Source organism: Heterocephalus glaber, unplaced genomic scaffold (genome assembly GCF_053883595.1).
Source record: "Heterocephalus glaber isolate CG9 unplaced genomic scaffold, H.glaber_assembly_v1.0 deba00001004, whole genome shotgun sequence".
Lineage (NCBI taxonomy): Eukaryota > Metazoa > Chordata > Mammalia > Rodentia > Bathyergidae > Heterocephalus > Heterocephalus glaber.
In genome coordinates, this window is record NW_028258179.1 from 7,573,808 (window position 1) to 8,719,998 (window position 1,146,191).

Sequence of the window (1,146,191 nt, forward strand, 5' to 3'; positions counted from 1 at the left end):
AAACTGAGATGAACAGGGAGAGGTGGCAACACCCAGAGGAGTCACTGAGGGCAGAGCAAGGCAATACAACAGAGCCAGGTCACAGAGGATGAGAACAGACAGTTCCACATTGTCCCTGGACCACCATCAACATGCCAGTTATCAATCCAAGAAGTCAAATTTCCTAGGAGACAAGGAGACCCTAGCCGTCAGTCTGTCAGTCTCTTCTCCGTCATGGTACGGAAACTCCACAGCAACTGGCCCAGGATGGATCTTCTCCCCTGTGGTGGTACATAGCCAGGTGCGATGGTGCACATCTGTAATCCCAGTACTCTGGGGGGGCTGCGGCAGGAGGATCACAAGTGTGAGCCCAGCTCGGGTAAGACCCTGTCTCCAATTAAACATAGATGGCTGAGGAAGTAGTCCAGTGGGAAGGCTCTTGGTTCAATCCTCAGGAGAGAGAGAGAGAGAGAGAGAGAGAGGAACAAGAAGGTGGAGGAGGAGGAGTTGAAGGCAGAGGAGAAGAGAGGGGAGGGGAAGAGAGGAGAGGAGAGGACAGGACAGGAGAGGAAAGGACAGGAGATGAGAAAGAAAAAAAGTGCAGTCCAATCCAGCAAGCACATCTTGACATTTTGTGAGCAGGAATTAATCCAGGCCCTTCCAGAGAGAGATGGGGGGGGTGGGGGCACGAGCGTCCCAGGACGAAACAGGAAGAGCTGCGATGTAGGTGGGAGGACCCCTGAATGAACCCCGCAGGAGCTGCCACAGACCCCCTGCCCCGTTTGCCTGGAGCTGGCTCCCCGGGAAGCTCTGAGAAACCTGTGTGTGTTTTGTTCTTAACATCACACGTGTCAGTCCTTCAGCTGCCGTCTGTGTTCCCTGCCGTCATTGTTAGTTCAGGCTAAATATCGAAGCCAGAAATAGAATGGGAACTAAGTGGGACCCAATCGCCACCTTTCACGTGGCGGCCAGCAGCGCTGTTTCTGTCTGGGCACTCACACTGACAGCCCGGGCTGGGGGCTGCTTGGAAGGCCCTGTGCTGGTGTAAAGCTCGCTGGCTGTAAGCAACGGTGCCCAGCGGTGTCCAGCTATAGACCAAACACACGGGCATCGAGCATGCGACAGTGGGGACGTTTCGAATCTAGGGGGAGAGGTGGGTCCAGTAGAAAGAATTAGAACAACTGGTTAGGCATTTGAGAGCAAGGGGAGTGATCCTTCCTGCAATCTTCATGCAGAAATAAACTCTAGGCGTGTTCTTTGTGCTAAAATAGCCACCAGTCACATGCGGCCACTTAAATTAATTCAGGAATGAAGGCTCTTTCACTCCGTGTCATTAGCCCCAGTCCAAGAGCTCAGTGTGTAGTGGCCACCACTCCGGACCACACAAGACATTTCCTCCATCACAGAAAGTTCCTCTGAACCAAGCCCCTCTGGATGGTTCATGGAAAAACTCACCTTATTAAAGGACCAGGCAAAAAAATGAACAGAGATTTTAAAGTCTTGGAATGGAGATGTCTCTAAAAATAACGCAAGAGCCTAGAAACTAGAGAAAATTGTTCAAATCATCAATAAAAAATTTTAAATATTCATTGTATGAAAAAAATTTGAATAAGCAAAATTTCAAGTAGTGAATAATCGGGGGAAATTTTACAATCTATCAGCACATAAAGAGCTAATTTTCTTAACAAAATAATAAGATTAAATGCCTTTGTGGAACCAAAGGTGTAAATGGTCAATAAACATATTAAACAATGTTTACCCTCCCTCCTAATGAAGGCAATGCAAATTAAATAATGACGGTAGCATCATTACATAATGGGTGAGGTCACTTTTCAACTATCTTTGGCGGAAACTAAAGCATTTGCACACTTAGAATGTGGGACACTTGCTAGCTTCATACACTGTTGCTAGAGGAATAAACTGAAGCAACTTCTTTAAAGGCAGTTTGTCAACAGAAGTCAAAATTTAACATGTTACCTTTGACCTAGTTTTTCAGTCATTAAGAATTTGCCCCACAAACACATTTGCAAAGTTATGTGTACAAAATGGTCACTTGATTACCAAGCAAAACAAGCACAGGAGGGAAAAGCCCAAGATGTCTATTACAGGGTCTATTTGGATAAATCACATTAGAGCCAGGCAGCAATATACTATGCACCCATTTAAAACATGTGTTCTCATGTGTAAGATCTCCAAGGTAAATAAGTGGGAAATGTAAAGCTAGAACAATGCACAACATACTCCTAATTTTGTCTTGTCTTGTTCTTAAGATTCACAGAATGTTCGTATAGATTCTGCAGATACACAGATACGGCGTGCCCAAGGGCAGCGGAGAATCTGCCAGCAATTACTCCCAGGAAGCAGCCTGATGGGTGAAGCGTAGTTTTTTTTTTCTCTTTAGATTCTGTGTGAGTGTGTGTGTGTGTGTGTGTGTGTGTGTTCTCTGGTTTTCTGCCATATGCATTCATTTGTTTACATTAAAAAGAAAACCGGTTCAAAATGAACAAAGGCTGGGCCAGGGATTTAGCTCAGTAGTTCTGCTGCCTGCCTCGAAAGTGCAAGGTCCTAAGTTCAATCCCCAGTACCACCAAAAAACCCCAAACCAACCAAAATGAACCAAGGTGCTGTATAAACAGAAAATAGTCACCCCAGCCTGCACAGGTTTAACCTCAAATGGCAGTGTGTAGCCAGGGGCCCAGTCCTGAGTTCTGGCCTGTTGCTGGGACTCAGCCTGGAGTGAAAGCAGCCAGGCAGGCAGGGCCTCACTCCAGTTCCCCGACCCTCTCCAGAGGATTCAGCTCTGTCTTGGAGAAGGATTTGCTCCCAGGAATTTCATGCCCAGCGAGAGGTACAGCTCGCCAGGGCAGCATTGTGGAGAATAGCTTTGGTCTTGGTTGCGGGCTCCACGGAGGTTTTTCTATTAACCAGAGGTGAGCTCAGGTGCGAGGTTAATGGAACGGTGCAGAGAGGCTGTCGGGCCGCTGTGCTGGTTACACAGAGGGGGAGGATGTGGCCCCTGTGACTGGCCGATGTGCTATTCTGTTAGAAAGCGAGCCCCTGGGACCGTGGCATTGAAGGCCTCCCGTGGGTCTGGAAACCACCTGGAGCAGAGAAACAGGCTGCAGAGAAAGTGCTGCTGAGGACTGGGCAACCAGCGTAGGCCTTGTTTTGTTCTTTGCAGAAGCAATGAAACTTCAACGATAAGCAGAAATGCTGAAATTTCCCCACCATCCCACCACCCTGAACCAGCTGTGTTTATTTTGACATACTCTCTCCTTGTCTTCCTTCACATAGGTTCATGTTTTGTGGATTTCTAGCTAAAATATTCGCAAAAAGTAGCATTTTCACCTTTTAAAATCATACAGTACAAACTGCATTTACCAAATCTCTATATGAACCCTTCTACAGTATTTGCAGTTTCACCATATTGTATTTCCCCACGTTAACACACTATTGCCTATTGTGGGTTGGTTCCATACTGGAACCAGTGAGCATCTTTGATGTTTACAGTCATTTCCTCCCATTAAGTTGTGTCCTAAGAATTCTCAGAATTGGAATCACAGGGCCAAAGGCATAAGTATTTTCACAACACGTTGCTACCGTGTTTCCAGGCTGGGTTATGGTCATGTTTAGTGCCTATGAGCATCTAGGAAGAAGGACGCAGAGAAAGATGGTGCAGGGAAGCTAGGAAGGTTATCTTAGCTCATGTTGCTATAACAAAACACCACAGACTTGGAGCCTTAAAAATCAGAGATGTACTTGCAGTTCTGAAAGCTGCAAATCCAAGATTGATGTGCCGGTGGTCAGATCCTGGTGGGGACTCTCCTTAGCTTGTATTCCCGTGACCTGTTGGGGTCTGTGTGAGAGAGAGAGCTCCAGTCCTATCTGATGAGGACCCCACTTAACCTGGAGTACTTCCTGTAGTGACCTCATTTAACCTTCAATACTGCCTAACAGCCCAAATCCAAATGGAGTGGCACTGAGGATTAGTTAGGGTTTTGACATTCAAATTTGAGGAGGGACATAATTCAATCCACAGCAGTAGCCCCGTGCCCAAAGGAAGCCCCTGGTCCATTTGAGCCCAGCTCCATTAGAGGACAACCCCACCACACCAGCTCCTCATCTGCAGAAAAGCCAGAGTGACCCCTGAAGAAGGAACACGAGCCCCGCACCTTTAACAGAGTCGAGAGAAAGTCAACAAGACAAGAGCTAGAGAAGGTGGGCTTCCACACTGACACCAAGAGACTGAGCCCAACCTGGCTTGAAGTGCATGACCACTAGATAGCCCTGAGCTGAAGCATACTGGAAATGAGGCAATGGCATTTAAGGCTTAAATATGCCACTCCGTGTCCTCCGTCAGGTTTCTGCTGCCTCCAGCCTGTTTGGATCTTCGGTTGACCTGAGACCACCCCCGGCACCAGCTCAGCTTCCTTGTAGCATCCTGAAGACAGGCTGTTCGCTTCTCTCTCAGAGCAGCGTTGCTGCCGGTTTCCTGTTGTCTGCAGCACCTGGAGACCTGTGTTGCAATTGCTGAGGCGAGCTCAGAGGAGCCAGCTTCACAAAGTTGGTTTGCAAGGCATCACTGGTCCCAAACTGCCCCCCAGGTCTGTCCCCAGCCGTGACCAACCAGCCCATTTCTAGCGAGGGGACCCGTATGTACCTGTATCCCCACCCATATCCCATCCTATTTTCTGTGGCACTGGACAGCCCAGGCTGGGTCTTCGCTCAGCCACAGGGTTCTTCTGGTGACTTCATGGAAAGGCAGCTCCAGCAAGCTCGGTGAGGCCAGAGCCCCGCTCCTGTCCAGACCACATACCCATACCTGTGGGCAGTGGATCCCGCCAGGGCTGCCACTTGCTCCCCACTGGTCTCCCTTCCTTCTATTCAACATAAAATTCTGCACCAAGTTCAACACATGTGCAAGGAATGTAGATTTCACTGATTTCCTATGGTAAGAAAAGAATGTCATATTTTTTCTAAAGGATCACATGCCATACAGTAAAATTTAATGAAAATTCCCCTTTTGTCATATTGCTTTTCTTTCTTGTTTCAGTGCTGGCGACACTTCACTGGTCTCCTCTCCTTTCCCTATCTCCTCACATGGAGCCTGAAAACCCTTTTTAAATCTCCCAGAGCTTTTTGGTTTTATTCTTCTGCAAACATTTATTCTCTCTCTTCCAGACAAGCCAATGTCCTTGCCATGTGCCAAAGCTTGACCAACTTCTGGTTGTTGGCACTCTGTCTGGGGCTTTAGCTCCTCACATTTATGAAGATCGAAGTTCAAATGAAGAAAAGTGCCACAGGGTAATAAATGCATGGATCCAGGAGATAGGAAAAGGAAAATCTGGCCTCGATCCTTGGGCTAGAGACACCAAAATGTGACTGTAACATAAAGTGTGACTTCACTCAAGTCCACTCGAGTGACTCTTGAAGTTAGTTAATTAGTGGTGAGAAAGTATTAACTTACTCTCTGTCTACCCTGGCAGCTCTGAGAAAAGAGTAATTCTTTCCATTTCTTTTATGATGGTGCCCTGAATCTCCAGTGCACCACATTTCGAAGAGCATGTGCTCACTAAACATATGTTCAGTGGTTGACCATTCCCATTTTTATGCTAACCTTAAGCCAGGCTATGAATGTATCCATCTTGAAAAAAGAGAATAAGATTGCAGACTGCATATTTAAACTACATTCAGTTAGATGTACTTGGTGTTTGAGAAAATAATGTAAAAAGACAACAAAGATTCAATTTCACACGTGTAAATTAAAGTGATGGTTACTGCAGGATCGGTCCCTGGAAGCATAACCATAACATTGTATAGGTTAGGCCAGAAGAGAACTGGATCTTCCTCAGCATACAACTAACCATGGCAGAGCCAGAATTTGAATTGAGAAGATTAGCAGGTGCAGGTTTCTGCATGTGGTTTGATTCAGAAGTTCCCCACAGAGGTCCCTGCTCCTACCACTGCCCTTGACCTTCGGGTGACTTGAGGCTGGAAGCCTCCAGCTCCCCACGAATACATCAGAGCCACCTGGAGCAAGTACATGACCAGCTACTCTTGCAGTGCCAGGCGTCTCAAGCATTAAGCCCGGCTGGACCAAACATCATGTCCAAGAAGCACAGTTTGGTGGAGGCTGTGCCCATGTTGTGTCCAGGCTACTGGCAAGGAGGAAGGTGGGTAACCTTGGAGTCTGGGGCAGAGAAATGGCTGGAATACCCACCTCATCCCAGTGAGGACATCTGGCCCTTTAAATCTGAGAGTGACTTCCTTGTTCTAGTAGCCAGTCAGTCGGGTGACATGGTTTGAGATGGCACAATCAAAACCTCTGGATCCCAGAGAAATGTCTTTTCCAGGAAAGAAATGGAGTGTGTTCATTTCTAAGAAGCTTCTAGAAACTGCTTTGGTTTTTATAATACAATGGGGTTCCACAAACGTGGCTGTGAGCCAAAGCATTTTAGAAAGGTTTTTTCCCCGTTACTGGGGATTGAACCCAGAGCCTCATGCATGCTAGACAAGCACCCTACCACTGAGCTAGATCCCCCACAAGAATTAGAAGGAGCTGAGCATGGTGGGGCATACCTGTAATCCCAGCATATGGGGAGGCTGAGGCAGGAGGATCGAAAGTTCTAGCCCCATCTGGGCAACTTAGCAAGACCCTGTCTCAAAATAAAAAATAAAAAAGGGCTGAGAGGCTTCTTACAGAAACAGTCTGCAAGGAACTGACATCCTGTCAGCTGGGCTTGGGACACTGCTGGCCAGGAGGCTGCATGGGACAGGGAGCCCTTGGTGGAGGAAAGGAAAATAGAACTGGAGGGAGGAGTCAAAGAGAAAACAAAGGGGCGTCTGTCTCTTTCCCTGATGCCCTCTGCCCACGCCAACCCTGGGCTCTGTCTCCTCCTGTAACTGGCACAGAGAAATGTCCCAGGAGAACGATGGCTGGGAAAAGACGAAGCAGGATCACCGGCTAGAAAACAGTGCAGGCGGCCCTCTGTATCTGTTTGTTCTGCATCTGCAGAGCCAACCAATCATGACCCCAAAATATTTTTTTTTTAATTCCCGAAAGCAAAACTTGAAATCACCACGTGCTGAGCATCCCACTAAACCCAGGTGAACGAACCGAGGTGCACGCTCGGCTCCCACAGGCTCTCTCCAGCTGGCACCCTTTGAGCGCTGCTGGCCTGGCATCTTGGTCTGGGCTATGTTGTTAACCGGTGACAGTTGCACCTGTGCCAAACATGTCATTTTTCTGGTCATTATTCCTCAACAATACAGTACAACAACTATTTACACAGCATTTCCGTGGTGCTAGTATTATAAGCAATCTAGAGATGATTGAAAGCATATGGGAGGAAGTGAGGGTTGTGTGCAGATACTACGCCTTGTATATAAGGACTCGAACAGCAGGGGTTCTGGTGTCCTTCGGGGTCTGGAGCCAGCCCCTCTTGGATGCTATGTACACAGTCAGCATGTGTGTGTGTGACAGTGTGGCAGCGTGTCCTAACGGGGCACGTGCCAGCGGGTCCTCTGCCATATGTATTCAGTCTTCACAGAACCGATCACATGGAGATTACACGGAGGTTACATGTGGACGCGTCACATGACTCAATCAAAAAAACCATTCCTTCGGGGAAGGCAGAAGCTAGGGCAGTATAAACATCCCAAACTACACAAGGTGGCTCACAGGGACCTGCGCACTGCTCAAGATGCGGTCTATGATGGGCCCATCTTCCACATCACACAGTCTTTTTGTAATGCTGATGAAATAGCCCACTGACATTTTTTTTAAATGTTGCAAGCTTTTTACTTTATGAGAATCTCAAAGTACAAACAATATATGTTATTTCTAATTTTTATTAGTCCATGTTTGCATTCCTTGTGTGAAGGTGGTACCTGTAAAGGGATCTTCGTTCCTTTTCATCCCCTCCCTCTCCCTTCCCTCTCCTTCCTCCAGCTGTCATTTCCCTTCCCATGTGAGAAAGATTATCTCCCTGTTTCCCATTATCTATCTCTTTATTTATAATTTGGGTCTCCCATATAAGAGAAACTGTGTGACATTTAAGCTTGTGTGCCCGATTTATTTCACTTAACATGATGTCTCAAGGTGTATCCATTTTCCTACAAATCAAAGTTTATCTTTATGGCAGAGTAGTACTCCACTGGGTATAAATATAATATGAGTTTTTAAAATTAGGAGAGACACTGTGGTTGGGACAAGGGCTTGTGTAGTCATGTTCAGAAAGCTGGATTTTAAATTCTTGGTGTGTCATTTCTGGCTGTGGCCTTAGACAAGTCGATGTCTTCCTGGCCTTGGGGTGGACAGCAAAAACCTCCTTGCAAGGTCTCAGAAGGTTCTGTGAGTGTGAGAGGGTGCCCAGGGTAGCACTCAGTGGCAGTTGGTAAATATTTACATTAAATCTACATTTGGAAACTACACTTGAAGTCTAATTATTTTCAAATCAAAATTGAAGAACAGAAGAGCAATCTTTTTTTGGTTGTCATTTTGCATATTCTCTATTCAGAGAGCACATCAAAAAGCAGTTTACCAAATGTATTAAATCCTCCAATTTAACAAGCCCCAAAGACACGGTAGTAGATAATCTATAAAACAAATGAAGGCTAAATTACAGAGGTGCTTACAAAAATAGATGACAAAGACTATGAGAAAAAATGAAGTTGATAAACATTACATAAATCCTCCTTTGAGCTGTCTCAATAGATCCATTCTTAAGCAGTTTCTTGGTTTTCACATGATCCTGGGAGCCGATTATATAATTTCAAAAGTGTCTGCAAACTACTCATTTGCATCTGATTTCTCAATGTCTAATTTGTTCATCAGCCAAAGCTATGTGTATAAAACCAGCTTTTTAATCAGTTTGCAGAATTTGTGTAAGCAAGTTAAGCTTCTATTTTTTGAGAGAAGAATGCATAACAGAATTATCGTGTATTTTGCACTTCACATACAGAGGGAATGATTTACATGATTGTTTTAGCACGTGTCTCTATTAATACCCACTTTAAACATTGAAGAAGAGCTGAGGTGGGTGTGCAAATTGTAGATGCATCTTAATTCCCCCGGAGCTGACATCAGCAAGGACTGGAGTAGCATGTGCAGAAGGTGGCTTGGGGTGGCAGAAGAACAAGGCCGCTTTGCCTATTACCCTCCTTGGGAAATAGAAAAAGTAGCAGCAGCTGGTTCCGTGGAAACACTGTAGCGAAACACATTCTAGGTGGCTGTATTCCTAGCAGTCAGGCAGGGCATTTCCACTCAGCAGTGGGGTTTCTGCAGGATGCCTTCCTTCCTCTTGTCACAGGGCCGCCCTCTGTTCTCTGTTACCTGACACCACAAGGCTTTGGGGGCTGTTGCCAGTTGATTTCCAACCCTGCTGGTCCAGTATCTGGTGGCTTCCCAAGCTCAGCTCTGTTTGGAGGAGCAGTAGGAGGGGAGGTGAACCACTTCACCTGGCAGCCCCAGCCCCCTCGCCCATCTGAGAAAGGGGTGCTGAAGTCCCCTCCCAGTGCCCATTCTGGGCAACTTTTCTTTTCAGCACTGAGAATTGAATCTCAGGCCTTGACATTGAACTGCATCCCCAGACCCTTTTATTGTATTTTATTTTTAAATTTTGAGACAAAGTCTTGCTAAATTGCCTGAGATGGTCTCAAACTTTCACTCCTCCTGCCTCATCCTCCCAGAGTGCTGGGGTTGCAGACATGCACCACCATGCCCGAAGAATTCCCCCTTCTACTTCTCTGCACACTTCACCCTGGCCTGTATCAGACTGAACTTGGTAAACTTGAACTTCGCCCTGATGTGACATTACCGACCTACCCAGCAGTGCCACTTCTGGATATATCCCCCAAGAACTGAAAGCAGGACCTCAGAGAGACCTTGGTGCAAATTCATGGCAGGATCACTCACAGCAGGTGGGAAGGTGGAGGCAGCCCATGCATCCTTTGGCAGAGCAATGAACAAACTTCGGCCTCTCTGCATAATGGACTACCAGTCAGCCTTCAAAAGGAAGCAAATTCTGGCGCGTGCTGCAGCGTGCGTGAGGCTGGAGGAGATGAAGCGAGTCAGACACAGAGGACAAATCCTGCAAGACTCACTTCTGAGGGCTGCCCCCAATAGTCAGGTTCACAGGAACAGAGTTGGGTGGTGGGTGCTGGGGCCAGGGCCAGCAGGGACTGGAGTGGTGCTTAATGTGGAGAGAGTCTGACAACAGGCGTACACTTAACACGACCCAAGTGTGCACACTGCCGCCTCCGATTGCACCCACATCTAAATGCAATGCAGCCTCGCCTTCCATTAGGACGGCAGGCAGCAGTGCACGGAAGTTTAGAGCCACATCTGCACCTTTGCCCTTACAGAAATAAGATGTTTGCCTGTCATATTCAAGGGTCGTAGAAATCTTAAAAGGACTTTCAGCGTCTCTGTGATTGAAAGTCATGGTGCATGGTAGACCAGCTGCTACATCTTAATTCATATGTTAATAAAGAAGCACATATATTTCTGAATCATAAACCACTAAACATATTGATAACAGCATTTCAGCCTAACTGGTTTCCTTCCTAATCCTTTGGAATTTTTTGAAAGGATTTTAACACATTAAAGTAAATCATGTGTTTCAAATGAAAATGAGGGAAGTTCACAGTGTTTGAATTTTCTGCAGACAGGCCTTTTTATCAGCTTGTCAGTAAATACTCGTTGGTGTGGCTGTATCCAGGGAATGTCCTGTGATGTAGTTAAGTGAACTAAGCAAAGCCTGTGTGTTTGTGTGTGTTCATTTATTCCCAGCATGGTGGTAGGCAGTAAAAGCTCCCCTAAAATGTCCCTGTCCCTACATCAGAACGTGTGGAAATTCACCTGATAAGGAACTTTGCAAACATCATTACATTTAGGGTCTTGCGATGAGATTGTTGGAGGGGGTCAAGGGTCCTTGTATAGTCATAGAGGTCCTTACACATGAAAGAGAGAGGTAGGAGGATCGGGAGAGATGTGAAGAGGCTCCGATGTTTTGAAGCTGGTGCTAGAAAGGCAGGGGACAGGTGCCCCCCTAGAGCCTCAAAAATGGAAGCACCCTGCAGACAGCTTAGGAGACCCATCTCAGATGTCATCACCCAGATCTGCAGGGTGATTGGTGGGCACTATTTTAAGTCACTGCTTGTGGCAATGCGTTGGGCAGCAGCAGGAAGCCGATACAACACCGGAGCTCTTGAATAGTGGTGTCAGCAAAGGCTCAGAGAGAAGGCAGGGTGGAGCCTCAGCTTCCATGCCTGTACTCTGAGAAACAGGACTTCTTCAGTCTTCACAGTAACGAAGATTGCACCAAAACAACAACAACAACATCCACAACAAACCAACCAAACAAAAACCTTACCTTGAACAGAACTGATCCCCACCACCTGTGATAACCTAATGTCTTATCCTACCCTTTCCTGTGCTACCCAATCCTGCACAATTCATTTATTGATAAACTGATTTCTGGGGCTGGGGATTTAGCTCAGTGGTGCCGCTGCCAGCCTCACAAGTGCAAGGTCCTGAGTTCGATCCCCAGTACCAAAAAAAAAAAAAGATAAACTGATTTCTCAACCTATTAAAGCATCATGATCAGTATACCATGGTGGGCTGAGACTGCGGGAGGTGCATCTGCTCTCAAGAAAGAGGAGGGGAGGGCAGAGGCAGGAGTGGGGTCCTGAAGGCAACAGTCAGGTAGGGGATGGCCATGAACAAGGACTGGGAAACTGCCCCGAAAAGTAGCATCCAGTGCTCCGTTTGTGCTCGGCCCTACCCTTTGTGAACCCCACCTTCTGGTCACCCCTAAAGTTCTCTAAGAGTTTTTAAGGGCCCCTTGAGGATCTACAAGTACCTTTATTTTAGAAAGATAAACTTGGATTTCAACTAGGAATCATTTGCAATTTCAATGAGATTTTGAAAATCTTAATAAAAGCTATTACAAATTGAAAATCCTTTATCCAGGTGGAGCAGAAGTGTTTCCTGTTTCAGATTTTGGGGCAGGGAGATTTTGGAATGTTTGTACATGCATAATGAGAAATTTTGAGGAGGGATCCACATTTAAATATAAAATTCACTTATGTTTCATACACAACTCAGACCCATACCCTGAAGGTAGGTAACTTTATACAATACTTTTTTCTTTTTTTGGTACCAGGGATCGAACTCAGGAACTCATGCTTGCGAGGCAGGGGGTGGCACCACTGAGCTAAATTCCCCACCCCTTTATACAATACTTTTAATAATTTTGTGCATGAAACTAAAGTTTCATGGTGTGGAATATTCCATTTGTGGTCTCATGTTGGTGCTCAAAAAGTTCTGGACTTTGGATTAGGGATGCTGAGTTTATATATTCCACTAAATTAGTTTAAATGATATCCAATAAATATGAAAATCTTTTTTTAAAGCCACCTTAAATAATTCTACTGCTCATTTTTCTTACATATCAGGAAGATAATCTTTAGAACTCCAAAAATAAACACTGACTTAAAAATGCAAAAGAAATAAAGACATAGATCCTGTAAGAACCAATTGTGTGCAACTTCTGTTTTAATTCAGCTAGGTTTTATTGAGCACTTACTATGTGCCTGGCATGCAGAGAGGGGAGCTTCTGCAGCTGAAGGGAAGTCTCTGTATTCCCAGGTACACTGTGGTCCTTGTCTGCATGGCAGTTACAATTTAACAGGGAAGCCACTAGTTTGGCACACACTTTGCATCAGGCACCTACTATGCGTCAGGCACTGTTATAGGGGCTGGGGTTAGAATGGAGAAAAAAACAGACAAGATCCTGGCCAATGGAACTCATGTTCTAATGGGCGGCATGGACATATTCAAGATAAGTAGGAGGTCATTTAGACATGAGTAAGTGCTAAGAAAAAAACCAAGGAAGGGTATTAGCTTCCTATTATTAGGAAAATTAGCATGGATTTAAGTGGCTTAAGCAACATGAGTTTATTATGTTGTTCCAAAGGTCAGAAGTCCAGCATAGGTCAATACAGCTGGGTTTTTTTCTGGGGTTTCTGGGAAAGAGTCTAAGTTCTTGCCTTTTCTGGCTTCCAGAGACGTCTACACTCCTTGGCTCGTGGCCCCTTCCTCTGCCTTTCAAGCTGCCACAGCAGCATCTTACCATCAGGCCCCCACCCTGCCCCGGCATCTGCCATCACATCTCTTGTCTGACTCTGACCCCTTCGATGACGCTGGAGCCGGCCCAGGATCACCTCTCCATCTCGAGGCCCTTAACGCAGGCACAGCGGCAGGGTCCCTTGTGCCATTTCAGGTAACACATTTGTGGTTCTTCTTCAGGGACCATCATTCTTTCCACCACAGCAAGGAATGGAGACACAAAGTGTCAATGAGAAGGGATGTGACTTTGGGTAAGGTGGCAAAGGTCTCGCTGAGCAAGTGGCTTGGGAGTAAGTACAGGAAGGAGTGGTGGAGCCAGAGAGGGTGCTGGGGAGGCGCTGTCCTGGCAGGGGAACCTGGCAATGTACTGAGGCGGCGTGCGTTGAAGTGCAAGAAGGCCAGGGTGACCACAAAGGTCAAGATGGGCTGGAAGCAGAGACGTCCTTCAGGAGAGGCACTGTCGTGGGCTGAGCTGTGTCCCCGAAAACTCACAAGTTGACAGCAGAATGTGACTGTGTTTGGAGACAGAGTCTTTGAAGGGTCTTGTGGCTGTGTCTAGATGCCCCCGAAAGCCTCATGAAGAACCAGATGGGGCTTTTTCAGAGGTGGCTGAATCCAGAGTGTGTGAATGATTCCTGGTGCAATGCTAGGCTCAAGGTGCTAGGATGAAAAAGTCTGGAAAAAGGGATAAAAAGACGCTGGTAAGTCCCGTGTTGCTCTTGCCATCTTCCACCGATATTAACCATTGCTCTTCTGTCATGTGCCACCCTGACTTGGAACCAACTGATTATGGATGGAAACCTCTACAAACCGTGAGTTAAATAAACCCTTTCCCCTTTAACTTCGGGTGTTAGGTGTTTTGTCTCAGCAACGAGAGAATAGTAACTAAGACAAAGGGTAATTAGGTTAAAACAAGGTCATCAGGATGGACCCTAATCCAACATGACTGGTGTCCTTAAAAGAAGGGGCACAGTTAAGACAGGGTCAGTTAGGACACAGACACATACAAAGGGACAACTGTGAAGACACAGTAAGAAAACAGCCATCTATATGCTGAGGAGAGAGGGCTCGGGAGAATCCAGTCTTGCCAACCTTGGTCTGGGACTTTCAGCCTGCAGAACTTCCGGGAAATAAGTCTCCATTGTTTGTCACAGTCTGTGCACTTTGTTATGGGAGTGAGAGCTGACTAAGGAAGGAGATGTGGGTGACCATCCTTCGTTGGTGCCTGTCACTTTGCACACCCGTGAGTGGAGCCATGGGTGCCTTTCCTCTGGACTACCTTGCCAAGGATGCTGTAGAGCAAATAACTCTGGGAGACAAATAACTCTGGGATGGTGTCTCCTGTCCATGGTCATAAAGACAGTCTCTCCCTGGAGCGACGGGCAGACACACCAACTGTCCCTATGAGAACAAGCATTCTCTAAGCTCAGGGTTCCCCTCTTCAGCTGGTCCCTTGTGTTGCCTGTGGGACCTGGAACCCAGAGACTGGTGCCCAGGGTGCCGGTACACTGGTGGCTGCTCCTGTTAGGAATGAGACCACCCTTGTTTCTGATGCAGGAGTCTCATGTTTCCTGCCAGCCTCTGGAAAACATGGCAGGCCACTCTGTTAGGTCCCAGGAAGGGGGAAAGCTGAGGGTCTGCCCCACTTTTAAAAAAAGCTCCTTTTGATAGGAGCTCGATGGAGCCTGGAAGACTTGGGAGGCCAGATGGGGATGGGAATCGTTGGGGGATTTAACCAGAGGCACAGTATCTCCTGATTTAGGATTTATAAGCTCAAAGAGGCTGCCTTCTTGAGATGGTGAGGGACGCAGGGAGTTCAACTGCTAGATCAGTTGTTTAGCGTTCATCCAGGGACTGGACGATCATAACCTTAGCAGGATGATGAGAAGTTGTGGGGTTCTGGATCTTTTGAAGGCCGAGCTGACACTTTGGGATATAAAAAAAGGAGAGCCAAAAGGGATAGCACCACGATTTTCAGCCTGGTCAACAGAGGCCTGAATTGCCTGTGACTGGGATAGAGATTTTGACGAGAAGCAGGGAAGGGGATAGAAAGAGTTGAACCTGAGCTGCAGACAAGGTGGATTCAAGCTGGCAGGTGGACATGGATTTGCTCTTCAGGGCGAGGTCTAGGCTTGAGATTCAATGACCTGCATATGATGCTCAAAGCTAAGACTGAGATCACCCAACTAGAAAAGAGGAGCTTCAGGATGTTTCAGGGCCCTCTGCATTCAGAGGGCAGAGAAGTAAAAAGCATCCACAAAAGGGACTGAGAAGCCAGAAATGTAGGGAGGCCTGGTGAGACGCTGTCCCAGCCACTTAGAGAAGGGGTTTCAAGGCAGAGGAGCTATCAATTGTTCCCAACAGTGGAAACAGGTCACAGCGTGACTGCTATTATTGTTTCTTCTAAGTGTACAGTTAGAGGTGCATCACAGATGAACCCACCCAAAGTGTTAGGGACAAGGACAGCACAGAAAGGCCCGAGTCACGGTCTAAACACGGTCAGCGCATTTGTCCGGGAAATCTTGGAAGCCAGAGCGAGAAACCAAGAGGCTGGACACCACAGTGGGTGGGACATCCCAGCCTGCGTGGGGACCAGGCAAGGCTCCAGAAGCTTCTAGCAGGGCTGGCCCGGCCTGATTGGGTTTCGGAAGGACCACTGGAGAGGGGCCTGGCGCTCCAGCAAATCTCCAAAAATCGCGTTTGTTCCAAGCCCACAGGACAAGCCCTCTGTGTGCAGGGCCCCGCTGTACTGCGCCAAGCCCGGCGGGGCCCCAGGCCTCAGTTTACCTGGGATTGGGTGGGGTGAGTGGACAGGGGTTTCGGAGCCTCGCGGCACTCGAGACCCACTGCTCAAATTAAAAAACAAAGATAGCGGAAAAGGATACCGAGGAAGCCCCCGTGGTATCTGGCCGCACCTCACATCCCCGGAAACTTCAGTTCACCGGTGCAGCCTGGCCTTCCGCCGGCGTGGGCTCAGGAAGGTCTTGGTAGCAGTTGGTCTCGGAAGCACTCGCGCCGTGTGCATATCCAGAAGAGGGAGGCAGAAAGTAACGGAAGGGGGAGTGAGGCCGCCAGCAGACAGGGGTCGTGGGAGTCGGCGGGCGCAGAGGTGCGTCGGGCCAGGCGCTCGGACACAAACAAGAGCGCTGGCAGGCTGGCGCGCCGCGTCCAGGTGCCGAGGCAGGGGACGGGGCCAGGTGGCTCGGGGACGCCGAGGGGGCCGGACCGGGGCCGGGGCCGGGACCCTGCGGGCCTCCCGCGCGCTCCGCCGTCCCACGCGCGGGCCCGGCCGCGGACTACAAGTCCCAGGGAGCCCCGAGGCGACGCGGGGCGGGGCCTGGCGCAATTCCCCGGGATCCGGCGCGCTGGGAAGCGCCGCGGAGCACGCAGCGGCGGTGGCCGGAGGGCGGTGGCGGAGCGCGGAGGGCGGGGCGGGGCCGGGCGGGGGCGGGGCCGACGTGGGCCGGGGCCCTGCGTGCGGGGAGGGGGCTGGCCGGGCGGCGGGCGGCGGGCAGCGGGCGCGCTCGGAGCGGGCTCCGCGGCTGGCTTGCGCAGCGCCTGCGGCTCGGACCGGCTAGGCGCGGGGCCCTGGCTGGCCGGGCGGCGCAGTTCGCAGCGCGGACCCTCCCCGCGGCCGGGCGCCCGGAGCGGAGCGGCGCGGCGCGGCGCGGCGCGGCGCGGCGAGGCCAGTCCCGGGCCGGCCTTCGGCCCCGGCGCTCCGAGCGCGGCGGCTGCCGGCGTTAATGGCTGCTCGGCGGGGCAGCGCCTAGCCGGGAGGCAGGAAGGCGCCGCGCGAGCCTCCTCCGGGGCCGGCCGCCGCCGCGGCGCTCCATGGGGGCGCGTTCCCCGCGGACGGCCCGCTGACCCGGGACGCCGGGGTCCGCCCGCTCGCCGGCCGCGCGTCCCGGCCATGAACTGAGCCCGCGGCCGGCCCCAGCCTGCTCCGCCCGCGCCTTTCTTCTCGCGCCTCCTCTGCCCGCCGCGAGCGGGCCGGGCTCCCCGGGGGCTGCGGGGTCCCGGGGCGCGAGGCGGCGGCGGCGGCGGCGGCGGCGCGGGGCGCGCGGCTCCGGGCGCGGCGCCTGCACCATGAACTACCAGCAGCAGCTGGCCAACTCGGCTGCCATCCGGGCCGAGATCCAGCGCTTCGAGTCGGTCCACCCCAACATCTACTCCATCTACGAGCTGCTGGAGCGCGTGGAGGAGCCGGTGCTGCAGAACCAGATCCGGGAGCACGTCATCGCCATCGAAGGTGAGGGCCCGGCCGCCCGGGGCTGGCGGAGCGCGGGGGAGCGGGCGCGCGCGTGTGCGTGCGTGTGTACACACGCGCCGGCCCGGGGCACGCGGCTGCCCCGCCGAGGGAGGGAGCACTGCAGGGCTTCCTGTCCTGCCAGGCCAGGCGCTCCACGAGCCTGCCGGGGAAGATGGGTTGTCAGCGTCGGTTGGGTAATGGACAATAGACTCTTTCTCGGGAGAAAGTCGCCCGAGTGCCCCGGCCCGGACGACGCCTGGGGGCAGCTGGTGGGGATGGCACCCTTGACAGGTTACCAGGCCCGGGCCAAGCGTCTTGCTGGACGCTGAAGACGTGTTTGGAGAGGCGCTGCTGCTGGAAGAACTGTTCTGGCCAGCGTGCTAAGGCGCTGCGGGGCTGCCCTCCAGTGTCTTTGACCAGGTGGGGCGCAGGGAAGCAGCTGGACTCAGCCCTTGCAGGGAGCCAGCGCCGGCTGCAGGCAGCACCCTGTCCAGGGCACCGTCTCCTGCCCCGTGCGCATGCTGGGCTGCACAGTCTGTTGTGTACCCGAAGTCCCTGGTTCAGTGAAAAGAGCCCTCGGAAAACAGGGCTCACTTCCACAGTCCTGGCACTCGGGGCCACCCACGTGGAGCATGCTGTGGGACGCTGTTGGAGCTGGGCAGAACACTCCTTGCCTGCTTGCAAGCGGGGCAGCATCCCTGCGGGAGCACCAAGGCAATCTGCTGTCCACCTTTCCTGGGCCTGCGTTCTCTCTGGACTGCCTGGGGCTCCCATTTCTCTGCTCTTGAGCTCCGGAATTGTTTTCCTCTCTTTGTTTATTTGGTCCCTCGAGGACCTGGGGGAGCAGGTGGTACATACGTGGGTGACGTGGAGGCATTGCTGTTGACCAGTGGTGTTAAAGGCCTGCAGAGTGGCTGGGCCATGGCAGAGTCCTGCTCAGGGTCTGGTGAGACCTCTGCTGAGGAACGCTGGCTCCATTCAGGGCTGGCAGGAGAGTGTCTGAAAGCAGCTCCAGCTGGGAGTGAGAGCCAGGAGGGCTTTGTCTTGGTACCGTGTAGTCTCAGTACCAACCCCAAAGTGTCTTGGTCGGAACTTGGCCAGCCAGGTGCAGGAGGTGGATGTCGTGTTGCTGATCCCCTTGGCGTTTGGCAGCCTTGTGGACTTGAACCGTGTCCCTGCCAGGGTGGCTGACTGGCCCACCGATCTGTAGGCGAATTGCTCATTCCAGGGGAGGATCACAGCCTCCTGCAGTGTGGGGAGGCCTGGCGCTCGAACCCAGCTGCCCTGTAGGCAGGTTAGGATGCTTCCAGTGTCATCGAGAGAGAGGGGACTCTGCCTTTGTGGCTCGCAGTGGGAGACCCTGGGACCTGCACCTGACTTCTGATAATTTAGACATTGCAGCCAGGATCTGGGTCGGGGCCGGCAGTAGTGGAAGGTGTACTGCTCACTCTTCCTAGCTCTCTGGCTGCATCTGCGGAAGTGTGATGAAACACTTTGAAAGCTGGTGCCAGGCATGGAGTGTGCCAGGCCCACAGCACCTTGCTGCAGCAGCGGGAGGGAAGAACTCTAGCTGAGTGTGACTCCCCATACCTCTTTCATTTCCCATTCCTGAAGCTGCACTCGGAGTCTCCAGTACTTCCAGGGAAGCCCGTTGACTTTCTGGCAAGAGGGTGTGGCTGCATTTTTGTTTTCTTCTTCCTTTAAATTTGTTTGGTTTGAAGGTGATGGCATTTTTTTTTTTGATAACTTCATGCCTACCTTTACAAGATGAGACTTCAGGGTCCTTGTTGGCTGGGATCTTTGTCATTTTTAATAAGATTCAGAATCAGTGGATGGATCCTGTGCCAGGCTTTGATAATGCCATTATCTTTCCTTAAACATAGGAATGTCTGTACCGTGTCATGGCTGTACTGGCTTAGGGAGGCCTAAGAAGCATTCCGATATGCCTCTGTTGGCCATTATCAGCAGTGACACCGAAGTTCATCTGTAGAGAACTTCAACACAGATGCCCGGGTACTCATAATGTCATCCATCGTGTGTTGGTGCCAGCCTTGTGAAGCAGGGTGGCGCAGCTTCATTATCTGCATAGAGCAGGGGGTGGAGCTTTGGGGAGAGACAGTGGCGCCCCAGACAGCTGATGAAGTTGCTCAAAGTCTGGCCGGAACCAAGGATCATTTGGGGCCCAAGTCTTGGCTTCCCAAAACAGTGCTCCTTCGGACCTCCCCTTCTTCCTTCTGTCGAAGTTCGGTTGCTGTCTCGAAGTGTTTTCCCGTGTGTGCCAATTCTAACACGTTGACGGGGCCTCGTCCGCTTCACGGTGCTGTGCGGGCTGAGAGAACTGCGCAGCTGTGGCCCGACGACATTGTCGGGCGAGGAGAGAACTGTGTGGAGCCTCACTCACCCTGATCCCGAGGCCTGGGGCGTTGCTGAGGGCACAGAGGCGGCCCACACCTGAGGAACCCTGGCTGAGCGTGCGCGGAGCACCCCAGTAGCTGCACTGGACTGCACTCCCAGATACGTACGTGTACAACTTTCTCAGTTTTCAAATAGAATGATTTCCAACCTGGAAGGCTTGTGCATATCATAGCAAATATTTTTAAAATCCCTTGTCCCCCATAACAGAAAACTGTCTTCATTTTAGGGGGTATCAGTTAGACTTTTCTCCTTCTGTGTATACACACACAAAATTGGGGTCCTATTCTACAAAGCTTTTTGATTTCCACAGTGTGAGCCCTTTTCAGTATTATGAAGAATCTTTCAAGATACAGTTTCTCTTCAGTATTTGGCAGTACTGTAATTTATTTAAAAGTTCCTGTTTTCTGGCATCTTCGGAGATGTCTGCTCTTGGAGGGGGGCGTGGCCTTGTCAAAGAGTGTTTTGACTAAAATGCTCATTTCAGAGTCGGTTGAAGTGGGTCAGGGTTGGAAAATCGCTTAATGATGGACTGAATTTAATATATTTTAGTTGAAAGAGCTCACCAAGATTCCCAAAGAAAAATTAGGTCAGTAATCTTGTGTGTAGGGATGGGATACATGTGAGTTTTGCACTCAGCCTTGAGAGTTGGCAGCCCTCCCCACAAAAGTGTTTTCTTTATTTTGGGGGGTGGGGGTAAAAGCACATAACTTGTATTAGTATATATACGCAAGGGGTTCACAGAAAATTGGCTTTTTAGGATTGAACAGGTTAGACTCAGGGCCGTTAGGGAGCTCACCCGTAGCTATTGTTTGTATTGACCAAGGCAGGCGCCACGTGACCAGACCGAATTGGCCGCTTTTCCAGAGCAGTACCTGAGGCAGGCTGAGAAGTCTCAGGCGAGTACGGAAATGTGTGAGGGAAGTCACAGAAGACTAAGGAGGTCGCTGAGCTTTGTGCTCCACACCCATCCTGGTGTCGCCTCTTCCCTGAGGACAGCTCCCGTCTTCAGGCCCCAGGCTAGTTTGAGCCTTCCTTCTGCTATTCTCTGGCTCCTCTGGACCAGCACCTCAAGCAAGAGAAAGGACCTGCTGCTGACTGCTCTCAGCTCATCAGGTCTCTGGGGTCCTGCAGGCAGCTGTGCAGTTCGGCCACCCCAAGCCACCACTGCCCTGTGCTCAGGGGAGTCTAGCACCTTCCTGGCCTCCAGTTGGAGCACCTTGTCCAGGTTTCCACTCAGTTCTCCTTTGAAGAGTCCGTATGGGTTGAATGGGGTAGATGATTCAGCCTGCCTTTTTGTTAAATAAAGCTTGTTGTTCTTTTAGGGCTAGAGCCTTTATTAGCAATTGCACATTGTAATTCAGCTTGCCAGCAGCAGAACCAGGATGCAAGTGATAGCCCAGCTGGCTCATTCACCCTGGGCAACACAGTTCCCAGATTCCCAGGCACTGCTGGGAAGTTCAGGCCTTGTCTGTAGTGGGGACCCCAGTTGACATTCATGCCTCTGTCCTCACCAGCGGCTGCTCTGCAGACACCCATGCTGTCCGCTGGCCTGGTGAAAACCCCACTTTTTACTCGGCTGAGGGCATTTTCACAGGCATGTTCCAGGGCTCCTTAGTAGCATCTGACTCTCACCACTGGGGGGACCTGGGAAGATGGGGTGGGGGTCCCCTGAATCCCATGGTACAGCTGTGTCCCTGAGCTTGGGGCCCACAGAGTCCCGAGTGTTAACCCTGAACCTTGGGGTGATCCTGTAACATAGATGTCAGCTCTGCAGCGCAGAAAGGGTGGGAAACGTGCACATGTGAGGTGAGTTGTGTGCATTCGACTGTGGCACTGGCTCTGGCATCTCCCGAGATGGAAATGGAGTCCTGCTGATTTGTCCCTGCCAAGGTCTGTGCCCTTGAGCCACGACCAGAAGGGCTTGTGCATGCCCCAAGTAACCGGAGCATTGTGTTCCATTAAGTTGCTTACTGCAGCAAAAGTCTGCTAAGAGTTTTTCATGTAGAGTTTTATTTAATCTGGTTGTTGCAGGCGTGTATGTTTAGTGAAACAGATTCCATCTTCCTGCCATGGGTTAAGTGCCATTTTTCTTTGTCACTAGCTACCACGTTGGTAGCATTTGATGTCTAATCAAAGGTCGCAGGTTGCAGTCTCCTCTGTAAAAATAATGCTCAGTTGGGTGGTAGTTGCTTCCAGGTGAAAAGCTCATGCCTTACCAGCATCTGAGGCCTTATGCAGTCAGGGTGTCCTTTAATAGTCTGGTTTCATACTTAGTTGTGGCACATGTGCCCCTTTTCTGAAATGCCACTCACCTGGTGAGGCCTGACCCGAGTGAGCGTGGCCCTCGCCTGGCCTCCACTCTGCCCATCCGAGTTGAGACACTGCTGCTCTCTGCTCACCTGCTTACCCCCTCCAGCCTGGAGCACGGGGAGCTCTTTGAGGACATAAGTCAGGTCTTGTTCCTTTTGTAACTCAGTGGTTCTATGGGTCAGTGTCTGGCCAGGAACTTTGTTGACCCATGTACTTGCCAGTAGGATGGTGTTTTCTCTGAAGTGTGAGTCCTTTTGCACCTCATTGGTAGTATAAACAGTGTTTATCCTCCTGCAGAAATGAGGCATTTTGAAACGTCCCCAGAGCACAGGAGTTAGGGCTTGGCACCTTTTGGATTTGGTGGATTAGCTTGGATGGGAATGATAAATCAAGTGGTGTTTGGGGTGGAAATGTAACTTTCTTTAGTGTAGTCAGGGGAAGAAAGAATTCTGCTTGTAAATCTTGGCAAATCTTTTAAACCAATGATGGATGTGCAAAAGCAGTGCTGTTTCTTTTTTATGTTTGGATGCCAGTGAATTTCAGGTGAAGTATCAGTGTCACGGAGAGGGACAAATGACAGTTGTTGGCATCATAGGAGGTGTGATCAACATATATGGCAAATATTTAAATTTCAGAAGTTGATTACAGTAAAAGATACACTGCCTGTAATCTCCCTCAGAATAGTCCCCCTTACTTCAAACACACTTATCCCACTGTGCTTGCCATTTTCTGAAGCGGTTCTGGAAGTCTTCATTCATGAATGCCTACGAGGTTTGTCAAAAATACACTGAATGCAGCAGCCGAGCGCTGTTGCAACAGAAAGGGAGGCTTGTAAAAACATCAGCAGCGTGCTTCGTCCTCCACGTGAGTCACTGGATCTGGTACCCTGTGACCTCGGGCGCTTCCCCAAGGTCAAAATGGTCATGAAAAGTCAGCGTTTTGAGTCCGTTCAGGACATCGAGGCAGCTGCAATAACGTAATTGAAGACACTCGTGAAAGAGGGCTCCAGAGCTGCTTCAGAAAATGGCAGGAACGATGGGATGAGTGTGTTCAAAGTGAGGGGGATTCACGGCAGTGTCTTTGACTGTGATCATCTTAAAGAATTAAACACTCACCTTACATTTTACTCACACCTCTTGGCACTTCATCCCTTGCTGAGAGCTGGTTGTCAGACATGCCTAGGGAGTTGCTTGTGTGGCAGAGTGTAAGCATGAGGATGAGGAACTTAAACCCAGGTCCGAATGCTTTCAGGTCCATGTCTGCATTGGCTCAGGCCGTGTGAGGGCTGAGCGTCCGGAACCACCACTGCCCCCTTTCTTTCCCAGGCTCAGGCCTGCTTCAGTAGATTGCCTTCTGGTCTTCCGAAGAGTGCTGGTGTTTACTGTAGCCGCATGCATACGTAGATGGGCTGCTTCAGTACTCAGCTGTTATGATAACGTGACGGGTGATACGTTCTGTTGCTGCTGTTCCCAGGCAAGAAGGGGAAAAGAGTGCCCTGTGAGATAGGAGCTATATGTTATTAGCAGCTTAAAAGAGCTTGGCAGAGCCTGAAGGAAGTGACTCAGGGGCGAGAGCTGCAGCTGCAGGAACCTTCAAAACAACCTGTGGCCCCAGTACTACCACCTCTGTTGTTGTCCACCCCAGGCCTTTGCTTTTGTTGGGGCTGAACTCCCTTACTTTACCTCCGGTCTTTTTCCCTGTGTACCCCTGGGTGTTTATAGTTTGTGCGCCTCTGGCTTGTTGTAACTGCATGTTTGGTTTGTCTCAGGTTTCTCTACACCCTGTAGAGCCTGTGTCCCCCACCTGCCCCCTTCCTAGTTCCCCAGAACTTTCCATCCTGAGCTTAAATGATTGAGTCTGGCAAAGCCGGATGAGGCTTAGTTATTTTTAAAATCTAGGTTTGGGGTTCTGATCTGGTGCTTAGCTACATAATTCCTTCCCTTTGTTAAGTACTTTTCTCTGAGAAACAAAATGCAGTCTACAGATGTTAATCTCTGATCTTTGCAGCATCTGTTATTTTCGGTCTGGGATTGGAGGGTAAGGCTTTGTGTGCGCCTCCCAGGGGCTGGGGGTGCTGGTTCCTGTTCCGCACTGTGAGAGGGCTCAGAGGGCACGTGCCTTTCCTGGGTCCCGGAGAGTCCCCATCCGGGCTGGCGTTAGTATTTGGGTCCAGTCCCTTCATCATCTGGTGCCGCCTGCTCAGAAGGGACCAGGGCTGGAAGGAGGCATCTGGGTTGTGTCTGAGGGTGGGGAGGAAGAGAGCCAATGCCATCCCTGGCAGAAGCGGTTGTTAATGGACCCTTTGAGTGACCAGCCAAATAGCTTGTTTGTGTGCAAGGTCGGGACATTTTCCATAGAGAGCAGACTAAATATAGGCTTGAGGGTGAGGACCCTGCGGGCCAGGAGGGGCTGTCATTCTGCTGGTATTGTTTCTTGCATTGGTAATCAGGGCGCCACCAGCCCCGAACAGGTGGCCACCCCGAGCTCTCTGGGAACAGCTTGGTGTTTTTGTTTAACCAGGGGCTCATTTGCAAATTTCACACTTCTCCCGCTGTTTGATGGGGATTGTCTTTTTCGGGCTGCAGTGTTGGAGTATTTGTACAGTGTTTCTACACAAGCAACTGTCTCAGCCTTAAAACGGCTCATGCTGGCTGGTTGTCATTAGCATCATGGTTAGAAGTTTTTTTTTCTCTCTGTCTCTCTTAAGGGTGGGAAATGCTTTTCGTGGTTCTGGGAGAAGAATTCAAATAATTACTGGCCATGTTCACAAACGGTTTATGTTTGGTCTTAGAAATGTCAACATTCAACAGGCTCAAACAGATAGAACCATGTTGATTTCCAAAGCCTCCCCAAAGCTACTGTTGCCATATCTGTTGCCTTAGTTATCTTGTCTTCCAGGGAGAGCAATCCCTTTAGGAAGAGAATTTAGTTTTAATGCTTTGACTTTTAGTTTTACTTAAAATGGACATACTGGCAGTATTGAGGATACTTGGAAGGAAGTTTAAAACAGTTTTGTGGGTTTCTTTTTTAATGAGCGCAGCAAATAACAAGACTTTAGTTTCATGGAAGAATTTTTGCTTTTTTTGCTTTCAGTGGTGCTGGGAATGAAATCTGGTACCTCACCCATGCTGGCCAGCCACTGGTGCTAAGGGTGTGGGGGTGATGGTGTTATCTGTGACTGCTGGCTGGCTGTTACAATGGAAGAGAAACCTGTTTGGGAAGCAGCCTTTGCACTGAAGGCCCTGCAGCCTGCTCTGTGAAGGGAAGGTCCTGTGTTTTCCAGGGAAGGTGTTTCCAGAAGCCGCCCTGGGTCCTGCCACTCTGGGTCCTGCCGCTCTGCACTCTGGTTCTGATGCTTGATCTTGGCCCTGGTGGTCAGGCGGGCCTGTGAAGATCCCTGCGTATCTGCGTTTGGATTTGGAATGGTGTGATTGAGCCCTCTTTCAGTTCGCATTTGGGGTCCCTTTTCTGACACGTAACATAAATAAAGATCCCTGGGGCATAGGGGGGCTTTGCAAACCCCCTTCTGAGTGGTGCTGGCTTCTAGATCCAGAGGCGGATCCTTGGGCATCGGGGCCCGGCTGTGCCATTTGCAGGTGGACACTGTGGCCCAGTGCCTGGCTGTGGGTCCCTTCTGCTGTCCTTGCCCTCCGGCAGTTGCCTGGTTTCGGCTGTCATGAATGGCACTGCCAGCCGCACTCCCTGCCGTGCCTTTTGGTGCTGTGTGCCCTCCTTTCTGTCAGGGCCTGGCTGGGGGGGGAGCGGAGGCATTGCTGTTTCTCCCCGGCTGGGCGCAGTGCTCAGGACATGGCTTCAGCCCACGGTGGCTCCTGAGGTGACAGTTGTCTTGGTGCCTCTCTCCTCCGACCTTCAGCCTTTTGCTTATTTGCCTATAAACAAAGATTAAGTGGCTTATTCTAGGGGTGATCGAAATACACAGTGAGTGTTTTAACACGTGTGAGATTCCTGTGATCCCCCACAAAACACCCTCTCACTGATCCCTTCGTACTCGCCACTTTCTGGAGCAGCTGAGTCCTCTTTTGTGAGCGTCCTTGTGAGATGTGGTCAGAAATGGGGTGAATGCTGCTGAGTGCCGTCCAGTGGAGAGGCAGGCTCATGAAACCTTATGTTGTCCTTGGCTCCTTTGTTCACCAACCGGATCTGGCACCGTATGACTTCTGGCTCTTGCACAAAGCTAGAATGACTATGAAGGGCCAGTGTTTTGAATTGACACAGCAACTAAAGACACTCAAGAAAGAGGACTTCAGAGCTGCTTCTGAAAGTGGCGAGAACCATGGGATCAGTGGGTTCAAAGTGAGGGAAAGGGTTTTGCGGGGGGTTCAGGCAGTGTGTGTTTTACTGTATTAAAATTTAAAAAGATGAGCTGGGCATTTAGCTCACTGGTTCCGCCACCTGCCTCATAAGTGCAAGGACCTGAGTTCGATTGATCCCCGGTACAAAAAAAATAAATAAATAAAAAGAAACCACACAGTCACTGTATTTTTTGATCACACCGCATCCATTTCTGACCCTATCATGGACATTAGGTTTTTAACTTTAGGATCTTCTACCAACTGTTTCTTCCTTGTTAGTGAAATAATCATGGCTCTGTGAATTTTCAAGTGAAGTTGTCACCAGGAAGTCTTGTCCTTTAAATGATGGGTTTGTGGTACCTTGGGCAGGGAATCACCTGGGAGCTCTGCTTGTTGGGGGGGTGACAGTCTGCCCGGGTCCAGCCCCAGGCCACTCTAGCTTTGCCCGGGACCTTGGGACCTCGCTAGCCACTGGGTCCCAGTTGGTGTCTAAGAAACGTACTCTGCTCTGGCCTCTACTCTTTTTTTTTTTTTTGGTACCGGTGATCGAACTCGGGTCCCTCTGCTTGCAAGGCAGGCGGCAGAACCACTGAGCTAAATCCCTGGCCCCATCTACTCTTAATAGTTATACATTAGCACTATCCAGCTTCTGTTTGTGCAATTACGGTGAAAACACAGAAGGGCAATGAGAAAAGCCAAGTGCTGGCAGCCCCGCTTCTCTGGAGGTTGTTGTCTTTGTTTGCCTCGGTGTCCTAGGAGCTGCCAGTCCCCTCACACAGCCAGGCCTGGGCTGGGCTGGGCGACCCGGAAGGCCCTGTAGGGCTGTGGTTGGAGGGCCATGTGGATTTCTCCAGTGGCTTTGCAAAGACAAATATTTGTTTTGAGGGATGGTGGTGGGAGGGCTGCATTCATGCTCACTTTGTGTGCTATGGGAAGTGGCTAATGTGACAATCAGTGGATGAGATGTTATCACAGCTGGTGGGACTGAGGCCCTGAAGCTGGTGGGGCAGGTGGGTGTGTGGGGTGCCGGCCTCTCCTTGGGGCCTTGTAACCTGGCCCTAGGAAACTACAGGGGCACTGACCAGCAGCAGTGCAGGGTCCTGGGATTGGGGTCAGCCAGTGGCTGGCCGTCAGGGCTGTCCAGGCCAGCGGTAGCAGGAGACCCCTCCAGGGGGAACTGACCAGGTGGAGGGGCTCTGCGAACTCCAGAGAGCTGGGGTGAGTGCTTCCACTGGGCAGCCTGACTGTGCTGAGAGGTTCGTGCCCAGCTATTACCATGCAGGACAGAATGGTCATAGATATACGGCCTGGGCCAAGGGAGAGTTCAAAACTGGGAATAAACTGGGCTTGGTGGTGCCTGCCAATAATCTGGCATTCTAGGAAGCAGAAGTAGGAGGATCACAAGTTTGAGTCCAGCCTGGGCAGCTTAGCAGCTTAGTGAGAGCCTGCCACAAAAATAAAAAGGGCTGGGGATATAGCTCTGCAGAGAGCCTGCCACAAAAATAAGAAGGGCTGGGGATATAGCTCTGCAGAGAGCCTGGAATCAGTCACTCGCACACTCCTCTCCTCAGAGGGCTGGGGCAACATTAGGGCTTTTGAAGGGCGGGTGAGGGACCAGGCCCTGGGAATGGGGGGGTCAGTCACCTTAGAAGGCAGCAGGAACCACAGCCCGAGGTTGATGAAAAGTCTGGTGTACGGGGTGGGGGTGGCGAGGCTTTCCCTGGGAACTCTGGAGTGAGCTGTGCAGGGTTCCACCTCTATACCTGGAGGTTTGGGCAGGGAGAGGTCTTGGGCGCACGGATGCGGTCATGCAGGCTTGGGAGGTGGCCCCTTTCTCGTGAGTGGCTTGGCTGGAGGCAGGCCCATCTGGGGTGGGGCACAGCCTGTTCCTCCCTGCACATGCTCCCTGCTGTCTGAGCTGTGCGCGCCCCTGTGGCTGTGGCTGGGCTGGGTCCTGCTCTCGCCTGTCAGAGGCCTGCCTGCAGAGCCTGAGCGGACGCCCCCGGGGTCGGGGTCCCGCTTGTAAAGCCAAGTGCAGCCCTCACCGCCCCCTGCAGCCAGTGCAGACCAGCCTGGTGCCGGCCATCTGTATTTACCGCCGCTTTCCATGCAGGGGAAAGCTGACCATTGCGGGCCTCTGGCAGGAGCGTGCTCAGCCTCCGCAGGAGACTCCAAATGCTCCCCTCTGCCCAGGGAAGCCTGCCACCGTCACCCAGAAAAAGCAGTTTCCATTTATTTCCTCTTAGAAAATTTCAGCTTACCTGTATGTCTCAGACTGTATTTAACCTCCGTGGTCATTTCATGCTGGGGAATAAGCTGTGTATCTCTTTCTGCTGCTTACAACTGCCCCTCCTCCTCAACCCCCCAGCACCGCTACTCCGCCCAGGCTCCTGGAAAGTTCCAGGGAAAAATCATTGCCTTCTCCGCATGCCTGGTGCCGGCCTGGATGGCAGCTGCACCCCCCCCCCCCCCCCGCCAACCCAGGGATGCGGCTATCGGCCCCTCTCAGGTTTTCTAGTTTGCAGATGGCCTGGTCAGAGGTTACCAGCCTAACTCATCTGGGAAGTGGGCCTTTCTGCACTTGCTAAGAAACTCTGGGATGCCGTGCACTGTTCGGGGTGTTTCCAGGGTTCGTGCAGCCTTCGACTGCCGTGGGCACCTTTGCCTATGTCTCCCCATGTCTGCCCAGATGGGTGAGTGTCTGTCCTACTAGCATGTGGCTTCAGACTTGTCGGCTCAAAACCGCTGCTGATGAAAAGAGATGAAATTCAGCTGCCTCCCCAGGGGATCTGTTTTCCTCAACTGGTTGAGATGAAAAACTGCAGACACACGGAAGAGGTGGAAAGATGTAGGGCGCGAACTCTCGCCTACCCACCCCCAGCCCGAGTCTCAGCTGCCCCTTGGATGGGGCAATGCGCAGTGTCTAGGAGGGCAGAGTTTTCTAGGACTGGTCCGGCCGTGGCTTGGGATTCCCGGGGCTCCGGGCTCAGTGCAGTTGCGGTGTTGTGTGGGGTTCTGGGCTGCTGTGGCTACAGCGCTTCAGGAAGACGGCTCTGTCCCCTTAGGGTGAACCCAAAGGCTGGCTCAGCTTTACGGCCCGAGCGTGTGTGCAATGAGCAGCCTGCAGTCGGCCTTGGGGGCTTTGGGGTGGGCACTGGGACCTGTGTCCCAGGACTTGGCTCTGAGACGTGGCCCGGAGCAGAGAGGTGTTCATGTATCACAACCGATTTCTGGGAGAATGATGTCACACGGGGTCACGCCCCACTATGGCAGAGAAGTGTGGCCTGTGGATGGAGACAGATCCACTGAGTTGCCCTTGGGCAGAGTGCTCATCCCTCTGGGTCTTCATTTTAGCATCTAAAATCTTTGCAGTTGTCTAAAGGGTCCTCCTGACTCAAAGTGACTGCCCCCACCCCATCCATTACATCTTAGTTCCTGAACTCAGGGCCCAACTGTATTCTGTGAAGTTACCTTTTCCGTAATCTCTTCCCCCGGCACACACAGAGAGTGGATTCTACACAGCAGAGCAGTGTGCAAAGAGGAAGAGAGCACGCTGTGTCTGACGAGTGCAGCTGTGGCTCATGCACGTGTGTCCTTGTCAGGCGCCACATGCGAGCCCTCGTGTGACAGGCAGGCGGTGCAGTCTGCGGGCGGAGGCTCTCGTGGTCAGCACCTCCAGGCCCTGCTCCGAGACGTGACCAGGCGGCGTGTGACTGGGGCGCTGTGCCTTCGCCCATGGTCCTGAGCGTGGGAGTCTTGCCCTGTGATCAGTGAGTGTGAGCTGTGTGTGAGCTGTGTGTGCTCAGTGTGAGCTGAGTGTGAGCTGTGTGTGCTCAGTGAGTGTGAGCTGAGTGTGGGGGGGCTGTGTCCTTCAGCTCCGTACCTCCTCTCTGGCTCCTGAGCTTAGGGAATCGGCCTCCAGAACTGGGGCCCAGCAGAGCTGGCTGTGACCGTAGAGCCTTACGGTGTGCGACCAGCAGGATCCTCTCCCACCGGAGGTCACCGTGCACTCCCCGGGACTGTAAGCCTCGTGCCGGGCTGTGCTGGCCAGTTGGACCCCAGTTTTGGACTTCAAGCCACTTTGGCTCGAAGCGCAGGCTTGGCATCTACATGTGACTTCCATTCATGTGAGCCTGGGGTCTACAGTCTCTAGCCAGGGTCTGGCTTCCAATTTGTACCCTGTTGTGATTTTCTGTTCCACGTTCAAGCTGAGTCCCCCCCCCAACACCCCCCCCCAACCCATACTGGGGATTGAACCCAGGCCTTAGCCCTGAGCTACATCTACATCCTCAATCCTTTTTACTTTTTATTTTGAAATGGGGTCTTGGTAAATCCCAGAACTGCTCAGGCTGGGTTTGAACTTGCTGTCCTCCTGCCTCAGCCTCCCGAGGTGCTGGGATTATAGGCGTGCACTTCACATCTGGCTCAAGCCAACTGCTAACTGAGGGGCATCCATGTGAAACTGCATTTCACTTGTCCTGCCTGCCATGAAAGGGGTTCATCCTTTCACCCTCGCTGTGCCTCTCACTGCCCCCACCCCCACCATAGTGAAAAGCTGGATTTCCCTGCTTTGGGGACAGGAAGTTTCATTCTTCCAGCTGCATGTGCAGAGAGGATGCTCACCCTGCTCTCGCACTCAGGGTGGAAGGAGCGACAGATGACCCGTGTGTCCTTGTCATCAGAGAAAACAGCCATGGTGCCCTCTAGCCTGGCCTCTCCTTCTCCAGGGTCTGCACTGCAGCCGCCCCACCCTATCCATTCTCATTCATCCATCCATCCATTCACGCACTCACTCACTTCCTCCATTGCTTCTCCCCACCCTCCATAGAAGCCTAGTGCACGAAGGTTCCATGTGTTAGTTAGGGGGTGTAGGGACGCACGCGTTACCAGTGCTGCATGCGTTGGCAGTGTGGATGCCTTTGCCCCGAGGGATGGGGCATCTGTCTGGTGGACCCTGCCCTCCCTGGCCGGCAGTGAGGGGTGGAGATGTGCACCGGCATCCCAGCTGGGGTCATGTCTCCTTGGGTTAGAAGGTGGCTTTCTTCACCCTCCTATAGGAAGATGCCCTGTGAAGCTAATTGCAATGAACTTTTCCAGATCCGTGTGCTGAGATCCATTTTCCATGGTTACCGTTACCTTAGCTCTTGGTTACATAACTCCTGTTAGATTCAGAAACTGAGTTTTTTAAAAGCTTGGGTTCTGGGATTTTTTTAAAAAGCTGATTTAAACTGTGATGACACATAGGTATCATCTCTTGGGGAAACTTTCTGGACAGCAAACCAGGCAGTGTCGTGAGACTTGAATTGATGGGACAGGAGCCCCCCTCTCCTGGTTGAGAACGTGTCTCCGGGAACCGTCTCGGTTAGGGCTGCGGAAGCCTCAGTCGCCTGAGCGGAGCCAGCCCAGCTTCCCGCTGCTGTCCCTCTGGGGTTTGCAGTGTGAGAAGGACTGCGGATGTGTCACATGTGTCACAGTGACCCCAGCCACTGCTCACAGGTGCTGAGCAGCTTTTGTTGTTTGCTCCATCCTCCCTGTGTTAGACCCAGGAGGAGGCTGGGAGTCCTTCCCTGATGCGGGCCAAGCCTCCCTCAGTGCGCAGGCTCACTGGGCAGGGCAGTCTGAGCGGCCACTCTTTCAGGTCCACCCTTCCCTCAAAGCCTGAGGGATGCAGCTCTTCTGAGTCTGTACCCTCACTCAGATGGGCCAGTTACCAGTGGTCCGTGTCCCTGCCTTGCCCAGGGTCGCCATCCCATGTGAGGGGTAAATTCCTTTGTGGGAAGAGAGGCTGGTGGGAGGGTTGGACCGAGGTATGGCTCTGACCCTGCAGCACTCCCAGTTTGCCTTGTAAGCTGCACTGCCACTCCCTGCAGGCATCTTTGACAGCTGCTCCTGCTCCGCATTTCAGAAATTTCTATTAAGCACTTCATGGTCCCCCTCCTCGGACATTCCTGCCCTTCTCGTCGTAAAACCCATAGTAGCACCTGCAGTCTGTTGAGTGTTTGCTGACTACAGCACCTGCGTCAGGAGCAGAAGCGTTATGTGTCACTTTGTCACCCTGGTTGCCCCAGGACAGAGGTGGTAGAAGCACTGCCTTGCAGGTCACGAGCTTTCAAGCCTTGAAAATGTACTGCTTGGCCCGAATCTACCAGCTCCCAGAAGTGGCTGAGTCAGGATCTGAACTCAGGACTGGCTGGCACCAGCCACCCATGGTTTTATGTTTTAGTAAAGTAAAAAAGGCTTATGTCTGCTGAGCCTAAGAGCCTGCAGAAGGACCTGGGAAGTGTAGTGCTTCCTGTGGCGCTCTGGCGGATTTCGATCTGTGGTTCAGAACTCACATGCACCCTTGGTCTTTTACCCACTGAGGTTGTGAAGAAAATCGCAGGCCCTGGCTCCCTGTGATGCTCCAGGGCTGAGGTCTGGTGGCGGCTGCGATGCTGATGGATGCTGAGTGACGGTTTCGATTGCATGAGGAGGAGGCACAATGGCAGGCTGGCTGCCTGCAATTACAGGTTCCACTGTGGGGAGGAGGGAGAATTTCCAAACAGCGTGCCTTTGCAGACTCGAAGATGCAGCACCTTCCACCCAGGCTGGCTGCAAATGCAGCTCTTGGCTGTAAGCCACATGAATTCCGTGGCATTTCAGTAGTGAAGACGCTAGCAAGCAGTTCAGTTTTTACGCAGAAGAGAAGCTACTTTCCCCTGAGCTGCAGTTAGCCTATGAGAGAGAAACTGATGCCCAGGAGATGCAGCGTGGAGCCTGAGGTCAGCTGTGAAGTGACGGCCGGGAAGTAGCTCAATGTCACACATTTGTGGGGAGAGCGGGAGGTAGCCTGCCACCCTGACCTCCTCACGGGCTCCTGGGCAGCCGGGCTGTGCTAGCTCCCCACGTTCCCACCTGTGGGATGCGCCCATCCCCTCCTGGGCTCTGCACTCTGCCCTCCTCCTGCCCTGTCTGCTTGCACAGCTGTGCTTTCTGTCACTCTGGATTAGTTTGCATTTTCCAGAATTAAACAGAGACGAGATTATACAGCATGGGGCTCTTTCTTTGACTTCATTCATTCAACAATTATTTTGAGCCTCATTCATGTTGTGTGTATCTGTGGGCTGTTCTTTTTCATTGCCGGGTGGTATTCCATTGCCTAGACTTACTGAAATCTGTTCATCCCGTTGGCTGATACCCTGTTGAGGGATGTTGATTGACTTGTTTCCGGTGCCTGGCTTTTGTAGGTAAAGCTATCGCGAGCTCTCAGGTCGGCAGCTGCAGTGTTCCGTAGCAGGTGCTTTCCTTTCCCTTGTGCAGATAACTGAGAGTAGGGTGCCTGGGAAATGTGCTAGGTGCGTTTCACCTCTGAGGAAACTGCCCGGCTTCTCCAGGATGGTGAGGGGTTTCACGTGCTCGCTGGCTGTCTGTTTGAGCCTCTGTTTTGGGTGTAAGCGCATTGGGCTCCCATGGGGACTGCTTGGGTGGGGCAGCACCTGTCCTGGGGAAAGGGTTTGCTGTGGGTCTCGTGGCTGCCGAGTGCTGGTGTGCACTGCTGGGTGAGCCCGAGGAAGGGAGGAGGCAGTGTGGGGAAGAGCTGAAGACACAGCTGTCCGAGGGAGAGGAGCCAGGGAGCCCCGGACCTCCTGCCTCAGTTTCCCTGCCTATAAGCTGGGTGTGCGGCCCGTGTTCAGAGCGGAGACAGGGACACAAGCTGTGTTGCACGGAAGTCTGGCGGTGTGTGCGGGTCTGGAGGGTGGAGGCCGGGCCACAGCTCAGCTCCTGCCGTGCCTGGGGCAGCCGGGGTCTCAGTGGTTGGAGGCTGGGAACCCCTGCCCCTCGCAGCCTCCAGTGTGCAGCACGAGCTGTGTGCTCACCCACAGTGACACGGTCTCCGACGGGAGCCAGGGCGGTTGTGACCAGAGAGAGGGACGCCCTTTTCTGCGAGCAGGGCTGGCCAGGGGCTGCCCAGGGCGCTGCATGAGATGCCCCTGCCCTGGGTTTTCCAGGAGCCGCCTCCCGCGTGGGGGTGGGACTGTGTCTCCCTGCACGTGCCCGAGTGGCACGTTCCACCTTGCTGGCGCCCGTGCTGGGCGTCCCTGGCAGACTCCTGTGCTTATTAACCTTTGTGTGGCTTGGGGAAATTGCTTCCTTGTTCTCTGGCCAAGAGAACGCCTCCTGGAAACATCTCGGTGTGGATCTTCGGGACAACTCCTATTCAAGACAGTGTGCCTGGTGGTTCTTGTCCTGATGGGATGGGCGGGAAACCCCTCTAATTTCCTGATTGTGGTTTTGTCCCTGCAGAGCTTTTCACAGAGGTGCTGCTAGTCAGGTTTGGGGTGTGTGTGTGCACGTGCGTGCACGTGTGCATGCATGTGTGTGTGTGCACATGCTTCAGGGGGCTAGCAGCAGTGTCAACGTCCACTTCTGTGCTCACTTTTTGGCCTGATACTGCATTAGCAGAGTGCTGGAGAGCGGACTTTGATTTTGCTTGAGAGTTGAGCATCTGGTTTTTAACTACAGGGGCGAATGCCGGGGATGGGAATTGCTGTTCTGTTGACCCAAGAGTAAGAAGATGCCCTGTGGATCTCTTCCCTCATCCCTGCCTTCTTTGGGCTGTCAGGACTCGGCCTGGTGTGCAGCTGCCAGAAGCTGGGGCCTTCCGACTCTTGTTCTGCAGTGGCTCCTTTGTTCCTTGGAGGTGTAACGCCTGGGCTGCCCTTTGTCCTCTCCCAGAAGTTGTTAGGACACGTGACTGAAAATGTTAAACTTCAAGGGTTGTGGTTGTTATCTGAAACCTCTGAAAGGTGAGCCTGCCACTCCTGGCCAGAGCCCTCTGCTGCCTCCCTGTAGGATGAGATTCCCCTTGGCCCAGGCCGTGCCTGTCTGGAGCTGGGCACCCAGGCCTGCTCAAGGTTACCCCTCGGTGTTTCATGGCAGTGCCAGTTTCTTTCAAGATGCTCTGTCGTGCAGTTTTATTGGCTCACTAATGATCTTGTAGTTCCAATGTGACTTCTCTAGCTTTTTCCAGATCCCAGATGATCTGAAGGGTGTGAGATCAGGACATTCGAAAACCTCTTCATAACGTGGCTTGTGTATGTGTCATGGCCGTGTGTGCTCACCTCAGTGTGCACTTGGCCTTCCATCTGCATGTTCTCCATCCTCAAATTGAATCAACTACAGACTGAACATATTCAGGGGAAAAAGTAGCATTGGTGCTGAATTGTAGACTTTTTTCTTATGGTTCCCTAAACAATACAATGTAACAACTACTTAGTGTTTATGTCATATCAGTTGTAAGTAACTTAGGGATGATTTGAAGTACACGGGAGGATGTGTGGGTTCCAGTACCACTTTATAGAAGGACCTTGGGCACAGGTGGATTTCAGGGTCCTCGGGTGTGCTGGGGTCAGTGCCCCCAGATCTTGGGGGAGGATTATACTGTCTTCCGTTCCCCAGTCCTGGTGACGCTGCCCCTGCTGCCTTGGGTTCCACGGTCAGGGAACCGCGGCCCTGGGTCCTCTCTGGCAGGTGGCAAGGCAGTGAGCCAGGTATGAGAACAGGGCTGAGTCCGGGATACTTCCCTGCTGGGTGGGCAGAGACCACCACAGCCTCATGCCCAATGGCAGAACAGTGTCCGTGTTGCTGGGAGTGCTGGCACGTGCCTGTCACCCCAACTCCTTAGGAGCCTGAAGCAAGAGGATCTCAAGTTGGAGGCCAGCCTGGGAAACCTAGCAAGACTGTCCTCAAATAAAGTAAAAGCCTGGGGGTGTAGCTCAGTGGTAGATGTTTGCCTAGTGTTGTGTGTGAGATCCTGGGTTCAATCCCCATGACTGGGGAAAAACATGGAAAAAGCATCTGTACCTTCAGTTTGGAGTCTTCTTTGGGCTTTTCTTAATTAGAAACCAAAGGCCCGATGACACCTGTGCACACCCCCCCACCCCAGGCCCAAACCTGGCTGGGCTCCTCCGAATAAAACTTGTAGGTCTTTTTAAGTTGTAGGTTGGGTAGCTCCAGGAATCCTGTGGGCATGTATCATGGTGGTCCTCCAGGACTAAGTTCAGGTCCCACCCCGGTGTGTGCAGTGTGTCTGCTCCTCGGAGAACATCCATCGTGTTTGGCAGCTTTGCTTAACCTGTAAATAGGTCCCAGAGCGTTAATCCAGCCAGGCCCTGCCCTGCCCTGCCCAAACCCTTCACTGGGTCACAGGGGCTTTCAGAATGAAGTCGCTGTTCCTCAGCCTCGCCCTGAAGCCTTTTGGGAATAAACAGATGGGGAAAATAAAGAAATGAAAATGAAGTTGCCTGGCTTAGCATCCAGGACCTTTGCCATGGGTCTGCTTGCTTACCAGCCTGGTCTTTCCCGTAGCCAGTGGACCGTGTGGCTGTAGGTGACACCAGCACCTATCAGAACCTGGTCCCAGTCCTTGGCTGGCCTCGGACTCCTCCCTGGGCTCTGGGTCACCTGTGCCCTCCACGTGGCGGGCTTTTTTCTTAATCTGACAGGCACCTCACAGCTCAGATCAGGGGTCCCCGCCTCCCTGACACTGTGCGCATGGCTCCTGGTGGCGGTGCCAGGGTTGGGCTGCCACACTGTGCAGTTTGTGCACTGTGCTCAAAAGTATGGGTGCACACGCCACTCCCCAGCGTGGGTTCCAAGTGCCAAGGCCAAAACCCGAGTCTCAGCGGGACTCTACTTTGAGGAGCTTGGCTGCGGGAGAGGAGAGGGAGGTCCTGGCCTCAAAAACTTCATCTCCGCATGAGTCTGCGTGCAGTGGCGGGGGACTTGTCGGGTGCTCAAGGACTCAGATCTCCCAGGGAGGAGCCCACAGCCATAAGGAGCAGGTGCCAGGGCTGTGTACCCAGCCCGTCCAGGTTGCCATGGCTGCTGTTTAGGGACGGTTTTCTTTGTGAATTTCCATGAGAACTTAGGGCGCTGAAAAAAGGGCTCTTAACTTTAGGTAATCTTTGGCGTAAGCAGGTGATCTTTGCCTTTTAGGACTGCCAGAGTTGGCCTTTCAAACTGGACACGATTTGGATCTTTGGAAATAGCAGAATCCCATTACAGATAACTCAAGCAAACATGGCATTTGTCTAAAGGGTGAGGGGTGGCTTTGCTAATGAGAAGCATTGGGGTGGACTGAACCCTGAGGCCCGGGTGCTGATGTCTCCAAGGTGCCGTTTGGGTTTTCTGTTCCTATATGGTGTCTGATTGGCTTGGATTCTGCTGTGGCTTGACTGGGGAGGTCAGAAGACCTTAATTCATAACCGCATGAGGAGAGAAGAGAGGAAAGATCCTCAAGGGAAAATTGAACTGTTTTCCCAAAGATGAGGATGGAGATACCGAGCAGGCAGGAACAGTGCTGGCCCATCTTGGAGGGGTGGTGCCTGGGCTTGGTCCCGCAGTGAGATGCTCATTATGTCATGAGTTTCACTGTGTGTGTCTCACGGGTCCAGCATTGGCTTGTCATCTGGTGTTGTTATTGAGCAGAAACCTGTTTGAAAGTTAATGGGAGCAGGCAGGCTGTATGCATGGGTGACTTTTGACACAGATGCCGATCTTTAAGCTGTGTCAATAGTGCAAGCTTGTAAGACTCTTCCAACATTTTGAGTTACCCCTGCAAATATAAAGGAAGGCAATGAAGTGGGCAGAGAGCTGGGAAAATGTTAGCAGGTGGTACTGGCTTTGGGTCCTAACAGCGATGTGACACTGTACTTTTTCGAGATGGGGCAGCTCTGGGACAAGGATGTAAGGGTCCAGCAGGAGCAGGGGACAGTGGCAGGGCTGAGTGTGTGGCCTTCATGGCCCAATCATCCTGCACACGGTGGCAGGTGGTGCCGTGCTCGGTGTGGAGTCCGGTTCCTGCCCCACAGGCTCTGCTGTTGCTGATATGGGGGTGCCAGCCGTGCCACCTTCCACTCCCCGACGTTTCCCTTACAGCCTGCTGTCTCCCCAGCCCTCCGGCACTGGGCATCCCTTTCCAAGCACGCCTGGCCATAACGACTGCCCGGTACATGCTGTGGAATGAATGCCTTTCCTGGGCGGTCTGTGGCATTCTTCTAGCCTGGAAGTAAGCGCCCAGGGCTTCCCCTGTCTTGGACCCAGGGCATTTGACTTGACTCTAGAAGAAATGAGTGTGAGTGATGGGCCCTGCACGGTGGTGCTGCCCCTGTCCCCAGCCGGCCTCTGCCCAGCTGGGCCCAGCAGGCCTGAGCCTGTGTCGCCTCTTGTCTTGAGCCCCTGGCCTCCCCTCGCACCTGTAGGGACCAGGGCAGGCATTTGTCAGGCAGATGCGTGTGGGCTCACTTGGCTCCTGTGGGTGGTGTCAGATCTCCTGGGAGGTGGTAAGGCCGCTGCCCAGCACTGGGCGCAGGGCAGGGCTCCCCTCCATCAGCACGTGCTGCTGTGGGACTGAGCCTTCATAACTTGGTCGCCCCCGAAGTGAGCCATGCAGGTGCTACTGAGGGGCTGTGAACTGTTCTTAGCCCTGCACAGTGGAAATGTGTCTCGTAGTTCTGGAGCCCGCAGTGTAACAGCAAGGTGCTGGGAGGTGTAACTGCTTCTGGGGCCTCTCTTCTGGTTTGCAGAAGGTACTGTGTATTCTGTCTCTCTCTCTGGGACACCAATCATATTGGGTCAGGGCCCCACCATTGTGACCTCCCTTAACTTAGTTACCTGACGTCCAGTTACGTTCACTCTGGAGTTAGAACTTCAGCATAGGGACTTGTCATTCCACATGTGTCCTTCCCTCCCCCGGCCACCCCCTTGTCCCTTGGATGTGGTTTTTGAGGCAGAGTTGCTGTCACACCATCAGAGGGCACTGTGTGGCTGCCCCTTGTTGCCAGTGTGGGCCAGGCAGTTGTGCCTCTGACTTCCAAAGTGGGTGGGGCCAGGGTATGGGTATTTCCGACCCCTAATAGAACTATTTATTTTCTGTCTTCAGAAAAATTTATCCTTACGTTTATGTCTTTAAAATACCTTTATATTTATATAGCAAATACATCTTATATCATATAATTTTAGTTGAGGTTGCAGAGACTAATTTTTAACTGGGAAAAAAGTAAGGTTTATTGTTTTATAAAAAAATGAAAAGAATGTTTGTTTAGATCAGGGTAATGTTGTTTTAAAAATTCTTGGTATATGGGGCCAGGGATTTGGCTCAGTGGTGCCACTGCCTGCCTCGCAAGCGCAAGGTCCCGAGTTTGATCCCTGGTACCAAAAAAAAAAAAATACTCGGTATAAAAAGATACGTAAAATTGGGTTAGATAATGAAGGGTTAGGTCAAGGGCTGCCTGGCCTCTCGCCTTTGGGGCTGTTGCTCCCTGGTACACAGAAGAGGAAGGGGAGGTGCTCCCAGGAGTCGGTCTTGTCCCGGAAGGCACAGTCTGACTCTAGAGAGTGGCCTGGACTTGGCATCCTAGAAGCAGAGCTGTCCTCTCGCCCAGTAATGGCTTTTCTATAGCTTTCCTTTCACTCCATTCGCCTCTTTTTGAAAATCTAGATGCCCCATGTGGGTGTTTACACCACTTGATTGATTGAATAGGATCCAAAGTCTCAGCACCCAGCCCTGGGCAATTGGAGGACTTTGATTTCTCTTTTTCCCACTGACAGTGATCTCTAATGCTTTAAAAAATGTTTTTTGATAAAGCCTTTAAACAGTGGTGGGAGTGAAGCTGGCCATCCACCGAATCCCCCTGCCGCATTGCCTTTCAGGACCTTTTGTGACGATGACTCCCACCCCTTGGCTTTGGCTCCCGGAAGGGACTCGGATCTCATCTTTCTGACACAAGAGCCAGGCTGGCAGTTGCAGGTCAGCTCGTGTCAGCTGTCCCCATGGTCAGCCTGGGAGCCACATTGAGCTGGGAGCTGTCTGCTCGGGCATCGTCCACTGTGGTTCGGGCAGAGGATGGGGTGTGGGAGCTGTGGGTGTTTCTTGGGAAGACCATCTCCCCCTGCACACAGACCAGGAAGAACCTGACTGCCAGGACACTTTCAGTCCTCAAATCCCTGCTGGTCGTTTGCTCTCTGTATCACAGGCCAGAGGACAGTGGCATGGCCACCTGGGACCAGTGCTCTTAGGTCAGGGGTGGGGAGCTGGGGCCCGTGCACCCTTGAGGGCCCTGGCTCTGCCCCAGGAAGCCTCGCCTGTCCTTGGGCCTCAGTAACCCTGGTGCCTCGCTGCTGTGGACAGCGGAATTGTCAGAGCAGACTTTGGCATGCTTGAAACGAGTCGTGTTAGTGACATGATTTGGTTATGTGATGAGGATCGTGTTAATTACTGCGTCGATTGGTCTGAGGTGTGCTGTGTACATGCGCCAGCGCCCCACGATGAGTGCAGGTATTACGTACTGTAAACATAGACTAGCAGCAGGTCCTGGGGTTCTCTTGACCTGACTGTGGGTGTGTCCTCACTTTCCAATGTTCCTGGCGCCTTTGATACCCTGGCTTTTTGGGGACGATGACACCAATGCTCACGTGGCTCTCAGAAGAACAGTGCCAGCAACGTGGTGGCCAGATATAGTTTAAAGGTTTTTTTTCTTTTTCCTTTTTAAAAACTTTTCATTATTAGGGTGTAAATCTATCAGGGTTGTAAATACTAATTCCTGTGCTTGAAGTATCTTGGAACTGATCTGCAGTCCCACTTGTGTGCATAGTTAGGTTCATTTCCTTAATTTATTCTCAATTTCTAGGGATTGTTTTAAATAGCTGTAAATAGATTAAATATAGGGTGCCAGTGTGACATCATCAGAACAAATCATAAGAATTCTGGCTTTCACTCTTAAGGACAAGTTTAAATTATCTTTGTCACCTTTTCACTTTATATTCTTCCCTCCACTTACAGTTAAATTTGTGTGTGTGTGTGTGTGTGTGTGTGTGTGTATGTGTGTGCACATAGAGGCTCAAACACAGGTTTTTGTGCATGTTAAGCAGTCACTGTACCGAGCTGATCCTCTAGCCTGATAATTTTTTTAAAAAGTTTTGTTTGTGCTTATGTCTTTTAAATAGAAACAACTGTGTGTGTGGGTTTTCATGCATTCTCTTTCTTGGGTAACGCTGGCTTCCGTGCCCTTTCCTCTGGCCTTTCTTTTGCTGAAGCCCACATTCAGGGTCCCTCTCCACATGGCCTCCAGTGTGTACCTGCTGCGGTTTCTTCCTCCCTGATTAACCCAGGCCTCGTGGTAGACACCGACATGTATAGTTTTGTTTTGTGCTTTGCTGTTTAGAAATGGTGTTGTCTAGTGTGCACTTACCTTTCTCTTCTTTCTTGATTTGGGGACAGGGTTCCAGGAAGCAGCACTGCCAGGTCCAAGGTTGTGGAGCCTGGCCTTGTGCTGGAGGTGCCCAGCCCGGTGTGCAGCAGATATGAATGAGTGTGTTTCCCACTGCAGGGCGTTGTGTGCAGTTGCAGAGGTGTGCACGGGCCAGTGAGTGCACAGATTTCATCCGACCTGCAGCCTTTCCGGTTCCTGAGGTGCGGAGCGGCAGGAGCTGTCCCAGCGACTGCTTCAGCCTGGGTGACCCGTCCTTTGCCCACCTTGAGCTGGCTCCCAGGCAGGGGCAGAGATGAGCTCAGAGCCCAGGGCGAGTGTGAGGATGTCAGGTAGGGGAGGCTTGGACGGGGGCACTGGCTTTGGCCAAAAGGTGGGCACTTGCTTTTTAAAAAATTGTATTTTACGGGTACTTGTTTTCATTATGTAATGATTCCACTCCTCGTGGGAAGTTGGTACATGCACATGATGTGTCTTACTTCCTCCCCTTTCCCTGTCCCCTCCCTCCATCTGTTGGTCCCCTTCCTGTTTGCCAGAGCTGTCTCTGTTTCCCAGTGTCTTTCGGCCTGCTGTTTGATTATTTATGCTTGGGTCCCGTGCCGGAGGAACCGTGTGGTGGTTGAGCCCGTGCTCCTCCGTGAGGGCAGGCTCAGTGGCTCTGGGCCGGCCCCGATAGATCATGGCCTCTCTGGACACAGGGTGCTGTGTGGCCTCGTGGAGGGAGCTGGAGCTCAGCCTCCCGGGCTGTGTCCCATGGAACTGGAGTGGGCATTGCAGCCACACACGCTCAGCGCTGTGCCGGTGACCTGTGGTCCCTGCTGGGTGGGTCGCGATGGTGGTGGCAGTGGCAGCCACAGGAGTGACCCTGATGACTCTGGAGCTGCACTGGAGAGGGAAGGCTGGGCATGAGGCTGGGGGAGATGGACCAAGGGGGCGCTCGGAGGGCAAGGGCCCCGGAGAGGGTGATTGTAGATAGGGAGGTGGGGTGTAGCCACCCTGAGGAGGCCAGAAAGAGGGTTGTGGTGGCCCCTGGAGGAGGCTGCAGGGCTGTGCACAAGGCACCGTGTGGACAGTGAGCGTGGAGGGGCCAGGAGTCATGAGTTTGTGTCTGAGCCCAGCGCAGCCCAGGCTGAGTTTCATGGCGCTGTCTGTCAGGTGCTGCCAGGGAAATTTGCGTGCATCCTGGCAGCTGGTGGGGGCTGGGGCGCTCTGGTTCTGTTGGGAGGGCGGTTGGCCTGGTGGACATGGGTGTGTCGTCCGTACTGGCTGCCGTGACGAGGCGCCAAGGACGGAGGCTTAACAGACACTTGCCCCGCCGCTCTGGGCTGGGGGGACTGTGATCAGGGTGCTGGCAGATCGGTCACTGTTGAGGGCTCTTCCTGGCCTGCTGAGGGTACATCCATGCTATGTCCTCTCGGGGTTGGGAGGACACAGTCCCATGCACGGGGCCTGGGACCTCATCTGCTCTCGGTCACCCTGTGGGCCCCACTTCTTGACGCACACTGGGTTAGGGCTTCCTTCCTCAGGTGGATTTGGGGGACACAGGTACCCACCTGTAACGGCCGAGTGTTTGTTGCCGGTGGCTTTTGCTCTCTGGGGATTGGAAGCTCGCTGGGGTCAGCATCTCAGCACAGGCTCCCTGTGCACCGCATGTAGAGCTGTCCTCTGGCCCACCGCCAGCCCTGGGTGACCCTCAGGATCAGCCACCGGGGATGGTTTGTCCCACCTCAGGGTGGACAGCAGTCTTCATCTCCTTGTAAGCAAGCAGCCTGGGAGCTGGGTGTGGTGGCACACACCTGTAACTCCAGTCCTTGGGAGGCTGAGGCAGGATCGCTTCAAGGCAGCCTGGGCCACATAGTGAGTTCAAGGCCAGGCTGGCCTTGCCTCAAAACAATCCAAATCCAACAACAGCAACAAACTATCAAAAATCCCCATTTGGGGGACCAGGTGGGTGAGCGCTGGTGGCAGTGGCCAGTGGCTTGATAGCTTTGAGCAAATGGCGCTTGACTGCGCTGTGACCTGGTCAGGATGGGGACTGTGCTGTCCCCATGCATCCTTGAGGGTGGTGGTGCCATTTGCTTGTGAGTTTGTGGGAGGGCGTGGCCCACACTGTGGACCCCACTTGCTGTCGCTGGTTGGCATTGTCACTGCTGCTGTAAGCAGCAGCGTTTTCTCCCCAGAAAATCTGGCTGAACTTGGCTCCCTGGTGCAGGAGACACTGGGCCCGTGCTGCCCGGGGGCTTTGGCTCTGGAGGGTCCTGTCCACAGCTGGCGGCTCACGCTGGGGCGAGACTGGGGTGAGGCGGGGAGCACAGGCCAGCGTCTTGGGAGTTGCAGGGTGCATTTGTGTCAGTGTCGCTGAGCCTCTGAGCTGAGAGTTCGGAGAGCTGGAGATCCTGTGCAGGTGCGACAGGGCCCCGGGCGGGGCAGGGCGGGCAGTGGCTCCTGTGTGTCAGGAACCCCATCCCCGAAGTCTCTCCCACTTCCCCGTGGGGGATATGTGGGTACACACAGCCTCACCCATCCCATGCGTGGAGTGGGGTCACCGTGTTACTCCTGCAGGGGACGCCCAGCAGGGCTGCTCCAGGAAGGAGGGAAGGGGTGGGGCCACGAATCTGAGGGACGGCAGTGGCCTGGAGCTTGTCACCCTGCCTTGTAGGGCTGGGGGACTATTTAGAGACCATTGCCTTCTTGGTTTGATTCTTCATTATTGCTGGCCAACTAGTTGCTAAATGCCAGAGAAATTTAATGCCTTGCACAGATTCTAGGTAAAATATCTCTGTTGCAAAATAGGATTTTTCGTTAAAAAAAAGCGCTTAGTATCATGTATTCTTCCTTAGTTTGCAGAATGTGAATGTCACCTTAAAATGTCAGGGTTAAATTTCTTACAGTTAGTAGAAGAGGCATGAAAGCCAAGAAAATCAAGATTGATTACTTTCATTTACTTTTCCCCTTTTGAGGTGGTCATTGTTTAATGTTAAATTCATATTTTTTATGTCAGTGCCTCTATTGGAAGTGGAGATATTGATATGATCGTAAGCACATGTCTCTTACAAGAGGCTGGCTGGGCTGACGGCCGGTATCGGGTCAGGGCCGCTTGGCCAGGTGAAGGTGTGTCTGGGGTCCCTCGGCTGATGGGGGCCTGTGGGCCAGCTATGTCCTCTCATGCGGTGGCTGTCTCTGGAGAGGGACCCAGGAAGGACTTCGGGGTACTTATTGCCTGCCCATCTCGAGACTGCCATGGCTTATAATTTACTTGGAGATTCAAATTAAATGTTTATTTTTGCAGTAGAGAAATAATTTGAAAATGTACCATGACCCTCTTGGAATCCTGATTTAACAAGCCTTTCGTGAATAAATTAGAGTGACAAGGCATGAATTCTTGGAGAAGAAGACAAAAAACCCTTATTCACACAAACAATAGGCAGTTTAGGTTATTATTTATAAATTAACTTCATAGATGAGAACTCAAGTCAGGACGTTGTGGACCAGGCGGTGGCCATCCTGAGGGTGGATACTCCTTGCTTTATTAGGTTGAGAAAAGTTACAGTTTAGCATTAGCCTACAGGTTAAGGTAATACTGCTTTTCCTGCTGTGTGATTGTGAGAGTCCTGTCCAAAACACACAGGCAAACTTACAGATACAGTGGAACTAGGGTGGTTAGTTTGGGAAAGCTCTTATCTTTCAGCTTCTGGGGGAGGGAGGGGCCCTGGCTTGTTTTCCTTTTGAAGTGGAAGCACAGTCCACCCCAGTCTCCCATGAAACTGTGTCATGCAGAAATAAGCAGGAGCTGCTCTGTGTCAAGATTCTGTTCTTGACAAGCACCAATCAAGAGGAATGGAATATTGAAACAACTCTTGGAAATGGGAAGCAGTGGGTGCTGTGTGATTGGAGGAAGATCCAGAGAGCCAAGCAAGCCCTTGTTGGTGTGGATGTGTGGCGGGTTGTACATTCAAATTGACCTAAATTAAAAACTTGTTAATAAACGGGAAAAAGCCTGAACAATAGCTCTCAATTGCTGTGGCCTGGAAGAGCCATCCTGTTAAAGACTGTTATTTTAAACACCCGTAATTTGCATTCATTGTAGGATTCTTCAAACTAGAGACAAAAAAAAAAAAAAAAAAAAGCTGTAGCCTAGCATTTGTAGCCTAACATTACCCACCACAGCGTTTAGGTTTCTGTGTCATTTTAGATATTCTTCACTTGCTTCTGCTCACATCTTAGGCTGCAGGCGCATCCAGCCTCACAGTGTTCACACGCCCCAATGCAACATCTAGACCGTCTTCCCCAGATTCCATCCTTGTCTTCCTGCCCTGAGGTTTCTTGCCCTTAGCCATACTTTGTTGGCTACTAAGTTGCTTCTGAGTTTTACTATTGTAAACAATACAGAAAGGACATTTTCCTAGTAACCTCTCCCAGCCTTATCTTTGTGATAGGCTCTGGCTAATTGGTTCTTTATCTAAGATTTTTACAAGTAAGAGTAACATTGTTGCATTCATTCCTGAAAGTTGGCACACACTTTTCAATCTCCTCCTCCCAACAAGGGCCACTTTGCTGGGAAGGAAACTGGCTGAGCGCTGCCACCCTGGGTCGCTGGCTGCCTTCATTGTTCCACCCCCGTGAGCCCGGCGGGGTCCGTGGCCAGCCACACATGCAGGGCTCTCCCTTGGCCACCACTCCTGCCACCCACCCCGGCTCTGTATTTCTTAGGCTGCATAAGGGTGTATTGATGATGCATTTTTGCCTGATTTCAGGTCTGTAATTAGTGAGATGGAAAAGTGCCAAAAGCACTGGGGAAAGTTGAAGCTCTTGTGCGTGTAGTGACTTGGTACAGAAAGAGGCGGGAGAGACTCATTTGCATTAGGTTGGTGAAGGATTGGCCTCGCAGCAGATTGTTTGACCCATCCAGTTCACGTACCCTTTGGAAGAACACACTTCTCTAGCCTTCTCCTGTGAGCTTTGATGAATGATTGATCCTTTTTAAAATCACTGTTTTGTTAAGTCACTATTTGATTGGCCTATAGTTTTTTATTTTTCTTGCCCACAGTGCCATTTGTTTCCAAAGGCCACAAAATCCTCCCAGAGGATCACCTCGATTCCCTGGCTCCCGAGCCAGCGCTCCCTGTCACCTGCTGCTTTCCGCCTTGAAACTCAGCAGTGATTCACACGTGTGTCCCCACTCCTGCGGCGTTCACAGGGGCCCCACTCAGAGAAGCAGCAGACCGGATGCCTGGCAGTCTTAGGATTTAAACCTAAGCTTTAGAATTTTAAAAAGGGAAACTAATATAAAGGGACAGTTGATCATATGACTTACTTCGAGGAATGAACTCTTCTCTTCTATATCAGTCATGTGTCAGGTGCTGATCTGGAAAAAGACGCTATCGGGAAGAAAGCAATCACCATATTTCATCTGGCTGTTACGTTGGAGGTGTTTTCTGCTCTTTGTGTTTTGTGTGTGTTGAGACTGTGTCTCGCATGCAGCAGTGTATTCAGCTTGTTTCCTACATCATCTTTGTGACAGTCACATTTTTCTGTGTCCTCACCAGTCTGATTTTTCTGTGTGATACTCAATCATATGGATGTGTAGAGACTGACCAATCCAGAACTAATTTTGTAAAAATCTTTCAGAATGCTTTCAATAGAAATTGATGAAAGTTAGTGTTTTAAAAGAAAAAGAAAACCCAGAAACCCCTGCCGCAACTTCCTCCCTAGAGCTGTGATCGGCCAGCATAACCCTCTGTGTTAGCTGTGTATGGCTGCAGTCACACGCAAGTTAGCAGTCACAGGGTTTGTTTTTGGTGGTTTGATGATGATGTTGTTAGTGCTTCAGACTAATTATGACATTGTTTGAGGGGGCAAATTCAACCAGTAATTATTAATAAATTGCTATTAATCTTTAGAAAGGGGAAAAACCCCACCGGGCACATGTGTTGCTGGGTATAGTGGGGATGAGTTGATATAAAACAAGTTACAATCACATTAAGCACATCAAGAAAGTATAGTTTTAGCCCAGCTGTGGACATTTTTGTCTTAAGAAAACAATTTTTTTAAATCTAGTAATAGTCCATTAAAAACCAGAAATGGTCAAATTGACTAAAACCACAGGGAAACACATTTTGATGAAAGATGTTTTGACTTTCTTCTTTGTAGATTTAATGACGATCCAAGTGTTTGTGGCAGGCAGGAATTCAAGTGTGTTTTAATAGGAAATTATGTAAGAAAGCTTAATGACTTAATTCTTCTGGATAAGACAAGTGGAGAGCGTTTTTAGGGAAATGTGCAGATCCACATTACTCATTACTTTACTATATTATAATCACCATTGTCTAGAAGCATGTTGAATAATTAGAAACTGAGTGGCATTTTGTGCTGAACATGACAACAAAGATTTTGCTTGGAATGTCAAGTAGAATTCCTCTCTGGCTGAGATGAAACACATGGCAGGCTTCCTACTCCAGTTTTGAGAATCATCAGACAGGCCTTATTATATACTTTTTGGTCTTTGTTCTTTCGTCTTTTGCCCTAATAAAAAAGGAGTATTTTGGCATTGGGAGGCCAGCAAGAAATCCATGTTGGCATTGTCTTACGTGTGAGGAACTGGCCGCTGCTCCTGTCCCTGGAGTCAGCCTGGACCAGCTCACAGGGCTGGACCCCACCCCACCTGCTCCTGTGTCTGCAGCATCCTTTTTGGCCTGGTAGCAGTGAGGAAAGACAGCTGGTTTGGACTGTGGGCAGGGCAGGCACTCACTGCTCGAATTCTGATGACTTTGGCTTCCTCTAAGTGGGGGAGGCTGGGGTGGGGATTGTGTGGGAAAAGACCAGAGCAGTGTTTCTACAGGGCTGCTGGGAGCCTGAGGCTCTCCCAGGCAGGCCACCGCCCACAGCGTAGCATTCCTGTGGGCTGCAGGTTCAGCTTCCCACTGGCCCCCAGTGCCTTGGGCACAGGGCTTCATAGATGTTAATGCTCTCCCTTTGCAAAATGGGGCAGAAAACATGCAAATCGTGAAGATTCAGAAAGTAAATACAGCGCTTGTTGCCCCATTCCAGGCACATCTTAAAGTGTTCAGCAAAAGGTTCCATGATGGGAGTCGGGCAAGATGCTCCTGGTGCTTCAGGTCGGCATCCATCCATGGGCCCATTTGGTTAAACACAGACCTGAAAGGTAATGTGGTGCCTGACAGTGAGCACCCCAGCTGAGGTCGTTTGAAGATGCATTTTCGGGGGATGCTTTCTCTCTAGCCCACAGGTCTCCAGGGTCTCTGCCTTCTTTGGGGGCTTTAGTCTGATTAGGAGTTTATTTAGACACCCATCCCCAGTAGAGTGCATTACTTAGTTTGACCATAACATATACCCATGGCATGTTGGGTTGCAAAACCTTGGGTTACACTGTGGCTGTTTCCTCGTTCAGTGGCACGGGGGCAGGGCGGGACTTGTGCAGAGCAGTGCTGGGCTTGGAGGCAGGAGCCCTTGCAGGTGCTGTGGACCAGTGAAAGGGGACAGAGAAGCAGGCTCTTTGTTTCCTTTGTGATCCAGGGTAGCTTCCTCCTTCAGGATCCTCTGGATGAACCATCGCTTGTAATTTTGACATTTTTCTCCAACAGTGCAGTGGAGCTCAGGTGGCCGACGGTGGGCACGGAGCGCCGGCCCGAGGGAGCAGTCCTAGACGCCTTTTCCCGCAGATGCCTTCTGCCCACTTCCCCCCTCCTCCCGGAGTTCACGCAGATGCATCTGGAGCTGGAGACGCCTGGGTCGCCTAGGGCACTGGAGAGGCCTCGCGTGCTCTGGCCACTCCGTCAGCACTGCTTTTCACCGTGTGTGCGAGAACTTCCAGGGAGAGCTGAGTCCAGGAAAATGAAGTAGCGTATGACGAGCAGGCCCATTGAAGAGGGGTGGAGGTCACCCAAGCCCGACCCTCATTATGTCACTTACTCCTAAATGAATTAGAACTTCACTGCCTGCTTCCCCCGGCGAGGAATTGAACATGGGAAGAATTGATCTCGGGATAGTATTTTGGATGTGAAAAAACACATGAAATGAAGCCTGGCCGCTTCATCCTCCCTCTCTGTGTTCTGCGCGGCAGGCAGTGAGGAGTGGCGTGGAGGCACAAGCTTCCTCAAAGACCCGGGGCGGTCGGCTGCGACACCGCCTCCAGTCGCAGCCCTTTCATGCTCTTGGCTGCTCAGCGCTCACTTTCAATTCCTAGAGGAAAGCTGTTCTGGGCTTGAACAAAACTTATTTTCATGCCTAATCAGTGCCTGCGTGACACACAATGGCCAGAGAGTCCTGGCGAGCGTAGCCTCCTGCAGCTGGCGTGGGAGCCACACTCGGGGCTGGGCTGCCCTGTGGGGTTTGGGTGGCCTTCCCACCTCTGCTTCCTCTCTGTGACTTGCTGGTCCCCAGGTGCACCTCACCTTTTCAGCTGCTGCTTCTAAGTTGCGTTTAATTTCCCCTTGCCTTTGGCATTTCTTTCTCTGCCAGCCAGTATAATCTCTGTTTCCCTGGCTGAAGTCCTAATAATCACTGGACAGATAGGATGTTACATTCTCCATGGAAGGGTCTCCTTTGGTCCGCTGGGGAGGCTGGGGCATTGGCCTTGTTTGTGGCCCTCTCCCTGTTATTATGGCACAAACGCAGGGCCCCTGGCTATGAATGTTGCACTGTGCCTAGCCCACGCCCATGCCCACAGGTCTGTTTGGGGTTCCTGCTAGTGTCCCACACTGCAAACTGGGTGTTGCTGATTGCAGGGATCAGTGAGCCCCCAACCCCCACGAGAGCGGGCTTTCACCTTAGTTGCACGTTCAGGTGGCTTTGGCCAGCAGCTGCTTACTTAGTTCATTTCTTTCTGAGCTCCCAATGGCTGTTCTTCTTGCCCTTGCCTCCTCTCTCTGCTCCCACCTGCAGCCCCCTAGACCGACAGTCCTGGATTCTCGGGTGGGAGCCAGTGCGGGACCATCGCAGTTTGTCCATTCATCCATTGCCCCTCCGGCTGGTGGATTATTCATTCATCTGTCGCAGACACAGGTTCCTGCTGAGCCGCTCCTGTGTGCGGGTCCCAGGCAGGCCTCGGGGATGCACAGTGAACACAGCACGAACCTGCCTGTGTGGAGTGTTGTGGAGGCAGATGGAGGATTCGAGTAAGAAGCGAGATCCGGTGAGATGTGTCAGACACAGGCAGGGAAGGGGAGGGACCTGGGTGTGGTGAGTGCAGGGCCAGGTTGGAAGGGACACCTGAGAACAGGCCTGGAAAAGAGGAAGGAAGGCGGGAGAGGTCTCTAGTGGGGCAGTTGCAGCTTGCGGCAGTGGGAAGAGAAAGGCAAAGGCTGCGTGATGGGCACTGCTCCGGGCCAGAGGCAGAGGAGGCCGGTGGACTCTGACCACAGGTGGGGGAGCGGGCCGCTGCATGGTGAGGTATCTCTCCTCGTGTGAGTTACCGATGTTCATCTCTTCCTACTGGTACTGTAGTGTTGCTACTGCTTAGTCTGTGGCTGCTTTCTCGTTTGCGTGGTCAAATCTGACTCCAGTCCAGTGATTATCTCAGCTACTGAGATGCCATTGGCTGTGTGTCACGCATGTTTTAAGCCTAAAGTAACTGGGTGATCTGAGACTTGGGACTGGCAGTCACGTGTGTTGGTTTCTTGTTTTCTTTTCCTCTCTCACCCTTCATTTTCTCGGTGTAGTATTAAGTCGACTCAGCCTCGTTGAAAATTATGTACTTCGGTCATCAAAAAAAAATGGGCATGGCTTCCCCTAAATAGCAGGCTTGAAGTCTTTCTTGTAATATTTTGTACCAGCCACACTGGGCAGTGTCATGTTAGCCCTTAATCCGCGTTCTCTGTGGCTGCTAACATGCCGGCAGGGTCCTGGCTGTTGCACTCAGGATAGAAGCCGAGACTCAGTTTGCAGCCTGTTCTCCCAGGAGGCACTCAGACACACTCTAAAGTCTCCTCCATGCCGTGATGTGGAAAAGAAAGTAGGCTTGTGAGCTTATCTGGAGGAAGCTGTTGCATGTTTGCAGTTGCACCGATTGGGTGTTGCTGACGTGTAAGGGAGAATCCGAATTCCCAGAGCAGGAGCAAGGTCAGCCCCTGGCTGGGGATGCTGTGCTTACGGGGCTGTGGAGAAGAAGGGCGGCTTACTTTTGTGTGAGTGGCCTGTCTGGTCACAGACCCCGTAGGCTGTGCTCTGACTTGATGTGCTTGCCTCCCCCAGGGTCCCCTCAGCCTTCGGGTGTGAGTGTGTTTGTGTACGTGCTGCACGCTTGCACACCAGGGCACAGAGGTGGGGTGCATCTGAGTCCAGGAGCCTCTGGACAGTCCTCTGCACAGGGAAACTGTGTCCTGCTGTCCCTTTTTGCTGAGGATGTGGGGCAGGGCATCCTGGTGGTCCTCTCCAGTCTTTGAGACCACGCTCCCCCCTTGTTCCAGCCCTGCCTCTGCCATCTCTGTCCTTGCTGGGCGGAGCTCCCCTTTCCGTGGGGCTTCCTCATCGAGGACCTTTCGGAAGCGCAGTGTCAGAGTAGCAGCTGAGTGTTCCAGAGCAGGGCAGGAGAGCTAGGTTACTCAGTGGAAAAAAAAATAAGAGGAAAGATGCTTTAAAAACTTGCTATTACTTTACTACAGCATTTAAAACCATTTTTCAAATAAGTGGAAAGCTGGTTTCTGAACCTGTTATTACTTTATTATACCATTTGAAACCATTTTGTTTTCCTGGTGGGAGGCAGAGAGAGAAACGTGGTCATGTCTCATTTACTCCTTTTTAGAGTGGGCGTTTTATGTTACATGCTGCTGTTCACTGCAGACTGCAGTCTCACACAGACTCCGGGTGGTTGGACAGCACTGAGCGGGTGCCCGCCTTTTCCTCACGGAAACGCTGGTCTGTGCTGGGCGGGAACCTGTGCCTCGAGGCAGCAGTCAGCGTGGCCAGGCCCACGGTGCAGCCCCTGCTAGGAAGGCTAACCAGAGGGTTGAATGGAGATCAAAGACCACGCCCAGAGGGCCCAGGGGCTCTTGCCTCTAGTGGACAAAGAGCCCTGAACGTCTGGTTCACCTTGCTTTTATTTAACTTATGCAAGGGACAATTCACCAGTTTCTCATTATTTGCAAAGTGTACCCAGGTAAGTATTTCTCTAAAGTAGATCTCAGCTGTTGTTGACTCTTCTCTGGAACTTGCCATGTGCCAGCACGCCGGCGCATCGCCAAAGGAGGATGAGCTCGCTGTTCAGCCCTCCTTTGTGTCCACAGGGATGGTCAGCTGGGTCTCGATCCTTATGTCTAGTTTCCCACACCCGTGGGCTTGGAGCGCATGAGCTCCGGGTGTCAGCATTGGGGACAGGAGACACTGGGCACTGGGGGATTGCAGTTCCTCTCCGCTGCTGTCCTAGAGGCAGCAAATTAACGGCTTTTCGCATGGGCAAGGATGTGTCCAGCACCGCGTCTGGGGTTCCCCTGGCCTTGCTTCTCTCTGTTCAGGAGGCAAGATGTGCCTCTTTCCTCAGGAATGAAGGAGCAGGCAGGAACAGAGCCAGCAGGCAGGGATACTTCTATCCCCATTGTGCCCCTGCCCTGTCCCTTTCTTTGTTCTTGTTGAGAAGGGACCATCTTTTTTGTTGTTGTTTAGTGGCACCAAAAAGAGAAGAGAGCCTGGCTATCAGAAATCACAAGGAAGAACATTTTTTAAGATGCTGGAAAGCACTGCTTGCTCCTTCAGAGGGGAAGACAGGAAGAACTGTCTCTGAGTGAAGTCTTCCTGCAGTGCTTGGGAGAGAGTGGGCGGGGGCACATGTGGGTGGAGCTGGGGTGGGCTATGGAGACCTCCCCCCCCCAGGAAGGGGGCATGTGGGTCCTCCAGGCCCTTTACCCACTTCCCCCCAGCCTGGGCGGAGGCAGAGTGAGCAGGAAGTGGCTTGGGGCTGGCGCCTGAACCCCGTGTTGGAGGAATTCATAACTCCTGGCCTTTCCAGTTCGTGGGACAGAACACCCCTGCAGTTTGCAGCCAGTTTCACCCCGAGTGGTTCTTTATGTGGTTGGTCATCCAGCAGCATGAGCCATTTATGTAGCCACAGACTTGGGGAGAATTATTTATTTTTAAGTACTTTATATTTGCTCATAGTCAAAAAAGTGTAGGTATCAAAAGTAATAGGGAGTGATTTTCTTTGGACTATTTCAGGGACGTTCTGTTTTCATGTAAGCGTGTGTCTTCTACCTTCTAATGAGTAATCATCACTGGACATGGCCTTGTATGCCCTCACACAAGAGTAGACACAGAGAACGGATGCAGACTTGGGGTACACCTCAGGCTGCCCCCCCACATCCAGCCAAAGAAGCATTTTAGGGGAACCTTCTGGCGCCTCCTATTGATTGAATTTGCTGTCTCCCTTTCCGCACCAGGGACAGCCACATCCTAATCTTCTGTCTACTAGTCCCCCTATGTTAGTTCTACCACTTAATATTTGTGTTTCTAAACTTTATATATTGCTCAGTTTTCCCTGTTTTGGTCAGCATTACATAATGTCACGAACCTGTGTGTGGTTCTAGGACTTGATTTATTGGATGACTGTTGGGCGGTCAATCATGTTAAGGCAAGTAGCTGTGGTTCATTCATTTTCACTGCCATATAGTGCTCCACTTCCTAAACTACGCAGTCTGACCACTAGATGACTCTCCCTCGTTTCCAAGGCCTGCGCTGTTATTTTTCTGTTAGCACTGGACAGTATCCGACAATCTAAATGGGTAAGGACCTCACTTGTGAATGATCACTTTGTTCCAGGAATGAAGTTGATCATTCTTTGTGGAGACAGGATGCTTGCTTTTAAGCTAGAACTGTTTGTGTGCTTTGTGCCTGCCCCTTTCATTTATTGTAGCGAGACTTCAGAGCGGGGCCCAGGCAGCAGAGCGCATTCAGACAGCGGGGCCCCGTGGGCCATCTGTCAGAGGCCCTGGGGTGCTGTGTTTGAAGCCAGCAAGTGGAGCCCCAAGAGCGCAGGGGCCAGGCCTGGGGTCTTGGGCTTGGCCTTCATGGAGCCCTTCCTTGTGTGGACAGCTGGATGGAGTCCTAAATGAAAAGGAAGCAATCAATAAACTCGTTTCCTCCCGCAGGTTCGGGCAGCGCCATCTCTAGCAGATCAAAAGAGCTCATCAGCTCTCAGCCTCCACCATCGAAACAGAAAATCTCCTACTCTTTCCGATAGAATACTCATTCAGCGTAAAAAATCAAACAATACCAGGAGAAACCCAGACCTGTCCATCCTAGCTGCCTGATACTTGCACGGGTATGTGCTAGATTTTAAAAATGCTGATACTATTATATTTTACCTTTGAAATAATTTTAACAAACGTGCTACTCTGAGAAGTTTTTCAGTGTAGTCTTAGGGAGAAAGTTTGGTTTTCTCTGAGACTTTGAAACATCATGGGTTTGCCTTTTCTGTCTCACATACCTGTGGTGTGAGTGTGGCACCCTGCAGGTGCCTGTCCTTCAGCCTCATCGGGTCCTGCCCTGTCCATCTGCTGGAAGGGGCCTTTGCCGGCACTGCTGTCATGAGCCGTGGACCCAGGGCTGCTCTCTCTTCCCTGGTCTTCCTGACTCCCCCTTGTTGGCCCAGCAGTGGCTCCCCTGGCTCCATGGGGAGCCTCCCCATGCTTTTGCCTGTGTCACCCAGAGTGCCAGAGTAGAGGGCCGGAGTGCAGTGGGGATTTTGTCCTGCGTGTCTGGGCTTGGGGGGGGGGGGGTTCCAGCAGAGTCCTTGCTGGTCCTGGTGGATGTCCCCCTTAACAAGGGCTGGTGGGCCATGAGGCCAGCTGAGCTGCGGTCCTTCCCAGGCGCACTCTGCCCTGCCCAGTGTGGAGGGCTCAGAAGCCCCTGGGGCTGCCTTCTTGCAGGAAGGAGGCTGTGGGGCGCAGGGCCAGCTGGAAGGCTGAGTGAAGGGACAGCCTGAGCTGCTCTGCGACACCTGCAGGTTCAGAGTGGCAGCTTACTGGGCCAGGAGCTCGTTGCTGAAGCTCTTGCAAGAAACATCCACAGCTGAAGTGTGGCCTTTCTTTGAGGTCCAAGGCTCCTGCTTCACTGCTATTAAGTTTGCTCTCTTAAGGGGCATGCTAGATAGGAGGTGGCTGAATCTGGTCTGGAATTTGGGGTTCTCTCCTCCCACATCTGGGCAGAATTACTGGGTTAGTCTTAGCCAGGAGGCAGAGGACTCGGTCAGAACACCCAGATAAGAACTGGGGCTGTGCCTGTCACACAGGGTGGCTCTGGGCTTCTGAGTGTTATCAGGGCCTCACCTGGCCCGCAGCTGTGCCCGGAAGCCTGTTAGCAGAGGAGTGAAGATGGGAGGTTGGAGCTTGTGCAGCCCTGTGCTGTGGGCGGGGGCTGCCTTGCCCCCACCTTTGGGGAGCAGCCTGGGCACCGCAGGGCATGGCGGTGCCAAGGAGAGGGCCCGCTGAGGGTGTGCTGGTCCGCCTAGGTGGACTCCCATGTGTCCAGGGCGGGAAGGTGTTCTGGACAAGCCCAGACACACAAGGTAACCCAGGACAGCTTCTAGGGTCAGCCCTGGGCTTGGGCCCACTGCAAACGGGAAGATGCACGTGTCTGCCGCCTGGACCCTCAGCCCACTTGGGGCTGGCTCTGTCGTTCCCCACTCCCCCACGGCTCAGACAAGGAAGCAGGTTTGGAGTCCAAGCGAATACACCCCAGTGCAGAGACAGCATTTTCCTCGTGAAGGGCCACCCGGCTTTCAGAGTGATGACAAGTTCTTAGATGTGACTTTCGCTGGTTTGAGGGAGGCGTCTGCTCCTATCCAGTGATCCAGGTGGGGTGGACCAGGCAGTATGGCAGGGTGGGACCGAGCCAGCAGACTGTGGCCTGCACGCTACACACCTTGCTTCTGGAAAAAGAGCCACCGGGGATTTATGCCACGTGGCCTGGCTTGGAAGGCCCCGAGTTGCCCTGGGCTTGCCCTTGTCCCTCTGTGGAAGTGACTGTGCTTCGCTCTCTTACTGCGCTTAGAAGGAGAGGACGCTCTTGGTAGCTGGTCCAGCACCCTTGGGGTGCACACGTGTTTCTTCCCCTCCAGGCTGGCTGTCGGGTCCTCGTGGTGTGGAGACTTCCTCCGGGGAGAGCCGTCCAGGGGGCCACCCGCGTCCCTCCTGGGTTGCTCCGCCTGTGGTAGCCGGGGTATGTTCATGCATGTGGCCTCCAGGGGCTGCCTGTGTCCTGGGCCTGGCGAGGTGGAGAGGCTTGCTGGGCAGCCCTTTGGTGGCAGGTGCCTGGACACCCAGCGTTCCTTCCTTGTCATAGGGAGCCCTCTGCCAAGGTCTTCCCGCACCGCAACTGTCAAACTTGAATTTCCAGTAGAGGGAATGGAAAAGTCTGGCTTCCTCCTGGAATGTTGACTTGAGAGAAACTTTTGTCTCAGGTTTCAGAACTGTTTTGTTTCCTTGTTGCTCAGCCCGATCCAGTGTCACACTGCAGTCTTCTCAGCAGCCCGTGTTCCGTTGTTGGAAGTTTTTAGTAGCTGAGTTTTTAAGTTGTGGCTCATGTTGAGCGAGCAATATTCTGAGAGCAGAGGTCCTTGTTTTAGGTGCCGTACTGTGCAGTTAGACTGCTGTCTGCACCTGGCCTTTCGTCCCCTGCTGGCCGGTTTGTTGCTTAGGGGAAATGTGAACCCGAGCACCTGCCATGCAGCCACTCCCTGAGCCATTCTGAGCGACCACTCGGGATCAAAGGGCTTGGTAGTAATGGCAATACTGGTTGAGTTATTTTGGCTGTCACTTCCTTATCATGTGGAAAATAGTATAAATATTCACAAATGCTGAGGGTCTTGATTCAGCCGCACAGCCTGGGGGTGGACAGACAGCCTGGCTGTTGAGAGGGAGGGGTGAGAAGTCTCGGACAGACCTGAGCCCACCTGGGTCTCTTGCTGCTTCCAGAAGGAAGCCAGGAGAGTGGTAGGTAGGGTTTCCTGCTGCTGACACACAGTTTGCTTTAGTCAACAGAGGCTATCCCTGTTTTGAAGCCATTTACTTAAGGATGCTGGTCGCTTGGTTGTGGAGACACTTGTCACTAGAGGCGTGTCCCTTGTGCCCTTGGTGTTCTAGGCCCCTGCTCTTCCTGGGGAGCTGTCTCTGGAAATTGCTGTGCTCTCTGCCCCCCTGGGTGGTTTGTTGCTGGCTTCAGGTGCTGGTCATCTCCCCATCGCCTGCAGAGATGCTCTTAGATACTTCCTCTGGCCTGTGGGTGTGCTTCCCAACACTTGCAGCAGAACTTGCTTCAGCTCCTCCGGTCCTGTGAGGCCCAGGACCACCTTTGACACACCACGTGACCTGTCCGTTACCAGCATCAGTTGGCTCTTGCTGGCGGTTGTTGGGTGAGTGCCTGCCAGGTCAGAAGTGAGGGTGGATCCTGAGGAGGTGGGATTCCATTCCTGGGTCAGGGAGGGCGAAAGATCCTGGGTATCACAGGGGCTTGTGGCCCCCAGAGGACCCAGGGCAGGAGGTGCACAGTGCACCCTTGCCGTTCACATTCCTAGGGGCAGTGACCAGGAAGAGGTCCAGAAAGGCTCCTGGGGCGGGTGGGGGTGGTAATGAGCGGTGGGTGGAGGAACACTGCTTTCCAACCCAGGTCCCCACCTGCAGGGCCCAGCCCCAGGGTGCTTGGCTGGGCCTCCTGTCCTTGGGATCTGTCCAGACTTCGCCTTTTGTGCCCAGCTCTACCGTGGACTTTGCTCACTGGCCTGGAGCCATCTGTGATGGAAGAAGTCCGAGGGGAGAAATTCAGGGACCTGGGAGCAGCTGTCACCAAAGTGGGCCAAACCAATCGGGGCTGTCTGCTGATTTCTTGTCCTTGTGAGTGAATGCCATTCATGGGAGTTGGATGGGGCTGCAGGTCCCCAGCCTGGACACCCTGAAAAACATGGCGTAGGAGTCTTTTTTCAGGAAGAAGGGATAAGTAGAAGTTGTAGTCTGGAACTAGTGGGCTCTACCTTAGCCAGACTGAATCCTGGTGGCTGGTTCCTGGCATCCTACAAGGGAGGAATTCTGGCCCCAGAGCCAGGCCTGGCACCTGTATGGCTCCAGGGCTTGGCCGGAAGTGCAGTGGGGCCCTTCCAGGATGGCACTGGTTTCCACACAGCATTGCAGTTTGTTCGAAGCCAGCGGGACCCAGGGGCATGGTGCGAGGGGACCTGGGGGTGACGATGGTGGTGGGTCCCTTTGCTAGCACTCTGTGAGTCCAGAACTAGTGCACAACCAGGCTGGGTCGGCACCAGGAACAGGGGGCCGGAGACTGCCTGCTCAGTTGCTCTTTTTTGGCTCATGTATTAGTGACTTTCCTGTTGCTGGCACAAAACACCCAACTCCCATAGCTTAAGGGCAGGGAAGTTCATTTGGCTCGCGGTTTCCAGGGGGCTTCAGCCTGTGGTTGGCTGGCTGCAACGCAGAAACAGTGGAAGGGCATGGAGGCAGGCCGCAGCGGGACAGCCTTCCAGGTCTCCACCTCCTAACAGCACGCGCAGCCATGAACTCGTGCTTGGATGGATGGCTCTGCTGATGAGCGCGCCGCCCCGTGATCCAGGCACCTTGCACACCCCTGTGGTCTTTACCTTCTTCTCTGCATAATGCAGAGGTGCTATCAAGACGCTGTTGTCGGGCCAGGATTTAGCTCAGTGCCACCACCTGCCTTGCCAAGCGCAAGGTCCTGAGTTTGATCCCCGGTACCAAAACAAAAAGACGCTGTTGTGGAACTTGAAGCGGGTTAAAAGAAGGTTCGAGAAAGTCAAGCAGTGTGTGGAAGCAGAGAGCAGTCCCATGTCAGTAGTCCATTCCCAAGCTGTCTGGGAGTGCTGCACCTGCCAGAGAGCAGTGTGAGGAGGAACCACATAAGAAAGACAGATGCTTTGCTGCAGACATCCAGGCGCTCCTGCCCCTTTAGCAGGAGAAATGTTTGTTTTCAGGATGGTGGTACAAGAGCTCTCTGTGGAAGGACGCTCTGCCCAGCGGGTGCATGTGTGTGGCGCAGATGGAGTCAGTGCAGGGGGCTTGCCAGGTGGTACCCACTTCTGGAATCACCCACTTTACTTTGTGTGACTCTCAGGGGCCTTAGGAAATCTTTCAACAAGTCTTTGCCTCATTTCAATCTATTTTCTCTCCAAGGACCTGAATACAACTCCAGGCAGTAACATGCTGCTTACCTTAAGTTTTTGGCCTTCCAAACATTTGTAGCTCCAGAGGATGTGTCTGGGCTCCTTTGCGGCTCCTGGTCCTGGTTATCGGAACATAGCTGCAAAATAAGAGAAGCCAGACTCGCTTTTCTGGCATTTTCACCAGCTCTCCTAGCAGCCCTAAATACAGGCCAGTGAGACCACAGTGTGTGTAAGGCAGAGATGTTCATCCTAGCCAGGCCAAACCCTTGGCGTTGTGTAAATCTGTTACGTGCAGGTGAGTTTGAGGCGGGAGTGGGCCTTAAATGTCCCCGTCTCCCTGTGTTCCCTTCAGTGTGATCCCCCCACTTCTTTGCAAAGCCTGTCAGTGTGCCTGGGGTTGTGCATGTGGCCTGCTCGGTGATGTCAAGGAGCACTCATCTTGTGTGTTCTGTAGCGGGAAAGCCATTTCTTCAGGAATCACACGAGTCCTCATGATACCAACCTCCCAGATAGCATCGTCTCATCTGGTGCGAGTTCCTTTCGCAGTGCGATGACCTTGTTTCTCCTTGTTCCTCTGAGGGCTCAAGTTGGTGATTTTGGGTGGCACCTGACATGAGACCGCCCTGGAAAGGTTGAGCCCCGACCCTGTGTCTGATGCTGCCTGCCTCGTCCACCCTCCTGGACGGCATTTCCAGGCACACGCCAAGGCGTGCCGGGCGTGGTTGGTCGTGTTTCCCTCTGAAGCCCTGGTGGGCTGCCGTGTTTCCTGGAGGGATTTGGGGAGCACAGCACCTGTAGGGCACGAGGGTCACCTCAGTCTCCGGTGTCTGCGGTCCCTGTGAACAGGTCCCCTGCACTGCTGGGGCTGGGAGGAGGAGACGGGCCCCTCGGTCATGCAGTGGGCACCTCTGAACCTCAGGGCTTCCGGTGATCTCAAGGGGGCCACTGCAAGGAGCAGGGGACTTTGTCCACTGCCCCTAGTGTATTTGCCCTGCTCTGGAGAGGTGCGGGGAGTTTGTGGGTTTCGGGGGAGTGGGCAGGGCTCGGCAGGGTGTCTACACTGCTGTCCCATTTTCCCCGACTCTGACTGCGTCTCCCGGGATCCGCTTGCAGTTCTGCATGTTGCTCAGTGAGAAATACAATTACTGCCGGAAGGAGAGAGGACTCAGCGCCAGGAAGCTGTGTCAGGGGAGGTTTTGTAACTGGAGATAGCTTAGGAAGCAAGGTTTGGAGTACTTCCCCAGGCGGGGCTCTTAGACTGGGGGATTTCATCGTGGGCTGAAGGCTTGCGCAGTGGCCTGGGGCCCCAGTGAGTCCAGCAGAGCAGCATGCTGGGGAGTGGACTCCAACACGGGTGGGATTCCCTCACCACGCCTTCCTTCCATCACCAGTGTCTCTGGGCAGGCGGTGGGACAGCAGGCAGGGGACATGCCTGGTGCAGAGCCATGTGGATTCAGAGAAGAGAGGAAGAGGAGGAGAAGGAGACTCAGAGGAGACTCAGAGGGGCGGAAGAACCAGCCAGGGCCAGGTCCAGAGCCATTGGAGGAACCCATCTGCAGAAGGTGGTGACAGCCAGGAGGCCCTGTTCCACTCTCCTGAGCCAGGTGCTGACTGCAGTGTCCAGGCCTTGCTGTGAGCTCAGGTAGTGCAAAGGTGCACGCTGCTTGGTCCGGTGTGCATGCACGCACACACACACACACGCGCGCACACACACACACACACACACACACACGCACAAACTCACACGAGTGTCTGATTATGCCTGTGATACCTCAGAGCTTATGGAGGCTGCTGTGTCTGGGTTTTCACTTTTCATCAGCCCTGGAGCTGAAAGCCCCTGTGAGCCTGTTTATTTTATCTGCAAGTAGCATTAATCCCTGTCTTGCCCTGTTAGGGTTAGTGTAGAAGAACTGATCTGAGGTCAATAGCACTTGGTGAGCGCTTGCTGAGTGCTGGCTGCTGCTAGGATCGCCCAGTCCTCAGCTTGAACCAGGAGAGCCGGGTCCTTGGTGAGCTGTCTTGCGCCCTGCTTGAGTATTTGGTATTTGGGGGTCCTGGTTCCCCTGTGTGAAGTGGGATCTGGTTGGTCCCTGGTGGCTCTGGTTAGCAATCTTCATTCAGAGCTGCGGCGGGACCATCAGGTGGCCCTTGGCCTCTCATGGCTTCGGATTTGGAGGGAGCCCGGGCAAAGACGCGTCACAGGTGTGGGTGAGTGCATGGGACGCCCTGAGTGAGGCTCCAGCCCTGCATCGTGCACACCTGTAATCTCAGCACTCTGATAGGCTGAGTCAGGAGGATTGCAAGGTTGAGCCCAGCCAGAGTGTGACTTGAAATAAATAAATTTTCAGCTTCAAAATAAGAAAGGACTGGGATGTAGCTCAGGGTGAAGACCTTCGGTTCAAATCCCAGTAACACACACAGTACAGCTCCCACGCTGAGCAATGGAAGTGGTGTTTCCTCTCCATAACCTCGGGATCACAGCATCCCTGCCTTCTCCACGTCCCCCACTCCTAGGGGCTTCGGGCTGAGATGAGCCCTCTGGAGCCTCTTGGTGGAGAGGGGCTTGGCCCGAGATGCTGTGTGGCTTGTTCGGAATGAATGCTGTGGCTGCAGGAGACCCGAGGAAAGGCTCCCCTCCCCTCCCAGAACACAATCTTAAGCAGTAGAAGGAGAGGCTGGGGTCGTGGGAGAGCGGCCTGTTAGACAGCATGGTAACTGGTGGGTAATTAGGGACCTGCTCCTGAGCCGCACATTTTAATTAGCGCGGGCAGGTCAGCCTGCTGTGCTCTGTGTGTGTGTGCTGAGGCAAAGCGTGTTCCTCTCCCTTTATTCAGGTTTCTTCTTTGTTTTTTGAGACAGGGTCGTCTGTATCCCAGGCTGGTTTTGAACTCACTGTGTAGCCCAGGGTGCCCTCCAATGTGTGGAAATTCTCCTGCTTCAGCCTTCCAAGTGCTGGCCTTATAGGCATGGGCCACCATGCCTGACTTATTCAGGTTTCTTACACGAAAATCATAGGGGCAGAGGACATTCATTTTGGGGCCCATCCCTGGGGTCCCTCATGTCTGGGATGCCCAGGGCCCTGAGTGCTTGATTGCAGCTCTGGGTGGGGCCTGGTAGGAGGATCTGGAGCCTTCCTGGGAGGGAAGGGCCATACTGCAGCCCTTTAGCTGAGTGCTCCCTCCTGGTCTGGGCTTCGGTTCCTGGGCCCTCCCAGGAGACCCCAGCGAGGAGAGGCCCAGGAGGGCAGAGAGAAGAGGGTGGGGTCCCAAGTGCCCCATCCCACTTGGAACTGTTCTGTCGAGAGTTCTCCTCTCCAGCCCCTGACACTGTAGGGGGGACCTTGAGGGGTGAGATCCCCAGGGGAGGTCTGTCCGGGCTGGGTGGGCACCGCCAGGCAGGGCCGTGAAGGTGGATACGGACGGCCTGGCCCAGGGCTCCCAGCGCTGCCAGCCACAGTGCCCTGGCGGAGCTGCATGATTCTGCAATGCTCTTCTGCAGATGGATGTCTCTGGGGACCGGGCTAGTGACAAAGGTATCCTCCTTAAAGGAGCCAGTGGCGTGCTACTCTGCACCACCTTTCCTGCTCTCCGCACTGTGCCTGTGAGGTGGACAGCTGCTGGCTCCTCACCCCAGCTCCTTCGTCGCTTTGGCACATCACTGTCCATGTCCTGTGTCTAAAGAAGGGCAGCCCTACCCCCCTCTGCTGGTGACACCCAGACTCCGGGCAGGTGGGTGGCGCTGAGCGCGCCAGCTGCAGGCAGATGAGGCTTGTGCATTGTAGCCTCTGTCCCGTGCCGCAGGAAGAGGGTCTGCGTGGAGCCTGTGAGTGGCTCAGTCTTGGCATCTTTCCACCACATTGCTTTTGGCAGAATGCGAGGAAATGGGCTCAAAGTTCATTTGTGACCCGCTTTGATTTCGGCTAACTCCCTCTGCGGTTCATCCCAGCCTGGGATCATCACGGGAATTAAGTAGCCACTCACTTAGGCACGTGGCCTTTGTCGGAGGGCTAGAACTGGCAGGCCTGGGAAGGAGACCAGGTGTGATGGTGATCAGTTGGTGTGAAGTGGCTGACAGCGGGACAAGGCAAAGCCACACAGGCCCCAGAAGCAGAACCTTGCACCCCCGCTGCTCCATTGTGGGCTGAGTGGGGGCGGTGAGTGAGTGGCTGCAGCTTCGCAGTCTTCCTGGAGGAGGTACAGGTGGCCTGAAGCCTGGGAGAGATTTGGGTGTGGGTGGGAGCCAGCCAGGGGCCATGCTGGCGGCAGACCAGGCCCCCGGTGACCTTGGCTGGGCACAGGGACCTCCTCCACCCAGCCTAGCGATTGGCCGAGTCTGGATCCGAGAACAGGGCTGTGATTCCCAGTCCACTCTGTCCTTGGCCTTCAGCTGCCCTTGGCTTGCTGAGCCTCAGCCACTGCTCCAGTGGCTGCAGAAGAGGGGGACGCTGACCCCAGGGCCCCTGGCAAGCTTGTTCCTGGCACCTCCACTGGGAGGGGATGGAGCCCAGGCCCATCCTACAGAGGAGCCTCGTGGGAATTGGTGACAGACCAGAGAAGGCCTTCCTGGAGAGGCCAGGACTGTGGAGGGCCCGAGCCTCACTCTGCTCAGACGGCACTGGGCCGGGCACGACCACTGCTGGGGACGGAGCCTCCGGCTCAGATCTGTGAACCGTGGTCTTGGTTCCAGGGTTTCTGTTCCTTGTGTGTGTAAATGCTGAGCTCTTCTGTGTAATCGGTGTAAGCCGTATGTGCCAGCCGTAGACATAGCCATATTTAACTGTACGTCTATATATATGTCTACCGACTGCCTTAGAGAGTACAGTTGCCTGAATATTGATGGTTCTCTCCCGGGACGTAGAGCGTAAGTTTGGAAGTCCTCTCCCACTGGGCAGCTGGGCAGTGACAGTGCCCACTCCCAGGCTTGCACGGTCGTCTGCTCTTCTTCATGGGGAGTGTAGAAGTCAGGTTTCAGCTGAGGGCTGTGTTGCTTTGGATCCTTTTCCTAGGACACGAGCTTGAGGCTGGCCCTGTTGTTGCCCAGGGCCCCCTGGGAGATGGTAGGTGAGTGTGGGAGCCCCCCCCCCCCGGCTGGCACAGTGGCCCGGGTTAGTGTGCTGGGTCTGGGGAAGAGCTTTGGCCTGGGCTGGTGCTTCTGTGCGCTTCAGAGCAGATCCCCCAGCAGCCGAGGCCCACCTGGTCCTGGCTGTGGAGCGGAGGCCGGTGGGACGAAGCCTGGGAACCTCTGCTTGGGAGGAGCAGGCAGGTGAGAGCCGCTGGGCCAGTTGTGAGGGCTCTGAGGCTCTCAGTGCAGGCCTCTCCACGTGGTCTGCAGACATCTTTCCTCTCAGGAGCTGCTGTTTGCAGGGGCTTGGTTTTATTTGGGATTGGCGCGCCGTGCAGGTTGATTCCAGTGGGGAACGCCAGCTAGGATCCCCGGAAGTCAGGAAGCCTCTCTCCAGGCGTTGGTGTTGGGAGTGCTTGGGGTCCCTGTGATTGGCAGGAGGCATGGAGTCTGAATCCATTCCATTGCCTGGCTGTGGAGTATGGGAAGTGTTGGTGGCATTGCCGGGGATGCTGATTGTCCTTTTCTCTGTTCTGAGCACTGCAAGTGCTTAACCCAAAGGAGACCCCTTCATCCTCCCTGCATCCCAACCTAGACCTTCCCTGGCTGTCGTGATAAGGAAACTGAGGCACAGGGGAACACCAGCTTGCCATGGTCACAGCAGAGTGGGCAGGGCCAGAGCCACCCAGATAGCTCGATGGGTGTGGGCACTTGGGTGCTGCTTCTCCACCTGTGCACCGCATTTTGATGTCCGCCAGGTTTTGCATTAGGAAGACAACTGACACAGGCACGTTTCAGGATGGGAAGTGCAGGCTTGCCCACTGCGGTTAACCACCGAGTGCTTTCTCATCCTTCCTCCTGGGCGGGAGGTTTCCTGGCCTGGGGGTCGTACCCGGAATTGAACTCAGGACCTTGCACTTGCAAGGCAGGCAAGGTGCCACTCAGCTAACCCCCCGGCTCATGACTTAAATGGTTTTATTTAATGACTTATTTAATGTTATCTTCATTACATGTTTATATCAAATGTCACCACTTTTCCCCCTTTAAAACAGTTTTATTCTTGCCCCTTGAAAATCCTTCCTGTCCCCTTTCTTGGTACTTGTGCACCGTCTGCCCTCTGTGCCTGACAGGCTTTTGTTCTTTGAGGGTCTCTGTTTTTCTCTTGGTATCAGTTTTCCTCTCTCCCTGTGTCTCTGATACTTATGATTGATTCTAAGAATGAAGCGTGACGAGAAAAACCACATACGCTTTGCAGTCTGACTCTTTAGCCCTTGAATGTACTCTGGGCCATTCCATAATGTTCCCGTATCTCCGTTCACTTCCTTTCCCTCCCTGCTTACCCCGGCTTCCTGTCCTCTCAGCCTCCAGGAGAAGTAAGAGGACCCCAGAGAGGCCAGCCCACTTAGCCTCACATGGACTTCCAGGAAGCCCTGCGTGGTTTTCCCATAGGAGCAGTGTTCTGAGGGACCCGGCTGCATTTCTCACCCAGGCAGGACTCAGCCTCAGAATGCTCAGTTAGAAAGATGCAACCACTTTGCCCGCCATGCCTTACAACAGCGTGACTGTGCTCACAGCTATGAATGTCCCGGACAAATTGATTTTACCAGGAGCCCCAGGGTACCCCGGGGAGAAGTAGAGCATCTAACATTTGAGGCCTGTGACATTGTTACTATAACCCTGTAGATCTGTTTTTAATACAGAAAAGAAAAAGGTCATTACACATTTTATTAGAGATTTGCCTGTAGTTTAGGCTGTGTAAGAATGAGGCAGTAGGGTGGTTCTGCTGTCCCGAGAGTGTTTGGGGAGTTGTCCTGGGAGAAGCTGGTCATGTCTTGTGTCCTGAAGTGCCTCTCTGTGCTGAGATAGCCAGGCCTTGGTGAGCAGCACACCTGCTGATGGCTGGCAGGCACAGCCTCCTGGCAGGTGGTGGATCCTGTTAGACCAGCACCTGCCTGTCTCAGAGACATTGTTCTCTGAGAGTCATGAAGATGCACTATAGGAAAAGTGAGGAAAACATACAGCAGAGGGAATGACTCAGGATAGCTCCCCAGACGTGACTCTGCTGCGTGGTTCTCTGAGACCCTCCTGGGAGTGTTCCATGCCACTGTGTTAGCCAGCGTCCCATCACTGCAGCAAAGTAACAGAGGCAAGGTGGCCAGCGTAGGAAGGTTCGTGTGGCTCACAGTTTTAGAAGTTGTGTCCACGGTGGTTGGCCCCATTACTCAGGGCATGGTGAGGCGGGACCCTGGCTGGAGGACATGGCAGAGAAAAGCCACTCTCTCCTGGCCTGGAAGCCAGAGTGAGGCCCCCCACCCACACGGAGGGACGGAGGGCCTCTCAGTGGTCCCTCACCTCCTGAGGGTTCCTCTGCCACCCCGGGGACCACATGGGCCTCTGGGGCATGTTCAAGACCTGAGCTGTGGCACCATGAACCCAGTGTGTCGTTTTTACTCTTTAAAAAGTAGCAGCTTATTGAAATACAGTTGTTACGTTATAAAGTACACCACCTGTAAAGTGTACAATTCAGCGGTTTTTAGTGTATGTGTGGAGATGTATGACCATAACTTGAGGACATTTTGGTCTGTGCCCCTCAGCAGACACTGTAAATCTCTTCCTCTCCCCAGTCCTGGTAATCTGTGATTTAGTTTCTGTCTCTGAGGATTTGCTTCTTCCGGCCATTTCCTGTAAATGGAGCCGTGTTGCGTGTGTGGGATCTTTTGACTGCTTTCTTCATGGACCATCACACCCTCAGGCTTCGTTTATGTTGCAGCATGGGTCGGGATTTCCTTTCTCCAAGGTGGGTATTTATAGCTCGCTGTGTTAATCCGCTTGTCTGTGATGGACCCTCGGGTTGTTTCTACTTGTGGTGGGCGTAAGATCCCACCAGCAAAGTACAAGGGCTCGTTTTTCCACATCCTTGCCAGGAGTTGTCATATCTGCCTTTTTTCATTATAACCATCTTGGGTGGGAAGTGTTATTTATTATGGTTTCAATTTGCATTTGCTTGATGACTAATAGAGTTGAACAGTTCTTCTTGTTTACTACAGGTGATTTGTATATCTTCCTAGGAGAATGCCTGTTCATACTTTTTGCCCCTTTTAAAATTGGGTTACTTATCTTTTTATTGATGCATTGTAGGATTCTTTGTATGTTCCGTATATAACTATACATATGTGTTCTATGTATGATTTGCAAATACATTCTTTCATTCTGGTTTGTTTTCATGTTCTTGGTAGTGTTATCTGATGTACTAAGCTTTTTAATTTTAATGAAATCCAGTTTACCTATTTTTTGTTTATTGGTTGCTTGGGCTTTTGATGTCGTATTTAAGAATTTACTGCCTAATCCAAGGTCAGGAAGGCATATTCCAATACTTTCTTCTAAGAGTGTGGCTTTTCCTCTTACATTTAGGTCTTTGATCTGTTTTTGAGTTACTCTTTGTATATAGTGAGGTTATATATAGGAGTGATTCTCCACTTTCGTTTGTTTGCTTATTTTTAAAAGAGTCCTACAAATACTGTTCTTCATTTTGGTTTTTCCCTTTCTTGGGGTTTGGCCACATCAGCTTCCTTAAATTTCCTTTAAAATAAGGTCCCACTCTATAGTTCAGACTGACTTTGAACTCACTGTATAGCCCAGGCTGGCCTTGAACTCAGGATCCTCCTGCTTCAGCCTCTGCTCCACGTGTGTCCCCCCCCCCCCCCCCCCGCCGCATAGTACCATGGCATCCAGCTAGATTTCTTTCTCTTGACAGAACCCCTGCCTCCCCATCTTTCCCAGGTACAAGCAGCACCATATACTTGTGGAGCGTTTTCAGGTGTGTGGTTAGCTGGCTTCCTCCTGCCCCTTGCTCTGGTCTGGCCCCAGGGATGCCCCACCTCGGTGCCCAGAACCTGTGATTAAGTTACCTGACGTGGCAAAGGGACTTGCAGATGGGAAGGTTAAGAACTTGGAGATCAGTGGCCTCGTGGGCCCCGTGTCACCCCAGGGCCCTTGACGGTAGAGGAGGAAAGCAGAAGGGCCCAGTTGGAGTCGGGGGCAGGATGTGCCTGCAGGAGAAGGGCCATGCGGGTGCGGTCATGATGCAGGGGCCGTGGGCCAAAGGTTGTGAGTGGCCACAAAAATCCTTTGGAAAAGATGGACAGGAGCGCAGCCCCGTGGACCTCGGATGGTGGCCTGGTAACGCCCATGTGGGACTTCTTCCCTAGGAGTGTGACAAGACAGATGCGTGTCCTCGAGGCGAGATGAAATGAGTTCACCGTCCTCCCCTTTGGGGCCTTGGGAGCTTCCGGTGTCGCGTGCCTCACAGGCCCAGGGATGCCCAGGAATTCTCAGGCTGCTCTCGGTTCCCGGTTCCACGAAAAATCATAAGCAGCTCTGACCTGACGTCAGTGCAGAGGCCATGGTGTCCTCCCGCGTGCGCTGCCCCCAGGTGCCTGGCCGCATGGAGGAAAGGGTGTCTCGAGGAGGCCGGAGTGTGGCCGCTGTGTCCTGGGACTGGTTCCATGCTGGCCGATCTGGGGCCCTTGTGTTGAGCAGCTTTTGCCGTCTGCGGGAACTTGGGATTTCTGTGCCGTTGCAGGTGAGGGGCGGCCTCTGTGATGGGCTGCGGGCCTGGCCACAGCTTCTGGTGTCAGCGTCCCAGAGTCTGACCTGCCAGGGATCAGGGGATCTTTAGAGGGCACATGCACATCTTGCACTGGGTGAGTTTTGGCTTGGAGGGCTGGGGTAGGATTCTCAGACTGTCTGAGCAGAACAAGGGACAGCTTCATCTCTTGCCTGCTTCCTCTGCTGCTGAGGGCGAGACACGGAGGAGGAGGCTGCATCCTGGCCTCTCCTCCTGGGCCGGGTCCGGCCTGGACAGTCTCCACCCACCAAGTGTCCCCGCGGCACTTGGTTACCTATCTATCTGGAGAGGATTAAATAGCTCATTCAGTCCTTGGAAAAATATCTGTGAACTTGAATAAAGGCCCATTAAGTTCCCCTTTTGGATTAGACCCATAATTGACTTAGCCTTTAAGGCAGAAACTAAGGCCTTTGATTTAAAAACTGTTGACAGACTGGATCCAGAGCCTCCTCTGTGTGGAGCAACACCATGGCTTCAGGGCGCTTGAAACATGACTTTCTTCCACCCACCGAGTTTGACTTTGGCCGTATTTTACAAAACACAAACCCTTTAACTTTAACTTACGCTTACGGCTCTTCCATGACTAGCTTGAGGCTTTTCTCCAGAGCCAAATCGCTAACACCCAGACATTGTGAAAATGAGCAGAAAATGCTAATCATGATAAACGATGACAAAATATTTGAGCTGCAGGACTATATTCAATACAGTATTAAACTTTTGCAAGTAAAAGATCATCTCGAGCAGTCTTCCTAGAGGAAATCAGGGTATGGGTAACTTTTATAGCTGTTCTCTAGGATGGAAAGCGATTCCTTTCATTCTTCTGGTGCATCAAGTGCAATTGAAACTGTATCTCTGTTTTCTCATGACATAATAAGCAAGCAGTGTAGTCGAATCATAACATATTCTGACCGTAATCAAGTGATTACAGTGTGCGAGGGGACCGCTTGCGCTGTGGGCAGAGGAGTGGGAGGGACGCCGGGCCCTGAGGACCGCCTCTGTGTGTGCAGGCAGCCTGGATGGTGCGTGCCCGATCACGGGGGTGGGGTGGGGGCTTTTCCCTCTGCCCTCCTCTGTCCCCCTCCAAGGCCACCCTTGTTCTCAGCGGTCTGGCTCCTCTGTGTGCTCCCACCTTGCTCTTCTTGTCCTCCTTGCCTGGCCTGGCCTGTTGTTACCCCTCTCAAGCCCCCTCCGCTGCCTGCTGTGGTGAACGCGCTGACTGCTCCTGGCCCTCTCGTGGGGTGTGGCTTCATTCACACTTGCTTCTTCTCTGGGCCAGAGGAAGTTGGGGGCTCCAGGAAGCTGCGTGGGTTCTCACTAGGAGGCTCGATTGCTTCCACAGGGGCAGGAGCTGGAGCTGAGAAGCTTTGGTTCCTGTTGTGGAGGAAATGACTGCATGAACTGGGTCGGGGTCTTCAGCACACACTGCTGCATTTACAGCTGGACCTTGGAGTTCCCTGGCTTTGTCCTGTGCTGGCTGGAGCCCCAGAGAGCCTCCTGTGGTTAATAAAGCCACCATCTTGTTCATGGGCAGGGTGAATTCCAGGAATTTGCCGTAATTAACTTTGCTGTGACTTGGAGAGGGGCTCCTAAGCAGGCAGAGAGGAAACCAGCGGTTCCTGGAGTGCCTGCTCTGTGTTGAGCCCCAGGGCAGGTTCTCAGTTGTGTTGTTTGCTTTAAATCCTCCTCATAGCCTCCGTGAAGCCCAAGGAAGCTGATGTTGGGTGGGTTAGCAAGCTTGACCCGGGTCCCGTGGATGTCATCCAGGAGGCAGGCGATGGCCGGGATCTCCGGTCCCCAAGCCCTGGCTCCCGGGGCCTCCTGGGGCCTTCCCTGTTGGAGAGAGTGTGGTGTTACTGTGGGAACTTGAGCCCTGCCGGAAGAAATTGTTCCTGAGCAGTCAGTAGCTCCCCTTCCTGTGGCCACCTCTCCTCAGGATGTTCCTGTTCAGCCCGCACAGCTTTTAAAAATCCGTGCATGATCATGGCCCTGACCTATCGAATCTCTAAGTGCTCCAGCTGCTGTACTGATGAGCATGAGGATTCTTTCCTTAGATGCACAAACTGGGTTTAAATTACAGCCTGGCCCTGGCTTTGGAACAGGTCCCTGGCATGACTGTTACTGAGTATTAATTCCCACAGAATCCGATTTCCACCTCAAGGTGCCTCCAGTGCAGGAATGATCTTAGCCCAAAAGCTCAAGCCAGACATCTATAAAGCATTGATGCTTCTGAGTGTACCTTCCTGTGCTGTCCTGAGCCTCAGCTCCTGCACCCCGTGGCCATGTAGCAGGTAGCCGAGGGGCTGAGCCAGACATGTCAGGTGTTGACCTGCCCCTGGGCCCTGCTGTCCGGAGCCCAGCACCCCTGGCATCTTCTCAGACCCAGGCAGAGGAGTCCACCTAGCTTTGTTGTGTCACTCTTATGGGAGTGAAGGGGAGACCTTTAAAAGTTCCGTGGACCCTTGACTTATGAACAAACTTAATTCGTTCCCGGGGGCTGGCTGTAACTCAGGTTGTTCAACTGAAGGTTCAGGCTCCTCTGCACAGCCCTCAGAGTCTCTCTCCTGTACACAGGCAGATCTCAGTGTCCTTAGAGCGACTTTGGCCCAGGATTTCTCAATGAACCCCACAGGAAAGGATGTTGTCATGTTCTGTCCAGAACTCTGTAAGGGTTAGATCTATACCTAAGACCATCTGGAAGTACAAGCAGCTGGCATTGTGGTTGTAACTCAAGACTTTGGTAGTATGCTAAAACTAAAATTCCAGTCATAACTCAAGTTGTTCGTATATCAGGCCGTCATAACTTGAGGGTCCACTGTTCATCTTTTAGTATTCTCTTCTACAGCCTTGTGTGGCAGTTTCTTAACTCAGGCCTGCCTGGCATAACAAAAGGTATGGAAAGAGATGGTTTCAAGGAACTAATCAGGGGTTCCTGTGTTTGAATGGTATTATGAAAGCACGTTTCTTGTTTATTTGTGATGAAAACATTCCTAAAAAGCCTGCCGTGAAGTGTAAATATCAAATTACATAACTTGAAGAAGGATATTTTGCTACTAAACTGTTGTTTTACAGTGCTTTATTCTAAAAAATTTCAAACACAACAAAGCAGAGAGAATTTTACAGTGACTACTGAGCTGTGTAGATAACTGCAAGTAACGCGTAACAGTTCTTGCTTTATAACTTGTCCATCTCACAACTGTTATTTTCTCAGTGCATTTTACACTCAGGGCCAGACTGAAGAGCTGCTGCTCGCATGCCATCTGGTTTTTTTACGTATCTGTTATTAACTCAGGTTCAGCGTGGGCTTGCTGGCCTGTGTTGTTCCTTTCCGGAGAGCATTCAGGAGCAGTGAAATGTACATACCAGGGATGCACCGCGAGTTCTGACTCTGAAGCAGGGCTCAGGGAGTGGCATGTCACAGGTGAGCGGGTGCCACCTTTGCCGTGTTTTCTGTTGGTGCCGCGCCCTGGTCCGCTCGCAGGAAGAGCTGATTACAGCTGAACGCAGGTGGGTGCGGAGCCAGGCAGGAGGCTGTTAGGGTTACACTCAAGGAAACCCCAGGGCCCTGCGTTCCTTTCCCATGGCTGCCAGGACACAGTGCCACAAACCGGGTGGCTGGAAACAACAGTTACTTCCTGTTCTCCTGGAAGCCAGCAGCTCACAGCCTCGCTCTGTTCCCCTCAGAGGCCCCAGGGGAACATCCGTACTCTGCTCTTCCAGCTTCTGTGGCCTTCCTGGGCCCTCAGGAGTCTCACTCCGTCTCCCAAGGCCGTGTCGCTGTCTCTTCTGGCTGGGTGTGATGGGTGACCCAGTAGGAGCGGAGCCTGGTCCCTGGCTCTGTCCTTCCTCACGGAGTGCCCAGCCCGGGCCTGAGGGCGGCTGTGGGCACAGAGAGTGCACAGCTGGGGGTGCAGGTGGAAGTCTGCCTTTCTCCTTCCTGATACACTTTGGGCTGGAGGGATGTTTCGGTGGAGTTGGAGAGGGGAGAAAGGTGGACATGGTCCGGCCTTTCAGGAGTGAGGCCTGCCTGACCAGGAGCCGGTGGCTGATGCACAGCCAGCCCCGGGCCGAGAGAGGGCGCTGGGCAGTGTTCGGCTCGAACACCTGCTCCTCGGCTCCTCTACTCCCAGTGCTGTTCTGATCCTCACTTCCTGTCACTGTTCCGAACTCACTGGCTGCTGCTTTCCCTCCTGGGTCCCTGTACAGAAGCCTGTGTGGGAACATCTTCCTGCGGGTCTGAGCTTGATGTGTCAGTCCCATCTGCAGCTGGGCTCTCAGCCCCTCGCGCACTGTGGGACCAGGGCTGTGCAGCTCTCCAAATCCGAGCGAGACCCAGGGTGGGCTGGGGTGGGGAAGAGAGGCCGAGGGAAAGGAGCACCTGGTGTTGTGCCCTGGAGCGGGGTGCAGCCGGGGGTCACTGAGGAGCGGCGTGGGGGGCAAAGCCAGGAATGGGAGAAAGGGCCCAGTGGTCCCGTGTGAGTTAGGGCTCCCAGGGTGGGTGTGTGCATTCTGTCCAGAGGTGGCCCTGGGGCTTGGGCTGTGGAATTCCCAGGAGGAGGTTTGGGAGCCAGCATCCTCGCTGGTATTCAAGAAATGCAGGCAGAGCCCTGTCCAAGGTTGGGCAGCGTGTGGCGGGGGCTGGCTCAGATTGCCAGGGCCCTGCTGTCTCCGTGCTCTGCCCCATGAGAATTCTCGGTGACCTGTGTCACTGCAGGGCGTGGGCTTCTGGCAGCCGCTGAGCAGGAGCCCTGTGGGAAAGGGGCCGAATGGACGCGGGGAGCAGTCTGGGCAGTCCCGGGTGGGGTGCAGGGGTGACTGCAGACCCGTGAGCGGTCCTGTGGAAGGTCCGGGTTGCTGCTCCTCGCCAGCTGCCTCCTGGGACTGGTGCCTCCCAGCACTTGCACCCACTCTCTTGGCTCCCGCAGCACTCAGGGAAGTGGTTTGCTTCGTGGTCCATGTTGGGTGAGTGTGGACTCAGCGTGGCAGAGCTGACTCAGACCCAGGAAGGAGAGGTTCCTTCTGCACGTGCTGGGGGAGGCTGCAGGTTCTTGTGTCACTGAGCAGATTGTGGAGGATAGCGAGGTGTGTGAGCGTCCTACTGCGGATGTGACATTGAGTGGCTTAAAACAACACGCTTATTCTCTTGGGGTTCTTAGAGTTTGGCCCGAAGTCCTTAAATGTCCCTTCTGGGGGCTGGGGAGAACCCCTTTCCTTGGCCTCTCTGGCTTCTGTAAGCTGCATGCATGCATCCCTTGGCTTGTGTGCACGCGCCTCCTTCCTCTTCAGAGCCAGGACGTGGCACTTCTGGGCTCTCTGCTCCTCTGCTTCATCGTCACATGATGCCACATGACTGCCCCCCTCAACTCTGCTGCTTCCCATACAGGGGTGCTTATGACGACATTGGAGCCACCTGGCGGAGCAGGAGACTCCAGGCTCTGGAGCTGTGGGCTTACCCACAGGTGCTGAGTCCATTTTGCCATAAGATCACACATTCTGGGAGTGCCTTGCAGCCCAGGCCCAGACCTGGTGTCGTGCCCTCCCTATATGTGGGGACATAGCCTAGGCTCAGGAGGAAAGGCCCTCGCTGGGGCCGGGGGCTCGGCTGTGCCCAGGTAGGGTGTTTGCTCATCCACTCCAGGGTCTGGCAGGTCCAGGTGCTGTGGTTTCCTGGAGCCTGGCAGTTCTGAGACAGAACCGACATGGGTCGGTGTACTTCTCAGGCTCTCCCAGGTCCAGAATTCCCATTGCTAATCATAGCTGCCCATAGAAGCCATCAGTTTTTTCAGATCAGTGAAAAAATCTCCTTAGTTCCTTAATAAAAAAAATACACATTTAAAATATTTGGAGAATTGCACATTCAAACCAGAATTGTCTATTTCAGGAAAACTGGTACGCCTCCTGATGACTAAGGCTGGTCGGAGAGTTTTCCCTCTTTTCCTTTCCTCCTTCTCTCGTTCCTTTAGATTTTTTACCTTTTTGTTTTTTTGAGGAGAAAGCCAGTGGGAAGCTCTGTTTCATTGTTTCCAGATAAGGCTCCAGGCTTTGCCTCCACTTGGCCAGTGCTTTCCGTGCTGGGCTGAGCCGGATTAGAAGAGGGGAGCGATTGTCACCTTCCTGGAGCGCTGTGCTGGGGGAGAGGGCTGCTCTGTCACCTTCACCCGCCCGGCCGCCAGTGGGAAGCTGTGTATGCACCGTGTCTGGGTGCGGGCCGGACACTCCCTGAGGAAAGGGCAGCTGTGTGAAGCCTTCTCGCCCTCTTGCTGTCTGGGAAGGTTCAGGCTGGTGCTTTAAGTGTAGAGTCCCTTCGTAAGGAGGGGCAGAGACTTAGCAGCAAGCAGCTCGGTCCCTTTAATGTGGAGGCGAGCACGGCAGCTGTCCCTCTCATCCCTTTCTCCCCGAAAAGCCTTTGAGGAGGAAGTGTGCTGGCTGACAGTGCTTTTCATCTCTTTCTGGGTGAGTGTGGTGGTAGCGAGTGCTGGTCTTTGGCCAGTCCCTCAGAAACTGTCTTTTAAAATGAGGTTTCTTTAGGCACCGTTCCGTGGTGCTGCCTCCCAGGATTGTTTAGGTGCCAGCTCCCCTGAGCCTCAGGGGTGCGTCTGCAGGGTGGAGGAAGTGACAGGCACTGAGAGCCTGAGTCCTGGCAGGACTGAGCGTCATGATGGGAGGAGGTGACCAGGACAGTCAGGAGTCCTACTTGGGAAATCTTCGGGGAGCTCTCCTTCATGGTGAGCCACTTGAATGACGGCTCTGTACTCTGGTGTGGTGGCCCCTGGCCCCCTGTGGGTGTTTAAATTAAATCAAGTTCCCTAGCGCATTGGCCACATTTTCAGGTCCAGTAGCCAGGTGTTGCTGGTGCTTTCTTACACTGCTGATAATGGAACACTCCCAGGTCGGAGTGTTAATTGCCAGCCTTCCCTGGTATCTCAAACCCTTGCCCTGGCCCTCTCCCAGGCCTTCTGTGCCTGCCTTGGCCTTCGTGTTCCAGAGAAACTGTGACTTTGTGTTTTAAAGACAACTCGTACCGAAGATTTTTGCTTAAAGAGAAGCAGCAGGCCCAGTGGCTCTTCCTCTCTGACCCAAGTGCCCGTAGGTCTGAGTTCTGGGCTCACTTCTGCTCCTGGATTTGGTGGGATTGGGTTCTGGGTTCAGATCTAAACTTGACAGCTGCGATGAAGGCAGCATGAATTGCGTAGCATCCGAGGCCTGCGGACGTGAGGGGAATGTGTCTCACCCTCTGTGTCAGCTGTCCCTTCCCGATGGCCACAGGACTTTCTATTCCCAGTCCAGGAATGGCACTCATTCGGCACAGGCAGCGTCTGCCCCCCACACCCCGGCAGCTCCTCCGAAGTCCTGTCTCAATGAAGTGCCCAGCAGTTGTCCCTAGGGGCCCCTATGGCCCCCTATTGGGCTGTTGGAGTCACTTCATTGACCTCAGCCCACTAAGGAAGACCTACTGTGTGCCCAATAAGAGAAGGCCCCACCCTGCAAACGTGCCGAGTCCAGCCTGGGCCCAGGGAGCCCCCTGGACACGGGGTCAGGGTCAGGACGGCCAGCAGACATCCTGGCTGGTGCCGTTTTCTGGACACGAATAAGTGCTTGTGAAGAAGGAGCAGAACACGGAGCAGCCGTGAGACTCCCCTTTAATCCCTATCTTTAATGTAGTTGTCTGGGCTGCCTTTCCTTTGGTAGTGTTTTTGTTTTGTTTTGTTTTGTTTTTGTTTTTTTCCAAAAACAACTTGTCTTCATTGAGTCTCCTCAAAATATTCACTTTGATTTTCTTACTGAAATTCTTACTTATCAGTGTGTGTAAGTTTCATCAAATGATGCAATTACAGGGACTCTTATTAAAGCTCATTGAGCCGATTTGCATGATGTTTCACTAAGTGATGTCCTCCCTGTCAGAACAAGTGGGTGGAGGAGCTTTGGAAAGGACACGGCTGGCCTGAGGTCTGAGGTGACCTCTGGCAGGTGTCTTAGAGGTTTGGACGCCCCGGCCAGGGGTGGCTGGGCTGACGGCTGTTACCCATGGAACCCCCTTTCTAAATCCCCACCTTCTCTCAACCCCATCCCAGAGACCAGCCCGGGGGAGGCTGGAGGCCCTGGGGGCTCCTGAGGCCAGAGGCAGCTCCAGCCCGATCTCCGGGCAGGCTGGCATTCTGCTCAGCTCTCCCCTCTGCTGGCATGGTCCCCTCACTTCGCCTGGCCCTTCCTGTGTTGGCTGGGAGCCCTCTGGCTTCCCCGGGCCTCCTGACCTAACAGCTGAACTGCACTCAGTCCACGCTGTGTTCCGGCTGGGAACGTGTCCTGAGACCCACGCCAGGGTGGATGGACTCTGAGATTCCTCTTCAGGGTAACCCATGAGTTAACCATTGGGAAAATCGTCCAGAAGGACCCGTGAAACCCTGCCGGCTCCTGGTCACCGGCGTTTGGATCTTCTGCACAGAGAAAGCTGAAGACACTGCTCAGCCTTCATGGAAAAGGGTAAAGGGGGCCAGTGAGTTGTATGCAGGAAGCGTCATTTATCTCCTCACTGCAAACACACAAGCCGTTAACACAGTGCAGTTAGCTGGGGTGCATTATCTGTTCAAGGAAACTACAGCTGCGGGTGGAGAGGCATTTATGGCAGTGCACGGGCTGGTTTTGATAGAGACGATCAGACTTTACTTACCTCTCTTTGACACTTCCCACCACTGAAAGCTGCTGGTTTTGTGCATGGGAAGGTTCTTACCAGAGGAGCCCAGCCACGGCCTTGGGCCCTGTTAGTCCCTCACCATGGTGACCAAGGGTGATGCCCTCTCCTTCTCTGCAGACCTTATCTAGAGCGGCAGTGGGGTGGGTACGCCAGGAGGGAATGACCGAGAGAAGAAAAAAAAGTAAACTAGACCCAGTAACTAGTTCTGAGTATTTTCTGAAGTCTTTGTTTGCTTCAGGGTTTTTTTTTTGGTCAGGGTCTCTCTAGCCTTGAACTAAGGCTGGCCTTGAGCTCACTATGTAAGCCAGGTGGCTTCAAATTCTCAGCAATCCTCCTGCCTCAGCCTCCCTGCTGGGATGACAGACGTGTGCCACCACACTTGGGTTGCTTTTTAAACTTTGGAGGAGTGATTCAGAGGATGTAGAAATGGCTTGGTTTGTTGTTTTTCCAACTGATTAATAGTTGTATAAGACGTGACAGTACAGTTGAGTGTTCCTGAATTGCTGCTGGATGCAGAGTTTGTCTATTTCATATGTATTGGGAAGATATCAAAGGTATGACTTGCGCATAGGTCACACATAAGATGTAAAAGAATTTAAGGCTGATGATGAAGCGGGCGCTCTTTGAATGGGACAGACACTGGGAGGTTGGTACCCCAGGCCTTAAGCTTGGGTGGCAGACCCGAGGGAACCCGAGGAAGGCGTGCCCAGGGGAGTCTGATGCCGGCCGGGAGGGCTGTCTGCAGGCGTCGCCGTGGGCGCCCAGGCCTGGGTGGCGTGGTGGGCCTCGGCCGCAGGTAGCCGGGGGTTTGATGTGAGTAAGCTGCAGACACACTCGGCTCTGGCCCTGGACCTGGAGAGGTTCGCACACAGGTTTACACATTTAAGAGATGGATTACTCTGTTGAAGATATTCTTTTCAGCTTTTGTTTAATTAGATAAACCTCAGCTTTCTTCTGTTTCTGATGTCCTTTCTGTTTCTGTAAAATAACCATGCCTTCCCTGAGACTGGAGTGGGAAGTCTGTCCTTTGAATGATGTGTAGGTAGCAGATAAAACATTCTGTTCTCATAAGAGAACATAAACAGATAAAACATTCTGTTCTCTTTTCTGAAGAGATGATGTGGATTGGGTCGATGGCTGGAACAGTGGCTTTTTTTTTTTTGGTACCGGGGATTGAACTTGGGTCCTTGCGCTTGCGAGGCAGGCAGCAGAACCACTGAGCTAAATTCCCCAGCCCGACAGTGACATTTTTTACAAGATGTGTTGCAGCCCCTGTCTAGCTTTCTGGTCCCTGTCCTCTGTCCTCGGGACCCACATTTCTCCGGTTGTCACTGTGCCCAGCCTGGGAGAAGCCACTGTCATGGAGAGACCACAGCAGCCACCTGTTCCTCCTTAGAGCCTTGCAGGTGGCGTGCTGGGCTGGGTCTGTAGCCTGTGCACCTCTGGGCCTTAGTTTCCCCATTTTCCCAGGTTGGGCTGGAGCCTCAGTCACCTGCCTGCTGGGAGTCTTTGCCTCTGTAGTCCATCTATGGAGTCATTGAGCTCCCAGTCTCTGCTATTATGGGGGCTGGGAGAAGGCGTCCCATGACTTGCATGTGCATCGTGTATGACTGTGTCCCCCTTTGCCGTTTCCCCCGAGGCTTGGAGAGCATGTGTATCCCAGCCATGGAGGTGGACAGTGCCCACATCATGTTTACTCTGAGTGACTTGGAAGGGTTGGCTCTTTTATGAGTTGACTCATTAATGAGCATCTGGTTTGAAGAACTTCGTTGGGAATGTCACTGACCACAGCATCCACCAGCAGTTGTACAACATGCCGGAAGCCACTAGAGCCAGAGGCCCAAGAGCATGGCTCAGCTACGGCAAGTGGTGAGGTGGACGCCCAGAGAGGAGAGGGCTATGTGGCCCGGCGGAAGCCATGTAGGAGAGACGCCCAGCTCGAGGGCCTTCCTTCCGGACCCTCCTCCAAGGACCGATCCTGCCAGGGCATGAAGGGGGTGGAGTCAGGCCAGTGAGGGTCGTCAGGCTGGCCTACACGTCCTGGTTCTTCCTCCTCCCACAGGATCCACCTCAGATACCACGCTCCGCCTCTGCATCTGCTTGGGGGAAAGAATCTACATCGTCATAATTGCTGGGCTTCCTTGAGGCCCCCTAGGCTGCTGTTTGGTGGAAATCCAGTTCAAGCCACTTGGTGAAAGTAATTTTAATAAAATCTGTTCGATCCAAAATATGATCCTTTGTGTTGCAGCAAGTGGCATGCATAGGTGAGCTGTTGCCTGTGTTTGGGGACCGTTTGAGGGCGATGTGAAATGCATGCTCACAGCACATCTGGATGCAACCCAGCCGCATCTCAAGTACTTGGAGCCAGGTTTGGCTGGCAGCTCCTGTGTTGGACAACAGGGACTCGGTTTTAATTTGAACCCAGTTCACCTGACCTTCTGCCCAGAGTCTCTGCCAGATGAGAGCCGGCTCTCTGGAGGACGCCTGCTGAGAGTGCGGTCTGAAGTCCCCTGGAGCTCCTGGGTCGGTGGGGCCGAGGGTTCCTCGCTGGCCAGAGCTTGTCTGTATGGCTGGTGGGTGGGAGGCGGTTTGCGCCCCTTCCTCCCCTGGTTGTTTCTGTTTGGCTGGTTAACTCGAGCATTCCGAACGTTCACCCAGTGGAGTGAGCATGTCATCCCTCTGCAGCTCTGCTAATTGGGCCCGGGAACAAAAAGCACATTCACCACAGCCCTGTGCAGCCCTCCTCCCCAGGAGAGAGGAGGTTTGCTTTTCCTGAAATCCAATCCCTCTTTCAGCACTGGACAAAAGCCCCATGTCTGCAGGCTTGGCACCTGATAGATTGCCTTTGTCCTAAGGGAAAAAAGCGAAAACAAGCCCGGCTGGGACAGGGCTGCTGGAGGTGTCCTGGTGCAGGGAAAGGAGCAGCACTCGCTGGGGCCCGGGCTCCACCTGAGGCCCTCCCGGGATGCAGCCTGTGCTGGGGACTTTGCCCAGGACAGGCCCTGGGGCTGGATTGAATGGTGCAGTGCCCTGGAGGAAGCGTGGCCCTGGGAGCTGCCTCATCGTGGGGGCTGATGGGGCTGTGGAGGAAACGTCACCCAGCAAGGACTTGGATGTCACCAGGCTGGGAACTGAGGCCGCCCAGTCTGGAAGCTGCCACCGTGGGGACCCCGTGGGGCCATGTGGTGCCCTCTGGTGTCCATCTGCTGCTGTCTGCGCCGTGTGTTGACCTTTGTGGACACAATGAACCTCTGCTTCCTGTGCCACAGCTCAGATAAGTGGCACGTGTCCCTCACCTGTCTCCAGTGACATGAGTAAGACTTTAAAAATAAAGCAGTGTTAATGTATTTAGTGTCACTAAACTGCACATCAAAAACTGGTTAAAGCGGTAAAGTTTATGTTGCATTCGCGTGATAGCCCCGTAGCTTTTCGGTGTCAAAATGACAGATGTCCTGTGCGTACCTATCCGCCTGCCTCTGTGAGACCCTGGAGCAGGCATGGATGCATCGTGTCTCTCCCCTCAGTGGCCTGCGTCCTAGAAGTCAGGGTTCTGTCACTGGCTGAGTTGGAAGGTGTCCGGGAGAGGAAGTGGGGAAGTCACCCTCCTGAGCAGAGGTGCAGGTGGCTCTTGCTGGGTGGAGCAGGTCTGTGCTGGCCATGGCAGAGCTGCCCAGGCGGGAGGCTTGGGCGCTGGCGTGAAAAGCGATCAGCCCAGGACCTGGCCCCCAGGGCCTGTGGGTTCCACTCCACCCTCCAATGCCACTGTCCTCAGTACACTGACGCACTTGCTTTTTGGTGAGTTCTTCCAAGTGAAGTGACCTTTCATTGTCCCTCTGAGTCCCTCGGCCACCCACCTCTTCATTCAGAGCACTTTGGGCATAATTGTTCACCATAGGATTCAGGACAGCCATGGGTCGGGGTCCCAGGGAGGCCTTTTGAGTTTGTCATTAAAAACATGACTTGAGGAATTCACAAAGCATAGAAGGAGCCATGTCACTGGCCTTGCAGTCTTACACAGCCTCTCTGTACTTCCCAAACAGTTCACCACCCCATTGAGGCCCATGCCCGAGAGCAGCCATCACCCGCTCCCTGCTCTGTCAGCCCAGCAGCCTGTCTGTTCCCTGTCTCTGGAGTTGTCTGCTCTGGACATTTCTTAGAAAGGGACTCATGCAGCTGGTGGGCTTTTGGGTCTGGCTTTTTTCAGTTAAGGTTTCTGAAATTCATCCAGGGTGTAGCTTGCAGCAGTACTCCGCTCTTCATGCCTGATACTCCATTGTACAGATTGACTGGCCATTGTTTATTCGTTCCTGGACATTTCCGTCTTTCGGCTGCCGTGACTAGTGCTGCCAGGGACGTGGGGATGCGCGTGTTTGCTGAACTGTAGGGCTGGTCTGTGGTAGTTTTCATTGAGCTCCTTAAGGAACTGCCACGCTGTTCTTTGCTACTTTTCAGTAGTGGCCAGGATGTGGAGATGCCAGCACAGGCCTGTGGTCTGGGAGGTCTGCTCCCCTCATTCCCTTTGTGCCCCCACAGTGGCAGTGGCTTCCCCTGCCGGTGCTGGTCAGAGAGGGCGGTTGGGTAGGGCGTACCCCCAGCTCTGCGGGTGTCTTCAGGAGGCAGAATCCAGGGAACCCAAGAGTGCTCCCATCTTGAAACAAGTGACATGTGCTTTTTTCAAAAAAGCAGATACTGTTTACTTACTTTTGAGACAGAGTCTTAATATGTAGCCCAGGCTGGCCTTGAACCTACAGTGGTCTTCCTGCCTCAGCCTCCCGAGTGCTGGGCTTACAGTGTGTGCCACCACGCATGGGAAAAAAGCAGTTACGTCCTGGAGTGCCTGTGTTGATGGGGATTGTTCTAGTCAGGGTTTGCAGGGAACAGATTTAATACAGAACACATAATTTACAGGATTATTTTATAATAATCACCCAAAAAGTCAAATACAGAGGAGTGTAAGAGATCTGTTCGCACACTAGAGCCCCCAGAGTCCAGCCGAGGGCCTGGATCCCATGGCAGCTTCCTGCACAAGTCCAGCCAGAGGCCCAGAGGGCAGGGCAGTGTCCTCCGTGAGTCCAGCCAGCACCCACTGCAATGTCTCCTGCAAGTCCGCATCGAGGATCTGCACCGTGAAGGCCCAAGGCCCGTGGTGGAAGCTGGAAAGCCTACGTCGGGGTGAAGGCTCTGTGGCACCAGGCTGAGGGAGCTGCACTGCAGCCAGGAAGCGACACTCAAGGCGAAGACCAGAGCTCCCCTGAGGAGAACAGCAGCCGTTGCCAGCGACAGCGAGGCCCTGAGCTCCTCCTTGGAGAGAGCAGCTGAGTTCGCATCAGGAAGACCACCTGCAGCAAGCTTCTCCAGGAAATCAGCAGAACACGATTCTCCCCTCCGGGTCTCTTTTTATGCCATTGGCAACAATCTTCAGGTGGGTCTTCCATGCCCAAACCATGCTGACTCCGTTCAGCTGGGTGCACCAGGTTGACCATTAGTTAACCCACCACAGACACCTTCAAGTGAGTCGTGCATCTAGGGCCGCTGTCTTTGTATTTTCATCTGCCTCTGCTGATGGTGGAGCATAGGTCACCGTTAGCACCACACAGCCCAGCGGTGGCGTGGTGGGAGACGCAGGGAGAGACTGGGATTCCACCTCTGTGTGAGAGATGGGTGGTTACTCCAGATGTATGGGCTCTTTGGTACCACCTAGCTATGTCCCCAGCCCTTTGTAAAAATTTTATTAATCTTGAGACAGGCTCTCACTAAATTGCCCAGGCTGGCCTCAAGCTTACGATCCTCCTGCCTCAGCTTCCTGAGTAGCTAGGATTACAGGCATGCAGCACTTTTGGTTTTAGTGGACTGAGTGTGAAACTGAGGGATACCGTTTGAAAAGAAAACGCACTGGTTGGAATAGATGACTGTGGTCACACGGACATCCCGAAACAGGACAACGACTGGTGTCAAAGCCCATAGCATAGAAGACAGCCGTGGATGCAGATTGTCGGAGTAGCATTCACGGGTGCCCTGCTCAACCCAGGACATCTTCAGGGTGTCTGTCAGCAAGCCAGGTTTGTGAAGCAGCTTCCGGGAGGCATGGAAGGCCTCGTCCGCCCTAGGGATGCCTGTCCCAGAGGTGGCCCCAGAGCTCCTGACTGGTCCACCCATTGTGCTGCGCTCTCTCTCTCTCTGTCTCTCTCTTTGTCTCTCTGTCTCTCTCCCTCTCTCTCTGCCTCTCTCTCTGCCTCTCTCTCTCTCTGTCTCTCTCTGTCTCTCTCTGTCTCTGTCTCTCTCTCTGTCTCTCTCCCTCTCCCTCTGTCTCTCTCTCTCTCTGCCTCTCTCTCTGTCTCTCTCTCTGTGTCTCTCTCCCTCTCCCTCTGTCTCTCTCTCTGTATCTCTCTACCTCTCCCTCTGTCTCTCCCTCTTGCTCTCTCTCACTGTTAGTGCTCCCCCCCAGCACTGTGGCCACAGGGGTAGCACTTTTGCTTGTCTCAGTGTGGCTCTTCTGTGACCGCTGGGCCTCCCCAGTGTGTGCAGAATGCTGAAGCGTCTCATCCCAAAGGCCCGCGGTGCCCTGCTGAGGACTGTGAGCGCCACCTTGGACACCACAGCAGCTTGAGGCATCCGCAAGCCCGGCAGGTTGGGTCACAGCGGGCTGGTCCCGTGCGCAGCAGCATGGTGAGGTTCCTTTGGCAGCGTTCAGATGCACAGATGCCAAATGTGAGGGTTCTCGAGTAGGAGGGAAGGTGGCTTTGGGGAGGGCCTGTGACAGAAGCCTGGGGGCTGCTTCAGTGGAGGGGTCCTGCTGCCAGGACGATGGGCTAACGGAGCCCAGAGAAGCCAGGCAGAGGCAACTCAGGGCTCCCCGCCTGTCTCCCCACTACTGCTGGCAGGATTTGGTGTCCCCGCCCTTCTGGCTTCCCAGGGTCACAGTGTCCTGTCCCAACCCCACCTCCTGAGTTGGCTTTCTGAGCCTAAGGGACCTGCAGAGGCACTCTGCGGGAGTCTCAGCCGCTGTCTGGAGTGGGTTCTGGCAGTGGGAGAAGCGCTTAGCAGACTTCCTTCCATGTTGGATTCTCCGTGGGATTTGGCGCCGTGCTTGCCCTGTCCTGGGTTTAGAAGTTGAAATGGCTCCTGGTAAAGTAGCCATCTCCAGACCCACTGGGCATTTTCCAGAGTGGCCCTCATTTGTGCCTGATTCAGAGGTGAAAGGCCAGAGCCCTGGGTGCGGGGCGAATCGCAGCGGGCCAAGGTCAGGCAGGCGCCCCAACCCGGACGTCTGACGTCCTCCCCGGGCCTCACTGGCATGGCCCTGGTTGTGGCCACCGTGGGTGAGAAATGTGTGGGTCCTGGCCGTGGGAGGTCAGCAGTTACCTGCCAGGAAGGGCACAGGGCTGCACCATGCTGATTCTGTCTGTGAAAGGGGTCTGGGGGCATCGGCCATCCCACCCCTGCCGGGGAACTGGGGGAGCTGAACATCCGCCCTTCTGCTTTTCTCGGGGCCCCTAAGTGTCTTTCCCCATCTCGGTAATCACAGTGTTGGGTTTTACGCAGGGTCAGGTTTTAATGAATTGCCGAGTTCTCCACGTCCCCTCCGAGCCCCAAGCAGTGGCGCCAGAGCTGCAGAGTAGATCACGGTGCACTTTGGACTCGGCAGTGCAGTGCTGCATTGGCAGGCCGCCTTCCAGCCCTTCGCCGTCCCCTTGTGAGCAGCAATGTGCCCCTCCGCCAGCTGCTTCTCCTGCAAAGAAGTGCAGGAGGAAATGAGAGGTCGTGCGAAGCTGGCGCCTGGGCCTGCAATTGCAAATAAGAATTAGATCAAGGAAGGCACCAACAACTTTAGCCTCCTTGTTCCTGCAGGCACAGGGTGGAGACTGAGTAGGGCAAACCGTGTCCTGACACTCGATCCCTGTGAGGTTGAGTGTGCAGGTGTAGTTAGCTGATGTGAAGGACTGCTAGATGAGGGTGGGTTTGAACCCAGGGCTTGCCATCGATGTGATCACAGTGATACAGGGATGAGGTGGCGAGGAGCCCAGGGTGCCAGTCATCCAGGGCAGTGGAAGAGGCCAGACGGGACCCCCAGCACCGTCGCAGGAGCACGGCTGGGACTGGGACTTGACTTTGGACTTCTGCCCCAGAACCTGAAAGGATGAACATCGGCCGCTGTTCTGAGCCACCTGGTTCGTGGCATTTTACACTCTGCAGCCGCCCAGCAGCGATCCCGGCCTCCGGGACGTTTCCCTGCCGCTCAGCCCTCCCTCGACCTCTGCCACTCAGTCTGTTTTTACTTTTCAGTGGAAACTCTGAGGTCACTGACTGTGGTTACCCAATCTGGCATGGCTAGGCCTGACCTTTTCTTCTTCTTGTTTTTTTTGATTTTAACTCCTTGTAGACACCCTCCCCCTCTTAACTGAAGAACTGCTCCTGTGCCCGCCAGCTTCCAGACACCTTCGTCCTGGTCCTCTGCTAGGATTTGCTCAGCACGGGCTTCTCGCCCTTTAGTTCGGGTCTTCATTTTTTCTTTGAGTTGCGCATTCCTTTCCTATTGCTGCCTTCACAAATTATCATATGCTTTGTGGCTTAAAATAGCTCAGATTTATTGAGTTAAGACCAGAAGTCCAAAATAGGTCTTTTGTTTTGTTTTGCTTTTTGAGTCAGGATCTTGCTCTGTAGTTGAGGCTGGTCTTGAACTCACTGTGGAGCCCAGGCTGGCCTTTAAGTTCACAGTGATCCCCCTGCCCCAGCCTCCCCTGTGCTGGGGTTACGGGTGTGCACCGCCATGCTTGGCTTCAGCAGGGGACTCAGAAGGGCTCAGATCAAGAACTGCAGCCTCTCCTTTCTGGCTTTAGTGGCTCCTGCGCTCCTTGGCTGGTGACCCTGCGTGGCTCTGACCCCCGCTTTGTCTAGCTCATGTCTCTTGGACCCTCCGCCGCTGCCCTCTGACAGGGTCTCTTGTGACTGCTGGCTCACGGGCACCATCCAGACTCGGAAGCCTCCAGCATAGCCTCGTGTTCCCATGGCCCGAGGTGTGTGAAGTCAGATGTTCCTGGGTGCAGGAGTTAGAGCCCAGTGCGGCCTAACACTGGCTGTCCATGGCCCCCAGGCTGAGTGGTTTTTTCCTTTCTTCCTACTTTCACTTGGGTTTTAGATCATCACCTGGAGGGAGTAGTTCAGTGACTTTTCAGTCAGTGGTTTGGAGGAGAAACTTGAAAAGGGTCCGTAGAAACTTGAGTGTATGTTTTCCTAAGTACACTTTTACGTTTCTAAGCATTTAAAGGCAGAAAGCAGCAGGTACATTTGAGCTGGCATCATGTACCAACTTCAGACGCCTGTGTCCGTCTTACTTTCTGCTGCCAAGCGGGCTCATTGTTTTGTGCAGGCCCCACATGAAGCCGATCGCATCATTCTGGTCTAACTGGGGAGGCTGGAGGTTGTAGGCAAGCTGGTAAGCGCTGCAGGGTGCCCAGAGGAATGAGTCAAGGCCTTGGCTTCCTGCATGGCCCAGTACCGTGTGTCTGACGGAGATGGGGTGTGGGGTGCGAGGAGAAGGAAGGGAGGAGCTGCCTCAGCCCGCTCTCCTGACGCAGGTTGGCTGGGGAGTGGAGGCTGCAAAAACAGCTCCTGGAGAACAGCAAGGCCAGGGTGTCACACAGGCATGCAGGTGTGCGCCTCCTGGGCACCGTACGCAGGGCAGAGCAGCCAGGCCTGTGCAGCAGCCCCTGGCTGGCAGGCGCGGCCCAGGCTGCCTGGGGGTGTGACATTGGGAGGGGATGCTGTGACCTCCCAGAACACTTGGGGTCCCTGTGAGGGGTGGGTGGAGGACAGGTGCTGGGGGACAGCTGCCTTTGAATTCACGGCAGTCAGAGCTGCCTGCTGCTGTCCCGGAGGCAGCCCCTGAAGTCCCCATGTCCTGGCCGAGCTGGGTGCCAGAGGGTGTGTGACAGGATACTAGGATGCAGAGGTATCCTGGTGGTGACCATGGGCTGCCCCAGCTCCTCCCTAAGCAGCCCTTCTTGTTCGTTGGCCAGTGTGAGCTGCACAGGACTTGCTGTGTGGAATGCATTGCCCGTATGTGGAGAAACCGACCCCGGCAGATGGAGTCCCTCAGTCCCTCAGAGACAGCGCGGCCTGAGGGTGGGTTCCCTCCTTGCCCTAGAAGGAAGCAGGGACCAAAGATCATAGGAAGAGATGGGTGGCTTTCTTGGGGGCAGGTGTTTTGGGAGCATTGTCTGCATGCGGTGCCCAGCCAGCTCCTGCATCGAACACAGGGAGCCATCAGGGTGCTGGGTTCGAGTCTCATGGAGATGGATGCATTGATCTCTTCAGCACCTAACTCTTCATTCTTGTGGAGTTTCTTGTGTGGATTTGCGTGCTGAATCCTCATTAGAATGGATGAGTCAGTGGCTTGCAGTGAATGGTTTGTAGGGAGAAGGTGGATAATAATAGAAGCACTTTAATTTCCCCTGTTCACTGAGCAAACACCTGTTATTGCCTCATGGTGCAGGGCGTGCTGGGTGGAAAAGGAGGAGCGAGGTTCTGCTGGGAGGCGGGGAGGCTTGGAGCAGGCAGAGCTGCAGACAGCTGAGGAGGACGGGCGAGCGAGTGGGCTGACTGACCTGTATTTGCCCGGCCGTCTGGGAAGGTTGGAAAAGCACCGTTTCCGTCAAGTCTGACAGCAGCCTGCACCGAGGGACATGGAGCCTTGGAGGTTGCGCAATGAGCGGACCAAGGCCACTGGGCAGTTGGGGGAGCCCATGCCTGGGCACAGGGTCCCTGGGACTGCAGAGGGCCTCTGCTGGTGGCTGGCTGTGTGGCTCATTTTGCTCCGATGGCTTGGTTCTGCCACTGCGCAGTGAAAATGGCTGTGGGAGGCAGTGTTCTTGATGGAAGCAGCGCTGGGTCTCTTCCACTGCCCTGTCTCCCTCCACGCTCCTCCCCAGTCCCGGGAAGTTGGGGTCCCCTTGAGGCCTGTGCCTCCCTGTTGCTGACCCACTGGTCGCGCCTGCCCCCGAGGTGAGTGTGATCTCTCCAGGTACTAAAATCAGCATAGAAAGGACCCTCGCCCTTCACGGAGCTAAGAGTCCTCCACCAAGGGCTGGTCAGGAAGGTGTAGTACCTCTATTTGGGTTCCTAAATTGCTCTTTGGATTTCCTTAAGTTCACAGAGTGATATAGGTATTTTCTTTTTCAAAAACTCATCCTGGACTTGGCCAGTGGTGTGAATTACAGACCAAGAACGCTGTACATGGCAGGATTGGCTGAGACTTAGCGGTGGGCTGTGAACACAGTGGGGTCTTTGTCGCACAGTACGCTGGGGGACGGTGACACCCGCGGAGACCTTACAGGCTTGCAGCAGAGAAGGGTCCCGCATGGCCTGCACTCTCTTTCTCTGGAATTAGAACCGGCTCCCAGGGTTATCAGCAGTTTGCATTTCCTACTGCTCTCCGTGCTTATGCTTAATTATTTGCTGTTCTGTTGAAACAGCCGTGTTTTCTTGACCTTGAACACATTGCTGCTGTGTTTTCCAGTGCTCCTTCCTCCCCTTGGTTCCCCTGTGGCCAGGAGGCCCTGTGGGGTGGGAAACATGTGGCCCCTCGCCCTGGCTGCTTTCTGAATTTCAGTGCAGTGGCCCCTGGCTCTTCTGGGCACACGGGCCATGCCCACACCAGGGCCTGCGCTCTTCAGGAGGCTGTGTCTTTGTCAGAACATCTCGCAGAGTGAAGATGACGGGAGGAAGCGGCGGCCAGTGCTGGTCACTGCAGCTCCAGGGAGGAGGGCATGGTGGGTATCGTCAGAGAGGAGGCAGGAGGAGAGAGCTGGAACGATCAGGAAATATCATTGTCATGTGTTGTTCTTAATCCCATATACAGTGATAAGAATTAATCTACGGTGGGCCCTCGAGTTGCAACTGGCCTGACATCCGAACAGCTTGGGTTATGACCTGAATTTTAGTTTTAACTTATAAACAAAGTCTTGAGTTATGACCTGAATGCCGGCCGCTTGTGCTTCCAGATGGTCTCAGATACAGATCTAACACTTACAGAGTTCTGGACGGAACATGACAGTGTCCTCTCCTGCGTGGGGTTCACTGAGAAATCCTGGGCCAGGGTCTGTCTAAGGACGCTGAGATCTGCCCGTGTACAGGAGAGAGACTCTGAGGGCTGTAGAGGAGCCTGAGCCCTCACTGACCAACTTGAGTTACAGACAGCTAGTTGAGTTCTCAAGTCAAGGGTCCACTGTACTCAACAGTGGGATTAAGAAGGAAGCAACATGCCCCTTGTCATGGGTCTAGAACCCAGCAGCCCAGTGTGGGGAGACAGGTCTGGCTTCCACGTTGGTGGCCACGACCCCTCTTGCGGTGCCGGCCTCCTGGAAGAGCGCAGGTGTGCATGTGCCGCTCGGTGTGTCGGGCCTCCGCCCGAGTCGGGGCTGGTGGGATGGGGCTGCTGCCGCCTGCTCAGGTTCCAGACCAGAGATGCTTGCATGGTCTTTAAGATGCTGCCCCCTGCTGGTGATGTGAAAGACTCCACTGCTGCACCGTCTGTTCTTAGGAGCAGTAGGCATTCAGGGTGTTTTTAAACGATATTTAAATGTTATTGTTAAAAATGAAGAAGAAAATAAGAACCAGAGGTGGTCTCTCTCCCTGTATTTTTCCTTTCTTCCCAGGGAAACAAGAGTAAGTTTGTGGTGTCCCGGTGCTGTACTTTTAAATGATGATTTTTCCTGACTGCTGCTTGCTAGCTTCTGCCCTTCCTTCAGCTGAGGTGCAGAGCCAGGCACCGTGCTTGGTGTTTCCTGAGATGTAGTAGTTTTTGTCTTTTAAAGAGAAATCGAGGCTATTTAAGTGATAAAACTCTGCTTATAAGAGCATGAAAACATTTTGTAAAGAAAGTTTAATCTCACCTTCTCCAGATGTGGGAGCTACATTTGGGAGCTGGGTAAACGCTGGGGTGGAGCCGGGACCAGCAGATGGGGTGACCCTGGGGGGCAGGTGTGGCCCCAGGGACCCATTTTAGGCCCACAAGCTTGCTCTGCTTTCACTGGGAAGGGAGTGGGGAGGACCTGTCAGCCAGCCGGCATGATTTATGATGCCCAGAAATAACTGCTTAGCTCATCCTTGCTTGGAGCTGGTATTAGAAAATCAGGTCTCACTGGGCAGGCCCCCCAGGGCCGGGATGGTGAAGTTAGCCCACCACACCCCTGTCCAGGACTCCCAGAAGTCCATTCTCATCACTGAAGTCTAGATGTTGCCTTTGCACACAGGCTCACTGTTGTTTCAGTGTGTCCGCGAATGTACGTTGTTTTGATTCTGATAAGTGTGGCATGTTAAATTGGGAAGGCTGAGGCAGGAGGACTGTGAGTTCAAGACCAACCTGGACTACATAACAAGACCCTGTCTCAAAGCAGTGGTACCGATCGTAACTAAGTAAAGTAACGCTGTTTAGCCCTGTCAGTGCCAGTTTTAAATTCGCAGCCCGGACTTCCCGGGGACTCATTCTCAACAGCCGCCAGTAGATGGAGGGAGTGAGACGCATAGACAGAGGGACCTGTCCTTCTGCCGGGCTGGCTCCCACCCGTGCCCATGTGTACGCATGCCCGGAGCCAGGGCGCTTATAGCTGGTGACTGGTGTGCGGTCAGCACACACCAGCTGTCGACAGCAGTATGAAGTGGCACAGGCTACGTACAAAAGTTTTAGTCCTCTTTGAAAACTAAGGTTAATTTCTACATTTGCTTGCTTTGCTAAGAATTATTTAAGAATAAATCAGCATCACCTAGGGTAGGATTTAGAAATATGATGGAGAACCACAGGTTGGGGTGTTTTCTTTTAGAAGAGGCAGTTGTATGTTGCTTTGCGCAGCTGCACAGGTGAAACTGGCATTTCTTGAGCTCTTGCAGTCATGATCTTGGAAGTGGTGGTGTGATTCTCAGTGCCACAGCACCCTGCCTTGACCCCAGGGGAGCCATGGTGCTGTCCTTCCCACATCCCAGGATGGTCGAGGTCCAGAGCTCCGTCTCCAGCTATGAGGCATGGCCAGGCTGCTCGAGAAGCAGGCATTCTGGTCCCTGGTTCCCAGGGCCTGCTGCTCACTTAGGGATGTGCTGCACACAGCTCCATCTCACTGCCTGGTACTCCCAAGGATGACTCAGCTCTGGCTTCAGATTGGCTGGATTAAGGGTCCTGGGTCGGAAAGCAGGTGCTCTGTTAGAACTGTGACAGCGATGTGTTTGCTGAACCTTGGTCCCCTGTGCAGGTGTGGGGCCCCTGCCCCATGAGACTGGAGCATGTGGGCATCCTAGGTCCACACCACCTGCTGTGGTTTATACCTTGCTGCCCCCCAAGCCTCCTGCGCTCATCGGTGGGCTTTGGGGGTGCTGGGATCCCGGGCTGTGAGTCTCAGTGCAGATGAGTGCGCCGCTGAGTTTGGAGCTGATCTGGGCGGAAGTGGCAGTTCCAGGGCCAGGGTCTGGCAGGGTCTGTCTCTGTCTGCTCGTCCTCCGCTCTCTGCTTCTCCTCTGCCGGGCCCCTCTGCCACGCCACCCTGCCTCGGAGCCAGCGACTACAGCAGGAGCCCCTACCCACGGAGCCAAAGGAAACCTCTCCTCTGCCTGGACTTGCTGTCATCCTAGACAGTGGCCACCTCTGTTGGACTCAGGGTGAAGTCTTTTTGTTCCTAATGATAATAACATTTAAAGATTTTAACAAAGCTGCAAACACATGTCCCGGGTCACTTGGCCCTGAAGGTTGCCATGCGCCAGCCTGCTGGCCGCCTTTGGAGTGGGATGCCTACCGGGCAGTACTGGTCAGATCTGGCTTTCTGTGCATCCCCCACAAACAAGGCCCCCCAGAAAGATCGGGTGCTGGGAGCTTGGGTGTGGTGATCACACAGCTTGCATCTGAGCTGAAAGAACCAGGAGAAGGAGAAGCCCTGGCCGATGACCCAGGGGTGAGATACCTGGGGAGGTGTCACCGTGTCGTCTGATAGGACCTTGGGAGGAGGTCCCTGTGGAGCTTGAGGATAAGGGGCTTTTCCTGAGAGGAAGCAGGGGTGATGTTGCAGGCCGGGGGCGGACAGGAGAGACACTGCAGTCCTCTCATGCCCCTGGACAGCACGGCCTCACTTGGCTGTGTCTCATTTATGGGCAGAGGTCCGCTTGCTATGCGTCCAGGCTCGTTATCCTGTTTAGAAAGGACCAGAAAGAAGAATCCTTCACCCATCTCAGTGTTCAGGGCTTCGGACAGTTCAGCTGCTTTGAGGGCTGTGCTGGGCTGAAAGAGGGGGCGAGCCTCCCCTTCTTGGAGGTTTCCTGAAGGGCGATACTCAGAGGTGCTTGAGGTCTTCCTGCAGCAGGTGAAGGCGCATTTACCCCTGTCCTTCGGGTGCTGGTGCACGTCGGTCTGAATCGCCTGTGTGTGACAGCTGATGCCTTCTCCGTATGCCTGGAGCCCCTACAGAGCCCTGTTTCCAGCCAGCGGAATGCCCGGGTGGGGTTCTTCCTTCCTGCACCCGTGGACCCCCTCCGTGGGAGTGGTCTGTGCCTTTTTCCTGGTGCCCCTTTCAGGTGAGGGGACAGAGACATGGGCACTGTGGGGCGAGCTGCCACGGGCCTAGGAGCCAGTGTCTGCCTGACTTCAGCTGGATGTGGAGGGTGGGGTGTGCGCTAAGGAGAATGACCCCAAAGTTGTTGCCATGACCCAAAGGTAACTTCAGGAAAAGCCTCCACTGAAGCTGCGGTCTGCACAGTGACCTCTTTGCTTTGGAAAGCTGCATGGCCTCCAATTGCCTCTCATTGTTCCTGCATCTCCAGAACCTTTCAGGAATGGCTCTCAGTGTCCTTAGACGCTGGCGGGTCACCGTGGACATCTCTCCTGCGAGGGCACACAGCCTCCAACAGCCCTCCTCTGCCCTGCCTGGTGGTCCCTCGGCTTTCCATTCAGAGTGCAGGTTCAAGTCCCTGGTCTGAGACCCAGAAAGCCTCCAAGTGGAGATCTCTGGAAGTCATTCGCAGCAGAGCTGCTGTTCACTTCTCGCCCCCAGGTGAACCTTGTTGATTCCCTGCAGAACTGGCTGGGGAGAAGCTGAAAGTCCAAGGTCAAGGCGTCCTTTCTGACAGGCCTTTCTGTGTCCTCACCTGGGCTTCCTGCCATGTGCAGGGGGAGCAGGAGGAGGCCAGTGGCAGCTGCCGTCCCCTCCTGAGGCTGTGGCTCTGATGGTCACACTGGGGCGGGGCCTTTGACACGGTTCTGCCCAGGATGGCAGGTGCGTCTCTCTCGGAGCACAGTGCTGCCTCCCCACTTCCCTCTCCCCAGCGATCCATTCTCAAAGGAGACTGCAGGGTGACTGCTAGGACCCACTTCCCCTGTGCCCACCGTGGCTCTCCAGGGCACTGAGTGAGGCCAGGTCCTCACCACGGCCCGTAGCCATCCTGCCCCGCCTGTGGCTTACATGGTTGGGGAAATAGTCAAAATAGTGTGACAACTGAAACTAGATTTCATGACATTACCCTGGGTCACACTGCTGCTTGTCAGCGCACGTGTTGTCTGCGATGCTTTCCCACCACGTTGGCAGAGTTGGTAGTTGTAAGAGACCTCTGTAATTCCCCAGTCGTCTCTCTTTGGCCGTGAAACTCAAGCTGTTCATTCTCTGGCCCCTGCCAGTAAGTTTTGCAAGCCCTTGCTCATCCTCCTGTGCTCTGCTCCAGCCTCCTCCGTGCGTCTCAGCTGCACCTCCTTCCTGCTGTTCCCCCAGCATACCAACCACAGGGCCTTTGCTCTGCCTCCTCCTGCCAAGTGCCTGTCCTCTTCACCTTTTCTGCCTCAGTCCCAGCTTCTCCGTGGGGTCCCCGTGTGGAGCAGTTTGTAGCATCTTCCTTCTGTCCCACATGCCCTCCTTTCCTTTGTCTGTTTTCCAAAGCACTTATCAAGGTCCGACACACCTTGACAATGTTTGTTTCTTCCCTGATCACCAGTGCTGGACCGGGGCCCCTGATGTGTCCCGAGCACTGAGACCCAAACGGGGTGCTTGGGTGCCCCATGTGTTTGCTAAGTGATTCAGTGCAGTTACATAGTTCAGGTACTTGGGGGAAGTGGTAAAAGTCGGAGGAATCCTTAAAAACCGCAACACAGCGGCACATGCAGTTTTTGTTAGATACCTTCTCCTTTGTATATAAAGAAACGTGTTAGGTGCTGGAAGGCTGAAACTTTCAGATACTTTAAAATATTTATTTTGTTTTCTTTTTTGAGACAGGATCTTTCTATGTATTTCAAGCTCGTCCTGAACTCAATGTGTAGCCCAGGCTGGCCTTGAACTCATGGCGATCCTCCTGCCTCAGCCTCCCGAGTGCTGAAACAGGTGTGTACCACCATGCCCAGCTCAAATTTTTTGAACTTTGAACTGATCACTAAAAGCTTATGGGGTACACTGTGCTATTTTGATACATGTACGTCATATGTAATGGTCAGGTCAGGGTAGTTCACATTTCACCAACTTGAGCATCCATTTCTGTGTGTTAGGAACATTCACAGTCTCCTGTAGCTGCGTTGAAATACAGGGCAAGTTGCTGTACACCGTGTTCACCCTGCTGTGCCGCAGAGCCTGGATGCACTCCTCCTTCCAGGCTGGAGAACTTGGTGCCTGCGGTCCAGCCCCGCTCCTTCGCCTTCCCTTCCCGTCCCCAGTGCTGCTCGCAGGAGTGGCTGGGAGTTTGCTTCCCGGGAATCAGCCCTGGCATTCCTGGCAGGTGACCAGGTCAGCTTGGTTCTGGTCTGTCAGTTGCCAGGGCATCCGGCTCTGTTTCTGAGTCTGGGTCACAGGTGGAGGGAGGCGCAGCCCCACACGGCACCCAGAGTTACCCGTTTCTTCCAGCTTTCCTGAGCTGGGTCTCAGCGCTGTGTCCAGCTCGGCTCTGCTGCTGCTTCTGGAAATCTGACTATTAACAGATCCCCGATCTTAGGAACTGAGTCCCAAGGTCTCTGGCCATGCAGTTTGGCTTATTTGTTCATTTTTGAGAGATAAATTTAATGAGTGCCTTCCAGAATCTGTCATTAGGAATAGAATTAGAAAAACATTTTTTTAGTTCAAATGTGTCATTCCTTTATTGATTAATGTGAAAAGAATGTGGCTTGCCACTTTTTCATTTCCTTTGTTTCAGGTGGCACAGTCATTTCTTTTGGCAAGATGATGATGATGATGATGATGATGATGATGATGATGATGATGATGATGATGATGATGGTGATGATGATGATGATGGTGATGATGATGATGATGATGGTGATGGTGATGATGATGATGATGATGATGGTGGTGATGGTGATGGTGGTGATGATGAAAGATGGGGATAGCCTTGAGTGCCCGCCCTGGCCCGGGTGCTGTGCTCTGTGTCTGATAGCAGCGGTTTCCATTACTGTCTTTGTTGTCCCCACGTTACAGGTGAGGAAATCCAGTTCTGGGAGCCTGTAGTTGTCCCGTCTGCCCAGCTAACCCCCAACGAAGCTTTATTTGGCAGCTTTGGGTCCCTCCCCAGAGTCTCCTCCACCTGGCTTCGTCGCTCTGGTCTGGTGTCTGGCATGGTGCCTGGGCGCCCGTTCCGTGCTCCCTGTATTCCCTCCCGGCCTTGCTGAGTGGGTAACAGGTGAACACACCAGCTTCAAGACACCCTGCAGGAGAACGTGAGAAAGCAGCATTTCAGGAATAGAAGTGCACTTACAGAATCCTCATCGTTTAGAGTTACTCTTTGTCAGAAATGGGGAAATATATGAGGATTTTGCTTTAAAAAAAATACTGCCAGCTGTAGCCGGTCAGTGCATGTTTGTTGCCTAACATTTCTTCGAAGCCAGCAATTAGTGAATGACGGCAGAATTCCCGGCGCAGATCTGAAGAGTGGAGAGGAAGCCTGGATGCCCCATTTGCCCGTGTCCCCATGGTAACGCAGGGCACCGGCTTCCTCCGGCAGCTCCAGGTTGGGGGCTCACAGAGCTGCAGTTGTTTAATGCTGTCTGCAGACTGGAGGATGTGCTGCCTTGTGGAGTTAGGATGTGCTTCTCTCTCAGCTTTAATAAGCATGCACTTTATCCTAAAAACTACAAAACATGCAAATACGTTCTGTGTCTGCAGAGAAGAGTTCTGTGGACACTGATAAATACTCCACAGCTCTGGGATTGGCCTTGTCCCCAGCCTCCTCGAGGGTGACTTGGGGTGCTGTGCTGGCTGGAGGCTCACTTGGCGTTTGTCACCCTGGTGTGACTGTCCAGATGTGCTTGCAACTGCCCAGCCAACTCTTTTTTAGGCTGTTGATGAATCTGAGGTATGAGCCAGGAGAGAGGGCTGCTCTTCATTGTTTAAGGTGAGCAGAACCTGTTTGTACAAAGTGAATGATATCAGTTCACCCTCTTGCCTTGCTGGGATGGATATGGAGGAGGGTGGTAGCCAGGATGGCCTTGGATAGCACACAGTGGTTCAGGGCCTGGGACCTGGCTCCACTGTACCACCATCGTCACTGCTATTCTGAGAGTCTGGGTCGCAGTCTGGAAGGAGCCTTTTTCCAGATTTGCCATCGTGGTGAATCCTGCACTTCACAGCTGAATCTAAGGCTGCCCTGGATATTAGAAGTAGCTGTGGGTGCCAAGGGTTAAAGCAGGAGCCAGTGCTTCTTATCTTTACGGACCTCTTCCGCACCTGTTCACCCCTCTGGCTGGCACCCTGGCAGAGAGAGGGATGCACTCAGTGATTCTGCTTCTGCCCTGTGCATGCAGAGCAGGGCCAGGCCTGTGAGGGAGGCTCCTGGATTCCCGGGGGCAGGTTTGGAGCCAGGGTGAGTTTCCGTGCGCCTCTGAGGCCAGAGCTCTCTCCCTGCTTAGACCTGGGCTCCCCTGAACCATGCAGATGGGCCTGGGTGGGACCTGTGGGTTTTATAGAAGAGCAGCCTGAGGTTTTATTATGCCTGCAGTCTGGCTAGGAATGCAGTTCCTGTCTCAGAGCCTCTTTGTCCTCCGTGAGTGCCCCCAGTAGGAAGCGAGCCACCGGCCTGTGGGGAGGAGGGCTGTTCTGGAGCCCGGAGATGATACCTACTGCCCAGGATGCAGGCTGACCCGCGTCTGCCCTCAGCCTTGCTTCCTTTGTCACCCAGGGGAGCTGGGCCAGAACCTTGTGAGGCCCCTCAGTGGGCACACTGGGGTAGGTAGTTTGGGGTTCCACCCAGGGCTCCCCGTGTGTGTGAGAAGCTGCAGGCCTGGAGGGCAGAGGAGGAGGGGAGGGCACAGCTGTGCTGCTGGAAGGCTGGAGGCCAGGCTCAGGGTCTGTGAGGATTTATTGGTATATCAGACTTACTTTTAAAGGATAGATAATAGCTGGATATGTGTTGCATCCAAATACTGCTTCCTGGAAAGCATGTTGGGCAGAAGACGCACCTAGATCTGCTCACTTTACCCTGGCAGCACCTTGAGTGGGCACCCACGGCCTTGTGGACGTGCCATTTGAGCAAGAGCATGGCGTTGGCGCACTGGCGTCATTTTCCGTGTGGGTCTTAGGCTGGCTCACCTTTGCTTTGGGTTTCACAGTTGCACCTCTCCAAGCATCCCCGGCTGGGCTTCAGCTGCCTTCCTCACCCTGCTGCCTTTCCAGGCTTATTCTCACAGGGAGACGGTGACAGCTCGCAGCGCTGGTGGCTGTCCGGTGGGAGCAGCTGGATTGGTGGCTGGAGTATGTGAAGTGCCTTGTAACCCGGCTGGGGAAGAAGCCTGCTGGCTGCAATTCCTGGGCCTGGGAGGGTGGGCAGGCCTCCTCCATGGGGCCCGCGGTGGGTGGAGCTGTCCAGACCAGGGGCTTGAAAGTGCCTGCAGGGGAGTGGCCGGGCCCGGGGCCTGTGCTGATGTCTCCTCTGCCCAGCACTGGGCTGGGCCTCCTGCTGCCTCTCCTCGGGGCCTGCCCTGCCTTCTCCGGGGATGGGAGTTGTCGGGAGCTGGTGATGGATACCCAGAGAGGAACAGGTCTCCTGAGTCTCGAGGCCCTACTGCTACTTAGCTTCTAACCCCAAATTTATTTTTGTACTTCTATTTGTTTTTTGTAGTGGGAAAGAATGGAGCAGTTTTCCATGACATGGAACTGATGGGCGGATTTGAGGTCTGTCTGTTGGAGGCCTGGGGGAAACGGGGCAAGAATCGAGCTCTGCAGCATCCGAGGAAAGGTTTGAGCTGCCACGTGGTGCCCTTGTTCCAACCTTTCATCTCCCTTACTGTCTTCACGTCCTCTAATTGGGGACTGTGCAGAGGATAGGAAGGGCAGTAGCAGTACAAGCAGCAGCAGTAGTAATAATAGCACCCATCACAATGATGAGAGGAGGACACATTTCGGAGGCTGCAGATGAACGAAGCAGTGGTTGAGAGCTACACAGAAGTGCTTTGGTGCTGAGCATAGCCATTTCGAAGGATGCTTATTATGGGGCCCTGGAGTTTTCTTTCTTTCTTGCCTTATTCTGGAAGCTTATTTTTTCACCAGGGAGGGAGACTTTGTGACCAAGTAGTAAGGTAACTCCAGTCTCTTTTTCTTGATTACTGGTTGTAATTGTCAGAGAGCTGTGGGAACCTAGGAGAGAAAATGAAAAATTAGAGCTAAAGTGACCAGTGGCACTTGGAAGGAACAGAGTGATGTAGTGTCCCACGGCGGGGAAAGCCCATGGGAATGGTGGGATAGGACCTGGGGCTGGGGCAGCTGAGGAGGGAGCAGGAAGCCCCCCACCAACAGGTAGAAAAGTAGCCTGAGCTGAGTGTGTGACAGTGAGATGTAGGGGAGTAAAATCTTAACAGGGCTGGGCACTGGTTGGGACAGGAGGACAGAAGCAGGTGAGGTGCCAGGAGGGCCAGCCAGGCTGTGCCTGTAGCAGACAGGTCCCCAGGTCTGGGTGTGAGCAGTGAGGGGCTACTCCTGCCCTGCCCCTGGCCTGCACGTGCATGGACAGTAGCCGAGTGCTTCTCCTCACCCCACAGGTGCCTGGCTGGTGGGAGGCCCTCTAACATTCCTGACTGTCCAGGGATGAGTTGCATTTGCAGTGAAATGCTCACTTGCGCCCACAGTTGCTGCTGGACTGGTGAGTGGTCCAGCACGACCTCAGGGGCCCAGGACACACCGAGGAGAGGTGTGGACAGTGCATGGCGGGATTGAAGATGCGACTCTCAGCCTTGTGTTCCCAGGCCAGTGAACCGAAGCTGGTTTGCTGGCTGGCTGCATGAGGTGCGGTGGCCAGCTGGGGACGGACATGATTGGCCAACTGACGCCTTCAGGTAACTGAGCATCTCTTCCCCAGGGACAGCTTGGGACTGTGCATAAGGAGTGACAGCACTCACTACCTGTTGGATTCGGGTTTCCTAGCACCTGGAGGCTCTGGTGGGCACCTGGCGCCCAGCTCCCGAGTCCATCTCTCCAGCGCTCCAGGCTGTGATGGTGCCGATGTCCACACGACAGATCGTTTCTTAGCTTATTGTCACCTGAAAAGTGCTAGGGAAACAAGCTTATCTCAGTCCAACATAATATTCTAGATAAACAACGCGTGAACCTACTGTGCTTTGAGTTCTTTGGTTTTATGTCACCAATCTGTGTCACTCTGGCACGAGCATCCATTCCTAGTGTTCTGCACTCGTTGGGCAGCTGCTAACGGCCCTCTGGTCATCCATTCACCCAGGATTCAAACACCGCTGCCATGAGGCTGGACCCTGAGGATGTGACAGCAGCAAGACCTGCCAAACCTGCTCCTCAGAGCTGATGGGTTGGGTTCCAGGGCAGGAGGAGTAAATGAAGACATTGTACTTCATCATAATGGCTACATCTCTGAGCTGTGGCCATTGGACCCCTTGTTTGGTTCTGTAGCCTTATAGTTCAGAGCCCACAATGGAGCTCACTGCATCAGTGATTCTTAGGAGGGTCAGATGGATTGGGCAGGGGAGGAAGAAGTAAGTGTGTACAGGGTCCTTCATGGATTTCCACTGGTCTTGTCTTTAGCCTTAAACTTTGAGATCACAGGATTCCATATGTCCACTTTCCCATGTATCTTGGTTACTTTCTTGTTGCTGGGACAAAACTACCTGATACTCACAAGTTGAAGAAAGGTCCATTTTAGCTCACAGTTTGTAGAGGTTTCAGCCCATAGTGGAATGGCTCTAAGGCAGGGTGGCATGGCACAGGGACACTCAGAGGAGAAGCAGTCCATGGCAGGGCAGGCAGGCAGGAGCAAGCAGTGAGCCTGCCTCCTTTCTCACCAGGCTGCAAGGCTATTGATTGGTGCCACCCACCCATTATCCACACCCAGAACTATGCTAAGCCAATTTAGCAATCACACATCCTTAATCTCAGCATCACACACCCACAGTCCAGCTACCTCCCAAAAGCCCCACCTATGAGTGCATGAGGCTTTGAGGGGATAGCTAGATACAAGCCACAATACCATGTAATGCATACACATTGTGTTTGTGCCTCAGTCCATTTGAGCTACTAGATCAGAAGAATACTACAGACTGGTGACTTAGAAACAAAAGACATTTACTTTTTATAGTTTTGGGGGTTGGAGTCCAAGATCTGGGTGCTAGTAGATTCTCTGTCGGGCTCATAAGCAGTGTCTCTCGCTGTGTCCTCCCCTGGTGGAGGGCGCAAAGGAACTCTTCGGGACCTTTTTTATTAGTGCACCAACCCCTTGTTACCTAGCCAGCAGTCCCTCTACCTATGCCATCACCATGGTTAGGAATTCGGAGGGGCACAGACATGCATTCTGTGGCAGTTTGTTGCATTGCCCTCATTGCATTCATCTCGTGAAAAAATGGAGGTACACTGGTTCTTTGAGAAAAGTTGGAAACAAAAAATGACTAACGGAAAAGCCATTCGAGGCCCTGGGTCAGAAGATGCTTTCTGAAGTGGGACCATCTACAGGCCTGGAAAAGGAAGTCTGAGCTCACACTCCTTTTTTGCTTTTCAGTAAAGCAGAAGAAAAAATAAGGGAGGAAAATGTCCAGGAGTCAGGCTATTCCCTTGGCAGGAAGTGGACTCTTGGCTGCAGTACATGGTCCCCACTCCTGAGGGACACGGCCTGTGGACTCCCTGTCTTCCCATGTAGGGATGCTGATCGGTAATCTGAGCAGCAACCCCTGCAGGGAAAGCATTTGAGGTCCAAACTGTGACATCTACAAATTTATATTAAAAGTAAATTGCCAATTTAGGAATGCTGGGGTAGCCTGATTTTGGATTATGCTGGAAGTTGCTTCTCCTCATTTAAAGACAGTTGCAGACCATGGACTCAGGAAGGTGCTGTTTAGTAGGAGGTGTAACTTAGGGGCTGGTTAGGAGGTGCTGCATAATTGAAGTTAAAACGTCTAGGTGGGCACACCCCTGCATTCAGCCAGGGAGGGCCATGTAGTAGCAGTGCCTTTCTGCTCTGTGAGCTCAAGGTCAGGTGGGCTGTGGTCACGGGTGACAGATCGGGCAGACAGGGTACCAGCTTGTCTCTCCCTTCTGAATAAGCTCTGACCCAGCTCCCTGCTTCTGCTCTGCATGGACCCCAGTTCTGACGGACTCTCATGGACCCTCTGTCCCTGCCTGTGTTGGTGCCATTTCCCCTTCGCTGAACATAGCCTGGGCTTCTTTCTCCATCAGATCTCCCATGCTCTGTGCCCCATCACCTCGAGCCCATCGCATCTTAGTTTGAGCAGCTGCTGCAACAAACCACCAGAGACCGGAGGCCTGAACAGCGGAAGTTTATCTTCCCACAATTCGCAAGGCTGGGAGCCAAGATCAGGGTGCCAGCATGGTCGGTCCCCACGAGGGCCTCCTCCTGGCTTCTGCTTTTGCCCGTGGGGGCAGGGAGAGGGCAGCAAGCTAGCAGTGCACGCACACTGGCTCTCTGGTGTCCTCTTACAGAGCAGCGGTCTGTGATACGGCTTCATCCCTGTGACCTCCTCTACACCCATCTTGAACACCGAGTGCTGGGCCTCCCTCCGAGTCTTAGGTGGACTTGCCTCAGTCCGAAGCAGGCCGCTTCCCCACATTCACCCAAGCGGCTGACTCCTCTGCAGCAGGGTCTGTCCTGGGCAAGGCCAGGGGAGGAGGTGGCTGCAGCAGGGCTCAGGTGTCCCCTGCGGGCCCCACCTTCGGCCTGGCCCTGCTCTCCAGAGCTCACTGGAACTGTGGCTGGTTTGTCAGAGGCCTGCTGCCCAGTGTCCCCTTCCAGCCCTCAGAAGCTCAGTGGGGCAGTGGCTGGCTCCAGCTTGGGTGACTTCCCACAGTTCTTCCTGCCTTAGCCCTGGACGTCAGGACCCCCCTGGGTTGGGTTAGTGTCGTCCCACTGCTGCCCCTGGGATAGGCTCTGCCTTTTCTCCAACCCCCACCTTTCCGTCTGAGGGCCAGATGCAGTGTTCCCACCTCCTTGGGCAGCTGTCTGGTGCACTTGGCTTGGTTCTCTTGTGACCCACGTAGCACGGCCTGGAGAGGGAGTCTGCCTTTGAGATGGGGGGACGCAGTGGAGGAGAGACCGTGGTGGAGCAGCCTGGCATCCTCATGAGCACCCTCTTGAAGAGCTGGTCTGGCCCCAGCTGCACACACGTGGGTCACGCTGTGTTTTGTGACGCTCATGTACGTGGTGCAGTGCCCACCTGCAGGGACAGACTCGGTGTAACTGGACTCCCTCGAGGTGTGCGTGCTCTGTGCAGGAGGCCAGGCGGGCCGGGGTCCCCTGTTGGGGAGCAGGAGGCTGGGCCATTGAGGAATGGCTGTGTGGACTGTGCAGCCTCTAGTTTCTGCTGACATCTAGATTTGGTGTAGATGCCTTCGTTTCTTTAAAGAGCACTCATGAATTATAAATATGATTTGCGTTTCACACCTTTGTTGGGCTTTTCGGTAAGTGTTTAGAGATGAGACCAAGAAGCCCTCCTGCCTGTCCCAGTCTCAGGACACGGCAGCTGTGTTCTGCGGCCCACGGCGTCGCCCGCACTCGGGTTTGGGGTGCAGCCTTTGAGGACCGAGGCCACGATCCAGGCTGCTGGTCAGGCATGGGCGAGCGGGCTCCCTCCTAGGCAGCCCTCTGTCAATATTGACGTTAATAATTATGCAAAATTATTCCCGTCTGCAGCCTGCAGGCTCACTGGAGAACAATCAGCCACGCTTTATTTTCTCATTGTGTTCTTAGCGCAGTTTCAGGACTTGGTCTTCCATGTCTTCCAAATTGCTTGCTGTCTCACATGCCTTTTTCCCAGCAAGGCTGGGGGGGGTGCTTCTTGGGTGTGCACCGGGTGGGTTTGCTGGCCAGAAGGAGGGCGGCACCAGTTTGACGGGGTTCTTAGGTCCCCCCGCCCCTGCACACGCGCAGGTGCTCCTTAATTGTTGTGCCCCTGTCCTGGGGCAGAGGCGGGGCCTGGGGGTGTTGGCCGGGTTACACGGGGCCCAGGTGCCCCCTCATCATAGTCAGGGGCCAGGGCTGCAGTGAATAATTCATGTCATCTGGGCTCTTGGCTCCGTAATGAGGTCTCAGGGGCAGCACCTTGCAGGCCTGGACCCTCCCAGTGATCTATACATGGGTCTCTGCCTTTGTGCTTATTCAGACTGACAGATACACACTGCCTAGCTGATCGGATTCAGGGGCCCAGCGAAAGGAGTAGGGCTCTATGCCGGTTTCCAGGGACTCTAGAATAGGCCGATGCAGGAAATTAGTATCAGAATTGCCGGATAGAAATTGGGAACCCTCAGCCAGGGCCTTGGGGGCCAGCCAGCCAGTCCTGTGAGTCTGTCCCACGCGGGTTTGTATGCTGGGACAGGTCTTGGCTCCCAGCCTGGGTTTTCCGGCCACGCTCTTGTGGACACAGTCCAGCGCCTCGTCACCCAAGTATCCCCACCCGGAGGCCGAGCTCAGGTGTCTGTCACTTCTCACCGGTCACCGTGAGGCTCCTCTGATGATGGTCAGGATGCTCTTCTGTTCTGAACTCTACTTGGTTTCCTAGGGTGAGATTGGCCAGTGAATATAAACTGCAACCAATTGATGTTTAGTACTTTTCATGTGAGATTTTTGAGGCAAACAGACCTAAGGATAGAAGGACCTTATAATTTGGCAGCTATTTTTATAAGTGGGTTCAGCCTTGTAATCTGTGTTTGTGTTCACTTAATGTTCGTGTCAGGAGCTCTGCATCCCTGAGCTTCAGGCTTCCATGTTGCCTGGAAGAGAGACTGGCTTCAGAAACCCACATAATGCCTTCTCCCCTTCGAGGAGAAAGAATTTTAGTTAAATAGTAATGCCTTTCTGCCTCCAGACATTTTCTGTTTTCTCCTGTTCTCCTTAAGTATATCTAGAAATTGAATGGAAGGGGAAAAAATATCACAGGTAAATAGAAGCAATTGCTGGCTTATTATTCTGGGTGGTTTGATCAATTAGAGGAGGAACTCAGATGCACTGGTAATTACTCTGCATGTTCCTTTGTGAGTGGCCTAATTGGCAAGTCCTCCCAGTAGCGGTAGCGGTAGCACCGGGCCCCTCCTGCAGTGCCAGGGAGAGGCGTCATTAGCAGTGAATTAGCATATGCAGCAGCGCTGTGTCCCTGCGGGTGCCCTTGTCCAGCTGCCACGCAGGGAGTGCGGTGACACCTGGCTGGCAGTGGCCTGCGAGAACCCTTTCTCCGTTGGGAGTGTCATGGAGGAGGCAGAGTCCTCGGTGTCTGTGTGTGCCCAGAGGAACCCTAAGAGCACCTAGCTTTGCTCTGTTGGTGGTGTCTGTTCCTGTCTTCTTTGATCAGAGATTCTGAGCATGTGTAAAATGTGCCAGCAGCCTTCTGGCCCTGGGGTACCTGGTGTCTAGAATGAAGGGTGACGGGCCAGATTCACCCCAGTAACCACGAAGTGTGTAGTGTGGTTAGCATCACTCAGGGGGGAGTGGCTGATGGGGATGAGGAGAGGGTGTTAGTAGGTGGGAGTTGCCTAGTGAGCGTCCTCCAGTCTCACTGGGGCAGGAATGTGTGTCATCCCAGAGGGGAACAGCATGTGCCAAGGTCCTGTGGTGGGTTGAATTTGGAAAGGAAGAAGGCTGTTGTAGCTGAGGGAGGGGAGAAGGCAAAGGGTGAGGTCTTGCCTCATTTGCTCATGGCAGTGGGATGTCACTGAAGTACTTCTGTATAAAGTCCTTTGTTGGTTTTACGTATATCCAGGTTCCAGAAGGCCCTGCAGGAGTGTGGGCTGCACCTCTCTATGCCATTGCAAGCTGGCTTGGGGTTTGGGGAGCGGCAGGCTCAGGGGAAGGGCGCCTCGTTCACATGGTTGGGAAGACGCTAGGCTGATTAGCTCAGTGCTCGCCAGCAGTCTCATGTGGGAGACAGAACATTTTTTTTGCCTTGTGGGGGTAAATCTGACTCGGTGGCTGTCACCCATTTAGCTCAGCTGTCTTCCTCTGCGCACAGTGCCACCCATGGTCTCTTAGCACGGACTTGGCCCTCTTGCCTCCAGTCATCCTAGGGTCGACTTCCGAATGGCCTCGTCCAAAAGGAAGCTTCCGCTCCGAGCCCTGTGCTCAGATAAAGACTGTCCTCGGAGGTGGGCACCGCCTTGGCCAGGAGAGGCAGAGTCCAGGGCCGCTCTGGGCCGCTCTGCCCACACGCGATGCTCGGAGCAGCTGGGTCATCCGAGGTCTCTTCTGTCCTGTGTCCACCCGGCCTCGCGCGGCCAGTGTGGGGGAGCGGCCAGTGATCCCAGTGACCCGCAGTTGGAAAGAGCCCAGCTCTGCTCCCGGCCTGAGAGTTTTCCCAAAGCATTATCTCGCTGGTGTTTCTAGGCAGAGAATTTGTCACACTCTGCCCAAATTTATCTGTAAACGTGGATTAAGTGTCCACTTGGCATTACTCTTGTCTGTGAGCCATTGCAGCCTATTTGTTGTGTCAAGAGAAAGCATTTATGGCAGCGGTCAGCTGTCTGTGCCTCCCTGACCTCATAGGACAGCTGTGTCTTCTGCCTTTGGCTGAGCTTGGTTGTCATGAAATTGGGTCACTTTATTATTTTTCTCTTTTTGCCTATGACCATTCCGAAAACAGAATCCTTACCTCAAAAAAAAAAAAGAAACTTCCTGAGTGTATGTTCTTGGGTGGATATCAAAGGTGGAACATAAATGAGAGAGGCTTGCTTTTGAAGATCACACATACTTTAAGCAAAACTAGAAGGGAAATAAAAATTATTTACAACATATGATAAAGAATGGTCCTTTACATGTAAACAGTTCTCCTGAAATAATAAGAAAAACAAATTCCTCAGCAATGCCGCGGACACAGCAATCATAGAAGGAGAGATAAAGAGGCAAATCTGTAAATATTTTGACTTCATTAATTAAAGAAGAGTGGTTAAAGTGAAGCAACTTTCTTTTTTACTTCATCCTCAAGGCCACTATTAAAAACCAAGAGCCTGCGCTAGCAACGGTATGTGGAAAGGGTTTCCCTTTTGTACCAGGGGAAGAAATGTTCACTGGCATAGTGCCCTGGAGGAAAACTGGGTAAACGAACAGAAACCTTTGAAACGTATGTGGCCTTTGACCTTGCAGCCCCGTTTCTGCCCACCTCCCCTTAGCCCTGGATTACTTCAGCCTGTTCAGTGCGACACACACGTGGCTTTGGAGGAAGCTCCGCCGTGCCCAGCTGAGTTCAACTGGAGATCATTTGGCGGCCAGCACAGAGGAGACCTTTTAAGAAACGTTTTTGGTTTAAACAGATTCAAAAAAATTAATAGTAAATAAAGAATTCTGAGTGTACGCATAAAAAAAAAAAATCCCTGTGGTTCACAAGAGCTTGGGAAAGCTGTCCTCTGCATTGCAGCGGTGTAGCGGGGGACGTGTTGTGCTAACTTCTAAATGCCACTGACTTCCCCTGAGATGCCTCTGCCATGAACAAATGTGAATATTATTTTTTTTAAACTTTGAATGAATTGAAAAGTCAAAGTCATACCAGCTCTCCAGGGATTGGGCAGGGCTCACATTTTTACCAAATTGCAGCGAAGAAGGGAAACATTTGCTTTCATTTTTTGGCACACTAGACTGGCCTTACCAGGGGATTGTAATTTTAAGGATTAATTGTAATGTAGGGGGGCAAATAGAACAGATGTGTGTGGATAGATGGGAACTGCAGTTACAATGCTAATGCTTTTTAAAAACTAGGTTAAAATGTCGAGAGAACTAGATTTTGTGGTATCCAAAGCACAGGAATTTACTCTTTCTACAAACATTTTTAAAAATATTTGACTCTAAGGATGGGCTTTAGATGTTGAGCTTGGGTTAGTGGTGCACCTGCGGCAGCTGCTGGTATTGTAAAGAAGCTTTGTTTTTGAGTTTTGATCTCTATTTCTGTGATCTGCCTAAAAAGTTAGGGTAGCAACATACCTTACCTTCTATAGGGATTGAAATTAAAAAAAAAAAACATTCTCAAATCAGATTTCTTTTATTAAGTAAATGAATGCTGATAGTGTTAGGCTGCAGATGCTGTTATTTTGAATTTAAAATGCTAAGTGACTGGCTCTGGACCGGGCTCCTGGGTGGTGCGAGGGGCCTGTGGGTGGGCAGAGGGAGGAAGAGCTGAGCTCAGTGAGGTAACCGGTATTTCCTGGGGCAGCACCCTGGAGGTTGGGACTGGTCTGGTTGTGAGGGTGTCAGCGTTTGAAAGGGGCTTTGTGTAACCACAGACATTTTCGCAGGGCTATGTGCCTTTGCTCTTCACACACCATGTTTGCTTCCTCTTTCTGTTCCTGCAGTGGTGGTTTTAAACCCATCCTACCCATCAGTGACTGAGTTTTTGGACTGCTCTGGTCGGGACTCAGAGCTCCACGTCCCTGGGATGCTAATAACTTCAGGCTTGATGTGACTGAGATGCACGGAGCTGAGAAATTCTAGTGGGTTTTTGTGGTCTCCACCCCTCCTCTGCCAGCAGCTGTGAATGGGGCTGTTGTCTTGGGGCACCTGGTCTCCGCTGGCAGTTTGAAGCCCGGATCTGTCCAATTTAATTGGCTTCCTGCCGGCCTTTTCTTTTCCTAGCCCTTACTTTCCTGTGGACCCATTTTACATTCATGCAAAGATGTACAGGCACAATGCAGGCCTGAAGCTTCAAGTAAAGGGTTTATAGTCTAAAAAAGGCTTTAATTATTTTATCTTTCTCTTCTTTAATAAGATCCATTATTATGCTTACATTTAGATAATGCACTGTAAAAGCTTAAAATCGGGAGACTTTACATTTTAATAGCGGCTGTTAATCCCTTATGAATAAGCAGCAGGTAATGATATTTAAATTGTATTGAGCATTTGCTTTGTGGCGTGTATAATCTCATTTAATTCTCAAAACGAAACCAAAATCTGGGAGGGTGATTGTGGTTGTCAGAGCCTCAGCCCCCAGGAGTGTCCTTGTGAATCCCTGGAAGCCTGGAATATGAACGTTGCAGGGCCCAAGGGGTCTTTGTGAAAGGCAGCGCAGAGCCTGCGATTCTGGGTTAGGAAGTGGAGGGTGTGAGGGTGGATGCGGTGTCTGGGGCCCAGGGGCGACAGGCCCAGGAGGGGACAGGGTAGGAAGCGGGCCAAGCGCTTGGTCTTGGTGTTGGCCGACTCCGACTTTGGGTGTGAGATAAGCAGTGGTGCTGCTGAGGCGCCCAGTGTGTGGTTGTTTGTCAGGACAGCAAGAGGAAACTGATCGAATCAGCCCACCTTTCCGGAGGACAGGGACAGCGCTCGGGGAAGTGAAGGATCCCGCGCGGTCCCACAGCCTGTGAAGCTGTGGGCCGGGGTTCAGACTGCGACGGGGACCCTCTGCTGCGGGTGGCCCAAGCCCCGGCTCGTGGGGAGGCAGTCCTTTCGTCCATGCCCACTTCCAGCTGCGCTGTGTCCAGGGTGCCATGCCGGAAGTGGATCGAGCCGCGGAGGTAAGTGGCTGCCTCAGCCCACCAGAGTGGAGCTAACTCTGCCTTGTCTCTGGCCAGCTGAGCCAGGTACCCTCCTCACCTGTGTGCCGCACCGCTGGCATGGTGACCAGGTCTGTACTTTGAGCCTGAGTCCAGTCCGCAAAGCCAGGGCTGTGTCTGCACATCCCTGTACCTGTTCCACAGAGTTGCTGGGGAGGACGGGGCGGCCCTGCACTCCTGTGGCCCCATTGCTCCCACTGTAGACCAACCGAGTCAACTTTGACTCCTGCTCACGTCATGTCCCCGGCCAGGCCAGAGCTGACGGTTCCGTGGACACCCAGCCGGGTAAGGCTTGCGGACCTCTTGGAGCACAGTAGAGACTGTGCAGTGAACACTTATGTGTGCCAGACTCTGCTCAGCACCATCACTCATCCCAAACCCTGTTCTGCCCCGACAGTGCGGTCAATGCCCATATTCGCGTCCTGCACACGCACACGGGGAGGTCTTGGTAAGAAGTAGATGGGATGCTTTTAGTCCCTACCGATAATCAGAATTGCTTCAAAGCAGGAGATAGAGGACCAGGGAAGGCACAAGGACTTGGGGACATGCGCTCCTAGCCCTCCCCACCTGTACCCCAGAGAGTCATGGGAGGGAACCGCTAGTCGGCTCATGACCATTGCATCCTGAGAGCATTTTGGGTTGAGAAAAGTGGAAGAGGCTAGAAGCAAATGTAGACATTCTATTGGGGGGAACGAATCGCCCACTCATTTTTCTGTTGATGGCCTGATGTTTTCTGGGCTGCTGCAGCGGTGCTGTTTTTAAACAAGTGGGCCTATCCTCTTTGGAACTCAGAATTCAGCTGCATAGGGAGCGTGTCCGAGGAGTCACTGCTCTGGGGACTGACGCCTGCTCTGCAGCCGACCCCACCTGTTGATGTCGCTCAGTGTTGGGCACAACAAAGGCATCTATGGGCGTCATCCTGCAAGGCCAGATCTGCTTTGCCTCCTGTGTAAGCATTAGCAAGACACATTTGGGGGATGGAAAATGACTTAATTTGGAAATAGCGGTGGTTAGGCTTGGCTTGTGCATGTGGAGGCTTTGGGATTGTCCGCTTTGGGCTCCAGAACGATGCAGGACATTTCTCTCACCATCCCTGCCCTGTTGGACCCTGTGCTGCTGGCCCTCAAAGGGTGCTGCTCGGCTGCTGCCCTGCCCTGGGTGGAGCCCGGCTGAAGGAACTGAGGCTTAGGGTGCTGCGGAGTAGTCGGGCTTCCTTTCTTCTCTCATTTTAGGCATTTTCTCAGAATGAAGATACATCTCTGTCCTTAGCCACTCCGAATCATTAGTTTCCTGTTGGATTTTTTAAAGTGCTACATTGTTTTTCCATGTTTATGGAACCCCAGGTATTTGTTAGGTAACAGACGGTCATATTTAATAAACTATAGTGCCCAGGAGGAAGATTTTGTTTCCGTTTTAAAGATAATTCCGATCGGAGCCATCTCATAGTACGTTAGATTACACCGAGTATGTCTGTGAGCAATCTTGGAGGGTCCATCACTGTTAATTAGTAACAGACAGCCCTGAAATACCCGCTCCCGGGTAGAATCCAGAGGTGCTATAGGCCAGGTCTCAGCTCTGCGGCCACCATCCAACTGAGTGTCTGCCCAAAGGAAACTCCTTACCATTGCATCCTCGCCGGTTGTTGTTTGTGTGGAGACAACCATGCCGGGGGTCATTGTGCACCTCCAGGACCTAACATTTCCCATGTTTCTTTAACTGCATGTTAAATGTGTGTGAAAGAAATCATCCTGTGCAGGGTGGCTCAGCGTTCCCTCCTCCTCCCAGCTGTGGAGGGTGGCTTGTGTCTTTGCCATCCATGTCCTTGTCCCTGGAGAATGTGCCCTTCGACATTAGGTGGCCTTCTCTCTGGGTGAGAGACGAGAAGCTGCAGTGTGGTACAGTGCTGAAGATATCCTTCCACAGTGTCAGTTCAAACAAACCATTTTGCTACATGCTTCGCTGATTCTTAGATTGTTCTCCTGGTCTAGGGTAATTCCATCCGTGTCCCTAAATATTTCATCATTTAAATGTTTTAAGGTGTGTTTTCTAGAAGCTCTGTGCATGTGTGCTCTGACGTGCATGTGTGAACGAGGCATACTTGTAATGTTTGTGTGTCCGTGTGTTGTGCAGAGGGAAGAGAAGATCAAGTCTAGCCCGAGGGACCTGGCAGCAGCCCCTCAGGTCATAGCATGTGTGATATTTCATGGGGCTCTTGGACTTGTCAGTGGTTGGCTGAGACTTTCCTGTCACTCTTCCTCCATGACCTTGACATCTCAGAAGGTGGCAGCGACCTCTACACAGACCCGACTGCACTGGGACACCAGGGGTCACCAGATCTCCTGCCCTCAAGATGGGGCCTTTATAACAGCAGGGCATGCACCGGGCCTGTGCTCCAGCTGGAGAAAGGACGAGGACCTGCCAGCCTGGGGAGTCTGTGGGGAGTGCAAAGGTCTTGTACGAGTTGGTGAGGCTGAGGTTCGTGCGCTGTGTGCTGAGGAGAAAGGAGCGCTCCTGTTGGAGGAGTGTTGGGTTCTGGTGGTCTGAAGGGAAGAGCGTGCTTTGCAACTTCACTGTTAGCAGCCCCACTAGATCACCAATTCTGCATGTACAGGTCAGCACAGTTCAGCACTGTTGTTGGGATTGAACCCAGGGCCTTTGCACTGAGCTGCATCCTCAACTCTTTTTATTCTTTCCTTTGAGACAGGGTCTTGCTAAGTTGCCCAGGTGGGGCTCAAACTTGGCATTCTACTGCCTCAGCCTCCTAGAGTGCTGGAATTACAGGTATGTACCACTGCACCTGGCTCCAGATTTTAGCTTTTAATAAACTTCCAGGGGAATTAGCAGAACACAAGCCAGGGCACGTGTGTGTTTAGGGGTCTTTGTAGGACTTGGCTCTGACAGGCGCTGCTGGAGACGCAAATGTAATCTGAAGGACAGTGCAGTTGCTTTTCGCTTCACCAAGTACTTTTCATTGCAATCATGGCTTCATGATGTGGACAGAGGGTTAAAGTGACTTAGGAAGTTGTATCCCGGTCTTGGTAGTCGCATCCGTTACCCAGCCCAGCGGAAGGACCGTGTTCTCCAAGCCTTAACAATGCTCACACGTTCAGCCCAGAAGCTCCACACTGAGGAAGGTGAGAAAGGACAGTAGAATGCAAGCAGAGTTGTTTTTCAAAAGAAGGCAGGTGGTGTTGCTGCATTTTATAAGAATAAAATATTGGAGGGCCTAGGATTTAGCTCAGTGGTTCCAGCACCTGCCGTGCAAGCGCAAGGTCCTGAGTTTGATCTGGTACCAAAAAAAAAGAAGACAATATTAGAAACATGTAAATATCCCAGTTTGTCCCCATGTTGTGCATTGGGTGACTATTTCGAGATGAGGCTTGCACATTCTGTCCGGTAATGTTTGGTGGCCGAATGAGGAGACCCTCTAAGGCCTGTAGGGCAGTGCCTGGTTTCATATGGCAAGTGTGTGTGAGTGTGTGTGTATGTGTGTGTACACATGTAAACTTTATACATACACACACATCTATCTGGGAGATTTCTTCAGTGAACACATATTACCTATAAGTAAAGTTATTTGAAAAGTAACTCCGGACTGGGGAGTAGCTCAGTAGTAAGTAACGCACTTACCTAGCTCTCTAGGTAAGGCGTTCAGTTCAATCCCCAATGGTGTAAAAACAAAGCCCAAAAATAAGTAAAAAGGAGGCAGTGAGTGACATTAAAAATTCTCTTCTCCAGTGGGAAAAAGTATATCCGAAGAGAGGGGTTCCAGTGTAGAAGTCAGAGGGGACCAGAGGGTGAGATTTTAGGCTCCAGGGATGGTGCAGGCTCGGGCCACGTCTCGGCTGTTGTACAGAAGCGGAAGGACATGAGCGTGTCAAGGAAGTTTCATCTGCAAAAGCATGGCCCCGGCTGGACACGGCCCGTGGCCCACAGCATGTCGAGCTCTTCCAGTAGGCCCATGATGGGCTTTCATATTTGAAATCCAGGAGCACTGGCCAAACCACCGGGTAATGTGTCAAATTTATTTTCATTATTCACATAAAATACACTTTCGAACCAAAGCATCCTAATTTGGAAAGTAATAAATAATGTGGATTGCTGTTTCTGTTGTCGTCATTTGAACTGACACTGGAACCCTTAAATAGAAGGCCCCTCTCTCTGGGGTGGTTGCCTCCTCTGCATGGCTGGGGCCGGGTACAGCTCCGGCAGGGGTTCGCTGATGTCCGTGGATCTGCCTGCCACTCCCTGCTGCCCCAGATGAAGGGTCTCGTGATGTGAGAAGGGGCCACACGTTGATTCTGGGGCCCAGGTGTCCCCAGGCTCCCAGGGTCGTCACAGTGAAGCGCCCTGTGCCCAGCTGCAACTTTGTCCCCTACGGAGACTCTTGTCTGCCGTTTCCATATTCCCGGTTGAGATGACTCAATCTGAAGGCTCTTGTTTATTGCTGAGCAGGGAAATAGTTTTTCTTGCTAATTTTTCTCAGTGATTTGAATGTTAGTTTTGAATTATAGCCAGAGGGAGATGGGGACACGGTCAGAACTAGAAAAATATGCCCTGCAGTCTGCTCAACTCAAGAGGAAGAGGACCACCAGGAGCATGGGCTCGGGAAAGGAAATGACATGTTTGGTGGCAGGGAGGGGCTTAGCGGGGTGGCCTGCCACCCTGGACCGGTGAGGGAAAGAGGGTCCTAGTCTGCGTCCTGCCTGCCTGCCAGGCATGTGCCACCCTGTCTGGGGCCAGCCAGGCTGCGTCCCTGTCTGTGTCCGGGGTAGAGGGACAGCCATGGCCCCAGGGAGTCCAGTGCATCGGCTGATCCGGGCAGGGGAGCTGTGAGTGCGTGGGGTGGGGTGCAGGCTCGGCCTGTATCCCTGTGTGAGGCTCGGGTTAGGCACTGGTGCTGCCCCCAGGGTCCTTCTAAAGGTGAGGGGTGGGCACCAGCCCTGCACTCGCTCTCTCAGGAGCTGTGGTCAGAGCAGGGGACACTGCCCCTGGCCGCTGCCCTGGGCTGTGCTTGTCCCCAGGGAGGAAGTGTCCAGTGGTGCTGAGCAGGGAGTCCAGACAGCCGGCGTCAGGAATGGGGACATGAGAGGAGCTCTTCATGTGGATGTTGGGGAGTGGACTTTCTGGAACAGAAGCCTGAGATCGAGGTGCTGCAGAGGAGCCATCAGGCCTTGTTAGCACCTCAGCCGCCTCTGGCAGGGAAGGTGATGACGGCAGCTGTGGAGAAATGGGGAAGCTGTGGCCTAACTCTGAGGTGGATGCAACATGGCCAGAGCTGGGGGACAGGAGGGAGGTGCGCAGCTGGGACGCTGTGGCCGTAAGCAGGTTCTCCGGACCAGGAGAGGAAGAGAACAGAGACAGTCGGGTCAGCAACTGAGGACCATGTCCGGCGTGGGGACCAAGTGTCTGCCATGGACTTTTAAGAGTAAGACATGGCTGTTGATGATCATCGACGCGAGTAGACCTGTGGACGGTGTGGAGGGCACACTGCTAAGGGCAGAGGCCTTATTAGAAGTATCATTTTCCTAGGCAGATGTTAGTTACTTCATTGCTTTATATATATATATCATTGCATTTTTAATTTTTTCCAGCAGGATGGTAACACATGAATGTTACCATCAAACCATAGATCTGTGGGAAGATTTTGTGCCAGATCAAACACATATTGGAAGAAAAATTATTTTTGGAAAACCCGGAGGCTTATCCCACGTCATTGTTATTATTTAACTGGAATTCCTCCCCAACATTTTTCTGTCCCTAAAGATGTTTGAGACAGAGCCTGTAGCTTTCGGCATAAGCATTTTTCTGTGTCACCATAAAGACAGCAAACCTTTTTTATTCAGAAACGGTATCTGATAAGGAATTAGAGGACTGGTTTGGGGAGTGTTGTGCTTTGTGCCCCAGGTTTCACACTCAGTGTTTGTGCTTATTCAGTGTTGTAGTATTCTTAAGTGCGGACGCATTCGTCCTTCGTGGAATGTGATTGCCATCCCCAGTGCCACCATGGCAACGCTGAGCCCTGCAGTCTCCTCCTAATTATTTGCACAGCAGTGTGTGCGCTGGCCCTGCCTGGCCCTGCCGAGGCGGGTCTGCATAATGTATGAGCACCGAGTGACAGCCAGCCACAGCCCCATCAAAACGAGGCCGCCTCTGCAAGATGGGCAGATTGCGGAAACATATTTTGAACACATCCTCTGGTGACTGTGAACCATGTCGTCAAACGCGTCTTTAGCCTGTCAAAAAATATTTTGACAGGTCCACAGTCATGCTCCTTCATATGCAAATACGCCCAAGATGTCCAGATGCCCCTGCAGCAAACGCAGGGAAAATCCACAGGACCGAGAGGCTGACATGCGCAGGGTTCATTACTCCTGCAAATGAACATGTTGGAAATGCTCAAGTGTTTTCCTTCCAGTGTGTAAATAAATAGCAAACTCGATGATAATTATGCTGCTAGATCCCAGGGGCAATTCCGAGTGTCCTCCCAGGACTGGGAAGGGCTGCTTTAGGAGCATTAAACAAATTCACATGTCAGGCATGGTGCAGGAAGTCACGGTACATTGGCCAGCCAAGACTGGCTGGGCTGTGTGAGATGACAGCTAGGGATGCCCAGAGGAAGGCTGGCCGCTGGCTGGTGCCCAAGGACCTACTGAGTGGTCTCGCTTGTGCCTGCCGTGCCTGGTCTGCTCACCAAAGGTCAGTCTGCCGAGGCCCCTCTTGATGAAGGTGCCTTACTGGTGGTGTCCTTCCCCTTTCCACTTATTCCAGGAGGGTCAGCAGTCCTAGGGCTCACCAGAAGCCCTCTGGATCCAGCCTCCTGGCCTCAGCTTCTGTGTGAGTCTAGACAAGTCACTTAGCCTCGCTGTGCTTTGCTGTCCTTGGCTGGGAAAGGGGTGTGGTAATACCTACCTCGCATCCTAGGTAGTGATGAAGATTCAGTGACATGATCAGGGAAGAGCCCTTAGAAATGCCTGTTGCCAGGTGGGCAGTGCTAATTAAGTTCGAGTTGTTGTCACTGCAGTCACCAGCTGGGCTGCCCAGGATAAAGACCTCCTCCACGCCACATTCCTGCTGGCACAGGTGGCCACTCCTGTGAGATCTGTGGCAGGTGTTTTTTTGGCAGCTTCTGCAAGGCCTTGTGGGCAGAGTGATGCATCCCTTTCCCCTTCCTCCCTGCTTTCTCCATCTGTTGTTTGCACGTATGTATGATGGCTGGCTCGTCTCAGCTCCGGACAAGGAACGCCATATTGGAATTGGAAGGGATCTGGTTTAATGGAATACCAACATCCTGGGACCGCCTGCCCCGTGATTTCATTCATGTGTGAGAAATAACCTTTCTGGCTTGTGGGAGCCACCATTGTCTCAGGCGTGTGATCCTGATTAATGCACAAGGTGAGAATAAGATGTATTGTCTTTAAGGACCTGCAAGCTGAGCTGACCCGACAGTTAACTCTTTTGGGGGAGACCAAGTTGGCTGTCTGAATTCAGCTGTCACCACCTGAGCAGTGTTCCCAGGCAACTGCCTGGCCAGCCACCCTCATGAAGTAAGCTCTGAATCTGAGGACCTCTGGCCGTACTCTGGGGCAGGCAGTTGCCTGGCAGAGCTCTTGGGGGACCAGGGCCCCGGCCATTGCTGTCTGGGCTGCCCTCTGTGAAGCCCGGCTTAGCCCCCGTTACAGGGATAGACCCTGTAGAGAGGTGCTGCGGCTTTCACGAGCTGGTGAATCTGGAGCAGAGCTGGGTCATGCAGTGGCCATTTGCAATGGGCATTGTTTCTGAGCTGAGGTAGAACACAGTATGCAGGCTCTGGCTGCAGCGGGGGAATCTTAGGTTGCTTCCAACTGCTTGTTCCTCCTGGCTTCTTCTGGAGGACCTGATCTCCCCCTCCTCCCAGGCCTTGAAGTGGTCACCTTTCTCGTGCAGAACAGTGCTGGATGATTTAATCCTGAGACCTGAGACCTGACCTTGCATGCTGATCTGTTCCGTTTTCCTTTTGGGGTGCCTGGTTTGTGATTTGATTTTGCTGCCTAGATTTGCATCACAGTTTTCCAGGAAGGGCTAGGAGCTAACTGCTGGAAAAAGATGACTGCCTTGACTTTGCAGGAGGAGTCTCAGCTTTCTGAAAAACCAGAAGTCTGGTGTGCAGCCTCCTGGCCCCTCACTTGGGCAAGCCTCGTGGGCTTTTGAGTTCTGCTGTGCTGGAGCCTCAAGTAACTGGGTCCATGGGGCTGGGGTGGACATCTTCACCTGTGGCTTTAAAACAAGCTGTGGGGCTTTTCATTTGATTTTTCCACGGTGGTTCCTGTCTGCCTTCTGCATTTCGTCTCTGAGTCCTGTTAATCATTTGTGGTGTGTATTCTGAACTACAAGCTTGAGTTTGTGTTGGTGCATTGATAAATGAAAGCTCTGCCTTGGAGAGCTCTGTGTATAAACAAGTTCTCCATGTGTGTTTGCATTTCCTCTGTACAACCTTTGGAGTCTTAAATGCAAACACCAGCAACATCATTGTAATAATTACATGCCTCGTGTGTGGGGCTGTTTAATTCAGGAGAACCAAGGCTCTGGAAGGTTCCCTAAGGCATTCCTGACATGACACTGTCTCCCACCCACCCCAAGCAGCTCTTTTGCAATTTCTCCTGGGAGCTGGAGCCCCAAACTCAATCAGAAAACTACATTTTGAGTCAAAACTGAGTCTCTCTGGCTTTGAATTAAGCCTGCCCCTAATCAGTCCAGCCACCTTGAATTGTGGACCCAATGTGTCTATGACACTGTGAATGGTCAGAGAAAGGCTGAGCCTCCTGGGGGATTGGAGACATCAACAAGCTATTCCGTAGTGTTGTATTTCAGAGTGAGGCTTGTGTGTTATATTTTTGCATCTTTTTCCTCATGGATTTTCCACATTCCCAGAAGCTGTCCAGGTTGAAACTGAAAATGCTGGCTTTTATTTTAGTCAAAATAAAACAATATTTTCCAAGTGTTGAAAAGTTTAATTTTCAGAGAGAATGGAGTTTATATACCACAAAGGAAATGTACTGTTCCAACACACCTGGCTGGCTGGCGTCCAGCACGCTTTGTTGGGTGAATGAGGACCCGTAGTGGAGCACAGGGTCCCCTTGTCGCCCCATTCTCACTCTGGACCACACTCTCCCGTCTTGTAGGCCAACCACCCGTACGTCATCAGATCTGTGTGGATCTTGTTCCCTGGCACAACTCTGGGACTAGTTCTCTGCAAGCATGATCTCCTTGTAGTGAGAAATTCAGCTAAGGAGGAGCTGGTGGTCCTGGGGCCCCTGAGCATGAGTCTAGCGCTGGACCTGGAGACAGGTGTCCTGAGTTTTGGTCCCTGAAACTCTTGGCCTCAGCTTCCTGTCTGCAGATGGGAGTAGAATGTCTGCTCAAGAGGACAGGAGGAAGGAGGCCATGCAAGTCCATGAGTGAGCCCTGCCTGCCACCATGCTCCTGGTAAATGGGGTGCTGTTTCTCCTCCTCTGCCTCAAAGGATGGACTTGCACCCTGCTTGGTAATAGGGCTGTGTGGAAAACAAGTTACTTCAAAAATGTGTTAGTCTTTAGGTACAAAAATGAATCTGTGCTTCTTTCTAGCCATCATTCAAGCAGTTATAATATCTGAGGTCAAGAAACATGATTTGACAATCAGGAGTTGAGTGTCAAAGACAGAAGAAAGAATACACTTTGGTTTTATTTGGGAAAAAAATCTACTGAATCAATGATTTTTCTAGAAAAAGAATCAGAGTCATGCATGGCCTCCCAGAGGTCCTTCCCCACCTTTCTCTAAAGCTGTGCGGCGGGGAGCCCCCAGTTACCTAGATGTGTACTTCATGTACGTGGATGGGAAGGCTGGAGAACGTCGCCTGTGGAGGTTGACCAGCAAGTGGAGCCGGGTAGGATGGACATCTTCCAAGAAAGCCAGGGAGCAAAGGATTCTGAAGAATGAGGTTGGCCTTAGATTTTCATCCCCCTCAGTGCTTTTTTTGTCTCTTTAGCAAGGGCAGTGAGTCTCTTTTCTTGGGCTCAATTCTCTAGGACTTCTCGGGACATGTGCAGGGGCCAGGTGGTGTCCCCTGTACTGTGACGTTGGATGCACTGCCTGCCTCAAAGAAGGGAATGCAGAGGGAAAAGTGCCGCATTCGTGGGAATGGTCAGGACCATGGTGAGGAAGTTGAAAACTGCAGAAATGTTGGAGATGGCAGAAGACTCAGGAATGAGGGCCGTGGAGGTGCCATCCCCTAGCTCTGGTCTGGCACACTCCACATAGAAGGCATTTCATGAACATGGATGGCAACAGGGATGGAAGTTGGAGTATGTTTCAAGAAAAAGTTGTCAATAGAGCCATTAAAAATAAATGTCTAAATGATGAGAAAAGACATTATTTTAAGACAAGTTACCAAACAGACGGAATATGATCTGTTTTGTAAAAAGAAAACAAAAACCAAGAAACAAAAACAACCAATACCTCCTCCCTTAAGTATGTAAATGTACAGAAAAAAGAGAAAAAAAAATACCATAGTATTAGTGCTGTCTGCCAATGAGTAGGGACATTATAAGCCATTGGCTTTGCGCTCCAGAATCTGGGTAGGGTTAACATGGCATCCGGAAGTCAGATGGTTATCTGGCTTCTGGTAGAGAACAGATTAAGAAAGCAGAGACTTGGAGAGAAGAAAACTGGCAAGGTGCTGTTGCTCATCCTAGACACCAGTGCTGCTCTCAGATCTCCACCTTCAGTGAGACTGACGTTCTGGTCCAGACAGTTCTTTTTTGAGGGCTCTCCTGTGCATGGTAGAGTGTCAGGCAGCATCCTTGGCCTCAGCCCGTTGATGCCGAGAGCACCCCCTTTCTCTGTGATGACCAAGCACGACCTCAGACATCAGATCCAGGTTTGGTCTGAGGTAATGGCAGCCCGGGTGGAGGCCAGGGAACCCTGTAGGCGTGGGCAGCTGATTGGCTTTCTTAGAGGCAAAACTGGAGGGTGGTGAGGCTAGGAACTGGATGGATAAAGGGCCTGGAGTTATGGGAAGGACTGAGGAGGGGTTAGCTTGGCTGTGCATGTGTTGGGAGTTCTGTGGGGTGCTGAGTGGGTGTGCGGGGCGCCCTGTGAAGGTCATGGGAAGCCTGGAAGCAGCCATAGGAGTGGGTGAGCTCCCCCAGGGTGATTGTGTGGCTTGAGAGCTGCCCACTTGGGACAGAACCTGGGAAATCCCAGTGTTTCCAGGATGGGCAAAGGAAGAGGCTAGGAAGGGAGTTTATTTCTCCAGCCGGTGTTGCTGGGCAACTGCTGGCCTGGAGGCTGGGGAGGCTCTGGAGCAGATGTGGAAACAAAGCAGGTGACCTCATGGTGGGTGGGGCTTGTTCCCATCACTGCCGGCACTCTCCACCTTCATTGGTCAGGCTGTGTGCTGTTTCTGCTGTCTGAGAGGCACCGCCTGCTTGACAAGTGGCACAGAGTCTCTTGCTCCTGCGAGGTGGCAGAGCTCAGCTTGCTGTGTTGCAGTTGGTTGGGTGTGAATCAGTAAGATCCAGCCACCAGCTAGGCCGTCCTCTCTGTGCTTCTCGGAGCTTGGGAAAAGCCCCTGAGGGCAGGTTAAGCTGAGCTAGAACGACCTTTTTGGATTACTTTCAAGGTCTTGAGGAATCCAGGAATTGATGTCATCAGGAAAAGATCTTTTCCCTTTTGGGAAATCAGCATGTTTAGAATTGTGATCTGTCTGTTACGGGGTTCAGAGACCCACGGTTGCTCAGAAACTGTTTGTTTTGCCTGCAGGCTGCATCCCCGCTGGTTTTTGGTTTCCCCTTAGTAGCCCCTCAGTCTCCAGGGCAGCTTCATCCTGTTTAACCTCATCCCTGTCCCTCTCGGGTGCCTGGGACACTCACACTGCTGCATTCCCGGATAGAGACTGCCAGGGCGCTGTACAGTTCCAACCCTCTGTTGATTCCAGCTGGCTCTGTTCCCTGGATCCTGGCTGCTCTACTTGGTGGTTAGGGAAGGAAAATGACTGCTAATGGCCATGATGGCCCCAGGCCAGGAGGGAAGGTGCTGCTCTCTTCCCTCAAAGTTCAAGGTTCCACAGAGGCCGGCCCAATGCAGGGCAGAAGAATTTTGTTCCAGAAAAGGAATAATTGTGCATTTCCTCCCAAAGCACAAGCCCTCATCTAGGAACTCAGGAAGAAGGAAATCCTAAACTCACCAAATACCATTTTCCCCCACCAGCAGCCCCAGCTTAATTAGAGACCCGGATGGAGTTGCATTTCCTGGTTGGTTGCTGGCTGCTCTAGTCCATAAACAGCTGAAGTCTGTAATTAAGCTGTCTAATTGGGAATGACTGCAGGAGAAACCGTGAATGGGAAAGGCTGGCCTCCTCCTCTGTAACCCATTTGTCTGCTGCCTGTTACCTGCAGCCTTTCTTACTCTTTTATTCTACTGTCATCTTTTAAGAATGGCTTGGGGGCAAATTCTAAAGCATAGTGGTAGGCAAACCCTTTGAACTTCACTTTGGGAAACCTGCCCGGCCTAGTGAGTCTGGGAGGCGGAGCTTTTTTCTTTCCCCTTGAAGGAGCAGTGTGTTGCAGGTTTGGTGGGTTGGAATAATTGGAGAGAGGAGTCTAGCAGTCCTGATCTATTTGGCTGGGTTGAGGCGGGCTACCCAGTAATTCTGTCTGCCTCCAGTGTTTTCCCTCCTGATAACCACGTCCTGCACTCTGCCTCATTGGAAGGCCCAGCCTTAGGCTTTTACCTGCAGTAGTTCCTTTCTCCCTTGGGAGTACCATTCAGGTCAAGATTAGATGGTCTTTTGCATAAATTGCCCCCAACACCTGTCCTTTCCTCCAACCAGCAAAAGAAATGCAGATGGGCACACCTCCAGAGCGTATGGAAGGCTGTAAGAGGGGAGTTTTGAACTCTTAAAAAAATGCTCGTCTTGCAGTCAGGCAAGTTGAATTTTGAGGAAGCGTGTGTCCCAGCACAGGCAGTTCATCTTCAGACTGCGTGTTGGTTGTGTCTCAGGGAAACTTTGAGGTTAGCAAAAAACCGTCCCCACCCACCCCACCCCACCCCGTGTTTTGGGTAGAATGCCTTCCTTGCATTCCAGGGCATAATTCAAGCAGCACTTTGGTAAATGTCAAAAAGTTGGAGCCCCAAGCAAAGTTGTTTGTTTCCCTGTCTCCCTGTGCCTGTGGAGCTTTTCTTCTGCCCACAGCTGATCCAAAACCTGCTTCTCCTGTCTCATCTCCTGAATACTTTCAGGGACAATGTCTCCTCAATTGAAAAAAAAATATTGGTGTCACAAATAGTGACAGTCATATATGTGATTATGCCATGGAAAATCATCATAAAAAATGGCTCTTCTGATCTCTACTGACCAAGCGGGTTATCTGCATTCCTTATTTTCAGTCCTTACCAACCTTGTTCTTCCACTGTCTGGCCAACCTTAATATAGGGCTTGTTAAAAATTGTCATTAGCATTTTCCACATTGCTGCTTAGCCTGTGCAGTGATTATTTTATTAGAAGTACAAGGTTCCCTAAATTGTTCTTTTGTCTGTCCATGCCCTTTGAGGGGCATCTAGGTTGTTTACTCTGGGCTGTCCATTTTTTCCCAGGTCTCTTTGCAGCTTGCTTTTTTAATCAGCATGGAGCCCCATAGTAGATTCCTGGGTCCAAGGGGATGCACATTCTGGTTTTTACAATACCTCCTGGAGGAGGGCTGTCCAAAGTGTGCCCGTCCGTGGCATGGGTCTCACCCACTGCAAATGGCCTTCCTGGCACTAAGGATTCAGCCTCTGAATGTGTCTTGTTGCACGTGCACCGCTGAGGATGGGGCGTTCAGTGGGAAGGATGTACAAAGAGGCTGGAGGCTCTGCGCCTTCTGCGCCCACCTCTCGGACCATGAGCGTTACCAGGGAGTGCAAGAGTGACCCAAGACTGAGGCAAGCCTGGCCTCAGAGGGCCTGGAGAGCCGCTGCGCTTGTCTGCATGGACTGTCCCTGCAGGTCCAGGACAGCCTTGCCACAGGAGCAGAGATCTGGATGAGCATTTGGGTCTTGGCTTTGCTGAGACTCCAACAGACAGTGGATCCTAGGCTGGTCCTCCCCACCTCCCCTTGTTGTGACAGCTGCCACAAGGTATCCACAGGGGCCAGCTGTCCAGAGGCAGACCTATCCTGGATGGTGGCCAGCCTCGGGCCTCCAAACAAGCCTGGGAGAGTCAGCAGGCCCTGACTGCTGCTTTCCCAGCTCCTTCCATTTCCAGAAGTGACAACAGCAGTAGGAGACGCAGGCTCTGAGAAACGCATAGACATATCCTCGCTTTCGGAAGGCAGAAGAGCCCGGGAAGCCCTTGGAGACATGGCCACATCACAGTCTGGAAAGGTCAGCTTGTTTTGCAAATCCCAGGTGCAGCCCAGGCCTCTGGTCTTCGTGATGACATCTCTTGTGCCTGTCATGCGCGCTAGACAGGGCGAAGCCTGGACGGCCTGGAGACCCGGGGAGGTACCGCTTGTGGGAGGGGCACTCAGGTTTGGTCTCAGCTTTGCAGCAGCGCCCTGGCGATGTGGAGAGACACAGCTGGACCAGACGTAAGAAAGCAGCTTCTTCCTGCCGCAGAGGAGGAAAATGATGCCCAAGGAGCACGGATGACCATGGATGTGAGGGTTCCCTGGAGTTTCAAGGGCCCCACAGTTTCCCACATTTTCCTTGTTGTTTGGTGTGGGGAGTGAATAAGAGCCTTGCACATGCGAAGCATGTGGTCTGCCACTGAGCTGCAGCTGCACTCTGTGTCTTTTAATGTGTCGCTGCAGGCTCAGCTATCTCAGTGGGCTTGTGGAGATGGAAGAGACTGAAAACACTCTTGATGTGACGTTAGATCTGACCCTTCAGTTCTCCCAAGCAAGACCCAAAGCATCTCCACTGGGCTCTGCCGTACCCTTCCATGGGAGCTAGAGATAAGATCATCTTGGATGTCCATCTGAACATAGCCCTGTTCGCTTTCCTTTCAAAAGGCCAGAAACCAAGCATCTCGCTGATGAAACATAGCTTGCGAACACTCTGTGTGGAAATGCTTATCTTTCCCACTGTGCCATCATAATAGGGTCCCTGGTGTCTGAGCCTGCACACACATGTGGTTCTTCTCTGTCCTCCAATCTAGAGCCTCGGAGGGAAACCCAATTATCTAATCAAAGGAAGTAGATGGCAGAGCCCACCACGTGGGCTGCCCTTTTCTTGTGGCTCTGTTGTAGAGGAGCTCGGGAGTGAGAGAAAAGATGGCCATAAAGGGGCCACTGTGTTGCAGAGCAGCTTTCACAGTGAAATAGGGGTGGTTTTGAGTGTCACGAGGTCAGACTCGCAGATGTCACTGGATGATTGGAGCTGCTTCCACTGCAGGTGGTGGGGGAGCACTGGACGCAGTCCTTGGAGGCAAGGGAGGAGGATGGAGAGGAGCCTGGAAGAACAGTTACATTTCTTCCTGCTTAGATAATGGGAGGAAGAGTGGGAAGGAGGGAAGAGAGCACGCTGCCAGCGCAGCCTGGTCATGGACGCGTGTTTGTCCGTGGGGACTTCTTCCGAGAGTCCGAGGCTGGTGTTTATTCCTTGGATATGCTGGTGCTTACACATTGGTTTCCAAGGCATCTACGGCCTGAACCCACAGAGGAGCGCCCCTGTTTACCCGAGAGTAGCTTGTCATCATTCTCTGCTCTGGCATAAACAATCTGCAGGCGAGATCTTAATCCCTGGAGTCCGAGCACAGCTCCACTTGGAGGGACTTGTTCATCTGTCCACGTTGAATTAGTGCAAGGAAGTGCTGAGTCAGACCCTCGGGCCTGGGAGAGCCTGGCTCTGGGGCTGTGGGACTCTAGACTTAGTGTGGGCCCAGCACGGCCCCCTGTACTCGGGTGTCACCTCCGTGTGACACTGAGGTCTTCTATGTGGAAACCCCTTAGCAGCTTTGGTGCTTTCAGAGGTGACTCACACAGAACACAGTGTGACAGGGCACCTCCCATGACAGGGGAAGACCCTGACCTTAGACCTGTGTCCTACCAGAAAGCAAGCCAAGAACTAAAGTTGAAAACTAACCAACCCTGCATAAAATAAAAGGCTGGGCTGACATAACTGGCCCAGAGTTGCCCAGGAACATAGACTTTGCCAGCGTGAAGGGGTCAGCATTCACCAGAGGTGCAGCCTCTAGCACACGTTCATTGGGATGCAGTTGTGAGATAGTAACACAAAAGCCCCAAACCTCAGACCTTTATCGCCCTCACTTTAGGTTCCAGAGAGAGGTCCCTGTGCCATACAGGTCTTTCCTGCTTGGGCTGAGCGGTCCAAGGTCACAGCGAGTGAAGAGCAACCCTGAGGGTCGAAGGAGCTCCATGCCTTGGAGGGTTTTGTGACCAGGCCTGGACGGGGACACACTTGTCCCTGTCTGTGTTCATGCCATCCATTAGAACTCGGTTGGGCAACCAGCTTCCTTTCAGAGGGAGGATGGGAAGGACGGGAAACTGGTCCGGGGAGTCTCTCAGGGCTAAGGCAGCTGGTGTCAGACCAGCTGCCTGCCTGTCAGATATCTGAAGAAGATGAGTTTTCTTCTCTTTCCTTGTGTGTGCGTGTGCTGGGGATGGGACCTAGGGCCTCACAACTGTTAGGCAAGCTACACTTCCAACTCCAAGGTGGTATTCCACTGCCCTTGAGAGATTTCATCATTTTTTTTTTTTTTGGTACGGGGCGGGGTGGGGGCGTTGCTTGAACTCCGGTCCTTGCGCTTGCGCAGCAGTCAGCAAAACCACTGAGCTAAATCCCCAGCCCCAGATTTCATCATTTTTGCTTGCAGTTCTCATCTAAAAATGACTATTCCGGTTAAGGACAGGACTTTTAGAGTCAACAGTTGTCCCCTCCGTTGCTACAGTTTCCGTAAACCGGAAGTGATGACATCAGGGCTGCCGAGCTTCTGGATTGACATCATGAAGGATATTCTGCTGGACAAGCAGAAGAGGATCTATCACGAGATAATGAATTTTTGTGTTGTTTTTGGAGATGGGGTCTGGCCTTGAGCTTGTGCTGATCCTCCTGCCTCAGCCTCTGGGTGCTGGGATTACAGGCGTGTACTACCATACCTGGCTTCAAGATAATGAATTCTGTTTAACAATGGTGAATAGAAGCTCTCATGATCTAAGATTAATCTGTTAAGAGAACCCGAAGTCTTTGCTACACCAGCCATAGTAGAGAGCTTGAAATGCCGGTGGGTGGGAGGAATGTCGCGGGCTTCAAGATGTGCCTTGGGAGTCACTGGCCTGATGCTAGACTCGCTCTTCTGCACCTCCGTGTTGGCCACCACCCACAGCTTTCTTCCTGCCCAGACTTCTCTGTCTTTCATACCCTGAGCAACGGAGAGCCGTGTTAAAGGTCCAGGCTGCAACTGAGCCCAGACAGCCCACTCGGGTCCCCTCTGGGCCGTTCCAAAGGTCCTGGGCTCCGGGGAGGCCATGACAACAGGAAGGTCACTGTGGAGAGCCCAGAGTCCCGACAGCCCTTCTGCCTCCTCCTCACAGGAAGAGCAGCCATTAGCGTGGGAAGGGCCCGTGAGGTATCTGGTCACAACTGCATGCAAATGAGGTGGATGATTCCGTCTGCAGCACCCAGAACCGGGCACTGCCTACCCTGCTGTTGAGGTGTTCCTGTGATCTGCTGAGCCTTGAGTCGGGTGAGCCTGGATCTGAGAGCAGCCAGTGAACTTGCTCCGCGGAGCTTTTCAGTACAGGGAGTCACCGGTTAGCCCGCCAAGAGGCGCGGTATTCACGCTGTAGATTTTTAGGTCCTGTACGAACTTCCGTGATGGTCCTAGTCTAATCTTACCTTTATTTTATTTCTCAATTTCCTTTTTTTTCATTGCTGAGGATGACACACAGGGGCCTGGCGTGTGTTAGGCCGGCGCTCTACACTGTGCTACAGCCCAGCCCTGACCCCGTCACCGTGTTACCATCCAGGCTCATGACAGGCCAGTGCAGAGAGCCCTGTGAGGGGAGCGCTGGGAATCCGCCACGGTCTGCTCTGGTCCGCCGCACCACTGCTCCCTTCCCTTAAGCCTGGATTGGAGCACACTTGGTGCCCTTTCAGGCAGATTTAGGCCTTTACTTAATGTACCTCCCTCCCCAAGCCCAGAAAGGGAGGTCAGGATTGCTGGGTGACGGACTGGCGCACTTCCTATCTTGACTAGACTCCGTTATTCTTGGAAGACCACACACAGGCCAGGAAGCTGTGGGCTAGCCCTGAAGTCTTATGCTTCCAGTGACCACGGAATGGGAGAGACCATGGCGTGGGGTGCCGGTGGTGCATGAGTGCCGGTCCTGGTAGCACCTCACCATGGCTATCTCTTTTCTCCTCTCTAGGGCAGCTTCCAGGTCACCCCAGCCACCTGCCGTCCCCCTCTGGCCCTGGGTGGGTATCAGGTGTCTCTTCTGTGCTGCTGTTGTTTAGGGTCTTAAAGCCCTGATGTTGCACCTCATGCCTGCACCCGGCTCCTTGACGGGCTGGCTTAGTCTGAGTTCCCTTCCTCACTTCTTAGAGACCGTAGTAAGGTCTGCAAGGAGGCTGCAGACGGCAGTTCAGAAGTTACCAAGTCTCGGGGGCCTTTGTCAGGTCCCCAGAGTAGGAGTTGTGCTTCCCTTCCGTTTGTGATTCTTGGCTTGGAGAGAGCAGTTTCTAGCTGCACTGCATGTTCAGCCATGGCCTGAAATGGATGCGATACATACGAGTGACCTCGGTCCCCAGGATGTGAGAAGCAGGGCACCTTCTCTCTCTCTCGTACTAAGGCCGGCAGGGTGGCGCCTGCTAGTTCCTCTTGAAGGACACAGAGCAGTGGTTACCCCAAGCATGTGGCTTTCATGAGGGTCCAGTGAGGTGGTTAGGCATTTGTAGAAGGCTCATTTATAGCCACGGAAGGGGCCTCCTGTGGGATGTGAGTTGTGTTCCTCAGTCAGGTTGGGCGCCTGGGGAGGAGGTGGCGCAGGAGTCCCCAGGCAGGAAGACTGGATGAGTGGGCACAGCAGTGCTCCTGTCCTCAGAGTGAATCTGCAGCAGGAGCGCATGTTTCTATCCGGGGCAGGCCTGCTCCTCCGTCAGAAGGTTTCCATGTTCTGTTACTCCCTGTTGGCTCTGCCACACTCTGAAAAGCCCTCACGCTTGCATGGGTCTGTGTGAAGCATTACCACAGTGAGCCTTTGAATGGTGACCTATCCTTCCAAAGCTTTGGGAGGAACGGGGGACATTTGGCTCTTTGCTAAAACCCAGTAATTTTGAGACACTTGAGAAACATGTTTATCCAAAATGTGGGTGTGACATCCGAAATGTCAGAAGGTTTACAGAAACTCTGCACATTGTGTAGGTGCCCGAGAAGCGTCTGGAGGCTGGTACAAGAGAGCGCTGGCAGAGCCCCTCCTGGGGCCTCTGGGGACTGCATTTGTGACACTCATGGGTCCCACCATGCTGCTAGCCTGGTTGCTTTGGGCCCTGCTGTCCCGCAGAGCCCACAGTTGTCAAGCTCTGTGACGCATGGCACCGGGTATCACTGATGGAAAGGCCTGGGCATGTGCGGTATCTGGGCATCAAAATAGGGGTGTTTAATGTCCAGCTCAGGTTTAGCTGCAGGATTTCCAAGGCAAGAATTCAACAAATCCAAGTGGATAGCCATGCCTCGGGATCAGAAACCTGTCTTTGATCTGAAGGCAGTCATTGGCTGGACAAGATTCAAGTAAAGTTGATCAGACCCACGAAGCATAAAAAGATGGTGAGGTATTCCCTCGCCGCTCTGGTGGTTGGGTTTGCTGGGCTGTCCTGTGGCCTCTCCCTGCGGCCCTGCCTCCCCTTCCCCATGCATCCCTTCTGTGTTAGTTGAGGATGTTCTCCGTGTCGGTACTAGAGACAGTGGAGGAGAAAGACCAAGACCCCAGTGCTCTGCACTCTCGCACCCTGGCTGGCAGTGGCCGTGCCTGGGAGTTCCAGGGGCTTGTTGTCCTCCACCCTGCTCCTCTGGAGGACCCTTGGCAGCAGGGCCCAGAAAACTCAACTTAAAAAAGAGTACCAGTTTGCAGAGTGGGAAAGTGTGGCTTTTGCAAATCACCAGCTTGTGAGCTTAGCTTCAGCCCGGTGAAATGCCTAGAGAGACTTATTCAAGGCAGGTGTCTGGTAAGAGCCAGCCGCGCTCCCAGCGCACCGGGTGCAGCAGATCAGCCTCTGCGTGGGGCTGCATGGGGCTGCATGGTGGAGACGGCCCAGATAGGGGCGCCCTGTGCGTGGTGGCCGGCTGAGGTGGGAGGTGCTCTGTGGATGACACCGAGTGGGAGGAGATCCGAGGAAGTGTGCTCTGGGTGTCTGCATCAGCAGTATGTTCTTCAGGCACTCTCATCCCCACTCTGATAAGTTTCAGGGAAGCATATTTCAGCGAACATTATGGACAAATGGCTCTTCCTGCTGCTTCAAGAGCTCATTTGAATAGATTACAAAAACTTGAAGATTCCCACAGGCGAATGGACAAAAGCCAGCTACTCTGAGACGCTGTCATTACAGAAATAAGCAAAGATTAAAGGCAGTGACAAGGATGACACAGAAACCCAGGCCTTGGCTGTAGTGTGGGGTGGGGTTTGCTATTGCCAGAAGCAGCCCGGGTGCTGGCAGGCAGCATGGGGTTGGGCACTGGTGACCCCAAAATGATGGTCTCAGTGGAGAAGGTTTACCTGTGCTGAAAGTCAGCTGGAAATGTAGATGTGTAAGAGGTTTTAACCCAGAAATTATGTTCCTAGGAGTCTAAGCTAATGAGATTTCCCAGTGATCGACAGATTGGTTTATGTTCCAGAAAAGATGTGAGCCAGCAACAGGGGTAGACAGGTAGATGAGGCAAGATGCCATCCACGAGAACGCCTTCTCCTGATGGAAAGTAGCCTTATGTCACACTAAGGTCTTCAGTGTGAAATTCTTAGGGCTTGGTGGCGTTGCTTCTGGAAGGTTGCCGGCATGGACCCTTGTGAGGGACCTAAAATGTTTTGTAGACATTGCTGGAATTCTTGGGAAGAGCACTGACTGCTAGAGGTGAGCAGAGGTGGACCCACCAGTGTGGAGGGAAGAGGGCTCTCGCCCTTTGCCAGCCCTGTGGTGGCCTCCAGCGTGGTCATCACCTGACCTCCTAGACCGTTCCTCCCCGTGGAAAGGAGGAAGCGTTCACTGGTGCGAGTGGGCCACCCTGGCCTCTGTACCAGAGGAAGAGGAGTACAGACTCACTGGTGGCCACCGGCTTCTTCCACCTGGTTCTCCACAACCCCGTTCCTGGGCGGATGAAGTAGTAAAAGGAAAACACTTCCAAAGTGGATTTAAAAATGGTTTTTCTAAGCAACCCACAGAGCTAGATGGAAAGATAGGTTGAAAGTCACTTACGTTCTGCCCAGAGTATAAACCAGGCTGCATCCAAGTTTAGAAATTAAAAGTAGCCTTTCTTAGTCAAAGCCACACATGTTAATTTCAGGAAATACAAAGACTAGGAAGAAAGCTCTTTAACAGTCACTCAGAGCAAATTCAGGTCCTTCAGGCTCATAGATCGCTCGTTTTGGTCCAGATGGTGATTAGTGACAGAGGTGGTGGAGGGGTCCTATTTACAGGGCAGAATTTTATGTCCTGTGGGTGCCCCCCACCCTCAGCATGGGAAATCTTTGACAGGAGCCTCAATGGATTCTTCCATGCTCTGTAATGTGTCACTGCCCTGGCATTTCCTGGACAGCTGGGGCTGCTGAATGGCACAAATACAATAGCAAGCTGAAGGAAACAGGTTTTCCAGTTTAACATTTTAATAAGCGATGGGTTGAAAAACGGCCCAGGAGTCTACGTCACACATGCCGCTGTCGAAAGGACAAGAAGAACTTCTAACAGGTGTACCACAGTGCCGACATGGAGGGCGAGGAAGGGGAGGGTCACCACGTGGAGCGAAGCTCAGCTGTAGGCATCTGTGGGGTCACTGGAGAGAGATCTCAAGGCGCCGACACACGGGGAGTGATGGGAACTAGATCCTGGTAGTTACTAGCAGTCAGCAGTCCCCTGGCCGCTCCTAAAGTTGACAGGCTTCTCATTAAGCCTCGGGATTTCTAGGAGTCCTCTTTTCTCTTCCCAGATGGTTCTGCCCCATGATAATTTCATCAGAAAGGGCTCCATTTTGGATCTCTCCTCTGTTTTCATGTAGGCAGATTATCTTGAGAAACTTAGAATAAAAATACCTCAAGTAGTCTATTAGAATCTCTGAACTGTTCCTCCCAGCTATGTCTGGGCCAGAATTAAACAATTATAAGGAATAAGCAATGTGTTTTCAGTCCCTGTGTTGTCTTTGTCCCTATGATTTGCATGCATATAGGAAACCCACCACACTTGGAAAGAAAATGACTTTCTGATTGAATCGTGTGATTTCAAACAAAGCTCTTTCATGAATAAAGAATATTAATTACTATATCCAGAGAGAGTCCCCCTGCCCCTCCTTTTTTCAGTTGTGTGTTAATAGCAACATTTGTGCATTTGGTACAAGGTCAGCATAGACTTAAAAGCAGACATAAGCTTTGAAAATTTATTCATGCTGGAATTGAGAACATGGAATTAATTAAGTGTACAGAAGCTGGAAGAAGACGGGTCGCTGCTTCTGGTTTTGTTCTTTAAAGTGCTGTGTTTCTCTGGGAGGTCAGCATTTGGTGCCCTGGTATGTGTGTTCTTTGTCGAGTGTTAATAGGGTGAATAGTTGAAAAAGATAACAGATACAAGGCTGGAAAGTGATGTGGCTGGACTTCGGTGATAGGTCACTGAAGACCAGTGCAGTTCAGGGATTTCTTTCAGGCAGATTCTTGCCTGGCTGTCTGTCACCCAGTCCCCACATCCTTTCGCTCCTGTTACTTTTGATCCTTTTTCTAGTATTACTGTTCCCACCCTCGTCGGTTTCCAAAGCGGATGTTGATGGGGATATCAGACCGGTGTGGAGTGCTTTCAACCTGATCAATCAGAGCAATTAAATCCTTCTCTGGCAGGGCTGTGTGTGATTAGGGCCGGAGCAGAGTAGTTGCTTTGTGTGTTGTTCTGTGAGGAGGAGTCCTTATTTTGTGAGAAAATAATCTATAGTGCCACGTATATGTTTTTAACACATTTCAAAAGGCATGCTTCAATTTGTTCAGAGGAGCTGTCCCCTTGCGCCCCGAAAGGTGCTGGTCCGGCCGCTGAGGAGTGGGGGTAGGGATGGGTCCTGGTTTCGATGAGGAGGTTCACAGGACAGGAAGGGGGGCTGGGCGGGGCACAGCCAGGCGTTGTCTGCAGCTTTGACGCTTCCACTGAGTGACTTGCAGGGCTGCCTGGTCTCCAAAGCAAGACAGTGTCGAGTCCCGGAAAGACAGGTCACTGTGTCGTGTCTCTTCCTCCTGCAAGGCCACTGGGCCTGTCCTTCCTGCGACCACAGCCCCCTTTCCCTGGCCTGCGGCACTTCGGCTGCTGCAGATTGCTAATGAGAGCACGCAAAGGTAGAGAATATTGCTTTCATGTATCTTGAAGGCTTTACCACATCAGAGGCCGACACCTCGCTTCTGGGAATCACAGCTCCTTGGCAGCCAGGCTCTGTGTGCTTGTTTTTGGAGCTACAAGAAACAAAAGTTTCGAGCCCAAGACCTCGATTTGTATGAAAGTTAAGATGCAGCTGGAAAGGAAAGGAGGAGGCTTTCCCTTCAGCTTCACACTGGGGTCTTTAGTTGACCCCCTTGCTTGGATTATGGTTTGGATTAAGCAAGACACGCACAGTTCCGGGTGCATCCACTGTCGTACGCCCTGGGGAGTGGCAGAGCTCACACCTGTGCAGTTCCTCTTCCTCGCTTGCCAGGAGCTCCTGGGGAGCCTGAGCCATGGGGACTCCGTGTCTTCTTCCAGTTGGATGAGGTCGGACTCCATCCTCAGTCCCCGGCAGGGCCAGTGACTGCAGTTTCAGCATTGGGTCTCGGTTGCAGGGTACTGAGTTCCAGTTTCAAGGTGCTGGGTCTCAGTGCTGAGATCACTCAAAGGTGCAGGGTGGAAGGGTCTAGGCAACATCACCAAATTCTAGTTGCAGGGTTCTGAGGAGCCCAGGAATCCTGCTGTGCCCTGCATGGCCTTGGCTTTGTTTGGTTTGGTTTTGCAGGGCCTCGTCCATGCCATCGTGCCATTGAGTCTACTCAGAAAAGGCCTTTGTGAACCCACATGTGACAGGTGCACACTGGAGGCTCCGATCACTGGGAGCCTATTCCTTGTCCCATTGCCGGGTCCCCGCCCTGGTGCCTGCTGGGTTGAGTTGTGTCTCCCAGACTCTACCTGTTGACTTCCTGATGCCTGGATCCTCAGACTGTGACAGGGTCTGGAGGTGGCCTTGAAGGGGTGAGTCAGCTCAAATGAGGGCGGGAAGCCAGTGTCCCTGTGAGGAGACGAGGCAGGACCCTGCTCACACCTTGGTCGCAGCGGTGGGCCAGCAGATTTCTGTGTGATGCTCCCAGCCTGTTGCACTTTATCATGGCAGATGAGTACAAGGATGGCTTCAACCACTGATAAGCACACACACATGCTGGGCTGTCCAGGTCCTTAAAGCCTTGGTGGCCAGCTAAGTATTTGTGGAAGGGTTTCGCTTACCTGTTCTTTTTCTCTTCCGGGCAGTGTGATTGTGTCTCTGTCACCTTTCTCTGTTGGCCAGCTGCCTTCTGTTACAAAGAGACGTGCTCCTGATCAGCCCCTCCGGCTACTCTGGGAGGGCCTAGACCTGCGACCTGGGCAAGTCCGGGTGTTGTCTGAGGCATTAGCAGTTTCTCTCACATCCAGGCCTTTGCATGGATTTAATTATATCCAGAGTGCCTCTGATGCTCAGAATTTATGGCTTTCTAAGCAACTGACTGTTTCCGTTCTAGGGAAGAGAAGTCTGCAATTGAAAGACTTTTGTGCGTCTCTCCGGGGTCTCGGTCTGGGGCTGGGAGGAGGTGTGGAGGAGAGGAGCCTGGGGAGGGCGCTGCTGGGCTGCAGTACTCGTCCCCATCTGCCTTTGCAGAGACCCCAGGGCAGGTGGGAGCCCCTCTAGGAAGCTCCGGAGAGGACAGGAGGCCGAGTGGGGAGGTGGGGCTGGGGACAGCGCGCCCTCAGGACCCAGCCCTCTGAGCCCGGCCGCGGTCAGGCTTCGTTGGACTCAGTTCTGGCGATAGCCCTTCTGTTTCTGCTTTTGATGTTTCCTCCTCTTTATTCACCACTTCTGCCAACTTGCTGTTAGGACTCTTCTGTCGCACTGGCTTCCTCCCACCACCACTCCACCCCGCTTTCTCTCTTTTTCCCCTCTCCTCCTTCCGGTTGCTACTTGCAGGAGCAGAGCAAAATGACTTACAATCCCTCCACCTCCATGGACTCTGCCTTCAAGAATTCGGCTAACTACAGAGCAAAATATTTGAAAAAAATGTTAATCTGTACCAAGCATGTACAGGCATTTTTTTTTTCTCATCACCATTTCCTACAAACTACAACAGCTATTTACATAGCGTTTACATCGTATGAGGGTCACGAATATTCCGGAGATGCCGTAGAGTATACAGGATGGAGGAAGGTGCCCAGGTAGCCGGAAACTCGACACCATTTTCCCTGAAGGACCAGGCATCTTCACATTCTGGCGCAGCTGTGGGGCAGCCCTGGAGCTGTCCACAGGAAGGAGACTGCATTCTTACTCCCTTCCAGAGCCCTGCGTTGCTTCTCCTGACCCGACTCCTCTCTGCCAGCTCTGCACATCTCCTGGGCTCCAGTCCAGCTGCACTGTGTGCTGGGATCTGGGGCACCACTGTCACCAGCGACAGCTTTTCTGTATTTGCAAAACAGGGATAATAATAGTACCACCTTCTGGGCACTTGGGGATGGGACAGCTTCGCTGAGCTGACATCCGACGCGTCTCCCACTCCACCGGGCCATGGCACATCCCCTAGCACAAGGTCACCTGGGAAGCCTGGCTGAGTCTGTGGGCGGGCAGGGCTGGGCCACAGCACAGTCTCGGGAGCTGGCTCCTTGGGAGATGGCAGAGGTATGCGAAGAGGCGGCCTGTCACCCTGCCGACCTCTGGCAGGCGGTGGCCCTGTGTGGCAGAGGCGAATTGTTTTGCTGTGGGCCATACAGCTTGGTGTTGGCAGCCTGGGCGGTCTTCATTCAGTCGCACTTGTCTTTCTGTGTCAGATTTGAGGTGGGACAGATGAACAGCTCCGTGTCCAGCTTAAACGAATGGCTGTGTGCTGCCTCTCCTTGGGGTCAGTCCCTGGGAGCTGCAGGAGTGTGGGCTCACCCAGCCGACAGTGTCAGGAGCAGGCGGGCCCTCGGTTTCCCGGTTTCCCCTTGAGTTGGCGTTTGATGACAGCCCTGGGACGTTGGAAAGTTCCAGAGGAGTGGGGAGTTTCTGAAGCTTGCTTTCTCAGATGAAGTATGTTCCCTGGGCTGTTTCTCAGGGAGCCTGTGTCAAGTATTAGGTTTCCTGCGACGTGAACTCTTAATTCCCCAGAGCACTCTCGCTGAGAAAAGGCCTCTGAACAAGCATTCAGTTTCCTAGTGTCAGCTCTCTCAAGCCTGCAAATTTCTGATGACAGCTTTTGCTTCTCTGGAAATCCTTGGATGGCTGGGGCACCGTGGGGGTGTCATCCCCTCTCTGTGGGCTGCTTTGAGGGTCTCAGCCCAGCTGTTGGCCTTGAAGGTGCCCTGCCCGCTGAGAAGTGACGACTGTTACGTAGAGGATTTCTGCTGTACCACTGCCAAAGTAACGGGTGGGTCTAGGCCACGGGTGAACCTCCTCTTACATGGTCCAGGCTATCCCAGATACCCTGTCTCTTGTGGACTGTCCAGGCCCCTGGCCCAGGGTCCATTTCCTTGTTTTCCACTCCAGCCTCTCTTTGTGCAGGGAGCCCTGAGGTGCCTCACTTGGTGGACCAGCCCACCACATTCAGCGACTCAGCCCCTGCTGCCTCCACACAGTGGGCCCGGCACAGGCCCCGCCTGGGCAGCCGAGGTCAGCAGCCCCTGGGGACCCCTCCATACAGGGCTTTCTGGGGGCTCAGGGAGGGCTCCTCCCCCAGCACACACAGTCGGTGCATTTTTGGGTTTTCTACAGAGAGAAGGCTGGGCTTTCTGAGGGCGGCCACCCAAGATCAGCTGCGGCTGAGGATTCCTGTGGTCAGGGGAAGAAATGAATCACCCTCTTCTCCATGTCTCTCGCTAACCACTGGAGACTTCGTGGATAAACTTGTGTGGGGGGGTGCTGTGGTGACGGGGTGTAAACAGGCGTGCCCTGGGGGTGCCTTAGCGCGAGCCAGCTGCCCTGTCATTGGCAGTGTGCCTGAGGCAGGACTGCTCCTTCCAGAACCATTTGACTACCACCTGGATGGGTGGGGCCGGGCAGCCGGCAGCATTGCTGAGCGGGATGCTGGAAAAGGCTGGGGATGCAGAGATACAGTCCATCAGGGAGGTGACCGGAAGCATCAGGGCAGGGGGGTGGAGGCCAGGTGTGCCCAGTGTGTGGGGAGGAAGTGGCCGAGGGCAGCAGGGCAGTCACATGGTTGGGGTCTCCGGGTGACCCCAGTGGAGCTGGACACCACATGGCCAGGAACTGTAAAGCAGGCTGGTGTGTTCGAGATGGGGATCTTGAGCTGTGGCAGACACCACATGCTTGCATTAAGCACCGGAACAAGCGCTTCATGCTGATGCTCACAGCTGCTGTTATTTTCTTATTGCAGAAGTGAAAGCCGGATGCAGAGACTGGAGGTCCCTTTCCTAGGGTCACACGTAAGCTGCATCATTCTGGCCCTGAGATCTAGCTTCTTAGCCACTGCATGCCGCCAGGGCTCGAGTGCCAGCTAAGGAGTGAGCACTTTGTTTCTCAGGTGACACAGGGAGTCCATGAGGGGCCTGAGCAGAGCTGTCCCCTGAAACTCCAGTTGCAGGGGCGGGGCTTCCTGAGCACAGGCCGAGTCCCCGAGTGGCGCAGCCAGGGTGCAGTAGCTAGCAGTCCAGAGGGAAGGTGGGGGCAGGAATTGGGCTGATGCGCAGGTGGGAGCAGCCTGGCGGGCTGGGAGGCAGGCAGCTGGGGGCGGGGCTTCTCTGGAAGAGGGGTGGTTGTGACTGGTGGCTGCCTAGCGGGGAGGGGACAGGGACCACAAGGATGAGGCCCAGGCCCTGACAGCTCCAAGAGAAGCTCTGGGCAGTTGGAGTGGGAGAGGGTGCGGCTGGGGCTGCGGCGAGGGCCCTCGGGATGCTGGAGCCAATCGTCTGTGAGCATGGAGGGGCTCAGTGACACAGACCGGATGCTGCCGCACATGTCCCGGCGTCTTCCAGACGTGCAGTGTCAGGGTGGCCGCGTCCCAGGTGATGCCCGCGCCCTCATCCAAGCACCATGTCTGAGGAGCCCTGGTCTGGGGCTTGGGTTGGGTGGGAGCCCCCTCCCTCTTTGGGGTGTGCCCAGGTTGGTGTGGAGTAGACCGCGATGGCCCACGGAGAAGCGGAAGAGCCAGGAGGCGGCCCTGAAAGGTGGAGATGGAAATGGTGCCCAGAAATGAGCTGCCCAGTACTGCGGGAAGTTTGGGAAGGAAGGGCCTGCCGGCGGCCAGCAAGGGAGGAGGAGGACAGGAGGGCCCAGGCGAGGCTGAGGCGGAGTCAGCCCGGGGCAAGGCTCGAGCTTGTGGCTGGGGGTCCGGGACGTGTGGGAAGGGGAAACCACAGCTCAGGCACCAGCGGGAACTCTCCTGGTTGCCTCCTTCGGTGTGGAGTGGCCTTGGGAAGTGACCAGGAGGAAGGGACCTGGGAAGGCAGCCCAGGGGCCCCACTCTGTAGCCCTCATCGCTAGGCGAAGTGGCGACGTCTTAGGCTGCGAGTGGCTTCCGCGTTCCGAGCGCCTTCGTGGGCTGCTCATCCCCGCAGAGGCAGGAGCTGCAGACCTCCTTTTCCAGATGTGGGAAGCTCAGACTGGGGTGTCGCCAGCCCGCCTCTGTCTCCAGCAGCGCCCCTAGGCATGGAGTGTGGCATTGGTGGGGAGAGTCTGTGAAGATTTGGGGGTGCTGTAAGCTGCGCGGGCATCAGCATTTAGTTTCTCATCCCCTCTCTCGGTCTGTCAGTGTTCTTTCTGGACGATTCTGGAGTTAGTGGTGGTTTTGGAAAGAGGCAAATAGAGCCACACATTGTTCCCTGGTGAAGGAGCCCTGCAGCTGCGGAGTCCTGGGCTTCCCTTGGGGCCCTGTGTCCCTCCCCTGCCCCGGCCCCCCATGACACCCCACACTGTCCCCCCCAGCCCGCAGGAACACGGCCTTTGTATCTGACACTGGCTGCTGGTAGACGGCGAGACGCAGATGTTCTCTTTCCTGTCAGTGTTCAGACCCATCCTGGGGACCTGGTTCTTTCCCAGGAGCATGAATGCAAATTGCAGCCACTGAGGGAGATGGAGCCTGCCCCCGGCTGTCCCCGCTCGCTTATGGGCTAAGCCTGGGAAGCCGTGTCCCTCTGCCTGGTGCTAGGGGTTGGAGTGTTGGGCTTTGAAAAGGCATCTTAGACATTTCCGGCTATCTCTGTGCTCACATCCCACCTGGGACACAGAAGCACGGTGTAAAAGTGTCTGTCCCCTTAAGAAGCTGTGCTTAGCCAGGCGTGGTTGGGATTTGTAATCCCAGCACTCTGGGAGATTAAGGCAGGAGGGTCAGAAATTCAAGCCTGGCCTGGGCAACTTAGTGACTTACTGAGACCCTGTTTCAAAGTAAAAATTAAAAAGGTCTAGGGATGTAGAAGTGTGAAGGCCCTGGGTTCAGTTTCTAGGATTGGGGAGGGGGGGCTGGGCTCTGTACCAGGGCCAATTAAAACCCAGAGGCTTGTTTGTGGCTTTGAGTTTGATTTTCATGTAAGTCCTGGGTTTTCTAAATCTTTGGGGTCATTGGATCTGAAGGAAAGCTTGGATACCCATATGTCGTGAGAACATATTCAGGTCATCGTCTTTGTGTAGCTTGGATCGTGAGGTCTGTTTCTCCTCGAGGCAACTGTTAGGAGAACCCCGAATCCCACCCGTGTCTGCACTTGAAGACATTTCCAGGCTTGGTCCCCTTGCACTTGAAGACAAGGAGGGTTAGGTACTTGGTAGGGATTTCCTTGCTTTTCCACCCGTATACTCCAGAGCCACTTCACAGCTTTTGAAGGGAGAGGTGAACAGTTCTGTGTCCCTTCCACTCCCTTGTCCTCGTGTTCACAGGGCTGAAATCAGGGGCTGGAGGGACAGGAGCATCCTTTGGGATCGCCCTGGCTGTGGCATGCCTGGCACCTAGGCAGTCAGTCACCCTCGGTAGGCGCTGCTGTGGTTTTTGTACCGAGTGCTGGTTGTGTTTGTGTCCATCACGTGATGTGTAGTAGATCTGATATTCTATCTCAAATCCTCTTTGCCTGAAACCTAGCAAGAAAAACTGCCAAGAAATCGCTGACGTTTCCCTGCATTGGGAGGGATGCTTAGGCATACTGTAAAGCCAGGATGGCCTCTTGACTGCCAGCCTAGGAGGATGCGAACTTTTAGCTTGGCTTGGGTACTTGCTTTGGGCTCACAGTGTCCCAGGGTGTGTGGAGAAAGAGGTCCTGACCTGAGCCCCCCACTGCTGATGCCGAGCAAATGGGGTCTCTTCCTGTCACTTAATGCTTCCCAGGCACAGGGGGTTGGGGGGGGCGTGGAAGGCAGCATGGTCTCCGGGCTTGTCACTGTCCTCCCTCCTAGCTCCTGGCTGGTGCCTTCGCAGTCCTTCCTTAGGGCGACTTCTCAGCGACCCCGCACAGCACTGCTTAGATGTGGGCCTTTTATCTTTTAACCGTTCCAGCATTTTAATCATGCCCATGATGTCTTGCTTATCTTAGGATGGGGGCTCATGGGCAGCCACATCTATAACTTGCCACTCTTCTTCCTATTTTGGGAAGCATTACTGGAAATAGTCTCTCCTCTTTTTATAGAGACCTTCTGGAGCTTTCCGCTAATATATGCAGAGACGAGAAGGAATGGTTGAATTTTTTTAAAAAAACGGAAAAGTAAAGGTTGGAACATGTCACTTGATTGTATCTGGCCTGTGCTCTTGCAGCAGTGGTTCACTCCCTGTGGCAGTTTTGCCCCCTCAGGACAGTTGGCAGTGTCTGGGGACAGTTTTGGCCAGCAGCCTGGGGAGAGACCTACTGGCATACCGTGAGGAGGCCGGGGACGGTGGCCCTCATCCTGCAGCACCCAGGATGTCCTACGGTGAACGGAACAGGCCAGGTCAGCAGTGCCCAGCGTCTGAGGGTGAGACCCCTACCCTGGGTGAAGGTTCCAGACCACCTCTCTTTTGAAGCCTTGATTGCTTCAGCTGTACATAGTCATTTTCTGCCTTTCTGTTATCTGCTTTTTTCTTGCCACCTGAAACCCTTCCTTCTGGTGTTGGTATTTATGACATGTGGCAACTCCAGACACACTCGCGCACACACGTGCTCACACACACACACACACACACACACGCCCTGTCTCCCTGCTTTCTGCACAGCACTGGGCATGGAGATGTCCCACACAGCCAGTTACCTGGCAGGCAGCACAGACAGTAAATGCAGGTGTGCTCCTGCAGAACCCTTGAAGTGCACCACCTGCAGGGGTGCCTGACGCTCCTGTGCCCCCTCTCTGGTGGGAGCACCCTGCCCTTGGCCCCACACAGGTGCGTTTGCTGCTGTCCACCCCCCTGTGGTACTCATGTGTCACCCTGGAGGAGCCCTAGGAGGGCAGGACACTGAGCTGGACTCAGGACGCCTCCACCTGGCCTCTGCCCTTTCCATCCACATGGGTACGAAGCCAGCCACCCCTTCCAGGTCCGCAGATGCCCCTGGCCAGAAGTGGGCTGGGGATACCTTTTCTTCTGGAGTCAAGCCAAATTGGGGTTTGAGAAACGGGCTCTGTCCTGTTCTGTTCCCCCTTGTTAAATGTGAAATGTGATGTTTCTGTCCTTGGGGTGACATTGAGGAGCCCCTCTTACAGTTAGTGCCCCTGATGGTATTGAAGTCACACAGTTGCCCTAGCCCCCTTGGCAGAGGTGGCTTTTGTGGTTGGTCCTTGAGGAACAGTGTGAGGATGCAGGCACCCAGAGGACCTCCAGGGACTCCTTTTCCTCCTGGGTCAGGGAGGGTCCCCACCTGAAGGCCAGCACGTACTTGTCCTTCCTCGAAGGCTGGCAGACCAGCGTTGGGACCTCTTTGACTGTTGCACTTTTCACCTTCCCCTTATACCGTGAGGAAATTGGGGACCCTGAAGAGTTTGAATACAGTGTCCCCGGTTGGGGACAACACCCAGAGTTGTCGGTCTGTAGAGGCAGAGTGCAGTGATGAGTCCTAGAAACCGCTGCCACCTTACCACATGATTTGAGACTCATGCTGAAAGGTGAAATAGCAAAGTGTTAGGTGCATGTGTCTGCCTGATCCCCAGCCGTGGAAGGTAGTGGAAGGTAGCTGTGGAAGGTAGCAGTTGGAGCCCCCACTGAGCAGAACTTCCCTGTTGGCCCTGGTGTGTGCGTGCTGAGGCCGGGGTAAGAGCCCCCCTGGTTGGCTGGCTGCTGCCGCCAGCAGACCCTGTTCTGCAGAGAGGCTGAGAACATGATTACTAGCTGTCAAGTTGTGTTATTTGGAAAGTCAGCTTGCGAAGCAGATGGCTCTGCTGCAGACTACCGGAGGTTTCCTTTAAATAAGGCTTATCAGCTCTCCTAACGCTTGTGAAATAATAATATTCACAGGGAGGATGTTTATAGGGTGGCCAAAGGAGCTCGTAAACTTGGACCTGGGAGAGAAGCCAGCTGCTGCAGGAAGGCAGGGGGGAGATATGTCAGGCTGTCTTGGACCTTCCCCTCCTTCCCCCTGCAGTAGAAGTCCCTGCTGCGAGGAGCTCGAGACCACTACCTTTGCCGTGGATGTAGCCTGAGATCATCTGCACACCTTTCACTGCAAAGCCAGAATGGTGATGTGCTGCACCGCATGGAAAAGTAAAGGAATGTTGTCCTGGGGGATCAGTTTAGAGAGCCGCAGGAAAGTAAAGCAGAAAGCCAGGAGAATATGCGTGGTATGGTGGCCCTTTGGGCTTTGGGAGAGGGGATTTAGATTTCCAGTGCATTGCAGGCTGGAGCAAGTGCTCTGCATATCATATTGGGAGAGCTCATGTCTGGGGTGGTAGGGAGAGGCAATTCTCTGCCACTGGGGTTTTCAGCCCTCATTGTTGGGGCAGGCATGGAGCCCTCATGACTGAGTGGACAATCAGCACTTCCTTCTGGGGCAGAAAGTGCTGAAAGCGATTGAATACACTGACTGGGTGAAGGAGGCTGCCTGGAAGATTCAGTGTCATCTAAGGTAGATCAAATGGATTCTTCTACTCTGCAGCCTGCATCCTAGTATGGCAAAGCACAAAACCTGGTGTGGATTTAAGACAAGGTACAGGAACTGGGTGACATTAATAGCCCTGTATTGGAGCTCTAATGGAATGAGATTTAATGTTTCCCCTTTGGGGTTTATGAATAGCTCTGGAAGCAAGCACAATATATTTATTCATCTTACTGATGGAGCAGATGCTTTCATTTTAAAGTTCATCTCCATATCTGAAAGTTGCACTGTCTCCTCAGTGGTGGGACCAAGCCCTCAGCTAAGTGAGGAGCCCTGGCTTCTGCTGACTGTTGCCCTGTACAGCAGTCTCTCCGTCCACAGGGCTGAGCTCCTGGTTCTCAGCTTCCACCCCGTGGCCCAAAGGGCACTGCAGTGTAACGTTGAGACTTCTACCAAGTCTTAACGGAGTCGGTTCGAGCCGACTTGTGAATGCTTGGAAGGCAGAGACCCTGTCCTGTCACTGGGTAGCATTGCAGTAGTCAGATGACCCATAGAAACAAGAATACATAAATGAAAACTCACTAAGACGGCTTCTGGGTAACGTAGGACAGAGTGTGCTTTGGGTTAGTGTCCAGTCTGCTAATATTCATGTTTGTTCTGCTCTTCATTATCCACAGAGCAGAATGCTAATGCTTGCTAGGACCAAAGAAATGGCATTGCTGCGGGAGTGGGCCTGGGCACCGAGACCCCAGAGCTCCAGGTTCCACTCTCAGCCTTGGGGGAAGTGTCCACCTGAGCTTGGCACCCCCACCGCATGGGCTTTAGAAATGGGGTCCTGAAAGATGCTTCCTGCCCAGCTCCCACTCCAGAAGCTGGTATTCTTGGGGTTATTAAAGAGGGCTGCTCTACTGAAATGCAGAAGTTGACCTGGGTCTGCCTGGCAGCTTCACCTTTCAGAGTTCACCTCCAGAGTCCAGGAGAGTGGACTGTGGTGGTGGAAACTTATTGTCAAGGTAGAGGCTGCTCACAGTGGTTTGATGTGTTTCCCAGTACATTTAGGAAATAAAAAAACAGTGAATCACCTACTAGTCTTTCTCATTTATCTCATTAAACCTGAAAATACAATTTCACACCAAGGCTGAAAAAATCTAGATTTTCTACGACTGCACCTTGTTTGTACAAGACCTCATCTGATTCATCCTTATGTCACCATCAGTGCTTTGAACCCAGTAGAAATCCACAAAATGTTCGTTAGAAGATTCGGGTAGGGAAAAGTGGCACCTGACTGTGTGTGCCCACAATCAGCGAGTCTCCTCTGACACCAGTCGCTGGCATTTCTAGACCATCCGATTTGATCAGTGGACGTGGACTTTTCCACCTGGAACTTTGACACAAGCGGAGTCTGAAGCAGTACGCCTGTGTCAGGCCAGCGGGAGCGCCGACGGGCTGATCGCAACCCAGAAGTCTGGTGATGCTGAAGGCCGGCCTCTGGGGGCCAGAGAGGACAGGCTGGCCGGGCAGCGAGCCTGCTGGTTCCCTCTGAATTCTCCTGCCTGTTGTCACCCCTCGGGAAGTCTCCCCGAACAGGGGGAGAATGACCCTTTCTGAGACACTGGTCCGTCCACGGGAGCCACTGTCCTGCTCTTTGTTCTCTTCCCAGAGCACACTTGCTCCTATGTAAAGGTGGGGAAGGTAGCAGGTACCAAAGAAGGCTTGGTTTTTAAACAAGTGTGAGTGCCAGCTTCTGCCCAGCTGCATGGTTAGGAGAAGTTCCTTAAGCCTGCAGCAAGTGAGATTTTGCCACCCAAGCCCTGGAGTGTGTGAGTGGCTTTAGCCAGAGCAGGCTGGCAGCCCCGGCGGCTCCGGTCCGCGCGGCCGCGATCCACCCCGGCGCTTGGGCCTGCCGCGCTCGCCTCCGCTGCCGCCGCGCTCCCGGGACTCCGGCGGGGCTGGGCGCGCGGCCCCCGGTCGCTGCTCGTCGCCCGCCCCGCCCCGGCGCGCATTTCCATTTTAAACCTCCGCCCGCCCCTGGACCGCGGCCGGCGCTGCTGCCCGCGCGGCCCAAGCCTAGGGAGTGACGGAGGCTGCGGGGCCGTGGGGCTGTGCCGAAAACCCTCGGCGATGCGCACGGGGCCCGCGCCGCAGACAATGAAGCTGCGGGCGCCGCCGCCCGCCTCGGGCCCCGCGCGTTGCGACAGCACCTGCCGGCGAGGCCGTCCCCGCGTCTGAGCGCCGCGCGCCCCCGGCCCATGGCTCGGCTCCCCGGGCCCCGACCCCGGCACACGGGCGGCGCAGCGCACGGGCGGGCGCGCCCCAGGGCCGCCTTCTCCGCAGCCTGAGCGCCCCTCTCCGCTCCCCGGGAAGCATGTACCTGCTGGACGGCGGCGGGGAGCCCGCCTCGCCACCCGCGGACGCGATGCCCCGCGGGGCGCCACCCAGGAAGACTGTCTACCGCATCTCAGTGACCATGGTCCGGAAGGAGCAGCTGGCGGCGCCGAGCTCCGACGGGCCCGACCCGCGCCCTGCCCGGGGGCCCCGGCCCTCGCGCTCCCCGGACGCGCCCGAGCGGCTGCTGGAGGAGGCCGAGGAGAACGCGGAGGGTGCCCCGGCCCAAGCCTGGGACGTGCGCACTTTCCGCGCCCGTAGCACCGGGCAGCTGGAGCTCGGGCGCCTCCGGCCGTGCGCGCGCGGCCCAGAGCCTGCGGACGTGGCCCGCAGCCCCCTGGCCCTGGAGGGGCGTAACTCGCCCGCGCCCTGCAGCCCGGAGGTGGAGGCGGCGCGGGCCCAGACCCTGCGGCGGAGCCTCAGCTTCAGGCACTGGAGCGCGCCCGAGGCGCCACAGAGCCCCGGCCCGGACGGCGGCAGGCACCGCAGCAGCTCGGAGAGCCTGGCCTGGGCGCCCAGCGAGGAGCCGGAGGCGCGCCCTGAGGCCGCCGCAGCCGCCTTGCAGCCCCCTTCGGAGAAGCGCAACACCTTGGACGTGGGCGAGATGCTCAGCAAGAACGACGCGCTCTCGGAGCTGGAGCGCTGGGAGCGTAGCAAGAGCAAGAACCGCACTCTGGACAACAGCGACCTGCAGCGGCTGGAGCGTGCGCGGGCCGCGGCCTCGGAGCACCGGCTGCTGCGCTTCTTCAGTGGCATCTTCGCGCGCAGGGACGGCGCGGCCTCCCCGCGGAGGGGCGCCCCGCGGACGCGCGGCTACTTCAGCCTGCGGCGGGTCCCGGCCGACGCTCACTCGTCCAGCGCCGAGAGCATCGACGGGTCCCCGCGCAGAGGTGGGCTCCGGGGCGGAGAGGGGAGTGGGGGAGCCGGCCCGGCGCCCCAGCAGCCTGGCCCGCGGTGCACGCTGGGACTGGGCAGTGCGCTCCGGGACCTGTGCGCCCAGGTCAGCAGCTGGCCCGCCTGTGGCCGCGCCGGATGTGAACTCCAGTACTGCGGACTTGGCCAGCAGTATTGCAGCAGCCTGGCCCTGCCCTGGCTTTGTGTGCTCCTGCCTTTCCGGGTCTGTCGCCTCGGCCTTGGTGAGCTTGGCGGGAAAGATCCCTTGCCAGAGCGCTGCAGGTCCCCAGTAGGTGCTGGCTCAGCTGCCTCCATTAGCAGGCTGGGAGCGCGCCGCTGCGTGCCTGCCTGCCACCGCGAGCCCTGTGGATCGCGCCCAGGCCACACGCACAGTTGCAGCTCTGGCCGGGAGAAGCCGGCGTGCCTCTGGGGTTGCCCCTCCCCTCCCGTTGCGTCTCGCCCGTGGGCCCTCCTATGTGGGAGTACTGTGTCCTGGGTGATCTGGTGTTCCCACCTATAGAGCTGGTGGTGAAGCCGGTTCACAGCTGAGGATGAGGGGTACAGAGGGGCAGGGATTCAAGTCCCCTCTCCACAGCGCTAGGGAGTGGGAGCTCGATGGGGGAAGGCAAGTCTGGAATAGGATTCTGTTTCCTGGGGGATGTGCGCTGGCCAACTGGCAGGAAAGCCTCAGCTCCGAAGCCTGTTTTGAAACCTCAGTTTTCTCTTGTCTTGTAGGGGTCCTGCAGCAGAGGTTCTGGAGGCGGGGATGGTAGTAGCCTTCTGTAGAAGTCAGTTAACCTTGTTGTAGCATTTGTGGCTCAGAAGCTCCAGAAACTGCAAAATAGACCCCACCTGTGTATGCTTTAAAGGAAAAAGGCTGGGGCCTGAGGGAGATCAGATGCCTCCCCTTTACTCCTGGGAGGGGAGGTAGAATGCCTAAAAGCTGTTGTACCCACTGGCAGGTGTACTGCATGCACAGGAAAATCCTTAATCTTACCTTTAACCTGATTGCCAAGTAGCTGAAGGTAGTGGGTTGTGGGCTTTGGCTAGCTGATTTCACCTGTTATACAGCCAGCCCTGGAGAGAGCTTTCCTCCTCCCAAGTGGACTTCACAAGTTAACTGACTGATCCTGGGTTCATATGAAAAATCAACCTGGCAAAAGAAGTGCTGCCCTTGCTTAAATATCAAGGCAAACTGCAGGCCAAATGGTCATGTTCTTATAGTCATTGGATGTTCTCAGGAGGGAGTAGAGGATGCTTGAAACTAAGCAGCTGGGTGTGGAGTGGGGCTCACCTCTGAGGGCTTCATTAGAGAGGATTAGCATATGAGGTTCCTGTGGTGAGGCTGGTTGCTTCCATTTGCCACACACATCTTGCTTTAAGGTGCTTTGGTGTGTTGACCTTGGGAAGGGGGGAGTTCGATCCCAGCCCTTATCCCTTCCCTCCTTACGTCCCCTTAAAACATTAGAAAATGGCATGGGGTCCTGTGTTGGGAAGCGCTGGCTAGCGTGGAGTTTTGCTGTCATTTGTGTTTACAGGAAGTTGAAGTCGGAAGGGCCCAGCTCTCCCTCTAATAGCAGACTTACCTTCTCGTGGACTTCATAGAGAATAGTAATTAGCTGCCTGGGTTCCAGACAGTACCTGTCTTGCTTGGTGGGAAGGGGGGAGGAAGATGCATAGACCTGATTTAGAGCGAACATACGCCGTCAGGTATAGAAGTGAAAAGCATTGAGGTTTTGGTGTTTCCTTTTGGGACAGTAGATTTGCAATAGTAAGGGTGTGAAGTGTGTTGGAATTTTTCCCCATAGGGCAGTATAAGTTAATAATAGTAATAATTACAGTAATGCTCAGTTTATTTGTCCTTTGTGGGCAGATCTTAGGATGGAATTATGTTGGTTTGAGACATAACAGCATGGCTGGCATCTGTGGGCTGTGCAGAAAAACAGTGCTTTAATGAGCTAGGTGACAGCACCCACGCTGAGAGCTCTCTAGGCCCTCATTTAAAGCTCTAGATAATCATTTTATTTTTTAGAAAGTTGCACTGTTCACCTGGGTAAAAATCTTTGCTTTTGGCAAAAATAATGTGAACCCTTTTGGTGAGGCCAGCAATGATGTATGTGCCGGTTACAGGCAAAATTTGCACTACCCACAGCTTTCAGAGCTTCTCATTTTATTAGATTTCTCCAGTTTTTATACATTTGTTTCCTATAACAGAGTATTCAGAATTTAGGTGAATTTAGGTGCAAGGCCCCCTGCAGATTTCCCTGTGCGTGCTTTGAAGGGGCTGAGCGGGTTTGCAGGCTTAGACATTTTGGGTTTAGGAAAATAAAACAGTGTGTGTTACGGAACACCATCTGTGAGGCCACCTAGCCCCCTCTCCCATCACATGGTATTTTGCAGCAAAGCCTCATGTCAGTTCACGTCTGTTTTTGTCACTCAAACATCTATGAAGAAATGTTCCACTCTCAGACCTTTTTGGGTTCATAATTGCAGGTAAGGTACTGTAGATCTGGAACATGATAGCATCAGGAGGGCTGTCCCCTGGCTGCCTTTTAAGTCTTGGCCATACTGTTTTAAGGTTTGTAGTTCATGAAAATGTAAAGGAAATGAGAGGTGACATCACCCACGGCATATTTTCCTTTGGTTTAAATCTTTGTGTTTCTCAAAAAAAAAAAAAAAAAAAGTACATAGCTGGGGCCGGGGATTTAGCTCAGTGGTTCCACCTCCTGCCTCACAAGCACAAGGTCCCGAGTTCGATTCCCAATACCACCCCCCCAGATACATAGCTGTTAACTTTTGAAGGTGGTCATAGAAAAAGTAACTTTAAAGACTATCACATTGGGGTTGGGGATCTAGCTCAGTGGTTTCACCGCCTGCCTCACAAGCAGAAGGAACAGAGTTTGATCCCTGGTACCAAAAAAAAAAAGTAAAGACTGTCACATTAAGTAGTCTTACTGGCTTCTTGGAATTAAGTGCTCTGTTGCTATCTCTCTGCCTCTCTCTCATGGGCCACCCTGCCCAGCCAAGTGCTCTGTCTTAATAAGGTGTCTGTCTCATCAGGAGAACTAATGGCTAGAGTCTCACTTTAAAGGGCACATGGTTTCATTTCCTGTATTCCTGAGGCATTTAGGGTGAATGGGAGGAAGCATCTACCTTCGTGGGACCATTCCCTTGTTCGTTCTAATCCTGTTTTGCTCCTCTGTGCAGGCTTTTCCCTGTTCTCCTGTTGTCCCCGCTCATGTGTGACAGGTGCCTCCCCAAGTTCCAGAGTCCACCCCAGCACAGCTTGGAGCTTTCAAATGCCAGCAAACATTTCAGAAGGACCCTGTGTTCAATTGAGGACAGCTTCCTGTTACCTGATACACGTGAATTAGGGTAGATTCTGTTGACAAAGGTGTAAAGAAGAAATGATAAATGATCCATTACACTGTAGCATGTCAGTCTCAAACGCATGCTCCCTGCATCCCAGAGAATGCCGTCCCATCTGACCGGCTCCTGGGAGCCAGCCACCATCCCAGAGCTGTCTTAAGGGTGTTCTTTTGCTGTCTGGGAGGATTGATTACAGCAATAAAGTGATTCATTGATGGCTCTGGCTGAGGTTAGCCTTTTAGTAATTTACAACCGATTTTTGACGGGCCATTTTATCAGTGGCTTTGTTCTGTAATTTCTGATTCCCTTGATTTGTGTCACTCAATTACTGTAGGGCCAGGACTGTTACAGTGTAAAGCAAACAAACCAAAAACCCCCAACAAAACCTTCAGTGGAGAAGAGAATGAACTAAGTGAAATTTAAATTATAACTTGATACATTGTTTTAAGCTTGACTCATCACTTCTGGGTTTATAATGAAACTATGTTATTCAGTGTTCTTCATTGAAACATTTTGAGCTGGTTGCATACATTCTCAGTTTTGTTACTAAAGGGAAAGTTCATAGTTAGTTGCTTTTCTATAAAGGGTCCAAATAGTAGTTGAAAAGCTGCCATCATTTTTGTTGTAAGGATTGAATTGCTCTCAGGCGACGGCAGCTGGCCTGGGGTATGAGGAACAAGATGTGTCCATCCCCAAGTTGGAGCCCAGGTTCAGCATAGGTCACCTGCTAGCATCTATCCTTGTCACAGCCTGGGCTGGGGTATCCTGCCACCAAGGGAATAGTCAAAAATGCACCTGTTACAGAGGTTTCCCTTTCAACACAGACCTGTTGCAGTAAACTGGTTATTCAGTTAACAGATACCCTTTGTTTGCATGCATTGGTGGTATTTTAAAAAATTTTAGTTGTCTCCTTTTTCTTTTTTTTTTTTTTTGGCGATACCAGGGATAGAACTCAGGACCTTGTGCTTGGGAGGCAGGCATGGTGCCACTGAGCTAGCTGTCTGGCCCACTTCTCTCATTTTTCTGACATATGCTCAAACCTGTATTGAGCTGCTTCTGCAGTTACCAGGCAGCAGGGCCCTAGAGCTAAGGAAAGCATGGTTCCTGTCTCCAGAGATCAGCAGCGAATTGCTGGGGGAGATCAAGGCGTTCTGGTGAATCACCTCCACAGGGTCCTTAAGGGACGGTGTGGCTGCTCCCTGCACAGTGCTCCCCACTAGAGACTTGGTGTGCAGTGGTCACCTCCTTCGCCTGTCCCCTAGCCCACCCCTCCTGGGCACAGAGCCTCGAATCCTGCTTTCTGCCACAGAGTGAAGGCACTGTGTGGCACGTGGACTCTTGATAGGAGGAACTGATGAGTGAGTGAGGGCACACAAGATGAATGGGCGAAGGCGTTGGTGGGGCCCTTACAGAGAGGGAAATGGAGCTGCACCTTGCAGGGTGGGCAGTTCACCTGGTGGAGCGAGGACTGTGTCAGCAAGACAGCTGAGATTTCTCTAGTCATGCCTGTCCCCAGATCTGTGTGACCAGTACCAACACCAAGCATAAAAGGACGTTACTGTTTGTACAGTCTTTTTTTTTTCAAATTTTTAGCATGAGATTTTTGTTTCTGATAAGAATTTTCCTACAGGCAGAGATGGCTCCTCCCCCCCTTCCCCTCCCCTGTCCTCCCCCCTCCTTCCTCTCCCCTCCTCTGTGGCTTCAAAGCAGTGCCAGGGATACAAGCCAGGGCCTTGCAATATTATTTCTTTCTGTAATGATTTGAAAGGATTGTATTAACTTAACATGCCATGATGAGTAAAATACGGACAACAAGGGAAAATGTTTTCTTTGTTGAAGGTAACCGCATGATTGAGATGGAGGAGGTACAGCTGGAGTTGGTATCGCCGGGTGATTAAGAACAGAACTGGTATTAAGGTCGGCAGCTTAGCGAAAAGAGGGGAGGTTATTTGTCTTCTCATTATTTTGAGAGAAAGACCATCTGCCTGTGACGTGACCGGTGTGGTACTCCAGGAGGTTTTGTCCGGCCTAAATTGGAGCCTGCTGAGGTACTGATGTTTTCCTTCTTTGTGGGCGGCCGCCCTCGAATCCTGCTCCTTATGTAGTCAGTGCGTGCAGGGACCCACCGAGTTAGCTCCCTGTCTCCTGCTGATTTACTTAAGACATTAATACAGATGTGCCTTGCATTGAAAAGTGGTTGGTGCACATCTGTCTATCCGTGTGGCTGGTTTTAGGTCAGAGATGGGCCCTGCCCTTGTTTTCTTGTATTCTCTTGCTGCTTACATTTTCCCTAGGTTTTCAATCCTCTCATCACTCATAGATCTAAGGAAACACTCAGAAAACTTAGCCCAAAGTAAGCCGTGCTGGCCCGGGACATGGGAATGCTCCCTTGCCCCTCAGTGCCAGGGCATGCCAGGGAGAGCTTTGGAAAAAGGACCCTTTTGGGTTCTCTGGCAAATGGGGATAATTTTCTGGGGCCCATTCTGTCGGTGAGAGAAGAGGCGGAAGCAGGGTTGCTTGGCTACACTGTCCTTTGTTGGGGATCACAAAGAAGTGCTGAATTCGCCTCTGGGGTGACTCCTAGGTGCCACATTTTACCTGTCATATTGGTCAACACCAAGACCTCCTTTACTCAGGGGACTGCCCTCGGGGGCCAGGGGTACACGTGTATTTGAAGGGAAGTCCATGTTGGAGACGGTTGTCAAAGAGAATCTTGTGTTCCCGCGTGCCCTCTGTGCCTGGCATCGCAAGGGCTTCTTGGAGCTGGTCTGCTGACTGTCAGACACTTGAGAATTGACTCTAAACAATGCCACCAGCCTTTCTGGTGCAGCCCCTGCCATCCCGAGTCCTCCCATCAGAGTGTCACTACTCAGATGCCACTTACTCTGTTGGGGGAGGGGGGAGGGATATTTATCTAGTTTGCCTTTGTGCTCCAGTGAGCTATTAAAAAGCAAACAGGGCTGAGGATTCAGCTCAGTGGTGCTATGCCTGCCTGGCAAGTGCAGGGTTCTGAGTTCGATCCCTGGTAGGGGGAGGAAGTGGGACAAAGGTACTCTACCTCGGTTTCCTGCTGCTTCAGAAACAGGTGTGGGTGCTGGCTCCTCCTCGTCTGGTACCAGGCAGCTCTAGAACACTTGCATAGCTCATTCTTCTGGTTATTTCAGTTCCCAAACCAGACCCCAGGCTTTCCTGAGTCCGCTGTCTGGAATTTACATGTGGGTGTCAGCTCTGCTTTCCTGATCTGTTGGTGCAGGACTGGAAAAGGCAGAATCGCTGAAGACTGAGCATCTGTAATTTGGAAGAGAAGACTAGGAACATGGAGGCTTCCCCCAGTATTGGAGACGCAGATGTGAATGGAGCACAGTAGTGGCCACAGATTAGGGAAACCGAGAAGGGTGTTGACTCAGAACTAGGAAGACACTGTGAGAAGCTCAGCTTCGCGCTCTGGAGGAGGCCACCTTCATGCGTGGCCAGGACTCAGTTACTGGGGTCTCCACAGGCACACAGGCGTCAGGGAACTTGGGAGGGCTGCAGGGTTTGTTCTCGGGAGTTGACCCGATTTTCTAGAGTCCTCCCAGGACCTGGGACTTTGATGATGTTTATACTCGGTCCTCTGTCCCAAACATAAAGGAAGTTATGTTTGTCTAGAATTTCTTTTCACTGTGCTTCTGCCCAGTCCCCTCCGAGCCTGCCTTTTGCACCTGTTCACTTCTACAGGTGGAGCTGAGACTCAGAGTTCCACACGCCCACCGAAGGAGCTGGGGGATTGCTCTGCTCCCACCTGCCCTGCATCAGGGGCAGCGCTTCTGGGCTCAGGGCTTCTGGGCTGGGGCCAGGCAGTGAGACCCCTCTCTGCCCTGATCCACTGCCCTTTTGGCATGCAGGTGGTGGGTGACAGCCAAGCATGGCCTTCAGAACCTCTTACAGCTTCTCTGTGTTGCTTTCTGGCACATTGGCTGCTCAGTTTCTGCTGGCTGGAACCTTCAGAGGCCCCAGAGCCTGGAGAGCTGGGTCTGCAGCCTGCAGTTTTGCTGAGACTGGGTGGGCTGGTTGTAGAGCCCTGATGTCAGGATCCCCCTTTGCCCATCTCTGGGGAGCATGTGCCTTGGGAGAGGGCCTGTCTTTGCCTAACAAAAAGTCACTAAGAAAAAATCACAGTCCCCCTCCTGGTTATGTTTGGCCATTGCCTGTCTTGCCTGAGAATGTCCTTCGTCCATCTGTCCATCCATCCATCCATCCATCTGATGTTCTTCAGTACTTCCCTCATTTCAGATGCCCAGCAGGATGAGGTTCTCATCCCTTTGGGTCACACTGAGCCCTGTTAACCCCTCTTGTGTGGCTGTCCCTTAGATGCCCAAAATGCCTCCTGCTGATTCCCATGGGAAAACATGAGGCCCCTGATCACCCCAGATGTCCTTTTTGTGGTTTTCCTCTGGTTTCCAGTGGCCCCCAGAAGGGGCTACAGTGCTCCCCTGTGCCCTCAAAGAACAGGACAGTAGTGAGGATGGTAGGGAATCCGGAGTTTGAATCTGGACAGTCGAGGACACTTGAGCATCTTGTTTTTGTTCTGGAAAAAGTGACCAGGCATACATTCTGGTAGTACCACTTGCTCTTTTTTATTGGAAAAATACAATGATTTAGCACCAGAGCTCTTTTCCAGAATTTAGAGATGTTTCGATCTGTTACAGCAGAAGTTTCCAAGTTGCCACGGACACCGACAGCTCCTGCTGGGCTGGGGCCAGGCAGGAAGGAAGAGCTGCTGTCTGAGGTGAGCAGAAGGTCAGGTGGGCAGTGGAGCCAAGATCCTCTGCCTTGGCAGGTGCGGCTCCATGGTGGGTTTTGCTCAGGTGTTTATCAGGCAAAGCTTCGATACTGTAACCTTGCTTTGCTTCCCAGAATAGACATTCTGTCACCTGTTTGATGTCATGGACGAAGTAGTATGCTTGAGTGTGGGCTTGGTCACGAGGACCAGCAGATGCAGATTCTACTTCTGAGTTCTAGTTCCAAGGAAAGCAGCTTGATCTCCATCTTCCCCACTGTCTCTCCCCTCTCTACCCTAGCCCTCCTCATTCTGATTCTGGTGGACTTCATTCCCTTCGAGACTGCTGGTCGGTCTGCAGTTTGGAGATAGGGTGGGTGGAGCTGACACAGCCTCTCACGGCCTCAGTGTCCTCCTGTGTCCAGGGAAGGGCTGAACCCCAGCTCAGAAGGCCACGTTATTCTTAGCAGAAAAGTTACAGACGTACTTCCTTAAGGCAGTTAGTTTTCCACACTGCAGGGGACTTCGGTGGCATTTCCTTTTCTTTAAAGACAAAGATTGATACTAATCCCTTGGAAAGAGACAAAGCTCTTAGGTAGAACAGCTTCATTTTTCCCATTTCTAGGTGGCCAGTGTGAACCTGTACATTTTGAATCTAGGAATTTCTCCCCTCATGCAGGCCTTCAAAACTTGATTTTGCACTTGTGTGAGCCGCACCTGTGGGGTGATGATTCGATTTGTGCGTATAATGCCCAGTGAATCATGAAAAGGTCACTCAGATACTAGTGTAAAGTCCATGTTAGGTGCGTTTCTTGGATGTATCAATTTAATCTAGTAAGTTGTGAAGCCCAAGTTCATTATATGATAAGGCAGAGCGTTCTGGGGGCTGGAGTCTGCAAGGCCTGCCAGCTTCTCCTGTCATCAGAGATGCCCTCTTCATTCAGATCAGTTAGCTCATTCTCAGCACTCAGCCAGAGGTTTATTTTGAGATGCTGGCAGACACGAAGGGCTGAATGATTTAGGTCATTGCACATCTCTTTCGAGGGAGGGCAGGCTTTCCAGGGAGTTGGGGCTCTGGTGGGAGAATGCTTCTGGGACTTTTATCATCTGTTTCTGACCTTGGGCAATCAGGCCGAGCCTTTCCTCACTCATCCTGGCCTGTGCCTGGTGGGAGGATCACTACTTTAGGTGCCAGCCTGTCACTTGGCTTCTGAGCTTTGAGGTCCTGTGTGTTTGCTCGTGAGCCCGTCTGTGTGGGGATAGTTCTGCTTGCCGCTGTTCCTGTCTCCTCCTCCCACTGTGGCCCCGCTCTTGCCTGAGCTTTCTGCCTCTCTGGGGGCCCTGACCACGACCCCTGCAAGTGCAAGCTGCTTCCAGAACAGCCGTGCCCCTGCTTGAAGCTGTCACTCGTAGTTTTTTGTTTCCGTGTGAGTGGGAAAGTGGGAGTTGGGTGTCTTCCGACTGATGTGACATTGAATGTGCCCACTGGGACTTGGACAGGGCACAGCCGCTGCAGAGGAGAAACTGCTGTCCATTCCTTCTGCACAAAGGACGGAGCCTTGGAATCCTTGGGGACAGCTGGGGGAGTGGTGGCCAATGGCAGACCCAGGCCTGGGCGCCTCATCCTGCTCCTCAGTCTGGTCCTCCTGCCGCCACACCGTGCCTGTGAGGACATTTAAGGCGCCCATTTTTAGTCTGGCTTTGGTGCTGTGTCACATGACACACTCACGTGGCAGCAGCCATGGCTCTGTGGTGGTGACTGGGCCTGGCGTGTTGGAAGCCCTGTCCGAGGTCAGTGTGTCAGTTCTAGCAGCGGCCCAGTGCACTGATCATTATCCCATAGGTTAGTGGGTTACCACGCCATCTGCAGAGGTGCACAGGTGTGCCTGTGTATGGGGAGATTAAGGAGAGGCCCGCTCCCTGTCAGGCAGGGGCACCAGGGCTCTGCCTGCGGCGTGTGCACGGCCCACTACGCCTGGGAAGCCCTGTCTTCCCTGGCGCTGAAGTGTGTGGAGCTATGGCGTCCACACAGCCCTGCACAGTCCTTCCTGGGCTGAGAAGCTCCGTGCGGGGTGGAGCACCTTCCTCAGTGAGCCTGAGTCAGTGGGCTGATGAGTTTCTGGAGAGATGCAGAGGAGAAGGTTTCGGACCAGACAGAAGCAGGCGGGCAGAGTGGTGTGTGTAAACACAGCGCTGCATCTGTGAGCCAGGCAGGGAAGCTCTGCAGGTGAAGTCCTCTTGCATGGAAGGAGAGCCCAAATAGGAGCACTTGATATGCCTTCAAAACTTTCATTGTATTTTTATGGTGCTGGAGATCGAGCCCAGGGCCTTTGCACTGAGCTGCATCTTCAGGGCTTTTTTATACCTTTATTTCCAGACAGGGCCTCACCAAGTCACGGAGTGGCCGAGGCTGGGCCTCAGCTTTCCGTCCTCCTGCCTCAGCCTCCCAGGGTGCTAAGGCCACAGTGTATGCCCCCATGCCTGAGTGCATTTGAAGCTTTTAGATTCAGCTTTTAACATGGAGTAAAAGTGATGCCTGAGTCAGACAGCATGGCTAATTTTAGCTCTTCCATGAGGCAGTCACCCAGGCCTCCCCAGCCCCAGAGGAAAGGCCTGAGCCAGGTCTGAGCCAGGTCTGAGCTGAAGTTCGGAGCTGCCCTAGGTGCTGTGGCTGGCACTACACTACTGTGGCTGGCGTGTGCTCACCTGGGAGAGGTGCGGGCCTCCCAGCCCTGGAAGACTCCTGTCTGCGGGTGCCCTGGTCTTAGATTTTTGTTGCTTTTCCCCTATTTCTGAGTGGAGTTGTTATTTCTCCTTTGTGTTTCGTTATTTTTCTCAAGTCTTGTACTATTGGTTTTGAGAAGTTGAAATCAATGGTTTTATTTTCGGAGTTCTAAATGTAGCAGAACAAACACTCCAGGTCTGGCCTGAGGGCTTGGCAGACTCGGGCTGCTATTTTAGGTTCTCCAGAAAGCTTCTTGGAAATTGCTCGCCACCGACTCTTCTCCAATTAGGCTCCACGTTTGGGCTCTCAGAGTGCTTAGGTGGGGGTGTGCTGGGCATTCCCAAGATTCTTGTCCCCACCCCAGTTCTGGAGTCAAGGCCTGGACAGTGCCCAGGGAAGAGTCTGCCCAGCTGGCTCCCAGTTTCTGGGTGCAGGGGACCTTCCTGCCCACCAGCATCTGTGTTTAGTGCCATCTGCCTGGCTACTGGGCCGTCGCTTCTAGGGAAAGGCCTGCCGGTGGATGTGGCCACCCTTTATCAAGCTAAGGGAAAGGGGCCTTTTAAAAGTCCCTTGGTTGCCTGCCGCGTGCTCTTGGAGGTGGGCACTGTTCACATTTCCACGGCACTAAGCAAGAGGAGATGGCATACCTTATTCCAGTCTGGAGATGATAACCCCAGGGGTACCCCATCCGCTCAGGCTCCAAGGAGCCCGGGACTGGCTTGTCCCCTCTTTCTCCTCTACAGAGCCACACGGGGTCTGTCGTGACCAGAGAGCCATGGTCCTCCGTGCAGGTGACCCGGTCATGTCTGGAGTAGGTTCTGAACGGATGTAAACCAGCGCTGCACCACAGACCCAGGTGGCTGGTTACCCGTTCATCCAAGCTGCAGGAGGAGGAGCCTGGGGACCCTGCCCTGAGGACTTGCGTCTCTCCCTTCTCTCCCGAATGTAGCCTTCATCATGTCCACCCCCCGACCCGAAGGAGGAAGCACAGGGATACACTTGGGGACAGGGCTGGTGACAGGCAGCAGACACAAACATCCGGTTTGTTACGAAACTTTAGAAAGTAATAAGCACAATCATGGCTGCTCCTGCAGTTGCTGGTGAGTTGTTGCAAGTTGCCAAGAATCAGAGCTTTCTTAAGAGGGCGTAAGTGAAGGGAGGGGCGTAAGCTCAGAGCCCGGAGCGCTTGCTGAGCTAGGTTTTGCAAATCTATCCAAGAGGCTTTGTGTTTCCTGGCTCCAAAGCCAGAACTTAGGGGGGCCTCTGGTGGATGCCCACGGCAGGACCCTGCGTGCACCTGCCTGGTGGGCCCCAGGCGTAAGTGGTGCCTCCCAGCAGGTGGGCGGGGACTCCTCTGTCCCTGCCCTCTCCTCTGGCCTTGTCCCTGTAGCACAGCAGGTCCTAAGGCCAGGTCCCACCTGCCCTGCTGTGTCCACCAGCACTCCGCCCGCACCTGGCCCACCCAGGCCCCCATCCACACCTGTGCACTGTCTTTCCCCCCTCCACCCCTCCATGTGACTCACCCCTCCTCCTGTCCTTCCGAGCCCACAGGTGCCTCCCTCTGCCATTCTAACAAAATCAGATCCCTCCAGCCCCAGCCCGCCCTCCTTTCCTGCGGACCCCTCGCCCCTGAGGCACCTTCCCAGGTGGTCCCTCCCATCCTGTACCTGGCCATCTTCCTCACTGCTTCGCCCCTGGGCTGGCTCCACACCCCAGGCCAGTGTCTCAATACTAGCGCGCCAGCCGCTCCCACTCGCGCGGCCTTGTCAGTTGCAAGGCATTTGCCACAGTCCGGGGTGACACGTCTCTTGCTTACTGCCGTTCCAAAGGCAGCGTCTGTTTGGCGTCGGCCGTGGGTGTCTCCGTAGTAAGAGGGAGGGGCCTGCCTCGGGAAACACTGAGCGTGAGTCAGCCAGTAGTAGCTGGGACGGTGGGCGGGACCATCAGCGGAGTTGTGAATGGGAGCATGAAGGTCCCCTCTGGCCTACCCGCCAGTGGCTGGGTTGAAGTGCGCCGTGGTTCACGCTTTGGTTGGGCTTCCCGGCCCAGGAGTCTTCCCATGGGCTCCATAAACGCTCTGCCAGAGTCGTCCTTGTCAGGTCAGCTGCTTAGGGAGCAGCTGGGGAGGAGAAGCTGGAGGCTCTGGAGGGAGGGAAGCGTGCAGGGCATCTCCCGAGGAGCCCTTTCCAGCCCCCACCTGTGGGTTTAGTGGCAGGGATGGGAGGAGGGTAGCATTGGGCTGTAACACAAACTTCCCACCACGCAGCTGGGGTTCAGACACTGTTGTGGGTGGGCAGGTGTCTTAGTTACTTATCTTTCCTTGCTGAGACAAAATACCTGACACCCAGAGTTAAAGGGGAAAGGGTTTATTTAGCTCACAGTTTGCAGAGGTTTCCGTCCATATCGGCTTGCTCCAAGGCAGGGTGGCACATGAAACAGGGAATCGCAGAGGAGAAAGTTCATGGTGCCCACATGGTAGCAAAAGCAACAAAGGGGAAGACAAGCCTTTTCGTGTCCCTTATAGTGTATCCAGGCTACCAGGGTTAGGGCAGTGCCAAAGCAGTCAGTGCACAGCATGAGCTCTCGCCCTCCCTTCATCCCAGCGTCACACACTAGATCCGGCCACCTCTGAAGAAGCCCCACCTGTGACCACGTGAGGCTTTGGAGGACCTCTAGACACAGCCATGACAGCTGGGAGTGGGCTCAGCACCGGAGTTGTTTCAGTGAGACAGGGCCTGGGCCTTTTGTTCATCACTGGCTTACTCTCCGCTGGTCCCCCCAACCCTGCTCTGCTGTGTTTACTCAGGAAGCAGCAGGCCCAACCTGGATGGTCCCCACCAGACCTGTAGCCAGCCCCTGATGGTGTCAGCCCTCCCACTGCTGTCACCTGAAGGTGTCCAAAGCCCTCATTTTGAGCAGGAGGAGGAGCAGGCCTTGATCTTGCAGTAGGAAGGTGTCAGCACTAACTGGAAGTTAACCGTGAATTGATTTAAATAGCTTTGATCACACATAGAAAGTCGTATATCTGCCCAAAATAAAATTGATTCTTTCCACATAAATGCAGGGTGAATTGTCCCTACGCTTGGCAGTTAATGGCTTTCCTAATCAAAACACACAGCAGCTTCGATGTCCACTAGTTTTATAAAAAGTAGCAAAGCCGAGTGTGGTGGTCCACGTCTATATCCTAGCACTCTGGGAAGCTGAGGCAGAACCATTGCAAGTTTGAGCCCAGCTGGGACAATTTAGCGAGACCTTGCCAGAATGAAAAGGGGGCAGTCAGAGATGTAATCCAGTGAAGGCCCTGGGTTCAGTCCCCACAAAAAAAGCTCAGAAATCACCACCTTGCTGTGGAAGCCACTTAGGAAACTGCCCATTTGTCCTGAAGTTCAGTGCCATAAAGGAAAGGCCAGGAACCTCCCTTTGTGTAACTGCTGCTCCCAGCGTCCGTCTGTCCCTGTGTCACTCCGTGGCACCTCTGGAACGAGCCCTGGGACCCGCCCCAGTGTGAGCAGAGCCACGGGGCGCTCTTCTTCCCCCTGAGAAGTGGTGTGAGAAGCTGGCTCAGAGCGAAACCAGAGCTCAGGTGGGCGCGGGGCTGCGTGTGCACTCGGGTTCCTTCCTCCCAGTTGCTGGGCGACGCTGCACAGGGCCTGATGGGCACCAGACACCTCCCCGAAGCTGGGAGTGTGTGTGTTTAAGACATCCTCGTCTGTTGTTTTTCTCTTAAACAGATCTCGTAATCTCAAAAGCAGTCTCTGATATTCGTGCTGTGGGATGAGAAGTAGAAAGATAATGAGGACCTCCCCGTGTTTCTCCTTAACTAAGTGTGGCAGTGTTTAGACACTGAGGCTGACCTTTTCTGTCCCTGACCTCCCACCCCAAAGACACAGCCACTGTGGTTTCCTTTGCAGTTGTTCACGTGCCATCTGGTGAATTCCTCGGCACCTACATGTGAGTGCAGCTTACACGTGGCCTGTGGCCCAGTTTGTATGCCCAGTGTACTATGCCTAATGTGTGGTGGAGTTTTTTCCATGAAAAGCCTGATTTTGTTCAGGGTGTGGTGCTTTGTGGGCGAGGTCTACACCTGAGCACATGACTGTGCCCGTCCATGAGCGCCCAGCAGGGTGGGGCAGGTGAGGCCGGGGCACCTTGCTGGGAGCAGAAGGTGACAGGTGTGAGGAGCGCAGGTGGCCTGGAGAGACCATGTGTGCATGGGAGGCCGTGGAGCGCCAGGCCCTGGGAGACAGGTTGAGCACAGTGACCACCCACACTCAGGAGTGGACACCTAGTGGCATCGTCGGGCAGGTGCTGATGGTGCCTCTGACTGCTGGCAGCCTCTCCGTGGAGGTCCTCATGTTTAGTTCCTCTCCGGCATAGCATCCGCTGTCCCATGCTGAGACCTGGGGCATCCAAAGGGCACCCATATGGCTGACACTTGGGGTGTGTGCTGGCATGGCACTGCTGTCCCTGGCATCCTGGTGGTGGCTTTGTCTGCTCGTTTTCAGACCATTGCTTCAAACCTTTACTTACCCAGAACATCAGTGACCGATATAATCAGACAAGCCTGTGGAGTGTCTTGAGGACGTTATAGCGTGAGTGGTGGAAGCCAGGGGCGTGCGTGTGCATATGCCTGTGTGTGTGTGTGTGTGTGTGTGTGCGCACGCACGCATGCATATGCACTTGCCCGCATCGTGGTGTCTTGGGCCAGAGGCTGTGCTCCACGCCGTGGTGGGAGAGGTGGACTGTGGTTGTCAACTGCTCCATGGCAGCCTTTCACCAGGAGCTGGTCAGCTCGGCCGGGTGTTTCTAGCCGATGGGCAGGACTTAGGTGCTGCTGGGACCGTGGACTCGCTGTCTGTTTCCTGTGTCCGGGCTGCAGACAGAAGAAACCCTTCCTGCCCAGTCCTGTCCCCAGCCTGTGAAGAGGAATGGGCCCACTCTGTTTGCGGTGATGTGCTTCTGTCTCCGTGGTTCCAGACCCAGGCTGCTGTAAGACCGTGTGGAGGATCCAGGTTTCCGAGCCTCCCCCTGGTAGTCTCGGCCAGGAAACCTGCCAAAGCGGCCGAGGGTGTGCGTGCGAGGATGCCCTTTGTCAGAAGAATAGATTCTAGCATGTGAGAGCTGGAAGGAACCGAAGGCAGCGTCCCCCGTCCAGATGAAGACACTGAGGCCCAGAGACGAGTGATTGCTGGAGCTGGCTGAATGTCCTGTGTGGGCTCGAGCAAGCCCTGGGAGGTGCCGATTTGCATGTTAAGTTTCCTGCTGGGGACTTCGGAGGCAGTGTGCTTCCACCAGTGCCCGCCTGCCTGCTGCCTCTGATGACAGCCACTGAGACCCAGTGTCTTTGCCACTGCAGCTGACATGACTGACCCATGTGTCGCACCCTCACACACTTCTTCATCTCGGTTTGGGGCCAGAATTCAGGAGCAGTAGGGAAGGGGTTCATGCTGATGGCTGATCCGTGGTGATCCGGGTTCATTTTCACCTTCCTCCCTGCAGCGGCTGCACCATTCTCTCTCTGTGACTTCGGTCGGTGGCTGAGGCTCCGTGGGGACCCTGTGTCCTCTGCCACCTTGGGTGGCGGTGGTCTGCTCTTGTCACATAGTCACGGTTTGGGAATCAGGGCTGGAAAGGAGGCCTGTGCAGTGAGCGGCGGCAGCAGGTGTTTCGCGGGCCTCGCGTGGATTGTCCTTCTGCACACCCAGCTTAAGGAGACGGGGTGTGTGGGGTGTGGAGGTGCGAGGTGAAACCATTGTCACTGACACCCAGGCTTATGGCAGAAGGGTAGGACGGGCTTCAGGACTGTGAAGTCACCCTTTGTGCGGTCATGGAGCACACGTCCTTCCCAAGGAAACGTGGCTCCCAGACTCAGCCCAGCCGGACGAGGCCCCGGCCACCTGTCCTTGCTCCCCCAGGGCTGTGGGATGGCCTCTGATGCTACATTTTAAGAAGAAAAGAAATTTTCTTCCTTTCCATTCTTGTTCTTGAACCCTTGTGTTTGCTGTGTGTCCTTTAGGCCATTCTTGGCTGCTCAGCAGGGCAGGCTGTGCTCCAAGAGCATCCTTATCTGGAGCCAGCGGTGTTGTGGAGAAAAACAGTAGAAAGGTATCACACACCCTCCAGTTACCTCCTTGAAAGTCCCCCATGAGGGGCCTGGGGCCTCGAAGCATTTCGCCTTGGGGAGAGGAGAGAAGCCCCTGGAGTTTACTATCCTTGGGAAGGTCTGGGGTCACATGAGGGCTCAGGGAGAGATGGCTGGCACTGCCCCTGGGGCGTGGCCACATCCGCCGTGTGGGCACAGTGCCATCTCAGTGGCCTGGGCTTGCTCCCCGTGCACCAAGAAGGCCTAGTGTGTGGGGAGGAGCTGTGTGGATCTGCCGCCTTTTCTCCATTGTTGTTTTGTGTTTTATTTTAGGTCTTTATGAATGCTTCAGTGTAAAAATAAATTTTATTTCATTTCTGTTGCTAAAAAGAATAGGTTTGGAAATTTAAAAAAAAAATCCTTGTGAAGTTTAAGGTTTTCCAAGAAGAATCCCAGTCCCTGAGATAGTCATTGTTTGCTTTTTAAAAATAAATCGCCTGCAATTCCAGGGCCCTTTTTTGCCCTGTGTATGTCCATGAGTCCTGACTGGAAGTTGTGTTTGTTGTCACCGGAGTCAAACGGGACGGGGTGGGAGTGAATGAGCAGCACAGGTGAGAGCGCAAAGTCCCTCTGATTGTGGCCCCGCACTGGGCTGCTGATTCATAAATCAGAGGAGGAAGGAAGAGTTCATGAGTCACCCGGCCAAACGAGCCGCTCTATAGTGGGAAGGAGGTTTCTGCTCCCCTGGTGAGCTGTTGAAGCCGGTGCTGGGCCTGGAGAAGGGCCCGAGGAGCTGTGCAGCTGGTGGCCTCGTTAGAAACGGGCCAGCCCCTGGGCCCTGCAAAGCCAGGTTCCTCCAGGGGAGGCCTCTCCATCCCCATTCAAGTCCTTTGAAGGCTGTCTTCCTTCATCCGTCCTTCATTGCAGAGCGGCTGCTCTGTCCTCGTATTCTGCTGTGTTTTGCTGAGCTGGGCCCCTGGAGGAGCTTTGCGGATGAGCTCAGGACCCTGCGGAATTTCTGATGCATGGTAGCAGTCACACCCTTATTGCTGTAGCCTGAGTCCTGTGACATGGTCACAGTGCGACCCTTTTGACCATGTGGCCCTGGCACGGGTTGAGTGTAATAGAATTGGGCCCAGGCTGAAAACTCCAGCAGCTCCTTTCAGCTCGCTTCGCCCCTTTTGCAGCCTGTGGGCCCCGGTGAACCAGCTTTCCCTGTGCCGTGCTGAGACTGCAGTGTCAGGCTCCGTCTGCTGTGTTAATTTACGTCCCCTGTGTCTCGCTGTAACCAGGGCCTCCGCAGGGCAGGGGGTTCGGGGAGCACACACCCGCGTCCTCGAGGGGCAGCAGGGCCCAGGAATGGGGCATTAGGAGCCTTGCCCTTTAATTGTGCCCCGGAGTCAGTAGGCTGGCTTGCGCAGGGGCGGGTGGATCCTTTCCTAGCCCCGTGGCTGCCCTGACTATTTCCAAACCTCAAAAACCTCCAGGAGAGATGTACGTCAAAAAAATCCCAGTGTCCGTGACACCGGTGACCCATGGCCAAGCCTGTGCCTCCTGGCTCCCCTCTGCCTCCCTTTGGTCCTCCGTCGGGTTGGTGAGGCCAGGCGGGAGAAACAGGGCTCTCACCAGGTTTCAGGCTCTCAGCCCCAGCAGTTGCTGTGCTGTCTGCTGGGCCCACCTGCTGCTCCTCTCCGAACTCCTGAGAGATTGCTGACGTCAGTTAAAGGTGTATCATCATGAGGTGTGAGCTGAGGAGCCCGGGCCTTGTTAGAAATGCAGACTCCAGACTCTGAGTCCCAGGGAAGCCCACCTGGGGCCCTGGGGCCCGTGTCCCAGTTACCCAGGTGAGTCCAGGCAAGTGCAGGGAGGGACTCAGGACCTGGCACTGCTGCTGAGCCTTTCCCAGGTGGCCTGCCCTGTGCCCCAGAGCCACAGGGGTGGCTGCTGTGGGTCTCGTGGTCCTGGCACAAGAGTGCTCTCGGGGAATGGTCGCCAGGGTGCCCCTACTGAGCCACTGTCTGCTGTCTGTCCACGTGCCCACTCGGGGTTGGCACGGCCCCCATCTCTCTCCCTGTGCCCTGAGAGTCCTACATATGGTGCCCGGTTTTCCTTCTCAGGTGCTCGTGGGCCTTGCTTTGAAATTAATTACTGAGGCCATTCGTCCACGAACCAAGTTAACAGCAATGGAAGAGTTGCATTGTTTGCCTGAATTGCAGAGAGGTGTGATTGTGTTTTTAGTCTTTGTACTTTGTGTTCTTGGAAAGCCTCTCACACTCTCTCTTGGTAATCCGTGTCCTTGGGGGACTTAGGGGAAGGCAAGAGGACCAGAGGGAGGTGACACACATCGCCCCAAGTGCTAGTAACATTGTCCCTGATAAACTAACTGTGGTTTATTATCCCTGTAGATTCCTGTTCATTTCTCTGTAATTCTTATTTTTGGCTTGAAGTGAGCAAGAAAGTAGTCACAGTACAGCTGACCTAGGCAAGGGGATTGCTCAGTGCAGGCTCACCGGAAAACAGGGCCACTGCACAGGATCCCACCGTGGGTTTTAACCCCTTGTTCCTGAGTATTCCTGGAACCAGAGCTCAGCAGAATCCACAGCCACCTTTGTGTCCCACTGAGCAAGCAAACTCTGTGCTATCAGAAGGAGGTGCTGGGGAACATGATAGAATTTTTCACACTCTGCAAAACCTTAACCAGTTTCAAGGCTTGATTGTTTTTTTTTTTTTTTTTAGCCTGCCTGGGGATTGCACCCTGGGCCTTTCCATTGAACTACTATATCCCTAGTTGCTAAATTTCCTGGGTTGGACTTGAACTTGTGATCCTCGAGCCTCACCCTCTCAAAGTGATGGGATGACAGGTGTGGGCCAGTGTTGGCTTTGGGGACATCTAGTACAGGAAGTGGAAGAGGTGCTGTGAGACACAGGGACAGGGAGGGCGGGCTCTCTGCCAGTGCCATGCTGGGCTGCCCTGTCCGTCTGTGCAGAACCAGTTCTGGTCACGCACACCCAGTGCGCAGGAGTTGGGCACCATCTGGCTTGCCTGCTGGGCCACAAGGAGGTGGTGAAGCAGCTGGGCCCGGGCATGTGTCCCCACTGGATTCACCATGCTTCTCTCTTGTCCAGAGAGGGTTTTCCAAAAGAGGAACATGTCTGTGTTTTTCAAATCGGAGCACATATTTTCTCTGCACTGTAATGAAGTCCTTAAATTTCCTGGAAAAATGCGTGGTTCTGCATATGTGCAGTTTTGGAAGTAGCGAGGTTAGGTAGGAGCCTAGAGGCCCACTGGGTCTTAGGCCGTTCATCGGGACCAGGGGGATGTTGATGGTGTCAGCAGAGAATGACGGGAACTGAGGAGTGTTAAGGAAGTCCAGGCCACGAAAACAAAAGGCTCTCCTGGGAGTGAAAAAACCCCTGGCTCCTTTGTATTTGTTTTTGTTTTGCTTCGGTTCTTGGCCTTGGTCCAGGGTCTGTTCTCTCTGTCAGTGTCAGTGTGTATCTGTGTTCCATTGGTCTTGTCCCCAAGACATGTTCGGCAGGAGGTGGCCCTGGCAGCTGGAAGCTCCGTTGGCTGCCTGTGCCCGCTCTGCCTCCTCGGCGGCCAAGAGAGCAGCTGTGCTCCTGAGAGGACAGGGCCGGGACTTCGGGGTGCCCAAGGCCTGTGCGTGAGGACACTGTCCTGAGACACCACCAGCTCAGCTGCCTCTGCCCACCAGTAGGAGGGGCCGGTGTGGCGTCCTGGCGCGGTGCAGCGGGAGGTCAGGCAGTGCAGCTGGACCCGGCATGCCTCGTGTTGGCCTGTGCTGTTTTCCCGGGGTCTGGTTTTTCCGCCTCTGTCAGATCTGTTTGCCGGCCCGCTGCCAGAGAAAGGTTCAGGAAGGTTCGGGCCGCTGGCTTCCTTTGTCGCAGAGTTGGGTGGGGGCCGGTAGGAAGTGGGAGGAGGGCCCAGGTGGGGTGTCGGGCGGAGTCGTCGTGCTGCAGTTCTAGAGTGGGCGCCCTTGTGGCAGCGCCTGGCATCCCCTGCAGGGCCTGGTACCTCGGAGGCAGCTGCTGGCCCGCGGCCTGCTCACCTGGAGTGCAGCAGCCCTCGTGTCCTTGTACCCCTACCCACGGCCATCGTGCTCTACACCCACCCTGGAGTTCAGGGCACAGCACTCCCTCTCCAACTGAAAGTCTGAAAAGCCCTTAAGGCCTGGGGCGGAGCTTGGTGACAGCACTGGCCCAGCGTGCGTGGGCACTGGGCTCTCCTACCCAGCATCATGACCAGACCGTCCGTCAGCTCCAGCACCTCGATAAATAAGGAAGCTTCACTGTAGTAAAATACAGCGTGGACAGCAGAACCCTGCTAGACACCCGTGAGGCTTGTGCCTGCGGTTTTCTCTTCCCTTCCCTGCTGCTGAGCACACAAGGCCTCTGGCCCCAGTCCCGTTGTTAGGCAAGGGACGGTTCTGGGGTTCGGGCCCCCCGGACTCACTTTCTTAAATTCTGCATGGTAATGTGCTGCGCCTGTGTCAGGTGCCCCAGGTTGGGTCTGACAGTGGGGCCTCGGTGTTTTCCTTCAACGTCTGGTGTTTTGGTCGCTTTTGTCTGTAAACCAGAGCTGAGTGTTTGTTTATTTTCAGTGGAGAAAGTGCCCTCCAGTGTTCAGTGTCTGATTTTCCAGCCCTTTCTGTCCTTGTCTTCCCATCACTTCATGCCTCCTAATCTAGGCTTCTTCGAGAGCCTAGTGGTCTGATAGGCGGGGTCTCGGGTGGGGCCCTTGCGTGGCACGGCCAGCACCATACATAGACAAGCGTAGCCGGGAGCAGCAGGGCCGTGTTAGTGAGAAATGATGCAGCGCGTTCGCCTGCCTCGCCCTGGGGATCCCCATGGCTCTGAGTGTCCGGCAGCCGCGCAGGAAGTTTCCATTTGATCCTCGGGCTGGAGGCAGTCAATCGACCGACAGCGTTTACGGCATCATCTTCCCCTCTTTCTTCCCAGGTGGGGATTTGAGGGGACCCGGGGTGCTTTCTGTACCTGAGGGCTGCCACCTGTGGCTTTGGAGTCGGCCGGCCATGTGCAGCTGTCCCGATGTTTCGCAGGGCTGTCCCTGTTCCTCGGGCAAGGTGACCCTGTACGTGTTGCTGTACCTGAGTTCAGAGTGAGGCAGGTGGGCCAGCCAGCCCGGACTGGGCTCTGCCCCTCACTGTGTGACGCAGTCTCCGAGGAAAGAGGCACCACACACTATTCCAGTATTTATATAATACGTCTTTGTTTAACGGAGCCTTGCTTAATTCATAGTGAGTATATTTGTCGAGATAAATTTAATCCTATGGTGTGGTGCATGTCTAACAATCAGCTGTGCAGTAAGGAAGTGAGCTTTTGCATCCTTGTTTTACTATTAAGGGTCAGTTAAAACACTATGTAAACGTTTACCTTTCCAAAAGTATAAAATATAAAGGCTACCAAAAGGAAAACAGCAAAATGAAAGTTGCCACTTGGGCCCCAAACCTAAGTCAGCAACTGGTAGGTTCTTAAACTTATAGAAAGTCTCAGCCTGGACACGCACGTGTGTATTTTCCACGTGTGCACACACATCGCACACCGCCGTGCAGTAGGACCCTGTGTGTCTCCGTTGTGTACCTCGCTCTCACCATGTCTGAGAGCTTTGGGTACTGGGGTGCTTTCTGTGTGTTGAGGCCCCAGTCATTTTCATTGGCTGGTTAGTGCTGACTGTGAATGTACCTGTTCACTTAACCAGGGTTGGGGTTTGCTAGAAGTGCAGCCTCGGGGAAGCGGAGCAGCTAGATGCTAGGCATGCGCGCTGGGGAAAACCCTGGTCATTTACCTTACGTTGTCTTGTGCCGTCCCGTACCACTGCGGGTTTACGTTCTCATTGTCTGAAAGGGCAGACATTGGCTTTGCCACCTCAACAGTGGTGTGGTTAAGCAGCAGGGTTAGTTGGCATCTGTTTCCGCCAACTGGGTGTCAGGCTGGGCTCCCGCGGTCCAGGCCCCGCAGCTTAGTGTGAGTGAGGTACTGCGTGGCTGGCTGAAGGCTGGACGTCCCGTTGCTTGAGAATAGCACCCGATGTCAGCCTCCACCGTGTCTGCGTCAGCGTGGGAGAGTCCTGGGTGTCTCTGAGGCCGCCCTAGGGACCCGTCGCCCACCCCAACACTTCCTCAGGGCTCTGCTCCGAGCTCCTGCAGGCCAGCCTCTGCCAACCCGTCTGCCCGCCAGGCAGGTGCTTTATTCCCCAGAGCCAAGTGTCTCTGATGTCAGACACAGTCCTGCTGGCTGCCCTCGAGCTTTCTCGCCAGCCTTGCAAGAGTCTTCGTGGCTCCTTACTGCCAGCCAGTTCCTCCCAAGCCTCCCAGCAGCCCTTCCCTCCCACGAGGTCTCCTTCCCCACAGCACAGGCCCAGCAGCACCTGCTCCATAGTGTGGCTGCTCACCTGGCCTGCCTGGCTGCTCAGACGTGCCTCTTCCGGGTGGGACACTTCCAGTTTCAGGACACTGGCAATTTTAGCACACTGAAAAAGAAAACGAAAGTTGACTGATTCAGAGACAGTTCCAAGAGAGCCAGGAGCCTCCTGGAGTGTCACGCCTGGGGCGGGCCGTCAGGGTGGTCTTGGTTTCTGCTCTGGACACTAGGAAGACCTACCTGCAGCTGAGGGGGAGATGGGAAGGTGCCAGAGCCCGCAGAGTAGCTGGCCCTGGGCTGTGTTACAGACCACAGGTGTGGGCCCCAGTGCCTTCTGCCTCCTGGCTGAGCCACTCAAACTTGTGCGAGTCGGGGCCTCCCTCGAGGGTGTGGAGTAACCCAGAAGGGCCAGGCTGCACCACCTTCTGTGTGCCTCCCATTGACAATGGCTCGGTGGGGCATTGAATTTGCTCTCGAGTGAGTCATAATGTGTAACTTTGCTTTCTCTCTCCTCTTTTGCAGATGCTTTCGTGAACAGCCAGGAATGGACGTTGAGTCGATCGGTGCCAGAGCTCAAAGTGGTGAGTGGCTCCTTCTGGCCTCGGGGCTTTATCCCCGACCGTGGAAAGAAAGGGGCTCCACAGGGTGGCATGGAGCCCACCCAGGGTGAGCTCCAACCCTGGGGCCCAGAGGTGGGGCGTGCATTGGGGTGTGTCCCGGGAAGGGCCAGGTGGCCCTGGTGATGGGAGGCTGGAGCCCTGAGTGTACCTGCCACAACCCCAACAGCTGTCACTCATGTTCTGGGTGCAGCGCAGGGCCATTAGCACCTCCTCTCTCCTGTCCCTGCTCTCACATGTGCGCACACCGTGGTAGATTTATCTGTCCTCGGCAGGGTATCCTGAGGATTTCTGTAATGAGCCTGCAAGCTTTGCTATTCATAGCTCTTAAAACTCGACTTTATTATGAAATATTGGCATAAAATTAAAGAGTTCTGTGTTTTTATGTAAACTTTACCCCTTCATTACAGTTAAAGGTTAGATTGCTGCGATGAAATACCTGAGAATGTTAACTTAGATGAGGAAGGGTTTATGTTGGCTGATGGTTTCAGGGGTATCAGTCCATGGTCACCTGGTTCTGTTGCTGTGGCCTGAGGAGAAGCAGGACATGGTACTATGAGCAAAGCCTCAAAGGAGAAAGAGAAAGAGAAGAAGGGGCTGGGGACCAGATATAGTGTCCAACTATGTAGTGTCCTGTGATCCACTCCTTTCCATGAGGCCCTGTCTCTCCAACACCTACCAATAATGCCATCAGATTCTGATCCCATTGGCAGATTGATCCAGTGATGAAGTGAGATCTGTCTCTAGAAGCATCCACAGGCATACCCAGAAGTGTGCTTGACTGATTTCCTAGGCATTTCTCTACCCAATCAAGTTGACAGTCAAGATGAGCCAGCATGGTTGGCTTACATGGAAGAGACCTGAGACGGTCACCTCCTGGAGCCTGCCCCGCCTACGTCCCACGCCTCAGAATAGAAGGAAGGGCCAAGTCCGCTTTTTAAATAATTGTTATGGCTTGTGTCCAGATGTCCCCCAAAGCCTCATGCAGTCATAGATGGGGCTTTTCAGAGGTGGCTGGATCTAGAGCATGTGGTGCTGGGATCAAGGGTGTGTGATTGCTAAATCAGTCCACTGATGGTTTGGCACCGCCCCAATCCCAGTAGCCCAGGTAGAATATAAAAAAGGCAGAAAAAAGCTGCTAAAGCCCCTTGCTTGCTTTTGCCTGTCTGCTTACCACTGACTCTTTCTCCTCTGTGATGCCCCTCTGCCATTCCACCTTGCCTCGGAGCCAGCCAGCTGTGGAGTGAAACCTCTGAGAACTGTGACCCAATAGGCCTTTCCTCCTTTCACTTTGGGTGTCGGGTATTTTGTCTCTGATGAGAAAAGTAACTAAGAGATGCAGGGCCCGTGGGTTTGCATGTGTACACACGCATACCACAACCTGTCCAGGGTGAGTTCTGACCTCGGAGGGAGGGCTGCTAGGTTCTTGCTGGACAGCGGACTATGGTGGGCTGAGTCACTGATGTGGCTCCGGCTGTGCCTTCTCTGTCTGCTGCATTTGCTGTTCCTCCCAAGCCCCTGGCCTTTCTTCTCACTGACCACAACTGCAGTGGGTGGGGCAGGGTTGGGACAGGGCCCTTCAGGGTGCTTGGTCTCAAAAAGGGATCGCAGCGATAGACTTCCAGGGCTTGGAGGAGAGCCTCTAGGAGTTGTTGGCAGGAAAAATGCATGCTTTCAAACTGAAGAAATAAAGACCAGTGCGTAGGAGATGCCTGAGCCTAGAAGCTGTGTGTCCTTCTCCTGACCCCCTGCTGTCCCTGGGTGGGATCCTTGTGGTTCTTCTCCTCTTCCCTTCCTACCTTTTTCTGTAGCACCTGCCAGTGGGTGTCTTTCCTCACAAGAGACACTGTCCTTGATGAAGGGTCTGAGTTAGAAACCTGGGTTTGATAGAACTGGCTTCCAAACATCCACATGCTCTGTCATCTGTGTGCTTTGTCACTGCCATCCCTGGCACAGTATTAAACCATGGGGTTTCCCAAATACCTGTCCAGTGATGGACGTGAGATTGGTGATGATACTCTCAGGAACTTACAGAGACATGGGCCGGTTTCAGATACACCCTGTTAGGACAGCCCAAGTATGCAAGGGGCCGGACACAGCGAGTTACTGACCATGGCAGTGTTTCTAAAGCGCTGGCTCTGCAGGCCACATTCTAACATGCTTCTCGGAATTATCTTCCTTAGTCCTGATAGCTGCCCGTGATGGGAACATACTGCTGTTGTCCCCATTTCATGGACAAGGAAAGTGAGGCTTGGGGCATGAGGAACTGGCTCGGGAAACTGCAGGCAGCAAGCAGTAGTACTGGGATTTAAGGCTGGAATCACTGCTTCTCCCTGGCCCTGCCCTATAGGAAGTCTCTGTGTCTACCCTGACTGACACTGTAGCCTCAGTCAGCCCCATGTGGCTGCTGAGGACTGAAATGTCCCTATTGTGACCGAGAACCTGAGTTTTAAGTTTTTCAGTTGAAACAACACAGGGGCCATGCTGTTATAGGCTGCTAGTCAGTTTCCCATTGCTGGACATCACATGCTCACAATTTAGGGGAGGCAAGTTCATTTAGGGTTTTGAGGGATTCAGCCTGTGGGGGGCTGGCTCCAAGCCCGGAACATCATGGTGGTTGGGCGTGATGGAGCAAAGCTACGTATTGTTTATGGTAGCCAAGGAGACGAGCAAGGGAACAGTTGCAGGAGAAGAACAGGCAAGGGACCAGCCTTAGACCCCAAGCCCATGTCTCCATGACCCCCATACAGGATTAATCATCATGCAGTCTGACTGTGACCATCAGGAAGGCACCGTCCTCCTGGAGCCCACCCAAGAGACCCATGTGTTCCCTTGGCAGTCCATGATTGAGAGCATTGGCTACCAAGACCCTGGTTTTCTGCTGGGCTTTCCAGAGCCTGTGACTGTCAAGAGAATGGGCCCTGGGCACAGGGGAGGGTGCACAGGGCGTGCTCAGCGTGGGGCCGAGTTCATCTCCAGGGTTCAGCTTTCTCAGGACTCGAGTTCACTATCTGTCTGGACCACGTACTTATCCATGGTTGCAGGAGGAGTCCCAGCCCCTGATTCCCTGGCAGGACACTGGCTCTGCCATGGCCTCGGGCCTCCGTGGTGACATGAGCAGGCTGCACACCCTGCTGGGTCCCTCCCTGCACAGATCCCTCGTGTGCTGGAAAGACATGCCCTAGGAAGTGCTCTTTGTTCTGTCAGGCAGCCTCTGAGTACCCTCAGGGCTGCCACTGTCTGTTGCCCTTGAGCAGCACCGAGACAGGTGGCTCCTACATCAACGCCTTCGGGACCCTGGCCCTGTTCCTCAGGCACAGCCATGAGATGATGTAAAGCAGCTCCCAGTGGGCTTTTTGTGTCATATTTTGTTGCGAATCTCCGGGACTCCGTCAGAGAACACAATTCAGTGCGTGTTTTCTTTCGAACAGCGATAGTACCGTCCCTGTGGGTTTCTGAAGTTGTGTTGTGGTCAGAACATCAGCGATCAGTTGGTTCTGGGGCCGCAGACCTGTGCCAGGCAGCACCGGCTTCATGCTTCTACCTGAGCAGAAAGCATGTGTAGACTGTAGCCCTCTTCCTGCAGAGGGGCCTTGGTCAGCAGCCTGCCAACTCCTGTTTGTGTGTTTCCCTTGAGCTCCCACCTGGGAGCTGGGTGAAAAGGCTCCATTTCCTTTTCAGCAAACTCGTGGTTACCAGGTAAGCGGGGAAGCGGGGAGCATCAGGGCCTTGCTTTTCCTTCCTGTGATGCAAGGGTGCCAAGCACATGGCTCGGACCATTCGGATCCTGCACATACAATGTGGGGTCAGAGCTGGTGACCTCCTTCCGCCTGGCACACAGCTCTGCCATTGCGAAGATACCGCAGTCCTCCCCACGAAGCTCTTTGGCCCAGGTGGGATTGGTTCCCTGCTCCGGCTAACGTCCAGCAGCAGGGCCTCAGCTTCCCCGTGGAGCCTCAGAGCCTAATGAGCATTTCCCCCCACTCCTGTTTCCTCCTCACAGTCAGCTGTGGCTTTCTACTAGTTTCTAGTGAGAGTCGAACTGTAATGTCTGCGAGATGGCCACACCACCAAATACCACCACCCTTGAGGGATTAGCGTTGTCCTGCCGTAGGATGAGCCGGATCCTTGCCCATCAGCCCACAAAACAGTGGAGATCCTGCTCTTCCCAGAAAGCCAGGCTGAGCAGTGCTTGACTTGGAGCATTTTCTTCCTCAGGGTAGAGAAGCTAATCTTAATTAAAAATTTAATTCCGCGGCATATTGTTTCGGATTTCTCAGCATGAAGCTGACAAGGAGCATGTGCCCTTGAGCAGGAGAGTAATTGTTAGGTGGGTATACTCAAGTTACAGAGGGCACAGGTAAAAAGACAGAAGTTGAGTCTGGACGGGAACAGCTTTCATAGGCTCTGTCTTTGCTGTCTGGCTTTGCGCCTGCCTCTTGGCTGTGGAGCCGGGTGAGCTCTGCTCATTCCTTCACTTAGCCTGTGCTGTGGGCTGCAGAGTGAACGAGATGCAGACCTTGACCACAAGGAGTTGGCGACACAGCCATAGGAGCCAGCAGCTGAGGGAGTGTGGAGGGTCCCCGCTGTGGCTGTGGCATTAGGCAGGTGTTCTCGTCCATGTGGGCTGCTATAACGAGAGACCGTAAACTGGGAGGCTTACGAACAGCAAACTGTTTTCGCACGGTTCTGGAGGGTGATGAGTGGCGAGTTGAGAGTGTTGGATTCCTTCTCACCCCACAGGAGGATTACTAAGCTCATTGTTGGCCACACAGCGAACATGTGGTTTTGGTGATGTTTGGAATTACCGGATATTGTCACCTTTCTGTTTGCAGAATGCCAGACAGAGTGATTTCATGACCCTTAACGTTTGTCCATTTCTTTGCTGCAGGGGATTGTGGGTAACTTGGCCAGTGGCAAGTCGGCCCTGGTGCATCGATACCTGACGGGCACGTATGTCCAGGAGGAGTCTCCGGAAGGTAAGCTGCATGACAGGCAGTGAGGTGCAGCTTAGGAGAGTTCAGGCTTTTAAATTTTTCATTAGCATATTCTGAATCATTGCTTTGATGTATCATATGCCAAGAAAGTAATGAAACATACCAAGCAGTAAAAATCCGTAAGTGTATTGTTCTTCTGTAGGAATTTTAGCAAACCAGTTATATTCGCCCTGGCATTTGGAACGATACAGTGGAACCATGAAGTGCTATTGAATTTATTTCCTGTCTAATGGTTCTGTCCTTTCCAATGTTAGTCCACTGTTCCTCCTAAATATTGGTTGGATGTTTCCCTGATTGCATATTGAGTTTATACACAATGTTTCTTAGCCACAGATAGCAGCTATTTTAGACAAGACTATCAGATTATCACCACCATATGTTTGAGTGTGTTTCCCTTTTATATTGTATTATGAACATTTAATAATCATTTTGCATGTGAGTTAGGTATTTCTTTTGCCATTAGACATTTGCTTCTTCCGTTAACATATCCACGCTTTATTTTTTGCTTTAAATATAATTATAATAATGGTAGGAAGCCATGTAGCTCCTTAGTCAAGGTGTAGTTCACAGGCAGTTTTCTAAATTATATTTTCTCTCCATGTAACCTTTTCAATCCAACTCTGAGACACTGAATTTCTGGTTCCTTCCTTTTCTTACTGGCTGTTCCATTCTTTGCAGATATGGATGCAGGTAACTATACATTTTCTTCATGGCAGCGCTTGTCTTGTTTTGGAGAGAGAGGAGAGACACAACTCTGTACCGTAGCATTCCCTTCCCTCCCTGTTCTGTGTCTCATCCTGTTTTGTTTCATTTTTACCTTTTTTTTTAAGTTCACCATTCCACCCTGTTTTGTCCCTTAGATGTCTTTTGAGCAGTAGTTGTTAGTAGTTTCATGTGTCCCCTGTAACACATGTTCTAGTACTTAACGCTTGCCCTCGCGACTGTGGAACCATTCATAGAGAAGAGAATTCCGAGGGGCTCTGCCCAGGGCCCCCACATGCTGCAGAATTTGACAGTCGTGTGATGCCAGCTCATGGCAGTCGCATCAGGGAAAGGCCCACTTTTTAAATTCTCCTCGTGGAAGATGGCTTAGGTAGGCGAGAGAGTGGGAACAAAGTCTCGCATGTGGGGCAACAGGGAAAGCTAGGCTGCCGACGAGAATAGAAGCGGGATATGCAGAAGCCTTCCAGACCTGTCCCTGGGCCGGGAACGTGTGTTTATTTGTCCCTTGTGTCTCAGTGTGAGTGGTAGCCAGCCAACTTGATCATACCTGCACGCACGCTCTTGTCCAGCTGTTGCCTGAGGTTTTCACTGCTTCTTGGGGCTCACAGTTGGGCATGAAATGAAATCAACCCCTGAGGGTCTGCAGCTAAACCTACCGTGGGGAAAATGATACCTTTTCCAAGGAAATCTGCCTCCAATGCCCCGCACATCCCCTCCAGCTGCCACCTGGGGCTGCCGGAAGTTCCAGGTCTGGCCCTGCGTTTGTTGCTCTGGCCCAGGCCTCGGAGGCCTGGTAGGGGTCCCACTTGGAGGAAGAGCCAGGACCGCATCTTCCTTGGGAGCCCTTGCCTTGAGTTGCCTCTGGGCTGCTCTTGTGGCTTCTGCTCTTTCCCTTTGGGCATTGTGTTTCTCCCATCATATTTGTGTCACGCTGTGATTTCTCAGCTCTACATAATGGGCCCTTGTATTTTGTTTAACAAGGGGGCATTGATCTTGAGTATTTACACAAAACAGGAAAAACTGTACCCAGTAGGGTGACCTATGATCACTGACCACCCCACTTCTTCAATTTTTTTTTAAGTGACACCTTTCCCTGAGCTGGAATTTCAAAGTGTCACACACGGTTTTAAAAAATGCTTTTCTTCATCTACAGGCCGGGGTCTCATGCTGTCCAGGGGCCCGTGGCTACGGCCTCAGGGGTCTGGGAAGGGGTTGTCTGGGTTCTCTCCTTACTTACCCTGGCCATCTGACCTTTACTTCTTGACCCAGAGTTGTTTTGTGGGAGATTAAAACAGCACCATGTCTAGCTGCGCCCCAAGGGTTGCGTCAGGGCCTCAGGTACCCACGAGCCCTCAGCCCCTTGAACCTCCGATTTTCTGTAGCTGCCACCCATTCCTGTCTGGATGTAGGCAGGCAGCGACTGCCTTTGCTCCTCTTACTGCCAGCAGGAAGCTGACTTTCACTCCCTCTGAGTGTGACTCTGAGTCCTGTCACATGGCAGAGGGAGCTGGGGCTGGCCGTTTGAAAAGGAGATGAATGAGGAAAGCTGTGATTCTCTGTGCCTTCCTCTCATTATCCTGAGTCTCTCTGCTCAGGGAGTCGCCAGTGGGATGGGCTTCCAGTTCTCATCCCATGAGTTAACATAACGTCGCCTGTGCCTGCTTGAATTGACGTGTATGTTAGAATGTTCTGGGGTTGGGGTGTAGGTTACAGTGTTGTCACCCAGGTGTGCAGAGATGATGTCTTGGGTGCCGTCAGTCACGTTGGGTGTCCAGCAGCTAGTAGTCGAAGCTGATGACAGCTGACTGGGGGTGTGGCCAGGGTCTGCTGGAGCGCTAGACTTTGAATGAGCTGTCTGACCCCTCTGTTTCCTGGTATTACTTCTGGTTTGTCCTCTGTGTTGGGCGGTTTTCAGTTACTCTACCAAAACACCCGAGGCTGGAAACTTAGATCTATTTGGTTCACACAGTTTTGCAACTGAAAGTTCAAGGTCAGGTGGCCTCATTTGTTTGGTACCTGGTGGGGGCCTCATGTTGGATGCCATCAAGGCAGGAACACATGAAAGAGGGGTCACATGGTAAGACAGGAAGCCAGAGGGCTGGGTGGGGACTGTCCTGTTCTTTTACAGCAACCCTCAAGAGACCTAACTAGGGTCTTGGGATGGTGACATTAATCCCTTCTGAGGGTGCACTGCCAGCACCTAATTACATGCACTGAGCCCCACCTGGCAAAGATTCGGGGGGCAAGCTTCATGTACATGAACCTGTTGGGGACCCCTCAGACCACATCCACCCGCACCGTCCCCTGTGCTGCTTTAGGTATTCTGCTGAGTGCTTGCTAACCGTGCGTCTGATTGAACTGATGGGTAGACACCCTGCGTCCTGATTCTGACCCCTCCAGGGTGTTTGGCATGCTGGGGGCTGATGAGGTGGGGAAGAGCCATCACCTTGTAGGAACGCAGTGTGCAGAGCCTGCCACAGTCCCAGTGTCCTTTTCTCAGATGCATCCCAGCCTGCTCCCCCTGGGACCCCGCCTGGTAACTTCCTGGTGAAACTTTCTTCTTACAGGGAAGAGAGCTGATTCATAAGATTGTGACAATTTTAACAGCACTGTTCAAATGAGGGAAGGCTTTCAGGATTATGTTGCATATCATTTGTAATTAATTACTTAGTGCAGAAATGGGTATCTCAGCAGGGAATTTGTGATTCTGTGAAAGCAGGTCAAAGAGTGCTGTTTTGTATACAGGCAGCTATGTGTAGAGTGCGTGTGTGTGTGTGTGTGTGTGTGTGTGTCCACACGTGTAATGTATGATTGTGTTTCAGAGTCCATGGCCTTTGGGCTACCTCAGACTGGATGGTTTACAATAGTTTATTCTCTCCCACTTCTAGAGGCCAGAAATCCAAAATGAAGTTCTCACCAGGATCGGTCGCTTCTGGCGGCCCTGGGAGGAGAATCTGGTGCTGGTGCTCCAGGCCTCTGACGGCCCCTGCCGTCCTTGATGTCCTTGAGTTGTAAACTCAAACCCCCAGCCCTGCCTCAGGCCGCACTGTGCTTTTCCTTGCGTCTCTGCAGCCACCAACCTCCCTTTTCTTAGGGACGCGAGTCGTGGGAGCTGCAGCCCACCCTGTGCCAGTGTGACTTCCTTTGCAGCAGTCACAGCTCTGAAGAGCCTGTTTCGAAATGAGGTCACACCTCAGGTGCCAGGGCCAGGGTCTGAGTGTGTCTGTTCAGGGACACAGGTCAGCCCGGGCAGTGCCCTGTTCCGTGATGTTGTTTCAGGTGAGCAGGAGTCTGCTCAGAACCCTCTTGGCTGGCCCAGCCCCACCCAGTCCTGCTCTCCCTGGCCATGGGTTTCCCAGCACTGCTGACTGCAGACCCTCACAAGAACAGCACAGCTTCCCTGTGACCTTCCCAGCTCCGAGGGAAATTTCACAGCTGCCATTCACATCCCAGAAGGAGAATGGGGTGAAAACCGTGCTGTTACCAGGAGGGCTCTGGTCAGAGCTGCTCATTAGGGTTGTGATGACACCTTGGCGGAGTTACCCTGGCTTCCCCGCCGTGTGTAACGAGGGTGCACCTAGGCCACCTGCCCCGGCAGCACCCACCCCCCAGCCCCGTGCCACCTCTTGGTCTTTAACTCTCGCCTCAGAAAGGAAGTCAGAAGTGTCACATGGGAGCGCTGGGATGCAGCCTGCCCTGAGATGGCTGGCTTCTTGAAACTGGGGTGACACCCCCCGAGGTGGTGAGACCATCTTCCCCAGGACATCTCCCTGGGCCGGTCATGACCCCTGGCTCTGTGTGCCATGAGCTGTGTGGTTTATATCGGATGCTACCCCAGGGCCTCATCGCTCATATCCAAGCCCTTTGGGGTGGATCGTGGTTATCCACTACTGAGTTTATGGCTAGATGAGCCTGGCTGAAGGAGGGGGTCACTGAGGCGTGGCCTGAAAGGGCCTATTTCCCTAACTAGGTCCTTCCTTGACTCTGTGCTTCCTCTCCACCGTGCCATGAGCAGCCATGCCATCCTGCCTCGGAGCCAGCCAACCATGGACTAAACATGAGCCAGAATAAACCTTTCTGCCTTTAACATGTTCCTGTGGGCTTGAGCCACTAGTGTTACACTCATGGCTGTTCCATTGCGCGGCTTGTGCCACACAAGAGGACTGTCGCAGGCCACCTGAAGGGACAGTCAAGCATGTACCCCTGTGGTTCCGAGCCGCCTGGCAGTGAGACATATGAGTGACAGCCATTGTGAAGATGTTAATTTGCAGGTGTTGGGTATTGTGTCACAGTGGCCAGAAAAATGACTAAGACATGGGTCTCTACTTGGTTCTCCTGCGTGTCAGTGATTGAATCTTTAGTTTCTTGTTGGCTCTTAACCAGCTGTGAGATATTTGGACAGTAAACTGCAAGGCCATTGCAATGCTGAATCTGTCTAGGCCGATGGCCAGTGAGTGCCTGGCGAGAAGCCTGGTGGTGGGGACATGCCCCGGGAAGTCTGCACTGGGCCTGCTGCTCTCTGGTGGCCCATGCTCCAACCCGTTTCTGCTCTACCCATCTTCCACACATGTGCAGCGGCAGCCTGGAGCTCTGCCGGCCCCTGGTTTTCCTTCCCAGAAGTAGAAAGCAGTGCCTGATCTCTAGAAGTCTGGCCCTGTGCCATTTGTTTTTCCAATGGTACAGACTTAAAGGAAGGCTTGGAAGGATATAGGCAAAGAATCAGTGGCAGACCTACCATGGGGGGGGGGCGCTTGCTAGAGTGTGGAGCGGGAGACAGCGTGCTTCCCAGGTGGAGGAGATACCTGGGTATTCTCCCATGGGAAGAGAGGAGTGTGGAACAGATGAGGGCAAATGAAGGAACTTGAATGTCCTGCAGGAAGGGCAAGTTAGGAACAAGTGTTAGGTGCTAAGAGTAATGACAGTTGCCAGGTAAGCATGGGTTGAGGACAGTCATCTCGTGTCCCCCTGGGATTGGTCCAGGACCGCCTCGGGTCCCTGGCCTGCAGATGCTCCTGTCCCTTGATAAAGGGGCCTGGTGTCTGCACCTCACCTACATCCTGCAGCACACTTTCCCCCCTTCCTGGATGACTTAGGGTACCTAGTACAGGGTGAGCGCTGTGTGAAAAGTGTTTAGGGCACAGTGACGAGAAAAACGCCTGTACATGTGCGGTGTGGGTGCAGTTCCTGGAATATTTTTGATCCTTGTTTGGTCTGTGGAAGTGGAATTGGCAGATACGGGAAGCTGGCTATGAAGAAAATGAGTGGGGGGACCCCGGAGGCGGTGCCGGTAACTCACAGCGTAAGAGAGGACGTTTCTGAGCGTAAGTCAGAGAAAGTCCTAAAATGCCCTTTGTTTTGTGCCCAGGGAGCCAGAAAGGGCCCCGGATGAACCTCACCTCTCACACCTCTGAGAGCGGCAGGGCTTGTTTGGTTGAGTTGGTTTTCGGAGCGTCTGATAAGGACTTGGCAGCTCAGTGGGGAGGAGCACACTGCTCCTCATCCAGAGGGAGATCCAGAACGTGTGACTCACGTCGCCTTGAGCATGAGCTGTAACACACTGGGGCAGTGGGGCACTGCCGAGAGGGCGCACAGTGGTACCCGGTGACCTGGAAGTGTACTCCCGTGCAGGAGGCTGGAGCTGGAGGGCACCTTCCCGAGCTGCCACCAAGTTGGGTTCTGCCTACACCACCAGGGTCCCGCTGACAGTGGCCCTGCTTGCCTGGGCCTGGGCTCCCAGCCTATAACAGGCGCTCATGGGTCCTGTGATGCTGAACCGTCACCTCCCTGGTGCATCCCACTGCACTGAGGGCGGAAGGACCCCCAGTATGTGTGTGAGGCGTGGTGCTAGCCAGGTAGTCAGCCCCAGTGAATAGCAGCTTTGTCCAGCCCTTTGTCCCTGTGGAGGAAGGAATGTTCTCCTCCCCGGGTAGGTTTGTCACATGTGTCACCAGGTCCCTGCTCTGGTCTTTCTCAGTCCGCTGCTTCAGCAGCCCTGCCTCATCTGCTGTTCTCCAAGTGTGGCCTCCGTGCCAGTCCGGCCTCTGATCACACTCCAGGGGTCAGGTCCCGGGTCCTTGTAGGGGAAGGATCCACCCTCGTGAGGCCCGCATGTGCCCTTGGTCAACGCGATAACCCACTTCCCAGTGTGAAGCCAGGTCCTGGGCCTCATCTGCCACATGGAACCTACAGCAAAGCATAGGCTGTGAAGTGGGTCAGCGCTGCAGGCCCCCGGTACAGGGCTGGTGAGGGGTCTCTGGCCAGGAAGGACGCCGGGTACAGGATTGGCAGAGCAAGTGCCCACGGTGACAGGCAGCATCTGCCTCCTCCTTTCCGGCGCTGGAGAGGTGGGACTGCACACACACACACACACACACACACACACACACACACACACACACACACACACACACACACACACACACACACACACACACACACACACGCACACACACGCACACACACACACACACGCACACACGGCAGGGCCCTGGGCTTCGCAATGAGGTTGGTTTTTGTTGCTGTTTTTGCAGCTGCTGAAGTCACATGCTGCAGGCGAGTGTTGTGTGGTCACTTGATTCTGATCCCGAGGGCCTGCGGGCTGCTGTCCCCAGGGTCAGTCTCGCCACCTCCTCGCTGCAGGACTCGGCCAGAATTGCTTCTACAGATGTGTCCAGCGCTCCCAGAAGCACATGGATCTCAGACATCTTGTTAATGAATGTTTCCTTGGTCTCTTAGAAACCGGCCGTGAAGTAAACACCCAACACCCAGCCTGGTTTTTTTGAGGCTGAAGTACATTTAAGCTGCCAGCTTCAGAAACCGTTTCCAAATCCAATAAACTTTAAAAAAAACTTTTGTCAGCTACCCATGCTCCGCAGATGTTAGGGCTTATTTCTAAAATTGTTCTTGGGTCCGGGTTGAATCTCCAGAGGGGGAGGGGGAGGTCTGTACAACACTAATAAAAAATTTGAGTTGTTTTGAAATCTAGCCATGTAAATTTTTCGACATGAAGTTTACCATGTTACTTGCAACCAGGTGATTGTAAGGCCACGATAGCCTTTGAGTGTGGATTGCCTGTAATTCAGAGGATGAGGAGCTTGCCAGTCAGTTGATCTGGTAGATACAGCAGCAGTCAGTGACTGCGACTTCTAACCCCATCCCTGGCCTGGGCATATCATCTCCTTTGTCTCTGTCTTCACTTGCGGGCTACTCTGCATGCTGCCCCATGCTGCCCCATGCCTCAGGAGCTGTATGAGGACCGGGTCACATTGTCTAAAACAGAGGCTGGATACTCAAGTTATTACTAGGACTTCAAAGAAATGATGAAGAAAAGCATGCTCTGCTTCATTCTGAACAAGAAACAAAGGCTATAAAACCAGAATAAAGAGGTCGAGTTGTCATGTTTTTGGCATTGACAAACCTGGCAGGACAAAATGTGTCTTTCACTTGGTTGTTTGGAACTCAGAACACATTGTCTCATATTTTTATCATTTATTCAACAAGAAATGAGGGCTTACCGAAAGCTGGGCACTGGGCACTGGGCACTGGGCCTGCTGCTGGTGCGTGAATCCCCAGGAGAAGTTTCTGCATAAGTAACTAAGTCAGGACATGGCTTACCACTGGCCAGATGAGAGTCTGAGCTCTCCACTCGCCCGCCGTGGGCAGGCCTGCTGGGGTCGTCGAGGTCCCCTGCTAGCCACAGTGCCCTTTTATGCCACTCTCCCTTCAGCCCAGAAATAGCACAGGGCCCACTGTCAACACAACTGTTGATTCCCTGCAAAACCTCATAGCATCAGAAGTTTTAACAAAACCAGTATTCAACAGGGAAAAGGAGACTCAGCCTAGAAAGTTGCACAGTTGCAATCACAAGTCATTCTTTCTAGAGAAATTTTACTTCGGACCCACTCAGGTTCATGAGCCTCTCTCCCATCTCTTGCCTTTGATGGGCATACTGCTCAGCTGTCCTCCCCGCTTGGTGGTGACACTTCATTGGTGCCTCTGACCATGGGATGCTTGGTGCTCAAACCTGATGAAGAGAAGTTGAATATTTTTTTCAGTGGTTCTCATTGGGCAGCTTTGATTGGCCCAATTTGCATCACATGCTTTTCTGTGGCCCAATTAACATTGTCTGGGTCTCATGGGAATACTCTGATTGGCTGGTCTCCTGGGGAGGGGCAATGAGCTGAGCTTTGTTGAACTATTAGCTTGAGCAGGAGCATCAGAAAAGGAATGGAGTGAAGGTGGACCCCAGAAGGGGCTGGAGGGAGATCAGAATGCTGTGTCTGCAGTCTGACAAGTTTCCCTTGGTATCCAGTGTGCGGACCTGGGTGCTGCTTAAAATCACCTCAGAGCCTTCTTCGGCAAGTGTCTCTGTGACCTTTAGGGTCTTACTTAGGCTCTTCCCTCTGACTTTTCAGGCAGTATTTTCCTTCTTGGCCCAGGAGAGCAGAGCCTTGGACAGTTGAGCATCGTTTGGATCATCAGGTGTCAGTTCCTAGAACCATTTTCCTGTGCCCCCCGCCCCACTGTTTTCAGTGACCACCACTCCTGCCCTTGTGGAGGGGGAGAGATCGTTCCCCAGAAAACATGTGTTCTCCGTGATGTACCCGCACCCGTCTCTCAGTCAGGCAGCCACTCTGGGCTGAGAGTTTCTGTGGTAATTAGGTAATTAGTGTGGAAAGCAGGAAGTGCAGAGTGAGGCGGCTGGCCGTGGGGAAGAAGACGGAGGGTGGGGTGGGTGTGTCTAGTCCAGAGAGGTGGGAGGCTCTTCCTAGGGGCAGAGAGATAGCCTTTAGGAGGAGGCGAGGAGTTAATCTGACTAGAAAGGGATAAGGATGACCTGCCTGTGCAGTGGGTGTGTGAGCCCAGTCACTTCCATTTTTGCTCTTGGAAATTGAGGACCAGGCGCAGTGGTGCCTGTGAGAAGGAGAGGAGGAGCATCTGAGGTAGGGCTGAAGTACAAGCCCTCCTCCTTCTCCACGTGTTCCTGCCAAGCTGGCTGCCACTGGCCTCAGCGCTGAGGCTCCGGTGGGTGCCAGCTCCAGAGCTGAGACGGACTCGGCCCGTTCTGGGTTCGTGCGCGTGCCTGTGCATGTGCGTGCTGTGGTCTTGGTGCGGATTAAGCCACACGCAGCTGCTCATAATGTACAGAACATGACAGTGTGAAAAGGTCCAAGTGTTCCACCTGTGCTTGACACAGACCAGCAATGGAAACCAGATGCAACTCGAGATGTCGCCCTTTCTCCACCCACGGAGACTTCAGGGCTGTACTGTGTAAGAAGGATTCTGAGGTGGGACCTGGGCTCCGGAAGAGCACTGGTGGTGTGTGACAGCCCTGAGGCCCGTGTCACTCCATTCCTGTACCTTTGGGGCAGTGTGTGTGGTCAGCAGTTGCTGTTTTCTGAGCCCTGTGTTTCATTGTTCTGGTTAGTTAAATAAAAAGCTAACAACACCTCAAACAGAAAAGGTGCGAACTCAGCGGCAGCTTTTTGGGTGCCAAATAAGCGGCCAGCTTTGTTGAGATGATAGCTTACATGGTTATGAGGATGGCACTTGCTGACAGAAAGCAGCCCAGCCTGTATCTTTGCTTCTAGGCACCGAGAGCAAGGGTGGGCTTGGGTTGCATGGAGAAGGGAGGTTTGGGGCCTAGACAGGTATGGCAGAAGCATGAAGAACTCAGCCTAGGCTTGGGGGAACAGCATCCTCAGAAATGGTCCGGGCTGGCTGATGTGCCAGTTGTTAATGCAGCCAAGGACCCAGCAGACGCCATGTGGGCACGGCCAGGGGAGAAGGATTATTTGGACAGGCAGGAAGCTAGGCTCAAGGCTCCCCAGGGTCATTAGCATGAGTACTGGCTGTGGAGAGGGACTTCCGAGGGCTAACAGGAGGAACTAACTGCACACCACCCCTAAGCTTTGGAATGGACTCAGGTGATGGTAGGGGTGAGCTGCCGGAGTCCAGCTCCCCTAAACCTTCTCTACTCAACTCTTGGGCCACATCGGGAGTGCTGTTGGCTTCCCTGGTCCGAGGTATGCTAGCCAGGGTCTGTTTAGCTGTCCAAACACACCACCTTGGGCAGGCATCTTGGACTGCCAGCATGTCAGCATTGGTGGCAGATGACACTTGGTCCAAGGTGTTTTGGGTGCAGGAGGGTCCTAGAGGAAGCACTGGGCCTGGCAGGGTCAAGCTGAGCCAGGAGCAGGGAGCTCCTGCCCCCATGGCAGTGCTGCTGGGGTCTCATCTCCACCAGCTGTGGGTGGGAGAGCAGATGGGACTTGGAGCGCCCCCACAGGAGCCCCTCATGTGTTCCGGGGGCCAGTGTCTCTCCAGTAATCACGCTGTTACTGGCGGATTGTAACGCAAGTCCCTGAAGCATTGTAGGATGGAAAAGCTGTGTGGGATTCCTTGCTTTCTCCATGCCGTCTAATAGCAAGCCCCCTTTCTTAAGTTTCCTGAAACAAACATTTTCTTATAGTCAGAGAATTACATGTGAACAAGCATGTAAGCCCGTCCTACCTAATTCATTTCCAGAATTGCACACTCAGAGGCGAAGTTTCTGTAATAGCCTAATTTTTAATACAAATTTCTTTTCTTTAGGAAAGCCCTGGATTAGAACAGTGTATTTATTATAAGGTCCTAAGGGCCTATTTGCCCATATATTGGAACTGGATAAGTGCTTAAAAGAAATGTGCAAAATACTAAAAATAAAACAAGCAAATAACCCTCAGTACATGTTCCCTAAAGAGCCAAATGTACATGAGTAAATATATTTAGGTCACCGCGCAAGCTGTTTCAGAAATAGCTGCTGGTGCAGTTTTTGTGCCCCCCGAGGTGGCGGAGCTGTGAGGCTTTCCGCCCAGCTTGCTTGTTTGCAAGGTAGATTTTATGGGCTGAGGGCCATCGTTACGGGACTGTTTCTTCAGCGGATGGTGACTGCCCTGTGGTTTGGGGACGCAGGCTGCGCTGTCTACCCTCCCAGCCCCCCTCAGCCCCACCTGCCTGGCTCCTGCTCTTCAGTGACCATTTCCTGTCCCCCCTTGCTTTGGACAGCGAGCCATGCTAGGGCAGAGTCCCCGCCCTGGTCACTGCTGCCAGGATGCCACTGCCTGGCACAGTGAAGTCTTGTGAGATACTGGTTGACGGATGATTCAGGCCACCAAGACCTTATTAACCAGTGCAAGGTGGAGGCGAGGATAGAAAGCCCCTCAGCGCCTTTATGCTAGGGTGGAGACCGAGTCCTGTGGGAGCACTCTTGCAAATTGAGCAGATTATCCGCTTTTGCTATGTTGTCTTGCTGGTCTGGAAGCTGTGGGCAGAGGTCAGAAACTTGCCCTACACTTGGATAAATGCTGTGCTGAGGCGGTCAGCAGAGGCTTCTTCCAGAATCTTCTCCCTGGAGCCAGGGTGGGAAGCGCCCATTGCTGATTTCCTAAGCTGTTTTGACGTGGAGGAAAAGAGGAAGCACCCTGGAACTTCCAGGAAGCGAGGAATGGGGCCGCCCTGGGGAAGGCTCTGGTTTCCTGGCGGGAATTTGAGAACAAAGCAAGCACCTTTCATTCGTGCAAGGCCCTTGTAACCCTTCTTCCTTCATTGCGTTTGTGTTTGGATAGCTGTCCCCTGGTGCTTGTTTTTTTTGCTTTTCTGTTTTTTGATACTCTATTGATTTATTTTTAGTTTTTTATTGCTACATTTTAGATAAACGTAGTGATAAGGGAATTTGTACCTGTACGTGGTATATTTTGCTTCTTTTTTTCCCCATTCCCCTCCGCTCCCTTCAACCCCTCTTCCCCTCCTTATTTACAAAAGCTTTGTTTCCATTTTTTCCTTCTATTCTTTTTTTTCATTTTCCCTTTCTTCCTTTCCACCTCCTCCCTCCTTTGTTCTCCTTCCCATTTGAACATTTTCTTCCCATTTCCCAATATCTATTATATATTTTGGTCCTCATTTCCACTTTGTGTCTCACACGAGAGAAACAAAGTATTATTTAAACACGTGTGTGTGATTTGTTTCACTTAAGAGTGTAGTCTCAAGGTGCATCCATTCAGCTATAAATGTCTGAAGCTCATCCTGTGCATGGTAGAGTAATACTCCATTGTGTTAAAAAAACTCCATTCATCAGTTGACGGGCACTTGGGCTGTTTCCAAGATTTAGCTATTACAAACTGTGCTGCTATTAACATGGGTGTGCATATATCGCTGTGGTAGGATGCTTTTAATTCTTTCAGGAAAACACCAAGAAGGGGAATGGCTGGGTCATATGGAACTTCTAGTTTTAGTTTTTTGAGGAATCTCCACACTGATTTCCACAGTGGTAGCACCAGTCTGCACTCCCACCGAGAGTGGAGAAAGGTTCCTTTTCTCACAGTCCTGCCAGCATTTGTTATTGGTTGATTTCTGGATAGCAGCCATTCTTTCTGGGGTGAGGTGGAATCTCAGCGTTGTTTCAATTTGCATCTCTCAAATGACCAGTGATGTTGAACATTTTTTCATATATTTATTTGCAGTTTCCACTTCTTCATCTGAGAAGTATCTATTCATTTCAGATGCCTGATTTTGGACGGGATCTTTAAATTTGGCAGATCTGATTTTTTTGAGTTCTTTATTGTCCTTTGTCTGAGGAACAGCTGGCAAAAAAATTTTCCCACACTGTGGGTTGTCTCTTGACTCTGTTGGTGGTTTCTTTTGCTGTGCAGAAGCTTTTTAATAAGACGAGGTCCCCGTTGATTCTTCGTGATATTTCCTATGCAATCAGGGCTTTGTTCATAAAGTCTTTGCTACACCAATGTCTATCTTCCACCAGATTTAGGGTTTTAATATTTAGATCTTTGATCCATTTCAATTTTAGTTTAGTGCATGGCTGTCTTAGTTACTTTTCTCTCGTTGCTGAGACAAAATACCCAATGCCCAAAGTTAAAGAGGGGAAAGGTTTATTTAACTCACAGTTTGTAGAGGTTTCGGTCCATAGTTGGCTGGCTCCAAAGCAAGGTGGCACATGGCAGAGGGGCAACAGCTCATAGTTGGAGGACCACAAAAGCAAGCAAGCCAAGGTCCTTGTCTTTCTGCCCCTTTTATCAGACTGCCAGGATTAGGGCTGTGCCAAACCAATTAGTGGACTGATATACTAATCACACACCCTTAATCCCAGCATCACACACTCTATTCAGTCACCTCTGAAAATGCCCTATGCCCGCAGTAAGGCTTTGGAGGGACATCTAGACCCAAACCATAATAGTGATGAAAGATATGGATCTAGTTTTAATCTTCAGTATGTGGAAAGCCAGGTTTTCCAGCACCACTTATTAAAGAGGCTGTCTTTCTTCCAGTGAAGGTGGTTGGCTACTTTTGTCAAACATAAGGTGGTTGAGTGTGTCTGGAGTTGTTTCTGCATCTTCTAATCTGTTCCACTGATCCTTGGGTCTGTTTTTTTGCCAGTTTGTATTACAATTTCAAGTCGGGGATTGTGATGCTCCTTGCCATGCCTCTGTTGCCCAGAATTGCCTTTGCTATCTAGGTCTCTTCTGGTTCCAAATGAATTTTAGAATTGTGTTCTCTAATTCTGTGAGATACGCTGTTGAAATTTTGATTGGGATTGCATTAAATCTGTATAACATTTTGGAAATACGGTCATTTTCACTATATTGGTTCTTCCTATCCAAGAACAAGGGATATCTTTCCATTTTCTGATATCTTCTTTGATCTCCTTTTTCAGAATACTGTTGTTTTCAATGTAAAGGTCTTTTACTTCCTTCATTAGATCGGATTCCTACGTATTTCATTTTTGGGAGGTGTTATTGTGGAAGGTGTTGTTTTCCTAATTTTTTTCTCAGTGAGTTTATTTGTGTACAGGAATGGTATTGATTTTTGAATATTGCCTTTGTATCCAGCTATGCCGCTGGATTTGGTAATTAAATCTAGAAGTCTTTAGGTGGAGTTTTTGGGGTCTTCTATGTAGAGTATCATGTCATCCGCAAATAATGATAATTTAACTTCCTTCTTTCCTATCCTTATTCCTTTTATTTCTTTCTCTTGTCCCAGCAAGCCAGCCGTAGATTTCAGCAGAGTAGTGGATAATCCCAGTAAGCCTCCACCTTTAGTTCCACTGAAGATAAGGGTGGTTTCTGGCTGTGAGGCTGGAGCCCAGTTTGTTTGGCCTGCAACACTGTGTGCTACCTACAGGCTTGAACTCAGCTCCTCAGTCTGCTGGTTTGAACTCCGTTCTCACTGGGAGCCACTAGATGGAGTCAGCCCATAGCTGTTCTGAGTTCGGAGCTCAGTTGGCCACTCTCCACATGGCTACCAGCCGATTGCCCTCTCCTGGGGGTCGTCTGAACCTGAATAGCTCACCAGCTACTGCAGTCCGCTGTACCCACTGCTTCATTCTACTTCGTTTCTTTGTGGAGGTCTCTGGGGTTGTCAGAAGTCACTGTGCATCTGCAGGATCAGCCCCCCACCCCTACACACACACAGTGAGTCAGGGCTCAGGGAGCAAGCACCTCTTGCCATTTCCTTTGCAATGAGGTCTGTCTTTACTCTCCCTGTGGGTTTCAGTCCTCGCTTCAGATCCGTGCTAGGTCCTATAGACCCACTTCCCTCCTCCTTCTCTTCCTCACCTCACTATATTCCAGTGTTTGGACTCCACATCTTGGAGAGGCTGCTTCTCTGCTGTTCATCACTCCTCCATCTTCCCAGAAGTTCCCTGGTGTGTTTTTATTTGGAAATGATAAACTCTTCATCTGTAGAGTAGCTATGATTAGTTGACTTTTATGACTGTGAGCTTGCATCAGACCCACCAGTGGCCAGATGAGCCAGGTGCTATTAGTACCTGTGCCTTCACCTAAGGAAACTGGGGCTCCAGAGGCCACCATGGCTGCTCAGTATCACTGACCTGCAGGTGTGGGTCTGAGGTTGATCCTGGAAAGGCTACTATGCCCAGTCCTCTGCCCTGTTGCCCTGGAAGGGCCACCACACATTTTAGGGATCAGTGAACACATTTTAGGGATCAGTGAATGGAGCCAGTGGGCTGAGAAGCACATTAGACAGCTGTGTGGACCAGGGCTGAGCTGGCTGCTGCTGGCTGCTGAGTTCTTGGGATAAGCAATAGTTATATGAAACCCTAATATGTGGGCTTTGGGAATTTGGGGTCTCCCTTCCAAGGGGAGCTTTGCAGAAAGCTTCTAGTGTGAAGCAGGCCCAGAAGCTCCCAGGCTTAGGCTTTCTGCCCAGGACCCTGTGGAGGGCAGCAGGCTGGGTCCCAGGACAGGGAGGAGAGAGGTGATTCTCACACACTTTTCCCTCCAGAGAGAATCCCTTTGTGGTTCTCTCTTGGTTTCAAAGCCATGTCCTTGGGCTGTCACCAGAACTTCATGCTCTGGATTCCCCCGCGTCCCAGGGGCCTGGTGTGTTTCATTCTTCACGGTAGCAGAGATTCTGTGACATGAAGCAGGACTTGGTTGAGAGGCTGCTGTCTTATAGTAGCATTAGTGGCTTTTAGGGGGAAAGCTAAGGAGACACGGAGAAGTTGAAGTTGATTCTGTTGGGCATTGATGGTGGACATTGGCCTGCAGAATCCAATCCGAACCACCTGGCCAAAGTTTTTAAATTTTTATTTTACTTTTTAAAATATTATTTGGAAGAGAGAGCTCTTAATAGATTTTTTTGTATCAAATTGCTAACTTCTCTTTCCCCCAAAGCTCTTGGAAGTTAAGATGGAAGGAAATTGAATTAACTACTGGCCGAGAATCTTCCCCTCAAACCTGAGTTTCCCAGCTTCTTTTGAGCGGCAGTGTATTTTCCAAATGTAGTTTAACTCTCTCTGACTTGACATTATTTCATTAATGATGTCTTTATTACAACTGGTAAATTTCTGACAACTCATTTATTGAAGACAGTAGTGAAAGTATTTTGACAAACACAAAGTCAAACCCACGGGTCTCCAAGTCTCAGTTTTAAATCTGCTTTTTCATCCAGTTAATTTTCACTTTGCCCAGCTGGTGTCAGGAATACCTGAAGTACTCAAGTGGCCTCTGTTTCCTTCTCAAATCAACCTACTTGTAACTTCAGAGTACTCTTCAATGAAATCGATCCCAAAGGTTGAAGCATCAGGAATAGTAGGACTTGTAAACATTCCAGGCTGAGTCAGTGAATGCAGCTTGCCTCATTCCTCAGGTTTTGGATACAAGGCTCTTGCATCATGCTAAGCACGGACTCTGCTATAGCGTGCTCCGCGGGTTCAGCCAGGACCGTGTTCTCTATGCTGTCCCTACTACCGGCTGACTCAGGTCACAGCCTTGGAGTCTGGATGCCTTCAACACACGTGCTTGTCTGGGTAACTTTCAGGTGCACAGATAGGCAGGGCAGGGGCTTTCGCAGGTGCACTCTGCTTTGTCCCGTGATCGTCAGCACAGCACAACCCCGTGTTCCTGGCCTCTTGTTCAGCGCAAAGCGTGCTTGAGAATGTGCGTTGGTTATTATTGCAAGACAGTTTCAGAAATAGTTGTGCATATGTGAAAGTACTTAGAGCTCCTTTTCCTTCCCCTGAAGCCTGCCTGGAAAAGCGGCCCTGCTGCACACATTGAAACCTATGGCCCGGAAGCCGTGTAGCTGCTAAGAATCCCCATCTCTGCCCACATTACCTCCGAGTAGGCTTTTACCCCTTCATGCACTTGCACAGATTTAAGGTTGAGAATCTGCATTGTATTTTTCTAGGATATCACAGGCTCTTCTGATCTATACGTTCAGATCTTTCACATTTCTGGAAAAACACCTTTCTTGCATCTCTATGGTCTTTTAGTTCTTTTGTCAGGGATTAGTTGTCAGAGGCCCCACTTACCCTTTTGCTAGGTCCATTTGTCTGTCTTCTGCGGATTAAATTCTCCCCAGACGCTTTCTGTCTTTCTCATCTTGTTCAGCTGAACTGCCTCTCTCGGCCTCCAGCCTGGCCCCTTCTGCTCCGCTCTTTTTCTAATTCTATCTCGGCTCCCAGGCGTCATCGTTTGGGTCTCCTGTTCTCACCAAATGCCCAGTTCTTAGTCGTGTTGGAGTGGGAAGCGCGTGTAAGGATTTCCATCTGCTTTTTGAGTTTTGCTTTCCCCTCCATTGGCTCTGTGTTTGTCTGCTCTTTTCCTGTCCCCCCTCCCTTGGGACCATTGTTAACTTCCAGCCTTACCACCTGCCTTGTGCTTTTGTCCTTGAGCATCTCTACCTAGACATCCGTTACCGAGGCGGGGACCGTCTTCACTCCCTCTTGGGTGTCATACTAGGGGAATGTTTCCTTCTCCCCCTTCAGAGGCAGACCTGTGCTGCTTGGTGCTCGTGCCACTGCACCTCCTGTGGTGGGAGAGGGCTGGAGGAGATGCCCTCACCGCGGATGCCCTGGCCGGAGGGTTGGACCAGTCACCTGCGTTTTCATTGGCAGGCTGCAGCACGAGCATGACGCTTGGCGGAACACAGCCCTGGGGCACTGGTGATTCTCACGGTCCTGGCCAGAGGACCTCGGGTGGATGTCAGCGGCCCAAGGAGTGCAGTGTCAAGCAGGGGTACTGAGCCTGGCCCATCCCTGCTTGTTGCCTGCAAGTGAAAGTAGCTGTCTCTGCTAGGGTCCAGGGCCCCGCTCCTCCTGGGAGTTTGCTGCCTGTCCTTCCCTTCCAGAGGTCTGTACCATGGTGCCCCTGGGTGTCCCAGCCAGAGACACGGTCCTCACTCACCCTTAGGACACTGTTAGCATGACTTTTTATTTCCCAATGTAAGTTTTAAAAAAAATAGCTGAAGAAATAAAATCTGATCCTGTTAAATTGTGTAAAGTAATAATGTTACCAATAAAACCTTTTACCCAGTGTAAAAATAATATATAGTCCAGAATTCCTTTTAAATGTCACAAAAGTTTTCCAGAGCCTTAATAGTCTTAAATTACTGACTGTAATTTTTTGTCAGTGTTTAAAAAGCCAAATTAGTGAGGGGAAAAATTGTCGCTTTTATGGTTAAATTTGTTTTATGTTCTCTCAGGGAGAAACAAAAAAGGTGCATAGCCTTTTTCCGTGCACCCGCTCAGTCCGCTCTGCTTAAATAATCAGAAGAAAATAACATTTACAGATACACTTTCTGTGTAATCACCGTGCTGAGCAGCGAAGGAGAAGACTTCTGGAGAATTTTGAAAGGTCTGCGTGGAAGAGACTAAACCATGGCCTGAGGAGACCCGTGCCTGTCTTCCATGCTCTGCTCCCTCGTCCCAGTGACAGTGTGCAGGGCCAGCAGCACAGGCCGAGAGGGTCCGAGGCTGAACTGCAGCCAGGCCTGCTGGCACATACCTGTCAACCCAGCACCCTGGGACACCAAGGCAGTAGGATGGCCAGTTTAGCCCAGCAGAGGCACTTAGCAGTCTAGCCTGACAGGTCTCAAAATAGAAATGAAAAAGAGGGCTGTGGATGGAGCTCAGCATGAAGGCCCTGGGTTCAACCCCCAGGTCTCTCAGTCAGTCAGCTGACTGAGCAACCCCCACCTCATCCCAGTTCTCATAGGGAAGGAAATGCTGTGCCAGAAATGCAGAGTGGTTTTCATGTTTCCTATGCCGGGTAGGTCTGAAGCGGCAGCATCTTTGGTGAGGCTGCCGGGCTCGTCTCCAGGCGGGGTGGTCTTGTGGGTTCCTGGGACCCCCTCGCAGCTGAAGTTCACCTGGAAGCGAGAAGGGGTCAGCGGAGCTGGAACTTCTGCATTCCAGTCTCCATCCTGCAGCTGCTGCCAGGGTGGTGGCTTCGCCTGCTCACCGGGCGTCTGCAGTGGGGTTTGTGTAGAAGGGTGTTGTGAGGAAGAACAGAGAGGTTGCAGGGAGAAGAGGGCTGGGTCACCTCCAGTGCTGGGCGGAAGGCTCAGTGTCATTGGCGCCGCTTCCTGTTGTTTGGAGAACTGTTAATGACACGTTAATGACTTTCTTTCGGTGCAATTAGCGAAAATGATGGGAACAGAGATGTCAAACATCTGTGGCTGTGTTTACTCCCAGCACAGCTCTTTTGTGGACTGGGAAAATTTAGTTTGCTCTTTTTTCCATCTGCTTGAAGCCGAGCTGGCCAAGTAGACAAGATACTCCCTGCGCCCCTTGCAATGTAGGCTCACCTGGCTGGGCCAGGGGCGATGGCACCACACCGGGCTCCTTCTTGCATTAGCTCAGTACCTGAAGGACTCGAGCACCCGGCCTCCTGCAGCATCCTGGGCTCAGAAGTGGCTGGCTTCTGAGAGGCTCAAAAGAGTGACCTTGAAATTGGCTGACAGCAAGGGCCGGGGAAGGGGATGTAAGAAGAATTAAGATGTGTTTTGTCCATGTCCCAGCTCCCCACGATGAAGGTAATCTTCATTGTGTTCTCCAATCATGTACTACAGTGAAAATGGGAAAAGAATTGGCTTTGGTCAGATGGTGAAGGACACGTTAAGACCTTAGAAAAGATGTCTTTAACAGAAACCCTGCACCTGCCTCCTTTTCTTCCTGATGTGCCAGTCATGCACACAGGAAGAACACAGCTGCTTTGTGTCTTGGGCATCATGGGACTCAGCGGTCACACGCTTGTGGCTACAGGGGAAATTAAGATGCAGACTCGCGTAAGAGTCAGGCACACAGGGCAGAGGCCCAGTCTCTCCGCTTTTTCTGGGAGCCCTGACAACTTGCCATTGCGGTGAGCCAGAAGCCTGACACCTACCTTGAGTGAAGTCCGTCAGGAAGCTGCTCCAGTGTGCGCTAAGTCTCAAATGCAGCTGAGCATGCTCAGAGTTGCTGGCTGGAGAAGCTCCGTCTAGCAGGCGGGCCCAGCCTTGCACTGTGAGCTCCATGTGCCTGGGCCCTTGCTGGAGCTTGGAGAGGGGCAGGTGGAAGCCAGGGCGGGACTCTGTCTCCATCTCCTGGAGGTGTCATCAGGGCTGTGCACCACCCGGCAGGGCTCAGCTGTGCCCACTCCAGGTCCCTGGGTGGTCAGCTGTGTGGGGCTTTGCAGCTCCGTCTGCTCACCTGCCGACACCTGCACCAGGTGTGCTGGGCAGGTGTGTATCAGGGGCCTCTATGATGGAGGTCAGACTTGGGGAGACTACAGGGACTTTTTGGAAATAAACCAACCCTGGTGCCATCTGTATCCCGTAATAGTAATCGGTGGGCGAAGAGCTGGGCACCGTGCTCGGTAACCTTCACAGCAGTAGCTGCAGGCAGGCCTCTGCATTACCAGTCGGGACTGCAGGGTTGGAAAATGCACTGCAGGAAGATAATTGCTTGTTAAGTCCTCTAAATTTTAGGTAGGAGAAAAGATCTAATGACTGGGATAAGATAGCAGATTTGAATTTAAAATGCAGATTGAGCATTCCGAAAATGAAAATGTGAAATCTAAAATCCAAAGCATTTTGAGAACCAACATGATCCTGCAAGTTTATAATTTGGGAGCCTTTTAGATTTTCAGAATTCGGATGCTCAACTGGTGAAGTCTATGCAAATTTTCCCAAACTGGAAAAACTGAAATATCTCTGGTCCCCAGAATTTCCGTAAGGGTCCCTCGTGAGGTCCATGGTGCCTGCCGTTGCCAGCGAGGCCTCAGCCCATGGTTCTTTCCTTTGTGTTTGAAGTGGTTAGGGTCAGGGTTAGGGTAACCCTAAGTGGTTCGAGGAATTGTAGAAAACACATTTAGGCAGTTCCTTCGCTCACCTGCCGGGCCTGGTCTGTCAGGGCCGCAGTCCTGCCGTGAGGCCTGCAGCTCCGGAGCGTCCCGCTTAGTCATGGTCCTTCCTCTGCCGCAGCCTGCATGCCGCCACTGCGGGCTGACCTTTATTGAATTATTAAGGCTTTGGGTTGATGACAAATAGCTGTATTTGCTTTTCATGTTCTGATTGTCATGTAAGTCCAGAGAAATCCTACAAGCCAGTTGCTAGTGGGGGTGATGTTTAGAACGATAAAATACTGCAGAGAAATCGTAATTCTGCGGCGTGTCTCCGGGTGGGGAGCCCAGTGGCCCGAGAAGGGAAGAGCCCCCACTCTCACTAGGAGGCGGTGCGGAGCTGAGACCAGAAGAGCAAAGGTCAGGAGCGAGCCAGCTGCATTCCTGGGCGCCTTTCCCACCTGCAGCGTTGGCGCTCAGAGCCCTGGCAGCATCTCTCCTGGTGACTCTACCAAAACGTTAGAGGGCGCAAACGAGCAAGTAGCTGTGCGGTTCCCTCTTTGGTGGGTGGGGGCCCACTCAGGAGAGCGGGGGCGCTGATCCCCACAGGTCCAGCTCCTCGGGAGGTGGAAGGCCTGGGACAGCCAGGGCTGCTGCTTCTGTGGGAGCTTGAGGGGCCGGACAGGCTCCATTTCTTCCCCTTGCTCTAGAGGAGACCCAGTCTAGTGAGGGCGCAGGTGTGAATCCAGGGTGCCTGGGTCCACATGGCCAAGCCTCGCGAGGCCAAACCCAGAGTCTGGCCCACGCCCAGGGCCCTGGCCTGGGTCCTGTGGGGGCACAGCTGAGAACTGCAGCCCGTGCGGTGACGTTTTCAGATGTTCCTGAGCGAGGATGAGTTGGGAAGGCCGGGGCAGGATGGGCCTCTGTCCCCGGCAGGGTTCTCGGCATGTTTATTAACCCAGGAGCACAAGCCCTGCTTATTTCTGTCATCTTCCGGACAGGAAGCGGAGGCAGGGACAGTTCAGCAGCTTGCTGGGGCCTCCTGGACAGTCAAGGCTGCATGGGGCGGGGATTGGAACCTGGGGCCGACTCTACCCACTGATTGCTCATGCCAGTGAGTGGGTGTCAATGACGCGCCCTGTCTGTGCCCTCCCTGCCCCCTGCCGAGGGCACCGCAGACTCCCCTTGGGACTTTGTTGGGGACCAGCAGAGCTTTCCCTGGCACCAGCAGTGGCTTGCACACAGCAGGCGCGCCCTGAGGGAGGAGGCGGGCGTGCAGGGCTGGTGTGGGCCTCTGGGGTGGAGCCCAGATCACTCCTGGCTCCCGAGTCCGATGCAGCCGTCCAGGTGGGTCCCCTGCACTGGAGCCCTGGTGCCGGGTCAGCCTGCTATGCTGACTGCAGGCCAGGGGCACGCATGGGTCTGGCACTCGCACATGTGTGTGAGATACATGTTCACACTTGGCAGCCATGTAGAGTAAAGCAGTAGCCTGTCGCTGGGGTTATGCTAGTCTGCAGGAAGAGACCACACACGGGGTGGCTGAAACCATAGCAGTTGGATGGCTCAGTCCTGACAGCTCGAGAAGTCTAAGGTCAGTGTGTAGCAGTAGGGTCGGTTCCTCCTGCCGCAGAGAGACCCTGTCCCCCGGCCCTCCAGGCCCTGGCAGCTTCCTGGCCCTCGGTGTTGCAGATCTGTGCCCTAGTCTTCATGCGGCACACTGTGTGTGTGTGTGTGTGTGTGTGTGTCCCACACTAGTTACACCCACAGGGGCCTTATTTCCAAGGAACATCAGTCACGTTCCAAGGCAGTGGGACTACAACATCAATGTGGGTGTTGGGAGGGACAGAGGTCGCCATGGAGGTGAGGACGGCTGCCGCGTGAGGTCAGGTTGCTCCCTCAGGTGAGCGTGAGGAGCAGGTGCGTGTGCACCACTCAGGATTTCTCAGCCTCTGGAGCACCAAAGACAGGCCTTCCTTTGAGAAATGCACCTACCTCAGTCCCCCCTAACTGCTCGGGAGAGTCTACTGCAGAAAGATGTGGGCTGCTCAGGCCGGCCCCGCCCCAGCCCAGTCCTGAAGGTGTGGGAACAACTTGGAAACTGCAGCCAGCTCCTAGCCCAGGAGTCTTCCCGGATTAGCCAGGTCTCAGAGCACATGGCTTCCTGTGGCATCGCAGTGACGTCGCCCGGGTGCGACCCCCCTCTCGTCAGAGGCTGGGGAATCACAGGAGAGGCTTTTAAATGTGTGCACACTTCACAGCTCCTTCTCCTTGACCCCGACCAGGGTGCGAAGGAAAAGGCCTTCCCAGGGTCAAGAGTAACAGATTTGCTTTTCAGATGTTATTTTTCTTGAAAAGTTGAATTCTGTTCCTCTTCCCCCAAAATGGCAAGTTTCCAGGATCTCTTTTTAAAAACTTAAGAATAGGAAGATCATATCGATGGCTGTCTGGACTTCACATTTTTCTCCCGTGAGCAGTTTTATTACACATTAGGCTCTTTCATCAATCAAGCTGTGACCCTCGGCAGAACTTGGGAGCGACACGAATGACGCTGTCAGGGCCGCTGCCGTGGGCTGGGCACTGCTCAGAGGGCTCTGTGTGAACCCGGCACCTCTTGTCCTTGGGATGTCACAGTCGTCTTAGGGTTGGGGGCACTGAGGTGGCCAGAGGGGGAATTGGCAAGGTGAGGCCCCGGGTTCAGAGCTGGTTCAGTGTTGGAGCCTGTGGGCCTGCCAGTCGCTGGGTGTCTCACTTGGGGGGGTGTCGGATGCAGTGACAGGCCTGCAGGGGAAGGGGTGGCATCCCTTTTCTTTCCCAGCTTGGGGACCTGGCGTCACCTTTGATCCGTCCCACAGGAAGTGCAGATGCAGCTGTACCTCGGCTGGCAGGGGTGCCGTGTCCTAGCTGTCCCTGCCGTGTCCTCCAGGTGCCTTTCTGCCTGACCCTGTTCTGTGACCTCACCCCTCTTCCCAGGGACGGGGGCACCAACCCAAGAGTGAATCTGCTTTATTGTCATACTGGGCGATTTTCTTTGTGTTTTATTATTCAGCAAACCAATGCTCAACAAACCAAGCGTGGTTCCCTGTTACAGAGTAGGCATGGCCTGAGTGCCTGTGTGTGTCTGTGTGTGGCTCTGTGTGTGCGTGTGTGTGTGTGCGCATGCACACACACACGCGCTAGCTGGCCCACTCTAGCCAGCCCCTCTGGAGCGCCCTGGACACTTCTTTGGGGGTGGGGAGGAGATTGTAGCCGGTCAGCGTCTTGGTCACTAAGTTCTGTGCTCTGGACAGGAAGATCCCGGCCTGGCGCCACCTTGGGCAGTTCTGGGGAGCAGGGGCCCTGTGTGCAGCCTCTGGCAGTGTTGTTCTCTGGAGTTGTCACTTGGGGTCAGAAAGTACCTTCCCCAAGTAGCGGGAAGTGAGAGCCAGGAATGGACGCGTGGGGATCGAGACTCCCGTGAGGCCGACCTAGGGCGGACGCAGAGCCGCAGCCTTGGGTGCTTTGTCCCCGCAGATGGGGAGGAAACCAGAGCAGTGGCCTCTCCCACTGGGCGTGCGGCCGGGCCTGCTCCTCGCCTCCATCTTTGTCCCCGCAGTCCAGCAGGGTCCCTGTTTCCTTGCTAACCCACGTGGCTGCTAACGCCTCTTGGTCAGCGCTGCACCCTGGGTCAGCCTGTGCGGAGCCCCAGCCGGTAGCTTTGTCTAACACCTGTGTTGTGGTCGGCATCCTCCCCTAACCGCCCTGTAACCGTAACCGTAACCGTGCCGCGGAGCCCCGCTCATGGTGTCTGTGTCTCCCCTGCAGAACTGGGTTTCCCTTGAGGAGAATACAGGGCTGAGCCCGGGCCGCAGACTAGGGAGCCGTTGAGCACGGAGATGTGTCTGTGGTTCGTGGCCCCGAGCAGAGCATGACAGTGTCATTGTCCCTGTGTCCCCGCCAGGGAGAGCCTCGGAATTGACGTAAAAAGGCTGCGCGAGAACCCCGCGCTCCTCACGCCAGGCGAGGCGCGCCAGCCTTGTCCCGGACGCTGTGCCTCCTCCCCAGAAGCCGCCACGGGCTCCGAGACGAGCATTTCGCTCTGAGCTCAGTTGTCCTCAAATTCAGTGGTCGCAGGAGCCATCTCAAATCACTCCCAAGTGCTCAGAGTCAGTGGCCCCAGGGCGGCCACCCAGGGTGTATTTTTCCACAAGCGAAGCCCAAGTCTGTCTGCCCTCCTCCCGCCGCCCTGCCTTTCCTCCATAACCAGGTGTTTTGTGTATGGCAGGTGGCAGGTTCAAGAAGGAAATCGTGGTGGACGGACAGAGCTATCTGCTGCTGATTAGAGATGAAGGGGGCCCCCCGGAGGCGCAGGTGAGTACTGCATGCAGACGGCCCTCCTGAGGCTCTGCCAACGGCTTTCAGAGGGGCGGCGGAGACCACCGAAGGGGTCGGCTTGGCTGGGCTTTTTTCTTTTTTCTTTTAAGAGCAAAGCAAGCTGAATTTGCACGTATGTGAAAACTCCATTGAAATGGCATCTAGAATTTTTGCAAGTTTTTTGTTTGTTTTTCCCCTTTAATTGGCCTGATCTCGCAGAAGGACGACGAGTCCGCTGCGTGGCATGTGGACTCTGACCTTCCCTCTGCTCTGTGGCTGGCAGGCTTGGCGTCCCCGTGAGCCTGCTGCCCTCCTCAGCAGAGCTGTCGCCACGGAAAATGGACAGCGGCCGACCATGCTTTCTTTGAAAAGACCTAGAAAGAGCTTGGCGTGCTGGTGCATACCTGAAACCCCAGCTCTCTGGGAGGCTGAGGCAGGAGAATCATCAGTTTGAGTCCTGCCTGGGCAAACTAGTGAGATCCTTTGTGAAAATAAACGACTGGGGATGCAGCTCAGCTCGAAGAGAGAGAGAGAGAGACAGGCGGACAGACAGATCTTGGAAGTAATGTGAGAGTTTGGGAAACTTCTTTCATTTATTCATCCAACTCATTATTTCACTTACATCATACTTTCCTAACTAAATACTTGAAGGGCTCCCAAGGGCTGGTAACAGCGCATGACCCACCAGTGCAAACTCATTTCTGCACCTTCTCGGCATTCACCCTGAGCACCTCTTCGTGTGAGGTGGGAAACACAAGGGGGTGGGATGGGGGGCTGCTGAAGGCTCTGTGCTCCGTACACTGGGAGGTCGTCCGGGTATTCTGTGAATGGCGTGTTTCCACCGAGTTCCCGGATGTAGCGCCACTGATGATCAGGCGTGCCCGTGTTCCAGTGTCCGAGCACACTCTGGACTGTTGGCGAGATAAGGTGCAGACGCCCTCAGAGGTGCTGAGGTGGAGATTTTCCTTCCTCGAGCTGAGGGTGCTGCACACTTGACTGTGATCGGGGAAACTCCCAGAGATGCTAGGAAGTAGAGAGTGGGGAACCAAGCAGTTCGAGTGCCTGTCTGGACCCCCGGGTGCCTGTCCGTCAAGTGGGTCATGGTTTGGCTTCGGGTGGTGCGACCGGAAGCTTGCAGTGGTGAAAGCCAAGCAGTCCTGCTCGGCTGGCTTAGCATGGCGGCCGAGTCTCCTGCCACAGGAAGGGCTCTTGGGACAGGCTCCTCAGAGGCGGCTGGGACTTGGGAGAGTGTGGCGGTAAAGTGTGAGGTCAGTAAAGTGTGAGGTCGCCTGGTTCAAGGCCCACCTTCCCCAGGACGCACTTGTTCTGGAGCGAGCAGGGACGGAGCAGCGGGAGGTGGAGCCTCAGCAGGACATGCTGGGATGGCAGGACAGCAATCTGCAGAACCGCTGCTCTGGAGAGGCTTCGCCTCCCGCCCTGCAGCGCGTCCGGAGAGACCAAGGGCCGGACGCAGACCTCTGTGCTGCCAGAGGGGACTCGCCAGCATGGCCGCCTTGGGTCGGGACTGACCATAACCAGGGTGTTGTGTGTTCAGAGCAGCTGTGGGGCCCGGGGACAGGACAGGAAAGCTCAGCCAGGGCGTGGGGCCGCAAGCCCTGGCTCTGTGAGGCTGTGTTGGGTGTGGGGTTAACCCTGCAGTGAACGCGCTGGGCTGCCTCTTTGTTTAGACACCTTTGGGGGTGCTGGGGGCCTAGCTCCGTGACAGAGCACATGCTTAGCATCAGTGGGGGCCTGGGTTCCACCCCCAGGTTCAAAAAGTTAAATAAAAACTAAAAACCTGCTTATCATAAAGCCCGTGACTTGCTGTTTCCACGGCCACACAACCAGCGGACAGAACCCGAGTATTGTGTCGCAAGTGGAAGTTTGCCTCTGAGAAAGATCTTTCCTCTGATGCCCACGGGAACATACATCTCCGCATAGCGTAAAACGCCTAGCACATGTAATATAATTTGGTGAAGTGACGTTTTCCTTTCTTTCAGCCACTATGATTATTAAAGGTGTTGCTGTAAGAGAGAAACGGTCCAGGCTTGCGGCAGGCAGTCCTGGTTTGCTCCTCTCCCTGCTTTCCGGGGAGCGCCCGTGCAGCGCACCACACCCGGCCCACCTCCTGCCAGCCTGCAGGCAGGTGGGGATGCTGACACCCCGAGGTCTCGCCCCAAGGACATGGGGGCAGGGGCAGGATCTGCCAGCACCCTTTCCAGCTCTGGAGCAGAGCCGGGACCCTCAGGTCTCTCTCATCTGAGCACGAGAAGGGCTGACTCGGTTTCCACTCCTTCCCGGAGTGCTCAGCCTCCCCCTCACCCCCTCTCTCCACAGTTTGCCATGTGGGTGGACGCTGTCATATTTGTCTTCAGCTTGGAGGACGAGATCAGCTTCCAGACCGTCTACCACTACTACAGTCGAATGGCCAACTACCGGAACACGAGCGAGATCCCTCTCGTGCTGGTGGGGACCCAGGGTAAGTGGCCTCCAGGGCAGGGCTTCGGGGCGGGCCGACTCTGGTGCGCGATTCACTGCAGGGGTCTGGCTTCCTCCGCCAAGGGCTCTCGTTCTGCTGGGAGAACCTGTGCAGCTGGCTCACCTGCCCTTTCTTAGTTCAGTTCCATGGAAGACACCTAGAGCAGCTTCAAAACAAAACAGGCAGACAGCTGTAGACGCACGCGCAGGAACAGATATGCATGGACGTGTGATTCTGTTGGTCAGTGTCACGATTTCCTTTTTCACGTGCAGGGGTTTCTGGGTGTATCACACTGGGCACAGTGCTTGTGTTCGTCCCAGTCACTTGAGGCTTGCTGTCTTAGTAGAGTGACCAGCACACAGAATTGGACCCAGCACCCTTGTTTCTGACTGTGGATTCCTGTTTGTGCTGCTGTTTACCATTGGATTCTTTTGTTTCCCCTATCATTGAATTCTGACCAGTATCAGATTGTTCTAAATATTAGATGCAAGTCACATTTTAAGATGGCTTTGGGGCTTTTATGTTTTTTTAATTAGTACATTTTTGCCACACATATTATATTGATGGTGGGGAGTTGGGATGTGTACACAGTGCATCTTAATCCTTTTTATTTCCCCTTTCCCTCCCTTCGTCCCTTCTCCTTCCATCTCTAGATCTCCTCCCATCCTCAAAAAGATGGATTTGTCAGCAATATGGGCAACTTAAAAAAGAATCATGTCAGGAAAAATTGTATCACCCCTCATCTTCGTTGTTGTTGTTAATGTGCTGCCCTCGGTCCAGCCTTTAGAGTTCACAGATGTGCGGTGCCTGCGGTGACCCATGTTACACCCACCACTTAGGAAGTTAGCCGTGCGGACGGAGCCCTAGGAAGGGCTAGGGTGAAGAATGAGAGCATGCTCCGCCAAGGGTGGCTGCCAGGGTGGGTATGTGTGCTGAGAGAAGTGAAGAGCTGAGGAATGAAGAAAGCATCCTCGCAGTGCTCTGGGTGGAAAAGTTGGGTTTCCATGGAGAGCATGACCCCTTTTGGCCTTGATGGCTAGGGCAGCTCTCTTTACTGAAACCTTCCGGGTCAGGCAGGTTTAGGAAAAACCAGAGGAAGGTCTTTGTGCCTGCAGCGCCCTCTAGTGGTCACCAGGAGACAAGGGCACTCAAAACAACCTTGGTTCTTACACCAAGTGCAGTCGCCCCTTTGTGTTGTAGGTTCCAAATCTGAAGATTCAACCAAGTTAAAGAAAAAAATTCATCCAGGGCTGGGGATTTAGCTCAGTGGTTCTGGCACCTGCCTCACAAGCGCAAGGTCCCGAGTTCAATCCCTGGTACCCGCCCCCCGCCCAAAAATTTATCCATACTGAACATGCACAGGCTTTTTTCTTGTTATTCCCTAAGCAATATCAGGTAACAGTTATTAGGATTTGCACTGCATTAGGAGTCAGAAGTAATGCAGAGGTGGTTTAGGGATTATGGGAGATGCTAGGGTTATATGCAGATTCTGTGCCATTTTCTGTGAGGACCGGAGTCCTGGACCCGTCCCCTGTGGACACCCCAGTGAAGGCGTTGGTATAGCTGAGGCGCTGACCTGGGAATTCCTCATGAGTGTTTGAAAGTGGGTAACACCCCCAGCAGAGTCTCCTCACTGCTGTCTCAAAGGCGAAGAGAGCTTACACGTGCCTGTCTGGCGGCCTGGCCCAGCTGTGTTCAGGTAGCCAATGGTGAACGCACGTGTGGGGGCTTAGGCCCCGAGCTGCATGGCCAGCCCAGCCTGCCCTCCTGCTGGGGACTCACGGTGATGGGGCACAGGGCTCCCAGTCTGTGCGGGCAGATCAGATTTGATGAGTTCGCCCTCCTAGTGCCACCCTAGAGCTTCTGCTGAGAGGGGGTCGACTGAGGCCAGGCCCGGGCAGTGGCCCACGTACAGCTAAGTGGCCCTGCCGGGGTAAACGGGAACTCGAGTGATACGTGTCTGGTAGTAGTTGCCTTGGGTCTCTATAGCTCAGCATATGGCCGTTCCCCTGAGGTTCTGCTTGGGCTAGCAGAAGCAGGTCCCTCATCTGGGCTGCCCCATCCCTGCACATAAGCCCATCCCTCTGAGTCGTCTGTCTGCAGAGGAGCCCATGCTCAGCCACTTGGTGACTCCGGAACCCTTAGGAAGTTGGGGTCCCGAGCTAACAGCTGCTGGTGGAAGGCAGCACAACAGGGAGGCCATGGTGGGTGTGCGAATCAGGGAGCCACATGCAAGGCTGATCCTCTGGAGGGCAGCCTGGGAGCTGTCCTCTCCCAGCTCGCAGGCTCTGGCCACACTTGAGGTGTGGTTGTCAGCCCAGCCCCCGGCGTACAGGACAGCAGGGTTTCTGTCAGGGACGCTTCTGGAGGGAGTGACAGCCTCTCTGTCCTCAACCAGCTTCCCCCAGTGCCAGAGTGCCCTGGGCAGGGGTGGGGTGGCCTCCCGGGTGCACGGGGGCTGCCTGCGATCTCCATGCTCACAGCTCTTCTTTCTGGGTCACTCGGGCTGTGGGACAGGCAGGGTGGGGAGGCTGCGATGGGACCTGAAGTTGCCTCCCGCTGTGGAGTGGTGGCGTGGAGCTCAGGACTTGGGTGGGGAGAACCACAGGAGGCTTGGCCCCTTCCTCCGCACCAGGGGCAGCGCAGGGGCCGGACGCAGCTGAGGGACAGTACATGAGCATTTCCCCAGCCAGGATCTGTCTTGCACACTGAGAGTTAGATTGACTGACGAAGGGCAAGGTTTACAAAGATGCAGAGTTAGAAGTGGAGTGAAAAGAGCCAGTAGAACTGCGCTGTGGTGTGCATGGTGCACTCGGGCGGGCGGGCGGGCGACGGGAAGGCAGAGCAGGGGCTCTGCTCAGGACGGAGCGGCTGCAGGATTGTGGGGCCCAGGCCCAGGTGAAACTTAGGCTGCCTGGGTGCCCTGTGGCCTGTGTTTTCCAAACTGTACTAAAGCTTCCGGAAGTTAGGGAATGCAACGGGGTGCGGTGGCGCACAAGTGTAATCCCAGCACTCAGGAGGCAGAGGCAGGAGGATTGATACTAGTTTGAGGCCCGTGTGGGCTTCATAGCAAGACCCTGTCTCAACAAGCCAAAAAAAAAAATTAGGGATTTCTTTGTTGATGCTACTTTCTTATGAAATATTTACACCTTTGAAAAATACTTCTTTTCCATATATGTTGCAAAATGCAAGTGAGATTTAGTGATGTGCAAGACAGAACAGGTGGAAGTTTCTCCATCTGGGTCCCTGGCAGTGGACGGGCCCCATTCAGCAGATTCCTGGCTCACACTGGATCACCTTGGGGCAAACAGCACTTAGACCTAGGGCATAGGGCTGAAAAGTAAGATGAATAAAAGGAATGAGAAAGAAGGAAAGTGACTAAAGTGTTCCTTGAGATGTCTTTTTGTAATGCATTAAAAGCCTGGTGCCAGACACCCTTCCTATGCAACAATGGACGAGATTTACACAGCCCCAGTGGCTGGTGTGGCTTGTGCCGCTGCCGCCCTGACGGGTGGAGAAACGCTCCTGGAGCTTCTCAGAGATGCAGGTTAGAAAATCGCCTCTGCTTGTCCTGTTAGGTCACGTGCGCACACAGGGGCCCAGACCCCGCCCTTCTCTGTTCCTGTGTTCCTGGCAGGACTCGGAGCCTCTGCAGGGTGGGGCACTGTGGCTGCCTGGCTGTGGAAATAGGCACTGTCTCTGGTGGGGGAGGAGTAGCTGGTGCCGACCCCTGCCACGCCTCACAGGTGCCCCCATCAGTGCACCCCCATCCTGAAGGCCACCGTGACCCCGAGTCGGTGTGCGCCAGTTCACAGTGGGGGTCCTGCCTGCAGCCTGAAGCCAGCCCTTCATGTGGCCAGCAAGGCCCTGCTCACATCCGTGTCCCTGCCCCCTTTAAAAACATCCCCTAAAGCTGCAGCTCCCCCTGCCCGCCTCCTCTCTGTCCCCGCCATTAGTGCTCTGGCCTTCGTATATTCACCAGGAGCGGTCCCTCACTCCCCTTCTGGGCCAGCCTGGATGTTGAGTCTGTGGAGCTGCAGAGCTTCGTTTGTCTTGTCCCCTGTGGCATCCATGCGTGTGGACCAGGCCCAGGGACCTCAGCCAGGCACAGTGGGCACTTACGAGGGTCGGTGGGTGGGTGCGACCCCTGCAGGCTGGCGCCAGGCTACGGAATGTGTCTGGCAGAGCGCTGGACAGGAGGTGACGGTGGACAGGAGGTGACGGTGGCCGTGTCTGGGTTTCCATTCTCCGTGTTTTCCCTACAGCTGTATTTACTCTCTGGCTGCTCTGGACATTTAGCCTCAAGTTCTCCTTTAGGACACGGGCTGAAGCGTATTCTGGAGCTGGAGACTATTATTTTGAGGGTAAACTGTTGAGAGGACTCCAGATTCTCGAAGGGCCGACACCTCTGCTGGCTGAGGTGCAGTTGTGAGCAGCTGGCCCGGCACCCGGATTCCCGGAAGGATGCAGCTGCCGGGGTGTGTCGTCACCCAGCCCTTACCTCTTGGTCTTCTGTTGCAGATGCCATAAGTTCCACGAACCCGCGGGTCATTGATGATGCCAGGGCCCGGAAGCTGTCCAACGACCTGAAGCGGTGCACGTACTACGAGACGTGTGCCACGTACGGGCTCAACGTGGAGCGGGTCTTTCAGGACGGTAAATACTCGCGGCTCGGCATCTGCCAGCTTAGGGACAAGGGGTGCGGCACTGGGGAGAATGGCCTTGCCCGCATGCGGTGGCAGGGGCCTGTCACGTGGTATGTGGGCCTTGGCCTGGGGACAGGAGGCGACTTGGTTCTGCTCCACTTCCAGTGGTGTGTTTAGAAGAGGCTGTGAGATACCTACTTGCTTTTTATACGCCCACTTCGAAGTACATGATCACATTCATTGCGGGGAACTCACACATCTTAAATCTCTTTCCCACTACTTGTTCCCCTCCCTCTAGCCCTCGGGCCCTATCCTTTTTGAGAAACCACACAGCTGCTTTAACACATTCCCTGCGTAGATTATCTGCCCACGCCCCTCCCCGGCTCACCAGGGGAAACATTCTTCATTTACTCACACATCCCCTCGACCCTCCGCATGTGCCTTCTTTTTAATTATTGTAACTGCTCCTTCCAAATCCAGTCTGTTCTCTGAGAAAGGGTGAAAATATTTAATGTCAGGCTTTGAGGAAAATAAGCTAAAAGAATAGAGAAGCCAGGTCTGGACTCCCCTCCCCTTAAAAACCCACAAAACCAAAAACCCATACTAGGATTCGAGGCCAAGGTTAAGGGCTCAGCATTTAGGCATTGCTTTACATCACTGCACTCGTTATTGATCTGCCACCTCTGGGAGCTGCTGTGAATGGGGCGGGGGTTCTCCAGGAAGAGCGTCAGGATCCAGGGTCTCCCTTAGGCAGGCAAGGCCAGATGTGGGCCATGAGGGGGCCGTGAGCAGGGGTGGAGAGAAGCGGGTCTCCAGCCTCATCTCTGAAAGGCCGGGAAAGCCTTAGCTTTAGTCAGAGTCTGAAGTCTTGGGAAATCACTCCCAGACCCCTCCCCTCTGGGTTACATCCACAGTGCAGATCCCCTGCTGCCCTGCCCTGGGGCTGAGGGGGCTGTGGGCAGCAGAGTGGTGCTGCCAGGCATGGGCCCTCCAGTGGCTGCCTGGGCCATGCACTGCCCCTGAAGAACAGTGGCCAGTGCTGGTTGAAACAGTGCCTCTCGGGCTGCTCCTGCCCTTGCCCTGTCCCAGGCAACCCTTGTAGCTCTCCAGCTGAGTTTGCAGATGAGGCTGAAGGGATTTCATACTTGTTTCTAGTGGATTTCAGGACTGTGTCAGGTTTCCAGCTTTGCATTTGTTCCCTCTCCTTTTGCAGCCGAGCACCTTTCTGAGCTTTGAAATTTCTTTCTTCTCTGCTTCACGGAAAATTTAGTTTTTCTGCACTTTTGTCCCATTAACTCCTCCCTGGCTCGTGTTATTTATCACCTTTACCAATACCAATGCCAGAGGAGCCCAGGACTCCCCAGGGAAGCAGCACAGTGCGAGGTCCCCAGGGGCCCACTGCCCCTTCCTCCCTCTGCCATGTGTCCCGGACCTCCTTGGGCAGGCTCCACTGGGAACACATCCTGTTAGCAGCCACCTGCCTGGATTAGTCAGCTTTCTCATTGCTGGGATAAAGTACTGTACCTGACCCTTCACTTTAAAGGAAGAGATGGTTAATGTGGCTCACGGTTTTGGGGGGTTCAGTCCATGGTTAGCTGGCTCCAAGGTAGAAACATGGTGGAAGGGCCTGGAGGAAGAAAGCTGCTCTCCCTATGGCAGCCAGGAAGCAGAGAGAAGGGAGACGCTTGGGAGGAAGAGACACCCTGCAAGGGCACAGTGGCTAGTGATCTGCCTTTCAACCAGCCCCACCTCCTAACAGCACATCTGGCCATGAACTCATCAGTGCATGAACCCACCAGTGAGTACAGTGCCCCCATGATCCAGTCACCTTCCAAAGGCCACACCTCTGACCACATGAACCTTTGGGGAGGCATTTGAGGTCTAAACCATAACACCACCTGGGAATGCCTGGTGGGCACGTGTCATGCAGGGGACTGCAGCTCCAGGAAGACTGGGGACACTGAAGGGACGAATGGCATGGAGGCACTTGGGGTCCTTCTGGGAGGTGGCTCCCACAGGGCGAGGTCGGAGTACTGTACACGAAGGCCCTGCAGCAGGGCCACAGCCAGCCTCGGTGGTTGATGTGCAGCCATGCCTGTGTCTCGGATCCAGCTGCACCCCAGCTGTGGCAGAGGCTGCATGGCTGCAGAGCCTGAGGCCTGGGTTCCATCCCTCTGCAGGGTTGCTCATCCCTGGTGGAGGTAACCGATGCTCAGGTGTGGGTGAACTGACTCTCCCCCAGTTTGCTTTGTTTCCTAAGTGATTGTGGTCTGCAAACATGAATTTTCCACAAATAAATGAAGTCATAAAAGAAATTCCAAGCAACGACAAAACTGGTGTTTTCCTGCCAAACGCTGCACTTTAATGCGTTGTGTTGAGCCCGTGCTGGAACAAACCCCGTGGGCTGAGAGCATGAAGGGCTCTCATTCATTTCTCGGCTCTGGAAGAATTGGCTGGGGTGGAGTCTGAGGCCCACTTCCTGTTCGCAAATGACCACGTGGCAGTGAGCAGAGAGGAAGCCAGGCCCGCCCTGTCCCGCCCCTTGCTGTAAGGGCCCCAATCCCATCCACGAGGCTCCATCTTCATGAGCCAGTCCTCTCCCAGAGGCCCCGCCCCCTGACACCATCAGCACGGAGGAAGGGTTTCAACACACGGATCTGGGCGGCACGCCCATAATCCCAGCATTCTGGGAGGCTGAGGCAGGAGGATTGTAAGGCTAGGCAATTTAGCAAGATCCTGATTTAAGATAGAAAATACATTTTACCAAAAGCATTTTATCGCCCTCCTCGGGGCGGGATGTTGGCAAGAGGGGAGGAGCATTCTTCCAAAGCTCGATGTTTCAAGTACTGAGGGCCAGGTGTCCCTGCCCCCGTGGCCATGTGACCCCCAACCTACGCTTAGTGCCTATTTTCAGGGCTTGAGCACCTGCAGTTCATTTTATTTTAGAAATAATACATTAGATATTTGTATTTCCCAGAATATGAAAAGGTGCTACAATGTCTGACCACCGTGGAGTGTTTTGGTCCTTAAAATATTTTTAGTTATGTAAAGATAAATTTTAAAATAAAGTAGGGGTCCCTGCCTATTTTATATTGCAGTCGTGTGTTACATACCCATTATTTGCTTCATCATGAGCTTCTCTCGCTGGGAGTGATACGGGTCGTTGCTGAGTAGGGACGGTACTCAGTGCTCGGCTCCTGAAAAGTTACAGCCCATTTAATTCCCAAGGGAAAAATCACTCCTGAGATTTAGGGTTGGAGAAACTGAGGCTCAGAAAAGCTGGGTAACTTCACCAGAGGCCCAGAGCTGGATCAGACCTGTCTCCTGGACCCCGCAAGCCTGGAGCCGTGCCCGGACGCAAGGCTGCTTAGTTGTGCAGCCGCAGCAGCGGTGGCCCTGCCACACTCCCGGGAAGGGGAAGGCTGGGGGGGCTCCCGGCCCACACGCCCTCCACAGGGTGCTCTTTCCACCTTCCGCCTGCCTGTATTCCCTGGGGCTTTGTTACTTACGTTTTAGGCCATTGCTTTGTAGAGAAAGAAAACAGTGTATACTTTCTGTGCAGTATTTCGCTTGTGAAAAGAACCAAGAGCATCCACCGCCAACACCAGCTTCCTCCTCTGCTGCCATAATTTGGCTTCTTAGTGTCCTGAACCAGAAATATAGCTGTATTGGCCTTTCTTTCCAGCCTGTCACGAAGCAGCGGCCAGCAAGTGGCATTTAGGCAGCTGAGCAGGGAGGTTCTCAGCTCGGTTCTGGCCCTGTCTTAGCTTTGGAGATGGAGGCAGTCACTGGCTGGTCTGCAGGGCTTGCCGGGAAGGTGGGCAGGCTCCACAAGGGGGCGCTCTAAATAAGCTTTGGCACCGTACTTCCTGTTTCTGCCAGGCCTGGCGTGTGCTGCTGGGATTACAGTGGCCCGCTCAGGCCGGGTCTGAGGGCTTGGGCAGCTGCTGACTGCAAAGGGCCCTCCTTGTCCTGGTCCACCGCAGCCCACGCCTCCATCTCAGATTCTAGGTGCTTCTGTTGGCTGCTTGTGGAGTCTGAGGGATGAGCTTTGTATTTTTAAGGTTAAAATGATAATTTCTGTGTTGGTATTAATTTTTTTAAAAACAGTACTTTGCTCTGTAGTTCAGGCTGGGCTGGAACTTATTAAGTAGCACAGGCAGGCCTTAAAACTCACAGTGATCTTTCTGCCTCAGCCTCCCAAGTGCTGGGATTCCAGGCATGCACCACTACACCCAGCTAGCATTAAATGTTTTGAAAGCTCCTGGTCATTTCTTCTCCTAGGGCCTGGATGCATGAGCTGAAGGGTTATAGAGAGATTCAGAAAAACAGTTCATTGTCTGCAGACTTCATTTCTTTTGCTGTAATTTTTTTAAGAGAAATTTCTTTTCTCACGGTTTATTAAAGAACAGCTCTCTGGGTGGTAGAATCTCTTGCTGGGAGCCCCTGTCGGCCGTGGCCTTGTGCCCAGCTGCAGGATGGTGAAGGGTAGCAGTGGTGAGGGTCTGCCCAGCCTGTGACCTGGCATAGTTCCAACGTAGCAGCAGAAGTAGATTCTTAAGGACTGGGCAGTAGGCAAGGTCACAAAAGCCACGTGTGTGTAGGGAGTCACAGGACCCCTTTGAACGCGCCATACACCATCTTGAGAGGCTTGGTGCTTGCACATGATAGCTACAGGTTAGCTTCTTGCTGGCGGGGTTCAGTGACTATGAAGTTCAGTCTCCTTTTCAGAACCTTTGTGATTGCTCTGTGTACACCGAGTGTCCCTCTTGGGAACCTATTTTGCTTCAGGTGACAGGGGTCCACCGTGCCACCTGCACACGGTGATTTATGTCACAGTATCTTACCTGACAGGCAGAACCAGCTGTGTGTTTCAATGGTTTACAAGGTAGACCAAAAACCGAGGATCCCAAGTTTTATGGAGCATATTTTATGATTTTTAAATTGTGTACTGGCTTGTTCGTGGTATTTTAAAGTCTCTCATTCCTACAGAAGGGTGGTTCCCCTTTGGACAGAGTGTCAAATAGAGCCAGGTAGCAAATGCAAAGAACTGTTCTCAGCTTGCCTTGTGTAAGCTCCTTGATACACACATACACACACACACACACGCCTGCACGCGCACGCACACACTGCACCCTGGGATGATACAGGTTTATGTGAGTTGTAAGCAATGTTGCTTACATTGCCTATGTTACATTGGGTTGTTCACTTGTATCAGTTATTTTGTTATGAAGTTTAATCTCTACTCATTTGTGAAATCTCAGTACAAAGGAACATATTGCCCATATCACAGAGACTGTGCTAAGGAATTCCATGCACTAAGCCCATCTTACCTTCTTCAGCTTACATTCTAGGCCAGGAGGAAAAGCTGCCTGCAGCATTCTACTGCAGCAGCGGTGGCCAGGCTAGTTGGGGTGCTCCTATGGAAGATACATTGTGAATTGTCGCCGGTTTAGTGACCCCATCTAGTTAGGAGGCTTTCATCCTAGGACAGGCTGTCACTCAGCCAGAAGAAAGAGTTCCGTTTACCTAGTACACGCAGTTGGGAGAGCTGGCCCATGGCACCAGAAGGGTGGTGTCCTGTGTCCGCTGCTGGCACAGGCACGGCCTCCATGCCCACACCAGCCTGTGATGCACACTCGTGCACACCACCCCTGTGCATGGCACGGTCTGGCAGAGAGGCCCGTGCTCTGGGAATGCCTGTCTGTCCTTCAGCCCCGCTGCCCGGCTGACTGCATGTGTGTTGCAGTCAGGGTCCCCCATAGCTCTTTCCTGGCAGCCATTCCTCTGGCTTTTGCCTCTGCCCAGTGACAGCTCACTGGGTGTTGATCCATCTGTGATCCAGGAGCCTGAGCTGGGGAGTCACCTCCTTTCCAGGAGCATGGGGCCGAGTTGGAGAGCCTCGGTTTACTTTTCCATCCTCTGCTCCCAGAGGATGAGATCCGGGTATACAAAGAATCCCGTTTCCCACTGAACATCTGCAGCTGCTCGGCCGTAATTATAGGAGTGTCCAGACCAAGGGTGGCAGTATTAATGAGCCTGTTTGTGCACCCTAATTGCCTGTGCTGGAGCATCATTAAATGCAGGCAGTCTTCTGGGGCTTTCTTCCGAGCGCAGTGTCATCTTGTACCGTTCTGTTCTGCTGACACCGAGGCCCTTGCACTGTTAAAGGATGTGTCAATTAGGCCTGCTCCCTTCGTTCCGGGGCCCATGTAATTCTCCTTCTTGGGTGGCCTGTGGTATTATTTGTTTTTGTTGCTGTTGTTTTTCTCCTTTTTTATGTGAGAAATTACATTAGAGCCACGGGGGGGAGGGTGGTAAAAGGGTATTTTCAAAAATAAGATCTGTCACCCTTGAAAACAAAGCCGTGTGTGTGTGTGTGTTTTGCATAATGAGTCGTCGAGTGTCTGCTAATACAGTTGTGCTGCCTGACATTTATGTAGAGGTTCAGGGCTCTGTTGTACAGGTAGGACAGTAGGCCGTATTAGGACCAGTTTACAGCTGGTAGACATGGATTGTCATACAGCACAGCTGGCATTAGTTGTCTTGGTCACTTGTGCTACGACGAAATACCTGACAGCTGCAGATTAAGCTTTATTTTGGCATGTTTACAGTCCATGGTGGGCGGGCTCCAAGGCAGGAAGCCCGGGCAGAGGAGCATAGCAGACCGGAAGCAGACGGAGTGGAAGGAGGAGCTGGAGGGAGATGGACCCCTCCAGGCCCCGCCCACAGTGACCCGCTTGCAACCAGGCTCCACCCCCACCCCACCCCACCCCCAGTGGCATGTTTGGCTGTAGGCAGCTCCTGGCATCTCTGGGATCCAGTCGCCTTCCAAAGCGCCAGCGATGAGCACCTGAGACTTCAGAGGCGCATCTAGGTATAAACCATAACCCCGGCGAAGCTGTTTCCGGTTTCTGCCTGCAGGGGCGCCCACCGTGGCCGTGTCTGCTCTCCCCACACACGTTCACTGCGCCCTGGCCTTGAGGTGGTGTATTTCCAAAAGCCCCGGGGACGGGTGGGTGGGTGGGTGGCTTGTATTAGGACAGGGTGAGAGAGAGTGAGCTGCTTCAGTTACACTTTGCAGACGAGGATTCATATTCTAAAATTCCTAACAAAGGTGATCTGAGAACAGTGTCTTACCCGCGTTAGGCTGGCTAGCGCTCATGCCTTGCTAAAGGGGAAAAGAAAACACACTTCGGGTTCCCCGAAAGCCCATTGGTTAAGTCTCCCGAGGCGGTCATGGTCCTTGCCCGGCCTCTGCCTTCCTCTTACATTAACCACAAGCATCGCTGGCCGTGAGACCCTGTGTGAATTTGGATCTCCAGGGAAACCACGCCTGGCCCAGGACACCCGACCTCCCTAGACTGAAGAGATCCTGGTCTGGTGTTGACCTTGCGTGGACTTTGTCTTCAGCCAGTGGTTGCAGTGCTGGCGTGAGAAGGAGTCCGGGGGCCTGCCTGGGGCACTGTCTCTTGGAGCGCAGCCCTCTTTTATGTTTAAGTGGGAAAGTAAGCATTTTTTATAAAACACGACATTGCCAGTATCCCTTGTGTGTACATTTTCAAATTTAGTTTTTAATCAAAGCTTTCTCACGTAACAGGGTTTAGTCACAAATTGAAATAATACCTAATACAAAAAGTAAAACACAAGCTTCATATGTAAACCTTATATTCAGAGGTTTTAAAAAACAGAACTTAGTATTTTTTTAAAAAAACACTCTTGCCAAAAATTCTCACGGTTGTGTTGCTGTAAAAGCACATTTTGTAGATGAGCTAAGCCTCTGGCATGAAAGTGGGGGCCGAATCCTTCAAACATCCTCAGTAAATCTGGACTATATTAGGACGAAGTTAGTTACTAAGCTACACCAACCATTTTCAGTACTAATTTGAGAATGGGAGGTGATTTTCCTTGAGTAATCCAAGTGTTTTTGAACATTATTATTTCAGTTATTTCACGTTACAAATGCAAGGACTGCTGCTGTGTTCAGAGTTGCCCTTTTTTACCCTGCTCCGTTGAACTGTGCAGTGGAGCCAGAGGCCTGGCTTTTTTTTTATTATTATTATTACATTCTTTTATTGGTACATTGTAGGAATACAACACAATTGCATTTCTCACTGGGAATTGTACCTTTACATGATGCATCTTGGTTCTTATTTTTCCCCATTCCTAGCCCTCCCTTCACGCCCTCCACCCTTCCCTATTTACAAAGACTTTATTTCCATTTTTTCCATTTCTCAGCATTTTTCCTTTCCCTTCTTTCCTTTCCCCTGCCCCTCCCACTACCCCTACCCCTTTGGACCTTTTCTTCCTATTTTGCATTATCGATTATTCATTCTAATCATTGGTACATTTTAGGTATACAATATAATGACATTCATCATTGGAAATTGGCACCTTTACATAGTCTCTCTTGGTTCTTATTTTTCACCCTTGCCCAGCCCTCCCTTCAACCCCTCCATTCCTCCCTATTTACAAAGATTTTGTTCCTATTTTTCCATTTTCTCATATTAATCACATTCCCTTCTATCCTTTCCTCTAGCCCTCCCACTTCCTTCCCCTTTGCCCCTTTTCTTCCTATTTCACATGACCTATTATACATTTAGTCCTTATGTACACTTTCAGTTTCTCACGCCAGAGAAACTATTCGGAATTTATTCATGTGTGTCCTATTTATTTCACTTAAGAGTATCGCCTCAATGTGCATCCACTTAGCTATAAATGTCTCTAGTTTCTCATTTTTTATGGCTGAGTAGTACTCCATTTAATTTAAAAAAACACATTTTCTTTATCCAGTCTCCAGTTGATGGGCATTTGGGCTGTTTCCAAACTTTAGCTATCACAAACTGTGCTGCTAGGTACATGGGCGCACATATATCACTGTGGTATGATTCTTTTAATTCTTTGGGGAAGATCCCCAGCAGTGGAATAGCGGGGTCAAATGGGACTTCCAGTCCTAGTTCTTTGAGGTATCTCCATACTGATTTCCACAGTGCTTGCCCCAGTCTACACTCCCACCAGCAGTGGAGCAGGGTTCCTCTTTCCCCACAGCCCCGCCAGCATTTGTTATTGGTTGATTTCATGATAGCAGCCATTCTTTCTGGAGTGAAGTGGAATCTCAGCATTGTTTTCATTTGCATCTCTCGAATGACCAGTGATGTTGAACATTTTTTCATGTATTTATTTGCTATTTCTACTTCTTTGTCTGAGAAATGTCTGTTCATTTCAGATGCCCATTTTTGGATTGGGTCTTTACATTTGGGAGGTCTGATCTTTTTAAGTTCTCTATAGATTGGAGATAGTAGACCTTTGTCTGAGGAAGAGCAGGTGAAGATTTTTTCCCACATTGTGGGTTGTCTCTTCACACTGCTGGTGGTTTCTCTTGCTGTGCAGAAGCCCTTTAATAAGAAGAGATCCCACTTGTTGATTGTGCTAGTTCACGGGCAACTGAGGTTTTGTTCATCAAATCTTTTCCTACACCGATGTCTTCAAGGGTTCTACCTAACCTCTGTTCCAACTGGTTCAGAGTTTCCATTTTAATATTTAGATCTTTAATCCATTTTGATTTTAGCTTAGTGCATGGTGAGAGATACACAGAGGCCTGGCTTTTAAGGGGAAATTCTCTCCTTAACTTAGCCGTTGATTTGCTTAAAATTACCCATCCAAGATGAATATGTTTTGGTGGGGACTTTCCTGATCATCACTGAGGTCCACATCCCACAGCTGCTGCCCCAACAAGCTGACTCAGTTATGAAGCTTGTTGAGACGTTTTGATTTTTTTTGCCCCCCTCCCCCAGTGGGCCCAGTGCTGGAATCTTGGTTCCCAGCTTGGCAGTCTTGAGAAGTGGTGGAGCCATGAAGAGGCAGGACTTCATGGGAGGTCTTCAGGTCATTGGGGTGTGGCCTGGGAGGGTAGAGTGGAACCCCACCCCTTCTTCTTCCCTGAATCTTGGCCATGAAGCAAGCAGCTGTGCTGTGCCCTATGCACCCACTGTAGTGTGTTCCTTTGCCACACACCCAAAAGCAGCACGACCAGTCAACCATGGACTTGAACCTCTGAAACCGTGAGCCAAGCAGAAGCTTTTCTCCTTATAAATTGATTGTCTCAGGTATTTGTTACAGAGACAGAAAGCTACCAGCACAAGTCTTTTCAGAAATAACAGAAAGATCTCACTGTCAACTCCTTATCAAGGTTGATATTATTTCAAGCCCCTGGAGACAGTAGGTAATCTGTGATTTTGTGGTGTTATGGAAAAGTGAGGAAATACAGGCTCTGATCTTTTCTGGCAATTTTTTACTCTCAGTCTTGCTATTTTCATACTGTGTTTCTCTCCTGGGAAACATGCCGTGTACATCAACACACATATATGTGCACAGAAATGCCTGAATTAACTCTCACATCGCCAGGGTTAGATCATTAAACACACTATTAGTGAATGCTCTCTGTTTTGATTTTCATGTTAAGACCCATCTCTGGCTCATGGAATTAATTTTATCAATGACATAGAAAATGGTTGTTTTAATACTTTTCTGCACTGCGGCATCGTAGCTGTGTTTTGCCCCAGGATTCCTCTTAATGACTTTAGCCAGCTTGAATTAGCTTGATGTATCATTAATGCATACAAATGGCTTTTATTTTTGTTCATAATCTGTTCATAATGCCATGGCGTTCTGCTCTTCCTAATGTTTTTAAAATGATTAAACAGTGATGTACTTTTTGACCTATTTAGCCTTCTGCAGACTCTGATCAAGAGAATAAGAAAGTGTTACTTAACGAGGAGAGTCAGAGGTTATTGCAGTCTGTAGCTCACATCAAGCAGCTATCTCAAAGTCTAGTAGTTGGTAACAAGTTTTGTCCCCTTATGGGGCATTGAACCTAGGGCCTTTGCACTGAGCTATGTGCCAGCCCTTTTTTATTTTTTATTTTGAGACAGGGTCTCACCACCTTACCTAGGCCAGGCTCAAACTTGCAGTCCTCCTGCCTCAGCCTCACAGAGTGCTGGGTTCCAGGCATGTGCCATTATGCCCAACTCCTCACCCTCTTTGGAGTCTCCTTCAGTCACTGAGGATAGAGCCGCATTGGTTAGCAGCACTGAACTTGTTCAGCTCGTGAGAGAAGCAAACATGATCCTCAGAAAAGATGGTCCTTGTAACTCGAGGTTCCCCCCAGGGTTCTTAGCGGGGAGCCTGGCCAGTGTGCAGGGTCAGACTGTTGACACCCCGTGAAGGACAGCCTTGGAATCTGGGGTGGGTTCCAAGGGTTTAGTGCAGAGCTGTTGGAGCACTCTGACGGGAGTGCAAGGCCGCTGGCCTCCAGCTCACTGGCTGTGTCAGAGGGGAGCTGTGAAGGGGGCTGTGAATCTGTCTAAAGAAAGAACAGTGTCGTTGAGGAGTGCGTTGGATTCTGTGAGATTTGCCAAAGCAAAAAGAAGGATGATTTTTAAAGGATATGAAATTTGCTACTAAAATACCGCCCATAGCACTACCACCCGGGGCAATTACTGTTAAGGCCGTGTGTGTGTGTGTGTGTGTGTGTGTGTGTGTGTGTGTGTGTTTGTGTGTGTACGTGTGTTGTTGCATGTTTGGGGAAATGATTGTGTGCTGAGGTGCTTCGCAGCCTCCTCTTGTACATAAACCCTTTTCCTACCTTGTGATTAGTGAGTTTTGCATTACATTCTATGGAGTGAGTTTAGCAACTTTTTGGCCCGATCCCCTTTTAGCATTTAGTTATTGTTTTCCTATTTTATTTCTTTAGGATTAACACCTCTGTGCGTGGCTGTCGTCATCCAAAAGCTCATCTCGCTCCCTGGTCATTTCCTAGCACCCAGCTCTGGAAGTGAGGTGGAGACCTGGGACTTCTCCTTTGAGGCTTTGACCTTGTTGTCCAGTGGCCTCCCAGTTTAAGTCCCTCCTGCCGCTGTCTTTTTCCACACCCAGCCACACCACATATTTTCATTTTACAAATCTCTATTGGTTTATAGATGGAAAGCAATCAAATCCTATTTTAAATAGGTCTCCCCCTTCATAGGAAAATCAGGTTGCCTCCTGCAGACCGTTGTTTTGCTAAGAGAGGGGAGCCCATGTCTCCAGTGTCCTAGCTGGGCTGTCGAGTGGTGCTTGGGGACCAAGCAGGTGCCGCTGTGCCCACAGATGTGCTCTCTCAGCTTCACCAGGCAGTCTGCCGAGGCTGGCACTGCCCAGTGCCCACCTCGGTGTGGTGTGTGGCAGCAGGGAGCTGTGGGGGTGGCTCGGACACCGGCAGGCCTGCTCTGGCTCTTCCCACTCCCAGCTGTGTGCTTTTACCAGCATGTCGTTCTGAGTGTCACATCAGAGACACACGTCGGGGTGAAGACCATTCCAAGATGGGGCGTGGGATGTGAAAATGCCTGGTTCCTGGGCTTTGCCCCCCATTTCCTTACCCCTACTTTGTATCCTCTCGGCTCCGAGGGGCTCAGGGCCCCCGGAACCCACCTGGCTCGTATTGAATTTTGTGCATCAGCAGTAAGGAAATACTGAGTATCAGGGCTGGGCAAGGGTGAAAAATAAGAACCAAGAGAGACTATGTAAAGGTGCAAATTTCCAATGATGAATGTCATTATATTGTATACCTAAAATGTACCAATTATTAGAATGAATAGTTGATAATGTAAAATAGGAATAAAAGGTCCAAAGGGGTAGGGGTAGTGGGAGGCACAGGGGAAAGGAAAGAAGGGAAAGGAAAAATGATGAGAAATGGGAAAAATGGAAATAAAGTCTTTGTAAACAGGGAAGGGTGGAGGGCGTGAAGGGAGGGCTAGGAATGGGGACAAAATAAGAACCAAGATGCATTATATAAAGGTACAATTCCCAGTGAGAAATGTAATTGTGTTGTATACCTACAATGTACCAATAAAAGAATTTAATACAAAAAAAAAAAAAAAGAACACTGCTGTAATTCAATAAACTGCCACTAGGGGACATCAAAAGCTCACGTTCAGATTTTTTTCTTTTCTGTCACCATGGAGAAAACCGACATAATGAAACTAACGCTGGTTTAAGAGACCATTTGGACCCGTAATAAGATACACTCCATAAAATGTGCAGAGGCACCGGATCGGCAGCCCACGAGTGCACGAGTTTCATTCATTGGAGTGAGCAGGAGAACAAAATAGAGATGAAATTATGTGTTCTACAGCTAAAGGAATCCAAATTCCTTCTTTTGTGCTGTGCTTAACTTTGCAGAAGAATGAAACAAAATTCAGCTGAAAGCTATTTCTTCCTAGAGTCAGAATGCATGGATCTATTAGCCCATCATTCTCTTCATAGAACCCAGCCAGACTCCCCAGCCTGAGCACAGTACCCGTGTCCAGTTAGTGTCTGAGGCCGCAGGGCCGGGGTCCCTGCCACCAGCCTCCACCCGCCTGGCCTCTTCCTGTCCGGGGGCAGCAGCCTTGCCTCCTTGCAATGTGATGATTAGACAGAGACGACGACAACAACAGAACCCTAATGCCCCCAGCAGGTGGAAGGGAGCCCTGGACTTGGGGAGAGCAGCTTTGCCCTGAGGCCAGCACGGAAGGCAGTGGTGACCCTTTCAGAGAACCCGCTGCAGTTGGCATTGCCAAGAGATTGGCAGTGGGAGTGGTAGAAACAAATCTGGCCTGTACTCTGTTAGTGCTGGAGAGTCTTCTGACTTCTTGAGGTGTTTTTTGTATGCAGCATATTATTAGGTTTTGCTTCTTGACCCATTCTGCCAGTCTATTTCTTTTGATTGGTGAATTGAGACTATTAACATTGATGGTTATAACTGATATGTATTGACTTATCATTGTCATGACTTTTTCTTTTTGTTGGATTCTCCCCCTTTACATTTAATTTCTTGTCATGCCAAATGGATTCATTCTGCTGGGCTTCCTGGGGTTGTGACTCTCATTGTCTGTTCCTAGGATATTGTCTAAAATTTTTTGGAGTGCTGGTTTGGTATTCATGAAATTCCTAAGGTGCTCTTCATCATGAAAGTGTCTTATTTCTCCATCAATTTTGAAAGATAATTTTGCAGGGTATATCAGTCTGAGTTGGAGGCTGTTTTCCTTTAGGGCTTGCATTGAGAAGTCTGCTGTGATTCTGATAGGCTTTCCTTTGCATATGATTTGTTTCTTTTCTCTAACTGCTTGTAGAACTTTGTTCTTCTGTTGAGTTTCTGGAATCTTAACAATTATATGCCTATGTGTAGATTTTTTTTGATCAAGGCTATTTGGAGTCCTATATGCCTCACTTATCTGTACGTCAAGTTCTTTTCCCCTGCTTGGGAAGTTTTCTGCCATCACTTCTGTGAACAGTTTTTTTATGTCATCTGCCATCTCTCCTGTTTCTTCATTGACTCCAATCAGTCTTATGTTATTCTTCTTTGCATTGTCTAGCAGCTACTGGATTGATTTCTTGTGGTCCCTTACAATTTTGAAGCAGTTTTTCTTTTCCTGGTCACTAATTGCAGTCTTATGTTCTATATCTGAAATTCTGTCCTCACATTGGCTCATTCTGGTGTGTAGAATTTCAGTGGAGTTTTTAATCTCCTGGAAATCTGTTTACATCTGTTTTATGGATTCCATTTGTTTCCTGTGTTGGGAAACCATCATGTTCCTCAGCTCCTCTATTTTTTTAATCTGTGTCCTCTCTAGATTTATTAATCATGTCTTGCACTATAAGCACAATCTCTGCTGTTATCTGAGAAATTATTTCTGATTTCACTTTTACCAGATTCTCTTTTGTTGCCAGTTCAGGGAGTCCAGGTGGTTGAGTATCAGATTGTTCCATCTCATTTCCCTTTGGGGTTGCTGTAGGTGATCTGAAGTCTGGTTTTGAGACTTGTTTACGTGTCTCCTCATTTTGACAGGGGGTGGGGGGGTGGGAGCAGGGTGCTGGTGGTGCCCACGAGGCTCACCTCCTCTGAGCTCAGAGTGGTGGAACGGCAGCCCAGAAGCCCCTTCCTTTGTGCTGGGTGCCATGGAACAGTTCTTTAAGCTTTTTTTTTCTCTTGTTTTTCTACCTCCTAAGATAGAGGGTTCCCCCACCACTACTTACTATTTGCTTATTTTTCCTTCTGCTCTCTTCTCCTGTATAAATGCCATTAGAATTTTAGAAATCCTGGCATCTCTGATCAGAAAAATTTCAGTTTCTTTATTTGTAAAATGAAATTCATGAAACATTCGTTTCCTCAAATGAGAAATATATCCAATCATAAATTAAATATTCCTCACTAATTAGGTTCCTTTTATCTGAGTACTTAGATATTGACTCTCTGAAACTTGAAAATGAGCAAATACAGGTCCAGGATTTAGCTCAGTAGTTCTACCTCCTGCCTCGCAAGTGCAAGTTCCCGAGTTCGATTCCCTGTACCAAAAAAAGTGGGGGGGAGCAAACACGTATATTTTGGAGAGATCTGTCATTTTCAGCTTTTGGAGTAGTAAAAAAAATGCCAGAATATCATGGGAAAGAAACATTTTAAGTAAAAGGAATGATTTTGTTAGATTGGAAAGTTAGATTTTTCAGCCCCCGAGAATTAGGGTGGTGTCTTCAGCGTCTGGCGTGGATGCAGCAGGGCCCTCGTTGTGTGGCATTTGGAGCAAATGCAATGATCGCAACGTGGGGTGCGTTCTGGGGCCTGTGGAGGGGAGTTGGACTCTGTTGTGATGTTGAGATGCACACAGGCTCCGGGCCTGTGGCAGTTGGCTTTGTTGCCCAATGTACTCGGCCTGGTGGTCCAGTGCCCATTTCAGCCTTTGCAGCCAGCTCTGTCTCCATCTCTTTTATTAACCAGAGTCCATGATTAATTTCTGAGGGAAGAAGACAAGCCTGCTGCTGCTCAAATGCAGTTTAAAAAACATCGATCTTGTAAATAATGATCCCCGATTACAGACCTCGGCAAATTTCCTACCGACTCAAGTAATTCCAATTAAACTCAAGTGAAATGATTATAGGATCGGATTAGAAATCGATAGCACTGGGTCCGTGCCTGGGCAGTTTCCCTCCTTTGTTCCCAGGGTGAGGGACCTTGAAGCTCCCTCCACACCATCTTGCCACAGCTACATCAGGGACACAAGGGCAGTATGTTGGCCCCAGTGCCACGCACAGCACCCGCAAGAGCAGCCCAGGCATCAGGGATGGGCACTCAGGACAGCCAGCCCGGGCCAGCGCAGGGCCCGCATCGCACACCCGGTCCTTCCCCTCCTTTAACTGCAGGGTTTGTGGTATCTTCTCTCCTTTGTGTTGTTTGCATTGAGTCACTGGTTCGTGCTACTACATGATCTTTTTTAAAAATTAGACATGGGCAAGAGAGATTGTGACAGGCCTCCCTTGGTCCTCCGTTCTCTACCCGCTTCCTTGGCAGGCTCTTTCCCCAAAGGGTTATTAGAGAAACTCAGCTGTTCTGGTTCACGCCATTGTGTGGTATGAGGACAATTAAGGTGTTGAAGAAATTAAGTAATGTAGGAAGACCCCTTTCAGCATAATGTATAATTCACTTAGCTGCTCTAAAACATGATGGTGGGGATGAGGGAGGGGCATAGAAAGCCATTTGGGTGATAGAGGGCAGCATCCTGTACCACTTCCCACCTGGCCAGCACTTCGTCCCCAGCTCAGGGCGACCGAGCGGGGCCTGTGCAAACAATCTGATTAATATAACCTGTTGGGAAAATACAGAAGTCAATAAAAATTACCTATTATCCCACCTGCTATCATTTTATTGTTAATGTGCGTGTAGTCAATTTTCAATACTTTTGAAGTACACTTGGGACTTTGTCCTTTTTAATTTGCTTTTAGAAGACCTGAGGCTCGTTACTGTATCATGTGATTTCCTCTGAAAGCTCTATTTCTGTGACCTTGTGGCATTCCTACCTCCCACTGCCTGCTGTAGATTGAGCAGCCCCGAAGACGCAGCCTGGGCTCTGGGTTCATGGTTGTGGGCGTTTGAGAGCCTGAGGTCCCTGAGATCCACCTCCCGGTCCAGCATCTGCTCACAGCAGTGTGGGTTCCTTGAACTTGGGTCAGGCGTGCTCGGCTTGGAGGCTCGGCCAGAGCCAAGGTGCAGGGATGGATGGGTCCTGAGAGCGTTAGCCTGACACGGTCCCCTCTCCTGCATTCTGCTCACAGGGAACCATGCGGTTAGGGGAAGCCAGCAGCCACAGGTGAGAGGAGCCCCTCCTCGCTAAGTCAGATTCTCATTGCAAGTAGCAGAATGGATATCACAGGGATCATCCAGTAGGTGAAAATTACAAATGGCCTTGAGGCTCTTTGTGACCCCTTTTTGCTGACAGATTACAAAGCTAAGTCAGGTTTTATAAAGATCTGTCCCTAAGTTCCTCGTAAGTCTAGTGTGAGGATTGAAGGTCGAGTCTGGCACACTGGGAGTCTTCCCAGACAGGTATGAAAGTGACCTAGAGGAGCTGATGGCTGTGGAAGAAACATGGTGGCCAGTGGGTGGTTGGAGTCAGTGACGGACTCAGGAATATCCAGTCCCAGTCCCAATCCCAGGGTGGTGAGGTGAGTGGGCAGATGGGCTGAGAGGCGCCACACCCTAGTGCCCGGAGTCGTCTTTGAGCAGCCTCTGACAAGCTGGGCGCAGGCTTCTGCAGATGGACGAGGCAGGTGTGGAATGGGCAGTTCTTGGACCTTCCGCTGGGACCCTGGATGCATCCCCCTTGTAAGTGGGAGGCAGAAGAGCAGAGTGGGGGAAGAGAGACAGCATGCAGATAGCGAGAGGGTCCAGTGCGCCAGGACTGCGGCAGGAGACCATAGGCTTGGGTGGACACGCGGGAACACAAGGGCCTTTTCCCGCCAAGGCCTAGAGACCCGCCGGCGCATGGGACGGGAGGCGCAAGAAGAGCTCCTTCAGGCCTCGAATCTTCCCTAGGGCTGATCCCAGCCTGGAAGGGCCGCCTAGGAGGCTCACGGGATGGAGCAGAGGGCCCGAGGCCACTAGCTCCTTCTGCAGTGCTGGTTGCTCCCCTCACCAGGGCTACAGTCAAGGGAGCCGCTGACCTGAGCTCCTACTCCCCCCTTCCTCCCTCCAGCCCCAGCCGGCCCCAGCACCCCAGTCCCAAAAGCCGCATCACACACAGCTCTGCCTCCTGCTCCTTCGAATCCCGAATCCCGGTGCAGCTGCTGTCTCCCCTGGTGGGTCCTCCTCTGCCCCGCCCTTCCTCCATGGTTCCTCCAGCCCCAGCCCCAGCCCCCTTGTCTTCCCCGTCATGGCCTCTGTTGTTTCCTAGACCCGGCGCATGCATTCCGTGCTTCTGCGTCCAGCAGGGAGGAACACGGTGGGCAGAACAGGCCGTGGCTCCTGCTGACCAGGCGTCACGCAGTGTGCATGCCGGGGGTGTGCCCCGGGGTGCTGAGTACCAAGCACGCTCTTCAGGGCGCTGGCTCCGGAGCCCAGGAGCAGCCATCAATTCCCTAACCCTGCACTGGCTGCAGACGATGCTTGCAGCCTTACCAGTGCCCCCAAGGCGAGGCAAAGCAGCTCAAGATTGAAGGGCAGCTGGTCAGCTCACGAACCTGGTGACACTGCAGCCGTCGAAGTTTGTGCGAGTCCACTTTGCCGTTCCCACAAGGGCAAAGCCCCTGACGCAGCCCCCCGGCCCTCTTTCAGCAGCGCGTGACTACTTGTTCCAGAAAAGGGCCTCGAAGGCTGAAATGGGTCCATCACAGCTGCCGCAGCCCAAACCCAGGTGGAATTAGTGACTCGATGAGGAGGATGCTGGCAGTAAATGAAACCTCCCGCAGCCCAGCTGTGCCCATAACTTCATTAATGGCGGGACACCCTGAGAAACTCCATTTCGCCTGACCAACTTGCTGTTTAATTCCTCAAAGCTGTTATCGAGTAGCTCCTTGTGGATAAGCTGTGAATTCAAAAGATACTTGAATCTTCCTCTCAGGTGTTGCTTGGTTACCATGAAAAGAGCACTCAAGGATTATAGCCCATGAAGGTCAAGCTCAGCTGAATAGTAGAATCTTCTACACCATGGTTTGGCATCGTGCTGCCTCAGTTTACCCACTGTGAGATGGAGATATCTTCCTTATTACCCTCTTCTGAGAATGCCTCCAACTGAAATGCACCTGTAGGTTGCTCATGGATATTTTGCAATAAAATCCCTACCTGTCGTAAAAGTAGCAGGAGGCCCAGGAAGATGACATGACAGAGAAGCGCATCCTCACTAGCCACTGCTGCAGTGGAGGCCAGTACCATGGCCAGCCCATGGCGGGGCCCCTCTGCCCTTCGGGAGCCTTCTGCCACCTCTGGGTTGGGCCTGTTTCTTCACCTGCCCATCCTAGCTGCTGTAATGGCTCTGTCCATGCTGTAGGGCTATAGGACAAAAAAGCACTGAGTCCTTTGTACCCATTCTTTTTGTCTCCATTTTGGAAACAGGTTAATTCACTGAATTCTGATCCTTTTAAGTAATAACGCGGACTCCTTCATCACAGCCGCTGGGCCTGTTGAGGGGACTGAGTGACTAATCACTTTCTCCCTGTGACGGTTCTCTGAGCTGGCAGGTGCAGGGCCCACTTTGGATAACTACAGTTTATTCACTAATTAACGGGCTGCCCTTTGTTTCCTTTCTTGTGCTCACACGTAAAATAGTAAGTCCCGCCTGTAAATATTGCTGACATTCATGGAAGAGATTTGTTTTTCCTGCTTGAAGAGAGATATTTTCTCTTTGAAGATGAGCATCTCCATATCTCGCTTGCAAGTCAGTTCAGTCTGTCTTTTTAAAAGATGCTTAGCAAAACTAAGCAGGCCCAATACAAAAGTTATTACTATGAGCCCAATACAAAAGTTATTACTATGAGCGAATCTAAATTTCTTAATCTCACTCATCTTGATATACTGTCCTATAGTTAAGTATTAGCATGGGTGAACCAACCACTAGTGTGAAATCTTAGATGATTCAAACAATAGATGTCTGGACCCTGGGTGTCAGGCACATTTTCCCCTGAACGTGGGATGTGAATCCAAGAAGCCACATTAAGAAAGTCCAAGAAGCAGAAATGCCAGCTGCCTGGCCGCACACAGCCACATTCCAGACCCTGTGTCATTTCCTCTGTCTGGGGCTGGGAAACAGGCATGTGCAGAGCCCACCAACCGCTGCTCTTCAGTGGGCCGAGGCTGGGGTGGAGCCCTCCTTCCATCTCAGTGGGCAGTGTCTCCGAGCCAGCATGGATTTGGGCGCGTCAGGCAAGCTAGTGAGAAACTCAGGATCAGACATCAAAACCTCTGAGCTTAGTCGCCTAGAAATTGCTCATAGGAAAGCCTTTGAGGACTGAGAAAAGCAACACGAAGATGGAGTGAAGCGCAGTATCCAGATGGAAGCTGGGTCTAGATGCAGTGATTAAAGTAACTGTTGGGCTGCTCCCAATTATGTGGCCCCAGCGGACTTCCGGTGACCCGAGGTGGTATTGTCGGTAAGTCTAGTGGGGATCCCTGGCTGGCCTCCCTCCTGTGAGAGATAGTTCGGGAGAGGGGAGAGAGCAAGCCCCACCGCTGAGCCCACAGGACTGCTCATGCTCCTCTGACGCTCCACACTGGACTCCAGAATCAGGTCACGAGGTGTGGGGCATCCCTGCTCATGTGTGACAGTGTCCCTGTGGGGAGATGCAGGACTTCCTTCTCAAGTCACATCTGTCATGGATAGCCTCCCCTTGTGGGTGAGCATGTTCCGGAGGAGTGATAGTAATGAGAAGTCCGCTGGCTGCAGTGGCAGGGCTGCCCTATGTGCCAGCAGCCTGGTGGGGTGCAGAGGTCAGGCCCATGTGGACAGAGAGGGCCACAGCACAGGGTCCTGCTGGTGCCCCAGAACCAGCCAGGGATGCACGGCCCTGGCCCAAGCGGTAATTGTGCCCAGTCTGGGGCAGGACCGTTGAGTGCTCCCTGCAGTTGTGGCTCTGCAGACTTCCTCTCCACTGGCTAAGGATCTTCAGGGCTGGGTGCAGAGCAGGTGAGGGCCGTGAGAGCTGCACGTGCATGAGCACTCTGTGTTCTCTGGGTGTCTGGAGTCCAGAGCTTGCTGACCGTCGGCCGAGGAGTATCTGGTCCCCTCCTGCCCGCCTGCCTCCAGCATTGAGCCTGCTGGGTTCCTGGGTGTGCTCCACATTCCTGATGGTTGCCCAACGCTGTTCTGCGTTTGCTCTTCGGATGTGAGGGACAGAGGAGCCTTTTCTTGTCTTCAAATCAAAGTGCACGCAATGAACCAAGACCATAGCCTCCTGGAAGTAATTCAGACTGAAACATGTTGGGAAAGTGTCAGGAACTTGTGACAAACTTTTCAAAGATACCCTGTGCTATGCAAGGGCCCTGGGGCTCTCACTTGAAGGTGCCCTTGGGATTCTTGGAAGCCTGGAGGTTCTCTCACCTGGGCTGCTGGGCTGCGCTGTGTTGCCATTGGCTCCCGCCTGAGGCTTTTCCTCCAGTATTTTCCTGGTTTCCTTGAAAAATGCACACATGGGACCTAGTACAACTTAGAAATTGTGTTGTGTCCTCTTTTGAATGCATACCAGACACAAGCTCCTTCCTCTTAAGAAATGATTCTACCTGGTGAGAGCTGCAGGATCCGAAAGTGCCCGTTTCACTTTGTGGTCCTAGTGCGTGGCACCTGGCCAGTTCTCCATACAGGTGGTTTAGGGAGTGACAGGAGAATGCCTCCTGTCCATCAGCCTCTCCCCAACACCCCAGTTCAGTTTTAGACGTCCAGGTCTCCTTGGGTCTCCCTGGGCCATTTATCAGCCGCCCACCTTCTGTAACGCAGCGGCCGATCCACTTCCGGATCTCCATGGCCGTGGCCTCATGCTGGTCTGACACGGAGTCCAGCTGTGGTTCCTCCCTGCTGTGAAGCCGTTGAAGGTTTCCAGACTTGTTTCTGGCTTGGGCCCCTGTCCCCCAGAGTTTCCCCAAGGCCAGCATGTAGGGCAGATGGCATCGTGGGGCCAGGACTGCTGGCCTCTGGAGGGCCTCATCCACTCCCTGGGCAGCCACGCAGGGAGGGTCTCCCCGTGCCAGACACCATGCCCGAGTGTGCCCACTTCATCCTGTGTGCACCTCACGCTCCATGCACCTGCAGCTGCTGTGCCCTTGCTTAGCCTAGATGTGGGGGGCGGAGTCCTGTCCGCTTCTCAGACAGCAGCCCCTGTCGGAGCCCTTCCCAGAGCTCTCCGGTCCCCTGCTACCTGCCCAGGCCTCTGTCTTCTCTGCTTCTGGACCCGGCTTCAGGGAGGTGAGGCCTTCCTCATCTGTGCTTGCCCTGCCCCAGCCCAGGGGCCTTCTCAGCACATTTTATTATTCGAGGGTCAGCCCTGCGTGGGAGCCTTTCCAGGGCAGCAGCAGATGTGGGGACATCCCACACACACCATTTGTACTGTACCTCCCCAGCCACCACTCATACTGCTGCTGGCTCTTGGTGCTCTTCCGTGTGTCACCAGAGCTCGCTTGGACCTCCGCCACATAAGCTCGACATGTATACCCTTCCTGAGCATTGCAAGGGACCTAGTGGCCATGCTGGGAATGCCCCAAAGGTGCTGAAATGAGGTGACATCCCATTAGCACATAAAGAGCTGAAACAAATATGGGCAGCATTGTATTTGCTGGCCCTCCGTGGTACGTTTGTAGGTGTTCATTTCCCTTACATCTTCCCAAGCTTTAGTGTTCTAGAGAACTGGGTGGGGCAGGGCTTCCTGTACCCCTCCCTGCCTTGACCCTGATCGGCACCATCTGTGGGTGTCTGGGTGATTGGATTTCCACCAGGTGCAATCCCTGTACTGAGCCGGAGGCCTGGGATCAGCTGTCTGCCTGGCTGCACGTGGGTGTCCCAGAGGCCCCATGTGCTTGGACCGTGTGAGGAATGACCGCTCCCCGACCCAGACTCAGGCTGGACCCATGGCAGCTCTGACTCTGCTCTCTCTGTTCCTCCAAGTTCCGCTGGGAAACAGAGCACCTGCCAAGGCTTAGGACAGGGCGAGGGCGATGAGGGGACCTGCCCGATGTCCCTTCGGCGTCCCCGCTCTCTGGAGCCATCACCACCTCCCCGTGTGAGGCTGGCTGTGCTGTGCGCTTCATGCCATCAGCAGGTTCGCTCCTGACCACCACCCCGAGGCATGTGCTGTGTGTCCACTTTGTGGATGAGGAAACGGAGGCACAGAGCGGCCAGTGAGAGTCCACGAAGTATTCCCCAGAGTGTCAGTCAAGAGTCCTCAACCTTGAGAAGAGGTAACCAGGGGACTTGAGCTGGAAGATCCTTTGAGAAACAGTGGATTGGAGCGCTTTGTATTTTTCACTAAGCTAAAATTCACATGCTGTCGAACACAGCCCTTTGGTAACTTTTTCCTTTGTGTTTTTGTTTTTATTACTATGTGTGCTGTGCCCAGTAATTCCATTCCATTCATCTTGGGGGACGGATGGGATCAGGATCACATCCTGAGCATTTTTTCCCCTATCCTCCCTCTCCCTCCTTTCCCAGATCCCCTGTTTCCTACCATGACCCTTTTAGTTTGCTCTTCATTTATAGTATTTGCACTTTGAGTCTCATGTTAGAGAGAACGTGAGACACTTAACCTTCATCCTCGCTTTTCACTCAGTCTTAGGTCTCAAGATAATTTTTGTTTTGGATTGACTTTTTGCCTCCAATTCCCTTGGGTTCTTTGTGGTCTGAAAGTGATTTGGTGAATTTTGTGTGCTTTTCATATCGCATGCAGTGCAGAGCTCTCCTCCCAGCTCACTCCCCTGGAACTTCCTGTGTCCCATGGGGCTGCTCTGAACATGGCAGACCTCCTGTGCTGGGGTTGTCACAGCTCCAGGCCCAAGCTGCTCTTCCAGAGTCGGGTAAACCCAGCGGAGGCCACTAGGTGGCAGCGTGGTCCTGGCTAGAGACGCCCTTGGGTTCCGGTCTCGCTCAGCCAGGCGGTGGTTTCCTGCAGGTGTAATGACTATCGCTAACCTACAGTCTTTGCGGGCTGAAGGTGCTAGCGAGTTAATGTGCTGCATCCATTTTAATTTGAAGGATACAATTAATTAAATTAGGCAGAAAGAGGATGAGACAGGAAGCCGGGAGCTCCTGGCTGATGCTGGAGCAGAGCTCTGACTCCCTGTGCTGTAAGGGCTCAGCACCCGACTCTGAGTGTGCACTGCTGGGAAAGGTTTTGCAGTCCGCACTTTGTTAGAGGATGGGGTGCGCGAAATTTGATGAAGCCATTCCGACGAGGCTCAGAGCAACAGTGTTCACACGCTGGCCCAGAAATTACTTGGAATAGCAGGCATCATTCCTTGAGCATCCCCCCATTTCCACCATCTCTGCGTCTATACAGCTGTGCTCAACTTTATTTCAAAAAAATAGTTTGTTGGTTTTTTTAAATCCTTTAAAAATAAGTTGAGGAATCTAGGATTGAAAAAAAATTAATCGCTACAGGTAACTGCAAAGCATATTATTGGCAGATGCAGCAGAAATATATTTCCACAGAAAATTGGATTTTGCACATAAAACTTAGTAATACTAATAAAGACAGGTCATTACCAGTTTTAAGCCAAATAAACAAACTCAAAGAGATCCGCTGTCAGTGTGATTCTCGGTGGCTTTTTATTTTTTTGAGAAGTGTAAATCAGCCTTAGTGTAGCGAGCGCAGCCCAGAGTTGCTCCAGTCATCTCTGCCTCTTCTGACGCGGGGCTCCAAGTAATTTACAGCCCTGTGCCAAGGTATGTTTATATTTAAGCTGTGTGATGGTGTAGCTAATGAGAAAGATAAGAAATTTATAGTCCTCGGTGATTGATAGGATTACTGCCTGGGCTTTAATTGAAATCTGAGAGATCACAGCTGTGGGCCTAACTTGGGGGGAAAAATTACTTCGAGTCAAGGAAAACTTTTAGATTTGCTTCTTAGCATTTTCAAGGTAGTTTTCCTGCTGACAGTGTGGTTGGTGGTAGAAGCAGTTGACCCTTACCAAGGCTTGGGTAATTACACTGAGACAATTATGGTATTTGCTCTGCGACTTCCTCCAGTAGGTGGTTTATAAGTGTGGAAAAAATTAAATACTGTGGGGGTTTTCAGTGGCTTTAAATTTTTACATGTATAATAATAAAAGCCTCCACGGCTACTCTGCTAAATATTCTCTGGACTATTATTTAAGACAATAAAAAATGAAACTCTAATAATGATAGAGGCAAGCCTGTGGTATGAGTCATCGCCTTAAATTCCCACTGATTGCATTTAATCCAGGTATGTCCAAAGTAATCTCGTAGACCTCTCTCTACCTGTCATTTTTTAAATGTACCATTCCTGCTGAAGCTCACTCTTGTGAAAATGTCTAAATTTCCCCATTAAGTGCTTAAAAAGTAATAAAAGTAAAGTCATTAGACTTCACTCATCAGAGCTGTATCAGGAGAAATATTCTTCGGTGCAATAAATCCGACCAAGAGTTCGACATTCATATCCCGTGGATTCATTCCCTGGCAATGGACGTTCGAAGGTAAATTGCTTCAGTAGGACAGTTTAAATTTTTAATACAATCTTATTGTAACTGTTAGCAAATGATTAAAGTGCAAAGGGGCCTTATATGTTTTGTAAGATTTATAATAAATGATCTGTGATGCCTGTTCTATGCTGAATTATGGATGTTATGACAGCTAAATGCTTAGAAAGGCCAGGAAGGCACAAATGAGGAGTTGAGACTTCATGGGAAACTAGATCATGCTTCCCCGATGTAGCTGCTTTCCACTGGACACCTGTGCCCTCCCGGAGCACCATCTCCCAGCACCGAGAAGCTTTAGCAAGCCAGGTCCTAAGCAGACAGGGGGCCTCGAACTGCCAGGCCTGTGCCCCGCTGGGCCACCGGAGCCGCTTTAGGAAGTACACAGGACGTTCTTTCCACCTGTGGTTTGCTTTGGGGATTGCGAACCAGGCTTTTGTAGATGCCTCTTCCTACGGGTCGCCTCCGGGTTCCGAGGGGTGTGGGCGTTGTTGTGTAGGATCCACACAGCACGCAGTCTACCTAGTAGGCCGCCCGCCTCTTTCCCACCCGACCCCGCAGTGCACTGCTGCCTCCCACTGTGCCGGTGGCTGCATCAGTGGGGATGGGGGTGTCCAGGCCTGTAGCCGAATGGCCACCCTTGCTCTGCCTGGGGACAGAGCCTGCCCACGGGAGGGGCTCAGGCAGAATGGGTGGAGCGCCCCTCGGAGGGTGGCACACAACAATCAGAGCACACAGCACTGTCGACTGCATCCCGGGCCTCCATTCAGAGCGTGGCAGGTGGGTTTTGAATACAGTTGAAGGTAGCGTTTGCTACTGTACAGTATATTCTCTTCCATTTTAATACTTTTGCCATCCAAAGGGAAACCTGTTTTGATACAAAAATGTAATCGATACCTTTATCATCTTTTCCAGCTCATTTTCTTTTGAATAAGGAAATAAATACCATACGTTCTAAACTGTTTTGACAATGTTATCGCCTGCCATGTTGACTTTCCCAGCTGTAATTTGCCCTTTATTTACATATCACATCCACAGGAGTATTTTGAATGTCCTCCATGAAGTGACAGGAATGCTTTGAAATTATTTTCCCCACGTCTGGAGCTAAGCTCCAGTGATTTGCTGTAATAACTAGCACACATTCAGATTCTTTTTATTCACCCACATTGTTTTGTCACCTCAAAATGAATTCCCAAAAAGCACCAGAAAAGTTCATACGGAAACATTTGTTGTTAGCAGGTAAAACCAGTGGGAGAACTCCAAATGCAGAAGAACAAGCAACCTTACTTGAACAACTTCCTCGAAGTCATAGTTACTCCTCTCTCTTCAGTACACCCCGAATGGTGTCAGTTCCTGGGGTTCAACACTGGGGCACCCTAGGGTGCACAGAAGCCCGGGTGCCCCTTTTGCCTCTGAGGAGCTGCGCAGCCAGCAGCGAGAGGACGAACTGCAGCAGGCAGCTGTTGGCAGCTGCATGTGCTACACATGGCACGATTTGGTTTATTTTTCAGTTTTTCACTTTTTTAAAACTATTAAGACACAATGATACTTTTTTCTGACCTGGGTGTGTGCAAGGCAGTATAAAGATCCAGACTGATTCTATAACCTGGTTTCAAATGTCACTGTGGATTATTTTTCAAAACCATTTTTCTCAGTGAATTTGAACCATGATATCACGAAGGACATTGTTCCTCTTGTTTTTCATTTTTGATTTTGTTGATGAGGAATATTTTCTTAGGGTGGGTCATAGAGCAAGACTCTTTGAAAAGGATTCTGAGTTTATAATCTGAAGAGTCATCCTAATCTCTTATTCTTTAGTGCAAATAGCACTTGCATCCCCCAGGTCAAATGGGTTTAGCAGTCAGCTCAGTGTTCTGAAAATAGGAGCACTTTGCTCCTTCCTCGGCTTTGGCAGGACTGGGGAAGTTACTGGCAGTTAGGTCTTTCTCTCTTCTTGGGCAGAGTCACCCCTTCCCCAGGAGCCCTGTAAGCCGGAAGTGAAGGCTGTGAGTGCCGTGGTATTCCGGGGACCGTGTGTTCGTGGGTGACTTGCCGTGAGTGGTGCTGGGTGCAGAGACACGGTGTGGTCTCCCTGGAGTGGTGGACGTGCTCGTGATTGTGGGGGCTTGGATTACATGGCATTTGTCAGAACTCATGGAATGGTACCACTTGCATTTCGTAGTCTGTACATTTAATCTTAAATAAAAGAACCGTAAATTTAATGGACTCTGGTAAATGCTGTGCTTGCCGAAATGTGTAGGAGTGAGCTAATGCCCTTACCATGTTTGAAACTCATGGAAAGGTGAGATGGGGGGCGGTGGATGGATGGATGCAAAGTGCTGCAGTTATAAAATCTGGGTGTAGTAGTAATGTGTGTCCACTGTCAGTTTTTTTGTGTATTCTTTAAATTGTTCATTATAAAAAATTAGGGGAAACTCCAAATAGTTGTTACTGTGTTTAAATTACCATTGTAGGTATCTAAGGTGGGGCCAGATAAACAGTTTAATGTGCAGCACTCACAGGTAGAAGTGCATAGTTTCATTATGAGACGCTTTTAAATGACTTTCCAGGATTCAAAGGCATGTATGATTCTTTGATGAATTTCAGCAGAAACTGCTACATCTCAGAAGAAGATACTTTGATTTCCATCCTATTGCTAAATCACAGCAAATTACAGATTCAGAATCAATCCGTATTCTCCACTGAACTCTAATTAACACTTAAACATTATTAGTCACAAATGTGAAGTCTTGATCGGAGATGACCTCAGGTATTCTAAATGTAAATAAAATTAGATTTAGAGCCCTTTTAATTACCCGAGGTGCTGTGAGTAATTACAATGGCAATTGATAAACTTAATTCCTTATTAAAGGAGAGGGGAAAAAAACTTACGAAAAGTTTTTCTCCACTATGTGCTAAACTCTTCAGTTACAGCCTCTGTGGGAGTTATCTAGATTTTTCTGTTAATTATATGGAATTTTACATCATTTATTTTATTCAGGCCCTCAAATTCATCATAACTTAAGTGGCCGATGTTACTGTTATCCCACAAAAGGCACAGCGTACCCCGAAGGATTCTGTATGCCGGGAAAGGTGGGGCTCTGGTGGGAGTGCCAGTTAAATAATAATAATTGATGGGTAGTGCGGAGAGTATTACAGTGACTTAACGCACAGAGCCCTGTTGAGGACCAAGTGGAAATCTGTTTTGTCACCTCATCCTTCTTCCTAATTGCATCACAATACGTTGTATAATTCACCCTGTGTGTCACTGTCACTTCTACTGAGGCCTCCCGTGCAAGGGGCCACGCCGCCGCTGGCTCATTATCGACGGAGCCGGGGAGGAGAGGAATAATTTCCCCAGGTTCCAACCGAGAAGTCTTCTCCCCCACTTTATGAAGAAAATGTCTTTTTTATGGAGGTTGTTGTAAACGATAATTATTTCCAGAAATAGGAAAACAGACTCGGCTGTGATAGATAAATCCATTTTTCTTGAAAGTTAAAAGGCACCTGAAAGAGAAAGAGCTTGTGACAGACAAGGAGGTTGGAGAAGTTGTGAAGCCTGTGTTTTTCCTGTTAGCGTGTACATCTTAAAACAGGAAGCAGATGAGACCTGATAAATTCAGTGAAGCTGTCTGCAGAGGATCTCAATGATGTACGGAGACAGCGACTTGTGCTTAACCGTGTTTGTCTCCCGGTTCCTGGGGTTGCCCTGTACTTGGAGCCGTGGGGTCCCATGTACTCCCTCGTTTAGGGACCTGGGTATCACCTAAGCTTCACTGATCTGGATTTCCTCGTCCATTTTTCCTTAAAACTTTGGGCGATTTCTTCAACTTGAATAATTTAACATGATCAGTTGTATACACGCATTTTCACGGGTTTTTTCCTTTTTTGCCTCTTGATGTTTATAGTACAGTGTATTCCTCTGGTAGTTTCTTTGCATTTATCTTAGGACTGTCTGTCTTTTTTTCCACTGGTAAATTGTGTCAATACACTTCATAACCTGCACTCCCGCCTTTTAAAGCATAGCAGATGGAAAACGTAGGCCCCATCCCCTTCCCCGGTGCAGGGGGCTTGGTGAGTGGCCTCTCCACACGCATTAACGAATTGCTGCACCTTCTTGGGTGTCAGAAACATTTCTGCTCCAGAATCATCAGCTTCCTCCGCCAGACAGCTTGACGAGTTGGGAAGAAGTGACAGGTTCATTTTTCCCCTCTTTGTTTAAGCCATTTATCTTTCAGATCCTTCCCTGCCATCTGAATTGTATTGCCAATTTATTGGGTATTCACTTGCCTCGGCTGGGAAAGCATCTCATTTGCATCCAACTTGAGAGTAAGTGAGAGAGAAAGTTAATCATCTCCTGGCCTTTTGAACAGATGATCTGCTCTGGGTTTAATTGTAGCGTTTGAAATGTTACATGTTTTCTAATCAGTGTCTTTGAATAGGCGGCTCCCTGTTCGAGGCTTTCAGTGGGAACAGGATGCTTTTCTCTTTGAAGGAGTTTAGTTTATGCTTCTTGCATCTCCTTCTCTCTTTTAGATTAACCTGAGTTCCATTAGCTGCCTTTAACACGTTCCTGGTAGTTTGACCCTGGTGTACACACAGCGTTCCACTGGATGGCGCGTACACTGTTGGTAAAACACGTCTAATCACTTTCGGTTTTTTCTAATAAAAGTAAAAACCCAGGGGTTCAAGCCGCCTAGCATGGAGACACAGGAATCAGCACCCTGTCACGAACGCTTCAAGCACCGCCCCCACTCGTTTTGGTGGTTGTTCGATTAACTAGAGTAATGCAGTGAGAGCTGGCTGGACGTGGAGTGAGATGCGTGGTGCCCGGCCTTCCCCTTGATGTTGCAGGTGGACACGGGAGCCCTTGTGCTCCTGGGCAGGCGAGAGCCTGAAGGACCCCTGTGTCTAAGGCCACGAGCCCCACCCAGCCCGCGGGAGGAGTGCAGGGCTCTGTACCTGCTTTCCTCCTGGGCTTGACACCAAGCACACTGCAGCTGCCCTGCTAGTGCGTTGCCCGGTTCTCTTGGACATCTTTTCCCAGGGTGCGCTGATTTCGTCAGGCACTTCCTGCCCCCTGGGCACACGCTTGGGTGCTGCCTGTGAGCAGCGGCCAGCAGCAGCTTTCTTGCTCGCTTTTGAGCTCTCCGATTTCTCACAGTTTAGAAGCAGGCACTGTAGCCACACGCACCAGTGTCCCATGTTGTTCATCATCGTGTGCTGGTTATTGCTGGCTCTGCAGGTGTAGCACTTTTCCCATATTTCATTCATCCATGTGAATGTTTCCTGCTTTAAATTCTTCTAGCTTTCCAATGTCTGTAACTTCTCAATAGTCCCCTCTGGCTTCCTCTATTTATTTGTTTAGTTATTTATTTGGGGATGTGTGGCATGGAACCCAGGGTCACACACGTGCTAGGAAGCCCGCTACCGCCCAGCCCTGGCTCCACCTCCCTGTGCTTTTCTTTGTAGCACTCTACTCCCACAGTTGGAAAGTGTCTGACACACTGGACAGGGAAGGAGCCAGAATGAGCTGGAGAATTCTGAAACAGGTGAAGAGAGGGAGAGGGGTTTGTTTTGGTGTTGGTTTGGGTTTTGGTCGTGCTTCTGGGACAAAACTGGTGAGTGCTGCTTCCTGAGGCCTTAGTAACAAAGTCCCGGAGAGCCACGTGGAAGGCGTCTTCCGTCGGACGCTGTGACAAGAAGGCTGTGAGGCGTCCTGAGCATTGTGGTCAGCCAGAGTCCTCAGGATTTCATGATCTCGATGTCCCGTAAGTCACCTGGCATGTACTAGGTGCTCGGGTACACAGTGAGAGGACCAGTGAACGAGTGAGGGATGCTGCACAACGAAGCACAGTGGGGAAAAAGGTGAAAGGCGCCAACTCTGTGTGTATTAAACATAGAATGGATAGGTGCTCGCCTGGTCTCTTTGGAGGCTTGCTCAACTATTCGGGCACAGACCAAGAGCAACCAAGAATATTCTGGGGCCAAGTATCAGTGTTCAGAGTATTTCAGGACTAAGAGCATGACCAAGAGCATTCTGGGACTGAGAACATTCTGGGACTGAGAATGACCAAGAGCATTCTGGGACCAGCTGCATGACCAAGAGCATTCTGGAGCCACCAGCACTCTAAACGTAGCATTTGGCCCAATAAATGCCTAGAGAGATAGAGCCAGAGATACAGGGTTTCAGTCATACGACTGGTGCATCAGGCTAGAGTTGTGCTTGAATGAATGAAGTCCTTGCCCCCAAGGATGGTAGAAGACCTAGAAGATATAACCATTTTCCACCAGGGAAATACGCTGACAAGAAAGCCAGTTAAACTGCACAGGGATGCATGGTGAGGGTTGTGTTAACCAGTGAGGAGTGTGTGTGTGTGTGTGTGTGTGTGTGTGTGTGTGTGTGGTGCCTTCAGCCTTCATTGCCATTGGAATATCCAGTCTGACCATGTAGCAGGTGTCCTTTTGGTGTGGAAGACAGGCTGGGGCCTGAGATCCGAAGTTGGAGGTGACTCCAGAGGGTATCAGTGGGAACAGTGCCTTCCTCCTTCCCCAGGAGGAGTTTGGGGTTCGTGCCGCTGTGGGGCAGGAGCCCCACATGCTGACTGGCCATGGACAAAGCCAGCTGAAGAGCAATCCCAAATCAGGGAGTGCTGACCCTTACTTTTTAGAGGAGTGAAAGTCCGTGGTCCTGGGGGTCAGGACATAGGATCTGAGTCATTCGGGGCCGTGGAACCCTGGCGGACAATCAGCACTGTGGTTCTGCTGCCCACTGACCTAGTGCTGGGCTGACTGGGGCAATCCACAGCCCCACATTTTGGCAGCCCGATCTAGGGACTGAATTTTAATGAACTGTTGTGCTGTGAAGATGTGAGAGAGAGGAGTGTGCTTTTCCTACAGCATGGTTTGATGTCCCCCTTGCCACAAATAATAACTGTATATCAGAGATATATGTACACATACAAAAAATATCACATAAGCCATATTTGTTTCAGTGCAAGTTTCTTTTCAAAATAAATTTTATGTTCTTATGCTTTTTGTCTGAAATGGAAAAGGAAATCCAGCTGCCTTGGACACTGTAGAAATTTCCCCTCATTCTAAAATTCTGAAATTAATGTTAGCAGCCTTGACTTTGCTCTTCCTGAAGGTAACTGTTTATTACAGTCGGCATTTAAATCCCCCGATTAATAGGAGCAATTAAACAATAGCTTCATTTCCAGTAAATTAACAACCCTAATAGGTAATTGCGACATAAATGAAGATAAATTTGTTTTAATACAATGAGATAAAAAGAATACAGACAAGAACTGAATCTCGGATTAAGAATTCACTCCATTACTTTGGGAAAAACATGAAGGTTTCGCGAAAGCTTGCCTTTTTCACCGCAGCCTGTCCTGGCTTAAAGATTGGGTATTTGAAAAACCACGACAGAAATATTGGTGAGACTGGGGGAATACCTCAGGGGTAGAGCATTTGCCTAGCATGCACAAGGCCCTTGGTTTGATCCCCAGCAAAAAAAGGAAGGAGGGTGGGGGGGATACACACAGCTGATCAATCGATCACAGTCAATCATCGTTTGTGCTTTGATTACCGGGTAGCGGGCTATTACAGCTGTTCTCTTAATGACCTGGTGATGTGTTCAGTTGTGAATGCCTTACCTTTTTCATTTGTGTTTGTTCTCCCTGGAAAATTATTCTAATGATTTATAGCTTGTTCGATGTAACACGGACGTGGCTGGGCACCCCAGTTTTGAGACAGTAAAAGTGGTCTCTGCAAAAGGTGACTTGGGTTGCAACCAGACAAACCAGGGAAATACGCTGACAAACCCAGGGAGAACAAACAGCCAGGAGCTGTTTGTTGGTTTTCTTAGTCCTGGGGGTAGAACTCGAGTCCCTTCACGTGTGTTAGGCAAGTGCTCCATTGCTGCTCTGTACCCCCAGCCTCCCCCAAAAGCTGTTCCTTTTTTGCTACAGGGGATTGAATTCAGGACCTTGTGCTTGCCAGGCAGGAATGGTGCCACTGAGCTACATCCCCGGCATGCCCCAAAAGCTGATTTTAAAGTTGGTGGCCAAAAAAAAAAAAATGAGAGCTAATTCTAGAACAATGATAGTGTTCCCCTCACCTTGGGAGAGGGGGTCACTGTGACCATGGGAGACCCCATTGGGGTTTAGCTAAAACTACCTCTGAGCTTGTTACCCCTTAAGAGCTCCTTTGGGTAACTCCGATCATCAGATGATGTGAAATCAGCCTTGAATTCTGTACTCTGCCCAACATTGGTGCTATGGAAGGATAGATCAGTACCAATTTTAGATATGGAAGTCTCAAAACAAAATACCTGCCCGCCGCTGTGGCACATGCCTATACTCCCAGGACTCTGGAAGCTGAGGCCAGAGGACCACAGATTCAGGCCCAGCCTTGGCAACTTAGTGAGACCCTGTCTGAAAATAAATGAATTTTTGAAGGGCTGGGATATGGCTCTGTGTGAAGGCCCCGGGCTCAATCCTCAGTACCCAGGAAGGGTCAGGGAGTGTTTCCTGGGGCCCTTTCAGCGCTTTCTCTCCCTACCTTCTCATGACCCTTCATTGCATCTGTCTTCAGCTCACCCTTCCTCTGCCTGTTGGTATGCGCCCAGTGAGGGTCAGGCACACAATGCCCTTACAGGAGGATGGCAGTGATCCGCGGGTCCATGGTATCGGCCCACTGCCCTGGCTCCCACGCTGACTGTGTTTTCCAGGGGCCACACAGCTGGGCAGGATCTCCGCCAGGGAGCGGTGCTGGGCCCTGCAGCGAGTCCTGGCTCTGCAGGCCCCATGGAGCAGCGTGTTGTGTAGCCTGACGGCCTGAATCCTGGAGAACATGGCCTCGCTGCCCCCTCCTGCTTGGGCTCTGATTTTACTTATTTTTTAACAGCTTCCTCAGATTTCTTTTTCACTCCTGAGTCACACATTCCAAACTACATAGATAATTTGGTAATTAATTTCTTCTTAGTTAATAAGCACATTTAATGATCACTCTGCTATAATTTAAAACTGAGTGGGGACACCGGGGGCCTCTATTTATTCCTGGAAGATTTACAGTCCTGGGCAGCCCCCGCCCTTCACAGGGTTCCTGCAGGTGAGCACTGGTGATCCCAGGAGGGCACTGCTCTGGCCTTGGGGTCCGGGGTGCAGGGACTCCCGGCTCCGTGCACTGTGCCTTTACAATATTTTTGTGGGACACATGAGGGTTGAGCTGAGGCCAGTTGGTTTTGACAAGTCCATCTGCTGTAAGCACTTACAGGATTAGTTTGCTAGACTTACCTCGAGACTCTGATCTGACAGTGCTCCTGGCCCTTTGCCAGAGGTGCTGGCATCCTCCGCTTTGGCCTGCCGGGTGCCAGCCATGTCTCTGCATTGATCCGACTGTGGCCCTTCGGTGGTGCCCTTCCTAGTCAAAGTCACAGCAGTAGGGATGGACTTGGGGGAGTTCTGGTGGCAGAACCAGCATCTGCTAGGCCTCCCCTGCCCATGCCTAGAAATGGGGCAGGGTGTGCATCACTGAGCTGGAGTGTGGAGGAGAAGCAGCTTTGAGAGACATGCAGCCCAGGTGAGGCAGCATGGACTCCCATGCCTCTGGGAGCAGTTGATGGCCGTTGGAGGCACAGTTCTAGAATTCAGGAGGCCCCAGGGGTGTGCACAACCCAACTGTTTCCCTCAGGGGCTATTGGCATGGAGGTGGCGATGAACCCTGAGCATGGAGAAGCTTCCCTGGGGAGGAGAAGGGGCTGAGTTGCAGTCCCACAAGGCACTCAGTTTAGAAAAGCCCACAAAGGAGGGCCAGGAGTTTCCAGTAGAGGGAACCCCAGGGAAGCCTGAGGACAGACACGAGAGGAGGGAGAGACCAGCCATGCTGGGGGGTGCCCAGAGCCCAGGTAGGAGCATGGGACCCAGCCTCCTGGTGGCCACCCGTGACCCCAGGCTCCTTATGAGCAGGCTCAGCCAGGGGCAGGGGATGGAAGGTTCCCTCGGGAGGCGGGCACACACCTGCTGAAGGCCTGGCGCAGTTAGATAAGGGAGCACTGGACAGCAGCTCCCCTGTGCCAGGTGCCAAGCTCAGCCCCTTCTGTCCCTGTGTAAGTAAAAGGGAAGGTGTGGGCAGAAGGGTCCATGGTCCTTGACCTGGAAGCTGGGTGATTGCTGCTGTGTGCTGGGGTCCTGAGCAATCACAGGGCCAGGCTGCTGTCCTGCCTGCCTTGTTGTTCTTATTTGTGAAATGGATTTCGAGGCTGAAATGAGCTCACAGACCACCCGCCCCAGCCAGTCTTTGATCCTCAGGGGAGAGGAGCAGGGCCCTAGATGGAGAAGCTGCCAACCCTAAAACAGTATGATAATAGAAACCAGATGTTGCTCAGGATGTAGTATTTTTACCCCTAAGTAAAGGGTAAGTTACTGTCTTAGTTACTTTTCAATTGCTGAGTCAAAATACTCGACACCAGAGTTAAAGGAGGAAAGGTTTATTTAGCTCAGTTTGTAGAGGTTTCAGTTCATAGTTGGGCTCCAGGGCAGGGTGGCAGGGCAGAGGGGCATCGCAAAGGAGCAAGTTCTTGGCAAAGCAGCTGGCAAATACCAGGCAACAAGCCACAGCCACAGCTCTTTCTGACCCATATTTCTTAGCCAGGCTCCCTGCCCGTAGGGTAGGCAGCACTCACACCTGGATCCCAGCCTTGCCCAGTGAATCAGTCCCAGTGTCACACACCCTAGATCCATCCTCTTCCAACAAGGCCCGCCTGTGACAGCGTGAGGCTTTAGGGGGACATCGAGACACAGCCCTAAGAGTGCTGCTTGAAGTACATACGTAACTCCTTTCCAGGTTAAGGTCCCACTCTTTAGTTCAAGAAGGGAAATATGTGCACAAAAGCTTTCCCCGGCTTTAAACAGTCCAAAGTATCACAGGTCAGGCAGGATCCATGAGCCGTGCTGCTTCCTGGGGCACGAGGCTCTGCCTCCCACCCTGCCCATGGCTGCCTGCTGTGAGCCACCTGCAGTGCGATCATGCGCAGGACCCAGGCAGACTTGAAGTGGCTTTAAACAACCCTGAGCAGCACCTCTGGGGAGGTGAGGAAAGGGCCGTAGATGGCAAAGGGCCCCTTGCCTTTCATCCCTGCTGATGATGCTGCTGCTGCAGAGGGGGCTACGCTTGTGGCAAATCATACAAAGTTTTTTATACACACGTTTCCATGAGACACGTAAGTGATGTATCAGTCAGTACGTCACAGATGAGCTGGGCCTGGTGGTGCACGCCTGTAATTCCAGCACTAGAAGGCTGAGGCAGGAGGATCACAAGTTGTAGCCCAGCCTGGGTAACTTAGCAAAACCCTATGTCAAAATTTAAAAAATAAGGCATGGCCGGGGATTTAGCTCAGTGGTTCCGCTGCCTGCCTCCCAAGCGCAAGGACCAGAGTTCGATCCCCGGTACCAATCAATCAATCAATCAAATAAGGCAAAGGGCCAGCGTTGTGGCTCAGTCTGAAGTCCTCGGGTTCAGTCCCTACTCCTAGTACTGAGAAAAAAGGCACACATGTATTGATATAAGATATGAGGCACTCGTTTATTGATGAACCAAATACAGACAAAAACTCAGTGGTTATTACTATGGGCCAGCTTTAGTACCCTGAGATGATATTCATGGTTTCACCCTACCATCATTTAAATAAATGTGAACACTGCGAGCTCCGGGTGATTCCCCCATGCCATCTCCTCACAGCTGGCCTTGGGGGCCCTTCTACAGGCCTGTGAGGTGTGGACCTGTGCCTGCTCGGGTGGCAGTTGTCCCTTTGGCCTTTGTGCACCCGAACAGTGCTTTAGGGACATCTCAGCAAGGGCCCCTCGTGCTGCGCCTGCCCGGGAACAAAGCAGTTACAGCAGCAGCAGCACAGGGCAACCGTGTGGGCCTTGCTCGGTGCAGCTGCCTGGAGAGCCAGCTTCCGCCTGCTCAGAGGAGGCCCAGCTCCCCTCTCCTTCTGGCTGACCTCTTCCCCCTTCCCTGATCTTCAGGGAATCCATTCTCCCCTGTTCTTCTGCATTGGCCCATGTAGTTCTGAAGCAGCCTCTACATTTAGAGCAAAATAGCTGTGAATCAGTTTTTCGCTTGCGTAACAGGGCTTTAAAATAATGGAGAAATAGGACAAATACAAGAAAGAATTGGAAAAGTTTTTTTAAAATGCTACCACTAGGGCCAGGGATGTAGCTCAGTGTGGTGCTAGCACCTGCCTCAAAGCACAAGGTCCTGAGTTCGATCCCCATCCCCAGTCCTGAAAAAAAAATGCTACCACTTACTAATGCTGTGACTTCATTTGTGTGTGTGTGCATGTGTGTGTGTGTGTGTGTGTATGAGATTAATGTGCTAGAGCAGTGAATATAAGGACAATATTGTAGTACTTAGCATGTGGCTTGTGCCGTGTTCACGGGAGTCCAGAGGTTTGGCTGGGAAAATTCTGTGCTCAAGGACAGCATTTCTTTGCACTTGGAATTTTATAAAAGGCTTAAATAATGTATCTGACTTGTCTTAGAAAGTTTCTCAGCTCTTAGCTGTGTATGGAGTGCATGTGTAGGAAATGTTCATGTAGCTCTCCAGTCCCGCACCCTGTTCTTTGTGATTTGGGCATTTATGTGTTTCTGAACTGTAGTTGGCAGCACAAGCAAAATGCAGAGTGGTTGATAATCAAAAACCCTTTTTGTTGTTTTTCTAAAAAAGAAAGAAATTAGCAACGCAGGTAATGGTGATTTTAACCTAATTTACTTTTAGTGTTTGGGATTTCAGTACACCTGTAGGACATGTTTTGCAGCTCTTGGAATCTGATCTTAGATTTTATTTTTGAGTTCATGTAATGATTTTTAAAATATTCTAATATATGTCTTCAAAGACCCCCAATCGATATGCCAATGGTTGTGAAATGACAGAGTGCCGCAATATTCGTCTGTAATTTAAACATGATTAGCTGATGAAGGTTATGATCAATACTCTACGAGAAGATACATTAATTGATATCATCCTTTCAGGATGATAAGGAGCCTATTGGAGGTGGGATGTAACTAATGAAGCTGCTTCTTCATCTCTGGGAGCCATTTTTTATATATTGCATTTTCACTTAATCATATCTACACTATCATTCATTTACATGAGAACCATAAGCTGTGGACACATCAGTTCCTTATTAAAATTGTATTCATTTGGAAAAGAAATTATCCGAGCACCATGGGCTCCCTCTGCATTACAACCTCTGGTCAGGGAGAGGTGATGGGCCCTTCTCCTGGCCATCTCTGGAAGCAGCGACACCCTGGACAAAGACGAGATCGAATATCTCCGAACTTCATTACAGCTACTCCCCAAAGACACGCATCCATTCCAGTAAAAGCTGTAGCTATTCTCCTGTAGTGACTCCTACTGGTGTAGGAAGAGTTTTCTAATCGTTGACTTTCTTCCCAATTAAATTCAGTATGCTTTATCAGGGAGCCTATTTGCCAGGAGAAGTTATGGCTGGTTGAATTTAGATTTGTATTGATTAAGATAAACTTCCGGTGTGTGTGGTAATATGTTTAAATAACAAAAAGCTCTTTGATATAATTACTTGTGCTTGAGTATAATTCTGCACCATAGCTTGTAAAGAATAATTTTTTAGGCAGTGCATAAGTAAATAAATGAATGAATAAATAAATAAAAGGATTTTGGCTTTCACAGGGGTTTAAATTTCCCTGTTGTAGTTAGGGTTGTTTGTGCTCCATGTAACTGGAAAACGTACTTTTCTAAGGACCATGTGCAGGGTGTTGGGTGTGGTCCTCCCAAACCTATTCCTTCTGTGTCCTGCTTCACCACGTGTGACTTCCACTCCCCATGTCACCTCACTGTCCCAGATGGCTCCTGGGGCAACAGACACGTTTATGCATTTTGGGCAGGTGCCGGGAAGAAACCAGGAAGAAAGGGGCAGGAGACAGCTTGCCCTGGAGGAAGAGTCCAGGCTGCCGCGTGGCCTTTCCATCTAGTCTTGTCCCATAGACCAGAGCACCTTGCAGAGCCACATGTAGCTGGGGACGAGAGGCACTCTGGGGAATGTGACAGGTATTCAGGTGCCCACTAAAACTCATTGCGGAGGAAGGAAAGAGTGATCTCAGGGATCACTTCCGGTTCCGTGATTTATCCTTCCATCATCAGGAAACCGGCTTCACGTTGATTTCCTTTGTCTCTGTCACCAGTGGCCCAGAAGATCGTAGCCACGAGGAAGAAGCAGCAGCTGTCCATAGGCCCCTGCAAGTCCCTGCCGAACTCTCCCAGCCACTCCTCAGTCTGCTCTGCACAGGTGTCGGCGGTGCACATGAGCCAGGTAGGTCCGGCCACCTGAGGGGCGGGCACAAGGACCCTAGGACCTCCGAGAGCCAGGCGGTGCTCTCTGCCAGTGCTCACGCTGGTTTATTTTTTTTTTTCGACTTTATAAATAACAGCATGTTTGTAATTGACTTCACATGTCCTTCAGAAACTTCGGTGGCCAAGTGGTTTTCATGGGTATTGTTCTTTAATGTTTTCTGTCTCCGCGCTGCCTGTGCTGTGATGCATGCTGGTTCAGGGGCAGGGCCAGGTGTGTGCCGCTGTCTCTGCTCTTGATTGAAATCACCTGCTCTGGTCTGCTTGTAGGTTGAACAGTTGTGAGTAAATCTTAATGGTGAAGCCCATTTTATGCTTAAATTCGGTAGCAGCATTCATTTATAATTACCATCTCCCTTAGGCCCTGTAGAAACCATGATCTTTCCATAGCAACATTTTGCTAAATTATTTACTCAGAAGCAAATGATATAATTGTCACTTTGTAGAGCCCAACCAGAAGCTATTGAGGAAACTGCTGGCTTTGTTTTGCCTGTCCTTGTTTGTTGACTGATGTTCTCAGGCGAGTACTCTGTCGGCACTTTGTCCCCGAAGGGTGCGGGGAGAAGGCTGGCTCTCACACCTGTGTGCGCCCTGGAAGGCGTTGTGTGGCTGCGTTTGTCCCCAGGCCCTGCCACCACAGTCACCAGCGTGGGCAGCTTCACTGCTGGCATCTTTAACTTTTCTGTGAAACGTGACCATTTTTTTTCACCGCAGCACACACTTTCTTTGATTTCCAGAGAAAGTTTTCAGAATTAGTTGTGGTTCTGGCCGGATGAAGCTGTCAGGCCTGGGTCTGTTGTAGAATAGTGAAGGAACCACAGAACCATAAGAACTAAAGCAACCGTTTTGTTTTGCAGAGGAAAAAAAAAATAGCTGTATGTTTAACCCTTAGAACATTTAAGTGGCAGAGACTTTTCCCCACTAGGTCCTTGTTCTCAGACAAAACACTGCTATGAGATGGTGCTGTACTGGGATAAGACCGCTGATAGCCACGCACAGAGCCAGAGAAGCCACCCCGCTGTCCCACATTCCTCCCCTCCCCGTCGTGTGACCTGCTAACTTGTTGGTTGTCACCCCACTTGGGGCTGACTCTGGACTCCAGGCAGGGGTGTGTCATTAATAAAACTGTGGTTTGCATCATTATAGACGAGCAATGGAGGCGGGAGTTTAAGCGACTACTCCTCCTCTGTCCCATCCACTCCGAGCACCAGCCAGAAGGAACTCCGCATCGATGTCCCCGCCACTGCCAACACCCCGACGCCCGTGCGGAAACAGTCCAAGCGCCGGTCCAACCTTTTCACGGTGAGTGTCAGCCCTGGGAAGGCATGCGAGCGAGAGCCTGAAGGATTCCGCTTCCACTTGATGCGGTCCTGAGATAGCCCAGGGATAGCTGTACAATCCAACCTAAATGAAGGAGAATTGCCTTGATTTCCAGGGAAGTCGCAGAAAATGAGGAGGACCAAGGATGTAGCTGCTAAGTGGAACTGCTCAGGGTGGGGAGTGGTGATGAGGGTGTCAGAGGCGGAGCGCACACGATCTGAGTAAAGGTGCTGCTCCTCCTCTGACCTTCCTGCTGTCCACCTCAGCGACTCTGCATGGGCTATAAAGATACAACATGGGGCTGGGGATGGGCTCAGTGGGGGCCCGCCTGCCTGGCAATGCAAGGTCTTGAGTTCAGTTCCTGGTACCAAAAAAGAGAGAGAGAGACAGAGATGGCAAACTGCACACCCCACTTCAGACGGAATAGGAGCTCTTGGTTCTGTTCAGCAGCTGGTGGTGGGGCTGGGTGGCCCTGCCTGGTGGCACCACAGCCCCGGTTCCTAGGGGCTTCACTGGCATGGATTCCCCTCTGCGGCTTTCTCCAGAGTTACCTGGAGAACATTTTCAAATTGACAATCAGACGTCTGGGCTAAAATTGAGACGCTCAACTCTGCCCCTGGGGCCCCGGCATGTGTAGTTGTTAAGAGCTCCCACGGCGATTGAGATGCAGAAATCCCCGAGCTACAGAAGAGGTCCAAGAGCTGTTCCCCTGTGCCTTCCTCCTGCACAGAGCAGACATCACCAATCGTGCATGGAAGGCTTTGCAGTTGAGCCCAGAACGCCAAGCGGAAGTGCTGTCCTGTGATGTGGACAGTTCTCCCTCTACTGGTGCTGCACATTGCACACTTTGAGGCCTGTGTTTCTCTGCCAGCATGGTTTTGCTCCCCAGGAACATTTGGGGTTGTCACACTGTGGTCAGGGGTAAGGTACCATGGGCATGCAGTGATGGGCAGTGGCCAGAGCTACTGCAAGCTTCCTGGAGCACACAGCCACAAAGAACACTCCAGCCCAGATGCCAGGGGTGCCTGCTCAGAACCTTCAGGCCTCTCCTTCTGGTGGACTGCAGCTGACTTAGACACAGGGAAATGTGGTATTTCCTCTTGTGAATGAAGGATGACCTGCCAGGGGTAGCTTGAAATCCCCTCTCTGGTCTGCCCTGGTTGAGGACGGCTGTCTCCATGCTGAGGGTCCCACCAGGTCTGGCAGATGCCCCACCCTCCCGTGCTGTGTTTGTGGCAGCTCCACCTGACAGGTGGTTGCTGCTGCCAGGGCCTACTGCCAACGGCACATCCCCTCCTGCCCCTCCCCTTGCTCTGCCAGTAGCCTGTGCCATCCAGCTCTGGCAGATGCTGCTGCTGGGGCCAAGTGTGGACCAGTCAGACAGACCAGGCCCAGACCCTGCCTCTGCTGCTGGTGGCTGCTCCACCTCCAGCACCGACTGCCCCTTGCTGAGCAGGGGACAGGAGCATCTCTGCAGGAGGTGTCAGAGCAGCCTTTGCAGGCTTGCTTTTATTTCTCACCGCCAGTAACATTGCAAATGTCACTTCTGGGAGTGTTGAGCACAAGCAGGTGTAGGACCATCAGGTAGATGGGAGGGAGGTGTTTTGGCAGCATGATTCAGATGTGTATCTAATCTGCTTAAATGGTACGTGATGAAGATGCTTTACGGTAAAATTCCTTCAGACATGTGGATTGCAGAAGCCACCTACACAGCTACCTCTAGGTCCGTCAGACACCTGAAAGGCTGCTGTATACCCTAGGTGGGGCCCGTGGTGCAGAAGGCCCCCCCCACGCGCACCCGTGCACACACACACGCACGCACTCGCACATGCACACTTGCTCTGACCCAGTGGGCCTAGGAAGCCAGCTGTTGAAGCTGCAGCTGGGCCCCAGAAGGCAGCCTTGAGGGGGCGCTAGCACAGTGGGCAGTGGAGGGCTCAGCAACAGCTTCTGCGCTTGTCATGCAAGGGAGAGGCCAGCCGCCTCCGGCACCTGCCCAGAGCCAGTTTTGCTGCTCATTGGCTGGTTTCTAGTCTATGAAGGAAATAAAGAACAAATGGGAATTATCTTTTTAGATAGGCTCTTTATAAGAAGACCACCGCCACCTCCCCCCACCCACCCCCTGCTGCAAGGGCAGCTTGGGAGTCGAAATGTGCCACAAGATCATGTCCTGGAGCCTGACACCAGATAACCGCCCACCCGGATGGCCGGTGTTGAACACTTCCTTTGCAGGCAGGAAGCATGAGAATAATAACTCCGAGAATAAATATTTACTTAACATCTGCTCGCTGCAGAGCGCTGGTTTTGCACAGTGAGGAGGAGGAATGTTGGTGGCCAGAGTCAGCCATAATGACGAGAAAGTGGGTGGCACCAAAGTGAGGGGTTCTGCAGAGTGCACGGGGAGGGGACTGTGAGGGCAGAGCCACTTCCAGCTGCTTGAAGCCTCTTGGGCAAGCTCACACATGCGTGCACACAGAGGTATCCAGGAAGCCAGTGACAGGCAGGTGGGGCAGGTGCAGGAGCTGATGAAAACCCACTGTTCCAGCGACTATCACCGTTAATTATGCCCTAGTCCATGCAGCAGCGGCCTGTGAATCTGCGTTACCAGCGCTTGCTCTTCCACTGATGGCAGAAAAGAGTTTGAGAATAAACCGTTTTAAACATTGAATACAGCTGCCCAACTGTTAGCAGTGGGAACAGAAATCTGGGCTGAGGAAAGAAGGTAATGGACCAGTGGGCCTGAACAGGAAAGGTCAGCTGAAATCCCAGGCCCGGGGCTCGCAGGTCGCTGCTGGATGCTGCTGGTGGCGGTGGTGAAGGTGATGTGTGAGCCGTGTGTTCCGAGGTGAGGATCCTGGGCTGTTAGCTCCACTAGATGTCAGTGTCATCCACGGGATGAAAAGAAGGCAAATTAATTTTGAAATTGAAGCAATTAAGAAACTCAATTCTTATTGTTACCAGTGTGCTTCTATTCTCAAATAGGTAAAATTCCTTCGAGTCCTGTTCCCCGGGGTGGTCAGTGATCTTGGGCTTCAGTTGCCAGAGCGTGTATTTATTCCACAGTGTCCAGCAGGAGGGGGCGAGATATCTGTACGGGAGCAGTCTCAGCGGGTAATGACACATCCAGCCAGGGTCTATAACACACAAGGGGAGGAGAGCTGTCCACCTCGTTTATTAGGGTGTGACGCAGGGGCCATAGTTAGTTGAGTAGTACACACACCATTTCTCAGTACCATTCCTGCACATTTTATAAACTAGACCTGTAACGATAATGTACCACTCCGGGCTAACATTTTCTCCCAGATGTTGCCATTTGCATATACACGTATTTTTATTTTTTATTTTTATTTTTTATTTTTTGGTACTGGGGATCGAACTCGGGTCCTTGCGCTTGCGCAGCAGGCGGCGAAACCACTGAGCTAAATCCCCAGCCCATATACACGTATTTTTAAACAAATAGATCGTATGTACTTTATGTGAAATTCTATAAACTTAAAATTTTTCTAATAGTGGCAAATTATGTGTCACCCTCACAGTAGGAATTACACTTCCCTGATGAAACATTAAAGTCTATCTTATTCTGCTTCTTTGGGGAAAAAAAACAGTGTTTTGAGAAAACAAACATTAGAAGACTGTGCATTTAATCCCTGGTTTTGTGATACTGATTCTTACAACAGTTTAGTAGCGCCGATTTACATGTTAGTTGAGCTATGTTATTGGAAAATATTTTCAAACATAAAGGAAACAAAAATCATGTGTACTCACCACACAGCTCCTCAAATACAGACCTTTTTCTGCTGCCACTGCCGCTGCCCTTCCAAGAAATAAGCAAATCAGAAGCAGAAATGGAAGCTGTCTCAGAGGTCCTCTCCTGCCTGTCTCTTCCAGGCGTGGACGTCCCTCTGGGCTTCGTGCATATTATCTGTGTTCCCGCCTTCAGCGCATACATCCTTACCTCGTATGCTGCGTTGTTTTGCCTGTCTGCAAGCTGGTCAGCAGTGGTGTCACTGACATGATGTTTTCAAAGCTTGCCATTCATGCTGAGGCCATTAAGTGGAGTGAAGCATACCAGTACCTATACATTGCGCCAAGCATTGACTGACTCATAGAAACTCCCTGGAAAAAAGAAGACAGTGAAGTTGGTAGTATAAATAGAATTGCCTGAATGAGAGAGCCTGGATGTGGTAGGTTCTGCTGGCCCTTGCCTTGCTGGGAAAGGAGAAAGCAGGTTTCTGCTGGGTCTGGAGGGCTCTTGCCAGCGATGCTGCTGTCCTGGGTGCAGGTACCGATGGAAGTCTCTCTTCACGGCTTCTTCCACCTTGTGGAGGGAAGGTGAGCATTTCTGTAAAGCAGCAGGTGACGTTAGATTTCCTCAGCCTTCCTTTCCTCTGTACTGGTGTTCCTGGAGGCTGAGCAGTCTCGCTAGCATGGGTTTAAGTCTCCGGGCCTGTGAGACAGGTGAGATAACCCCACCTGTTTTCTGGGAGTGGGCACTAGGCTGAACGCAGGTCATGGTCACTCCTGATACACAAGTGGGCACCAGCAATGTGTAGTCTCAAAACTGGACAGGAAAATAAGGAGACCTCACCGGGGATTTACGTGTGCTGTGGTGTTGTATGTCCCTGGACTTAGTTTAGTTGTTGGCTTTCAGTTGTATCCAGGCAACTTGAGGGCAGAGCAGTTGTAGAGCCAAGTTACAGCAAATCTTTCCTCTTTGCCTCTGCTCTCACTCAAAACTTTATTTTCGTGACTCTTTCCATCAGGATGTTATAGTTGGGAAATTTTGTTTTATTTTTGCAAAGAAGTCTCACCTCAGTTTCACTTTCATTCATTGCTTAATTCGTGATTGGATAATGAGTTAACCTTTTGTTTTCTTTTTCTTTCCAGCACTAGGGATCGAACCCAGGGCCCTTGCACTGAGCTATGTCCCCAGCCCATTCATTTATTTGTTATTATCAGGCAGGGTCTCACTCAGCTGCCCAGGCTGGGCTTGAACTTGGATCCTCCTGCCTCAGCCTCCCAGAGCGCTGGGTTATGGGCCTGCATCCTGTGCCTGGTTTGAGTCTTCACAGTTTACATTCTGAGTTGTATGCAGGAGTGCCATTGGCCTTTTCTTCCTGCTTCTGGTGGAATCCGAATCCTGCTCTGAGAACAGGGCGGCTGTGGGGACAGATGTGCTGCCTTGGGGAAGATGTTAACTTTTAAAAATATTTGTTTTGTTAATTATTCTGGTTAATAGAGAATAATGAAGATGGATCTCCAGATGTAGAAAGTTAGAATTCATGAAATTCCCAGGGTATTATTGATGGTCTTTATTGATTTAATTTTTTTTTTAACTGTATCCCTGTGAGCTGACGTTTATTTTACAGCTGAAAACCTCAAGTGCCAACTTTCCGAGGAACTATGGCACAGGAGAATTTAAGGCTATACACAGCTCTGGCTGTATGTTAGTAAGAATTAATTAAAGAGAAAAGCAAATCCCCAGACTGAAGCCAAAATTCAGGATGAAGAATTGGTAAATATCTCTACTTGCCTCCTAGCTCAAAGGGATACACTTTTTGTTTTATACGGTAGCAACTTCCCATTGGTTCCTTGTTCCATTTCCTGTCATCTTCTTCCAAGTTTTTATCACCCTAAGTACAGAAGGTACGTGGTGCCTGCCACATAGCAGATGATCTGAAATTGTGAGTGCTTATCATCACCTAAGAAACCCGGTTCCTAACTGGCAGCAGCCCACGGGAGCCTTCCCTGGCCTCCGTCCTCTTTTGGACTGTGACTGCCCGGAATCCCAAGCCTGTCCATGAGTCCTTGCTTCCTCCCATCCTGTGACATCGTCCCTTCCCAGTAGTGTCTTTAAAAACCAGCTGCTCCATCCCACATTGCTTTGAAACTGGATTTCATCAGCCGTTCTCTGCAGCCCTGGACACCACCAAATCTATCCATTTCATATATCATCTCAGATTTGAAAAGCACATGAAAATGTTTCTCCATTTTCAATATTGCGTGAGTAATGTTCCCATTGAAAAGTAATGGAGTGAAGTTGTCACTTGTCAGCACCGTTATTAAGGAGGACGAGTCTCAGATCTTTCTCTCATAATAAAATAAATCTGTCAGAAAATCATCCTGCTCACACTTGCTCACGCCATCAGGAGATGGGGACTTGCACTGTGGCACGCTGCGGCCAGGTCCAGGTGTGCCTCGGGTTGGCTTCGCTGGGTCACGCACGGGCCCCTCTCGGGCCCTCCAGCCACCAGCCCGAGTGGTTCTCTTGATACCCTTGAAGAGAATTGGCTTGTGAACTTGGCACAGAAACAGAGCTGCTCACGGTGCCCCGAACACTGACGTTCTGTTGAAGGAGATTTTTAGTATTTTTCCCCTCGGTTACTCGTGGCATGCTACACTAACTTACCTCTGAAATCGCTGTGTTCCAACCATCCAGAAGCAATAAAAAGAAACATTACCCACACCTTGATAGTATTCAGGGGTGTGCCATGAGCCCACACAGTTGACTAGTAATAGAATTTTTTAAATCATTCAGACATTAATTAAATATATATACATTTATGTAGTCGGTTTTTGAAACAAGCAGCGAGGCCCTTTCCTTCTCATCTCTGCTAACTGCTGCTTTCCAGCGTGTGATCTTGTTGGGTGTTACTTCCTTAGATGGTCCATTGGTTTCTAGTAATTGAATTTTGAACTCTTTAAAAAGGGATTAAAAGATAATTTTGCAGTGGGAAAGTCTAGAGGAAAGTTTAGAACATTCTCTGTAGATCAATGTGTCCGTGCGGATGAGCGGCCTGGGGTCTGAGTGTGCGTGCGCGCACACACAACACACACACGTACCAGGCGTGGCGCCTACATCCGGGTCCATGGGGAGCATGCAGAAGGGAAAAGCACATCCATTAGCTCGGCCCTTCCCCAAATGCTAACTTTGCTTTGCTTTGCAGTCTCGGAAAGGGAGTGACCCAGACAAAGAGAAGAAAGGCCTGGAGAGCCGTGCGGACAGCATCGGGAGCGGCCGAGCCATCCCAATTAAACAGGTACACGGTCCCCTCCCTGCCCGGCGCTGGCCACACACCTCGGGTCGGCTGAGAAGATGCTCTCTCCTCCGGCGCCAGGGTTTGTTTGATGTGCTCTGTTGATGAATGTAGAAGTCACTCACTTGACATCAATTAGAAGAGGTTCCTATGAGTATTAAAATAGGATCATTAGAATAAGAAGAGGAAATGTGACAAACAGACCTAATGAAGTGCAGTCTGCCCGCTTGCGTATGGAGTGTGCTTCCAGGCAGCGCTGGCTTCAAAGGCTGCCTTTGGAGCGCAGCTTTGATTGGGCTGCTGGCCGCCAGGCGACAGGGGTAAATCAGATCGCTGTACAAGAGCCCCTTGTGATCACGGGGATGGCCCGGCGTGGCCCTAATTTGCTCTCGCAGACGGACATCTGAACACTGTTTCAGGCTGGTCTGCGACAACGAGGCAATTAGTTGTGATAATCATAGCCCGCGTGTCAGCTGCTCGCTCTTGTTTGTAATTTGCTAATGAAGGAATTGTAACTTTGATTAGGTTCAGTTTCATTTAGACCTTATTATATAAAGGAACATTTACAGCGGTAATGTGGGGCCTTAATTAAACTTCCTCATTACACAACAGGACTTGAATTCAAGCATTTGTTTTGGCCTATGTTGCTAGCCTGAAATAGGATTTCATTAGCCCAGAGACCGGATGCTGAATGACTTCATGTCTGCAGGAAAAAAACAAAACTGGCATTCACACGTGACGTGTTCAGCTGTTTATTTCCGAGGAGAAGCAAGAATAAAGAGTGCAACCCTTCACCGAGGCTCCGGGAACATCATCTTTTAGTTTGTTAAAGAAAGCCAGTTGATTTAGAGTACATTCTGTTTGAGGAAAAAAGGGGGGAAAGCCTGTGGGCACGGCTGGGGAGCGATCTGTGCCCGGATCTCCAGGCACCTAGCGGAACGTGCATGGGCACTGGCTGCCCGAAGAGGGGGCAGAGTCCTCCTGCAACTCCAGCTGAGTGGTTGCAGCATCAGCGATTTCACCCATCAGAAACGAACATGGCTGCAGCTTTAGCAAGGGGCTGGGCAGTTTCAGCCAGAGCTGTGGGGTGAAAGGGCTTAGTTAGGTGGGGGCCCAGGCTCTTGGCTGAGACCAGAGTTGGAGCCGGATGGAGCTCTTGCAATCCCCTCAGCAGCTGCAGGACTGAGCGGGTCTGCAAGCTCCTCAGCACCCCCTCCCCCCGACATAATGAGGGGACGGGGCCTGGAGGTGCTCAGCAGGGCCCTGGGGCCTCTGTACGTGTTCCGATACCAGGGGGCAGATGTGTGGGAGAGCATGGGCCAGCGCGGGACTCCTCCCTCGCATGCATCTAAAAACAAAGCACCTTCCCCCTTGCCAGTAGTGCATGGTTTTTATCATCAAGCAAGTTCTTTAGAGGTCTGAGCACATAGTTCTTTTTTGCTCATTTTTTTAAACCCAGTTCTTTGCTTGAGATAACTTTAAAGTACCGTTTTTATGTCCTAGATGTTACATCACCTAGAATCAGGAAAACTATGTAGCTGGCTTATTTCCCCGTCCATAGAACTAGTGCTGGGCCTTTGACCTGGGAGAAGATTAAAACTCGGTGTAGACTGTTCCCCTGTCTCTCACTCGATGGGGACTCGGGGAGGGTGTTCACCAGCTTGGCAGGAGCGCCCGTGTGGCAGGGGCCCCTGCGGTTGGCATCCTCCCATGCTCCGTGCCCTCACCTGTCTTTGCAGGGAGACTTGGAGTACCTACACAGATAAGAGCTGACCACCTAGTATAAAAGAGTGTTATCCGGGCCTGGATGCCTTTGGCTGTGAACAAGTCTGCTGGTCCTGAGAGCGACTGGGGACGGGGAGACCCTTGTCCCTCCAAAGTGCCCCCAGTATGCAGCAGGGGCCAGCACCTTCCTGGGGTCCATCCTGGCCCCACGCTGGCCCACTGGGGCAGGTGCTCTGGGCCTCAAGCGCCTCATCTGTGAAGTGGGAACCACAGGTCGTCCAAACCCCTGGAGACACTCAGATGTGGAGGTTCTGCAGAGAAGGTTTCCATTCTAGCAAAATGGTTTCAAACTTGTGTTGTTCAGGATGCACTTGGGAGAGCCTTCCTGCACGTCCCGTGGTCGGAGGTGGGTCCTTAGGTGGTCGTATGGACGTACCTCCGTGCCCTTGTTTCTAGAAGCATAGGTCATCCGAGAGCAGCTGAATTGCTTCCCCTTCGTGTGTGACTCCAACATGAACAGGCAGGGCAGGACCTGCCCGGCATATTCTAGGAACCCAGCAGACGTGTGTGCCGAGTGATTGAACACGCGAGGGTGTGCTTGTTATTTCAGTGCCGTCTACACAGTGTCCACCTCAGTGTGGCCCCATGGAGGTGGTTATACTGTCATTACCTCAGTACAACCAGGAAAGAGAAGCTGCGTGTTCTAGGCCAGACAGCTGGCCCAGGTCCCTCCGCCCACGTCTGTGCCCTCTCCCTGCCCAGTCACAGAAAGCTCGCACAAGGCTTTGGAACCAAAGTTCCGTGCTATAGATCTTGTGAACCTTGACCTCAGGCCGAAATATCTGCCGCCCTTTCGGAAGAAACCTGTTAAGAGGGCGCCTGCAGCAGCGCGCTTCCCCAGAACAGCAGCCCCCTCGCCTGCTCTCGGGCCACCGAGCACTCTGCTCATCCGGGCTGGCAGGAGAGTATTTGTCCCAATATCAGCCTGCACTCAAGAGTTGGTCCATGTTGGAGTCATGCACTAGCTACTGCGGCCTTCACTGCTGGGCAGAGGAATCGCTATAGAAACTCGTAGGCCGACTCATGCAGTTGCTTTGATCGTGGCTGACTCTTCTCCCCAACCCCCTCTCTGTACCCCCACACCGCTTGGACCGGACGCTGATGTTCAAGACTCAGATGTGGGGGTCCTTGCTCCCCATTATTAACTCATGCTCATACAGATCGTACAGTGACCGTGGATCATTTTGACCATTTCCCCCGACATTCTACAGCTCATTTCTTTGAGAACCAGGGTTTTTACCCGCAGTATGGGACCTAGCGGAATCATGGTTGTCCATGACTTCATTTCTTTTTCTCCCCCAATTAGAGATTTCTCACTGAGAATATGACTTGTGTCCCAGAGCACAAGTTCATGTCTTATGGACCTGTGTCTGCCTCACATTTTTCTTCCCTCCCAGGGTCCTGGGTGCAATTGGTTCGGAGAGTTCTGTGTCTCTTCTTACTAACAAGATAAGGTCTATTCAAATAAAAATTAAAAAGCAGAGCAAGAAAAATAAAAGCAAGAGGCCCGGCTCAGCGGCAAGTGGGCTTGCTGTGGAGAGTTGTACATGCATAATCACTTGATTGCAGTGGGAGTTAGGGAGCTCCTGCGGTGTCATTTGCATAAATCTTGTTAAGTCAATGGCAGTTAATGAAGTACAAATGAGCCCCGAGAAGGTGACATGCAAATCGTGGGCGGCAGATGGGAGGTCTGTTTGGGGGACAGACAGCAGCTGTGTGCGCTTCTTTCTTTCTTTCTTTCTCTCTTTCTCTTTCTCTTTCTCTTTCTCTTTCTCTTTCTCTCTCTCTCTCTTTCTCTCTCTTTCTTTCTCTCTCTGTTTCTTTCTCTCTTTCTCTTGCTCTCTTGCTCTTTCTCTCTTTCTCTTTCTCTCTTGCTTTCTTTCTCTCTTGCTCTCTCTTTCTCTCTCGCTTTCTTGCTCTCCTTCTCTCTCTCTCTCGCTCTTTCTCTGTAGCATGTTTTAATCTCCATATTGGAGTGCGGCCACATAGCCATAAGCCTTCGCCTCTTCCCCTCCACTGACTGCTGCCCAGAGCCCGGCCAGCTCCTGCTGCCTCTGGTGCTCACTCTGTGTGACAGAAGCTGCAGGGTCTCACCTCACACTCAGAAGTGTGCATCTGAATTTCTTAAAAACCTGATCAGTTGTCAAGCTCGGATGTGTGGTTGGTGGAAAGAAACAGAAAGACAGCCTTCCGCACAGAATCATTAGAGGCAGTGCATTGTCTCGGGATGCTCCAGATAGTAGCAATGCTGTCTTCACTCTGCTCTGCCTCTCTGGGGGTCTCTCCTTCAATCTTGGATGGACCAGCTGTGTTAGCTGTTACTCCCATCCGGGCTAAGAGTTGGGCCCCGTGGAGGTGACAGTCCCAAGCGTGGTTAGCAACCGAAATTCGGAAAGTGTTAGGAGCTCGCTGTGTGCATCAGGTTGGCGAAGACCCCGTGCCGGCAGCGTGGGCCCCATGGCCTGGCTCAGCGGAGGCGGACACTGAGTGTCCTGCCCGCCGGAGGTGCTGTTTGAGATTTAGGAGCCAGCAGGACTCGCCCTGTGCTGCTGGAGATTGCAGGCAGAGCGCTGCACCCACCTGTCACTTTGGGAAGCCTCGGACTTGCCCTTCACCCCATTGTTTGATACTTTGAGAGGAACAGGTCTTTATACTGAAAACTGTAGGCAAAGGGGTGTAGGGAGCCATGAGCCCCAAAGGTGGCTGCAGTGCCAGCGTGCGGAGGGCCCCCACTCAGGAGCCTCCTGCACAGCCTTGGGGTCTTGAAGGCAGAGTCTGGGCTTCTGGGGGGGCGTGGGGCTGCTGCAGACCCTTGATCAGGCATCTCGCCTTTGTGATGCGTGAAGGGGGCAGCAAGGGTCCAAAGTCTCTTTGTAAAACTTTCTTAAAGTGTGAAATTTGACCTTAAACCCAGGAGTCATGGCCACCCTCAGGGCACAGTCAGCTTCTAGGAGCAGCTGTCGCATGGCAGCCACCAGAAGCCATTGTACGGAGCACGGCAGGCCACGGCTCTGTGTTTTCCGGTACCTGGGTCAGCTGGCTGCATGGGCCGGGGGGGCTGTCATTGTGTGGTGGCATTGGCAGCACAAAGGGCGCTAATGACGAGCCTTTGACATCGCCAGAGTCAGGCACCGCCAGAGTCAGGCACCGCCAGCGCTGGGCCCATTGCTCGGCTGCCACAGGCTGCCTCCTCCAAGGAAGCAAACTGGAAGCCAGGCCTGGAGCTTCCCGCGATCTGGAGAGAAGCGAGCCATGGCAGGCTCTTCCTGCCAGCAACACGCAGAGAGCGACTCTGCTAGGGCCGCCCCTCCCCGATTGGCCTCTGCAGAGGCTGCTGCTACTGGCTCTTGACTCAGCCTGACCCTAGAGAGCCCAGGCCATGCAGATCCGCACTGCCAGGCCCAGAGGTGAGAGCGGGTGAGGGGAGGCGGCAGGGTGCCCGTGTGCTTCCAGCGGAGGCCAGGTGAGGAGGGGCTGGCACAGCAAGCGGCAAGCACTGGCTTGGCCCAGTGCTGGCTTCCTGCACAGGTGCCGACATCCCCGTCAATGTTGGGGCCCTGCAGAGTTTCCCACAGAGCCCTGCTCTCTTGCCTGGACGCCCGGCACAGAGGGTCCTGGGGGGCCAGCATGGCTCCTCCTCCTCTGGTGTGACCTTTCCCCTCATTGCAGGGCTCCCCTCTTTTCTGGTGGTATTGGGGTTTGGATTGGGGCCTTTGCTCCGAGCTGCATCCTTAGCCTTGAATTTATTATTTATTTGATCTTAGGGTAGGGTCTGGCTGAATTGCTAAGTTACCCAGGCTGGCTTCGAACTTGCGATCGTCCCGCCTGCCCTTCCCCGAGTGCTGGATTACAGTCGCGCACCACCTCACTCTTAGTTGTCTGGTGGGTGATGATGACCTGTCCAGGTACTGATGGTGGCCAGGGCTCACGGGCCCCGACCCGCCCGCTGGCAGCTCTGCTTGTGCTAGACACCACTGTCCTCTTACCTGTGGAGCTCCAGGTGCTGCAGACCCTGTAATCTGCCCTGCAGCAGCAGTGTGGGCGAGCTCCTGTAACACGCACGGTGACCTGGTGCAGATTTGTCCCTCACAGCTCTAAAGACCCCAGTCCCGAAACTGGGGCCCAGGTGGGGCTGGACTCGGTGAGGCCTCTCTCCAGGGTTTGAGACCAGTTGCTTTCCCGCCATGTACCCCTGTGTGTGACCTCTGCTCCGCATGCTTCCCTGGTGCCTCTTCCTCCTCATAGGAAGGTCAGGAGTCCCTTTGGGTGGGGCTGGGCCCTTAGGAGCCTGAACTTCCGCGTGTCCTTAAGGAGCTGCCTCCAGACACAGGCACGCTGGAGATGGCACCAGCTGGTCAGCCTTGGAGGGGCGGGGTGCAGGCCCAGGGGACCTGAGGGCCTGCCGGTGCTGGACAGGAGACACACACGATGCAACCATCGGATGGGGCACTCCCCTAGCACATTCTACCTTGCCCCCGCCCAAGTAACACTTCAGGCAGCCCTGGCCACGTGTGCAGAGGAGCCTCCCAAGGTTACTGCGCCACCTAGTGAAGTCGTCCCGACCCAGAATGTGCGGGGAGCTCTGTGTGCACAGCAGCGACCAGCGCCTCGATTGCATTTCTCAGACCTGCTCGCCTCGGAGCAACCCTGACAGTGCCCCTGTTGGAATGAGACTGATGCATGTAGGGCCCTCCGTGCACAGCGCGCCCATCACTGTTCAGAGAGCTCAGTCTTGTTAAAACGCTTAGGTTGGATTTGAAACCAGCTCTCCTGGACAGACTTGGTGGCCAACACCTGTAATCCCACCACTCAGGAGACTGAGACAGGAGGAGTTCAAGGCCATCCTGACTGCATAGCAAGACCCTGTCTCAAAAAACAAGAAAGAAACAAAAAAGGAGGGAGGGGGAAGCAGAGAAGCAGGCAGGCAACTCTTTGCCCAGGGCGGTGACCCCTCAGGGCACAGGTCAGACCTGTGGTGGAGAAGGTCCAGGAAAGGGCCCTCTGTTCTGCAGGTGCTCACAATCATAGGGTTCATCTGAGTCTTCTGTCTGTTTATTTTTTGCTTGTTTGTTTTGCCATATTGTGGATTGAACTCAGGGCATTTGAACTGAGCCTTTTTTTTATTTTTCGAGGTAAGGTTTTGCTATGTTGCCAATCCTCCTGCCTCAGCCTCCAAGAGTGCTAGGGATATAGATGTGTGCCACCATGCCCAGCAGCAGAGTTTATCTTAAACATGGCTTCCCTTTTGGCAGAGAGAGAGAGAGAGAGGAATAGCTATAGTGCCATATGCTTTTATTAATGTGTCGTAGGCATAAAAGGTGATGCCCAGACAGACCTGTACCTCACCCCTGAAGGAAAGCTGTGCCAGGCTCGTGGACGCCTACACTTGGAACTGCAGCGCTCACCAGACTTCGAACACATTGCAGATTCTGCACGGAAACAGAGGTCTCCAGGGACTCCCGAGCAAGCCACATAATTAAATCTCACTTCATTTCTGCATCCCTCGCCACTTCCCGGCTGAGACCCTGTTAAGAACACACTGCAGGCTTTGTGAACAGGTGTGAGCCAGGGAGAGAAGCCCAGAAACACCTGACCGCTGGCATCTTGAACTTGGACTCCCTTTGGCTTCCAGGGCTGTGACAAAATCAGTTTCTGTTGCTCATGCCACCCAGCCCTGAAGCGTCAGACACAGGCTAGGCTCTGCTAGTCTGTCTCTGAGAACTAGCACAGGAAAAGAACTGGACCAGTTTGAATATCCAGCTACTTCCCAGAGGTTCCTGGGTTCGATTCAGTTCTTCACAGAGGAAGTACAAGAACACCTTCAGTTTCAAGTAACTCCTTCCTTGAGTGTTCTGCAATACGGGCAAACATTTCTAATAAATTTTAACTTGATAAGTGAGCAGTGTCTTGCAATATGGGTAGTATATGATGCTGAATGTCACATGATTACAGCTGAGCCAATGGTTTCTCTGTCTCTCTGTGCAGGATTATGAGTGATAGTCTCCTCTACTCAGGTCCTCGGTCTCAGGCCACGGCTTTTGACAGGAATCAGTGATATTTTCAGAATGTTGAAAAGTACCCACAGCTTGTGCTAGTGTATTTTTTGTCACTTCAAACCACCTATGGGCAGCCCTTTGCTTTTCCATACAAGAGTAAGTTCAGGAATGGTTTGCTTCATTCTAGGTCAGGCTGCCTGCAGACATTGCCACCCTATTGCCAGTTACATTAGGTACATGCCATATATGGCCAGAGTTTATTAGTACTGTACTGTAGGCAGCACCCATGCGGTTGTACACAGTGGCCCCCATGCAGGCATAAGTTGAAGGGAAAGGCACTAAAAAGGGGATGATTACGGTGGAAGTTAAGAGGGAAATCATCAAGAATTACGAATGAGCTACGAATTGGAAGATGTTGTAAGAAGTCTATGTCAACCATTTGTAAATATTAAAGAAGAAATAAGGGGGCTAGATGCAGCAGCAGAAGTCAGAAGAATATCAAAGCAATGGCCAGGTGTTCTGGAAGACTTCAAAAAGTTGCTTCTGGTTTGGATAAATGAGAAGCAACTAGAGAGTGACAGTGTGATGAAGAATGTGATCTGGGGGAAGACAAAGGCCTTGTTCACTGACCGGTACAGAAAACGAAGAAGGCTTCTGGGCAAACTGGATGGCTTGACAACTTTTAAGAGGAGAAGCAGCATCCACAGTGTTCTGAGACACAGAGAGCTGCAGAATTGGACACTGAGGCAGTGGAGGCCTTCACTACTGCGTTCCAGAAGCTTGTGGTTTCCAGGTGTTACCTGCCGGACCAAGTTTTTAATTGCAATCAGACAGGGCTTTTTTGGAAAAAGATGCCAAAGAGAACCTGCATTACAGAAGAAGAGAATGCAGTGAAAGACCATCTCACCCTCTTGTTTTGTGCTAATGCGAGCAGGTATTTCAAAGTCAAGCCCCTGATCCTGTATCGTTCCGAGAATCCATGAGCCTTCCAGAATGCAAGGTGCAGAAGAGCCAGTTGAACGTTATGTGGAGGTCCAGCAGCAGGGCGTGGGTCACTGCTATCTTGTTTGTTGAGGAGATCGACAAGGTCTTTGGTCCTACAGTGAAGAAACACCTTTTAGAAAAGAGTCTGCCACTCAAAACCTTGCTGGTCATGGGAGATGCTCATCCTCCAGGCTTTGAGAACGGGTCACTGGAGGAATTCACATTCATAAAAGTCGAGTGCCTTCCTGCCAACCCCACTCCAATCTTCCAGCCCATGGATCAGCAGGAAACCTTGAACTTTCAAAAGCTTTACAGCAAAGCACTCTTTCAGCAATACTTCAAGGTGACCAAAGGAGCAGACCTCACCCTCTGAGAGTTTTGAAAATGTCATTTCCACTTTGTGAAGCACCTCAAGATCATCAGTAAAGCATGAGATGGGGTCACCAAGGGGACCCTCAGTTCTGCTCAGAGGAAACTGTGACCTGAATGTGCTCTTGGACACAACTTAGAGGAGTTATCGATGAAATTGTGTCCTCGGGGAAAACCATGAGGCTGGAGGTGAATGAGAGGACATTCATGAGCTGGTGGAGGAGCGTGGCCAGGCGCTGACACCCATGGACTGATGGGTCTGCATCGAGAGCCACAGCAAGAGGCTTTGGAGGAGATCTCGCCCCCAGAGGAAGAGGAGAAAAAGGCGGAGGAATCCCTCACTTCATATGAGATTAGAGATGTGTAGAATGTGGGAAACACTAAAACTCTGTAGAAAAGTGCCACCTGAATAGGGGAGCAATGACTGTTTAAGGACAATGCAGTGTCACATTTCTGCAAAACCCTCAAGAGGCAAAAGCAAGTATCACTGGACAGGTTCCTTGTCAAAGTCGCATGAAAAGAAAGTGATTCCATCGAGCCAATAGACAGCAGTGATTGTTAGTGACAGTGAAAGTCGTCCTGCACAGTGACCCTCCTCTCTCTTGTCTCCCTCAAACCAGCCACAAAGGTTTTCAAAGGTAAATGCAGGTTAATTTTTTTATTTTTCTTTATATTTTGTATTTTTTTTATTATTTTGTATTATATTACAATATTATAATTATTTTCATAGGAATATTTTTGGGTTATGGAGTGAATCATCTGAGTTTCCATTATTTCTTATAGGGTAGTTCGCTTTGACATACAAGTGCTTTGGATTGCAGGCATGTTTCTGGAACAAATTATGCTCGTGAACCAAGGTTTTACTGTACTTAAGTTCTTACACCTCTGTACTTGCATTGTTATAGTTGTACCATCATCTTATTTAACCCTTCTAAGATTAAACTTCATTGTTTATAAATTTGGACTGGTACCTTCCTGTAATGTTTTTAGGCTGGTAAAACTGAAAGCCATTAAAAGTACTGTTAGCAGGCCCGGGATTTAGCTCAGTGGTTCCGCTGCCTGCCTCGCAAGCGCAAGGTCCTGAGTTTGATCCCTGGTACCAAAAAGAAAAAGTACTGTTAGCATCTTAGGGCTGTTGCACATCCCATCTCCCCATGCCAGCCAGCGCTGCTTCTGGTATGTTTGCTCCCCAAGCTTTCCCTCCACCTAAAACACTGTCAGAGTCCACCACCCTGTAGCTGCGGGCGCTGGCATTGAGGGGCTTGGTACCCTCCGTGCAGACCCTGCCGGCTTCCGTCCGAGGCCACCTTTACTTCTCCACTGCGCTCTCGGCATAGCTGGCTGTCCTGTTCCATGTGGCATCTGAGGCTCCGGGAGGAAAGGGCTGAGGCCCAGGTTGCAGACCCAAGAAGTAGAGGAGCTGGGACTGAAGTCTAGCAGAGTCTGGGAGACTTCTGTAGTGGGCTAGGGCGGTCGTCCCAGTTGCTTTCCCCCATATTCAGTTGGTGCTGACATGACTGTCTTCTGTGTCAGATCAGACACGAGGAACGATCAAACTACGGTGAATGTTTAGATTTTTTAAAAAAATTATTACAGTAAAAGACACATTGCTATGAATTCCCCTCAGAATACCCCGCCTCACTCCAAACACACTCATTCTATCATTCCTGGCACTTTCTGAAGCAGTTCTGGAAGTCCCCTTTCCTGAGTGTTTTTTGCTACGGCACTATGACTGCCTCAGTATCCTGTATCAGCTCAGAACGTTTACCCTGTGACTTTCTCCTTTTGACTTTTGAATAGCCGGCAGTCACACGGTGAACAAGGCGGACAGAGACCACTGATGTTTTCACGATCCTGCCTTTCTATTGGTTGGCCCTTGGCACTGGCATTCACTGTGTTTTTGATCAAACCTCCTAATGACAAGAGGACTCTGGAGCTGCTTCAGAAAGTGGCCAGGATGATGGGATGAGTGTGTTTGAAGTGAGTGGGATTCATGGCAAGGCGTCTTCACTATGATAAGTGAAAACTGTCAGACCTCCGCTATTGAGATCACACCTTCATGTCCTCTCCTTGGGGTGCAGGAGGACACTGTTCTGGGCTGTGACCCCAGTGCCTGGCTGGCCACCACCTGGACCACAGGAAGTTCGGAGCTTCATGCTGGGTGCATTTGCATGCTGGGGATGTTCCTTGGTGTGAAGGGCCTGGATTTACTCCCAAGTCCTCCCCGCAAATATACGTTATTAGAGAAGTTTGATACTGCATAGAAGTATACTTTAAGAAGCAGTACACTTTTTAATTCATTCTCTAGATTTAACTGTTTCACGTGTCTAGGATGCTGTATTTAGATTACTCAAAAGTGGTTACTCTTTTTTTTTAATTTCAAAGAATAAAACTTTCATCAGTGATTCCAAATCATTTCAGAGTACTGATTTCTTCTAAAAATTCTTTACTTCTCAATATCCTTATGGAAGAAAATTCATACAAATCAGTGTCTCCATGCTCATAATTTTGTTTATAGGTAATATTTTATGGTTAAATTTATGAACCTGAGTAACACTGGACTGTTTGTAATTGCCAAGTTTTTGCCCCTCATTCCATCTGCATCAACCACTGATGGAAACAGTCCTAAAAAACAAGAGTATGTTCATTGAAATTAAGTTCATAAATTTTGGACCAGCTACACAGAAATACTAGTAGAGAAAAGAGCAACATGGAAAGAGATGATTTGAAAAAAGTATAGATATTTGGCCTCTTTTTGCTTGTATCCAAAGTAACAGAAATATAAGGCTGTGAGACATCTTTTCAGGCTCATTTATCATACATAAGATGATAAAATCCAAGTCTAAAAAAGAAGAGAAATGCAGTTTTACAAATTCATTGCTATGGAACTGAAAACCGGCCCAGTCTTCTTGGAAGGTAATGTGGTAGTAAGACTTTTATAAAGAAGATAAAAATTTGATTCATTTTGCCCTGGCATCTCTCTTCTAGAAATCTGTCTCAAAGAAATAATTCAATAAGGGGAAGGAAAGAAAGCCTTGAGTATAAAAACATAAAGTTCATAATGAGCTGTTTTTAATAGTAAAATTCTGGGAGCTACAAATGTCCAACAAATAAGGAGCTAAATTAGTGGTTGCTAACTGGACCATACTGGGAGGCCCAGCTGGTAGCATGGTCAATTTGAAGACTCAGAGACATGAAAAGTGTTTATGAAATAATAATTGAAAGCATAAAACTATTTTATTTGCATATGAAAATATATGTGGACTTGGTTTAAAATGGGATAGATGAGAACATAAACACTTGGCCCAGGGTGGGAACTTTAAAAATTTTAACTTTTAGTTTTGAAATAATTTTAGATTCAAAAGTTACAAAAAATAGGACATCCTCAGGTCCTTATCTACCTTTCAGCCACCTTCCTCTTTGGGAACGCTTTGATACAACCCTCATACAGTTGCAAGACCAGGCAATTACTGTTGGTCCAATCTGGTAATGCATCCAGATTTCTCCAGTTTGAATCTCAAAGGTCTTTTTTAATCTCATGAGCCAGTTCACCTTCCTCCTCCATTTAGTTGCTTTATGTGTCTACTCACCTCCACTCTGAAATTACTCCTGTCTTTCTTACCTTTCATGATCTGGACACTAATTTAGGAAAGTAGCTCAGTGTTTTGTTTTTTACTTATGGGACAAGGTCTCACCATGTAGCCCAGGCTGGCCTCAAACTTGCAGCGATCCTCCTGTCTCAGCCTCCCAACTGCTGGGACTACAGGTGTGCACCACCACAGCTGGCCTCGGTTTTGTTTGCTGATGCCTTTCCATCGGCTGGTGTTTTGTCATGAACAAATGAAGGATGTGCTTTTCTGGCGGGAACTCCGTTTCTGGCAAGGTGTGGTCCATGTTACCCACGTTTCCTACTTTGGGTGGCCTTAACCTTGCTCATTTGGATCGTGTGATGTCGGTCAGATTTCTCCTTGGAAAGTTATTACTTTGCCTTTTGACGCAGATAGAGGTGAGCGTCTGTGATTTAAATTGTATTTAATGATAAGAAGATTTAAAAACATGAAAATGATTTCCTTATGATAAAGTCTCTTAAGTAAATATTCTGTGTGTGTGTGTGTGTGTGTGTTTGTCTTTGATAGAACTGATTTCCCCTTTTTCTGTTGTTTATTTTGGGTTTTTTTGGTACTGGGGATTGAACTCAGATCCTTGTGCTTGCGCAGCAGGCAGCAAAACTACTGAGCTAAATCCCTGGCCCTGATTTCCCCTTTTTTATACAGGGAATTTAGTAACTGTTGCACATAAAACTAGTATTTAAAAAAAATTGATCAGGTAGTAAAAGCCTTTTAATGTAGTTAGAGATGCAACTCAAAAATACCTCAAAACCCAGTTGTGGCAGTGTTTTTTGTTTCGTCCTTGTTTTCGATTTCGATCGATGTGATCTCACCTCGATTTCCTGTCAGCAAACTGGCTCTCCTGTAGTGCAGAGAAGGCTGGGGCTGTAGGGGAGAAGTAACTGGTAAAGCCCAGGGTGGGGACTGCTGGAGGCTTCCGGGTCGGTCAGGTGGGAAGAGTTCCAGAGCCCCCGGGGTGCCAGAGCCCTGTTTACCAAGCAGCAGGTTCTGCTTGGGCACCACTGGGGCCCAGGGTTGGGGTTCCCCTCCGAGCAGGGAGCTGCTTCTCCAAGGAGCTGCCCCAGCCCAGTGTGTCCGTTAGGATCTGGCTCATATAGTTTGCATTGGAACTGAAAACTCTACCACTTAGAATGAGACATTTTTCATAAGGAATTTCCCAGAGAATAAAGAATAGATGAAGTATGATTAAAAAAAACATGGTGAGTGTTTACATTTTTAAAAATTTTATTACAGTAAGGCACTGCCATGAATCCCCCTGAGGATCCACTTCTTGCTTTGAACACACTCATCCCATGGGCCTCACCGCCTTCTGAAGCAGCTCTGGAGTCCATTCTCATGAGTGTCTTCAGTTGTGCTGTCATGGTTACCTCAGTGTCCTGAATCATTTCAAAACATTTCCCTCTCACGGTCACTTTGACCTTAGGGGAGAGCCAGCAGCCGCACAGCGCCAGATCCAGTGACTAAGGTGGATGAGGACACAGTGCCATGTTTTTTCGATCCGCCTCTCTGTTGGATGGAGCTTGGTAGTGGCATTCACTATTATTTTTTTATCACACTTCATAAAGACCTGAAAGAGGACCCAGAGCTGCACCCAAAAGTGGCAAGAATGGTGGGATGAGAGTGTTCAGAGCGGGGTGGGGGTGGGGATTCTGTGGCAGATTCTTGACAACATGGCTTTTACTGTAACTTTAAAAAATTTAAACATTCACTGTCTATTTTGACCATACCTCATATACATAGGCATGCATTTATGTGTGTGTGTGTGTGTGTGTGTGTGTGTGTGTGTGTGTGTTATATAGCTATGCTAATGTATGGTAATGAACGCAAATTCCATAGATTAACCATAAGGTTTCTTCTCCCTCCGCTCCTCCCATTTATGTCCAAATGACCTAATGTTCCTCTCTGCATCTCCGTTGGAATTACAGTGTCCAGTCACAGCAACCGGCCCTTTTCCAAGCCCGATAGGACCCTCCCTTGCCATCTGGGGAAACTGAGCCCAGGAGGAGGCAGATCCTTGCCAGGTGGTAGGCCTCAGCAGCACCTCCTAGCGCCCTTCCGCTGCGATCACCGGTGGGCCAGCGAGCGGGTGGGGGCGGCCGCCTTCACTTCTCCCTGTGCTCCCCCTTTTTAAAGCAGAAGCAGCAGTGTTTGTTACTGTTTCTCAGCGTGTTTTGATTGAGCTGTGGCTGGTGAGCTTTTTTTCTAAGTTGAGTCCAGAAGCTCCACACTATCTGCGGAAGGGGAAACATCCAACGCATTGCTGCTGCCAGATCTGGCTCCTAAGAGACTGTCTTTGGCGTGCGTTTAGCTGGCAGCCTCATGGGTCCGCGGGAGCCCTGTAAGGTGAGGGCATTGTTCGGCACATTTTCTCATGAGAACACTGGGGATGACAGCTCAACACCAGGTCTTATTCCCCAAACCTGCGGTCTTCGCACTGAATGGCTTCATGTACTGCTGAGACCCGTGCGCAACACCCAGGGACAGCTGTGGAAGCGCCTCCCCCACAGCGCCGGTGCACAGGGGTCTGCGGTGGGCAGCTTTCCTGTTCCGGCTGCAGCCAGGCCTTCTGCAGAGACCCCCTCCCACTAATGCAGAAATCCTCTAAGCACATTCAACAGCAGTTGTTTGTAATTGGAGTAGCTGGAATTCACTACGGTTTTAATTAGTTGATTACTAGTTCTTTAAAATGTACTGTACTCACTGTGGGTCTTGCAAATTGGTAACTGGTAGCTACCAGTATAATTAAATATTTCAGAGCACTTGGCTACAGTAGCATTGAACTGTGAAGAAATAATGTTGTATAGCCAATCAAAAAGAGATACTTGTAAACTCATTTACAGCGCCAGTGTGTGTTAGGACCATCACGGAGATGCTTATTGCAGGAGAAATTAAAGACACAATTTTGTGCTAAGAGGCAATACAGAAATTAGTTCCTGAATTACTTGTTAATTGATTTGGTAATTCCCTCGGGTCTGCATGCTCTTTTCGCCCCTTTTTGTTGTTGCATTCAGTTAACAGTGACTATCCCAGAGCAATAAAAATATTTTTACACTTAGATTAGATATGTCCTTACATCCAACTGCCCACATTCATATTTGCAGGCCCGAAGAACGCCTGCCTTGAATATAGCTGTTTTTCCTAGGCGCATTGCTGTGTGATGTATTCCCATCCAGGTAGGCAGCGCACTCCGGGGTTGAGTAATTTCAGCAGAAGGAAGCATGTTTCTGTGTCCCCCGTGTACAGGCGCTTTTTCCCCCTAATGGGAACCCTCCTTTTTATCAACAGTAGAGGAGATTCAGTAGGCTTGATTTATGGAAGTCTTGTCTTATTGTTTGCAATTCAGCAAGAGTAACTATACAGACGACCATTTGTCAGAAAGTGCAGATTGCCCTGGAAATGGGCATCTGAAGGGAGCAAGACCTGTTTACCGGCCCTGTGGAATGGAATGTGCACACAGGAAGTGCTCAGGGCCTCTCGGGCCATCCTCGGAGCCACTCTGACGTGGCCTCTGCGTCTCGGCTGGCCTTCCTCCTCCTGCTGAGAGACACGGGAGTGACATCAGAGCTTGCACGTGGTGTTGCAGGGGTGGAGGAGTTAGAAACAGTCACCCTTTTCAGTTCTTGGTGAAGGAAACGCTACCCTTGGGACGGTCGCCAGTTTGGTGGCCGTGGCTTCATCTCGAGGAAGGCATTCTTAATATTTTGTTGGCTGTGTGTTTGGCCCAGAAAGCAATGTAAAAGACTTGTTTAGAAATATCATTACATTAATTTTTAGGCCAGCCTGTTATTTTTTTTTCTATTGTCTTCCCTAGCATCATTAACACACATAAATATCATTGTGCTTTTGCTTAATTAGGGAAGTCAGTGTGCTTTATCCCACTTAGTATATGTGCTGCTGAAGCGAGCACTTTATCCCACTTAAATATACACGATCATAGCTTATTTGCAGTTAGGAAAAGCAGAAAATGTTTGCACTTAGCAATTTCTTCTTGTAAAAGTATAAGGCTGTGGCTAGAGCCGTGCCGTATAAAATTTGACACAGTTATTTCCTCATTGATCAAGGAAATGCACTTGTATGTCTGTCGGTACATACAGCAAGAAATAACGGTTGGTCCGAAAGCTGTTGCCTATATAGCTGAACCCAGGGAGGAAGCAGCCCTTGGGGTTGTGCTAGCGTAGACCCTGATAGGTCTCCCACCACCTCAGCAGCTATTATGTACAGTAGCTGCCCTCTTCCTATCGTGCCTTGCCCCCTCCCCTGTGTGACATCACGCCAAGATGGTTGCTCCCACCAAAGAATAAACCCTTCTTCCCAGCATGCCCCTGGTCCCACCCAGAGAGTAACCTAATACTCGCTCACCTCCTGCCACCTAGTGATGTCATAGGCTCCTCCATTCCCTAGTCACTCCCTCACTCAACCCCACCTCAGCCCCTACAAACCCCACCCCAGTCTCTATAAAAAACTCTCCCTGCCCCAGCCATATTGCTTTTGTCTCTCCTTTGTTCAGAGACAGCCCGGCAGATCTATTCCCCTAATAAAGGCTTGTTGTGGCCTGGTCTGTTCTTGGTTTTCGGCCCTTTTACCTGACAGACCCCGGCCCTTTGCTGAGACGTGGCCAGTGCGGGCCCCTGTGGAAGGTGAGGGCAGACTGCTGGCTGTTGCGTGGTGAGCTTTGGCCATGGTCTTTATTCCAGACAAGACCCCCCTTCACCTCCCCAGCTGGGCTTGTCACATTGTCCCCACTTACGTGCTTATCAAGGGCCCCTAGTGCAGGAGATGCTGCGGGCAGATGAGATGTCTGTGTGGCCTAGGATAAAGGAAAGGTTAGCTCTGAGCCTCTTCGTGTTAGGTGATTTCTTACTCCTGATTCCAAGCCTTTGTTCCACCTCCCCATAGCTTTTAAATGTTTCTTCACAAATCCTGCTGTCCTGAAATTCACTCACCCAAGGACTGTAAAGGAACCTGAGTCCATCGCTTTCCTCTACCAGATGAAAGTCAAAATTTAGCCAGACAGCCCCCCAAAACAGTGGTTTTACCCCTGCTTCTGCTACCCTTGATGACTTGGGTCGGGCCACTTTCGATTGTCAGATGGCATGGGTGGCCTGGTTGGAGGAATCAGATCCTATGGGGTGGGGAGGAGGGGTGCCTCTGTAGGGTTCAGGCTTCTCGCCAAGTTGCAGAGGAGAGGAAATTCATCTCTTCTTTGTAATTTAAATTTTTATTTTTATGAGTATGTGTTTGCAGTACACAGACCCTGCATTCATCATGGGGGATCCGGTACACGTTCCCCACACATCGTAGTTCTTCTCTCAACCCCTTCCCTCTGCCCGCCCTCCATATGCAGAAGATGTATCCTATTATATTTCCTGTTATCAGTCTGTTTTGCAGAGTAGAGGGACACAGCTGACAACATTTTTACAAATACATGAGACTCTGCCTTCTGCCCCTGAAGGTCTCCTGTACAGGAATTCCCCTTCCACTGCCTGTCCTTAGGTTGGTGGTGTTTTTCTCCAAACGTTTGAGTGGACTGGCTCTGCACCAAGCCCCGCCTTGCACGAGCTGTGGTCTCAGGTCTTGGACCTGAGTGTGGACCAGAGGGCCCAGCTGCCACCCATGGCCGAGGGGCTTGGAGCGGGTGTCGAGGGCACCAGGAAGCGCCAAGGTGATGGATCCTTATGCTTGGTATTTCTCATGATATTTCTGCACTTTAATGACGATTCTACTAATACTTGTACTAATAACTTTTAATGGTTCACAGTGAGTAGGTGACATTTTGATACATTAATGAGCCTTATCGATGACTTTTAAAAGTTCTTTAGTGTTCCAGGGTACTTTGCCATGGCGCCTGAACAAGGGGAAGAGGTTTTGACTGTGTCCCCTCCCCCTGCACCCTCTGAGCAGTAAGTCACGAGCGTCCCAGGAGGACAGTGTCTGTCCGTCTCCTGTCACATTGGATGCCCTCCCTAGGGGTGGCACGGAGGGTTCGCTCTCCAAGTGGTTTGCCTGTACACGGAGAGCTGCCCGAGCATTTGGAAATGTGAGCCTGGCAGAAGGAACATTGCCCAGCTCTCCAACCTGGGCCTGGGGTTGAACCCACACCTTCGCCCCGAGCTACACACGCCCCCCAGCCCTTTGTTGTTTTTCATTTTGAGGGACGCTGTCACTAATTTGCCCAGCTGAGCTGATCCTCCAGCCTCAGCCTCTCAGAGTGCTGGGATTTCAGGCGTGCACCACCATGCCTGCTGTTTTTAGGGTTTTAGGCTCCTTTGGCCTTTCTGAGCGCTGGAAATCTTTGCACTGCAGGATGGTTTGGTCTCAGCCTCTTAGACCTGGCTATATGGAGCAGGGGGACAAGAAGTGCACGGGACCCCCGAGGAGCTCAGAGTGAGGTGTGTGGAGGGGATGGGAGAGCCGCAGATGTGTAGAGAGCCACCTGTGCCCTGTTCCGTGGGCAGGGGTCACCCGGCTCCCCCGGGGCTCCGGCCAGTGTGAAGATCTCACCTGGGCAGGGCGGGAGGAGCTTCTGGAGATGAGGACCAGGCTCTCCTGACTTCACAGAAAGGTCGATGGGCAGAGCCTCAAGGCATGCAGTCTCATCTTTTAAGGTGTTTTTGCAGGGGCAGTCCAGGTGGATGCCTCTTGGCTTAAAATGGGGTGTCTCCCCATAACCCTGTTGTGTGCTGAAAACCCCTTAAGTGGAAAGTGCAGGTAGTGCCCCGACCTACGGGGTGTCCTGACTCAGCCGCTGGGCACTTCGAAGTGTGTGGGCCCCTCTTGTGATCGCGGGGTTGACAGAGCTGCCCTCCCTGCTGCTGGCTGGCACCTGGGAGCAGATCAGACCGCTCATGGCCAGCCAGGAGAAGGTCGGCACGCCAAGGCTAAGGTCGGTGTCTACTAGGTGTTGGAGTTGAAGATCCTACACTGAGCCACTGCAGCTTGAGACCGTCTGTCATTTGCAGTGGAAGAAGCCATGAAAATCCGCAGGTGAGGGTTTCTTCAGGTGCACTGCCCCCGAGCCCCTGCACCGTGGCGCGTTGGAGGGCTGAGTAAATTAGTTGTATTATAAAAAGCCATTATTGATTTAAGAGACAGCCTTTGTCTTTGCATGCTCGTGACCTCCACGAAGAAATGCTTGCTGCCTGTTGCTACTGCACAGGCCCAGCCGGCCCAGAGCAAGCCTGGGAGTCTCTGAGGGCTGCGCTGGGATGCCGCCCCTACCCCCTTGCTTTTCCTGCAAACTGTCATTTGACTTCCGGTCGCTCAGCCACTCTGTGTGACCTTTCCTGGGGGTAACGCGTCCGGGACTGTGCAGTGCCGAAGCTGTTGTGTGCCCAGAGCATTCTGTCGGGCCCCCGGGGGAGTACAGGGCTCTGCAGGCAAGGAAGGGCAGGCGGGTCCCGAGTGCACCTTACCGTGGGCTGAAGAGCCTTTCCGGCTAGCGGGAAGTGGAGCGGAAGGGGCGGGGATTTCCCTCGCTCCCTGCCGCCCACACCCGTACCGAGCGCCCCTCTTAGAAGGCAGGGACCTAACTGTGCCCGGACTCGAGTTTACACGATGGAGAGATGTGTCACGCACGCGTCCACCGCGTGTCTGCTGCTCCTCCCTCCTTCGAGCCCGGCCTGCTTCCGGTCTCCCTCACTGAGCCTTTTGTTGAGCTTCTGATCGTGGGAGTCACATGGCGTGGCACCCACTCAGGTCGGCGTCCTTCACCAATAGGGTTCTCACGTGTCCTCCCACAGTGAGATGATTCTTTGCTTTGCTTTGCCTTTCAGCACCAAACACAGTGTTCTTGTAGGAATGACCATGATTTCATCGGTCACCTATGGAAGGGTAACTTGGCTACTGGTAGATTTTGGCAGTTAGGATTAAAGCGACTGTAAATGTGTCGAGTGCAGGTTCTTGTGTAGGCCTGAACTTTCAGCTCATTTGTGTAAGTACTAAAGGATACGATTGTTCGATTGAATGGCAGTAATATTTTTCTTTCTTTATTGGTACATGTGTGCAGTACACAGTGGTTACGTTCCTTGCAAGGAGCTGGGACATGGACACAGTGCATCTCTGTTCTTTTTCCCTCCCCTCCCTCTGTCTCATTTCAGAAAGATCTATCTCCCTACTTCCTATTATCTGTCTTTTGTTTGTCTCTGTTTATATTTCGGGTTTCTCATACTGTATAAGAGAAACCATCTGATATTGAAGCATGTGTGTCTTGATTTATTTCCCAATTGATTTTTTTTTCTTTTTTTTTTTTTTCTTGGCACCAGGGATCAAACTCGGGACCTTGTGCTTGTGAGGCAGGTGGCGGCACCACTGAGCTAAATCCCGGCTCCTTGTCTTGATTTATTTCACTTAGCATTAGCTATGCCCCTTCTAGATATCTTCCAGAAAGAGTTAACGATATTATATTGCAGTGATCCAAGCAAAGCCATGTTTATAGCAGCACAGTTCATAATAGCTAAATCTTGGAAGTAGCCTGTGTGTCCATCAACAGATGAATGGATAAAGAAAATGTGGCGTTTACACACAATGGAGTACTACTCTGCCATAAAGATGGATGAACTCGAGGCACTGGAAGGCAAGTAAGTGGATGCAGAAGAATATTTTCAGTTTGTAAGAAACTTCCCAGTTCCCTTCCAAGTAGCTGTACCACCTCACACTGCCACCAGCAATGACTGGGAGTTCCCATTGCCCCACACCTTGTCAGCATTTGATGTTGTCACCATGGAGTTTGGTCATCCTAGGAGGTGTACAGTGGTGTTTCTGGCTGCATTCATGTGTGTTCCCTTCAGGTCGGGTAGTGCCTCCCATCTGTTCATGCACGGCTTATCTGCATCTGTGCATCTTCCTTGGGGAGGGCACGGTTCAGATCTTCTGCTCATTTTGTAATCCGCTGGTTGGTTTTCTTAGCGTGGGTTCTGAGATCTTTTTTTGTACGATTTGGGGAATGTTCCCTTCCCAGAGGTGCCTTTTGCAAATCTTTCCTCCCAGTGTGTGGCTTGTGCAATCCCTCCGTCACCTCCCTTCTGGGAGCTTCCTGCACCGCATTTATCGATGGCTGATCATGTTCGTCTTGGGTCTGTTTGGCATGGCCTGTGATATTTCAGTACCATTTCTTCTACACTTTAGTAGCAATAGTTATAGCCATTTCTTTTTCTATCGGTATATATTTGCAGTACATAAGATTTACATTCATTTGGGGGGAATCATACACACACAACATATCTTGATCACCCTGGATACCTCCTTTCCCCCTTCTACCCTCCCCCTTCCCCCAGGCCCCATCTACTCCAAAAAGTCTGCCTTCTCCACTGTTTAAAAACCTCTTGAGTGAATCCATCCTCAGCTCCTAGGATGAAATAACTGCTCAGGAGCTCGGAATGGGTGGTTCATCTTCTAAGTCTGTATTGTAGGGATTCTAAACTTAATTCCAATTAGTGAGCGTTCAGGATCGTGTGACGTCCTTTTGAATAATTGTTCTCCCTGTCCACATCTGTGATGAGCAGCAGAGGGAGTGACCACCTGCCTTAGTGCATCTGTGCGTGCTGGCTGCGGTGCCCATGTGCAGACCAGCCGGTGGTGCCCGGGGGTGGAGGCCAGGTGGGCAGCAAGGCTGGCTTGCCAGGCGAGGCCGGCTGTGCTCCCCCTTCCTGGGCACAGCCGGGGCTGCCCAGCTCCTCTTCCCCTGGTGCTGGTGGGGCCAGGGCCTTGGTCTCTGAGCCACACCTGTCTCCCAGGGCACGGGCTGCGTCTGGAGGAGAGGGAGGCCACTGGGCTTTGCAGGGGCGGGGTAGAAGAGTGAGGGCTGCTGGAGCAGGAAGCGGCCAGCTGCAGAAGCCTCACTTGCTCAGAACAAGCAATAGGTGTGCACTGCGGCATGATCAGAAAGCATGCAGGGGCAGGGACACTACTGCCATGCCCTCCAGTGCCACCCTGGGTCCAGAGCCTGTTCACCTTCCGAGCCGTCACCTGCTTGGTCCCTGTGTCCCCTGGATCCAGGAGGGAAGCATCCGCGACTCCTTGTCACAGGGAGTGACACACCAGCCGCTCACTAAGTTTCTTGTGTGAATGAGCAGGGCTGTAGTGTGTCTCAGCCCCTAACGGCACCACCATACAGGTGCAGCAGCTGCGTGCGTGGCGCATTTCTGTGGAGTAACACTGAGCTCGCTGCGGGCCAGCCTCCCCTCTTCTGCTCTGCCTTCTAAGAAGCACTGCTCAAAGCCTCTCCTGGTGTCGCTCTCGTGTCATCACAACCCTCTGGGAGGCTGAGGCAGGAGGATCGTGAGTGAGAGCCCAGCCTAGTCGATTTGGCAACTTAGTGAGACCCTCCTTCTCTCAAAATAACTAAAAGGGAGTGGGGAGCAGGGATGTAGCTCAGTGCCAGGAAACTGGGTTCCTTTTCCCCAGTAGGGAAAAGGAAAAATAAGTGCTGTTTACGGCCGCTGCAGTGCCTGCACAGTGTGCCCCGGGGCCACGACCCCGGGTCTTGGAAGTTCTGGCCGGAGTGTGCTATCAGTTCTCAGCCCAGATGGGCCCTCCACTTTAAAAGAGCCTGGGCCAGTGCAGTGAGGGGTCTCCCTGGTCCAGCCACTGTCACGGTGACTTGCGTTTCACCCCAGGGGGACGTGCACTGTTTGTTAGCACTGAAAGCTCTAAGAGGTTCACCCCCGCTGCCTCAGGCCTCAGGGCCTAGCATGTCTGGAGGAGGAGGATTTCCGTGGCTGTCCTTCTCACATCCCGGGGATGAGGGAAACACTGGGCACAGGCGCCTGTGTTCATGTCCTTTCAGCTAGGGTTAGGAGGCACAAGGTTTTACTTCCCGGGACAGCAGGGTCGAGCAGAGCATGGGATGGGGCTGTCACCATTGCGGGTTCGAATCCGCCTCTGCTCCTCCCAGCCCTGTCCTGGCCCCTGGAGAAGTCCTGCATCGCCCCCTGCTGGGCACACACACCCATGTCCTGGCTGGGTCCCCTGCTCAGTGCGCCGAGTTGATGAGCCACAAGGCCAGAGTTCCCACATTCTCTGCAGCCGAACCCATAATTACGGCTCTTTATTCACATATCGGGGCCTGCCTTGTGAAAATATTTTATCTGGAGTGTCAATTTTTTTGGCACCTTCCACCAGAGTTCGCATTCATTTTCGCCAATTACTCATTTAGCAGACTATTACGAAGGAGGTCCCCGTGAGAGGATAGGAAAATGCCATTTAAATAAAAGGTCACCCAGGAAAGAGAGGCCCTGTGATGACACTGGCTGCTGTGAGAGGAGGCATCGCTTCGTGGGGACTTGTGCGGAACACTGAGGCTGGCTCGTTGGGCGCTGGGGGACAGGGACTGTTGGCCACCGGGAGCCCTCTTGTCCCACTCAGCAGGAAGGGCGCGTGCCTTCGGGGAGCTTCAGACTTGATTACGGCCCGGCCCGAGGGCATTTGATTCACAAGCTGAGGTGGACACCGGTGACCAGCAGGAAGAGTGTCTGCCTCACTGAGGGCCCCTCCCATGCCACACGCTCCCCTCCTCTCTGCTTTCTGCTGAACAGCAGCCCCAAGATGGGCGGGTTGCTCTCCCGCGACCTGCTTGATCTCTCCATGTCTGCTCTCTGCTTGGAGGTGTCCAGAGCTCTTGGTAACGTCCCCACCTGGAGGCCGAGCTGCTCCCATACCTCCCGGCCGGCCCATACCATTTGCCCAGTTTCCAACCACGCTGTGTCCTGTCTCCCCCCTCGAGGTCCCACAGCCTCCACCACGTGCTGCGCAGCCCTTCTGGTCGTCTCGGGTCCTCTCAGCGCTGTGCCCATCACTGTGTTACGTTATGGGCACTTTGTCGGGGAGGTGCCCACATCTGGCTCTGCCCGAGGACAGTGACTTTCTGGAGAACCCCAGGTCCTTGGCATCCAGCCCTTTGCTAGGCACCGCGAAACGAGCTCACGTCTCAGTGCAGGAAGTTTGCCTCCTGCTCAGCTTGGCTGATTTGGCTTCCTAGTCAGTATGGGTAGAAGCTTAAGGTAGCAAGCAGGCAATGACTCTGGCTCATCTCAGTGAGGCGAAGGAGGTGGCTGGAGAGGCACAGGCTGTCACTGTGAGTATTAATAGGTTGTAAAGACATTTTGGGGATTCCGCCATATTTTGTATGGTTGCCAACAAAATGTTGACAGTTGTATTGTGCTTAATAAATTCATTTAGATTTATAAGCATTGTTTACAGAACCTGTTCGCCTGCTGAAACTCTAACAGCATCTGTTCCTTCTTACTAATTAACTGCTAATTACGAATGAGCTTTGTGTGTTTGTCAGTATAACTGGCTCATGCATTTTGTAAGGAACATTAACAAATTGATTTACATAGCGGCAAAGCAATCAAAAGAGTAAACTGAACAGCAAGCATCTAAAGCCCTTTAGCCGGTTCTTGAATGAAGCAAACTTTGGATGCCATACATGGCCGCAAACTTCCCAATACCTTAATGCTTTGGTAAAGGTGCAGTGATCAGAAGCGATGGGGCTGAGGACTCCAGGAACCTCCGGGCAGGTAACCCAGGTGCAGTGGGGGCGCCTCCTGGGAGTGGTGGAGGACCCCGGGACACCGACCCTGGTGGGAACACTGCTGAACTTCTTTAAAAATTATTTTGGCAAAGATTGTAACAGCAGCAACTGGGGTTGCTTTGGAACTCCACCACTGAGAGGCTGGCCCGCATTTTAACGTTGCAGGTGCTCGACCAGCAGTGTGATGCTCTGGGTCTGTCACACTTCTCTCCCTGATGTCCCCTTCCCCCAGCCAGGTGCTCAGACTGGAAACACAGCTGGTGTGGGGCTTGCTTTTTAAGGAGAAGGGTGATTCTAAAGGGCCTGGGCTTACCGGTCACCCAGGCGGCCTGGGCCTGTTTGCAGGCGTCGGTCCCTGGGGTGTCCTCTGCAGTTGCCTCCTGCACTAGAGCAGAGGCGTGGAGGAGTCTAACCAGGCAAGAGCTTGTGAGGGAGGCAGGGAGGGAGGGAGGGAAGGAGGATCCGGGCTGCTCTTGTGAATGTTCCTCTTCCTGGTTACCGCCCGCCACTGCCTGGTGCAGGTGTAAAGCCAGAGGTCACTGCCCAGGTAGTGCAGAGGCTTTAGAAGGACTCGAGTTCAACACAGCTGAGAGCAGCTACGTGGAGCAAAGAGCGCCGCACCCCGAGATGGGGCGTTCTCTGTGAGGCTCAGAATGCACGACGTCGGCGTGAGTGTTGGTGCTGGTGTCCAGGGTCAGCACTGCTTGGAAGGCGGGGAGGGTGCCGGGCGCAAAGACCCAAGCCCCGCCTCCCAGCTGTGAGCCTTGGGCAGACCCCAGACCTCCCTGTGGGCTGAGCATGCTGCACAGCAGCCCTCTTCTCCAGGGTTTGGCGATGGATGAAGGCAACAGCACATGGGTGTGAAGCTCAGTAAACAGCACTGAGTGTCGTCCTCCTCCCGTACTGACGCAGGCGTGAGTGTACGTGGCACTGCTTCCACCTTTACAGTAATCATGGTGGGAGGCGAGTCTCTTTTCTCATCAGTACATTTATTACTCTCAATTCCAGATAGATGTAAAAAACTTAAGCCGGCATAAAAATGGGACAGATAGGGAGCATACGTGAAAAGGAAATGTTTGGAGAGAATGTCAGAGTTATCTCACAAAGCTCTGACGTCTGCTTAAGACATGACAGTTGAGCATCTTGATGGATGTACTCACGGCACCATTAGTGGGAAACGGGCTAGTGTTGGTGCATAGTTGCCCTCAGAATAATTTTTTTTTTTTTGGTACCAGGGATCGAACTCGAGACCTTGCACTTTCGAGGCAGATGCCAGAACCCCTGAGCTAAATCCCCGGCCCTAGAATAATTCTGTTTATGCTAAATTTTTATTTGCTGTAACATTCCCTGTAGTAGGAGGAAGGGTAGGAGCCACACTTCCTCATGTCTCCGTTCTTCTTTGGAATAGTACCAGGAGTAAGTGGTAAGAAAGCTTAGAGAATCAAGTGGTTCACTGCAAATCACTTCAGCTAGCAGCTGACCGTCATCTCAGGGTTCAGAAAAGACGCTGTCTGCCCTTCAGAACAGACAGCCTAGGGAGAAAGTCAGGGACTTGTCCTGGGAACTTCAGCCTGTGTCAGATTCCAGTAGGGGTGCCACAGGAAGTGTGGGGGACCCTGGAGGAGAATTCACTTTATGCAAATAGCCGCTTTCTCCAGCCTGTGGGTGTTTTTTGCAAATGACAGGTCTCAAATTGAAAGGATTTCTTTTGGCACCTAAATGATTAAGACTGCTTTAACAAAACGTGAATTAGAAATGCATATGGTTCTGTCAGACTTAGCGTGAAACCCAGTTTCTGTGACTCTGCTGGTTGCAACTTTACCACTCAGGAATTCAGGTTTGAAACATAAAGCCATTATTTAAGGTAGCTTGGACAAGCGTGGGATTTATTCATGTGACACAGCATTGACGAGTCATTATTTAGCAAATTTGCTCTGTTGGTTATTTGTTGTGACAGTGGTCTAGGTGTCTGAAGACAAGCCCATGGTATTCTGTCCCCAGGGACTCTTCTCACTGTTTACTTAGAGATCTTTAATGGAAAAATCTTAAGAACAATACGGTAAGATTGACATAAAGTGTCTGAGAAGCCGGGCTGGGCTTTTCTACTTAAATATTATACAAGAGACTCAACAAAAGCCTTTGGATGGTGGATTTCAGCTTCAGTGTACAGGTGTGTGTGTGTGTGTGTGTGTGCACGCACGCGCGTGCGTGTGTGCACACACACAGATACACACTCCATCATGGAGTTCAGCTCCCTTTTTTTTTTTGGTACCGGGGATTGAACTCGGGACCTTGTGCCTGCGAGGCAGGCGATGGAACCACTGAGCTAAATCTCCAGCCTGAGTTCAGCTCCCTTTGACCTGGGTGTTTCTCAGTGATGCTCACAGAGCCACCTGGGGAGCTTAAAGCACAAAACCAAAACATCAGGTTGGAGGAGCCGGACCAGAGGCTTTGCAATTCACACTGCGAGGGAGGGAGGTTTGTTTAGAATCCACTTCCACAGTGGGTCCATTTCTACCTGTTCAGAACCATCTACTGCAGGTGGATGTGCAAGGGCGACTGTCGAATTTCATCTGGGACTTTTAAGAAAAGAAGGACTGTGAAATGGTTCCCTCTTTGTAGATTATCATCATTGAGAGACGTTTTTGTAGCTGATTTCCACTCAGAAATGGATGTCACCAGCACAGGATGAGAGAAACTTGGAAAGAATTATGAACTTCTTTTAAAATGAGAAAGTCAATGAAGGGAGGCGGCATAACCAGAAAAGGGGAAAATTAAAATCTGAAATAATTTATGGGCAAAATAATTTTCCAGCTAAGAGTATATTAGCTGTGTATTCTAAACATTGGAGAGGAATGTTTGCAATCAGGTCATATTGTGGCTGGGGGCAGCGCATGGTACCCCGCAGCCCAGGGCTCGTCTTCCCTCTGGCACGCACTGCTTCGGAAGTATCAGGCAGGTTCCCTGGCTGGGGCTCAGTGTCGCGCAGCCGTTCCGGTGGCTTCTGCCATGGCCAGGAAGGCTAGGAAATGGCCAGGAGACTTTCGGTGGGAGGAAAGGGAGTGGTGGGTCCTCAAGTTTTCACTTTGGACCCCGACTCCACTCCAGTGTCTTCCTCCACCTCGTTTTCTGACTTCCACAGAGGCTTCAGTGTGCTGCATCATGGGCTGTGGTGCCCGGAGGTGCACTGCACAGCGGCCCTGCTGGCTGCAGGAGGCGGGCAGGTAGAGCAGCCCCTGACGGGAGCCTGCCGGGCTCCTGCAGGTGCTTGCTACAAGACTAGAGGGGGAACACATCTGGGGGCTTAAAGGAGTAGCGTGCACTGGTCGAGTAGATGTGGAGGATGAGGGAGAAAGAGGAAGACAGGGTGACACTGCAGGTTTTGGCTTGGTCACCTTCATCGATGTTGGTTTAGGCCACGAGGGAAGCAGAGCAGGCTGTCGGGACCACAGGAGTGGCGCATGTGGTCATAGCCATCCCGCCGAAGGGCCCGTGGAATCACCAAAGCAAACGCTCTGGGGACTTTTGTGGTTGAAGGAGAGCTGTGAAGGCAGGTGTTGGAGTCACTAATTTGGAAGTGCGCTGAGGACTGAGGGCCTGGGAGCTCTGGGACCTGAGGGAATGAGCAGAGGACTAGGGCAGGAGCTGAAGGACAGGAGGGTCTGAGACTGGGAAGAAAGGAAGCACCAGGAATCAGAGTAAGGGACCAGGGTGGCAGGTGGGAAACCCAGAGCCTGCTGTCACAGGAAGAAAGAAAACAGCGTGCCTTTGTACGGAGGGAGACGAAAGAGGAAAAGGGGAGGGAAGCCACTGGCCTGTGGGCAGTGAGGCCATGGGTGCTCGTCACGGGTCATGGAGCAGAGAGGGATCGCAGGCTGTGGACTCATGAGCAGAAGGTGTGGTGCAGGCGACACTTCCGAAAAGCCCGACTGTGATGCCCGAGGGAACCGCACGTAGGGGCGCTGATTGATACGCAGTAATAAACGTTGCGGTAACGAACCAGGGGAGCCCTTGTTCTGGAGTTACCAGTACTCTGACTCATTAGGAAACCCTTGAGTGGACACGCGTTTATTTTAAAATTAGTAACTTGCTTATCATTTAACAATGTATAAAGAATTACCTATATTTATCAAGGAGTTTCTACATGGTAGCATTGTAATTTGGCTTTATGTTGATGAATCTATTTAATTTTCACTGAGGGCCGATTGCTTCCAGACAGCTCAGAATGCCTGCTGTCCTCTGTTGGTATTGACATGGCGAATCATCTCAGACACCCAGTCCTTCTAGATGCACTCAGGGGCCATTTCCTTGGAATTCCCAGTTTCTGTCCCTATGTCCCCGCTGCTGTCTTCCCTCCTGCAAGCTCTCGGGAGTCTTCCCCACGCACATGAATGTATCAAGGAACCTGGAGCATGGATTTAGGAAGTGTCTCCATGTTTGAAGTAAGTCTTGTGGTCACCTCCACTGCTGTCATGATCACCACATTTACCTATTTATACAAGCTGTCGCTCGTGTGGAGGAGACCCTTCGTTTGCAAGCGCAAGCTCGCTCCATGGCTGCCCCTCTCCCAACCTGCTGGCCTTGGGCTTTGCTCCTCCTCTGGGTTTCCTGGCTCCAGAGCATAGCATGTATGTTCTACACAGGGGACCCTGCTGGATGGCATACCTCTGTTTGCTTAGTCTGGGACGATTGCTTAGTTCCAGAGCATGCACTGCACCTTCTAGATCTTAGTTCAGTGCATAGACCATGCCTTCTAGATCAGGAGCTCCTCACGAGGGCCCACGGTGGAGTTTAGGGAGCCGTGAACTGGCTGGGGGGATCTACTTGCTTTCCACTGTCCTCTACTGAAATTTGACATTGCAATCCACAGCAGTGTTAGCAGAGCCTGTGACTTTGTCACCCACAGAAATGACAGCCTCATTCTCCTGACATCATCACAGCCCCATCACAGGCTGCTTTCGCTTGTCATATTTGCAATATGGTAGGTATCAGATCTTCCCGTAATGTGTTAAGGAAGAAGTGTGTTTATTGCTCTCCCACCAATATTTCTATCTTGAGCCCTGTATTTCAGTATAGTCCATTCCTTTGCAGTCTTTGAATATAAAGGCATTATTCTGAGAAGAGTTGTTTTGGGATGTGCCAAGAAAGATCCTAGGCATCTGCTGCCGTATCAGTCCTATAAATTGAGCATGTCTTTATCTGTTATAAAACTTTATATAAAATTAGGGTTACCTGTCTTCAGAACAGAATAGAAGTGCTTATAGCCCTGTTGCTGCCTCTCTCAGATGTAACCTCACAGCCCCTCAAGGCCAGGCAGCCCCACCCCGTCCCCTTGCCGTCAGCCCCTCACCAGCTCCTGTCCCAGAGTCCATGCGCTCAGCGTCCTGGGGCTGTCTGCACCAACCCCTCCCGGCATGGCCCCTCTGTGGACCCTGATCCCCCAAGTCCAGTTCCCTGCAGGGCCGCCTCAGCAGGCAGCATGGCTGGCAGCGAGACCACTCTGCCGCTCCCTCTCCGTTTGCGCACACACTCGGCCCCAAGTCCTGCCCAGGCACAGCCAGGCAGACAGCACCGGTTGTTGTGGAGTTGGCAGAGGAGAGGGCGCCGCTTGGGTGTCTGTCTCTTCAGAAGCTCGTACATTTGAGGAGACGTCCTGTTGTTCCGCAGACTGTTGGCTGCTGGGTCTGGGGCTCAGGAGTCAGGCGCCCTTTAGGAGGGCCACATGTAAGGTCAGAGCCTGAAGTTCACACGCCCCGGCAGCCCTTAATGGGATGCGTGTGTGTCCATCTCCGAAGAGAGCTTGGGGTCTCCCCAAGCCCATCTCGAGAGGTGGAGAAGCAGGGTTTGCTGACGCTGCCCAGGCGGAACACGAGAGGAAATTGCCAGTCACACAGGTGGAGCAGACACAGCAGCTGATTAGATGTGAGGGGTTAACAAGCATCCACTAAAACTTCCAGGTTCGAGAACAGATGCCTTGAAGAGCCATGCTTCTGAGCTGCGTGTGTCGGGGCACAGCGATAATCCAGCCCTCGGAGGCTGAGGCAGAAGGATTGCTCCAAGTTGGAGCCCGGCCTGGGTAACTGCCTCTGAGAGCCTGTCACAAAATAACAAATAAAAAAGGAGCTGGGCACGTAGTGCAGTCAGGGGCTAAAACTTACAGTGTCTCTGTTAACAGAATGGGAAACTGAGGAAGAAAAGATTATTTGGTTCAGAAAAAATACTGCTTTAGGAAGGAAAGCAGAACAGGAAATGCCTCGTGGTTTGTTTTTCTCTGAAGCCCGGCCCTGCTGGCCTTTCATGGCCTCCCCAAAACACAGTCCGCCCTAGCCGTTCTCATGACTCTTGCTTTTACGTTTGTTGAAAAGAAAAATGATTGCCAGTGAAAATGATGTTGTTGCACAGTGTACATACTCTATATGAAATTCATAAGTAATGTGAACCACTTCATAAATTATTTAGCTTGAAGTTCATTTTGTATAGAAAATTACATCTTTGAAAAGATATGACAGGGTTAAAATGAATCAAGTTTATCGTAAAACTGTTCTAGTCATAGTAATTTAATCTGTGTCATTTTATCAAACAAGAAAAATTTTCCATATTTTGAGTCCTCATCACTCAAGGAATGCGGCGGCGGGGACTCCTGGAGAGATGGTGTCTGCCTCTCCAGCTGTGCTCCTGGGCCCACGCACGCACGCACGTACGCACGCACGCGTGCCTTCCCACGCACATTGGCCTTGGCAGTGACAGTTGTGTGCTACGCCCGACCTGTGTGGCCTGGGAGCCGCTGCCACCAGCACCCTGAAGGGTGATCGAGAGGCCCCGCCCCTGCCGCGGCCGGGTCCCCAGCGTGTGTGTTCCACAGCAGACATCAGCAGGCGGCCCTCAGCCTCGCTCCCTCATCCGAGCTCATCGTCTCCTACATTCTCACAGCCTGCCCCGTGCAGTGAGGAAAACATTAAAACCTTTGGCGCAAAGTGGTTTGGGGTCGGTGCTGTGACTGACTCACCTCCACTGTCTCTGCAGTGGGCTCTGGGCCTTGGCTGCTTCTCCTGTTGCCCGTGCATGCCCCTGGCGAGGCCTGCTCTTCACTCGCTGCACGGGCGCATGCACCTGTCCAAGCTGCCCTTGGTGGCAGCCTCTAGGGAATGCCCTGCCATTGTGTCCCTGTCCGGGGCACAGTGCCTGGCACCAGGTTCTTGCATGGCGGTGAGCAGTGAATGGAGTCCTACAAGGCAGCAAATGGCTTCTAATGCTGGGAGGTGCTAAGCTGCCTATGCCCAGTCAGAGATCGGCAGAGAGAAGGAGGGAAATCCTTACTACCCTGGGAAGGGCTTGGGTTTAGCAAACAGGGAAAATCGCCCACCATGGTACTGACCCCATGGCAGTGGTGTCCGTGGTCAGGTTCTTACTGTCAGGTAGCACTGGTGAGTTAGTGCACTCGGAAGGTGCTGGTTTCAGTGTGCATTTGTGTTTTCCAAATGCACAGTCACACATAGCAGACAGATAAGGTTCTCCTGGTCCTCTGAATAGAACAACAAGGGAACACACAGTTTACCCTGAACTGTTCACCCCTTAACTGTTTCCCCAGCCCATGCTATTCGGGAGTTCCTCGCATTTGGACTCTGCTTTGCAGCACTGGGGTGGGCATTAGGAGCTGTACCCTCAGCCGCCTCCTCCTCAGCCCTTCTCCTCCCTCTCAGTGTTCAGGTCTCCCCTACTGTGGACGGATTTCCTTTTCTTCCGCATGCCTTAAGGGTATCTTGGCTGTGTTGTTCCTTAAAGCTCCAAGTAAAAACGACTTTGTTCCATGGCGCTATGTTAAATTGGCTGGTTAATTCTGGTGTTATTTACCCTGTAATTCATTAGTTTCACCCCACCATTGGCAGCTGACAGGCTGTAATTTCACGCCTTGCAATAAAAGATGTCTCATAATCTGCTTCATTTAGCAGCAAGAGAATTTAATGAAATTAACTGCAGTCCTAATTATGCCAGTGAATACTAAAGACCGCCATCAAGTTTTCGAAGAAAAGGACAAGGTCCATCTCATGAAGGAGTCGGAATATAATTTCCCGGGAAAAGTTGCAAATGCCTTCCTCCTACTGGCAACGAGAGCTGATGACGCTCCCAAGTATTCATACTTTCAAATTAAAGTCAAATTTGATTTTCTAGGTGAGTGACACTGCCCGTGTCTACAGGTGAACCTGAGCTGGCAGTCGGTGCCCTGTAACCCTGGTGGCCCGTGATGTAGCTTTGCATCAGCTCTCAGCTAGGCCAGGTGTGGCCCCGGGAGGTTTCCCAGGCAAGCCGAGCGGAAGCCTGCTCTTCCCCCTCCTATGCTGAGAGCTCGTCTCTGGCTGTCACCTGCCCTTGCTGTGAGGATGCTAACACTATGGGAAACCACTCAGCTGCAGGTCGTGCCTGGCGGGCAGGGGTGCCTACCTTGCCCAGCACTGCCCCATCCCCTCGGCCATGGGCCAGGCCGCCCCCAGGACACATCTGTGCTGAACGCGTGTCTGGCACCCGGCATGCCCCTCCTCAGCCTCTCGATGTCATGCGGGGTCTTGTCTGTCTCAGCCACCCTCCCTAGCCAGCCCTTCTCGTCCCCGGGGCTGCCTGTCTTCCCTGCTCCCCAGCCCCCCCCGGAGAGTGCTGGGTGCAGGGTTCGGTGGTGCACCGGGTCAGTGGCAGTGTGTGGAAGGACAAGGCGTAGAGCCTCAGAGGGAGAAGCATGTGTTCTCACCCTGTACCAGAAGTCAGAAGCCATCTCTGTTTCGTGTCAGCATGATAGCAATGTCAAGAGTCACAGGTTAGGCACTGCTTCCTCGCTTCCTAATCTGGTGTCACAAATGAGTGGCCTCTCTCAGGTCCTAACAATAGTCACCTCCCAGAACAGTGCCTGGCCTGGTTTCCCGGGGCCCCAGCAGCTGTGTGTTGTGGACCCCGTGCAGAGCATGAGCCTCCTGACTCTGCCACGCCCACGTTAGCTGGCGCATGCTGCCTGGAACTCGGTCTGAGTCTGGGACCCTGAAGGCCTGACCTGAGGCTTCCGGGGGTGGGGCTCTGGGAAGAACCCTGTGGGCCAGTGCGGATGGCTGCTCCACATCCTCACTGAATAGCTGCTTGGCAAGGGGTGCTCTGCTCCTGGCCGCCCCTCTCCTTCCTGCTCTCCACACATTTCAGACGTGAAACTGGGGGTTCCATGACCAAGCCCAGCCCACTCTTTTGAGTCTGGGGGAGCGATGGGTTCACAGGTCCCAGCCCATTTGGGGGCCACGCTTGCTGTGGCCAGGGGTTATGGCCCGTGCTGGGGCTTCAGCTGGTAATGGCAGTGCGGGACCCTGCTCTGCGCCTTTCCTCTGGACGCAGCTGCCCTGTGGGACCTCAGGAGCTGTTTGCCAGCCCTTTCCAGAGCATCGTGTCCAGGAGCATCGCAGGGGCAGGTGCTGGCCCAGCCGAGTGGGTGCCTGGGTTCTGGGCTCCGCACGGGCTGCTCCCCGCTGTATCTCTGGCCACACCCCCCAGTCCCCCCGGGGCCTCTGTGCTGGGAGCCCGTGGCCCACAGAAGCCTGGCCTGTCCGTGTGGCTCCGTGTGGCTCCGTGCAGTGGATGTCCTCCAGTGCTCCCGACCTCCCAGCCCCAGGAGGGCAGAGAGGCTCCCGGCTGAGGGTGCACAGCTTCCCTGTGCAGGGTGATGCGGCAGCAGGAGCAGCAGAAGCAGCTCAGCCCCCGCTCACACACCCAGGAGTTCTCTCACCACCCCCTGGCTGTCAGCCTCGCCCCCACAATGCAACATGGGAAGCCGCTGGCTGGGGGCCGTTTCTGAGGGAAGGGCACTGAACGTTCTTGCAGTCACCTTGCCACCTTGGGGTGTTGGCAGGCAGAGCCAGAGTCCTGGGAGCAGTGCATGCGTGGGTCCTTTCCATGCGAGTGGCTCTGGCCCCGGAAGGTCAGCCCCGGTGCCACCACATGGGGCAGGAGCCCGTGAGCAGAGTGGGGAAGGGGATGGGGAGGCAGCTCCTGAGCGCTCGCCATAAAAATAATTGAGCTGACATTAAATCTGGGGGTCCGGGTAGCCTCCTGTTAGGAAAAGAAATAAACCTGGGTGTTTTGATGCATGGCCCGCACATCTCATCTGCAGTGCGCCAGAGGTAATTTTGGCGACGAGCAGTAAGGAAACCTGAAGTATTTTTCTCCCAGACCCTCCCAGCTTATTAAAAGAACTTATAGACATGAAAATACATTAAAGTGGGCAAAGCGGAGAGAGGGTGAGAGAGATTAACAGCCTGCACTGAATAGAGCCTATTGATGAAACGGGCCTGTGGCTGCCGCCGCCTGTGAAACCGGGTGCCGGAACTGACGGGCAGGTCAGGCCATCCAGAATTTAGGGGGGTGGGGATCGGTGTTTAAAAATAATGTATGCCTGAGCACTCAGCTCTTGCCTTCCCCTGGTGGAAAGAGGAGACGAGGGTCTGTAGCGGATCGCCCAGTCTTCGCGCCCAAATTAAAAGATCCTCTTAAAATGCAGGGTCGTGCGCAGCAGCAAGGGGCACGCGTGTGCGTAATGCCTTTTGTCTCGAGTCTGGGGTTTCTTTTTCATGCCAAGGCCCAGCATGGGAGCCGGGCCCTCCTGGCGCGCAGCGGAAGGGCTGAGGTGGGGAGGCGGGACCCCCGAAGCGGCCCGCCTTTTGAGCCTGACAGGTGTGGGTGCCCGTGGAGCTCTTCTCAGAAATGGGGTGTGGGTGAGTGTCATGGAAGGCAGCCCGCTCTGTGTGTGTGTGTGACAGAAAGTTGCCGTCAGTCAAGTTTTATCTCTTAATGAATAGAGACTGCTGAAGTAAGGGTTAGGTAATTGAGTTTATAATTAATTAGCCATAACCCTCATCAGATAAAGCAGTTGTGGAGAATTTTTTTATCTCCTTTCTTTCCCCAGGGCCTGCCCTTCTTTGTCCTTGCGCTGACAGCCAGCACTTATCTCGGCTGCTGAGCCCGTGCCAGTCAGCCCTCCCCCCGGCCGGGCCGAGGGGTGGCCGGCCGAGCCCTGCATTGTGCCGGGAGGCCCTCAATCAGCGCAGCTGTCCGGGCCATGATGAATTAGCGGTGGGAGTGGACAGAGGTGAGCCGCAGATCGGCGGTGATAGCTGGCCCTGGCCGAGCTATTTGTCCCGACTTCAGTGCATCTCTGACAGACCTTTGACACCTTCCAACAAAGAGGTCAAGGAGCCAGAGAAGGAGGCTCCTGCAGAACTTGGGCAGCTTACAAAGGAACCCTTAATTTCTATAGTGGGCAATTCGCCCATCAAAGGAAGAAATCAATGAGAGTGCACACTCTTTCTGTGAGGAACCTTTTTAAAAATCCCATTTTCTGGGAGCTTTGTATGTTTAGGGGACATGCAACAGTGAAGAAAAGTAAGGATTACTTAGGAAATTAAAGATGATTCGAGAAGATGCATCTTCACTGTGTTTCGTAGACTAACTGAGGAAAACAGGCTCCCCACTGTAGGGATTGAAAGTCGATTCAGGCAGGCTAGGTGAAGAGGGCTATGTAGGAGAAAGGTTCCGTGTGGCTTTCTAACCGCAGACGATACTGAATCGACAATTCCAGCCTTGTCGTGCCAGGTCCATGTGATTTTCCTTGTTTCTTTCTAATTAGCCCCAGGCAGGTACAGCCAAATCCCTCTGCTCCCCAGGGATGTGGTGAGCAGGGAGGGCCTCCCCTCCCCTCTTCCATCTTCCACAGTCACTATCTGTTTTACATCATTTCCACCGAAATGTTTTCTTTGTTAGCAAGATTAGGTATCACTTTTCCAGACCCCATGGTAATTATTTAGGGCCTCAAAAGCCAGGATATTTTATCAGACAGTATGGCCCGAATAATGATTTTGCATGCTAATGAAAATTGAAGACAGAATATGTTCTTCAGCCTCATGGAGGGAGGAAAGTACGGTAGGTGCATTTGCTCTGAAGTGTGGAAATTTACGGAGTTGTCTTTTGCGGGGAATGAGATTTGAGACCAGCAGACGGATGTGCCGTGCTGGGAGAAGACGGTCATCAGTTGTGGTTTGGGCTCTGCTCCGAACTCACTTGGGAAGCGCGGTTGTTAGCAGAAAGCCCTGGTAAATGCAGACTCCCTAGGTCAGCTCCCGCTGTAGCTGTACAGGCTGCTGTAATTGAGCCACACCTAAATACGTAGACTCCAGGCTTTTTCTGAAGCAAATAGCAGGAAGTGCGTGCGTTCTGGCTTTCTCCTCTTCCCCGCCAGGAGAAGGAATGAGGTGTGTGGGCTCATGCAATGATCCAGCCCCGGCTAGAATCCGAGTGGCTGGTGTGGAGATGTCGCTCCGCCCCCTCAGCCTTCCCCTGTCTTCCAGGGTTCCCAGGGTCGCCTCTGGCAAACCCAATTTGAAAACCAGCAATCAAGGGTTGTCGGCTCCTGGCACGGTTAAGAAAATTTAGGCCCAGTTCTGGTTCAGGGCCACACAGAAGTACTGCAGGGAGGCTACAGGACACCTTGCTCCTCCTGGCTCTGACTGAAGCCTTCCGTCTAGCACAGGCAGGGCCTGCTGCACTCTCTCCCTTGGGTGCGAGGCCCCTCCCGAGCTCCAGGTGGTGTCTGTCGGGCCACCCTCCTGGCTTCACTGTCCAGCTGCTTATTTTGCCCTGTCGAAGCCCTCTCCTGGCTGCCAGAGGGGCCAGCTCCATGGCACCCAACTCAGACCCAGAACCCACGCCAGCCCGGCGCCTACTGAGCCAGTCTCATAGCCTCTCCAAGTGCACTTCCTTCACTGGCTAAGCTGTAGGCTGGTGATCCTTGCTGGAATGATAGTAGTTCCCTGGTCCTGGTGGGATCTCCCTTGCCTTACTTTCCTTAACCTTGTGTTCTCCACATCAGAGTTAAAACAGCCAATTATGGAAACCAGTCCTTCATCCACCCTCATTTCAGGAGCCAGGATTCTGTAAAATGCATCCGAGGCTTGCATCATATCCTCCCCTTCCCCAGGGTGTCCAGCCAGCACTCCCTGGGGCCACAGCCGGGCCGGATGCATAGAGGAGCTTGGACCACTGGCTTTACTTTTTATATCGGTTACTTCTACTTTAAACTAGGAAGGAAGGAGCGATAGATCCCAACTTTGTGAAGGAAAAGAAAAATAGACAAAGCTTAAAGGAAGAAAAAGGTAAAAAAAATTCACCCATGACATTTGACAAATGAGTTTGTTGAGTCCCTGGGGAGGACCCGGACGCTGCTGGCACATGAGCCCTCAGTATCCCGTGGGTGGTGTGGGGATGAGAGAGAGGGAGGGCTTCTCAACTGGTAGGCAGCAGAAGTCCACCTGGAAAGTGGTTCCCTCAATTTGGGGGGAGTGATTAGTGTAATAGCCATTTCAAAATCAATCATCAATAGATTATTCAAAATTAAATGTCAGCTAAAATTTTAACTTCCCTTTGCAATAGTATTATTTAAATATTGCTGTGATTTTTTTTTTTTAGGCATGGTTATTAAATCAGTTACAGGTTTATCATTTTTCAAACCCAATTCTAAAAATATTTCTCTCCGGCTATATTTTTGAAGTCCTAAAAGATGAGTTATATTAAGTGAAAAACAGTTATTCCTGTTTGGAAGATAAATATCAGTCTCTGTTTTCTTTAAATCCATTGCCCTAAACTTTTGGTTTTTATGTTGTAAATGCACATCTACCTGCGTCCCATTCTTTTCCAGCCACAGTGCTGCAAGGCCTGGAGACCCGAGCTTCTCCACTTAATTCAAGGCAGAGAATAACTTGGAAACAGAGCCCAGTTTCAAGAAATGGTTTAAGACACCTAAGGAGGAAGGAGACATCCTTGCTCTTCAAGCCTTAGCAAAAATGTCTAATTTACCCATTAGGGTCACTAGAGGCTGCCACATCCCCTGAGGGTCAGCCTTGTCTCAGAAGTACCAAGAATCATTTTTAAATTTCATCTTAATTTGGCATCGCTGAGGCTGTAACTCTTCCTCCTCCGTTTGCTCTGATACCTTGTGGTCCAGCCAGAGTTTGGAGACATGAGGGGTATCCAAGAAAATGCTCCTCGCCTGGTGTCAGCCGGGAAGGAATTCTCTGGCTCACAGAAGCAGGGCTGGCTGAGCAGCAGGCCTGGGAGACACCCCTTGACTCTCCTCTCTTCAGGCGGGGCCGTGCTCTGACCCTGCACCTGCTCATAGTCAATGCACTCAACCTGGGTGCTCAGAGTTTGAGACCTTTCCACATCCAGGCCAGCAGGAGACCCAAAGCAGTCCCAGAAGTGCTTCTGCTTTGCTGAGAGCAGCCCCTGGTGGGCCACCTGCCTGCGCCACAGTGAAGCCATCACTGTGGCTGGGGGTAAGATGGGCCCGGGCCTTGGCTCAGCCATGGACGGCCCTGGAGTTCACACGAGCATCCTGTGCAAAGTTAGAAACCCATGTCACCTTCGAGACGGCTGTCACTAAGACCCCCTGCCCAGCGTACCAGTTAAATTTCAGAGCGTAAGGCCTGCTGCCTGTTTGTTGTAAGCCCTGCAGACCCCGGTGTGGACTGACGCAGCCTCCGCCACGAGCTCAGCTGTCTGTGGCACACTCGGTCCCTGTCGTGTGAGCAGTGCCCGAGGGACCCTGCTGAGGGAGGTGGAGGTGCAGGACGCCCGTGCCATGTGCATGTCCTCCTGGACACCCCCCCCACCAAGTCTGTGTTGTGGTGACCTGTCTCTGCAGGCTTGTGGGAGCATCCTCTGCACCCCGGCACTGTCGCTGTGCATGGTGGAGGGTGGAGGGCATTCTCCGGACCTCACTGCGGCTCTTCCCAAGCAGAAACTGCAGAAGTGGAGGCCCACACAACATGGTGCCTTACGCATTGCTCATATGGCGTCCATTTCCACACCTGTACTCGCTGCTCAGGACAAGGCAGAGCTCCGGGCAGGGCAGCCACACTGCTGTGGACAAGGACAGACTCAAGCCCAGCGAGTGGTGATAGAAGCAGCCAGCGGACAAGCATCCCTGTGTACCGCTCGAGTGACCCCAGGGGTGCACGGCAGTCTTTTGGGAATTAATGGGTGTGATCCCGTTTCCTGGTGCATTTGAAGAACCGGGTCTGTGGCACAGAGCCGTGGATTTTGCTGGACTGTCAGTGTTTGGTGCCTGTAGCGACACAGCACTGCTGCTGGCTGTCCTGGGGGCATTTTCACCATGCCATTGGGCTGGACAGTTTACAAGACAGCGTGACCACACAGCTCTTACTTTAGTATCACTCCTTTGCAAAGATGTGTATCTTAATAGCTGTAACCAATAACTTCGTATCAACTCAAACCATCTGCGGTACCACAGAGAGGGAGGTTAGCCTGGGTGTGTAACAGTGCAATTCACTAAATTTTTTAGTGAATAAGCAGATTACTGTTCATTCTTTGCTAGATGCTTTTTATCATGGTTTTTTGGTAGCATTAGTTCAAAAATGTAAAGATAATATAGACTATGACCACATTTACAGAGAAATATACATCTCAAAATTATGAAGGGCTTATCAATGATTAAAAATATTTTTCCTTCTAAAAGGTAAGGCATACATTTTGTTTTGTTTGAGACAAGGTCTCCCTGTGTAGTTCAGGCTGACCTCAAACTCGGAACAATTCTCCTGCCTCAGCTTCCTGGGTGCTGGGATTATAGACATGCGCTACCATGCCCAGTTTAGGCTTATCATTTTAAAATAATACGTGAAGCTTTTCATTTGGCAAGTTTGACATGCAAAACATACACACATGTATATAATCCTACCTGAATTTACAATGCAGTAGTAGCTTAGGGGGGAAGTTTTGTTTCACATTGTTTTTTGTGCTGAGCAGTGAACTCAGGACCTAACATATACGAGGCCAGCATTCCAATACTGGGCTACATCTCTAGCCCTGGGGAATTTTAAAACTACAAAATTTAAGTGGCAGACCTCTTAAGTAGTTCTCATGGCTTTTATGCAGGGATGGTGAAAAATAGCTACTGTGAACTAGATGCCAATGAATCCCAATCCGTGAGCGGGGTTGTCTGTAATCACCAGGTGACGCGTGCGTCCTCTTTGTCACTGGGTGTGATGTATCCATCGCCCATGAAGGGTCTGCGCACGCGAAAGGTGGCTTTCCCGCGCCTATGAAATTGATGAGCTGATGAGCTGGGAGAGACTCCCTCATATTTTAATGCCAGCAGCCACAGGGCTCCCACCCAGCGGACAGGGGCATCAAAGTTGGTGGTAGCAAGCAGTATTTGCTGCCGTAATTGACAAATAATACCCCTCATAAATACTGCCAGTCTTTTCAATTAGTTTTCATCTAAAATTCGGGCTACAAAATGATGGCCTGTCAACTGACAATGAATGGCAAAAATTAATAAATTGTCTTCTAAATAGAATGGACACTTAAGAAAAATTGGGCAGCCAATTTAGCACAGCGTGAAGCGAGGGGAACCTTTTGTACTGGTGCCGGCACTAATGTTGTCTCGATCTTTATTAATGGTGCTCGGCAGCGGTGACAGTCTTGTTGCCACTGGCAACTTTCTTCATTAAAATTAAAGCCAGCATCAAATTCCATTAGCCGTGCTCTGGGCACCTTACTTTTTTTATACATATTGTTTCTTTTATTAACTCCCTCTCTACCCATAAGAAGTTTTTGGAAAAAGTGAAATAGGGTGTGGGGATTATTTGCTAGCACCCTGGACTGTTCTCTGGTCGGGACAGTGGCTGTTCCATGTCCTAAAGTCTGCAGATACCAGTTCTTCCTCTCCTACCCTTTCCAGGACCGAAGCTTGTTGCCTCTACAATCTGCACACTATTTCGGGACTGCCAGGGTGCAGGTAGAAACAGCTCGCTGGCGTCAGGCCTCCTGGATTCTTATTTTTTCCGCGCAGTTTCTTTAGCCGTCCTGGCATCTCCTTCCCCACGGTTGTCACCGTGGCTGACTGCCTTCTGCCCGTGATAGTCACTTACTCCCCAAGGCGTTACTTTCATCTGTAGATCAGACTTCAGCCTTTGGGGGTGGGATCCAACCAAGCTTTGCTGGTAAGCTCCGAACTACTGTGTTGGAGGGCTGTCACCCGCCCCTCCAGCACTGAGAGCTGGCGCTTCAAGAGACAGACGCCCCCTCGCAGGCCCCGGACCACTCTCCCGCTACCAGCAGAGCTCCCAGGGGGCTGAGGGCACCCGTAAGGCACCAGGCTGGGAGTGGACCCTATGCTCAGGTCCTCTGTGATGCTGAGTCTCCTCCTCCTACCCCTGACAACCTGTGTCTTTAAACCTAATACTCATGAAGACAATAAAAGGCTAAGGGTCAAGCAGCAGAGGAAAGGGCCGGAACACATACATTCAGAAATTTAACTTACAGCTTATCTCTGAGCATCCTGGCAGTCAAGGGAAGAAGGAAAATACAATTGTGACCTGCGCTGGAAGTCATCCCCTCAGTACTTCCCTGGAGGACTTCAGCCATGGTTTGTGAATACTTTTGTATTCTTGTTTCTGCTTGCCTTGGGGAGATTTATACAAGCGTGGCCTTTTTCTAATTGCTTGTGTTTCTGGTCACCACTATTTCTCCAAGCCTTCTGCTTTCACATGACAGATAAACATTTTATTAATAGTATCTGGAGGGCTGGGGATGGAACTCAGTGGCACCGTGCCTGCAAGGTCCTGAGTTTGATTCCCCAGTACCAAAACAAAAAAAAATTAAAAATAAAATAGTATCTGGGACATATGAAGTAAAAGGAAATCCAACAAGTGAGATATCCTCCTCATCCATCTGCTTCTCAATTTTGAGATTTTTCTTTTTTAATATAACAAGTACCTGGGATTTCAAACACTTCCTACTTGTAGGTTGTACAGTTCATTTTAGGGTGGAGGTATTTGGTTTTGCTTTGCAGAGAACTTCTGGTAGTATAGGAGCTGGTGTTTCTTCTAATAAATATTTCCAACATCTTAATAGTGAAATGAAATCAATCCCGTAAGTACAGGAAACTCTACTGTCCAGCCGTCTGTCTCGGTAATCTTAAATACATAAAGAACAGCACACCCAGTGTGGGTTCATTCGACTCGTCCTATGTAAAGGGTATTTCCTAAGACTGCAGCGCTTGCGAAGGTGTGGATGCATGACAGCCCAACACTGTCAACAGCCCACAGACCAAGTGTGCCCAGTCCCTGTCCTGGGGTACACGTGGACCCTTCACACACCCTCCCTCCGCCCCTCCAAGTGTCTGAACCAGGCAAGAGAGAGATTGTTACTTGATGAACCCACTAATATGTTACAGCAAATGGGCCATGAAATGCGATACTTTATATATAGTATGAATTAAGTGATTCTCACCCTGAAACAACTAGGCCATTTTTAACTTGCTGACACAATATTTGCTGTGTTTCATCCTGAAATTGTACTGATTAACAATCAACTTCTATGGAGCGACCCTTCCAGTACTTTTTTTTTTTTTTATGTGATGAATCAGAGTGTTTGTCAAATGCCACTTCATCCTCTTTTATAAATGGTCACTGGCATTTGAGGACTTCGGAGTGTGGTCTATTGCCGGGGGGTCCATTTTCAGATGTGCGGTTTGGGCTGCTGCTGGGTACCTGACCCAGTCCTGTTGAGATTAGTGAGGTGTTGCGGGCCCCCTTGCAGTTCACTCCAGAAGTGGGAAGCACATTTCGTGTGATCGCCACAGTGTTCGTCTCAAAGCCTCCACACTGGAACCCGGGAGGCTTCCCTAGGGACCTTTGGACGAAACAAAGCACATCGTGGCTGGCCTGTGTCAGCTTGTCACACGTGCCCCATCTGGTGCCTCTTTTGGGCGGGCAGCCTCCACCCGTGGCTGACTTCCCTTGCCTCAGTTCCAGGTGGTTTCAGACACTTGACCTGACCGCTTGTCTACAGGAAACCCACTCATGTCCCTGCTGGGCAGTGCAGGATAGCAAGGCACCTGGTTCCTGCTCATCAGGCCTGATGGATGTAAGGATGACCCTGCGCATACACTGCAGACTGGCATTTCCTGGGGAGGACCTTGGCATCTGTGGAAAGAAGTCTCGCACAGTTTAGAAAGAACCATGTGGGAGGAGGAGAGCTATGGAGGTCCCTGCCCCATTACTCCAGAGCCTCTGCTGCTTGCACTTCAAGAGAGACCGAGAGCGGATGCCCTCCTCAGCTTGGACTACCCGAAGGTGTACCGCAGTGGTGGCGAACCTATGGTACATGTGCCACAGCAGGCTGTTTGTCAGCACTGAAAGCTCTAAAAGGTTCACTATCGCTGGCATAGCACCTGCCAGGTGCCCATCTCCTAGAGAAAGCGTGAGACAGCTCAGAGACTCCATCCTGCCCTCCATGGGTGGCTTGCGGATGCATGGCCCTGGAGCATGACACTGATCCAACTCATCGTGTTTTCCAGAAACCTAACTGTCTCCTTCCTTCTGATCGGTTCATGATGATATTCAGATTTCCAAAATACACAGACTCTTTCTGGAGGCCAGGGCTTAGTGCCCTTGGGCCAGTGGAGGGTTCATCCTGGGCCAGTTCTGGCACACAGCAGGGCTCCCTGGGGTGCTGTGTCACCAGGGCCTCTGTGGCTCGGCCGTGGCCAGTGCCGTGTGCTGTCACTGCGTGGAGAAGGGGACCCCACTGCTGAGAAGCACCCCAAGCCCTTCCCAGCCATCCCTGGTTAAAAATGACATGTGGAGCGGTTGGGCTACCTAGACCTTTCTCTTTTTCCTTTCTTTTAAAAACCTTTTTCTTTGTGACTGGGAGGAAGGCAAATACCTTCCTTCCCTGGATCTCTCCATTCGAACCCTGGTGCAGGTGTGAGCTGCTTCATCGGGCTGTGTGTGCTCTTCTTTTGTGCAGACATCAGGATCCATGGGGCCGCTCGGTGCCCGAGATCGTGGAGTGCATTTGCGTGTCTGTGCTTTTCCTAGTCAGCCTTGCGTGTAGTGCAGGCCACGTGTCGGGTACCGTGATGGGACAGCGTGGACGCAGCTCAGACTGCTAGCAGCCCTACTGCCTCGCCCAGTTCTTTCCTCTCCGTTGTGGTAAAGGTGATAATCAGTTATTCGTCAAGGACTTGATGAACTTTTTTGATTTTTTTTTTTTGGGCCTTGAACCCACTATGTAGCCCAGAAACTCGAGGTGATCCTCCTGCCCCACCTAGCCCCTGGGGTTACGGGCATGTGACACCGTTTCCAACTTGCATTTGCTAGTTGGCCAGTTCTGGGAGTGCAGAACGAGCGAGGTGGGAAGGCTCCCTCTCATCATCCAGGAGCTCGCAACCTAGAAGCCAAGCCCAAGCCACAGGCGCCCGGGTGGTCTGCACGGCACTGGCAGTAGAACTGGATGCAAACCACACATGCCATCTCCTTTGTTTTTTTGGTAGCCATGGTGGGAAAGAGTAAAGAGAAACAAGTGAAATTAATTTTAATAATGTGCCTTATTTACCCCAGAATCTGTACCTCATATCTGATCATTTCAGCGTAAAATCAGTATAAAGTTATCTTTTCTCCTGCTAAGCTTTTTGGTGGTCCTGGAGATTGAACCCAGGACCTCTCTGCTGAGCTACCTCCCAGACTTTTTTGTTCATTTGTGTTTTGTTTATTTGTTTTATTGTTTTTGAGACAGAGTCTTGCTAAGTAGTCTGGGCTGGGCTTTAACTTTTGGTCCTCCTGCTTCAGCCTCCCAAAGTGCTGAGTGTGACCTACTAAGCCTTAAAGCTGGTGTATAGTTTGCGGTGTAGCACATCTCAGTCAGGATAAACCGGACTCCTCGGTTGACGTGCGCAGCTGTGGTTCCCCTGCTGGACAGCATAGGCCCAGGAGGAGCCTCCCCTTCAGGAGCCGGGTTTAGGCAGAAGAGGTGGAGGTACAGTGTGCAGGGGTCTCCGGGCTGCTGGAGGTAAGGGTGCCGTGGTCAGGGCAGGGACGGAGAGCTGCCTGTGGGGCACCAGGCACTGATGTGACAGAGGGAGAGAGACCTTCCAGGGACAAGTGAGACGTGAGCGGGAGCAGACTGACAGCCATGGGTTCCAGGGACACTGGAAATCAGGCAGGTGACAGAGGCCAGAAATGAACGTGAGAAACGGGGGAGGCGAGAATAGGGTGCACCCCAAGAACACGCTTAGGAGTATGTGTTGGGAGCTGGCGTGGTGATGCACACCTGTGATCCCAGCACTCGGGAGGCTGAGGCAGGAGGACCACCATGAGTTTGAGCCCAGCCTGGGCAACGTAGTGAGTTCAAGACCTGTCTGAACTAAATAGACAGATGCTGTCTCAAAAATAAAAGAGGAGGAAGAAGAAGGGGAAGAGGAAAAGAAGTGTGCGTTAGAGACTGGGGATGAACGACACATCTGATGCAGACTTCTAAATATTTTATGCAGCTATAAACCTACTTCATAGCTTGCCTGACCTGGCCCCCCGGGTGTGCTTCCCGTCAGGCAGCAGCGCACAGTTTAATTTGATTTTGCTCCAGGAGAGGTGGAGTCCATTTCCAGGGCACAGTGAGTGCCTGTGGCTGTTTGTGGCCGTGGCCTGCGGGGCGGGCAGGAGGAGGGGACAGAGGGTTCTGCTCCAGCGCTTCCTGTGGAGGCCCAGACCGGGCGGCAGCAACACGGGGCTCTGCAGAGCTGTCACCAGGAGGCAGCGCTGATATTGTCATCCCCTGTGCTGGAAGCCAGTGATGGAAGGGACAGGGCAGGGGAAGAAAAACGCGGGGACCGAGAGGGAATATTAACTAGAGAGGTGGGGAGGAGAGCGGTCAGGCCGGTGGGAAAGTGTGTTTTTCTTAGTTTAAGTAGTGGAGGGTTTTGCGTTTGTTGTTTGTTTGTTGTTTTTTGTTTTGGGGGGGCTGTGTTCTGTTGTGGACCCCACCATACAGTGGCTTCATTGCTAATTTTGGGCCTATATTTAAGGGGGCTTTGACTGGGATCCAGGCCTGCTCTGCGCTTCTCAGTGTGCCCCAGCCCTGACGCGAACCACTGTCTCTCCGGCGTTACCTTACGCGCCGTCAGTGTGGTTTCTAAAAGCGGGTGAGGAACGCAACAAACTTTGTTCCCCTTCTTCCCTGTCCTTGTCCCCCATCTTGTTATTCCGTTGACACTGTGTTAAATTGGATTCTCTGTCCATCATTATTAAAATGTGAAGTGTGTCGGTCACAAAGCATACATTTCGGGGCAGTTAGCTGAATAATTCTTTTCTTTATTATCCCAAATTACTGCTGTGCTCTGGAGAGGGGAGCAGTTTAGCCAATTATTGCCATTTGAGCTGGATTTGTGGGTGATTAGCTCCTGGTCGAATCCAGTCCCGGGCGGTGCTTTGAAGCCGTGGCTGTGTGATTTTCTCAGCGGTGAGGTAGGAATAGACGCGGCTAATGACAGGAAGGTCGCACGGGTGAGCTGACCTGTGTGTGGCTCAGGTTTGGGATCCGCAAATAGGGCGTCCACAGTAACCGGAGTGTCACCAACCCCACCGCGCATAATCGGGCTTTGTGGGGTTGTTGGAGATGCTGACAGCTCAATTAAAGTGTAACCCTTTGTACCCGGCAACCCGGCAGAACGACAGAAATATTACTAGCCAGAAAGGGGAGGGGTCCCCAGGGAGCTGGTAAAGATCCAGAGTCGTGGGCTCCTCGTCCCTGCATCCTCCTCCTCCAGGTGGGGTGCAGCAGTGGGGCCGGCGGGAGGGGTGGGTGGCCGCTGAGGAGAGGAGCCCGGTGATCCAGTTCCCGCCGTTTCTATGGAAACACTTGCAGCCAGATAAAGTTCAAATGACCCTGCTGTGGTGAGGCCCCTGCCTGCCACTCAGATCACCTGGCCCGCCTCCTCTCGCCAAAACTTCTGTTCCGGCATCACAGATGCGATTTGATCTTTCATCTAGGGGAGGTCGGGGGCGCCAGCTAATTGGGGTGATTTTCTTGCACGCAGCAAATGATTTCTGTGTTATCGATTGACTCTGTTCCGTGAGGGGCATGTTCTGCTCCTTGGATGGCAAGCTGCCCGGGTCCCTGGTCTGTCCCAGGCCTTGTTACTTTTTGTCAGCTCCTCTTTTCTGTTAATGCCTACACCCTGTAGGATGTGAGCCACCCATCGGCACTTGCCCAATGTCACCGTAAAGGGCGGCATGTTATTTTAATTGCAGTACTAGATTATGGATGTGATGCTCTGATGTTTTGGAGAGCTAAGAATATCTATAAATAAGCACGATTCTAATTTTAGGACGAACCCCAGGGCAACTACTGAGATAGGAATCTGGGAGCCAGCACCAGCTCAGGCAGTCCTGGCCCCCGTCCCCAGTGAGTGGGAGGCGAGGTCTGTGTCTGTTTGGGACGCGCTGAGTGCGAGGTGCATGGGGTAAGGATGAGGGCACTTCAGGGAGAAAAGACAGAGTTTGCCGACTTCAGAGGAAACGGCTGACGGTTGCTTCCACTCAGCTTTCAGCCCGGAGCAGGCTCTCTAAAGGGCCGCGGAGAAGGCGTTGCAGGCCGTGAGGTTGGTCTTCCTGAGCCACCTGCCTGTGTGGTGTAGGTCAGAGGCAGAGGAGCTCGGCTGATGGGTCCCACCAGAGGTGGAGGTCAGACGTGGCCTGAGATGGGAGTGTGCGCTCTGGTGCCCTAGGTGTCCCGCATCACCGGTCTGCACGAGGCCAGGCCATCGCCTGCTGAGAGAACTATGTTCCAGACCCAGCGTCACACATCACTGCTGGGGTACAGCACGCAGAGCTGCCGAGGCCCCTGGTGACAAGCACAGGGGCCAGGAGCCAGGCCTGCATGGGTGCCGTGGATTTAGCTTCACACAGCAGGGAGGCTGCCTGTCCGTCCTGGAGGTCGGGCATGAGGAGGGCTCGGCAGCACGGGCACAGCAGGAGGCACATCCTCCAGCACCTCCGCCACCTGCGTCTCTGCAGGCGAAGTTACATCCCCTTGCCACCCCCTCACGTGCTCTCTTTAGGGCTTCTGTGAAGTCAGTTTGGCACAAGTCAGCCACAGTTTTAATACATGTGCTGTGGCGTGGGTTGGTGCCCCCCAGGCCCCCATGTTGAAGGCTTGTTCCCCACCCATGGTGCCCTGTAAGAGGATAAGGGAGTAAGTTCATGGGGCTGTGGTCTTGCAGGAGACACGGGGACCCTGACCACTTCCTGTCTCAGGTTTCCTCGGCCACACGCACCACCATCATGTACGGTGCTGCCGTGGCCAGAGCCACTTGGCCCAGTGGCCATGGACTGCCGCCTCAGAAACTGTGAGCCAAGACAAGACCTCCTCCTGACAAGTTGGTTCCTGCAGGCATTTTTGTCACCATGACAGAAAGCTGATTTACCTGTCAAGGTAAAATCTTTGGGGGTTTCTTGGTCTGGTGTGCTTTGGTTTGGTTTTTGTGGTGCTGGGGATCAAAACCTGGGGGCCCCCCACCCCAGGCAGGCAGGCAGGAAGGCAGGCATCCACTCCCGAGCTACGTCCGCAGTCTGGAAAAGTCGTAATCAGAATAAAAGTGTTCAACACAAATATGAAAATTGAGTGAGTGACGGCCCTACCCTTTTGAGTCTCAGTTAAAGATGTCAGCTTTTCTCTGAGACATTTTAGAAATTCATAGAAACCTTTAACTGTGTTATAATGAAAATCCTTATAGAAGTATTGTTTGTTTTTGTAGTACTAGGGATCAAAACTACAGGTACTCTACCACTGAGCTACAGTCCCAGCCCTTTTTCTTTTATTTTTTAAATTTAGAAACAGGGTTTCACTAAGTTGCCCTGGTGGGATTTGAACTTGTAATCCTCTTGCCCCAGCCTACCCCAGTGCCGGGGAAAAAAATAGTTTAAATGTGAATCATAAAACACTAAGGGAGCTAGGGACAGGTATTCACCGTAGGGCTACCCAAAACCCAGAGACACTTTTTGTTTTGTTTGTTTTTGAAATGAGGTCTCCCTGTGTTATTCGGGTTGTCCTTGAACTCTTTAGCTCAAGCGATCATCCTGCCTCAGCCTCCCAAGCAACTGGGACTACAGGCATCCAGCTAAATGCCGATATGATGCTATGATAATGATACAAATAAATATTGAACATTCCTGAACGTGTGTGGATATTTTTAAGCCATGGCAAATTATTGTCTCTTTAAACTTGAGCAACTTTGGGGTGCAGGATAATTCCATCTCTAGCACTGCTAAAGCACATCTGCATGCTGTCCCTCCCTTCCATGTGATGCCTCCCCAGGCCCAGTGTGGGTTGGCCTCGAAGGTGAGAAACACCACCTCCCGGGAGAAGCCTGTGGCTGGCCGAGCTTTCCGTGGGGCCTTGCACCCAGTGCTGCGGAGGAGCCAGGCCATGCAATGTGCCCTACGTGTCAGGGGTCCCTGTGTGAGCAGAGCCCAGCGCCATTCAGCCCCTCAGACTCAAAACAAAGACTAGTTCACCCTGGTCAGACCCCCAGTCTTTAATGCCGTCAATAAATCTTTGTTGGTAAATAATTGCTATTGAGCAGAGTTTTAATATAAATTTATGAGTGGTGTTTTATCACAGCTCGGGGCTGCAGCAAACACAGAGTGATGGATTTCAGATAGCACTTGCGTTCATTACATTAACTCTGTAAGTTGTGTAAAGCTTGTACACTTAACATTGCTTTTGGCTTTCAGTGACCTCTTGGGACGAGACAAAGAATACACATGACAGATAAAGAGATCGAAGCCGCAGGGCAATTCTGCTCTTTGCTCTACCGCAGAGAAGGTTCTTGAGCGAAAAGCAAGACGGCCGATCTGGGGATCCTGATATTTTGGTTGAAGATCATTAAAATCACCGTCCCTCTGCAGCATCAGTACATTATGGAGGTGGTAGCGATTAAAACAGCATCGGCCATTTCCGTGGAAGATAAGAGGAATACTCTGAGGTGTCACGAGGCCTTTAATTTCTCGCTGTGCGAGCAGTAAATGATGTGACCGCTGCGCACGCGGTCTGGTGGGTGACTCGCAGGGAAGCGGAGTGGCCAGGCGCCCGGTTCTGCCCCTTGCTGTTGTTTTGGTTATCCATCGCCAGGTCATTAACCCAAGTCACAGTGGTGTGAGACGCCCCCAGCTTATTATTTACCATGATTTCCTGGGTCAGGGATTCGGGCTGCACGAGGGTCCTTCCAGGGCCGGATCCTCACCATCAGTCATTCCCGAGCTCCTGTATCTGGGGCTTCAACCAAAGTGGCTGCAGCGCCCGGGGGTTGGCGTGGGGAAGCAGTGGCATTGATCTGTCGGGTGCCTGGTTCCCCCCCAGTCTCAGGAGCATTCGCTATGGCTTCCTATGAGGCCGCTCGGGGCCATAACGGCAGGAGCAGCCTTGCCTCCTTCAGAGCTGGGCTTGAGCAGGCACCAAGTTGCTTCACCATGTTCCACCAGTGAAATTGAACCCAGGACTGCTCAGGCATGACCACCAGGCACTGGGTTTTGTGTCCTCTTTGGAGACTAGTGAGGTCCTGGGAACCCCCATGCTGGCTACACACGGCCCATCCCAAGGCCTCCACGCACCAGCCGCAGGCTCCAGGCACACGATCGCCTTGTCTACACTGAACCCACAAGTGAATGAGGCTCCCTGGGTCTGGGCCTCACTATCTGAACACCAGGACACTTAGCACACCCGTTAATACGCACCCACACTGTGCGGGGGCCCGGGCCATGCAGGGGACCCAGGCAGGGGCATGACAGCATCAGCCCGTCCTCACAGCAGTCACTGGTCAGTGGCAGTTCCACGGCCCAGTCTGCACAAGTCCTGCTGGGCCCTACCTGGGGCCCAGGAGACGGAGTTCTGCTCTGGGAAGACATGCTGGGCGCTGGACGCTGCTCTCCCACCTGCTGCGGGAAGTGGCCCGTATTTGCCACTCTCACCCCTACTTCCTGCTGGCCTGAGGGTCAGGGTCCGGGACCACGTCCATTCTGAGCCTTCTCCGTACATTTTGTTCAAGACGGTATTCAAATTCCTTAAAACTCTGTGAGTGTCTTTCATCCAGTGCGATCCATGCCCTGAGACGGGAGCCAGCCCACAGATCTCCTCTCATTGAAAGGGTCTGACTGACCTCCCCCCCGAAGGGACCCCGTTCTGAGCTCCAGGCTCCCACAGGCCCTGGATTTGGCCTCAGTTCCCAGGCCCATTCTTGCTCTGAGAGTCTCTGTTGGCAGGGGTGCAGGGGATGGGAAAGCACAGGGGATCAGGGCGGCAGGGTTTGGCACTGGGAGTATCTCCGGTCACTCTGTGTGGGAACCGGAGGCCCCTTTGCCCGGCCCTTCTCACGGCCTCCACTGACATCCTCTACCAGCTGCTTTCTCCAGAGTCTGCTGTGTGCTTCTTGCTTTCCTTACAGCAGAACAGGACCCTGGTTCAATAGCTGCACAAGAATCCACCCCGAAACCAAATGAACTGAGAAAACAGTCATCGTAGTATTTCTCCTCACTTGGGTTGAGAACCATGGACAGAGCCCCGAAGAGCTGCCTGGGCTCTCAGCACTCTGCAGGGCCAAGCTCCCAGCCTTAAGGTTGAAGTGAGTGCAGACAGCGAACCTTCCACAGGGGCTAAGGGTTAGAGAGAGCTTGGGGCAGCTGTGAAAAGCGGCTCACTGGAGCTGTCTTTGGCAGACGTTGCCACAAGGCTGTGCAGGGTAGACCAGTTACACGACCTCCCTGCGCCTCGCCGTCCTTGTGTATAACATGGGATAATCAGAGTCACTCCGTTATGGTGGCTGTGCGCTCTCCGTGGGCTGTCAGAGGACACTGGTTGGCTCCAGGCCTGTGTCCTAGCCAGGCGAGTACACAGTCCTCAGCAGAGACTGTCTTCACATGTTCCGAAGTGATGTCTGAGAGATGGACAGCAGATGCGTGTTGACATGCCACCACCGTGCGGTTTTGCCCTGGGTCACGGGGATTCGAAGAGACCGAATTGTGAGGGCCATTCGCACCCCTGATGGGAGCCACCGCCTGATCGGTGCTAGACAGCCGAGGCCTTGCAGCCTCGCTCTGTCATCTTCTGGCTAGTGGGAGGGCCGCTTCACGTCCTCTAAAAGTTTCAAAGGCGCGACTTCCAGGGCTCCCCACTGTCTTGCTACATGGAGTAGAGACAGATAAGCGTTCAGGCCGGCGAGCCCAGTGCAGGAAGCTGGGGTTGCCGAAGTCAGAGGAGACAAGGGCTGCTCTTCCCCGGCCGGTTTCCCTCTGGGAGGCTGCACATGTTCGCAGGCCCCCACTTGTGCCTGAGAGGTGCCCCATGGTGGCAGAGTGACTGCAGTGTTTGCTGTAGGAAGAGTTTGTGCCTAAGAAGGGCCTGAGCTGGGGGAGCCACACGGCAAGACTGCTCCCCAGGGCCTGGTGGCAGCTCCCGCTCCCCGTGGTCCCGGAAGTACAGTCGCATGGAGGAGAATCTCGTACCCAGTGCAGCTCTGGAGGTAGGAACCAAGCCTGCCCCGGGCAGGACACAGCAGCGCATCCCAGCAGCTCGCCGTCAGGGCCCGCGGCCTGTCTGTGGGACGCTCCGTTAGGGTTCGGGGACCCTGGGCAGGGGTCAGGCAGAAGATCTTGAGGGTGGATTCGGGGTTTAGCCGCTTAGCTTCTGCTGACCCTTTAAATCTGAATCTCGGTGGTCTCTTTCTTTCCTTTTGAGACAAGATCTTGCTGAATCGCCAGTGCTGGGCTCGGTCTCTCAACCCTCCTGCCTCACCCCCAGAGTGTTGGGATTAGAGGCGTGTGCCACTGTGCCAGGCAAGGCTAACCTCTGAGTACAGTTTGAGTGTCGGTGCAGAAGTGGGCCTTGTGGCTCAAGCCCATGGCTGCCTGATGTCTGAAATGAGGTGGAGGTAGAAGCAGCCCACTGTGGGAGGCCCCTGTCCTTGCCCTGCCGCTGCTGTCTTCAGTGCTAGGACCCTTGATGGGTGGCCCAGAACCACCATGTGGACCCGTGCCCCTGGGTTGCTTGGTGATGGAGGAGGAAGGTGGCTCCCCTGGGGCTCCCCAAGGCCCCTCTGCAGGGACAAAGTGGGCTGCAGTTGCACCTCCTCACTCCAGCTGCTTCCCTAAACAGAGGGACTGCAGTGCCCTGGCCAGGGTCTCAGAGGCCGTAGCAGCCTGCACAGCAGGAGGGTGGGCCTGTGTGGGCCAGGGTAGGCAGCAGACTCCAGTGCTCGGATCAGGACTGCATGAGTCCTATGGCCGTCTTTACCTACTCTGGAAATCTCACAAGAACTTGATAATGTATATATGGAGAGAAAGGAACTGAAGTCTAGAACTCATTGCAAAGACAGCATTACTCCAGGAATGGAGATGGGGGAATCCATCTGCCTGGATGGTGGATCCTACCAGACTGGATGGGTTTGCATAGAGGTTAGTACTACAGTACCCATTTACCAGGGTAAATGTCAGCATCATAGCCTCGAGTTTCTGTCAGGTGAGCAGTAGCCTTATCAAATCGCAGAAGTCTTTGGGGACAGTACTCGCCAACCCAGGGCAAAATAGGATGCTAAAATTTGTTGAAGGAGAAGCCCAGAGGCCAGGGGTGTGCATTCTGGTGCCCCTGGGATGGAGGGAGACAGGCCAGCTCCTCCTCTGGGGACCCTGGCTGCCGAGAAGGAAGTGGGTCACCCTATGTTTTCAGGCTGCTTGACAGGGCTACTCTTCAGCTTCACTCCATTGTGGTCCTGCTCTGCCTCTGGGACTGCAAGCTCAGCTCGCTGCTTTTCTGCTCCTCTTCAGAATTCCCAGGACTACTCACACTCACAGTAGAAACAGCTGGTATGTTCACTGCTCGGGGTGCACTAGCACTTTCTGTGCATGAGACCTTAGTGTGGAAGTGAGTGAGGTGTGGGCACCACTGAAGAACATCCACAGCTGTTTGCTAGGGCTCTGTGCCCCAGGAGCCCGGCTCTGCAAGGTTGGAAGTCGTGCAGTATGGCGCCTGTGGTGGAAGCCACCGGGTCCCCAGCGCATTGCGGTGTTTCCTTTTCACAGCCCACGGCTACTATCCAGTGGTGCTGCCCTCCCGAGCTCTCCGGGGCTGTGTTGTCGGTCTCAGGGCAGACAGACAACATTGGCTGACAGGTTCCAAGAAACCAACGCATGGAGCCACCTGTAGACAGATACACACACACATATCTCTTAGCCCAACCCTTGATGCAGTTATTTTTACAGCTTTCTGACTATCCTGACTAATCAGACAAAGCTGCCTTCTGAAACACGTTTTAAGTTCCACTAGGGACTTGGTAAATGTCTTTTTATTTCATTTCAAAAACTTAATATATTGTTTGTGTGTGTTTACCAGTGATTCATTTAATGAGAATTATGTTTTAACATATTGCAGAACAAATGTTCGTTTTTTCAAAAATTAGTTGCTGCCCGACCCATGAGCCAGGCAGGCCGTGTCACTGTGATTGTTTTTAAGTAATTTTAGAAATAGTCTAAGCAGCGTGATTCATTTGTAGAGAAAGTGAAATAGTCAACCTAGTTGATTTCAATGATCCTCAAGAAAATTTTTGCTAACCCGTAGAGAAGAAGTCTTTAAAATGGGATTCTAATTCTGGGTGGTCATTTTTCCCCTTGAGCTTCTCCCCCTGTCCGTTGGCCCCCTGAGCCACACTTCCATCCCTGGTTTCCCCCCTGAGCCTGAGACCCCTTATTCTACTGCCCTGCATCCCCTACACACATTTCTGTCACCACGTCCCGTGTACCCCTAGCTCAGTCACATCACTGGGCTGCGCTAAGAGCAGTCAGGCTGGTCACACTGCCTCCTCTCTCCCATCTCCCTTGCCATTTTGCCAACACTTTCTCCCTACTTAACCTCCTGCATACTTCTCACTTCCACCTCTTCCCGCTTATCTTTCCTACTTCTCTTGCCCCAGAAGACTATATTCCTAATTGTTTCGACTCTAGACCAGCATATTAGTCGCTTTCCCTTTGGTGGGGACACTACCTGACACCGGCAACTTAGAGAAAGAGGGGTTTATTTGACACATGGTTTCAGGGGGTTCAGTCCACGTGTGGTCAGCTGCCTTTCTCCACGGCAGAAACAGCATGGTGGAAGGACCTGGTGGAGGACAGCTGCTCTCCCAGGAAGCAGAGAGGGAGGGGAGGAGCTGGGAGCAGGAATCCACCCTTCCTTCCAGGCCATGCAGCCAGTGATCCACGCCTTTGACAGCACATTCAGGAGGCCCCACTTCCTAACAACACACTCAGCCATGAACTCACCCATGACGAATCCACTGATGATATGGCACCCCCATGATCCATCACCTTCCAGAAATCTCACCTCTGAACACAGGAGACTTTTAGGGGAAATCTAGAACTAATCCATGACAACCAGTCCTTCCCAAATACTGTATTGTGTCAACAGTTTAGAACCCTTTAAAAGAACAACAACAACAAAAACCTGATGGGTACCCCCAGCATTGATTTCAACCATTTCTCATAATCAGACATTTATGTCCAAGCATAAAACTAATTTTGTCTATATTGATTGCTCTTAAATAAATGTAAAGCCCAAAATAACTCAGCATGACTGCAACTGACATTTAAAAAAAAGAAACACATTTAAATTGGCAGCATTTGTTTACCATGGAGGATGATGTGGTTTTGCCAAAGCAGAAGCACCACAGGGCCTGAAAGGGCCTCACTGCCACAGCGTAGACGCCTCTGGCTTCCTCTGTGTGGCCATGTTGAGCCTTGACCCCATGCTTCATGTTTCCACAGCCACAGGAGAAGTCACTTTGTCCCGTATGGTATGCAGTGCCACCCTGTGCGGTGTCAGCTCTACCAGAAAGTGAATTGTTCCCATACCAAGTCTCCCTCTGCACTGTCCTCGTCAGCGCCACTTGGCACCTGTGACCTCATCAATGCCAGGCTGGGCAGTGGAAGCCAGGGGCTATTCCTGCGTCACTTTTATGTAGCCATTAAACACTTAGGATTTAAAGTAGAGAAGGTGGGCCGGGGACTTAGCTCAGTGGTGCTGCCGCCTGCCTCGCAAGCGCAAGGTCCCGAGTTCGATCCCCAGTACCAAATAAATAAATAAATAAATAAATAAATAAATAAATAAATAAAATAGAGAAGCTGTTGCTCCTGAGAATAATAGGCCTGGTTTCCAGCGCTGTGCAGACTCGAATGTCTGCTCAGCTCCTCTGGGGGTCTAGAGACCCTCGAAGCTGGGGCCAGCCATTCGGGAGCCCTCGGGTGAGGCTGATGCTGCTGCTCCGAGAGGCCCACACAGCGTAGGCAAGCTTGACACTGGCTTCCGTCTGTCCATCTCTAATCCCCCCGTCACCTGTGGCAAGTCGAGACTTTGAGATACCTTCAAGCCCAGGCAGGAAGCACGGGTGGGGTGGGGAAGGCAGGTGGCTTGAGATGGAGAGGAAGTGCTGTGACCATGGTCCCAGGAAGGCTGGCTCTGCACAGGCTGCCTGACGGGTAGGCGGCATGCCCGACAGACCTCAAGACCTGCTGCCGCCAGAACCCGAGCTCCCTGAGGGCAGGGCTACCCCAAGCAATGGCGAGACTCTTGGCCAGAAGCCTCAGACACCAAGCCTTCATGGGCCAGCCAGCGGTGTATCTGGATTGGCCTCTGTTCACTGCAAACAAAATGTGCTCTGTTGCTACTGTTTTCTTCCCTTTTTTTGGTACCAGGGATGGAACTCTGGACCTTGCGCTTGCAAGGCAGGCAGCGCCGCCACTGAGCTAAATCCCCAGCCCCCATTTTTATTTTTGATTAGTCCATGTTTGCAGTGTTAGTGATTCCATTCCTCGCGGGGAGTTGACACATGGACACATGGACATCACACATCTTGATTCTTTCCTGCCCTCCATCTCCAGGTCCTCTTCCCTTTTGCAAAAGATTTCTCTCCCTGTTTCCTATTCTCCATCTTTTATTTTACTCTTTGTTTATATTTTGGGTGTAACGTAGGAGCTGTCACCTACAGATCCAGTTTTTCCTGCCCACAGCTGCACTCGGGACAGCGGGCAGCCCTGGAGGCCTCCTCCAGCCGCAGCTCTATCCTCCAGCATCACCCCGGCCACCTATTCCTGAGATCCACCACTAAGACCGAGATTTGCTCCCTGCGCCCCCACCACGTTCACCCCTGCCTCTGAGACAGAGTTTAGAGCATTTCCAGGCCCCGCTGGGGTTTAGAAACAGGAGTCCTGTCCTCCGGAGCTGTGTGCATTGCATTCGAAGGATGCCTCTGCATTTTCTTTGAGTGGCTCCTGTCATTCGTGTGTTGTATTTCAGTGGGAGTGGGGAGCACCAGATGGGCTCCCCAGGCCTGCCTGGAAGGGATGTCCTGTCCAGCCACATTCCCCAGGAGTTGGAGAAGCTCTCTGTGCACCAAGTGGTGCGGCCTGCTCTCCCTGCAGGCCTGAAGTCTTACTTCCCTTGCAGAGAGGACCTAGATTACGGACAGAGGTGCTTTCGGAGGGAGCCTGAGTTCCAGCCCTTGTGTCTGCTTTGGGAGGGCGGCCAGTGGTTCCAGACCTCCTGTGCTGAGCCAGGTGATGGCTGGGACCCTCAGAGGTTCTACCCAGGTACACAGGAAGTGCGAATTGCAGCTGCAAAGAAAGGGCAGTGGAGACTTGCCACTTCCCGTTAATAACAATCCTTTTGCCTCTGTGGCTCAGTCTTCTCTGAAACCAGGGAGCCATAGGTTCCGCCACTTGTGACCTACTGCCAAGGGAGAGTGAACGTGACCGTCCTCAGCAAGACACAGGCAGGATGGTGCTCGGGCCCATAAGGAAAAGTACACCTGGCCTGCCCTGCTCAGCTCCAGCTGCCAGGTGGTGGGCAGGGCAGCGGGTGGCTCTCAGTCTCCTGGAATCTTTGGGGACAGGATCACATCATAAATCCATGAGGGGCCTGCGGGAGCCTGGGGCTGGAGAACGTGGTTCCAGATGCAGGGGATTGCAGACCTGCTGACTTCCGCAGCACTGGTGTCTACATGGAATCCTGAGATATTCTCCAGGTGAACCACTGCACTTATTTAGAATTGTGAACATTTGGATCTTCCTTCAGCAAGACGTTTTCTTAGCATCAAAGTAAATCAGCCTAACTTAGTTCCCCGGAAAATCATGGACTCATCTCCTTACCTGCCTCCTAATTGGACCGTTATCCCTCCCCACTTTTTTCCTTAATAAATAAGTCCTTGTAGCCTCCATTGGTGGAAGGGCAATGATGAGTGTGGGATTTGCTCACGAAAGCGCCCCCAGGCCAGCCAGCGGGAGGAGCTATGCTGGTCCACCTGCAGCGCCCTGGGGTGTGCGCTGCAGCTGACGGACGCCTGTCTGAGTGGGAAGGAACAAAGCCTTGTGAAGCCTGCAGAAGCTCTAATCTTCCGGTGACACCACAGTGACCCCCAGCCCCTGGTATTGTTGGAATTCCATCTGCAATGGAGGATGGAAAAATGTGAGCCCACAGGAGAACTTGGGCGAGGTTTTGTTATGCTAAGTTTCAGAATCGTAGGAATCCCACTGGGGAGGGAAATTTAATGATTTGAAGAATTGCTTATTTATTATTGTGTCTCTAGTGGTGACTGCTTCTCCCACTAATTGGTGCCATGCAATGCAGCCTCCTTTGCCTCGGTTTGCCAACTTATTAACACGCTTCTCTGGGCTTGGCTCATTGGGCTATTCTCGGTACCCTGTGTGGTTTATATTGGTGTCAATTTCAAGAAATCAAAACACCCCACATTTTGCCACATTATTTTCTTTACATAATAAGAACTTGCAGAGAAGGCATCTTCCAAAGATTCGTTTGTGACTCGGTTCAAATCTTCAAATATTTTCCCCCCGAAACAGTGTTTTTCATAGAGCTGGCTCTTCATCCATTATATCTGTGAAGCTCGGTTCTGGTCTGAGTAAATAAAAAGCAGTGTTGTGGCAATGTAACTGAAACTTGAACTCAGTCATACCGCCAGAGAATTCTTACCTCTTGTTCTCTCTTGCTGTCATTCTTGAGAGACAGCAGACTGGGAGGTCAGGGGAAGCTGACTCTGGGGCCCCTGCTTTCTCAAGTCATCCGAGTAGATCTCAAAACATGCAACTTTCCTTCCCCATAGGTCTGGGTGAATTGACCAGCATCAGTTGTAAGCTTTCTCGGTCATTATTGCGGTCGTGTCAGCTTATAAACAGACAGGAAGAACGGGTGGATTCTTCCATTTTCCCTGTTGTGTGGACAGGAATTAAAAGATGATAGTTCTAGAGGGTGGACAGAGAACCATGCTGTGAATGCTGGAGTTGAATTGAACCAAGCCAGGCGGGTGGGAAGCCCAGGCTTGGAAAGAGGCTGGAAGTCCTGGCTGGGGCCTGATCCTGCTCAGAGTTGACAGTTTTCTTCATGTAGGAAAGAAAGCCAGGGAACGAAGGTGGAACAGCCCAGGAATCGCTGCTTAAAACAAGAACATGTTCGCATTAGCTGTTCAAGGAGCAGGGCTGAGAGTGGCTTCAGAAACGTGCCGATTTCTGATTGTGGACGCTTTTCCAGGGGAACTACTGTAATTCCATCCAAAACAGATCGAAGTACACAGAGGTTATTTATCAAATATTATTACAAAAGTTTGTAAGAGGAATTTCTGCTTTCATGAATTAAAATATGAAATGAAGCAAACAGTAAAATGAATTATCTGTTATAGGGTCAGAGTATGATTAATGTGTTGCTCTTAGAAAGGGAAGCTTAGTGTTCTTTCTTTAAAACATTATTCCTTTAGGTGTTTCCTCTGTGAATGACTTCGTGGTATGAGAGGTACCAAGTAGCACATCAGGAGACCTGGTGTTAGGTGTGTGGTACTGCTGGTAGATCCTCAGCATTCGCTGGCACCGCAGAGCTAAGTCCTGTACTGAGACACTTGAGACCGTATGCCCAATGCCACATGTGTGTTGTATATAAAAGTCAAGCAAAAGCCAAGCTAACGGACAAAAATAATTGCAGTTTCCCTTTTAAGATGGCAAAAAGAAAAAAAATTTTAAAAGATGGCAAAGAGCCAGAGAAAGATTAAAGATGTTTTAAGTGACATTCACACCTGCTGCTTCCGTCCCTGTTTACCTGAGACTTTCTGTCTGCCTCCCCTTTCCTCGTAGGGCATGCTGTTGAAGCGAAGTGGAAAGTCGTTGAACAAAGAGTGGAAGAAGAAATACGTCACCTTGTGTGACAATGGCGTGCTGACCTATCATCCAAGTTTGCATGTGAGTACAGCCGCTGCGACAGTCACCCTCCAGCCCTCCATGAAACCCTAGGGGCAGCGGATGCGAGCAGCAGTTGGGCCTCTTGCCTGTGTTTGAAGTGAAAGTAGGGTTTGGTCTCCTGTTCAGTCGTGAAATTAATAATCCTGCCCCTCACACTCAGTTGGACCGTACGTCTTGCTCTCTCCTTTCCCCTCCCTAACAGTTGATCTACAGCTCTGTAAATCCACAGAGAATTACAATAAAAGACACAGATGAAGTAAAATTTTTAATGAGAGTTGAAAGACAGGAGCAAATAGCAAAAGCGAAGGAGGAAAGAGCACACCTCTCTGAAAATCTAGACTGAAAGAGACAATTACATCTGAACCCAGGGCTCAGCTCTGAGCAGAAATGAGAAGTTCCGTGGGACTCATACTCAGTTTCTGTTGTCAGATAAGATGCCAGTTCCTAATATCGAATGACCATCAGAATCACCCCCCAGATAAAACCCCACTGGCGAACCTTGTGGCTTGAGTTGTGGAGTTCACACCCCGGCCACTTCTGTGTCAGGCCTTGTGTTCCCTCAGGCTTGGGTGCTGGCTGCAGCCTGCAGTCCTCGCTAACACTAGACCACACCACCTTTCCAGGTTAGCAAACATACTGCACTCCACTGTTCTGACACTTACCTAATACTCCACTGGGCAGATATGCCCTCCGTGACTCACCGATATCTCAAAACCTGACATTTAACAAACACGTTTACTTTAGGTTTTTTCACTGTTAGAAAGAACTTTAAATCCATGCCCTTCTCTCTCTATCTCTGTGTCTTGTCCATTTCCCTAGAATAAATTCCCAGTAATCAGATTCCTGACCTGAAGAGCATGTGTGCTCTTATGGCTTTTGGTATATGTTATCAAATTCCTAGGGGGATTGTATCAGTTTATCTCCTGGCAGTACACAAAAGACCTTTTCCCTGTGTTCTAAATAGCATTTAGCTTTTATCTAAAATAAAAAGTCTTTTCAACATGCCAGGTGACAAGTGGTCCCCTTGTTTAATTTGCTTGCTGGGATGAACGGCACTTTCCCGCCTTGTCTCACAGCAATAGCCACACCTTTCAGATGCATGTCCAAAAGGCAGGTGTGCCATTAGGCGTCCCGGGCTTGCGTCTGCTGGTAAGGGCAATGCATGGGAGGCAATCCCTGACTTGTTTGTTCTCCTTAGGATATTTGCTGCCCATAGAGCCATCCTGCTTTTTTACTTTCAGTGCAGAATCCAATAAGTTACACAAGCTCTTCAATACTTTCAAACAAAGCAGGCTTTGCGTTGGATGATCTTGCCCAAGTGTAAACTAATGTCAACTGAAGTAGACTAGGCTAATTGTATAATCTGAGGATGTTCAGTGGGGTAGGTGTGTTCAATGGATTTTCTACCTGCATTTTCCACTTAATGATGGTTTTTAGGGATATAAACCCATCCTGAGTCAAGGAGCATCTGCATATATATGTAACATACATATTATATATTATATATATAGAAATGTGTCTCTATACAAGATCTGTAGGTGTAGTCTTACGCAGGTACAAATATTTTTACTCTTACCTACATACAGGGAGAGATGTTTGTCTGTAGAGAAATATGATTCCTTGACTGTGCTGCCAGTTTACTTTGGAGTAGAGTTGGTTCATCAGGTGGCCTCCAGATCAGAGATGGAATCGTGTTCCTAAGCCCTCCCCCACCCCCGTGACCAAGCTGCCTCTTGGCCAGGCTCTTACTGGTCCTGTAGCCCCTTCCGTTACTGGCTTCCATCCACCGGGGCTCAGGCAGGGCCAGGTCTCCACTGCTCCTCTCCCCAGAGCTGCCCTATCAGCAGGGGAGGCTGGTATGTTGGGGGCTTTGTTCTCCTTAAGACCCTGTCGGGGCAAAGATCTAATTATCCAGTGCTTTCTGTGGACCTTAGAAAGGGAAGCGTCATCCACATATTCTTGCTAGGACTCCGTGACCAGTAAAAAGTGAAACCTGCCTAATCACTGCATATTACCCCAAGCCCAGATCAGCCAAAGGGATGTTTGTTTCTTGCCTTGGGGGAAAGAGGTCACAACAGCACGCACCAGAAAATTCCTGCACCAGAAAATTCCTGCAGCGGGGCAAATGCCACTCGCTTTCACTGCAAGCTCTTGATTTACAGAATCACAGTGCATTCTTCAGAAGTTTACCTGTGTACCGACTTTTGGCCAGTTCCATCTTTTCTCTTCTCCCTAATTCAGCGTGAGCACCCTCGGAGTACAGAAGAGGGTTCTGCAAGCCCCAAGGACACATGCATAGTCCAGGGGGAGTGGCTCGGCCCAGGGATGCATTTGAGTTCCTAGGGCCTGGAGAGATGGCTTGAGCTTCCATGAAGTACTTCGTTGATTTGGTTTCTACCACCTCATTCTAGATGGAGGTGCACTGGTTGCCCGATGTCTGGAATGGGCTCAGTTCTATTCTGAAGCGTGGGAAGCTGCAGGTGCAGAACACCGGAGCTCATCTGGCACTCCCCGTTCAGATAAGAAGGGGGACTGGATGAGATGCCTCTGGGAGTAGTCCAGACTTTCCTCAGTAAGAAACTTGGGGGCTATGCAGAAGTGTGGCTAGTTCAAGTCTTAAAACTCTGTACCGTTTATTTCAGTGTGGAAAGTTTCAAAAGCTGATGGACCCAGGTGGTCTCTGCAAACCCTTGCCGCATTGTAACACCTGCTTCCCAGGTGCCCTCCAAGATAGAATGGCAGTCACTGAGATGATTGCAGCCATGGACCACGTGTGAGAGTGGCTCAGTGGTTAAGTGTCAGGGAGAGCTGGCAAAATTGATGGCTTTATGATCGGTTGGTCCCAACCCTGTCACTGACCATGCTGTGGGGTGGATCTCTGCCAGCTCACCCTGGTGACACAACCTTATCTGACCCCTGGAAGCTGCTCGATGCTCAGGGTTTGGGGCTGGTGTCCAGCCTCTAGACCTAGACGCCATCACTAAACGTAGGCATCTACCTGTTAGTGGACCTCCTTGTGCCACAGGAAAATGTTACCTGATTTGCAAGAGCGCTCTTCCCCTCTCCCTTTTCTCTCAAAAGCAGTTCGGGGTCCAGGTTCCTCGGGAACCCCCAGAGTAGGGGTCTGTGTTAATCGCCCACACTGTACCTTACAGCCTGTTCCTTTCCCTGGAGCTGAGGAAAAGGACTGGGCTCAACGATCTAATACAGAGTTTGCTGCAAAGACCTAAGTGCCCAGTAGTGCTGGATGACTGCTGGCTTTTTCAGAGGGCGCCAGCACTCGTCTTGGGGTGGGATTCTCACCGGCTGATGTTTCTGGGATGAGCACACCAGGCTGGAGTGTGCGTGTGAGCTGCTCATGGTCGTCATCAGGCTGGACCCTGTGCTGTCGCTGCCCACCTTGCACTTGGTTATCCGGTTCAGCGTGGGAGCCAAGGGAGGGTCTAGTACAAAGGCAAGGCTGGAGGGACAGTGGAGAACCGAGCCAAGTGTATGTGGACATCGGCCCGCCCGGTGAAGGCTCCGAGATGTGATCACCCCCTCTTCCCTGAGGCCCTTCACTAGAAGTTCATGGCTGTCTCAGAGTCATCTGTCCTCCAGGCCCAAATGCAGGAAGTGGAGTCGGGCCATTGCACCCTTGCCCTCTGCCACACTATGTGCCCACTAGTGTGGGTGTTGGAGAGCTAGGTCCAAGGGGCTCTGTGGCCCTCTCAGGGTGATCTAGATGGCACTTGCATCCTTAGCCAGGTACACTCCCGCATGAGCACCCACCATGCACCCCCCGGACAGACAGGCATGCGAAGGCCTGGGGTGTGTGAGGCAGATACGGACTTTGGGGTAACACTGCCACCCGAAGCCACACCCTGTGCCACTCTTCCCTGTCACCTCCTTGCCTGTCATCTATCCCCAGCAATGCTAGTCTCCTCTGTTCCTGTGTGGCAAAGAGCCCTCCGCAGCAGGGCGCCCGAGTTTGACCAGTCTGGGCCATTTCAGTAACATGCCGAACACTGGCGAGGATTTGAGAATGTGCTCCCTGGAGGCTCTGGGAAAAGGACCTTGTGGAGGAAGTGAGTGTAGGAGATCCGTAGGTAACAGGCACTGTTGGCTTATTACACAGTATCCCTGGAAGTGTTTGTGTACAAGGTGACATCCTTGGGACGCGAAGCCCAAGTTTCAGCCTCAAACAGTTATTTTCCACACATAAGTGTGGCAGAAAGCAAACCCAGCCTTGTGGCAAAACAGACAGTCGGGGCGCAGCCCTGGCTGTGCTCTGAGCACCTGGAGTCCCAGTGGATTGCATGCCATCCAGAGCTATGCCTGCAGAAATGAGCGGCCAGCTGTGAAACTGGGGGCCCCTGCCGTGGTGGGCGACACCCAAGGGGCTTGGCACGAGGCTAGAAAGCTCAGCAGCCAAAAGCACCTTGATGCTCATCCCAAGGCTGGAGGCCTCACTGGAACCTGGGCCAGTTTGTACAAGCAGAAGATTATGGCAGGACCCAGGACCTCTGCTGGGCCAGGGCGTCAGAGCTCACTTCCCACCCACTGATGTTTTCAGTTCTCCTCTTTATCATCCTTCTTGCTGCCACACCTGCTTTCTGTGGCCTCAGTTGGCCCCCTTTTGTGGCATCATGCCCTGAAAGCATCACTGTGTTTGAACCCTCAGCCCAGGCTGCAATCCTGCAAAGATAGTCTAGAAGACCCGTGATGCTGGGATCCTTCCAGGGGGCTCAGCCTCTCTGTCCTTTGTGGAGTCTGGGATACACCTCTGCCCTCCCTGCCCTGCTCATGGAAGATATGGAAGGAAACATTTCTCCCAGCGCTGTTTACCTGGTCCTGTCTCAGGGAGGAGACCGCTTGTGTGTACAGACTGGGACGTGGAGCAGGCTGTGAAGGCCGGCTCCTGGGAAGCGACAGCTCCTCGGAATCAGAGGGAAAGTGAGCAGCACGCAGCCACCTCGGACAGACGCAGCACACTCCCTGGAGGCTTCGCAACAATCCGTGCTTTGCAGTTTGCCACCTGGGTCCTGGGACAACCTCCCCCACCCTTCACGCCTGCCACCTCTCCTGTTTCCCCCGAGGCCTGGAGGCTGGCGGTGGCTGCCTCCCAGAAAGCACCGGCCCTGGGAGGAAATGATGGTGGCCTTGGGCTCCAGATGCTCTTAAAGCCCAGGGCTTACCAGACTGGGTGCGCTGTGGTCATGGGGTCTAGAAGGGAGGGGGTGAATGGCAGAGACAGTGCCCAGAGTGGGGCACTGCATCACGAGGGCCTCTGACTGCCTGGCCTGGCCAAGGCAAGAACCTTTGTGCCCACCTTCCAGAGCCCACGTCCTAGGTGTCTCTTCCAGGAACCTAGAGAAAGAATTTGTTCACTGGATTGGAAGTTTGATCACATTTTTTTCTAGGTCGCTTCATACTCTTTAAGAGTGTGGACTGATGGGCTGGGGATTTAGCTCAGTGCTTTCGCTGCCTGCTGTGCAAGTGCAAGGACCCGAGTTCGATCCCCGGTACCAAAAATAATAATAGTAATAATAATAATAATAATAATAATAATAATAAGAGTGTGGACTGAAATTTTCACCGAAAATTCTTAACCAACTCAAGCTAATGAAGTCAGTTGGACTTCTAAGGAAGAACATGTCCGGACATGAAAGCTGCCTCGTGGGACCAGACACCTGCTGGGACTAAGGCTGGGCCAGAAAGGCCCCATCCAGTTGACCCGTCTTTATGTCTTTCTCAGGATGCTGTTCTTAAGGTCAACAGAGAACTCGGTTTAGAGAAGAGATAGGAAGTCCAGCCAGCTAAGACGGAAGCTGCTTCGGCAGGGGGACCAGCTGCCCTGGTTTACCCCAGAGTGAGTGCGTTCCTGGGATCTGGGACTTGGCTGCTTGAACCATGGAAGTCCGCGGCAGGCTGGACAAGGTGGCTGCCCGTGCTCCAGGACTGACCACTTTAACTTGTTCCTTCCTTGCACAGATGGTCCCAAGCGTTTAAATGAAATGGGAATACTACAAAGCAAGTATGTTGGCTTCTGCAGCTTGCTGCTTTCCCATTTTTGTTGCTCTGAACAATTGTACATCTCTAAGACCTTTAAAAGCCCTACCTGCTCGGCTTTCCTGCGGGAGATACATATGAGTATCTCGTGCTTCAAAGACACATCGCTGGATCATAGTTGGAGTTGGCACAGGGCAGCCTGCTCTGGGATCTGCAGATTCCCTTTTTGTGGACTTAAATATGAGCCTTAGGGGGCACCATGATAGAAAAATGGAGGGGATAATGAGAAAGAACTTGGACCTCAGGGCTTCACAGTTCAGTGTAGCCACCGATTCATCTTCCATGTCGGGGAGCGGCCATCGGGCACACAGCTGAAATTCCAGCCGGATTCCTAAGTGGCCCTGTAAGAATGAGCTCAGCAGCCACCCAGGCGAGCTGAGGACAGAGAGGGGCCCTGCTGGAGAAAGCTTGTGCCCACTTCCGGCCCTGGTTGTTGGGGCTTCCTCCTGAGGACCTTGGGCGGCTGTGAACAGCCCTCCACTGTGGGACCCACCCGGCTAACATGTGCGTGGACTGACAGACTTTTTAGAAACCTCCTTAGCCATGCAGATGCACACCTGTCATCCCAGCACCAGAGGCTGAGGCAGGAGGATCACCACAACCTGGAGGCCAGCCTCAGCTACATAGTGAGTCTTTGTTGCAAAAAAGCAAAATAAGAACAAAGCAAAAACGTCTTAGGTGAGTTTCCTCTCCTGCCTGTTGCCCAGGGTGAACGCGGCCGTGGTTTTGTCTTTTCTCCCTGACATGCAGAGCTGGGACTTTCCCCCTAAAGGACATTCGCTGCTAGGCAGTTCCACTGTGCTCCAGAGGCATAGACTCTCCTGCCACATGCAAAGCCTTGGGTTCCATGTGCTGCTGGGTTTGGCTTTGTTTTTTCCAAGTTAACAGATTTCAGTAAGTTCCTCCTCAGAGAATCAGATGGAAAATCCACTTCTGTACTGATGGTAACATAACAGGAGGATGGGAGATGATTTCTAAGTAGGGTTCTCCTTCAAGGAAATCATGGGAGGGAAAACAAGCCGAGCCTATACCAGAAGTGCAGCTGCTCCCGCGGCCCTCACCGCCGGCTACTGCCACTTTAGATGCACACAGTCCTCACATCAAATGGGGACACTGGAGCCCAGGCTGGAGGATGCGCCAGGAGTCTGTGATTGGTGCCTGCACCCGCTTCCTACGCTGGCCCAGAGGGACCTCCGGCCTTCAAGGTGAGGAGCGCTCAGTTGTGTTCAGATGAGCCATTCATGGCCCCTGGAATATTGCCGAAGTCAGAGGAGCTCCTGTGTAGGAGGCAGGAGGACGGATTCAGAGCCCAAGTCCCCAGGTGTAAAGCCGGCTGCACTGTGGAGTGACTGGAAACCCTGAGAAGACAGGAGGAGCGTACTCACGTGTGGTGTGTGTGGTGCCTGCTGCAGGGAGCATCATTTGCTGTGTATTAATTATTTCATCTGCTCCCCGTCCAGTGCGGGAAGCTGTCCTCCGGTCTGCCTGTTTCTTCTGTCCGTCTGTCCCTTCCCAGGCTGACATTGTGTGTTTGTAGCCTGGTACTGAACCTGTCCCAGGAGTGCTTCTCATGGCCCTTCCTCCACTGTGGCCGTCTAGTCCACCGAATGGAGCCCAGGCTTGTGCCGTGTGCCTCTCTGTCTGCTCGGTGTCTGGCATGTGCTTGGCAGGTGGGCATTGCTCAGTCTTACGGGCCATGTCACCCCAAATGTGGCCACCCCAGAGGTTGGGCCTTGGGGTCCCTCCAGCATCTCTGCTACAAGATGGCCTGAGGCCCTGACCGCACCATGGATGGTCCTGTCCCTGCCTTGAAGATTCCTGTGAGATTGGGATCCATGTCCCTCACTACATTACACAACTTGACCCCCCTCAAGTATGGATCTGCCCAGGGGAGTTGGGGAGAGAACACACACACACACACACACGCACACGGTAACACAAATGCCATGACATCTAAGACACTACTGGGCTCCCAAAAAAATTTCATTTAAAGATAGATTAGGAAATTATATAGGTATGGCAAAAGACCAGGAACTGGAAGGCAACAGCTGCACATTTCTGTTCCAGTCTGAACTGCCTATTTCCAGGGCAAATGGGAGCAGGTTCGTAATGGTAGGGCAGTTGCACCAGTATTTCTGTGAGAGAGTCTGAGAGGCAGGAGGTAGCTTAGGGAAGCAGGAAGAATCTGGAGTTCGTCAGCCGTTACGGGAACTGAAGAGATCACCCTCATGGTGCAGGGCTTCGTCCATGTCCGTGAGTCTGCAGGAGTCCTCTGTTTCCCCAGAAACCCAGGGGTGCACACAGGTCCGTTTCTTGGATACCTGGCCACCAGCAAGTGGTGTATGGGTCACCTGGTGCCTCTTCCTACACTTAGACCCTGAGACCCCCACAGACCCACCTTCGAAAGCTTGGTCCCCACCCCATAGTGCTGTTGGGAAGAGGGGGACATTTAGGAGGTAGGAGGAAGTTGATCATTGGGAGCGAATCTTGAAGGTGATGTGGATACCCAGTCTCTTCCTGTCCATCCTTCCCAATTCCGGCTGCTGTAAGGTGAGCCAGTTCCCCTTCCACATGCTCTCCTGCCATGATCTTCTGCCTGGCCACAGGCAGCCATGCACTGAAGCCTCTGACCTTTCCTCTTTTTAAATTGATTTCTCTCAGGTACTTGTTACAGTGATGGAAAACTAGACACACCATGATAGGATTTCAGGCAGCTTCGAACAGGTAGTTGGTGAGAAAGTAAACTGTGAGCACACACATGGAGCCAGACACTCACATGCACATGTAGTTCCAGGCCCAGCTTTGTCCCCTTCGGTTTTAGGTAGAGAAGGAAGTTGCGGTGTGCTGGATCTCTGGGGCTGCCAGAACTTCCCCGCCGCCTCCAGCATGGCGCTCCTTCCTCCCCTCCTTGGTTCTCCGGGCCCTGTCTCCACTCCTCTCCTGGACTGTCTGTCTGGTGTATAGGTTGGAGGCACACCGGACTGGGACCTGCAGCTGTGATTCCAGGTCCTGCGCGGTGGCCCGCCAGGTGATTTGGTGAAGGCCTGGGGCTCTGGTGTGTGTGCTCTCCCTCTCGCCTTCCAAGGCCGGTCTCACCAGGATTGCTCGGCCGGCCCTGCTCCCTCCAGCCTTGGTCTTGGCCTTCCCTTTCCCCCTCCCGGGGATTCATCAGGAAGAGTCCCCAGCCCTCCCTCACAGGCCTGACTGAGAGACCTGTGCCCCTGCTTGGTCCCACTGGAACGGCCCGCTGCAGTACAGCTCTGTGGCTCTTCACTTTCACATGGACTTTGCTCATGTTTTCACTTTATTTCCCTCCATGTGCTTCTTTTGAGTCCTCCCATGGCAGAGAGGATTCCCACTGCCCTTAGGATGGTGTCCTTGCTCTTTGATGTGATGTAGCAGGCCTGCTATCCCTACCCCAACCTGCTTCTCCTGTCTCCCTTTAACCCTCCCCAGCATTCTGAGTTTCCTATGAGTTTCTTGCACTTGTTCTTCTTTGCAAATGCAGTTGCCAGCAATGCTCCTCCCTGGCCCACCTCCTTGCCAGACCAACTGCTGACTGTCTTTGCAATCTAGCCTTAAATGTCCCCTCTTCTGGGAAGTGTCCTCCGCTAGCCCTGCTTGGGCACCTTGGGCTCACTTCTCGGGGTTTTCTCGGCTTTTTTAAAGACTCGATTCTCTACAAGATTGGGGGCTCCTGAACCAGAGACCTTGTGGGTCCTGCATCAGTAGATCCATGGCATCTAGCACTGTCTGGATGGATGGATGGATGGAGATGGATGGGTGGGTGGGTGGGTGGAGACATACGTGGCCTGTCCTCCAGTCTGTAGGGCTAGTGTTGTTGAAGCCATGTGCTAGAAGTCCACCCTGTGATGCTTTTAAGCAATAGAATAATGTCGCAGCCATATCCGGGCTCCATTTGCTCCAAGTGAGGAAAGGGTCTGTAGTGGGAGAGGAGCTTGAAGGATTTATTTGTTTTTGCCTTTTAATCATGGTAAAATACACAACAAAATCTGCCATCTTACTTTTGTAAATACACAGTTCAGTGGTGTTATGTGTACATTCACACTGCTGTGCAGCCCACGTGGGGAATGTTTTTTATTTTGCAAAACAGAGACTCTGTACCCATTAAAATCGAATTCCCCACCACCCTCCCCTCAGACCCATTCTACTTTCTTGTCTCTACACGTTGGACCTTCTAGGGACCTCATTTAAGTGGAATCATGACATGTTTGTCAGTTTATGATGGCAGTTTCACTGCGCATAACGTCACCCAGGCTCATCAATGGGGTAGCATGCATCAGCTTTCTTCCTTCAAGTGGCTGCCCCATTCTGTGGATGGACCACAGTTTGCCTGTCCATTCGCTCTTGAGTGGACAGTTGGGTGCCTCCCCTCTTGGCTGTTCTGAGTGATGCTGCAGTGGACATGAGTGTACAAGTATCTCCTTGGCGCTTGAGGCTTTAAATTAAAATCTATAACATGGGAGAATAGAAGTTGGATGGATTTTAAAACCATTCAACCTTACCAGAACCCTGCTCGGGGTAAAACAGTAGGACATTCTCTGGGCCCAGTCACGGAGATACTAAGTTGTAGAGGTTTAAGAACCTGAATGATGATGCAGTAACAACCACCCAGCACCCACATGGTCATGTGGGCTCTTCTGGAGTCAGGGAAGCACCTCCTATCTTTGTGTTGGAAGCATTTCCTGTCTTTGTGTTAGAAGCACTTCCTGTCTGTTGGAATCACTTCCTGTCTTTGCATTGGGTGACCTCAGAAATATTTTTGTCATTTATCCACTTCATTTGAGACAGTATATAAATTGTTTCCTCCAACACTTCCAGACCTCTGGAATGATGCGGCCATGATAGCATAAATATTTTCAGGAAGTATCTCTTAACTTTTGCTAGGAAAAATGAATACAGTACTGAAAAGCTCAATCCTGCTACACATACACACAAAAAGTTCGTTTCTTTTTCCCAATTCTTAGTTTTTGGCCAATGAATTCTTGGTTTATGTTTTGTGGCCCCTAGGTTTAGAGAATGCTTAAAAGGGGTTTTAAAATAAAATGGCCAAAATCTGTCCACCCTCCATTTCAAATTGTCTTGCTGTTGGCAACATAGTAAATTAAGTAAGAGTAGGCAAAATAAAGTCTTTGTATTTCTATGCAAATTAAACCACGGAGAATCTGGATTGGACCAATTTTCTACTTTTGAGAACCTGTGCATTCTTGCTTTTCTATGTAAAGTGCAGAAATAGAGTCTGTGTGCTCCTGTAAATACACACATTTGACAGCGCGGCTATGGGTTTGAGTCTCCGGGCTTGCAGCCGGGTCTGTGAGACACTGTCACATCAATACCCAGTGTGACACTTCCCGTGGTCCTGGCCATCCTTTGTACCCAATTTGTCTCATTTTGTTCCCCAGCACCAGCCTTTTAGTGTTACAAATTGCGGCCAGAAATTCTTGCAAAAGGTAAATAAATCAAAACCTTCTGTTTTCCCCTGTGACAGTGAGTCACCATGGATGCTCTGTAGGCGAGGATGGCTGTGGGGGGTAGCAAGGAAATGTTCTTCCACTTCTCCAAGAAATTGAATTTCATTACTATATTTTATAAATATTTTCTTCTATGCCTCATAACCTGATTGCTGGCTTGTTGCAAGGGTCTTGCAAGGTAGGCAGAGGCGGGGCTGGCGAGCCTGTTTCTTCTCAGGTGTGCCTGTGGCCCCAAATGGAAACCAATCAAGGTGCGATTTATGTTCATTAAGTGCTTGTCAAAACTGAAAAATTTTCTAATCAACAGCAATCTAGCAGCAGCCCCCTCAGTGGCTGGGAGGGCCGCCTCTGCAGCGGCTATTTGCCTGTTACAACTCTAGGCTAAGAATCCGCTGATGATTACATTAGGCTAAGCTGCGAAGTAAATGAACCATGTCTTATTTAGGTGCCACTAGCTTCAGAGTAGTCCTGCCCCGCAGGGCACTTGATAGCGTTTTATGGCTTTAAAATTAGTGTAGCTTCCCATTTGCTGCAGGGTGCTGCATGTTATGCCTTTGAACTCAATAAGCAAAGGGAAGGGGGCCTTTTGTTTTTCCCCCTTTAGTTTTTTTCCCCTTGCATTTTAGCAATTTTGTTTTGCATCTTTTCCAGACGCCGTTTTGCAATAAAAATGTCTGACTACCACATACAGGCCTCCCCGACGGAAAAAAAAAAAAAAAAAAAGGAAGGGGAGGAAAAGTAGAAAATACCAGTGCGTTTACAGAGGAGAACTGTTCCCCCTGTGCTGCAAAGTGAAGAACTGCCTCGCAGGGCACCCCTTGTGGCTTACCGTAGCACAGTTACACTGTTGCTACCTCAAGTTGGGAACAACACCTTTAGCCCAGGAAATAGCCATATAAAGGCAGAGAGAAAATAGTTCGTGTTTTTATTGGACAAGACTGGTACTAGAGCTGATATTTATTGAGGGCCTTGGTATTTTTTTGAAGCGCCTCGTGTATCATCTCAGCTGATCCTCACAACAATCGCATGAGGCAGGGACTGCTGTTGTCCCTGTTTCTTATGTAAGACAAAATGCTTACATAATGTATCCCGAGTCTGCACCTAATGGAGAAGCAGAGATTAGGTCCCAGGCGCTCTGGCTTGGAAGCTTCTGTTTCCACCAGGAAGAAGCCCAGGGTTCTTTTCTGAAGCCACCCTCAGTTTAGGAAATTAGAGGATTATGGTAATCAGCCAACTGATTGCTGTTCACTTGAGTGGAATCTGGTACGAGGTGCTGTACACCAACTTAGCAGCCAGTAGAGTTAGGAAGACAATAATTTCTGTAAAAGCAGTGCATGGAAATATATAAATAATGACTTCTAAACTGGTCTATTTGAGAGTTTAAATATTAAAATTACAGTGGACCGTTAACTTATGAACTCGATCAGTTCCCAGGGGCTGGTTGTAACTTAAATTGGTTATAAGTCAGTACAGCTGAGATCTGGATGTTTACCTACTCACAGACTATAGATAACAAGAGGCAGATAAATCTTCCATTAATCTAATTAAACCAAGTTGTTCTTATACCAGGCCAGTCATAACTTGAGGGTCCACAGTATTTAAAATTTGTGATGGAAAGGAGTGGGAGTTCTCGATGCAACCTTAGGTCAAATGGCAGGAGACAGGCATAGGAGTCCTTAGCGCCCCCTAATGGCAGAGTATGTGCTCAGCTGTCTTAAAAGTCTATTGTTGCTTTTAGTAGTTTCCCAGAAAATTTATCCCAAGAAATCCGAGGTTTTTCAAGACATCCAGTCTTGTCTAATATCATCATGGTGAGTGTTTCCATATAACTTAGTGATGTAGTTGTTTCAAGCCTTTTTTTTTTTTTTTTTTTTTTTGATACTGGGATCAAACCCAGGACCTTGTGCTTGCAAGGCAGGCGCAGCACCACTGAGCTAAATCTCCAGCCCTCAAGCCATATTTAAATACAGTGTGTAGTCTTAGGGGGCCACAGGAACAGAGCTGGCTCCTAGAAGTTCATCGCAGTGGAATTTCACTGCGCCTGCCTTTGGCAGAGCCCCATGGTAACTGCAGAGATGGCAGCCATTCCCATATCCAGTGCAGCCATTTGTACAGGCCAAGTTTGAGCATGCATGGGTTACAACTGGGTAATATTCAATTTAACCTAAAATGAGAAAATTCCTTCTTGCAGTGTGAAGTTCAATCTAGTAGGTCAGTCAAGACAGATACAATCACAGAGCACAAGGTATATTCATAATTCAATTTGGAATTTTCTGCTATTTTGATTTATATGATGATAACCTATCCCCCTGGGCTGATGTTGGACTTTAGCCCACAAATGCTGGATGCCAGCTGCAGCAGCCAATGGATCCGTGAGATTTGCTCTCACTGAAGTAGAGAGATCTCCACTGTACGTGAAAAATGCCACCCCTGAGCCCCAGCAACGTATCGCCAACCTTCTCCTTTACCATGTCACATAATTAGCCAGGGCCAATAAAACATTTATTAAGTGCAGAGCAAAGTCTCCTATCGGTTGCCTTTGCCTGGGTCACAGGTAGATGCCCGATCTCCCAGGTCCCTTCCCACGTGGGCCGCAGGTCTCATCCATGCGTACTTCCAAGCGTTTGTCTCCATGAAGGCAGTTCTGAAAGTGCAGCACCAGAATTCTGTTGGCTGTCTTAGGAAACAAAATTATTTCTCATAGAATTTTTTTCTCTTTGAAGCTGCCTCCTACCTTGCTATTGTGTCTGGGATCCTTTGGAGAGAAGGAGAAATTGTCTTTTTTGAGTTATGTGATCTGAAAGGATGTGGCCAGAAGATTCCTCATAGTTTTACAATATTTTCATGGTATTTTTAGGAGGGTGACTTTTCTCTGTACCTGTGACTGTGTATGAGGCTATTGTTTATTATTCATTCATGTGAGACTTGAACATTTGCTTGATCTCTTTGAATGGACGGTACTATATATGTCTTTCTGGATTAGTTTCCTTTGAAAATAATATTAAATGGCATTTAGAAATAGCAGCACATCTAACAATGGCTTCTCTTACGGACTTTTTTTTTTTTTAGCCCAGAAGTGAAACTTTTTAAAAATAGAACTTAATGAAACACTCCTTCATTTTTGAACCCAGACATTCATGAGATGTAATGAAAATGGAGAATAATGAGTTGGTTTTTTCCCCTCTAGGAAAAGACAAACAACTGTGGAATGCAGTTACATTGTCTTTGCAAGGACCCAGCCGTGTGCATCAAGTCACACACAAAGCCACTGGCAGGTGTCTGAATATTAACCTAGCTTTCTGGTTCCCAAACCTCCGGGCTCAGGCCACCTTTATCTTCTTCAACATTATGGAGGAACCCCAAAGAACTTCTGTTTATGGGATTCTGTCTGTTAATATTTTTCATATTAGAAATTCAAACTGAACCAAATTTAAAATGCTGATATAATTCATTGAACACAAGTAGCCACCCACTGTATGTCAGTGTGCGTATTTTTATGAAAAGTATGGTTTACAAAGCAAAAGAAAATTATGACAAAACTTGTATTATTGTACATTTTTTTAGTTTTGTTTGATACCAAGCTTGCAATGAGCACTGGATTCTCATATCTGCTTGAGTCTGTTACAGTACATGTTTTGATTCAAGTATGTGAAGAAAATCTCTACTTACACAGATCTACATTGTAGAAGAAGGAGAAGTATTTCAGTAGCCATTTCAGATAATTGTGACTATTCCTCTTGCATTCTACTCCAAGGCCCAGCATGTGTCCGAAAACACAAGAACGCATTGTGGACTCTGAAACCGTATCACTACATTTTTCCTTCTATTCTGCATTAAAGCCCATAGTTTAGTAAAGAACTGGTTTGCACTTTACTCTTCCCTGCATGTTTTCTCCACGCATGCCCAGCCACATGTGTCCAAGCATGTGACATCATGCATAGGCCACTTCTTCAAAAAACAAAATTTTTTAAATGAGCTGTGCAGATTTCCAGATGGGAGCACTTTTCATCATATAATATCCAAATATTACATTTATTCATATCACCACCAATCTTTTCAGGAAAGTTGCCAAGTATTTGGAAGGTGTCGAGCTCATAGCTACAAGACACACAAGTTAATAAAATTCTCATTTTTGTGAGAAAGCTCAAATTTCATCATTGGCCAATAAAACTGTTAGCTGTTTTCTTTTTAGGGCTTACTTTGTTCATCTTTCAAGAATACATTTACCAATTACTCCCAGTAAGTCTGTGTGTAGCATATCAATTCATTCAAGTGAAAACATTGTTCTACCAAGAGTGGATAGTTGAGCTGGCAACTCAGACAATCCCAACGTGCCCCTCAGCAACTTGCCTCCAGCTTCCAGGCCCCAGAAGAAAGGCTTCCTGCACACTTCCTGTGTTGGCACTCAGAAAATTAAAAGGACGTGCATTCAAGGGCTGAAATTTTGAAAATCAAGTAGCTTTTGTTGTTCTTCATTAAGAACGTATGAGTGCAACTGTTTCAGTTTATTTTTACTTAAAGAGCATTACAGTGAATAATGCAGTGATGACGAGGGTTAATTTGGGTCTACACCCTGATCCATGCTGGGGCACCAGCATTTCTGCCATGCCCATCACTTTTTAAACATCAAAATAAAATTCAACGTAGTGCTACCAAGGCCAAGAATGTCTTAAAATGGTTGCGAAAATGGCTTTTACTTCATAAATTCCCTGATAGGGTGTTGACAATCCTGCTTTGAAGATTGCTAAACTAAATTATGAAAAGACAAAAAACTCAGATTGGCTATGGCACAAAATAAATTACAGCATGTCTGAAGAGTTATCTAACATAAAACATCACATATTTCAACACTGTGGGCCAGCTTGGGCCAAAAGTGATTACCCCATGTTTTAGTCCCAGCTTACTAACTTTACTACCTTCTTGCATCTGAAGCACCTGCCTCTTTTTTGGGGTTTTCCTTCATGTTTGAACTTTTTTATCTTGATGTGAAATGCACTGAATCATCGATTCTTTTTTTTTTTTTCTTTTTCTTTTTATTCTGAGTAGCCTCACTGAGCAAGTGGTTGCTCGTGGTTCAAGCCCCATGTTTGGGTGCCAGTTGCCAGAGACTCCTGCAGTAAGTCTCTAGTCCACACCTGCCCAGTATGCAGATGCAGGCCTAAGAAATAAATACCCTAAGAGAAAGAACTAGGAGAAAAAGCAGGTTGCCAGGATGACCAATGCCAGTGCAACCAACAAAGGCCCTGACCAGTCCCAGGCACTGACTTTTGTTGGCCGTCAATTAGAGTAAAGGCAAGATAGTTTCTATGGAAATTAATGTAAACAAGGGTCATAAAGGGCAAGACAAAACGTTCTCAAATTAGGAACAAAATAGACAAAATATATGGTCAGAACATTCTCCTTCTAGTCAGAAGGTTTTAGTTGTGGGAACAAAATTTGGGTGTGAGTTACTCTGACTTTTGCATGTAGGCTTTGGCCAGTCTCACTTCTCAAACCAAGCCAACCATGGGGTTAACTCTTTACAGCCTGCTTTGGGCATAATATATTAGAATCCTCTGCAGATGTAATTTTTTTTTTTTTTGTACCGGGGATCGAACTCAGGACCTTAAGCTTGCAAGCCAGGAGGCGGCACCACTGAGCTAAATCCTCACCCCTGCAGATATAAATATTAAAGTTATCAAACATATATTAGAAAGCAGAATGTATTTGGATAACTTGATTGGCACAAAGTCTTTCATATTTTGTAAAGCATTTAATCATAAATCCCAGCACTCAGGCAGGCCTGCCTGGGCAAATTAGTGAAACTCTGTCTCAAAATTTAAAAGTTTAAAAAGGGCTACAGATGTAGCTCAGTGATAAATGCCCCAGGTTCTTTCCCCTAGTACTGCAAAACAATAAAAAAGGAAAGAAAAAAGGAAAGCTCTTAATTCTTTTTAAAATTACAGTATATGGGGCTGGGGATTTAACTCAGTGATTCCACACCTGCCTGGCAAGCCAAGGTCCTGTGTTCAATTCCCAGTGCTGAAAGAAAAAAAGTACAGTATATGTAAAACTGGAGTATGTTAATTACATGGTATCCATTTGAAGAGTAGATTTTAAGAGCTGTGATTTCCAAAGCCTTGTGTAGTTTTCTGAAGATCCAGTTTTGAGATGCCAATCATAGAGTCTGTGCATTTCAGTTTAGCTTGAAGATCTTGTTAACTGCTTTTGATCCCCCTACAAACACATCAGCACACCATCTTTCACCAGACAGCCAAAGGTAACCTCTGGATGCAAGGCTGTGAGAATCAATATAGTAAGAGTATTTTTAGGGACTATTGATGGATGGCTGTGTTTGGAGCTTAACTCCAGTGCCAGAGGCCCCAGAGCTGACGAAGATGAACTCCCCATTTACTGAGACCCATCCAGGCCATCACGCACACGGAGGGCTCCAGGATGGCCACGGTTGCTCCACAGTTTTGGGGAGAATTCTTGTTTGTTTCTCAGTAACCTAGCAGACATTGATGAGGACTCCGTAGTGCTCTTCTTTCTGGAGCGAAGTGTTACCCAGTTGCTAACCTTCCAGTCCTGGGAACCCATAACTGTGAAGTTTTGAGACAGCGCTGTGCAGCAGCAAAGAAATTAATTCTCCACGTCAGGATGCCCGGGTATGGTACCGCACGGCGCTAATGGCTGCCTGTCCCTCTCCTAAGGCAGCCCGAAGAAGGCGGGAGCTCAGTTAAGCTGTGCTTCTGTCAGCAAGCTGAAAGCCCTGGGTCTCTGACACGGCTCTCAATTGCTAGCAGGTTTCTCTCATTGCACCTCATTTGCATCTGGGACATCAATTAGCATGTTTGTTGAGGCTAATTGAATGAAACTCAATCATAGCTCTTAATTGCTTGACTATGTGAAAAGAAATCACATTAATGCAGCTAATTAAGTGTACGGCAATAGATGCAACATAATTAGGAGCGAAATGTAAAAAACAAGGGATGGCAAAGGTGCAGGAGCCGGGGTGCAGGGGGACGGGGAGGCGCGGTTACCGAGCTGTTGGCGCATTCGGAACGGGTCCCTTTGCACCGGCGCCTGCTTGGAAAAACTAATCCACGTGATGAGCGTGGACAACTTGACAAGAAAAATGCAAATAGGTTTGCAATTACTACTTTTTCAAGCTGTTGAGGGGCAGGAGATGGCACCTCTGGGGGGCCTGGCTCTTGAGTGGGCCCCAGGGACTTGTTAAGTGCTGTTTAAAAGTACTTGGCTTTGAATTACCCTCACGCCTTGTTAAAGGGTTTTTTCCTCTTTTATCTTTGATCAGCATTTTCTACAACTAACACTGAGAAGGGTAGTATCTGTGGTATTTGCATATCAAAATCAAGCTTGCTGTCTTTCTTTTACCCAGGGAGGTCCCTACCTCAGACCCATGGGGTCCACACATCCCACTTCTGAGGACCGGACATTGTTTAGTGGCTGCAGCTTTCATTCCTGGAGTACCAAGCTGGGGGAGAGATGAAAAGGATGAGTCCTTTCCAAAGCAGGCCACTCGGTGCGCGCGGTTTCTCTTGGGAGAAACTAGAAGCCATGGGCCCATGTGTCTCCCTGTTCCACCTGTTTATGAAGCGCCAGGTTGGAGGGCTTTTATGCCTTGGGAATCACACTTTGTAAGCGTCTAGCATTTTTTTTTTAGTGGCTAGAAGTATAGAAGTCCCAGATTGATATTCGGGCTCTTTAGAGGCAGCTCTTCAGAACTTTCAGCACCTAATTCGGCAGGAAAACAGTCGCCCAGCCCATGCTGAGCTCAAGATGAATGTCTTCCCTTGGTGTGTGCAGATCCAGGGAGCAGACACTCAGTACATTTCTATAATAATGTTAAATAAAATATCCTGGTATTGTACGTTAAAACACGCCTATTAAAAGAGCCCACGCTGAGGCTTAGTCACTCTCTGATTAGCCTCATTTTAGAGCTCATAAGCAATAAATGCTCAATTACACTCCTGTTATTGTATTTTAATTTGTTAAGAATTGGCATTAAAGGAGAAAGTTATAGCAAGTTGATATTTTTAAAGGAGTAACTATCCAAGGAGGGATTCATTATTTACAAGCATTAACTTTGGTTTTGAAACTTGGGGTTGCATATTTCGGGTGGATATTAGTGGAAGTAAATTAAAGAGGCTTAAGAGCAATCTTTCTTTTAAATAACCTGCACTGACCGAAGTTGATTTCTTCTCTTCCGTGGAGTTCACTTGCTGTCCCCAGTGCTGAGCTTGGTCCTGAGGGCCCCTGCATTTCTCCACCCTCCCTTATCCTGCAGTCTGGTGTAGTGATCACCTTCCTCTTTCCCATCTTTGGTCCACATCCTGTCAAAACCAGCCTTTCCCTAGGCGATTACATTTTGTGGAGACAGACGTCTATCTTGTCACAGGTGCCGATTCTACCCTCAGGAGCTTTTCCATCCCATTTGCTGTTCCCACCCCAGAGACCTTCTGCTTCCCCACATTCAGGTGGACTCTCCGCCACATGGTGGTGGCCAGCCCCAGCTGGCTCCCCTGTGGACATAGGGAGGCTCTGTGCCTTGCTACAGACCCCACCCTGCAGGTCTCAGCTGAGCACAGGTCAATCCCTTCTCCCCCATGGAGGCTCCTCTTCCTGGCTCCAACCTTGGCTTTTTGAGCTTTGGTTCAACACCGAGTTGGCTATTTGGGGTCTGTCCTCAGGAAGTCCCCAGGACCCTGGGCCACCTTCTCCCAACACAGTGCCTGGTGGCCCTCCCAGGGCTCTGTATTCCCGTCTCCCACATGGCTGTGCCCTACCTTGCCAGGTCCCTCCCTGCCTTCCTCCGCTGATGGGTCCCGCTCCACTGGCATGCAGTCTGGCACATTTCCTTCTTTGCTGGGCTGTAAGGCGAGGCCTGAGCCCTTGCTCCAGGCTGCACCAGAAATGCCATGAACCACGCCTGGGGACCTTTCCCCTGAATTGGAATCTTGGCCTGGGGGATCCTATTGAGCCGTTTCTGCTGTTAGCAAACATCCTGAATGTTGATGAAGAGCAGCCTTCTCCTAACTCCCTTTACTGGTGGGAACCTGAAAACTGTCCCGCATTGAGTTAAGAAATGATCACCTTGTTCCCTGGAGCCAGCGGAGCCTTCACTTGACCTCCCTGCCTGGACCCCTACAGCCTTCTCAGTACTTTGTCCGACTTTCCTCATCCTGCAGACTGGGGCCTCCACCCTTGCCCTGAGCTCAGGTCTAGTTCTCTCTGCATCGTTTTACCACACTCACTTCTCCAGCATGCCTGGGCCCCTCACACCCAGCACCTACACTCACCTTAATCTTCTACAGCAAATACAGACTTCTGGGTTTTAGAACCTAAAAGAAATCCACCAAGAATCTGCCTGGAACTAAAGCCCTTGAAATGTTCTTTACCCAAAGAGTGATTTAGAATACATCCTTTTTGTCCCGTGTCGTATCAGTTAATTTGGCCAGTGTGCATAAAATATTGTGTCCACAGACCAGAAGGCTCAATACAAAAAACTGACACTTTAAAGGGTCAGTAGCTCCAGATTTACCAACAGTCCCTTCACTCTGGCTCTCAGTTGCTGTATTAGTCAGCTTTCTGTCACTATGGCAAAATGTACCTGAGATAATCAACTTAATAAATAAGAAAGGTTTATTGTGGTTCATGGTTTCAGAGGTGTCAGACCATGGTCCCTTGGGGCTGTTGCTTTCATCTCTCACCTCTCCCTACCATCAGCCAGTTCTCAGGGAGTGTTTTGCTCCCTGCTGAGTTAGAAGACCTGCATTTCTGCCTACCTGGGCTTCCCTCTGATAAGTCACTCGCCTCCTAGGCACGGGCAAGGAATCTTTGGGAATACAGTGTGTGAACTGCTTGGAGAAGCATAGTGCTCAAGAGCCACAGAGTGCACATTCTTTTCAACCTCCCGCTTTCACAAATCCTCCCGTGGATGTGCTGCGTTTCCTGTACTGCACCACACGTCCCTGGCACGCTCGTTCATTGCACAATGGACCTTTGCGTGTGGTTGTATCTGAATCCCCACCCACAGCTTCAGCCTGACCTAGAGGTTTAATGGCCTGCCCAGCTGAGACGGGAAGGTGATGATGACATGGTTTTGCACTCCATGGAATATTATACAGGATCCACAGGAAGAGCTCAGCTTTGGACGTGCCATCTAAAAAGCAAGAATTCAAAAAGTAGGATTTTATGTGTGCACATACAGTGGACCCTCGAGTTACAACTGGCCTGATATACAAACAACTTGGGTTAAGACTGGAATTTTAGTTTTAACTTAGGAACAGAGTCTTGAGTTACGACCCAAATGCTGGCCACTTGTGCTTCCAGATGGTCTCAGATACAGATCTAACCCTTACAGAGTTCTGGACGGAACATGACAGCATCCTCTCCTGTGTGGGGTTCACTGAGAAATCCTGGGCCAGGGTCTCTGTAAGGACACTGAGATCTGCCCGTGTACAGGAAAGAGACTCTGAGGGCTGTAGAGGAGCCTGAGCCCTCACTGAACAACTTGAGTTACAGCCAGCCCTTGGGAACGAATTGAGTGTGTAAGTCAAGGGTCCATTGTATTTTCTAACCCTCATAAGTGAATCCTCTGCCACAACCCCCTGTGTTTCCAGTCCCGGGTTAGCCTGGGACATAGTCACGAAACTTTACTTAAACATAATGGTGATGCCCCCCCACGCCGTGCAGATACAAACCTCATCATTTCCCAAGTGCTCTCCACAGTGGAAGGGTCACAGGATTACAGCCCATGCCATCTGATAGAAACTTTCGTCCTGGGTTGTAGAGGTCCTCTTTTTAATCTGTCTTGGATGTTTAACATTTTGAACAGGATTACATGCAGAATGTTCACGGTAAAGAGATTGACCTCCTGAGAACCACTGTGAAAGTCCCAGGGAAGAGGCCACCCCGAGCCACGTCGGCCTGCGCGCCCATCTCCAGTCCCAAAACCAATGGCTTGTCCAAGGACGTGAGCAGTTTACACATCTCACCAAATTCAGGTAAGCTGGCAGCGGACGCCCGAGGAGTCGAGTACAGCAGCGGCAGTAGATGGTATGGCTTGGCGACAGGCTCAAAATGTGGAGGCTCTGTGGAGACCACAGCCACCAGCCATAGATGAAGGCCTGGGAACCTCACCCTTCTGTGGCCGGTGTCTCCTCTATGTCCCCGGGTCCCGTGAGTGCCAGCAAGCGAAGGGTGGAGCTTTGAGTCACAGCTACACAGACCTCACTTTCCCAGGCTGGGGCGGGAGAGAGCAGAGTTTTACACGTGGGCTGGGTATCTGTGGGCCTTCAGAGAAATAGGAATTCGTTTTTAAAGTACCGAGGATTTGCCTGTTTCCGGTAACTAGGAAAGTGGGGAAACTACTTAGAGCAAGATTTAAAGACAGCCCTGTGACCTCTGAGATTTAAATACCGTCGGTTTTGTATTTTAACTGCCGTTTGTCATCTCTAATGCAGCTTTGTAGGATGGCTTTCCACGCAGGGTTAAGAGAGTGTTTTTTCAGAGCGTGGTGTGTGTAGACGTCCCTGGCCTCTGCAAAGTTGCCGGCCACTCAGTGTCACCGTTAATTCTCATCTAAGTATCTGTGCAGCGGTGTGTGTGGCATTGGCTCGGAGTGACTCTGTGCGGGGGCGGAGGTGCAGGCCCGGGCGAGCCCCCACGAGCATGCTGAGGCTCCTTCAGCCATGGGAGCCCTTCCAGAATTCTCATTACTTCTCCAGCAGAAAGTCCTTTGCTTCTCTCCCGCCTTCCTTCCAGGAATTGTTTGTTCTGTGGCCATGGAAACCCTGACCTCCAGGATTCCTGAGTGTAGCGGGCACCTTAGAGCCTCCCTGTAACTCATCACTCACCCCCTCCTAATCCATTACGTCACTGCTATCCATTTATTCATTAGAGTCAACAAACGTTCATTGAGTTTCCTTTTTATTTAAAAAAAAACATAGCTAAGCGTGGTGGCACACACCTGTAATCCTAGCACTCTGGGAGGCTGTGGCAGGGGGATCCAAAGTTCAAGCCCCACCTAGGCAGCGTAGCAAGAACCCGTCTCAAAATGGAAAAATAAAGAAAGGCCTGGGACTGTAGCTCAGTGTGAAGGCCCTGAGTTCAATCCTCAGTACCCTTAAAAAAGTTACTTGCAAAATCCAGAAATCCTGGGACACAGTAAGGAACTGTAACACCATTGCGTTTATTTTTTAACTTTTAAAATATTATGTATTCATCACGTGCAGCGTGATGTTTTGAAGTGCGTATGCACTGTGGAACGGTAAATGGAGCCGTGTGTTGAGTTTCTAATGTGTCCCCGCCACTGTCCTGAGCCGCGGGGCCACAGATCCCAAAGAGACAGTCCCTCCCGGCCACAGGCGACTCAGCCTCCTGTGGGGAGAGCAACAGCCGGGCAGGTGCAGCCCAGGGCAGCAGGAGGGAGGCCACCAGGGCTTCGCCTGCGCTGAGTGTGAAGAAAGAGTAGAAATTTGTTGGGCCTGGAGCTAAAGGAGCAGCACTGAAGAGTTGAAGAAGCATTGAATGCTTAAGCATAGGACTTTGAATTTCTTGATCTTGAGGTTCTTGTGTTTCCCTGAGGAAAATGAAAGGTTTCATTACAATCAGAAAATACAAAACCCTGTGTACCCCATACCGTATCCATGGTGGGGCATCTGTCAAAGACCTCTCTCAAGGAAGTGAGCTTCAGCCTCTACCAGACCCTTGGTATTGGGTGAAGGAAAGGGTTTGGGATGTGATTAAAATCCCTTTTTCCTGGCCAGACCTTCAGTTTGCCAGGGAATCTTTCCACCTCTCAACCAAATTACTCTTGAATAAAAAGCCTGGTTGCCTCCCTCTACTCTTTGGGTGTCAAGTAGGGACAGAGAAGAGGGGGTGACGTTCTAGCACGGTCCACTGCGGGAAAGGAAAGACCTTGTGGCCCTATGCTAGGGAAGTGGCCTCTTCCCTTGGCCAACTGAGGCAGTCAACTGGTGCGTCCCAAAGAATGGGTGGAGCCTCAGGCGGTAGCTCGCACCTGAGTGGTCAGTCCACTCCTCAGCTTGCAAGCCCAAGGCAGGGGTGGGACACTAAATGCTGTGAAATTGGGAAAATTGAATTTCCTGTGTTCGAAATCATTATGCATAAATGCATCTCTTGTGAGGAATTCCACCCAACACCACAAATTTAATGTCAAATAAATTGATACTATGTTTAAGTGATAGACGTTTAACTAGAAACAGATAATAGTTATTTCAGAGCTCCTTTCTCCAAAATTTAATATCTTACTTAACCTTGTTCTTTGCTCTCGACTCTTGAATTCTGCTATTTTGGGGGAGTTTTGTTTTGATAGGGTTCTAGGTTAACTGGAGATGTTTGTTTCTCTTTATGCTCGCTTTTGTAAAAATTCCTTTTCTTATCTAAATGTTATTGAATCAAGTCTACGTTTCACGTCTTCCCTTATGGTAAATGTACCTAAATCTTGGTGCATAACACCTACTGTCGCTATAGAGGAAGTCTCCATAGAGTGACCTAGTGTAAGTGAACCATTCTAAGGTTCTGAACACATAACTCTAAGTATACTTCTAGAAAGATGTTAATAAAATACCCATCCATCCATACTGTGAGTACCCATTTCATCCTACACCCTCGCTGGCTCTGCTTTTAGGTATCATGCTTAGAAGCTGTGCTAATCTGATAAAAATTCCACATGCTTTGTCTGCTAGGATTTCTTTAATCAGTGGTGAGGGTGAGCATCTCATATGCTGTCATGACTTGTATGTCGCGATCATGAACATGTATTCTTTGCCCACTGTATCACTCAGCACTTGTCTTTTTCTTTTTGATATGTAAGGGCCGGGAATTTAGCTCACTGGTTCCAGCGCCTGCTTCGCAAGCACAAGGTCCTGAGCTTGACCCCTGGTACCAAAAATAAAAAGATTGTCTTTTTGATATGTAAAAACTTTTTGTATATTTAGAATATAAATGTTTTTTCAAATATTTCCCTAATTTATTATTTGCTTTTTAAACATGACATAGTTTTTTTCCCCTTTTTCATATATAATCAAATCATAAGTCTTATACTTTTATTTCTGTGCTTTCTTAAGCTCTTTGGAAAGCCTTTAATTCCAAGGTCAGATTAGTACATGTATATGTCTAGGTTTTACAGTTTTATTATTGGTACCTCCTCTCTTTTCAATATAATTAACCTCTAATCCACCTTTAATTGCCTTGAGTTTGGTGTGTGTGACAGCAAATATAAGAAAACTGCCAGTTGTCCCTTCTCTGTCAACCTCTGTTTTCCTCTGTTAATTCTGTGTGTTTCCTTTACTGCACAATCAAATTGTTTAATCCAATTGGCTGTGTTTCTGGGCTTGTGACTGTTCCATTGCTGTCTCCACACAGTCTTGCCTGTTGTAGATGTACGATGGCCTGCCATCTCCACAGTGTCTACCCTTCCCTAGATTTACCGCACTGTCTTAGAGTCATGATTCAGTTTATATCTGGTAGCATAGCAGTTTAATTTTTCTTTTGCCACTCAGTTTCTCTTGGCTACTGCTCTTTTTTTAAATAAATTTCAGAATAACAACCAAATAATCTCATTTTGACCTTAATTGGCAATTGCTTTTAAGCTATCTATTATGAAGGAACTGACATCTTTACTAGGTTGAGTTTCTTCCCCAATGTGTAGATTTATTTTATAATCCTCAGTAAAGTTTAGTGTTTTCTTTTGTTTAGACCATACATGTATCTTATTAATCTCTTCTGGTAGTTTACAATTTTGGGTGTATTATGAGGCTAATATTGGGTGGGGGTCTATTATATCATCTAAGTGGCACCATGTAAGAAAGCTCCTAGTTTTGTATTTTGTGTATCCTGCCATCTCACTAAACTCCTGTTAGTTGGAATAGCTATTTGGATGCTTCTTTCATGTTTTCAAGCATACAGTCATTCCAAACAAATATTATAACGCCTGACTATATGTCAGTGTTGAGTTTTCATTTCTACCAACCAGTTTAATGATTTGGATACCTTATTGCTTTGCCTCCTCCATCATTCATTTCCCATTATTACTGAGTCTCCTGTGTGTCGACCCTTGATTAATGCTCTGTGGATTGGGGGGCAGGAGTAGCACAAGACTGTCCTCGGGGAGCCTGCCTCTCCCAGGGGAGGGAGAGCCCAGAGGTAAGCACACCAGGGCCATCACTCTGGCTGGTGGTGTTAAGGAGACGAAGGAGCATTGGATGGAAGATTACTGGTGGGAGGGAGGGGGTGTCGTGTTATTCATAGTATTGGGACATGGTTTGACAGTCTTGAAATAATGACTGTGTGTCACACACTGGAATGCTAGAAATGTGGTGATCTTGATGTCATTTTTTGCCATGACCTTGGGAAAGAGGAAGAAAAACACATTGTCAAAATAACAGCCTTCTCTAATGATAACTGAGCCCAGGGCTGGCTTTGGGTCAGAGCAGAGAGGCTGCAGTGCGGGTGGGGAGCCCCAGGCTTCATTCAGGAGGTGTGAAGGGGTAGATTGTGTCACCAAGGCCAAGGGACCCTGCAGGAAGATAAGGCCAAGGGCATCCCTGCCACCGGGCCCAGAAAGAGAGCAGGCCTCTGCACTCAGGGTGAGCCCCGAGAGGGAAAGGGACGGGCCCGGGAGCAACAGAGCCCCTGCTGCGGGTGCCGATGCTTGAAGGGAAAATAGAGACTGGGAGGCTCAAGCCTCTGCACTGTGCAGTGGAAAGCAGGACAGCTCCGCCATGAGCTGCGTGACTGAAACATGCAGCCTGCCCAGAGACCCACGCTCTTCAGCAGCCACACACCTGCTCAGAGCCACAGCCAGCCTTCTCCTTGGGGCGCGGTTCCAAGAGAAAACCCCTCCATCTGCCCTGTTGACCCGCGAGCTCCTACCCATGAATACTAGTGGACAGCCAGCATGTTTGCTGGGACCCACTGTAGAAATGTGAAAGATCAACAGAAAACCTGGTCCTGGGAGAAAAAAAAAACAATTTAGGGGAGGCAAACTTTAAAGGAAATTACAGTGGTTATCATCAGAAAGAATTAAGTGGTTAATCGTTGTATACATAAAATGAAACAAAGATTATATGAATAAACTGTAGGAGAAAGAATTCTTGGAAATTAAAAAGCAAAAATTTTTAAATTCAGTAGATTAAATAATGTAAAGAACATAGGTAAAGATACTGTTGGTAATCAAAGATATAACAGAAGAAAATATACTAAAGGTGGATCTGAAGAGTCAGATACTAAGTTGATGGGAGAGGAAGGTCTGAAATCCTAAAAACCATTCAGAATTGAAGAACAGTATTACTTACAAAGGAAGAGGATTCTGGCAGACCATAGACTTCCAAAAGCAACATGAAATGCTAGGTGACAATGCAAGTTTTCCTTTTTAAGGGCAGGTAATTTTGAAGTAGAAGCCTATGAAAAGCCTAATTATTCCCAGTCAAATGAAGGTAGAGAAAAAACATAATTAGGTGAATTCAGCGATATATTTCCTCTTAAAGGGTTTTTGAAAAAATTACTTAAGGATGCACTCCAGCAAAATTTAAAAAGAAGAAGAATCCAAAAGATACTTATGTCTTCATTCCTCGCCAAATCCCCTTCCCCCATCACATCTTCCTTCAGAGGCCACTTCCTCCTCAGGAACCATAATTTCCATTCCTTTGGCATGGATCTTGTGTTGTCTTAAGTTCCTGTACTAGTGGGGATTCACTGGAAGCCACATTTTGGAGAAACAACCTAACATCAATTTCAAGCATATGTGCAGAGAAAGAGGTAAAATGCCCACAGGTATGTTCCAACATGAGTTTGGGGCCAGGCCAGCTTGGTAAAAATGTATTCACACGTGACAGAATATCGAGTTATATTAACTCCAACAGTGATTCTGACATTTGAGTAAAGAGCAAGAATACATAGTGGTAGCTTTGGAGTAGAAGCTTTGGAGTGAGAAGCACTGAGAGGAACCTGGCACTGCACACCATAGGACCTCCTAGGGTCTCTCTCAATCTGGGCCTCCTTGTCTCTGCACCGGGCAAGTGGTATGTCTCTCTGTTCCTGTGGCCCTGGCACACTGTGGACCTTCCAGAGCTTGGAATCTTATCATTAACGCATCACAGTACTGTTAAAAGGAAGGAAGTGGCGGCTGGATTTTTACAATAACGTGTCAGATGCCAGTGAGTAGAGACCACAGGCTGTGAGTGGACTGAGCGGACCTCGTCCCCACTGAGCGCACCCCAGCCTCACAGCAATGAGAGTGGCAGAGAAATGCTCTTGGGGCTGGCGAGGGTCTCCATGGAGCCCTCCGCCAGTTCCATCTCCCAGAATTGTCACTTTTCCTCATTTTTCCTGCCCATAACACTTTTGTTCTAGTACCACGGATGTCCTCCTGTCCCCAGAGTGTTCTTTGTTGGGTTTCTGCAGCTAGGGATGCTTCTGCCCGAGCCCAATTGGCGCCTACACCTCTGTGCAGGAGCCTTGCCCCTTCGCTGTGCCCTCCCTGCTCTGGGCCGTGCTTGGGAAGTATCCCTGCCTTCGGTGGGGGTGGGGGTGCAAATGCGTTTTGCGTGTTGAGCTGCCTTTGACATCTAAGTCTCAACCATGCTGTTTTCTCCACACTTCAGCAATCAGGACATCCAGCAAACCCATAAAAAACCAAACTAATAGCATGAATATTCAGTGACCTAGAATACTAATTATTGTCATGAATATTAATGTGATCGGACTTGCTCTCTCCTCTGCTCTTCCTCTCCCGTCCTCTTCCTCCCTCTCTCCCTCTCTCTCTTTTTCCACTTAGCCGGCTCTAAAGATGGGTCATAATGAGAGCATTTAAGAGGGAGCGCTCTCCGCCGTGACAGGGACCGGGGCAATAAGGAGAGCTTGATTAACGCGTGCACTTGGGGGAGAGATGAGAGGCTTCACGTGGGCCTGTTCGGGGGAGGCAATGAGGCACCGGCGGCTCTGTTGCTGCTCCCGGAGATTAATGAGGCCTAAGAGTGCATTAGGAACACTGACAAAGGTTTGATCTAATGGGCTCAGTCATTTTTCCTTTGAGTGACAGACGCACAGAAGTAATTGGCTGTACAGAATGGCAGCTCATTGGCGGTACTTAAGGATACATTATCCCCGTTGTGTGGCCCGCAGAGGCTGTTTATCAAAACTGCTCACACTGCAGACGCGGAGTCGCTAAGCTGCTGTTACAGTGGTAATAGCTATTAAAAAAAAAAAAATAACGCAGCATCAAAATGAGATCCGTTGTTGTCTCTGAGAAACAAAGTTTTTCTTTGTTTAGTTTCAAATGGTCTAGAAAACATTTTAATAACTCTGGAGTCTGCTCCCTGTGCAGGGCCAGCAGTGCCTGTCCTCGTGTGTGCGTGCGCGTGCGCGTGTGAGTGCAGCGACACGAGGCTGGCCAGGGCCTCAGCGCCTCGCCTCCCACCGCCTTCCTTGCTCACTGGGAATTTGTCACACTGGGGACTTCAATCACAATGTCCCACCCCTCTGAGGCAGATTGTGTGCTTCCGCTAAACACCCGCCCAGCAACTCAGAAGAACTCCTGCAAACAGAAGCCCTTTTGGTTGAGAATTATTTTCTTTAAAAAATACCCCAAGTCAGTATTGTTTTATATCTGTTTCCAGAAAACCAGGTTTGATTGAAGTAGGTTTTGATGGCGAGTTAATTAATCTCAGGGGCAAAAAATGTTTGTGAGGGTTCTCTTAGCCTGGAATGTCAGGCAGTTACGTAAATCTGAAATGAAAACACTGAAGTTAGTATTTTATTCTTCACAAGAGCCGTGCATCTGCAGCTTTTGTGAGAAATGCATTTTTACTGTTTTTGGTTCTGTGTTTATACATTTCTCCCTCTGAGGTTTCGGCAGATTTGTGTTCTGTTTTTTCCATCATTAAATTGTAAACTCGCAGAGGCATAGATCATTGTTTCCTCTTTCTTCCTTATCCCCTGTCAGTTTTGTCGCCTGCCAAGTGTCTTTCTGCTAAGTAAATGTGACTTCCCTGCCATGTGGAAGGCGAGGGGAAGGCCTACGGACAGCTGTCTGCTCTCCCACGGCTAACACGTCCTACCTGGTGGGGTTCTGTGGGCAAGGCCTTTGCGGGGCAGTTCAGAAGTAAGTGAGAATCACACTTCCAATCTAAGGAAACCTTCCTCAATTATTTGAACTATAAATGGAGTGTTCTTTTCTGTAAGAACTGACAAAAGCAACTTGATTCTGAATGATTTCAGTTGAAGACATGAGAGGGATGTTGGAGACACTGAGCCGTGCGTCTCTATGGTAACCAGTGGACCTATAAGTAAATAAAAGTTGCTTTAGAAACTTTTTTCAGCTCAGAAGTGTGGGTCTGGTGGAGAACGGTGCTTCCACTGATGAAATGATGCTTTCAAGACCAGTGGGGAGGCCAGCAGGGAACGAGCTGCAGGAAGGCAAGGGCATCGGAAGATCTTGGTAATGGTCTCCACAGCCTTCCAGGAGCTGGTGCTGGCCCTGGGCATCGGGAGCATCCTGCGCCTGCCGGAGTGTTCAGCCCTGTGGGGCTGGTCTTGAGCCTGCAACTTGCCTACTTTCTGCCATCTCTTTCTGGCAGAAGAGAATTTTTCAGAGCAGTCTTGACATCTTGCCATCCCCAAACCTTCTGTCCTTCTGGTTCCGCAGTTACAGGTCACCCAGAGAACATGGTCTTTTCTGGAGTGTCTCCTGAGCAGGGAAACCCAGAAGCATCACAGTCCACATCCAGTAGCCCACTTCATGTCCTCGTTCTGGACATGGGTATTCCCTAGTGCTCTCTGGTCCCTAACATCATTCTGTTCATGGTAAGAGCTGTTGTACAAGAACTGGAAGAGAAAGCAAGTCGTGCAGGTAACCACTGAGAGGGAGGAGCCATGTGACCATCATGTGTCTTTTCTGGGAGGAACAGTGACCAAAGAGCTCCAGTCCACAGCCCTATCAGTTTGCAATGAATTTCATGCAAAACATACCTGTAGTATTCACCATATGAAGGAGAAACAATAATTTAAAGCTCGAATCATGTGATTGAACATCTGTTATTGTTAGTTGAACCAAGTACATTCATGGAAGACAAGATATGGACATCATAGGCTTTCTGTTTTATAAGATTTAATATCTGAATGATCTCACCATAAGCTTTAAAAATCCTAAGTTTTGGGGCCGGGGATTTAGCTCTGGTTTCACCACCTGCTGCACAAGCACAAGGACCCAAGTTTGATCCTCGGTACCGAAAACAAAAATCCTAAGTTTTGCTCTCCTTTCTTATAATGTTGTCACACCTCATTATCACTGTACTACAAACAAACTTGAACTCATACCAAGAAAGCAGTTGTGGTTAGGCAAGCATGCTGATGGTTCTCCATAAACCTCTTCAGGATCTTAGCAGTAAGCATTCCTTAAGCAGATAGAAATGGCAAGATGACAAAGGCAGCCAGCATTTGCAGTAATGAGTTTTGAGCTAGACAAAAAGCAGACCCTGTGTTGGTAAGACAGATTGAGACTTGTTTCTAGGTATAATCACTTAAATGAGAACTTACTTTGTGATGTGCTTACTATTTCCTCTTGAATTGTGCCCATTGCCACATTGTATCCATCTCAAGGAAGAGTAATAATCCAGGAGCGGAATGGGAGCATGTCCCTGGTTGTCTGGCCTGCTTTGCCGTCTGCGGATAGTGGTCTACATCTGCTGCTCACATCACATCCCAAGCACTTGCTTTCTTTCCCTTCTCCCCTTCTCTCCTCCTGTGAACTGCAGCTCTGACAGCCCTAGCATAATCAATCACCTGACCTTTGGGGCCTTCGATAGACTAGGAACAGTATCACTGCCCTTGGTAGTGGTGGGTAGATGGGCAAGCTCTTGTAATGTGATGTCAGCTATAGAACTAAAAAACAAACATACGCACACGGCACGTGACAGGAGGAGACCCTGTCACAGAGAAATGTGAGGGAAATACCCAGTTTGTAGATTTTCAACACAGACAGAATTAACTGTATCACCACTTTAAGCTCCTGCTAAAAAGTAAACTACAGTGAAAAGGAAAACCCACTGTCGATGAAATTAAAAACAAGCAATAATATGTTCAGAGGCTCTGCCGTTTACAGAGTGCTTTACATAATTTGATCATTATATTAACCACATGAGGCATATTATTATGATCATCATTATCAGTACTTCATTATTATTATCCATTTTGCAAATTATGGACTGAATTGTTTTAATGTTGCCCAGGTTCCATCTTCTTTTAGCCACTGCTCATTAAGAAAATTAATCAGCAACACATATTGAGTCAGAAAGATGGATGCTGTTTGTACCGGTAATTACTTTTCTGAGAATTTGTCCCAAGGAAAATCTGAAAGTAGAAGATGTCCTTCGCAGTGTTGTTTATAATCATGAGAAATTAGAAACACCCAAAGCTAGCCAGAAGCTTTAAAAAGTAGTATGAATTATCTACATTAAATCAGTGAGATGCTGGTACACATCTAAAATTATTATGGAGATTATGTAACATGAGAAAATGGATAGTCATATCAAAGAGGGAGAATATCAAATCATCTTTTCTGTGATTATACTGAAAAAATGTATGTAGATGTTCAGCAAAAACTTTGATCTATTTAATAGGATATTGGTGGACTTAACTAACATTATTTGTACATCTGTATAATTTTGCAAAATAAGTTTTAAGAAATTTGTACAACAAAATAGGCTCCCATTTTTTGTGGTAGCATAATTAGAACAGAGAAAAATCAACAAAATTTGCTAATCTCACATTTGAGGAAATGACCATAAGCTAATTACAGGATTTTGACTTGCGAGTGTGGTCACTCTGATGTAGTTAGTAGTTATTACATGTATCGCTGCAAATGGGTCTAGACTCTGCGTTCTCTTTTCTCTGATAAACATAATATGTATGGAAAACACAAAAACCGAAAAAAGAAAAAAATATATACAGTAGTCTGAGCAAGCCCAGATTCCTATCTCAGTAGTAGACGTGTTGAATTGCATTTGTCTCCAAAACAAGAACCACAGGATGCAAAGCCTAAGGCCCCTGCATCTTTAAGAAAAGATACCAAATGTGTCCTTGGAAGAAGATCCTCCGGGTCTGAAGTTGGGGTTGCCGCCGGAGGAGAGCAGATTTCCATTGCAAATACTGCAGGAAGGGGCCCTGCTCACAGGCACTTAAACCATTTGTATCTCACTTTTTCTGCGAGTGCTGTGAATTACATTCTTTCCAGGGTTATAATGAGAGGACAGATGGCGAAGGCCTAGTTTGAAGCGACGTGACCGTTCACGTGGCCACCACACTGGAGGGAACTGCTGTTCCCACGCGTGCTCCTCAGGCCAGCCAGCTGGAGGTTCGGAGACTGCGCGCCCCAAGTTCTGATCTTCCCTGGACAAGGCTGCACCTGCGGAGCGGGCTCTAGATGTTTCTCAGGGCGAGGCCTCCCGAGGAGAGGCTGGACAGTTCCTTTCAGTCATGTTCCTATAGTTCCAGGGCTTTTTTTAAATTACATAATTCCACAAGGAGAATGAATGCCCGTTTTCCACACAGTGCTCATAGAATTCTTTCTGAGTTTGTTTCCCCCTCTCTCAGTGTACAGGAAAATTCAGTATTACCTGTTTGCTTTTTTGTGTGTTTGTTTTCAGGCCTATTTAACCAGCAAGTCAGTTGCCACCTATCGTTTTCCTAGTTAAACCGTTTGGTAAAGTTAAGTCTTGTTGCCAAAGATAAACCTGACTTGGAAGGTGCCATGAACAAAATTGTGTATTTCAAAGGAAATGATTGTTGATGAATCTTTATTTGAATGCCATGAAAAGCTGTCATTTCAGAGTATACTTTTAAAAATCAGAACAGGCTATTTTTAATGTAATAAGCCTATGGCTTAAAAGAGGAACTCTGTCTTTGATGTCATTTGGTGGATGGAAACATTCTTGTTCAATAGAAAACCAGCATCCTTTGAATGCTCATTTGAGATCAGTTCAGGCAACATACTGATATTCATTCAGCTATAAATGCCGTGTTCACTTTGAAATGCAAATTGTTTAAAGAAAAATAGCATATGGTGGAGGTAAGTACCCTTTCGAATCAACTCTTACACTTTAGGGATGTAAGCACAGTGAAAATTATTCTCTGGAGAGAATCTGGCGCTACTGACGCACGGGGCCTGCACTAATCACGGCAGGCCTCTGAGCACACGCCGTATCCCCATCAAGGGAGTGGTGCTCTGGAGACAGGGAGTAGGATGGCAGGGCAGGCGCCCTGCTAACCGGGGAGCGCCAGCCGATCCAGGTGCGGCTATCCAGGGGAGGGCCGGCAGTCAGCCCTGTTGGCGGAAATGCTGGGGGAGACTGCAGCGACACCTTCTCGTGGATGCCAGCGTCTGCGCCAGGGAGGGCCGCGCCCCTCTGTAAAGGTGAGGTGCTGGTAAAGCCCCTTCTCTGCCTAACCAGCTTCTGCGTGCACTTCCTGACCCAATGTCTGCATCCTCAGCCCCTTTGTAGGGCTGGAGGGGAAGTAAATTTGATAGCTGTAACATGCGTGACAAAGTGAAAAATGGAAAGCTAAAGCTAAGTATACAGACGGCCAGTGCTCAGATCTGGAGCAGCAGGTATGCTGAGTGTGGTGACGCACACCTGTAGTCCCAGCACTTGGGAGGCTGAGGGAGGAGGATCACCTTGAGTTCAAGACCAGCCTGGGCTACATAATGAGACTCTCTGTCTCGAAAAAAACAAAACAAACAACAACAACAAATCCAGAAGCAGCAGGTGCCCTGTGGGCCCCTCCCACCACTGCCTGCCCCCCACACCAGAGTGGGCACCCTCGGACTTCTCACTCCGTGGCTGGGGTGTGCCTGTTGCTCTTATACCACTGACCAGACCCACAACAGCCCACGCTCTCCTGCTTGCTGCCTTCTCCCCTCTCTGTCTCCACCTGCATAACTAGGCTTCCCCTCCTCTCCCCCTGGTGCCGTCTGTGCCACCATGTGCCCATAGCGGGTGGGCACTGTGGTCATTTCCAGCGTGCTGCCGTGAATGTCTTGTGTGTGCCTTTTGGTGGGCATAGTTGTACAAATCTGCACATGTGATTTTAATCTGGACAGATTTGAAGAGAAGAGGGATCTTGAAGGAGAAAATGATGAGTTGGACCTGAGATGATGTATGGAAGTCTTTCGTTTGTGGGTCCATGGGGGGAGCAGCTGGGCTTGTCCTGGGAGAGTAAGGGGTCTCCCCTCTCCATGTCGCCGCCTGTCTTACTCCAGAGCCTTGACTAACAACCCACAGGGTTCCTCAGAGTCCTTCCTGGACCTTCCAGCAGGGGCTCCTCCTGCCCCTAGCACTTCCGGTGGCTCTGTGGTCACCCTGCCTTCAATCTGGGCCACTTCTGCACTTCTGTGATCCCGTTCCATGGACAAGATTGTAGGTTTTCTAAAGGCAAAGGACTATCCCTTTCCTGGATCACAGGCCCTCAGCAGTGAGACAAGGAAGTGTGGGTCAGCACTGCGGTGGGGACAAGGACAGTGAAGCGTTCCCTGTCACCCTCTTTGGGACCTGACGAGCCGGCCTCATCATGGCTGCTGAGACCTACGGCCCAAGACAAGTGACAGTGCATCACTGGCAGAAGTAGCCATAGCCAGAGTGTCAGCAGCACCATACCGAAAACCCTGATTCCCACAGAGTGGCACTACACACCCGGGCTGCCTGCCGGAGCACGTGTTGGCCAGCTTTGCATCACTGTGACAGAATGCCCGAGAAAGATGGCACAGGGGAGCAAAGGGTTTTTGAGCTCCTGGCTTCAGAGCTTTCAGTCCGTGGCTCCATTGGCTCCATTGTCTGTGGGCCTGGGATGAGGCAAAAATCACCCCGGCAGGGTGTGGCAGAGCAGAGCTGCTCACCTCATGGCAACTGGCACACAGACAGAGCCCAAGAGAAGGTGCCAGGCACAAGTGTAGTCCCCAAGGTCCTGCCTGTGGCCCACTCCATCTAACGAGGCCTACCTTCTACTAGCCCAGTGGACTACAAGCTCATCCGTGCTTTAGGGTTGGGTTAGAGTGCCCTTGGGATCCGATCACTTCCCAAAAGCCCATCCGCTGGCCTTTGGGGGACATTTTAGATCCAGACCACAACAGAGAGGAGCCCCAAGGTTGGGATACCCAATCTTTTACAATGGGGTACGAGCCAGCCTACCCAGCCTCTGCCATGGAAAGTGACATCATTCTTCCAGCGGATGGACAGATCCTACTCTGAAGAGATACTGTCTGTCCTTGAAGAAACTGAGGCCCATGGTGAGCTGTCTGCAGCAGTGGGGTGCAGGGGTTCACTGCCAGGCCTCCGGCAAGGAGAGGAGGAAAAGGGAAGGCCAGAACCCATCCTGCAGGACCTCCAGCCTGGGGGCGCCAGTGTCCCTGGCTCTGGTGAGAAGCTTCCTCTTGAGGCTTCCTGGAGTTGGTAGGAACCAGAGGTTAGTCCCACTTCCTCCGTGCCAGGAAAGAGACCACCCCGGTCTGGCTGTAGATTCCCCTCGGGGGAGCAGAGCACAGGCTTCCTTGTGTGCAGAGGCCCCAGCTCTGTGTCCTGTTCCTCCAGCACAGAATTCTAGAGCAAAGCACGGGTGTGGTCACCTGCTGGGGAAGGAAGGCCCGGGGCTCTCGCCGGGCCCTGAGCACCATGGCTCGCTCACACCTCAAATCAGCTCTCCCGGTGTCTGGTTTGTGGCTCTAGTCCTACTGACCCTCTTGTGATTCTAGCGCTGGGGAACTAGAGCTCCCATATTTTCTTAAAGAAATCCTCTTAGCCGCTGGGTGTGGCTGTGGATGGGGGTCTGTACTACTCAGCCCATGACCACCAGAGCCACGAGTCTCTCGTCAGCATGGATTTGGGGTGGGTGTGAGGCGCGAGGCACTTCAGGCTGACCTTGGTGGCCGGTGGAGGAACACTGTTGAGGCCCACTTGTGTTGTGGGTGGTCCGGAGGTCAAGGTCCTTCCCTCTCAGCCAGTCAGATAAAGTCATCAGCTTCTTCACAAACGAGAACCTCAGCTCCTCAGCCTTAATTAATAACTCGTTAACGTGCATCGAATTACCATTCGAGGAGAAATGCAGCCCTCGAGTCCGTAGAGAGTAAAGTGATTTTAAACATTGCATCTCCTTTTGTGCTCCAGGTATTTTCAGAAGCATTGAGGACTCCCTGCACCAAAACCCAGGGTAGATGCTGGGCACTCACATAGCGAAACGGGACACAGGGACGGTGTGACTTGGCCGAGTGATGCATTTGAGTCACTCAGGCGCAAAAGTGAAACGGCACATTCGACTTTGTTGGTGTGTGTGTTGTGTAAAAAATAAGCATTAGAAAAGATGACCCGTCAGTTAGTCTTGAAATGTATTACCAGAAATACTAAGCATTAGAGGGTTGTTTGGCTCTTTGGCTGATGGTTTCCTCAAAACAGAGAAGTGGTTCAGTATGACCACGGACACGTGGCTGGAGGCATCACCGCCCGCTGAGCCAGGGTGGCTGCTTCCTGCCTCCCTGGTGCTGTGAGTGGGACCTGGGTGCCTCAGAGTTTCACGTCTGTCTGTCTGTATTCGTCTGCACTGCAAGGCAAGTTCTCGGAGGCCCTGGAGCAGAGGTGGGGGCACAGGTGTGGCGAGTGTCAGGACTGTGGATTCTGATCAGATTCAGATGGAGGTGGTCAGCTCATCATTTCCAAGAACAAACGCAGATCTGCCACACAGTCTCATTTTCCAAGGGATGCTAGGAACTATGGATCTTCAGGTGGCATCTCTCAGATCAATTCTCCTTGGTGGGAGGGGGCAAACTGTTACTGAACAAAGACCCATCTGTGAACTCAAGCTAGACTCCAGGCTGCAGATACATGTATCTGGCTTAAAATGTTACTTTAATAATGCTGTTTCCTTATGCAGACATTGATTTGACCGGGGTTTGTCCTTGCTGCTTCTGTGCATTCCCACAGTTGGGATTTGGAGTGGGTGGGTAAGGAGACCTTCACGAGTCTCTGCCCTCCACAGGACCCGACCAGCTGACTTGAATTCTTCCAGCAGGGGGTGAGGAGCCTGGGAGCCTGCCAGGAGCTTCCCTGCCCCGTCAGGAGACAGAAGGCACGCAATGAGCCTCACCCAGAGCTGCATCCCCAGCATCCTAGTGTGTCAGCGTGTGTGCTTCAGCTTCACTTCACAGACAGAAGTGTACAAACCAGTGGGCTTTTGTGTGTGCCCTGTAAGAACCTCACCCTGGCATCTCAGCAGTGTGATGTCTTGTTTCAGACCAAGACCTTGGACACATAAGACCATTTCTGTCCCAGATACCTGCGCATTTTGTGCCCTTCCTGTCTAGAGTTCAGATTGACTTGCTGTCCTTCCATACCTGCTGATCCTTCTTTGTGAGTTTCTTTTCGTAGTTACTGACACAGTCAGATCATTTCTTCTGCCTGTTAAGTAATAGTTTTAGAAGGTCATTGGACTGGGTGTCCTGGGGAACCACTCTCAGGCGGGAATGAGCAAGGGAAGTGGCAGCGGCAGGTATTAAGTGTCATGTTGTCACCAGGGACCAGGAGGTGGCACACAGACAGGCAGTGAATTTATTCTGGCCTTTTTGGGTGTTTGGCTTTTCCATCAACCTAAAGCTGGTGACAAACACCTGTAATTCCAGCTCTTGGGAAGCTAAGGCAGGAGAATCATGAGTTTGAAGCTAGCCTGGGCAACTTTGCAACTTAGAAAGACCCTGTCCCAAAATAAAATATTTTTTAAAGGGCGGGGATGCAGCTCAGTGTGAAGACCCTGGGTTGAAGCCTCAGTGTCGCTAGAGAGAGAGAAAGTGGAGCTATCTGTGGTCAGAGTCCACACTTCTTGTTGGGCTGTCGGGGTCCAGGCGGGTGTTAGAGTTAGGAAGGGATCCTCTCCTTGACATTCTACCCACATGGCAAATGTCCCCGCAGGCAGGGTGGGGCACAGGGGAGGCTAGCACAGCCACTGTAAAGAAAAATCACCTTCCTGCTGGCGTGTAGCTTCTTGCACTCTTTTATTCTTTTTCCATCTTTCCCTTCTCCTTGAACCCATCGTAAAACATCAGCAGTGTCCTGCAGCCTCTGCCTGCTGAGAAGTCATGTAACGGAAGAAGAGCCGGCCCAAGGGAGGCCAGGAGCCACTTTTGGGAACTACCTGGTACCCAGGCGCAGCCCTAATGGGTGGATGTGTGCAGTTGCTGCTGACCCAATAGGAAAGAGAAGCGCAGGGCGAATGCAGCCACTGGGGCTGGCAGGAATTGGCCGGAACGGAAGCGCACAGCCAGCCGAAGGGGACTTCCAGGGAGAGAGGCTGGGCTAGACACCCCGGTCTCATGGTCCCCAGGTGGATACAGCCCATTTGGTGCCCCGGGTGGAGAGTGGGCAGAGGACGCAGCACGACCCCAGCAAGCATAGCACCCCAGTCACGAGCACTGCACCCACTCCCCGGGATGCTGCTGCTGTGGGTGCAGAACACCACAGCCGGAGGGCAGCTCTGTGGTGGCACCAGGGGCACAGGAGCAGCTAGTAGTGCCCCTTCCGGGAACACCCAGGTGCACCCTTGATGGTGGGGCACCAAAGGGGAGGGGCCAGACCGAGGCCTCTGACTGCAGCCCGGGCTCTGCCCTCCTGAGCACCTCTGCAGTGGGGAAGAGTTGCTCTTACAGCTGTTGTTTCTTGTTAGTAACTATTTCCCGAGCTGTGTAGCAGGTCCATGCAAACTGTAGTGTGCACCGGGATCCCCGGGGAGGCTTAGGAAGCAGGTGCCAGGGTACTGAGGTTCTGACAAACTCCCGGGCAGCTTTGCTCCTGTGGGTCCCTGGACCATGCAGTGAGCAGAGGGTCTGTAGCCTTCAATTCAAGTCTTCCCTTCCTTGTGTCACTTGGCGGCTTTTTTTCTGGAATTGGGTAGACCTACCGATGACTGGTTTCCCTGGGACATTCAAAGCATACCTGGTTCCGACAATGGCGTGGAACAGGCATCTCTTTTTTCCAGGGTAGAAATACGTTTTTTGTAGTGAGACCCTTTATGTTAACCACGTGATTGTGCCGTCTATCACCTTGAACCAACTAGCTTTTCACTGAGGGGCTTGTTTGTGGGGGAGCTCTGGTTCCTCCCCCTGGCTGCTCATTTGGACCTCTGGAGTGCTTTTGAAAATGCATATTCTCCCAAGCCCCATCTCCATATCTTCTGAATCAAAATCAGAAGCCTGAGTTTCAAACCTCTATTTTCACAAATCTCCACGGGAAATTCTGGTAATTGGCCAGATTTGGGAACCACTAATGGGCTATGCATTTAAACTTGGTACTCTGAAAACCTTCCATTGGAACAGTTTATAACTTAATTGGTTCTGAACTAAAACAATTGGAGAAAAGTTTTATTAAAAAAAAAACAAACCAGTTCCTCTCAATCCTTGCGTATAGATCCAAGACTGATTCCCAAGCAGCAAGTGTGATTGGCTGAGCATTAGAGGAAAGCTCTTCATTATATTTTGGAGTCTAAAATTAGTGCAACGAGATAATAATTCATGTTGATGTTGAGCAACTGATTCAAATCATTAGGTATACAATGGAATCATTTTTCATCACAGAGCGTGTGCGCTAGAAGTCACTAAGGTGATTTTTCTTCTGCTCAATCTTTGTAAGGTTAAGCATAAAGTCCACTGGCCAGAGTCTGTGCTTCCACATGACCCATCGGGGACTGTGGTGGTTATTGGTCATAAAGCCCAGCTGTAGGGCCGGGAATTTAGCTCAGTGGTTCCGCCACCTGCCCCGCAAGCGCAAGGACCCAAGTTCGATCCCCAGTACCAAAAAAATAAATAAATAAAAGACAAAATAAAGCCTAGCTGTGCCATGAACGTCTGGCACCAGACAGCGGAGTCCCCGTGGGTGAGCCTGTCCCATCCCGTGGACCCGTTGGTGCAGCCAGGCTCCCGTACCCACTCCCGCCCTACGGTGGTGCTCTGCCCAGGGCTGTCTGGGTCTCTCATCTTTAGAGATGGTGATGGGGTCACGCATCTTTGGGATTGCTTTGTTCCTTGACACGACTCAGTCAAGCACCACCATGATTCGCGTCACCGTTTTACTCCTCTGGATCCCGTCCGTGCCATGTGATGATTCTGTTTGTGTGTAGGCAGGACGACAGTGGCTTGCGGTGGCCGGATGCGTCACGTGCCAGCCTGAGGCCCTGTCGACGTACCTCTGTGTGGGGCTTCTGTGCTCTGCAGATCGCCGTGGTGTTCACCCGACTTGTTTATTCCTAGGGAATGTCACTAGTGCGCCGGGGTCTCAGATGGCAAGCGGCATCGGCCTGGTCTCCTTCAGCAGCCGACCGGACGGCATGCACCAGCGCTCCTACTCCGTCTCCAGTGCCGACCAGTGGAGCGAGGCTGCAGTCATTGCAAACTTGGCCATCAGCAGTGGTAAGAGGGGGCGCAGCCCCACAGACCGCGGCCACTTCCAGGTCCTCCGCGCAGCCAGGGGCTGGGCGTGGCGGCCGAGCTGTCCATGTGGAGCATGCTGTGACAGCAGCACACGTCTCGCCTGTCGCCTGTGGAGCATTTTGTCCGTGATGGGCTGTCTCGCCCGCTCCATCTCAGCTGTTCCTGTGTGGCCGGGGAGTAGACGCCGTCCCCAGTGGACGGATCTGGAAACCGAGGCTCACGGCTTACTCGGAGTCACATAACGAGGAGGTGGAGGGGCTGAGGATCGGCGTCAGATACTGTGTCCCCGTCACGCTGCCCTGCACGGTGTGACCCACATGCTACCAGTAGTGCACACCGTATGGTGTGAGGGCTAATTCCTTCCGCTTGTCAGGTTCCTGAAGTTCCTAGTGCACCCTCTGAATTCCGGGGACCCCCTCTAACCCCCCACTCGTACACGTCTTCCCACATTCTTGGACAAGTGGGTCCTGTTTCTTGGGGGACAGATGTGTACACTGGAAACCGCCGTGACGCGTGCGTGCGAGCGTGAATTATGAATTATGGAGGCCCCACCGCCTGGCTGCAGCTGGCTTTGCCCGTGGCATTCTGTCTCTGGCCTGTTCGCCGGTATTTAAAGGAATTCCCACTGTTGTATGTAATCTATCAGACAGGGTCTTAGAGCAATTTTAGCATAATTTGTTCTAATTAAAAGATTCGGCATCAGGTCTTCCCTGTAGACCCACCAGCTGCTGCGGCAGGACTTGCGCGTCGGTAAACATCGTCCCCGTTTCTAGTTGCTCCCCGGTGCTCCCCCACGGTGGCCACCGGGGGCCCTAAGGGAAGACAGCTCAAGGCCAGGGAGGAGGCGAGGCCAGTCCGTAACTGCGGCTCCGGAAGACTCTGAACAGTGCAGATCTGAAGAGCCTGCGAATCGAGGTGGAGCATTGCCCGGTGTCCCAGCCCAGCACGCTCCTACTTCCAGCCAGGGCAAGCACCTGCCACCCTTCCCTTCTGGCCTTCCTCCCTTCCCTGCGGAATCCAGAGACACCTTGGGCGCCTGGTTGAGCAGGTTTAAATCGTTATCAGTTACCCACCTGCAGTGCCTTCCCTCCCCAGCCCGTGGCCCGTGCGTGTCTCTTCGTCCCGAGCCTCGGTGTCCTTGTGTGCTCAGTAGTCATTAGCAGGGGGCCCAGCACGTGGCACCTGGCTTCCCTCGTTGAGCAGTGATTACTTTTTACCACGGTTGCTGTGTTTAGAAGGAGCAGCTCGTTCGCATACCTCATCGTTTCGTTTTCAAGTACTTCCGCTCAATGAGCATTACTGTTCAGTGAGCTTCTGTTTTGCCACTGCCTTCCTCAGTAGAGCCCCACGTGCTGGTGGGTGACAAGAGCTCGAGCAGGACCCCCAGACCCCAGGACACATGCAGTGTCCTTAAGGCACCAGTCCACTGAGCAGAGCAGTAGCTCCAAGGTTCTTATCCACACAGGAGCCGTCTTGGGGAAGAAGAGTGGCCTCGAAGAGTGAGGTCCTGAAAGAGACCAACGTCCTGAGCCTGTCGCCCCTGCATCCCCAGTCTCTGCTGTACAGCTTTTGAGATAACATGTTGATCTGCCCCAAGTCCCTTCTGTACAGATTTTCCTCTGCACAGTGACCTGGTAGACACTCGCTGGGTGGCTTCCCCTCCTGCTGGAGCTGTTCATAGCTACCCAAGAGTGTGTTGTGTTGCCGTACCCAAGACCCTGCTCTTTCCAGGCCCTTAGCGTGGTTGGAAGTCACCCTCCATGGAAGTTGTTTGCACGGATGTGTGTGCATATGTTCAGAGGGTTCCTCTACAAGACTGGAGTCACCTAAGTGTGAAGGCTGTTTTTAGATTGCAAAGCGGTACACGAACACATGTGGGCATCCTTTAGAGACCTGTGTGCTCCCTGACCTTACAAAACCAGAGCCCCAAACACAGGAAAACCAAAACACGAGCCACTGCCCTGGCACCAGCCCGCCAAGGGATGAGGAGGAAAAGCTAGGCCCCGTCCAAAGGTAGTCTGAGGATTGCTGGTTCACAAAGGAAATCTTTCCAAAGAGGATCTCACTTGAGTGGTGCTTAAAGAACCAGGTGAATTTTCTCCTGTGAGACAGCAGGAGGAAGTTGTTATAAGCATTGGGGCGATTTGGGCAAAGACACAAAAGAATAAAAGGGAAAATGGAACAGCCAAGAAGCTACCATGAGGTGAAAGGCATGAGTCGGGTGTAACCAAAAGGAGACAGAAGAGGAGAGAGGAGAAATAAGAGGCCAGAGCCGCCAGGTCCACTTGCATCTAATTTCAAACACTTTGAAGAGCAAAGATCCAGAAAGACCGTGGACATACTACCCTGGAGTATGTTTCCTGCAACCATTACAGGGATCTTCCTGGTGCCTGGATTTTCTAAAGATTGATAGTGTGTCTGTCGTACACGATGTATTTTTGAAAAGAGCAATAACAGTGTAATAGTACAAGCTGGTAGTGACGGAGGGCTCACGTGGATTATCTCTCTTCTTCTCCCAGAGTACTGTTCTTCTCTCCATCTTACCGATGGGAGACTGATACAGAAAGGTAGATATCACTTGTGAGTGTCCAGTAAGAGCCAGGACTCAGACTCAGGCCTCAGATTTCCCTTTTCATCAGCTGCCCCTTGGAAATGCACAGAAATGCACATTCCCGGGCCTGGTTCCAGCCAGACCCACTGAATCGGATGGGCATGAGCCTGTGTATCAATAAGCCCTACATGGGACCATTTGAGAGCCACTGCTTCATAAAGTCTTGCCTCTCAAAGTATGGTCCACAGGCCAAGCGGCATCCAGCATCTACTGACTAGAAATGGAGGTGCCTGGGCTCCACCCACACCCTCTGGCCACCCCGCTGTCTGCCTGTTTCCCAGTGTCCCTGCCTTTAGCCCCTTCATTTGAAGTGGCCAGACCCCAGCCATCTTCAGTGACTGCCGTGTCACAGGATCCCATGGAGAACGTCAATAAAATGTACCTGTGCATGGATTCCAAGACCTCACCTTCGCATACACATATCCTGCCGTGCTTGGAAAATAATCGCCAAGGACACAAATAGGAATAGTACCTTTCTACCAAGCTGCTTTTTACAATCATTTTGCCTCCCCTTCCATCCTCGCCCATCTTTGGATTTCACAGACAGAAGGAGCTCACTCTGCTGGCAGGTGGAGGGGGAAGCTACGCAGCTTGGGAACGTACTCATCCGTCCCTACCTTGGTGACTATGCCTGCCATTGTCACCCAGTTTTATTATGAAGCGTAATACTAACAGCAGCATTGTGATTCCATTTCTCTCTGCCCCCACATCCACCCTAAATTAAGACTAGAGAACTTTGCTGTCCCCCCTCCCCCTGTGACACACAGGTGCCCCCCAGCCAGCGGCCTTCAGCAGCTGTGGGCGACTCCTAATTAGAGAGATGGCTTTGTAGTGGGTGTTTGCCCAGGAAATGGGTGGTGCTGGCTAAATTAAGAGGAGAGGGAAATAGGAATCCATTCTGTGAAATGGAATGCCCCACTGCTTTATGACTATTACTGCTGTAAGGTTTTACATTTAACTACCTGAGGTTTAAAATTAAACGTCTAATATAATTTGGCATCGCTAACATGAGCCCCGCATCTGCCCTTAGAGAAAATCCGACAGCTCCGTTCAGGGTTTCAAATTGCTGTCTGCTGGCTTTCGAGCAACACGGAGGATTGGATCCCACTTGCACTAAGTGCCACATGCTGCTCGGCGTAATTTTTTAAATGCAGAACATATTCATCTTGCGCTTCTGCATTGAAAAGGGCTGCTCCCATAGTACATGAAAAATTAATTTTTTTACATTTTTCCTCACTCTCCTAAGTGTTTGACAGAAGTAATTTTTGCAGCAAGAGAGAATAAAAACTGGTGGCTGTAAATTCCTGTCCTAGAACCTCTTGTGTAGATTCTTTATGGACCCAGAATTGATCTACATGTCAAATCCTGTTGTGGTTTAAACTGTTTATCACCGTAATGGCAGCAGTGAGCCCAGGAACACCAACTTATAATCCTGGGTGAAAGGAATTGGTGTTTGCGGTCAATGGAGGAGCAGCTTAGCTTTATTGATAGATTCAGAACAATTATCTCTGCAACAGCTATTGGCTGAGGGTTTTCTTGAATCTTATTGGAGGCCTGTAATTTTTTTCCTGGTTAATCTTTTTCTGTACAGGTAATTCTCTCCAGAAGTGGTAGCCAAGAGTTAACGATCCTGGGGGTCGCAGGGGGCCCTGGGGGGTCATTTGTAGCACACTAGGTTGTCATAGTGCACTTTGAGGCAAGATGTGTTTTAGATGCATCACACCCGTGCGGAGGGCCATAGCCGATGCTGGGACCACAGCATTTGTCTGCCGGCCTTCCTGAGTGTCTGGGTGAAGCAGGCCACTGCCCCCACCCTCCCCAGCCCTCCGCAAATGCCAGCCTTGGCTGATGGCCTCAGCCGTTGTTGTTGCCATGGCAGCCACACTTCCCCGCCTCTCGACTGTCAGGTTGCTCTGATAGCTCCACCCCATCTCCGATTGCTTCAGTCCAACAGTTTATCTTCTGCCTCGCTTAATACTGCATTTCTTCACATGATTCTTCAGCATTGCCTCTCAGCCTTGCTCCCTGCTGCCCCCACCAGGCCACCTGCCACCTCGTCAGCATCGAGCCAGACGCCTTGCCGCTTCCCCCCACGGAAGCAGTGCTGCCCGCCTGCACATGTGTGTACCCATGTAGGTGCGCTTGTTTCCTTCTGAATCATGTATGTTCCTGCTACAGTCTAATTAGTAGACAGCAGATCCTGAATGGAAAGCATTTGAGTTCCTGATAACTTTCAAACATTTTTTTTCCCCGTGATGGAAATGATTTGCGTGGCTGTTTTAACGATGGGAATTGGAAACATGAGTCTCAGCTTTGGGAGCATTCTCTCCTGTGCTTCTTTTTGCTTCTCCCTTCCCATAGAGCCAATCCAGGAAAGGTCAGCGACCCTACATTTGAGACCAAGTTACAACAAGTATGCCCTAGGTGGGGTTCAAGGACATGGACTGCCCATTCTGTTCCTCAGTTTTAATTTGTGTAGTTGGAGCACTTCTCATCAGAGATTATACTGACAATTTTAGTGCCTGACCAGCAGGTGGTGGTAGTGTGACGCTACCAATCCCTGACCAGGTGGCCGATTTTAATGGGGGGAGGGGGGGTGGCATGGCGGGGAAGTGACATTTGTGACACTGCCTTCCAAACACATCTCACATTCATCCCCTGGGAATCATTATCCCTGTCACGTTTCCCAAAGGCTGAGAAACTAAGACCGCACTTCATAACTCGGTTGGTTCCCGAAGGCTGGTTGTCACATAAGTTGGTTGTGAGTCAATACAGCTGAGATCTGGATGTTTACCTGGGTACATGTTATAGATAGCAAGAGGCAGTTGAATCTTCCATTAACCTAATCAACCCAGGTGTTTGTATGTCAGGGCGGTCGTAACTTGAGGGTCCATTGATGCCAAAATTCAGGTCTGACTCCAGAGCTTGTGCTGTTTTCCCTCGGCTCTTGTTACTGAAGAAGGAAGGAATGCTTAGATCTCACACACAGCATCGTGGGAATTCTTTGTCTTTTTATAGTGCTCACTTTCAAGGACATGCATCATCTTCTAGATACACATTTTCTCTTCTCTCGCCTATCCGAAGTTCCCTTTATCCATCCCTCCCCAGCCCCTGGGGTTCGTCATCAACCTTCTGCTTGGCCTGGTGTTTCAGGGCCCGGGCTCTCATCTCTTGGAGCTGGGCCCTCCTGTCTCAGCCGCTGGGGGCCCGCCCGGCTCATGGGCCTAATTAAAAGGCTGACCCGGCTCCTCTTCTGCAGGGCCTGCCTTTCCTTCTCGGCATGTGGCCTAGGAGAAATCAGAAGCTTCCCAGGGTGACTGGCCACTGGGGGGAAAGGTGATTTTTCTTTCCCATCCTGATCAGAATGTTGAAACTTTGTACTTCGTCTCCTTAGTTCCTTCCTATCTATCAGCTATTTCCAGCAGTGGCTGCTGACCCAGGAAAGCAGGACAGTCAGATGCCTGATTCCCAGCACAGGAGGCAGTGGCTTTCATGCCTGAAGGCCTTGGCCGGACAGAAACCTAGAAATGGTTTGAAACGAATGGTGGCAAGGGTGCCGGGCGTGGCATGAGCACCAGGCGCTCAGCATCTGCATTAGACCAGTGGCTCTCAATCAGGGAAGACTTTGAACCCCGGGCGACACCTGGAGATGATTTTGGCTGTCCCTGCAGTGGGGGTCATCATGCTTCTGGGATCTAGAGGGAAGTCAGGGATGTTGGTAAACATCATTCCTTGAACAGCATTGTCTGGCCCGGGACTGGAGCAGTGAAGGTCAGGAAACCCTGCCCTGCCCCTGCTACCTCCATCCCTCCCTCGGTGAGCTCTGTCAGAGGAGGCCAGCTGCCTCTGTGAGACTGGACTGCAGCTGGCCCACGGCAGTGTCTTGTCTGCAGTGAGCTTCTCAGCGATGGGGCGTGACATTCATTGAACACGCGCCACTTCCAGGCAGTGGACCTTGCAGCAAGGGCAGGACCCGTGAGACCCTGCAGGGCGGGGAGGGAGCGGTACCGGTGCCTGTAGTAGAGGGCAGTTAGCTTAGCGCTGCCTGAGGGCGGCTGTCACACCGGCCATCATTAAGCTGTTCCAAGCCACTCTGCTCGGGCTCCTCTGGGAGCGCCTCCTGAGGCAGGGACCCTGCAGCCAGGGCCAGGTGCCCAGAATGCTCCGTGTGTCTGCCGCTGCCCGTGCGAGGGCAAAGATGGCCAGCCTGCGACATGGACAGCACACACCGAGAGAACCACTGGACCTCATTCCCACACTTATGAGGCTGCAAAATGGGTTGAAACGTGAAGTCCTGATTCAGGTTTAAAAGCCAGCCGTGCGGTAATGGAGGGCGCTCCATGTGAACCGGAAGGGGAAGACCTGGACACAGTGTGCTGCACAAGTGCTGCGAAGCTCATGCTTGCTTCTGGCCAGGCCAGGCCAGCCTCATCGGACTCTTCTTGGGAGGAAGGGATGTCTCATGCCGAGAAAGGCAAGTCAGAGAGACATCCACAGTGCAGAACCAGGGTGTGGGGAAGGGTCTGCAGGAGCCATCCGGAGTGATGGAGAATCTCCATGGGGCGGGACGGGTGCTGGAGGGTCCTCACACCGCCTGCACATTACACTCTCGAGGATGTTTTGCTCAAACACCGATTTCCGAGGCTGACTTGAGATTGCTTCACGTGGCCAGGGTGGAGCCTGGCGCTGGAACGTCCCCTGGGATTTTGGTGGGGACCCACTCTTCTGGAGAGGTGAGGGTATGGAGTGGGAATGGTCCCCACGGGGTGAAATACCAGCTTTACTCTGTGGCCATGCAGGGCCACTAGGAGAAGCTGCAATAAGGACATTTTTTTTTTAGAAATATTTCTTAACAGTGCTGGTGTCCCTTGTGTAGAACAGAACATATTGTCACCGTGCACACAGTTTCTGGCAGAAAGAAGCTCATAGTGATGGATCCTCAGTGGCACAGTTTTAAAATTAGTAGTAGCTAAAGTTAAAACTACCTTAGTTGATTTCAACCCATTTCTGACTTGTTAAAACCGGAGCCAAATCGACAGGGATCATACAGATTGGGTGATTTCATTTCCTATGTGAAGACACGTGTACCACGAGTGTTAATTGACCACTTCCTGTGTGCCACCCGCTGCCCTGGCCCTGGGAGGACAGCAGCAGCCACACAGAGTTCCCAAGTCCGTCCAGGACCAGAAGGAGACATAATCAATCAACAAACCAAAGTGTACTTGGTCAAGAGGGTGAAGAAAGATGAGAGTGAGGGTGCCTAGGGACCCCTTGTGGTTACCTAAGCATGTTTTCAACTGAGACTGACACAGTGATGCATGCATTCATTCCACAAATACAGTCGGCCCTCTACATTGGTGGGTTTTGCATCCATGGATTCAACCAACTGTGGATTGAAACTATTTGGGGGAAATCGCCTCTGTGCTGTATGTGTAGAGACGTCATTATTCTCTAGACGAAACGGCGTAACATGTACATTGTGTTAGGTATTACCTGTAATCTAGTCGATGATTTAAAGTACATACGCAAAGACTGCAACGTAGGTCATCTGACTTTGTCTTGTACATCTTGAAGCAACACAGGACAGTCTGGTCCTGGTTTGATTCCACTCCGAGGCCAGGAAGATACTCACTTTGTGTGTCTGTGGTTTGCCTAGAAATTCAGGAGTTGCATTCAGAAACTCACTCACGTCTCCCTGGGTACTCTGTCACCTTGCACCATAAAGTTGGTCACATCTTTTTCAACCACCTCTTGCTTCCTATCTTAGATTCACAAATACACGCAAAAGGGGAAAGACCTAAAGGACTTTAGAAAGAAATGAAGGTACCAAGATGAAAGGAAGGAGTGGAAGTAAGCATTAGGGAGAGTCATTTAAAAAAGAAAAGACAGCGGGCCGGGGACTCAGCTCAGTGGTGCCGCCGCCTGCCTCCAAAGTGCAAGGTCCCGAGTTCGATCCCCCGTACCAAAAGAAAAAAAAGTCTAAAAAAAGAAAAGACAAGCCATTGTAAGACCTCGAGGAGGAGACAGACTGGTGACAGCTGTGTGGCTGATCAGGGTCAGCCTCATACCCACTGCACGTTTTCTTCGTCACTATTTGTGTCTTTTGTTGTGCACCCCTAAACTTATTTCGGTGAACATATCATGTGATACACCCTTGGTTTATTATCTGACAGATAGGATTATTAACAGAAAGTGGTATTAATATTAATTACACAATGATACTAAAAATTTTATATGGCACGGAGGCAGATGGTTATTTAAAATGACTTAAAATTTTATCTTTTTCTGTGAAGAAGCATTTTAAACATATTTAGTTATAAATGCTGTTTTAATTGCTACATTATTTCTGCAGTGGGATTTTAAAAATCTTTTTACATTTGCAGGGAAATGTTTCTATATATATTCCGGAGTCTCTTAAACTGTGTACTTATTTGCAGGAATGCAATTATAATTACATTTAACGTACAGAATTGTGGAGGGCTTAAGCTTACTAATAAGTGCATCCTGTAGTTCTCACACCTGATGTTTTCGTCTAGCTGTAGTTGAAGAATCCAGCTCCCACATGAAAGCTACTGTCTGGGGCATTTGTAAGTGAATGGGCTTACCTGTTATCTTTTCAGGTGGACACTGTTTTTTCACAGTGTTTGTAAGGAAGTAGTCCTTTGCTGGACTCTGAAATTGTAACTGAGATGAGCATAGTCCTTGAGGAATACTACCTATATGTAAGGGATAATTTTAAGCGGGGCTTCTCAAAACCGAAAGGTGCTGCCTCCTTCTCCACTGTGTATGGAGCTTTGCATTAATGCAGAAAGTGAAATCAGTGCCTCTGATCCCCAGAGTCACTGCCTGGCTGCTGCTTCCCTTTAACATCCAAACATCCAGGGACCCTGTGTCCAGCTCCCCAAGCGCAACGCCTTTATGGTGGCAGCACGAGGGGAATTGAAGTCCAGGGCCGCATCAGGCCCCCATCAATCAGGAGGTGACAGCGAGACAGGCGGATCAGGCCCTCAGATGAGATTTGTAAGGCTGCAGCATCCATTCGGGCCACAAATTGGGGAAAAATTATCATCGCCTGCTACCATCTAAGGGAGTCAAGGTTTGTCTGCAACTCAGGTGGTGCCTACCTTTCTTCCGGGGGAACGGAGGCTTTAGCAATTGAGTCATCCAGATTAAAGTTCCCAAGCAATTCATTATTTTTTTAAAAAACTGTTTGCCCTTTCAGTGGTTTTCTTTAAAATTATCTTAAATATGATACATTTTGTATTGTTAAGATTAGTTCATTTTTATGAGCATGGGAAATCCACTTCCGGGGGCCCAAGTCCTGCCAGTGGCATGGACAGCCATGCCAGCCAGTGGCAAGAGGGGCCTGGGGGTCGTGTGTCCACCCCTGCAGTGGCTCTGCCCCTTCCTCCTGGGCAGGGGGCTGACTCCTCTTTCTCTTTGCTAATTTTCACCGTGTCTTTGATTTCCTCCTAATAATAAAGCGTCTTGCCTAAGGCTGTTAATGGGGGGCTTCCCGTGTGTGGTTATGTTCTGATTTCCACAAATGGGCTTTTTCCAGCTAAATGTAGTCCATTGCAACTTTCCATGTCATAGACTATTGTCCCGGGTGCTTATAACATCATTTAAAAGAAAAGCATGACGATGGTAAATCTCCACACTATCTAAAATCAGTTCTGAGGCTAAAAAGCAGCTGTGCAGCCACCGGAAGGGCACTGGCTGCCGACCCTTCCAAGGGGACATCGTGGGTCCATTGCTCCTATGTCACCTGGAAAGGAAAGGCGTCTGGGCCAAACACGAGACGCCCTTGTGCTGTGACCCCGCTTCAGCAGTGCCACTGTACGATGCCTGGACTCCGCCTCGCCAGGCCTGCGTCTCACGCCCAGGTCGCTGTCTCCTGCTGCACATGCCCTGTCTGTTGCATCACCCATCGGTCACTCCGCAAGATAGCTGCTATAAGGAGGGAAGGTACTTCAGCCTCGGCAGCAGAGGCTTCCCTTCGTGGCCCTTTGGGCCTGTGGCAGGGCAGACTTCACCCTGCATTGGGCCTGAAGGAAAAAGTGAAAGTGGCGGAGGTCCTGATCGCCCCATCGTAGGGCAGGGTACACCCAGGGACCTAACGTACTTCCTTCCCCTGGGCCCCGCCTCCTAGAGCATCCCACTTCCCCCGGGCTCCGAGTTCCAAAACCAGGCGTTTATTTAGCATGTGAGCCCTCAGGGGGCGTCAAAGATGCAAACCCTAGCGCTGTTCCTCTGGCCCTCGTACCCATCAGATGCCCCCTTCTCAGAGGAGCCCCGCTGAGCCCGTTTAAACTGCCACCTGCTCCAGGGACGTCAGTCCGGGACACCCCAGTGCCCCTGACCACAGCCTCAGGAACAGACTCGCCCACTCCCCTCTGCCCTCACTCTCTGCACTTCCAACCACCACCCGGCACCCCGTGTCGCTGCCGTGTAGCTGCCGTGTTGCTGCCCACCTCCCCCACCGGAGTCCAAGCTTCCTGAAGGCAGGGACTCTGTCCCGTTCAACCCTCTGTTCTCAGGGCCCTAACAGTGTTTGCTTAGTTAGGGCCTAGTCAGTGTCGGCCAGCATTTCCCGTGTGTGGCCGATGGCTGCCGGTTACTGATCATTGTCCATTTGCGGAGCCCTGGATGAAGTAGTTTAGCTGTGTGGCTTGTTAGAGCTACGCTACTGTGTGGCGTCGTTTTTCTTTTTCCTTTTCTTTTTCCTTTTGAGACCGGGTCTTGCTGTGTAGTCCAAAACAGGCCTTGAACCCACTGTGTGGCCCAGGCTGGCCTCCCTCCAGCCACAGCCTCCCACATACTGACACTGCAGGCGTGCACCACCATGCCCGCCTTGTTTCCCTTTATGTGAGAACACTGAGTCCTGGAGAATTAGAATTCCCTCCCCAAGGTCTCACAGTGGCTGAGGATCGGGTGTGAGTGCCACGCCTGGGTGGAGCCGGGCTGCCCCTGGGCCCGCGTGTTCACATCCCTGTGGGAGGGCAGGGTGCCCTGTGTCCCAGCGCTTGGCCCTCACTGGTGAGTTCACACTCATGCAAGTGAAGTGATTTTCAGCCATGCATTTTGTAGCTAGAACACAGACCAGGAGGGGACTTGAGGACTTGTGCTCGCTTTCGCTCGAGATCCTCGGTGTCAGACTCACTTCTCAGAAGAGCAGGCACAACGAGGCCTGCTGTGTGTTGATAGGAAGTGGCCCTGACTGGCGATGGCAGAGCAGGGCAGCATCTGCGACCACAACAGGACAGTGGCAGGGGCGGCAGACAGAAGGGGACTGAGTGCAGGACACCGGGGTCCCCGCAGCCGGCAGGAGTCACAGTGCAGGTGTGCAGCACACCCATCTCACGCACGAGAAGCCATCAACCTGCCAGTCTCGTGTGGCATTACTTACACACGTGGGTCACAACTCAGAGCTTACTTAGATTGTGCGCAACGTGTGCCATTTTCCTGGAAGCGTGTATTCAAGCGGAGCTGGTCAGAAGTGTAGCTGCAGCACAGCAGAGAGGGAGGCAGCAGGTCTGGGTTCTGCCTGAGGAGCTGGAAGACGCCGCACAGTTCCTGACATGCCTGTCCCCCGCACCGTTTCCGTCTCCTCAGCTCCTTTCTGCTCTTCCCAGGCAAACAGTTTGCTCGGGTCCCTGGAAATCCAAAGTGAGGCTCCATCCGGTGTACACTTTTCGTGTTAGCATGAGCACCATCTCCCTTCACCAATAGTGGCATCTTCTTTTCTCCCATTTTCCTCTGGTCTTCACAAAATAAGAGCTACACTAGGCTGTTCAGCCGAGCTCAGCCTGCCACGCTTTGGCTTCTGGGCCCTGGGATGCCTGTCCCTCAACCATCAGTGTCACTGAAGGTCAGAGCCTGGGTGTGTGCAAGGAACACTTCTGCTACAAAAGACAGAGGTTTCTTTGCCTAGGAGAAAGTGTCTTTAGATCTAGAATTAGAACACTCTTGAATTCCACAGAAGCGCACACCTATTCCTTCCTTTTCTGTACCCAGGAGGGCACTAAAAACATCAGAGAAGCTGCTTCCAGAAGCTCTTACCTGCTAGGCAATGGAGAGGGCAGAGCTGTTTGCTGGAGCTGGCGAATACGGGAAATGGGGAGTCTGAGTGTCCGACCTGGGCCCGGCCCCAGTGCACCTGGATTATACCTAATCGAAAACTCCTAGGCTCAGGCCTCGATTACCTTGGGAAGCCCTCCCTCCTGGCTGTGAGTCAGTGGTTCCCCCAACCCAGGCAAAGCCTGAGCTGGTAAGCCATAGGACCCCAAAGATGAGCAGGAGGACATCACAGGGTGTGGGCAGGGGCAGATGACGAGGGCAGGACAGGAAAAGACACAGATGCTTGGCAGCCTTCCTTCCACAGGAGCAGGGGACGAAGAGGACTGAGCAGGACGGGAGGGGGCCCTGGGCCACTGGGGAGGCCTGGGGAGTCACTGCTCTAAACCGCACCCCAGTGGCCAGAGGCAGTGGCGGAGAAGAGGAGAGAGAAAGAGCTGAGTGTTGATGGATGTCGATTGCAGACCGCACTCCGGCACCCACGGCTGACCCTTCCCCACCCACAGGGGCCGGGCTGTGCTTAAGGAAAAAGAGAAAAATGTCAGTTATTATGTCGGAGAACACAATCTTATCTTTCTTTTTATTTTAAAGCAGTTTTCCCCAAAGATCAACCAGTAGGATCAGACTGAAGTGTATTGACAGAATTTTAGCCAGGATCAAGAATATGCTTTAAACTTCACACAAATACAATCCAGGATCTCCAATACTTTTATTTTTCCCCCCTAGGATAAAATCCAAATTCCAAAACAAATAATATGATAAACTTCGGTGGAGCAAATTAAGTCCTTTTTTTAAATGCAATTTTGAGTATTAGTGCTGAATTATTCATTGCTCTTTGCCCAAAATAAATGTAATGGGGGGGGGGGGGTTGCGGGGGGGAGGTTGGTTTTGGTTTTATGTTTTTGCTGTTTGGTTGGTTTTGTTGTTTGTTTGTTTTACGCTGCATTGAGGATTGAACCCAGGGCCTTTGCACTGAACTACATCCCCAACCCTTTTAATTTGCATTTTGAAATAGGAGCGCACTAAGACTCAGTGTTGCCCAGGCTGGGTTCAAACTTGTGATCCTCCTGCCTAAGCCTTCTGGGCTGCTGGATTATCAGTACGCACCGCACCTTCTGTTTTGGTTTCTTTTCTCTGCAGTGCTAGGAGCTGAATCTGGAGCTTCTTACATACTCTCTGTACCAGCCTTCTGTCACCAAGCCACTCCCTTGCCCTTAACCCTAGTTGTTAAATATCTTTCTTATAGATTATACTCTGGTTTTTCATTTGGGTGGAAATGAGAAAATAAGAAATAAGAAAGACACATCTGTCTGTAATTATCAAACTTTTGCTTTGTGTTTTGGCCGGCCTTGAACTCACCCTGTGGCCCAGCCTGGCCTTGAACATTTGGCCATCCTCCTGCCTCAGCCTCCTGAGTGCTGACCTTTCAGGCGTGCCCACCGTGCCCAGTAATAATTATTAAACTATTTTAACCACTTCCCAGTCCAATTATTTAAATACAGGATGACCAAAAATTACATTTGTTCGTTAACTTTATAAGATAACAGGAAATACAGAAACGACAATTTTACCAAATCTGTTCAATGCAAGAATCTACTGGCTGAAATGGTACCTGCCTGGCGACGCTCAGGCTGCTCAGTACATGCACCATCGCGCCATCGCCCTTGCTGGTTCGCATGGGCTGTGAGGCTGCTAACAGCCCTCGATGGAACAGCTCCTCAGGAGTGAAAGGGCCAGGCCCTCGCCTGTCCGAGGCCCTGAAGGAGACTGCACAGAGGAGCTGGTGGAGCCGGTTGGCCCACCTGTGATGCCTGGAACAGTCTCCAGCCAGCTTTGAGCTCACCGGCTGAGCCGGTGCTTTGTGGGTGCGGCGGGTCACCGCCAGACTGGGTGCTGGCCACACATTCAGGGCAGGCAAGCAGAGGGCCATTTCCACGTCCCACCAAACCTCGTCCTTGTGCAAAGCTTAGGTAGTCAAAATTATTAGCTTTCCTTTGGACTCGGCTTTTCTCATCATTCTTGGAAGAGATTTCAGATAGGATGAAGATTGCAGTGACCACCTGTTAATAATTGTGATGGGAAGCTGGGGCGAACTGGGTTGTCCCAGGCGGACACAGTGATTGGCACCCTGGAGCCCTTGTTTGTCCCCAGTGCCGTCCGCACTTACACAGGTCCCTCGCTTGATCCGACGTGGGCCCCACACACCTGCTGGTCCCCCGGGACAGCACTCTCGCCAGCAGACTTGGTGGCCTGAGAGGTGTACAGAGCGGTCAGGCACTTTGGCACGGCCAAGTCCCAGCTGCAGAGTTTGGTGGAAACGAGTGGCCGCCATCTGGCTTCGAGCCCCTCTGCCATCCTCCCTGGTTGTGCGTAAGTGACCTGGTGAATTGTTCCAAACGTAGTTTTGAACCAGTGTGGCCCACAGTGAACAGCCTCTAGCTTCATCTTCTCATTAACACCTCACAAGATGGATCCCAGTGTCCCACCCGGGGCGCTACTCGAGGGAATGTGCTGCCTCAGTTGGAGACACTCATGGGTTGGCAACACCGGCACCCCTTTCCAGGCAGAGGAAGCTACAAGTTTGCCCCCGCCTCGCCCCTGCATGAAACCCGCAGCGCCGTCATTAGTCATCAGCAGCAGGTGAGCAAAATTCCAAAGCAGCAGGAGACGTACGCTCCTCTCGGGGCTAGCAAGGAAATCATCTCACGCCTTTTTAAAACTCAGAGCAAATCCTCAAATCTAAATGTGGAAGCTTTTTTAAAAATCCACTTAATCAAAAATATTTACACTGCTAAAAGGTTACACGGGTACAAGCCAGGTCCCCGAGGCGTAGGTGTGGGTGCAGATTTGGGCGGATGCACTCTGGGCCCCTCTGCTTGGGCCTCTGTCTGGAGCAGTAAACAGTTGGGACCAGGGGCCCGGGATTTAGCTCAGTGGTTCCAGAACCTGCCTTGCAAGTGCAAGGTCCCAAGTTTGATCTGTGGTACCACAAAAAAGACAAAAATTGAGACTGGATTCTTCTCAAGGTTTTTGTGCTACAAGTTGTTTTCTGTGTTTTTAAAACCATAATACTCTGCTTGTTCCACTGTTTCCCCAGGGCCCCGAATGATGCCTCCCCCTGAATAGGCACGGGTGTTGTCAAATCAGTGAATCTCAGGTGTTTTTAACGCTCAGGCACAGGCATGCGGAGTCCCTGGGCATCATCAAGGTCGTGGGCTGCTGCACGGCCCCTTCCCGGTGGCCCTGGGTGGTGGAAGCGGCCGGCATCTCTGTCCCGGGTCACTGGTGAGTTACCAGTGGAACCCCGCCTGTCCGAGCAGCCCCCGGAGTGGGTGGCCCGAGGGGCAGGGTCATCCTACACTCATGACTAGGGTGATTGTCCAAGCCCAGGTGTGGCAGAGGGGCTGGGGGCCTCTCTTTCAAGTGGCTGGGCTTCCATCCGAGGCACCCGACACCGAGATATTATCGCTGTCCTCGCCGCCCACCCTCAGCGGCGGCTGGGGAACCACAAGGCCCCTCACAGGCTCAGCCCTCCCACCCGCTGCAGGGCGGGTGCGTGACCTCCCAGAATGGAGTCTTTCGGATATTATTTTAGATATTGCAAGATATGGTTTCTGTGAGGACAGACACAAAAGGATGGTTGACTTTGCACATTAGCATTTAATTTCATCAAAAGATACTCTGGTGTTTTCTACATTTGAATTCAGACATGACAAAAGGTTACATGCGATGCCCCAGGGAAAATGAGATATAATTTATCATCATAATATATTGATCATTTATTCTCCGAAGTGCTCAAACTGTAAGAATCTATAGGCAGAGTTTTCAGCTGATAGTTACATAGCATTTAAAACCCGTAGGTCTTGCATATACAGCCGTCGGTGGATCTAACTTCTGTTTCTCCTCCATTCAAAGGCTTTCCTCAAATTTAATTCTTCGAGCTGCAGTGACCTTCTGTGGCATAATCTTTTTTTTTAAACTGGGCACCTATTCTGTGCCTGGCACACCTGTACACTGGGCACAGCTAAAGTTGTTGTTAAAAACCCAAGGGAACACTGCATCAGGGAATCGGCCTTAGAACCAGACCATAGCTCACAGAAGGCCATGAAGGGAGCAAAGAGGGAGTGGACCCCACCATGGTTCACCCAGATCTGGTCGTGGCAGATGTGAAAGTAAAATTCCCAAGTCCCTCAGTAGCACTTCGCAGAGCTTCCCTCTTAAGTACCTGCTCCTCTTTGGGTGTCAGTATTGTGGGGAGTCTTTAGTGTTAACTACGTTGGGTGACTGTTTGGGAAAACTGGCTCACCCCCCTACAGATGTTTGGGGGGTTTTGGGGGCAAAGGGAGGCCCCAGCCTGCCAGGACCCTCTGTGTCTTGCCAGGGCTCCTTGCCACCCTGGGCTTTAGTGTTGTCCACAGCAGTCCCTAGCATCCCCCGGTAGAGGCCTCCGTGTGTGGAGCGGATTCTCCCTAGGCCAGGGCTGTGTCTGTTTGCCCCTGCTCTGCACTGCCTGACTGGGGGTGAGTCTGTCTGTCCAGCCGTCCTCCTGGCCCCACACTGAGTACGTGGCGGGGACCCAGGTGGCAGCCAGGTGGCCTCTGCTTCAGGCTCTGGGGGAGGAGAACAGGCATGGGCCGGAGGCAGTGTTCAGGGCCTCCGCTCCCGTCTCACAGGTGAGGAAATTAAGGTTGAAAGGGTGGGGGTTCACACATACCGGTTTGGACGTCCTCACTCACCAAACCAAAGTGCATTCTGCTCTTCATATTCAAAAAGGAAATGGATCCCCTTCCTGCTCTTTTTATGACATTTAACCCTGCATTGATGGAATAATAAGTCACAACCAAATGAGCCTCCTTTGCGGTCTGGGTTTCTGTCTCTCACGTTTACTTAAAGCTAAGGACACTGGCGGTCAACCGTGTGATGTCAGCAGATGGCCAGCCCAGGTCTGCAGAAGTCGCTAGTTCGGATGAATCTGACTCTGCTTCATACAGAAGGAATCCCCAACATCTCGAGGACCCGGGACAAAGCCCTGACTAATGTCTGCTGAGACAGGACACCTGCTTCAGCGACAATTGGTAATTCAACTCCATGCGACTTTTAGTGGAAACAGCTAAGTTTCCCAAGATGGGAAATTTATGTTATCAAAGAAAGATCATCCATCCAATTAGCTTCTTGATTTAATTGAGTTTTCTACTACGCACGTGCTTCATCTCTCCCCAGCTGGCTCTGCCAGTATAGCCCTCCACAAGAAGCAGAACCTCCGTAATTTAGCAGCTAGAAGCACCAAACTTGAGAAATGGTTGTGGCTGATTATGTAAAAAGAGATGAGGCTGGAGAGAAATGGGAATCTCTTGAAATGATTTCATTTCCACCTAACAGTTCTGCTTGACGTCCCTTTACGCTCTTCGGAGTGCACCAGATTAATTTAAACTTTGTGCAGCTTGCATTTCACAAAAAATCAGCTGGAGAACAATCTGATTTTTGACCTTTAAATATCTAATCCTGACTTGCATTCCCGAGCGTGCTCCTTCCTGATGTATCCCTACCTGGGCCTCCTCGGGCGTTCTCTATCCCTTGACCTCTCCACAGGCTTCCTGTTGTCCCCTTAAATGAAGTGATGGCTAGGCAGGAGGAAAGCTTCAGAGGACTGAGGGCACCCTTCTGAAGCCTGTGGTAGTGGACGAGAAGGAAGGGAGACCCAGAGACCCAGCGATGCATGGCATTGAAAGGAACAGGAGGAGCCCGGAGGAGTGGACTTGGGGACGATGCCTGGGACGGGTCCCCCGTGCGTCCTCTGCCCTGCAGGGAGGAAGAAGGGTTAGGGAGAGGGGCCATTGTTGCCCGCTCTCAGATCAGCGCATTACACGCAGGACGTGGGGTCACGTGGGTCTGCCATGTGGCTGGTGCACAGCAACTACATCAGTCCCCAGCCCCCAACCCAGCTGCAGGGCCCGGGTCTCATGCCTCCCACTTCAGTTTCTGGGTCCCCCGCAGCCCCATCCTGACTCCCAGCCCTTCCCTCATTAGCCAGACTGCCCAGTGGACTTTTTAGTCTTCTTTATTCAGTTGTTCTGTAGTGCTGAACACAGTAACCTTCCCCTTTTCCCCTTTTGTGTTGTGAAAACTGGCTCTTTGGAGGCCAGGTTGCATAAATACACTTCGCCCACGTGAAGTATGCAAGCCAGCAGTCGTTGGCCTATTCACAGATCTGTACACCCAGCCCCGCCATCGGTTCCAGGACATTTTCATTTCCTCGAGAAAGAAGCCCTATACCACATTTCACATTCAGAACTTGTGCTCTTTCTGCAGGAGTTTATAAACATTATTTCATTAATTCAGGACTTCATCTGAATGAAGATCAGATTTCTTAAATTCCAGCTTATTTGGCTGAATCGATAGAGCTCTCGGTGTCGTTGAAATGGCCCAAGAAGGAAACCCTTCTCCCTCTATTTCCTCTTCACTCTCCCCCTGTGAATGCCTTTCCTCCCCGTTTTTGTAACTCAGTGTAATGCTCTGTTGTATTTTCCTTTCCCCCGACACCTGTCATCTTCCCGGGCCCCCCGCCGTGTCCCCCCTGCCCCCTCTGACACTGTGTACCCCTGCTCTCTCGCGGCAAAGGGAAGCGCACAATAATGCCAGTCTCTGAAACGTCTTCAGAGGTGGGAATAAGTCAGCCTCCCCCCGCTGCAAGCTCCGTCAAAGCACGAGAGCGGGGCGAGGGTTTGAACTGCACTTCACACTTCCCTTTCAACGGAGACCCGGGATGTTGTGATTTCCTCGGGTGCCAAAGGTGGCCCGTTCTTTATTTACCGGCCTGCACATCTCTCTGAGCTTCAGAAAGGACAGGGCCCTTATTAAAGCTCCAAATTAGCTTCTTCTTGTTAGCCAGGGAGCAAAGCAAGTGGGCTTTCATTCACTAGTTCCCACAATGACCTCTCCTCGAGTTTAGGGAAGGCCTTGGCCCTCCACTGATTGCCCCTCGGCACTGACGAATGACTGTCTTTGATAAATCAGGATTCTTTTCATACCAGAAAAAGAAAGATTTTAGTAATGTATTGTACCTAACACTGCCAAAGAGGCAAGTCAAGGCATGTGTGGAAGCAGAAGAGGATGGGGCTAAGTGTACAAGCCATCCTGTCTCTTTGCTTTCCTATTGTTCATGTAGATGCATGCTATGTGAACATGTTGTTCTTCTTTTCTTGTTGTTCATATAGATGCATGCTGTTTAGGAACACATGGTTTGAAGTGTTCTGCATCTTTAATAAACACCCAGAAAATCAGCAGTCAGCCCACCTTTCAGGAATCATCTACGCTTCCCTGGCATGCGGGGGCTTCTGGTAGCAAGTTCCTGGTGTCCCCACTTTACAACGGGCCCACTGAGGAAGGGTGGCCGGGGGTGACCATGCGGACGGCCCGTGTCTCACTGGAATACAGGCTCCCAGGCCAGAGGAGGCCCCGTGCTCTCAGAGTAGCAGGAGCCACGGCACCCCCGACTCTCCCCAAGTTGGAGGACCCCAGCTCCCAGCACTTCCCCTCGGACACGTCCAGAGCCCCCAGGAGCCACGGGGCCATGGGAATCCCAAGCTGGAGCCCTGTATGGGAATCCCGCCCTGACCCTGCAAACCCCAGGCACACCCAGCTGCTCTCACCGAGGCAAGCCCTGCAGTTCATCAGAAGCGGGCCAGCTAATGATCGGCTGGGCAGATAATCGGAGGAGAGTTAATTGTAAGGTTCGATATGGCATCTTGTCAGCAGAGATAAGTTGTCACGTTTTCCACTTGAGCTGAAACTAAATGATTGTAAAATAAGTTATGAGTGTCCTTGGGCCTGTCTGCCGGAATGATAGCTAAGAATACATTCCTGGCCCATCAGTCTGGAGCAGGCTGCTGGATATTTATGCGCGCAGAATGTTATTTTATTCTCCCTCTGGTCATGCTTGTCAGCTCTGCGAGTGAAGAGTGAAGCTGCTCTCTGACTGTACTTCACATCCCGGAGCTCACAGGGCCTGCAGATTGCGACCATTATTGCTCACATTATATATTTTGGGGGTGTGTGTTGAGCACTGGCGCCCGATTGGGAAGAACTAATGGCCAGCACTGAATGCACCAGACATCCCGGCCCAGCACCCTGCATCTTGGGACCCCGAATCCCTGCATCAAATCCCTGCGACGTGGAGTAATGAGGCACTTGCTGTTTTAATCCGGCATGGCCTGCTTCTCCCAGCGTCTCCACGCCTGCACTTAATGCTGCCAACAGTCCTCGCCCTAGTCTCGATGCCCAGTAATTGATACAAAATGAAATGCATTCTTCTCATGCAGTCAGGAGGAGCGAGCGTCTCTGTGGCCCCTGCCGGCTCTCACAGCGTCTCAGGCAGGGTGGAGGCCACTTTGCCAGGCTGGAGGAGCAGCTCAAGTTGGAAGAGCAGTGTGGAAGCTTTGGATGCCGTGAGTGCTCATGTTTTAGGCATGGGCTCCTTCCCTACAGCTGTCTTTCCTCCCGAGTGTCCCCCTCCGAGTGACCCTCTCTGGGAGCATTTGGTCCCCAGGCACTTGTGTGCCCACTCCCCACCCCCAGTGAAGCAAAAGTGGCAGCCTGTGAAGTAGTCACAGCGCCCTGATTGTCCCCCTCAGATGGGGGCAGCTTCGCAGGGCGGTGCGGGGCAGAATTGGGTCCCTGCCTCTCCTGGGGCCTGACCTTGAAAGTCGCTTCCTACTTCCTCAGTTTGTCTCTAAACTGGAGCAGGGCTGGTCCCCCTGGGTCTGCCTTCAGGCCCCAGCCCTGGGGCCTGCAGACAGGGTGGGGACAGGGACAGGTGCTTCCTAGATCCCAGGGCGCTGAGCGCACCTCGGCGACTGATGCACACTCCTCTCCTCTGACAACAAATGTCAGGGGCTTTCGCAGGCCAGCTCTGCTGTCTGTGTTGGGGTGGAGACTGCCATGTTTGCATTGCCCCGGGGCTGACCCTATGCCATCCTGGAAGTGCACCTCTGTGGCCCCTCCCACAGCCAGCACAAGCGCGCTGTGCCCCTGTTCTCACCCCCCACCCAGTGCCACGCCTGGGCCTTCTCCCGACTCAGGGACACCTTCAGCTCCCCATCAGCCTCCCTCTCTGGGCCCCGTGGGTCCCTGGCCAGCGTCACAGTCCTCCTCTGTGGATGTGGAGCCGGTCTCCGCCTTACTTCCCCCTCGATCTGTGCATCCACACAAACGGAGCATTTGCTGTGGGAAGACCCCTGTCCTTTCTTGTCCCAAAGACACAGCCCAAGAAAAACAGTCTTTTAGTGAAGGTGTGGAGCAGGAAATAAGATAGGCATTCTTTGCAGCCCTTCACAGTCGGCTCTGTGGGGACAGGAGCTTTGCCGTTTATTATTTGTTTCTTTGGTTTTTCTTTTGGTACCGGGATCGAACGTGGGACCTTGCGCTTTCGAGGCAGGTGGCAGAAGCGCTGAACTAAATCCCCAACCCTGCCCTTTATTATTTGACAGCAACTGACTTGCGGTACAGGCTCAGGAAGTGTGGGGGTGAGCGTGGGGAGAGCCTTTCTCACTGTCAAGAGACTTCATTTGTGGCCTTGGCTGCTCACCTGAAAATAGGTCCCCAGCCGTTCAAAGCTCACAGGACAGTGTCTCACACAATACCGTGCTTGCGGTTAGTTCTACAACTAACTCCCAAAGTTGCTAGCACTTCCCTGTTGCACTCCAGAAGCAGTTCCCCGCCTGCGCAGGCCCTCTTGGACAGAGCCCAGTGCCCTCATAAAGCTCGTCTGGACGAATAGGCTCAGGTTCCCACTGTTGACCCCAAACCTGTCACAGGTGGCATGCCGGGGCAGGGGGGAATGGGGCCCTGGGTCTGCCGAGCTCCTGTAATGGGCACTCAACACAGAAAGGGGTGCGTGGGGAGGGCCAGGCAGGAGCGACCTCTCACGGGCTCCCTCTTTGCCTCCTGGGACCCAGAACCCCTGGTTTCCTTTACTATGTGCCTCTCGTGAAACCTCACATGGTTCCCTGTCACAGGAGGGAGGGGTGAGCCGTGTGGGGTACACCACAGAGCGATGCAGCACCATGGAGCTTGTCCCTTGCTGAGGTCCTGCCAGAGGGACACTAATGGCCACAGCCAGGACATGTCGCTGGCTGGAGTGAGGACATGGACAGCAGCGAGGAGGGACAGACTTTGGAGCATCTTTGCCCTGAAGAGGGGCAGAACCACATACTAGTGGGGTGGCTGCCTGGGGTTCAGGGAGGGTTTTGTTAGAAGCGGGAGCTAAGCCGGTCAGTACTGCATAAGGGGAAGTGGAGACGCAGAGCCCGCAGGGACTGGGAGAATGGGCCGTGTGCTTGCTTCAGGGTGATGCTCTCTGCTCAGTACAGTGGAAAGTGACATCCTAGGGAGAGGCGTGGACCATGGAAGAAGCAGAGATGACAGCGGCCTCCAGGAAGTGGGGAAGGGGTCTCCTGCCGGAGTGTGCCCAGGGTGCAGGGCTAGAGGCCAGGTCTCGGAGGGCGAGGAGCACAGGTCTGTGTGCTGCTGTGCCATGCGGGCCCAGTCAGGGAAGATGGACAGGAAGGGAGCAGAGGGGAGCTTGCAGCATGAGTGTCAGGCCTGCCCCACTGGGTAAGGACAGAAGGTGGAGGTGCATGGGTGACCAAAGCTCAGGAGGGTCGCTAGTGAGACACCAAGCGGGAGCCAGTGGAGGCAGCTGGGGACTCCGCCGGCGGCAGCCCTGGGGAACAACTGTGAGCAAGGGTGGCTGAGGTGTAGGGAGGAAGCACGTGGCAAGGGACAGTAGGGGCAGGAGCCAGCAAAGAGGACTGGGAGGCCACACAGGTGAGGGCAGGAGGAGCTGTGGGCTCTGGGGTGGGCAGTGTGGTCCCAGGGGCAGCCTCCTGTAAGGAGGAGTGGTCTGCAGGTAGTGAGCACTGGGCAGGGCACAGAGGAGGCCGGGTTTGGCGTTCATAACACCCCTCTTGGAAAGGGTGCTAAGGGAGAGTGGGCTTCATTCAGCACACTGTGTCTCCAGCCTTCCGAAAAAGAGACACTGGCATGGGGGAATTTGTACCACATGGTGAGAATTCCAAAGGCATCCATGCCAAGGGTGTGGGAGGCGGAAGAACAGAAGAGCCGGCCACATCCCCAGGGGTCCTGATGTCCGCTGAGGGCAGAGGGTTCCGTGTGTGGGGACGATTCTCAGAGTCTCGGGATTCAACCACCTGGTGCCTGGAGCACCTCCACCTCTAGAAGCCTGATAACTGGACGTGTCCTCAGTCATGGCCAGGTGGCCCCGGGCAGGCGTGCCTAGCTCAGACCCAGTGGAAACACAGAGGCACTGCTGTAGAGGGTGCCGAGGAGAGCCAAGTAAGTGCTGTGGGGCGGAGTGCTGTCTCCCAAGGCAAGGCAAGGCGTTACTTCCGAGCGTAGACAGCTTCTTCCACGTGAGCCGGAAGCTTCTTTCTGAACCCTGAATGTTGGGTGTGCATCTGCTGGCCTAGCGAGGTGCTGGGCGAGATTGTGCCTTGGTTTCTTTCTAGGCAAATTCAAGGCACGTGAGCCGGTGCTGAGACTACAGTGTGTTTCACCTGAGTGCCCTGGTGATTCGCAGAAGCCTCCAGGTGCAGACTGATGCACCTGACTGTGTGAGGCTCCTTCTCGACCCTGCCTTGTGGAGTCTTCTTCATCGACTAGGATGGACAGACAGGGAATGCCAAGAAGGCCGAGACCAAGTGCTGCTCGAACACAGACAGAATAAGAGTAGAATGAAAGCCTTCTCTGCGGCACAGAGTTTAGGTTATGAGCACCTCTTGTTTGCCTGGAGTGCAGGACAGGCAAGGGACAGGGAGAACAGGGAGCAGCCCTTCAGCTGTCCCGGGGAGCAGGAGTGCTAGTTAGGTTCTGAGAGACAACAGCAGAGGCCCAGCTGCAGGTCTGCAGTTCAGAGAGGTGGCATGTTAGCTTGGAAACAAGTGTCACTGACTCCAGGTGCCAGAAGGAAGACGAGGGAAGGACAGATGCAAACAGACGCAGCCTGTCCCCTGGTGAGGGTACCCGAGGGACAAGGTGGACAGATGGAACTGTGGCCCCAGGCAGCAGGGACAGCTGGATTTGCCTGTCTTGCTCTTCAGCCTCCACTGTCAGAGCTGAGCCCTCCCAGGATGGCACAGGCATGGTGACCCTTTCTTTCCCGTGGCCTGGTACCAGGCCTAGCATAGAGAGGACAGGTCAGAGGCTGATGGCTTGAAATCAGGGCAGAAAATATTGAAAATAAACAAAAATATTTGCTGTAGGGCTTGAGCACTGAATAACACACAGAAGAGTTGTTTCTGGATAAAGTAATGATCTTGGGGTCTCAGACCAGACCCCAGGGTCAGCCTGTGGTTTCTGCACACTGAAATGGCACAGAAAAATTACACAGCCACACCCCCAATGTCTGTATGGAGGGTGATGGAAAAATACGGTGAATGTGTAACTTAACAACCTTATTCCAGTAAAAGACACATTACCAAGAATAATCAGTTAAGTGTGTTCACAGTGAGAGGGAGTATTTTCAGGGTTCATGGTATCGTGTCTTTTACTGTAATAAATATTTTCATTTAAACCTTCACCTTGTTAATCAACCATTTATAACAGCGCCTGTCAAATTAAAATGTAAGGTCTGCCCTCATCCACCTGACTCACTGGGCCTGGCCCCCTGCGACTGCTGGCGCATCCCCAAAGCCAAAATGACATGAAAGGCCAGTGTTTTTACGGATTCAGAACATGGTGCCCTGAAGACACGGAAGGGCCTGCAGAGCTGCTTCAGAGGTGAGGGGAGTATCTTGGAGGAGGTGAATAGCGATGTGTCTCTTACTGTGATTTTTAAATGTAAACATTTACCATATTTTTTTATTAAGTTTATTGGTACATTTTAGGCATACAATACAACTACATTTGAGAAAGGGGAAAAATGGATACCATGTTTTTAATCATAGATCTCGTCCAGTGTGGTATTTAAATTTTTGGGTACATGACCAGGGATTTAGCTCAGTGGTGCCGCTGCCTGCCTCGAAAGCACAAGGTCCCGAGTTTGATCCCTGGTACCCAAAATAAATAAATAAATTAATTAATTAATTAATTATTGGGTGCAAACCAAGACTTCAGGAAGCTTAGCATTATGAAGCCTGGGATGACCTAGAGCTGGAGGGGAAACAGCCGTGCATGGTCCAGCTGGGCAGCAGAGCCCAGTCAAGGGCAGGTCTGGCTTACATGGGAGCAGGGCAAGTGGAGAGGCTGAGCCTGTGAAGAAATGGTGCCTTCAGGGAACATCTTGAACTAGGGGGATTCGGGACAGCTTGCTGGACGTTGGGTGAATGCGCCAAGGGGGTAGACCAGATGTCTGGTGTGGAAAGCCAGGAGTTGGGCAGAAGTGGAAAGGAGCCAACTTTGGAGGAGGGAGCATGAGGGAAATGGTTGGTGCCCAGCCACTGTTGCAGCGCCCTGAGGCCCAGCTGTGGCTCTGGTTTTCTCAAGGATGATCCTGCAGCGTTTAGAGAGTACCTGATGTGCACTCAGTGCTCGGAAAGTAGCACTGGGCAAATGCAGTGCAGTGCTGCACCGAGCTTTTAGAGTCGTGAATCAAGATGGCTCCAGAATCGGAGGCACACGCTGCCGGGCTCCTCCACTTAGCTCCATGACCTTCTCTTTTGTAAAGAAAAATAATAAATGGAGTTTGGCTCACAGTGAGTTAGTATATTTGTGCACTGGTTTTTAAAAAAATCTTTCTAAGTAGCTTCAGTGAATCGAAATGGGCAGGTCTACTTTATCAACTTCCAGACACTGTTACAGGACATTAGCGAAAGAACCAGCATTTATGAAGGGATGTAATGGTCATGTGCAGTGTTTGGGATGAAAAACAAAGACTCAGAAACACCTCCTCTCCTGTGCACCCACAGAAGCAAAATGGTTTATTTAAGATGATGCTTTCCTATGAATTCCTGAGTGTCTTTATTTCATTCCTGACGTGTCAGGCTAATTACGGGGAAAGAAAAATAAACAACTACAAAGCATAAGCTCACCACTTCGGTGTTCCGGAGATCTTGGGTTCTGAACGTGACTGTCTAGGACTCGAGCCATGCAGAGTAGAGAATTTTCAGTCTCCCTAGGGTCAAATGGTGCCAACAAGTGCCTGCTTCTGGATAGCAGGTGTCGCATGCCAAGGAGCTCCCTGATCTTCACAGACCAAAGGCCCCAGGCCTCCAACCCAGTGGTCTGGTGATGGGGATCATGTGCGGGGCCGCGCATGATGTCAGAAGAGCATTGCTTGACTGTTGTTGCAGGCCTTCTTTCTCCCGTGCTTACCTTTGCATTCTTTTACCTTTTCCGGTCCGGTGGCAGACACAGGGCTGGGTGACTCCGTGTGCTCCAGCCCAAGTATCTCCAGCTCCACCAGCCCCAAGCTCGACCCGCCACCCTCCCCCCACGCCAACAGAAAGAAGCACCGGAGGAAGAAAAGTACCAGCAACTTCAAAGCCGACGGGCTCTCAGGCACAGCTGAAGGTAAGGAGTCCCGGGAGGCCAGGGGTGAGCGTCCGCACTCATGAATGTTCCTCGTTGTTCCAGTTTGTAAAGTCATATCCCTCAGGGCCACCGGTGAGCAGACGCATGGCTCACCTCGTGTGCCGCCCGTTTGTGGGGGCACAAGAGGGCCCTGGGATCTCCTTCTCTTCCCTGGCTGACTCTATGACTCAGCCAAGGCTGTGGTCTCACTCCTGTCCCTGGGCGCTGGTAGATGGAATTGCTGGCTCCCACAGTGTCCTGTTCAAGTTCTGTAGCCTCACCCCACCTGGTACCCTGGGCCAGAGCATCCACTCCTAGTGAGGGGTCTGTGTGATGCATCAGCCTCCTTTAGGGCTCCCTGCCACTGGCTGGACTTAGTTCTCAATAAGACAGCTGTCTGCACTCTGGCTTTCGGCAACACGTTATGGCAAACGCCCCTTCTGCTAGTGCCTTTTCACTTTTTGCTCCGTCGGTGCTGTAGCATTGTAGCTATGAGTTTGTTTGTCTCCATTCTCCTTTGACTTGTTGAGTCCTTTGTGTCCATGATCACAGAATGTGATCTTTCTGAAGCGGCTCCTTCAAATGCATTTATACTTTTTTCCCACAGATGCAAATGGAGAAGATATATGCATGTGCATACACACACACACACACACACACACACACGCCCACATGAGGAGAGGTAAAATTAATGCAGCTGTAATAAACAAGGTACAGAAACACTTCAAAGGAAGATTAAAATTTCGAAACAGTTTTGTAACGTGAATTAGTGTTTGTGAGAGTCTGTCTTCAGCAAGCATTCCCTGTCCTCAGGCGCTAGCTTTGTTATGTCCTTCCTCTTTCTCTGTTTTCACTGTGCTTTTCCTGAGAACTGGGTAGTGTGTCCCAAACTCCAAGGTGTAAGATGCTGGCCCTGTCCAGGGAAGTGGCCTGTTCCCTCCTGCATCTGGAGGCAACACTGAGTGGTGTCCCAACCTGTGTGAGGAGCCTGTGGACCAGAGCCCCCTGGCTTACCGTCTTCATGGGCCAGAGGCCTTCTTGCTCCTTCACCATAGTCCTTCCTGCCCCTCCAAGCCTCCTGCTAAGAAGGCTGACCGCTGAAACCCGAGTTCTCAGGTCATGCTGCTTGAGGGCGATTCTCCTGTACAGTGGCCCTTGGTGCTTGTCATTAATTGGTTCTGAGAAGCAAGGTGAGCACCAGAAATAACAAGCACCAATCCAGTTGTTTTGGCTGGGAAGGTTAGCAAGGCACAAGGCAGTCGACACTGACAACTTCCAGCCTGCGTGCAGAGCACAAAGCCGATGACAAGAACTGAGACAGAATTCTCAGAGCAGAGCGTCTGGAGCCCAGGCTTGATGCACCTGAATTTTGACATCCGATTGTAACGGCAAGAGTAGAAGATCATTCAAGGCCAGCCGGGGCTGCACAGTGAGTTTGAGGCCAGCCTGCTACCAAGCAAGACCCTATCTCAAAACCAAAAACAAAAAAACGTAGAAAACCATGATTATGGGTCGGAGCACCCACCAGACACCAAAGCCCTTCCTGCTGGACAGGATTCTTCGGCTCAGATGCCGCGCCCTGATGAGACCCTCACCCAGCGCACCCGCAGACCCGGCACACGCGACCGCAGGGCGCAGGAGGTTTGGGGTCCAGCGTGGCCTCCTCCTGGGCGGCCATGTTGCCAGCACTCCCGCTCTCCGGCACGTGCAGGGCACAGAGGGGGACTTCCTGCCTGTCCTCACAGATCAGTCTCTCCCAGTGTATGCCACGGTTTGCAGGTGGTCTGTGGCTGTGTTTTAAAGTCACAACCTGGTGGAAGCTAATGTCCAGGCCTACCTCTAACAGGTTATGTACCTTTAAATCTTAGCCCGCTCACGCACTGGCTGTGGGTGAGACGGAACCCTACTGCACGTTAGGAGGAGTGTGTTCAGCCAGCCATGAGTTTGAAGGAAGTTGGAAGGGTGGCCGTGAGCCTGTTGGACCCCTGGGATACCCTGAGTTTACTTCCTGAGCTCATAAAGCTGCCCAGTGTGCACCGGGATAGCATGTGACCAGGTTGGGACAGAGGACCCGGCTGTCACAGGCCCCCGTTCATTAAAGGTGCCACTGCTAAGATGGGGACACAGCAGAAAGGCAGGCACCAGGGAAACAACCGAATTAGAAAACCACTCCAGGGCCCCCGCATGGAGGAGCGAACGGGTGACGGGTTCAGAAGTTGCAGCCTGGGGCCCAAGGGGGACCCTCCCTTGCTTTTCCTAGTCACGTCTTTCCAATCAAAAAGAAGTGGTAAGTTCTTCATGCAAAAGTGTCATTTTTCCCTGAGGAAAGTTGACGAATGAGGCATGAGTCAGCTGCCGAGCACCCTGTTTCATCTCTCTAAGGCAAATTTTCCCCCACATTTTAACATTTCTAAGATCAGGTTGTCGCCCTACCATTGAACTCATTTTAGATTCAATAATGTACAAGATTTTTCCTAATCTTAATCACTCTCGGCTCCTTAAAGTGCACTGTGTAAATCACCCAACTCAAGGTGTTCTTGAAATCGAAGAGGGCTGTGTGTATTTTGCCTTTGGAGGATGCAGTTGAGCTCTGTGAAGGGATTTCTGTTTCTCGCTTGCTCACCGGTGGCTCCTGGTGTGGTCTCTGTCACCTGGCCTCGTGCTGAAATCCCACAGTTGGAGACGGCAGCAGCTCTACAGAGGGTGGGTGCAGTTGAATTTTGTGGATTTGATCTGCCCTGTTGGAACAAATGACTAGATTCAAATCTCTGACGAGTGGAAGAAAAATGAAGTCTTGTCGGCTGTCAGCTGATGCACTCAGGGTCCTGGGGACACTGATGGTGGCCTGGAGCTGCCACTGTACTGCGGAGTTCCCCGGGGCTGTGTGCCCGGGTGTAGGGAGAGGGCAGGTCTGGGGTGGAAGTAGGAGGAGAGTGAGAATCTCCGTCAGGAGGGTGTGACCTGCAATGGAGGGACGTGTCCAGCTGGTGACCCAGAGGCCAAGGGAACCCCAGGGGATGCTCTGGCCCTATGCTCCTCCTCTCCCCATTCCTGTGCCCTCCCTTGACCAGGTCCAACACAAGCCAAAGGGCCCAGGGGGTGGGGGCCGTACAAGGGCCCTGGGGCCGGTCACCCGTGCCTGGGGAAATACGGACTGCTGCTTGTCCTTCACAAGAACTGTGGACATTCTGGCCCTCTGGGCAGGGGTGTGTACTGTCCGCGGCTGCCTCTTCTGGGGTCCCCAGGGCTTCCTGCGTGGGCCTCAGTGCCATCCCTGGGGCCCGGAAAGCAGGCGAGCCCAGGAGCCAGCCCTGCTGTGGAGGGGCTGGGGGGGTGGTGGTTGTGACGAAGGATGGCCCCAGGTGTGCTCAGGTGTGCATCCAGGGGAGGGGAGACCCACGGAGTGCCCGGCGGTCCCGACTTGTCCTGGAGGCCCCCAAGGTGACTGGGGCCCATGGGCGGGAGCTCCAACATGATGCAGATGGGTGTTTAAAGGACACTCTGGGAGCCCAGGCGTGGCAGAGGCGGTGACCTCCATCCTGCAGGGGACACAGCTCTGGCCGCCACTGTGGAGCAGCTGGGGCCCTGGGACCAAGCTGGCACCACGGCCATGCTCCTGGCCAGACCCGAGTGTCAGGGTGTGCAAGGGAAGCTCCTGGGCAGTGAGGAATTTCTCCACCTGTAACGACCTGGCATCAGTGGGCATGTCTTTGACTCACATCACCGGCCGGGTGTCCTGTTGTCTAGTGTCCAGCGGAGAGGTTGTCATTGCCAAGACGAAGCTGTAGTCGCTGCTGTCCCATTCCGTGGCTCCGCGCCTGTGATCCTCAGTAGTTTTAGGACATTCGTGCATGTTTGCCTCCGGTGCTCATCTCCCTGCTTCCCCAGTGCAGGGCGGAAGTGGATAGAGGTTAAGTGCCTTTCCTGTCCAGGGCCGGGTTGCAGGTAGGCAGCAGAGCTGTCTCTTGATTCTCTGCCTCACACTCTTTCCACCAGACAAAAACCAAGTCTTTGAGGTATGTGGAGTGGCTTTTGGATCCAGGAGTGGAGCAGACTGAAAAGCTTCCTTGATATTTCTCGGATTCCATGTAAAGACACTGACTTTTATATGGGTCCTAACAGCTAGAAATTGTGTAGCAAAGATCTTCCTTTTAAAATGCAGGGCCTTTCTGGATGGATGCACCCAGTCCTGTCATAGGAGGGGTATGCAGAAATCCTGGCATTCCCTCACCCTCGGGGTCACCCTGGTGCTTTGTCCCAGAGGTTTCAGAAGCAAATTTGTTGCATCCTTCCCATCCCATTCCTTTCATGGTTCCTTCTGGATCTTTCCTGAACCGTTGAATGGTTGATCCTGGATGGGTATGGAAGGGTTACCTTGGACAGTTGCAAACAGGCCTCCCTGATGCGGTGGAAAATGATTGGTCACCATGGCTGCGCTTGCTAAGCAATCAGAGGTGAGGCCCTGAGGTGCTGACAAACTTTCATCAACCCCGGGTTGGCAGAGGTCATTTTGGACTGTTTTCCTTTGCTCTTTCGAAGGAGACCCTTGGATTGTGGATCATTTTATTCTTTCATCAGCTACAGAGCAGCCATCACAGGGGACACACATGTTTGGCTTCTGAGAATAAAACTTAGTTCCTTTCTCTCCCTGCTGAATTCAGAGCTTTAATGTGGAGATAAAACACTCCAGCAACTGTGCCTAGGTCCTGGGACATCATGTGTGGATTTCCAGAAGACAGAGATGTGCTCAGCTCGCAGAGTCAGGGACAGCTAACCTGTTGTAAAACTTAATTTTATATTCTGCAGACTTAGTACATAATGGCTCTTCCCTTGAATGGGATTCTGCAGAAAGCATCCCTTTTGCATTAAATGCTATCTGTTTTCAGCCTAAATACCCATGCTGGTGATGGAATTAGTCATGAGATGGGGTTTTGTTTTCACGTAGATTCTGAGAAACAGATGGTGCTACTCTTGATCAGTTAGCTTTTACCTTTGGAAACTTTATTTTATTAATTACTTGATGATCTGGAAAGCACTTTAGGAGAAAAGAAAGAATCACACGTGAACGGTGTACAGCTGTTTTTTGGTTTTTGTTTTTTGTTTTTTTCCCCGTGCACACTCATTATTCCAGGAAAGCTGGGCGTGGGTACTGGTTGTGTTCATAGCTGTGTACTCTGGGCTGATGTTGAGTAATTTGGGGATTTGGGGCATGATGACTGGGAGGGCAATTTCTTTCTTTCTTTCTTTCTTTCTTTCTTTCTTTCTTTCTTTCTTTCTTTCTTAGTATATAATAAGTTCCTAAGTGTCTTCTTAGCATGGCATTCTCATCTTTCCTCGCTCTTTGGATGCAGGTAAGACTCGTGCAGGGGTGAACATAAGGGAGAAGTTGGGGCCCGGCCTGCTTCCTGTCTACCTGAGCTCTCCCCGGCTGGGTGGAGGGGGAGGGAAGGGAGATCCCTGAGGACTGGTTGTTCGAGTCTTACTGTCAGTCTGCCGTCCCCTTTGTCTCCTGTCTGTGAACCTCCCAGCAGCACTCCCTGTGTGTACCCCTTGTTTAAATTTTGGCAGCCACCCCGATGAGAAGTCTGCCTTGCCAACTCCATAAAAACTCCAAAGCCAACAGTAATTTTTCTTACAATAGGATCTCCTTAAACTTCCTCATTGAACAGTGTGTTTGTTAGTGCATCAGAATCATCTCGTTGAGCAGCTAATTACAGTGCATGTGGAAAACCACCCTTAGACTCAGGACAGCTTCCTGGCTGCCTCTGCGGGCCTTGGGCTAGTAGCACAAGAGACACAGGACAGCCTGAAGGACTTGCCTCCTCGCCACAAACTGAGGACAAACTTGCTGTAACTGAATAGATTGGGTTTACTGGCGACATTGACATTGGAGATGTGGTACTGTTGACTCAAAAGGCATCCTGCCGGGTACAGTGCGGCTGCCACAAACACCCACAGGCTGTAAGCACTCTCGGGTCCTTTGTGGAAGTCGGCAGGTTGGAAATAAACAAAGATGAGTCGATCACAGCAGGAGGAAGCACAACAGAGGATTCGCGTCTTGATAAACTGGCAGCCGGGAGTGGATTTGTGGTACTTTTTATGTTTAAGTCTATACAAACTGAAGGCATTAGCTTGAAGTCCACAACTGCACATTGAGCACCCACTGCATGGAGGGTGCTGTGCCTGGTACTGCAGGTGAAGTGACCAAAGTGCCCTGCCCTCAGCGGGTACAGCAGTGGAGACGGCTGCAGTGGGGGTCACTGGCACCCAAGCGTCTGGGTTGCCTGGGAGACGCCAGGGCACTGTGCAGAGGAGCACACGTTCACTTGGCATTTTACAGAGGGTGAAATATCTCCCATCGCGAGGAAAGGAAATCTGAAGAGTGACCATGGATCCGTTTTACAAGGTGGCTGAGGATCCGTGCTGCGTCCTTTGGAAACTCCAAGGGCAATGGGACAGATCAATCTCCAGGCTCCCACTCCCCACCAAGCCGCCTTGCCCTGCCAAGTGCAGACTGCGTACACAGTTCCGCTGCAGTGCAGGTGTGCAGCGAAGCTCCGCGCCTGTCTTCCGCCTGGACTCAGAGGGCTCTTTCCGCCTGTGGGGCTCGGTCCGGCCACTGTCCTTCTGCGGAGAGCACATTTCTTCTGGGCCACCTGGGAGGGAAGCTCACCCAGCTCCGAGCCCCTGGATCGGCTGGCTTTCAGGACACCCAGGGAAAGGACTCTGAAGTCCTCCTCTTGGTCTCAGAATATCTGCTCTCCAGGGCTCTGTCACTTAGCAGTGACAATGTGACCTCGGGGACCAAGGTCCCAGCAGGCAAAGAAGCAGGGCCAGCTCTGGCGTGTGACATCACCCCGCTAGAGTGCTCTTCATGGTGCAGATGCCTCACCTGCTTCCACATGACACCCTCTCCCTATAAGAGAAAGTACAGGGTTCCGGGGGGAGCACAGTGTTCTGAGGAGGTGCCACGCATGTCCACGGCTCAGGCACAAGGCCGTTGTGTCCCAGCCTCATGCAGCTGTCCTGGGCTCCTGGGCTGTGCCTGACATGCACAGCCAGGCTTCCGGACATGCCAACACCAGCCACGCTCAGTTGTCCAGCCGAGCCTGCTCCATGTTCCCTGCCCTGTGATAGTGAGACACCCCTGCCATGTAGCAGAGGCTTCCTTCCTCCTCCTGGGGATGCCAGCTGGGCAGTGGACCCCGCCGGTGCGAAAGCACTTGGTAAGTGGGATGGACTCAGTCAAGTGCCTTGAACCCTTCATTTTAGCTCAGGATGCCGCACCAGAGTACTGCAGACCAGGTGACCCAAAAACAGCAGATATGGGTCGGGGCATGGTGGTGCACCCCTGTAATCCCAGCACTGTGGAGCCTGAGGCAGGAGAATCACTAAGTTCAAGGCCAACCCGAGCTACATAGTGAAACCCTGTATCAAAAAACAAAAACAAACAAAGGCACGGGTTTGCTCCTTGCACATTGGAGGCTCAAGTCCAAGATGAAGGACTGGCTCCTGTGAAGGCACACTTCCCGGCTGCAGACAGCCACCTTGCTGTGGCCCAGGGGCCTTCCTTCACGTGTGCACGCAGAGGGAAGGGACCGAGGGACAGAGCAAGTGCCACCTCTCCCAGGAGACCTCTGACCCCATTCTGAGGGCCCCAGCTGACCCTGATCACCTCCCAGAGACCCAGTCTCCAGCCGCCGTTGCGTGTGGATGTTGGCAGGTGACACTGATTCCATAAACCAGGCAGCTTTCCACACCCATCCGCGGGAGTCAATGTCCCCATGCCTGCCCTGAGCCAGCCACCCTGTGCCATTGAAGGAACCTGCTGCACAGTCTACACTGCCCTCCCCGCTCCCCTCTCCTGGGCCCTGTGATGGGAGGTTAGGAGTCATGAGATGGAAAGGAAGGTGGCCGCCCCTCAACACATGCTATCTGTGTCATCTCACGGCGTCCCTCAGACTGCCCTGCAGTGTGGACGGGGCAGGGCGTCTGTCTTCCCAGCTGAGGGCAGGGTTGACTGAAGGCAGGTACTTTGCCCAAGCCCAGCAGGGGAGTGCTGCCTTGGGCTCTGCACCTGCACCCTCCACCTGGGCATGGAACAGAGCCTCCTGCGGGCCCCAGAGGCAGCCCAGGGACACCAGAAGGTGTTCCTTGCTGTGTACTTCCGTTTCCTCACCACACAGCTCAGCAGGGCCCTCCCTCCACTGCTCACCACTGCCCTTGAGAAGTCAGGAGCTGTCCTTCCTCTGCTGGTTTTGATCCTGCGTGGCCTCTTCCTCCGGACCCCTGTTGTGTGGCTAGGGAATGGCCTCTTGGCAAGCAGACTTCTTTTCTCTCTTGTGTGCATGTGCACGCCAGTACTTTCTGATGACAGATGCACCTCACTGCGGCTGCTGTGCAGACACTTGAGACATGGGGCCAGCCTCTTGGAGTCGTTCTGGACTCATGGACATTTAACTCGGATGCGTGAACCAGTTTTCGTGTCCATTCTAAGGGTAATGTGCTTTTTCTTCTTTGGATGAGCAAAGTGAGGCTGTTTAAGTGCAGTTTGAAGCAGAGGCAGGAGAGGAGTGATCCAGTGAGAGTCCCCATCATCCCATCATTCATTTGAGCCCCGAGTCACTGATGTGAGTGCTAATGAAGTGCCCCCCATGGCTCCTGGCTCACATTTCACTGAGATGTGTTAATAACGTTCGGGAGAAGACAGGGCTCGGGATAAGCTGTTTATTTAGTAATCTCTACTAATGCCTTCCTCCCTTTCAACTCTACCTCTTTGCGTATAAGACAAATAATAGGCACCAGGTACCAAGCCCTGGGTGTACCACTGATGAAAGAAGCAGGTACAGTGGAAACTTTAGCAGATATCGCCCCATGAGTGCGCGTGTGCGCGCGTGCACACACACACACACGCAACTTAACTAGGGCTTCTTTTGTACGCAGGACATGGGGAAAATTGGCCATTTGTGTGTGGGGTAATGGGCTTTGCTGCAATATGAAAATCTATCAAATGGTTAGACTCAATGACATTAAATCAGAATTCATGAAAAGCGCCTACTGCACACAGTTTAATTCTATTTAATTTCTTTAAGGGCGAAAAAAGCAAAAGGAAAATGTTTTAGTTTCTCTTAAGCTGATTTCTCTCTGCTTTTCCTTAAAAGTGCCTTTCTAGTCACCACACAGTGATGTGATCATTATCTGCCACCTCGTCGCCCTGCTGCCTCTGCATGCAGTAAAATGAAAAAGAAGGAGAGAGGAGCCAGGGGAGCCTGTGAAGTATGACTCCCTACCCCAAGACTCATTGCCCGCGATTCGTACCGCTTGACAGTAATGATCTTATTACAGTACTGCGGACCTTGAAGAGATTTCATGAGGAGAGGGAAAGGACGAGCCTCGTGTAACCAAGTGGCGCTGCATATTCCACGCGTTTTTGATCACACACTGATTGGGCACAGTTTTAGCCCATCTTCTACTCAATTATGCATGGCCCCTGTGCTCCTCAGCTAGTCAGAAACACTGATGGCCACGGCCTGGGCTTTGGCAGGCAGCCAGGGGTTTGAAGTGCCTCGCACACCGTCATCCGGGGTAAGTGCTTTTTAGTTGGAATTGATTACCTTTCTTTGGGTTTTGCTTAATAGCAAAACTACATTTGGAGAGGGCTTCAGGTGAAAAATGGACATATTAGCCATTTAGAGCATCCCAACTCCTAGTCAATTTTTAGGCTTCCCTTGTTTCCGTCTAATTCCTATGTAATGATATAATTCTTGGTGCTGTTTCCCGCATTTGCTGCCAAGCACACGTGTTGAGCATGGAGGACCAGTGCAGTTGCATGGCCACCGATTTCAGGTTCTCAGATTAATCCCAGGAGGACCCCAGGTTTGAGGAGATCTGTCATTAGTTTCTATCTTGGCAGAAAAGCATTAATTACCTAAAGGCATTTTCATCCGCAGGAAGATAGGTAATGACTTCTTCTATACTCAGTGAAGCAAATGTCAATGTGTCTGGGTCTGAGGACGTGGTGCTGCCCCGTGCTCAAAGGGGCTGTCACCTCACAGCTGACCCGTGGCTTCTGTCCCATTTCTGGTCTCTGACCTGGGGATATTTGAAAGGATGGGACATTTTTGTACCAGAGTTATCATAACATTGCCCATGATGAAGAACACGTAATTAAGCAAATAGTAAGAAAAAAACTATTAGAAACGAAGAGTTTTGCTTCTTCATGTTACCCTTAATTCTGATTCTTGACATTGTTCTAGAATTATTAGGAAAACTTCAGGCTTCCTTTTCATGTGTTTTTGCACAAGGCCACAGAAGCAGACACCCAGAGTAAGTGGTCATGGTGAGAGGCTCCTGGAAGTGTCTCAGGTTCACTAAGAACATGGTGTCCGGGGGCCCGGTCGCCCAGCAGGGATGAGAATCCGAGCATTTCTCCACTGGGCATTTCAATAACTTGATTTGACTCTTCCTAATGAAATAAATAGGTAGCTTTGTTCTTTTACTTGATTTTCATTTGGGGCTGTCATGCTTTCTGGAGGTGGGAATAATTTTTCCCTTCAGTTGGTTCTCTGTGATACATGGTAGGCATGGTTACCAAAGTAGCCCCGAGAGAACTTACCAGAGTCCTAACTTAAGGTTACACACAGGATTATTATTTTCCCTTTCTCAATTTCAAATAATTTCTATCAAAATGTAGAGTTGAGACTGCCTCTTTAAAAGAAAATCCATCACAAAATAGGACATCAGACTTGACCATTAGCAATAATATTGCAGCCAATTCCATATTCACCCTTTGCTTCATGGCAGGAGCTGCCATGAACCTTTTACCTGCATCCCCTGGCAGCCGTTGAGTCCCCTGGGAGATGAGTGCCATTATCCGCATTTTCACAGCTGAGGGCCCGAGGGTCATAAAGTTTAACTCACTTGCTCAAGGCCACAGACATGGGAAGCTGCGAGGCTCAGACGCAGGCGGAGCGGCCCCACCCGCGGTCTGCTCTGGGCTTCTCAGGCCTAATGACCTCCCTCCCTATGGAAGGTTCCGTGTGTCTCTTCACGCTGAGTCTCACCTTATCTGGGACTTTACCTATGGATTAAGTTGGCATTTTTAAAAGGATTTTATACTAGGTTGTCAAAAGAATATTTCTCAAATGTACAGTATTAGGTTAATTCAACCCATAAAATCCTATGTCTTTTTACCCATGGCTATGCACCAACTAACTGACTGACAGAATGTATCTTTATGACACTTGGAAGATAGCAAATCTGCAAGTCGCCAGTGATCAAAGTTTTAAAAGCTGTCGTTTTAGGCAGTTGGGTCTATTGGGAAAACTGTTTACAGCAATGTGGGTTCACCTGGACAGGTGAATCCATTTTTCACAATTACAGAAAAGCAGAGAGGTTGTACTTGCAGCTGGTGTCATTATTGTTTCATTGACCTGGGAGGCCCAGTGAGCCACATTGAGATCCACAGCTACATTTTCTACCCCCCAAACCCCCAAAGAAAACTCCTTCGTGTGGAAGTCAGCTAGGGATGGGAGGCAGGAAGATGAGGAGGACCCACCTCGCAGGAAGCCCGATCACGGACCCATACCCTTGGGCCGGGAGAGCCCCTGCTCTGGTGTGGTTTGGGGCAGTGTCCACCCATCTTGTCGCCAGCTCTCAGGAGTACTGAAGACAGGTGTTTCCGGCCTCCCCAGCCTGCCTGCTCTTGTAGGCTCAGGGACAGGGCAGAGGGGGCTTGTCCCTGTTTCTCATGGGACAGCACAGGAGCACCAGCCCCTGCCCAGGCCAGTGCTGGGGCAGGAGACAAGCCCACCCCACTGCCTGACCTGGCCCTGTCACCACCGACGGCGTAGACTCACTGCTGGACACTTGTGGCTGTGTGACTGTCCTCGGCGACTCGTTCCTTTCCACCTCTGACTCAGCTGCCCTTCCCCTCAGTCAGACTCCAAGAATACATCCTGCAGCCTTGTTGGCACACTCCGCCACCCAGAAGGCCACCACGCCTGCACAGGCCCTCCGCAGGTGGCCAGGCTGCCTCCCCGCCTGGGCAAGTGTCACAGGAAAGAAGCACAAAAGCAGAGGAAAGCTGCCCCTCTGGGCCCAAGCTGCCCCTCTGGGCCCAGTCTCGGGGGACAGTGGGGTTCTAGCATTCGTGGCCAGTGGTCGGGTCCCTCATGGGCAGTGCATCGGCCGTGCCCCTTGAGAATGAGTATAAAGGTCCCAGGCGAGCATGGGCCCGAGAGACTGCTGTGGCCATTCTTGGAAAGCGTCCTGTGCCACATGCAATAAGTGTGACCAAGGCAGTGAGTGGGACAGCGTGAAGCAGCATAAGAGGACCTGGCACCGAGGGCCCGGGCAGGGCTCACCACGAAGCTCTGGACCAGAGGCCCGTGGAGGAGGCTGGTGCCCTCCCGAAAAGCTCTGTGTCCAATGTCAGGGAGGTGGCCGCACTGGCTAAGTGCTGGTGCAGAGTCGGGCAGTGTGCTGTGTGCATGTTCACATTTGCTTGGCAGTGTTCTTTAGAATGGGCTCGCTTTCCCTTCAGTTCAGCGTCCTGGCTCTAGAGAATGTCACTCGTTTCATATTTCTGCATCCTTCAATTTAGAAAGGTCAGTATAAAAATATTTGCATATTCTCTAGGTTCCTAACCCCATACTGTTATATGCTGGTATTTAGAGGACTCACTGTATCCAAGCCACAAGGTAAAGCAGTTTTGAAACATCAAACAACATTAAGGGGCTAAAGGGAAACAGATCTGTTTTTACCTTTATCCGTTGGGTGATTTAAAGAGGGGAGATATACAGAAAACTCCTACACAGGACAGTCTTTAGGGATCGATGTGTATCCGCATACCTCTCCAACAACTGGAAAAGTCCTAAGCATTTACCACGGGGCACCCCCCCTTTCTAGGGCTCCTGGAACGAAGGCAGTGGCATGAGGCGATCTTGTTTCATGGGTAATTACGGCATTTCATTCTGCAATTCCTTATTCTAATGAAGAAGAAGAAATTTCTCTTTTGCTGAAACATTTCTTTTAAGGCTTTTATTTCTTCTCATTGCTCTGACTTTGGAAATGTTCTTTCTGCCTCTTGATTGTCTCCTGTAAGGTCCTCTTGAATGGTGAGTCGGGAAATTGTGACTGAAAGGGAGTCAGCCAGCATTGCAGTGGCCGGGCATCCGCTGGGTACCTGTCGGTCTGCTCGGCAGTGGGGCTCCGTGTTCCCCGGACAAGGCCAGCCCACACAGGCAGGGACCGTGCATGGACCGGGGCATGACAGTAGCAAGAAGGATGCCAGGCAGATGCCCACGGCAGCTGGGACTCACCTGAGGGGCCAGGCTCTGGGGCTTCCCTCTGGCAGGGTGGCCAGGCACGCTCCTCGTCCTCCTGTCTCAGTGATCTCACCTGTAAAGCAGGGATGCTGTCCTTGGCCCTCCAGGACTGTCATCTGGATTCACTGAGTATATCTGTTTTGAGCACAAAAAACAGGGCCCAGCGCTCAGGACAGCAGACTCCCCATATCGGGACAGGGTCTACCAGCATTCCTTTCTTGGCATTCAGTTTACACTACCAAAACATTCCTCTTGGAAGCCAAATTATATGCATTGTGTTTACCGATTTTATTGGTTCACCCAAGAAAGACTCGTGGAGAGCACTACATTCTGACATTCTGTGCTTCTCAAATGTCAGAGACAGTCATCATCAGAGATTGTGCGTTCTGTAGCCCTGGCCCACATTTTTAGTGCTGTTCTTCACATCACCGAGATGGCAAGCTGCTGATGCCCTTCACACCTGTGGATGAGTCAGCAAACATGAGCAATTCGTGGAGCTCCTTTCCCTAAGAACCGACAGCAGGGTGTGTAGCACACTGTGATGTACAACCGCAGAGAAAAATGCTTGACCCTTCACTGGGGAGAGCACAGTGGCCCTTGTCCCTTCAGCCTCTCCAAATGGGCTACACGCGTGCTTGGTAGTCCGCCTTTGCCTTGGGGCAGCATTGCCTCGCATACACATCACAGTTGTTTAAAACGTTTCCGAGGGTTACAGCCCCTTCAGCTTAGTCTGGTACTTGCTGGAATCTGGGGAGATCGACCATGGGTGACCCCGACTTTCGAAGGAGAGGAAGCAGAGTTCTTCCTGGGCCTCCATGGAGGGGCTGAATATTTCCTTTCTCCAAGTATGGTTTCGTGTGATACAAGCCACTGCTGCCCAGAGTTTCATTGCAGAAACAGAATCCCCACAAGACCCTCTGAAAGAAAAAGTTTGGGGAGTGTTGTCTTCTCTTAGAATTGGAGATGCTCACTACCAAATGAAAGGCTCTGTCTAAGAAAAAGCGTTAACTTACCTGAGCCCTTTGAAACCAGCTTTGGCCTCAACCCTACCCATGGGCACCTTCTGTCTTCTCAGACACACTTGGAAGATGCTGGGGCAGCCAAGAAAGAGCACTGTGTTTCTGTTGTTCACCTAGCAGCACCCAGGAAGTCCTGATGTCTCCCCACTGCTCCTCTAGGAGTCGGTGAGCTGAGGGGGTTTCACTAACAGAAAACCCCGGACACCCTGCGGGACAGCAGGCCCTAGTGTTTTAAGCTTTAAGCAGCTCCAGTGCTGGAAACGGCCCCCAGGGCTGCTGCCTGCTGGTGGCCGCCAATGCCCCACCAGATGCGCCCCAACCTCCAGGTCCTCTGAAGCCCCCTTCCAGGTCACCCAGAGTTAAACAGTGTAACGTCCGTGTCCCTTTTAGTAACCTCGCGGTTCCGTTGTCTCATCAGCCTGACACAGTCTCAGGGCCGGAATCCACCAGTGCGTGAGGCCCATTGCCTTCAGTGTGTTTTCCAAGCTGGGGCTTCATGCGTTCCTGATGGTTGGTGACACAGAGTGACTTTCCTTGTCATTTTCACACAGCGTGATGGTTAAAGATGATGTCCTTTATCAGGCACACCTTGGGATTCATTTCCTTGCATGCAGCTGAAGACGTCAGTGCTTACACACACAGAGCTGTGCATTGACCTGCTGGTAGGGCAGTGGGGTAAGAAGTGTGTCCTTTCTCTCCTGGGTTTGAGAAGCTCGTCGTCATCGTTCGTCATCGTCATCCTCAGCATCATCATCCTCAGACCTGGTATATACTGAGGCCCCGATTCAGCCGCAGCCCGGTGACACAGGCCCCAGACAGGAGAGAGAGCACACAATGTTCCAGGCTGCAAAAACTTCTCAGGAAAGCATGATGAATTTATTTGGCCTTTTTTTAAAAACCAAATCAAGAATAAGATGCAACACATAGCACCACAGAAGTAAATGTGCTCTTTAGAGCTTTGCTTGTAAATATATCTTCAGTTCACTTAAAGGTGCACTAACCACTACTGTTCGTATTATTAAAGTCCGCTTAAAGAAGAAATGGCCTGTGTGTGTCTCGGGTGGAAGGGGGTTATGCGGTGCAGTGAAGGGCCCTCCTCGCAGTGTCACAGTCCTGACGGTCCCTCTGCTGCTGGGGCTGCCCCGGCCATCGAGCAGATTCATAAGCTGCACAGAGCCCATTGGAAGTCATCCCCGCTGTGACCCCATTGCGACTCTTTCTCCTCCTTGCGACTCTCTCCTCCTTGCAAGCGTATTTTCCATGCCTGACTTCAGGCTGCAGCTCACACATCTCTGGTGTTGCTCTTCCTTCTTTCTTACCTCTGTCCCTACTCCCTCCCACCCAACCCTCGAAAAAATCTATTGTGCAAATTGGTTTGGAGATCAGCCTTGATAAAATACCAGTCTTTGCCCTCCCAGCCCTGTGCGGTGTTATTAGCCATTCCTGATGATCTGGATATGCATGCCGAAGACACCACAGCGGGCTGGAAGGTGTGCGCAGATTAACTGGGGGCTCTCCGACCATTTGTCATGCAAATAGCGGTGCCAGTAAACTGATAAATCATTTTTCTCAAGATTGAAACCTTTTATCAGTTGTGTCAGTTTCATTATTCAATAAACGATTAGTAGCAGCATTGTCTTTTAGTCATCCGTGGTTAACAACAGAGCTGCTGCCGGCAGAGTGGCCACTTGACACCAGCACCCGGAGTGGAGACCCTGCGATCGCCCACCACTCCGCCGGAAAGGGTGCTGGCCTCCCACCCGCTGCCACGTGGCAGATTGGAGTCGAGTAGCAGACAGGCATCTTCTGATTTTTCACTTCTCCTCTGACACACAGATCATTTCTGCTGTAGTTGGGAGAATACTAAATGGGTGGGCATTTTTCTTTTACCTCCTGCTGGGCCTTTTTTGCACTTCAATTTAAATGCCAGCCATCTTGATTAGAGAAGTGGTGGTGTTCCAGCACAGACCTAAGTCACTGGCCTCCAGCTGGGGCTGCAGCCCTCCCCTGCCAACCTTTTAGCTACCTTTTGGGGGTGCTCTTCAGCTGGGGAAAGAGAAGATGCAGCCACAGCTCCCCTCCTGCAGGTAAAGCCCTCTGGTGATACCCAGGCATACATTTGAGTAGCAGCAGTATCAAGTGATGATGCTCTGATTCATGGAAACAGTCATTTCAGAACCCCACCAAATCAAGGTCGTCAAAAGGCACCTGGGTGTTTTTTATAAATTGGGAGCCACCAAGAAAGATTGATCTTTGCCAGCATTTACTTTTTTACCCAAGCCTAATTTATCAGAAAAAAAAACATGCTACCACTAGCTAAGTGGAGGAGAGAAAAAGAAATCACTTGAGTGTATGTGTCATCACTGCTCTACCATCTTACCAGAGTTCCCTGATTCGGCCACTAGTGGAGAAGATGGTGGGCTGGGTGTCCATACATACAGGCGTGTGTGTGTGTCTATACATTTGTACAGTGCTCCCTCTTCATCTATGATTTTCCCTTCTGGGGCTTCAAAAGTACTCAATAGAAAATTCTAGGTGTAAACCATTCATGAGTTTTACATTGCACACTCTTCTGAGTAGCACAGTGAAATCTCATACCTTCCCTTTCTATCCCATCCCAGCTAAGAATCATCCCTATGTTCAGTGTATCCACCCCATGTATAGCACCTGCCCGTTAATTACTATGTAGTCTCGATTATCAGACCACCTGCTGGAGTGTCCAGAGCTTGTCTTTGAGCAACCTCTGTTTTACTTAATAATGGCCTCAGTGTGCAAGAGTAGTGATGGTGGTGATTTTATTCTAGTGTATTTTTAGAAGTATTTATTGTGCTAGCCACTGTTCTTGATATCTTACTGTGCCTAATTTATAAGCGTAAGTTCTGTCATGGGTGTGTACATGAAAGAGAAAACATAGTGTAGATAGTGTTTAGTATTATCCATGGCTTTGGGTATCCACAGGGGCCTTGAACTATGTCCCTGCAAATAAGCACACCTACTGTCTATGCATACTATCTGTAATAAAAACCAATAATACAGTTTTAGAAATTATTCTGAATTGTATCCTGATACTTTCAAAAGCTTTGCTATTTTCACACTCGGGTAATTTCTCAGCATGGCGTACATTTCTGGGAACACAGCCTCTGCAGCGCCTGTGCCGAGCACGTGGTGACTGCCCAGGGCATCAGGCTGACCCTGTCAAGGTGTTTGTTCATTGTCTAACAAGGAACGGTCTCCAGTGCTCCTCAACCGCTTCAGCTCTCCAGGGCAGACGGTCGCCAGGAGCCCTAATAAAAAACTATTTTCTTGCTAACTGAGAAGTTCTGAGTCCCCTCAAATGGAAAGTTCTAGTCTCCCCTTTTAATTAGAGTAGTTTGGTCCCTTCCATAGGAAGCGGACTTATTAAGGGAGCATCAGGTGCCTGTGCTAATGGGACGTTCTCTAAAGTGTGAGCTTTTGGGCTCTTTCGCCTTTAGCCTTCGGGGTCCCTGGGCCCAGTGTTATACGTGAGGGACCAGCAGTTTGGGTGCGGTTCGTTCACTGGTGCCTGTTCTTGTATACTGAAATGGACCCTGACCTTATTCGGTTCAGGGATTAACTAAATCTTGTCAATAACTTGGAGGACTGATGGGATATGGACCGACTTTGAGTTTTGCCCAGCGAGGGTGTTTACACCGATGACCACTGTCACCATCACTTTGTAAAAAGAAGACTGGAGCAGCAGCAGAGGAGGCACAAAAGCACAGGCTGAGTGCTGGTCACAGACCTGCACCACCAGAAGTCACGTCCCTCTTTCTAATTGTACTGGAGATGAGTGGAAATGTCTTTGTGTATTTAGGAAGCCATGTGCCATGACAGCTGTGGGAAATCTGGGAGAAAAAGCTGCAAGTGACTAAGGCGTGGGTAGAGGACTTGCTGGCTCCAAGGACAGGACTGAGAATACAGGCATGAGTGGTGAGCCCACGCCGAGTCCTTTCATCCCTCAAGTGGAGGTGAAAGAGTTCTTTACTCTCGGGACCGGTATGAAAACCAGGAGAAAACTGGGAGGTTCCCAGCACAGTGTCCGGTCAGCCCGTTAGGTGATGATGCATGGTGATGATGCTCATGGCAGTGATGGCCGTGATGGCAGGTAGAGATGACGGTGGTGATCTGGGAGCAGTGGTGGTGATGGTGACCATGGTGATGGTGACCATGGCGATGGTGACCATGGTGGTGGTGAAGGACGTGGAGACAGTGGCCATGGTTGTATGGTGCGTGTGGTGAGCCACGGTGTTATGAGATGGTAACGGGCAGCTAAGGAGCCTACTGACTGTGCTCTCACGGTTGGGGTCAGGTCTGAGTTGTGTACGGCAGGGCCGTGCTCTGCCTTTCATGGAGTGGTCTGAAACCATTTTTTCAGTAATCTGGATGCATGTCCAATTTAAACCTTCTACACCAAGAACATGGCATGGATTAAGAGTAGTCTTACTTTAAAAGAACAGAAAATGAATAGTCTCGTAGAAAATAGATCTGCTTCTAATTGCTGTCAGAAATCGTGCCTTCAGGCCAATCGTCAGAATTACCAAGTTTGCAGATATCCTCCAAAAGATTGGTTCTGCCTGCAGAGTCCCAGCACCTTGGGAGGATATGCCTCCCTGCAGGCTAGTTTCTGTCTCTAGATCACTGGAGAGCTGCAGACTATGTTCTCATTTTTGTCTTTCCAATTACAAAAATAATACTGCTTGTGTGAACTCCAGTAATAAAAAGTTGTTTGGGAAAAACAGCACTGGGATCCCCCTCATCCATTCAAGGCCCTGGTCACTGAGCATTGATTGCTGCGCCCCCTCCGAGCCTTTTCCCAGAAAGTTGCACCCTCAATGACGGAAGGAGTCAGCTGTGACAACCTGTGGGAAGGGGCTTCCGAGGCAGCGAGTGGCTGAGAACAAAGGTCCTGAGCTGAGAGGACCAGGCCAGGTGAGCAAGGCACACAGCATGTGGGACTGGGACAGAGCCTGCGTCACCAGAGGATTGCACCTCTGCCGCGGAGATGCACGGAAGTCCTAACCCCCGGTACCTGGGCATGTGACCTTACCTGGAGGCAGGGTCAGTGCAGATGTGATTAGTCACAGTGACCTCAGGTGGACCCTTAGAGGTGAGGCAGACTCACACGAAGATGGAGACAGCGATGGAAGTGACAGCCACAGAGCAAGCAGTGTCAGGATGTGGCCACTGTCAGCAGCCAAGAGAGAGACAGACAGACAGACAGACCCTCTCCTGGACCTCTGCCCCCAGAGCCATGAGAGACCAAGTATCTGTTGTTTGTTTGTTTTTATTTTGTGTGTGTTTGTTTTGTTTTTGAGACCAATGTAATTCAAGCTGGCCTTGAACTTGAAGCAATCCTCCTGCCTCAGCCTCCCGAGTGCTGGAATTACAGGCATTTGGCACCATGTCTGGCTAAGTGTCTGTTGTTTTAAGCCCTCTGGTTTGTACCGCTTTGTCACAACAGCCACAGGATACAAGTGCGTGGTGCTCTGCTTTCTGAGTTGTACCAAGCACAGTGGGAAGTCAGTAGAGGGTGTGTAGGAGAGTGACGTGGCCCGGGGACACTCTGAAGGTGTCCTTCCTTCCGGTGGTCATGCGGGGAGCACTGCAGAGGGCCAGGAGTGGAAGCCAGGGCTGGCGCGGACGGTGGGAACAATGGTCAGCCTCCTCATGGGCACAGCGGTGACTGAGATGCAGGCTGTCACTGAGAAACAAGCTGGTGGGATTTGCTGATGGAATTGATGTGGGGAAGAGGAGAGGAGAAAAGAGAGGGGGAGACCAGGTGGGAGAGAACTACAGAGTTGGAGAGGCGGAGAATGCACCTTTTATTCTATTTGTGTATCAATTGTTGATAGGCGATAGACAGATACATTTTACTTTCCTAAGGTAATGGTGTTCATGTCCAAAAGGCACCAACAACTGCTTGCAGCCACATGGAAAGGACGTTCTGTTACAGCTTGCGTGGCGACTTCTGGTTGGGCATTGAAATGGTCACGGCAGTGTTTCAGTTACCACCAGACTGCTGGGAAGTCCCTGCATGTATATCCCCACATGCTCCCGAGTCACTTCAATGGAGCATCTCTCTGCCTTAGCGGCAGCTGGACTTACACATTTAGACTGTGCTTTGACAGCCAGACTGTCCTGGAATTTGGGGCAGGGACTCCATGAGAACCAGGCAGATGTGGAGGAATCCCTGTCCAGAGCCCACAGGAGAAAACAGTAAGTTTCTCTCAGCCACGTGCCAGGAGGAGTCAGCTTCCCCTGGGCAAGCAGTGGCTGCAGAGTAAGAGAGTGACTCTCACATGCCAATTTTGTAACAAGAGAGACACAGAGAGAATGGTAAAAAGTGCCATCAGCCCTCCTCATAAGTGGGGATTGGCTTTTGCTATGGGATTCCTGGTAAAAAGTATGTCTGTCTCCCCACGTGGGCTTTGAGGGTGGCACTCCTCACCTGTCCCTGTCCCTCCTTGGTGAATGCAGGACACTTAAATATTGAAAGGCAGGGACAGGCTCGGGGATGGACAGCTGCGTGACAGCTGTGTGAGCCCTGAAAATCTAGGTGCCATGAAACTACCCGCCTTTCCCAACAGCTACAGAAGTGAATTCATAACGCCCTTCAGTTTCATTTATGCTCGTTTTTGCCTTGAGTTCAGTATGATCTCAGAGTAAGTGCACCTTAAGCTTCCTCTGTAGGTGTGAATGGGAGCCAAGGAGCTGGACACGAGGCACACAGCATGGGACACCTGCCCTGTGTCCACTCCTCTTTTGCTTTGCTCCCGGAAAGAATGGCACCTGGTGGTCCCAGGACTCCACAGACTTAAGTGCAAAATTGCCCACATTGCACTGACCGACAGCACCTCCCTCACTCCTGTCTCTTGTTGTCTTCCTTCTTTGGATGGCCCTGTGCCCCTCTCAGTGTGTTGCCTCATTAGGATGAGGGGTCCCCATGCACTGGTGAGGGTTCCACTGCACAGAGCCCTGAGTCAGAACTAAAAAGGAAGGATAGGCATGGTGGCATAGCCCTGAATCCCAGCTACTCGGGAGGCTGAAGCAAAAGGATTACCAAGGTCAAGGTCAGCCGGGGCAACCTATAAGACCCTGTCTCAAAATAAAAAACAAGAAGGGATGGAGATGTTGCTGAGTGGTGGAGTGCTTGCCTAGCATCTACAGGCCCTGGGTTCAGTCCCCAGTACTGGAGGGAAGAAAGGAGGGGAAGAAAGGAGGGAGGAAAAAGAAGAGGAAGAGGAGGATGAATAAAGGTAGTAATATATGAAAACTACACCAGTGGTACACATGTGGTGTAGATTCATGTGTTGAAACTGACTATGATCTCAGTAGTTCTATGGAATAAGGCAATTCATATTTCTGTTTCTTGCAGTTTATGGATTATGATGAAAGTGGGCAGTAGGCAAGTTAAAATTTCTATTGTGGACAGTATTTTCTCCATGCATTACACTTTCTTTCTGTATGGATTTATCGTCATTCCTCTGTCCCCTGGGCTGTAGCACCGGGGGGCCTGAGGCCATTCCCAAGTTCCGACCTTCCTGGAGGCCTCATTAACCGAGTCTCGGTGGATTCCATGAAGCCTGCCTAGCATGGCTCAAGTCTTCCTTTTGGTTCAACTCTGTCACTGTTGTTAGAAGACCACTGCACTGTGCTGATTAGATGCTGGGGTTTGATTCTGCTCACCATCTCTGTAGTTATCTGGGAGATCATTTCTGCTTTTAATTTTTCTAGAGCCTCATTCATCTGTTTTGTTACTTCCTGTGCTATCAGTTCAGGGTGTCCAGGTGGTTGATTATCAGACTTTTCCACCTCATTTCCCCCAGAATTTGCCTTTGGTGAGCTGGAAGTCTGGGATTGTGCCTTGCTTAGATGTCTTCTCATTTCTATTTTTTGTTATTGGTACTGTCCTTGGTTAAATTTCTGGGTTGATACTTCAGTAATCCTTATTGTAAGTATCTTTGTTGCTTGTATTTAGAATTCTTATGGAATGATTGCTTCTCAGAAATGTCTTCCAGATATAGCTGGTCTTCAGATTTTTGAGTCTCTAGTGACTCTGGGGCAATCTCATTTTTGTTATACCAGGAAGGACAACTGATTAGATCAATCACAACAGCTTAGCCCAAGTGATACAATCAGCAACACCATTGCATCAAGTACAGCTTAGAAGATGACAATTTGTGGTAGTTATTACTCTATCACCTTTAACCATGTGAATTAAAGAAAAATCGAGGACAGCCCAACATCTGTTTATAGTGAATAAACTCTTCAATATAGCAACTTTACCCTTCAGGATAGGGAGTTAGGAGTTGGGGATGGAGGGATAGATAGGTAGAAGGATAGGGGAAGGTTAGCAGTGAGGCCAGAGGACACAGGAAGATCACACAAACTCCAGGGAGCTGTTGCAGACAAGAGGAAAAGACAGAGTGAAAGAACAAAGACAAGAACAGAACAACCTAACAGCAATAGGGAAGCTAGAAACTGTAACAAAAAGGGAGATGAAGAACAATGTGGGAGAGCAAGAGTGAGAGGAAGAGAGAAAGAAAAGTAAAAAAAAAAAAAAAAAAAAAAAAAAAGAAGAAGACAAAAAATTGAAATGGAGAAAAAATGAAAAATTAAAATTAAAAATAAGAGAAAAAAATAATTTTGAAAATAAATAAAAATGAAGGTCCTCCTTCAGGGTATGTCTCTGCTGTCACAATAGACAATGTGGGCAGCAGTTGTGCAGATGTAAGTCAGCGAGTCTCAGCAAGCCATTAGCAGACTCGTGAGATTCAGGCAGATTTCTGGCTGCAAGTCCCAAGCTGAGCTCCCTGTCCTCCTGCAGGGTTGAACTCTGCAAGGTTCTACTGCAGGTTCCAGCTGCCCTTCCCCTGAAGGTAGTCCTGGTCCTGATGGGAGGCGGTGATCCCTCCAACTTACCAAGCACAGTGGTCTGGTGTGCCTTTATTGCAGAGATTCTCTCTGCGATGTGGATCCAGGCACAGGCGCAACCAGGAGGCCCGGGGGAGTGGGCGGGGGGTTGTTGTGGGCGCCCCAGCAGCTCAGCTCCTCCCTGGACCACTCCTGGCTGGGAGGAGCGTGTGGGGGCGGGGCGGCGCCCATGGCTCCACGAGGCTCCGCTCCTCACCGCTAGATGCTGGGGTTTGAATTCACCATGAGCAATTTTTCTCAATGAGGCAAAGCTCAATTCTAATCCTTAAAAGCCGGTGCTACAAGTAGCCAAAACATTGCTCAAACAAGGTGCATTTTGGGCAGACAGGCATTGTAATCTGTTAAAGGAGAAAAATTAATTGCAAGGTGAGCAATTCCCAATGAAATACAAGGTGACAACACAGGATCCAGAAAAAAACTGGTGTTGATACATTGTTGCCTCCAAACAATATTAGCCAACAAATATAAAAGCCTGTCTCACAATCTTAGCATTTAGCATAGCATTCAAGTGGTTAACACGTTCCTGCAGGCTTGACCCACCCAATTGGACTGTCCCATGGCTGCCCTGTGGGACAGGCATGCATGTACCACTGGTGGTTCGTGTTAAGCGGCTCAGTAGCACACTGGCTATGGGCTGTGTATGCCACAGTGAGTGCTCAATTTGTCTTTAATTTGTAAAATTTAGTGAGTAGAAGAAATGATATATTGTGACTAGGCAGTAGTTCCCTCTCTGTTTGTATTCCAAGCTATAAAATATTCCTAGCCCTTAATTTGGCAGTATTCCTCCCAGCATTTTACACTATGGAAACAATTTAAATGAATGGGGAAAAATACCATGTTCTTGTCCAATGTGCTTGTTCCAGTGTTTTTAATAGCCTTTATTTTCTGGAAAAGTCTTAGACTTACAGAAAAATTGAGGAAATAGTAGAGTTCTTGTATGTTCATACATATGCAATATCTCCCCTTATTTACATCTTTCCTTAGTCAGGTACATATCTTATAATTAATGAAATAATTTTGATACATTATGAGTAAAGTCTGTACTTTAATCAGATTTCTTGAGGGGTTTTTTTTAGTTGCACTGTTTTGTTAGCACATGCTTTAAGGACATAATGATTATGTTCCTTATGTGGGGCTGGTACATGGGCATAACACATCCGTTCTCTTTTTAAATCCCCTCCCCCCGCACCCAGCCCTCCCTGTCTCTGCTCCCTGTTATCTGGGTTTAACCCGTTGCCTTTTTTCTGTCCCAGGACCCACATGACAGTCGGTTTGCCACATCTCCAGGCTCGGCTTGCCTGGCCTGTTGTCTCAGACCTCTGCAGTTTGGGTGACCCTGACAGCCTTGGGGACCACTCGCCAGGCCTCGTAATGGCTCCCCCTTGTGGAATCTGTCTGATCTCTTTCTCAGGATTCGCTGTGGATGAGGAGTTTGGGGGAAGCTGGCAGCCTGTCCAGGGCGTGCGCACTGTCACTGTGACCTGGGGCAGGGGGTGTTGGCCTCAGTCATCCAGTCTGCACTGCAGAGTATTCTGCCCACCCTGTCCTGAACTCTGTGGCTGGAAGTTGCATGAGAGCAGGGCATGTACAACTGGTCCTTGGGCAGAGTATCTTCATGGTTATTAGGAATTCCTCTGCAGAAGAGACTTTTCTCCACTTACTGATCTGCAGGGGCATGGGCGTTTACCTTATCCTGTAGGTTATGAGGCAACGCCACCGTGTTTTGTTGCCTGACTCCTCCACCTGTGGCCCCTGGCAGCCCCTCCTGCAGCTCTGTCTCCTCTGGACCTGTCCCATCTGTGTGGGTTTTCTCTGTTTCCTACTTCCTCATCTTCTAGTTCTCCAAGATCCTCCAGGCTGATATTGCGTCTTTCCTACCTCAGTCCAAGAGGCAGCCATTCCTCCAGGGACTGTTGGCTGTTTTTCTCTGAAAATGGTGTTCGCAGCCACAGTCTGGGGGCTGGGTGTGCACATGGCACTGGGTGTCATTGTTTCTGGGCAGGCAGAGCAAAGAAGTGTGTGTGTGTGTGTGTGTGTGTGTGTACACTATGCCTGTACACACACACATCTATTAAGTACTTTGGATAGCTAAGTATCTATGTAGGAAACAGATGATAGTATTCTTACTAGGATAAAATTAGAAATAATTAAATGGGGTTTTTTTGGTAACGGGGATAACTAAATGTTTTTAAATGGCCACAATTATGCTATACCACTCCACTGTAGAGGAACACTTGGAAACTGTAGTGACACAGCCCCTTACATTAAAAACCGTAGTACCAAAAAAAAAACCAAAAACCTGGGCATGGTAGCACATGCCTATAATCCCAGCACTTGGGAGGCTGAAGCAGGAAGATCGCTGTGAGTTTGAGGCCAGCCTGGGCTACATAGTGAGTTCAGGGCCAGCCTGAACTACATAGTGAGACCCTGTCTGGAAAAAATAAAATAAAAATAAAAAGTAGAACAAATGTATATCAGAGCTACATTTATAATGTGATAAATACGTATGGATATGCATAAAAGCTTTAAAGGGAAATGAAAATGATAGATTAGCCACAGTTTATTCCTAAGGTTAAGCTAATATGAAGTTAGCTTTGCTTCTGCAATAATATTGAATTAGTCTTCCAGTGTATCTTGCTTAACCCTGAGAGAAATTGGTGTATTTTACACTTGAATGTGTGAAATGATACATTTCTTATCATTTTGTGTCTCAGCACTACATGACCATTCCAGGCCCTCTGAGGATAGTAATGACCCTGTCTGATCATTGGCAGTAATGACAGAGCATGCTAAAGGGTTATGAAGTTCTGGTCAGAGCAGTTGTATGAGAAGAAACCTGTGTTTAAAGGAACACATTTCATTAACAGCAAGAAGAGCCGAAAGTTTAGAATTCTTCTCTTATTTTCCCTCTCTGATCTTTGCACTTAACTGACTGAATACCCTATATGTTATGGGTTCCATGGTTTCTCAGTCCACAAATGAGGATTCTTTGGGGAGTTTCTGGAGAAGTCCTTACATGGAAAAGGCAAAACTGCCTCTGGTGGACATCATGGCCGGCGAGAGGGGCCGTGACTGAGGGCACAGCCTGGGTGTATCATGTCACCCGCTGCTGGGGTCCTGGCCAGCTGCAAAGATGGCAGATCAAATGCTTCAACAAGGCGGTTGTTCTGCATCCAGTGATCACAGCCCCTCAATTACACCCCTGTGCCAGAGAGCGAGCAGCCGTCGTTAAATAATTACGCCTTTGATTAGTTGCTTTAACTGGCCCTTGCCTTTGAAATATGATAACACAATTTGGACTTTTATTAAAAAAGAGTTTTTATCTGGAATTGTTTTAAAAAGATTCTATTTTTAAGAAAATTTCAGAGAAAACCTGCAGTATATTCTGTTGGAGGAGATTGAGGAGAGAAAAAAGAAGAAAGGGAAGTGGGGGATGGAAGAAGAGATGAATGTTTCCCATTATCAGTCATTTCTGTGTCGGAAGGGGAGGTGTTCCCGGCTGGTCTCTCCCCCAGCCCCTCAGTGCCCCTGCCCCCCGCCAGCTGGATGACACGCAGAGCAACCAGCCCCGTGGCACAGGGGGCCTCCGGCTGCCCCAGACCCTGCTCCTGCTGGGTTGTGTGATCACAAGTCTCATATAGGGGATATTTTACCTATGTTCTTCAGCTTGGGAAGGCTGGCTTGCACTTCATTTGTTTTTCAAGTAGAATTCTGTTTGGGGTGTGTGTGGGGGTGTGGGGGTGTATTCAAGTTTGAATGCCAAGCATTCTATTCTGTAACGTGAAATGATTAGGGAACCTGTAGTAACACTGCATTCAGTTGAATACTTAGACCTGAAAGAGGCTGAGGATTCCTCCCAGTGCTCGTGGCCCCGGGATCATGATCCAGTTTCCATCCCACTCTTCTCATGGGCCCAGAATAGTGCAGCCAAGAGGTCACGGAGCCCCCGTTTCAGTCTCTGATAAGCCACGTTCCCAGAGAGCTCTTCCTTCTCAAAATGCACTGCTGTCCCAGATAAACAGGAGAGAAAAATTTCTGTGGTTTGCGGTTGTGTTTCTAATCTCTGAGAATGTGCCAGACTAAAAATCTACATTATGAACGCATCACAAAGGTAGATTTTGCTTAATCAGGCATCTTACTGTGAGCCCTGTCCACACTGTACTCGTGCTGCTGCTCTGAAATACCTGACCCTTTTGGGGTACACTTGAAACCTCCATCTTCAGCTCACTAAGTGTGTTTCTTGGCCGAAAAGCAAAGCAGCTCACTCCCTAATTGGAACTTCCGGTTTTACAGACACCCCAGAGTTTTTGCTTAGTTTGTATTTTCACTGTTTTCCGAGGTTAATGGCATTTCTTGTGCACTTGTTTTTTGGTTTTTGGGTTTTGGTTTTTAGGGTTTTTTTGGTGCCGAGGATCAAACTCGGGACCTTGTGCTTGCGAGGCCGGCCCCAGAACCACTGAGCTCAATCCCCGGCCCATCTTGTGCACTTGTATATGAGCCGCTGTGTAGAGGTGGTGGCAGTTTTCAGACCATGAGAACTCTCGAGGAGCAACCAATATTGGAACTGTATTTGTTGCCATGAGAGCCATTCTCAGTTCTGGCTGAAATCCTACAGTTCTCAGCAAAGTTAAAATCTTAAAATTTAGGATACTTACTTCACAAGTTTGCTTTAGTGGGATATTTTACATTCCATTTTTCTTGGGGAGGAGGGACTTCCAATTAGGAAGACTACTAGCCTTGAGACAGACTGATAAAGGGCAAGATATTTTGCTTCCTGAACATATATGCTTATATTTGCTTGGCCTCAGGCTTTGTTTAATCCTTTCAGAGGCCCTTTTGAGGGACGTTTCATCACGAGTCCTTCTCAGCAAGGTGTCATCTAGGAAGCAACTGTTGTGTCAGGCCCCTTCACAGCTGAAGCAGTGAGTTCACATAGAGTAAGAATCTTCTGGTTTGCATCTTATGAGGAAAAAATCCACCACCTTTTTATAAGAGAACAGAACATTTACAAAGTCCCGTTGGGCAAATGAACATTCAAGTGGCCAGCACAAAAGAAATCCCCGACCTCTAGCCTCACAATGCAATCGCCATGGACAAAAGATCATGGGACACCGGTCACACTGAACTGGAAACACAAACCCACAGTGGCATCGGCTCGGCCCACAGATCCTCCTGGGGATGAGCTTCCTGTGAAAAGTCCTAGTGCCGTGCTCAGCCACAGCCCGCTGAGGAGCCAAGCTGCTCCCCTCTGCACTCCTGGCATTTACACCGCTGCCATCCTTAAAAAGATGGGTGCACCCCTGAGGGGGTCCAGGACTCGCGCTATCTGACGAGGTGATCGCTTGACTTTTCCTAGAGGTACAGGTTTCCACCGCCTGTGTGAAGGGAGAGGGTTATTTGTTCCATCCTGAGATGAGACATTGTTAGAAATGAGTGACACACCCTTCAACCCAGCCCTGCCTCCGAGTAGGTACAAGGAGCCTCTTAGTCCTCATAATTGATTCTCAGGCCTGTAGCAGTCTCATGCAGCGGTTGCTGAGTCCACACCAAGGGTGTGATTCTAGCACACTCGCACAGCCAACACAGGGCCAGCCTCAGACACATGATGGTGGCATCGTTTTTTAATCAGCTATCTGAGGAACGTTTATCTAATCAGCAAAGAGTGCTGTCAAAAGAGGACCAGAGGTAACATTAATAAGCCTGTGGTTTCCTGGTACAGTGACAGAGCAAGAGCTTAGGATAAAGCCTGCTCGCTTGAGCATGCCAGTGGACTAAGGAATCTTTTTATTCCATGTGTAAGAAGCCAGTCGAAAGAGTCTTGCGTTGGAGATCTGCTCTCTGATAGGTTTTCCGGCATTCATATGCTGAAGTAAAATAAATTTTGCTTCATTTTAGAGAAACCAGTTTTCCAAAAAAAAGAGATTTTTTTCCTTTAGAAAGAAATGTCCCCATGTTGGCGCCAGAGTGTGAACTTTGGACTGAGGTTAAACACAAGACTCCCTTACAGATATTGCGCGCCCTCGTGGTTGCCCTAACCCATATGAAAAACTGTGGCTTCCAGAAACAAGGAGATGTGTAATCATTGGAAGTTGTTAACTCTAAATGATTCCAGCTACTCTAACTTGGTAGAAAGCCATAATTTGCACATTTTTTTTCCCTTTTCTCTCTGTCTTTCGAAAGATTGCGACTGTCTGTTAGTAATTATGAAAGTTGAGCATATTTGGCATACCTCGCTTGGCCACGCAGACAGAGTTCCTCGTTTGTCACCGTCAGGTGCCCTTGAGAAAGGGCCTGTGAGTTCAAGTTTGTGCCAGTCCTCTTCAGTAGACGGCTGACCCAGGGTGCTGTCCACCCTATCTGCCAACCTGGAGGCCCACGGTACAAAAATAACTGAATGACCAAACGTGAGCATTGCCACGCTTCCCCACACCAGTATGTAGGGTACCAGAGGGATTGCCTTAAAGATTCAGTGAGCCAGTACCTCGAGTGCCTGCAAGCAAGTACCAAGGGTCTGTAAGGAAAATCAACAATTCCATTCTTACATTACATAGCGGTACACTTTTGTCGTCCTAATTTGGGGGCTGCGTGTCTGTACTCTTTTTTTTTTTTTTTGGTACTGGGGATCGAACTCGGGTCCTTGTGCTTGCGAGGGCAGCAGCAGAACCACTGAGCTGAATCCCCGGCCTGCGTGTCTGTACTCTTAACCTAAGTTTTTCACAGTTTTGCTGCTCGTCATCCCTAGACGAGACATTCTGAGCAGTGCAGTGAGGGTTTTGTATCTCTCCACTTCAACTCCCGCCCTCTGCATTCGCTTGTCCCACCTCTCACTGCGATAACCCTGTAGCAGCCTTTTGCTTAACCCCGGTGCCCATTTCGGCACTGTGATGGGGCCCGTGTTGTCCTGCTCTGCTCCCTTTCCCCAAGCCCGCTGACTTCTCTGCTGACCCAGGTTAAAGTTGAGAAAGTTCGGTTTAGTTTGCAAGCTGGAGTGAAAAGAGATGGAGCCCACAGCTTTGCACCTGGGCTGGCAGTTTTAGTTTGCACCAGACCTGAAGTGCAGGTCATGGTCGTGGGATTTCATGTCTGTCAAGGTTCGGATCTGAGGGTTCAAATGTTGGAAGTGGTGCTGAACTGCAGCTGTTTAAGCAGAGTGAGGACCTGTGTACAGAAGAGGCTGCTGCTCACTCAGTAAGCAAAACTGTAGGATGGAAACACTAACAGAAAGCTCACACCCAGCTGCCTTTTCATTCCTTAGCAGGTGGGATTTTGATGTTAAAATAGTGTTTTTGTGGGATATAACATTAATGACAAGATCAAAATGTTACTCTGTATTCCTGAAAGTTTAAAAAAAACTTTAATTAAAATCACGGTTGCCCAGGAAGGTCTTTTGAGCTAGTCCCCTTGAGGTCCAAAGATGTCACAAACTGCCAAGGCCTGAGGCCAGGGGACAGTGCCATGGTGTGTAGTGGTCGGTGGCACAAGGCACCATCAGATGGGAGCGCTCCGGGTTCTGTTTGACAGAGTGTCCCTGGTTCCCCTGGAAGTGAAACCAGACAGAAGCATCAGACGTACCCTGAGATGTTATCGATGATAATATGATTGTATTTTCTCGCTGAGAAGCTTCCAAACAAGGCGACTTAGAGCAATCAATGCCCCAGGAGACAAATGCACATATCAGGACCTTGGTATCAGCCAGAAAATGGCCATTTGTTTAAGAAGAAGGAAAAGGCATGACATTTTACACATTAAAATTGATTATTTCATCAATAGGTTAATAGAAAACCAGGCTGCAAGTTCACTTCCTGCTTATACATCCCTACAGTAATGGGAGATCAGAGTATGAAAAATGCTAGGGATAAAGCAACCAGGGAAAGAGGTTTCCTGCATGTGAACACCCCTCCCTTCCAGAGGGGTACCCAGCCGGATTCTGCCTATTTATATGTAAATGTTTTAGAAAGAGGCAGAGGGGATCGCAGCCTGTGCTCAAACTGGAGGTAAAATCTGAAAACTCCGGAGCTTCAGCTGTTGGAAAGTCAAGCACATCCTTAATTCTACAGACACTCGATCACACACACCTGGAGAGCCTGGTGACGTTTCTAAAGAATTTGAAAACTGACCAGCCTGCTTTCCTTCATTATTAACAAACTGGATTTGCTCTGGACGGTACCCAAAGATCCTTTTGCCAGTGTGGTGTGTCCTGAGACAGACCAGACCCTCAGGTAGGACTTCACAGGTAGTTAGGAGACCGTGCAGATCCAGAAATGCAGGAAGCTTCTCCACTCTGGAACATCCAGTGCACGTCCATATATGGTGAAAGGAAGGCTTCCATCACCGGTAGGGATTACATTTCCTTATAAAGTGTCTGTTGATACTCAAACCATCAGGTAATTCTTGGGTGTTCAGTTATGACAACTTTTTATCATTTTTAAATCAAGAAACTAAGTCCCAGTTCATTTTTCCTCTGGTGGTTAATATAAGATTTGCATCCTGAGTATACAGTACTATATTTCAGAATTGTATTTGTTCTTTTTACAGGTAGGGTTTCTTGCATGTACTGTTTTCTGTTGTGGCTCCAAGGAAATCTAATGTGCACAAAGAAGCCCAGTGAGATTTGCTTTGGCAGCAGAACTTATCAGAGAGTCCTGGTCATCCCCCCAGTCACTTTCTGGCCACCAGAACTTGGTACAAACACAGAGCCTGAAACCAGGCTCTAAACCACACTTCTCAAGGTTGAGAATTTGTGCCACTGCAGCAGGCAAGGAAGAGTTAGCCGTCCTGAGGGACTGCGGTGGAGTTGGAGAGCCGACCATCGGCCAGGGCGCACCTCGCGGTGCCGAAGGGTCACCCTGGCTGCCAGTTCTGAGCATCACCAGCCCTGTGAGGTGTGAAGGGCTGCAGGGCCAGGTGACCACTTCTTCACTTCTCCCTTACATTAGTTATCCAAACAGAGCTCGATGGATGCTCCAACTGATTTCTCTTCCTGGATGTGAATGTTCAGAGACAGATGGCCCCGTGGTACCTTTCTGCAGGAGTGTGAGTGATTGTCACCGCTGCTGAGCCTGTCCATGTGTCTCCTGCGTGATGGGCCCATCCGTCCAGTCTTTTGATGTGTGGCTGCATCTTCAGCCCCTCAGGGGCCACTCTGTTTCCCTGTTTAGCTCTCCACAGTGTCTCCTGAAGGACTGAAGGAAATCCTTGTGTTGGCCTCTTCTGGGCCACAGGTGTTGGCATCCCTGAGCTGATGGTTGGGAGGGTGGAGGCCAGGCAGGGTGGAAAATGTGTCCCTGGAGACTGAGGTTCCATGTCACCCCAGCAGGTCACTGCTGCCAGCCTGAGGGGCCAGTGTCCTGTCCCCCTAGGTAACTAGGCTCCCTGCAGAGAGCCTGTGAAGCCATTTGTTCTTTGGGCTCCTAGGAGCTCCTTTCACAGCCTGCCATCCTCCCAGGGATGAAGGGTAGAGGCCTCCACCCGTTTACCACCCCAAGTTCTCCTGGGGCTTTGCTGCTGTGGGTACCACCCAGCTTGGAGTCTGCCTGGTGAAAACTGCTTCCTTTCCCGAGATAGCTCTCAGTTTTAGAGCCCTACCTTCTGCAAACCAAACTGCTACTGGCCAGTCTCTGGATTTGACATGCTCCTAATATTCTGCCTCGTGAAGAGCTCATGGCTCCTGGATCATAGCTCATTCAAAGGAGCCCACGGCCCCCAGGAAAAGGCCAGCGTTTGCCCTGCTTTGAGTAGCCACTGTTTGCAGAGGAGGCGCATGCATTTCTTTGCCTGGACACTTCTGTGATTTTGTGCAGACCCAGAGCACCACTGCCTTTCCGAGCCCCTCAGTATGGATGACAGGGGAGAGGCAGGCCAGGCCTGAGAGCCCCGCAGATGCCACCAGCTTCACGCGAACCCGAGGCTCGGAGATGACTTCATGTGCTACTTTGACATTTCTTTTCTCCCCTTTTTCATTTGTTTTCTTTTCCTTTTTGTTTTCTCTCTTCTCCCCCTTTCCCCTCTCTGCTGTCGGGATGCAGCCAAACGCAAAGCATGGAAACTAAACCGTGTTGGTAGCCTGCGAAATATATACAGCAGCAGCACCAACCCTGAAGGTAACGCCTCGCGCCTCACCACCTCCCTCCGTCCTCCGCTGCAGACGCAGAAAAGCGCCCGCCCGCCGCATGCTCCGCTATTGTGTTTGCAGACTCATGTTTGTGGTCTCCTCATCCTTCTGTTTGTGTGTTTTATTTTACCATTCATGTTCCTTTCAGCTTACTTAAATTTTGACCTTTCTCTCCCATCGTAGAGTAGTGATGTTTAAATTACTTCAGAAACCTATTTTCTCCTCTTTTTTCTTTTCCTTTATACATGTGGGCACTCAATGTAATATTTCCCAAGTTATTACAGTTTTTAAGAGTGTTAGTATCAGGTGTAATGATCTGTAGCCAAATACAATCGTGTGCCGTGACATTTAAGTAACAGTCTTAATTTGTTTTGTGGAAGCATTCTCTATAATGCTGGCTGCAGCTCTAATCCAGAGGCAGGCAGGCCCGGACCATTTGCATGGGCTGCTATTGCTTGTAAATTCAGTATATTGTTGTGTTTCTAAAGGTCGTCTGGTGCCAAAGTTCACAAATTGACTTGCAGTGCTGTTTTCACCGAAGACAGCCGTCATTGCTTTTGTATAATAGCAGATTGAATTTTTCCCCCACCTTCATTTGAACAACACAATTATAAATTGCCTTTTTTTATGATTACAAATGTCAAGGGTCAGAATTATTTTGATGCCAGGCAAGGGAAAAACCAGCACCATCAGCCAGAGTACATGGAAGGGAGGCTGGTGCATAGTGTGTGTGATGCAAAATAGGTCACAATCCAGCGAGCTCGGGATAATAGGGGGAAGTTTTTTTTCACTTAAGTGCAAGCCAAATGGGTCAAGTAATCGCGAGCTCATGCCCTAACACTAATTGACTTATTTGGGGATGATTATAACTGTAATATTTTTCTTAATGTCACTGTTTTCTGGGCTGTTGGTTTTAGCGATTGCCAAGCGGTGGCATTAAATCTCTTGTAAATTTTAAATTGCACACTATTTCTGTAAACAAGTCCCTTCTTCACATCCCAGTCATTAACCTTTGCTGATTTATATCACCGTCCTCTTTTTCTTCCTTTCACAATTATTCCTGTCTCGCTGCTGAAAACCCTGCTCTCAGCCAGGAAAAAAAAAATGAATTTGGAAAACAAAACTACATTTGCACGATGGCTTGTTAAAGAACTGTTTTCTGATCATAATTTTTTGTTGTTGTTCCTTAAGGGAAAATTGTCTGTTAAGATACCAGTGGAGCTTGACCCGTTGGTGTCTTTTCTCCAGCACAGAGAGAGAGAGAGAGAGAGAGAGAGAGACAGAGAGAGAGAGAGAGAGAGAGAGAGAGAGAGAGAGAGAGAGAGAGAAAGAAATAGGATTCAAGAAACAGTTCCATTCAGTATCATCGCATTCTGGAGGGTGTTAATGTACTCTGCTATTTTTTAAATGTTACTCTTTCAGCCCAGGGTGCATATCATTTCTCTTCCCTGTGTCCTTATCAAGTATGTGTTGCTTTTGTATGCGTGTGGATTTGTCACAACCAATTTATTTATTGACTTCTAGCCTTTAAAAACAAAGTTGTGAGGTCTGGTTTTAAATGCCGTTGAATACCAACCTGGGGGACAGTAGATGCAGGTTAGCCCCTCAGCCCGAGGGCAGGTAGCCCCCACCTGAGACCTGCTGGGGCCCTTCCGGAAGACACGGTGGGGCTGGCACAGGACTCCTAGCGCACAGCGTGACGTTTCTCAGGAGTGTTGGCTCCACAGCCTCACTGATCAGGTAACTCGCTGTGTCCCTCACTTGCTCTGCCTGCTCTGTAACCACTGGGCAGCTTGGGAAGCTGGAGCTTCCTTATCAGCAGCTACCACAAGGCAATCGTGCAGTTTCCAAAGTAAATAATAACTACAGAGCCAATTCCCCCTCATACATTCTCCCATTTTTCTCAGTCATAGTAAGTTTCTGTTCTGTGTTCATTTACATTTATAATTTTTCAGTTAAGCGACCTGATCATTCTTCATGTACTCTGGGTCTCTTTTAAGAGTAATATCTTTACACATACAATCTCATTTCATACAACTTTTAATAGCATATTACAGAATTCATATAATTACATACCTCATCGAAATCCCTTTCTGACTTCTAGCCTTGTGATGTAAGATGTTATCCCTTATTCACTGTCTATAAAAGAGTTCTTTATGAACATTTGTTTGCTGAGCATTCAGATTTGTGTTAGAACCTGAGGCCTGGAGTCAGCACTAAATATTCCCTTCCTGAAATACAGTATTTTTATAAATACTTCACTTGAATAATTTATTCAAAGGAACCCAGTAAACACCATGGAAATCAGGTTGACACCAGAGTTAAGTTCCCTGTAGATTGTTAGAACTGAGCCTCAGTAATAAGGAAGTGAGGAAGGCCATAGAAGCCAGAATGTGGCTCAGATGTTCCCGACCCTCCAGGGGACATGGGATCCCAAGTGACAGGGCCATGAGACCAAGTGAGGCCCATGGTCTCTCTGAAGCTCCCTTTCTTGTGTCTCCACTTTGTTCTGCCTGTAGACTAAGTTCTCTCATTTAATCATCACAGTCCCCTGCCAGGTGGGGATTGTGTCACAAACAGGAAGTCCGGTGGTTTTTTACAAAACCTGCTAACACATCCTGGACACAGGACCTACGCCCAGATCTCTGTTCTGGGACCTGCTCCCAGATCCCCATGGGAGGGGAGATGGCTGGGCATCAGAAATGGCTGAAAACAAACCAATGTCACGAGGAAATTACACATAAAGATTAGGAAACAATCATTGTCTCAAATCTTCATTGTCTTTTGAAAATTGAGCTCTTTCTCAAAATGGGTGAAATTTAATTTCCCTCAATAGGAATAGGACTTTAGTCTGCATCTCAGAAGCCTGTGCTGTGGGATGGAGGTACTCATGATGGGAATCTCCACTTAGCAGCTCCCTCCCCACCCAAGAAGAACAAAGATCTGTCTGTCGGGTGCCTGGGGCTAGACCTGGGAATGTTCCTCTCTGTGGTAAATTTTTTTTCTGGACGAGTACCAAGAGAACCGTGTAAGAGTGGGAACCATGGTACAGAAGAGGAGTCTCAGGGTGGCCTACTGGGTTACATCAGCATCTTCCCTCCAGGGCAGGATTACATCTGGGGAGGACTCATCCTCTCTCGAGCTCCCACAAGCAGCCAGAACACCAGCTACTGGGGTGGAGTGGGTGGATGGGCTCTCCCAAGGGAACTTGAAATCATTTTGGTGGGAGAAAAGCACTTCCCTGGATAAAGAATGAGGTAGAGGGGATACTGGGTATTGGGGAGCAAGCCTACCAGACCTGTCCCCACCTCTTACAGTGAAGTGAATACATGACCACAGGCCACTCCCACTCCTACTGTAGCCTCTACCCTCAACCCAAGGACCAGCCAAGCTGAGTGTTGGCCTGATGTCCCACGCTGACCTCCTTGCCCTCCTCTATCTGAAAAGTGCCGTTTCTGTGGGTTCAGGCTTTGCCCGGGGCACAGCCCTGGGGAGCCCCTGCTCTGGGAACTGTTTACCCTACATGCGCCCTCCCCGCAAAGGCGGCAGGTCTGTGGGACACTCTGGTTCCCAGCAGCCCCTGGTGGGGTCAGGCAATCTCCCTTTGGAGGACATCACACCACAGATTGAGCTCTAGGCCTCAGTTCTGTGTCAGAGCCCCACACCCACCTCCTCCCTGGAGCAGCTGAGAAGGTCTCAGCTCCTCTGAGCAAGGCTGAGGAGGCCTGTCCTGCCTGTGCCTGCCACCATCAGCCTGAGACTTCACAGAGCTCTGTCACACCGGTGTCACATGCACACCCAAGGGCTGGTGTCCACCAAGGCTAAGCAGTCTCCTCATAGCAGTCCACCCCTGCTGGGATCCCCATCCTCTGGGCTTGTCCCTGAGCACATGCAAGGGGAGGTTGCCCACACTCGCTGCCCACAGAGCATGCTGGGAGATGAGGGAGATGCATTCTGAAAAAGGTCCTGCATGCTCCAGGGATTCAGTGGCGTGCAGAACTGCCTTTGATTCAGGGGTCAGAAAAGATGTCACATCTATGGGTGTATTAGACTAATTACTAGTCACCCCCAGTTTAGAGGAAAGAGGTTTATTTGGCTCACGGTTATAGAGGATGCAGTCCATGGTCAAGGTGGGAACATCATGGTGGAAAGCATGCCGGACCAAAGCTGCTTGGTTCATGGTGGCCCAGAAGCAGAGCAGGGGAGCAGTGCCAGAGACGAAGGGACCAGGGACCAGACATGGACCCTAAAGTCACAGCTCCATGGCCCACCCAGAAACACCCAGAAGAGAGCTTTCCTGACCTCCTGAGCTGCTCCCAGGCCAATCGAATGGACCATCAAGCTTAACAGTCACAGTGGGGCTTGACAGGAGCCATGGCCCCTGCAGCACCAGCATGAAGCGATTCCCGGAATCCTGTCATGGAACCATCCAGCACCATGGGTGTATCCCCTACATTTTATAAGAAAAAGCTGTGGCCAGAAGAAGGGTCACTGTGGGTCCCAGGGTCATGTTGGCACACGGAGATTGGCCTGGCATCATGCATTCCACGTGGGAGCAGCAGTCTAAACCCGGGCTGCTTGGTAAAGAGTGAGGATGGATCGAGAGGTGCAAATGCCTCTTCGGGGTCCAGTGGAGGGACCAGGTGATCTGCAGACAGCTGTCATCACCACGGAGGAGGAAGGCTGCCTGCCCCCCACCACCGCCGCCACCTTTGCATTCGTGAGCGCTGGGCCTGCCCGGCAAAGTGGGGCTCGCTTCTCCCTGTTCCTGGGCACCCAAGGCGGCCCCATGCTTGGGTCCTTTTCCCAAGGACCCCCTGCACCATCTGAATGGAGCCCCCAGCATTTTCCCTGGCGAGTTCCCATCGGCCGGTGCGTGGCCTGCCCTCTGAAACCGCCTTCCAGGACAAAGTCTCACAGGGACCTTTCGTCAGACTCAGATGGGTTTCACTGCACCCACCATTGACTCAAACACTTGGAGTTGAGCTTTCGCTCTGGGTTAGAAATTTTGCAAATGGCGTGTTGGTAAGAGGTGGTGGCCAGTGGTTTCCATCGTGGGCTCTTGAGCCAGGTGGTCCCCCTGGGGTCCCACTTCAGCACTTTCTAACTCTAACCTTTGGACCATTGATGTGCACGCTGTGTGCCTCGGTTTCCCTGCTTGTGCATGAGGGCAATGGGATTTGGGGTCAGCGGGTTGATTCACCTGGAAACGTGTAGTGCCCACAGGGTGCTCTCGGCACACACTCGCCTGTCTGGGCCCTGCCAGGTGTCAGGAGTGCTTCTCCCCAGAACCCCAGATCCACTGCTCTTCAAAGAAAATTCAAATGTCTCAGCCTCATTTACATGCATCGTGAGGAGCAGAAATGGGAAAAGAAACGTGGTCACTGAAAAATGTAAATGAAGACGTAAAACTCAGACTTACTCTTTCTTCCCTAAACCTGCCCTTCCCAGTTTTACTTAGTCACCTTGCAAAGAATCATCACTTTTAGAAACTTGGGGGAAAGCCAGAGGTTTGGAGTCAGGTACCTGGCTGGGGCCTCGCTCTGCCCCTTCCCAGTAGGTTTGGATGCTGCGGTATCTGTCCTTCCCCATCTGCTTCTTGCTCTAGCATAGAGACGGTCAGGCCTGGCAGGAGAGGTCACGGAAGAAGGTCGGAGGGGAGGCTGGACACCTGGAGAAGGTAACAACGATGGTTGCTATTGAACTGCGATATAGACTTAGCTACTAGGAAAAGAACTCAAAGACTCCCCGAGAATATCTGGGACCGTTTTGCAGCCTGTGTAATGGGTCAGCCAGGGTGGAATCTGCCAAAGCCAGCACTTCCGGGTGGTGAACGGCGCTGATGTGGATCAATCCTGAGACAGAAAACCCTTAAATGGGAACCAGCTCCAGAATTGAGTTTCAGGGGAGAGAAGCAAGAGTGGTTCTTCAGCCCCGGCTTCTGGAAGAAGGTGATGTTGAGGGTTGCCTGGCACAAGCGCACCTGGGAAGTAGCTGCAGGGCTCGGACAGCAGGTGCCTGGATGCCCACATGGGAGCCACCTTGGTCACCTGTCCCTGCAGCTGACACCCAGGGGACCCCCTGCAGAGTGAACGTGTGTCAGCCTGAGGACGAGCACTGCGTAGTCACCCGGAAAGTGACAGCGTGTGCCTCTAGATTTCTCCTCCAAACCACAGCTGGGGCCTGAATCTTTCCTGGGAGCCTGCTGCACCTCAGGATGTTGCCAGTTACAGATAGTAGATTTCTTCTGGATCCTTGCTTTAGACACTGTCCTTGCTTTCAGCACTGCGAGGCAGCCTCAGGGTCCAGAAACCAAAGCTTCAGGCTGTTCTCCGAGCTCTTTATAAAGTTTTTGGAAAATAAAGCCCTCACTGGGGATTTGCTTCCTCATAGACTAAATCACGTCCTTCTCCCCAGTTAAACCACAGCACAACACCTCAGTTAGACTCTGTTGGCTAAAACACGGTATTCTCTAAAAGCAGACTTTCCAGGGCGGGGATGTGGCTCAGTGGCACCGCGCCTGCCTGGCAAGGACAAGGTCCTGAGTTCAATCCCCAGTTCAGAAAAAAGCAGAGTTTCCAAAATTATTTGCCCAAGAGCCTCGAGCTGTATGTATGATGGACACAAACAATAATCTTTCTGCTTAAATTTAATAACCTCTTGAGGAAGGTCTTGATTCTGTGTAGCTCTGGACCATTCTTACCAGGCTTTCTCTCATATGGATCTTTTCCTATGAAGAAATTAAAAGTTGACTTTGTAAAAAAAAAATTTTGTGTGTCATACTGGGGATCGAATCTAGGGGCCTCTACCACGGAGCTACACACGCAGCTTTTTTTTTTTTTTTAAGACAGGGTCTCACTAAGTTGCTCAAACTTGGAATCCTGTCTAAGTTCTTTGATTACTAGCATAAGCCACTGTGCCCAGCAACTTTTTTATTGTGTGGGTTTGAGCTGCTATCTTAACCGTGTGTGGTTTTCCTCATAATTGTGCAAAATGTCTAAAGCACATGCCTGTTTAATGTATGCTTTTAAAGCAGAAATATTGAAGTATTTTACAAAATGTGTAGCTTAAAAAATTAGCATAAAAGCCTGGGGCTGTGTGTGACTTGACCTCACATAGTCTCAGAAGGCACAGGAGGGAAGAGACCACGAAATAGCAAACACATTCCATTTTCCTTTCCAGCTCAGAGCAAGAGCAGTAGCCACAGAGAATTGTGTGAGGGGGATTCTGCAGCTGGACTGTGTTCAGGAACACCGAGGAAGGTCTTACCTTAGAGAAGAAAGAGGGACAGAATGCCCTGGGCATCCCCGGCCCAGCCTGGGGCCTCTCTCAAAGATCAGGCTGAGCTCAAGAAGATAGCCTGGCCGCTCATGGGCACCAGCCATTAGGCAGCAGAGCAGGACAGGGACCCCCAAGTAGGTGCCCTCAGTTCAGGGAGAAGCTGAGAGAATCCCATTGCTAATATTCAGTGATGAAGCTTTTTAAAAACTACTTGGCCACAGGTAGTGTCCATGTATTAATCAGGGTTGTCATGTTCCCTCAGATACAAGGCCCGGTTCTCCTAGGATGGAAGTCATTGTGGACAGGGCCGTCCTTTATGTTGTGGGTCTTGGCCATTTTGTTGCTGGCTCATCCTTCAATCATGCCCGTCCATCTAGAGGTCTCCGAGCTGGCCAGGTCCAGGGCCTGTCTTGGCTCCATCTGCCATGGACATATGCGTCCTCCACACAGAACATTGTCATCTTCGTGGGCTTGACAGCACATTTCATTTTCACCTGTGTTCATCATGAAAGGTGTCAGGAAGGACGCTCAGCCTTGTTGAGGGAACACTGGCTGGGCCTCGGGTGGGGGTCCAGGCTGCAGGGGACCTGGAGAAGCACCTCTTTCTGCAGGACAAGGCCGGCATCCAACCCTCTGTGCCCAGGGGACCCGTGGGTGCAGGAGAGGAGCAGGCACACAGCTTGGAGCCACTTTACATAGCAGTGTGGGACCAGAATGAAAATCACCTTGGCCTTGGCAAAAGCCCCAGCCATCACCCCCTTCTTGGGTCCCTCTCAGAGACACGCACGGGTCTCTATCCGTCCATCTCTCTGCCCCTTGCCTTTGCCCCAAGCTCCTCCTCCTCTGTGCCCCTATTGGAAATAACCCCACATGGAGAACCATTTTCAGCCACTTCAGCCCTTTAACCCTTTGCCTGCTAGGATTCCACAAAAATAATTGATGACTGATTGGCCCATTAACCTTTAAGAAAAAAAAAAAGTTTGACAGCCTGACTTGTGTAATGAGGAAGGATTCCTTGTGAAATCAGTCTGGTGGCGGAGATGCCTGCCCCTGAGGAGGCAGAATTAGCCCCCCGGGGCCTCGTCTGCATAGAAACTGGACGCAATTAGTGTAATATCCGGTGTTATTAATGTCGTTGGGAATAATTGGGCAGGTTGGTTTCGACAGGTTCATGGTGCTAAAATACTATTATAGTGGACCTTTCCACAGCCAACTGTTAAACACAGAAAATTGCTTAAGTCCCTGTGAGCCCAATCACAAGACTTTATTAAACAGCCGAGCTCTGGAATGTCACACCAAGGAACAACACACCAACTGGCAGTTCCGGCTTGGGGCGCTGGTCTGACTTCACGATTGGAGGACGCACTCAGCTGCCTGTGTGTGTATCTCAAACCAAGAGCGCACTTTTCACTTGTATGCCATCGGGAACTTCTACCACCTGAGTTCTGTTTCTGCAGTGAATTAAATAGAAGCTACTGCAGCCGCCACCAGTGCTGGGCTTGGATCAGTGAGATGATGCCACTCGAAACAAGACAAGACAGAGGAACCGAGCATTCTCGCTGTTGACCGCTCGTTCTTCACCTTGTCCAAGAGGGTGACAGGGATATTATGCTCAGCTCTGTCTACCTGACCGATCAGCCTCATGCTGCAGACTGTAGTAGCTCTTGTTTTTTATCCAGTTGCTGATGGCTCAGACATCATCCCAGTGTCACCTCACACCATGATGTCAGCCTTCAGGGCCATGAGGGAGCTGAATCAACCTGCTGCCTGGCAAAGGACATTAGGAGGAATGTGGGTCCGAAGATCTCTTCACTGTTTACTTTTTTTGTTTGTTTGTTTGTTCTTTGTGTTTTTTTGGTACCTAGGAATCGAACTCGGGTCCTTGCGCCTGCACAGCAGGCGGCGAAACCACTGAGCTAAATCCCTGGCCCGTCTTCACTGTTTACTTAATGAGTGCATAGTCACTGTTGTGCTATGGAAGTATGAACGTGGATTGAACCAGAGCCGTAGACGGGTTGGATGAGCACAGCACCTGGCTGGCACCTGCCAGCATGAGCCTTGCTCAGGAGCAGGGTGTCCCAGCTCTCCCGGAACTGTTGCTGGGTCCCAAAGGGACAAAACAGGACCATCTTCTGTCTCTGCAGGGCTAGGCTGGACCATTCAACTAAAAGTCCCCAACGAGCTGTTCAGTATTTTATTCACAGTGGTCAGACCTGTCCTGTATCCACAGGGCCTTTGTGCCAGCTTCATACACACCCACACCAGCCCCACACAGTGACGCCTAAACTGGCTGTTGTGGCATGCTTTAGCCCAGGTGTGTTGCAGCTGTGGATTCTGTGCAGCTGCTGTCCTTGTTTGTATCTTCATTATTTCTCTAATTTTGATTTTTCTAGCTCTACCGTCTATTGAAGGTTTCCCCTCAATAAGAAGGTGGTCTCGAATGAGTCCAGTCCTGAGGGTTTGCACAGTGGGGTCTTACCTGGATTGTAAACCTTAGTTGTGCACTGTAGGGCCATCTGGGCCACTACTTGCTGACCTTTCTTTGTCAGCAGGGCTCTGGCATCCCTCAGCCCCTTCCTTACAGGCATCGCACTGCGTGGTTCAGTGTCTTTATCTGACTTGCTGGAGACGAAGCGTTTCGGGTTTGGGGTTTTTGGATTTGGGAATATTTGCATAGACTTTAGTGGTTGCAGTTCTGAAATGCCCTGAAGCACAAAGATTTCGGATTTCAGAACCTTTCAGGTTTTGGGTTTTCAGATTCGGACTGTCAGCCTTTCGTCCCCCACAGTGGTCCATGTGTGGAGTCTCCATCCTGTCTTCCTCCTTGGTTGATTCCTGGGCCCCAAGCAAATACACATAGAATTTGAGTCTTTGTGGGTGTCCCAGCCCCGTACTGCCCAGGAGCAAGGGCAGGGCCACTGGGAGCTTCACAGTGTGGATTAGCTCACTTTGAGCTTGCTACCCACCCAGAATTCCACCTTTTAAGTTGGATAAGAGACTTTGTGTCTCCATCCAAAACATTGGGAAGAATGTTGAACACGGCAGGATTCAGAAGTCCCTCAGTGGGCACTGTGAGCTTCCTTCTCGGTGACAATCCTGGGACCCTTCCCATGGAATCTCCCAGTGTGTTGTCCAGCCCTGCAGCTCAGCCACCATCCCTTTGTTGACCCCAACACATGCCACCTGCACATCCAAGTGAGCATTCGAGGTGGTGGAGCATTGCAGAAGACCAACGAGGCAGAGATTGCAAGGCATTGGTTCTCCTCGGCAGTGTCGGGGGCAGTGAGGAGGAACACCAAGTGCAGGGTGGCCCCAGCTGGTCATTCATCTGTGATCTGAAAAAGCGGGGTTTCAGTAGGACAACTGGGAACTGGGCAGGGAGAGAGCACTGGAGAGCCGTGTGGTCAGGTGGGTGATACAGCTCTGTGCCAGAGACGAGGAGGGCCCTCTAGAAGGCAGAGTGAGAGAGGCAGCTGGCCACCTGCAAGGGTGGGTGTCCCAGGCAGAGTCCATCCATAAGAGGGGCCATCCAGTTTGGGGCAGAGTGAGGAAATCATTGCTGAATCCAGGTCCCCAGGAAGGTACAGGGGACCCAGTAAAGGAAGCAGGAAGTATAGGGGAGGAAGTGGACCAGAGACTTCCAGGACAGACAGAAATGTTTAGTGACACAGAGAAGACTAAAAAGGAAACTGTCCAGGGTCAGTAGAAGAAGAGCAGTGGTGGGATAGATTTGTAAGGCAAGTTGGAGCAATAGGATAGGACAAGTACTGCAGGGAGCATGTTTAGAAACTTGCAAGAAATAGATCCTGATGTTCCTGTGAACACTTAGCTTTGTTTCCTGAGTAAATTTTGCATGCATAGGTACATTTTGTTTACATAATTAATGGGGCAAAGCTAAACTGTAGTGTAGCAGTTTTGTCTGAAAGTTTTGTCTTCAAGTGAGGTATTAAAGGGTATTAATGTGGAAGTAGCCGCTGTTTTAGCATGAGGCAAACAATATAGATGTTTCCATGGCATCTTGCTAGCTCTCTACTGTCCTCATCACATGGTGTTTTGTCATCTGTGTGTGTGTGAGTGTCCCCTGTGTAGAGAGCCCACTCTGTCTTCTGCCCCTACTTCCAACCTGGCACCCGGAACGCAGCAGGGGCAGCTGGGAGCCAGTGCCCAAAGCCACACCCATATCCACCTGTCCAGCTCTTTGCTTCCATATCCAGGGAATGTAGCTCTTGCTTCTGGCTAGAAACTCAAAACACGGGCGCTGTGTGGCTGGTCAGTGTGCAGATATCTAACTGGGAAGCTAATGGTTGTAATTTTTTCACATGACAGCCCAATAAATCCTGATCACAGGGAGCTTTTATGTGAGCATTTGAATTTCACAGATTTAAGAAGATACCAGGCTGTTCAGTAGGTCTCCTAATGAACAATTGCTACAGTCCACCCACGAATTACCAAGTTTTCCTTATGGCCTGTGAATTATGCGGCTCTTTCCTCACCCTACCTGTCAGTTCACTGGGAGAGTTTTGCATAATATATATGAATTGGGGCACTGTCATGCCAGAATCTGTGTGGAAAAGGTTGTAATTCATAGGATTAGGACATAAAAATCCATGGATCAAGAGGCCACACCTTTTAAAACCCACAGATGTTGTGATCTGGCCAACAACTGCAAGGTGTAATACAGGTCAGCCATGGAGAAACATGTTTGGAAATCACAGAAGGTTTCTTTTTCTTAATGCACACACACGCACACACACACGTCCCCCAGTGTCCAAGGGGGTGGGGGGTTGCAGGTCTCCCCGCCCACCCCCCTGTACAGCAGTTGGAGTGATCTCCCTCTGCATAAACACACAGGTCGCTTGTTTTCCAAATTCAAGGGTAATAAGTGGGAATGAAGTTCCTGTTAAGTTTCTTACTTCTGAACTCTGGTCACTAGGTCTGCAGAAATCGAGAAACTAAGAGATTGAGAGCAGGGACACTTGCACGTGGTTCCCTAAGGGAGCCAAGGACTCCCCAAGTCTCCTGTCTCCTGCTGAGCTCCCACTCACAAGTCCCACCTGCCGGAGCCCAGGCCTGGCCCCACCACCCCAGACCTTGCCCCTGCTGCAGCAGCTTTTAACCTGTGGAGGAGCCATGCATGGGCATTTGAGAGCTAGGGAAGGCCAAGGACCAGGAGGACAGCGTCTCAGCCACAGGAAGGTATCTGCCTATTGTTTCCTGAGACTCAAGGGAACAAGGAAGGAATGGCTGCTGTGGCTCCGAAGACAGGAAGCGGGAGATAGCATCAGGTCCTGACTGAATCCAAAGCTGTAGGGCACATGGTGAAGCAGGCTAAGAGTGGGGAACTGGGCTTGGCAGTGGGGCCAGAGGGGCAGAGAGCCTGGAGGTTGGAGATACTGCAGTCACAAGCAGCAGCCGAGTGGCAGGGTGCAGGTGACCGAGAAAGTAGTTGTATAAGATGGCAGTAGGTACCTAGATCGCTGGCATCAGTAATAACACCTGCTGTGGGTCTACACCCAGAGAACTCAGACCGTACCCCAAGATTCGCAGGACTAGCTTACCTTTCCTCTCACAGATGCACGCGTCAGCAGTGACTTACAAACCTGTTTCCCTCAGTTGCTTGTTCTGTGCCCAACACAGACACACTGACATCGCCTGCTGGTCTTTATTTCTCCCTGTCCCCTGAGCATCGATTGAAACCCAGCTGAGCCCGCTGGCTTCAGGAAGCAAGTCTTGACTGCTTGGAGGTGTGTGGATTCAGATCTCCGCCGCCGTAGTGGCCGGGTCCTGTATGTGCCACCGCCCCCTGCAGGTGCCATTGAATCCAGAGGCACTGTCATGACAGAGGACCGGCAGAGGCGCTGCCGGCTCATGAAAGTAAACTCTTCATCCCCACCACTCTGTTTCAGAACAAGAAGAAAACTTTGAGTTCATCATTGTGTCCCTCACTGGCCAGACGTGGCACTTTGAAGCCACCACGTATGAAGAGCGAGATGCGTGGGTCCAAGCCATCGAGAGCCAGATCCTCGCCAGCCTGCAGTCCTGCGAGAGCAGCAAGAATAAGGTAAGGGCCTCAGCAGGCTGCCCCCGAAATAAAGGCCAGTGATCATTAAAGGAGAATGAAGACCCAGAGTGACTGCCCAGGGAGAACGAAAGTGTCAAATGGCATGCGCAGACGGCAAGACTAGGTACTCTGCAAGCAGAAAACCCACTAATTGAAAAAATCAAAGCACCCCGTGTCTGTCTTCATCACGCACCATTCATTGGTGTCCTCACTTGACCACGTTGTGTGGCAGGGTGTCCAGTGTTAAGTCTTTATCCGCTAAATCCCAGATAGCAAGCACTAACATTTTATTACAGGTGGCGGACGTACGGCTTCTGTGTCCACAGTTATTTTTGTTGTTGTTGTTGTTCAGGGCAGAATGAATCAGACAAGGAGAGATAGGGACTTGAAAGATGCACCATTCTATTCTCATCAGTGCCAAAAATGCAAGCCCAAGCCAACTTAGAAAAGCCACTCCAGTTCAGAGATAGAAATGAAAAGGGGCTGCACAGACAGCAGCATGCAGGGAGTCCGGGCAGAGAAGAATTTCTGCTTTCTAAGCTGTTGAGAAAGCAGATGTGTGTGTCATTCCGTAACTGAAGGTAATTAAATGTTTTAGGGTTGTTTAACAGAAATTATATCTATCAGCCTGTATTTTCTAGGCTACTGCTTAGTTGGGTGATATTCTTTCTATTGAAGTTATTTTTTCCATAGAGTTCCTTCACTTTGACTGTTTTAATGCTTGAATGTTTTAAACCCCTTTGCTGGGACATTTTAGAGTCTTGGCGAGCATTTTGAATTGTTTAGACCGATCAACTAGAAACTGAGAGAAAGGACATTGCCCACCACCCTGCGATTGTCTGTAACCATTTAAAGAAATTTCCACTGGTGATTTATGATCAGCTTTGTCATTAAGAAGGGAGTCTGTCTTTCAGAAAGAAAGAGTGCCTTATTTTATTACCCTCTTTACCCAGGGTAAACCAGACCAGTCATTATTATAATGTAATTGCTTCCTTTTGGAAGACGTTTTACACCCAAGGTGTGAAGAACCGCTGTCTTTTATTCCGAGCGCCTGACTCCCTGGGCCGCACCCACATGTAGCCCCGCAATCACCCCTGAAGGGAACGCAGGAAGCTTTTGATGTCTTGTCAGTGGGGAGCTGCCAGACAGGTCCTGCACCAGGCTCGGGGACCTAACTGTGGAGTAGGAGGCGGGCGTGTGCCGGTGGACACTTCAGAGTTGACATAGGCAGATGGACGGGCCAACTGTGGAAGTTACACAGCCACAAAGAGAAAACCAGCAGGGCATTTACTGTTCCACAGCGAGCCATTCATTGTTTTACATCCAAGAGTTTGACTTGAGATGGTCGAACTTCTGAAGAATTCCTACCCCAGAAATCTAGTTTATTCTATGTGTCTCCCTGAAGTTGGTCAATTTTCCTTTAACTGGAATATCAAAGGCATATTTAATAAATCAGCCTTAAAAATCACACATGTCCTTTGTACCTAACACCTCCCCTTCCAGGACTTCATCCCTAGCAAATAATCATGAAGGTGCCTGAAGATGTGGCTGTAAGCATGGTTTTTACAGCACTGTTTAGGACACAGGAAAATCGGGGCAACTGAAATATCTACCAGAGAGAACTTGATAAAAAGTCCTCAGTAAGTGGAATTCTGTGCAGCCATTGAAAATGGTGATGTCCAAGATTATGTCAAGGCATCAAGTGACAAACAGATAGCATTAGGCTAAACATAAAAAGTCAGGTTCCAAAGCAGTAGATACTGTGCTAGCTCTCTCAGGGTACACACCTGTATGCAGGTGTGCTCAGAAGAAAGCTCAGAGGAGCAGATATCAAAATGTCAGTCCTTACGTCTGGTGACCATGTCTTTCTCCCTCTGTGCATCTTCTAACCTTACTGCAGTGAGTGTGTATTTTTAAGATCCATTCCAAAGAGAAGCATAAGGTACTTTAGAAGTATAAGAGCAAATGCCCCCCAATCCACTGGCATGCTTCTCTGCCCAGACCGGGGGTAGTGACTTTTTTACTGTTACCACGGAGAACTCCTCCCGTGGACAGTGACCTCCCCACGGTGGCGTGCTGTGGCTGGGCCTTTCCCTTATTCTCCTGTTGGGCAGAGACCATCTCAGCGATAAATCCTGTATGTGATGCTTCTCCCTACGCACATCCAAAGAGGAGCAGTGGCTTGAAGACTGACCCTGTCCTATCCCTGTCCACCACCTCTCCTGTTGCCCCAACATGATCAGAAGGGGAGTTCGTTCCTCCCGGGCCGCTCACTTGTCTCCTTGTGTTCTCCCTCTGTGCCCAGTCCCGGCTGACCAGCCAGAGTGAGGCCATGGCCCTGCAGTCCATCCGGAACATCCGCGGGAACTCCCACTGCGTGGACTGCGACACCCAAAGTGAGTGTGGGGATGGGCGTGGACCCACCTCTGTTGACTGGCAGAGAAGGGTTCAGGGAGTTGAGATATTTCTGTTCGGGTTTTACTTAGCACAGTGCCCGCGCACAGCCTGGCTGACAGAGGTCTGCCTTTGACGTGAGCGCTGTCCAAGCCTTGTTAATGCCTGGGCATCACACCCTGGGCCAGGGCCTCTGCCCTGTGCCCATGTCTTGGGTCATATCTGGGAAGCAACCTCTGCTTAATCAGGAACTGCTGGTTTGATTTTCCTTTAGAGTAGAGTACAGTTGGCTTATTCCTGCCCAGAGATTTCTGTGTTGTTCTTGTTATTTAATTTCAAAATCATATCTTCTGGCTTTTGCTACCAAATGATTTTTTTATTTAAAATTTGTTATACCCTGAAGCATTTGATTGAACCAGTAGAATATGTAATCAATGCTTCATGCCTTAGAGTAACCCAATCTTACATTGTACTTTCTGTTGTCCCAAAGTGGTAATTCCCTTGGAGCAAATCACTTAGTTGTTTATACAGACAATTCCTCTCTTCACAGCCGTGTTCAGTTCCTAAGACTAGGTCAGTAGCTGAACTGGTTGCTAAATGAAGGATTGTACTATATATAGTATGCCCATCACAATATTCAGAGCAAAGAAGTAGTCAAAGGAAACTCCAGCTTGATGACTCTGCTTTTATTTGCGTAACTCTTACACGCAGTACTGGGATGTATAACAGACTATAGAACTACAGGACTGCACTGTACAGTACAGTCAGAAATCACAGTGCTGTGTAAACAAGGGGTACTTAACAAAGAAAAAGACATCAAAGCTGTATAAACAAGAGGTATAGAACTATACCCAAAAAAAGACCACTTGTAAGTCCAAGTGGCAGGTCATAAGTCCAAACACCTATTACCCAGGTAGGTTGTTAAATGAAGAATATCTGTACTCTTGAGGGTAGAATTTTCAATCTTTAAATCTTAGCCCTGAGAAGTGACATTCAGTCAACTCTTTCCATTCAGATTTTTTAGCATTGTGAGAGAAGGGAAATCCAGCTGAAACAAGGTCCCAGCACCAGGCTAGGTGCTGCCTGGGAACCAGGCACACTGACCTGGGTGAGCATGGCCATCCCAGAGCCCAGGGACAAGGCCTAGAGCACACAGCAGGGTGCCATGGGGGAGGACCAGGCGGGTCGCTCACCTCAGACTTCCTACCGGAGGTGGCCCTGGGGCCCTGGAGACAGAAAGGCCTTATGTAAGTGGGGGTGGCTGCAGAGCAGAGGATCTCCCAGCTGCATTTAGGAAAAGAGCAGCCACGCAGGCTGGACGGGGTTTGGGACAGGACAGCGTGTCAGGAGGAGGTATCTAAGCCTTTGTCCTTGGTCGTCAGCTGAGGGAAGTAGGGTTTCAGAGCAGGAAGAGGTAGGTCCTGAGCTGACCTGTGCAGACGACCAGCTGTCCATTTCCGGTGCCCTGGAGAGAGCACAGTGAGGAGGAGGCCAGCGGGGTGGGTAGTGGTCACCTGGAGGGGTGAGGAGCACCACTGGCCGCTCCTGACAGATGGGAAGGGAGGGGCCACCTGAGAGGCACTGATGGGCAGGCCTGGGAGGGCACAGCGGGCGGCCGCGGCCTCCACAGGAGTCTCCTCCGAGTGGAAAGGGCCTTCTTCAGGCTCCTTCAGCTGCGTCTTTTAAATGTCTTGTTTGGTTTGGATTTTTAAATTTTAGTTTCAAAACATGTGCTGCAATGGAGTTAGAAAAGAGGCAGTTATTTGAAGTGTTTTTATCAGAAAGCTTTCGAAGTAGGAGCTTTTAGGACAGCACAAGCCCTGAGACACTAGGCCATCCATGAAGGAAACTGCCATTGCTTCTCACATGCCGCTGAAGGTCCCTTACAGGGATGAGTCTGCGGGTCACAGGGACACGGCATGTGCACACTGGAGTCACCAGTCCTCTCAGGGCACGGCAGGCATGGGGTTTGGGGATGGGCGGGAAGGGGAGGCCAAGGCAGTGGGGGGCAGTTTGTGTCGATCGAGGCCACCGAGCGGGTAGACAGGGACGGGGCAAAGGCAGAGTGAGACAGTTGGAGCAAAAGAGACTCGCAGGGCTCCTGTTACACCTTCACAGCCTGCTGTGCTCTCCCAAAGGCCCTGAGAGTTCTGGCTCTGAGGTCCAGCACGGGAGGAGACAGTGCCTCAGCCAGGAGGGGACTTGGGGCATTGTGGGGGCCTTGGTTTTCTGAGACAGTCGCCCTGCTCGCTCCAGGCCATCCTTGGGCTCTGAGACATTGCACCTCAGCTCCCTGGGCACCAGGGTCAGCGGCGTGCACCACCATGCCAGCTCCCACAAGGGCTTTCTCGTTTTTAATGAAAACCCTACTTAGGTGCAAGTGCGGGAAGCCTGGGTGGCCAAACTGGTGGTGAAATGTGGTGGCCTTGGAAAAGTGGGTGTCGGACTACAGCCGCCCACCTCATCAGGCCCGGAACCGGCTTCGGTGATGTTTCTCAGGGCTGTTTCTGGGACCCCAAGTCAGAAACAGCCCAGGGGTCTACAGCTGCCTGGCAGTGGGGACGTCTGCTGGTGCAGGGGTGACGCCCGCGTCCCCCGGGGATCCTAAGTGGCGCCTCTTAGGCTTGGGGACCTTTGTGTGATGCAGGATTTAGAGCTATGAAAACACTCCCCACCCCCACCCACCGGCTTCCTGCTGAGTTCATTCCAGACCTGCAGGAGATGCCTCTGTCTGTACTCCTGTCCCAGAGCAGACACTGGGTCTCCTCTGCTTTGGGAGTGCCCGTCTATAAGGGGAGTCTTCAAGCCAGTGAATTGGGAGACAACCCCATCCGCCTCCTGGGGGCCCTCAGCCTTGGCAGAAGCAGCGCTACGCAGAGGTGGTGAACGAGGCGTGGTCTCGGGGAGCCAGGTGGGTTCTGAGTTGTGGTGTGACCAGGTCTGCCACCTCTCATGGCTGTGACTGGAGAGTGGGCTGCACAGTGGAGGGCAAAACTGCAAGCAGAAGCTGCAGCTCTCACTTGATGGTGGCGAGGCTGTGGATGTGGACGGTGGGTCCAAGAAGCAAGGGTTGGGCAGGCATGGTGGGGCACACCTGTAATCCCAGCACTCTGGGAGGCTGAGGCAGGTGGGTGGAAAGTTGAAACCTGGCCTGGGCAACTTAGCAACTCAGCAAAAATGCAACAAGGGCTCAGGATGTAGTTCAGTGTGCAGGCCCTGGGTTCAGTCTCCAGAACTGGAAAGAAAGAGAAGAAAGAGTTGGATTCAAGAGTGCTTAGGAGCCCTGTGATCAGCCGTGTGTAAGGCGAAGATCAGGGATGACCCCCAGGGTCCTGCTGCAATGGCTGGGCCAGTCCTGGGCACTTGCTGGGGTAGAGAGGACACTGTTGGCAGAGAGGCACCTGCAGGATGTCCTGGGACTGAGATCCTGGTGTCCTGAGGATGTCGGCCAGTTCTAGGCACTGATTGGTCACCTCTGCACTGGTGCATTGTCCAGGGAGCAGAACTGCAGCTTAGAGCACCCCCTTCCTTTTACAAGTCCCCGTGGTGGAGCTGGCCAGAACATAGGACCCTGTCCCAGCGCGGCCACAGGGAAGCATGGCGTGCCGTGGGTTGCTGCTGTGGTCCCCTTAAATGAGACCCCACATCGCATCTTCTCATCGCCCGCTTTCATGTCAGAAATCTGCACACACTCGCATCACAGGCCTGAGGGAAACCCTGAGTAGCAGAAAGGGTTTTGAGGGGCGCGGTGGCTTCAGGAACAACCTGTGCATGCTGTCAGCAGCTGCCCCTTGCTCCGCCTTCTCGTGGTCTCTGTTCGTTTCTCAGGTTCCCAGGCCACTGGAAAAGTGGACCGGTCTAACCGTGTGACCCCTTTCCCTCTTCCCCTAGACCCTAACTGGGCCAGCTTGAACTTGGGCGCCCTCATGTGCATCGAGTGCTCGGGGATCCACCGGAACCTGGGCACCCACCTGTCCCGGGTGCGCTCCCTGGACCTGGACGACTGGCCCATCGAGCTCATCCAGGTGATGTCATCCATCGGCAACGAGTTGGCCAACAGCGTGTGGGAGGAGAGCAGCCGGGGCCGGTCCAAGCCCTCCCTGGACTCCCCCAGGTAGGACCCGGGACGCCCGGCATGGCCCAACCTGCACGGTGCCACCTGCCACGCGGGTGTCTATGTCTGTGGCTGGTCCTCCGAAGACTGGGTGGTTCAAATGCCTTAGCACGTTATGTTTCTCTTTAGGCCTTGGGGATCTCTCTCCCCCTCTTAGAAACATATTAAGCTTCTAACCTTATGAATATATTACTTTAATTAATACATTTCCAATAGGCATAAGCTGTGCTAACACTAATTATGCGTTTTCGATCCTTCCGTTTTGTTATTCTTGTATCTTTGGTAAGCATCTGCTCTGTTGGTAAATGTTCCCCCCCCCTGCCAACAAGTGAGTTCATGGTAAGAAAACGTGTTTTATTTTGCAAACTGTATTTCCAACACATTGAGAAACTCCTCGTTAATGCTCATTGTTACCCGGGGTACAAAAACTCCATGTATTTTGAGGCCATTTAGCTTCTCATTTTTTATTTCCAGCTATTATAAATGGGTTTAGAGAACACATGTGCATCTTTAATGCTGGGGGGGTGGGGGGAGTGGAGGTTGGGAGGCCACCCCCTCACCACGGAGTGGAAGGTTGCTCTGCTCACTGGCCACTCCAGGGCTCTGTGTTTTGGGTCCCACTCACGGAGCAGGGCTTTGAGGTTTTCATCTAGTGGCCTCTCCTCGGGTGTGTGACAGGCTGAAGGGAGAGGAGACGACTCCCGTGATTAGCACATGTTAGATTTCTTTGATTATTTTTGCTGGTGATCAGACAGAAAGCCAAATGATAATCAATCCTCTGTTGAACTGCAGAAAACGGTTTCCACCACTGAGCAGTAATCACTGGAGAAGAGCCCAGGGGCCTTGATTCCGTGCATGCTGCAGAATGAGTGCCTGGGCCACCTTGGGTGGATGGGGAGAAGGAAGCTGGCGTGTTCTCCATCCTGCTCTTTGGGGTGTCTGTGGGGTGCGGGAAGTGTGTTTGTTAAAAATAGCTTGCCCTTCATGAGTCATACTCTACAGCGCAGGCATGAGTGACTTTCTTACAAACCAAAGGAAAACTCGTCCTGATTTGAACATTAGCATAGAAATCAGATGCAGAATTCTTTAAAAAACATATCATATTAGAGTATCAACTTCGTTCATAGATATAGTATCATGGAGAGAATTTCAGTCTGAAAATACAAGATGATTGGAAACTAGAGTGAGGTTAGTGTGTGAATGAAGAAAATATTGAAATAAGTTTGAAAAATTAATTTTATGCACCTCATGATTTAGGTTCAAAAGGAACATATACTATTTTTAATATCAAAAGGTTTTTTTCTAACCATTAAAATCAGAAACTATCCGGAGTAGTGGGTATAGCTCAATAATAGAGGATTTGCCTAGCATGGTCAAGGCCCTGGGTTTGATCGCCAGGAAAAGAAAATAAAAATTAGAATGATTAAAAACAAATTTGTGGGTTAATTCTTAAACTTAGGGCCGGGGATTTAGCTCAGTGGTTTTGCCACCTGCTGTTCAGGCGCAAGGACCAGCGTTCGATCCCTGGTACCAAAAAAAAAAACCAAAAAAACTTACATGTTCATTTCATCTTCATTCATAAGTGAACGCTGTACAGGTATTTTACAGTTTTAACCTGCATATTTAAGCTCTTGAGCTTGTAACTGTCTGTTCCACCTACTATTACACAGGTCATAGCTTGACAGTTTAGGGACGGTTTGGGGTCTTCCTCTCTCACAAAGGGGGTAACTGCGGTCGAATCCCCTCCTGTTGCGGTCACACTGGCAGCCCACAGCTGCAATTCCCCTTCCCTGGTGTTTCCAAAGGTAACCTTTGAATTGCTAACTTCCATCCACCTTCAGGCAAACAGGCATGTGTGAGAATTGAATGTTTCTCTGGGCCTTGAATAATTGCCTCGGGGAGTTTTGGTTTTGATTAGATTTAGCAGATCTTCATGGAACACTTTCTCATAGAAGAGAAGCAGTGAATGAAAAGTCTGACTCTGTCTGCTGTGAGAGGTGGACATTCTTAGGGCCCACGGAGGATGCCCAGGCTTACAGAATTCAGAGTGCAGGGAGTCTTTCCTACAGCCAGTGTGCTCTGGGCAGTTGCACTGGACAAAGGGCATCTGAGCTGGTCTCTGAACTGAGGAGTGTTGTGAAGGACCGGGTGGGGCAGTGAGATGTGGGCCTAGGGAGGCTGGAGTGGTCCAGGCAAAGGAAGGAACACACAGCGGCAAGGCTCGGCCCGCGAATATCTGTGCTCCTCAGCCAGCTGGGTGGTTGGAAGGTTCCCAGACGAGGCCACTGTGATCCTGGGGACACAGAGGAAGCCTTAGAATCAGGTCCCAAGCGAACAGCAGCCCGGCCTGACAGCACAGGGATGAACAATGCAAACACCCGCTGCCCTCACCACCTGCGCTTCCCCGAGATAGAAATGAAGCCCTGCGGTGTGGCCACCACCCAGAGGCATGAGAGTGGAGATCTCGCCTGGGTCCTTCCCTTGGAGATACCCCCCGCCTCCCCACCCTGCCTTCGTTCTGCAGAACCTAGGAGTGCTGGCAGAAGCAGCCCAGGGATCTTTTAGTGTGGCCCACAGGTAACACCCAAGAGGAAGCTTTTCATCGATGTTTGTGTCTACTCAAGGAAAAGCCACATCCAGTTCTTTACAAAGGGCGCAGATGTTTTTACAGGGAGCTCTGGTTTGTCCCATCTTGTTCAGAAGATTTATTCTGACAGTGGAATAAAACTAGAAATGTGCCGTGTGCGCATGCGCGCACGCACACGCACACACGCACGCACACACACACACACACACACACACAGAGCAGATCTTTCTCCGATGAAACAACCCGTCCCGGAAACACTGCACATTGGCATCACCCAGGCTCGCGGGCAGCTGAGGAGACAGGCACCCGGCACAGCTGGCTGGCCTTCTGCCTGTTGTCCTCGCACCCCCATTAGGGCAGCTCCGGAGGGCTTATAATTGGTTCCAGGGATTCTCAGCTGCTCTGAGAACTGCCGTTCAAACTTGAGCAGCATTGTGATCAATCGAAGCTGACGGCAGCTGAAGCACTATTGACTTCCCCTTCCTAAACAGGGGAATCATTAGTCAAGGAAAGCATCTTTTAATTACTCCCAGGAAAGGGAAAAAAAAATCTTTTTGGATGGATTCTGCAGCAGCTGACACTTTTTTCCAGCACATTCGATATTAAATTTATTGTCGCAGGAGGGGAAAAGATGTCCTTCATCCCCCTCTGTAATGGGGGTTTAATTTGGAGAGAGAATCATGCTGGAGGAGAGATCGATGAGATAACAATTAACTACATCTGGGGTGGAATCAGAATTCCCCTCTCTAATTGCTATTGATACCATTTAAGCACACACTTAAAAGATTGATTTTAATGGGAACGGTTAAGTGGTGTAGAGGTAGGGAGAGTGGGCAGAATCAACTGGATTTTAGGGTTAAGGAGGGAGCTTACTTGTTGGAGCATGATGGAGTATGGGGCAGAGCCGAACCCGGAGGCACCAGGCAGGCAGGGCCCTGGGTTCTGGTGTGCGGGCCAGGTAACTGTTGCCTACAGGGAGAGGTCTCAGAGCTCCTTGATGACCTTTCCAAATGCAAGAATAATAAACCCAGAGGTAGAGGCGTCACAGGCACCTTCCTCCGGCGAATGAACGAGAGGGAGGGAGGGAGGTGGTCATCATGTCACACGTGTCAGGTGCCCTAGTCATAGCAGGGCCTCGGGATTCCTTGTAGGTTCACAGAATGGTGTCATAAACAAAGCCACTGGGGGCCACTCGGCAGCACCGTGACCCCAAGGCATTTGTTGTCACCCTGCTTCCAGGCGGGGCCCTTTGGACTGAGCGTAGTGACTGTCATTTCCTCCCAGGCCCGAAGCGCCCTCTGCTTGGCTGCCTGGGCTCCCTGCCTCCCTCTCTGTCCCAGCCTCCCGGCCTCTGGCGGGGAGGGTCTGCAGGGACCTCGCTGCCTGCATTTTGCCTATTGACGTGGTGCGTGGGAGCCTGCTGAGGTGGGCTAGGAAATCAAAGCAACCTGGAAGTGCAGGACTGTGTTCCCATGTCCATGAAAGAGCTCTTGAGAGAAGTTCAGAAATCACCATCGCCTCTTTGATGCCGCTTGGAGGGAACGAGTTGGCGGATTTAGTACACATTCGGCCCCTTTTTTAGCACCCTTTTTGCCTTTTTTTTTATTATTTGTAAGTTCACCTCCCTGCCTAAACTCCCTTCTTGTCCCTAACCTATGAAAAGATGTCGCCTTCGATAGGAAGATGCGGGCCCACATCAGAAACCCGCGTGGGAGAGACTGGCCGCACACTTCCAGATGGAGGCAGTCCGCCCAGCGCGGGGAGTGCCGTCTCCTTTTGATTCTGAAAGACCACTTTCATCTTATTTATGCACATGGAGATATTGATAAAGGGGAAATGTAACCAAACTGAAAATAATTGGATCCCTGCAGCCGACTCTGAGATATTAAAAGCAGCACCACTTGGCTGCGTCTTTGTCTTGTTAGGTTTGATCATAAGATCACAATATCATAATCTGAGGCTTAAATTTCTGGCATAAAGATGCACTGTTCCAAATGTGGCCTCAGGGAACATCACTGCCCACGCAGCCCCAGGATTGTCTCATCTGATTATTTTTCAACAGTTCTTGGCCCGCCGAGGTCAGTGTTTTGTCTCTTTTGAGTGTCCCTCTATGCTTGACACCTTTTCCTGTTCTCTTTCTTTAAAAAAAAAATGGGGAGGGGGAGAACTGGGAGGAACAGAAAAAAGGACTTTGCTGTGATGACCAGAGTCCATCTGCAGTTGGGTGGCATCTGCTCCCCACATGTCACTTCCCTCATTAACAAGCAATTGAATTAATTAAATGCTACTCAGAACACGCATAACAAGCTACCGGCAGTGTCCAAATTAGCACTGATAATCAGGATGATTTCCTTTATTATCCTGCTAAGTGGTGTGCAGACTCTGATCCCCTGTCTGCCCTCATCTATTTACATAGCCCAGCTTCTGCCTTTGGAAGCGGAGGTCATCTTACCTAGTTAATTTGCCACGATCCCTGAGCACGGCGGATTGATGCCCGCCCCGCCCCGCAGCCACTCGGCACTCGGGTGCGCGGCCCCTCCCCGCCTGCCCTCCCCCGGCCCCAGCCTTTGTATCTCAAGCTCCCTGATAAATTAAAGGCCACCCCTGTGGTCTCTCAAGTGAGTAATAGAGGCAGAAATTTCATTTTGCAACTGGCTGATTTAATGATCCAAAGGGTAATTAATGGCCTGATTATCTTAATGTTAAATATGTCCGGCAGCAATTACTGTGACCTCCCGCTTGTCAAGGTCCGGGCTGTGCTCTTCTTTCAATTAAGTTCTCTGGGGCTTAATGGTATGAATAAACTCCTCTGATTCTATCATCCCGGACGCGGAGGGTTCAGGGAGCTGGGGGCTCGATTGGAGTTTTAATCAGCCTGTCTTCTACTCCGGCGATCAGAGTTAACAGTTGCAACAAGGGCGCTTTCACTTTCTTCCCTGTGCAGACCCCGCACACGCGTGTGCGCTCGCTCTTTGGTGGGCTTTTCTGTGAGTTATGTGCTCTGTTTATTTCAGCTCTCTGAGGGAGATTTGTGCTAGCGGAGGGGGCTTCTGTGCTCATGCAGCTCGTCTCTTCCAATATAAATTATCATGTGAACGCTGCAGTTTTCCTGTTTGACAGGCTTAATTAATTGGCAGGGGCTCCCGAAAATGACAGCACCGCTAATTGCAACTCAAAGTGAATTTCTGTCACCGCAGCGCGCCTGTCGGCAGCCATGCCCCAGCCCCAGCCGCAGAGCAGGGCCGCCCTCCTGGCTCCCCAAGCATCCAGACCAGGCCTGTGCCCTGCACACGCCCTGCATGGGAGACAGACTCCACTGAGGAGCCATGGCTTCGCAGGAGTGACATTTACTGCCAATAGTTTATATGTCCTTGGCTCTGCAAACCCAGCAGCTAGTCTGGGACCTGAGCTTTTGCTTAAGATATTTTAGCAAGTTCCTTGTAGCAAGCCGCTGAGCTGGAATCAGTCTGGGAGAGTCATAACTCACAGAGCGACACCATGACTGGATGGGCCTCATTAGCACATTGCTAAATATGCTCCAGTTTACTAGAGCTCTGGGCCCAGATCAGATATATTCTACTATAAATATTAAGCCAATTAGGAAAATGTACAAATGAGAAGTACATTAGCACTGCCTTAAAAATAATACCTATAGATTACAGTGACAACAGATGCAGCACTTCATCCAGCAAGCCACCGTTAGGGCTTTCTGATGAAGCTGCCAGAATAGACGGGCTCGAATTCGAAGAAAGGTGATTTTGCAGAGATTCTCCATCAGGTTAAGTATAATGGGGCCCAACTTTTAAAGGGTGACCGAACTCACATCTGCCTTTGAGCCAGATGGACCAAAATGGTGCTATCGGTACCTGTGCTGCCTGCTGCCCATGGACCCTGTTATTTATTTGATCCTGCGGGAAAATGACATGTGCCAGCAGGGCACTATCTTGCGTTGAAAATCCATGTCGTCCGCTCTGCGATGCAGCCATAGAGACAGTTGAGGAGTTTGTGGTTTTTTAAGATTTTCCGTCATCCCTGGTTGGCGAGAGGGCAAGAGCAGCACGCAACAGCTGTCACAAGGTGCCTCGGCCAAGGTGGAGCCTGGGTCTACTTGGCAGAGCCAGGGAAGGAGTGGAATGGGAAGGTGAGCTTGTTCAGGGTTATGACCTGTGCCGGCCCTATGGGTGCTGTCTGCAGCCACCGCCACTATTGCGCCCCTCCGAAGGAGGGCGTCTTCTGTGCCGTATTCATGCTTTTGCGGTGGAAACTCTTCCCAGGAACCTTTGCCTCTTCTTCATGATGAAGGGAAGGAGAAATAAACCTGCCCCGCCTGGAGTTCCCAGGGCCTTGGGTGCTTTTCTGTTCTTAGCACAAAACCCTCCTGCAGCTCCGATAAGCTTCGTCCTCCAAATGAGGGGAACGCAGGGTTGAGCGTCGCCGGTCACTTGCCCAGGGTCACAGAGGTCACTCGAGCCAGGATCAGACTCCTGACACCCATTCTTGGTTCTCCTCTGCCTGTCCCATTTCCGCTCAGGATCTCACAGCAGACTTCAGGTCAGCTCAGCATCTGGAGAAGCCCTGGTCTCAGCGGGACCCCTTCCCTCACCTCCCAGCACACCTCCTGGGTTGGTCTCATCAGCCATCGTGTGTTTGGGTGTGGATGTTAGTGTAACCAACCATATGACTGCTTACAGGACCCAGCAGCTTCACTGTAGCAAAGCATCAGCCACTGTAGTTTGCATTCACATGGCAACCCTGAGCTTTTAGGTCACACAGTCCTAATCCTGAAGGCCTCACTCTCTGCAGTGGGTGCTGAACCTAAGAACTTCTACAGAAAACGGTGGTGTGCACCCTGACTGTCTGCATCGGTTGACAAAGGCATGAGCTCCAGGCCAGCTTCTGCATAACCACATCCGCTCCTGCCCAAGAGGCTGAGGTCTCTGACCCGGTGCTGTTTGTTGAAAATGTGGAGCCTGCACTTCAGAGCCTGTACCATCATAGTATTTTTCATCTGCTCAATGAAGTCTGGAACCAGGCCACAGGGTTTCTAGTTCTGATTCCATGGCCAACATCTTCTGTGATTTTGATTTTCATAACCAAGTATTTACTCATGTGTAAGGTAAAACTAGTCATTAACCCCACCAACTTAATCATAGAGAGTTAATGTAAAAGAAAATAATATTCATGAAGTTTCCTGGGCTCCTTTTTTTCTGGAAAATACAGTCAGCTTTGTGCTGGGGTCCTATATGCTACCAGTGAGAGGGACAAGTGGCGTGTGCCCAGCCAGGACAGCGAGAGCATGCTGATGTACGAAGACGAGGGTGGGGCCATATTTGCTCAACTTCGCATCTGTGCACTGGTTCCCTACAGCATCAGCAGCACCGGGAAATGTGTCTCCTCAGGCCCACCCCCAGGCCTGTCCAGTCAGCATCCCCGAGTGGGGCCCTTGGGTTTGTTTAAGCCTCCAGGTGATTCTGCTGCACATTAATTTGAAGGAGCTTTGATCTACACCAAGCAGTATGTCCACCACCCTCTGCCTGTGGATTTTCTGCCTCAGCCCAACCCCCCTGTACCTCATTCCTCACTGTTTGAACTCTGAGATCATTTGTTTCTCTTTTCCTGTACCAGACTGCAGTCTGGCCTGGCATATCCAGAATGCCATCCCAGCCAGATAGCACCTCTTTGACCCCAGCAGAAGAGGATTATATGCTGTTATCAAGTAGCATTTTCCCTAGGAATGCAAGGTTGGTTCAACAAAGAAAAACCAATCAGCATCATACACTACATTAATATAATAAAGGCAGTAACCAATATGATCATCTCAAGAGATAGGAAAGTACACTTGACACAGTCTGACACCCTTTCATGATACAAACTAGGAGTAGAGGGACAATTCTTGAGCTGGATAAAGAACTCTGATGAGAACTCCACAGCTAACATCGTACTTAATGGTGAAATGGTGTAAGCTTTCCCCCTAAGATCAGGAACAAAAAGAATGTCATCACTTCAATTCAACACTGTACTTCAAACCAGAGAATTAGGCAAGACAAAGAAAATAGACATACAGATTCAGAGAGAAAAAGTAAATCATTTGGGTTTTCAGGTGACATGTTCTTGGATGTAGAAAATCATAAGGAACCCACAAAAAACTACTAAAACTAATGAATGAATTCTGCAAGATTGATGAATACAAGATCAATAGGCACAACTCAGTTGTGTTCCTGTGTATTAGTAACTAATGACCGAAATAAAATGAAGGTTAGTTATATTTACAGTACCATCTAAAAGAATAATATACTCAGGAATAAGCTTAACATGTGATTAAACACAGTCCCCTTCGAAATGGACACACTGGTCCAAAAATTCATATAGAAATCTAAGATCCTCAAATAGACAAAACCATCTTAAAAACAATAACAAAGTTGGAAGAAGACTCAGACCTTCTGATTTCAAAACTTGGTTCAAAACCTCAGCAATCCAGGACCAGTGGTGCTGGCGTAAGAATAGACATACAGATCGGTGAGACTGAACTGACCAGAAATAAACCCAGCCAGTTGATCAGCAGAGATGCCATGATAATTTCACTAGGAAGGAAAAATCTCCAGTGTTTCCGGGACAGCTAGATATCCACATGCAAAAGAATGAAGTTAGATCCCCATCTCATCCCATACACAAAATTAACTCCAAATAGATGGAAGACCCAAGGACAAAAAGTAAAACTGTAAAACATACAAGTAAATTTTTGTGATGCTGGATTAGGCAAAGTTGTGTTGTTATTTGTTTTGTTTTGTTTTGTTGGGGATTTTCCTGGTATTTCTAGATTGAACTCAAACCCTTTACACTGAGCTATATCCCCAACCTTTGTTCTTTTTAATTTTTTGACACAGGTGACTAAGTTACCCAGGCTGGGCTGGAACATCTGATCTTCCTGCCTCAGCCTCCCGGAGTGCTGGAATTACAGGCATGTGCCACCTGGCCCTGTTTAGGCAGCGGTTTCTTAGATATGATACCTAAAGCATAAGCAATACAAAAAAAGTAAAGAAATCAGACTTTGTTAAAATGAAAAATTTCAGGGCCGGGGATTTAGCTCAGTGGTTTCAGCTGCCTGCTGCGCAAGCGCAAGGACCCGAGTTCGATCCCTGGTAGCAAAAACACACACACACACACACACACACACACAAAATTAAAAATTTCAGTGTTTCAGTGAACGGTATGGGCAAAACTATCTGAAAATCATATATCTGCTAGGGGTCTAGTATACATAATGTATGAAGACTGCTTACAGGAGCCGGCAATTCAGCTCAGTGGTTCCGCCGCCTGCCTCACAAGCGCAAGGTCCCAAGTTCGATCCCCAGTACCAAAAGAAAGAATGCTTACACCTCGGCAACAGAAAACAGATAATCCAGTTTAAAATGGACAAAGAATTTAAGCGGACATTTCTTCAAAGAAGATATATAAATGGTCACCAAGCCCATGGGAAGGTACCGACACCACGACTTGTTAGGGAAGTGCAGATGGAAAACACATGGAGACACCACTTCACACCCTGTGGGCAGCCTGGCCAGTGCCAGCCAGGACTGGGGACACTGGAACCTCAGACGTTAAATAGAGCAGCTGCTTTGGAAAACAGCCTGTCACTTCCTGAAAAAAGTAATATAATCCAGGAGTTCATCTCCTAAGTCCCTACCTAAGAGAAATGAAAACACAAATCCGCATGAACATTCATAGCAGCATTATTTGTCACAGTGGTGTCATGGTCTCAGGCTTAAGACAAGAGACCTTCCCAGCTAAAGATCCCACCAGTGCTCCTAGGCATGTGACCGCAGGGCGAAGCACCTCTGCCTTGGCCCGGGCTGCCCTAACAAAGCTCAGGCTGGGCAGCTTCAGTGCTCACAGTGAAGAAGGCTGGAAGTCCAACACCACGGAGCCAGCTGTCTCAGATCCTGATGAGGGCTCTGCTCCTGGTTCTCACGGTGCCCTCACCTACCCAAGAGAGCTGTGGTGTCTTCCTTCCTCTTTTATAAAGACACCAGGCCTATCAGACCAAGGCCTGGTCTCCAGATACCGCTGCAGTGGAGCTTTGGGCTGAACATGAGTCTGGGGCACACCCAGTCTGAAGCATCTTGCCTTGGCCTCTTTGGCACCATGTCTTGCAGTGCAAGTCCCTATGTATGCTTGGCAGTGATGACATCAAGGTCAGAAGCAGGCTGCACCAGCCCCAAGGTCTTGAGGCCAAGGGAGTAGTCACTTAAATGTGCTGACAAGGCTGTGCTCAGGGCGACCTGGAAGACAGTATGTCCATGCCCAGGCCAGCATATCTTACAGCTCCTCCACTTCCTGTAGCATGTACTTGGGACTATGCAGCCCTGTCGGCATCATCCTGCACCTAGGCCATAGCAGCACCTAACCTCTCTGTACACCCACAAAACAGAACTGTGTGTTATGTTTAAATGTGGAGGGCCCCCCAAAGACTCGTGTGTCCAGGGCTTGATCCCCCAGTACAGCAGTGTGTGGCAGTGGGGCCTGCAGAGTTGCCTGGATCAGGAAGGCACTGGCCTCATCATGGGCGTGATCTACTCATGGGATCGTAACTCAGTGGCATGGGAGGTGAGGCCAGTTGAACAGAATAGGTCATGGGAAGTGACTCGGGGACTATATATGGTTGCCAGACCCTTGTTCTCTGGCTCTCACACCCTCTGCTTCTCAGCCACCATGAGGTGAGCAGCTTTGCTCTGCCATGCCCTTCCACCATCGTGCTCTGCCTCACCACAAACGAGAGCCCTGGAGCCAACCATGGACTGACTCCTCTGAACCGAGAGCCCGAATAGACCTTCCTGCTCTAAGTGTGTGTCAGGTTTGGTCACAGGGATGAAAAGCTGGCTGACACCACGCCTCACTCTTTACATGGGGCCCAGCGCCTGAGTCTTACAGGGACTCTTTTGGAAACTCCTGCAGTCATTGTCCCCATGTCACTGCTGAGTACATAGAGGTCACTTGGCAGGCTAGTGGTGATGTCCCTGGGAGCCTGTCCCCACTGCCCACACTCTGAGCCTCAGCGCTTGGTTTACTGTTGGGCCCCTGAAGGGTCTGTAATGGGAGGATCACCAAGTGACATCAGACGGCAGGACCAGCAGGTGGTAGGATTGCTGGTGGCAGAGGCCCGTGTCTTTGTACCCTGCGTCTCACCCTGTCCATGCCCGCCTCCAGCCCCGTGCCACACTATCATCTTCCAGATGCTTGGTGACCATGTGGCATCTGAGAGCTGTGGGAAAACAGTGGTCAAAAACATTGTAGCCAAAGTCTTCATTTTGTATCCTGGGAAGACAGCTGGTCCATCTCCTGAGTCCCTGTCTGCCTTGTGGAGTTCACTTTCCTCTTAGGTAGGACACTCTGGCCAGTTGCAGAGGTCAGGGCTGGGCTCATGGGGGAGTGTGGATGGGGCCTTGTGGCACTTCCTGGAGATACACTTGCACTCAGACCCACAGGGCAGGCTGGAGATTTTCCTTCCGGTGAGAACGGGTCTTCCCGTGGGCAGGGGAAGTGGAGTCCAAGGCTGCTCGAGAACGTGGGGCACTGGCAGAGAGCAAACGCTGGCAGGGTCGGAAGGCGAGGGGTGGACCCGTATCTGGACAGTAGTGGGACCGTCACTTCAGCGTCCTAACAGGGTCAGGTTTCCCAAGCATTCTGGGATCAGGAGAGGTACCTTCTGAATTCTCCTTTAAAGATAAAACCAGGAAAACAAGCATAAGGGTTTTCTCCCTGGCTGTTTTAAAAGGCAGCTCAGGAAGTGGCCCACACTGATGAGGAGCCTCTCTCAGGGGTCCTCCCACCACCCCCAAAAGCCCAGCCTTTGTCATCTGAAACGGGAACCACGGCACCTACTTCCTGCGGGAAAGCACATAGGCATGCTGCCCACCTTCTCATTATGTCACAAAACACCCCAGTGATGGGGATTTCAGTGACAGGGCCATAGGGGCAGACAACCCTGGGGACCTAGATCGGCAGTGCCCAGTGGGGGCGAGGGGGTGGCTCCAGCAAGGTCAGCAGGTCCTTCTGCTGTCACGCTGGACAGGTGTGCCTCTGGCTTCCCATGGGTGGAGGCTATGCATACAGCGCCTGCCGCACGCAGGAGAGGCCTCCTTGAACATCTGCCAGCACTATGTCAGGAGGGACAAGGGGCACAGCTGTGTGCTGAGGGACAGCCAGCCTGGCGGGGCTGTGCTGGCATTGCAAAGGCAGCTCATCCTCAAGCCCCTGAGTGAATCCTCGTCTGCCCGACCTCTGGAGCGGGTTTCCCACCAGGGGATGAGTGTGGGCAGCCCAAGGCTCAGCGTGGTACCTGCCCACCCTGTCTCTTCCTTGCCTCTTCCTTCTTCTTTCCTCGGGCTCTCAGGGTGGCACCTTTCAGGATGATGTCACTTCCTGCTTCTCTGCCTGGAGCCCCTCCCCCGCCCCCACCGGGGCCCGAGCCCCTGCTGCCCTGTGGTCTCAGGCTCCTCCTCCGGGATGCCAGGCAATCTGGAGGCTCTGGACGGGGTCACCGGAGGAAGGTGGGCCCTGCACATGGCCTGTGTCTCAAGGTCCAGCTGTTAGCCGCCCCACAGGGTCTACGGGGTTCAGGGGCCCCGGAACCAGAGGAGCCCACTCCTCGGTCAGCACTTGAGCTGGGGAGAGCCCATGCACCTGGGTGTGGGTGAGGGAAGAGGGTGCACTGTCAGGTTAGGTGAAAGCCAGACTTTCCCCAAAGTCATTTTCTGCCCTCCTTAAAAAGCCCTGTTGGACTGGCAGCCATGCCGTGGAGTGGGCCACAGCTGAGCGATGTTCTTGATTCCCCTCGAGGCCCATGAGCCCCCTGCTTTCCTCTCCTGCATCCCCACGGGCACCAAGAGCCTCCAGCGCTGTCCTGGGGGCCCACACAGACCACGGTTGCCCCAGGCACAGCAGAGAACTTCTGCCCCACCCGTCAGGAGCAGCTGCCTGGGGGCTGTGTGCAGCTGTGACCAGGACAGGTGTGGCACGCTCTGGTGGCCAGGGGACCTGACCTCTGACCATGCTCACCCTGGGCTGCAGATGCTAATTACATCTCGTTCCTGGGTCCCTTCAGACACTGAGGCCCTTGTCCTCACCTGAAACCCACTGAGCATGTCGGCTGCCTGAGGAGACTCAGGTGAAACCAGGTGTGTCCATCCCGGCAGTCTTCAAAGTGACCCTGGAGCCTGCTGTAGGAAATGCTCAGGGGAGGGACGAAAGCGGCTGCTGCCCAAGACCCCAGGCAGGTGGGAGGAGCAGAGCCTCGGCAGTGGCTTCTTCTGGGTCCTCTCTGAGCTCTGAAGTCACCTGCACCAAGTGCCAGTGCAGGTGGGCCAGGTGTGGACTCGGAGCCACCACTCCAGCTTCACCAGGGGCCGCCTGGTTTCAGTGCTGTGTTAAAAGGGCACTGCCCCCGTGTCCCACTTGGGGTTGGGGTTCTGAAACTGCCAGGCTGTGGGGTGGTGGCGAGTGACTCGCTCACACGCGGGGAGTGCATCCCTCAACTTTGAGTTAGAAGGGGCGGCAGCGGCTTCTTCAGCCCTCTCCCCGCATTGTTGCCGCCTGCTTGCTACTCCACGTGCAGAGGATGCATTTTATTTTTGAAATGTGCCCAGCCAGGGCTGGTTTTCATCCAGCTGTGAAGCGGCCACCAAAGACGAGCTACCCTCAATGCTCCATCCTGGGGCAGCCCAGAACCCTTTGCTGACACAAGTCTAGAGCCACACCAGGCGCTGCAAAAGGGAAAGGCGTACAGGGGCATTACTGGAAAGGATCCTCACAGGGCCAGAGGCCACCGGAAGTAAAACACCTCTCTCTCAGTGTGCATGTTTACAAGGAAGTCCTGCTTGCCAGAGCAAGGGTGCAGGGCTGATTGTTGCTGGAATGGTCCTTTAAAAAATGGCCCTTTAGCTGATTGCTTCCTGTGGAGTTTAAGCGAGAGCCAGTGGGACCACACATTAAATGAAAGGCCAGGGACCCAGTTCCGGCCCTGCGGTTGCATGGCCTTCCGAAGCCCTTGACGCTGTTCCTCAAGGCCTCATCCACTGGGCAACACCATGGAGGCTCCACGGAGCAGCTCTCGGGTGGCCAGGGTGGCACTGTGACCGGTCCTTCTGGCCATGGGGGTGTGCTCTCTGGGCCTGTAGGGACCGGACAGCCTGAAAACCCCTCTCCCTGCTGCTTGGCGGCTTGGTTCCATAGCATTGTCCTCCCGGGGCCTCCCGCCCCGGCTGTGATAGAGCCACTCCCTCTGCACCCCCTCCTACTGAAAGGTGGGCCTCCAGACACTGTGCCTCACCAGTAGCTACATAACTGGTCTTCCAAATAAAGGTCTGAATTCTACATAAAGGTCACCTGTTCACCACCACACCCAGCTACCAAGCTTTCAAAGGGAGAAAATTTCTAAGAGTCACTTTGGTGAAGTCCAGGAGAAACCTCACTTACAAATCACAGTGAAAGGGAACACCCATAACCCCAGCACTCGAGAGCCTGGGGCAAGAGGGTCACGTGGAATTTGAAGCCAACCTGGGCTACGTGGTGAGACTCTGGCTCACAAAAACGAAAAAGGACAGTGAAGGGGCTGGTGGTATAGCTCAGTGGTGGAGCATTTAGCTCCCAAGCTTGATTCCCTAGGTTTGATTACCCAGCACTCCAAAAAAATAAATTATAACCCAAAAATCCAGTGGAAAAAAAGTGTCGTGTGTACAAGGCATATTTGCCCTAAAGTCCTAAATCAAGTGATCGGCACATCTCATCAGTAGCTATGGTAACACCTAGTCCTGAGCCAGCCCCTTTGGGAAGGACAGGAATGATGTTTCTGGAAAGACAATTCAATTATTTTCTAATCAAATAGTGTGAAATAACATACGTTACTTATGCACCAAGTTACGTGGCAAAGCCTGGGAGTAGCACATACCCGAAGAGGAGAGTGAGGTCATAGTTCTTCCTGGTTCTGGGGAGGAAGTGTCAGGTCTCCACAGCAGCAACATCCATGCAGCCTGGCCCCGTTTGCGCCCTGTTTGTAGAGGTGAAGTTAGCGGCTGCACAGCTCTTCCAGCTGCGCCTCGTGAGGACCAGGAAGAGCACGTGTGTGGCCACCGCACTGTCGAAGGTCACAGCCTGCAGGGCTCCGGGTCAGCGGTGGCTCATCTCCAGGGAGCGGGGTGTGCTGTGCACCTGGTGGTGAGTACAGTCACTGTGCCCATCTGACCGGCCAGAAACAAAAATAAGCAGCTGTGTTTCTTCAACGTAATAATCCTTAGAGCTGGCAGGGGCACCTGGAAATGTGCCTGTCTCCCATGCCCTTGGCCCTAACTCTGCTGGTAAGAGGAAAACCTGAGAGAGCCTGTCTGGAGAACTTGGCAGTATGGATCCACAGCCTTCGAAATGACATGGTTTTGGCCCAGCAGTTCTTCCCTTAACATTTATCCCCAAAATGAAGGATGTGTGCAGAAATGCTTATCTTCAAAACCCCTGAATTGCATCAGCGTTTATCTGAGTCAAACATTTTAAACGAAGCAAAAATCTAAAGTAGGTTATCAAATAACCGTTTATTTTAGTATATAAATATTGTAAAAACGTTTATAAAATGTGTATGTGTTCATATATGATCGAGTATATACACATCAGAAAATCATCTATTTATATGTAGGTAAATATATAATCACGTATGCATTTTATATGGTGTAAGCGTAGACAGTTTTTAGGTATGGTTATAATCCTTCGCAGATACAGTGCACAGTGTGACATTTTGGTCATTAAATCTCACACGGCTGCAAATGTAATAAATGGACAGATGGTCACGGTACAGTAGCTGGGAAGGTCTTATAAATCAGAATGCATCCCAAGTTGTCCGCTGTGACTGTTTCTTGGGCAGAGGGTTCTGATTCATTCTTACTGCTTGCATATTCTCATTTCCTAATTTTCTGCCATTTTAAATTTTTACTAAGGTTTTTATAAGAATTCTGTGAGATTGAAGGCTTAGAGGGGCGAGGAGGTCACTGGCATGAGCGGAGGGCCTGCCCTGGGAATGGGGCGGCGAGGGGCGGGGGGTCCGTGAGCCCTGTACTGCCACGCAAGAGTCACCTTCTGCAGCCCTCAGTTTCCCCATTTCTAAGAGGCACCGGTGTCCTTGTGTTGCCACGGGCTGGGTTTGACAGGGCACAGCAAGTGCTTAGGGGCAGGAGCAGAATACTCTCTTTGTTTGTTTGTTTGTTTGGTGCCAGGGATTGAACTCGGGTCCTTGCGCTTATTCAGCAGGCGGCGAAACCACTGAGCTAAATCCCTGGCCCCAGAATACTCTCTTTACCCACCCGTACAAATGACGACGACAGTGAGCTGCATTTAAATCATCAGACTGATTCTGAAGGGCTTTTGGCAAGTGAGAGCATCTGTAGAATTACAAATTCCTCAAAAAGTTAAATATAATTATAGAGTTACTATATGACCCAGAAAGCCCACTCCTAGCTGTATCCACAAAGAGACATAAAAAAGTATATATCTGCAGCAAACCTTGTACATCACAGCAGCATTACTGATAGTAGCTGAAAGCCAAAGACATCAGTGAGTGGATAAACCAAATGTGGTCTATGCATACGCTAGAATATTCTTCAACACTACAAATGAATGGCATGGTGATGCATGACACATGCTACATGAGTGAACCTTCAGTGTTATGCTCAGGAAAGAAGCCAGTCACAAAATACCTCATGTTCCTTCATTCTTCTTGTAGGGAATGTCCAGAATTGGCAGTCCCGTAGACCGAGGTGGATTTAGTGGTTGCCAGGAGCAGCATAGGGGCGGCATCAGGGAGAGGGAGAGTGACTGCTAATGGGTATGGGATTTCTTTTGGGGGTGATGAAAATGTTCTAGATAAATGTCATTAAAAATACTAAAACTAGGGCTGGGGATTTAGCTCAGTGGTTCTGGCTCCTTCCTCGAAAGCGCAAGGTCCTCAGTTCAATCCCAGGTCACCCCCCCCGCAAAAAAAATACTAAAACTAGAGTGTTGTAGACTCTCAATGAGTGGGGATGGGTTATGTAAATTACAAGAAAAAGAAAGATATGCCGTGTATTTTAAGTGATGAGAAATAGCAAAGACAGCATGTTCTGATGTTTTAAAGGAAGCTGGAGGAAAGCATGTTTCCGGGACAAGTTGTAACCCAGTGAAGAATAGTGACTCTCAGTACTAAAGAACCCAGGGCTTCTCCAGCTTAGACAGAAGAAAGGGACGCCTGTGTCCTGGTCAGGCTCGGAGGCAGGGCAGTCTCACTTCTCCTTCGCCAGTGGCCTTGTCCTGGCAGAATTGTTCCAGAAGATCAAAGGATTACTGGAGCCAGACATGCAGCTTCCAGAGGGCCCCCAGGCTTGATTTGAGACAGCAGGAGGGCTTGCAGATGGTGTGGGCCATCACTGCCCAGTCATATCCTGCATCTCGCTCCTGGCCTCTCTAGGGTGGATCGGGTGTCCCGGTGTAGAGGACACGTAAGGCTGCCCACTCAAATGTGAGCAGCTGTGTGCAGGGGGACAGAAGTCTTATTCAACAGCAGGCCTCCCAGAACTGCACTGGGGCTGCTGTCAGCAGCCCTCGTGTTGGGACGCAGGGTAACTAGGTCCACTGACAGGTGGACAAGGCAGGACATGCCACCTTGTCTGCAGCTGCTGGCCTCCAGCCTCCTAGGGAAGCCCACGGCTTCTTGTCTTGCAGAGCTCCATCGCTGCAAGAGCTTTGGTTCAGCAATGGGGAAGAGCGAGTGGCCGGTGGAGGGGGACCCTGCGCACCTCTGGAGTTCTGCTCTCAGCCCCCTTGGGGGTCTCCTGGAGCTCCCCGCAGCCTCTGAGGCTGAGCAAGGTTGGGGCACTGCAGGGTACCCAGCTGGCACCCCGGGTCATGACTGCTCTGGGTTTGAGAGCAGCCCTCTGAACGATCCACCATTGTTGAGAACAGACAGTTGTCCTTAGATGTGGTGAGCCTCTTTCCGCGGTGTCCCTGGAATAGGACAGATTTGTTTAAAAACCGAAATGTCCTGTGGTTTCCATTGATCAGAAACATTTCCTCCTCTCCCAGAAGAGTCGTTCCTCCATTTTTCTTCTGTTTCTTACCTACTGTCCCTGCTGTCAGCCCCAGGCCTGTCCAACCATGCTGGACTATGTCACTGTCACATGTAGAAAGAATCTGATGGAAGTACATTTATTACTCCAGTATCATTAAAGTTATGTTATTTCAACATAATAACCAATTTTTTTTTGGTACCGGGGATCAAACTCAGGACCTTGCACCTTCAAGGCAGGCACCGGAACCACTGAGCTAAATCCCCGGCCCAATAACCAATATTTTACAAAGTATTGGAAATATTTCTATTCTTCTTTTGTACTGAGCCTTTGCACACAGTGTGTTATGTCACACGGCACACCTCAGTTGGGACTGGCCAGATCTGGAGTGTCAGATAGCCACTGTGGCACTGCCCAGGGCCGTGTGGGCATTGCAGGTCTGGACGGTTTGTCGGGACACAGTGGCTCTCAGCCTGCAAACATGCAGAACAGCTAGAGAAGTGGGGTGTCAGGTTAGGAGTCTTGCTTTATTCCCCAGAGGTAATGTGTCCTGAGTTCGTCCTTCACAAGGACTTTATAATGATGTTCATGTGGCCAAGTCTCACTCAGGAAATAACCTGGGAGTGGTCACTAGGCAACCTGGCCTCACTGCCAGTGTCCAGCAGGGCAGCTTTGCACCTGGAAGCCTCACCTTTTGGAATTTGTCTTTCTCTGTGACAAGTGGACAGGCGATGCTTTCCACCTGGGCCTCAGGTGGCTTTGCTGCTCCGTCACCGAAGGACCTTCTTAAACTGTAGCACACGGCTTCTCAGCCCCCACTGCAGGTAGGCACCTGTGGGGGCCTGCAGCCTGGCCCTGCCCCTCCCCTGGGCATGGCTGGCACATCCCCACGTAGAAGGCCACTGCCCTGTGCACTGGGGCCTCGGCACAGCCTGCCCCGACGGGACACTTGGCAATGTCGGCAGGCATTTGAGGTTGTCGCAACTTGGGGTGAAGAGCTGTTGCTGGCATCTGCTGGATAGAGGCCAGGGATATTTCTAAACAGCCCACAACGCACACAGGGCAGAAAGTTGTCCTGCACAAAATGTCAGGATCTCTGAGGCTGAGAAACCCTCCTGAAGGCAGAGGGTCTCAGCAGAGTCACCTGGAGGCCTTGTTTCCAGCCCATGCTTGGGCCCCACCCCAGAGGTCCCTCCTCGCTAGGCTGGGGGACGGTGAGGAATTCGCCTGTCTACCAGGTTGGCCTGGGGCTCATGCCTGTGAGAATGGCCGCTCCCTGGAGTCCGCTGGCAGCTCCACCCCAGAGACCAAGGTGGCAGGGGTGAGGCTTGGCTGACAGTGTCAAGTCCTTGGGTGACTTGGGTCTGAGCCAGGGCGGAGCCTCTGCCTGGCCCAGGCTGAATTCAGGCAGGAGGGGTGGGTCCCACACCTGGCTGAGAGACAGTGAGGACATGCTGGAAGGGGCCCCCCCGTCTCCCTAGAAAAGCAGCCTGCACTGTTGGGAGCGGACAGAGGGGTGCAAGCGATAAGGCCAGGTGAGTGAGTTAGGGTGGGCTGGGCTTCCCGATCTGTCGCCTCCGCCCTGCCAGCCTCCTGCCCCTGCGAGTTCCGACTCCCCTGTGGCTGCCTGCAGGTCTGGACAGGGTCTTTAGCCTCTCAGGACCTTGGTGTCCTCCCATTGCCATGCAGAGGTGAAGCTCTGCCTCCTCCAGCTGCTCTGCACTCGACATGTATGAGGCCCTGCTGTCAAGCCATGGTCATAAGTGGTGTGTGACGTTACTGCTTCCCGTGCTCAGATTCCACTGGATTCTTTCCTCAGTAAAACGCCTGGGGAAATTTTTGCTAAAATGCTATCTTTGTTTTCTGTTGCTGTAACAGTATGCCCAAGGCTAGGAACTTTTGTAAAGAAAAGAGCTTCACTTAGCTCACGATTCAGGAGGTGTAAAAGGAGGGCACCACCATCTGCTCAGCTTCTGGTGAGGGATTTGTGCTGCATCAGCTCTCTTAGTGGAGAGGCAGAAGGGATGTGGGGGTGCAGAGACAACGCACAACAGCTGCTCTCGTGGGTAAACTAATCCAGTCTCAAGAGAGTCTAACCCATTCACAAGGGCAGTGCCTGACGCATCCCCCATCTCCCTCAAGGCCCTGCCCCTTGACAGCCCCGCATTGAGAACCACATGCACAGCACTGGGAGCACAACCTAGCCAAACCACAGCACCCACCTTGAACCACGACGGCCTTCCCAGGGCCTGGGTCCTGCCTCACTCCTAGCCTTGGATTGGCTCACTGGGCCCTGTCAGCGTGTCTCTGGGTGCAGCTTCCCGTTCCTCACTCACCTGTGGCTTCCTGCCCCCTGCCTGGGCCACACGCCCTGTCCTAGGCCGACAGAGCCCTCCTCCTCCAGGCCGCCCACCCCACCTGCTGCATCAATCTGCCCCAGGGCTGCCCAGGTGCTTCGAACCTCCTGGGCCCCGTCCCATCCCGTGTGCAGGGCCCTTCACACAAAGGCTCTGCTGCCACGCTTCTGAGAGCCACAGGCACTGGCCACGGAGAGAGCAGGGAAGTAGTGAGAAGGTTATCAGCTGCTGACTTCCAGACAGTCCTTTCAAGTAGACAGCCTCCTCCTCCTTAAAGATGTGGTGACAGTTTTCATTAGAGTTTGTCCACACTCCCTTGATGGGGAGTCCTTTCTAGGCCCACGTTACGTGTGGCTTTGCATTACACCCGGCTGAGAGAGGGCGGCTACTGAGGAGGCAGCTGGCGAGGGCCCTGGGTGTGACCACAGGGCCACAAGTCAGCCCCGCACCCTCTGGAGACAGGAGAGGCTGCGACTCCCTCCGCGCTTACCCACGCACCTGGATAATCAGCTGGGAAAGGTTGAGACGTTTCTTTGGTGTGAGTTAGACTGAGTGTAGACAAAAGACATGGTGTGAAAGGGGTACCCCTGGGTCTTTGTTTCAGCCCCGAACAGTCTCCTCAGATCCGACAGCTCCTCATCAGGGTCCGGGCCCGGAGAGGCCAGACCGAGAACGCACACAACGCCCTCCTGGAGCTAATGAGCGGCCTGGACCTGGATCTGGCCGGGCACAGGCTGTTCTTATCTTCCTGAGCTTAACTCAGCAATTTCAAGTTCACTGTGAACAGCAAAAGAGTTCGTTCACTCTTACTACTGATTAAGAGTCCACACAAAACCTGCCACCTGAACACAGTGGGTGTTTCTGAGCCAGGAGATGTGTAGAAATGTAATGAAATGTTTTGAATTAATTAAGCAGTGACCAAAAAGCTCCTTCTATCCAAAGCACTCTCAGATTTGTTATTTTTACATCCAATTCCTATTTTCATTTACTTAACACTACAAGAAATATGGTGAATGTTTAAATTTTTAAAAATTCATTACAGGAAAAGACACATTGCCGTCAGTCTCCCTCAAAATACACCCCCACTTCTAAGATCCCTACCCCAGTGTTCCTGGCTGTGTGTCTTTTGTAGTAACGAGATTTTTAATTTAAACATTCGCCGCAGTTTCTGATCACCCCTTGCCTGTGGACCAGCTGCTGGAAGTGGGTTCTTTGTGAAAGGAGCCGCTAGGGCCAGCTGTGTGCTAGGGCTCTCTTTTCGGCACGTCCAAGCCAGGCAAATCTAGACACAAGCAGACCACATGGTGCCCAGTGTAGAAGTGGGCATTTCAAATAGGGATGTGGAATCTTTTTGGGTGATGGAGACTCCAAAGCCAGATTCTACCAACGGTGGCCCAGCTCTGTGGATTTACTAAAAACTGTCCAATGTTCTAACTAAAACAGGTGAATTTTATAGCAGGTAAATTGTTCCTCAATAAAGCTGTTAAGGGCCAGGGATTTAGCTCAGTGGTTCCTCCGCCTGCCGCGCAAGCGCAAAGACCCAAGTTCCATCCCGGTAGCGACGTGGGTGCCGCGGGCTTGGGGGGCGCCTCCTGGTCGCCGCCACCGCCCTGGCCAGAGGGTGACCCACGGGGAACCTCATGTGGCCTGCTGCCTCGGCCGGCAGCGGGAACTCCGGCTGCCACAGAGGTGGCCCCGACCGTGGACGCCGAGGCGGAGATGTAGAAGACAGAAGTAGCTCCGGGTCCTGGAGGAATGGAGGACATCCAAGCTCATTCAGGAACTAGAGAGAATGGGACTCCCCATGACCACATGACCAGCAGGGACCTTGGGTCACATGACAGTCTCTCCACCTTTTGTCAGTTCCAGAATACAAAGTAAGACAACTCTTATATTAACTTGCACTCTGAATGTTTATGTTTTACCATGGAAGGAGAAATTGCCTCAAAGCAAGCTTCGGTGTTTAGGAACTTGGATATTTAGCCAGTTTACTATAGAAATCTTCAGTTGCAGAAAAATATAACAATCTATGCTTGTTAAAAGCATATAAAGGACTAAGTTTTACAGTTATGTAAAACTCCATGATTCTGAATCTCTTTGGAAATGTCGACGTCCTTAGCAAAACAGTTATCCCAATGACAGTGTTGCAATGCTAATTTTCTTGGACAAGGAAGAGGGAGTCAAAGTGGTGAATATTTAGGATAATATCATTGAGCTTGTTGGTTGGCAAGGACATATAGTGTTAGCTGTGAGTTTTCATTTTTGGAGTTACGGAAATAAAATACTATCAGTGGGTTTAGTTTGCTTAAATCAAAATAGTGCATAAACTAAGATCGAAGTGGATTAAAGATCTACATATTAAAACAGAAACACTAAACTTGGCTGGAAGTAAGTTAGGTAGAACTCTTGAAGACATTGGCATAGGAAAAGACTTTATGAACAAAACCTCAGTAGCACGGGAACTTGCACAAAGAATCAACAACTGGGATCTCATCTTATTAAAAAGCTTCTGCACTGCAAGAGAAACCACCAACAGAGCTAAGAGACAATCTACAATGTGGGAAAAAATTTTTAGCAGCTGTACCTCAGACAAAGAACTGCTATCTAGAATATATAAATAACTTTTAAAAAATCAGACCCCCCCCCAAATTTAAAGACCCAATTCAAAAATGGACATCTGAAATGAACAGACATTTCTCAGACGAGAAGAAAAAACAGCAAGTAAACATATGAAAAAATGTTCAGCATCACCGGTCATCGAGAGATGCAGATGAAAACAACACTGAGATTCCACCTCACCCCACAAAGAATGGCTGCTATCATGAAATCAACCAATAACAAATGCTGGCGGGGGTGTGGGGAGACAGGAACTCTTCTCCATTGTTGGTGGGAGTGCAGACTGGTGCAAGCACTGTGGAAATCAGTGTGGAGATACCTCAAAGAACTAGGGCTAGAGGTCCCATTTGACCCCGCTATTCCCCTGCTGGAGATCTTCGCAAAAGAATTAAAAGAATCATACCACAGTGATATATGTGCACCCATGTTTATAGCAGCACAGTTAGTAATAGCTAAGGTTTGGAAACAGCCCAAGTGCCCATCAACTGGAAACTGGATAAAGAAGATGTGGTTCTTTTATAAAATGGAGTACTACTCAGCCATAAAGAACAAAAAACTAGAGTCATAGCTAAATGGATGCATATCGAGGCCATACTCTTAAGTGAAATAAATAGGACACACACGTGTAAATACCGAATAGTTACTCTGGTGTGAGAAACTGAAAGTGTAAATAAGGATGAAAATGATTAAAATGAATAATTGATCATTTGAAATAGGAAGAAAAGGTCCAAAGGGGGAGGGGTGGTGCAAGGGGGAGGGGCAGGGGAAAGGAAAGAAGGGAAAGGAGAAACTATGAGAAAAGGAAAAAATGGAAACAAAGTCTTTGTAAATAGGGAGGGGCAGAGGGGTGAAGGGTGCACAGGTAATGGGGAAAAAATAACCAAGATACATCGTGTACAGGTACCAGCTCCTAATGACAAATGTAAATGTGTTGTATACCTAGAATGTACCGATAAAAGAATTTAAGCAAAAAAAAAGAAAATCCAGAAGAAGCAGAGGCAGCTGGAGGGCCCCTGTGTCCTCCTGTGAGCCCTCATGATAGTGAGCCAGGCAGGGTGCCAGGCCCAGAGCTGTCCTCCTGGGGCCTCAAAGCCTGCTGGGTAAATTCGGGATCTGGAGGCCCTGTAGTCCTGGAACTACCCAAGGACTCCCGGAGTCCCACACACAGGAGCCTTATCCTCAGCTGCCCTAGTGTGCTGGTCACCTTCATGCTGTTCTCAGACCTGAGTGGCTTTACACATCCCTGACACATCCCACGGGGGCCTCTGACGCACGACGGGGAGTATTCTCTGGTGTCACCAGTCCCACCACTGAGCCTGGGTTTGCAGTCTGTGCAGGGGTGAGTGGCTGGGAATCTGACGTCTATCAGGAAGAGCAAAGCATTCCAAGGAAGCAGTAGGAGTTGGTCAGAGCCAGGGAAAGCCCAGCAGGGCAAAGCCGGAGGGAGGAGGCCCCGGCAGCACCAGTGAACAGGCCAGTGGATGCGGGGGCTCGGCCCCTTGCCAGGGCCCGTCCAGGCCAGCAGGACCCCTTCACAGAAACTGCTTCCAGTAAGACCTGGAGAGCCACGCAAGATGGGTTTCCCAATCAGGAGGGTTCTGTGGTATCTTAAAGTCTTGAGAACATCACTTTCCAGCTGCTCCTAAGCCGTCTTTACCTCGGCGTACAAAGCAGGCTGCCGTGTCCACGTTGTGACTCCCAGAGTGTGCTCCTGTAAATCCTAACCCTGGCAAATGGTCACAGATGCTTCTGGGGAAAGGAGTGTTTGCAAACCGAAGGAAAAGAATTGAAGATGTGCACAGCTCCCCATGTTGCCAGCACCCAGTGTTCCCCAAACACACTTACCACGGAGCCCTTCTCAAATCCCTCCCAGAGGTCAGGGGCCACGTTTCGGGAGGTGACTGTCCTGTAGAGAGCAGGGCTGGGGACCAGCATTCTGCCCCAAACATAACAGCATCTGCTGATGATGTACAGCAGCAGCGGTCCTCAACCATTTGGGCACCAGGAAGCATCTCGGGCAACACCCCAACTCCATGGGGTGGGAAGGAGGGCTGGTGTGGGGAGGATTGAAAGGAGCCACAACCTAGGTCCCTTGCATGCGGGATTCACAGTAGGGTCCGCACTCCCAGGAGTCTAATGACGTGGCTGATCTGACAGGGAGTGTAGCACAGGCACTAACCCAGGCAGTGGGGCCAAGCCATAAACACAGACGAACTTTTGCACCCTTACCCACCACTCATCACCTGCTGTGTGGGCCAGGACCTCCGATAGTAATGCAGTCTTGGGCCAGGGGTTTAGCTCAGTGGTTCTGCCGCCTGCCTTGCAAGTGCAAGGACCCAAGTTCAATCCCTGGTACAAAAAAAATATAATAATTATGCAGTCTTCCTTTGCCCAATGTTTTAAAAAGAAAAATGTGTTAAAAACCATTTTAAACCTTTTTTCAGGCTGACATAAGCATCTTTCCCTGTCAGTGTGTAGGACTTCTAAGGCATTAGTTTTAGAGTTGGGGATGCAGCTCAGTGGTGGAGCACTTGCCTCACATAGCATGGGCCTGGCTTGATACAAAGCACTGCTTCTAACAGTGTCACCCAGGTCATCAGTGGTCAACCTGTCGTTCAGTCATTCACCCCTGGACTCTGACAACATTTGCAGTGCATTAAAGCTGGAATGAGCACATTTTCATATGCATCTCATTCGGGTTCTGTTTCTTTGCTTCTCCTGAAGACTAACATTCGAGGCAAGGGGTGAGAAATTATAAAGGGTCTGAAGTTGTCCCCAGCTGGCAAGGTGTCCTGGCATAGTGTCATGGAGCTGTTGACACATGAGACCCTTGGGTCAGAGGCCAAGTTTGTTGCAGCAGCAGCAGCAGCAGCCAGAGTAATAACTGCGTCCACTCCACGGCCCAGTGGTGCAGGACCCTGCGGCATCTCCACGCATAGTGGGGTGCACATGCTGGAGAGGAGCCCCGAGCTTGGGGATCCCAGATCGTTTGTAGCAGGCACGGCTGCCCTGTGCTATGGGTGAAGACACCGACTCTGTCATCTACAGCTGTTCACGGTGCACCTGCTCGGGAAGGTTCTCAGGAACAAAGGCAGGCAGAGCCCCCTGCTGGAAGGATGCAGGGACGTGAGAGACACTAACCAGCTCTTCCTCACCTTGGCAAGTTTGGGGGCCCGTGGACCTCCCAGGCCAAGCAAGGAGGTTTCATAGAGACTGTGTCCCCAGGAGGGGCTGATGCCGCCACGACGAGGCCCCTGCAGTGTCAAGTGTGTCACCCATCCCACTTGTGCCTGCTCGCTCCTCTTCCTCATCCTCATAGGCTGTGTGTGATTCCTTTTGGTGTGGTGGCAGGCTATACGCTGAGGGTCTAAAGTAGCACGGGTTTATTCTCCAGCAGACCTGGACGTCAGAAGTCCCAAACTGGGTCACCAGGCTGTTTCCTTCTCGAGACTCTGAGTGCTGTGTGACCCCGACTCTGACCCTCCTGCCTCCCTCTTGTGAGAGCCCAGTCGATTACACGGGCCACCTGGGTGATCCAAGATCACGTGTCCCTCAAGGTCCTTGACAGTCACGTCTGCAGTTCCATGCCCACGTCAGGTCCCAGTAGCCCCGGGTTCTGGGATGAGGACGTGGACATCTTAGGGAGCCAGCATCCCGCCTGCCACGTTTTTCTGACCCCTCTGGGCTCTGTAGACCCCATCGTCACCCCCCAGCCCACTTAGTCCTTCTCACCCAGGTTTGTGTACCTGAGAGCACATCTCCGTCCAGGCTGCACACAGAGCCCTGGGCTGGAAGCAGGACCACATAGGCTAGAAGGGGAATCCTGGCCCAGGACACTGGGGTGCCACCCAGAGCCTCAGCTCTCCTACTTAAAGAAAATGAGAGTAACAAGATGTGCCTTGCCTGCCTGAGTCTGGTTCCTCTGATTCTCTAGAAAGGGTTGTGCAGCTCTATGGAGAGAGGCCCAGCGTGCATCTGGGCACAGTCCAACCCAGTCGGGGCACTCTGTCACGTTTCAGTGGCTGCAGTATTTCCTCTACTTGACCGAGAGCCTCGGGTGTCAGGAGCGGGGCAGATTGTTATTGACCAGTTGCAGACAGAAGCCACACCTCCTGGTCCAAAGCGCCAAGTCATTACTTTCAGAGCTTCTCCAGCAGAGATGCATGGCTTTGGCCTTGAAACAACTCACCAGTGAAAATATGGGGCCGGGAGCAAAAGAAATATTTCCGTCTGCCGAAAGTTCTGCAGGGGTTTTGGTTTTTTTTTTGGCAAGGCAATTATCTGTATAAACTACTTTTTTCTTTTAAGTATACTCCTATTGCTAATGAAACCGTATTTTGGACATGAAATTGTTATGAAGAAAAAAATGTCATTATCTAGAAGAGCAGCAATATAGTGCACGCATTTGATGGTCCAAACAGAACCTTCTTCTCGGGGAGATGAAAGCAGTCCCCTCCTATTAGCCTATGAAATTATTTTAGAATTGGGTTTTAATCCCTGGAAGGAGAGAGGGGAAGGGACCCCAGCATAGGCTCTGTGCATGGCGGAGATGGGGTGTATAGGATAGCATGCATTGTCGCTAATCCAAAAGAAATACGAAGAAAGGGTTGTTTTAATGTTGGAAAAAGGCGGTATGAAAGGTAAGGCTTCGTCCCTGCAGTTTCCTCTGGTGCCCTTTTCCCCTGATCCCATTTGCTGGATGTCCATTTCTGGAAGTTTTCCCTCTAGAACAAACCTATCATTTTTCACCACAGGATATTTACAGCTTCAATCAGTGCCAGATTCAATTGGCTTCTGATCTCATCACTGGAAGTTATAGATGCAGATATTATTTGCACTGCGGTTAATTATGGAGCAATCAAACTTTGGCTTTTCCACTGTAATTTCCTCTGCCAGCTAATTTAATTAATCACCCCCAGCTCAGCTCTTCCAGCTGCGACCAGCAGGGTCATTAATTAGGCATGTGGTGGGAGCTGAGGACCAGGTCCTGCCACGAGGCTGCTGCCCAGTGGGTCCCACGAAGCCAGAGCTGTCCCTCGCTCGAGGTGACTCCTCCAGAAAGGAAGGTGATTCCCCAGGGGCTGCCAAGGGTGGGTGGGGGGCTCATGACGCTCACCTGCTCAGAGAAGAGAGGCCTCACTCTCCTTCCGTGTAGAGGGTGCGGCCATTGTCAGTGTCGGCTTGGTCTCGGGTTACTGGACGGCCTGTGTGTCCCCAGCAACATGACTGCCAGTGTGAGGAGCTCAGTGGGTTACAAGCCTGCTGTTATACGGAAGCTCCGTCTGCCTTAAGGGCTCCTGTTGACACCATGACTTCGAAAGCTGAGCTTTCTCTGAAGAAAAGATCTCAGAAAAATCTTCCTTTTGTCATAAGGAGGTGATTTGGGGGGGCTGAAGCCATCAAAATTGATACAGAAAGGCTGTGAGGGATTCTCCCATTGCTTTAAATCCAGAGGCCATTTGTTTTCACGCATTTACCAGCTTTTCTCTCCCTTGTTGAGACCATCCGTTAGTAAGAAAGCACCTTGGAGGGCCAGGGATTTTGCAGGTGCCAGGACCTAAGTTTGATCCCCAGTACCAAAAAAAAAATGTCCCCATGGAGGTGCATGACAGTGTAGGTGCTGCACGCACACACGAAGAGGAGGGAAGTGATCACCCCGAATGTAAGAGGCTTTCTTAGGATTATTCTTAGGTAGGGATTCTGTTCTTTTAATAAAGCAGGGGTTTTGTTACTGTTTTTACGTAATGTATTACATAGGAAACTGAATGTTAAGTCTGCATTTTTTTTTAATGAATGGGTAAGTTGATGAACAGGTGTTTTTAAGAGCCACAATAAATCATCCCAGAACAAGGAATGCATCTTCTGAGATCCCATAGAGTGCCCTGCCCTCAATTAAAGGAATCAAAGAGATAGATGTGGATGCGTGCCCGTGCACACACACAGGCACACACAAAGGTCCTAGTGGGCTGTTAGTAAGCAGTCCGGCTCCGTGCGTAATTAAAGGGTAATAAGGAGGCATTGTGTGCCAGGTGGGAGAAAATGTGCAGGAGGGCTCCCAAAGTCTGCAGAGTCGGCGCCCTCTGTTCAGCGGGGCAGGAAGCACCCCCATCATAAAACCCCTGTGGCCTCCAAACGCCAGGGTCCCCTCCTCCCTGGAATGGACTGGGGAGGCCCCTGTGGGTAACAGCTCAAATGCTGTTCGCCTTGGGTATGCATCATGAGGAGGAGGGGTCTCAGCAGCCCCCTTACACAAGTATATCCAGTCTTGCCGACGAGCCCGTGATCTGCTGGCATATTAAAATTTAAATGCATGGTACATTCATTGCACACCATAAGGATCATTCTGGGATGAATTACAAGTGGCGGTTTTCCCCTAACATTCCTACTCTACTGTTGGAAATGTGGGAGATTCCTGAGACTTGCAAAATAGCTGTAACGCAAAGGGCTTCTGCATATTTCTATTCCCTAAAGAAAATGTAGCACACAAAAGAAAAAAGAGGAAGATTCCTTTTTCAGCCTTTTCTTTCTGAAAAATCTGTTTAATTTAAATCATTGAAACCTTGAAAAAAGTCTATAGCCCATATACCAATTAAGAGTTTGTGTTTACCTAAACAGAGAAAGGGAGAAAACTCACACTCAGTTCTCCCAGGAGAACCTGCCTCTTTGGGTCACTGGGGAGAAAATTAGAAAATTCATGTTCTAATGAAAATGCCCCACCTCCCACCCAACTGTCGGCATGGGTGTTTGGGACAGGGACACTCTTCAAGGCCAAGAGGAACTTTGTCGTGCTCACCTCCCCTCCCAAGCCTCAGTGTCCCCACTCGGAAGGCAGCAGACAGCGTCCACCTCCCATGGGCCAGTGGCTCCTGCCCTCTGCTGTTTTCTCATTCTCTCTCCAGACAGCCTTTGGTGCCTTAAAAAGCAGTGCAGCCTTCGAGAGAGCAGGCACCTGGCAGAGGGAAGGGCAGGGTCCTGCTGGCAATGCCCGCCAGGGCGCCTGTGGTAGCCACTGTGCACCCTGCAGGTTTCAGGCCCACGAGCTGCCCAGGCCACGGCCAGCTGACCTCCTTTGCGACAGCGGCATGCCAGCTCGGCGGACAGGTCTCCAGGGGATGGCGTGGGTTCCTGGCAGGGGCACTGGCTGTCCATCAGGGATCACGAAGCCGAGCGTCCTGGGACCCGTGGGGTGGGCTGGCGTGATGGCACAGCCTGGGAGCCGAGAGGGTCCACTCCATGCTCCGCATCTTTAAAAGGCGCCCTCATCTTCCTCTTCCCCTCTTCCTGCTCCCATGCAGGCTCTGACAGTCCGAATGTTGGAAATAATTGGATTCTAAATTCTAATTCATCTGTAAAGTATTCGGTGATTAAATTAGCCTAATAGATATTATTTCTTACATGGCTGCATAATTTTATCGTGATTGGATCTCAGTGGCACTCGCATGCCCCCCAATTTACTATTGACTTGAAATTCTCCGAAGGCAGGACATAACTGCGCTGCTGCAGACTGTTTTCCCAGGTTAAAAGTTAAGCTGATTTATGCTTAAAGGATCTCGCCTTCCCACTCAGGTGCAGGTGCTCAGCGTCCATTATTCTTGGAGAAGGGCAGCAGAAGGAAAATATTATTTTATGTAATCTTGAGTCCTCTTTTTCAGTTCAGAAGCCAAAAGATATACTGATCTTTCCAACTGTCTGGGCAGCCCTGTCGTTTAGGTGACATCAGTATTTCAAATAGCTGGGGATTTTAGCAGAGCAAAACTTGAGTTCTCATCAACGTGGATCTCGTAAGTTTCAGGAATACAGTAAAAAAACATTTATTGTTCATAGGGTGAAGTTTTAGCGGGGGGTCCTGTGCCGCTTTTTACAGAGCAGTTAGCGTAGTGGAGAACGGGACTGAGGAAGGAGGAGGTGGCCTTTGGCAGGGACACATAGATGTAGACACAGATAAGGAAGGTATGGCCTGGCATCCACTCCCTGTCTCTCTCCCTCCCTTCCTTCCTGTCTGTCTCTCTCTCTTTCTATCTGTCTGCCTTTCTGTCTTTCATTTAATTTCTTCCAGTATATGCCTCTCCCCTCCCCCCCTCCCTGCCCTGCCACCCTCCAAAAATCTGCAAATAAAACCTCTCCGCTCCCTCCCTGGTTCAGTAGCTGGAAACAGCTGGTGGGTTTTGTGCAGCAGCTGAGCAGTAGAGGAAGAAAGTTTTGGCAAACACTGGGGAAACCCAGGACAGAGGAGGTAGGTAAACTCAGGAAACTGTTTCCATGAGTAAATGAAGGAAACAAAGGCCGCCCAGCAGGGACAGAAGGGACACACACTCCCTCTGAATAGCTCCCTAAAAACAGAGCTGAAAAGGAAGAAGGCCCATTTGCTTCTGGGAATCCAATAAATTGTTTCAGGAAGTGAAAGTCTGTCCAGGCTAATGGAGCTGTGATTGACAGCACTTCTCATTATGGAGCCCATCAGGGGACAGGGCATTCCAGCGCTGTTTAGGGGGGAGGTGAGAACGAGAGGAAGCCGGAGCCCAGTGGGGACCGGGGTGGGGACAGCCTTCTTCGTTCCTTGAAAGAGTCCTGTCCCCAGCCCCCTCCGGTAAAGGGGATCTCATCTGTCGGAGCGGTTACCTCCTACGTTACACCCATCAGTCTCTTGGAACCTTACCGCAGCACCTCCCATCCGCCCTCGGCCCCCTTGAGTGGTGGCTGTTCTGGGGACCATGGTGGACTCTCCCCCAGAGTGGCCGCTTTCATGGCTTGCACCACCTGTGGCCCATGCGATCAGGGGGATGTTCTGAACGGCGATCCTTCTGGAAGCATGACAGCACGACCACCCAGCACTCTTGTCGTGGACATTGTTGCGTGTTTTGTTTTGCTGTGGTTATTAGGAGTGCTGGGAGCTTCATGCGCGCTAGGCAAGCACTTTCACATGAGGTTATGTCCTCAGCCTGTTTATGCTTTGAAACTGGGTCTCACTACATTGCCCAGTCTGGCCTAGAACTTGCGATCTTCCTGCCTCAGCCTCCTGAGTGCCTGTGATTACCAGCATGTGCCGCTATACCTCACTTCACCCAGCATTTTAACAGTCGTGCTGTGGGCAATCTGTTAAGGCCACGAACAGCGTGGCATTTGCTATTAGATGATGACCAAGGACATGTCCATTTCCTTTGTCTGTGAAGGAGCAGACTGGAGGACATTGTCTGCAGTGAAACCAGACTTGTCACAGGGCTGCAGGAGGGTCTTCAGTGGAGGGGGCGGGCCAGAGACCTTTGGCAGGGGACATCCTGCGTGTCCGCTGTGGCTCAGACCCACCAGCGAGCAGGTAGGTGAGGCCCTTTCGGGCTGTCCTGTCCTGCCGGGCACAGGGAGACAGTGCCATCGTGGCCAGCCAGATGGAACTCCAGCTCCAGCAAGCCAGGAGTGGGGAGGGCAGACAAGACCTGCCCGGTGCCCCTGCTGCCTGGCCTGTGACATGCGGACTGGGCCCGCCCCTCTGGACTAGAAGACGGACCTCGGGTCCATGATGATCATTTCCGGAAGGATGGGGTCCTCTGCCCGTGCACCTGTTGTCTGGAGCCGCCCCAGCCGACTCCAGCGTCAGTTTCCAGCTCCACTAGGTCCCCAAGGGCACCACTGCCCGGGCAGCCTTCCTCAGGCAGGCAGGCCCTCCGGCAGCATCTGTGCTCCAGACTTGGCCCATGAAGCGTCTCCCTGAGCAGCACTTGGAGGGGCGGGCGAGCTGGCCCGGCTCTGCCGGGAGGCGGAAAGACAGCGCTGGGCGCCTGAGTTCGCGCATGAGGAGCCTTCCCTGTGGGCCGGTGCACGGCAGCTGTCTTCAGGGGATGAGGCCTGCAGATCTGTAGACGCTGCAGTGGATTTCTGGTGCCCCCGTGAATGTTCTTAAGCTGAGGACGCTGTGTTGTCTGGATCTGGATCTAAGGACACTTTAATTTTTGGAAACTAAATCCCGGGCTGTCTGCACAGGAAAAACCAGAACATGGTCTGTCTTGGTTCAGGGCTTTATTCCCATGAACTACAGCATTGATCCCACAAATAAATGTACCCCTTTCCATGTTGCTGTGCCTCTGCCCCTTCCTGGGTCTTAGGACCTGTCGCAGTGCCCCTGGTTCCCACTGTGAAGATGCGCAGGGCAGGACTCACTGCACCTAAGCGGAGGAGAAAGGAAAGAACTGGCTTGTGCGTTTGAAAGCATAGAAGGCAGGAGGGAGGTGGCTGTGCACCACTTGGAAGAGCAGAGGGATGGGGCGAGCACCCGAAAGTGTCCTCGTGCCAGACTGCTCCCTCGTGTGGCAGTGTCCAAGGCCACTCTGTGTATTCAGACAAACAAGTTAGAGTCAATCGATCGCTGTAACATGGAGAGCAAACTTACTTGCTGCCGGCGCAGGCAGCTCGGAATGTTTTCTCACCCTCCGGAAGGGCCACAGTCGGTCTGTGCCTCGGTCTCCTGCTGCTCCGAGGTAACCGTGCTAGAGATAAAGCACCTCTGGCTCCCACGTGCCAGCAGAAGAGTGTGGTGTTGGGCTGAACACAGGACGTCAGCAAACCGGGACAGTTGCCCTTGGCTTGTGCCGGCTGGTGGCACCCAGAGTCTGGAATGACCCCGGCCCTGTACAGACTCCAAACACCTCTCAACGTCCTTGTCTCCCACCAAAGAACAAAGAGGAGTCTGGACGCCAGGAAGAGGAGGTTGCTTCACCAGAACGGCCCTCTCCCACTCTCGCTTCCTGTGCAGTCAGCATTAATATGCTGCTTTTCAAACATATAAATGAGGGATTGGCCTGCAGGAGTGTAGGCAATAAAGTGCGTCTGCGGAATGGTAACCCGGATGGCGTCCCTGCCTCTGGAATGGCTCACGAGCTCTAATTGGCATATAACGCCCTATAAATTTATTAGCGCGCCTCACTTCTCATTGGACAGACCTTCTACTGTTAAGCACCAAGAAATTACCAATTTTCAGGAGTTAGTCACTCAAGTCGCACTATAACTAGGTTTGCAAAAAAGAAACACAGCTTCTGTTATAAATCAGGCTTATGCCTACATCGGGCTCCTAGAGGCACGTGAGTCCCCGGACAGGGAGTTTGGGGTGAGTGGAGCTGCACCCCACTGGGCCCCTCTGGCGCTGCAGAGCCGAGGGTGAGTTCACGGCTAGGGCTTTGATGTCCTGAGGGATGCATTCAACCCTTGGGCGCTTGGTGCACGGGCAGACCCACCCTCTTATTTCAAGAGCATAATAGAAATATTCAGGAGCAGGCGTAATTATTTCAATTACTTCTCTCTGGTTTCTGAGACACACGCGCACACGCACACACACACTCAAGAGCCACAAATTAGAAAATAATATTCACATGTTTCTTCTAATTGGTAACAGATTAGAGGCATTTCATCTTCTTAAATAATTTCCAAATGTGCCCCCAAAGAGCTGGGGACAGGAGGGAGAGGTGTGCGAGAGCAGGCAAGGGGCCAGGGCACCGTGTGACCGAGACCTTGGCGGGCACCCTGGGGACCCCACTGCTGCCTGCCTTCTCCCTCTCAGGTCTCTGCTGTTAGGTTCATCACATTCTCCCACTGCAAGCTGGCAGCGGTGAGGCTTCGCAGGCACGCTGACCGGCATGGAAACTTCCTCTCCTTTTTGTATGTTTCTGAACACAGCTATATATCTACACTCACTTTTCAAGTCCCATCTACTGCCAGAAACAGATCCGAAGCCATCTCTGCCTCTCCAGCTGCCCAGGGACTTGGGAGACGGCAGTGGCCGTCAGCCCGGGACTCCTCGATTGCTGAGCTATTTCCGTGCGGGAGGTCATGTTCCTCCTCTAGCTCATCCTCTTTCATAGTGGAATTTGGTTTTTATCAAATAGTACTTTTACAACTTGGCTGCATCTATTCTGGAAAACAATTTGACAGTTTTTATAAATCTAAACACGCAGCTCCCATATGACCTAGCCATTGCACTCTTGGGCATTTATCCTAGAGAGGTCAAAATTTAAGATCACACGACAACACATCTGGAAGCTCCATGCAGAGCAGCTGGAACTGGGGACAATGCAGATGTCCTCCAATGGAGGCCCAGTTACAGGAGCTGGGGCACGTCCATGCTCTGGAATATCACACAGCAACGAAAAGGAGTGAAAGTCGATCCACACAGCAGCTTGGATGAACCTACAGGGGGTTATGATGAGAGAATAAAGTCAGTCTCAAAGGTTACCTGCTAGCTCTGCAATTCCAGTTTTATTATTCTTTACACAATTATAGAGCACAGTAAAACCTGCCCGTAGTCCCAGCTACTCATGAGGCTGAGCCTGGAGGATTGCTTGAGCCCGAGTTCAAGACCAGCCTGGGCAACACAGCGAGAGCCCTGCTCACAAAATAAAAGAGTAGAGATGGAGAAGACACCAGTGGTTTGGGGTGTTAGGGATGGAGAGGCCAGCAGCAGGGTGGTGGGTGTGGCTATGAAAGAGTCAAAAGAGGAACCCATGTTGGGAGACTCCAGATCCGGACTGGGATGATAGATACAGGAACTGACTTGTGACGATGTTGCATGTAACTAAATCCACAGATGCACAAACGCAGATGACCACAGCTAAAGTGGGGGAGTCGAAGCGAGATGTGCAGCTTGTGTCCCTGTCCCGATGGTTAGAGTGCACCGAGGAGCTGTGGGTTGTACCCTCACCTCATCTCCCCAATTCGGGTACTTCGGCTCTCCACACAATTTCTCTGACTACATGTGAATCTACAGTCATATGAGAAAGTTTGCTAAAAAGTTCTTTAAAGCTTTCTTTTAAAATAAGGCCAAAATAAGTTTTTTTTAAAAATGTTTTCTAGACCAAAACAAAAACTGGCTTCAGTAAACAGAATCAGAGCACCTTGGGGAAATGGCTCATTCTGGATGCAGCCAGAGAAGGGCAGGAGGGCCCTAGAGCATCTGGCTGAGCCACAGCACAAGCACCAAGAAAACTGGCAAGGACTCAGGGTGAGTCCCCATTGGCCAAGCCTGGAACAATGTAAACGGCAAAAAGAACCTCGTTGGTCATAGCAGCACAGTTAATTTCTAAACATCATGGGACCAGAGTGATACTGCATGCAGGTAGTAGTGGTAAGCTCTTCCTTACAGAATTTCAGCCAGCTATCATCAGCCACTGCTGGCACTGTTGGGAAGGGTTTGGAGGGACTGCTAGGCAAAAGGAAATAAGAAGGAGACAGGATTGCACCATATCTTCATGGACTCAATCCTAGAGTGGACAGAAACCTCAGCTCTGAGACGTATGTCTGGATCGTTTGAAGAAAACAATATGGACCACATAGTACCGATAATATTTTACTTGAATTTAAGTTCTCTTGCTATCCTAATGTGGGCCACCAAAATGTTGACGTGACCATAGTGAATTGCAGAGTAGTATCTGTTTAAGAGAACAAGAGGATACTCAGACTCTGGGTGTTAGAAGAAGCTGTAGTAAAATATACACACCATAACATTCACCACCTTAACTATTTTAAAGAATTCGGCGGAATTCAGTACATTCACATTGTTGGACACCACCACCACAATCCGTCCCCAGGCCTCATGGCTCCTGAAACTCTCGCCCATGGAGCACAAACTCCCCCATCCCCTGGCACCCCCCGTTCTGCATTCCGTTTCTGGGAATGTGATGCTCCAGATGAGTGAGGTGGCAGTGCTGTTTGGTTCAGCACAGTTTCCTCAGTGTGATCGTAGTCTCCTCCACGTAGCATGGGCCAGGGCAGGTGATCTTCCACGGTACGTGTACATGACATTTTCCTCATCCTGCCTCTGTCATGGACACGTAGGTGGCTTCCATACTTAGTCCTGTGAATAGTGCTGCTGGAAACGTATTGCAGTCCCTCCTGTCAGCTCTTTGGGGTACACACCCAGAAAGGGAATCGGGCTCCTATGGTAACTCCAGTTGCAATTACTGTCTGCTCAGATTCTGGATTCCTGACACATGTAGATGGCACGTAGTGACTGTCACAATGAAGTCGTTTCTTCTGGAAGCCTTCTTTAAACTTCAGACATCATGCCCGAGGATGGAGAGGAGGAACCCAGGAGCAAGGGCGTGGGCAACATGGTCCCTGGCCCCAGCTCTAGCAGCCTGCACTTGGGTGGCACAGGCGAGGCTGCCTCTGCAGGGAGACGAGAGGGTGCGGGGATTACAGCACATTTCTCACATCTTCACTGTAGGGTTTGTGCTTGGCCATTGCACAGTGGACTGGGACATCTTTGCCACCAACTGACAGCCGAAAACACCTAGGCTGTCTAGGACCAATCAAGAATCCGTGGGCCTCGGTTCGGTAATTATCAAAGACTCAAGATGACGACCATGCTGTCCTGAGCACAGGGCAACCTCAGGGGCTGCATCCCCCCAGGGGCCTCCCGGACCACTCCCTGGGGTGCCCTTTCCACCAGAAAGCTCAGCAGGCAGAGACATAGGCATATGTGATCAGGCACACTGGGCAAGTCAGGCTTGTGTCCACTGTGGCAAGTAAAACCCTAGCAGTGCCTGCCTCCCGATCCCGTTAGAGCTTTGATGATGTTCATGGAAAAAAACTTCATTCCAGCTTGTTAAGGACCACTTACTTACGAAATACTCAGCTTGCGGCTCTAGAGTATCATGTACGCGTCATCCTTGTGGTGAACCATTCCCATGAGCAGCACCACTCCCCGGCCGCCCTTAGGGACAGTTACCCAGCGCGTGTGGGTTTGAGCTCTGCTGACAGGAGAGTATTGAGAAAGAGAAACCAACCAGCTGCAATTCCTCAGTCGGGCTTTCTCTGCAACAGGTCATGGTCTGGGGTACAGTCTCGGCCATCAGTGCACTGGCCCGGACTCCATGCTGGCCAGTGGGGATGGCTCCCCCCAAGCCAGTCTCCAAAAGAATGAGAGCGGCATTCAAGGCTCCAGGGGGACCAGCAGGCCCAGGACCACGAATTCCACTAGCATCCTGTGGCATTTCCCTTGTCTTCATATTTTGGGGAAAGTTAAAATGCACATTACAGCCAGGAACATAGCAAAGCGGCACAGTGACTGCCTGGCAAGCACAAGGCCCTGAGTTTGATTCCCAGTGCAAAAAAAAGAAAAAGAAAAATGCAAATTAATTTGTGTGTTTGTTTCTTTGAGGCAGGGTCTTCCTATGTATTCTGGGCTGTCCTTGAGCCCACTGTGTAGCCCAGGCTGGCCTTGAACTCTCAGGATCCTCTCAAGTGCTGGGGTTACAGGCGTGCACCACCGCAGCAAGCAAAATGCAAATTAAATTTAAATGTCCTCTCATTTGCATGTTCTTCATTCCTTTTCTCTCTTACAGTCTTTCTTTGCCAGGCATAGTGGTATACCTCTTTAATCCCGCCACTCAGGAGGCTGAGGCAGGAGGATCATTACAAGTTTGAGGCTAGCCTGGGCTACACAGCAAGACTCTGTGTCAACCAAAAGGAAAAAAACACTGTTTCTTTATTTTTACTGTCTCTGGCAGTTACGACTTTTCTAATCTCTTCCCATTCCCAGATTCAAAGAACTACATTAAGAACACTTTTTATAGGGCTGGGGATTTAGCTCAGTGGTTTCGCCACCTGCTGAACAAGTGCAAGGACCCGAGTTCAATCTCCAGTACAAAATAAAAAAGAACGTCTTTTATCTTTCAAAATCAAGTAGCCTTTAGTCTGTAAAAAATAACGGACATTCTTAAAGCCAGCTGACAGTTTTTGCCACCATACTTCTGGGGAGTTTTCTTGGCTTTTCTTTCTTTTTTTTTTTTTTTTTGTGGTACCAGGGATCGAACTTGGGACCTTGCGCTTGTGCGGCAGGCGCTGGAACCATTGAGCTAAATCCCTGGCCCCTCTTGGCTTTTCTAAATGTGCTGTCACTTAGTAATCTGCAACCTTCCTGAGAGACGCTTAGCGAAGCCCCCCGTTGTGTGTGGCGCTCCACAGTCACCCCACTCTGTCCCCTGCTCTCCCACGGGGAAGGGGCCTCGGGTTCTCGGGGTCTGGTGTTTAAAGGGCACCACTGCGCATGTGTGCGGCGAGGGCTTACGCCCCTTTCACAGTGCTCCGAGCCCATCCCTGGACACTGCTGTGGTGAACTTCATCCACTCTGATGGGGCCTCACTGCCAGGCCGGCCGGGATGCCACGGGCATTCCAGGATGGTCCTTCACTGGCCCGGATGCACTGGGATTCACACGTTCAAACAGTTCTGCACATTGTTTCCCTCAGCGAAGTCCAGAAACAACCCTGCACGTGGCTATCCCTGCTCCACAGTGCCCTTCCCGGGAAGGCACTTTTGATCTGCGTAGCAGCCCCCAGAACTGGCTCTGAGAAGGGATAGAGTGGGTGGGTCAGCCTCTCGGAGGGCTCGGCAGGAGCGCTGTCGGGTGCTGGGCTGTGGGCAGAGGGTGAGGAGGCCCGCTTTGCTTTGGACACCTCCTCCCGGCACCTCGTGGGCCAGCACCTGGGCTGCCTGCCCGCTCGTCCTGGTCCGCCACCTGCGCCCGTGCGCCTCTGCGTCCGGGGCCCAGAGCAGTGTGGCTGGGCCCAGGGTCAGAAGCCACACTACTCTGGCCACTTACCAAATGGGACTTCGGTGACAAAGACCGGCGTCCCCTCTGAGGCCGGCACAGGGCCCTTGGGGGTGGACAGCCCTCGCCCTGTCCCCTGCCCCTGGTCAGCTCTCCACAGCCAGGGCCGAGTCACATGGGAGCATGGCTCTGCTGTGGGGCTGAGCCTTTAAGCCCCAGGCCAGCAAGTGTCACCAAGGCCGTGGGCACGGAGAGCACTCGGAGTCACCGAGCGTGGGTCAGCTCGGTGAACACAGAAGCTCCAACAGCCTGTACCTGTTCAGAACAGAGCGCACACTTGGGTTTGGCCATGACGGCCAGGTGAAGGGTGGGTGGGTTGGGCAGTGACCAAGGATGTGAGGAGGTCGAAGGCCCCTTGAGCTCTGCACTCCCTCTTGCTCCTTGTCAGTCCCTTCTGCCTGCCGTCACCAGATCCTGTGGCCTGGTGGCTTACACGGCAGAGTATTCCGGGCACTTCTGAGAGCCCCAGGACGGGAGAGGCCCGGCCCTCACACCCTGAGCGCTGGGCGCTTATGCTGCCTCTCTTTGTCCAGGAGCGGTGGTGCTGGGAGGGGTTCTGTGGGTCATGCAGAACCAGGCCACAGTGGCCAGCCGAGGCCTGGCTCGGCAGTGGGGACCCCAGACGGGGGGTCCCAAGGGTCCCTGACTGCTGCTGCCATTGAGAGCGTGCTGGGCACCACAGGTGGCTACAGACCAGTGGCAGCCGCTCCACTGTGGAAGACGCTTTGTAGATTCTTTCGTCAAAACTGAAACCTCAGGTGCTGGGGATTTAGCTCAGTGGTTCCCCGACCTGGCTTAAAAGTCCAAGGTCCTGAGTTCGATCCCAGGTACAAAAAACAAAACAAAACAGAACAGAGAGCCCCGCTGAGGCCCAGGGAGGAGCTGGGTATGGTGTCCCACACCTATGATCATAGCTCTCTGGGAGGCTGAGGAAGAGGATCCCATGTTTGGGCCCAGCCTGGGCAATTTAGCAACTGAAAAATTTTTAAAGGTTGGGAATTTAGCACAGTGTGAAGTTCCCAGGTTCAATCCCCAGTACCAGGAAAAACATACCACTGGGGGAGGAAGGTTGGGTGACCTCACCCCATAGCCCAGGCCTCTTTGGCCACAGCCCTCCTGTCCCCGAGGGACAGCCAGCACCGTCTACCATGCTGCCTCCTGAACAGAGCCCCTGGGGTCTCCCCCTTCAGAGGCAGTGGCCCTGGAGCCACCCCACGCCCCTAGCAGGGAAGCTGAGGCCCACGGCCAGCAGTCCCAGTTTCTTCCTCCCTGTCCCCAGGGCTTGGTGAGCCCTGGGCCCAGTGTAGACACGGAACAGGTTTGTAGGCTGAGCTGGCCTTTGTCCCCTCACTCCCAGGCAGGGTGGGCCTCTGCTCCTTTCTGCCTGCCTTGGCACCATGCAGAGTCCTGCATGTCACCTCTAAACTTGAAATGGAAGCTCGGGCGTTTGCACTGTCGCTTGCCACCATGCCCAGAGCGTTTTTCACCCGGCCAGGTCCCCGACAGGCAGGTGTCAGGTGCCTGATGGTGTCAAAGACAGCAAGGCCAGCGGCCAGGTCCCACCTAAGTGCAGACAGGCACGGGCTGAGACCAAGGCCTGCCCCCAGGAACCGCTCTTCTTCCTCTACGCCTTCTGGGACAGCGCAGCCCACACCAGGCCAGGCCGCCCAGGCCGGCGAGGAGCTTCGGGAAAACCCAGGTGGACTGAGGATGCTTGAGCTCACCATCCTGACCCCCAGGGCTGCCTGACCCCACACCATGGCCCGGCACATGTAACTGTGGTCGCACAAGTAATAAGCCTAATACAGTTGACTTTATTTAATTAATAATGATCCTGTTCTGTTCTCCGCGCTCATAAAACACCCTGCAGGTTGGCAAAAACACTCATAATATCGATCAGAAGTCAGGTGGGATATTTATTTTGTCTTTGCCCCATGAGCATAAATCCTCGTCCGTTGCCTCCTGCTCTCTGCTTGTGGGATTTACAGTGGCCAGTTTCCTAAAAGCTTTCCATAATTAAGGAATAAATATCCATTGCTCTTTGTTGGCCGGCCTGGACCTGCAGGCTGACCCCTAGCAACGCGGCTCTGGGAGAAGGCATGCGTGCGAGGGGGGGTCGGGCACAGCGCTCGGCCTGCGGAGGGCCGGGGCTTCCCCTGCAGGGAGGGAGCCCCCCTTTCCCTAAGATATTGTTCCGGCCCCCTCTTCCATGCCTCCCTCCCGGTTCCTGTTTTGCTGGAGGCAGGAAGCACTTTGGAATTCCTTGCTGCTAGCCCTTTCTTCTCTCTTCTTCCTCCATCCTTCCTCCCCTGCTCTGTCACCAGTTCAGGACCCTGCGTCTCCTCCAGTGTGGCCTCCCCAACCCCAAGGACCAGGCTTCCTCCCCTGGCTTCGCCTCAGACTCCCCTTACATCAGGGTTGACAAACCTCCTGCACCGGGAGGAGAAGGATTCCAAAAGGGGCAGTGTGATAAGCACAGGCACTCACTCTCGTGTGCACCCGCGCACACCCCCCACACACACACACTTTTTTCTGCAAAGCCTCATGTGTAGAGGTGGAAAGGCTGAGGAACAAGTCCTGAGCGACAGCTCTTCACCTTACCCTGAGGCCGCCGCCCCCGTCTGCGCCTGACACCACATCTCCTAGACAGTGTTGAGACCGTCACAGGCTTTGTGATTATTTGTTAAAAACTCCGTTTCTGGGAATCCAGGCATTAACCTTATTACCCCCAGCAGTGTGCTGAGCTGTCCCTGCCAGACCTAAAACACAGCTGATGGCGGTTAACAGCAGCTGTGTCTCTGCAGCTCTCACGTGCATGAGGGACAAAGAGAACACGGCCTGGAGACAGCCTTTCTGCGGGGAGGGGGGCCCAGGTCTGGCTGTGACTCCTGCTCCCCACTCAGGTGTCCCACAGGTCTCTGAGCTTTGCCCTGCACTTCACTCGTCACTGACCGTAAGGACTTGCTGGCGCCCAGGTGACAATGCCCACGGCCACCAGTGACTGCCCGATGAGCCTCAGACCTGGGGTCTCACACTGTACCATTCGAGTCCCAGGCGCTGATGTCTGCACTGTTCTCCTTCCCCTTTAACTCGTCCTCATGCCCATCATTTCCTTTCTCTTCCTTCTAAAATTATTCAATAAATTGTTATTACTATAATTATTCTATAAATAATTTTGCTAAGGAAGAAAATTAGGAGAGAAAATGGACAGACTGTCCACATCAGTTTATCCTCTGCAATGGCAAAGATGTTCTAGACCCGCAGTGGTGGAAGGGCCCTGGTGTGCAGTAATGGGAATGTTCTCCATCTTCCATCGAGACCAGATCTGCAATGAGGGGAGCATCCTAGGCCTGTAGCAGTGTCCATGCTGTGGCTTTGCCGTTGTGGAAATGCTCTAGATCTATGGTGATGGAGGCGTGGGGTCTGCAGCAACCGAAGTGTTCTAGACCTTCCATGTGAGCTGCTCTGGATCAGTGGTGGTGGAGGCCTTGTAGGTGGGTAGCAGCGTCACTGTTCTAGATCTGCCATAGTGAAAATGTTCTAGGGACGAGTGTGGAAGTGTTCTAGACCGGCCGTGATGTCACCGTTCTAGATCTGCTGAGGCGGAAATGTTCTAGATCCATGCTGCTCATTCAGGGTGACAGCCACTACCCACATGTGGCTGTTGAACACTGAAATGTGTGGGATACGTCTAAAGGAGCTGAATTTCTTAAATTAATTCATACTTTGACACCTCTGTGCTGCGTGTGGCTCCTCCTTCCGGCCGCCCAGCAATGGCTTTGCACTCTGAAGCAATTCACACCTAACCTTTTACCAGAGACAAGATCAGGTATTGAAATGTCCAAAAGCAGAGGGCGTGCAGGAGAGTGTGAAGGTGGGAGTCGGACAGTTGTCAGTGGGTTTCCCTCGGGAGGCAGCAGAGTCCTAAGGAAGGGTTGGGGCAGAGCCACGGGCCTAGCCAGGGGCTGACAGCTGGGGCCTGGGCAGTCCTCACCTCTGTGCCACTCTTTCTCCGCTAAAAAGGGCACTGGTAGCATCCACCCCACCAGACACTGTCAGAACTAAGCCAGGTAACTGTGCAAAAGCCCTGGTGCCTGGTGCATCACCTGTATTGAACGAGCATCAACAAGAGCCCAGTGCAACCGTCAGCGCTCCGGAGACACAGAAGTCTGAGCTCGAGGAGCCCATAGCTTCTGTGTCTGGTGAGGGCTCAGCCTCTGCTTCAGAGATGGCAGCTCGCGCGTGCATCGTGACACAGTGGAAGGGACCTCTCTCATGAGGCACTGATCTGCTTTGTTGCTTTACCACTTCTCACTCTTTCTTTTTTAGGGAGTGGGTTTTCTGGTGTTGTCATTGCTTTGAGACACAGTCTTGCTTAGCAGTCCATGCTGGCCCGGACTCGTGATGATCCTCCTGCCTCAGGCTCCCAGGCACTCGGATTACAGGCATGCGCCACCGTGCCCAGCATGGCCCTACCTCTTAATTCCATCATCTTGAGGGTTTGGATTTCAACAATGAATTTGAGGGGACACAAGCACTGTGAGCATGACAGTTCAGAAGCAACAGACGTCTGAGAACTGGGAAGGCACCGAATGCAGCATTTCCACTGCATGGGAACGAGCCAGTCCCAGCTTCCTGTGCTGCTTCCTGGGACACCCTGTCAGCTGAGGGTAGATAAACCATCATTGTCGGTTGCTGGTTAGTCATCATAGCTGTCTACAGTGTTGTCACATGGCTGGTCTTGCCCTGCCACCTTCTCCAAGCTCTGCAGTGAGGGCTCGTGCTGGGGTCTTCCAGCACACGGTATGGGGACCTCATCAAGAACCAGGCTCCATGACCCAGGACAGAGCCCCACGAAGCCTGCACACAGTGACTGGGCCATCCCAGTCCTCACCACAGAGCTGGTAGAATGCTCTCTCCCCATTGTCCTGACCTTGCCCATTTTCCTTCGCAAGCGTAAATGCGCACATCCATCCTCTCTCTGCTGGGGACTCTGAAGGCCACCCTCAGCTGTCGCTGCTAAGGTAGCTGTGCTGCACCCGGCAACACCTGGTTTCTACCCTCAGGCCTGAATGTCACTGGTGTGACGCCAGGCAGGCTGGGAGAAGTCGCATCCCAGCTCCCTGCACACACAGACCCAGGACTCAGCCTTCCTCACTCTCGCCCACAGGAGGGTGAGGGAGGCCTCCTGCTTCTCCCTCCAGGCAAGTGGAAGGGGACCTGGTACCCATCTTTTCCCCCAAAGGGAGCCTCAGCTCACCTGGGCTTCTGGCTGCCCTAGTGTCTCCAGCCCCTCTTTCCGGCCAGGCCAGGGACTGGGGTGCTGGGCGGGAGACCACATGCTGAGCACCCGGGGTTCCTGGTTCCAGTATACAGCCTGCAGCCTGGCTTCCTGTGCTGCCCAGCCCTGTCAGTGTGGCCAGGAGAGAGGGAGAGAGAGAGAGAGAGAGAGAGAGAGAGAGAGAGAGAGAGAGAGAGCGAGCACGTGCACCACGCAGGGGTTCCTTATGCCAGCAGTGACCCTGTTCGGCAGGTTCGAACCCTGCAGGTCTCCGGTGGAACGCGGTCGAGCTGATGGTCTTTGGGGTGGGCAGGTGGGCCTTGGAGGGGTCACCACTCCTGAAGGCCAGGGTGGCACAGGCCATGAGGCAGCAGAGAAGAGTGTCCACGTCCCAGCCTGGTGCCTCCCTAGATACCCAAGGGCACCTGGCCCTACACCCTGTGCCCAGACCCCGGCTGCTCCCAGCCATGGCCCTGAGGGAGGCAGAGGGCCATCCTCAAGGGGACTCACTTGAGGCAGGATGACAAGAAAAGACCTACCTTGGTCCTTGGAAGGTGTCTTCTCTTTTCATCTCTGGGGTCGGGTCAGAGGCCTCCGATGCATTGCTGCCCCTCCCCCGTGCTCTCCCGTGGCTGATTTATCTAAAGGTGTGTCAGCACCATGGTCTGATGAGGAGCTGGCCCCTCCTCTCTGCTGACGGCAGCCGCACCAATAATTCATTTTTTAGCTCATTAGCTAACAGAGGCTGTGAGCAGCAGCCCTCCAGGGCACTGGAACGGGAGGTGATCTACTGCCAGCTCGCTGCTCTTGGACTGGCCTTCCTTGGGGAGAATGAGAGGCATGGTCAGGCCAGCTGGGATCCCAGAAGTGAACTTGGGACATCAGGGTAACAGCTGGAGTATTTATGCCTCCAGGTCATGGCGTCCCAGGGCAGTGGTGTTCAACAGAATATTCTTTTTTTTTTTTTTTCGGTACCGGGGATTGAACTCGGGTCCTTGTGCTTGCACAGCAGGCGGCAGAACCACTGAGCTAAATCCCCGGCCCTCAACAGAATACTCTTACAAAAAGCAAACCACTATCTCCGCCTGTCGTTCCTGTCTTGACTGCAGGGCGTGACGGGAATGAGGGCTGGGGCTGCCAGGACACTCCTCGCACTGGGTGCCTTCAGCAGGGCGCTTGCATCGCTTGTGTTTCTGGAGGCTGCATGTCTACCATCAGGGTGCCAGCAGGGCTGGTTTCTGGCATGGCAGCTCTTCCTGGCTTGCAGTGGTGCCTTCTCACTACGTCCTGGCGTCACCCTCCTCCTCCGCACATGGGGAGAGGGGCCTGGCGTCTCTTCCTCTTGTGTGGACACTGCCCTTGTGGATAGGACCCATCCCTATTTGATCATAATTATCTCCCTAAAGACCTTCTCTCCAAACCGAGTCCCCTTAGAGATTAAGGCTTCAGTATATGAATCCGGGTGAGGAGCAGTGGTCAGGCACAATATCCCAGAACAGGCCTCACAGCTGTGGCACTGGCCCAGCAACTGTGCAGCCTGGAACACCCTTGGCCCCAGTGTCTCCAGGCCCTCTGTACCCTCAAGGGGGCCGATTGGTCACCAGTGGGCTTATCAAGACCCCTGGCCAGGAGCAACCCAGCTCCCCACACTGACCACGCTGGGACCTGGGACCTCATGTCCACAGACACCCAAGCACCCAGCAGGCATCTCAGCACCTTGGCCCGACAGCGGTATGGAGGCTTAGAATCGAATGCTGCTGCATCAGGGTGCCAACGCTTATCTGCAGAATGGCCATCGCGTGGTCCGGATGTGCGATCTCAGATCCCAAAAGAGCGCTGACTCAGGCACTTGCCTCTGGGCCTATTTTATGATGAGGAAAGGAGGGTCTTGGATGCTTCTTGCAGTTATGGGAAAGGCCAACTGTGCACATGAAGGGGAGAGAACACACTGAAAACCCAGCCTCTTAGCCCGGCAGCATAGGGAGATTTCCTTTTTTCTTCCTTTGCCACTGGAGAAGGGGCAGAGAGCTCAGCGTCACCCCTCATTGGTAAGTGAGCAATGGCCCCAGGGGATAGATGGCTTCCAGGAGGAGTAAGGGCTTGACTGGATGAAGGAGCATCCCGAACCCCTCCTCTGGGCCCTGTTTGCACACTAGCTGGACTTGGATGCAGGCCTGAGGCCAGTGGCCTCCCTTAGCCTTCTGGTCACCTCCTGATGATGAAAAATACTGAAGTACTGCAGTCCCAAAGGGCCCGGCAGTCGGCACTGCAGGCTTCGGTTTTGGGAAAGCACTGAGTTTCTGGCAGGAGTGATTCCACCCAGTGGCAAAAGCCACACACGGAGCAGATCTGGGGGCCATCCCCAGTGGAGAACACAGGTCCTCCTGACTCAGAGGAGTCTGCTGAGGCCTGGCACTTGTTCCATTGCCTGGCAGTCTCCCCAGCAGCTGTGTGTGAGGGAGAGGTTTCTAAGCCTCGTCAGCACTTTGTTCTGTCATGGCTCTTACAGTCACCACAGAGCTGGGGCCTTTCCTGGCATGGTCCACTTTCTGCCCCTTCTTCCCAATTTCAGGTGTGTAATACCAGAACCTTACTTTTAAAGACAGCTCCCAGGCCAGGGATTTAGCTTAGTGGTTTTGCCATCTGCTGTGTAAGCGCAAGGACCCGAGTTCGATCCCTGGTACCAAAAAATTTAAAAAATTAAAAAATAAAAAATAAAGACAGCTCCCAAAATGGTAGAGATTTTGAGCCCTATAAAACCTGGACCCACCTTTATTCTGTGTCCTAAACAGGTGCTGATTTTTTCAAAAGCAAAGAGTGGCTCATTCCTCTGTGTGTAGGTGTCCCTGAATTCCAGTGAGCCTCCTGTGGGGCGACTGTATTCAAGGACAGGTCACCCACAGTGTCTGGCCAAGGGACCACAGCAGAGGGCTCAGAGCCAAGGCGTCACACTGCTTTTATTAAGAAGAAAATGTAATAATTGCAGCCAAGACTAGGGATCCTGTGTTAAATTCTCTGCTTTATCCCTGGATGATTTGGCAATGACTATTAAAATCAATCGGAGCAGATAAGACAGCCTGATTTTAATGTCTACCCAAAAAATGAGTTAGCGAACTGGAACTTGGAAATCTGGACATAGCCTACACCATTATCCTTTTTCATTTAATTCACATTTTTGCTTTTTCTTTCATGATTTATGAAATGCATCAACAAACGTTTACCATATTATAAATAGGTTTTCTTAAACAGTATCCAAGTCTCCCGGGTTTCTTGTCTTTCTCCTTAGCGGCATTTCTGATGTCCCACTGTGTGCCTGTGTTTTTGCCAAGCGGAGCAGTGTGTGGGACGCATTTGTGGGTGCTGCTCAGCCCTCAGCTACGAGTGTTTGTCCTGGAAATCACTGAATGAAAAGCGGCAGGGTCACTCTGGGGTCACTCACAGGTACCAGGAAGCGAAGCAAAACTAATCCAGATTTACTCCTGGAAGAATCTGTTTGCCTAAGTATTTAAAAACAGATTAGGGCTCACCCGACACCAGATCCCCTGGCGCAGTGTAAACATGGGTAAAAGGTGTAAACAGGGTCTGGCCTCTGTACTTCGGAAGCAGAAATGTCATGGGTAATGAGTTTCCTTTCTAGACTGTGGCGGAAGGCCTAAGTGGCTCTTAGCGTGGCTGGTAGCTATGTACCCTGATTGTCCCCCTGGAGGGAATTCTGGGTTTTAGGAGAGGCCACTTGTGAATCAGCATCTTCCAGAGCTTCTGTAATTACAGCTTCTCAGCACATGTTGGGCTTTTCTTCATCGTCCTCATCAAAAAGGTCGCGTCCAGCCCTCACAGAACACACCCCAGGCTACTTGTAAGATTTCAAGAGCTACTTGTAAAATCTCTAGTTGTTCTTTTTAAATTTTTAGCCTCCCACTCCCCACCCCACCCCGCCATCCCTGGCAGCGCTGCAGAATCCAGAGCAGTGGCAGTGAACCTGTGGCATGAGAGCCAGGCCACCCTGGCAGCCGAGCACCAGATAACTGTTTTTTCTAAACTGAAACCTCCGTATCCAGGTTTAATTGCAGTGTTGGCACTTTGCAAAAAATAAGTGGGTTTGGGGTTGCAGTTTGGGCACTCGGTCTCCTAACGGCTCTGCTCTAGAGCCATCACCACTCTAGAGGACCGCCAAGTTTAGGATCTCTTTTGGATGCTTTTTTTTTTTCTTTTGGGGAAACCAGAAACACCCCCCCTCCCCCGCCCAACTGCTCTCCCCATCCGTCCTCTCCTCTTTTTCTCAGCCTTCTTTCCAGATCCTCTTTAGACCCCAGGGTAGGAGCAGTTGTCACACTGAGCCACCTTCACCCTGTCCTCTGTCTGCCCCCAGGGCCATCCCCTTGTTCCCTAGGCTGAGCCCTGGAACCCGTCCCCTCAGAAAACCCAGGTGTTCTTTGTCACTAAGGGACTCTTAGCCTTCTGCCACCTTTCCCAAGCATCCAAAGAGATTAGGGAATTGTCCACAGTCACCAAGCTCAGCTGCTGGAATCCCTGCCATTCCCTCCTGCAAGGTTCCTTCAACCCAGGGAAACTGCACACGTCTCACCCCTCCCCGGTGGCAGAGGAGTCGAAGGCAGGAGCACACAGCCACCTGCAGGCGGGGAACCCACCCTCTGTCCTCCCTGGGCTCCGGCCCCACTCCTTCTGTCCTGGCTCACAGCCAGGGAGGGTGCCACTCTAGGAACCTCGGCGATGACCTTAACCCCAGAGGGCTTCCTCCTGCCATGTGGGACCCCTGTCCCTGCCACTTGGCTTCTTCTAAATGTCTCCTGACCACTGGGCCTATGGCAGAGGGCTGCGGCCAGGACCCTCGTGCCCTGTGGTGACCACACCTGTCTGCCAACCCTTGCAGGGAAGAGAAGGAGCGATGGATCCGGGCAAAGTACGAGCAGAAGCTCTTCCTGGCCCCACTGCCATGCACAGAGCTGTCCCTGGGCCAGCACCTGCTGCGTGCCACCGCCGATGAGGACCTGAGGACAGTCATCCTGCTGCTGGCGCACGGCTCCCGGGACGAGGTGAACGAGACTTGCGGAGAGAGCGACGGCCGCACAGCTCTGCACTTGGCCTGCCGCAAGGGCAACGTGGTACTGGCCCAGCTGCTCATCTGGGTAGGTGGCCGAGCCCAAGCAGGCTGGGGGGTGGGGCCAGCAGGCAAGTCCTGAGGATGGCTGGGGCGTGGCCTGTAAGGCTGTGACTGCCCAGGGTCTCAGAGGGCGGGGCCTGCAGTGGCAATGTCAGTGCTACTGGCTTGCAGCGCTCTTTCCCTGGTTGTAGGCCACTGGTACCTGTCTGAAAATGGGAACAATTCCTAGTAGGGAGTAGAGACTCAAGCAATGAACGTTTCTGCTGTTTTTAATCTCCTTTTGCAATGAGCAGCATGGGAAAACTAGATTAGATGCACACAGTGAGTCAAAACCACTCAACTTTCTAGCCTCACTTGCACACAGTAGTAACAGAGGTGACTGAAGACAAATTAAGTAACAGTTCCGTCCAGTTGGCTCGGGCCGCAGTGACAATACCAGAGGCTGGGCATTGTTTTCCCCGAGGCTCTGCAGGCTGTGCAGCCAAGGTAGGCAGGCCAGTTTCTCCAAGGCCTCCCTCCCTGGCGAGCGGATGACTCCTGCTGTGTCAGGGCTGTGCCCTCGTGGTGTCTTCTCCATGCCATGCATTCCTGCCATTGCTTCCGCATCCCATAAGGACATCAGTCCAATTGGAGTGGGGCAGAGACAGTCACATCCCAAGGTCTGGGGGCTAGGATTTCAGCATAGCAATTTGGGGGGACACAATGCCACCCATGAGAAATTGCAGGCAGTGTCCTCAGGGTGTCCAAGAGTCCCTCAGTGGCAGTGGTCCATGCTCACACGAGTGTGCAAAGACCCACACACACACTGAGTGGCAGAGGTGGGAGTGAACCCACCCTTTTTCATGAGCAAGAAGCTTTAAAATGTTACATGCTTCCAGCTGGTATTTCCCCTTCTACCCTTCACTTGCACTCCATCAGAAATCCTGCAGAAGATTAAAACATCACAGCACTGTTCCTGCCAGAGACAGTTTTTGAGCAAAATGTGCAACAATTAAACACAGAGTGGCTGGATCTTGTTCATTTGGTGGAATACTAGATGAATATGATGAGCTGTACCTTTAAGGACTTTTTAATGATGTAAGGAGTGATCACAGTCCAGTGTTCAGTAAAAGAAAATTTTACAGTCTTATCTTTTATACATTTATACATTTAGATTGAAAGAAAACCATTAGATGGAAATATTCTAAACTATTCACGAAGGCCTTATCTCTGGTGGGATTATAGGTGGGGATTTTTTCTCTTACAGTCCTCCATGTTACTTACGTTTTTTCTTTTATGAAAATGAATTGTCTCTGGGATTTTTTAAAGGTGGGTTATTTTTTCTTTTTATAACTGGAAAGTCAAAATAGAAACAGCAAAACCTGAAGTTATCCTTGATTCATTTCTGGTGCCTGACCCCAGGCTGTGGTGGGCAAGGGCACCTTCAAGGCCCAGTGGCCACCAGCACTTGACAGTCACTGCTCCCAACCCAGCTCCTCTGCCCTAGTCCCCGTGGCCCTGCCCCTTCCCACCTTGTGACATCCCCTCTGTCACCTCTGCAGTACGGGGTGGATGTCATGACCCGAGATGCACAAGGGAACACGGCACTGGCCTATGCCCGGCAGGCATCCAGCCAGGAGTGCATCGACGTGCTGCTGCAGTACGGCTGCCCTGACGAGCGCTTTGTGCTCATGGCCACCCCCAACCTATCCCGGAAGAACAACAACCGGAACAACAGCAGTGGCAGGGTGCCCAGCATCATCTGACAGTGGCCTTTCCACTGCACCCAGGACGCCCAGCCTTACTGCGCTGCAGCCCTCGGAAGTCACAGCACGTGAGTCCTGTCATGTCCCTTCCCTTTCTGGTGGTCATCTCCTGTCCACCCGCCCATTCACCCCAAATGAAATCTCCAAACCTGGACATCCTTGAGGGGTGAAGAGGACACCAGGAGGCTGCAGAACCAATTCCTTTTCACAAACTGGCAACAGTGCACAGGAGAGACCACCAGGCCTTGGTTGTTTGATGATAGCACACAGCACGGGACCCCTATCCTGGAGCCAAAGTGGGGAACAAGGGCCAGGCCCCAAGGGGGAGGGGCTCGGGCGAGGAGCACGCAGAAGGGGCAGCTCTCCTTAACTGGCAGTTAAGCACATGAATACGTTTCACCTCTACCAAACGGAGCACTTGGATTTCATCTCTTCTCCGAGGAGCTTGACGGCATAAATCAGAAGCAAGCACAGAGTTTGTCAGGTTTGAAGCCCCTATGATGGTATGTGTCAAATCAGTTGTAGCTAATCTGTCCGGGGAGAATACTGGCTTCATTACACTTGTATAGTTGAGTTCTTCCAGCATTACCGCTGTTTAATAGAACATGATTAGTCATCACCGAGAAGAAAGCATATTAGCCGAGGAGCTAGTTACGCGGCACGCTCCGGTGATTGCCGTGATGTGATTGCAGTACTCTTAGAGGCATCGTATTAGCCCGGACGTGTTCTTTCGAGCCCTTGGAGCCCTCCTTTCTAAATTCGCTGTCATAATTTAGTATCTGTTTAATTTTTCAGTCCAAAGAGAGGAAATCAGTTGCCGAGTATTATTTGACTGCAGTCTCCTTGGTGCAAAAACAAAATGGAAAAAATAAATAAGAATAACTTGGAAATTCAGAAGGAAATCGCAAATTCAGCTGGTAACAGCTTCTCCAGTGCAGTTTGTAAAGGAAGTGAACACACAGAAGGCTATTTTTTCTGAACGTAAGAGAGATGTTCTGTCCTTTGGTCAAAGTGGGGGTGTTAGGCCTCAGTCACTCTGGGGCCACACGGCCCAAGTTACCAGGCTTCTGAAAGTCTGTTTGAATAAAAGAAGTTCATAAATATGCATTGATTTTTGTACAGACAAATGGCACCTCTGTTAATTTATAAATTCAACTGGATGTGAACTAATAATGTGCAACTAGTTGAGATAAGAGGGTTACAGATGATTGTACATGGAAAATATTCCCAGCAGTAAACACTTCCATTAATGTGATATACAGCTTTTACAAGGAACGTAGCAGAGTAAGATGGTGGTACGATTTGCTTATTAAAATGGAGAAAGAAAAAAGAAAGACATTGAAGCATTTTGGAAAGGGGGGAAAGGAGCATGGGAATTTTCATTCTTGAAGGCATGATTTAGAATGGAAACCATTTTGCTAACCAAGAGTGAGGGGCTCGGGCAGGATGGGGAGATTTTGTGAAAACTGGAACCAGGCGCCTATGCCTGCAGGCACAGCCTGCCTATGGTACCTATGACACCTGGTCCACCATCATCAGGGCCACCTTCAGCCAGGTGAGCAAACAGAGAAAACCCAATTGCATGCCCCTTAGATCAAAAAGGGAAGGAGGCTGGGGATGTAGCTCAGTGGCGCCATGCCTGCCTGGCAAATGCAAGGTCCTAAGTTCCATCCCCAGTACCAGGAAAAAAAAAAAAGGAAAGAGGCAGCTTTGCCCAGAGCCTGTGGCAGTATGACGAGGGAAGAAGGGTTGTCATGGTGCAGCCCAAGGACACGGGGCTGACGTGGCACAGGGACACAAAGCCACATTGCCCAGCAGCCTCCTGAGACCTTCCTTGCTCATATATTGAACCTTATATTTTGTAAGAGTTTTTCTTCTTCTTTCACTTTTTAGAAAAAAAAAATTTTAAGGAGATGGGGAAAAAATAAAGCTTTACACAGAATTTATATGTGGGTAAGTGTCTGATGGAGATTTCTAATCTTAAGTAAGCTCAGCGGAACGGACCCATATGCAGAAGCCCTCGTCTGAGGACCTGGGCCACACTTTCATAGCCCTGCCATTTGGTTTTTTAATTCTGCTTTTTGTCACTATGTAGTTATTTTAAATGTGCATAGAGAAAAAAAGTCATTGCCTATTTTTGAAGAATACATTAGCATCTAATCTCACCCTACACATTCCCCTCCACAGCCTTTACTGTAGACTTTGTGTAGAGAACACAGATAGAGTATAAATGAAATTCTTAAATTATTTCATTGTAGTTAATTCCCACTATAGGAATGCTTTATCGTAGTGGAGCCTTCCTTTGAAAAGAAATGGAATTCCTCGTGAGGCTTCGCTTTGAGATGTATATGAGTGTGTACAGATTATTATATGTGTTTATAATATAATATTTTCCCAAATGACTTCTTACTCCACTTCGCCTTCCACAGCCTGAATGCTAGATCGGTGTTTCCCCTCCCTTCCCTCCCGCACAGGACGGCATCGACCCCACCCCAGGGACCAGGGCCCCTCCCCTGCCCTCTGTAGTGACCTTGATTTGCGCCAAGAGCCCACCCACTTTCTTGAGCCGAAGTTTTAGCAAGAGGTGGAAAAGCAGTAGCGGGGTGCAAAAAAGGGGAGCAAGGGGCGGCCCATGTGTATCTCCGCGTGAGGCCCGGCCCTTGGCGGAGGGCGCTCTTGCTTTAAAGCTTGCTGACACAAGGCTGGGCAAAGCAGGACGAGGCCGGCGACAGGCGTGAGCAGCGTGGGACGCAGGTGAGCTCTCACAAACCCTTTCCGTGTTCAGCCCCGCGAGGGGCCGGCGACACGGGAAACCACCACTACAGAATCTGCAGGCCCTGTTCTGTCCATGAAGCAAATCCTCTCACAGTGAGAAACTGCCCACTAGGAGGGCACGCGAGCACCACACGCACAGGGACCGCCTCCCGGTGTCCAGGCAGCACCCGTTCCGCTTCTGGGCCACTAAACCGCAAGTGGGGGGCACAGAGGCGGCTGGGTCTCCAGTCGCCAAGAAAGCCCTGCAGAGGGAAGGGTGCTGTGGTTCTGACCCCAGTCCCACGAGTGCAGACCTCACAAATGGCGTGGGCAGGTGGTTCCAGGGCAGTAAGCCAGTGACAGGTTCCTAGGTCTTTGGTCCCGAAAACGTGCAGTGCTGCGTCTCCACGAGGTAACACAAGGTCTGTATAGCCCAGAAACACAGAAGAGGGTGGACTGCGAGTCACCCTGGAGGGCGGGATGAACCCAGGGCCCTGGACATGGTGCCCAAGCCCTCTACTACGGAGCTGGAGCTCCAGTCCCAGCCCAAGTCACTCTTCCCTGTGGGCCTCTGAAATGGACTCCACAGCACATGCGCAGGGCATCTAGCAAGATTTTCCCCGGGCCAGTGAGGTAGTTTTGGGTCCATCCTGGGCCATGCAGTGTAGACACCAGTGTTCCCAGTCTTGTACCGTCTGTACTTTAGTGTCATTCCCTGGATCTGCATGGATCTGTCGCTGCTTTCTTAGGGAACAACGTGGTCGGGTAAGGAAGAAACCTGGCAGCCAGAGTCCCCCAGCTCCACTGTCCACCTGAGGATGTGTCTGCAGCATCCTCAACTGTGAAGCTTGCAGTGAGTTCCAAACCAGAGAGATAAAATGCCAGCCTCACACCTGGCTAGGAGACAGATGCAGGGAACCAGGATGTTTATCAAGAATAGAGTACACACCCAGGGACCTGCCCCTACCTGACACCAGGTCCTCACCACCTGGGCAGGCAGTGACAGCTCGGCATGGTTAAGCCTGTGCCCTCCTCTCTGCTAAGCCCCTGGTGCCTTTTCTCAAGCCCCTGTGTGCAGGCAGTAGAGTCAGAGGATGATGGAGGCCCCATTCAAAGCTGCCCACTTCCTGCTGTCTCAGCCCTCTGCTCTCAGAATGTCCCTCTGCTTTTCCAGAGGTAGAGAAGGGGGTGAGGACGGCTCTCCTGCCTTTTGCTAGTGTTGCCTGGGGACTAGGGTGACCCTGCTCTCCCGCACCTCAGGTAACCACGAGGCTGCTGGAACATTCCTATTGCTGTCCTCTTCCTCCTGCCCAGCACGTCAGAGCTCCCTGGAGAGTACTGGGCTGGCTGTAGCCTTAGGCTCCTCTGCCTCTGTCTCCCTCAGTGAGCTTGTGCTCATCTGGCTACTGGGGTGACCACCATCCCTGTCATTTAGGATGCTCTGAGAATGAGGAGGACTCCCCACATCCCGTCTGAGGAAGTTGAAGCCCACCATAGCTTCTTCTGAGAAGAGGTAGCATCAGGGCCCAAGAGCTCAGGACACAAAGGTGTTTGGAAAGCAAACCGTTGCCTCTCGATGGGCTTTCTTCCACCACTCCTCCCCACCCTTGCTGTTTCCATGCCTCACACAAGGTCACAGAGAATTTTCTAGAACTCTCCTGGGTTCTTCATGGCCTTCAAGCAAATTGAAAAGCAGGAAGGAATTTGAGTACAAATGTTCCAGAGATGCACATTTTTCCTTCAGAGGAAAAGAATTTATCTCCCACTGCCTCCATAGTCTGGTTTCTGGTGTTATGGAGTCGCATCCGGAAGTAGCTTTCGACTCATACCCACCAGAAAGCTCAGTAAGGGCCTCAGGTATCCGCCATGCTTCCTCCCTTGGAGTGGGTCTCTTCTGGGCCCCTGAGTGTCCTCTCTTGGCCAGCATGCCCAGCTGTGGTACTGGGCATGGTGACCTGCATGGCCTTGCTGACCCTCCAATATGCCCTCTCCTCTGCTTAGTGCCCTGCCTGGGTGAATTCTTGTCATTCAGCATCTAAATTAGACCATTTTTCAAGCCAAAATACCAAATCCCTTGCAGTTAAGCAGAAGAGAGAAGGGCATGGGCCAAGCTACTTGGAGATGAATTACTAAGCTTCAGTCTTCAGATTTCATTTCCATCGCTGTCCAGGAAGGAAGTGCTAGGCCTGAGACATGTAATGTCCCTGACTCTCAGACCAGTACCAGGCAGCCCGGTCACAGTAACTTGGACCTTAGTGTTTCCAAACAAATGCTCTTCCCTTTAAGGAAGAAGTACTGTCTGAAAATAGATCTTCAAATGTGAGTGGAGTCCCTGTTTAATTTGTATGTCCACTGCTTTTGAAACTTGGATTTGCATTCTGCGTCACAGTTAAAATTAGAATCATCCATGGAAGATTCTGGAAAGGAATTCTAAACAACCAACCAGTCTTCTTTTTCCTTCTGGAGTTTTTACAAGCCCAGGTTTTAGGAGTATTTAAGTGCTATGACCACCCACCCAAAGCAGTCATAGAAAAGGTAATTGTAAACTATCCTCCTCCTTTCAAAGAAGCATCAGCAGTTGGGCTGGGGTTTGCTCCTGCCTAGTACAAATGCTCTGTGTGAGGCCCCGTGTCCCGCACAGCAGGCTCAAGCCTGGAGGTGGGCACCCCGTGCTCCTGTGTCCGAGGCAAGATGCCCACGTGAGAGAGAGAGAGAGTGAGAGAGAGCGCGAGCGAGCGAGGTTGGCTCAGGGCTTGTTTTTTATTTTGGCCTGGTGTGCTGCATCTGCAGGGGATCCCCCAGAGGGTCGTGAATCAAGCCATACGATAGACTCGCCTGCCAACGTCTGGACTGACCTGGAATTCCGAGCTGGAGGGGTTCACGGCCTTAGTCTTGACACAGGTGAAAGAAACGAACCAAGGAGTGCGAGAGTGTTGGGAAGTCTCCCCGTGGAGCAGAGCCCCAGGCCACGCTAGACTCCCGACCTCCCCATTCCTAGCCGGTGTGCACAGTGGCCCAGGAAGCGCCTGCTACAGCTGGCTCTGGAACTGGAAAGGCCGCCTTGCAGCAGCCGGTCCACCGTGAAGAGGGAAGGGGTGTGGGGCCTAAGGGGCCCCCTGGGCCACCACTCTCCTCTGGGGACCAGCAAGAATGTGTCTTCCTGGCCTGTGAGGCCAGGGGGACAGAGGAGGGACCACGGGTGCCGTGAGCTAGGGCCAGTGAGGACTTCGCTCTCTCACTTCCTGCTCACGTGAGCTCACCACATGGCCACGCGCCCCCCAGTCCCAGTAGTTTTGTCCCCAGAATGGAGTTGAGTCGGGATCAGGTAAGAAAGGGTGTGTTTAGAAACTGCTTCCTGTGGTGCAGAGGAGGGAAGCACCCCCTGATACCCCAGCTCCGCACAACCCCTGGGCTGAGCCCCAGCATGGGCATGGGAGGCGCCCACCGCTCCCTTCTCCAGCATTCCTTGGCGTCCCCAACCCCTGGGAGCAGCCGGCGGGGACAGCCGCATTTCTGGGTGGCAGCAGGGGAATCCAGGGGCCACCTTTTAGCACCCTGTCCTGTTTCTGTAAATAGCCATGTATAGAAGAGGAAGAGCAGCCGGGGGTTTATGTAGAGATGGGGTGGGTTTTGGTTTTTTAGGTTGTTTTTTATATTACCTCATTCAGCAACTTCATGTTTCACAATGACTCGATGATGCTTTATTTATATTGTTTGTACTGTAATTAAAACCATTGACAGACATTTCACTTTGCTTGTTACTTCATATGATCTTGTTTGGATTAAATATGCCAGTTTGTGTTTTCCTGCCTTGGGATTTCTGTGTCAGCTGTACAGTATTCTAGGGGGAAAGAAAAAGGAAACTGTAAGGTAACGGAGAGAGGTGGCTGTAGTGTAGAGACCTCTTTCCAATAAAGAAACGAAAATATGTCTACGCCGCTTCTGGGAGTTGTGTTGGTGTTTTGTTTTGTTTTGTTTTGTTTTGTTTTGTTTTGTTTTGTTTTGTGGCGGTGCTCGTCTGTCTCAAGGTAGGGGTTTCTTTGCTTTATTCACAGGGACAGGACTCGCAGCGGGCGCTGTCCCCAAACAGGGACAGAAACATCAAGCACTTGAGACCACAGGCCAGCGACTGTCCCGCGCCCTGGGCCCCTGAGGGCTCCGTCCTCCAGCAAAGGCTGGGTTCAGAGATCCCAGGGGCTCTGCGTGTGTCTTAGCCCTGTCCTCCCTGCCCTAGTGAATGGCAGGGACACAGCAGGCAGCTAGGAAAGGAAGCAGAGGCCAGAGGAATCGGTGCATTTCCACCTTTGCTGGGTGGGGCCTCTGGGAACGTGAACAGAGCAGCTGCAAAGGGTAAGGAATGACTTTCTCCAGGAACGCCGGGGCGGGCAGCCAGGGGCTAGCTGTGCAGCTGGATGCCATGCAGGTCCAGGCCCTCCCGACCCTGGTCAGCCGGGGTCTGCGGTGCTGCTTTCCGGAAGGAAGCAGAGAAGGGAAGGAAGGGGTGTCTGAGTAGGCCCCTCCAGTGGGCGAGTGGCTGCCCATACCGATGGTCACTCTGGCCACAAGGGCATCTAGGAAATGTGCTGCTGTGCGGCCAGGCTCTGGTGACCTCCGGCCTCTTGGTGGCTCTTCGTGCACAGGCCACACACTGCATTTCAGCAATGGACACTCCCTTCCCGGAGGGCCAGGTGGGCAGGCTTCCCCAGCCCTGCTGCTCCTCAGCGGCCTGTCCACCCCCGTCCACCCTGGGCTTTGTCCCCACCGCCATGCCGGAATCTGACCACACCTCGGAGTGTCCTCTGGGACCCAGCCATCTTCCCAGGCCGTGGCGTTTGCACCACACGCTCTGGGGAGCACTCTTGGCTGGATACCGAAGTTAACACTGAGTGCATGATCAGAAGGCGATCCTGCTGGGGCTGGCCAGGCCACCTTGGGGTTGCCAGACGGGGTGGTCCATGGCCCCCAGAATGTCGTCCTCAGATCCCAGAAGCCTTTCCCACAACAGGGTCCCTACAAGTGTCCTTGGCCCTAGTGGACCCATGCCCAGGGTCCGGCCAAGGTCCAGTGTGAAGATGTGCACCACAGCGGTGTTTACACCAAACCGGGAAACCAGTTTAAACTCCAGCAATAGGGAGATGGTGACATAAACTGCGGTTCCTCTCTAACGGGGAAGCATAATCACTTCATGCCATGTTTATCACCTGAGAAAATGATATGAATTTTAAAATGAGGATACAGCAGTACCTATAAAACTGATCCCTATTATTTTTATATCCAGGAAGAAAATCCGAACTGTGAACAGTACTGTGTCTCTGTGGGGTGGTTTTTATTTACTTCTTTAAACTTTACATTTCTGTATGTATGATATATAACAGATTTTATACTATACTACTTTTGTCCAGACGCTTTCTTTTGAGGCAAGTTCTTGCTATATAGTCCAAGCTGGCCTTGAACTCTATCTAGCCCAAGCTAGACTCAAATTGAAGGCCGTCTTCCTGCCTCACCCTCACCAAGTGCTGGGAATAAAGGCCTGCGGTCACCACACCCAGCCTGGGAATCCAGGAGTATGTTGAAGTTCATTCACAGTTGGCCGTTGACTTTGAAGAAAGTAGTTGGGTTGTTTATTAATCTATTGCCCGCTCAGGCTCAAATTGGTGAGACAATTGGTTAATTGATTCATAAACTACTTTGATGCTGAAACGAATTGATTAAAAATTAGGAGGCATTCAGCTAAGGAGGGAACCTGAACTTACAGGTCACACCGGCCCCCAGGCAGTCTGCACACCAGATGGCCTTTGGTCCCACGCCCTCTCCTCCGCATCACCCTCCCGGGGGCTGACCTGGCTGCCCCAGCTCTCTGTTATTCTGAACGCACCATCCAGACCGCCAAGGGGACCCCTCCCTCCCCCCAGCATCAGGGTCCCCAGCACCCCCAGCTTGAGCCCCGCTGCTCAGCTTCAGAGCTCTGCCTGGGAGAGCCCACTGTGTGGGCCAGTTCTCTCTGCCCCTGGGGTCTCGGGAGCATGCCCCTCCTCACGGTGGCCTTCCCGCACCTCCCGGCTCTGCCAAGTCTCCTGCTCCTGTGTGTCACCTCCAGGATGCTCCTCTGAGATGCTCCTGCCCTGCTCTCTCTCTTCTGCTGCACCTCCCATGAGCTCCTGGCCATGGGTCTGTCCAGGTACCCAGAGCCCAGCTCAGCATCCCTGGAGTGACCAGTGCTGGGGCCACACTGGCCTTGCCCTCCCTGACTAGGGCCTGAGTCCCAGGTCCCAGGGCTCCACCCCAGGCCCCACTGCTCTCAGGCCACCTTGGGTCCCCAGCCCGGGCTCACACAGGTCCCTGCTGCACCCTGACCAGTGTGTGCAGTGACGGGGCAGATCCCTGCACAGCTGCACAGCAAAGAAAAGGCTGCCCCCCACACCCTAGGCTGCTGCCTGCTGAGTGGGGGAGTTCCTGCTGGCCCGCCGTCTGCAGCACATTCTAAGAAGCCGCTAAGCCACAATTTATCACCACTAAAGTCCGGTAAGGCACCTAATTGGCCCATAAATGTGGTCCAATAACTGCACCTGACACCCAAAGACACTGTGGGCAATTAGCACTTATTTATTTGCATATGGTATTGACCAATCTCTAGCAACTCACTTTCAAGATCTGTTTATTTTTAACACTGGAGGGGGAAAGACTCATTTACTGCACTGTGAGAGGAACTAGCACAAACACACACGTGCACACATAGAAACACTAGCAGGATGGATGGGAACTTGGCCTGGCACTGCTCCCACCTAAGGAACTCAGTGATTAATGGGGAAGGGGTTCTTGGAAAAATGCTCTGTAGATGCCACCACCTCTCCCAGGTGACCACAGGGCAGCCAGGAGGCCAAGACAGAACGGCATAGGCAGTGCCCAGCTGTGTGGGCTTTGGAAGGTCCCATGAACATGACTGTGCCAGCCACACTCGGGATAAAGCTCCCCTCAGGAGAAGTCATGGTCCCGGACGTTGAGTTCTTCAGAGAGCCAGGGCAGCGGTTTCCCCGGCACTGAGTGACTCGGTATGGAAGACTGCAGTGTTTTGGAACCAGCTTGGGCTGTCTGGATCCTCCGAATGCTTGTCTGCAGAACAGGAGCAGTCCTCCTGTCCGTGTGGGTGTAGATGGAAGGGGTTTAACATGTAGAAAGAATTTAGAACAGCACTTAGCCCCAGTGAACTCACTGGAGGTACCGGGAGAGTCATCCTTATCACAGGAAGGGCCAGCCGGCCAAGTAGGTAGTGCTGTAGATAGTGCTGCGAGCGACATGGACCACCCAGCCCAAGGGTGCATGGTCAGGGGTAAGCTGCGCTCTGCGCAAGACAGGAAGCTGCTCCTGCAGTGTGACTGGGGGGTCCAATTGGGGCAGAAAGAAGCAGAGTCCTTTAGAAGCCTGGCAACACTCCAAGGAACACAGCAAACTCAAATACCTGCCTCTCTGTGAGATCAATCTTGATTTCCATTTGTTCTTTTTGCTTATTTGAATTTGCTGATTCATCTGAATATTTATTATTTCCTTTACTGTTTCTAAAAGAAGGAAAGAAAACGAAATGAATAATTACCAATGCCGAGGATAGGCACTCTATCTGAATATGGTCCTTCCAGCCTTTTTTAAAAAATGTGTGTATCCAAAAACAGTGTGTATCTTTTTTTTTTTCTTTTTGAGACAGGGTCCAGCTATATAGTTCAGGCTGGCCTTGATCTTCCCATGTAGATGAGCTGGCCTCGAACTCATGGCAATCTTCATGCCTCAGCCTCCTGAGTGCTGGGATTCCACCGCACCCTGCTCTTCTACCTTTTAGAAATAAAATACCATTCTTCAGCCTGGCATGGTGGTGTGCATCTGCAGCTACTCTGGATAGAGGATCTTTTGAGTCCACAAGTTCCAAGCCAACCCGCGTAAGAGAAGGAAACTTCCCAAAAGTAAATAAATTAAATACACCACCATGGATCAAACTAATCTCATAGCTTACACTTGCTTTCAAATTTTTGTTTCGAAAATTTCCAAAGCCCCTGGGAAGTTGAAAAATAGACCATTCAGTGAAAACCCAAAGATGCTCCATCTATATTTGCAGACTGTCCCTGGGCTGGGAGAAGAGATAGAGGCTCTGCCCCATAATATTTGAATGTAAATTGCCAACTCATGATTTTGCACCCTTAAATAAATAACCAAACACAAGGACTGCAGGGCCGTTGTCATTCCCCAGATAGCTTCCATTGATATGATATAATGTGCAGTCTGTATTCAAATGGCCTCAATTGTCCCAATAAAGTCTTTTATAGCTGATTTTCCCCTTATCCGGATCCAATCAATAATCACACGGAGCCCTTAATTGTCATGATAACCCACTTCTTTAAACTTAAATGAGCTTGAACAACTTTTCCTGTTAAAAAAATAAAAGCTAACTAAATGCCCCCCACCCGCTCCAGAACAAGGCTTCCTGGTTTCCAGCCTTTCCCATCAGGATCCTCATACATTTTTTTCCAATTTAAAAAGCAAAAAATAGTCTTTCTTTAAAAAAAATAGCCTTGGGGCTGGGGATTTAGCTCAGTGGTTTCGCTACCTGCTGCGCAAAGCACTAGGACCGAGTTCAATACCCCACCCCACCCCTACCAAAAATAAATAAATAAATAAATAAATAGCCTTTCTTAGTCTAATGTTATCACGACTGAGTTTGAAAATTTCTGTGTAATGACAACTTGTGTCTCTTTGTTGCTGTCCTTAACCCTTCTATGTTGTTTACTAATTTTTCATTTGGACTATTTACTTTAAAAACATTTTTTTGACGGGATGGCAGTTTGAGACAGGGTCTCACTGTGTAGTTCAGGCTGACCTTGAATTCACTATGTAGCCCAGGCTGGCCTTGAACTCACCAGGATCCTCCTGTCTCAGCCTCCCAAGCACTAGAATCATAGGAGTGCACCACCACGACCGGCTGGACTATTTATGTTTTTTTAAACTGATGTGTAAACTTACAGGATAGCAACTATTTATCTATTATAACCTGTTATAATTTTTTTCTCTTTTGGTCCCTTTTTAACTTTTGATTTTTTAATGTCTAGAACTTTCTCAGTATGTCCTCCAATCAGTCTTCAGTCTTTACCCGCGACTCTCGCCTGGATGGCCAGACAAAAGTCTTTCCACATCGAGATTACACAGAACTCATTTGCTCTCTAGTTCACTTCTGCTATTTTATGGTACGTGCAGATTCTGCACTCACCACCCATTTGTGAGCACTTTGGTTTTTCTACATGGTTAGCTCCAGTGCCAGTTAAACCACAGGAAGACTTTTTCAATGCATGGCAGTAAGTCTCGGGGCAGAGAGAACAGACGCTGCTGGGGCTCAGAGAAGAGCCAGGCGGGCCTGAGGGGGGTCCAGAAAGATGGCCAGGCACTTGCCACTCAGAGATGCTGAGTTGCAGGAGGCTGAGCCCTCGAGCAGAGTGGTGTGCGCCTGACCCTCCAGTGCCCATTGCACGTGCGCTCTGCCCTGCGTGGCCTCCTTTCCGGCTACTCTTCATCCGCTCCTGACTTCCAGAAAGAATGGACTTTCTAGGAGACTTCAACTAGTGCCAGGGTTTGTAGTGTCTGCTGCTTCCATCCTTGCACCTCCTCTGAAGTTTCAGATTCGTCTCCACTGAGGAGTACACCACACTTAGGATGTTGTATAGTTAAGAATGCTTTCGAGTACCAGGCATGGTGGCGCACGCCTGTAATCCAATGCTTGGGAAGCTGAGGCAGGAGGATCCCTTTCAGTGCAAGGCCAGCCTGAACTACAAAGGGAGACTCTGTCTCAAAAAAAAAAAGAGAGTCAGGGATTTAGCTCAGTGGCACCACGCCTGCCTTGCAAGCTCAAGGTCCTGAGTTTGGTCCCTGGTATTGGGGAAAAAAAGGGAGGGGGAGAAGAAAGGTTTTTTGTTGTTGTTGTTGTTGTTGTTGTTTTGGTTGTTTTTGTTTTTGTTTTGAGACAGACTCTCACTTGGTACCCCAGGCTGGCCTTGAACTTGCAGTGATCCTCCTGCCTCAGCCACCCAAGAGTGCTGGAATTACAGGCGTGCACCACCACATCCGGCTTCCATTTTTAAAAATTTATGTAGCTCACTCTTTCCCAGCTGTAACTGATCATTAGAACCCCCAGGGGAGCTTTGAAAAACACAAATGCTGGTCCCATCCTGGAAGATTCTGACTATGTGGTCTTTGGACCGCTGGGGTGGGATGGGCCCATCTTGGACACGGCCTGCTAGGTATATCTCAGATAGGCTGCTGGAAACGGTGAACCACAAAATCACCCTAGTGGTTCCAACACAACAGAAACTTAATGACAGTGCAGTTATTTATCATGAAAATTCCAGAGCGAGCCCTGTCACCACAGTGTGACTCTCATTCTTAGGTCCCAAGGCTGGAGAAGGTAACGTGTGGGTTCTCAGATGCTGTCTCCAAGACACGGGTCCGCAGGTCCCAGCAGGTGGCCACATTGGTCTGCAGAGGAGCTGAGTGCATTCTATGATCGCAGATCAGACATCCAGATGCTCACAGAGCTGGCGGTGGATTCAGGAGGCAGGAGGTCAGTCAGGAGGCACAAGGACGCTCCCTGTCCCCGTCCCCATGCCCCCTGCCCAGTCAGGGAGCTCCAGTTGGGTGTCTGTCCCTTATGCACTCAGCAAAGCATGGAGTTCCACAGGGTCAACAGGAAGGAGGCCTTCCAAAGCTCCCCACACTGCACCCGTCTTCCAACCCTGTCAGAACCTGCATTTCTCTCCCCTGTATGACCCTCGGGGTGACAAGAAGGTCTGGCTCAGCAACCTGAGATCTTCAGAAGCAGCTGCCTCCCCTGGGGTAGAGGCTCTCAGCTTGCTGGGGGCTCCACACAGTGGCTCCTGGACATGTCCTTGCTGCCTCCCTCAGAGCATCTGGGTCCTGTCGATAGCCACACAGAAGCATGTCTTGGGCCTAAGCAGAGCTGGCCCTCTGTGTAACAGTGGCATCCAGCCCAGCCACAGAGTGGGGCTTGACCCCTCCATCCTGGCCACTCTTTCAGCTCATTGTTTCCAAATGATCGGGCAGCCCCCACTGAGGGACACTGTTGCCCGCCGCAAAAGGGGCTCTGGTGGCCTGCCCTACCTGTCCCTGGCTTACTGGTAGATGCCTCCCTAGAGGCCAGCTCCACACCACCCTGATGGACTCCCCAGGCTGGCAAACAGCTGGGCCAGCCACATGGAGCCTGGGTGGGATCCAGACATGGAGACATGGAGATGGATTTGGCAAAGCCTCCAAGATCTGGTCCTACCTTGAGACCTCAGGAGTTTCCACCCCTGATATACACAGCTCAAAGGAGGAAACCATCTCCTTGACTCACGGTTTCCGAGGTTTCGGTCCATGGTAAGCTGGCTCCAAGGCAGGAACATCGTGGCGGAGGAAAGCTGCTTACTCCATGGTAGCTGGAAGCAGAGAGGGCAGGAGTCGCCGTGAAAGACACAGCCTCCAGAGGCTGTCCCAGTCCCACCCCCTCTGACCAGGCTCCAATGGATTAAGCCGTTGATGAAGTTAGCACTTCTCCACGCATGGGTCTTTGTGAGACTCTTCCTATTGAAACCATAACATACGTACAGAGAATGCTGGACAAGGAACCCCAAGTCCCTTGGGAGCCAAAGGCTTTCCATTAGTGTGGTAAAACCTCCCAGAAGGGATGGAGCAAGGAGATCTAATTCAGCTGATTTTCATGTGATACATCATTCGTCACTGGCATCCAAGGACATTGTAAGGGAAACTTCTTGAGGGAGCAACTTTAGTCATATACTAAGTTCCATTTTAAGCATAAACTGTGGCAATGGCTTCAGCTGCCTGCAGATTTTCCCAGGACTATTCTGGGCCCTGGGAGTAAGAGTGAAGACCTCAGCATCAAGAAAAAGTGACGCACAGGTGGGGCCTGACTAGCAGCTCGGCCAGCTTCATGCCTGTCTGCAGATGTTTCTTTCCACGTAGGCTCCTTCCACACAGCTCAGGAGCACTGTGCCTTCCAAGTATGGTTCCAGGCCTAAGGCATGTAGCCATTCAGAGAAGGGGGGACTGGGGTGGCATGCGTGTCCATCCCCTTGCTAGGAGCTTCGTAACGGTCTCCTAGAGAGGCAGGCATCTGCACCCGTATCCCACAGAAGGGCAGGGCACCTACTTGAGGCTGCACAACTTTGTACACAGAGGCACACTGGGCTCAAACTTTGCACTCCTTGGAAGGTCATTGCCTGCATCCCCGGGTGAGCAACCTACACTCCAGCTTTAAGGCATGCATGTGTGTTCACATTCTTGACTTAAGCCAATGCAGGGGTACATGTAACAAAAGCAAAGTGAAAAAAAAAAAGAAAAAGAAAAAAAAAAGAAAAGCAAAGGGAAGCATCTTCCTAAACGAGGGAGAAATCAGAGATACGCGTATCACCACAGCTGCATATTGTATTGGCAGGTCTATCCTGTGCAGTAAGACTAGAATCTAAGCCAGGCATGGCACTTGAGAGGCTGAGGCAGGAGAATTGGTGCAAATTTGAGGCCAGCTTGGGTTATGTAGTGAGTTCCAGGACAGCAGGAAATACATAGCAAGACCATCTCAAAAAAATTTTTTTAAAAGAATGAAAACAAGTATGAATATTGAAAAAGGAGAGATGAATCCCACCTGAAATCAGTTGCATTCTGATTATAACATCACTGAATGGTTTGGGCTGGGGATGCAGCTCAAAAGTAGAATAAACTCATGCTTAGCACACACTCAGGGCTGGGTTCAATTCCCAGCACCAAACCCCCTTCCCTAAAATAAAAAAAAAATTCATGTAAAAAAAAGTTGCCATTTTTAAGAACAATTTAAAATACCTAGGAATAAACCTATGAAGGTCTGAATGAGGTGTATATGAGGAAAATTCTAAATCTTTAGGAGAGAACCCAGAGAGGTAAGAGGCCCATGAGTGACAACTTAGCACATAAAAAAATTACCTCTCTCCCCAAAAAGCCTATGATTGATTGTGTCTTAGTTACTTTTCTCATTGCTGAGACAAAAATACCTGACATCGAAAGTTAAAGGAGGAAAGGATTATTTCGGCTCACAGTTTGTAGAGGTTTCAGATCATTGTCAGCTGGCTCCAAGGCAGGGTGGCATGGCAGAGGAGAAACAGTTCATGGTGGGCAGAAGGCAGGAGGGCAGCAAAGTATTGGAGAAACAGCACCAGCCACAGCAACTGTCTTTCTGTCCCTTATATTCTATCCAGGCTACATGCCCTTGGGTGGGTGGCACTCACACCCAGGATGGCCTTCCCATTATCCACACCCAGAACTGTGCCAAACCATATGGACTAATTTAGCTATCACACACCCTTAATCCCAGCATCACACACTCTAGATCCAGCCACCTCTGAAAAGCCCAACCTATGACTGCATGAGGGTTTGGTGGGGACATCTGGACACGAGCTATGAGAGAGTACATTTGCAATGGAAAATCCACAAGAGTTTTTCAAAATAGCTTAAACAGGTGATTGTAGCAAAGTGTGGTTCTATGTGCCTGTAATCCCAAGCACTTGAGAGGCTGAGGCAGGAGGGTCTCCATAAGTTCCTGAACAGCCTGAACTGCATAGTGAACCAGCCTGAACTGCATAGTGAGAACTTATCTCAAAAAAAAAAAAAAAGAGAGAGATGGGGGAGGGGGGACTTCTGAAATTCCTTTGGAAGAGAAAATGTAAAAAACAATAGCTAAGGAAAAAATAAAAATAAATAATGAGGGAGAACATATCATACAAGATATTCAAATAACTATAGGCATTAAAGTGACAGGATTGATGTGGGAGTCCAAACAAATAGATCAGAGCTTGATCTAGTTGCTAGAAAATGAATTTTAGATGTAGGAGAATTTAGAATACAATCAAAGCAGCACTTCATATCAGTGACTAATAAATGGGGAGGGACAGCTGTCCAACCACTTGGGGACACATATACTTCAGTTTCTTCTCGCACACATGCAAAACTCAAGCCTAGGGCTGGGGGGTAGCTCATTGCTCCATCCCCAAAACTGAAAAAAACTCAAATAAAGTATAATGGAAAGCATAGATAGGAAAATACTAGAAAATGTGGAATATTTTTATAATCCTGAGCTGAAAAAGGCTTGCCTCATCAAATTATAAAAATCAAAAGCTTAGAAAAATGGACAGATTTGACTACATAAAAATTATTCAATAAAATGCACCATTTGTCTTTTCTTACAGGCTTTTCCCCCTCAGCACTTTAATCAAGGAATGAAACCTAGCATCACCAATAGGGAGCACAAAGTCAAGAAGATGAACAATACCCGGCCTGGTCTAGTCTGGAGAGGGTTCTAAGTGTCCACATGCAGCCCTTGGCAAGTCTACAGGACTCACACCTTGCCTGGTATGCTCCAGGACCTGGGTGCCATTCTTACTACTAGAAAAAAATCCATGCCATATAAAAGGAGGGGGGTGATTACTCTATAATAACAGAGACTAAAATTCATAATAACCAAATGGGAAATTTATGAAACTTGATGGAATGGTGTTGTGGTTTTTATCTAGATGTCCCCCAAAGCCTCATGCACTCAAAGGTGGGGCTTTGGGGAGGTGATTGAATCATGGGGTTGTGATACTCATAGGTGGATTAGTCCAATGATGAGCGTATAGCTAAACGTGATGTTTGGAGGTGGAGCCTGGTTGGAGGAGGTGGGTCACTGGGGGTGTGGCCTGGGCCTATCGCCCTCCTCCTCCCTTGATTTCTCTCTGCCTCCTGCCTGCCCTGCCATGGACTGTTTCTCCTCGCCAGACTCATGCTGTTCTGCCTTGCCTTGGAGCCAGCAACTATGGACTGAATCCTTTATAAAATGTGGATCAAAATAAACCTTTCCTCCTTTAACTTGTGGATGTTGGGTATTTGTTTCAGTAGCAAGAAAGTAACTAAGACTTATTATTATTATTTTTTAAAGGGAATAAAGGACCAGGTGTGGTAGTGCATGCCTATAATCCTAGGACTTGGGAGGCTGAGGCAGGAGGATTGCCTTGAGTTTGAGGGCAGCCTGGGCTGTATAGTGAGTTTAAGTCCAGCCTGAACTACAGTGAGACCCTATCTCAAAAAAACAAAAGCAAAAAATTTTAAAAAGGCATAAAGTACAAGACAAGTGAATAAATGCAAATATAAAGTGAATATGAGGTGCCATTCAAAAAGTACTGTTTCAGAGCAATATAGCCTCATGCCTTGAGTCTCAAAAGATTCACAAAGGAGTTATAACAACAAATAATAAAATAATAACCATCAAATGCAAGTGCAGTGCATACTAATGTTTACTTGCTATTCTTTTTTTCTATGTGCTCAAACATTTTCTCAGTAAAAATTAGGGAAATATATTTAATTAGACAAGATGCAATATCTGAAAGCAAATCATTAAGCTCACTGTCTCATCAAGAGCTGGAAGGTCACCAGTGTCCCTCTTTGTTCCTCCTTGTAGAGGTAACCACTATCTTGAATTTGGTAGCAATTGTTTTCTTGCTTTTCTGGTACTGGGGATGAGACTCAGGGCCTTGGACATAACATGCTTGATAAGTGTTCTACCACTGAGCTACACCCCATCCTTGAAACTCTAATCTTCTTTTTTGTTTGTTTGTTTGTGGTTTTTTTGGTACTGGGGATCGAACTTGGGTCCTTGTGCTTGTGAGGCAGGCAGCGGAACCACTGAGCTAAATCCCCAGGCCTGAAACTCTAATCTTCTAAGCTCAACAGATTTCTCAAGACTTAACCACATTGTGTCTCTAAAGCTCTTCCACATGCATGATTCTGGAATGTGGGTTAATTTATTCATTCTCCTCTTAGTTTGAGTTTTCAGTTTCTGCCTTACCTGCTTGGCTGCCAGGAATGTTCTCATCCATTTTTGTAGAGTGCAAGAGCTGACCCAGGTCCCCATCTTCCAACTTTTTCTGCACATATCTCTAAAAAACATGTGAAAAACTAGGATCCAAGGGTCAGGGATTTAGCTCAGTGGTTCCGGCACCTGCCTTAAAAGTGCAAGGTTCTGAGTTCAATCCCTGGTACCAAAACAAAAAACAAACAAACAAAAAACTAGGATCTACTTGCATATTTTAAAGTTGAAGACTCAATTTTTAAATTATAAGGTTAATAATTAAAAAGAATATGCCAGGCTTGGTGGCAAACACTGGTAAATCCAAGCACTCCAGAGGCTGAGGCAAGAGGATCATTGTCAGTTTTGAGTTTTTATTGGGATTGTGTTAAATCTGTGTATTAGTTTTGACTGTATTGGTTCTGTCTATTCAGCCACATGGGATATCTTTCCATTTTCCTATTTCTTCTTTGATCTCCTTTTTCAGAGTACTATAGTTTTTGTTTGTAGAGATCTTTCACTTCCTTGGTTAGGATAATTCCTAAGTATTTAATTTTTCTTGATCCTGTTATGAATGATATTAATTTCCTAATTTCTTTCTCAAAGAGTCCATTATTGGTGTACAGGAATGCTCTTGATTTCTGTGTTAATTTTGTATCCTGCTACATTGCTGAGTTTGGTTATTAATTCTGGGAATCTTCCGGTGAAATTTTTTGGATCTTCTTCGTAGAGGATCATGTTGTCTGCAAATAATGATAATTTGACTTCTTTCCTTCCTATATGGATCTCCCCCCTTTTTTTTGTACCTAGGATTGAACTTGGGTCCTTCTGCTTGTGAGGCAGGTGGCAGAACCACTGAGCTATATCCCTGGCCCAGATCCCCCCTTTTTTTTTCTTCTCTTTCATGATTACTATGGCTAATGTTTTGAGCACTATATCGAGCAGGACTGGTGATAGTGGACATCTTTGTTTTGTTCCTGATTTTAGAGGGAAAGCTTTCAGGTTTTTTTCCCATTTAATATGATGTTGGCAGCAGGTTTGTCATTAATGGCTTTTATCAGAATGTGATAAGGTCCTTCTATACCCACTTTCTTAAGGTTTTTTTAAAAATATGGATAGGTGTTAGATTTTGTCAAATGCTTTTTCTAAGTTTATTGAGATGATCATGTGATTTTTGTCCTTACTTCTGTTTATCTGATGTATTACATTTATTGATTTGCGTATTTTTTTTTGAAACAGGATCTTACTGTGTAGTTCAGCTGGCCTTGAATTCACTCTGTACTCCAGGCTGGCCTTGAATTCATGGTAATTCTACTGCCTCAGCCTCCCAAGTGCTGGGATTGCAGTCATGTGCCACCACATCCAGCTTGACTTGTGTATGTTGAACCATCCTTGCTTTCCTGGTATGAAACCTACTTGGTTATGATGTATGATCTTGCTGATGTTTTCTTGCACTCTATTTGTCAGAATCCTGTTGAGAATTTTTGCATCCATGTTCATTCAAGAAATTGGCCTATAGTTCTCTCTTTTTTTTTTTAAATTGGATTTTTTGGTCTGGTGTTGCAGTCATGGTCATGCTAGTTTCCACAAATGACTTTGGAAGTAGCCCTTCCCTTTCAATTTCATTAAAGAGTTTCAGGAGTTTTGGAGATAGAATTCCCAGAAATTCTTGTAGGATTCAGCAGTGAATCCACTAGGACCTTGGATTTTCTTATTGGTAGTTTCTTTTCTTTTTTCATTACTACTTCAATTTCGTTGCCTGTTATTAGATTAGTCCAAATTTTTTTAATAGCTCCTTGATTTAGGTTTGGTAATTCATGTGTATCTAGAAATCTATCTATTTCTTCTGAATTCTCCAATTTATTGGAGTACAGGTTTTCAAAGTAGTTGCTGATTATCTTTTGGTAAGATTGGCTAAAAGTTTGTCTACTCTGTTTATTCTTTCAAAGAACCAGGTCTTGGATTTATTGATTCTTTTTATCAATTTTGTTAATTTCTACTCTGATTTCCTTCCTTGTATAGCTTTCAGTTTGGATTGTTCATGTTTTTCTAGGACCATGAGGTGCATCATTAGGTTTTTATTTGGGGTCACTCTGTTTTTCTGACTTGGGCATTCACAGCTATAAACTTCCCTCTTAGAATTGCTTCCACTGTGTCTCATAAGTTCTGGTATGTTGTGCCTGGTATGTTGTGCCACATTATCATTTGGTTTAACTCCAATATTTCTTTGTTGACATTGGACTATCAAGTCCCCCACTAAAATTCTGTTGATGTTTATCTGATCTTTTATGTCTAGTAGTGTTTATTTTATAAAGTTGGATGTGCCAGTGTTTGGTACATATATGTTTATAATTACTCACTGCCTGTTCAATTGTTTCCTTGACCAATATGCAGTGACCTTCTTTGCTTAGTTTTGGCTTGAAGCCCACTTTGTCTGAAAATAGGATAGCTACTCCTGCTTGTTTTCAGTTTCCCAATACATGGAATATTTTTTTCCCATCATTTTATTTTTACTCTATGAATTTCTTTTTTATTTAAATCTGTTTCTTGCATACAGCATACTGTTGAATTTTGTTTCTTGATCCATTCTGCCAATCTGTATTTTCTTTCCAGTGCCGAGAATCAAACTCAGGACCTTGCACTTGCCAGGCAGGCATGGCACCAATGAACTACATCCCTGGCCCTGCCAATCTGTATCTTGACTGGGGAATTGAGACCATTTACATTGAGAGCTATTACTGAAAGCTATTGACTTATTCCTTTCATTACATTATTTTCCTGTTGCAGATTCCTCCCACCCTCTTCTAAACTGCTCACCCTGTCTGGTGTAGTCACTCTATTAGACCTTTTGCATTGTTGGTTTCATTGTTGCTCTCTAGGATTTCCTGGGCTTTCTCTCTTCTTTATTTAATTTATCTAGTCTCATGTTTATACTTCCTTAAATACCAGAACTCTACGAGACTTGATACCTAGTGGGATATGTTATCCATTCATCTTATCTTCCCCTTCACATATGTCAAAACTATTTTTAACCCAAAGTCTTCAAATATCGCAATGGCACTCTTATTAAAATCACACTGAACTTTTTAAACCAGTTTGGGAATAACTGAAAGTTCATCACATTGAATCTTTCTAACCTGAAGCATGGTATCTGTGTCTGTTGAGTTTGATGTTCTTTAATTTCTCTGAAAGAAACTGTATATTTTTCCTAGATAACTTATTTATTTTTATTCTAAATGCATCTTTTGTAATATGCTTTCATTTTCCCCCCTCTCTATACGTAGGCCCTTTATTTTTCTTATCTTACTGCTTTGGCTAGGACTTGTAGTTACAATGCTGAATAAAGTGGTAGCAGTAGATTTATTTCTGTTTTTGCTAGTAAAAACAACTGTTTAACAACTAGCAAGCAGACTGCAAGAACATTTTGCCCTGCCTCCTGAATGTGGAGCCCTTGCGTCTTTGGTTCACCCCAAGCCCCTCAAAGACATCCAGTGTGTGATGGGTCTCCATGAGTATTTATTAGCAGATGTACTTTCTGTGGTCATGGATGAATGCCCACCCAACTATACTATGTTAGCATCTTCTGCTACAAATTTTTGGTACCTTTTCATTTGAATTTGTTTCAAAATCTTTAAAGCTTTAATGTATTTATTAGCAAATAAAAGATATGCACTCTTCTACTGTAACCCCTCCAATGGCTTTCTGCATTGCTTGAAATAAAATCCAGGAATTTTTCCAGAGCCTCCTAGACTCTGCAAGGTAAAGTGCCCAGCTGCCACTGCGAACTCATGATGATCATTCTCCTCTTGCCCAGTGTATACTAGCCACAGCCCCAGGCCTGAGAGGCTCATCCCCCCAGACCTCTGCATTTCTGACTCCCTCACTTTTTCCAGGGAGCTGAACAATAGTCACCTCCCAGAAAGGTGCTTGCTGCCCCTTCCCCTACCCTTCTCCTTCCTTCCACTGCCTTATTTTCCTTCCTGTCCTCTACATGGCTTCATGACACCTGGCATAATGTGCCATTTGTTGACTTATTGGTGTCACTCTCATCCTAGAGATTGCAAGCTCCATCCCAAGACCTGACCAGTGTCTGCAAGAACAAGTGCCCCATAGATATCTGTGGATTCAGGGAGTTCACTTTTTGCCTGCCTCGAGCTACCCCTGTTCTCTTTCACAGCATCCTTGCCCCTTCATGCTAGCTCCAGGTGTGGAAGCATATTCCTGCACCTGCCCATGTTTTTGACAAGTATTTCTCCCAGTTGTTCTCGCATGTATTAACCCGTTTCTGATGTTTCTAATGAGCAGAAGCTTCTGTTTTCATGTGGACAGCTTTGCTGCTCTCCTGCCCTCCCCACTCAGCAGATAATGATCCAGCTAATCCCCTTGCAAGGGTTTTGAAGATTTCCTGGACACAGTGAACTCTTTAATCCATCTGTAATTGGTCTGGGGTTAAGGTGGGATGAGGAGATGTGTTCCGTCTTTCCCCCAATTAGCCAGTTTCTCCAAATACCTTAACTCCAATAATTCTTCCTTTCCCACAAACTATTGCAGATTAAATTTTCATATAGTCCAGAGTATTTGAGTAATTTAAGTTGGCATTTACACAACATCATCTTACAAGCACAAGCTTCAGTTTAACACTTGCACAGTTGTGTTTTGTTTTTGTTTTTTCTTTCTTTTTCTTTTTTGGTGGTACTGGGGATTGAACCCAGGCCCTTTACAATGAGCTGTGTCCCCAGCCCTTTTTAAAAATTTTTTAAATTTTGAGACAGGCTCTTGTGAAATTGCTAAGTTGTCCAGGCTGGCCTGGAGCTTGTGATCCCCCTGCGTCAGCCTCCCACAGTGCCGGGAAGACAGCACTTCTTCATCACACCTGGCTAAAGCTTGTCTGGGTTTGAGTCCTGGGCCTACCAGTGGCCAGCTCTGTGCCCTTGGCCAGCACTCAGTGTCTCTGTGCCACTCTTTTCTCATCTATAAAGTGAGGTAGACAATAATACAAAACTTTTAGTAGGTCCCCAAGTCATCCAGTCATCAAGTACCAGCAGAGTCAGATGCATTACTGGCCTCCTTGGGTTGAGGGGGATTCCATCCCTTAGTAAGTGTGCAGGGCTCAGAAGGGCAGCTGTTGCCCATGGACGCATGGTGTTTACTCCTATGAAACCAAGTGCTCCTCGTTATGCTTCTCTTTAAAAATTCCTGGCTATATTCATCGGATCGAGGCACCGCAGAACCATCTGGTCACATTCAAAGGTAACTCCACTGGGCTTCTGTTCGGGACTGCACTGACATAAATTGTCATTTGGGGATCAAAGACATCTATGCAGTCCTGGGCCTCAGGCCCAGTGCACGCTGGTCTGGGGGGCTGCAGCCTCCCCGGGGCTCAGTGGAGTTGCACTTATCTGCCCCAGAGAGGGAAAGGGAGAGCCAGGGAGGACAGAGCCCAGCATGTGTCTGGAAAAGGGGATCCAGGGCTGGGTGGGGGAAAGGGCTCACCTTATTAAATCAGGAGCTGCGCAACAGCCCAGGTATCAAGACCCAGATAGCCCTGCCAAAAAGAAATCGCATCAGTGAGAAACTTTCCAGGGAGCTTTATATAAACGCCAGGTACGGTGATGCACACCTGTAAGCCCAGCACTCTGGGAGGCTAAGGCAGGAGTGTTGCAAGTTTGAATCCCATCTGGGGAGCTTAGTAAGACCCTATCTCAAATTGTCAGCAGCAGCATCATCATCATCATCATCATCATCATCATCATCATCATCATCAAGTAAAAAGCGCAGGGATGTAGCTTAACACAAAGTCCCTGAGTTCAATCCACAGTATTGGAATATAAAAGCATCCTCTAATTCCACTGCCTGAAGCAATGGAAGGGGCAGAGTATGGGCTTGTGTGTTAATTCCTAGGGAGTGTGGACTCTGATCTCACCAAGGACTTGGCCCATGACTCCAGACTAGATTGTAAACCCCTTCCTTTTCTTGGCTGTTAGGTGTTGGGGCTGGGTACGGTGGGGTGGAAGGATTCTGATAATGACCTGCCATTCACTGGCTCCTCTTGAGAAGGCATCCCAGGCAGCTAGGTGGAGAGAGGACCAATTTCATCCCCTCAAGTGCTCTGCCCTCTCAGGCAAATGGGCACGAAGGCCCTCATGCTCCCTAGATGTGCAGGGGGTGGGATCTTGGGCCACTTAAGGGCTGCCATTAACTTTTGGGGAGAGGAGCAGGGTGGGAAGAGAGAGCTCAGGAATTGCCTGGGTCTGCTGTCCAATCTTGGATGCCTGGGAGCTTGGAGGGCTGGCTGTGATCCCTGAGCAGCTATGCCTGCTCTGCCCAGCTGTACTTGCTGAGCCCAGTGGGTGAAATGGTCCCGTGGCCTCAGAGGCAAGAGGAGGCTCACAGGAGGAGAGGTGGTCTGCGTGAGGACTGGATATGACCTTGTGTTGACTCAAGGCCACAGGGGCCTGGAGGGGCTTCCTTGGCAGTTACCCCTGGGGCCTGGTGGTGCTGACACCTGCCCCTCCCTCGGCCTCACCGGGTTCCCTGCTCTTGCTCATGCTGGCTGGGGACAGGGAGCTCTGTGGGATTCACTAGTCCCAGACAGAGGCTGCATGCGCTGGAGGGGTGCACCGGCCCGGGCACCTGCGGATCCCCGAGGCCCAGCACATGCTGGCAGAGGTGTGCTCGGCTGGGAACGGTCCTGCTTTCCAGGGAGGCAGAACTTTTGACTGTCATGAGCCTGGCTGCGCCTCTGGGATGCACAGACTGGTGCATGTCCTGCCACCAGAGCCCTCAGCCCCAGTGGAGAAGTTCCATGAGCTAGTGGCACTGGGGTTACTGTAGCACATCTTCCAGAGCAGCCGTCTGATGCCACTGTCCTGGGAACCAAGGGCACCACCACAGCCCATCAGTTCGACCCTGGGTGGCTTCCACGGCACGGCAGACCTGCCCTCCAGAAGGACAGTAATTACAGGGAAGGGCGGAAATCTCCTGACTTAACAAATGTCACTTTGCAAAATGAGTCAGGGAGTAGTGAAGACAGTGAAGACAAATCTGTCTTCACTACTATTCAATAAGGAAAGTCCTTTGTAAAACCCAAATTAACAATTTCTCATTTAAAGATGGGCAATGATCATCCTTTTTGGTAATTTATAGCTTTCAAAATGCTGAAATATGAAAATTATTGGGGATAGGGGGACATCCTAGCTGTGGTTGTGGAAAATAGGAATCCATTTCAACACTATTGGTGAACATATTTAAAATGACCAATAATCTAAAGTTCAAGATATAGCAATCACATACAGATAGGTTAAATGACTGCTTTGGTACCACATCGAGATGGACACTGAATCCAGCTGGCACAGTGCCCCATATTCCTGGAAAACCAAATGATTTTACCCAGCTTGGAAATTCTTTGACTAAGGATACTGACAACATAGTTAAAAAAAAACTTTTTTTTGAGACACATGCTTGCTGAATTACAATTACCACTGCAATTCAGGTGGGCGCTCAATTCCCTATGTAGCCCAGCTTGGCCTCAAATTCACAGTGATCCTCCTGCTTTAGCCTCCCAAGTGCCGGGATTACAGGTGTGCACCACATGCTCACACTCTTGCCAGCCCTCTAACTAATGCCACAGCTCTGCAGGGAGACACATGAGTGAGTGTGTGCGAAGGAGGAGCTGTGTAAATATAAGGGATGAGGAAGGGCTTTCTGAAATGGGGCTTCACTCCATTATTCACACTTTACACACTCACTGAGTCCTCCTGCCCGGTACTGGGGGGAAGACTGAGAACACGACAGAGCACACTTCCTGGCTCTACACCATGCCAACCCCAGGGCCTCCAGCTCGAGGCCGGGCCACCAGAGCAGGTCAGATGAGGCAGACACGTGGCTGAGTGAAGCTGCTTAGTCTCATGGGAAAACCTGGGTTGAGAAGGTCATGGAGGGCTGAAGAGCAAGTAGCCATCCTAGTGCGGCTGACCGTCCTCTTCCCATCTCGGGCAGGACCTGGGGACAGACCCACGGCGTGACCTTACAAGGTAGCAGACAAGCCCGGGCTGAGCAGGCAGGGGCTCTCGTTGGCGACCTTGAACGACCCACACAGTGGGCCTTGGCCAAGGAAGAGAAAGCTGTGGCGGGACTGCACCCAGAGCGGGCTCCTGCTCAGCCGCCGCCCCCGCTGATGTGAACGGGCACTCCCTGACTACCCAGTCTGCACCGCGTCCTTCGCTTGTGTCAGTCCCTTGGGAGCTGGGGGAAACTGAGGCTCCGAGAGCTAACTACCCAGGGATGGGAAGGCAGAAGTTCTGTCCCTGGGTCCCAGCAGTCTGCTTCTTCCGCCCCGATGGCACCACGCGCTTTATCTCGAATACATCATTAACCCCCAAGTGAGACCAGGTGCCACACACGCCCGAGGTCAAGAAGCCCGCGTCCACGCCGGCGAATGGCTGGGTCAAGGGTTGGCTGGGCGGAGCCTCTATCAGGACGGTCTCTTTCCAGAGCTCTCCAGCGCTCTAGGCCCCTCTCCTGCCAATCTACCCAATTCTAAATAGAGATGATGGGCTCCGCCCACAAGGAAAACCTGAAACAAGGGCCCAGAGTCCCAGGCCTCTCTGCCATCCGGGACTCCAACCTGTCTCCCAGGCCTCTCCCACCACCGACCTCCCTCTCTACCCCCTTCCCCAAAAGGCCAGGGGCAGGAAGTTGATGCCAATGAAAGCGGAGGAGGAGCTGGCAGGCTCTGGGGAACCCAGGCCTGTCCGTGCTTCCTGTGCCCCGCCTCCACGCTACATCTTCGGAGAGGGTCAGCCCTGCTTCTCCACGAGGGAGAGATAGGAGTGGGCAGGTGCGGGGCTTGGCACAGGGAGGCCCCTTTCCTGTTCTACTGGAGCCCTATACCCAGCTGTCAGGCCGGAACAGTGCCTGGATGCCCCGGAAGATGCACTGCGGAAGCCCAGAGTGGCTTCCACAACCTGGACCGCACCCCGCTCCGGGCGCCCAGGCCTCGTCCAGGCTGGGGTGGGGCCGCCCCTCTCGGCCGCCCCTCCCCTCTTTCCTTCCTCGAAGGCCAGGCCTGGCTTTTGTTATTCAGAGCCCGGGCCCCGCTGCCTTCCTGGGGTCAGGCGGCCACTTCCAAACCCCCGTAGCGGTCAGCTCTCCGCTGGGTCCCGGCCGAGCCAGGTGCGCCCGCGGAAGTCGCCTGGGAGCTGGCCGAGGGGGAAGGGGAGCGGCCTGGCGGGCGGGGGCTCGGGCTCGGCCGCGGCCGGGTGGGCTCAGTAGGGTGAGGTCGGTGTAATCCCATTTCAACCATTGTCATGCGGGCGGGCAGCCCGAGCCGAGCCGGGGGCCGGGCCCTTTAAGACAACGCGCGAGGCGCAGCCGCATGACAAAGGCGCTCGGGGTCCAGTGGCGGGAAATAAAGAGATGAAGGCCCGGGGTGGGCTCCTGCCCGGCCCGCGGGCGTCCCCGCCTCCCGGAGCTCGGGGCGCGCGGGGCGCGGGACGGTCTGGGCTCCTCCCGGCGTCGCCCAGCCTGTGCTCTCCGAGCCCGGCGTGTCGCTGGGCCTGCACAGGGCCGGGCCGCGGGGGACCAGGGCGGAGGAGGCGGGAACCGGGCGCGACCCCCGGGTCGGGGAGCGGCGCTGGCGGTGTGGGTGTCGGCGGGGGCCAGGTGGACAGGAGCAGCCCCAGGGCCGGACACGGGAGGGGCAAAGGCCAGTTCGGGGAGGGGCCGTGGGACGCGGAAGGGGCCACCCCGGAGGCCCGGGCTGCGCGCAGCGGCGGGCAGAGCCCAGAGCCGAGCCGAGGGCGGCGCGGGCTGGGGGCTGAGAGCGGAGCTCGGGCCTCACCGCAGAGGGGTCTGCAGGGCCCCCGTGGGGAGGGAACACTCAGCTCGGCAGGGCCTCGGGGCTCCGCCAGTGGGAGCCAATTCTTGGCTCCCGCGGATCCGGGAGCGTGGGGAGACTCGTCACAGGGGGAAGGGACCCGCGTGCCACGCGCGCTCACACGCCTTCGCGCGCACGTGCAGGAGCGCTTGCACCCCGCCTCCCCTGCTCATCACCTAGCCGACTCTGGGGAGGAGGGCGCTCCCTGGGACCTCTCGTCCCGCAGCAGGCCGCGCAGCAGCACCCTGCTGTGGCCACAGGGGCGGGACGAGGGCCTGGGCCAGCCGTGGTGCGGCAGCCCCTGCGCCCTTGGGACCCAAGGTGAACGCAAATCACATAGACGGAACAACACTGCCGGGAGCCCCAGAAGAGAGACCCAGGTCCCCACCGCTTCCACGCCTGCCGGCCTCCCCTGGCTCCAGCCTGGCTCGCACCAACCAGGCAGGCCAGCAGCGCTGGCCAGAGCCTGGGCCCAGGTACTCCTGCCACACCTGTCAGGGGCCAGGTACCGTCTGACCTTTCCCCAAAGCCACAAAGGGTGCAAGAGTCGGCTTAGGTCTCCCCCTTCCAAACTGTTCAAATAGGCAATCAATTTTTATGATGTAATTTATAATTTATGCAGGTTGTCTTCATACATATGGTGTTGCTTTTGTGTGTCGGGGTTTCAGGTGCTTTATTACTGATGGTGTGATTTGCATTCACATTGGGTTACCAAGATCATATTTCTCCTGTTTACACCATAAGGGGCTGAAATGAAGATTAATGCTGACTCCCTTTGTCCAGGCCATCCCAGTAAACCTGGGCTAGGGCTCCTCCCAAACCCCAAAGCCTGGCTAACCCAGAACTTTCTGGAGCTGTGGAAATGGGAGCCCTGGCCTACCCAAGATCCGGGCAGGACACCTGCTCTGCGGTGTGCACCTGGGCGGAAGCCTGGGGTCTCGGGCAGAAAGAGGTTCCGGTGCGTGGGAGCCTCCTCTTCCCCAAGGCCACAGCTGAGGCGAGCAAGCTGCTCAGCCACATAGTAGCCTAAGCCTAGCAGGTAAAAGGCCCGGGGCAGAGGCCAGGTTGGCTGCCAGAGCTTCCAAGTGTGCACCCTACAGCCACTTAGGACAGGCGCAGGGAGCACCGAGGGGAGGAGCAAGGGATCAGCTGGTCACTGCCAGGCCGCAGGAGAGTCCCCAGGCCGGGGAGCCAAGAGGATGTCACACAGCTTTGGACCAAGCAGGCCACCAGGCGGGGGCCGGAGGGAGCAGCCTCAGAGGCCACGTTCGAGGCTTCCAAACCCAGCTGAAATGATTAAGCCAATTAAGCTCAAACAGAAACGAAGGAGCAAGTGCTGCCCCCACAGAAAGGGGATGGGGAAGTCCACAACCAGACTCAGGACAGCCCCTCGTGGCAAATTCCAGCTGGGCTCCCCACCCCATCCCCATTTAGCTGGAAAGGCACCTTCGAAAGAACCACCCTGGGAGGGCTGAAGACTCGGAGAGGCAGGCTGAGTCCAGAAGTAGAAGCCATACTCAGTCTTGAGCATTCCAGCCCTGCATGGGGTTGGACAAGACCCCGGCCCAGGTAGCCTAGGCCTCTTTGCTTGGAGGGTGCGTCCAGCCTCAGTGAGCAGCTTAGGGGAGCAGGCTGCTTGAGGCCGGGGACCACCATCTGGCTACGAGGGTTCAAAGTATGCTGGTCTTTCCAAAGGGGTGTGGGCACCCAGTCCCCTCCCAGGGGAATAAGGACGGGGTCACACGGGGTCAGATGGCTCTTCCGGTGGCCCCCCTTGGACTTGTGCCTGGGTGAGTGGATCTGGGGTGCAGGCAGTCCCCAAGCATCCCACTGCGAGGCTGGGGGCTCAGGTCCGAGGTGCTGAGTGTAATTATTTGATCTGCAGATGTAAGTGGAATTTATTGTAACAACAAATATAGTGATGTCAAAACCCAACCTTGGATTAAAGCCAGCAGCTGAAGGGGAAGCGTATTAATTTCCAACAGCATCTCAGGCCAGAGCCTATTAGAACAAGCTATTCTTCAGGCCCCCCCATCAGAATTAATCATTGGGAGTTAATTTGAAGCTCAGACAAGTTGCTGTTAATTTAGTGCAGGGAGGACGGGATGGAATAAAAAGCTGAGGTGCTGGCCGAGCCTCGTGGGTCTCATTAATCAGCCAGCTGAGACGGCCTGGCTTGATTACAATTTGCAAAAAAATTCATTAGGGCCCGGGCGATTGACAATTTTTCTCTCTGCCTGTGATGTGACTCATTAGGCAGCCAAATGAAAGCCATGATGACGGCCATGATGACAGAGGCCATCAAGCGCTGCTTGTTTATCTTCCTCCCCTCGGCCTGTCTCCCGGGCCTGGACTCTGCCGGCGCCATCATGCTCAAGGCTTGGGGAGCGAAGGCAGCATTGTCCCTCCCCGAGAAGGCTGGACGGCTGGTCGCCCGGCCCTCTCCTCCGGGGTTTCCCAAGGGCCTGGGTGGGAGGGCTGGGGCGCTTGGACCTGGGAATGGGGCTTCCGGAAGGTGGCCTCTCCTTCCTAGGGAGCGTCACTGTCCCGCCGGGCTGCCCAGCCCGTCCTGGGTTTCGGAAGCGGGCTGCAGGATCACACCCCTTACTGTGGAAGGGGCACATGGGGGTCACCCTAGGACTCTCAGTGCTCAGAGCCTCTCCCGCGACTGCAGCGCCACTAGAGGCAGAGGCCGAAGGTTCTTGTGCTCAGGCTGGACTCTGCGCCAATAGCCAAGTCCCACCGGGGTGCATCTGCAGCCCAAGGTCGGACTGGTCCAGATGGGGGAGGAGGGACGGCGTCCCCGCAGGTCTCAGTGCCGCAGTACCGGGTGGCCTGCCCGGAGCAGAGGGCTCCCGCCTGCCATAGGGGCCGGGATCTGCAGAGAGGCGAGGCCTTGCGGCCCAGGCTTCAGGGCGGACAGCAAGGAGCCGCCGCAACTCCTCGCAGAACTGGCTAACAGAACAGGCTGAAGCCCTCGGAGGACCGGCCGCTCCATTTTACTGTTTAAGAAACCCAAGGCCGGCTATTTTCCGCCACCGGAAATGGTCAGAAGGCGGCGGATATCGGTGACTCTGACTCGGGCCGTGCTCCGGTCTTCCCCCTGCCCTTGAAGTCGGAGCGCAGGCCTCGGTCCCCAGGCCCCTCTGCGGTGGGGAGGTGCGAGCTGCAAGCCGTGTAAATCAAGGCAGTGTTGGCACCGACCCACGGCGCCCGTCCCCATCCTTGGGCTGAGACTGCTGCGAACGCCACGCCGGGGCTTTGGAGCCAGCCCCCCAGCCTCCGTTCACTGGCCAGGCCCGGCCAGGCCCAGTCGGCGACGCCACCGGCTTCTCTTGCTCTTGGGGCTGCTGGTTCGGTGGCCAGAAAGGGTCCGGCGCCCGGGACACCGTCACGCAAGAGCCCCACGTTCCCGGGACACCAGTGGCGAGCGCCGGGCCGGTCGCATCCCGTGGGACCCAGGGGTCGGACTCTCCCCGGCTGCGTCCTGCGCCGCGCCCAGCTCCCGGCGCCCTCGGGGTGGGGCGGTGGCTTGGGCCCGCCCTCGACCCCGCCCGCGGGAGCTCGCGGCCCGTCCCCCGCTTCCCGCCTCCCGGCCGGGGGCTGCCGGGAAGTCGGCCCGCTCGCCCGGTTCCTGCGCCTGTCGGAAGATGACGCCGGGCCCTGATTTATGGATCCTCGGCCCTGAGGGCGGGCGGGCGAGCCCCATGCTTTCCGGTCCGGGCTGTGGGTGAGGAAAAGCCTTCCTTCCCCGCTGAAGTCCACCGGGAGCTTAGGCGGAGTTCACCTTCGCCCACCCTCACCTTCCCTCCCCGGCGCCCTCTCCCCTGGCCGAAGTTTGCCAGCTCCCTAGCTGTGCAAAAGGGGGACGTGCTGGAGTCCCCAGATGAAAACTAGGTTTTCTTAAATCCACGGCCCCACTGGCGCTCTTGTCCTCCAATTCAAAACCTGCCAAAGTGCCGTCCCCAAGGTCAGCTGGCCCGAGGGCGGGGGTGTCCCAGACCAGTCGCCAGGCCACACCCCGCTACAGCGCTGGGAAGAAATTCTGGACACACCTAGGAGGCCCGCTGCGGACTGATCTGTTTTTTTTCTTCTCTCCTTTTTATTATTCACAAGACTGAGATTGTTTAAATGCCATAACTTATAAGAAAATAAGCTACATTGAAATAAATTAAACACAATGGAGACGTGCCTCAGATAGGACAGGCAAGCCCAGGAAAGAAAGCCAGGCAAAAGCAACAACGCAAAGCAAAGTAAATTTCCAGGCTGCCCAATCATCTGCTCTGCAGTCAACCCAAAAAGCCAAAAGCAGAAACAAAAGTGAAGTTTAAACCCCAGTTTGTTCTGTGTTTCATGTTTACCTTTGGAAAAGTATGGAAAGGTAGCGGCTGCTAAGCACGGCAGGGCAGGGCAGGGCACAGCAGGTTGTTTCCTTCTGGAATGTAAGTGGAGAATCTGGCTAGGTAACTTTGTCCTCTAACTTTCAGACTCCAGTGTGTATAGATTATCTATATACGAAGTAGGGAGTATAATAAATATTTAGTGTATCTTCAAGTGTGGCCGCAGCCCTTGCAAGAGCAGTCTTTAAGCCTGTTTCATGAGTATCTTCTCAACTTGCTCGGGATGTCCACCTTTGGAATGTGACTGAGTTCTGCTGAACCTAGGAGACCACCACTCGTTCCCTTGGGGCTGGGGCTTCTCCACGTGGGGCCAGGCCTGGCCGGCCCTGGCTGGGCCCTCAGGGCCGGGCCTGTTCCAGCTGCTGATGCTGACTTCTAATAGCGAATCTGCTGACGTGCACGGGGATGGGGACCACAATCTTGGGGTTCCGGGAGGGCTCCCCCGTCTTGGAGTTGGCATTGCCCGCCTTCACGCGTTTCCACTTGGCCCGGCGGTTCTGGAACCAGATTTTCACCTGCACCTCGCTGAGTTTGAGGGCGTGGGCGATCTGCGAGCGCTCGGTCAGGGAAAGGTACTTTTTGCAGTGGAACTCCTTCTCCAGCTCCAGCAGCTGCTCGCTGGTAAAGGCAGTCCGCCGCCGCCGGTTCTTCCCGGTGGATGTCGTGCTGCCTGCCGCGCCGCCATTCGGCGGGGTCTCCTCCAGCGCGTGGCTGGGGTCTTCCTCCTTGTGAGCCGCCTGGCCCGTCAGATTGTCATCCGAGCTGTAGTCCACATCGCTCTCCAGCGAGAAACTCTCCTCCTTGCTCTTCGGGTCATCTTCCACCTTTGACTCCTCTTTCCCTTGGCCTCGGACAGCCCCGACTGAAAGCAAAACCAAACGGCGTTTTATTACATTTCGCACACTGGCCTTCCCTTCGCCTCCCCACCGCCGGCGCTTGCACTCCTACCCCCACTCGGTGGATTGTCTTTCTGTGACATTAACACATTGTGATTTCCTGGCCTTTGAAGGGAGGGGAGGAGGGGGAGCGTGAGAAAGCTCACAGGAGAGGAGGAGACGGCACAGGCGACGGCCCTTTGCCCGGAACCATCACTCAAGGGGCCGCCAGGCCTCTGCCCGCTCAGCCTCTGGCGGCTGAAGGAGAAGCGGCGGGACTCGCGCGACGCCGGAGCACGGCGCCTTCGTCCCCGGGGGTCGGGGCTGGGTGAGGACTGAGGGGTCGCTCCCGATCCCTCCTGGCCCCTCTGCAGGCCCTTGCACAGGGAAAATTCAGGGAACCTCAATTTCATTGCAGGCAGAGAGGGAGCGCAGGGACGCGCAGATGCCAGGCGGTTATCTTTCTAGAGACAGATAATGTTGGTCACAGGGATGTCTCATAGCTCTGGAAGTCCCCACCAGACAGCTCAACACGCACAGACACACACGCACACTCTCGCAGGGAGGCAGACGCGGCGTCCCTGGAATCCAGTTCTCCCGCGCAAGCAGCAAGCCCAGAAGGGGCTTCATAAGTGTGGGCGCCGCTGGGAGTAAACACAGCTGAGGCGCACGGCCCAACCGCGCACCCTTAAGGCTGCAATCGGCCCGGGGCGCCAGGTCGGGTGGGCGTGGGTGGACACGCCGGACGCGCCCCCAGCAGCAGCTGGCTGAGGGAGCGGGCGCCAAGTGTCCCCCACCCCCGCCCCGCTCGGCGTGCGGGGGCCTCCTGGGGCTGCCCAGGGCGGGCGCGCGGTCTCGCCCCCGGGGTATCCGCGGGACCCGAGCTGGCCCGCCCCCGAGTCCCGGGCGCGCGCAGTCGACTCACCCAGCGACGCCTGCACGGCCTCGGCCGCGGGGAAGGAGAGCAGCGAGCCCTCCTTGGCCAGGAAGCCCTTGCCGTCCTCCGCGTCGGCTTGCAGCGCCTCCGCCTTGTCGAAGTTGCCGGCGCCGGGCAGCGGCTGCGGCGCGAACTTGCGGGCGGCCGCCGCCTCCTGGTGCTGAGGCGACGCGGAGAAGCCGCCGGGCAGCGTGGCCATGAGCGTGGAGGTGAGCGCCATGCCCTGCGCCAGGCCCGAGCAGAAGCCGGGGGGCAGGCTGGGGATCTGGTGGTGTGGGTGCGCGGGCGGCAGCGCGGGCTGCAGCGCGGGCGGCGGCGGAGGCGGCGGCGGCAGGACCACGGGCCGGTAGGGCATGAACATGGGGTAGCCGGTGTAGACGAAGTGGCCGGGGCTGGGCTGCGGCGGGCTGCCGATCAGCGAGTCAATGCTGAAGGCGGTGCTGCTCCCCAGCGGGCGCTGCATCATCATCAGCGACGGCGGGAGCGCCGCGCTCATAGACGCGTTCGGCGGAGGCCGGGGAGAGGCGAAAGGTCCCCACGCCGCGCAGCGCCAGGAAGCCCGCCGGCCGCCGGGAGCACCCCCGGGATCGCCGGGCCGCGGCCGGGCGGGATCCGGGGAGCGGAAGCCGCCGCCGCTCAGTCCTGGGTCCGCCGCATCCCCGGGGGCCCGGGTGCGTGCGGGGCGCGGCCGTGCGCCCCGAAGTGGAGAGGGCGCCCGGGCCCCGCGCACCCGTCCGAGCGCCGCCCGCCGCCGGCCCGTCGGAGCCCGTGCGCTTCGCGTCTGCGGCTCTCGCCCCGGCCCGCGGCCGTGCGCGCGTCGGTCTGTCCGTCCCGCAGTCCGTCGCCCGCCGCGGGCCGCGGGGGAGCGTGCGAAGCCGGCGCACTGGTCTCGGGCGGCCGCTGCCGGCACCTTTAAATCGCGCTCCTCTTTCTCATTCACATTTTGCCTGCCGCCTGGGCGAGCTCGCCTCACGTGGGGCCGGGCGCCACCGCCCATTGGCTGCGAGGGCGGGGGTGGGGCGACCCGGAGGCCCCGCCCCTCCGCCCCTCCGCCCTGACTCGCCGCGAGCCGGCTGCGGGCGCCACCGCCGGAGAGCGCGGGGCTGGGAGCTGGGACCCGGGCTCCGGCCCCGCGCCGAGCAAACTTGAGAAGGGCCGTGGGCGCCTCTCGGCTCAGACCCCAGGGCCCGACGTCCCCAAAGGGCAGCTTCCAGGCCCGCATCCGGCGCTCGTGGCCGGGAGCGCGGCAGCACCTTTCTGTTTGCCCGCGCTCACCTGGGCGCGGGGCTCCGCAGGGTCCCGGAGCGGGCGGCGGGACCCCGCCCTTGCAGGTCCGCCCGGCCGGGTTCGGGCCGGGGTCGAGAGCCCTGCGGGCGGCTCCGGGACCCTCAGAGGGGCTCGCCCGCTCCGTTCCGGGCTGGCCACTCCCGTGGGCGATCCCTGCTCATTTTTCATGGCATTCTTAATCAGAGCACCTATTTACACACTTTGCCAGCGCGCACCAAAATAACAGCCGCGGTAATTATGATAATAAAGCGAGTCCTTTATCCGCTCCATTCTCCGGGAGGAAGGGGGAGTTGTCTGCCTGCGGATTGTATAACGCGAGATTATCCTGATGAAAGCTTTATGATGTTTGCTCAAATAAAAGCTGCGTTTTGTAAATAGGCGCTAATTAAGCACGTTGGGGACGGAGGGAGCGCTCACCCGTTGCCGCCGCCCGGTTTCCAGCGCGAGGAATCGAGGGCGCGCGGTCCCCCTTTGCCGACTGCTGGATGCAGCCGATTCCCACAAGATATTTCCCCTGTGCTCGACGACGGTAAAGACCCCAGGATGGGGGAGCAAGGGTATTTGGGGGTGGGTGGGGTGAAAGTAGGGTTGGTCTTCTACCCTGAGCCCTGTGTTTACAAACTTCCAGCTCCTGAGTTCCCTTGAACGTGGAACAGTTTCGTGGCTCCGGTGGACGATGCAAAGCTCACCAGCGCGCGCTGGGCTTCCGCACGCCTCCAGGGCCTTGGCTTCAACTCCCTGTGTGTAGACGTCCTCCCCGAACCGCCGGCAGCACCCGGCCCAGGAAAAGGAGCGGAGGACATTGTCACGTCGGTCATTAAAAATCAGCTCACGCGGAGGAGCTAGTGGTTGGGGAGTTGGCCCGTGTTGGACGTGTGTTATGTATCACTTACAAGCACATTTAATTGGGAGATAAAGATAAATCGATCTTTATGAATTTATCGACCCAATTCTTTGAAGTCCTTCTTTCCCATTCTTTATCTTTCTCTCGATCTAACCCCAGGCCCCCCACCTCCAGGGGATGTCTTAATCTCGGACCGCCTCCTCCCAGAGGAGTCTGGCCAGACACCCACTGCCCACCCAGCGGGCTCGGAGGGGAGGGAGGGTGCGTCCTGGGCGCCCCGGGGCGCTGAGAAAACTCGGGCGGGCTGGCAGCGCCCTCCCCCCCCCCATCATCCGGACAAAGACGTCTCCTGCGCGTTCCCCCACTCCAGGCCGCAGTAATAGATGGCTTCGGCAGCAGGCGGTTTGAAAGGAATTCATTAGGGCGCTGCCTGTGTTGCCTGCGCTCACTTGAAGCCCAGACTTCGAGGTGGCTTTGGCAGTGTGAGGAGAAATTTATTCCCCTGCGATCTGCGAGGAAGGAGGTATCCGTGGGGTCTCGGAGCTCTATCTCCCTGCTCGCACACCCGCAAAAAAAGAAAAAGGAGAAAAATCGAAGCTCAGGGCAAAGGGCTGATCTCTTCATGAGAAGAATAAATACTCTCTCTCATTAGGAGATTAGTTGCAGTAACATGTCACAGTCCACTACCTTATTTTTTTCTGATACTAAGAATAAATGCTTCCTTGATTTACATTGCTACAATGGGGCTCCTGCCCTAAGCGGTTACTCATTTTACCTGGGCAGGTTTGCTGTCCACTTTGCTATTTCTCCACAAAAATATTGTTCTAGTGACTTCCATTTTTTGATTACCCTGAGAGAGACAGGGATTCCTTTGATTATTTTGATGATGATTCTACCTCTTAAAGTTCAGCAAAAAGATTTAGGTCTGTTGAATTATAGCTACAGTTGAAATAATTTGATGGCATATTATTCGCATCCATAAATTGCCCTGGAAAGTATTGACTGCAGGGGTTATTATACTAATCTTCTTTTATTAGTGAGTTCAGATAATTCTCATCAATATGAATTTTATTTACTAGTGTGCTTTTCTCGAGTGCAAGGCAGTAATATTTTCTCATCTAATGTTTAACTGCTTAGAAAACGACTGTTCCCATCATACAAGGACCCTCGTGTTTTAGTGTGATTAACAAAACCCATTCGGGGCACCTCTGCTACCTGCAAAAGGTTCAGAATATGGGGACTTCGGGTAACAAACGCCTCTAGAGTCCTTGGTCCTCGGACAGCTTTATGGGCAGGGAGCGACAGGTGCATGGCTTGTCCATCTTTCGGATTCCTACCTGCTTGGCTCCATCCGCAGAGTCCTGAGTGACTGAGCTGCCTCAGGCTTCGAGGGAAAACCACGCCGAACACCTCTGGGCAACTGTGCCAGAAGAGCCCCCCCCCCTCCAAGTAGGAAAAAGGCAGATGGGCCCAAAGGGAGAAGAAGCGTCCTCCGACTTCAGTTCACTTCTGCCAACTTTTCTCTTGAAGCTTCTCTCCCACTGAAGACAGCTTAGCCCTAGCACACTTCACTCGACTGATGGTGCCAGGCGAGTGCTAGGATACAGTTAAGCCACTTAACGTGGCTTAGATGTTCCATAAAAGTGCCGGCGCTTGAGTGGGCTCTACACTTCCTGGCTGACCCGGGCAATGTCTGCAAGCAGGTGTATTTAAGCTGCGTGTAAAAATGTAAAACGCACGAGTAAATGAATATTCATGAGGCAAACTTTCTGTGATTGCCAAGCCCAGCCCGCTGGAGGAGGTGCAGGCACCTTACAAGTGGAGAGGGTGGCATGGGCCCCGATCTCCAGCCGACTCTGAAACCTTCAGGCCTCGTGGACTGCTTTCCCACCAGCGACAGGCGACAGGCTGGTTTCTCGGGCAACTGGGTTGTTTTTATTTATGGGGATTTTGAGTGGCCTGATCATTCGGTCATTGCCGAAGCTCTTGCTCCTGGCAATAGTTGGGAAATAACTTGGGATGGGTTTTATTTATGGAAGGGCAATTGGGATTCACACCCAGCTCACCCAGAATAGTGCCTCCCCCAGCCCAAGATGAGCTTACAAAGGGGCGCTTGTGTAAAATTCCCCATCAGACACACCAATTTGCAAGTAGCAGAAAGCATTGAAGCCTCATCTTTTTTAACTATTTTATTCAGCTTTTTTTTTTTTTTTTTAAATCTGAAAGCCCAAAATAGACTCCATGTGGTTCTAAGTGAAGTCAGCCCTCGGCTGGCTTTGAAATAGCTCCTGCAATTATGTAAAAGAGCCATTCACCAACAGGACGGAATTAAAAGGGATCTCGCCTGCTTGGCTTTCATAGTCAACCTCTCATGTTTGGCTTTTCAAAGCACTTCCAACACGATGTCTTTCTCTAGGACAAAAGGCAGAACAAAAAAAGTCCCCAAACTTGTAAATTGAACGTCAAGGGAACTTTAAACAATTTAAAGCCCATAAATAATGATAAAGGGGACTGGCCAAAAAGGCAAACCCATTCAATTAATAGAGTTTCCCAAGCAAAGATCAAGTGGTGTATAAAATAAAAGTCTTTGGTTTCTTTATTCTGCTCCTTGACCATGCAGAAAGCAGAACAGGGGGTTTTTCTAAAGCTCCCAGAAGAAGAAACACTTTGCGGGGACCCTGTGTGCTGCCACATTCTTGTGTGGAAAGTTTGCTTTCCCCCCACCCTCCAAGTAGCAGAAGCGAAACAATCACCATCCAGAAATGTGACATTTTCCTGCCCTTGGGCGTCCCCCCCCCCCAGTTGGAAAATGCTCTCCTGCGCCTGAAGGCCCAGAGATGTGACCCTTCACACCTGTGCCGCTGCCCCACTCCAGCGCCAGGGACCACAAACCCCAGCCACATGGTCCGCGCACAGGGCGAGCTTCGTGGGCCCCGCGGCGCGGGCAGTTGTGCGATCTGCAAGAGTGGGAGCCTGCAGGCTGCGAGTGGGCCCACAGGCTGAGGACGCGTTGCAAGCTCTCGGAGCCGGGCTTCCCTGCATCCACGCGGGGCCGGGCTCCCGGGGCTGGGCTCGGGCTGGAGTCTTTGTCGGAGCAGCTCTGGCAGCCGGGGCTGGGGAGTTTGGGACCGCCAAGGGTGCGGGTCGTCTACCGCCTTCGCCCGGGAAGCCCCGAGCCTGCACCCGGCCGGCACCTCCCGGGAGGAGGGCGCGCGCCCTGCAGCTCCCGGCCAAACGGGGGGCAGCGGGCGGAGGCCGTGCGGGTGGGGGGGCTCGACCCCAGGGCTGGGGCTGGGAGGGTGCGGGCTGTGGCAGGCGCTGATTTCTGCCCACCGGCTCTGCCTCTGGCCGGGACGCTGGGTCGCTTCTCACCTGGCTTTATCCCCTCCCCTCCGCACCACGGGATTCCAGCGGCCCCACCTTTGCGGGACTTCAAAAGCCCCGGCCACCAGGCTCCGAGCTTTCATCTCCCGCACAGCAGGCATTGTTTGCGGGACTTCACAGGCATGCAAATCCCGGGCCAGGCAGCCTGCGTCCGCAGAGGCCAGGAGGGGCGGGAAGGGGCGCTGGCCGGCCTTGGGGACCCCCGCACTGGCGGTCCTCCGGGGAGCTGAGTCTGCTCCGGGCTGGGCACCTCAGCCTGCCTGCGTCCTCCTGGAAAGTGGCTGGCGCTCGGTGCTCGGGCTGCAGCCCCGGGGGAGCCCGAGACGCTTTCAGCTCTCCCGGAGACCGGTGGAAAAGAGGCGGGCCGAGGACCCTGGCGCTTCTGTCCCTCTGGGATCTCTGGACCCGCAGGCCAGGGCTCCGCGGCCACCCCTGGGGCGCGGACCCTTACCCGTGCGCTGTGCTTTAAAGAGGACGACGCGCCTGGAGCGCGTCCATTTAACTCTTTAGAAACTCGGGGGAGGGAAGGAGAGGCCGCTGGGATCCGCAGTGACCCACAGCAGGCGCGCGGTAGGACTTCCACTTCTGCAGAACTAAGAAGCAGTGATTGCTGTTAGTGACCACTCTGTTTCTCTTTTCTTGAGAAATATCTGCAAAGTAAGGTCCCAGTTTCCTCTGGTGATTGTTCCCTCATCCTAAGACTGGGGCAGGGCCTTGGGTATGCAGAGAAAGGAGAGACGCTGGCTGCGTGGCGAGGGGGACTTGGAATGGTCTTTCTCCCAACAGATGCCCCCAACCCTTCCGCCCAGGGAAAGGTCCCGGTGGAGAGTTTGCCTGGAAGTCCGGTTGTCTGGACCGCATGGTGGGCTGGTTATGTCTGGAACTAACCAACCTAGACTCTCGGAGGCTGCCTGGAGGACAGCTGTGACCATCTGGGAATGGTCCTGGGGGAACCACATTAAGCGACAGACCCTTCCAAGGAGACAAGGAGCTGTGTGGGTGTTAATGGGGTCCCATGCTACTGATCAGCAAGCAAATGGAGCCAGAACAGATGCCAGCCTGCTTTGCAAGAACCCCTCACTTAAAATAGAGCACCCCATTGCAGAATCAGGGGCTGGAAGGGTACCTGTGTCAAAAGCGCTGACGGTGGGACATCTCCATGCCACAGGAGACCCCAGGGGAGATCTTTACTCTTCTTTGAGAGGCTTGAAAGCTACGCTACTGGAGAACCATGGCCAGTGAGCCTCAGAGCTGCAGTGGGGTCAGGCGGCCACAGGACTCACCCTGCCCGCCCCTTCAGACTCCAGGGACCATCACCCAGCCCAGCTCCCAGGGTGAGTGGCGGTCACGGTCACACAAGGCCAAGCCAGTGAGACAGTGTGAAGCAGGATTAGGGTTAAACCTGACACACCGTGTGTCCTCCCAGCCCCTGCCAGAGAAGGCCGTGCTGCGGCACAGGAAGGAACCCTCCTCGCTTGGAGTTCTGCAACAGGTTCCTGAAATGCACAGCCCCTTCTTGGGGGTGGTCTTGGCAACCACTGGCAGCTGTGACCTCCTCAGCCTGTGGAGCAGAGAACCTCAGCCTTTTCTCTATGACCTGAGAAGATACGGAGTATGATGAACATGGCCTGTAGTCCCCCAACTTGGGGGAAAGAAAGAACCAGGATCCAGGCCAGAGAGCAGGCTAAGATCTCAAGGTAAGTTCAGCCAGTGCCCATCCTGCCAGGGTAGAGGTGGGTCACAAAGGAACTGTGGGTGTGAAGGGGAGCAGGGGTCCCCGAGTTACAGTGGGAAGGAAAGCACCACAAAGCTGTACCTCATACATTGCTAAGAGTTGGGAAGAGCCCAGGGCTTTATGTTCACTAGGTGAGGGCTCTACCACTGAGCTCTATCCCAGCGCAGGGAGTGCTATCTTTTCTCTCCAAATGATGCACAAAGAAAAGGTTGGGGCTCTGCTGGGTGGTATTTGTTCTGTACCTGACTTTTGCTCACCCTGCCGGGGAAATTGCTCCCGTGGACTGTGCCCCGTTTCCCCGCAGCTACTTCCCACTTCACATTGAGCACACTCAGCCACTGTAGGCAAGTGCTACATGCAGGGGACACAGCCACTGTCACTAGCAGAGGGGCACAAGCTGGTCCTGGGGACCCATGGTGTCAGGTGCCTGGTGTGATTAGGCAGTGGGGGACACACAGCAGGGCCCAGGACAAGAGCTTTGTGCAGGGGCTGCTTCCTGTCTGTCCGCTTCTGCTGTCCTCCTTGGGGTAAGAGAAAAGAACCAGAGCCAGAAGCAGTCCAGCTGTCCCCACCTGGACCAGGCCAGCTGTCCCCACCTGGACAGACCTCTGGTCCCTGGAGATGTTGACAGTAATGAGCAAGAAGCTTTGGAAGGAGGAGAAATTGAACATGACGTCTTCAAAAGCAAGGGTGATAGGCTATCCTGTGGCCAAATTGTAAGGCGCACTGGATTCAGAGACTGCCTGCCACTCAGCCCTCCGCAGCCTGCCTCCCTGCTTTCAGGCATACCAGTGTTGTGGAGTCTGTCGCTGTGATACTCATGGCTATTATAATTTCTTGAGTTTCACAAACAACACAACAGGAGAACCCACAAACCTTAAGAAATGAGGTACTTCTTAAAGTTAAACTTCATGCTAACTAAAAAACAAAGCTTCAACTTCGGTTCCTTCAGTATATTGTAAATTATTTGGAAATTTATACTGTAGGACGGAATGATTAAATAATTTATTGGTCAAGCCAACTTTTACGTCATGTATTTTTATTTTAATCACCTAACAAGGTTATCTCAAACCTGTGAACAGAATTCAAATAAATATTATAGATTTTGGTGAACTATGGAAGGAATGGCCGGAAACGGCCTTATTTAAGGCTTCAGGATTTCTAAACGTTAGGCCTAGAGCACCGGGGTCGTGCAGAGCGCCCTCTAGGGCCCATGTGAGTAACGGCGTCTCCTCCAGGGCCAGCTCTCGTTCTGCGCCTCCAGGAAGCCGATGGACGCGGGGCTGCGGTCTCCGGGGTCAGAAGGGCTGGGGGGGGGGGGGTGTCTGTCTTTTTCATGTCTACTATTGGACAAGGGAAAAAGGACTGCCGATTTATTTTTATTTTAAACGTCTAGGCCCCAAGAGCAGCCTTGTCCCAAACCCCCATGATCCTAGGGTAAGGTGCGAGAAATGGGGGTGCTAGGAGAAAATCCTCTCTGACGCCCTTAGAATCCGCTCCTGGAGCTGAGGGCTCCGTGCACCCTGGCAGGTCCTGGCGCGCCCTCTGCCTAGGGCCGGACCCCTGCTGTCCCCCCAGCCGCAGGACAGCACGGCGAGCGGTCGCGAGTGGCCGTGGGGTCCGGAGCAAGGGGGACGCCTCGGGGGCGCCGCCGCAGAGGAGCCTCGAGCACTTCACCGCGCTCGGATCAGCAAGAGGGCCGGGGCGTGCTCCCCCGGGAGCGGCTCGCGGGTCCCCGCACGGCTTTTGAGGTGGCGACCTGCAAACTCCGTGTGGGCCTGGGGACTGCAGGAGCTTCCACCTCGGCGTCCTTCCCCTACGGCAACCTCGGGGCTCCAACCCGAGGCGCTGGGGGGGGGGGGGGCGGTGCGCGCAGCTGGGGGCGGGGCTCGCGCTGGGCCGCCCCAGGCCGACTCCGCCTCAGCCCCTCCCCACTCCACGCCCGCCGCGCGACCCTGGCTCGAGCGCTCCCCCTGCCGGCCGTGGCGGGGCGAGGGCGCAGGGCCCGAGCGGGGAACCCACCCCGCGCGCCTGGATCTCGGGCTCTGGGCAGCCCGGCGTGGTTTCCATGCGCGCCTTGACGGCTCCTTTTTCGTCTGGATTTTCCTTTTTTTAAAAAGGCTCCAGCATCCCGTTTTAATGCAGTCCAATTATCTCGTTTGTGCAACTTAAAATGTTTCCCTAACTCATTGCAATCTAGTAAATATGCTCCAGCAAGTAGCTAATTTCTCAAGGATCGTTTGGCCTTGCCTTTCGCGTATCAAGCTCGCTGCGGCCCGGCGCCTCCGGGGTGCAGTCAGCGGCCCCTCTGGGCAGGGCGCCGGGGCTGGGGTGCGGAGGTGGCCGGGGTTTGCGACAGGCCCGGGCGGTGCCCGAGGAGGGGACCCGGCACGGGCCCGCAGCGCCCGGGGTCCGGGAGGCACAGTCATCGATGATCAAATCGCGCCCGGAGATGGATGGCCGTGGGTCCAGGGGAGGAAATGACGGGGCTCAGTTGAGGAATCTCCCGGCTTTAAATTCCGAATAAAAGTCTCAAATATTCCCGGGTCAGGGGGGCACAGTCTCATTAAAACCACTCTCGTCCTGAAACTGCAATGCAGACATTAAAGTGCAGTATTTTTCAATTAGAGCTGACGAATTCAATCAAAATTCCATAGATTAGGATGAAATGAGGCATGGGTCATTTACAGGGGAATTTAATTGCCGAGCCATTAGACAAATAGTATATTTGCCATTCCCGCGGTATCCATCATTTTCGACATCAATACCGGGCCGCATCTCCGCGTCCCACGGCCGCCCGGCGTCGGCCGTAAACACTCCCTTCCCCATCTCTCCTGATTATATCTGATTTCATTTAGGGCCATGGGGGATTATAAATGTTCACGCAATCAAGTTCATTAGGACTTCAAATCGCATTTCTGATTGGGATCGCTCCGCCGCCGTCCTCGGCGCGCCTTTCAGCCCCCCGCGCCCGCAAGACCGTCCTTCTGAGCCGCAGCTCCTGGCCTTTTGTCTTCCGACGCCCCGCCCGCCTCCTTCAAGGAGGGAGCAGCCCCGACCCCCCCAAGCGCCCTCCCGCTCTGATCCCGTGCTGGTCCGCGCAGCCCCGACCCTAGGCCCGAGCCTGCACGCAGAGCCACGCGCGTTCGCGGACCGCGAGTGGGCGCCGGTTCTTCGTCCCCGCCCCCAGCCCTGAGCCGCTGGAGCTGGGCCTGGGAGTCCCAGCGACTGCGCCCTGCGGACCGACACGGGGGGGGGGGCTTCCCTGGCTGGCCTCTCACCCCAGGACACGGGTAGGGGCGACACCCAGCCTCGTCTGGCCTCCTCCTGTTAAACCCCAGAAGAGCTCGATGGGAAAGGCGCAAGACATCCCTTCCAGCGCAGTTGAAAAATAATAGCTTAATATTAACTGCTTCTCATAAAAATATACTTTCACAGAGACATAGTTGCAAGAAGAAAACCCTCATTTTATCCTGGTACTCTGTGCTCATCGCTGTTAGCTGCCTCAGTAATTTAATTGGAATAGAACGTGAGAAATGTGTCATTTTTGAAGAATTTATGCTTCACTTCCTAGAAATCTCATTGTGTTAACTAGGAGCCTACTGCGTTCTGTTTAGAACCCATAATCACATTTTTATGTGTCTGTATTATGCGTTAATGTGACCTCCTGTCTTTAGCAGATTAAAAAAAATGTTCTCTTTCCACAACATCTGCATGGAGCTCGGGCCCACACAGCACACACGGAAGCCCAGGCTGGCCCAGGGTTCTGTAAATTTACCAACTTTCTTCGGAGCAGGAAAAGCAAATGTGAAGGGAAAAGTGCCTACCAAATGAATAATTACACACCAAATTAAAACCCTGCATTAAATATAGTCGACAGCAAAGACTGCGTTCTCAATCATGTTTATTGCTTACAAATTGCATTACAAAGAAATCTACTCTTTTTATTGGAGTGATTAAGCCCAGAGTGTCAGGACTGCAGAAATGCCATTCTGGAAGATTAGATGAAAGCCACAAGCTGGCTGAGCTGCCTTGCAATGGCAAACGTATAATTTTGTTAAAGAACGGTTTAACGCGGAGCTGAGGGCTGGGTTGTCATTATGGCGCCGTAAAAGAGTCAACTGAAAATTATATTTATTTATAAACGCGTTGTCTATAAAATGCACGTATTTAATACGAAAGGAAGCAAGCAATTCCATAATCAATATTTTAATTACTGAATTTTTAGAAACTGTGGCAGCACAGTTCTATAGGATACTTTGCAAGCCCGCAGCTTGCCTGTGCATCCTGGGAACTGGGAAAACCTTCCTGACTTCCTCCTCTCCTTTCTGGACAGGAGGCTGCGGGGCTAGGAGGCAGCGTTTGCTTATGGCGCCACCTGCAGGGCTCCAGGGGAAGGAGCTTCCACTCCTCGGCCGTGTCCGCAGGCCTCTCTGCGTTCCCGCCACAGGCTTTTTTCAAACGCAGCGAAATTCATTTCTGTTCCAACACTGGACAACGTTAATCCCAAAACAAGTCCAGGAGTTTGGAAAGCAGTTTGACGTTGCCGAACTGTGCCACAATCCCAGCAATCAGGTGCACAGTGGTCACAGCTGCAGCCTTGGGCTTCGAAAAATCCCGGCTGCACATAGAAAATTCGAGGAAAGGAATGACTTGTCCTTGAAATAAGGGAATCGGAGATGCGATGACCTGGGCCTGTCACTGCGCCCTGGGGCAGCCTGCAGAGACCTCCGAATGGCGCCAATGAAGTGTGCCCGCCGCTCGCTCAGGCCTGGCGGTCTCTGCCCAGCCCAGCCGGCCGCAGAGGGCTGAGTGTTCCCCGCTGACTTCAGCCCCGGGCCACCAAGCGCTGAGGGTTATTTCAGAGACCGGAAACCGGAATGATTATACACTCACCGAGGTGAGCAAGTCCTCCTCGGACCAAGAGAGTCGGCGCCTCTGATTTCCTTCCGCATGTGCTGAACAGCTGATTACCAAGTAACCTGGAAGTTAAACTGACACAAATACACCTAGAAGACAGGCCCAGGACCGCACCCGAAATTTTAAGCCTCACACGCACCACAGCATCCAGCCCGTGCACTAGTTGCCCGTGGGCTGTGAACCGTGCCTAGGGGTCCAGTTAGGGTCTTTCATCCCGTCCTGGGGGTGGGACACCAGCAGAACCCCCTTCCCTAGGGCAGTCGCTGGTGGAAAATCTTGCTTATGTAATTTGCATTCTCTGCTGTCAGTTGATAATAATCACCAGAGATGCTTGATATACCAGGCGTGGTAGCGCACACCTATGATCCCAGCGCTTCTTCCCTATTCTTCCCTCTCCTCCTCCTCTTTCTTTCCTGTCTATGTGGATTTATGTAATTCTCTGCATTTTAGAACTTCTCAACACACGGAGCATGGAGTATCGCTGGACGCAGTCATCAAAACAGTTTCTCGTCAGTTATTTACTTATTTACTTTTTTGGTACCGGAGATCGAACTCGGGTCTTTGCGCTTGCGTAGCAGGCAGTGAAACCACTGAGCTAAATCCCTGGCCCTCTTGTCAGTTATTTTATTTCTCACTACACGAAGCAGGTCATCGGTGGTAACTACAGTCCGCTGAACTATGAGTGGGTGGTTCAGCCTCACCTGTCAGCCACAGGCCAGGGTCACAACCCGGGAACAGACTGAGTGCCCCTGACAGCTAGGAGCCAGGAGACTCAGAGCCATGTCCCAAGGCGGACTCATCCCCTGGTCACTTTCTTGCAGTGTGACACTGTGGTCCTGAAGGGCGGCCAGGGTGAAGGACTCTGCCTCGTCAGGAGGGTCCACGGCACGTTACCATTGCATGTTGGCAGAGGATGGACACCACGTCACGTATGGTGTGGTGCAGGGACACAGAGGTCACATGACTGACTGTCTGTAGGACAACGTGATCAGAAAGGTGACTGAGGAGCCACGAGTGAGCAACAGCCACTCGTGTGGGATACAACAGCCACAGCAGACCTCATGTACAACCTTGCTCCCTGCATGCTCACATTCTGCAGCAGCCTGAGGACACGCTGTCCCATCTCACTTGGCCGTGAGCTCTCAGGACGGATGCTGGATGACTGGGGCCCCAGTCCCAGCCGACTCTCAGGAAGGGTCAGTTAGATGGATGAACAAATGTCTAAACAGGAAACTCCAAGCCTTGGAGAGGACATGGAGAAATGGGAACCCTTGCACTCGCTGGTAGTAGGGATGGGAATGGCACAGCAGTTATGGAAAGGTACAGAGAGTTCTCAACAAAGTGAAACTAGAAATACCGTGGGACCCTGCAACCCCACTGTTGGGTGCAGCCAAAGGAGCTGGAAGCAAGATCTTGAAGAGATATTGGCACAGCCACTGATGTATTCCGCTGCCTGTTGGTATAACAAGATACTCCAGGTTGAGTACTTTATAAAGAAGAGAGGTTTATTGAGGTCGCAGTTTGGAAGCTGCAGCTCCAATCTGGGCATCCCTATCAGTTCAGGTCTCTCAAGGGCTCCCTCAGGCTATGTCACAACATAGCAGGGGCCATCACGGAGGGGTTGAATGCAGAAGAAACCACATTGCAAGGCTGGAAGCCCAGAAATCTAGGGGCCGGCTCACTCCTGTACAAGAACCCACTCTCACTGCGACTCACCAGGGCTCCCAGAGACCCGCACTAGTGCCTTCCAAGGACGTCACCCGGCCTAAAGCTTCCGGCACCTCAGATTCCCATTTCTAGGCCTTGGGGAGGACTGGGCTCCTTAAGTGTAGCAAAGGCTGTATTTTCTTACTGTTTTTACCACTGTTACTTGTTCTTAGAAATAACTTTGCTACTCTTTCCCACTTTTTATACTCTTTCCCCAATACTGGGATATTTACTTCTAATAACAAAACAAGCTGAATATGACAAGGGATCATTTATGGAATTCCTTTTCCGGGCTGGATTCTGGGCCTTGGCTCTGGAGTCTTTCCACACAGTGCAGGGTGACACCTCACACCAGGGCAGGGTGACATCCAAGGTCACGAGGCCCTGGAGTGAAACATCCAAGTGTGCAACCTGCAGAATCTGGGGTCCCCCAGCCCTGATTGCCAGGGTCTGAATCCACATTTCAACCAGACCCCTTTGGAGCTAGAAAAGACTGACTTACGGGAGTCACCCTGCGGGTCCCGAACCTCAGGACAGAGGTGTTCATACTCTCACTTTCCAGGTGTCTTAGTTACTTTCCCTTGTTGCTGAGACAAAATATCTGACTGGACTTAAAGGTTTCTTTGGCTTACAGTTCGTGGAGGTTTCAGTCCATAGTCTGCTGGCTCCAAGGCAAGTGGCAGAGGGGCAACAGTTCATGGGGGCAGAAGACAGCAAAACAACAAGGGACCTAAACAGTGTCTTTCTGCCCCTTTTATCTTATTCAGACTACTTAGGGTGGGCAGCACGCACACCCTTGATCTAGTCCCCTTGGGCCTAGCATTGCACCATGAATCAATCACACTATAGATTCCACCGTCTCTGAAAAAGCATGAGGCTTTAGGAGACATCTAGACACAGCTGTAACACCAGGTAAGCAAATGGTGGGTCATTTCACTTGGGCAGCTGTGGTTGTTGCTCTGTGGAGGAGCCTGGCTCTGAATCCATCTCCTGGCTGTTACCCTGGGCTGCCACTCACCATCCAGTGTACTGCATTGTCTTTCAGGACAAAGCAATCTTCTGAGGTCCCCGGTAACCACAAATGCTCCCCTTCTCTCTGCTGCTCATGGCTTTCCAGTGACATTCAGAATCCTTAGTTTGGAGGCCAAAGCCCTTTTGATCTGTCCTTGATCCTGTCCAGCCCTGCCTCCTCCCAGCTTGTCAGAGTATGGGGTGGGGAAGGGACCTGCACTTCTGGGAGGATAAAAACTTGTCCCTCCACTGTGCCCTGCATTTTCTGGCATCCCTGTTCTTACTCAAGTTTTCCTTTGGATACACTGGTGACTCCTGGGAGTCCATGTGGGAGGGGAGTGGGGACAGCCATCTGCCTGCCACGGGGGTTTGAAGGGGTATGAAGCTGCATTTGCACTTGTGTTTCTGTAGAACAGGTCAATTTTCTGTCTCAGAGGGTGGGATGGGGATGGATCTTCTGTAGCAGCTGGAAGATGCTGCCCCATCCTCCCTTGGCAGTTTACCTACCAAGGCTCAGCCTGGCCACCTCCTTCATGACGGTCACCCTCCGTGTGTGGGCCCTGCCTGGTGGGCTTCACTTCCACAGTAGGCTTCACTCATGGTGTACACCCATCCCATCTTATGCAGTAGCTATTCACAAACTCCCTTTCCAGTCTGTGATAATGGGTGGACGGACACCTCCTCACCGGCCAGGTTCATCCTTGTTCTGGCTCTAACTGGAAAGAAAGAAACCAGCACTTATCCTTGGAAGATGACCATAAAGAGTCCTCGCTTTAAATTTCATACTGGGCTGGGGTGTAGCTCAGTAGTAGAGCACCTGCCTCGCAGGTGTGAGGCCATGGGTTCAATCCCTAGCACTGCCAAAGTGCCTTGAAAGAAAATTTCAGGTATAGTAAAGTCAACAGATCAGGAGATGCGCTTCACTGAGCAGACTGTTTATTATTCACTGTTTTCAGAAACAGGGGGCTCAACATGCCTGGGGGTCACACAGGGAAGCACCAGGGTTGTTCAGGAGGAGGTGGGGAAGAGTGCAAAGGCAGGGCAGGCAGGCGTAGGGTTGGCTGGTCTGCATACTGTCTGGCTCTGGGGCAAAGGAGTTGTCTAGCACCTGGCCTGGAGAGATCAGGGAAGGAGGGTAGCTATTGAGTCAGACAGCCGAGTACAGGGGTGGCTAAGTGTGGGCTCTGCACTGGTGGGTTTGCTCCGGTGAGCTGGTTATTGCTTCTAGGGACTGGCTGGTCTGGGACGAGCTGTCCCTCAGGGCCAGCAAGGCCCCAGATATCAAAGTATCAGCACAGAGAAGACAAAGTGAACTCTGCCCTGGATGTGAGGGGATTTCTCTTACTGTGTGGTGCTCAGGGTGAGCCCAGGCATCCTCATTAACCCTCCGCACTCCTGGCACCTGCCTCAAAGGGCTGTTCTCTGGAATGGGGTCGGGGGGGGGATTGGATGAGTGTATTAGTCAGTTTCCCATCATTGGGGCACCATACCGAACACCTGCAACTTAAAGGAGGAGAGAGTTAATCTGGCTCACAGTATCAGGGGATTCAGTCCAAGGCAGGAACATCATGGTGGAAAGTCCTGCAGGAACTCAGCCACATAGTTCATGGTGGCTGGAGGCAGAGCTGGGAAATCATGCGTGAGAGGAAGGGACCTGGGAACATAAACGGTACCTCCATGACCCGCCCAGACACACTGAGGAGTGTGCTTTGCTAATATGCCAGGTGGTTCTTAGTCCAGCCAGGCTGACACATTAGAAGAACAGTCACGGTGAGGATGTCAGAAAGTCTGGCTCGGCATCCGTTTGGTGTGCTGGCCGGAGGGTGGGAGTGTCCTGTGATTACAGGCCCCATGGGCCCTGGCAAGTCTGCCCCTCCTGGAAGCAGAGATCCTTGCTCAGCACGAGGTTCTGGTAGTCCTGGGCACAGACCCTCTCTGGGTGGCCAAGCTCCAGAAGGGTGGGTGTCCTTTCCTGTGAGCTGACGGGTGGTCCAGAGTCCAGAGGGCAGCACACGTGCTGCTAAGCCACCTCGGGAGAACTGTGTGTCTTAGCTGGACTTTCACTGCTGCCAGCACAGGCAGTGTCACAGTCACAAATTCACACGATCCTCACATGTGAGCCTGAGAGCAGAGAGGAGTTTGATCACCAGTCCCATTTCAAGGTGAGTCCGAGGCTTCTGCCTGGCACACAGTCAGCAGGGGAGGCAGGATGCCCGTACAGCTGTGCCCCTCTTGGCCAGGCGCTGTCCTCCACACGCGACAGGAGGGCAAGAGCTTGGTGGCACAAGGTGCTCTGGTTCTCAGTGCAAAACACCCTCTGGCTCCAACAGCAGGTAGTTTTGCAAGGGCTTGGGCAGGGGTAGCAGGGGCACGAGGTGCAAGCACTTTCTGCCAAAGAGTTTTCGGAGGGTGCAGCGGCAGAGGTGCTGCAGGCAGCGAGGGGTGTGGGCCAGGGCGAAGAGAGACTGGTAGAAAGGCTGGTGCATCTGGAAAGGAAGGATTGTAACTCAGGTCACGGAACCACAAGGGGCTCTTCCTAGCCAGGCTGCTGATGGGACAGGTCGTCCTTCTGCCGCTCACTGATACCAGGCAGCCACCATGGAGTGACAGGGATGCTGCCCGTGTAGGGTTTGTGCTCCTTTCTGCAGCACAGCTCACCAAGTCAGGGAGACTCAGGCTGGACCCGAGTCCAGGGGTGACTGTTAACTGGAAGCTGCCTGCTGGGCCCTTCCCTTTGTCCAGAAGTGGCACAGGAGCCCGGGCCTCAGCGCTCAGCTGCGTGCACTGATGCAGGCCAGGGGTGTTCAGAGACAGGGTCTTGCTATGTAGCCCAGGCTGGCCTTGAACTCTCAGCAATCCTCCTACCTCAGCCTCCTGAGAGCTGAGATCACAGGCATGTGCCACCTGCCCAGGTCGATCTCGCTCTGTGGTCACCTGTGGTTTTGTATGCACGTAATGCCCGCTGCTGTGTGGCCATATCTGAGCCGTCAGCAGATGATGCCCACACACAAGGCCACACTGGTGCATCCAGCAAAGGAGCCGGAGTCTGTGTGTCAGGGCAGCTGCAAGGCTTCCCTCCTCGGGTCAGGTTGCCTGAGTCCTGACACTCCTCGTAATTTAGGGAATAATGACAAGGAAGAAAGGTCTGTCTGTGTTCAGTGCACACGCCATTTCCCCCAGTATTTCTGATCTATGGATGGTGTGATCCACGGATGCATGATCCATGGATGCCGGGGGCTAACAGTTCGGAAACTCACTCCTGAGTGTGTGATGCCTGAGCCCCGGGGGAAATGGAAACAGATGCAAATACATCCCCAGCTTCCCCCGCTCCTTCCTTCTCCAGATGTTTTATAGCTCCTGGATATCAGTGCAAAACTCCACACTGAAAAGCCAAGGAGACCAAGCTTGCACCAGAGAGGAAATCGAGGCAGGTCCGTACCTGATAGACTTCTTCAGGGATCACCTCCTTCCAGGCCTCAGACACATGCAGCTGAGTGTAGGAGTTGAAAAGGACCTCAATGACAGCAGGGACCTGAGCACAAGTCCTCAGCACCTGGTGGGAAGAGAGGGAGACCTGCTGTAGGGTGACAGGGTGGGACAAGGGTGGAGGATGAGGGATGTGTCTGGATTCCATGTCCACCCCTCACCCTGGCTGGGTCATCTCTGTCCCCAGGTCATCAAGGGAGAGCAAAGGTTTCAGCAGAGCAGGGTTGCTGCAGGGGTAGTGACAGATCTACAGACAAACACAAGGCTGCAGCTCTGCCAGGGCCTCGCACCCTCAGGCCAGTGCCTGGGGGACAGCTGGGCATGGGCCGAAGCCATCAGGTGCCCAGGAGCTGCTGCTGGCTCAGCAGGCTCTGGCTTCCTTCGGCAGAGCCACTCGGAGAAAAGGAAGACAGTTCCGCTGGAAGCCCAGGACCAGGATGATCTCCCAAATTTGTACCTCAATTCTCTAATGTCGGGAAAGTGAGGACAGCAGTGGGGTGAGGTGGGGAGATTTGTCTTGGTGTTGAGTTTCCTCTTGGCTTGGCTCTTCCATTTTATTCCCACAGCCCCCACCCCCACCCTGGCAAAGGTTCCTATTTTCTTATTTGCAAATTTATAAATTAAGTCCATCAGCTTCATCATAAAGATGGAAACACTATTTGCTTTCAAAAAATAAGGTTTTACATCATGGGGCAATTTGAACATATACAAAAGTGGATCAAACATGATAAACTCCCACGCACTCACCATCCACCCAGGGTCAATCCTGCCCCACCCACTTCCCCACTTCAAGCAGATCCCGTGTGTTACGGCTTATATCACGATATCACCCCAAAGCCTCATGAGGTCATAGGTGGGGGGTTTTTGGAGGTGGCTGGATCTAGGGTGTGTGGCACTGGATTCGTCCACTAATTGGTTTATCATAGTTCTGGGTGTGGATAATGGGAAGGCCCACTGTGGGTGTGGGTGGCACTACCTGAAAGGCTCATGGCCTTGTTGGCATAAAAGGGAAAGGGAGGCTTGTTGCTGTTGGTTGACGCCCTGCCATGGACTGTTTCTCCTCTTCGATGCCCGTCTCCCATACTGCCCTGCCTTGAACCAGCTGACTACGAACTGAAACCTCTACAAACTGTGAGCCAAAATTAACCTCTCCTTCTTTAACTTGTCAGGTATCTTGTCTCAGCAATGTGAAAATAACTAAGACATGATGTATCCTATCATTCATTTGTAATTCTTTCAGTGTGTCTCTTTAAAGGCCTTTTAGAAGAAGCATAAGCGTGATTACTTATTATAACACCTAAGAAATTAACAATCACTTAATGTCATTTATATTTAGTCAGCATTTATATTCACAGATTTCTCTTCAATGCCATTATATTAACAAAATAATTTGTTTGCTGTGTTGTCAGGTTGCACATTTAGGTCTTTTTCTTGCTTCATGGGTTGATTCGCAGCAGACAGTGGGCTCACTGTCCTGTGGGCTCACAGTGGGGTTCTGCTGATTGTTTGCCTGTGGGGTTCGGGAACCTGCTGCTCCTCCTCTGTCTCCTGCAAATTGGTCATTGGATTTAGCAGCTTGACAAAATTCAGATTTGATCTTGGAGAGGGGCCAGGCCTCTTCATAGTTCCTTTTTTGAGGTGTAAGGTTTACCAAATGTTGCGAGATGGCTCTTCCTCTTTCTCGAGTGAGAAAGCTGAGGTTATGTGGCTTTTCTGAGGCCAGGCACCGTGTATGGACAGACAACGACCAGAGCCATAGCTACACTGGGTCTGCATCTGTGCTGGGCATCCCCAAGTCTGCCAAGGTAGCGGGAAGCACTACTTAGGGCTGCTCTCCTCGAATCTTCACAACTGTACATCTAAGACCCCTTTGAAACACAAAGCGTCAGAAGAAAGAAAACACTCATAGTTCTTTGTTCAGATATAGCTACTATTAACCTGTTGTGTATGCTAATGTTTGTGGATTTACACAAAAATAATATATACATGGGTGGTTCTAACTAAGAAAGGTCCTACTTAAATGATTTTTTGCTTCACAACAGTGAGAAAGCAGTGTCTATTGGGCAGGAGCCATACTTGAATTCTGCATCTGGATCCCTCCCTGGGCTGCTGGTAGGGAGTCCCTTCCCAGGCTCCCAGGCAGCTCCAAGGTCATGAGGAGACACAGCGGCACCTTACAGTGTGCTGTGTTGTTAAGTGCAGGGGCTCAGTAGGGTTTGGGGCATTCAGTGCATCCTTGACATATAATCTTTTCAACTTAGGATGACTGTATGGGGATGTACTCCCCATTGTAAGTTGAGGTGCATTTGTTTGTATAACAAAAGGATGGCTGCTTTGCATATCATTTTGAAACTTGATTTTTTTCCACTTAAAATGGATTGTGGACAGCTGGGCATGGTGGTGCATGCTTGTAATCCCAGCACTCAGGAGGCTGAGGCAGGAGGATTGACAAACCCTGTCTCCAAAAAAAAAGATGAACAATTCAAACAGTATAAATGACCACTTCAGTATAATTTTTGTGACCCATATGTTTTATTTTTTGAATTTATCATAATTAACTATGAACTTGTCTTAATAGTCCTGATATAATAATGAATATCCTTCAATATCCTTCTACCTGTTCTATCTTCTTCTGTCCCAACTCTTATTTTGTTTGTTTGGTACTGCGGATCAAACTCTGGGCCTCTGTACTGAGCTAATTCTCAGCTGTTTAAAAAATTTTTGAGGCAGGGTCTCCCTAAGTTGCTAAGCTGCCCAGGCTGGGCTCAAACTTGTGATCCTCCTGTCTCAGCCTCCTAGAGTTCTGGGATAATAGGTGTGCACCACTACACCTGGCTTTTATCTTAAAACACTTAAATTCAGTTCCTAGAAGTAGAACTGCAGTGTTAAATGACACATAGATTGTAAAGCCTTTAAAGCACACTGCCAAACTGATGTGCTAAATTGGTCCAGTGTTTGAAGAACTGGATACCAGAGCTCTGCTCCCCCCACAAAGTGTCTGAGCACTTACATCTGATAGATGCAGCAGGGGTTATTTACTTTTGTTTTGGGGAGCCACTTGTCTTTCTTCTTTTATGAGTTGCTAAATAACATCTTTTGCTCATTTTTTTACTGGTGTGTTCATTTTTTCACTGATTTGTAAGTACACTTTATTTTCTAGCTATGTAAACATTTTTGCAAATAGTGGTACTTTTTCTTCCTTGATATTAATATTTCTTATTCATCTTTCTATTATACTGTCTTATTAGAGCTTTTTATATTCAGTGTTAACCAACAACAATGGTAGCATATCTTATTTCTAATTTTAATAGGATCATCTCTAATGTTTCATCATAACCATGATCTTGGATATTAGTTTCAGATAAATACCATGTTCTGAGCTCAGGAAATACCTTTCTAGTGCTTAATACTACAAAGTTTGAGATTTAATTCTTTCTTTTTACATTTAGTATTATTATTTTTTTGGTACTGGGGATTGAACTCGGGACCTTGTACTTGAGAGGCAAGTGCCAGAACCACTGAGCTAAATCCCTGGCCCTACGTTTATTTTTCTGTGGTATATATTATTAGTTTGATCAGTAAATATTTAGTACATGACTTTTTACATTTATTGAAAAGATTTCCCAATATTGACCCATTTTTGGATTTGTAAAACAGATCCTCTTTGGCTGTTCTTCTCTACATTATACATCAAATAGATTATATATCACAGGTATTTACATACTATACAACTATATATAAATATAGACTTTATTGGCTAAATTGATAATCATTACCCTGGTGACCCCTTGTTTCAATTTTTTATTGAACTGAACATCAAAGTGCAGATACTGAGCAGGGACAGACACATTTCTGCAAGATGACCGAGATCAAAAGGGACCAGAAAATAAGTCTGTAATACATTTTCTAATAAATCAATAGTGTAGGGGCTTTTTACCTCATTGTTAACCACACTGTTTTCAATCTTTTAAAATTTTAAACTCAAATGCTGCATGAACATTCACCTCGTGGTTGAGATCATTAGGGTCAGCTTGAGTCTCTATTGGAACACACATGGGTGCTTCAAATGCCTCTCCCCAGGCTGCCTCCTGTTGTAATACCCTGTGGTAATGGGTAACAGCGGTGTTAGATTGTAACAGCTGTGGTGAGGGTGGGCCTTAGCAATGCAGGCGGAGAGGGAGGAAGTTTAGCCTCTTCCAGGAGAGGAGCCCTGGGATTTGCCTGTGATGATGTCATATTCCCTGAGAAGGGTGAGTCCACTGTGTGAGAAACAGCAGGTTTGGGATAGCTTGAGGGGCTCCTGGGCTTGATTTTAAGGGCCCTAAAATAGAGCACAGAAGCCTCCAGGTTGTAAAGGTTTGTGGGGAGAGAGCTTCTCCTCTCTGTTGAGCTATCTGAAGGTTATTTTCAGCATGCTCCCAAAGTTCCATGTCCAAGGTTCCCACCTGCAGAAACCAAAGATTATACTTAACTAAGCATTTTTTGGATACTATTGGCTGACACTGTGTAGTTTGCTTAAGAAGGGTGTGGAAGGGTCAGGGATTTAGCTCAGTCAGTGGCACCACACCTGTTTTGAAAGCACAAGGTCCTGAGTTCAAACCCTGGTACAAAAAAAAAAAAAAGGGGTGTGGAACAACTGGATATAATGTTGCTCTTTAGCTGAAAGTGACTGCCCCTGTTTCAATCCCAGCTGATTCCTACTTCCATTGGATGCATTTACTTTGCTTCCTTTTTGGATATCCCTAACTCATCATGTAAGGGCCAAGCGCTGTCTATACACCACATCCACCGTGAGTGGCCTTCACTGAGCAGGCGGTACCTTGGGGGTTCCAGTCCCACATTGGGCACCAAAGACCCTTGTGGTGGGTCCTGATCTCCTGCTCAGGGCTATGATGCAAGGTGAGAAGAAAGACTCAGAGACAGAATTGAAGAGAGACATACGGGGAGCCAGGATGGCCAATGCTGAGCAAGCAGCAAAACACTTCGGGCTAGCCAAAGCTGCTGATATTTATTGGTGACACAATCATAGTTAAGTTGAGATAAAGGACTCTGTGGAGTTGCTATGGATATATTGCTGATGCAGGCAAGGCTTGTAAAGGAAGAGACAAAGCGTTCTTGAATTAGGAACAGGACAGACAAAATTTAGGTTGTGATCAATAATTAAGCTGGTCATTTTAGTAAAGAAGGTTTTAATTTTGGGAATGGAATTTGGGTGCAAGTTACTCTGACCTTGGCTGCTACATTATCTCACAAGCCCCATAGCTTCACAGGCTGTCTCTCTGGTCTCTGCCGTGGCCCTTGGTGCAGAGCTTGTGCTAACTTGTATGCCATCTGCAATGCTCCTGTGAGTCGTGCAGGCTTTGGTTGGACTCACTTCTTAAAATAAGCCAATTGCGAGGTACTCTTTCCAATCTGCACTGCTTATAGCCACTTTGGGCATAACCAATAGGGCAGTCCCCCACATATCATAGTATATATACGTATGATTATTATATACAACATAATGGTAGATTTAGTTTGCTAATTTTATATCTCTTTTAGTAATTGAATTTATTTTGTACTTTTATTTCTTGAGTATTTTTTAATCAGGTTTGAATATCACTTTATGTTTACTGTGCATGGTAAAAGTACCTGAGAAGTTTCAATCTTTTTAATATTTGGGAAGATTTAAAAAACTGGACAATTATTGGATTAAGAAAAAACAAGAGATTTTTTTTGGTGGTGTCGGGGATGGAACCCAGGGCCCCATGTATGCTAGGCAAGTATTCTACCACTGAGTTACACCCCCCAGCTTATGACAGTGGTTGCATTTAGTTGTGAGTAATAATTTGATACTTTTGATACATTTAGGTCAAATAAATATTTTAATTTCTTTCTTTTTTAAAAAGTTTTTTGAGTGAGGGTCTCACTATGTAGTACAAGCTAGTCTCTTCTGCTTCAGTCTCCCCAATGTGGGGATTACAGGCATGCACCACCATGGCTGGCTATCTTGATTTCTTCTGGAATCAAAACCATCTGTTTTTCTGGGAAATGATCTTCATTTTAAAGAAATTTAACACTGTGTATGTGTCATTCAGGGCCCAGTGGGAAGCACACTGACATTTGATGTAAGATCATTACAGAAGTGTTTACTGATACAGGGGCTGACTTTTTAACCAGGCTGGTGAGTGACAGGGACAGCATTAACTGGTAACTGAGCATTACCAGCTCTGGGCCTGGAGTGAGTTGGCCCTACAGCGAAGTAAGGTGCATTTGCAGCAGCAAGTGGTATGCTTGTCCCAGCTCTGAAACCATTTCTCCCTCAGGTACTTATCAAGCTCCTACCAGAAGCCACGAATTGTGTTATGTCTGCATAACCCAATGGCAAGGGCCACTTCCATAGAACCTTAGGTCCCAGACCATGACAAGGACACAGGCACTCTGGTGACACGGTAGGGGGACTGCAGGGTGTTAGAAATGGCACCTGACTCCGAGCTGGGCTTTCCACGGGTGATGTTTTTCTGCAGGACACCACACTGAGACTGGGCTGTGGGCCACCAGGGAATGGAGAATTCTGGGGACCAGCCTGTGCTGTCTCACCTTGCCACGTCTGGGAGGTGAAATATGTTGGTTGGGCATGAAATCTGACACAGAAAGCGGTGAGAAGGAACACTGGAGAGGAAGGCAGCCAGATCACGAGAAGCTTTGTCAGCCACAAGGGGGCCAGACTGTACCTTGAGGACATGGGGACACTTGAGACACCAACGTGGGGGAGCACTGAAGAGGCAGAAACTCAATGGCCTAAACTCAGTGCTGCAGTCAGGATGGAGAGGAGGAGGACTTTGACAGAGCTTTAGGGGACAGGGCTGGGAAGACCTGGGCTTTGACCTCCTTGTTCCTGGGCCCTCTGATGCCACTGCATGGTGAGTTGGCGAACATCTGCCCTGATCAGTGAAGGGTCCCTACCCCTCCCAAACCACCCTTGCCCGAGCTCCGGAGCCTGCAGTCTCACTGGCTACTGCAGCCCGCTGGACACCGTGAGTGGGGGCCTCCTCCTGGTATATTCTTTCTTACCTGGGCTTCCACAAGGCTCTTGTTTCTTCTCCTACCTCACTAGCTGTATCTCATTGATCTCAGCTTCTCTCTCTTTGAGACAGTCCCACTGAGATGCCCAGGTTGGCCCCAACTCATGAACTTCCTGCCTCAGCCTCCAGAGTAGCTGCTACTCCAGGCATGTACTGGGCTGCCTCCTCATCTCTCTCTTTTCTGAGTTGGAATGGTGCTGCCTTCAGTCTGATCCGAATCTCTTTCCTGTCTACTTTCATGCCCTGGCGACCTAGCCAGCTCCCTGCCACCCATCTGCCACCAGCTTTGAGCAGGTCACACTTGTCTCTCGAGCTCTGGGTTGGACAATCGCCTGCTCACTCCACCTTCCACACAGCTCTAGCTCACCCTCAACACATCAGAAGTAGAGCTCAGTCACCAGGTCATGGTTTCAACAGGTTCAGTCCATGGTCAGCTGGCTCCAAGGCAGAAATGGCATAGTGGAAGGGCACAGCAGCCAGGAAGCAGAGAGAGAAGGAGGAGCCGGGCAAGAACACACCCTTCCAGGTCACGCCCCCAGTGACCACCTCCAACCTGCTTCACCTCCTAACAGCACATTCAGCCCCAAATTCATAAACAGAGGAATCCACTGATGAGTACAGGATCCAGTCACCTTCCTAAAGCCCCACCACTGAACACATGAGACTTCTGGGGGACATCCCAGATCTAAACCATCACAGTGGAGAGCAGCAAAACAGAAAGCTGCTGCCGCCCTTCAAGCTGGATGGACAGAGACAAAGTGATGTTAACAGGGCACCGAGACCAGGGCCATCCAGCAGAGGCCGCAAGAATGATCATCTCAGGTCCTTTCCCCCCTCTTCCCCTCAATCTGTCACTGCCACCGAGTCAGGCTTCAGCAGACTGCAGAGAAAGCAAGCCCAAGGGACACAGAGGCTGGGCTGCAGACAGCCCGCGGGCCTGGGACGCATCTTCCGAGCTTGCCAGCCCACCGTGTGCCCTGGACACCCACAGCCTCACTAACGTGCCATCTCCCCTCATTCCAGACGCCCCTCTTTGCTGGGGGAGGATCACACGGTGGGGGGGGGTGTCCCAGTCTGGTCCCGTTTAGCTCTTGTCCTGGGCATTTTCTGCCTCCTTGGGCCTCACTAACCTCGACCCGCCAGGGACCCTGACTGGCCCTGTGACTTCTCTGCAAGATGTCAAGTGGCTCAGGGACCACATGCAGTACAGATGTCCCCCGCCCGTCCCCCGCTTGGGCAGGGCTGCCTTCCCCTGGCACTGAAGCCCGGGCGCTACCTCCTCCCCGCCCCCACCCTGGGTCACAGAGTGTGACAAAGCCTTATTGCCTGTCTCTGGGAATTCATTTTCTGTCTCCTCTGTTCTACCTCTCTGGGGCTCCCGCCCCTCCCCGGCCCCTCTGCTTCGTGCCCCTCATGTTTGCCAGGCAGCTGGCTGCCTTCATTATTTTTACGCCAACACAGTTTAAAAATCTCTACTGCCTCCGCGCTGTCTGCAGAGAGGCGGCTGCCACATTACTCTGACATGCTGATGTCATTAGTGTCCGCGCGCCCTCTCTTCAGCTAATGAGGCGGCAGAAAGAAAATTAAGGGGAAAACCACACGGGCACACTGCTTTATATGTAGATGGAGGAATCAAACAAGGGCAAGAAAAGAGGCATGCGCTTCCCACGGCGCCTCTCCTGGGGAAGCCCAGCGCAGGAGATGGAGGCCTGGCTTTTGACTACCACTCCCCAGGACTCCGAACCGGAAACCGTGAGACTGGGGTAATGGTGAAGTCACGTTGCCTTGTTCTGGGTTAGGCGAAAAAGAAATGAGGACAACTGAGCTTCCTGTGTTTGTTTCTTGAGACGGGGTCTCGCTGTGTAGCCAGCCCAGGCTGGCCTTGAACTCACTACACAGCCGAGGCTAGCCTTGAATTTGTGGCAGTCCTCCTGCCTCAGCCTGAGTGCTGGGATAACAGGTGTGCACCAGCAGGTATTATTTTTGTTAGAATCATCAGTGTCCAGAGGGGAGGCCAGGCCAAGGTATGCTGGTGTGTCTAGAGTCCGTTCCTTTTGCCACCAACCTCCACCCTCACTGTTCAAGCCCTTGCCGGATTTCCTCCCTGCCTGTGGCCTTTCTTCTCCGGTGTGTCTCGTGAGCAGAGAAATCATGTGCAAACCCAAATTTGATGACGACGCTACCTCCTCCACCTAAAACGACACAGCAGATTCGCTCTGTCCTTAAGGCGAAGCCCAAGGGCCTTAACAAAGCCCTTCCCTGTCTGCCAGTCACACCTGCTCCCTCTTCCTGGTTCCTCCCCAGCTGCTGGGCCTCCTTCTGTCTGGACACATTGCAGAGCATGTTCTGCCCCAGGACATTGGCTTGTGCTGTTCCTTCTCCTCACACAGCCACATTTTCAGCCTTGGGAGCTGGGCTCAATCATCATGTGCTTGGGGAGCCGCTCAGCTCCCAGCCAAGTCTGGGCCCACGTGGCACTTCCAAGATGCTGCGGTCCTTGGCCTCGCAGTGCTTCTCACCGTGGCAGCTTCACACATGTGTGTGTATGTGTACGTGTGTACGTGTGTCCAACTGCCAGACAGGCAGCACCACATGTTCCCTATCGTAATTCCAGCACAGGAGTTTCCAAGAAACGTTTGTTGAATGAATAAGTAAATAAGCACTTCAGAGATGGCCCTGGGAGGGCGGTGTCCCTGCTGGTTTGGGGAAATCATTCACGGCTGGTGCTGTGCCCCAGACCACCTGCAGGTGCGATCCACCGGCCAAGACTCTCAGGTCAGGGAAGGCTTGGGAAGGAGCACACCTGGGATCGGGGTTGGTCATGCAGGTTGGATGCAAATGACAGCTGTGGTTGAGTGCAGGGAACAAATGGAGCAGGCTGCTCGGTCTGAGCGCCCCCTGGAGGCGGCCCCACCTGAACACAAGAGGGGAGGCAGAGAGGGCAGAGGTTTGCACCAGGGGACCTGGGGCCAGGTGCCACTGCCGCTTCCAGCTCTGTGACTTTGAGAGGCTGTGTACCTGGTGGGGGGACTGGATGTGAGCATCTCCGAGTCTCTGCGGCTCCAACCTTCTCTTCCAGGCTGGAACCAGAGATCCGCTTTTGAAACAGCTGGGAGGAGTGAAGGCAGGGACCTGCGGCTTCTCTACTGTGTCTCAGCTTCCTCTTCCAGGCAGGAAGGGGCAGGAAGAGAGACCAGAGGCCTTTATTCCACATCAAGCAGGAAATGCACAAGGTCAGCTGGCGGCAGGTGCCTGGCACGCTGGCACCACATCCTCGGCTGTCTCTCTGCCTCCCAGGTGCTGGGTTCACCCTGACAGCTTGTGGAATTCAAACCCGGCTGCAGCAGCTACCTGTGCCAGCTCCAGCCGTCTCTGCCTCTGGGAGGAGCCAGTGGGCAGCCGGGCAGACTGGCCTGGCGCCGTCAATGCACTGGCTTCGGAAGCTGGGCCACCCTTTGATTCTGGAGGCCCAGGCCTGTGTCAGGCTCGGAGGAGGCTCTGCGGGGGGATGGTGGCTTTGTCCGGGCATGAACTGTGATTTATGTCATAGTCACTGTGAAACCTTTTGCCTCAGTAATTCTGAGCTCCACAGGTGTCTCCTTACATCTATGTAAAGCATGGCTGCTGCCCACAGGCCAGTGCTCTGCGACACCCTGCAGCTCGGCGCTCTCCTTGCTGTGGCCCTGAGTCCTGGACTCAGAGCGTGCATGCTGGGCCCCACAGGGCTGCTGAGCCTGCACGCTGTCCTTTTGATGCCTGGCTGGGGGGTCGGACCCCTTTTCGGGGGAAACTCACAGGGAGCCTGAGCAGAGGAAGATGCTGTCTCCAGCTCTCCACAGCATCCTGTCTGGCAGTCTGGGGGAGGACAAGGTTAGAACTGCACTTCTCTAAGGATCCTCGAAGTGGTACAGGCATCCTGGTCAGGCATCGGGGCGCCCCCTAGAGGCACAGGGATGTCTGTGCAAGGAGGCGAGACCGTGCACGTCCAGAGCTCTAACGCAGGGCGGTGGTCTGGAGCTGGAGGAATCCCTTGCATTCGCTCAGCACTGACTGAAGGTCTGCCTATACTAAGCGCAAGGCAGGTAACGGTGGCCAATAAACTTTTCGGTGAAAGCATCCAGGTAATCAGATTTCTCAAAGAAAGTCCAATTCTTTCCTCACTGGCGCGGCATTGATAGAGATTCTCACCCCCTGGTCTACCACTGTCCCGTAAGCCCACATACATACATGCCCGACCTGGACAGTGAGTGGTAGCTGACTACACCCCACTCACGCGTGGCTCACACAGCACTGGGGACCTCAGAACAGAGCTCTGGGAGCCTCAGAGGGGGCCTAGTTCTTGCCTCTCCAGGTCACGGCGGAATTCCTACAGCCCTGGGGACAGTTCAGGCCACCAGATCTGGATGCTAGGATGCAAACTACGAACGGCAATGGACGTGCAGAATATGATTGCTGGCATCACCCCCACCCCAATCTGGAGTCTGACACCTGGAGATGTTGGCAGAGCCTCACAGGAGAATTATGTGAGGACCGGGCAAGGCAGCATCAGAAGAGGGTCATTGTGTTTGTCAAGTGAGGAAACTCGGGGATTTGTCCCAGTGGAGTTTCTACTTTTCACCTTCTGTGTGTAGACACACTCTTCGCTCTTAACACAGCTGTAATGCCCAGCGAGCATTTGAAAGAAGTGTGGGAATCCCATTACTTCAAACTGTCTGGAACGGTGTTTTTTTGGATAGTAGCTTTTCAGGTATCTGTTCAAAACTTACCGGGCCAAAATATGTCTTTTGCATGTGACTAGTATGCTTTGGGTGACAGCAGTGATATTTAAATTAAGTACACCAAAATTTTACACCCAAGGGAATGATTTCCTTCAACGAAATCTTTGGGGGAAGACAATCTCTTCTCCCAACCAATATTTAGGGGACTTTTGGAAACACATTCAGTCTTTTGGCTATTTTTTCTGATGGGTAGTCTTTGTTCATTATTATTATTTCAGAGTAAATGTGGCAGGTGGAAAAAGTGACAAGATGCTCAGAGTCAAGCCTGCAAGGGCAAAAAGCTGGCATACAGAGTTGAGATCTCCATGAGATGATGACCTGAACAGGGCGCATCACGCGGGTTTATCCTGGGTGGATGGAAACAGCGTCTGCCAGGCAGATTTCACAGCAGTGTGGTGTGGACGGAATGGGAGAAGCGTGCGAAGGTGTGAAGTGCTATCATTTTTTTCTTTCTTTTCTTTAGTTTTTTTTGAGACAGCGTCTCGCTATGTACTTCAGGCTGGCCTTGAACTCACTGTGTACCCCAGGCTGGCCTCAAACCTTCAGCAATCCTCCTGCCTCAGCCTCCTGAGTGCTAGGATTATAGGCATGCACCACCACACCCAATTGAAGTGCTATCATTAACAAAGTGGCTGGTCAGGTTGGACAATTTCATTTCAGATCAGATGCCAGATGCAACAGGCTGACTTTCCTCATCCTGAAAATTACATCAAAAGATGAGCTGACAAAATATTTTGGGGGCATCATTGAAAAGCTGGTGGCTCTGGTCTGCTCATGGTCATTCCAACCTCTTACTTTTCCGGTGACCCAGCCAGTGGGAGGTTCCCAAACCCCTGCTCCTCAAAGTGGGGTTCCCCAAACCTGCAGCATTGCCTTCACCTTGGAGCTGGTAGAAATGCAAACTCCCTCTCCAGGAGAGGTCTGGGGCCGTGAAAGTTTGATGCGCAGCATGCTGCCCCCTTTCTGGCCCGGGAGCTGCGTGGCAAATCCCCAAGGGTGCCCCTCGACCAGTCGTGGTGCATGCCAGCCCCGCGGGGCCCGCCTTACCTTGGGGAGCGCGTCGGGCCACACGGTGGGGGATCCATGGTTGAGCAGCGCCTGCACTGTGCGCTGTGCCGTGGCCGGGGGCGCGCAGGCCGCAGTCTGCAGCGCGCGGGACAGCGGCGAGGCGCCTCCGTAGTCCAGCGCGCCCGCGTCGGCGCCGTGCTGCAGCAGGAGGCGCGCCAGGACGTGGTGCGCGTGGCCGCAGGCCTTGTGCAGCGGGCTGCGCTCGTCCTCGTCGCGCGTGTCCGGGGCCGCGCCGTGCTGCAGCAGCAGCGCGCACAGGCGCAGGCAGCGCGGTTGATCCTCGGGTCTCCGCGCCGCGCCGCAAGCCGCGCTCAGCGCCGTCTCGCCGCGGCCGTTCCTCGCGTCCACGCGCGCCCCGCGGCCCAGGTAGAGGCGCGCGTGCTCGTCCAGGCCGCGCTGAGCCGCCACGTGCAGCGGGGTGTCCTGGCCCGCGCCCCCAACTTGCTGCACTGAGGCGCCGTGCTCCAGCAGCGCCTGCGCGCACCTGTGGGGAGGCCGAGGCGGGCACCGAAGTGGGCGTGGGCGGAGCTGCAGCCCCCGGGCCCTGTGCCCACGCTCTGTACCCCTGCCCCACTGCCCCATGGCTGGCGTTTACGGGGAGAGTTATCCCTCGTAAAAGTCGAGGGGGACCTCGAGATAAAGGGCGTGCACTTGGCGCGCTGGTGCCAAGGCCTCAGGAGTTCAGACTGAGCTGGAAGAGGTAAGATTTGGCAAACACCAGGCGTTCGAGCTCTACAGCTACCAAGTGGCAGAGAATGCCGGGGACGCCTCATGAGAGCGCAGAGTTACAAGGCAGGACGGATTCGGAACTGCTGGGTGCCACTTGGGCAGGTAATGTGGGCCAAACAGTGCCGGATGAGCCGGATTCGGGGCCCTTTGCCACACTCAGAAGCTCTGGCAGTCTTAGAGAGCCATGCTTTTCTCGGGCAGCCCGTGGTTCTGGAAATGGCTTGGCTTTGGGGATTGTGCAAGGGAGCTGGCCTTGTTCCCATGGGAGGAATCAATCAGTCCCTTAACCACGAACTCACACCAGGAACCCTCAGGCAGCTCTAAAAGCACTGGGGGACACAGCCATCCCTAACTGGGGACCCCTTTGTTCCAACCAGACTCTTCTTGATCAAACTTGATTTCGGCAGGGCTCAAATCCTCCATCAGTATTTTTTTTTTGTACAGAGGATCGAGTTTGGGTCCTTGCACTTTCGAGGCAGGCAGCAGAACCACTGAGCTAAATCCCTGGTCCCTCCACTAGTCTTTTAAGGGGCTTCCAGGTTCCTGTAGGAGATCGCTCTCCCCTTTGGTGTGGGTATCTTTTGGTGCCTCCAGTTTCACTGTCCCTGGTTTCAGGCACCAGTGCTTCTTCTGGGACAGCCGCCTCTCCAGTACCTCGTCCAGTGCTCAGGGTGGCAGCTGGCCAGGCAGGCCCATGCTGGACCTCATGGCCAGGCTCCCCAGTGGGCAGCTCTGTCTGTCCCAGCCTGAGAATGGGGCCAATCACAGACCCTCCTCCAGTGCAGAGGCCCCTGTCCTCCCTCTGTGGACACTTCAGCCACCTGCTTCTGGGTCACGTCCTACACAGTGCCATCCCGGGGCTGCTCCAGGTTCGGCGTCTGCCGCTCCAGCTGCTGACTTCAGACCACAGTCCATGGCCCCTCTCGCTTGCTCGTGCTTGCTGCCACAACCGATCACCGCTGCTTTAGTGGCCCTGTGTCCTTGTTCCTGTGTCTCTCTCAGCCGGTCCTGGGTTCCCTTTCTTCCTGGGCAGCTCTGTGATCACTCTTACTCTCAACAGTGTCCTTCCTGTTGCTGCTGTCATCGTCCTGTGTAAGACTGAGTCATTTCTTGCTGGAGTGTTACAAGTTTCCTGCTGGAATTGAGGGGAGCATGGCCAGATCTTCATGTCAGAGCCATTCTCTACCTGTCCTTTACCTGTCCACTGAGCCCCAAGGGAGGGAGCTGCTGTCCTGGACTCTGGCCTCTGTCTCAGCTGGCCTCAGGGGCCTTCAGTTAATTACTGATTTTCACTGTCGAAGGCCCTCACTGTATTAGGCACTTTCCCCTTGTTGGAACAAAATACCTGACCTCCACAACTGAATGGAGGAGAGGTTTAACTGGGCTCACAGTCTCAGTGGGTTCAGTCCATGGTCAGCTGGCTCCAAGGCAGAAGCCCATGGTGGAGAGATGTGGTGAGCATCCTTGCTCCTTGTTACAGCGCTGAAACTGGGCTCTGTCCTGGAGCCCCACCTCCTGCCTTGCTGCCTCCTTCTCAGCTGCCTCCTCCTGTTCCACATGGAGTGGGCTCCTGGGGACTCCCTCGCTTGCCTGTCTCCTGCAGATGAGTCTGTGGCAGCACGACTGGAATCTGTTCTACCCGCACTGTTCTCTCGTCTGCCCTGTGTCTACAGAAGGGGCTCCTGCTCCATCACCTGCCCCACATGGCAGCCTCCTCAGCATCCCTGGGGGCTTTGTTTTGCCAGCGACTTGCTCTTTGCTGTTCTCTGTCCTCCTGTCTCCCCCAGCCCATGGCAACTGGCCACTCAGCCCTGTTGGTGCCATCTCTTCAGTAATCCCTCGAACGGCTCTCTTTCTCCACTGCCACTGTCAGTGTCCTTTGTGAGGCCAGATTCCTTCTTGCTGCAGTGTTACAAGACTCCTCATTTGTCTGCAGCTCCAGTCTGGCCAACTCCCTGTCTCCTGAAACAGCCGCGCTAGTGCGAATTGCCGCCAGCTTATAACCCAGCAGCTCCTCCTGTGCCGCATAAAGCCCCTCCTTCCCAGGATGCCACCCCCAGCCTTGCACCAGCTTCTCCTCCTGAGTCTGCACCCTCCCGCTCGGTGCTACCTGGCCAGGGGTGGCTCCCAGGACCATTTCCTGCCCCGGACTCTGTGTGTAGAATGCTTTCTTCCCGGGACACCTGCCCCCCTCCATGGCCCTACACCCCCTCCTTTCCCTTGGAAGCCTCCCCAGTACTGGCGGGCAGTGGGGCCACACCTGTGCATGTGCCTTGCCCACATGTGCCCGGCCTGACACTCATCACACTGTGTCTCCCAAGTTATTGGCATCTTGTGGCCTTCCCCTGCTGGCGCCCGTGTGTGGAAGTAGGGCTTCTTTCATGTCTGATTCTTGATGCCTGTGGTGAATCCCCTAAAAAGCACATTGAACAAACATGCTTCATTAATTAACAACGCTTGGCTTTTCCTCTTGTTGCTGCGTTTCCCCATTATTTACCTAACTGGGGCTCTGAACCAGATGCTACATGAAGGGTTCCAGGGCTGACAGTGGCCACCCTTAAATCCATTATAGTTCCTCCCAGGACTTCAGTATTTTTCATGCCCCTTCTGTGTTTTTCTAGCCTCCACATCAGCAGCATCTTGAGAAGTGGTTTGTCTTGGGCGAAAGATCTTTAGAGACAAGCAGAGTATAATGTGAAATGTCCTTTGGGACAATAACCAGCCAGAAGAGGATGCAAATCTTACAATCAGAGTGCTTCAGTTTGCTTCCTGCTTGCCTCTCTGGGAGGAATTTTGAACTTGCAGCAGGAGGTAAGAAATCAAGGGCTCCATCTTATTTTGCCACTGAGCCTCACAAACAATTACAAAACCTTTTCTTCTATTATTTTTTTAAAAGCATCTCCGCCCCCGAAGACATCCACCGGGGATGTCCTCTTTTCCATGTCCGCAATCCAACTGGCTAATGGCCAGGTTGCTATCTCAGAAGGATGGGGACTGTGCCCCCGCCCCACCAGAGGGCTGTGGACGCTCTGCTCATTTTTAATGAAGAGCTTCTAATTGCCTAAACCTTTGTACTTTCTTGCAATGAGCAGTGGTTTACATCGTGGAATCAGAGGCAGGGGGAAAAACCAGGACAAATTGACAAGAACATGTCTGTGTCGGCATACACTGGGCGGTCATTAAAAGCAAAGGAGCAAGAGCCTGTGCACTGGCACGGAAAGATCTCTGTGTGGTATGTGGAGCCAGCAGGCTACAAAACAGGACCGTGCGGTCTGAGTAAGAAGCCATCCGTGTGCGTGTGTGCGCACGTGTGTGCACCGGTGGTGTGTTCATCTCCCCATGATGGGGTCATGGACGCTTTGACTTCCTTTTTGCCAGCCTGCATTTTCAAATTTTCCAAAACAAGTCGGAGTAAGTTTGAAATGAGGACGGCAGATATTATTCATCACAAAGCATCCCCCGCCAGCCCCAGAACCGCTCATGATTCTAAGGGAGTCGTCCTGGCTCTCCAGGCTTCCAGAACATTCTAGATTTTCCATGAATGGGTTCAGGCATCAGCAGCGGCCCTGGGCACAGGGGTGGTGATGCTGTGGGAGGAAGTGCAGGTGAAGGCTGGCTGGGGTGCTCAGTGGCTAGCAGAGAAGTGGGGACCCCTGGACCTCATCTGGGGCCTGGTCCTTCCTTAAACACGTCGTTGCAGTGCTGCATCTGTGTGAGGAACCCCCCAGGGCCTGAGCCTGCACTGCACGCTGGCATAGGTGAGCAGGTGTCCTGGCGCTCTGACAGACAGGTGGAGTCAGAACGGCCTGGAGGGCACCAAAGGCAGCGGCGGGGCTGGCACAGCCGCGCATCTCCACCTCACAGAGATTTGGGAGACATGTGCTCTCAGCAGCCTCTGCTGGGAAGCGCTCAGCGGACGTAGCCCTGCCCCTCCATGCCTCATCCCTGTCTTTGATAATGCATGTGGTGACAGTGGTTACAGAGAAAGGGCCTGACCTAAAGGCAGGGGTGAGCAGACGGGCCTTCGAGGCCGTGGGCTCAGTGTCGCTTTCATGCTTTCCTAAGAGGAGGCGACTCAGAGCCACTGGCCACACTCAGCGCCTCCACCCCTCGCAGTGACTGTGGTAGGAGGGATTTGCACTCAGGGAAACCGAGCCCTGGAAGAAGCCCAGTGACTCGCATAAGGCCACGCAGCCAGGAGCCGTGAAGCAGAGGCCTGGACCGCCCACGGCTTCTGTGTCGGTTACACTGGCCCTGTTGCCTCCTCCTGAGGGCACAGGCATGCGGCCCATAACCTTGCTGTGGCCACGCGGGTACAACGGAGCCGGATGCTGCATCTTTTCTGGTAGCTGTGTCTACACACAGGGCGTTCCCGTAAGTTATCACTAGGGTTTTCACTCCCGAGTTCACTCGTTCATGCACTCTGCACAGAGCACGCACGCCGCGCCTTCTGCAGGGCCAAGTGCTCGCCTGCTAGCACTCCCAAGGGTTCTGGGACAGATGCCCAGACCGGATAAGGAAATCCTGCTCCGGGCCGGGCGTGGGAATTGCCCCACCAGTCCTCCCAGCAGGGTGCACGACGGATTCGTGCTCTGCAGCGTTGGTGTGGATTCAGTTTCTTTCCTTCTTTTTTGGGTTTTTTGAGATAGGGTCTCTCTGTGCAGTTCAGGCTGGCCTTGAACTCACTGTGTAGCCCAGGCTGGCCTCCAGCTCACGGTGATTCTCCTGCCTCGGCCTCCAGAGTGCTGAGATTACAGGCGTGCACCACCATACTGGCAGATTCCAGGTTTGAGCAGTGGTCAAAGGGTAGGGACGTGGGACATGATGGTGGCCTCACAGCACTTCCAGCATGGGATGTGAACTCCAGCCACTGCTGGATAATAGACTGACTCCACAACTGCTGAAGAAACCACATGACAGTGACGACAAAGAATTAAAACCAAGGCTAAGTTCAAGATGAAAACTTCACTTCAGTTTTTTTTCTTGGAGGGGAAAAAGACATTGCTTATAAGGACCTTGTGGGAAGTACTGAGGCAGCTCTGGCTCTGGGCTGCTTTTTTGGGCCCCAGGTCCCTGGAGTCTGGGCAGCCAGGCCTGCCCCACTCTGCATGGGAAAGGAGCCTTCTGCCACGCTGAGGAGGGTGCACCGAGCAGTGAGTCCTCGCCATGCTGAGGGTCTCAGGAGCTGGTCCTGCTGAATCACTGCCACAGCTCCTCTGAGATGGCACAGGGAAGGGGGCCTCGGGGCTGGGCTAGAGGCAGAAGTGACCGTCTGGATGGCACACACGTGTCAGCCTGGGGAGGGGCTTGGAAGGAAAGTGCAGCCGTTTCCTAATGAAGCCCTTGGAAGCCGGTTTCCTCCAGTGGGTTGATTGCCCAGCTGGCTTGAAATGAAGGACGGGGAAGCCACAGCCCTGAGACTTTGATGGAGGAGCGGTTCCACGTTATTTCCCTGGGCCTTCTGTGAGGCTCTCCTTTGGGGACCTGCCACCTCTCCTCTTGCTGTCTGGTATTTGCTTCTCTCTCCTTTTCTCCTGGAATGCTAAGCCGTGAGACTGCCAAGAGAAGTGTGTGCAGTGGAAATGGCTGATGTGAAGGGACACATCCTTTGGGGTGGGGGAAGCTGACAGAGAAGCGGATTAGTCACTTCCAGCAGCCTAGGCTCCAGCTCCAGCGGCTGCCATTTAATGTCTTCCTGACATGTTGGACAGTTTGGTGGAGGATGATATTTTGGGCAAATTATCCCCAGATTGCAGAACGGAACCCTGCACCTCGGCCAACCAGGACATGATTTAGTGATCAAGATTTCAGAAATCTGCTCTGCTGTTCCTCCCACATGCCACCAAGCAGCAGCCGGCCTTCTGGAAGCTTCGTGTCCTTTCCTCAACAAGTGACAGCAGCTTTTCTCCCCTTTCTGGTCCAACATAGTGGATGCAGAGAGAGACCCAGAATGAGAGGGGAGAAAGAGAAGGAAAAGGGCAGGGTTTGCAGGGGAGCTTTGCATTGGAGAAGAGAAAGGTGGTATGTGTTTTCAAAATAAAGTAAAGTTTTATACAGGGAAAGGCATAGGTCTTAAACAGTACAGCTGAGTGGATTCTGCCGAGGGAATCACTGCGTAACCAACATGTCAATCAAGACGTAAAATATTTCCCTTCTGTTTGGCACTCAGTGAAACACGGAAGTTATTTACAGGGACTCTTCCAGTGGAGAATTGAGAAAGAGGCTACAAACAGAAGAAAAGAAAAACCAGCCCAACCCCATCCCTGCAAACCTAATGTGAGTTGTTAGAAGTTTGAGACATTTGTGTTACCGCCAAGATCTAACCGAACGCCCCTCGGTTTGTCCCTGTGAGTGGTAATCAGCTTAATTTAGGGCCCTCAAACCTGCGGTGGTGGAGGTCACCTGAATGCCGTGTGGGAGAAGAGCTACCCTCAGAATGGACCCGACAGCATCTAACCAACGCTTTCCCCTTACTCTGTGCCTGTGGTATGGCCGGCAGCGACACCATTGGGTGTGGCTGGTCCGTCTGAATCTGAGAGACAAGACCTGAGCAGCAGACAGCTTTGCTGTATTGGTGGCTGGCAGGCTCCAGGGTGGTTTCCTAGGTTATGGGCAGTGCAGTCACCAGAAAACCCAAGATGGCAGAGAGAAGGCAAAACCACTCTGCCTGCAAGACCAGTGTTGGGGCTGAAGGCTTCCCTCAGCAGGGTTTCCAGAAATTTGGAAAGGGTGGAAAGCAGCAAGACAAGCACCAGCTCTTGAAGACCAGGGTGAAATGGAGCCAGGGGACCCCTGCAGATGACAGAGGAGACTGAGAAGGGAGACCTTCCCAGGTGCCAGCTGGGACACGTGCCTCAAGATGTAGGACATTTCCATCTCGCCAAGGGGCCCTGCTGTATTCACTGCCACTCAGTCCCCCCCCGCCCCCGCCCCGCAGCAACCACTGCTCTGATTTCTCTCGCCATAGAGCAATTTTGTCTTTTTTTAGAATTTTTTGATTTGGTATTTGGCTTCTCTTGCTCAACACGATGTTTCTGACACTTGTCCCTATGGCTGCATGCTCAGAGACAGTCGTTTCTTGCTTCTTTTTTATTGCTAGGTCATATTCCATTGTATAGACAGACCTTGCCTTTTAATCCATTTTTCCTGTTAATACCGATGGGCATTTGGTGTTTCTACTGTCTGACTTTTAGAATAGATCAGCTGTGGACACTTTTGTATAGTTCTTCTTGTGCATCTTCATTCTCATTTTTCTCAGGTAACTACTTAGAAGTGGACTGCAGGGAGTCACCTCTTTATAAGAAACTGCCAAAATGTTTCCCAAGTAGATGACATCATTTACAACCCCCGCAAAATGTGTGAGAGATCTGGTTGTCTCATGTTCTTGCTAGTACCTAGTGTTGTCAGATTTTTATAGTTTATTTTGTGCCATTGTAATGAGGATGACATGGCCAATCTTTCACTGTGGGTATGTACGTATGTATGTATGTATTTATTTATTTTGAGCCAGGGTCTTGCTTTGTAGCTCAGGCTGGCCCTGAACTCACTATGTAGCCCAGGCTGGCCTCGAACTCTTGGTGATCCTCCTGCCTCAGCCTCCCAAGTGCTGGGATCACAGGGGTGCGCCACCACGCCCACCTCTTTGACTGCGGTTTTGACTTGTGTTTTCCTGATGAGTGATGATGCTGAGCACCCTCTCATTAGCTTCTTGGCCCACTGTGCATCTCTCACCATTTCTAGTCAAAGCTCTCTCCATCCATGGCCTTGGTCCTGGCTGGCCATGCCTGCTGTGTGCCATCTACCTGGCAGGGCACTGGCCTCTCTGAACCTCAGTTTTTCAGTCTGTTGCGAGTGGATGACCAGGTTGTATGGCCTGGGAAAACTGTGGTAGATAAGACACAAATGCTCAGGAACTCACTCCGTTCTGTCAGAACTGCCTCCTGCAATGTGGTTGCCCTCTGTGACAGTTTTTTGGTCAGTATTCTCCCAGCACTCAGCATGCCTGCTGAACAAGACTATGTCTGCCTGCTTTCCACTTGTTTTCTAACCAGCGCTGTGAGCCTGGCCTCTCAGGCAGGTAAACCCCCTGCTGGCTGGCGGAGGCTCATGGGGTTGGGGTGATGGAATGGAACAGTTACCCCTGCTCAAATAGTGAGCAGGAGCAGCCTCCCTTTTTTGCCTCAGAGAACGTAACAGCAGATTCTCCACATCCATGATTCTGCACCCACAGGTTCGGCACCTTGATTAAGATAGTCACAACCAGCCGGGATTTAGCTCAGTGGTGCCACCGCCTGCCTTGCATGCGCAAGGTCCCCAGTTTGATCCCTGGTACCAAAAACCAGAAAGATATTCGCAACAATTGCATCTGAACGGAACCCATGCTGGCTTCTTCCCTAGCGATTCCCCAGACAAGGTGGGATAAAAACTGTTTGCATCGCAGTTACCTCGCATTAGGAGCGATCAGTATCCAGAGAGGACTTCAGGTGTGTGAGAGGGTGTGGGTAGATTATGTGTGAACACCACCCCATCTTACGGAACGGACCTATGCACCACAGATTGGGTGCCCGGGACCCCAGAACCGACCACTGTGGACACCAGGAGACAGCTGCACCTCATTTGTCTCTGCCTAGATTTCAACCTGTTGGGTCAGATCTAGAAAAGAATGGTCCATTGGTTTTCTTCAGGGATGTTTATTTCCCCTAAGGTAATTAGTGGCCTTCACAGCCCCCGCAAGGGGAAGAATTATCTTCCAATTCGATTCGTTGAATCAACAGTACTGGTCCTGACAATAAAGCCGCTGTGTCTTCTGAATATGCCCACGAGGGAGGCGAGCATCCTGACTTTTGTTTAAATCAAGACAGCTACATCAAGACAGCTATGGACAAGCAAAAAGAATCGGGACTCAACAGATTCTTTTCTCATTTTAATTATGTCAGAATGGGGAAAAAAAAGGTCAAGGAGAGGATTGTGATAATAAATAGGGCGAGGCTGGCATGCAGGCTACCAATGTGAACAGAGTAACTTCACTGAACTTTTCTTTTTGGGAAAATCTGTTCAAAAGCTCCTAGATTAAAGCTCTGATATTCCTTTTTGTGTGTTGAATTCTGAATTCTGAAGCTTGCTGGCTGGAAGGAAGCACAGATAATTTTTTTTTTTAATCCCAGGAACTCGGAGACTCAAAGGTTGAAAAGTCCTGTCCCCACGGAGAATTGCCAACTGAAAGGGGCCGGAGCGGAGCTGGTCCCTTAGGTGTGGAGACATTGTCATCAGAGTGCGAAAATGAAATGACTCTGTATGTAGGTCACCGACCCCCTCTCTACTGTGAAGTAAAAAAATTAAGGATGACCTAAAATCTACTTTGTATAAAAAGATCTCTGAGAAAGTAGCTCTTTCTTGTCAAAGTGATAATGTTTATACTCTCGAAGCCAGACCTCCTCAGAGTGTAACTTTAGGGGACTCTTAGAGCTGAAAAGCCCAGTGAACCCTCAAGTCCTCTCTGACATCTATTAACTTTTCATCCTTCAAAGCAGTTGGCTGTGTTATTGTGGAGGTGTTCAATGGAAGCCAAGGGCTCTCTCCATTATAATCATTGATACGTGAGGGGTTCTAAGTCAACTGTCGCACAATCCTGCCTGTTCTTCTGGTTTATTCATCACTTGACTTAAACTTTTCCACAATCGCAGGGTTTAAATGAGTGAAGATTCCCAAATGAAACAAAGGGAAACATTCAGAGGAACACAGAAAGGAAATGAGACAAAAGGAAGAAAGAGGAGGAGCAAGAGGAAGACAGGATAAGGGATTAAAAATCCCACTGGAATACGAAGACATTTTCAAAGTTCTTATTAAACAATGTCCTAGACCTCCATGAGTTCTGAAGACCCAACTGAAGCTTGGAAATTGAGTTTCTACAGTGTGGCACATACACTAGTGGCTCTAAGGGCCTGCGGTGGTCTCAGCTCCTTGTGATGCCCGAGGCAAGCTTGCTGGATTATTTTAAGATATGTGGTAAGGAGCCACAGTATTCTGTGTTTGTTTTGCGCTCTGAGTAGGTGCTACATTCTCATTCTTTACTAAAAAGCAGTATCTTTCTGATAAAAAATAAATAAAACTCTTTCCTACTTAAAAGTTATTTCAGATTTATAGAAGAGGTGTGAAGATAGTGCAGAGTTTTCCAATACCCTTTATCCAGCTTCCCCTCAAGTTAACGTCTTATGTTATTACAACTCATTTGTCAAAATTAAGAAATTAACATTGATGGCGTACAGTGACCTAAACTGCAGGCGTTATTTGGATTTTAGCAGTTCTGCTAATGTCCATGTTCTGTCCCAGGGCCACTCCAGGATACCATGTTGCCTTCACGTTTTCTGAACTTAATTGGGCTGGCTTTGGGGCCATAGGCACGGTGTATACTTAGATGTGGAATGTCATCAAACAGGCTGTATTTTCTGCAGGAACGTGCTATGGTCATCAGTTATGTTCTTGACTAAGGACATTACACCAAATAAATCATAAATCATAAATGTCCCACAAAGATGGAGATAACAGGAGGGAAACAAGGTCTACAGTTAAATAGTGAAATACTGCTGCAGACCCCACAAAACAAATATAGATTTCAGGAGTCACCCGTCAACACCCACATAATTTTTACCATGTGCCAAGTGCTTTACTAAGCATTTTACCTGCAATATTTCATTTAATCCTCAAAACATCCTATTGGGTTGGCACCATTATTGCTCCTATTTTACAAAGAGAACACTGAGATGCAGAAAAACTAAGAAGTTTGTCCACAGTGGCACAGCTAGCAAGCGCGGGGATTGTGGCTCACATGTGGTTCGAAGGGGGGTCTACTTCAAAAGGGATAAGACAGGCACTTGTGGACATTACATCATATGATACAAAAACATGCTCAAATGGAACACAACCAATATTCCATTGACTAATAGTTTTGCCTGCTCTCTTAGTATGTTGAGAGACTTCTGTAATTTATTTGGGTGACTTATATCCTTTAATAAAGGTGATACGCCTTTGTGTCTTAGAAATTTCCAGTAGAAATCCAGCAGCCCACACCTCTGCCCACTAGGCACGTGTATATTCTGCAGATTCCTGGCCCTGCGTGTGGCACTCCGCTGTGTGGTGACCTTCCTCTCCCCTGAACCTGAAAGTTGTTTTTTTTTTCTTTTGGTACTGGGGATTGAACTTGGGACCTTGCGCTTTCGAGGCAGGCAGCGGCACCACTGAGCCAAATCCCCGGCATGAAACTGCAAGTATTTGAGGGTAAAGGCAAGGTCTGGTGCAGCACAACTCATAGGAAAGTGCAAATGCAACTGAGTGAAGAAGGGATTTTTGACAAACGTCATTGGAATAGCTGAAATCCATCTGCAGCAATAAAAATAACAATGACAAACCAAAGAGCCTTAAATAAGAAATCCAAGTGCTTTGACCAGACCTGGGGGCTAAGTGGTTGGTGTTTACTGCGGCTGTGGTGAGGGTCGGGGGCTCTGGTTTGAATGTTTGTGTTCCTCCACAGTTTACACTGAAACTTAATACTCAGTGCAGTAGTATTGCATGTGTGCGTGTGAGTCTAGGAAGTAATTAGGCCATAAGTGTTCTTCCCTTACAGACTGAATTGGTGTCCTTATAAAACGGCTTGAGGGAGTAGGTCCACCCCTGCCATCACCTCCTCTGCATGTGAAGAGGCAGCAGTAAGGCACCATCTTGGAAGCAGTGAACAAGCCCCAGCCAGACTCTGTGTCTGCTGGTGCCCTCATCTTGGATACCTCAGCCTCTAGGACTGTGAGAAATAAATTTCTGTTATTTATACACTGCCCATATAAAAAGAGTTTTGGGATAGCAACCAGAACAGACTGAGACAACAAGGAGGTGAAGAGTACCCAGCAAGAAACAGATGCTCAGCCCAACAGTCCCCAAGGAACTGAATTCTGCCAATAACCATAAGAGCTTGACAGCAGATTCTTGCCCTGTGGCCTTTCAAGTGATACCCTCGGCCTGTTATCACCTGAGAAGCAGTCTTGAGAGAGAAACTCTTGACCCACAGAAATTGTGAGATAATAAATATGTGTTGTTTTTCATTTTTTTTTGTCTGTGTTGAGACAGAGTTTCACTATGTACTTTGAGCTGGCCTTGAGCTCACTTTGTAGCCCAGGCTGGCCTTGAACTTGTGGTGATCTTGCCTCAGTCTTCTGAGGGCTGAGATTACAGGCATGTGCCACCATGCCTGGAAATATGTGTTATTTCAATTCTCTAAATTTTTGCAAATTTTTTACACAGCAATAAGTAACTAATGCAGATGGAAAAAAGCAAACCACTAATGCCAATCCAAAGAAATCTATGTTAGTATCACACTGGTTCTTTTAATATCAAAGTAGATTTTATACCAAAGAATATTCTCGGGGACAAAGAATATGATTTCAAATGATAGAGGTCAGTTCCTCAAGAGAACATAACAATGGCAAACATTTATGTACCTAATAACAAAGCTTCAAAATACTGGAAGCAAAACCACAAAGATGAATAACCACAAAATTCATAAAACCACAAAGAGAAATAGACAAATCCACAATTATAGTCAGAGAGCTTAATATTCTTTTTTCAGTAATGTGTGAAATAAGTATAAATAAAGTCAGGAAGGATATAGAAGTCTTAAATAACACTACTAGGAATCTTGGTTTAGTTGACTTTTATAGAGTAACCTACCCAACAGTTGTAGAATAGACCTTCTTTTCTATTGAATATGGAACATTTCCCTAGGCAGAACATATTTTGCATCATAAAATGCCTCAATAAATTTATAAGGAATAAAGCAATAGAAAGTAAGTTCTCTAAACATAATGATTAAATTAGAAATAAAAAAGGGTGTCTGAGCCGGGTGTGGTGGCACACACCTGGAATCCCACTCTGAAAGGCCGACACTGAAGCAGGAGGACTGCAAGTTCCAGCCCAGCTTGGGAACTTAGTGACTTAGTGAGACCCTGTTTCAAAATAAAAAATAAAAAGGGCCGGGGATGGAGCTCAGTGCAAGAGCCCTGGGTTTCAGTCCCAGCACCCCATGCCACCTCAAAAATGTTTGGAAAGAAGTCCAAAAGATACAGTATCTGGAAAATCTCCAAATATCTGGAAACCAAACAACATACTTTAATGCATGATTGAAAGAAAAATTCAAAAGAGAAATTCAGAAGTATTTTAAACCACAATAGATGAATACTTGTGGGATTTAGCTAAAGTAGCATGCAAGGGACATGCTTAGCCCTAAAAGCCTGTATTCAAAAGTATGAAAATCCTCAAATATAGTAACAGTGGCTTCCACATTAACAAATTAGAAAAAGATGAGAAAATGAAACTGAATGTAAACAAAGAAAGGAAAATAATAGAGACCACAATGGAAATCAGTGAAACAGAAAACAGAAAAACAATAGAGGAAAACCACAAAACTAAAAGCAAGACTGGGGGCCAAGTTCCAAATATCATGAACCAGAGAGGTGACAGTATTATAGATTCTACAGCTATTCAAAGGACAACGATTGGCTTTGTGACAATAAATTTAACAACTTAGCTGAAATAAATACAGATACAGACTATGAAATCTCACTCAAAAAGAGACAATGTGAGGATCTCTGTATCTAGTAAAGAAATAGAATTTGTAGTTAAAAACAACTCACAAATTAAATTCTACACCCAGGCAGCTTCCAAACATTTAGGAACAGTTTAAGGTCTTCTAGAAAATAGAATAGGAGGGAACATTTTTCAAATCATTATTGAGGCCAGCATTACTCCGATAGCAAAACCAGACAAAAAGAAATCATGAGAAAATATAGACCAATATATGTCACGAGAATAAATACAGATATTTAAAAATCACAGCAAACCAAACACAACATTATATAAAGAAGATAATACTTCATGACTAAGTCTCATTTATCCCAGGAATGCAAAGTTTGTTTAACATTTTTAAAATCAGTCGGTGTAAGCCATTCTATTAAAACACCCCACAAACACATCATATGATCATCTCCATATATGTAGAAAAAGCATTTAAGAGAATTAAATATCTGTTCATAATACACCTGTCAACAAAGTAGGAATATAAAGAAGCTCTCTGTCTTTGAGAAAGGGACTCTACAAAACTGCTACATCTTATTTCATACTTAATGGTGAAAGACTCAATGGTTTCCTCCAAGGTCAGGGACAAGGACAACTGTCTGCTCTGAGGACTTCTGTTCAGTGTGACACTGGAGGTTGTAGTCAGTGCAGCAAGGCAAGAGAAAGTGAAAAGGGGCATATCCAGATTGCAGCAGAAGTAGGACTGGTTTTATTTTCAGAAGCTCTGATTGCCTACATAGAAATCCTATTGCTTTTATGAAAAGCTACTGGAATAATTCGTGAGTTTGCAAGGTTTCAGGATACAAGATTAATACACAATAAGTATCAATTTTATATAGTACACAGCATCAGAAATTGAAATGTAAACAGTACTATTTATAACAGCATAAACATAAAACCATTAGAGATAGATCTTACAAAATATATGTAAACTCTGAGCACCAAAAACTATAGAAAATAACAGAGAAATGAAAGAGGAGCTGAATAAATGGACTAGTATAATATATTCATGGGTTGGAAGTCTCAGTTTTTTGTTTTTTGAGACAAGGTCTTGCTATGTAGCCCAGGCTGGCCTTGAACTTGTGGCGATCCTCCTGCCTCCGTCTCCCAAGTGCTGGGATTACGAGCATGCACCACCATGCCTGGCTCAAGTCTCAGTATTTTTACAATGTCAGTTCTCTTCAAATTGATTTATAGATTCATGGCAACCCCAAAATGCAGTAAGCTGTTTTATAGAAACTGACCTAGTGAATCTAAAATGCATACGGAAATGCACATGAGCTGGAATAGCCAAAACAACTCTGAAAATAAGAACAATGCTTGAGTGCTTACACCGCCTGACCTCAGATTTGTTATAGAGAATCCAAGACAGCATGGTGTTGGTGTGGAAACACTCATGGGGGATGGCTCTTCCATGGCACTCTGCCACCGTGCATGCATCCACGGAGGCCACCCAGCACAGCTGTGAGCCCTGGGGACCTGGGCCTTGGCTGAGCTCCCTGTTTCCTCCTGAATGTAGGCACCACCACAAAGCCACTGCCCACTCGCCTCCCTGACAGCTTCCTGTTACCATGGGGCTTCCTGCCTCACCCCCCTCAAGATAGCTGCGGGCCATGAACTGCTCAGCGGAACTCTAGATTTAGCTGCCCAGTACTAGGGTGGCCTTCCACTCCCATTGTCACCCTCCAGCCTCTTTTGTTTGGATGTCATCCTTGGTGTGTGGACAAGGATCATGGGGAGCTGGACCTCTGGCCATTCTTCTTTCCAGTGTTTAGGTAAGAAAGCGGCTCACTCTGTCCTTACCAGTTGAATCAGTAAGACCTTGTTTTGTCTTATGTGTACTTGATAAGAGTCCAGAAGTAAACCCGCACTGTGTGATAGTTTGGAGAGTAAACCTAGAGCATTCACACTGAACTACATCTCCAGTCTTTTTCAAAATGTTAAAAAAATTTTGAGACAAGGTCTCACTAAGTTGCCCAGACTGGGCTGTGATCCTCCTGCCTCAGTCTCCCAGAGTCAGCTGATTTTTGACAAATGCAACTGTGTGACAAAAGGAAAGGATTTTTGACAAACAGCTGGAATTGCTGTAATCCATCTGCATCATCGACAACAACAACAACAACAACAACCCAAATACTTCAATCATATCCTACACCATATCATAGAAAGTAACTAAAAATGGACCATAGTATTTGTCCTGGAACATCCCAGTCTTGGTGTATGAGGACTAGCCCAAGGCCTGTGACACCAAAGAGAGGCTGACGGATCTAGGGCTGCAGAGTGCAGTTTCCTGGAGGGCTTAACTGATACAAGCCCGGTCCTGGTGGCAGCAGGGCCAGTTGGACCCTTGAGATTTGGGTCAGAAAGGGCTATTTTTATGTGTTAACTAGAATGTGCCTGCTTTATCATAGCCTCACTGCAGAATCAGACACATCTCTGCTGCTGGGGCAGCACAAATCACTGCAGTGGTTTTGTGTATTTACAGTTTTCTGGGAAACCAGCAGAAAAAACTGGGCAGGGTTATTCTGGGCCATCCCTGGTGACTGGGGTGGCTGAATCCGTACGGATTTACATGTAAAAACCTAAAACTATAAGCTTGGGATGTAGATATGAGAACCCAACACAATCTGTAAGAGAAAAAACTTGATAAATTGGACTCCATCAACTTCTGTTCTTCAACAGATGCTGTTAAGAGAAGAACATAAAAGCCAGAGGTTGGGAGGTAATAGTTGTTAGTCACACAGGTGACAAGGAACTTGTACCTAGAACATACAAAGAAATATAAAAATTTAATAAAAACCCCAACTTTTAAAAGGTCTGAACAGACAATTCCAAGAAGATACACGGGTGACAAAGGAGTTCGAGGAAAGATGCTGTCATCACAGAAATGCAGATCAAAGCTACAGTGAGCCTCTTCTACACACCTGTTGGACGTCCACAATTAAAATCTGGGGATGTGAACCAAGAAGAACAATGGGGCATGGCTGGTGGGAATGTAAAATGGTACAACTTTGGCAGGTCCTTAGAAGCTACCGTTTTCATCTGTCATATGATCTAGCCATCCCAATCCTAGGTATTTATTTTTCCCCAAGAAATAAAAGCATAGCTCATACACAGTTCTAGACTGTTCACAGCAGTTTTCTCTGTAATAGGCCCAGACTGGACTGGAAACGAATCAGATGTTGTTCAACTGGGTGGGCATACTATGGTATGTCCACACCATGGAATATTACTCAGCAATAAAAAGGATAGACTATGGATACAACGGCACAGCCCAGGCTGAGAATAATTACACTGGGAGAAGAAGCAGACAAAAGAGAGTAAATCGGGCTGGGGATGGAGCTCAGCACTAGAGAGCGGCCGACTCTGAGTTCCAGCCTCGGCAGGAGGTGGTGGAACGGAGTACATCCCATGGACATAAAATTTTAGAGACTGGTGAAAAATGGTCCAACCAGGTGCAGCTGGTAACCCTATGCCATTCACGCCTCGGTAAAGCTTCTTTGAAACAGTGTCGCAGACCCTTCTTCCATCAGTCTTCTCGAGACTGGTGGGGGGGTCTGCGTGCCCTCGGGTCCCCACTCGGGGACCCACTCTGGGGTGAAGGCCCTGCCTGCCCTGGCCCTGGGGCTCAGGAGACTCGGGCAACTCCGGGCAGTTGCTGAGGGAACAGCAGGGGTGACGCCCACCGGTCCAGAGCTTTTTCGAAACCAAAGCCTTAGGGGAAGGAGGCGGCGGTTACACCCCAAGGCAGGACTGGAAGCGAGGTCAGGGAGGCAGCCAGGGAGGCAACGGACCTAAGGCGAGGCCCGCCCGCTTCCCGAGCCGAAGCCCCGCCCGAGGCGCCAGCCATTTAGGTCACACTGCGACAATTATTCTGCATAAAATGATCATTAAAGCCCTAATTTTTCAGCCTCCAACCCCGCCAGTGGCCTTTTAGCATTCTCCGGCGGCGCGGCTGCGGGTGATGAGCGCTCATTACCCGGCCGGGCCCCCCGCGCGCAATCAGCGCTCATTAAGGCGGCGGGCGGGGCGGGGCGGGGCGCCGGCCGGAGTCGGGGTCCCCGCCCACTCGGGTCCCAGGCCCGGCGTCACCTCCTTACCCGAGTGAGGCCGTGGTCCAGCACAGGTGCAGGGGCGCCAGGCCCTCGGCGCTGGGCAGGTCCGGGTCTGCGCGGTGCTGCAGCAGCAGGTGGGCGCAGGCCGTGTGGCCCCCCAGGCAGGCCTCATGCAGGGCCCCGCGGCCCCCCGGGCTGGCGTTGGGGTTGGCGCCGCGGCGCAGCAGGTCTCGCACGCAGGCCGCATGGCCGTGGGCTGCTGCGACGCGCAGGGGCGAGGTGAGCTCGCGCTTATACTCCAGGGTCCAGAGGCCTGCGAGGGGAGGTGGGCAGGTGTGAGGCGAATGGAGCAGGCGGGACCACGGGGCGGGGAGGGGAACCGTTCTCTTAGGTGGGCATGCAGGGGACACCCGAGAGTGGTCAGCAGAGAGAAACAGTGAGCGGAGCCGGAGACGAGACAGGAGGAGGAAGGAGTCGGAGAAGGATGGCTGAGCCGGAGAGGTGGGGTGTGGGCTCAGCATGTGAGGGGTTTTGTCAAATACAGGGCGACTGGGAGACGGGGTGGGATTTACAGACATAAGCTGAAGGACCGGATGGACAGCGGGGTGAATCTAAGCACAGAACCCAACATTTCCCAAGATTTGGGTTGGGGGTGGCTCGAGGGCACAGGGTGGGCTGTGGAACTTGGGCTGAGGCCCAAGCTTACCATGTATCACGAAAAGACACAAACAGACAAAACAGGTGACCCACGGCACAACAAGGTTGCTCAGGAGAGGGACTAGGAGGAAGTTCAGCCTGCCTGGAGGTGGCCCGGGTTAGGAGGCTGCTTTGTTAAGCCGTCCTCATTCAGTGCGGACCTGGCTTATTTCTTTGCGCTTCTTAGGGGTGTGTGTGTGTGTGTGTGTGTGTGTGTGTGTGTGTGTGTGTGTGTAGGGTTGCTCTTTCTTGAGGGATGAATGGAGCAGGTGCTGTACATTTCACTTCTCTGAAAAGTTTGGCGCTTTCACAAAGCCTGTGGAAGGTTGTTAGCGGCAGGAGCACCCGTGGGCGTGGGCGGGTGGTTGTGGTCTGAACACACATCAAGGGCAGATGCAGCCAGGCAGGCCTCTGGTAATGATGGAAGGATCGATATAGAGCCCTAACGAGCTGGCGAGGAGACCCTTTCAGAGGCCACCTCCTTCCCGGGACCCATGCTGAGCAGACTTGAAAGGCCACCCATTAATTACCTACCCGACAGTGGCCAGAATCCCAGCCTGCCCCTGTCCCGAAGGCCCCGCCCGGAGCTCACTGCCCCTGTGGCTGGGGAGGTGGGGGTCTTTGTCCTTGTGTGGAGTGTGGTGGCCTGGGCTCGGGGTGCATGGGCTCAGGCTGCCCTTCCTGGTGAAGCTGGGCCTTAGGATGACGGTGACCACATTCCTTTCTTTTTGGTACCCGGGATCGAACTCAGGACCTTGCGCTTGCAAGGCAGGCAGAGGCACCACTGAGCTAAATCCCCAGCTCAGTGACCACATTCCTGCAGGGCCAACTCTTGGCGATTCCATTCTGCTTACTTTCCTGAGAAATGAAGTCTATTTACTGCCTTCTCCACAGCCTGCTAAGTTCCCAACCGCACCTGCCCTCTTCCAGCAGCTGTGTTTGTGCTTTGCAGATTCCCGAGTCTCCTGCAGGCCCATGGGAAGGGCTGGATGGGCACATGGCTCACCACAGCATAGGGCCAGCCCCTGCCCCCAGATCCTGGCAGGTTGGCTTCTTGCAGGCCAGAGAACCAGTTTTTGGAGGCCATTGTCTGTCAGAGGGCCCAAGTCAGCTGCATGTGAGCCCCGCCCCGCTCCCAGTTCTTCCTGGAGGAACATGGTGTGAGCCTTCTCCTCCATGGGGTGCATCCTCCTGCATACCAGCTGCTCCATGGCAGCTGTGAGCTGCACGGGACAGCGCCGGGTGCACGCAGAGCACTCTGCCCATGCTCCCTACTGGGCAGGGTGGAACCAGCCCACAGCAAGCCTTGGGCCAGTACTGTACGACCTCTCTGGGCTGCTGTTTCCGAGTCTCTCTGTTCTTGGTGTGCTCTCACTTCCTGTTGTGCTGCCTTCACTTCCTGTTTTGCTGGTGTGGGGGGGGGTAGCAGGCGATAAGGTGGGCAGATGACCAAGGAAAGAGGAGCCAGACTTTGGATTTGGACGTGAAGAAGATGGGCTAAAATTAGTCTGTTTGACATTGCAACTCTGGAGCATGTGTGTGTTCGGAGCTGGAAGGCATGTGATTGAGAAATAAACACGGCTGGGGTGTTCAAATCATGGGGCTTCTTGTCTGGGGCAGGTGAAGGAGAGGAGGCCCAGCAGGGCTTGCCTGGGAGATGGTGCAGCCCCTAGGGGCACCAACACCTGCCCGAACAGCCCCTGTTAGCTCAGGGCATGGCAGGAGCTGCTCAGCCTGGGGTCAGTGTCTTGGGTTTATTCTGCCCACCCCAGGGGAGGTCAGGGACACGAGATGCTGGCAGCAGATCCTCAGTTCCTACCATCTGACGTGGGTGCTCAGCAGTGCAGTGCCTGCCTGGCAAGCACAAGGGCCTGAGTTTGATTTCTGGTACCTGTGGTCCTCCTGCTGTGGATGCCAGCAACGCGCCCTCCACCCCGTAGCTGTGGCACTCACAGATTCATAGAAGGCTTAGAGCTGCGTGCCAAGGCCTGACTTTCCTCCTCCAGCTCCAGCCTCCTCACTGCCAAGCGTAGGTGCTGGCAGATCAGCACCCAATCCTGGCTCCTTTTTAGAGGCCAGAGGCCTGCCTAGCATCATCAGAAGGACGTTTCTTGCCAATCATTTTGCCTTTCCAAATGCATCTCTCATGCACCATCACCAAAAATCCACACCTTAAAGCCCAGGATGGTCAGATTTCACTCACGGATGTCCTGTCCCGACAGATGCCCCTGAAATGCACTTCAAACAAGCCCAAGCTATGGTGCGAGCGTGTTGGCAGTTCCCCGAAAAGTGCATACTGAGCTTTGAAGGAGCCAGGGTACCTGACAGCCCAAACGCGGCTGGGGACTTCACCCGCCACTCCACCTCGTCCGTGCTGATCTCAAACACCACGTTGGGGTCTTGGAAGAACCGGTCCATGAGGGGTTGAAGGTGAGCAAGGTCCCCGGCAGTCAGTGCAGCGTGGTACTCGAGCTCTGGGGACCCTGCTCTGAACTGAGCCTCTCTCTCCATCTTCTGAAAGATTTGAAGTTTTCCTCTGACTGCCTCTGGGCTTCTGTCCATTGCAAAGCAGTGGATTTCAGAACAATTCCTCGGGAGAGGAAAGATGGTCTTCTGGTGTGAGCTATTTCTATTGTCATTGCTCAATTGGTGTGTGAGCTATTTCTATTGTCATCATTGCTCAATCGGGACCCAGTGGCTGTGTATTTATAGCTCCTGTGTGCTCTGATGTGATAAGGTCACTTGGTAGGACCAGGGTCATGTGACCACAGATGCCACAGTGCACTGCCACCCCTGTGATTACATAGATGCTCGCTCTGAGAAAGACACACGTGTCCGTCTCAACACTGCTCTCCACACGCTGAGGGCAGACACCGCACACGCATTAGTTGTGACAGCTTCTTCTCTTTTACCTGGTGTTTGGGCAGAGGACTCTCACCTTGAGATGGCATTGGAGGCAGCTATTCGTGCAGGTGAGGACACTAACTTGTAAACATGATGTCAGTAACCAAAATACCACGCAAATAAGTGATATCCCGTTAGGTTTAAGGAAATGTACTAAATTCAGAATTTGGGTATGAAAGTCTGAAGCTCAGAGGAAAGAAGCAAACACTGATGAATACCAGTTGCTATTTACATATTATAACATCTCCTCCTATAACGTCCTTGAGGAGGAAGTGGGGAGGCCAGGGCTGCTCTGCCATGGCCGAGGTCTGATCCAGCCCCCACTTCTCAGAATCCATGCTCTGTTCATCCTGCCTTGCTGCTGGATGTCAGAGGTGCCCGGCGGGACCTGCTCAGACCGGGCACACAAGTGTCTGCAGCCACTTTCCAGAGAGGGCTCCCTGGTGTTCAGAATCCCATCTCTCTCCTAGGGAAGGGGGTCCTGGTTAGTGCTACCCCTCTTAGGAGGCCAGAGCTGAAAACCCACCTGCTGTCACCAATGTGTTTATATGGCTCAGACCTAAGAAATGTTTCTACACTGACAAACACTTGAAAGAAGTCAACAGCAGAATCGTATTTCATGACAGTTGAAAATGACAGGCATTCAAATATTGGTGCCCATAAATACAGTTTCCTGCTCGTCGATTTACATACTGTCTCCTGGTGCCTTCCAGCTCAGCATGGCAGAGGGCAGTGGCTTCCACAGCGACCTCACTGTTGGAAATGCTTATTACCCAGCTCCTCGCAGGGAAACATGAGCCCTGGTCTAGAAGTTAGGAGACATGGCCATACACGCCCAGCAAATTCTGATTCATCATTTTTATTCACAAAGCTTACTAATCTTCTTGCTTTCTGTCCCATTGCTTTCTCTGCTGCTGCGACCTCTAGGAACGGATGTGTGCTCTAAGGGCACAGCAGCCCCGAGGAGTGTGCCCTGCTGGAGGCTGAGTGATGGGGTTCTGCACAGTGTTCCCGAGTGGGAGGCTCTGTGGGACAGACCGGGGTCCCCAGAGGCACCGTCAGAGTTTGCTCACAATGAGAAATGCAGCAATGAAAAAATAATGTAGCAGTTTTTTTATTAGTAACTTACTACATGTTGAATATCAGTAATCTAAAAATCTAAAGTTTGAAATGCTCCAAAATCTGAAAATATTTGAGTGTGATGCTCACAATACTTAGATTATGGAGCATTTAAGACTTCAGATTTTTGGATTAGAGATGTTCAACCAGTAAAGTCTAGGCAAATATTCCAAAATACAGAAAACAAGCTGGGCGTGGTGGTGCATGCCTGTAATCCCAGCACTCAGGAGGCTGAGGCAGGAGGATTGTTTTGAGTTCAAGGCCAGCCTGGGCTACATAGTGAGTTCAAGGCCAGTCTGAACTACATAGCAAGACCCTGTCTCAAAAACAAAACAAAATAAAACAAAACCCCCCAGAAAACTGAAATCTGAAACACTTCTGGTCCTAAACATTTTGGATAAAGGATATTCAACCTCTAATTATTTAGTACAGTTTAGTTCAGGGGTTTTATTACAAAAAAACTCAGCTCTTTTTTGTTTGTAACAAATAACATATATTATACACACACACTTTACAGTTCTTTTCTTCCCTCTCCAGGATGCTGCTATGGGCCAGTGAAGTTTCACTCCAGGATCCTTTGATCAGTCCACACAAGTGACAGTGCAAGAATAAGAGACCAGAGGTGAAGGAGGAGCAGAGGGTCCACAACGCGGCAGCAGGAGGAAGAGATCCGAAGTCAGGCCTCCCTGGTCACAGCTGAACTTTGTTCACATCCTCTTAGCCGGTGTCTACAATTTCCTGTATTTCTGAGAGCAACCCTGCCTCTGGGCTGCCCTCTGCCCCTACATTTTCTACAACAAAGGGGAGCTCGGCAAAGGAAGACCTCTGCTCTTCCGGAATGAGAAAGGATGGAGCGGAAGTCACACACATTTGTAGTTGCGTACAGACATGTGTTTACCCTCGCTGTGGTCTGAGGCACAGGCCTCAGTGGGTGTTACAGGCTGACCCAAGGCCTGCAGGTCTCCCTGTGTTGTCAGACCTGGCCCTGCTCTGTCCCGGGAGCCTTCATTCAGGCAAACAGATTCCAGCCATAAAGGCCGAGGGCTCACACTGGTGAGGGACATCTCTGGCTGGGGTCGAGTCCACTTGGTCAGGAGCCCTAGCTGTCCATTTACCACAGCTATGGTAAGCTCTTTGGCCATTTCATGTCTCCAGGCATAGGCCTTGTGCCATTTTTCTCTGATGGATTCTTTGTAATTAGATACATTTCTGAAGAACTTATTCAAGCATGATGACAATGTGATACAAGGGACATTTGCATTTCAATCTAAATGGAGGATGTTTTGTATCTGATATAATTTGCCATTGGCTATTTTTAAAAGGGGTGGGACTCTGGAGGCCAGTCCAGGGATAAAAGCCATTCCATACTGCCGTTCAACACTAAATTTAGCTTCCCACGTGTTTTTGTCAACAGCTCCCTAAATATCCAAGCCTGATTTCAGTAGTAGGGAGTAGTAGTCAAGAGCAGACTTGGTGCTTTGTGAGACCTTTAAAAATAGCTCGTGGTGGCCAGCATTGCCTTTGTAAATGGGACACATGGATGACTTCACAGGTGTGGCGGACAGCTGTCTTTGTTTTCGAGCGAGAATAAACACACGATGGACTATTACATTAAATACATCTGAAGACCAACACAGTCATTCACTTACTCATCCCATAAACATCATGCCGTCTTTATTGTGTTTTAGGGTGTGTTGTAAGATTTCGGATATTCAGAGTTAGAAACTACCCCATCTATAAGGGTCACACATGAAAATGCAGAGGCCAGAGGACTGCGGCGGACAGGTGTTGCTCCATCTTCCTTCCTGCCTGCAGAACAATGTCTCCAGCACTGTCTTCTGGCCCAGCGGTCCAGGCTGGGCTCCTGCTGCGTGCAGGTTTGGGCCACCTAACCTGGCTCAGCTCAAGCCATTTTTGTCATCCTCACCTCTCTGACTTAGTCAAAAACCCAAGAAGCTCAGGTTGCATCTTCTCTACCAACTTTAGTCCACACAAAAACTCAACTTCTTTGAAGAGCAAATTGGGATATGAAGTTGCTGAGCAACTGTCAAAATCTTTGAGGAGTTGTGATAAAACAGAAGGACCAGGAGACTAGAACTTTAGTTTTCAAATGGGAAAAGCATTTGTATTCTTCAGACCCACGAATGTCACATTAGCCCTGGGAAAGATTGCTAAGTGGATTAGGAAAAAGACGGCTTGGGAATATTTAGAAAAAGCTCAGGAGGTCATTAGGAATAAGTCAAGGTGGACTAGAAGAATTCTTTTGTGGCTGGTTATTCATTAATACGTGGAGGGGCAGGCAACACATATCTATATTTCGACCTGCAGTGGAAAGAGTTATGAAAACTTTTTGGAGAAGATGGAAAAACTATGGTTCTTTCTTTGGCAAAATCTGGTTAAATAACTCAAACCAAATAGTGACTTGATGTCTTGAGAGCAGTAGGGGCCTGGATTCATGGAAGACAATTTTTCCACAGACCCAGGATAGGGTCGGGGCTGGCTCTGGGATTAGTCTCACGGGGAATGTGCAACCCGGACCTCTCGTGTGCACTGCTCATGCCGGGGTTCGCACTCCTCTGAGAACCCACTGCTTGCTGATCTGACGGAGGCGGAGCGCAGGTGGTGACTGACGTGACTGATGGACAGCGGCTGTAATCAGATGAAGCTTTCTTTGATAGCGTGCTGCTCACCTCTGGCTGTGCAGCCCTGTTCTGTACCAGTCCCTGGGCCTAGGGACTGGGGATCCTGCCCTGCGACAGTGGTTAATACCTTGGCTGCAAAATGGAATCACCCGAGGAGCACTGATGCCTGGATCCCAGCCTGAGAGACTCTGGTCAGAAAGCTTCTTGAAGCCGGAGGAGTGGGCCGATTTACCTGATGCCCAGGTGCTTGGGATCCTGCTTTCTTGTGATCCTGCGACTTGCTGCTGTGCGTCCTCTTGTTTCTGGCCCTGGAGGTTTCTCTGTCTTGTTTGTAAGCTCAGAGCTTGCTGGTGCTCCAGGTGAGTGGGTGTTTGTACACTAACTCAGGTGGCACAAATCAGCTCATCATGTGAAGGTGTTTTAGACATTCGAAGCATGTGTGTACAGAGGAGTAGATTGGCAGTCAGGAGCCATAAAGTCCCCCTACTCACTGGACTCCTGGCTCGGTAGGACCCAACACCCTCCCTGCAGTCCCTGAGGCACCTGTGTCTCAACTCCTGGCTTTCCTTGACTTCTGTGTTTGTTCCAGTTGTGTACATCCTGCCCCACATCACACTGGCACACACAATTAGGTCACACATAGTGAGTCTGGCAGTCAAACTGAAGGTGGGGTGGCTTTGCACATCCTTGTCCAACCTCCCCTCTGGTTCTGCTTCCTCTCTTTGGTGCCACCATTAAAATCCTCCCCTTTTCCCTTGCAGTGTGGTTCCATGCATTCTTGGGCCCTATGGGTTTTGGTAGCTGGTCAAAGAAACGTTTCTGAACAAATACAATGCCCTCCCGGAAAGAAAGGGATTCTCATTTATATACTTTTCTCCAACTCAGTACATTTAATATTTTTAGTTCTTCAGATGAACTGTCAAAGTGGTATCTATTTGGTGGAAGAACCGCATTTGTATGGTGGACCATGGCAGAGCAGTAAACAAATGTAATTGCTGTGGGCTTCTATTGCTGAGTATGGAGTGAATTTAGGTAAAGGAAGCCAAAAATCAAAGCAGGAGAGGAGGCCCAGATTTTGTCCAGATGAATGAGTGAAGGGACTGAGCTTCCCCAGAAATGAGCCAGGTAGTAAGCAGATTTGAGTATAACGTGGCAAAGAATATTTTGGAAATTAAACAATAAGCATCATGTTTTGTCTGTAAGAGGCACAGAAACTAGTTCTGCATTCCTGAGCCTTGTAGTGTAGGCAGCTAAGGAGAAAAGACTTTTGCCTCAGGACCAAATGAGATGAAAAAGGTAAAAATCTACCTTGAAATTATAATGAGATGCACAAATGGTAGTGTTTGAATGGTAATTATTATTTTCCTGTGACACGGAGATCTTGCCTTCTTGTCATTGAGCTGACAAACGACTGTTCCCTGAGCAGCCTCTGAGGACTAGCACCCTCGTGCTCCGTGGGATGACCCTGCTGAACCTGACGTGGGGCATCCAGCTCTCTCCACAGCCCAACTTTCCATGCCTTCTGGCCAAGACGGAGAGTTTCCGAGGTGGCAGGGTGTCCCTGTCATTTCCTTCCGTTGCTGGAGCAGGACCAAGGTTCCGGATCTTTCCTGGGCCACTGACGAGTATCGGGCCTCCTCCTGAGGCCACTGTCCTAGTGATGGACTCATGGACACAGAGTCCAAGACGTCTGGGCATCCTGAGGCTCTGCACACACTCCCTTAAATGCACCATGAATGCTTTGGCTGGGTCAGTTTCGTCCATCCTAGACGCAGTGTTTCTATTTGGGTTTTTTTTTTTTTCTGGTACTGGGGATCGAACTCAGGACCTTGCACTTGTGAGGCAGGCGGTGCCACTGAGCTAAATCCCTGGTGCCATACGAAGCTTTTGTGTGGATGACCAAACACCAACCTGAGCCGGGTCCCAGGGTGACCCAGTGGATTTATTTCCACACTCTTATTACCCTATTTAATGTCTACAGGCCACACTTTCTTTATTCCTCCTCCTTATGGAGGTTCCTTTTTAACCCTCTTAATTACAGAAAATTCTTAAAAATAAGAAGCTGGGCAGGAGCACAAGGCTGTTTTTACCACTTCAGGACCCATCCAGCAGAATCAGCCACACAGACATTAATATCAAAAATGTTAAAGTGTCTTAACCTCCCCTCTGAATAACAATGTTAGCGCAGCACACCTCATTTAACAAAACATTAAAACATTTTATTACCTCAGATCAAGTGTATCTATTAATAATGACTTAAATTGTCTGTACTGATTTCACATGATTAAGAAACCTCATTCCCATCATGTGGAAGAACACAATATGTGGGGCACCAACCACATTATCACTTGTTTTCCTGACGCTGCTGCCAAGCCCAGCACAGCTAAAACAAAACAACGTAGCCACTTCCTCCCTCAACGTGGTCTTACCCAGAGGCCAAGGGCTGCTTTTGTTGGCAGCCGGGGAGGCCTCTTTTGGAAGCCCAGAAAACAAGGTGCCCCCCAGTGCTGCCTATCCACTGTGGCCAAGTGTAAAACAGAGCCACCAAATCCTCAGCACTCAGAACCACGAGTAAATGGCCTTGGGAGGACATTTACAGACTCTGGGAACACTGCCGGGAAGCCCAGCATTGGAGCTTTCCCTGATAAAGGTGCCGAAGTTTCTCTACAACTGTCATGGGGATTTAATTACATGATGAAATTGCAGCTTCTGCCTCTTGAGACAAATTGCATGTTCAGACTGATTGTTTCTTATGAGTCTCACACCGGGAGCAAAATACTTCTCTCTTGAAGTTGGTTTGGTCTGATTGTTATGCTGATCATTCTCTGGTCCCTGTAGAAAGGTCAGATTCACTGTCTTGCTGTGGAGAGACAGGTCCCCCCTGGTCGCTTTCTGTCCCTTTGAAACTCTGGAAAGGGCCAAGCCAGGTGTGTTTTATCTGAAAGATTGAAAGTTTATTGGACTTATTTTTTTTTGGCAAAAATTAGAACTTTAAACTTTTAACAGAAAAATAGGGAAATAATTACGAGTAGAAATGAAAATTAAAATTATACAATGTTCAATTTTACTGATTTAAAAATGTAAGTTAATATTTTTGCTTATTAAATTGTAGCTTTTTAAAAATCAATTTTAGAAATTCATTGAGTCTGATGCTCTCATAGCTTGCAGGTAGGAATGAAATTTTCTGTTCAGGTTGGAAATACTATATATAGCATCTCAACCTACAAAACATTTTTCAGGTTCTAGAAGCATGAAGAAAGAAAGAGTGGAAATTATTTCTTTAAGAGTGTTAAGTGTAGCAGGTGTCTTAGTTACTTTTCTCTTTGCTGAGACAAAATATAATCAGCTGGCTGCAAGGCAGGGTGGTGTGGCAGACAGGCATCAAAGAGGAGAAACAGTTCATGGAGGGCAGAAGGCAGCAAAGCAACAAGGGACGACCACAGCTCTTTCTGTCCTTTGTATCTTGTCCAGGCTACTTAGGGCAGGTAGCACTCACATTCTTGATCCTAGTGCCCTTGATCCTACAGTGCACCATGAATCAATCCCAGCATCACACACTCTAGATCCAGCCACCTTTGAAAAATCCCCACCTATGACTGCAGGAGGCTTTGGGGGGATATCTGCACACAAACCATAACAGCAGGGGTGTAGCTTAGTGGAAGAGCTCTTGCTTAGGATGTGCAAGGCCCTGGATTCAATCCCCAGCACCTCAATGTTAAATTCAGCAGGAGACACAGACACAGTTACCATTGGCTTGCAAATGGGATCAGATTCCCCTTCATAGAGGCTCAGGAGGCATGATGAGGATGCAGCCAACACAGTGCCACTATGGCGGAGCCCGCTGGGACAGGCTTCCTTTACAGGGGCACCGGGGCAGAGCACAGAGGGAAGCAGAGGGTGGGACTGTGTGTGTTTCCCCAGGTGCCTCTTCCTCTTCTTGTGCTGTTGTGAGGAGCCCAGTTTCATCATTCTGGGCTCAGCAAGTGGCAGATGTTACTGGCCACAGTGCCAGTGCATGGGGACAAGGGTGCATTACAGAAACCAGGCAGAGGGGTCAGGCAGAGGGGACCTGGGTAGAAAGGTAACCATGGGGACAGTGGGTCTGAGGCTGCAGCTGAGGTAGTGGCAGGGGCTGGACCTTTGGTGGACACAGACCCCACCTTTAGGGGAGACTTGTCACCCCCATGTTGCACCTGTAGTATCTGACACAGCTGTGGAGATATCTCACCCAGAGAACCAGCAATGCCAGGCCCAGGTGCAGGTAGCAAGGTCCTGCTCTTTTGACCCAGTTCAGGACAACAGTGACAAGTCACATAGGCTCCAAAGCTGCCCTTGGAGGCAGCCACCACATGCTCAGGCTGGGGTCCCACAGCACCTTCTCCCTTTCCCAGCCAGAATTTCTGGTGTTGATCCTAAAAAATATCCTGTGAGGCAGACTATGCCCAGGGTCCACCTGTGAAGCCCAGGGTTTGTGAGCCACCTGGAAGGATAGTGGGTGGGTAGTCAGCAGGCACAAGGACAGGAAGGAGATGGCCTGGAAGAGGATGGGACTGATGGTACCTCTGAGGCTTGGTTTATGGCAGTTTCTCAACCACCGGAAATGAAGGGCCAGGGGTTTCCCGGATGATGATGATGATGACAGTGATGACCATGATGATGACGAGTCCCGGTTTATTACAGACCAATTCTCTTTCAAGATTTGATGAAAAATAATTACTGGAAAAAACCAAGTGGAAAGTGGACACACAATCACAAGTCCACGAATCACATTGGTGGATGTTGTGTTACTGTCACATTGCTGTAAACAGCCAAATGCTTGCTTTCGCCTTCAGGGCCACACACTTCCCAGGGTGACGCTGGCCTGCACGAGGCCCAGAGTGGCCTTTGGAGAGGGGGGACAGACAGGGGCCTGCTGTGAGACTTCACTGTGCATGGGATGGGACTCGCCAGACCTTTTGGATATCTCGCCGCATAGTAAATATTTTAAGTTTTACGGGCCATGTACTCTCTGTGGCAACTGCCACCTCTGCCACTGTGGCACAAAAGCAGCTAGAGGGGATGTGCATGGATGACTGTGGCTCTGCTGCAGAGGGACTTTGCTCATGAAAGCAGGCTGCCAGGTAGTCGGCCAACATGGCTATGGGCAGCAGGGAACCACTGCAGGGTTGCGGGGTGTGTGTGTGGGAGCTACATGCCATGGCCTCAGATGTCAGACAGGGACTGCAGCCTTCTGTCTGCACAGCCTCACCTGCTCCTCTCATGGAACCTGCCTTCTTCTCAGTGGAATCGTGACCGAGCAGGGGCCGCGCGGTGTCCAGGTGCCCAGGCACACGTCTGACTCCTTTCTCAAACCTGCCCTGCTTGCGGTTGGCTGAACTTGAATCTGCAAACTTATGTCTTTCACTTCCAGGTCTGGGAGATGGTTGGTAGTTATTTCTTCAGCCAGTTTTCTGCCCCTTCCTCTCAGTGCCCTCCTTCATGGACTCCAGGTGAGTATGTCAGACCTCTGCTATTTCCACACAACCCGATGATTTTATTTTCAATCACTTTACTCCTGTTCCTCAGATTGGGAACTTTCTCTCTCTCTCTTTGTGTGTGTGTGTGTGTGTGTGTGTGTGTGTGTGTGTTAATGGGTTTGTTTGTTTGTTTGTTTGGTTTTGGTGCCGGGGATCGAACTCAGGTTCTTGCTCTTGCACAGCAGGCGGCAAAACCACTGAGCTAAATCCTCGGCCTGCTGGTAATGAGTTTGAATCTACATCTTTCTACTGAGGTACGTCCTCACCCCTTTCTATTTTTCATTTCTGAGACAGGGTCTGGCTAAGTCACTAAGATGCCCTAGTTGGGCTTGAACTTGAACCTGCAATCCTCCTGCCTCTGCCTCCCAGAGTGCTGAGAGTACAGGTGTGCGCCACCACGCCTGACTCCTATTGATGTGTTTTCGGATTTGCTAGCCCTTTATCTTTCCTGGCACCTTCCAGCTGCTGTTCAGCCCAGTGACAATAGAAGGAGACCAGCCCTGTGGTCAAAGGAGGTGGCACACGCCTGCTCCCATGAGGACGCGCCGTGTTGCCATGGGGATTCTGTTAATAAAGGCGGCAGCAGCTGGCCCCGTTGTCATACTCATTCTCTTAACATGCCATGTTAAGAGTTTTACATTTTCTCCCAAGTTACAGGATCTCCTTCCTCTGCTGAGCGGCTCCCTATTGCCTTTCTAAGTAAGTATGAACACGATGTCTCAAGCTCACACCCTCAGTAAGCCTCACAGCTGCACTGAGGATCCAAGCCCAGCTCCCCCCTGGTGCTGCGTGCACTCCACGCTGGCTGCTCTGTTCCCCATCTTTGGGGTCTCTTCCTTTCCCTCACTGCCTCCTAGGAGCCGCTCACCTTTCCAGGGTCCACCTGTGGGGCGCTACAGTGTTCTCCATGTGCTTTTCGGTCCACTGATATTTACATGAGCCCCACTGTCTGTAGGATGTGGTGAGGGAGCTCAGCCCCACCCCCTTAACGTCCAGGTGCCGATGCTGGGATTAGGGAGAAGGGATCAGTCGGCAGAGCAAGGCTTCCACGAGCAGGCGTCAGTCCCCGCTCGGTCCTGGGGATGTTTGTTTGCAACCGTCCAGCCCCAGTGCAGGAAACCGCTGTCATCTAGGAAAGGCAGAAGAGCCTCTTTCCTATTATCCTTGGTCCTTTTTGTTCTGTCGAATCTCTCCAGTGCACTTGGGAGTGATGCTAATAGAACGATGTCATCAGCATACATTATTGCTTTATTAGCCTGTTTCTCAATTTTGATTCTGAAAATATCCTGATTTAGTCTAATTGCAATTTTGTCGTGTTCCACAGGCAGTGATGGCTCATCCTGGAGGGGGAGCAGAAACGTGACCCTGTAGGATTTCTCTCACTGCCCATATGCCTTTGAAGCTGCACCATTAGGTCTGAGGCATGCATCTCATCTCGTCACAGTGTGATTCAGCCTGCTTCTGGGAAATATAAGCGCCTAGGGTGTGTGTCTTGTAGAAAGCAAAGAAATATCCTCATGCTAGGTGGTGAAAGGTATTTTTCTGTATCTAAAGCAGGGGCTATGGCTACAGCCATTTTATTTCTAAATAATTTAACTATATTCAAAGATAATCTGATGTTATTGTAGGAAAGTGTATTTCTAATAAATTCCACTTGATCTGGGTGAATCAATTCAGGCAGCGCATAATTGAGTCTGTTAGCAAGGACTTTAGCAAGAATTTTGCAATCAGCGTTAATTAAGAAGATGGGACAATAATTTGTGCATAATTCCGGATCTTTTCCTGGCTTGTGAATCAAAGTAATAAGAGCAGTGTTCAGGCTGGTGGTGGGATAGTGTCATTAGGTGCTGATTTATAAGTACTTAGAAAGGTTTAATTTCATTTTGCTTCAAGCAGGGCCTCCCTGCCCCCACACACTGGCCGCGTGGGCAGCCAGTCAGCCGCCAGACAGCTTCTTCCTTCCCCGCCTGGGGTCACCTCCCGCTTCCATCCACTTTCTGCTTTTATTCTCCATTCTTTCGTCCATGCTTTTTCCTGAAGAATTTTGCTGAATTATTCGAAGCCAGGCGCTTTAGGCTGTTAATACTGTGCACACACACACACACGCATGAGTGTGAGCACGGTGTGTGTGCGAGCAATGCTAATTCAGAGAGGTGGCCAGGGCTTCGGTGAAGAATGGGTTTTTCATGGCTGTTGCTGCATGATGCTGCTGGGTGGGCAGGCTGCGGAAGCCCCTGACTGCAAGACAGGAACCACACCCACTCGACCTCTGCTCCTAACTGGTACTGACCAGTAAGTGGGCGCTGCTGAGGCTCAGTGTGGAATGCAGCCATACGATGAACTGCCGGAGACCCCTGCAGGCAGGTTCCAGTCCCCACCTGGCCAGTATATGACGCCGGCCTGAGAAAAAAATGCACTAAGAGACAGAACTAGGAGAGAAAGCAGGGGCCAGGATGACCAATGCTGGTGCAACTGGCAAAGGTGCTGGCCAGTCCTAGGCACTGACTTCTATTGGTAATCAATTGGGGTAAAGGCAATGTGTGGTTTCTATGGAAATTAATGTAAACAAGGCTCATAAAGGACAAGACAAAGCGAACTCAAATTAGGAACAGAATAGACAAAATATATGATTGTAATTAGAACAGTGTCCTTCTAGTCTGAAGGTTTTAGTTGTGGGAATGGAATTTGGGTGTGAATTACCCTGATCTCAGCACGTAGGCTTCAGCCAGACTCGCTTCTCAAAGCAAGCCAATTGTGAGGTTAACTCTTCACAGCCTGCCTTGGGCATAGTCGATATTAGGGTCCTCTGCAATGAACTGCAGGAATCATGGGACACTGGGCACCTTGTGGGGTTCACCCTGTGCATTGGCTGTGCGTGCGTAACCAGACTTCTCTGAGCTTTGGTTTCCTCTGCTGGAGGAGTGGGGAAATGATAGCTCTTGGGAAAGGCATGGGGATTAGCAGGCTCTTCTGGCACTGAGATTCTTCTCTCTCTGCCTCAGGGTGAGGTGCTAAGGGGTCTAGCTCTGACTGCTCTGGGCTGGAAACTAACTGTCCCTGAGCCCCATGCTAGGCCTGACTCCTAGGCCTCCCTGGGGATTCCTGCAGTGCTCACGGGCCCAAACCCAGTGCTGCTGGAGCCCTGCTGTAGAAGGCGGGGTATGGTCTACATGGGCTGGTTAGGACGAGCCACTTCTGGGAGGACAACGGGGTAGGAAGGAGTCTGTCTGAGAACCCCATCAGTCCGATTTGTGAAGACCCTTAGAGTGAATCTAGACAAATCCCACTTTTTAAAAAGAGGACAGTAAGGCTCAGAGAGGTGGCTAACACACTCAAGGTCACACAGGGCACTGTGGTGCTCAGGTGGCAGGCTGGGTCACCTCGTGGCTGGGCCCTGCCCTCCCCGTGACACCACATGCAGGCTGGCCTTGCCCTGCTCGACATGGCTCCTCTACACAGGACCGAGCTCACTTTGCCTCCAGCTGGCCATCTTCCCGTGTGACGGTCCTCACCGCTCACTCAGGGAAGGGGGGCAGCTTGCCCAGTGCCAGGCTGCGGTGAGAAGCCTAGCTGTGCAGACGGACCCAGTTTTCACGTGTGTGCACAGGTCCATTGCATGTTCTCACACACTCATTCCCCACCTGTACATGCTGGTGGTGAGATCGCTTAATAAACACCCAATTAGTGGTTCTTTAACTTTCCTTTGGATGCTTAAATACCGTCACCCCAAACACAACATAATGCCTCTATTTTTCTGTTTCAATCAAGAATTCAAGTGCCATCTTGACTTGTATATAATATATCAGCAGCAAAATCATACAATGCTGACATCCTTAATAATAGCAATTAGTAATCAGTTGTTCCTTAAGTAGTTTGATTACGCCAGTTACCAGATTGTGCAGTTGATGCGTTTGGGGGTGAACTGGGTCTCACCACCCCTCCCCAGCCGCCCTTTCTCCCTTCGTGTGTTCTTGGAGGCTGGCAAGCCAACGCGGGTGGAAGAGTGGCAAGGACAGACAATACAACCAAAGCTGACAGCAAAGCAGGGGCTTGGCTTTGGCCAGAAGGAGAATTAAACGCTTCTTTGCAGAAAAACCAAACACAGTGGAGCAGAGGGGCCTGGCCAGGCCACACCAGGCATTGTGCCCTGCCTCCCCGAGGCCATGCGAGGCCCTGCTAGAAAGGAGGGGCGGGAAGGGCCTCGGCCCCTGGGTTTGGGACACCTGGTCCATGCGTAAAACACCGGAGGCCTTGCTGCGGTTCAGACGCAGTCTTCGTGTGACCTCACAGGTCCATTCTGGAATCTCAGTCCCCATTGTGGAGACGTTGCAAGGTGGTAGCACCTGCCAGAGGTGAGGTGTGGTGCATGGTCATGGGGTTGGAAGGGACTGATGAGGCTGTCCTGGGGCAGAGCTGGAATCCCGCGAGGCGGACTGTTGTAAAGAGCAAGCATGGCCCTCCTGGTCTCTTCCTCCTGAGTGAGCTCCCCCGTGATACAGGCTGGGGCGGAACAGGTAGGGCCTCAGCGCCCAACCTGTGGGAGACACAAACCTCTTTTCTTTATAAAGCACCCAGTGTCAGGTGTTTGGTCACAGTCACAGAGAATGGCTGAAGCCAGGCTTCAGGAACACTGGGAGACTAAGGTCGCTTCTGTGCAGGGAGGAGGTGTGGGTGCCTTCCCACAAGGGTGACCCTCCCAGACAGATGACCTTCCCTGAGGGGACTGGAAGGAAGCAGCAGCACAGGTGAGCTGAGGAGGTATAGCTCCGGCTGGAGGTTCCGGTTGGGATGGGGAAGTGGCTGTGTGTGCGGGGACCTCATCCCTGCTCTGCAGCTGGGTTCCAGCCCTGGTCACAGGATCACAGGTGTTATTTTGAGTGCTTTCTTGACACTCCAGAGTCTTTTCCATATTGCTACATGGGCCTCCTGATTTCAATCACCTGTGGAAGTGATTGGTCATAAAACACTTAAGCCAAATGTCTATGGGAAGAGATGGTCGTGTTCATCACCCAATGTGGAATTGGGGGCCTCCCGCTGAGGCCTCTGCCACCCCACTGGCTCTCCTAACCAGCTGCCCCCACCTGTGGTCATGCTGCCTGTTTTCTGCTGGACTCTGCTGGGGCAAGTGTCCTCTCCACATGTCCTCCTTTGGACACCTCCCTAGACGGCTGAAGATCTGTATTTGGACAGCTCAGTTCCAAATGTCTTTGCTTTTCATATTACTAATTGCCCTACAAAATCTTCTCCATGCACATCACTTTACTGATGCTTGAAATCAGCTCTTCACTCAGTGGACTTTGAGTAAGGGTTATGTGGGTGGGCCTTGTCCAATCGGGTGATGGTCAGTCCAGCACAAAGCCATGCAGGAAGGGAGTCTGCCAGCAGGTGGCCTTTGGACTCCAGCTGCAGTCCTTCCTCGGGCTCCTAGGGGCTGGCCCCCCTACAGATTTGGGACTTAGCAAGTCTGCATGATCCCTAACTTCTCTGCCTGCCTGCCCTCCCTCTCCACATCTGCTGGATCTGCAGAGCCGGGACTGATTGCCCCTCTCTCCCCTACTCAGCTCCCTTGCGTGGCTTTGCAAGCTCTGTTCCATCTGCCTTTGAGATCCTAGATGCTACAGTTCCTCCCCAACCTTCACTCTTCTCCACACCTGACAAAGCTGGATTTTCCTGGCTGTGGTACCCTACCAGGCTCCTGGGGTGAAATGTGTTGGTTTGAGCTGCTAATATCAGACCAGGTCTGGCCCAAGGAGGCAGGTATGGTGTCTAAAGTCACTTACTGTCCAACTCATAGGGACTAAGGCTGCTGCTTCCTTCTGCCTTTCTTCTTTCTTTAAACATAAACTAGATGTCTGGAGCTGTGGCAGTACCTTTGCAGCCAAGAGGCAATAGACATGAGCTGAACAATCAACATGTTAAGGAGAATGGAGCAGAAAGAGGGAAACGGTACAGTTTCTGATGACATTTCTGAACTTCCACCCCTGTTCTGGGCCACCAACTCAGGTTTCCTGTCTTTATTTCTTGAGTGCTGTTTGTGTAGAGAGTCACTGGCCTCTGCTTCGTTGTGGGGCTAAAGAACGAGGGTTTTGAGCTTGAATTTCAAGTGCAAATGCTTTACAGCATCAGATGCTTTGAGTTTTGGGGGGAAATTCAGCACATTTGTGTAAACACAAGGAGAGGGAGGGTTACGGCCACAGGAAAATAAGCAGAATCGGGGCAAAGTGATTGAAAGAAATAAAGGGAGCGCTATCAGGCACAACTATCAATCTCCAAATCAGAAGGGAGGCAAAGACGGAGCACTTGTTAGGCAGATAATAAGATGACAAAGCCTCAGATTCGGCACTGATCTTAATTATCAAGCTATCTGCTGGGTGTTTAATCAGCGGCACATATACTATGCTAATTATTTGGGCTAATTTTGTTATAATGTAATTCTTTATCAACCCTGCTATGTATAAATTAGGAATTGAAATGTAACTAACACAAATTATATTTAAGGCAACATGAATTTCTTTATTTCAGTATGAAATCTCCCAATCTCTGTTTCTTTCTCTTTCTCTTCCGGATCAGCTCATAGGACCCCCTTCCCCCAACTCCAGGTCCCCCAGTCTGAACCACGGTTGAGGAGAAAGAAATCCTGCGGGGATGCTTCCCCCTTCGCATCTTGGAAGTCATGTATTTGACTTTCTCCTTCAGGACTTGTCCTTGAAAGGGACACAATATATTTAGGCAATCAATGCAGACGAATGCTGCTTTCTCTGAATCCGATGAAGGTCAGCGCCTTGTTGCATTTTCATTTTTAAGAGATCACTGGCAGGTACAGTAAGCCAGGCACTGCCGGGGCCACGTTGCGCTGACTTCCCATGAGTCGCGTTTACTGATGTGTTTGGAGGAGGAGTACAGATCCTAGGGCCTCCGGGAGAAGCAGCCATGTTGGGTGGGATTCGTCGTCAGCGGGGCTGGAGGGGAAGTTTGGTGTTGGGGGGTCAGAGCTCTTAGGACTGCCAGTCCGAAACCTTTTCTCTGCCCATGCTGTGGTTTCTAACAATTTTGCACAAGCTAACCAGCAGCTAGGGGTCTAATTTCGGGATGGAGCATCGGTTGAGTTGCAGAGGGGAGCAGCCTGGGAGATAGGGCTGGTCTCACACAGCGGCCCCATCTGACCTCAGAGTGACACAGGTGTGAGCTGTGTGTGGACTGACTAGAGTGCTCGGGAGGCAGGCCCCATCTTTGTCTGCTCTCTCCTGGGAGTCTGGAGCATTGTCCCCAGCCCCGCGCCCCGGCCCCCATGAGCAGCCCCTGATCCTACGGGACCACCTCTCATCCAGCCCTGCTGCGCGACCTCCCAAGGTCAAAGTCAAACAGTGTAGCCATCGTCCATCCGGCCTCCCTCTTTCCCTGTCCGTCTCCTGCTCCCACAGTCTGATGTGTAGCTGCTGCAGCACATGTGTAGTTTGTCTTCTTGAACTTATGGTGACATTTAATCCTTGCCCTGCATTAGTAGGAAGGTGGCAGTGTGATACCACTATGGGCTTTTGGGAAGCGATTAAAGCTGTCAGAATGGAGCTCGTGTGGGATCCTGGTGGCTCCATAAGAAGAGGGACCAGGCAGACATACACCACCGCCTGCTGTCTGTCCCTTGTCATGTGATGCTCCGTGCTGCCTTGGGATTCCGCCAGCAGGAAGGCCATTGCCACAGGAGACCTTTTGACCTTGCACCTCCAGGACTGCAAGCCGACATAAACCTTTCTTCTTTACGAAGTAGTCTGCCTCAGCAATTTGATTATAGCAACAAAAATGGACTTTCGTAATTCTCAGCCCCAGTGCTGTAGTCACTCCATCCTCACAGGTGTTCTGGAAGGTTGGGAACGACGGGGTGGGATGCAGCACTAAGTTTGATGGAAGTCAATGACAATGCTTGAAAAACCTTCTTCCCCTGTATCGGGGCATGATCTGTGCAGGCACAGGGGTAGGGTTGTGCAGTTGGAGATGTGGCTATTTCCATTATTAGAATCACCAAAGGCAAGATAACAAGCAAAAGGGTCCATTCAGAGATGCTGTCTGAGCCCCAACATAGGCCGGCCGCTTCTCGATGTGCTGGGAATGCAGGCGTGGTACACGATTAGCTGGCTATGGTTCCTAGTGTGTGACGGGCACCTTGTAAAGGAGCTGTGAACATAAACACACGTTGTCCTCTTAACAGCCCCGGACACCCAAAACCTGAAACTAAAACGGTGGGGTGAGGGGAGTGAAGGGGGTGATCGCAGTGTGTTATGTGGTGGTAGTTAGTGGTGATGTGGACTGGACTAAGGGACACCTCGTGATCGGGTTGGCACAGTTCTGGCCATGTCTGGGTGACGGACCTCCTGGAGACGGAAGCCCCAGCCCGGAGCTCTGGTCTTTGCCACTGCTTTTGGATGGCCACTGGTGACAACTGCTGGGGATGTCCACCTGCAGGTTTCCAGCGAAGACCCTTCAGCTTCCTGGTACAGACTCGCACGGGACTCTGCAGGGAGCCCCAGGCCTCTACTCTGGCCGGGTCCTCTGGCTCTCCAGCCCAGATGGCCCTTTTGCTCTCTTCCACCCCTGACTGCAGGTGGCCATTGTAAGCCCACCTTGTAATCCCATATATGTCTGCCCGAAGGAAATCCGTTGATCTGTATAACCAATATGCCCTATTTTTTTTTTCAGCAGCAGGATCAATGCTTTATTTATTTATTTATTATTTATTTATTTATTTATTTATTTGGTACAAGGGATTGAACTTGGGACCTTATGCTTGTGAGGCAGGCGCCGGAACCACTGAGCTAAATCCCTGGCCCAATATACCCTAATTTTAACAGTGAGAAAAATAACAGCAAGGACTCGTCTGCCGTCACATGGTGGGCGAGGAAGCCGGATGGGGACCTGGTCGCCTGAGGTCACCCTGCTGTTCAGCGGCAGAGTCACCGGGGCAGACGGACCAGGCCCCACGGAGGGGTCCAACGCGCCCTCGGGCCCAGGTCGGCCCCCTTGGAGTCAGCGCCGCTCTCTCCCTTCCTCTGTGTTCCTCTGATCTTTTCGGAGATGTAGTGCTGTGAGCAAAGGGGAGGAAGGATCCAAGGGAAGGGGAGAAGTGCCAGGCGAAGGTGGCGGGGAGCGGGAGCACTGAGGGGACTTGCGGGAGGGGCCAGGGCGGGACCAGCTGCGGGCCTGGGTAAGGGAGGGGAATTCCGCCCATGCGGGCTTTTGGTCTCTGGGGGGCGTTTTCCTAAGCAGGACACTGCTTGGAGACCGGCAGTCCCAGGCCTCAGCTTTTGAAGAGGTACAGTCAACCGTGTGTCGCTCTTAGGGTTTAGATCTACAGTGACCCCGCAGGACTGCTGGGGTCAGAGGCTGGGCTGGAAGAGGACTGGATCACGGGCTGCTGTACTCGGCAGCGGATTCGTCACTGAAGTTTGGAGCTGCAGGGGCTGTCAGGAGGCGGGTCTGGTGGGAGGAGGCGGACCCTGCGGGCGGCCGGAAGGAGGGCCCTGGCTCCCTGTCTGCCCCCCGTCTTTGCTCTCTCCACTTCCTACCTGCCGCGAGGCCAGCAGCTTTTCATCCCTCTACCGTCGGGGTTCTGCGACTGTGGACTGAAACTGAGCCAAAATGAGCCTTCCTTCCTTTCCGTTGTTGCAGGTGTCCCAGCGATGAGAAGGTGGCTGGGAGCAGTGGCTGTCGCTAAGCGGGCAGCAGGGAGCCGTCCTCAAGCAGTGAGGGAGGGAAGAGCATTGGAATCACCCTTCCAGTCAAAAGAGCCCCATACAAAGTCACTTATAAGAGCCAGAAAGAAGTAAAATTTGAAAACTTTTTACCTTCCTCCATCTCAAATAATCTTCATTGTAGATGCAAATAGAAAAATGGTGAGATTCTCTGTCAGTGACTGAACTTAGGGCAGAGCTCAGCTGTGACCAAAACCGTGAGACATTTCTTTGAGAAATCGGGCAGATAAGGTGGAGGGGAGCTAACCAGCTCCCCGAAGCGGGGTAAGAGGGAAGCAGAGCAGGCCCTGGGCTCAGTCTGGGCAGGTCCTGTGTCACCCACAGGTTCGAGCAGATCCCGAGTCCCGCATTGCACCCCAACTTCACTGGGTCATGTCAGGGTCGGCCCTGGTGCCCGGGGTTTGGTTGGTGGCGGGTGACAGACACAGTTGAGACCAGTGGGCTTCCAGGGCCTCCTGGGCTTTAGAAATGGCCCTGTACTGGCTACTCCAGATGCTTATATGTAAAACCCAAAAGGGAAAGAAGCTCCCTGTCCATCCCGGCTGTCTCTGTGGCCAATTCTTTTCGATTCTTACACCTTTGTTACAGAAAAATGAAATGTCTGGAAGGTTAAACTCTGCCTTCTTCATACATTTGACCGCAGACACAGTCCGGATTTAACTGCCCACGGCGGACAGCCTTTGGGGCGGCCCTGGGCATGTGTGCTGTCTCTCTCAGGGAGGGTGGTGACTCACCCCTCTAGCAGGCCCAGCCCACGCAGAAGGGAGATGTGGACACCTGCTCGTGAGGTTACAAAGGGACTGGCTCCTATCCTGCCTTCTCTTCAGCTCTCCTTGACTTTTCACCCGGGGGAAGCCAGCGCCCTGCAGAAGGCTCTGGTGCCCTTCTACGGCTGCCAGCGGTCACCGCAGGGGACTGGGCAGTGCAGTCTCAGCCCCCTCCAGCCTTGAGTCTCCACGGGAGACTCTGAGCCAGGACCCTACCCAAGCCAGGCCTGGTTTGCATGAATTACAAATATCATGCTATAGATGCTTCTTGTTTTAAGCATTAGCGTTTGGGACTCCTTGCTGTGCAACAATGGGTAATTAACATAGGACCCTAGCTACAGCTGAAGAAAGCACAAGACCTTGTTCTTCCCTCTCCTACTCCACCTTCCCAATCGAGGATGCACCGAACGAGGGAGCAGAGCTCTGGCCTCACAAGGCTGAAGACTGGATTGTTTGCAGTCATCAGGACAAATGTCTTTTTATGAAACAGAGTTGCTGCAAAAGATAAAAAAGCAAAAACCTTGGGAAAATTTCTAATTTATACTGTCACGGAGAATCTAGATGAACACAGCATCAGTGAAAAAAGATGCAGGAGAGCAAGCTTGAATTCTCTGCGAAGAAGACCCGCATTTTGAATTTTTAAAATGCAGTCAACTGCCTTGCAAGCGCAAGGACCCGAGTTCGATCCCCCGTACCAAAAAAAAAAAAAAAAAAAAGTGCAATCAACAGTGATCAGAGATGACACAAAATCAAATTGGTGATTTAAAATAACAGACAGAAATTCTCTCCAACTTTGAGTATAAAAGGGATGAAATGATGCACATAAAGAAAAGTAACGTTGTAGGCAGATTCAGGAAATGTGTATATATCTCAGGAGAAGGAAAGCAGAGAGAATCTAGTAAGTAAAGAAATAATGCAGAGAGTATTTTTCTGTGGATTGGATTGTGCCATCCCTAATCCTACCGGATCCCATGTTGAAGCCCTAGGCCCACACCACTGTATCGGAGACAGGGTTTTTAAGGAAGGGACTAAGAGTACCTGCGGTCATGAGAGTGACTGGACAGCAGGTCTCAGCCTCACTGATGCCCGGGTTCTTTGTATCCTGAACAGAGAATGGAGAAGTGGTAAGAAAGGCAGAGCTTTATTAAAGTGTCCTCTGCAGAGCAGAGCCTGCTGAGGAGCAAGCTCAGAGGTGAGTAGTCCGGGCTAGGTTGGAGGCTGCAGTCTACCTGGAGAGCTCCAGGCAGGCAGAGCTCAGAGGTGGCCACTGCCAGCAGTGAGAGTCCACCCTCAGAGCGGAGGGTGGGCAGAGGCAGAGGTGGCAACCGCGGTGAGTTCCAGGGTTGGGTCTCTGTTTTCCTTGGATCTGGAGCGTGATCAGAGGTGGTAACTATGGGACTTTCTCCAAGTCATTGTGAGTCTCCGGCTTCGTGTGGGGAGGAAGTGCTTTTGAGTTTATGTGGGCTTTTGCAGAGCCAGCTTGGCTGCCAAAGCCCACCAGGGGGATCAAAACCACCATGCTAATTATATAATGATGACCCAGGCTCACCCCATTACTCTTCAGTGGCTCTAGCGCATGCTCCTCCCGCTCATGTCAGAGGTCAGGGGAGGGTGATAAGGGTAAGAACATAGTTCTTAGCTCATGTCAGGATGTTAAGGAACCATGTTGAGAGCAGGACCCTTTGGTGGTCTCCAAGAGTCAAGAGGCATCCTAGCCACTGTGAGCCTGAGGCCAGGCTGTGTCGTGCACAGTCTATCTCATGACTCAAGGGTGGCGTTCTGATCTTGTAGAACTGGTGTCCTCATAAAGTGGGAAAGACACCAGAGATCCTGCTCTGTGTGCCAAAGAAGAGTTCGTGTGAGTGCACAGTGTGGTGGTGACAATGCAAGCCAAGAGAAGAGGCGCTGGAGAGGGACCTGCCCAGATCCTGGCCCTCCCAGTGTGGAGAACGTGAGCCCTCCCTGTCTGCTGCTGAAGCCCCGTGTGTGGTTCTTTGCTGGGCTGCCCGAGTGGACTGAGACAAGTTCTCCAAGTTGAAGACTGTCATTGCCCTAAATCAAAACTCCCTTCAAGTTCTAGTAGAAACTAAAACCTCTCTTTACATTAAAACTATTCTGAAAAGCATAGGGAAATATGATCATATGTATTAGTCAGCTTTCTGTTGCTAGGACAGAATAGTAGGAAAGTCAATTTAAAGGAGGAAAGCTTCATGTTAGTTCATGGCTTCAGAAGATTCAGTCCATGGTTACTAGTTCAATTGCTGTGAGCCTCAGATGAGGTACAACATCATGGCAGATAGGTGTGGTAGAACATAACTGCTCATCTCATGTCAGATGAGAAATGGCGAGGGTGAGGGTGAGAGAGTCAGAGAAAAGACAGGGGACCCAATATATTCTTAAGGTCATGCTTCCATGATCTACTCCCTTCACCTAGGCCTTACCTACTTTTCCCGTCACCTTCCAATAATGCCTTCAGATTATGATCTCATCAATAGATTAACCCACTGATGAATTTAGAACACTCAAGATCCAATTTAAAAAAAAAAGATCCAATCGTCTCTGAATACTGCTGCACTGTGGACCAAGCCTTCTATACATGAGTTTTTGAAGAACATTTCAGATCCAAATCACAACATCACATTAAACCAATTTTTATAAATTCCTTAACTTTGTAGATCTAAGAACACACTAAGCCCTGTAGTTTACTGACAGATCTTATTTTCCATAAGAAACTTTTCATCTTACCTTTAAGTTCTTTTGTTTTAGTTGTCTTTGTGATTTTTTTCAGTTTGGTTACATAAAGTGAAACATGACTCTATTCTTATTTTGCAGATAAAACATAAAATGCATAAATCTTAAAGGTACAGCTCAATGAATTCATATATATATTTATACACACACACACACACACACACACACACACACGTAATCATCACACAAATGAAGTTAAAGCTTTCAGTACCCCAGAAAGTTCCTAACTCTTATGCAGTTAGTCTACAATTTAGAGTGTATCTTTCAGATTACAAGGATTGGAAATATTCTAACTGATATTTACTATTGGCTAAAAGTTTCTGTTTCATCTGTCCTTAAACTTTGTATAAAGTTACACAGTAAATACTTTTTTGTATCTTGTTTCACTCAAGATTATGTCTGAGAGATTCATCAATGTCTTTCCATTCATGATGTTTATTGTTGCCTGTTATTTCAAAATCTGTACATACCACGATGCGTACAACCTTTACACTGTTGATGAACATTTGAATTATTTCCAGATTTGAGTCTTACAAGTAAAGGTCTTAGGAAAATAATTTTGTGTATCTTTTGGCGGAACATGAATAAACTCTAATCATACAAATTTACAAAGAGCAGAATTTCTACTTGACAGCCATTTTCTTTCCTTCTGCTCCCTAAATGTATCACTATTTTCAATTTGGCATGTGTCTTTCCATATTACCATTTACTTTTTAATTCTTTTTTAATCCTTCCTTTTTATTTTATTAAAGAAGTAAACAGATAACATTATACAGCATGATGTTTTCAAGTATACAAACACCATTGAATGGTTAATATAATTAATTAATAAATGTGTCACCTCACATAGTTATTTTTATGACTTAACCATGTCTGAGATTCTATTGTATTTTAACATAAAATTATCATGTAAAATATATCATAAACCTTATTAAAATATGTGTTGAAGGTTATTTTACATTTGCATATAAAGCTCTAGAACATTGTTTTTATTTGCTGCATTGTATTCTATTTTATAATGGTTTGGTGGAATTCTTATTTCATTCACCCATAGAGCTCAACTCTCAAAGCAGATTTGAGTATATCTCATAAGTTTGAAACATGGTATGACCTTGATTTTATCTTCTAAATAGTTTGTTATTCAATTTTACATGTACTTTTTTATTCATTGAGTTTATTGGTACATTTTAGATATACATTATTATCTTATTCATCATTGGGAATTTGTATCTGTACATGATGTAGCTTGGTTTTGTTTTTTCCCATTCTCCTTCCCTTTCTTCTATCCCTTCACTCCTCCCTATTTACAAACGCATTGTTTTCTGTGAACTGAAATTTCTTTAGCATGTTGTTGCTTTATTTTAACTTTCCAGTTTTTGAGGGGAGTGGGATGGGAAGAACTGATTAATTTCAAGCAATTAATTGTGATGTTTAATGCATTCCAAACAAAAAGTAGCCTATAAAATTTCTTCTGTGAGAAATTTTTAGAGAAATGTATCCTGATATACTATAGAACAATTACTGTTGTAGAGAGAGGTATTCTGTATGGGACAGCAAAATTATATATGGCCAGAGTTGCAGCTACATAGCATATGTACACTGTACAAATTGTCTCTGCACTTTTCTCTTGTCGTTTATATGGTCTGTTTTTGCTAAGGTACACTTATATGACTTCTAGATATATGAATTCTTTTTTTAAGTGCTAGACATCTAACTCAAGGCCTCATCTATGATAGGCAATTTACCATTGAGCCATGTCCACAGCCCACTGATCCTTTCTACAAGTTCTTTCTTTGGTCATTATAAAATGACTCCTTTTTTGTTAACTGCGTATTGAATTGGATCTTAGTTTGCCTGAAATTAATTTATCATGTCATTTTTGCTATTGTTGTACTTTCGTGTTTTTCTCTGAAATTGTCCTAATCCTTCTCTCTCTCTATTTGTAATTATCAAGTTATATTCTTGAAAGAAACATATAATTAAGATTAAGAAATTTTAACAAAATCACTTTACTTTTCATTTATTTTATCAGTACATATTTTCAGTACATTCCTTGTGTGGAGTTGGCACATGTACATGATACACCTTAATTCCTTTTTTCATGCCCTTCCCTCCCTTCTCATCCCTCTCCCTCCATCCTTTGATCTTCTCATTTGACAAAAGATCTATCTCCCTACTTCCTTCTATCTTTCCTTTTGCTCTTCATTTATTTATTTAGTAATATTTTAAACATTTATATTCGTTATATCAGAAGTTGATCATACTTCTGTCATTCTATTTTATTCCTGATTGCTTCCTATTCTTTCAGCTTCTATTTTTCTTACACAAACCTTTGCTTACTTTTATCAAATCATGTAATTTGAAGTTATTCTTACTGTTTGCACTTGTCAAAATATTACCTTTCATTTTTGTCCAAAAATGTTATTTAAAGTATAACTCATCATGGTATTAATGTTGATTTTGCCAGTTACCACATATAACCATATTTATTTATTGTCTGAACTAGAACACTAGGCAGAAAAGGAGCATACTATTATTTTACAGCTGTATCTAGGATGATGAAGTCACTGGACCTATGAAATAATTGTAGCGTGCTCTCATATCTCTTTTCATCCAAATCTTTTATTTAGCCTGAATGATATTATTTAAATAGCCTTATTTATGTATGTTCATAGGCAGATTAAATGGTCTTATAATCATGCTGTTTTATATGTATGTCTTTGTTCATTACAAAAATTTTTCTTTTTTCTATAATATACCTCATTCCTTTATTAGCTTTGATGTATTTTGCAAAAAAAATTAAACATTGAGAACTGGATCTTTATTACCTCACCCCCCCAAAAAAAACTATTCTGAAAAATAGTTGTTGAAAGATAGAAACATACCTGAATATATTCAAATGCCATTTCAGTACTTCAAGGAGAAAGGAACAATTCCTAAATTTTACAATGGAAAAATACCTACAGCAACTGGCAGGAGGTTTCTTCCCATCACGAAGTGGTACAAAGTAACGGAGAAAACGCCTGCAGAGCTTGGAGGGCAAAATATTGTAACCCGAGAACTCCATTCTCAGCCGGCCTAGCATTCGCCTGTAAGGGCATCAGAAAGAGAGTCTCAGACACGTAAGGTCTCGTGGAGTATTTCAAACATATCACCTCCTCAAAAAATTATTTTAAGAATTATTTTAGTTGTCTGAAAAAAACTGAAATTAAGAATTCAAAAATTGAGATGTGGTTTAAAGAAAAGTCAGAGAAACCATCTGAATATGTTTCCCAAATTCTTCTGTGGAAATTTAATTACTGGTGTGCCAGTACTAAGCAGTGAGGCATTTGGGGGGTCATAAGTGCAAAGTCCTTACGATTGGGCTAGGTGACCTTACAGAGAGCCAATGTGGACCAGCTAGGTTTCTTTGCCTTTGTACTTTTCTTCATGTGAGGATGCAGCGAGGCACCATCTTGAAAGTAGAGACTCGGCCTTCACCAGGCTCCAAATGTGCTACCATATTGAGCTTTCCACTCTCAAGAACTGAGGAAACAAATCTCTGTGGTTTGTAGATTACCCAGTCTGGTATTTTGTTATACCACCACACATGGGCTAGACAGTAAGTAAAAAAATGTTGGGAAATAATGAACAGTGCATTGACAAAAGAAGGGATCTGAGTAACTCTGGAGCCCCAACTAAAAACAAAAGCATGGAGCATCCCGAGTTCAAGGTTCAGAGGGCTGCCAGGTGCAGGAGCCGGCCTCTTCCTGCCAGGAAGCGTTCAGAGCTACACATCTGGTCCTAAGACTCTCTCTTAAGAGGAGAGCAGAAGTCGGCTTTTCCTGAAGCTTGGAGTTCAGGAGAAGGCTGCCCTCTTTGCTTCCTGTGGAGAAGGAGGTAGATGGATGGATAGGGGTCCCAAAGCCAGGGGAGGGTTTTTGAGAGAATCACTCAAAGATGATGGGGCCACAACAGGTCAGGGCAGACTCTTGCTCCCTAGGTAGATATCATTTTGTCCAGATACTTGCTGACCTGCCCTTGTATCACCTCAGAGGAAGCAAGGGAGTTGCAGAGTGATAGTGGCACAAAGTGGGCAGAGAAGCAGCACCCACATCCCATCCTCAGCTTGGCAGCAGTGGTGAACATCCTCCAAGTGAAGGAACGGATGGGTAGTATGGATGGAGCCGGGCTGGGGCCAGGACCGCCTGGAGGCCGCTCTGTGTGCAGGTGTTGATGGCATGAGACAGTGGCCAGTGCTTCATGGGAGATGCATGCAGATAGTACATGTAATATCTGCAACAGTATAATCCATGTGCACACATAAACATTTGTACATTCTCTCTTTCTCTCCCAGAGTGACTTGTAGACTTAATAGAACCCCATCCAATCCAAATGAGGTTTATTTTGAAATGAAACTTGGTAAGCTAATTATAAGCATCAAGAATAAGAATAAGAACAAAAATAACAGAGTCATAGTTGATGGAAAACAAATTGAGATAATTTAATGAAAAGTTTGACTTACTATAAAGTCACAGTCATTAAGAGCATGTGGTACTGGCACAAGAATAGTAAATAGATGAGTAGACCCAAATCACACTTACACATATGTGGTGGCATTCTAGAAGGAAGAGAGCATTCTGGAGATAATGTATCCTTATGTTAAAAACAGACAAATAAAACAAAAATGTTTTTCAGGTGGATTACAGTGAGAAGCAAAAAACAAAAACAACAACTGAGTGTGAGGAAAGACATCTGCGAAACATAAAACAATGCACTCATATTCAGATTATGTAAAGGATTATAAGTCAATCAGTAAGAGGGAGGAAATACAGCAGATAAATGGGCAAGAGACCTGAGTGGATACCACACAAAGACAATATCCATGTAGTGATAAACCAACGGAAGGTGCTTAATCTCATTAGCCATGAGAGAAATTCAAATTCAAGCCATGGTGCACTTCCACCACGCAGCTGCTTGCAAGGTTCCACGGAAAGGCCAATGTTTTAGACTATTCGGAGCAACATGGGCTTCCACATGCTGCTAAAGAATAAATTTTGGAACACCGGGATTACCTATTCAGGTTGAAGATATGCACATTCAGTTATCCCAAAATTTTACTCCCTGGAACACGTCCAAGACACATACAAGAATGTTCGTAGTAATCTTGCTCCCAATAGCCCCAATCTGGAAATTACTCAAATACCATCAGTGGTAGGGGAAGTAGGTGTGCTATGCACCTATGAAGGAAGATATGCACTTTGCAGTTATTTTTTTTTAGGTGGGGGTGGTACCGAGGATCGAACTCAGGTCCTTGCAGTTGCACAACAGGCAGTGAAACCACTGAGCTAAATCCCTGGCCCTGCAGTTACTTGTAACAGGTGGGTGGCTTTCATGAGCACTTGAATAAACACACACAGTACTGGACACAAAAGAACAGGCCACGGTACCATTTATAATAAGGTTAAAAAACAACTCAAGCGACTAAAGCACAGTGATGGAAGGCAGCGCAGTGGTTGCCTTTGCGGGAGAGAGATGTGGCAGGCGGGGAGGGAGGGCAGAGGAGGGTCTGGTGGTGTTTGACTTCTTGATCAGGGTGGAGGTTCCAGGGTATTTGTGATCATTGATTACCGGTTATTTGGTGGGGGCAAGGGAATTTTCTGTACACATCTTCTGCTTCGTAACCCTAAAAGAGACTCTCTAAAGGAAAGGCAGTTGTGATAGGTACCAGACAGAAGCATGCAGAGGATTTTTGTTGAGAGTTTCTCCATATTTTGAAACCAAAAAGACTGGGGTTGGGGGAGGCCGAGATGTTAGGGGAGGTCTCCCCCGGACAGATTAGGAAGAAAGAACCTTCCACTGTGAAGATGGAGGGCCTTGATGGCGTGGGACAGAGCACTGGCTGCCTTGGCTCTTCCAGACCTCATGGGGCAGAGGCCCCTCTGTCGGCCACTGAGTGGCTGGGACTCCCTCTCCTGCCTCCCCTAAATGCAGCTTATTGTAAGATTGCAAGATCTGTTTAGCTTTAAGCAATTTACTAATACATTTTATCTCATAAATGTTAAAGAAGACAGTACTATCATCTCAATAGACGCTAAAGCAACATTTGATATCCATTTCTTATTACAACTTCCAGTAAGTTAGATAAAACATTCTTGCATCAATGACAGGGATTATCTTTTTGAAGTAACAACTGGGTGCTGCAGCGGAGATATTCTTACTTTGGTCCAGAAGGAAACAAGCAAGCTCTCTGTCATCAGTCGCTCTGACTCATTCCAGAAAGAGTTGAGAGGAGACATCAGGCCCGGGGTGAAAATGTTAACTTCGTTACTGATAAAACCCAACGCAGAGCTCGGCTTTAGATCTAAGTCAGAGGAGCTCGCTAGCAGTCCCTGAATCAGAGCCCTTCACAGCTGCAGCTCTGTGCCTCTTCCTCCACCCACGCCCAGGCAGGACTGGCTCTCCCAGGAAGCCGAGACCAGAGAATACCTCTCCTCTGCAGCAAACCCAAAGAGAATCCAGAAGCTCTAAGCCATGCAAATGAATTCTTTCTCCCAAAGAAACCAATAAAATTCCCTAAAGTGGGGAATGGGTGAGAGATTAGATGCAGACCAGGAGGATCACAGAAATGCGACTTTGTACACACAGAGCATGAGGTCAAAGGGACCCCCCAGCAGCATTCTGCGCTTTGTGAGACATTGTAGCCATTTTGACAGGACAGGGAAAAGACACAGGAACAATAAATATCTTTAAAAATAAAACCAAATCAGTTGATTGTTACCTGCAGACGAACCAGCTATTTAGAAAATCCAAGCAAATCAATTGAATAAGACATTAAGTAGAACTTATAAAAATGTTCAGTAACGGGTTGGGGATTTAGCTCAGTGGCACTGCGCCTGCCTTGCCAGTGCAAGATCCTGAGTTCGATCCCCAGTACCAAAAAAAAAGTTCAGTAAGCTAGGCTCTTACTCTTCCAAAAGACAAGATTAATAAGCTTTTCTATAGAACAGAAAATTGGGCAAGGGGTGGAGGAAGGAATAAAAAAAAATAGAATCACACCAATGTTCAGGAAATTGAGTAAAAGAAGAATGTTGGAAGAAAACCTGCTTTAATAAGTGGCAAGGTATATTACGGAGCTAGAATAATTCTTTTTTTTTACTTTCATCATTGGGATCTTGTACCTTTACATGATGCATTTTGGTTCTTATTTTTTCCCCATTCCCCTGCCCTCCCTTCACCCCCTCCACCCTCCCTATTTGCAAAGACTTTGTTTCCATTTTTTTCCTTTTCTCATATTTTTTCTTTCCTTTCTTTCCTATCCCCTACCCCTCCTACTTCCCCTGCTCCTTTAGACCTTTTCTTCCTATTACACAACATCAATTATACATTTATTTTTGGTGCCAGGGATCGAACTCAGGTCCTTGTGCTTGCGTGGCAGGTGGCAAAACCACTGAGCTAAATCCCCAGCCCTCAATTATACATTTTTAAAATTACAATATCAAGATCTAGAAGACATTGCCACAGATTTTACAGAATTTAAAAGGTTATAGAAAGCATATGACAAAAATCTTTTTTGAAATAAATTGGACAACTTCTAAGAAGTACCTTGGAAGAAAAATTAAGGAAACTGACTCTGGAGGAAATATAAAATTTGAATAGCACCTATTAAAGAAAGTATATTCCTAGCTTAAAAACCTACCTATATGACAACAGGCTCATATACATTTTTTTTTAGGCTCATATACATTTTAACTGATAAATTATATAAAACATTTAAAGCAGAAAGAAAAAGCCATATGATCCTGTCAGTAGTTGGAGAAAAAGTATTGGACTAAATTCTACAGCTGTTCATGGTAAAAGCTATCAGGAGACTAGAAGTAGAACAGAAACTTCTCAACAGATAAAAGACATGTACTCCATACTTTCAGTGAGAATGCCTTATATGAGTGGAGTAGATACAATGCTTTCTCCCTAAGGTGGGGAACAAGGGCAGATATGCTTACACTTTATCTGTCCATTAAACTTTGAAACCTAGTCCCCACCAAAATAGTCTGGCAATAAAATGACACAACTAGGATAGGATTGGCAAGGTAGAAGTAAAATCTTTATACGTAGATGAAATGATCATCTACAGAGAAAATACTAAGAAATCTCAAGGAGCCCCTAGAACTTGTACTTGAATTTAGCAGGATTAGAAAACACAAGGTATATATAAAAATTCGGGTCTGTGTATACTTGCTATAAATGAAGAACTGGATATTGAAATTAAAAAGTTATGTAGGAGTACAAAGGACCTGGAAAAATAAAAAGAAAAAGGAAAAAAAACAGTGTTGGAAGACATTTAGTACCTTATTTTAAGACTTCCTCTAAAGCTACAGCAATCAAGGCAGTATTGGTGTAAGGAAAGACATATAGATCATTGGAATAAAACAGAGAATCTAGAAATAGAACCACACATATATGGTCCACTGAATGTTGAAAGATTATTTAACATTAACATTTTATAGAACATAAACTCAATTCAAAAGCGGAAGAAAAGATAGTGTTTTCAGCAAATGGCACTAGAACACCTGGTATCCGTATATAAAAAATTAACCTCAACCCTTTATTTCCATATATGAAAATAACTTGAAGGGATCTATGAACCTAAATATGAAAGTCTAAAAGTATAAAACTTTAAGAAGAAATTATAAGGGAAAATGTTTATGAATTTAGGGTAGGCAAGAATTTCCTAGGATATAAAAAACATGATGTATAAAAGAAATAAATTGATAAATGAGATTCCATCAAAATTTAGAACTTTAAATGACATCATTAAGAAAATGATAAGTAGTCCTTAAACACACCATATTTATAATTCATATAACCTATGACCAGAATATATAAAGAACTCTTATAGCTCATTAATAGACAACCCAATTAAAAAGTAGACACAAGAAGATGATAAATAGCCAGTACAGCACAAGGAAAGATGTGCAACACTAGAATCAGAAAAATACTAATCAGTACAATAACAAGATTGAATTATATACTCATTAGGGAGATGAAGTTCATGACTCTTTCTTTTTGTTGGATTCTCCCCCTTTACATTTAATTTCTTGTCATGCCTGATGGATTCATTCTGCTGTGCTTCCTGGGGTTGTGATCCTCATTGTCTTTCCCTAGGATATTGTCTAAAATTTTTTGGAGTGCTGGTTTGGTATTCATGAAATTCCTAAGGTGCTCTTTGTCATGAAAGTATCTTATTTCTCCATCAATTTTGAAAGATAGTTTTGCAGGGTACATCAATCTGGGTTGGAGGCTATTTTCCTTTAGGGCTTGGAATACATCACTCCAAGCTCTTCTTGCCTTGAGGGTTTGTGTTGAGAAGTCTGCTGTGATTCTGATAGCCTTTCCTTTGTATGTGATTTGCTTCTTTTCTCTAACTGCTTATAGAATTTTGTTCTTCTGTTGGGTTTCTGGAATCTTAACAATTATATGCCTATGTGTAGATGTTTTTTGATCAAGGCTAGTTGGAGTCCTATATGCCTCCCTTATCTGTATGTCAAGTTCTTTTCCCCTCCTTGGGAAGTTTTCTGCCATTACTTCTGTGAACAGTTTTTTTTATGTCATCTGCACTCTCTCCTGTTTCTTTGTGGACTCCAATCAGTCTTATGTCATTCTCCTTTGCATTGTCTAGCAGCTGCTGGATTGATTTCTCATGGTCCCTTACAATTTTGAAGCAATTTTTCTTTTCCTGGTCACTAATTGAAATCTTATCTTCTATATCTGAAAATCTGTCCTCACATTGGCTCATTCTGCGGTGTAGACTTTGAATGGAGTTTTTAATTCCTGGAAATCTGTTTGCTTCTGTTTAATGGATTCCATTTGTTTCCTATGTTGGGGTTCCATCATGTTCCTCAGCTCCTCTATTTTTTTAATCTGTGCCCTCTCTAGATTTATTAATCATGTCTTGTACTATGGGGACAATCTCTGGTGTCATCAGAGGAATTATTTCTGATTTCATTTTTTCTAGATCCTCTTTTGTTGCCAGTTCAGGGGTCCAGGTGTTTGAGTATCAGAGTGTTCCATCTCATTTCCCTTTGGGGTTGCTGTAGGTGATCTGGAAGTCTGATTTTGAGACTTGTTTCCGTGTCTTCTCATTTTGACGGGGGGCGGGGGTGCTGTTGGTGCCTGTGCAGCTCACCTGCTCTGTGCTGGGAGTGGTGGAACAGCGGCCTGGAAGCCCCTTCCTCTGGCCTATAGAATAATTCTTAAAATATGGGAATGGCAAGAGAACTCTGGACAGGGCTGGAGATTTAGCTCCGTGGTTCCACCATCTGCTTCACAAGCACAAGGTCCTGAGTTTGATCCCTGGTACAAAAAAAAAAAGAGAGAGAGAGAACTCTGGACAAAAAGGGCCAAAGACATGTATAGCCAATTCATAAAAAAAGCATTAAAATGCTATAAAGCTCTTAAAGTACCATTACATCTCACTATTATGTTAAAAATAATCTCATGAACATAAAAAATCACTTTATTAAAATACAAATTAAAAGAAGACATCAAATTGACAAAACTTTAAAATATGTGTGTATTCGTGTGCTGAGTGACTCCAGGGAAAGAGGTATTTACATCCATTTTTGGTGGTATAAAATATCTAGAGAGCAAAACATACAGCATGATTTTATTTTTGGTCATATATATGTGAAATTATGCTTACAGAAAGGTGAGAAGGGCAGATTCCAAAAATTAGCAGTGATTATCACCTAAATAAGTGTCTTTTGGCAATTTTCTACAGGAAGATGGCATTTGTTTTGTGATCAAGCTATGTGTAAAAGACATTTAAAAAAGAATACATCTGTGAAGAAAGTGTAGAAAACTTGGAGAAAGTGAGGGAAAGTCAGAAGTTTCCTTGAAGGTGCAGCACAATGTAGTTGGAAGTGTGGAGTGGGGTGGGAATTAAACCAGCTAATAGCACAGGGGAGATGGTCTAGAACAGTCCTCGGTGGGGCTGGGGTCTTAAAATTGTTGGAGCTGAAACACTGTCATTTGGAGGATTGTGAGCCCTTTCTCTGGTGGTATTTTTCACTGGGAAGGGTCTTGATGAGCCCTGAAAATGGAACCAACCCAAATCCCCAACAAGAGGGAATTGGCTAAATAAATTATGGTACATTGATTCAAGGCGATTCTACATAGTCATGGAAATCCCATGGCTGTAGAATATTTAATGGCATGGAAATTTGTTTACAGTTTATTGTTAAGTGAAACATCTGCTTTTAAAAATCGAATGCATATTTTATAAAAGAAAGTAAGTATTTTTTTAGGGAAAAGACATGAAGGTTGTATTTTATTGTATTCTGTTCATTTACCTGCATTCCCTATTCTTGCCACTTTCTGATGCAGTTGTGGAAGTCCTCTTCCAATTCTTTAAGAGGTGTGATTAAAAAATATGGTGAATGCTGCTGCCAAGTGCCATCCAATGGAGAGGCAGCTCATGAAACATGGCGCTGTGCCCTCATCCATCTTATTCTCTGGAGCTGGCTCTGTGAAACTTCTGGCTCTTCCTCAAAGTCAAAATGACTATGAAAGGTCAATGTTTTTATTTGATTCAGGACATCGAGGCAGCCAGACCTCACAAGATCTTCACAAGAGAAGATTTCCAGAGTGGCTTCAGAAAGTGGCAAGAACGATGGGATAAGTGTGTATGAAGTATTTTGAGGGGAATTAATGGCAGTGTCTTTTACTGTAGTATATTTTAATTTAAACATTCATTGTATTTTCAATTATACCTCATTGATCTAACATTTATGGCAATTTCTATCAAATAAGAATTCTACAGGGTATCCTCATCTACCTTATTCACCAGGTGTATCACCATGCAATTTCTGATTCTTCCTCCAAATCAAAATGACCATGAAAGGCAAACATTTTGAATAGATTCAGGACATCAAGTCAGCCAAGAGAACACAATGAGACACCAGGAAAGAGGACTCCAGAACCACTTCAGAAAGTGGCAAGAATGGTGTGATAAGTATGTTCAAAGCCAAACAGAGTATTTTGAAACAGATTAATGACAATGTGTCTTTTACTGCAGTAAGTTAAAAAAAGTAGTATTCACTATACTTTTCAATCACATCACATATCACAAAGGGCTAAGGAGACGTGGTCCACATTTGCTCATGTTTCAGCCTTGCCCTTCATCCAAAGGCATCATCTCAGGGGCCCCCAGCTGCAGGCTGCAAGGGTCCTGGTGGACAGGGGCATCTACCTGAGCAAGGGGAGAGAAGAATGAATAAGAAGGAACTTGGACAGCCTGAGTCCAAGACATCTTGCTATAGTAGCCAGAAAATTGGTGGGCAGCTGGCTGTGGAATTGGGTCTTAAGGAATGGGGAGAATTTTGGCAAGTAGATTTTTTTTGTCCAGAAGGAGGGAAGAGCATGAACAAGGGGATGCGGAAGAAGGACAGATGTGCAGATCGCTCTGGTAGGAGTGACAGTTTGGGTATGGTCGTGGTGCCGTGGGCAGGGGAAATGGGGCAGGCTGGTCCTGAATGCCAGGCGTTGGCTGTCACTGAGAGCTATTCAACTTTTTGGAGGAAGTTGTGCAGTGAGCAGAGGGTGGTTACAGGAAGGTTTATCTGGCATTATTTGTAGGCAGGAGAAGAAAGGGGAACCTGGGAACATCCAGTGCTGCACACATTGAGAAAGAGCTCGGTTAGTGAGCGGCAGAACAATGAGATTACACAGTCCATGTGATTACGCATTGAAACTTCTAATTTTAAATCCAGCTCCTTAATTAAGCATAAATTATTTTGCCATTCAAATGTATTCTGGCTCACAGCTTCCTCTCTGTTGGTGGTGAGAAGGGAGGAGGGTACGGGGAAGGAACCACAAGTCAACAGCCAGGATGATGTGCATTTTCTACCCGCGTGTCCCCCGGGCCCTGCAGCCACATCCCTGGAACCTCACCTTCCAAACCCGCCGTGTGCTGTTCTGCCTCAGCTCCCCCTTCTCGGCAGGTGGCCATTCCTCGAGGGGACTGGGTTGTAGGCTGTGGGCACGGGGGACCCGCATGTGTGTTTGAGAACATGCGGCTCTGCAGAGCTGTGGCTGCCTGTGATGGATGGGCCACAGGACTGGTCCATCACACCACGGTGATCCCACTGCCTCACCGTCTCCCTGCCAGACAAAGCCGTTGCCCAGTACTGGCCAGATGGCCTGAGGCTTGGTCTTGGGCTCCCACTGCTGCGACAACTGTCCCTGAGGTCCCATCAGCCTTGAATTTGGGACTCTCCAGGGCGGAAGTTGGGGAAAACAGTTATCACTTTTGCCAATGTGTGCTCAGCACCTTTTTGGTTCTGGATCTTTTACGAAGGTGGAGAGTAGACAGAGGAACCACACAATCCACCCCCATTTCGGGCTTAATTATATAGTTGACTGCAACCAGACAACTACCTCTAGAGCATCTTTAATGCGCTGTCAGAGGCAAAAGGTGTAGAGATGATGTGTAAGTGATGAAGGAGTCATGCAAGGGTATCGTGAGTTGGGATTAATTCTGAAGGCTCCCTGGAAAAGGGGGGGTTGAACTGGACTAGAGCAGTGTATGGTTCAGAGAGGTGGAGGGTAGAGCTCTCCAGAAGCCAGCAGAAGCAGGGCAAGGGGGAAGTCGGGGCCCAGAGCCCAGAGCACACGATGACTGATTTAGGAACTCAGTAACCTCATTTCAGGCACCAGGGTCACAGCAGTGGACAAGAGGCAAGGTCTCCACACTCATGGATTGTGCCCACCAGTGTGGGAGGTGTGGACATGAACATACCAGAGGGTGTGGAGTGGAAGAAATGGAAGAAGGGAATGGAGATGCGGGAATGAGGGTGGTTTGGGTTTGATGTGGCCCCACCAGGAAGCCTCCTTTGATAAGGTGACATTTGCGTGAACACTGAGGCAAGAAAGGGGATGAGCCATGCAGACACGGGGAGGACATACTGGACTGAGAGAGCAGCAGGTTGAAGGCCCCTGAGCAGCGAATGTGCTGGAGTCTTTGAGGGACAGCTGGAGGTCACAGGACTGCAGCACAGTGACACAGTCTTCACAGGGGTGGCTGCACGGAGGGGCTTCAAGGGCACTGCAAACACGCTGGCTCCTCTGGAGAAGCCTGGAGGCACTGGAGAGCCTGGAGCGGAGGGTGACGCACCAGCTTGTGTCCCTGAAAGGGTCTGGGTTGGATGGGGGGAGGGTGGACCAGGGAGACATCTAGGGAGTGAGCTGGTGGTCTGGGCCAGGGCAGTAGCGGTGGATGGGATGGCAGGAATTTGGGATCTGGGTGTGTTTGGAAGGCTGAGGAGCGGGTTCCTGACAGATCAGAGCCGCGCATGTGGGAGCTAGGAAAGTCAAGTGACTCCTGGGTTTCTGCCCTGAGCAAATGGAGCACGTGGTTTCTGCTGACAGGTGGGGAAACTGTGGGAGAAACAGTCTTTCAGGGGCAGAATCAGGAGTCTGACTTTGGACCTTTGAAGTCTGAGTTGCCCACCATGTGTCCAAGGGAGGTACCGAGCAGGTGGCTGGAAACATAGCTGCCATCGTCAGCTGGAGAGAAACCTCGGGGAGGGAGCTGGGAATCCGGGCGACACCAGCATTTAGATGGGACCGAGCCCTTCAGATGGGATGACATTCGCCAGGGGGAGAGAATACCCAGGGCTAAGAAGACCAGGATCGGGCAGCTGGGAAAAGGTGGTGAGATGTGAGCACTGGAAGAAAGTAGGGAGGCCAGGCTGATTGATACGAAAGCCACCTTCAGGAGCAGTGGGGAAGAAGAGGTGCCTGCTGGTGGCCAGCTATGTGCCCCACAGCCTCTGGGGCACTTCCCACCGAGAAGCCACCCAGGGAGTGCCAGTCCGTGGAGGTGGCCAGGTCACCCCCGGAAGGAATCGCAAATGGTATCAGTTACCCCAGGCTCCTCCATGAGGAGTCACACAGGACCAGAGAAGGTGATTGGGGAGCCTCCCACAAGAGGGGAATCTGCCCTCAAGTAGACTTAAAAAAAAGTCTTTGACTGAGGTGTACTTTAGGTATAGTTAGAGCTCATCTTAAGTGCAGTTTGAGTTTTTTATCAGTATACTTTTTCAGCACATAATGATTACATTTATCATCGGGAGTTGGTACAGGTGCACAACACATCTTAATTCCACTTTTCCTTTCTCCCTTTCCTCCTCCCTTTCCAGCTCCTCCTCTTCCTCCTCCTTCTTTTTCATCCCCCGCTTCTTCCAAATCTTGGTCCCTTTTCTATTTTCAAAAGCTTCATTTTCATTATTTTCCCCCTTTCAATTCTTTTTTTTGTCATTCCCCTTTCCTCCTCTCCCTCTATCTCTCCTTCCCCTACCCATTTGAAAATATCTCCCTACCTCTTATTTATCTATCTTTTACTTTGCTCTTTGAGTTTTGACAAATGTATGCAGTCAGGAAATCACCAATGATTCCATGAATGTTTTCATGGCCCCAAAGACTCAAGTGGAAATTAAAAAATATTCATCCCCAGCTCTGACCCTTTACCGTAGTCCTCACAATTATTTGTAATTGCTTGTGCAGCCTGTAAGCCACTAAGACAAGGCAAAAGGGTGAGGGACACTCTCAGGCAGAGGGAAGCTCCCAATACAGTGACACCATCATCACTGGACACAGAGCCAATCAGAAAATTGCTCTTTGGGGCCAATTAGAAATATGCTCTTTTCAATCCTTCATTTGAATGTGATGCCATTCACGGGACCAATCAGAAGATGCTCTTTTAAATCCTTCATTTACATGTGGGCACAACCAATCAAAAGGCAGTGTTCTTGATGCCTCATTTACATGTAATAGGAAGCAAAATGAGTTCTAGATGGGACAGTTTATACATGGTGTGACCTGTGAGTGTTAGAGAGAGAGAGAGAGAGAGAGAGGGAGAACACGTGGGAATTTTAGACACAAAAGACCCCTCTCCCTTATCCTCAGGGTCTCTGTGAGCCTTTTCACTGGCTGGCTTTTATTCTGTGGAGGGCACTTCTTTTCCACCTTCAATAAATGTACACTTTCACTGCCTTCTCTGTGTGTCATGTCCAATTTGTTTGGGACACCAAGAACCTGGAAATAAGCCCCCCAGGACCCTCCATCCAGTAACACTATGGGCCATGACACGGGCCAGCTGACTGGTGACTGAACTGAGCAGGCAGTGAACAAAAATCCTGAATTTAATGCATGCAGAAACAAGAGACTTTGAACTAAATCTTCAATGGTTAATCTCACTTCCCAAGCCTGGTTCAGGAGACCTCCCTGATTGTAAATGTAAAGAGACAGACAGTTTTTATGAAAGGACAAGTTTATTCTTTTTGCAGACAAATACCCTCCAGACCAGTACAGTTAAAGGCATACTGATTCAGGAGAGTGCAGTTTACTGGTTGCTCAGGCACTCAGCTCCGTTTCGGATGAGCCTCAGCTCCCTCCCTGCCAGAAGACAGGCCATGGAGGCTCTCCACTGGATGGAGGAGAGAGCGCCAGGGGGCCTAGGTCCATGTGGGTGACATGGAAAGCTGAGTGAGGTTGTCTTCAGGGACTGAATACTTCACCTGGCCTCCCAGGACGCTGACCAGCAGTGAGAGAGGAACTAGTTTAGAGAGAGACTTGCTCTCTCACAGTAGACCAGAAGGCTGCCGAAGGAGCTCTCTCTCCAGTGCAGGCCTGGGTAAATGACCACTGGTTGAGGCCAGGTGAACCTGAGGCTGCTCACAGACCAGCTAGCAGGGGGCAGCAGTGCCTAGATGTCCCTCTAATGGGGGGCTTGCCTCTGCTATCCCAGGCTTGGCAGAGGTGTAGCTAAGTCTTGGAGAGAAGAGGCTCCTTCAGGTGGGGCCCTCAGCATACTGTGTGTCCCTCTCTTGAACTGTAAGAGTTGGGGCTGATGATGTGGAATTTAAATGTAACCAGCGTGTGGCCGGGCAAGATCCCTTGCTGCAGTAGTCTGTGGAGCTAGTCTGGGCTAACATCTCGCCAGCCATGTGCCATGGTGGAGTGTAGACTGTTCTTTCTGGGCCTCGGTCGTCTCATCTGTAAGATGGGAGGAACATGACCCTTCTGTGAGTCAGTACCGGAACACTGCTGGACCACCACGAGGACTGACTCAAAGCTCCTTTACGGTTACATGGATGGGGCTCAGTGAGGCACGCAGGTGCACCTGGGGTTACAGTAGTACAGTCTGGGCCCTGTGACTGTGAGCATGAGCTTTGTGAGGACAGACTTTCTGTGACTGGATCTGCTCATCGGAAAGGCTCATGTTGCATGGTGTCCCTGGGACTCCTGTAAGATGAGGTATTTTCCTAGCAGGGGTGCCTGATTGTGAGAACCACCTCACAGGAGCCTGGGTGGCGTGCAGGGCAAAGCATGAAAAGCCCGAGGCTGGGGACTGGACAAGAGCAAGGCCCTGGCCCTGTCTCTGCTGCGTCATGGGTAGTTTCAGTTTCCCCACATGGACAATGTTGGGCCTAGATTTTATGCAGTGTGATGAAAAATACAGCGAATGTTTAAATTAAAAGTTTTATTACCGTAAAAGACACATTGCCATGAATTCCCCTCAAAACACCCATCATGCTTTGAATACACTCATCCGATCCTTCCCGCCACATTCTGAGGGAGCTCTGTAAATCCTCTTTTGTGAGAGTCAAGGCTACCTTATACCCTGAATCAATTGAAAATGTTGATCTTTTATGGTCATTTTGACTTGGGGAAGAGCCAGAAGTTACCTGGTTCCCGATCCGGTGAACAAGGCGGACGAGGACACATTGTAATGTTTTTATTTGATGGAAATTGCTGTAAATGTTTTGAACCCACTCAGGACATTGAGGCAGCCACAAAAAGACATTCACTAAAGAGGACTCCAGAACCGCTTCAGAAAGTGGTAAGAACAATGGGATAAGTGTTCAAAGGGCTGGGAGGTATTTTGATAATAGCAATGTATCTTTTACTATAACACATTTTTTATTTACACATTCACTGTATGTTTCATTCGTATCTGCAGAGTCCATTCCAGCTCTGAAGCCACTGATCTCAGACAAGGCATGATCACTAAATGTGACAAAGAGGAAAAGTTAAAAAGGATTTCCTCTACCAACAGGGCTTGGATTTCTCCAAATGCCTGTGTGGGGGTTAAGCTTGCCAGTCTCAACTTGATTGGCTTTGGGGTCTGCCCCAGGCATTAGTGCAGCACACTTGGAGTGCCTGGGAGGGTCACAGAGGCAAGGCCTTGGGCTCTATGTCTGGTCCCTCCCGCCTTCCTGTGGCACTGTTTACTCCCCTCCCCTGCTTCTCAGCCACCATGAACTAAGCATCTTTGCTCCATGCCCTTCTACCCTGATGCTCCTGCTTTGGAGCCAGCTGGCCATAGACTGAGTCCCCTAAAAATGTGAGCCAAATTAAACCTCTCCTCCTTTAGTTGGTGTCAGCTGTTACCTCCCGAGAAGGAAAAGCTGACCACACAGCCTGCTCCAAGGCCATTTCTGCTACTCTGAAGGGCCTGGCACAGTGCAGGGGGCCTGATTGGGCTGCATGTTATTGCTGGCCAGTGGGACAACAGTCTTTGCTTCTCCAGGTAATGAGAGTGAGATGCCAGGCTTTTAACTTTGCTCTTCCCCGGAGCTTGGGAAGTCAAGATGGGTCTGCTTCCAGGAAGTGACCAGGAAGCCAGATCAGGGAGTCTGAAGGTAAATAACTACCTTTTTTTTTTTTTAAGTTATGGTGAGATCCACCTAACATAATATTTTCCATTTTAGTCACTTCTAAGTGACTGAGCCAGTGGCTTACATTATTGTGCAACAGTGACCACTCTAGAACGTCTTTCATCTTTCCAACATGCAACTCCATCCCATTAAACACTGACTCCCAGGCCGGGGATTTAGGTCAGTGGTTCTACCACCTGCCTTGCAAGTGCAAGGACCTGAGTTTGATCCCCAATACCAAAAAACCCCCCAAAACCAAAAAAACTCCACCACTGACTGCCACTGCCTTCTCTCCCAGCCCTGAGTACCCAGCCCTCCCTCATGCCTCTGAGATCCTGATTGCTCTGGGGACATCACAGAAGCATTGCCCAACAACAGTTGTCTTTTCCTGTCTTACTTCACTGAGCATAATGTCATCAGGTGCTTGCACCTTGGAGCCATGTCAAGATTTCCTTCCTTTTGAAGCTGAATGGTACTCCATTGCATGTGTACGTCTGGCGCCTCCACCGATACCCTACTTTTACCTGTGGTGAGTGCTCTGCTGGGAGCCCGGTGTCCACCCAGGCAGAAACAGCTTGTGCCTTGTATTCATCATGACCACGTAGTCCTGCTCAGAGGGCTATGGCAGCTCCTCTCCCCGGAGCTGGGACTTCTCCCAAACTGCTTATTTTCTCCATTCCTCAAGTGTCTCCCATGAGACACTTGTAACACATGTAACACAGAGCAGAGCAGAAACAACTGTGGCCTGGGAAACTGGAACCCAGGGATTCCTTAATGCCCATCTCTACCAAAACCGAGCTTTAAGATGATGCTCACAGTGCGGTGAGTCAGGATTAGGATGGCATCACATGGAGCCTCCTGGACGCCCTCCAGGGAGTGCAGATTTTAACCTGTGAACAGCAGGTGCAGAAATATTCTTTTGCAGCCTTCAGAGGCTCTGGCAGGAAGAGTTGAGGCTCTGGCTTGAGTTGCTTTGGTACTCTTCATAACAACAGTTGCTCAAGAAATCCACGCTTCCTCTGGCTGTTTCTGCACATCATGTTGAGAATTTGAGGACACGCATCTCCAATTTTTTCTGCCAAGGATGCATGCTTCCTATTTCTCTAAAAGTGGTGCTGGATTTTTTAAGTTAATTACATTTAGCTAAAGGAGGGGAAGTGAGCAAAAGACACGAAGAGACATTTCACAGAAGAGGATGTACAGATGGCGAATGTGCACATGAAAAGATGTTCAACATCATTAGCCATCACGCAAATGAAAAGGACAGGGAGATATCACCGCAAGGGGATCTGAAAGGCTAAAATACAGAATGGTGACAACGCTGAATGCTGGCGCAGATGTGGGAGACTGGTCACTCACCCCCTGCTGGTGAGTGTGTCAGAGAATGTGGCCACTCTGGAGAAGCGGGTTCTAACTTCTCATAACCCACCACATCCTTTCCGTCTGCCCAGCAATTCACTCCTGGGCATTTATCCCAGAGAATGAAAACTAAGTTCCCACAAAAACCTGTACCCGAATAGTCATAGCAGCTTTAAAAAAATAATCATGCCTCATGGAAAATAACTCAAATGTCCTTTAACTGGTGAATGGTTAAGCAGACTATGTGTGGCACATCTGCGTCATGGGACACTACTCAGCAATAAAAACAGATCGTTGCTAAGTGCAATAATGTGTGGACTCGAACTCATTATGCCGAGTGAGAGCAGTGAAAATGCAAGGCCAGTAACCGTACACTTCCTTGCACATCACATGCTTTCTTTGCAGTACTGGAGATTGCGCCCAGAGCCTTTTGTTCACACCTAGCCTTTTATTTTTACTTTCCCTTTCCAGGTAGAGCTCCTCTAAGTTGATAAATTGCCCAGGCTGGGCTCAAACTTGGATCCTCCTCCCAGGCTGCTGGGATTACAGGTGTGCTCCTCTGTGCCTGGTTTATACAGCATTCTCAAAGTATCAGGATTATAGAGATGGAGGACAGAGAGTGGCCGCCAGGGCTGAGGGATGGATGGGCAGGGTTGGGTGCACGTACAGAAGAGCCACAAGAAGGAGCCTTCTGAAATGTCCCGAATCTTGCTTGTGGTGGTGGGTACAGGAACCTGCTCATGTCAGAGCTGCATAGGACTCAGGACTCGGACTTTGTGTGCACCCACACATGGACACAAGTGGCACTGGGCCAGTCTGCATGAGACGGGCGTGTTGTATCTGTCAATGTCCCTGTGACACTGCAGCATGGCTTTGCAAGATGCTACTGTTGGGAGAAATTGGGCAGAGGGTGAAAGGGGGCTCTTTCGTATTATTTCCCAAACTACATGTCAATGTATAATGATCTCAATTTTAAAAAGCGAGGGGGCCTGAGCCTCCAGATTCTCTATGTGGCAGTGCCCCACCCACCCTGGGTGTCACAGTGCCGCCAAGTCCTGAGAGAACTGGGACTAGTGTGGTCCTGAGCCAAGGATCGCTGGTGGGCAGCTTGGGCCGAAGGGCTTGGGAGCAGCGCCTTCTCTCTAACCTCATACACTGATGCGGAGCCAGACGTGTCAGGGGCTGGGAAGAGCTGAAAAGGGCTGATGTGTAGACAGGGGTCTGGAGAACTCATATATGTCCTCCTTGTGGAAACTGAGAATCACACAACATCCAGGCTCCCCTTTCCCTGTGTCTCTGCAGGAGGCCCAGTGCCGCATGTGTGACTCATCTTCCACGTGTGTGAGGCCCTGGAGTCTTCAGAGCGACATCCTGAGCATCCTCTTCAGCTGCAAATTAGTAATTTCCTTGTCAAGGTGATGTATATTTTCCTGTCTGCATTCTTGCAAAGTACTGCAATCTTTCTTGAAAGAGGGGAAAGAGAAATGAATTAACAAATGAACAGAATAAGGCATAGTTGTAGGGCACAGCAAGCCCCAGCCTGGGGTGTGGCTCGCCTCAAAGTCCCGTCTGCGACGTGTGACTGTGTGTGCTTAGACCCTCAACTGTCCTGGCCCTGGCCTCTGCACTGTCAGCGGGAGAGCATTACCGCTTCCCAGGCTGCCGAGAGCCCCATGGTATTGGAAAGTGCTTGGGATGGGGCCTGGTTGTAACCATAGCATGATACTTGTGGGCTATCACTATTCGCTGCCCTTCTGTCTTAGTCCTTTATTCATCACGGAGACATGACACCTGATACCCACAACTCTAAGGAAAGGTTTTTTGTTTTCTTTTTAGCAAAAAGTAGACTTTATCACAGCAGCACCTGAGGTGAACTGAGTGGCTACCCAGGGCCACCATGGCAGCACCACCTTCCTCTCCCGCTTGTCTGCCCCAGCGGGGTTGTGGGATGCAGCTCCCGGAACACCCACGGGGCTCCTGTCCACACAGGCTGGGTGGGAGCTGAAGGTCAGATACTAGCCCCCCCCCCCCCCCCCCCCCCCCCGGCTAGAAGGCAGCTGCTGAGAAGGTCCAGGCCTTTACTTGTTAGGCAAAACAAGTAAATGATTGTATTTGGGCTAGTTCACGGGCAACTGAGGTTTTGTTCATAAAATCTTTTCCTACACCAATGTCTTCAAGAGTTCTACCTAACCTCTGTTTCAGCCAGTTCAGTGTTTGTTTTAATATTTAGATTTTTAATCCATTTTGATTTTAGTTTAGTGCATGGTGATAGATATGGGTCTAGTTTTAATCTTTGGCAAGTTGAAACCCAATTTTTCCAGCACCATTTATTAAAGAGGCTATCTTTCCTCCAGCAAGGATGTTTGGCCCCTTTGTCGAAGATGAGATGGCTGAGTGTGTCTGGAGTTGTTTCTGCATCTTCTAATCTGTTCCACTGGTCCTCAGGTCTGTTTCTTTGCCAGTACCACACTGTTTTTATCACAGTAGCTTTGTAGTATAGTTGCAGGTTGGGGGTTGTGATACCCCCTGCCATGTCTTTGTTACCTAGAATTGTTTTCACTATTCTGGGTCTCTTCTTGTTTCAAATGAATTTTTGGATTGTTTTCTCCAGGTCTATGAAGTATGCTGCTGGGATTTCAATTGGGACTGCATTGAACCTATATAGCAGTTTTGGAAGTATGGCCATTTTCACTATGTTGATCCTTCCTACCCAGGAGCAAGGGACGCCTTTCCATTTTCTCCCCCCCCGCCATTAAATTTATTGGTACATTTTAGTTATAAAATACAGTTACATTCATCATTGGGATCTTGTACCATTACACGAGTCTCTTAGTTTTTATTTTTTTCCCCTTCCCTTGCCCTCCTTTCACCCCCTCCACACTTCCCTATTTGCAAAGACCTTGTTTCCATTTTTTTTCCTCTTCTCATATTTTTTCCTTTCCCTTTTTTCCCTTCCCCTACCCCTCCCAATTCCCCTGTTCTTTTAGACCTTTCCTTCCTGTTACACAATATCAGTTATACATTTTTAAAATTACAATATTAAGATCTAGGAGACATTACCACAGATTTTACAGAATTTAAAATGATATAGAAAGCATATTACAAAACTCTGTTTTGAAATAAATTTGACAACTTCTAAGAAGTACCTTGGAAGACAAATTAATGAAACTAACTCTGGAGGAAATATAAAATTTGAATAGCACCTATTAAAGAAAGTATATTCCTAGCTTGAAAACCTACCTATATGACAACAGCAGGCTCATAAACATTTTAACTGATAAATTGTATCAAACAATTAAAGCAGAAAAAAGAAGGAACACTTCTCCCCTCATTTTAGGAACTCAACATTGTGCTAATCCTAAAACTGGATAAAGATAATAGAAGAAAAAGGTATGAACATAGATAGAAAATTGTTTAACAAAACTATTAGAAGTCAGATCTGGCAGTATGTAGAAAGTGGTTTTGCTATAGGGATGGCAGTGTTGGTTCAGCACTGGAAGATCCATCCCCAAAAGTCATCATTTTAACAGAGGAAAGGAAAAAGCCATATGATCCTGTCACTAGTTGGGGAAAATGTATTGGACTAAATTCTACAGCTGTTCATGGTAAAAGCTATCAGGAGACTAGAAGTAGAACAGAAACTTCTCAACAGATTAAAGACATGTGCTCCATACTTTCAGTGAGAATGCCTTATATGAGTGGAGAAGATACAATGCTTTCTCCCTAAGGTGGGGAACAAGGGCAGATATGCTTACACTTTATCTGTCCATTAAACTTTGAAACCTAGTCCCCACCAAAATAGTCTGGCAATAAAATGATACAACTAGGATAGGATTGGCATGGCAGAAGCAAAATCTTTATATGTACATGAAATGATCATCTACAGAGAAAATAATAAGAAATCTCTAGGAGCCCCTAGAACTTGTACTTGAATTTAGCAGGATTAGAAAACACAAGGTATATGTAAAAATTCAGGTCTGTGTATACTTGCTATAAATGGAGAATTGGATATTGAAATTTAAAAGTTATGTAGGAGTACAAAGGACCTAGAAAAGTTAAAAACAAAAACAAAAACAAAAACAGTGTTGGAAGACATTTAGTACCTAATTTTAAAACTTCTTCTAAAGCTACAGTAATCAAGGCAGTATTGGAGTAAGGAAAGACATATAGATCATTGGAATAAAATAGAGAATCTAGAAATAGAACCACACATATGTGGTCCACTGAGTTTTGAAAAATTACTTAACATTAGCATTTTATAGAACATAAACTCAATTCAAGAGACGAGGAAGAGATAGTGTTTTCAGCAAATGGCACTAGAACACCTGGTATCTGTATATAAAAAATTAACCTCAACCCTTTTTTTCCATATATGAAAATAACTTGAAGGGATCTATGAACCTATATATGAAAGCCTAAAAGTATAAAACTTTAAGAAGAAATTATAAGGGAAAATGTTTATGAATTCAGGATAGGCAAGAACTACCTAGGATAAAGAAGACATGATGTATAAAAGAAAAAAATGGATAAATAAGATTCCATCAAAATTTAGAACTTTAAATGACATCATTAAAATGAAAAGTGGTCCTTAAACAGACTATATATGCAATGCATATAACCTATGACCAGAATATATAAAGAACTCTTACAGCTCATTAATAGACAACCCAATTAAAAAGTAGACATAAGAAGATGATAAATAGCCAGTATAGCATAAGGAAAGGTGTGCAACTCTAGAATCAGAAAAATACTAATCAGTAAAATAATCAGATTGAATTATGCACTCATTAGGGAGATGAAGTTAAAAGTTTAAAAAGCCTTGTCATGACTTTTTCTTTTTGTTGGATTCTCCCCCTTTGCATTTAATTTGTCACGCCCAATGGATTCATTCTGCTGGGTTTCCTGGGGTTGTGATCCTCATTGTCTTTTCCTAGGCTATTGTGTAAAGTTTTTTGGAGTGCTGGTTTGATATTCATGAAGTTCCTGAGGTGCTCTTTATCATGAAAGTATCTTATTTTTCCATCAATTTTGAAAGATAGTTTTGCAATGTATATCAATCTGGGTTGGAGGCTGTTTTCCTTTAGGGCTTGAAATACATCACTCCAAGCTCTTCTTTCCTTGAGGGTTTGCATTGAGAAGTCTGCTGTGATTCTGATGGGCTTTCCTTTGTATGTGATTTGTTTTTTTCTCTCACTGCTTGGAGAATTTTGTTCTTCTGTTGGATTTCTGGAATCCTAACTATTATATGCCTATATGTAGATTTTTTTTGATTAAGGCTAGCTGGAGTCCTATATGCCTCACTTACCTGTATGTCAAGTTCTTTTCCCCTCCTTGGGAAGTTTTCTGCCATCACTTCTGTGAACAGTTTTTTTATGTCATCTGCACTCTCTCCTGTTTCTTCATTGACTCCAATCAGTCTTATGTTATTCTTCTTTGCATCATCTAGCAGCTGCTGGATTGATTTCTTGTATTCTCTTACAATTTTAAGGCAATTTTTCTTTTCCTCCTCACTAATTGCAATCTTATTTTCTATATGTGAAATTCTATCCTCACATTGGTTCATTCTTCTACACAGACTTTCAATGGAGTTTTTAATCTCTTGGAAATCTGTTTCCATCTGTTTTATGGATTCCATTTGTTTCCTATGTTGGGGTTCCATCATGTTCCTCAGATCCTCTATTTTTTTAATCTGTGTCCTCTCTAGATTTATTAATCATGTTTTGCACCATGAGCAAAATCTTTGCTGCTATCTGAGTAATTATTTCTGATTTCATTTTCCCCAGATCCTCTTTTGTTGCCAGTTCAGAGAGTCCAGGTGGTTGAGTATCAGATTGTTCCATCTTGTTTCCCTTTGGGGTTGCTGTAGGTGATCTGGAAGTCTGTTTTTGAGGCTTGTTTATGTGTCTTCTCATTTCCATGGTGGGGGGATGCTTCTGGCACCCACACAGCTCACCTTCTGCACCCTAGGAGCTTGGGATAGCAGCCAGAGAGCTTCCTTCTGGGTTCTGGGACTGTCTCAGCTTCTCTGCCCTAGGAGCCTGGGATGGAGGCAGGGAGCTTCCTTCCAGGTCCTGGGACCGGCTCACCTTCTCTGCCCTAGTAGCCTGGGATGGAGGTGGGGAGCTTCCTTCCAGGTGCTGGGACTGGCTCACCCTCTCTCTCCATTTTCTGATATCATCTTCAATCTCTCTTTTCAGAGTGCTATAGTTTTCAGAGAAGAGGGCTTTGATTTCTTTTGTTAGGTTGATTCCTAGGTATTTCAGTTTTTTGGATGCTATTGCGAAAGGAATTGTTTGCCCTACTTCTGTCTCAGTCAGTCTGTTGTTCATGTAGAGGAAAGCTATTGATTTTTGTGTGTTGATCTTGTAACCAGCTACTTGACTGAATTTGGTTATTAAGTCCAGAAGACTTTTGGTGATGTTCTTGGGGTCTTCTATATAGAGTATCATGTCACCTGCAAATAATGACAATTTGACTTCTTCATTTCCTATCTTTATTCCTTTCATTTCTTTCTCTTGTCTAATTCCTGTGGCTAATGTTTCCAAAACTATATTGAACAAGAGTGGTGATAGTGGACATCCTTGTCTTGTTCCTGATTTTAATGTGAAGGATTTCAGTTTTTGACCATTTAGTATGATATTGGCTGTTGGTTTTTCATGGATGGCTTTTATCAGATTGAGGTAGAGGCTGTCTATTCCAATTTTTTGCAGGGTTTTTATCATGAATGTGTGTTGGATTTTGTCAAATGGTTTTTCTGCATCTATTGCTATGATCATATGGTTTTTGTCCTTGGCTCTATTGATATAGTGTATTACATTGATTGATTTGCGTGTGTTGAACCATCCCTGCATCCCTGGGATGAATCCCACTTGGTCAGATTGTATGATCTTCTTGATGATCTTCTGCACAAACAATCAACAAGTGGGATCTCTTCTTATTAAAAAGCTTCTGCACAGCAAGAGAAACCACCAATAGTATGAAGAGACAACCCACAATGTGGGAAAAAATTTTCACCTGCTGTTCTTCAGACAAAGGTCTACTATCTAGAATCTATAAAGAACTTAAAAAGATCAGACCTCCCAAATTTAAAGACCCAATCCAAAAATGGGCATCTGAAATGAACAGACATTTCTCACACAAAGAAGTAGAAATAACAAATAAACATGAAACGATGTTCAACATTACTGGTCATTCGAGAGATGCAAATGAAAACAATACTGAGATTCCACATCACCCCACAAAGAATGGCTGCTATCATGAAATCAACTAATAACAAATGCTGGCGGGGCTGTGGGGAAAGAGGAACCCTGCTCCACTGCCGGTAGGAGTGTAGACTGGTGCAACCACTGTGGAAATCAGTATGGAGATACCTCAAAGAATTAGGACTGGAAGTCCTGTTTGACCCAGCTATTCTCCTGCTGGGTATATTCTCCAAAGAATTAAAAGAATCATACCACAGTGATAGATGTGCACCCATGTTCATAGCAGCACAATTTGTTATAGCTAAAACTTTGAAGGAGCCCAATTGCCCCAAACTGGAGACTAGATAAAGAAAGTGTGGGTTTTTTTTATAGAGTGGAGTACTGCTGAGCCATAAAAAATGAGAAATTAGAGACATTTATAGCTAAATGGATGGACATTGAGGTGATACTCTTAAGTGAAATAAATAGGACACATATGTGTAAATATTGAATAGTTTCTCTGGTGTGAGAAACTGAAAGTGTAAATAAGGACTAAAAGGTATAATAGATAATGTGAAATAGGAAGAAAAGGTCCAAAAGGGAAGGGGAAGTAGGAGGGATTTGGGAAAGGAAAGAAGGGAATGGAATTAATATGAGAAAATTAAAAAATGGAAACAAAGTCTTTGTAAATAGGGAGGGATGGAGGGGTTGAAGGGAGGGCAGGGGAAGGGGGAAAAATAAGAACCAAGAGAGACTATGTAAAGGTGCAAACTTCCAATGATGAATGTCATTATATTGTCTACCTAAAATGTACTAATAAAATTAATAAACCCAAGTAAACGAAGTGCAGAGGGGAGGGAGAAGGGAGGGGTGGGATGACGCTCAGGACTGGGAGCCCCCAAAGCCCTCCTGAATGATAACGGAGAGAAGGGGCTTCACAGGGGCTTCACTGACGGGGGAAGGAGCAGGAGGGCTGCAGCACATCAGGACCGCCGCAGCTCAGATATGGGCCTGGCCCGAGTGAACTCTAGGAGGAGACAGTGCCAGCGGCCGAGTTGAGGGTGCTGTTCCTAGCAAAACTGAACTTGTTCAGGGTCTCCTCCAGCAGGGAAGTGAGCCGACTCTGCTCAGCCTGGGGGGAGAAGCTCAATGAGACAGGAGCTGAGAGAACCGAGGGAGGGCGGCACCCAGGGCAGGGGAAGCTGGAAGCTCACCTCATTTATGAAGCCTAGCTGCAGCTGCACCAGCTCTGTTGCCAGCTCAGGGATGTTCTCACTTGGCATCAGGTCACAGTTCAGTGATGGTTCAGTTTGTCCTCCAGCTTCAGCAGACGTGTCAGGCGCTGTTCGACCCCTTCCTCTACCGACTCATGTTGCACTGCATCAGCACCACCTTGCAGGTTTCCACCTCAGCTGGCTCAGGTGCTGGCGTCTTGACAGAAGCAGGCACAACTGGTGATGTCACCTCTTCCTGCTGTGGCTGCAGGGGCCAAGGCAGGCCAAGGCTGTCAGGGTAGATCCCATTCCTGACATCTTCCAGGAATTTGTCCAATTCCCGAGCCGGTGACTGGAGTACAAAGTCTGAACTGGTTCTCTTCCTGGTCCAGCAGGGATTTCGGCCAGTACAGTGCTGGTATCCATGTTTTTGGTGATTTCCTCCAGAGCTTTCTCTGGGATCATGTGCCGGTGTCCCACAATACCCTGAGCAGCAAGGAGTTGGCCCGAGGGCACTTCAAACAGGGCTGAGTGGAACAGAAATTCTCTGCTGTAGGTCTTCGAGCAGGCGCAGGTTGGAGGACTTCTGAATGAACTCCCTCTGCAATGAATCTTCTAGAAGCTGGATGTCATTGCTGATGGCTTCCTGTGGCACATACGGGGACTCTCCATTGCCCTGAATCTCTAGCACTGCCATCTCCCGTGCACATATGCCAAAGGAGTAGATGTCCACTGCTGTTGTCACATTAGTGATTTCTCCATACTCTGGTGCAAAGCAGTGTAGATTCTTCTGCTCTTGCCTACAAGCCTTCACATGATTGTTGATAGTGTCAGGAGATGCAGAGATGATCTTGATGAGTCTGTTGTGCTGGATGAAGATGGTGTCACAGGTCAGATTCCCATGGACGATGGGCAGTGTCACAGGAGTGCAGGTAGCTTAGGGCAGAGAGGATCTGTGTGTACCAGCGCTTCCAAGCCTTTTCATTCATAGTCTTGTGGTTCTTTTTGGTCTTTTTCAGAAATTGCATAAGACTCCCAAATGACATGTACTCTGTGATAAAAATGCCCCTGGCCTTGTTCTCTTTAAGCTCAGCCCAATACTTGTGAAACTTAACGATGTTGAGATGTTCCAATCGAATCAGATTACCAAACACAGCACGGACCTTTTCCTCCTGCAACTTGAAGTTCTTGTGCTCAGAGAACTGCACCTCGTTTCATGCAACCTCTACACCCTCCTCCGTGTCCATGGCCAGGCCTGCTCTGTCAATACCTGGTGCATTCCGCTGATTCACCTCTTCTCGCCTCTTCTGCCAGCACCCATAGGATGCCTCTCCCAAGATCTCAGATTCATCTTCACTCTCTTCTCCTTCCTCTGGGGAAGCAGTTGAGGTGGTGGAGGTCACAGGAGGTGACACTGATGTCAGGCCAGGAGCTGAAGATGACGATTCTACCTTTGGATCTGAGCCACTGCTAAGTGCTGTCTGGGACCCCCCCTCTGACATGCTGGAAGGAACACTCAGGCCTCCTGACCCTGAGCTTCAGCTCCAGACTGGGCTCTGGGACCCCGGATCACAGGACTCCTTCACAGCTGCACTCCACAGCGCAAGCGAACTGTGGGCCCTGCCCTCGCCGGAAAGGTTTATTTTGGGGCACGCTTTAGACGTTTCAGTCCAGGTTCTGCTGGCCCCAAGGCACTGTGGGCAGTGCTGAAGAGAGCTGCTCACCCCATGGCAGCCTGGAAGCAGAGGGAGAAGTGAGGAGCCCAGAGGAAGATGAACCCTCCCAGACCACCCCAGCGCCACCTCTTCCCGTGAGGCTCTGCCTCCTAACAGCAAGCCCCTCTGAGCCCTGCAATCTGATCACATTTCCAAAGCCCCACGGCTGATGTGTGAGGCTTTGGGGACATCTAGGTAGAAGCCAGATTCAGAGACAGAAACGGGTTTGGGTAGCTTGAGTCTTAGGGCTGATACATAGCTGTTAGGGCAGAGCTGGGCTTCCCTGCTCTTTGACTTCACTCTTTCCTGTCTTTTGTTTTGTTGGTTTGCCTGAGTCACATGTCCACTTTCACTCCTTCCTAATTTAAGGGATTCTCTTTTGCTAAAGATCTTTAGGGTTTTATTCAAGTTGACCAGTAGGAAGATTTGACTGATTTTCTACATCTATTTCTACATCTGCATTCCTCCGCTCCACTACGCAAAGACATGCTTCCTGCAGTGTGTAAAGTCAGAGCCTCCTCAAATCTTTAAGCCTTTTTAGCGCCTTCCTGTGTCTTCACATAAACACAGGTGAATTTGGCTCATTGGCATAAATACCTGGAACTTAGTGTCACCGTGTTCTGGCGCGCCTATGTTTTAGCAAAAGGGCTTCTGAGTTCTTGCCTTTTTTGTTTGCTCATTAATTTTCTATGCGGCCAGGAGGAATCAGGAAAGCTTGTCTACTAGACCCCTGACTGGCTTCAGCCGGGCTATGATAGAGCACAGCGGATCCTCTGGCCTTGGCCTGGACACCTGTTCCGATGTCCAGTGCCTGAACTTTGCCTGGAAATGTGGGAAGGGTGAGCACCCACCTCCTGCACCAGATACACTGCGGTCCCTGTGCCTAACGCGCGACCCCAGTGTGGCGCCGACATTTTACACTAAGTATTCAGAGAAATGGGGTCGTACAACCTGGAAAAACACAGGGTTGTGCTGGTGGAAACAAAACGATAATGTTGGGATGGATAGAGAAGCAGACTTGTACACACGTGGAGTTATTCAATAAAGTGGGCTCAAGTCCACAAATAGGGCCACCGATCGCACATGGCCGTGTAGGACAGAAGCCTCTGACGGTTCTGAATTCTGAATTCGCCACAGTTTGCTTGCAGCCCCATGGCCTGCGCCTTTACTCACTTCTGCAGATGCAAACTGTACCCGCAAACTCATGCGGCTCCCCTGCCTGAACATCTGCTCAGCATCAGGATGCCCATGAGAAAGCACATGGGTGCACCAGTTCAAACCTAATCCTGGTTTGCAACACTGCTTTGAAGCAGTGGCCAGAGGGGTTTGTACACTGAGGCAAGTCCAGGCGTTTGATTGTGTGGGTAGAGGTGTTCGTGTGTACGTGTGTGCAAACACACATATACATCCCGGTGTTACTGCAGTTTGGAGGTGTTAAATACAAATTTGAACGTACTAACAGTTCAAAGTAGAGAATCATAAAATACATAGAAACAAAATTATAAAATCACTAACAATCCTTCCATCCCCCAAACAACCATATTAGTCTTTTTTATTTGTGATCTTTTCACAGGTAGCAGCCTAGTCAATATGCTTCATAACACTTGTTTTCATTGAATAATATGTCCTGGAATTAAAGTGGGAGAAAGAGTAGATAATTTGGTAACCAGTATTGAGATGGATGACTCTTCATTGAGAAAAAAGTACAGTTCGTTTTTTTTCTTTTAATAGCTCCTCATTCTCTCTCTAATTTTCCAGCTTCCTTTTCGTTTTGTTTTTGAGACAGGGTCTTGTTATACAGTTCAGGCTGGCCTTGAGCTCACAGTGATCCTCTTGCCTCAGCCTCCCAAGTACAAGGACCAGAGTCTTTATTAATAACATGTATAGCAATACATCCCAAATGTGTTAACTACATCTAAACGAAACTATAAAAGTAATAAAGTAAAATAAAGGAGAATTCTTCTCAATTTATAGTGTGGATGCCTTCCAAAGCCCCTGAGGAAAATGAAGAAATTTGGTTAGGTGAAAATGACAGAAGTTTACATAGTGAAATAAACCACACATGGAGTCAGAGAGAAAAGAGGGACTGGAAAAGTATATATGCAGTCAGCCAGAAGGGGTAATAATTTTAACATACAAAGAGTTATGTCAAACCAACAAGAAAAAGAAAACAGAAAAATAGACAAGGATATGCACAGAATATTTCCAGAACATAGGAAAAATACACAATCTCAATGATGATAAACAAGAAACAAAATAAAACACATTAAATTCTTGCTGTTTCATTATCTTTTTCAGTTGAGTAGACCCTTGACTTGTGAACTCAATTCGTTCCCGAGGGCTGGCTGTCACTCAGGTTGGTCAGTGAGGGCTCAGGCTCCTCTACAGCCCTCAAAGTCTCTCCGGCACTTGGGCAGATCTCAGCGTCCTTAGAGAGACCCTGGCCCAGGATTTCTCAGTGAACCCCACACCGGAGAGGATGCTGTCATGTTCCATCCAGAACTCTGTAAGGGTTAGATCTGTACTGAGACCATCTGGAAGCACAAGCAGCCGGCATTCGGGTCGTAACTCAAGACTTTGGTTGTAAGTTAAAACTAAAATTCTGGTCATCACCCAAGTTGCTGGGATGTCAGGCCGATTGTAACTCGAGGGTCAACTGTATGAGAGCCGCTAAGGCGGAAGTGACGTCCCCCCGGTCCCAAAGTCTCCTGTGTTGCATTAGTCAGAAGCCAGTTTTCGGAGCAGCGATGGACGGAAGCTGCAGCCTTGGGGGGCTGTTCAGAGCACTGTCCTTGCAAGTCAGCTTCCAGGCAGGACTCTGCTGCCTCTGATCCGCCGCTGGGAAATATGTTTCAGGTGCCAGGCGCTGCTCAGCTTTGGGGAGCCCACTCCCCTCAGCCACTGTCTCTGACCCATCGCTGTTGGGTTCAGGTATTGTCCGCAGTCTGGCAAAGGCCTGTGCACTCACCAGTCAGTGCCCTTGAAGTGAGAGAACTAAGGGCCCCGGAGAGCTGTCGCCATGGACTTTCTGTTCTCGGAGCAAATCCATCCACTGTAAGTGCGGCCAGGCCCGCAGCCATGCTCTCAGTCCATGCCTGAGGCTGGGTGATTTGTAATTCATGGAAATTTAGAAGCCCATGGTCAAGACAAGGGTGTCTGGTGTCTGGTGCTGGCCTTCTTGCTGTGTCACCACAAGGTGGAAGGCAGAGGGAGAGAGAGGAACTCTCCAACAAGCACTTTTATGAGGCAGCCAATCCCACTCCCAGGGTGGAGTCCTCTCGACTAATTCAATCGGTTCTGAACTCCCAGCCCCCCAGTGCTATTACCCTGGCATCACAGGGTTTGGGGAGGTCACACTGAGGCCACCTGAGCTCGCCACCCAAGGGTGAGGTGTTCAGTCACGAGGTGTCCCAGCTGTCCCTAGGCCTAGGGCCTCTGCGCACTTGTCTGGTGCCAAGAAAGCCCACGGTATTCTTCAGCTCCCCCCTCTTGATTTCCGGTGTGTGAGGCTGTGTGTTTGCAATGGAGCTTCTACACTTGATCTTAGCCGAAAGGCTGAGAAGCGATTACAGTGGAGCTTCTGATCTGTCCCTTGCACCTGAGCCACCTGGGACATAACATGCTGCAGCTCGTGGGTGACTCATTTCTGGTGGAGCTGAGCCCTGTATTTCTACAACCAGGGCCACAGGGACCAGCAGCCCAGTAACACTGAGCAAGGGCTTGCTGGAAATGCAGGAGCTCAGGCTTCGCTCCCTCCATGGGTAAAGATCTGCTTGTTATGAACAAGATCATTAGTGCACATCCACATGAAGGGGCACCGCTCACCTCATTGCAGCCCTGCAGCCCATGCGGGAGCCTGGAACTGCAGCTGACATCCCAAGGGTGACCTGTGCCCAGGTGCTGCCTCACAGGTGTTAGGCCCAGGCAGGTGAAGACCAATCTGCATCCTTCATTCTTTGTGTTTCCGGGGGGCATGGTTGACCTGCTGCTCCATCCCCTTGGCCCACGTCCTGGTGGCATCTGCAGGGGTCTGCTGTGACCTCTTTCTAGGTGATGGCTGCCGTGTGTCCTCTCTGTGCTCCTAGGAACCCCAGACAGACAGGGAGTCTGGTGGGCAGGGTCTGAGGGGATTTTATTGCCCTCCATCTGCCTGAAGATGCTGGGAGGCGGCAATGTGTCATCGTCTCCTGCGTTCCTCCCCTCCATGGTGTTCATGCCTGAGCTGCTGGGCACTGTGCGGGGAGACAGCCTCTTGGGATGGTTTATTGACCTAATAATGCCAGCAGGACACATTGGGAGGAAGCAGTGTGATGTTTCCAATGAGCATCCGTCCAAGAAACCAACCTTTGAGAAGGTTTTATTGGCCCCAATAAACTCCCTGCTCCTGGTTTGGCTTCCCTGTTATCACTCAGACAATCTCCATTCCCAGGGGTGCACCTGGCAACAGGAGGGAGGGTGTGGATGATCATTGCAGGCTGTTAGGGTCCTGCATTTCTGAATTCTTATTGTGATGGCTTAGGTCTGGATGTCCTCAAAAGGCTCCTGTGTCAGAGGCTTGGTTCCCACTTCAGCTGTCAGAGGTGGGGCCTGTGGAAGATGATTGGTTCATGAGGGCTGGGACCTCATCAATGGCTTAGTCCATTGGTGAATCCATAATCCAATGGGCTACTGGGAGGTAATGGCAATTTAGGAGGCGGGACCTAGTTGAAAGGAGTGAATCCTTGGGGTCATGCCCGTGAGGACTATATTGCTTGCTCTCTCTCTGTCTCTCTCTATGTCTTGACTGCCACCAAATGGGTGGTCTCCACCACACTCTCCCACTGCCATCATATTCTGTGTCACCCCAGGCCCAAGGCATGGAGCCAGCCAACCCCAGACTGAACCTGTGAGCTGAAGTAAATGTTACCACTTTTAAGTTGATTTTTTTTTCAAGTGATGGTAGTTTGATAAGGTGAATGTTGCTGTCTTATTATAATTGTCTAAGACAAAAAAGAGATTGAATCCAGATTTATTTAGCTTTGGGGAAGGCTTGTCAGACCCCTGGTGCTGAGAAGGACAGCGAGATAAGGAGTGGGTGTCATCTTGTCTGTTCTTCAGCATGCCCTCCAAATCTGTTTGGGTAGTAAGCATTTCTAGTTCATATCATACCTGTTGAGGTCTCAGCTCTCTGTTTTGCCTTAACTTGCAAATATTAACCTGTGTGTAAATTATAACTGAGGCTACTATGGGTTTACCCTCCCCGGCATACACACTGCAGAGCCTGCCATTCTGCCACCGTTACAGCCTGCACCCCATAATGAAGTGGGTCACCAGTGGAGTGGTCATCACTGACCCCCAGGGCTGTCCCAGGGATGGGAACTCCCTCACAGGCCAGTCCTCCCCTCTAGCACAGGTAGGACTCCCTTGAGCAGCCCAGGCCTTACGGTGTCGTGAACTCAAGGAGGAGACATCCAGAGGGATTTCCTCATTCCTGGAGTCTCGTTTTGTGCCGAGAAGTTGCCTCTCCAGAACCCTGCACCACCCGAGCCCCATGCAGAGGATGTTTCTCCACCTGTCCCACAGGATGGGTGCTCCAGAACAAGACTTTCTGGGAGACAGGCTGCAAACAGATCCACCAAGGAGACAGGGTGGGAGATGGAAGGATACGGGAGCTCTCTGCTCCTTGGGACAGTTCCGTTTGATTGTGATGCTACTTCAGAGCTCATTTTTAAGCCCCACAGTGAACTGTGGAGAGGGTGATTTCCCAACTTCCTTGTGATTAGAGCACTTCCAGTGAGCGTTTAATTAAAATGACTGTCTAGTGAGAATTTCCTCCAGCCAGTCCTAGTCAGCCTTCCCCTTGTCTGCCTGTCTTAACCCCCTCCAGGTGCTCCACGGCCCCAGCAAAGAGACAGCCCATTTTCTTACAGTGACTGACATGGCCCAGGGCAAGTGAAGAATGGACAGAAGGCAGAGACAGGAGGAGGCATGGAGTGCCCCAGCAGGCTGGCACCCAACATCCTTTAAATGTTAGCTCAACATTTCCTATTGGAGATGGCGAGTAGCTTACTTTCTAGTACTAAGTGATCGTCCTTAGCCACAAAACGAAAAGCTGCCATCTTGACATTTGGGAGAGATATCTGACATGCGCAGTCCCTGAAGAGCGTGCTCCTACCTGGAAGGGCGGAAGTGTAGGTTCTAAACTTGGCCACCAGAGGGCACTGTGATGCAGGTGGTGGTTGGTGTCCCCCTGAGCTGGACCCCAGGGCAGCGGCTTGGCTGTCCACCTCAGTGGCCAGCTCTCCCCTTGTTCCTAGAGTGACGAGGGAGGTGGTGCCATTCTCTGCAGGGGCAGTGAGCTCCCCGGTGCTTCCCATGCATGGGCGCCTGTCCTCAGCTTGATCTGCTGCTGGCTGGGGATACGCTGGGACCCCTTCTCCCTCGGCCCTATGGCTGGGCATCCTGGCCAGCAGAGGACTCACCACAGAGTTTAGGAAGCCAGGCCCGTGAGGAGGCAGCAGAGCCCTCCGCTACCAGCTTGCTATCCTAGCATGAGTTGGCCTCTGAGAGAACCACCATTCCCCCTTTCCTGGGCTCAGGAGAAAAGGCAGGAACCAACCTCACCATGGCCCACAGCAGCCCCAGGCTGGATCCCAGCAGTGGTTGGTTGCTGTGGGAGCAAGCTGAGCCCCAGCAGTCCTGAAGTTCCTCCTGACTGGACTGGACGCCACCGCGCTCCAGGCCCAGACACAGAAAGAAACTCAATGATTCCATTTCACCAGCTCATTACTACAAGCGTTATCTAATCCTGGTTGTGCAATAATCCTTTTCCCGGTGTATGGGTGAGTATGTATTATGCAAGATTCAAAGTCCCTTGATGACATGAGGAAAGTAAAAAGACTCTCTGCATAGGGCTGAAATAATTTGCAAGACCGACTTGGGCTAGAGTGTTCTCAAATGAACTCCAGTGGTCCCTCGGCTTTCAGAGGGCCAGGCGGGCACCGCCGTTGAAGGGCTGCGTAACAAAAGGGCCTGGCTGGGTGCATTATAATTTGCTCTAGCCAGTCCTGAAGTACTCATATTTCTAACAATGTGGAGAGAAATATTGATGTCACAGGGCGTGGGCATTGTGCTTAAGATAAATACACACACAAAGGCAAAGCGAGCCTATTTTGGATGTCTTGTTGGGGAGAATGTAATTAAATGCACTTTAGAGAGCCTTTGAAGTCTAGGGCTAACCGTTTTCTATAAAGGTAGCGGTCCCATCAGTGACTCCGGCAGTTGTAGGATGCTGGCAAATTGGAAAAGCGGCAGAGGTAGAATCAATTAGTTTTCACCAGGAGGCAATGCCATCCCGGGGAGGAAGGGGGTTGGTCATCTCTGTGTTGGTGGCTCAAGTCTGCTCCTGCTTTACGCATGGGCCACCTGCTGTGCTCACTGAGCCTTGGGCCTTGGCCCCTGTGCCTAGAGCAGTCCTGGGCTGGTCACCGAGTCCCCAGTGTGTGGCCTGGAGAGGCCTTGGGTCTGGTTGTGATCAGCCCAGGTCTAGCCGTGAGTATCTCACTGCCGATCCCAGATCTCCATGCCCCGTCTGAGCCCCAGGAGCATTGGAGCCTGCAGGGGCAAAGTGTCATGTCTCAGCACAAGGATGGCTTTGGAAGTGGCCATCTGCGTGCCACACCTGGGTGGAAGTGGTGGAAGTGGCCAGCTGCTCTCAAACACATGGTGAATGTGGAACAGGAGAAGGCTCTCAAGCTCTCAAGCAGGCTGGCACCCAACATCCAGTGTCTGGGGAAAGGCAGGCCCACCACTGTCTCCCATCCCAGCACAGAGGCCTTGGCAGGGGCCTGCCCACCCCCAGCTCCTGCTGCCTCTCCCATCTGGCCCTCGTGGCCATGGTGAGCCTCGTCCTGCATCTGCTTGGCCTCATTGGCCTGATTCAGCCTGCTCTGCACCCAGGGTTCCTGCTCTGCTGGGGCCAGGAGGCTGGGGGCTGCTGTGGTAGGCGAGGGTGCCACAGTAGAGCTGGTAGCACCATTCTGGGCTCCAAGTCAAGGGAGCACAGAGGACACGAGGAATAAGCCTACAAGCGGAGCTCGATTTGGCGGCTGAGTTGATGTGAGAGGTGGAGTAGGAGGACTTCCTGGATTTGATCTTTGAGGCAAGCTTGTGCCTGGATGCCTGGTCAGGGCCTTGAAGCACGGCTGACCTAACACTAAGCCAGGCCTGGAGGGTTGTGGCTGTTAGCTGAGGCTGCAGCTGGAGGTTCCAGGGCAACTACACTGTGCAGCCCCCTTTCTCCTATTTCTTGTCTTCTGATGTTTCTGCTCTGGAAAACTGAAGGTGACCGTGCCCTTTCGGTGCTGAGGCCATTGTTTAGCTAAGTAAATATGTGTTTCCTATGTATTTCATCATCAATTAAATCCTTAAAACTCACATTTTCTATTATTTGACAGGTTATCCCATTTTAAAAAAAACACCACAGGATCGTGCATGTGTCCTCCATGGACATAGAGGGACATAATTTTAGTACAGAAATTACAGATGAGAACAGGGCTGAGACCCTGCTAAACCGTTTTTCTTACATCCATTAAATTTATGGCACTTTAAAAGCCATCCTTTTTACTTTGCCCTGTGTTAACACGTAACATTATTGTGGCCCAAACTTGTATTTTTATTTTATAATCTTATTTCTTTCAATTTATACTTGTACATCACAGTTCTTAAAATATATACATTTTATTCCAACTGCATATGTACTATATACTACATAGAAAGGGCCAAACACAAATCAGAAAGTGAATAAATAGGCATTTCCATAACCCAATTAAATAGAGATCACTGCTGATTTTGATATATACCTTTCTAATTCTGAAGGTGCATATGTATACCATGAAATGCATTACCTTGATCATATTTCATACTTGGAGCCATTTTCTCAGTTTGATAAATATTAGGAAACAGATTTTCAGAGGGAAATTTATAGGTTTTAATGAATATGTTGAAAAGAAAAAAGGCTAAAATTCAATGAACCATCTATTCTCAGGAAATTAGAAAAAGAAGACCAGATTAAATCATAGAACATATAGAAGAAATGATAAAGAGCAGAAATTAAAATAAAAATTATAATAGAGACAGCCATCAACTCCAGGAGTTATCTCCTTGAAAACTGTTTTTAAAAAGATAAGGCCTGAGGAAACCAGTCAAGAAAAAGAGAAAAGGCACAAGTGTTTTCATCAGGACTTAAAAATGGGACACCATGTCAGATCTCACAGACACTGAAGATCGTAAAAGCATATGGTAAAAAACCTTTACAATAAAAGATTTGAAATTCTACGTTAAGTAGTGAAATTCCTTTTTAAAAAACTGATTTAAACAAAACTGACACTGGAAGAAATAGAAAATCTAAAGTCTTGTAATGCATTAAGAAATTAAATTGAAAATTAGAATTTTTTCCACAAAAACTCCAGATACATTCACTTGTGACTGCTACCAAACCTTTAAAGAAATGTAATTTTAATCTTTCCAAATCTTTGAAGAAACAGAAAAACAAAGGATAATTTGGTACTGATTTTATGAGGTAAAAATTTAGTAAAGATAGTATAAGAGAAGAAAGCTATGTAACAGTTTCATGTAAGAATATATGCAAAATATAATATTCTAAGCAAAATATTACCAAATTAAATAAAATTATGCATAAAGAGATGATAGATTACAAACATAACCTTCTACTTAAAAATGAGAGACCAACCTAACCTTTAAAAATAAATTATTACATAATTATTAAAATGACTAAAATAACAATGATAACAATAATAATAACCACGCCAAAAATGTTGAGGAAGGTGTGGAGAAACTGGATTACCCATACATATACTATTGGAAATGTAAAATGGGATTGTCATTCTGGAAAACAATTTGACAGTCTTGAGAGGTTCTTGTAAAGTTAAACATACACAGGCATAATAATTGTACTTGTCCCAATTTTTTACCGGAAAATTTATGTTCATACAAAAATCTGTATATGAACACTTATTTTGTCACAGATAAAATTTCAATCAGTCACATATATTCATCAGGAGAAAGGATGAATAAATGTGGTGCACCCATCCTACAAAATACTATTGTACAATAAAAAGTAATGAACCATGGATCATGAATAATCAGGGAGTAGTCCCATGGAGCTAAGTTGAGTGAAGAAAGCCAATCCCAAAAGGTACATCCATCTGTGTTAGCCCAGTTCTGTAGCATCCTGGATGTGACAACATTTTAGAAATGTGGGACAGATCAGTGGTTACCAGGGGTTAAAGGAGGAACAGTGGGAGGGAAGTGATGTGGTTATAAAAGGGATCCTTGTAATATTGGAATTATTCTATATCATGGTGGTGATCATAGATACAAAAACACAGACAGGTGATAAAGTTGCATAAAACAACACACATAAATATGAGTGCAAATAAAACAGGAAATGAGGATAAAATCAGCATGTTATCAATGATATAATACTATATCATGCAAAATGTTACTATAGAGGGGGAGGCAAATGGGCAGAGTGTGCAAGGGATCTCTCTATTATTTATTACAAGTATATGAATAAATAATTATCTCAGTGAGAATTCAACTGAAAATCAATTCAATCAACCATAGTGACAACATGAAGTAGAAAGTCATGTGATCACCTTAATAGGTGCAGAAATATTATTTAGGTCCATAGCCAAGCATAAGAAAAATTCTTAGCACACTGAATCTGATAAAGTACGATTTAATATGATAAGGCATGTCTTAAGAACACTTACATCACACTTTGTACTTAATAGTGACATGTTGAGTGTTTTCCCTGCTGAGATCTGAAATAATGATGTCTTCTGTTATTATTTCTAGTCAACAATGTAACTAAATCCAGTGCAATAAAGCAAGAAAAATAAATAAATTATGATTGAAAATAATCTGTTATTATTTAAAGAATATAATATAGACACAAAAATCCAAAAGGCTACATATAAATAATTAATATTAGTAAGTTAACATGCTGCTGGATATAAAACCAATATTACAATTTAAACTTATTGGGGCTGGGGATTTAGCTCAGTGGTTTCACCACCTGCCCCACAAGCTCAAGGACAAAAAAAAAAATTTAAACTTATTTCTGTCCCAGCAACAAACAAGTATAAAACAAAGTTTCAAAATATAATTTATAATAACAACTTATGAAATACCTAGAAGTAAATCTAAAGAAAGATATGTAAGCTTCTTATACATGAAATTCTAAAACATCATTGAGAAAATGTAAAAGACTAAAATAAATGTTAGGAAATGACTTTCAGGGGCTGAAACCAATAATGTGAAGATGTCAGTTCTTGCTAAATTAATCTGTTGATACCATAAAATGTTTCAGTGTTGCACATTAAAACATCAGGGTTTTCTTGGTGAGAATGAATAAGCTGATTCTGAAGTCATTTAGAAATGAAAAGGGCCAAACTCTAAGACATTTTAGAACAAACTAAGGTGGAGTGAGTTACTGTGTAGACATAAAGAATCTTCACAGCCTACAGTGGCCAAGCCAGGGCCATAGTGGCAGAATGACAGGCAACTAGAAGCAGGGGACCGGAATGGAGGACTCATGAGCAAATCGTGTTTACGTGAACATGTATCTTTCTTTTCCTTTTGAACATTTGCTTTAATATCCCAGAGGACAATGCAGAGCAGTAGACAAAAGATAGTCTTTTCACTAAATGGTGCTGGGTCACTGGATTGACTGTACATTCACATGGATATGCAAGGAAAATAAGCCACAAACAGAAATCACTTCCAGATGAGCTGACAGATACAAATTTGCTAAGTAAAATAACAAGACCCCTAAAGGCTATTAACAGTGACAGCTTCAAGATGTTGAGGTAAGCAAAGGGTTCTTACAAGGACACAAAAAAGGCTGAATCCCACAAGGAAACACCTGACCACTAAGTGTCCTTAACGATAAGAACCTGTATTCATCAAATGATGCCACTGAGAAGATGAAAAGAGGGCTGGGGGGGTAGCTCAGTGGCACAGCACCTGCCTGGCAGGCGCAAGATCCTGAGTTCGATCCCTGGTAGCAAAAAAGGGAAAGAAAGTTAGAAAATTGGAGATTATATTTACAACACCCATATCTGCAAACAGCTCCTATCTAAAATATGCAAAGAAGCCTAAAATTGGTGAAAGACTGCATCCAAATGCAGCCTCCGTAGTCATGAAGGAGAAAGAAATTAAAGCCATCGTGCAATGCCAAATGCCACTACTCGGCCTCAGGGTGGGGCAGTGACAGTGGCTGTCCACAGGTGGGCTGGTGGGAGTCCTCACGCATTGCTGGTGTGGGTGACCTGGGTCAGCGTGGCGGAAAGCCACGTGGCACCGCCCACCGCCTGTACGGATGCTGCAGGTGAGCAGTGGTTCTCCCAGGCGTGTCCCAGGACAGCACATGTGCCTGTGTTCGCAGCAGCACCACTCATACTGGCCCCAAATGCAGAAAAAGACAGGTGTTCCCCAGCAGTAACATAAGAACCCCGGTTGTGGTGTCTATAATGAAATTCTGTTCCACGCTGGAAATGAAGTGCAGTTACCTCCGATTCACAATTATACTGCTAACGAGAGGAGGCCAGACCCCAAAGAACACATGCTCCTTCATTTCCACAATTTCCAAACCAGGCCCACATCTCCTGGGTTGCTGAGGCAGGTCGACAGCTCCCTTCAGGAAACAGAGGGGACGAGCTGGGCTTGTAAGGAGCCGGCCATGCATCCACTTCCCACCCTGCCTGCTGAGCCCTTCTCCACCCTCCTGTGTGGCTCAGGAGAGGCAGGAGTGGGCACACCCCTCTCGGGGATATCTGCATCTCTCTCTGTTTTTTTTTTTTTGGTACCAGGAATTGAACTCAGGACCTTGCACTTTCGAGGCAGGCATGGTGCGCCTGAGCTAAATCCCCAGCCCAGGAATATCTGCATCTTGATAAAACAGTATAAAAAAGTTTTATGTCCAAAGAATAAGTCTTCAATGGTGTTTCAGGCATGGTAAGAGTGACACTAAAGGCCTGTCAGAAGGGAATCTCTCATTTATCTGATCTATCTATCTAATCTCTCCTATCTATCATCTATCTACCTACCTACCCAGCTATCTGACTATCCTTCAGCTACCTATCTTTAGAGGTTTTGCTTGGAATTCCTAGAATTCCTTGCATTTGAACCTAAAAATCACTGATTGTTTTTCTTTGTTATGTTTCCATGTGCGTAGAGGTTGGGTGCACACCCAGCCTGTTTTTCCCTTCTCTTGCATGTGGGTGCAGCGTGTGTTGTGTGCTAGAAAAGGAAATGGAGACGTGACCTGCACACTCTGTGGGCCTGGCCCACAAAGCCTTCCTGGCTTTAACATGCTCTCTCCTCCCTCATCTCAGGCTGGATTTTGGTGCCTGGTGTGACCTGGGAAGGCCGCTGAGTCTGGGGGCCTGAATGAATCCATGGAGCAGCCCCCACCCACCCAGCTGGTGGGGAAGTTTCTGTCCTAAGCCCTTGAGTATGTACCAGCAACAACAGCTAGAGCTGTTCTTAGAAGCAGTTTGCCTCATGCTTACTGGGCACTGGCTCCCACTGGCCTGTTCCAGGCCCTGGGGATGCAGCAGCCAGCATGATGGCCAGCAATCCTGCTCCGGGGCTGGTCTCACATTGTAGCTGGGAAGCAGCAATGGATCCCACACAGGCGGTGGCACAAGGCAGGGCTCTGGAGGTGGATCTGACTGTGGGTGCTCTGGCAGAGCTGCTGGCTTGGGACCCATGAACTGGCAGCTGTCTCCTGGGGCAGGGCGGCCTCCCGAGGGCACAGATGCAGCGGTGTGGGAAGCTGGCAAAGATCAAAGGCAAATATCGTCCCTGCTCTCTGACAGCAAGGTGACCTCTGACTTGAGAGCTCCAGCTCCAGCTCTGTAACTCTGCACTTGGAATAAGCAGGGTCTAGAGGGTCACAGGTCCAAGCTCTCACCTTCAGCTCTGCTTGTTTTCCTCAGTGCTGGTTCCTATGGAAGCTCCAGCACTCCAACGCCCTTTGCTGTGTACGCGCGCCTTGTCATGGATGGCCTCAGTGACCATCCACCATGGGCTAAGGCTCTACAGAGACCTCATATTTGGGACGCTTCTGACCTCAGGACGATAGGGACTTAGAGCTAGGAGCTTCACGGACTTCACCCAGGTCTCTCAAGCATGGGAAGGAGATGCAGCGTCCTGGGGTCCCCAGGCCTGGTCCCCATATGCCCCTCCCCACAGACTCGATGTGGGGAGGGAGCACAGTGGGGCTGGGAAAGCCCTTCCACCTCTCCAGGCCCTGGTGTAGGTAAGGTGCACTTCCGGTGTGGCCACATCCACGTGCTTTCCTGGGGAGCAGCAGTGGGCCCTTCTTGACCCTCAGGTGCTTGGGGTGCAGCTGGGAGCCGGGTGTCCTCGTCACATTCCTGCAGCTGCGGTATCCTCTGGCTCCTGTGAGGAGCAGGGTGTTTTTGTGGAATGTGTGTACTAAGCAGTCAGCCTGCCTGGAGTACCTGCCTGGGCGTCTTCTACATTTATGGCTGTGCCCTGAGGCTCAGGGTTGTGCGGGCATGGGCACCTGCCATTAGCTGCATGCATGTGTGCGTGTTTGTCTGGGATGTGTATATACGTGTGTATCTGTGTTTTCTGTATCATGTGTGTGTATATGTGTGGAGATGCCTGTAGAGTACTAGGTGCACGTGTCTCCTTGTGTCTTGTATGTACATGTGAAGGTGTGTGTGCGCATGTGTTTATGGATGTCACACATCACTTGTATGCATGCATGGGCACTGTGTGGGCTGTCTGTTGTGTGATGTGCATGGTGTACATGTCTGTGTGTGGTTGGACCAGCTCAAGGTCACCCGAGTGGCTGAAGGTCGCCCAGCCCAGAACACTAGTGGGGATGTGGGTGAGGGAGAGTTGGGGTGAGGCCTTCGGAGATGGAGCCAAGGGAGTCCCAGAGGTGGTGTGCCGAGATGCACTGCACCCCATGTGACCCCAACTAGGGAGAAAGGGCTTGAAACAGGGTGGGTGGGGGACATAGGCAGGGGCCCCAGCTTTTACAGAGCTCCCAGGACCATGGACTCTTCCCAGGATGCCTTTGCCCTGGGCCTGAGGAGGCAGGGAGCTGCCCCCCATGCTGTCCTCCATCATAGTGCTGTGTGTTCGTTTCATGGAGGTGGAGGTCTCCCAGTCGCGCCTGCTCTGCTGGGTGGGCCACCTGGGCACTGTCTCAAGTGCACTGCTTGTCCTAGGTCAGTTCACTCCTCCCAGTGCCCAGTGTGCTGAGGCTGTGGCATGCCCATGCCTCATGTACACAGTGCTTGCCTGGCATGCACAAGGCTCTAGGTTTGATCCCCAGAACTGCAAAAAATCAAATCCCTCTCCCTGCCCCGCCGCCATGCTACATGTGCAGAGCCACCAGGGCTGGAACTGGGATGGGTTCTGAGTTGAGACTGGTGAGGGCCCTTCCCTCACACCACTGGAATCGACTGCAGACTGTTTCTAAGACGCTCAATCCACTGGCCAACAGAAAGAGTAAGGCACTGGGTTTGCCATATGGAGGAACTGGTCAGCTGCCTTAGGCAACATATCAATCATTGGGTAACAAAACCAGTGTGGCCAGAAGGGCCATGACTCCCCCAGACTCCGGGGTTCCCGCTCCCTCCCAGAGCCCAACACGAGGGACAGTCTTAGGTGACGACGGAGGCACTGTGCACAGCACTCGGAAGAGCTATCAAGTCATCTGGGCTAGCACTTCATCACAGAGCCTCAAATTCCCTATCGGAAGGCTTCTTGTGGGGATAAAGCCAGGCGGTGGTGAGCCTGGTCCCTCAGACCAGGTGTGAGCTGCTGCGGCCTTGCACGCTCCTCTCATGAGCATTTTATCGACGTCTCCCAGACCATCAGACCCAGGGTAGCTCACCCTCCGCGCTGCGCCTGCCTCACAGATGCTGACGAACTGTCCTGCAGGAGCAGCCGCAGGCAGTGAGGCTGCAGCCTGAATTCTAAGGAAAGCTAATCGTCAAGGAGACCTGCGTCAGGGAACCGGTGATTATGAGGGTAGAGACTTCAGGTGCTTTGCATTGCGGATTCTGAACCAGGGTGCAAGCCCCACAACCCAGGAAGCTGCCAGCTTGGTTTCAAGTCCACAGTCTTTCACAGTTTCCTCTGCTTTTATTAGCACCGTCCCGGCCTCTCTTAAACCAACATCTTAAGAATTTCAGGGACATTGGAAGCCACTTATCTTGGGGGTTTGGGTCCCTTTGTGTCATTAGTAGCTAAAACTAGTGTCACTCTTATGAATCAGCCTTGTGATTCCTCTTCCCCCTAAATGTCCTCCGTGGTGGTAAATGTGGAGGTAAGTTGAGCAAGAGTCTCAAAGGTAGAGACGAGAGTGTCTTAAGCTTGCTCTTTCCCAAGGTGTTTGCTGAAGACCTGACGGTCACTGGAGCTTTTGAAGGAGCACTGTGGTATCAGGCAGTTGGTCTGGGATCCAGGAGCTGCTTACTCCTAGGTGCAGGGGGAGTGTGGAGCCGCCCAAGAGCTGTAATTCTACTCTAATCAGATTCTATTCTACGGAAAGCTCCCTTAATGAGGGTTAATGACATTAATTACTGTCCCCTTCACTTAAGAACATGCTCAAGAGCAGCTAATTGCCACATAATGGCGCAGGAATAGCTCAGGCGCCAGCAGAGCTCCAGAGGAGAGATCCCCTTCTTCCCCCTGCCACTCCACCCTCGGCCCCATGCAGTCACCCAGTCTCGCTTTCTCCCAGGAAGGTTGTCGCGTCTCGCAGCCCCACAGTCAGAAACAGTGTGCAGCACAGGGCTGTATCCCTTCCTTGTTTGGCAGAACAGCTATGTACAGAGCACCTACACTGTGTGAGGTTACACGTCCTCCAGAGAGGACCTGGGAGGACAGGGGTAGGCTCTGTGCCATCCCGCACCGTTTGTCTAAGGGCCCTGGGCCCTGTGGGTTTCGGGACCCCTGGCGGGTGGAGGGTAGGCTGGTGCCACAAGGATGCCGAGGAGCTGTGAGCGCAGGACGTGGCCAAGACACAGGGCAGCGAGGGCCTTTCCCACCCAGGTGCAGGGGGCCGTGCTGGTGCCCAGGCCACACAGGAAACCGCATCTTCTTGGGCGCCTCAAGCCAGGCAGCTGGGTCCTGAGGTGTGGAGACCTGGCCTGCTCTCTGGTGTACCTCAAACTGTCAGACGGGGTGTGTTCAGCATGCAATTCCAACCGTCCCATCTGTTTATGTCTTTTTCCTCTCGTCGTGTTCTTGCCACAGTTGAGAGGTGGGTGACTTGCTGTCTCCTACCAAATAACCTTCTTACAAAATGCAAATTTCTTTTGACGCCTTTTCTATCCTTTAATATTTTTCTTATTTACCATTTTTCATTTCTTCATTTAGTTTTTTTGTCTGGATTTATCCCATTTTTATACTGAGCTTTCATTTGATCTTTGGCTTGCCCATATCTGAGGCCTAGACTGGATGATGACCTCAGTCCCATGTTCTAATGATTGTGCTGTTACCCTGGACTTACCTCATCTGCAAAATCAGGAAATTGACACAGTGCATTGTTAAGATCTTGTTTAGTTCCAGCTCCTAAATGGTTGAGTCAGTTCAAGGACAGCAGCTTTATTCCAGCATATAAAATACATTACTAGAGCAGAGAATTAATAAAAATATGTGCAAGATAATATACAGTATGTATGGGTTAGTAAACAACTGATAACACACTTCCGCTTACTAGTTGTTAAATGAGAATATTTTTCATCAGATTTTAAATTTGACTCTAGTACTGACAAGGATTCAACTTGAAAAGGGTATGGAGTATGTGAAAAGTGAATTTCAGTCATAGGCACAGTGTAGGTAGATTAAGGAACAGTTATATCCAAAAGAGGCTCGGGAATGGCTCCTCAGAAAGGCATTACTTTCTCTTTTTCTCCTTTTTTCCTTTCTTCTTCCCTTTGTCCTTCTCCTTTTCTTTGGCACCAATTGTTAATGACAAGGCTCGCCTTTTACCCAGAGGGGTTTTGGCATACCAGTCCTGAAATAAAACAGGCAGTCAGGCAAAGATCAGAATGGGATGAATTCTCTGGAGCACTCTTCCAAATGAGGACAAGCCTGCTGGGTAGGAAGGGGCAAGTGGCCATTACACTTTGGTCATTCTCCTACACTTGTTTAATATATGTTTAATATAGACTCTTCACACTGGGGTTCCTAGTCTGTATTTCTATCTGATTTGAAATGTCTACCCAATGGGTTAGCAATTGCTGAGAACCGCAGACTAAGTTTCACCAACTACTCTGGTTGCAAGGCGCCTGGTTCCCTAGCATGGTACTGTGTCTTGTGGTTGTGGGTTCTCTGGGTAATGTCCCCCTGGTTTATACATGGCCACCAGAGACATGACTGGCAGAACAATGGAGCCAAATAACCAAAAATGCCCTTCATGATAGAAACTGGCCCTGCAATGGCATTTTATCTGAACTCTAAGAAACATTTTGGTTTATACACTTTACAGTAATAATATTTCATTAAGTGATTATATCACACATTATTTATCAGTTCCATCAGTGGACATATGAGTCATTTTTCATTATTAGGAACAAGGCTGCAGTTCATAGTTTTTACTCATCTCCTTGTATACATGTGAGAGAACTTCTCTAGGGCATGTATTCAGAAATTAAATTCCTTGGTTACATTTTCTGAGCACATTTAATTTGACTCGATATTTCCAGATTGCTCTCTGACCTGTGGTGAGTAAACTATCTTGGTCATTTGTTTTAAAACGTCTGTTTTGTCCTGTTTCCTGGGTGTTAGTTTAGCTGGGTATAAATATTAAGTAGACAATGATTTTCCCTCAGCACTTTACAAATATAATCTCACCATTTGCTGACATCTATTGTTGTCAAAGAGACATCTGATTGGAGAACTGTTGTTTCTTTGTATATAATCTGGTAGCTTTTAAGATTATTTGCTATATGGTTCTTGGACAAGGGCATGGATTTGTTTCTATTTGCCTTATTGGCTCTTTGCAGTTTATTTTTTAATTTGGGAACTCATGTCTCTAATTCAGGAAAATTCTCAGCATATATATATTTTTAAAAAATTGTCTGACACTTCTTGCATTCTTTTCTTCTTGAATTTTATTAGTTGGATGTTAATGTCTTTTAATTTTACCCTCTATGGACCTTAAATTTGTTTTTATAGATTTTATCTTTCTGTTTCTGTGTGCTACCTTCTGAGAGAACTTCCTAGAGCAACCTTGCTGTCCATCAATTTGCTTGTAGAGCCTGTGTGGCCTAGAGTCCATAACTCTCTAATATATATATATATATATATATATTTTTTTGTGGTACTGGAGATTAAACTCAGGACCTTCCACTTGCCAGGCAGGTGCAGCACCACTGAGCAACATCCCAGGCCCAACTCTCTAATTTTTTAACCATTTTATGATAACCACCATATTTTCATTTGTATGCTTTTTTTTCACAATTTTCCATAATTATATTTTATTCATTTCTTGCCTATCTTTGTTTTAAAACTTTGCATATATTTCTAGTGGAAGTCATATTTTCATGAACATCTTAATTATTCACTTAAACATTTTCATAAGATTGTGCTTAGCACTAAATTTCCTAAAATATTTTGGAATCTTGATTTTCTGATTCACTCTGAGTAGGGGGCTTTATTTTGGTCTCTGTCTCCCACCCTGACAGATGATCTGTAGTTGCTTTTGCAAAATCTTCTAAATCCAAATACAGAACAAAATCTTATGTCTGTGCTTTGAAGTTAATGCTCCTTGGTGATTTGGGGAATCAAAGGTCCAATCACAAAAGCAGGAGGTGTTATCATTTTATGTTCCATGACTCTTAACTAACCTCTTCTTGTTTTTCGTTGTTTAGTTTTCTCTGTACTACATGCTAGGCAAATTTCTTAATCCCCTTTTCAGTTCCTTCATTTTCTCTTCAGTTGTGTCTAATCCATAGATAGCCCACTCATTGAGTTTCTAATTGTAATGACTATATATATATTTTTCATTATCAGAAGTTCTCTTTGGTTCTTTTTCAAGTTTTCCTGTTTTATCCCCTATAATGCTTCTGGCTTTTAATGAGTTAAACAAAGTTAATACGTAGTCTCTTCCAGAATGCTCTCTTATCCCAGGTCCTTGGTAGTGTTCATTCTGTTACCTGTACCTGCTGATTTTCCTCGTGGTAGATTGCTTTCTGTGGGTCACATTTTTTTATTATTATTAAGATTTTGTCTTTAGCAAGGGTAGTATTTCACATAGGACTTGAAAGTTTTTTGATTGAATAAGTTTCCGTAAGTTACATTTGCTTTGGATGTGATGCCAGGGGTTTTAATTATACAAAATAACTTTTTGGAATGTGTTAAGATTCCAAAACCTAACAAAAATGATTAGAGAATGGCCTTTATATTTTCTTTATTAATATCTACTTGTATTATATTAAAAACAAAAAATTTTTTTTAAAAAGGATAAAAAATTCCAAAACCTATGATGAATTCTAGTACGAGGAAGATGGTGTGGATCTGGAACCTGGAATGCAAGGTGCAGGCATGGATTTTGCCTAGCAAATGTGTTCTCCCCTTTGCCACTGAAGATGACACATTTACAGGCTGCAGGGACTGGGATGCTGACACCTTCGAGGGGGCATTTTTCTCCCTAATACCTCTCTATGTAGTCAGGCTCCTCACTTGCAAAATAGGGGGCTGTGAAGTCTAAATGGGTTAATACAGTGCCTGGTACACAATAAGCAGTCAATAAATATTAGCTAACGTTTATGATTAGGTCTTCATTATCATTATCATTAAATATTTTTTCTATCAACTCCATGGAACAGAATAGAGTATGTTTAGAAAAACTGCACAATTTTAGTCGGGTACAACTTTAGAAACACAGTAAAGTTTGTCAGGCCAATCTGATGGCCCAACTATAAGCCACTATAGCAGTGGTACCACACACTTCAGGAATGTGACAGTGTCATTCCATCTACGCATCTGCTCAGTCAAGGTGCTACTCATCAGAGTGCGGCACATCAGCTCAGGACCTGGTGCCACAGTGGAAGCAGATGTGGAGAGGGTTGAAGAGAGTAATTGTGGGGAAACAATTCAGTTTCCTTAAAAATGGATAAAGTCATCAAATACACATGCATTTGCCTTTGTCATCTCAGGTAAGAAAATGGTAATTTCTCTCTCTCTCTCTCTCTCTTTTTTTTTGGTACTGGGGATCGAACTCAGGTCCTTGTGCTTGCAAAGCAGGCAGCAGAACCACTGAGCTAAATCCCCGGCCCAGGTTTTCTCTTTCTTGAATGGTACAGTCACCTTCAAACTCTGCCACAGAAAGAAAACACCTAGAGATTGATGTCTTCAAAAAGTTACAAACCTGGCTTTAGGTTTTAACACCTTAAGCCCATCTTCTTAAAGGAGGAAAGTCAGGACTTTAGATAGGAGAAAATATAGAGAAGTTCAGAAGAATACGATGCAAAATTCAAAGAGGCTAAGTATTAGAGATTGATAGGAATAAAATTTAAACAGTTAAATTCAGCAGAATACTAACTTAAACAGTTAAAATAACAGAGCATTAATTTAAATGTTTGGCAAATACCTGGTGAGAGTTGAGAAAAAAATTGTTTTTTCAGTTTTTCTAGAGCTGGGGTAGCAAAATATGGCTGATTGGTCAAATAGGACCCATTTTCTGTTATTGCAAATAAAGTTTTATTGGGACCCAGTCATACTCACTTGTTTGCATAATGTGTAAGGATGCTTTGGTGCTATGCTGCAGAGCTGAAGAGTTGAGACAGATGCTGTATGGCTTTCAAAGCCTAAAGTACTCAGAGAAAGTATTACAGAGAAAGCCAACTACATTATTATTGCTGAGGGCATCATTGTGACTTTTTTAGGAAACACTGGGGGAAAATCAGCAAAGAAATAAATATAAGCTTTAAACTTGGCAAAAAGTGGTATGAGGTGTGATCAAATATACAGTGAATGTTTAAATTTGAAAAATTATTACAGTAAAAGTCATATTGTCATAAATCCCCCTAGAATGCTACCCCTTGGTTCCAACACACTTATCCCATTGTTCTGGCCACTTTCTGGAGCAGTGCTGGAAGTCCTCTTTCATGAGTATCTATGAGATATGATTAAAACTATGATGAGTGCTGCCGCTGATGGAAAGGCAGGCTCCTAAAAAATGATGGGTGTGTCCCTGTCCACCTTATTCACTGGATCTGACATCTTGAGCCTTCTGGCTCTTTCCCAAAGTCAAAATGACCTTGAAAGGCCAATGTTTTGAATCAATTCAGGACCCCGAGACAGTCATGACAACACACCTAAAGAGAACTCTCAGAGCTGCTTCAGAAAATTGAAAGAGTGAAGGGAGAAATGTGTCAGAAGTGAGAGAGAATATTCTGAGGGGGATTCATAGCCCTGTATCTTTTATTGCAATAAAAAATTTAAACATTCACTGAGGTTCTCATTCACACTTTGTCTACTTTAGTGGGAAAATGTCCCAATCTTAACCAGCCTTCCAGAAACGAGAGACTTCACCGAGAATTTCAATTCTCCTTTTGGTATGACAATATTGTAGTGACCTTCAATCATATTTTCTTCCCTTTCCTTCCCAGTTGAGCAAGGAAACAACCTTAGATGCAGAAAGCAATAGCACTATGTTCATTTTGACTTAAAGGAGAGCAAGTGGAGTCCGAGCAGTGCCCTCTGTGGGCATCAGGGGCTGGGCTGTACCCTTATTGTGCCTTTGCCAGCTACCTCAGGGGACAAAGCATGCAACTCTCAACAACGTTGTGTCCTCCTATAAAAGAGGGAGCTGGGAGAGAGATCTCAACATTTCCTCTGAAATTAAAAAAAAAATTCTGTGAACATGTCAAGAGATTCTCAAAAATTGGAAAACTAAATTTTGCTGAGTTCTCTTGTAGTTTCCTAGTGCAAGCTCATACAGAACTGAAAAATGAAGTGTCCAATGTCAAGTATGTGACAAAATAGCATGAGCTTGAAATATACTCTACAAGGGATAATTTTCCCTATGTAAATTAAAGGAAGGAGGGAGAGAGATAGTGGTTTTGAAATTACCACTCAGTTCTGTGATTTGGCTGTTAATTTATAAAGCCATAGATTATGATTTTCTTAAAATTTGGAAAGCATGCTTTATTGCTAAGGCTCAAAAGATTTTTTTGTGTGTCTGTGCTGGGAACGGAACCCAGGATCACCTACATGCTAAGCAGGTACTCTACCACTGAGCTCCATCCCCAGCTCTGAAAAGATTTTGTGATCCAAAGATGTTGAGTTCCTAAATTTCACTATATGTGACAGTGTTCAAATCCATGAAACCTAGGGAACCCGCGGGAGGCATATGACAAGTGTTTGCTGCTGAGACTTGGTTCTCAGGGCATCCAGTTTACCTTAAAGCAATCTTCTTCCTCTTTGTACACTGGGCTCATGCTGGTTATGGCTGTGATGAACTCCCCTGCGGTGAGTGGTTTACGAGCTTGCTGCCGAATTCGCCCCTCTGTGAGCACATCTTTGACCACTTCCACTATATGTCCTTGGGTGAAACCATCGGTGACCTTGGCCAGGCAACTGATATTCAGGGCTTTTGTAAGGAGCCCTCCTTTGCGCTGAATGATCTGTTTCCACAAAACTGTGGGATCCAAGATGGCAAAAAGACACAGGCCAAGAGTTATCACAGAGCAAGCAATGTTAGCCTGGTGCCCTGCCCCAAATCACAGTTCATAAGGAAAGGAATACAAGAGGAGTCAACTCCCAACTTCTTTGTAGTTCAGATGAGCAGAAAGCTGAGTAACTAAAGCTTTCCTCAGGGGAATTTTCTACCCTGTGACGTACAAAATGGCAACCCTAAGGTCTTAAAAAAATGAACCCAATAGAGATTTAATGTTTAGAAAATTTCAAAATTGGAAATTCACATACAGTGTATATGGATGGCAACCCTGCTTATCAGAATTTTATATTATCAAAAGAATTTAGATAAGCAGGAGTATAACTGTTTTTAGTTATAATGTTCATTTCTTATATTATTTTAATAACGAGTTAGAATGCAGACTCCAATTCTCATTAACCACTGCCAGTCTCTGTGCACTACCTTATATTGGATTTCATAGAACAATTGGACCCTTATCTTCTCCCTCAACAACTGTTAGTGAATCTACAGTAAATGAGAGAGTTCAATCTGAACACAGGAATGTTGTGAAAATGAATTACAAAAATAATTCCTGATGCTAAATTTAGATATAAATGAACTCCTGTACAACATGTAAGATAAGATGACATCTGGAGAACTATGTCCAGCCTGTTTGGAGAGACTGGGGAAACCCATGGGATCTGCTGTGTCCAGGCAAGGACAGGCGAGGGGCATTCACGGGCCTATCCGTCCCAGCACCAGTGATCTGTCTCTGCATTCAGGTGATCTGGCCAGACAGTTCTAAAGCACTTCATTCTTTGAGGAATATTGATGCTGTTCTTCAAAAATGGCCATTACTACATGATCTGAGGATTGTCAGGTCTGGTCCAAGCTCAGTTCTGGGTCTGTTCAGCGATTCCACCATCCAGATCCATCGATCCAAAGATGGTTGTAGGATGTAAGGCTCCACCTACTCCCATAAAGGAACAAAATGGCTCATAATGTACCTACAAACCATGTCACAGAAGGCTGCTTTAGGGCCAGGATTATTCCAACAATTCACCTCCATTGTTCTCCTGGTGAGCTGTTTGCCCCTGTGGGTGAGCTGAGTGGTCGGCAAAGGGTGGATGTCACCACGGGGCTTGGCTGTCTCTCCAGGTTAGACATCAAGGGTTTGGAAACCTGCACTGAGATCGACCTCACATCGGCCCAATCCACCCTCTCAGCCCCTGGAACCACTCTGCTACTTCCTTGGTGAGCTTATTTGAGCTTAAGCCCTAGTCTTAGCTGTAGATCAGGAAAGCAGAAAGATTTGCTTCTCAGTGCTGCTGTGAGAAGTCATATGACAGTGCATATAAAGCACTCAGAAGAGTCCCATTCTAGCAGGTGTGTGTGTGTGTGTGTTACTTCCTGTGGCTGTATTACTGATATCACAATTATTATTATTAGTCATTGCATCGTGCACCAAAATTTCCTCTCATTAAAATAACTATAAAAGATAACACCAAATAAGCTACATAATATTTCAAAGCATGTTTGTGTAAAGACAGGTTATATAGCAGGTGAGGGTAATCCTTATCCAAATGTAACTGCTACGGAGTTAGAAATCAGAACATACAACCCATGGAGAAAATGAGAAGCAGTGGAGAAACTAGACAACACCACTGCTTGAGACTGGTGTCTGCTGTCCAGACCTGCAACTCCCACACATCGGCAGCCCTGGAAGCGGCAGTGAGAGTGTGGGTGAAGGCCCAGGCCAGGGGTGCAGGAGACAGTAGAAGGGATCTTGAGGCTAAGTGCTGTACCTTGTTTCCTCTCTTAGATACAAACGCTTCCTCATCTTTTCAGACTAATCCACACCCCTTTCCCTCCTTCCTCCCCCTTGCTCTCCCCTTCTTTTCTGTTTTTTGACACAGGGTCTCACTGTGTATCCCAGGCTGGCCTTGAACTCACTATGTAGCCTAGGTTGGCCTTGAGCTCCCAGCAATCCTCCTGCCTCAACCTCTGGAATGCTGGCATTATAGGTGTGCACTGTCATGCCTGGCTCTCTTCCCATTCTTCAGAGTGAAAAGAATCTGGTCTTGCTCTTCCCTTTATCTGCTTTTGCCATCCTCAGTCATTCCATCCTGGCTAGTGCTTGACATATGACAGAGTATTTTAAAGCTCATTTTATTCGGATTTCTGCAAGAGCAGAATAGGATTTGGGTGAGCTCTCAACTCTCTGAGCCTTGAGTTCCAGACAAATCCAAAGATACCACGGACTCCTCCCTCCAGATTGTGGGCTTCAGTTGGGCCCATGAGGAACTGGGCCATTACTGAGATGGACCCTGGGACAGGAGGGAGGTGTTGGGAGTGTGTGGGGAGGGGTCCACGTGGGCTTCTGGGGATCAGATGAGGCATCCAGCAACAGGGGTGGACTTTCTTTGCAGAGACAGCTGATTCATGGGGCAAGGGGGCAGGAGCTGAGTGATACTCGGTAAACCTAAGGACCGTGAGTCTCGACACTGGGGCTTCCCCAGGGCAGTCCCAAGGAGCTTCGCCAGCATGGTGAGTGTTGCCCAACCCTTCTGGAGCTGGGCTGCTGGTAGACAGACAGCCAAGCAGCAGCTGCTGAGGATCTGTGGCCCATGCTTGATGGGTGCTAAGAGACCACTTGTGATCCTAGCTGTGGCAGAGGCGGTCATTCTTGAAGACGGAAGCCCTGGACATGGGGCTCTGAAAGCCTTACAATTACTGCAGGAAATGCCAGGCAGTGTTTATGACATTGCCAAGAATGGCAGCCAGAAGGAATCGCCCACCAAGAAAGAAATATGTGAGAAGCACGTGGTACACTGGACATAGACTGAGCCGTGAGACAAGCTTTCTGCAGGTTCGTCGCCTGCCCATGGGGGAAGGGACACCTTCTCCTTGCTCTTCCTCGGTGACACTGTGAGGAGGTTCAGGTTGAAATCTGTGATGTGATCCAGGTTCTTAGAGATGCCTGTCACTTTGTCCAAAAACAAAATTGCCCATGTTGTGCATCAAGGGCTCCATTTCTAAAAGGCTGACAGTTTTGTCAAGCAATAGAAAACACTGGATCCAAAGTTGAGAACAAGACCGTGGCCCCTTAATGAATAACACTCTACCTTATTTCATTAAGATAGCTTGCAATATTTACAGTGAAAAGAGAGAAAAGGAAAAAGAAGAGAGAACAAGAGAAGAGCGTGGGGAGGGAAGCACTGCTACAGCCTGCAGCACAGCATCTGTGGCACCAACCTCAGTGGCTGTGGCCAAGGCTGTGGCTGCTCCCTGTCCCTGCCTTTTGTCCTGAGCTGGGTGGGGGCCACAGGACTCATTCTGGGCAATGTGATACAGGCCCAGAGAAGTGTTGCCCTCCCAGGTTAAGCCCTAAGTCCTGTGCGGCATCCTCCAAATGTGTCCCTTTTTCTCCTGATGCTGGAGTGCATCTCGTGTGGCCCTAAAAGATGGAGAAGCAAGTAGAGCGATGGAGAAACGTTGGGTCTCAAAGTGCTCCTGTGGTCTGTGTGTGACACTGAAGTGCAAAGCAAGGGTCAGAATTTATCAAGAGAAAAATAAACACAGATGACAACTAGAGTGGCTAATAAGCTAGCCATTTGTAATACATAGGGAAGACAAGGGCTGCTCTTTTAGAAAATACAATTGAGCAGAAATTGAAGAACAATCAGATTGGAACATGTGTCTTCTCTACTTGGGTGGTGCCACTGATCGGAGGATTAGTGTTATTAGCTGTGTCTAGATGTTTCCCCAAAGCCTCATGCAGTCTTAGGTGGGGCTTAGGTGGCTGAATCTACAGTGTGTGACACTGGGATCAAGAAGCAATGCTAGGATTAAGGGTATGAGTGCTACCTGCCTTAAGGGTGGATAGCCTGGATAAAATATAAGGGACAGAAAGAAGGTTGTTGCTTGTTGCTTGTTGCTTGTAGCTTGCTACATTGCTCCTTTGCTGCCTGCTGCCCACCATGAACTGTTTCTCCTCTGCAATGCCCCTCTGCCATGTCACCTGCTTTGGAGACAGTTGATTATGGACTGAAACCTCTACAAACTGTGAGCCAAAATAAACCTTTCCTCCTTTAACTTTGGGTGTTGGGTATTTTGTCTCAGCAATGAGAAATTAACTAAGACAATTAGTAAAACCAAGCCTGACCTAATTGTTTGTATTGCGGCCACCAGTGGTAACCACTACTGCCACATCACCACAGTCACATCCCGATGCCACTGCTGCCACCTGACTACCATAATCTCTCTGGTCACCACGTGACCACCACAACCTCTAGTGCCCTGGCTCCCAAGGACACCCAAGCTCACCCTCCTGGCCTTGTACACCTGCAGGCAGACCCAGCTGATCCCTGGGGCTTAGGATACTTGCCGTATCTGGAAGCGTAGTCTGGTCTGGGAACCAAAATAATTTTTTCATAAACTTTGCAAAACGACTGAAGTTCGGCATCAAAAGGACGCTGCGTTGTCCCTATGATCAGAATCCTGTCATCTGGCTGCAAGAGTTTCAGGATTTTGGGAAGCTGTTTTTTCAGCCGTTTCGGTTCATTCTGGGAGAAAGAGGAGGGGGCAAATATTAGGCCACATAAGAACAAAGAATGGATGGAGAACTCAAGAAAGTGGATGCTCAGAAACAGAAGGGGTGGCAGCACATATTTGTGAAGTGATTTCATACCTCTGGTAAACACAGTTCCTTCAAGTGTGTCTCAGAGCACTTCCTAGTCTGGGTGATTTTTAATTGTTGGCCTTTCCTTTCCTGAATCTCTGGAATTCAGATGTGGGTCAGGGGAAGGAAGGAAGCGCCTGACTCACCAGAGGGGCGCCTGACCCTCAGATGGGAAATGGCGGCTGATCTCCAGGTGAAGGAGGCTCATGTTTCCCCCGAGCTGTCTGGTAGAAGAGCTCAGATATCCTCTGCTGATGGCAGAGGACCTGGGTCCTGGATCTCACTTCAGACAAACACTGGGTCACGTAAGGTTCTGAAGCCTGGCAGTTCAGAAGTACTTTGAGCCTGTAGGACTTCAGCACCATCTTGGCACTGTCAAGGGAGGGGAGCCAGCTCCGATGGGCCCTCTCTTCTGTGTCCCAGGGAGGGCAAGGGCAGCTTCCGGAACCAGGAGTTGATCAGGGTGTGTTGCCATGGGCAACACTGTGGGTGCAAATTAAGCAGCCCTTGTGCAGACAGGAGAAGAGGAAGTGGGCAGGCAGGAGAATACGGGTGGGCAGCTCTGGCCCTTTTCACTCCCATTTGGCTGATGGCTGAGGATGCTCTGCATCTTTCTCTGAGCTCATATGTTTTGTTTGGAAAAAGGCACATTTAGATCCTTGGGCCACTTAAAAAATTGGGTGGTTATATGTCCTTATTATAGAGTTGTAGGTGTTGCTCAAGCGCTAGATACAAGTCTTTTCATCAGTGTATGTAAATATTTTCTCCCATTCTGTAGGTTGTCTTTTCACTTTCTTTTGTTAATCTTCTGGAGCTCATAAGCTTGGAAGAGCCTTTCGGACGGCCATCCCTGCCTGAGGCCATCCGTGGGCGCTGGGCCTCTGGTGTACAGATGGTGCTCAGTCAGTGGTTGTTGAATGACTGAGTCTCCCCAAGCTCTGCGTCTTCATCCTTTACTTCTGTTACCCTTTCTGAGGCAAACTCCTCCTATCCCCGAACTTTACCTCCCAATCTACCAGCAGCTTCTACACCACTCCACCCCTCTCTTCCTCAGAGTCCCTAGACGAAGAGCTGGCCTGTGAGCAGCCTTTGGAAAAGGCTTGGGGCCATTTTCTGAAGAGGGCCAGGCTGAAATGCAAGCCTAAAGTTATTCCCCAGGTCACTCTGCAGGGCCTTGGCCTTCGGACACCTCTATCTCTCACACGCTGCTTAAGCTGCCAGTTTCTGAACCCAGGGGCTGGTATTTAGCTGCTCTGTGACTGGGGGCGGTGGGTTGAACTCACTTGGGTCTCAGTCTCCTCATCTGGAAAATGGAGCTCAGTGCTTTCCTTTAGATAGTTTCACACAGTGCTCTTTCAGCGGGATTACAACAGTCCTTCCGCTTTTCTGCAAAGAGCTTCTCCGTGTGTTCATGTTTAAATGTAGATGGAGCTGTGACCCCATGCGGATCCATCAGTGGACACAAATCCAGGGATCTTAAAATGTTTATGGAAATTCAGAGGACCCAGCAAAAACCATCTTCAAAAGAAAAAGTTGGCGGGAAGGCTCCCACACAGATGCTTGTCCTTGTGGAATTGACATTTCAGCAGGGAGGCAAAAAATAAGTCTATAGGCTGACAGTTGGTGATGTGTTAGGGAACAAGTGCTGTGAAGGAGAATACAGCAGGGTAAAGCAGAAGGTGGTGGGAAGGAGGGGCCTGGTGGGCCAGGCGGAGAGCGGCAGGGACACACTTGGCTAAGATGCCACCTGCTCAGAGACTGGACGAGGGAGGAGACAGCCACGCAGACTGGGGAGAGACCTCCAGGCAGAGGAGACAGGAAGAGCAAAGACCGGAAGTAGAGATGTGCTGGCCAGTTCCAGGAACACTAGAGAGATCAGAGGCCAGAGAGGCAGGGAGGGGATGAACGGGGCTGGGGAAGGGGTAGAGGCAGCGGCCAGCGACAGAAGTGTCTCTTATTTTATTAAGACAGGAATCAAGGTCTCTTCCTTTAGCTTCTGAGCACTGGCTGATTTCAGAGTCTACTCCAGTTCCTGCACTGGCTCCGCCTCCCTCTCTGCAGCTGAGACTCAGTTTGAGTCTGGCCTTTCAGTACCAGCCCTCTACCTTCTCTTTCTTTTCTTTTCTTTTTTCTTTTTTGGTACCAGGGATTGAACTCGGGTCCTTGTGCTTGCGCAGCAGGCGTTGAAACCACTGAGCTAAATCCCGGGCCCCTACTTTCTATTTCTTGATAATCTCCTTTCTGGTGAAACATTTTTCATTTTGATGAAGTTCAATTTAAAATCTTTTGTTGCTTGTGCTTTTGGTGTCACATCTGAGAAGCCATTGCCTAACCCAAGGTCACACAGATTCATGGCTACATTTTCTTCTAAGAGTTTTTAAATTTTAGCTCTTACTTGCAGGTCTTGATTTACTATGGGTTGATGTTTGCATGTGACACGAGGTACGGCTCCAACGTCACTCTTTTGTTGGTGGCTCTCCAGCTGTCCCAGCACCATTTGTTGAAAAGATTATTTCTGCACTGAGCTGTCCTAGCACTTCAGCCAGAAGTTAACTGCCCTTCAATGTAAGGGCTTGTTTCTGGACCTCAGTTCTATTCCATTGATTTGTTTCTCTCCGTAGGCCAGAACCATGCTGTCTTGATTGCTACAATGTCCTACTAAGATGGGAAATGACTTTCCCAACTTTTTTTTAAAGATTGTTTTGGTTGGGTCCCTTGAATTTCCATATGCATTTTAAGGTCAGCATATTAATTTCTGCACATAAGCCAGTTGGAGCTTTTATGAGAACTGCATCAAATCTGTGGATCAATTTGGGGAAGATCATCTTCTTAGCAACATTAAGTCATGTGCAACCCGTGAACATGAAATGTCTTCCCATGTATTTAGGTCTTCTCTAAGACTTCTCCACATTGCTTTTGTAGTTTTCAGAGAAGTCTTACATTTCTCTTGTGTCAAATAGCTTTATGAGAACAATTTCTATGGTGCAGTGAGGGCAGCCAGCTGTCGGCGGTGGTTTGAGATGGTGATGGGTAGGTAACAGACTGGTCTTTTAAGAAACTTGGCGGGGTTGAACTGGGAGGTGTAGGGTGCACATTGAGCTGCCCAAAGACTGTTGGAAGGACTGACCTGAGGTCCCAGAGAGGCAGGACTGACACTCCATGGGGCAGCACACACCTAAGGGGTCTGAGCCTGTCCCCCGAAGCCCCACTGCATGGTGACAGTGTGGTCTCTACCCTTTCTGAGGCAGGAGTTGATACTGCTCCATGCATGTCCTGAATGCATTTCAAGGATGCTTGAAATTAATTAGTCTATTTGGATGACAAATGTTGATCCTGGGCAGTGTCCAGAGTGACATCCTTGCTATTGGTGAGGTGCAGCCCCACGAGTACGGAATGGAAACAGGAGGTGTGTCCACTGTGACAGCAGCTCTCTGCCACTTGGGCCACTATTCCAGTTCAGAGCTGTCCCTACTGCAGCTCTTCCATCACACCAGGACGTCCTCAGGGTCACTTGGCAACTGGGTCTGCCAGCCCCTCACAACTGTATCACTGTGGGCAGTTTCAAATTCGTGCCCAGCACCCACACAGCAATTTCAACTTGCTTTCCTGCAGTTAATGCCACAAAACAACCGCTGCAGCCAGCACCAACAAAGCCCGAGACTTTGAGGAGGCACCACAGTGATGTCGGGGAAGGCTCCTGCCAGACAGCTAAGGTCAGACAGGTAATGGTGCAGAAAATGCAGGTGCAGGCTGCTCTGCCCTGCTCTTTACTGCCTTCCTCTCAGACACAACAGCTGACTGGCTACATACTAGCAGCTCAGCCAGGAGCAGAGCTTCTCTTAGGGGCCAGGAAGGGAGGCAGGGCATGCCCGGGGCCAGCCAGGGGCAGACCTGGGCCAGCTTCTCTAGGCCTGATGGGAGGAGAGAGGAAGTAGGAGGTGGGCAGGAGGACAGAGGTTCCAGAGCAGTGAAACTCTGGCTGGAAGCCCTCCTGAAAGGCCACTCTCAAGAGAGGCTCTGAGGGCACCCGGGGTCGAAGGAGTGAACCAGGAGGGCTGAGCCTGTGGGCAAGGTGGGAAACCAAGTTGCATTCAGGATCCTCCAGCCTGGCTCTGGCTTCACAGTTCTGAGTCCCCAGCATGCCCCCTACTGGCTACGCACCCTGGGGGGTGGGGGGGGCTATGCCTTCTTTTATAACTGGAGCAGGGCCTGGCTCCCAGGGTGCCCTGCAGTGTGCGCACTGCCTCTGCTCCCTGCTGCAGCTGTCCCAGGTGTCAGGGCCTCCTGTCCCCACAGGGAGGGCTCCTGCTCAGGAGCCACCATGGACAGTGGGCCTCCTCCATCGCCTCGCTGATTATGACTGGACGAGCACCCCTTGTGTCACCTGGAAGGGGCTCAATTCAGGGGCCCTGGAGCTAGAGTCCTGCACTGTGACTGAGATTCCTCTCTCAAGGGATGCTTCTGGGATCCTGGAAATCCAGGCGGTCTGGGTATTGCGGCCGTGACTGGTGGGCCATCCCAGCTTCCTGGTTTCTTTGCAGATGGACTCGCTTCTCGGGGCCTCGGTGTTTGGGGGGACCATGGGGACTTTTGGGACAGCACCAGGGGTGGGTGGGAGGAAGGACACTATGTTCTGTGTAGCAAGCCATGCAGCTGAGGCATTGGCAACACTGTCCCACAGGGTCCTCTCGCTGCCTCTGACTCGCTGCTGCTCTTGGGTGCCCCTGTTGGCTGAGGAGCTTGGGTCAGACTCAGGAGACCCTGAGGGCCAGGAGGAGGACAGAGCCCGGGGCCCCCACTCTGGAGTTGCAGGAAGGCAGTGGGAACTGGTTCTGCACCCTGGGCCGGTCCAATGATGCCATCCCGCAGTATGGCTGATAGAACCCCCTGCCCTCTCCTGCAGGGCAGTGCTGGCTGGGCTGCTGGGCAGGACCTGTGCAGCTCTTGCAGCTGTCCCAGTTGGGATGGCTCAGGCCTTTGGGCCTTGGGGATGTTTGGGCTTGGGAAGCTTTCATCTGGCAAGGCACAGTGTCTTGGCTGTGCCTAGCACGATTCCCATTGCCAGTCACATGCAGTGGACTCCAGGACAGCCATGGATCTCCTGATGCGGAAGTAACCAGAGAAAATGTTCGATTTGCCTCTAGTGAGAACTGGGTCCCCGGAAGGCCTCGATGTCCCCCAGGAATAAGCCAGAGAGGGTCTGCATTTGTGGGGACGAGAGAGATCAGCACGAGGGACCTGGGGATGTGGGCCTGTCTTCGCCACCCTGGTCCCCTCCCTCCTGCACCCCTGCCTGCCAGCGAGCCAAACGTGCAAAAGCTTCACGTGTTGACCGCTTGGTTGTGCCCAGCCCTGATGGCTCTCTGGACTTGGGATCTGGGTCAAGGTGATTCTTGCCCGTCAGTTTTTCGACTTTTTCCCTTCTTCCTCAATGCAGCGGCTTGTCCAGCAGAGGGAGCTAACTGCTAGAGTCCCAGATTAAATAACAAATGAGTCCTCCTAAGAGTTTCTGAAATGACAGAGCAATCAACACTCATTTGGAGAAGAAAAGATTGAGCTTTCATTCTCTATCCAAATCATCTCTACCTGCTAAAAATGATGTATAATACATAAGGATCAAAAGTGATTAAAATCCTTACGAACTTAATCAGAAATTCACAGTTAACCACTATTTGCTTTGGTCCAAATTGATGTGGAATAACAATCATGTGTATCTGCAATTTTTTTTAACTTGTGAGAAATTTGCTGGTGATTTGCGGGGGAAGTGCGGGGGATGGGGCCATTGAAATGCGGGAAGAGAAGGAAGGGACCTAAAGCTGCACTTAGCAGTTCTGTTGATGCTCTTTGTTCATAAATTTCAGGCCTTTTGCTCTTTATTATTATGAACAATAGGGTCTCCTAATAATAACTCCTATGTGTGTCATTGGCCGTAACTGAGCAGAGTTCTTTAAATGATTTCTTCCCTCTGAATCATGTTTGGGCTGAAAAAAAAATCTCCCTCCTCTTTTCTTCCCGTTTTCTTTCATTTTTTTCTAAATTATGCCTTCTAAGATCAGACCCCTGGATCCTTTCAAATGCAGACAAGTACTTAGGAGGGAGGGAGAGGGAGAGAGAGAGAGAGAGAGAGAGGGAGAGAGAGAGAGAGAGAGAGAGAGAGAGGGAGACCACTGCAGGAGATTTGAAAGCCCACGTCTCCTTTTTGCATTGAAAAGATCAGATTTTCTCAAAAAAGTGGGGGTGGTGCCTCGTACGGGCCCCCTCAGAGGAAGGAGAGGTCAAGGAAAGAGGCGATGGAGAAGCCCTCACCAGCTTTTCAGCGTTGGGCACTTTTTTGTAGAAGGTTTTCTCTGTGTCTCCAATCCACACCACGGAGGGCTGAAGCTGTCGAGCCACCTGCAGAGGAGAAGGTGCAGCCTAGGTGATGAACGTCTGAGCCCCGTGAACAGCAGGGGTACCTGGGACGCGGCGGACGGCAGGGCTTCGAGGGTGCCCAGGCCACGTGCCTGCCCCAGGTCCCCTTGGCACACCCGCGTTCCTTCCTCTGTGGTCTCCCCTCCATCCCTTGGCCCTGTCTTGACGCACACACATTCTGCTCTCAGACTGTGAGCCTTCTTGGCTTGAAATAAACCAATCATTTTCTGCCGAAAATGAACGGGAACTGGGCCATGAGTTTTAATCACAGCCTACTTGCTGTTCCCAGGTTTATTCAAGTTTGCTGCCAGGAGAAAGCCTGTTTCAGCACAAGGGCCCCTGCCATGCTATTTGTTCCACTGTGCTTTTGTGGCCAAGGCTCCCCAGGGAAGACAGCTCTGAGCCCCTCCGGGGCAAGCAGGGCTTTGCGACAGAGTCGGGCAGGGCCTTAGTGTGGCCCATGAATAATTGCCACCCACCTAACAATCTCTTCAAAGCACCTCCGTGACAGCAAAGTTCAGGTATTTTTGCAACAATTTGTGCTTTGTGAAAAATTGTGACAGATAAAAGCTGTTTCGGCCACAGCAAATACAGTGTTGTGTATTCCTCTTTATGCATTTCTTAAAACATCATTAAGGCAGCAGGTACGATTTTACACCAAGATAGTCATTCAGTGAGTGATGAGAAAATCGCTAGAGATGCCGGGTTGCGTCTTTTTCTCCAGCATTATGTACCAAGTGGCAGTCGGGGCTGGAAAACAGACTGTGCATCTTCAAGTTCCGAGTGGATCTTGCCCGAACTCGATCCTTGGGCAGCCTAACACCCGGGCCACTGCAGTCCCGGTCCCCAGCGGGCTGGGACCCTCAGAGAGAAGATAGCACCAGCCAGACATCACTGGGGAGCTGTGAAGTTTTTAAATCCAGAGCCACAGAGTCTAAGAATTCAGAACCCTAAATTTTAGTCTCCAGCACAGTTGGGCGATACCTACAGGGAGCTCCAGCAGTGAGTGACAGGGCAGGGATGCCAGGCATCAGGTGCCAGTGTGTGCATTAGAGCTGCCAGGGACTGGCACTGCGGGCATGCGATACCTCATCCACTCAGCACACACCAGATGTGACCCAGAGGCCTCACGCACGGTCCCCTCTACTCTTTTCCAAGAACACAGACAGCGGCAGCCTCGGGGCCTCTGCCCCAATGGAACCCAGGCCCTCAAGGTGTGAATCAGTGGGGCTCAGACCCAAGCCCCTCGCTGCTGATCCCACTCCCTGCTCCTTCCTTTCAAGGGATAGCGCTTCTCCTGCTTAGACCAAGCCCCAGCGTGTCCACCCCTCTGCCTGCTGAATTAGGGGTGGCCTGCAATGTGGCCTGGCCACGGCGAGTTTATTTTTGGCACCAGAGTCTGATAGCTATTGATTCTTTCCTGGTTTGAGAAAAAGACCACCACAAGTTCCATCAGGGAGCTAAGGGAGCAAACCATTTGTGCACGCCTGTGTGTGGGGTCTCTGCTCTCCAACTCCAGGCCAGGGCTGTGGCCAGCACTACCCGGCGCTGTCCCCAGGGAGCTGTGTGCACAGTTTCCCAGGGGAAAGTGATGCCGCCAAGCAGCAAACTCACCATCTCAAACCAGCCAGCTGCAGGGGCTTTCACAGAATAAGATGGAAAAGGCTGCAGGACGGAGGAGCTGCTCCCGCCTTCGCTCTCCCTCCTCTACGAGCCCTTATTTAATAACATCAGCTCTCTGAGATGTCAAAGCAACTTGTTAAGTGAATTTCTAGCTTAAACACACTACGATTCTCCAAGGAAGGCTGTGAGGGAAATGCAGATCGAGGGGAGCCTCTGGGTGGGAGATCTGAGTTCCGGTCCTGACGCAGGCCCGAGGTGCACTGGAGGGAACACGGGTCTGCCCAGCACGCCGAGCCCACCTCCAGGAACCATGCGTGGGCACTGGGCTGTCCATCAGTGCCCAGAGGAAGGAAGAGGCACAGGACAGGGGTCCTGCCTGAGCACAGCAGCGTCGCCCCCTATAGGGAAGCCTTGCCATGGATGTCCCAGTCAGAGGTGGCAGCTCCAGGGAGTGAGTGTGAGCCAGACGAGCACAAGGCTCTGTCCTCTGCCCTGCACTCCAGGGGCTGTCACTGGGACCAGCCCCGCACCCCGGAGCAAGGGGGCTGCTGCCCAGCACCAGCAGTGCTCAGCTCCCTCCCTGGTGCGGCAGGGTGGCCAAGGCCAGAATCTACAGCCTCAGTACTCGGGTCTTCCAGGGCTCACTCGGACCCACGGCTTGGCCTCCATGGTCCTGGCTCCCTACCCCATCTCCTGCTGCCTCCAGGGCTCATCTCTGGCCCTCCAGGGGCTTCCATTGGCTTCTTGCGATAATGATGCCAAACTCACGCCAGAAGCTCAGGCCCCACCCCCCCCCAGTGTCACGTCCCAATGTGGTGCCTGCCGTCTAGAAGCTTCTGGATTCCACACGGGCCAAACTTGACCTCTCCTCTCTCCAACTGGAAGTCCTGCCTCCTGTTGGTTCCCCTCGTCTGGCATCCAAGTGTTAGACGTGGTGTCCACCTTGGGCCCCCAACAATCCCAAAGGCCATCGTCGTGTCTCCTGGCTCCTCTCAACCCCATCAGCTCTTCCACTACCTCTCAGCCCCCATCTTCCTTCCAGTAAGGGGCCTGTGGCAGTCAGAGGGACCTTCCCAAAGTGGGCTCCAAGGATCCCCTGCTCGCTAAGAGCTACTTTGGCTTAAAGTCAAAAGCCTCTCTACTTCCAGTCCTAAAAGTAAATAAGACAATGACATGCTATATGCAAAAGGTTTAAGCTTCTTAGGAGAAAGACAATTTAGAATAACACAGGCAAACATCTTAATTCTTTTCAGTCCCTCTTAAGTATCTTACTTTACACGGAGACCACTGGAAAAGCCATTCTCACAGCAACAATGGCTGTGTCTTAGGCCGTGTTGTATCCTTGCCAAAGCAGGGGCCATTCCTCTCCTGTCCAGTTAGCAAGAGTGGGAAATCCTCTGTGGCCTCTGGTCTCTCAGTGGGCTTTTCTTAATGGGAACTGCAGACATGAGCGCTGGTGTGTTAGTGTTGCCCTTCTTGTCCTGCTGTGAACTAAGCAAAATGCACACGGACTTGAAACACAAGAGGTTTGTGAGCTTGGGGCTGTGCGGAGACCGGCAGGCCCACTTCTGGCTTCTGAGCCGTGGTTGTGTGGACACTCAGCTGTACCATTCCGTCGGACGTGGAAGTTAACTCAGTCCCTTTAACTTGCCTGCTCCTGCAGGGCCAACAGGGGCTTCCACACTTTCTGCATCTCTTAGCACCCACCTGCTAAGGGATCCCTTTCCCAGGCCATTCACCTGCACTGGGGACACAGGCTGTGTACAGGGCCTTGCTTTGGAAGGGTGTAACTGCTTTGGAAAGAAACAGAAACATTTCCCAAGAGAGGCCTCAACAGTGACAGCCAAGTGGTTTCACATGCAGGACAACACCTCTTGTCTCCCTGGCCATGGGCCCCCTTGTACGGGTGAGGGCACTGAGGCAGGGTGACACGAGGGCTGGATGTGGGGCCTAAGTGACACCAGTGTCTGCCCGACCTGAGCTGTTATGTAGCGGGGCACTGTGGCGCTGCCTCAGGACACAGATGCCTGCTCCAAAGCATCCTGACCTTGTCCCATGTCATCCTCGATCATCTTTTCCCAACAGGACGGTCACAAAAGTTGTAACCATCTTGTCCTCCAGAGCATTAATCTCCGATTGTCCTGCCCTTCTGCTGGGGGCACTGAGTGGCCAGAGGATCCTGGTGACCGCACTTGGTCCTGGGAGGAGAAGAAAGGTGTGTGAAACTGCTTCCAGGAGGAAGGACCCAGGAGCTGAGCTACTTTCCTTGGAGGATGGACTCTCAGGGTGAGCTGGCCACTACTAAGAGACTCTCACGGGGAGGGAAGAGGGCCTTGGACACTTAGAATGCGGAGTGAAGGCTGTTCTTCCACTCTTCCTGCAGAAAACAAGGACAGAGGAGCGTGGAGGTGCCAGGGATGAGGGCCCGAAAAAGCAGTAACACAGGGCCTGAACTCAAGGAGCTCAGGGGTGGGCAGGAAGGGGCCCAAGGGACGAGTACAGCAGAGAATGCCAGTGGCGGAGAGGGAGGCATGGGGAGGGGGTGACCAGGACAGAGACTGGAGGGAGGTGTTGTGGCTTGGGTCTAGATATCCCCCCACAGCCTCACAAGGTCATAGGTGTGCGATGCTGGGATCAAGGGTGTGTGATTTCTAGATTAGTCCACTGATTGGTTTGGCACAGTTCTGGGTAGGATTAAGGGTGCCCACCCTGGGTGTGAGTGCTACCAGCCCTAAGGGTGTACAGCCTGGATAAGATCTAAGGGATGGAAAGAGGGCTGCTGGGGTCACTGCTTGCTGCTTTGCTGCCTTGTCCTCCTCCTCCTTACTCCTCTGCCACCGTGCCTTGGAGCCAGCTATGGACTGAAACCTCTGCAAGCCATGAGACACAATGAACCTTTCCTCCTTTAACTTTGGGGGTCGGATATTTTGTCTCAGCAATAAGAAAAGTAACTAAGACAGGAGGATACATCAAGCCGACCTCCAGGGTCTCCAGAAGGTCCTGGCTGGAGTGGGGCGTGTCACATGCTGGAGACAGGAGGGAGTGGGGTACCTGGCTCATGGGGCGCATCTGGAAAGGGCCAGAGAGGCTACAGCTATGCTGTAGTATCCCAGAATCGGGAAGAATCTGGGAAGACTTTAATCAGAAATTTTGATCCTCTCTGTGGTACAAAAACCTGTCCAGTGACCGTGAAAGGCCTGCTATGGATGCAGGGGCAGGGGGCAGCCAGAAGCTTCTGACGGGGACACAAGAGCCTGAGCAGGGGGTGCTGGGAGGGCAGGGAGTGGAGTGAGGGCAGAATTGGCCAGGCTTGGCAGGAACTGGTGTGGCTGGGGAGGGGGATGGTAGCTCAAAGAGGGAAGTGGGTGGGGGGAAAAGGCGAGGTCCGCCTGAACCCCCGCGAGCCGAAGGGCAGAGAGCTGGCAGAGCATGGAGGGGTCTAGGAGAGGCAGGGATGGAAGAGCAGTGGGAGTCTGAGGAGGAGACAGGGGAGGTGGGACGAGGCTGCAGGAGGGCTGTGGACCTGGTGGCTGCACAGGAAGACATGAGGAGGAGAGAATCCAGGTCACAGGACAGTGCCGTCCTTAACACTAGGAGCAGATGTAGGTGAAGGATGGGAGTGGGTGGCAGTGGACAGTGCTGCGGGGAGCTTGGTAATGAGGGGTTGCTGGTGGTTGTGACAGAAACAGGGGCAAAGCCAGGCACAGGCTGCTGAGGGACGGTTGGGACAGAGGTGGAAGGGATAGGAGGGTTTTCTCAGATGGGATGGGTGGGGAGGGGAGCTAGTCCTCCGCACCCTGGCACCTGGGGGCAGGTAAGGCCCACTCCAGGTGGGGCGGGGACCTGACAGATGTTCCAGGCAGGTGCCCGTGCTGGGAAATGGTCTTTCCCTTCCGGTAGTGTCATAGTGGCTCCCATTCATCAGCAAAAGCTTCACAGTGCACGGACTGCCACAGGCAATGCCTTCTCTCCCTCCGTCTGCACCGCTCCCTGCCCACATGTAGAGCAGTGGGATTGCTCCTCCCACGCTGCCATGCAGACTGCGTTGTCCACTTTGTACGAAGCGCGTCCTCTCCCACCATGTTAACTTGAGCCACCCCGGTTAGGGTTCTAACTTCTTGTTTCTGAATATCTAGATGGTTTCTGCCCTTTCCCCAAATCTAACGTTGCTTTGAGGGGCATTTCAGCCCGTGGCCCGTCGTTTCCGTAGACGGGAATCCGTCAGGTGGAACGGACACGCCGCCCTGCGGGGATCAGCCTGTCCACACTGGAGCAGGCCTGTCTACATCCCTGCACAATACAGGAGTACCTGCCTGGCCGCCCGTGCCCTCTGCTTCCTGAGAATTCACCATACAGAGCTCTGCCAATTTGCTAATGAAAAATGGTATCCTTTGCTCTTTCAATTTTCATTTAGCTATGCAAAGGGCTCTCTTAAATTACCCGCAGATAGTTTGAGGCCATGGGCAATTAAATGTAATTAATTCCTAACCGGACTGCTCCGAAGCTGTGTGGGACAGTTCACCACATCAGCCAGCAGAGGGCTCTTCAATCCCATGAAATGTCGCGGTGGGCTCTGCGTTCTGTGCCAGTTGCGGAATTAGACGAATTTCCACTAAGTGTGCTTTTCCATCCTGCCCTTCCATCCGTGCGGGTTTTGCGGGTTTGACCTTTTGCACCCTCCGAGGGACATCACGGAACATTTGCCACCGGGATCAGTGCCTCGGATAAGGCGGCCTAGCACTGAATGCTCATTGTGCTTTGGCGCTTGAGTTACTGAGCTGCTCCCGGAGGTCTGAGGCTCCCAGACCGGGGTCTGTTCTGCTTGCTGTAGGAACAGAAGGAACAAACCAGCTTCAGTTTTTCTAGGCACCGTGCCTCAGTTTACCAGACTGGAAAGGAACACATTCCTTCACCCCACACCTCTGATGGAGCCTCTGCGAGGTGTCAGGCTCTGAGGCAGGAGGCAGGGGGCACTTGGGAGGAGGGGACACCTTGCCTGTGTGGCCTCCTGGGTCTGGGTGCCCAGGTGCTGCTGAGCTGGAGGGACAGGAGTGGGTGTGGGTTATCGGGGGCTCACATTCCCGTACTGTGGCCCCTGGAGCCTTTTAAACACTTAATACATAAAGTCCTTCTGTTCTGCCTCCCAGTATTTAAAAATCATGCTGTGAATTTCTCTTTCCATGTAACACCTTCCAATGGCATCATGGATGTTATTTCAAGTCTTCGCTGGAGGTTAGCTCAATTGATTAATCTATAAACTATAAATGGCACCCAAGAGAGGAACAGATGTGTCCTAGAGTTGGGAGCCTGGCTGGGCTGACCCTGGGTGGAAAGGAAGGTAAACTGAGGCAGAGGAGAGGAACAGAGGGAGCTGGGCATGCAGGGGTTCAGGGACAGGGTGGGCAGTTGCTCCGACAGGCAGCGTGTTGGGCAGCAGGTCAGAGCGAGCTGCAGGCAACCACGGGTGCTGTACCGATGATCCCGGCGTATTCAAGGGCAGGAGTCAGGACAGCAGCGCCAGGCCCACCATTCACCTCACCACACGGGGAAGCCACCCCTGCCGGTGCTCACAGGCCTCATCAGGGCTTCCCCGGGCCCGGCCAGCCCGGGAAGCACAGGGCTCTGCCTGCATGCACAGCCCCGTTGCCTCCCTGGGAACCTCCCAGGCTCCCCCTGCTCTTCTAGGTGGGACTGAAATTCTTTTCCATCCGTGACATCCGGCCTGGCCCACAGGAGCCTCTGTGTGCCCTGACTGATGGCCTCGGGGCACATTCTCAGACACCAACCTGCAGGCAGCAGCACCCGTCCTGTGCCCTCCCTGCTGAGCAGGTAAAGCTGTCCCCAGGGCACGCCGAAACTGGCCCTCGCTTCCTTTCTCCCCAGGCCCTTTTCCGGTGACAGCCTGCCACCCACTGTGCCCACTACCTGGCCCTCAGTCCAGGGGCTTTGTTCTTTCTTTCTTCCTTTTTCTGTCTTTGCGGGTGAAGGTGTCCCAGATTTTGAGAACTGTTCCTGCATGACTTGGTTTAGATCCCTTCACCCACTCGGGCTCCCTGCCGCTGTCCCCCCAGGAACAAGTGCTGGACTAGTGAAAGCCAGGGCAGAGGCCTCGCTGGCCACCCTGAGGCCTGCAGCCCACCCCGGAGACATTGATGGGGTACGGTCTTTGGGCGAAGATGCTGTGTCCATCCTGTCCTTATGTGGGGTCAGGATGACCAGGTGTGATAAAAAGCATGGTGAAAGGAACGAAAGACATGGAAAAGGACTTCCAGAACTGCTTCCAAAAGTGCCAGGAATAGTGCAATGTGTGTTGGAAGCAAGGGGAAATACTCTGAAGGAGATCAGTGGCTACTTGTCTTTGACCACAATAAAAATTTAAAATTTAAGCATTCATCATATTTTTTTATCACACCTTATGTATGGGAAATCTGTTCTTTCAGCTCAATTTTGCCATGAATATAAAATCACTCTAAAAATAAATTCTGTAGCCAGGTGTGGTGGGGCGTGCCTGTAACCCAGCACTCTGGGAGGCTGAGCCAGGAGGATTGCAATTATGAGCCCAATCTGGGCAAATCAGTGAGACCTTGTCTTAAAAAATGAAAAAGGGGGTCGGGGATTTAGCTCAGTGGTTTCGTTGCATGCTGCACAAGCCCAAGGACTCGAGTTCGATCCCCGGTACCAAAAAAAAAAAATAATAAAAATAAAAAATGAAAAAAGGTGGGGTGCTGGGAATGTAGCTCAGTGAAAAGTTCTGGGTTCAGTCTCCAGTACTGCCAAAACCTTTTTTGTGTGTGTTAAAAAAGAAAAGGTTCAGGCTGGGGATTTAGCTCAGTGGTTCCGGCGCCTGCCTCGCAAGTGCAAGGTCCCGAGCTCGATTCCTGGTACCAAAAAAAAAGAAAGAAAAGGTTCTGACGCCTGTCTGCACCCTCACCCTCCATGGAACTGCCTCCCCGGGGAAGATGGCCTTGGGCTTCTCCAAGCAGGCCTATGAAGGACTTAGGTCACGAGCCCCTCCCATTTCACATCTGCTGCTGCACCTCAGGCCTGGGCCCTCCCCCTGTCCCTCCTTCTCCTTGTTCCCCTCTTGATGGCTCTGCTTTGGGCCCTTACTGACCTGCCCTGAGTGGAGAAAGGACTCACATTCTTACTACAGCCATCCTGACCTTGGCAGAACCACTCAGCCCTGTGCTCCTGGGCTGCTCTCTAATGCTGGCCCTGGGTGGTCAGGTGCCTGGGCAGGAGGAGGAAGAGGAGGCCAGGACCCCAGGGAGGAGGGAGTGTCTCTCCCCTGCCCCTGAGCGCAGGCTGATGAGTTCTCTGCTGGGCTCCCCTGCTCTCCAGTGAGGGCCTGAGGGTCAGAGCCGCTACAGTGGAGAAAGCGACTGTGGAGACAGGAATCAGGAGTGGAGCCCTGCAGGAGAGGAGGTCCCCAAGGGACCCAAGAGCTGCTTTTTCCAGCTGACCTTTGGCCCTGGAGCTCTCCCAGGCAGGGCAGGGAGCCCACCCTTGCCCAAAGGCCAAGTGGGGCAAATGTGATGGCTTTGGAGTCAGGCTAGGCTTCAATCCAGATTCCAGCCCTCTGATTCTTTTGTATTTTTGGTCAAATTCAGCACTCTGAGTCGTGATTTTCTCGTTTGTAAAGTGGGGATGCTAATTCCTGTCTCATCAGGGTGTTAGCACAATTCAAAGGGAAAGTAGGTGTAACACACTCCTAGGCATGGGCCTCACTCCTGGCTGAAGGTCGACAAAAGCCCCTTCTACTCCTCTGTCCCCTGATTTACTGCTATAAAAATCCAGGAGAAGAGATCGCAAGTTCAAGGTCAACCTGAGCAACTTAGCGAGACCTTGTCTCAGACAGGCTTGGCATACAGCTCAGCCTTCCCCAGGCTTAGCCCCCAGTACCAGAACAAGCAAACAAAATGACCACATCAAAAAACAAAACAAAAATCCCCCCAAACCCCCAACCCAGAGGAGGCTGGTGCCAGTGCAGTGGTCATTGGTAATGGTTCTGCTTCATGACTCCTTTAGTCCATGAAACACTTATTAGTTAGTCCTCATTTTTACCGTACGTATTCATTGGTTAGATGAATATATTTCTAATTTTCCAAGATCCTTGTCTCCTTTTCCACACATAGCTTTGGTCTTACAGATAATGTGAAATGGCAGCTGCTTACTTGTGCAATAAACACATTTCTTAAAGGAAACACTCTTTCCTCACTTGGCATCCTGTTAAGTATTTTCTGTAAAATAAAGGAAGCCTCTACAGAATGATGGTAACAAAAGGGACCTGAATTTGGGGTGTGGAGCAAATCAGTGACTGCCTCCCTGGTATGTTTTCAGGGATGTCACCAGGATTCCCTCAATAAACCCTCAACCCTCTGCAGTTGAGTTCTTCACTCTCCGGAGACTAAGTCAGTAGTGGGGATTCTTTATGAGCAGAGGCAAAGAGCAATATGGCCCTGCTGTTTTCCCACCTTCTCTAGCAAATCCCACAGGTCCCTGCTTTGCGGTCCTCCCACCCTGGCCTGCGCCTTCCGGTTCCCACACAGTGACAAACTCTAGCTTCTGCTCTTCACTACCAACACCACACAACACCCCACACCCCTTCCGTTAATTAAAAGCAAATACCTCTTTGCAATGCAGATAGCTTCTCTGTCAGTCACAGGGCACAGTGGCCTCACTGAGATGCTCGATTTTTAATTGAATGCCCCACTCCTGAGGCCTCGGGGTCTCTCATTAATCAGTTACACACACAGGAAAGGTGACGGTTAATGAGGTGTGTGTCAGGCATGCTGACATGAGGCTGCCTGGCTCGATAAATGTGTGGCTCCACATTTTAATTATTTGACATTCAGCATTTTGCGGTCCGCATAATGTCAGTTCATGATAATTCTAATAAGTACAAAGATAGCTCATCTGATATCAAGACAAAGGCTCTCAGCAGTGGGAATGAGTAACCTCTTACAGTGAGCATGCAGTGGTCACATCCAGGAGAGGGAAAAGAGACTCAGAGTGCAGCCCATCACCAGGTGGAGGCTGCCGAACGAAGTTACAGGACCACAGGCTGTGGAGTTGGTCTGTGGGGGGGTCACAACCCAGGAAAGCTCTGTGCTTCTGCTTTCTTATCAGTAAAATGTGGATGAACAGTGACAGGGCCTGCCTCACAGGACTGTGAGAGTCGAGTGTGTTACTACATAGTGGACTGTACTACACTGTCTGGGACATTTAGGTGCTTACAAAATGCTGATGTTTTCACATTTATGGGCTCCTGTCTGTTACTTGACAGTGTCAAATGTCAACAAAACCTAACATTTGGGAGGAACAAATTCAGGTGTTCTTTTTGGCAAAAGGATGGGTTTCTTTTACTTTTCCTCTGAAGACCTTAGTGCTAAGAGCTTGGTGGCTTCAAAGTCCAGCTCATCTCTAAACCATCAGCTGGTCTCTGAAGTGTGTGCACAGAGCGGAGGACTTCCATGATCTCAGTGAAGAGCAGTAGTGGGAAAACTGAAATAACAGCCCAAACCTTGCTGCTGCCAAGTCAGAGGAGCTTGGTAAACAGGGTTTCCCTTGCAACCTCAAAGGAAAGACCACATCCCAGGACTAAGGCAGTTGCCTGGGACCAGGGCAAAATCAAAATGGACTGACATGAATGACATGGGAGACCAAGCCTCTCCAAATTCAAGTTGATCAGCCAGGAATTTAACTGCCTGCTAGAGTGAAGCTCAGCTTGCTTTGGAGCTTCTGCACAATGTCTAATATATATTAATCATATGAGGAGTGGAAAAATGTGAAATATACTCAAGGAAAAATCAGTCAAACAGTGAACTCCATGATGCTCCCTATTGAAATAATCAGATAAGGACCACAGGGCAACTTTAAGATCAAAGACTTAAAGGCAAAGATGGTCATATTGAACACATGGAGAACTGCAGCAGAGAAATGAAAACCAATCATAAGAAAATGCAAGTTCTAGAACTGGAAAGTAAAATATCAGAAATAAAAAATCCACAAGATGAGTTTACCAACAGATTGGAAATGGTAGAAGAAAGGGTAGGTCAACTTAAACATGGATTAATAGAAATTATTCAGTGTGGGGACTAGAGATAACAGATGCTGTCTGACTTGTGGAGTACTAATAAGTAAATAGTATACAACAGGAAAAAGAGCATAGGATACAAGATTTTTTTTTTTTTTTAAATAATGGTCCCAATTCCCTAAATTTGGTTTAAAACATATTTTTAGGCTCAATGCATATAGCAAGCCACAAGCAGAGCAAATACAACAAACAACAGGCAAGAATGCCTAGACACATCATAGTTGAACAGGTAAAAAGCAAAATAAACACTGAAGGCCAACATTCTAAAAGGAGAGAGACTACCGCACCCACGTAAGATAAATAGGATAAATAGCAGTGATCAATATTCTAAATAGGTATCAATCATCTGGGTGGGGAACCAAGATCTTTCAGGAAAGATCCCCAACCCACCCCTTACCGCTGAAAATCCTTGCTCATTCCTTGTACACTTGCTACATGACTTGTTTTCCCATTGGATCCCCATTTAATCAATATTACCTAAGCAACTATACTTGCAATCTTACTAGTTGACTACAGCTTTGTTCCATCTTGAATCCACCTCACCTCATGGCTTTGTCTCATAAAACACCTTTGAAAAGTTGGGTGAGTGGGCAACCCATTTCCCAATCCCTCTTCCGTCTCTCTTAGACAGAAGCTATCTTTCTCTCAATAAATTTTTCCTACTCTTAAAAAAAAAAGCAAAATAAAGAGAAAACCTTAGAAGCATTCAGGGAATAATGACACATTACAGGTAGGAGATAATGTCTGGGAACATTTCATCAGAAATAATGGAAGTCAGAAGACAATGGAATGATACTGAGGATATAATATGCCACCTCTGAATTCCTTACTATCAAAAATAACCTTAAAAAGTAAAGGGAATGTAAAGATAATTTAAGATAAATGAATTGAAGCTGAGGAAATTTGCTATCATCAAATGTGCACTAGAAGAAATGCTTGTTTGTTTGTTTTGTTTTTGATACCGGGGATCGAACTTGGGTCCTTGTGCTTGCACAGCAGGCGGCAAAACCACTGAGCTAAATCCCTGGCCCCAAGTTTTTTTTTTTTTTTTTTTTTTTTTTTGGTACCGAGGATTGAACTCAGGTCCTTGCACTTGTGGGGCAGGCAGAAGAACCACTGAGCTAAATCCTAGAAGAAATGCTAAAGGAAGTCCTTCAGTTGAAAGGGAAAGGACATTAGGTGGAGAGGTGGATTGGCTGAGAGGGATGGAGAGTTCTAAAATACTAAACCATGGATGCTCATGAAAGAGAACATTCTACTGTGGTATTTGTAACACTTCTAGATAGAAAATATGTGATAATGAAAACTTAAAGGACAGGAATAAGAAATGCATTATATTGTTGCCAGCTTCTCACACTTTATGTAAAATGGTACAACACTGATGCTACAGAACCATCAAGTTAAGAATGACTCTCAAAATTGATAGGACAACCACTGAAAAATAAAGCACGAAGTATTGCTAAAAAGACAAAGGATATATTTACATGAAATACTTCAAATAGCTGAATTAAAGGAAGGCAGGAAAAGCGAAATAGAATAAAGAAGCTAATAGATTATAAATAGCAAAATGATGGCATAATTATATGAATGATTGCATTTAATATAAACAGAGCAAACACTCCAATTAAATGGCATATGTTATCAGACTGAATAAGAAAAAACCCAACTACATGCTCTCTATAAGAAAGGTACTTTATAAAGACACAGATAGATTTAAAATAAGAGTATAAAAATATATGATAGTAAGCCTAAAGAAAGCTAATGTGGGTACATTAACTTCAGACCAGGTAAATTTCAAGATGAGGATTATTATCCAGAGACAAAAATGGACATTTTATTATGGAAAAATGATCAGGAAGGCAGCATCCTAGATGTGGATGCATCTCATAAAGGTGCCTCAACACATAAGGCAAAATTGACAGATAGAAAAACACACATCCACACAGCTGAGGTTTTGGCACTGTCAGTAATTGACAGAGCAATTACAAAAGGAAATCGTCAGTAAGAAAACAAAAACAAAAACAAGCCACAGAATGAGAGAATGCACTTGCAATATGTCTGACAAAGATTTGCATCCAGAGGATACAAAGAGCTCACACAAATCACACCACCTGTGATCCCATCAAAAGTAGGCAAATGACTTAGAAGTTATGCAAGGGCCCAAAGCACATGAAAATGGTGGTCATGAATGAAAATGGTATGCTTGCGAGTTCCCCCTGGGTTTGAATCCTTCATGATAATCAAGGGACGAAAAGAGAGTGGGAATGTACCAGGTGCTGCAGCGAGAGGACCATGTGCTAAGGGCAGAAACCCCGTTGTGGTCACTTGTTTTGATACTCTGCATTAGCTTGCAGGAGAAGCATCCATTCTTATCAGTGTATCACACCCATAAACTACTGTTCCATTTATCACCACACTCTTCCCATGAGACCTCAGGAAGGAGACCCTGTGTGAACTTCCGGTGCTTAATCTTGTGCTCTGCTTAGCCTCCTGCAGTCCACCACCATCCCCAAAGGTATGTAGCTCTGCAATTTGTGCCAATGAGAAATATAAAAAACTGCAAATATCTGATGCCAGCTATTACAACGAGGTGAGCTGAAGAAAGAAACTGTGGATTTAGTTTTCAATAAGACATACCCTTGCTACAAAGATTCCTGCGGCCAGAGTGGGCAGGTCTGGATGGCATGGAAGGATGTTTATGCAAATAAAAAGAAGCTGTTTCTGACTGCAGAATGCTCAGCCAGATGGGATGAGGAATTCATTTACAGGAGGACCCAATGGGGAAGTTTAAGTGCTTCCTGGCCTTACAAAAATATTTGCAGGAACTGAAAATGTAATGTGAAAGCCGGAGGAGAATGGAAAACCAGGAAACACAGTGAGTACCTTGAAGACAACATGCAGCATCATCTGGAGCCCACTCTTGCCAGGGTACTTCCCGGCGAGGTTGGCAGCGGACAGGTTGAAGAGGTTGGCTCCTGTTTCGGTGCAGATGGCATGGACCAGCATTTTCTTCCCCACGCCGGATGGCCCGGCCAGCAGCAGTGATTTCACCAAGGGAGCTTTCTCGTGCACTGCTGCAGAGCCTGAAAGGCAGAGGTAGAGGCTGTAAGATCCTGCACATCCCACCCTGGGACACCTCAGGCCATGAGTGCATCATGGGACCCCAGTGTTGCCAATGATGAAGGCATGGAGGGCACGTCCAGCCATGGCACATATAGCACCCCCATGGGCTCCGATACTCTGATTTGTGAGTCAGGGCTCATGGTGGAGCTCTAAGGTATCTGGGATCCCTCAATACATTCTCCTCTCCCACTCCTTCTTTGCACTTCCTTCGAACTTGTAATTTTAAAGAGCATTCCTGCAATAACTACCCACCTCTAGCTTTTTCTTTTTTTGACAGCAACATTAAATCCTCTGAAATTTTCAGAAAGGAATGGAGACACACCAATGATAAGGGGCTAGGCAGTGTTTATTTCCAGAACCCTCTTTCCTAGCATGTAGGGATGCTCATGAGATAAGGGGAAGACCACAATCCAGGTGGAGGATGGCCTGGCCTTTGCTCCCCTGGCCTGGCTTCCTGACTGTCACAGCAGAGCTGGTCTGACTCTTGCTGATAAGGTCAGCTGAACTGGAGTCATCCGGAGGTCCCGCCTCTCGATCTCAAGTGCATGGTTCTCAACTCATGTCTTTAGTCTCCGTAGCAGAGAACACAGGCAGAACTCTTTTGGGCACTAGGTAATCATTAGCTAGGCTAAATTTGGTCCTGGCCAGCGTCACGAAGGAAACATCTACCATCATGTCAATTTGCTTCTGATTGACTTCTGGGCTTTCTGTGATTAGCTGTTAAAAATGCCAATATAATTGTTATCATTCTTTTCCTTTCTTTCCTGTATAACTGAAAAGATATAGGAAATTTACAGTGGTGCCTTGGTTCACGAACTTCCTTTGTTCCACAATGCTGGGGCAGATGGCTGTGTTCATGTTTGTGTGGGGAAGGTGGCCACAGTTGTGCTCGGCATCCGATTCCCAGAAGCAAAATTCTGAGGAATGCTTCTGTTTGCGAACCAAATTGTTTGCTAACAGAGGTGCTTGTAAACTGAGGCATTATGGTACTTGATAGTTGGAAATTGAATTTTTACAGTTACAAATCGTGCTCCATATAAACTTCGAAAACAGTTTTGAACCAGTTCTTTTTAGAGTGCGATCCAGTAAGCGTGCTTTATTTGTGGTCAGTGAGGACCACTGTGACAGCCTACAGGGAGGGAGGAGACACAAGGAGCTAGGAGAGTGACACCACTCATCTGTCACCCACTGGACAAAGTCGCCCCATCTCACCCTTTCCCTTGTACTGTGGTGTCCCAGAGTCTGGCCACACTCACGCAGGATTTGTTTCGTGTTTGGTGTGTGGTTTGACTAGTGAACGTGCCCAGGGCTTCCGTGAGGAGCCCGGTGTCATCAGGGCTGACCCGGGAGGCCAGTTACTGCCTGTCCTCACCCTCCGTCACGTCCCTTGCCCCTGGCCAGCTGGGCCAGGCAGGGGTCCCTGCTGCCGGCAGTGACCCTGTTCGGCAGGCTCAAACCCTGCAGGTCTCCGGTGGGACGCGGTTGAGCGAATGGTCTTTGGGGTGGGCAGGCGGGGCTCGGCGGAGTCACCACACCTGGAGGCCGGGGTGGCACAGTGCATGAGGCTGCAGAGAAGAGTATCCATGTCCCAGCCTGGTGGGCCCTGAGGCACCCAAGGGCTCCTGGCTCTGCAGCCTGGGCCCTGCCCTCCCGCCAATCCCTGGTATGGAAGGCTGCTTGTGTATGGCCCTGACTGAGGGCTGTGTGTGCATGACAGTGTGAGAGAGAGAGTGTGTGTGTGTGTGTGTGTGTGTGCCTGCACAAACATGAAAAAGATCTGATATTTGCTGCCAAAAGTTTACAGCCAGAGGGGAGCCGAGACCCTGCTACAGGAGGCAAATGGTGCTCAGCTCAGTGCGCCACACGACCTCACAGGAGGACTGGAGTCCAGCTGGGGCTGCCCGCGCTGGCCTCACTGGGAGTGAGGGAGGTGTGTGGCAGGGACACAGCCACGCTGGCCTGCAGCGGGCAGTCAGCTGGTCCTGGAGCAGCAGTGGTGGCTGAGGGAGGCAGAAGGCACAGAGGGCGCTGGTGCTGGCTCTCAGGGCTCCTGGACTTCAGCTGAGGTTGCAACTTTGCCCGGGTGCTGGCTGTGATCAGTCAGGGCTGGGAGAGACGAAGCGGGAGACCCAGAAGAAGGCATGGCAGCCGGGAGGGATGCCACCTCCTAGAGCAGAGGGTCACCACGGTCGCTCAGAGGTGAAGAGGGTGGTCCAGGTGCTGCACCCGGCACCCAGCTGACCTGGGGAAGCCCTGGGTGGGCGGGAAGGTCCCGGAGTCGTGGGGCACAGGTATGCAGCACTTGCAGCTCTTCCTGAGGTTCTCTTGGAGAGATGGGAATGGCTCTTGGCATCCGTCTTCTCCAGCTTTCAGAGGACAGCAGAGTAGGAGGAGCCACGTTCTGGGGCTGAGCCCAGGTTTGCCCCTTCCCGGTCCTCACTGTCTCGGAGATACTTACCAATCCATAAGAGCTGGACAGCATCCACCTGCCCAGCTCTGGTGAGGAATGGGACCATGGGTGTGAGTCTCTGAGGAGGAGCCTGAAGATTTGCTGCCAAGAGTTCAAAGCCAGGACGCCATCCCTCTCTGAAGCTGGCCCTTCTGCCTGCCTTCCTGATGCCGGCCCAGATGGACTCAGCCCGGGCCTTCTCTGCCTGCCACAGAGCACTGGGACCTCCAGCCTGGCCCTGGGAGCCTGAGGTCCCGGGTGGGGCTGTTTCCCGGCCAGGTGTGGAAAATGACCATGTGGGCCTCTGCGAATGCTCAGGTTTGTCAGATCCCCTGAAGAAAGCCACACTCCTTTCTGCGCTGGACACCACTCTAGCAGGGAGGGCAGGCGACAGCGCAGGGACCGTGCCCAGGGCTGCCATCATCCTCCAGGTCACTCTCTCGTGGCTAGGCACCTGCAGGCTCACCTGTGTGCAAGGTGCCCCTCCGGCTTCTTTCTGCATTGGGGACACAGAGCCTTGGCTGGAGAACGGGCACCCGCAGCCTTGGGAGCCAGCAGGTTCGGTGACAGAGGCAGCGCCCCAGAGGCTCCCAGGAGGCTCTCAGGCCAGGTGGAAAGCCACACAGCACCGCGGAAATGCGGCCGAGTGTGGCCAGAGCCACAGAAGCCAGAGCCACAGAAGCCATCCCCCGAGAGAGGCTGCGGCCCCTCCTTAGCTTCATCACAGTGACTCCCCCAGTATTAGGTATTTGTTTCGCCGATACCAAGTTGTTTTGTCCCCAACTGTGACATGCTTATTTGTATTCTGCAGCGTGCTATCTGTCTATCGGTCCCTCCCGAGCCCCACCTACCGTTTCTGACACGAGGTTGGAAGGGGACTCCAGCATTTCCTGCCAACAGCTTTCGGTTGAGGTGGAAGTGGAACAGTGCTGCAAGGGCTGATCGTGCCCCATCGCATTGGGAAGCACGCAGAGTGCGGCGGCCTTGGCTCACCTTCTCCCTCCCTCTCCCTCCCTCCCCCCTCCCCCCCCTCTGTCTCTCTCTCTCTCTGTCTCTCTCTCCCTCCCCCCCCTCTGTCTCTCTCTCTCTCTCTTTCATTTTTTTGCTTTCAGCACCAGGGATTGAGCCCAGGGCCTTTGCACTGAACTACATTCCCATCCCTTCCCTATTTTTTATTTTAAGACAGGGCCTTGTTAAATTCTTAATTTTCCCAGGCTGGGCTCAAACTTCTGATCCTCCTGCCTCAGCCTCCCAAGTGCTGGGACTGCAGGTGTGCTCCACCACGCCTGGCTCAAGTGGCCATTTCTTTTCACGGTGACCATGGAGCACTGTGACAGCGGTGGAGTGCTGTCCCTGCCTCAGGTGGTTCTGGTCACACAGGGACTAAAGACACAGAGCGAAGAGCAGCCAGCACCCCGGGGGCAGAGCCAGCTTTCCCACATCGCTGGGCACACGGCTGGGCTCGGTCTGAACCATGGGAGCCTTAGTCAACAGTGACAGTGGACTGCAGGAAGACAGCAGAGCCTCCTAGTGAGCACCGGGACCTGGGACCTGGGACCCGGGACCCAGCCGCAGAGGCCACATTTAGAGGCGTGTGGTTCCATGTGGTGACTGACTTTAACTGGCCTGGGCCCGAAGACGTCGCAGACGCTGCCCTACCGTCCCCTTCTGCGCTGGGCACACACGACCCAGGGGAAGATAGGCTGGCTCAGAATTCTCAGTAGGAAAAGTGAAGCTGATGACCAACGGGAGCCCCCTGTGAAAGGCAGCAGGCAGCACCAGCCCTGCGTGGGCTCAGGGCCATAGGCTCACCTAGTGGCAGGATCCCGTACAGGGTGATGAGCTGCCGCACGTCCAGGAGCGAGGGCATGGGTTCTATGGACAGGTGGCGCAGCGTGGTCCCCAGGTAGCTGTATTCACCTGGGGAGGAAGGAGACCCAGGGTCAGTGGACGGGAAACCACACCACAGAGTGGAGACAGCATTCCTGAGCACCTGGGGCTGGGTATGAAGAGCCACTGTGAAGAACGCATCTTTTCTCAGGAAAAGGTGTGAAGAAAACTCAGGCGAGAAAGTGTGGCTGTACTAGCTATAGAGCCTGGGAATTATGTTGACTCTTATGCTAGCCTAATTGTTTTGCTTTGTTTTTCTGGTACGGGGAATTGAACTCCGGACCTTGTGCTTGCCAGGCAGGTGAAGAACCTCGAGCCACATCCCCAGCCCTAGCTGAATTTTTTTTTTTAGAGATAACATTTGCATATTGGGTTACATAAAATGGGGGACATATAAATAAGGTTAAAATATTGCAGGGATTTGCTTTACTTATATTCTAAGAGATTATATATGTGTTTTTACACATTTTAAAAGTAAGTTATTTAAGATCCATGTGGAATTTGCATTCGAGCAGTGAAAATCTGAATTGAAAATGTAGTCGCTGAAAGGAAAGGTATGAGTCTAATTTGGGATAAATAGAAACATCTCCTTTTGAGGGGAGTGTTAATTTACATTTTTATCATTTTTAAAGGGTTACTGGAGGAATAATACAGAAATAAATCTCTACAGGTTTAATTAGAAGACATCAAAGGGCTTAATTGTAACCGGCCATAAATCTGAAGCGTTATTTCCTAACTAATTTAGATAAGGTCACCAAGAAAATTAGTTTGGCTGTCTCCATTCATCAGGAGGACGGACCTTTATGTGCTCGCGTGATTCTCTGGGTTTCTAACTGAATCTGGAGTAAAAACATTCAGTGAAGGTGTCTCAATTGTGGTTTCCTGATACTCTCTTCCTGCAGCAAGTGCTGACCTGGCAGAGCTCTGGATATGACGTACACACGACAGATAAAGCACACATGTGCTTGTGTATATGAAATACTGAGAGTATCAACAGCTTGTAAGCATCTTCAAATGCTAAGAAAATTAGTTGAAATCCAGATAGTGGCCCCTGTTTTGCTGTGGAGGGCTGTCTTCTAAAGTCTCTGCAGGAAGGAAAAAATTAAGTCCTTGGCAAGGACAATGGTCTTGGTTGGGGGATGAATGATAATGAAAGCTTCCATTACGGCCTCGGTACCTTGCTTTTTAATGTGCAGGTAATAAACAGGAGAGTAGTTAATTTAGTCTCCACTAGGGTAGAAAGAGATCCTATAGCAACCATTAAATCGAGCGCTTATTGCCAGTAAACATGACATTAGAAGGGATACGAAAGTGACCTCAATTTTCCTGCTTAGATAAACCCATATTAATATCCATACACACCATATTTTCTAAGACCTAACATATTTTATTCAGACAAATTATATTAAGTTGAATTAGCAGTCTTGGTTCTGATAGGGGGAGATCCAAGTAGCCTGGGGTGTCTGCCAGGTACAAGGCCCACTCTAAAAGGAAGTTATTATGTTCTGCATGTGCCCAGAATAGGAGCCAGAATCCCTTTCCACCTACCCACTGGGTGCTCAAGAAGTTCCACATCTGCTGTGTGGACATCAGAGCTCCCATAGGAGGAAAGATGGAAAATACTAGAAAAGGTATTTGAGATAGAGAACAGGGAAAAGGCCCAGGAAACATAGGACAGTGGAAAGCAAAGAAGAGAGGGACATGACAGGGGTTGAATTGTTCCCTTATGAGTCCATACCCAGTATCTCGGCCTGTGATCATTCGTGGAAGTAGGGTCATCTGCGGATGTGTTTAGTTAGGATGAGATCAGTAGAATAGGTTCTAAATCCAATAGAACTGGTGTCTTTATAAAAAGGGAAATCTGGACACAGAAAAAGACATGAAGGGGGAGAATGCTCTGCAGAGATGAGGCCTAGGCCAAAGACCGCCAGCTGCCACCAGGAGCAGGAGGGACCTGGAACAGGTCCCCCCACTGCCCCGGAAGGAATCCACCCTGCCCATCCCCAGAGCTCGGACTCCAGAACTGTGAGCCAGTAAATTTCCACTGCCAAAACCACCTCACTGCTTGTATTTACTGTGGTTACCACCCTGATACAGAAAGAGCAAAATAACTGAAGATAAACAGGAAATTTGAGCACAGTTAAAAGAGTAATGAGAAATATCTGCAAAATACAACTGCAGTCAGCCTTGTATTTCTTTCTATCCCATCCAGCACAGCATTAGGAAAGGAATGAAGAGTGGAGGCATCTATTTAAAAATGACAGCCGCTTAGGTAAATTCTCCAAAGACAAGGAGTGAAGAACAAGGTGCGGGCCTCTGGAAAGCAGCCTGCTGTTTGGCCGCCATGTTTGGCCAGGGACCCACCCAGCTCCCCTGACGCAGCAGGGACTGCACGAGGTGACCTGCTGTGGAGGAGTCAGGGCCACAAGCTGGACAAAGTCCAGGAAGACAGGCTCGTGCACAGTTTTCCGGTGACATGGAAGGGCCATGGTCACGCAGGTCTTGGTGACTCAGCACAGAGCCCACTCCAGGTGACACTTCTGCAGCAGCAGCTCGGCCAAGATGGTGCCGTGAGGTGTCAGTTCCAATGCTTCTGACATTTTCCACGTGCATATATGGAAATCACAGCTTCTGGGATTGGACTGTGACTTGCTGAGTCTTCTACTCTTGGGCAGGTGACGAACACAGGCGAAGGTAAAGAACAGTAACTGGACTTGGGTCCATTTTCAACCAAGGGAAGGAGGCATGACTGGGATTCAAGTGGTGCTGAAGGGAGGGCAGGACTGCAAATCATAAGACTCTAAACCTATTTCCTGTCCCAGCAGTGCCCAGTGTGGCTGGGTCTGGAGAGTGTTCCCTAGTCTGCTGGGAATGTGCAGGCCACAGGCAAGAGCTGTGTGTCTGAGGTCCCTCCTCCTCCCTCTGGAGGACCACCCACACTTATGTGATCCCATCTCCCCCATTGTGGGAAGTCTGCATGGCCTGCTGGCAAAGATGACTGCATGCTGAGGCCCTCAGTCTGTTCCAAAATCAGAAATGGGTGGGAGGAGCCAGCTATGGACAACTGAAGCAAAGCCCTCTGCAGCTGGCCAGCTCCTCCTCATCTAACCTGAGGGTAGAGGAGTGATGGATAGGATTGTAAAGTAGCCTTCTTCCTGGCCAGTCCTACCAAGAGGGCTGAGCCAAGATTGAGGAAATTGAGGTCACAAGTCCCCACACCCCCGCCAAAGAAAGGGTTGAATGGGGCTTTCTTACAATCTGCCAGATGAGTAGTCAAACTAGCAGCTGGGCTCGGCACTTGAACAGGTTAATCTCAGCGCCTTTGGCCAGACTATAGGATGTGCTGTGTCCCATCAAGAGGCACGGGACACCACCTTTCTTGCTTTTTGTGACTTGAGCAGCCACTGGGACCACTGCCTGTGTTCAACACAGGTACCAAGATGGCCATGTCTTACTTCTGTTTGTTTTTTTTTTTCTTTTGGTACCGGGGATTGAACTCGGGACCTTGCGCTTGTGAGGCAGGCGCTGGAACCACTGAGCTAAATTCCCGGCCCCTACTTCTGTTCTTTTGTTTTCACTCACCAATTGAGATGATTCGCAACAGAAAACATCCCTCACTTACTACTTGGTTACCTGGTATATCATTTATACATGAAATGCAGAACAAATCGTTCATTCTTTTTATTTACCAGTTTTCAAGAGAGCACACTGGTTTCTGGTGAACCTCAGAAGCTGATTCATTAGTTTCTTTAATGCCATTATGAACTTGTGAATAACATCATATTTCATGGATTTCAAGCCACTGTATTTCTTACCCTTACTGCAGCTCACAAAATCCCATTTTTGGGCAGAGGGAGTTTCTCCAACTTGGCTCCTGAGGGTTTTTGCTATGAATTTAGTTCTTTCTGACAGTTCTTTGCCATCTAATATGAGATGATGCTTCAGGCTCTTCTCTGTGTCTTGTGTCCCTGTCTGAAACAAGCCATTTCTCCAAGAAATGTTGGCTTCTTGGGTAAGAAATGCTGTTTTAAGACTATAATCTGAAAAAAAGTGTTCTCCTGGCTAATGAGGTGATCACTCATGCCAGGCACTGCCACTAGACAGCGCTGGTGCCTTATGTCCCTGGTAGGCATCAGAGTTGCCCACAAAGTTCCTAAGAAGTCAACGATCTAGGCCACCCCGTGTGTGTGTGTGTGTGTGTGTGTGAGAGAGAGACACACACACACACACAGACACAGAGACAGAGACAAGCTACAATATGAGTCAAAGCTGCTATTTCCAGTTTGAATTCAGGATTATAAGTTTTTACCTAACCCTTTCTTTCTATAGTGCATGTAGGCCCCCTTTCTTCCCTGCAGAGGATCTTAGTCTTCAAGGACACAGGGACAGTAGACTACCATGATTTCTCATGCGCTTTATCCCATGTGACATGACATGCACATGTGTACCCAATCACACAGGAACAAAACCACCAGCAGTTATGCTACCTGGAAGTGGGGAAGCTCTCTGTGGGAGCCGGGTCTACATCTCATGTCCTGTGGTTGCTCTCTAGCCGCTGTCTGAGCACATAGCCATCCCGCCTGGCCTTGCGCTCTCCCGACTGCCCTGGTCCCTCTCGGGTTTATTTGAGGCCATGCACTGATGCTCAGCAGCAGCCTTGTGCCGAGGCCTCGCTACTCAGTAGGTTGGGCGCATGGAAAATATTCAGAGACCTTGCACACTATAAGTTTGTGTTCTGTACTGCTGAAAATAAATTTGGCTGGGTGCAAAGATGCTTGGGTCCTACTTATTTTCCTTGAATACTCAACAGGTGCCACTCTCTTTAGCTCCAATATGAAGTGCGGCTGTTGAAAAATCTGGTGATAACCTGATTTTCCTTCCTCTATAAGTCTCATGATCTTTCTGTACAGATGCCCAAAGACACTTGTACTAGAACCTGTCTCGGTGTTGTAAACCTGCATCAACACTCTTGGGTACATACCTTGCTTTATGTGGATTTAATGTCTTTACAGAAACACTCATGTGGCTTGGCTCTCGTGTTTGTTCTGTTCCTTTGCCTTGATTTTCTTTTCTTTTTTTTTGTGGTACCAGGGATCGAACTCAGGACCTTGCACTTTGAAGGCAGGTGTGGTGCCACTGAGCTAAATCCCTGGCCCTGCCTTGGTTTTTTTCTTCAGGGTCTTGTATAATGTAATTGGCTCTTTGTCTTCCATACTTCACATATATTTCAAATCTTTTATTGTTTTATTTCTAGTTTTACTTTAAAATGACTTTTCATCTATTATTTCTTTTAAAAGTATAGTTTGTGGTCTTTAGTCATTATGATTTAGTTTTAAAAATATTTCCCTTTATTTGTAATATTTCTTAAGCTCTGTCATCTCACTTCTGAGTTTTTCTAATTCTAACTTGTGCTGTTCTTACAGGTCGTCTATAATTTTCTTAAAAATCTGCTTCATGAGGTTGACATTTTGAGGTGTGAAATTCTCATTATTTTTTTCTTATGCTGATTTTATGTGGGCTTTGGCCTTGGGCTCTTCCATTGCCTGAGCTCCTGAGAGTGAACATTCTATGCCTGCAGAAGGAGGTGCAACGCGGGTGGCCCTTTCTGGCTGCACAGAGCTGCCTCTTCTGCTGCTTCCATATATGTTAAAAACATGGCAGCTTGTTTTTCCAGATGTCCTGACTCTGTTCTCCTCCCCCAACTTCTTCGATGGCCTTTCCCTGTTTCATCTTTATGTTGTCTTGGACAATTTCGAGTCCGCTCTCAGAGTCTGCGCGCTGCAGGCTGCTGGGCCCCATGCTGCCTGTTGCTCTCGACGCTCCCCTGCTGTGGACCTGGGCGAATCCTCTCCTGATTGGGCTCCAGCTCTCCTGGGCCGTCATGCCCCTGTCCTGTGAATGTGTGTTGCTCATGAGAGGCTCTGGGCTGGAACTCTGGGGCTCAAGAGTGAACCGAGCCATTGAGTTTTGGCGCTCAGGGTGAGGTTTGGGTTTTGCTGTCTGGCTGTGCTATCCTCTGTGTGGCTGTCTGGGAAGATACACTGCCGCCTTTGGAGCCAAGGATCTTAACTGGAAGAAATGGTCAAAGTGTGCCAGCCTTTGGGGAAATTTGATTTCTTGGGGGTGGTTCTTGGGATTGAACTCAGGGCCTCAGCACTGAGGTATATTCCCAGTGTTTTATTTTTGATTTTAGGACAGGGTCTCAGTAAGTCACTGAGGTTTCCGGGCTGGGCTTGAACTTGCAATCCGCCTGCTTCAGCCTCCCAGAGTGCTGCGATTACAGGCCTGTACCACCATGCTCATTGAGGAATTTCACTAGTTTTGTTAGATTAGTTCATTTTCATTTAGAGTCATTGTAGGTGGCTGATCTCTCCCTTTTGACCTGGTTCTGATGCTGCTACCTGCAAAATGAGAGGTGACGGGAAAAGTGTGGGAGGGGTAAGACACTAATAAGGGGTCCAGAAACTAGTTCACATGGAGTTGTTGAGAGTCCATCACAGCACAGGCCCTGTACTAAGCACGAGACCCTTCTGTTTGGAGAATAAAACCACAAGCAACAGACAGCTCTGTTAAAAACGGTCATTTAAAGCCATTAACAGAATTAACAGAACAGAATCAAGAGACTACAAGAGAAAATTCCCCAGCGCATGAGTAAGAAACACAGAATACGGCTGGGGGGGCATAGTTTAGGGGCAGCATGCTGCCCACTATGCACAAGGGTTCCATCCCCAGCACTGCAGAAGTAGATAAGAAACACCTAAATATTCAGGAACCCCAGATACAGCCTGGCAGGACTCTACTAGGGGGAGCTGTAGAGGCTCCTCCAAGCCCCTGCGCTGGAAACGTGGGCCTCCTCGAAGGGATCACAGTAATTACCCCTGGCCGAAGGTGCTGGTCTCTCAGACTCAAGCAGGGCCAGCGGGAACACTGCCGTGAATCACCACAGGGACAACATAGAATGCATCAACTCAAAAGAGAATCCATATGTCTAGCTTGGTGCCAGCACAGCTTCTCAAAAGGTCCTGAGCTTCCTTACAGGAGAAGACGCTCTCTCTCCCACATGGAAGAGCTGGGGAGAGAAGCTGCATTTCCCCACTACCCTAGCGATCGCAGGTGTGGGCTCACGGTATCAGCGCGCACAAAAACGTTTGTGTGAAGGCGGCTGGGGCAGAGCCTCGGAGACCCCAGTGGCTCTTTGTGGGTGATTCACCGATTGTAAAGGGAAAGGCCAACCTTGCCAGGGGAGGAATCTGGGGACAGCCCCAGGCCGCGTGGCCCACTTTCCACTGACATGACAAAGTTCTGTCACGGAGGGGAGCACTGAGAAGGGGACCTTCTCACAATGGCGCCTTCAAAACATCTACTCCGAATCAGATAGTGGGGAAACCATCAAGCAAACTCCGCGGGGCCAGTCTGTAAATCAGCTCGGATTCCTCCATGGTGGCAATGCGGTGAGGGGTGGGGAAAGGCCGGGAAATGGTTCTAGACGCAAAGGGTTAAGGGAGAAGAAAGAGACACAAGCACATGGTATGTCCTTGCTGGGAATCTTGACTGAGGAAGGCTGGCTGTCTTGAGGGACACTGGTGAAACTGAATATCAGCTGTGGATTAGGTGACCGTGTTTGTATTAATGTTAGATTTTCTGAGCGCGACCATCTTCTTGTAGGAGATATTTTCTTCATGAGATTGGGCAAAATATCTACATTAGGATGGTAGAGTTTGGAGACATTTTATGCTTTAAGTGTGCTTCCAGGTTGTCGTATTGTTTTCATTTTAAGTCAACAGAAATACATTTGTGAAGACAGTGATAACAACCATTCTCTCTGTCCTCCTGCTACTTCCGTCCCCACTGAAAGGTCCTCTTAGAAGGAATTGCTCCCTTAAGCGTTATGTATTGTGGAGTTGCGGCAAATAATTCTTCATTTCCTCCAGTTAGATTAGGCCGGAAAGAATGCACCATGAGTTGGCATGGGGGTGCACGCCTATAATCCCAGCTTTCTGGGAAGCTAAAACAGGAGGATCTCATGTTTGAGCCCAGCCTGGGCAACTTAGCAAGATCCTGTGTGAAAACTAAAAAACTATAAAGGGCTAGGGATGTAGCTCAGTGTGGGTGAAGGCCCTGCATTCAATGTCCAATAGCGCAAGAAATAAAACAAAACAAAACAACAACAAGCCGAACGCATCAAGGAGATTGCTAGCAGGTAAAAAACCTGCTTCTCCCACATAAGAGGAGAGAACTGGACCATCACTGTGAAGAGAACCTATTAGTTCACAGCAGCATACTCGAGTGAACCAAGTTATTTCGAGCTCACCAACATTCACCAGCAGACACCACGGGGCCAGGCCGTGGTTTTGACCAAGACACAAATGAAACATATTTCCAGCTGTTGGGGCTCAGGACCCAGAGCGCCATGTGACACACACACACACACACTGTCCTTGGTGTACCTTACCAATGTAATCGGACATGTTGACCTTCAGGGGCTGGATCAGCAGCCCTTCCTCCACCAGCTCCTTGTACAGAGATTCGATGGTCCTGGGGATGAAACAGAGCATCGAACTCCGTCACACACGAGATCTGCAACCGTCGCCTATGCAAAGACCACACCCATTTCAAAGTGTGTATGCAAATTAGCATGGTGCAGGCCTGCCAGTCCTCCAAAGCCTCATGTTCTCCTAGGAGGGCTTTGGGGAGGTGGCTGGATCACGGGGCTGAGATACTCAGAGAGGAGGCGGTCACTGGGGCCGTGGCCCTGAAGGGTCCGTCTCCCTCCCCGCTCCCCGCTTGCCTCTCTCTGCTTCCTGTCTACCACACTGTGAGCGGCCCCTCTCTGCCAAGCTGCCCTGCCTTCGAGCCAGTGGACTATAGACTGAAACTTCTACACACCGTGAGCCAAAATAAATCCCTCCTTTAATTTATGGGTGCTGGATATTTTGTCCCAGCAATAAGAAAAGTGACTAAGACACAAACAAATGGATTTTTGAAGTGTTTCTACAACTTGAGGAGAAATTAGGCTTTAAAAAAACATATTTCCACTGACCCATGTACATATTGGATGTTTCCTATTAATGAGAATTATATCTCTGGGTGTTTGAGAGTAGCTGTAACTCTATAACTCTTCACACTGGTACAAATATGAATTAGAAATTACCCAATAATGGTAATGCAGTGGGTCTACAATTGTATATTCAGTTAGCATGTGCTGGCCATAGTAGATCATTAATCCTTTGTGAAATTTATGTTTCCTTTTAATATAATGGTAGAAAGGTTTAAAAGAAATATCTACAAGGAACAAAAGCTTACATTTGAGATAATTCTTATGTGGAAGATAAAACGTCTAAAGCTGTGTGTGATGTTTTGGGAGGGCGATGACTTTTTCGCAGTGTTTACAGAAGTCAGAGCCACTTTTCCAGGAGGGGCTTGAGCATCTAGCCGGCATGCTGGTAATTTATACTGACTGGAAATAGTACGGAGTATCCCACTTAAGGATGAAATCCCCAGTGGGACAGACTGGAGTGTGGCCTGTGGGAATTTGGATGAAGAAAGCTCAAATATCATACAGTGTGGTCCTTGGAGATATTTTGTCTTTATTTTTAAGGCTTAATCGTAGTGCAACGTGGGACAACAGTACCTGATCACGAGCAAGGAAACACCACCTACAGTGTTTTAACTTGAATCATTATTTAATACAGAGAACATGGGCAGGAAGTAACATAAAATTGAAGACCATTCCCTAAAGTTATCTGAACAAAATATATTAGGAAGCCCCTACCACAAACCTCTACTTGGCTTTTTTTTCCAGTGAAATAAACTTTTGTTATGGAATAAAGCGTCTTCAACTCTAAAATTGCTTTCAACTAGGGTAGAAACTCTGGGTTAAGGGTTAGTTTGGTGAGAGAAACAGAAGTTGTCTAACAGTGCCACGGCTGAGCTAGCCCGAGTGGGGAGATACAGGGTCTTTAACATTGAAATGCAAAGTCTTCCAGGAATGAGGTGCCAGGGGTTTCTGGACACAAAAATGAGCCCAAAGCACGGCCCTATGTGGAGGCATAAGAGGGCTGCCCGCGTGCGTCATCTGTGATCGCTGCCATAGAAGGAAGCTCACACCAGAGCACAGTCATGCTCTGCCTTCGTTAACGCTGAGTCATGCCTGTGGTTTATGCTGTTCAGCAGCGTTTGATGCAGCAAAGCAATACTTTCAGTGCAAGAGAGTCCAAGTGAATCATTTAACTCTGGGGCCGGAGATGCGGTGTCAGCTTTGCTTTGCCCTCACTTCACTCTTTTTCGAGAGGCATGAGAGAACAAAGGAACAAAGTGGGCTTAAACACCTGCTCCAGGACACCTCACCGTGTGTGAGGGGCGAGACCCTCCTCCAGGGACGGAACTGTGATCTCCATGTCCCCAGGAGCTGCCCTGAAGCCATCGGGTTGGCATGCGGATAGATGCTTGTCCCGAGGATTGAGACCCTGGGTCCCAACCTGAACCTGTCCCTAGACAGGGCAACCTCAGCTAGGAGCCTCGCCCCCACGCAAGTCCTCAAGGCTGCCCAGGGGCTCCCTGAGGTGCACAAATGGGACCCGCCCCTACCCCGGAGAATATTATTTATTTTTGGCAATAGTGGGGACTGAACCCGGAACTCTTGCACTGAGTTACATGCCCAGCTCCCTCCTTCTCTTTTTAAAAATTTCAAGACAGGGTCTCACTAAGTCAGTAAAGTGTCCAGGCTGGGCTACAACTTACAATCCTCCTGCCTCAGCCTCCCAGAGTGCTGGGATTACAAAAAAGCATGTGCCAATAGGCCCGGCTGCAATTTATTTTCAGTATCACAGCACGAAAGATGAGCCCTGAAAGTCACAGATTCAGACTGCGGCTGAGGAAACTCAAGGAGGGACAGTCCTTCAGGGGACTCTCCTCAAGGCGGGCACCTGCTCCCTCAACAGGGGACGGGCTCAGGACCTCAGCCTCAAAAATCCCACCTGGGTGTTATTTCCTAAGCAACTTTCAAAGAACACTGCCCCCTCCCACTCTGGCATAAATTCCAAAACTTTTTTTTTTTTTGGTACCGGGGATCGAACTTGGGTCCTTGCACTTGCGAGGCAGGTGGCGGAACCAGTGAGCTAAATCCCCAGCTGAATTCCAAAACTTACGAAGTTCCAGGAACTCAGAGGCGACGGGCACCGAGGTGTCCTGGGCCTGGGTTCTCGCCGGGCATCTCCTGACGCCGACGCCGATCCCAGGCATCGCTCGGCGCTCGTTCCCTGCTCCCGGTTTCCCATCGACTTCCTGGCCCTCCGCCCCCCCCCCCCAACAGAGACAGCAAGGCCCTCACCTGTCAACCGTCAGGTCCTTATCCTTCTTCCCCCTTTTCCCTTTCTTGGCTTTCTTCCCTTTCTTCAGCGGAAAGAAAATGGAAAAAAATAACAATTTAGTAAAAACAAGCGAACGAACCACCCCTAAAGCGAGCTGAGCAGACTGTCTGTGGGGGTGGGGTGGGAGCGTGAACCGGGTCACCCGAACTTGGGCTGCGGTGCTTTTACAGCCGTAGCTCTTGGAGACAGAGGGAGTCTCCGTGGGGGAACCCGCCTGGGCCAGATTCCCTACAGGCCCTGGGCATTCTGCCCCCTCTCCTGGGCTCTGGCACAAGCGGAGAACTGAGCTGTGCTCGGCTCTGACACTGCCATGGCCATGAACTGTGAGCTCCACAATTCACATGTTCACGCCTGACCCCGAGGTGACGGCGTGCAGAGGTGGGGTTTGGGGGTGGTGAGGTCACAAGGGCTTTGACGGCATGAATGGGATTCGTGTGCTTCCAAAGAGGACAGGAAAACCTTGCTCAGCCTTCCTCCACTGAAAGACAGCGGGAAAGGGGACCATCCTTGAAGCAGAGGGATCCCTCCCCAGACACGGAACCGCTCAGCCCTTGCTCTGGGGCTTCCCAGCTCTGGACCGTGAGCAGCAACTTTCTGTTCTTTATAAACTACGCTGTCTAAGATATTTTGCTACAGCAGCACAAAAGGACTATGGCAGTGCCCAGCTACTTCTCTCTGTTAGCACCTGGCCCGGAATCAGGCAGCCTCGGGGCTAGGCAACTGTGCCCCTCCAGTTCTCAAAGGGCACTTGTGAGAGCCAGAGGGGTGTGTCCCAACTGCCATCTTTTATAATTCTATTAAAATATCCATCAATAGCTCCCTGGGACCCACAGGAAGAGGTTAAAATTCTGCCGCATTCAATTTTCACAGCCTGGTTTCTAATCTACTTTATCTACATCCTCTTCTATCCCAGGGTCAAGGGTGGCTGCTTGGCCCTGATTCTGGTCTGAGAAAGTTGATCTTACATGCAGAATAGAAGCCAGGGCAACATAAACGTGAAGAAATCACTGTAGGGATCAGGAAATGCCCATGGGTTCAATGGCTCGGTCCTATGATATTTGGATGTTTATTCTTTTTAATAAAAACCTGTTTAGCAGTGTGGCTACACCATGTTGCATTCCCACCAATACCATGTGAGGGATCCAGCCTCTTGCATCCTTTATTTTACTTTTATTTATAATTGGGTTTCTCATATGAGGGAAACCATGCAATATTTAACCTTTTGTGTCTGACTTATTTCATTTAACATTATTTATAGATTTATCCATTTTTCTACAATTGAGTCAGATTTATCCTTCTTTATGACTAAATAAAATTCCACTGTGAATACATACTACATTTTCTTTATTCATCTATCCATCGATGAGCATCTAAGCTATTTCTAGAGATTAGAACTGCTGTGAACACTGGTATCACATATCACTGGAGTACGACTTTAACTCTGGGGGAACACACCAAGAGAGGTACAGGTGAGTAAGTGGAATTTCTAATTTCAGTTTTTTGAGGACTCTTCATACTGATTCCATAGTGATTGTACTAATTTACATTCCCACCAACAATGTAGAGGTTTCCTTTGCCCACAATCTCACCAGCATTTAAAAGTTTTGATGACGGATATGTTCTGGATACTAGCTCTTTGTCAGATATGAAGTTTGCCAGTACTTCCTCCCAGTCTGTAGCCTGTTTTTTATTTCTCAGCAGGTCTTTCACAGGGCAAAAGTTTGTAATTTTGATGAAGTCCAATATTTTCTTTTATAAATTATGTCTCTAGTATTAATTCTAAGAGCTCCTTGTTGAGCCTTAGGTTGCAAACATTTTAAATATATTTTTATGAAGAAATTTATAGTTTTACATTGTATATTTAAATCTGTGGCCTATTTTGAATTAATTTTTGCATACTGTGTGAGACTTTGGTCAATGTCCCTTTATTTTTCTTGTGGTTGTTCAATTACACCAACCTCATGTATTCAAAAAGGTATCTCCTTTCCTGAAATTGCTTTTGCATCTTTACTAAAAATCAATCAGGCGTATTTGTGCAGGCTTATATCTAAGTTCTCTGTCATATTTCATTTCTTTTTTCCTCCCTCCCTAAACCAATAGCATAGTCTTGATTACTGTGGCTATGTTGAGATAAATTTCTTCTATGCCTAATTTGTTGAATTTTTATTGTGAAATAATGGTGAATTTTGTCAAATACTTTTCAGCATCTATTGAAATGGCATAGAATATCAGCACAATCCATCATAGCAATATGATTGGCATATGTTGAACCATCCTTGCATTCCAGATCATGACATATAACTTTTTTTGTTCTGTCAAATTCAGTTTGGCAACCTTTTGTTGAGGATATTTGCAACCATATTCATTAGGGATATTGGTAAATAGTTTTCTTTTACAGTAGTATTTTTATCTGACTATTTTCAGAGTGCTGCTGGACTCTCTTTTTCTGTTTTGGAAGAAGCTGAGAAAGATTGTGTTAATTTTTCTTTATATGTTTTGTAGAATTCACCTTGTGATAAAATACAAGGAAGGCATAGCCCATGTTTATGCAGAGAAATGAGACCCACTCTGGAGGTCCCAGAAGGCCCCGCTGGGGAAGGAGGCCTGGGCTGAGTCCAGTGAGATGAATGAGAGTTAACTAGGCCTGAGTTTGGAGACAGGAGAGTAGAGTAGGGAGAGAACTGCATGGGCAAAGGTCCTGGGGTAGGCGGGGCCACAGTGCCTCTGAGAGACAGTGAGGCAGGTCAGTGGATGAGTTGCAGGAGAGGGCAGCAGTCAGTTGGGAATGATCCCTGCAGGCCCAGCTGAAGACTGTAGTCTTGATTCTCAGGGGACTGGGGTTCAGGGCAGAGCTGGCATGGGGAGTGGGAAGATCAGATCAGTGTTTGGGAAAGACCTCTCTGGGTCGGGGGTAAGCTCTGGTCTAGTCCTCTTCTTTGGATGGTGCTGCCAAATTCTGTCCCTTGGACTCCCTTTGCTCCCTCTCTCCTGCATTTGTTCCCCTGTGACTAGTGGTCTTTCTCCAGAGGGGACTTGGTGTAGTCAGTGAGTTTTAGCCTGTGCGGTTCCACCCCACTCCCATCATGTCTTGCAGGTTCACCCTCAGGGGATGGGATGGAGACCTGGGTGCACAAACTCTCAGTGATGCCTTTAGCAGCGATTCCTCAGAGTGCCCTGGTGCCCACTCTGGCAGAGAGTGACTGCATGAGGGCGAGGAAGCCTGCTCTGACCCGGGCAAGGCTCACGCTGGGTTTGTGGGGGAAGAAAAGCTGGTTTTCAGCCAGAGGGGCACAGCTACTTCCTGTTTTCATTTCCCATTTTGTGCAGCCCAGTTTTCATGCTCGGTCACTAAGACATAGCTTTTTTGGAGAAAAAGATCCATGTATGGAGCCCATGGTGGCATCAACAGATGCCCTGGAAAAGGGTCAGAACATCGGGAGAGGGACATCAGTGACACATGTCAGAACAGGGCCTCTGGGAGCTCAGTTGACTTCAGAATTCAACCCTAAAATCTGTACACGATGGATGAGGATGGTCACCTAAGGCTATGTGGCCCTGAGCTGGCAAAACCAGTCACGGGTGCAGCTGAACATGTGAAGAACTGTAAGAGGTGACATGTGGGTCCTAGGAGGAATGTCCTGGTTGTGGGACCTGGACGAAGCCCTGCAGAAGCACAGGAAGCCCAAACACAAGCCAGTGCCAGCAGGGAGAGGGGCTGGGCTTTCTCCTCTGAGCATCCCAGCCCTGATGACAGTGCTGTCCCTGGGATGAAGGTGGAATGGGAGACTGAAGAAAGGGATCTGAACACCGGATGCAGCTGGCTGACCCCCACACTGCTGTGACATGGGCTGGGACCCACAGAACTTGATTCAGCTGGCTCCTTTTGCTGCGACCCCACTCAAACCTGCTCACTGCTGTTGGCCTCCCCTGCAGAGCGACCCACAGGAGAGACAAGGGACATTCGGGGCACGTGCTCCAGCTGCCCCGTGGGGCTTGGGTGACAGAACCTACAGCTGTGTGGGGCGGGGGCGGCCAGCTGAGGGGAGTGGGGCTCATCCCACTACAAGCCCACAGCCCTGCAGGCCGAGTGGTGGACCAACAAAGGCGCAAGGGAAGCCATGCTTTCCTGTGAGGCGTCCTGAGGACAGCCAGGCGGGCTTGCAGGTGGCCCTCGTGGACCCACTCTGCCTGGCCAGGGGCTCCTTTCCGTTACTGGGACCCCGCCCCCATTCACGCCTTACCTTCTTCCCTCTCTTCCTGCCTTCTTTGACCGGAAGTTCCTTTTCTTTGTTCACAGCTAGTTTTAAGTTTTTTAGTTCCTGTCTCATCAACTCATCAACCTAGGTGGGTACAAAACATAGGACTTTTAAGTGACTTTTCTTTTCTTGGGTTTTCTTGGAGAAATTTGCAAATCATTTTAAATCCTGGGGTAGGTCATCAGTAGGAAACTGTGAAAAAGCACAATCACTGGTGTAAACAACTTCTTCATTTTGAGACAGGGTCTCGCTATGTAGTTCAGGCTCGCCTTGAACTCACTACGTAGCTCAGGCTGGCCTTGAACTTGTAACAATTTTCCTGCTTCAGCCTCCTGAGTGCTAGGATTACAGGTGTGCACTACAGTAACAACTTATTCCTACCACAGGATAAAGGTAGCTATACCTGCACTCTTATCTCTGAATCTAATTCTTTCCGCATCTCCTGTCTGATCAGTTCCGGATCATAATCCTGAAGGAAATTCCAAGATTCATCTTTATTCATCCACATGTCTGTATTCCAGAAGGAAAAAGAACACAGAAAATAATCAAACATATAGGTTCATGAAAGCGGTTACTGTGACACAAGCATAAGTTTAATCTTCTTATCCTGTTGCATAGAATAAAAGTTTGAGTACAGTAAGCTGGAGAGTGAGGGGATTCACAGATATGCCTGTACAACACCTTGTAAAAAAGAAGAAACTGTCAATGTGAAAACATTAGGTAAAAAGGTCCGATGCAATCAGTATCCTATTATACAACTATAACCACGGGAAAGCAGTATGTTAATGGCGGGATTATATACAATTATGTCTCTGTTTTATACTATATTTATTACTTTTATTATTCATATGACCCACTGAGAGGTGAGAGATTCTGTTAGCTGTTGAATGTCAGCAACTCACACAACAGGCAACACTAAATACACAGAAATCTGGGACTGTCCCCAGTTCAACAGCTGGTTTTTTTTTTTTTTTTTTTTGGTTCTAGGAATCAAACTCAGGACCTCGTGCTTGCTGGGCAGGCGCCGTGCCGCTGAGCTACAACCCCGGCCCAACAGCTCTGATTTTGAATTTCTGTTGGGATGTTTTTGAAGTCACATGTGTTTTAAGTTTCTCTTTTGTCTTATTCTGGTGGTTAGAGGGTTGGACCTAGAGAAACGTGACCTGAGAAGAGATAAGGGTAAGTTTGTATCATTTCAGTTAAGTTGGAATAGAGCTCGTCTGTCAGAGGGGGACACAAATGCATGCAGAAGCGTGGGCAGCGGGGTCTGAGGTGCGGGACTCGCAGGGTCTCCAGCCAGAAGAGGCTCCTAGGCACTCTGGGAAGTGAGACCTCTGCCTGGAGTCTATGTCATGTGATCAGAATACGGTCGATGTTTAAATTTTTAGAAATCGTAGTAAAAGGCGCATTGCCATTATCTCCCCACCCTAGTTTTCTCTCTCCCTTCAAGCACTCCGTTCCCACCATTCTGGCCACTGTCTGCAGCAGCTCTGGAGCCCTCTTTCCTGAGTGTCTGTATGAGGTGTGATCAAAAATAGGTAAATGCTGCAGCCGAGTGCCCTCCTGTGGAAAGACATCTTGTGAAACACTGTGGTGTCTTCACCCACTTTATTCACGCGATCTGGCACTCTGACTTCTGGCTCTTCCCCACAGCACAATGGCCATGAAAGGTCACTGAATGGATTCAGGACATCAAGCCAGCCACGACAATGCAACTAAAGACATTTGGGGAAGAGGACTTCAGAGCTGCTGCAGAATATGATAAGAGTGATGGGATGAGTGTGTCTGAAGCCAGGGGAGGATTGTGAGGGAGATCAGTGGCAATGTGTCTTGCTGCAGTAAAAATGTAAGCATTCACTGTATTTTCTTTATTGTACCACATAGCTCCTTCAGTCCCATCTCACTCTAGTGGCTTGGGGGCGGAGATGTTTTCACTCCTCTCAAGGAGACAGGCTCAGCAAGGCTGTTGCCCACTACCAGCTACTCAGAGCTCTCAGCTCTTGCACCAGACTGACTGCCTGGGGGCACTCAGGTGGCTGTGGTTGATCTTTGTGCCCACTGGCCAGGGCTGGGATGGGTGTCAGAATCTTAGGGCCATTTCTTCGGTCTCTTCAGGGAACTTAGCTTTCCTGGGCCGTCAGCGCCCCAACTGCCCCTGCCACAGAAACAAGGGAGCTGGGCAGGCGGGGCTTTGGGCGTTGAAGGTTGACCAAGGACTCTGCCACCCAGAGAGGCAGAGGAGCCTCTGGGGACCTGAGGGTTGGGAGAGGCATCTTCTGAGAACCATGATGCAGAAAGGACCCACACTTCTCCTAGAAAGGTCGCCGTGGACTTAGAAGAAGTAAGCAAGAACGCAATCACAAAGGTGGTAAATTTGTCATCAAAGCAATTCACCAATGTGTCCTTCCCCAGACAGGGTGGCCACGTGAGCCAGGGGCCAGAGCACAGGAGGCACTGAAGTCCAGAGGGCGTCACACCCTGTGGGGCAGGGAGCAGGACCCAGAGGACCGGGAGCCCCTCACAGCAGACAGGTAGGGTGGACGAGCAGGGAGCACCTGGGTCCAGGAAACACACACTGCACAAGCTGTCTTCAGTATCCCACTCATGCAAAAAACACACAACCCCAGCGTCATTTCAAAGCGTACTCCTTGCCCAGAACCCCGCAGAAGGTGGCGTAGCTTGTGGATTTGTGAGCAGCAAAAATGCAGCCAAGGTCTGCTGCTTTCATTTGAAGGTAATCATTTTTTTGGAACATGTTTTCTGAAATCCATGTAAGCTTAAACTGTGGATCACTTTAAAATGCAGGAATAACAGGTACTTCTTTTTATGTGTTCACAATGGTACTCTTTCCCCTTGCAAATAGTAGAAAAAGCTTTGGTGTGTCGTAAGGTGTTGTTTACCAACAATACCTCTTTCAAACAGATTCTCCCCTTGCAGGACTACAGCAAAGCCTACCTCTTAGTTACACAAAGGCACTTTAAACCAAAGAGCTCTGTTAGGTACAGGGGGCTACTTTTCTCTTTGACTGCAAAATTTTCCCTCAAATGGGGAACAACTTATTCTGTAATAAAAGGAGTGCAGACTCCTTAACAGGAAGGAAACCATGAGATGATTATTTATGGAAAAACAGTCCCAAGTAGCACACTCCCAAGCTGGAGCTGCAGATTCCTTGCAAAATAAAGCAACACAAGCAGCTTTTCTCCGGCTTCTCCTCTAGAGGTTTCAGCAGATTGAGTTCTCTGAGGAAACTTTGCTTTTCTCATGACACTTTCGCACAGGGCACTTTTCAATCCCTTTAAGAATTTCATGGGCATTTATAAATGCAGGAAGCTGTTCCCGATCCTCAAAGGGCAGCAAGTGCCCCGCTCCCTCCTGGAGCCAGAATGAGCTTTTATCCCAAGAATGTGAAAAGTAGGCCAGCCAGTTCACACATAGGGGAGGTGGCTGGGGAGGGGCTGGGGGGTTAATCAGAGTGATTAAAATGCTAATGTCTTATTTGAAAACGAAAACCTTTGATTTGAAAGAAAGGAACTCTAAAATGAAGAGATCTGGCTCCTGTAAGGTAAGGAAGACCTGGCAGATACCACCTCCAGTGTCACCGCACTCTGCACTCCACCAGGGAAGCCACGCTTCATGCTTCCTTTCTCAGCCTTTGGGGACAGGATGTTCCACAAAAGGTGGATGGTTTCCAGAATCTTCCTTGGAGGGTTGGCAGATTGCATGAGTTGGCTTCCCACTGGGAACGTCCGATTTTTCTCAAAAATTTCCCCCAAATTTTTACTTTTTGTCAAAACAAGGCATGCATATTGTGTGCAACAAATCCAGAGTGCTAAAAGGATAATAAATAAGCCCCCCTCTCACCCTGCTGGATGGCATTGGTTCTCACTTCCATGCACTCACCTCAGAAGACAGGGAACAGTGAGCTGTTGAATCCTGACTTTCTGGAGCCCTGAGGAGGTCCAGCCCTTGGAGGGCACTCGGGACTGTAGGAGGTCACAGAGAACAGTGGCCTCCACCCAAATCCAGCCGTATGAACACAACTGGCAGCTGGCTGGGGAGGTGCAGGCCTGCAGGGACTAGCATCCTGAGCAAGAGTACAGACCCGGTATGCTGGTCTGGCTTTGCTGAGCTCCCTCAGCTGGTGCTTGGCTCTTCTCCCCTGTGCACCACAGGCTCCTGTGGCCCTTCTTGATGTATTCACTTCAGACACAGCCCCTGGCATCCGATGATGGGAGAAGAGGCTTTTGCTGACACTTAGTGTCAGTTGACCCCTGTGACCTCCTGCCTCCCCGGGAACAGCAGATGCCAAACCCTGCCCATGTCACAGTTCCCTCTGGGCTAAGCCTCGGCTCAGCATCTCCTGCCCCGTGGTGTCCTCCCTGCCACCAGTAGTCTGTAAGAGAGCTTAGGGTGCCACATGGACATTTTTCTTGTTTATAATTAGCACATCAAATCTACAACTGTACTGATATTGCTCAGGATGGAGACTCGATGTATTGGGGTAAAAGCTGAGTCCACTTAAGTTCAGTAACAGTACCAGTGCTGTCCAGAAAAGACCAGAACGGGAAGGAGGGACATGATGGGCTGATGTTGGGAATCTGCTCTTTCATGTCCTCACTGCAATTTCCAGGAATCTCTATAGTAGTGTGAATGACCGGGGGCGTGTGGACCGATCATTCTGTGTTGGGATTTGTCTTGAGAGTGGAGTGGAAGTAGAGGAACTGGAGAATAGTTCCAGCAAATTATAATGGAACTGTCTGAATTCATACACTTGTAGTTCTGGCCAGGTCATGGTCATGGTGACCATGCTCAACACCTGATGACAGAGCTGTGCGTCTTAGTCTAACAGGGTTAGGACATTTTACTGTGCAGATGGTATTGACTTTCGTTGTGTAAACAGTCTAGGAAATACTTCCCTTCCTTGCCACTCAGCAAGCAAATGGTCAGCTGAAGTCTCAGGCATTCAAAACACAGGATAGAAATTTCCAATATGTTCTCATCCTGTGTGTGTCTTGCTCTTTTACCAATTATATGTTAAACCACCAAAAGGAGTCAGCGACACAGAGTTAGCTCTGAGGTGAGCACCCATGCCCTCTCTCGACCAGGAACCCAAGTCCTCCTGATACTTGGGCATCAGGGCCAGCGCATTAGGCTCGGTGGACAGAGGGATGGCTTGGTCACTCCGAGTACTCTCCTGGACTGACCTTTGTATAAGCTGTTTCCTTCCTGGAGTGACTGAAGGAAAACACTTGGTGACATTTTCCACTCTTCATCTTCTTCCTGTCAGAGGAGAACAATGCTCCTGTTAATTACAGGCACAGTTTATCTGCCAAGGCCAGACAACAGAATATACACACACACTGTAGTTGCCGGGACTGTGGCTGGTGTCACGAAGGTCCCTCCCTGTCCTCCCTGGGGCAGCAGGGCGTGACAGTCAGGCTCCCTGAGATGGCCCTGCCTATGCTGCTCTCTGCCCTCAGTGCCCTCCACAGCTCAGGTTTGGTCCTGTCTTGTCTGGCTCTTTCCTTGTCTGAAGAGACTGAGTTCCCAGCCTGAATCCTGTCTGTCCTGTCACCCTGCTTGGAGCTGCTCTCCATCCTGCTGTGTCACTTGCCAATTCCAGGCTTCTCCGTGCTCTGCAGTGTCCCCTCCCCTTGCTCACCTGTCCCCTCACTGAACCCAGAAGCCAGTTCTGAATCACAGCCTGGTGTTGGTGGCCGGGCTCCCATGTGGAGCTCTGGGCCACAGTGCAGTGAGCCCGGTCACACGGGTGTGCACAGGGATTTTCAGATGGCGTCCCACACGTGCCTACACAGGGGGAGCTCCGCTCAGAGCCCCAGGCAAACGCCTTCCATCTCCACCCTCCGTGTCTCTCTGCTCCCTGCTGTGAGACTCCCTAGAGGAACAGGGAAAAGGGCCCCCCCCACGCCAGGCGATGTGGACGACTTCGTCTAGATGGAGGTGATGCTTGTGCAACCGCGTGGACACACCAGTGCCACGGAACTGTTCACTTTAGAATGGCTCATTTTGTGTTATGTGAAATTCATCTCAATCAAAAATTATCACAGGGCTGGGGGTAAGCTCAGTGGCTGAGTGCCTGGAAGCACTGCCAAAAAAAAAAACCAAACTCACACGATCATCCTGAGGATTGCTCACGCACGGCCCGATTCTCAGCCTTGGTATCTGGAATGGAGTCTTGTAGTCGTTTGAGATCCATCCAGTTTGAGAGTCAATCATTTTCCCACAAAGTCTCCCTATTCTTGTTTCTTCAGCACTGGGAATTGGACTCAGGGCCTTGGTACTGAGCTACATCTCCATCTCTTAGAAATGTTTAAAACAGTTTTGAGGCAGGGTCTTGTGCAGTGGCTAAGGCGCCCAGGCTGGGCTCAGGCCTGCGTCCTCCTGCATCAGCCTCACCTCCACTGTTCTGCACCATTTCACAGCCTCTCTGCCGACTCACGCCTGTGCTCGTATTCTCCCCAGAGTGAAGCTCGCTGCTGAGCTGGCGACAGCTTCCTAACACACTCAGGACTAAGAAGAGGCTCCCGAGGCACCATCTGCTGGTGCATGGCAGTGCCAGCAGCCCTGGGGTGGCTGGTACTCAGCCCGGGCTGGGATTGTCCACCACACAGCCTGGCAGCTGGAAAGGCCACCACAGGGACACCGGGGGCAGGAGTCCTTGGGCTCCACCCACATGTCCAGTTCAGGGCTGCCCACACTCACTGTCTTGGGCAACGCTGCCTCCTATATGAGCTAATCCGCTGTGGTGCCACTGGCTACCAGCTACTTCAGACCAGGAGCAGCTCTGGTCAAGTCACAGTGAGGCTCAGGCACCTCCAGGGCTCCCTGGGCCCCTGTAATCCAGTGCTTCCCATGGCATGGTCAGTGACCAGCTGGCCTCCAGGGCTGCGCCTGCCCTGTACCCCAATGTCCATCTGTGCTCAGCTGCCCAGACCCTGTCAAACTCTGCTCTCGGAGGGCCTCTGAGCTCCAAGACTCCTCCAACAAGGGTTTGCCAGGCTGGAAGTGTCCAGATGTCCCTGCCCTCTTGAGGTTTCCAGAGAAGAAGGCGGATGTGTGAAACCAGAGGGCCCAGGCTATTTGCGCTCCTGGGGCTTATGGGGTCTATGAGACCTGTCGGGTGGGGGGAACCCACCCCAAGACACCATGGCTAAGGCAGCTCCCTGGTGAAGCGCCTCCCCAGCCTCCAGGACACAGGCTCAGCGGCCGTCCCGCTCTTGCTATGAGACCCAGTTGTGTGAGAAAACCCTGCAGGAAAAGCGTGGAAAACACCAGCAGTAGAAAAGTCACTTCCTGGAGGAGGCAGGTAATTCATGGACAGAAGAGAAATTCAGATTGACCCTATCAGTCTCCTCCGAGACAGTATTTCTCCTCTCCTTTCTCATTTCCCTCCCTCCTCCTCTTTGTTTTGCACCTCTCTGGTCTCACTACGGACTCAGCAGACTTTACTGCTTTTTAGCCAATGTGCTGTCATCATTGTTGGCATTTTTGTTTTGGGTACTTAGATTGTCTCAGACTGGCCACTGGGGCCCTGCAGGTGGGGTTGATGCTTCCATGCATGGATGAAGAAGAGGAAGAGTGAGATGGCCCAGACAGAGCGACAGTGAGGAGGCAGGGAGAGCGGGTGGGTCTGGGAGACCCGGAGCCATGTTGGAGAGAGCGGGGCCTTGGGGACTGCGATGGCTGGGTTGGGAGCAGGTGGGGCGAGGCCCGGAGTCCTTCCCCGTCTGTGTGCCTTTCTTCACCACTCTTGGGCTGTGGGACCCTGGTCCCCCCAGGACCCCATCTGGTCCACCATCCTGGCTCCATGCAGAGCCAGCACCCACTCATGTGTGACAGGCACTTCAGCACGTCCGTAAACATTCCCCTCAGAGCTCTGCTTGTACAACTTCATTTATATAATACATGTCAGCTTCTCAAGGGGGAAAAACACTGTTGGGCCAGTTTTGGAAACAACTCATTCTGATAGTTTAGAATGGCAAATGCTAGACATTCCCATGACTTAATAGGGTACAGATTTCCAGGCAATAATGATGTAAGTGCTAGTGACACTAGACTGTTTTTTAAAAAGTATGTTTACATTAGTGCCTATTAATTTTACAAAATATTGGGTTTCAGTGCATATATTTCCATATATCCATCTGGCTTATACCCCTCTCTTCCCTCTCGTTCTGTTCCTTTTGTCTAATAAGAGTCTCCCTTCTACATTCATGTTATCTTTTTAAGATTCCATGTATTAGGGGGGACACAGGGTGCTTGTCTTTCTGGCCCTGGCTTATTTCACTCAACACGATGTCACCACCTCCATCCATCTTCCTGAAAGTGACATGATTTCATTCTCCTTTACAGCTGAATGACAATCCCTGGATAGAGACACTTTTTACTGAGAGGAGAAAGGGCCACGGGAAGTTTCCACTTTCTTTTTAAACAATATTTCTGTTTTTCATAGATAGCCTTAATCAAGTTGAGATAAAGACCTTCTATTCCAATTTTATGTAGGGTTTTTATCGTGAATGGGTGTTGATTTTGTCGAATGCCTTTTCTGCATCTATTGAGATGATCATATGCTTTTTGTCCTTGACTCTGTTGATATAGTATATTACGTTTATTGATTTACGAATGTCGAACCATCCTTGCATCCCTGGGATAAATCTGACTTGGTCAGGGTGTATGATCTTCTTGATGATCCTTTGTATTCTATTTGCCAGTAACTTGTTGAGGATTTTTGCATCTATGTTTGTTAGGGAGATTGGCCTGTAGCTCTCTTTTTGGGTTGGGACTTTCCCTGGTTTTGGAATCAAAGTAATACTTGCTTCCAGGAATGAATTTGGAAGCCTTGCTTCCCTTTCAATTTCCTTGATGAGTTTAAAGAATAATGGTGATAGTTCTTCTTTAAATGTCTTGTAGAATTCAGCAGTGAAGCCATCAGGACCTGGGCTTTTCTTTGTTGGTAAATTTTTTATTACATTTTCAGTTTCACTCATTGTAATTGGGGTGTTTAGAATTTCTATATCTTCTTCATTTAACTTTGGCAATTCATATGTATCTAGGAATCTGTCCATTTCTTCTGTGCTTTCCATTTTATTAGAGTACAGATTCTCCAAGTAGATATTGAAGATCCTCTGGTTTTCTGCTGGGTCTGTTGTGACTTCACCTTTTTTGTTCTTAATTCCATGGATTTGAGCCTTTTCTTTCCTTTTTTTTGATAAGGTTGGCTAAAGGTTTATTGATTTTATTTATTCGTTTGAAAAACTCTTTGATTCATTGATTTTTTGGTATCATTCTCTTAGTCTCCATTGCATTGATTTCTGCTCTGATCTTTATAATTTCCTCTCTTGTACAAGCTTTGGGTTTGTTATGCTCTTCTTTTTGTAGGAGCTTGAGGTTCTGCATTAGGTTATTTGAGTTTTCTTTGTTTTCCTAATATAAGCATTCACTGCTATGCATTTCCCGCTTAGAACTGCTTTCATTGTGTCCCCTAGATTCCTGTATGTTGTATTGGCATTAACATTTACTTGTAGAAACTGTCTAATTTCTTCTTTAATTTCCTCTGTGACCCACTGGTTTTTCAGGAGGGTGTTATTTAATTTTCATGTGTTTGTGGGAGTTTTGTGGTTTCTTATGTCATTGATCTCCAATTTTATTGTACTATGGTCTGATAATATACAGGGAGTAACTTCAGTTCTTTTACATTTACTTAGACATGTCTTATGAGCTAGCATGTGGTGTATTTTGGAGAATGACCTGTGTGCAGCCGAAAAGAATGTGTATTCTGATTTTGTGGGGTGGAACGCTCTGTAAACATCTACTAAGTCCATTTGTTCAATACTTTGGTTCAGTTCTAGAATTTCATTAATTTTTTGTCTAGATGATCTGTCTATTTGTGATAGTGGGGTATTGAGGTCCTCCACTACAATTGTATTAATGCTTATTTGGTTTTTCATGTCCATTAATATTTGTTTTGTATAGTTGGGGTCATTTGTATTTGGGGCATATATATTTATGATTGTCATCTCTTCCTCTTGGATTGTTCTCTTCACAAGGATGTAGTGACCATCTTTATCTCTCTTAATTAGTTTTGGTTTGAAATCTACTTTGTCTGCAAATAATATTGCTACCCCTGCCTTTTTCTGGGTTCCTGTGACATGGAGAATTGTTTTCCATCGTTTTACTTTCAGTCTATAAATTTCTCTTTGAGTTAGGTGTGTTTCTTGTATACAGCATATTGTTGGATTTTGCTTCTTAATCCATTCTGCCAGTCTATTTCTTTTGATTGGTGAATTGAGGCCATTAACATTGATAGTTATAATTGATAGGTATTGACTCATCCTTGTTATGATGTTTTACTATTGTTGGCTCTTTTATTTCTTATTTTTTCCCCCTTTCACTTTAGTTTCTTACCTTGCCTGGTGGCTTCCCCCTGTTGGGCCTCATGGAGTTGGGACCTTCATTGTCTTTTTCTAGGATATTGCTTAGAATTGTTTGGAGTGCTGGTTTGGTGTTCATGAAATACCTCAGGTGTTCTTTGTTGTAGAAGTTTCTAATTTCCCTATCAATTTTGAAAGATTATTTTGCAGGATGCAACAGTCTAGGTTGGAAGTTATTTTCTTTTAGGGCTTGAAATACTTCTCTCCAGGCTCTCCTTGATTTGAGGTTTTGTGTTGAGAAGTCTGCTGTGATTCTAATGGGCTTTCCTTTGTAGGTGATTTGTTTCTTTTCTCTAACTGCCTGTAGAATTTTGTTCTTCTGTTGGGTTTCTGGGATCTTGACTATTATATGTCTAGGTGTAGATTTTTTTTGATCGTGGCTGGGTGGAGTTCTATATGCCTCACTTATCTGTATGTCCACTTCTCCACCTCTGTCTGGGATGTTTTCTACTATTACTTCTGTGAATGGTTTTTTAATGTCAATTGTACTTTCTTCTGTTTTTTTTTGTGGACTCCTATCAGTCTTATGTTATTCTTCTTTGCATTGTCTAGCAGCTGCTGGATTGATTTCTCGTGATTCCTTACTATTTCTAAGAAATCTCTGTTTTCATGGTCCTTAACCACAATCCTGTCTTCTATATTGATATTGTATCTTCAGATTCTGTTAATCTGTTGTGCATACTTTCGATGGAGTTTTTAATCTCCTGAATATCTGCTTGAATATGTTTCATGGATTCCATTTCTTTCTTATGTTGGTTGATCATGCTTTCTATTTCTTTCTTATGCTGCACATTCATGGCTTCCAGCATATTTCTGAGCTCATCCATTTTTTTTATCTGTTTCTGTTCTAGAGCCTCTAATCATGTCTTTCACTGTGCTCACCATCTCTGTAGTTATCTAGGAGATTATTTCTGCTTTGAATTTCTCTAGAGCCTCATTCATCTGTTTTGTTACTTCCTGTGCTATCAGTTCGGGGTGTCCAGGTGGTTGATTATCAGACTTTTCCACCTCATTTCCCCCAGAATTTGCCTTTTGGGGGGTGGAAGCCTGAGTTTGTGCCTTGCTTAAATGTCTTTTCATTTTTGTTTTTGGCACTGTCCTTGGTTTAGTTCCTGGGTTGATACTTTGAAGTTGCTTATTGTAAGTATCTTTGTTGATGTATTTAGAACCCTTATGGAATGATTGCTTCTCAGAGATGTCTTCCAGGTATAGCAGGTCTTTAGGTTTTGAGTCTCTAATGGCTCTGAGGCTATCTTATTTTCATTATACCAGGAAGGACAACTGATTAGATCAATCACAGCATCTTAGCCCAAGTGATACAATCAGCAACACCACAGCATCAAATACCTCTCAGAAAATGACAATTTGTGGTAGTTATTAATCTATCACCTTTAACAGTATAAATTAAATCAAAATCAAGGACCAACCCAACAAATGTTTATAGTGAATAAACTCTTCAATATAGCAAGTTTATCCTTTGGGATAGGGAGTTAGAAGGAGTTGGGGAGGGAGGGATAGATAGGTAGAAGGATAAGGGAAGGTTAGCAGTGAGGCCAGAGGGCACAGTTGAGAGAAGGAAAGAGAAGAAAAGAAGAATAAAGAAGAAATATGAATTAGGGCCAGGAAAGGGACACAAAGGGGAGATGAAGAACAATGTGGGACAGCAAGGGAGTGAAGGAGTGGGAGAAAGAAAGAAAAGAGAAAAGAAAGAAAAAAGAGAAAAATAAAAATTTGAAAAGAGTAGAAAAAGAAGAAAAAAATTAAAAATAAGAGCAAAAGAAATAGTGGTAATTTTCAAAATAACAAATAAAAGATAAAAATGAAGGGCCCCCTTCAGGGTATGTCTCTGCTGTCACAATAGACAATGGGGGTAGCAGTGTGCAGATATAAGTCAATGAGTCTTAGCGAGCCAGTAGCAGACCTGTGAAATTCAGGCAGATTTCTGGCTGCAAGTCCCAAGTTGAGGTCGCTGTCCTTGTGCAGGGTTTAACTCTGCAAGGTTGTATTGCAGGTTCCAGCTGCCTTTCCCTTGAAGATAGTCCAGTTTCTGATGGGAGGTGATGATCCCTCTAACTTACCAAGTATGGTAGTCTGGTGTGCCTTTATTGGAGAGATTCTCTTCACTTTTCCAGTGGGCTTCAGTTTTCCTCAGGGAGCCTGAGAGAGGCCCTCTATCTGTTGTTCAGTTCTGCAGCTCAGGACAATGGCCTTTATGTCCCCCTGTGCCTCTGTATTGAGGAACCAGGTAGCTGCACAGCCAAGAGGCCAGAGGCAAGGGGGAGGTGTGTTGTTGCAGGTGCCAATGTGGCTACACTGGCAGCTGGTGGGTGTGCCCGGGGATCCTCACTGTCTCCTGGTTGCAGGTGGGTGCGGCAAGCCAGGTGGAGTGGGGCTCCAGTCAGCTCGGGACCAGGAGCCTATTTTCTATTCAAACAGGTGAGTTGAAGAGATTATCCCATCACTTTTCAATATGAAGTCTTTCCAAGCTTTCAGACTAGCCATTGATAAGTAGTGAATATTAAGATTACCTGGAGAATAGTCTGAGCTGGCCACGGGGAGACAGCTCAGGTGGGGAAGTTGGTACGTGTGTAAGGTGAGTGGGTTCCTTTTCCTCTTCCCCTACTTTCCCTCTAACCATGGTGGGCATGTGTTTCCTGCAGGTCAATATATGAATTCTCACTCAGGGATCTGAATGTCTCAGGAACGATTCTAGATGTGCTAGGTTGATTCTGGTGTAGGATTTTAAAGTGTCTATTGGAAAGATAGTCTGATCTCCAGAGAGCATGCAGTAACATAATTTAAATACATTATATCAATTTTATTAGCGATTATCACTTCTTTTAATAATCATGCTTTCACTTTGTAGATCTGTACTTTTCATGAATAAATTAATTTTTAAGTAATTCTGAAGGATTTCTTTTTCATTCGTAAGCACTTCATAAATGCTGATGTTCTTAAATTTTGCTTTTTCTCCCATACTGTTCATCATTAAGTGGTTCTTTAATAACTAATTAATAAAATACCCTCATCCAACAATAACCAGATTGTGTAGTTGATAATTTCAGATTTATATGGAACAAGCTCCTAACAGTGAATTTTTAATTTGCAAGTGTAAGACTCCCTCATGCATATTTAGAGGAAGAGATGCTTACAATAAAATTGAAATTCTTTCAATTCTCCTTATTTATAGTTTCTTCAAAATTATTTTGCAGAGTGAGGCAAGGATTTGAAAAATTAACTGTATGGGCTAGCTGTCTTTTTTCTTCCAGGAACAGGTCAGATAGGACTCCTCGATGCAGAGAGGACACTGGGCGGGCTCGGGGGCTGGCGTCCCTGGAAACTCTGGGACAGAGACTAGGGTGGTGGGAGGGGTGGGAAGCATCCCTGGGGAGAGAGAGAAGCTCAGCATCAGCCAATGCTGCAGGGAGCCGGGCACTCCTGTCAGAGTCATCCATGTGGCAGGGACAGGCTGGCCTGGAACTGTCACACACCCATTGTTGGATGCAGGCTGCCCCAGCAGGGTGTGCGTTCACTAGGGCAGGGTCTTCCTGAGACTGGAGTGACTCCTGACGAGCTGTGAGGAGCTGGTCCTGCCATTCTGGGCAGCTGTGGGGTCTACTGCCGTGGTTCCTAGGAGTCATCGGAGAAGCTCATTGCCACATCTGCCAGCAGTGTGGGTTGTGGCCCACGTGGGCAGGGAGGGGTCTCTTTTCTTCTGTTCTTGCAGGGAACAACAATGGGGCATGGCTAAACAGGAAACTGAGGCAAATGGGAGAGCTTTGCTGCTTCTCCCAGGTCAGGAGATGAGCAATGTAAAAGCAACACTCAGGTCCAGAGGTGCCACGGGTGTGGGTGCAACAAGATGCTGCCTTCATCGCCTCAGCCAGACCTGGTGTTCATGCAGACCTCACCACTGTCACCTTCTGCCCCTGCTCACGGCGTCTGATGTCCTCCCACAGCACACAGTGTCCTCTTCCCTCTCTTTGTAAGAGTTCACTGCAGTTCCCAAGCATACTTGCCAGGCCCCTTTGTGTGGCTTTGTCCACAGAGAAATCCAGAGGTCTGAGCGCTGGCTGGAGCCACACGTTGGGCTGTGAGGAGCAAGGCTGCTGCCACCTGAGCTTCTACAGCTGTCTCTGCCCCCAGACTGGGCATGTGGGGACCTGCTCTTGAGAACTGATGCAAATTAGAATCGCAGTGAATAGGGACATTTTGGGATCCAGTATTGTGAAATGATTCAGATTAGGGTCACAGAGGGACCAAATCTTCGGGATCTACTCCTGGAGGTCACTGAGATCACACTTCTGGTCAGCTGTGGGGCTGTTTCTGGCCACTCAGCATTATCCACTTTAAGTGTGACACCCACCTCAAGCCCAAGCTCCACATCCCACAGAAGGAGCCTGCACTTCTCCTACGAGCCTGGCGAAGACCCTGCAATTACTGCACCAAGGTATAACAGCACCTGGGAAGGCCACCCCCGCCTCCAGAAGGGAACCAACCTCTCCAAGGGAAGGCCTCTGATTTCCTTTGGATAGCAAGGAAAACTATGTCTGTTAAAATATATCCAAGATGCCAATGTCAGTGACAAATCTGAATGAACACACTTGGGTTAAATTAGATAAAATTACTTTCCCGGAGTCACCTTCTCGGGTACTTTTCCTTCTCTTTACCCTTGAGGAAAGACAATGGAATAATTTACTGTGAGGAATGAGAATTCAAAGCTACAAAAAGTGCATGAGTTGTTGAAGCCACCACTTATCCTAAGAGATATTTTCAAGTCGTGGAAAAGACAGCAACTGAATGTCAGTCATAAAACAATGAAAAACTGTCCGAAGACAGAATGGTTTGCTAGGAAACGAGTGGTTGCAGTTTCAGCAGATGTGAGATGATTCTGTTGGTTGAAAGCCAAAAAGAGGGTGCTACAAAGAAAATAAATCAAATTTCTAAAGTTACAAACAAATTCTTTACCTTAGGTTTTTCCTTTGCTCCTTTCTTTTCCTTCTCTTTTTTGGTTTTCTTCTTTTTCTTTTTGTTCTTTTCTTCATCATCTTGGTTTGTGAGGATATCATCAATAACCTAGAAAAAATCCCCAAATAATCATAGATCCCTGTCACCAAGAGGACTGTTTTTCCTGCTTGCGAGGAGGTACTTTCGCTGGCTGGCATCCCTTTCTTTGCCCTGTGCTGGACTCTGGAGGCTGACTCTTCCTGGGGGGACCATGGAGTTCCCTGGATTTGTCAGAATGAGGCAGCTACTGGGTCTCAGAGGCCAGAAGAGAGATCAGCTCTTTCTGAGTTCATCTCCCCCTCCGGTTCAGAGGTACTCTGGCTCTCAGGGGTTGCACAGAACACTAGAGCAGGCCACAACTTCCTCCCTACCTCAGCAGTAGCTAGCTAGGTGTGAGAACCCTGCCACACTGCTTCAGATTCCATACCTGTTTCCCACCTGACTTTCCATCTCAATAGTTGTTCTCATAATAACTTCCTTTTCCCTGAATGATTATATATCTCTTCTTTCACCCATGGTTTAAATTATATTTCCTACAGTGACAAAAAAGCCACTTTAACTACTAAACTTTAATTCATTTTTTTAAATTTTTCATACCGGGGATTGAACTCGGGTCCTTGCGCTTGGGTAGCAGGTGGTGAAACCACTGAGCTAAATCCCTGGCCCTAAACTTTAATTCTTGATTTAAAAAAAAGTTCCTTGTTTACATAGGACCGGCACTACTGGAGAATTAGTATAGGTTTATTAAAAAAATCATATAATTCAGTTCAATATAACATATGTTTACTGAACAATTACTGTTATTGAGAGCTATGAATTCTGGGACACACCAGAGCACCAATGGAAGGGCTCACTTCCTGTTTGGTCCTCGGGGCTCTGCTCATCACAGTTCAATGACTGAGACAGGCTGCATCAACTCTCTGAGACTCACTTTCTGCAGCTCTAAAATAAGCCAGCATTCCACTCATAACACTTGTGATGTGCCAAGCACAGTTCTGAGTGCTCCACAAAACAGAACTCAATTCCTGTTGAGCAGTCCCATGGGTGGGTGCTGTTCATGCCATTTTACAGATGAGACAACTGGGATGCAAAGGGTCCAATAACTTGGCCAAGGATGCACAGCTAGTGAGTAGCTAAGCTGCAGTCTGAACAGGAGCTACCTGGGATGAACTTCATGATGTAGAAAACAGGCAAGACACAGAGGCGTACAGATCCATTTACATCATAGTATCAAATGCATATAGTGAAAGATTCATACTCTACAGCTTCTGGCACATATGTACGTAACCCATGCATAAAGAAATAATACAGGCATAGCAAATTCTAAGTTCAGTACAGTGGTTTCATCTGAAGACAGAGCAAGGAATATAGTTTTAAAAGATAGGCATGGGGGAGATGAGACAAAGGATTTTACTTTCAGTATATTGGACCAATCCATCTTCCTGGGGGTAAACTGTACTCACTTATGTCCTATTAGCGATTTCCTAAAGAGCTGAAATTTATTTTCTAGGGTTATTTTCTGATATCTGTACTAATGTTGTTCTTAGGATCTTTGCTTTTAATGTTGAAAGTGTAAAAATATAACTTTGCCATTGTATTAGGCAGCTTTCTGTTACTCTAACAAGTACCTGAGATAACTTAAAAAGAGGAAAGGTTTACTTTGGCCCACAGCATGTTCAGCTGACACCACTGTTTCTGGAAATGTGATGAGGCAGCTCATCATGGTGGGAGGAGAGAAAGCTGTTCACCTCACATAGCCAGGAAGCAAAGAGAGAGGAGGGAAGCTGTGGTCCCAATAACCCCTTGAAGGGCATAGCTCCAGGGAGCTAACTTCCTCCCTTTAGGCCCTACTTCTCAAAATTTTCTTTATTAGTCTATATTTGCAATTCATAATGAATATAATCACCGTGGGGTATCGGTACATGTAAATATCACATCTTGATCTTTTACCTTCCTTCTTAAAGGTTCTACCCTCTCCTAATCTAATAGTGCTATAGGTTGGCAACCAAAACTTTAACATGGGCCTTTGAGCACCATTTATTCAAATAACAGCAATCATGGACACAGCTAGGAATTCTGGCACCATCTGGACACAAACAAACAAATGTTATATGGCAGTTCTATTTTAGTATTTTGAGGGGTCTCCTTACTGTTTTCCATAGTAATAATTTATATTCACATCAACAATGTACAAGAAAGGTTCCCTTTTCTCCACATTCCTGCCAACACTTGTTACCTTCCCTCTTTTTGATAACAGCCATCCTAACAAATGTGAGGTGATATCTTATTGTATTTTTAATTTCCATCTTTGCATGATGTTGGGCACTTTTCATATGTTTGTTGGCCATTTTTGTACATCTTCTTTTGAGAAATGTCTATTTAGATTTTATTTTTTTACCCATTTCAAATTGGGTTTTTTTTTGTATTAGTCTCCTTTTATATTTTAGATTGTAACCTCTTATCAGATGCATGGTGTGCCAATATTCTCTCCCAATTCATAGGTTGTCTCTTTATTTTTTTCTTTTCTGTGGAGAAGCTTTTTAGTTGACACAATTCCATTTCTCCATTTTTACTTTTGTTCACTGTACTTTTGGGGTCATATCCAGAAATCCATTGACTAGACCCACATGATGGAACTTCCCCCCTATGTTTTCTTCTAGTAGATTTACAGTTTCAGGTCTTATGTTCAAATCTTTAATACATTTTCATTTGGTTTTCTAAAAGGTGTGAAGCAAGGGTCTAATTTCATTCTTTTGCATGTGGATATCCAATTTTCCCTATTCTATTTACTGAAGAAACTGTCTTTTTTGCACTATGTGTTCTTAGCACTTTTGTCAAAAATCAACTGACCATAGTGTGTGGGTTTACTTCTAGGCTTTCTATTTGTTCCATTGGTTTAAGTGTCTGTTGTAAGCTAAGCTTTTTTGATTATCATAGCGTTGTAATTAATTTTGAGATCAGGCCATGTGATGTCTCCAGCTTCGTTCTCTTTGCTTGTTTTGGAAATTTGTGGTCTAATGGTTCCATAACATTTTAGAGCTTTTTTATTTCTGTAAAAAATGTTATTGGACTTTTATTAGGGACTACTTTGAATGTGTAGATCATCTGGACAGTACACATATATTAACAACATCAGTGTTTCCAATACACAAACATAGTCATTTCCCCTTGTGCTTGTTTCTTCTTGAATTTCTTTTGTCAATGTTTTATAGTTTTTAATGTCCAGATCTTTTACCTCTTTGGTTAAATTTATTCCTAAATTTCATTTTCAATGCTACTTTAAATAGGGCCATTTCCTTGATTTCTTTCTTCTTCTTTTCTTTTTTTGCAAAAGAGAAAGAGGTAGCCACATGTGGAAATGGGAGAGCACATCTTAGATGCACTTGCCCATGGACAGGGTTTGGGCTATTTATGGGATGTGGCACAGGACACTGTGACTGGAGGTTAGAGGTAATCAGTGGTTTGCTAGCATACAACCAGGCTTCATCTGTGGTTACCATCATGACTCACACATCTCAGGTCCGATCTGCATCTCTAAACTCTGTGATTGTAAAGTTAACTAAAACTATGTAACTAAGGCCTGGTGACTCTGGTTATGTCTGGAGGGTGGTTATTCAGGTTTTCCCTGTTTCAAGACCACTATAGATGAGAAAGTCCCCTGAGCAACTTGGAGGCAAAATGCTGTTCTGTTCTCCCTATTCCCAGCAGCTAGCACATGAAAAATATCCCCAAAGGTTAAGGAATGTCTATTTTCACTTGGCCCCAGTGGCTGTATGCCTTGGACAATCTGCTTTCCCTGTCTGGGCCCAGTTTTTTGTCTGGGATGGACATGAGGTCGTCTAAGCTCCCACTTTAAAATCAGGCCCCAAGGGACCAATGGGTCACAACAGGGTCCGCCGCAGGCAGAACTGGCCTGGTGTGACCATTTGCCCCAACACTAAACTGTGTCACTTAAGGGAATTATTTTTAACTAAATCTCAGTTTCCTTATCTGTAAAATGGGTCCATATTCTCCTTGTGTCTCAGTCAGGTAACAAGAATCTGGTAACATGCAGATTCTTCAGTTGTTCATCAGTATGGAATGTTCCAGAACATCCTGTCTCAGTTTCTCCCTCACAGTTCTCAGGATGGAAAGCTGCCTGTTCAGTGTGGCTCCATCTGGCTTCCTTTGCCCATATACCTTCTCCTGCTAGACATCCTGGGAATTCTTTCCTGCTGGGCAGGATCTGATCCTGTTTCCTGATATTGTGCAAGCGAGCCCTCCAGCCCAGCAATTCCCTGCCAAGGTATTTCCCCTGGACTCTGATTCTTGGTCCCCCATCCATCCTCCCAGAGTAGCCAAAGGGAACATTTGGAAGGCTATCAGGACCATGCCGCATCCTGATCTTCTCAAACTGGCTGTCTTCTTATTTAATATGCAGATTTAAAAAATGGAAGCTTGGTAGCCTGCCATTTCTCCCAGCTTTCAGGAGAAGTATTCTTGGTTGGCCTGCTTTTCTTTCATCAATTTGAATATATCACCCCCCTCTTCCATGGCCTGCAAAAATTGTGCTGAAAAAAGTCTGCTGATAACAGTTTTGAGCTCCCTTGTATGTAATATGCTTCTTTACTCTTGCTACTTTCAGAATTTTTTTCATTGTCTTTGATTTTTCGTAGTTTGACTATAATGTATCTTGGTGAACTTTTCATGTATTTGGGGATTTCTGAGCCTCCTATATTCATATGTTTGTATCTTTAGATTTGGGAAGTTTTCAGCTGTTATTTTTTAAAATAAACTTTCTGTCACTTTCCCTCTTCTCCTTAACTACTATGCAAATATTATCTCTCTTTATGTTGTACCATAGATCCCATAGGCTTTCTTTGGGTCCTGGGTCAGAGCACCCATGGAGGCAGCAGCTGGAATGCTTTGGGGGACGAGGGAACCTGGACAATGTGAAGGTCAGCGGGAGGGGTTGCGAGGCTGTAACCACAGCGGCAGATGCAGTCATGTGGCTCTGGGTGGCACTTGAGACAGGGCTGCTGGAGGCATCTGGAGGCTGTAAAGGTGCAAGGAAAGGCAGGGTCCTCGGTGGTGAAAGCTGCTGGTTATTTTCAATCTTGTGCTACTTCTGTCGTTGTTGCCATGCAAAAATAAATGCAAATATCATTTTTAAGGTACAAGCATATGGAATTTATTCTGCAGGTAAATTCCTAACAGTGAAATGCTGGATCATGAGTGTGTGCATCTGTACCACTGTTCTGGGTTGGGCCAGTTTGCACTTGCACCAGCAGTTCAGGAGAGTGCTGTTTCTCCACATGCTTGCTGTCAGAACGTGCTGTGCTTGCCAGTCACAGGGGTGAAAAATGGTACACCACTGTAGCTTCATTTTTTTTTTTTTTGGTACTGGGGATCAAACTCGGGACCTTGCGCTTGCGTGGCAGGCGCCGGAACCACTGAACTAAATCCCTGGCCACTGTGGCTTTTTTTTGACATGTCAATATTGAATTAATTCTTCTCATGCTCTTTAACTATAGCAAAATCTTTCACAATTAGATATGCACATCACTACCTAGTAAGTTAGCTGCCAGCCTTTTTTTTTGGCGTGATGTCCAAATCTGCTCTGTTTGTTTATTTTTAAAAGTAAGTTTATTGAGGCCCATTTTACACACCACCCAATAAACCATTCCGAGTACACAATTCACTAGTTTGCTAGCAAGTTCATCAAGTTGTGTAACCACCACCATAAATCAGTTTCAGAACCTTTCCATCATCCCAGTAAGATCCCCTCATGTCCATTAATGGTGGATCTCTCCTCTCCTCCTCCTCACCTTCTCTGTAGGCACTAACCTAATTTCTGTTTCTACGGGTTTGAGTTTTCTGGACAGTTCATAGAAATCAAATCATATAATATACAGTCTTCTGTGTCTGGTTTCTTTCACTAGGCTTAGTGTTTTTAAGGTTCATCTATATTGCAATGTATTATCAGCAGTTTATGCTTTTTTATTACTAAATAATATTTCATTACATGGGTACACCACAATTTGCCTATCCATTCATTCATAGCTATTTGGATTGGCTCAAATTTTGAGTATTATGAGTAATACTGTTATGAATATTTATGTTCAATTTTTTTATGTGGATATGTTTTCATTTTTCTTGTACTTTTTTTTTTTGGTACTGGGGATCCAACTTGGGACCTTGTGCTTGCGAGGAAGGCGGCAGAACCATGGAGCTAAATCCTCTACTGTTTTTATTTCTCTTGGATAGAGTCCAAAGAGTGGAACTGTTTATCTTTTGGTAAATTTATGCTTAACTTTTTTCTTTTTTGGTACCTAGGATCGAACTCCAGTACTTGCACTTGCTCAGCAGGTGGTGAAACCACTGAGCTAAATCCCCAGCCTTTTATGCTTAGCTTTTTAGAAACTACCAAACTGTTTTCCAAAGCAGCCATACCATTTTACACTCCCAGCAGCAGTGTAGGAGGGAGCTCTCTCCTCCAATCCTCACCATTTGTTATTTTCTGTGTTTTTGAGGCTGTCATCTTACTAAGAGTGAAACGGCACCCCACTGTGGTTTGAATTTTCATTTCGCTAATGACTAACGGTGTTGACCTCCAATATGTCTTCCTGCTTGGTGTGGAGGAATGACCTTTCGGCCATTTCTGTTCAGATTGTGTATCCTCTTATTGAAGTGTAGGCATACTTTGTATATTCTGAGTTGAAGTCCATTAGCAAATACATATCTTGTGTATATCTTCTCCCAGCCTGTTGCTTCTCTCTTTCCTGCTCTGAATGCTGTCCTTTGAAGTGCACAAAGTTTTTTTTTTTTTTTGAAGTGCACAAAGTTTTGAACATTGGTGGCATTCAATTTATCAACTTTGTCTGTCATGTGATTTTAACGTGCATTTCTTTCACATATGTGAGGTTGATTGTCTTTTAACATGTTGAGTCTCTTCTGTTATGTTTAAAATACGTTTGGATCTTCTTTTCTAAGAATAGTCTGTTGATATCTTTTTGCTGTCTTCTGTATCAGGGATTGATCTTTCTCTTGTGCAGCTACAGGAGTTCTTTATGTATCAGAAAAGTGATCTCTTGTGATACTCATTGAAAGTAATTCTTCCAATGGGCTATGTGTCACCTTACTTGGGGACATTTTTTCCTTGCAGGTTAAAGAACATCTGTGTAGTTGCATTTATCAACTGTTTAATCATAAGATTCCTGGGTTTGCACCATAGTTAAGAAGTTCTTTCTCATTCTGAGGCCATGATGTATTCCTTCCTGGCATCTTCTAGTCCTTTGGGGTTTTGGTTTTGTATTACATTTAAACCTCTGGTCTGTCTGGAGTTATTCTGGAGTGATAAAGAGATAGGAATTTAATTTTCTTTTTCAAGTGACAACTGGGCTATTTTAATACCATTTATTTCCTTTTATTTTCACACATGTAATATATTTCCAGTGTCCATATGTACTTGAGTATATTTCTTGATTTGCTATTCTTTTTCACTGATGCATCTTTTTATCCATTTGCCTGCATCAGTAGGCTTTTAATAAGTCATGTTTTCATATATGGCTGAGCTGGCTAGTTCCTCCTTGACATTCTTCACCTTCAGCATTTTATGGTTATCCTTGGTTATCTGCTTTCTACCCAAAGTTTAGGGTGACCACCTGTCCTGTTTGTCCTCCCACAGGGCTCCGACATAATATTGTTGGTATTTTTATTTGGCTCCTGTTACATTTATAGATGCTGCTGTGATCTTGAGTATTCCAACCTAAGAACGTGTTTACTCTTGCATTTCTTTGTCTATATCCCTCAGAATTTTTAAACTTTTCTGCACACAGGATACAAATTTATGATAGTTTATTTCTGGGTGCTGTGTGTTTGTGTTGTTGTTTCAAGTGGATTTTTATTGTATTTCTATCCAGCTGCTGCTTGTATATACAAACCTCACAGCAGTCTGGATAGTAATTTTATACCTCCCCATCTTCTCACGTGATTCAGTTGTTCAGTTTGTTCTCTTTGCCTCTCTATGTACAGAACATACCTGAAAAAAAGGATCATTTGCCTCCTCCATCCCACTTTCTTTGGCTTCTTTCTCTTGTCTAGCAGTGCTCAATATTTTGTGTGGGATGATGTTTAACGATAGTGGTGACAGTGGGCTTTTGTGTATTTTTTCTGCCATTAATGGAAATGTTTCTAGTGAATTTAATTAAGCATGACATTGGGTTTTGAACTAAGATAGAAATAATTTTGTTATGCTAAGAAGCACCAGTGCATCTCAATTTTATTTGATCTTATTTTTAATATCAGAATGGATGCTGAGTTTGTAAAATGCCTTTTAACATGCATGGTGATAACTTTTAGTGTTTTCATTTTGATCACCTTCCATGATGCAGGGCCTCCACACATACCCGAACCCCAGTGTTCTTGCATTTCAGAACAATCACTGTCTGACCGTGGTATTTCACTTATGTAGGGGGCCGCGGGTATTGTTGTGCTGCTTCCTGTTTATCCTGAGAATATTCGCCAGCAGTGCTTGCGGCTGCAGTTACTCTGAGATAACTGGCCAATTAATCCTGAACAGACTCCCAAAGTTTACCATAAAATAATCTTGTTTTTATTATTTTCTCGTCGCCCTAACATAGTGATAGTCTTTGGAAACAAAAGGCATCCCAGTTTTTATTAGTGGTCTCTCCACTTATAAAATATAGTAATTCTTGATCGGTGAAAATTAAATGAATAAGCTGCATTTTAAAAAATGGAAAATGGGTTAAATTTTTGCATAAATCCTTGTAAGGGAGATTGATGTATGGTTTTATGCATTTGCATTCCATCTTTTTTGGGTTTGGTGTCCACGTGATGCTGATTGTATCAGAAAGCGTTTGTATTCTTTCTGTGTTAGAACCACTTAAATTCAGCTTCAGACATACACCGTTATAGACTGTGCTCGGTCCACTGTCTCTGCCTGGTCCTGGGACAGCCAGTCCCACCGTTACTTCTAACACTACCAACAACTGCTGAGGCTTCCTGAGGAGCGGCAGTGCCCTCCTGTCCCCCGAGGATGGCGACCCTCGGGAACGGAGGTGCCTGCTGCTGTCTCTGCAGGGCGGGTGAGAGAGCCCTGCAGGCGGGAAGTCGCTGTCCGGCTGCAGACCTAGCATGTGGAGGAACGTGATTTGTGACCCCCGCTTTTCATCTGCCTTTTAAAATTAAGTTACTCTGTGGTCCCCTCGGCTTTCTTGCAATATATTAACCAGATGACGGCAGTTTTCTTTCTAGTTTGACTAGAAAGTAATTTTACTTTTTTAAGGTTTCTCATGGACAATTTAGACATTCCACTAACATTCTTAATCCTATAATCACTACCTTTCTAAACCAACATGAAGCATGTTTGGCTGCCTGCCCTGGACCGGCAAGACACGGCTTGTGACTGGTGATTTAGCTGCAGGGGCCAGGACCTAAATACATACCAAAGTGAAATAATATCACGCTAAAACGACAGTCCCTCAGGGCAGGGCTACCAGACAACGAGGTTGCCACAAGAGGTGATTGAAAAATACAGTGACTATTTAAATTAAAAAAATTATTACAATAGAAGACACATTGCCACAAATCCTCTCCAAATCTCCCCCTTGCTTTGAGCACCCTTAGCCTGTCATTCTTCCTGCTTTCTGCAGCAGCTCTGGGGAGCTCTCGTGAGTGTCTTTAGTTTTGTAGCCATGGCTGCCTCAATGTCCTGAATTGATTCAGAGTGTTGACCTTTCACGGTCATTTTGACTTTGGGAGGAGCCAGAATTGCATGGTGTCAGATGCCGGTGAACAGGTGCGTGAGGACTCAGGGTCATGATTTACAGCCTGCCTTGCCATTGGATGGCGCTCAGCTGCCGTCCCTGGATTTTTGATCACACCTTCTAAACTAGAGTTCTGGGAGAAGGCAGGTGGCAGGAATGTCTGGAGGCTGAGGGGCGGCTCTGGGCTTCTCCCAGGGAAGTGGAGGAAGACCGCTGGGGGCTCAGGGACACACAGGGACTGGGAGAGGCTGCATGGGGCAGTGATGCCAGACCTGCAGCTTGGGTGCTTTGTGTCACTAATTTTCCTACGAAAGAATTGAGGCTGTTTCTTTGTCCATGCTACCAGCAAGGCAGACAGGAACAGCTTCTACAGCTGACCGTGGCAGGGGCAGTGAGCTACGGCACAGGGGTCAGATCTGGTCTGCTGCCCTTTTATTGAAGTAGAGCTGCAAGAGCTTCTACACACTGCCTTTGCTGCTTCTAGGCTGTAATGCAGAGCTGAGGCAGTGAATACTGAGGTGCAATTTTTAAAAAGGCAAATGTTTAAACTTAAAAAATTATTAAAACACTGCCATTAATCCCCAGACAATACCTCTCTCAACTTTGAACACACTTATACCATCATTCTTGTCACTTTGTGAAGCAGTTCCAGGCCCTCTTTCCTGAGTGTGCTCACGAGATGTGATAAAAACATGGTGATCACTGCTGCCGAGCATCCTCCAACACAAAGGCAGCTCCGTAAAATATCGTGGTGTCTTCATCCACCTTATTCACCAGATCTGGCAACTTGTGACTTCTAGCTCTTCACTCAAAGTCCAAATGACCATGAAAGGTCAATGCTTTGAATCGATCCAGGACACTGAAGCAGCCACAACAGCGCAACTAAAGACATTTAGGAAAGAGGACTCCAGAGTCGCTCCAGAAAGTGGCAAGAATGAGGGGATAAGTGTACTTGAAGGGAGGGAGGATTTTGAGGGGGGCTGGTTGATGACAACGTGTCTATGTGTGCACCTTATATATTCCCCAGGGCCCAGAATATTACTATGCAGCCCTTCATGGAAGAAGGTTTTGACCTCTTACTTAAGGCAACTTAAAAATGTAAGTTGAATTCTATCTATGACATAAGATCCCCTTTACTGTATAGCTGCTTTTTAAAAACCTCTTTAGATATTTTCATGAATTCTTCCAGATAAACTTGACAATACATTTGTCAGTGCAAAACGTACGTTGGCCTTGACTGAAACTCTATCAGCTGCACAGAATAATGGAGAGATGAGGTGTGCTTGTGTGTTAGTGAGTGTTTATGTCCAGGGAAATGATCCTTATTGATTCAAAAGTCTTTCATTTTCTTCAATAAAGTTGTCAGTATAATTCTGTATAGCTCTGCTTAATTTGTCAATATAATTTCATGTGAAGTTTATTGTGTTTTCTAGGAAGATAACTCATAATCTGAAAACTGGTAAAATTATTGCTTTAAAATATTTAGAATTCTTCTTAAAAAATTTATTGCATTTGCTAGAATTTCCAAGGAAATACTCCCAGCTCTGGTGGGGACACTTGGAGCTCTGGGAGCTCACCACGTGCAGTCACGGAAGTTTCCAGAGGTGTGAGGGGACCACAGGGTGGACACTGGGGCCCACGGCCGGTGATGGGGAGGGAGGGAGATGAGATGGGACTGCGAGATGGGCAGGGACTCAAGCACTGGGGACTCCTGAAAGCGAGCTGCTTGGAATTCATCAAGCAAACGAGCTCCATGTCTGCTCGCACTGCTTTCAAAGATCAGACAGAAAAAGGACGAATTCATTTTGAAATAAAGCGGGAAGGAAATACAACATTGATGTACGCCCCCCAGCACATCCATGCAAATACCTGTGGGAAGTAACCAAGACCCAGTGACACTTTGCACCCACCACCTTTGAAGCCAGAGGAAACGTGATTATGATATATTTCCATCCTATTTCTCAAGCATATTTGTACCTGTTCTGGGGTCTTGTTGGAAAAAATAACAGCCGACCCTCCGTCTTCTGCCTTGGGGTAGTTAGGAAACGTGCCAGTCAAGTTCCTGCCAGTGGAAAGAAGTCAAATTAAAATAGAAATTAGATCTCCATTAACTGGCTTGCTTCTGCTCACTGAAGTGAGCGGTGTTATTAAGTGTGGGCTCCCCGGGGATTAGGGCCAAATGCGGCATCGTGGAGAAGCCGAGGCACAGGGACTGTGGGGGGCAGCTCCCTTCCCCTGGGGCTTGTTAGTCTGAGACCAGCATCTCTAAGACAGATTACACTTCGCTTCCTCCCTTCCCTTTTTAAAACACTGAGATGCTCTGTGCTTGAGTTAAGAATGAAGACAGAAGCACAAATCATTTCTTCCTGTTTAAAATGTAGGACAAACACGGGGTTTTGAAACTAAACAGAAGGACGGAATGGTGCAAATGGCACATTTATTTAGTGATGTCTGAAGTACATGTACGGGATTTAGGGTTTAGGAAGTCTGAGGCCCTGTGCATCTGAACAGTAATTTTTTTTTTTTCTGTAACCAAGTAATTTCTGCATTGAAAAAGCAGGCGCTGAGATTTAATGTTGGGAATTGCAAAGGGACATGTGGTTAATATATCTAAGCCAAATTGACTTTAGATGATGTTATATTTGCTGTAGATACAGGAAAAAAAGATTACCTGACTCATTCCATTAATTCATCAATGTGTAGAACCTGCGATTTGGAAGAGACCACCGTGTTTAGACCAACTCTACAACAGCGGTTCTCAAAATTTGGTCTTAAGGAGCCTTTTACATGCGATATTTTCTGAGGGTCCCAAAGAGCTTTCATTTATGTGAGTTACAACTATTGATACTTTGATATTTATTAGGTATTAAAACTTAAAAATTTCCCTCCTTCCTTCTCTCCCTCCTCTTCCTCCTCCTCCTCCTTCCTCTCTCTCTCTTTTCTCTTGTTTGAGGCAAGGTCTCCTTATGTTCCAGGCTGGCCTTGAATCTGTCAAGTAAACCAGGCTAACCTCAAATGTGCCATCCTCCTGACTCAGCCTCCCAGAATGCTGTGATTACAAGCATGTGTCACTATACCTGGCTAGAAATTCTGAAAATATATGTTTAATTCATTTAAATAAACACACTATTTGGTGGCATAAATAACATTTTTATAAATAATATATTTTCCAAAGGGTGTAAGTGTTTTTCATTTTTCCCCAAGTCTATTGGTGCCTGGCGGGTTGCTCATCTTTGCTCCTGGATTCCAGTCTGTTGAAGTCTGTAGTTCTGATTGGAGCACAGGCGGAAAAGCCAGCCTCACACAGCTGTGTGAGTGGAAGAGAAAGGGATAGTCTAACAGCCTTTTAGATCAGCGTGCAGAATGGTGTTGATTTGATCCTGCGACGTGGCACTTGGTGGCTTCCGACAGCCTGGCGGTGGTGTGGAGTCTGAAGCAGTAGCAGTGACCTTCGTCTCCCTGTGGAGTGGAATCAACCTGTCTTCTGGTTGTTGCGGAGAGCTCTCAGCCAGGCGTGAGTTTGTAACATTGAGGAAAGTAATGGTCCTGCGCATGGTGAGGTCTTCCTGGTGCCTGTGTGTTTCATCCCTGGAAAGTCACTTTTGTCACTACTGATGGCTCTGCTGAGCTCACTGAGGGACGGAAGGCAAGGCCCAGCTCACACTGCCAGCCCTGGCTCCCTCTGACTGCGCTGTCTCAGATCTGGGCCTCGCCCGTTGAGCCAGGTTTGGGTAAAAACCTCCAAGACTTACACTCAGCGCGACGCCATCTCTTCACATGCCTCACACCACTCCCTCAAATGCACTTTACAGCAACTCGGTCACCCAACTTCATTTTCATATTTTCAAGCTTGAGTGTTTTTGAGGACTTGAAACAGACTCAGTGACATCTATGTATTTTAAGAAACTCAGCATTTACATATGCCATTCAGAACTAGCTTGGCTGGTAATCCCTTTTTTCCTTAATTATGGGACACATTCATCGTCAGTCTAAGATTTAGTGCTATTACATTTCCACCATCATTTTGGCAACATGATCTGAAATGTACTTTAAATAGATAAATGAATACCCTTGGTTGTTCTTGGTTGTGTAAGTTTAAGCTGAAACTGAATTAAAGAATTACAAAACTGTTGTAGAAAACACATCTAAAAATTTGTATCTAGAAACAGAGAGCCCAGCCAGGCAGCTCTTTATCACACACACCCGTGTCTGTGGGAACACACGCGTGTGCACTGTCGCTCTCTTGTGCTCACACGGCTCCATCTGTCCCGACCTGTGCTGCCCAGGGACCTCTGTCCCCCAGAGTCCCTTCCCTGTGAGCTGTCCTTGGAGCATGCTGAGAGGCTTCCAGCCGGGTTTCTGACTCCCCTCTGTGGCTGTTGGACTGTCTTCAGGGGGAGGTGGCAGCCTGCTGCTCCCATGTCCCTCTCTGTATAGCGGGGACCTGGCATGGAGGGATCAGGCTTGGGGCTCAGCTCCCTGCAGGACAGGACGTGTAGGAGCTGCAGGGGAGAGATGCTGGTAATCGGGGATGGGGACGAGGGAATCAAAAATGTTACCCTGGCTCCCGGCACAGCTGCTGCAGGACAGCCTTGTCTGCAGGTGACGCCCACCTGGGGCTTCCCCAGGAGAAGCCCAGGACCCAAATTACAGGGTGTCAGGGAGACAGCGCTTTTAATGAAAAGTGGAAGCCAAAATATCTGCTTTCTGTGGAATCCGCTCCCTTCAAGCCACCCTGTCCTCCAATGGGTGCTCGCTCACCCCCCACCCTCATCTTCCCCGCAGCCCAGGGTCACCAGGCAGGGCCACCTGGATGCACGGGTGCAGTCTGGAACCCAAGGGCCGAGTGCCCAGACAACCCACGCTGTGCCCGGGGCCGCTCATTGCATGGGCATCGGGCTCTCCACACAACAGCAGTGGCTAAATTGCAAGTGGGCCAGCGCTGGGCCCTGGGAAGTCTGCAACCACGTTCGGGGCCCAGCCTCCTCCGCCAGATCACGTCCCAGGGCCGGCAGGAGACTGCTGCCTTCTGAGACTTCCTCCCTGCCACCCTTGGCCATCTCTCGCGGCCTGGCTTGGGGTGTCCTGGGCTCTGGCTTCACCAGCCTCGCTCTCTTGGGGGCCTCTTTTCCTGAGCTTCCATCCCCTTCCACAGTCCGCCAGTTGGCCACGGCCACTGCCCCATGGGGACAGTGCTCACAAGAGCACTGTGTTTGTGTGCCGGGTCCTGATCCCAGCACCGCGGGTGAGCTGTGACCTTGTTTGGAAAGAGGGTCCCTGCAGATGAACTCAGTTAAGATGAGAGCATACAGTGTAGCGTGGCCTTGATCCAGTACAACTGGGGTCCCGGTAAGGAGTGGGACTTTGGACATGGGGTGGGCTGGTGCGGCAGGGAGACAGCCACCCACCAGTCAAGGAGAGTGCCCCTCAGAAGGCACCAGCCGGGGTCGGGGCTCCAGACTCCAGCATGGAACTAGTTCCTGCTGCTCCGCTCACCCTGGGCTGCAGGACTAACTCACAGCCACCCAGCACCAGCACTCAGTTTAGGGAGGTCCCTGCCTCTGGGTGTGTGGCACTGCAGGGCATGTGGCCTCTGAGGACAGCTGTCCTCACAGGCCACCCTGGCTCTGCTCCCTGGCCACCTCCTGCCTCTCTGGCCCTGCCTTCTCTGTCCTCTTCAAGCAGCTGCTGCTCTACTTCTGTCCAGGGAGCTCACACGGCGGGCGGGGTCTGGAGGCAGCCTCTGAGGTGTCCATGCACCTTCCTGGTGACATGGTGGGCTGCTGCTCCCCCCCCCCCCCGTTCAGGCCTCCCCTGCCCACGCTGGCCCTCGCTGCTCACTCTCCTCGTCTCCCCACCTGTGCGGTGGGGGCTCAGGGCCAGGTCTCAGGCGCCTTCCCCTTCTCGTCTGCCCCCTCATCAGGGTGGCCTTGGCCAGCACATGGCTTTGTGTACCACCGACGCGCTTCGGCTCTGCTGAGCACTCTCTTGGCCCCACCACTCCCCTAACCTGCAGGCTCGTACTCACTGTCCGCCTGACTTCTGGGAGCAAAGCCAAAGTGTCTCAGCTGGGTGTGGGCTGCACCTCTGTGATCCCAGCGCCATGGGAGGCTGAGGCAGGAGGATCACAAGTTGAGCCCAGCCTGGACAACTTAGTGACTCACTGAGATTCTGTCTCAAAATAAAACCTTAAAAGGGCTGAGGACACAGCACAGTGCAAAGCCCTGGGTTCACCCCCAGGGGGAAGAAGGTGCCTCCAGCTCAGGTGTCCCAGACTCAACTCTTAGCTCTGCACCCAACTCCCGCCCCTTCTCCCCTTGCACTCTCCCATCCCAGAAAATGGAAACCCCTTGTCCCAGCCACTCCGAACCCCAGACCTGGCGGCACCTGTGTCCGCCTCTCTCTCACAAGGATGCCTTCAGTCTGCAAGCCCTGCCGCTCCATCTCCCTGGCCTATGTCGAGTGTACGCGCTCAGCACCGCCTGCAGGGATCAGGACACTGCAAGTGCCGTGTGCTGTGTACCCGGATGACCAGGTCTCTGATGCTCCGGTTGGCACTGGGGCCACAGTGGTCTTGGAGAGCATGTGTCACCTCACGCCGAGACTCTGTGCAGAGCTCGCCAGTTCTCTCACTCAGAATGAAACCTCCGTCCATATACTCAGGCTACTGGGGACAAGACCAGCTTAGGTGATGTCAGTGACATGTGCCCTTCCGTTCTCGTTCTCGATGGTGTCCTGGTTTGGACATTAAGTTGTGTGGTTCCTGCACTTAGCACAGCCAGTGTGATGTTTCCTCTGTCACCTCCCTGGCCCCGTCACCCACCCCTGTCACCCTGCATGTCCTGATCCAGCGGCTCTGACCTCCTCCTGCTCCGCAGTCCACCTCAGCCCCTCCTCAGAGGCCCCACTGTGACTGACAAGCACACCGGGTGGGTGCCTGATTCCTGCATGTGCTTTAAGGTCTTGTTTGATTGCTCGATAGCATCTAGAGGTCCTTCCTAACCATCTGTATACAACACAGTTTTTAACCCAACAGCATAGCCTCTCTGGTCTTTACAGCCACAGATCTTGCTGGGCTGTGTACCTCTGGGGTGCACAAGGGGGAGCGTTGGGTTGCTTGGGGGGAAGATGATCTCGGTTTCTCTTTTCAGTCTGGAAAGTACTTTAATAGATGCAGAGATCTTTTCTACTTAAAACAAATTTTAACACCAAATTCCCCACACAGTTATTAAGTGTTAAATATGCTGCCTTTGTGCATGATAATTATTTAAATGACACAGCTTCCCTCAATTATAATTCGAAAGCTGCTGATTATCTTCAAACTTGCCTCATTTTGCTGATTTACATCATGCACTAGGATGGCATTACGAATTCCTGCCCCCCCCCAGCACCCACCCTACTTCCCTTTGCCCTCAGTGGCTGCATCTGCAAGGTCAAAGCAGGTTCTGCAGCTGGGCATCCCGACCACCAAATGGAAGAAGCCATGCAGAAAATAGAACTCGCCACATCGCTGCGTGAAAAATAACCTGAGCTCTGTGTGCAAGGGCTCTCACGTCCACCCAGGGCCACAGAACAAAGCCCGAGAAGAGTCAGGAACACAGAGTTTAGGAAGCACATGCCGCCTTGATAGGACTGTCAACAGATCAGCTACTTATCAGACATACTTCCTCACGCTGTCACCTACGAGCAAAGCTGGCACACGGCACAGCGATGACAGTTTTTCATAGTAAGAATTCGGCTTTTTGGAACAATAGTTAATCTGCATTAAACCAAGTACTGATTTCTAAAAAAAAAAGGCTTTAAATTATTCATTAACACTTCCTAAAGTGTTGAGGAAATGTGTTTTGTCAATCAAACTTTAGATTCAGGTTTTTTCAAACATAAATGTACTATGAAATCCAGATCATCCCTAGAATATTTTTAAAAAAGGAAAAAGAAAAAAGAAAGGAAAGAAAGAAAGAAGGAAGAAAGGAAGGAAAGGAGGAAGGGAGGAAGGAAGGAAGGAAGGAAGGGAGGGAGGGAGGAGCCATGAGAGGCCGGGTCCCTGCCAGTGAGCTGGTTCCCTAAGCAACGCTGAGCTCGCACTGTGCCCAGGAGGGATGGCTCCCGGGGGCTGACATTTGCTTTGCTGCTCGCTCCCTCGGTCCCAGGATTGGACTCGGAATGAAGGCCCCCCTTCCAGACTGCAATGTCTCCTGAGCCAGGCCTGCACCCTACCACAACCTGCTTTTCTGTGGGTTCAGAGGGGCACCGCCTCGCTGTGAATCATGGCCATTGCAGGTCCCTGTTTGACCCCAGCCTGTCCCTGCTTGGTTGTCCTTACTCTTCCGCATCCCAGTCTGTGGCCCTATATCCTGTCCTGAGTCTGCTTTGCCTCAGCTAAGAGCCTCTGCCAGGCACCATGGCACCAGGGCCAGCACCCTGACCCATACCCTCAGTCCCAAATGAGGATTTCATTTGTATGAGTAGCACTTTTGTGGCATTTGGGTAACTTGGGCAATACTGTCGCTCTTATGTGCCTGCAAGTATTTCCAGCCAGCTCCACACTCTGGGGGCTGAGGCTGGGACTCTGCACACCCCAGGCGGACAGCAGGGTGGACCTGGCCTGTCCTGTCCAGACCTGTCGTGCTCTGCCACTCGATTAATTTCAGCCTCTCCAGTTCATACCTTGCAGGCATCCCTGCTAACAGCAGCAATCTGTTCTTGAAAAGCAGATGCTCTATGCAAGAAGCATGTTCCAGGAGCTATTTTCTCATTATTTTCAATGGGAAGAATTAAGATGTGTTATATGTTAGCTCTGTTCCTCCAAGCAATTTCTTGTGGGATGATGGAAGTACCTGGGAAAATGCTGGCCGGTTCCTGAAATAATGGCATAAGGCTTAAAGGGAAAGACCAGGCTGCGGAGAGACATGATTATCACGCTGCTTTTGCTGGAGAGAAGGGAAGGGAGAGATGCTCATGTGTGTGTCTGTGTCTGCAGGCGCTTGGGACTGGTGAGAATCATCCGCCTGGGTTAGAGTGGGGGCGCAGGACAGGAGGAAACCTGCTAATTTCTCTTTTTACCCATTCTAATATTGTTTCCCTTGCTACAGCAACTAGAAATCATGTCACTAATTAAATAAGGTAAAATAATGCACGATAAAAATTTTGTATTTGGGAAATTTCATGTTGCTTTCCTCTTCTGTCTTAGAGATTTAGAGACTGATTATTAAATAGACCTTGTAATTTTTACAGTGGATTCAATCCAATTTTCTTCTAAAATATTTTTGTTTCTTTAGTTAGAAAACTGTGACCTCTCTTTAGGGGAATTAAATTCCCAATTCTGCTTTCTGCTACTTGTTGACTTTAATAATTACAGCAATATAGTTACTTCAACCGTATTTTTAAAATTCTCATTACATTTTTTTACTTTGTTTATCACACATGGTTAACTAGGTCTATTGCTGCCAGCTATCTATTTTCTTTCCTTGATCTACATTTATGCTTTCACATTAGTATAATGCATTTACATCTTTTCTGTATAATATACTTAAAAATACAGTGCCATTTGTCCTCCCTTATTGTTCTTATTTTCTTATGTTAATCCTAATGAGTTTAATAATTATATTTTCTAGTTCAATAAATAATCCTGTTGGGATTTTAATTGAAATTGCATTATCTCTATAAATTATCTACAGCAGATCTATCATCTTTCCATTTAGCCAGAAACAGAGCATGTCTCACCATCATTCAAGTCGTTTTTTTGTTTTTTCCTTTTAACATTCATGGATTTAATTTTTCATATAGGTCTTACATTTTCCTTTCATAGTCTATTATTGATTTTAAAAATACATTTCCCTCTTTAAAAAACTCTTTATTCCTGTTATTTCCTTTTCATATCATTATTTTAACATTAATTAATATTTTGGCACTGAGTATTACTAAGGGCCACACCATTTCTTCCCTTCCTAGGGAAGAGTTTTTTCCCAAGGGTGTGGCTGTCTTGTTTTAAAGAATCCTGATGCTTCATTCATTCATTCCCCATTTGCTGAGTGTGTACTTCCATATGTGCCAGACACTTTTAGGCCCCGTGGGCAAAGCATTTAACTGAAGATATAAAAACTCTCTTTAGCTTATATTTTATTATGGTAAAATTACATTTTATTACAGTATATTTTCCTCTTGTTTTTAAACTTTAAAACAGGAAGAGAGTATTTGATTTTGTGAAATGCCCTTTCTTCACAAACCCAAGTGATGGTCTTGCTCTCACAGATGCATAGAATGTTCACTTTTCCTAACGTTCACTGTGTTTGTGAGGATGAACACTTCTGGTCTCATCTGGAGCCACTTGGATGCGTAAAATGTACTTGACAAAATAACAACCGAGTCAGAAAAAAAACCCAAAGTGTGAAAATTAGACATGAATGACTAAAACGTTTTACGGTGTAATTTTCGTGTATCCTGCAGGAGGACTCAGTGTGGGGGCTCAGCACTCTGCTCCACACAGGCCCTGCAGTGAGGACGCTTGGGGAAGCGAAGCACCTCTCCACTGGCAGGAGGCCCCATGGAGCTGGGGTGGCGTCCCAGGTCCCGGCCGCAGAGTGAGCCCTGTCTCACCCTCCTGTGGTCTCCAGCAGAACGCTGTCCTCACCTGCTATGGGTTTTGAAAGGAAGATCCCAGCTGTCTGGGGCAGTGGACTCCAAGGGGACCCCAAGGGCTCCTGCCTCTTGGGGTCACATCATTGTGTATGTTCTTCCCTTTGAGCGTGGGCAGGGCTTGTGACCTGCTTCTACCCATGGACCACAGCCAGGGTGACTGGCGGGACGCCCCTTCCATGATTATGTTACCTAAAACTGCAGCTTCTGCCTACCTGCCGGGGTCTCCCCCTTCCTGGCTTCCATCACACAAGCTGCCGTGCTGGGCAGCCCACTGGGTAAGGAGCTGGGGTGACCTCCGCCACCTCCCGGCATGCAACTGAGGCCCTCAGTCTGACAACCTGCAAGGAACTCAGTGCTGCGATGACCTGGGAGCTTAGAAGCAGGTGAGACCCGGGCCCCAGTGTCACCTGAGTGCAGACTGGAGAGACCCTAAGTGGAGGACCCAGACTCCTGACCCCCTGACACTGCAAGGTAACATGCGTGTCCTGTAGAGCTGCCAAGTGCATGGTCATACTGTGCTGGAGGGACAGAAGGCACATGCTGTTCTGCAGAGCACAGATTGCAGGGAGCAAGGAGAGGGGCGAGAGGTCAGTTAATAGGCCGTGGGCATCCAGGCTGGCCCGAGCCAGGAGGCAGCCAGGGAGAAGGGGTGGAGGGGTAGCTAGTGGGATGGGGGACACTGCTGCATTGTAATGGCTGAGCCAATGCATGCTGGGTTGGGAGGAGGAAAGGAGTCAGGATGACGACTAGAAAAATGGATTCTCTACCAGCTGTGTTGGGAAATGCTGCGAGGAGGCGGTTGGGGTGAGATCACAGCTCAGGCTGGGATGTGCTCAGACATCTGCTGCACACTGAATGGGGACGCTGAGCTACACAAGTGGAGCGAGAGACTGAGTGCCCAGGGTGGGATCTGCACTGGGGCATCGACAAGACACGATGGAGCCTGCAGCTGTGTAACAGGGAGAGCAGCTGGGACAGGGAGGAGAGGCCAAGGGGCAGAGGCCTCTGGAGTGAGGAGCAGGAGAAAAGAGAGAGCTGAAGAGCTTCCCCTTTGTTTGCAGCTCAGCGCAGGCTGCTCATTGGAGGCATGAAGGTCAGCGCAAGGACGGGGTTGCTGGCCAAGGCTGCGGAGGTCATGGACAAGCTAGGGGTGACTCCGGGTCAGATGTCAGGACCATGCCCTTGTCCCCAGGGCAGTGGCTCTAGCTTCCTCCTGGACACTGAATGGTGCTTAAGCCACATGACCTGGGGGCCTTTGAAGTACAATTTTATTTTTGTTAGCTTGCTTTAGTAATCTCCGTTGAATAATTTCCAAAATATTCCTTTTATAATCACATCTTCACTTATTATTCAGAAGTTGATATAATCGTCTCATATAATCCCCCCCCCCCATTAATTGTCATCACCAGATTTTGGATGGGGATGGCTTGGCTTGTGTCCAGAGGTCCCCTCAAAGCCTCATGCAGTCATAGGTGACTTGTTCAGAGGTGGCTGAATCTAGACTGGGATTAAGGGCGTGTGATGACTCAACAGTCCACTGACTGGTTTGGCACTGCACTCATCCCAGTAATCTGGAGAAGATAAAGGGTCAGAGAGATGTTGTTAAGGTCCCTTGTTGCTTTTGCTACTGTACGGGTGCCATGAGCTGTTTCTCCTCTGTGGCGCCCCTCTGCCCTGTGCCACTCTGCCTTGGAGCCAGCTGATATGGACTGAAATCTCTGCAGACGGTGAGCTAAATTAGCCCTTTCCCCTTTATCTTTGGGCATCAGGTATTTTGTCTCAGCAAGGAGAGAAAGGGAACCAACACAGGGACTGAGGCTGAGCAGGTCTGGCCTGGGCAGGTCCAGCCTTGGACCAGGAAGAGCATCTCTAGACTGCCCAGGGCCCCAGCTCTGGCTCCTCCCACAGAGCCCGGGAGGGCCCAGCCGGATGGTCAAGGGAAGCCAACTGTCCGTGGAGGCGCCAATAAATAAGGCTTTAGACCCGATTAAAGGAGCAGTTGGGAGACTAGATGGATAAAAACATACTTTACTGGAACCGAAGATACCCAGGCAGCTGCCACAAGTTATCCGTGTGGGTCAAAGGACTACATCTTCATGGGAACCTGGACGGTTTCCTTTTCTGCAAATTGGTGCCATTGAGCTAGGTTTACTCATTAAATTATTAAAAAATAAGTATATGTGCCTGTTAAATTTTACATTTCCTTCCAGTGTGAGAAAATCTATGATTTATGTGTGACAAAGGCCAGGTGGGAGGGCGATGTTAATTCTTACAGAATTCAATGACTACTATTACCTTCTTAATAAAAATACATCCAACAGAGTGAGCTGTCTTTCTATCCTTTTCTTTGAAGAAGCTGGTAAGGAAAAACACCCATGCCTTATATTTTTTACTACCAAATGGGAGGTATGGAACAGTTGGTAAAATTGGGGCCTATTCAAAATTTATGCATATTGTCAAAAATTCTTGCACAACTGTGAAAATGGCCAGCTCTTGAGTTTGAGGTGATTTAGAGAGCAGAATTACTCAAATGATAAATTTCCCCCCTGAGGTCTAACACTGAGCTTCCACAGGTCCCACCATTTCAGACTCACCGGACAGAGATTTATCTGTGTTTCACCAAGTATGAAAAATATATGGGTGGAGGGGTTTCCGGCGGGTTCCTCCAAGTCATCCAACCACCTCCATTAATGTCAGCGGGCCCATAAATTCTCCTGCCTTCTGAAGGAACCAGCGTATGCCACCGCACGGAAGCTTCCTGAGGTGTCACTTTGCTGCCTATAAATTCACTTACACTCAATAAAGGTGATTGACTGCACATGGACTTAATTACTCGGCCTCCTTGGGAAACTGAGGGGCACCCAGGTTCTTCGAGGAGAGGGGAACGCAGCGTACAAGCAAGGCAGTCGCTTAGTGTACATTACAAAACCTGATTTATTCACTGATGTTTCTACTTATTAGTGGGAGATTATAGCGGTTATCATTCGACATCAAAGCTTCTTTCTTGACCTTAAAGTATTAGCTCATATTCTCCTCATTTTCCAGTGTTACCGGATCCTCCCTATCCAACCTTTCTTTTCAAACTTTTATTAAAAGAAACAATGTATTACAGAGTAGACGATGGGCTACTTTGGTTTTGATTACTCTTCTTTTGAGAGAATGATATAAGCGCTTTATTTTCACCTTTTGCAAATATTCATTTGTGGGGCAAAATTAATCCCCAGGCACGCACAAACCACTTTAGGGAGGCAGGACAGTTTTTCCCAGCAAGAGACATTGCCATCTGCATGTTTCTCTTTGCTAACCTATGCTCCCAACCCCACCTGGCCTTCCTCCGGCATCCCCATGTCGTTTAGGGGAGCACAGTACCCCCTTTTCCAACTCATGAGTCCAGAAAGCCTAGGAAAATGGTCAAGGGGAAGAAAAGAGGAAATCAGCGAGGCCTTCATTTAGGTTTTAAACTCTGTATGTGCTGCTTTTGAAAACAGGGACTCTTACAAGCAGCAGCAAGAGGGAGTCGCAAAGAAGGGCAGCTCCAGGGTCTAAGGGGGAATTTCAAAGCTCCTCCGCCCCAGCTGACTGGCTTTCCCTGAGTGACTGTCATATTTATTCAGTCTAGGTGGCGGGTGGTTCTGTCCGGAGTAACCCCTGTGACACAGAAAGAACTCCAACAAACTGCAAGGCTCAGGTGCCAGAGACAGGGCATCCTTGGCCACAGCCCTGTTCTGTACAGTCAAGGTCAAGGAGATGGCATTAGGATCACCCTGCTTCCTGTGATGGTGACTGCAGCAGTAACGCAGGAGGGCGAGGTGCTCCACAGTCCTGGAACAATATCGATTTTCATTTTTAAAGGTGATGTTCAGTCACTCTTCAGGGTGATTCCCTAGGCTGCAAGGCATAGAGGACTCCAGTCCATGGCCACGCAAGGTCACAAGTGGGACAGATGGAGAGGCCCACGGAGGGTGAGGGTGCCCAAGGCTTCAGCCCGAAGCGGCCTCTGGGCTCACAGAAAGGACTCTGCCCGGAGCCCTGCGTCTGTTCTTCATCAGCGCTTGGCGCCTGGGTGGACGCTGAGAGCTGCTGGCTGCTGGGTGTTCTTAATTTGATTTACTGTGACGACATCAAAACACGAGATTTCACGCGGCCGTGCACCTGTCCCCAGGCCTCTGAGTAATGCCCGAGCCCTCGGCTCTGAGCCACCTCTGCTGTCCCTGCTCAAGCAGTGTATTTTCCACCAAAACAGTGGCAGGGAGACATGATTTGCTGTCTGGGGCGCGGGTATGCACATGGGTCTGCAAAGCCTTCACTCGATGCAGCTGCTTTTGGGAATTTACAAAAGTATAATTCCAGGAGGAATTTTGCAGAAGTAAGCCCTAACTCACTTCTCTGCCTGACCATCCCCTCCTTTCTGCAGCTCTTTTTTTTCATGCCAGAAGTAATTCATGCTTTCTGCAGAAAACCTGGAATAGAGAGGAAAAGCGAAAATAGCCCGGTCTCACTACCCAGAAGGTATCCACTGTGAGCACACTGGTGGCTTCTCTGATGTCCTCCGAAGTCCTCAGCAATGGTAATTTGGAGCTTTCCCTGAAGTCATAATTGTGGTTTTACGCAATGCGCACGTTTCGGAAAGTCTTTCCCCAGCGAGGTCTTAGTCCCAGGCTTCTTTCTGGTTACCGTGTTGGGTACTCGCGAGCTTCCCGCCTTCTCTGTGTCTTTAACGGCCACAGCCAGCACCCGAGAGGCCCATGGGTCTCTGCCACTCCTCCCTCTCTCCCTTCCCTTCCTCTCTCTCCCCTCTACCTGAACGGAGCCACTGCAGTGCACTGCATGAAGAAGCTAAGAAGTTGGGGAGAGAGAAGGAATCAGGAGCTAGGAAAGACCTGGGCTGCCAGCTGCCACCCAATAGACCTTGTTGCCTTGGGCACCCGCCATCAGTGGCCCTGAGCACTTATCACTTATGCGCCACGGGGCTGAGTACTCAGAGGAGGAGATCCGCTGGATGTGTGGGATTCGGAACTGAGTGTAAACTTCAGTCCTGCCTCTTAGGAGCCACAAACCCCGAGAAAAGCACTCACGGCTCCCCAGCCTGGGGGCAGAGAGAGGGTGACTGGCTCAAGGTCCCACACCCCGCCAGTGGCACAGCTGGGATTTGAACTCAGCAGCCCAGCACCAGGACCCCACCCCATGTGTGTGTGCATGTGTGTGTGTGTGAGTGTGTGTGTGTTGATTTTCAGGTATCTGTTTGTTGTAGATACATGGGCCACACCATCACACCAGGAGATTAAAGGCAGCCAGGCCACCCTGGCCAGATTATGTGAAAATCGGAATAAGGCCACCCAGTTTATGGTGCTTTCAGATTCCTTAGGCTCAGGAACAAAAGGAGTCCACTGGGACCTGGTTCAAAAGGCATCCAGGCCAGTCCTTGGGCAGTGACCATCCCCAGGGGAGGCTTCTTCCTGCCTCCAGGATGCAGCTAATTCAGGGAGATTCCAACCAAGCGGGCCAGGAAGTGGAGGAGGCAGGGGAATGGCCTTCCACTTGGAAAGACCCCCGGGCCCGGAACAGGTTCCTGTTTCCAGCTGCGACAGCACTCTGGGGCTCTGATGCCTGTGAGGGGTCCAGGAAAGGCCAGGGCACCTTTGCTACCAAAGACCAGGCTCCTCAGACTGGGTGGGTGAGGTATCAGCTCTAAAATGAAGCTCACTGATGAGTCCTGGAGTGTGGATGGCAGTTTAGGGCAGGTCTCAGTCTACAGACAGCAGGTACAGCAAGGTGCTTCTGAACACCAGTGTCCCTGAGCTGTGGGTTCAACCTGGTGGCCACTAAGGACAAGCGGCTGCCTAAACTTAGCCTCCTGAAGGTCAAGTACATAGATGCTCCTCAATTTATGGTGGGGAAACATCCCACAAACAGCTGTAAGCTGGGAACAGAAGTGGCGTGTGGTGTGATATCCCACTCTCCCACACATGAGCCCCCTGGCTTAGGCAGGCAGCCTTCTGGAGGGTGCTGCACCTGGCATGGCCAGGATGACGGGAAGTCCTAGCTGGAGGGAGCAAGTGGAATCACATCCTTCCAGCCTGAGCGAAGAGTGGCAGTCAAAAACTCTGAAGTACAGTTTTTATTGAATAGAGGTTCCATTTGCACCAATTGTAAAGATGAAAGATTAGTAAGGTGAAACTTCATAAACTAAGGACCACCTGTAATTCAAAATTCACGCAGACACAACAGCCATCTTTGAGACGCTCAGAAGCTGCATGGGACTAGTGGTCACCATACTGGGCAGTGTCAGCCATTGGTCCGGATCCCCCAGCTCCTGTTGTGCTGTGTGGCCTCCCAAACGGTGTCGCTGAAGGAAGGATGGACATGCTCCTCCCACAGAGTCCCTGAGGTGTGCTGGGGAGCAGTGAACGGTGGACCCCAATGATACCATGTCCCTGCCAGCTCTGGGGCTGTGCACCTGACATCCCAACACTGTGAAGCTGAAGCTGAGGATCACAAGTTCAAGTCCAGCCTGGGCAATTTAGAGACATAGCAAGAGAGCCTCTCTCAAAACAAAAAAGTAAAAAGGGCTGGGGATGTAGCACAGTGCAAAGGCCCTGGGTTCAATTCCCAGTACAAAAAATAAAACAGATACCGAGTCCTAGTCCCTGGAGCCTGTGCGTGGTATCTCCATGGAAAGATGGTCTCGGCAGCAGCAAAGGAGACTGCCCTGGATTGCCTGGTGCGCCCTCAATGCTATCTGAAGTGTCCTTTGAGAGAAATGCAGGGGAGCTCACAGGCACACACAGCGGGCCAAGGTGGTGTAACCGCCAAGGCAGACCAGACCGGTGCAGGGTCACAGCCAAGGGATGCTGGCAGCCACCGGGGCTGCCAGAGGCGGGGACAGGGTCTCCTCCAGAGCTCCTGGGGGAGCACAGCCTGCTGACACCTTGATTTCAGACTTCTGACTTCCAGAAGAGAATTCGCTTTAAGCTGCCAAGTTTGTGGCAGTTTATTTCCTAGCAAGCTAATGCAGGGGCCGGGTCAGAGGCTGTGTAAAACCCTTAGAAATCTTGGTAGAGACCGTGTTCCATAAACTTTAGTTTCGTCATTTTGATTACCAAATACACACTGTGCCCATCATGTTCTAACTGCAGGGTGGCGAGGCTGGGACAGGAGTCACGACTCGGGGCAGGAGCGGGACAAAGGTGAAGTCAAGGATGGCAGTGATGCTGGATGAGGAACTGAAGCACTTACCACAGACACCATATTTCTGAAATTACAATCACTGACCAAAGTTCCTCCTGTGCTAGAAGAATGCGCGCCACCGCCACACCCCCCGGGGGATTCCAGGCCCCCAGGGTACTCATGCAAGGTGAGGGGCCACAGAGGGCCCAGGGCCTCCCTGGGCTGCAGGCAGCAGGGAGCCAGGAGGCCGGGACAGTCAGCATGGTGTTGAAGTCTCCCCGCACGCACCCCTGGACCAGACGCAGTCAAGCAAACCCCGGAGACGGCCCGGAGAACTCTGGGAACCAACTCCAGAGCTTACTGTGTGAAGGCACGAATTATGTAACAGTATATAACTGCTCGTGATGGAAAATATCTGGAGAAAATGTCACTCAAAATAGGAAAAATAGCTACAAAATTCAAAAACTCAACAAGAACCTTGCAGGCCCAGGCACGGTATTTGCATCATTTCATTTAATCTCTACTGCCACTGTGGGCAGCTGATATTGTACTGTCTGCCTCTCACAGATGAAGACAGGGTGAGGCTCAGAGAGGTGACACCCATGGGAGGCACCAAGCAGGGGTGCACAGGGGTGGGGGTGGGGTAGAAGTGGGAGGGGGGCTCCTGGGGCGACCTGGTTTCCCTCGCTGCCTCCCTTTCTCTTATCCCACAGGCCAGTTAGTAAAATGATAGCCTGGGATGCCCTTCTTGCCATAATATGTCAGAGAGCTTTAGGATCTATTCTGCATTACATAGTATACATCTACATTTCAGAGCGCACGTAAAGAAGTCACAAAACACCACAAAACAAATAAATGCCAGAGTAGCTCACAGACAGTCCATTTAACACAAAACAAAATTCAAAATGATTCTTCACCCCCATTAATAAAATTAATGTGAATTAAAAGATCACTGAGATAGCATTTTTCTTTTATCAACCTGGCAAAATATTTAAAAGACTATAGCCAATTATCTAGCACATCCATGTAACTGAATGCCAAGTAATCACTAAAAACATCTTCTGGAAAACACTTTCAGGACATGGGAAAGTTCAGTGTCCAAGTTTTAAAGATCAGAGGAAGGATTCATAAAACTGTGACTGAAAGTATATATGAGAGAAAAGGCCTAGAAGGAAATTTATCACAACCTTTGACAGTAGCTATCTGATGTGTTGAAAAGTGTAGGTAATTTAATTTTTTTCTTTATATTTTGTCTTGCGAATTCTCTACTTTCAGGATGTATTACTTCTAACACTGGGAAAAATACTGCATCTAAAAATAACTTAAAATTTGACATAGGCCCTTCTGGTGATGATGCACACCCATAAAATGATTTGGGAACAAGTATTCTGCGTTGGGGCACACATATTACTTGTGCCTTCTCACGGTTTGTGGCGCAGTCTTTGTGTGTCTGATTGGAATTTATCCTGAGGACTGATCACGTTTCACGTTCCAAAAGACAATATTTGCTTTTTATTTGGCTTTGACTTAAAAAAGCAAGGAGAAGGATTTTTTTTATGAAAGTCAATCAGATAAATGTAATCCAATTATGAAAATAAATTAGTCCTCGACCTTATGAGTTACTTCAAAAAGAGGAATTTTTAGGGCTGGTTACATAGCTCAATGGCGCCGCGCTTACTGGTACCACACAAGCGAATTTTGTGAATTCCACACAGCGCACCCACGAGGACGCCTTTGATCCGTCTCCAGACTGTGGGGTTGGGGACACCAGGACGTGTGCCCCAGGGACTGGCCAGTCATGTCTTCTAGAGACCACAGGTTTCCTGCAACCCCCCAGCACCTCAGGCGGGGGTCCACTCACTCTGACGCCAGCCCCATCTGCCGTGTCCTGGACCACAAGCCACGTCCCAGAGGGTGATGGAGGGATCACCTTCAACTACTGCCCTGAGATCAGGGTGAAGGAAAAATTTAAAACGGACCCAAACTGATCACCTTTCTTTCGTTTTCCTTGAATAGATTTTTAATTGAGGTTTTCATTATAAAAATAACACTTACTGAAACAAGAGACTTCCCGAGGGATGTAAAGTAAACCGTAAGCCTGCCCCTCCTGCCCCAGGATGGCCATGCTCCTGGCTCCCAGTGCCTAACCCAAACGTGTGCACACACGTTGAATAGGTTAGATGTGCTTGTGCAGGCAATGCCCCTCCTTTACCTGCTGTTCTCTTTTCTGTGGTTTTAGCTTTACTTACTTGCTGTCAACTGCGGTCTGAAAACTTTAGTGCAGAATTCCAGAAATGAACAGTTTCACACTGTGTGCAACTGGGAAGAGTGGGGAGAAATCCCGAGCTGTGTTCCAGCCTGCTGGGATCCGTTCACCCACACTGCACACACTACCTGCCCATTCCTTGTGTGGTAGCTGTCAGTGTTATCAGACTAATTTTCTCAGTACGGAAGTGCTTATGTTCAGTACCCTTTACCTTACCTAATAATGTCCCCAAAGCTCAAGGGTAGTGACACTGGTAATTTTATTGCAATACAGTACTGTGCTTATTCTATCTTCTTCTTGTTGTTACTCTCTTTCTGCCCCTAACTTACATATTATGCTTTGTTCTGTAGGTCTATAGGTACAGGGAAAAAACTTATTATGACAGGGTCCAGTACTATCTGTGGTTTCAGGCAAATACTAGGGGTTGGGAAATGTACTCCCCAGACAAGGGGTCTGCTGTACACGTATATTTTAACTTATTTGGGGCTATAATTGAACACGGTGTTTCAGCCTTGTTTTGTCACTTAATGACATATTGGACTTAAAAATGTCCATATAAAAGTAAAGAACCATTTCATTTATAGAAAACATATTTTCAAATACCTCTTCTCTGACACATGAGCAAAGAGGGGAGGTTTCTGGTATCAGAGATTCATGGCCACAGTGTATATGATCCCCATTAACTGCCAAAGTGAAGGTTTGTGTGATGTTAACATGCACTGATCCGAGGATGCAGTTCTAATGCCTTCCTCCCTAAGTCTCTGTGATCGCAGTTGCACAAAGCCATCCTGGGACTGTTTTCTCCAGAGCTAATTACAGAGTTGGTTAAGTATGAAAACCACGCCTCTGCTTGCACCTCGCGCTGGATTTGCGCAGCACCAGCTCCTCAGTGCCAAGCAAGGCACTGACAGGGCCGAGGTACCCAGGCAGAGGCCCAGGCACACACCTCCTCTGGACACCCCACAAAATCGGGGTGATTCCTGCCCTCAGTCACAGGTGAGAAAGCTGACATACAGAGAGGTGAAATGGGCCGTCTCTCAGGGCCACAATCAGTGTCCAGCAGGGAAGACCAGTGGGCAGGATCCTCTGCCCAGCCCACGAATACGGTGTAGATAGGGCTTAAAGCTGGAAGGAGATAAGAGGCCATCACTTCCCCCAGATTCTCCTCTGTATAAGTGAGTGACCAGGTGGGGTCACACCTGAGGACGGGGGTCTGTGGAAGCAGCTCAGAGCCCTACCCACCCCAGACATAAAATCTTTCACTTCTGAGAACAAGTCTGATTTCTCTGTTGCTGACATTAAATTTCCTGCTCTGATGAGCTGGCCAGCATTGGTTAGCTTGGGGCCTGTGGCGACACACAATACCCACTGGACAGCAGGCCACGTGTCCTTCGTCTCCCTTGGGACTGATCAGGTCAAGCCGCCCTCTGCCCTTCACTCCTGAAGTAAGACAGACTTGGAAGTGGTGCTACCCAGGGGACCCAGAAGTGCTGCTGCTAAGGTGTGGCCCGTGAAGAGCACCTCTCCACACCAGCCCTTGCAGCAAAGCTTGTGTCACTTAGCACTTCACTTAGGAGTGGTAAAGAAGGCCCTGGATACACGAGTGGCCTGGGCTTTGTCACCAGAATTCCCATCATCTCAGGGGATTGGGGCCGGGTGTCCAGCCCTGGGAGTCTGCAGCCACCTCCAGGGTGAGGACAGAGGGCCCAGCGCTGAGCACTCCTGGCAGCAGCCTGCAGGTCTGGGGGCGGGAGGGTGGTGTGACCTGGTTGCTGCCCTCCCTGCGCTTTCAGACAGACCTGTCTGTGGTGCTCTTCCACTCTGTGGCTGTGGCCACACCCACTCTGTGTGGATCACACGGACCCTATCTTTCAACAACAGGTCAAGAAAATGCTTCACTAAAAACTCCATTTCTGAATCCTTAGCCTTGGTGTTTCACATTTCTAAAATGGAGCTAAGAAACCTCATGGTTCTACTCTGGGTGCTTCTGTGCTTCAACCGAAGGACAAGCTGGGCCAGGGAAGAGGACACCAAGGACCCGCTCCACCCCACCTGCCATGTGGCTCAAGGTCACCTGCACTCTATGAACCAGTGCCGGATCTGGTCCTGAAGGTTCTCCTTGATGTCTGGGCCTTCGATCAGCCTCAGGTCGTCCTTGATCATAACCAGGGCTTCCCGGTAGCGCTCCTCATGCTTCATCTGCACCTCACTCCGTAGACGGTCCACCCTTTCAGCCTGCTTTATTGCAGGGCTCACATCATCAAAGCCAGGAGGGGGGTTCTGAAAACATCAACAGGAAGTCTGAGATGAGAAGAGTTACAGAGCGGGTGAAAACCGTCAGCAGGGAACCGAGTATGATCGTATTTTCTCTGGTAGTGAGAAGGACATGCGGAACACAAGATCAGATCTGGCAGCAGCGTTTGAAGAATGGACTCGCCACTGTGGCAAGGGAAGATTTCCCAGACTCAGGGGGTGCTTGGCCTGGAAAACACATATTCAAGGCTATAGTTTGGATCTTGAATGTCCCTAGAAGCCCCTGTGTTAAAGGACTGATCCTCAACGTGGTGCCCTTAGGCAGTGGTTGAATCTTCGAGAGGTGGGCCCTAGTGGGAGGTCTTTAGGTCACTGCGGGCATGGCCCTGAAGGGGCTTGTGGGACCTGAGCCCCGTCTCAGCCTTGTTTTGCTCCCTGGCCGGGAGGTAAGTGGTTGTGCTGCAACACGTGCTCCTGCCACCGTGAGCCGCCTTGCCAAAAGTCAGCATGGCCAGTCGACCGTGGACTGGAACTCCAAATCTTAGTTTTTTCATCAAGAAATAAACCTTTTACTTTTAAAAGTCGATTCTCTTCTGTGTTTCCTTATAGTGACAGAAAGCTAACTGACACATCCCATAAGCCTTAAAAAGTTCCTTCACATTGCAGAAGGCAAAGCTTTTCTAAATCTTCTTGGTCAGTGAGAAGACAGAACACAGGAGGGAAGCATTTGGAGCAAAACCTGGTGAAAAGAGTTGGGATGCTCTGATTTTGAGAAAATGACACCAAAATCCACTCGAAACCATCTGTCTACTGCTGCAGATGTCCAAAGAGGAAAATTCTACAGCCAAGTCCAGGCATCTCCTCTGCTATTTCTTCTCCCTCAAAACCCAGTGGCCAGCAAGTCAACAAGTGGTTGGCTACAAAGTATCCGCTCCACATGCCGATCCATGGCTCAGTGTGGTAAGAGAAAATACAAAGTCCTTCAGACATAAATCCTATTCTCCAAATCACCAAAGAAACGAAATTGGTGGATAATGGTAGGGAGCAAGGTAATCAATCACAGTGCCGAGGGCATGGATAGACAGAGGGAAAGGGCTTGGAGAAGGAAGAGAAGCCTTGGTTTATGGTGCCTGGTATCACGGCTCCGAGCTGGAGGACAGTTCTCCTCTCAGACGGAACCCTGAGCTCTGGGAGTAACTGCCATGATGGCTGCCATTGTGCCAGGCTGTGGCAGCGACCCGGGGGTGACACCCAGGGAGGCGGGGGGCTGTGGTGTACAGAGGCTTTGGGATATGAGAACAAAAGTAAAGTCCACTCCAGAAGCCTTGAAACGAGAATGTGGCAACTTTCAAGACTTAACCAAAGATGTGAGCAAAACTACAAATTTAAATCAATCACTCAGAAAGAAGACGAAAGAGTCAATGCGGGTTGTGTGCTGACATGAATTCCAAGCAGACCAGATGAGGATCAGAGTGAGCTCGTACTCAGACACGTGCACCGACTCGGGGCCTGCAGCCCGTGGGGAAGGAGGGTGGCACTGCACAGATGCAATGAGAATTCGGAGTCCACCCCAGGCAAAGGCCAAGTCAAAAAGAAAAGAAAGCCACACGCATAGCACTTTATAAACACACAGTAGACAATTTAAGAACATGAGACGATTTTCTAGGTTCAGTATGAGGGGAGAGGAAAACTTCATATACTGGAAAAGTGAATACTGAGTGAGGGTTGTAAGATCACTTTCAAGAACAGTGTTAGGACAAAATGGCATAAATAACCTCACTATTCCGGTGCTCAAAGACATGACTTTGTTTTTTTTTTTTGAGACAGGGTCTTGCTACGTGGTCCAGGGTGGCCTCGGACTCACTATGTGGTCCAGGCTGGTTTTGAACTCGTGGCAATCCTCCTGCCTCAGCCTCCTGAGTGTTGAGATGACAGGCCTGTGCCACCATGGCTGGCTTCTGTGTGTTTTGTGTCAAAATCAGGAGAAGAAATTTCTCTCATTTCATCACTTAGATAAAAATCCAATCCTTATATCTTCCAGTAATGGCTTTCATTCTCAGTGTTTACATTTCAAATGTATGAAATAGAAATCGGGAATTCAGACTTTGTTGGACGCTCCCAAGGGCTATTTTAAACTCGACTGCTTTTATGAAGATATTAAGATGGATCTGTGCCCCAAATGCCCCAAATTTGTCTGCCTGTGAAGAGAAGGTGTATTATTGTTTGGAAGTCTCACACAGAGTTCATGATTCTCTGCCATTCCTACGCATTCCGTGGGCCCCACTAACTCCCCCAGCAACATGCTCCTGGTGCCATCTGTAAATTCCCTTCAGAGGCATGCACAGCTGTACCTGAGCTGGGTCTTTCTCCTTCCATCCCCCAAATGAAAGAAGAGTGGGCGACTCATCTGTGTCCTGACCATAGCTCTAGAAGAGGTGTCCAGCAGACTCTGTAACACTTCCATGACGTATGTGTGGAGGAGGAAATATTCAGCTCTCCAAGGAGTTTCCTGTTCGACATGGGGATGGCTCTGGGGATGGTGTGAGTTCGAATCCCAGATCTCCTTGTTGATGTTCACACCCTTCTCTGAAGGTAGCAACAAGGGCGTGAGGATCCCGCTGAACAGAAGCAGGAAGGGAGGTTCAGAATGGAAGTCCTTCCCTAGCCATTCTGTGTTCATAAGGCTTCTGGTTCCATGGGTCCCCTGCGCACTGTGTCACCACGCTGTGCCACTGATAGCATGCACTCAGCCACGCTTCTGGATGTAGACCTTCTCTGGCAGAACCACACTTGGGTCGTTTGTCTTTCTTCTCTAGTTGTTTTTGAATATAAAGGTTACAGCATATGTAAGCCCTATGTTAATGAGCAGTGTTTCCTTCCGGCTAACACATCTTTTCCTCTTTAGCAACTCTGGTCATGTGGAATTTATATTTGTTAACTCACCACATACACAGCAACTCATTTAAAATTGCGAATATTAAAGGCAGCTAGAGAACACAAAAATATACTATGCACTGCAGTACATCAGCTGTAGAATAATGCATCTTAATGAAGGCTTCCCATGTGAATAAACCATTATATTTACAAGCTTTCCACCGTTAATGACCCAGAACAGGATAACGAAACCTACATTTGCAGCAAGGTCCTCTGTCAGCAAAAATATACATATTAATAATTGATGTTGCTGCGAAAATAGGACATCAGATGACAGTCCCTGAGTTTGTGGGCAAATAGGACGACACGACCCATTAACTTAAAATGCTTATCTAATGTTTGATGGGCTTTGTCTTTAAAAATCTTTGTTCAAATTAGTAAGGGAAAATGGACGTCCGTCCAAATGGGAGCCCATTCCGTGTGCCAGTCTCAAATATACGTGCACAGAAGTGGTGGGATGCTGGCAGCTCTCGGGAGGAGCAGCTTGTCTGCGTGGGTGGGTTGTCACCCCACGAAGCCTCAGCATGCAGGGAGGGGAAGGGTGGATCCCAGCAGGGCCCACCTCCTGCCATCTCTGCTTGCACGGCTGCAGAATTAGTGAGCTCGAAGCCGGGAGCGCGGTGTCCGGTGCTCGTCGGCAGGCAAGAGAGCCACTGCGTGCTGTTTCTGGCCCAGTTCTGCACACCGGGCTCCTCCTGCTACTGCACACGGGCCATGCCTCCGCCGGTCCCTTTCAAGACTGCACCGAGGGCCGTGTTGCTCGGTTTATGGGAACCAGCCGCTCTGTTTCAGCGCTGCATGTCAGAGTCCCACACCTGGCTTTAGACGACCTTGTCCGCCTGGCCAGAGCTGCGCGGTTCCCTTTGCCTCCGCTGACAGAAAGGCCAAATCTTTTAGGATCACAATTTTAGCAAGTATAAACTATCAAAGAATAAAAGTTGCTCTAGCCCGGGAGGCCTCATTCCTTAAAAATCCTTTTAGTACTTAAAAAATTGGCTTACATAGGAAGCGTAACAGACCAGAGCCTGGTTGAGCCATGACTTCCTAGTGGTGGAGGCTTTATCTGCTACCTTGGGGGCTGCTTTCTTTAAAAACGTTTTGACATAAACACTTGGAGGACACTGACGGTTTGCCAGGCACAGTTTTAAGCGATTACAAGGACTAGCTCACTTTCTCTATGAGGACACCGAAGTGCAGCGAGATCAGGGGGCTTTCCTGGAGTCACCAGCCAGGTGGTAACAGGCTGGGGCTGGGACCGAGGCATCGTTTTCTGGTGGCTCTGTGCTTTGCTGCCTCTTCGCGCTAGCTGATGGTTTTGTCTGGCTTAAAATATTTCGTTTGAAAATGATTTCTCATGGGTGCCCTGATCACGCCTTCTCATAGAGTGCGGTTGTAATTTGTGCAGCCGTTGTTGAGGTGCGACTGCACCTGTGTGTTGCATACACAGCACGGAAATCGCACAGCAAGGAGGAGGCAGCATCCAGGTCCACAGCCTGTCTACAGGACCCAAGTCTGGACCCAGGTACGCTGGCCCCAGGGTCATGGGCCCAGGCGCCTCTGCTTGCTGCATGCGGGGACTTCGCACAGGGCCCTCAGGGAGATAAACTGAGGCAGGCACAGGCGTCCCACGGTTGGGGACAAAGGGGGAGCGCCAGGAAGAGAACCCTTTGTCCTTCAGTCTCCCACCGCCTACAGATGAGGGCAAGAATGAAGCAGAAAAACAATAACAAGAAGATATAAAAAAAAATACGAAAAAGGACTGAAGTCAAAGCGCAGGTTTCCAGGGAAGCAGATGTAAAATTGCATTTAGTAGCACAGAAAATGGCGCCTCCCTTTAATCTCATCGAAGCCTCTCTAAGTGGAGCTCTGAGCATTCTGGGAGCCTCTCCCGGATTCCAACCCCTGCCCAGGGTGTCTGCCACCTTCCACAGCATCTGTGTCAGGACGGGACGCTTGTCGTGCCTGCAGATGTTTTCCCGGTGCAAGCTCGTGGTGCATCTGTCACCTCGGGCATCTCCAGGCGTCCCTGCCGCTGGGTAAGGTGACTGCAGACCAGACTCACTGTCCTGGGCTTCTCCACACCCTGCTTTCAGCAGACGCGTTTCCGGCCCATGGCTTTAGCAGTGTATAACGAGCAATGCCATAGGGTTTATATTTTGAAATCGGTTGTACACATATTTTTATGCAAGACCTTATTTTGAAACAGTTGTGTTTTGTTACATGCAAAAGATATACTACCCGATATTTTCCCAGTATATAAGTCACGATCATTGTGAAAATGAATTATAATCTTCCAAGGTAATGCTAGCCACTGATCTGGGAAGGTGCATCCTGTCTCAGGCTCTAGGCTTGGCCTTTACCTACAATCTCGTCTGAAGTCCACCTAACAGCTTTGCGACAGGGGCTGCACTGCCCACCTCCCACGAGAGGAAACCGAGGCTCACAGGAGCAGCACGTGTGTCCTCAGGTCCCTCCACTGGCACACTGAGGAGCAGGGCTTGGACCAGCGTCTGCCTGTCTCTAAGTGCACACACCCAACTGCCTGGCCCAGGTCCCAGATGGACGCCTCAGGTGCCAGGTTCTCGGCAGCACCCACTGGGGGAACCCCTGCAGGGTGGGTGCTGGGAGCTCTGTGCTCACCTCGGCCTGCTGCCCTCCCCAGGACCCGCAGGGCTGCCCTTCTGCCTGGGAAGGAAGGGCCATGCCAGTGATCCCAGCACTCTGGAGGCTAAGACAGGAGGATGGAAACATAGTGATTTAGTGACACACTATCTCAAAAAATAGAGAGGGACGTAGCTCTGGGTTCAGTCGCCCGAAAAGAATAAAAGAGTGGAAAGAAGGACAGAGGGATGAAGGATGGAAAGGAAAGGAAAGTCATTTATAGCCAAACATGAAGAAGGGAAGGCGTGGCCTGGGTTGCAAGATTGTGGTTGAAATCCAAGTGTGAGCATGAAAGAGACTTCATTTAGATTCTCTGCCCGTGTGGCATTGACAGCCGTCCCCGAGGAGGATCCCAAGGACACCAGGGCCCCCACGCATGGAGCTCCCCATGCAGATCTGGGGTGGGGGTGCTCTGCCACTGGGCTCCCCCCGCCTGTACTGGAGGTTCCATGTTAATGAGGAAGAAGGCGAATTTATTGGCCAAAAAGTAATCTAGAATATAGCTTGTTTCATGGCAAATTCTGACAGTGAGCAGGGTTTTATGGCGCTTTCAGGCTTCTGCGGACGTGTGTACGAGTGACAGGTCTTCCTCTTTAATAAGTGTCCCCCCAGTGTTCTTCATTGTAATGCAAACACTGATCGCTTCGGAGGAACATAAAATACATGATGGTCATGACTGCCGGACAAATTGCTTCCAAGTGGTCCAGAGAATGAAATGTATTACATTCATTAAATTCCCTTCTTCCCGATCCACTCCATTGGCTCTGCCAATTAAAATAACTGCATACGAATTTTTAGAGTGCTATTTATTTCTCTTTGTAGATTTTAGAATATAAATATTTAAAATGGCAGTACCCAAAAAAGTCATTTATATGACAATGGTAAAAGAAACATTAGGTCAGGAATTGAAGGCATAATATGACGATGTCTCTTGCTCTAATTCTGGTTTCTGTTACTAAGGAGGCCCTCCTGAGAATGTGCCAAGAGGCTCATAGAGATACGAGTACAGTTTTGATCAGATAAGTCGATGGTTTTCACATTGGTATAATGGAATAAAATGAACTAATGGAAAAACGAAATTTTAAAATGAGCAGGCATTATCTTAATCAGTGATATAGTGGAAAATCTATTCAATTGAACACATGTCTTAGATTAAGGGTAATGGATTTTTTATGGTCAACAGAGAGTGAACAGCAGATAAAATTCTTCTAAAAATTGAATCCATATATTTCTTAACGGTGTAAAATTTCGATAGAACATGTAATATGTAGAGGACACACACTTTGGGAAAAATCATATTGAAGAGAGTCACATGGATATACAATAGACAAGCTATTCATTCCCTTTATACCACTCCAGCTACACTGCTGAGAAACTGCAACAACTTTCACTTCAGCTGAGCACATATAAACGACCAAGTCAAACTGAAAAATTAAAAGCATGAAAACAGGTCATTTTATCTTTACACGGTGTTGGTTATCAACACTTCAGTACAGGAACAACAGCCTTCACCAGTGCTGAGTCCCTGGCTGGTGGTTTCTGGGGGCTGCTGGGTAAATGGAGCATGAGTTGCAGTAGGTAGAAGTTTACTCAGGTAAGTGGGGTTGAGTCAAAACTGCTGTGCATTGCTAATGTCACGTTCAGTTTGGAACACCCAGGGCTGAATCTTTAGATGCCAATTTAACTTTTGAAGTAGAAAATGAGACAGAGACCTGTTTTTGCCACTGCACTCTTTACATGTACCTCTCAAGGGTGTTGGACAGGGAAATAATGTCATATCATTACTTATCTGCCTCTTCATATAGATCAAGCAATTGAGAGATTTTAGAGGAAAACTGATAATATTTTGTTGCCATTTGCCTTTACTTTTTTTTTTTTTTGGTACCAGGGATCGAACTCAGGTCCTTGCGCTTGTGCAGCAGGCGAAACCACTGAGCCAAATCCCCGGCCCTGCCTTTACTTTTAAAAGAGTATATTTCTAATTAACAAAGTAACATTTGACCATTATAGAAAATACCAACAACAAAAAAAATCTTTCAAAGTTCACCCATGAAGACATGAGCTCTAGTCAAGCTTGGCAGCTTTCTTTTTTGAACATACTTCGTTGGATTCACTCACTTAGTGAAAATACGTAATACATATGTTATTTTGACCACTATTTTGACCATTCCATTATGTAAGTCCACCATAAATTATTTAACTACATGCCCACTACAGCAATGGGATTGGTCATCTTCATTTTCTTATCATTAATTCTATTTAGTGCACAGACTTTGAGAACTTCTACGCACATGGATTTCTGTTTCTGATGATTCACCAAGATGGAAGCAGAAGTCGAGGGTTCAGGTCATAAATATTTTGGGATCTTGCTACATCTTGCTGACTGGCTTTCAGAGAGGCTGAGTCAATTTAGTTCATCTCCTGTGAGAATGTGAATCAGACTCTGTCAATAATTATATATATATATATATTTTTTTTGGTACGGGGAATCAAACTCAGGACCTTGAGCTTGTCAGGCAGGCGTGGTGCCACTAAGCTAAATCCTCGGCCTAATAAATATAATTTTTCAGCCTTCTTAGTTTTGCTAATGACAAATACAACTTACCCTATTTCACCAATTTTAAGACACACATTTCTCAGTGTAAAGTACCCGAAATAGGGATGGATGTGTATTACAATCAAGGGCGTGCTTTCATTTACTTAGAAGCATCTTTCTTCCTAATGTCTCTTAACAATAATGATGCATCTCACAATGAATGGCATCTTAGGAGTCCATGAAAGACTGTAGCCTCTTACTTAACTTTCAGTTTGTACTTTTTGACCAGTAGCAAATAGCCCAGATTTATACAGAACCCCGCCAACACACATTTTAATGTCCTAATAAAACTTAAGAAATTTAATAAGCCACATAACATAAAATTTGCTATCTTGGGGGGGGGATTTAGCTCAGTGGTTAGCAAGTGCAAGGACCCGAGTTCGATCCCTGGTACCAAAAAAAAAAATTCGTTATCTTAACCATTTTTCAGTACACAGTTAACTAGTGTTTACTACCTTGGCATCGCCCTGCAACTGGTCTCTAGAACTCCACCCCCTGCTAACTGAGACTGTTTCCAGGGAACAGCAACTCCCACTTCTCCCTCCCTCAGCCCCGGCAACCACCACCGCTTCCTGCTTCCATGGGGTGAACTAGCACACGAAAAAATGTCGAACATCTCTGGCCATTAGAGAAATGCAAATTAAAACAGCACTGAGACTCATCTTCCTCCAGAAAGAATGGCCATCGTTGAGAAATCAGATAATAACAAATGCTGGTCAGGCTCCAGGGGAAAAGGAGCCCTTCTACATCAGTGAGAATGTAAGCTAGCACAGCCACTATGGAAGTCTGTATGGAGATTCTGAAAGAACTAAAACTAGAAGCTCCATTTAACCCAGCTACTCTCCTTCTACACGTCTTCCCCAGAGAGTTAAAGACATCATCTTACAGGGATCCATGCATACTCATGTTTATAGCAGCACAGTTCATAATAGCCAAATCTTGGAAGCAGCCTGTGCGTCCATCAACAGATGAATGGATAAAGGTGGTATTTACACACAGTGGAGTACTACTCTGTCTTAAAGAAAGATAAACTTGAGGCATTTGTAGAAATGCAACTTGGGACCATCATGTTAAGTGAAATAAACCAGACCCACATGTTTAAATAGCACATGGTTTCTCTCATGTGAGACACCCAAAGGATAAATAATTTAAAGAGCAAAATAAAAGATAGCTAATAGGACAAAGGGAGATAGATTCTCTGCAGGAAGGAAGGAGAATAGGAGATGGAGAGGGGAGGGACAGGAGGGGACAAGGATGTGAGAAGAATTGAGATGTGTTATGTACAAGTGCCAACTCCCCATGATAGAAATAATCATTATGTACTACAAATAGGTGGTTAAAAGTGTAAAAAAAGTTTCTACAAGAGTTGGCTTACGGGGTCATAAGAGCTGCCACCAAATCCAGGCAGGGCTGTCCTGTGAAAATGTATAGGACACATTTTGAGCTGCTGCAGGGATAGAGCCAAGACTGGCAGCAGCGTCTTCGGGGAGGCGGGACTCGGGTACAGGAGAGCTAACCTTGGGGCTGCCCTGCGGCAGGGCCCTGTGCTCCAGGATATGCGCCACGTGGGGGAATCCTCTGCTGCAGACAGACCCTGGGGTTTTCCTGTGTGTCCTGCCTCCTGGTCCCCACCCACTGTGTAGTTCCCTCCCCCGAGTGCGAGTGGCCCCTCTAACCTCCTTCCAACCCACACAACAGGGCAGAGGAGACCGACGGCACTTCCAGGCTGGTGAGCAAGACTGCAAGTGCTCCGCTGTCCCTGCCCCGGCCATGCAGAGGGGACCACTCACTCCATCAGCCAACAGCTGGCAAAGAAATGAGGCCCGGTCTGACAGCCCATGGGGAACTGAATCCTGCCAGCAGCCACACAAGCTTGGACGAAGACACTGTACCTCCCAGCCCAGTCTCAGGTGAGATCAGCCCGGCCCACATGGCCATGGTGGCCTTGTGAGACCCAGAAAGAGGACCCGGCCAGCCACAGACTGTGACAAGACTGATGGGTATGCCACAAGCTGCTGTCTGCAGTTACACTGATGTATGGCAATAGATAACTAATACACCCTTCCTGCTCTGTGACTTAGTAATCACCATGCAGACTTCCACATGCCCCACCCTGAGCTAGCTGTACCGATGCAACCCACTCCCAAGACCCTGAACCCTAATAAAGCAGAGTTTGCTCTTGGCATGCAGCCTGGGAAGGGTGTGGCGCTGCCTCTCCAAACCCCTCCACCGTGGGCTTCTCTCCACTCAAGGCCTCCATGACTGTAAGTCGCCCAGTTTGCTTTCCTTTCTTCCCCCAAACGCTCCTGAGAAGACATGAGCCTTATGGCATCTACTGTCTCTTTTTTTCTTCCTTAAATTCTTTTATTGGTACATTGTAGGTATACAACACAATTACATTTCTCATTGGGAATTGTACCTTTACATGATACATCTTGGTTCTTATTTTCTCCCCATCCCTAGCCCTCCCTTCACCCCCTCTACCCTTCTCTATTTACAAAGACTTTATTTCCATTTTTTCCATTTCTCATCCTGGATTCCTCTTTTTTTTTTTTTTCTTCCCATTAAGTTTATTGGTACATTTTCAGTATAAAATACAGTTACATTCATCTTTGGGATCTTGTACCTTTACATGAGTATCTTGGTTCTTTTTTTCTTTTTTTTTCCCCTTCCCTTGCCCTCCCTGCACCCCCTCCACCCTTCGCTATTTGCAAAGACTTTGTTTCCATTTTTTCCTTTTCTCATATTTTTGCTTTTCCCTTTTTTCCTTTCCCCTACCCCTCCCACTTCCCTTGCTCCTTTAGACCTCTACTTCCTGTTACACAATATCAATTATACATTTTTTAAATTACAATATCAAGATGTAGGAGACATTACCACAGATTTTACAGAATTTAAAAGGATATAGAAAGCATATTTCAAAACTGTTCACAGAAGTGATGGCAGAAAACTTCCCAAGGAGGGGAAAAGAACTTGACATACAGATGAGTGAGGCAAATAGGACTCCAAATAGCCTTGATCAAAAAAAAATCTACACATAGGCATGTAATAGTTAGGTTTCCAGAAATCCAACAGAGGAACAAAATTCTACAAGCAGTGAAAGAAAAGAAACAAATCACATACAAAGGAAAGCCCATCAGAATCACAGCAGACTTCTCAATGCAAACCCTCAAAGCAAGAAGAGCTTGGAGTGCGGTATCCCAAGCCCTAAAGGAAAACAGCCTCCAATCCAGATTGATGTACCCTATAAAACTATCTTTCAAAATGGATGGAGAAATAAGATACTTTCATGACAAAGAGCACCTTAGGAACTTCATGAATACCAAACCAGCACTCCAAAAAATTTTAGACAATACCCTAGGAAAAGACAATGAGGATCACAACCCCAGGAAACCTAGCAGAATGAATCCATTGGGCGTGACAAATTAAACGCAAAGGGGGAGAATCCAACAAAAAGAAAAAGTCATGACAAGGCATCTACTGTCTTGAAGAAGCCAGATCCTGCTGGCAGGGAACTCACCATTCCCAGGAACACCATCTCCTCCTCTCTCTCTCTATCCGTCTTCTTGTACTGATGGAAACCTCGCCAAACCTGAAATCAAATGCAGGGCTGTTTGTTAGCTGCACAACAGGAACAGAACTGATGTGGTCACACAGCTTCCCCCACATAAACGGCATGAGCCACCTGCCCTGATGACTATAAACTCCAGGCTGGGCGCAAATGTGTTGATTTGTTTTGTGCTGTGATCACAGGAAAAAAAAATTTTTAAAAAAGGATAAATCACAGAACTGAGCTATTCCTCTCATTCAGGGAGTTCCCCACCTAGTTTTCCTCAAGAGAAACTTCAGAGGGTAAGACAGAGAGAGAGAGAGAGAGGGAGAGAGAGGCGCTAGATCTAAGGGTGCCTCTTCATGGTTTTAAGAGAAAAATTTCCAACGTAAAGTGGGGAAACATTCTAAGAATTATGCATCACAAGCTTTTAAGTCAGATGCTAAAACTTTATATCCCCATGGAAACTTGAAAGAAATTATCTTTCATCTGTCTTTCCTACCTCTCTCTCCCACTCCCAATCAGACATAATTAGGGACAGAATTCTGATCTTCCAGCTCCATTGTATGTCCTTAGTCTTACTTTCTCTCAATCCTAATTCTAATTTGCATCACATCACATCTCCTTTGTTTCCCCCGAAGCAACCCTGGCCTCCTTTTGCAAAAAGATGGGGTAAAATCTGGGGTGTTCCTCTGACAAGGAGAAGCGCCACTTCAAGAAGGGATATTGGTGCTCTGTCCATCAGTTATGGTTGCTGCAATTTTTTAAATGATTGTCAGCTTTTCTGCAAGCTGTCAGCTATGAATTCTTGCTCTTCCCCTCTGTAATCATATGTCTGTGCCTGCGTGCATTTAAAAAAATCCTCATTAAGGATTTACTTCCTCATTGAATTTTAGCAACATTCTGTCCAACAAATATCAATGGTCTTTAAAAATATTTGAATAAAATGCCTGTGTTTAATAGCTACTTGAGATAAAAATTTTAAACATGACCCAGTTTAGCTAGTGGTTTCTCCAGGATGACTTAATAAATATTTCTGGAATTTACTGACTAAACCACCTCCACTGAAGTGAACTTGGACTCTGCTTCTCCACCTGGAATGCATCTCAGGCCATGCAGGAAACTCTGTCCCCCAGCGAGCCCCAGGTGCCTGCCTTTTGAATACGGAGTGCAGCAGCCCCAGCATCTGCTACTTGTTCGCCAAGGATCCTGGCTTGCTTCGCTCTGTACTCTTGAAGATAGATTTGCTTCATGAATAGAGCTCGTAGGCGACCTTGACGTGCCCTCTCAGTAATCTGGATTAATTTAACAGCCTCTTCCAAGGGTATTGCCTTCACAGTGGTTTTCTGCAAGACACAGGATAAATCTGTATGTAAACATCCTATGAAATGTGATCAAAACATATAGTAACTGTTTAAATAAAAAATTTAATACTGCAAATGATACATTCTCCTTAAATGTCATCAAAATACTCCCATCTTGCTTTGAACACACATATCCCATGTTCTTGCCACTTTCTGAAGCAGCTCTGGAGTCCTCTCTCCTGAGTGTCTTTAGTTGTGCTGTCATGGCTGCCTTGATGTCCTGAATCCATGCAAAACATTGACCTTTCCTGGTCATTTTGACTTGGGGAAGAACCAGAGGTCACAGGGTGCTAAATGAGGTGGATAAGGACACCGTTGTGTTTTTATGACCCTGCCTTTCTATTTCATTGGATAGCACTCAGCAGCAGCATTCACTATATTTTTGATTATATCTCCTGAGGCCACTCAAAAAAAGACTTCCAGAAACTGCTTCAGAAAGTGGCAAGAATGCAGGCACGTGTTCGAAGTAAGGGGAATGATTTAGAGGGGGACTAAAGGTAATGTCTCTTTTATAGGTAATAAATTAAAAACAAAACATTCACCACAGTTTTTGATCACACTTTATGTACCCACCAATCACTTCCATCTGGCACCCCCTGCCAGGAGTCACCACATGATTCACATTCGCTTCCCGGTTAATTACGCGTATTTTGATACTATATCCTGTTCACGAGTGATCTGAAATTTAAGGGCCAGTAGCTTCCTTCTTTTCTTCCAAACAAAATACTAATTAGGGCCACAATCTTTCATCCTGGTGGCAATTCATACCAAAAATGTCAATAAAGTGGATTCAGTACAATTTGAAATTGCTGCCAATATTTCGTTGACTTCACAGTAGGATCAGAAACTAAAAGCACCTCTCTAATATGAGAATTAAACACTAAAAATATATGTCAAATAAAATGTTGAGTTTAAAATCAAGTACAGTCTGACTTAGTGAATACAACTAATGCTAAAATCATTTTTGGAACCACTAGGTTTCCTTATGAAGTATCTCCCATTGTCTGTAAATCTGTGTCTTAGAGACATCCAAAAGGGATGAATGGCACTAAAACAGCTCAGCGGCTTGAGCAGTGGATGGTGGGGACCTAAGGTCAGGTATGGGGTGACAGTCAGCTGAGGGGCTGCTCTGGTTTGGGGAAAAGAGCAACACAAGTGAGGTTCTGGGAGCACCAGAGGCCTGAGAGAGCCAGGAGAGGGCTTGGGTGAGGACCCACTGCTGTCCCCGAGAAGGGGGACACTGTGCATGGCCTGTCCTGGGGACGTCCATCCATGGGTGGAGGCAGTGGGGAGGCTACAGAGCCAGAAATGGCCGAGCCAGGCTCAGGCCCCATCCGGGCTCCAAGGGAACCCACGGCCGCCATGTTGAAGCTAGGCGCAGGGGCCTGGGGTCGTCAGTCATCACCCAGGACACTGCTCCCAGGACGACTCCTTCCTTCCCTGTTACCAGGCGGGCAGCGTGTGGCGGCAGGGGCACAGGAAGGGGAGAGGAGGAGAGGCAGAGGCATCTGCTGAGGTCCCACACATGCCGGATGCTTTGCATCCAGTTCACAAGGGCAACCTCCCGGGCCACAGTGACCCCAAAGGAGTTAAGAACACCGAGGCTCACAAGATTAGCGTCACCCACACAAGTCCCCACTAAACCACCCCCTGCCCCTCTGCAGCCTCTCAGTAAGGCATGAGGAACGAGGCTGAGATGAGGAAGCTTGTTCGCGTGCAACTCTCCTCAGCATGGTTTACGGTGAGATTCCATCGCTTCAAATGCACGGGGACACACATTTTAATAATGTGCTTCGCGTGCCAGAAGGAAGATGCACGTTACTCTGTTAGATCAGTGATGTATGCAGGAGCAGTTATGCACATGGCAGACACCTAGCACCTGACAGTATTGTGCTTATTTGCATAAATTCCACACTGTCATTCTGACACTATCAGCCAAGTCTGAATCACTCTATCCAAGGAATTTTGGGTAGTCCAGTCAGCTTAAAAAAGAGTTTTAGGCACCTCAATAGTGGGTATGCAGGCTGGGGTGGAGCTCAGAGGTAGAGTGCTTGCCTAACATCCAAGGGGCTATGGGTTCGATCCCCGGCACAGTCCACACCAAACAACCAACCAACCAGTGGATGTTAAGCATCCAAATTAGAGGAATTTGAATAGTGAAATTACAGTAATTTTCAATGATCAAACTTCTTCTTGGGGGTGTGTAATGCACACGCACTGGAGAAATTAGCAGCTTAAAGGGAGAGGTGGCTCAGGAAGGGAGAAAGGCTCAGGGGAAGCCTTGTGCCTGTTGGGGTCTGGCACCTCTGACATGGCCGAGGCAGGGATGAGCACTCTTCCCAGCTCAATGAGAGGCTGGACTTTGGGCGAGGAAGGGAGAGAGAAACCTCCCTCATGGCTACTTGGTGCAAAGGAAGAGAGATGGTGGGAGGAGACCAGCAGGGAGGCATCTTGGGGCTGTACTGCCTTGTGTGTGATGTAATCTCCCTTCTCCATTTGTCCCATAAAATCTTCAGGGATTCTGCACTGGCCTCACTGCTTAGCACAAAGGGTTCCTTCAGGGGATTAAAGGACATCCAGCAGGTTCTCGGACAGAAAGCACAGGTGAGGGGAGGGCTGGACCCAAGCATCCAGCCAGGGAACGGACTCCAAGGGATCCATAATGTAGCTGGGGGCCAGGGCTTTGTGGAGGGCACAGGAAAGAGCGCTCAGCTTGGGTTCGGTGGTCAGGAAAGGTTTCCAGAAGGATGCTGTATCAGGTAGAAAGAGCCCCACTTTGACAGGTGTGTACAGAAGAGCAGCACTGAGCCCACTGGTGCAGAGATGGTGCTCAGCTGGCTACAACTCGAGTCCTTCCCTGTGGCCCTGCACTTCTGTCCCCACCACCCCTGCCGTGAGCTTCAGTTTTCCTCAGCACTGTGACCCAGGCCAGCACTACCTGCAGGGCCTGTCTGCAGGAAGAATGCACATGCTGGTTGTCACCGGCATGCTGCTCTGTCCCTGCAGGCTCTGCACAGCCACTCTGTGCCCCTTGCTCTGCAGGGCCCGATGTGCAGAGCCAACTGCTGCTGGGCACAGGGATCACTCACTCCACAGGCCGCAAGTCTCTGAATGCAGGAGCAGGCCTTCCAGGTGCAAGAAATGACTGTGCTGGAGGCTGCCTGCCTGGGAGTCACCGTGAGAGGTGGGGATCAGGTCTAAGGCAGCTGAGGAGAAGGGAGGAGGGCAGCTGGAGGACAGAGGTGCTCTTCCAGGATTTCTCTTTCTCATCCCCATAGACTCTGCTTTCCAGTGACCCAAGTGTCCCTCAACTAGAAGTCTGCAAAGGCCGGTGAGCACCTGAGAAAACACAGTCATCTTCAAGTTCCTACTATGATAGGGTGGCACTTAATTATTTTATGTGAAGAGTATTTAGCTTTTAACTTTAGCTAAGTGAGCAGGACATGAAAGATTAAACTGCGTTTCTAAGCCACCTATCTTTGAAATCCCAATTTAACCAACCCATTACACTGTGATCTCTATTTTTAAACTCTTGAAAAATAATGATTATGAGTCACCAAGAACACATCTAAAAGTTATATAACTTCTTACATACTATACATGACCGCAAGGGCAGAGTGATTCCCTCCTCAAGTAGTGAATAATGTCATTGTTTCTCCTACACTCAAGAGCATCAGGAAAAGGAAGTTATACAGATTTTGAAAAACCACTTATCAAAATGATACGAACCATGTCGGGCACATCTAATCCACTCTCTGCTAATATCTGCGCCAGGATCTTCTCTCTTCCTCTTATCACTTCTAACTTCTCCTTCAAAAAGTACTTGGGTATGGGAATATCTAATTGTTGCTAGAGAAGAGAGAGGGCAAACAGAAGAACATTTTTGTTATGATTCCAGAAAATCCACCTAAAATGCAGAGCAAGACTGAGCATATCCCAAACCCTGGGTTCACTGCCCCTTCTCAGTCAGGCCCAGGGAGCGGGGGAATTCACTACCACCAAGGAGACACAACACGGCAAAAGGAAAATCACACTGTGTCCTTCCTTTACTCATTACACTGAAACCTCTGGGTTCTGTATCTATATATCGCCTCAAAGAACTAATCTTATTTCATGAATTTCTTTCAAGAAATATAATATTATCTCAGCTATCTAAAACAATGGCTCAAATCAGGGTAGCAGTATATTGGGTTACAGAGATCTCTGAGTTAATGTGAGTAATTTATCATCAGCACCATCACCTTGATGTAAATGGTCACACTTTTTTTTCCTAATAATTTGGTTTTATTTTCAACCTAAATTGCTGTATTACAAAAATTTGTCACAAAATTAATTTGGTTTATTAGGAAACTGGATTTTTTGATGCAATAAATACAAATGTACGCTCTTTGCTTCTGTGTACTGCCACATATTTCAAGTTGGAGGAGGTTGAAAGAGTATTTTCCAACAATCCAGAGTACAGAGATGCTCCTTGCCCCATGGAGAAGTATCATCCCCGACGCCATCAGCCATACTGGCTGCTTCCTGGTGGAAGAGCTGCCACAGGACTCCAAGGTTTGGGTCTTTGAGGTTGTTTCCCCTTTTTTCCGATTCAAGGTGTGACTCCCAGTGGGTCAGCTTCAGGACTGAGAGGGACAGGGCTCCTGGGAGGTGACAGTAGCTTTGGAACATCAATCATTTTCTAGGCTAGTGAGGCGTTGGGGTGACCTGAGAGTGTGCTGCCAGGGTCTCAGGTGAGTGTGGCTTGTGGGTATGGAGAACCAGGGAGGAATGATTATACTCTTATCTGATGCTGTGATGTTATTTATTAAACAGTGTGTTCAAGTGTTGTACTTTTCCAACTTTTATGACAAAAGTTTCTTGACCTGCACAACGGTCCCCAGAAGACCCAGCCAGATAGAACATCAGAAGACATCTCAGGTGGGCATCAGGCAGCCACAGTCAGAAGGGCAGTGGGAAGGGCTGACTGCCCATAGAAGGCTGCCCAGGTTACCAGGTGCCAGCTGGGAGAGGTCCATGGGGAGGGAGGCCAAGCAGAGGTCCAAATATAACACAGTGAAGCTGCCGGCTCAAAGCACAGGAGAAGTGGTATCCACCGGGGAATAAAGACCCAGCATCCAACCGGCTTCCCATCCAGGAGAAGAGGATAAGGAAAATAAAGTCCAGAGAGACTTCCCCAGGACACAGAGAGAAGGGGACTTGCTCTGGGGGCTGGGAGGGTTTGTGCTACAGAATATTATGACAGGTCAACCCACTCCAGTGCAAAAGTCCTGGGCAGAAACCATGGGGTTTGGTGAGACCAGACCTCTGTACTAACTGAGCCCGGGACTGTGCAAGATTTGCCTGCATCCAAAACAAAGGGAACCTAAACCTGGTTCATGATAGTATGGTGTGACTGAAGATAAATGTTTAGGCTTTTAATACCATAATTAAGCCATAGGTAAATGTGTCTAGAAAGTCTATAAGAGTATTGGGTACAGGCCTACATATCTTACTTACAAAAAATAAAAAAATAATACTCTGCTGTACTTACGGGAGTCAACTTTAGGTCCTGTAAGATATCATCAAAATAATGGAACTCGCTTAATTCCAATTCAACCATTTCATTCTTCAGTTCCAGGATGCGGCCCATCACTCCATCCAGTATCTTCCGGATCAGTATTCGTTTCTGCGGATGGACCATCTGGTCATAGATGTTCTCCAGGTTTCTGAAGATCTGCACATATTTTATGTAGAATGTAGCCAACATCTGGAAGATGAAAACTTGATTTCTTTGTGGTTCTATCACGTGCTGAGATTCTTTATCAAGCAAAGAATTGAGGGCTTCTTGGGTCTGGTGCCACACTTTATTATACATTCTAAGGGAAGACATAGAATTTAGACAATTTAACAAATTAAAATGATTTTGACAGGGATATATCCAGGAAGTCCCTGACTTACGAACGAGTTTCATTCCAGGAGAATGTTCTTGCTAAGTTGGGTTTGCTCGTAATGCGACAAAGTGAGTCTTAAACAGAACACCTGTGAATCTTATACAGTGTACCTGTGACAGTTCACAACTTGAGTGTTCATAAGTCGAGGACTTACTGTATTGGTTATCTAGTACTACAAAATGTAATGTGCAATGAAGTAAGAACTCAAGGAAGTACTGCACGTGGCTGCAAGGCTTTTTAGGCAATTTATATTTTGATAAGCATGTGGATTTGGGTACAGCCACTGCTATAATTACCAAATGAATAGTTCAGGAAATTACAGCAGGCATCATTCAAACCCACAGGGTTATCAGAAATTATTTTGCAAACTTATATTCCAATAAATTGGAGAATCCAGAAGAAATACATAAATTTGTAGAAATGTATAAATTGGAAATAAATAAATTCATAAATTGAATCAATAAGCTCTAATAAATCTAAACCGATCAATAACAAGCAATGAGACTGATGCAGTAATTAAAACTCTTCCAATTACCAAAATCCCAGGGCCTGACTGATTTATTGCTGAATTTTATCACATCTTAAGAGAAGAATTATCACTAATGCTCCTCAAAATTCTCCATGTAATAGAAAGGGAAGAAATGCTTCCAAATTCATTCTGTGTAGCCAGCATTATCCTAATGCCAAAACAGAAACACACACACAAAAAGAAGACTACAGACTAGTATCATTAATGAACACAGATGCAAAAATCCTCATTAAGATCTTTACAAATATAATTCAACAACACATCAAAGAGATCGTACACTATGACGAAGTTGGTTTCATCCCTGGGAGGCAAGGATGCTTCCACATATGTAAATCAATAAATGAATTACACCACATAAATAGAATCAAGGATAAAAACTACATTATCATCTCAGTAAGTGCAGAAAAGGCTTTTGAAAAAACCCGACATCCCTTCATGATAAAAAAAATCTTAATGAAAACAGGCATAGAAGGATCTAGACCTGAAATTGATAGAAGCTGTATATGACACACCCACTGCCAGCATCATATGGAATGGGGGAAAATGGAAAGCATTTTCTGTGAAACCAGGAATAGGCAAGAGTATTCACTCTCACTACTCCTGTTCAATAGTGGACTTGTAGCCATAACCAGGGCAATTAGGAAAGAGAAAGAAACATAAGACACATGAGTAGGGAAGGAAGAGGTCAAATAATCACTATTTGCAGATGATAGGTATCTTTACATGGAAGATCTGAAAAACTCTACCAGAAGACTTTTAGACCTGATAAATTCATCAAAGTAGCAGGATACAAAATCAACAGGGAAATCAATAGTGTTCCTGTGCATTAAAGAAATCAAGAAATTAAAATCATTTTCAATAGCTTGAAACATTAAGTATCTAGGGCCTGGGAATTAGCTCAGTGGTTTTGCCACCTGCTGTGCAAGTGCAAGGACGCGAGTTCGATCCCCAGTACCAAAAAAACCCAAAAATCATTAAGTATCTAGGAATCAACCTGACCAAGGAGGTGCAAAACCTCTGTAATGAAAGTTACAGAGCACCAAAGACAGAAATTGAAGAAGATGAGAAAAATGGAAAGACCTCCCTTGCTCTAGATTGGAAAAATTAATTTTGTGAAAATGGCCAAATTACCCAAAGCAATTTAAGATTCACTGCAATGTCTATTAAAATATCAACAACATTCTTTACAGAACTAGGAAAAAAAATCCTAAAACTCACACGGAAACAAAAAAAGACCCAGAATAGACAAAGTAATGCTGAGCAAGAAAAGATTCTACAGGTATCATAAGCTCCAGATTTCAAGGTGCACCACAAGGCCATAAGCAACAAAAGCAACATGGTACTGGCACAAAAAACAGACAATAGATTAACAGAATAGAACAGAAGTCATAGATACAAACCCATGCACCTATAGTCATCTGAGCTTTTGACAATGGGCCAAAAACCTATGCTGGAGAAAAGGCAGCCTCTTTAAGAAATAGTTCTGGCCGGGGATTTAGCTCAGTGGTGCCACCGCTGCCTGCCTGCCTTGCAAGCGCAAGGTCCTGAGTTCAATCCCCAGTACCAAAAACAAACAAACAAACAAAGAAATAGTTCTGATGTAGATCCTTAACTCTCACCTATAGCAACATGAGGTCAAAATGGATCAATGACCTAAATATAAGACTTGAGTCCTCGAACCTTTTGAAGAAAACATAGGGGAAACACTTCAGCACAAACGCATAGGCCAAAACTTCCAAAATAGGGCTCCAAAGGCACAGAATTAATATAAAATATCAACAAATGGGATCATATCAAATTAAGAAGCTTCTATAAAGCACAGGAGAGTAAAAACATGGAGTAAACACGGAGTAAAGAGACAACCCAGTGAATGTGAGAAAAAGATTTACTGGTTATTTTTCTGGTAGAGGATTAATATTAAGAATACATAAATAAGTCAAAAAATGAACCCTGAAAGCAAATAATCATATCAAAAAGTGGGCAAATGAACTGAACAGATACTTCTCAAAAGAAGTATGAAAGGCTGATAAGTATATGAAAAAATGGTGGAGGGGAAGAGAGAAAGAATTGATATGTGTTATGTACATGAATCAACTCCCTACAATGAATGTAATCATTGTGTAGTGCAAACACGTACAAATGAAAATAAAAAATTTAATTAAAAATAAATAAAAATACAAAAAATGTGAAATAGCTGGCAGCTTTTTATACAAGCTTTAAATCATATGCTGATATGAGATGTGATGAAAATACCATGGATGTTTAAATTTTAAAAGTTACTACAGTAAAAGACACAAGGCCATTAATCCTCAGAATACTTTCCCTTGCTTTGAACATATTTGTCCTATCATTCCTGCCACTTTCTGAAGCAGCTCTGGAGTCCTCTATTGTGAATGTCTTTAATTGCACTGTCCTGGCTGCCTCGATGTCCTGAATCACTCGAAACATTTGTCTATGATCATTTTGACTTTGGGAAAGATCCGGTGAACAAGGTGGATGAGGACACACTATACCATCTCTATAAGCCTGCCTTTCTGCTGGGTGGGACTCAGCAGCAGCACTGAATTTTATCGGACCTGGTAAAGACTTTAAAGAGGACTCCGGAGCTGCTTCAGAAAGTGGCAAGAATAATGAATTATGTGTGTTTGAAGTGAAGGGGAGGATTTTGAGGGGATTCACAGCAATGCGTCTTTTACTGTAACAAATATTCTTTATTTAAAAGCTCAGTACATTTTCTGATCGCCCTTGCCTTGTATATGGTTGGTTCCCCAGATGCCGATATTTCTAGTAGTTGCTTTCTCCTTGGAATGCAGAGAAAGCGAGGGAACTCAGTACTCTGAGCAGGATGAGCTGAGTGCTCTCATGCTGAGACATGCTGATAATACCTCACAAAGAGAAAGTCATTCACTGGAAAAGACTCCACTCAATCAAGGTTGAGATAGCCATCCAAACTGCTCTGTAAGCTTCAACGCAAAAACACAAAATTCACGAGAGATCAAAGCAACAAGATTACAAAAAAAGTTGCAACTTCCCCAAAATTGATCCCACAGATACAGAAGTGGATAAAAATGCTAATGAATTAAAAACCTCTTAAGATAATCAATGAGATCAAAGAAGAAACAAATAAGCAGCTGAATGAATCAATCATTAAAGTGATCAATGAAGAGACAAATAAACAGTTGAAGGAATTAAGAAAGACAACACAGATACGAAAGACTGCCAGTAAAATGATGGAGGTTCTGGAAAAGAACCAAAAAGACACCCTGGATATGAAATCCTTACTCAGTCAAGTTTACAGATGAGGAAACTGAGGCACAGGTATTGTCTAACATCATGGGATTTGAATGTCTGATTTGCACCTGGGCAGTCCGCTCCAGAGTTCACACTCTGACCACTGAACCCTGCCACTGTTCATCAGGAAGAAAGCAGGTGAGGGGCAGACACGGAGTCATGGGGCGCAGGCTTGGTGCCACCACAGGAGGACAAAAATGGCCTGACTCAAAGGAACTGAACTCTCACTTCCCCAACACCGCCCTAGTTAGGATGCTGAACTCTGCCTCTGGCGTCCCCTCCCCAGGGTGTTCAGGTACCAGATTTCTCAAAATTTAGCAATATTTTAAAAGCTACTACTAGTGGCCAGGGCATGGGACGCAGGCCTGTAATCCCAGCACTCTGGGAGGCTGAGGCAGGAGGATCACAAGTTCAGGCCCAGCCTGGGCAGCTGAGTGAGACCCTGCCTCAAAATAAAAAATGAAAAAGGGCTTGGGATGTAGCTTAGTGCAAGGACCCTGGGTTCGATCCCCAGTACTGCAATGAAAAAAGGGGAAAAACATATTACCAATGAAATAGCACTCTACTAGACAACTTTATCGTAAAAGAGACCATTATCAGAAACTCAGAATTCTCTTCCACTCAGGAGGCTCACTCCGTGCATCAGTAGTAGTTAGTAACCACAGTTACCGACCAGCAACACTAGCAACAGCTGTGCTGCAAAAGAACAACAAAAGCACCGTGTGGCACCTGGCATATTCCAGCATCCGTGGGCCAAGCCTGAGAAAGTCAAGCAGTTGGGAAAGGACATGAGGAAGGAAAAAGTCAAGTCAAAGAGGAACTGCACCTTCATTCAGCAGTAACAGCCACGTATCAGCTGTCTCCCGGAGAGCACGATGTCGGGAAGTGGGGAAAACAGTGAGCGCAGAGTCCGTTCACCAAAGCCCGGGCTGGGCACGCTCATAGGCTCCACACCACCCATGGGCGGCAGAAAAGGGCTCGATTCACTTTCTGGACCGAGTAGGGTTTGGGGCCTACGTGGGGCAGGAAAACACTGGGGAGGCTGATTCTGTTTAGAATCTGGAGCAGAAATCCGATTGAGCAAGCAGAACACAGCGTCAGGTCAAAAGCACTGCTTCCAAGCCGGGAAGGGTGGCCGAGGATGCCACACTCAACATCCGGGAATAACCACGCGCAGGAAGACAGCCCCAGACCCGCAGGTCACGGCTGCAGACACCTGACAGACTGCCAGCCGCCACCTGAGAGAGACCCCGTCCACACTCCAAGACATGGACAGTGAAGACTTCCTCACACGTGAGGCGGAAACCAGAAACCAAACAGAAAACTTGGAGTGAACAAGGACAAAGGAGCTAAGGTGAGAAGAATACAAGAGATTTTTATCACCACTGTTTATAAATGGCAAATCCACGGAAACCAGCAGCAAAAACAGTGAGTCCGTTAGTACTGCAGAGGTACAAGACTTAGATAAGACACACAGGTAAAGAGTGAAGAGAAGGAAATGAAAAAAGATATCCCATTCCCAGTACCAAGAAAGAACACTCAAAATTGGGGAATTATTGTGGTGGGAGTCACACAAGACCTAGCTGAAGAAAATTAGAATGCAGACCGTTAAAGTAAGTGGCAGGCTCCTATGTCAAGAGTCAAGACAGGTTCCTCACCACCAAGAAACTGGGAATAATAAGCTGAAGGCTGTGAGTAAGTGTAGCCATGATTTTTAAGTGCAGGGGCGGAACAGACAGCAGGAGATAAAAGGCACCTCATGCTTCATGACATTTAACTCTGCACCGATGGTGGTCGGCACCCTGTGAGGGCTGCACACACCATGGTGCAGGTGGGGTGGCTTGGCGCCCACGGAAGAGACCCCAGCAGTCAGGAGCAAGCCCACCGCCTTACTGGGATGGAACCCCAGGACGCCCGGCACCGAGTCGGTCCTGGCGGCTTGAACCTTCCAGGTCCTGCCGTTTGGGCTGCAGCCTCTCCCTTGCTCGCCTGCTATCTTTTTCTTTTTTTTCTTAAGATCTTTATTTCCAAGACAAGTCACAAGTCTAAGCTTTCAGCCCATGCTGCCGCTGCACAAGCTACAAACGCTTGCTTGGCAGTTGTGGGCCCTCTTTAGTAGCATGTGTGAAAGTGAATAAAAATCCATATAAAACAAATATTCAAATAGTTTCCATAGGAGCACAGATAAGTGTGACCCTTCTTTCTTTCTTTTTTTTTGTTAAATTCTTTCATTGGTACATAGTAGGTATACAACACAATTGCATTTCTCACTGGGAATTGTACCTTGACATAATGCATCTTGGTTCTTATTTTTCCCCATTCCTAGCCCTCCCCTCATGCCCTCCACCCTTCCCTATTTACAAAGACTTTATTTCCATTTTTTCCATTTCTCATCATTTTTCCTTTCCCTTCTTTCCTTCCCCTGCCCCTCCCTCTATCCCTACCCTTTTGGACCTTCTCTTCCTATTTTGCATTATCGATTATTCATTCTAATCCTTGGTACATTTTAGGTATACAATATAATGACATTCATCATTGGAAATTTGCACCTTTACATAGTCTCTCTCGGTTCTTATTTTTCACCCTTGCCCAGGACCCTTCTTCTCCTGGTCTCCTGGCTGTGCCTGTGCCGACCCGACTCTTACAAACGTCCAGAACTAGCAGCAGTTAAGTTAATGGGCCCAGCCCGCAGCCAAGCTACCCTCGGGCCCACAGCTATAGCAGGCGGCGTCTACGCGTGCACGCTGGCGGAGGCGCGCGCCGCCGGGTGCCGCTTTATCTCGCTCTCCCAGGCGCAGGGCCGCACCTGTCCTGCACCACCTGCTACTGTCCGAGGTTCTCAACTTTCAGTACCTAAGCTTCCTCTGTCGAGCGGAAATAACAGCAACAGCTGCTGCAGCACGGGGTGGCTGGGAGGCTTCAACAGCTGCTGCAGTTCCGGGACCTGGAGCCGTGCACCCGAAGCGGGCACGCATCATGTGTTGGAAGTTAGGGCTCAGAAGAGCAAAGGGTAACTGCTGGGAGGCGCTTCGTGCCTGGCTCCCTGCCTTGGGTCCCTGTCGGACAGCAGAGTGAAGACGCCTCCTCAGGCTGTGGGCTGAGGGAAGTTTTGGAACCTGGGAGTTTTCTCAAGCGACTTACTGATTACTGAGGAAGGCGACCGGAAGCTTCCTCAGCAACACACCAGCAAGGGCGCAGTGGGCACAGCGAAGAGGGGAGACCTAACTGTGGAATATCCTTGCCCACAAGAGCGGATACTCCAGCCCGGGACATACCGAATCTGCTGAGTTATGAAGAAAGAGAGGCGAGGAGAGCCGCCGGGAGGAGAGGGGCGAGAGGAGAGGGGCGAGAGGAGAGGAGCAAGAGGAGAGGACCGAGGAGTCCACCCATGGCGATGCCCAAGAGCCCATCGCTTACGAGTTCGACATGGCTGGCTACTTGCCCGCTTCCTCTCGCCCGCCAGGAATCTCCTCCTTTGCCCTAGGAAGGCTGGCCAGCTGTGGAGGGCGCGAAGGCACTGAGTGGAGTTCACTCACTGGCAGGCATAGCTAAGCGGCGGCGGCGCCTCTCCTTGGCCACTCTGCAGGGGTAGGCGGCCCTAGCAACGGGGACGCCGCGCCTGCGCAGTGCTGCTCCGAGGCCCGCGCTTCAGCCCCGCGCGTTGCGCGCCTGCACCTCGGCCCCTTGTTGCCCGGGCAACCGCTGGAAGGACAGGGGGCGACCACTGTGGGTGCTTGGCAGGTGGACGGCGTGGGTCCCTCAGCTTCCCGGGAGTAGGGTGAGGGGCTCATTTCTCGGTCGCCGGGGAGGTCGCCGGGGCCGGTCATTTTCTAGGACCCCGCATGAAATGAAGCAAAAATTCAAAGCCAAAGGGCACTTTGTCGCAGACGAGTGCACTGGTCTCCTGACAAGGCAGGGTGCTGGCGTTGCACAGACGAAGGGAGGCAGGGCCCATCCTCACTGGGTGCCCAGGCTGTGCAAAAGTGGGTAACTGCAGTAACTCACACGGTGGCAAGGGGGTCAAAGAGAAACCACCCGCATTATACTCGGGCAAACCGAAGATTCGTCCAGAGCAACGCATGCTAACTACGAATAAGATACAGGGAAACAGCGTGCCCCAATCCAAGACCGTAATGAAAATGAAAGAAAAAAAAAGGCGTGGGCAAAGTGTGTGAAGAATCAAAGAAGTAAAAGAAAACAATTTTTTTACATGTGTCCATATTAGAGAATAAGCCAATGAGAACACCCATTTAATAAAACAAGAACTAACAGAGACTATAATGCAACAAAATGAGAAGGGAAAAAAGATTACACAGCTAAGGAAGTCGAATGAAAATCAGAAATAATCCAGTATAGGAAATTAGAAGAACCAAGAACTAGACCAGGTACAACTCAGCTAAGTCAAGGACTTAGAGGACGGCTTTGATTCAGTTATCACAAGTGTGCAGAAGAAAGATGCACATATTTAAGCAACTAAAAAAGTTAATGCTCCTGAAAAAGAGAACTACGCTATTAGATTTTTTTCACATATACAAGAAAACATTTCCAAAATAAAAGGAATTAATCTGCAGATCAATCCTAATATTCCAGAAACAAGTGATATAGAACAAGCCAGGTCAAGATGTGCTGGATACATTATTGGATTTCCCACAGAAGTGGTAGACAAATGTGCATAGTGTCAGATTCTGTCGCCTTAGCTTTCAGAATCAGGCAGAGAAGGAAGCGATATTTACAGAATTCTTGGGAGAAAGTGCAACCCAAGAATATTTCTACTCACTGAAGTTAATATTCCCAATTTTAGAGCCTCCAGAACTATACCATTCATGTAAACTTAGCACGTTACCATGCAAATAATAAATTAGCACCTTACCAAGCAAACAGTAGAAAACCCCATGTCCGGTGTCTTAAATAAGAGGACCCTGACCTCCCAGATCTGAGACTACGGGGGAGGATGTGTCTGCTGATGAGCACAGTGGCTTAGTGGTGACAGCATGGGGATCAAACAGCCTAGTCTTTCCCCTTGTGGACTCCGGCAACAGGGATGCTGAACGACTCTCCTTGTGGTCATAAAATGTCTCTAGCAGCTCTAGGCTTTCCATGCTAATGCTGCAACATCTGGAGGTCAAAAGAGGACTGGCTGGGGATTACCTGCAATAGGAGACAGAGAGGCAGATGAAAGAAGCCAGTCAGGACTGGGCCAGCACAGAGAAAGTCCCACCTGTGGTGTAGACAGCATGGAATGGTGAGCCCAAACCATTGAGCTCAGCTAGAAAACAAATTACTTGAGGAGGGAATCCAGACAGTAACAAGACACATGTCTTTTCGGTTTGTTGTTTTTTGAGACAGGGTCTCCCTATGTATTCCAGGCAACTCACTATGTAGCTTGGGCTGGCTTCAAACTCTTGGTGATCCTCCTGCTTCAGCCTCCTGGTGCCGGGATGATAGGCATGCACCACCACACCTGGCTGTAAAACACATGTCCTGTTGAAGACACCAGGACAGGTTTCAAGGTGAGAAGACAAAGGAGCAAGATCAGCGGAACTCCACATAGCAGAACTGACACAGTTCCTCTTCATGTCCAGTGAGCTTTGCTGGTTGCTTCACTGACTGGCCATTTATTCCATGCCAGGGCCACTTAGAACCGGACATATATCCATTCATCAGCCTTTTCATTAATGTGATGAGGTGGGTAGTACTTCCATTCTCATTTACACCTATGGATGCGGAGATCCAGAGAGGGTGAGCGACCTGTGTCCAAGGCCAGCCTCAAACTGATCAGAGTTGAATTCAAACCACCTGGGGGTGTGGCTTCAGGCACTGTGTACTCTTTTAAAAAGTTTTTATTGAGTTTATTGGTACATTTAGGTATACCTTATGATCACATTCATCATTGAAAATTTGTACCTCTTCATGATATGTCTTCTTATTTTTTCCTATTCCCCTGCCCTCCCTTCAACCCCTCCACGGCCCCATATACATAAGCTTTGTTTCCGCTTTTCCTTATTTTCAATTTTTGTCTTTCCTTTCCCCTGCCCCTCCTTCTTAGTTCCCCTTTCTTTTTAAACATTTTCTTCCTATTTCACAATATCTATTATACATTTTGGTCCTCATTTACACCTTCAATTTCTCATACCAGAGAAATGATTCGGTATTTACATGCGTGTCCTATTTATTTCACTTATGAGTATGGCCTCCAGGTGCATCCATTTAGCTATATCTAAATATATCTCAAGTTTACCTTTCTTTATAGTGGAGTAGCACTCCATTTTATTAAAAAAAACCCCACATCTTCTTTATCCACTCACTAGTTGATGGGCTTTTGGGCTGTTTCCAAGATTTAGCTATTACAAACTGTGTTGCTATAAACATGAGTGCGCATATGTCACTGTGGTAAGATGCTTTTAATTCTTTTGGGAACATACTCAGCAGGTGAATAGCAGGGTCAACTGGGACCTCTAATCCTAATTCTTTGAGGAATCTCCACAGTGATTTCCACAGCAGATGCACCAGTCTGCACTCCTACCAACAATGGAGAAGGGTTCCTTTCTCCCCACACCCCCGCCAGCATTTGTTATTGGTTGATTTCTTGATAGCAGCCATTCTTTCTGGGGTGAGGTGGAATCTCAGTGTTGTTTTCATCTGCATCTCTTGAATGACCAGTGATGTTGAACATTAATGTTTATTTGCTGTTTCTACTTCTTTGTCTGAGAAATGTCTGTTCATTTCAGATGCCCATTTTTGAATTGGGTCTTTAAATTTGGGGGGGTCTGTTATTTTTATGTTCTTTATATATTCTAGATAGCAGTCCTTTGTCTGAGGAACAACTGGTAAAATTTTTTTCCCACATTGTAGGTTATCTCTTAGCTTTGTTTGTGGTTTCTCTTGCGGTGCAGAAGCTTTTTAATAAGATGAGATACCAGTTGTTGATTCTTTGTGCTAGTTCATGTGCTTCTGAGGTTGTGTTCATAAAGTCTTTTCCTACACCAAAGTCTTTTAGAGTTCTACCTCACTTATCTTCCAGCAAGTTCAGTGTTTCTATTTTAATATTTAGATCTTTAATCCACTTTGATTTTAGTTTACTGCATGGTGAAAGATAAAGGTCTAGTTTTAATCTTTGGCAGGTTGAAATCCAGTTTTTCCAGCACCATTTATTAAATAGGCTATCTTTCCTCCAATGAGGGTTTTTGGTTCCTTTATCAAAGATGAGGTGGCCGAGTGTGTCTGGAGTTGTTTCTGCATCTTCTAATATGTTCCATTGTCCTCAGGTCTGTCTCTTTGTCAGTACCATGCTGTTTTTATCACAGTAGCTTTGTAGTATAGTTTCATGTTGGGGATTGTGATACCCCCTACCTTCTCTTTGTTGCCTAGAACTGCTTTTGTATTCTAGGTCTCTTCTGATTCCAAATGAATTTTTGGATTGTTTTCTCCAGTTCTGTGGAATATACTATTGGGATTTCAATCAGGATTGTGTTGAATCTATACAGCAGTTTTAGAAGTATGGCCATTATCACTCTATTGGTTCTTCCTACCCAGGAACAACAGGTGTCTTTCTATTTTTTAAAAAATATCCTCTTCAATCTCTTTTTTCAGAGTGCTGTAGCTTTCAAGGTAGAGGCCTTTCACTTCCTTCATTAGACTGATTCCTAGATATTTCATTTTTTGGAATGCTATTGTGAAAGGAATTGTTTTCCCAATTTCTCTCTCAGTGAGTTTGTTATTTGTGTATGAGAAGGCTATTGATTTTTGAGTGTTGACCTGGTATTGAACTACTCTGCTGAATCTGGCAATCAAGTCTAGAAGTCTTTTGGCAGAGTTTTTGGGGTCTTCTATGTAGAGTATCATGTCATTAGCAAATAATCACAGCTTAACTTTTTCTTTTCCTATCTTTATTCCTTTTATTTCTTTTTCTTGTCTAATTGCTCTGGCTAATGTTTCCAGAACTATTTTGAACAGGAGTGGTGATAGTGGACATCCTTGTCTTGTTCCTGATTTTAGTGTGAAGGATTTCAGTTTTTGACCGTTTAGTATGATGTTGGCTGTTGGTTTTTCACAGATGACTTTTATCAGATTGAGGTAGAGGCCGTCTATTCCAATTTTCTGTAGAGTTTTTATCATGAATGGGTGTTGGATTTTGTCAAATGCTTTTTCTGCATCAATTGCGAGGATCATATAGTTTTTGTTCTGGGCTTTGTTAATATAGTGTATTGCATTTATTGATTTATGTATGCTGAACCATCCCTGCATCCCTGGGATGAATCTGACTTGGTCAGGGTGCATGATCTTCTTGATGATCCTTTGTATTCTATTTGCCAGTACCTTATTGAGGATTTTTGCATCTATGTTCATTAGTGAGATTGGCCTGTAGTTCTGTTTTTTGGTTGGGTCTTTTTCTGCTTTCAGGGTCAAGGTGATGCTTGCTTCCAGAAATGAATTTGGGAGTATTGCTTCCCCTTCAATTTCATTAAAGAGTTTGAGAAGTAGTGGCATTAGCTCTTCACTAAATTTCTTGTAGAATTCAGCAGTGAAGACATCGGGACCTGAGCTTTTCTTTGTTTGTAAGTTTTTAATTATGTTTTCAATTTCACTGATTGATATTGGGGTGTTTAGAATTTTTATATCTTCTTTGTTCAACTTTGGTAATTCATATGTATCTAGGAATCTGTCCCTTTCTTCTGTGTTTTCCATTTTATTTGGTGTACAGGTTTTCAAAGAAGGTATTGATGATCCTTTGGATTTCTGCTAGATCTGTTGTGATTTCACCCTTTTCACTCTTAATTGTATGAATTTGAGCCTTTTCTTGATGTGGTTGGATAAGGGTTTGTCGATTTTATTTAGTCATTCAAAGAACCAAGTCTTCTATTTGTTGATTTTTTTGTATCATTCTCTTAGTCTCCATTGCATTGATTTTTGCTCTGATCTTTATAATTTCCTCCCTTGTATGAGCTTTGGGATTATCTTGGTCTTTTTCTAGGAGCTTGAGGCTCAGTATCAGGTTGTTTGATTGGGCTCTCTCTGTTTTCCTAATATGAGTATTCACTGCTATGAATTTCCCTCATAGAATTGCTTTCATTGTGTCCCATAGGTTCCTGTATATTGTATGGGCATTATCATTTAATTGTAGAAACTGTCTAATTTCTTCTTAAATTTCCTCTGTGACCCCTTGATTGTTCAGAAGTGTTATTCAATTTCCATGTGTTTGTGAAGTTCTTGCAGTTTCTTTTGCTATTGATTTCCAATTTAATTGCACTCTGGTCTGATAATGTACAGGGGATAATTTCAATTCCTTTGCAATTTCTTAAATATATTTTATGAGCTAGCATGTGTTCTATTTTGGAAAATGACCTGTGTACAGCTGAGAAGAATGTGTATTCTAATTTTGTGGGGTAGAACACTCTGTAGACATCTATTAAGACCATTTATTCAAAAGTTTGGTTCAATTCTAGTATTTCGTTACTTATTTTATCTAGAAGATCTGTCTATTTGTGATAGTGGGGCATTAAGGTCCCCCACTACTAATGTATTAGTGCTTATTTGTTTTTCCATGTCCATTAATATTTGTTTTATATAGTTGGGTATACTAGTATTTGGTGCATATATATTTATGATTGTCATCTCTTCTTCTTTTTTTTTTTTTTTTGTACCAGGGATCGAACTCAGGTCCTTGCACTTGCACAGCAGGCGGGGAAACCACTGAACTAATCCCCAGCCCCATCTCTTCCTCTTGGATTATTCCCTTTACAAGGATTAGTGACCTTCTTTGTATCTCTTAATTAATTTTGGTTTGAAATCTACTTTGTCTGCAAATAAGATTGCTACTCCTGCTTTTTTCCAGGTTCCCGTCACATGGAGAATTGTTTTCCATCCTTTTACTTTCAGTCTATGAATTTCTTTTTGAGTTGTGTGTTTCTTGTACACAGCATATTGTTGGATCTTGCTCCTTAATCCATTCTGCCAGTCTATTTCTTTTGATTGGTGAATTGAGGCCATTAACATTGATGGTTATAACTGATATGTGTTGATTTATCCATGTCATGATATTTTCCTGTTGTTGGCTCTTTTATTTTTTTTCCCCCCCTTTCCATTTAATTTCTTGCCTTGCCTGGTGGCTTCCCTCTGCTGGGCCTCATGGAGTTGTGATCTTCATTGTGTTTTCCTAGGATATTGCTTAGGATTGTTTGGAGGGCTGGTTTGGTATTCACGATTATTTTCAGGTGTTCTTTGTCATGGAAATATCTTATTTATAGTTTTTCAGAATACATCAATCTAGGTTAGAGGTTGTTTTCTTTCAGGGCTTGAAATGCTTCACTCCAGGCTCTCCTTGACTTGAGGATTTGTGTTGAAAAGTCTGCTGTGATTCTGATGGGCTTTCCTTTGTATGTGACTTCTTTCTTTTCTCTAACTACTTGAAATATTTTGTTGTTCTGTTAGGTTTCTGGGATCTTGATTATTATATGTCTAGGTGTAGATTTTTTTTTGATCATGGCTAGTTGGAGTCTTTTTATGCCTCACTTATCTGTATGTCAAATTCTTTTCCTCTGCTTGGGAAGTTTTCTGCCATTTCTTCTGTGAACAGTTTTTTAATGTCATTTGTACTTTCTCCTGCTTTTTCGTCGACTCCTGTCACTCTCATGCTGTTCTTCTTTGTGTCATCTAGCAGCTGTGGAATCGATTTCTCATGGTCCCTTACTATTTTAAAGAAATTTCTCTTTTCATGGTCACTAACCACAACCCTGTCTTCCATATCTGATAGTCTATCTTAATATTAGCTCATTCTGCTGTGAATACTTTCAATAGAGTTTTTAATCTCCTGAATATCTGTTTGAATCTGTTTCATGGATTCCATTTCTTTCCTATGCTGGGCATTCATGGCTTCCATCATGGTCCTGAGCTCATCTATAATTTTTTTTTTTTTTACCTGTTTCTGTTCTAGAGTCTTTAATCATATCTTTCATTCTGCTCACCATCTCTGTGTTATCTGGGAAATTATTTCTGTTTTGAACTTTTCTAGAGCCTCTTTCATCTGTTTTGTTACTTCCTGTGTTATCAGCTCAGGGTGTCCAGGTGGTTGATTATCCGATTTTTCCACCTCATTGCTACCAGGATTTGCTTTTGGTGAGATGGAAGTCTGGGTTTGTGCCTTATTTAAGTGTCTTCTCAATTCTATTTTTTGTTTTTAATCTTTTTGGTTTAATTCCTGGGTTGATACTTCTATATTACTTATTGTGAGTATCTTTATTGCTAGTATTTATTTATTTGTTTATTTTAAATTTTTTAGGTACCGGGGATCGAACTCAGGACCTTGTGCTTGTGAGACAGGCAATAGAACTATGGAGCTAAATCCCTGGCTCAATATTGCTAGTATTTAGAACCCTTAAAGAATGATTACTTCTCAGAGGTGTATTCTAGGTATAGCTGGTCTTTAGATTTTGGGTCTCTAATGACTCTTAGGCAATCTCATTTTCAGTATACCCAGAAGGACAACTGATTAGAACAATCGTGACACCTTGGCCCAAGTAATACACTCAGCATGAACAATAGCATCAAACACAGCTTAGAAAATGATAAATTGTGGTAACTATTAATCTGTCACCTTTAACCACGTGAACTAGATCAAAATCAAGGACCAGAAATTTGTTTGTTGTGCTTCGGGATGAGGACTTAGAAGGAGTTGGAGAGGAAGGGATAGAGACAGAAGGAGAGGGAAAGGTTAGAAGTGAGGCCAGAGGGCACAGGAAGATCATGCAAACTTTGGGAAACTGGTGAAGACAAGAGGAAAAGACAGAAGGGAGGAACAAAGACAAGAACAGAACAAACTAACAGCACCAGGGAAGCTAGAAACTGTATTCACTTTCTTACAAAAATAAGGACAATAGAGAGAAGGAAAGAGAAGAAAATAATCTGATATAGAAGAAGAACAGGAACAAGAAAGGAGAGAAATGAAGAAGCGAGAGAGAGAAAATTTTTTTTTTAATTTTCAAAAAATTTAAAAATTTAAAAAAAGGACCTCCTTCAGGGTATGTCTCTGCTGTCATAATAGACAACAGTGTGCAGATCTAAGTTGATTAGTCTCAGCAAGCCAGCCGTATTTCACTGAGATTCAGGGTGATTTCTGGCTGCAAGGCCCAAGCTGAGCTCCCTGACATTCTGCCAGATTGAACTCTGCCAGGTTCTACTGCAGGTTCCAGCTGCCCTTCCCTGGAATTGAGTCTGGGTTCCAGTGGGAGGTACTGATCCCACTGATGTACCAACTACTGTAGATCGGTGTGCCTTTAATGCAGGGACTTTCTTCACTTTCCCAGTGGGCTTCAATTTTCATCAAGGAGACTGGGAGAAGACCTCTCTCTCTTGTGCACGTGCTCTATCTTCTGGAGCTCATAACAGTGGCCTTTATGGCCCCAGGTGCCTCTGCCCGAGGATCCAGATCCCACTGTGTCCCATGGCAGTCTGGGGGTGCAGTCCTGGGCCTCCAGGAGAAGGTGCCAGGGTAGCAGGGGTGGTACTATGTACTCTTAACTGTTATCTTTCTGTAGGGAGCAGCACTTACCTTCTTTGTTTTAAAACTCATGTTGATAGCAGCAGTTCCCCTGGTTGTTTAAAAACTAGTTTTCTGTGAGATAAATGCTACCAAAATCAGTAGTTCTCAAACCATAACCTACCCTTTAGGGAAAACCCTTGCCACCTAGCTGAGTAGATATGTAGAAAAGGGAACTTTATCCCGGGTGTTTAATCAGCTTCCTCTTTGGACTTCTGGTCTTTCAAGATGAGACTTCCGGTCTCTGAATATGTATGAAGTCACTCAGGCACAAATTTGCTGATGCCTGGTCCATGAGATGCACAAGAGGCCAGCACGTATGACAGAGCCAGCTCGCTGGGACAAGAGCAAGTTCTGCCATCAAGGAGTGGAGGATGGAGTTGATCTTCCAGGAAACACAGGCTGCATCGGCAGGACAGGTCCTCGAGACTTACTGGGCCCACAGAAGCCCTCAGAGTCCTGTGTCAGATGCTCCAGGGCCTCAGGAGCTCTGGAGAATCCTCTGCCCACATGCTGCTGGTGGGAGAGATGGTCTGGTGCTCAGGAAGTCACTGCGGTTTGGACAACTGGCTAGTGCTCTGACTTAGATTGGGTTCAGAGTAAAGCACACATCGCACTCTGTGCAGGAGCTGTCTTTTGAGCTTTTCATTTCAAGCACGCCCCTCCCTCATGTCTTCTTGGTGGATGACAGGCCGCACTGTCATTTGCTGCATGCTCTTCCTTGTCCTCAACAATTCCATGTGCTAAGGACAGCGTTCTTTGCCTAGCTCACCTGTAGCTGGGTTGTGTCACGTCATTGTCTTTGTCTGCAAGGCGGAAGGGCAGGCATTGCAAGTGAGACTGCTCAGGTGAACTGTTGAGAACCCAAGAGGGCAGCATGTACCCACACATCATCTTAACGATCTGGCCATTTCCTGGAGTCACATGAAGATGCTTGTTGTTCGAGTGGTCAGGCACTCAAGATCTGCAGTTCTCTGCCGATTGTTTCCATCACACCATGATAATCCAGCCAGAGCAGGGGACTTGGTTCCCTGTGCACATCTGAGACTCTGAAGGCCAGAGCTGGAGCTCAAACATCCAGAAGCAGCTGTCTATCTCTATTCTGCCTGAGGCAAGCCTGGCTGCAAAGACAAGCAGAGCCTTTTCCTGCCACAAGGTGGCAGTCACTCCCCCACCCAATCAAAAGGGGCCCCGTTACAGGGCAGTCCCCTGCACCTTCTGCAAGGGCCAGCCTCCTCCCTCTCCTCTTTAAGCCCTGTTTCCCCAGTAACAGAAAGAGTAAAACCCAGGACAAGAAGACCCCACCAGAAGGCCCAGCTGCAAATGCCAGTCATAGCTGGGCCAAGGGGAGGGCACTGCCAGCAACCTTGATCCGAGAGGAGACTCCCCAAGGACAGAGAGTGGCCCCTACCCTCCAAGGGGACCTGTGCTCTGCCCTGTGCTGCTGGACCTGGTCCCGAGTTCATCCTGCGAGTCCCAGTGGTGTTAAGAATGTCGCTCTGCTTTCTACATGAAAATATTAACTTTTTTTTGTTTAGTAACCATGCTCTGTGCTTTGCTAGACATCAGAGACCCAAGTCATTCTGATTCCCCTCTCAGTTAATTTCTTCTCCGTCGATCAGTATCTCTTCCTCAGTGCTGAATTTAGTCATAAATAATTGGATTTATTTCTTGCAAAATGTAAATGTCTCTTTGTACAGCCTCAAATTCAGACTGCCAGGCCTGACACCTCTTCCTGTCCTCTTGATGTGTATGAAGCCTGCTGGACAGATACTTCCTGGGCTCTGTCTGTACAGAATACACAGTCCACTCCTTGATAGAAGATGCCTGAAGGAAATGAGCCTTCTTGGAGATGAACAGGTGCGCTAACAGGGTAAGATGAGTAGATGCCACAGTACAGCATCCTCTGGGAACTTGGAAAAGTGAGGTCACTTTGCCCATGGGGAAGAAGCTGGTGTAATGCAGCGGTGGAATTGGAGCTGGCTGTGTAAAGAATGGGTGGGCCTGGACCTGAGGAAGCAGCAGAACCTTCTGGTGAAGGAGACAACGTGAGCAACGGTAGAGATGCAGGAGAAGGTACAGTGGACGCTTGACTTGCACACTCAATTCATCTCAAGGGCTGGTTGTAACTCAAGTTGTTCAGTGAGGGCTCAGGCTCCTCTGCACAGCCCTCAAAGTCTCTCTCCTGTACATGGGCAGATCTCAGTGTCCTTAGAGAGATCCTGGCCCAGGATTTCTCAGTGAACCCCACACAGGAGAGGACGCTGTCATGTTCCGTCCAGAACTCTGTAAGGGTTAGATCTGTATCTGAGACCATCTGGAAGCACAAGTGGCCAGCATTTGGGTCGTAACTCAGACTTTGTTCATAAGTTAAAATGAAAATTCCGGTCATAGCCTAAGTTGTTTGTATGTTAGACTGGTCATAACTTGAGGGCCCACTGTAGAGCCTGTTGCATTCAGAAGTCAGTATTTCTGTTTGACCTAGGAATAGGCTTGTCAGTAAGGACTGCCACCTGGTCTGTGTACCCAATGCCAGGCAGAGAACTATGGAGGCTTATGAGCAGAACTGGCATGATTGTGAGGCAGGGGCCATATTAGAAGATGAGAAGTGCAGGTGGGTGGATAAACAAAATGTGACCGTGACGTCCCAGAGGATGACATGCCACCATGGGAAGGAATGAAGCTCCGATGCTGGCTGCAGCATGGGGGGAGTGCGAGGACATCATACCAATTGAAATCAGCCAGACACACAAGATCAGACGTCGCATGATTCCACTGAGTAGGAACATCCAGAACAGGCAGATTCATAGAGAAGGAAAACAGATTTGAGATTACCAGGGCTGGGGGAAGGAGAGAGTAGGAGTTATCGCTGAGCAGGTACAGTTTCTGTTCGAGCCGATGAAATATTTTGGAAATGCATCGAGAATGGTGGCACACCACTGTAAATGTAGTTAATGTCACAGAATTGTGCACTTATTATGGTTCAAATGGCAAATTGTGTGTTCACTATGTAATATACACATATGTATAAAAGGTGTGACAAAAAACTAAGGTGAATGAAGCAGTTCTGAAAGTCCCCTTCCATGTCGGTAGTCACATGATTGCAGCTGCCTTGATGTCCCCAAATGGTTTAATGCATAAAGCTCTCTCGCTCCTTTTGACTTTGGGGAAGACCTAGAAGTCACACAGTGCCAGGTCTGGTGAATAAGGTAGATAAGGACACACTGCGATGTTTTTACGCATCTGCCTTTCTATTGGACAGCCCTTGGCAGCAGCATTCACCAGATTGTTTTAATCACATGTCATAGAGACTCTCAGGAAAAGCCCTTCTGCCACTGCTCCAGAAAATGGCAGTAATGATGGGCTAAGTGTGTTCAAAGTGAGGGGAGTACTTTGAGGGGGGCTCATGGCAATGTGTCTTGCTGTAACACATTTTTAAAAATTTAAATGTTCTCCATATACATTTAGCAGCACATATAATACATGTGCGGAAAGAGAGCACAGGAGTAGGAGGGGGAGCATGGGTAAAACTAGGGCCTGGCTTTTTGAACAACAGGCTGAGGATGGACGAGGAAGCATCAAGTGGGAGAAAGTCAGACTCTTACGTGGTGGTGCAGCTCAGACAGGGCGGAGTCGCAGCAGATGCTGGATTGCGGTGCCAGGCAGCCGGAGGGAGGCTGCAATCAGGCCGCAGCCAGATGCGGTGCCAGGGACCAGGCTGCTGAGGACTACAGGAACTGCAGCAAGGAAGCAGAGACCTCTGGGAGCCTGGAGGAGAAGAGGCAGGGCGGTGTCGGGAGGGTGCGGGTCGTGCAAGTGTGCTCTCTGCGAGAGGCACGAGCTGACTTCAGGGTCCATGGAGAGGAGGATTGGAGGCTGAGCACCTGAGTTTTAGGCCGTGATCCACGAGCACTGTTTCCACATGTGATTTGTGTTGATGTCTCAGCTTCCTCACTGCCCTGCTTCTCTTTCCTGGAGCCCCAGCGCTCTGCCTGTGTCCTCACAGCATGGCATGCAGAGGTGCTCCTGGCAGGTCTGGTGCCCCAACCCGGGATGACCATGCGCCAGCCTCGGTGGGTTTTCTGCAACCCCTAGATGCAGGCCAGGGAGTCACCGAGGCTCCACCCATGGCAGGAGTTGCCCGGCATCCTCTATGTCCCTTCCTTCCTTAGTGCAATTATAGATTTCCTAATGTCCTGCCTGTGTGGGTCCTGCTTGTGAGTCTGCAGGGTGAGGGATGCTGCTCACTCTCCTGTAGTACTTTGATTGCTCCCCTGGTATTTGAAAATAGGTTACACAGTCCTCGGGCGAATTATAAGGCAGGTTCACTTGAAAATAAGAGCTAGATGTTTAACTAGGGTGATGAGTGAAGTTGTGGTCAGCTGGGACAACTAGTCATTACTCAGGCTCTTTCCCTCTCTTCTGCCCTCTCTCTCTCTCTCTCTCTCTCTCTCTCTCTCTCTCTCCTTCACTGTGCTACAGATTGAATCCAGGGCCTTTGCACTGAGCTACATCCCCAGCCAGTTTTTATTTTGAGACAGGGTTTTGCTAATTTGCCATGTTGCCCAGCCTGGGCTTGAACCTATGATCCTGTAGCTTCAACCTCTCAGAGTGCTGGGATGACAGGTATGCACATCACATCAGGCTTTTGCCATGTTCTTGAATCAACTTCAGCAACATCTACACAATGAGAAGACCCCACTTCCACCATGCCACTCAGTATGTGAGATGGTGCCTTGGATGGTTTTTAAATTGTCAGGTGCTGGAAAAACTAGGTAGTGTGGCTACTAGCACCACAATGACCATTGACTGCCACGGTTTACATTCAGGAGATCCAGCTCTGGTAGACTTGTGTGAACACTTGATGCTTGGACATCACTGGCGGTGTTGCTCGTCTTCCTCACGGAGGAATGGAGCCTTCCCAGGGTGAGTTCCTGAACCCAACGTGAGTCTGGAGTGCTGCAGTCGAGAGCAGAGACTACCTGGGCCCTCCCTCATTTGATGGACACCTCAAGGCATCGAGAAGGAAGGGAGCCTCCAGGGCTTTGATTCCGCTGCAGCGAGCCGCTCAGGTGGGCCTTCGGGAGGAGAAGCAGCCAGGAAAGATGAAAGTGGAAAGGTGGGGGAAGTTCACTGGAATTGGAAAGCCTTCTCTTTTAGACCAGACGGGAGAAGCACTTTCCGTGCTTCGGAGTCACTCCACACACAAGGAGCATTTAAACTGCCAGCTATTGCGCTGTCCGCTGAAACCTGCCTCTGTTTAGGTCTGACGTTACATCTGTTCAGCAAGAAATCGGTGGCACTCTAGCCTTGTTACATACGCGTGTGTAAGTGGAATAGAGTTGAGCATGAGCTTCGTTAATCCAGAATCATGGAGGAAAAGTCTGGTGGGGCCTCGGCGGAGACCCCAAGATCTAACAGTCACAGTTTTGATTCTTCCTAAGCAACCCCGAGTTTGGGAGTGTGCTACAATTGGTGGTAGGCGTGGTTCTACTCATGTTGGAGGATTCTGTGAATAATGTATGAACAGCATGGGCCACAAATCCCAGCCAACCTGCTGTTGTATGGAGCCAGAGGTCCCCGAACTTTATCACCAGGGACCAGCTTCATGGGAGACAATTTTCCCACAAGTGGGGAGTGGAGGGTCACTCAGGATGATTCAAAGGAGCTTGCAACCTGGATCCCTTGCATGCACAGTTCACAGTAGGTTCATGCTCCTCTGGGAATCTAATGTTCCCCATCCGCCTGGAGGATCAGCTCAGGTGGTGACACTAGAGATGGGGAGTGGCCGGAATTACAAGGCCTTGCTTGCCCACTCATCCCCCACCCACCTTCTACTGTGTGGCCTCAGTCACAATGGGACAGGGACCAGTATGGGTCCATGCCCCAGGAGCTTGGGGACCCTGCCCTAAGCTACACAGGGATCCCCTCAAAATCCACATCACAATGCACAGTATTCCTAATTTTAGTTGGCAGAAATCTTGGGATGTATCCCAAGTTGTTCCTTCCAGGGTCAGAATACAGGCATTGTTGGGAACAGAGTCACTTCAAAGCCTGCCACTGCCGCATCCATGTTCCCAGAGAGCAGGCAGGTTCGCCTGTGAACCTTGGGTTCCCTCAAGCTGTTCCCATAACATCCCAAAGCCTATTTTGGACTGGAAATGAATCTGATCTGGTAGATTTGGCTGAGAATTTGCTAGTAAACCAATTTAAAAGGGATATGAGCAATCTGCAAGTTACACTGCATGGTGTTCTGAAAAGAATAGATCATGCAAACACCAGGGCCATTTTACGTCAATAAGCATCACTTCCCCTGGGAAATGAGTGTAAATGTGTGTGTGTGTGTGCATGTGTGTGTGTTTCTTATAAGCTGCCTCTATTCTCTATAAATAAAACTGCCCAGTGTGAGAAAAAAATGAAAAGAAACTAGACAGAGGCAGGATGTTGTTTTTTTTAAATTATTATCCTGTTTTTTCACAAATATTGAGGCAGCTTTTGTAACCCAGATGTGAAGGAGGTCATTTCTCATTGTTTTAACACCTGCTGTCTTTCGAAAGGAACACAGCTTCCATAACATAAGCCATTGATAAATTTGGTCTCAAACGTATCTAAAAAAATAATGGTCTTCTGTATTTTGACACTTCCGAGTAAATAACATATGTCTGTCCCTTTCTGTTTTGTTCTGCACTTGTCCTTCACATGCCCTCTCTTGTTATTTCGTTTTCACAAGGCTTATAATAAAACAATAGCTTCTGGTACCCAGGGTAGAAAGCTAATTACAAATAGCAGGAACGTTCATAAAGCAAAAGTGATACATTTAGTCTTTAATGAGGCTTCTTTAGGGACCTGAATTGGCTCTTAACAGCTTTATGTTCTCTGCTCTTTGACTCATTTGCAACATGCAGCAAAGAGCAGAGAAAACACCTACATAATTTATTTCTCCTCAGACAACATTGCAAGCCTTATAATTATAGAAATGTAAAATTTCAGCTTATGTTAGAAATATAAGCTTGGTTTTAAGAAAATTGGACAGGAGGCTAGGGAGAATTTGCACACGTTTTCCCCTCCATCTTCCAGGCTTCTGTCGCTTTGTCTTCTGGTCCTATTTCTACCTACAAGTGTGGCACTGCCTTAGATGTGACTTTGCCCTGCACCAGGGTGAGGCTGGTTGTGGCCCTCAAGGCCCTCAGGCTGGTGCCCAGCCTCAACTCCCAGACTCTTGGGGGCAACTCAGTGGCTTAGGTAACCTGCATGGTCTGTGAAGTTTTTTCCGAGAGTCTCTGCTTATCTCTTCTATGTGGGGACTATTAATCATTTCAGACTTCTCAGTTGAACTTGGCTTACAGTTTTGAGAGGATTCAGTCCATGGTCAGTTGCCTCCAGGGCAGAAACACCAGAGCAGAAGGACTTGATGGAGCAAGGCTGCTCCCTACTTGGCCACCAGGAAGCGGAGAGAGAAAGGAGGAGCTGGAGACAAGAACACGGCCTTCTGGGTCTCACTCCAGTGACCACCTCCAACCAGGCCCACCTCCTCCAGCACACTCAGCCACGAACTCATCGATGGATGGACCACTGGTGAGTACAGTGCTCACGTGATCCAGGCTCCTTCCACATGCAAGACGTCTGGGGGACATTGTAGATCTAAACCATAGCAGTTGACATCATAAAGTAGATTGGAAAATGTTTCTTTTTCATGTATTCTCTGAGAGTTTGTGTAAGCTTGGTATGGTGTCTTTTAAAATGTTTGATAGAAATCATGGGATGCTGAAATTTTTTCTTTTTCGAAAGGATCTTCAATTAAGATAACTCAACCAATTTATAATTTAGCACTTTTTGGATCTCCCATTTCTTTTTAGTTTAATAAGGTGTATATTTTATCAGATAATTTGACCATTTCCTATAAAGCATGGAATTTAAGCGTTCACAGTATGCCATGTTATCTTTTTAACATCTGTTGAATCTATAGTTGCAGCCCCTTGTCATTCCTGATAGCTGTCGTTTATACTCTTTCCCTTTATTAAACTTTATGGGGATTTATAATTTTTATTAATAGTTTCAAAGAGGCAGCTCTTGGTCTGATTAATTTGCTTGTCTCCCACAGTAGTTATCCATCAGTGTTTAACCATTTCCCTCTACTCATTGGTTTAACCCAACACACACTGTGCCTGATGCTGTGGTCAGGAGTGTGTGCGTCACTCTGTGGGTGCCCAGCTTAGAGCTCTTACAGACTGCAGCCAGAGGGCACTTGGTGCCGGGACCTGGGGGTGCCACTTCCTAGCTGAGTCGGGTGGCTCGTAGCAGTTTTCTGCTCCTGCGAACTGGTGCCTGGGGAATCACTTTCTTTGTAGGTGCCAGCTGCAGGCTTCCCTTGTCCTCCTCTCTGCCTGGTCCTCCCCATGGGACAGTTCACCTGGGGCAGCTGACTCTGTATCAGAGTGGCCAAGCAGGAGACAGCCAGGGTGAGGGCCAGAGGAAGTGGAGACTCTGCAGCCAAGCTTAGGAGGTGTGATTGATGGTGAGCATTTAGGTTTTAAAAACTGTATCACAGTAGAAGATACATTGTCATCAGTCCCCCTCAAAACATCCCACCTCGCTCCAAACACGTTTATCCACTAACATTGCCTTTTCCAGAAGTGGTTCTGGAAGTCCTCTTTTGTGAGTGTCTTCAGTTTTGCTGTTGTGGCTGCCTCGATGCCCTGCATGGATTCAGAATGTTGACCTCTCATGGTCATTTTGACTTGGAGGAAGAGCTGGAAGTCGGAAGGTGCCAGAGCCAGTGAGGAGGTGGATGATGACGCACTGCTGGGTTTTTACGAGCCTTTCTGTTGGATGGGCTCAGCAGCCACACTCACTGTATTTCTGATCAGACCTTGTAAAGACACTAACAAAAGAGGACTCCAGAGCCGCCTTGGCAAATGGCAAGAACAGCGGGAAAAGTGAGTTTTGAGGAGGGTTAATGGCAATGTATCTTGTAATATTTTTTAAAAATTTGAACATTCACTGATCATGCCTTGATCTCCCATCATGCCTGCTTGCCTCTTCTCTTGGATTCTGCACCGCTTATTATCTGACTATGCTTGAAAAACAGGCGATTCCCAAATATGACCCAGCTATACACTGTTTATGATGGGAGGGCTGGACCAACACCAGCTAATCCATCAGGACCAGACAGAACTGTTACTAACAATATTATTATTATTGTAAGCAATAGCCTTTACCTCTTAGGCTCTGTATCACTGATAGATTGCTTCTTCGGCCAAGAGTCTTTCTTTACACTTTCTGCCACAGCACTGTTTTCTTAACATCTGTCTTTTTATGCCTTAGCAACATCTAGACTTAATGCTGCAGGCAATGTTGCAGCAGACATTAATAATCTACACGGCTCCTCCATCTGTCCCTCTGATGATTTTCCTGTGACCGTCACTGATGGAATTTTAAAGTTATCCCATAAAAGCAATGGGTCACAAGATGTTGTGGAGTCAGAATTTAATGATATGCACTAAAAACTCTGATTAATTGAGCTCTTAAATGTTTTCTGCACTGTAACTGCTCCTACTCAAGAATACTTCTTCCAGTTTTGCAGACCTTGAAGTTACCTGAGTGTGTGTCTGTCCCTGGTTTCCTTGTGTGGGAAGACTTGGCATTGGAGTGTCTAAACTCTGACCTCCGGGTACGCACAGTGATGGCTTCCTGGAACTGGGGTCATCACTGATAATCTTTGAAGAAGGCCCTAGAGTTAGGCATGGTGGAACATTCTGTAATCCAGCACTTAGGAAGCTGAAACAGAAGGATGTCCAGGAGTTTGAGGCCAGACTGCCCTATGTAGTGAGTTTCAGTTCAGCCTAAACTACATGGTGAGGCCCATAGATCTCCTGGGATGAGCAAGAGTGTGTGACCATGCTCCAAGGCCCAAGACAAGGACAAGTTCAGGAGCATGGTGAGCTGGAGGTCAGTGAGGTGAGGATGATCTTGATTTCTGCTTCTTCAAGGTTTCTTCTGAGAGCAGCCGAGCTGGACTCCCTGAGCTTTTGGCATCGGTGGTTTGCAGGCTCTGTTGCATGGATACGCTGCTGAGGCAGAGGCAGCTGGAGGCAGTAAGTGGCCAGATGTAAAGAACAAGCCAAAGAGAAGAGAGGAGATGTAGCGAAACAGCCATACAAGATGTGCTCAGTGTTAGTTTTCTGTGGCAGTGTAGCTGATTTCTGCATAGGACAGCACCCGTGGCAGCTCGCAACCTCTGTGGTCAGAAGTCCAGGTCCTGCAGGCTGCAGCTGAGAGCTGGCTGGCTGCGCTCCTCTGGGAGCTCTGGGAGTCTTGGAGTTCCTGGCGTTGACAGAATCCAGGTCCCTGCTGTGCTTTCCTTGGCCTTGCCTATGGGTGGGACCATGCGTCCTTTTCCCACATGGCAACTTGCTCCTCCAAAGCCTGGACCCCTTTTCAGGCAGTTATAATAAGGTCTTCTCCTGGGAGTGACTGTCCCATCCCGGTCCGGGGCCTGCCACACTCAGGGTGAGGGGGTGCCACAAGTGATTCATCCTGGGGCTCATAGAATTCCTCGTGCCACACACTATAAAACACTGCGGCTTCCAGTGGACTCTCTGGCTACTAATAACTGATTAACAGACATTATTTGGGAGCTCGGTCTCTCAGAGGTCCATGCAATCCTACATGACACCTGGATCCCACATGGGGCCGTGGCCAAGTTGATAGGGTCATGCGTGTAGAGAGCCCCTGCACAGTGGGCAAGAATTAGGATATGCGTATAAGCATGTGCCTAGTGTACGCAGTGCACGGTGCATGCACGGATGTGCAGGCGTGTGCAGGTGTGCACGTCTATGCTGCTAACTCTCCCACATTCCATACCTCCCTCTGTGTGCCTCTGCCTTCCCCACCCAGAGCCGGTCCACACCTTTCCACAAGTCCCCTGGAACAGCTGTTGCTTTTAGGTGCTTTACACTGCCTTGCTGCCCCAGCCCTATGTCTTACAATTTATTTTGTACTCAATACCGATTCCTCACCAGTCTGTAGCCTTTCCAGCTGCACAGTTTGCACCTGAATCATTTATGGTGCATTCAGTTTTGAACACCTGGAGAAACGAATGCACTGGGGGAGCGGTCATGGTGTGGTGGGGAGGGGGCTGCTACTGTCCTGGAAGATCCTTAAGAGCAGATTCCACTGGACTGAAAAATAGAGGCACTACACGGATTACTTTCCAAACCCGCAAGAGTGACCAGTGGCCCTTGCAGGGTCCCCAGCGGAGACAAACCTGGCTTAGGGTGTGCATCTTCAACGGGACCAAGTGGACAGAAGCCCCATCCGCATACCAGTGGCTCTTAGCCTGGCTAGTTGAGAGCTAGCAAGCTGCTTGTAGCATCAAATAAATACCAACAGTGGGGCAGCATCAATCTCTGGGTGAAGGAATTATTAGTGGCACCTTGACCCCGGACGCACTTGTAACAAGTTAAGAGGCATTATTGATAGCACCCCTCTCGCTCCTGGCTCGGCTCCGGGTGGGATCCTTTTCCTGCAGTGTAAATACTCCAGGCCTGCTTTCTATAACCACTGTCAACCGTGCCCCAGCTCAGACTAAAAGCTCCCTCTGCTTCGGAGGGCTTTTCTGACACTGCACTTAAGACCAGCCCTGCACCATGAATTCCAATAATGCAGAGCACTTGGAATCTCATGCTGTTTATCAGAGCAGGGCTGTTTCTTATCTCTGCGGTGAAAGATGAACCAGAACACACAGCAGCGCCATCACATGGCCTTGTCTCCTGGGACTGGGGCCGTCTTCCTCCAGAGTGAAATTTCACTTCCATTTCTTCTTTGTCAAGCTGAGACCTTGCACTTAACACAGAGGTGCAAGGGTCGTGAGCGAGCTCTGTCCGTCCTGCAGCTGGAGACAGCACCCTTTTCTCCTCCTGCACCCTCTTCCCGCAAGCATCTCACTCCTCCCTGCAGTTCCCAGACCCCGAATCCCACCTTTGCTGTGGGCCTCTCCCACCACCTCGCCCACGGCCAGCTCCCCTTCATCTAAATGGACGGTGGTTTGCTTATTTATTTGTTTAGGTTGCAGATACCAAAAGCTAATCCAGGAAAAGCGTAGCCGGAAGAGCTGTTTCCTGGCCAGAGGCCCTGAGAGGCTGGGGTGGGTGCTGCCCCGTAGAGAGGGGCACCCAGGCTCCTGTCCTTTCTTGCATGCACTGAAGTCTCATTCTGTGACCCATCCCCAGTCTGGGTAGGGCCCAGTAGGCTTCCTCTAGTTTCCTGCCCAAATCAGATAATATAAGGAGTTACAGGGTCTGTAATACTTTCATTTGGATCACTGAAAACCAACCAACCAACCAACTATTTTGTGTGTGGATGGACAGATCTGCCTCATGCGTGATGAGGCCTGAGCACTGGGCTGTCTCTGGTTTTGGGGGGCTCTGGGCAGGTGCTCTACCTTATAATATCTGAAATAAAACTAACTGATGGACAGTTAGCACTTTTCTTATTGATGGCAAGTGAATACGTTTTACTTTAAAATAATTACCACTTTTCTCGGAAGAACCCGTACTAGAATGAGAATAGAAAGGGTGATCTAAACAAAACAAAATGAAAAAACTTATTACAGTAAAAAAACACACGGCCAGAATGATGGCATAAGTGTGTGTGAAGGGAAGAGAGCATCTGGAATATTTTGAGGGGGTTATGGCAATTTGTCTTTTACTGCAATAAAATTTTTAATTGAAACAGGTCACATGTGCACAGTGTAGGGTGACGACCCAGCAGTGCTTGAGTGGTAAAGTCGTCTTACCCAGTTTATTCGAAACCTACGATGTGTGCTGACGGCCGCCTGTCTTTTTCCAGTGTATGCGAAGGCAATGATTCATTGTGCTCAATTTTTACAAATATCTAGTTTGATGAATGAGACCAAGACTCACAGCACTTACCAAAATATTATCTTTCCATGGAACCAGAAAAATGGAACTGACATCCACAATGCAAATGAATAAAACTATTCTTTTTACTAAGCTGAAAAACACGTCTTTTTAACTTTATCAACTAAGCTCACAGTGCCAAAGGACACAAAGGCATTCCGTGTTTTCTTTGAGTCCTAGGAGTCAGATGGCCCACCAACCTGTCACCCCAGGAGAGACGGGGCCTCCTTTCTACGGCACCTCCACACTGGAGCCCAGCTGGCCCCGACCTAGGATCTCGTCCAAGAGGGACAAGGGAGCAGAGAGGAGGCAGAGAAGATGGAAGACAAAGGGGAGGACGGCAGGCGGGTGGATAATGGACTCAATGCCGGCGATCTAGCTTCAGGGGGAGCAGGGCCGGGTGCCGGGTGCTGGCGTGGAGTCTGCCTAGTGGGGGTGGGGAGTCTGTGCCCCCCAGCCTGCTCCTTTCAGTTCTGTTTTCTCCAGAAGGAACAGCCCTGTGTCACCTCAGATGCACCAACTGTCTTTGCTGCAACCCGACCCCTCTGGCAGGGACCTCTAGGGACTGCTTTGACCTGGGCCCTCTGTGGACGTCGCCCTGACTCTGCCACCCAGCCACCCACCTACCAGCTCTGCTGAGCCCCCTGCTCCCAGTCACTCCAGAAAACAGCTGGGGTGGCGGTTTCCTCAGGGTTGTTTTGGGGACAAAAGGAGATCAAATGGCGAAGATACAGGCAGTCATTTATGAAACACTTTCTGTATCTATCTCACTTAGTCCTCATGCCAGTGAGGAAATTTTATTATTATTGTACAAGCTTGAAAAGAAGGTCAAGTTATGTTATCAAGGTCACACGGCTCTGGGAGCAGGGGTGGGACTAGCGGGGGACTGTCATAGTCTAGAATCTCTCTTGACAAGAGACAGAGAGAGCTTGGAAGAGCAAAGAACCACATGACAAAAGCAAAAGACACCTACATAAACCAACTTCCACTAAAAGAGGATTTGTGGAGAAGACTCAAGGGCACATCCATAGCCCGAGGTCAGCTACACCTTATAAGGACCAGGGCTCTAGAAAACTCCATGGATCAAAGACCAGTGGCTCCAAGCCCTACATCTCACTTCCCAAAACAGGCCTGTCCTGGCCACCCGTCTCCTTTGCCAGCCTTCAAAGTTCAAACCCTGGGCCTCTCGGTCCGTGGTGTTCATACATAGTAAGTACATTCTAGATAAAATACAATGCATGCTCTAATACATAAGAGTACTAAAGGAAAACACAAGGCTGCATGAAAGGGAAATATATGTCATGTTTAAACTGCTAATCATTTTTAACAAGATGAAATTATTTTTATGCATCACTTCATACGAAATTTCATACACACTTTGCCATCTGTTATTACTCGAAGCATTTCACTGCTTTCATTTTTCTAATAGAATCTTCTCTAAAGGATTTCTATTATATAGAATAATTACTGATCCTCAGCACTGAATATTAAATTAAACCCACAAATCAAAAACAGATGCTTTTTTCATCAGAGGAAATATAATTAGTAAATAAAAACTAGGCTATAAAACAATAATGATACTGTGTAGAAAGTTCCAAAATAATTATCTGCAAAGACAGTGGAACAGACAGCAGTGGTTGGAGTCTCCAGAATTCTTCTGAGGTGTGCAAGAAAATTTGAACTCATGGAAGAAATGAGTTGGAGTTGGTTTGGGTTGGGGAAGATGTTCTCAGAGATCCACCTGGATCTGTAAATGGCTCTCAGAGCCTGAAGCCAGGCTGGTGAAGTATTCGTAACTTATATTAGGGGAAAGAGAACATCGAAAAATCCCATACTAGCCTGGCATGATGGCGCACGCCTGTAATCCCAGCACTTGGGATGCTGAGGCAGGAGGATCGCTATGAGTTTGAGACCAGCCTGGGTTACATAGTGAGTTCAAGGCCAGTCTGAACTACGTAGTGAGATCCTGTCTCAAAAAATAAAACAGAATATGGGCCAGGGATTTAGCTCAGTGTTTCTGCTGCCTGCTTCGCAAGCACAAGGACCCAAGTTTGATCCCCGGTACCAAAAAAAAATAAATAAAACAAAATAAACAAACACCCCAGAAAAACCTCATACTACATCAACATCCACACTAATGGATTAGAAATATATAAGTTGTCAAGTTACCAGTCTATAAATGGGCAGGATTCTGAGTAAACATTTCACAAGAATAAATATAATTAGAAAATAAGATGGGAAAAAACCCTTCAGCCCCATGAGTAATCAGAGGAAATAATTACCCCTCTCTCCAGGGGAAGTGATTTAGAATATTATGATCTCTACTTCTGGGAATTTCTCCAAAGGGGGGAATCTATCTATACCAATTCATCTTTAGGAAAGAACAACATTCAGCATCAGGACAACATTCATGAAGAATTTGCAGTGGAAAGACCAAAGGCCACCAGCAAGTCAGAGCTGGACAGGTGCTGGGGTGCTGGAAACACACTGGACCTTGCAGAGAAGAAAGCAAGAGGCTCGCAGAGCCAGACGGGGTCTGGGTGCACAGAGGCCCAGCACAGCGAGGGGCTGTTCCTTAGTTGGGGGGGGGCTGCACAGAGGTGTGCCAATCCCGTGTGTGTCATCTCCCAACACACACGCATTTCTTCCAAGAGCAGAAGCAGGACAGATGGTTTCCTTGTGGGACCTGCTCCCCCTCTGACTTCAGGGCCAGGTGTCTGCGCCCAGCTCTGGTGACATCTGAAGGGCTGACATCAGACAGGGCCGGGGCTGCTGCCCCCAGGCTAGGCTATGACATCACCTGTCAGCCCTGGAGTCATGATACTGTTGCTGCCTCCCTCTCTGTCACGGTGGCCCCCTCAGCACCTTCACAGGGCCCGCCAGGGTCTTGGGTCCAGGTTGAGCAGATTCTGCAGCTGGGCCACTAGGTTCGCTCCACAAGGAGGGCCCCACGCTGACACAGCCCCTGGAGGAGACTCCCACACCAGAACAGCTTCCATGCAGCTGGGCTGTCAGTCCGCAAGCCGAGCGCCGATTCCCTTTGGGGCATTGATCCGGGAGCTCTTCTTGTACTTCCAGGCTGTGGGTGGCACCAGGACTGGAGGCCCTAGTTTTTCTCTTCTGTCATTGCTGCTGGAGAATGGTGGGCTCCGAGTCCATGTAAATGTTCTGCTGTGATCTGTCTCAGACTGGGCTCCTGAAGTAAACCCTACAATGAGGAGTTGAGTCCATGACTACTGGGGAAATCATCCCAGATAGCAATGGTAAGGGACTGGGAAAGAGACAGGAGAGAGAAAGACATGGACAAAGGTGTTTTCCAGCAGTTCCCACTGTGGCAGCTGGAGCTCATTTCCATTGCGGGTGCCCAGGATCACAGACTTAACCCAGCTGGGCGTCAAGAGGTCTGAAGGATTTGTCCTCTGACATCTGCCCGTCACTGGCTGGGACTATACCAGTGGCTTCCCCCGCATGGTGCTCCCAGCCCACCCCAGCCACGCACACGGGGCAACTTTCAGCGGAGGGTGACAGGTGCTTGCCATGGGCCATCCCCGGGTGACCGAGAGAAGCCCCCACCACGGGGCAGCTTAGGGAGCCAGGGTGAGGCTCAGTGAAGAAAATGTAGAACGCATGAGAGGGGACCAGGGGCAAGGGACATGAGTGGGCAAATCACAAAAAGTGCAAATGAAAATAACGTTTATTGCTCTAGACAGTGGTTTTCAGCTATAAAGTGCTGATGACTGGGAAGAAGGGGACTTGGAACTGAAGAGGAGTCTGGAGAACCGCTCAGTTACACACTGCTGGTCAGAATATAAATCCGCATACAAGTGAGAGGCATTTTAGCAGTATATATTCATGGCGGACTCTCATTAACAAAGGACGCCTGGACATACCCCTTCCTGCCAGCCTCAAGTAGTCCGATACAACACAGAATAGATCCAGGATTGCTCTGCCCCATGGGTATGGAAATGGAGGCATTACGAAAAACCAGAGACTGACAATTGACACTGTTTAACAGTCCTCCCAGTCTCCCGCCAGCATTTCCTAACATCTTTTTCCAGCGGTTACCATCACTCGAAATTATGCCATCTGCGTTTCTGACTTTTTCACCGTCCGCTTCCTCATCATGGTGGGGACTGGCCTGGCTTATGATTGCCTAGACTCGAGCCTGGGTAACGCTTGGTGCCTGGTGTTATGGTTTAGATCTAAAACCGCCTCCCAATTCTCATGTGTGTGGAAGGGGATTGGATCACCGGTGCTACACTCATTAGTTTATAGCTGAATGCCCAGTTAGGAGGGGCGCCCGGACAGAAGAGGCGTCACCGGGACTGCAGCCTGGAAGGGTGCTTCTTCCTCCCATGTTCCACCTTTGCTCTCAACTTCCTGGCCTCCTGGGATAAGCCGCTGTTCTCCACTCTTCCCTTCCACCATGCTGCTTCTGCCTGAAGCCAGGAGATAGTGCAAAGAAAGTGACTAGGATGCTCCGTGAGTGACTGCAAGGTTGAGTATATGGATGGCAGATGGATAGGTGGATGGACAGTTGGACATGTGGTAGATGGATATTTGCAACTTTGCTGCTTGTTCTCTAAAGAGGAAGAGGAAGCCGCACCAGAATGGGCTTTGGCTTTGGTGGAGCAAAGTCAAATCCTCTATTGGTGTAGGGTGTGGACACACTCTCCAGTCCCATCCTCCCCAGCAGACCTCACACTCATCCCCTGCTTGGCTGAGAACCCACCTGATACCTCACACATTTTCCCAGTAATCGGACAACCCATTCTGAGAGGCCAACACTCATCAACAATAATATCCCACTTCCTCCAGGAGCAGGGTCATTTCCTCTAGGAGCAATGGGGTTTCCTCATCAGCTGTTTCTGCAGTGAGAACCTGCCTGGCCAGGAAACCTGGAAGAAGCTCGTCCATCTCCGAGTGTCTGGAGGCTTTGCCAAGTCTCATCCTGTCCCAGGGAGAGCAGGGACAAGGCCAGCTGGGACTGAGCACCAGCTTTAGGAACACAGGACCCTGAAGGAAACAGCTTCCTGCTCCGTCCTGGTGCAGTCCCTAAGGTCTCCTCTTGCCGTGTGTGGTTTGTGAGAATGAAACATAAAGACCCCAACCCCAGAACAGCCATGCCGTGGCCAATCACTGAGAAGGGCTGACTTTTAGGAAAGGACCTCCTGGTGTATGAGTCTTCTACATCCTTTGCTTTCCTCATCAGGTGACAAAGTGATTAGCGACAATGGCTGTGGCTACCTTCACAAAAGTGATTTCAGAAAGTTTCTTCCATGTAGTGCGTTCACTAAGAATTGTATAAAAATAGCCTACTTTATAAAAGTTAGCAGTGGCCAAACAGACCTTGAAGTTCACCTTTCTTGGACTGAGGACTTCTGGGTTTAGTTTATGTCACCTGGCCCTGCCAGGAAGGAGAGTCTCAGGCAGTGCTTGCTGGCTGGAACTGCTGGAAGGGCTGGGCCGTGGAGGGTCCCCAGCTCATTCTGTATTGATGTGGGTGATTTACTTTGTTTCCCCACAAGTCACTTGGCCTCAGGAAGCCCTGAGAACTCAGCAACTTGAGACAAGATCTCGGAACTCTTTTCCGTGGGCGTCTGACTCTGGCTCTGTTGGTTTTCTCTGCTGGTGGCTGGAACACGGAGGCGGACAGGAAGGCTGTGGTTGGCCTTGGTTTCATTCCTCCCGTTGCTGGGGCTGAGGGTTTGCAGGGGGTGGTAGACACAGACGTGTGAGGATTTGCGGGTGAAGGCTGAGGCTCCCCTGTAGACCTGTTTGTGTGGCTGTACTGGGGCTCTCCATCCTTGCAGGCTGGGCTTGGGATTGCCTCGTGCCTTCCACAAATAGGCTACACTTAGAAGTTAAGGTTCCTAGCTCTTAAAGATGGCAGCAGCCTAGGCACCCTCCTGGGAAGGAGCTAGGACCCTAACTAAGGTGACAGGAGACAGGGCGTTCAGAAGTCTCACCTCACATCTCCTTCCTGGGGGACCCACTAATGCTTGTTGGGACTTAGTTGAGGATTTCCTGTCACTGTTATTCATGGACTTTCATCCACTCGGGTGGAAGGATAATCCATTTCTGGTTAGCCTGAATTCCCTGAGATTTCAGGCTCTTCTGGATCTAGAGAGGAACCTTCCAGCAAATCTGGGTGCTCATTCCCAGGGCTGTGATTCTGTGCTGTCGCACTCACTGAGGGGTGAGGAAGAGAGACAAAGCCTCGGCAGGAAACTGGGCTGGGATCTAGAATAGAGACTGTCTGGAGCCAGGCCAGGAGTGTCACAGTTGTCATTCGCTACACCATTGGCTCCTTAGACAAAGCCCAGCAGTGTGCTTGCTGCGAACAGGGCAGCTGAGGCCCAGCAGTAGGACAGTGGGCCAGGACCAGGCAGGCCCAAGGTGGGAGGCAGGTGACATTGTGTGGAACCAACCCAAACTGGGCCCTCTAAGAAGACTGTGCCCCAGGATTCAGCTCTCCTGCCTGATTCCAGCCGAGAGTCGGCACCAGGTCATCCAGGCTGGGGTGTCAGGCATGGCATGAATGGTCAGGCGCAGATGGAAGGAGTCCTTAGGGAGTTGATGGTGGCCACTGGCTTCTCCAGTCCTCTTCTTGTGTTGTAAGACCAAGGGCCCTGGGATGGGGCTTAGGAGAATTGCTTCTGTCCCTAGAGTTTCACTGGCCATGACCAAGGGGAAGCAGAGGGCTGGCAGTGCCATCTCAGGCATCACCATGGAGCCTTGACAGCAGGGCCCAGCCCCTTCCTTCTAACTCCCACATCACAGCAGCTTTCATTGAACAGGCTTGTTTAGTGGCCAGCAGGCACCTTAGCTGGGCCAGCAAGAGAGGTGGGCACAGAGGCATGTGGGAGGGAGGGCAGGGGAGGAAATGGGTGCTGATGAGAAAGGGGCTGGCCTGGCCCGGGGCCTCGCCTCCTACTTGCAGCCTGTCTGGTGTCTGGAGTCGGGGGCCAGGCGCCTCCTGTGCTGTCCACGAGCTTGACTGGCGGCCTGTGGAAAACCCCTGCCTTTTATCTTGGCGGGGCACTGGGGACCTTCACTTCCTGCATTTCTGCCTAGTGCCCTGGTTCTGGAGGGATGGACTAAGTTTGGGTGTTAAGAAGAGCAGCTTACTTAATGTATCTGAGACCCAGTCTTCCTTCCTGTAAACTGGGGGTAAGAATCCATACTTCCTCCGTCTCCCGGGTATTTCCAGGTAAGCACAAATTACCGATAATGGGAAATGCTTGCACCTTGAAAAGCCCTTTGCAGGTGTGTAGTAAACTCATAACGAAGGAGACAACAGCATGTCTGAACTGCTTGGCAGCAGCAAGAGATGGCCTTGAGCGTCCCAGAGAGCCTGCTGTAAGTCTGGCATCTTCACACACACAGTGCCGCTGCATCCAAACCCCAGCTCCCGATGAGGTTACCGCTGTTACCCTCATTTACAGATGAGACCAAGGCCTTCGTCATGGGCTCTCTACTGAGTGGCCTCTCTCTCCTCGCCAGAGGGCTCTGCCCTCTCCTGCTCCAGATCCCTCGCCACAGCTTGGGCCAAGCACAGGGCCACCTGGCCATGCACCATCTTGGGAAGAACAGATTCTGAGAATATCAGAAATGGGGTCCCCCACTACCTGCTGGCAGTATTGAATCTGTAGATCACTTCTGAAATATGGCTATTTGAATAGCAGCGACAAAGGCCAACCCCACTGGCAGCCCGCCTCGGTGCTCAGTACCATGGTCAGTGGAGACTAGGTTTGCAAAGCACGAGGTGCAAACCTGAAGGAACAGGCCAGGCAGTGTCTGAGCCTCCTGAAGGGCCCATCAGTCTGTGTGCCCTTGCTGCTGTGCTCACTTAATTAGACTCTCAGTGTATGACTCAAAGGGGTTTTTACTGGAAAAATTAATGCCTAATTTTATAAATGAATAGGCTTCACTGTACATGGCCATACATGCATATATCATGCTTTGTTTCCACCCTCCCCGGTAGGCTTTCTTGTCCTACTCTATCCCCTCTCAGCGGTTCCTTTTCCCTTCCTTAATTAGCCCTCATCTACTTTTAGATCATCTTTTTATTATTTTTTAAAATTTCTACAAATGAGAGAAAGCATGTGGTACTTATCTTTCTGAGTCTGGCTTATTTCATTTAATATGATGATTTCCAGTTCCATCTATTTTCTTGCAAATGAGATGATTTCATTTTTCGTCTCCCCTGAATAAAATTTCATTGTGTGTATATACCATACTTTCTTTATCCATTGATCTGTTAATGGGCACCTCAGCTGATTCCATGACTCAGCTCTTGTGAATACTGCCGAAATAAAGATAGAAATGCATGTATCTCTTTTTTTGTGTGGACATCATAGGGTCACTGGCTATTTTTAGTTTTTTGAGGAACTTCCATACTGTTTTCCATAGTGGCTGTACTGATTTATGTTTTCACCAATACCATATAATGTTCCTTTTTTCTTCACATCCTTGCCAATATTTGTCATTTTTTGTTTATTTGATAATAGCCATTCAGACTAATGTAAGGTAGAATCTCAGTGTAATTTTGATGAGCATTTCCCTGATGGCTAAAGATGTTGAACTTTTAAATAAATTTATTGGCCATTTGTACTTATTTTGAGAAGTGACTGTTCAATAAATATATAAAATTGCCCATGTATCGATTTTTTGGGTTTTTTGGTGGTGAGTTTTTTGAGTTCTTTAAATATTCTGTGTATTAATCCTCTGTCAGATAAATAGTGAAGATTTTCTCCATTTCTGTAGGTTTTCTCTCCATCTGTTAATTGTTTCCTTTCCATGCAGAAGCTTTTTAATTTGAGGTAGTCCAATACGTTAATTATTTACTGAGGTATTAGAATCCTATTGAGGAATCGTTGCCTGTGGCTATGTCTTCGTTTCCCTTATGGTTTCTTCTAGCAATGGCAAAGTTTCAGGTTTTACTTTACAGTCTTTGATTCATTTTCAGTTGATTTTTGTACCGGGTGAAAGACGGGTCTAGTTTCAGTTTTCAACAAGTGGATATCCAGTTTCCCAGCACCATTTGTTGTAGAGGCTGTCTTTTCTCTGACGTATGTTTTTGACTCTTTTGTCAAAAATCAGATGGCTATAGATGTGTAGTTTATTTCTGGGTCTTCTGTTCTATTCCATTGGTCTACACGTCTGTTTTTCTGCCAACGCCATGCTGCCTCTGTTACTGTGGCTCTGTAGCTTATTTTGAAATCAGGTATTGTGATGCTTTTAGTATGGCTCATTTTCCTCACAATTGCTTTGGCTATTTGTTCTATATGAATTTCAAGATTCTATTTTTCTGGTTCTGTGAAGAATGTCATTGCTTTGAATCTATAGATTGCTTTCCATAATATGACCATTTTAATAATGTTAATAACCCAGTCCAGGATCATGGGTGATCTTTCCATCTTCTAGTACCTTCTTTAGTTTCTTTCTTCAGTGTTTTATAATTTTAATCATAAATATTTTTCATCTCCTTGGTTAGGTTTATTCCTAGGAATTTTTTTTAAGCTATTGTGGATGGAATTTTTTTCCCAATATTTTCTTAGCAAGTTGTTTACCAGTACATAGAAAAGTCATTGATTTTTTTTTGAATCCTGCTACTTTACTGAATTTGTTTATCAGATCTAAAAGTCTTTTATGGCATCTTTAGAGTCTTCTAAGTACAGGATTATATCATCTGAAGATAAGGATAATTTGACTTCTTCCTATGCTATATGTACATCTTTTATTTCTTTCTCTTGCCTGATTGTTATGGATAAAATTTGTTTTATTTTACTTGTACATGTTTGCATTACATGAAGTTTATATTCATCTTAGGGAGTAGATGCATGTATATAATATAGCTTGATTCTAACTTCCCGGTTCTATACTGAATAAGACTGGTGAGAGTGAACATCTTTGTCTCATTCCTGATTTGAAAGGAACTGGTTTCAGTATTCTCTCCTCTACTATGATCACGACTATGGGTTTATTGTATACCATCTTTTTTTTTTTTTTTTTTTGGTACCAGGGATTGAACTCCGGTCTTTGCGCTTGAGTAGCTGGCAGCGAAACCACTGAGCTAAATCCCCAGCCCGATATCTGTTCTTATATCTCCCTTTTTGTCTCTATTTGGGTCCTATTTGTCTTTATCTGTGTCTTCTCTCCTTTTCTTTTGATTAATTTGGCTAAGGATTTATCAATCTTGTCTGTATTTTCAAGAATCAGCTCAGCTTCATTTATTCTGTGTATTATTATTTTAGTTTCTATTTATTTCGGCTTGGATCTGTACATTTCTTTCCTTCTACTGATTCTGAGTTTGACTTGTTTAGGTTTTTCTAAGACATTGAGGCACATCATTAGGTTTTTTATTTGGGATCTTTCTGATTTTTTAATATTGGCACTCATACAATTCTCTATTTAGAATACATGTATTTTCTCTGCTACCTGTGTAGTTTCTTGTAACTTATTTAAATAGCTGATCTACACTCTCAAAAATGATTCTTCTTAGAACTTTGCTATCTGTACCTCACAGATTCTGATATGCTGTGCTTCCATTTTCATTTGATTCTAGAAATTTTTTGATCTCTTCAATGATCTGTTTGCTGAAAAATGTATTGTTCAATATCCATATGTTTGCATATTCTGTTGCTATTGATTTCTAGTTTCATACCATTTATGATATGATTAAATGTGATAAATTATTTCAAGATTTGGTAATACTTGCTTCAGGACCTAAAATATGATCTACTTTGGAGAAAATTGTGTCAGCTTGTAAAAAGAATGCGATTCTGCAGTTGTTGTATAGAATAGTGTGTAAATGTCTCAAGTCTATTTATTTTATAGTGTAGTTTGATGTTTCTTGTTTGATTTTTTATCTGGATATCCTATCTACTGATGAGACTGAACTTTGAAGTCACTCATTATTGTTATATTGGAACCTATCTCTCCCTGTATTATCTAGCAGTGTTGGTTTTATGAAATAAAGTTTGCCTACATTCTGTGCATATATATTTAAAACTGTTATATGCTCTTAATGAAATCCTTTTTTCAATATATAATGGCCTTCATTGTCTCTTCTTGAATTCTATTTTGTCAAGTATGACTATAGCTACTTCTTGCTTTTGGATTCTGTCATTTTCCATTCTTTTTATTTCAACGTGTATATATCTTTGCAGGTGAAATGAGTTTCTTGCAGACAGCAAACTGTTGGGTCTTGTTTTAATCCAATCAGTCAGTCTATAGCTTTTAACTGGAGAATTAAGAATTTAAATTCAGGGTTATTCAATCACATTGGAAAATGAGAAGCAATGTGTACAAGACTTCAGTTATTTCAGTACACATCATAAACATTAAAAAAGGGGAAAGAAAATTAGCTGTCAATATATAAAATGCCTTACACTAACATGAAAGGACTTGTAGTGAACAGAAGCCCCTTTTCCCTGAGCAATGTAAAAAGTCTCAGTATACACAGATATATAATATATATATGAAAGAATGCATAGTGAACCAGCATCTGAACATATGTGAGCAATGTGAGGAATGTTTTATTTATCTCAATACATTCTAGTATATAAAAGAATTCACATGGGAGCAAAGTAATCAAATGTGGCAAATTGCTCAATTCGTCTATTTACCTTGAGGTACCTTAAAGAACTCATTCTAAAGGAAACACTATGTAGACAAGGTGAAGAAGCATTTTATGAGTCCCATAACCTCAGAGCACATACTGAAACTCTCAATGAGAGTTAATACAAATACAGAATGTCACTGCTGTCCCTCCCTGGTGTGCTGTTGGTGGGCACATGCTCCACTCCCAGCCACTCCCATTGGCTCTGTAGGCTTTTGGTTGGGTGTGTCTGAATAAAATGCCTCTTAAACAACAACAACAAAAAATAAATTCAGGGTTATTATTTAAAGTATATAGTTATTCCTGTCATTTTGTTATTTTTTTTCTGTTTTTTTCTTGTAATCTATGTTTTTTTTTCTTCCTTATTCATCTTAGAAGTTTGATCATTTACTGAACTAATAATGATTAATTCTTTTTTGGTATTCATTTGCTTATCTATTCTTTTAGTAAGATTTATTCTTTCTTGTGCTCTTATGATTGTGTTATCTGTCTTTCTCTTCTGTGTGTAGGATTTGTTTAAGTATTTTCTTTCTTTTAAGTAATACATTTACAAGATTTTAAATATTCATCCTATATTTTGGTCAATCACCCTTTTTATACATGTTGAATCTGGCTCCGCTGCCCTCACTGGATAGTCATTGAGAGTTGTTCAGTACTTTTCCTTGCATTGCCTTCCTAATTTTCTGTGCTGTTTTGATTTCCTGTCACTTCTTTATTAGTTCCCAAAGTTTTATCTCAGTTAATCTCCATGAAATATAATCTCCCCTTTGTTGCCCTAAATCCTGTCACTGCAGAGTCCTGCAAAGTCTGCTTCTATTCCACCATTCTGCCCTGACCCTGACCCTGAGGTTTCAGCATCTCTTACCCACATAGCCCACCCTAGCACAAAGCCAGCAGGTCAACGACACGTCTCTGGACACAACGAGACCTGTAACCCATTCTTCCCTGCTTTTCATTTTGCATTTTTATCTTTTTTGCTGCTATTGCTTATGAATCAAAGCTAGTAATTTTCTGCAGAGAACTGGAAGGAGGCAAAATGCATAATAACTTATATCAAAGTGCTTACAACATTATTTTCTGCACTTTCCCCAGAAAGGTATAATTTCCTTATCAAACTTAGTTTTCTTTCTTTTCTAATGCATATTCATGGTCTTTTAAGCAAACAGATGTCTTCTTTTAGGCAATCAGCTCTTGCACCTCATACCTTTTATAGTTGCTAGGCTAGAAAAATAAAAATGACCTATTAAGGCAGCATTTACATTGAAAGATAATCTAAGAATTTTTATTTTAAAAACAACTCTTAGCAGATTTTGATTTAGAAGATTCCCTTTTGGTTTTTTTCTCCTAGTGTGAAGAGTGCTATAAACTTTCCTTCCCTTATGCAAGGCAGTGAATATCAGGGCATGTCACACCTGGTATTGACTCTTGGAAATGTGCTAAGAATCTTATGCAGCTCTAATCCCTAACTTGATTAACTGTGTTCTGCAGTGTAACAGGAGCTTTAGATGTCTTCTGAAAAGAAAAGCAGAGCAGACACAAGTTTCCAAAATGAAAAGCAGCACAATGATGACATCTTTTCACAATCTGAAATGCCAAAAATGTGGTCAAAGGGATTCGTCATGCCAGAGACTGAGCTCTGGCTGTAGCCACAGGGAGACCCATGTGCCCTTCCTGGGTGTGGGTCCACCTCCCCAATCTTAGAGGAACAGCAAGGCTTGCACCCAACCCCTGTCCTACAGAGTGGGTCCTCTTGGCCTCAGGAACAGAGCTGAAACAGACGTGGAGAGGATCTGGGTGCTGGAGCTGAGCTGGGCAGGGTTTGTTCTGCCTTCTGAGAGGTGTCAGGGGAGGCCAGGCTGAGGGGCTCTGGACCAGTGGGTGCCCTGGCTGTAGAAAGCCAGTGGGAAACCACAGCACAGCTCAGGGCAAGGCAGGAACATGCAGACCACTCATTGCATTTTGATCAGATGAGAGATGTTGTACGGGACATCTTTATCCTACAAAATTATTTGTGCTTTATCTGAAGCAGAAATTTAACTGAGCAAGGTATGTTTTTGTTTGATAACCCTGGCTGCTAAGGGTGAGGGCAGAGGAGTTGTAGACAGGCTGTGCCATAGAATCCTTCTTGAGCTCTCAGACTAGGTTTTCAGGGAAATAGAATCCTGCACATGCCTTCTTTTATCTCAGCACCATTTTTGAGACTTTGTTGCTGCCTATACTGTAGCTTGCTCCTTTTTAACATTGAATAGTATTTGTTTATGTGCAAATACCGGTTTATCCACTCACACTTGAACCATTTCTAAACCAGAGCAAATTTTATTTTTTAAACAGGACCATCCAAATGTTTCCAATTCCATGTACTGAATGACCCTTTCCCCACTAATTACACTGGAGTCTTTGCTGAAAATCAATTCTGCATGAATTTATTCTGCTCTGTGGCATTTTTCTGCCTTTGCACACCATCTAATGGTGGCACACTCACTGCAGGTAACCAAGTCACTGGGGCCCAAGTGTCTCTCATAGATGACCCTACACCTTTGGGTGGAATCCAAGCTAGGACAACTGGGGAAGTGCTACTGCACAGTTGTTTGTTGGTGTTGCCATCTATGTCCACACTTGTATCCATATTGAGCACCTCTGTCTCTGTCTTTATTGACCTTGACCATTTGCTAAGTCTCTCCCTGAACTGATGTGTAAAAAGCATTCACACTGTATATCTTTACATGGTATCACTATAGAAAGTGCGTATTTCCCCTCTTCCTCTCTGTATTAATTTTTTTTTCTCTTTTGGGGGCATAAAATTTGTTGAAAATTTTTAAAAGTAAGTTTACTTTACATTTTAAAACTTCTTAGCTTTTGGGCTTTTTCTACTTTTGCTGCAAAAATGTTACCACAATAGACAAATGCCAGAGTTATGCGTTAATCCCAGCAGTTTTCAGCCTGTTTTCTTCCCACAAACCATATGGCAAGTGAAACATCTCTTGTTTGATATACTCCCAGAACTCTATTTAGATTTCTGAAAAATTTTAAGTAATAAATAGCTAGGATTCCACTCTTTTTCTCCTGCTTAGAAATGTGAATCTAAATCAAAATGATTGAGTTACCTAGTCACAGGGGAAACTCTGTTTACATTGAAATGTTCACAACTTCTGGGCTTGGTCCTCAGCTGTGAGTCAGATGGCTGTGTCCCAGGCCTCAGAAGAGATGTGCTGCTCTACATTCGGCGTGACTCCGCACACTACCTTGTACACAGCAGGGCTTAGTGCTCGTGGAGTGGATATACAAGTAAGCAACAGGATCCTCCTTGGTATCTCTTGGTGATGAAAATCAGAGTCCAACAAATGGTACACCTGAGCCAGTGCACAATGGCCTGTGACAGTGGATGGCACTGCATTCATCCCAATTCCACCTCGGTGACACCAGAACTAGTGTTCTGTCAGCTGCGTTGGGAATATTTAGAAGGTATGATTGACAAAAATGGTGAGTGTTTAAATTAATAAAAATTATTACAGTAAAAGACATATTGCCATGAACCCTCCCTCAAAATACTTCTGTGGTTTCAAACACACTCATCCCATCTTTCTTGCCACTTTCCGAAGCAGTTCTGGAAGATCTCTTTCATGAGTGTCTTTAGTTGCACTGTTGTGGCAGCTTCGATGTCCTGAATCAATTTAAAACATTGACCTTTCATGGTCATTTTGACTTTGGGGAAGAGTCTCATGGTACCAGATATGGTGATTAAGGTAGATGAGGACACACAGTGATGTTTTTACAAGCTGCCTTTCTGTTGGATGGCACCCAGCAGCAGCATTCAGTGCAGTTTTTGATCACATTTCTTCTGTACACTAAAGAAATTGACCAGAGTTGTGGACTAGGGCTTTATTCCCCAGCCCACCTGCCAACAAGGAGCAGCTGCTGAACACTTACCAGTGAGTACTGAACATATTACCAGTGAGTACTGAACACAAAGCAGTCCTGCGGATGAGAAGATGTGGTACCAGTTGAGTTCCCATTGAGTGCTATTGCTGAGTGGATGGAGGAAGGGAGCAAGACACAGCGAGATGGTCATGTCAGGCACTGCCACAGATGCCATAGACAACTTTGCCTGAGCACCCTGTACTAACCTGCAGGACCATGTGGAAGAGCGTGAGGAAATCTAGTGGGAGGACAGCCTTGCAGCCTGGTGAGAGGGCTCCTGGAGACATGGTGTCATCAGTGTGCCTGGCCTGTGGTGGCCATCTGGGGTCACCTTCACACTGTCATTCATTCCTGGAGTTGTGGCAGAGAACTGCTGGACATCTTTATGCAGAGACACACTGCCTAAAGAAAAGTTGGGAAATTTCCCAACAAGCTTTTGCTCAGGAATTACCCTGTGGCGTTTGGACTATCTCTGGGGTCCTTTACACCATCAGACCAAATTGGCTCCAAGAAACTTGCAGTCCTATTTCCACGTGTTTTAGGTTAGAAAGCAGTGGTGCAGATTTTATGCTAAATGAGATGGTGATGTTCAAGAGAAGTTGCATTTCAGTTTGAATTAAGTTTACATGTGACTAAAAGGTAGATGACATTTCTTATAAACAGTGTGAACCTTAAGGGAAGGCAGTATCAATCTGCGACAGTGCTTGTGGATGAGAACTGAGGATGGAATTTTCCCCTTTGTGGCGAGAGGGTCGTGTAGAGCCTTAGTGTTCCAGAACTCTGATTATACAATGCCTTCGCCTCTCTCTGGGGCTGGGCAGAATTGCATTAGTAACTATTGGTTTGGTGTGTGCAGGGTCTGAGATAAGCATCGAGAGTACCGGAATAGGGTTCCTATTCCTGGGAGTACATCTCCTTTGTGGGAGATAGAGAAATAAAACAATTACACTATAGTGTAATTAATGCTTTACTGAACCTCAAAAGAAACCAGGAAATCTTTCTGGAGTAGGTGTTGTGTGGAGTGTGGAGTTACTCAGAGTTTGAGTTTCTCTACTGGAGGAAGATGAGGAGGCTGCTCCAGGGCGAGGGAAGAGAAGAAGCACAGCAGAGCCCTGGCCCCAGGGTACTCGCTGGGCTCACTGGCTGTGTGGAGTGGTAGCGGGTGCCCATCCAGGAGGACAGAAGGGTGAGGTCCATGTCTTGTGGATTCTCTGAATAGCTGTGGAACAGGGTGTGAAAGTGGGACATTTTATTCCGTTACTGCTGATACCCAGGAAAGTGGACCCAGGCTCCAAAGTGAAGGTTGAGGCCCTGTGCAGGAGGAAAATAAGAACTGGCTTTATGACTCTCAAGCCTGCACCCACACTGAGGTTACAGAACTGGGCTTGGAGCTGTGGGTCCAATCTCACCTCAAAAGAGAGGCTGGATTGATGGCACCCCGCCTACAGGAGGCATGGGCTGGCAGGGGGGTGGGACTCAAGGGAAATGGCTCATTGCCATTAATAATTTCCCTAAATACTACAAATCTAGTTATTTTAAGTCCTTAGATAATAAAAAATTGTACAAGGCAGGTGTGGTGGTGCTTGCCTGTAATCCCAACAATCTAGGAAGGCGAGGCAGGAGAATCAAAGTTTGAGCCCAGCTTGGGCAACTCAGTGAGTTAGGGAGACCCTGTCTCAAAACAAAACAAAAAATAAAAAGGTCTAGAGATGTGGCTTAGTACAAAGGCCCTGAGTTCAATCCTCAGCACCATGGGGAAAAACAAGAAAAATTGTACATATTTGTAGAATATCATGTAATGTCCTGATATGATATACATTGCGTAATGTTCAAATCAAAGTAAGTGTATTTATTTCTTCAAACATTTATCATTTCTTTGTTGTGAACAGGTTGGAATTTTATGTAGAGACTCAGATGGGGACTTTTATTAGCTGAAGGTGACCAGATAGATCGGGGCCTTGATCCCAGGTTCAAACAGGAGCAGAAGACTCCACCCCCCTGTGCTGAGATACAGGGGTGGCGGGATCACAGTGGTACCACTGTATTGTTACTTCCACGAACTGAGCTTGTTCAGTGTAATGGCCACAGATGTGCACTTTCTGTCTTTGGGAAGGGCGTGTATCTCTAGAGACATAAAGGGCCCAGAAGACAGGATTTTGCCACTGCTGTAGACAGGCAAGGCCTTATGGTTGTTTGCTGGCTCATCACACCAGCAACTCTGCAGTTTCTGGCTTTGGTGGCTGGAGGCCATGTGGATTATCCCTGGACATTCTTCATTCTTAGAAGCTTTGGTTGAGAGGGCTTCTGTTTCTAGCAGATGAGGGACATGAGACCAATGCCATGATCTCCCAGTCTGTCACCCACCAAGTCTAAGGATTCATGCCTGATGGTGTCATCCACACTCTGAGGGGTCAGCTCTACTGGGGACCCACAGCCCTGCCTCCTGTCACCCTGCCTTAGAATATAGACGACCTTCACGCTTTCTTTCGAGTCAGTCTGCAAGTCACATCGGCACTCAGTGTTCCCATGTGACATTCCTTTGGATCTGTGCAGATGCGTGTAGGTGCTTGTTCCCCCTCCCAACCATATTGAAGAGAGAAGATGGTTATTTAGTAATACACTTTACACCCCATCGTGGAGGAGCCAAAGCCTATTGGCATATAACAGATACTTAGAGGATGTTGTTCAAGGTCTAGCAATAAGAGTAGACAAAGTATTAGGGCTCCAGGGAGCGAACGGTGTGAACAACTTGCCAATAAAAACGTGGAAGCAGACACAGCCGATCTGTCTTTTAACTGTAGCTCAACCAGATGAAGGTCAGGGGTTCAGCTGAGCCAATACCCACTTCCCCTTCCCCAGAGGCCTTTGTGCTTCTACAATGGTCAGGGGAGGGGAGATTCAGTACAGACTTTAAGTCTCTGTACAACTTTTTAATGGTGCACTTTACAACACAGTAATAAAACATCAAGATTTCATGGTATGTAATATGGGATCTTTTCTCTGTGGGGATGTAAAATAAAACCCCTGGGAATAGACTTCACAGTTATTATGGGAGGAGGTCATATGTTTTCCAAGCCAAGGACTTTTATATTACTGGAAAGAGAAGCCATGTTTATTTATTAAATTATCTGCATGGCTTGGTCCATCACTGTTGAATTTCACATGCCCAACACAGCCAGCATGGGGGGACCTGAGAAGCTTGAGCTCACGGTGTGTGAGAAAGGAAATGAAGCCACGGGCCAGCTGCTCTCTGGGTTATTTTGCACCCTGGCTATAAAGAAGGGGCCATGCTCTGACCACAGTGAGTTCTGCTTCCTTTTCAGAGATTTGTGATGTGTACGACTGAAGAAAACACAGGACTAGGTTTTGTGAACTGGGAAGTCATGTTATATTATTATACCAGAATTCTCCTTCTGACTATTCTTGGTCTCATGGGAAACTAGATAACCAGCTAAGTTTGTTGAATTTGTGAGAGGAAGATTGATTTTTACCTAGTTGTAGACAACATGGGTCCTTTGGTGACTGGCAGGCTCACAAGGGAAGTGGGCATCTTCTAGAGCTCCCTCTGAAGGGTGGCTCCTGAGGGCCAGCCATGTGTCCTTGTTTCCTTGCTACCTCTCCCATCTCGCTGTTTCTCTCTCCCTCTCTCCCTCTCTCCCTCTCCCACCCCCCAACCCCAGGGCAGAGCTCCTCTACAGCTCCTATGTTTTGGAGCTGGACTGTCCTCCAAAGACTTGTCTAGTTAAGGCACAGTCCCTGCAGCTCATGATGATGCCACTGGGAGGTGGGGAACACTCAGGAGGTAGGCTCTTGGGAGGCAGTAGGTCAGCGGGACCCTGGCTCCCTCTTTCTGCCTCCTTTCTACGACAAGATGAGAAGCTTTGCTCTCCCCTAAGCTCCCCACCAAGATGTTCTCCCTCACCTCAGACCTAAAAGCATGGAGCCAGCCAACACTGGATTAAAACCAGGAGCCAAAATGAACCTTTCCCCCTTTCAGTTGATTTCTCTCAAGCATTTTATCACAGTGACAGAAAGCTGACTAATACCAAGATATTTTTTCACTACAAATGTAATAAATCACATTGCTACTTCTTGAGTGTTACAGTGAGCAGTTAGGTTTAAGGGGTTCAGAGTGTCCTCCAGGATTTAGATAGATTATGAAATTCATAGGGGAGCAGGTGTCCAGTTACCTGTGAGACCCAGCTCCTCCTGACTGAAGGTTTAGCCACTAAGGAGGAGGGCTCAGGCAGCCAGGATGCAGGATAGCACACAGAGTCCCAGACGCCAGCACCACCCAGCCCTCCTGGGACTGGAAGGCAGGCTGCTGTGTTTAACCTGGGAGCCCATTTGAATCAAGTCCCTTTGCTTCGAGTCTACCCCAGGGAAGCCACCTTCTCCTTCCTATTCGATTTCTTCCTGAGAGTTCCTGGAGGGAGAGAAAGGGGTGTTCCTATTGCCCGCTGGCCTCTTCCTTGGGGGTCTGGCTGTGAGGGGCCCACGCTTGGGGGTTTGGAGGCATGGTGGGGGCTGGGGAGACTTCTTGTTCTGCTTTTCTTAGATGACAGCCCCCCCCCCCCAGCCACAGCCACCCACTGTCAGGTCATGATCGTGATGACAGGCAGTGTCAGACCTCAGCAGCAGTGACTAGAAAACGCAGAACACATCTGAAAGAAGGAAGTACACATGGCCTAGAGCTTTGCCACGTAGAAATAATGATGGCTAAAAAATATTATTTTTATTTCTTTTTCTTTTTCACCGACTTCAAACCATACTGTATCAGAGTCTCAGAGCAGTTACTGAAGTTCAGGTCCTAAATGAGAGATGCTCTTTGGAGAGGCAAATTTTGTTCCTAGGTTATCTATAAAAGAATATACATTCCTTATATGAAATGAGAGTGCTCTCCTTCGGGAAGCAGCGCATTTGCTTCTGTGTGGCTTCGGCATGAAACTCCCCTGTAAACCAGTAGTCACCACCCTTTTATTTCGGCCCAAGGGACTGGCCCCATGGAAGACAATTTTTCCATGTATCAGGGTGGGGTGTGTGTGATGGTTTTGGAATGATTCGAGCATGTTCCATTTATTGCATTCTTTATTTCTGTTGTTATTATATTGTAATATATAACGAAAAAATTATACGACTCACCATAATGAAGAATCAGTGGGAGCCCTGAGCTTGTTTTCCTGCAGCCAGACTGTCCCTTGTGTGTGTGATGGGAGAGAGTGACACTGAAGCGTGTTCTTATGTTCAGCTACTCCGTAATCTCCTTGTGTTTGGTGTCACTGTGGAAAACCTGCTTCATAAATATAGGATGCTGCAGAGGGAAGTAGGCTTTTCAGTGCTTTTGTGGCAATCTCAGGATATTCCACCTTGACTTTAATCCAGAACACATGGAGATTTGAAGTTGTCGTAAACATACTTTTAGGCCACTAGCATTTACGATCTCATACAGTTGATCCTCTTCTAGCATAGCTTATTTATACAAGGGTCATGGATTCATTCCTTCCCAGTCTGGGGATCTTTTGTGATGGGGAAGTAATGGGCAAACTCTTTTGAGACCTGAGATAGGTGGTCATGTACCTCCTGGGATAAAGAAGGCCCAGGCTCAGTGTCTTCCACAATCTCTGCTAATGTTTAAAACTTGTCATAAATCCCAGTGTGCACTTGTCACCCCCATAATTCCAGTTTGGCTTTGAATGCATCCACTTTATCTGCCGACTTAAACACAGTTGTGATCCTCCCCTGAAGTGACAGATTGAGTTCATTGAATAGGTTGAATACATTATACGAGTAAGCACATTTTTCCACCCATTCTGTATCACTGAATTGTGTTACCAGTGGTGACTTTTTTTCTAACAGAATTCTCTGAAGCAGCCCTCGTAACTCAAAAACTCTGGCCAGTGGTCTACGTTTAGAAAGCTGTCTATCTCACTTCTGTGTAGAACAAAAGTGTGTGCTCTGCGTCCATCTCCTCGCAGAGCTACACAAACAGATGTGAGCTAAGGATGTGTACTCTAACATGGTCGATAATTTCAATCACATCCTGCAATTGTTATTAAGTGCAGGTGACATTTTTGGCTGGCCAGCCTTTCTCTATGGATGCCACAGTGGGGGGACTCACATTCAGAAGCGACCTCTTTGACCAGAGGAGTGAAACTAGAAAGCTGTCCACTCACTCATGGCAGCCTCTATGTCCATGCACACACTGACCCACAACGACCAATTCAGTCTTTTGATATGTGATCATTACAACCCTTGAATAGTTCTGCAGCTGGGGAGTTCCTTGGCAACAAAAGTGCACACACATAGCCTCACACACATCCTCTTGAAAAGTACATGGCACAAAAACAAGCATTGTTGCCTTGTTGTCAATATAGACTCATAGACCTGGATTGTGTACTGCAGTGACTCATGAATCCTATCGAACCATTGTGCCTCAACATCCTCTGCTATTTTGCCCATGTGTCTAGTCATGATGCTAGCCCGAAGAAGAACACAAGCCACCTTTTGAACAGCAGTCTCTCCTAAAAGTTCACAACAAGCATCCTCAGTAGCAGGGAGGACCAACTCTTACAGTAAAGGCTCTTAGCTTTAGCAATGGGCTTAGCCACTATGAATGACACTCCCAGAGGCTCCCATTGATGAAACAGTGTTCTTCAGTGATTGATTTGTTCTTCATGCTTGTACTTTTTCCTTTTGAAACATCCCAAAGGCCTGTCTTTTAATGCAGGATGCCTGGCCTCCATGTGACAGAGAAGTTTCAAAGTTCTGATGGCTTCACTGGACAGCCGATTGCCACACAGTATACGAAGCAAGGTTGGAGACTGTGAGTCACCTGTTGCAAGGAGCCCATAGTTTAAGTAGGACTGTGGTATTTTCTTTTAAATGCAGCTTTCTTGTTGTTGACATCTTAGAGTTTTCTGCTGTCTTACCCTTGGGTCTTTGCCACTTTTCCAAGATGCTCTTGAATGATCTTTGTTTTTGCTCATTTTAGCTAAGGTTAGCTTGTGGATTTACTGAAACTGACTGAGACAAGTGTGCAGCATGGGAAAGAGGCCTGAATGGAAGTGGGCAGGGCATGCATGGGCTAACATAAGTGCTGGATTCTGACTAATGCCTGCCACCAGACACAGCTCCGTTGACACTTTATGCTCACCAGCTGGGCTCAGACCTGAGTCTGCGAGCAACTGACTTGTTCAGGGCTCTATGCAGTCGACTTGGCTGCTAATGTTACTCTGTATCTGCAGCTGCGCCCCAGAGCCATGGCTCCACTTCAGGTCATTAGGAATTAGATTCTCAGGAGGAGTCCACAGCCCGGGTCCCTTGTGCACACAGCTCACAGTGGGGTTTGAGCTCCTATGAGAACCGAGAGTGCTTCTGACGGGAGCTGGAGCTCAGGCATTAATGGGAGCCATGAGGCAGCTGCAAACACAGGAGAAGCTGCTTTGTCTTCTGCCACTCATCTCCTGCCATGCAGTCTGGTTCCTAACCGGTCACAGACTGTGGGATTGGGGACCCCTGCTCTCAACCAAATTCTCGGCCTGAATTGTTTTGGATCTTAAAGGTTTGAAATCAGGCCCTGAATCCACGTAAGGTCCAGTCTGCTATTCTGAATTCACAGAGAATAGTTTCCTACCTCCCAACCGGAACAAGGTGGGTACGGCCGATCCCGTGTTTCCCCAGCAAGTCTCGACATGCGGGTGTGGCAATGTGCACGGTGCCCTCTCCCTGAACCCCCGGGCTTTGTCTGCTTGCAGGAGGAGCAGGGTTGAGAGAGGACGCCAGGCCTGATGGCCCGGAGTTTCTGCTCAACCTGGGAGGAGAGGAGACTGCTCCGGGCAGCTCAGCAATGGCAGGCACCAGGCAGTATTGTTTGAATAGAGTTTCGCACTGACTCTCTGACATAACTGCCAATGAGAGCTCACACTGGCCAACTTCACATTTATTCAATTCTCACTGACACTCGCTGGATGAGTTTCCAGCCAACTAGCTTGTTAGAAGCTGATTTGCGTGTATGTACATTCTGTCAAATGTTGGAGTCGTTCAATTAAGATCCTCAATTATTTCACTTTAACTTTGGAAGAGACCTGAGGCTGCATTCCTGTGACCCTAACAACCTGTGGTAAATGTTGCTTGTCTAAAACAAAAAGCTCCTCTCTAGCAATAAAGCTGAGCTAAGACACTGTGCCCTGCACTCGCCCTGCCCATGGAGGTGTGGCAGCGCCTGCTCCCCACCACAGCACACCTGCACATCCCCAGCCCCCAGCTCCAGCCCTGAAGCTCCATGTCCAGGCCTCAAGCTCTGATCCCTCAGGACTGGGTGCAGGGAGCAGGAAGCAGGTGGCCCCTGCCGAGGCTGGTCCAAGGCTGTTTCCCAATCCCCTCCTGTTCTGTAGTCCTGCCCATTGTCTGTGAATGGGACCCCTTCCGTTGTTCCTGCTGAGCACTCTGTCTGATCCCTGCCCAGCGGGTGGGTGACCCTGTGGACCGAAGGCTCACATCTTCTGGGCCATGCACATGGTGTGCTCCTGTGTCCGTATCACAAGACAGCTCCCTCCATGAGGCGTCCTGACCAACTGGTGAGGCTAGTATCTTGGCAGTATCTTGCCGGTGGGTTTTCAAGCAATTTAATTTTCTACTAAATTACAGAGAGTGAGGTGCTCATCACCCTCCTCCCTGGCTGTACCTCTGGGTGTGAGAATAGCATCGGGGTCATAGCTGGTGGTGGGAGTTTTGTGCCTGGCCCATAGGCCACCCAACCCGTGCTGCAGCTAGAAGGGCCGGGCCACAGCCAGCATAGCCTCAAAGGTGTGGCGCGTGCAAATGGCCGTGGTGCCGGGGCATCTGGGGCGACACTCGAATGTGCATGTGGCCTAGCTGTCTGTGAGCCACCTCTCAACCCCCTTACTTGCAGGGGTCAATTGAGCAGATAGCATTTGTGAATCATCAGTTTCTCTAGGGAAGGAGGAAGTTCCCATCTCTCCAGTGTCCCTGGCGTCACCATTCACGCAGAGTGACCGCAGGCACAGGCTGTCTGCGGTTGTCAGGGCACTGTCTGCCTGTTAGGGGAGGGCCCCAGCTCTGCTGACGGCAGCCACACCTCAGCACTGGGAATCTTGATTGGGATCCTGTTTTTTTCTGTCACCATGGTCAGGACAGGGCTGGCTGTGTCTGGCCAGTCTACACAGTTGTTATGGTTTACATCTGGGTGTTCTCCCTGCAGCCTCCTCGCTCAGAGACTGGGCTTATGGAAGGTGGTTAGAGTATGGTGGAGCTTTATTGGGTTTGTGTCAGGAGGTAGGTCTGGTTAGAAAAGACAGGTCACTGGGAGCATGACCCGGAAGAGCGAATCTCCCTCCCTGGCTCCTCCTTCCCCCTCTGAGTCCTGGCTGCCATGATATGAGCAGCTCTCTTCTGCTCAGGCCCTTGCACCATGCTGTTGACCACGTAAGGACTGAGCTTTCTGAAGCTGAGCAAAATTCACCTCTGTTCCTTTAAGTTTTGGGTGTTGAATAGTGTGTCCCAGCAAGAAGAGAGTGACTGAGACAGCAGAGAAGATGGTGACATCCGTCTTTGCGCCTGCCCCTGGAGTCCAGTGGGCCTGGGAGGCCGGGCATTGCTCTGCCACCTGGAGATGCTGGGAGTCGAGCAGGGTACTGGGCCAGGGATCTCCCCCAACATGGCTACAGAAAGGGTCTCGTTCCCCAGCAGCGCCATCACCAGCAAGTTCCACCCTGGGGTGCCTGGGAGGCTGGGTGAGCGGGTGGCCTGGGACCCGGGTCCAGGCAAGGCCTGAGATGAGCTGGACATTCGGGAGCCAAGCCGAGCTCCAGAAAAAGTATGGGGCATGCGGAGCCTCAGGTTCCATCCTCTGCTGTTTCCATCCTCTGCTAGGTTGCTTCCAGAGCTCATGCCTAACACACCTTTACATCGCTGGCCTCAGTTCTGTATTAGCAAAATGGTTTCCTATGTCATGAGCGTTCCCATCCAGGGGGTCCCCCAGGACACTCACACTGCTCTACTGACAGCGCTGGGAAGCCAGGCCTTCCCTCCTGGGTTTTTTTCTTTTTTTGAATTCAAGCCAGGGTCTTCACGTTGAGCTTCAACTCCAGTTTTTTCTATTTTTTTTTTTTTAAGACTCGGTCTCACTAAGTTGCTAAGCTGCAATTTAGCCTGGGCTTGAACTTGCAGTCCTCTTGGTTCACCCTCCCGGAGTGTTGGGATTACAGGCGTGTGCTACCATGCCTGGCTCCTTCCAGTTTTTATTACTGAGCCTCTGCCTTGCATGTAGATCCTTGTTGCAGGGCAGTCTCCTCCTCCACACTGGGGTCTCCCTGCCCCAGGAGCCCTGCCTCTGGTGTCACCATAGGTGACCCGCTTCTCCCCTGAGCCTGACACAGGGCAGGGTGACCATTATGCCACCCACGCCTTCAGCCACCTGGCGCACAGGGTCTGCACACCCCTCATGCCTCCTGGACCCCATCCTCTCCATCCAGAGCCTCGCTCTGGCCTCGGGAAGCCCTCTGGGGAACCCAAGCTGGAAGGGGCTGCCTCAAGGCCAGCCTGAGGCCCCAGGGCGAACTCAGAAAACAGTTCTTTGTGACACTCTGGGTGTGCCTTGGCACTGCAGTGCCCGGATCCTGTGGGTAAGCTGGCATCACAGGTCCCCCCACAACCAGCCTCTAAATGTGCATGGTCCCTTGGAAAGGGGATCCTGGAAGCAGTTGCTGCCCAGGCTACCTGGCCCCTGCGTGCAAACAGGCTGTGTCCTGACTTTTCTTCTCTCCCCTCTTCCTGCCCCCAGCCTGCAGAATGGCAGGGTCTGAAAGGCAGAGAGGAGTGGCAGCAAGCAGATGTGCCTTGGGCTGCGGAGGGTGACATCTTCTCCTTGTTAGTGTCAACTGCACCGATTTATATTTCAGCCCAAACCTTCAAGACCGTGGTCTCCCAGTTCTGCGTCCTTAGTTCTCTGACCTAGCAGCTGGGACCCTTACCAGTGGCTGGAGGGGGCTGGAGCCACTAGGGCTCCAGGGGAGGCAGCTCTGCCCCATCCGGGCAGATCACAGAGCCCAGGGCCTCAGTGCAAGGCCAGCCTGCAGCCTGGCTGTTGGTCCCACCTTGACCGGGCACTGCCACCCTCGTCTGTCCTCTGGCTTTGCCTCTTCTCTTCTTACATCTGCATTTTAGTCATTGAAATGTGGCCTCTGCCCCTGCGCAGCTCACTGCCCAGGTTTCTTGTCTAATCCTCCAATTCAGAGCCTGGACATTTTTGCATGGGAGACGGGAGCACTTTCCAGGGCAGAATGAGGGCTGCCTTTTGGGATGGAAATTCGTATTGTGAGATCCTGAAAGGAGACTGGAAAGGGAGGAGACTTCCCCGAGAGGTCACTGGCCTGGGGACTTGCCGTGTGTCCTTGGGAGGGAGGCAGAGGGGACAGCTGTTCTATCATCTGTCTACAGCTCATGAATTCATTTCTATTATGCATGGGGAAAATGTAAGAAAATTAATAAAATCAGGGCATAACTCCCCAAAGAAGACCACCTTTAGGGTTTGGGTGCCCTTGCTGCTGGCTTTCTCCCTGCCGGTACATTTTATTCTCCACATAGCAGTGGTCCTATGAGCCGCGATGATCTACAACAATTCTCTCTCTTGGGGAGGGTATTTCATTGGGAAAGAATGGTGAGCACCTGCCGTGCTATTGCTGACACCTAGAAAATGCTGGTGGGCTGTGAGGCTCCCATGGAAATAGGGCGGTTTGAGGAGCATTTGCTTACAAAGCTGTGCTGTTTACCGCAGCGTGCGTGGTCAGAGCGCAGGGCGACAGAGCGTGTGGCCACCCGGGGACCCGAGGAGGGCTGACCACCCCAGCTGAGAAGGAGGCTGCACAGTGACACGTAGGAGGCCTCATTCCAGCTGCAGTGACAGCTGGGGCGTGTGTGCTCATGGTCCTCCAAGAGGGACGCTTTACTCTTCCCCGAGGCCGAGAAGATCAAGACAGGGAGCAGCCGGCAGTGCCCCAGGTGCCCCTGAGGAAGGAGAGTGGGGTCGGTCCATCTGCTAACTGGCCAGGGGACCGATGGAAGGGGCGACTCCTCATCTGTGCCCGAATTGGACCTTTCAAACTGGGCTAGGAACGGTCTCTTTTCAAGACAGGCAGTGACGCTGAGGAGGTCTGAGCCTTGAGTGCTGTCTGCAGCCTGACTCCAGCCTGGGAGGATGCGTTTGAGATGGGAGAGAAGCAGGGAGGGGACAGGGGGACATCATGGTGGAAGAGGGCAGTGGAGGAAAGCAGCTCCCTTCCTGGCAGCCAGTCCCGAGGAGCCCGATCATGCTGCCCCTGGGGCCAGCTCCACCCCCTCTTTTCGTTGGTGTGACTGTATAGGCCAATAAGTTCCTCTTTTTTGCTTAAACTAGTCCAAGTTGTGTTTCTGTAAATTACCAACAAATCATACCAACCTGTGTAGCCTTCTTCCTTTAAAAAGAAGAAAAGAGGCCACAGTGCTATGGGTTCACTTCTTTGATTCAGGGTTTCTGTAGAAGGTAATATAACTTTGAGGGGAGATTGGGAATCTGTTCTTATTGATTTTTAGAGAAAAGGAATCTAGAAAGAAAGATCTTTGAGTTTGAGTGGGAAGAGGAGGAGGAAACAATTCTCAGAGAGGACAGCCAGGGTGGGATCCCTCCCACCTCACAGAGCCCAGACAGGAAGGGAGCAGTGTGTGCACAGTTAGTGTGTGGCTTTCTTCAGAGGCCAGAAGTTAGTTACTGTGGGAGACTGAGTAAGGGTCCAAAGATGTCCCTTAATCCCCCGACAGTGCACATCACCTGTGCTGTCAGCTTTCTGTTGCTGTGACAAAATATCTGAGAGAAATCACTTGAAGGAGAAAAGGCTGACTTGACTCCTAGTTTCAGAGGGTTCAGTTCATGGTCAGCTGGCTTCATGGCCTTTAGGCCTGTGGTGAGGCAGAAACATCATGGCAGAGGGTGTAGTGGAGGAAAAGTGCTCATCTCATGGCAGATGGGAAGCAGAGACAGGAGGAATGAGCTGAGGACAAGATATAGTCTTCCAGGTTGGGCCCCCTAGTGACCTGTGTCCTCCCACTAGGCCCTAGCTTCTTACAGCGCATTTAGCTATGAACTCATCAATGATGAATCCACCGTGAAGTTAGAGCCCTCAGGACCCAATCACCTTCCAAATGCCCATCAGCCATCAATCTAGCCTTCAGCACATGGCTCTGAGGGCCCCTTAGATCCAAATCATAGCATCACCTTAGATAGGAAAGGGATGTTGCAGATGTGAGTCTTGAGATGAGATGATCCTAAATTGTCTAGGTAAGTCCTTGTGACCTCAGAGCCTTCAATGTGGGAGGCAGGGCATCAGTAGTGGGAGATGTAGAGATGAAAGAAGGGGGCGGGTGATGTGAGGAAGTGCCCCAGCCCCACAGTGCAGGTGCGTCTGAAGCTGGAAGAGAGGAGAAAACAGACAGTGTCCTGAAGCTCTGGAAGGAAACCAGTCCTTCCAGCTGACACATTGATTTTAACCTTGGGATACTCAGACTGTAAGAGCACAAACTTGTGTAGGTTTAAACCACTAAATTTATGGTAAACTATCACAGGAGCAACAGCAAACTAATAAAGGCTACATCCAAGGAGACTGGTGACATAGATAATCGTAGGGAGGATAATGGAGACCAAGTCTTTCACAATGGAGGAGGGAACTACCAAATATGGAAAAGGAGAAAATTTGAGCGAACCTTGACTACTGGATTGGACTTGGAAGTATGGGTGTGAAGCAATCATTATATATCAAAACAGTGTGTGTGTGTGTGTGTGTGTTGTCCCATGTTCCATTGCTAGGATGAAATACTCAACGCATACGACGTAAAGGAGGAGAAGTTTAATTTGAGTCATGGTTTCAGTGGGTTCAGTCCAGGGTCTTCTTGTTCCAAGGCAGAAATAGCATAGGAGAGGAGCATGGTAGAAAAAGGAGCTTAATTCATGGGGACAGAGAAGCAGAGCCGAGAGGAAGACTGCTGGCAAGAAATCTGCCATCCAAAGGTGCCCTGGTGGGGCTGGGGATTTAGCTCAGTGGCTCTGTCTCGTGCCTCGCAAAGGTGTCCTGGTGACCCACCTCCAAACGGGCCCCAGCTCTCAGCAGTGCACTCTGCTGGATTAATCCATGGATGAGCACTGTTTCCCCAGATGCAGCCGTCTCTACAGCAGTCTCTTAATTCAGTCACATGGGCAGCCTAGCACTCACAGGTACAGTGCTCGTGTGTGGCCATCAAAAGTCTAAGAATTGCAACATCTCATTACCAACGAGCACATTTTGCACCTAGATCTTGGCATTTAGATTCCTTTATCCACTGCTCCTTGGACAGACAAATTCCAGGATGGGTCAGGGAAAGTGGAAAATGAAGCTAGACGAACTTCTTGCACCAGAGAACAAGAAGGAGCTGAACCAGATGGGGATATTACAGGAGGTGGAAGGCAGCTCCCTCTGGCCAAATCAGGAATAATCTGAGCTGCCAAATAAACATCCAGAGTAATGTATTACAATTCATTAAAGAAATCAGGAAACCACAAGTTAATATAAATATAAATAAGTGAAGATACTGAAAGTTGGAGAAAGAGCGAGATATTCTTACAGGTTTAAAATATCCTGGCTCAAAATACTCATTAATGATGTAGTAGAAAAGAGAAAGAGTGGAGAAATCTGACAGGTCCTTCAGTCAGAGATCAACAAGAATGGCACACCCGATGGGTTTCAAAGAGGACGCCCTCCCTTCTATGACACAGAAGCCGAAAACATGAAGCCCAGATCTACTCCTAAGGGACCATCAGACACATCCACGTGGGCAAGTCTGCGACCTAACCAGCCTGTTACGTCCAGGTGCATTCAGGCTGTGGAGGGCGAGGAGAGACTGGGAAACTGCCCAACTCCAGGGAACTAAGGCACAGGCCAAGGGACGTGATGTGTGTGTGACTACAGGAGCCTGTCTGAAACCTGAGGGTTTCTGGGAACGCGAAGGTGGGAAGGCATTGAGGTCCACCTCCGAGCTGACTGGCTGGGTCAGACAGAGCACAGCTATGTTCTCCAGAGGGCTTTAGGGTGGGGGCATCAGGTTGCAACTTGCTGTCAGGTGATCTAGGAAAAGGCCTATGTTCTCTGGGAGTTTATGATCATTGCAAAATACAAAGGAAGAAAAGAAGAAAGTAAGGAAGAAAAGAAGGGGGAAAAAGGAAAGAGAGGAAATGTCTCCTTGACTAATTCTAGCCTACGTGCAGTTTCAAACTTTTTAAAGGTATTTCATACATGAGTGAAAATGAAAATATGTAACTCTACAACCTACACAAAATTTGAAACCTTAAAACCTCGATTAGCTCAATAATTTTATTAGATATACTCAGATATTTGTTCTTTGATTGCCTTCAGGGTTTAGATATTTTTGAGCTGAATGCTTTTTTATTTGGGGTTTGAAGTTAAAAATCCCTATACTGCAGCCTGAGCAGGGTAGAATCATAATACTTTACAATGTTGCCAAAGTTTCAGAAAGATGAGACTTGGGTCTGACCCAGTAGCTCATTAGGTCCTCTGTGCTTTGATAGATTCTCACAGCAGAAGTTTCCTGGCTTCACTGTGAGGTGAGAACACATTCTTTTCTGTCGTACTTTACAAGGAAGTAAAAGTAGAGAAAGCAGTGCTTCACTCCGAACTTGCTATTCAAGATTTTCCCCTTTTCTTAAAAAAAGGAAAAGCGAAGAGTGAACATTTTCAAACACAAGGAACAGCAAGTATATAAATTATGTCCACGTACCAGGAATAAGATCTAACAAATGTGAATATTTTGCTTACAGAAATGAGTATGACAGAGATGCTGTAATCCTCCTGGGTGTCCCAGTCCGTCCGACTTCTCTCTCCCTGCATAGAGGTGGCCACAGTCCCCAAGCTCGAGTAGCATTCCTGGCAGCTGTGACTTTTTGTATATTTCTACAAACAATATGTACATGGCTTTGGGCATTTTAAAATTGACGTGAAGAGTGTAACTTTATATCTACAGCTTGCAGCTTGCTCTTTTAGTCAGGCAAAATTTATTGAAAAGTACCAGTGTTTCCCATACTTTTTCTTCTAGGAATTTCCTAGTTCCAGGCCTTACACACAATCTTTAATTCATTTAGAGCCGATTTTTATAGCTGGTGAGAAATGAGGTTGATGACTCTTTGATTCCTGTTACCGTGGATTGCCACACTAAATGCTAAATACTACAGTGCTTTTGTCAAACATCAGTTGGCTGTATGTGTGAGTCCATCTTCAGTCTATTTGTTCCCTTGCTCTGTCTATCTTAACGCCTGTTCCACATGAGGTCCATTACTGTAGCTTTTGGTTAAGTCATAAGATCACAAAATGTGAGTCTTCCAACATTCTTCCCTTTGAAGATAGTTTGAGCTATATTTAGGCCCTTTGTATTTCCATGAAAATTTGAAAGTCACCTTGCCCATTTCAAAAGAAACATCTGGGATTTCAATTGGGCTACATTGAATTTATAGACCAATTTGGGAGAAAGCTAAGATCTTTCAATGTTGAGTTCAAATCTGTTGGAACAATACCCCACCCGCCAGTTTGCTGGATCATATGACAGCTCTCTTTGGAAGATTTTTAAGAGCCTTCATACTGTTTTCCACTTCCACTGAGAATGTACAAGAAAGAACCCCACACTTTTTCTCATACTTCTGACTTTTTTGCTTTGTTTTGAGAATGGCCCTGCTGACAGATATGAGATGTTATTTCATTTGGTTTTGATTTGCACTTCCTGGGTGAAGTGACACTGAACTGTTATTCATGGGTGACTTTTCTTTTCCATGTACCCACTGGCTCTTTGCATGAGTTCTTTGGAGAAATGTCTGTTCAAGTCCTCGGTCTATTTTACAACTGGGATTGTTTTTTGGCTATTAAATTCTGGAAGTTTCATTTCCATTCTGGAGAACATCTTCTGTCTGATATACAGGTTGCAAATACTTCCTCCCATTCAGCAGGTTGCCTTTCTACTTCGTGGAGTCTTTCTTTCGCTATGCAGAAGCTTCTCAGTTTGGTGCAATCTCCCTCACTTTGGCTTTTGTGGCCGGTGCTTCCGCTGCTGTATCCATCATTGCCAAGACGTCCAAAGTGAAATGTTCCCCCTGTGTTCTCTCTTTGAGATTTTTACAGTTTCAGGTCTGAGTATTTATCTAAAAGAATGGAAATCGGGATTCTGAAGAGCTACTGACGCTCGAAGTTCACAGTGTCACTATTTACTCTGGCCAAGATTTGGAGGCAACCGAGACGGCATTTGACTGATGTCTGGGTAAAGAAAATGTGGTGCAAGCCAGACGAGGGGTGCACACCTGTGATCTCAGTGTTCTACCAGGAGCAGGCGGGAGGAGCACAAGTTCAAACCTAGACCAGGCAACTTGGTGACTTGATGAGACTCTGTCAAAATAAAAAAATTTAAAAAGGGCTGAGGATGTAGCTCAGTAGCGTGGTAGCCCTGGGTTCCACCTCCATCCTGAGTAACACACACACACACACACACACACACACGCACACAGAAGAAAGCAAAGAAAGAATAAAAACAAAGTGTGTTGTGTGTGTACAATGGAATATTACTCTGTCCCAAACAAGAAGAAAATCCTGCAATATTCACCAACATATAGCTGAACCTTGACAATCTTATGCCAAGTGAAATAACTCTGTCCCAGAAAGACAAGTACTTCATGAAGCCACTAGTCTGAGGTGTCTACCATGGAAGATGGTTATCGGAGTCACCGATAGTGACTCCCTGGGTGCCAGGGAGTCACTAGTCAATGGGCATACAATTTGTCAAGCAACTGGATCAAGCTCTGGAAATCTGATATACAACATTGTACCTAGCCAGGAATCAGGTATTGTGCACATAAAAATTTAAGAGCGTAGCCTAATGTTAAGTGTTCTTACCACAATAAAATGAAATGAAGTAAAATTAAAAGATTATAAAGAGAAAAACTCAGCAGTGCAGTAACACTGAGTCTCCCAATTAATCCACTGAGCATGAAATATCTGTTTATTTATTTGGTCTTTAATTTAGCTCCGGGCTGTTTCATTGTTTTCCATTGTAGAGATCTCTGGTAGCTTTTGTTAAATTTATTCCTATGCATTTTACATGTTTTGATGCTAATATAAAGGAATTTAAAAATTTTACTTTCTAATTGTTGCTGGCATGTAGAAATACAGTTGACTTTTTCTACTTTGTATTCTGTGGCCTTTCCAAATTCACATACTAATTCTTAAAGTATTGGTGTAGATTCATCAGGATTTTCTGCATATATAACCTGTCAGCTGCTAATAAAAGTGGTTTCACATATTGCCAGTCCACATGTATGCCTCTTCTTCCTTCTTCCTTACTGTGCTAGCTGGGACTTCCAACGTAGTGAGGAGAGGGATTGGTGTAATGGGGATGCTTGCTTTGTCCTGAATTTTAAAGAGTTCAGTTTTTCACCACTAACCATGGGCGCTCTGAGTCTTCTTTTGTGGCTTATCTCCCATTCATACCTGTCCTACAACAGACTGAGGAAATAAATCAAAATCAGTTTGGTGCTGTTATAAATAGTCCTGCTGGAAATGTTTTTGAATATTTCTTTTGGTGCAATGTGTACCCCTAAGTTGGGTAACTTCAACTTGCGGTGAAATTTCTAGGTCATAGGGTAGATGCATGCTGAGCTTAGTGAGACATTACTCATTTAATGGCCCAGATCTGTTCCTGCAACTAGGCCATTAAATGAATTGGTCGCTGAATGAGGAATTGTAAATTACAATATTCAGAACAAAGAAATGGTCAAAGGAGAGCCCAGCTTGATGATTTTGCTTTCACTGCATAACGCTTACATGCAGTAGTGTAATGTATAACAGAACATAAAATTAGTATTGTAATGTACAGTGCAATCAGCAAAAATTACAGTACCATATAAACAAGAGGTACTGTACAAAAAAACCCCACTGAGGCTCTAGAAACAAGATGTACAGAACTGTACTAAAAAAAAAGGTTGTAAGTCCCAGCGGTGGGGTGTAAACACAAACAGCGCCCCTGGATTGGTTGTAAGTCCAAGCAGTCGTTAAGCAGATGGTCATTAAACGGGCAATATCTGCACTGTCAAAGTGGTTGTGGCTATTCACACCTCCACTGCCAGGTACCTCAGTTCACCGAGGTGTGAGCTGTTACTCATTACAAGCTCCGAGCTTCTGCTAGGCCCATGCAGGGAAACCGTGTTTTGGACCATAAGGAACTGGGGATTTAAAAAGGAAACGCAGTGGTTGTCTTTCGCCACACACAGCTCGAGAGCACTGGAGTCCCGGAGTCCGGCAGCCCCCTTTCTTTGCTGACCTTCAGCGCTGTCACTGCCTCTTTCTGGAGGGTGTGGGGGGGTGTAGCCTTGGGACCCGTGTTTTGCTGACGGCTAAGGAGGGTGGCGCCTGCTCATGTGTGTATTCGCCATCTGACCAGCCCTCTGTGTGAAGTATTTTGCACATTTTCAACGTGGGTGTTTAAAGTTTTCCTAAAATATTTACTTCAAGCCCGCTCTTAACTGTCCCCTGGCCCATTTCCAGGATGAAGATCCCGGGAGAACGGTGGGGTTTGGGGAACCTGATTCAGAAGCGAGGTTTGTCTCAGTTGACTCCTTGAGATCGAATTTACTTGGCCGGCACAGTGTGCACCCGGGTACTGCACTGAACACGGTAGCAGTGCTCGGCCTGCATCGATTCACCGCAAGTGGGGAGAAGCCAGATCGATGACAGCTCTGGATGCTGATAAGCACGGAGCAGAGAACAGAATAGTGACAGCGGGGCTGGGAGGGGAAGGCACTGTGGCCAGGGTGTTAAGTCATTTTTCCTAAAGAGATTATATTTCAGGCTGCATCGGAATAAGGGGAAGGCAGCCGCACAGCAGTCAGTGGGAGGGGCGCTCCAGGGTGAGAGAGCGTGAGGAGCAGAGGGCCTGTGGTGGGAAGGCACTGGTCTGCGCATCGGAGGTCTCTTCTTTGGGTCAACATGGAGACACTTGACGCCACAGAAGCCTGGCGCCGGCACACCAGGGCTGCTGCTCTCGGGGGCCTTGGGTTGACCTAGGTTCCCGAAGTGCCTTGCACACTGCGTTGAGATCATGCAGCAGGTGAGGGGAGAGCCAAGGCAGAGCCGGCTGGGCCCAGACCTCACCAGACAGCGCACTCTGGATTGCGTTCTCTCCCCTCCTCACCCCCTTTCCAGGAGCCCACCCTTCATCAACCAGCTGCCCTGAATTCTTACCCTAGGGTCTGCTTTTAGGGAAGCAACCTAAGACACACGAGCATAAAGTTGCATGTAAACACGCAGAGCTTTCCTTCGACCGGTAACCTGCTCTCTTCATGTCCTAGTTACAAAAGTGGGTCAAAAATAGTGCCGCCTGTTAAGGCTGCCGTGAAGATTAAATGATAGAACGCAGGCTTAACAGAGAGGCTAGCAGTGAGTGCTCACACAGCCATGGTTTCTCTGTGGTCCTCTCTGAAGGACACCAGAGTTCCTAAAACGTTGCAAGCCGCAGCTTAAGTTCTCCTGTGTCCCTTAAAAAGTGCTGTTGTCACGAGCTGGGACCCAGAGGTGGAAGACTGAGCTGCTCAGGGTGCCTTAGAGGTGCTCTTCCTGCGCACCCTCTCCTGTGATCCCGAGGGACACTAGCCAAGAATGGGGTCCTGCTGGGATTGTTAGAGACAGGAAGCTAATACTCTCAAGAGCTGAGCTGCCTGAGGAGACACCGTACACGCCGTTGAGCCCGATCACTTCCGGGTAGGCTCAGGCCTCACGTCTAGGTCCCTTCTCCCGGAAGGGGCACAGGGTCGGACCACTGGGGGACACCGCCCGCCTAGGTGCAGGGGCTCCGGCCCTGCGCACTGGACCATGAGGCTGCCTAGCGCAGTGGGCCTGCAGGGAGGTTTCTAACCCCTCCTCTCATTTCTCCCCAGGACTACTTTCTGGGGAATGGGGAGGCCCAGGGCAGGGCGCCCAGCCCCTCCCCCGGGAGCAGCCCCAGCCCAGGGGTCCAGCAGGGCTGGTGGGGGCCCTCCGCAACGCTGCTGTGTGCCCACCTGTGAGGGGGCGGGCGCGGGGCAGCTGGAGGGTGAGGACCCTCAGATGGAATCGTGAGGCGGGTAGGGTGAAGGCTGGCCCGATGGGGGCTGGGCTGGGGCAGGGGCGGGGGCAGGGGCTGGGGCGGGGCGGGGCGGGGCAGGGTGTGCTGCAGGGCAGGGTTGGGTTAGGGTTAGGGTTAGGGTCACCTGGCAGCCGAGGCAGGGCTGGTGTGAGGCGGCCAGGCCTGGGGCTGCAGGTTGGGTGAGGGCCAGGGCTGGGTGCTGGGTTCTGGGTGCAGGGGGAGCCCGGGTGGAGGGCGGGGGGGGGGGTGCGGGCTGCAGACACCCTAAGTGAAGTGAGATTTTTCTATTTTTAAACTGCTTTGCGGTTTCCCTTCCTCCACACTAGCAACTGCAGCCCGGCACAGATTTCTCTTGGGTGCAGCTTTTCATTAGGGGTAGCGCATCTCTCTTTCGGAGCCGAATCAGGCCCCCGGGGGAGTTCCGACCTTGCGCCCCCGCGGCCCGGTGCGAAGAGCAGGCCTGAGCCCCGGCACAGCCAGCCAGACCCGGGCAGGCTTGGTGCTGAACTCCCCGCACTTCCCAGCTCAGAAGCCCCGTCCCTGGGATAAAAGCACGGGGAGCCTTCGGGTGCTTGGCGACGTGGCCGGGCCTGCGGTGCCTGCGAGCGGCCTCGAGAACCGGGGGCAAGGCCGGCCGCGGACCCCATTGGTGGCCCCGGGAAGCAGGTGTCTTTCATCGCCGCCGCCGTCCCCGCGCGGATTCTGCTCGGGGCCTGGAGAAAACTCCAAAGCTTTTACTAAACAAAATATTTCTTTTGTTAAGGACCGTTCTCCACCAGCCTCGTGAGGCTCTGACCCCGCAGCCTCCCAATTCAGCGCTCCCCTGTCCCCTGTTAGGGTAACCAGAGACCCCAAAAGCTCAGGGCAGGAGAAAGTGTGCACGCCTCCGCAGCCGCTTGGAATATCCTGAAATCCAGGAGGACCAGGCAGCAAAAGGAAAGCCGGCGCTGCACCGCGCTGGGGTCAATACTTGGGGGTGAAAAGTGAGGGAGTGGGTCAGGTTTTACGGCTCATTTTACTAGGGGGAGCCTTAGGGATGGATATGACATTAAGGCTGAGTTTCCTACTGAACAGACCTTTGGCAATGTGCTCCCAGATAAGCGTGTAGACAACAACAACAACAACAACAACAACAATGATAATGATAATAAATAGAGTGTTTGCTAAACGCACCCCGGAGGGTATAATCAAGACACTGATTGGCCCTGACCCTGTCTGGCCTGGCACCGGGCACCGCTTCGAACACCATCTGGATAGATTCTCAAGGGTTTTGTACCTAAGACCTTTGCAAATAAAAGTATTCAGATAAAATCTATTAGCATCTATTATAAAGACGATTTCCCCCATTTCTGAGTTATATGGTGCGGTGCAGATTAATTGCTTGTACCAAAACAGTAACTTCTGCTTTGGAGGAATTAGGAAAGAAGATGCAGGTTTAATAAATCCACACCGACGTTCTGAAGCTCAGGGTAATTTGTCTTGGGAGCAAAGTCTTCCCCAGAGCTAGAGACATTCAAAGGAACTCCTGGTGTTAATGGGATTATTAAAGATATACCTGAGACCAGATAAATATTTGATGATTTTCCAAAGCACTGGGATTTCTTTCAGTTTTTATCCTGCCGACATTTCCCCCATGGGGTCTAGACCTCGTGGTCCTCATTAGACTGCGCAGGACGGGAGACCGCGTTTCCCTGGAGCGCGCCCTGCGCGCGGGGAGGCGGAGGCTGCAGCCGGGGGCGTGCGTGCGCGTGGGCGCGTCCCCGCGGCGTGTGGGGGAAGGGCGTGCAGGGGAGGAGAGATGAGAGGGGGACAAAGCTGCCACCTAGTGGCGACTTCCTGCAGTGTATATAACGCGAGTCTGCAGCTGGGGCGCTCAGTCGCTGCAAACCGCTCTGCGCTCAGGGAGCGAGCTCCCAGCTGGGAAGGCACTGCAGCCGCTCCTCCGCTCGCCCGAGGTAAGCACAGGCGGCCGAAGGGCTCCGGCGCCTGCTCCGACCCCTTCCCATCCAACGCTGGGTTGGCTGCATGGTGCCTTGCCTGTCCTTGCAAAACGCTTCTGCTGACCTGGGGCTTCACTCCTCTCTGCAGAAAGCAAAGGCAAAGTTTTCTTAAGTCACTCGCGGAGTGCGATTTCTACGTGATCTGTTGGATTTTAGAGTCTGGTGTGAGTCCTGCTGTGGGTTCTCGGGCTGTCCAGAAAGTGGGGCAACTGCGAGAACTGCTTGAGCAGACTGTGTTCTGCCCACCCCGCGTGGGCACAGGGGCGACCTCGGCCCTGCCATTTACCTGTGCTGCTTAGGGTATCAGCTGGGAAACTGATAGAACTGACTGTGCATGGCTAATTCCAGAGGCATCTTTAAGTCCAGAAAACTGGTCTGAGACTCTCTGTGAATCCAGTATGTACTTGAAGTCGGCACTTGGGGGATTATCGGAGCCTGTAGCAGGGAAGCTATAAATGTGAATGTTAAATACAAACCCAGCCTTTGGTCCCCTGATTGCATCCTCGAGAGACCAATTTGAGTATTAATTGTTCTCTTAGAAAGTGTTAGGTCCAACTTCAGTCGGTGGGAGGAAAGCACACTCTGGTGTTTTGGAATTTGAGTATACTGAAGTGAACTCTTCAGGTAAAACGAGAACTTTGGTCAGTTTTGTCAGCAGGCAGGAGGAGTCAGAGGGTGGCTGGGACTAACAGTGAGGTCAGGGGTGGGTGGATTCCAGGACTTGGAACTTCCAGGGAGAAGAGAAGCTGTAAAAGTCAGACTGGCTGTCTCTCTCCCTGTCCCTTGTTCCTTTCCTCTCTCCTCCCTCCCTTCCTCTTTCTTTCCCCACTCTCTCTCTCTCTCTCTCTCTCTCTCTCTCTCTCTCTCTCTCTCTCTCTCTCTCTCTCTCTCTCCTTTCATTTGTCCACAACAGGATTAATTAGTTTTCCCGAAGCAGGAGCAAGTCTCCTGCAGTGGTTTACAGCCCTTTGAAGGTAGCTGGGGCCGTGTCATCCTCTGAAACTTCAGTCTGCAGGGCCACAGTGTGACGACTTTCTTCTTTTCCCTGAAAACACAGATGCCGCCTTTGTGTCCCTTTATTTGGTCCAGGAAAATGCGGAGTGCGCCTAGCAAGGCAAGCGGGGCTGCTGGTTTTGTGCCTGGCCTTTCTGTGGGTCTGAATGGAGGCGGCGGGTCTTCCTTCCCTCGGAGTGCTGCTCAGCTCAAGGCAAAGCCTTGCTCCAGGGCCAAGCTGCGCTGGGGGCTCCGGCCTGAGCACTTTGCTCTTTTCCTGGCTGTGCCATAAACACCTGAATGCCCACAGCCCTACCCAGCTCAGCTGCGGCCCCAGGAGCTGCCAGGGAGGAAGGGGAGATGCTGTGTTTTGCTGCCCATCAGACTTTTTTTTGTAGAGGAGCGAGGATTGCAGTCATCATTTTTCAGAAGTTCCAAAAACTTTAAGCACATGCTTAACTGAGCGAGGGCTTTGGAAGCGAGCTTATCCTGTATGAACAGCAAGTCCTTGGAGAGTTGAGAAGGTATTATGATTTCTAATCAGGCCCAGAACAGCCCAAGTATAGGCTTTCTGGATGAAAGAAAAAAAACACACATAAAACCCCTACTTAATTAGAACAGTGGCTTTTTTGTGTGGTGGGTTTGGGCAGGGAGCTCCTGTTTTCAAGTCAACACTGGGGAAGTTGGTGGAAGTTACTCAGACCCGAGGCTCTTGGGCCAGCATTTTGTGAACCTTAAGAGTAGCCCAGGAGAGAGAAAAAGCCCTGGAAGGTTTCAGATCTTTAGATTTTCAGCAGAGATTTTATAGAACATGAATGGAATTTGGGGCCTGAAGGCATTTGTGCTTTTAAATCAGGCAACTGAGATGCGTACTTTTACTCCAAAGAACAGGAATAGTATTAAGGTGGCTTATATGCGTGTAGGTGTAATTTAGAAGGAAACCAAAGACTGTCTCATGACAAGTAGTTTAAAAGTCCACAAAAGGGAAGAATAGTGCCGGTCTCTATTCTAATGAACATAAGCACCCTAAAGAAAGAAAAAGGGACAGGTCAGGACTGGGAGGTGCGTCCCGGATTTTGAATACTTCATGCTTTTCTGCAGGGAATATTTGATGCTTTTCTTACTACTACTGATTTGGAATGGAAAAAAAAAAAGACACCCAAACCAACCATTGCGGCTTGGTTACCAAAGTCACCCGGGGTGGAGTGATTTCACCATGACAAGTCTATAGGTTCGGAAGCTGTGTATGTTCTGTCCCAGATGCTCCTGCGTCTGTCTTAGGTGGCCTTGAACCCTTGTGGGGGAAGGGACAGATAAGGAGCCCTGGGCAGTGTGGGAGATTGCGATTTGAATGAAGGCCGCCTCACCCAGATAGACAGCTTGCGTCTTCTTGTCCCAGACAGCTTCCAGGATTCGCCCCTCAGTTTTGTGGGAGGGGCCTGAGTCTGCAGCGCGCTCATGTAGAAACCACATCGTGTCTCCCTGAGCGAAAATGTGAAGAGCTCTCCTTGCTGGCTGATCTCCTGCCTCACCCCAGTCCTAAGCTGGGTGGGAATGGGCTCTGATTACACTGGGCCGCCCCAGACAGCCGCCTTTGTGACCAGGAGTCCTGGATCCGCTCTGCTGGGCACAGCCTTGCTCCTGCAGGCAGCTGAGCACAATGGGGCGGATCAGGTTTCTGGAGGTGCCTTCAGTTCACCCTGCCAGGCCGTGGGAATGGGTGGCCTGGTTCAGCATCGGGGTGTGCATTCTCCTCTCTCTATGTTCTCATTATGCTTTAAGTTCTCAGATAATTCAAAAGTGTCCCTAACATGCATAAAATAAGCCTATATTGTTTTCCTTTCGCCTGGCACCGGGGCACAGCTTGCTGCTCCGAGGTCACGCTGAGCAGTGGCCCCAGAGAGCCTGCCCAGTATGTCTTTGGGCTCCTCACCACGTTGGCTGGGACCCAAGTAGATCGAATGCAGAACTGATTAAACATCCACAAACAGCAGAAAACTTCACGATGTGCCCTTGTCCCGTCTTGGTGGTCATGAAGGAACCAGAGTGTGGGCTCTGCCAGCCAAGGTCTCCGGAGAAGGTAAAGATGCAGAGGGCTCCGTCCTAGCCACTGGACCCATAACCGCCCTGCCCTGGTTTCCAGGTGTGCAGCAGGGACAGTGACTGCCACGGCAGGCAGCCTGCTCTTGTCTCAGGACAGCGCTGCGTCTCCCTGGGAAGTTCTGCTGTGGGACACAGGAGACAAAGCTGCAGACGCTGGTACAGGACTGGAGGGCCCCCGGCTTCAGAGCTGGTTCCAGCACCCCAGGCCTGGCTGTTATCTTATCTGTGTCCCTGGAGCAGCAGTCAGGTCTCCTCCTGGCCCAGAGCCCCTGGCCAGGCCTTCTGGGTGTCTGCATCACCTCTGTCCTCAGAGTGCCCTCTGCCCCAGAGCCGCAGCCTCATCGATCCCCATGGCTCCCACAGACAGGGCCAGGCTGCCTCCCTGCCCTGCCACACCCAGCCTTCCCTCCAGCTGGGTGGGGATCTCCTCTCAGCCAGACTGGGGGGCTCTCCTGTGAGGGAGCATCCTTCCGGATACCCCTCTGAAGGGGGCCCTGGGCCACCTCGGTGGAAGTCCCTGCCCTGCACCACCTTGGAGGCCCGGCAGGCTGTGGGCCTTTGTGGACCCTGATTCCTAGCCTGGTGACCCCGGTTGGTCACTGTTGCCTTCCCCAGAGCTGGGCCCCCAAACACCAGCTGGGGGGAATCCCTAAGAGTTTCTTCCAGGCATCAGACCCTCCATGGCTGAGTCCCTGGCTTCGATGAACCACAGATTTCATCCAGCAGCTCCTTTGTGCCAGGTCCCTTTGCTGGGCTGGGTTCACGAGGATGAGCAGGAGCCGACTGTCCTGGGGGTACCTGTAACCTCAGCTACTGGGGAGGCTAAGGCAGGAGGATCCTACATTTGAGGGCTGCCTGGGCTACACTGTGAGATGCTATCTCAACGTCAAGTGGAAAGGTGTAGGACGTGGCTCGGTGGCAGAGCACTTGCCTGGCATACTTGAGACCCTAGGTCCAATCCCCAGGACTTCAAAATACATACATAAGTGAGACATAGGCAGTGGGAGGTGCAGGTTGAGTAGCAGCAGAGTGGAGACGGGAGAGGCTACAGAGACCTGCGGAGTGGGGTTCAGGGCACACCTAGGGCCGCAGGTGGCCAAGCGGGAGCATGGGAGCACGTAGCGGGAGCCTCCTCCTCTGAGATGGGAGGCGGCGGCAGTGCTGGTGAATGGGACCTGGACACCCGGCCCGAAGCCTCTCGAAGGAGCGGAACAGGCGGGCACTTGGGGACTGCAGGCCAGGCTGCTGCCCGCGGAGCCTCTGCTCTGGGAGGCTTCGGACCTCAGTGCTGCTCCCCAGGCACTGTAAGCTCAGCCGGACCCTGCGGGTGCAGCTGAATTTCACAGGCAGCTGAGTCCTCAGCCGCTAAAGAGGCTCTGTCTCTGCATGGGAGTCTCAGGAGTGGAGGCACACTCCCAGAGTCCTCTGCGGGACACCAGGGGCCTGGGCACCGTTGGGCCAGGGAGTGGCAGATGAGGCCTTTTCCAGATGAGGGCCACGGGAGGGCTGGACAGTGGCTACGGATACCCCAGGCCATGGCAGCATCGCCTCTTGTCACCGCAGACGTGGATGGAGGGTGAGGTCATTTAAAAAGTGAGTCCTGAGTCGAGCATGGTGGTGCACACCTGTGATCCTGCACTCTGGGAGGCAGAGGCAGGAGGATTTCAAGTTTGAGCCCAACCTGGGCAACTCAGCAATTTAGGGAGACCCTGTCTCAAAATAAACAATTTAAAAAAGAGCTGAGGGTGCAGCTCCGTGTGAAGGCCCCGAGTCCAATCCCCAGCAATGCAACAACAATAACAAGGAAACAAGTGGCTCTGTCAGACAGGACTTGAGGGGCCAGACAGTAAGGGAAGGGGCGAGGGAGACAAACCGGCCTCCACTGAGTTCTGTTCTCAGAAAACAGAGCATGAAGTTTTATTGTTTTGCGGGTCATTCCGCCCTCTTAAAATTTACGTAACTCTTGATGTCAAACTCCAAACACCTCAGGCATTTATGGAGTCAAGACCGCAGCTCTCCCTGTGCACCCTTGTTCTACTCCCCTGCCCACACTGTTGCAGTCAGTTATTGCAGGTCTTTTTCTGTGTCTCATGCATGAGTCTCTGCATAGAAAACTGCACAGAGTTTTGCTTTTTATCCTGTGTCAGTGGGGTTGGATTGTGTGTGTGTCTGCAGTGCTGTTCACATCATAGTGTGTCCTGAATTTCCTTGTTCACAAAAGCGGTTCTCCCCCTCTCCTTACCTCTGTGTAATATTCCAGACAGCGGATATACCCACCGTACTTTATTGAGCCATTCCTCTGTCCATGGGCATTTGTGTTCTTGGCAATTTTTGATCCTCATAAATACTGCTTCAGTAAATACCTTGCATGTATATTTGGACACATGCGAGTTCGAGAGGGGAAATGTGTGGACTTGTAAACTCCCAGAACTAGAAAAATCCTTTATTCTGAGCCTCTTTTGCCTCCTCCCGGAATCCCTTATGCAAAGGCCTTCTACCTTGAGTGGTGTCTTCTCCTCGAGGTACACGATTGTGCACGGGGTTACATCTGACCTCTCCTATGGCTGGGAGCAACAGGGCTAGATGGAGCTGGGGTTGGTCCAGGCAGCGGGTGAGCGATATCCTTGGTGATCGGAAGTGGCCCTGTCATCCAGCCTAGGGCGCTGTCTGTACACCTGGAGGGGAGCGCGGGGCAGATGTGGGGAGCGGCGGCTGTCAGAGAGCCCAGACCTGGGTGGATCCCCTGGTTACCCAGTCACACTTTTGTTTCTGCCAGGAACTCAGATGCATCCAAGCAGTGGGTTGGGGACAGTCTTTGCTCCAGTGCTGGACTGGGAGCCGGAGTGGCCTTAGGTGACAGAAGCCCCTGGTGCCCACAGCCATAGGACAGGGCACCTCCCGAGCTGAGCCAGGACGGGCGGTCCAGTAGCGCTCTCCTTTCTGGAAAGAGCCCTCGTTCCTCTCCACAGTGTGGTGCGTGAAAAGTACCCAGATAACCACAGGCTGGGCCGCGTGCAGTGTCCTTGGTTTTTTGCTTTCCTGAGCTCCCCACAGGGTGGAGGTCAGGGCACCGCTGAGTCTGCTTTCTCTTGAGCATCTGGTCCGCCTCTGCCTGTGGATGCCATCCTCGGGGTGCAGGGAGTGATCCACGCAGGCCTGGGAAGGGGGCGAAGGCCAGGGTGTGGCTGCTGGCCTCATCCACTGACTGGTGCATGGGGTCAGTGACCACACAGGGCCTCCTGGCTCTGGCCTTCCTGCAGCTGTGGGCAGGAGCAGCTGCACCCCTGCCGGGCATTTCCCAGGGTGCCTCCCATGGGAGAGAAGGACGTGGGGACCAGTGGCTGTCTGCTTGTGACTCTGGGGACAGGAGTCAGGAAATTAAACGTTCTTTGTCCAGAGCACAGAGACAGAGGCCCAGGGACCGAGTCAGGGTCCCCAAGCCCTCCCTGCTGCCCACTTTGGCCCGGCAGCCTGCGTGGTGTAAGATTCAGGGTTGGTTCTGTGGAGACAGTGGAGGACCTAGCAGGTGCTCTGTCACCGTGAGAGGCAGTGTCCACTCACTCTGTACCCCTGCATGGGGTCGTCCTTCCTACACACGGAGACATAGTGGGTCTGGGGTTTCCCAGGTGTGGCGAGTGTGGTGGGCAGGATTTGAACCCAAGTCCAGGCTGTTGAAGAATCAGTTCTGGCTTTTGGGCCCAGGACCTATGGCCACCTCTGTCCCTATCACAGACCTCGGCTGCTGGGCTGAGGGGCAGTGACTTGACTCCCATTTGAGTTCCTCTGCTGTCCAGTGGGTTAAGTTTCCATGGGTCATGAGCAGAAAGTGCTCTGTACACTGAGCTGCGTCCCACACAGCAGGATCCACGGAGCAGGGCAGAGGCCAAGGCAGAGTACCCGATGCGGGGTGCAGAGCAGTGCCAGGCTGCTTGGTGACCAAGGAGGTGGCAGTGGCAACTTCCAGGCAGCCTGGGCCGTCAGGGAAGCTGAGTGCTGGAAGGCGTCCCCGGCAGCCTGTCAGACCTGTGTCCTTCAGAGCCCTCAGAGCTGTGTGTTAGGCCGGGTCAGCGTCTGCTGCTTGGAGCTTGCTTCCTCCCCACACTCCAGCCTGCCGCTCCCTGGTGCCCTCCTGGGCTGCTGGGTGAGGTGGCACAGGTCTCGGCCGTGTGTTTGGAGTCCTCTGGCCGGGTGACTGCGCAGGGCCAGGCTTCCTGGCTCCGTGGTCAGCAGCCCCACCACTGAGGGCTTTCCAAGCCCGAGGGGAGGTGGCACCATGGAGGGCTGGGGCTTTCCTCAGCCCCAGCAGACACCAAAGCCAGTAGGGCACAGGAGGGCCCCTCGGCCTGGCCTGCCCCGAGGGAGATTCTGTCCGAGTTGTCCCAGAGGAGAAACCGACCCGGCTCCCAGTCCTGTGAGCCCCAAGAGCCTCACCTCTGCTGGGATGCTTGTTACTCAGCCATTGTGCAATGTGGCAGATTCCTGGGAGGCTGTGCCTTTTTGCCGAAGGGGAAAACTGATCATTTCCGGCTGGAGAATGCCCAGCATTCTCTGGGCTTGGCAGGTGAAGTTTCACTGAGTGTCTACTGTCTGCCGGCAGATTCTGTGTTGTGCCCTTTGTTCTGAGGCAAGTCTGAGAGGTACTGCTGTCCCGGGCAGCAGACCCCGAGCGTTAACTAGTTAGTCTCAAGTTAAACACTAACGAGTAGAGGAGCCAGGATTCTGACCTGAGAATGTCTGAGCTTGCGACTGCTGTTTTTCCTGCTGTGGCTTCTCCCACTGTTGGCATGGCTGTCGGGCTCTGACCCAGGGGCCTCCAAAGCGTTCTGTAAGAAGAAGCTGGTGTCTGCTTTTGGGGACCTCGGCTATTAAGCTGGACTCTGCATCAGCTGTCACTGTGACGTGAGAGGTGGAGGACCACCAGCTAACTGGATCCCCGACAATGGCTGTCACAGTCGTGCAGGGGGCTCTGGCCAGGGGTGGCAGCTGACACAGGACTGCAGGGACTTCAGGGCCATCTAGTGGACTAGGGACAGTGGGAGACAGGTCCTGGCAACTCCTGAGTGTCTGTGGAGAAGTTGCCCCCCTGTCCCATGGCACCTGCAACTGAACCCTGGCTGGATGTGAATTGGTGAGAGCCGAGTGTGTGGGCCTCATGTCAGGTCTGCAGAGAAGAGAGTCGGCAGACGTGTGAGCCCTCCGGAAATGCAGCAGGTGGTGGTTTCTTCTGTGCTTTGGGTCTTGGCACTCATTATTCTTGAGCAAATAAAGGAACGGAAGACTAGGTGAGCACCTGGAGCTTGAGGCAGCTGGCTGGTTAGCTTCAGCAGAAAATCACATTCAAATCCCAAGTCTGCAGGTTTGGGGTGCAGTCGGGCAGAAGGGCCTTCCACACTCGATGGCCCTATTTTGAGGGGCCTCGTGACCACAAGCTGAGGTCAGCAGAAGACTCAGCTCTGCGAGTGAATCCCGTGGAAAGGTAGAAGGTGCAGAGTCATATTTTAAATGCAGATTTGAAGAAGGGCTGAGATGCTCTGGTTAAGGCACTGCAGCAGGACACTGGTGCACGCATGTACTAGGCGTAGACCTGCCCTCATGCTGGGGAAGTTGTGAAATGACCCCCTGGGCCCTGCTGAGAACCGGCAGCCCAGCAGCCTTGCTCCAGCCCAGGCTGCGCTGTCTGACGTTTCTTTGGCTTGAGTGCTGTGTTGATTTCACACCCAGGGCACAGCCGGGCTGTCGATGTGTTGAGAACACAGCCATGAAAAGATGCAGAAAACAAACACCGCTTCTCTCGGTGGCCAGCACCAAGTGGATTAGGCTCTGGGTGGGTTTAATTTTGTACCACACAGTTCTGTTTGGCCTGTTTTCTCACCCCTTTCTTTGTGAAGACACCACAGAGCTAAAGCGAAACAGCTGAGCCCTGGCAGGGCCTTGGAGGAGCATTCTGGCTGGAACTTTTTCTGATGAAGTGCCTTTTCTCTTCCAGCTTTCCTGTGTGGTTTTGCTGTAGGTCGCTCAGCCGCCCCTTCCAGACCATGGATCTGCATCTCTTTGACGACTCGGAGCCAGGGAACTACTCGGACATCAGCTGGCCGTGCAACAGCAGCGACTGCATCATGGTGGACACGCTGCAGTGCCCCGTCATGCCCAACAAGAGCATGCTGCTCTACACGCTCTCTTTCCTCTACATCTTCATCTTCGTCGTCGGCATGATCGCCAACTCCGTGGTGGTCTGGGCGAACATCCAGGCCAAGACCACAGGCTACGACGCGCACTGCTACCTCTTGAACCTGGCCATCGCGGACCTGTGGGTGGTCATCACCATCCCGGTCTGGGTGGTCAGCCTCGTGCAGCACAACCAGTGGCCCATGGGCGAGCTCACGTGCAAGGTCGCGCACCTTATCTTCTCCATCAACCTCTTCGGCAGCATCTTCTTCCTCACGTGCATGAGCGTGGACCGCTACCTCTCCATCACCTACTTCACCAACACCCCGAGCTGCAAGAAGAAGATGCTGCGGCGCATCGTCTGCATCCTGGTGTGGCTGCTGGCCTTCTGCGTGTCCCTGCCCGACACCTACTACCTGAAGACCGTCACGTCTGCTTCCAACAACGAGACTTACTGCCGGTCCTTCTACCCCGAGCACAGCATCAAGGAATGGCTCATTGGCATGGAGCTGGTCTCTGTCATCCTGGGCTTTGCCGTTCCATTCTCCATCATCGCTGTCTTCTACTTCCTGCTCGCCAGAGCCATCTCGGCGTCCGGCGACCAGGAGAAGCACAGCAGCCGGAAGATCATCTTCTCCTACGTGCTGGTCTTCCTCGTGTGCTGGCTGCCCTACCACATTGTGGTGCTGCTGGACATCTTCTCCATCTTACACTACATCCCCTTCACCTGCCAGCTGGAGAACGCGCTCTTCACGGCCCTGCACATCACACAGTGCCTGTCGCTGGTGCACTGCTGCGTCAACCCCGTGCTCTACAGCTTCATCAACCGCAACTACAGGTATGAGCTGATGAAGGCCTTCATTTTCAAGTACTCGGCCAAGACTGGCCTCACCAAGCTCATCGACGCCTCCCGAGTGTCAGAGACGGAGTACTCCGCATTGGAGCAAAGCACCAAGTGAGCTGCCCTGCAGAGGCTTGGGGACGTGTGTGCTTGTTGTGACTGGGGCATCGGGCTGCCTGGTTTCTTGAGGAGAGCAAAGTTGCTTTGGGTTTGATGCTTGAGTGACGCAGAGAGAAGAGGCATGACATTGCGTATCCTCTCTCGCCAACGCAGCTGTCGCCCGGCTGAGCGCTTTGACAGTTTTGCAGTGAGCGGGAAACAAACAGCGCTGTGCTGTGCATGAAGCCAGCTTCAAGACGGGCTCAGCTGGGCCTCTGTACAGCAGAGCCGTCTGCGTCCTGTTGGGTTTTATATAGTGACTTGTATTTAAGTTTTCAGACTTTATTTTCTCACTATTGGTGTACCTTATAAGTGTATTTGAAAAGTTAAAATATATTTTAAATATTGTATGGGAGGTTATAATGCTGACATATCCAGATCGCTGTAGTTTTAGGGTTAGTTTGACTTCAGTCTTGACTAAGGGTGACAACATTTATTGTTAGCAGATCTGAAAAGATATATAAATATATATATAAGTACATGCCAGTGTTGGTGCGAATGTTCTATTTACAGTAGTTTAATATCTGTGTGGTGCTTTGCACCAACACAGGATGTGGAAGGAAAACTGCCCACAGTGCAGTTTGTAACATTAATAGTATTCTAAAGTTACCTTTAAACAAGACTGTTCCAGACTGCAAATCTGTGCCCAAGACAAATAGAGAGTTCTCTCAATTTGTAAGTTATTTTTTTTAATAAAGATTGTTTTGTTTCCTAAAACGGTGTCCGTCCTGTTTTGAAAGCGTGCTTGGCAGGCATGGTGGTAACAGGCAGATACACGGGCATGCGCAGGCTGGGGATGGATCCCTGTGCAGAAAAGCATGACGAGAAAGAGAATCCCAAGGGCTCAGCGAGGACAGAACCGTGGGAGCGGGAACGGTGGCTCCTTTGTTTCACACGGAGAGGTCCAGGCGCTGATGTGTCTGGGGACAGCGATGGAGCCAGGTACAGGTGCGGCAGCGTGGCCGTCCGGGGGAGTCTGCGTCACCCCAGCGATTCCAGGAGCCCGCACGGCAGCCTTGGAAGCCGAGGGCCTGTGGTTTGCCGGCTCTCCCTCTCTTTCTCCAGGACTTCTGAGGCAACTCTTCCTGTGCAGACTTCTCAATTAGGCACTTAGAGTGGTTACCACTTGTCCTGTCCCAAGGCCTCCAGTGGATGCCTGGAGCCTTGGGAAGAACTGACCCTTAGGCACAATTTGTCCTGTGTAGAGGTATTAGTTTATAAACTAGGCCCAGTGAGAAATCAGTGATAGCTAATACTGCAGAACACATGATATTATTTAAAATTTATGAACTATTTCTAGAATTGTCCAGGTAGTATTTTCAGACTGGGTAACCGAAGACACAGAAAATGAAGCTGTGGACACAAGAGGCCACTAGAACCCTCTCCAGGCCATACAGTGACAGCTGGCCCCTGCGTGGGCTCTGAGGCTTCGGGTGGTCCAAGGTCAGACAGAAACATGCCCCCCGACAGTCCCCACAAGTAGGGCAACTTTCCAGGCCCCAGTGTGCAGCAGATGCATCTTCCTGTTCCGAGGGCCCTGTGCAGTCAGTGTGGGTCCCCTCATCCCCTGGGCTTCTGGGTGAGTTGCCCACAGTGCAGGGGTGAGGGGTCCGTGGTGGTCGTCTGTCCACGCTGACGCTGCGATGTCTGCTGCCTGCTGGTCCTCACCCAGGCCTCCCAAGTCAGCGTGTTCATGCGGCTCCTTCTGCCCTCCCTGGGCATGGGACTGTGGGTGCCGGCTCCAGCCCTTTCTGCTTTCACACCACTGTCGCCATGGTGGGCCCTCAGCTGTTTCCTCCCACACTGGGGTGCAGACGGTGCAGGGGAGCATGAACACTGCACAGAATCTAGGGTCCCCAGCCCGAATCCTTTGGGGGGCTTTTCCAGTCTCCTCACAGGCTCAGGGCACAGAGTCTCCACTGCCCCAGCCCCCTGAGGCACCTCTGGAGTCTGCTGTCTCTGGGCGGAGCCTCTTGTCCTCACACCTCAGATGTCCTAGCAACCAAGAGCTCTCTGCTGCTTCCAGAATCCCCTTCCTCGTCCGCCTGGAGTGTCAGACCTGCTGACTGGCCCCTGGTGATCTGCAGCCCGAGCCTTTCCTCTGATTTTGGCTGAAGTGTCCTGTCCTGGAGCAACGGGGGGAACAGAGGCCCAAGCCGGGGCTGCAGAATACGCAGCAGGGAGAGAGTGCACCGCTTAGTAGGGAAAGCTGCTGTCCTGTACTGTGGACGTGGACGTGGAGCGGGCGGAAGGAGTCGAGTGCAGGTGTATATCTGGGGCAGGGCTGGGAGGAAGGACTGAGCGGTGCAAGGCCCCTGCTCCTCCTGGAGTCCCGAAACCAGAAGGCCCAAGTTCTCCCATTCCAGGCCCATTTCTTTGGCATGGTTTTGGGGGACAGAACTTTAACAGCACCTGCCTCCCAAGGCCGAAAGAAATCCCGTAGTGCAGTGCGTTAGCAGCCGATGGTGTCTGGGCCGCCAGGAGGGGCAGCTGAAGCCCGAGTGCGGGGAAGGGCCTTGAAGCTACGCTTTAGCTTGCTTTATGCAGCTTCCTGGAGCCTCGCCCCGCCCTGAGCCCTGGAGTCCTGGTCGGGTGAGGCATCCAAGCCAAGGAGGCCAGTGTGACGATGTTTTCCGTCTGGCTTGATGTGTTAACAATGCATTCTCTTACACCCTGGTGTCCTGCAAGTGAGGAAGGACAGTGTCCTCACTGGGAGTTCCAGATGCGGGGTCCTCTGAGCACCATGGAATCCAATCCACCAGCTGCTGCACGGCCTTCGGGCCTCTGGCAGCCTCCTCGGGGCACCCATTGGCACCCAGGGGCCGGACCCTGGGACATGAGTGCTCACATCTGGCAGAGCAGCAGGAAACCTCACATCACTGCACCTTGTTCTGGCTTCTCGGGGTCACTCTGGTGCTGGCTGCCCAAGGTTGTGGGCTGGGTTTCAAGAACAGGGAGTTCCGCCCTGCTGGGCTGCTCCCCTGAGGATGAGGAGGCCTGCTGTGGTTAATGGGCCTGGGAGACTTCCAGTCCGGGCATCTGTTATCTCAAAGCACAGGGGAAACACATGGAGCTGTAAACCGGCTGGAAAGAGCCACAGCGAGATCAGGGAGGCTCCATGGCACCTCCTGGAGGGTGAAGCCACGCTTAGCTTCAGACCCGAGGTGTCTATGGATCCTTTGACAGGGATTCAGACTGGCTTGCGCAGGGCCTTGAGGAGGGGAATCCACCTCCTGCTCACAGTCGGCATCTGTGCCCATTGTCTGCTGCGGGCAGGGCTGAGGTGCCGGCTTCTGTGCCACCCTTTCCAGCTGTTTGTTGTCTTTGGCTGCTCGCACGCATCACACCCATGCACGGACCTGCACACTCCCAGACTTGCTACCACTGCAGAGCTAACACACCCAGATGGAGGTCACGTCTGGGACAGTCCTGGCACAGCCTGGGCCACCTTCTAGACAGCCCGGGCCTTGGGGATGTGGGCAGCAGGGGTCCTGCCCTGTCCTGGGTAGCGGAAAGGCTCTGGCTGTGCCACGCCTCAGCTTTTGACAGCTGTTGGTCTGTAGAATTACCAGAAGGGGTGAATCCCGCCATGCCAGCAAAGGGCTCTTCTCACGCCTGGGGCTCACTTTGTGCTGCCCAAGGCCGGCAGCTGTGGCTCGCTGAACTCTCGAGCAGAGTCTGCATTCTTCAGAACAAACAGTGCATTCCGGAGCAACAGGGCGGGAGTAGGTGTTCCTGCCTCTGGGTGGTGAGTAATAAGGCTTGCTCTGCCCAGACAGAGGCCCTCGCCTGGGGCAACCTGGGCCCATGAGCTTGGCCTGCCTGGAGGGGGGCATTTATGGTTGTCACCACTGGGGTGGGAGTGGCTGTGACTGGCATCTAGTGCACAGGGCAGTCCATGTCCGAAGGTGTCAACATAGGGAGGTGGAGACACCTTGACCCGGGATAAACCCACAAGACCAGGCATGGTGGTGCACACCTGTGATCTCAGCACTCTGGAAGGCTGAGGCAGGAGGATTACAGGTTAGAGCACAGCCTGGGTCATGGAATGACTTGGCAAAGCCTGTCTCAAATAAAAAGTAAAAAAGGACTGGGGATGCAGCTCAGTGTAAAGGGCCCGGGTTCAGTGCTTGGTAACACACACACACACACACACACACACACACACACATGCCCCTTCAAGGATTCTGGATGCCAGTCATTGCCTGAGCAGGGGCTTCTGGCAATCCCAGGGCACCTGGGAACAGCACCCCATGTCCCAGTGCTCCTTGGGGCTCTGCAGGGCTCAGCTAGCAGGCTGGGGCATTGTATTCAGTGGGTCCATGTGCAGGGTCATGTTACATTTCCATTGTGCCCGAAGATATTTCAATACCATGAATTTGATGCAACTGTAGTTTATATAAAAGTACTTGTTGAAAAGGAGCAGAAAACTTGTGAACCTGTGAAACTCATGAAAAACTGGTGGAAAAGGAATTTGCACACACATCAAATGATAGTAGACACTTTATGTGTGCTTCGGAGGTTTGAAATGTCATGTTAATATTTAAAATATTACATTGAGTAGGCCCTGGAAGGGGCAGGACAGAGCTGCAGGCAGGACAGCAGCAGACCAGGGTGAGAGATCCACTTTGACTCATATTAGCTCAGTGAGGTTGGCGATATTTCTCCCATGAATCTCTGCCTCCTCACCCTTAAAATGACTTCTCCACCTTCGTGGAGATCAAGAAAGAACTAACGTGTGAATACATGTAGCTGAGTGAACAGACAGAAGAATGGCCGTGACATGCCGTGAAACCCAAATATAGGGCACATAAATAATTACAAGGATCTGCGGTGACCCCCTCTCCCATTGCTCCACGCGTAACTGACCAGCTGTTGGTTACACCTTCGTCATTTCCAGGTTTGTTGCTGTCTCCGAGTGGTGTCTGTCTGCCCGGCTGTGGCCACAGGACACCGAACTCGTGGCCTTGCCTACTTTTGCCAAGGGCATGCTCCTCGAGCTCCGAATCCACAGGCGCAGGGTCAGGGTTCTGAAAGAAGGAAGATGCAGTTCTCTGCATGGCAGTGAGGAGGCGGGCTCAAGTCCGGAGTTTTCTCATTTTCACAGCTTTGCTTTTGTGGGCTTTTCACATGCTTATGCCTCAGACACAGCCGGCCATGAGGCACTTGGAGTGGCTGCCAATCACGCCATTTCTCCCCAATGGGTGGCTGGGGAAAGGCGGAGACTTCAGAAGCCGTCTGTCTGTCAGAGTGTACCATGCGGCAGAGGGGAAGCATCCGAATTTCCATAGTTATTTCCGGAACGAAACTGATTAAAATCATTTCTTAGGTAGGTCAGAATCTTCCCTTTAACAATTTCACAAGCAAAGGCAAAGAGAAGGTCGTGGTGGCGATGGCATTAAATCTGCTTGGGTGACTCAGAATGTGTGTTGGCAGGGCAACACGCCATGTGGCAGGCAGCAGACACGTCGTGGCGGTGGCAGTGCCATGTCTGAAAGGCTTGGCTTCAGCAAGCCGTGCAGAATTTGCTTCCTTTTAGCCTTTCACAGGAAAGCGTTTGAAGCTAATCTTTTCAGCCCCTTTCGCAGGGCGCTGATCAATAGGAAGAGGGGGACACATTCAAGGTCTCCCCAGCATCGCATTCCTCCGACCCTCGTTAGAAGCGCGGGTTGTGTTCCGCGCTGTACTGTAATGAGAATTTGAATTTCGTGCGGAGTCTGAAGTGTAAATGAAAGTCGCCAGTTGCCCAGCTGTGCAGCAATGAATGTCTTTCTCAGCAATTTGTTCTGCACTTGTTCCTGTTAATTTATTCATCCATCCACACATCACTCATTCAATCACCGATCGGACAGGGTTAGGGAGCACCCACCGTGTACCATGCTTGTCATTAAAGCCTCGGGGATGGCCAGGCCTTGGTGTTTTCCTTTTCGGATGCTCCTCGCCTGGAAGGCGAGGTGGGCAATGAGATGGGGAGAGATTGCAGTGGGCAGTGAGGAGAAGGATGCTGGACAGTAGGGCTCAGAGGAAGGAGAGGGCCCTGGGGCGAGGGACTGGGAAGGCTTTCAAAGAGGGGTCCTCCTGTCATGGCCAGGCTGGGCAGGACCCCAAGGCACGCCCAGGGGACAAAGCATGAGACCACACAGGCCTCCACTACTGGGACGTGGTCCCGTTTAAAAGCAGGTGCCATAAGGAAAAGCGAAATGTCTGAGAGTTGCCTGGAAGTTACTGAACCCCAGCGTGGTTAACCAGCGTGTGACGGGAGGTCATCCACACCTGGGACTCCAAGGTGTCATGACAGCCCCGCTCTGGGACAGGACACGAGGCTCAGGACGAGGACGTTGGGGCGTGTGGAGTGGACAGAGCAGCCTCGGCGACTTTTGGCTCAGCCCGGGACGTTGTCCCCTGCTCTCCCCAATGAAGGAAGCTTCCCCGAAGCTCTCTGGTCCCAGTGAACCCTGCTCACCTGCAGGGGGCAGTGGTCAGGTTGGTTTTCTTTTTTCCCTTGAGGGTTGACAAAGCCCTGATCGTTTATGAGGACCCGGGCACCAGCCAGACCTTCGGCCACACCTCTTCTCTAGGCAGAGCTCAGGTGCAGCTTCTGGGCCAGCATCTGGGAAGCAGCATGGCCTGGGACTTCAGCGACACCCAGGCCACCGAGCGCCTTTCTGGAGTCCCTTCTCTCTCTCCTCTCTCTCTCCCTTTCTTTCTTTTTTCTTTCTCTCTTTTGCATGTTTTTTCAATTTTTATTAGTCCAAGTTGGCGTTACAGCTCAGTGCAAAGGCCTTGAGTTCAATCCCCAGTACCACAATATCTTTAGTGTTGTCTGGTGGGGTCCAGGAAAATATTTAGCAATTGGCTCTGTGGAGGAAAATGGGAAGCCCTGGCTTGTAGAGTTTGGTGCTCCCCGTGGTGTAAATATCCACAGCAGGGCTGCTTCCCATGGGGTGTCACTGAATACAGGGCTGGGCGGCAGCACAGAGGTCCCCTGTTGTCTGGTGTCCCTACCATGCAATTACTGTGGATGCAAATTATCTCAGGAGCATAGGTGATGGGAAAGTGGACTAACAAAATCACAAAGTGTTGAGTCTGTGTACTCATCTTTGCTCTTAAGATCTTTGTTTAACCATGTTTATATGATTTAAGTCTTAATAAAGGTGGTGTGTGGTGGTTAAGCTTAATTATGTCAAGTTCATTGGCTTGGAAGTGGCCCGGGGAGTTCTGTAGGGCACAGTTCTGGGTGTGTCAGGGAGTCACGGTGGTGCGGCCTTTGGAAGTCTATCTGGTCCATGGTTCCTTTGTCTCTGGCTCTGTTCCCCTGCTCTGCTTTACTGCCACCATGCGCTACGCAGCTCTGTCACACCCTTCTGCCATGATGTTCCTGACTTGGAGCCAGTCAACCATGGACCAACCCCCCGAAATTGAACTTCTCCTTCGTAGGTGTTGGGTATTGTGTCCCAGTGACAGAAAGCTGACTAATACACTGCGTTTCACAACTGACTGACGAAAGTCCTGAAAAGGCAGCCAGCAGCCCTGGCAGGAGCTGCCTCTGGCACACACGCATGGACCACATCTCATTCCCTCGCTGATACCTGCAGGTTGGAGTGCGAGGACTCTTCGGCTTCCACGGCCTGAATAGGTCTGCTTCATGTTGGCTTCTCCCTCTGCTGGCCTTCAGGTTTCATGACAGTTTGGAAGATGGAAAGCAAAGGATGAGGAGGAAGGAGAGTGCATGCACATGCACACGCATATGTACACGCACATACACGCACACATATCTGTGTGCATGCATTTCTATTTTTGTACAGTTCTCTCCACTGCCCTCTCATGGGACAGGGGAAAGGTGAGCCCATCACTCCCGGGCACACTTCCTAACCCTTCCTGTCTCCTGCGTGGCCCTGCCTGACTCAGCCGTGGGGGCTGCGTGGCGAGTTCCTCCTTGTCTAACGGAGGCCCCAGTGGGTGTCTTGTGATTGGTTCATCTGCCCTATGCTGCTCACCGCCACCTCCCAGCCCCGGCCCGCTTCCCTGGGCCCTCTCCCGTGCTCCTCGGTCCTCCTGTCCCCATGCTGTCTCTGTGCCTGCGACTCCTCCTCCCCAGACTCAGGAGTCCCCAAAGGTGCCCTGCTCCCACCCGGCTGGGCTCCTCACAGCTCTGCCAGGTTGTTCTCCTGCCAGGGAGCTTCCGCCGGCACCTGGAGGGCTGTGCAGTGTCCGGGAGTCACGGCGATGCCAGGGATGAAGCTTTCCAGAGGGACCTGCTGGGCTCCTCAGGCTGTCTCACCTGTGCATGTGCCCATGCGTGTGGTGTGTGTCATGCACGTGTGAGGCCTGGCCTGTGAATGTGTGTGGTGTGTCACACATGTGTGGTACGTAGGTGTGTGTGGTGTGTAGTGTGTATGTATGGTGTGTATGTGCTACTTTGTGTAGGGTGTGTATTTGGTGTGTGCTGTGTATATTTGTGTGGTGGACTATGTGTGTGATATGTTATAGGGTACACCTGCATGTGCACAAATGTGGTGTGTGTGTGTAGGATATGGTGTGTGTGTGTACAGTGTGTTGTGTGTGTATGGGGATGGTGTGTGGTGTAATGTATGCATAGCATGTGTGGTGTGTTTATGTAGAAAGTGTGTGCTGTTTGTGTTTTGTGTGGTATGTTATGTGTGGCGTCTACATGCAGTATGCACAGCGTGTTGTTTGTATGCAGTGTATATGTGGTATATTGTGTGTGATGTGTATGTATAATGTGTTATATGTGGTATGTGTTATTTGTAGGAGGCGTGTGTGGTGTGTGCAGTGTGTACGTGGTCTGTGCTGCACAGGGGTAGGTTTGTGAAGTATGTAGAATGTGTTGCATGTGGTGTGTGTATAGTAGGTGTTGTTTGTATGCTGTATGTGCTGCGTATGTTGCGTAGCATGTGTGAGGGATGTGTAGAATGTGCATGTAGTGTGTGGTATAGAATGTGCTGTGTGCAATGTGTAGTTCCTGTATTGCACAGTGCTGCTTGTGCTGCGTGTCTGGCACGTGACGTGGCCCGAGAGTCCTGGCTCTCTCCAGCTGTGGCAAGGACAGGCCTTCATGTCCCTGTGGCTCCTCTTTCCCCGCAGCTGATCCCTGGTGGTCTCTGTTCTGAGCAGCTTCCAGAGCCCTGGCACTGTCACCGGGGTCCCCACCCTCCCTCTCTCCCCGTCATGTCGGCCTGGACTTGCATCTGACCAGCGCCTCGCTGAGCTCCATGAGCAGGCGGCCAGGGGAATTCTCCATTCCTGCTCCTCAGCCCATCTTTGCCACTTGACATTTTCCTTTCTCCTTTGCTTTTTGATAAATTCCAATGCTCCACCTAGTGTGGGCAAACTCCCCGTTATTTCTACTGCTCCCTAGGGCCATCTTGTACCCCAACCTCCCCTCCTAGTGGTGCTCAGAGGGAACAGCCCACAGGAGGCACAGAGTCCCAGAGGAGGCGACACCCCAGCAGCTGGGGAGGGCAGGGACTCGCAGGTGTGGAACCCACGGTCAGGTGCCGAGTCATTAGGCGTGGTTGCTCGGGCCCACCTCATGGCTGGCTCCGTCCATGCATCAAGTCTGCATAGCTCAGGCTCAGCTTGCAGTGTAGACATTGCACATTTATCTTCCTGGGCAGAGTCTGGCTAGGACCTCCCACTCATCACGTTCCTTCACAACCAGACCTGGAAGCCCAGGCTCCTCGCCCCCAAATCCCTGTTCCAGACTTGTTCCCAGATGCCCAGCTCTTGGGGCGTAGGCCAGCACCCGTTTAATGGCCCAGAAACAGATGCACAGGGTGAATGGCTTGGCTGAGGTTGGCCAGCGAGAGGCTTGGGTGGCCTGGGGAAGAGATTATTTCAGCTGAGTTTGGCTCTGAGCAGCACTCCTTGGACAAGCGTGCTCCATAGCCAGATGCACTTAGGCAACGCTGAACTGCATTGTGGGAAATTCCCACTGCATCCCGAGCAGGAGCCAGGCTGTAAGCTCTCTGGAGGACCTGCCTGTGTAGATGCTGAAGCACTGGCCTGCAGAGCTAGTTCAGTCTGCAGTTCCAGTGCAAAGCTCAGAGCATTTCCCAGCAAGAAGACACAATTGGGAAGGTTTTGAAACAAAAGCGGTTCTTGGGGTGCATCATGAGTATTTTGGCTTAAGAGTTTCAGGGTGGGCCCCATAATCCACACTCCTTACAAATTCTGCAGTTGTCTCTGCTGCAATCATCACTCAGCTCAGAATGTGAACATGGGCACCATGGGGCCCCAAGAGCCTCTCCTCACTGTGTTCTGAGTCTGAGCCTCTCACAGGCAAACGGAGCAGAGGCCACGGGTGGGGACAATCTGCTGTAACCCACCCTGTGGGGAGACAGCTCCATGAGGCAATCTTGCCTCTCGCGGGTTGGAAAGGTGGCGGGGGGAAGCAGCCTCATAAAAGAGGCTTGTGTCAGTCCTGGGAGTGGGAGGGAAGACATTCAGGAGTGTCTTATAGGCACTGCTAAACAAGCAGATCTTCCTTGGGGGAAAGGGAGGAGACAGTCTACTCTGTGCATGCTTATTTGTCCCCAGCTTGGGTGGTATCCAGGCAAATGCTTTTAGTGCATTTCCACCCATCCTGAGAAATGTATTTGACCTTACACGGAAAATCAAGTCCCTGAGCCATGCGAGATGTGTGTGGGCCCTGGCACAGTACCGCAGGAAGGGCCTGAGATGGATCAGCACTGACTTGCGAGGCGCTGCTGGGACTGCAGGCAGGGAGGCCTGCACACGTGGCTCCACCTCAGTGTGAGAGGTGGGGACCTGTTCCCATGGGGTAGCTGGGCTTGGCTGGCTCCCACTGCCACGCAGGACAGCGGGAACTGCAGAAACCGGATGTCCACTTCTGTATGAGTGTCACCCAGGGTCCAGTGCCCTGTGGACATCCTCTATAGACACTGCCCTGTGCCAAATACTCAGTGCACAGTTGTTGAATGAATAAATGAGTGAATGAACAAATCCAGAGCTTCTACCTTCCAGCCCTGGGCTCTCTGCACCACTTCTGCTGTCTTTAGGGCGAACATGGTGCTGAGAAACTCTATGCAAGGGGTACGTGACTGATGGAAACCAATGAAACAATTGTTTCTCGGCCAATAGGCTCCGAGGTCACCGCAGAGAAGGAGCGGTCTGCCAGCGCTGTCTCACCAGCACAAGTCCTTGACTTGTCTTCCCAATGTGTCAAACGCTTTCCTGTGCGTTTTCTTCTCTCTGTATGAAGAAACAAGAAGCCCCTCTCTGGGATCAAGCTTAGAAAGTGGAGTCCAGCCCATGGAGTGTACAGAAGGAACAAAAATCTACTGTGCTCTTGGGGTACAAAAGCAGGCATGCCTGGCATTTTGGCTCAAGCTAGGGTGTTTTGCCAGCTCCAGCAACACCGTGAATGTGGCCCATGGAAACGCCCGACTGGGAGTCCCCGATTTGAACCCAAGGCCGGCTGTTTCTGGGGCCACTCCCCCACCCCCTCCAGAAGGAGGAAGTGGGCGAGGCTGGTGCCAACATCAGGAGACCAGCAGCCTTGGAGATGGTGACTCCAGCTGCCCAGAGCAGACACAGCCCTGTCAGAAACCCAAGTCCAACACACAGAGCAGAGATTTTATTTTTCCTTCCTCTTTTCCAAGATGCAGGTTTGGGCACAAGTCCCCGAGCTGTTGGTTCAGGAGTGGATATACCTGGTGAGATACAGATTTATTTTGCAGAGTTCTCTAAAAACAGAAGTCATCCAAAGGCCAAACAAGATTGCATGCCCGAAGCATTGTGTGGAAATAGAAAATGGTGTTGCATTTAATGTGAAGGGGATATGAAAAAAATGGGTTTAAAATTGAGGCAGACACTAACTTTTAGCTTCGGGGTTCATTCTCCCTTCCTTTGTTTCTTTCTTCTTTTTGGTACTGGGCATTGAACTCTGGTCCTTGTGCTTTCAAGGCAAGCGGCAGAACCACTGAGCTAAATCCCTGGCCCTTCCTTTGTTTCTGATCGCTGTTTTTGGTCTCATTAGATTACTTGGAGGTTGTCAAACTGACAGTTTATTCTTTCTCATGACAGGACATAAAATATTATGGAAAAAAGGCTTGATCTCAGAAGCTGGATCCCAGGCTAAAGACCCCGTAGGCTAGGAGGGCTGGAAAATCCAAATCATGTGGCTGGCTTTGGGTGCGAAATCCTGAAATGTTGGAAACTGGCTGTTGTTTTCGAGCCTGTGCAGCCTTGGGGAGGTCTTTCGTAGAGGAGGCCAAGCTTTGTGCTGCATTTCTGATCTCCAAGTGCTGCTCTGCCTTTTAAAAAGGGGGTCCTTTCTGAACAGAGTTATTCTCCAGGTGCAATTGCTGCTTTTGGTTATTTGATCTAGAAGATGTTCCTGGATCTGAACACTCAGCACACAGAGAGTTCTGTATGCATCTCATTCATTCCCACCCTGGCGGAAGGGCTCCCAGGGAGCCGCCTTCCACATCCCGTAGCTCTGGGGTCTAGCATGGGCCTGGCTGCACGACAGGCTGAGCAGAGCCTCATTAACTTAACAAGCTAGGAATGCAAGGACTGACTGCTCTTTCTGACAGCTCTTCCTTCAGTCAGAAAACAGACAGATGGAGCAGACCCATTTGGGTTTTAATTTGGCTCTAAGAACTGGCTAAGTCAGGCTTTGGGCTCTGGATAAAGTGCCTCGCGCCACCTGGGGACCTCTCCCCGCTGCCCCTGGCTGGATCATGGCGGGGATACCACCAACAGGGCCATACTCGCTGCAGCCTGCCAGCTCAGAACTGCAGCCAGGACCTCACTGGGCCCAGACTTCATTCGAGACTTCCTCAGGGTGACTGACTTCCCAGGGCCCAGCCCGGTGCTGGAAGAAGCACTGCGGGTCCCAGAAAGCTGGGTTGCTCTGCCTGCCAAGGACGGGCCACTTTACATCCCAGCAAAGAGATGGGGAGCTGCTTGGAAGTCAGACCCAACTAGCCTCAGATTCTTGCTCTGAACAAATGGCCTAGCCTCTCTGTGCCTCAGTTCTGTCCTCTAAACCATGGGCTCTGTCCTGGGGTCCCTCTCAAAGGATGCTGCAGAAGTCATCGGGACCAGGGTGGGCCCCACCATGCCACGGTGCACAGGCACCTGCCCATCAGCCCTCGCTCCCTGACTCCTCCTGAAGCTGCCTTTTTCTCCCTGCCTCTCTGCGGTGTTTGATGTTTTGGTAAAAAGGCATTTGAGAAGACGTGTGAAAACATCTCCGTTACCTGCATTGGTGAGTGCCTTCTGCCAACCACAGCCCGAGCCCACCAGGAGGCTTGGAGGAGACCACAAATGAATCAGTTGGCTAGCTCAGCTCACCATCCACAGAGCTGTGGATTCAGTTCCCTCCAGAAGCAGTCCTGTGTGGCGGTCCTCATGATCATCTTACACTATGCCTTCTGGTCCTACAGACTTGCTATAGGGCTCATTCTTACCTGTCCAAGGTGAAGCTCTATGCTATTTTACTAGCCCTCTGCGATGAGTTTCTAATGCCTCATCCTGCAGCTACTTGAGGAATTTACGTATTTCTAAAAATTGGTAACAGTGGAGAAAATAACAAAACAAGTTTCTGGCCTCACCTGCAGGGACTCAGACCACCCCTCCCAGCCAGGGCTGAGTCAGGGATTAAGCAGCAGTCCCTGGGGCCAGCTGACTCAGGGAGCAGACCTCCAACTTCCTTGGCTCCCAAGGGCTGCCTGCAGGACGAGGGATTCCTGCAAGCCCACTCCAGATGCTCCCCCTGTGGCCCCTGAGCTGAGCCCCTAAGCCTCAGTGGTCTGGAGGGCCCCTGCTTGTTTGCCTTTCGAGGTGAGGCTGGCAAGGGATGGGAAGATTAGAGCTCCTGCCTCCCTCCGTGAGCACCCACACGTGAAAGAATGGCTGGGGTTTGCCTCACTTGTGTCTCCGCCAGCCTCCATTTACAGATGGCTAACTTCTGTGTTTTTATTTGTACTGTGGTAGGAAAGCGATGTCACTAGAAACTGTACCTTGAACTTTGCATGTGGGTTGTTTCCCTGGCTAATAACATGTGCTATGGTTTCCTGTCCTTTCCTTTTGCTTTCCTCTTTCCTTTCTTTTTTGCGGTACTGGGGATTGGACCCAGGGCCTTCGTCCTGAGCTACATCCCCAGACATTTTTTATTTTTAATTTTGAGACAAGGTTAGCTAAGTTTCCCAGGCTGGGCTTGAGTTTGCAATCCTCCTCCTGCCTTAGTTCCCAGGGTGCTGGGATTACAGCCAGGAGCCACCACACCCAGCTTTTTAGATCTTTTCAAGATGCTGGGTGGCAGCTGAAGGCCGGGAGGTCCCAAGGGTGAACACAGAGGCACTGCCAAGCTGTGACACTTGAGAGCACAGAGTATAAAATGCACTTTCAGCTTAGGGTATTCTTAGTTTCTGAAGGGTTTCTCAGGTTGTCGTAGCCATGTCGTAAGTGAGGGAACGTCGTGCTTTTCCCCTGAAAGGATCGGGGACAGCAGGCAGCAGACCCAGTAACGAAGAGGCTATGTCCCAACACCTCGTGCCCTCGGGTCCCCTGGAGATCCAGAGCCGGGGGATCCCTGCACCCTGCTGAATTAAGGAACAAAAGAATGAGACTTTGTGGCCACAAAGGGACTTCACTCACCCGGCTCAGCTGATCAATGCTTGCGCTTTCACAGAACTTCGGAAATGGCCAGGACTCACCACATCTTTCCTTAGGGCCGGCCGGGTTTTTGAAAGAACTATCTGCGGGTTTCTTTAATGAAAACCAAACAACATAAATCGCGCCAAGACTCACAGCGACAGCCCCAGGGAAGCGAGGCTCCTCTGTATTTACCGGGGTGCGCAGGGCCGGCCTGGCGCTGAGTGCGGGTAGAAGTGTAAATAGTATCAGTCTTTGTGAGGTGCACATGCTGTCATGGCGGGCCTTCCTGTGTCCTGGGAGTCAAGGGGACAACAGGGTCGCCTCCAGAGCACTCACCCCACCTCCACCCTGTACCCTCGAGAACAAACAGCTTGCTGACTTTCAGAACGCTTAAACACAAGACATTACTTGCAATGATTGTTTAGTTCTTGTTGCACACTGAGAACAAAGCTCACAGGTCCAAATTAGTTTTGTTTGTCTGGCCCTGCAGCTCTCGAAGGACTTTCGCTAGGTTCCCAAATTCTCGGTGCCAAATGACCTCATTCTTCATTCAACCTGCTCTCCATGCTGTTGCTGTAATTGACTTTTAGCAGCATGAGCCAACATCAGGCTTCGGATGCTGCTTTAGTTCAGTGAAACCTTTCGTGATGTTTGGCTGGAGAGAACCATTGCTGTTTTGGTCAGCTTTGCGTCGGTGGTCAGCTCCTCCCCTCCAAGGACATGGTCTGGGAATGCTCATTTTCCTGGGATAACACGCAGAGGTGAAGCTAACTGCATACATTTAGGGAAAAAGGTTGTTTTTCAGAGTTTCCAAGTGCCATCCTAACTGGGATATTCAAATGCAAACTCTTCCTCAATGACACTATTTAATAAGGTTTCGCTGTGGGACTGTTTGGTCGGTCAGGTTGGAATAAAAGAGAAAAATTAAAACTCAAACAACAAGGGATGATGCATGAAAACTCCCAGGGGCCGGTTGTCATCGGCTGGAGGGGGGTGGCTCCCCCCAGGCCACAGCTGGCCCAGCTGGAGTGGAACCACGAGGCCCCGCCATGGCAGCCTGAGCTGGCGCTGGCAGGCACCACAACCAGCTGAAACACAAAGTTTTTGTCAGCCCAGGAAAAACATTGTGCAAGGTAGGTCTCATTAATCCTGTTACCATGGCTATTCAGAAATGTGGCAGGCCACCTGGGCTCCTTGCACATGGAGATTTGTGATGACTGGTGGCCCCTGCGTTTGGGAGCAGAGCAGCCCTCTGCCTAGTGGGGACCGCAGCTCCCAGACCATGTGGCCAAGCTTCCATGGCTCTCTACAGGACGGAGCAGATCCTTCGATTGCTACCAGAAGCACAATGTCCAGTGTTGCTTTGTCTCTATCCTTCAAGCTCATTTGCATGGCTACTTAGAGACAATCTTTTGCCCCACTCGGCATCTGAACGTGTACCTCTGAAGGAGATGCCACAGAACTTTAAGAAGCAGGCTTAGTTCAAAATATTTGTTTTGTTCTGGATCAAAGATATTTGTAAGATACATGAGACACCTGAGAGAGAAAACCAAGACTTGGGGTCTGGGCTGGGTCCCCCTGTCTGGGCTCAGGTGTGTGACCACATTCCAATTTGCTGCCCCACCAAAGATCCCAAGGTTCAGCAGAGATGGGGTTCATCCTGGGCATAGAGGAGACCCACCAAGTGTCCAAAAATGCATTTGTCTCGAAAACTCAGGATGATGCTGATATAATTGAATACCTTCCTGCAGAGGGTTTCCTTTACAGAAAATCTGAAGCGTAATAAACCCCCGGAGAGGGCAAATGGCTTGTTACCGATTTAATTAATCAACAGGCATCTTATCCCCGCCAAGGGATTTCTTTAAAACATGGGAAGGAGGCTCCAATGATGTGATAAAACACCATGAAAGTACCACATCTGCACTCTCTCCAGGATGCATCTGGGATGCTTTTAAAGGCTTCAGGAAGCTGCTTGCTCCTAATAGAGCACAAGAAACTTGGAGAGCACAGTGACCTCTGCCAGCAGAGAAAGGAAACATAAAGTTAGAAACTAACCGTACCTTCTAGGGTGTGTGCCTCAATACGGCTTGCACCCTGAAGATGCCTGGAGTCTCACTCACCGACTGTAGGCGAGAGGCCAGTTTCCCTCTCGCGTCGATAAGTGTAGCAAAGGGAGAATTTAATGATCTTAGACGGGCCCTTGGCCCAGATAACCTTGCGTCTCATTGCTCCCAGTACCCCAGTGTGTGTGCCTTGGCTCAAACTGGCCTCGTTTTGCCTCATCTTTATTGCATGTCAAATCCAATATGGTAGCCAAGAGCCACCTGTTGTTACCTAATTAGAAATCAGATCCTCGGTTTTACACGTCCTATCAGGCCAGTAGTCCTGTTGTTGGATCGGGGCCACCCTCCTCCAGAATGACCTCATCTTAACTGATGGCATTTGTAAGGTTTCTGTTTTCAAGTAAGGAAACATTCTGAGGTACTGGGGTTTGGGGCTTCAACATACCTTTCTTCAGGGGTGGGGAAACACAGTTCCACCCCTAAGACTCCCCAGATCCGTGACTCCCTCTGCTGTGTGCCCCAGGACAGGGACCATGGGTGTCACTCCTGTGGCCCATGATGGGTCTTGGCCATGGGAGCATCCTGGAGTTCTGAAGGTGGCAGGACAAGCACAGGCTGATTCTCTCCATCTCTCTGTGCATCGTGCTGCAGCCCTGTGCGCTGGTGAAGGGCTTCTGCCGGGCACCTTCCTCCCCATGATTCCCATTCATATTAATGACCTTGTCCTTGGCCATCTTGCTTCCTTTGGTTCAACTACTGCTGCCCGCGATTTTCTCCATAATCCCACTGAGTGCTGCCCACCACCTCAGCCAAGTGTGGAGACCTCACGGGATGCGTGTATTGCTGCCATGCTCCTCCATCCGGGAAGCCTGTGTTTTGGGTATAACACGTGGCTTTCACCAAACGTGAAAACAAGCAAAACACGTGGGTCTTCCGTGGACCCTCATCCCTCTCACTCTGCTGCCACCAGTGGTTCTTGCCCTTTACTCCAAGCCTCAGAAGGACCCCGCGCTCTTGCTCTGTCCACGGTTTGACCTCTCATCAGCTCTTCTAGCTGCTCAAACTGGCTTTGTCCCAGTCACTCCATAGAAACAGCCCTTGCGTCTGCTTGTGAATGCCAGGCCCCATGCCCTCCCTGGGAGCAGCTCCTTGCCAAGGTGCTCTGTGGATGTTGCTTTTGCTCCCTTGCTTCCCCACCACCCATCCCTTCTCTGTGGTCTTGATTTGCACCATCTGCTCTCTCCCTGCATGCTGTGTTTCCTGGCCCATTTCCTTGGTTGTCTTGGGTTAGTACTTTGCTGGAGCTGCTCTAACAAAGTATCACGGACCGAGAGCTTAAACCAGACAAATTTCTTTCTCGCTGCGCCAGAGGCTGGAGGTCCAAGGCCAAGGTTAGGCCTTTCTCCTTGGATATAGACGGCAGCCTCGCCTTTAGGACCTTATTTGACAATCATCTCTGTAAAGGCCCTCTCTCCACTGACACTTGTGTCCTGAGGACCTGGGGATCAAGGCTTCAACACATGATTTTGAGGGTTGCCATTCAGCCCGTATTAGGAGATCTTATCAGCGTGGTCCCCCGACTAATGGACTCCAGATTGCTTGCCTGAGCTGCAGCTCCAGCAGTCCCACCAGCTATCTGGACAGCTTTATGGTGGCTTCTCGGGAGCCCAAGCAAACCAGCCCGCCCATGCTAACCTCCTCTCCCCACCTGTTGCTGTATTATCTGCTCCATCATCCTGAGTTGCCCAAGCAGGAACTGGGGGCCGGGGGTCCTCTCCTTCATCCTGCATGTTGCCCAACAACAGGTGCCTATTGCCAGTCCTTCCTCCATCTCCACCCCTGCGCTGTGCCTCAGGGCCTACTGTATTGGGCTTCCAGCAACTCCCACCATACCCTGGGGCCTGTCCCCTCTGGTGTCATCAACAGGTCCTGCCATATAGTCTGTTCGCAGCAGATGTCTGGTAAAACATGGCCCACCTTGTCCCATCAGACAGGACCTTCCATCCCGACTCTGGATCCACAGGGCCTTGGCCTTGTCTTGGACCCCAGGTGCCACCCTCCTTTGCCGCCTGCCATGGAGTTGAAATCTTTCTCTTGGACTTCCTCCTTGCACTGGTTGGAAGAAGAGGAATGGAAACTTCTGGTACCGAGGACATTTTTTCTAGGACTGGCTGACCAGGGTATCAGCCTGTCCTCATGTGTGTCCCTTCCAGGGCTGCTTCAGATCTTCACTGGGCTCTGGGCAAGCTCAGCATCAAGCCCCTGGGTAAGTCCCGGGACCTCTAGCATGCCTCTTCCTTGGGCAGAAATGGGAGCTCACGGCCTGTGTCCTTGCCTGGGCACCCTTCAGTGAGTCCCTCAGCCCCTACCTGGGATGCGTGCACTCACCTGCTCTTACTGCAGCAGCTGCTCCGCGGAGTGGTGAGCAGACTCACTTCATCCCTGTCCCGAGGCCTCAAAGTCTGCCTGCCTCTTTTGCTCTCTTTCTCAGAAAATGGCCCCAAAACCTTGCTTCCTGGACCTTTTCCTATGGAAGATTCTTTTAGTAGCTCTCTAAGATCTTCAGCTCTCTAAAGAGACTGCCTCAGCCAGCCCAGGCTGCCTAATACCATACCACAGCCCCGGGCTCACACAGCAAGGATGGTTTTCCTCCCAGCCTGGAGGCTGGATGTCCATGATCAAGGTGCTGGCTTCTGGCGAGGGCCTCGTCCTGACTGCACCCGGCCACCTTCCTGCTGTGTCCGCACGTGGGAGGGGTTTGGTGTTCTGCCCCCTTCTCATAAGGCCACTAGTCCTGTCCTTTACTGAGCTCACCTTTGTGCCTACATTTAACTTTAGTTCCCTGCAGGCCTAGTCTCCAAATGCCATTCCTTTGGAGGTTAGGGCTGCAACAAGTGACATTTGAGGTGGCGTTGGGTGCTCAGGGATCTTGGGGAATACAGGGCAGTGCACTGCAGTGGGAGTCTGGGGAGCTCAGAGATGCTGACCTTGGCCAAGGCCCGGGCCCGTGTGACCTCCTGCACGGCGGCCTGCTGACCTCACAGGCTGGGGTCACGGGGAAGGAGACGAGGTTTTAGTGAGCAGTAAGTACCGTGTCCTGCCCGAGGGAAGAACTGCCACATATCTTGCATCACTTTTGAAAGGAGCTTTGATGACAACAATATGGAAATGGGGCGCAAGCACCAGGAAAGCAGATTTGTTGCTGCAATAATATTTCTTTGGAGAAAACTTTGTCCCTAGAGGAGGGGCCTGGTTGCTGACATTCAGATACTTTCCCATTTCCAGTGAACACCGTTCTGCTTTCCTATGTGACTAGATGCTGAATCATGTCCCCTGTAATGAATACCAGGTGAGCACTACGCAGTGCTAGGCCGTGCATCTGCACAAACTTCCCAGGAGACAAAAGCCCAGGTCTTAACCTCTGTGTGAGGGGCATCCTAGCTTCCACTAACATGTTACTGGCCTTCCTGGTTTCTGACACACTTTGCCAAGTTTTCTTGTGGCAACAGTGAGCCCGTGCATCTTGAGGGCTATTCTGTAGCCTTGCGCTCACTTGTCTTGCATTTTGCCTTCTGGAGTAACCTCAGAAGATGCACTATCTCCATTTCTCATCCACTCCTATGGGGAAAATATCAGGTCTGCAATGCATAATTCTGCCATATATTGTGTATGATAAAAATACCCGGTCCTTAGAGTAAGGTTGACACTACGCATAAGACGATGATGAATAGACTAACGGGAATCACAGACACGTGAGGAAGCTTGCATTTGTGGTGGTTTTTTGACACTATACTAAGAATCCCTGGGGAGGTGTGGGTCCCAGGCTCAGCAGAGAGCTTGAGGTAGGTTTGTTCGGGAGCCCTTCTGACCCCTGGTCTGGAAACAGTAGGCCATCAAAGCAGCTGTGGCAGTTTCTGGATGCTTTGAGCTTTTATTTGGGTGAAAGTAAACACAGCAAAAATGGAAGAATGGAGGCTCCTGTGGCTCAGGTAGATATCAGCTGAGTGAAGTAGCCGCATTTTTCTCCACCTGCACTCAGGGAAGCCCAAGCGCTGCTCTAGGCCACGGGACAGTGTGGTGGCGGGGCTCTCGTCCCTCTTGCTGTGACAGCACGGCCGGGTGGGCTTCTTTCCTGGACTCCAGGATGAGTCAGAGGGGAGGGTGGAGACCAGCGGATGAAGGCAAAGGCTGATGAGCATTCACCACAGCCTGGCCCTCTTCTAAGTGCTCTGTATACTACATGCACTGCCACCAAAGAGAGCCCATGTAACCCATGTGGCTTCAATCAGGGCTTGGAGGTCAGCCGCACGCCCTAGAGACTTTTAAACAGAAACGAGTGCCCAGGGCCAGACTCAGGTCCTGGTGGACAGACCATGCCTGAAGAGGACTCCGCTGGCCACCCACAGGAGGCAGATTGAGGGCAGCTGTGGGAAGGGGCGGTCAGGGGGTCCCTTTGGGTCAGCACAGCTGCAGTGGCACTTGGGGAAAGGAGCCGAGTGACGGTACAGAGACAGGAGGACAGCCAAGCTCCAGGGGTGGCAGAGAAGGGGAGCAGCAGGGACAGCTGGGCAGAGCACCTCACGGGGCGGGCAGGGGCCCAGCTGCCATGAATGTGCCAGCAGGAACAGGTGCTGCGGGGTTTCTCAGGAAAGGGCTCCTCCATAATGCTCCGTGTTGATTCTTTTAGAGCAGTGTGGTGTTGACATGGAAGGAACCCTGCACCAGACCGTTCAAACCCAAAAGGTACACAAGGCATGCAGACCCACCCGCCAGCCTTTCCAGAGCATCCGGGCCAAAGCTTCGGGCTTGTGATGTCAGCCCAGAGGAATTAGAGTTCCACTGCTGGGAACTACGTAACTAATTGCGGTAACAATTCTCAATCAGCCCAGACTGAGCCTGCTCCTTGATGCTGGATGGTTGAGTGAACTAATCAAGCCCAAGTTTATTTTGGTAAGAATCTCAGACCTCAGAGGGTCTGTGTGCTGGGACCACGTAGGCTTCCCAGGGCGAGCTCAGACCCAGAGCACGGCTGGAGGGATGGAGGTCACATAGGGAAGTCATGAAGCAACGAGACCATGACTTAGAAGAGCTCTTGAGAAGCTGGCTCATCTGTGGAGTGAAGCCAGCTGAGCAGACCTTTCTCTGGGCCAAGGATGAAAGTGTGTGGGATCCCTAACATCAGCGGTGGCCTTGGTGGGCGTGGCTCTAATGCCACGGTCCTCTTCCCAGCAGCAGGGTTGGCTCAAAGTCCTGCATATCCACTGCTCACAGGACCACTGCCAGTCGGCTGGGGTTGGCCGAGCAGGGGCACTCAAGCCAGCTTGGTTCACAGCTGCAGCCGTGGGCTCCGCTGGGTCAGATGTGGGGGTGGGGCCCAGGAGCAGACGAGCTCTGACCCAAAGCTTCCCAGAGGCCTCCAGGTCCTGCGTCAGCTAACAGATGCAAAGCCCTCAGAGCGCTACTCCTCTGAGTCTTCCCTTTCCCCAAGTGTCAGGCGGAGCTCGTGTCTGTCCCACCAGGACTCGCATGGGAGGCCCAGGGCCTGCATTCGGCCCTGCTGTCACCCTCCCTGGACCTGCTCCTTGACCTCTGTCAGGCTGATATGTTTGGCCCCGAAGATCACTGGCTGATGCTCGTCCCTGTCCGTTCTCTGTCGTCTCTGGCCACCTCTCCTCCCATGGCTGCCCCAGATCCCGCAGGCTACAAAGCATCTGTCCCAGCTTTCAGGCCTTGGGACAGAGGGCTGACTCCTCCCCACTCCACTCCGTGTGCAGGGCAGGAGACACACGTGGGCTCTGGCTCTCTGGCTGTTGCTGGTCTCACAGGCTATGTGGCACCTGGCTGCCTGTCCACTGTCGAGTCCCATGCGGCCGGGCCTGCCTGCAGGTGTCTCTGGGCAGCTCCAGCAGGGGCAGCTGCCTCCCTGTCCTCCGTGCTGGCGCCCATGGGACAGTGGGACAATGGGACAGTGGGACGCAAGCCAGAGTGGTTGACCCAAGGTCATGGATGGCTTCCCTCAAGCACCACGTCTCCTTGCTTTTGCTTCACAGAACTGGGATTGCACCGTGACCTTCACGCTGAACTATGTCCCAAGCCCTTGAAGAAAGCAATCCAGACAGGCTCTTACTTAACGCTGAGTTGCCCAGCCTAGACTCAAAGTTTTGATCCTCCTGCCTCGGCTTCCTGGAGTGCTGGGATTCCACACACACAGCACCACAGCTGACTGATGGGGCGCTGAGTTAAAGTCACCCACACCTGGAGGGCAGCCGCTCCCTCCACCCCCTGGCCCGGGATCACTGAGCATCAAGAGCCTGAGCCAGGGGAGTTGCCCTCGAAGAGCTTTCTGTTAATCCGTCCCCCACCCGAGGGCCTAGAACACCTGCAGGATGGCTATGTGCAGGTGAGCGTATGGGCCGTGCTGGGCCAGCCGAGCTGGGGGCGGAAAGCAGCAGCATCTTGGAGGTCTGCTCCCAGAGCAGCGCTGGGTCCTTTCTTGCTGGGTCCCTTAGTTTTCTTCACCGGTCGCCCTGTTGTCAGATTCGGAGGCTGAGGCACCCAAGGGCGCATGCGGGTCCCTGGTGGCTTGGGCAGGCCCAGCTTGGAGGTGGAGCGGCAGGCACTCCCTTCCCTGCCTCTGGGGGCCTCCCCCAGCCACCCCAAGGTCTTCACGCCAGCGGACAGGCTCTGTCGCCAGTGTCCCGTCCCGCCTGCTCTGCTCCCAGGCTTCTCTGGGCTGGGCTGCGAGGTCTGGGCTCCACCCTGCCATCTGCTCTGCTTGATTTTTCTCTGGAAGTCTCTCCAGGGTTGGCATTTGCCAAGGCCACCAAAATGAACATCTCGCTGCCAAAGGCACAGTTTACTTGGCAGTAGCAGTGATCTGTGAGACACACATGCTTCTCTTCCAAATGAAAGTAAGCAATGGTGCTGTTTAGGAAGGAGAATGTCACTCCGACAGCATTAACCATCCGGGTGACTCAGGGTGTGTTTCTCTGCACGGAGGTGGTGTACGAGGCGTGACCGGAACACACGGTGAGTGTTTGAAGTCACTCTGTAAACATCCCTGGACCCAAGCCCGTGAGACAGCAAACAACCCTTCCCTGCATGGCACCTCCAGGGACAGGCTTCGGGAGAGAACAGAAACCTTTTGAACAAGGAAGCCTATGTTTCCCTTGTGCCCTGGGCTCAGCAAACCATGCAGCAGACGGTGGGCCTGGCAGTCTTTCCAGGGGGCTTCAGGGCCTGTGTGTGCCTCAGTCTCATGAGAGGAGGAGTTTGTGTGGCCCAGAGCCCGGTGAGGGACAGGACGAAGGGTGAGGTACTTGTGCTTAGAGCCGAGTGGTGGCCGACGTGACTCAGGAAGTAGGGTGGCCCCAGGAGTCTGCAGCAGTGTGGGAACCTGCCTGGGGGGCCACGGCTGCAGGAGGGACCCACACTTGCCAGCAGTGTGGTTCATTCTTGCATCCGTTCAAAGGACTGGAGCTCCTGCTGTGCTCCAGGCAGTGCTAGGTGCTGGGTGCAAATTGAGTCTGAGAAAGCCGGAAGTACCCCAAGGGCAGAAGCAGCAAGCTCTGCCTGTCTGGGGTCCCAGCAGCATCCATAGCAGGTCAAGGTAGCAGAATGGGAGGTAGAGGAGGCACTTCCGGGGGAAGCTGAGAGGCTGTGCAGAGCCACCCCAAGAGACCACTTTGGGGCCACATCAAGGAGGTGAGCACCTCAGGCTCCAGGTGTGGCCCATAGTTCTGCCTGTGGGTACACAGGGGAGGTGAATCACCGAGAGCAGCAGGACCCCAGAGGAATCCCGGTAACAAAGCCTTCAGGAAGCGCTCTTAGCAACAGAAAAAAGTGGTAACCGACCAAACCATGCACCACAAAGAGCGTGATTGCCACGTGGAGTGTCCACACAACAAAACGAAAGAATAAAGTACCATGTCCGCATGTGCAGATGGAAAAGGAAATCCACCTCGTATTGTGGACCGGAATAAGCCAGTTCGAAAGCAGTGCATGACATGTGAGACACATGCATGCAGAGGAGAAACACCAGGAGCTGTTTAAAGCTATCTGTGTGCAGGTAATTTCCATCGTAGCTTTATGAGGACGTGCTCAGGAAAAGAGCTAGACGGAGGAAGCACAAACTGCTAACAGGTAACTGTTAACACAAAGATCCCAGGTATCTCTATTCCTTAGCTGAAAGCAGAGTGTGAGAGAGTGGTATGAGCTCAGGGAGGGAGGCTGCTTCTCTGGGGTATTTGGGGGGTGGAAGGGTTCAGACCAGAGTGCGAATGCCCAGCCCCTGCCGGTCGTGAGCCCCAGTGCATACTGATTGTGCTCCTCCAAGGCTTCCGTGCTTATCTTTCTCCTCATACTGTTCTTTGTCTCTGTGAATGCCAGGTCCCTAATTACTGGTATCTGGTCTCTGCTGGGAGGATTAGCGTGTGCTCTGGGCAGCAGCTGCGGTTCCCTGGACCAATGAGGGAGGCCCCAGCCATCTCCGAGGAGGCCAGGGTCCTGATTCAGGGTCCTGCCCCAGGCATCCCAGTGGGATCCTCTGTGAGCATTTCTCCTGGTACCCTAAAGCCAGCAGAATGTGCGCACCCCGCGCCTGTCCGGGCTCAGAGGGAAGACGCCAAGGACCGCCTTAACCTCTTCTTGCCCCGCCAGAAGCTTTGCTGCCTGGAAAGCAAGGCCCACGAAGTGGCTCCCCAGCCTTTGATTGCAGGACCTGGGGCCTGCGGGTCAGAGACACAGCAGGGACCTGTGTAGGATCATGTGGGAACTTGTATTTCTGCCAAAGAGTAGGAGGAATGCTTGAGTGCAGACAGAAACCCGGGAAGTCTGTGGCCTCGAGGGATGATAGGCAGGAGTAGCAGGTCCTGGGCCTCACTTTTCCTCTCCGGGCAGTTCACTCTCTCAGAACTTGTCGGAAAAAGTCATTTCCAAGGATTCCTGTTCTAGGAAGTTGCTAACAGCCGGTGCTGTTTGAGATGCAGGCTCCTGGATCTGAGTGAGCTATCTATCACCAACATGAATGGCAACCTCCACAATATAGGGCGGGCTCCACATACGGCTGGGCCTGCCCTTCCAACACCAGTCCCAGCAGCAGCAGCAGCAGCACATGTGGGACTCAGAGAGGAGCTCCATACTTACTGTTTACCCAAGCTGTGAATGCATGAATATTACAAATTTGGAGAAAAGTCAGAGCCCCGAATCTCCCTGCCTGGTCTGGACTCTGTGGGGCCCGAGGTCCTCACCTGAGAGGGTGCTGAGTTCCTCCAACAAACAACCGCAAGCTCAATGGGGTAGAGCAACTCACACTTCCTCTCTTCCAGCCAGAAGTCTGAAATCAGTTGTGCTGGGCTGAAGTCAGGCTACTGGCAGGGCTGGTTCCTGCTGGTGCCTTCAAGAGGAGAATCTCTTTCCTTGTCTTCTTCACCATCTAGAGGCCTTCAGTATTCCTCGGTCTGTGGCCCCTTCCTCTGTCTTCCCAGGGCATCCCCCAGCCTCTCCCACTCATCACCATCTCCTCCTCCATGGTCAGGATGGGGCAGTAGGGAGAGGGACAGTCCCAATGCAGTGACACCCTCGCTGCTGGACACAGAGCCAATCAGAAAAACATGGTTTTGGACCAATTAGAAATTGGCTATTTTCAGTCCTTCATTTGAATTTGACTGTTCACAGGACCAATCAGAAGATGTTCTTTTCAATTCTTCATTTGCATGAGGGTACAGCCAATCAAAAGACACCATTTCTGATCCCTCATTTCCATGTAAGAGGAAGGCAAATGAGTTTCTTGATAGGAGTTTATACCCGGTGTGACCGGAGCGTGTTTCACAGGAGGACTTTCCCAATGCCTTGTTGGCATGAAAGAGAGTGATAACCTGGGAGTTTTAGATGCAAAGGACCCCTCTTCCTCATCCTCAGGGCCACCGCGAGCCTTTCCACCCACCCGCTCTCACTGAGGAATATACTTCTTTCCTACCTTCAGTAAGTGCACATCTTTGCTTCCCTTCCTGTGTGTCTTGTCCAGTGCTTTGCTTGGGACACCAGGAACATGGGAAAAACCCCATGGGACTGTCTGTCCAGGACATAGCCATCTGTCTCTTTGCCTCTGTTATGAGGACACGTACACCTAGACCATCCAAGATCATTGCTCTGCCTTGAAACACTTCCCTGAATCACATCTGCAAAGTCCCTGTGCCAGGAAAGGAAATGTTGACGAATTCTAGGGATTGGGATGTGGACATGTTCTGCTTGGTGCAGGACTGGGTGTTATTTAGCTTAACTCAGAGCAGGAGAGAGTAAGACTAGAAAGATGGAGGTGGAGTCTCCGCCACGCTGCGGAAGAGAAAGGAAGGAACTGTGAAGGAGGAAGAAGAAAAGAAGCACAGAGCCCAGAGGATGCCTGCCCACGAGGTGCCCAGCTACCCTGCGTGAAGAGCTGGGAGAGGAGGTGACCAGCGTGGAGAAAGTCAAGGCTTGGCCTGTCCTCAGTGCCCAGGACAGTGCCTGGCATCCAGCAAGTGCTCAGTAAGTACTTGCTGAGCAAATCTGTAGAGGAATGGACATAAGAGAATGATGTTATTTGCTGTGACAGTGGCATTGGTCCATGGTGAGCGTCCTCCCAGGTGGGCCTTTTAAAGCCCTGAGGGAAACTGAGGCACAGGCTGGCATGGCTGTTCGAAGGAGAACTGGGATCAGATGGGGTAGTGTCTCTACCTGCTCCACCTCCATGTGAGGCTGCATTGACCCCAGACAACAGTGTAGGCACTGGAGTGGAGCGCTGCTGAGTGTGCGCAGAGTGAGGACCCTGTGGGTCTGAGGCTCTAGATTTGGTGCTTTTGGGGGAGATGCAGTAGGACTCAGAGAACATGGAGCATCATTTCCATAAGCCGGGGGTGCCAATTCCACTCCAACGAGCAAACTGTTTAAGATTCAGGAACTTTCCCACTCCTGCTCTTTCCAGCTTCCGAAGCAGAACCAAGCTATGCATGCTTTCCAGCTGTAACCCAGTCCTCGCAGCTGATTAAAGGGCAGGCAGAGAAACTCACATGCTGAGTTATTTTCCAAACCATCTCCCCCTCTCCCTCCACCCAGCAGACAGCGGATGGCTCTCCTGGCTGCGTGTTCCCGAGGCTGCTGGAGCCTTCACGTTTAATTACGTCCGCCTGCAGCGTGACTGTACAGTGGAACCGCAGCAGCCACGAGCTGATGCTCTGGCAGGCAGGATGGAGACACGGCTGTCTCTGCAGAAGATTCTGGCCTTAAGATGTGCATAGAGCAAGGGACAGTGTGAAGCCCAGAGCTGCTTCGGTGCTCTGGTCGCTGGTCACATGCGTATGTTGGTTTCCCACAAAAAGCTTTGATCCTGGATTTCTTAGAATCCAGAGAAAGTTATTTACTTTTCAGAATTTACAAGTCAGTGCAGAATGAAGGCTCTGTCAGGCTCTGTGTTTATTCTTCGTCACAGAGACCCCAGGCTGCCGGCTGGCTCAATCCATCATTCATTCGTTTATGCAGGACCGGGGCATCTGCTGTGTGCCAGGCACTGTGAATTCAAAGATGAAAAGGGCCCAGCCTCTGGCAGCTTCCAAGGAGTGCCCAGGCTGGCAGGCCAGTGGGTGCTGGGCATGCAAACAGCCGCCTTCAGCCCCTGGGCGCAGTGCAGGAAATCAGGTCTGCATGGGGCGAGTGACCAGCAAGCTGGGGGGTGTGCGCGAGGAACGACATTTGTGGGGTTTGGAAGGAAGAGGAGCAGGGACAGATGTGGGGTGCAGTGAGGGGTGGAGCTGCAGCCACGCCCTGCCGGATAATCAGTTGGCACAGATGGGGAAGAGTCTTATTTCTTGCGAGTAAGAGGGTGACAGCAAAGACATTCAAATAAAAGAGCAGCTTGGCTGGCAGGGGCAGCAGGGAGCTGAGTGCCCAGAGAGGCTGGTAGGCAGCAGGAGGGTGGCCCAGTGGCTGGCCGGGAGGTGTGAGGGTCCCAGATTCACTGAGGCTCAGTAGAGGGGACAGAGGAGGGGACAGCCTCTCCAGAGGCCCATTTGGGAGGCCAGAGGAGGAAACTGGGGTGACCCGCTGGAGACTTCCTGTCCATTCATTCAGACAGGTGACAGGTGACAGCGCTCCTTTATCTCAGGCCCACTGGGAGTGGGGAGCAGCCGGGGAGGGGATCCAGGTTGTTGGTGGGAGGTCTAAGACATGGATCCCCAAGGAAAATCCCAAGATGCTGGGAAGAGGGCAGAGAACAGGCCAAGGCAGAGGACAGGAAGTGTGTGTGGGGGGGGAGGGGGGCAAGGACAGAGCTGTCTCTCTCCACCCCGATGGGGTGCCAGGACAGGGGGGAGGCCACAGGTGCCGGAGTGGGCATGCAGCCTCCTTTCCCCAAGAAGAGACGGGGCCAGAGCTCTGGAGGCAGCAGGTGGAGGACAGAGCCTGCTCAAAGGTGGAGCCTTGGCCACCCACAGGCCAGCCCACAGCTGTGCACCCCCCTGAGGCGTCTCTTCCTTCCTCCCAAGTGTGAGACCATGGTGAGTCCACTTCCGTCTCCAACCCCTTCTCGTCCGTCCCAACCCAATGCTGTTTTCAGTTTTTTGGGCATCATTTATTAATGACCCCGTCTCCAGCACTTTGTGACACCAGCAGGAATAGGCTGAGGCAGACACCGTGTCTGCATCTTCTTGTCAAGGTCTAGGAGAAGCGCGAGGTGCCGAGCCCCGCTCAGTGCTGCTGTCTTCTGTCTCGCCGCTTGTAGAACAGGTCGTCAGATGATGTGAGAGAGCTCAACGTGTAGCTCTCTGCAAACAATTCTGGACCCATGGAAAAGGGGCGCCATGGGCTAATCACGCGGTATGCCTGATGTCCTGCAGCGGGGTCACCACAGAGCTGTCTGCTCCCCAGAAAGAGAGCCGAATGGGCCCCCAGCACTGCTGGAGAAACTCCAAGCCAAGAGCCGTGCAGTGGCTCTGTTTCCCTATTGTGTTACTGGTGCCACCTGCACAAGGACACATGAGAACGTGTTCCTTTGTGGGCTTCTGCTGGGCACAGCCGACCTTGACCAGATGCCCTCTCTGCCCTTTGACCTATCTGTGCAAGCTGTCATGCACCTCTTTGCACCATCTTCCTGCGCCTTGTGTGAAAACTTGCTCACGTCAATGACCTCGCGTCCTGTGTCAGGGGACAGGAGGGCTCTGCTCCGCCCTCCAGTGTAGGCTGCACCTTGCTCTGCTGTGGTGGTGGTGGTGGGTGTGTGAATAGGGACTCAGATACCTTTACAAAGAGACAACAGGGGCGTTTCCAAGTCTGGTCCTCAGGTCTGGGGAGCCTGGCGGGTGCAGCCCAGCAGGTGGTAGAGGGTTGAGGTAGCAAGAGGACGTCTGGAATCGAATCGACCGGCTGTAAATATAGAGGACCGTGAGGGGGCTGCGCCGGCGTCCCGGGATCTGGGACGGAAACAGCTGATCTCGTCCAGGCCCGGGAAGGTGCTGGCTCCAGGTGGGTCACACAGGGAGCACGACCCAGGGTCCGAGGCTGCACTTCAGGAGGGCAGGGACAGCCAGGTGTTCAGGCTGGTGCCCAGCATGGGAAGGACTGGCGGGGGAGGGTTCATTTCTGCAGGGGCCGAGTAGCCGTGGCTTAGACACCTTCTGTTCACTTCCAGATGCGGGTGTCTGGGGCGAAGCAAGGGAGGCTGTTCCGGGGTGCGGATTCCCAGTGATCTGCAGAGCATTCAGCACTTTGCGGGGCTGAGATGAGCGGTTTTATGCAGGAGGCGTGGCGGAGCGTCTGTGACACCACAGCCTAGTGAGGGGACTTCTCAGCAGGTCACACAGGCACTTAATGATCCCCAGGTGCAGAGGAAGGCCCTGGTGTCCGGGCACATGCCCTCCTCTCCGCCTTTCCGGGAACCCACACGGTGCCCTGGGGCCTGCTGCTCATCTCTCTGGAGGAGGACGCAGGCGGGAGGCCCAGGATGGACAGAGGCCTCTGGGGAGGAAGGCTGTGTTAGTGCCTTTTTCTGAAGCCGAGGCCCCCTTGTTGTGGCAGTCACACCTGCCGGCAGCGTGGCCCTGGAGCAGTCTTCCACCGTTCCTCACGCCTGTCCCTAGTTTTCTTTCAGATGGCCTTGGCCTCGGAAAGGCCCCTGTTTTCATCACGTGTTGGCCCACGTTGGTGACTTTGCTTCCTGGCTGCTATGTTTGGGGTGAGGAGGGGTGTGGGGTGCTGAAGCCGAGATCAGCGCTGAGCACTCAGAGCTGGGGTGCAGCCCAGGAGTCTTCCGGGCTTTCAACAATTCCGCTTCACAGATGTTGCTTGAGCTCTTAAAATTCAAAGCCCAGGAAGCCACAGACCACGAGCTAAGGAAGCCCTGCATCCTTGTCCTCGGGAGGCAGGGTCTCTGAGGGGGGCAGTAATGTGGGAGGAGAGTTCCACAGTGGAGACCTCGGGTGGGGTGTAAGGACGGGGCGAGACAGCCTGAGCGCCCGTCGTGTGAGAAGCCAGGCAGGCGCAGGGTTGCAAAGGTGGTCAAGGCTCTATGGTGCTAGGAGCCAAGATGCAGGGCTTGGGGCACTGCCGGAAGCAAACACTACTGGGGACGTGTAAGGCAGCCTGTGAGCAGCAGACTGGCACCTGAGGACCACCAAGCCAGACAGGAAGGGTGCCCCGGAGCGGGGCCACAGAAGCCCCCGTGGTTGGGGAACTGGGGTGTTTGGAACAAAGATCTAGGGGATGCAGTGAGGACTGTGAACTGCATGGAGTGTCAAAGAGGAGGCCATGCTCCGGTCCACCAGGTGGGAGATGAGAACAGCCAGCCGCGGGCACCAGGATCCACTCTGCTGGCAGCGAGACAGGAAGTCATTTCCTGTGTTTTGTTTCCTTCCTGGTCCTGAGTCCTGTCAACAGTGTTCCAGCCATTTGTTAAGGACGGAGAGACTGGTTACAAATGGGGCCAGGCCTCCTCGATGTTGATTTCCCTTTAATAATTTCCAGCTTTTTAATCCAATTTGCCAGCCATCCTGGAGTGAGGGTTTAATGAGGTGCAAGGAGAGAGCTAGCAACGTCACACAGATGAGAGGGAGGATGGAGGACAAACATGTGGGGGGGTCCTCCAAGGACGAAGGACAGACTGAGCAGGCACAGCTGGAGGCACAGGCGAGGCCCGGGCGGGTCTGGGCCACTTCCTGGTGAGAGGGAGGACTGGAGGAGAGGGTGTGCCTGGCTTCTGGCTGAGCCCCCGGCCCCTGCAGCTGCACCCTGCTTCGTATTCCACTCCACACCTCAGGCTTGAGACCTTTCTAGAATCAAAGACTGGTTCCCCAGTGAGCCAGCTGTCTCCTCTGCAGAAAACAGGCTCGCCCACCTCGTCTGGACCCCGAGGCCACTGTGGAAGGAGCCTGGACATGGGAATAAAGGCCCTGGGAAGGGCGCCTGGCTGGCCCCCTTTTCTCAGGACCCCACTAATGCAGCGTGGCCCGGGGCTCCCACAGTGCACAGCTGAGCCATTTGTCACCGTCGTGGGATCCCAGTAAAGCACCCTCAAAGGGGTTCCTCCCTCGAAGCCCAGCCAAGTTCTCAGCATCTCCCACCACGATGGGCCTCCAGGGAGGTGAGCACCAGCCCCTGGTGTCAGTGGTGAATCTGGTGTTTCCCTCCCGTGGCAGGTCTGGGCCCTGGCAGCCGCTGGCTCAGCCTGGCCAGGCTCTGAGAAGCATTCAAGGCTCCGAGAGAGAGGGAGGGAGGGAGGGAGGGAGAGAGAGAGAGAAACAGCTGGCAAGGCAGGGCCCATTGGAGGGGAGTCTGGATGTTTCTCTGAAAGCACTAAGTTCCCCCTGGGGTCCACAGCCTGGAAGTTGTACAGGTGGGAGAGGAGTGGGGTGCAAGGACCCCAGGAGGCCCCCTCCTTTTCACGTCAAACTGATGGATCTCCTGGTCAGCTGTCCGAGTTGCAACTGAATGTAAGACTGCGGGCAAGGAAAGGGCTGCCACTGCTTAGGGCGCGGGAGACCTTGTAGCCCGCGGTGCCTAAGGCTGCCTCTGTCTTCGCCTGCCCTTTGCGCTGCGTCGCTGCCTGGGGCTGCTGTGTTCCACCTTTTGGGGTGTCCGTCCACTGCCTGTCCTCCCCCAGGACGGCAGCCAAGGGCAGGTGCTTCTGCTCGTTTCCTTTGCTCGGTGCCCCACCCAAAGCTGTGCCTGGCTCGGGTCGATGCTGAAAAATATTTGCTCACCGCGTGAGCCAAGCGAGGGAGTGGGAGTTAGGAGGCCCAGGAGCAAACCCAGCTCCCTGTGTGATTTTGAGAATATGATTTCTTGTCTTCGAGCACAGCTTTCTTTGCAAAATGGGCAAAGTAGCAGGGAGCATGGCCTGGTGCTCCAGGAGCCCCAAATGGTGCAAAGGTGGTTTTCTCCTGAAGTTTTCGCTGATGACACAAGAAGGGGCTGTGTGACTAACTGCTCGTCCATCCCGGGCAACTCAGCTGTGCCTTTCTCCTTTCCCCACCCCCGGGCTTCCCAGGACACCTTCAGGAGCGGGGTCCCTCCCTGCTGGGCAAGGCTGGGGCCACATGGGGTCAGGATCAGTGACAAGCCAGCCCGTGGGCCACAGTGGCTCCCACTGCCAGGCACAGACGAAGGCTTCAGAAAAACGGCAGCAGCTTCCTTCTTGTAGATCAGCAGAGGCATGCAGGGGTTCCAGATGGGGCGTGCCTTGGGGGCCAGCATCACACCCACTGCTCAGCCTCAGAGAGGTCAGTGCCTCGGAGCAGTGCCCAGAGGGAGGCAATGGTCCCGCCTTTCTCCTCTGCAGTCCGCTGGGTGGGACCCCGTTGTCCCCACAGCCTGCCCAGCTGCGGGGTGCCTGGCGACTGAGTCTCCCATGGGAGTCAGCACAGCGAGACCCGGAGCAGGCTGACTTTGGGCTCTCGATGTCCTCAGCCACCAACTTCCTGTGCAGGCAGGGGCACCGGGCAGGAGGGACATGTGGGCCTCGCCTCGGGGCTCAGAGGGCAGGCGGGGTGGGTCCCGATGGGCCAGAGCCTGTCTGTATGTCGGGAGGGGCAGCAACGGCCTAGAGGGGGCAGGGACCCCTGGATGTCTCTTTATCGCTCTCGGTCCACCCATCCGTCCATCAAGGACCCCGACTCACCCGCACAGAGTGTGCGCCCCGTCTCTGCGGCAGGGCACTTCCGTGCCTCCTGTTGGGGGCAAATATCTGTGTGATTCCATCTGATTCCCGGCATAGCTGTGCCAGGCCCGGAGTGCTAGTCGAGCCCTCACCACAGCAGTCCGTGGTTGGGGTTTCTGTCTTTCTTCGCCATGACGTATTTTGTTTCCCTTGAAGGACGTTTGTCTTGACTGCAGTGAATCTCCCTTTTCACCGTTTTGTCTCACTGAGTGTTGTATCACTGAGAAGGGAATTTTTTTCTAATTTGAGCAGAGAAGATGGGGGTGAGAGCCGAGTTCCCCCGTTACTTTCTCTCTTTCGTTTTCCTCCTCAGAGTTGTCTCCATCACCTCTCCTTAGTCTTCCGCTGACTGGAGCACAAGCACGCAGGCCCTGAGACCCCGTCCTTCACCTCCAGGTGGAGTTCCACAACTGACCTCAGCCTGTAATCCCAGGCTGCCGGGGGCTGAGAGGAGAGCATCAAAGTTCAAGCCCAGCTGGGGCAACAGAGTAATGCAGGAGACCTGTCTCAGGGAATAAGTAAAGAAGGCCTGGGGATGGAGCTCCGTGCAAGGCCCTGGGTTCAACTCCAGTCCTAGATTCCTTTTTGAATTCACCTTTTATTCTCTGTGAGCTGAAGAAGAATGGGCTGCTTGACAGCAGTATCATAATCCCCTTGGAATTCCGGACCCAGGGAAGGCGGAGGTGGCTTTGTGCAGCAGGTGGAGTCCCTTTGGCGGTGTGCAGGAGTCATAGCCATGGGGCAGGGCTTGGAAGGATGGAAATGGCACATGCATGCCGTCAGTTTGGTCATGTCTGGAGAAAATGAGGGGGTAATGAGCATCAGCTCCGTGCCAGAGGCTGCTCAGGGCCCCCAAATGCACCGTCTCACTTAACCCTTGTGGCCCCAAGGGGCTGCTGCTTTCTGCAGCGCAGCTGCCTTCTGAGCCCAGAGGTCTGGCAGCAGAGTCTGTGCAGCCTTCCTGTGCTGCTGATCTGTGGCCGGAATCTTCCATTAGCTCCTCACCCACTTGGCAAGTGCTAAGGGTGCCTGCCATGTACACAGGGCACGCTCGGTTCCTCAGGGGGCTGCAGGGAGGCAGGCGGGAAGCAAGAAGTCATACAAGGGCAAGAGAAGTACTGCTTGGGACAAGCAGCTGGAGACTGGGCTGGGATGCATACTTCAGGGAGTGTTGTTACTTGCGTCTGGATGTCCCCCAAAGCCTCATACACTCATTGGTGGGGCTTTTTGGAGGTGTTTGGACCATGGGTGTGCAAATGCGGATTAAGGGTGTGTGATCACTAAAGTAGTCCACTGATTGGTTTAGCGCCGTTCTGGGCATGGATAATGGAAGCCCCAGCCTGGGTGTGGGTGGCAACAACCAATAGTCTTACAGCCTAATGGAATAAAAAGGGAAAGAAGGAAGGGAGGCTCAGTGCTGCTGCCTCCTGCCTGCCCTGCCATGGACTGTTTCTCCTCTACAATGCCCCTCTGCCATGCCACCCCGCCTTGGAACCAGCTGACTATGAACTGAAACTTCTACAAACTGAGCTGAAAAAAACTTTCCTCCTTTAACTTGTGAGTGTTAGGTATTTTGTCCCAGCAACGAGAAAGTAACTAAGACAGGGAGACTTGCAGGGTCCAAGGGAGCAGGGCATGGAGGGAGTGGGGGAGAGGAGACCCAGCACAAGGGGAGTGTGTAGGGACAGAAAGGTCGCTCCAGCGAGGCTGAGCTGTGTGGCAGGAGAGGAAGAGAAGGAGGCTGGAGACAGGCAGCTCTGGGCTTGGCAGGGTGAAAGCACTGTGCTTCCTTTCAGGTCAAGGCTGGGAAAGGCCCTGGGGAGTTTTAGGCAGGGGACAGGCTCGCTGAGTCGCTGTTGACCAGGCCATTGAGCCCCAGAGTCAGTTGGTGGGGCCTGAGGAGGAGTTGCTACCCTCTTTATCCCCAGGATGAGTCACCGTGGCTGGCCGAGTCCTGGCAGGCTTCCTGGACAGCACAGAAACACATGGGCCTGTGGCTGAGGGCTTGGGCTGTTGTGAGGTCCCTACTGCTTTCCCTGGGTGGGGTCTTAAGGACTCCACCAGGGGTGTCCTCTGCTGTTCCCTGGGGTGGCCACAGCTGGGGGATTTAGGGATGAAGTGCCCCCTCCTAACCACTCACCAAGGGCATTGCTCCCAGCACAACATGTCCTGAGCTGAGGGGGGCCTTTGGCACCCCAAGTCTGTGCTGAGGTCATCAGGTGCCAAGGGAGAGGCACAAGGTCAGAAGGCTTCCCTGTGGGGCAGGGAGTGTTCAGAGAAGATGCCTATGAGGGGTTTCGAGGGATGAGGAGAATTTGGCTGGGCAGGAGTGAGGGCAGTGCGAACTGAAGGCTGAACAGGTCAGTGGGGTTGGGGCTCACATGGGGGTGAGCCTGCGGCCCAGAGGGTTGACAGCCTCCTGCCTCCAGGGGACCTGGAAGAAGGGTGCATTGTTCCCATTGGGAAGTACAGCTGGGGAGCGGACTCCTTGAGGAGAGGCAGGCGAGGATGGGCAGGAGGACAGAGCGGGCATGCGTTCCAGGTCCACACGGTGTACACAGTGTAGGGCTTTCCCCAGCAGGAGCACGGGAGCCAGTCAGAACCGAGACCCAGGAAGCGTCAGGAATCTAGAAGCGCACAACCCCCTCAGCGACTCTCGGCTGTTCTGCCTAAACCCCATCACTACGTCCTGAACATCTCAGCACCCACTGAACTGGCTTCGAAGTCGGCCAACACCCACTGAGACCCGGATGGAAGCACTCGGGGACCTGGTTGGAGGGACCATGGTGACCCTCTCTGGGACCTGCCAGTGGGAGTCAGCGGCTCGGAGGAGGGTGAGCGGGTGACTCTGGGGACGTGTCCAGGCCTCAGGTCTCATGTCCGTCCTCCTGTCCAGCTCAGGGTGGGAGAGACGCTGCTCAGTGCTTCCGGACCCCAGGAGTTCGTCTCTTTCTTTGTTTCTCTGTCATTCTCTTCCCAGCTCTGAAACACAGGAGAAGGAGTACAAATTTGGCAGGTTAATTAACTTTCCGTATTTTCTTTTCTCTTCCACTTCCCTCTCTCTCTCAGTAGATGACAATTGCCTATGATTTTTCTGTCCTTCGCGTGTCACATTCTCTACTGCAATTCCTTCAGTCTTGAGCCAGTGGTGCGGGGATCTCCATGTCTCTTCCTGGGCTCCCGTAATTTTTCCGGAGGTTGGATCCTGTGTCTTCCCTCTAAGCATCTGGCTCAACTTGCAGAGGCGGCGAAGCGCAGCCCCTGGGTGCTGTGACAGCTGACATATTCCACAGGAGCCTGGAGTGATTTGCACTAAATGAGGATTTATGATCAGTCCTCATAAATTAGGGCTGCCTCCTACTCCCAGGGGAGGCCGGCGCCGGTGTGTCGTCCTCAATTAGCACAAGGAGCATCCTGGCTTCCCCCAGGCAGGAGGTGAGTGTGGCGTGGAGACTTTCTCTTGGTGTCCTCTTGCTGGGGACCCTGGTTGTGGGGACAGCTGCCACCATGGATGGGTGCTGGTGTGGACAGGTGGCCCACATTCCTGGGTGCCCACAGTTGACTCAAGAAGCAACACCAACTCGGTGTATGAAATCTTGCTTTGGGGTAAGGCGGTGTCAGAAATCTATGACTGCTCCTCTGTGTTTCTGTTTCTCCCTGAATCTCCAACACACACACACACACACACACACACACACACACGCACACACGTTTGCATCACAGCTCTGTGCTTGGCTTTGGCCAGTTACATACCCCTTCTCCCCATCAGTAACTGAACCTTTCCCCATGTGTCTTCATTCTTGAAACAGAAATATGATAACACCCTCAGGTGTTAGATAGTGTCCCCCAGCCCAGAAAGAAGAGATATCCGTATCCCAGCCACTGGTATCCAAATAAGATCTTACTTGGAAATTGGCCTTTGCAGACGGAATTAGCTGTGGGTCTTAGACTGGCTCCTCCTGGACTCGGTTGGGCTCTAAATCCAGTGAGCAGAAGAGGAGAGGACACTGAGAAACACAAGGAGGGTGGCCCCATGACAAGGGAGGCAGAGATGCGAGTATGTGGCTACACATCAAGGGACGCAGCGGTCACCGGGGACATTCTGCCCTGGAGCCCTGGGGTATGGCCACGGCCTGCCCTTGGCTGGCTCCTGCCGTCAGCCGGGCTTTCTGACAGAAGAGTGAGCCCTGGTCTGTGGCCCCGAGGCAGCTGCCCTGGAAGTGCATTCCCACTCTCCTGGCAGAGGGATGGCCTGAGGAGAAGGGGGCCCTGCCTGGATGCCCAGCCACGGCCAGTGTCCTGTCCTGTGACCGTTCCTCCTTCTGGCCCTCACCACCCCAGACAGTGCCAGCTTCTTCCTCGGTGCTAGAGACAGGGGCCGGACTGGGCCTTCCTGGCATCTGCCCAGGAAACTTGCTCCTCCAGACTCTGTAACAGGTCCATTCAGCTGCAGATCCTCCCAGGCAGGAAGGAGAACACTATTTTCAATGCCTGATTGTTTATCATCTTGGAAGCTGCGATAAGCTATGCCAACTCTGAGGCTGCCCAAGACCAGAGTCCAGGTGTGGTTACCCGCCAGGCCCCCTTGGAGGGGCATGGGCCTTCTCAGCTTGGCTTCAAGGCCCCTGGTTCATCCTTCCCCTTCCCCTCATGGACCACTTAGGCCCCACTGCTCTGAACACGCAGTTGTTCCTGACCGGCGTTTTGCAGGGCGCCCTTCTGTGTGGGTCCATCTGCCTCTTGGTAAACTTCTAATCATCCATGAAGACCCCATTCTGGTGATCCCATGATCTCTGCCTTGAGAAGCTTTTCTGAGGCCCTGCAGAACACAAGACGCCCTGTCTCTGCCTGGGGATCTCCTACTCCTCTCCAGATTCTCCTCCTGTAGGCGGTGTCAGCCTAGGGCACAGGGACCCATGCTCACCCCTGCCTTCTCACCCCAGAGCCCAGGAGGCTGGGCTGGGCCCATCTTGCTGCCGCTGGGTAAATGCTACTGGAGCAGGGCATCAGGCCAGCAAGGGTAGTGACAAGGGCTCTTGTCACGCTCGCTGGGCCACCATACCTCCTTGTGTATCTCTCTCCAGTGGCATTGTCTCCTCTCCCTCCACCTGAGTCTGGGCAAAGGGGAAGAGGTCAGGGCCGGGGCTGGGTGTGTGCATGTGTGCATTGTGTGTGTATGCGTGCATGTGCATATGCATGTGTGCATGTGTGTGTAAACTGGAACATGAGAAGGAGTGAGAATTTTTGCTTTCCTTGTTAACTTTTTAATAAATTCAAGGTACAGCTCACATTTTGTAAAATTACCAATTCCATCATCTTCCATATGCTCAAAATTGTGCAAAACCACCACTTTGATCACCACCAGAACATTCTCACCCCCTCAGCCCACGTGCAGTCTCTTCTCACTGATCCCTCTCCACCCCACTATCTTTTCATCATAGCATGGTAGACGTCATGCTTTGGTCGAGGGTAACGTGCTAAAAACAGTCCTTTCCTTCTTGCAGATTTTAGGTAATATGGCAAAGCCTAGTGTGACAGGGGGAGCAGGGATGTTCCCGTGCATGATGGGCTCAAGCAAAAGCAGCACCCCAGGGCGACAGTCTCCACGTGGAAGACGAGCTTGGCATGCAGTGAGCGCTGCAGACATGCTCAATAATGAACTCAGTGGCAGCATTATCGGCAGAGGTAGGATTTCAGGATTGATTACAGACACACAGAATCCAAGTTTTCTCTAAAAGGACCTAATGGAAAATCCCATCTGTTCATTTGAAGCCAAGCACCAGATTTGAAACACAAGGATGTCCTTAAGAAGGGGATGATTCCTTATTAAATGCTGGAAAATATTCCTAGCCTTCCTCCAGAGAGAAGCCATGGACAGAGCCCAATTGCATAAAAGTACAGTCAAATGAAAGCCGGATCACAACGTTTTGCTACAACAATTTTAAATAAGCGGATTCTTTCCATTCATTCTTAATTATATTCCCACTGGACACTTTAGTATCAATGGGATTTTTTTGCCAACTAGCATGGACAGGAGAGGCTCTGAGCCTGCTGGGCAGCTCTGCAGTGCCCAGGATGCCAGTCTGTCTGTGCTGGGCAGGATGGCGGAATCATAACAACACGGGGTCACTGAGAAGTTTATAGCCTGCGCATTACAATGCAGATCCAAATTGGCTTTCGGAATCACTGTCTTGATGATGACCATGGAGCATTTCTGTAAGAACAGCTCACTTTGCAGCCTTTGCGGAAGATGTTTCCAGTGGGGGACACATTCGCAGCTGCTATGGGAACCAGGAGATACAGCTGGTGGCTCTGAGAGGAACGGCCACCTGGAAGAGGGCGCGATGGGTCCAGAGGGCAGGGTGGTCTGGCACAGTCAGCTGGAGGGAGAGCACACATGACCCGCTGGGAACCAGGGTAGGTGGTGGAGAAGCCAGAAGCAGCTTCCTGGAAGTGAGCACATCCAGGTGGACTCCAGAGAGAAGAAGGGCAGGTGAGAGAAAAGAACAGACCCAGGCTCCAGAAATGAAGAGGCGGCGATGCGGCCGCAGGGGGAACCAGAGCCAGGCTGGTCAGAGAGGAGCTGCAGGAGCTGCAGGAGGGGTGCCCTGCACTGACAGGGCTGCAGCGGCAACGGCCCTCACCGCTGATGGAGAGCTAGAAAGAGAGGACAGGGGACAGCTGTCCTCTGCGAGAGGAGCGTGCAAGTCCTGGCTTGGTGGCCTTGGCCACTCAGCCCTGGGCTGTCCCCGAAGATGGGACTGGTGACTGCAGGAGAGGCATTGGCTCTCGGTGAGGAGCTGAGGGGTGCCAGGCTGCAGCACGAAGCCTCTGGAGTGAGACTGGTGGGTTTCAACTCCAGTCTCCCCACCAACCAACACTGTGGCCCTGGAGCTGCTGCTTCCCACCCCACCCCAAAAGCGATGGTGCAAGGGAGCCTTGAGGGTGCAGAGCCACCTCCTCATGGCCTCGCGGGACACACACAGTGACACAGAGTGGCCAGAAGAGGCTGCCAACAGGCAAACTGTCCACCAAAACGAGGACTTTTGTGCTGATCATGACCACCTGCCCAGGGCTCCCCGCCCCCGGAGTATTAATGGAGGGAAGCACTTGAGCAAACCCAGACTGCGGGATGCTTTACATGACAGCTGGCCTAGGCTCTGCCCAAGGCCACGAGAAACAGACAGAGTGTGCGTGGGGAGCTGTTATAAAATAAAACAAGTTAAAAATTAAAGGTAGCCAAATGCTATGAGAGAAGCTTAGATGGATCCTGGGTCAGAACCTGAAGTGGTTATAAAGGCACCATGGGACAGCTGGACAGATGTCACCTTCTAGGACAGTAGAGGGGGCGGGACCAAGGAACTCACCTATACTCTCACTGCACTGCGGCCACCTCTAGTTCTCAGGGTGGTGCTGTCAGTGTTGTCCCTCCATGCCACTGGAGGCCTGTGGCTTCCTTGTTCCCCCCTAGCTGTGAGGTCCTGGGACAGTGAAGAGGGACCCTACCACGAGGAGCCTGGAACTCACAGCATTTGCAAGCTGGCCTGTTTCTGACACGCAGCTCATGTGAGGAAGAGTGACAGGAGTGGTCACATTGGAAGGGTCCATTGCTCAATTCCATTTCCCTTCAGCTTGCACCCCTCAAATCCCCCATTTCTATGGACAAGGACTCAATTTCTTCTAGAAGAAGTGGAGGGTGTCTCTGAGCCCTCCTGGCCAGGCCACAACTACCTTCTGAGCTGGTGGCTTGCAGCTTGTGAATGACCTTGACGTACACATGGGCCATATTTTCCTCACTACCATCTCGAGGCTGTCTTGACCGGCACTGGACAGGGTGAACCAGGTTGGGGCGTTCTGAATTGGGTTGATCTGCCCCTCAAAGGCTTGGGGATGTAAGAGGAGCAAACCCTGGGCAGTGACTAGGCTGGGCTCTCTCTGGAACCTTGCATTTGACCTCCGGGGGCCTCTGTGTCCTTGACAGTCATCTGAGGTCAGTGAACTCAGTGAGTGGCAAACACCCGAGTCACCCATGGGACATGAAAACAGGACAGAAACCCAAACTCCAGACATATGCCCAGTGGCTCTTACTCAGCAGTCTGGGTGGGGTGCACCCCTGGGCTTTTGCAGAGTCCACAGATGGTTCTGACGCACTTGTTGGTTGGAGAACCACAGCCCCAAATGACGTCCCACGGGCCTCTTTCCAGAGGAGGGGCCCTTAGGTGGCTTCCAAACAACTTTGAGCTTCAGGAAAACAACTGACGCAGCTGACTCATCTCTGGGTCAGACACATTTTTCCTGTTGAGGCTGAGCAGCAGCAGCCCTGCCCTGACCGGGGAAGGGAGGCTTTCATATTCGAGGGCTGGGCCTGTGAATTCCCAGGGGTCATCCGAACCCGAGCAAGGCTGTGAAGGGGAAGCAACCAGGGGAATGACCAAGGAGCTGGGTCTCAAAGAAGCCTGATTGCAGAAGGAGGAAGGGCCGCGTGCCGCCCTCTGGCGCTCTGGCACTGAGTCACGGGTCTGGCCACCCGCATTTCCTCACCACGCTGTGGGTTTGCCTGAATCACACGCTTTGCAAGAAGCAGCCCAGGCTGGACCTGGCAACATCCTTCAAACACAAAGCCGATTCTGCTCAATAAGTGAGCATTGATAGACTTATGGGGTCCCAGGCTGGTTTTCCGAAGCATTCTTTAGATTTTGGACGCTGTTCTTTCTACGGTTCACCATGGCTCAGACAGTTTACGGCCACAGAACAGCCAGAGTCCCAGTGTGAGCCCCATATCGCCTCTCTGGAGGAGTCCAAGGGAAGGGGCACAGGAGGCTCTGTTGGGAGGGACAGGATATTGACGAAGGTCCCCAGTGGGATACAGCTTTCCTGCTGCTTTGACCGTTCCTGACCATTGCTGGCTGTCCCAGCTCCTGCAGGGGTGTCTGTCTGGCCATTTTGTCTGCTGACTGACACCAGCAGCCCCTGGTCCCCAAGCGCCGTCTTTCCCCACTGCATGTCCTGACCCGCCCTCCCCTGCAGCATGCACCATGTGCACCTCTAGGGTCAAATAGAGCCAAACATTTCACTGAAACGGTGACCATGCTTGTGCAGTGGGAGAGCTGGTGGCTGCCTAAGACACGTCCATGTCCTCGTCCCTGGGTCCTGTGACTATTACTTGATTCAGATAAAAGGTGGATGTAGGGATAATTAATAATAATGACAAGTGTCCCCCTCAGGGACACACAGAAGAGGACACAGACAGTGAGACCATGTGACCACAGGGTGCAGATTAGCCTGACGAGACTGCAGTGAAGGGATGCCTGGAGCTCTCAGAAGCCAAAGAGGCGGGAAGGGGTCGCCAGTGCTTTCCCGGGGCACATTCCTGCAGACACCTGGACGACAGACATCCGGCCTCTAAGACTATGGACTTCATTGTGTTATGGTTTCAGTATGAAGACTCATGGACCGAGGGCTTGATTCCTCAGGCAGCAATATTCAAAGGTGGGAGGGGATGGGATTGTGAGTGTCCTGATGTCATCCATGCCTTGCTTTATGGATGAGCTCACTGGTGGGTGGGCTGATAGGGGGTGGGGCCCAGTCCAGGAAGTGGGTCACCAGGAGGGGTCTCTGGCCCCTTTCTTTTGCTTTCTTTTGGCTTCTGGCCACCATGAGCCTTAGAACTTTGCTCAGCTACACGCCTCTGCCGCCATGATGTTTCTGCCTCGTACGGACTCATAGTCATGGAGCCAGGGACCTGCGGACCGAAACCTCTGACACCGTGATCCAAAATGAGTCTTTCCTCCTTTAAGCTCATTTTCTCAGGTGTTTTGTCACAATGACAAAAGCTAATGCACCAGTTGTGTTGCCAACACACATATGCGTGCATACACACACACACACACACACACACACACACACACGGACGCCCCCTTGCCCAGGATGGTGCTGTAAGCAGAGGCTGGTCTCTCGAGGGAGGCAGAGGGAAGCCATGGAGTGGGGTTCTGCCAACTGCAGCACAGACCTCAGGACTCCAGGATTCATGTTCACCTTGTGGACCCACACGATGGCCACCCAGGCCCTGAGTCTCTGGCCAGCAGCTCTCCACCATCCAGGCCCGGCCACCAGCCCATGCCCTGAGCTCTGCTGCTCTTAGCTCTGTACCCGAAGACCTGCACTGAACAGGGCTGTCAGCCGATGTCCCCAACGTCATCCCTCTACCTAGCCCTCCGTCCCCAGATAGCCGCGTTCTGTGGCCCCTGCAGACCACGGGGTCACATGTCTGGCTCCTGTGGTGACGCTCTCCTTCCCCGTGGCTGCAGGCCACTCTGCTCCTGCTGTCTGCCCCGTGTCATCCCAGGCTGCCTGAGCTGTCCAGCCTACCCCATCCCACTCCTGGGTGCACCTCTGAGTCGACCACACCTCCTGTCACAAGCGCCAGAGCTAGGACTTCTTATTTCCCCTCCTTGAAAGACTCTGTGTCTGTGAACCCAGTCGTCACCACTGGATATTGAAGATGACTGGAGCTATTCTGGACTCTCACCCTCCTTCCTCGTGTGAGCAGGAGTGAACCTGGAGTCTGACTAAGGAGGATGTGGAGCGGCATCTCCTTCCTCACACGAAGGCTTTTGGTGCACCAACCCTGCTAGCGATACAATATTCACATCGCTCTGGGGTAAAAACTCAAAATTCATTCTGTGTAAATTTTCACAGTGACTATCAACGCATCTGGTATATAGTTATACTCTTCAGAAATACACAGTTCATGTATTCTGTCACTATTTTATGTGTTGACCTACAGACACTTCCTAAAATGGCATTTTCTTTTTATTTAGTGTTTAATAACAGACCCACATGAAACAAACATTTCTAAAGACATTTAAAGAGGCAAGTCATGCACGACTTCCCAAGAGGCAGATGACCCATGGTTACCTCTTTTATTTTTTAATTTCCACGTGAATGTTATCATGACCTTTCCTGGAGAGAGAAGTCTGGAGTTCCCACTCTTTCTGTGTCTTTGTGATGCTGTGTGGAGTCATGTTTGCGGCAGGATAAATCAGCACTGGCCTCGTTATGCCCTTACTGTCCACAGGGCAGTGGGGATTCTTTTCATTCCAGCTAGAAATTTATCTTCTGGCTTTGTGAATCCTCTTCATCTCCCTGCCCATCCATCATGGTGGAATGCTCCATCGACGAGCCCTGATGCAGGAGGTCAGATGGGACACCTGTTGGACATACCTCTTCTGTCAAAAAATAACTAGGGAGAAACTAATTGAAAGAAGGCAGATGGCAACCCCTTCCTAATTATAGAGTAGGGCCATCTTGGCTTCAGATGTGGAGTTCAAGCTAAGTCTATTTGGAAGTGAAGCAATATTTTTAAACAGGAAGGTTTGTGCTTATGTGTTAGATACAGTTCACATGTTCTATTAGGGTTCAGGATTGTGGGCTGCCAAGGAGATGTGAAGCCCAAATAACTTGTAAGAGCCCAAAATAATTTGACTTTGCATCATGGGAAGTGTCATTCTCAAAATAAAATCTTCTCAGCCATGATGTCATTTAATTACTAATTAAAGCAATTATACCCTCATCTTGCAATGTTCTAAAGACGTTATTATTGGAACCCTAAAGCTGATGGAATTCCGTGGATTACTCTGGTGACAGCATGTTCTGGTGGATACTCAAATTTGCCGTCAGAGACAGAGGGCCGTCAACAATGGCGGATTCCCCTGGGGTGGCTGAGGCGGGTGTGTCCGCTGCCTGTCTGCTGTGGACAACAGAAAAGCACTCCCTGCCTCTCCTCCAGCCCCTTCCCCCATTCTTAGCCTCACTCTTCCTTCACACTCAGGGTATTTTCTAATATTCATACTTGAGATTTGATTATTAATTTAACTCTCTGGCTTTTAGGAAACTCAGCCAAATTTGGGGTTTGTGGGTAGTGATTCTTTCACATCGGCTTCCCTCGCTGGATTAAGATGGTGTTTCTTCTGCTGTGATCTTCAATGGCAGCTCCTGGGGACACCAGGGCCAGCTAGGACTTGGCCTTTATTCTCCAAAGGAGTGAAGCAGGGGAAGTTTGGAGGAAGAGCGGGCTTCCAGGGAGAGATCTAGAAGATAGAAGCCATTCTGCAGTGGGTGGTGCGGATGGATGTCCCCCAAGTACCTCAAGATCTTCTCTTGGACGTGCTCTCCCCTCCACCCACCCTTCAGGATCACAAATGAAGGCAACCACCAGCTCCTCACAGAGGGGCGCCGACTGTCTCGCCAATGAACCCTGGCTGGGCTGGACTGGGGTGGAAACTAGAATAATGTGTGGTTTTATTACCAACCTCTGCAATGGGAGATAAGGTGAGTAAAATAACCCCTTGTCCATAATTCTCCTGAAGTATCTGTTCTCCAAATATTGTTTTACCCAGAGGGTGCTGCCTTCAAATACTTGAAGCAACCTCTAAAGGGACCAGGCTGTCAAACTACAGTTGAATGCATGAATTGTAGTTCAGTGCTGCAAACAAAATCCACTCACTTGTGAGTCTTTGCCCTACCGCCTGCCTTTCTGGGATGGTTCTTCCCAAGTGTGAGCCAGCACGGTTGACTTTGGGATCACCAAGGAATTTGCAGACTTTTGGCCTGTTCCACACTTACCCCATTAGAAGCTTTTAGGGCAGAGCATGACTTTAATAGTCTCTGCAAAGATATTTGGGAAAAATGAAGTTTGACACTCACAGTAGGGATTGGCAATGATTTTCTGTAAAGTGCCAGATAGTAAATGTGTTAGATTTTGGGCCATAAAGGCTCTGTGACAACTCAAGTCTAGGGGGATAGGCCTGGCTGTGTCCCAGTAAAATCTTGTGGGAAAAATAGGTTCCAGGCAGGACAAGGGCTTTGCCAATGAGGAGACTGGAGAGGGCGTTTGGAGAGTGGAGATCAAGTCCATTGTATCACTGCACAGAGTCCACAGTCTGTGTCGTCAAACAGCCCCTCGGTGAGCACTGATGGAACACATAAGCAAACGGACACTTCCAATGGATGTAGGTGTTTAGGCAGAGGTCCAGAATGCTTGCAGCTTTATTACCAGGTTCTCAGAACGTTTTATGTGTGTTCAGGAAGGGAGATGAAAGGAGTTAGGTAATCGCTGGTGCCGAATTCCCCCACGGCGTCTGCTCTTGGAATATATTGCTTTACCCAGAGGGCGCCGTCTACAAATGGTGGAAGCAACATTGGAAAGGGCCGGGCTGACAAGAGCTATTCTCTAGTTTATATAAACAAGTTCAGCATTTTTGGTGTGGAGTTCTGTGTGCCTTGATAGATATGGAAACCCATGTAGCTGCTACTGCAAGCAGGAGATGAGTGGCCCATCTCACCGTGGATTCCTTCCCAAAGCCCTTGGCGTCGTATCAATCTGTCCCTGCCCTGCAGTGTGGACTTTGCTGGACTATCAAATGCGTGGAACTGCACAGTCTGGAGTGCACTGGGTCTGACTTCTTTCACTGAGCGTGATATGTTTGCCATCCGTCTGTGTTGCTCACGTGTCAATAGTTTGCTCTTTCCACTGCTGAGCATCGTCCCACAGCCTGGATTGACCAGTTTGTTCAGTCTTCAGCAATGAGAATTTTGAGTCCTCCCACACCCCAGTTTTTGGTGATTATGAATAAAGCTGCTATAAACCCTCATTCTCTACCACAGAATAAACGTTTTTAAATTTTGATGATGCCCATTTATCAGTTGATCAATTTTTTATTTTATGAATTGTGCTTTCATTGTACTATCTAAAACAAATTTTGCCCAACACAAAGCTTGATAGTGTTACTTGTTAGATTCGGGTCTATGATCCATTTTGAGTTACTTTTCTGTATGGTGTAAAGTAGAAGCGGAGGTTTATTTTTTTCATGTAGATGCCCAATTTTACAATACCATTTGTTGAAAAGATTATCTTTTCTTCTTCAAATCTGTTGAAGGTTCACGGACTGCATTCGCCTGGGTCTATTTCTGAAGTCTGTTCTGCTCCGTTGGTCCATATGTCCATCTATCCCCCGATAACCACTCTGTCTTCACAACTGTTACATTACAGTACCTCTTGAAATCAGGTAGGTGAATCCTCCAAATTTGTTCTTTCTCTAAATCATTTTCGCTACTCTAATTCTCTTGCTTTTAGAATTCGCTTGTCACTGTCTACAAGGAAACCTTGCTGATGTTTTGTCGGGGTTTCACCAAGTCTACCAATGAAAATGGGAAGAATTGACACCTCCACCACACCGAGTCTTCCAATCTGTGGACACAGAATGTCTCTCTAATTATTTAGGACTTTTTAAATTTCTCTCATCAGTGCTTTATAGTTTTCTATATACTTACCCTGGCATTTTTTTGTTAGATTCATACCCAAGTACTTATTTTTTGGGGAGGTAAAGGAAGGGAAGCTATCATAAATGGTATTGTTTTCTTACCTTGGGGTTCCAATTGTTCATTTTTGGTATCTAGGAAATCAATTTGCTTTTTATAGTGACCTTGTGTCTTGTGACCTTATGCAATTTGTATTTCTTTTCATCCTTTTTCTTAAGTCACTGAACTAGTTAGGACCAGAAGTATGATATTGAAGAGAAGTGATGGGAGGGAATATCCCTATCTAGGATTTCAGGGAGGGAGCATTTAGTACCTGATCATTAAGTTTGATGATAGTGGTGACTGCTTCATATATATATATATATATATATATATATATATATATATGCACATATATATATATATAAAATGAAATTCCTAGGTGTTGAATTCTGGCGAATTTTTTTCCTGCATTCATTGCTATGGTCATAGGAGTTTTTTTAACTATCATGTCAGTATGATTAATTACATTATTAACAAATACTGAACCAGCCTTGCATTTGTGAATAGACTCCACTTAGCCTTGATATATTTATTCATTTTTACATATCGTTAGACTTGGTTTGCTAAATTGTTAAGGTTTTTAGATTGTGAGAATCAAAGGGTTTGTTAAGGGTTTTTGATTGTACTCTTCAATTTGTTGTAATGTATTTGTGTGGCTTTGATATTAAGATAATGCTGGCCTCATAAAAGAATTGGGAATTGTTTGCTTTTCCTCTATTTACAGGAAGAGTTTGTGGAGAATTGGTGTTATTTTTTTCTTCAAATGGCTGATAAAATTCGGCAGTGAAACCATCTGACTCTGGCACTTTCTTTTTTGGAAGTAACCCTATATCTATTTTTATTTTTAAAAGTCTACCTATTTCTCCTAGAGAGAGTGTTAATATGTTATATGTTTTTTCAAGGAATTGGTCTATTTCATTTGAATCACCAGCTGTCTGAGTGTGGAGTCTCTCACAGTAACTCTCCTTAGCCCTTCAGTGTCCTTGGGATCAGTAGTAATTACTGCTTTCATTCCCAATACTGATAATTTGTATCTTTTCTCTTTTTTCTTGATTAGATCTTTAACAATTTTGGAATCTTTTCCTAGCTCTTGCTTTCATTGATTTTCTTCATTTTCATACTTTACATTTCACTGGTTTCTGTGCCAATTGTTATTTCCTTTGGCTGGTGCTTTAGGTTTAATTTTTCCTTCTTCCTTTACTTCCCTATAGTGAAAGCTGAGAGTATCAATTTTCAATATATTTCTTTTTTACCATACACACTTACAGCTGTAAATTTCCTCTTAGCTTGGCTCTCACTTCGCCCCGCAACATGTGAACACTCTAACACTCATAATGAGTACTGAAGCAAGGGCTCTTTGGACATATCTGATGTTTGCAAAAATACATTTTTTGAAATTAAAATTCATTTGGTTAATCTTATATCTTGAGTAAATTCTGCGTATGGCAAGTGAAAATAAACCTTGAGTTTCAGATATTTCCAATTGTGCCATAGCTCACATGACATTCTCATCCGAGTGCATGCTCTGGGGCTTTGGAAAAAGCAGGACTGGAATGTGATTCTCACACCAGCTAGAAGCAGGAGAGAAAGTGGCATCCTCAGGAAATCTGCTTTCAAATAAGCTATACTTATAGAACACTACCCTGAGGATTACAATTCTACTGAGCCTCCACTGGAGTGACTGAATAATCACTCAACTATAGCATTGAAATCAAACGAGAGAAAACTCAAAATTACTTCTGAAGAGAGAAAGATGTACTTTTCTTTGGCCCATAGAAAGCACTCTTAAGCAATGACAACAAAACTGGGATTACACTGTTTGGAAGTCAGATAAGAGAGACAACCGACCTTCAAGTTTCACATTTCCGGAACATCCACCTGTAAGGTGCTGCCCTGAAGTTTTCATCTAATCAAATCTCCACTTAGAGTGTCGTGTAACTATGTAAATAATATCAGTAAAACCAAAAATTAAAATTTCACAAGTATTTTAGAAGGAAGATGAGTAAATTTCATGTTGTGGTTTTAGATTGATTTAGTGGGTTTGTTAAGGACAATAAAGACACTGTAATTGCTTTATGTACAAACAAATCAATTGGTTTGTATGAGTCACATTCACTATTACTTTACGACGAGTTATAAAACAGGAATAAGGAAAGCCCATCAAGTTTCCATCAGCACCAATAAAAATTAACAGCAAGAAAACTGAGAAGCAAAATCAGAATTATTTTAGTAGACAGAAAGTGTCTTCCTGTGGTCCAGAATGCAGAGTGGGCTCACTGGTAGGTGGCTCGGTGATTCCTGCAGGGGTCAGGTGTGTGGACAGCAGTTGGCGTAGATGGAAGCCTTAGTGCCTCAGTGGTGGGCAGGGCCCTTGGGGAGAATCCGGGGTGGTGTCTGCCTCCTCACCTGGGATCAGAAGACAGACAGGATCTCTCGTGTCCCAGGTCCCTTGCGGTTGCTCTGGCATCTGGCAGGACGAGGAGAAGATGGAGCCAGACCAGACCGGGTCAAAGTGGCCTCAGTAGCATCACAATCCTGTGGTGTGGTTGTGTCACAGTGGCCCTGGTGTCACTGTGATCCTGTAGGAGTATTGGGTCAGGGTGGCCTGACCTGTGGAAGAGCCAGGAATGGTCTGTGTTTTGGTGCAGCCCCTGTGCTGGGCTGGGGGACCAAGGAGACCCTCACTGCTGGCTCTGAGTGTCTCAGACCCTGGACCCCACCTTCTCAGTGCTCCCGGCATCCTGCTGGCCACTGCCAAGTGCCCACGTGAGCAGCAGGGCATCAGCACACACTGGAGGCCCTTGCTCTGCTCCCCCACAGTGCATCTCTGTGTGTGTTCTCTCTCTGAGCTGGGCAGGGGGTTCAGGCGAAAGCTCTTCCAGTCCCCTCCCAGGCGCTTTGCCCCAGGGAAATATGAGGCCTTCCATGCCAGCCAGGCCCCTTCTCAGCCCCTGGAGGGACTCGGGCTTGTGTTCCTCAGTGTCCTGCTCTGCACTGTTGTGCTGTTCTTCCTCTGCCTTGGCAGGGCCCACGCCCAGATCAGGGTTCTGCTGGACATTCTTCCGGCTCCGTGGTGCAGGCTAAGGACATGACAGACCCCAGGGCCATGGCCTCCCAGTCTTGCTGGTGCTTGTGGGACTGTGCAAAGCCTTCCCAGCGTGAGGTTCTCCTATAAGCTTGGGCACAAATTCCACCTCCTGTAGTTGGTCTTCCTTCTCCAGGAGTGTGCAAGTGGGTACCTACCTCGGTTGCACCAGTCTGTTCTCGGAGCACTCTTGATTTTCTTCCATGAGGTCTGTTTCCGACTGAGCTCCTCCCCCTCCCGCGTGGTCTCCAACCCGTGTCCTCTGCAGGGTCCCTAGTGACTGGCTCCCCCTTTCTTTAGAGATGCCCAGTGTCTTCACCGCCTAAAAATGAATTTGCTCTCTCTCTCCCACTCCTTCAGTTTCAGTTGTGAGGGTCTTGCAGGCAGGAAAGGGATTTTGGATTTTATCCAAAGGGCAGCAGGAAGTCGTGAAAGGGTGAGGTGGAGAGATGACCTGAGTGAGGAGGAATTTAAACAGATCATCCTGACTGTCCCACAGGGGATGGAGCAGAGTGGGGCAGAATGGGGGAGAGAGAGCCAGCGCAGGATGATGGCAGAGGCCTGGGCTAGGGGACAGCCGAGGACGTGTCCAGCTATCAGCTGCTGGTGGCTGGCTAGTAAAGAGGGAAGAGAATGGAGGACCAGGAGGAAGCTTGCGGGGGGGAGGGGAGGGAAACTCCTGAATGTCCCATTTTATGAAAAAGTACTAAAGTACTATCTGTGAAGCTGCAGAGAGGAAGGGGAAGGAGCTTGTACTTCTCCGGGAGAGCACGGATGTGTGCACGAACTGGTGTCCTGTCAGTTGCCCATTGGTGGCTGTCCACTGTGAGGAGGGTAGGTGTTCTCTGTCCCCTTCGACCCAAGACGAGTCCACATGGTGGCAGGAGGTGGGCAGGCACTGGCTGGGTCCTGTGGAACCCTCATTTCTTTCCCTTCTTGATGTGAGGCCCTGTATCTTGCAGTAGGAGGCAGCACTTCAGCTGAGCTCTGCAGTGACCGCCATGTGGCTGTGATATTTGGTGGGAGGCTGCCTTTTCCTTGGTGGCACGGCAGGATGACCAGAGTCCCATCTGCAGGTGATTCCAGTCTGAACCTTGCCAAGGCTGCAGAAGAGGTGTGAGGAACAGGGTGTGGCAGAGCTGTCCTCTCCTGCGATGCAGAGATCTCCGGGTCAGGAAGGCGCAGGGAGTTGAAGGATGCCGCAGCCGGGAGCATTGCACGGAGGGGACCACATGGCGCTCAGCCAGCGACATTAGTTGGATAAGCATCTGCTTCTATGAGGCTCTGTCTTCAGTTTCACTCAGAGAGCTTTCCTAACCTAATTACATGTGTCAACTCCGCAGTGGTAATCACTGCTCTCCACTTAACCTTTGTAAACAGCCCCATTTTCAGGGCTTTATGGGCTGTCGTGGGGAGTCTGGGTTACGCGAGACGTGACCGATCACGGTGCAGTGCAGCTGAACTGTGCAGCCCGCGATCTTCCCGTGTGCACTACGGCGACTGAGTCTTGGCACCGCCTGGCTGTCTTGGCTCTGGCATCGCCTTCGTGCATCAAGCTATGGATAATAGCAGACACTTCTAGCAAATCTCAGTGACCTGAATGGGTTCCAAGTTCTGAGAACTCGGTGAGGTTGCTGGAGAGGGAGTCCACCAATCAGCTCTGAAGTCATCCGTTGCCTGGCCCTCACCAGCCGACCCCGAGTCCTGGGTTAAGTGAACAGATTAAAACCTAACCCAGCTCTGCTCTGCTGGCCGTCAAGACAAAGCCGTGTGCGTGGTCTTCTCGGAAGCCCTGGAGAATGGATGGACAATTCTCTCTCTCTTTTTACTCTCTCTCCAGCTGTTTCTCATCTGGACTAAGCATCAGGGTGGAACATGAATGAGATGGAGGCTGAGCTGATTTGGATGTTTGTATTAAGCTATTTGATGTGTTACACTGAAGATTGTTGCCGAGCCTTCTGCGGTTATTGCTGAGTTTCTTTTATGTTTATTAAGCCATTGTTCTTCCTGATGATTAGTCCTGGGTTTTCCATTTGCTCAGTTTCTCTCTTTGCCCTGGGGAATTCTCCTGGATCATACACTGCAAATGTGTGACCATAATTTCATCAAAGTAGCCATTTTTTAAAATGCTAGGGAAGCAGAGATCCTAATGTTTCCAGGCAAGCTACAAGGCTACTTATTATTTTTGTCCTTCTTGTCACTAAAGATAAATTTAAACATATAAAAGCATTTCATGAAGGCAGGTATAGTAGAATCAGTTTTTTTTTTTTGAGGAACATTATCAATATTCAACTATAATAAAAAATTAATGGGTAAAAGCAACCCTGATAAGTAATAAAGATTAGACTCATTTTATGAGGCAGGACATTCTCTGGTTGAGAAAAGTTGAAGAAAAATAAATCATCAATCTCTCCTCTGGGAGATAAAAATCTAGCGATGTCTGATGTTGGGCACAGTGTGTATTCTTCACCGTTGACAGCATTTGAGTTTCCTGTACCATTTTTCAGTTTCCGTTTCCCTTTCTCTTATTAAAAAAAAAACTTCAAATTTACTCAACCCCTCTTTGTTTTTTTACAGAGCCAGTTTGTCTGGTTCTCAGGCCAAAAATGTTTTTAACTGTTCGGCATTTATGAGACAAGGGTAAATAAGGTATGACAGAAGAAGGTGGTGTAGGAGAGAGTCCGAGACCCTGCAGTTGGCCAGAGCTGGTTTTCACCACTGGCGAGAGCTGATCAGCACGTTCTCAGGGCAGGAGGGCTGCTTGACTTCTCACTGACGGCTTGGCGGCAGTATTTTCACCATGGAAATTGGCGACTGCTGCCCATCAGGGCTCCTCCCCAGCCATGCATGAGGCAGTTACCCTGGCACTCGGCAGCCTGGCTGGAGGAGACCACAATCTCCATCCAGAGCCCTTCCCTGAGTCATTTCTGAGGAAATGCTCTGGAGAACACTGCTTGGAGGGGCAGATCCAGGGCTGCTGGGGGCTGCTTGGTCATTGCATTTGGACCCAGGATCCTGCTGAGTTCTGGGACCAGAGACACCTCTGGGCCCCCAGTGACTTTTGTGTGCTCAGTGTCACCCAGCATTTGGAACCGAGACCGAGAAGTGCCCCAGGACGACTGGAAGTCCCAGGAGGCCCAGGTGCAGAACTCGGCTTGCATCCATTCTTGCTGCCCAGACTAGTACAGCCCTTGCCTTGAGGTCCTGGTAGGAAGATGTAAAGAATCAAAGCAGCTCAGGAGCTTGTTTTAAAGCTTGAGTTTTGCAGAACGATTTCAAGTTTGAGCCCAGCTAGGGCAACTTGGAGACTTAGCAAGACCCTGTCTCAAAATGAAAAAAGGCTTTGGACAGAGCTCACATGAAGGCCCTGGGTTTAATCCCCAGTACTGCAGGGGAAAAAAAAAAAGACTCACATTTTAATCCTAGCACTGACCTTACCTACCTAAAAGAAAATCAAGCTGAAGGGATGTTTTTGAGAGGCCTCCAATGGGCAGGAGGAAAGTGAATCATCTCCTTGGGTTTATAGCCACACTGAACTCCAAGAATAAAATTTCACAAAGCATGAGACATGGGTTTGTGGTGTGTGTGGTGTTTCTTTTGTGGATTTCTGAGTCAATTGCAAATCAGAGTCAGATGCTTGGAAATCCCAGGGCCGGCTTTCCCCCCCTGCGCCCTTTATCAGCTCGTAGTTCTGGCCGCATTATGACCCATTACGGGGAGTCAGAAGGCTGGTTCTGAGGTTTTTACAAACCTTGTGTTGCTTCAGCCAGCTAGCTATTTATCTGGTGCCTCTAAGCACCAAATATCCTATTGCATTTCATTTAAATATTGGCTCTTACTTTTTCTCTTTTTGCCAGCTGCAATTATAGGAAATCATCATTTGCAGGTGGAAAGAACATTTTGTAAAGTTCATTTACTAAGCCGTCTGGTAAGAACAGTCCTGGCCAAAAAGGGAACTCCACAAGGAATTACTACCCTTTGGTAATCCTCCCCACCTGTGTACCCTCCAACTCCACCATTTCAAAGGGCACCTTTGGAATTTCATCTTTGCCATCCTGACCCTTTTATTTACTCACAGGGGACTTTCCAAATTCCAAGTCTTTTACTTTTAAACTGGTTCTTTGATCTTAGTGGTTTCACATTCTGAATTTAGCCACTGATTTGGGAAAAGTCGGGAAATTCACAGAATCATCAAGAGTCAGAACTTCCCAATACAGGGGACCTTAGTCGTGTATCCATCCCGGTGTTTTCTTCCCAGGGGACAGTTGGCAATGACCGGAGACATTCCAGTCATTGCTAGGAGGGGGTTCTCCTGTCATCTTGCGGAGGGAAGTAAAACATCCTATGAGGCAAAAAGATCAATTCATAGTGGTAGAGCTCAGGTGGTGGTTGTCAGAGGTGGATGGGTTGGGGTGGAGGCTGCTGGTTACACTTCAGCTGGACAGGAAGAGCAAGTGTTGATCCCTGCTGTACAGCGTCAGCCCAGGAGACTACAGTCAGTAATGACAGGCACCTCCAGCGATCTAAGAGTAAATCTCAAATGTCTCAGCACCAAAACTGATGAGTGAGGTAATGGATGTGTCCACTAGCTTCATTTAATCATTCCACATTTACACATACAGCAAAACACCACTTCTACCCCATAAATACATAGTCATTTCTTGTCTAATACAAATACTGTAATATCAGTCATAAAGTAACATGAAACACACCCATAATCCCACATTCATAATTTTTGTGTTGATTATATGTCAAAATGATAATATTTTGGACATACTGAATTAAATAAAATATATTATTAGAATTTTTAAAAAGAGGCTTCGTTTGTACACCTTCTTCTCTTCTCTCTGTCTCCAGCTTCCTGCTTACTCCTCAGCACTGGGGGTGGTGAGGGAGCAGGCCCTCTAGGCCCGCAAGCCCAAGACCTCGGCCTCCCTGGCTCGGCTCCTAGCTGCTCAACCTTAGGCCTGGCCAGGGAACAAGTGACTGCAGCCAAACCACTGAAGCTTCCTGATTGGGGAAGGAGCAGGCCATTAAGTAGAAATTTAGGACAGTGCCTGTGGGAAGGATTGGAGGATATCCCTCTCTCTCTCGGAAACTCTGGGTCACCCTGCAACAAAAACACCACGCATCCTGTGCTGCGCCCAGCAGGGTCCGGGCCTGTCTCCCGGGGAGTCCTTGACAGGCTGCCCAAACCACAGCCCTAATCACTGAGGCGCGTGGCTGACGTTTCGCAAGCCGCCTGCGCTGTGAGCTCTCTGCAGCCGGAAACTCTTGAGCAGCTTCGCTCTGGAGGGCTGGAGGACTTCTCTCCTTTGCCCCCTCCCCATCCTGTCTGCACAGCAGGGTCCAGGGCGCTGAGTAGCAAGGACAGAGCCGGTGCTGTCTTCCAAGGGGTGGGACTCTGGAATTTTGGCACGATCAGAGCTGTTGCTGTAATAATAATGTTTAACATTAATAACTGTTTTCATCAAGATGGATTCTGATGCACCCTCACGTTCTTCAGTAATTATAGCAAGTTCTAACAGTTTAATTTGTCTAACATGAAGCGTAGTCTTCCTGTGAGTCATGAGGGGCTGGCACACAGGGATCTAGGATCCCTGATGGATCAGGGCGAGGGGGACCTGGGCCCAGCTCCCAGCAGAAGCCGGGATGGGTCTGAGCTGCAGAAGTGCACAGGCATCAGTCCTGGGGCGTCGAGTGAATGATGTCCCCACAGCAGTGACCATGGGGCTGAGGTCGAGGAAGCAGTTTACATGGGTGTGGATTTCTATTTCCTAAAATATCGTCTCCAAAGCCACGCGTGATCTGAAGTTAAAAGTGGGAGGAAACCCGAGCAGACTGGGAGGCTAAGGGGCTGCCAGGTGCTCTGGGTGGGTAGGAGCCACAGGGCGAGGCAGAGGTCCTGCCACCTGCTTCTACCCGGTTTCCACACCCGATCTCCGTGTAGTATTTCAGCAGGAGAGGAGGTCCCACTGCTGTAGGAAAGAAAGATGGAGTTTGCAGACCTGACCTGTCCAGTGTCTGACGTGAGGTGGTGACCAGAGAGGATATGGGTGGCTTGAGGCCGCACAGCTATTAACTTGCCAAGCTGAACTAGATCTGAACTCCCTGTGCTGCAGGCCCAAGGGCCTCCTAAGTACAGTGCTGACTCCAGAGCATGCTCTCCTCCCAGAGCTGCAGGTCCAGCTCCCCGCAGCTTCCACGGAAGAGTGGTGCCAGCAGACTGGCGAGTCCTGAGCACAGGGTGGGGCACTTGTCGCTGATGCAGCCATACGGGGACAGAGCCGAGGCCAGAGGCAGGGACGGACTGACTTGCTCTCGTGGGGCTGCTGCAGAGCCCCACACAGCAGGCTGGCTCCAGGGGTAGATCCCATCCTCAGCACCCTGTCCGGTGCGGGGACCACCCTCCTCTCCACTTGCTGCCGAATGCGTGGAGTTTAAGAACACTGAGTAATTTGCACAGAGACGCATGGCGCTGAAATCTTTGCTCTCTCCGCTGCCCACACCACTCCGGCCACACACGGGGCATCGGTGTGCTTGGCCCCGGCTGCTGGGAACGCTTCCCACTGTCCCAAGAGCTCCCAGGGGCAGCTGTGTCCTGGTTATCCTCTTGCTCCCAGAGCCTGGCATCACCCCTCACCAGTGTGACTCCTCCATGGAGGGTCTTGGAGCTGAACTGACTGCAGCTCGGTCCTGAAGACTGCAGCTGGCTGGGTCCCGGGGGTGCTCATCTAATGTAGCTGTGGGTGTTTTCTGGGCTGTCTGTGCCAGCATGGAATTCCTACAGGCTGACTCCCGAATCCTCTAGGAGTCCTAGGAAGGAGACTATGGTAGTGGGATAAGAGCCCCCCTGAAGAGGTCCCCAACTGTGTTAGTCATTTCCTGTCATGGGGACACAATTTCCAACTCCTCTAACTTAAAGGGGAAGAGGTTTATTTTGTCTCATGGTTTTCAGAAGGTTCAGTCCATGGTCAGCTGGCTCTAAGGCAGAAACAGCTCAGTGGAAAGGGTTGGGGGAGGAAAATTGATCGACCCATGGCGGCCAGGAAGCAGAGGGAGAAGAGAAGACCCTTCCAAGCCTCACCCCAGTGACCACCTCTAAGCGGCCCTGCCTCCTGCAGCACATGGCCATGAAGTCATCAGTCGGTGAAACCACTGGTAAGCACAGCACCCCATGACCTGATCATCTTCCAAAAGCCCAACTCCTGAACACGAGACTTTCGGGGGGCCTTTCGGACCTAAGCCACAACACCAATCTAAGCTCAGGTCATTGACTAAGCCAGGTCACCCCGCTCAGAGGAGTTACAGGTGCAGGTGGAAGTGAGGTTTTGAATCAGCTGACACCCCACAGGGACGTTCTCCCGAGTCTCCCAGGAGGCCCAGGGTTGTCACAGAGGCCTTAGAATGTGAAGGGAGAAGAGAAGAGTAGGTCAGAAGGAGACTCAAGGTGGAGGCAGAAGCCAGAGCGATGCTGCTATTGGGTGTGGAGATGGGAGGGGCCAAAAGCCAAGGAATGCAGGGAGCTTCCGGAAGCTGGGCAAGGCCGGGGCCGTGGTCTCCCCAGAGTCCCCAAGAGGGAGCCCGCGCTATGACTTCTGTCCAGTGGGACCCATGCAGACTTCCAGCTCCAAAACTGTAGAAGAATAAATCTGTGTCATCTCAGTCCCTTTGTGATAACGTGTTATAGCAGCAACATGACCCTGATACTGACACGATGCTCCAGTCCTGTGCGTGAATGGGTTGCTGAGTCCTTCCAGTTGATGGAGGGGTTAAGTGAGGGGACTCCTGCTGCTTGTGACAAGGAGTTCTGTCTGTGGTGCCCACCTGCACGCAGGGGAATAGATCAGCACAGGGCCCTCATGCTGCTGGGTCCAAGGATGGGCCGGATTGGATGCGGTGGTCCACACTGTAATCCTAGCACTCCAGAGTCAGAGGCAGAAGGACCATGAGTTCAAGCCCAGCCTGGGTAGCTTAGTGACTTAGAGAGAACTTGTCTCAAAATAAAAAGGATAAAAGGGCTGGGTGGTAGCTCAATGCAAAGGCCCTGGGTTCAATCCTCAATACTGTAAAAAAAAATAAAATAAAAAAGGAAAGGCTGAGATGGAGGGGGAACCGGCTGTTTATCTGAGCAGCAAGATGGTGGGAAAGATGCTGGGCTCTGCTGGGCTGTCAGAGCCGTCACAGCTGGGTGATGAGCCACACTCCCAACACACCTGTGCATATCTCTGCACACAGATGGCCCCGTCCAGGGAGCCCGGCTCCCGACACATGGCCTGGTGGGTGTGCTCACCAACAGGCAGCCCTGAGGTGCCCATGGTACTGGTGTCAGGGCGGGGACCCTGTGGCCGGGCTGCATGGCCACATCTTGCAGCACACAGCCTCTGAGCCAGGAGCTGCAACCCTGGCTGTCCCGGGCCGGGCCGGTGGCAGGAAGGCGTGGGTAGTGGAGGAGGAAACTAGGGCTGGGCACAGGTGAGCAGGCTCCTTCCTGCGGCCCCATCCCACTGTCGCCTGCAGGGACGCGGGCCCAGCGTCTTGGTTTTTCAGGGGAAGCCAGACATAGGGATTTTTAAAAATCTGAGGCACTTTAAAATGTTTCATATTAATATTTATTTTAAAATACTAGCAACTAATTCAAGTTTTAAACATTGTGGAAATTAGACATGGTTGGGAGCTGGATTCAGGCTGCCGGTGCCCAGCTTGGAGCCTTCAGAGAGGTCACGTGGTGCTGTGAAAAGTGACCACGGGCGCTCGTGCTGGGAGGGAGGAACATGGTAACTGCAGTGACTCCAGGCCTCTGGCCCCTGGCTGCTGGGACAGCTGTTGGCAGCCCCTCTGGGTGGGACGCCTTCGGCCACAGGACCTTGGCCACACACGCTGACTAAGCCTGTGGCTGGACTTAGCCGAAAGAGAGAAGCAATAATGCAAGGTGAAGGCCACTGTCTCCCAGTCTGCGTTTAAGTGCTCCTCCTGGAGAAAATCAGACTGATCATCATCTCTTCAGCTGGAGTCAGAGCAGAGGTCGGGTGGCCCGGGGCTGACAGTGTGCACACCCCAGTCACCCCACTGTGTGGACGTGCAGCCCCAGGGCTGGTTGGTGCGTGTTCAGCGCGGGGTCAGCCAGCCCCGAGGTGGCCGGTGTCCAGCTCACTGGGCTTTTGGCAGAGCCCACAGTCTGCCCTCCTGGGGACACTGCCCTGGCCTTGGGGGTGGAGAGGGGCACCCACTTCTCAGGCTGCGAGGGAAGGGAGGAGGGGAAGAGATGACATTGCCAGCGGGCAGAGCCTTGAGGGACCCGGGAAGGGCGTCAGGGCCATTAGCAGCGACGCTGCTTGGTAACCGCGACAGACATAGAGAGAAGATGATGTAAAGAGACATGGAGACGCCGGCCTGTTGCTGGCCTGACAATCTCCTGGGCTTTAGAGGACCCAATGCCACCATCAGCAGGACCCGGACTTCCGGCTTCTAGCACAGTGAGCGAATTGCTTTCTGTTTTCAGCTCCAGCTGGAGGTACTTGGCCACAGCAGCCATAGCTAGCAAACTAGCTCAGGCATTCGCATCTATTTTTTGCTCTTGTAAATAGTTTTGTGAGAACAGAAGTGTGCGTGAGCGTGTTGTGCTCCCCGCCTGTTGGAATTCAGCTCCCATGGCCCCTCCACCCCAAGGGCCTTTCGCTGAGTCCATTTTCTGTTGCTGTAGCAAAACACCACAGACCAGGTAATTTATAAAGAAAAGAGGTTTGTTTTGGCCCCTGGTGCTGGAGACTCGGAAGACAAATGGTGGCAAAGCAGAAGAAAAGGCAGCACATGTGGGAGGGAGAAAACACGGCACTGGGCTTGGTTCACAGCAACCCACTCCTATGATAACTAACCCAGCCCCGTGAGAACAGCGTTCATCCCTCCTAAGGACCCGATCGCCTCTGAAAGGGAGCCTGGCCCCTCCTTGCTGGACGGCCTCGCTGACCGGGACACACACACACACAGCCCAGGGCCACCGAGAGAGAAGGCGCAGCCTTGGGCACAGCAAGGCTGGAAGAGCTGCCTCAAGTGTGAGGGCACCATCTTGGGACAGAAGTTGCCTTTTTTTCTTTTTTGACAAGGAACACACGAGTGGTCTACTGGTGCCAGCAAAGTGCAACCCATAAGCATCGTTGAGATGCTAAAAATCTGCTGCTGGAAATTGTGTAGTGTAAATTTCTGAAATAGAAATGTCACAGTTGCATAAATAATGGAAGTGAAGGATGCTCACGGTGCTGCCAAGTTTCATTTTAACCAAATAAAAGAGGTGCAGCGAGCAGCAGGGAGTTTGGCTCCTCTTTGTGGACCGGAGCTTGACGAGGCCCCAGGGGCTGGTGGGGACTCTGCCCAAGGTGGAGCAGGTCCTCTGGGCTGCGCTGCAAGGTGGGGCAGGCAGAGCTGCGGGAGGCTGGTGTTCCTACAACCACATGGGGTCCGAGGGGTAAAGAGAATAAATGCAGGGAGGCAGGGGCCGGCTTCTTGTCCCGTAGACCTGAGTGCTGCAGGCTGAGGCATCTGTGAAGCGAGCTCCTTTGCTTCTCTGTCTCGGAGCCACCTCCCACATCAGGTACTTGGGCAGTAGCCCCATGTTGTCCGCATGTGGTTAAAAGCTGCCTCTGCGGGTGTGTGTGTGTGTGTGTGTGTGTGTGTGTGTGTGTGTGTGTGTGTATGAGCATTGCAGCACACACGTGTGCCTTTGTATGCATGCTTGGTGTGTGCATGAGTGTGCATGGCTTGTTGGAGTGCGCCAGTGGGGTGGCTGTTCACTGCAATTCCTGCCTTGTGCCGCCTGCTTCTGCAAGGAGGAGGTTTCCTGCTTTTATTCTCTGAACCTTCTGAGTTCAGGGCAGGCCGGGGCTCAGTGTTCCTTGGCCCTGAAATGAGGCCCAGGAGATGGGAAGGGGTGACAGGCATTTACCCTGCCATTGGCCTGGCCCAGGAAGATGGGAACAATGGGGTCGATGCCCAAGGAAATTCAGAGGACTCAGCTCACACTGGGAACTGGAAGTCGGTGCCCTGTTCTCCTCAGTGGTTTGTGATGATTAGCACTGGGCATTGAGCAATTCTGGGAAGGGGCTCTGCCTGGTGCTGCAGCCTGACGCTTGCTGGGATGAGGAGCTGATGTGCTGATGGCCGTGCTGACCTGCAGGGCTTCCTCTATGTACTGGGCATCTGTTTGGAGAGGTCACAGAAGCCACATTGGAGGCCACCATGGGAAGAGCTCCAGATGGCAGCGCCAGGGGAAGGACAGACGCATCCTCAATGACAATAACAGGAGCGGTCACCCTCTGCCCTGCAGCCTGTGGAAGTGCTTTGGCTGGAGTGTCCCATGTGGTTCCACAGTGACCTGTGTTTAAGGTGGGATTGCTGCTCGGACAGCAGCAGGATCAGGACCTGGGGGCTGCTCCCACCCTGAGGCAGGCCAGCCACACTTGGGGCAGGTGTGGGCACCCCAGGCCTCCTGCTCTCTGTCATGCACCGTGGGGAACTCAATTCTGTCTCACCGGTCCTGCAGGAGGGAGGGTGATGCCTGGAGAGATTCAACGTCACCCTCAGCCAACAGCTCACAGGTACCAGGAGCTCCCCCAGGGCAGACACCCCACTTTTTGTTTTCTCTAGGACTGTGCGAGTTTGCATCTCTCCCTCTGAACTCCGAAGAGGTTTCCTTGGAGCCTCATAGCCTGATGCATGCGCAGGCCCCGGCTAACACCCAGTCTCGCTGTGCCCGGCCTCTCTCCGGCAGCTTGAGGTCAGGGCATGTACAGAGCTGATGGGCTCCGTGCCAGCCAGCTTTGATTTTCCATCCTGGGACTAGATAGAGAATCCAGATGATCTCATTTGCCGAAAGCATAAGATTTGAGATAAACACCCAGAGTTTACTACTTTATTGAAATAATCATTTGGAACTTTTATTTTCCCTCCATTTAGGTATCCATGATATGTGTGATTCTGTTAGTCTAAAAGTCTCTCTCAGGTAATCTCAGTTGTCCATCATCAGAGAATGTAATCTCTCGGTGAACGTGTCTGGAACAAAGCTCTAAGTTTATTTTGATGCAAGAATGAAGAAGATATGCTGAATCTAAACTCTGGTGCACAGGCACTAAGCTTTGCAGGTGAAAATACCAGGTAGCATCTTGCCAGCATTCAATCTTCCTTTTCCTAGAAACAGGTGGTAGACAAACGCGCAGGCCTCCAGGCTGATTAAAGAACACCATTCCCAAGTATTTATTCCTGGGCCTGAGTGAGACTGTGAGCATCAATTGTGGCCAGTTTCCTTCCTGGAATGCATTATTTTGTCTGTGTTCTTACTTGTCATGCTTTTGAGAAAGTGGCTATTTGGAGAAGAGAGCTCACAGAATGTGTGCCTTCATTTTACAGAGAAGGAAACTGAGGGACAGGGAAGGCGTTTGACGCTCCCGTGCAATTATTCAGCACAGAGATGAGATCAGATCTGGAAATGTGACCCATAAGTCTTGGGAATTTTCTCTGTACCCCACTACTCCCTTGATTGATTTCCTGACACTGGCTGAATATCTGCTTTTTAGCGATGGCAATTGCCTCGTGTTGTGTCTTTATAAAAATCCCCAATCTGAGCACACACTTTGAAGCAGTACAAAAGTTTTGAGTTTGCGATTCTATACTTCCATCCAACGTAAGGAAAATCATGATTTCTTATTGTAGATGTTTCACTCTACAATACATTTAGTTTGATCGTAGGCGTAGCTTTTTCTGATCAACTCAGAGGAGGAGATACTATTGCTGCGGACAGACAGTGTGAGTACTGCTGCAGTCTGCGCCACTCAGACTTAGGCAGGAGAATCTTGGTTTCTGTCCATCTTAGTCAGTCAACATGGGGGCTGACTTGATGATCATTAAGCCAATTTACAGCCACTCATATTAACTGTCAGAAAATGCAAGCAGCCTCATGGTCCTTCATGTTTATCTTGTGTTTTTGCTTTCCTCTCTAATGCAGCGATTTAAAGAACAGAACAAATAAATGGAAGATATGGAAATTAGCTAAGCAGTTGGCTGGAAATAGGCTCTTTTCAAGTTCTCTCCAGAGATCTCTATTCATGTATCATGGTGCCAAGTTTTGGTAAATAAGCCAAGTTTGGATTAAGTTACAGCCAACCATGTTTGCCTCTACCCATTCAATTTATTCTTGGCAAACTTCAGAGAGTATTTATAATAAAGTCCCATTTCGAACATTCTAGGGCCCCGGTGGAGTTCTAATAACATTGGGTATTTATTTAAAGTCTAACTCTGGGAGTTCAAAGCACTTTGCTGACATCCTTTGACTGATCTTAATATCCCCGCCAGATTTTACAGATTGGAAAAGTCAACTGAGGCAGGGAAGCTTGCTTGAGATCACCCAGGAAGATTATGGAATACCCTAAATTAATCACCCTTCCCCACATGTTGAAGTTTGTGTACCACCAGTGGTGACGCATTCCCGAGCTCTTACCTCAGCCTCACCGAACAGGGAGTATTTGTTTCCTTCTCCATGGAGAACTTTAATTAAGGAAAGCAAAACCCTCGCAAACACCTCTGTTTGTATGTCATAGCATTAATTGGGCAAAGTAGCTCTTGAATATTTGGATTCTTTGGCAACAAAGTTAGCGCACTGGTCGTTAGAGAGGAGACGGCTGGGGCGGGAGTGTGTCCCGTCTGGACGCAAGTGGTGGGAGGGATTTTTCCATGGCGTTCAGAGCAGACCCACACTAGTTCTGTGAATGTGTGGGGTGGCGGGGAGGTGATGGCAGTGCCATGAAAGGGCAGTGGGACCTTCAGCCACCCGAGAGGCATCCACCTGGCTGTGACTGGCGTTCTCGAGCCCTGCCTACCAGAGAGCTACTTGGCACTTGGTGGGCGCTGTTTGTGTTCAGCAGGTTCTCCTTCTGTTAAACTTCACACTGTCCCCGAGATGGAGAATGTGTCAAGTCTAACTTGCAGTACAGGGGAAAGAAGGGCCTGGGTTTGGAGTCCATGGTGGTCTCTGCCCTTGTTGGAGGGTTTCCTATGTGTCTCCTACAGCAAACTTGAGATTACTTTGCAGTTTATCGTGTTGACAGTGGAAAGCCCACTGCACAAAGTTCTGGCCACTGCAGAGCTTGCATCTGCTCAAACAGCCCTGGTGGGGGTCTTGGGGAGCCCATAACAGACGCTTTCTTCTACAACCTGTTTATTTTACAGCTCACCTGGGGTCTGAGGGTCCTTTCAAAGGTTGTTTGTAGGAGCCAGAATTTAAGCTTGCTCTGCCATTCCCCAAGTCCCTCCTGCTCTGGAACTCTAGAACTCCAAGCTAAACACATACACAACAGCCTGGGCCAATGGCGTGTGGGGGACTCAAGGGTGTCTGGGGGCAACCGATGCTGACTCTGGGGCCAGACTGATTCACTGGTGGAGCCCTGTAGTGGACAGGTGGCTGGGGATGAGCACCTGTGTGCCTCAGTTTCTTCATCTGTAAAATGATGTACCTGCTTCACGGAGAGTGATCAGCTTGATGTATGTCATACTCTCAAGACTGGTCTTGGCGGATAAGTACTATTTTGTTAGTTTATTGGCTTACTATTCTTATTCTTATGAATTTTCCAGATTCTTTTTCTCTCTTTGAAGCTAATGGTTGGACAAAAGCAATGGGGACAAATGATCTCAGCCAGGCTCCAGGCTGAGTGCAGTGGGGAGTTCTGGATGCCACAGAGGCCACGGAAGGCTCCACATCCTTCCTCCCCCTGAGATCAGGAACCAGGTTGCAGGCCTTAGAAGGGGGTCCAGGGAACTTCACAAAACCCAGCCCGGGGAGGAGAGCCAGGTGAGGGTGGGCCATCATGGAGCTCCTCCTGGCTTTGCTTGGCCTGGCACAGCAGTGATGTCAGGGTAGGGGACCAGTCAGTCAGTGGGTCTGCAGAGCCACACAGAGCTGGGGCCTCCTGATGACAGCAGCGGCTTCGGGCTCCCCCCTCACTTTCCTGACCCACAAGTTTCTCCACTGGGGCTACTGCTTGGGCTCTGAGGAGGGGCCAGTCTTGTCCCCACCTCCCGAGCAGAGAAAAGGATGAGGGAGGAGCTCTCCACCTTCGAAGGTGGCAGGTGGTGGCAGGGTGGGGTCAGCCGGAGTCCTGAGGGGGCTGCAGTGGTGGCCTGGCTGGACAAATGGGCCTCACGGGAGGGTGTCACTCCTCTTTGAAAACGTCAGCAGCAGAGACCAAGGGACCAACGAAGGCCCCACTCCCAATTAGAGAGCTGAGAGCTGGTGTGAATCCACATCTGCTGGCTCAGTTGCAAGAGAGGAGGACACGGCCATTGGCCCCACTGTTCTGGCATTGAGCACCCGAGGCCCAGCTGAGACCAACACACTGAGCCATGGCAGCTTCTGCTGCACAAGGAGTGAGCTCACTGCAGTCCCCAGGGAGAAAGGACTTCAGTAATCTGAAGTATAGGGTGCAGGAAGAAAACCGAGATTCTTTCTTCTTTCCTCCTTGCAGATTCCGTACACCTGGGTAGGACTATGAGATGATAAAACAGATTAGAAAGGACATGAGAGGCTTGTGCAAACTTAGGTGGAGAAAAGCAAGCGATGCCAGAATCTAACATGGGATTGGAAAAGGTAAAACTCAACTGAAATTCAGGAAACTGAAGCAGCTGAGCTTTAGAAGCGCTTTCAGGAGGAAATAAAAATGGGAGGAGATAAAGAATGCTGGGAAAATCTGTAATAACTCTTGATGAGAGGCAGTGGTGTTGCAATGTACTGGTTAAGTTTTGTTCCTATGGAAAAATACCTAATAAATGAAAGGCTACAATTCAAAGAGATTACAGAAGCGAGCTGCCCTGGGCTTTAAAGTTACAACCAAAGGGCAACAGTGAACCATTCTGAACTGACATTGATAAAAAGTGACATGTCAGAAATAAATGGAAGTGGGAGATAATTCCTTAAGAAATCACTTAGAAAAAAATACATAGCGTGAGGAGGTGAATGATATTCAAACTGAGAGCTACAAGCCCTTTGGCATGACATGCAAAGGAAGAATCCAGAGTTTTCTAGTTTTCCTGTGGGACATCTACAAAGACTGTATATTTAACTGCTTTTGAAAACTCAAGAAATTTCTAAGAGCAGAAATAGTACCATCCACATTCTTTGACCACAGTGCAATAAAACCAGAGCTAAATAAATGAAGATATAAACAGGAAACTGCAGCCACTGGAAAATTAAAACAAAGCAAGACAAAACAAAACATTTCTAAATAGCTATAGGGTCAGAGATGAAATCTAAACCACAATTATAAACAATTTAAATAGATTTAAGCAAAAACTCATTCTCTGGGTGGTGGGTGTGTTTTACAGCACTGGCTGCAACAGGGAAAATGTGGAAGGCCCTAAACATCTAAGAAGGAAGGGGAAGAGTCTAAGGAACAGCACAGTGCACCCCTGCAGGGAACATGGTGTGGCCACTCAGCATCTTTATGGAGGTAGAGGGATGCCTCAAAGTGTTCTAAGTAAAAAAGCTAGATACATGGGGTCACCCCACTTTCTGAATTGTGGTTGTTTTATTTGGAAGGTATTAGCTTATGGCAACTATCTACTTTGTCTTGATGGAGATTAATTATGTACCAAAACAAATATATATATGGGGGGGGGAGAGAGAGAGAGAGAGAGAGAGAGAGAGGGAGGGAGGGGAGAGGATAGAATGGAGATGTGACATATAGTAGCTCAGGAAATTATCCGGCAACTTCATGTGGATTCCTAAGGGTGCTGAATTCCCCACTGAGTAGGGCTTTTCTTGCAGGCAATCTAGAAAAATTCATACCTATATATACTCATTTAGACACATTCTCATCCCTAGCAACATCATGACTGGCCGCTGAATGGACCTTAGCCAACAATTTCTACTGTTTGCACTGAGGTTGTGACCACCTAAGGACTGGTAATTGCTTGGGATCCTGAGGTGAGTTGCATGTTTAATGCTGATGCAGAAATCCAGTGGTGTATGTGAACAGGATGAAGGCTGGGGGGTGGGTGCAGGGCACACTCACTTGGGACACCCCAAAACATGCCTTGGTCGGGATCCTGAGTGGTGGATGGGAAGGTGCAGGTATATGGAGCCGAGTTCCATCCTCGTAGTAGCAATCCTTGTATCGGGCTGGAAATGCAGCCAGGGCCCTTGCTGATGGCACATCAGTGAGTTCACCCATCGTAGAGCGCCAGCTCCCAAAAGGGCCGGCCCAGGGCTGGCCCCACCACTGGGCTGGGTAAAATCTCTCCCATGCTTTGTACCTGTGTCCCATGCATGTCATTAGTTTCTGCTGCACACCTTGGCAGAGAAATGATGTAAATGTGGACCTGGGTGAGCCGGAAGGTCATTGCAGAGGCACTCCCTGGGCTGCAGGGAGGTCATTCCACAGAGGGTCGGTGATGGGGGACACGGGGTTTGGGGGATGGGAGCAGACAGCTTGGGCAGAGAGCTGCCAAGCCTCCCTGGGGCTCCTGTGCTCCTCCTGTCTTGGGTTCCAAGAGGCAGACCTTTCCCCTTCCGAAACCCTCCATCCAGGGCAGGTGGGCCTCTGTTACTGCCAACTGGGTAATTTAAGAGCCACAACAAATATATTCTGCTTGAAACGGAAGAAACTCAATTTCCACGTTTGGATACAAACAGCAACATGAGACAGCTTTAAAACGCAAGCTGCATTAAAACCATATTCAAGCTTTCTTCTTTGAAATGTAACAGCATGCAAGGAAATGGAAAAACACTTCTAGCAAAGAAAAGAGACAATAATATGGATTTACATGATTTAAAAATTATTTACAGGACTTGATCGCTGTGAATATTGAGTTAACAAAACATGATCATGAACCAAAAATGTAGGACAATAATGGAAGTATCTAATAAGGACCTCAGCACATTCCGCACAAATGAAAGTGAGGGACCACACCTAAGAAGCGAGGAGACAGAGACTGAGTGGGGGAGGGACATTGCTCTGGGTGCTCTGCCAGTGCCAACATCTCGTGTCGCCAGACTTAGCAAGCCACGCATCCAGCTAAGTGTGAATTTCAGATAAACATTGACTACGTTTTTGAGTGTGAGCTTATCCCAAATATTGTAGAAAATAAACTTAAAAATTGTTGTTACTGATTTGAAATTCAAATTTAACTAGATGCTCCATATTTTATCGGGCAACCTTCCTCTCATCTCAAGCATGCCTTAATTAGTTTTCAAAAGTAATATTCATGCATTACCTTTGGCTCTCTGTTAAGGAATTCTTGCCTCCATAACTCGGGCTCATCCAATCCTTTTCTATCAAAAGGTGTCCTTGGCTGTGTTCTTAAAACCCCAACTTTATTCATGCATTGAGACTTCACAGTACACTTTCCATGGCTACATTGCATGCAAAACACTTGCAATCCAGTTTCTAAATGGAACTAAGAAATGTTCTGTGTTGCCTATAAATTTCTTTAGCAAGCAGGATGTAAAGCCTTCATGGGAGGCAAAGCAGAAACCCTGGAAATACTCTCCCATCCTTAAACCAAGCAAATACCAGCTTCAAATCTAAAAGCCCCCTCCAAGAACTCTTGTTAATGTACGAATTAAAAACATTGTCTAAGCCATTTCCAAGTTCTCTCTGGCTTCTTGTCCTGCATAGTAAGGACCTGTCACCCTAGCACAGGTTCCTTCCAGAGATGTTTAGGAACCACTGAAGACCCATGAGTGTGGCTTTTCTATGGGAACTTTGGCCCTGGGCAGCTGTGTGTTAGAAAGCTTATTAACATTTATAAAATGGCCTAGGATCGTTTTACGCAAAGACCTTGTTTTGCTTTACTGCTCCTTAATTTCTTGACTTAGCCTGAGCCCGGGTACTGAGACGTGGCCGGCCGCCCAGACTTGGCTGAGGGGCTGAGCCAGTGCTGGGCACATGCTCCACAAAGCAGACGGGAAAGGAGTCCTTAGCTTGGGGGTTGGGACATGTCAGGTCCCTGCTGAGCCTCCTCTCCTGTCCAACTGTGTGACCTGGGAGGGACATTCAGCTCCCTGGCCTCACGCTGCTCACTCACGCAGGCCTGAGGTGACAGCTTGGCTCTCAGCCAGCCCGCCCAAGCCTCGCCCAAGCTGCAGCCAGCAGCTCTCCAAGCCCCTCCTTGCCATCTGAGGTCATCCTTGTCACCCCTTGCATCCAAGCAAAACAAAGAGGGAATTAGTCCCAAAGTGAAATTCGAGCCCTAGCTCCCTCATTGGGGACTCAGCCACTGCTGCCTCAGGCTGATGAGGGGGGCACAGGAGGGGGACAGGCATGGGAGTGGCCGACCCTGGGCAGTGAGGGGCTGATCCAAGCAGATGCCCCTCCCAGGAGCCCAGTTTGTCCTGCACTTGGACTACAGAGGGTAAAGGGCACATGGCCTCTCAGTGTCAGAGCTGGGGTCAGAAACCCACCTCCTGGTTCATGGGCTGAGGTTGCTTCTGAAGGCCGGGAAACAGGTTCAGAGGGAGGAAGGAGGCTCTCCGCAGAGCTAGGTTCTCTGTCTCTGCCTCTCTCGGTGTCTGACACACACACACACACACACACACACACACGCACACACACGTAGGGAACAGGGGAAGGGAACGTTACCAGAACCTCTGCTAAGAAAGCTTTGGAGTTTCCACCAGACAGCCCTGCTTGGAGGGATGTCAGGTTGGAGTACCTGGATTTGTTCCCAAAACTCTGCATTGACCCTCCACAAGTGTCTGGATCAGGAATTTTTGAACTACCTGCTTCCTTATGGGATAAGGAGGAGTTGGAGATTTAAATGTGTGTTTCCCATGCAGTTTGCAGTGAAGAAAATAGAGGGCTCTGAGCTGCAGATCCCACTGTGTAAGCTCCATAGTGGTCGGAGGTGGAGAGACGCTGGGAGACACCCTGTTCCCCCTGATGGTCCTATCCTCTGCTAACTCTGTGGAGCCTTTTGCCTGATTTTGTGGGTGAGGACCCAGAGGAGATGGACCAATCGGGTCTCACTGTTGGTGAGAAGATTCTAACCCAGATCTCTCTGACTCTCTGACCAAGCCCCACTTCTATGGGCATCCAGGGGAGCCCCAGGAACCCGCTGACGATGACTTCTGTGATTGGGGCATTTTCTTTTCTTTTTTAAAATTTATATATTAATTGGTACAGTTTAGGTATACAATACATTTACATTTATCATTGGGTGTTGCACCTGAACATGATGTATCTTAGTTCTTAGTTTTTCTCCCATTCTCTGTGCACCCTTCACCCCCTCCACCCTTCCCTATTTACATAGATTTTGTTTCCATTCTTTTCTCTTTCTCATAGTTTTTCCCTTCCCTTCTTCCCTTTCCTCTTCCCCTCCCACCACCCCTCCACCTTTGGACCTTTTCCTATTTCAAATTATCAATTATTCATTTTAATCATTTTCATCCTTATTTACACTTTGTTTCTCACACTAGAGAAGCTATTTGGTATTTACACATGTGTGTCCTATTTATTTCACTTAAGAGGATGGCCTCAATATGCATCCATTTAGCGATAAATGTCTTTAATTTCTCATTTTTTATGGCTGAGTAGTACTCCATTTTATAAAAAAAACCCGCATCTTCTTTATCCAGTCTCCAGTTGATGGGCACTCGGGCTGTTTCCAAGTTTTAGCTATTACAAACTGTGCTGTTATAAACATGGGTGCACATATATCTCTGTGGTATGATTCTTTTAATTCTTTTGGGAAGATCCCCAGCAGGGGAATAGCTGGTTCAGATAGGACCTCCAGGCCTAGTTCTTTGAGTTATCTCCATACTGATTTCCACAGTGGTTGCACCAGTCTGTACTCCCACCAACTATGGAGAAGGGCTCCTTTCTCTCCACACCCCCGCCAGCATTTGCTATTGGTTGATTTTCTTGATAGCAGCCATTCTTTCTGGGGTGAGGTGGAATCTCAGGGTTGTTTTCATTTGCATCTCTCAAATGACCACTGATGTTGAACATTTTTTCATATATTTGTTTGCTGCTTTTACTTCCTTGTCTGAGAAATGTCTGTTTATTTCAGATGCCCATTTTTGAATTGGGTCTTTGAATTGGGGGGGGGTCTGATTTTTTCAATTCTTTATATATTCTCGATAGTAGTCCTTTGTCTGAGGTACAGCTGCTAAAAATTTCTTCCCACATTGTAGGTTGTCTTTTAGCTCTGTGGGTAGTTTCTCTTGCAGTGCAGAAGCTTTTTAATACGATGAGATCCCAGTTGTTGTTGATTCTTTGTGCTAGCTCCCATGCTACTGAAGATTTGTTCATAAAGTCTTTTCCTATGCCAATGTCATGAAGAGTTCTACCTAACTTATCTTCCAGCAAGTTTAGTGTTTCTGTCTTAATATTTAGCTCTTTAATCCACTTCGATCTTAGTTTAGTGCACGGTGATAGGTATGGGTCTAGTTTTAATCTTTGGCAGGTTGAAATCCAGTTTTTCCAGCACCATTTATTAAATAGGCTATCTTTCCTCCAATGAGGGTGCTTGGCTCCTTTGTCAAAGATGAGGTGGCTGAGTATGTCTGGAGTTGTTTCTGGATCTTCTAATCTATTCCACTGATCTTCAGATCTATTTCTTTACCAGTACCATGCTGTTTCTATCACAGTAGCTTTGTAGTATAGTTTTAAGTTGGGGATTGTGATACCCCCAGCCATGCCTCTGTTGCCTAGAATTGCTTTTGCTATTTTAGGTTTCTTCTGCTTCCAAATGTATTTTTGGATTGTTTTCTCTAGTTCTGTGAAGTATATTGTTGGAATTTCAATTGGCATTGCATTAAATCTATATAGTAGTTTTGGAAGTATGGCCATTTTCACTATATTGGTTCTTCCTACCCAGGAACAAGGGATATATTTCAATTTTCTTATATCCTCTTCCATCTCCTTCTTCAGACTGCTGAAGTTTTCAATGTAGAGGTCTTTTGCTTCCTTTGTTAGGTTGATTCCTAGATATTTCATTTTTTCAGATGCTATTGTAAAAGGAATTATTTCCCGAATTTCTGTCTCAATGGGACTGCTGTTTGTGCATAAGAAGGCTATTGTTTTTTTGAGTGTTAACCTTGTATCCAGCTACTCTACTGAATCTGTTAATTAAGTCTAGAAGTCTTTTGGTGGAGTTTTTTGGGTCTTCTATGTAAAGTATCATATTGTCAGCAAATGACAGTTTAACTTCTTCCTTTCCTATCTTTATTCCTTTTATTTTTTTTCTCTTTTCTAATTGCTGTGGCTAATGTTTCCAGAACTATATTGAACAGGAGTGGTGATAGTGGGTATCCTTGTCTTGTTCCTGATTTTAGCATGAAAGTTTTCAGGTTTTGACCATTTAGTATGACGTCTCGGCTGTTGGTTTTTCATAGATAACCTTAATCAGGTTGAGATAAAGACCTTCTATTCCAAATTTCTGTAGGGTTTTTATCATGAATGGGTCTTGGATTTTGTTGAATGCTTTTTCTGCATGTATTGAGATGATCATATGGTTTTTGTCCTTGACTCTGTTAATATAGTGTATTACATTTATTGATTTACGAATGTTGAAACACCCTCGCATCCCTGGGATAAATCCGACTTGGTCAGGATGTATGATCTTCTTGATGACCCTCTGTATTCTGTTTGCCAGTGTCTTGTTGAGGATTTTTGCATCTATGTTCATTAGGGAGATTGGCCTGTAGTTCTCTTTTTGGGTTGGGACTTTCCCTGGTTTTGGAATCAAAGTAACACCTGCTTCCTGGAATGAATCTGCAAGCCTTGCTTCCCTTTCAATTTCCTTGATGAGTTTAAAGAGTAATGGCATTAGTTCTTCTTTAACTGTCTTGTAGAATTCAGCAGTGAAGCCATCAGGACCTGGGCTTTTCTTTGTTGGTAAATTTTTTATTACATTTTCAGTTTCACTCATTGTAATTGGAGTGTTTAGAATTTCTGTATCTTCTTCATTTAACTTTGGTAATTCCTAGGTATCTAGGAATCTGTGCATTTCTTCTGTTTTCCATTTTATTAGAGTACAGGTTCTCAAAGTAGGTATTGATGATCCTCTGGATTTCTGCTGGATCTGTTGTGGCTTCCCCTTTTTCATTCTTAATTGCATGGATTTGAGCCTTTTCTTTCCTTTTTTTGATAAGGTTGGCTAAAGGTTATCGATTTTATTTATTCTTTCAAAAAACCAACTCTGAGTCATTTATTTTTTTATATCATTCTCTTAGTCTCCATTGCATTGATTTCTGCTCTGATCTTTATAATTTCCTTTCTTGTATGAGCTTTGGGTTTGTTATGCTTTTCTTTTTCTAGGAGCTTGAGGTTCTGCATTAGGTTATTTAACTGAGTTCTCTCTGTTGTCCTAATTATGGGCATTCACTGCTATAAATTTCCCTGGTAGAACTGCTTTCATTGTGTCCCTTAGATTCCTGTATGTTGTACTGGCATCATCATTTACTTGTAGAAACTGTCTAATTTCTTCTTTAATTTTCTCTGTGACCCATTGGTTGTTCAGGAGGGTGTTATTTAATTTCTACGTGTTTGTGGGTGTTTTGTGGTTTCTTATGTTATTGATCTCCAATTTTATTACACTATTGTCAATATACAGGGGATAACTTCAATTCTTTTACATTTGCTTAGATATGTCCTATGAGCTAGCATGTGATCTATTTTGGAGAATGACCCATGTGCAGCTGAAAAGAATGTGTATCCTGATTTTGTGGGGTGGAACACTCTGTAAACATCTATTAAGTCCATTTGTTCAATAGCTTGGTTCAGTTCTAGAATTTCATTGTTAATTTTTTTCTAGATGATCTGTCTATTTGTGATAGAGGGGTGTTCAGGTCCAATTGGGTGCATTTTCTGAACAAATAGCTGGAACACATCAGCAAGAGAGAAACAATTGCATGGAAGACCTTAATGCTTTGGGTAGTATTACTATATGGTTTTGATTTGCTGGAATTCACTAAGAATAAAAGAGAGTGTGGATCCTTTTTGGAGGGGAATTTTATTCTTGTCTCCATAGACTTGAGGAAAAAAAGTTTGGAGACACCTTGATCTGCCAATTTCTGGGAAGCGGCAGTCCGTAAAACTACCTTGGCCTTGCTTCAAAAATGATACAAAGCAATGCCCAAGGCCTGGAACTTGGGGCTGAGGCTTTTGTAGAAGGAGCCTTGCTGTTCCTTCTAAAGCACGCAGTGAGCCAGGACCTTCATCTGACAGTCTGTCAGCCTGAGGCCTGGGGCAGAGCTGATGATCAAGGGTAGAGGAGGAGAGGTGACCCCACCTGCCCAAAGTCGCACTTGCTAGCTGACGGCAGGGCTGGGATTTAGCTATCACAATGTCTATCTCCTAAATAGTCCACGGGTACAAATATGTATACCAATGTATGCGGGGTGATGAAAATATACTGTGGATGTTGATACTGAAAAGGATTTATTGCTGTAAAAGACACAGTGCCATTAAATTCCCTCAAAGTAGTCCCTCTCTTCCAGCACACTTATCCCATTGATCTGGACACTTTCTGAAACAGTTTTAGAAGTCCTTTTTCTGGTCTTTATGAGATATGATAAAAAAAACATGGCGAATTCTGCTGCCGAGTGCCAGGCAATGGAAAGGCGGCTCCTGGAAACATCTACCTTATTCCCCCGGGATCTGGTACCATGCCACTTCTGGCTCTTCCCGAAGTCAAAATGACTGTGAAAGGGCCACATTTTTCATCAGTTCTGGACATCGAGGCAGCCCTGACAGTGTAACTAAAGACACTCAGAAAAGAGGACTCCAGAGCTGCTTCAGAAAGTGGCAGGAACGACTGGGTAAGTGTGTTCAAAGTGAGGGGGAGGATTTTGCAGAGGATTAATGGCAATATGTCTTTTACTGTAATAAATTTAAAAAATTTAAACATCCACCACAGTTTTCCATTACAGCTTCTCTGTTCCAGCCTCTAGTTTCGGCATCTTTCTCTCTATCGATTCCGTCTCCTTGAGGACCCAGGGACCCTCTGTGTACAAATTCCACACATCACAAGCAGGTATGACTGGGGGGACCCGCGTGGCTCTATTAATAAGGCTAGGCCCACTGTGGTAGTGGATTGGCTGACCTGGTCCCTCCACTGTCCCCGTACTGCACTGTTGGTAGGTGCTAGCAGTCACACTGTTCTCGAATGTTCTAGCTGGGGAAAAGCTGGCCAGGCCCGAGAGTCAGCATGAAGGAGAGCCCTGGGCCTCCTGTACGAGGCAGGACAGTGCTTTCTCTAGTTGACCCAAATCTTCTTCCTTTCCTTGAAGGAACCTTCACTAAGTCCAACCTCTCCTGCAAGAAAGACATTAGGGCAGGTGAAACGTGGCCTACAGGTCTAGTTAGTGGCTGTTGATTTTCCACAGAGAGATCATTTTTCCAGTGTTCCTAAAGTTGCACTTTGGCCCCTGTGGGCTTCCTGGACCCAGTAAAAGTTTCCTTGGAAACAGACTGCATCCTGCCTTTGATGTTCAGAACACACTGATGAGTGCTTCTACTCCCAAACAGAAGTCAGCGCCAGACCCAATCTTGAGTGCTCAGGACAGGAGGGGCAGGTCCTTCCATCCAAGTCCAGCCAGGGGAAGTGCGGCCAGCTCCAGTGCTCCTGCCCTTGGCTAGGAGACCACCGGTCCCCCAGAGGTGCAGGAAGGCTGCCGTCCTCACAGAGCCTCCCTGCTCCCCTGGGAGTTATGTGGCCTCCCGCCCTTTGGTCCTGGGATTCTGTGCACGCCAGTGGCCCCTTCTCTCCCTCCTCTTCTGCTCCCGGAAACTCCGGGACTGTGGAATTCTGGCCGAGGCCTCCTGCCCAGTTCCCTGTGGCCCTCCTCAGCCCCATCCACCCAGCTGCTCCAGCTCTGTGACGCCCTCTGTGGCCCCTGCAGCTCCTACCTGTGTCCACCCCAGGTGGACCTGACATTCCCCCAGCTTTTTCCCTGGAGGAGTCTACTCTCCTGCCCATCCCCTCTCGGTCCTGTCTCCCCACACCAGCAAGTGATGCTTTTCCACAGAATCTCGCCATGTGCAGCCCACTGAAGATCCTTAAAACCTCGACAGTGCACTGAGGCTAGACTCTCAGCTCTCCTCACAGCTAAGCCTGCCCTCACCCTTACCACCTCAGGCGTTTAACACCCAGTGGGGGCCTCTTGCTATCCTTGCAAGACCTGATGTGGCTCAGACCTGATGGCTTTCTTTTTATGTGTTGTGGTTTATATCTAGATGGACCCCCAAGCCTTATGTGCTAAGAAGTGGGGCTCATGGAAGGTGACTGGATATCAGCTGGCTTCGTGTTAGGAAGGGGGCCTGGTGGAAGAGGCAGGTCACCAGGGGGGTGACCTGGAAGGGTGCATCTTGTCCCCAGCTCCTCCCTTCCCTCCCTGCTTCCTGGCTGCCAGATCCTTCCACCATGCCCTTCCTGCCCTGGAGCCAGCCAACCATGGACTGAAGCCTCTAAAATCATGAGCAGAGATAAACCTCTCCTCCTCTAAGTTGTCGGTGCTGGGTATTGTGACTCAGTGACAAGAAAGTGACTAAACGGCATGTCAAGCTCTTCCTTTCCCAGGACCTTGGCGCAGGAGGCAGGGGCTCTGCCCACATCCCTTTGCCCCTCTGACAGCCAGACTTACCTCTTGGCTGGTCTGCTGCCTCTCATGTGGCCACTGGGCTCCCGAGACCAGGTATTGTCATGCCTGGGCTTTCCATCTCCTCACTCCTGCCTTCCTTCGTGGCACTTAGTAGGTTGGCCAGTTCCGTTCCCATGAGCCTGGAGGGCCAGGACAGCAGGTCTGACAGCACTGCGCCCCTGGCCTGCATGCATGTGCACACGTAAACATATTTATGCAAGTGGGTTTGCTTGTGTGCCTGTGTGGACTTGTGTGTGCATGTGCAGTGTTTCCACATATGTGCTTGTGTGCACATGTATGCCTTGTGTGGGTGTACATCACTTTCAGCTCTGTAACTTCCACCTGGACTCCACTTTTTAAATAATATCTTGCCAACCAGATCTTGCATTTTGCCCTCAGAGCAGGGCTAATGCCAGCCAACCTGGGAGGAGCCAGGGCATGTGCGTAGTAGGTGCACAGGAAGGCTGGGTTCTGAACCCGGACTGCAGCCCCTCCGTCCCTGTCTACACAGAATCTCCTTCATTCTCTTGAGGTGCAGATGAGAGCATTCCCAGCAGGAAGGGGAGAAGGTGAAAGTTGCCCATCATGTTGGGTTTCTCTGGGCATGGGGGGCTTGTCGCACGTGGACTCAGCCCCGCACCCGAGGCATCCTCACCAGGAGCTGACAGCCACAGGGTGCTGCTGGAGCTGGAGGTCAGGGCAGAGGGCACAGAGCCAGCTCCCACAGGCCTTGCCGGAAGTCTGTGGCCCAAGTGGCTCCCAGATGTGGGCGTCTGGCCACACACAGAGGCCTCGGACGGGCCATGGCACGGACTCACGGAGTCCAGGACCTGAGGTCTCACTGGACTGGCGAAGGCAGCAGGTCTCTGCCAGAATGCCCCAGTCTGCTGAGCCTCCACGGTGTGGGGAAGGGGGCCTCCCCCAGGCTTGGGGAAGCTGGTGGCACCTGCTGCGCAAGGACACCCAGCTTCTGAGTCGCCAGGAGCACATCGGGGCGGGCACTTGGGAGAAAGTGGCAGAGCTTGCCCCAGATTACGTCACCTTCTCTGGGGGCCTTCCGTCAGTGAGGCGCCAGTCCCACGTTGAGTTTAGAGTAAACGCGAAGGTAGCTGGTGTGTTCTTGTTTCTTTCTCACAGCCGGGCTCCAGGGCTCAGGACTGTGTGTTTATCTGGACCTTCCTGGCTTTTCCGGCAGCTGGTATCAGACAGGAACATCTGCCAGCCGAGGCCGCCTCCTCCCCTTCCCCACCTGGCCTGTCCACTGGCACCTGTCCCTCAGCATCCTCATGTCAGGGGCTGTGGGTGTGTCCCCGAGGGCCTGGAGGCTGAGCTTGTGCCCTTCCTGGGCTGGAAGAGATGCAGCCACTGGCAGGCGTTTTGCACGGTGCCTAGGAAGCCCTAGCAGCTCTGTCCTGGGGGCCAGGCCGTCCCTCCGTGGTCTGTGTGAAGGAGCCACGGCCCTTATGGAGGCCACTGCAGGCAGTGCACTGAACCGTTCTCGCGCCCAGTTTCCTTACCTGTGCAGACAACCACAGTCGTGCCCTGGAGTCTCTGAGGAGAGTTCCACGGGAACTGCTGGCTCCAAGGTAGGAAGGGCGTGGTGGAAGGGCCCGGGCAGAGGACCGCTCATCCCCGCAGCCAGGAAGCAGAGAGAACAGGCAGGAGCTGGGAACAAGAACGCACCTGGGGACCCCCTCCAACCAGCCCCGCCCCCTGACAGCACCATCCACTGTGTGCTCATCCATGGCCGAATCCACTGATGAGCACAGCCGAGGATCCAGGCACACCCTCCACTCACGAGGACTCAGGGACACTTCAGACCCAAACCATGGCGTGACAATACACAGTCCCCTTCTCCCCACTTGACCTCCACGCGGGGAGCCGGGGAGCTGTTTAGAACACTCTGCTATGAAAGTATTCTTCACAAGCAGAAAGGGATTGCCTGTGCTCTTTCCAACTGCCCTGTCAGAGCGCCAGCCCATGCATTTCCACTTCCGTGCTGCCTTCAGGCTCCTCCAGGGAGGAATTGGGCTCCCCTGCCAGTCCTCCCACCCTCCCTTCCTTCTTTCCTTCCACCAATCTTTAAAAGAAAAATCAGATAGAGATTCTCCAAAACATAATGATCTTCATTTAGAAACAGCAGAGCGTTTCAATAGGAATACTCACACCATATATGGGTGAATGATGGGAATTCTTAAAGACACTGAAGAAGGGAGAAGCTTTTAAAGACCTGGATGAGGAGGGTCACATTAGATGATTGGTTAAATGGGATGTAGCCGAGGTCTTTGGCTACAGAGATCGGTACCAAGGGTGACAGCCCGGGGGGGAAGCACAGTTGCTGGGCGGATGTTCCTGCAGAAGTGCATCTTGCACAAGGGCGTGGTAGCCTTTGAGCAGGCTTGGGGCCCTGCCGGGGTCTCCTGTGATGGCCTCCCTGGCTTCACCTCTTTTTGGGGTTGTGATTGACACAAGTGACTCCATTTTTATTCAACAACTTGCCCTTTCCTTTCGAACTTGACGCTTCCCCCTGGGGATTCACCCCTGAGGGGCCCTTGGGAGGACCCATCTTGGGCCTGAATGCTGCATCCTGGCCTCGACCACAGAGTGAGCTGAGTGGTGCCACCTGCTGAATGTAACTCTTCCTGGCTGCCACTGGCTGGTCCCACTTCCTCCAACACAAGGAAGCACTGGGCCTCTGTGGACACTGTCTTCACTCAGGGGCCAGGGGTCCCTGTTACTGCTGCTTCCGCCTGGCGCTCCCCAAGCTCCCCTGGGCGCTCCCCTTTTCTCTCCCTGGCCTCCACCTGGCTCTTTTGCATCTATTTAGTTTGGAATTTGAGATCTTGGTGCTTCGGTGAAAACTTCCAGTTATACCTGCTTCTCCTCTGGATTATTAGCAATCCATAGAGGTTCAAGGACATTTCGGGAAAGTCACTGGTCTGGGGAGTAAGCGTTTGAGGGTGGGGTTTGCTTCTGCCCGGGCAAAGCCTGAGGAGAAGTCCTGTCCAGCCCTGGTGTGCTGGGGGAGGACAGTGGGGTCTGGACGGAGAATGCAGAGGTGGCTTTCTGCTGCAAAATGACCTCAGGACAGGCTGAGGGCTGTGATAGGCAGAGCTGGTAGGAAACGGAGGAGCCAGTGGCTGGAACACAGCCTTGGGAGAGAAATGTGGTCTCAGACACGGGCACTTGATAAAAGCAGAAGACATCCCGGGTTTGGTGATTGTGGGGCTTCCGGAGAGGACGCTGTTATAATTTGTTTGAGAAGAGGTTCCCTTCAGTGAGCTTTGATTTTGTTTTCTAAAACTCGAATTTTTGGAAGGTTGCTAGGAAAATGAGCCTTAGATGAAGGAGCAAGTCCAAGGCCATGCAGCTCCATGGTGCAGGGCAGGGACGTCTTGGTGGAGCCTGGTGGAGCCTGGGACGGGCCCTCGCCACCAACGCTTCCATCTGCGTGTTTCATGTCATCTGGTTGGCAGAGCCGCACACCCACATCTGGGCTGAATGTCCCTGACACCTTGGCCTGCCTCTAAGTGGGACGCCTTCTCCCTGGCCAGCCCTGCTGGCCTTTGGTCTGGCTTCCCTTGACTAATCACCTGCATCTGCATGTCCTGTCCCCAGAGGGAAGCACAGGGGCTTTTCAGGTCAGGGAACTGAGTGCAATGGAATAGGAGAGTTTGGTTTGTTTGTTTTGAGATGGAGTTGCTCTATGTAGTTCACTGTCTTGAACTAGCAGCAATCCTGCCTCAGCCTCCCCTGGATGGGAGATTTGCACACCCTTCAGAGCTGTCTGCTCACTCCATGTGTCAATATCATGGTACGACAATCAGGGAAGTCCTTGTTTGCCTTTTCTATTCCAACTCTCACAGGAACATTCTGCCTCCTTTATCAGATGCATGGTTAGAGAAATAGACTTTACATTTCCCCTCAAATTTTGAATCTACTCATCCTGGGATGGTTAGAAGACCCGCCCTGAGGATTTATTTAAGATAAACAGCACATGGAGGGGTAGGAACCTGAGACCTGCACCATAACTTCAGATCGCCAGTGGAGAGAGCAGATTTCCTCTCCGGATGTCCCGCCTGCCTGCCCAGGTCCTTTCTTCCACTCCCGTCACAGGGGCTCCGGGGCTGCAGCTTGGTGCTTCTCCTCCGTTAGCAGGGAGCTGCTGTTTCCAAGGGCTGGGGTTCAGAAGGCTGATGCCTGCGTTCTGTGTTCCAGAAGGGTGAGTGATGGCAGAGGGTGTGTTCTCTTACCTTGGGTTTGAGCCCAGATCAGGAAACACAGCCCTAATGCTGTGGCTTGTGTGGAGTCGGCCCCTCCCACCGACCACCGAGCCCAGCAGCCTCTGTGAGGCTCCCAGGAGAAGGTCAGCAGGAGGAAGTCTGGCTTCTCTCATCCCAGCAAACAGCACCGGCGTTTTACAACAGACCCAAGGCCAGGGAGGTGGAGTGACCTGCCCCAGTGGAAACTAGTGAGCGAGGACTGCAGTGCGGGTGGGCACTGCCTCCCTCCCTCCTCCTTTCACTCCTCATATGGTCATCAGGCTCCCCCTGGGCAGGTGAGGCAGGAGCCATGCAGCCTGGGCTCTGTTCTCCCCGAGGAGATAGACGGACGGACAGACAGACAGGCAGCTTCTTTTGTCCGCAGAGCCCAGGCTCCAGGTTTTCCCTTCTTGCTCTACACCTGCGTTGAGGGTGTCTGTCCCAGTGACGCGGGTCTCAGCACAACACAGAAGTTGCCTGCTGGACATAACCACTCTCACGTCCCCTGCATGGCTCCCCGCAGTGTGCGGGCACCGACCTCGTTACTGTCCTCCCAAGTACCCAAACTGGTGCTGAGCCGTTAGCAGCCGCCCACTCTGTCCCTGTGTCCACCAGAGGCAGTGGGGTCTCCCCTCACTGGCCTTCCCAGACTCCTCTCCTTCTTTCTTTGCGGTGAATCCCATTGATTCTAGCTCAGAAGTGTCCCCAGCCCAACTTGTGGCTGCCCTTAGGGCACCCCGGGAAGTCCTTGACCAGGGGCCACTGCAGCTTCCTGGATGGGGCGGGAGCCCCTCAGTCTTCTGTGGGGATAGTGACGCTGGGCCTGGATACCTGAGAGGCCGGCCGGCAAAAAGTGTCTCTCCGGCTGCCTGCCTGCCTGCCTCTCTGTCTCTCTCTCTCCCTGATTAGTGGCTTCTGAGATTTCTGCAGCAATGTGCATAATGCATGAGCTGAAAATGCAAAGCACCTTGCAGAACCCTGGCAGGGCAAGGTGCGGACAGCTCCATGTTCCTGCCCTCCTGACTCCCTCCCTTCCTTTGTGCCTCTGCGGGTCCTCCATAGATGACTTTGATGCCTCTTCTCAAACCAGGGCTCCCCAGCACGGCCTTGGCCCAGTCTGACCACTGCCTGTTTCTGTAAATAATGTTTTACTTGAACACAGCCACGCATGTCCACTTACACCCCGCCCATGCTGGTTCCCTGCCACCGTGACAGAATCGAGCGGTTGGAGCACAGTCTGAAATATTTATTCTATAGCCATAGTGAGAAAGTTTGCTGAGCCCTGCTCTAAACCCTGGACATTCGGACATTCCCACGTTCACCTCATCCCGTACTCATTTATTTCACCTGCTCTTTCACATGATATCCACTTTTTACCATGTTAATTGGTCCCAAATCTAAACATGGGCTCTTCCCCAAAGTCTAGCTATATGCTTACGAGGACTTACTGACTAAATGTGGCTACACTCAAACTCTTTATTGTCTTCCCTAAGTCTGTGTCTCTTCTGGATTATCTGTATTTCGCTGTTGCAGCTGTCTCCCTGGAGCACCACCTCTGCAGTCCGCTTTGCTGAGTCACTCATTGGTTATGCGTTGTCCCTCTCACCTTTCTGGTGAAGTACTGGCCACTGACTGCTCCCCTGGGAGAGGGGAAATGTCCTTCCTGTAGTGTAAAACACACAGCTCTGGAGTGGCACCAAGAAGGCTCTGCAGTGTACCTAGGTGGACAGATAGGTACAGTAGATGGATGCGTATGGGTTGCAGGCCTAAATGAGAGGATGAGTGGATGGATGGATGGGTGTGTGGATGAAGGGTGACTAGGCTGAAGGAAAGATGGGGAGGTTTGGATGGGGGGGGTGAGTGGATGGGTGAATGTATCGTTGGATCCTTGAATAAGTGGGTAGATAGAAGGAAAGGAAGGATAGGGATGTGTCGGTGGGTAGATGAGTGGATGGATGGATTGCAAATGGATATGACATGTCCCAGTGGCTATAAAGTTAGGTGAGGGCAGTGCTATGATGAAGACTCCCATTTGGGAAACTAAGTATGGCAGAATTGGGTAAAATGGTTTTGAGGGAGACAAACTACAGGGAGGACCAGTCAGATGAACACATCTGTATCTAGGTTAGCAATGACCTACGTGCCACGCAAGATGACAGTAGTTGGAATGGAAAGAAGGGAACAAGCCAGGAAGATGCTGGAGGAATGGACAGCAACCAGTACTGTGTCAGGCAGCTGGAGGGACAAAGTATAGAGAGTATGAGGAAGTCAGCAAAGGTGACTACAGGGCCCTAGCTCTGGGGACAGGAGTGGCATTAACGGAACAGACTAACCCAGAAGAGATGCCAATTTGGGAAACACCATACAGAGTTGGAGCTGAGGCATGCTGAGCCCAGTAAACAGGTTCTTGTAAAGGTATCATATGTCCCAAAGTGTCTGAAGGCACCTCACACAAATGTGTGCTACCCAAGTAAAAGAAGTCAGGAAACTGGGCGTGGGGAAACAAGCTGAAGCTTGTGCAGCCATCGTGAGGATTCTGCTTAGCCTCCCAATGGCCCAGACAAAAGGAGGACCACCCACTTCCCAGGGCTGGGGGAGGCCACTGGCACGGGCTGATGCTTGCCAGCCATTGGGCCCTGGGCAGGCACAGAAGAGGGCTCTGTCACTGTCCACTGCCCCTTGCTGTTACCGTGACCATCTTGGGCGTTATCACCTGGCTGAGTGTTAAGATCCTGCAGGGCCCAAGGGGACACGACAGCTCCTGCCTCTCCTCACTGAATGGAATAGTTCAGGCTGGAGAAGAGTGAGCTCTGCCCAGTGCCACCTGGGGCTGGCTTATTCTGCACCTCCAACTCCTCTGGCAGGCAGTCAGCGGAGCTCCTACCGGGACACGACCCCAGCAACAGCTCAGCTCCCGCTAGGCTCCGTGCTCATTCGTCTTCCTGCCTGAAGTTCGTCTCACGCAGGGCTTGGCATGCGTGACAGATGGAGGCAGGCTGTTGGGAACATGAATGACATTTCTGAAGGCTGGGAGAGATTTAGAAAGTCTGTCGAAGGTTTTATTTAGTGTGAAATAGTTTCTCACTTTATTTACTTGGTATTTGTCTCAGCAGTAAGCACCCAAAACTATGTTTAATTTAATAATGCGTGTGTTTATTACATGTGACGCTTTCCAGCCATCGAATCTCCTAGAATCGGTACTGAAAGCTGGCAGATATACGCACACCACATGCGTTTCTAAACTAGCTGCATTGGAAGGCAAAAATGTGTACTGTCATACGTATTTCATTATGGTAACTTTTGTATTCCACTTGGGTATTTATTTTACCATTGAAATTTAGTATAACTTAGAATTTTAAAAGATTTTCAGGTCCTTAAAAATGCACCCAGTTCTACATTTGGGTTACTTGAAGCTTTAATTTCCGGATAGGATGTACCTGCAACAATTGCTCATTCCTTTCCAAAGCCTTTGGGGTCCACTTGTGCCCTTGCTGGGGAGTCTGGGAATCGTCTTCATTTCTGGTGTAGATGAAGGGATGCAGCTGTCTGTCGTGCCGGAAAGGAGGCCTCTGTACTGCTCCTTGCTTTGCCGTGTCTCGTAAGTCTTTCATCTGTACAGCCCTTGTTAATTTTATGATTAGCACAATTCAAAGTGTCGGGCAGCTGTGAAGCGCCTGCTTGGGAAAGAAAACCAGAGCAGGCCCAGTGGCCACACTCTGGGCTCTTTGACAGGCCCCTCCAGGGACGATTCTCAGGCACATATTTGCAGCCGAATTGCATTTTCTAAGTAAAATTCTCCTTCCAAGTGCCCGAGAGACGTGTGCATCCCGGCTTCCTGCCCGGTAGGCGGAAGTGTTGGCTCTCCTTGGTCTTGAGTTGCTCTGTAGTCACCTCAGTGAATGCATAGGAATTTCCTCAGTGCCATACCCAGCACAGGGGCCTGTGTATTCATGAGAGATTTTGGAGAATGTCTCCAGGGATGTTTGTTGCCAACATACTCTTTGTGTTGTGGTGCAGGGCAGGGAGGGGATCCTCTGACTGGCCCCTTCCGCTTGGGCCCACATTTGCTGAATGCTCAGTCTCAAGAAGGAGGAAGGGGTGAATCAGTTTCAGGATCCTGGAGGTGGCTGCATCACCCTGCGTGGGCCAGTGGGACCTGGTGTTGATGCGGCTGTTGTTATTATTCTTTCAACTTCCTGTTTAAGGGAGGAAGATGGCGTGAGTGACAGGCTTCTGGGAACAGATGAGCGTGCAAGGACCTAGAATAAGCACCACTGGAAAAAGATGAGAAAGGCACAGGGACTCGCCCCAGGTACGGCCTCATCCTGTTCTTCTGGGTTCCCTCTGGGGACACAGTGAGCAGGTCACAGGATGCCTGTTTGACCCACTCTGCTCTCACATAGCGCTGGGGTAGGGGCAGAGCAGGAAGTGGTTCGGCCTCTTGTGCAGACCTTGGAGGGGGCTGACGGACAGTGCAGAAGCATTTCTGAAGCTCACTCCCCTCCAGAGCCAAGCAGACCCGGGAGAAGAGAAGGGAGGGAGGGGCACCCGGGCTGCTGAGGCTGAGTACTGTAGCTTGTTCATTCTTCAGAGTAATCCTTTGTGGCGAGTGACTTGGCTCCCGTTCACTTTCTGACTGAGGAAACTGAGGCAGGGAAGTTAAACAACTTGGCCAGACTAGACAGCCTGCACATAATAAAGCTCCAATTTAATGCAGGCTGAATCCACAGCCATCTGATTTCAAGACCTCCCTGTGTGGGGCTGGGACTCAGGGAAAGACACACAGGGACTTGATTTGGGGGTGGGGATTAGAGAGAAATGGAGTCACATTTGATGAGCACCCACTGTGTACCTAAATGAATGTAGCCTCTGACTTGATTTCTAGACCTTCAAGAGCTAGAGTGTTCCCGGCTTGCTGGAGGCACCAAGATTGACACGTGGCCTCGGGTCACGTGACTGGCAGGCAGTAGAGCCAGGAACACCCGATTCTAGAGTCTGTTTCTTCACAGTGGCACTGCATGGCTGTGAATTTCCTTAATTATCACACAACAGGAGCCCACTCTAGGGGCAGGTGCCTGTCTCCCAGCTCAGGATGGTGCATGTACAGAAACTGGATCCTTGGATGGGTTCTGCTATTCTTCGTCTTTCTAAAAGTTCTATCAGTTCGTGACCTGAACATGAATTCTTTTCAGGAAAATAGAACCCAGGGTCATCCTGACACCCTGTACTCGGGGCTGGGCCCGGAGACGGGGTTGGGAGGTCTGTATAGAGGCCTCAAGTCAAGGGGAGCCATTGACCTTGATGGAACCTGTACATCTGTCCCAGAGGTCACTCCTAGAGGACAATGTGGGGTGTTGTGAGGGGTGGGAAAGCTGTGGGTGTGAGCATCAAAGGAAGGCTCCATTCCTGGTGGTATTGGTGCTGGGCTCTCAGGTTTGCTTTAGGACGCAAATGCCACCATGGTCCACAGAACTCCACGAAGGCACCTCGAGGGAAGGATTTCTGCTCAAGCAACAGAGCCGGGGACCACAAGCTCTGTTCAGGCCAACAGGTGCTTGGGCTGTGGAACTTCATTCATGGGAGCTTAGGCCTCAAGGACAAGCCCCCAGAGGAGCTTGGAGAGCCATGTTGTACTTTGGAGAGGGCCGTGTAGGAATTGCAGGTCAAGGGGGTGGTGCAGGGGAAGGACAGCATGCTAGGCCAGAGTGGAGGTCGTGTGCCTAGGCCAGGCATGCACTCTCAGGGGACTCTAGCCCTGCACTGGTGCAGAGGGTCCATGAGTGGCCCAAGGAGGGGCATTAAGATGGACTCTTGAGCCCAGGGAAGGCACAGCCACTGGGGCACTGGGGCTCAGGTGCCAGGAAGATGATGGCAAGGGTAGCCATCACACGCACTGAGAATGACAGCCTGTTAGTGAGGGCTCCCAGTCCTCTGCTCACCGAGTCACTGTATCTGGGGCTGCTCAGCAGTGGGCACAGGGAAACCCTGTAGTCTGATCCTCAGGTGCTCCTGTCCTTTTCAGATCTCTTGAGCAGGAGACCTGGAGAACACGAGAGAGTTGTCTTCTGAGTTGGACGTTAACAGCAACATGATCTGCAGATCCTAGTGATGGAGACCAGAGATACGTTTGCTCCCTAGAGCTGAGGTATTTCCTCCTACACTTGAGAGCTGCCTCCTGCTCTGGTTGGAATATCCCCTCCAAACCTCGTGTTCCAATTCAGTGGCCACTGTGATGGTGTCGGGAGGGGGCCTTGAAGGGGTGACTTGTCATGGGGATGCCACCCTTATGAGTGATTGGTGCCATCATCAGGGGAATGGGACAGTTATTCCGGGAGGGGCTGTCTTACAGAGTGAGCCCCCCTCCCATGCTCTCTGCCATGATGTGATGCAGCAGCAAGGCCCTCACTGAGTGCATGTTCCTATTGCAGTTCACAGGCCATTTCTGTGAGAAATACATTTCTTTTCTTTACAAATTCAGATTCCCATACATCCGGGACCAGCTTATTTTTAAAACTGCACAAAACACACTGTGGTATTTTCTATCATTTTCTATTCTACACCAGGCCAGTTTGTTCCATTTCTATTTTAGAACTTTGGTCATGGCCCTCAAGCTTTGTTAGTGAGACCGTCCATTTGCAAAACAATGTCTGAAGCAGCACCCATAGAGATTTGCGGCATGGAGTTTAAGGCCCTCGCTCTGAGCCTGGTTAGCCTGTGAGTAGTTCTCCATATCTGATACCCAAGGCAATTTTCTCCCCTCATGGAGCCCAGCACATGAATCATTCCATTCTTCAGATGAGAACTGTATTACTCAGCTTTTTGTTACTGTGATCAAATACCTGAGACAAACACCTTAAAGGAGGAAAGATTTATTTTGGCTCACAGTTTCAGAGGTTTCAGTCCGTGGTCAGCTGGCTCCATTGCTTTTAAGCCTGTGGCAAGGCAGAAACATCATGGCAGAGAGTGTGGTGGAGGAAAACTGCTCGCTTCCTGGCAGGCAGGAAGGAGACAAAGTGGGAAAGAGCCAAGGACTGAAAATAGTGCCCAAGGTTGGACCCACTCCCTTCAACCAGGCTCCAACTCTTATTTTATCCCTGCCCAACAATGCCATCGAATGATCATTTCATGGTGGATTTGTCTACTGATGGAGTTAGAGCCCTCATGACCCAATCACCTTCCAAAATTACTACTGTTCAACACATGAGGATTTTGAGGGGACATTTTCAATCTAAACCATGAAGAACCTTGTTATCAAGGGGACAAAGACTGTGACCAAGGCCACGGGGCCAAGGCGGGATCTGGCTGACCTGAGCCAGAGCTGCTTCCCAGATATTGCACAACCTCCACCCAGCTGTGTGAGGTACATGGGTTTGGGAGACGGGCACCCCGATGTCACTGGAGCAGCCTGGGGGACCCAATGACACACTGAGGAATGGCTGGCCTCAAAACAAGGCCATGGCACACAATGCGGAATCCCGGTAGAGGAGGCCTGGGGTTTCTAGGACAGAACTGCTTGGTCAGGTGGTTTCTTAAATTGCACACCATCCTCCAGAGGCTCCAGGCTGGACCAGCTTAGCCCCTTGCACTTGTTAACCAAGCCATTCCACCTGCCAAGACCTGCAATGTGGTGGGCAGAGGAGCACAGAGTCTGCAGGGAGATGGAGTGGCTGTCCATGGAGGAAGCTTCAGAATGAAACCAGACCCACAGGCCCAGCTTGCCCTGCTTGCCCATGGCCAGCTTGTCCATGCTCTGTTGCACAAGTTAGCACCTCCTAGACTAGAGAGGAAGTGTCATGCAGACAGCATCCAGGTCAGCCCTTCCTGGAGCCTCCCCTCTTGCCCACGGGGACCTCCTCATATCCTCCCCTACATGTCTTCCTCCCCTCCAGGTTCTCCTGCTCCTACTTTGATTCCACTATGCTTCTGGACTTCCCATCTCAGTCCAGCTTCTCTTCGATACTAGGGTACTCCAGCTGCACAGCTGGGGTGCTGTGGTTCCTCTGGGATCTAGCTGGAGCCCTGCCTGGAGACAGGGGTGCTAGTTTGGTTCAAAGAGCTTGAGCTTAGCTGGTGGATTGAGATGAGCCCACATGGGAATCAGGTCTCTAAGACATGAAGACACGGGGTCTTCATCTAGCCCTCCAGCCCCAAGGGTTCAAACCTGGGAAAGGTGAGGCATATTGAATCCCTCCTCCAGCTCCCAGGAAGCCACATTTCTATGGAACACAGGCATGGAAGAATAATGGTTGAATTGGTAAGAAGCCATGTCAAGAAAGTAGAGCCCAGGTAAGAAAATGCAGGGGAATGTTGGGGAAGGTGTTTCCCAGAAGTAAAGTGGAGCAACTTAGGAACAGGATCCAGGGTAGAGGGCTGTGATCCTCTGGGAAAGTTGGAGTGGCCTGAACCTAGAACCAGCTCCTGGCCGTGATGCTTTGAGCAATTCACTGCACCTTGTGACCTTTACTTTCTCTCCAGTGAGGTCCTTATGGACCTCCAAGGTGTATGTCTTAGCCAGCTGTCCCATTATTTCCCATATTGCATGATACCCACAACTTAAAGGAGGAGAGGCATAACTGGGCTCATCACTTCATGGGATTTGGTCCATGGTTGGCTGGCTCCAAGGCAAGAATGTCATGGCAGAAAGGTGTGGCAGAGCAGAGATACTTTATTCATGGCAGCCAGGAAGCTGAGCAGGGAACCAGTGCCAGAGAGGAAGGCGTGAAGGACTAGACACAGTCACTAAGGCCACGCCTCCATGACTCACCTAGACACACCAAAAATAGCGTTGCTAATCCCCTCGGTGGCTCCCAACCCAGTCAAGCAACACTTCGCCTTAACCTTCCCATCTTGCTTTAGGGTTGAATGAGATGGTGAGTGTGAAACTCAGCCTTGATAAGGACACCAGGTCTACCAGGTGCTAGATCTGAAACTAGGCTGGTTCTAAAACTTGTGCTGTCAGCAAGGCAGCCAGGAGGAGGGTGCTTCAGAAACCAGGCAGTGGGCTGTGCACCAGTGTCCTGACTCTGCCTGGCAGTCCAGGACCAAATTGTCGGGTGGCCATGGTAGCAGCAGTCTTGGCGTGGCTGGTCTTCCACAGTCCCAGGTGAGGAGTGCTGTACCAGGGAGCCCTCTAAGCTCACGGTTGTCTCCCAGCCTGGGACGAGGGGATTTGGCGCTGATACTTCATCTGGAGAGCCATAAATGACAGTCAGACAAACCTCCTCTGCCTGACCCCCAAGGTCATATCTGCTCAGGGTAGAAAACGAAGAGAATACAGGAAAGTGGTCATGCATACAGATGCCCTCGTGTCTAGATAAAGACACACACATCCGTCATCCTTTCACTAGTGAGAGGAAGGCATATTTCATGTTTTGTTTTATTACACGCTGTGTTTTACATTTTCCTTATGCAAATGAGATTTCTATATGGATAATTTCCAATCTGTCTTGACAATTTGCTATTTAAGGTTAGAACATAAGCATTTTCCAGGTCTTAAAGATGTTTCTCAAAGCATTTATTGGTTGCATTCATCATAATCTACTTATTCAGGTCCCTGATTTTGGATATAGATTGCTTCAAGTTCTTTTCTATGATGATCACCACCGTGGTAGATATTGAGAATATGTTATTTTATCAAATTCTGCCAATGTTTTTCCAGACAAGCATTTATAAGTAGCTCTGATGTTGCCCGTAAGAAGGGAGAAACCAACCAGAGGTTTGCACTTTTTCCATAGGAAGTGCGAGTGCACTGATTGACCTTTGTCATCAAAGGTGTTGGTGGCTTTCTGGGACTTTGGTTCTTACAGTGCCTGCTGGAGATTTGCCATGCAGAAGGGAGGAGGGATGAACAGCTGCTCTCATCCTCACAGCAGCCCTGGGAGATGAGCAGACAGAAGGGCCCAAAACGGGCAACTCACCCAGATCTCCAGGCTGGTGAGTGGAAGGAGATCTCAGACAGAGCTGCTCCCCTGCTCCCCAGGGAGAGCACAGCAAGGACAAGCAAGCAAGGCCCATTGCACCCTTCCGGCTGCCTTGTCTGATGCTGGTGGCTGAGAAGGAAACAAATAAGGACTTATTTGTGCTCTCACTTCTCAGACTGAGTTAGACCAGGGGTGCAATTGCTCACTAGCTTTCTGCATCCATTCTTTCCTTCAACAACTGGCTTACTTACTAGTTTGGTTGACAGACATTAATTGAGACTCCTCTGGGTGCCACGCTAAGCCTGTAAGCACTGAGCAAGGCAGGTTGTCTTCAGCGACTCTGGGGAGGACCCAAACCATCGCACCTACACACACTTTAATTACACTTCTGCTCTAAGGGACCAAATTTTGCTTAAGAGTCAGAGAAGAGTCCCTGGGAGAGGACTATTTGCTGAGTCCTACTGGATGAACAGGAGATAGCCAGCCAAGGAAAAGGAGGGTCCACAGGGGCAGGAGGGGTGTGTAGTTGGCCTAGAGTTTGCAGAGCAGGGACAACAAACTGGCCTGTGGGCCCAAACCAGCCCACTGTCTCTTTTTATTAATAAAGATTTATTGGAACACAGCCACATCTGCATGGTTATGTCCTGTGTGTGGTTGTTTTTGTGCCACAGTGGCAGAGTCAGTCAGTTGTGATAGAGACTGGATGGATCTGAGCCTAAAATGTTTATTATCTGGTTCTTCAGAGAAAAAAGTCAATAGTCCCAGCTCAAAAGAAATCAAACAATGTGGCTGGGGCATGGTGAATGTGGGGCTTCTCATTGTACAAGAGAGGGAGGGTGGGTGGTATGAGCCTAGGAGAACAAAGGAGGGAGTTTGTGCCTTTCCTGAGAGGCAAGGGGGGAGCCATAGAAGGGGACCTGCAGGAGAAAATCGGGTCTGGATGGGGACACCTGCTTACTAGGAATGACTGGTAAATAACCGTTATAGGTAGAACAAAGACATTAGTTGCCTTCTTAAACCAGGCTGCCCCAGTCTGGCCATCTGGTCAACCTGGAACAGAATCTTTCCTGCTAGGGCAAGCCCTGGGCACTAAGGATCTTCATTCTGCCCACAGGTGTGGACATGAGTGCGCGCACGCGCGCACACACACACACACTCTTACACTTAGTCCTTATTGTTTGTGTTGTACTGGTCAATGTCATGGTCAATGTTATGTGTTAATTTGACTGAGCCATGGAGGGCTCCGGGATCTGGGAAAACACTATTCCGGGTGCATCAGCGGGGAGTTTCTTGATGAAGTTTGAATCAGCAGACTGAGAAGAGTAGACTGGCCTTCCCAATGTGCGTGGGCCTCATCTGATCAGTTGAAGACCCAGAGGGAGTGAAAGACTAAGAAGGAACTCCATGTGCCTGACTGCCTCAGCTGGGGGATCAGTCTACCCTGGACTTTGGACTCAGTCTGAGACATCAGCTTTCCTTGGGTCTCAAGCCTGCCAACTTTTGGACTAGAATGACCCATGACCCATGTGCACTCCTGAGGATCCAGCTTCCTCACTGCTTGCTGAGCTTGGGCCTTCATGACCTCCATAATTACATGTACCAGTTCTCTAGCTCTGGCGCTCTCTCTCTCTCTCTCTCTCTCTCCTGTTTCTCTGGAGAAACCTGAATAATCTAATTCAATGCATTAAAGTTCTCCAAAGAGACAGAGCCAATTGGGTGTAGACATACACAGCTACACAGGAGTCCATGACCTATGAGGAATGGCTTGTGAGACTATTCAGGCTGGAATAGTCCCACGGTAGGCTTTCTGCACACCTGAGGAGCAGGGAAGCTGGTGGTACAGTAGCTTAGGCCAGCTCTGGAGGCTGAGACCCCAGGGAGCTGGCGGTGCCACTCAGTTGTGAGGCCAGAGGCCTGAAACCAGTCCTGGAGTCTGAAGGCCAAGGAGGCTGGAGTTCTGATGCCCTTGGGCAGGGCAGGATCTGTGCCCAGTTGGAGAAGAGAGAGTGCATTTACCTTTGATCTGTCTTTTTTTTTTTTTTCTACCCAGACCCTCAACCAATGGGATGTGACCATGATGGGATACAGCAAACCTTTTCTACTCAGTCCACTGGCTTCTCCCCTCCCGAAACACTTCCACACACATCACCCAGAATAACGCTGTCCCTGCTATCTGGGAACCCCTTTACCCATCAAGCTGGCTCCTAAATTTATCCATCACAGCTAGTCAGGATTTCCCAAGTGGGGCTCACCAGCATCCACTTTCCAGGTTAGTGTGCTCTCTCACTCTCGGTCTTATTATGCTCTTCATGCTATCCTTCTCACTGACTTACTTCTTTTTATAATACATTATGATAAAAAGGAACTTAGTGTCACTGCTTAAAATTGAAGGCCAGTGTCACTGGCCATGATTAAAAGCCCCAACAATGTCGCCCTTCCATGGCCGCATCGGCCATCCCCATCTCAGGCCCACTGTGGGGCCTGCTCTGTTTCTCTGTTGGACAGGGACAGCAGCCAGGGCTGGGAGCTGCAGATGAGCCACAAAGAGCAATGCATGAGCTGTAAAGTCCTCGCCGTGTGATTGATGCTTGGATGTCTTGCACTTGTGCCCTTTCAGAGCCAGCGCTGGTCCCTGGAGTAGCCTCGCCCCAGTCCCTATGAGCTGACCCATGGCCTCGGTGTTGTTTAATGATGGAGGTCAGGAGGGGTCAGGGAGTGGCTCTCAAACTTCCTTTGCTGAAAATCCCTAGGGGCGCCTGGTAGCAGCACAGTGCCTCGGGCTCCCCTCTGATCTGGGGACAGGTGTTCAGGTCATTCTCCTGCCCATGGCTGAGCCCTGCACTCTGGGAAACAGCACAGGGCTTGAAGGATAAAGGGCCTTCAACCAAACAATAAATAGCTCTTAACCACCCGGGACCACTCTGGCTTTGTTCTTCTGAGTGTGGTTCACAAGAGAAATCTACACACTATAATTATGCATGTGATTCAATCTACTTATACAAATGGTTTTGGCGTGAGACACTCTATGGCTGAATTCCTGGGATGAGAAACTGTCAGATATTTACTCGGAACACATAAGAAGTCTGTAAAATGTAAAATGCCCTGACCTAATTCCAGGTGAGAGGGCCTGGGCATCCAACTTCGGCCCTCAGGTTGCATTTCAGAGAGTGAGAATGTGGAAGTTCCCGGCAGAGCCTGGGTCCTGAGTGCTCCTTCACTTCACCTCCTGTAGCAGGCCGGTCCAAGAACATTGTTCATGTCCTAGTTCCTGGAATCCGTGATCCAGTTGGAGACTGTGGGACTTGAGTCCAATGCCAAGTGTTCTTGCAAGAATGACGTAGAGGGAGACACAGGAGAAGGAGGCAAAGGGACCGTGGAGCCAGGGCCTGGGGTGCTGCTGTCACATGTCAACAGACACCTTTGGCCAGAAGCTAGCAAGGAAGAATTCTCCCCACACCCTTCAGTCAGAGTGAGCCTCCAAATGCCTTGATTCTGCCTTCTGGCCTCCAGAAGAGTGAGAGAAGAACAGTCCGTTCTTTTAAGGCACCAAGCAGTGGTGGTAATTTGTTCCAGACAGCAGCCTTGGGAAAGGAACGCCCCTCCTAGTCAGGACTCTGGAATGAAAACGAAGGGGCTTTGTTTCAGCTCTCTGCACCACACAGATGTCCCATGCTCTTCCTTGGGCAGGTGTGGCTGACCAGGCAGTGCCGCCGTGAGCTGAGAGCCCAGCCTACAGCTCTTCCTGGGGACAGCTGTAGGCAACCCTCCCATGCCCCAGAGAGCCTGCAGCCCTGCATGCTGTGGTTAAGGGCTGAGAGCCATCTGGGGCCAGGATTCTCAGGTAAGGTCTAGAGCAGCACTACCTAGGAGAAATTCTGTATGAGCTAGGCCTGTGGACTTAAATTTTCAAGAATCTATATTTTTAAAAAATAAGGGGAAATCAACTCTAATAATATATTTCGTTGAACTTAGTATATACAAAATATTATCACTGCTACTTTCACCCTATATACAAATTATTTGTGAAATATTTTATATTTTTTTCCTGTGTTTTCCAAATTCAGCCCTTTGCACACAGCACAATTTGCACTCACCACAGGTCAGGTACTCATGAGCCACCCACCAGTGGCTCCTGGGTTGGACAAATGAGCATGCAAGGGACGGCACAGTGCCATGCTGGGCTCAGCAACCAGCTTGCTCTCTGTTACGTCCTCCAACCCTGATACTTCCTCCAGTGGTCCCTGAGACAGTGACCCTTCACAAGCGTCCCAAGGAGCTGGTCTGGCACACACTGAGGTGTGGTGTGGTTGATCCAGGCTGTGCATAGGCAGAGGAAGCTCTTGAGAAGCAGTGGCCTGAAGGTGGAGAGAAGCAGATGCCGAAAATGATGGCCGGGGTTGCGGGCCAGAGCACTAAAAATCTTCCCATCCCTTCCGAGGGGATTCCTGAGGGCTTGGGAGTGCATCTGGGCTTTGGGCCTGAGTTCTTGCCATGGAATCTTCTAGAACAAAACTCCCCTACATTGCTTCAGCTAGTGGAAGCGCTGGATATTCCAGACCGGGAAGGGTCTTTAAGGAGAGGATGGCAGGAGAAGCTGGCTAACTTTGTTTCAAATGGAAAGTTCACTGCTTTCTGGAAAGTCTTTTTCAGCCAGACAAGGACCACACAGGGGAAAGAAACACTGCCCACGACGGGAGTGTGGCCAACAGTGACAATGCCTGCCCACTTCCCTGAGAGTGATGGACGTAGAGGGCAGCCCAAGGCAGCACCATTGTTTATACTGACAGTTTAACAGCAGGCTTGAAGGCAGACGCGGCTGTGGTGGCAGTGGGAAGCTGTAAACACTTCATCTGTCACAGGGACTTTGAGGGAATCAGGCGCCGCGGAGCCAGACGGACCAAACCCTTAACTGTCGGGCAGTTCCCAGTGTCGGCTGCCCTGGTCCACACTCCTTAGCTGCCAGCACAGAGGGGAAGGTTCAGGCAAGGCTGTTCAGCACTGGAGGGACAACTTCGGGCAGTGACATCGGCCCCCTGGAGATGGGAGACATACGATGGATTTTCACCTGTCCACAGTGCTGGTGTCCTTCCTCAAATGAACCAGAGCTGGAGGGAAATGCATCTGGACTCAGACAAAGACAAGTTACTATAAGAACGCCAGCTTACACTCAAGGCACTGATATAAGCAGGCCCCGGGACTTTTATTAGCTAAGCATGGCTGTGATATTGGGCTTCGGAAAATGATGGCTTCATTGGATTTTCACCTTGGATCCACTGAAGCTCACTGGGACACTGATTAGTGACATAGGGAGGGAGGAACGGAGCTGTAATGAGCTGTTTAACACCCTTTTCTATTCTGACTATTTTGTTTTGTCGTTCAAGTACCACAGATGTCATGACACTGGCGCTGGTTAAAGTCATAGCATTAGACCTGAAGTCCCAAGCCACCACCCAAGACCATGGCCAAGTATTACCCAGATTTCTTGAGATGGTGAACGTTCTCCCAGCAGGTATTATGATGATGCTCTTGCGAGCCTGGACAGTGAGTCCCAGGCTATGGAAGGAAACACTGGGCTGTGAACTTGAGAAGCTCTTGCAGCTACTGCCAGTATCCTGGTCTTGTGAACTCCCTGAATTGCTGGTGTTTGGCTTTTTTCTCTTGCTCCATGACCACAGACTCTGAGTATTTCATCCTTGCTGTACGTGCAGTATCAGAACTGACCCTAACTCCCATGCCCTTGTGTCTCCAGGGAAGACATTACCTGTCTTAACTGTTCAGCCTGCACTACTTGGCCTACATCTTTTGATTTCAGCAAGGGGCCATCAAATTGAACCCCACAGGTTCTGTTTATCAGAGAGCCCTACACAGGAAGTGGTTCATGTTCTGCCTAGGGCTTCCCTAGTGGGCACATGTAGCCAAAGGTCTGCCATCTTGCTAGGAGTGCACCCCTCCACCAAGGCGGGAAGGAAGCAGTGGAGAAACCCTTTTCCTGGAACCCTGGAGGGCAATCCCAAGGGGTATTCTACCTACTCTTTGGAGGCTCCTAGATAGGATCCAGTCCCCATTTTTCTTGATGGGAGCCATGATTTGTATATGGTTAATCCTCCCCCAAACTTGTGTTGGCATTTAATTGCTAGTGTAATGATTTTCAGAGGTGGTGGAGCCTTTAAGAGGGCATTAGATGTGGGTTCCACCCACATGAATGGATTAATGCAGTTCTTGTAGGACTAGGTTAGTTCTCTTGAGAATGGGTTGTTATAAAGTAGATTGGTTCTTCTGCCCTTTTCCCTTTTGCAGACATCTGCTTGTCCTTCTGCTTTCCACCATATATTGAAGCAACACAAGGCCCTTGCTGAGACTTTGCTCTTGAACTTCCAGCCTCTAGATCAGTGAGTCCAGATCAGCCTCTCCTCTCTAAATTGTCCAGTTCTAGGTACTTCATTACAGAATAGAGAACAGACCGAGACAGAGGGTATCTTGATGCTACACCCTTATGTTGGCTTCTTTTCCTCCTCTGTGACTCTGCCCTTCACTGTCACTCCTTGGAGTCACCATGAGAATCTAGCTGCTCATAAATGCTTTTCTCAGTTGCTTTTTTGGGGCAGTCTGGGGCCGGGAAACGCAAAATCCTGCCTTTGCTAATTCCCAAGTCTCACCACGGGGACAGAAACTGATGCTGGCCTATAACTATGGCACACTCCCACAAGGCCAGGTACTCCGCCAAGTGCTTTGCATATGTTACGTTCCTCAGGGGTCTCTTGCAGGGTAAATACTGTCTTCTCCCCATTTTACAGTTAGAAGACTGAATCCCAGAAAGGTGCAGAATTTTCCCAACCAAGTTCCACAGTTCAGAGTTGGTGAAACAGAGGTGGTGATATAGGGAGGTGGGAGTGGGCTCAGCTACACAAGGGCCCCCTTGGTGATTAATTAACTCTTTAAGATAAAGAAAACTGCTTTGTGGTTCGTGAACCTAGGAGTGTGTGGTCGTGAAATTCTGAGCGGTGCTGTAAGACTCCAGAGCGCTCTGCCTGCAGAGGGACAGACCCGAAGACAAGAGCGGCGGTAGACCTAAATTACTATATAGGAAGGCCTGGCCCACTCAGTGCCCTTAGCCTGGTCATTTTTTAGGATCATTAGAAAGGAACTGAAACGCAGAGATCCTGGACTCCTGCAGGAGTGCGCCTGCTCTTAGGCGGCACATTATAGGTTCCTGCATTCCTTCCATGTAATCTGATAACGCTGATAAAATAATTTATCATCTTCGAGCTGCGCTGATGATCTTTATATTAGAGAATGTAACTGCAGGCTCTGAAGGTGGCTGATCCTGACATGCTTTAATTAGGGATTTAAAAATCTGGCAAAGGCTTCTCCTACGAGGCAGGAGTGACTCAGGGAGGTTTAACTCCTCCGTCCCCTGCCCAGAACTATGATCAAAGAAACATGAAAAAAGGAAAAAAAAAACCCTGCTCCTTCCCTGGAAAATAGAAAGGCTGCCATCCACAGGCTGGAAATGAGGAGGATATCTGCAGACTGCAGGTCAGGGGACCCTTGACTTACCAACTCAATTCGTTCCCAAGGGCTGGTTATAACCCAAGTTGGTCAGTTGAGGCTCAGGCTCCTCTACACAGCCCCCAAAGTCTCTCTCCTGTACATGGGCAGATCTCAGTGTCCTTAGACCCTGGCCCAGGATTTCTCAGTGAACCCCACACAGGAGAGGATGCTGTCATGTTCCAGTCCAGAACTCTGTAAGGGTTAGATCTGTATCTGAGACCATCTGGAAGAACAAGCAGCCGGTATTCAGGTCATAACTCGAGACTGTTCATAAGTTAAAACTGAAATTCTGGTCATACTCCAAGTTGTTTGTATGTCAGGCCAGTCGTAACTTGAGGGTCCACTGTACAAGCTGAGTATGATGTAAGACCATGACATTTCCACCACACCTGTCCCACAGCTGACTCTAGCCTAGTCAAAGGGTCCATGTCCTGTGTTGGAACCTGCATTGTCCCCAGTGCCCAAGGGTCCCGGGCACCCAGGACAGCCTGGTAATGTGGGTGTGCAGATTTCCTTTCCCTACAGTGGAGTGAAATGCTTGTGTATGAAGAATCAGGATTTCCAGAGGCCAAAGCCAAGCCTCTTGGGCTCTTCCGTTGTAGTCTCATAGCAGTGTGGTGATTTCAAAGCTGTCTACCCTCCCCTGTCTTCATGTTCCTGGCTGTGCTGCCGGGACCCAGCCTAGCTCACCACCATTGGCCTCTGTTTTTTTCCAAAACCCCAAACCCAAAAGCTGGACGTGGGTGGCACATGCCTTTAATCTCAGCACTCTGGGAGGCTGAGGCAGGAGAATGGCAAGTTCAAGCCCAGCCTGCATGGCTTAGGGAGACCCTGTCTCCAAATAAAAAGCAAAAAAGGGCTGGGGAATTAGCTCAGTGTGGAAGCCCTGGTTTAATTCCCAGTATGGCAAAACAAAAATAAGATCGAACCCCCAAATCCTGCAAACCAGCTCTGAGTAGGCTGGAAGTCAGAGAGCCAGGCAGGCTCCTGTGTGGAGCCTGAGGTGCTGAGCTCCACAAGCCTGAAAGGTTGGGTTTAAAGTGGGAGGAAAAGGTCTTCAGTCCCAAAGTGCCTTAGCCTGGGTGGGACCCTGGTCAGGTCAAGGCCATGAGTGCCATGGCTGACAACCACAAGGCTGCAGGGAGGAGGCCCGAGCAGCTCAAGTCTCACCTGGAGGCCAAGGCTTGGGGCAATTGGATGCAGGGCAGGGGCAGGGACAGACACCTAGACAGGGCAGACACCACGGGCCCAGCAGGGGCTTGGGAGGTACAGGCCACCCACATCCTGTGCACTTTGACTGCGGGACTGCAAGAAAGAAACCCAGCTGGAGGCTGCTGAACGAGGAGAGCTGCCCTTTCTCTGAGGACTGAGGGGTCTCAGGCCCCGGGGACACACCAGGCCTTGGCAGAAGGGGAAAGAGCAAGAAGGCTGTCTCTTCAGGCTCTGGGTGCCTCTGCCTGCCTCTGTCCTTCAGCTGCATCTCTGGGCTCCTGTGAGCTGCCTCCACTTGTCTGGCCTGCACAGTGCCACCTGAACACCTGTCTGCAGGAGCTGCCCCTCGTGCTCACCCAGCCAGGTGTCTGTACCTGTCCCAGTGCCCTGTGGTGGTGGCACAGGTGTGGTGCCAGGCCCGAGGCTGTAGGATGGGTTGGCACAGTGTGAGCTGTGAAGAGACCAGCTCTCCTGGCCCAAGGAGTGGGCTGCACGGCAGGCTAGGGACTCCCTGCCTCCTGGAGGGACAGTTTCTGTCATCCCCAGGGAAGCTTTGGGGTACTGTGCAAGGGAGAGGGAGGCCTTCTTTTGCATGGACCCCAAGCAGGACACTTTATACTGTTGAACATTTTCATGACTCTTCTCTTCCCTGGAGCATTTTGGAAAAGGTTTGTCCCACCAAGAGGATGCAAGGCTGCCAGTGGGTTGAGGTAGATTAGGTCACTGTCGGGATTTACAGGGCGGCCTGATTCCTCTCACCCTGCAGGGCAGCTGAGCAGAGGGTGCTGTGGCAGGGCCTGCAGTCTGCTTCCTATCCCATGGGTTGCAGGACACACACCTCAGTAGGTTTTAGATAAACCCTACAACCTGGAAACCACTGGGAAGCGCCATGTCTGTTAGACAGAGAGCACAGCCCTGTCAGGCCCTTCTCGGCGTCAAGGGGGACCTGGTGTGGTAGGTGAGGGCCATGCGGGGAGAGGCGCTGCTGCCCTTAGGAGCCCTGATCAGAGCTTGGAGCCAAGAACACTGGGGGAGACTGGAAACAGCCCCAAAGAGGCTGGGTTCAAGTGCCCCAGAGCTGTGGAGCTGGACGCGAGCTCACCAGCAGAAGATGTCCCCTGACCAGCAGACTTTCCCATGCTGGCCAAGCACAAGCCTGGGTCTGGGACCAGAAGGCATTGGTGTTTGTGGTCAAAACTTGCCAGCTGCCCTTTCTGGTTTTCTTTAGGCAGAAAAAAAAGGAAGGAGGGAGCAAGGAAAGGAAAGGAGAGAGGGAGGGAGGAGGGAAGGAAGGAAGGAAGGAAGGAAGGAAGGAAGAAAGGAAGGAAGGGTGCGGAGGGCTATGAGGAAAGAAGCTAGGGTGATTAAGTGTGAAGGGAAATTTGATTCGGGAGCATTGAACTGTATTCTCTCTGTAAAGATCTAAGATCTTCATTGGGGTCAAGGTTTTAAGTTTTTAAGACATTGTTTTTACGTTATTTTACTCTGTATTAGCTCTCATGTATGAAGAGACATACGATTTTTCTTAGTCATCTACTCATTTATTCATTCTACAAGTATTCATTGGGGTAAACGTCTAGTGCTCGTATGACTTAACTGAAGAAACTGGCATTAATCATTGAGCGAGGCTGGCTTTGGTTTGAATTGTACCAGGCTTTTTCTGTAGAATAAAGATCAGAATAAGAGTGATCTATAGTGCCCATAAATCATCAACAAAGAAGTGATTTTGAAAGAGTGGCTTTTATAGTAACACAAGAAATTTTCTTATTGTTTTATCATTGCTTTAGTTCTTTAAAAAGCACAAAGTGCCACCTTTCTCCCTTGTAGTTTATTAACGTTAAGAACATTTTCCCAGTATATATGTCTTCCTCATCTATGTAGCCATCCATCCATCTCTGTCTCAATTGCTTATCCTCATATTTATATACACGAACCTTGTTCTTCTACATTCTGCATAAAATATTCACACACATTTCCATCATTCATTCTCTAAACAGAGAATACTATGTTTCTGTGTGTAAAGAGTAGGAATAGAGTATACCCCATACGTGTCTGGCATTGTTCGTGTGTGAGTAATGAGATTTTATTAATTAATCAGTCCTGATGATTGTGGATATGGATCACCTCTACTGGGTGTAATGAGCTCACGCTCAATTCCACACAGAGACGGTGCCCTTGGCCAGTTCGTGGCTTTGTCAGATGCCTCATCAAGCCCGTCTGACCTGGAGCTGCAGAAAGCGCCCTCTGCTGCCTGACAGCCTTGCCGTGACTTGCCGGGATGTGTGGAGGTGCCGGGGCTTGTTATGTCACTGCTGTTGTTAATTCTGCATAATTAATGTGATGACATCTGATGCAGCAGCAGGTTAGACATTCAAGACATAAAAAGTTGTCCATGCCCCACGGAGCACATCTGTTTAATGGCATAACTCAAATTAATTTCCAGCAATTCCTCTAGGGCTCCCTGCACACTTCCGCCATCTGCCTGGCGCCCCTGCCACTCCCAGGAGGCTCTGTAGGATCACTCTGTCTGGTGGCTCTTGAGTCTGTTCCCATGAAGCACATTTTTCTTAAACTCTTTAAATAATTTTAGACCTGCAAGAACACTGTGAAAAGACTACATGGGGTTTCCAAATCCCTTTTCCCAACAGCCCAAATGTTAAGATGATCCCACTGCTATATGATCCAAACCAGGAACTTCTGTGCTATTGACCCAACCCTGCTGACCGGACCTGACCCATTTGTCCTCTGAGATCCTCTTCCTACTCCAGGCTCCCTCGTGGTCTTTAGGGCCCCTGTTCCCTTCTGATCTTTAATGTGAAACAGTTCCTTAGTCGTTGTGTTTCATGACCTCAATGGTATTTTTCACTGTATTGGCCTGATTTTTGTTTGTTTATTTTTAATAGACTGTGCCTCATTTTGGGTTTTTCTATATGTTTTCTCGTTAGGTTAAGGTTACGTATTTGGGGCAAGAATTCCACAAAAGTGCTATCTACTGTGCAGGACCAGGAGGTCCAGGTGCGGCTGTCTCGTGCCTGGTGCTGTCCGCCCCGATTGCTCGGTTAGGGTGGCATCTGCCAGCTTCCTCCTCTACCTCCGCCTTTCCTCTGTACCTACCTGCTCTCTTGTGGGAGATAACTCAAGACCAAGCCCACCACCGGTTGCTCACTCCCTTTGGCCCCCAGCATTAGGATCCACCGGCGACTCTTTCCTGCAGCAACTGTGACTGTGGCTTGCAAAACAGCAGCTTCCCATTTCTGCCTTCTGGTCATTCTGCGTTTATCAACCACAACTCCACTAGAAGGTAGAGTTCAGGATGCATTCAATGACTTCTTTATCTCGGTATGAACTGATGATGTGTGGTGTATTCTGTTGGGTATAATTCACTGGCACCAGTGTTTTGTTTCTCAGACTGTCTCAGATTTGGGTACAGGAGGTGTCTTTGAGATGGATGATGTTTTGGTTTATCTTTTGGTTTGTTTCTTAGGTTGTTTCTCCCACTCCTCCTCCCCCTGGTCCTTCCCCTCCTTTCTTGTTCCTCCTCCTCTTCCTGTTCCTCCTCCTTCTCCAAAGCTCTGTCACTATTTTAGCATTCACATGAAGCATCTGTGACAATTCCAGAATCTGTGACAGGCGCTGCTTTGGTCTGAAGCAAATTATCACGAGGCTGTCTGGCATTTTCCTTGGAGTTTAAATTAAAGTCAGCGTCTCCCTGGAAGTTGCCCAGGATCTTGTTCCATGAAGACCTGACTCAGTGAGTCTCCATGGGCCCCGGACTCTGAATTTCCTACTAATGCTCAGGAGACGCAGATTCCGCTGGCTGAGAGCCCCACAGTGAGTGGCCAGATGCCGGGCTCCGGACCTGACCACATAGGCCACCTGCTGACCAGGCAGCTTGCCTGAGTCACAGGGCCTCACTCAACCTTCCTGTCATCATCTGTGAAGTGGGGATGACCATCACGTCACTCCCTCCGGAGGCTCAGAAACAAGGGTGGTGCACAGGCTCGGCATTTGGTGAGGTGACTGGCACTTACCAATACCCTTTAGCCACAGCTAGCAAGGGTTATTTCTGTGTATCCTCTGAAGCCACACCTGCCAAGCTTGCCTGGGAGTAGCAAATCCAGCGTCACCAGGTGCCCAGGCCCGCCTTTTCCACCACACCTGTTGCTCCCCACAGCCTGGGCGCCATCACACCTGACTGCAGGTGCCTGAAGATGGGATGGGCCGAGGCCCAGATCCCGCTCAGCCGAGCCAACACCGGAGGTGGGGTCGCATCACCACCACCAGCCACAGCTCCTGTCCTCAGGGCCTGAGCTCGTCCCTGCCAGCATGGCCACCTCCCTGGTGTCCTCCTTTAAGTGCTGAGTCCCCGGGACTGGGACATCATGGAGGGGTGGGATGCAGTCTGAGCAGCGCTGCTGCTGCTGGGGGCCCAAGGACCACAGGGTCTCAGATGGTACCCGAAAGGCTCCCAGGTGTAGCGGCCAGCAGGGGAGAGATGAATATCCCCCTTCTTCCTTCAGACAAATGGCTAAGTTCCTGTGTCCAGAGACTACCTGGTGTAAAGGGGCAGATGAGGAGGTCACAGGGTTATGCTGCAGGGCTGGTCAGACAATTATTAAATAGAGACGCAGCTGCAACGAGCAGGTGCTGTGAGGTAGAAGTTGGAGGAATTCAACGGGGATCTTTTAGACGTGACCTTTGGCCCTGACCGGGTGCCTAAGGAGCAGCTGCTTCCATGGAGACTGAAGCGCCTTCTGCCTGCCCTCACTCTTGGGCTGTGTGCTCACCTGGCTTCTGACCACAGGGAATACTGACCCTACCTGAGGGAAAGGGGCCAGTAACAAGGACACAGCCCGTGGACCTCAGACACCTGGCTTGCTCTCTGCCCCGATCACCAAGTTTTTGGGTGAACTAGGACCAGTTCCTTACTTGTCCCAATTCACTCAGAGCCTCGATTCTCTCATCTATAAAGTGGGGCGAGTGTCATCTTGTAGGACAGTGCTGAAACACGATATCACACACACTCTGTCACCATGCACAGCCCACCCTGCATGCTACATGAATGGAGCATGTGTGTCCTTGTGTTCATGGGCTGCTTACTGTGTGTGTGTATGGTAAACACACACGGCTATCTGTGCATTTATGTGCACGCTCATCTGTGCATCCGATCCACTTCTTGAACCACAGATTCAATTAGAATTTATGAAGGAAACAAGGCAAAGGAAACAAACATTCATTAAAATCTGATCCTTTCTTGTTTCCACTGAATGCTGTTTTCCCTGGCCATCTGGGAACAATTTATTGAAACCATAAATGTGCATTAAATATTGCGATTTGTTCCAGACTCCATCAATGAAGTAAACAGCACAGCAATTTATTGTGGAGTTGCACATCGGGCAGTGCTGCAGCTCTCCTCCGGAGACAATGTTCATCCATTGTCCCCACGTAAACCCTCGTCACTTCCGGTCACAGGGGATGAAAAGTAGATGCTGGGCTGCATCACCGGAAGGAGGAGACAGAGGGCGTGGCAGAGACGGCTGCGGGTCTGCAGAGAAAAGAGCTCTGTCTTTATTTGGGCTGAGGACCTCTGGGCCCCAGAGCATGCTGCACCTTCTGCTGGGGAGGGACAAGGTGTACAAGAGCCTGGATTTCATCCCGACTGTGTGCCTGAGTGTGTGCCTGCGTGTGTGTGTGTGTGTGTGTGTGTGTGTGTGTCCCTGCTGTCAGAGGCCTGACCTGTGGTGTCTCGGCTTCTAGGGCGCAGGTGGTGGCTGCTGCTCTATGCGCCCAGCATAGAGGTGGGGGAGGGGAAGCTGGGCCCTGCCCTGCTGTGGCCTCTGGCCAGGCTGGTTGCCCTGTGTCCGGGTTTCCATGGAGAGAGCTGCTTCTCAGCCCTGAGCCAGGAGCTAAGCAAGGAGCAGAGGGAGGAGCTGGCTGAAGAAGGGAGGATTCAGCCTCGGAGTGCAGAGATGGGTGTTCCATCGGCTGGGACCTGCCCCGTGCGAGGGCTCTGAGTTCCAGGTCGCCGAGTGCAAGCAGCCCACTGTCAGGCCTCGTAGGTCTTGGTCCGCATCGGCAGGTCCGGTCTGGCCACGCACTCAATCCCCAGACCGTTTCTGCTCCTCGGGGGTGTTTTTCCCTCCCCTCTCCTGTGCCCTCATTTGTCCTGGCGTCTGCCTTCTGTTGTTGCCAGCCATGGTGCATCAGGAATGAAAGGTGAGGGCTCATGGGAATCGGGCCCTTCTCTGTTTCCCGGCACAAGGCCGGAGCAGTGGCCTGGTCATGACCTCTGCCCCAAGGCAGCTCGTGTGGCCTTTGTGTTCAGCGGGTGCTGGCTGAATGTGAGCCTTTCTTTTCCAGTCACTGCCGTGGAGTCCCCTGGGCCCCGAGACAGCGAATAGCTCTGTCCTGAGGTCCGGCTAAAGGTGGCCAGTGCCCCGCTCCAGGTCTGAGAAGAGGCCGGGCTGGAGGACAGCAAAGCCCTGGACAGGAGCGGGCAGCAGCAGGAGAGGGATGTTGGCCTCCAGGACCTGGGCAGGCCACAGGCCAGCGCTGCCACGGAGCCTGGCTCCCTCTGTGTCCACAGGCTGCCTGGGTCTCAGACTCACAGCCTGGGACACCGAGGGACGCTGCTGGGGCCTCAGTGCTGCACCTTGGCTGAGTCCTGGGCACCGTCTGGACAGCCTTGCAGCACAGAGCAGCCAGGGGCCACTGAGGGAGAGCAGCGGCCTTCACAGGAGCACGGGCATAGCTCGAGGCCTGGGCGGGGCTCAACTTTGTTAAAGACATATATTTAACAAGGATTTTCTCTTTCAGTTTTTCTTTCTTTTCCTCCCTTCTTGATACTAGAGATTGAACTCAGCTTTTACACTGAGCCACATCCCCATAGCTTTTTATTTTGAGATGAGGCTTTGTAAGCTGCCCAGGCAGGACTTGAACTTGCAGCCCTCCTGCCTCAGTCTCCCATAGTTGGTGGGATTACAGGTGTGCACCGTGTTGCCCTGTGGGGAGCTTTCATACACATGCATACATTTTTGTTTATTAATATTCTGTCCCTGGTAAACACTAGAAAGTAATAACACACCAGAAATAAAAAGTTATTGTACTTGGTAGTTCTTTCTCTTTATTTTATATTTTTAATTTTTCTATAACAAAAATAAGCAAACACCAGGCTGGAGAGCGTAGCTCAGTGGTATAATGCTTGCTGGATCTGTAGTACTGAAAAAGAAAAAAGCAAAATTCATGGTCAAAGCCAACTATCAGAAAGAGGCTCTTAGCTGCTTTAAGCAGGCTGGGGGTGACATCCGGTGTCACAGTCCTTGAGCTCCAGGCCTGCCATCCTGCACGTGTCCACCTGTGGGTGACGTTTACTTCCCCAGTACCTCAGTCTCCCTAAGAGAATTGGAGCAGCACCCACTCCACAGTATCATTCTAATTGTTTAAAAGTTGCTTTTTATCCCCAAGATAACACCATTTTATATTGGGTGCTGTTTGGTACTATGTTTGCATTCCACCAGGGGGTAGTTATTAAGTCTCCCATGACCACAGCCCGGGCGGTGAAGTGACCAAGCGGACGGGATGCAGAGGTGTGGGAAAGGCAGGCACAGCTGTGGGTCTTTTTCCAAGCGGAAAAGCACGTGCAGGGGGCCGTTGCTTCCTGAGATCGCAGCCTCTGCCCCGGTAGCTGCCGCTGGACTGTGTGGTGGGCAGGGGTGTGGGCAGGGGTGGGCAGGGGTGGGCCAACCTGTGCTCCTGTCTGAGGCTCCCGGGGTCATCTGAGGCCACCGGCTCCGTATGCGGCCTGGCCTGGCTGGCCTCCCGGGCACTGTCCCTCGAAGTCACCAGAGCGGCGACCCTACCCCCTCTCCCACGGCGATCTTCCTCCTCCCCATTTTTATCCCAGCTAAATCTGTGCCGGGCCCTGGGACAGAGCGAATCCCTCTGGTCCCGGGGCTGGCTGAATCCAGGATGGTGCCAGGCGCAAGCTTCCCAAGCCAAGGTCACAGGCACCTGGGGCCTGGTGGAGTCACACACACACACACACACACACACACACACACGCACACATACACACACAGAGATAAAGCACCCAGTTAAACCTGAACTCAAGTTTTGGTATAAGGGAGATACTTGAGTTTTGAATTTTAAATCAATTGCCTGGTTCTCCAAAAATTAGCTTTAACTGGGTGATTGCTGTATTTTATTTGGGAGCCCCACGTGCACCTGGAAGCAATGTCTCCCCTAAGTGTGTGTTTAGATGGCACTGCCAGGCTGTAGTTGGAAAGGGAAGGGGGAAATGTCCACCTCAGGAAGAAGTCCAGATTTAACTTAAAGCAGGGCTTGGCAAAGCACGATTCATGTTCCAAATGGCCACTGCCTGTTTTTGTTGTTGTGTGTTTTTGGTACCGGGGATCAAACTCATGACCTTGACCTTGCAAGGCAGGCATGATGCCACTGACCTAAATCCCTGGCCCACCCACTGCTTGTTTTTATAAATAAAGTTTTATCAGAATGTCGGCTGCTTTCTCATCACAAAGGAAAGTTGGGTAGTCGAGACCTGTGAATCCGACATACGTAATACCTTGCACTTATCAGAGAGGCCTGCTGACCCCTGATCGAGGGTGCTGACAGACTGGCCCTCAGGACAGCTAACCTGGGCCAGCCCTGAGGGTGCTCAGCACCGATGCTGCCTGGAAGGTGCTTTGCTTTGCTGTCTTTGTTTGCACTGACCTTAAGAAAGAAAGAGAAATGGCTGGGGATTTAGCTCAGTGGTTCCAGTGCCTGCCTCACAAGTGCAAGGTCCTGAGTTCGATCCCTGGCACCAAAAAAAAAAAAAAGAAAGAAAGAAAGAAACTGATTCAGCATCCAGGACTCCCAGGCCAGGGGCCACAGGCAGGGCCTGGGGCTAGGAGGGGAGGCTATGTGGGGAAGCTGATTCAAGGGTCCAGGACAGCCGTGCAGCTGGCGGGCGACCTTGAGGTGCTGCAGAGTCCAGGCTTGAAGTGTTTATCCCTGATCAAGGTAATGAAGGAGCACTTGGTAGTCTGCTCACTGACATGCTTCTGGTGGAGAGGAACTGGAAGTGTGAGTCGAGGTTCTGGCAGTCTAGCAGTGAATCCTGCATAACCTCAGTAGAAACGGCAGCGGGCTATATGGGACTGACATCACAGTGTGTCCCTTTTCCGGGAAGGGCTCCTGAAGGTCACATCACAAGAGTCAGGTTACAAGGACACAGGGCCTGAGTGCTTAGGGCCAAGGCACATGGCCTGCTGCAAAGCAGCACCTTTAGTGAGCACCTCAGTCAGTGCTGGTCTGTTTCCCAATACCCCAGGGTCAGGGGATGCTCTTTCCTTCTTGTCTAAGCCACAAGCAAGATAAATATGAGCCAGGCTGGGGGCCAAGCCAAGCGCTGCCCACTGCACCATTGTCCTAGAGCCCTCGGCAGCCGTGAGCAGCTCAGTGGTGACTACGACCCACGCTCTGCCTCCTGCGGGACACAGAAGCCCAGGTGCTTCAGTCTGTAAGAGATGCCTGGGAATGGGAAGCCAGGCGTGGTGCACGTGCCTGTAATCCCACCTTGGGAGGCAGGAGGATTGTTTCAAGTTCAAGGCCAGCTCGAACTACGTAGTGAGACCCTGTCTCAAAACACACACACACACACACACACACACACACACGCAGAGATAGAGAGAGACAGAGAGAGAGAGACCTGGAAAAGGGTGGATTTTTTTTTTTAAAAGGACAATACACAAAAGTCAACTTCCTGCCTTAAACACCTGATGCTTAGCCCTGGATGTCCTGCTCGAGGCTTGAGGTGGCCAGCTGCCTCCTGGGGTTGCCTGGGCTCCCTCCCTCTGACTCTGTGCCTCTAAGCCAGAGTTCACAGCAAGAGCTCCTGCCCTCCAGGGTGCTTCTTCTTTTTTTATTTTTTTTATTCTTAAATTCTTTTATTGGTACATTTTAGGAATAAAATACGTTCACATTTATCATTGAGTGCTTGTACCTGAACATGATGGATCTTAGTTCTTATTCTTTCCCCATTACCTATGTGCCCTTCACCCCCTCCACCCTTCCCTATTTACATAGACTTCCTTTCCATTCTCATAGTTTTTCTTTTCCCTTCTTTCTTTCCCCTTATCCTCCCACCGCTCATCAAGGATGGATGGATAGAAGCCTCACCTGTGCTTCCTCGCAGATACCAGGAACATCCATTTCTCCTGCTTCCTGGCTCACTGGGATCTCATCCTGTCACTTGTGCAGATGAAAAGGTTTGTTCCTCTTTGCTGGTGAGCATGTCTGTGCCAGGGTGGGGTGCTATGGAGCTGACTGTGTGTCAGTGGTCTCCTCCATGTCGGGACTAATGGAGCAAAGCACAAAAGGTTTCAAAAGAAGGAAGCCTTCGAGTATGAATTGGGATCCAAGGGAAGAAGACAAGATAAGGTAAAAAATGAGGGCAGGTGGAATAGGGCAAGGGCTGGTGATTTCTCAAGAGGGGATGGATGTACAGTGGAAGCCTGGTGTTTTATCTATCACCTAAATACAGCCGTGTTGGATTCCCCAAAAGGTGAAAGATTAAGGGGAGAGATGACTACCATAGTGTCGACACTCACTCTTATATCCTGTGGAGTCTGCCAACCTTAGGAATCCCTCAATATCATGCAAACATGTGCACATCGGGCAATAACGCATCTGGGGAGGAGGATGGGAGGAAGAGGATGGGAGAAACTGGAGCCCTCCTTGTACTCTGCTGGAGGGATGCAAAATGGCACAACCCCTTTGGCAAGTGGTCTGGCACTTCCTCTAGGGATCAACCATAGAATTAGCAGTTCTGCTTCTGGCACATGCTCAAGAGACATGAAAACAGGCCACACAAAGCTTGTACATAAATTCTATAACATTATTACCCACGATGGCCAGAAGGTGTAAAAACCCAAATGTTGATCGATGACTAAACGGATAAATAAGACGGGGTATATTTGTCTACACCATGGGATACTATTCAGCCATAAAGATTCAAGTACTGACCCATGTTATAGCATGGGCGAAGCTTAAACACACCCTAAGTAAAGAGAATGAAGGCCACCATTAGACCATATACCATGATTCCATCTATACCAAGTATCTAGAGTAGGCAAATCTGTAAAGAAAGTAGATCAGTGGTCCCTTGGGAGGAGAGGGACTTCATGGCTAAAAAGTATGGGATTTCTTTCTGAGGCACGAAAATTAATTATATGATGATGTTTGCAGGTATCTATCAATACGCTACAACCCCTTGAGTTGTACATTTTAGGTGCATAGCTGTTGTGTGAGTTGCAAGGATGTATTCTCACTGAGCTGTCATGTGGGTATAATTTATCAGGTAAGAAGGTGGGAGAATGGACTGATGAATAAATGGAGCTGTGTGCCTCTCACATCGGGTGTCACCACAAGGAGAGTGGTCTCTATGAAGCTGTTTTTAGAAAAAAGCACGCTCCTCTTCACAGCCTGTCTTCTAAGGCCTCAGTGTGTTAGGCCCAGGGGACCCAAGAGAAAGACGTCAGGACCTCAGACCTCTACATTTGAGCTGTAAGGAACATAGCCAATTGCATGCTCTAGTAAAATCTATTGCCTCTGCTTGAATGAAAGAGGTGGGGTGTCTTGTTGAACCTGTGTGAGCTTTCAGGGGCCCATGAGGGTAACCTGGTGAGGAGTCGAAGCAAGGAAGGCCTCTAGATGACCAGCAAGCCTGCTGCGGCCCAGGGCTCAGAGTGGACGCTGGGCTCTGGGGGCAGCACCAGGAGTCTGGGACAGAGCCCTTGGGTGCCAGGCTAGGCTCTGCTTAGATGCATGAGGTGAGCATAGATGCCCGTCCTCCTGTGCCCTGGCTTTGAGGACTGAGACTTCTGCTGTGGCAACTCCCGGGCTCCTACCCCTGCCGCTATGGATTGTGAGGACTGGCAGGGAGCTGAGTTTTCAGCTCTGAATGACCAACAAAGTTGTGCCTTCAGGTGGCTCCTCTCCAAGTTGGAGATTCCTCCTGTCTAAAAAGATCCAGACTGGCTCCCTCTCCCAACTTTCCTGATCTGTAAACTTCTCCCCCCACCCCGGATGCCTGGAGCATTTCTTCCCACGCCTCCCTGCCACCCTTCCATACCAACAAATGCGTTTTATCTCCTCGGCAAGAACTGAGCTCTGGACGGGGACTATGTGCCCTTCACTCCGTGGGGCCCCACAGCGAGGGTGGTCACAAGCACTGGAACTGCACTTGCCCTTGTAGAGGATCCCGTGAGTTTTCCTTTTCCTTTTCTACTGCATTTTGTGTGGGTTTTGTCAAGCTGATTTTGAACTAAAAATATTCACACACTGAATACCTTTGAAGGCACAGCCAGTTCCGACACTGTCTGTACTGGAAAATGTGTTACTGTGCCCCCTTCTCCTCCCTCCACCAAATGTTAGCTCTCACGTTTCTTGTCAGATTGAATTTCATGTTTGTTTGTTTGTTTGCTTGCTTGCTTTCTCTGGTCATTTTTCTGTCATCTTATTCCAAGCTATTGGTGTAGCTAACAGAGTCCCGATGTGCTGTTCTTTTCACAAAAAAATGTCACCAATGACTGACTGCCAGTAAGGCCCACACCATGAGGGGCTACTCTGTCTGAGAGGGTGCCTTTACCCTGAGTTATCCATGCATATGCAGCCCTTCGGCCGGGAAGGTAAGAGAGTGGGCTGATGGGTGGATGGGTCAATGGATGGATGGACGGATGGACAGATGGGTGATGGATGCGTGCATGGACGGATGGACACATGGATGGGTGGGTGAGTGAATGAGTGGACAGGTAGGTCAATGGGTTGCTGGATGAGTGAGCAGAGAAAAATTCTTAGAGGTGGAAGGATGTATTTGAACTGAGTTACCACACGTATATAATTTATCAGGTAAGAAGGTGAGGGTGAATTTATCAATGGGTGGATGGATGGGCAGTCAGAAACTTTTCGACCTGGAAGGGACAATGGAAGGGACATAAAGTCAAATGCTTCCTTTCCCTGGGAATCACCTTAGGTAGGAGTGATGGAGTGGACACCGAACTGTGACTTCCTGTGCTTGCACCTCGGCGTGGCTGTGGCAGCGCTATAGCTCCTGGTTAAAGGACCGTCTCTGAGAATTCACCTCTTCATCTGTAAAGTCACCACACCACCGCCCTCCACCTCCTGGCTGTCCTGCCGTGATCTCAGTGGACCATTAACACAGTGTGTGACGTATCAGCAAGTGCTCAACAGTGAGAGCTGTTATACATTTTTATAAATGATTGCGATTTACAGTTGGTTGAGGGATTGTCCAGAGAAGTCTCAGGGATTACCTGCATCTCACACAGTCAGTGAGATCATGGGAAATGAGGCCCCTCTCATTCCAGGTGGCGATTCACCACTCAGGATGGGCTCTCTGGGTCAAGAATATTCAGTGGCCAAGAACCAAGGAAAACAGCCAGAGACCCAGCGGCCAATGCTTCAATAGTAAGGATGGCCCATACATCTGGGGGCCACAGCGAGCTTCTTCCCCCACTCAACAAGTATTTCTGGAGACAACCATGAGCCCAGCACTGCTCTGGATGCTGGAATGCAACAACAGGGAGAAGCCAGAGCCCGGCAGTGATCCGTTCTTCATGAGATTTGGGGGAGAGGACAAGTTAACAAATAAAACCTGAGAAATGTTGAATCATGTTAAATGTGGAGGAAAATAAAGAAGGCAAAGAGGAAATATATAGTGTGTGTTCGTGTGTGTGTGTGTGTGTGTGTGTGCACTCGTGTGCGCTAATGCAGTGCCAACAGTGTGATGGAGAAAGCATTCGAAGTGTTGTTCTCAGATTCCGTGGGGCTTCTTTCCAGGTTCTTGGTGTCCTGAACAAGGATTTGGACAAGACATATGGAAAAGGCAGTGAATGCGTACACTTATTGAAGGTGGAAAAGAGGTTTGCCCTACAGGACAAGAGTGGCTGCTAAAAGGCTCACTAGGACCCTGAGGATGAGGAAAAACCATGCCAGGTAGAAACTGTACTACTGAAAAACTTGCTTGCTACCCGGCCATATGTGAATGAAGGATCAGGATGAGGAGCAGAGTCTTTTGATTGGCTGTGCCTCCATGCAAATGAAGGATGGGAAATAGCAACTTCTGATTGGTCCTTCCGCCAGTGCCAGGTGCAAATGAAGGATTGAAAATAGCAGTTTTCTGATTGGTCCACAGTTTTCAGCTGTAAGCCTGGGTCATTTTGAATCCTGTGTTCTGGGTTTTATTACCTTTGACACATTCTGCCAGGTTTGTTGTCTGTTTTGCCCCAGCCCTAATCTCCTACCTCAGTGGGGTTGGAGAAAAAGAGGATGGGGGAGATAGGACTGTCAGATGGGAGCAGGAGCTGGGAGCTTTGGCTCTGAGTGGGGAGGGAAGCTATAGAACAGCTGTAGTGTTCAGCAGGATATTTGATCTCTATGGTCGTAGTAAATGCTATTTGAATGTTCCATTAGTTGTATTGTCATTCTTTCCTTTTCTTTTCTCTTCTTTATAAAACACCTTTGATGCTGGGGGTATAGCTCAGTGGCAGAGTACTGGCCTAGCATGCATGAGGCCCTAGGTTCCATCCCTAGTGCCGTAATAAACAAATAGATAAATAAATACATAAATAAATGAATGTAATCAAATCATTTTGCATTAGCATGGGTATTTGGATACCAAAGGTGGCAAAAAGTTGCACTCATTTTTGAGAAAAGACAGCAAATCAGTTTCATATGATTGTAACTAGAATCACAAACCTTGGTGCTTTACCCAACGTCCCCGACTAGTACCTGGGGTTGAACTCTGCCAGGGGACTTGATGTCTGAGACCCTCACTTTCTCCCCTCCCCCTCACTTTCTATCTCCCTCTCAGGAAGGTCTGGGTGCTCCTCTGATGAGCCTTCTGATGGGTGGATGCCTCGGACGGTGGGTGAAGGCAGCAAGGACTTTGCAGAGCTGGGGGGCTCAGGATGCACCCAAGAACTGTGGGATACTAAGAGTGGATTAGGCCTGGGGTAGCTGACCCCAAGAGGGCGCTCAGAACCCTCACTCCCAGGCCCTTTCTCTTCAGTTGCTCACCAAGGGAAGGCCAGCTTTCCTAGGGCTTTGACTTTTGCTCCAGAGCTGTAATTCCTTCTAAAACCTCACTCCGCCCCTTCCGTGTGAATGCGCCTAAGCTGTGGAGCCTTGGGGTTGCCTTAGCTGGGACAGTGGGGAAAGCAGGGTGCCTGCCCCACCTGAGGCCGTGTGCTTGCATGAGGGAGCCTTCATTCTCCTTGCAATCTTACATCACTTGTCCCCTCGTCTCTCAGCAAATGAGCATGGCAGGATAAGATCTGTCAGCTGTATGAGATGTGAACATAAAATACAGTGAATGTTCCAACACAGTGAAAGACACATTGCCATGAATTCCCCTCAAAATTCTCCCCCTTGGTTTGAACACGTGCATCCCCTCATTCTCGCCACTTTCTGCAGCAGCTCTGGAGTCCTCTTTCCTGAGTGTCTTTAGTTGTGCTGTTGTGGCTGCCGCCTGGATCCATTCAAAAGATTCACCTTTTCAGGTCTTTCTGAGTCTGGGGACGAGTCAGAAGTCTGACAGTAGCAGATCTGGTGAACAAGCTGGATGAGGACATGTTTTTGCAAGCCTTTCTGTTGGATGGCCCTCAGCAGCAGCATGCAGTGTATTTTTGATCACACCTCATAAAGACACCCACAAAAGAAGACTTCCGAGCTGCTGCAGAAAGGGACGAGAATGACAGCACAGGTACACGTGAAACAAGGAGGGTTAAAGGGAATGTCTTTTACTGTAATGAATGCCTTGATCGAAACACACACCAGAGGCTTCATCAGCCCTTGTATGTCTCTTGCTTCTTGTTCTTTTAACAGACTTTGCTTCCTGTAATTCAGTGCTATGACATGCTGAGGTGAAGTCCATGGCTGCAGTGACATCATTATGGGTTATGTTATTACATGAAATTGGTTCCTAAGCAATTACATTGCCATCTCTTCTTTCATTTTGCTTCAATAACTGATACATGTTTTTGCTCTTCTGTCTTCCCAAGTCATTTTGTTCAATGAGTCTCTTAGAGCCAGCACTGGCCAGTTCACTGTAGAACCAAGCATCTGAGATACCTTCATACTGGTACAGAGGGGAGGAGAAACTGAGCAGCTGGAAGCATTTTTGATACTACAATGCAGTTTTCTTTTTAGTAAGGTTATAAATTTTCTTTTTCTCCCTTTTTCCTGAGCTCTCCTCCTCTGTGCCCTCCCAGGGGAGCCTCTATTCATCATTCCATGGAGTGTTAGCAGAGATCCTATTAGGAGCTAATTCCATTTTCCTCCGGATTTTCTTTGAAAGAGACTGGAATAATACACCTTGGAGATTTTTCATAATGTGCTGAGAATGCAATCATCATGATACAATATGCTAATGGTAAAATTTGAGGGATAAGAATGTTTGGTGTCTTACAGAATGGCAGTGGCCTCCACAGTCTGGCCTAGGACCTGCAGGCCTGGACAGATCACTGCATCTGAGGGGTGCTCCAGCCAGAAAGCCCCAGCAAAACCTGTCCTTCCCCAAAGACCTGTGAATCCCTGGGAAGGACACAGAAGCAGCCACGGGCTCAGGAGGCTGAGGAAGCAGCATAGGTCTGTGTTCTACCAGCAGGACCTCAGCTCAAGGGACAAACATGATGTGCTGTGGGCACATGAAGGAGAGACTGGCTGGAAGTAGGAGGCCCTGAAGAGCAGGAGTGACAGTTATCCCCTCCAGTTAAACAGAGAACATGCACCCTGCAGGAAGAAAAGGAATAGGGAGCCCTTCCGGGGATCTGGCTCTTTCTCAACACTAGTGATGCCAATCAAGAAGTTACTGCAGGGCCGGGGATTTAGCTCAGTGGTTCTGACGCCTGCCTCACAAGCACAAGGACCGGAGTTGGATCCCCAGTACCAAAAAAAAAAAAAAAAAAAGAAGAAGTTATTGTTCATGAGTGCTTTGAAGAACATATTATCTATTTGCAAAAACAGCTGTGATGTATGCCCTGTTCCCCAAAAGGCTAACATTAGAATTTAGAAAACAAGATCCTAGAAAGAGAAAGAGAAATAAGCATTTTAGAAGACAGAAAAAACAATGAGAAAAGTTATATGTTATGGCTTCTGTTATCAGGAAACAGGGGGCTTTGAAGTTCCCTGGGGCTGGTTAAATGATTTCTGGCAGTGAATTATTAAAATAAAAATGCACACTGGCTTCAGTGGTGGGTCACTGAGTCATATAATCAGAAAAGGCCTGAAAAATGGTTTCACTAGAAATCTAAGACCTGTTTCCTTATGACAGTCTTTTTATAATAAACCTTGATGAAAGGCCAGGGCATAGCATGAAAGAGTAATTTAGTAAATAGGATTCTGGATGAGGTTATACTTCCATGGTCCAAATGTATTGCCTCTGATATTCTAACATGATCCAAAGATGAAGTCTGAGTCCAGCAGGAGCAATGCAGGGGCAGCAGTGCCTGGGACAAATTATCACTTCTCTCAGCTGGACCCCTTTGGCATCTATCTGCCTGCAAGGGCCTGAGAGCCGCGGTTCCACATGTTGGCTCTGGCCTGTCACCGTGGGACTCCAGAGACACCGGAAGGACTGAGCTACTCTTTCTGAGGTAGAAGAAGTACAGTGGACCCTTAAGTTATGTCCTGCCTCACATACAAACAACTTAGGTTATGACCAGAATTTTAGTTTTAACTTACGACCAAAGTCTTGAGTATTGAGTACCCCAATGCTGGCCACTTGTGTGGTTGTAAACAAAGACTCATGATGCCAGAAAAGTGTATGTAAGTGAACCTAAGTGTCATTCTAAGCCCAGGTGCACATGTTTGTGCATGTGATTTGGGTCAATGCTTTATATAATTGCTATAATTACTGCTATCAAAATGACCCAGAAAGCTAAAAAAGAAGCTAAGGTAGGAGGGGAAGATAAAGAAAGTAATCACAATAAAAAAAGAAGAAGGAAATTGTGGAGAAATATGAGAGTGTTGTTCTTGTGACTGATCTCGCTAATATGTACAGCATGGAGAAATCTATCATTTTGACAGTCTTGCAGAGAAAACATTTGTACAAGAAAGCTAGTGTTGCTAAAGGTATTATTCAAATTAGTAAGTCATGCTCAACAGTGTTAGACAAGGTAGAAAGGCTGTTATTAGTGGGAAAGAATGAAAGGCAGATGGCAATTTATAGCTTGAGCCCATAATTTGTGAAAAAGCTAAGGCTATAAATGCAGATCTCATAAAGGATAATCCATCAATGAGTGATAATGGTGAAACATTTCATGCCAGTAAGGGGTAGTTTCACAATTTGAAAGCAAGAACTGGGTGGGGTTCATAGCATAACTATGCATGGTGAAGCAGCCAGTGCTGATAAAAGGGCTGCTGAAAATTACATACACCACTTCAAAACAATGACACAGAAATGGCTTTTGCTCTCATCAAGTTTTCAACTGTGATGAAACTGACCTTTTCTGGGATAAAATGCCCAGGAGAACATACATTACCCAGGAAGAGAAGAAGATGCCGGGCCACAAGCCTATGAAGGACAGGCTAACCTCATTGTTATGTACCAATGTGAGTGGTGACCTCAAGATAAATTCTCTCTTGGTTTTTCACTCTGAGACTCCTAGAGTGTTCAGAAAACATAAAGTCATGAAGAATAGGCTAGGGGTCATGTAGAGCTCTAACACAAAAGCCTGGGTAACAAGAGTACTTTTTTTGAGTGGATCAGAGAGGCTTTCTGCCCTACTGTTAAAAAATATCTAGAAGACAAAGATTTACCACTCAAGGCTCTCTGCATTGTAGACAATGCTCCTGCTCACCTATGAGATTTGGAAGAAGAACTGGCTGAAAAATCCCCATGGCTCTCAGTCGAGTTCCTCCTACCTAATATAATTCCTCTACTGCAGCCTATGGACCAGCAGGTTATAGCTAACTTTAAGAAGCTACACATCAAGGAACTGTTACTGAAGTGATTTCAGATGGTCTCAGATACAGATTTAACCATTAAAGAGTTCTGGAAGGAACATGACAACATCCTTTCCTGTGTGGGGTTCGTTGACAAATCCTGGCCCAGTGTCTCTCTAAGGACACTGAGATCTGCCTGGAAGAAAGTGTGGCCTAAAATTATACAGGAGAGAGACTTTGAAGGCTGTGTAGAGGAGCCTGGGCCTTCAATTGACCCTGTGATTGTTGACACTGTCACTCTAGCAGAGTCCACAGGCTTGCAGGTAGACAGTGGTGATGTTGAGGAACTGGTAGAGGAACACTCAGAGGAAGTGTCTACAGAGGAACTTCAGCAACTTCTGGGTGAGCAACAGAGAATGGCAGCTGAGGAGCTTTCTGAAGAGGAGAGGGTGTATCAACAATCAGTGTGACAATTTTCTTCTGAAATAAAGGAAATCTTGAAAAATGGACAGAGCTACAAACATTTGTAGAAAAGACCCACCCAGGCAGAGAAAAAGCCAATTGTTGCGTTCATTTACTTGATGACAATGTCATGTCATACTACAGAACAGTGTTCAAGAACAGACAGAAACAGACAACTGAGACCAGTTTTCAGTTCTGAAAAGGTTGAGACCTAGTGAGCCAGAAGCAGGTCCTAGTGGGCTACAGGCTGTCCCAAGGAGAGAAAGGACACGAGAGAATGAGACTCCTGAATGGAAAGGGACTCTCCTGCCAAACTATCACCACCTTCCATTTCATCCTCCCTTCCTGCAAGCAAAGATGTTCACTTGAATGGTGAGTACAGCATGAAATTCTTGTTTCTGCTAAACTAGGCATATCTTATAACTTGTTGGTGAATACACTAGGAAAATTATTGGTATTTCTGGTAAATTACGCTTGTTATGTAACCCTTTTTTTTAATGAGTGCTTTGGGAGGTTTGGGCGCACTATGGTTTGGCACTTCCATTATTTCTTATGGGAAAAATAGTCTTGACTTACAACCAAGTTGAGTTACAACCAGTCCTTGGGAACGAATTGAGTTTGTAAGTCAAGGGTCCACTGTAAAAGATAGAAGGAAAAATCAGAATCTTAAAATTGTACTTCTAAGAAAATCTACAGCTTTGGAAAACAAGCTCAGTTCAATTTTTTTTCTCTCTTCTCCCAGGATGCAGTAACCCTAGGCAACCCCCTTTCACCCGCAAACTGGCCTTTGCTGCCTGTGAATGGACCCTCTCTCTCTCACTGTCAATTGGGCTTCCTCCTTCCTGCAGAAGCAGCAATATTGGTGGGCAGTGGATTTCAGTTTCAACCACATGTCAAGGGTGTGCATTCTGACAGCCAGCTAGATGCTTGGGACAGACATAGGAACACGCATCCTTGATCACCCACCTTGAAGACCCCTTCCCAAGTCCCATAAATATACCCAGCTCTGGACCATAATGCATCCTATTCCTCTAAATGTCTCCACTCCATTCTTCAGTGTATACTTAAATTTCTGCCTACTGATGTGTCCTGCCATCAGGGAACCTGCAAACCTACTCTGTGGGTAGGGTGGGTTAGGTTCCTATCTCAGCTTTCAAAACCTTCCTGTCCAGTGACACTGGAAGTATCTCTGGAACTGGCATAGCTTTGAATCTGGCCTTCAGTGAGACCTCAGAGTTCACTGCTGTAGCCTCCAGCAGACACTGTGGGCTTCAGGTGCCTTCAGGTGAGTGTTATCAGTTGTCACTGAGTATCCACGAAGCTCCTGGAGATTCTTCCTGCGCTTGTGTGCGTGCATCTGTGCGTGTGTGCATGTGTGTAGCTGAGGGTTCTAGAATTCCTGGCAGAATAGCCAGGCTTTGTACCCTGAATTCCTCATGAACTTGTTGTGGGGACCCCTGGAGTTTGGGGAGCATTTGCAGTGATGACACAAGTCAGCCTGAGTTACCCTTTCCGGTTACCACTGGATCTCCTGAGCTTGCTCCTGGTTCATGACAATAAAGCTGTGTCGCCAACAGAAGAGAGATTTACTTTCCTCCCTGCCATGGCAGGGACACACAGGCAGCTCTTTATGAACTCTGTTAGGCTGTAAGGTTCACATCATGGATAGGGTGGGAGGAGAAGACCCAACGCACCCAGGTGTGCCGTGGTCGGGGGGGTCCCCATGCCACTCTCATCTCGTTTGTGTCAGTTTTTAAGTGGAGGTCTTGCCCAGGCCCTCTGAGCTGAGGAATCTTGTAGTTGCTTTCTTGTTCTTGTCCTTCGTACCTTTGTTTATTCATGAGCTTCAGACTGCTAAACAACAGCACCTCGACTTCCTCCTTTGCTAGCAATATGGAAAGAATCTCATGCTGCTGAATTCCAGTTTGCTTCCAGGGCTGGCACAAAGAGCATGGAGTGAAGGTAATGGGCATGCATGTCACAAAGGCAAAATGCCTGGAGAGAATCCCCAATAGGGCCCATTCACCACTGTGCCTGCATGTCAGCTGCAGTTCATTAGCTGGAGCCATTTCTTATGTGATCCGTTGTGACCACAAATATGAAGCCGTTGACCATCTACTGTCGGAGAGAGTTCCTGCGCACGCTGCTGACTCAGCACCCAGACCTCAGCACACAGCCCTTGGCTGGGAGACAGAAGAGAAAGGGTGTGCATTTATCAGAGCTCTACTGAGGCTTTTGGAGTCTTATTTCTTTGCCAAAAAGAGAATAAAACAAAATGCAGTGTGGTGAGAGATGCAAAAGAGGGGAAATCCCTTCATTCAGGAAAAACAAACTATGCTAGCTTCTAGCCACAGAAGGGTGCAGCTTGCATTAGCATTCTGAGTTTATTGCTTTTAAATATATTCTTTTGGTGCTTGCCCCAGATTCCTACTTGTCCCTGGACTTTGGCTAATTGCCTTGAAGAATAAGAATGAGCAGACATTCACACCAGCCTAGAGGCAGCTCAGTGTCACAGCCAGGATTCCCCGGTACCAGCCCTCTGCTGTCCGGAACTCCATCCCCACCCTCAGGTGCCCACACTTCTCAGGGAGGTGATTCTCAGTGCTGAGCTTCTGGACTGGAACTTAGCTTCTAAACCATAACTGGTATTTCTCCTCCAGCTCAAAATTTCTATTCATCAACCTGGGTGGGCTTTTTCAGCATGATAGCCACGAGAATGTGAATGATTTGCAGAAATTCATAGGCATTGTCACCGAAGGAGTAAAGCAACATTCACTTCAATTTAAGGCATAGATGTTTATTGTTACAAGATTACTCCTAAGTACCATTCTTAGGTGGCTGGATAACATCTTAAAAGGTTGTAGATAATTTCAGGAAATACAACACTGTGATTTTTTTTTTTTCTACCAGTTTTTTTTTGTGACTTTCCTTTCTTCTGTTCCCAGGAAGGCTTTATAAAACTTTCTGAATAGTCTTCCTCGGGAAGATGCTGGAAAATAGACCCACATGTTTACAGTGTCACTGGCTGAGGGTCCCGTGGGGATTCTTTGTAGGTTCTCAGTGCCCGAACAAAGAATTGGACGGGATACATGGAAAAGGCAGTGAAGGTGTGTGTTTACTGCAGGCGGTAAAGAAGTGCACTCTGCAGGGTATAAGAGTGGACCATGACCAGTGCCCTCGAAGACGAGGGAAAGGGGCCTGTTGTGTCCAAGATCCCTGGATTGGCTTCCCCTCATGCAAATAATGCATTGGGACGGTCGTCCTATCAAAAACTCACTTGGCCTGGTTCCAGGTTTAAACTGCCCTATTGAAAGACTCACTTGACTTCCTAAATATAAATAAAGGATCGAAAACAGCACTTTTCTGATTTGTCCTGCACACAGCACCAGATTCAAAGGAGAGGTGGAGAAACTCCGCTTTCTGATTGGTTCTGTGTACAGCACTCTGGGGCTGTGGAGTTATTTGGGGTCTCATATTCTGCTCATGTCCTCTGAGTTTTTATGACCTCTGACACATTCCCCTCAGTTGTTTGTTTGGTTTGTCCAGCCCTAATCTCCTACCTCAATATGAATGTGCCATTTCATAGGTGTGGATTTTGGGGGCAAGAGCAGTCATTCTGCTTCTGTTAGTGTCGGTGGATTTGGGGAACACACCACTCTTCTAGAATAGCTAATATGCCTTCCCCTCTTGGTGTCTGGTTGAATAGCTAAGATGCCCTGGTAGGGGCAATAACAAGAAACTAACATGTTCTAACTAACAAGGAAGACTATGTGCAGAAGTAGTGATCGATGTCCAGGAGACCTTGAGATCCAGGGATGCACTTCCTGGTGTTCCCCAAGTGTGCGGATGGCATTGCCACTCAGGGAAGTGTTACCAGCGTGCAGAACTGTTGAAAGCCCATCAGACTGGAAGCCAACAGTATGTTCCTGTGGACCTAAAAAGGCACTTCAAAATTTATAAAAGCTATGCCAGGACTTTATGTCTCTTACATAAATTCATTCCAGTCTCTCCTCCAAACCCTTATCTGCCGTGAAAGGATTAGGCACAGTCAGTAGCGTTTCTGTATATCTTGAATGGAGATAAGCACGTCTAGTCCCTGCCCCAGGTCTAATGGGGTGCTGGGTGCTGGACCTGCCAGCCCCGGGACGGTGCGGGGGTGGCCCTGCCTGGCAGATCTTCAAACAAGCAGGCCAGCTCCTTTGCTAGAGATGGCTGATGTTTTGAATATTGTTTTCACGATTCTTTTATTCAAGTCAGCTGCCTTGAGCTCCCCGCAACTACCTCAGTCCACAGACTGAGAGACATCATATAGCAAAAGTGTGACTTTGAATTACAAAACGGAGAGGTGAGCTCTGGTTTTATATCTTGTAAAGAAGAAAGAAGGGGCCAGGCAGGGACTTGTTTCTCTCAAGGTACAACTGGGCAATGAGCCATCAGATAGAGGGGGATGTGGCCAGGAGAGCTGAGCAGGGAAGGAAGAGCTCAGAAGGGCTGGCAACTGTGCGAGAACTGAGAGTCCACAAAAGGCCCTTGGTTTCCTAGACAAGGCAACGGGAAGCAAAGAAGTGGGACCAGCTTCCCTTTGGGATGGCGCTGACTCTAGAACCACCAAATCTCGACTCTTAGGGATTACATCTTTGAACCACAGCATAGTGAAGTGAAATGTTTGGCTGAAAAAGGAAAGACCCAACCCTCACCCACATTTCCATCTTCTGAGACAGACCCTGGCTGGCGGCCCCATGGGCACCAGGCACTGTGGCAGGATGTGAAATCCCCGGAGGCTGAAAGATCACAGCAGCTGTTCCCCTGCAGGGTGGGTGGTTGTGGCACAAATATAGCCCGATGCTGAGAGTCCTGATGTTCTTATTTTACCTGATACGGGACATCCTGGCACAAGATGAGCTGAAACGTGGCATGCTAACCAGTTGTCAGCACCAGACCCTCGGTGCCTCCAGACCGTGCATGGAATGTGCTGGATACAACATCAAACCCTCAGTAACTGGCAGTGGGTCTGTAATTGATTTCAGATGCTCCTTTCTTGGAATTCTCTAACCTTATTATTTTCATGCAATCCTCAAAAGCAGCTATTATCCCGGGGAGGCCGGAGTTCGCTGCGGTGACCTCTAAGGGACTTTGGTTTTCACCTTGAAGTTGCGACACTGCAGGCTCCGGTGGTCAGGCTCCCGACGGTCACAGTCCAGCCCTGGGTTGTCCTGTGACCTCTCTGCCCCTCTGTCGCTCGGGTGACACTGCTCTGTGGGGCTCTTCTGGCTGATGGCTTTCGTAGCTGCTGTTCTTTATTCCTTTTACTATCATTTCTTCTTTAGATCTCCATTCAGTCAGCTCAACAGTAAACCCCCCCATATCTCGGTTTCATCAAATATAGAAAAAAATCAATTCTTTTTAAAAGAAGTTAGTTAAAAATTATTTTTTTAAAGCTTGTGTTATTTATGGAAATGGAACATGAGTGACTATGTCCCTTCTTGCTGTTTTGCCCTAGCGGGTGCGGACACAACCCCTCCTGTAAATTATGTCTGTGGACGGCAGTGGTGCTGAAGTACTGGCTCACCTCACAGGGAAGAGGGATGGAGGGTCTCACAGCCGTGATCTGTACCCTGGGCGAGAGAGGCAGGGCTGGCCTCCTCCGGAGGGGACAGTGGCTCTGCAGGGTGAGCACGTGGCACTGCAGGGCCTGGGATCCCAGGCTTTGCACCTTCCAAAGCCCTCCCTGGACCCATAAGACAGTGAGGGTCTTTGTCAGTGAGGAAATATTGGTGAATTGCATTGTGCTCCAGGCAGGAGCAGCTCACCAGCAGGTCCCGCCACACTAGAGTCAGCACTGGGTGGGGCCTGGAGAGGGCGGGGCTTTATGGTGGGTGTGGTCTGGGGTGGACAGGGCGGTGTGTGGGCAGGGCCTTGGGAGGGGCAGGGCCTTGGGAGGGGCGGGGCTCTGGAAGGCGGGGCCCCTGAAGGGAAGGGAAAGGCTTTGCAAAAGGACGGTTGCTTCCTGCCTTCTAAAATTCTGTCTTCTGACATCCAGGCTGCCGCTCCACTGCTGGGAAGTATTTCCCATTCTTTTGGTTAAAAAAAACCTTCCAAAATCCCTTGCCCACCCAGTCAGTGGTACATTGTCGAACCACGACAGTCAGCTGACACCCTTGTGGTGTGTGTGTGTGTGTGTTCAGATCCTCTAAATACCTGGACTGGCCCCTAGTGGAACTTACTTTGCCCACCTACCTGGTGTCCTCTCTAAACTGAACAGGTTGCATTAGGTTATTTTTAGCATCTTTTTAAAATCAGAAAATCAAGGAGTGGACATAAATTAGGGCTGTGGATGAGAATGAGAGAAGAAAGTCTGGCACAGGGCTGCCGGGAGAGAGGGGAGCCCATGATCACAGGCTGAGGGCCTTGCGCGGTGAGTGAGGGTGACAGAAGGCCAGAGCAGTCGGACCCTGTGGAGAGAAAGAGCCTGAAAGCAGCCTCGGACCAGACAACACCTAAGTAACTCAGCTTTTCCTCTGCAGTACCTGAGCGAAGGTGGCCCTGATGTTTTCTAAAGAACGTTCCTTGGGGCACAGTCAGGGATACCCCCAAATAGTCTCCGTGTCTTTAGTCACACCCCTCAGGTCCTAGGGGAGCTTTGCATTGCCTCTGGCCCACAGAGCCTCCCGGAAGTGGACTTTTGGCCACTTCCTCCTGGGTAGGAGACTGGGGGTGGGGCCTGCGGTATCTCCTACCCCAGGACCTGGTGGGACCCCAAGTGGGGCCCCTTGACTCTGATGCTGCTGGGCACAGAGGGCTCTGGGGGTGCTGATGACCCTCTGGTGTCACCCGAGTACAGCAGGTGCCTCAGTGCTGGACTCCTGGGGGCACCCTGGGGACTCTGGGCCACCTGCTGACTGTCTGCTCCAGAGGACACTCAGTGTGGGAAGTATAGGCTCTTGGGGACAGATGGTCTTTGGGTCTATGGAGCTCTGCTCACTGCTGCTGGGGCTGGCAGTCCCCTCCGTGGGCAGAGAGGGTCATCAAGTCCCAGGATGCCCGGAAATGCATCGGATCCCAGGCTCCCTGCTCTGTCCTGCAGGCCACCGGCGGAGGCACCTGGCGGGCTCAGGGTTCCCGAGGAGCCATCTGTCTTCTGGCCTGCCCAGGCTCAACCTGTGGAGTTTGCTCTTTGGAAGGTGGCCAGGTGAGCCCCAGAGAAGGGACCAGGGGACATGCCTCTGAAATGTCGCCTGAGGCAGAGCAGCCACTGCAGCCGTGGTCTCTCCACCATGTGCTTTTCCTCAGTGCTGAATGAGGCCATGATTTTGGGCCATGGGGGATTTCAAAGGAGCACAGAGTTATGATTAGGAAATGCTGGTGTTAAATAACTTCCCTTGGTCTCATTTCCTCTTACGACTGACTCCCAGCAGGGCCAGGCCATCTCCCAAACCTTCTCTCCAGTGGGCCAGGCCGCCTCCAACCCCATCCCACTCCCTCCAGCCCCTCCTGGGGTCCCTCAGCCTGGAAGCTGCCAAAGCAACCTTCAGTGTCTCCTCAGCTGTTTTGCCTGAGTGGAGCCAGAAAGTGGCTGAGGGCCTTGCAGCTCCTGCACACACTCATCCCGGGTGGCTCCTTTGGTGATAGCTCCCTCCCTGCCGCTGGCTAGGCCCCCTGAAGTCAGGCCTGCCACCACTGGAGTGCCCAGGGAGACCTCGTCTGTCGGCTCTGCACACCACGCAAGGGTGAATGAGATGAGGCAGGAAGCTCAGAAAGATGGGAGCTGCCCTCCAGTGTGGCACCCTGCTCTCCTCACGCTGACATCTCCTGGCGCCAGCTGACTTTCTGTTGTGTGGTCCAATGCTATGTTTTGCACATGATTTCTTTTCAATGCTATTGCGATTAATTGTTTAATTCCTCTGGTGTTTCAAGACAATGTTGTTTTCTGAGCCAGGCAGTAGAAACATTCCAGGTCCACGTGGTGCTGACAGTCCAGCAGGAGGACAAACAGCCCCACCACACACGCTGGTGCTGGTTATAGCTGTGGGAGGTGATTTGAGGAGGGGAAGGCTAGTGGCCAAGCAATAACAGGGCAGGAAGGGCCTCCCAAGGAAGGGGTATTCAAGCTGGGACCGCAAGGATTGTTAGTGTCATCAGGAAGGAAGAGGGCTTCCCAGGACAGGGAAGAGCTGGGGCAGGGCCCAGCAGCCCAGAGGCCCATTGTTTGAGCACAGGAGAGTTGTGGAGGAAGAGATGGGGCCAGAGCGTGCAGGGGTAGGTAAAGACCAGGCAAGGACTGGGGTCTTCGTCCTAGAAGAAAGGGGAAATCTCTGGAAGCCCTAATCTGGATTTAACCATTTGCATGAGCCTTTGAAAGGGCTGTATTTTGTATGGGGGGTTCAGCGTGGGAGGTGAGCAGTGAAAATGGGCTTCAGTAGGACCCCCGACAGCGGGAGGGAGGGGAGTGGGCAGATGCCAGGCTCTGAGGTGGTCAGGGGCCTGGGACCAGGTGACAAGTGGCCTACCAGCCTGAAGAGTGTGAAGGAGGAATCTGAGCTCTGAAAAGCAAGAAAGATGGCGGGGGGGGGGGCAGGGAAGCAGGGCTCCCCTGGGATGCTGCCTGCAATGCTGAGACCTGATTAGTCCTTTCTGGCTGCTAGCACAGAGTCCCTGACACCAGGTGTCTCATAAATGACGGGCATTCGTGTCTCACAGTTCTGGAGGCTGCAAGGTGCTGGAAGGTTGGGTTTCGGTAGAGGCTCTGTCTCTCATAGACAGCCTTCTTGCTGTGTCCTCACACAGTGGGAGGGATAAGGCAACATTCTGGTGGGGGTTTTTATATAAAGGGACAGAAATCTCATGCATTAGGAGCCCACTATCATGACCTGATCACCCCCAGAAAGATCCACTTCCTCAAAACGCCATGCTGACGTTAGGACTTACAAACAAATTGTAGGGAGAAATGAATACGTGGATCACAGTGCCATCCAAGCAGGGCCTCGGGGAGATTTGGGTGCCCTTAGCACACCCACAGAAGGGAGGTCAGGGGAGATGGTGGATATGCTAATTTGCCTGCTATAATGACCGTTTGACTGTGTGTATCAGTGCATCATGCCACGCACCTTAAAGGCACACACTTAAAAAAAGGATTGGAGGAGGAGGCCTGACCCAGGATATGGAGAAATAGCAGTGACCAGAGAGGCAGGGGTTCTGGGCCCTCATAGGCTGACAGCAAAGGGTGTGTCCACCCCTTTGTGGTTGACTTTTCTCTCCCCACACAAGTCATTCCTAGCCACGAGTAGCCACTTGCCTTCCCGCTTATTGTCAGGCATCTGAATTTACTTCCTGTTTTCTTTGTGCAGCCCTCCATTCATTCTGGAGACGCGGCCAGTGCCCAGGGTCCAGGACTGGTCCACCGGCCCCGTGGTGTAAGGCACAGTGGGTAAGGCTCAGGGACCCGTGCTCTGCAGGTGGTGACCCTGTGGGCTTCACACCCCAGGAAGGGCTGCTTTCAATAACTGCACATGTTGAGTATTTGCTCCATTTCATATAACACTTGAATTTGGCATGTTTTCCCCTGAAATTTATGTCAGTTGAGACTGCTGAGCTTTTCTCCCTGCAGCCAGCAGCAGTTATGCAGCGGACACTCAGGGGGGCCCTTCCTCTGTAGTCATTTCATCCCTGCCTCCTAATCTCCTTGGCTTCCAAGCCCCTTAACCTGCCTGCACTCTGGGCAGGTGAGTTTGAGACCTTGCCTGAAAACTCAGCACACCAGACACTGCCCGAAGCCCTCCTCACTAGCAGAGACCTAGGAGGAAGGGTGAGTTCAGGTGAGTGAGCAGCAGACACACGAGTCATTCCTAGCCACGAGTTTGTCGTTTGTCTTTTGTTTTTTTGTTGTTTGTTTTTTCAGTGTTGGGGACTGAGCCCAGAGCTCCACACGAGCTATACTCCCAATCCTCTTTCCTTTCTGATTTTGATACAGCGTCTCACTAAGTTGCTAAGTTGCCCAGGCTGGGCTCAGACTGGTGATTCTCCTGCCTCAGCCTCCCAGAGTACCTGGATTACAGGTGCGGGGTCCTGCCTCATGTCCCTGAACTGTGGTCCCTGGGTTCTGGGGCTGCTCAAGTGGCAGATTTGAAGGGTGATCTTCTGGGTCCTTCCCCTGTTCTTGGACCCCATCTTCTCAGGTCTGTGTCTCCAACCTGGGGAAGGAAATCCAGCCAAGCTGAGCCTTCCCGAGAGCAGCAGTAATCCCCTCACTGCACCCCCTGAAACAGCAAGAGTGATGAGGCGTGCCGGGGCTCCCTTCTCTCCAGAGCCCCGTTTGCTCTCTGTAGGCCGTGACCCCCATTTGTCCCATCTCCCTGTAGCTCAGGCTTGGGGTTAGGGCTCAACTGCACCCCGGTGGTTTCTGGGCTTGGATTGTCACAGGCAGGGCTGGGCTTCTCCTCCCCAGCAGTGCCAGCCTAGCCAGCTCTTCCTGACAGCCTCCTTTTCCCTCTCCTGCTCCCTCCTCTGGCTTCCCTTACCTGTCACCAGGATCTACATGATGCCCTTTCTCAGGGACCCCAGTGGAGACTGAACCACTGATAAAATCTCAACAGCCAGCATCTTTGGGTTGGATGAGTAAATTGTGTGTAGCAGACTCTGCTGAAGCCAACACAAATGACATCTGTCACTTGCCCTTAATCCATCAGCCAAGAGGGAAGGGCACTGGATTGATTAGACCCTTACAGTGCTGGCCAGCTGGGACTGTGGCCCTCTTCCTTCCTGTGCCCTGGTGATGGGAAGTAACGTGTCCTCACCTCTTGCTCCTGTTGGAAGGAACAGGGTTCGAGGTCACGGTGTGATTCTTTTCTCTTTTAGATGCACATATGTGCACTTTATGACCTCTAACACTAGTATGTCTGTCACCCTTGAAACCAAACCTTCTTGTTTCTTTTCAAGTGTGCCCACTGCAAGTTTCTAGAAGCTTCCACAGACACTGAGTGATGTTGCTAAAGCCAAGCTCTCTTTGATTGGAAAGAAAGGCATCTACCTGGGTAGGGTGTCTCCAGAGCTCTGTGGTTAATCCATTTTAATTAGGTGGCACACTGATGTCTGTCCCTATGCCTCCCCTGGCCAGCCCGGGGTGAGGATGCTGTGCAGTCCAAATGAGCTTCTTCTAGCCATGGCCGCTTGTCTTGGGTGGCACTCGTGTGACTCTGAGCATCCCGTGCCTCCCCAGCCATGGCCATTCGTGACCTCAGGGACCAGCTTGCTGCCCTGGGTCTTGACTTTGAGACAGAATGGTGCATTCAAGTTTTTTTGCCTGTATTCTGTCACAGCGTGGATTTGTTTATTGAGTTGCAGGAGTGGTTGATATGTTCTGGATGCAGTTTCTTTGTTGGATGCATTATGAAGACTTCCTGTATGAATTTTCAGTTGCTTCCAGGACAAAGGACAAAACTCACAGCAGCCAGGAGCAGAGCCTGCTCATTACTGTACAGTTCCATGGGTCACAGGTCAGCCAGGGCTCCCCGGGTAAGAGGCAAGTCATGGCTGCCTGCTTGTGTTCCTGGGACCTAGATCTCTATCTCCCCGGTGCATGGTCCCCTCCATCTCCAAACCAATTCCACAGGCACACCAATTCCTTCTCAGGCCCTGGATCTTTCTGATTGCCTCTTCTGTCGCCTGCCAAAGAAAGGCCTCTGCTTGTGGGGGCTCGTGTGTCTGGATTTAGGCCTACCCACATAATTGAGGATAATCTTCTTATTTTAAAATCAGCTGATTCGTAGTCTTAATTACATCTGCAAAGTCCTTTCGCCATGTAACACAACATGTTCATAGAAGTTGCTGGGGAGTGAAGGTCAGGGGGTGAGGATTTTGCCCACCATCCTTCCTGTTCCAGAATCTGTAATTAACAGAGGAAACGAAATCCTCTTACAATCACATACATCTATCTTTTCAGTCCTAGTTAGTCAAGTGAGGGGATAATTAAATAGAGACAACAATTTTCTTAATCCTTGCCCCCAGGGCTCCCTCTCTCCCTGTGACCACCCCAGAGAAATATCAGGGAAAGCCTTGGTGACCAGGTCCTGAGCCGCCCAGGAGGCCTGCAGCCACTGGCCCCTTTTTCTTGGCAACGGAGGAGGCCAGCTACTCACAGAAATTGCGGGCTTGCTCTGTTCCCAGCTCTGCACCGAGCGCAGGCTGCATATCCTCCCGTCAGCCTCAGAAAGCCCTCGAGGTTGGCCTTGTCAGGAAGCTGTAGGACACCCCCTGTTGTCACAGGAACATGTCCCAGCATCACTCTGGCCCCTCCCATTGATTTATGAAAGGGTTCCCTGCAGCCACGCATGGAGAGGTCTTTGGAGAAGGACAGAGGAGATACCGAGCCCACCGTTGAGTTGATGACTGCACGCCTCAGCTTCTACTGGGTCCATGTAGGACACACATACGGCCCAGGCCACCCCATTGACTGTGGTTTCAAACCTGTTTAGGTTAGAGTGTCCTAAGAACTTCTCATCCCAGATAATGATTTGCTGGCTGTAGTGGGAGAAGCCAGCCCCACCTGAGCCCAGCTGCCTCAGCAGCTTCCTGGGGTCTCCTACCCTGAAAGACAGTGCCCACCTGGAATAAAGAGATGTCTCTAGGGCTCCCTCCTTCCTCAAACCCTTCCCAAGGCCCCCAGGCTTTCTACAGGATGTTCTGGTTCTCACACTTGATTACTGATTTAGAAAACCACAACTGTATTTGAAAAATTGTATGTGGTAAGTTACAAAGGCACAGAGTGGATCTTTGTCCATATAAAGATATATGAGATATGACCACAACCTATGGGGAGTGTTTAAATTAAAAAGAATTTATTGCAATAAAAAGACACATTGCCATTAATCTCCCTCAAAATCCTCCCCCTCACTTCGAACACACTTATTCCATCATTCTTGCCACTTTCTGAAGGAGTCTGGAAGTCCTCTTTTCTGAGTGTCTTTTTTGTGGCTGCCTTGATCTCCTGAATCAGTTCTGAAATGTTTACAGCAATTTCTGTCAAATAAAAACATTACTCTGTGTCCTCACCCACCTTATTCACCGGATCTGGTACTATGGGACCTTTGGCTCTTCCCCCGCATCAAATGACCATGGAAGGGAAACATTCGGAATGGATCCAGGGCCTGGAGGCAGCCAGGACAGCGCAGCTAAAGGCACTCAGGAAAGGGCTCCAGACTGCTGCAGAAAGTGGCGAGAATGGTAATTGTGTTCAAAGCACAGGAAAGTATCTTGAGAGTGATCAGCTACAAAGTGTTTTTCCTGTGATAAATTAAAAAAAGTAAACATTCACCCTATTTTTCCATCACACTTTGTATGTTTGGGAAATAAATCCTGTTTGTATCCCAGCTTGGAGATGTAGGGTGTGTGTTGGCAAGTGAGGGCTCCGGGCTTCCTTGTGGCAAAGAATGCAGTTAATTGCTCTCCATATGACTCATACACATGCTCGGACACGTACACACACACATGGATGCGTACACACACACATGGATGCACACGCACATGCACACAAGCACACATGCAGGATGCTTGTCCTGCTGTTTCAGTAATGGGAGGAACTGTGTATACTGTTTTCAGACCTGTGTTCTCCACTCACCATGTACCCTAAACGTTTTCCCAAGCCATTAATGATTATTTCAAACATTTTTCTTATTAGCTGTCTTAATCTTTCATTTCATGGCTATGCCATCATTTATGTTCCCATATCCTATTAGAGTATTTTTTAGGTTGCTTCTCATTTTTTAAACTTATAAATAACCCTAGATGAGCAGTTCAAAGCTAAATCTTTGTAGGCATTCGTGATTATGTCCTCAGGGTATGTTGTTTATAGTGGCACTTCTGGGTCAAAAGAGACACAGAATTTGAGTCTTTCAATGCACATTGACATTGTTGAGTTGCTGCAATCATCGAAGCTTATTCTTTTATCTCAACCTGATTATAAACAAACAGAAAGCTCACAAGAACAGCATGAGAACTTCCCCTGAGCCCAGAGAAGTCGTGTAGCACTGGACCCCTTTACCGTGTTTCTGGCCCACAAGGTGCCTCTCCGGCCCCTCCTTAGCTTGGCCAAGGTGGCAGGGAATTGAAGGGACACCTCATGGTTCTTTGATTCCCAGGCTGTCTTCTGTCTTCCCCGGTCATCCCAGAAAGTTCTATAGATTATAATGACTCAGCCTGCGTTCATGGCTTGGACTTGCTTGTCTGTCTTTCTTCAGTGCCTATTCTGAGACAATTTCTGACTCTTCCTGAATTTCATGCACTTGACTTTTGAAGATTGAGATATTCTATAGCCCTCGATTTGGTTTTGTTTGGTGCTTCCTTGGGATGAGATTCATGCTTCTCTTTGGAAGGAACACCATAGGTACGATCCGTGGTGCCACCGTTACATCCCAGTAGCTGCTGAATGATTTCCTGCCTTTGGGTTGTTGGTGATGTTGACATTGACCGCTAGGCCAAGATGGCATCTACCAGGCTTCTCCACTGCGGTGAAGCTACTTGGAACCCGGATGTGACCAGTCTCTCAACTCCACACCTGGGTCCGCAGCAACCCCAGGTGAGCTGGAACTGCCACCACACTACACATCTGCCCCACACAGCTCCCTGGCGGGGACCGAGACTTGACTTGCTGCCCCACCTGCAGCTCTCATGCTGGACTTCAAAGAAGAAAGGAAGAAGGGGACAAAGGAGGGAGGAAAAAGGTGTTCTGATTATTCTAAAGGAAGGTTATGGTGTCAGTGAGGAGAAGGAGACAGTGGTCTTTGAGTTTTTTTCTTGAATGAATATGCATATATTTTGAAGTAGGAAAAATACTTAATTTCAGATATGACTAAGATGCAATGTAAAAGAAAAACTTGTGTTGTTGAGAAATGAGAAAAGTGATATCACAAGTTCAGTTCTGATGGCCAAACCTACAAAACAGGGCCCAGAAAATGACTCTGACATCTCACCTATGAAATGATTCTAAAACACTAAGTAAAAGGTTCGGGCAACAAGTACAGAGGCTCAGTGATAACAAATGAAATATAACTGGTATATTTTAATTATGCTACATCAGGGCCGGGGATTTAGCTCAGTGGTTACACCACCTGCTTCTCAAGTACAAAGGTCCCAAGTTTGATCCACGGTGCCAAAAAAATAATTAGGTTATTAAAAAAAAAATTCTGATACATCAAAACTGTGGTTTGACTCTGGGAAGGTACAGTTGATTCAACATCAAACAATCTATTCATCTAGTTCATCAAGTTTAGAAGTGCAGGAGAAAAGCCATATGATTATCCTCATTCATGGCCTAATGCTTTAGGTTAAGTTGAAAATATAGTTATCCAGGGCCGGGGATTTAGCTCAGTGGTTTCGTCGCCTGCTGCGCAAGCGCAAGGACCCGAGTTCGATCTCCAGTACCAAAAAAAAAAAAAGAAAAAAGAAAAGAAAATATAGTTATCCAGAGGCTTGGGACCAAGACAGGCTTGGGACCAACACAGGGTGAGGAGGATGCCCCAGGCAGGCCCACCAGCCCCAACTTGGCTGAGCAGGGCCTGGCTAGGCCAAGCAGGGCTGAGTGGGGCTGAGCAGTTGCAACTTGACTGGGACCTGCTTCCTCCAGCTTGCTCCACCAGCCTGTGACCAGGACAGGCTTGGGCCCAAGACAGGAGGCACAGGGGGACATAACAGTCATTGTCCTAAGCTGCGGAAGTGAGCAGCACAGAGAGGGCCTCTCTCAAGCTCCAGGATGAAAACAAGCCCACTGGAAAAGTGAAGAGAATCTCTGCAATAAAGGCACACCAGACCACCGTGATTGGTAAGTTGGAGGGATCACTGCCTCCCATCAGAACCTGGACTATCTTCTGGGGAAGGGCGGCTGGAACCTGCAGTAGAACCTTGCAGAGTTCAACCCTGCAGGTGGACAGGGAGCTCAACTTGGGATTTGCAGCCAGAAATCTGCCTGAATCTCACAGGTCTGGGACTAGCTTACTGAGACCCATTGACTTATAACTGCACATTGCTGTCCACATTATCTATTGTGACAACAGAGACATACCCTGCAGGAGGCCCTTCATTTTTAAAGGTGATAGATTAATAACTACCACAAATTGTCATTCCCTAATGATGTATTTGATGCTACGGCCTTGCTGATTGTATCACTTGGGCTAAAGTGTTGTGATTGATCTAATCAGTTGTCCTTCCTGGTATAATGAAAATAAGATAGCCTCAGAGTCATTAGAGACTCAAAACCTAAGGACCAGATATATCTGGAAGATACCTCTGAGAAGCAATCATTCCATAAGGGTTCTAACTACAAGCAACAAAGATACTTACAATAAGCAATTTTGAAGAATCAACCCAGGAATTAAACCAAGGACAGTACCAAAAAAAAATGAGAAGACATTTAAGCAAGGCACAAACTAGACTTCCACCCCCCAAAAGGCAAATTCTGGGGGTAATGAGGTGGAAAAGTCTGATAAACAACCACTTGGACATCCTGAACTGATAGCACAGGAAGTAACAAAACAGATGAATGAGGCTCTAGAAAAATTCAAAGCAGAAATAATCTCCCAGATAACTACAGAGATGGTGAGCAGAGTGAAAGACATGATTAGAGGCTCCAGAAAAGAAACTGATAAAAAAAATAGATGAGCTTAGAATCATGCTGAAAGCCATGAATGCTCACCATAAGAAAGAAATGGAAACCATGATCGCCCAATATAAAAAAGAAATGGAATCCATGAAACAGATTCAAACAGATATTCAGGAGATTAAAAACTCCATTGAAAGCATGCAGAACGGATTAAGGGAATCTGAAGATAGAATATCAGATATAGAAGACAGGATCGTGGTTAAGCATCATGAAAATAGAGATTTCTTAAAAATAGTAAAGGACCATGAGAAATCAATTCAGCAGCTGCTAGATGATGCAAAGACTGATAGGAGTCCACGAAAAAATAGGAGAAAGTACAATTGACATAAAAAAATCTGTCCACAGAAGAAATAGTGGAAAACATCCTAGACAGAGGTGGACAATTGGACACACAGATAAGTGAGGCATATAGAACTTCACCCGGCCATGATCAAAGAAAAATCTACACCTAGACATATAATAGTCAAGATCCCAGAAACCCAACAGAAGAACAAAATCCTACAGGTAGTTAGAGAAAAGAAACAAATCACCTATAAAGGAAAGCCCATCAGAATCATGTCAGACTTCTCAACACAAACCCTCAACTCAAGGAGAGACTGGAGTCAAGTATTTTGAGCCCCAAAAGAAAAACAAACTTCCAACCTATACTGTTGTATTTGGCAAAATAATCTTTCAAAATTGATGGGGAAAGTAGATACTTGCATGACAAAGAACACCTGAGAAATTTCATGAACACCAAACTAGCACTCCAAACAATTCTAAACAATATCCTAGAAAAAGGCAACGAAGGTCACAACTCCATGAGGCTCAACAGAGGGAAGCCACCAGACAAGGTAAGAAACTAAAGGGAAAGGGGGGAAAAGAAATAAGAGCCAACAACAGTAAAACATCATGACAAGGATGAGTCAATGTCTATCAATTATAACTATCAATGTTAATGGCCTCAATTCACCAATCATAAGAAGTAGACTGACAGAATGGATTAAGAAGCAAAATCCAGCAATATGCTGTATACAAGAAACCTAACTCAAAAAGAAATTCATAGACTGAAAGTAAAAGGATGGAAAATGGCTCTCCAAATGACAGGAACCCAGGAAAAAGCAGGGGTAGCAATATTATTTGCAGACAAAGTAGATTTCAAACCAAAACTAATTAAGAGAGACAAAGGAGGTCACTACATCCTTGTGAAGGGAACAATCCAAGAGGAAGAGATGACAATCCTAAATATTTATGCACCAAATACGAATGCCCCCAACTATACAAAACAAATATTAATGGACATGAAAAACCAAATAAGCACTAATACAATTGTATTGGGGGACCTCAATACCCCACTATCACAAATAGACAGATCATCTAGACAAAAAATTAACAACGAAATTCAAGAACTGAACCAAGCTATTGAACAAAAGGAGTTAATAGATATTTACAGAGTCTTCCACCCCACAAAATTAGAATACACATTCTTTTCAGCTGCGCATGTGTCATTCTCCTAAACAGACCACATGCTAGCTCACAGGACATGTCTAAGTCAATGTAAAAGAAATGAAGTTACGCCCTGTATATTATCAGGCCATAGTGCAATAAAATTGGAGATCATTAACATGAGAAACTGCAAAACACCGACAAACACATGGAAATTGAAAAACACCCTCCTGAACAACCAATGGGTCAGGAGGAAATTAAAGAAGAAATTAGACAGTTTCTACAAGTAAGTGATAATGGCAGTATAACATACAGGAATCTATGGGACACAATGAAAGCAGTTCTAAGTGGGAAATGTATAGCAGTGAATGCCCATAATTAGGACAACAGAGAGAACTCAAATAAATAACCTAATGCAGAACCTCAAGCACCTAGAAAAAGAAGAGAATAACAAACCCAAAGCTTGCACAAGAGAGGAAATTATAAAGATCAGAGCACAAACCAATGCAATGGAGACTAACAATGATACAAAAATTAATGAATCAAGGAGTTGGTTTTTTGAAAGAACAAATAAAATCAATAAACCTTTAGCCAACTTTATCAAAAAAAGGAAAGAAAAGCCTCAAATCCATGCAATTAAGAATGAAAAAGGTGAAGTCACAACAGATCCAGCAGAAATCCAGAGGATCATCAATACCTACTTTGAGAACCTGTACTCTAATAAAATGGAAAACAGAAGAAATGGACAGATTCCTAGATACCTATGAATTACCAAAGTTAAATGAAGAAGATACAGAAATTCTAAACACTCCAATTACAATGAGTGAAACTGAAAATGTAATAAAAAATTTACCAACAAAGAAAAGGTCAGGTACTGATGGCTTCACTGCTGAATTCTACAAGACATTTAAAGAAGAACTAATGCTATTACTCTTTAAACTCATCAAGGAAATTGAAAGGGAAGCAAGGCTTCCAGATTCATTCCTGGAAGCAGGTGTTACTTTGATTCCAAAACCAGGGAAAGTCCCAACCCAAAAAGAGAACTACAGGCCAATCTCCCTAATGAACATAGATGCAAAAATCCTCAACAAGATACTGGCAAACAGAATACAGAGGGTCATCAAGAAGATCATACACCCTGACCAAGTCGGATTTATCCCAGGGATGCGAGAATGTTTCAACATTCGTAAATCAATAAATGTAATACACTATATTAACAGAGTCAAGGACAAAAACCATATGATCATCTCAATACATGCAGAAAAAGCATTCAACAAAATCCAAGACCCATTCATGATAAAACCCTACAGAAATTTGGAATAGAAGGTCTTTATCTCAACCTGATTAAGGTTATCTATGAAAAACCAACAGCCAACATCATACTAAATGGTCAAAACCTGAAAATTTTCATGCTAAAATCAGGAACAAGACAAGGATACCCACTATCACCACTCCTGTTCAATATAGTTCTGGAAACATTAGCCACAGCAATTAGAAAAGAGAAAAAAAATAAAAGGAATAAAGATAGGAAAGGAAGAAGTTAAACTGTCATTTGCTGACGATATGATACTTTACATAGAAGACCCAAAAAACTCCACCAAAAGACTTCTAGACTTAATTGACAGATTCAGTAGAGTAGCTGGATACAAGGTCAACACTCAAAAAACAATAGCCTTCTTATACACAAATAGCAGACTCACTGAGAGAGAAACTAGGGAAACAATTCCTTTTACAATAGCATCCAAAGAAATGAAATATCTAGGAATCAGTCTAACAAAGGAAGCAAAAGACCTCTACACCGAAAACTATAGCACCCTGAAAAAGGAGATGGAGGAGGATATAAGAAAATGGAAAGATGTCCCTTGCTCCTGGGTAGGAAGAACCAATATAGTGAAAATGGCCATATTTCCAAGACTACTATATAGATTTAATGCAATGCCAATGGAAATTCCAACAATATACTTCACAGAACTAGAGAAAACAATCCAAAAATTCATTTGGAACCAGAAGAGACCTAGAATAGCAAAAGCAATTCTGGGCAACAGAGACATGGCTGGGGGTATCACAATATCCATCTTGAAACTATACTACAAAGCTACTGTGATAATAACAGAATGGTACTGGCAAAGAAACAGACCCGAGGATCAGTGGAATAGATTAGAAGATGCAGAAACAACTCCAGACATACTCAGCCACCTCATCTTTGACAAAGGAGCCAACCACCCTCGTTGAAGGAAAGATAGCCTATTTAATAAATGGTGTTGGAAAAACTGGATTTCAACCTGCCAGAGATTAAAACTAGACCCATATCTATCACCATGCAGTAAACTAAGATCGAAGTGGATTAAAGATCTAAATATTGAGACAAAAACACTAAACTTGCTGGAAGATAAGTTTGGTAGAACTCTTGAAGATATTGGCATAGGAAAAGACTTTATGAACAAAACCTCAATAGCATGGGAACTAGCAGAAAGAATCAACAACTGCGATTTCATCTTATTAAAAAGTTTCTGCACTGCAAGAGAAACCACCAACAGAGCTAAGAGACAACCTACAATTTGGGAAAAAATTTTAGCAGCTATAACTCAGACAAAGGTCTACTATCTAGAATATATAAAGAACTGAAAAAAATCAGACCCTCCAAATTCAAAATCCCAATTCAAAAATGGGCATCTGAATGAACAGACATTTCTCAGAAAAAGAAGTAAAAGCAGCAAATAAACATATGAAAAAATGTTCAACATCACTGGTCATTCGAGAGATGCAGATGAAAACAACCCTGAGATTCCACCTCACCCCAGAAAGAATGGCTGCTATCAAGAAATCAACCAATAACAAATGCTGGCGGGGGTGTGAGGAGAAAGGAGCCCTGCTCCATTGCTGGTGGGAGTGCAGACTGGTCCAGCCACTGTGGAAGTCAGTATGGAGATACCTCAAAGAACTAGGACTAGAGGTCCCATTTGACCCAGCTATTCCCCTGTTGGGGATCTTCCCCAAAGAATTAAAAGAATCATACCACAGAGATATATGTGCACCCATGCTTATAGCGGCACAGTTTGTCATAGCTAAAGCTTGGAAACAGCCCAAGTGCCGATCAACTGGAGACTGGATAAATAAGATGTGTTGTTTTTTTTTTATAAAATGGAGTACTACTCAGCCATAAAGAACGAGAAACTAGAGTCATTTATAGCTAAGTGGATGCATATTGAGGCCATCCTCTTAAGTCAAATAAATAGGACACACATGTGTAAATACTGAATAGTTTCTCTAGTGTGAGAAACTGAGGGTGTAAATAAGAATTAAAAGGATTAATAACTAATAATTGATAATTTGAAATAGGAAAAGGTCCAAAGGGGTAGGGGAGGTGGGAGGAGATGGGGAAAGGGAAGAATGGAAAGGAAAAATTATGAGAAAGAAAAAAAAGTGGAAACAAAGTCTTTGTAAATAGGGAAGGACGGAGGGGGTGAAAGTCACACAGGTAATGGGGAAAAAAATAAGAACTAAGATACATCATGTTCAGGTACAAGCACCCAATGATAAATGTAAATGTATTGTATACCTAAAATGTACCGATAAAAGAATTTAAGAAAAAAAAAGGAAAATGTAGTTATTCAGAGCTTATAAACTGTGAATGGAAAAATACTTCCCATAGTCAGCACTGGAGAGGAGGCATGTAGTATTTTGTCTACAAAAGCAAAACCACATCTACATTTCTACATGTCAACAATATAGAGGACAGCCCACCTTGTTCTGAAACACTTCAAAAGTCAATAAAAGGTACAATTAAAGCAAAGCATGGTGGTACATGCTCCCAGAATTTGGAAGGCCAATGCAGGAGGACCACAAATTCAAGGCCAACCTGGGGCTCATAGTGAGGTCCTGACTGAAAAAAAAATTTAAATATAAAATAAACTAGACAAATAGGAGCAGTTGGAGGAAATGAGTAACATTATTTGTACACCATGTTACTTATCAGGAAAAACCTAGTAGTGAATAAATGTAATATAGCAACCACATAGAAAACATCTACAAAATCTGACACCTGTACTATATTGTAAGATAGAAAAGGTTAATTCCCTAAAAGTGTAATTACTTAGAAACCAGCTGTTCAAGAATGTTCATGAGTTGTAGGCAAACAAGAAGCTTCACTGCCATGTGCTGTCACTAGGATTATGACTTTGTGGTGGACAGTAAGCAAGCCATGTCAATACAATCTCACAAACCTACTTCCAACCTTTCAGCAGAGACCAGCGGTAGTAAAGCTATGGATGCATGCTACAGTGGGCACATAGAGCCCTCTCTGTTGGCAGGTGGGCTGAATTGCCCTACCATTGAGCATTGGATAGTCAGGTTTCATTGCTACGTTGCTGGCCTCTAAAAGGTTCACCATCACTGGCCTAAACTCCAGGGCTGTAGTTATCTTACAGCATTCAGCTTTCAGCTGTCCAATTTCCATACACTTTCATGTTAGAGAAGTTCCCTAATTATATCTTTAAGTCAGATTTATTATAATTTTCATGCAGTGACATTTATCTTTTTTTGGGTACGGTACGATAGGTTTTGACAACACACATCGCAGTGTAACTGCCCACAGCACTTTGCCTTTGTGTGTATCCGTAGTTCATTCTCAGTTGCTGTTCAGTGGACTTGCGCTGTGTGGATAGACACAACTTGTCCAGTTCCCAGCTGAGGGACTTTTGTGCTGTTCCCAGTCGTTGACAATTGCAATAGAGCTGTTGTAAGCTTTGTGTGTAGATTGTGAGGAAGACACATATCTCATTTCTCTTGGGTGAGTATTGAGCAGTGGGATTGCTTGGTTCTAAGAGAAACCTGTGTTGGTTATTCTTATTCGTGGCAAATCTCTCTCGCCTCAATTAGCTCTTCATACTGACTTTACTTACCCTTTCAGCCCCTTCACGCTGATCTTCAGATTTTGAATAAAAAGGTCTCTTTTCATGGTCCTCAACTCCGGTTGCGCCTCAGAATCATTTCTACAACATAAAAATCTCATTCCAGAAGCTGGGGTGGTTTAGTTGATCCCAGGAGGGAGGGAGAGACCTTTCATCTGGATTTTAAACCTGCTCCATGTGCCATTTAGGTTATCAGTCAAGTTTGAGAACATCCATCTGACATGTCTCACTTAAAACTGCAAAGGCTGAGTAAGAGAAACACGAAGGATGCCTCAACATAGCGAGACTTTTCAGAATGGGGGTGGTCAGGGTGCTTGCGCGGTGCCTTTCAAGGTTTGGAACAGAGAAAGAAATAGCGGTGCTGCTGCACATGGTGACATGCCTGGAAACAGATGTGCAGGCACATGGCATTCCGTGCATCCACAGCACAGGGGTAACCGAGCCAGAGCTCAGGCGGGGGTTGGCTGTGACACTGGGATGGGGAAGACGGGCACACACAGAGAGCTTTCTGCTCTTCACTTTACATCTTTCCGCAATGCATGAAATATTGTTTTCTATGCTCACGCAGTGTATGTTTGAGGACTGTTATGGCTGTGTCCAGATGTCTCCCCAAAGCTTCATGCAGTCACAGGTGGGGCTTTTGCAGAGGTGGCTGGATCCAGAGTGTGTGACTCTGGGATTGATTCATGGTGCAGTGCTAGGCTCAAGGGCACTAGGATTCAGGGTGTGAGTGCTGCCTGCCCTAAGTAGTCTGGATGGGATAAAAGGGGCAGAAAGACACTGTTAAGGTCTCTTGTTGCTTTTGCTGTCTTCTGAGTCCAATGAACTGTTTCTCCTGCGATGCCCTCTGCATGTGGCACCCTGCCTTGGGGCCAGCTGACTGTGGACTGAAACCTCTACACACTGTGAGCTAAATAAACCTTTCCCTCTTTAACTGTGGGTGTTGGGTATTTTGTCTCAGCATCAAGAGAAAAGTAACTAAGGTAAGGGGGAACTGGCAGAGAGCGGTGGGGTGAGATTTGTAGGAATGGCTTCACCAGGAGTGTTGGCAAGGGATGAACCCCAGCTTCCGGGGAGAGAGGCTGGCTTTAGCTGGCAGAGTGGGGCCCACATGGCAGAGAGAAGGTGCTTTCAACTCTCCCTTCTCGAGTGGGTGTGGATTGGTGGTTTATGGAGAAAGGGCTGGTTGTGGGGTAACAGTCCTGCAGCCGGAGCACTAGGCGAGGACCCTGGGAAGTAGCAATAAGGGTGGCCAGTTGCCCAGTCCTTGTCCTGATGACCTCGGTGAAGGCTGATGCTGAAGACCGTGAAGGACGGCTTCCAAAGACACTCAGTGCTCATCGCTGTGCAAACCGAACTGCAGGCCCCTGCGGTCCTGAAGACGAGAGAGGAAGGTGGGGCAGGTTTTCTTATATCAGGACCACACAGGGTTAGGCCTGGGATTGGAAGGGCGGGCCCCACCTGTCCCCCGAAGACCTCCCCTTCCTTTTCTGGTCCTGGAATCAGCGGGGTCATCACGGGAGACTGCCAGTTGTCTCCAGGGCACCCAACATCCTCCCTGTGCCCCTGCTCATGGTGGTGTTGTGGCCTGCGCCTCCAGCAGGCTGATCTAATCGCACAACTCCACAAGTGAGCGCACTCCAGGGTTCTCACTCAGCCCACTCTGCCCACCCAGGGCGAGGCACTGCTCACTGTCCTGCAGCTCTGAATGGCAGGCAGAGGGAGACTTCGGTCTGTGCTTCTCCTCTGCGTCTTCTCCACGTAACTATGGCTTCAATCCGGGCAGGGGTGAATAAAGCCTGAATCCATGTCTGAGCTCTTTTTCTTGCCATGGGAGCATTTTGTTCTTCTATACATGTATTTTGGATATCTATAGTAAGTAGAATACTTGGAAGTTTTGAGAAAAAGGATGAAAATAATGTACTTATCTGGATTTTAAAAAACCTGAGTAAAATGTTTTGACCCAGCTAGATGTGGCCATGCATGACCCTCACCATGGTCAGAAGGACTCAGTTCCCAAGTACCTGGCCACTTTTTTTGGTACCAGGGATCGAACTCGGGACCTTGCACTTGTGAAGCAGGTGCTAAAACCACTGAGCTAAATCCTCGGCCCATACCTGGCCACATTTTTAAGAGAAAAGCCTAAATTTCAGAGGGAATAGGTGACATATAATTACCACATTTTTTCAAAATAGTGTAAGAAATGCAAAACAAGCATGTGGCACCATTCATTAGATATCTGTGCAAGATCAGCTGATCATTACATATCAAAATATCCAAAACCTCATCAACTTTTCTAAATTTCCATAATAATGTACACAGACAATTTTTCAGAATTTCTGATTTGTAGTTACTCTGCAGGGTTCCTTTCATCTTACTCGGTCACTCTTGCTGGAAACATTAAGATCTCATCAGCAGCTGAGTGAGTGGCAGCCCTCGCATCTGCCCCATTGCCAACCTGGAGGTGGCTGAGCTTTGGGCGTTACTGGAAAAGGTGTGTGCGGGGTACAGCTCTCTTCAGAGCATGTGCACTTGGCCTCGTGATGGCTGGTGTTTCCTCTTAAATCCCAGACATGGCATCTTCTGCACATTCACGTACAGTAAATAACGAGGGTGGACTGGCCAGCCACATCTGGCCCCGTGTGCACGCTCCTCTGCTCAGGGGTGCGAGGACAAGGGTAGACATTGGTGTGCGTGGGGCACGCTGTTCCTTAACCTCTGAGCCCTTCCACCCCTGCTCTAGGAGCCAAGGTGGCACATTCGGGCCACACATGGGGGAGGTGTACGTGACCTTAGCCCTTCTGGATCCAAAGCCTGGCCTCCACTGGAGCAGGGTGGCAGCTGAGCCGACGGCGGTGAGTGACAGAGGCTGGGGCGCGTGGGTGCAGTGTGCGCTCCCACGTGGCGGTTTACTGTGGGGATGGTTATGGGCTCGCTCAGGCTCCGCCCCACACCATCTCCCAGACGACGCTGACCTTTGGCAGGGGGCCTCTGGGTACCCACGACAGGTGCCTCGATGACCACCTTTTGGACTAATTGCCTTCTCTGCTTCCCCTGTACCAAGGCTCAGAAATTCACAGGGAAAAGCCTGTTCCCCCTCCACAGTGCCAAGGGTCTCTGCACCTTGGGCCTCCCTGAGCTAACTGTGAGGGCACAACCACTCTTTCCATGTCCCTGCACCTTGGGGCCTTCCCTGTGCCGTGACAGATCCCAAGACACAGAGGGCAGCTGCATCTCCTGTCCTTGGAAGCCTCATGGAGACCACGTTCCCCGGGTTCACCAGCCGAGACATGGTGGAGGTGTCCTTCAGGTTGCAGGATGACATCTGCTTCCCATCCACTCCCTTTAAAAAAATTCAGCATTTCTAGAATTTTCAGAGTCTCTGTCATTTTCCTTAGATTGTTTTTAAAGGAGAGAGAAGAACCCAGCTTCTTGGCCAGCCTGGTAGAGAAAGCACCAGGCCAGGAAGGAGCCTTGTGCACTGGCTCAGCCTCACTGCCACGTGGACCTGCTGGCAGTGACACGGAGGATCTTCCCTGGCGCCTTCATGCCAAGAAGGAACCAGCAGCTGGTGGACTTTTGAGCTTAAAACACCCAGAGCTGGTGGTCCAGCCAGCCCTAGTTTATCATGCACTGGGCATGCAGATGCTCTTGCCTGAACCCTTGGTTGGTCACGTTTTTATTGTTCCACTCAGTACACAACTGCTGATTTCAGGAGCATAACCTCAGATACCAGCCCCTGGCCCTGCTCAGACACTTCTTTACCTTTCCTATGGGCCTTTGTTCTCTGACAGACTGGGTCATTTGATCCTCCTGCAGCCCGACTTTGGACTCCTAACCCTTCTTGTTTACAGTGAGCTTAATCTCTGCCATATTTAGCCTTTCGCTGGGCAGATCCCCTCCTCCCTGGGCCGGGCTACGTGACACATGCATTAGCCCCCGTGACAGGGCCTTTGAGTGTGTCTGTATCTTGAAAGAACAGTCCCCAAAGCCTTAAACCTACTCCCATAAATAGCCTTTGAAGGGCATCTAAAGGCAAACTTGATGAACAGGATCAGAGGGAGGACTGGCCGGGGACCACCCTGGTATAGCATAAGCCAGGTTTTGAAGCAGAAAATCAGTCGATTTCTCCATGCAGTGTGTGCCTATGAAAAGACTCGGATCACTTTATAGCAGTGCTGACACGACAAAAGCAAGAGAAATTCTGTCCTTGTGCTTCCTGGGTCAATATTCCCACTCCCAGCCCCTTGAGTTCTCTGTCCCTGTTTGGGAAAATCCAGGTCCCTGGGCACCTGGAGCCATCTGCAGAGGCCTGGGGCGGTGGGTGGAAGGAGGTCAGCCCATACCCAGCACCAGCGTGTCTGGCCTGGCTGGGGACACAGTGTCACCCTGTAGTGTCCAGGCTGGGTCCCTGAGGCCAGGGTCCACTTCCCATGGGACGTGACAGTTGGATTATGGGATGGATGAAGGAACAGAAAGTGTAAACAGAGTCATTGCCCTCAGAGGGGCCAGTAACTCCTCGGCTCATCGGTTCAGAAACAAAACTTTAATGTTGATTCCTTGACTTTAACTCAACCCATTCACATTTTAAAATTATGGTAAAAGATGCATAACATAAAATTGACTGTTTTAACCCTTTTTAAGTGTAAGCTTTGAGGCATGGAGCGATACTTATGTTTTTGTGTTACAGTCACCACCATCCGCCTCCAGGACGTTCTTGTCCTGAAACTCTGCCCCCATTGAACCCTGACTCCTTGACCCACTCCCCCAGCCTGAGCAGTCCCCATTCTCCTTCCTGTCCCAATGAGACAGGTACCTTATTAACAGGAGTCCCACAGTATTTGTCCTTTTGTGCCTGGTTTATTTAGCATAATGTCGTCGAGATTCATCATGTTGTAGCATGGGTCAATATGCCCTTCTCTGCACACTGAATTCCACTCCATTGCACGGACAGACACATTTATATGGGTGACGGGGGGGCGGCACTTGGGTTGCTGCTAATGTGTTTCCCTGAAAATAAGACCGACCTGGAGAACAAGTTCCAGAAGTGACATTCCCTAAAAATGAACCCTATTGTGTAACAACCACAAAAAGATGCAATAGAGCTCATTTTCAGGGGGTGTCCCTTCTAAAGTCATGCTAGAACCTGTTTTCCATGCAGGAATTACTTTCCCAGAAATGGTATGTTTGAACTGTGGTGAGTAATGCTGCTACAAATATGGGTGGATAAATGTTTGAGTCCTTGCTTCCTCTTCTTTTGGTATTATTGCTCAATGTGGAACAGCTGAATTATGCAGCATTCTTATTTTTAAAAGCTTTATTTTAAAGGAATATCCATACTATTTGCCATAGTAGCTATATTTTGCATTCCCAATGGTTCACAAGTTCCCCAATTTCTCCAAATCCCCAAATACTTATTTTCTGTTTTTTAAAAAATAATTGCTATTGTAATGGGCATGGAGAGGCAGCGCATCATAGTTTTGATTTGCATTTTTTATGGTTAGTGACGCTGAGCATCGTTTCACGTACTTATTCACCTTTTGTATTTCTTCCTTGGAGAAAAGTCTAGTCAAGTCCTTTGTCTTTTTATAAATTGTTCCTTTTCTTGCTTAGTTTCAGGCATTCTTTATTATTCTGGGTGTCAGTGCCTTACTGGAGACATGACTGGCAAACGTTTCCCCTATTGCCAGGGTCACCTGTACTGTGAGTGGTGCCCCTTCCTGCACGTGCTTTGGATTTGGATGACCCTCCAGCTTTCAGCTGAGATGTTCAGGGTGCAGCTGGTCAGTCTGGATCACAAGTGCTTCTGAGGTGTCAGGAGACAGTGACCTGGGTCCCCAGCCCACTGCAGAGGGGAGCAGGGGGTGCAGTGTGAGACACCAGGTCTCTCAGGACAACAAAAGGGAACCCGGTTCTTAAGTCCCAGAAATTTTAAAATAATCCTGTGCCCCTAGGCTGCCTTCCCTTCTGGGCTGGGGCTCCCTATACCATCTGGGAAGCCCCGTGTCCCCCACAGATGCATCTCTCAGCTCTGTGCAGTGAGTGAACGGATGGAACCTGCGTTGCATGACTAAATGACCATGATACATGCACTCGCCAGCCGCTGGCCTGTGACCTCATGTCCATGCCTGCCCTGGCCATTGGCCCCACGGACCCTGGCTGCAGCCAGCCTCCTCCTGCAGAGAAGGCTACACAATGCTCACACAGAAATTAGAGGACCTAAGCGCACAGGTGAGCCAGGAAAGAGCCCATTGAGTGACGCCATCAGACATCTCTGCCCTCCTGTGCTTTGGACCCCACCGGCCAGCTCTGACCTGGGGCGTCCCAGCCCAGCTGCCTGGTCCACCTTGGGCTTCAGAGCCACACGTGCTGTCTGTGGGGCACTGCCCCCAAAGCCCTGGGTGTGCACCAACCCCAGCTCTGGCACTTGGAGTGTCCCCTCCCCTCTTTCTGACCTTCAAGCTGATGCCAGAGCTCAGAGTCTAGAGCTGAACATCCAGGCCGCAGAGCCCATGCTCAGTGATGACGCAGAGATTCCTCGTTTACCCACCAGCACAGAACTTTCCCCTCAGCTCTGCACACTTCGGGGAACACGGATCTCCCGGGCTGGCGTCGGGGAATGTGATTGGAGTAGGCGTGAGGTGGGGCAGGTTGGCCACGGAGCCTCTGCCCTTCCCAGCCTGGAGACGACCCGGGCCTGCCTCAGAGCCAGCGTCAGGCCAGGTAGGGAGGCAGCCAGTCCCGCTGGCTCTCTTCCCAGTGGGAGCCTCCCACCTCAGCCTCCCAGAGAGCTAGGATTACAGGCGTGTGCCACCATGCCTGGCTAGCTGCGTTCACCCAGGAGGAGCAGACGCCAGCAGTTCCGTAGACAGAGGAGAGAGGTAGCCCCCCTTGGTGACCTAGGTGGGGGTCCAAGGAGATCCTGCTGACTTCAGTGTCACTCGGGCCCCAGTCCATGCCTGGGAATGCCACCCTGCTCACTTCTGCGTGTCACTGTCAAGTCCCCGTCCCTGCAGGCGACTTCCGGGCAAGACTTCCAGGGTCAGAGCATTAGGCAAATGTGTGCAGCAGAGGCTAGACGGCCTCGGGTGGACTCGTTGTTTTACCAACAGAACTGGATGTGCACACCTGGCCCTCGGCCATCGGCTTGGGCTCTGTGGCGGCCCCACCCCAAGATCACCTCCAAGCTTGGCTCTTCCAGAACCTTCTTGGCACAGGGTTTCTGCCCCGGCCTTTGTCAGGGTGGCCTGGCTGTGCCTCTCCCAACCCTGGCTTGCGGCCGCTGCTCTGTCTCAAAGCCCCGGCCCTGCTTTCCACACTGCCCACCAGCCGTCCTCGACGCCCAGTGCTCAGTTCCCATGTCCCCCGGCACCTCCGGTCCTGTGCTGGTTTCTGGGGATGTTGTAACTGAGGGACAGGAGCTTGCTCTCCAGGGTGGCTCTGCAGGTCGGAACCTGAGCTCTGGGCTGGGCACGCTCCCTCCAAGTCTCCTGGGAAGGACGTCCGGTCTCATCCTGCTGTCCCGTGGCCAATGGCTGTGGCTGCAGTCTCTGCCTACCTTTATATGGCCGCCGTCTCCTCTGTCTTCCGTGCGCTTTTATGAGCCTTCCCCTGCCTCCCCACTTTAGGACTTACCCCTATCTCCAAACCCAGGATGCCAGGAGCAAGAAGTCACCCAAACACCTCTCCACATTGAAGGAAGCTGGCCTCTACCCACCAAGCCCTCAGGACTTGCTTCTGTCTTTCTGTGAGGTTTGGATGCATCATTGCAGGCTTTGTGTTTTTATTTATTTATTTATTTGGGGTTTTTGAGGCAAGGTCATCCACTATGTAGCCCATACTGGCCTCAGACTCACAGTGATTCACCTGCCTCAGCCTCCCAAGTGCTAGGATCATAGGTATGCACCACTGACTGGCTTTTGTGTCCTTGCAAATTCTTTGAGCACATTTGGTGACACAGGTCTGCTTTCCACATGGGCAGGGGCTGGTCTGGTGTCCAGGGCTGGTCTGGTGTCCAGGGCTGGCTCATGCCCGGTTGCTGCTGTGCCCCAGGCAGAAGGTGCCCAGTGGGCATCTCCAAGGAAGAGCGGAGAATACCCCAGGGAGCTGTAGGGCCTCAGAACCGCAGAGCTGAGTGTCCTCTACCTGGACACTAGCACTTGGCACAGGAAGTAAACGAGCCCACAGGCAGGCTCTCCTCAATTCTTTATGTTTGAGGCTCCCACCCCTGAGGAGGCATGGAGTCTCAGATCCAGTGCAGCAGGGCTTGGGTCAAGGGTTCTCCCTGGAGAATCAACAGGGCCGGGGAGCCAAGGTCCCCTCCCTCAATACCATGTGGGTGCGGGGACAGGAAGCCAGATGTGCTGGGGAGGGGCCTGGCCAGGAGGTGCCAGTGAGGCCAAGTGCCTCTCTCGCATCCAGAGCAGGCTGCAGTCCATTCAAACTCGACGGAGTGCCCAGGAGCTGGGCCCAGGATTGGCTGGAAGGAGGTCACTCTTGGTGGGGAATATTTACAGGTAAATGCACATCCCAAGCTTGGTCTCTTGGGAAGGATTTAAGAGACAGAGTGTTCGACAGCTGCTCTGGCTCACTTCAGAGGGCTGCGGAGCATTCGGGGCCCGGTCGTCACGGTGCATCTTAGTCGTGCTGATTGGCTCAGCCTTGTCATCACTAACTGCTCTCAAAGTGCAAGGGCAGAATGGTCCCACACAGCGTGGAACATGTGGGTGCCATGCCACCAGCTACAGAGGGCCAGGCTTCTGATGACAGGCCGAGGCAGTGCTGTCATCCCCCAGGCATCCGCATCCATCTCAGGGGCAGCCTCCCATCACCCACCCTCATCTGCCCGTCAGCCCATCCCCTGCTCCAGCTGTGGGCATGGTGATGCCTTCTCCGCCTCACCCAGGCAAGCTCCCAGCTCTGCAGCCACAGCATGGACCTGGCTCCCTGACCTCCAGGCTGCTGGACTGCTGTGCTTGATGACTCCTGCTGGATGGCACTGTCCCCGGAGCAGACTTCCCTTTCCAGTTTGCTTGACTCCACAGCTGAGCTTCCTCGATCTGGACTTGGTGGCAGTAGAGGAAGGAACAGAGTGGAGAGCTGGCTCTTGTTTAAGTTCCTTTAGCTGTATATTCCAGGGTATCAGCATGTGTGGAGGGAACACTCACTTCCATACTTTTCTCGGTAGAGATGAGATGTGCTTAAGGAAAGCCACTGGGAAAATACAGAAAAGTGTACATAAGAAAATCAAGACCACACAAACAGGCACAGCCTGTCTCTTTCAACAGTTCCACACTCTCTCCTCAAGGCTTTAGTCTTCAGAGTAATTTAAAGCAGTGTTGTGCAAGGGGGAATGCGACAGAGTCATCCGGAGTCTTGTGAGCCCAGGCTGTGGCTGGGAAGCTTTGGAGGCCACAGGGTGCCTCAAGCCCCACTGTGCAGCTATGCAGGCTGCTGGCCTGGGAGCCCTTTGAGTACTGTGTTCCCGTGCTGTTCCTGCCACACAAGTGTCAGGGTGCAGGTTACTGGATCTCCCAAGCCTTAGTTTCCTCAGCTATACTGTGGGAATAGTGTCTACTTTGGAGATACTGTTAAACAATGAAATGAAATAAACTATTCCAAGCATCACCTGTTAACCTGGCCTGTCACAAGATTGAAGAAATTGTACATTTAGAATGATCCGATTATTTCCTAGGACACTAGTATGTGCGGGCTGCCTAATGTCCTGCTTGCTTTCATTTGATGTCGCATGGACATTTTCCCTGTGTGAGACATTCTCCGAACGCAGTTTCAATACCTACAGTTTAATGGCTCCTGCCATATTGTTGGACCATAATTTATTCATTTGAATGTAGAAATAATTGTTTTCTTGTATTTCTCATAATTCAATAAACTGCTGTTAACATAGGAACTATTTTATGAGTGTTTGAGGTTTTTAAAAAAATGTATTGTACTTTCCTTTTACAAAAACAAGGGTGACAGCATTTTTAGAGAGAATAGCTGTAGCAACTTACAGATTCTCAGGCAAGGAGTTGGTTTTTTCTTAAGTTCTGAGAGCTCCTGGCATCCAATGGACTCTTGACAACTATTATAGAAAAAGTTAGATTGGCTCCTCAAAACAATAAATTCTCCAATGAAACAAAAATATAAAAGCATAAAATTAGGGATTTTCAGACAGAAAGCATATTTTATTCTTTACTACTGATGGAGAAAATAATTGTGGAGAAGAAACAGCAAATGTGAGCAGAATCCTGAACTATTAAGGAAGGATTCCAAACATTTTAGCAACCTTTCGTATTTTGTGGGTTTTTTGTTGTTGTCAGTTTCACAGCCAATGACTCATTGCCTACACATTTTTTAGAAGCTTTGTGGAGTTCACATTTCCTCTGGAGCACGGTGCTCATTTGGAATCTTTCTCAGACACGTTCTGAGGGTCCCTCCTTAACAGAGTCACAGAAGTCTGCTTTGAACTAGGGGTTTGTGCACTGTCAGCCCATGGGAGAAAGTCCAGCCTGCCTAAGGTGAGCTGCAGAGCACCCACTCACAGTGAGTCTGTTTTCATAAGACTTTCACTGGTGTCTTAGTCCATTTTCTGTTACTGTAACCAAATTCCTGAGGCCAGGCAATTTATAAGGAATAATTTATTGGGCTCCATGTTCTGGAGGCAGGGACATCCACACATGGCAGCTGCATCAGTCCAGGATCTGACAAGGACCTTGGGCTGGGTCTTGAGGTGGCAGAGGTGTCACGTGGCCAGGCAGTGCCACTTGAGACATAGCTCATTGGGCCATGTGTCCATGAATGGCTTAATCCATTCTTCGGGGCAGAGCTGCTGTGACCTAATTATCTCTTGAAGTTCCTACCTCTTCATTCTTCACAATTGGGTTAAATTTCAGTCTGAGTTTTGGAGGGGACACTCAAACCATAGCCACTGGGGGTGCTTCCACTGGCAGCTGTTTCGCCTCTGGCCGACGACCAGTGTTGGCCATGCAAGATCCTTCAATGAGGGGTTCACACGTCCCGAGTCTTGTGGGCAGGGAGCTGGGGAAGAGGGCGGCAGCTGGGGCCTCCGTTCATTTTCCCTCTTGGCTGAGTGTAGCTGCTGCGGGGACTCTCAGATCCCTGAAAATATCGGTGCTGGGGTCCGTACCTTGCAGATGAGAATTATTCACTCACCGAAGCCTGTGGGGAGGAGCTGCTGGCCCCACCAATTCTGTTCTTCTCTGACTGCCAGACCCCAGTTCAGAAGGTGGCAACTTTACCATGTGAACCCCTGTGCTCTAGATAAGCACTCTGGAAATCCAGGCTCCCAGTGAAGCTCTGCGTCCACCCTAGCGGGCCTCCTCTGCTGGACACCCTGCCCCGGGGTGGGAACTAGTCACAGAGAACCAGAGACCTGTCTGTCACGCGCAGGCCTGTTGGTGCATTTCCCCAGAGATTCCTGCAAGGGGCCGAGAGTTTTCCAGTGCTTTCTTCTCTTGCTGACCTCCGGGTGAAACTGGGCACTGGCCAAGCGAGCTCAGAGATCCGTGGTCCACCCTCAGCAGACCCCACCTTCACCAACAACCCTGATACCCCTTCCTTCCTTCATGGTAATCAGTAGTCATGTTTATCCTAGGCAGCATTGCCAGAACAAATATTATTTCGTTGATTTTAACATCTGTTCACATGCAATCTGATATTGAAACTCACCCTACTCTGTTCTCTGATAGCTCATATGCACAAATGCGCCCTGGGGCTGTCCACACCCAGCTCTGGACCAGCATGTGGTGTTCTCACCTTTGGGCTATGCAAGCCTTTCTCTTTTATTTTCTTAAGTCACCAATGCTCCTTCTAGCCAATTGAAGTGATACCAAAAGAAAGTTAAGAAGAAACACTTTTCTGCTTCTCTGCTGCTCCCCTGAGCAGGGTTCACTAGGCTGAGCTGTTCTGAAGGATCTCTGCTTATGTGGCTCACATCTTCAGGGGGTTTGTCCGTGGTCAGCTGGCTCCAAGGCGGGGACATCATGGTGAAAGGTGTGGTGAGCAAAGCTGCTCAGTTCAAGGTGGTCAGGAGGCAGAGCAGGGGAGCAGCACCAGAGAGGAAGGGGAGGGACTGGATACAGTACCCAAGGCCACACTCCATGACCGCCCAGACACACACAGAAGCATGACCCACCCATTCCCAGATTCACCGGGTGCATCCCAAAGCCAATCAAGTTGACTCTCCTCCCTAAATACCACAAACATCAGTAAACCACATCTTGTTTTCTACAGCTGGGGCTGAAGAGGCCATACCTTGGGAAAGGACGAATTGCCACACACTGGGTGCAGCTGCAGTGCTGGGCACCCTGGGCTGGGCCCTCAGAGCCATTCCTCAGGTCACCTCCTAGCACAAGCACTGTCAGAGGTGGTTGTGACTCAAGTGGTCACTCCACAAAGGCCACCGAGTGTCCTGGGTGAGGGATTCACAGCTCTGTGTGCCAGCCCTGTGAGGAAGGCCAGTACCTGTCGAGACCTCCACGGGACAAGTTCCAAGCTGGAAGGAGCCAGTCCCGGGCAAACACAGGGACACTTTGCTCCCGGGCCTGCTGGCTGTTCCCACAGAGACAGAAGGGCTCACACTCACTTCAGCCTGTGTCTGGGTGGGTTTCCATGGAGTGGTTTCCTAGTGCTCTATTGAAGGTGATTTCACAGGGGACCGGTAAGTTAGGAACGGGAGACATGCCACACCTGAAGGAGCGGTTGATCCTTGCCTGCATCTACAGCAGGTGCCAGCCTTCATTTTCACACAACCTTCTTTCTGAGGCCCACCATGTTGTCCATGGGCCCCAAGCTGCCATCCCCGGAGATGGACCATGCTGTTGACCACACTGGAATCTCCATCTCTGCCCTCTTTCTCAGGGTGCACTCTGAATTTGATGTGTTTAGATCACTGAGAAATGCTGGACCAGAGACACAGACACGGCATCCCCGATGGCTGTCACCCTTTCCTTTCACACATTCTTCTAATGATTTCTATTTTCATTCATATCCACAATCTGCCTTGGGGATTTCACTAGTATTTGACTGGCTTCGAGAGTTCTCATGCAGCAGCCTAAAAGCTGCCACTTCTAGTAGGTTGATGTCATTCCTGGAAAATTCCTTGCGTCTGGTTGCCCTTCTCATCAGCATCCCTATTGCCTTAACCAGCTTACGGCTGTTATGAACTCTTCCCTCAAGGATGGTTCACTTGTCCATCTACCTCTGGTTTCCCCTCTCCTACCCCTGCCTCTGCCACCACCATCAGCACTACCACCAGTATCATCTCCATCACAACCATCAACGGCACCAGCATCATCCCTACTGCTCCCTCTCTGAGATGCTGGTACACAGCTTGGATTCTATATCATCAAACTACCTAAAACTTCTAGGCTCAAATCCTTTACCATGGGCCTGGGAGCCGGCGCCCTTCTTATCTAAAAACAGACCAAATAAAACATTCTTCTCAACTCACAGAGTTAGGAGAACGACCCAGACAATCTGAGAATGAATAAGGAAGCCTGAATCAAAACACAAAACTCTGCTGAGATCCTAGGGTGGATTCCCTCTCCTGCAGCTTCAGACCCTGCTCAGTGTGCTTCAGACCCTGCTAAGATATGAAAACACTTTGCAGTTAACATGCACACAAATTAGGACCCCAAACAGAAAGGCCGTGGGCAAGTAGCCGAGAGGAGCCCAGCTGTGTTTTGAGGTGAGGAGCATATGGTGGTGGTTTGGGGAGGCCGGAGAGTGAGTTCCTAGTTTAACCAGCAAATTCAATTAGGCAGAACAACAGTCCACCAGAATCTGGTTAGCCCAGGCTTTGTGTTACCTTCATCCTTTGAATTAATGCTCTGTGAGACAACTCCCCCAGAGTCACCCTCTGCAGAGGGGCAGTGCTGATTTTGTCTACTTAGCAGCATAGGAAACTAAATTGCGTGCTGCTGGGCTAATTGCTTTGCAAGGAAGAAATGATGCAATGCTTTGGTGCTTCAATCAGGTTTTCTACTTTTGCCCTTTCCATTTGATCAGTTTACATGTGTCCTGCAAGAAACTGTGTTGGAAGAAAGCTGAGCCACTCTGGAGTTCACTGAGGAATGTAGCTTTTATGAGTTCTTTAGTTAAAGCAAACATGAAGTGGACGGGCTGCCACAGAAACACTCAGTAGAAGGAGCCGTGTATGGGACAATAACATTTCTCTCATGTCCCATGGCTGCTACATTATTTATTTCATCATTTCTAGGAGATCCCAAGCAATTGTTTCCTGGAATCTGTGTGGGTTTAGGATTCTGGGTACAAATATGCTTTGTTTTATAAGAAATTAATTCACTTGGCTTTCCAAAGCCACTGGTCAGGAGTTAAAATTATTGCCAGACAGAGCAGAAATATTAAAAACCAGAAATACCGTGCACAAGCCCTTTGTGGCCGAGGAAATAGGTTTTTAAAGTGATGTTATTTTTAAAATATTGAAAAGTTTTGCAATGGCCCGTACCATAAGCCACACAGTAGGCACCTGTGAGTGTTCAGCAGCAGGTATCACTGACAAATCTTTCAGCCCTGTCACTCTGAGACCTGCTCTATCGCAGAAGTCTGGCCAGAGGGACCTAGACTGTCTGGACAACGTCCACTCCCCCCATGGACTGACACTTTGTGAAAAGCGGCCCTGAACAGTTCTTGGGGACTAAGTGCAGAAAATGGAGGGAGCGTTACAAAACCATGTGGCAATCAAATCAGGCGTCAGAACAAATGCAACTGCTCAGCAAAAATTACTGGCACTATTTGCTCTGAAGAAACACCATGTATTATAAATGCTGGGGATTTGGAGCAAAAAAATAAAAATAAATCTCCCTGCACACTGCAGACTGCTTCTCTTTCCTCCATTGCTCCCGTCACTGTCCGACCTTGTCCTTGCTTGTGCCCTTCAGCAGGTTCCTGACCTCCCTCTTGGTGTCACCATGCCTTTTGTAGTTGTAGTCTACAACAGCAGGGCAGAATGGTCCCTATGCATCAATCACACTGCTCTCCCAGCAGAGCCCACCCTGCCTGTCTCTCCCTGTTTGCTCTACCTGTTCTCCCTGGAATATGCCAAGATTATCCTTGCTTCTGGAAATTGCTGTTTCTCTTTTCTGGTTTCCTTTCCTGATATTCATTAAGATTGGTGCCTTTTTTCATAGATCTCTCAGCCCATCTCTTCCAAGGAGATGGGTCTATATTTTAAGACTAGGTTATAAAAGAATGATCTCTCTCTCTCTCTCTCTCTCTCTCTCTCTCTCTCTCTCTCATCACTGGAAATGGTGATCCAGCTCCCTGACACATTGAAAAGATGCTCAAGCAGCCCTATGGTGAGTCTCATGTGAGTGCACCATCTTGGAAGTGGAGTTTTCAGTCCCAATCAATCTGGTAGATAACTAACACCAGCTGACATCTCTATAACTTCAGAAGAGACCCTGAGCCACAAGCACCCACCTGATTCACTTCTAAATTCCTCACTCATAGAAGTTGTAATATGATAAATATGTCCAGTGTTTTAAGTTATGAAATTTTGAGGAAATCTGCTACAAAATAATAGACAACTAAAATGATGAGTAATTTTAGAATTCCCAGAGCAAAACAAAGCACATTATTTCATATGTGTATCATCTTTGGAACTCCTGTATCCAGCCAGGACCCCACAGCAACCTGCAGGATCAGATGGACAGAGTGTGCCCCATGATCACCCCCTTAAGGTTCTGGCCTCTCGGGTACCTTCTCCAGGTAACCATGGTGCTCCAGCATAACACAAGTGCGTCAGCCAGCTGGGGCTCCGACTCACAGAGGAGTGCAGACAGGTGCATGTCAAATACTGCTCCATGAGTCAGTCCATTTCTCTTCAGGGTGTGATCATTTCTATATTTTCTTCAAAATTCCATTTCTCTTATCATTTTTGGCTGCTGTTACTCTCAAATATTTTCCAATGTTTCCAGGCTACTGACAGATGTAAGACTCTCCTCTTGCTTTCTTCTATTTCTGTGTCTTTGCCTCATGCTCATCTGCCCGGTCCAGTGGCGCTCTGGGTTCCATCAGTCTTGATGGAACCCACTCTCCCCTCACACAGTGGCCCAGAGCAGACAAACCCAGAAGACCACCTGGAAGAAGGCCACCTTCCCTGACTCCTGCCTGCATTCTCACTGCTGATCCATGGCTGGATGTCTGTATCAGTAGGGGTGGTATAAGCTTTGCCACAGTAATAAAGAAGCCCAAAATATCAATGAGTTTAGAAACTTCACCTTTGTTGGGCTGTTTCCTCCAGTTCATGCTGTGGGTCCATCGCTGCTTGATTGCGGGCATGGACTCAGCCCACCCCGTGGTCCCAGGTGAGGAGGCTTCGTTTCTGTTTCCACTATTGCTAGGGCACAGGAATAATTTCTTGAAGAACTCATTTGCATGTGATTTTCTCTCTGGAGGCTATATATGCCCCTTTGAGCCTTGCTTCATTTGTCAAAGCTGGAGCGGTGGTGACATCTCATCCCCCCATTAAATTGGGAAGGCTCCATCCTGACATATGACTGGTAGATGGAAATTGGAGATACTTGGTGAATATCACCAGTGACAGACACACGTGCTTATAACGGTGAATTCTTGGTTTAAATGACTGAAAGTCCCAGTGGGGCCTAAGCCTAGCCTTAGAGGAAGCTGGTTTCAGTATTCAGAAGAGAGCGGGCTATTCCTGTCCCTTCCCTCCTTTCCTTCCTTCCTTCCTTCTTTTTCTCTCTGTTGTCCTGTTGATTAAACCTAGGACCTTTACACTGAGCTAGATCTCTGAAGACAGGCCTTTTAAAACTTTGAGTCAGGGTCTCACTAAGTTGCCTGAACTAGCTTGAAATTAGAATCATCCTGCTTCATCTTCCTTTTTTCTGCTTTTGTCTGTGTGTATTTCATTTTCTCAAACAGAGTCTCCCAAAGATGGAAGACCCAGGTTCATAAGAGGAATGAAGGCTCTTTTCCAGGAATTTTAGCAGACGTCCCAAGGTGTGACTGGACTGTGGCTGGCTGATCCATGTGTTCTGTGTCCCTGGCTGATCAATGTTGGTGAGAGTTGTGACATCTCAGTGGCCAGGCCAGTTCAGAGCCCTTGCCCACCCAGGGTGTGTCAGCCTTGTGGGAACCACCCCGGTCTGAGAGGGAGGGTGGCTCCCCGAGAGGAGCCCACACGGGCAGATGGAACATCACGTCCCCCACACTTTGCTCAAGGGCTCCTCTAGGCCCAGGGCCGTGGTAACTCACGTGGCCCCCACATCCCCACTAGCCCTGTCACTGTGTCCTCCTCTCAGGGCCTGCTCATTGTGCTGAATGTGGCAGCAGCCAGAATAGTGCAGTGTCACCAACTCCTGGTGTCCTGGACCGCAGAGCTGATGGAACCAAGAACCTGAGGTGGCCTTTTCTTATTTAGGCCTAGGTTCACTTTCTCAGAGCACCAAGCACAGCTAAGTTTAGATGTAAAGCTCACATCTTCTAGAAAGCCACATCTGGGAATATTTTTATAAATCACTATTCTGAGAAACTCATTTCTCCTCTCTTCCGGCACCATAGGTGGACACAGGACACCATTCTGAGCACCTAATTGTTGGAGTAATCATAAGAGAAGCTTGGCTCGGTTTTGAGCAGCTACACCTTTGTGGTGGTTATTTCTGTAAAGTTTGTGGTTGGTGTGAAAACTCCAAAATAACTTTCTCTGAAAAGAGGAAGGGCAGGGAGCTGGATCCGTGGCAGAAATTCAGAAACAACTTTCAAGTAGATGGTTTATAAATCCCTGGAGAGAGAAGGTGATCATTTGAAGCCGGCAGGAGTTCAGTAAGGTCCAATCATGCAAGATTAGTTTCATTTCCTTGTTTTGACAGGGAAATTGGACTTGCAGAGCTGAAGACATAATATATCTGGATGCAAGCAACGTTTTGAGAACAGTTTCTCATGATGTCCTTTGGTGCAGAAGCTGAGGGGTCATGGGATTGGGAAGGGATCAATGCTTGGACTGAAATGGGGGTGGGGACCCCTTCAGATCAGTGAGCAGCCTCCAGCTTTCTGCAGGGCTTTGTCATTCACTGCTATGGTGCCGTATTTCTGTCTACGATCAGAATGACACTGATACCACACTGTCTTTTTAATATTACCATCTCTTGCTAATTAAGATAATATTAATGGCAGCCCCAATTGCTGCTAACAGTAGTGGGTGCTCACCGTGTTCTTGCCACTGCCACTGTGGCATTATGTGGATTCTATCATCAATGTCCCAGAACCCAGAAAGTTAAGGGCTAATATTTTCCCATTTTATAGACAGAAATCTAAGACTGGGGTGTAGGAGATTAATTTAGGAAAGTCAGCTCAGCACACCTAGTGCTTAAGCAGTTGATGTCACAATTCCCAAAGAGGAAATGCTAATTTTTTCTCCACACCCCAGAGATCCTATCTAAGGGAGGAGCCAGTAGCTGGGGTCTCAGGATAAAGGCTCCACCACAGCACCCTTTGCAAGCTACCTTCTTGATCCTGGACACCTCTGCCTGGTTTTAAGAAGGATGCCCAACTCTGGCTAAGGATGAAAGCAGCCACCTAGGCCTTGGGAAGGAGTTCAGCTGGTGTCAGAGCCTGTTACACAGGATGGCCTCAGAGCAGACCCCATCCCAGTGAGGGAGCTGGGTGCTCATGGGAGACATCTAATCTCCAAGACTGGCCAGTCACGGGTGCTGGTGGAAAGTGAGTGCTGGGACCCTAGTGGAAAGTGGATATCTGAGTACGCCGGTTTGGGAAATCAGAGTGATTCCGAAGGACAGGGCAGGATGTGTGTTGGTGTTCAATATTGCAGGTTCTCTTTAAGAAAAAGAAAACGGAATTACGAATACCAAGTTAAGTAAGTGAATATTTATTTGACTTGGAAAGAAATTTCAACAAATCACACATTTTTAAAAGATGACAAATAACACACACAACAAAATCCATAAAAACTGTGATGTTTTGATTCACTGCCTGACACCCAACATAACACTTTTTTCCCTTCCATTTGGATGCACAGTCTTTGACAGGTTCTATGCTCAACAACAGTTTTGATTTATCACTCTCCATAGAGGGCCTGGAAACTCAACTCAGACATTCCTTTCCAGGGTGGGTCAAGTTGTTTGGTTTTACTAATGGCCTTGAAGTGTTTCAGCTTCACAACCCAGCACTGGGCATGGTAAGGGGTAAGTACTGGAAATGTCAGCGCAACTTTTCTGATTGGTATCCAGTATGGAAACTTGGCTAACTAAATGCTTTCCTGTCTGATTCCAAGGCATTTGAGGGTTTCTGTCCTCAGAACCTTTTGTGTTGGTGATATTTGTTCTTGGTTTTTCCTCGCCCTCCACCAGGATGGCTACCGATAATGAACTCATGCACAAAGCCAACCACAAATCACAGACCTACCTCTCATGGACCCTGTACTGATCATATTTCCAACTCACCTTCTTGAAAGGATGCTCAAACACCCTCTGTGACAGTTAACTATTGTGACAACTTGAGTAGGAAACAACTGACTAGTTTGGCACAGTTCTGGGTGTGGACAAATGGATTTGCTGGAGGTGGAAGACCCACTCTGGGTGTGAGTGACACCACCCAATAGGCTTGCAGCCTGAATGGAATGGAAAGGGGAATGAAGAAGGAAGGCTTGCTTCTGTTTCTTCAGCAGAGCTCCAGTCTTTACCTTCACTTTGGATACCGTCTCTTGGATTCCTGCAGTCTTCAGCCTTTCCTCACAGACCTTTCCTGATATGGACTCATGGGGAAAAGTACAGTGAGCTCCAGGCCTTTGACTTTCGACTGGATCCTTCAGATCTCCAGCTCACAGATGCCCCTTTGCACTCTTCCCACCTGACTGTAGGTGGCCCTTGTAAGCCTACTTGGTAAATCCATATATATGAGTCTCCCTTGTATTAAATCTATTTCTCCAGTGAGCATTGACTGATACACCTGGCCTCTCCAACATCATCACCCATACAACAGAAAATACGTTGAGATGGGTTTACCTGGAGGTAGCTCAACTGCATTGCTGTGACAGTTCTATGGAATAGTGGCCATCAGGAACATGGCAAGAGCCCTCCAGGGTCTTAGGAATTGGCCCATGCAGACGAAGGGCTCTGAAGTTGAAGCTTTATCCTCTTCCCAGCCAATCATCCTGCCAATGGGCCTGGGAACAACTGGGTGACTCAGCACCAAGTGCTGACATTCTGGATGAAGTGTTCATCCCAGGCAGAGGCCAGGGTGTGGTGGAGGTGGCTGGCCTGGATCTGAAGTCTCTACCACCCGATCTGCAGGAGAGATGTAACCTGGTTGCTCAAAATTCATTTGTTCACCTCTGAGTGTCAAGAAACACAGATAGAATCCAATCCTTGATTAGCTAAGGGTTCCAATTATTTGCATCTTTCTTCACGTATGATTATCCATATGTCAGACATAAATTGATACAGAAGTTAGGTACTGATAGTTCCTGTAGGTCCAAGTGTACTCACTGCAGTGCCGAACGACCTTGAAGGTTTGTAGTCTCCATTCTGGAGCATTGCTGCCTTTGCAAGGGAAATGGAGAGGAGCAAAGTACGAAAGGAAACTGGTTGTTTTTTATTTGTTAACACGCTGCAGGTTGGATATTCCAGGTCTATGTATGGAAAAGTATGTTTTATCAATGTAGGTATAACTTTGTTTAAGCATATTTTAATTCTTTAGATTCATTATTCATCAATTTTATTTATTGACTTATAATCCCATTGCTTTCCATGCATTATTTTAGGTGATTTTCCGAAAATGCATATATGAACAAGAAAAAAACTACAAAAATAATACACTGGGACCTGGAAATGCTGAGGTAGAAGGATTACTTGAGCCCAGAATTTTGAGGCCAGCCTAAATGACATAGTAAACTGAAAAGGGCGGCAGGGGGCTCTATCTTCCTGGTAACCAAAGCAAAGACAGAACCACGAATCTGCTTTTGGATTTCAATGTTTAGGAGGAAAAAAAAATAAAGAGCCCCCTCAGGGAAGCCAAATCTCTTCGGAGTGAGTGGTGTGGGATGTCCTCCAGTTTCTTCCTGATGGCACCACAATGTACCCGTGGAAGCTGGGGAGGCAGGATGTGCTGTGGTGGCCAGGGAAGGAACCTGGCAGTGGAGAATGTAGTCCAGGTGGAAATTTCTAGGTCCTGCAGAGGACTGGAACGTCCCCATGGCACTCAGACATTTCTCCCAGGAGCCTGGCTAAGCGTCGCTCTGTACCCAGAAGCCGGACCCTGGAAACTGCACTGGACACGTGTCATTGATTGCGGTCAGACCGGCATGCTCAGGAGGCGCTGAGAGGGTGACATTGCGACCTGTCTGTGGGCACTGAGCGCCCCAGCCCGGGCTCTGCCTGGAGTACGTGGGGGGTCAGCTGACAGACGCTGAATGTAGGAACAATGAGAAACTGTGGCGAGGGAGTCCCAAAGCTCTTTTCCCTTGAGAACACTGGAGAAATCATTTTAGTTGGGAATTTTTTAAGGTCATGGCCAAAGGAGAAAACTCCGTAATATTCCCATAGAACATCAGTCTTGATTCTATATCATTTCTCAGTAAAACCAGCAAGAAGAAGTTATTGCAGCCAGGGATTTAGCTCAATGGCACCGAGCCTACCTTGCTGGCACAAGGTCCTGAGTTCGACTCCCATTACAAAAAAACAGCAACAACAACAGCAACAAAAGAAGAAGTTATTGCGAACTGTATCCTTCAATTGCTCTATGTCGTGACATTTTGAAAGAACATCTGTTGGAATGAGGATTTATTTTGAGACAAGTTAATATCACAGCATAATCTCTGACAATAACCATCAGGGCTGGTTTGCCACCGAGATTACTTCCAGCTCCTGACAGCACACCCTTGTGGTCCTCTCTACAAACTTACCAGATGCTTCCCCAGCTGAGAGGCGGGCAGCCAGCACGCCTAAAAATCCATTTCAAGGAGGAGATGCAATTCGTGCCATCTGGAATTAGGGTTGGATTTGCAAAGTGACCTAGTTCACTCAGGTGCTAAAATGCAGGTGGCAGGTAAGCGAGACTCAGGGAGCCCCTGGGGAGAGCTGGTTTCGTGTCTTGCCACCAGCGAGGTCCTTAGTTAGGCAGAGGCTGAGGAGAGAGGTCTATGAGTGGCATGAGCACAGTGTGATTCATTAAGGCTTCTGTAAAGAAGATGGAGTTCAGCCCGAATGGGCTGGAACCACAGGAGCCGTGCGGAAAGCAGGAGGTCCGACCGTGGCCTTGGCACAGGTTTCATCTCGTAGTCTGCAGGAGGATTGGGCTTTTAGCTGGCATTTGCTCGAACATTAATGACCTTGGGTGACATTCATCCTTCTGGCAATTCTGATCATTATGCCACATCCGTTCTTCTCTCTCACACGTCTCCTAGAACAATGAACAATCTTCGTCTTTTCAGGGAGAATAATTGCCCGTGATTTGGGGAGAAAGTGTGTTTTGGGCCGCTTCCAGTGGCTCACGTGACTCCCATCATGAAACACCTGTTCTGGGGCAGCTGCCGAGGCAGCGAGGATGCTCGGAAGCCGCATTTGCACATCTGGCTGTGGGGCCCATGGCGACGCAGGCAGCCTGCTTGGCGTCTGCAGAGCTGGGTCCTAACCAAACCCCGCCATTACGTTAGGCTGGATGACTCTAGGAAGAGAGTGTGCTGCCCCCACCTGCCTGTGCCCAGCTCTGGGAGGAGGAGGCGGGGAGGACGCGAGGGTGCTGAGCCCAGGGCCAGCTCTGCCCATGCAGCTCTCATCTTGACAAGGAAGGGCCTGCATGCCAGGATAAGGGGCTTGTGTCTCACCCAGAAGAGACCTGGGAGTCCCAGTGCCCAGCACCTTGCAATATGGCTGAAGTAAGTAGGGTCTTCGCAGAGGTAGCAAGGTTAAAGTGAGGTCAAGAGAGTGCGCCCTACTCCAGTATGCCCTGGGTCCCTGTGAAAGGTGAAATTCGGAAAGAGGCCGAAGTGCTAGGGGTGAGGACAGTGTGGAGACACAGAGAGAGCTCTGTGTGAGACTGGAGTTGCACTAGAACAGCCGAGGAGCATCTGGGACCACCAGAAGGTGAAGGAAGATGAAGCCTATGGGTTTCAGGGAAAGTGTGGCCAGGTTGGTCTCTTGACCCTGGACTTGCAGCCCCCAGACCTGTGATGCAACCGGTTCCTGTTGTAAGCTGTCCAGTTTGTGGGACTTGGTTATAGCAGTCCTATGAAACGAATACTCTGATTTCTCCATTTCCTGGAGGAGGAAACTGAGGGGCAGGCGGGTAATGAATCCTTCCAGGTCCACATAGCGGGTGAAGTCAAGTATGGCATTACCTTCGGTTTCTGTTACTTTCGGAGCTTGCAGCCACCATGCTCCCTGCACTAACAGGCTGGGATCCAGCCACTGGTGACAGCCACTGCAATGCCAGCATTCTGTTCCTGGAGAACAAGGCAGTGTTTCACATTCTTGCACCTTTACACACATGCTGCCTTGCGCAAGTCTCGCCACGTAGTGGTGTACAGACTTGGATGCTATGAATAGTAGAGTGGGTAGGATTGTAAAGGATCTTGGCCCCTGATTGTCGCCCATCTATAAGAAATGGGTGCACTTGACATCAGCTTAGGAGGACTTGGTGACAGCTGGCCACGTATCCTTACAGATGAGGCCCAGAGTAAAGGGGCCAACGCTGCTTGATGCCTGTGGAAATCACAGGCAGTAGCTCAGCGGTCGGCTTTAAATAGGTCGGCAGGAGCAAGCTGACTCGTCAGTGACACTGCCGACTGCAGCCCAGGAAGGGCTGACTTGGACTCAAGGAAGCTCTGGCTCCAGGCAGCAGGCGATATTGTGGAAGGAGGGTGTCCTGTGAATATTGGAAGGTCCCCAGGGTGTTGGGTTCCCATCAGCTTCTTGATGGCAGCCACCATTTGCATAACGCAGGCACTCTTAATTCATATTTTAGTAATTGCAGCCATACATCATAGCAATTCATTCACATGGTGCACGAGATAAGAGATGAAGAGAATGCTTTATGCATGCAAATCAAAACCACTTGTATTCCTGAATATAATGATGAGGGGGGGTGAGTTTCCAGATGTGCTAGAGAGAGATTTCCAAGACATACAGTTACTCCGTAGCACATTCTGATGAATTTTTCAGAGATGAAATATGCCTTTGATTAAGGAAGCCCCCCCCCAACTTTTTGATAAGTCCTATGGGCCTTGGGTTACTCATTTAGTCATGATGCCGAATGCAAAATGAAAGGATGAAACCTTCATTTTGATTTACGATCATGGTTATTAATTTCTGATGCAGCTTTTGGTTTGGATTATTTGGAGGTGGAGGGATTTGGCAATGTGTATGAGGAGCCTGGAAGATTTACCGGCATAGACATCATGGCAGAGTTCTGGCTGTAAATAACAAAACTTCCAAAAAGAAGCATTAAATGCCACATTATTAGTACTTAGAGGAAGAAACTTAAAGTGTAAGTAATATATGGATATAGGTTAGGATTCCTCCACAGGTAACCTCCAAGGGAGTCACATGCACTAGGATGGGAGATACGTTTTCCTGTTTCCCCGAAGACCTGATGCCAAACCTGTTCCACCAGGATGAAGGTGTTTCCTGGTGCAGTCACCCTGGTGCAGTCACCTGCTATGGCCACACCAGCGGTTAGTTGCGCTAATGACCATGTTCATTCTCATTATCTGTCAAGTAGAATACAATTTTAATTTCTACTTTCTATACCTTATATAAAAATGCACAGTAATGGGCTGATTGTTCCAAAATTCCACCTTTGGGTGTGTACAGAATCCATAGAGTATTTACTCTGGATGTACGAGGTGGAAGCCCTTTCATGGCTTGGACAGACAGCCTCCTGCTGGGATGAGGTTTCAAGTTGGCCTGCCAGAAAGATATTCTAACCAGGGGCACACAGGGAAAGGCTGGTGCCTGGTGCAGCTCAAGAGAGGGCCAGGTGTCCGCTCCCAAGCTTTGTCCTTCTTGGGATAGTGTTAGCTAGTGTTGGTGTCCATGGTATACACCTGCCCCGGAGACTTTGGCAGCATGTGGGATAGAGTCACTATTCCAAATCCAACTGGGGCCCCCAGTGTGCTCAGTCTAGTGTCCAAAGTAGGCTTGGGTGCTTGAAATTTTCAGTTCCAGATCCTGGTATGGGGCACAAAGGGACCTTGAAGAAGAAACCAAGATGAAAGAAATGATCTTGGTCCCTTCGGGATGCACAGCAATAATCATCTTTCATCAGGGCACCAATCCTCTTCAAGAGGGTTTCACTCTCCACAAGTTACCTCCAGAAGTCCCATGTCTGCAATCAGCATCTTGAGGGTGATGACTTCAACACGTGGATTTCAGAGGGACACAAACATTCAGACCACAGAAAGGAGGGCAGAGAAGCTAATCAGATAAAAGAGAACATGGGTGGTAGGGGTAGGTAAGTGAGAGAAGGGCTTGAGATGCTTGAGATGCTTTGCCTGCCTTGCCCAATACATTGACTTTGAACATACAGGTCCATATTGATTGACTGGACCCTCAGATGGCACCCATGAATGCTGGCACTTCTGTATGTGGTCCTACATGAACTGATCATGACAGCACAGCAGCAGTAGCAGAGCCCCCATGACCTAGATCACCGCCTGGACTGTGGCTCAGAACATTCCCGGCAGTTGGCAACATTGGTGCTGCGTTGACCAGGGAAGAACATGAGATGTGCAGAGGTCCCTGTGGAGGGGTAGAGTGTAGTTCTCACACACAGGTGCTCATTATCAGCATCACACCTGGCTACCGTTTGGATATTCAGTGTCCCCCCAAGAGGTCTGTGTGGTAAGGGTAGCTTTGGTCCCCTTTAACACATGGTCTATTGGGAGATGCTGTGGACCTCTAGAAAATGGGACCTTATGTGAGGTCCTTAGGTCTTTGGGGCTATGTCCTCAAAGGGATATGTGGGACCCAGCTCCTTTCCTTATGGCTCCCTGGCCCTGAGGGAACCAGTTTGCTTTGCTATGAACTTCCCAAATAGTCATCAGGTATGCTCATCAGAACCTCAGAGCTATGTGTCCAACTGGTCTTGGGTGAGACTTTCAAAAATTGTGAGCCAAAATAAGTATTTTCTCTTTATAAGTTAATTATGTCAGGTATTTTGTTATAGTGATGGAAAGCTGACTGACACACACACCTCATTGCATTTTTTTAAACAGCTCTTTACTAAAGAACAAGAGCCCAAATCAGAGTTGGCTACATGATGCACTTTCCCAAAATGGGTACAGCCCTGGGACTTGCCTCATATCAGGAATCAGGACTCCACAGCTCCAACCACTCTCATTAAGGATGACTACAGCCTGCTATACTCCTGCTCCCTGTTTTGACCAAGAAGAGGGCTGATCCCAGAATCTAATATGTCCCCACTACCGGAGCAAAGATTTATAAGAGCTGTTTCTCTGGCATGCTCAAGGTTGAGCTGTTTCTTGTGGTTCAGACATGCATGTGCGCCCTCCTACTTGCCAACTTCACAGACTCTGTTAGTCTCATGAGTTCAGAGGTGAGGTTTTAGAAAGTTACTGGACCATGGGGAGCTATGCTCATCAGTGGATGAAGCCATTGATGAGTTCATAGCTGAATTTGCTCTTAGGAGGTGAGGTCTAGTTGGAGGGGGAGTATGGAGTGCGTCCTGGAAGGGTGTATTCTTATCCCTCATGCCTTCCTCTCTTTGCTTCCTGGCTGCCATAAGTTGAGTAACTGTCCTCCATCCTGCCTTTCCAGTTTGCTGTTTCTGCCTTGGAGCCAACCAACCATAGATTGAACCCACTAAAACTGTGAGCCAAATAAGCATTTCCTCCTTTAAGTTGTGTGTGTCAGGTATTTGGCCCCAGTGACAAAAAAATCTGACTAATATAGAAAATTTGCATGGGGAGTGGGGCTATTGCTGTGACTATACCTGACCATGTGTTTCAGAAGCCTTTGAACATGGCTTCTGGGAAGAGTTTGTAAAAGATTGGAGAAACTGGCTATAAAAAGCCTAAATTGCTGCAAGCATAGCATGATGGGCCATACTGGTCTGAGATCAGAAGGCCAGAATACTGATAGGAATGTGGGGAGTAAAGACCAGGCTCATGAGGTTTCAGTTGGGACTGAGGACTCTATTGGGAATTCAACTAGAGGCCATGAATGTTATACTCTAGCAAAAATTTGTCTACATTTTGTCCATGTCTGAAGACTTTGTGGGAGGATGAGTTTAAGGGCAGTGGACTACTTGATGTACTTAAAATTTCAAGGTGGCCTAACATTTAGGCTGTGGCATGGGTACTGCCAGCTGGTTTCAGACAGGTTTATAGAGATTATCTGGAGCAAAAAGCAGAGCTGAAAGATGTGAAAATTTTGTAATTTGGCCAAAAAGAAAACATGTATAAATTGAGGACATAGAAAATGTGGTTGATAAAAAGATTAACAACACTAAAAAGAAGCTAAGTACTTTGTACCAGAACACTAAGAAAAGATGGCTTGTGAACATCTCGGGAAACGGACAGGCCCTACTCATCATGACTCAGTGGTATAAAAGAGTAAACTCTTTGAAAATCTTTGCTTTGAGAAGAGAGCCCCAGGGAGCTATGCTCATTTGAGACCAACAAGGGAAGTGTTTCCCTATGTTCATTTAGGTTCTCAGAGGCCACTGTAGCCATGGCTCAAGGGGGCCTGGGTACTTCTCAGGCTGGCAAGAGACCTTGACATAATCCATGTGGTACTGCTTTTATAGACATGCAGAAGGCAAGAGATTTCCCATTAGATTTCAAAGGAAGGCTTGGGAGGCCAGGCAATGTGCTTCCAAGAGGTTCATGTTGTAAGAGTTGCCAAAGGTACAGGGAAGATCCTAGGAAGTTGGAGATGCTAGGAATGTGGAACATCTTCTGTGGAAAGCCACAAGCAGAGAGCAGAGCCAACTCAAAAGAGGGGCCATGTGGCCTGCAACCACAAATGCCATAAGTCAGGGAAGCTCCAGCTTTTTTGGAGCTTACATATTGCTATCACAAGCCCCAGGTGCAGAACATAGAGCTGCAGGATTTAATGTTTTGGTCTGATTCCTTTCTATCCTCCCTATTATTTCCTTTCAAAATGGAAATGCTTACCATGGGCCATCATATGTTGAAAGAACGTAACTTTCTTTTTTACTTTTACAGAGGCTTGTAGCTAAGAGTTTGCCTTAATTCTCAGAGGAGACTATGGATCTGGGCTTTTGAACAATGCTGGAACGGTTAGGACTTAAATGAAGCTGCAAGATCTGGCCCTATGGGTGCTTTGGGTAATCAGGGGCCTAAGCATTGTTGATGCCATTTGCAGAGTGGCAGGGAGAGATGGGAACTGGAGGACAACGAATGCCTTGGTCAGGGCTTCAGCCTCCCCACAGCACAAGTGCTGCAGGCACCAGAGAGCTAGGCAGGGACCACTTGCAGGAACAGAGGGCCTCTCCCCCCTCCCATGGGGTCTATAGGATGCTAGAGAAATGGCAAGAGTAGGCATGGGTATCTCAGAAAATGGGGTTGTACCCATGTCTCCAAGTCTCCAGCATGGGAGGAGCCTCTGGTGGCATGTGCTCCTGTCCCCTGGGATAGGTCCCTCCACTGAGGGACTGGCAGGGGCTGTCTAGAGCTGTGCCTAGGGTCTGCATCTCTGGTTAGGGGGACCTCTGAGAACCAGAGCCACCTGGCATCAGCAATGACCCCAGGGAAGATTTAAGCAGGGGCTCGGCCACAGCCCTGGGGCCTCAGTGATCTGCCAAGTCTCTGTTCTTGGTGATATGCACAGAGATGGACTTCAGGTGTATGCCTCTCTGGCCAGCTGGAAGCAGCCATCTCTCACCCATTAGCTGACCTCACTTGGTGCTACCTTTGGGGACAAGCATCCCCATATGCTCTGGGCAGCTGCTCTGCCCTGGAAACCAACCAGCCATCTCAGGGGCATTAAAGAATCTATGCAAAGAAGAGGAGTGGACTGGTTCTCTCTGACGCGCTAGGGCAGATTTGGCCTTAAAGTGCAAAAAGGAAATGCAGGAGCAGGGAAATAAACTTTTAACCATTTTCAGCAATTAATCATAAAATTACCATTTATTTTCCCTGCTTCTCCCTCTTCGATAAATTTAATGAAGCAACTGTTCAGGTTACAACTGAAATGTAAATACACCACATTTTTAATGATTTCTTCAAATGAGCAGATCAGTCACAGCAATCATAATTTAGTCCAAACTGTGGAATGAGTCAGTGTGGAACTGTAAAAGCTGCTGCCTTTGGTCAGTTTTATACTAACGCATGGGGAAACAAACAGGACCGCCATCTTTGTTTTGCTTTGTTTTAAGTCTGAGGCCAATTCTATGTGGAATACTTCAAAGTAGCTCAGATTCATGAAAGGGCAAAGCTGGAGTCTGCCTGCTTTGCTGCAAAACTGGGAAGGGATCACTGCTGTTCACTGTGTGATGAGAGAATTGAGGTCCCCTTGAGCCGGGGGTCTTCTCTAAAGCTTTCTAATGCCACAGTGAGCCCTTGGGAAACCCTCCTAGGTCATTCCTCACTTGAGCACAGTCAAGATAGACCAGAGAAGCCCTGAGTTCACAGGTGAGTTTCAGAGAAGACTGAAAGATGGGGTTGCAGCTGACCCTGTCTGGCATCATCCTGGGCAGCTCCAGGCTTTCTGCTAGACTCAAGAAGGAACCCCATTGTGTCCTCCACTGCCAAATTCCCTCTGCCCTCCTTGTCCCCATTTTCATGTTTATTTCAGCAGAGACACAGAAGGAAGAGTCAGTCGCTCTTAGGTTTGCTGTCCTTTCCCTTTCCTGAGGCTCCATCCCTTCAAGATCCTGCAGATCCCTGGAATCACAAGGTGCTGATGGCATCCTTCTGGCCACCTCATCCGACCTGCTCTGCTCATGTACCTGGAGCCCAGTGAGGGTCCAGTCCCCTGCCTGGCCACCCGAGTCCTCTCGAAAGGCTTGCATCCAGCGTGCCGGGGACCTCAGCAAGCCCCTTTGATGGCCCCCCTCTGACGGGACTGAGGATCAGGAGCAGAGAGAGGAGGCCTTGTTGGCACCTGCCAGAGACCTGTGCACAGAGCCCAGGGAGACGTGAGACTTGGCACAAGTGTGGCTCATTCTTAAGGGTGGTTTCAATAAGTGGAGTTTGGGAAATTGTGCCGAAACCACAGAATGAATCAGCGCTTCCTGACGGAATGCGCTGACTTACTTTCTCAGAAATGTGCAGGGAAGTAATGGGGAGCCATTGGGAGGCTGGTGGCCCCGAAACACTTGATTGACAAGGTGAAGCCGCTCCAAGGTACCGCGTCTGAGGGCTCCTAGTGGTCCTTGTCTCTCTCTGGGACAGGAGTCAGGGCCAGTGGCTCCCGAGGAATATTCTAGAATATCATAGGAACAAACTGGGCAGAGATGGGCTCTGAGAAGGGCAAGCGGGGTGTGAGACAGAGGCACCGAGTGGTGGGCAGGGCCAGGAGGGGCCGTGTGCGGGGCTGCAGTGGGGTGCAGATGTGTGGGGGTCCCCAGGTCCCGGGCACGAGATGGGGATCTCCTATGTAAGCTCTGTCCATCCAGGTTGCCCACACCTGTCCTCTGTGTCCGGGACGGGACCTGGGGCTGGGAGACGTGGGGGCTCACTCTGAGAAGAGAGCTTGGCGTCCACCTGGAAATACACGAGGAGGCGCTGGGTCTAACCCGGAGAGTGTTGTCCAATCCTGGGCCAGAGGCCACATCCGGGGACTGCGGGGCCGATCAGACATGCAGAGGACAGGACTGGGAGTGTTGTCTGGGATGAGACTGGGACTTCTCTGCTGAGTCTTACCTTCTACTTCCAGCCCTCACTTACAGAAAGGGAGGCACAGGGAGACTGTCAGACACTTTGCCAAAAATATAAACTGTGGGCTGGGGTGTAGCTCACAGTAGACCACTTGCCTAACATGTGAGGGCCCTGGATTTAATGCCCAGCACCACATACATGCAAATGTCCCTTTAGTCTACAGGTTCCTTTCTATTGCATTCTTCAATAAATGTATTCTTTGCTGGTTAGCACTGGCACTGGTGGCCCACGCCCTGTCCACCGGCACAGCCCTGTGCTCTGTTGCTGTTCTGGGGATTCATGAAGCCGGGATGCAGAGCTGTGTACACTGTGTAAACACAACTGCAATTTTCAAATTATGCCTCTATCACCAACTGGTAAGGAATACACAAAGTTGCCAACAGGTAGTTGGCTTTGGTGCTGGACCACTTAGGTAATTTTTCTCTCTCCTTTTTTTCCTTCTTTTCTTTTTTCCTGGAAAATATCAACAAATGAGTTTGCCCTACTTTTAAAATAAAAAACCAAATTGAAACAAATACAGAACCACACAGTAGATCATGAGCCTCCCTAGGAGGCCAGGCCCTTGAGGCCCTTGGCAGGCTGGGAGGTTTGAAGGGACTTGGGGGGTGCACCTTCCAGGGGGCACCTGCCACAGTTCTCTGACCCTCACTCCGGAGTCCGATCTCTGCCTCTTCTCTCGCTCGGATGCCGGGAGTGAACGATCAAACAAGTGTCAGCCCCTGGCCCACGGAGCCGGTCTGTGCCCCCCTCCCCTTAGAAAATCACAGCGCTCGCAGAGTCCCGGCGGCCTGACCCTCTGAGTACCAATGAGGCTGCATGGAGATGCTAAGCAGAGCCCTTCCTATGAGAAGGGGCGAGGGCAGGAGATCATGGGCTTTGCCTGAAGTGAGATTCTCTCCCTCCGTCATCCCGCACACACCCATCCTGCCACTGACATGAACAACATAGAATACTTCATAGGAAAGTGAGGAATACCCTCACCAGTCAGTAGGAATTAGATCACAAATACCATCCCTCTAATTCTCTTGATTTCGGCCTAGAGAAAAGGCCCATCTGGTGCTTTGCGATTCACTGTGCAAGTGGGATGGCTCCTTCTCGGGCCCCAGGAATTGGGGAGGGGGATCTGGCCTTGGTATCAGCCTGGACTAGGAGCTAGGTTCTGGGTGTCTGGATGATTTTCGGGGAGCAAAGAGGACCCAAGTGCTCCCTGAGGTGAGGACTGGGTGTCAAGGTTATCAAAGCGTGGAAAGTGAGGTTGAAGACAAAGCCAGCATCCAGGACACTAGGCAGGGGCATGGGGTCAAGGCGAAGGGTCAACGAGCTTGAGGTGTGGAAATGAGTGTGGGGCAAACGTTTGCAGGGGATGCGCTGCCTCCATGTCGACCTCTAGGATGGGCAGAGTGGATCCCCCTGTTGGACCTACTCAGGGGCTGGCACTGCCAGGCGCTTTTTCAGCGTGTGCTGTAGATGCAACACCAGGGCCCAGGATGTCTCAGCACCCTTCTGCCCCCAAAATCAGGGGTGAGGGAGGGGCAGATGCTAAAGAGAACACTGAAAAGTCAAAATTAAACATTTGAACGTCTACACTAATGTGCTGCAGTGACTCACTGAGTATTGGCAGCAGATTTAGGCTTCTCACCAAGTTTGGTGGAGCAGCCTCCACGTCCATGTAGTGTCCTGAATCTGCAGTCATTTTTTACTTTTTTGCAGTTCTTGGGATTGAATCCAGGGCCTTTGCACTGAGCTCTATCGCTAGCTGCCCCTCCTTCAATTTTTATTTTGCAACACGATCTCGCCCTGAGTGCCTGGGACAAACTCAGAGCTTCACCATGTGGTTCACTCCCAAGCTCTTGAAGTCACACTTCTTAGCACCTCTCACTAGACATTAGTGCCTCAAGGATTCTTAGGCAGCCAGGAGGGGATCTACAGTATCTGTGAATGTGGCTGTAATCCCCCCTGCCTTTCCATTCAGGGAAATCCCACTTCCTGACTTCTAAAACAGCCTTTGTGGGTCCACTTCCCTTCCCAAGGCCACACTCCTGCTGGGATGCGATTCCGCTTATGGGAGCCAGTCCCATTGTTGAGCTACCATGTCCTCTGGAAGCTGTGCTGAGACAGAGTCGGGCCAGAAAGGTCTCCCAGAGGTGACAGTGGGGAAGGTAACAGGGGCAGGGAGCAGGTTGGAGGGTGACATGAGGCTGCAGTGCAGCCCCTCAGGGTCCCCAGCTCCCCAGCAGGGAGGGAGTTTGACAGAGCTTGCCCCTCTGAGGAGCCCTGTGCCAGGTGGGAAGGGTGGTGGCTGCTTTCTTCGGACTACAAGGGGTCCGGGGAGCTGGGACGTCCCAGTGGAGCTCAGGGGTAGGCGCTCATTTCCCTGCAGCAGGGATGTCTGCAGCCAGGAGGTTGATCACCTGGACGCACCCTTGGGTGGTGTCCTGCTGAGAGAGAGGCTACCAACCCACAGAGCCAGGCCCGCCGTCCCGGGGCACTGAACCAGGCCACCACAGCAGAGTGATTTGCACCTGGAAAGCTCCTGGGATTGGGGGTTATTCCAGTTTCCAACTCCGTGTATGGTCTCTGGCTCTCATATCTGTGGAGAGCTGTTTTGATTATGAATTATTACAGCGTGGTATTTTCAAAACTTTGCTCTAAAAATATCAGATTTGGAATGGTTCAGAGCAGCCTTTAAATATTTCAACGCCACCCTGCATCTCCATTTCAATGTTTCCTACTCTGCCAAAATTGCTCAGGATTTATGAAGCTGGTAAAAGAGTGCTCTAATGTTGAGATCTTTCTAGGAAAAGATAATTAAAAATAGCATTAATTTACACAACTGAATCATTGTATTGCAAAGATTTGCAAGAGATGAACGCGACTTTGTGAAGGCAATCAAGAGGCTCTGTGTTGGAAGGACTCTGATTTTCCACAGCACATCTCCTGCTGCACCAGGACCCTTCTCTCTCCAGAACTGTCTCAGCTCTTCAAGGCACTGACCCAGGGCTTGATATGACTCAGCTCAGGGAAACACAAAGCACATCAAATAGGAAAGAAAATACAAACGTATGCTTTTCATAGTTCCTTAACTACCGCACGAATAGGAAGCTGAAAAAGGTTCTGTTTTACTTTCCAACAAATTATCACATTCTACCTCTTTTCAGTGAATGGATAGTATGTCTCTCTCCTGCAAATCTAAACTTTGAATCTCAGCCCCACTCAGACGTGGAGGCTAAATAAGAGGAAACCACTCATCTCCTGAGGTCAGCATGATTTCAGCAACATGGATATCTGTGGGGATAAATGCAGGATTTATTCCTGGAGGTGCCATTTAAACATTGTCACAAGTCTGAGAGTGCTTAGAGGAAAAAAAGCTAGAATAAGTGGAACTTTTTCAAAGTTGGTTTTGGCCAATGGCAAACAAAAAGTACTTTTCTTTTTCCAATATAGAATGTAGTATATCAAACAGAAGTCATTTCTGCCAGAATAGTTTCATTTAAGTTCAGCTATATAGAGTTATGCTCCTTTGGTCAGGAAAAAAGTGAGTTTTCACAGCATGTCACATCACGCAGTCTCCATTTACTGTTATTTGTATGTCTTTTTTTCCCTTCACCTATACCTATTACCACCACTGATGCTAAATTCTTCTATACCACAGGAAGGAGTTGGAAGAAAGAAAAGTGTATCAGTTTCCTGGGGCTGCAGAAAGCAACAACCACAAACAGGATGGCTTTAAACAAAATGAATGTATTTCTTCAGAGACCTGGCGGGCAGAAGTCAGAAGTGAAGGTGTCCCGAGGTTCGCATCCTTCACGGCTTTGGAGAAGGAGACCTTGCAGCTTCTGGTATCTCCCCAGTACCTCGGGATCTTGATGTCGCTTGTCCCGGCCTCTGCCTCTGTCTTCGCATGGCCATCTTCCCCAGAAGAGTTCCCCTGTGTCTCTGGATCCACACCTCCCTCTTTTATAAGGACACTGGCGGGTGACTAGATTAAGCCCCCCTCCAATCCAGCATGACTGTATCTCAATTTGATTAGACCTAAAAAACTATTCCCAAAGAGGGTCACATGCACAGGCACCTGGGGTTAGGACTTGAACGTGTGTTCAGAGGGACACAATCGGACCCACAACAAAGGGATAGGTAGAGAATTAAAAGATGACTAAATGAGGAAAGGAATCCCAAAGAACAAGAAGCCAGTGAAGAAGTCAATGAACTAGCGGACCAGACTGGAGACAGAGCCTCCAGGGGGGCTTTAGTGTGTGGTCCTGCTGGTGCAGCCAGAGTGGTGGCTCGGTGGTCAAAGAGCACCGTGAGCCACCGCCAGACTCGGTGTTGACAGGCATCCTGAATGATTAACAAGGTGACAGTGTGTGCTGCATGCAGGAGGAAGAACAGAGGGGCCTATGAGGCACATCTACGAGCATGGCTCACTGTTTTTTGCTGCAATAGTCATTCGTTACTGCGACAAGCCCACATTCGTGCTGCTACCAACCCCCACATTCAACAAGAGCTCTCAGATCTGATTTTACCCCAGCTCCTCCTGCAAATCTTGACTTTGCATCTCACTCCCACTCAGGCATAGAGGGAGATTCATGATGCTGGGGAAATGGTAATTAGTGCAGTCTGTGTCTTTGAATTTTGTAAGGCTAAATTCTGGTCATCCTGCAAGGGCACACTCCCAGAGTAAGTGCATTTTTTCAAATGAAAGATGCACTCTTTTTGAAATTCCATTATAAATTCTTGGCTGAAATGCTAAGAAAGTCAGAACTTGCCTAGAAAGGAAAAACAGAATCTGCTCTTTTGCTTTTATAGTTACTCTATGAGTGTTTTATGCTATTGCTAATAAAGAACCCTTTAAAAGGAGAAAACTAAACTATGCATTTCTTCCTCTATTTCATGAGTCTTCGTCAAAGACTGCCCCCTCTACCTGCCTTCATCCAGAGCGTCTCTCTGTAGGTCAGCCAAGCAGCCTGAGGCTCCTCGGCTGTGTTCCAGTTCCTGTCCATGACTCGGTGAGGTCCCAGGAGCGGCTTGGAGCCCTGCCTTCATCCGGTGCTCTGCTTAGCCGCGTGGGGCCTGCAAGGCCCAATTCCATCCCCCCCCCCCCCCCGCCTTACGGCTCTTCTGCTACCTGGTCCCTCACTACAAAGGCAGCCCAGGGGATTATACTTCACATAGTTAAATGTGATAGATTAATAACTACCACAAATTATCATTTTCTAAGCTGCTCTTGATGCTATGGTATTGCTGATTGTAACATTTGGTCTAACATGTTGTGATTGATCTAATCAGTTTTCCTTCCTGATATAAGGAAAATAAAATAGCCTCAGAGTCATTAGAGCCTCAAAACCTAAACATAAGCCACATCTGGAAGACACCTCTGAAAAGCAATCATTTCAAAAGTATTTTAAACACAAGCAACAAAGATACCTGCATTAAGCAATTTTGAAATATCAAACCAGGAATTAAACCAAGGAAAGTACCAAAAAAAAAATGAGGAAACATTTAAGCAAGGCACAAACTCAGGCTTCCACACCACAAAAAGGAAATTCTGGGCGAAATGAGGTGGAAAAGTCAGATAATCAACCTCCTGGACACCCTGAACTGACGGCACAGGAAGTAACAAAGCAGAGGCATGAGGCTCTAGAAAAATTTAAAGCAGAAATAATCTCCCAGATAAATACAGAGATGGTGAGTAGAGTGAAAGACATGATTAGAGGCTCTAGAGCAGAAACAGATAAGAAAGTAGATGAGATCAGAAACATGCTGAAGCCATGAATGCTCACCATAAGAAAGAAATGGAAACCATGAAACAGATTGAAACAGATATTCAGGAGATTAAAAACTCCACTGAAACCATGCAGAGCAGACTAAGAGAATCTTAAGACAGAATATAAGATGTAGAAGACAGGATTGCAGTTAAGGAGCATGAAAACAGAGATTTCTTAAAGATAGTAAGGGACCATGAGAAATCAATTCAGCAGTTGCTCGATGATGCAAAGAAGAATAACATAAGACTGATAGGAATCCATGAAAAAACAGGAGAAAGTACAATTGACATAAAAAAACTGTTCACAGAAGTAATAGTAGAAAACTTCCCAGACAGAGGTGGAGAATTGGACACACAGATAAGTGAGGCATATAGAACTTCACCCAGCCACGATCAAAAAAAATCTACACCTAGGCATATAATAGTCATGATCCTAGAATCCCAACAGAAGAACAAAATTCTACAAGCAGCTAGAGAAAAGAAACAAATCACCTACAAAGGAAAGCCCATCAGAATCACAGCAGATTTCTCAACACAAACCCTCACATCAAGGAGAGCCTGGAGTCAAGTATTTCAAGCCCTAAAAGAAAATAATTTCCAACCTAGACTGTTGTATCCAGCAAAATTATCTTTCAAAATCATTGGGGAAATTAAATACTTTCATGACAAAGAACACCTGAGAAATTTCATGAACACCAGACTAGCACTCCAAACAATTTTATGCAATATCCTAGAAAAAGACAATGAAGGTCACAACTCCATGAGGACCAACAGAGAGAAGGCACCACACAAGGTAAGGCAATAAAGGGAAAGGGGGAAAAATAAGAAAAGAGCCAACAACAATAAAACATCATGGCAAGAATGAGTCAGTATCTCTCAATTATAACTATCAATGTTAATGGCCTCAATTCACAAATCAAAAGAAATAGACTGACAGAATGGATTAAGAAGCAAAACCCAGCAATATGCTGTATACAAGAAACACACCTAACTCAAAAGGAAATTCATAGACTGAAAGTAAAAGGATAGAAAACAGTTTGCCACGTGACAGGATCCCAGAAAAAAGCAGGGGTAGCAATCTTATTTGCAGACAAAGTAGATTTCAAACCAAAACTAATTAAGAGAGACAAAGATGGTCACCACATCCTTGTGAAGGGAACAATCCAAGAGGAAGAGATGACAATCCTAAATATTTATGCACCAAATACGAATGCCCCCAACTATACAAAACAAATATTAATGGACAAGAAAAACCAAATAAGCACTAACACAATTGTAGTGGGGGACCTCAACACCCCTCTATCACAAATAGACAGATCATCTAGGAAAAAAAATTAACAATGAAATTCTAGAACTGAACCAAGCTATTGAACAAATTGACTTAAGAGACGTTTATAGAGTGTTCCACCCCACAAAATCAGAATACACATTCTTTTCAGCTGCACAGGGGTCATTCTCCAAAATAGATCACATCCTAGCTCATAGAGCAAATCTGAGTAAATGTAAAAGAATTGAAGTTATGCCCTTTATATTATCAGACCATAGTGCAATAAAATTGGAGATCAATATCATAAAAAACCACTGAACACGCACAAACACATGGAAATTGAATAACACCCTCCTGAACAACCAATGGGTCACAGAGGAAATTAAAGAAGAAATTAGACAGTTTCTACAAGTAAGTGATAGTGCCAGTACAACATACAGGAATCTGTGGGACACAATGAAAGCAATTCTATGAGGGAAATTCATAGCAGTGAATCCCCATATTAGGAAAACAGAGAGAACTCAAATAAATTACCTAATACAGAACCTCAAGCGCCTAGAAAAAGAAGAGCATAACAAACCCAAAGCTCGTGCAAGAGAGGAAATTATTAAGATCAGAGCACATATCAATGCAATGGAGACTAGCAACGATACAAAAAATTAATGAATCAAAGAGTTGGTTTTTTGAAAGAATAAATAAAATCAATAAACCTTTAGCCAACCTTATCAAAAAAAGGAAAGGAAACGCTCAAATCCATGCAATTAAGAATGAAAAAGGGGAAGCCACAACAGATCCAGCAGAAATCCAGAGGATCATCAATACCTACTTTGAGAACCTGTACTCTAATAAAATGGAAAACACAGAAGAAATGGACAGATTCCTGGATACATAAGAATTGCCAAAGTTAAATGAAGAAGATATAGAGTGAAATTGAAAATGTAATAAAAAATTTACCAACAAAGAAAAGCCCAGGTCCTAATGGCTTCACTGCTGAATTCTACAAGACATTTAAAGAAGAACTATCACCATTACTCTTTAAACTCATCAAGGAAATTGAAAGGAACCAAGGCTTCCAAATTCTTTCCTGGAAGCAAGTGTTACTTTGATTTCAAAACCAGGGAAAGACCCAACCCAAAAAGAGAACTACAGGCCAATCTCCCTAATGAACATAGATGCAAAAATCCTCAACAAGATACTGGCAAACAGAATACAGAATGTCATCAAAAAGATCATACACCTTGACCAAGTTGGATTTGTCCCAGGGATGAAAGCATGGTTCAACATCCATAAATCAATAAATGTAATATACTATATTAACAGAGTCAAGGACAAAAACCATAGAATCATCTCGATACATGCAGAAAAGGCATTTGACAAAATCCAGCACCCATTCATGATAAAAATGCTACAGAAAATTGGAATAAAAGGTCTTTATCTCAAACTAATTAAGGCTATCTATGGAAAACCAACAGCCAACATCATAATAAATGGTCAAAAACTAAAAACTTTCATGCTAAAATCAGGAACAAGACAAGGATGCCCACTATCACCACTCCTGTTCAATATTGTTCTGGAAACATTAGCCATAGCAATTAGACAAGAGAAAGAAAAGGAATAAAGATAGGAAAGGAAGAAGTGAAACTGTCATTATTTGCTGATGATATGATACTTTACATAGAAGACCCAAAGAACTCGGTCAAAAGCCTTCTAGACCTAATTGACAGATTCAGTAGAGTAGCTGGATATAAGGTCAACGCTCAAAAGATAATAGCCTTCTTATATGCAAATTGCAGACCCATTGAGAGAGAAATTCGAGAAATAATTCCTTTTACAATAGCATCTAAAAAAATGAAATATCTAGGAATCAACCTAACAAAGGAAGCAAAAGACCTCTACACTGAAAACCACAGCACTCTGAAGAAGGAGATCGAAGAGGATATAAGAAAATGGAAAGATGTCCCTTGTTCCTGGGTAGGAAGAATCAATATAGTGAAAACGGCCATACTTCCAAAACTACTAAATAGATTTAATGCAATACCGACTGAAATTCCAACAATATACTTCACAGAACTAGAGAAAACAATCCAAAAATTCATTTGGGACCATAAGAGTCCTAGAATAGCTAAAGCAATTCTAAGCAACAGAGACATGGCTGGGGGTATCACAATATCCATCTTGAAACTATACTACAAAGCTACTGTGATAATAACAGAATGGTACTGGCAAAGGAACAGACCCGAGGATCAGTGGAATAGATTAGAAGATGCAGAAACAACTCCAGACATGCTCGGCCACCTCATCTTTGACAAAGGAGCCAACCACCATCATTGGAGGAAAGATAGCCTATTTAATAAATGGTGTTGGAAAAACTGGATTTCAACCTTCCAAAGATTGAAACTAGACCCATACCTATCACTATGCACTAAACCAAGATCGAAGTGGATTAAAGATATAAATATTAAGACAGAAACACTAAACTTGCTGGAAGATAAGTTAGGTAGAACTCTTGAAGACATTGGCATAGGAAAAGACTTCATGAACAAAACCTCAGCAGCACGGGAACTAGCACAAAGAATCAACAACTGGGATCTCATCTTATTAAAAAGCTTCTGCACTGCAAAAAAACCACCAACAGAGCTAACAGACAACCTACAATATGGGAAAAAATTTTAGCAGCTGTACCTCAGACAAAGGACTACTATCTAGAATATATAAAGAATTGAAAAGCATCAGAACCCCCAAATTCAAAGACCCAATTCAAAAATGGGCATCTGAATGAACAGACATTTCTCAGACAAGGAAGTAAAAGCAGCAAACAAATACATGAAAAAATATTCAACATCACTCATCATTTGAGAGATGCAGATGAAAACAACCCTGAGATTCCACCTCATCCCAGAAAGAATGGCTGCTATCAAGAAATCAACCAATAACAAATGCTGGCGGGGGTGTGGGGAGGAAGGAACCCTTCTCCATTGCTGGTGGGAGTGCAGACTGGTGCAACCACTGTGGAAGTCAGTATGGAGATAACTCAAAGAACTAGGCCTGGAGGTCCCATTTGACCCAGCTATTCCCCTGCTAGGTCTCTTCCCCAAAGAATTAAAAGAATCATACCACAGTGCTATATGTGTACCCATGTTCATAGCTGCACAGTTTGTCATAGCTAAAGCTTGGAAGCAGCTCAAGTGCCCATCAACTGGAAAATGGATAAAGAAAATGTGGGTTTTTTTATAAAATGGAGTACTACTCAGCCATAAAGAATGAGAAACTAGAGTCATTTATAGCTAAATGGATGCATATTGAGGCCATACTCTTAAGTGAAATAAATAGGACACACGTGCAAATACTGAATAGTTTCTCTAGTGTGAGAAACTGAAAGTGTAAATAAGGATGAAAATGATTAAAATGAATAATTGATAATTTGAAATAGGAAAAGGTTCAAAGGTTGAGGGGTGGCAGGAGGGGAAGGGGAAAGGGAAGAAAGGAAAGGAAAAATTATGAGAAAGAAAAAAAATGGAAACAAAGTCTATGTAAATAAAGAAGGGCGGAGAGGTGAAGGGCTCATAGGTAATGGGGAAAGAAAATAATAACTAAGATCCATCATGTTCAGGTTCAAGCACCCAATGATAGATGTAAATGTATTGTATACCTAAAATGTACCAACTGGGCTGGGGATTTAGCTCAGTGGTTCCGGCACCTGCCTTGCAAGTGCAAGGTCCTGAGTTCGATCCCCAGTACCAAAAAACCCCCCAAAAACAAATAAAATGTACCAATTAATATATAAACAAAAAAATAAATAAAATAAATTTTTTAAAAAGACTGCCCCCTCCAGTCATGCAAATATAAGATGAAATTCAGAATATCAGGGTTACCATATCTGTCTTCTCAGGATGCTAGGACAAAGTTCCACGGATTGGGGGGCTTACAGGACAGAATGTTACTTCTCACTGGCTGGAGGCTGGAGATGGTACAGGGCTGGTTTCTGCGGAGGCCTCTGTCCTCGGCTTCTAGCTGGGGTCCACACTGTTACCAAGACCTCATTTAACCTTAATGACTTCATTTAAGGCATGTCCCAAACATGGTCACACACTGAGGGACCGGGGGTTAGGACTTCAACATGTGGATTGTGGGGGACACAGTTCAGCCATAGAATTACCGAGGAATTAGAGATGGACGAGTCAACCGTGTCTCGCACAGGTGAGGGTGCTTTCCATACATTCACTGGGGTGAGCAAGTACAGTAACAAATCAAGATGTCTTGGGGGCTCCCAATAGTAGATTTATGTCTTACCCAGGTCACCCGGTCAGTGAGGGTCCAGGGGGCTTTGGTTCATGCTGTTCCTCAGGCCCAGGCTGGTGTCCTCTCCTGAAGCTGGTGGGCATCTTTCAGAACTTGAGGCTCCCAGGTGACTTTGGCCAGGAGACCAGCATGTCAGGTCATAGGTGCCACCAAAATGACACAGGCCCCTTCTGACCTCACAGCCCACTGCCCAGAACTAGTCACATGACCACTCAGTCCCAGGGGGCTGGGAATGCGGGAGGCACAGGGACGTCCCCTGAGCATCAATCTCGTGCTACAGCCGATGAGTATGGGGGTCCAGACTCCTGGTCTCAGGGGTTATAAACATATTTTATAATTTTCTCTCTTTTTGTTCTGTCTGGGGTGGGAGGGCTAGAAAAAAATAAGTAAAAAATAAAAGTAAAACAACTCCCAAGGTATTGTGGTAGTACATTTTATTCTAGGTTTTTCCCAAATAAACACTGAGTGACAGGCTCCCTGGGGAGGTGACAGGACATGAGGACACAAGACAGTATCCTGACTTAAGGAGGTTTTATCTCCCATCATGGCAGGAGAGTGTGTGAGGCAAAGCTCATGTACCGAAACAGCAAGCCCGAGAGACTGGGGTCCCACACTCCTTCTCAAGGGTAGCATCCCATTGCACCTCAGGACCTCCCCTGTGTCCTCACCTCTAAACGTCTGCGCACTGGGGACCAAGCTTCCACCAGGAGAGCCTTTGAGGGACACTTGAGCCGTGGCAGGGTGGTCAGGAAGCCAGGAGGGTGGCTGTGTGAGAGCTTAAGTGCAGCAGCTGTCTACAAAGGGGTGGCCTAGGAGACGGGGATCCAAGAGTTCGTTGCTGTGATGGGGCTCCACAGGCCACCCAGTTCCACGCCGCGTGACCTCTTCTGAAGGCCCGGAGCCTTTCATTCTATTTTGGAAGTGTTAAAATTATTCAAAGTCACATTTGTCTCTCCCTCAACTCACATCCCCCTTCCCAACTAGTTTAAAAACAACGTACTGGAGTAAATTGGAATGGAGTCATGAAACTGTTTTCTGCAGCTCCTTCTGGGAGTGAGCCAGAGGTGCTTGCTGGGGCTCATCCTCTCCAACGAGAAGAATCGGAGGGCAAAGCGAGTCATCGTGGGAACCTATCCCACCTTGTAACAGCTACTTGGAGAATAAACACACCATTGTTCCTTCTTGCAGCTTGAGAACTGGATTCCAGGTTTCTGAAAAGCCAAGATAGGTATGTATATAACGAGGTAAAAGCAAACAAACAAATGAAACACCTCGCAGGCACGAGGACTCCCTCTGAGAAGCCACCTACCACGAAGGCTTGAGAGAAGACTTGGGAGCACAGCACTCAGACCACGTGCAGTGCCCTGGGATTAAGTGAGAGGCCGGCTGCTGCTGGGGAAGAGGGTGGGATGGATGAACTCCATGGCATCGTGAGTCGGGGAAGCTGGCCCTGCGAGGGTGGAGAGGAAGAGAGAATAAGAGGCGGAGAAGAATCTGGGCTGTGAGGGGGACAGGCCGTGAGGCTCTGTGCGTTTAGGATGACCAAGGAATGTTCTAGAACAGCAGCACACAGGGTTCACCAAAAAATTCATATGTTGAGTTTATGACATTTATTCTTCCACGTCATATTTCCACCCAACGTGAGTATCAGTAAAAACTACACTATACCTACACATGAAACGTGATAAAAATATATGGGGAAGGTTTAAATTTTTTTAAAAATTAGACAAAGACACACTGAATCCACCTCAGAATGCTCCCCTAACTTCCAACACACTTATACCATTGCTTTTGCCACTTGCAGAAGCAGCTCTGGAGTTCTCTTTTCTGAGTGTCTTTATGAGATGTGGTGGAGAATATGGCGAATCCCACTGCCGAGCACCATCCAATGGAAAGGCAGCTGGTAAAAACATGATGGGGTCCTCATCCAACTCATTCACTGGATCTGACACCGTGAGGCATCTGGCTCCTCGCCAAAGTCAAAATGACCCTAAAAGGTAAACATTTTGAGTCAAGTCAGGGCATCCAGGCAGCCATGACAGCCCAATTTAAGACATGAAAGAATGCTTCCAGAACTGCTTCAGAAAGTGGCAAGAACGATGGGAAAAGTGTGCTGGGGGTGAGTATTTTGAAGGGAATTAATGAGAATGTGCCTTTTACTTTTGTAATTTGTAAAATTTAACATTCACCACAGGTTTTGGCCACATCTTGTACTTTGGGTGAAGTTTCTGTTTTGTACTGTCTCGTTCATCTATACACGTATGTTTGTGTGTTTGTGGATATAAAAGAGGACTAATTCCAGTGGGATTTTTGAGCCAATTATTGCTAGACTTCCAGAGAGCATCAGGAAGTTACATTTTGGTGACATTTGACTTTCCATCGGAGAATGTTCTGAGCAGGTATCTGCTCAAGAAAGGGACAGTGGACAGAACACCTGATACTTCACCAAAAACTTAGGAGTTGGGTGTGGGACAGGCTGCCTCGGTGGACTGAACAGGGTGTAGAGCAGCTGGTGTGGCCCCTCCAGCTTCATGCTTCTTGTTTTACCTCCCCATCAAGGCGTTAGTGCCCCAAGTTCATGCCACACTCCAGGAACAAAAGTGAATTCCAAATAAACTTGACATTAATTAAACGCCAAACTGTCAGAAACTATTAGAATATTTGCCATCAGTCCCATAAAGTATTTGTTATGATTTCAGCATGCCCCAACCAAAGGGCAAATGGGAAAGGTTTTCTTTTAATCGACTATCGTGCTGACCACAGGACAGTGTGACTCATGTATTTTCACTTCAAACTAATAATTTTAATCTATTACAGCACAATAATATCAAAGGTTTAGGGCCAGGGATTTAGCTCAGTGGTTCTGTCACCTGCCTTGAAAGAATTCTTTGCAAGGGGGCTATTAGAAGATAATGGTACAAAAAGAGAAGAAATTTTTAAAAATACCATCCCTTGGGCCGGGGATTTAGCTCAGTGGTTCTGCCGCCTGCCTTGCAAGCACAAGGTCCTGAGTTCGATCCCCAGTACCAAAAACAAAAGAAAAAAAATACTATCCCTTAAGATGTATGTCATTATTCTTTTTTCTGAGGATACTTCCAGGTTCTCTATTTTTTCTGTGTTACTGGGGACTGAATCCAGGGCCTTCAGACTGAGCTCCATCCCCAGCCCTTTGTTTAGTTTTTATTTTAGAACAGAAGCTCTCTAAGTCATTAAGTTGGCCAGGATCGGCTTGAACTTGGAAATCTTCCTGCCTCAGCCTCTGAGAGTGCTGGGATTACAGATGTGTGCCACCATGCCCATGCCTGGATCCATATTATTTTCTAGGCATGGGCATGTTTCTTTATAAAACTTGGGTCCAAATTGGATGCACTGTTTGTCATCTGCTTTATTGTTCACAAGCTGGTGTAATATCAATGTCAACAACTGCAGAGTATTTCATCAAATAGATGAATCACAGTCCCTAAAATTCCACAGCTGTTACACTCTTAGTCTGGTGATAATTTTTCTATGCTCATACCATCCTGATTAAAATGATCTTTATATCTAGTAAACCTAACACATCTATAATTATGTTCTTTAGAAAGAATGTCTAAGTTCAAAAACTATGCACATATTACAGCTTTTGATATTTATTGCCAGATTGTTTGCCAGAAAAGTTGCCTCAAATTACATGGTTATCAATAGTGTTAGGAAGTTATCAATAGTGTTGGGATATGGGAAGAGCAGGGTCTCTTCCTCTTGAGTAAATTTTCAATTCTTTACAACCAAGTATTACTTTTTTCATATAATCATTATACATTTATGTTTATTTTATGTGTCTTGCTCAAGATGTTTTTCAATTAGTCTATTTATATATTCTGTTAAAATCTTTTATTATGCACTTATTATTCACACTCTATTTCAAAAAAAGCTTTGACACAACTTTTTAAAAAAATTTAAAAATAAAAATAGTCCAAAAGTAACATATAGGAATAGAAATAGTTGATGAAGAATTTAGGTCTGGAATCTAGACTGCAGATGTGGAAAGGTATATATTAGTTAGCTTTTTGTTGCTGTAACAAAATACCTGAGAATAACAACTAACAGGAAGACAGGTTTGTTTTGGCTCATGGTTTCAAAGTCTTCAGTCCGTGGTCAGAAAATTCCATTGATGTTAGTCATGGTGAGACAGAAAAATCATGGCGGAGAGTGTGGTGAGGAAAGTTGCTCACTTTATGGTGGCCAGGAATCAGAGGAACGGAAAGTTTGGGGAATTCTGCTCTATACCCTGTGGCCTGCTTCCTCACTCTGGGCTTCACCTCCCACCAGCCTGCTCAGCTAGGAGCTTGTCAGTGGCTTCACTCATCATCAGGTCAGTGGCCTCGTGGTCCAGTCACCTTCCAGAGCACCTCTAAGCACGCCGAGCCTCTCGGGGGACATTTTTTTTTTTATCACAACCATAACAAAAAAACTTCTGAACCTTTTTCTTCAAAAAGAGAGCATATCATTTCTTCAAAAGAGACCAAATTAATTATCTTATTAAAACTTAAAAGACTTTATTATGAGAACAGATATGAAGATTTTATATACCATTGTGGAAATTGTCTTTGGACAAGAATATTAAATTCATAGTGATGGTCAAACAATTCTGTATTTTTAGGTATGAAAACAATTATAAAATGTCTTTAATTCATTGCTTCTTGGATTGTGAGTTTTAAGAGCCAACTAATGAAACTGTGAAGGAGATAGCAATGATGAAGCCACCGATTTCTCACTTTCTCATGTAAACACATCTCTAGTCTCACATCTTATTCATAGAAGAGAAAAAATCAGACCTTGCTTGTATACGATGATGATTTCAGTAATGACTACATTCTACCCCCCCCACCAATGAAATCGCACTAGAGGGTTATGATATCAAAGTAAAGAAGTGAAGTTTCCCCACACCACCAGCATTTATAATTATGCTCACATACGTTCTTGTCCCCAGGGATTCATTTAGCTATGAAATCATAAAAGCTCTTTTGTTGACTGGAGCTGATCCAGGGGTTGGTGTTTGGGAAATACACAGATTCAGGAAATTGAGGCCAAGAAAACTCAAGTGTGCTTCCCAGAATTACTCAGCTAATTAATAGTAAGGCTGGGACCATAATGGCAGTCTCCTGATGTCTGACTCCCAAAACAAGAATAATGAGCTGCAGATTGGAAGGGGGAAGACATAGAATCAAACATCTGAGTTTGGAGGCAAAACAGCCGAAGAGACGAATAGAGGGTGTTCCTGTGCGGGGAGGGATTTGGAATTTCCCGATGTGCAGTCATGGGCAGCAGGGACCAAGGTACTGTGGGGGACCAGGAGCCCAGATGTAGTAAATGGAATTCAAGGAGCAGCAGAAGGCCAAAGGAAGCAAAAGAGTGATACTGTATACAAAGCAGTTTCGGTACAGATGAAATCTGTCATTTTGCAGTGGAGACAGCAGATCTGGGAGGAAGAGTTTGTAATCCAGGTTGGCCCAGGACTCACTATGTAACCTAGGCAGGCCTGAAACTCACAAACCTCCTGCCTGGGCCTCCTCGTGAACAAGGAGGAGTACAGGAACAATGTTATCTGTTGCCCATCCCAGTCCCAAGTCCCAACAAACAAATATTTTGGAAACAAATTTCTGTCAAACAGAGTTTCACTGTTGAACAGACACTGTAATAGGAAGCAGCAAATTGTATGTTATTAGAAGCATTGAAGTGAAAGTGAAAAATGTAGATCCGGATATCCTTCTGGAATACGTACAAATACAAATATATTATGAGTGTCTAATACCCTTGCAATAGGAATCTCAAAAGGAAAAAAGTAGAAGAGGGGAAATCATAGAAGAAAAAATTCTTGAGCTGAGGAAATTACCACTCTTCACAGGAGCAGGGCCCACCGAGCACTAAGAACGATTAACAAAAAGAAACACAGAAAAGATGCATACCTCAATGTGTGCTAGTGAAATTTCACAATTCCATGGATAATAATAATAAAATCTTAATCACTTCCAGAGAGAAAGAACATATGGAGAGATTTAAAACTTCAGATCATACTACATTCCCCAGCATCATGGGATAATGAAAAGCATCAAAGTTCTAAAAAATGTTGTTCTGAACTTGAAAATTTATACCTAGCCACACTGTCCATCTGATGAGTCAAAATAACATTTCCTGAGAGTCAAAGAATGTATTCCTCGAATTTCCAATTCAGGTAAATGGAAAAAAAAGTCAAAGCAATTAGCAAATGTGGAATGGAGAAGCAACAGCTGATGCTGCCAGTGGGGACCTGGATCTGCCTCCAGCTGGCCCAAGAGCATGGATCCTGGCAACCTGGCAGGCCTGGGGGCGGAGTGCAGATCTTCCTTCTTAGTGGGCCCAAGTGAGCAGCTGGCTGTCCAGGGCAGCTCAGGGTTACACACAGAAATGGCGCAGGCACAGGGCAGATGGGGCTGCATTCTGGCAATCTGAAGGCAGCTGCGTGGCGCATGGGGAAGGCTCAGGTAGGGTGAGCACAGGGCCGAGCTCCTCAGGACACGGCAGGCTGGTGCTCTTTGTATTCCACAGAGCCTGGCTGGGATGGCACAGTGGTCACTCACCCCAGATTCTTCTGTGTTCGGGGCTTCGGTGCGTTTGCTGGCTGTGTTACCCATCATGAAGATATTCCTCTTGTGTTTGGGGGAGATTTGCAGTTTGACTCATTTCCCACATATAACACATGAGACACGGGACCATTTGTTTCTCCTAGATCAAATTAAATTCAGTCTTGAGTACCAACTCTCGAGGGTTGCCAAGAAGTGTCAGCCGTTCATCTGCCCTCCAGCCTGGTGGATCATCCACAAGGCCCAGCACCAAAATGGCCCCAGGAAAACAGGTGGCAAAGGCCACGCGTCTGCTCTGTGCCTTTTTATTCAGTGCAGAGAACTGAACCCGGGAGCTTGCACCTGCAAGGCAAGTGCTCTACCACTGAGTACACGTCACCCTTCTTTAGTTTATTTTGGGACAAGGCTTTGCCAGGTTGCCCAGGCTGGCTTCAAACTTGCCAACTAGCTGGGATTACAGGTTGCGCCCCCAGGCTTGGCTTCTTTCTCTGCTCATCTTGGCACTGACCCCTGAGTCTCGGGGCTCCAGGACATCATGGTGCGCGTGCCCCTCCTCGCCGTGGGATGGTCGTAGCCACATCAGCAGCTGTGGGAGCCGGCAGAGAGACGTCCTGTGGTCTCGAGGCCTCACAGCTCACACTGACCCTACCTCGGACCCTGAACTCTGCCTTGGCCCCTCAGATAGGAAGAGAGAAGGAGCAGGACAGGGAAGGCCAGGGTCTCCTGTCCCGGGCAGGGGAGGTTAGCAGGTACAATAGCAGCAATTCACTCTCAGGATCAATTAGGGCAAAGAGCCTCAGGGTTCAGGCTGGTTACAGAATCTTAATAAAAAATGCTCTGGTCTAAAATGTGGAGTTGAAAAACGCTCCAAAATAAAAGGGACTTTGGCAAATACAACGTTAGGATCATTTTTCTAACGCAGAACACGACCTCAGCAGAGGATGCTGATTCCGTCTCTCAGTGTTTCAGAAGCTGCTGGGCATTGGCCTCCTTGAAAGCATTGTGTGGAGGAGTTTCTGCATAAAACAGTCTGGAGAACGACGCCAGCCATGTTCGCTGTCTTAGTCACTTTCTCATGGCTGGGATAAAATGCCCAACACCCCTAATTTAAAGAGGGGAGTGATTTAGCTTGGCTTATGGTTTTTAGAGGATTCAGTCCATACTCAGCTGGCTCAGAGCTTGAAAGGACATGGTGGAAGGGTCTGGCGGAGGAGAGCCGCTCACATCGTGGTGGCCAGGAAGCAGAGAGAAGGGAGGATCCGGGAGGGACATGTACCCTTCCAGGCCGTTCCTCAGTGACCTTCCAACCAGGCCCCACCTCCAAGTAGCCCAGTAAGCTACAAACTCATCAGTGGACTAATATTCCGTGAGATAGCACCCCCACGATGGAGTCACCTTCCACACACATGAGGGTGTTGGGGACACCTAGATCTAAACCATAGCCCTTAGTCAGTCATCATGCCCCATTCAGGGTTGGGCAGAGCAGGCCTGGCCACTGCTCAACATCGGTGAATGAATGAGAGGATTTCAGGGAGGTCATGAGCACTCAGAGCTCTTTCCCAGAGGAGGATGGAGGGGGTGGAAGAGCAGTGCCCCACACTTTAGCAGGTTTTCATCTTCCCCCATCAAAATCTTGATGACCTCATGTACTTGGGGAGAACCATCCTTACATTAGGTTTGCCGTGGTCTACACTTATCTGAATGACAGCTCTTCAAAGGGTAGATGCTAAATTAATGGAGTATTTTCAGTTTAGCAATCCACTTGCCGGGCTGGATCAGTAATTCACAGTCAGTGGTTTGAGCAGGGAGGAGTGCGGGTGAAGCAATTCACAACCACATGGTTTTTAGAAGCCATTAGCCATACTAATGGAAACAACCCACACATCCAAGGCCCGGTCCTGCTCTGGCCCATGCATCACCTGGGAGGAAATGGGAAAGATCGTGCCTCTAGGTAGCCACTTCCCAGGGTCTGGCAAAGGTCTCTTCCTCCAAAAAGACACAGTCCCCAGAGGAAGCTGCTCACAGCTGGTGACCAGGAAATAGAGAGAGAGAAAGAAGGGAGGAGCCAGAAGTGAACTGAGTTCATCTCTCATGTACTCCTCTGCTGGGTTCTGTTCCCCAGGGAAACAACCTGCACACCACACCTGAAACGCTTTCCAGTAATAGAAGATTAGACAAGAGCATCAAGGAAATCCACAGATGGAATATTATACAGCTAGGAAAAGTCGGGTTTGGACTATTTATTGAAAAAGGCCATGTTTTCCAGGCAACTTTCCCCCCTAAAATAGTGCAAAATGTACACTCACATGATGAGGTCTCAAAGAAAGGGAGAGAACACAAACCAGAACTTTATCCTTATCCCTGTGAGGCAGTAGGGCAGATGATGTTTTCCTTAAGTGCTCTCATATTTTAAATTTTCTTCATATATAACTTTGTAACTTAGAAAACTGCAGTCAACTCTTATTATTCATGGCAGTTGGGTTTTATGAGGTTGCTGTAGGTGCTGAATTAGTGGATTTGGAGCCACAGCTCTTGGGGAAGCACAGGGCCAGACTCCTGGGAGCCTCTGGTTACCACCGTCTCATCAGCTGATCGATAAGTAGCCTTGCCTTGTGTTTCTGTTTAAAGTTGTCTTGTATCATACATATGTTTCTCACCAGGCACTAATTACAGGCAGTATTTATTTATAAGAAAATACCAGCCATGCAGTGTCCAGCATTTTCCTGATCCTGGGTAATGTGACCATAAATTTCTCTAGCTTGCATCTTCCCAACAATTCTTGAGTCATAACACATTTTAAAAAAATCAATCATCAAATTGTGAGACCACAAATGTGGCCACTTCCCCATAGCATCAACGCTCACCATGGATGTGACTTAGGCGTCTTCCAGAGCAGTTAGCGTGCAGATCGCCAATTTCTTTTCCCTTTTCCTTGGTGTACCCCATTGTTGGCCTGGAAACCTTGAACTCGTGGGCAAGAGCCATAGTAAAGCTTGTGGGTAGGCGCCTCCCAGCCTTCTTGCAATCAGAAACACCACACAGTTCTTCAGCACTATGCTCGGTGACCACTTTATTTAATTAATGAATGCATTTATTTACCCTTTTTTTTGAGGCAGGGTCTCACCATGTAGTTCAGAGTGGTCTTGAATTTACTATGCAATCCAGGGTGACCTCGAACTCATGGCAATCCTCCTGCCTCATATTCACAGCAGTCTTCCTGCCTCAGCCTCCCAAGTGCTGAGATTACAGGCGTGGTCCACCATGCCCAGCCAGGGGGACCACTTTCAACCATGAAATCCCAAACAAAAAGCACAAAAATGCAAAACCTACGGCCCTACACAGGCCAGAGAGGGCGCTTGCTGGTGCGCTGGGCCTGAAGCAGGAAGCCAGAGTGCCTGCCACATAGTGCTCCACTGGGCGCAGTCACCGGGCAGCTCCCACTCTGCTGCTCTTTTTGGGGTCCAAAAAGACCAGGAAAACACCCAGAGCACTGGTCTGAGAGAGAAGGTAGGTTCATGAATAAATCAAGCAGCTCTCCAGCCCCTGAATCAGTGTTCTGCAGGGCTGCTCTTCAGCCTGCCTGAAGCACTCTCAGCTAGGAATCCTAATCCATAAAATTTAATGACATTTAATATGTTTCATGTTAGACAGCAGTAATTTCCAATCAAAATTGTCAGACCCAGGTTTTATTTTTCTGTGTGTAATCTCATGCCTAAAGTGCTGAATGAAGCCGGATGTGTGAAATCCAAGCGCAGCCCTGGTGACCGGGCGCAGAGGGCAGAGTTAGCCACTTTGAGGGGAGCCGCACACTTGGGGGGATTCGGTTTCTAGCACCTGGGAAAACAGAGCCCACAGCCCACCAGGCTACCCGCCTGCCACATGGCTTGCCTGTGCAGGAGGTTTAATTTAATTAACAGGAAGCAACGTCAATAAACATGAGCTCAGCTCGAGACTCTACCCAGGGCCCCAGGCTCAGGCAGTCAGAACCCCCCTCTGTCCTGGCTCAGTGCCCTGCCTCGGTGGCTCTTGCATGGCCACCGGAATCTGTACCATCCAGGTTCTTCCTGGCTACAGCCAGGCTGCTGCTGGGTCTCACACTGAGGTTCGCAGCTCCACAGGCAAGAAAACCAGCTGCTCCCCAGGCTGGCGCGGTGGGGACCCCGGCAGGCTCAGCCTTCTTCTTATTGTCCCCAGGGGTTCTGGCAATGTCCACACTAAGAGCCAGCCTCGGCAGAACAGGGAACCTTCAGCCAGCTCTGAGAGCAACAGGGGAAGGGAGATGGGAGCAGGGTCGTGCTCGGAGTGGGTGAGGCCTGATGCTGCCGAGGAGAGGCTCTGCCAGGCGTCAGTGCCAACGTGGAGGGCGAAGGCTCGGGGTTCCTGAGAAATACAGAAAAAGTGTTCCGCCGTCACGCAGAAAATGGAAGAGGAAAAGCATTGCTAGCCACAGTACTGCACTCCTGCAGTGGCTCTCCACTGCCAGAGGTCTGGGCAGGAAAGCCCAGGCAGCACTCCCACCCCGAAAGTTGATGCTGGTGCACAGCAGCCATCATTATCATCGGAACACAGAAGAAAAAGCATTATGGCAAAACCACGAGGAGATTTAGCAGCTGCATCTGTGCGCCTGTTCCAACAGCCCCGCTCCGTGACTCCTGCAGCCCGCAGAAACATCAAAGCCTGCAGTGGCGGCCTTCGGGTTGCTGGTGAAATGATCTGTCCCAGGAATAACAAGGCAAATGGACCCGACACATCAGTACACTTCACATGTACTTCACATGTGAGAGGCGGCCAGGGAGATCAGCGCCCTTCACTATTGCTTCTGCAGCAAGGAGAGCGAAGTCTTCCTGGGCCACGCTGAGGGAGATGCTGGTGTGGCCCAAGCTGCCAGGGCGCCGGAGGGGCCGCCTGGGGCACAGCGGCTGTGATAGGCCGTGCAGGGTGGCGGGGTCTGTGAGGGAACCCAGGACAGGGCTGACCCTCCCGCGTCCCCTCCCTCTCCCCAGCCGCAGGTGTCCACTACCTCCGAATGTTTCCCTCATAAATCCTCCCTTCGCTTTGAACACACTTATCCCACCATCTCTGCCTCTTTCTGAAGTGGTTCTGGGGTCTTCTTCCCCCAAGGGTCTTTGTGAGCTGTGATCAAAAATACAGTGAGGAGTCCTGCTGCAGCGCGCCCTCCAGCGGAAAGGCAGTTCGTAAAAACACGACACCGTGTCCTCATCCACCCTAGTCACGAGATCTGACACTGCGACTCCTGGCTCTTCCCCAAGGACAAAATAACCATAAAAGTAAACATTTTGAATCAATTTAGGACATCGAGGCAGCCAGGACAGCAGGACTAGAGATGCTCAGGAAAGAGGACTCCAGAGCTGCTTCAGAAAGTGGCCAGAAAGAAGGGATTAGTCTGTTCTAAGTGAGGAGGAGGATTTTGAAGGTGGTTAATGGAAATGTGTGTTTTACTGTAATAAACATCTTAAAATTGAAACATTCACCATATTTTTGATCTCTCCATATATATGTGTGTATATATATTTATCATGTTATAAAGGCACCAAAAGAATTAATTTCATAGTGATTAATTCACTAAGAAATACTATCTTTTCATACATGTATATATACATATATCTTTACATACATTTATAGAGAGGGAAAGATAGAGAGAGAGAGACAGAGAGAGAGACAGAGAGAGAGAGACAGAGAGAGAGAGAGACAGAGAGAGAGAGACAGAGAGACAGAGAGAGAGAGACAGAGAGAGAGACAGAGAGAGACAGAGAGAGAGACAGAGAGAGACAGAGAGAGAGACAGAGAGAGAGACAGAGAGAGACAGAGACAGAGAGACAGAGAGAGAGACAGAGAGAGAGACAGAGAGAGACAGAGACAGAGAGACAGAGAGAGAGACAGAGAGAGACAGAGACAGAGAGAGACAGAGACAGAGACAGAGAGAGAGAGACAGAGAGAGAGACAGAGAGAGACAGAGAGAGAGACAGAGAGAGACAGAGAGAGAGACAGAGAGAGAGACAGAGAGAGACAGAGACAGAGAGACAGAGAGAGAGACAGAGAGAGACAGAGACAGAGAGGTGTTAAGCTTTCTTTACCTGAAATGCTTAGGACCAGGAGTGTTTCCAATATTTGTATTTTTCAGATTTTGGAATATTTTCATAAATTCTACCCATTTAACATCCCTAACCTAAAAATTTGAAGCCGAAAATGTTCCTAAATCTGAATTTTTTTGAGTACCATGTTGACACAAAAAATTTCAAATTGTAGAGCATTTAGGGTTTTAGATCTCCATGTTAGGCATGCTCAGCGCACACTGTGCATGTCACAAATGGTGTGTGTGTCCGTGTGGCATCCCCACCTCTCCTCGTCTCTGACGCAGCCCTCACATCCGGCCCCCTTGTCTGTCACCCTGTCCTCCGCTCTGCTGAGCACCAACTGTCCTGCTTGTGAGGGGAGGGACCTTGTGAGCCCTGCTCACTACTGCAGCCCCAGGGCCCTGGCGGGTGGCTGTGGTCACAGGTCCTAGCTGATGAATAAAGAAATGCACGAATGAATGCAGATCTTGAAGTTGTCCAGGTCCCACTGGGATTGTGGCCACAAATGGAACTGCTTCCTGGGGCATTTTGGGACTTTCCCAGATGGCTGGACCCCTGCCACCTGTGACCAAGGTGCAGGCGGCGCCTTTCCTATGTGTGTGCTGAGCAGGCTCACACTTGCATGGCCTCCAACACGAGTCCCTGGAGCGCAGGCCACGAGACAGCTGCAGGAAGACATCCTGGGGGAGATGCTAGATGCCTGCCATGTCCAACCTCTTCCCTCCCTGTGAGCTCTCGGGATGATGCTTGCAGGCGGTAGCGGCTCTAGGACCCATGAGAGCTCACAGCTTGTTCCCTGGTGACCAGAACCAACCAGCCACCTGAGCACCAGCTCCTCTACCTCAGCTCCTCAACGAGCAAAAGGTGGTGACTTCCCCTTGGCCTGACGTTCATGATAGAGCTCACGGAGTCTGAAGCTAAGAGCTGATTTGACTTTAAGCTGAGTCTCCCAGAAGTCTCTCTACCCCTCAGACCGGAAGTTTTCCATGCCTCAGCTCCCTGGAGGTGCACTTGTCACCTGGGGTGCTGGAAGCACACAGGACAGGGTTCAGAGATAACCCAGGGCTGGCTGATGGGGACTCACAAGTGCCCAGAGCTGTGGCCTGCTGCACAAAATCAATCATGGAAACTTTTGGGAAATGCACAGTCTAACTTACGGCATTTAGATAGCATGGGAAGCAGACACCAAGAGAAACTGAAGCATTTTAGGCCTAGAAAAATTCACACCTTGGGAAGGAAAAAACTAATCTCTTGGGAGCAGTAATTGAATGGCCGTGTCTGGACTAGAATTTAGTTTTTTCTAAATCAAACAGCCAGTTTTATTGGATATCTAGCACATAGGGCCACAAGCTCAGTTGTGGAGAGACTGGGAGGTTTGTCTCAGCTCTGTGGGGAGGCGTTCTGTGGTCTGTGGCAGGAAGCTGTGGTACTGGGGTTGGCTGCACACGGAGAGTGAAGTATGTGGAGACAGAGTCATGTGTGCCCATGAGCCTCCAGGGCAGGCATTCTGGTGGGGAAGGGTGAGGCCACAGCAGGGTGGAGGTGCGGGTGAGTGAGGGGAACCTGGTGGCCCACTGGGCACTCGGGAGGTGTCCTGGTGGTGGTGGCAGGGGCTCGCATGGGGCAGCCAGGAGGGCGGAGCTGCCACCATGCACACATGGCAGGGTGGCACAGGACAGTAACCGTGAGTTTGCCACACCCCTAACTGTGTCCTGTGATGTTCCCCGTTGGGCTTGGAGACATTCATCTAGCTTTGTGCCACGTGGGAAGAGAATTATGAGTGCAGAAACCAGGACACAAATTTATGAACTCTTTGGTACCCAATTAATTAAAAAAAGACAGGTAAATTATTTTCACCAGACAGCAATTGCCTTTTTTGTGTCTCTGCCTTGCAGAGCCCAGGTAAGCACCACTAGTGGCAAGAAGGGAGCGAGAAGAAAGAAGAGAGTTAGGAGAGAGGTGGTCTGAGAGTGACAGACCTGAGTTAGGGCCCCAGCTCCCCCAGACCTCTTCCAGCTGAGTTCCAGCTGTGATGGGTGGCATTAAGGACCCGGAATCCAGAATGCAGATGAACACACCTAGACTGGGGCCCAGGGCCCAGCGGGCTTGGAGAGAAGCCAGGTAGGCAACATGTCCCAGAGAGACAGGATCGAGGGCCACAGAGGAGTCCAGCAGACATATCCACGGGGACCCATCGAGAAGCCCACGGGCACTGAGGAGCAGATGGGCATCGGGACTGCCTGACAGACAGCCAGGAGCCACGCAGTCTGTGTGGGACAAGGGAGCCAGCTAGGAAGGGCACACCAGGTGCTCAGCTTACACCAGCGCCACATGTGGACGGGCCCATGTCACTGGGTACACCATGGCCGGGACAAGTAGATCCTGACCAAGAATCAACACTTGGTTCCTGGTGCCGTGATGGTGTGCAGCTGTCACCTGGCCCCAGGTGAGACCCTGGAAGGAGGAGCTGAATGTGGGGTAGGAAGGGGGTCCTGAACTTGGCGGACTTTAACCCCAGAATTACCAGAAATCACCCAGTGAGGCTGCGCTAACTTGGTTGGAATGGCTGGATTGAGTTTTCTGTCCTTAGCCCTCAGCCGGGACATGAAGAGCAAAGTCTAGGTAGAGGGAATGCTTGCATGCCTGACTCGGTGACTTGTGAAGTTAGAACCTGGCACAGCGATTGCTGAATCCAGCCGCGAGTTCCTGAGGTGTCATTACCAGGAAGGGAGCGCTGGCATCGCGTCAGCGTGTTACTTCTCCACTGAGCAAGGGGTGGGCCTGAGCACCCCACTTCAGAGACAGAACCCCGGGCGTGGAGCGCCAGGTGATGCTGCTGATGTCACCCAGATGGAATCGCAGGCAGTCACTTCACAGCCAGGGCACAGAGTAAAGAGGAAGGCACAGAGGACAGACCCTAGGGACACACCCATCCCGCAGAGAGGACAGAGGAAGGGACAGGAGGAAGGGGCACTTCAGAGGGCCCCGGAAGGCAGGAGATAGCACTTCAGAAGAGAAGCTCTGCCTCCGCTCCCTCCCCCCGGGGCGTCACTTCAGCCACACACTCGCCCTGTTACGTGGTGACTGGGACCTCGCTGTTGCCAATAGCAGCAGTTTTCAAGGACCAAACGGGACCAAAGAGAGAGTGTGGTGGGCTGGGAAGGAAGTAGAGTCCGTGACAGATGACTCTTTAAAGAACCTCTCGGCAAAATCAAAGTAATGGCAGAAGGGATATGTGTCTGTGTTTCTCTAAACTGCTTGTTTAGAAGATTTTTGAATATATTTATTCCTGTAGGAAGGAGTTGGTGGCCAGGGAAAGACCACTGATACCAGGGAAGCAGGTTAGCAGGGCCAGGTGGCGGGTAGGTGTGGCAGCCAGTCTTCAAGGGGTCCTGCTGTTGACAGCCTTCTCCTTCCAGTGCCAACTGGAGCTGACCTGTGAGCCCTAAGGGACACCAGGGGTGCTAGGAAGCCCCTCCGGAGGCTGGGTCACGTGGGGCACTGTGATGTCTGCCCTGCTCGGTCTCCAGTCCCTTGTACGCAGGGGAGGCAGTTCCTGCTGAGAAACTGAGGCTGCAGCCAAAAGCCAATGTGAAACTTGGGCCTCCAGCTGCCTGGCTGCCTCCCTTCCTTCCTTCCTTCCTTCCTTCTCCCCCGCTTCCTCTTTCTGAAGGACAGGAAATATTTAAATATGCTGATTGCTTTAGAGAAAGAATGCAGTGTGCAGGAAGAGACTTGGATAAAACGAAGCCAGAGTGGAGACTCCTGCTAAGTGCAGACGCCGTGTCAGCTCCTCTGGATGAGGGGCCTTAGGCTCGGGAACCACCTGTCCCTCATCCAGACAGATCCCCACCCTCTGTGGGGAGCCAGAACAGTTGGAGGACCCAGCAGTGTGGCCCGGGACTTGGGGATGGAGCCCCCAGGCTCAGAGCCACCTGGGCTGGGGCTCCTGGAGCTTAGACAAGGCCTCTCTGAACACCCTTGCTGCTGTTCCCAAGACCTGGATTCTCACCTGGGACTCCTCCAGGCGCTAGCTCCCTTCTGCCCACACATCATAAGGGGAGCGTGTGCCTCTCCACTTCCTCCTCTCAGAGAATAAAAATTCCCCTTCTGGACACTTCATGCAACAAACTCATCAAGCGGGGCCCCTGTGCCCTGGGAGCCTTTATATCCTGAGCGGCCTGTGGGTGTCTTTCAAATGCAAATGAGTCCTCAGCGCTGTCACCAGGTGTCCCATCCATCTGCTCCATCACTAAAAAAAATTCCTTATCTCCCCCAAGAGGGCCGCTTTCTGTCAAACGCCACCTTTCAGTGGAATTTGTCCCCACCCTGCAACAGATTGGATCACCAAGGGACAGTTTTGATCAGTTCTGTAAACAAAGACAGCCATGTGAGTTAAAAGGAAAAATCACTTCAGCAAAGGCGAGAGGCTGTTAACAAAACCGTAAGTTAGTCCAGGCTTCTGATCTTTCCAATTAGGGCCCTAAGAAGTGGAGAGTGCCTGGGATAGTGGCTCTGGGCAAGAGAAGCTGCAACAGTCAGAGAAAACCCGAGGGGACCAGCGTGGTGTTGGGAGCTGACACTGGCGCAGCGTGAGCGTCCAGGTCTGTTCTTCGGTTTCCCAAAGAATGGTGTTTTCTGGGTCTGGATTTGTCACTAAGAAAAACTGCCTTGTGCTGCACTTTGAGGAGGGGAGGTGAGCATGTCCACCCTGGGAAGGACAGAATCCAGCCTCCTGCGCTCCTTGTAGCTCAGATGACGCGGGAAAAAACAAGGCCCTAACAACTAGAAGGGTATTTTTTCTAACCTTTTGGTATAAATGTCTTGTTTCTTTCTTGAATATCAGGAAATAAGATGCCATTTAAATAAGATGCCCTTATAGAGTATCACGCACTCTACAAATTAAGGACTTTTTCTTGGTTGCTAGATATTTCAGCAGTGTTTCTATCTGGGGGAAAAGTATATTAAGATGAAACAAAACCCACTTGTGGTTAATGACAGATTGGATCATTTCTTTGAAATACCATCCAGGGAGGACAGCAGCAAACCTGGTGACGTTATTCTTGTCTCAATTTTTCTTCTTTCCCTGATGGGAGAGATCTTTATTTGAAGATATCTTGCCTTTCCCGAATATAATATGCATCAGGCTGCTCTCTGAATATGTTCGATGAAGGAAAAATAATCAGAAAACCAGATCTGCAGGCAAGCAATTAAAAATATCTGGGGCTCATTCTCCCAAAGTGGTGATTGTCTCTAATAAAGCAAATATCCTGCATCAAACATGTGGATTAAGCCTACTCTCCTGCATGCATGCCGGATATTCTTTGCTTGAGTAATTAAATTTGTTTTCAAAGAGTCTACGAATGTCATTGTTGACAGGCATAAGGAAATGAAGTCAGCCAGCTGCCTCACTGATGCAGGTGGCCTTTGTTTACCTAGGACTATTGTAACCTGATTATTAAGCCGGGTGCCCAAGGCTTGGCTTTCCTTGCTGGCTGCATGCTGTGCTGGACACCTGGCCCTCCCTCCCCAGGCCACACCTGTCTAAATCCTGCTCTTCCTCGGGGCACAGTTCTGATTATACTCAATGGTCGGCCAGATGTGGTTTACATGGCAGTGCAGGCTCTGGCAGTCCCTCCCTTCTTAAATGCACCCCAGCACCTTTCTGCAATGCATTTTTTGGTTTGCTTTCACCTTTGTTGACATTGAAAATCACTGATGTGATTTCCTTGTTTAGCAAGTCCTTCTGTAGACAGAGATGAGGACAGTATTCATACATTTTCTGATTGGCTTATTAATTCATTGATTTATCTGAATGTTGTTGCGTTTGTGTTTTCACCTTGTTTTTTATTTGTTTGTTTGTTTTTATGAAAAGGCAACTTCCTGGAGCTTTTTGGTCAGCAGCTCACCTGGTTAGCAAGCTGGCTGCTTCCCCACAGGTGTCCAGCTCTTCCCGGAGCTGGAGCTGAGACTCTCTTCTCCCCATGCTCCTTTTTGTCCTGTTGAATCACTGATGGGATCTGAATCACGCTCACTCCAGCTGTCTCTAGCCACACAGCATAGAGGGGAGTTCTTTGCAGGGGCTGCGCCATCCCTGGTTTGTATGTGCCAGTTCCTGAGCTTGGTTGATTTCCAGCTTGATGAGTGAAATCCCGTGCACGTTCCAGTGGGCTGTGGGGAGACAGCAACTGTGGCTGCTTCTACAGCCCTTCTTTCTGCCTGGAAACGTCCCCTTCTCCTTCCTGTCCTCCAACAGCTTCCCCTCTGTCCTTGAAGCCCTGGTGAGCTGCGGTGTTCTGCTCTCCTGCTTTCCACCTTCCTGGCCTCTCCCACGGTGTAGGTAGTCACCTCTGTCTGCATCGTATCCTACGGGTGCTTTACAGTCACGTGGCTGTACCCCACTCCTGTTTCCCCAGCGGCTCTCAACCTCACTGCAGCCCACCCTTCAGGCAGACACCTCCAATTCCCCACTGACCCCCCATCCTGGCTCTCCCTGAGGGCCCCAGCCCCCACTGGATCACTGCCACCCCTCCCTTCTCCCTACTCTCCAGTCACAGGCACGACACCCTCCCTTCCGGGGCTCCCCGCTCTAGGGGCAGCCAGAGCTTGAGCAGTGGGACTGAGATTTCAGGGCGCCCCAACAGAAGGCAGGAAACAGTATTGTCTTGCTACTCACACACAGGTCCCTTCTGATGGCAAATTGTTACGGGGAGCCCGGCCCGAGGACTGACTGTGGGCCCTCTCTATCTGGATCTGTTGGCCCGTCCACCATAAGAGGACGGGGAAAGCTCATAACAATGGGAAAGTGAGTTTACTCACAATTTGACAAATAGGCATGTGCAGAGTCAGCAGGCTCTGACCATCGGTGGGTCCGGCAAATGTTGAAAATCTAGTTCTGTTGAAAATCCCCTGGCCCCAGGGCTGGGGTGGAAGTGTCATTCTGAGCTTCGGAAAGCTGGACACATAGCTTAGCTTTAAAGATTCTATTTTTCAAAAGCTCCATTTCAAAGTTTCAGTTCCAACATGTGTGGATTTTCCTCACTCTTCCAATTCATCCTCCCCTCCTGGAAGATGATGACTGTCTTTCAACTCAGCTCTGGCCCTGCAGACCCAGACCCAGTGTCGGATCCCACAGGCTGGCTGGCCCTTCGCCCTGCCGGGACCTGCGGAGGGATCCAACCCGCCTGGCTGCTGTGCGCCTGACCCCAGCTCTCTGTCAGTGATCTCCATCCCCGACTTCTCAGGGGCAGTAGGTGGACTAGAGTGGCTCACAGATCTCAGGACAGCGGGCTACTTACAAAGGCGGCCTGTGTATGATAAAGGGTCCGCCTCAGGGACAGCCAGATGGAGGTGGCCCACAGGCACTTGTGTGCCCCTCTGTGAGCTCCCGACCCAGCCCCTGGCCTCTCTGAAGGACTTGGCGTGGAGGCAGCTGAGCACATCAGCAGCCACTGTGATGGGGCCATCTCAGCCCCCTGCCTCCCTGCTGGTCAGCAGTTGAGGGTGGAGGTTCCAACCCTTGAAGCAGCTGGTGGGTTCCCCTGGTGACCCAGCCCATGCTTAGGGACTTTCCGAAAGTCACCTCACTGACATAAACTCAGGTGTGGTGGGAAGGGCTTTGTTACGAATGACTAAAGATGTTATACTTTTATTGCTCTCATGACTTTGGAAATTGCAAGAACTTTAGACACTCTGGCTGGGATCCAGCCATGCAGACCAAATATAGAAATCTGTTATTATATCCCAGTATCATACCAGATGTTCAAGCACACCAACACACACGCCTGTCCTCCAAACACATCCATACAAAATGGAAACAATTACACAAAACCGCACTTCTTCATCATCTACAGCATGTCCACAGATATTGAAATTCTACTTTCCAGTCGTGCTGTTACCTGAGTGTCGGTCCAGAGGCCCACTTTGGTGGTTTCATCAGATCGGGTCTGGCCACCTGTGTTTCTATCTGGCCAGACTACAGACACCTGGGCTAGAAACTGCCTCCCTGTCTGACGACAGCGTCAGGGTTACACCGGGAGAAGGGGGCCCAGGACTGCATGTGCACACAGGCTCCGGCCTGGTTGCAGGTCTGGTTCTGAAGGTCCTGTTGGGGTCCTTCTGGAGTCCGCCTCTTACCAGGGTTTGTGTGATGGAAAGGGGCTCAGTTTCCAGTTTCCTTCCCCAGCATGAACTGATCGCCTACAGGAAGCTGTGAAGGAGAAGTAATTTAAAGAGAGCAGGTTAGAGCGAAAAAAAATAGAGTCAGTTAGGACGATGACTGAGTCTTCACTGAAATCCCCAAACTTTAAAGGAGCCCCTGTTACAATACTGCACTTACTTCCTAAGACACTACCCTAAAGGACAAAGTCATAGGTCCTCTCAGTAGCAAAGGCGGTTCACCACACCCAGCACCAGTCACCACGCCCTTCAGGCTCATCTCTTCCCATGCATCACTCCACTTCTTCCGGAAGTGCAGTACCCTTCCCAATCCCTAGCGTGGTCCACCCTCTGTCCACCTCACCAAATGTCCCCGCCACAAACCCGCAGTGCCATTTCCTGTTTCCCCGGCTTCTAATCCTCCCAAGCACTTTACCCGGTAGTAGCCTTCAACTAGTTTTTAAAGATTACAGTAAAGTCTTGTCCTGAGGGAGCTATCCCATCAACATAGCCTGGACACGTTTGCATCTTTCCACAATGTCGGAATTTATTGAATAACAATGAATAATAAATTCATGAGCTATGCCAATGTCATCAGCCTTATCAGGCTGAGTACTCAAGGTTTTGCTCCATAGCCAGAAGGTTCTTTACTCACAGGTTCTTTAATTCCAGTCTGAATTACTAATATCTGTAACACTCGAGTGGAACACTGCACTTCACTCAATAACTTGCAGGGAAGGGAGTGGTGAAAAAAGTGTTCAGAGAGGGTGCAGGATCTGAAGAGGCAGGCCTGGAAACCAGGGCAGAGTGCCCAGAGCTGTGAAGTCACCCCTGGCGGCTGGATGAGAGTCTGGCCCAGCAGAGCCTGGGGGTCCCGCTTGTTGAGAAGCCAGAGTTGGTGCTGGGCAGCAGACAGCTCAGTGGCCTCATCAGACAGGGAGACAGAACTGAGCTGCTGCTGGAGGACACAGAGCCGGAGCTCCCTGCCTGCCTGTCCACCTCGTGATGCCCGCACCAGTGGCCTGATGAGACGACAGGGCATGCGTGTGGCCACTGCCCCAGGGCCGGGGACCCCCTTCCACGAGGTCCGGGTGAGGCATTGCATCGTTTGCATCATTTGCACCTGCTGCATCCCATAAACACACGGCCTGGTTTTCTCTGATATGACTGAGATGTCACGGGTCCATGTGCCCCGATTTAAGGGTGATAAGTTTGCAGGTGATAATTTCTCACTAACATGATTAATTTCTTTATTACTTTGTGCCCTGTGACCGTGCAGTTGATATTTTGTTCCCCCTGATAAGTCCAGCGTGCCCAGCTGTGGTGGTGATCACAGTCCCGTTTCCAAGCCCTCCTGCCTCAGCCTCGGCACTGATTCTGCAAACTGCTCTTTCAGAGAACGGAGTCGCTCCGCTTGGGGCAGAGTGCAGCCTGGAAGCTACTATTCCGGCTCTTCCACTGGACAGGGATCTGCTCACAGCAGGGCCCAGCCTCCCCCACTCCTACGTATTCCAACATTCTCCACAATGATTCCTATGCACGGAGCGACGTGATACGATACAGAATGGATCTGGCCTTTGTTCCTGGTTTCTGGCACAGGACTTCGAACACCCTCAGAATTTCCTGAGTGACAGGAGTTTTCTTTGTTGTGCATAAGAAGCAGTTTTTGACTCTGCCCAAACTAGTGGTGATGAGGTGGAATCTTATTCTGGAAGGGGATGGCCATGGCTGAGATTATGACCAAGATCCTAACTTGAACTTCCGGCCTGGAGCCCTGACCCCTGGGGAGGGGAGGAAGGCTAAAGATAAATCTAATCTCGTGGCCAATGATTTCATCCATCCCGCCTGTGCAGACTCTCCCCCTATAACCTGAAACAAGGCTCAAGGGAGCTCGCGGCGAAGTTGTGAGAGATCTGTACCCACTCACCTCCCATCACTTGGACCCTTTAACTATACTTGCATGTAGAACCCTTTCTTGGGTTCTGAATTATTCTCTAAAATTCACCCACCTGAGGTCATGGTTGGATGCATCCCGTCCTGTTCTGCTATCTAGTACTATGACACAAGACAGGAGGCTAGGTACTTTATTGAGAATAGAGGGCGATTTAGTTTTGCTCACAGTTCTGGAGGCTGGGAAGCTCAGGAGCAAGGGGCCTGGACTCACTCAGCCTCTGGTGAGTGCTTCCTGCTGCTGCTGACATGGCAGGGACTTCACGGGGCAAGGTGGCATGGGAGTATCAGCTTCCATCCCTCTTCCTCTCCTTATACAGCCAGCGCCACCAAGGCCATCATGGTGCCTCCTGTGTGGCCTTGTCTAACCCAGATTATCTCTAGATACCATGTAACTAATGAGCTTGGGGATTAAACCTCCAAATCATGAATTCTGAGGGAGAGCTAGCTCCCAGTATGTACCCAGCCAGACAGAAGTGAAGGACCCTGGAGTCCACTCACAGAGGGCATCTCCAGGGCGGGCAGCCCCAGTGGAGACTTTGGCCTAGTGGTGTGTGGCATCTGGTACTGACGCCAGGTAGTTCTGCTCAGAACTGAAGGACTTTGCCCTTAATGTGGGGTGGAGGTGTTAGTGGCCCGGCCTGCCAACTGAAGGTTACCGGGTTCTGGGCTGCTTGCCGCTCCCTCTGGAGTTAGATTCCAAGTTTTTCTCCTCTGGAACAAAGAACTGAATAAAATGAGCAACAGCGAAGTTTATTTGAGAAAGCAAAAGTGAAGCTTGAGGGAGAAACTGGCTCTGTAGAGTGCGCTTGGGCGAGTAAAAGGACAAAAAGGACTACAAGGACACCCTGGAGAAAGCAGGGTGGGCCCACGAAGAAAGTCAGGACAGCAGGCTCTTCTTGGCCTCCGTGTCCTTTTACACTGCCCAAATCTCGAGGAAACCTGCAAGAACGTCTACATCCGGGTCCTGGGAGCCAGTGCTGAGCTCCCACACCTCAGGCTGAGGCAGGACAAGGGCACCCGATTGAAAACCTGCTTGAGTTCTCATGAGAAGTCCACATGCAGGGCTTTGGGAGCTGTTCTGCCCCTGTGTCCTAGCTCTTGACTGTAACAGGTCAGGCTTGCTTTGCCAGCCAGTTTTGCCACACCCTGATCTCCTCTCACAGGGGTCTTACTGCATGGGGGGTCTGACAGACAGAATCCAAATGCTTGTGTGCAGCAAACAAAGAATGACAAAGGGTACACACAGTGGGTGGGGGGTAGTAGCTATGTTAACTGAAGGTCAGGAACAGAGAAATGGAGGAAAGAAAAGGAACACCACCCACTGTACGGATAAATCAGGCTTTGGGCCTGAGCGTGAGAGGAAAACGGCTTTCGTGTGCTCTGGTCTGGGGTAGTATGGAATGCTCCTAAGATGGATCCGTGTTCAAGGGGGCAGAGGGGCATGAATTCCTCAGCCCCCGATATCCCATTGGTTCTAGGGGCACTGGGGTCCTCTGCTGATTCTGGGTAGGATCAGAGTTGACTGGAGTGGAAGGACACTCAGTTGGTGTCACGGGATCGGTTTTGGGATTGCAGCTGTCCTAACTCCCTGGAATGCTTAACAGGAGTGCAGGTCCAAACGATGTGGACCAGATCATCTGGGCCAGGGACTTCATTTAAAGAGCACTTTAGTGATACTTAGACACACTAGGTTTGAGAACTACTGTCATAACTGTTAAAGCACTCTTGTAAGGTAGACGAAGAATAAAATGAGAAACAAGTCATTCCTACTCCTATCCCAGACACCTTCCTATTTCCTCCCGGAGTCTTATGGAAATACTGTCTGTTGTAGTCTCGTTCATGCCATGAGTCCAGCATGGTGCTCTGCTTTCTCCTCACAGTATTGTATGAGCATCTTTCTCATTATGATAGACTCTTTCAGAATGTAGTCACCACTTTTCCAAAGCCACATGTTTCCTCATCTGTCAGGTCCCTTGTCAATATTATTAGTTCTGTGCTGTGAAGAAAATCTTTCTTTCTGAAGCTCTTATGGTGTTTGCTTTTGTTACCATAGGACTCCAGCGTCAGGTTCCTCAGTCCGTCAGACCCAGGGCTTCAAAGCTTAGCATAAGTAGAGACACTGTTAGTCTAAGAGGCCACTAGCTTCCTTATCTTCTCTGACAGTCATGTTTATTTTTTAAAGATTTGTTAATTTGATGGGTCAAAATGGTATGTAATTATCTTAATTGTATTTATTCCATCCATAATGCCACAGGAAATTTTCCCAAGTATCTATTTACTAATTGCATTTCCTTCTGTGGATTCTTGGTTCATGACCTCAACCCTTGGGGTTGGAAGGACCTTGGCACTTTGCTGTGAAAATAACCCTCTGCCAGCAAGTTTGCAAAAATTATATTTTCAAAACCATTTACTATGAGACTGCGTCACACATGCACATATTTTTGTGCTACTAGAGATGGAACCCAGGGGCTTTACCCTGAGTTACATCCTCAGCCCTTTTTATTTTGTATTTTAAAACAGTCTTGCTAAGTCACTAATTTGCCCAGGCTGGACTCAAACTTGAGACCCTCCTGCCTTAGACTCCCAGAGTGCTGGGATTACAGGCATGTGCCATCACACCTGACTTAAAGTTTTAATATGTCAACATCTAAAGTTACTATCTGGGCATAATATGACCATTTTCCCCTTGGTGATTTGTTCAATTTCTCTGAAATTTAGAAGGTTCAGCATTCTCCAGGGATTTGCTGTCCAGCTCATGTTTATTACAATCCTTCTGGAACTTTTGAGAAGACAGATAATTAAAGATGCCACCTCCCCATCGACAGCGTATTTGGGGTATGGCATAAAGTAATCTGGATACATTATTTTTCTAAATGTCTTTGTTCCAAAATCGCCTGCTAAAGGATCTTGCCTGTCCTCTCATGTGTCCGGGGACAGTTGCTCCTGTGGCTCGAGACACCTCGCAGCACAAGCTTTGTGCTCAGCGTCACCTGGCGACAGGACTCTTACTGAGCTCTGTGTCCCTCTGGCAAAGGTTGTGAATGATCCTTAGAAATACACTGGTGACAGGTGCAGTGCCATAGACCTGCAGTTTCAGCTACCCAGGAAGCTGAGGCAAGAGATTGCTTGAGCCCACATGTTCAAGACCAGCCTGGGCAACATAATGAGACCCCATCTCAAAAATCAAAAACAAGAAACAAATAAACAAACACATGCAAGCAGGAAAGTTTGGCTTATCAGTCTTAGCAAGAGCCCACTTTAAAATAAAAAATGAAAAGGGCTCAGGATATTACTCAGTACAAAGGCCCTGGGTTCAATCCTCAGTAATAAAAATATATATGGGTGTGCACTAATCCAAATGTCAGAGATTCCAGAGCCTGAAGAGCCTTCCTGAACTTGGGGCATCAGGCCATAGGGTAATTAATCATATTTATTCACTTCTTACTTGATTTTTGGCATATGAGATTTTTTCCTCCCAACAAAAATCTCCTTCCATTGGCATGACCATTTTAAGCTGTGATTTTTACATTGTTTATGTGAAATGGATAAATATTTTTAGAAGAACTCTATTGCCACAAATGGAAGAAAATGGTGAGATCCTGGAGACTGCTTGTGATCTCATTTTACTGTGTTCCATGTTGGTGAGAAAAATGCACTTTCAAAAGCACGCAGGCCCCAAGCTGGGCTGGCAGCCTGTCCAGCAGACCCCGGGAGCTTGGACCCCTTCCCACCTTGAGTCACCAGCCCCACGCCCTTCTCAGGCCACTGAAGTCCAGGGCTCTGACACAAATTCCGGCCTCTCCTTGACCACAGAGGTCCCGGTTCTGCTTGGGCAGGCTCTGGTGGTGGCCCATCTCCTTCCTCTCTGAGACTAGAGGTACCAGAGGTCTGGGCACCTGTCCCAAAGCTTGGCCAGAGCCTCCTGCCGCTGAACCTCTACCTCGCCTTAACTTGCTGCGGCTGAGGGTTTGAGGTGAAGTCTGAGCCCTCACTTCTGGGCTCTTCCGGGTGGAAACGTGGCAGGTGTTCTTCCCCACATGTGTTCCTCGAATCTGTGTCTTGGTCTCCCTCCCGTGAGGTCCAGCACTGCTGTGTGTCCCTCTAACTCAGCCCTACACCCAGTGGGCTTTCCACATCTGGGTGTGGCCTCTGTCTTGTCCCTCCAAGGCCTGCACCACTGTTGTGAAGCTGAGTAAGTGCATTGGAAAAGCGTTTCTGCCTTTGATGTTTGGATAATGAAATAAATGACAACGTATGTTGGTGGTACAGATTCTGGGACGGAAGCTTGAGCAAGTGGCTTGGCTGACGGAAGAGGGACGCACTGACCCATGTCAGGAGGAGAGGGAGCAGTCCCTGGGGTGGCCAGCATGGTGGGGATCTGCATGACTTTCACGATTACCAAAGGGGGACACAGGTTATGAAAGGCTAGAGACGTCCCTCAATCCTCTCTCCCTGTCTGAGGTCATTTGTTCCTTGATCTATTCATTGTTTCAGCGCATATGGGTGGAGAGCCACTGTCCTGGGGTGGAAACAGAGATCAGAGCCCAGCCCTGCCCTCGGAAAGCCCTGTCTCTGGGGGAAGATGCAATCAGCTGCAGGCACATGTGTGCTCTATAGAGGGTGAGTCTGGAGGCCCTGACCCCGGCAGGCAGGTCCAGACCTTCTGCCCTGGGCTGCCCAGGGTTGCCTGGAAGAGTGGGGTGATGCAAGGAGAAGAGGGAGGAGTAGACTTTTTCCAAATGCTCGGAAGTCCTTGGGGCTAGGGAGGCCTGGGACCAGCATATATGCAGGCAGGAGGGGGCCTAGGCCAGCAGCTCTGATGGCCCGGAGCTCTGTGTCATTTTAGGGAGAACCTGCTTCTAGTGGGCAGAAGGCATGTGGAGCTGGAAAAGAAGCATCTGTTGCTCACAGCTGGGGAGGGGCCAGCTACAGCCACAGCCAGTAGCTAACTCCACCAAGAGGCCCTGACCCCTGAAATCTGCAGTTACACCCTAAGCTCTAAAATAGATATAGCAGGAGCCAGGACCTGCTCCTGGGTCTACAGCACCCTCTGGTCTACTGGGACTTAAGAGAGTGCTCCCACATGTCTGTCCCACCTGATATTGGCTCCTCCCCATTGCAGCAGTGTGATTTGGGGCTGCAATCTCCTCATTTGCCAAATGATTATAAAATAACCAGTCTCAGAATCATGGGCCTTGGCATGAAGCAGGCACTGAGTCAGGGAGAGTTGCAATGATGCTCACTGTCTCAGTGGCTGTTATTCAGCCAGTAACTGCAGCTTTGATCGGCGTTGCTTCTCTCCTCCCGGTGTGTCTTTTCTGCTGGTCTCTGGGTTCTCGGGATGAGGTGTGGCTGGCCAGAAGCCTCAGAAACAACTCTCCCACCTTGGGTTGTGGACTAGAATTCCATGGCTCTGGTTTGAGTGCGGTTTTGTGCCCCGAAACTCGTGTTGAAATCAGATTGCATCATGGCACTGTTGGGAGTGGGGATAGGGCAAGGTGCTCCGGTCATGGGGATGGGTCCCTGCCATGTGGATGAGTGCCTCTCGCAGGAATGGGCCTGTCACCATGGACATTTGCCCCTCGTTCTTCACGTTCTGCACACACCTGCTTGCCCTGTGGCTTTCCATCAAGTGGAAGCAGCAGAAGACCTCACTAGGAGACAGCGGATGCCAGTGCCTTTGGCCTTCCAGCCTCCAGAACCGCGAGCCAAAATAAACCTGTGTTTATAAAGTACCCAAGCAGGTGTTGTGTTATAGCAACAGAAAGCAGACAGGGACACTCGGCACTTCTGCCAGGACCATAGGATGAGGTCAGCAGAGTGGGAACTCCAGGAGCCAGACATCATGGCATCCAGATGGCAGCCAAGTGCACCCAGGGGACAGAGGCTATGGAGGGATGTGGCCCAGAGTTTCCCACCCCTCTGTGCATGGGCTATAACTGCCCTTAGACTCACTTGTAATTTTACATCATGAGTGCATTATGCGCTGGTGGCAAGTGGCTCTCAGCTCTGGGCTTCTGTTGCTTTGTCTATAAAATGAAAATTCCGGGCCAGAGGACCTTCATGAGCCTTGCCGACAGCCACTGTTGCCCTAGGTACAGCAGGAATCTGCTGGGAGGGAGTCTAAACCCTCTCTCTCCCTCTGTCGGTCAGCATCGTGGGTCCAGGGCAAAGCCTCCTTTCCCTGGCACTTTATGTGTGTTCTCCCAATGCCAAGTGCTAAACTCAAGGGCTCCAGGCTCCCAGAGCGTGGCCCACTGGCAGTGACCCTGCCAGGACCGACCAATGCAGACATTTCCATACCAAGGTCAAAGTCACAGCCAGGGCCAATCCTGCTGCCTGGTTCTCATCTAAAAGGAATTTGGCCAAGGACAGTTTAGCTGGAGTTAAGCGTCCCTGATTGGTCCAAGGGGTAAAAAGTTCATCATCTCAGCTGCAAGTTACATCCTGTTTGGCACTGTGGGAAATCTCAGGTCGGAGGGAGGAGCACACTCCTCACCCTGAACCTCTTTCAGGGAATTATGTTGCCCTTGCTGGCGGGCTGGCCACGGAATGTTACGGAAATTCCATCATATCGAGACTCCGCTGCCTTCTCAGGTGCACCTGACCGGAAGAGGCATAGTGTATCTTATCCGACTGGGAAAAGAACATGTCAGTCCAGAGAAAAACTCCAGGAACTATTAAGACATTCCAGAACTCAGTGGAGAATTCCAGTTATCAGGAGGCATTTGTACAGGTGGAATACTCCCTACCTGAAATGCTGGGAGTTGAAAGGATTTTGAATGGCAGACTCTTTTTTGGGATTTTGGAATATTTGCATGTATATATCGTGGGGATGGGACCCAAGGCTAACAGAATTCATTTATGTTTTGTGCATGTCTCATGCACGAGAAGAATTTTACACAATACTTTCAGGATACCTCTGTTTTAACTGTGACCTGAAACATGAGGCCAGATGTGGCAGTTTCAAAACTTTCATATTTTGGAACATTTCTGATTTCTTTAGATTTTTGTATTAGGGATGCTCAACCTATCTGTTTCTTTTTGTCAGTTTGTTTGAAGTATTGGGGATCTACATCCTCAGCCCTTTTTACTTTTTAATTCGAGACAGGCTTTTATTGAGATGCCCAGGTGGGACTCCAAATGAGATCCTCCTGCCTCATCTTCCTTTAGTGCTCAACTTGTTTCTGTAGATCATTTTCCTTTGGAGATAAAGAAAGCATGCCCTTCGGCTCTGTAATGATCACTTGGAAAGTTAGGGTGGCCAAATGCCTCTTGCCGATTTCTCTCCTCAGCTATGGATCATTTGGTGATTTAAGCACAGGGAAATCCTTTTCCTTCTTGTTTCCACAAATTGGGATCTCTGACAAGGCATGAAACGTCTGACTTTTGCTGTTGGTATAGGTAGCTGCCCCCTGACAGGGGACAGATTTGACCTCTTAGAAGGAGATTTCTTTTACTAGACATCTGGAGAGTAATTTGGAAATTCCTTCTCTTTGAATCGCAAAAGGTAACCGAGATCCAGTAACCTGGCTGGTGGCAGGGCGGCAGGGCTTTGGTGTCCTGCATTTGTTCACAAGGGTGGCTGTCAGGTCAGAAGTCGATCTTCCCACATTTGTCCCCTCCGCTGCCATCTTGGCTGGAATCTGTCTGCAGCCAGCACCAGGCCACACCCGGGTGCCATGCCCCGCACTGCACACTGTGCCAACACAGTGAGCATGGAGCAGATGACCTATCGGAAGGAATCCGTGTCACATGCCCAGTGTCCTCTGACTCCTGCTGGCCACCCTGGGTCCTCTTGGTGTCTTGGCTCTGGCATGAGACTGCGCTGGTCAGGGCTGCTGCCAGGACCCTCCCGAGTGTGGATTCTGAAGGAGATGCTCTTGCTTTGCGCCTCGGAAGGACAGGCAGGGCACCCCTAGGCTAGTGGCATCCCCATAGCCATCAGCAGACCTGTGTGCATCTTGCACCGCAGCAATCCCAACATGCAATTTGCTCACCTCCTGCTGCTGGGTGGCCCCTGACGGGCACCTGTCCCCAGTCTCCACCAGGTGCCGACTGCTCCCTGTCCTCAGGCTGTGGGCCCAAGGCCTCAGGCTGGAGCTGCAGGCCTGATGTCTCACATTCTGCCTGGGTCTGCACTCAGCCTCACCTTCCCTCTGCTGTGGGCGGGGAGAGGGGATCCAGGGTAGGAGGCTCCAGGTGGGTACTGGATGGGTGATGCTGAGAGTCTGCCACATGGCATGGAAGAAGGGACACAAGCCCAAGGAGGGCCCTGGAACTTGGGGACAGGAAGGGCAGGGCTTTAAGGCTTTCTGTCTGTGATTGTGGGGAGGGTGGATTATCTATTGCTCTGAGACAGCAGAGACAGAAGAGTTCAGGACAGGGACAGATGACAGCAACTCCCGGGTCTTGACTGACTGCAGGTAGTAGTGCTGCCTCTGCTCCTCACCAGCAACCTTGGCAAGGTGATAATGAGCCCATGGCCCAGCTGGAAAGCTGAGCTACAGAAGGGTTGTGTGCTAGTTTAGTTACTAAACATTACCTAACCTTTCAGTCCACCTTTCTAGCAATCTAATGGGCTGGTATCACATTTATCATCATGTTCAGGCTATAAATGGGGACAGTGAGGGTGACATTGTTAAGAAGTTCACAGGAAGATGCAGGACCAATATCTTGGATGGCCACAGATGCAGCATGGTGGCTTTTGATACCAAATGGCGTACGCGCTGACTTGGAGAAGAACGAAAGGTGGAGATGAGCCAGGTGTGGTGGCACATGCCTACAACCCCAACACTCTGGGAGGCTGAGGTACAAGGATCAAAAGACGAAGTCCACATTCAGCAAACTGGCAAGACCCTGTCTGAGAATGAAAAATAAAAAGGGTTGTAGATGTAGCTCAGTGTGAATGCCCTGGGTTTAATCCCCAGTATCACACACACACACACACACACACAAAGTGAGGATAAATGACATATAGGAAAGTAAATAGTGTACTAGTTAAAGTACTAGTTAAGGTAACACTAGCCACTTAACGAGTCTTAGACTTAACCCAATCAACAATCCCTCTGTAAGGAAAATGATGATACTGTGGCCCCTGGGCAGTGGCTGGAGTTTCGCCATTCAGTGACCAGGCTGCCGTTAATAAGCCAAGGACATTGACTAGCTGTGTTCCCAGAAGGAAAGGGAAAGTTGGAGCTTAAATAGAGTCTGCATCACAGGCGTGGACAGAGCTCCCAACCCAGGCTAAAGCCAAAGCATGCCACTGTGTCACAAATGGAAAAATCCTTCAGCCTACTAGCACGGGTCAAGTCCTGGCTGGCCAGGGTCAGTTTTCACGCTAAGCTGGTGGCACTGATCACGTCGGAAGCTGTGTTGAGAGCAGCCCTGGATGTGGCTCCATCTCAACCGTGCCTGACGGGTTCTGGGCCACAAGGAAGGGTCCACCTGCTCTCGGCCTTCGTTTCCTCTGGTGTGAAGATCAGGATTGGGACACAGGGATCACACAGACGCAGGAGAGCAACACATCTCCTAGGAGGCAGAACACACACAGTTGGTTGCTATTGAGTGGGTGGGTGTGGGTGTTCTGGGTTAGCAAGAAATGAATACAGCAATCAGTAAGTCTATTCCTATTGCTTAGAACCCGGGTATTTGGAGTGATAAAGTTTACACCAGTCCCAGACAAATTTCCAGAGTGGAATATTGTACAAGGGACTTGGGAGTTGTCAGAAAAAGGAGTTATATCAATAAAAGAAAAAATTTTTTTCTCTTACTTTAAAGAGAAAAAATTCTAATAGTTTCACCCACTTTCTTTGCTTTATTTCTTCCAAAGCCACGTGAAATTACTGCAGGACTAATATTAGACATCAAAAATCTTCTCTTATATCTCTGGATGCCCAACACAGCAAATTGCTTTCACCTGCCCACATCACCCCCACCCCCAAATGCATGTAAACATACAATCCTGGCAGAATGGAATTCTTTCGATTGACAAATAATGTCAAGCAGTGAGTAGAAGATTATGTGCTATTAAACAAAAACCAGTGACTACGGTGTTCAGATGGCCAGACAGCCCATTGGTGAACTTGCTCTTTAGGACAGGAGTATTCATTTCTTACATGGATGTTTAAGAGGGCAGTGAACACATGCCTGGAGTAGCTTTGATCTTCAGAGTCACTGCCAGAGGGGCATCATTCAGTCAAAAGGAAGGAAATTTTAGGTGGTTCTTGGTCAGTAAAACCATACTGACCTCCAAAAATATCCCTCTAATTTACATAGTCACAGCAGTGCAGGAATACTTTTCTTTCATGACAGCCTGCCTAGCTTCGGATTTGGAGATATTCTATTATTTTATTGGTATAACAATAAGTGCTACCTTTTCATTTATTTTGGAAAAAAATTATTTTAGAAGAATTATAAAGTTTGTCTTAGAAGAATTATACAGTGCAGATGTGCAAAGGGCAAAACAGAAACTTTCTGAAATCCCATCTTCTAGAGATGGTCGGTGACACTGCTCTGCTCTTCCAGAGTTATTCCTGCGCACACACGGCCACATAGAACTTGCTTACTTAAACGACTGTGCGTGGGTTTGAACAACATTCAGACCCTGGCTTCCTCTCCATTCAGTATGTCACAACCATGTTTTGAAACTTCACAAAGTGTACTTCTTTTAATTCCATATTGTGAAACATTCAGCTTAACAGTCTCAAGCCTTATTTCCAAACACTAATTAATTGACCTTGTACCTTAGCCTCTGCCAACATTCCTGATAACCCCCTTAATGTAATTGCTGCCCTGGGATTTCTGGGGGAAAGTGCATCTGACTCGCATTTGACAGGTTTCCCCAGAGAAGCTGCCTGCAATTCCGCATAGCTGTTTTCCCAGATCTCATTAAGGCCAGGCCTGATCTGTCTTTAATCCTTTCCAAACCGAGAGGTAGAAAACACATTTATGTTTAAGTTTGCGTTTCTCTGCATAGGAGTCCTGTGAATTTATTATTTTGCCATTGTTCATGCCATCATTATTTTTCTTATGGAGAAAGTTCCCATTACACTGAGGAGTCAAATCATTTGTCATATATGCTGCAAATATTCCCACTATGTTGTTTACCTTTAACTTTTCATGAGTTATTGTAACATCTAGAAGCTTGTGATTTTTAAGTTTGAAAAACCAGTAAATGTTCTCTATGCATTCTGATTATGATGTTAAAAATGCCACACCCAGTCCTCCCAGATTTGTTTTGCTAACATTTCTTTCTTGCTATTTAGCATTTCTAAAATTACTTTATGATTTTATTTGAAAAGAATCTGTCTAGGTTTAATCCAACTGGAATGTATTTGCTTCATCAACTGAGATAAATATCTAAGCAAAACAGTTAACCAATTATCTCATCACCACATTGAAAAATTCATTCGGGAGTTATCAGAAATACCGTCAAGGTAATAGGAGAAATTAGAATTCCTTTACTCTAAGTGACCTGATAGGTATCTTCAAATATTTTGATACCACTCATGTGGAAAGAGGATTAGTCAGGTCTGCATTCCCAGAAAGCAGAGCTCTGCGTGTGCATAGAAGGAGGCATGGAGAGACAATGAGAGGGTCTCTGGGACTTGAGGGGTCGCCTCCTGCCCAAGAACAGAGCTAAGGGGCCCCTGGTGTGTGAGGAGAACGGCTGTACTGAGTTCACCAGTCCCTTTCCAGCATGAAAATTCCTGAATCCACTAACCTGCAGCAAGCGAGGACTCGGACACTGTTTCCATAACTTGGCATGGCATGCAGAGAACCCCAGGACTGGTGGACGAAGCCTCCTGGGACAAAACAAACAGACCTTTTGGACAGGGCCACACAGAAGCAGCCACTGAATGACGCTGGTGGCCTCAGTGCATCTGGTTCACAGTGGGCACCCTTAGCCAGCTCTGCCCAGTGTGAGAACCGAGCAAGAAGCCCACAGAGGCGCCCAGGCTCTCATGTGAAGGGATAGCGGGATCTGGGAAAGTATTTGCTCTGTTTATTTTGGGCTAGAAAAATTGCATCTTGTTTGTGTGTATCTGTTTAGCAACACAGAAAGATGAGGAAGTCTAAATTTAACAAATGCTAAATATATAATTGTTCCAAGGAAAAGTCGGAGCTATTTTCCCACCTGGTAGAAATGTATGGGAAATAGCACCCCCAGGATCCCAGGGGCAAGAAGGGCACGAGTTTCCACCATAGGAATTCTTCCTGGGACAGAGCCTGGCATTTCCCCACTAACCGAATACGGCGAGTTATTCCATCTATTTAAGGGCAACACTCTGGTCCCTAGAAGTTCAAAAGATGGGCCACCTGCCCTTAGTTGGTGCTCTCAGCAAAGCCCAAGTGAGTCTGGCCGGTGTTACTATGAGAAGGAAGCAGGACTTAGCTGGAAGGATCCCCTTGCCCCTGGGCTGAGGTCTTGGGGATTCTGATGTAGTTCCAGAGCTCATGGAGGCTTTTGCCTACCTCCAGGACAGGAAGTGAGGGAAGGGTGTCTGTAACACAGTGAAGGGCAGAGCAGAGCAGAGCAGAGCAGAGGGCAGCTCCAGTTCACACAGTTTGCCCTAGGGATGAGGCCTCCGTGTGACTGTGGTCGGGCTGGGCTCGGGGTGTGCAGGGACCTGGCCCCGAGCTCCACCCTGAGTGTGGGCGACTGTTCATTCTGACTTACTATTACAAACGTCCTGGGTCCTGGGCAGTGACAATCCCAGAGTGGATGCTACGTCCTAGCCCACCTCCCTGTTCCCTCCTGGGCCAGTGAGTGAACCGCCTGTCCGCCACTTGCCTTCTCCGCATTGTTATAATGACGGGCACCTGTGTGCAGAAGGAGTCACTGAGGAGCAATAGCCATAGTTCTCGTGCACGTGTGTATGTGTGCATGTGTCCGTGTAAGTGTTCCACATTAGCTCGGTTCAGACTATGGGTCAGAGGCTGGCTGGGTGACAAGGACAGCGACTCTGGTCTTGAGACTCTGGTCTTGAGAACTTCCCATGGTCACTAAGAGTCACCCTCACCGGGTGATCAGTTTCCTCTGTGTTATTCAGCTTGCACCAGTGGGACAGAATCTCTGAGATAATCAGCTTAAAGGAGGAAAGATTTATCTTGGCTCATGGTTTCAGGGGCTCACGCCATGGTCACTTGGCCTGGTGCTTTGGTCACCTGGCCTCTGCGGTGAGCCTGCCCATGAGGTGGGAGTGCATGGGCGAGGAAGTGGCAGCTGGGAAGGAGGGAGAAAGGAAGGGGGCCCCAGAGGCCCTCTAAGCCACACCCCCAATGACCTCACTTCCTCCCATCAGGCTCCTCTTCCCAACAGTGCCACAAAGGAGACCAAGCCTTCAACACACAGCCTTTGGGGACACTTCCAGCCCCTGCTGTGCATGATCAGTGATGAATGACAGCAGAGCCAGCTAGTCTGTACTCTATGACGTAAGTGATCCAGAAAACAGAAGTAGAAAGCCACAGTTGATACTTTCCTAGATTCTTATCTCAGTGTTTCCCCCTGACTCACATTTTGGAGGAAATAGTTTCTGAGGCCAGCCAGAAATAACGCCAGTGCTGCTGTTTTGCTGCTGCCAGTGGCATTCATCCGCCACGGAGAGGGAGAAGGGCCGTGCAAGTCCCGCCCTAGGAGGGGCGCTGTGGAGGAGAGGAGCCTTACTCATCTCCCCACACTGCACCATGTGAGCTCCCAAGGCCCCCAGAAACCGTGTCCCTGTTTGCATTCAGCCGCAGCAAGCCAGGCACCCCACGAACGCCTGCCGCGGGGGCCCCTGCCAGCCGTCTGACTCAGCCTGCTGTTCCAGACAGTTTGTCCTGGTCCTGTCTCTCCCCTGCCAGGCCCACTCCCACTTGGATCCAGTTCCCAGTCTGTCTCTGACATCTTCTTCTGCCTCTGCTCCCTGGACCTGGGCATTTCCTCTGGGGCTCCCCCATCCCGTGGCCTGGGCTCCCTGCAAGGGTCCCAGCCGAGACCTGCACACACCCTCTTCTAGGGTTGCCAGACGACGTACAGGATGCCCAGTGATATTTGCATGTCACATACTTGAGACCTGCTTGTTGTAAGACTTATCCACGTTTATCTGGAATCCTCATTTAACTGGGAACACTGGGCTTTTGTCTGATAAACCTGCAGCCTCGCTATACCAGCTCTGGCCAACTCTCAGCACAGAGCTCCCCAGCCTGCAGCCACCCAACTGTCAAGAGCCCCACTCCCCCTTGTCCCCTTTCCCCTGTCGAGGAGAACGATTGGCGCTACATTTATCGAATTCCCCTGTGCCAAAGGGGAAGAGAAGCTTTGTTCAGCCCGTGTGTGTGCTGTCACCCGGGGCAGTCACCCTGCAGTCAGCCTGCACTCAGCCGTGGCTCTGGCCCAGGTAACTGACATCTTTTCTTTACAAACGTGCAGGGCTCTGCATGAACACAGGAGTCTGAGAAGTCTGAGAGCGGCTTGCAATTCCCAGTATCCTTTTAAAAGCCGAGCCTCTCTCAAACTGTTGCTTTACAGTTACTAGGACAGGTTTTCATCTCACAGACAGAGATTCTTCCCAAGACTTAGGATGCTCCCTCAGAAGTGGGAAATGGGAATCCAGCCCACAGAAAAAACCCACCCATGCAGCCTCCTGACCTTCAAAGGCTGCAAAGTTCAGCAGAGGCGACAGCATGGGCGTCAAAGGCAGCATTTGCTCACAGACACCCACTGGGACCACAGATTACTTGCAGGGCAGTCAGGGAATTGGGGGTTCAAGGAGGATGCAACTGAACATCCATCTCCAGTTGCAGTGCACGTTCACAGGAGGCTGCACAGATGACAGAGGATGAAGTGCAAGTGGAAGGCATGGCACTGGGTGATCAGGAGGCTGTGGCACTTGCTCGCTATAGCAATGATAATATTCAAGATAAAGGAGCCATTGAGCTTCCTCCTGCCACCCAGTGAGCTTGCAGAGGGAAAAGGAGGAATGAATGCTCTGAATATTCAGTTAAGAGGAGGTGCACAGCTAGCTCTTGAAGGGTCCTTACCTGTGGTCCTGAGTGGACGTGGTAGAGGTGTTGGTTCAGGTGCTGATTCTAGAGCTGCCAAGTGGATGCCAGTTAAAAGCTGAACCCAGACAGGCCTTGCTAAGGCAGGGGGAATGGGAAGGAGGCACTGGGCGTGGGGTGTGGACACTTGAGCAGATCTGGAATGAGCTCCACATTGCCCTGAATCTCCACGGCAGTGTGCACAGTTTCTTCATTAGACAAGAGGATCAGCCTGATGTCCTATTTGGGCTATTTGGGTTGGCTTTCTCTCTCCTGTTTCCCCTTGTACTTCGCCTGCCCCCTTTCTGAGAACACTTTCATCACACCTGGCTGTGGTGACTCCTCCTTCACCAAGTGGCTCTTCGTCATATCACTTGCTCTGTTGTCATCATTGTTTTGTTGGTAGTGGTGGTTTTGCAATGCTGGGGATCAAACCCAGGCCTCACATACCCTAGACCTGGGCTCTACCACTAAGCCGCATCTCCAGCTGCTGTCACCCATCGCAGCCCCTTATTTGTCAGCCTGGGCCTCTCTCCCCACCTAAAGGTGGGTGTCTAAGGGACAGGTCTTTGTGTTGACCACCGTGCTGGTCCCACATTAGCACTGTTCTGGGCAGCCAAGACTTATCAAAGATTTGTCACATGAAAATATGAATGTGAAGTATTGAAGTGAGTAGGAATGGAGAAACCAAGTATCAATTTGAGGGACTGACTAGGTCAGCTGTCATCTTCTAGTGAAGCCTAGACCTGTGTTGATAAGAAAGGAAAGTAGAAATGGCCAATGGAGAAAGAGGGACAGTGGGAAAGAGGAGGCTTGAATTAGTCAAGTTTTTTTTGTCTCAGTGACAAGATAACTGAGAAAAACAATTTAAGGAGGAAAGGTCTGTATTGGCCCATGGTTTTGAGAATTTCAGGGTATGTCTGGCTGGTTCCATTCTTTTTGACCTGTGGTGAGGCAGAAACATCATGGCGGAGGGGCATGGTGGAGCAAAGCTGCTCACCTCATGGCAACCAGGAAGCAGAGAGGGAAGGACCCAGAGAGGAAGTTAGTCTGCTTTCCCATTGCTGGGACATAATTCCCAACAGCTGTAATTTAAAAGAGAGGTTTATTTGGCTCTCGGTCTCAGGGTATTCAGTCCATGGCAGGCTGGCCCCAAGGCAGGAACATCATGGCAGAACAGTGTGGCAGAGCAAAGCTGCTCAGTTCATGGTAGCTGGGAAGCAGAGTGGGGGAGAGGAAGTACCAGAGAGGAAGGGGCCTGGGGCCATACATAGTCCCCAGGGCCACACCTCGATGGCCCACTCAGAAACACCCAGAAGTATGCTTCTCCAGTCTCCTGGGTGGATCCCAAGCCAATCAAGTGGACACAATCCGTTACAGGACATCAGTCATCTGGCCTGATATTCTCAATCCAGCAGGACACCAGCCCAGAGCTAGGAAAAAAACCTGACAGTAATCCTGGAGGTCCTCTTCATCTGGGTATTTCATCCAGCATTTCGAGTGCCACCTGGAAAACCACTGGGAGCAGAAGTTGGTCTTTCTATGGTCGCAGAAACCGATGAACCTGTCTCATTCCAGTGCAAGAACTTCCTTTCAGCTCAGCCTTGCTGATTCATCCCCCTGGAGTTCCCTCCATCCTTCTCTACCAAATGTTTCTTTTGCTCCTGGGGCTGCCTAACTACGTGCTCATCCTGACCATGGCAGTAGCCCTGTGAGGGGATAGTAATTACTCTTACTCCCTGTCCTACCTTAGACAGGATGTGCACAAGGTCATAGTGTTCATGATGTGCCGTTTCCGTGTAATGCAGTATTTCCCTCCACCTGGCTCTGCTGCCTCCAAATCACTGGCAAACAGATCACATCCATTCAGCTGGCTTGATCCAAGGAAAGCAGGAGTGGGGACAGTACTGGCTTCCTTTGAAGAATGTTCAGATCCTTAGACCATCCCTTCACTTCCTGATTCCCCAGGTCCATCATTCTGGCCCCAGTTGTAATCAGTCTAGCCCTGTAATCTATATTGCTGTGGATGCAATCAGCATCTTCTCATTCCAGTGAGATAATACACTCTGGGTGCTGAGGCCCTGCCTACTAATCTAGGGCCATGAAATCTGTGAATCTAAATAAATAACCCATGGTGATTATTTTGCAGACAGGCTAAAAAACAAACAAATAAGCAAACAAAACTCAGTGATACCCTTTTATGGAATTGCTGACAGGCAGCTGCAAAAGTAACAGGCTTGCTGTTTCTTTGCTTTCAGTAATCTGGAACTGGTTTTAATTACACTGAATAAAACTAGAAGTCAGTTGTAGCTGACAATAGACAACCAGACTGGAGGATATTTTTACCTTTTTAGCATTTTGTGGATAGCTTCACTTGAACATCCTCACCCATGAAATAAAACATACCTGCGAGATGGATCCCACAGAGCTGGAAGAGAGTATGCATGCATCTGGGGTGGATGCTCATGGCCAGAAACCAGCTCCAGGGAGGTCTGGAAATTTCCATGGTGACATCGAAAATGACACAGGGGTCAGGGAAGGTCGAACTTAAGCACAACAAAGCAGGCTGCCAAGGTCTCAGAACCAGGTCAAAAGAAGTCACTGTGCAGGAAGACCACGCCGGGCACAGCCCAGGGCTGGAACAGCAGCCAAGTGAGCTCAAATCCCCTGACCTTTTTCCATTCTTTTCCATGGGAACCTGTGTTTTTTGGGAATTTGTTTCCACATAGCTTCTTGGCTCTGGCTGGCTTGCTAAGCAGACCCTTAGCACGCAAGCGCAGGCATGGTGCGGTTCCATGGTTCTGTTTCGAAGTAGCCCAATTGCTGCCAGTTGGTGGCTTTCCCAAAAGCTCTCATGGTGTCCACTGCTGGGTTTGCAATAGATGGGGGCCAAGCTGACATTGACAGGAGGGCTCATTTTCATGTCCTTTCTACCTTGTGGAATAGACAATCTAATGCTTATGGTAGAAGAGGCCCTTTGCATTTACATTTGTTACCTTATTTGCTGCAGTGTGGATGTGGTTTTGGAACCTGTCAGAGGTGACACCCAGCGGAAGGTGATTACATCACAGAGGCCCCACCCTCAGAAGGGACTGATGCAGGCTTCACATCCTCTTGATACCATCCACCGTATCACCCTCACCAGACCGGAGCTGCTGCCAGAGCCACACTCTCACATCTCCAGAACCTCGAGCCAAACAGTTTTTTATACAGTGGCTCAGCCTCGGGGATTTTGTTGCAGCAAAACAAAGTAGACTAAGACACTGACAACTCTATGACCTTGGCATCGTCATCCTTCTTTTCCAGATAAGGAAGCTGAGCTCAGACAGTTTGAGCAATTTGCCCAAAGCTACCCAGATGGCATGAGGCCGAGCAGTCTCCGTCTCAGGTGTGTCTTGATCCGAAGGCTCTGCTGTCTCCGAAGCCCTGGGCTGTTCTGCATTTCTGGGGATGATCATCCTGTTCTTACAAAACAAACAGGCCACTCTTCTGGGTGAGGACTTGTCCAAGAGCTCAGAACTTGGAACAGTTCTGATGCTGCATAGGAGACTGGGGCCACATGTTCACAAGACTCCACAATGTCTCCATGTGAACCATAAAACTGTTGCATTTATTTTAAGATCTCAGGACAAAGATTTGATATGTGCCCTTCAAATGTGGACTGAATGGCCAGGGAGTTGTTTTTTTTTTTTTAATGAATCAATAGGCTTAATGGACTAATGGTCAGAGAAATAGTCAAGCCAGTTTTCAATAGTTGTAATTCAAGCAGTTATGTCTACAGCGTGTTATTCACAGGAAGACACGTCCCAGGCTAGTGTGACCAGTGAGCTCTCGGGGTGTCTGGAAGGCAGTGGGTTTTCACACTCCTGGTTTCCCTAATTCTTTCTCTTGCCCTCCACTTTCTGACCTGTTGGCTCAGATCTGGAAGAGTTCACATACTCTGCTTCTCTCTTCTCTCCTGTCCCCATGAGCATACCCACTCCTACTCATCCTGCAAAACTCAGCCTGGTTGTCTTTTAAAGGAAGGTTCCCTGATTCCCAGGCTGACACTGCCCCTCTGCCTGCCACTCCCAGCATGTACCATGTGTATTAGCTTTCTAAGGCTGTGGTGATGATTGCCACAATTAAGCGGCTTAACACATCTCAGTCTTGTTATTTTACAGTTCTGGAGGTCTGCAGCCTGAGAAGGGTTCCAGTGGGCTTGGATCAGGGTGATGGGAGGGCTGTGCCCTTTCTGCAGGGCCCCAGGGAGACCCGTGTCCTTGCCATTTCCAGCTTGCAGGTGGCTTGCACTCCCTGGCTCATGTTGCCTTCCTCCATCTTCAAAGCCAGCAGTGGCTGGCTGCCTCCTTCTTCGTGGAATTGTTCTGACCTTTACTTCCACTGTTACGCTTCCTTTTCACACTCACCCACCTTGTCCCTCTTATAAGCACCCTGTGAGTACCTTGGGTCATCTGGGCAACCCAGTATCATCGCCCTTTCTCAAGCCCCTTAACATCACATTTGCAAAGACCTCATCCATGTTAGGCCACACAGGCACAGGTTGGAGGCTTGGGATGCAGAGATCCTGGAGGCCTTATTCAGCTGACCACCCCATGTGAAATGAATCTGGAGCTGTGTCCTGCACATCTTCACACACTTCCTTCCCTCCCCTGGACCTGGCTTATCCTGAGCTTCACATGGACTGAGTCCTACTGTCCTCCTGCTTTTCTGAGCTGCCTTTCAGTCACCCCCCGCTACACTGCTTACTGGTGCTCAGCTGGAGTTCTAGATGACCACCTTCCTTGTGGCAGCAAGGTGGATATTTGATCTGGGGACTCTGGAGACCAGAACATGCAAGGCTAGGGGCAGAGTGACAGACTGCAAGGTAGACAGTCTCAGACACACCCCACCCACTCCTGTGGTGGATCAGGACAGGAGCTGGGGCAAAACTCACTCTCCTGTGTGAGACTCAGGAAGATCATTTTGTTTTCTAGTAGCTATGAGGTGTGATTGAAATATATGGTGAATATTTAAATTTTAAAAGTTGGTTACAGTGAAAGACACATCACCATGAATGCCCCTCAGAATACTCCCTCTCATTTCAAACATACTTATCCCATCATGCTTGCCATTTTCTGAAGCGGTTCTGGAAGTGCTCTGTCATGGGTGTCTTTCTGAGACATGATAAAAAAATATGACTGCTGCTCCTGCATGTCCTTCAACAGAAAAACAGGCTTATAAAAACATTACTGTGTGTCTTCGTCCATCTTATTCACCAGATAAGGCACTGTGGGACTTCTGGCTCTTCCCCAAAGTCAAAATGACTGTGAAAGGGAAACGTTAAAGAAACTCACAAAAGAGGGCTTCCAGAACTGCTTCAGAAAGTGGCAAGCATGATGGGATGAAGGAGGGAATGCTTGAAGGGAGGGAGAATGTTGTGAAGAGTGTTAATGGCAATGCACCTTTTACTGTAATAAATTTTTAAAAACTTAAACATTACCCATGTTTAATCACACTCATATACCAATGCCTAGTTGCCTGGATATCCTCATGAAAGACAGACCAAGCCATAGGCAACAATAGATATGAGGTGGGAGGGAATCTGAGGAGAGATCCAAGACCTCTAGACAAAGCTGCTCTTGCAGAAGCTTGTCAATTGGCATCTGCTGTCTCTGTTGTGGCTTAGACTTTTGTGCATGTTTCCCAAGGGTACATTCTTGTCCCTTTCAGGCTTCCACATGCACAGGGTAGGTGTGGCCATGCCCTCCTCAAGCAGCCCTACCTCCCTCTGCTTTGCTCCCTTTGGTCTGCCTCCATGATTGGGTCAGCTGGCTTGAGCCCCAACAAAGTGAGCTTTAAAACGCCATGCTCAGAGAATGGGATCATATACTCACTGGGACAAAACACCCTACACCCACAACTTAAAGGAGGAGAGGTTTATTTTGGCTCACAATTTCAGTGGATTCAGTCTGTGGTTGGCTGGCTCCAGGGCAGAAATGGCATGGCAGAGGAAAGCACTTTACTGCACAGAAGGCAGAAAACAGAGAAAGAAAGGAGGAAATGGGGATAAGAATATACCCTTTCAAGACCTGCTCCTGGTGCCCTCCCTCTTCCAACCAGGCCCTACCTTTGCATGTGAGACTTTGGGGGAACATTTTAGATATAAACCATCATTCCACTTCTGGACTCCAAAAGGCTCATGTGCATTTAATTATGTAAAATGTATTTAGTCCATCTCTAAAAGTTGCCAAAGTCTTAATGGTTCCAGGTTTACTGAAAAGTCCAAGTAAAAAGTCTCCTCTGAGACACAAGGCAAACTCTTAGCTGTGAGCCTCTATAAAACTCAACAAGAAAGTTTCCAACACAGGATAAACATGTCCATTCCAAAAGGGAGGAATAAGGGTCAGAAAGAAATTGGACCAAGGCAAAACTGAAACCCAGGAGCTCATACATTAAATTCTATATCCCCACTTCCACCACTCATGGCAGGCTGTGATGAGATGTAAACTCCATGGGGCTTGGGCAGCTTTGCCCACTTGGCCTCTCTCACTCACCACCTGTGGCTTTCCTCAGCAGACTTTCCAAGTTCCTGACATGTCCAATTTCCTGGAGTCTCCACTATACTTTCAACTTCACCCTCACAGCTTTATACACTGTCCTTTCATGGGTTCTTGGCAGAGACTATGACCCTTTCACACTTTTGCCTGGCTTTCCACCCTTTTGAAATCTGAGTGGAAGCCTCTGTGACCCCGTAACCCTTTCAATCTGAATGCCTGAAAAACCAGCACTGTGTGGATGATGCTAAGGTCAGTTGCCAGTTTAAGCAGTAGTTGAGACCCTTTGTACCATGGCTGTAGTTGCTTCTGAGTGTCTGGATGGCTGAACTCAGGGATACATCTTGCCAGGCATCCCTGAATGAGCAAGTGTCCAGGGGACTCCTTTCTCGAATGAAAGGTTTATACTTTTTCACCCTTGGCCTGTGATGAATGGCATCTTGCTGATTTCTGAGGCATCTTTCTTCTTCTTTTTTTACTTTGCTTGTTTTTAAATCTAATCTTTTAAGCTAGCTCTCCTCTTCCCTAGTATCTTAGTTATTTTCTCATCATTGAGACACAATACCTGACACTCACAACTTAAAGGAACAGAGGTATATTTTGGGCTCAGGTTGCAGTCCATGGTCAGCCAGCTCCACAGAAAAAAACAAGCATGGTAGATGGTCATGGCATGGGAAAAGCTGCTCATGTCATGGTAACAAGGAAGCAGAGAGAGTAAAGGAAGAGCTGGAAGGGAGATAGACTCATCTAGGTCATGCCTCCAGTTACTCATCTCTTCCATCCAGCCCCAACCTCTTAACAGCAAGTCAGCTATGCCATCCCTACAATTCAATCACCTTCCAAAACCCCCATCTATGAGTGTATGAAGCTGTCAGGTGCCACCCAGATATAAAGCATAATACCCAACTCTGCATGTGCTTTCTTTCTGGTAAAAGCACAACTTTTAAATCATTCAGCTCTGCTATTTGCTTCTGATTCTCAATGTATAATTGGCTAAAAGCATCCAGCAGTATCCACACTATAGCCTGAACACTAGGCTGCCTTGAAATTTCCTCTGCCAGATTAATTAATCTGCTATTTTAATCTTCATCCCCCACAAAGTTTTAGGGCATGGGCAAAATGTAAGCAAATTTTCTGCAAGAGCATAATACACATGGCCTATATTCCAATTGCCAATGAAGTCTTTGTTCTCAAGTGAAAACTCCAGAGCCTGGCCTTCACTGTCTGCATTCTACCAGCATTCTGGTGTTCTTAGCTCTGGCAAATATCACACAATGAACACTGCTCTCAATATTCTAGTATCTTAAGTGAATCTTCAAACCTTTTCAACTCCTGCAAAACAGCTTCAAAGTATTCTAAACCACATGGTCAGTTACAGTGACAGCAACAACTCCACACTTGGCACCAATTTTCTGTGTTACTTTCTCTCCCATCAGTAGGATAACATACCCACACCCACAGCTTAAAGGAGGAGAGGTTTATTTTGGCTCACAGTTTTAGTGGGTTCAGTCTATGGTTGGCTGGCTCTAAGACAGAAACAGCATGGCAGAATGGCATGGCAGAATAAAGCTGTTTACCACATGTCAGCCAGGAAGCAGAGAAATGAGGAGCCAGGGACAAAAACACACCCTCAGGACCCTGACTGAGGCCCCCAGAGGCCTGCTCCTTCTAACCAGGCCCCACCTCTGAATGTGAGACTTTTGAGGGCATTTAGATCTAAACCACAGCAGGAATTTTAGACCCATTATCAAAAATGCCTAAGGGAAGAGAACCTAAATGCAGTCACCAAACACAGGACACTGATTCTCTATTTTAAATACCAGCTGTAAACAGTTGATGACAGGCCTCTTCCAGACAGGCTCAAATAAGCAAAAAGGTAGAGTCAGTCTCTCTCTCTCTCTCTCTCTCTCTCTCTCTCTCTCTCCTCTCTCTTCCTCCCTTTCACTGGGTTTGTACCTCCATGCTGGAGGACCATAGAGCCTCTTGCATACACAGATGAGAAACACAAAACTGAATCTGTAATTAGATGCTTCCTGAGGCCCTCCTATTGTACTCCCAAAGTAAAGCTGCGTCCCCTCCCACTGCTCTCACCCTCCGAAGACCTTGGACTGCAGCTGCCCTGAGTTGCTCTGAAGGTAAAACAGACAGTTCCAATCAACCTCAAAGCCCAGTTCCCACAGTGACTCACAAGTGTCTAATGTCAGAGCAGATCACCTCACTGCACACCAGCTTGGGGGCTCCGGGGTGCAGCCACTTAGTTTCCCATCTGCTCAAAACCAGGGTCAGCATCTCTTCCTACCCAGGGTCAGAGAAGATCTCTGCAGCAACTATGCAGCTCAGCCCCTGTCAGACAGAAGCAGTTGAAGACAACACATAGGTGGATGAGTATGGCTGAGTTCCCAAAACTTTCACAAAACAAGTGGCAGCAGGATTTGGCTCAGAGGTAGCAGTTTGCTGACCCCTATTCTAATTTGTAAACTGAGGATCTCCAAGGTGCCCATCATACAGGAGTGTTGAGAACAGTGAAAACGCCCACAGGGCTCCCAGAAGACACTATAGACAGTAACTGTGATCAATCTTTGTAATTAGCACTGAGTCTCCAACATTGGTCGGGGTCCTGCACTGACTCGGCAACAGGATGGGGTCCCCTCCTTTAGTCTCCCTGGGCTCCTACATATGTAAGGAGAGATGGCGTCCTGGGTTAGTGTGGATGGTTCACTGAAGTCATATCCATTGGCCGTCGAGATGAGCAGTGTCTCCTAACCACTGTGCATCTGCCTACCCATACTGCGGCATAGGAAGGCTGACCTAGTTATTCTACCTCCAACAACTTCTAGACTCTGTCTTTCTGTTCCTATTTTTCTATCTTTGCTATCAGTGTCTCACTTCCTATCCCCGTCACTGATCACCATGCTGCTCTTACTCCTCATCTCTCCCCTGAGGCTGCCATGGTGATGTTTCTACAGTGCAAATCCTTTGCTGTCCCTCCTAATGGCTCCTAAGATACTCAACGACTCCTGCAAATTTCCATGACCTTCCCTCACACATCAGCCCATTCCTGGAGGCACAGTGGGCTGGCAAGGTGTGTGCCAGGCCACTGGCAGGTTATCTCTGGAAGGGACTCAGGTGAAGATGACGGGGAGAGTGCACTTCTTATTTTTATGTGCTTGTGTTTTCTGAATTTGTAAATCATGCCACATTAGTTCTCTATTGCTGTGTACCAATTACCACTAAGCTGAATGTCTTGAAACAATAAACATGTTTTGCTCACAGTGATGTGCATGGAGAATCCCAGAGCAGCTTAGCTGAGAGGCTCTGGCTTAGGGCTGCAAGCAGAATGCTAGCTGAAGCTAGAATGGGGCTGGATTTTGTGCATGGCCCTTGGCAGGTAGTCTCAGTCCTTGTAGGCTGCTTGCTGGAGGCTTCAGCTCCTTGGCACTGGGTCTCCCCACTAGACTGCTGAAGTACCCTCATGCTGTGGCAGGTGGCTTCCTCCAGAGGGAAGAGCAAGGGGCAAACTTTGATGGCTTTGATGTCTTTGATGGCCTAGGCTTGGAAGTCACATGCATCACTTCTGCCACACTGTTCAATGCAAGAGTCACTAAATACAGCCTACATTCAAGAGGAGGGGGATTGGGTTTCACTTTCAAAGGAAGGAGTATCCGAGAATCCAGGGCTGTATTTTAAAACCACCACCAACTCATGTTTGAATTTGCAACCTGCACGCCTATGTATGAAAGCACACGGGCTGAGGACCCTGGGAGACCTCCTTGAGAGTCTAGCATTCCTTTTTTGCCTTGTTTAGGATCTCAGGCAAGGCTGTTCTCTTCCCCAGGCTTCTGTTTTTATTTTTAACAGAAGAACGACCACGATGCCCCATTCCCCAGAACGCTAGAGGCTGAGTGAGATCATGTGTGGATCGGTGCCTAATGGAACACATCTGACGGTTGCCATGCTGTGCGGCCAGGCTCTGCCTGCGTGGTCCCCTCTGCTGTCCTGGTGCCTGGCCCCAGCCATGCTAAAGGACCTGGTTCCCTCCAGGTTCTGTGTCCCTCACCCCCATTTTTCACAAGGGGCATTTCTTCTGCTTACAAGGTCCTGCCTGCTTCTACATTTATTCGCAATACTATTGATCATTGTAATTCATATTCTGTATACTTCCCAAAGGACTTTAATACCAAAAAAGCTTATATTTTAAATCATCCACTACAGACGTCAAAACAAAGGGAAGAGAAAGCTCCCTGTTTCCCCTTCCCTGTGGACACTGCTCAGGGCAGTGCTGGCCTGGGCACAGTGGCTGCTGGGCAGGCTGGGTGCTCCCAGGCCCTCAGCCCTCCCTGGGGCACAGGAGGAGCAGCCGCATTGGACTGGTTTTGTAGGTCAATCTCAAGCACCAACAAGCATGCAAAGGATGGATGCTGCATGTTGCCTGCGTCCCTGAGGCTGTCATGGAGTGACTGTGTAGCAAAGTCCCCTGGTGGAAGCAGCTGGCTCCAGAGTGAACCTGAGAAAGGAAGAAGTACTGATTCTTATCAACAGAGGTCTGGAGAAATCCCTGCAGTGGCCCTGTGACAGCAAAGATTAAGAGGGCTATGAAACTTGTCCTTAAGGTACCCAACAGGACCATACATGTGGGATCCCAGCTCGACACTCACCCTAAATGACAACCATAGAATTTCAAGAAGATGTGAATTTTTTCCAGTCAGCCCCTGCCCTCCAGATCAGTAGGTGAAGGGTCGGGTGTGGCAGACCCATTCATTAGACTGAGCAACTTTGACTTGACTTTATTGTTCGTTTCTACTATAGTTTCAAGCCCTTTACCATCTTAGGATATAAATATTTTCCCCAAAGATCATTTGCCACCTAACAGTTTTTGACAATTTCTGTCCTTAGTGTCCCCTCTCACGAGCTGCAATGAGAAAAGTCCCCCATAATTGCTCTGCAGATGATTAGCCCCTTCTGGAAAGCTACTTCTGGGCCCTTAGTCTTAAAGTGACAAGGGTCCCTCTACTTACTTCTCACAGTCAGATAGTGTCTGAGTCACCTTTCCCATCACTGGGACAAAATATCCAACACTCACAGCTTAACTGAAGAGAGGTTCATTTTAGCTCATAGTTACAGAGAGTTCAGTCCATGGTTAGCTGGCACCAAGGCAGAAAGAGCATGGCAGCTGTTAGTTGGAGGAAAGCTGCTCACCCATGGCAGCCAGGAAGCAGAGAGAAGGGAAGAGCTGGTGACAAGAATACACCCTTCCAGGTCACACCCCTGTAACCCAACTCCTTCAACAGGGACCCAGCTCCTAACTGCACGTTCAACCCTGAGCTCTGTTCAACCCATCAATAGAATAGCCCACTGATGAGTACAGCACCCCATATTCCGGTCACTTCCCAAACATATGAGGTGTTTGGGCAACATTTTAGCAGTAGCTCTTTGTATATGCAGGCCCAAGAAAAGAAATATTTTAAGAAAACACAGCAGCCATCCCCACCCTATCTCCAATGACCCCTTGTCTTCTACATTAAGAAGCTGGATAAGGCTTTGTTTTCACTGGAAAGGAAAAAGTGATGCACAGTTTTAAACATTTAAAGTGTACAAGCTGCTTTGTTACAATAAAACTACATGTGTACGTGGAAAAAGAAAAGAAGAAGAAGATGGCTAAGGGGGGCCGGGGATTTAGCTCAGTGGTTCCACCGCCTGCCTCGCAAGCACAAGGTCCTGAGTTCGATCCCCAGTACCAAAAACCAAAAAACGAAAAAGAAGATGGCTAAGGTCATCTTGCCACTGACTGCACCTTCACTACAATATGTTTTCAGTCCTCGACTATAACACTGATGCCCATTGTACCTATCAACAGAGGGGCTCCTGGGCTCTGTGTGGAATCTCAGGCAAATATTTTTTCCAGTGAAGTCTTGCTGCACACTTTTTTTTTTTTGAAACAAGATCTTGCTATGTAGTCCAAGTTTGTCTTGAACCCACTATGTAGCCTAGGGTGGCCTCAAACTCACAGTGATCCTCCTGCCTCAGCCTCCCAAGTGTTGGGATTATAGACAAGTACCACCATGCCCAGGTTGCTGTACATTAGGGATGGAGTAGATCTAAGAGAAAAATCACATTATACTATACAATTTCAACACAACTCCCAAACACTTTTCTCCTGTCCTGGACCTCCAGTAGAGTGGGATAAGAGCGCTCCTCAGCACTCCTCAGCTCTCCTCAGAGGCCATGCTGGAGGCTGTGGGAAGCCGTGGCTGAGGCTTTTGAGGGGAAGCTGGAGAGCTGCTGTCTCCCAACCCACCAGGATATCATAGCGATTCTGCTTTTCAAGGAACAGTCATCCTAGAGAACTAGCCAATCTTCCCTGTGGTCCTTTCACCAGGACTGTAATCCATGGCATGGATCCCCTGGGAGCTGAGTCAGAGGCAGGAATTAGGGCCCAGGCTGATGACTGGCTGCTGCTCTGCCTCTGGTTATACCGAAGAGCTGGGGTATGTGTGGGATCTTCTGAAACCCGGCACGGAGGTGAGCACAAGGATGCATAGCTTCTTTCAAAACCAGGTGATCTTTAAGCCAAGAAAGGGGCCGAACAATCTCCATGTGCTGGGAATTCTTGGCCTCTGCCAGCTGCTGCTGGAAATCCCACGAGTCTGCAGTCCCTTCCTGTGTGTTATACCTCAGCTTTATTGCAAATGTGGCACCATCGTTTGGACGCCGGCGGTTAGCATTCAGAGTTTGATTTGAATGTTGACTCTAATTTGATGGTGAGGTGTAGCTACATTGACACGAGGTGGGAAAGAGTTCTGGGATCGATTAGCAATGCCTTCTGTGACCAGGGGAGGAGTCACATTTGCTCTCTGTGCTGCCCTGGTCTGAATCCCTGAGGCCAATGTCTACCCTATGCTTGCACATGAACTAGACTATTTTCCGCCCCCGACATCCTAAGGTAAAGAGAGAGGCAGCATGAAGCCTTGGGAGTCTCCAGAATTCACTTATGCTCTGCAGACTGGTGCTTAAGAAACCTCGAGGCTGGTATCCCACCGTCTGCAGGACCCAGTGGAGGGCATCAGATCCTTGACTCTGAGAAACTGTGCGTGTGGATGGGTCAGTGGTCCAGAGGCTGCTGATGAGAGCTGAAAGGGCAAGTCCATGTAACAAGTAGCTGGAAGCCTTGATCTTAAGACTAAGATTTCAGAGCCTACAAGGGAAACCAGTGCAGAGTCCATGTCCTAGTAGAGGAAACGGGCAAGGACACTCTCAGGAGCCTGGCAGCAGGGCAGTTGCGCTACATCTACAGGTTCCACACTCGTGAATTCAACCAATCTTTTTGTTTGTTTGATTGTTTTTGGTATCTGGGATCAAACTCCATTCCTTGCACTTTCAAGGCAGGTGGCAGAACCACTGAGCTAAATCCCCGGCCCTACCAATCTTTGATTGAAAGTATTCAGTGCGGGAGAGATTGCATCTGTACCGAACATGTACAGACTTCCAATCATCCCCAAATAATTCAGGATTTACATGGTGCTTACACTACATTAGGCACTATTAGTAATTTAGAATGATGTAAAGGTGGAGGGGATGGGCATGGCTTACATGCACAGATCATGCTGTTTTATATAAGGACGGGAGCATTCACAGTTCCATATCCCCAGGGATCTCAGAACAAATCTCCATGGACACAAAGAGACGACTGTGTAATCTGAGACTCTACTCGGGTACGTGCAGAGTCCCAGGGGCTACATGGAGGTTCTGGTTACCCTTCCATGGGCGTCATAGAATCTGGGGGTCAAATAGGGCCCCTGGTGACTGAGCACTCTCACTGTCCTCACAGCCTTGGCCTCAGGAGCCAGCAGAGGCTGACAGAGTGGCTGTGGTTCAGGGAAGAGCCTTGGTCTGCCCTCGGTACGAGCACAGCCCAGTCACACCAGCAGCCTCCACTGCTCTGCATGCCACCTGCGCTTGTGTGGCCCTCCCACCAGCTGCGGGACCTAGTGGAGGAGGACCAGGATGAGTGTCCAGGGCCTCTCCCTGGGCAGCCTCCCAGTCAACGCTCGACTGTCTTCACTCTGGATTCGGTCAAGCATAGGGAGACCAAGAATTGTCCAAGGGCCACTGCGGGTTGGCAGGGCCTCTGCCCAAATATGCACAATGCCAAATTTCCCATCCACAAAGAGCTTCCTGTAGTCATGTGTTCTTTGCCCCATGAATAAAGTCAGAACAATATTTCAAGATCTTCAAATTCTAGCTGAGACAAAGCCACTGATGTGGTCATGGCATCTGCACTGCACTGCCATATTCTCAGAGCTGCAGCAGGGTGGGGATGGGAGCAGAGACCCTGCATAGATGGAGAGAACTCTACTGCTGTGAGCACAGAGCACATGGGAGCCATTAAAATTCTTCCCCAGCAGAAGGCCCTCATGTGGATGTTACCTCTCAGCATCGGGCAGTGCTGCGTTATGATCCTCCCACTGTCAGTTTCCCTGATCTGCTGCCCATTTCCTGGATTCCAGCTCAGCCTAGTCTCTGGGTTTCCACATACATGACTAGTGGCTTGCCTTTGCCACATGGAAATGGAGTAGATGCATCATTACCTGTCAATGCTGTGTCCTTCTGTGCTTCAGGGCTATGGGCTCCTGAAACCTGGCCCAGCATCCTGGCTTGTGTGCAATGTCTTGCTGATTTCATGACCACCTTCTCCTGCATCCTGGGCATCACAGAAAGGAGACTCCATTTAGGCAGTGATCTGCCTGCTCTTGAGAAGTTTCTTATAGAACTGGTAGGATTACGACAGCTATGAGAAGATGAAACAGGAGTTACACAAAATACTTCAGAGGTGAGAGGTCGAGGGGTTTCTGAATTTGCTCTTAGAGGTAACTTGCTGATGGCCAAGAGCTTCTGGGGTCCCCCACATAAGTTCTAGCATTAATCACATGTTGCTTCTATAAGCAATATAGTTGAGGGGTCCTACTTCTCCAGGCAAGTCCAAGGGGCAGCCTCTGCTGTCATAGTCATGGAGCAGGAGAACAGGACCTGGTCCTGCTGTCAGGGACAGGGGTGGCAAAGAAGGCCCTGTAAGAGGAAGAGCCTCGGTCTAGACATGGGTGCCTTGTGGAACATTCTTGACTTGGCCCTGATCTTCTGACCTCTGGACTAGAACAGGCAGAGCCCAGGACTTAATCATGCCCTAGAAGGAGCCTGAACCCTATGTCTGGTCCAGCCACATTCATCAAGAGAAGATGACAGGCGATGAGATGGTTAACTTTATTGGTCATCGTGCTCTGCCTAAGGGATGCCCAGATGGCTGGTAACACGTCGTTTCTCTGTGCTCATGAAGATGTTTCTAGAAGAGATTAGCACTTGAATCAGTAGGCTGAGTAAAGAAGTTCCACCCTCTCCAATGCAGGTGGGCTCCATCTAGTCCCCTGAGGGGCTGTATAGAACAAGGCACAGGAAGGAGAAATTCTTGGATCTTGAGTTGGGACAGCCATGTTCTCCTGCCCTTGGGCCTCAGAGCTTCTGTTCTTGGCCTTTGGCCTCCTAGACTTACATCACTGACCCCCTGTTCCTCAGGCCCAGATTCCACTGCCAGCTTTCCTGGGTCTCAGCTTCTACAATCTCATGGGCAGTTCCCACACTGGATCCCTTCTTAGATATCTCTGTGTCTCCTAATGGTTCTATGCCTCTGGAGAGCCATGATTGATTCAGGTAGTTGGTGTCATTCCCTCAATAGCAACAGTCCCCAATTCACTTTCTCCTCATTTTCTTTCAAGTACCTACTATTGGTCACCAGATTCCAACAGTAAATTACAGAGAATTGAAGATGATGCTTGATTCCTACAACTAGCAAAGATATCACAGCCCCACTTCTTTGGGTTCCCTTGGCCAGCCAGGAGCTCCTGCAGGGGTCCTAGCCCTCTGTTCTCTTGCTTTCATGGCTGCTCAGACCCAGAAATTGGCATTTCCTCTATGGCTCTGTCCACAGCTCATGCTGGAACACCTACCTAAGATCATCTCCTCGGCATGCTAGGCCTCCGTGCGATCTGTGAAAGCAGGTTGTTGGCTACAAGGGTCAGATCCACTGTGTCTGCACCATGGACAACAACAATAGCAGCGGTCAAGACCATGATCATTTACCATTGCACCTAAGACATGTTGTGGCTTCGATGCCTGAGCTCCTCCATCTTCTCAGAAGCCTTTGAGGTAGATGTCTGACTTCTTTTCATTTCATGAGTAAGGAATTTAAGAGCTAATATTTACTCTCCTCCTCTATATCACCTGCTTTGTCAAGCACATTTAGGATACTATTTCACTTACCCACATTTAGCTTTGTGAGTGCATGCCTATTTCTCAGATGGGAACACTGGAAGCTTTAAGTAACTTGCCTGGGGACACAGAGCTTATAAACATTAGAGCCACAGGACTCAATATCAGCCAGTCTGGCTTCAGAAAGCTCTCCATGGCCACCTCAAGCTCAGGAGGGATTCTTTCTGCTGAAGGCACCTGGTGTTCCCACTTCAACAAGCTCTCTGAGATGACCCCAGTGTTGTCAAAGAAGATTCCAGTTGTGTAGAAGGAGGTCAGGCTGCTCCGGCACCTGGAGGCAATGCAGCTTGTCCCTAAGTGGTGAACACCACCAGGATGCAGAGCTCAGGAGTTGACGGCTCCACTTTGGGGGATGCTTGGCTGATGCCTGGGAATCAGCTCAGGGAGGCTCTGGAAAATGAGTGCATTCAAAACTCTGATTCAGCCCAGTCCCTTGAGGTGATGGGGGTGGGGTGGGTGCCAGAATGGCACAAGAGAGCTTTGACATAATCACAACCACATGTCCCGAAAGAATGGCAATGACTTTCCCCTTTTCACACAAGGACCCTGGAAACTGCTTCAGGAAATTAGCTTCAACCCCTGATTAAGTTAAACTAAACGTGTCAGAAAGGCAGACAGAGTGGAAATAGATCTTGGAGCATCACATGGCCCCAGACATTCCTGACCATTAACCGTATTAAATGGACAGAGATACTGTAAGTAGACAGAGAAAATTTCAGAGTTCTTGGGTGAAACTAAATCCTTCAAAGATCAGGTCATTCATTTTTCATATATCTCTCTAGGTAGACTTGAAATTCAATCTCACACCAACTAAGTTAGTAGAAGAAAAATTCACATAGAAAAGAAGGTGCATTGTTTGCTGGCATTTGGCCTTAATTTTAAAGACTGCAAAATGCTATGATACTGACCTTCTCACCTTGTGGGAGCATTACACTGAGACTTGTTTCAAGCATCATTTTCAACACTCACTCATAACAGCGGTATTTTGTGTCTTTTAAGATCCCCTTTCTCCCGAAACCTTGACAGTGAAATAAATAACAATGGCCGTACTGACTCCAGTCCCTGTCACATGACTGCCACATACACTTCCAATTTCCCCAGCGTTTCTGTGTCCACTGGCATCAGATGATGGCTACTTACAGGGGAGCCCTTCCCTCTCCGTTTTCTTACCTCATTATCCTGGTTGGTGTGCGTGACAACCCTTGAGCCTCACTTTATAACCAGAGTCAAGGAAACTGTGGCCTTGTCTTGGGACTCCTTGGCCCTCTTTTGCCTTCCCTCTAAACTGTGGCCTCAGTGTAGAGAGAAGTCTGGAATCTCTTTCTTAGGACAGCAGTCTCTGTTACTGCAGGGCACAGAGGGGTCCGGAGGAGCCTCGGGCCAGGTTTCCATGTGAAGTATTTTAGGAATCACGTGATTCTCAGGCAACTGAGAACCAGCACCCAGGATTGTGAGAACTGGCTTTTTAAACCTCAGCTTGGAAAGCAGAGTCATTTTTGTTTTTTGAAACCCTGAGGAAATCTGAGCAGACATCTCAGTTGTGGGCACGCTGTGTTTAAGGGCTTTCCCTGGGACCAAATTAAGCTTTGAAGAGAGCCCTCCCTTCAAATGGCTGGGCAGGCTCACGCCTGGGGAACTGCGTTTATTTCCTGGTCTTAGAGATCTGAGATGATTTATGAAGTGCCTGCTGATCCTCCAAAGTCCAAAGGCAGACACTGCTGAAAAGGCACTGCGTGACTCTGGAGGGCCCGGGTTCTCTTTCTGAGGCCTCTTGGCTGTGTGGTGCTCTCTCCTTTCTGACAAAGGAGGGTCTTTCTGTCCTGTGGAGACAGCTGTTCTGAAGTCTGAGGGGTCCACTTCCCTGTCACTTCCAATTGTCTCTCTGTGTGCATTGTCATGAGACATATACCTTCTTCTGCGGCCTTTAACTGTTTTTGCTTATTAAACTTCTCCACTCTCTCGCTGGAATAAAGAATGAGGTTGCATATGAGAACGCTGCACAGATTTATACATGAGGGCTGAGCTATCAAAGCAGCCACAGCAAAAGAAAACAGGCCTCACGTTCCCCCCAGGATACAGGGTGGAAAGGACCCCCTGACAAGTCAAAACACACCATGTCCCAACCCACTCAGTTCCAGTTAATGACAATTTTATTTGTGAAAATAATATAGGGGAATGGTTAGATGTTGTCCTTTTATTAATGACTCAGAATCTAAAGATAAATGATATGTTCTGTTTTTGTAATAATAGATATTTTGACTGTTATTTTAGCCACAAGTGCCATGTTTCTTAGCTCTCCCTCACTATCCAAGTAATTAAGAGCTAATGTCTAGAGTACAATATTCATAGCAGAGCAAATCCTCCCTTCTTCCACCCACATTCTTATCTTTGATACTGTGTTTATTCTTAACTAGTCATGTCTACAGTGGCATTCATTTTAAAGGGTCTACACATTCTTGCTTAATATCCTTGAAAAGAAACTGAAGCCCAAGATAGACTCCCTGGACCCTGCCTTAGATAGCTTCCCGGCACTGAGGTCTTTCCCAAGTTCATCCCATTGTCCTGCTCTCCCTGCTAAACCTTCACTGGACCTTGGAGAGCCACTTACAGCTGAACACCAATCCACTGCCCAACTGCAGAGGTGTGGACAGGTGCCGGGATTGCCAACCAGCTGATTGCCTAACTCAGCTCCGGAAGACCGGAGGCTCCTTGAGAAGCGGAGTCTTGCCCAAGCCCAGGCATCAGATAAGAGTGGACAGAACTAGAATCCATACTTTGTGACATCAAGATTTCAAGCTGCAGGCCACATATGGCCTTGGCCATATTTGGATGTACAAGGGGTGGTGGAAAACTACTGTGAATGTTTAATTTCTTAAAAAATTACAGCCAAAGGCACATAGTCATTAGTCCCCTTCAAAATTGTCCCCGTTACTTTGAACACAATTATCTCATCATTCTTGGCACTGTGTGCAGCAGTTTAGGAAGTTCTTTTTTGGTGTCATTATAAGGTGTGATAAAAATAAAAAATAAAAACCACAGTGAACGTTTCTACCAAATGCTATCCAACAGAAAGGCAGGTTTGTAAAAATATGGCAGTGTGTCCTCATCCACCTTATTCATGGATCTGTCACTGTGTCAGTTCTGGCTCTTCCCCCAACTCCAAGTGACCATGAAAGGTCTATGCTTTGAATCAATGAGGGACACTGAGGCAGCCAGGACAGCACAACTAAAGACACTCATGAAAGAAGACTTCCAGAACTGCTTCAGAAAGTGGCAAGAACAATGGGATAAGTGTGTTGGGGAGTATTTTGAAGGGGAAATCACAGCAATGTGCCTATTATGATACTGTTTTCTTTATTTAAACACACACCATATTTTTTGATTTTACCTTGTGTGTGTGACAGTGCTGTATCTTGATGTCATTGTGGAACTAACTTTTATTCCTTTGATGCCCTCCCAGAACCTGCTTGAGTGCCCAAGACGCTTGTTAAGTGCTAGAGATGCTTAAATGCTAATAAATGACTTCAGAAAGATGTAAGAAGGAAGTAATCGGATGTGTGAGAACATCATAGTCTTGTTAAGCACCCATTGATGAAGAAACAAGGGAGAGAGCACCAAGCCTCTAGCCCCTCCCCTACTTCCACCGTAAGGAAGAATTGTCAAGATTTTCCTGAGCTGCATAACCTCTTCTGTTAAATATGCAAGAACTCTGTACCCTGACCATTAACAATCAATGTCTAGAGCATGACCTAAGTGCCAGAAATCGAAGCACATTTTTCAATTTCTGTTCCCTAAAGAGTGAGGAAACAATGATTTATAACTGTCCAGTAACATTCCTTTCTCCAAACTGAATAGTCCTAAGTCCTTTACTCATTCGACAAGGAAAAACACAGTTAACCCATTTATCTTGCTTTCCAAACATCTGACCATTTTGTTAGCCTCTCCGTGAACTAGCTTTTCCATGGTGGCCTTCAATACTGGGGACTAAAACTGGACATGGTTTTATAATGATACCCAAATTTATACCAAATATTAAAATTGTCTTCATGTCAATACTTGGCAACAAGTTACTACCTCTTTGTACAACACTATTCTATCATTGACTCATATCTCACTTCTCAGGAGCTAACCAGAGCTGCCCAGGGTGGGTATATTTGACATGGTCATCCCTGATCCCTCTTTGTATTCCAGTGATTCATACTATGCTCCTATTCCTACTGCAGTGCATCCTGCTTGTGGTGGAGAAATCACTGGACAGTCTGCAAAGACCCATTTCCTTTTTCTTCTGATGTTTATGCCCATGCTGCCCTAGGCAGCTCAGGCAGAGTTTGTGTGGCCAGTGTGCTGAGCCACGCAGCCTCAGGAAGCTGAATGCCTATCAAGGGGGTGTCAGGGTATCCAGTCTGAGGTGTGGGGAAGACCTGACCCCATGGCCAATTCAGCCTGTATCCTTTTCCTTGTCACTTACAGGAGCACTAACTTCCCAGTAGTTCTGTGTAAGCAGAGGTCTCTAGACGTGCACCGGGTGAGGTCAGCAGTACACTTCACTCTGAGAGCTTTCAGCTTGCTATCACAGTGGGCTGCCACACTAACGCTGTGCGTCGGAGATGGTGGAGCAACAAAGCCTCTGTAGCCAGATAGAATCCATACCTGTGCATGCCATGCTTCGTCAGAGGGTTTGTGTTATTGTTATTGGTAGTGGTGGGCCTTGTTGCTGCTTATTTAGATTAAAATAGTAAAAGATTGAGGTAAACAAAGTGAGATGGCAAGGGCCACAAAAAACCTGGCAGTTTCTTTTTGAGTTAACGTTTTGAAGTTAGCAGGCCCTGCCCAGTGCTTACAAAGTCACTCTGAAAGCCATGCGCAGAGTTAAAGTCATTAAAGAGGAGGATGTACACACAGTTTTGAGGCTTTTCTTTCTTTGTTTTTTTCTTTTTGCAAAATAACAATTTGATCATAAAAGAAAAACACTGGAGTAGTCATGTACACACGGCACCTTCCACCTCCTGCTGCATGGGGCGGCTGGCCACAGCCAAGCTGACCATGGGCATTTCACACATGGCAGCTGTCAGAGGACCACTGTGAAATCAGATCCAAGGTCCAGGCCACTTCCAGGGAACAGGTGCCTGGGCAGCACATGTGAGCTGTGTTTTGGGAGGGACATGTAATCCCAGGGACTAGGTGGTCTGAAAGATGAATTACTCTGGAGCTCACTGTGGTAAATTCATTAATCCATGGTCACTCGTTTCTCTCTCTCTCTTTCTCTCCCTCTCTCTGTCTCTGCCCCCCTCTTTCTCTCCTTCCCTCTTTCTCTGTCTCTCTCTCCATCTCTCTCCCTTTCTTTCCTTCTCTCTCCCTTTCTTCCTTTTATTTTCTTTGCTTTTGTTTTTCTTTCTCTTCTTTCCTTTCTGATTTCACTCATTCCTTCTTCCCATCCATCATTCACTGTATTTCAGAGACCAACCTTGAGCACCACCATACTTCCAAGGCTGTGAAGAGCAAACAAGCGTGTGTGAAGTGTGTGTGTGTGTGTGTGTGTGTGTGTGTGTGAAGAAGAAATCTAGGTTGGAATGAGGTATCGGAATAGGAAAGACCTTTTCAGTTTGGTTCGGATCAAGGATAAAAGGCCCTGTAGCTCGAGAATGGTAATGTGATATTAAAATCAACACAAAAAGAAAAAAAGCTCCTTCACTACAGGCAGTTTCTGCGTTCTTTGTGAAGTGAAAGGTTATACTCTATTCCTCAAGTCGGTAGACAGCACTAATTTTCATTCCTGATATTTACTCTTGTGTCACATGGTTACCTGGTGAGGCAAGATTTTCCTTTTGGCATCTTTTTATACATTTGCGTGTATAAAGTTTCCACATAGCCTGAGCCCTGCTTTGTGTGAGCAAAGCTGTCGCTCTTACTGCCACCAACACAGGCAGCCCCTGCACAGACCCCAAAAGTGGACCTCAACAGCTTGGGGCTTCCTTAAAGGCTCCCAAAAATCTTTTCCATCACTTTATTAAGAATCTATGGACTACAATGCCCTGTTCTTCAAGAGCCGACTTGCTGCAAATAAGAATGGTTTTAGGCATTTTTCCTCCTCTCTTTTAACCTTGGGTCATGGTCCCTCTCTATTTTTCACACCGACTTTACTTTCCTCTGAAATGTGTCAAATGGAATGAGACCTTGGTTACTGCTTCCTACTTCCCTAGGGGATCTAACCCCAGATCTGTGTGCAGCACCTGGGGTCACATGTGGCCGAATGCAGGCGAAAGGGCCAGTTACACAAACACGCTGAGAGCAGAGACTGGTGACAGGCACTTGCGCTAGACCTTTACATCAGCCAAGTTCGGTTCCACCCCTGCTGTCTGAGAGCTGCTGAGTACTTAGAGGAGCCGCCTGAGGAATGTGCTCACCACCAGGAGAAGGTGACCTCCTGCCACTCTCTTGCCTCTTCAAACAAACAAGTCCTTCCCACTGCGACTGGCTGCGTCTCCTGCCTGTCCTTTGAACCTGCCACCGTGCTCATTTGCCCCAGCAGATGTCAGCCCAGGTTTCACATTTTGCTGGCTTGCACTGGCTGTTCCCTCCGTGAGTGGAAGGGCATGCATCAGGGCTGTCTGTGGGGCAAAGCCAGAGAACCGTGGGGCCCAGTGCCCTTCAACTGCAGATGGCACGAAAGTCATAGCCACAGCAACCCTTGCTGGCCCTGGAGGCTGCCTGTGTCCCAGCAGAGGCCGCACTCACTTGCTCTGTCCTCCCTGCCCTTCCACGCCTTTGGTGGGTAAGCCTTGTTGCCAATACTGTGTTCATCAGCCAGACTTTGCTAGACTAACAAGGTATTCATTGACCTCATTAAGCTGTGAAAAGTGTCTAGTGAGAGCCAGAGGCAGTGTCGTTGGTCTCACAGTTGCTGCCCTAGGAAGAAGCTCAAAGAACTAAAGACTGTGAGATGGGGCCCGGACCCGGGGGGTGTGGGGGGGTGCGCTGAGGGACAGGAAAGGCCCTGGGCTGCCAGGGGAAGGAGAAGATGGAGCAGGCAGCCACCTTGCAAAGACCCCAGGAGAGAAAGCCAAGTGTGCACATGGGATCCACTGTCTGTGACTTTGGAGATTCCTGATCAGCTTCCCAGACCCCATGCCAGCTAAGGGATCTGAGGAGCTTCCTCCAAAAGGCATGCTTTAAAGGCTCTTTTGAGAAAGAGCATTATTATATCTTTCTAATTGTCCCTGAAAGCTTGCAGGTCAGATGAACCTCTTCCCAGGCTCTTAGAGCTACAGCAGTATGTGCCTTAGCCTGACGGGCTCCTCCTCCCCAGCCTGTAGAAGAGCTCCCAGCTGCAGGAGAAGTGAGTGGCTGCACAGGGACACCCTGACCCTGGCTGTCAGGCAGGGCTCGGCGGGAGTGTCTCCATCACAGGCCCCGGCCACCCAAGCAGAGGCCCATCTGCCGGCCCTGGGTCACTGTGCTGTCCTCCTGCCGAGGGCACTGTCAGCCGTGGCAGGAGTGACCCGACTGGCCACCCTGGGGCTCTGCAGAGCCCTGGCAGGAAGAGTGGGCTGTCTAGTTTCCTTGGTGAGGCCGCCAGGCAGAGAGGACCCCAGCATCCCCCAGGTGGTCTGCCCTGGCCCAGGCTGCTGCACTCAGCCTGCCCTGAGTCACCTCCTCCCTTCTCTCTCTTTGCCCTCTGGCCAGTGTGCGGTCTGGGTCACTCTGCACCAGCTTGCCCCTTAGTCTGAGGGCCTCACTGCACCCCCAGGCCTCCTTTTCAGCCTCGTTCAAAACAGTAGATGTGCAGTGTTCCTAGCTGCACTCTCCTGACAGCAAGAGCAGAGGCTCAGCTATCTCGGTGGAAGCCAAGTTAGTTCCATCCATCTGTTGGCTTCATCCAGATCAACCACACAGCTCACTGACCTGTTGTGGTAGGAATGCTCACAGTGCAATGCTCAAGATGCGTGTTTTCTGGGCGAGTGTAACTGCTATTTTATTAGGGCTTTTAGATCATCAAGATGGTGTTTGCAGAGCCTGACAAAGTGATAAATTTTGCTTATTTTAATCCTTTCCTTTTTTCCACCAGAGGTTAATTGTTTGGTATTCTTTGTTAAACTAACACTTTTGATGGGCTAAGAGCCACTAAGGCCACTTAAATAAACAGACAATTCAGGTAAGAACAGAAAAGCCAGCAGAGGCACAAGCCATTAATTTGCTGGCTCGGGGCCTGGCATGTGAGTGGACTCTTTCTGAGATTTAAAAAAGATCCATTAACTACTAAGAAGAATTTTTTTAGGTGGAGAAAATAGATTGTCTGATATTTAACCTTTCTGAATTATTAATATAAGCCTTCTTAAGTCATATTTATTGTCCTTCCAGTGCACTACTTACTGTAATTACTATTATTTGTACAGTGGTACCTCACTCAGTTCATGAACTTAATTCATTCTGTGACTCAGGGAAAGATGGCCAAGGTTGTGTTTGTCACCCGAAGCAGAGCTTGTGAATGGAAGCAAAATTTTGCCAAATGCTTCTCTCTGCGAACCAATTTGTTTGTGAGCAGCAGTGTTCATGATTTGAGGTATTATGGTATTTATTAATTTTCACATATGCAAGCTACATCTGTCTTTGTATTCATCTTGTCCCATTTTTGTTTGAAGATTTTAGATCTAGATTTTTCAACCTCCTAAAGTGACTGAAGGAATCTCTGCATGTTTTCTCTGCTTCAGAAGAGTTATTATGTCATGAGAATTTCATATTTCTCTTGGCAATTATTTTACAGTAAGAAAGTCGAGTAATAATTGTGTTCAGTAGCAAGAGGGAAAATGATCTTGACTAGGGAGAGACTTGTCACAGGTTGGGTTCCAGGTCCCAAATTTGGAGTACAGATGTTCCTTAGGGGTGAACAGATGTGGAAGAAAGGAGGAGATGACCTTTGGCAGACAAGCTGGTCCAGGTCCCAAACCTCTGCCAACTGGTTTCATTCTTCTAGCAAGTCTTGAAATTAGTTATTGTAAGCCCTCAAACTTTCTTCAGTTCTAAAATATTTTTCTTATCCTTAGACATTTAAGATTCTGTAGAAATTTTAGAATAAGCCAACAATTTGTACCCAAAAATTGAATAATTGGATTTGGGTTGTGTTATGGCTTGTGTCTAGATGTCTCCCAGACCTCATGTGCTCAGAGGTAGAGATCTTCAGAGCTGGCTGGATCTCAGATGTGTGATACTGGAATTAAGGGTGTGTGGTACTAAATTAGTCCACTAATTGGAATTAGCATTGTTTGGGTGGCACCACTCAAAAGGCTGGTAGCCTGGTGGGATAACAAGGAAAGGCAGGCTGGCTACTGCTGCTGCTGCTTACTGCCTTCTCCCTGCCACACCATGAACTTTTTCTCCTCTGCAATGCTCCATGGTAGATGCATGGATTCAGATGTTCACCACCAAATGTAAACTCAACCATAGTTTCTTCATAGATTCTTTTTAGCAGAATAAGATCATTTTATTTTATTCCTATAGTATGCTTATCATTTTAAAATATGAATGGGATTTAAGTACTATCAATTTTTTCTATATTTTTGAAATTGTAATATGGATCATTTTATCCTGTTAATACAAAAAATTTCTTTAATTTCCTGGAGTAAATCCCACTTGATCATGGTATTTCATATTATACTTATATATATTGCAAGACACTACCTTCTAATATAGTTTTAAGAACTTAGCATATATGTTTATGATTGGTATTGGTCCATAGTTTTCTTACTGTGATATTTTTCTTGGGTTTTGTCATAAAGTTAATGCTGACATAAAGTGAGTTTGGAAGTGTTTCCACTCTCTCCCCAAGAGTTTATATAGGATGATCAAATTCAGGCAATCAGTATATCCACCATCTCAGAGAGGTAAAGAATAATATAGTAGTTACTAGAGGCTTGGGAGGGTAGAGTAGTAGCTATTAGAGGGGAGGTGGAGAGAGGCTGGACAACAGACACACAATTTCAATTAGATGAGGGAGTATGCTCTCATGTACTACTGCAAGGTAAAGTGACTGTAGTTAACAATAATGCATTTTATATTCAAAATAACCAGAAGTAAGGATTGGAATTATTTCTTTCTTAAATAGTTCATACAGTGTATCAGTGAGATTAACTGGGATTGGTATTTTCATTGGAGAAAAGTTTTTTAAGTTTTAAATTCAATTCTTTATTTGTTATAGGACTATTGAAATTTCTATTGTTTTTTGGATAAATTTTGCTAACTTGTTCCTTTCATGGAACTTGTCTTTTCCATCTAGGTTATTGTATTTATGGGCATAAAAATATTCAACTATTCCTCTGTTGGATTTTTAATGTCTGGAGACTCAGGAGTGATGTCCCTTTTTATTTCTGATATTAAAATTTGTATCTTCTTCTTAAAAAACTTGATGGCTCAAAATTGTTAATTTGTTAAGGATTATTAATTTTATTAATATTTTTAATAAGCTACATCCAATTTTATTTTCTCTTGTATTTCTTTTATATTTGATTGATTGTCACACTTCTACCTATTATTTCTTCCCTTCTACTTCCTTTAGGTTTAGATTCTTGTTTTGCTGTCTGTATGTTGCAAGTCTGAGTCATTCATTTTAATCATTTCTATAGTATTTAAAGGTAAAAATTTTCCCCCATCACTGTTTTAGCTGTATTCCCCAAATTATGGCATTTTTCATTTTAATTTATTTGGAACATGTGATAATTTCTTGTTACGTCCATGTGTTCTTCAGAAGTATTTTGTTTCTTTTCCAAATATTTGGGGATTTTTCTAAAAATATTCCTTTATTGATTTCTAATTTAATTTCTTTCTGGTTAAATAAATAAACAAATCACTGTGATTTAATCTTTTAGAATTTCTTAAGACTTATTATATAGCCCGATATATTATCTACTGTGGCAAATGTGCCATGTGTGTCTGAGTAGTATGTTTCCTGCAGCTTTGGAGCAGGGCTCTATGAAAGTCAATTAGGTCAACTTGGGTAATAATGTTTTGCATATTCAATGTATCCTGGCTGGTTTTCTACTTATTCCATTATTTACTGAGACAGAGGAGTTTGTCTCCAATTATAATTATGACCATATCTATTTATTCTTTTAGCTATGGCAGTTTTCCCTTAGAAATTTTATAGTTCTGCTGTTAGATCCATATGCCTTTAGCACAATATATCATTAATTGAGCCCTTATCTTTATGAATTGACCCCTTTTATTCCTGGTGCTACTTTTTATTCTGAAGTCTCCACCAACCTATTCCTGTTATTATGTTTAAAGCTGGTTTGTTTGTTTTTGTTAGACAACATATTCCAAGGCCTTGTTTTCTCATCCAATCCGAAGGTCTCTGCCTGTAGCTGATGTGTGAAGGTCAGCACTGTCTAGAGCTTTCAGTAGTGATGGGGACATCTCTGTCTAACCACTCTTCAAGGCAGAAGCCACCAACACACGTGGCTACTGAGCTCTCGACTTGTTTCTAGTTTCCCTGAGGTCTGAACTTTTTCATCCTAATTAGTTAAATTTAAATTTACAAAATCACATGTCCAGTGACTACCATATGTGGCGTTGGAGGCTTAGATAATTTATATTTGATATACTTTGAGTTTAGTGTTTTCTATTTGTTAATCTTATATATGTTCCCTTTCCCCTTTTTATTTTCCTTTCATAAATAACTACATTTTGTGATTCCATTTGGTATCCACTATCGTACTATTAGCAAGACCACAGTGTTTTAATTTTTTTTGTTCCACTAGGGCTTAAAATACATTTAAAAATTTCCTTTTTTTTTTTTGTTTTGTTTTGAAGAAGGAGAGGTTTACTTAGCTCACAGTTTTGTAGGTTTAAAGTCCAAATGGCATAGCACAGGCTCTGTGGCAAGTGTTTCCTCCTTGTGTAACTATCTTCTCACGACAGCTCAAGTGCTGCAGAGGTGTCTCTTATCCTCCATGTTCCAAGGGCCTCCCAGGCCTGTCTCTCAAAGGTGCCCCCACCTCCCAACAGATTAGCTTAGGGACCCAGCCTTTAACACACGAACATCTGGGGAGATACAATCAGACCACATTCAGGAATATTATATCACATAAAGATAGTGTGAGAAGTTGGTATCTAACTTGCCATCTTTTTGTTGTTTTTTCATACAGATACTATAAGCTACACAAGCCAATATTGTTGCTAACAATGTTCAGGTGTTGGTAAAAAAAAATTTAAAACTAAAAAATAACTCAGTTTCACATTTTTTTGCACACACTTACCATTTCTGGTGCCCTTCCTTTCTTATACAAGTCTTTATCTGGAATTGTTTTTCTTTTGCCTGGAGAGTTTCCTTTAACATTTCTCTTGATGAAGATATGCTGGTGATAAATTCTGCTTTGTTTGTCTGATAAAAGCTTAAGATAAAATATATAAAAATCTAAATCTACAGGGTTTTCCTCAGCTCTTTAAAGAAATTATCTGGTTGTCTCCTGTCTTAAGTAGTTTTTGACAAAATGTCTCTTCTGTTTGTAATGTGCTTTTCTCCTTTGGCTCTTTTCACATTTGTTCTTTATCACTAGATCTCAGCAGTCTTATTACAAGGAGCTTGGCATGGTTTTCTTTGTGTTAATTCAGATTAGGGTTTGTTGGGCTGTTTGGATCTGTGGGATAGAGTTTTCATTAAATTTTAAAAGAGTTTTGACATTTCCTCAATTGTTTACTTCTTTTTCTCCTCTCTCTGACTCCAATTACATATATGTTTGGTGGCTTGACATTGTCCAACAGGCCACTCAAGTCCAGTCACTATTTTTCATTCTTTTTTTCTCTTTGTACTTGCTTTTGGACAGCTTCTGTTGCCATGTCTGTATCTACACATATCTTTTAAAGTTCCTAGTATTTTCTTAATTCAATCCAATGAATGCTTATATTTTAGAGATTTTTTCCCCTCTGGAAATTTTAGTTGATTCTTTTTTTTTAATCCTTTTTTTCTCTCTTCTTATGTTCCTGATTTCCTTTCAACCATTGAGCATATTAAGGATAATTACAATAGCTATTTGAAAGGGGTTTTTTTCTGCTAAGTTTACCATCTTGACCATTTTAGTTCTGCTTTTGTTGACTGTGATTTCTCTTTTTTATGTGTTACCTTTTCTTGTTTCTTCATGTGTAGGATTGTTTGGCAAAGTGTTCACCAAAGGTCCAGATTTTAAAGGCTTGGTCCCAGGTTCAAGGCATTACTAGAATTTGGTGGAACTTTTCAGAGTTAGGCCCTGGTGGGAGTCTTCCAGTCATTGGATATATGGGAGATGCTTGACCCTAGACTACATCCTCTCTTTTTCTTTTGTGTCCTAGCCGTGAAATGAGTGGTTCTGCCATCATGTGCTCCCTCGCCACAGGCCCAAGAGCAACTGGGCCAACTGACAATGTACTGTAGCCTCTAAAAGTGTGAGTGAAATAAACCTTTTCTCTTTATAACTTGATTTACCTCAGGTATTTGCTACAGTAATGGAAAACCAACTAACACAATATGTCTAGTGATTTTTAATTAGATATCAGACACTATTATTTTAGTGATGAATTTTTAAGAGTGTTAGGTTTTATTTTGGCTGGTACTTAAGTTATTTGTGGACTAATTTGATGTTTTTCATGGCATATTTTTAATCTTTTGGGTTTTTTTAATAAGCCTGGTTCAGCCCGACTATTATGGCATGGATTTTCTGCCAGTTGAAGACTTGCATTATTCAACATGTTCTCTCCTCTTTGCTTGGCAGCAAGCTGAAGGTTTTTTGACACTCAGAATTGTTTGGCCTATAAATACTTGGTATTTCATCTACACCTGGAACCTCCTCTTCCTCTAGCTTCATGGAGAGTCACTCTGTGCATATATAGACTCATGCTCGTCCAGAAACTCTAGATTTCTCATGCTTTCACTTTGCGTATGGTGCTCTGACCCGTGAAGTCTTCAGTTTCTCAAATTCTGATTTCTGTCATCTCAACTCAGGGAGATGGCCTTGCCCTGTGGGAATTCTTTTCCCCACATGATAGTCTGGAATTTGCTTTCTGAAATAAGCTGAGGAGCTCTGGAACCCATGTTGCTGGTTTCCTTTCTCTTAATCTTGCATTTCCCGTTTTCTAGTGTCTGAAAGTAGTTGTTTCATACAGTTTGTCCAGTTTCCTATCTGTTTAAAATAGAGCAGACCTCAAACTTTTTACTCCTTTATAGCCAGGAGCTGTACTTTATTTGTAATATATAATTATAATCATCATTCATACAATTTTGTGTCTCATTTTGAAATCTAACCTAATCTCTCATATTGTTGATATGCTACACGAGCCTCCCAACCAGTGGTATTTTAATAAGAGCTTTCCTATTTTTCTAGAGGACACTGAAACCACTCCTTTTTCAGACTTTAGATAAATATTTTGGGCTTAGCGGCTTTCCTGAAGCCATTGCCCCATCTTAGCTAGTGTCTCATCCCACCTTCTTCCGATGTGAATACTGCAAAGAAGTCTATCCCGATGTTCATGGGGAAGGGGCTCCTGGTTGAGTAGGTTCAGGAAATACCACATGCTGTATGTTTTTCCCATAATGTACCCTGGCTAGTCCATGACTCAAGAAATTTTGCATTAAGGAACCATATTTATCTTTTTTGTTGCAAACTTAATTTTCTAGGAAGTTTTATATGTTCATTATGTTATGTTGCTAAATAGCACTCACATCAGGACTACTTTCAGTTCCAAAAAGGAGGGCACAGAAACATGTGCCCCTCCACCGGGGCATGAGTCAGGGGTTTGGACTTCAGTAGATAATGTCCTGCAAGTTTTTGAACCCCTAAAAGGTCTGGAAGTGATATTGCAAGTAAGAGAACCTCCAATCCAATCCTGGTCTCAGACCCCACTGGGGCAGGCAGGCCTGAGGCCCCAGAACAGGTGGGTTCCTGATGGAAAGAAATCATGATGGGCATCAGCAACCAGACTGTCCCACGGAGACTCCAGGGGCCCTGAAGAAAGAGACTCCCTAGGAAACATGAGCCTCTGAGACCTCTCAGGCTGTCGTTTCCCACAGGAGAGGTGGTGGCATCTGGGGATCATGAGATTGAGTCCAGGGTCTCAGCCTGACCCACTGGAATTATGAGGGACAGCCCCACAGGCTGCAGACTCTGCTGCCCCAGGTCTCCTCTGTGGTGGACCCTATGTGCTGAACACCTCTGTTCCCCATCCTGAGGGAAGGAAGGGAAGGAGAAAGAGAAAAGTTCCTACAGAAAAGAAAAATGTGAACTTTAGGGAAATGGTCTTGCACCCTTGGATTTTGTCTTGGGATTTTGACAAAGGAGTCCAGAGAAGCTCCACCAAAGGTTCTGGATGAGAATGGGTTGCCTGAGTGAAACCAACACAACCACACCTGCAAATACCTGGAGCTGCAGCAAGCCCCAAACCCGACAGCGCATAGTCAATCAGCAGAACCCAATGCTGACACTGACAGGGTCCCCAGCACTGAGCACCCCCAGCTTTCCAGGGCGAGGCCGGGGGACAGTCTCCCACTCACCTAACACACAGGTAGGAAATAGATGCTGGGGCCATGACAGCCCCTGGTGTCTGAGCCACACTGGAAAGTGGCCCCGTTCTCCTCCAGGCGTATGTGGCAACCTCGGGGAGGAATCCTCCAAGCGCAGGCTGTAGGCTGGGTGGGAGGCCCACCTGACCCGCAGTGGGCTCCTTGAAGACATTTAGCTCACACACTAGGCTTCCAATGTACATGCGCAACAGCCTGTCCACAGGTTCCCTAGGAAGACATTGGGAGACCAGGACTCTGGAGCCCCAGAGAGCCGTGCATGAGCTTCCACCACTGCCTGACACAGGGCAGGGGAGGCTGCTCCTCTCCCACTCTCTTTGTTTTAAAATAAAAGTAGTGAAGTTTGAAAGCTGTATGAGAACAGAAGAGGTTGGACAGAGCCAGGTGGCTGCACTTCAAGTCCAGCAGCTCAGTAGGGGCTCAGCAGAAACAAAGGACAGCTCACTCCCCTGAGGACACTGGGAATACACAGTTCCACTCTCCTGAGTGAGGACGGGGGACCAGCTGGCAGGAGGGAGGGTGGCTCCCTCAGTGGTGCTCAGGCGTTAGTAGTAAGCTGGATTCTGCATCCAAATTGTGGTACAAAATTCTCCAGAACGTGTCCAGGGCAAACCCTGGAAGTATCCCAATCAGGAAAATTAGTCAGAGGAGCTGGCTCTCTCAGGGCTTGATTTCAAAGCCCATCAGGCCACATCTGGATTTTGGCTTTGGAAGATAGCGTTGCCAAGAATCACACACAGAAAATCTGAGCAGCAAAAGATGTGGGCAACTGACAAAGCAGTTCCTACTGATCAGGACGTGACCAATACTTCAAGCCCTGCAATTCTCCAATGCTGGGCCTTTACTGAGTGACCTTTTAAAAATGGCTTAAAAATTCAGCACCACCTGTCAGAAATCAAAACTAGCAGGTTGCCTTGTAGACAAAGCCACAAACAGGAGCTAAGGAACGAGGCTACACTATTGCTTGGATGCTGTCTTCCTGGTAGGTGAAATCTGCCCCTCAATAAAGATTTGACTTTTTACTATTATTTCCAGGAGCCCTGTGGGATCCTCAGTTCCACTGAAGCCAGCAGGAATTCTTAAGAAAAACTCCCCAGTCCTCCATCCAGGCCATCAGTCCATTCTGTTCCCCTCCAGACTGCCTGTGTCTGGGCCTCAGTAAACGATTGCAGTTCATTAAAGCACCACCGTGTTTTCCCCATCCTTTTGCCTCTGGAGGTGGTAGCCTGTTTGGTCAGGATGCTGTCTACCCTACCTCACCTGTCAGATGCCACATGCTATTCCAGTTTCCTCTGTGGTGGCCTCTGCAGGCATAAGACTCACCCAGCTCTTCCATTTCCTGGCCAATGAACGTTTTTTAAATCAAGGAATAAAGCTGAGTCAGTAAATGGCAAGAAGAGCAGCCAGCCTCTTTTCAGAGGGTGTGTCCGGACATGGCCAGAGTTCCCCTCGGGTGCCTGGTTTTTACAATTCCCCCTTCTTATCCATTTTGGACCCTCTTACTAACCCCATCTCGTTCTGTCTTATGACTACTTGTGTGAGAGCTGCTAACACAGAAGGCGCTCATTAAATGCTCGGTAAATATACATCTCCAGCCAGGACTTGGAAAAGAGTCACAGTGACTTTTCTTAACATGAGGTGACTACTTTCTGAATGGCCTCTCCTCTGTGCCAGGTAAGCAGGACATTGTGGGGCACAGGACCCATCTCCCGGGGAGACAGGTGGTAATTGCACTGCTCCTGTCCTCACTTGGGGTTCATGTTCTCAAACTCCCCTCTCTGTAACAAACCGGAGAGACACACAGGTTGCCTTCCATGCTGGGCATCTCTGACTCTACTGGGCATGTCCATTTTCCTGGCCAGGGAACCTTTCCCAAATGAAGCTACGTGAGGGAACGGAGTGTCCACCTTGCAGGCGGGAGCCTCCCCGTGTGCGGTGGGACTGGAGGCTGCAGAGGTCACCAGGAACAGAGCTGCAACAGGGCAGCTGCTGCCTCCCGGATGCGGCATCTGGCTGGGCCCAGCCAGCCAGATAGGCACTTTTATTGGCTTTTCTTTTCCATGGAATTTTGAAGTTGTTTGCCGGAATTGGCTGCATTAATCAAGCAGCTGTTTCTCAGAGACATGGTTTATGTTCGCTGGAGCCACCGAGGGTCTGAAGCATTATTTTTGCTCGCTGAAAGTAAACCATAGGCCAGAAGGTGAAATGCCAATGGTTCCGTTTCATCAGCAAGCGCTGAAGACAGATCCTTACCCTTTCTGGATTTATGTGTGGTCTCATGACAAAGGAGGGGGAAAGAGACTTGAGGGGATCTCAGGACAGGACAGTGAACAAGGGAGAAAAGCTGGGTCTCAGATACAAGTTGTGGCCAAAGAAAATGACCAGTGCCTGGCCCTTGAAGGTACCAGGGCTCCGCAGTGTGGTTGAGGGAGGTCAGCTGTCACTTGACTCATCTTCCCCAAGGCTCAGGGAACTTCGTGGGGCTGAGGTTGCATAACCTTGTGTGTCAGGCTGGGCAGCTTCCCACCAGGTGCTGGGGACACCAGCAGTCACCTGTTTACATTGTTCCCAAGTAGTAGACTCAACAAGACCCCATGGATGATCCACCTAGTTTATTACTCGGGGCTGAATTCATTGTATACAAAGATGGCATGTATTATTTTCTTAGAAAATAAAATAATATATGAATCCTGTAAAAAATAATTGAAAAATAGAAAAAGTATAAAATGAAATAAAAATAATCTATAAGCGCACAATCCAGAAATAATGCCTAGGTATATTGTCATATATTCCTTTTATATTTTATTAGATTTTAATAGTCTGTGAGAATACAATTGTTACAGGTTGTGCCATACTTTATTTGGTCATTTTTCCGCTATAGGTTATTTAAGTCGTTTTCATTTTTCTCACTGTTGCAAATAAGACTTCATTGAACGCCCTTGTACACAATCGTCAGCCCACATTCTTTCATAGTTTTTTTTTTCAGAACATATTTCTAGAGGTGAAGACATGGAGATCATTGAACATTCACTGTTTTGGGAATCTTGATTCAAAATAAAACAAGCCTACACAGCACCACACCAAAGTGTTAATTTAACAAGAAAAATAAGCAGATTTACCGTGTAGAACCCAGGATTGTCTTTGGAGATATATTTATATATAAACCTTTCAACCAAATTTTCACTCAAAACAGGCATGAAATGAAGTTTTGCCACTGATATGAAAGCGATTCATCCTTTCTTACATTGTCTATTTGATGAAACAATATATGTCAACTTGCTAAAGAGCATAATGCATGATCACACTGCATAAAAATGGCTTTTAAGAGCTGTGGACTTCTAGGTCCCTAGCAAGTCTCTTGCATGCGTGGACCACACAGACATCTGGACAACACACAACTTCTGAGAGCCTCTGCCATCAAACAGCCTCAGCTTTGGCTCCAGGGTCAGGCAGACAAAGGTTCATTCAAGTTGCCATGGAAACAGTGCTGTGTACAGTTTCTATTATGCTAACCTGAGGTTATCATGCACTCTGTCCGTCTGCAGGGCTGTGATTCCCCTCCCGTCCAGGCTTCCAGATAAATGAGACTGCACCATCTGCAAGGAACTTGCGAGCTTCCATTAAACAGGTTTTCACTTTCGGCCCTGAAATTCCTATGTTTTTATGTAACTTCCCTGTTAATGAAGAAAAAATAAATAGATGCGTTCCGCAAGTGAAAAAAGAAAGATGCATAGAGAAAACAAAGTTCACAGAGGCAGGCAGAGGGCTCCTGATTATACAAGGAAGGAGTGGGACATGTTTCCTGAAGACCCAGTGGCCAGTGGCCTCTCACTAACTGTTTTTCAGGAGAGGCTCTTGGATGAAAACCTTCTGCATATTCACATGCTGGTCACCCCATTGGAGCAGTAGCCACCGTCTGCTGTGGCCAGGCTGGAGCTGGGACATTTAGAGTCAAGGGCGGGAGACCACAGCCTGGGGCCCTGCCCATCCGGCCTGGCTCCCACCCTGTAAATCACATCTGACGCCCACAGTTCAGAGCCCCCACCCACCAAAAAGGGTTGCCCCAGAGCTGCGGGCCTGTTCTGCCCTTGCCCAGAATTCCGTCCACCGTCCATCGTCCATCAGGGTGGAAGAGTAAATGAAGCCACACCTAGGGCCATATTTAAGGCCTTTTCATCAGCCCTGGTGTCCTTGTGATGGAAAGGAAGGGAGAGGGCAGCAGGACTACGCGAGAGGCCATGTTTGACGGGAACACACTCAGGACTTGTTATGTCGAGAGGCGGGTGTGAGAGAGCAGACGAGGCCCTGCCTGCGTAGCACTGACCCTCCATGGGGAAACAAGCAGCAGATTCAATACAGGAAAGAGCTCCACAGTCATGCACCATAGGGAAAAATGTGCTACGGAAGAACACAGCAGAGTGAGAAGAATCAGTCAGAAAGTGCCAGTCTGGGCACCTCACCGTGAGGGTGGTCAGTGACCAGGCCGAGATTTGAGGGTGGTGGGGAGTTGCCCGTGGGCCTGTGCCCAAGGCTGGCACAGAGGGAGCGAGGATGGTCTGAGGCCACCAGGGGAGAAGGACCTTAGGACACGTCGGGCACAGAGGCATTGGAAGGACTTCGTGTTCACCCCAGACCTGAATACCTCTTGGAGGGCTTGGAGCCCAAGGATCCTCAGGCCATTTCCAGACCCTCCAGGGAGAAGAGACTCTCTGTGCGCATGCACCAGTGGCCCCACGCTGCCTCCCCAGCTGCCAGCCCTGCCGGGGCGCCCTTGCGGTGCACTGTGAGTTCCTTAAGGGAATTCCTCTCTCTGGAGCCGAGACTGCCTGCTGGGTCACATGGGTAGAGTGACTCAGGTGACCGTGGCTTCCAGGACTGCACCCTGCTCCAGCCTCTGAGAGGGAAACTGAGGCTCTAACCTCAAGGCTGTGCTGCTTGCTGCAGACAGGTGCTGTTCGCAGTGACAGGGTGCAGGGTCTCTACCCTGAATAGACCATGTGGTCCCTGCCTCCTTCAGAGCTATGGCGGCCATGGGGGTGGGAGGGAATGGCCGGATGTCCAGGTTCACAGTTAGACTCGCTTAACCTTCCCACAGAGGGGAGAAATGGGTTTTACTTCATATTGCTTTATACTCCTTTAAAAGTCCGGTCTTTCATCTCCAGCATGACTGAGGGGGAAATATTACTGGCTTTGCTTCCGGATAATGCCCTTCCAGAAAACGTCCCCCAAGAATGGAGACAAGTGGAGCACAAACTGGTCGTCTGCACTTCCTTCCTTGTATAAACACAGCCTCTGGTCCCATCTTGGTGTCTGCTAGGCCCCAGGGCTTACAGTCTTTGCTGGGCCCGAAGCCTCCCTTTGAGCCTCTGAGATAGGCCAGCAAGGTTAACAAGTTAATAAAATCCTATTTATCAGACTCCTGAGCCCGCTTCCTCTTCTCTGAGCTCATGGTTGTAATTATTCTTTATGAACTCTTGGTGTTCCTTTAGATCTGACTTCCTCCAGCTCCCTCCTATTTCCTGAGGCTTCCCACAGAATTACAGAGCTCACATCAGTGGAAAGGGGCTGTTATTCATTCCATCTGGGTGTAGCAGGGGTCAGTCTGAAGGAATACACTCACATTCTCAGGACCTTGAAACATACCTGGGGGGCCATGGTTATGGCTGTTCTGGGGTCGATGCAGGTTAGGAATCCTGGTGGCCCCCTGTTAACCCCAGCCCAGTGTTTCCAAGTCAGGGGATGAACTGGCTCTGACCTCTTCTCAGCCACAGAGCTTCACCTGAAAAACCAGCGCAGTGTCGTTTGAACTATGTACTCATGAAGATGAATTAGAATAAAGCACGTGAAAGTATGCAATGTGATCAAAATGCAGTGGTTTTGTTTGTTGTGTTTTTTGAGACAGGATCTTGCTATGTTATTCAGACTGGTTTAGAACTCACTATGTAGCCTAGGATGGCCTTGACCTCATGGCAATCCTCCTGCCTCAGCCTCCTGAGAGATGGGATTACAAGCATGTGCTACCATGTCCTGCATAGTCATTGCTTAAATTGAAAATTTATTGCAGTAAAAGACATATAACCATTAAACCCCTCAAAATCCTTCCACTTGCTTCAAACACTTAGCCCATCATTCTTGCCACTTTCTGCAGCAGCTCTGGAAGTCCTTTTTCATGAGGGTCTTTAGTTGTGCGATTGTGGCTGCCTTGATGTGCTGAGTTGATTGAAAATATTTATCTTTCATGGTCCTTTTGACTTTGAGGAAGAACCAGAAGGCAAAAGGTGCTGGATCTAGTGAATAAGGTGGATGAGGACACAGCACCATGTTTTTACATGCCTGCCTTTCCATCGGATGGGACTTTGCAGCAACCTTCACCAGGTTTTGATCCCACCTTGTAAAGACACTCATGAAAGAGGAATTCCAGAACTGCCTCAGAAAGTGGCAAGAACAATGGGCCAAGCGTGGTTGAAGGAGGATCTTGAGGCAGATCAATGGCAATGTGTCTTTTCCCATAATAATGTTTAAAATTTAAATTGTTCCATTGCCCCTTGTATTAAAAAAATACAGAAAGAAATAAGGCATAATCTGAGTTGACTCCACTGCTGTTGTTGGCCTCCACTGTATGCTAGAGATGGGAATTGGGGCTAAATAACCCAGACTTTCTCTTCATGAAGATTCGTTCACCAGATTCCCTGGCTGTTCCCTTTGGAGGCACAGTCTGGCGCTGCAATAATTAGGTCAGGAGAAACGAGGACCCTGCCTCAGAGCAGGACACAGAGCTTGCCTTGGCCTCAGGGTGAGTGGGCTGCAGGGTCCTGCCAGGTTCCCTGGGCTGTGAGAACCTGGCGGGGAGACCCGGCCCAGGACCAGCCTTCTTTCTCCAAAGGAGAGGCTGAGATCCAGCGGGAGCCTGTACCTTGTGTTGGTGGCCTTTGCTCCCTGCAGACCTCTCTTGTTAAGTCACCTCTATCGTCCTTTCACCAAGGAGGTTTTGTATACAAATGAGCGGCCCACAGGCTACCTCCCTCCGCCTCTGTCTTTTTAAAAATCTGAGACTCTTCTGAATAAGCCCATCATGACTTGGGATGACTCATCCGCTGCCCTGTCTCCAACAGGACCACTGGGTGACCCCTGGATACAAACCTGGAGGAAGACGTGTGGCCTAGAGGTGGCAAAGGGTGTCCAGCTGCAGACCTGGCCGAGTTCTGTTAGGTGACAGGCAGCAGGCGAAAGAGAGAGACTCCCCCTGGACCTCTCGTCCAGTGGCAGGAGGTCCGGAACTATGGACAGCATCTAATCAGGGAGACCAAGGTGTAAACAGGGCTGGGGCAGCAAGGTGTCCTGTGCTGGGTCCACACCAACTGGGGACTCCTTTGTGCATGGGGGCCACACCCAGCAGCACGGGAACAGACAGACAGGGCCTGTTGGTGCTGAGGTGCCCAAGAAGAGCACTCCAAACCCTGTGCACCTCAGCGCCCCAATGAATTCCCCTGCTTCCTGAGAGACAAGCTACGGAGAAAAGCTATCACCCATCTGAGACCTACGTGCAAACTTCAGAATCCGTATCTACCCAATGCTGCACAGGCAGAGCCTTCCCTCTGCAAGGATTTAAAAATAGAGGATCAATTCCAGCTGAGTGGCAAGTGGCTCTATTGATCAATTCAACATTCAGTAAGCTGAGGGAAGAAAATCAATCACAAAACAATCCGATAAATGCTGAAGGACTCATCTGCTGAAATTCAATATATCTTACTTTCATCTACACACACACACACACACACACACACACACTAACACAACTGGCATTATTTTGTAAGAATTCATTGTGGATCTTGAATATGCTTTTTAAAATCTCAAAACAAAAATCATTGTCGTGCTTAAGGATATATCACACAATAAAGCCATTCTAATTAAAGTTAGGACAATGAAAAGAATGCTTACATTCTTGTTGTTATTTAATATTGTTTTGGAAATATCAGCCAAAGCAATCAGATAAGAGATAATTTGGGAATCTATACCTAAAAACACCAAAATAATCAACTAAAGAAATTATTAAATAGGTAGCAAAATTCAGAGGTTTGGGTGGCTTTAAATTTAATATGCAAAAATCAAAAGCTTGCTTTATTTGAAAAATAAACATTTACAAAATATAATGGAGCATTCCTATTTGAATGGCAATACCATTTGAGTAGCAAGGACTAAATTTTGTAAGACAACTGCAGGACTTAGATGAAGACAATATTTTATTCTGCTGAGAGACATAATTGCTACTGAAGGATATTTTCTGTGAGTAAGGAGATAACATATCTTTGGAAGAGACTCAACTGTGTAAGGAAATAAATTACTTTAGACTATACATTCTATGAAATAGAAGTAAAATACTAATAGGATACTTTGGAATTTCTCAAAATGATATTAAATCACACACAGGAAAATAAGTATCTGAGAATGACCAGGAGGATTGCGGAAAAGAAGAATGATATCAAAATGTTGAGTTATTCCAGGAAAATCAGAACACTGCACAGGAGCATGAATAGATTGCGGAGACCCATGCAGAGGCCAGAGATACTCTACAGAGCCCACGGGACGTTAGCACTTTCTGAGTAAAGCAGACGTGTTAAGGCGCAGGGGAAGTGCTGGGAAAGCAAGATTCGGAGCCATACGTACAAGACAACGCTGCTGCTGGAAGGCAGCCTGGGAGCGACAGCCACGAGAGGTCAGGAGGGAAAGGGTGCGAGCAATTACGTCTTCTCTGGGGAGGATGGGAGATGGGCAGATGGACGCAAGACAGCGAAGGAGATTTTTATTAAGTTTGGAGAAAAACGTCTTTACTGTTTTGAAAACAAAAAGATACACAGCTTTCTGTGGATGATCCAAACAATTACAAAGGGGAAAAAAGTCGAGTACAATTCCAGAAATGTCACGATAGATCGCTATATTGATAGACAGATGGAGAGACAGTTTTAGAAAAGTTGGATCATGTTATTATGTTATTTATTAAAAATGCCTTAAATTGAATTTTAGGGAACTGATGAATTTCAGAAAAGCATTTTTTTGCTTCTTCATTGTGAGAAAACAAATTCATTTATAAAGGACTCCTAGAAAATTAAGAAAAAAGATCTTGATAATTAATACAAGAATCATTGCATCATGTTCCTCATTTCAGCTTCTCACAGTTCCTGTTAATTTGCTACTTTAACTCCACACAATGAATGTAATCATTATGTACTGCCAGCAGGTACTAGTTAGAAAAAAGATGGAGAGCAAATGCATCTGCTCTCCCTCCTCCCTGATTCGCCTCCACCTCCCAGGTGCTGGCAGCTGTCCTTATTTGTTCATATTAAAGTTTTATAATATCTATGATTGGTTGTGTAGCAATAATTCCCAAACTGCTTAGTCTTGACTCTGCCTTCATATACAGGCTGCTTGCCAAGAGCTAACATTTCATCATTTAAGCTGCTTACATCAATTCAGCATTTGGTTAGCTGGCTCTTTCAGGAGTGGCTTGTGGATGTGGAAGCCCCTGAGTCTTTATGTTTGGGAATATCTATGTGTTGCCTTCATTTATGGAGGGCAAAGTGATTGCATGGACAGAATTGCCTTGGGTGACCCTTCCCTTCTTCTGGACGGTCCTGAGTCACCCCCTCTTGGGAGTGTTGGGTGGTGAAAGGAGGGAGCTAGAGTGGACGCTTCTGGGCCGCAGCACTTTGGCCTGAACACTCGGTTACTCCCACGTGGTTCTCTGTCATGACAAGAAATGTGTTACACACACACACACACACACACACACACATGCACTACTGCCTAATACCACATCATAAAGGCTGAAAGTCATTATCATTATCCTTATTTTCTTCATTCTTGAAATTTACCATCTGCATTAAGGTAGGTCTCTGATCTCTCAGCATCCATTTTTCCTGAAACACCAGGTATCCATCTGACATATAGAGTCCAGAGTATTTCTATTTCGGGCAAGTTATTTTTTAATGTCTTGAGTTTGGGGAATATTTTAGCATTTTTATCCATAATCATCCCCATTCTTCTGTATTTTAATTTGTACAGATCCTGAGACTTGTCTGTCATAACCTTGACTATATCTTCAGTGATTATTTTCTTTCGTATCTTCTAGCCTGACTTATAATTAGTTGTAGTTACTCCTTTAATCTGAAGAAATTGGCACATAATAAATGAACATATGCAACTAACCTAAAGGAAGAGAAATATTAAGCAATACAGCACATAGACTTCTCTTTAAGCTGACTCTATCATAAAGCAAATTCCTTGGTATTTTAGGAGAAAATATGAGCCTTAATTTTTGTACCAAATGAAATTGTTCCTTACATATAAATTCCATGAAAAGTTATCAAAAGTTCAACAAACTTCTTCTGGACAAAACTAATAAGTTATATTTGAAATGATTGAAACTAAAGAACACAGACAAAGAGAAGATATTATGGAACCTAAAGCAGTCAAGCTTATAAAGCAAATAGTGGAATGGTGATTTCTGGGGTCTGGACCAGGTGTGAGAGGGAAATTGGGGAAATATTGGTGAAAAAACATAATTTCAGTTAAACAAAAGGAATAAGTTCAGATAATCAATACTACAAATGATGAGTACCATTAATAATAGTGTATGGCACACTTAAAAATTCATAAGAGAGTGGATTTAGTGTGCTCACCGTAACAGTGTAACCATTCAAAGTGATAGATAGGGTCATAACCAGCTTGGCTCAGCTATTCCACAACATATACATGTATCAAAGCACTGTGCTGCACACCACAAGCATACGCAATTTGCATTTGTCAATTTCAAAAGTTAATTGTTTAGAAAAAGAAAGGGCTAGTGGTAAGCACTGAAATGTAGAACTGAAGGTCAACTTCTATATAATATGTTTGTGAGACACTGCAAGCCAACATTTTCAAAAAAGATGATAAACTGAAATTTAAAGTAATTATACAATAAAGAGACTAAAGTTCCTGTGCTTATTACTAAAAGGAAAAGGTATAATAAGTACCGATATGCATCAGTCTTTCTATCACTGTTTTGACACAGAGTTTTGGTAGAATTATTCCACTTTAAAAGTTTCATTCCTGGGGTTGAAAAAAAGGTTGTGCTATCTGTCCATATCAACAAAACCTTTATGAGTCAGTAGGAGGACTAGAAACAAATTGGCTCTTAAATTATCACAAGATGAAAACTACTGAACATAAAATGAAAGACACAAAAGAAAGAACTAGAAAATATTTTATCCTATCCAAAAATAATAAAAAACAAAGGTAACTTAACGTATGAAAATCTATTAATGTAACTCACTAGGTTGCCAGATTTATAAAGAGACCATATGGTCATCACTATAGATTCAGAAAAGCACTCAGTTAAATGTCACATTTATATATGACCAAATAACAACTCTGAGCAAATGAATAAGAAAAGGGAACATTCTGAAGCAGTTAGAAGCCATCTTGTTTGAGTAGTCAAACATGAAAAGTTCTTACTTTAAAACAAAAAACAAGAAAAAGCCATCTATTATCATTGCTTCTAATTTGCATTGGATTGGAACCATAGGGAGAATAAGACAAAGAAATGGCAGGGTTTTAGCTCAGTGGTTCCACCGCCTGCCTCACAAGCACAAGGACCTGAGTTTGATCCCCAGTACCAAAAACAAAAAACAAAAAAAACTCCCTTTTTGTGAAAAAGAAGAACAAAAACCAAACTGAATAAAATATAAAGAGAAAAAGATGGGAAAGCAGCTCATTTTCATTTCCAGCAATGATGAATTCAAAATGTAATTATAAAAGTTTCTGCAGTAATACAGCAAACTTACAAGAATCTGGGAATAAATATAACAAAATACGAGTATGACTTTTATTAAGAAACCGATAATAGAATTTTAAAAAACTGGATAAAGGGCTACACATTCCAGGTTTACAAGTGGAGAGACAAGCTTAAAAAGATATCAAGTCTCTCTAAATTGACTTCTGAAGTTCAAGACATTCCAGTCAAAATCCCACAGGGCCGTTAATAAAACTTTGTAGTTTTTAATCATCAAATCCACGGGGAGTAAAAAGGGCTAAGAATACTGGGGCGCATGTTCTGTGTTGGAGGGTGGACGGTAATTAGAATAGAACGATATCCACACAGAGATGAATGAATTGGCCTGGAACACGGAGCTGAGGCCGTGTGTATTTGTGCTACCAAAGCTCCATGTCAGTGGAGTGGCAGAATGGCTAGAGGGTGAAGTGAGTGTACCAGGATATTAACCATCCTGTATGCAAGATTAAATTAAATGCTTCTGACAACTTACCCCATGATAAATTCCAGATAGATTAAAGAAATAAGTGTGAACAGTAAAACTTTAAGGTCTGTAGGGTTAAAACAGGGCACTGGCCAAGGTTGGGAAAGACGCGGGGAAGTGTTGAGCTCTGTCCAGCGTGGGGGGTAGAGGGGCAGGGGCGTAAGTGGGCGGCTCCTCTGAGGACAGTTTGCCTCTTCTATGCCTCCAACGAAGAGCAGCTCGGGGCTCCCGCGTCTCCCTAACGCAGGGTGCACCCCTCACTCAGTGTCACGCAGACGGACGTGAATCAGAGCATTATTTGTCAAAAGGAGTACGAGAAACAGTTGCAATGTCCATCCGTGGCCCAAAGAGTAAACTGCACCACATTCATGCAACACGATACTACACAGCAACTCTTACGAAACATGTAGTGCTGACCAGGCCTGTCTGGAGAATGGGATAGGAGCAGAAACTGGCAACTCTCTGCGCAATATTCTATCTTTACAAAAAACTAATGTCTGAAGCGCAAATAGGAAATGCAGTCAAATGACATAGATTGCGATGTTAACAACTGGCACCAGGGTTCTTGGGTAGAAATTTACCTCTGTTTAGAAAAAAACATGCTTAATAAACTTCTTTAGATCCAGAAGGTGAAACTCAGACAGTGCACTTTGGAGAAAATGCAGGGTACCTCATGCTATTAATCTATGATTAATGTAGGAGAGAGAAATCACAGGCCGGGTTTACTGAAAAGTTGAATATTAGCCAGGTATGCTGACCCACACCTGTAATCTCAGCACTCAGCTAGAAGGTCGAGGCAGGAGCATGGCAAATGTGACCCCATTCTGTGCAACTTGGCGACTTTGAGAGAACTTGTTTCAAAATTTTTAAAAAATTCAAAAGGGGCTGGGGTCGTAGCTCAGTGCAAAAGCCCTGGGTCCAATTCCCAGTATCACCACTGGCACCAGAAAGAGCTGAAAATCCTAGTTTAATGTCTTAATTTTTTCACACTTTATAATTACCATGCTTTACTTTCATAACTATGAGTAGAATTATTAAGAAGTTTCAACTATACTAAAATCAAGAAGTGCAAATCACAATAATGAAACACTATTTACACAAATCAAACTGTCAAGGATTTAATTAAAATGACAAGACCCTTAGTGGAAAGCATTTGGGGAAATGGACACACTACTGCTAGCAGAATGCAAAACAGTACAGATTATAGGGAAGGCAGCTGAGCCCTGGAAAACAATCAGACTGTTAAATCTAAATTGCATTTTATGTAAATTATGCTCAGAAATGGTCAGAGAAGAGCAAAAGTATTTACATGCAGAGAAGCATGTCGCCTCTTACACTAGAAAAATAAAATAAACGGAATCTCTGTATATCCAGGATAGAAATGTATTTCAATAATCTGTACCCTAGGATGAAATAGTCATCAACTGCTAAAATTGATTGTTCAACTCAATGGAAAATTTTTAGGATATACTGCTTGGCTTTAAAAGTGAATTTCAAAACAGCATTATAGTTCAACTCCCTTGTTTATGTTTGTGTCCACACATATGCATATAAAGGGTGAAGAGAACAGATATGAATGGATAGAAAAATAAAATGAACTAATTACTATTTCTAGATATTTAAAACAGTTCCTATACTTTGCCTTCTGACAGCATTTTTAAAATCAAAGAAAAATTTATGAAAGAAGGGAAAGGTGGCTGTAAGGATCTCTCACCAAATTTGGGGAGCCCTGTCCAGTTTGAGGGGCCAAATTGCACGGTCTGTGGGCTGTGGAATAATTCCTTCTGGTCCAGTCTCTTTCCATTTCCTCAGATGTCAGATGGTAGGAGTAATTTAGAATTCACCCCTCTGAATCTATCCTTTGTACTGCATTACAGTTTAGCAGGACAGAGGGAAAAAATGTTATTGTAGGGAATATAGATCAAGGAATCAGGAACATTATGGGGAACACAATTGTCAACTTCTTCATCTTCATGAACACATATGGCCCATGAATAGCTGTGCACATCCATTATGTGATGTTCCATTTGTCACAACCTTAAGAAGTAAATTAGAATCGCACCAGAGCCTGAACTACACATGAACTGGAGGGGAGGAATACCATTTCTGTTGGGAAAACAAAGGTACTAATTTGATAAGGAGATTAAGGGAGTGGACTGAAGGAAAGGGAGGTTTCCTTGTTAAAAATTTACCATTGTTAATGGAATCCATTCATCACGCCCATCTGCTACTTCTGGCTGTGAAGACGGCAAAAGGAAGGAGGAAAGTTATAGAGGTCTTACACCTCCAGAATGTTCTTACACTTTTTAAGGAATATGAATTTTTGCATTTATACTTAGCAAAGAGCAAAGGTTTATTACAGTACAAAGCTCAGCGTGTATGGACATAAACACCGACGCAAGTGCTCATACCAATAACTGAGGCCAGCACACGCCAAGTGTTTCTGGAAATAAAGTGATTGCAATGCGAAAGGAAGTGAACTGGTGCTCACCTGTGACATGTGTTCTCCCCATCTCCAGGTAGGAAGCTGACAGCACACTTGCGGTTGATTAAGATTCTGTTTCTGGATTCTACTGCACATCTGCGCAGTTACCTGCACCGAGACTTCCTTAGCTCTTCTGAGATTCCTGGAGTTCTAAACATTTCATGAGCAATGTTCATTTCTTCATCAAATTCAGGAGAGGAAGGACTAATTTAATTGACACTAAATACACATTGTAAAAATACCAGAGAAGGAAAAGTTTGAGTACTTTTTTTTTAAGTTTTTTTTTTAGTAGTACATCTGAGCACCTGCTTTCCTCTGACCTCTGCTCCAGGCCCTGCAGTTGAGACCCAGCTAATTCTCTGTCCCTGCCCTCAAGGAGTTCTCATCCAGGGGACCTGAGAAGGTCAGATCCAGTGCTGTGAGTGTTTCCCCCAGGGATGTGCACAAAAGACCCGTGCAGCAGGCTAACTCTGCTCACAGTGTTAGGGGCTTGATATTCATTAGTGCTTTTCAGAGGTCCTCGCTTTCCTGAGCACATGGCAGGACCACACTTCTTTGCTGTCATTCACTTTGAGTACGCATGTGTGACGTGCCCTGCCATGGTGGCCAAGGTGCACGCTCCTGGTGTCCAGGTCCTGGGAGATTAACAGAGTCCCACTGCTGGCCACCCAGGACACACAGCAGGAGTGAGAAATTAGCCTTGCTTGTGTACACCACTGAGACTCAGGAGCTGGTTGTGTTGCAGCCTACCCAGCCCTGCCTGCTGATTAGCATAGGGAGAGACATGTGGGCTGGGATTTGAGGGCTTAACCTGGGATAGAAGGACAGGGCCAGCAGGAGTGGTCAGAGTAGAGGCCCAAAGCACAGAGCCGTTTCCCTTTGCCATGACTGGTCCTTCCTGGGTCTGCCCACTCAGTAACTGCGTCCTCTCTGCTCAGGCCACTGGAAAAACATAATTATTGACCTCAACCATCTGTTCCCCCTCCTGCCCAATCTACACTAAAATTTTGGTAGAGGAACAACAAGAGCATGGCTTTGGTAATGAACATAGCAGAGAACAAGCAGCCTTAGCAAAGAGATATCAAGACAATTTGCATGGACAAGAAAAAGATGGATGAGACTGAAGCTAAAGACACTTAGAGAAGTAACCCAGTTCTCTTGCAGAACCCTCTGAGAGGCCTTGTGCCCCAGGAGCCATGCTCAGAAATGACAGGACCAAAATCAGGAGGTGTGTGGGAAGACCGGAAGAGGCATGGGCAGACCCAGATCCCTCCATGTGTCGAGCACCACCTGGGCCTCCTCCTCCGGAAGATGGTCTTGAGTGTGCATCCAGCTGAGAGGAAGTCACAGACGAGAATCAGAATTTAAATGAAAATCTAAAAATATTTAACGGTGGGATCTCCAGTCCTCTTCCCCAGTATGGCTTCTAAAACACTGGCATCTATGTGTATGTCCCCAAAAGGAAAGCCCACTGTGGGATGCCTCAGTAATAGCAATCAACCTGCTTCTCTCAGCCCACAGGGAAACCCGCCAGCCCGCTTGCCCTTCCACACACCTGGACCTGCCATTGCTGTGGCTGTGTCCCACGTGACACATGGACGAAGGACAGGAACCACTGACATTTAGGAGTCTCCAAGCGTGGAAGTGTGGAAGCCCATCAAGGGAATGGACAAAAATAACCAGAGAAAAGAGCCAGTGCAGTGCCAGAAGAAAACTCCCAAACAAGTGAAATGTATTTTTGGTAAATTAAGGGAAAACATCACATCCTTGCCTGAAGAACAGACTGTGTTTTTAGAAGAGAGAAAAGAGAGAAAAATGAAAAGAACTCTGGAAAATTAAACACTTGAGCTGAAATTTAAAAATTAAATTTGATGATAGAGTTGAAGACTCTGAGAAAGTAAATGAAAAGACAAAAAAAAATAGGAAAAAAAAGACTTCAAGGATTAATCTAGGAATTCCAACATCAAGATAGATTAAATGAAAAAAAAGATAGATTAAGTGTAATATAGTAGTGGCCACCTATATCTAAATTTCCCTACATGCCCTCTGAAAGCCACCCAAATAACCAAGGACAGCAAATAAGGCAGTACATAGCTCATACCTACAGTATAATTAGAGACTAGAACAAACTTCAGTTTACAGTAAGTAGAAAATCAAACATCCTAATATAACAAGGCAAGCTCTAGAAGCCTTTGCCAGAGAAGAGAGTTCATGTGAAAACCAAGCCCCGTGAAAATCAAGATTAAAAGGTGTATTCATCAAAGAAATACAAGAAAACCACACTACTTTTGAAAAATGAGTTTTCAGATTGAAGAAACTCATTAAAAAAATAACCCAAACCAAAATACACAGTCACAAAATGATAAGACAACCTTGGAAAAGACAAAAACCTGAAATAATCTGCAGGCTAGGCAAAAAAACACATAAAAGAGAATAGGAATGAAGCAGCTTCTGATCTTTCAACTACAAATGCTAGAAAACAGTGAAACCCTTCAAATTTCTGAAGGAAAATTATTTTCCACATGAAATTCTATGTCTGGAAAAACCATCAGATGTTAAAGTAGAATGAAGTCATTTTTTGGCAGCAGGAGCTGGCAGCAGTTCACATTCACCTTTTCCTAGAGAGGTACAGAAGAATGTGCTCCAGTAAAATGAAGGAGTAAACAAAGGATAAATGAGACTCAGGAATCTGATACTAGGCAAGTCAGGCTTTCCAAATGCAACCAATTGTAACTACTTGACTGTTTCTTCTGGTAATTAATTGTTTCTAAATTATATTCTTTTACTGCTATTCTGGGAGAAGTATTTCCCTGAACTAGATACCTTTCTTTTTTTGAATTGATGACAGTTAAAGGCTTATATAGATGATCTCTGTCCCCTTTTCTCCCTTTGTATTTAGATTTTGCAGAAGCAACAACCAAAAGTGTTTCTACTGATGGTTAAGTTTGTCGGTTTTGTTTCTGTAATTCTTATTTCTACCCATTGCCTTTTTCTCCCCTTCATGGTAAACCTCAGGGAAGCTTTCCCTTGTAAGTCTCCTTCCTCTCTCCAGAAGCAGGACCCACTCAGGCCATCCTAAGCACCCCCAAACTTCTTCAGTGATTCTTCAGTGCCCAGTGCTACCACCCACCATGTCCCACACCTGAGCTTAAAATCCATACTCCTGGGGCTGGGGATTTAGCTCAGTGGTTTCGCTGTCTGCCACGCAAGTGCAAGGAACCAAGTTCAATCTCCGATGCCAAAAAAAAAAAAAAGAAAAAAAAAATCCACACTCCCCCCACATCCAGAGGTGAGCAGCTCCTAGTGGGTGGTTACCTGGGTTCACTCATTGCTAGGTCCCTGCTGAATCCTCTTTTCTCTTCTTGGTTTTCACATGAACTCTCTTCTCAGGTAAAGGCTTCTAGAGCTTGCCTCGTTATATTAGGATGTTTGTTTTTCTACTAACCTATAAATTGCAGTTTGTTCTATTCTCTAATTATACTGTAGGTATGAGCTAGGTACTGCTTCATTTGTTGTCCTTGGTGATTTGGGTGGCTTTCAGAGGGCATGTAGGGAAATTTAGATATAGGTGGCCACTACTATATTACAGGGACATGAGATTCCAGAAGATAGCACAGGATGGGCATCTTTGTGTTCTTGGCATAACCAAAGACTTCGCAAGTAAGGCAATAGCTAAGAAGACTAAAAGGAAAATACGAAGTGGCAGCAAGGACATGCAGTTCCTAGCATGCGTATCCACCGCTGGGGAGAGTATAAGTGGACCCTTTTGGAAAACTGCTTGGCGGTGTCCGTGAAAGCTGTCCATACACACACTAAGCAGCCTTGTGGTCAATTTCCCTCATTACACACCCCAGGAAGTGGAAAACCTGTGCCCTAAAAGACAGAGGTGAGACCTTGGCATTCTCGTGGAACCCAGAAACCTGAAACCCAGTGTCCACCATCACAGCATAAATGCATAAATCTCAGTAAACACACACCATGCACACACACACACACACACACACACACACAAAGGGATACTATATAGCAATAAGAAGAAATAATGAAATACATGCACCAATATTAATGAGTATCACAATCATAATCTTGACTACAGGGAGTGGATAGAGTAAAATGAATACTGTAGATTGCATTTACATGAGCTTCAAACTAGGCAAAACAAAGAAAAAACACACACAAAGCACAACCGCCCACTGTACAGCCAGGTGGGTGGCCTCCCTGGGGAAAGGAAGGTGTGGCACTTGAGGGCCCCTGCAGGGGCTGTCTGAGCTAATCCTGCCCTGGCTCTGGGTTTGAAGGCTGGGTCAGAGTGTGTGTGCACTTCGTGAAAACTCATCAGCCTAGATACTTTTGATTTGTTTACTTCTCTGGATAAACTTTATACTGCAGCTAACAATTTATTAAAGTAAGTCCTTGGACACAATGTTCAACTTGAAAGAGAAGATTTGCTCGAAGATTTGCTCTATGTGATCTAAACTCACTGCCGAGACTTCCTTCGCTGTCCTCTGCTTTGCTGAAGCTCTCGGGATTCTGTCTACAAACTGAGATGCCTTCCTCAGTACTTCTCCCAGGGATGAGGGCTGGGACATCTGTGTGAGGCGCGGGCTTCTTGGGGTGCTGGGGAAGGTGCTGGTGCAAGCCGTCAGTCAAGGTCCCTCCCTGACGAAGGGGCAGCGAGCGATACTCAGAAACCTGGGACCCCACCCCATCAGCTCCTCACTGCCTCTGAGAACCTCAAGCACCTAGTATTTCAGAATTATCCCGTCTCCTCCCCTGAAAATGGAGTTGCTATGGATCGCCCTGAATATGTGGGAAAGTCACACGACCAGGGTACATGATAGCACCACAGAAACCACAGCCGCCTACCCAGTGAGCAAGAGTGCAGAGGCTTGCTGGGGTGCCTTTTGGACACATCTGATCTTCAGCTTTTGCCTCCTCTCACAATCAAGGGTCTTTCCAGATCTGGATGAACAAATCTACAAGTCCCACAGAGTCAGAGCCAGGGATGGCTGGTGGGTACAGGCCTCAGAAGGTCAGGTCTATTTTTTTTTTTTTTTTTTTTTTTTTTGCGTTGGTTGCTGTTCTAATGTTTACATTCTCCCAGCAACTATTTTTGAATGTTCATACAAATTCAGGGTCCAATTTCTGTTACCCAAGTAGACAATGTAGAATTCTTGCATCATATGTTTTCAGACAAAGACAGCAAGGAAAGCCCTTGTTTTTTGGAACCTAGGGAAGCTCTCACTGGGTAGGGCTACAGGGCTGGACACAGATCTCACAGACATAGCTACTGACGTTTAGACATGTAGGTGCTTCTGATTTTCAACATCCACTCTTAATGGTGAGTGCAGGAAAATGTGAAGACCATTTTACAAAGCAAATAAATGAGATCCTGGCTGAGCCCACTGCTCTCACAAATGGTTACATTCAGCTTCTGTGTGCTCTTGGGCTTCAGCACCGTTCTGCTGTAGGCTTCATCCTGGTACCCTCACACACGTGGTGTTATGTCTGGAATTTTACAGAACACTGTGCTGTATGATTATATTAAGGCCATATAGAATTCATGATTTTTTTCTATATTTACTTAAGAACAATGTTATAAAGGTTTTAGAGGGATAAGTCACAAAAATTCATCTCACAGGTCTGTCTGAGAATCTCACTTCCCTACTTAAAAGCCTCCAGGAGAAGCAGCCAAGATGCCTTTCAGGAGGGGAGTGGATAAACAAAACGCCGCCCTGGTGGCAGATGTTGGAACTGTGGGAGGCCAGGAGCAAGCGGGACAGGGAACCTCCCTGTACCTTCTGCCCAGTGCTGCCTTGAACTGAAACTCTCTAAAACATAGACTATGGAAACAAGCGAAAGCTTTCAGTGGTGTTCTCTGCTCTGAAATGAGATCCGCTATCAAGGCCGGGCGTGTCAGCAGCCACACCCCACCTGCCCGCCCCTGTTCTGCCCCCGCAGGAACACGAAGCACTTTGCTTGGCCCAAGGAAAGCACTAGCCGCCCCGGCTCCTGAGGAGGTTTCGCCCTCAGCCCCCGTGCAGGATGGGCCTGGAGCCGCTCCGGGCTGGCACGGCCCCTCCCTGGCTCCCCCAAGGGTACACGCGCTGGCCACAGCACCTGCCTCCAGCCAGCTGGGCCTCCCCACAGGGCTCCCTGCCTCTGACCCGCTGCACGTGCTGCCACAACCAGCCCTGAAGGCCGGGTGGAGCTGGCTGCTAAAGACACAGGACTTCACGATGTCTACCCTTGGCCTTCAGGGCCTGATCAGGACGAGACCCAGGCTCAGCCTCAGAAACCCAAGCCCGTTCCTGCCTGGGCACCGCGTCCTCAGGCCCGAAGCCCCGGGCACACTCCTCTCTCTTGCACACCTGTGTCCACTGCCCGGGATTTTGAAAGTCACCCCTCCATCCCTTCCTCTCTTAACACGCTCTGGCCTGGCGTCTCTGAGCTGTCCCACGGTTTGCATCTGTAGTAAGTTGCTTGCTATTTAATTACAATCTGTCATATTATTCCCGTTGCACTTGGCCGAGAACCGCGCACTGCTCGAAGGCGGAGGCTGTCTGTTGTTCCGAGCCCTGACTGAGTCCAGGGCCTTCCAGACTCCGTTATTCGAGCTCCGTCCCATCCTGCTCTGTGTTACTTCTGTTTTCCCAAGCCAATCTTTTTCTTGTTAACTTCAGTGAATTCATTGTTTAATGAACTTTTTGTCACCTCCAGAAATAGAGCCCTGGTATCATTTGCCTTCAGGCTAAGCTGGCTGGAAAAGCAGATTCCATGTCAGCAGAGTGACGCTGTTGGGGTCCACCTCTTGCCACCTCCAAGACCTTCTCTGTCTCGATTTAACGTGGGGACTCCAGTGTTGGGGCCATGCTACAGACACACAGGAACAAAACGCGATGTATCCAGGGGGCTGAAAAAGAGCTGAACAGGGAGCCACTTCCTCACTCTGATCTGCAGTCCTCAAATCTGGGTCCAGAAGCCACCCTTGGCCCACACTCGGGGACCACTCTGTGTACAGCCTCCAGTACTGCCTCAGAGCATGTGACTCTGAGCAGCAGGCTCTGGGTATGACCTCGTGTACACCACCCAACCAAAATCCTCCAAGGCAGAGGCCGCTGTTACCCTGCTGACCAGGAAACTGAGGCACTGCAGCATACAGCAGCTTGCCTGAAAGCACACAGTGGAAAGTGACCGAGTCAGCACCGGTGACCAGAAGCCCTTCGGCGTTTAGAGCTGTGGAAATTTGATCCCAGATGTGCGAGGAAGCCAGAAGCCCAACAAGGGACACTGAGGGGTCCGCAGCATCTGAGGCCATCAGTAGCATCAGGATGCAGCTGGCACCTCTGGGAGGGTTCAGAAGGAGGTGTCACCAGATCCCGGGAGTCACGGTCACCTGAAGGACACAGGAACAGGGTGGAGCTACATGGGAGGACCTGGCAAGTGGAAAGAAGGAGACTGAATCATGGGGGGCCTGCAGCTCAAACACGGGAGAGGGGCCGCAGCCCAGCACCTTGGGACAGCTAGGAATCTCCATGGGACGACAAGCCCCTCGCATGCTTTAGACCACGCCACATGAGACCCAGACAAAACCACAGAAGCAGGACGTTTGCCCAAAATGAGGGATTGTTACAGAAGAAAAACCGAAATCCGCCCTCCAGCTTGATCTGCTCTTAGTCACATCGAAATCCCTGACTGTGCAGTCACAGCCAGGCCACACAGCATTAGCTTCCCAGCAGGCGGCTATAGAGGGGGTCTCTGATGGGTAGGTCATGCGCACAGGTGCCTGGGGACTTTGGGGACTGCGTGGGCCTGCAGAAAAATGACGGGCAACTAACGGGGGATAAAGCCTGGGCACCTCTGTCTTCGGTCTCCACCCTGGGTCGGGTCCCTCCCAGCCCTGCACAGACATGTCAGTCATTTAAAAACACTTGGTCTGAGACTGCGACACAAGGTGAACTTGGCCTACTGCCCACTGGAGCTGCTGCAGTTTTTCTTTTCTTCCTCTCTCTCCTCTTCTCTCCCTCTTCCTGGTGCTTCTCCAGAAGCCCCTACAGCCCATGAACCTGAACCCTTCGGCTCTGTCACAGGACCCAGGCACACGAGGCTGGGTGTTCCGTGCAGACGATGGCATTGGCCCTACACAAGTTCAGGAGCCTCCAAGGGGAGTTGACTGTGACCGCCTGGCGGTCCAAGCCCATCACAGGAAGAAACGTCTCTGGAACTGGGCCCCTGGCAGGAGAATCACCAGACTCTCTGGTAGTTAGCTGCTCTCTGTTCCGCAAGCAGCACCTGGGCCCCTCTCTGGAGCAGTTGTGGATTCCCCTTAGCCAAAGCCCTAGTCTGGCTGAATCCTCTTCATCTCAACCCTCAACAGAATGAATCTACTTCCTATGTGGCAGTGTGTGTGCTTGCAATATTTTGGCCCAGTCTCCTTTTTACCATCTCTGAGTCTAAAACTTCCGTCACCTGGTGTTACTCGCGCTGGTCCACTTCCCGCCAGGCTTCCCATGGCCACACCAGGGAGAGGCCGGGATCAGAGAGGTGGGCTGGGGGTGAGGAGCCCTCAGAGCCAGGCCCCCAGGGGGCGGAGCACAGTGGGTGGGCGGGGCAGGGGATGCCTCTGGGGCCTCCCCAGGGCCACACACAGTCCTGCTGCAGCTGACTGCTGGATTTCACGGGACACTAACTTGTGCGCATTCTCCCGTGCCAAGAAGAGACAGCCTCTGTAGCTGTAGCTCCCAGGACATTGGCGGGTTACCCGGAGCGAGGTGAAGACTATCTTTCCTCTTCTCTGTTAAGGCCATTGAGAAGACTGTGCAGCGTCCTGGGCACACTTCTTTTTCTGTATTTGGACTGAGGACGGGTGCAAGGTCCATGGGCCTGCGGACACAGGTTTACTGTGCCCTCCAGCCTCAGCCCTCCCTCCTGCTCCACAGGAGTGCAGGGTGGAGAGCTCACAGGCCACCAAAGACCAACTGGCTGTCAGAGGCCCTTTCCCACAGGATGGGAAACATGGTGGCCCAGGAGGATGGAGAGGGCCGTACAGTGAGCCCCAGTCCTCCCCAGCCTGGTGGGTGGAACACACACTCACTTGAAGTAAACCAAGACAGGCTGTTTCTTGCACCCACGGACTGAAGTTCTCAAAGGCCACGTGATGTGGATAAGAGGTGATAGGAGAGGACCAGCCCCAGTCCCCGCCAAACCAGGGCTCCACTGAGTCCCATGGCAGGAAGTGGACGAGGTGTGTTCGTGGAACATTCCAGGACCCTGAGTGAAAGAGGGAACCACCTTGGGCAGGTTCATTGTGACGCAGGCTAGGAAAGGACCTGTCCCGCAGGCCCATGACTCCTGTGACCCAAGCGGAGACAGCAGCAGAGGCCATGGAGGGGAGAGGAGAGGAGAGGAGAGGGGAGGGCTGTGCTGGCTGCAGAGAGCCTCCCCTCAGAGGTGGGGTGGGGGAGCGGCTGAAGAAAACTGGTCCTCCTGCCTGGGGAGAGGCCAGACACTTGAGGTCACTCACATAATTAACGATCAAATAAGCATTTTCTCTGCTAATCATTTTTCTTCACCGGCAATTTTAAGCTGAGGGCAGATCCTCATGTCTGTGTGTTCTTTTATCCAGCCTTGATTGATGTTCAGTAAGTCAAGGAAACACGGATTTCTCACACGAAAAATCTCTACTCTTTCCAAAGGCTTCTTTGGTCGTTGGAACAGAACAGTGCCCCTGGGGTCAGCTTCCTGCTTCCACGGAAAAGAAACACGTTGGAAGGCTGGAGTCATCCTGAGTATGCACCTCCAAGTCACAGACTAGCTCTCCTCCAAAGCAAATTTCCTCAGAATTTCCTAGAAGGTGTTGGCCAGGAGGCTGAGTAGCGCTTATCTCAGAAAATGACGGCAGGGCAGTGCCAACCGAAGGCCCCGAGGGTGACCCCAGCCTGGACGGCTGCAGGTCCCTCAGAGCTCCTGCTCCACGGTCCATTATCCTTGATGTCACTGCTGTGACCCTTTCGGAGATTTCTTGGAATCCTCCGAGTTCTCAGGAACTCTTGGTATCTAATTGTGCTTACCAAGCTGAAACAAAGGAACAGGAGTCTCAGGCCTCACAGGGAAACAGGCTGAGAACAACCTGCTGTCATAGTAGGTGAAGCCCCTGGGATTTGCCTCTTTGTTAACCTTGACCTTCACGAGGGCCCTTGAACACAATTTGTGCTTTGCACTTTAAAACCCATGTGGGGTTCTGCGGCTGGGAAGCGGAAAGCCAACTTACTGGGAAGGAGGAATTATTCAGCACAGCCTCCCGGGCTTTCTGGGCAAACAAAGGAGGAGCATTTGTAATTTGAACAGAAGCCACTGAAAGGGCCTAAAAGGACCCTCTCAGGCTGCCCCTCCATTTGCATTTTAACTGCCAGAGTGCTGGCAAGGCCATTGTGTGCGGGAGAGCTGTGCTGGTCACAGGGTCCAGGCAGCTGCACCCTGCCCACCCCACTGCAGCAGGTGTCTCTGGGACTTTGGTCCTGGCAGTGCCCCTGTTTCTGTTCTGTTGGTATTAGCATCCTCTTCTGCTGTGAAAGAATTCTGCCACTATTTCCATCACAGAATAGGAAATAGAATTCCAAGCCACTCGCCTTCTTATTAAATATTTATTGTAAGGAGCTGGAAGGAGACTATCCCTTCTATAGATATCTTGCTGGGTGACAGATAAACAGAGGAATGTGAAAGCTTTTATAACTTTACAGAAAGGCTCTGCAGCAATCCATGCACACGCATGTTTGTAGCAGCACAATTCATAATAGCTACATTTGGGAAGCAGAGTATGTCCATCATCAGGGGAATGGATACAGAAAATGTGGTATTTACACACAATGGAGCACTACTGTGCCATAAAGAAGGATACACTTGAGTCATTTGAAAATGGATGCGCTGTGATACCATGATGCTAAGCGAAATAAATCAGTTTTTCTTACGTGAGAAACCCAAAGTATATATAAGTTAAAGAGCAAAATAAAAGACAGATAATAGGAAACAGGATGATGGATTTTGTGCAAAGGGGCAGGGAACCAAGAGAGGAGGGACAGGGTGAGGTGGAGGGAAAGGGGAGGTAAAAAGAATGAAGATGTGCCACGTACCTGCCCTGACTCCCCACAATGCGTATCATCACTCTGTACACTAGTAGCAAACATTTACTAACGAAAATCTTTTAAACATTAAAAACTAGAAAGGCTCTGCAAATGCTATACAGTGATTTTGGCTTTTGCTATTATATCCTCCACACCTGACACCTACTACAGTGACTCTCCAATGGTGTTGGTCTCATAGACAGCTAAGTTAGGTAGAAATAGTCTAGGCAGTCAGACAGGGGTAGGCCCCAGAGGAAGTCAGTGCAGACAATGAAAACACATTTCATCTGTGGCCGGAGGTACCTCAAGATAAGGAGGGAATGACCAGAGATAATCAGTATCTCCTGGTCCAATAAAGTCTAGACTTCAGTCACCCAGGAGGGTGACCAGGACTCCTGATCCACCCCTTCCTAAAAAAGGCCTTGTTCTTTCCATGCACCCTTGCTACGTGGCCTGCTTCCCCACTGGATCAATGCAACCTAAGAAGCTGTACGTGTCATCTTACTGGTTGACCATAGTTTTGACTCACATTGTACTACCTCACAATTTTGCTCCACAAAACTTCCTTTGAGAGGTGGGCTCATTGGCAACCCCACCTTCAATTTCCCTCCTGTCTCTCAGGAGCTCTCTCTCAATAAGGTTTTCCACAGGCCCAGGGATTTAGCTCAGTGGTTCTGCCATCTGCCTTGTAAGCACAAGGTCCCAAGTCCAATCCCCGGTACCGAAAAAAAAAAAAAAGGATATTAATAAGGTTTTCCAACTCTTAAGCTCTGTTGTACCTTAGAATTCATCCTTCAGTTTTGGGGAACACAAATTCAGTGTGCCTAATGTCCGGCAGGTTGGGAGTTACATTATTTCCCCCATATCATTGGGCTGTGGTGAATGCACTAAAGGGGCTCCATTTGCAAACCCAGGGGCTGCTGGAAGAGGCTTTGGTGAAGAAAAGGCCCTGGTCATCCAGAAAACATGCCATCTCACCAGTAGGCCTCCAGCATAGCTGGGACAGAAAAGGGGCCAGGGAGCAACAGCCAAAGCTTAAACATAATCTGAAAAACTGGCTGTGTCCTGCCAAAGTTGCCCTACAGCCATGTCTCACAGTCTGATGAGCCCACCTGAGGCCCATTTAAAGCTCTAAAAGAATTTTTAAAGATATAATACTCACAAGTGATGTGGAGCTCAAACTATGTAGATGAACGATTTCTGTCCAGCAGAAAAAATCATGAAGCCCAAATGATAATGATTAACTTATTATTTTTTTGCCCATAGGCCATTGCTAGTTTTGTTTCTAACTTTTCAAGCTGATGTAACATTCTTTTCCCTGTTGAACATGGGCCATGGCATGAAGTTGGCCCCCAATCTCAGTCCCAGGGGCCCAGGGTGGCTCACCAGTTCCCCCTGGAACAGCATCCTTGACAGCCAGATATTGCACACACAACCAGAAGCATTGTATGGACAGCCACTGAAAGAAACATTATTTCCACTTCTTGAATGACAGTGAAAACATAGCTGGTCCTCTTGGGTCATTCACGGAGTAGTGACCAAGTCGTGGCTTAGTCATGGCTGCTGCAGGCCTTACCCCTCCAAGCCCTGTTATTCTAGAAGGAAAATCAAAGAGTAAGAAGACACATACAACAAGAAAGAGCCTGCTTCAGACCCTTTCTCTATGGAACAATTGCCCTTTTTTCCCGGAAAACTCAACTTGTTTATAACAGCAAATACGGATAGGGCGGCTTCTGGGGATGATTGCTTTAGGAAAGGGGGCTGCACCATGGTCTTCCTAAGCTCGGAAGGATGACACTGAGTAGATACCTTCCTTGGGACTCTGAAAATGGATCCTGGTGGCCCAGAGCTCTGGGAACTGGCTGTGGTGTGGACATCACCTCACTGGCTTTGGATTCTGTGCCACCTCATCCCCCAGACAGCAGTCCCACCCCAGCCTTCTGTCTCCCAGCCAGGTCTCTGCAGGCCTCACTCTTCTCTCCTCCCTCTGCAACAGTTAAGTTTCCACTTCTGCCCACCCTCCTGGTGGCCATGGGGTGATGTAGGCTTCTATACCTTTGAAGCTGCTGCCAATGGTGCTCCTTGTCAGTGGGCTGGAAACAAAGGCAGGAAAGACTTTTGTATTGTATCAGCTAATTTTCACCATTACAAAGTGCGGTCAACTATATGGTGAATGTTTAAATTAAAAATAGAAACTATTACAGTGTAAAAGGTACTGACGTTAATCCCATTCACAACTCTCCCTCAGTTTTAATACACTCATCCCATCATTCTCGTCACACTCTGCAGCAGTTCTGGAAATATTCTTTCATGAGTGTCCTCTTGTGGCTGCCTTGATGTCCTAAACTGATTCAAAATGTTTACAGAAATTTATGTCAAATGAAAAACCAGTGTGTCCTCACCCACCTTCTTCACCAGATCTGGTACCACGCAACTTTTGACTTTCAAAATGACCACGGAAGCTCAATGTTTCAATCCACTCAGGACATTGAGGCAGCCAGAACAACATAGCTAAAGGCACGCAAGAAAGAAAGAAGATTCCAGGACTGCTTCAGAAAGTGACAAGAACAATGGCATGAGTGTGTTCAAAGTAAGGGGGAGGATTTTGAGGCATATTTATGACAATGTTGCTTTTACTGTAATGAATTTTTTTAAATATGAAAATATATAACTATATATATTTATATGTTATATGTTGATATGTTATAAATATAGCAAAACACATAACAAAATACTTGAGCTGAGTACGTAAAAAGTAGATAATTTTATTGAGCTCACTGTTTTGGAGGTTCAAGGCTGGCTTCAGCTCTAGTGAGGACCTGGTGGTGGGTCGCCAAGGTAGGAGTGTATGCAAGAGGAAGCAACCACTTGGCCAGAGAGGAAACCAGAGAGCAATTCTTGGTCAGCTTGCTCTTCTCACAACTGGCCCTCAGGAGAACTAACTCAGTGTCCCATGAAAATGACCTTAATCCCTTCTGAAGACAGGGTCCCCAGTGACCTGTGGACCCCCCACCAGCCCCTCCTCTTACAGCTGTCATGCCCTCAGCATGCCTATGGTAGGGACTGAGTCTCCCTCACAGGAACCCTTGAGGGGCAAACCCACCTCCACCAGCAGTAGATGTCTGCCACACAGTGTGTCCTGAGGTCCCTAATGAAGAAGCTTAGTCAGAGAACACGTGCACACTGTTGTGCAAGGAAAGGATTCCTTCAGCATGATGAAAAATCAACCAAAACCAGTTTTGACCTTTCTAGTCACTGCACCCCTGTCTACAGATGCCACATGGGCCGGAGTTCCCTGAGAAGAGCTCCAGGCATCATCCAGTGGGCTGTAACAGGACCCAAACTTGGAGAAAGTTTCGCAGCTCAAGACTTAGTGAGAAGGCAAAGAAAATCAGTATTTTTCATGAATAAGCCTGGAATGCAAACAAAACTGTGATGATTTGTTGAATGCTTGGAAGAAAAGCAAAAACCCCTTCAGAGTAAGAACACGTACTCGACACTTTCTCTAATCATGTGGCAAACAAGTCTCCAGAGGGCCTCGCTCACTCGTGCTTACTGGAGAGTCACGGAGTCACAACAGGTGTGAGTACAATTTGAACATTTGGGATATAATCAAGAAAACATTTGTGGGCCAGGGATTTAGCTCAGTGGCACAATGTCTGCCTTGCAAGCACAAGGTCCTGAGTTCAATCCTTAGTACCAAAAAAAAGAAAACATTTGTGTATTTCTGGGGGAAAATCTACAGGTGGTTTTCTCTTTTAATAGTAACTACCTTCCTTCTTTTCCTCCCTTCCTCCAGGCTCTCACCATCATCACCATCATCACCATCATCATCAACATCATCATCAACATCATCATCATCATCATCATCATCATCATCATCATCATCATCATCATCATCACTATCCTGCAGGGTAGAAAACTCCATGTCAAAGTTAAATGAAAACCGATATAACTATCCATAGTTACTAACTTAATACATCTTAACTATTACTACCATTTTCTTACTTAGTGTGGTGTATTTTGTTCTATTCTAATGATCACTTGAAAAAAACTATAGGACTTTCACTAGTTCAGGGTTAATATATCTCTTTCAATACACTGTTTTCCATAGAGTCTGTAACTGAACAACCAGTATTTCTCAAATGAATTGTACTTTAAGAAGCAAATTCTTAACTTTGAAAATATTTTATGCCTAACTGTATATGCAAGGGGTTCCACAAAGTAAATAAGTTAATGGCATTCACCATGAATAACTTTAAATATATTATTGAGAAACTATTCATAAAATGCATAGTTAATTAATAGAAATGTTAGACAATGAGAGGAAAACCTTAAGATTTGGAAAGTAATGCATTTAGCAATCACCTGTTATTAATTTGGAATGCATGGTGCTGTTGCCTGGAGACGTTTTGGTCATTAATAAAGAAGATTAGCAAGTGCGAGGGTTGCTTTAGTTTCTAAAAATTTTACAATGTGTATTAAGCCCTCACACAGAGAGAAGATTTGATCAATTATTGTAAAACTAGCCATTTCTGCCATAAACTGTTCACCAGATTTTCGTCATAAGTATGGATTTAGAATTAAAATGTCTAATTTGAATTCAGTGTAAGAAAGAGCCAATTATACATAAAGCACTTTTAATAAAAAATAGAACACAATTCTTTTATTATACCTGGGATTGAGGTGTGAATACATAAAGTTAAGATTTGAACTATTCATAGACTTTTATTTTAATACTTGGATAAATTAGGGGCATAAATTGGGCATGAAGGCAGGGTCATCCAAGATAACTCCTGGGTAATCTGAGGGAGGGCATAGTTCTTGACCTTCTCTCAAGTACTCAGTTGACTGGTAATTCTCAAACCAACAACAAACCCTGCCACCATGTTAACACTTGGATGTGTGCTGACTGCAATAATGGCCAGCATCTCCATAGAACATACAACAGGCAGCCTGTGTATAAGGGCTGAGCCCTACCTCAGCTTTCTGAAGTAGATGCCGCCATCATTAACATCATCATCCTTTCACCACTGTCTTTATCCTCACCACCTCAGGGTCAAGGGAGGCTTGGCACATGGACTTTAAGTCCCCTGGCCAAGATCAGCCACCAAGCATGGAGGAGCTCCATCGAAACCCAGGCATTCAGCCACCCACTCTGAGCTTGACTTGTCCCAGGGACAGCACATTTCTGTGTCTTTGTTTCCTAGTACAATTGGTCCTCCATACTCATGGGGTTCACATCCACAGATTCAACCAACCATGGATCCACACAGTTTGAAGAAAGACAACTCCAGAAAATTCCAAGAAAGCAAAACTTGAATTTACCATGTGCAGGGTTCTGCACCGAATCCATGCAAATGAAGTGACACATAGCCATTGTATTCCAAGTTAGACGCAACATAGGGATGATTTAAAGTATGCCAGCAGATGTGCCTGGGTTATGAAACTACTATGCATTTTATAGAAGAGCTCGAGCGTCCTTGGATTGTGATCCTCGGGGGTCCTGGACTAATTTCCCTCCAGTGTCTCCAGAGCAGTGACATAGACTTCCCAGCTCAGGGTAATGGTGCTGACACCTGTCCAGCCCTGTCTGTGGATACTGGTGGTATCTACTATTGGTTTCCTTGGGTATTTACCTTCCTAAGAAAGACAACATCATTACTCACGTAGAGACATTGGAGTTTCAAAGAACAAGTGTAATTTTGCCCTGAAATGCTGGATGGATTTTGTGGACAGTCTGCACTAAATGCTTTCTGCCAAACAAGAGACTGTCATTGGTGTGTGTTTGTTTCCATTTATGCCTTCAAATTGCAGTGTTTCACTTAGCCACCAGATCATTCTCTGCCACATGGTGGAGTCTTAAATTAAGCCTACTGAAAATAGATGCTAAAACTGGTTTGGCCACAAGTATTTTAAAAGTTTTACCCCCTTCTTTTTCTTTTGTTTTTAGTTTATTTTCAAGTAACTATACAAAAAAAGTGACATGCCAATGCACTGCTTCTCTCTAAGAGTCACTTTTCTCTTTTTTTCATTTTCTACATTGGGGTGTGGTTGTTTAGTCACTTTCTTTTTATTTAGCTAAATGCTCTGTTGTGTGCTTATTATTTTCTTTTTCAAAGAGCTGTTTTCTACTGCTCACATCATTCTGATCTTCCAGTGGCTTCTTCCTACTTAGCAGCAGACAAGTCTCAGTCCATGATTCTTTTGTCACAGTTAAAACTATGAGCTGTAAGGTTTACCAGTCAAAGTGACCCTATTAAGATCAGCATAAGGGGTACTATGATCCTTAAGGGAAATCACTTGAAGATTACCTAATGCTTTTGTTAACAGATTTTTACACATATTCTTCCAATCTGTGAATTTCTAGTCCACAAATTTTCAAATTAGACTGCCATTAAAGTTTCTATTTCTGAAATAATACTATTAAAAGGCATCTATTATATGTTATGTAAAATTTTAAGCATTCTGCAACCAGCAGCTCACTAAAACTCAGAATAGCCCCACGAGGAATTCTTACCTTCAGAAGTACAAAGTGATTGAGTAACTTCCTGGGTTGTCTGGCTGTGAATAACAGGACACAGGAAAGCCTATCAATATTTTCATCATTATTATTGTAATACCCTTTACTGAGGATCTTATACTTTCCGAGTGAACAATACACTGCGCATGTTGCCATGTTTTACAGATGACGGAGTCAGCAGTGGTTAAATGACACACAGAAGACAAGCCTGGAGGCTGAGTTTGACTCCACACCTGTTTTGTTTCAGCTGCTCCACACTTCACAGCTGTGTGCCCTCAATTTTCTCGGGTGAAAAATGGAAACAGGGTCCTTCTGAAGATACTAAAACTTTCTTGTAAATGACAGACAAGTGTTATGGTCCTGAGTACAAACACAGATAGTAATTTCTCAAACAAAACCCAAAAACTTTTGGGGGTGCTTCTCCATGACCTTTCACGGTCCATGTAAATGCCTGAAGAACTGGAAGGTCTGGGGGCTTAATATCTTTCCCACAGCCAGTCAGCCTTCTTCTATATGATGTCTTGGCTGCATATGTGACAAGATTCGCAGCAGAACATACACAGGTGTAGATCCTGAAGAGTGATTTAGGCATTTTGGCCATTCTTGCCATTTTTACCATTGGTGGAGTTTACTCTTTGTGTCCATCCAAATTTCTGTTGGGTATCAAATTCCTTCTGCTTCAAAAGTTCTCTTTAACATTCCTTGTAGTTTAGGTCCACTGGTGATAAATTTTTCTCAGCTTTTGGTTTCCTGAAAAAGCCTCTATTTCATCTTTATTTTTGAAACAAATATTTTTTCCCTGGATGGACTCAGGGCTAGCATTTTATTTTCTCTAGTGCTTTAAAGATATCACTCAACTGACTTCTTGTTTGCATAGTTTTTATGAGGAAGTTGGCTATAATTCTTATCTGTATTTTTCTTTATATGTCATTTTTCCCTGACTACTTCAAAAATTGTCTATATATATGTATATATTAGAAGTATGATTATGATAACCAAGAGCTTTTGTAAAAAAATGATCCTGCCCAGTGTTCTCCGAACTTTTTTCTATGATTCAACATACTTTATTATTTTTAGAAAATTCTTGCCTACTATCTTGTCAAGCTTTTATTCTATCTTTTTGCTCTTCCTGGGACATCAGTGTTGCTTAAATTTTTAAAAATGTTGTCTAACAAATCTCAGGTTTGTTCTTTCTCTTTCCTCTCCTATCCTCTCTTCCCTCTTCCCTTTTCCTCCCCCTCCCCTCTGCTTCTTTCATTTCCCCTTCCCCTTCCTCTCCTTCTTCTCCTCCTTCTTTTTCCTCCTCCTCCTCTCTCTTTTTCCTCTCTCCCTCCCCTCCTCCATCATTCAGTTCAGGGTCTATCTTCAAGTTTACTAATTCTTTCCCCAGCTATGTTAAGTCAATTAGCGAGCTTGTCAGAGACATTCTTTATTTCATTTCCAATGTCGTGTTTTGGGTTTTTATGGATTTGTTTTGTTTCATTTTTAATTTATGGCATTTCCATTAAATCTTTTCTTATCGTTCCCATCTCTCTGATAAACTTTGCCATTTGGGCATACATATGCTTTGAATTTTTGACTAGATCATCAAACACACTAATATATTGTTTTAAAGCTCCTTTTTCATAGTTCTAATAACTAGGACATATCTGAGTTTGTTCTGTTATTTCCTCTGTCTCTCAACAATGGGTTATCTTGTTTTGCTTCTTGTTTTTGTGCTCCTACTTTTGTTTGTTAAAGCTGGACACAGTGTCTACAGCCTAAGTACCATTCTATTTCAATAACCAGAAAAGCTTTAGAAACAATAGCAGAGAGAGCAAGGCTTCAAATGGGGTTTCCATGCATAGGTGCCCACGGCACAGGGTGAGGTAGCCCTGAGTGCTCAGTGGTAATGACAGTCCATTAGACTGGTGGGGTACAGGTGCCAGCACACTCACACAACAGGTGAGAATTAAAACCAGTTTATCCAACTTATCCCATCTTGATCCAGTCTACAGGGAAAAGAGCCACACACACCTGCCTCCTTTATTCACTGTTTTACAAATGAATGAATGAATGAACAAGTGAGCTACTTTTTGTGTAGGCTACAAGGACAGGTTTTACTGTGATCCATCAAACCTTTTCAGCTACAAAAACAAAAACTAACAAATCAAAAACCACAGGGTGAATTACAGAGAAAATGTAATCCAGGGTAGACAGGGGTGAAGGTTCTCTGGCTTCAAAAAAATAAAAATAGGCTTTAGTTTAAGTAGAGATGCCATTAACAAGACTTATTAAATATTTAGTAATTCAATAGATGATTCATAGCATTGGCTAAATATTTTGGGGGGAAAATCTAGATTTGGAAAAACACATGACTCCTTCAGAATCACTAACAACCAACTTGGGTTAGCATTCAATTGAGTTTATTTTTTCTTCTTAATGCGGTATCTTATTTCTAACTGAGTAGAACCAAGTTAATAATCTGAAAGACTTTCACATAAAAGACATATGATAATTTTCACCTGTGGTTTCTGGATAATCAAAGAGTTTCCTAAGTGTCAAAATTTCTGAACAAATTATAAAGGAATACATCATAAAATGAGCACATAACAATTTTAAATAGCTCTATAATAAAGTACCCTAATTAACAATATGAAAAAATATCTTTATAGATAAGATTTTTGAGCACATATGACATCAAAGAATTAAACATATAGGACAATGACTCAGAGCCCAATTTCATCCCCCTAGCAAATCATGTGGCTCTATCTGCCTCAGTTTCCTTACCTTTGAAATGGATATATTAATGTTCCTCACGCCATGGGATTGTTATAAGAGAGGACAGGTGATTAAATGAGTTAATCATGCTGGGTATTTGAACAAGCTTTACACAGTGAATGTGTTTCCTACTACTATTTTTCCAACTAAACTGTATATTCATTCATTAAATATCTAGAACTAGTTAATATTATTGTTTTATCCTAAAAGTAATATATTGTCAGTGAGGATTTTTAAACCAAAAAATTTTAAAACAATTAAAATGACTCCTAAACATACGTAAGACCCTTTCTGAAATCTTTTCTTCTAAGTATGTATATGTCTTCTCTTTGGTATAAATATGGATTTTTATTTTAAAAACTTCTGTCATGTTTTATCACTTACTATTTGTTGAAGCTTGAATGCTTTCCTGTATCAATAAATGTCCTAAATATCTGATTTTACTCTGTTGTATTTAACCATCCTATTGGAGGACATTTTGGCAGTTTGTTCATTTTCATTGTAATAAATAACACTTTGGTAAGCATTATTGCATGAATTCACCTCCGGTTATTTCAAGGAATGGTAGAGATCATCAGCATACATTTGTTTAAATAGAGAGGTAAGCGAAAGAATGAATAAAAAAAATGGATGAATGTGCCAATGTTAAAGCACTAACACAAAGATCTGGATGAGGCCCAAAGGCTTGAGTATTGACAAGTGAAGCAAGAAAGCAGATCTCTTGGAGAAGGAAACATCTTTCACATTTCTATGCCCTGAACTAGCAGAGTCAGTAGCTGAGATTGTGGATGAAGGATGGGGAGAGCGCAGTTGATGCATTAAGATCCTTAAAGAAACAAAAAGAATGAGGTTCAGAAGAAAACAGAAGGTAATTTCTTGTTAGGTGTCAACTCCTCCCCCATGACTGGAGGGAAGAGGCGAGGATGCAAGGTTATGTGCAGAAGCAGGAGGAAAGAGATGTTGCACTGGTCCCTTGCGGTTAAGCAGGGACTTTCCAAAGTGGAGGGGAGAACAGATAAGGGGCCAGTGATGGGTAAATGGTAAAGCTTGGAGGAAGCTGCCCTGGCTCTCTATAGAATATGAGAAAGGGCTGGCAAAGACCCCACAGGAGGACAGCCGGGCAGCCCGGGAACCTGCGTCACTGCAGGGAGACAGAGGGATTCCCCATGGGTTTGCTGGAGGAGAGAAATAGAAGGACAAAGACATGCAAGGGAATGACTTGAGGATGCATGCAACAACATGAATGTGGTGGCAATCCAAGACCTGAGCTGGATGTCAGAACAGTGAAGGGAAGAGAGAACAGGTGGACTGAGGAGACTGAAGGGTATGTCTCAGACAGATGGCCGAGGAGTTGGAAGGGGCAGCTGCACTGAGGTGAGATCATTGTTAGAGGGTTCTAGGGTAGAGGAATTGAAGATTTCATAGGTGGATCCATTTTAAGGACAAGTTCGAGTGATGGCCCTGAGACGGGATGCCGAGCAGGTGGCCACACGTGCCCTTGGGTTGGGAAGCTTCGAGATCAATGGCCATCTGACCAAACCCAGTGGACATTTAAGTCACCCAGAAAAAAAGACAAGTCCTCCAGTACAGAGGGAGGCACACACCCTGTGTGGATGACTTCTGTTACTTAGGAGTATTCCACTAGATGAATACCCCACGGAAGGGTAGACAGTGCTAAACAAGATGGCGGGGGCTTCATACATGAGGGCTGGAGAAGCAGCCCTTGGACCTGGCCTTGGGAAGAGAGTCTAAAGAGAGAATTGGGATTGCAAGCTAAGGAGAGAAAGGAGCCTTTTAAGCAAGGCAGAGTGGGGGAGCCTAGTCAATTGGGAACTGTGAAAAGGTGGTAGAATGAGAACCCATGTGACAGAGATGTCATTGATCCCAGAACACACAATTGCAGGGCTCTTGCAGCAGTGAAACGCAGAGTCATGAGTAATGGAAAGTGTATTTTAGCTGTCAAAATAAATGAATAAAATATATTTTATGGGGTGCTATTTTTAGTTTTATAAGGCCAGATGTTCCAGCTGTGTATGGCCTTATGTGTCTGTATTTCCTAGATGCATCATAGACTCCATTTTCCTTATGGTCTGGAAATGCCAAGTTTGGTCCTCATTTGTCAAAGGGAGCTCTCCTACAGCCTCACTTATTTGGGCCTTGGGGAAAACAATGGAGGAAACACGACAAGGCCATGAAGCAGTTGTCATGAAGCCCGTGCACCTTACCCACTGGATACCAGTCATGGCCTGTTTTAGCATAAGGCAAACATGTAACAAGGTTCTGTTGTTTGGTTTCCTAACCCAGAGCTGCACACCTGCTTCTGCTGCTAAGCACCGAAGGGCAGAGAGGGAATCATAAATCCGAAGAATCAAATCACAAAGGGCCAGGCAAGGAAACACGAGAGGGTGCCGCGCTGGTTACGGGATCATACAGCAACTGCAGAAGACCTGACAGCTAGGGAACGGGGCAGCATGTGGCTTGCGGCCATTACTCTGTTACAGCCTTGTACTGCACCATGGAACTTGGTCATCATTAAACAGTCCACTTCCTCTGAATTGGAGACCTCCGAAGTCTGCTCTCAGAGCCCCCAAGCCCTCTCGCTCCTTGGCCAGTTGGCCTCCTGGGTCAGCTACAGACTCTGAGGACCTTTTTCTTTTCAAGGCTCTATGAGGATGGCAGGGAGGGAGAAGATATATGGGAACGTTTCAAAGCCCAAGAAGTTCTCCGGGTAGCCATTTTCTGGTCAATAAATATTTGTTGGGTGAATTAATGATCTGCTCGGGAATGGTCTCTGACATCAGCTCAGCTCTCACGGCTGCTCTGAAGTTCTGTTCCCTGGAAGTCTCCATGTTTTATGTCTATCAGATGCTTTGGGACATTTGGGAGTGGCGGAACGGATTCTTAGTCCAGGCTAAGTAGACTCCCGGGACAAGGGGTTTGGGGGGTGCCCCATGCATGGAAACTCGCCCGGCAGCCTCTTCTGCCTCTTACGCCTGGGCCTCTTCCTTGGGACACTTCCTTCTGCTGACACTTCAGATGCCTTCACGGTGGCACATCAGATCTCCAAGCTTGCTGCTGGACCAAGAGCCGTCTGCACACCTAGAGAATTCCCTGTGGGTTCCAGACTCGGTTCATTTTAATTGTCCCCAAGGTCAAAGACATTGCAAACTTGTCAAATGCATTTTAGTAAAAACATACAAAACTCCTAGGATATTACACAAGTTGGTGGCTCTTAGCTTGGTCTCTACCTGTGGAAAGATCACTTCATTGTCCCTGTGTCCCAGATGTAAGCAGAACCGATGAGCACCCACACAGTTCCCGTGCAACTCTCCTCTCCCTCCCTCCGGACCGTTGTTTTTACTCCCGCTTGAGCCCAGGGCTACATATGTGGCCGGTGTTGACAGAAGGACCCCAAAGAGCATGAGAATCAGCTCCTGTCTTGACACAGCCCACACTGTGGCTGGAGAGGCAGGGAGGCTCTTCTGAGTGTCCAACAAGTGGTGGGCAAACATTCGTTCATCCCTGATCATTTATTCACGGCAAAATCCTTGATTTATCACCTGTCATGTGCCAGATGTGTGTAAACAATTCAGTTCCTAAGCTTGAGATTCGCAGACAGTTGTGTGACCAGACAGCTCCGCACAGTGAGCTGGTGTACCCGATTTCTGGTGTGAGTGAAGAGAAGCAGCTGGAGAAGGTGGAGCTGCAGGGTGGGAGTGTGGCTAGACGGGTCCTGCTTGGAGACCCCAAGGTCCTTCTCTGTGTCAGCCTTCAGGAGCAGCAGAGACAGGCAGAGTATGTCCTGTGCCCCCAAGTGCTGTGGCCGAATGCAGCCGGAGCTCACCCTGGGGTCACTCCCCAGAGGGTGGGCCCTTGAGGGATGCAGAGTAGAGGAGAAGCTGCAACAATGGTGCAGGACGGTCTGATTTTCATGGAGAATCAGAACAGACCAGAGTTGCCCTAACTTCTGCTTGTGAGAAAAGCCCATTTTCCACGTGTTCCCATTGTGCCATCTGGTTGCGATGCCCCCTTTCATCTGTCACTTTAATTTTCACCCATCATCTCGTGTTTTCCGTCTTGACAACCAAAGATAGTAGCCTGGTAGTTGAGCTACAATACATTTCCATATTCTTGGTGTGCAGATGTGTTATTTGATTTTAGACTTCTAAAAAGCAAATATGGGGGAAATGCCAGTGGAGTGTGCAAACTTTTATTTCTCTGCACCGCTAGTGTGAACTTTAATCATATGATGACTTCAGGATGACTCTGATAATCCCTGTAGGCTGGGGTCGCTTGCTGCCTGGGACCCGAAAGGTGTGACCATTCTGTTCCGGGGCTTCATGCAGTGATGACAAAAACGTGCCTTCTTCTGAGGTCTTCAACACCTCTCAGGGAGACATGTCATACACCACAGAAACAAGATGCGACAGGGTGCGTGTGTGTGTGTGTGTGTGTGTGTGTGTGTAGGAGCCTGTGAGCTGTGCATGTATTGGTGTATATGTGAGTTTGGCAGTTACTGTGCATATATGTATGAGTATGCACGTGTGTATGCATGTGTGTGAGAATGTGTGCATATGAGTGTGCACGTGTGAAAGTGTGTGCTGTGGAAGTATGAATGTGTGCATACCCATGCTGTGTGAGTGCATGTATGTGTGCTGCAGGGGTAGGTATCTGGCACCGGGAGGAGGAGCCAGGCACGGGTACAGGACGGGGAGCTGTTCGGGGAGGAGACAGTACACAGGGTGACCAAGGAGCAGGAACAGCAAGAAGGCCAATGTGACAGAGCAAGGTGACGAAGGAAGCCAGGATACGGACCAGGTTACAGAGAAATGTAGAGTGGCATGCCATTAATGACTTCTTGAAAGATCACCTTTTTATTATAGGAGAGTTTAAGATTTACAGAAAAGTTGCCAAGCTGGAGTCACAGGTCCCAAGCCCCTGAGTGTTCCTCCTCCTGTTGTTATCTTGCTCTAGAATGACGCCTCTGTCACGACCAATCAGGCCATAGGACACATCCTGATTCCTCATTCACAAGTCACCTCAGGAGCGCGCCCTTCCTTTTTGCCCTACAAGATTCTTGTCTATCCTTTGTTTCAGTCCTAGAAGCAACCAATTCTCCAAAGGAGCCAGGATTTCTTTTATTGGGCAATGGTGTTAGAGACTAAGATCTGGGGCTGGGCGTGCTTGCTACCAGTGGGGGTGTCGCTGCTTTAGGAGTACAGAAAGAGTTTAGAAATACATATGTATGTGTCACCTGTCCATCCTGATTTCTGTGTTTACCCATCTGTATCCACTGGGCTACCCAGGAGTTCTCACTGGTGTTTCCAGCTCAATCCTGAGTCATACAGGTCACTCCACTGCCCTCCGCTTCGTATCCCAAACCTCCCATCCGACAGTGAGAGCCCAGCCCCTACTTTCCTGTACTTACTTTTCCAGTTCAATGTGCACATGCTATGGCTTGACTGTGTCGCCACAAGTTCATGTGCTGGAAACTTAATCCCCAAATTCCTACATTAATGGTATTTAGAGGTAATTGGGGTGAGATGAGGTCAGCGGGTGGGGCCCCAGGATGATGGTGCCGGTGGCTCTAGAGCTGAGATGGCGCCCTTGCTCTATCTCACCATGGAATGCCCCTACCATGCTACAGTGCAGCCCATGGCCCTCACCAGGTGCCAGGCAGATGCCAGGCCTGTGCTCCCGGGCCTCCTTGACTCAGAACCAAATCAATCTCTGCCCCATAAGAGCTCTAAGCCCATGGCGTTGGTTAGAGCAGCAGGGAATGGACTGAGACTCGTGCAATGGCTGCAGAGCCAGTGTCCATGGCAATGCCTTTGCCTTGGTCTTACAGTCGTCATCCCTCCCCTGTGCCCCTCAGCGAGAGCATTCACACACGCGTGGGGTGGATGGAGGCTTTGGTCACAGTCTGCGGCACGTCTGTAGCCCCCTGGCCTTGCTGAAGGCTTTCGTGTCCAAGCTCCCTCTGGTGTTGCATGGGAAGCGAGTTCAGAGTCCAGAGATGAGGTAGGTGGTCACACGGGGCCAGTGTAGCAGCCACCAGGCCTGGGACCTGGGCAGAGGCCGTGAAGATGACAACACGTAGATGTTGGTGTGACCAACTGTAGACACAGGAGCATGGAGCTGAGCTGGGCTGCTGAGGGAGCATAGCTCATACTTCCCTGAGACATTCCATCTGAGGTCCGCAGCCTTCCCCTCCCTCCCTCTCAGCCCCGTCACCCCGGGCAGGAGTCTTCCGAGGTGACATCACCACGTCCCCAAAAGCTGTGCTCACCAGGGAGTGCACTGTGTCACTGGCATGGGTGACACCCTTTGATGTGGATCAGGCACGTTCCCTCGTCCTCTTGGGCACCACCGATTAAGCACAAGGCGGCTGGGCGGTTTTAGACAGCAAGGTTATCACTGGCCTGGGCCATCTGCTCAGCAGCAGGCCGGCTGAACTGAGTCCAGCCAGGGGACAGTGTATACTGTCTGCTCCTTTGATAGATTTGTTTGGGAAAAGCGCTCTGGTGATTAATGAGCCGCTTCCTGACGGATGCACCACATGCGTAACCAGTAACAAATGTCCGACAGCCTTGGGAGCCTCTCCCTCACGCTGTCTCGGGAGGGGCTGTGTCCTGGAGGAGATCCCGGCTGCGGACAGCCCCAGGAAGGCCTCTCTTTGTGTGCTGGGTCAGGGGAGCCCAGAGAAGGGCCAAGGTGGGACCCAAACTGAGGACTCTGCAGCAGCGCCGCTTCCTTCCAGCTTGGTCCCACTGGCCGAGCCCCTCCTTCAGGCAGACCTCACTCTCCCTTCCTGCTGTGTGTGGCCTTGCTTCCCAGGAAGCTCACTGGCTTTGTGGGCTGTGGTGGGCTCCAGGCAGCACCTGGGGACAGACTGCCCTGCCTAGCTTTCCACGGGCTCCTGAGCACCCATAGAAGTGTCCTCGTGTGGTTGACCTGAGGAGCCTTCCCAGAGCCCCTGCTGGGACTGTCCCCGAAGAGCCTCTGCTCACTGAGGGGAGGACACAAGCAGGCTCTCTACCCAGAG

At 49.7% G+C, this 1,146,191-nt stretch overlaps 5 protein-coding genes, 4 long non-coding RNA genes and 1 pseudogene across 26 annotated transcripts; 4 read left to right on the forward strand and 6 right to left on the reverse strand.

The window, feature by feature from the left end:
- Window positions 1–7,817: 7,817 nt before the first annotated feature.
- LOC106008021 (uncharacterized) lies at window positions 7,818–16,501 on the reverse strand. Of its 2 annotated transcripts, XR_015450540.1 has the most exons (3): window positions 16,027–16,416; window positions 9,896–13,786; window positions 7,818–9,397 (listed from the first exon to the last, which is right to left on the reverse strand). It is a non-coding gene; the product is annotated as an uncharacterized LOC106008021 (long non-coding RNA). The 2 variants fall into 2 exon arrangements; XR_001182572.3 differs by lacking the exon at window positions 7,818–9,397 and having other exon boundaries at window positions 12,521–13,786; window positions 16,027–16,501.
- Window positions 16,502–16,574: 73 nt separating this feature from the next.
- Agap1 (ArfGAP with GTPase domain, ankyrin repeat and PH domain 1) lies at window positions 16,575–499,723 on the forward strand. 9 transcript variants are annotated; one of them, XR_015450541.1, is made up of 20 exons: window positions 145,767–146,716; window positions 170,580–170,638; window positions 175,566–175,653; window positions 201,271–201,356; window positions 203,697–203,838; window positions 208,360–208,494; window positions 248,187–248,314; window positions 249,499–249,654; window positions 256,620–256,712; window positions 318,049–318,153; window positions 340,537–340,705; window positions 360,001–360,159; window positions 387,233–387,394; window positions 420,722–420,796; window positions 433,995–434,149; window positions 436,455–436,545; window positions 440,435–440,657; window positions 491,059–491,314; window positions 492,831–493,102; window positions 493,830–499,723. XR_015450541.1 is itself a non-coding variant. In XM_004868376.4 (19 exons), exons 1-19 carry the CDS (start codon window positions 17,198–17,200, stop codon window positions 493,032–493,034), a joined length of 2,649 nt encoding a protein of 882 aa, XP_004868433.1. In that variant the 5' UTR covers window positions 16,575–17,197; the 3' UTR covers window positions 493,035–499,723. The 9 variants fall into 9 exon arrangements, 8 of the variants coding, with proteins under 8 accessions (XP_004868433.1, XP_004868435.1, XP_004868437.1 ...); XM_004868376.4 differs by lacking the exon at window positions 145,767–146,716 and adding an exon at window positions 16,575–17,360 and having other exon boundaries at window positions 492,831–499,723; XM_087209308.1 differs by lacking the exons at window positions 145,767–146,716; window positions 360,001–360,159 and adding exons at window positions 17,145–17,360; window positions 176,350–176,361 and having other exon boundaries at window positions 492,831–499,723.
- Window positions 210,482–243,636, reverse strand: LOC110346397 (uncharacterized). The gene is made up of 4 exons (XR_002390424.2): window positions 243,258–243,636; window positions 211,994–212,130; window positions 211,598–211,681; window positions 210,482–210,963 (listed from the first exon to the last, which is right to left on the reverse strand). It is a non-coding gene; the product is annotated as an uncharacterized LOC110346397 (long non-coding RNA).
- Window positions 499,724–525,653: 25,930 nt separating the features above from the next.
- Gbx2 (gastrulation brain homeobox 2) lies at window positions 525,654–528,637 on the reverse strand. The gene is made up of 2 exons (XM_004868381.3): window positions 527,761–528,637; window positions 525,654–526,822 (listed from the first exon to the last, which is right to left on the reverse strand). Exons 1-2 carry the CDS (start codon window positions 528,266–528,268, stop codon window positions 526,299–526,301), a joined length of 1,032 nt encoding a protein of 343 aa, XP_004868438.1. The 5' UTR covers window positions 528,269–528,637; the 3' UTR covers window positions 525,654–526,298.
- A 14,926-nt stretch (window positions 528,638–543,563) lies between these two features.
- Window positions 543,564–580,715, reverse strand: Asb18 (ankyrin repeat and SOCS box containing 18). Its single transcript, XM_004868522.3, has 5 exons — window positions 580,475–580,715; window positions 577,503–577,770; window positions 559,036–559,540; window positions 546,100–546,213; window positions 543,564–545,146 (listed from the first exon to the last, which is right to left on the reverse strand). The coding sequence occupies exons 1-5, from the start codon at window positions 580,713–580,715 to the stop codon at window positions 544,961–544,963; spliced, it is 1,314 nt and encodes a 437-aa protein (XP_004868579.3). The 3' UTR covers window positions 543,564–544,960.
- On the forward strand, window positions 577,326–587,697 carry LOC147828583 (uncharacterized). Its single transcript, XR_015450600.1, has 3 exons — window positions 577,326–577,591; window positions 580,376–581,125; window positions 582,714–587,697. It is a non-coding gene; the product is annotated as an uncharacterized LOC147828583 (long non-coding RNA).
- Window positions 587,698–631,860: 44,163 nt separating this feature from the next.
- Window positions 631,861–633,549, reverse strand: LOC101700101 (nuclear receptor-binding protein-like; annotated as a pseudogene).
- Window positions 633,550–651,410: 17,861 nt separating this feature from the next.
- On the reverse strand, window positions 651,411–777,386 carry Drc11 (dynein regulatory complex subunit 11). Of its 5 annotated transcripts, none has more exons than XM_087209495.1 (19): window positions 777,186–777,386; window positions 769,549–769,764; window positions 767,745–767,864; window positions 763,806–763,997; window positions 762,622–762,693; window positions 750,732–750,937; window positions 730,564–730,648; window positions 718,781–718,888; window positions 708,569–708,644; window positions 703,768–703,874; window positions 703,350–703,448; window positions 699,069–699,130; window positions 696,192–696,274; window positions 687,662–687,769; window positions 683,161–683,360; window positions 668,454–668,540; window positions 661,854–662,031; window positions 657,231–657,469; window positions 651,411–651,838 (listed from the first exon to the last, which is right to left on the reverse strand). In XM_087209495.1, exons 2-19 carry the CDS (start codon window positions 769,762–769,764, stop codon window positions 651,719–651,721), a joined length of 2,358 nt encoding a protein of 785 aa, XP_087065621.1. In that variant the 5' UTR covers window positions 777,186–777,386; the 3' UTR covers window positions 651,411–651,718. The 5 variants fall into 5 exon arrangements, with proteins under 5 accessions (XP_087065621.1, XP_087065619.1, XP_087065620.1 ...); XM_087209493.1 differs by having other exon boundaries at window positions 769,549–769,873; XM_087209494.1 differs by having other exon boundaries at window positions 769,549–769,873; window positions 777,211–777,379.
- A 60,343-nt stretch (window positions 777,387–837,729) lies between these two features.
- Ackr3 (atypical chemokine receptor 3) lies at window positions 837,730–848,934 on the forward strand. 2 transcript variants are annotated; one of them, XM_021247394.2, is made up of 3 exons: window positions 837,841–837,911; window positions 840,813–841,029; window positions 847,039–848,934. In XM_021247394.2, the coding sequence occupies exon 3, from the start codon at window positions 847,088–847,090 to the stop codon at window positions 848,174–848,176; it is 1,089 nt and encodes a 362-aa protein (XP_021103053.1). In that variant the 5' UTR covers window positions 837,841–837,911; window positions 840,813–841,029; window positions 847,039–847,087; the 3' UTR covers window positions 848,177–848,934. The 2 variants fall into 2 exon arrangements, with proteins under 2 accessions (XP_004868439.1, XP_021103053.1); XM_004868382.3 differs by lacking the exon at window positions 840,813–841,029 and having other exon boundaries at window positions 837,730–837,911.
- Window positions 848,935–943,801: 94,867 nt separating this feature from the next.
- LOC147828584 (uncharacterized) lies at window positions 943,802–964,094 on the forward strand. 4 transcript variants are annotated; one of them, XR_015450603.1, is made up of 4 exons: window positions 943,808–954,665; window positions 959,280–959,390; window positions 960,482–962,372; window positions 962,508–963,749. It is a non-coding gene; the product is annotated as an uncharacterized LOC147828584 (long non-coding RNA). The 4 variants fall into 4 exon arrangements; XR_015450604.1 differs by having other exon boundaries at window positions 943,808–944,200; XR_015450601.1 differs by having other exon boundaries at window positions 943,802–954,665; window positions 959,280–962,372; window positions 962,508–964,094.
- The last annotated feature ends 182,097 nt before the right edge of the window (window positions 964,095–1,146,191 follow it).

Bases quoted from the DNA above. Each gene is read 5' to 3' on its own strand.
- Gbx2 (XM_004868381.3), bottom strand. From the start codon at position 528,268: ATGAGCGCGGCGCTCCCGCCGTCGCTGATGATGATGCAGCGCCCGCTG. The intron at 526,823-527,760 runs GTGAGTCGACTG...TTTTGCTTTCAG, and splicing joins GGCCGTGCAGGCGTCGCTGG to TCGGGGCTGTCCGAGGCCAA.
- Ackr3 (XM_004868382.3), top strand. From the start codon at position 847,088: ATGGATCTGCATCTCTTTGACGACTCGGAGCCAGGGAACTACTCGGAC.
- Drc11 (XM_087209492.1), bottom strand. From the start codon at position 776,746: ATGATGCGTGCCCGCTTCGGGTGCACGGCTCCAGGTCCCGGAACTGCA. The intron at 730,649-750,731 runs GTGACCTTGAGC...TTCCACTGGCAG, and splicing joins CACTGGTTCATAGAGTGCAG to GAACTTGACTGGCACGTTTC. The intron at 718,889-730,563 runs GTACAAATATGC...GATTTTTTCTAG, and splicing joins CCAACAAGACCCCAGAACAG to GTTATTGATGATATCCTCAC.
- Agap1 (XM_021247284.2), top strand. From the start codon at position 145,807: ATGTACCTGCTGGACGGCGGCGGGGAGCCCGCCTCGCCACCCGCGGAC. The intron at 170,639-175,565 runs GTGAGTGGCTCC...TCTTTGCTGCAG, and splicing joins CGGTGCCAGAGCTCAAAGTG to GGGATTGTGGGTAACTTGGC. The intron at 436,546-440,434 runs GTGAGTGTGGGG...CTCTTCCCCTAG, and splicing joins CGTGGACTGCGACACCCAAA to ACCCTAACTGGGCCAGCTTG.
- Asb18 (XM_004868522.3), bottom strand. From the start codon at position 580,715: ATGGACAGAAGCCCAGAGGCAGTCAGAGGAAAACTTCAAATCTTTCAG. The intron at 559,541-577,502 runs GTAAGGAGGTGA...GCCTCCCCACAG, and splicing joins TGGACCACGGCCTCACTCGG to GTGCGCGCAGGCGCTGCTGG. The intron at 545,147-546,099 runs GTACGGACCTGC...CTTCCTTTCCAG, and splicing joins TCCCTGAAGAAGTCTATCAG to ATGCACCAGCCTTTCTACCA.